The 886,650-nt window shown below is 36.2% G+C and overlaps 4 protein-coding genes, 1 non-coding gene and 2 pseudogenes across 13 annotated transcripts; 1 reads left to right on the top strand and 6 right to left on the bottom strand.

Annotated features, from left to right (window-relative positions):
- Positions 1 to 498: 498 nt before the first annotated feature.
- Positions 499 to 515,567, bottom strand: LOC150110047 (acetoacetyl-CoA synthetase-like). Of its 2 annotated transcripts, none has more exons than XR_016548138.1 (18): positions 515,400 to 515,567; positions 505,301 to 505,436; positions 470,292 to 470,395; positions 461,225 to 461,348; positions 455,597 to 455,710; positions 454,552 to 454,649; positions 403,676 to 403,790; positions 361,772 to 361,853; positions 350,449 to 350,602; positions 327,437 to 327,517; positions 316,173 to 316,362; positions 258,299 to 258,424; positions 187,030 to 187,143; positions 155,004 to 155,129; positions 132,413 to 132,482; positions 79,308 to 79,362; positions 39,324 to 39,526; positions 499 to 694 (listed from the first exon to the last, which is right to left on the bottom strand). XR_016548138.1 is itself a non-coding variant. In XM_090390896.1 (18 exons), exons 2-18 carry the CDS (start codon positions 505,416 to 505,418, stop codon positions 557 to 559), a joined length of 2,016 nt encoding a protein of 671 aa, XP_090247022.1. In that variant the 5' UTR covers positions 505,419 to 505,436; positions 515,400 to 515,567; the 3' UTR covers positions 499 to 556. The 2 variants fall into 2 exon arrangements, 1 of the variants encoding a protein (XP_090247022.1); XM_090390896.1 differs by having other exon boundaries at positions 79,304 to 79,362.
- On the bottom strand, positions 370,829 to 370,948 carry LOC150110049 (U6atac minor spliceosomal RNA). Its single transcript, XR_016549063.1, has one exon. It is a non-coding gene; the product is annotated as a U6atac minor spliceosomal RNA (small nuclear RNA).
- On the bottom strand, positions 492,330 to 492,430 carry LOC150110048 (U6atac minor spliceosomal RNA; annotated as a pseudogene).
- Positions 515,568 to 550,853: 35,286 nt separating the features above from the next.
- LOC150110046 (nucleoside hydrolase-like) lies at positions 550,854 to 670,092 on the bottom strand. 7 transcript variants are annotated; one of them, XM_090397681.1, is made up of 6 exons: positions 660,280 to 661,112; positions 619,758 to 619,816; positions 579,922 to 580,146; positions 576,165 to 576,453; positions 565,434 to 565,570; positions 550,854 to 551,955 (listed from the first exon to the last, which is right to left on the bottom strand). In XM_090397681.1, exons 3-6 carry the CDS (start codon positions 580,123 to 580,125, stop codon positions 551,611 to 551,613), a joined length of 975 nt encoding a protein of 324 aa, XP_090253807.1. In that variant the 5' UTR covers positions 580,126 to 580,146; positions 619,758 to 619,816; positions 660,280 to 661,112; the 3' UTR covers positions 550,854 to 551,610. The 7 variants fall into 7 exon arrangements, with proteins under 7 accessions (XP_090253807.1, XP_090253824.1, XP_090253798.1 ...); XM_090397698.1 differs by lacking the exons at positions 619,758 to 619,816; positions 660,280 to 661,112 and adding an exon at positions 669,986 to 670,092; XM_090397672.1 differs by lacking the exon at positions 619,758 to 619,816.
- Positions 658,764 to 724,841, top strand: LOC150110045 (mitochondrial sodium/calcium exchanger protein-like). Of its 2 annotated transcripts, none has more exons than XM_090397641.1 (17): positions 658,764 to 659,018; positions 682,307 to 682,470; positions 684,431 to 684,583; positions 684,867 to 684,919; positions 687,888 to 687,945; positions 690,052 to 690,154; positions 692,091 to 692,258; positions 692,957 to 693,073; positions 698,324 to 698,392; positions 702,341 to 702,469; positions 707,107 to 707,288; positions 708,876 to 709,008; positions 716,759 to 716,958; positions 717,202 to 717,277; positions 719,971 to 720,051; positions 722,490 to 722,554; positions 724,032 to 724,841. In XM_090397641.1, the coding sequence occupies exons 2-17, from the start codon at positions 682,432 to 682,434 to the stop codon at positions 724,212 to 724,214; spliced, it is 1,809 nt and encodes a 602-aa protein (XP_090253767.1). In that variant the 5' UTR covers positions 658,764 to 659,018; positions 682,307 to 682,431; the 3' UTR covers positions 724,215 to 724,841. The 2 variants fall into 2 exon arrangements, with proteins under 2 accessions (XP_090253767.1, XP_090253757.1); XM_090397631.1 differs by having other exon boundaries at positions 698,324 to 698,407.
- A 46,745-nt stretch (positions 724,842 to 771,586) lies between these two features.
- LOC150110043 (acetoacetyl-CoA synthetase-like) lies at positions 771,587 to 843,693 on the bottom strand. The gene is made up of 15 exons (XM_090403150.1): positions 843,567 to 843,693; positions 830,904 to 831,007; positions 829,801 to 829,918; positions 829,563 to 829,676; positions 826,008 to 826,130; positions 819,699 to 819,780; positions 815,080 to 815,233; positions 797,816 to 798,005; positions 797,439 to 797,561; positions 794,182 to 794,295; positions 784,674 to 784,799; positions 780,855 to 780,924; positions 773,885 to 773,943; positions 773,576 to 773,778; positions 771,587 to 771,724 (listed from the first exon to the last, which is right to left on the bottom strand). The coding sequence occupies exons 1-15, from the start codon at positions 843,691 to 843,693 to the stop codon at positions 771,587 to 771,589; spliced, it is 1,845 nt and encodes a 614-aa protein (XP_090259276.1).
- On the bottom strand, positions 821,373 to 821,491 carry LOC150110044 (5S ribosomal RNA; annotated as a pseudogene).
- Positions 843,694 to 886,650: the final 42,957 nt, after the last annotated feature.

Below are 886,650 nucleotides of genomic sequence, written 5' to 3'. Positions count from 1 at the left end.
GCCATCACTGGAAACTGTATAAGGAGGGTGTGAACAGAGGAGTGAGGAATAGGTTCTTTGCATGGAGGGGGTTGGTGTGTGGAATGCATTGCCTCAGTGTATTGTGGGTATAGACACATCAAATCAGTTTAAGGCACGGTTGAATGAGCATTGTGTGCAATAGTGTATGCCTCCCATGATGAGTCTCTTACTCCATGGAGGTCAAATGTTAATAATAATATTTTGTTTAATGCCATCTCATATTATCTTTAACATATATTCCGATGTAATATATTTTTTATTGGAATATCTCTTAAGTGAAACCAGTGAAATTTATTTTTTCCCAAGCTCTTCTAATATAGTTACATAATGAAACCACTGATGTGATTTCATTATATAACTATATTATGTAGTAGTGAATTTTTACATCAACTTCAAACATGTAAGATTGCACAATCTATATACATTAGTATTGTTTGTGAATAAATGGTGAGTAGTCCCACCTACAAAGAAGCAGAATCATAATATCTCATTTTATTTTTTAAAATACATTAACTTGAAATTAAGTGCAATATTGCTATAATGTTAAATTTTTATGAATATTGAGAAAGAAATCTAATGACTCAGGGTTAACAATTGCAGACAGGTTGTCAATTTTTTCACCAGCAACAGCTTGTCTCACAGCTCCTTCTACTTTCTTACCTGATGTGTTATGCTACAAAGCAAAAATATATATTTACTTCAATGCTAATTAGATTATGTAAAAATATTATATTTTTATATAATCTGTATATTTATAAAAGTACAGTTAGAATTTTTTAATATATTTGGTTATAATGCTATACATCATATGGAATTGTTATAAAACATGCTGCGAAGTTATAATAAATTTAGTTTAATCCTTTATCCCAGTGAGAGCAAACAAAGTTTGCACCTGAAAATATCTTCAGGACTGAATATAGTGTTGTACTATCTTACAATAGATAGTACAACACCCAGGCAACTCGTAGCAAAGGTGGAGCAAGCTACCAACAATTCTAACCCAGTATCTCCAATAATGCAACACTATATTCAGTCCTGAAGATATTTTCAGGTGTAAACTTTGTTTGCTCTCACTGGGATAAAGGATTAAACTAAATTTATTATAGTCTAACCTAGTGAAAAATAAACTTTCAACATGCTGAGAAGTTGTTCAGTATAGAGTACAGATCTAAATTTTGCAATGATCCATACAGTTTATTCAAAAACTGAAACAAATACTAGAACAAACCTGCAAATATAATTACATTACATTACACAAATACCTCCTCCATAATTGTTTTCATGTCAGATTGTTAAGATCAGTTTAGTAATGAATCTTGCTTGTGGAAAATTACAAATCAAAAGAAAGAAAAGTTTTTAAGCTAAAAACAAAAATTAGAAGGGATTCCAAAGAAAGTTATTCTCAAAGTGCTTTTACAAAAAAAGTTGGTTGGTCCAGGTTTTATTTGCGCATGAGGCCATGTTATACTATCCGAAATGCATATAGTAAATTTTAAGGAAAGTAGGAGTGGTGTAGATGTATTCAAACCACAAGCCTGAAGCGCTTCTAGAAGAAAAATTCATGGATTTATGCTTAATAGACATAATCTTAAAAAGTGCATAGTTTATAAGGAAGCATTCATTACATAGTAGTATCTAAATTAGCTCTACCTGCCCTGCTTTAAGGTGAAGCATTATGGGTTACACTTATGATGTAATAATACAAATTCAGAACTTCAAAATCATACTTCTTTCTAGTAGAGGCAGTAATTTCCACAAGAATACATGAGTGTCTTCTTTCATGAAACTCAGAATTTTTTTTTCTTCCACCACAGAATTATCAAATATTGTCAACAAAAAATTCTCACAAGCTGAGATTCCTTTATACATTTCTAAAAAGTTATCTGGTGTGTAGAACACACACCAAAAAATCACTGCTTTTTGAATGAAACAGTCAAACATAACCATCATGTTTAATCCTACAAAGGGAAAGTTTACCATGGATAAAACTCAAAATTTGATTTCAAGTTTTTTGAGACTGCTCACACCTTCAGTATACTGTATTTAGCCGAATATAACTAGCACTTTTTCCCCCAGGATGAAAGTTAAAAAATCGTGGTGTGAGATAAATACAGGGATTTTTGGAAACAAAAGTTTTCAGGAAAAAAAACTGAAAATGGGTATAACCTACCAAGAATCTCCTATTCGCTATTGCTACTTCTGACCTCGAGAGCTGTTTCAATCTTTGAATTTTAAAACTAGCACTGTAATAACCTGAATATTTCTCCATATTTCAAGCAAAAATGACCAATAATTTACAAGACTTGAGATACATAATGAACAGTCCTTCACGAATGACTAATGAGAAGTGAAAGCAGAGTGTGAAATGGTAAGCCAGTAGAGATAAAGCAGCTATGAAGACATGCATATGATTGTGCAGTATTAAAAAAGATCGCACGACTCAACTACAAAGGCAAGCTGACAATTGTTGAGTTGAAATGCTGATCCTCTTCAACTGAATTCCAAAATATCTGAAACTACCATAACATTCACTATATATTTCTTGCTTTTAGCATGTTCATGTTGGGGTGGTGTTTCACCCATTTATCGTTCCGACGAGACTTCTCCTTACCGTTTGTGTACCACTTCTGCGTTGAAATTCAACCCTTCAGTTCAGTTTTATTGCTGATTGTTTGCATACCACTTCTGTGTTGGGCTGACTCACTCACACATGTTACGACAGGTTAGTTCCAATTTGGCGGTAGAATTTTATTTGAAAGTGGCCTTTGTGATCTGTCTTAATGACATCGAAAATTTTAAATGCAATTGAACAAATACTTATTTCATGTAATTAATTGCAAATTTGGACAATAGTTTTTTAGTTAGATACTGTGTTTGGCTGTAGAGCATATGGTTTTGCTTGAATCACATGTCACCTCCCACAGATACAGTATCGTTTCTGTGGACATGTGATTCATTAGTTCATCCCCTTTTTTTTTAAATCCCAGTTGTCTCTAATTGCACTATATTTGTTGACAAATATATTACAGAGACTGCAAAGGTTTTCTGTACCTTATTCAGTGATACAATGAAACTATTTGTTTTTCTTGCATCTGCAGTATAGTGGCTGCTGGGGAGGACGTGGAGGATCGTTTCTGTGGAAGGGGACATGTGATTCATTAGTTCATCCCCTTTTTTTTTAAATCCCAGTTGTCTCTAATTGCACTATATTTGTTGACAAATATATTACAGAGACTGCAAAGGTTTTCTGTACCTTATTCAGTGATACAATGAAACTATTTGTTTTTCTTGCATCTGCAGTATAGTGGCTGCTGGGGAGGACGTGTTGTTTATGATTTTGAGTGAGTTACTATCGCCCTGACGTGAACTTGTTTAAACTTTTTTTCATAAAGTAAAATCAGGGGTGTAAGTTATACTTGAGTAAATACGGTATTCTGACTATCTGTGTTCATTGGGCAGCTGAATTCAGAGAGGTCATGGCCATCAAGAAATTTCATCCCTTACTCTATTAAAAAAAAAAAAAACTGGTTATATACATATATATATAAAGTAATGCACGCACACACACACATATATATATATAATGTAAAGTAATGCATCTGCAAGTTAATTAATAGTTGTTATTCTCTTGTAATGTATATTTTTGTACTTCTCTTTTCATGTTATGCACCTGATTAAGTCTTTTAAGAAAACAAAACTTGTACATTCAAATAATGAATAATTTTTTTTTCCCCATTTTGTATCTCTTGGCTTCAAGTCATTAAATTTCTTTAAATATATATATATGTATATAAGCACTGTAGGTCCATCAATTCATTAGACATCATCAGATGTGTATAGTAACTTCATTCCTGAGTGATGTGCCACACACCAATCCTCGCTAGGTGGTTCTGTTGAATGCCCTTCTTGAGGCTTCAAAGAAGATCAGATCCTTGAAGGTCCGCTCCTTCCTCTTCGTCCACGAATTTTTCCAAAGTATTTCAGGCTTTCTTCTGTCAATATCTTTAAGGAGACTTAATTCTTTCTAGTGGCTATTCATTTGATCACCTTTCAGTATATGATATTCTCATCAGTGTTCTGTAATACCACATCTCAAAAGGGACTTTTAAGATGTGGTATCCTTTGGAAAAACAGCTGCATCCAGAATTCTCAACTCTGTTCTTGTGGAGACAGATCCATTCTTTTTATATTTTAGACAAGTCTTTGACTGTTATTTAAGCCATTCCTAAATTTCTTCTGCCTTTTGAACAGTAATTCTTCACATTAATAATGGATCCCATGTATTTGAACTTGCTCACTTCCTCAGTTCTTTCTTGTTTAAGGTACACCTGTTTCTCAGGAGCTTCACTGTCTATATTTCCTTTGAGAACCATAATCTTTGTTTTGCTAGGATTGAGTTGAAGTCTCCTGTTTTTACTAATTTCATGAACTTTGTCAAGGATTCATCCTTGTTCTTCCTTGTCATTAGAAAGGAGTACTGTCTCATCAGCATATTTGAGGTATATTAAACACATTACCATAGAGAGCCTAAATTCTTTATACTTTTCAATGATCTGTCTAATGCAAAGAATGGAAACCTTGCCTTTCTTAAAACCTGCTTGTTTCTCCAGCATCTTTGCCTTAACTTAGGCCTCAATCTTGTTTAGAATGATATTTAATAAAATCTTTCTTTTTTGCATGAGAGATTAAACTAATAGTTCTGTAGTTCTTGCAATCCTTCATATCTCCCATCTTGTGCTGCAGTATGAAAACAGTCTCTAGGCCATGATCCTATATCCTAATCGATCAATGAAACACTCTTATCTTTCCATTCCCTGTGACCTTAACTTTACTGTGATTCTTTCTGTACCTGGGGAATTATTGTTGTTAAGCTGATTAATTGCTCTTTCAGCTAAATATTTAAGTGGAGGAGATTCTTGAACAAAGACTTGTCACAGATATGAGAATCTTGAGAAAGATTGGGGGGAGGGGAACTGAACACATGGCATCAATGGCAGTATCATATTAAAAATGAGGATGTTAAGAAAGAACCTGTCATTGCTGGTATGGTAGGAAGCCAACTGAATAAATTTATATGGAATCAGAGAGAGAGATTAGTCAAAACAATAAGCTAGCTGTATTACAAGACAGTGTTCAAACCATGAGAGCTGGGTTAGAAATAAAAATAAAACAGGTGATCAAAGACTGAAGGGCAAACAGCAAAAACAAACATTCTTTGCTAGAGTACTTAAGGGTGAAAACTACATAACTGAGAGGAGACTTTCACATAGCCATTAAAGGAATGCAGAGAACCGTTAGAGCTTCTGACCTAATGTCCAATCCTCAGCTTCTCGTGGTGCGCCTTGTTAGGTATCTACTTGGATACTAAATGAACGAGGATGGACTGGAAATTTGGGATTTAGCCAACAAAATTGTATTCTTCTTGGCTTAAACCACAAATGATGGTACAACATGATAGAATTTCATGTTGGCTATGTCATTGCCGTTAAACAAGGGCCCCATTGTTTTTGCCAGGGAACCAGGGCAAACAGCAAAAAGTCAGCTAATGGAACACATCCCAACTCAACGTCACCAGAGTTCAAGGTCAGTACTATTAACTGGTAAAATTTTTCTAAACAATAAATACAAAATGTTATATTCAGGCAATACCAATCAGGGAACAGACGGAGTAGTTATAGTATTCAACACTAAATATGAGGCTAATCTTCTTGAAAGGCATACAATATCAAGCAGACTGATGCAGGCAAAAATTACAATGGAGAACCAGACAATGAGACATATTTGTGCCTATGGCCCCACAGAAGGCTCTACTAAGGTAGAAGTGGAGGAATTTTATCAGACTTTAGAGAAAGCAACTGACACGATTGAAAAAGAAACGTTGGTCTTTGTTGGAGATCTAAATAGCATAGCAGGAAATGATTGTCAGACAGAAAAGAGGAATGCTAATAATAATGGCAAATACCTGTTGGATTTTTGCTAAGGACATGGACTAGTTATTACTAACACCATGTTCCAACATAAAAATGAACACAAATTCACATGGAGAGAAGAGGCAAGGAATAAGTAAACTCTCATTGACTATGTTATTGTTGATAGTGATATATTCTCATTGGTTCAGGATACTAAGATGTACAGAGAACTTGAAATTGGAAGTAATCACTATTTAGTCTTAAGCAGGATAATATTGAATTTCATATTGAAAAGAAGAACACGGAAGAAAGCTTTAAAGTGAATAAATATTGAGCATCTTTCTCTCTCTCTCAGATGTGAAATGTAGACTAAAATAAACAAACATTATTCAAGAAAAAATGAAAGTTTGAGAACAGGAACCAAACCTTGGAGATTCAGTGACAAGCACAGAAGAAAACATTGATTGATTCAGCCAAAGAGGCATGTGGTGAGACTGCAAGGATAGAAAAATCACAACTCCATGGTGAACACAGATAGTTAAGGAGGCAGCAAATGGAAAGTTCCTGGTGAATAACTCAGCTTGTGCTATTAGAGAACACAGAGACAAATGTAAGAAATCTAGATAATGTGTAAAACTAGCTACACAAAAGTCAAGAGAAGACTTTGGTAAGAAAATAAAAATAAGGAAGTGGCAAAATATTCTGGAGGGTGTTGAAAAAGCTCAGAAATAGAGGAAAGAGTGCTGTAAAAGGAATTAGAGATGATAAAAGTGACATGAAAACTGGAGAAAAAGATATCATTGATGTATGAAGTAATTACTTCAAAAATTTGCTAAATGTAACAATCAGTGACAGCACAGTGGTAAAAAAACACTCAAACAGGCATGCAATCAGGAATACACCCATACTTGAAGTAGAAAAAGGCATCAAAAGCCTGAGATGTGGAAAGGAAGTACAGGAAGATGGTTTGATGTTAAATCTGGTGTCATACAAGGATGTACATTACCCTCTCTGTTCTTCATTATCTATATGGTGAAGAACAAGCTAGATTCATGCCAAATAGAGGCTGTCAGGATCTGATCTTCACTTTATGTCAAATAGTTGAGAAATCATGGGAATATGTTTAAAAAAGATCTGTATTTAAGTGTTGTACAGCACATTATGATGGAAGGCAGTATTATTATTATTATTCAGGCCTCCATGGAGTCAAAAGACTCATCGTGAGAGGTCATTTTTAGGAAATACAAAGTTTATCATACCACTCATTGAGCATTCTCTAACCACTCTCTCTCTCAGGCAATGCATTCCATGGTTCAACCACCCTCCATGCAAAGAAACCACTCCTCACCCTCTTGCTCACAGCTTCCTTCGAAACTTCCAGGGATAGTTCCTTGTCATTGCTCCTTCCCGTGTTCCACAAAGTGAACGAACTCCCCAATGTCTACCCTGTAACTTCTTCTCAACAGTTTAAAAGTCTTGATCATATCACCTCTCCTTCTTCTATCTACCAAACTCTGCAGTCCGCATTCCTTCAGTCGATCCTCATAACTGATGTTGTACAGTCCTGAAACCATCTTTGTTATCTGCCTCTGTACCCTTTCCACAGTTAATTTATCCCCTTCAAATCCTGGGACCAAATCTGAGAACAATAGTCTAAGTGTGGTCTGATCAGGGTCTTATACAACAGAATGATAATTCTTTTATCACTGCCTTCATTTTAGAAATTATGGACTTTACAACCATGTTATAAATAACTACGTGGGCTGTTCAATAAGTAATAAGACTAATTTTACTGTGGCGAAACCACTCATCACAATATTAATTTCTGTGGAATGAAGAAATGTTGCTGTATGTATTAACAAAAGACGTTGATAGATGGCATATACGGGCTGATGTGCCAGAGTGTCGCAGGACTAAACGCAACTGCTCATCGGCGCGCCCATGAGACGCAACTAGTCTTCGAAATGGAAGCATCCTTGGAACAGCGTTATGTGATTCAATTTTGTGTGTTTTTGCAAAAATCAATACGCGAAGCTTTCCACGATGAAGCAATGTCAAGGGCAAGTGTTTTACGCTGGCATAAAACTTTTAAGGAAGGAAGGCAAAATGTGGAAGATCTTGAACGTGAGGGAAGACCTTCAATGTCCAACACAGCAGCGATTATCATCAAGCACATCAAAAGGAAGCGTCCATTGCCGAAGAATGGCTTCTTATTGCACCACGATAATGCAAGGCCACATATTGCTGGTTGTGTAGTGGACGTTTTGCAGAAGAACAACACAGATACCCTCCATACAGTCCTGATCTTGCACCGTGCGATTTCTGGCTGTTTCCTCAGCTCAAGAAGCCACTAAGAGGCCGCCATTTCGAAAGCAACAAAGCATGTGTAAAAGCTGCAGAGGCGGTTTCGAAAGAACTCTCAAAAAACAGACTCTCACATGTGTTTAAGAAGTGGACGCAACGTTGGGGCAAATGCATCGCGTCTCACGGTAGTTACTTCGAAAAAGACCATGTAAATGATGACGATTAAAGGTAATCTGTTTTCTCTATTAATATAGTCTTATTACTTATTGAACAGCCTACGTATTTTAATTTCGTGACGTTTCGACCTTCATATTAAGGTCATCTTCTGGAGTATATACAAATATACAAGGACAAGCTGAGTTACATTTAACTCAGTACGCTAAAGAAACAATGATTTGATCACCAATTATTCTACTGGCATGACTTCTAGTGAAAAAAAAAAATAATACAGATAAAATTAAAAAATTAATTAATTATTTAGAAACTACATCAAAGCTAAATTCTATTTAAGATAATATGCAAGAAACATTCTTTCTTATAGATAGTTTTCTTACAGTAACAATAATGTCCTATTTTTATCATTATTAGATTTAGGATTCTGGATCATCCACGGTTCTGTTTATAGTTAACTCTTAGGAAGAAAGGTTCCGTGGGTAGAATATGTGCCTTCCATATGCTTGGGATTTTTAGACCATCATTATTGTTCAGATTCGGGTGGTTGACCTTAAATTTACGTTCATACCATGTTTTGTTGTGATGTAAACAACTGGTGCTTTTCCAGTCAATTTACGTAAAGTGTTCAGGGCATGATCAGAAAGGCCAGCTTCACCATAGTTATTATTTTAAATGTGTCGTTTATGTTCCTTTTATCTGATAGGAGTTGTGCATCCTGTTTCTCCTACATATGGTGGATTACAGGTGCAGTAAATATGGTATACTCCAGGGTGGGCTGCGGAGGGATGGGTCTTCAGATGAGTTCAGTATGCTTTTTAATTTTGCAGGAGGTTTAAAGGTGGCTTTGAGGTTGTATTTCTGTAGTATTCTGTTTATTTTATCTGATGTCCCTTTAATGTAAGGAATGGTTATAGTTTTTTGAAAGTTTTTTTTTCTTCCACTTGGTTAGACTATAATAAATTTAGTTTAATCCTTTATCCAAGTGTAAGCAAACAAAGTTTGCGCCTGAAGTATCTTCAGGACTGAGGCAACTTGTGGTAAAGGTGGACCAAGCTCTCATCACTCCTTGTCTTAGCATCTCCCATAACACAAAGCACATTCTGTGCTTTAAGTTATCAATAATAATCCTTTCTTTTAGTGTTACACGGTGATCAGCATTCATTTTCGAAATTATGGAATTTACAACCTTGTTATAACTAACTGTTTTTATTATCCCGACATTTCAATCTTCATATCAAGATCATTATCTGGAGCATACACAAATATACAAGACAAGCTGAGTTACATTACAGACCGTAAACTAGAGAAACAATGATATGATCACATGTTAGTCTACATGAGGTTATGCCAGTAGAATAACGTGATCATATCGTTTCTCTAGCTTACGGTTTGTAATGTAACTCAGCTTGTCTTGTATATTTGTGTATGCTCCAGATGATGATCGAAATGTCGGGATAATAAAAAGAGTTAGTTATAATACGGTTGTAAAATCCATAATTTCGAAACTGAATTAGCAATAATAATAATAAATTTAGTCTAATCCTTTACCCAAGTGTAGGCAAACAAAGTTTTGTGCCTGAAGTAGTTCAGGACTGAGGCAACTCATAGCAAAGGTGGACCAAGCGCTCATCACCTCTTGTGTCAGTATCTCCCATAATGTAAAGCACATCTCCTTGTGGACATGTATAATGCTATGCATTAAGGGAAGGGCTACTACCCAGACAAGTTTTGACCTTTATTGAGGTCTTTCAGTGGGAGGCAAACCTAGAAGTGGTAATACTAAGGCAGAAGCAATGGAGAGGTCATATTTACTTATACGAGTTGTCAAAAGGTGTACCATCTTATTATTAATTTACTCTGGATTTAGAGAAAGATGTTGGAAGTTTATTTTCCACTTGGTTAGCAATAATAATGGCGAGCCCATGGCTATGCCTTCTTTTTGCAGGTAGAAAGTGTTTTGCCATAAAAATAACCAGACCGTAATACATGCACAAAGAGCGCCGCGATTGATAACACGGTTGTAAAGTCCATAATTTCTAAAATGAATGCTGATCACCGTGCTGAGTTACCTTCACCACCTTTGCAATATGTTCCCTGAATTTCAGTTTTCTATCAATCATCATCATCTCCAGATCTCGTGTCTCCCCTACTTCCTCCAGCATAGCTCCTCCAATCGAGTATGCATCCTCCCATCGATGGATCCCAAACTTCAAGACTTTACATTTTCCTGCATTAAATCAACACTCCCATTCATTTGCCCATCTGTCTCGTTTATTCAAATCCTCTTGCAGGGCTGCCACATCTGCACTGTTACTAATAACCCTTCCCCGCTTCACATCATCTGCAAACAACTGAATATCCCCCTCCAATCCACTGACAATATCACTGATATAAAGGTTAAACAATATAGCTCCAGGTACTGAGCCCTGTGGATCCCCACTAGTAACCTTCTGCTTCCTTGATATTGCCCCACCATACACAACTCTCTGACACCTATCAGACAGCCAGTTCTGAATCCATTTGACTAAACAACATTTAAACCCATTTGCTGCAACTTCAATATCAGCTTATGATGTGGCACCCTGTCATATGCCTTTGCAAAATCCAAAAAAATGGCAGTATATGCCTTTCTCTCATCAACTGCTCTTCTCACTTTATTATGAAAGGCAATTCTATTGCTAAAGCAAGCACGCTCCCTTAACAAGTCCATGTTGATTCTCACAGATAACATTACCTTCATCTGCCCAATGTTGTATTTAGTCCCTCACTAATTTCTCCAAGACCTTAACAACCACTGATGACACACAAAATGGTCTATAATTAGACACTTGCAGTCTGTTACTGCCCTTGTGCAGCGGCACTATCTTACTTTCCTTCCATTCCTTGGGTACCTTTCCTGCAGCCAGACTTTCATTGAAGAGCCAGGTCAATGGAGCTGTCAGTTCTTTAGCATATTCTCTCAAAACCCATGGTGAAATACCATCCAGTCCCACCACTTTACTTGTATCCAGAGTACTCAGTATTTGTATCACACTCTCCTCTTGCACCTCTAAACCCGCCCTATCCCACTAGTATTAAAACCTTCTTCTCCAGGGTGAAATACTCCAATAAAGTGTTTGATGGTTTGATGCTCATTGAACAACTCCACTGTGTCCTCTGCATCAATCACTCTATTCCCATTTTTAGCCCACAATGTCATTTTTCCACAGTCATTTCTCCTAATACTGGCCACATAGCTAAAAAACTTCCCAAGGATTTTCTTTGGATCTTAATGCCAATCTCTTCTCATATTCCAGTTTTGTCTTCCTCACCCTTCCATGCCAGGTCACTCTCCTGGCGTGCGCCTTATATTCTTTGTGTATCTGCCCTCCACCATTCTCCTTATATCTCTTCCATAATCTCTTTTTGAACTGCAGTTCCTGTTTGATATTGTTTGTCATCCACTTTACACCAAATTGGGTGGGTTCGCTTCTTCACTTGTGGAATGCAGCTTACTATCACTGCTAACAAATATTCCTTCACAATTTCCCAAGCACTAATGATATTGTGGCCTTCTAATTCTGCTCTCCATGGAACTTCCCCTAGTTGATACCAAAGACTATTATTATCACTCTCTTATAATTCCACTTATGTTCCCTTCTCTTTGATATAACTGCATATCTATTCATCTTCCAAGTCAAAACACATGGACACTCTCTCCAACTGGTGGGAGAGATGTCATCTCACTTATTATCAGCTCTTCTGAAGCTATGACCAAATCCAAAACACTTGAACCTCTCGTTCCCTCAGACATCTACTACTCAAGAATTCTAGAAATTCCATTCCCTTATTACTACATGCATTTTCCTCTTCCCAGCTTATACTGCTGTAGTTAAAATCTACCATAACAATCATTCTTCTTGCACTTGCCAAGCTCAACTGCCTAAACATCTCCTGCTCCCCACTCCTCTATGCTGCTCCCTAGTTTGTAGCAACACCCCACTAAATTTCCTGTCTTGGCCACTTCTACCTCACACCATATGCTTTCAAAACATTAGTGTTACTGCCTTCCAAAGCCTCCACTCTTAGAGGATATAAATCATCACTTATCATAAGCAATACTCCACCACCACGTTTTCTTTTCCTATCCTGCCAAAAAATTCTGTACCCTGCCACTTCGATTCCTGTTATTATATCAGCCACGTCTCAGAGATCCCAATAATCTTTGGCCAAGCTCATGCTATCAGTGCCATTAATTCATCTCCTTTATTTCGGATACTCCTGGCATTAATATAGAGCAGGCGTTCCCAACCCTATGCCTGTGGGCACCATGGTGCCCGTCGACCAATTTGTGTGTGCCCGTCGCTGTTCAACCGTGTGCCGTATAGTTTGAAATAATCATGTGCACATCATGCAACAATTCATGGCATGCTATATGACGCATGCGTTAATGACACATGACGAGTATTAAACGCATACAATGTAAAGTAGATGTGCATTCGAAGTTGTTCATTATCTGTTGCTAGTTATATGTGCATAATTTTAACGGTGTCTTGTATTTAAATTTTTGAAATAATTTGATTTCTAATCCTAAAATGAGTGAATCAAGTAAAAAAAACATATGAATCTATAATTTTAACACTGACTGGGAGGAAACATTGTTTCGTTAGTTTTAAAGATAATTGTGTTTGTTTGTTGTGCAACAGTAGCGTTGCAATTCTGAAAAAACAATGTTGAACGTCACTTACAGACAATACATGCCACTTTTAATACGAATTATTCACTTAAATCTGAAATAAGAATGAAAAAAATAAATCAACTAAAATTGAACCTGTCTGCCCAACAGTCAGTTTTCACTAAACATGTGGTAACATCTAAAAATGCCACCATTGCTTCTTTAAAATTTCTCACATGCTCACAAAGAAGAAAAAACCATTCCAAGATGGTGAATTGTTAAAAGAAGCATTTTTGACTGGTGCCGATTGTTTATTTGAGGGATTTTCTAACAAACGTGAGATTATGTCAGCAGTATAAGATTTACAATTGTCAAATAACACCACAAGATGAATACATGTAATTTCAATGGGCATACAAACTCAGTTAAAAAGTGACTTGGAAATATGTAAATGGTTCTCTTTACAATTTGATGAGTCAACAGATGTATCAGACACAGCACAGTTAGCAGTTATGGTGAGAAAATGGTATTTAGTAACTTCACTGTAAAAGAAGATCTACTGAAAATATTACCCATGAAAGGACGAACAATGGGCGAATATATTTATAATACATTCAGATTATATGCCAAGTAGATAGATATGCCTTTGCACAAGCTGTCTGCGATAACTACTGATGGGGCACCAGCAATGGTTGGCAATATCAATGGATTTATTGTACTCCGCAAGAAAGATCATTCATTTCCAAACTTTATGTCCTACCACTGTATTATCCACCAGGAAGCTTTGTGCAGTAAAATACTGCCCTTTGGACATGTTATGAAAGTTGTTACAAAAACAATTGGATTTTTGGTGTTCCACCTTAATTAAACTAGTAGTTTAAAGATACAATTGATTGCACATGGCACCAATGCGATGAAACACAATGGCGACAAAGACTTCACAAACTTTGTTCAAGAACTTTAATGTAAGGGAATTCGTCCAGTGTGACGTGTGTATGTATGCATTCCTGAAAGAGGCTGGAGTTTGGATAGATAATGATAGTGGTGGGAGACTGTGCCGAAAGTGTAAGGAAAGTGAGGAATTGAAGTGTGGGTCAGGTCGTGAGATAGTTGTAGAATGCCAGAATGTGAGAGACAGTAAATTGTGATGTTGTACAAGATAGTAATGAGAGCAGTGATGAAAGAGAGAGTGGAAGTAATTATACAGAGAGAGAAAATGGTTTGAATGATGAAAAAAATGAGAAATTAGCTGTAATGAGTGAGATCGCACAGTTACGCGGAGCAATACATAGGGCAAAGTGGCAGTTGGAGAGACTACCAAGCTCTTTCCCGAGGGCCCCGGCAAACGGAAATAAGTGTACGAAAGGAATAATAAGCGTATGATGATTAGGAGTGTTTTAGAAATTAAGGAAAGAGTGTTGTACGGTGACTCGTTAGTAAGAGGTGTGATAGATAAGAATTTGACTAAATTGTACTTACCAGGTGCGAAAATTAAAGATGTGAGAGTATTAGTGCACAGAAGCTGAGGGTGAAAGAAATGATAGTCCTAGCGGGAACGAATGATTTGAAAGGAGATAAATTTGATATGAGAGAGGACGTGAAGGAATTATTAGAGGTAGCGAAAGAAAAGAGTGACAGAGTTAGGATAGTGAGTCTGTTGCTGCGGTATGACAGAGAAGAAGACTTTATCCGCAGGTTATGCAGACGGTGTGGTGTGGAGTTGTGGATGTGTGGAGTGAGTATGATGGGCGAAAGGATTTGTACAAGATGAATGGCTTACATTTGAATGGATTTGGTGTGCGAAGACTGGAAAAAGTGTTGCTGAGTGAAATGAGAGTGGATGTGCAAAATCAGGGAAACTAGAACTATTAAGGAGGGGAGGAAGCGGATATACAGACATCAGTGAGGCAGTTGAGTGTAAGAATGTTTATAATGTGCCCAAGCCAGTACGAAGAACAAGAAATCAGAATGGGATAGTTAGTATAACGCATCAAGATAGGGGTGGGACAAATGGACCTCTGCATTTCATGTAAACTAATGCCAGGAGTATTAGGAACAAGAAGGAAGAATTTTTGGCCTTGGATGGCTTTTCCTGGCCACAAGTTATTGGCATTAGTGAAACATGGCTGACAGAAGATGATATAGTTAGTGGGATAGAATGTGTAGGGTATAGTGTGTTCAGGAGGGACAGAGAGAATAAAATGGGGGGAGGAGTGTTATTGATGTCAGCTGATGAATTGCAACCAAGGAGAATAGAAGTGGTATTGCAGGATAGTGAAAGGAGCTCATTTGAGGCTATTTGGTGTGAGATTGAGACTAATGGAACAAAATGTACAGTTGGGTGCTGCTATAGACCAGGTGATGGAATAGATGGTGGAGATAGTATGCATAGGCAAATTGATGAAATGAGTGGAAGGAGGGTAATTATTACGGGGGATTTCAACTATAGTAACACTCCTCCTTCCAATCAGAGGACACAGGTGAGGAAGAAACTGGATTTTATTCAGTTACCGAGGGATAACTATCTGAGACAGCATGTAATGGAAAATACTAGTGGTTCGAGGGTGCTTGACCTAGTAATAGCATCTGAGAATTTGACTGTAATGAATATGACCATGTTGCCACCTATTGGTGAGAGTGATCATAGGGTCTTGACCTGGGAGGTGGCTAAATGTGTGAAATTTTTGGTTAATACAGGGTACATGTGGAATTACTGTGCTAGCAAGTATGACAAGCTTAGGAGATTGCTTGATTCAGTGCCATGGCATGTAAAACTACAAGGGCTGGATGTTGATAGGCATGGGAAGTGGTCAAGGAGCATTTGCAGGAGGTTATGGCGGACTGTATACCTAGAGTCTGAATAGTAAATCAAGTAGGGATTAAATGGATGAATAATACCATTAAACTTGAGTTGCAAAAAAAGAAACAACTGTGGAAGGAATTTAAGGAGAAAGGCAAAAACGGATTATGCAAGGAATTTAGCCATGCAAGCTAAAGAGAATCTCAAATAATTCTTTCAATATGCTGCTAGTAAAAGAAAAACTGTACATGGCAGAATGATTTTAAGGAACGCCGATGGTAGGGAAGTCACTGAATCAGTCTATATGGTGGAATTACTGAGTGAGCACTTTGCAAGAGTATATCATCTAGGTGGTGACGTTGAAGGAATGAAAGAACCATTAGTTTATATGAGAATTGTGGTGAATGAAGTGGAGGTGAATGATTACAGATATTACAGAATCTTAATGTGAATACATCTGTGGGATTGGATGGTATATCAGCACAGGTCTTACATGAAGCTATTGACCTTGACCTTATTATTTAATCTGAGTCTTGGGTGTGGTTTACTCCTGAGGGGGTGGAAAGAGGGGAAAATAATTCCACTGCATAAAGGATCCAAGACTACTGTTGCAAATCACCGACTGATCAGCATATCAGGAGTCATTGTCAAGGTCTTGGAGAAAGTAGTCAAGGATAAAATACAGGAATGGATTGATGAAAATGAGATACTGTATGGGGGACAGCATGGTTTTGTGATGGGTAGATCATGCCTCAGTAACTTGCTCAAGTTTTATAACACAGTGATGGCTGAACTGGATGAGGGTAATGGGTTTACAGTGATACTACTGGATCTGGCTAAGGCCTTTGACAGGATACCACATGGAAATCTAATCCATAAACTGCAACATGTGGGAATGGATATAGGGCTGGTGAGATGGATAGGAGGGTGGTTGATGGAGATATACCAGAGAGTAGTTTACTCAGGAGTAGAGTCCAAAAGATGGCCTGTGACTAGTGGTGTGCCGCAGGGTTCTGTTCTTGGACCACTGCTGTTTATTTTGTTCATTAACGATATAGGGAAGGATCTGAGAGGAACGGTTCATTTGTTCACTGATGATGCTAAGTTGAGTAGGGCAATAGTGAATGCAGAAGATGTCAAAATTTTGCAGGATGATTTGGATACATTGGAGGTATGGGCTAAGGAGAATGGGTGGCAAAATGTAAGGTTATGCATTTTGGGATGAAAGGATTATCAGCAGTATATCACATTGGTGGAACTGTACTCCAGGAGATTGATGAGGCCAGGGACTTGGGAGTGTTGGTGGATAGGGAGTTGAAGTTTAGGGGGCACATTGCAAAAGTGGCTAAATCAGCTCATCAAATCACTTGGATGCTGAAGAATACTTTGACGAGCAGAGATAAGCAAGTTATTGTTCCTCTGTATTGAGCCTTGATAAGAGACCCTATCTTGATTACTGTGCCCAGATATGGTCACCTAGGTTTCTTCTTGATGTGGAGGAGGAGGTTGAGAGGATCCAGAGCCAAGTGACCAAGATGATAGCAGGTCTATGGAATGAACCTTATGAAAACAGGTTGAAGATTTGTGGGTTGCAGAAATTGGTTGATAGGCAGAAAATGGGAGATATGATTGAGATATTCAAATTGCTGAAGGGTTTCTATAGGATTAATTCAGAAGATATTTTTGAGAACAGGACTGGTGGTGGGAGGACTAAGGGGACATCCATGGAAGCTGGGCAAGAATGTTAGTAAGGCTGTTAGAGCTGGGTTTTTTACTTTTAGAGTGATAAATGAGTGGAATAAGCTGCCAGAGTCTGTTGTGGGTGCTATGATAGTGAATGAGTTCAAGGCAAAGTATGATAGATACTGTGTGAATGTCGAATAGTTGTGATGGACATCACAACTATTCTCCCTTGATGAGTCTAAAGACTCCTTGGAGTCGCCCGTAATAATAATCAACTCCATTCAAGCAGCCCCTTTACAGCACTGACTTTTCAAGGCTCTATTGCAAGACATTGAAGATAAAGAACCTGATCTCATCCTGCATACTGAAGTACGTTGGCTCAGTAAAGGTAAAGTCCTTACAAGATTTTTAAGCTTAATTGAAGAAATAAAAAAATATCTTCACGTCAAAAATGAAAATTTTGATGAACTAAATTACTTTTGCTGGCTGTTGGATTTATGTTTTCTCACAGACATAAAAAAAAAATTGAATTCTTTAAATTTGGAGTTGCAAGGAAAAGATAGACATGTCACTAAAATGATAGGCTCTGTAAACTCATTTAAAGCAAACCTGGATTTGTGGATATCCCATCTGTAGATGGGATCTCCCATTCATTTCCCAAATATGAAAAAAATGGTAGGCGATAGTGAATTTAACTTGTCACCATTTGTTAAACATCTTCAAGTGCTTAAAGAACAGTTTGAAAAGAGATTTCAGGTATTTACTATCATCGAGCCAATGATCTCCTTTTATTTGCCAAGTAAATATGATGGAAATAGCTACATGCATTGCAAAGCTTGTTCAAGTAAATGCTAAAGAACTGGAGCTAGAAATTTTGGATCTTCAGAATGACATTATGCTAAAATCCCATATAACAGATAAGTTTTAAAAGAGGTATACCATGAGTTGACATATCGATACATATCTTTACTGCAACAGGAATTTCCTTCAGACATTGTAAAAATTATTTGATTTTGTAATACATTCTGGTTATTTTTCCTTTAAAAATAAGTTGTATCAATAAATGAAGGAACAGCAATAGACAATCCTCTTTCTCCTGCTATCTCCAATTTCTTTATGGAACATTTTGAACAACGTATCTTTTGACATTTCTCCCAGACCTACTCATTGGTTCAGATATGTCGATGACATTTTTGCTGTATTGAATGGCTCTTCTGATGAACTTCAACAGTTTCTCACTAGGTTAAACGCACTTCATCCTAGGATCCAGTTTACTCTAGAAGTAGAATCAAATAAGCAGTTAGCCTTTTTAGATTTTCTAATTCTTCGTCAACCAGATGGTAACCTACATTTCTCAGTCTATAGAAAGAAGACTCATACAGGCCATTATATCCATGCTGAATTTCATCACCATCCCAGTCAGAAGGCAGGAACTATTAAAACACTGGTTCATCGGGCCCATTCCTTTTGTTCTTCAGATGATCTATTACAGAAAGAACTGCAATATATTATTTCTTCATTTCTATTTAATGGATATAAGAATTTCTTCATCAAAAGAGCTTTGAGTAGTTTTAATGTCTTCCTCTTCAAATACAGAAGAATTAACACTCATTCCTATCCCTTATATACAAGGCATTAGTGAATGTATAGCAAAAGTTTTAAAACCACTGAATATTTTTGTTGCCTTTCGACTATTCAGAAAAATCTCCACCTTTCTCACTTCTCCTAAGGACAAGCTTCCACACCTTAATTATCCAGGAGTCTACCAGATTCCGTGCTCTTGTGGATTATCTTATTTCGGACAAACAGTAAGATCTGCCTCTATTCGGCTAGAAGAACACCAATCTTATGTTGAATACTTTAAACCTGAAAAGTCTGGACTTGCAGAACATGCCATCTTCACTAGACATAGAGTTCATTGGAGAAAGACAAGAGTCCTTCACAAAAGTCGGTTCCTCATGGAACGCCTTTAAAAAGAAACATGTGAAACTTTATTCTCCTAACTTAAACAGATCTGACGGCTTACATCTATCCCCTTTATGGGAGATAGTACTTTATAAATCAGCTAATCTTTCCTAACTTTTTATTGTATACATTTTTTTTTTTTTTTTTTTTTTTGTTAGGAAATTTATTGACCTTTTTAGTTATCTTACACCAGCTACTTAGGTGGCACTTTTTGGAATTGTCAGTTATTGTTTAATTTGAGCTTAAAATGTACTGAAGATGCCTGTGACACACACAGGCGAAAATTATACTATTAAATAATCTTTGTACGTGAGTTTTCTGTTATTAATTTTGTATCCATATAACAGATGAAAACTTCTGGAATCTAGTGGACAGAAAAAAGTTTCCATTCTTAAAAAGAGCAACATACAAGATAAAATCGTTTTGGGTACCACATACCTTTGCGAATCATTGTTTTCAACCATGAATATCATAAAATCAAAATACAGATCACGACTCACTGATGAGCACTTGATGATTGTTTAAGAACTGGAATATCATCATATTCTCCTAATTATGAAGCATTGGCCAATTAAATGCAATGCCAAAGATCACACTAACTATTATTATGATTTGACAACTCCATGGAGTCCTAAGACTCATCGAGGGAGGGTACCTACTCTACAACTCTCTGTCTCCACCACTCAACCTCATCTACAAACTGCCTCATCTACACCAATGCCATCTACTGTCCACCATACTTACATATATATATATTTAAATTTTTATATAATGTAAACTTTTAAGTAATAAAACATTTGATTATAACGTAAACTTTGTATGTATTCATTTAACAAAAGAATTCAAAAAATTTGCTTGAAAAAATGGATGGTGCCTGTCGCCCTACTGGTATTTTAGAATGTGCTCTAGGAAACAAAAAGGTTGGGAACCTCTGATATAGAGCATAAAAATGTCACTGTTTCTATACCTATCATTGTCTCCTCTCGACCCCACTGGACTCAGTGTTACACGATCCCCCCCATGATCCTCAGTGTCCTCTTTCCCCTCCAAGCACCAATTCCAACACGAGGCCGCCCCTGCTACCATCCACTCTGGAATTCTAGTTTCCCTGCATTGACACACTGACTCGTTCAGAAAACAGAAATTGCTCCAGATGCCTTCGACTTTTCTCGTTCAAATGTAATTGGTCTTTCGCATACAGTTCCCTTCTGTCCTCAAATGCCAAAAGCATCCACATATTCCAATCCTCTTTTCTGACACATTCTGGCTATTATGCTATTCAGTATTACTGCTCTTCTGCTCAGCTCATCACTATCATAACTGGGCAACACGTATGCAATCTTTCCTCTCTGCATTTTCTTTTGCGCAACCTCAAGCAAGAATCTCAGATCTCTCGCCGCCTGATTTACACTGCCTCTCAAGTCATTCGTGCCCACCATCACAATCATTTTATCCATCCTTTCACCCCCTCTTAATTGCCATAGCTAAATTTTCTATCGTCCCTCCAGGCAAACACATCTCTGGCACACCAGAGATCCTATCTTGCACACCAGAGATCATCAAGTCTCCATACATCACACCTCGTACTACTCTGTTCCTTGATTGCTCACCTGCATCCCTCACTCTTTTTCTCTGTATTGCCTTACCTACCTGCTATCCTGACATCACTCTATCCCTGGATCACTTCCTTGCATTTTTCATTTCTTCTTTCTGAGTGTTTCCATTCTCCCCTCCTCCATCATTCCCATAACTCTCTCTCTCTCTCACTACCTCTCTTCCACTGTTTCTATTCTCTCCTCTTCTATCATTCTCCCTCTTCTACTGTTTCTATATACTCTCCTCTTCTATCATTCCCTCTCTCCTACTGTTTCCATTCTCTCCTCTTCTATCATTCCCAAAACACTCTTTCACCCCTACTCTGATTCGCCTTGCATTCATCTCTTCCATTCTTCTAATTTCATCTTTCATACTTCTCATCTCATTTGCAAGACATTCCACCTCCTCTTTCAGCTAATCTAATTCCTCTCTGCAAGTTAGTCACTCTTACTCGCCATTCATTCTCCCAATGAAGACCATCTCAGAAAACTTCACATTCGTTTAAGCCTTCCACACCCCAGACTCTTATTTTCTCATTCATATTTTGCTCATCATTCTCTCCTATCACACTACTTGTCTCCCAACATTCATTTCCCATCCCTGATGAAACTAGGTTGATTATCAAAATATCTAATTATCGAATTCCTCCTATTGCCTACATTTTGCACATATACGCACTCCCCCCTTTTCTCTAGGCACATATTCGACTCTCCAGATGCATACAAGCCACAAGCACTGCATGCCACAAAGTCTTTTATTATGTTACATATAATAGAGTTCTTAAATTGCGGAGGACTTGGTGACATGCCATTTATGATTACATCTGCGGCTGCCATCATTCTTTAATGCCGAGGAACTACTAAACTAAATGCTAAATATATAAATGCTAAATATATATATATATATATATATATATATATATATATAAACGTTATATTCAGCTATATTAAATAGCGAAAACTTATCTTCTCTTCCACTGCAAATGCTGCCGACTGTGACCTCCCTTCTCGTTAACCCAAAAATAACACGATAACACAATATATAACAACGAAACTCCAAAAGCAGAAAAACTAAAGAACACTTGTGTTACTTGTGTATTAAACCTGATATCAAACTCTTTACTTTATGCAGATGATGTTATACTTTTAAATAAATTCAGTACAAATAAATCTCTGACTAAACTGAATGACTATTGTAATAAATTTGGTATATGAAAATCAGCAATGAAAAGACAAAGACAATGAAAATAGGCAGAAGCATTGAAAATATTAACTGCATCGTGAATTGAGAAACCTAGAGAACAAGTAAAACATTTCAGCTACTTAGGCACAATTTTTAGTGAAGATGGTAAATTAATATGGAAATAAACAAGAGAATCAACAAAGCCGGTATGGTAGGACATCAACTGAATAAATTTATATGGAATTAGAGAGAAATTAGTCCAAACACTAAATTAGCTGTATACAAAACAATGTTCAAACCGATTTTTACTGATGGATTTGAGAGCTGGGTTAGAAATGACCAAAGACTAAAGACCAGAGATATGAGAGTCGTGAGAAAGATTAGGAGTTTGAACAGATGGCATCAGTGGCAATATCATATTAAAAACGAGGATATTAAGAAAGAACTTGATATTGTTAGCATCCAGAAATGTGTTAGCAGAGCTAATCTCAGGTGGTATGGTCATTTAAACAGAATGGGAGAAAAAAGATTAGCAAAACAAGTTTTCTTTGCCAGGTTGACAGGAAAAAGACCCAGCAGAAGATGAAGAAGATATAGGTGAATTGATATAGTAAAAAGTGCCTTAGAAGACACAGACAGAAATATAAGATCTGATAATGTTGGAGTCTTGACAGATAAAAGATTGATTTGGAGGAAAATTGCTGATATGAAGTTAGTAATGATGTAATTTCTTCATGTTTTACTTTTATAATATCCTGTATACCCTTGAAGGTATATGTTAGGAATTTGTTGATGATAATGGTTCCAAATCGAAAATTTCCTGGCGAGTGGGCTCCTACAGATTTTCCTTATCCTCTCTGCTGTATAGTTCCTGACAGTATTCTTTCTATCTGTTTTTGATTTCCCAGTTCTACTGTTAGTACTGCTGCATTCCTATATATTCCTATATAATGACATTCAATTTGGGCTTAAACTGTGCTTTAGGTCACAAAATAAAAAAACATCCTTTTATAATTGTGCCTCTTTATTTGGCACTCTATCTCTTCACATTTCTTAGCATAAATATTTTTCTTGTCCTGTGTGATGGTTTTTCTGATTTCTCTTTGTAATATCTTATATTCTTCAGTCCTTGTGTCTCAGTTTCATCTCCTGCCGCCTTTCGATCAGATCCCATGTTGGATTTCATATCCATGGGTCTCTTGGTCTTCTAATTGGGCCTAGATACTTCTTGGCTGTATCTCTTGGTACAGGCCTGATGGTCAGTACCAAAGTCTGCTCTAAGACCACATCGAGGGTGCTTATCTTTCACTGTTGGAAAGCCAGAATGTAATTAATCTGTTGCGTTGTCATCAAAATAGTCATTAAGCACCATTTGACCAGCATCTATCATCAAGGTGAAAACAATATGCCAGCTGATGTTGTGGGAAGAACAGATGGGAAGACAGAAGTGTAAAAGCAAGATGCATGGCAATGAAAATTGCTGGAGGCTCAATACACACTAATAGAATGTTAAGGCTTGGTATATCAGTTTGAATGAAATGCTGTATTGTCCACTGAAATACATATTTCCATCATCATTTCTCGTTCAGTCTCAACAAAAGCAGGATACCAGAAGGGATGGAAAGAGGACAAGACAGTCCCATAATCATTTTTTTCAAAAGGACAAATTATAGGACAACCTGTGACTCTGGAATAAGTTGGTGAAGGTCTGAATTTAGGAATAGTAGACAGATAAACTATACATCTTCGAATCAAAAAATTAGAATAATCAAAGAAAATGTTTTGAATGATTTGTAGTTCTCATATATTGCATAGAAAATAATTATTACCAAATATGAATTAGCATCATCTAAATCTACGTACTTTATAGATTATATAACCATATAAACACATAAAAATGTAATATAAATTATAAGAAAACATTCACAAAATTAGAATATTCCAAATTTTTCCAATCGTTTGCATGTGGATTTCAGTTAATCATTTGCTAAACATGGGTCAAAAGAGTGACAAATTGGAAGCTAAGAAGTTTTATATGGTGTGTCTGTCTACACAAAGAAGGCCAAACTAAACAGTTTATAGCTAATGAATTGAAATGTTCTTAAGCAAGCATGAGTAGAGTATTGAGACAGTATTCTAATAAGAAGAGTTTTCAAAATAACTAGCTGTGGATGTGTCTAAATCTACGACATTGAAACGACTTCAATTTTAAATCATGTGTGCCTAAGATTAAGTTATGACTTCCAAGCAGTAGGCAGCTAGAGTGCAATGGTGCAAGCAAAGACTGTTGTGGGGTAATTTCCTTTGTCAAGAAGACAGGAAAAAGGTACTTTTACTTTTTTTTGCAATGAAAGTATGTTTTGTGTATCCCATGGTCATCAAAGGATACGTATTTGATGTCTTAAGCAAGAAGCATTTGATAAAGAATGCATGAAATGTTCGGTGAAATTTGCAACCTCTGTCATGGAATGGACTTGTATGACAGCAGAGAGTCCAGGTAGGCTGTGTATTGTGTATGAAAGAGTCAATTACAAAGTGTACCAAGAAATTCTCGAACACTTTATGTTTCCGGCATCAGAAGATTTATGTGATGGTGATTTCCTTATTCAGCAAGATTCAGCTTCTTGTCACATTTTTAGACTACTACTAGATTAGGGTGACCAGACGTCCCCCTTTTTAATGGAATTACCCTCTTTTTTAGACTATAGTCCCGTTATCCCGACAAAACCTTAACAGGATGCTAATTGTCTCTTTTTATTAACTTTAGTCCCATTTTGTCCCTTTTTTTGAATTCATGCAATGTCTTCATTCTTATATGTTCGAATATGGAAAGAATAATGTCTCTGTTAGTGACGTGATAGCTTGAGATCAAAAACATGTATGCTATGACGATTATCAACAGTTATGAACGCACACACTCTCTCTCTCTCTATGATAGGATGAAAACGCTGCAGCTGCACTGTTGCATCTGGTTGCGTCTACCATACCATTGTTTTGTGCTTCTTATGCCAGTTTTAGTATAACTGGTAATTAGTTTACGGAATTAACAACGCATATAAAGTATATTAATTAAAGGTAACTTTAATGAATAACTTCTATATTTCGGCAACGTCACATTGCCATCTTCAGGAACATAAAGATATGGTATGTGCACTCAGGAACTAACACAAAGCAAATGAGGAAGAAAGCAAGAAACTAATATTATTCCTAAAGTCCTAATGGTGCCCTCTTGCAGGCTAATTTGGTAGTCTTGGCAGTTGGGCTGAAGTTCTCATAATGTAAGTCTCCCAAATTTGGGATAGTTTCATGCAAAAAAATTTGTTGAGGTTAGGAACGTTTTTTAGAGCTGCTGAAGATTCTTTGAATAATCTTTCGTATTTAAACTTGCTGCGATGAATTATTTTTGTTTTCTTCCAACGAATTTTATGGTGGGTATCTAAGGCATGGTCTGCCAGCCCAGAATGGCTGTACTGGTGAAACCGGATGTAGTCTTGGTGTTCTGAAATCCTGATATTTGTTGTTCTGCCTGTTTGGCCAAAGTAAGACAATTCGCAGCTGCAAGGGACCTGGTATACACTAGGTAGGTCTAGGGGAAGTGGTTGGTCTTTGGTAGAGCGGATAAGCGATGCCAACTTTTTATATGGTCTGTAACAGGAAGTAAGGTCATATTTTTTGAGGATATTGGTTATTTTCTCAGAGGTGCCCTGGATGTAGGGAATGGTGATAGACTTGATATAATCTTTATTGGGGAGGGGGGTTGTGGTTTACAGGTTTTAGTATTTTTTGGATTTTTTGGGGGTTATAGCCATTGGCTAAGAAAGTGTTGAGGATGTGGTTTAGTTCAATAGTCAGGGCCTTGTCATCTGAGCAGATTAATTTTGCCCTGTTATATAGTGTTTTTATCACCCCATATTGTTGTGTGGGGGGGGGGATTGCTGGTGAATGTATCTGCCAGTGTTGGTGGGTTTTCTGTAAACAGAGAAAACCAAAGATCCATCAAGCTGGCGGGTGATTAAAGTGTCTAGGAAGTGGAGGGTGTTGTTTTCCTCTTTTTCTAAGGTGAACTGGACTCTGGGGTGTTGGTTGTTTAAGTGTGCTAGGAAGGAGTGGAGTGTGTCTGAGCCATGTGGCCAAATAGCAAACACATCATCCACATAACGAAGCCAAATAGTGGGTTTTTGTGGGGCGGAGTTTAAGGCTTTCTCTTCAAATGTCTCCATAAAGATAACCACACAAGATAACTGCATAACCGCACTAGCTTCGCCCTGTTAAGAGAACAAATTACCGCGACGCGCGTTCTCCTTGCCAATGAAAACAAAACCTTACGGGCGCTAGAGGAAGAGCTTTCGAATACACTCGGCCTTGATCTATGGTCTATACTTCATGACATCTCATGCGCATCGGCAAGAAAGGAATTCGAAACAATATGTAGTCAGCACGTGAAAAAATACGAAAACCTGACAAAGACTTCTACTTCCATACCCCAGCCACCACTCAACACTGTAGTCAACCTCTCGTCGGCAGCTTTAAAGCCTTAAGCACTCACCGCACTTTCACGTGGTCACAATTTCGCCCTAGCTCCAAAAAGGATACCTGCTGAAAAAATCATGATCCAAATAGAGCGTGGAATTTGCAACCTGCCTAACCATATCGCCAACAACGTGAGACTGGATGTAGTCGGTGTTCTCACTAAAGCCAAACCTCCAAAATCCAACTTATCCAAAAACGAATATACAGCCCTACAAGAATTGAAAAACAACAAAAAAATAGTAATCACCAAAGCTGATAAGGGAAGCGCCACTGTGGTACTCAATCAAAAAGACTACAAAGGTAAGCTAAATTCTTTAGTACTAGACCGTACTACTTACCTCTCCATTGAATATAATCCGACCAGCTCTCAGATTAGAACTATCCACAGACTCCTTAAGAAAGTCACTTCTTGGCCTGTGGAAGTCACCAACAAACTTAAACCTTATAACTCTAAACTCCCCCCGATTATATGGACTCCCAAAAATACATAAACAAAATGTGCCATTGCATCCCATAGTGGATGGCATTGATTCCCCCACATATAAATTAGCCAAACATTTAGCCAAAACGCTCACACACTACACTGGCAACACACCATCACACATAAAAAACTCAGCCCACTTTAAAGCCAGTATAGAAAACCTCACACTCCAACACACTGACATAATGGTCAGTTTTGACGTCTCCTCCCTATTCACTAATGCCCCACTCAAAGAAACCCTTGAGCTCATCCAAGCCAAGTTTCCTCCCGATATCTCAGCCCTATTTCAGTTCACAATGAACTCAGGCTATTTCGTTTGGCAAGGAAAGTTCTACAAACAGATAGAGGGGACAGCCATGGGTTCACCACTTTCCCCACCCTTGGCCAATTTCTTTATGGAGACATTTGAAGAGAAAGCTTTAAACTCCGCCCCCACAAAAACCACTATTTGGCTTCGTTATGTGGATGAAGTGTTTGCTATTTGGCCACGTGGCTCAGACACACTCCACTCGTTCCTAGCACACTTAAACAACCAACACCCCAGAGTCCAGTTCACCTTAGAAAAAGAGGAAAACAACACCCTCCCCTTCCTAGACACTTTAATCACCTGCCAGCTTGATGGATCTTTGGTTTTCTCTGTTTACAGAAAACCCACCCACACTGGCAGATACATTCACAGCAATCCCCCCCCCCCCCTCACAACAATATGGGGTGATTAAAACACTATATAACAGGGCAAAATTAATCTGCTCAGATGACAAGGCCTTGACTATTGAACTAAACCACATCCTCAACACTTTCTTAGCCAATGGCTATAACCCCCAAAAAATCCAAAAAATACTAAAACCTGTAAACCACAACCCCCTCCCCCCCTCCACAATAAAGATTACACCAAGTCTATCACCATCCCCTACATCCAGGGCACCTCTGAGAAAATAACCAATATCCTCAAAAAATATGACCTTACTTCCTGTTACAGACCATATAAAAAGTTGGCATCCCTCATCTGCTCTACCAAAGACCAACCACTTCCCCTAGACCTACCTGGTGTATACCAGGTCCCTTGCAGCTGCAAATTGTCCTACTTTGGCCAAACAGGCAGAACAACAAATATCAGGATTTCAGAACACCAAGACTACATCCGGTTTCACCAGTACAGCCGCTCTGGGCTGGCAGACCATGCCTTAGATACCCACCATAAAATTTGTTGGAAGAAAACAAAAATAATTCATCGCAGCAAGTTTAAATACGAAAGATTATTCAAAGAATCTTCAGCAGCTCTAAAAAAACATTCCTAACCTCAACAAATTTGGGTGCATGAAACTGCCCCAAATTTGGGAGACTTTCATTATGAGAACTTCAGCCCAACTGCCAAGACTATCAAATTAGCCCGCAAGAGGGCACCATTAGGACTTTAGGAACAATATTAGTTTCTTGCTTTCTTCCTCATTTGCTTTATGTTAGTTCCTGAGTGCACATACCATATCTTTATGTTCCTGAAGATGGCAATGTGACGTTGCCAAAATATAGAAGTTATTCATTAAAGTTACCTTTAATTAATATACTTTATATGCGTTGTTAATTCCGTAAACTAATTACCAGTTATGTCTAACCAACGTATAAGTCTTGCTACTAGAGCCAGTTTTAGTAATTGTGAAAGTTAAAGTGAGTATATATTTTGAGTGGCGATATTTCATCCAGACTTTATCATGCCAAAAAAGAAGTGTAGTTTCACTCGGGATTTAAAAGAATATCCCTTCTCGAAAGACGACAAAACAACAAACACGTTGCAATGTACTGTGTGTGGTTGGTTTTTTTCAATTGAACACGGAGGCCGTTCTGATATAAAACAGCATTTAACGAAGCAAAAACATAAATTGGCAGCCACTGCTCGCAGTTCAAATCAAGATGTTACATCATTTTTCATGAAAAATTCAAAAGGGAAATTAATTGATAAAAGTAAACGTCTTGCAGCTCAAGGTTTGTTTACATTTTATGCAGTGAAACATAACCTTTCTTTGAGGTCAATACATGCACCTCCAATAGTGAGAAATTTATTTCAAAAGAAATTTACATGTGGTAAAAAAAAGTGCCAATCAATTTTAGTGAATGTTCTGGCACCTTATGCAATGCGAGAAATAGCAACTGAATTGAAACAAGCCAAACATGTGCCAGTTATGGTAGACTCATCAAACCACAGAGATTTGAAGTTGGTGCCTGTCTTTGTTAGGTACTTCATCCCAAATAAATGCATTTAGGTTAAAGTGATAGATTTTCAGAACGTAACAGGAGAAACACAGAACCGCTTGCAAATTATATTGGATATTTTGCAGAAACAGCAGCTGAGTGAGAAATTATTGCATTTTCTGCAGATAAATGCAACACCAATTTTGGTAGATACAAACGAGGTGGTTCCAACAATGTATTTTCAAGACTCAATAAAGAATTAAAAATGAACATTCATGCTATTTGCTGTGCTGCTCATGTTGTTCATAATCGTGTATTGACAAGTGCTGATATTTTGCCTATTGATATTGAAACGATTGTAAATAAAATATTTCAGTATTTCCACATTTACAGTGTGAAAGTAGAGGAAATGAAGAATTTCTGCGCATTTACAGAAATTGAATGCAAGCGTGCTCTAGGTAGTGTACAAGATGGTTATCATTACTAGCAGCTGTGAATAGGATTATCAGACATGTATAATGGACTCAGATCTTACTTTTTATCACAAGATAAATGCCCTACATTGCTGAAATCAATTTTCATTAACCAACAATCAATACTTTGGCTCCATTTCATTCAAAGCTAGCTGAAAACATTCTTAGCAACAATAACAATGAAAATAGAAAGGGAAAATATTTTGGCAACTGAAGTGGTAGAGGAATTGGAATTGCTCAGACAGACAATTACAAATAGGAGAGCTGAGAACTTTCAAACATTTAAAATATCAATTATTTCAAAGATGAAGGCATCTTTGATGAAAAAGAATTTTTAGACACTACAAATTTATTTTATGATACTTTCCTTGCATATTTAAGCAAATGGATTTATCATTTCCAGCCACTGAAAGCATTTCACTGGATTAAGCTGTAAAATAAACTAACTTGGACTGAAGTTGCAAGCAGCCTAAGAGCAATCAGTGATGTTGACATACAATCTGCTGTATGTGAACATCTTCCTCCTGCAGCACAGATTGTATGAAAGGAGGAAAATGTGGTGCAGCAGCACAAGATGATGGAAGGCATAAAGGTGAGGATGAGACAGGTAGGAATGGAAACCGTAGTTAGGATCAGGGAAACAGGAGTGGTCACACCGAAGAGAGAGGTGTAGTATAGCAACTAGAATAGAGATTGTTGGTGCTGGTAGAATGGCTGCAAACACACAGTGATTGTTATACTTATACAAGAGTATTCGAAACAAGAAAGCTGAGTTTGTTGCAATGATTGAGACGGTATGTCCAAAATAATTGCAATAAGTGAACCTTGGTTGTCTGAGGAGGATGTGATGTCTGGAATAGAATTAGAAGGATATATAATTTTCCAGAAGGATAGAAATGTGAAAAGAGGCAGGAGAGTGCTGTTAATGATTGCAAAGGAATTGTATCCACAAAGTGTGGAAGTTGGTAGTACGTGCACAGATTTTGAATCTGTGTGATGCGAAGTTGAAATAACTAGGTTATTATTATTATCCAAGACCCCATGGAGTCAAAGACTCATTTGGGAGGTCCTTTTATCATACAAACACACTCAGAACTCATCATACTGTGCTTTAAACACACTCAAATTCTCTGCAGACACCACACTCTCAGGCAAGGCATTCCAATCATTATAATTCTGCATGAAAAAATCCTGCTTCTCACTTCCCTACTCACACCCTCTTTATACAGTTTACAGGGATGACCTCTGGTTCTCCCCTGATCTCCCACTATTTTCTATAGAACCTCTCCAGCATTGATCCTATAACAATCCCTTACTAACTTGTAAGTCTCTATCATATCTGCCCTCTTCCTCCTAGCCACCAGACTCTGCAAATTGCATCTCAATCTTTTCTCAAACTCAACATTCCAAAGGTTATAAACTACCTCAGTTAGTCGCCTCTGGACCCTTTCCAACATCTCTTTGTCATTCTGAAAACCAGGTGACCAAATCTGGGCACAATGGAGATGATTGGTAGTAGAGGTTCGGTGTAGTGGTGGAGACAGGTAGGTGTCTTCCCGCAGTGAGTCTTCGGACTCCTTAGAGGTGTCACAAATAACAGTAATAGTTCTAGTATTAGTAGTAGTATAATATAGTACTACTATATTATTACTATACTATATTAGTACTACTAATATAATATACGAATAATAGTATTAGTCCATGTGTGGCCTAATCTAAGCCTTATACAATGGAACAAGAATCTCCCTACTTCTACAAGTCAGTGTCCTCTGCATCATTCCCTGAAGCCATTGTGTTGTCTTCACAATTTTGGCTATATGTCTCCCTAAATTTCAGATCCTTATCCACTATCACCCCAAGATCTCTCATTTCTTCCACCTCTGACAATATATCCTCACAAAGCATAAATTCTGTATCCCATCTTTGTTTTCGAAATTTTAAACCTTACATTTTGCAACATTGAACTCACATCCCCCATTCCTGTGCCCAATCACTCAATTTATTCAAGTCTTCTTGTAAGGCACCAACATCTTCTCTACTCTTCATGGTTCGTCTCAACTTTGCATCATCTACAAACAACTGACTCCATCCAAATCTTCACCAATATCATTAATATACAAGTTAAACAGACCACTGAGGCACACCACTAGTGACTTTCCTTTTCCTGGATATCGCTCCCCCATACACAACTTGTTGATACCTATCAGATAGCCAGTCTAAAATCCAATTCACTAATCTAATATCCAATCCCATGATAATAATCTATCAAAAGCTGTTGCGAAATCTAAGTATATTATTGTGTATCCTTCTCCTCTGTCCAAGGAAGCAGTCACCTTATTGTAATAAGTAAGTAGATTACTAAAACATGATCTCCCTTTAGCAAATCCATGCTGTCCATCAAAGATGATACCATTGTTGTCAACCGAACTCTGGATCCTAGTTCTCACAAGCTTCTCCAACAACTTGACCACAACACCTGACACCCAGATAGGCCTATGGTTTGATGCTTGAGTTCGATCACCTCCTTTATGAAGTGGCACAATGTTGCCCTCCTTCCACTCATTAGGAACTTGACCCAGTGACCCAGTGCAAGACTCGTATTAAAAAAATATGTCAAGGCCATATTCCTTCAGAATACATGGTGATATATTATCAAATGACACAGCCTTATTAACATCTAGTTTGCTCAACTCCCCATACACCTCTTGCGCACTTACAGTCAATCTCTCCTCCCCATCATTAACTGCTCTTAATCTCTCCATGAAATCACATTCACAAGATTGAAAGACCTTTATGAACTGCTAATTAAGTATCTCCACCACATACAATTTTCTATATAAATTTCCCTATACAATTTTCTCCAATCAATGTCATCCTTCCATAATCATTCTTTTGCTGGCTACATATCGAATTAGGATTCTTTCTGGCTTCATTAGCTCACTGCTGTTGATACCTACCCTCATCAACCAAGTCACCCACTTTGCCTGGTCTTTGTAATACTCATGGAATTGGTTATTTCCATTTCTCTTATGCTGCCTCCATAATGTCATTTTTTCTCTTATTGCATGTTTAATCTCTTTATTCATCCATTTCACACCTACCTTATTTAACTTTCTCACCCTTGGAATACATTTAGACATTGCATCTACTAGATAGTAGTTTTTGAAAATTCCCCACACTGCATCGATCTCTTTTCCCACTAATTCCTCATTCCATGCTACACCTGCAAGCTGTCTCCTGAGCTCTTCATAATCGCGACTCTTGTAGTTCCACATATACTCTTTTCTCACAGAGGTCCTCACACTGCTGACAACCACCCAGGTAATCACCTTGGTCACTCTAACCAATTGGTGGGTGATTTGACACCTCATTTATAATTACATCCTCTGATGAGATGACCAAATCCAAGACCTCTCAATCTTCATGTGCCGTCTATTACATACTGTCTGAGGTTGTTATCCCTAAAAAACTCAAGAAACTCATTTTCTTTACTTCCAGTTGCTATCTCATCATTCCAGTCTATATTGCCATAATTAAAATCACCCATAATGATCACCCTTTTCTTATTTGCTTGGCTAATTTGATTATACATTTCATTATCCCCACCATCCACATTACCTGGTCTATAACAACATCCAACCAAATATTTGATTCCATTCACCTCTATTTCACACCATACTGCCTCAAACCACTGGCACTATTTCCCTCTTACATCTCTACTTTGTATATACATAACTCTTGCTCTATCAGTAGCAATCCCCCCCTCCCTTTTTACCCCTTCTATCCTCATGAAACACATCATACCCTTCCATCTCTATTCCTTTCAGGATGTCGTCTTCATCTAACCATGTCTCACTTATTCCAACAATTTTTGGGTAAACATACTCAATTAGAATCAACCATTTCATCTGCCTTGTTTCTTACACTTCTAGCATTTGTATACAAACACAACAGATCATTCCTGGATCTACAGCTAGTCCCACTGTTACCACTCATCTGATATGATCTCTCCTTGCTCAACTGGGGCCATTTCCCTTTCTGCTTATTCATTTTAGAACCCTCTTCAATTCCAACTGTTTCCTCTTGATCCCAGGTCATCCCATTCCTTTCCTGTCTACACATGCTCTCACATCCTCTTGGAGCATCCACCTTTCTCTCTGTGAAATGTTTCTCTCTTTGTGAAATGTTTAGGCAAATTAGTTGGGCATGTAAAAAGAAGGTGATCCTGATGGGAGACTTTAATTACAGGAATATAGACTGGAAGGAGGAGATAGTGTGTGTGTGTGTGGGAACAAGGAGAGTGAGTTTGTGGAATTTCTGAAAGATAAGTATCTTAAGCAGCATGCAATTGAAGCAATTAGACGCTTTAATGTTTTGGATTTGGTGATAACTTCACAAGATGTAGTTGTTAATGAAGTGTTCACACTGCCACCGGTTGGTGAGAGTGAGCTCAGCTCATCTACCTAATCTACCGATTGGGTAGATGAACTGAGCAGCAAAGATATTCACAATGCATGGAAACACACCAGGCAGTATCTGACAAAAGCAATGTATGACTGCATACTGAGGATCAAGCAAGTAAATAGAGTGGGAGTGAAATGGACAAACAGCGAAATCAAGCAAGTTGTACTGGAAAAGAAAATGTTATGGAGGAGGTACAAGACAGTTGGTGATGATCAGATCCATGAAGAGTATAAAGTGCAGGCTAGATAGGTGGTGAGCATGGTAAAAAAAGAAAGGTGCAGTATGAGAGGGGATTGGCTGGTCAGGCCAAGGTTAACTCAAGGGAATTTTTCCACTACATGGCAAGCAAGAGGAATAATAATTATGTCAAATTAACATTGGTGGTGGATAGTCATGGCAGCAGTCTAACAGCTGCAAAGGATATAGTGGAATTATCGAACAAACACTTTATCAGCGTATGTCGTATTGGTATAAATTATCCAGTACAACATATAGAAGAGAGGCAAGTATTAGGATAATTGGAAGTGAAAGAAACAGAGGTGTATCAGATGTTGGTTGGGTTAGATGTGAATAAGGCTGTGGGAATGATGACATATCACCACATAATCTTAAGGAATGTGCACCACAGCTGGCTATGCCCTTGACCTGGTTATTTAATGAAAGTCTTGCAGTAGGTAGGGTTCCTAAGGAGTGGAAAGAAGGCAAAACAGTACCACTCCACAGCATGGTTCTAAGACTGAAGTCTCCACCTATAGGCTAGTCTGTATTATAACTGCAGTCATGGTCAAGGTGTTGGAGAGATTGGTAAGGAATAGAATACAGAATTGGGTTGATGGATAGCATTCTTTATAATGGTCAGCATGGATGTGTAAAGGATATGCCCTGTTTTAGTAATTTACTTGCATTTTAAGATAAGGTGACAAGTGTGTTAGATAAGGAAGAATCATATACAGTGATATTCTTAGACTATGCAAAGGTGTTTGCTAGATTACCACATGATAAGTTGATGTAAAAGCTGCAGAGGATGAGAATAGATAGTATATTGGTTAGGTGGATCAGAGATTGGCTCTCTGAACGATATCAGCTGATTGTGTACGATGGAGCAGTGTCTCAAAAAAGGAGGGTAACCAGTGGCATACCCCAGGGTTCTGTTTTTGGGCCCCTGCTGTTTAACTTGTTTGTAAACGATATATCATGTGGACTGACTGGGGATTTTCAGTTGTTTGCTGATGATGCAAAGTTGGGAAGAATTATAAGTAGCACTGTTGATGCTGAATCCCTTCAGGAAGATTTGAATAGACTTTTTACTTGGACAAAAGAGTGGGGTTGTAGTTTTAATATCAATAAGTGCAAAGTGTTGCATTTTGGAGTGCAGAAATATAAGGCTGTGTACTATATTGATGGTGCTGTACTGCAGGAAGTGGATGATATTGGGAGTGATGGTTAAGAGCAGACTGAAGTTTAGAGGGCATGTTGCTAGTGTTGCAAAGGCTGCATATAGTAGTGCTGCTATGATAAAAAGTACGCTAACATGTAAGGATAAGGAAGTGGTTGTGCCACTGTATAAGGTAGACCACAGATCAGACCACACTTGGACTACTGTGCTCAGATCTGGTCACTTGGGTTTCAATGTGATGTGGAGACATTGGAGAGAATCCAGAGGTGAGTGACTAAGACAATGTCAGGACTTTGGAATGCTGACTATGGAGAGAGGTTGAAGAAATGTGGATTGCAGAGTTTGGTAGATAGGAGGAAGAGAGGTGATATGATAGAGACATTTTAGTTAGTGAGAGGATTTTATCAGATTAATCCAGAGGGGATTATAAAAAGAGTAGAAGGTGAGAGGGGAAGAACCAGAGGTCATTCCTGGGAGTTATGTAAAAGTGTGGTGAAGAGTGGTGTGAGGAGTAGATTTTTTACATGGAGAATTGTCAGTGAATGGAACACATTACAAAAATGTGTTGTGAATGCAAGGAGTGTTAAGGATTTTAAGATTCTATATGATAAATTTGTTGTCAGTTGAACGAACCTCCCACGATGAGTCTCTTGACTTCATTTAGGATGTAATAATAATAACAATAATGATAATAAATAATAATAGCAAAAAAGGACGCAAGATTTGAAAGCTGAGTTAGTGAAGAGATGATGCAGAGTGAATGAAGAGTATTGTAGATATGTATGAAAGAGTGAAAAAGACAAAAACAAATGATGTTAGTATTAAAATGGTAACAAAAGATCTGCAAGTCGTGTTTGTATGACGATTCAATTATTAGTAGGCTTACCATACGTCCTGGTTTGACCGGGACTGTCCCATTTTGAAGGTATGGTCCTGGCGTCCCGGCCAGTTTTTTGGTAAAAATTTAAAAGTGCAGCCTCAGAAAATGGCGATTAGGCAACACAAATACCCCACTTTGAATCTGGTCTGTACGCTGCATCGCAAGTCATTGTTGAGCATGCGCAATCTTAGTTGAGTTTAGATTGTGAGTCGGTGTTTCTTTTCGGCGTGTTGTTTGTGATTTTTTTTACTTCATTAAATTAATTTAACCCCAAAATGCCAAAAAGAAACTGTGTGTTTACGGATGAATTAAAAAGGGATTATCCGTTTTTGAAAAAAGTTTGTGGTCATATTGACAAAGTGAAATGTGAACAGTGCACTTCAGAATTTTCTGTGGCTCATGGTGGGCGTTCGGACATAAAAAATCACTTGACATGTATGTGCGAAACATAAGGCTAGTCTAGCAGCGGCAGGAACTTCCTCAAAGATACTGTCATGTTTTAAAGGTGCCGATCCAACTGACAAAGAATTTTTAATAGCTGCTAAAGAAGCAACTCTCAAATCATTTGAATGAACAAAGACAATCATTTCCTTTGCTTACCTTTTTGCATCTGGATGGCATGGCTAATATTGTGAATTTTTGAACCCAGGAAACAAGATTTTATTACACTTTCATTAAGTACTCCTCAGATCATTCAATCTCTGTACATAATTTTCTCGTTTGACTTGTTTTACTTGTTTGTTCGGTCGGTCTTTATTATTCCTGTGGACCACCTGCTTCTATCTTTTTCTTTCTCTTATCTCATGCTGCTTCTGCAATTTTTCAATTTCGTACTTTGTCCTATGAAGGAAAGCATTTAAGTATACTATTTCTTTGTTAATGTCCATTTCATTCTCGTGTTTCCACAACTGCACATTCAACATTAATAACATCATTTTTCATCCTGCTGTCGGTAGTTGCTGCATTCTCCTCACCCAAACAGGTACTCACTTTTGAAACACTTAATACATACTCTCTCTCTCTCCAATTTTCTTCCACATATTCTTTAATTTTCTTAATGAATACATTTTACACACACACACACACACTGCACTGAATAAAATTCCACAAATCCAAATCGCCAGACAATGTGATTTTTGCTGCCATGCCAACAATATCACAATAAAAATGTTATAAAGACACTGAATCCTCTAAAAACATGAAAATCTACACCAATACACTATAATACACTAATTTTCTAATGAAAAGGCACAATAATACAGATAAAAATCACCAATTTTACACGAGCACTAAATTACATGACCACTCACAATATAACCTCAAACCCCAATTTTTTTATTGGTGACAACATCTTTTGTAACAATGTCTGTCTAGATTCAAACAACACCAATATTACAAAGCTTTTGGCAGTGGATACAAAATTATAGTTATGCTTTAACATCTAATTAAATTTATTTTATAACTGAGAAAGACTTCAGTAGCCAAAGATCAAAATAACATTTCAAAACTTCTTGCTCACAACTTACAAAAAGCAACAAATGCATTTAATTACTTTTATAAAATGCCTTATTACAATTAACTTCTTAACATGAAATCAATTTTTAAATTGTGGGATGTCTGAATTTTAATACATATATCCTACACCTCAATAGCATATGAACCCTTCTTTGGTCCTGATCAACCCTCTCCAACTCCTCCCGACACACTCTCCACCAGTGTGTGATGATGACTTGAGTATTTTGAATCATCTTCCTTTCATATTGCAGCATATTGCATGCATTCAACATAGACCAGTTATAAGTTCTTTACACCAGTATAATCTATGATGTGGCTGATTGTCTGGTTTATGCTGTCTTCCATTAGAAACTGAGACTGAGCAGTCCTTTATCTAGTGATCCTGTAATACCTAACCTGAACCTGTAGACTATTTGAATATAGACCCTTTGATATTAGTCTTCTGAGAATGCAATAGTTGGCATTTCTTGGCTATGATGATACTCGCATTTCCACTGGGTGATGCAATCCTATATGATTTGTCCTGAATATATAATTTATTAATATGGCATGCTATGATAAAACTTCTTGCAAAGTCAGTAAGTTCTTCTCAGTTTTGTTGTTGGGCCAAATGGTCTGGTAATGCAACCCCCAAACTTACATCTTTAAATAAACCTATCTAAGTCTTATTATTACATTTGAGTCAATTTTAAATGTGTATCCAACCCACAAAAGGTTATGTATATTATTGACGATGGGCTGAGGATTAGACAGAATAGGAACCAAGCATGGAACTTTCTATTATGCCACTTCAGGCTTTGAATAACAATAGTAAACTCTCACACCAGGTGATGAAATCATCCACTACCTAAAGATGCTCACAAACATCTACATGGGATTCAAATCTACAATGTTCATAACATAATAGCTGAGCAGATGCTGTCCACTTACTGATCAGTATTTAAAAATAAATAAATATATATTTAATTATTTTAGTAAAGGCAAGGTAATGCATATAAACTTATGTGCTGGTAACAATAATTTGTTTCATTAAATTGAAAGCTGAATCTCTCTGTATTCAAGATTTAATATACATTTAAGAATCTATACTTAAAATGTATATTGCTTACAGGAATATCTTTAACTTCCAGAACTAATCCAGGAGCATGACGTACAGTTAGTTCGTGTTTTATCTGTTGAATAATTTTTTCTTGTATATCTTTAGACAGAGAATGTCCATGAGCCATCTTCAAAAATAAAATGACCGTTTCATGTCCATCACCTGAATAATGAGGTACACATACACTTTCTTCAACTTCCTGAAACTTTTCCACTAAGAAAAGGTAAACAAAATGTCAGGGATTCTGAATGCAAAGGATATCTATAAAAATGAAACATATTTGATATGGTTTCTCATTACTTAATTTTTTAAGGAAATGAAAACATGAACTAAATTATTAATTATAAAAACTTTAATTAATAATTACCCATATTTCATTTACATTGCCATCTCAGGGATCACAAAACAGTGATATGTACATGCAGGCACTCACACCAAGCAAATGAGGCTGAAGAAAAACAAATAAAGTCAGTCCTAGAGTCATAAAAGTGCTCCTTAGCAGACTGAATTGGGTTGTCATGGCTGTTGGGCTGACAATCTTAGAATGTATGCTTCCCAAATTTGGGGCAGTCTCATGCACCCAAATTTGTTGAGGTTTGGAAGTTTTTCAGGGCCGAAAAACTTCCCCCAAAAAATGAGGTTGATTCAAGAAATAATCTCTCGTACTTGTACTTGCTGCAATGTAGTCAAGTGGCCTTCTTCCAGCATAGTCTGTGGTGGGTGTCCAATGCATGGTCAGCAAGTCCTGAGTGGCTGTATTGGTGGAACCAGATGTAGTCTTTGTGTTCGGATATCTTGATATTTGCTGTCCTGCCTGTTTGGCTGTAGTAAGACAGTTTCTCATTAAAAAAAAAAAAAAAATGAAATGTCTAAACTACATTCAGTTAATCAGGCTGTTCCAAAACAATCCTAATTTTAATAATTTTCCAAACTGAACCACAGTTTAATTCCATTTATACCTTTCCATAATGATTTTTGGAAATTCTGCTTAAATCAACTACAAAAGTATGTTTTGAAGAAAAATCTTATCCAGTAGAATACTGGATGAAAAAATTGACATTTTTATTTCAGTAAAACACTGGTTTAAAGAACAAAGTCAAGTTTTGTAGCAATTACACTTGATAATACAAGGGTGGTTTGAAAAGTTCTTGGCCTCAACCACAGATGGCAACACTATCAGGAAGATTTTTTTTTCTAAGTTGATACATCTGTCATAAGCATCTATGTGAAATTGCAAGTCATTCTATCAAGTAGTTTGTTTTACACAGCTGTCTGTATCCCTTGAAATGGATAAAATTGAGTATCATATGGTTATAAAATTCTTTGTAAAAGAAGGTTTAATGGAAAAAGAAATTCATTCAAAGTTCATAAAAGTTTATGGGCAATCTTCTCCTTTGTTTTCGAAAATAAAGAAATGGGCTGCCAAGTTTAAACGTGACCATACCAGCCTTGACGATGATCCACATGAAGGACATCCAAAAAGTGTAACAACACCAGAAATCAATGATCAAGTGCACGATATGGTATTGGATGACCAGCGACTCAAAGTGCATGAAATTGCTGAGACTATAGGCATTTCAAAAGATGCATAGGATATATTTTGCATGAAGAATTGCTAATGAAAAAGCTTTGCGCAAGATGAGCACCACGCTTGCTCACAGCAGATCAAAAATGCACTCCCATGAAAATCTCTGAACAGTGTCCTGGAGCGTATTAACAAGAATAAAACTGATTTTGTGCATCAATTTATTACTATGGATGAGACTTGGATTCATCATTACACAGCAGTCAAAACGGTGGACAGAAGCCGGTTCTTCAGTGCCAAAAAAAGATAAAGTTAGTTCCATCAGCAGGAAAGGTCATGGTATTAGTGTTTTGGGATGCTAAAGGCATTTTGTTTATTAATTATCTTGGAAAGGGTAAAACAATAACCGGGGAATATTATTCCGATCTTTTAACCAGACTACACGAAAAAATTCGTGAGAAAACACCTGGTTTGCAGAAGAAAAAAATGATCTTTCATCAGGACAATGCACATGCCCACAAAGGTGTTTTATCAATAGGAAAATTAAGGAATTTGCACTATGAATTGTTGGAACATGCACCCTATTCCGCAGATTTGGCTCCCTCTGACTTCTATTTCTTTCTTGCTGGTCAGCATTTTTCTTTGAATCAAGAGGTGATTGCAGCTGTAGAGAAATATTTTGCAGATCTTACTGAGAACCACTACAGGGATGGGATAATGGTGCTGGAGTATCGCTGGAATAGACGTATTAGTCTTAAGGGAGATTATGTTGAAAAATAGAAAATAATTTTGAAATTATAAATTCGTTATTAGGCCGAGAACTTTTCAGACCACCCTTGTACATTTTTACAGAGTTAAAAATGTTATTATACTGTATTTATTAAGTATAATATATAAAAATATTAGAAAGAATAAAATTAACTATACTAGTTCTCTTAACCACCTAACCAGCCAGTATGGATAAAATACGCATCCTCATATGCTTCATATCTATCATATATTTCAATGGTATTACAATTTTAACATGCACTCGCATCCATGATAACCTTGACGTCTATAGACGTCTTGGCTGGTAGCATGGTTAATAACAATGAAGCCATTATTAATAATACTGTAGTAATAAGATATGCTAATTTTAAAATATGCATTTTGAGAATCAGGTTTGCTGACAAATTTAAAATATGCAAACAGATCTAATTTCTTACAGTATATGTTATTAAAATTAATAGTGCTTCAAGCCTGCATAAAAAAAATAAAAGAGAGAGAGAGAGAGAGATCACTGATATAATTGGGGGCAAGGACACTTGCCTCCAATTATATCAGTGATCTCACACACATTTGTGATACTATAGGAATAAGGATTAACCATCTTATTTCATCAAATCTGGTTTCAAAATCCTGTATGGGCTATGTATGAGTTTAAAACAGGAAGGCACAATTGACATGTACTCATGATTACATTTGTCTTGAATAGTTTTTCTCCTCCTCCCTTTTTTTTTCAATGGGAAAAAAAGGGGGTAGGCATTTATAAGTAAAAGAATTGCCCTGAAATAATTTACTGCAGATAGGTGCTATAATATTCAGCTTCTTCAATGAGAGCCAATTTGAAGTTGGTTGATAGGCAAAAAATAGTGGATATGGCAGAAACATTTTAGTTACTTTAATGGTTTTATAGGACTGATGCAGGGACAATGTTTCTGCACTTGGCTAAAGAGAGAAGAACAAGAGGTCATCCCTTGAAGTTGAGTAAGAGTGTGGTTAGTAGGGGTGTGAGGACTAAATTTTTTGCTTAGAGTTTTGAATGAATTTAATGGGTTGGCAGAGGCAGTTGTGAGTGCTTCGTATGTTAATGGATTCAAGGAGAGGTTATGATAGATATTCTGTAGATAGTTTGGGTGTTCCATGATGAGACTTCAGACTCCATGGGAATGCCTGTACAAAAATTATTGGGATCACTGAGATGTGGTTAACAAAAGAGGATATAATAACAGGAATAGAGGTCGCTGGGTACAGCATTTTTCGGCAGGATAGAAGGGGAAAGTGTGGTGGTGGAGTACTGCTTATGATAAGTGACGACCTAATGTCCTCTAAGAGTGGAGGCTTTGGAAGGAAGTGAGACGAATGATTTTGAGAGCATGTGATGTGAGGTAGAGGTAGGCAAGACAGGATATTTAGTGGGGTACTGCCACAGACCTAGGAGCACAGAGGATGGGGACCAGGAGATGTTTAGACATTTAAGTTTGGAAAATGCAAGAAGAATGATTGTTATGGGATATTTTAACTACAGCAGTATAAATTGGAGAGAGGAAGATGCATGTAGCAATAGGGGAATGGAACTTCCAGAATTCTTCAGGGACAAATGTCTTAGGTAACAGAGGGAACAAGAGGTTCAAGAGTTTTGGATTTGGTTATAGCATCAGAAGAGTTGATAATAACTGAGATGACATCTCTCCCACCAGTTGGAGAGAGTGACCATATGGTTTTGACTTGGAAAATGAATAGACATGCAGGAGTATCAAAGAGACGGGAACTTTAATAAATTGTGGTAAAATTGGGGTAAGGTGGTAAACTAGGGTAATTGTGGTAAAACTGGGGTAAGGTGGTACAACACCAGGGAACTCGTTGCCCAGTGTAGTACCACCTTACCCCAGCCCTGAAGATACTTTCAGGCACAAACTTTGTTTGCTCACACTTGGATAAAGGATTAAACTAAATTTATTATAGTCTAACCAAGTGAAAAATAAACTTTCAAGATGGGAACTTATCTGGAATTATAAAGCAGGTGATTATAATAGTCTTAGACGTCAACTTCGGGAAGTTTTATGGAGGGAGGAATTGGAAGGCCCGGATATCATTAGCGCATGGGAAATTGTGAAAGAATATTTGTTAGCATCAATGGTAAGTTGTATACCACGAGTGAAGAAGAGGACACAATTTGGAGTAAAGTGGATGACAAACAATATTAAACAGGAATTGCATGCAAAAAAGAGGCGCTATGGAAGAGATATAAGGAGACAGGTAAAGAGAAGATGCATGAAGAATATAATATCAGCAATAGAAGTTGCTGGGTACAGCATTTTTCGGCAGGATAGGAGGGGAAAGCATGGTGGTGGAGTACTGCTTATGATAAGTGACGACCTAATGTCCTCTAAGAGTGGAGGCTTTGGAAGGAAGGAAGTGAGACGAATGATTTTGAGAGCATGTGGTGTGAGGTAGAGGTAGGCAAGACAGGATATTTAGTGGGGTATTGCCACAGACCTAGGAGCACAGAGGATGGGGACCGGGAGATGTTTAGACAGTTAAGTTTGGAAAGTGCAAGAAGAATGATTGTTATGGGATATTTTAACTACAGCAGTATAAATTGGAGAGAGGAAGATGCATGTAGCAATAGGGGAATGGAACTTCTAGAATTCTTGAGGGACAAATGTCTTAGGTAACAGAGGGAACAAGAGGTTCAAGAGTTTTGGATTTGGTTATAGCATCAGAAGAGTTGATAATAACTGAGATGACATCTCTCCCACCAGTTGGAGAGAGTGACCATATGGTTTTGACTTGGAAAATGAATAGACATGCAGGAGTATCAAAGAGACGGGAACTTTAATAAATTGTGGTAAAATTGGGGTAAGGTGGTAAACTGAGGTAATTGTGGTAAAACTGGGGTAAGGTGGTACAACACCAGGGAACTCGTTGCCCAGTGTAGTACCACCTTACCCCAACCCTGAAGATACTTTCAGGCACAAACTTTGTTTGCTCACACTTGGATAAAGGATTAAACAAAATTTATTATAGTCTAACCAAGTGAAAAATAAACTTTCAAGATGGGAACTTATGTGGAATTATAAAGCAGGTGATTATAATAGTCTTAGACGTCAACTTCGGGAAGTTTTATGGAGGGAGGAATTGGAAGGCTCGGATATCATTAGCGCATGGGAAATTGTGAAAGAATATTTAGCAGCAGCAATGGTAAGTTGTATACCACGAGTGAAGAAGAGGACACAATTTGGAGTAAAGTGGATGACAAACAATATTAAACAGGAATTGCATGTGAAAAAGAGGCTATGGAAGAGAAATAAGGAGACAGGTGAAGAGAGGATGCGTGAAGAATATAAGACACAGGCCAGAAGAGTGACTAGTGTGGTAAGGAAAGCAAAACTGGAATATGAGAGGAGATTGGCCCTATGATCCAAAGAAAATTCTAGGGAATTTTTTAGCTATGTGGCCAGTAGGAGGAGAAATGACTGTAGAAGAATGATATTGGCAGATAAAAATGGGAATAGAGTGACTGATGCAGAGGACATAGTGGAATTGTTCAATGAACACTTTATTGGAGTATTTCATCGTGGAAGAGTCAGTTTTAATGCTAGAGGGATAGGGCAGGTTCGAGGTTTAGAGGTACCTCGAAGAGAGGAGAGTGTGTTTCAGATACTGAGTACTCTCTCAGTAAAGCTTTGAGACTGGATGGTATTTCACCACAAGTTTTGAGAGAATGTGCTAGGGAACTGACAGTGCCTTTAACCTGGCTTTTCAATGAAAGTCTGGCTGCAGGAAAGGTGCCCAGGGAATGGAAGGAAGGTAAGGTAGCATAAGGGTGGTAACAGACTGTGAGTGTCTAATTATAGGCCAATTTGTGTGTCATCAGTAGTTGTTAAGATCTTGGAGAAAGTAGTGAGGGACCATATACAGCATTAGGCAGATGAGGGTAATGTTATCTGTGAGGGTCAACATGGATTTGTGAAAGGGCGCTCTTGTTTTAGCAATATGCTAGCCTTTTATAATAAAGTTATAAGAACATTAGATGAGGGAAAGGCATATACTGCAATTTTCTTAGACTTAGCGAAGGCATTTGACAGGGTGCCACATGATAAGCTGATATTTAAGTTGCAGCACATGGGTCTGGATGTCAGATTGGTCAACTGGATTCAGGATTGGCTGTCTGATAGGTATCAGAGAGTTGTGTATGGTGGAGCAGTTTCAAGGAGGCAGAGGGTTACAAGTGGGGTCCCACAGGGCTCAGGTCAATGACATTGCCAGTGGATTGCAAGGGGATATTCAGTTGTGTGCAGATGTGGTAGCCCTGCAAGAGGATTTGAATAAGCTAGATAGATGGGCAAATGAATGGGAGTATCAGTTTAATGCAGCAATTTGTAAGGTTTGAGGTCTTGAGGTTCGTGCAACATCGATTCGGTAAATTAACTGTGGAAAGGGTACAAAGACGGATGACAACGATGGTTTCAGGACTGTACAATTTTGGTTATGAGGATTGGCTGAGGGAATGTGGACTGCAGAGTTTGGTGGATAGAAGAAGGAGAGGTGATATGATTGAGACTTTTAAACTGTTGAGAGGTGGTTACAGAGTTGTCATTGGGGAGTTCTTTTGCTTGGTTGAACAGCGGGAAGGAGTGATGACAAGTGATGATGAAGAGGCCATCCCTGGAAGTTACGAAAGGAAACTGTGAGCAAGAGGGTGAGAAGTGGTTTCTTTGCATGGAGGGTGGTTGAACCATGGAATGCATTGCCTGATGGAGTGGTGAGAGAGAGAGAGAAAACGGTCAATGAGTTTAAGGAGTGGTATGATAGACTTTGTGTTTCTTAGGAAGGACCTCCCACGATGAGTCTTTTGACTCCGTGGAGGCCTGAATAATAATAATAATAATAATAATAATAATTATTCCTAAATCCTTAGCCTCATCCATTTCTTGCAGTGCAATTCCAGTTCAATACACAGTCTGTAGTTTTTTTTTTCATCCTGAAGGGTATAACTTTACACTGGACACACTGAACTGATGCCATTATCCATTGCTGAAAGTACCATTTAATTTAGGTGATCTTCAGGATATCTCTATGTAGCCATTATTAACTGCTGCTTTCTTTAATTGAGCATCATCAAGAAACAACTGGATATCCACTCAAATTATTCCTGTAATTAACGTATAAATTGAACAGCAACACCCATATATAGAGTCCATTAGCATACAAATGGTCAGTTACCTTCTCTTTAATTCATCTCCACCATACGCTGCTTTCTGGTGCCTCTTCACATTCTTATCCATCTACAGCTTTATGTCCATCACTATTTGCTCTACATAATAGCGCTCTGTTTGCAGAATGTCTTCACAAAAGTCCAGCAATATGACAGTGTTCAAACAAAATGTAATAATCAACAATGGAAGACTATGTGAGAATTTTATTTCCATAAATTTCTAAGTATTGACGGCATAATCAGTATGAAACTCAATTTAAACATGAACAAATGACAAAGATGCAACAATAAGTATGTGTGAATGACAGAGGGTCATGATTTGAAGTACTCTTAGGTTTTGATGGACATTTTTTAAAACATAAAAAAAAAAAATTGATTAGTAGTGGGATGTGTGAAGAAAAACAATTTCCATGAGGAGAATCAGCACTTCAGGTAATTTCAGCCCATCATTTGAATTTGGACTGGTGTGATGAAGTAAGGTTTCATGGCTTTCTTTGTACAACTGTTCTATAAAAAAAATGGATTTTAAGGAGGACTTTAGTGGAGATGGCATGTTCAGTAAAAGCAAATTGTTCTAGCTAATGAACCTAAAGATAACCCATAATTATAAGAAATTTGATAAACATTGGGTCAGGCTAAAGCAGGAAGTTTATCCTTATGGGAGAGAATAGGAGAACCAGTAACAGAAAGGGAATAAGAGAAAGATGAGAGAGTGTTGGATCCAGAGAGCACTGAAGAGATGACAGGAAACCAAAAGAGTTGTTGCACAGGCGAAGGCATATCAAGACCTTTATGATTCAATTAGAAACAAAGGAAGACAGAGAAAGATTTAACGATTGGCAAAATGTAGAAATAAGGCATCAAAGGACATCGTACATGTACGGCAGATCAAAGACTCTGGAGGAAGGGTATTAAGGAAGGATGTGGATATAAGAAACAGATGCAGAATATACTTTGAAGGGCTTTTGAATGAAGAAAATGTAAGGATTCACAGAGAAGATGGAGAGCCTAATGAGGGAGATGGTGCAGAACATTAGTAGAGTGGAAGTGAAGGAAGCCGTAAAGAGGATGAGGAATGGAAAATTGGTAGGCCCTGACAGGATCCCAGTGGAGGCATGGAAGGCACTAGGGGAAGAGGGAATTGACCTGCTGTAGGACCTGTTAATAAAAGTTTGTCAACAGGAAAATATACCTGAGGAATGGAGGGAGAGTACTCTTGTCCCCATCTACAAGAGTAAAGGAGATGCCCAAGACTGCAAGAATTACAGAGGAATAAAGTTGATGCCCCATACAATGAAGATCCTAGAGAGGGTTCTTGATCGAAGACTGAGGAAGGAGGTGGAGATTGCAAAGGAGCAATTTGGCTTCATGCCTGGTCGATCGACGATAGATGCTGTCTTTGGGTTACGACAGATCATGGAAAAGTTTCGAGAGAAGCAACGGGAGCTACATCTGGTTTTTATTGATCTGGAGAAAGCTTATGATAGAGTGCCAAGGCAAGAAGTCTGGAGGTGTTTGAGGGAGAAGAAAGTACCGGAGAAATATGTCAGGTTGGTGCAGGAGATGTACAGAAATGTGAAGACAAGAGTTCGAACCTGCCTGGGAGAGACAGAAAGTTTTCCAGTGACAGTTGGCTTGCATCAAGGGTCAGCATTAAGTCCATTCCTGTTTAATATTGTGATGGAGGTGGTGACGGAAGAGGTGAGAGAAGACGCACCTTGGACCATGGGTTATGCAGATAACATCATGCTGTGTGCAGAATCAAGAGAAGAAGTGGCAGCTAAACTGGAAAGTTGGAGGAAAGTACTGGAAGAGAGAGGTATGAGACTGAGCAGAGGCAAGACAGAGTATATGTGTTGCAAAGTGGATGACAGCCAGGAGACAGATCTAAAGCTGAAGGAAATTTCATCAGGAAGGTCAGTGACTTTAGATACTTAGGTTCAACAATGAAAGAGGATGGTGAGGCTGAGAAGGAAGTGGGATGCAGGATACAAGCAGGATGGAGGAACTGGAGAGAGAGAGAGAGAGAGAGAGAGAGAGAGAGATGGCTGGAGTGCTATGCGATAAGAGAGTACTGATCAATCTTAAAGGCAAAATCTACAGGACAGTAGTGAGACCAGCTATGACGTATGCTATGGAAACTGTGGCCCTGAGGAAAAATAACATCAGCAGGATGGAGGTAGTGGAGATGAGAATGCTTAGGTGGATGTGCAGTGTGACCAGAAAGGATCATCTGAGAAATGATTATGTAAGGAAAACAGCAAAAGTTACAAACTTAGGAGCAAAGATACAGGAGGCAAGGTTGAGATGGTTTGGTCATGTGATGAGGAGAGAGGAAGAGTATGTGGGAAGAGAGGTCATGCAGATGGATGTGCAGGGGAAGAGGAAGCGTGGACGGCCAAAGAAGAGATGGAGAGAGTGGTGGAGGAGGACTTGAGGATGAAGAATTTGGATGTGACTACAGCCCAAGACAGGAGGTTGTGGAGGAGACTCATCACAAACAGCAACCCTGCTTAAGTGGGAAAAGCTGCAGAAGAAGAAGAAGAAGACAGGATGGCAAGTAAGTGGGGGAACAAAGAAAGAAAGTGTTAGAGGTGAGAGAGTGAAGGATGCAGGTGAGCAATTAAGAGTGGTAAGAGGTATGATGTATGGAGACTCGATGATCTGTAGCGTACAAGATGGAATGCCAGAGGAGTGTTTACCTGGAGGAACAATAGATATTGTGACTATGGCAATTAAGCAAGGTGAAAGAGTGGATCAAATGATTGTGATGGTGGGCACGAATGACTTGAGAGTCAGTGTGAATTGGGTAGTAAGAGATCTGAGGTACATGCTTAATCTGAGGAAGAAGACTGAGAGAAGGAAGACAGTGAGTGCGTTGCCCAGACATGATAATGCAGAGAAGAGCATCAATAATGAATCATATAATAGCCAGAAATGTGCTGATAGAGAGGCTTGGATTATGTGGATGTTTGGAGGCATTTGAGGACTGAAAGGAACTGTACATAAGAGAGACACTTGCATTTGAATGAGGAAGGACGTAGGTATTTGGAGAGAATGTTCGGGGATTTATCGGGGGGGGGGGGAGCAGCATTAGTGGTCTCTTGTGGGAATAGGTGCTTGGGAGAAGGAGGAGAAATACATTGTCCACTAGAGTCTAGAGGGGATAATGATAAGTATAGAAACAGTAACAATGCCCTGATTCTTTATACTAATGCCAGGAGTGTCCAGAATAGAGGAGATTAATTGATGGCACTGATAGCATCAGCTTGTCCAAAGATTATTGGGATCTCTGAGATGTCGTTGATAGAAGATGATATACTGACATGAACAGAAGTAGCAGGATATAGCATTTTTAGACATGATAGAAAGGGAAAACATGATGGTGGAATATACTGCTTATGATAAGTGATGACTTATGTCCTCTCACGGTGGAGGATTTGGAGGGCAATGGCACTAATGGTTTTGAAAGAATATGGTGTGAGGAAAGGGTGGGCAGGACATGATATTTAGTGGGATATTGCTACAAGCTAGGGAGCATAGAGGGGGGGGGGGGGAAGAGCAGGAGATGTTTAGGCAGTTGAGCTTGGCAAGTGCAAAAATAATGATTGTTATGGGTGATTATAACTACAGCAGTATAGCAGTACAACAGTAAAGGAATCGAATTTCTGAAATTCTTGAGGGACAAATCTCTTGGAAAACATAGCAGAAGGAACATAAAGTTCAAGAGTTTTAGATCTAGTCATAGCATCAGAAGATCTGATTATAACTAAGATGACATCTTTGTCCCCAGTTGGAGAGAGTGACCAAGTGGTTTTGACTTGGAAGATGTATAGACATGCAGGAGTATAAAAGAAAAAAGAATGTTTGTGAAATTATAAGGCAGGTGATTATAATAGTCATAGATATCAGTTTGTCACTGGATGAAAGAATTGGAAGGGCAAGATATCATCAGTGCTTGGGAACTGGTGAAGGAATATTTTTATGACCAGTAGTAGCAAGTGAAGAAAACACAATTTCGTGTAAAGTGGATGACAAACAATATCAAACAGGAACTGCCGATAAAAAAGAGGTTATGGAAGAGATGTAAGGAGAGAGAGAGATGGATAGCAGATGCATGAAGAATATACTCAGGCCAGGAGAGTGACTAGTATGGTAAGGAAGACAAAACTGAAATATGAGAGGAGATTGGCCCTGAGATCCAAAGAAAATCCTAAGGAATTCTTTTGTTATGTGGTGAGTAGTAGAAGAAATTATTGTGGAAAAATGACACTGTTGGATAAAAATAGTAATAGTCACTGTTGCAAAGGACATAGTAGAGTTATTCAATGAACACTTTATTGCTGTATTTCATCCTGAGAAGTAGGTTTCAATACTGGAGGGATAAGGCAAGTTTGAGGTTTAGAAGTGGAAGAAGATTCCACTTCAATTTTCCTTCAAATTAATCTGTTATTTGTCAAAATTCCAATATTATCAGACCTTATTTTTCTGTCTTTTAAGGCACTTTTTACTGTATCAATACATCTACATTTTGGCCTTCCTCTGGGTCTTTCCCTGCCAACCTTGCAAAGAACACTTGTTTTGCTAATCTTTCCTCTCCCATTCTGTTTAAGTGACCATACCACTTCAGATTAGTTCTCCTAACACATTCCTAAATGCTAACAATGGCAAGTTCTTTCCTAATATCCCTATTTTTAAGGTAATATACAACCACTAATGCCATCTGTTCACTCCACTAATCTCTTCCTCAAAACTCTCATATCACAAGTCTCTAGTATTTGATCAAATGTTTTATTTCTAACCTAACTCTCATATCCAAAAGTTAAAATTGGTTTGAACACAATCTTATATACTGTACAGCATATTTAGTGTTTTGACTAATTTCTTTCTTATTCCATATAATTTTATTCAGCTGACGTCCTATCATACTATACGAGATTTACTAATTCTCTTGTCTATTTCTGTATTTAATTTAACATGTTAGCTGAAACGTTTTACTTGTTCTATAGGTTCACCATTCAGGATACAGTTGATGTTTTCAATGTTTCTGTTTATATTCATTGTCTGTCTTTTTATTACTAATTTTTGTACCAAATTATTACAAGCGTTATTCAGTTTAGTCCAGAATCATGCAGACTTGTACCGGATTTATTCAGAAGTATAACATCACCTGCATAAAGTAAAGAGCTAAGATTAACAACATCAGTTTTGATATCAGATTTAATACCGCTTTCCTTCATAATGTGATCCATATAGATAATGAATAACCATGAAGATAAAGTGCACTCCTGTCACATGCCTGATTTTACCTCAAACCATTTTTCTGCACCTCCTTCAAATCTAACTGCTGACTTACAGCTTAAATAGAGACTATGAATTGCTTGATATAATGTCCCATTTCCACCGTATAACTAGCAGTTTGAACAGCTTTCCTCTTGATACCTTGTCACATGCCTTTTCCAGATCACAAATCTTAGATACAAATTCTTGTTATTATATTCCAGATATTTCTCAACTGTTTGTCTTAAAGTGAAAATCTGATCCTGACAACCTCAATTTGGCCTCGATCCAGCTAGTTCTTCATAAGGCTTCCATCCACAATTTTTCTAAGCCATTTCTGAAACTGTTTCATAAGATTTAAACTTGCATGAATCTTACTAGGAACACTCAGTAGGGAACAACCTCTGTACTTCTCACATTCAATTTCATTTCTCTTTTTATAGATGGGTATTATGAGAGGTCTTCTGAATTATGCAATGCAGCAAATGTAAAACTTTTATACCTCTATATTTGAGCATTTCTGGCCAAATTTCATCTACTCCAGTTACCTTTCATATATCAGGTTTTTGTACTTCAAATATGGATATGTATTTCTGACTGCATTCCTGTTGGGAGATTTCTAACATCATGCTTGTTTCATTTAGTAGTCTTTCAAAGTAATTATTCCAGACATCCAGTATATCTTTATCTTCAGTTTTTATGTCACCTTTATCATCTCTGATTCCTTTTACCATTTACCATTATTATTAGCTTCAAAGCAGCTACCCTCTCCACTGCCTCAAAAAATTCTTTCATTTCTTCCTTGGAAAAACCTTCTGTGGGGCCATAAACACAAATAAGCCTCACTGTCCTGTTGTCCATTCTGGTGTTTTTTCACAGCACTCTGTTTGATATTGTTTGCTATTCAAGAAGATTATCCTCATATTTAGTGTTGAATACTATGGCTACTCTCTCTTTTTCCTGATTGTTATTGCCGGAATATAACATTTTGTATTTTTCACTTAGAAAGATCTCACTTGCTGGATTTCTGTATAACATAATCTAATATATGATTTATTTTGAAGTATAGCAACATCGATTGTTTGTCAATAATGCAGAGTTGGGAACAGAAGGAGAAGTATAGCAGTCATTGTGGCCTTGCAGGAGGATCTGAGTAGACTATGTGAGTGGGAAAATTAGTGGAACTATTAGTTTAATATTTCAAAGTGTATAGTCTTGACATTTTGTAGGCAAGGTTGGGATGCAGCATCACTCCCAGATCTCTGGGAGTGATGCTGAACAGACTCTTGAAGTTTAGGTGTCACATTGCTAAAATTGTAAGAACATCACAATGGGTTATGCCAATAATGAGGAGGAGGACATTGACATGCAGAAGCAAAGACGTCATGGGTCTTTTGTAGAAGGCTTTGATAAAGCACATGTGAACTATTGTGCATAAATCTGGTTTCCTCATTTTCAGAAGGATGTATTGGAGAGGGTCCAGAGGAGGTTTACTAAGTTTGTGTCAGGTCTATGGAATGCCAGATATGAGGAAAGATTGAGGGAATGTAAATTACAAAGCCTTGTGAATAGAAGAAGAGAGGATAAGATTGATGCATAAGTTAGTGAGAGGTTGCTACCAGATTAATATGGAATGAGATTTTTCATAGAAGAGATGGAAGCAATGGTAGAACTAAAGGCCATCCCTAGAAACTGTATAAGGATGGTGTGAGCAGGGGAGTGAGAAGAAGAAGATTCTTTTTCATGGAGAGTGATTGGTGAATGGAATGCATTGTTTGAAAGTATGATAATTTCGAAAACTGTGAATGGGTTTAAGGTATGGTGTGAAGATCTTTCTGCATGAGAGAGTACAGATCTCCTGCAATGAGGCCTTTGATTCTATGGAGGTCAGATAATAATAATAACAACAACATCATCTGTGTATAGTAAAGAGATGAGATTAACATCTCCAATTCTGATATCAGGTTTAATATCACCTTATTTCATAATGTGATCCAAATAGATAACATTGCAGTGCAGTTAATGTACACTCTTTTCTCACACCTGATTTAACATAAATTCATTTTCATATATGAATTCTCCTTCAATTCTAACAGCTGACTTACAACTCAAATATAGAGTAAGCATTGCTTGATATAATGTCCAATTTATATCCTATAACTATAAAATTTGAAACACCTTTCCTTTAGATATAATAAATTTAGTTTAATCCTTTATCCCAGTGAGAGCAAACAAAGTTTGCGCCTGAAAATATCTTCAGGACTGAATATAATGTTGTACTATCTTACCTGGGTAAGTAGTACAACACCAGGCAACTCATAGCAAAGGTGGAGCAAGCTACCAACACTCCTATCCCAGTATCTCCCATAATGCAAAACACATCTCCTTGTGGATATGTATACTGTTATGCATTAAGGGATTGGCCACTACCCAGACTAGTTTCGACCCTTATTGAGGTCTCTTCAGTGGGAGCCAGGCCCAGAGTTGGAGATACCAGGCAGAAGCAGTAGCAAGGTCATCTTTACCTATAGGAGTTGCCAAAAGGTTTGCTACCTTTTTTTTTTTATTAAATTACTCTGAATTTACAGAAAGATGTTGAAAGTTTATTTTTCACTAGGTTAGACTATAATAAATTTAGTTTAATCCTTTATCCCAGTGAGAGCAAACAAAGTTTGCGCCTGAAAATATCTTCAGGACTGAATATAGTATTGTACTATCTTACCTGGGTAAGTAGTACAACACCAGGCAACTTGTAGCAAAGGTGGAGCAAGATACCAACACTCCTATCCCAGTATCTACTTACTACTACTTACCCAGGTAAGATAGTACAACACTATATTCAGTCCTGAAGATATTTTCAGGTGCAAACTTTGTTCGCTCTCACTGGGATAAAGGATTAAACTAAATTTATTATAGTCTAACCTAGTGAAAAATAAACTTTCAACATCTTTCTCTGAATTCAGAGTAATTTAATAAAAAAAAGGTGGCAAACCTTTTTGGCAACTCCTATAGGTAAAGATGACCTTGCTACTGCTTCTGCCTGGTATCTCCAACTCTGGGCCTGGCTCCCACCGAAGAGATCTCAATAAAGGTCGAAACTAGTCTGGGTAGTGGCCAATTCTTTAATGCATAACAGTATACATATCTGCAAGGAGATGTGTTTTGCATTATGGGAGATACTGGGATAGGATTGTTGGTAGCTTGCTCCACCTTTGCTACGAGTTGCCTGGTGTTGTACTACTTACTCAGGTAAGATAGTACAACACTATATTCAGGTGCAAATTTTGTTTGCTCTCACTGGGACAAAAGATTAAACTAAATTTATTATAGTCTAACCTAGTGAAAAATTAACTATCATTTCCTTTTGATACCTTGTCACTTGCCTTTTCCAGATATACAAAACTTAAATACAGATCCTTGTTATATTCCCATTACTTCTGAACTATTTGACATAAAGTGAAAATTTGATTCTGAAAAGCTCTATTTTTTCCTGAATCCAGTTTGTTTTTCACCAAACTTCCATTCCACAATTTTTCTTTTAGTCATTTCTCAAGTATACTTACATAAATCTTATCAGGAACACTCAGTAGGGAAATATCTCTGTAATTCTCACATTGTTTTATTTCCATTTTATAGATGCACTCCAATAGATGAGTTCTACTCCAATCATCTGGAATTTGACCCTCTGAATTGTGCAGTGCAGCCATTATAAATTTTTTATACTTCCCTATTAGCTGTACTACATAATACAGAAAGCTGTCAGAAGGTTCTATTCCAGAGCTTTCATCATATAAGTTAATAAAAAGGCAAATAAGATTGAATATGAGAGAATTTCCCCACTAATTATTTGTAAAAGATTTATACAACATTGAAGGAGGTGGAAGAGATGAGAGATCTGGGAGTAATGATGGACAGAGAATTAAAGTTTAAGGATCACATTGCTAAAACTGTACAAACATCAAAATGGATTATGGCAATGATGAGGAGAAAATTGACTTGCAGAAGCAAAGAGGTTATGGTTCTCTTGTATAAGGCTTTGATCAGGCCACATATGGATTACTGTGTGCAGATTTGGTCACTTGGTTTTCAGGGAAATGAGGATGTGTTGGAGAGGGTCTAGAGAAATCATGATAAAAGTTTAATGGAGTGAAACAGAACTAGGAAGCGATTAAAAATAGTATTTAATGCTTTCAATAGTTCATCTTAGTTACAGAGACATCATCAGGGAGTACAAAATGAGACTAAAATGCACGCACAAAAAGGCTGCAAAAAATAAATAAAACACATGGATGAAAGACTAGAGCCCTAACTAGGTGGGGTGCCCTCTATGGACACCTGTTGGTGGACAAGGATGGAAACTGGATCTCAAAGTATAGTGTTTTCCATATTTTGGGAAGTTTTATGCAACAATATTTATTTAAAATTAGGTTGAGTTTTAAGAGCAGCAGCAGCAGATTTTAAAAATAATCTTTCTCTTCTAAATTTACTGTGATGGAGCATGATGGTCTTTTTCCAATTGATTCGCTGAGCTGTAACCAAAGCACAGCCTGCAAGACCAGACTGACCATAGTCTGGAAGATCGGCTACCATCCATTTGGATGGTAGCCGATCTTCCTGTCTGTCCATAGTAGGCCAACTTGCAGGAACAAGAAACTCTATATACACCTGGAACCGAGATGGAAGGGAGTTTATCTTTGGAGTGGATAATGATTCTCAACATGGAGCTCTATATATAATAAATTTAGTTTAATCCTTTATCCCAGTGAGAGCAAACAAAGTTTGCACATGAAAATATCTTCAGGACTGAATATGCTATCTTACCTGGGTAAGTAGTACAACACCAGGCAACTCGTAGCAAAGGTGGAGCAAGCTAATGGAACTCTATATTATTCTCTTTAATATTTCAGAAGCTTTAGCTCAAAGTAATTCCTGAAAATAAAAAATAAACATATCAAGTACAACAGACTTTTGGATTCTAAATCTGTTCCCCAAGTGCAGCACTTCTTCATCTTCTTCATACTGTAGTTAACTTGTCATCAAAAAAAAGGTTTAAAGAAGCTGCCATTAGCATCTTAAGTCTTGGCCACTAATGCTCAACATCGAATGCAGCATCCGTAACTTCTCCTGAGATAGCAAATAACATTAGGCTTGATGTAACCAGTTCACTTATTGCATCTTCACTACCCAAAAGAAATCTGTCACCCTGCCAGCTCCTTGCCCTCAATCAATTAGGTAAAGATAGTTATCACTAGGTCTGACAAGTTAAGTGCTACCATTATCCTCAATGTCAGTGAATACAATAAGAACATGGATATCATTCTTAGAGACCACTCCACCTACAGACCTTTAGATTATGATCCCACTAAATCACAAATCAAGAAATTAAAATCCCTACTCAAAAAAAAAAAAAAAAAAAAAAAAAAAAAAAAAAAAAAAAAAAAAACGTTTCTTCCTGGTATCACAAAAAAACTCAAACACTTCAGTTGCCATCTCCCCTGGATACATGATTTGCCTAAGATTCATAAACGCAATTTCCCCACCATCCCATAGGAGATACCACTAATTCTCCCTACTATTTTCCTATCACCCCCCCCTCCAACAATATGGTGTCATAAAAACATTAACCTATAGAGTTTATAACCTTTGTTCCAATGAGACTTCTCTTGCAACAAACTGAATCATATACACAGAACTTTTCTGTCTAATGGCTACAGCTCCCACAATATCAAAAAAGTAATCAGTCCTTCCTTCAATCCGACTTCTCTTCGGAAAGATTTTATTAATGCTATCACCATCCTCTATGTCTGAGGCACATGAGAAAAAAGACCCCCAGAATCTTAAAGAAATACAGTGTTTGCACCACTTTCAAGTCCCACTTAAAACTAGATACCCTTATTCACTCCACTAAAGACAAACTTCCTCCCCTCTCAGTTCCAGGTGTATATAGAGTTCCTTGATCCTGCAAGTTGGCCTACTATGGACAGGCAGGAAGATCAGCTACCATCTGAATGGAAGAACAAAAAAAAATACATCTGCAGTCATGACTATGGTCAATATGGCCTTGCAAGCCATGCTTTGGATACAGCTCACAGAATCAATTTGAAAAAGATCATCATGCTCCATCACAGTAAATTTAGAGAGAAAGATTATTTTTAGAATTTGCTACTGCTCTTATAAATCAGCCTAATTTAAATAAATATGGTTGCATAAAACTTCTCAAAATATGGGAAACACTAATACTTCAAGATCCCAGTTTACATCCTAGGCTGCTGAGAGCTGTCCATAGAGGGTGCCCCACCTAGTTAGGACACTAGTCTTTTGCTCATGTGTTTCATTTAGTTTTTGTGCGTATATTATTATTATTATTATTATGTGACACCTCCAGGGAGTCCAAAGACTCATCGAGGGAGAGTATGCCAACACTATCGAATGACTGATCCCCTTCCAACTACTAACTGCACTCAAACTTGATTAAGTTTTTGTGAGCAATTAATAGCAGAGGCTCTACCAATCGACCAACTTCGCTGGCTACAAGTCTCATTTTGTACTCCTGATGATGTCTCTGTAACTGAGATGAAATACTGGAAGCATTAAATAGTATTTAATGCTTCCAGTATTTAAATACTATTAAATACATGCTTTTGCTCCATTAAACTTTTACCATGAGTTATTCCCAGCACTTAAGCCTCAACACACAGTCCAGAGAAGGTTTATTAATTCAGTGTCAGGTCTATGGAATATCAGATATGAAAAGAGATTGAGGGAATGAACAGGAGGAGGGGGGGGGGGAAGGATATGATTGAGACATTGTTATCAGATTAATGTGGAGGAGGCAAGTGTCTCCATCTAAAGGCCATCCCTGGAAGTTATATGAGCTGGGGAGTGAGAAGCAAGTTATTTGCATAGAGAGTGATTAGTGAATACAGAAATTGTGAATGGGTTTAAGGCATAGCATCTTTTTGCATGAGAGTATAGACCTCCCATGATAAGTCATTTGACTCCATGGAGGTCAGATGTTAATAAAACATACTGCATGTTTGTTTCCTCTAAAGGGGATTTGAATTCTGCATAAGACATGAATGTTTGTTCATGACTATGCTAAACTTGTATAGTTCCTTGAATATAAAAGGATGGTAACTTTTTCTCTTTTTTTTTTTTTTTTTTCTTCTCTGTTTAAGCTTCACCGATCTTAACAAAGCATATGACAAGATACATGGAAAAAATTGTTTAAAAGAATATATCTGTATGTGTAATTATTTACACCATATACAGCAATGCATAAGTTGTGACTCTGCAGTTAGAATCATAGGATATTTGCAGGGTTCACTGTAGTATTGAAGGGTTTGTGGCACTGTTGATAGCGACGTGGAAGGGAAAAAGGTAGGGTGGCTATGAAATGTAGTTAGTTTTTCACTTAGAAAAAACATTCTACAACTATCTCTGATCTAAAGTATTTAAATAATGTGATACAACTTTTTACTACTTGCATCATTTATTATTATTTTTATGTGGTTCCCACCCATGAAAGGTTATTAGTATATCTATAGTAGTACACTTGTACCATGGGTACAAGTGTACTACTACAATTGCCATATTTCTTCAGAATTCTTGAAATTGGTTCTGAAATTCTGGAGATATATGGGATTGGAACTTGACGTATAGATTCTTTGTTGCTTTGGTTTGGCTTGTAGGATTCGAAAAGATGTTGTGTGGTCCTTTCAGAGAAACCATAAATGCAAATCTCCCTCTTTTTTGTAAAACTCTTCTGATTTCTTAAATAAATTAAAAAATATCTCCTTACAACCAACTGATCTTATGGTGAGCTTCAATGCAGAATCTCTATTCACAAATGTACCTCTCAAAGAGATTTAGAATTACTTACTGACATCTTCCCACAAGATATTGTAAAATTATTCGGATTCGTAATACACTCCAGATATTTCATGTGTCAAAACAAATTCTACAAGCAAATAGAAGGAACTGCCATGGGAAGTCCTCTTTCCTCTACTCTAGCGAACTTTTATTTGGAGCATTTGGAAGACATCCTTTTTTCATCTATATACCCACAATCTTCATTCTGGGTGAGATATATAGATGACATTTTTGGAGTGTGGCCTCAAAAATAGACAATACTTACCTTCCTTTTTAGCCAAAATCAATACTTTACACCCTCGTATCAAGTTCACCATGGAACTTGAAAAAGATAACAAATTATCCTTTTTTAGACATCCTTCTCTTCCGATCACCATCAGGTAATTTAACATCTGTTTACAGAAAACCCACTTTTACTGGACATTACATTCTCAAACAATCTACTCATCATCCTTCTCAAAAGACGGGAATCATTAAATGTTTAATTCTACAAGCTAGAACTAATCGTTCAAACTCACCATCAGTTACAGAAAGAACTTTCTACTATCAAACATTACATGAAATTAAATGGTTTCTCCGAAAGGACGACACAACAGCTGTTCAAATCCTACAAGACAAACTAAAACAACACAGAATCTATACATCGAGTTCCAATCCCATATATCTCTGGAATTTCAGAACCAATTTTAAGAATACTGAAGAAATATGATCTAACAGCCACTTATATTCCTATCCACAAAATATCCACCATTTCCCATCATCATCATCAGATAAACACTCAACTATCTCTTCCTGGTGAATACCAAGTTCCATGTGACTGCCATCTTTCTTACTTTGGATAAATTGGATGCTCTATAGAAAAAAGAATACAAGAACATTAATCTTATATTCTTCACAACAAATCCAATAAGTCTGGATTGGTGCAACATGGAATAGAGACAAACCAAAACATTCTCTGATCTAAAACTCGCCTTCTACACGGATGTCAGTATAAATTCGAACACCTATTCAAAGAGAGTGCTGAGACGTTACTTCAATGCCCTAACCTGAACCGAAGTGACTGCATATCCTTGTCAGAAATATGGGAAAACTTGATCCGAATAACACATTAATTTTTTTTTAAAATTACCATCTAGATACTACATCTGTCTTATGATGATATCTTTAATATTATTTTATAAATTAAGTTTCTTTTATGACACTGTGAACATATACACATTTATTTCTGCACTCTTATGTTTACATTTCTTCAGTGACATGATATCGTGATTAGCGATGTAACATCACGTGGCTCGTTCTAATTTTGAATGATCAATTGTATGTATTCTACCTTGTAAAAGACTGTTTCATGTCAAGCCACTGATGATAGTTTGTTATTTTCAAACTGAAATATTTGGCAATATATTAAATATAATCTTCTTGTGCTAACGTGTTGATAATTCTTAATTTCATATCAGAAGTTGCTGAAGCACGTGGTGGTGGATTTGAGTTGTGGTAAAAAAAAAGATTTTTTAAATGGTGTATAGTGCGAATTCTTTTGTGAATTGTGCTACATTTTTTTCTCAGTAACACAAGTGTTTTTAGTGGTGCTGCTTTTGGAGTTTCGTTGTTATATTGTGTTATATATTAATATACACAAATATATTGTAATTAGAATAAAAAGCCAAAAGGCTAGTTTTCTGGCAATTGAATAGATATTAAATGGATAAGAATCCTATATTTTTATATAGCCAGTAAGTGAAACTCAAGATCGATAACTACGATCTATGAGTTTCAAAGCCGAAAAACTATCGGCGAAGGCAATTCGAAGCAAAGGTGGAGCAAGATCCCTCACTATTCTTGATATTCTCTCATAATGTAAGACATTATGAGAGAATATCAAGAATTATGAGATTATGAGAGAATATCAAGAATAGTGAGGGAGCTTGATATTCTCTCATAATGTAAGACATTATGAGAGAATATCAAGAATTATGAGATTATGAGAGAATATCAAGAATAGTGAGGGAGCTTGCTCCACCTTTGCTTCGAATTGCCTTCGCCGATAGTTTTTCGGCATTGAAACTCATAGATCGTAGTTATCGATCTTGAGTTTCACTTACTGGCTATATAAAAATATAGGATTCTTATCCATTTAACAAATATATTGTGTTATATTTGGGTTACCAAGAAGGCAAGGTAAGAGTCGATCGCATATATATAAGAACATAAATTTTTCGCTATTAGTATAGTTGAATATAGTGTTTGTATTTATATATGTGTATATATTTAGTGTTTATATATACATACAATATAGCATTTATAGTTTTATATTGCGTTTATATATATTTAGAGTTTAGTTTAGTAGTTCCTCAGCAGTAAGAAATGATGGCAGCTGCAGCTCCACTTATGAATGGCATGTCACCAAGTCCTCCACCATTTAAGGACTCTATTTTGTGTAACATAATAAAGGACTTTGTGGCACGCAGTGCTTGCAGCATGTATGTGTCCTGCGAGTTGGATATGTGACGGGTGAGAGAAGGGGGGAGTGCGTATATGCACAAAATGTAGGCAATGGGAGGAATTAAATATTTCGATAACCAACCTGGGAAATGAATGTTGGGAGATGGGTAGTGTGATAGAAGAGAATGACGAGCGAAACATGAATGAAAAAATAAGAGTCGGGAGTGTGAAAGACTTGAATGACTGTGAAGTTTTTGGAGATGGTCTTGATTGGGAGAATGAATGGCGAGTAAGCGTGACTAACTTGCAGAGAGAGAGAGAGAAGAGCTGAAAGAGGAGGTGGAATATCTTGCGAACGAGATGAGAAGTATGAAAGATGAGACTAGGAGAATGGAAGAGATGAATGCAAGGTGAATCAGAGTAGGAGTGAGAGAGAGAGAGAGTTATGAAAATTATTATTATTATTAAACAAGACCTCATGGAGTCAAAGACTCATCTGGGAGGTCCTTTTATCACACACACATCTCATCATACCGTGTCTTAAACACACTCAAACTCCTTGCAGACACCACACTCTCAGGCAAGGCATTCCAATCATTCACAACTCTGCATGAAAAAAACCTGCCTCTCACTCCCCTACTCACACCCTCTTTATACAGTTTCCAGGGATGACCTCTGGTTCTCCCCTGATCTCCCACTATTCTCTGTAGAACTTCTCCACCATTGATCTTATAACAACCTCTTACCAACTTGTAGGTCTCTATCATATCTCCCCTCTTCCTTCTCTCCACTAGACTCTGCAAATTACATCTTCTCAATTTTTCCTCATACTCAACATTCCAGAGGTCAGAAACTACCTTAGTCAGTCGCCTTTGGACCCTTTCCAACATCTCTTCATCCTTCTGAAAACCTGGTGACCAAATCTGGGCACAAATGATAGAAGAGGAGAGAGATTAGAAACAGTAGGAGAGAGGGAATGAGAGAGAGGTTTGGGAATGATAGAAGAGGAGAGAAAAGGAACAGTAGAAGAGAGGGAATGAGAGAGAAATATATGGGAATGATAAAAAAGGAGAAAATAGAAACAGAAGAGAGGAAATGATAGAGCATTATGGGAATTATAGAAGAGGGGAGAATGGAAACAGTCAGAGAGAGGAAATGAGAAGAATGCGAGGGAGTGCTGGAACAGGGATAGAGTGATGCCAGGACAGCAGGTAAGGAGGAGGGAGCACAGAGAGAGAGAGAGAGAGAGAGGAATGCAGGTGAGCAATCACGGAACAGAGTGGTAAGAGGTGTGATGTATGGAGACTCGATGATCTGTGGTGTGCAAGTTAGGATGCTAGAGGAGTGTTTGCCTGGAGGGACAATAGAAAGTGTGGCTATGGCAATTAATAGGGGTGAAAAGATGGATGAATGAAATGATTGTGATGATGGGCACGAATGACTTGAGAGGCAATGTAAATCGGGTGGCGAGAGATCTAAGATTCTTGCTTGAGGATGTACAAAAGAAAATGTAGAGAGGAAAGATTGTGTATGTGTGTGTCTGTGTGTTTCCCAGGTATGATAGTGATGAGCTGAGTGGAAGAGCAGTAATACTGAATAGCATAATAGCCAGAATGTGTCAGAAGAGAGGATTGGAATATGTGGATGCTTGGAGGGCATTTGAGGACAGAAGGGAACTGTATGCGAGAGACCAATTACAAAGACATCTGGAGTAATTGCTGTTTTCTGAATGAGTCAGTGTGTGAATGCAGGGAAGCTAGAATTCCCAGGGTGGATGGTAACAGGGGGTGTTGGGGGAAGGGGGGAGACAACATCGGGTAACACTGAGTACAGTGGGGTCGAGAGGGGACAATGATAGGTATAGAAGCAGTGACATTTTTATGCTTTATACTAATGCCAGGTGTATCTGAAATATAGGAGATGAATTGGTGGTGCTGATAGCATCAGCCCTGGCCAAATATTATTGGGATATCTGAGATGTGGTTGATGGAAGATGATATAATAACAGGAATTGAAGTAGCAGGGTACAGCATTTTTCGGCAGGATAGGAAAGGAAAACATGGTGGTGGAGCTGCTTATGATAAGTGATAACTTATGTCCTCTAAGAGTGGAAGCTTCGGAAGGCAGCAACACTAATAGTTTTGAAAGCATATGGTGTGAGATAGAAGTGGCCAAGACAGGAAATTTAGTGTGGTGTTGCTACAAACCAAGGAGCATAGAGGATGGGGAGCAGGAGATGTTTAGGCAGTTGAGTTGGGCAAGTAAAAGAAGAATGATTGTTATGGGAGATTTTAACCACAGCAGTATAAGCTGGGAGAGGAAAATGCATGTAGTAATAAGGGGATGAAATTTCTAGAATTCTTGAGCGACAAATATCTTAGGCAACATGTTATAGAGGGAACAAGGTGTTCAAGTGTTTTGGATTGGTCATAGCATCAGAAGAGATGATAATAAGTGAGATGAAATCTCTCCCACCAGTTGGAGAGAATGACCATGTGGTTTTGACTTGGAAGATGAATAGACATGCAGGAGTATCAAAGAAATGGGAACGTATGTGGAATTATAAGGCAGGTGATTATAATAGTCTTAGATATCAACTAGGGGAAGTTCCATGGAGGGCAGAATTGGAAGGCCAGGATATCATTAGTGCTTGGGAAATTTTGAAGGAATATTTGTTAGCAGCAACAGTAAGCTGTATTCCATGAGTGAAGAAGTGGATACAATTTGGTGTAACGTGGATGACAAACAATATCAAACAAGATCTGTAGTTGAAAAAGAGATATAAGGAGAGGGGTGAAGGGCAGATGCATGAAGAATATAAGATGCAGGACAGGAGAGTGACTGGTATGGTGAGAAAGTCGAAACTGGAATATGAGAAGAGATTGGCACTAAGATCCAAAGAAAATCCTAGGGAATTTTTTTAGCTATGAGGCCAGTAGGAGGAGAAATGATCATGGAAGAATGAAATTGTTGGATAGAAATTGGAATAGAGTGACTGATACAAAGGACATATTGGAATTGCTCAATGAGCACTTTATTGTAGTATTTCATCCTGGAGAAGACAGTTTTAATACTAGAGGGATAAGGCAGGTTGGGGGTTTAGAGGTGCAAGAGGAGGGTGTGTTCCAAATAGTGCGAACTGTTGATGTCAGTAAAGCTGTAGAACCAGATAGATAGATAGTGATGAGCTGAGTGGAAGAGCAGTAATAATACTGAATAGCATAATAGCCAGAATGTGTCAGAAGAGAGGATTGGAATATGTGGATGCTTGGAGGGCATTTGAAGACAGAAGGGAACTGTATGCGAGAGACCAATTACAAAGGCATCTAGAGTAATTGCTGTTTTCTGAACGAGTCAGTGTGTCAATGCAGGGAAGCTAGAATTCCCAGGGTGGATGGTAACAGGGAGTGCTGGGGGAAGGGGGGGACAACATCAGGTAACACTGAGTCCAGTGGGGTCCAGAGGGGACAATGATAGGTATAGAAGCAGTGACATTTTTATGCTTTATACTAATGCCAGGTGTATTTCATTATGGGTTTTGAGAGAATGTGCTAAAGAACTGACAGCTGCATTGACCTGGCTTCTTAATAAAAGTCTGGCTGCAGGAAAGGTACCCAAGGAATGGAAGGAAGGTAAAATAGTGCATTTGCACAAGGATGGTTAGAGACTGGAAGTGTCTAATTATAGGCCAGTTTGTGTGTCATCAGTAGTTGTTAAGATCTTGGAGAAATTATTGAGGGACTGTGTACAGTGTTGGGCAGATGAGGGTAATGTTATCTGTGAGAATCAACATGGATTTATTAAGGGGAGCTCATGCTTTAGTAATATGATTGCCTTTCATAATAAAGTGACAAGAGCAGTTGCTGAGGGAAAGGCATATGCTGCCATTTTTTTGGATTTTGCAAAGGCATATGACAGGGTGCCACATCATAAGCTGATATTTAAGTTGCAGCACATGGATTTAAATGTAGAGTTAGTCAACTGGATTCAGGATAGGCTGACTGATAGGTATCAGAGAGTTATGTATGGTGGGGCAATATCAAGGAAGCAGATAGTTACAAGTGGGGTTCCACAGGGCTCAGTACTGGGACCTGTATTGTTCAACCTTTATATCAATGACATTGTCAATGGATTGCAAGGGGATATTCAGTTGTTTGCAGATGATGTGAAGTTGGGAAGGGTTATTAGTAATAGTGCAGATGTGGTAGCCCTGCAAGAGGATTTGAATAAACAAGACAGATGGGCAAATGAATGGGAGTGTTGATTTAATGCAGGAAAATGTAAAGTCTTTAAGTTTGGGATCCATCGATGGGAGGCTGCATACTCGATTAGAGGTGCTGTACTGGAGGAAGTAAGGGAGATAAGAGATCTGGGGGGGGGGTGATGATTGATAGAACACTGAAATTCAAGGAGTATATTGCAAAGTTGGTGAATGTAACACAGAGGATTGCTACAATACTGAGAAGGAAGCTGACTTGCAGAGATAAAAGAGTTAACGTTCTCAAATTTTTGAATTTGAGAGCAATTTATCCCACAGAATTTGAATGGGATAAATTAACTGTGGAAAGGGTACAGAGGCAGATAACAAACATGGTTTCAAGACTGTACGATGCCAGTCATGAGGATTGGCTGAGGGAATGTGGACTGCAGAGTTTGATGGATAGAAGAAGGAGCGGTGATATGATCGAGACTTTTAAACTGTTGAGAGGCAGTTACAGGGTGGACATTGGGGAGTTCTTTTGCTTGGTGGAACAGCAGGAAGGAGCGATGACAAGGGGCTATCCCTGGAAGTTACGAAAGGAAGCTGTGAGCAAGAGGGTGAGGAGTGGTTTCTGTGTATGGAGGGTAGTTGAACTGCAGAATGCATTGTCTGAGAGAGAGTGGCGAGAGCAGGAACAGACAATGAATTCAAGGAGTGGTATGAAAGACTTTGTGTTTCCTAAGAAGGACCTCCCATGATGAGTCTCTTGACTCATGGAGGCCTGAATAATAATAATAATAAAACGTTTTTCTCAAAAGCAGACATGGAGAAATATCAAGAAGAAAGGAATTTCTTTGGAATTATAAGGCAAGTAACTATAATAACTCTAGAAATCAGTTAGAAACAGTTCTATGATGGAAGATTGGAAAAGAGATATATCAGCAATGCATGGGAGCTAGTCAAGAAATATTCATCCTCAAATTGACAAATGCATAACTCCAGTGAAAAATATAAAATCATTTGGCGTAACATGGATGACAAATGAAATCAAACAGTAACTATAGATGAGAAAGAGGTTATGAAAAAAGTATAAAGAGAGAGAGATATAATGCTCAAATGGAGGATAGTGACTAGTATAGTAAGGAAGACAAATCTGAAATATGAGTTGAGAATTAGCCATTTGATCCATGGAAAATCCTAAGGACCTATTTCGTTATGTGGCCAGTATGAGAAGAAATGACTGGAAGAATGACAATGTTTAATGAAAATGAGAATCAGTGCAGATGACATAGTGGAGATTATTATTATTATTATTATTATTCAGGCCTCCATTGAGTCAAAAGACTCATCGTGGGAGGTCCTTCCTAAGAACATAAAGTCTGTCAAGACTCATCGAGGGGAGGTTCCCCCCCCTAAGAAACACAAAGTCTATCATACCACTCCTTAAACTCATTGACCGTTCTTGCTCTCACCACTCTATCAGGCAATGCATTCCATGGCTCAACCACCCTCCATGCAAAGAAACCACTCCTCACCCTCTTGCTCACAGTTTCCTTTCGTAACTTCCAGGGATGGCCTCTTGTCATCACTCCTTCCCGCTGTTCAATCAAGTGAAAGAAGAACTCCCCAGTGTCAACCCTGTAACCACCTCTCAACAGTTTAAAAGTCTCAATCATATCACCTCTCCTTCTTCTATCTGCCAAACTCTGCAGTCCACAGCCGATTCTCATAACTATCCTTGTACAGTCCTGAGACCATCTTTGTCATCTGTCTTTGTATCTTTTCCACAGTTAATTTATCCCCTTCAAATGATTAGATGTTTGATGATTAATTAGTTGAAGTATTTCATTCTGGACAAGTAAGCTTTATTGGTACATTTTAGGGAGGGTTCAAGATTTAAAGTTCATGAGGAGAGTCTGTTTTGAATACTGTGTACTCTTGATGTGAATCAAGCAGTGGGACTGGGTGGAATTTCATCACGTTTTAAGAGAATGAGCTCTAGGAACTAGACAGCTCATGACCTGACTGACTGTTCAAAGCTTGAGTAGGGTAATAGTGCCTGAAGACTGGAAGGAGAGTAATATAGTGCCATAGTAGAATGGAAGTATCAAATTATAGACCATTTGTATTTCTTTTGTAGTTATTAAGGTTTTAGAGAAATTAAAGAGAGATTGTATACAAAATTGGACTGATGAGGGTTCTGTTATCTCTAAATGTCAGCATGGATTTGTTAAGAAGAATCTTTGCTTAAGCAATCTGATTGACTTTTATAATCAAGTAACAAGTGCAGCAGTTGATGAGTCATTGCATATACTTTTTTTTTTTTTAACAAAGGCTAGAGTGCCACATGATAAGCTGATATTCAAGCTGCAGCATATGAGTTAAGCTATCAGGTTAGTGAATTGAACTGGAGATTGTCTGCCTGACAGATGGAAGTTATATATAAAATGAAGTGATATCAAGGAAGAATAAATCATAAGTTGGGTTCAATAAGGCTTAGTAGTGGGACCTGTATCGTTTAATCCTTACATCAATAACATTGAAAGTGGATGAGGCAGTGATATTTAGTTGTTTGTATATGATGAGAAGCTAGTGCCAATTTTGTGGTGTTCAGGAAGATTTGAATAAGCAGACAAGTAGGCAAATGATTGGCCTACTTGTCTGCCTATTTGTCAGTTTAATGCAATGAAACATAGTCATCAAATATGGGGGTCCATTAATGGAAAATTGCATACTGGTAGAGAAGGCAATCCAGAGGACTGCTGCAATGCTGAAAATGAGGTGTCTCGATAGAGATAAAAGAGTAGTGATACCATTGTATAAAGCCCTGATAAGATCATATCTTCATTGTTGCACTTTTATGTGGTCACCAGGATTTGAAGAAGATAAATTAACCTCAGAGGAAGATAACAAAAATTATATTATTATCATATGGGAACATCCATGGAGTCCAAAAACTCATCGCAAGAGACCCATCTACACAATATCATACCTCACCTTGAACCTATTAATAGACAAAGCGCTTACAACTGACAATAGCAACCCATTCCATCCATTCACAATCCTCCAAGCAAAAAAATCTAGTCCCCCCCCACTAACCATGCTTTTACTCAACTTCCAGGGACAATCTCTTGTTCTACACTTTCTGGTCTAGTGCTGAAACATTTTCCTTGCACCAGTCCAATAAAGCCCTTTAAGTGATTTAAATGTTTCTATCATATCCCCTATTTTTCTCCATCAGCCAACTTCTGCAATCCACATACCCTCAATCTATCCTCATAGGAAACATTCCACAGGCCACTCAACATCTTGGTCACTTGCCTCTGAATCCTCTCCATCACTTCATCATCCCCAAGACACCCAAGAGACCAGACCATAGCACAGTAATCCAGATGTGAATGAATCAAGGCTTTATAAAGAGGTATAACGACTTCCTTATGTCTACTTGTTGGTGTGAGGTACTTGGTAAGATCACACCATCCATATTCCTGTGTAAATATCTTTTATTGATGACATTATTATGTTATTTTTTTATTATTATTACGTCGGACTGCGCAATATGTAATACTTTTATTTATTTCTTCGTTAATATCGTATTTATTATCGTAGTTATATATCGTTGTTGCTTGAGTAGTTCTTCATGCACAAAAATCCTTTAGTCAATAACCTTTGATTTACTCCCTCCACACACACACACACCCATCTCAAGACCGCAAGTATGCTCTTACTCGTGTTTGAACTGTAGACTTTAGGAAAAGCCTCTGGCTGGAACCAATTCCTTAATTTACTCTGCTGTATTTCACTTGTATTGATCCTTAAATTTTATTTTTTTTTTGACTGCGCCATTAAGGATCACGTAAAAGAATTGTTGTTCCTTCCCTTACACATAAGAGAAATATTCAGCTAAGCACAAATAAATAACTTTTACTCTATCTCAAGCAACTACTATTAATTAATCAGTTGTGGCTATTACTATTCTCAGGTCACACAGGCTCGATATTTTTATGAGACAGTGCATTGGCTAAACAAGATCAAGCAAGCTATTAACAAAACAAACGTGTTTATTCATACTAAGACAAATTATTTATAAAATTCAAACAGCACATATCACGTGTCTGGTTCTAACTAAGACAACTAGAGCACAATGGGGACAATACAAATCACATGTCTAATCCTCCACACGATCGTTTAAGCATTTTCACTCAAGCTTTGAGACAAAGACATTATAAATACACATAAATTTTCAGACACTTGGATAGAATTTAACACACTTTAACTTCACTCACGTTATAAACAGAAAAAAGCAAAACTTAAACCACATTAAATTTTTGCATTACACAACATTAGCAAATCTTTAGAACTCTATATACTACTATTCAGATTCAAACAGAAGTACGGCGGCTTTCCGACTTCTCTAGTTCTCTCCATGCTAACAGATAACAGAACCAACATTCGTTGTTTGACCTTCACAATCTAGGATATTACATAAAACATTTTACTTACAATCTTGCCAGTTCATTACACAGTCCTAGATCCTAAAGGCTTACGAGCATGTTCCGCTTCTTCCCTGCTAAACTTTTGAACAGGCACACTAGGATACGGCAGCAATAATACAGCACACACGTAGATCACCGAAGAATCATATGGTAGGACATCTTGAAAGGACCGTCTCTGCTGCTATCGAACTTCCCATCTTCGTCGGAACTGCTGTTCGCGGAATGCGACTCTCCCCATCCTCGGAAAAGACTTAGCACATGAATAAAACTTCAAAACGAGAACCCTTTAGCTCCTCAATCTCTGCCTTTTATATCATCTCCCGACCTTGGCTCTGCTTCTTCAAATCAAGTCCCCCAGATTTACTGGAGATTTTTTTTTTCATCATCCACGCTATCTTTGGGTTTTGGTGGGAAAGCTCATAATCTGGTGACCTTCGTGACTGTTGCTAGCCTTAGGTCTATTTGCCTAATCCTGTCTGAGCTTAATTTTTGTTACAATTCTAGTGGTTCTTATTTTAATATTCTAACAATTTGTTTCCAGATTTAATACAGTAAAGTGCGTTATACATTATTTTAATAACAAGTATTTTATGTAATTTAATTGCCCATGTAAAATCGATACAGAAAAAAATATTTCTATTTTTTTTTCTATAAGAGATTTTACACCTGGGTTTGGAACCTCTTGAGCTGTGGAGAACCTTTGTATCTCCACTCCACTGACTATTGTATGGTCTCAGGGTCAAAAAATTTGCACCTGATTTCTCCAATGATCCAAAATCCCTTGAGATGATTCTCACTTTGCTAAGAGCTTCTGCATGTCCAGATGTTGATGGATAATGACCCCAACCCTTCAATGGATATCCCCAGAGTCTTTGCAACGTTTTTGGCTGGTATTCATCTATCATCATGGATCATGGCATGCACTGCATTAATGTTTCAGGTGTGATCGCTGTGGAAGGTCTTCCTGACTAGGGGCATCCGTTGTCTCAGGATGGCCAGTTTTAAACTTGGCCACACATCTGGCAACTGTTGGATATGCTGGGGCATAGTCCCATAAAGTCTCTCAGAGAGTTTGGTGAATCTTGGTTGCAGACAGGAAAAACTTGATGGCCCTGCAACTCTGTGTCTTTAAATTCATTCAAAACCTCTGACATGTCTTATTGTATATCTTAATAAAAAAGGAACAAATTATTACAATTAGGTGAAACACAGAGGTTAAAGGATTTTAAGATATGTCCTTTCTTGTGGTTATATCAGTTGCTTGAATATCATTTTTGTTCTAGGTGTTTACCAGAACTTTTCAGTCCCTCCTCTTCCCCGTAAGATCAACTCCTGCTCAATTGTTATTCAATATTAGAGGGGATGGGGGAGTGGCAAATTAGGACTGCAGATCTTTTGTCCATTGGAATTTGAACCGTTTCACTTTCACACATGTTACAAAACAAACACGTTACATAAAGTGTAGCATGTTCACTTTGCTCTGACGATGCTAGTTTGAAATTCAGCAAAGTACAAGCCAGTTAACAAACATCCTTTTATAATTCAGTTTTGTTTGGTGCTGTAATACCATTAAAATCAAAATAAGTTATGAATAATGTCCAATATTAAACATGACTAGATTTCTCTGATCATCATCTGAACATAACATTGTGTAGGAATTGACAAGTTTTGTGTTTATGATGCCCATTTTGAATTCTGTTGTTGGTGAGTATGAGTTTCTTCCATTAGTAGAATTTTCACAGTTTGCCCTGGTTCTTCCCTGAGCCTTGTTTAACCAGACGACACTCCAGCTGGCATGAGTTTTCATCTGGTTCTACCAGCAACTTTGGTTTAAGCAAATACAGAATACAGTTTCCTCAGCTAAGCACAAATTTCCAGCAGATTATCATTCGTTCATTCATTCAGTATTCAGGTAAATTCCTAGTAGTGGGGATGCATCAAAAAAAAAAAAAAAAAAAAAGAAGTGCGAATTGAACATTATGTCAAAACATTTAGTTCATACTCCGCATTCCTTAAAAGGCTATATGGAAGTCTCCTACCATTTACCTAGCTTTGACTAAGCAATCCCACTGGCATGAATCTTAGAGCAAAAATCACTTGACACAGAACAAAAGTCACTACAATCAAGAATCTGAGAAAAAAAATTCAAAACTAATTTTTGAACTTTTTCCCACAAGATTGTACGTAACATTATATTCATGGCACTTACTAGGTTTAAAAGAAACTTAGGTCTTAAAACGATTATCTACCAAACATGGCAGATTACAACAGCTATGCTTGTTGAGATTTGGGAAGTGCTTTGTCAAGAAATAGTCATCATCATCAAATTCCTTCAAGAGTGTACAGGATATGATAGTACTACATGAAAAAAATTACATCATTACTAACTTCCTATCTACAATTTTCCTCCAAATCAGTCTGTTACTTGTCGAGACTCCAACATTATCAGATCTTATATTTCAATCATCTAAGGCACTTTGTACCGTATCAATCCACCTATATCTTGGTCTTCCTCTGGATCTTTTTCTTGCCAACCTGGCAGAGAACACTTGTTTTGCTAATTTTTCTTCGCCCATTCTATTTAAGTGACCATACCACCTGAGATTAGCTCTACTAACGCATTCCTGGATGCCGACAATGTCAAGTTCTTTCTTAATATCCTCATTTTTAATATGATATTGCCATTGATGCCATCTGTTCACGCCTCTAATCTTTCTCAGCACTCTCATATCTGCAGCCTCTAGTCTTTGGTCAAGTGTTTTACTTCTGACTCAGCTCTCAGATCCATAAGTTAAAACTGGTTTGAACACTGTCTTGTATACAGCTAATTTAGTGTTCCGACTAATTTCTCTCTTATTCCATATGAATTTATTCAATTGAGTTCCCACCATACCAGCTTTGCTGATTCTGTTGTCTATTTCTATATTTAATTTACCATCTTCACTAAAAATTGTGCCCAAGTAGCTGAAATGCTTTACTTGTTCCACAAGTTCTCCATTCACAACACAGTTGACATTTTCAATGATTCTGCCTATTTTCATTGCCTTTGTCTTTTTATTATTGACCTTCATACCATATCTATTACAACAGTTATTCAATTTAGTCAGAGAATCTTGCAGACTTGTAGCGGATTTATTTAGAAGTATAACATTGTCTGCATAAAGCAAAGAGCTGGCATTAACATTTCCAATTTTGATATCAGGTTTACTACCACTTTTCTTCATAATGTCATCCACATAGGTAATGAATAACAGAGGGGAAATAATGTACATCCTTGTCTCACACCAGATTTAACATTAAACCATCTTCCTGTATTTCCTTCAATTCTAACTGCTGACTTACAACTCAAATAAAGACTAAGTACTGCTTGATATAATGCCCTATTGACACCACAAATCGACAAAACTTAAATACAGATCTTTGTTATATTCCCATGATTTTTCAACTATTGTCGTAAAGTAAAAATCTGATCCTGACAGCATCTATTGGCCTGAATCCAGCTTGTTCTTCACCCAGCTTTTCTTCCACAATTCTTCTCAACCGTTTCTCAAGTATACTTGCATAGATCTTGTCAGGAACACTCAGTAGGGAGATACCTCTAATTCTCACATTCAATTTTATTTCCCTTTTTATATATGGGTACTATGAGAGCTCTACTCCAATCATTGGGAATTCGTCCCTCTCTCAAGGCTTTCTGAACTATGCAGTGCAGCCACTGTAAGACTTTTATACCACAATACTTCAGCATTTCTGGTCGAATATCATCTACTACTGCTGCCTTTCATTTCAAGCCTTTGATGGCTTTTTCTACTTCAAGTAGAAAAAGCCATCATATGTATTCCTGACTGAATGCCTTGTCAGTGTTTTTTACCACTGTGCGGTCATCACTGCTTGTTTCATTTAGCAGTTTTTCAAAGTACTTACTCCATACTTCAAGGATATCTTTTTCTCCCATTTTCATGTCACCTTTATCATCTCTAACTCCTTTTACAGCATTCTTTCCTCCATTCCTAAGCTTCTTCAACAACCGCCAGGATATTTTGCCACCTTCTTCATATTTATTTTCTAGATTCTTGCCAAAGTCCTCCCATAGCTTTTGTTTAGCTAGTTTTACACAGTGTTTAGCATTCTTGCATTTGTCTCTCTGTATTCTCTAAGATCACAAGCTGACTTATTTGCCAGGAACTTTTGATAGACTTTTTTCTTTTCCTTCACTGCCTCTTTAACTTCGTGTGTCCACCATGGAGTTCTAATTTTTCTATCCTTACAGGCAACTTCACCACATTCCCTTCTAGCTGAATCAATCAGGGCTTTCTTCATGGCTTGCTACTGAATCTCCAAGGTTTGATTCCTGTTCTCAAACTCTTTCATTTTTTCTTCAATAATCTTTGTGTATTTAAGTCTACAGTTCACATCTGAGAGCTGCTCAACTTTTATTCACTTTAAAACTTTCTTACATGTTATTCTTTTCAATATGAAATTCAATTTTATCCTGCTCAAGACTAAATAGTGATCACTTCCAATTTCAAATCCTCTGTACACTCTGGTGTCCTGCACCAGGGAGAAAACATCACTATACAATAACATAGTCAATGAGACTTTTCTTTTGATAGGCTTTATTTTAGTCTACAGTTCACATCTGAGAGCTGCTCAACTTTTTATAAGATAACTTTATAAGATAACTTGACTATTGTTCTTCAATAGTCAAGTTATCTTATGAGTTACCTTAGCAATATGAATATGCCCTCTAAACTTTAACACTCTGTCTACCACCACCCTTAAATCCATAGCTTCATGTATTTCATGGAGTACAGTTTCATTAATGTGGTAATGATAAGACCTTGATATTGTGAGCATGGGAAAATAGATGTCAATTCAATGTCAGTGTTGGTGGGATTATGCTAGAAGAAATTCTTTACAAGGCCTTGATAAGACTTCCAATGGATTATTGGACTATTGTGCACACAGATCTGGTCTCCTGGCTTCTGTTGTGATTCTGATATACTAGAGAGAGTGCAAAGGAGAGTGTTGAAAATTATAGCAGGATTGTGGAATACTGATTATGAAGACAGATTGATAATTTGTAGACTGCAGACACTACCAAACAGGAGAAAAAGGGGTGATAACGATTGAGACTTACAAACTATTGAACAAGTCATACAGAAATTCAGTTGATGGAATTTTTCAGTTTATGGAGGGTGGGGAAAGGATAAGATGGCATTCTTGACAGCTGAGAATGAATGCTGCTAAGAAGGGGGGGGGGGGAGCTAGATTTTCCTCTCATAGAGTAGTGTGTGATTGAAATGGACTGCCATTGGATGTTGTGTGTGCAAGTATTGCAAATGAATTCAAGAACGACAACTGATGCAGGTAGTATGTGGCCTCCCTCAATGAGTCCCTGACTACCTGGAGGTCTCTCTTAATAATAATAATAATTGATTACCACCGCTTTCAATCGATTTATTCCAAAATGCACGACTTTACATTTCTCCACATTAAACTCATACCCATTATGTTTTGCCCATACTAACAGCCTATTTAAATCATCCTGCAAACTCTCTACATTGCCTTGACTAACTATTATTCTACGTAATTTTGCTTGATCAGCAAACAACTGAATCCTTTCATGTCATTTCCTATATCATCTGTGTACAAATTAAACAGTAGTGGTCCTAGCAATGAACCTTCTGGCACACCCTCTTATCCACTTAACCAGTGTCATATCCATCCCCCATTTGTTCTAATTTGTGTAAGAGAGTTACATGTGGTATTCTGTTAAATGCTTTTACAAAATCCAGCAAAATCATTGTGCAGCTATTTCCTTTATCCGACTGAGCTGTCACTCTATTATAAAAAGTGAATAAATTATTAACTCATGACCAACCTTTCACAAAACCATGTTGCTCCTCATAGAGTAACATATTCTTATCCACTCATTCATTCTTGAATTCTCTTTTTGACTAATTTTTCCAGCACTTTTGCCACCACTCCTGAGATACTGATTGGTCTATAATTTACTACTGCAGTCTTAGAATCTCCCTTATGCAAAGGAATTATTTTCCCCTCCTTTCCAAAGCCCTTAAACTCTACCAGATATGAAATTTAAATTAAAGAGCCTAGTTAGAGTGCCAATGTGGCATTCAGGAAGATTTGAATAAGCAGGAAAAATACGCAAATGAACAGGATATCAGTTTAATGCCATTATTATTATATTATTATTATTTGTCACCTCCAGGGAGTCCAAAGACTCATCAAGGGAGGGCATCTACTCTACAGCTCTCTATCTCCACCACTCAATCCACCAACTACAACTACCATTATCATCTACCAATGCTATTTGCTGTCTACCACTAGTATTTTCACAGACAATCACAAACATTCATGACCACTGCAGGATTCGAAAACTGCAGCCTTTTGGCTGTGGAGTGGATATGCTAACCACTTGGCTAACTAGGCCGGTAAAATTATTATTATTATTACATGACACCTCCTCTACAGCTCTCTGTCTCCACCATTCCATCCACTACAACGAACCACTACTACCATCATCATCATCTACACCAATACCATCTACTGCTCACTACCATTAGTATTTTCACCGACAATCACAAACATCCATGCCCATGGTAGGATTCGAAGCCACAGCCTAGAGAGCAGATACACTAACCACTCGGCCAACCAGGCCAGCAGAGTTGTGCAGAGATGTTCCTTTAAGAACATCTCTCCTGGGGAAACTATGGAATTAGCATCAATAGAAAAAATTTCAGTCACTTATGTTATGCAGATGACATTGTTCTTTTAGCAATTAATAAATAAGAAGTTCAGAAAATATATAATATATATATTATATACATACATATGTACATAAGTAATGTACCTACAGATAACAGATAATTGTATTGAAACTGTGAGGACTATATTTATCTTGGTCAATTAGTTAAGTTTAAGAAAAAACAAGATAAATAAGGAAACAAAGCATTTTGGCTGTAGAAAGATATATATATATATAAAATAGAATTTTTGAAAAAAAAAACGAAAAGAAAAAAAGGAGTTCTTAATTGAAACTAGACAAAATATCTACTATACTTTATGAGTATACAAACCAAAAAATGACTGTTAATATATATATATATGGAAAAGCTTTAATGACTGTTACTGAGAGATAAAAAGATGACAAGATATATTTAAAAAGATACTACTAGTTTACTAGTTTCGTTGAAAAGATCAACATCCTCAGGTATCACAATCAAAGAAGTATATAAAAAATTACAGAGACTTAAAATTGTAATAACAGAACAAGTATAAAACGACAGTAGCGTGTTTGAAAAACAAATGCGAGTTTGAGTTCCAAACAAATGTATACTACGGGCTGTCGCGAGCGTGCCAGTACTGAACAGAAGCAATGTGTGCGTCAGAGAGATTGTAACTCAGGCTGCTGTTGATATGAGAGGAATCTAGAGAAATTTCCCTGGATTCGACAATCTTTCTTTTGAGTTCATCGTACACACATGGATGTTAGAAATTTGAGTCCAGTTTACAATGTGTTGGTGGCCTTCATCTGAGTTAGCTGAAAAGAGAACGTGGCTAGAGAGAGCGCTAGCTCTAGTCCTGTTATAGGAGATATCTCTATGGTGTTCATCCAAACATAGAAGGATGGATTTAGCAGTCTGTCCATAGTATGGCTTTCTACAATCACACAAAATCTTGTACATTCCTGGAAACTGAGTAGGAAGATGTTTCTGTTTAAGTTTGCAAAGTAATGAACGAAATTTTGGAAGTGTAGTGAAGCAAGTTTTGAAGTTAAATTTCTTGAGAATCTTGGCCAGTTTTGGTGAAAGAGAGCTGATGTATACTACGTGCTGTTGCGAGTGCGCCAGCACGTAGTATACGTTTGTTTGGAACTCATACTCGCATTTGTTTTTCAAACACGCTACTGTCTTTTTATACTTGTTCTGTTATTACAATTTTAAGTCTCTGTAATTTTTTATATACTTCTTTGATTGTGATACCTGAGGATGTTGATCTTTTCAACGAAACTAGTAAACTAGTAGTATCTTTTTAAATATATCTTGTCATCTTTTTATCTTTCGGTAACAGTCATTAAAGCTTTTCCATAATATTCCAACCGAGTAAAAATGAATTCTCATAATATATATATATATATATGTATATATATGTAGTATTTTTTACATACCTACATTATAAATTTCAGATGAGCCAAACCTTCTCCCTCCTGGATTTAAAACATTATCACTAAGAGATATATAAACAATTTATTGTAAAAGAATATATATATTTCTTATTAATTCACATATTATATATTAGTAGTCAGAGAATAAGTAAGCTTTAATTAATCCTTTAAAATGCATGTTTATTTATTATTATTATTACATAACACCTCCAGGGAGTCCAAAGACTCAGTGATGGAGGGCACCTACTCTACAACTTTTCATCTCCACCACTCCACCAATCACAACTACCTTCATCATCTACACCATGAGCAGATACGCTAACCACTACGTTAACCAAAACATGATTAACAATAATTAGCTAAGTTTTATTTTGCATACTTTTATGTTTTATCTGAGTAAAATATTATAAAAAAATAGGTAATGAGAAATTAAGTGATAACATGATAGTGAGCATGTACCAGATGAAAATGATATGGAGTTTGAGAGCAGTGAAAATTTTGAATTTGAATTAAATGAAATGGGTGAGGAGTTGAAACATGTACCTCATATGTTTGATGATACCAGACCTCAACCAGAGCAGCCATTAGTCAGCATTAGTGCATAATTTTCATGTTACCAATCCAACAGTCAGTTTTTCAGAAAAACACAACTGCTAGATAGTGTCTAGAACAGTTTATTACCAGTGATATTACATACCATATACAGATATTATTTCTTGTGTCAGTGATAAAGCTAAGGCATATTTTATTGCCAAAGCATAAATTAAAGGTATTGTAAATAGAATTGATGTAAAGGTGTAACTAAAGTGATATATTTATGTTTTTTACACTTTATTTTATCGTTAAATACATATATATATATATATATACAGAGGCACGTAGGGGTGCTTAAGGTTCAAAGCTGTATAACTGAGAGGAGACCTCCACATAGCCTTTAAAGGAATACAGAGAAACAACCAGGGCTTCTGACCTAATGTCCAATCCTCACCTTCTCGTAGTGCACCCTGTTGGGTATCTACTTGGATACTGAACGAACGAGGATGGGCTGGCAATTTGGGATTTAGCTGACCAAATTGTATTCATATTGCTTAAACCAAAATAAAAAATGATGGTACAACATGGCAAAATTCCAAGCCGGCTGGGGCGTCGCCCTGTTAAACAAGGCCTCCGTTGTTTTCGCCAGGGCGAACAGCGAAAAGTCAGCTACTGGAATAAATCTGAAAACACACCCCAACTCAACATGACCAGAGTTAAATATCGGTACTATCAACATAAGAAGCCTGAATGGCAAAGAAATGGAGCTAGCTGAGGAATTAGATAAGTACCAGATCGACATAATAGGGGTAACTGAAACAAAAAAGACAAAAACTGGTGAGATCTTTCTGAACAATAAATACAAAATGATATATTCAGGAAATGCAAATCAAGGAAAAGAAGGAGTAGCCATAGTATTCAACACAAAATACGAGGCTAATCTTCTTGAATGGCAGGCAGTCTCAAGTAGTGATGTGGGCAAATATGAGAATGGGAAACTGGACAATGAAACTTATTTGTGCCTATGGTCCCACAGAAGGTTTGATTCGACTAAGGTAGAAGTGGAGGAATTTTTTGATGCTTTAGAAAAAGCAACTGATACAATGAAAACGGAAAAGTTGGTCCTTATTGGGGATCTAAATAGCAGAGTAGGAAATGATTGTCAGACATACAAAAATATTTTGGGAAAATTTGGAGAAAAGAGCAAAGCTAATAATAATGGCAAATACCTGTTGGATTTCTGCTCAGGACATGGACTGGTTATTACTAGCACCATGTTCCAACATAAAAATGTGCACAAATTCACATGGAGAGAAGAGGCAAGGAATAAGAAAAGTCTTATTGACTATGTTATTGTTGATAGTGATATTTTCTCCCTGGTGCAGGACACTAGCGTGTACAGAGGATTTGAAATTGGAAGTGATCACTATTTAGTTTTGAGTAGGATAAAATTGAATTTCATACTGAAAAATTATAACATGTAAGAAAGTTTTAAAGCGAATAAAAGTTGAGCAGCTCTCAGATGTGAACTGTAGACTAAAATACACAAAGATTATTGAAGAAAAAATGAAAGAGTTTGAGAACAGGAATCAAACCTTGGAGATTCAGTGGCAAGCCTTGAAGAAAGCCCTGATTGATTCTGCCAGAGAGGCATGTGGTGAAGTTGTCTAAAAAATTAGAACTCCATGGTGGAAACAGGAAGTTAAAGAGGCAGTGAAGGAAAAGAAGAAAGCATATCAAAAGTTCCTGGCAAATAAGTCAGCTTGTGCTCTTAGAGAATACAGAGACAAATGCAAGAATGCTAAACACTGTGTAAAACTAGCTAAACAAAAGTCATGGGAGGACTTTGACAAGAATATAGAAAATAAATATCAAGAAGGTAGCAAAATATTCTGGAGGTTGTTGAAGAAGCTTAGGAATGGAGGAAAGAGTGCTGTAAAAGGAGTTAGAGATGATAAAGGTGACATGAAAACGGAAGAAAAAGATATCCTTGAAGTATGGAGTAATTACTTTGAAAAACTACTAAATGAAACCAACAGTGATGACAGCACTGTGATAAAAAAACAGTGACCAGGCATGCAGTCAGGAATACATATCCATACTTGAAGTAGAAAAAGCCATCAAAGGCTTAAAATGTGGAAAGGCAGCAGGAGTAGATGATATTCGACCAGAAATGCTGAAGTATGGTGGTATAAAAGTCTTACACTGACTGCACTGCATAGTTCAGAAAGCCTGGACAGAGGGACGAATTCCAGATGATTGGAGTAGAGCTCTCATAGTACCCATATATAAAAAGGGAAATAAAACTGAATGTGAAAATTACAGAGGTATTTCCCTACTAAGTGTTCCTGGCAAGATCTATGCAAGTACACTTCAGAAACAATTGAGAATTGTGGAAGAAAAGGTGGGTGAAGAACAAGCCGGATTCAGGCCAAATAGAGACTGTCAGGATCAGATCTCCACTTTATGACAAATAGTCAAGAAAGCATGGGAATATAACAAAGATCTGTATTTAAGTTTTGTCGATTTGGAAAAGTCATATGACAAGGTGCCAAGAGAGAAGCTATTCAATATGCTACAGTTATATGGTGTCAATGGTTAATTATATCAAGCAATACTTAGTCTTTATTTGAGTTGTAAGTCAGCAGTTAGAAATGAAGGAAGTACAGGAGGATGGTTTAATGTTAAATCTAGTGTGAGACAAGGATGTACATTATCTCCTCTGTTATTCATTATCTATATGAATCACATTATGAAGGAAAGTGGTATTAAACATGATATCAAAATTGGAGATGTTAATGTTAGCTCTTTGCTTTATGCGGATGATGTTATACTGCTAAATAAATCTGCTACAATTCTGCAAGATTCTCTGACTAAATTGAATAACTGTTGTAATAGATATGGTATGAAGGTCAGCAATAAAAAGACAAAGATAATGAAAATAGGCAGAATCATTGAAAATGTCAACTGTAAAACATTATTATTATTATTATTATTGTTCCGGGAAACTCCAAGGAGTCGACAGACTCATTGAGGGAGGCCCTAACATCATGTCAAGAACAACTATTCAACATTCACACAGTATCTATCATACCTTGCCTTGAACTCATTCACGGTCGTAGCACCCACAACAGACTCTAGAAGCTTATTCCACTCATTTACCACTCTCCAAGTAAAGAACCGAGCTCTAACACCCTTGTCAACCATGCTCTTGCCCAGCTTCCATGCATGGCCCCTAGTCCTCCCACCACCAGTCATATTTTCAAAAATATCTTCTGGATCAATCTTATAAAAACCCTTCAGTAATTTGAATGTCTCAATCTTATCACCCCTCCTTCGCCTATCGTCCAATTTCTGCAACCCACAAATCTTCAACCTATTCTCATAAGGTTCATTCCACAGACCTGCTATCATCTTGGTCACTCGTCTCTGGACCCTCTCCACTTCCTCCCCATCACAAAGAAACCCTGGTGCCCATAACTGGGCACAGAATTCCAGATGGGGTCTTATCATAGGCTCGATACAGAGGAACAACTACTTGTTCGTCTCTGCATGTTAAAGTATTTTTCAGAAGCCAAGTGATTTGGTGAGCTGTTTTAGTTACTTTTGCAATGTGCCCCCTAAACTTCAACTCCCTATCCACCAACACTCCCAAATCCCTGGCCTCATCAATCTCCTGGAGTATGGTTCCACCAATGCGATATACTGCTGCTATTCTTTTCACCCCAAAGTGCATAACCTTACACTTTGCCACATTAAATTGACATCCATTTTTCCTAGCCCAGTCCTCCAAACTATCCAAATCATCCTGTAAAATTTTGACATCCTGTGCACTCACAATTGCTCTACCCAACTTTGCATCATCAGCAAACAAGTGAACACTTCCTCTCAGATCCTTTCCAATATCATTGATGAACAAATTGAAAACAGTGGTCCAAGAACAGAGCCCTGTGGCACTCCACTAGTCACAAGACGTCTTTTAGACTCCACTCCTGAATAAACCACTCTTTGATATCTCTCCTTCAACCACCCTCCTATCCATCTCACCAACCCTATATTTATACCAATCTGCACCAGTTTACTGATTAGGGTTCCATGTGGTATCCTATCAAAGGCCTTGGCAAGGTCCAGTAGTATCACCGTAAACCCATTACTCCTATCCAGTTCAGCCGTCACTGTGTTATAAAACGTGAGCAAGTTACTGAGGCATGATCTACCCTTCACAAAACCATGTTGTCCTCCATACAGTATCCCATTTTCATCTATCCAATCCTGTATTCTTTTCTTGACTAATTTCTCTAAGACCTTGACAATGATTCCTGATATGCTACTCGGTCGGTAATTTACAATAGCAGTCTTGGAACCACCTTTATGCAGTGGAACTATTTTCCCCTCTTTGCCACCCGCTCGGGACTAACCCAGACCCGAGACTCAAATTAAACAAAATGGTCAAGGGTACTGACAATTCTTTAGCTGCTTCTCGTACAATACGAGCTGGTATACCATCCAATCCCACAGATGTATTGACATTGAGGTTATGCAATAGACTACTCACCTCCACTTCATTAACCACAATTCCCGTATAATCTACTGGTTTATTCGTTTCTGCAATGTCACAACCTGGATGATATACTCTTGCAAAGTGCTCACTCAGTAACTCAACTAATTCAGTTACCCCTACCATCGACATTTTTCCTTTTACTTGCTACATATCTAAAAAACTGTTTAGGATTTTCTTTAGCCTGCATGGCCAATGTTCTTTCGTAATCCTTTTTTGCTATTCTTACCACACTCGTCACCCTTCTGGCCTGCGCTTTATACCGTTCATGTGCCTGCCGGTCACCCTTCTCCTTAAATTCCCTCCATAGTTGTTTCTTTTTTTGCAGCTCAAGCTTAATGGTGTTATTCATCCATTTAACCCCTACTTGATTTATTATTCGGACTCTAGGTATACAGTCAGCCATTGCTTCATGCAAGCACTTCTTAACTGCCTCCCATGCACTATCAACTTCTAGTCCTTGCAGTTGTACATGCCATGGCACTGAACCAATCAAACTTCTAAGCTTGTCATACTTTCCAGCCCGATAATTCCACATGTACCCTGTCTTAATTGAAAATTCTACACCTTTAGCCACCTTCCAAGTTAAGAACCTATGATCACTCTCACCGATTGGTGGCAATGTGGTCATATTTGTTACAGCCAAATCCTCAGATATAATTACTAGGTCAAGCACTCTCTGACCCCTAGTATTTTCCATTACATGCTGTCGCAGATAGTTATCCCTTAATAACCGCATAAAATCCAGTTCCTTCCTTCCGTGTGTCCTCTCCTCACTCCAATCAATGCGACCATAGTTGAAATCTCCCATAATAATCACCTTCCTTCCACCCATTTCTTCTATTTGCTTGTGCATACTGTCACCACCATCTTTTCCATCACCTGGTCTATAGCAGCACCCATTTGTATATTTAGTTCTGCTAGCCACAATCTCACACCAAATGGCCTCAAATGTGCTCTTTTCTCTATCCTGCAATTCAACTTCTATTCTCCTTGGCTGGAGCTCATCAGCTATCATCAACAATACTCCTCCCCCCATTTTATTCTCTCTGTCATTCCTGAACATACTATACCCATCACATTCAATCCCACTAGTTATATCATCTACAGTCAGCCATGTTTCACTAATACCTATAACCTGTGGTCTGGAAGTGCCAACCATGGCCAAAAACTCTTCCTTCTTGTTCCTAATACTCCTAGTATTAGTGTACATGAATTTATGACCCCCATTAGCCCCAACCCTACCTTGATGCCTTATATTAACTATCCCACTCAGATTTGTTGTCCTTATTTGCTCTGGCATATTATATTCATTCTTACATTCAACTGCCTCCATAAGGACTGTATCTCTACTCCCCCCCCCCCCCTTAACAAATCTAGTTTCCCTGAATTTGCACATCCACTACATTCAGCAACACTTTCTCAAGTCTTCTTACACCGTAACCATTCAAATGCAAGCCATCCATCTTATATAGATCCTTTCGCCCATCAAACTCACTCCACACATCCACAAATTCCACACCACTCGTCATACATAACCCACGCATAAAGTCATTTGCAATTATGGCCCTCCTTTTAAACATTTCACTGTCATACCGTGGCAAAAGACTAATCATTCTAACTCTCTCACTCTTTTCTTTTGCTACCTCAAACAATTCATTCAGGTCTTCTATCATTTCCATTTTATCTCCTTTCAAATCATTCATACCTGCCACAACAATCATTTCTTTCACCCTTTCCTTTTGCTCTCTAATAGACTCAGTTACGTCCTTTATGGTCGCTTAAGCTACTTAGGCACAATTTTTAGTGAAGATGGTTAATTCAATATAGAAATAGACAACAGAATCAGCAAAGCTGGTATGGTGGGAAGTCAATGGAATAAATTCATATGGAATAAGAGAGAAATTAGCCGGAACACTAAATTAGCTGTATACAAGAAAGTGTTCAAACCAGTTTTAAATTATGGATCTGAGAGCTGGGTCAGAAGTAAAACATTTTACCAAAGGCTAAAGACCACAGGTATGAGAGTCCTGAGAAAGATTAGAGGCGTGAACAGATAGCATCAATGGCAATATCATATTAAAAACGAGGATATTAGGAAAGAACTTGACATTGTCAGCATCCAGGAATGCGTTAGCAGAGCTAATCTCAGGTGGTATGGTCACTTAAATAGAATGGGAGAGGAAAGATTAGCAAAACAAGTGTTCTCTGCCAGGTTGGCAGGAAAACGAACCAGAGGAAGACCAAAATATAGGTGGATTGATACGGTACAAAGTGCCTTAGGCAATAGAAATATAAGATCAGATAATGTTGGAGTCTTGACAAGTAACAGACTGATTTGGAGGAAAATGTTAGATAGGAAGTTAGTAATGATGTAATTTCTTCATGTAGTACTATCATATCCTGTACACCCATTGAGGGTACATGGCAGGAATTTGATGATGATGACAGAGGCACGTATCAGGAGGGTTCAACAAATATGCTCATTCACTTGAACATGGTGAATGGATTGTCACCTGGCAAGCTGCAGACTGTACAAAATGGGATTTTTTTTATTATTTAATAAAGAAATAACTTTCTATACAAAATTATATTTTAAATTTTGAAAAGAACATAGAAGTTTTTTTTCCAGAAAGGATGACAAATAATGCAGTAATGATAACTTATTTGATGGATGTGATAGGTGTACAGCTTTCTTGTCTGTCATGATTAAAAATAATCATGCTTTCCCTCTCTTCAGTGGTAGGTATCAGTTATTCTTACACAGCAGAAGATCATATGACCTTCTGCTGGGTAAGAATAACTGAGGATGAGTCTCAATAGATCGCAGTATGGTGGCTGCTCTTCTAAGCACGACACCCAGACCAGTACCTAGGTCGTCTGCAGACGATTTGGTGCCTGATACCTACCACTGAAGAGAGGGACAGCATGATTATTTTTAATAATGACAGGCAAGAAAGCTGCACACCTATCACATCCATCAAATAAGTTATCATTACTGCATTATTTGTCATCCTTTCTGGAAAAAAAACTTTTATGTTCTGTTCAAAATTTAAAATATAATTTTGTATAGAAAGTTATTTCTTTATTAAATTAAAAAAAAAATCCCATTTTGGCCAGTCTGCAGCTTGCCAGGTGACAATCTATTCACCATGTTCAAGTGAATGAGCATATTTGTTGAGCCCTGCTGATACGTGCCTCTGTATATATATGTATTTAACGATAAAATAAAGTGTAAAAAACATAAATATATCACTTGTTATCATTACTTGTGAGATATTGAGAGACAACTGCACAATACGAAATGTCTGAAGTGCTGTATTTTGCTGTAACTGTTGACTTGTGTGTGTTTTGCATTTGAACTTAAGCACTCAAGGAAAAAATTATCAATTGATGACTGATAATTTTTCCACAAATGTTTAAGTTCATATTGATTAAATAGAAATTTTTATACATATATATATAATTGAATAACATAATAGTTAGAATGTGTCAGAAGAGAGGATTGGAATAAATATGTGATGCTTGGAGGGCATTTGAGGAAAGAGAGGAGTTGTACGCAAGAGACCGCTTGCATTTGAATGAGTAAGGACATAGGCATCTGGAGAGATTGCTGTTCTGAACGAGTCGGTGTGTCAATGCAGGGAAATTAGAATGCCCAAAGTGGATGGTAACAGGGGCGGCCTCTTGTGGGAATGGGTACTTGGGAGAAGGGGAACGACATCAGGTAACACTGAGCCCAGTGGAGTCTAAAGGGGATAATGCTGCGTATAGAAGCAGTGGCATTTTTATGTTTTATACTAATGCCAGGAGTATCCAGAATAAAGGAGAGCAATTGGTGGCGCTGATAGCATCAGCCTGGCCAGATTATTGGGATCACTCAGACGTTGTTGACAGAAGAGGATATAATAACAGGAATAGAAGTAACAGGGTACAGCATTTTTCGGCAGGATAGGAAGGGAAAGTGTGGTGGTGGTGGAGTACTGCTTATGATAAGTGACGACTTATGTCCTCTAAGAGTGGAGGCTTTGGAAGGCATTGACTGATAATTTTGAAAGAATATGGTGTGAGGTAGAGATGGGCAAGACAGGATATTTAGTGGGGTGTTGCTATAAACCAAGGAGCACAGAGGGTGGGGACCAGGAGATGTTTAGACAGTTGAGCTCGGCAAGTGCAAGAAGAATGATTGTTATAGGAGATTTTAACTACAGCAGTATAAAATAGGTAGAGGAAGATGTAGCAATAAGGGAATGGAATTTCTAGAATTCTTGAGGGTCAAATGTCTTAGGCAACATATAATAGAGGGAACAAGAGGTTCATGAGTTTTGTATTTGGTCATAGCATCAGAAGAGTCAATAATAACCGAGATGACATCTCTCCCACCAGTTGGAGAGAGAGAGCGACCATGTGGTTTAGACTTGGAAGATGAATAGACATGCAGGAGTATCAAAGAGACAGGAACATATCTTGAATTATAAGGCAGGTAATTATAATAGTCTTACACGTCAACTTGGGGAAATTTCAGGGAGGAAGGAATTGGAAAGACGGGATATCATTAGTGCTTGGGAAATTGTGAAGGAATATTTGTTAGCAGCAATAGTAAGCTGTGAAGAAGAGGACACAATTTGGTGTAAAGTGGATGACAAACAATACTAAACAGGAACTGCATGTAAAGAAAGAGGCTATGGAAGAGATATAAGGAGGCAGGTGAAGAGCAGATGCATGAAGAATATATGAGACACAGGCCAGGAAAGTCACTAGTATGGTAAGGAAGGCGAAACTGGAATATGAGAAGAGATTGGCCCTAAGATCCAAAGAAAATCCTAGGGAATTGTTTAGCTATGTAGCCAGTAGGAGGAGAAATGATTGTGGAAGAATGACATTGTGGGATAAAAACGGGAATAGAGGAGTGACTAATGCAGACAACATAGTGGAATTGTTCAATGAACACTTTATTGGTGTATTTCATCCTGGAGGAGTAAATTTTAATACTAGAGGGATAAGGCAGGTTCGAGGTTTAGCGGAGCAGGAGGAGAGCATGTCCCAAATACTGAGTACTCTCAATGTCAGTAAAGCTTTGGGACTGGATGGTATTTCACCGTGAGTTTTGAGAGAATGTGCTAAAGAACAGACAGCTCCTTTGACTTGGCTTTTCAGTGAAAGTCTGGCTACGGGAAGTGCCCAGGGAATGGACGGAGGGTAACATAGTGCCATTGCATAAGGGTGGTAACAGACTGTGAGTGTCTAATTATAGGCCAGTTTGTGTGTCATCAGTAGTTGTTAAGTTCTTGGAGAAAGTAGTGAGGGACCATATACAGCATTGGGCAGATGAGGGTAATGTTATCTGTGAGAGTCAACATGGATTTGTGAAGGGGCACTCTTGTTTTAGTAATATGCTAGCCTTTTATAATAAAGTTACAAGAGCAGTAGATGAGGGAAATGCATATACTGCCATTTTCTTTGATTTAGCGAAGGCATTTGACAAGGTGCCATATGATAAGCTGCTGTTTAAGTTGCAGCACATAGGTTTGGATGACAGGTTGGTCAACTGGATTCAGGATTGGCTGTCCAATAGCTATCAGAGAGTTGTGTATAGTGGGGAAGTTTCAAGGAGGCAGAAGGTTACAAGTGGGATTCCCACAGGGTTCAGTACTGGGACGTATATTGTTTAACCTTTATATCAATGAATTGTCAATGGATTGCACGGGGATATTCAGTTGTTTGCCAATGATGTGAAGCTGGGAAGGGTTATTAGTAATAGTGCAGATCTGTAGCCCTGCAAGAGGATTTGAACAAGCTAGACAGATGTTGATTTGATTTTAATGGTATAGATGCGAACACAGATTGATAAGAAAATAACTATTTATTAACTGAAACGCTAATATTTCACTGGTATTATATCCAGCATCTTTAGAGCATATAAACACAGTTTCTTACAGTAGTGAGACAACCGCAATCCAGTGTAACAGTTGGACTAGTATGAGTAATTGTAGCATGCAACACAAAGACTAAAGTCCTAATTAGGAGCTATCTAAGTTATTAAAAAAAAAAAAAAAAACAACCAGAGATTAATTTGTCTTAGGATGACTGTCTCCCAAATCTTTGGTAGATTTATACAGCAATACTTGTTGAGGTTTGGAATATGTTTCAGGGCTTTTGTTGATTCCAGGAACAACCTCTCTAACTTGTAAAAGCTTCTCTGCAGTACTTTTGTTTATTTCAAATTGATTCTGTGTGTAGGGGTATCCAAAGCATGGTCTGCCAGACCTGACTTGCAATAGCGAAAGTGCTGGATATATTTTTTGTGCTCACCAAGGCAGATTTCCACAGTTCTTCTTGTCTCTCCATAGTAGGCTCAATGACATGAACAGGGCACTTCATAAACTCCTGGATGTGATATAGGAGAGAATCTGTCCTTAGGTGAACGGATAAGAGTTGCCAATTTCACATAAGGTTTAAATACAGTGTGTAGATGGTGTTTGTTAAGCACCCTAGATATCTTTTCAGATGTGCCTTTAATGTATGGGATGGTGAGAGTTTTGTTGTAGTCTTCTGTGGTAGATAGTGGGGGGATTTTTGGGGAGCATTTAGTATTATCTATCTTGTGGGGATTATCGCTATTGGTCAGGAAGGTATGTCGTTGGAACAAATTGTTCTAGCTCTATGGGTTAGTGTTTTTAAGATACCATATTGTTGAGAAGGGTGATGCTGTGATTGTTTGTGTAAATACAACTTCTACATAGAACATCTGGAAAACCTAGCTATCAACACAGCCACTCTCAAACCTAGTCTCTGGCTACGCTATGTTGATGATGTGTTTGCTATTTGGCCACATGGCCCAGACACATTGAATACATTTTTAGTGCATCTAAATAGCCAGCACCCTAAAATCCACTTTACAATGAACTAGAAGCCAATGACTGTCTACCTTTCCTGAACACACTTATCACACGTCTTCTAGAAGGTTCCTTATTATTCTCGGTTTATAGAAAACCCATACATGCAGGGAGATTTTACACAAACAATCACACCATCACCCTTCTCAACAATATGGTATCATTTTAAAAACTCTAACCCATAAAGCTAGAGCAATTTGTTTCAATGACATTGCTCTCACTGCTGAACTTTCTCCCGTGCATCACACCTTCCTGACCAATGGCTATAATCTCCATAATAGGTAAAATACTAAATACTCCACAAAAATCCCCCCCCCCCCCACTATATACCACAGAAGACTACAATAAAACTCTCACCATCCCATACATTAAAGTCACATCTGAAAAGATATCTAGGATGCTTAACAAACACCAACTGCACACCATATTTAAACCTTAAGTGAAATTGGCAACTCTCATCCATTCACCTAAGGACAGATTCTCTCCTTTATCACATCCAGGAGTCTATGAAGTGTTCATGTCATCGAGCCTACTACGAACAAACAGGATGAACTGTGGACATCTGCCTCAGTGAACACAAAAAAATTGATCCTGTGGACCCTGGCACACAGGATCAATTGGAAAAAAACAAAAGTATTGAACAGAAGCTCCTGCAAGTCAGAGAGGTTATTCCTGGAATCAAAAGAAGCCTTAAAACATACTCCAAACCTTTACAAGTATGACTGTAGAAATCTACCAAAGATTTGGGAGACAATCGTCCTAAGACCAAATTAATATTTATTTATTTTTATTTTTTCAAAACTCCACTACTGTTTTTCAAAACTTTCAAAGACTACTTTTTTTTTTTTTTTCATTTAGATGGCTCCTTATTAGGACTTTAGTCTTGTGTTGCACATTGCAATTACTTATACTACCCACACTGTTACACTGGATTGTGGTTGTCTCGCATTTATAACAAACTTTGTTTGTGTGCACTGAAGATGCTGGATATAATACCACCGAAATATTAACTTTTAAGTTAATAAATAGTATTTAAATTAAGGGGGATATTAAACCACGTTGTTTTAAAACTGAATAAGAAACTCAAAGATTGGAATCAGAGTTTTATGCCGAATATAGTATAGTAAACTATAAAAGTATCGGCGACTACTAGCGTGAGCTAATGCACGTAGTCCAAGTACGTAGTACAAACTTGGGCAACTCGTAGCAAAGGTGGTAAAGTTCTGATCACTATTCTTGGTATTTTCCATAATGTAAAACACATTTCCTAGGAAATGTATGCTGTTATTACATTATGGTGGGAGGTCACTACCCAGACCGGTTTCAGCCTTTATTGAGGCTTCATCAGTGAGTAGCTAGACCAAATTAATAGCAAAAGGTATAGCGAAAAGAACTTATATACTCTGCTATACGAGTTGTCAAAAAGGTGCACCCATTAAGTTACTTAAATATAAAGAGCCAATAGGCTTCATTTTGGCGATATAAACATTATTTAAATTAAGGGGATATTAAATCCCACATTGTTTTAAAACCGAATTAGAAACTCAAAGATTGGAATCAGAGAGTTTCATGGCGAATATAGCATAGTAAACTATAAAAGTATCGGCGACTACTAGCGTGAACTAATGCACGTAGTCCAAGTGCGTAGTACAAACTTGGGCAACTCGTAGCAAAGGTGGTAAAGTTCTGATCGTTATTCTTGGTATTTTCCATAATGTAAAACACATTTCCTAGGAAATGTATGCTGTTATTACATTATGGTGGGAGGTCACTACCTAGACCGGTTTCAGCCTTTATTGAGGCTTCATCAATGAGTAGCTAGACCAAATTAATAGCAAAGGGTATAGCAAAAAGAACTTATATACTCTGCTATACGAGTTGTCAAAAAAGTGCACCCATTAAGTTACTTAAATATAAAGAGCCAACAGTTATTTTCTTATCGATTTGTGTTCGCATCGGTAACGTTTAAATTCAATTTAACATGTGTGACGAACACATAAGCCTACCCACGAAGTTAATAAATAGTTATATTCTTATCAATCTGTGTTCGCTCTATACCGTTAAAATCCAATCAACATGTGTGACGAATGCATAAGCCCCTTTCCTACATGATTAAGCTAGACAGATGGGCAAATGAATGGGGATGTCAGTTTACTGCATCAAAATATAAGGTCTTGAGGTTGGGGACACATCGATGGGACACTGCATACTCTATTTTAGGGGCTATACTGAAGGAAGTAGGGGAGACAAGAGATCTGGGGTTAATGATTGACAGAAACCTGAAATTCCAGAGATATACTGCAATTTTTGGTGAAGGTAACAACACAGAGGATTGCTGCAATAATGAGAAGGAAGCTGACCTGCAGAGATAAAAGAGTTATCGTTCCATTGTATAAGACCATACTTAGACTACTATTCTCAGATTTGGTCCCCAGGATTTGAAGGGGATAAATTAACTGTGGAAAGGGTACAAAGGCAGATAACAAAGGCGGTTTCAGGACTATACAATGTTAGTTATGAGAATCGACTATGAGGGAATCTGGCCTGCAGAGTTTGGTGGATAGAAGAAGTAGAGGCGAGATGATTGAGACTTTTAAACTGTTGAGAGGTGGTTGGTTGGTTCCAGGGTTGACAGTGGGGAGTTCTTTCGCTTGGTTTAACAGTGGGAAGGAGTGATGACAAGGGGCCATCCCTGGAAGTTACTAAAGGAAACTATGAGCAAGAGGGTGAGAAGTGGTTTCTTTGCATGGAGGGTGGTTGAACCTTGGAATGCATTGCCTGATAGAGTGGTGAGAGCGAGAACGGTCAATGAGTTTAAGGAGTGGTATGATAGACTTTGTGTTTCCTAGGAAGGACCTCCCGTGATGAGTCTTTTGACTCGTTGGAGACCTAAATAATAATAATAATAATAATAATAATATATTATTATTATTATTATCCAGGCCTCCATGGAGTCAAAAGACTCATCGTGGGAGGTTGTTTTTAGGAAATACAAAGTTTTTCATACCACTTCTTGAACCCATTGACCGTTCCCACTCCAACCAATCTCTGAGGCAATGCATTCCAAGGTTCAACCACCCTCCATGCAAAGAAACCACTCCCCACCCTCTTGCACACAGCCTCCTTTCGTAACGTCCAGGGATGGCCCCATGTCATCGCTCCTTCCCACCATATATATATATATATTTTATTTTTTTTGAACTGTTAAAGATGAGTAACAAGAAAGAAGTCAAACAAGCATTACTCCACATGTTCTGTGGCAATAAAAAATAAGGAAACCATAAAAAATGTTACCCATATAGACAATTTAAATAATCCTCTTGACAATTCTTGTCAGATGGAAGTGAATGTAGAAGTCAATTTAATTCTTAAAAGAAGAAATTTCAAAGCCAGATGGCTCAAAGAATTTATATATTTAAAATATGACAGTGATTTTGATGTTGCATCATGTATATTTGTTTGTTCTACGTTTTATCATTCAAATGAAAGTGTTCAATGTCAAAAAAAATTAGAAAATTCTTCAGTATACTGACTGATGGTTCTGCTGAGAAATCAACAACCAAGCAACTGATAATGTATATGAAATATTGTAAAATTTCATAATAAGCAACATAAAGGAATTGTTTGTTAGCATAGCTAAATGAAATAATAATGCTGACAGACAAAGATATTCTGATGACGTTCAAGAAGAGACAGTGAGCAGTTGGTAGAAAGAACAGATGGAGCTGTAAAGAATGCTAGGAGTATTCATGGGCTTGCAGCAAAAATTAAGTGAAACATGATTTCTGTACACTGCGTAGCAACAACTGTGTGCTGAAATCTGTGAAAGATGCTGCTTACAATTAGAAGTAGACATCCTTACGATCTTTTTTAAATGTTATGAACATTCTCCAAAAAGAAAGCAGCACCTTCAAAATTTTCTAAATCTTTGTCCATGAATAATTTTTAAAAATCCAACATATCAATCAAGTTTATGGGCTGTCAGTAAAACTGAAGCTCTCAAATCAGTTCTTGTTGATTGAATATCATATGCTGTCCATATGAACTATCATACAATCAGGAAACACAGTTTGAATTTCAGGTTCTTATTTATATGTACATTTTTTACTGGATTTATTTATTGAAAATTTTATACTAAGCTATGTGTAACTGCATGTGGAAGGTGCAGTACATTCTTCAGAAAAACTGGAAATGATGGAGAGGTAGGGAAATAATTTCTTGATAGCATGACAATGTCCAGAAAATTTCAAGAATTTAAATTATTTGGAATATCAGAGGGAAAATGGGAATATCAATAGGATTGAATTAAGTGAATTACAGCAGGTGCAAAAGCTTTAAATGACAGATTTTTGGGCAAAGTAACCAGTGGCTGTTCTATATCCAATACTATTTTTCGACAATCTGGCAAAATGCTCACTAGCCATTTTCATCATTTAATATCTCCTAAATATTTGCTTACACATATTACAGAAATCCTCAAGGGCTCACTTTAGCGAGTATGGGTGTGGCAAACCTGAGGTACCTGATGCTGGACCATACCTTACTTCATGTAATATACATCTGTTATATTATTTGTAGATTGGTCCCCTTCCCTTTTTTTCTTTTCTTCTTGCTCCTTTCCTCGAATATGCTATTTGAACATTCGAGGACTAGGGGTGAATCTTTCCTATTTTGCTCTTTCATGTCATTTTATGCAGTGGGAGTCTGCTTAACCTAGTAGGCAGAAGTCCCAACCCACCTGACCAATGTGGGATGAATTGGGGGACAAATCTTCCCAGATGTGTGGAAAGGGCCTCTGCAATCCTATGACTTTTTTTCTTGCAGTGACTTCACTCCAAAATGCAAATATGGTTGTGCCTTATAATCCATCTCATGCTGCATCAGTTGTTGCACAGAATAATCAGAGTGGCGTTCATGACTTAGGCAGAGGGTCCTGTTTGAGAAGTATATTACAGTCTCCAACAAAAGTCAGTGACATTGTGAATAAGGAACACAGAAGGTGCAGATCTACAGATACGGGGTCTAGATGGGTACTCTTGAGATTGTCTGTAAAGAGATGAATAGGTATAAAATTGACATCCTGAGAATTACAGATACCAGATGGAATGGAGAAGGTCAGTTCAAAAGATAGGATGGTAAGCTAGTTGTTTACTCAGGAGGTGACTCAAAGCATCATGGGGTAGCTGTGATACTGAAGACAGTTCAGACAAAAAGTCTTCTTGGTTATAACCCCGTTAATGATAGGATACTTTCTACACTCAAGGTTCATCCTACCAAGGTATCAATATGGTAGTTTATGCACCCCACATGGACAGGTTTGATGAAAACTTACAGACTGTTTTGGACTGCTTACAAAGGAGAAACATACTTTACATCTTAGGGGACTTAAATGCAAAAGTTGAAAAGAGTATGAGAGTTAGGCAGAGTGTGGCATGTTTGGTCTGGGTGAATGTAACACTTGTGGTGAAAGACTGTTGGAATCTGCCCACAAGGGACCTATACTTGAATATTTAACATTGATAGGTCAAAGAAGAGTCAGGATGATTACATCTCTCCAGCAGTGGAAGACAAGCATCTCTGATGTGATACTTGTCCTGGAGCAGACTGTGGTACAGATCATCAGCTAGTAAGAGCCAAAATAAAATTAAGACTCTGAAAACTTCGAAGTCAGGCACATCTCACCACACTGGATGTTAGAGTAATTTCTGGATTCACAGAAGAAACACCAACTCGGTTGGATGATTTGGAGACTAATGAGAACTCACTAGAAATGCTTTGGGAAGGAGTCAAAGTGATAATATAGGCGAAGAAGTATCTCATACCAATAAGAAGACCAAGAAACCCATGGATATCAGAGTCAACATGGGAACTAATCAAAAGAAGGCAGTTGGAAAAACAAAGAGCCACAGGGACTGAAGAATATAAAAGATTACATAGAGAAGTCAGAAGAGCCATCAAGCAGGAAGGAAAAGTTTTATATTAACAAATGTGAAGAAACAGAGTTCCAGATGAGGAAGCACAATTGTAAAAGGATGTTTTATTTTGTTCATGACCTAAAGAACAACTTTAAGCACAAATTGAATGTCATCAAAGACAGGAATGAAGCATTACTAACAGAAGAACTGGAAATCAAAAACAGATGGAAAGAATACTGTGACGACCTGTACAACAGAGTGGATAAATAAAATTTGGAGAAGCCTTCTCACCAGGAAAATTCCAATTTGGAACCTCTTCCACTTAGGGATGAAGTTGAAAGAGCAGTTAAACAGCTTAACAGCAATAAGGCCCCAGATGCAGATGAAATCCCAGCAGTGTTAATTAAGGCCACAAGGGGGGGGGATGAAGGGATAAGAGTGTTTCATAGATTGATTACAAGAATATGGTAGACAGGATCATGGCCTAGAGACTGGAAGCAGTTGGTTTTCATACCACTAAATAAGAAGGGAGATATGAAGGATTGCAAGAACTATAGAACTATTAGTTCAATATCTCATGCAAGCAAGATTTTATTGAAGATCATACTAAATAGGATTGAGGCCAAAATTGAGGCAGAGATGCCTGAAGAACAAGTAGGTTTTAGGAAAGGTAAAGGCACCAGAGATTAGATCCTTTGCCTTAGACAGATCATAGAAAAATATAAAGAATTTAGACTCCCTCTGGTATTGCCTTTCTTACACTATTCTAAAGCTTTTGATTGTGTTCAGAATGTGAAACTGTGGGAAGTAAAGAAAATAATGGGTTTTTCTCAACACACTATCAGGTTGATAGTCAACTTGTACAGGGGGCAAGAAGCCATGGTAAGAACATATATTGGATCAACTGATTGGCTTCAGGTTGGAAAGGGAATCAGGATGAGCTCAAGACAGGAATTAGGATGGGTGGTAGATTGATCAGTAATCTGAGGTATGCTGATGATACTGTATTCCCCTGTAATGACAAGGAAGAACTAGTCCAAATTCTTAACAAGCTCAGTAATAACAAAGGACTTCAACTCAATCCTAGCAAGACAAAGGTTATGGTTCTCAAAGGAAATACAAACCGAGAAGCTCTTGAGAAATAAATGTACCTTAATGGAGAAAGAATTGAGAAAGTCAGCAAGTTTGATTATCTGGGATCCATTATTAATGTGAAGAATTGCTGTTCAGAAGACGTCAGAAGAAGATTTATATTCTTAATTAAAGCTTCTTCATTAATTTTTTCTAATTCGGATGTAGCATTCTCAAGTAAATATATCAAGTATATTAAAAATACATTCTCAAATTAAGTTTTTATATATCAAAAAAAAAAAAAAAAAAAGTAGAGAGAGCTCTTTTAGTCCTGACATTTGGAGAGCGAAAAGCAGCTGGTCACCTAGGGTAGCTCACCTATGTTGATGATTTGTAAACTTTACAAGTGATGGGAGTACAGATGCTTTCATCTCATGTTCCTAAGTTTTATGAATTGTATGAGTTCTGTGGCCAGTTTTCTTAGTTAAAAAACTATTTTTTTGTACCAAAGGAAAGTTAAAAAAAGTTTCTCTAGCACATAACTAGAATCAAACTTATGATGTTGTTTCCTTATTTGTCAATCTAATGTTACAGAAGGTATACAAAAAGGCTACACAGGCAGTATTATTATTATTGTATGGGCTCATCCATGGAGTTTGAAGGCACGGGAGACACACATTATCCACACAGTAGCTATCACATCTCTCCTTGAACCTGTTAACAGAAAAGCTCACAGCTAACTCTGGCAACCCGTGCCATTCATTCACCATTTTCCAAGAGAAAATACTAGTAATCACACCTCTACTAACCACACTTCTATTAAACTTCCAAGAATGACCTCTTGTTTTATCCCCTCTAGCCAAGTGCTGAAGTATTTCTCTTGCATCAATCCTATAAAAATCATTAAGTAACTTGAATGTTTCTATCACATCTCCTCTTTTCTGCCTATCAATCAACTTCTGCCCCACAAACCCTCAATTTATCATCATAGGGTGCATTTCACAGACCACTCACCATCTTGGTCACTTGACTCTGAATTCTCTCCACGACTTCCTCTCATCCTCAAAAAACTCGAGAGACCAGAGTACAGTAATTCAGATGGTGGACATATCAAGGCCTTAAAAAGAGGAATAACTTCCTTATGTCTACTTGTTAGTGTGTGTGTTCTTCAATGGCCAAGTAATCTTTTGAGTTAACTTAGCAATATGCTCTCTAAGTTTCTACTCTGTTTACTGCCATTCCCAAATTCCAAGCTTCATGTATTTCCTGATTTATGACCAATTTATCCCAAAATGCATATAACTTTGTATTTCTCGACATTAAATTGCTACCCATTACCTTTTGTCCATACTAACAACCTATTTAAATCATCCTGCAAGCTTTCACACATCACTTTAATTAACTATTTTGCATCTGTATTGAGGCATAAGTGCTGTGAGGACATCATGTCGGAGATTTAATGGAATATTTACAGCACAGAAAAGATTGAAAACTGATTTTAATGCTACCAATATTTCATATCAGTCACTGAGATATCTTCAGGGATTACAAATAACATTTGTAACACACACACACACACTCACAAATACAACACAATACTAAGTAAAACATATGGGTGACTCTATAAAGTCCTATCTAGGTGGTGTGTCCTCTATGGGTGTTTGTAGGTGGCCTAGGATGTAAAGTGGGATCTCTGATAATTGTTTCCCAAATTTTGGGAAGTTTTATGCAACTGTATTTATTTAAATTTGGTCGATTCCTGAGTGCCACTGCAGATTCTAAAAACAGTCTTTCTTTTTTTTTGAATTTATTATGGTGGAGCATGGTGGTTTTTTCCCAGGAGATCCTGTGGGTTGTATCCAAAACATGGTCTGCAAGGCCAGATTGACCATAATCTTAATTGCAGATGTATGATTTATGTTCTAATAAATGAATGGTTGCTGATCTATCTGTCTGAAGTAAGCCAGCTTGCAGGAACATAGGCAGATACATTCACAAACTCTCCCACCACCCCTCTCAACAATATGGAATTATTAAACTTCTAACCAATAGAGTCCACAATCTTTGTTCCAGTGGAACCTCCATTTCAACCAAATTCAACCACATACACAACACCTTCCTTTCCAATGGTTACAGCAATGACAGAATTAAAAAAATAGTCAGTTCCTACCCCATTCCCTGGCTTTCTCTTCAGAAGGATTTCAGAAATGCCACTACCATACCCTACATCTGTGGTACATCAGAAAAAATAGCCAAGTCATTAAAAAAAGTACAACCTCCACACAGTTTTTAAGCCCCACCATAAACTAGCTACCCTTATCTGTTCTACCAAATATCAGCTCCCTCCTCTCTCAGTGTCTGGAGTATATAAAGTACCCTGCTCCTGCAAGCTTATCTCCCTGTCTGCCCTACTTCAGACAGACATGGTAGGTCAGCAACCATCCATTTAGAAGAACACAATACATCTGCAATCATGACTATGGTCAATCTGGCCTTGCAGACTATGTTTTGGATACAACCCACAGGATCTCTTAAAAAAAAAAAACTAAAAAAAAAAAAAAAAACACCATGCTCCACCATAGTAAATTCAAAAAAGAAAGACTGCTTTTAGAATCTGCAGCAGCAAGCAGAAATCAACTGAATTTAAATAAATACGGTTGAATAAAACTATCTAAAATTTGGGAAACATTAATTATCAGATCCCACTTTACATCCTAGGCCACATACAAACTCCCATAGAGGGTGCACCACATAGAGAGGACTTTAGAGTCACCCACAGGTTTCACTTAGTAGTGTGTTGTATTTGAGTGCGGGTGTTCCATCTATCCATCAGTGATCCTAACAGGTACTTAAGCACCCACGACCATCCAACAATTCTTAGACTTTGCAACAGCAACCATAATTTGAGGATAAGGTGGTTAGCCTAATACCTTCTAGTGTGTCCTATGTCTGTAAAATGTGTGAGGTCACAGGGCCAGTTTGCCTGTTCCGGGGGGACAAAAAAACTCGAGTTTCAGAGCAAACTTACATTAAGAAAATATATACAAATGAAAGAAAAATGAACTTGACTTAATTATTCAACAAGAGAAGTAAGGGTTGAACAGTGGAAGGGGGGAAATACTTCCACTGCATGAGAAGAATCCAAATTAGTAGTTGCAAACTACAGGCCAATTTGTTTATCTGATGCAGAGTGATAAAGAGGTATCGAAGAGTCTGGTTAGAGACTGAATACAACATTAGATTGGTGAGAATAGGAATTTTTCCAGAGATCAGTATGAATCTGTTATAGAATAGTCCTGTTTCGGTAATCTAGTCATATTTTATCATAGCAGAACAGCTGGATGGGATGGGGAAGAAAAGATATTTATACAGTGACTCCTTTTTAGATTCTGTAAAAGCATTTGATAAAATGTTGTGGGATAAACTACTGAAGAGGAACAAGGATATATGGCCAATTGGCATCTTAGATCTATCAGGCTGACAGATTCCAGCATGGGACAGGAATGTCTCATAGGAGAAAAGCCAAGCCTACAAGCAGTGTTCTATGACATTCTGTTCTGCTGTTGTTTATTTTATATACAGAAGCTACATATACTTTAGAGATTGAGAAGAGACATTCACTTGGTTGTAAACTATAATAAATTGTAGAGAGTAATGGCAAAAAAAAAACTCTGATGCATGTTGCTACAAAAGAATTTTTTCTCTTTTTTTTTTCTCTATTATTACCCCAAGACCTCATGGAGTCAAAGACTCATCTGGTAAGTCCTTTTATCACACACACACACAGCTCATCATACCATGCCTTGAACACATTCAAACTCCTTGCAGACACCAAAATCTCAGACAAGGCATTCTAATCATTTACAGCTCTGCACGAAAAAAACCTGCTTCTCACTCCCCTACTCACACCTTCTTTATACAGTTTCCAGGGATGACCTCTAGTTCCCTCCAGATCTCCCACTATTTTCTGTAGAACTTCTCCAGCATTGATCCTATAACAATCCCTTACTAACTTGTAGGTCTCTATCATATCTCCCCTCTTCCTCCTGTCCACCAGACTCTGCAAATTACATCTTCTCAATCTTTCCTCATACTTGACATTCCAGAGGTTACTTCAGTATGTCGCCTTTGGACCCTTTCCAACATCTCTTCGTCCTTCTGAAAACCAGGTGACCAAATCTGGGTACAATAGTCCATGTGTGGCCTAATCAAAGCCTTATACAACGGAACAAGAATCTCCCTACTTTTACAAGTCATTGTTCTCTTCATCATTCCCAGAAGCCTATGTGATGTCTTCACAATTTTGGCTGTGTCCCCTAAATTTCAGATCATTATCCATTATCACCCCAAAATCTCTTATTTCCTCCATCTACAAAACTTAAATACAGATCTTTGTTATATTCCCATGATTTCTCAACTATATGTTGTAAAGTGAAAATTTGATCCTGACAGACTCTGTTCGACCTGAATCCAACTTGTTCTTCACCAAGATTTCTTTCCACAATCTTTCTCAAGTATACTTGCATAAATCTTACCAGAAACACTCAGTAAAGAAATACTTCTGTAATTTTCACATTCACTTTTATTTCCCTTTTTATATATGGGTACTATGAGAGCTCTACTCCAATCATCTGGAACTCATCCCTCTGTCCAGGCCTTCTGAACTATGCAGTACAGCCACTGTAAGATTATACCTCCATATTTGAGCATTACTGGTCAAACATCTACATCCACTGCCTTTCCACATTTCAGGCTTTTGATAGGTTTTTCTACTTCAAGTATTGATATGTATTTATTTCTGATTGCATGGCTGTTGAGTGTTTTTTACTACTTCACCGTCGTCATCATCATCATCAACCATGGGTCCAATGCCCATGGGTGTCTGCTGCCATCTTGATATGATTCTTCCATTGCATTCTGTTTTGTGCAAGATGACTCAATTTGTGTATAGAGTTTCCACACCATTTGATGATGTCATCACCCCATTCTCGGTTTGGTCTTCCTCTTTTGTTCTTTCCTTCAATCATTCCAAACAGCAATGTTTTTAACTTTCTCTCATCATTCATTCTACATATATGGCCAAATAGACGTAGTTTCCTTTTGATTATTTTCTGGATCAGATTTTCTTTTGGTTGTATTCGTCTGTAGATTTCCTCATTGTTCACTTTGTGTATCCAGCTTATTCTCAAGATCTTTCTATGGCACTTCCTCTCAAATGCCACTACCCTCCTTTCAGATTCTCTCTGGAGTATCCAGGCCTCACATCCATAGAGCATGCTGCTGAAGATACAGGTTTCTACAATGTGCAGTTTAGTTTGCATCTTTATAGCTCGGCTCTTCCATATTTTGTGCATGGCTTTTAAAATAGTTGTTGCTCTGGCTATTCTAATTTTTATCTCTTTTTTGGGGTCCAAGTCATGCGTCATGTGGCATCCAAGATATGTGAAGTGTTCCACATTTTTCAGTTGAAATCTGTCTATTGTAACTCTGTTCAGTAACTCCTGTTGTCCGAATATCATTGTTTTAGTTTTTTCAAAGTTGACATTTAGTCCATATCTTTTTCCTTCTGTGTATAGTGTTTGCAATGTCTGTTCCAGCCTTGCTGCATCTTCTTAAATCATGATGATGTAATCTGTAAAGCAGAGGTAGTTTATTCTCATGCCATTTATTGTAATGCCTCTACCTTCTTCTTTAATCTTATCTAGTGTTCTTCCCAGATGTGTGATGAAGATGATTGGTGATATTGGGTCCCCTTGTCTTGTGCCTTGACTAGTGGCAAACCAATCTCCAGTCTCACCTGCTATTCTGATTTTTGCTTGTGTTTGGCTGTTTATATCTTTCAGCAGGCGGATCAATTTATTGTCCACACCATAAGATTCCAAGACAGCCCATGTTATATTTTGGTCAATATTATCAAATGCTTTTTGGAAGTCCATGAAACAGCAATATATCTTTTTGTTCTTTCTTTGAGCTTTCTCTGCTATTAGTCTTAGTGTGAGTATTTGTTGCACTGTACTTCGATCTTGTTAAAATCTGGCTTGCTCATCTGGAAGATGTGCCTCCATATGCCCCTTCAAGCGCTCTGTTAGCATTTTCATCAGCACTTTGCAAGATGACTAATTAATGCAATAATTCTGTAATTGGTGCATTCTAAAGCACTGCCTTTCTTATGAAGAACAACCAATACCGATTTTTTCCACTCTTTTGGGGCATACCCTGATCTCCATATTTAATTATGTAGCTTATGTATTTCTTTCGCAACTGATTCTCCCCCATATTTTAGCATCTCCTATTATGTTGTCATTTCCAGGACTCTTGTTCTTCTTGGGATGTTTTATAGCCTTATTCACCTCCTCTTCCAAGATGTCATTTTCAAAGATCTCTGCTGGTGGAGAGATTGCTTTTAGTTCTTTGATTACTTCTATTGCAGTATCATTTAGTTGATTTTTATATAGTTTGCTGCAATATCTTGTCCATCTGTGTATGATTTCTGTCTTGTCCATCAATACTTTACCATTTTCATCTTTGACTGCTACTGATCTTGTTTGCCACTTCCTACTGATATTTCTTATAAGTTTGTAAACCCTCTCTAGTTTTGTGTTCTCCATGGTACTATTCAATGTCTTTGCATTGGTCCTCCAACCATTTGGCTTTATCAGATCTTGCTGCTTTCCATACTTCTTTGCATTTTTGACGGTATAACTCATCCTGCCTCTGAATTATCTCTTTTCAGTTTCAGTTCTCTTTTCTCTTGTACCAATTTTAGGGTTTCCTGAATTATCCTGAGTTTTACTACTTGCTGTCACTAATTGTTTCGTTTAGCAATTTTTTGAAGTAATTACTCCATACATCATGGATATTTTTTTCACCAGTTTTCATGTCAACTTTATCATCTCTAATTCCTTTTACAGCACTCTTTCCTCCATTTCTGAGCATTTTCAACAGCCTCCAGAATATTTTGGCACCTTCTTGATATTTATTTTCTATGTTCTTACTAAAGTCTTCCCATGACTTTTGTTTAGCTAGTTTTACACAGTGCTTAGCTTTCTTACATTTGTCTCTGTATTCTCTAAGAGTACAAGCTGACGTATTTGCCAGGATCTTTTGATAAGCTTTCTTCTTTTCCTTCACTGCCTCTTTCATTTCCTGTGTCCACCATGGAGTTCTGATTTTTCTTTCCTTGAAGACAACCTCATCACATGTCTCTCTGGCTGAATCAATCAGTGTTTTCTTCAGGGCTTGCCACTGAATCTCCAAGCTTTGGTTCCTGTTCTCAAACTCTATCATTTTTCCTTGAATAAAGTTTGTGTATTTTAGTCTACAGTTCACATCTGACAGCTTCTCAACTTTTATCACCTTTAAAACTTTCTTACATGTTATTCTTTTCAATGCGAAATTCAGTTTTATTCTGCTCAAGACTTAAATAGTGATCACTTCCAATTTCAAATCCTCTGTACACTCTGGTGTCCTGCACCAGTGAAAAAACATCAGTATCAACAATAGCATAGTCAATGAGACTTCTCTTATTCCTTGCCTTTTCTTTCCGTGTGAATTTGTGCACATTTTTATGTTGAAACATTGTGTTAGTAATAACCAGTCCATATCCTGAGCAGAAATCCAAGAGGTATTTACCATTATTATTAGCTTTGCTGTTTTCTCCAAATTTTCCCAAAATATTTTTGTATGTCAGACAATCATTTCCTACTCTGCTATTTAGACCACCACCAAGGAACAACTTTTCCTTTTACATTGTGTCAGTTGCTTTCACTAAAGCCTCATAAAATTCCTCCACATCTACCATAAGTACAAATAAATCTCATTGTCCAGTTCCCCCATTCTTGCTGATTCTAGAGTGATATTTGCTGACATCACTCTACTTGATATTGCTTGCCATTCAAGAAGATTAGCCTTATATTTTGTGCAGGGGCATGCCGGCCATATATGCAATGTGTGCGATGCACACAGGTGCCAGGATAGTAAAGTTGCCAAAGATTTGGTATGATATTTTAAATAAAGTGAATTTTGTCAGAAAAATACTGCAGTTTTCATTTATGAATCTCCAACTTACTTTAGATGCATTGAATGATCTGAATCAATTTTTAAATGATTATAGGTCTGATGAAACTTTCAAAGAAATTGTGGAAAGCTAAAATTAATAGCAGCAAAATTTGACCCAGAATCTGTATTTTGTAGCAGTAGACAACTAATCTGACGTAAAAAGACAGCACAATTTGATTATGAACATGAAAATGAAAATATAGTCAATTCTTTTTAAAGTAATTTTTTTTTCTCTGCATAATAGATCAAATATTACAATCTTTGAAGGAAAGCTTTACTTTATTAAAAGAACATATGAATTCATTTCAGTTTTTGTATTTGTTAAGTACTTCACTAAATAAAGAATATTTATTATCTTGTTGTAAAAAGTTACTATAAAAAATTAACACATGAGAATCATTCAGACATGATACAGACGATTTATGCGAAGAAATTTTACTGTCAACCATTTATTTAAATTTTAAAAACGATATATATCAAATAATTCAGTATATGAGAGAGGACTTGAAAGTATTGTTAAAGGTAACAAAAGAAAAGAGTGATAGAGTTAGAATGGTTAGTCTGTTGCCGCGGTATGACAGAGAGGAGTTTAGAAGGAGGGCCATAATCGCAAATGACATTATGCGCAGGTTATGCAGATGGTGTGGTGTGGAATTCGTGGACGTGTGGAATGAGTTTGAAGGGCGAAAGGACTTATACAAGATGGATGGCCTGCATTTGAATGGACTTGGTGTGCGGAGACTGGAAAGAGTGTTGCTGAATGAAGTGAAAATGGATGTGCAAAACCAGGGAAACTAGAACTACCAAGGAGGGGGGGGGGGGAATGAATATTCAGACATCAGTGAGACAGATGAGTGTAAGAATGTATATCATGTACCCGAGCCAGCACTAAGGACAAAAAATGGGAATGGGTCATTTAGAATAACGCATCAATATAGGGGTGGAACTAAGGGATCACTGCATTTCATGTATACTAATGCCAGGAGTATTAGGAACAAGAAGGAAGAATTTTTGGCCTTCATTGGCTCTTCCTGGCCACAGGTTATTAGCATTAGTGAAACATGGCTGACGGAAGATGATATAGTTAGTGGGATAGAATGTGTAGGTTATAGTGTGTTTAGGAGGGACAGAGAGAATAAAATGGGGGGGAGGGATATTATTGATGATAGCTGATGAACTGCAGCCAAGGAGAATTGAAGTTGTATCGCAGGATAGTGAAAGGAGCTCATTTGAGGCTATTTGGTGTGAGATTGAGACTGGCAGAATAAAATATACAGTTGGGTGCTGCTATAGACCAGGTGATGGAATAGATGGTGGAGATAGTATGCATAGGGAAATTGATGAAATGAGTGGAAGGAGGGTAATTATTATGGGGGATTTCAACTATGGTAACATTGATTGGAAGGAGGAGAGGACACATGTGAGGAAGGAACTGGATTTTATTCAATTATTAAGGGATAACTATCTGAGACAGCATGTAATTGAAAATACTAGGGGTGTGAGAGTGCTTGACCTGGTAATAGCATCTGAGAATTTGACTGTAATGAATATGACCATGTTGCCACCTATTGGTGAGAGTGATCATAAGGTCTTGACCTGGGAGGTGGCTAAAGGTGTGGAATTTTCGATTAAGACAGGGTATATGTGGAATTACCGTGCTGGCAAGTATGACAGGCTTAGGAGATTGCTTGGATCAGTGCCATAGCATGTACAAGTGCAAGGGCTGGACGTCGATAGAGCATGGGAAGTGGTCAAGGAGCATTTACAGGAGGTTATGGCTGATTGTATACCTAGGGTCCGAATAGTAAAACAAGTAGGGGTTAAATGGATAAATAACACCATTAAGCTTGAGCTGATAAAAAAGAAACAACCGTGGAGGGAATTTAAAGAAAGGAGTGACCTGCAGGCACACGAATGGTATAAAGTGCAGGCCAGAAATGTAACGAGTGTGGTAAAAAAAGCAAAAGCGGATTATGAAAGGAAACTAGCTATGCAAGCAAAAGAGAATCCCAAACAGTTCTTTCAATATGCTGCAAGCAAGAAAAAAACTGTACACGGCAAAATGATTTTAAGGAATGATGATGGTAAGGAGGTCACTGAATCAGTCGATATAGTGGAGTTACTGAGCGTGCACTTTGCAAAAGCATATCATCCAGGTGGTGACATTGAAAAAATGAAGGAACCATTAGTTTATACGGGAACAGTGATGAATGAAGTGGAGGTGACTAGTCTATTACAGAACCTTAATGTGAACACATCTGTGGGATTGGATGGTATACCGGCACGGGTCTTGTGTGAAGTGGCTAAGGAATTATCAGTACCCTTGACCATGTTGTTTAATCTGAGTCTCAGGTCTGGTTTAGTCCCGAAGGTGTGGAAAGAGGGGAAAATAGTTTCACTGCATAAAGGAGGATCCAAGACTACGGTTGCAAATTACCGACCGATCAGCATATCAGGAGTCGTTGTCACGGTCTTGGAGAAAGTAGTCAAGGGAAAAATACAGGAATGGATTGATAAAAATGAGATACTGTACAGGGGACAGCATGGCTTTGTGAAGGGTAGATCATGCCTCAGTAACTTGCTCAAGTTTTATAACAAGGTGACGGCTGAAAACTGGATAAGGGAAATGGGTTTACAGTGATACTGCTGGACCTAGCAAAGGCGTTTGACAGGATACCACATGGAATACTAATCCGTAAACTACAACATATGGGAATGGATATAGGGTTGGTGAGATGGATAGTTGGTTGGTTGATGGAGAGATATCAAAGAGTAGTTTATTCAGGAGTAGAGTCCAAAAGACGGCCTGTGACTAGTGGTGTGCCGCAGGGTTCTGTTCTTGGACCACTGCTGTTTAATCTGTTCATTAATGATATAGGGAAGGATCTAAGTGGAACAATTCATTTGTTCGCTGATGATGCAAAGTTGGGTAGGGCAATAGTGAATGCAGAAGATGTCAAAGTCTTGCAGGATGACTTAGATAGATTGGAGTTCTGGGCTAAGGAGAATGGATGTCAATTTAATGTGACAAAATGTAAGGTTATGCATTTTGGGGTGAAAAGATTAGCAGCAGTATACCACATTGGTGGAACTGTACTCCAAGAGATTGATGAGGCCAGGGACTTGGGAGTGTTGGTGGATAGGGAGATGAAGTTTAGGGGGCACATTGTAAAAGTAGCTAAATCAGCTCATCAACTCACTTGGTTGTTGAAAAATACCTTGACGAGCAGAGACAAGCAAGTTATTGTACCTCTGTACCGAGCCTTGATAAGACCTCATCTCGACTACTGTGCCCAGATTTGGTCACCTCGGTTCCTTTTTGATGGGGAGGAGGTGGAGAGGATCCAGAGACAAGTGACTAAGATGATAACAGGTCTATGGAATGAACCATATGAGAACAGGTTGAAGATTTGTGGGTTGCAGAAACTAGTTGATAGGCAGAAAAGGGGAGATATGATTGAGACATTCAAATTGCTAAAGGGATTCTATAGAATTAATTCAGAGGATATTTTTGAGATCAGGACTGGTGGTGGGAGAACTAGGGGACACCTATGGAAGCTGGGCAAGAGTGTGGTTAGCAGGGGTGTTAGAGCTGGGTTCTTTACTTTTAGAGTGGTAAATGAGTGGAATAAGCTGCCAGAGTCTGTTGTGGGTGCTATGATGGTGAACGAGTTCAAGGCAAGGTATGATAGATACTGTGAGAATGTAATCGCATAGTTGTGTGAACATGATGTTTAGGGCCTCCCTCGATGAGTCTAAGGACTCCTGGAGTCGCCCGAAATAATAATAATAATAATAATTTATTCAAACGACTTAATTGCAATTTATCCAAACTTTACAATTGCTCTTCGGATTCTTTTGTCATTACCAGTATCTGTAGCATCTGTGGAACAGTCCTTTTCTAAACTTAAAATTATTAAAAAATTCTTGCGCTCCACAGTGGTACAAGACAGACTTTCAAATCTTGCCATTATATCAATAGAGTCAGTTTTTTGGATCAGACTTGATATACATGATATTATTCGAGAATTTTCATTAATGAAAACTAGAAAAGTTCAATTCACTAAGTGATTTTTCTTTCTGTTTAAATATTTATTTAACTATTTCTTTACCAACAATGTTTAATATGTTCCTATTTTATATACTTGTAAGTTACTATTATTTATTTATCTTATTATTTATTTGCTTTATTTATTTTTTTCAAATTATTTTTGTTGTTTTTGTACCCTTCTTGTATGTTTATTGTTTTTTATACATTTTATTTGTAATTTCTGCTTTTTGTTCAATAAACTTATAATTAACATATTTTGTATTTCGTTTTAACTCACTGATACGTTTTTATAAAGTGATTTTTTATTGGGGGTGGGGGTACAGGGGTGCCAACTAAAGTTTTGCACACAGGTGCCAGACACTACTGTGCGTGCCCCTGATTTTGTATTCAATACTATAGCTACACCTTCTTTACCCTAATTGTCATTGCCTGTATATAACATTTTGTATTTATTGCTCAGAAAGATCTCACCAGTTTTTGTCTTTTTGTCACCCCTGTTATGTCGATCTGGTACTTAACCAATTCTTCATCTAGCTCTATTTCTTTGCCATTCAGGCTTCTTATGTTGATAGTACTAATCTTGAACTATGGTGATGTTGCATTGGGGTGTGTTTCAGGTTTTGTTCCAGTTATTGAGTTTTTGCTGTTCACCCTGGTTCCCCTGACAAAAACAATGGGGCCCTTGTTTAACCAGGTGACGCCCCAGCTGGTATGAAATTCTGTGATGTTGTAGCATTATTTTATATTTTGGTTTAAGCCAATAAGAATACAATTTGGTCAGCTAAATCCCAAATTGCCAGCCTAGCCCATCCTCATTCGTTCAGTATCCAGGTAGATACCTAACAGGGTTCACCATGAGAAGGTGAGGATTGGACATTAGGTCAGAAGCCCTGGTTGGTTCTCTGCATTCCTTTAAAGTCTATGTAGAGGTTTTCTCTCAGTTATACAGCTTTGACCCTTAAGCACCCCTCTCCTATCCTCTCATTCCCATAATTTTTTTTCCTCATACTTCTGTTCTCACATCAGCCAACCTTTCAGGTCTTCTAATCTGTCCCTTAACAATAGTCAACTCATATTTTATACATTCCTTCCTTTCTCAGTATCTCCATATTCCTCTCCAAGCATCCTATCCTCAACTGAGATTCAGTGACACAGTCAACACCATCTTTCAGATCTTTCATATATCCAGTTACACTACCTAATATCAGGTCTGAATTTTTGATGACACTTGTGAGAATATTAGAAACGATAGACTATATTACAAATGAGAAACGATATTAGAAACTTGTAACGATTATTAGAAACACATATTCATAAGACTAAATAATAATAATTTTATTATTGCAATATTTCAGCCCTGAAACTAACAGGTCATCATCACTGCTGAAATATACAATTGCATGGTAAAGTTTGAACAATGAAATGCTATTCCAAAAAGGAATAGCATTTCTTTGTTAGATCTACACCCTCTGACTCTGACTGTGCTTGTACACTCATGATGGCCTGCTTGTTTCAGACTGAAACATTCGCAATAATTCTTTTGAATGCGTTTCCAATAATTGTTAATGTCAACTCATTGCCCTGCTTCATTTTCTCCCTATTTGATCACACTAGTAACTCTCTCTCTCTCTCCCAGAAAACCCTTGTTTCCACTGTACTTCTATCACTGCCACTGAACATGAGATATTGGTACCGAGGACCAGTAGCTCAGGTATTAGACCCCCCCCTCTCAGCTTTAAGATTTACTCTGAATGCAGTTCTTTCCCCTTATTTATTTTATTTATTTTTAATTTTAATATTTTATTTAGGAAATAAAATATTAAACAACTAGATGAAATTTTTCTAAGCCTTTTTTCGACCGGTTCCCGAGTTATTCGATCTCTGGCATGGGCAAGCGGGTTTTTCCTCCCGGAAACTCGGGTTTTTCATCCTGTAAACTCAAGAAAATCGACCGTAGAACCCACATTATTTCAGACATTAAATATATTGTGTTAGGGTTAGGGACCACGAGATGGCGGCACATTTCAGCTGTCTCTCAAATTGCAGATTTAATTCATAATTATAAAAATTTAATTCATAATTATAAAAATGCAATCTCAGATTGCATTTTTATAATTATGAATTAAATGTACAGTTCAAGTTGTGATAGTACTCCTTACTAGCTTACAGGACTGTGTAAATGCAAATGATGATAATTAACAAAGGAACAGGAATTATCAAATTTAAAAAATATGAATTAAATGTACAGTTCAAGTTGTGATAGTACTCCTTACTAGCTTACAGGACTGTGTAAATGCAAATGATGATAATTAACAAAGGAACAGGAATTATCAAATTTAAAAAAAATATATATATATATATATTATTATTATTATTATTATTTGTATGCAGATTGACTCAGTTTATGAACATGTTTAGTACTTTTAATGACTACAACCACCGAGATAATTAAGAATAAAAGTTTAATATGGACACAACTAGTTTCGTTGGTAAGAAACTTCTTCAAGTGTCAAAGTACAAAGATATATACACAAAAAAGACTGACAGAAACATTACACACAATAACAGAGCTGTCAAAAAAACTACAGTTAAATTCAAATTGGAGTCCGTGCTTCAGTTCTAGCTACATTTACACGTGTGCAAGTGATCTCGAGAGAACGCCAGTTGATCAGCAGAGCTATGCGAATCTGCAAATTGTAGCTAAGGTTGTTATTTGTGTGGGTAGAATTGAGGGTGATTTCTTTTGACTCTAGAATAAGTCTTTCAAGTTCATCATAATATTTCTGAATATTGGAAGTTTGAACCCATTCTATTTGGTGTTGGCAGCCTTCATCAGAGTTTACAGAGAACAAAATGTGGCTGGTGGGGGCACTGGCTCAGATTCTGTTATAAGAGATGTCGCTTTTGTGTTCTTGAAGACGGAGAAAGATTGATATTTCAGTTTGTCCATAGTAAGGTTTACCACAACCACAAATAAACAGAAGATGGTGATGTTTTTCTTTTGGCTGACTAAGGATAGATCAGATTTTAGGAAGAGTAGAGAAGAACGTTTTGATGTCGAAGAGTGAGAACTTCCTGAGTTGGTATGTTGGTGAAAAGCGAAACTACTTCGAAGCTTACCATCATGTCTGATTTGTCCAGTTTTAGGTTTCTGATCTTGGACACAAAGTCAGCTGAATTCTTGATGTAAGAAGAGGATTTAGGATGAGGCGAGATATTTAGATAAGTTGTATGTGGGTGAGTCGATGCCTTCAATTATGCGTCTTAAGGGATTATTTATTTTGTGAATCTTAGGAAGGCCATATAAACGTGGGATAAGAGGATGAACGGATCTGAGTGAAAGGCAGATATTCCTAGGTAATTCTGAAGTTGATTTTAGAAGATTATTGGTCCTATTATGTAACTCTCTTGTGGGGTCCATATTAAGTTCAGAATATGTATCTGCCTCTAATAATTCCAGAATTTTGTTGTGGTGGTCTGTTTTATTAAGAATCACTGTGGCATTTCCTTTGTCAGTTGGTAGGATGATAATATCTTTGTTCTTTCTCAGTTTTTTAATTGCCACGCTTTCACTAGACGAAATGTTGTCAGAAGGTGGTTTGGATTATTTACTGTGAAAATAGCTTCCATCGAAGTAGGTTTGCATCTTGAGTTGAAAGTAAGGAAGCAACTTTTTCTATCTTAGTGAGAAAAAGGTCTTTGGGAATGGATGTAGGAGCAAGGATGAAATTGAGTCCCTTTGCAAGAACGCTTTCTTATGCCATTGTGAGGATATGTGAAGATTTATTTACAACTACTATTTTAACAAAAGAGGAAGCATAAGAAGAGGAAGAACGTTCCTGTGTATGTCTGAGAGAATCAAACTTCCTGATAAGTTTAAATTTGTTTATGTTTTGGGATCTGGAAGCCAAAGGTGCTCTGATTTCTTTCATGTTGTTCCATGACATATTGCCTAAGGAATCCTCTACTAGAGAACTTTTCTTGGTGAAAAAGAAGCTAGACTGCATTTAGTATCTACAATTCGTTCTGATAGAAGATCTAGTTTTGCCTTGTGGTAAATTCTATGCACCAGAGCTGTCTGATGGATTCTTTGAAATCAAGAAAACAAGGTATGATAGAATGGCATTTACATCTTTTTAAGAAGGAAGGGAACTAATATAAGGCAAGGAAATGTAAGCTCTGGGGGGGTAGTAGAATCTTCATTAGTTTGTTGACGATGGTGAAAAAGAAGTTTCTCAATACTTTTTGGCGCAAAACCATTATTGACAAAGGTCTTTTTGAGTAAATTAAGTTCATTTTGAAACTCTTCGTCATCTGATAATAAGGATCTGGCCAGGTGTGCAAGAATGGAAACAATGCCATATTTCTGAGGAGGGTAGTGGTGAGAGGAAGTGTGAAGATATTTATCTGTATCCGTCGGTTTTCTGAAGATTGAAATTTTAATATTATCAGTACTCCTGTTTAGTTTTATGTATAAAAAAGAAAGACAATCTATCCTTAGTCAGCCAAAATAAAAACACCACCTCACCATCTTCAGTTCCCAGGAGTATACAGAATTATTTGTAGTTGTGGTAAACCTTACTATGGAGAAACTGAAAAATCAATCTTTCTCCATCTTGAAGAACACAAAAGAGACATCTCTTATAACAGAATCTGAGCCAGTGCCCTCGCCAGCCACGTTTTGTTCTCTGTAAACTCTGATGAAGGTTGCCAACACCAAATAGACTTGGTTCAAACTTCTAATATTCACAAATGTTACCGACGAAACTAGTTGTGGCTGTATTAAACTTTTATTCTTAATTTTTTCAGTGGTTGTAGTTATTAAAATTACTAAACATGTTCATAAACTGAGTCAATCTGCATACAAATAAATAGAAATATATATATATATATATATATATATACACACACACACTTTAAAGCAGCACAATAATTCTATGGGCTCTAACACCATTTATTAAGTAAGTTGGTTTCATTTTGATACATTCAACATTTTTTCAGTCCTTCAGGAATGTTTTTAAGATCAAAAACATTCCAGGTTTGCTTGCCTTAAACAATTGAAATTTTATCAGTAATGACATTTATTTATTTACTGAGTGATTTTTTCACACACATATAGGGAGTTGTTCTACAAAATTGAGGCAGAAGGACTGAAAGATGATTGGGAGTACCTACCAAGTTTGGTGAGTATGCAGTTTGGGTGTAAAGGGATGTTGAGCAATTGTTATTCAAGTTTGTTTGCATCTGACAGAAATAGGAGGCATAATGGATGCAAGTTCTGCTGAACAGTAGTCATAGAAATATCTGTAGAAGAGACACAATGCAGAATCTTCTATGGGAAAGGCTGAAGAGAGTCTGTAAGTGAATTGTCATTAATCAATCAAACTGCCCTTTTTTGAATAGCATCAAGAAGTTTTATTATTATTATTATTATTATTATGTGACACCTCCAGGGAGTCAAAAGACTAATTGAGGGGAGGCCACCTACTCCACAAGTCTCTGTCAGCACCACTCAATCCACCGACTACAATGAACTGCAACTACCATCATCATCTATGCCAATGCCATCTACCACCCACCACTACCACCACCACCACTAGTATTTTCACAGATAATTACAAATGTCCATGCCCATGGTGGGATTCAAACCCGCAGCCTTTTGGGCTGGAAAGTGGAAATGCTAACCACTTGGCCAACCAGGCTGGCAAAATTTATTTATTATTTTTTTTTATAATGAATGAGAAGTTTATTAATGCTTAAAGATTACATTAAACTGATCTCTAAATCACTGTTCCTTCATTTCCTTCAACCTTTTAGGGAGATCTTGTTTCACCATCCCAAACATGACAACAGTATTCCAATGTTGGTCAGATTTAAGACTTATACAGAGCAACTGACATACAGAAAAATATTTCGGTAAAATTTTCAGAAAAGAGCAAAGTTAATAATAATGGCAAATGCCTGTTGGATTTCTGCTCAGGACATGGATTGGTTATTACTAACACAATGTTCAAACATAAAAATGTACACAAATTCATATGGAGAGAAGAGGTAAAGAATAAGAAAAGTCTCATCGACTATGTTATTGTTGATAGTGATTTTTTCATCCTGATGCAGGACACTAATGAGGAACTTAAGGATCTTCCTCAGCCATTGCCAAGTTAGCCAGTCTTGGGCATGGACAGCAGGATTTTTTTCCCACCAGTTTATCTGGGGATTTTCATCCCACAAACAGGCAAACCGGTCCTGTGAACACACAGGCTACAGTCATAGGATAAAGTATGGCAAGGCAGGCAATGGGAAACCACCTTGCTCATAATCATTTCCCTAGTATGGTGTTGCTATGCCCCCCCACTAGCCATATGGCCGAGGGAAGAGAATAGAATAGCAAGACACTAGAGTGTAGAGATTTGAAATTGGAAGTGATCACCATTTAGTCTTGAGCAGGATAAAATTGAATTTCATATTGAAAAGAAGAACATATAAGGAAGTTTTAACGTGAATAAAAGTTCAGCAGCTCTCAGATGTGAACTATACACTAAAATACACAATCATTATTCAAGAAAAAATTAAAGAATTTGAGAATACTTTGTCACTGAATCTCCAAGGAACCAAACCTTGGAGATTCAGTGGCAAGTCCTGAAAAAAACATTGATTAATTCAGCCAGAGAGGCATATGGTGAGGTTGCTGCAAGGATAGAAAAATCAGAACTCCACAGTGGACATAAGAAGTTAAAGAGGCAGTGAAGGAAAACAAGAAGGTATATCAAAAGTTCCTGGCGAATAAATCAGCTTGTGCTCTTAGAGAATACAGAGACAAATGTAAACAATCTAAACACTGTGTAAAACTAGCTAAACAAAAGTCATGGAAAGACTTTGGTAAGAACACAGAAAATAAATCTAATCTTTAAAGGTACCTGTTGCATGACTGTAAACAACAAATTACATGATAACCACAGGAATTAACTTTAATAAAATGAAAGTATAGATATTTCATTCTGAAAATAACAGGACATCATCAGTGCATAGAAGCAAGGGAAATCAAAGAAACGGGAATACAAGGTACGTAGTCAATCTGAGTTTGACTACGTAAATTTGATTGATCAGTTGTTTACCAATTAAAAACTGTTGCTCCGTGCTAGAAATTAATATTAATAAATAATAATATTAAAAACTATATTTGATGGTTACATTACCTTTCATTTCATTATGAAATGAAAGTACAGATATTGGTAGAACAACCAATTGTTGCATGTGCCTTATATTTCAGTTTCTTTAATTTGCTCGTTTCTACGCACTGATGATGTACTGTTATTTTCAGTACAAAATATCTATACTTTCATTTCATTAAAGTTAGTAACTGTGGTTATCATGTAATTTGTTCTTCATATTTTTTAAATATCAGGAAGGTGGCAAATTATTCTGTTGAAAGAGCTCAGAAATGGAGTGGCTGCACTGTATAGTTCAGAAGATGTGGACAAAGTGATGAATTCAAGATGTTTGGATTAGAGCAGTCATAGTACCAATATATAAAAAGAGAAATAAAACTTAATGTGAGGATTACAGAGGTATTTCCCTACTGACTGTTCCTGGCAAGATGTATGCAAGTATACTTGAGAAATATTTGAGAAGGATTCTGGAAGGGAAGTTTGGTGAAAAAAAAAAGCTGGATTCAGGCCAGATATTGGCTGTCAGAATATATCTTCACTTTATGTGAAATAGTTTAGTAACAAAGATCTGTATTTAAGTTTTGTAGATCTGGAAAAGGCAAATGACAAGGTGCCAAGAGAAAAGCTATTCAAAACACTACAGTTGTATGGTGTCAATGGGGCATTATATCAAGCAATACTTAGTCTTTATTTGAGTTGTAAGTTAGTAGTTAGAATTGAAGGAGGATATAGGAAGATGGTTCGATGTAAAATCATGTGTGTAACAAAGGTGCACATTAACTCCACTATTATTCATTATCTATATGGATAGCAATTATCAAGGAAAATATTATATCTGATATCAAAATTGGAGATGTTAATCTCAGCTCTTTGCTTAATGCGAATGATGTCAGACTTCTAAATAAATCCAGTACAAGTCTGCAAGATTCTCTAACTAAATTGAATAACTGTTGTAATAGATATGGTTTAAAGTTCAGCAATAACATGACAAAGACAATGAAAATTGGCAGAAACATTGAAAATATCAATTGCATTGCGAATTCAGAACCTATAGAACAAGTAAAACATTTCAGCTACTTAAGCACAATTTTTAGTGAAGATTATTACTATTATTATTCAGGCCTCCATGGAGTCACGAGACTAATCTTGGGAGGTCCTTCTTAGGAAACACAGTCTTTCATACCACTCCTTGAACTCATTGACTGTTCCTGCTCACACCACTCACTCTCTCTCTCTCAGGCAATGCATTCCGTGGTTCAACCACTCTCCATACAAAGAAACCACTCCTCACCCTCTTGCTCACATCTTCCTTTTGTAACTTCCAGGGATAGCCCCTGTCACAGCTCCTTCCTGCTGTTCCACCAAGCAAAAGAACTCCCCAATCTCCACCTTGTAACTGCCTCTAACAGTTTAAAAGTCTCAATCATATCACCTCACCTGCTTCTATCCATCAAACTCTGCAGTCCACATTCCCTCAGTCAATCCTTATAACTAATATTGTGCAGTCCTGCAACCATCTTTGTTATCCCCTTCAATTCCTGGGGACTAAATTTGAGAACAATAGTCTAAGTGTGGTTCGATAAGAGCCTTCTACAATGGAACGATAACTCTTTTATTTCTGCAGGTCAGCGTCCTTCTCAGTATTGCAGCAATCTTCTGGGTTACCTTCTCCACCTTTGCAATATGCTCCCTGAATTTCAGTTTTCTATCAATCATCACCCTCAGATCTCTTTTTTCCCCCTACTTCCTCCAATACAGCTTCTCCAATTGAGTATGCAGCCTCCCATTGATGTATCCCAAACTTCAAGAAGTTACATTTTGCTGCATTAAACTGACATCCCCATTCATTTACCCAGAAGCTGAAGAAAAGCAATTATATAGTAAACCTCTGCAATTTTTTTGGTCCAGCCGATACCAAGAAGTTAAAAAGAAATTTCTTCAAATATCAAAGAAGCATGGAATATTCGGAATTCCAGTCTTAAAATTCTGCTATTTAAGCAATACAGCTTCTAAAATCCATAAAATATTGCAGACCTTCTCCGGTACTACTTGGGTTTTCATCTTCCCCTGTTTGGAGTTAATGATTATACATGTCCAAAAGCTGAGATTGTTCCTGAATACTACAGTCCATTCTGAGAACTGCTAAAACACTCTGGAATTGACATTCTTTCCATTAAATAAAATAAAATTTGGTATAAAGAAATCTTTAATCTATTTCGTGGTGAAGTTCAACAGCTCGGTACGGACAACAATATTTTGTTTCATAACTTGATGAAGTTCCAAGGAATCTTGCTTGGAGAATTGCATATGACCACCTTCCAGTAAATACCATTGGATGGATGTACTTTAACATCATAGATCTAATCTGTGATATCTATTTCTGATTGGAAACAGTAGAACATTCTCAGCACGAGCTAACTAAAATAAACTCTGTTTCTCCTTCATTCACATTTAACATAATCCACCATGTCATAAGCAAGACTTGTAAATATTATTTGTTGTAAGTCTCTTGCTTGTAATATATTATTCATATAAATGCTTTTTGTTTCTTATTAATTAGTTATTTAATCTTAGAATATGTAATAAGAATGAAAAGACTCTATACAAATATGTCATTCATTTTAATTAGTTTACTCTGTAAAATTTATTATAAGAAACTGTGTGTATGTAAATTTAAATATATATTATATGAATTGTGATATATCTTTTTATTTCTGTATGTAAGAGTGATTTTATGCAATTCTTCTGATTGGATTTGATTGGCTGCTAAAGGAGAAACGGAGTTTATTTTAGTTAGCTCGTGTGAAGAACGAGCTACGGTGTATAAACAGAGAGGCCAGTGGATATAAGCTGAACTGGTTAGAACCGGATTTTGGCGGGAAGAAAGAACGTAGTCGATTGGAAAACAAAAGTAAAGAGAAAAGAAGCTTTAGAGAGAGTATAGAGATTGGTTGTGTGTAACAGAAGGAGGGAGTTGATATATGCCATAAATCGACTACAAAAGGACCGGAAATTAATAGGCTTCATGAATTACTTCTATGTGTTGGATCCTACTTCTTCTCAATCTATACCTTGGATCCAACATGTTAATCACTATGATGTTCTTAAACAAAATAGAAGGTTGCTAGTTGATTTCTAATTCAAATATAGAGAAAATTTATATTTAAAGACTGAACCACTCTATATATGAATTAGTTCAAGAACTGAAGAAAAACCAACTCACAACTATCTCTCCTTTTAGGTGTTAATATTATATATACTGGCTGAGTATATTTAACTTATTTATCTCTCCCGCTTTGGTTCGAATATTTTATGAATGGTGCATTAAAAGAGATTCAGGCAAAATACAACTTTTGATTAACAAAAAAACAAACATTTAATTTTAAAATCACAAATTTTACCTCTCAGGGGACCCTGTAAACCCTAGAGAGCACGTCCCCTGGGTGGCAGATAGGGGAGCCCACCATGTGTGCGTGTGTGTGTGTGCGTGTACATGCGCGTGCGTGTGTGTGTGTGTATATATATATATGGTGGGGTGGATGTACTTACCGAATATACTGAATAAGGACTCATGGACCAACAGGGCCATAAGGGGCAATCATCTTGATTATAAGGGAAGTGGCACTCCCATGGACCCCTAGTTGGATCTATCCTCTCCTTCTTCTACTTTGAGGAAGATCCACTTACTTTAATCTTTCCTATAAGGCCTCATCAGCCAACTCTTCTTACTTTATGACCCTTATGCTATTAGAGTACTCGAGGGCCATGGGGTCTTTTCATTTCTGGCCTTACAAACTATGCCCTCTCTATAAACCTTACTATATTTCTTCTATAATCTACTCTTTCCCCTTCAATATACTTCCTCCTATGGGTTTAAATTCGGAAGAAGGCTAGTTCAGAAGCCTTAAGGTAGCAGCCCTACCACTGAACTATTCCATCGTCAGGCTAGTCCCCTGACATGGAGAACATAATCCTACTTGTAAGCTGACAGAAAAAGATAATCGGATTGAATCTATGGGAAACGACCCTGGAATGGAAAAGGGAAAATGAAAATGGAAACGACAAAATATAATACACATAGCAAACTGGAATGTAAGAGGAATAGCATATAAAGAAATAGAATTAGACCAGTTATTAAATAAAGAAATTTTAAAATAGCAGTAATCACTGAAACAAAAAAGAAATTAAAAGGAACTATGAGAACTGAAAATTTTAATGTGATATACAGTGGAGTCGACAGAGACCAAAGAGCACAAGCAGGAGTCATGATTTGGATTCATAACTCTCTTTCAAAACAGTTAAAACATTATAAATTATGGAATGAAAGAATAATAGAAGCTAGAATAAAAATAGATAGAGGCTATTTCACAATAATTGGTTTATATGCCCCAGAAGAAGGAAGAGAACAGGATAATATTGAATTTTATAATCAACTACAAAACATATATAACAAAATAAATAAAAATGATTACATAATTTTAGCAGGAGACTTAAATGCAAGAAATGGAAACACGAAAATTAATAATAATATAGGAATACATGGAGAACACACTCTAAACAGAAATGGTAAAAAATTGATTGACTTTGTAGTTTATAATAACCTAAAAAGAATGAATTCCTTCTATAAACATAAAGACATACATAAATATACTTGGGCAGCAAGAGGATGGAAATCAATATTAGATTACTTCATATTAAATGAAAAGACATCAAAATTTTCACTAGATGTTAGAGTTCACAGAGGATATGAAATAAGCAGTGACCACTTCCTTGTTAAAATAAAATTAAGATTACCACCTAAATGGCTACAAGTAACAAGAACAGAAAGAAAAATTGAAACATTTGTTTATAAAACTAGACTATTGAATGACACAAATGTACAATGGCTATATGAACAAATAATTAACCAATATCTAGATAAAATAAAACAAAATGAAGAAATAGAAATAGAATGGCTTAGTATAAAATGATACTAAATGCAGCAGCAAATGAAAGCTTAGGAAAGACCAAAAAATTCAATAACAGAAAAAAACTGAAGATCTGGGATGATACAATCAAAGAAATAATCAAAAAGAAGCTTATCACAAATGGTTAAGCAGTAAAAGATTAGAAGATGAAAACAATCAAAGAAATAATCAAAAAGAAGCCTATCACAAATGGTTAAGCAGTAAAAGATTAGAAGATGAAATAGAATATAAAAGAATAAGAGCCATACCTAAAAGAGAAGTCAGAAAAAGACATAGAGAATCATGGAATAAATTTGTTTCTAATTTAGAACATGATTTATATAAAATAAGACCCAATGTATATAAGATTTTGAAACACCTAAATGCAGATACCAAAGAAAACATAAAATTAAACACTGAATTGAAATTAGAAGAATTTCTAAATTACTACACAGGACTGCGGACAGACAAATATTTTAAAAAAGACAACTGGCAAACAATTAACGAAAATGAAAAGGAAATAACTGAAGAAGAATTAGAAATCAGCCTGAAAGAAACAAGAAACGGAAAATCACCTGGAGAAGATAAGCTAGGTTCAGAACAATATAAATACGCAGGAACAAGATTCAAAGGAAGACTCTTATTATTTTTAAATAAAATTTACTCAACTGGTATCCCCTCCAATAGAATGGAAAAAAGCAATTGTGATTCCTATCTTTAAGAAAGGTAACAGAGATGACCCTAAAAACTATAGAGGTATCAGTATACTAAATTCCTGTTACAAAATATATAGCAGAATCTTAAATAACAAACTAATGAAATATTCTGAAAACTTTATTCGTAGAGGTACAGAATGGATTTAGAAAAGGACGATCATGTATAGACCCAGCCTTTTGCCTAAAATTAATAATAGAGAAAAGAAGAGAATATAATTTAGAAACACATATTGCATTTATTGACTTTGAAAAAGCATTTGACAAAGTTAAAAGAAACATATTATTTAACATATTAAAAGAAAGACAAATACCAAATAATATCCTAAAAGCTATCACAAGTATATATGAAAATAATCAAATACAAATAAGATTAAATCACGAGCTATCATATACGAGAGAGATAAACTAAGGGGGTCCAACAGGGATGTCCCCTCTCAGCAACTCTTTTTAATATCTACTTAAATGAAATAATAATAAAATGGAATAAAAATTTACATCAAGGAATTAAACTTTCTTCTACAGTAAACTTAAACACTCTCCTCTTTGCCGACGACCAAATAATTACAAATTCTGAAGATAAACTACAGAAAGCTATTTTAGATCTAAATGAGATATCCAAAGATTATGGTATGATAATATCAACAAAAAAATCAAAAACTACGGCCTTTAAAGGACAAGATCCAGCAAGAACAAAAATAGTAACAGATAACAAGATCTTAGAACACGTGAATTCATTTAATTACCTAGGATGTATGATCACTTATGAAAATGAAAAAGATATAAAAGTAAAAATTGCAAAATATTTAAAAATAACAGGTGTAATTAACTCTATATTTAAACAAACCTAGTTCAAAAACAAACCAGGCTAAAAGTATATAATACATTAGCCTTACCGGTCTTAATGTATGGAAGCGAAATCTGGACAATAAAACAAAAAGACAAACAAAGATTAACAATAGCAGAAATGAAGTTTATGAGAAAAACTGCAAAGTATACCCTATTTGATCACAAAAGAAACGAAGATATTATGAAAGAATTAAACCAAGAACCAGTAATAGAAAAAATTAAAAAATATAAACATAAATGGATGGAACACGTTCAAAGAATGAAAACAGAAAGATTACCAAAACAAGCCTTAAAGTACAAGCCATTAGGAAAAAGAAAACCAGGACGTCCTCTTAAACGATGACTTCTAAGGTCGGAACAGGCCATGCTAGGCCTAAATCCTTGATATGTATGATGATGATGATGATGACAAATTTTACACTTAAGATCAAATCACTAATTAAGTTATTACGCTTCAGCCTTTCTGATAATACTGTCATGCAAACTCAGACAATGGTAAATCTGTTATCTCTAGTATAGTCTTCTCACAGTTCCTTTTAACTATTTAATAACGTTCCTTAATGATCATTCACATCAATATCTCATAGTTCGTTAAGTTTCAAATACAATAAAAATTGCAGTAACACCTCTTCACAAACAAACACTTTTAAATTTACACCTTAGCTAATCTTCGCAATAGTTACTGTTAACATAAGGAAATTCTAGGATGAAACTCGCACACTTCTCTGTATAGAAATATTAATGATTGGAATAATCTTACCGATAATCTTTTTTCTTCATCTATTTATACGTAAACACTTTTTATAACTGCAAACACTTTAAACAGTATATGGCACTCATTAAATAAATCTTCTAAGCAATAACTGAATTAATCGTCGGTCACTATACACATAAACAAATGTTCTTGCATGAAATACTACTGATCACTTATGAATTAAGGCAATACACAATAATTCCTTAACTTGAGGTTTTATATGCACAGCTGTTCATTCTTCCTGCATTCATTTAATTCTTTAGGCAATATGTTTCTAAGCACAGCTAACGGTAAACTTCAACTTTACAGCCTCTACTATTCGCTAATAACTCTGTGCTTTGCTTCAAGGTTCTGTATGTCCTTGAAAGGTTAGCCCTGAAATTGAATCTCAACTCAAATATCGCTAGTCTATTTAGTAGTCACTGAGCTGTCTTCCGTAGCTATAATTGTTATTCTACAACTTATTAGCTAACCGCCTCTCGACTAGTAGACTTTATTTAGTTGCTTGAGTGACTTGCTGACTCACTATTATCGCACTGTGATTCCCGAATGCTCCGATTCCAACCTAATGCCAATCCTCTCCTTTCTCTCTTCTATCTATTTCTCTCCTATAATTTTAGCATTCTTCCTTTTTATATCCATTCTTCCCGCCTAAATTGTTCTCATGATCTCTTTTTACTAAAACTCTTTTCAATAAACCTTCTCCTCACGTTCTGTTCCAAAAACATGCTCGCTCACTTACATACGTCTCCATGACAACCAAACAAATATAATAAAATTGAGGTATTGCATAACGCTAAACTTCTACAAATAGGAATAAATAAAGAATATTTACATTTCAATTAATGTGCAGTTAAAATATCAAATACAAATTCTTATAATATTAACATAGTAATAAATAAAATAGCTTAATTAAGTATAAAGAGCTAATAAGCTTCATTTCGGCAATGAAAACATTACTTAAATTAAGGGGATATTAAATCCCACAGTGTTTTAAAACCAAATAAGAAACTCAAAGATAGGAATCAGAGAGTTTCTTGCCGAATATAGTAAAAACTATAAAGTATCGGCGACACTAGCGTTAGCCAATGCAAGTGACCCTAGTACGTAGTACAATACCGGACGACTCGTTGCAAAGGTGGGGGGAAGTTCAGATCGCTATTCTTAGGTATTTTCCATAATGTAAAACACATTTCCTAGGAAATGTATGCTGTTATTACATTATGGAGGGAGGTCACTACCCAGACTGGTTTCAGCCTTTTTTGAGGCTTCATCAGTGAGTAGCTAGACCTAATACCAAAGTGTATAGCGAAAAGAACTTATATACTCAGCGAATGAGTTTTCCAAACTATAAAGTATCGGCGACACTAGCGTTAGCCAATGCAAGTGACCCTAGTACGTAGTACAATACCAGACGACTCGTTGCAATTACTATATTCGGCAAGAAACTCTCTGATTCCTATCTTTGAGTTTCTTATTCGGTTTTAAAACAATGTGGGATTTAATATCCCCTTAATTTAAGTAATGTTTTCATTGCCGAAATGAAGCTTATTAGCTCTTTATACTTAAGTAACTTAATGGTTGCACCTGTTTGGAAAACTCGTTCACTGAGTATATAAGTTCTTTTTGCTATACACTTTGGTATTAGGTCTAGCTACTCACTGATGAAGCCTCAAAAAAGGCTGAAACCGGTCTGGGTAGTGACCTCCCTCCATAATGTAATAACAGCATACATTTCCTAGAAAATGTGTTTTACATTATGGAAAATACCTAAGAATAGCGATCTGAACTTCCCCCCACCTTTGCAACGAGTCGTCCGGTATGGTACTACGTACTAGGGTCACTTGCATTGGCTAACGCTAGTGTCGCCGATACTTTATAGTTTTACTATATTCGGCAAGAAACTCTCTGATTCCTATCTTTGAGTTTCTTATTCGGTTTTAAAACAATGTGGGATTTAATATCCCCTTAATTTAAGTAATGTTAAATAGCTTAATAATATTTAATACAGTCTTTTCATTATTAATACATATATCTTTGATTAAATAATTAAATAAGGTTAAAGGTAGTTATATGAATATTAAATTATAAACAAGTGAATTACATTAAATAATATTTACAAGTCTAGCCTATGTGATGGAAGATCATGTTGGATCTTCCATCATTTGAGAAGGCCAACTCAAACCAGTGACACTAGCGCCACCCAACCAGTTTGGTTGGGTGGCGCTAGTGAACATGGCAGTCATGTTGAGTTATGCTAGAAAATGTGTTTTTAAGTTCAAGTATAGTGTAGCTTTTCTCAAATTGTGCTGCAGTTGTGTTTCAGATGGATACAAATGTCCTTCAGCGGTGTTATTGTTTGAAACTCTGTTGTACATATTGTGTTTTCACTGCCGTTTGCTTCACTATTTCAGCATCTAAAGATGGCATCCAACAAGAGACACACACACATCAGTGGCTCGGAGGACTTTTATACGAAAGTCTGGCTCTGCCTTGGATTTTTCGCAATGGATGCATTGTGGAAACTGCTATATGTATGTGCCGAAGAATGTGAAGAATCTGTAAACTGTTTGGCTAAATGAGAAGAATGAAAACGTCGACATATGTGAGAAGTGTCAGGATAGATTGAAGCGATTAGGAATGGAAGCAGACGTCGGGACCATAGTGGAAGAACTTTGGCAGAAGTTCGTGAAAATGAAAAGTGACCTTCATCTTCTGCAAAAGGAATTGGAAGTACTAGGAAGCAGGTTCTGGAAATTAAACCTGAGTTAAATGTGTTGAATAGAGAAATTAGTACTATGGAGATTACTTTAGCTGAAGTAACTAGAACAGGATTAAGTATGGGAGAGTCTTTGGTGATTAATGAAGTAATAAATAGTATGGGAGTGATTGGGAGTCTACAGAATGAAAGCACAAGAGGTCTAGAAGAAACGATATGTCGTGAGAGTGAGGGAGTAAAAGAGCATTCAGGGAAAGTAATGAAACTGGAAGAGTCATATTGAATAGCGTAGAAAATGAGGCTGTGAGTGATGCTTGTTTGGACTTGAATGAAGTTATGAGTGGTACAATATATGGTGATTCTATGATTAAGGGTATGGATTGCACTATACCTGAGGAGTGTTTGATTGGTGGAACAATAGAGAGAGTGGCTTTAGTAATAAAGAGAGGGCATAATGCAGAAAAGATGATAGTTATGGTGGGTACAAATGACCTGAGTGGAAGTATTAATCGGGCAGCAAAAGATTTAAGAACATTGTTAGATATCGTGAAGAAGAAAAGTGTCAAAAGTAGGACAGTGTGTGTGTGTGTGTGCTGCCTCTTTTTGACAATTATGAGTTAAGTAGATGAGCGATGATAATGAATGATATGAATGTAAGAATGTGCAAAAAAAAGAGGTCTGGAATTTGTTGATGTCTGGAGTCTGTTTGAAGGGAAAAGACAGCTGTATGCAAGAGATAGGTTGCATCATGGAATTCTTCAATCTATAAGCAATTGAAGAAGTTACTGTTTTCTGAACAAGTTGAAGAAATTGGCAGGGAAACTAAAATTGAAAAGGTGGAGTGTAAGAGAGAGAAACTTATGCAGTGATTGTATATTTGTTGATCCTTATTCGTGGATTAAATTACAGAATAGAGTGGATAAAAATTGGCATGGGGCTACTGAGATTAGTGACATGTATATCAGTTCCAAAGCTGGTACAAAAATTAAAGGGAATCTGCAATTTTTGTATACTAATGCAAGAAGCATTCAAAATAAGAGGGAAGAATTTTTGGCATTAGTCAGTGCAATCTCACCAAAAGTTGTAGGCATTAGTGAAACTTTAGTGAAAATTAGTTGCATAAAGGTGGCTCTAAAAATGCAGTAGTTAATTACAGACCAATCACCATCTTGAGAGTGGTGGTAAAAGTATTGCAAAAGTTGGTTAAAGACAAAATTCAAGAATGGGATATGACACTCTATAGGGGCCAACATGGTTTTGTTAAAGGTCAATCCTGCCTTAGCAATTTAGTAACTTTTTATAATAGAATGACATCTGAATTGGACAAAGGAAATGGCTACACAGTAGTACTTTTGGATTTTGCTAAAGCTTTTGACAGGATACCCCATGGAATACTGTTGCACAAATTGGAGTAGATGGGGATGGATACTAAACTGGTGATATGGAGAGGAGAACGGCTCAGGGAGAGATACCAGAAATTGGTGTATGGAGGAGCAGAGTCCAGGATGAGGCAGGTGACCAGTGATGTGCCTCAAGGCTCTGTGCTTGGACCATTATTGTTTAATTTGTACATAAATGATATAGGAAATGGCTAACAGGGAGATATTCAGTTGTTTGCTGATGATGCAAAGTCACAATAAAAAATCAAGCTGATGATGAGAGTTTGCAGGATGATTTAAATAAGCTGGCAAAATGGGTAAAAGGTAATGGATGTCTGTTCAATGTGGAAAAATGCAAAGTTATGCATTTTTTGGGATTAAAAAATTACCAGTTGTGTACTACATTGATGGAACGGTACTCCAAGAGATTGATGAGGCTAGGGACTTGGGGGTGTTGGTGGATTAAGGAGATGAAGTTCAGGGGACACATTGCTATGGTGTCCAAGATTGCATATAGGATTACTTGGTTATTGAGGAACACACTAACATCCAGAGATAAAGAGGTTATCATTCCCCTTTATAAAGCATTGGTACTTACACATTTGGTTTACTGTGCTCAAGTCTGGTCACCTGGATTCCTTGGAGATGAGGAGGTCGTGGAGAGGGTTCAAAGGAGAGTGACTAAGTTGGTGAGTGAACGTAAAAAATGCTCCCTACATTGATAGATTGAGAGCTTGTGGATTGCAGAGGTTGGTTGATAGGCAGAGAAGAGGGGGGGATATGATAGAAACAATTAAATTACTAAAAAGTTTTTATAAGATTGATGCAGGGGAAATGTTTCCGCTGTGTGATAGTGATGGAAGAACAAGAGGTCATCTCTGGAAATTAAGGAAAAGTGTGGTTATCAATGGTGTGAGAACGAGGTATATGTATCTAAATCATCTGGAGGGTGGTTCAATGAGTGGAATGCATTGCCTGACTCAGTTGTGAGTTCTTTGCCTGTAAATGAATTTAAGAAGAGATATGATAGATATTGTTTTGATAGTTTGAGTCTCCCACGATGAGTCTACTGACTCCATGGAGATACCCGTAATAATAATAACCGAGATGGGCTAACCACCTGGGTATCAGTCATCTTTGCACTTTAGTTTCAATTGGTCTTTTGGTTGTTCATCTATATGAGATTGGTGAAAAAGGAAAACTGCTAGCCTTTGGCTATATGATGATATAGAAGAGCTGAGGTCTTTTTTATTTTCTCATGTCTTTCTTTCTCCTAATACTATCAGGCTCTCTTGCTCTAACTACTCTAGGCCTATGATGAGCAATCCTTTACTTTTTCACCTCAATAAAGGTCAAAACCGGTTTGTGTAGTAACCCTTCCCATAATGATTAGCATTATACATGTCCATAGGGATATGTACTTTGCATTATGGGATGCTAAGGCAAGTGATGTGATCAATAGCCTCTATATACGAGTTGCCCAGTGGTGAAGTTATTTCATGTGTAAACTTTGTTAACTTACACTTGGATAAAGAATTAAACAAAGAATATAGTTTTCTTGGCAAGTTTAGTTTATTTTTTGAAGAAGGGGGTAATTTGCAATGGTCGTCTATGTAGGAGTTTGAAGAAAAAAATGAAGCCAATACATTAGCTTTGTCTTTAGGGTGTCATTGAAAAGGTAGGGCAGATGGGCAAAAGTTGTGTCAAACAGCTTTGGTGAGGGAGTAGAAGGCACGACTACCAGTGAAACAAGCAGCGAGTTTTCTATATTTATCCTTGTTGAATTTAGACTTTGTCCTTTTAATAGTGGTTTTACAAGTGTTGCAGACAACGGTGTAGGCTGTGAAAAGAGATTATGTTTTGGTCTCACACCACTGTAAAAGGCTATTTGATTGGTTTTTTTTTTTTTGGACAGTCCTGGCACACTTCTTGGAGAACCATGGCTTAGATATGGGTAGAGAAATTTGAACAGAGTGAGGAATGAAAGTTTCCATTCCAATATGGATTATTTCAGTAACTAGATCACAATATGTATCTAGATCTGAAGTGAGAACAGTAGTCTGACCATCAAAAGGAGTAAAAGTCATGTAAGTCCTCCCATTTGGAATTATTGTATTGACAGTGCACATGAATGGGTGAAGAACAGGCCACAATCTCATCCAAGTTTTACCTTTGGTAAAACTTGGATGAGATTGTGGTCCAAATTACCAAGAGGAGTAGTCACCTGAACAGAGCATTTTGAAGGAGAACTAGTTGAGAAGAGATTCAGAGTGCTGGGTGAGTGAAGAGGATTGGTGTGAATTCTGGTAGAAAGATGAATGACCTGTTTTAAGTCATTGCTTACAACAAAAATCTCTGCTTCTCCTCCAGCATGGTCAGTGAAATTCAAAAAAAGGGAGCCATGAAATCGAGCTTTGCAGATAGGACGTCAAAGAAGTCAGAATGGTTTTCAATTCTGGTTAAATGGTAGAGACAAGAGATGAATGAAAAAAAATGTTACCAAGAAATTTTAAGCCACAGGAGGTCAAAACGGTGAGATTCTAGATTAGGTATCCTTTGGCAAGGAATATCAGAATGCACGAAAGCCCTTATAGTAGGAGTCATACAGTTATAATTTGATGGCCAAGATTAGCTGTTGTTGATTTAGTAGAAATTTGGGGTTCGGCCAGAAACAAAACTTCAGGTTTGGATGACTGAAGATGGCACTCATCATTTAAATTACTGTTGATGCCACGGATGTTTGTAGAGTGAATATGAAAGGTTTTTTTTTGTGTGTGTGTGATTTTTGAATTAAAAATTTAAAAAAAAAAAAATTTTGGAGGGAGCTTAGTTTAACTGCAGAGGCACTATACTTATTCAGGCTTAGTTTCATGTTTAATGTTATAAAAGGTGAAGTCAAAAACAGAAGGGGGGGGGAACATGCATTGGAAGAAAATAGACTCTTGAACATGTTACACATACAGAGGGCATCCAGTCTCCAAACCATAGCATGCCCTCGACGGTGCCCCCTCACATCTATTACATAGCCTCTCTCCAGGCATGACCTGACATTGTAGCTGGCGGCAAGATTATGCACCAGTTGATCATGAAGCCTCCTAAAAGACATATTAGCATCTGATTCAGTCCAGTACATGACTGATGGCCAGCTTGCAGAACTGTTTTACTGTTGTACTCTCGAAGATGCCCAGAGGTACTGAATCACTGCTGTATGTTTGGCATGCCCTTGAAGGGCATCACTCACGCTGCATATTGAAGATTGAAGAGAAGGAAAGCGAAACCAGAACCCTTGCTCTAAGAACCAAATGTGGTAGTAATAAGCAAGGTATTTCACTAAGATGAAAGATAAAAAATCAATAAAGACAGATCTTGTCTTTATTGATGATATAACTGCTAAGAAACTCTTCTTGGTCATGCTTTAATCAGGATAAGACAAAAACGTTTATTTTAATATCTCTTATTTACTAATCATAGATACTTGGTGGAATTTATGAATACTATACCTGCGACCTAATACTATTAGTCCCTTGGTAATAGGATTAATCAACAGATAGTCACTTTGGGCCCAGATTCCTAAATACAAAATAAGTGATTTCAATATTTTTAATTTTTTTTTCTTTAAGATTGTCATTTTTTTTAAAAAAAGACATATTACATATCAATATGTTAAAGGAAATAATCATTTTTAAAAATTTATTTCTCACAGAATATTCCTACATACAACAAAACTTGAAATTATTATGTCACTAGTAATGAAGCTTTATGTATATAAACAGTCAGCTACTAAAAAAAATGATAATAACATATATTTGAAATTGTCTCCACTGGTAATTTTGATTATATTTTGGATTTTTGTTAATTTATTATTATTTTTTCATTGTATGTTTTAAATTATCTGTTTTATGTTAATCTTGGGGGGGGGGGGGGGGGGAGTTGAGTCGACGATTTGAGAATACACACTACACATCACATACGACCCATGACTGAGCATCTGCATTGATCGCTAACTCATAAGTAGTATAGAAATAGAAGACACGACACAACATAAATAAAAAAAATAAATTTTATTAATTAGAAAAAGATTTTTGGAAATTTTTCTAGTGTTTTTTCCCTTTTTCTTTGGGGGGGGGGGGGTCACAGGGCCCCTTGGATCCCCTTTGGGTGTGCCACTGTATACACACACAAACACACACACAGTATGGTGCAAAAAAAAAAAAAATACCGAACTTCAACATCTCCCCCTTCTTCAGTAAATGCATTATGAGATATGCCATTCGACTGCATTCATTAACAGAAGAGCATGCGTTGAGTCTATGCCATTACATCTGGCTGTAGCAATGGTGTTGATGTTGGAAGAAAAGACGTTTATTGTTTGAGCATTATTTTTATTCATACGGAGTTGGTAGAGCAAATGCTCCAAGCCTATGACATGTTTGTTCGTAGTTTCCATAAGCATACGCCAAGCAATAGTGTCATCATTGCCTTAATCAAGAGATTTCAGAAGACGTCCCAAGCCTTGTTCTCTAAGATGACAGAGAACCTTCACGTGCACTGTGAAATCTATCTTAAAAAACAAGGTGCCCATTTCAAGCACTTAATCTATTGTTGTTAATGCTTTATTCGACCAGGATTCCACCAACAGTTGTGGATGTACACATCATCATATATAAACATATATTTCTTTGTTAATAAACTTGTTTACTCCATAACATATATTGTTGTAGTTATTCAGTAATGTTTTTTCTGCTATACATTGATGTAGATGATTGGTAGTAGAGGTTTGGTGTGGTGGTAAAGACAGAGATGAGTCTTTACCACCACACCACACCAGAGATGAGTCTACAGACTCCTTGGAGGCGAAACGAATAATAATAATATTAATAATAATACTATGTGTAAATAAATAAATATATATACAGTATATATATATACAGATAACAGCAGGTAAATTATCTGCCATATATATACATATCAGGTGTAGGCTCTGACCTATTGGTAAGAGCCTATGACTGATTTTATTTATTTTATCCAAAAAAAAAAAAAAAAATCATTGAATTCTGAAGTCTAAATGACTCTTTTTGAATGTTGTGTAAGCTTTCAGAATACTATGGATTTTTTTTCTTGTGATGACTGCCCAAGCTTTGGCAGATTGTCGTGTTTGTTCAACCAAACTGTTAAGAATAAAAAAAAAAATTATTACTTTCTTTTTTATCTTAGAACTCCAGCTTCACTTACAATTACTGTTAACATCCTTCCTTTTTGACTTGAGTACTTCTCACATTTTTGCTGTTCTGCAACTGTGCTTATGCATTATTACCAAAACTCGTTTCATTTTTTGCAGTTGGCTGTATGCATATTCAACCAGATTGGAGTTATATAACTCCAATTTAAATCTGGTAAAATGTACGAAAGGATTAATTCAGTTAATCTCAACCGAGGTTTCAACGTGATCATTTTAGTAGCAAAATGACACACTAAATACATTCAACTAAGATTGTATTACACAGATCAGAAACAGTGCTGAGCTATTTTTCTCATACACAAGCATGATGTGTGTATTATAAATTAAAGATGCCAGGAAATTATTATTATTATTATTTGACACCTCCAGGGAGTCCAAGGACTCATCGAGGGAGGACACGTGCTCTACAGCTCTGACTCCATCAACTGACCACAACTACACCAATGCCATCTACTGCTGACCACCACCAGTATTTCCACAGACAATCACAAACATCCATGCCCATGGCGGGATTCGAACCCGCAGCCTTTTGGGTGGAGAGCGGACATGCTAACCACTCTGCCAGCCAGGCCAGTGATATTTTGTTTTAATCCTTTATACAAGTGTAAGAAAACAAAGTTCATGCATGAAATACCAAGTATTTTATTTAATTAAATTAAATTAACTGAGTTACTTGTATATAGAGGTTAATGACTTCAGATCAATTGCCTTTGTAGCCAGCCTGGCTGGCCGAGTGGTTAGCATATCCGCTCTCCAGTGAAAAGGCTGCGGGTTTGAATCCCACCATGGGCATGGATGTTTGTGATTGTCTGGGGAAATGTTAGTGCTGGTGGTCGGCGGTAGATGGCATTGGTGTAGTTGTGGTCAGTTGGTGGATTGAGTGGTGGAGACAGAGAAAGATGTAGTGCAGGTGCCCTCCCTCGATGAGTCTTTTGACTCCCTGGAGGTGTCAAATAATAATAATAATAATAATAATAATAATATCCCATAATGCAAAGTGCATGCCCTTTTATCAATGTATAATGCTATGCATTATGGGAAGGGCCACTACCCAGATGCCAGAAGATATGCCAAGGATGAAGTAATACTGAAATCATATATTTCCCATATAAAAGTAGTGAAAACATGTATCACCTTATTATTAAAATACTCTGGACCAGAGATAGATGTTGCAAGTTTTTACAGTTGAATAAAGAACTAAGGATACTAAAACCAACTACAAATTAAAGATGCCATGAAATTATGTTCTTGGTTTAATCCTTTATTCAAGTGTAAGTAAACAAAGTTTGCGTGAATTATCTGCTAAAGCAATTAATGTGAAGTGCTTAGTCTTTATATACAAGTAGCCCTTTTGTGAAGATATTTCACGTGCAAACTGTGCTTGCTTACACCTGGATAAACGATTAAACCAAGAATATCATTTCTTGGTATCTTTAATTTATAGTCTAACAAAATGTTAAAAACTTCCAACATCTTTCTCTTATCCAGAGTATTTTAAAAATAAAGTGATACATCTTTTCATTACTCGTATATGGTAAATATATGATTTCTGAATTACTTCACCCTTGCTATCTCTTTTGGGTCTGGCTCCTACTGATGACATCATGCTGAAAGTTTTCCCATTTGGTTAGACTGTAAATTAAAGGTGCCAAGAAACTAAATTTTTCGCTTGGGCTAGCTTGTTTCTTGCGAGGTAGAGAGGCTCTGCCACTGAGGGAACCACTGCTGGGTTTCTGTCCTGGAGTGATGCATGTCAGGTGTGATGAGTTTAGTAGTGATTCTTTAAGGGTTACTTAGTGAGATTTAGAGTGATCTTGTAGATTACTCAGAGTTTTTTGAGAAGTATCCCCACACTTTAACATACCTAAAAAGGTTGAAAAATTATCAGTCTGGGTTGTGACCCTTCCCATAATCATAGCATTATACATATCTCAAAGATAGTGTGCTTTGCATTATGGAATACTAATGCAATTGATGTGAAGTCATTATCCTCTATATACAAGTGCATTCATGAAGGTACTTGATGCATGAACTTTGTTTGCTTACACTTGAATAAAGGATTCAATGAATAATTTAATTTCTTGGCACCTTTAATTTATAGTCTAACCAAGTGGAAAACTTTCAACGTGATATCTGTATTGTTTATTCATTAAATTAATCAGATAACTAATTATTTAATTCATCCATCCATTCATGTGCCATCCCCTATCTAGGAGGTTGACTACAATGATGTGACTCATGGTTAACTACGGGCGTATGTGGTGAGGACTCTATCTCTTCCACATATCGTGTGTGTGTTCACGGGGATGGTTTGCCTTCTGAAGGATGAAAAATCCGAGTTTCTGGGTGAAAAAACCCCCTACCTCTGTATGAGACCGGCTAACTCACCTTTAGTCAAAAGAGACTAGATAAAGGTTTTTCACGTCATAGACGGTAATCGAACCCAGGTCTTTCTGACCAAAGGACTTCATCTATATCAACTGAGCTATGGAGACTCAATTATTTAATTAAGATAACTAATTATATAATGATGAGCAACTCTAGTTTTTTACCTTAATAAAGTTTGAAACCGGTCTGGTTAGTGACCCTTCCCATAATGCATAGCATTATACATGTCCATAGGGATATGTGCTTTTGCATTATGGGATACTAAGGCAAGTGATGTGAAGTCACTAGCCTCTATATACGAGTTGCCCAGTCGTGATCAAATCTTAATCAATCTTAATAATAATGATAGCATAAAAATCCGAAGAATTTGAATGGCACACATTCAGCCTACTTAAGTTCTTCAAATTTTCCAGCAAACCTGACTTTAGGACTCTAAGCAATAAGAGAGGGTGCTTGTGAGTCAAGTGTGGTGGACGTGTGTAAGAATAGCTCAGGATTGAGATAAGTATTCTTGGAATAATTAAGTATATATGAGTATTTGTTTCAGTAAGAGCTGCTGTAAAAGTTGTGTGCTATCAGTATTATTAGTGTGGGGGATTTTCAATTGCCTAAACTTAATTATGAATTCGTTATTATTAGACCTTAGAGTAGTAACTGGCAGAGGAAATAACAGGGTGGAGGCTTTGTCATTCCATGAATTTAATTTAGACTTCAGTCGTTTCGTTAAGTGTGAGGTGTGTTATATGTATTCTTTCGATTACATAAATGAGTTGTGGATGTTTAGGGCTGATGGAAGGAGGGTGTGTGCAAAGTGTGACCTGAACGAGGAATTAATGAATGCAAATATGAAATTGATGACAAAAAGTGTTAGTAGCGAGAATGTCGTGGGAAAAATGAGTTCAAGTTCGAAAGAGAAGGATCGTGTGAAAGAGAGGCGAAAGAATGTTAAAAAATCAGTAAAAAAGAAAACGAGTGATTAAAAAACCGTAATGGATGTTAAAAAGGACGAAAATGAGGCAAGAGTGGTGGAAGGAAAAGAATTGAGAGAACAAATGAAACTGGAAATGGTGTGATGCTGGAATCGAAAGTGGAAAAAATTGAAAGAATGAATGATAGTGAAAGTTGAATGCATGTTGGACCATGTTGGAGATGAGGCGGAGAGCAAAGATTATGAATGATATGCTGGCTGAAATGTGAGGAGACGGGAGTACAGTTTGTTAATGTGTGGAATGAGTTTGAAGGAAGAAGTGTATGGGAGCATAGGACTGCATTTGAGTGGTTATGGTGTGAGTTGCTTGGAGAGACTGCTGCTGGAAGGTACAGAAGTGAGTAGAGTGAGAGACAGAGAATGAATCAGATCAAGTGGGAAGTGATGTGGAATAGCAGGAGAGATTGAAGAGGTGGTTATGAATGAGGAAGTGAGTGGTATGAGTATAGAAAATGAGAGAATGGGTGTGCAAGAGGAGCAGGGAAATGGGGAGGCTCAGGGTGGACAGGGGTACACAGCGTGAGAAAGATGGATGCTCCGAGAGAAGGTAAGAGCATGTGTAGACAGGAAAGAAATGGGATGACCTGGGATCAAGAGGAAATAGTTGGCATTGAAAAGGTTTTAAAATGAATAAGCAGAAAGCGAAATGGTCCCAGTAGAGCATGGAGAGATCACATCAAGTGAGTGGTAACAGTGGAACTAGCTGTAGATCCAGAAATGAGCTGTTGTGTTTGTATACAAATGTTAGAAGTATAAGAAACAAGCCAGATGAAATGGTTGCATTCATTGTGTCTGTTCACCCAAAGATTGTCAGAATAATTGAGATATGGTTGGAAGAGGACAACATCCCGGCAGGAATAGAGATAGAAGGGTATGATGTGTTTCGTGAGGATAGAAGGAGTAAAAAGGGAGGAAGAGTGCTATTAATGATAGAGAAAGAGTTATGTCCATACAAAGTAGAGATGCAAGAGGGAAATACTGCCAGTGGTTTGGAGGCAGTATGGTGTGAGAGAGAGGTGAATGGAATCATATACTTGGTTGGATGTTATTATAGACCAGGTAATGTGGATGGTGGTGATAATTAAATGTACAATCAAATTAGCCAAGCAAATAAGAAAAGGGTGATCATTATGGACAATTTTAATTATGGCAATATAGACTGGAATGAAGAGATAGCAACTGGAAGTAAAGAAAATGAGTTTCTTGAATTTTTGAGGGATAACCACCTCAGACAGTATGTAACAGAGGGCACGTGAGGATTGAGGGTCTTGGATTTGGTCATCTCATCAGAGGATGTAATTATAAATGAGGTGTCAAATCATTCCACCAATTGGTGAGAGTAAACATGAGGTGATTACCTGGGTGGTTGCCAGCAGTGTGAGGACCTCTGTGAGAAAAGGGTATATGTGGAACTACAAGAGGGGGGGGGGTATGAAGAGCTCATGAGACAGCTTGTGGGTGTAGCATGGAATGAGGAGTTAGCTAGAAAAGAGATCAATGGAGCTTGGGGGATTTTCTAAAACTATTTAGTAAATGCAATGTCTAAGCGTATTCCAAGGGTGAGAAGGTTAAATAAGGTAAGTGTGAGATGGATGAATAAAGAGATTAAGCATGCGATACAGAGAAAGAGGGCATTGTGGAGGCAGCATAAGAGAAGTGGAAATAACCAATTCCATGAGGTCTACAAAGACCAGGCAAGGAGTGTGACATGGTTGGTGAGGGTAGCTAAAGAGAGAGAGGTATGAACAGCAGTTAGCTAATGAAGCCAAAAAGAATCCTAAAGAGTTCTTTCGATATGTAGCCAGCAAAAAAAAGAATTATTAAGGAAGGATAACATTGATAGAAGAAAATGGTATAAAGACAGCTATTGCAGAATGTGTGGTGAAGATACTTAATGAGCAGTTCATAAAGGTCTTTCGATCTTGTGAATGTGACTTCATGGAGAAATTGGGGAGGAGAGAATGACTGTAAGTGAGCAAGAGGTGTATGGGGGAGTTGAGTAAACTAGATGTTAATAAGGCTGTGGGACTTGATAATATATCACCACATATTCTGAAGGAATGTGCCAGGGAGTTGACACCTCTCTTGACATATTTTTTTAATATGAGTCTTGCACTTGGTCAAGTCCCTAAGGAGTGGAAGGAGGGCAATATTGTGCCACTTCATAAAGGAGGTGATCGAACTCAAGCATCAAACTATAGGCCTATCTGTGTGTCAGGTGTTGTGGTTAAGTGTTGGAGAAGCTTGTGAGAACTAGGATCCAGACTTATGTTGACAACAATGATATTATTATCTTTTGATGGGCAGCATGGATTTGCTAAAGGGAGGTAATGTTTTAGTAATCTACTTACTTATTACAATAAAGTGACTGCTTTCTTGTACAGAGGAGAAGGATACCCAGTAATATACTTAGAGTTCACAAAGGCTTTTGATAGAGTACCTCATGATAAATTGATAGTCAAACTAGAGTAGATGGGGTTGGATATTAGATTAGTGCATTGGACTGGAGACTGGCTAGCTGTATCAACAAGTTGTGTATGGGGGAGTGATATCCAGGAAAAGGAAAGTCACTAGTGGAGTGCCTCAGGGGTCTGTTTTGGGGCCATAACTGTTTAACTTGTATATTAACAATATAGGCGAAGATTTGGATGGAGATATTCAGTTGTTTGCAGACGATGCAAAGTTGGTACAAACCATGAAGAGTAGTGAAGATGTTGTGGCCTTACAAAAAGATTTGAATGAATTGAGTGATTAGGCACGGAAATGGGGATGTGAGTTCAATGTTGCAAAATGTAAGGTTTTAAAATTTGGAAAACAAAGATAAGATGCAGAATTTATGCTTGGTGAGGATATATTGTTGAGAAGTGGAAGAAATAAGAGATCTTGGGGTGATAGTGGATAAGGATCTGAAATTTAGGGACATGTAGCCAAAATTGTGAAGACAACACAAAGGCTCCTGGGAATGATGCGGAAGACACTGAGGTGTAGAAGTAAGGAGATTCTTATTCCGTTGTATAAGGCTTTGATTAGGCCTCACATGGATTATTTGCCCAGATTTGGTCACTTGGTTTTCAGAAGGATGAAAAGATGTTGGAGGGTACAAAGGCAATTGACTAAGGTAGTTTCTAACCTCTGGAATGTTGAGTATGAGGAAAGATTGAGAAGATGTAATTTGCAGAGTCTGGTGAACAGGAGGAAGATGGGAGATATGATAGAGACCTACAAGATGGTAAGGGGTTGTTATAGGATCAATGCTGGTGAAGTTCTATAGAAAATAGTGGGAGATCAGGGGAGAACCAGAGGTCATTCCTGGAAACTGTATAAAGAGGGTGTGAATAGGGGAGTGAGAGGCAGACTTTTTTTTTTTTTGTACAGAGTTGTAAATGCCTTACCTGAGAGTGTGGTGTCTGCAAGGAGTTTGAATGTGTTCAACTCACAGTATGATGAACTGTGTGTGTGTGTGTGATAAAAGGCCTTCCCAGATGAGTCTTTGACTCCATGAGGTCTCGGACTAATAATAATAATAATAATAATTTCAGCTCTTATTGGCCACTATCCATACTGCTTTTTTCTAATTTATATGTGTACTTATATGAGTAATTATGTGAGAGCATGTTGCTCTCTAGCTTAATTTATTTTTTTGTAACCAAATAAGTATTAATAATAAGACTTGAGTGTTGATGGAGTAAGTTTTTTTTTTTTTCACCAGAGGCCAGGCCAGTAATTTTAATGGTTGACTAAATTAATGTAACTTTAACATACCATGTATATTGTAGTGTATGCAGCGTGTGCTTGTTTCTTTGCATATGTGTATACTCCAAATGATGACCTTAATGTGAGGGTCGAAATGTCGAGTGATTATTTTGATTTATATTAAACCGAAATTTACTTTAACACAGTAGTTGTTTCAATAATTTGTATAATGAACTCGTATACAGACTTGGGCATATAAGGGCAATGTTATTTATGCAGGCCAACATATATTTGCTAAAGGGTACTCTCATTTTTGGAATCTAGTTGCCTTTTACAATGCCAGCCTGGTTATTATTATTATTATGTGTCACCTCCAGAGAGTCCAAAGACTCATTGAGGGAGGGTATCAGCTCTACAGCTCTGTCCCCACCACTCACAATCCACTAGCTGACTGACGCCATCTATTGTTGACCACCACCACCACCAGTATTTCCACAGACAATCACAAACATCCATGCCCACAGTGGATTCGAACCCGCAGCCTTTTGGCTGGGGAGCAGATATGGTAACCACTCGGCCAGCCAGGCTGGCCAAGTGATAAGCAAATCTGCTCATCAGCCAAGAGATTGTGGATTCATGACCTGCCAAGGTCATGAATGTTTGTGATGGTCCTACTAACCAATTTCCATAGGTACTGCCGTTACCTATGTCCTGGCACAGTATCACCTTTGATGTTTGTGCCATAAAAAAAAATCAAATCAAATTGGCCTTCTACAACAGAGTAACAAGTTGATGGATTAGACTGGTAACTGGCTTGCTGACAGATAGCAGAGAACTGTATAAGGAGGGGGGGGGGAGGAGAAGTATCAGAAAGTAGCAAGGTTACAAGTGCAGTTTCAGCACTGACAGTCTTACTATTCAATCTTTATGTCACTGAATTATAGGGTATTCGGTTGTCTGCAGATTTATTACTAATAGTACTGATGTTTTGTTTCTTCAAGATGATTTGAATAAGTTGGAAAGATGGCAAATGAATGAAGATATCAGTTTAATCTAACTAAATGTAAGGTTTTAAAATGTGGGATCTACATACTCACTTGGCAGAATTATGCACCGGAGGAAGTGAGTTAGCAAGGGATCTTGGGGTGATTCTAGAGAGAAATTTGAAGATCAGAGGTATATTGCAAAAGTTATGAAGACAACTCAGATAATTTCTGCAATATTGAGGAAAACACTAACCATGAGAGATAAATGGGTGATGATCCCTTTGTATCAGACCATATTTAAATTTTTGTGTTTACATCTGATCACTGGATTTGAAAGGAGATGAAATAACATTGAAAAGGTACAGAGAGAGATAATGAACATGATATCAGGACTGTACAATATTGGCAATGATGATGGTCTGAAGGCATGTACATTACAGTTTTTTTCAATAGAAGAAATGAGAGATATGATTGAGCCATTTAAGCTGTTTAAAGGTATCATAGCTCTTTACTTTATGCGGACGATGTTATACTTCTAGATAAATCAGCTACAAGTCTGCAAGATTCCCTGACTAAAGTAAATAACTGATGTAATAGATACGGTATGATGGTCAGCATTAAAAAGACAAAGACAATGAAAATAGGCAGAAACATTGAAAATATCAACTGCATTGTGAATGGAGAAACTATAGAACAAGTAAAACATTCCAGCTACTTTGGCAAGATTTTTAAGGAACATGGTAAATTAAATACGGAAATAGACAACAGAATCAACAAAGCTGGTATGGTAGGAAGCTAACTGAATAAATTTATATGGAATAAGAGAGAAATTAGTTAAAACATTAAATTAGCTGTGTACAAGACAGTGTTCAAACCAGTTTTAACCTATGGATCTGAGAGCAGGATCAGAAATAAAACACTTGACTAAAGACTAGAGACTGCAGATATGAGAGTCCTGAGAAAGATTAGAGGCATGAAAAGATAGCATCAATGGCAATATCATATTAGAAACAAGGATATTAGGAAAGAAGTTGACATTGTCAGCATTCAGGAATGCGTTAGCAGAGCTACTCTCAAGTGGTATGGTCACTTAAACAGAATGGGAGAGGAAAGATTAGCAAAACAAGTGTTCTCTGCAAGGTTGGCAGGAAAAAGACCCAAGGAAGACCAAGATATAGGTGGATTGATACAGTAAAAAGTGCCTTAGAAGATAGAAATATAAGATCTGATAATGTTGGAGTCTTGACAGGTAACAGACTGATTTGGAGGAAAATTGTAGAAAGTAAGTAAGTAATGATGTAATTTTTCATGTAGTACTATCATATCCTGTACATCACTTAAAGATATATATCAGTTTATGGTGATGATGATAAGGCTATCATTGGATTGACAATGAAAAGATTTTTCATATGGAACAAGGGGGACATCCTTAGAGGTGCAAAAGGAAGTAATGAGTAAGAGGGTAACAAGTAAGTTTTTTGCATGTAGTATATTAAGGACATGGAATGCACTGCTAGAGAGTGCAATGCGTGGAGTAAAAATGCAAATACTGGATAAGTTTAAGAGTGGTAGAATAGACTTTGTGCTGTCTAGCATTGAAATCTGGGGAAATCTCCAGAACCTGGAGATTTATTTTTTTATCATCATCATCATCAAATTTCTGCCATGTACCCTCAAGGGGTGTCCAGGATATGATAGTACTACATGAAAAAATTACATCATTACTAACTTCCTATCTACAATTTTCCTCCAAATCAGTCTGTTACTTGACTCCAACATTATCAGATCTTATATTTCTATCGTCTAAGGCACTTTGTACCGTATCAATCCACCTATATCTTGGTCTTCCTCTGGGTCGTTTTCCTGCCAACCTGGCAGATAACACTTGTTTTGCTAATCTTTTCTCTCCCATTCTATTTAAGTGACCATACCACCTGAGATTAGCTCTGCTAACGCATTCCTGGATGCTGACAATGTCAAGTTCTTTCCTAATATCCTCGTTTTTAATATGATATTGCCATTGATGCCATCTGTTCACACCTCTAATCTTTCTCAGGACTCTCATATCTGCGGTCTCTAGTCTTTGGTCAAGTGTTTTACTTCTGACCCAGCTCTCAGATCCATATCAAAACCTCAAGACCTTACATTTATTTTTTTAAAATAGTTAAAATGTTATGAAAAACCACATCAAGTAAAGGCCTTCCATTTTTGCTTCACAAAGATATACCCTTTCCAGCATATTCCATGACAGCTGTTAACGTTTCTGGCTGCAGCACCATAATTTCTACATGAATGTTCTCCTAAGACTAAAATACACAAACATTTTTGAAGAAAAAATGAAAGAGTTTGAGAGCAGGAACCAAACCTTGGAGATTCAGTGGCAAGCCCTGAAGAAAACACTGACTGATTCAGCCAAAGAGGCATGTGGTGAGGTTGTGTGCAAGGATAGCAAAATCAGAACTCCATGGTGGACACAGGAAGTTAAAGAGGCAGTGAAGGAAAAGAAGAAAGCACATCAAAGGTCCCTGGCAAATAAGTCAGCTTGTGCTCTTAGAGAATTATTATTATTATTATTCAGGCCTCCATGGATCAAAAGACTCATCGTGGGAGGTCCTTCCTAGGAAACACAAAGTCTACCATGCCACTCCTTAAATGCATTGACTGTTCTAGCTCTCACCACTCTATCAGGCAATGCATTCCATGGTTTAACCATCCTCCATGCAAAGAAACAACTCCACACCCTCTTTCTCACAGTTTCCTTTCATAACTTCATAACTAACATTATACAGTCCTGACATCATCCTTGTTATCAGCCTTTGAACTCTTTCCACAGTTAATTTATCCCCTTCAAATCCTGGGGATCAGATCTGAGAACAGTAGTCTAAGTGTGGTCTTATACAACGGAATGATAACCCTTTTATCTCTGCAAGTCAGTGTCCTTCTCATTATTGCAGCAATCCTCTGTGTTACCTTCACTACCTTTGCAATATATCCCCTAAATTTCAGGTTTCTATCAATCATCAACCCCAGATATCTTGTCTCCCCTACTTCATCCAGTTACATAGAGTATGCAGCATCCCATCGATGTGTCCCAAACCTCAAGACCTTACATTTTGCTGCATTAAACTGATACCCCAATTCATTTGCCCATCTATGTAGCTCATTCAAATCCTCTTGCAGAGCTACCACATCTGCACTATTACTAATAACCCTTCGCATCATCTGCAAATAACTGAATATCCCCTTGCAATCCATGGACAATGTCATTGATATAAAGGTTGAACAATATAGGTCCCAGTACTGAGCCCTGTGGAACCCCACTTGTAACCTTCTACCTCTTTGATATTGCACCACCATACACAACTCTCTGATATCTATCAGACAACCAAGCCTGAATCCAGTTGACCAATCTGACATCCAGACCCATGTGCTGCAACGTGAATATCAGCTTATCATGTGGCACCTGTCAAATGCCTACAGAAACAAATGTAAGAAAGCTAAACACTGTGTAAAACTGGCTAAACAAAAGTCATGGGAGAACTTTGGCAAGAACATAGAAAATAAATATCAAGAAGGTGGCAAGATATTCGGAGGTTGTTGAAAAAGCTCAGAAATGGAAGAAAGAGTGCTGTAAAAGGAGTTAGAGATGATAAAGGTGACATGAAAATGGAAGAAAAAGATATCCTTGAAGTATGGAGTAATTACTTTGAAAAACTGCTAAATGAATCAAGCAGTGATGACAGCACAGTGGTAATAAAACCCTGACCAGCCATGCAGTCAGGAATACATATCCATACTTGAAGTAAAAAAAGCCATCAAAAGCCTGAAATGTGGAAAGGCAGCAGGAGTAGATGATATTCGAACAGAAATGCTGAAGTATGGAGGTATAAAAGTCGTACAGTGACTGCACTGCACATAGTTCAGAAGGCCTGGACAGAGGAATGAATTCCAGATGATTGGAGGATAGCGCTCATAGTACCCATATATAAAAAGAGAAATAAAATTGAATGTAAGAATTACAGAAGCATTTCATTACTGAGCATTCCTAGTAAGATATATGCAAGAGAAGCTTGGTGAAGAACAAGCTGGATTCAGACCAAATAGAGGTGGTCGGGATCAGATTTTCACTTTACAACAGATAGTTGAGAAATCACGGAATATAACAAAGATCTATATTTAAGTTTTGTAGATCTGGAAAAGGCATATGACGACGCCAAAGGAGAAGCTATTCTGTTATATGGTGTTAATGGAGCATTATATCAAGCAATACTTAGTCTTTATTTGAGTTGTAAGTCAGCAGTTAGAATTGAAGGAAGTACAGGAAGATGGTTTAACCCCCCAACCGGCCATGACGTCTATAGATGTTCAGCTAAATCTGGATACAAAGCTCTAACACCCATTGAATAACATGGATAAGAAGTGCAATTTGGTGTCACTATTTCATCCACATCAGCCGGTAAGGAGGTTAATGTTAAATCTGGTGTCAGACAAGGATGTACATTATCTATATGGATCACATTATGAAGGAAAGTGGTATTAAACATTTTATTTAAGTATAAAGAGCTAATAAGCTTCATTTCGGTGATATAAACATTATTTAAATTAAGGGGATATTAAATCCCACATTGTTTTAAAACCACATTGTTTTAATGATGTTATACTTCTAAATAAATCCACTACATGTCTGCAAGATTCCTGACTAAATTGAATAACTGTTGTAATAGAAACAGAATGACAGTCAGCATTAAAAAGACAAAGACAATGAAAATAGGCAGAAACATTGAAAATATCAACTGCATTGTGAATGGAGAACTTATACAACAAGTAAAACATTTCAACTAATAGACAACAAATCTGGTACGGTAGGGAGTCAACTTAATAAATTTATATGGAATAAGAGAGAAATTAGCCAAAACACTAAATTAGCTGTATACAAGACAGTGTTTAAACCAATTTTAACTTATGGATCTGAGAGCTAGGTAAGAAGTTAAACACTTCACCAAAGACTAGAGACTGCAGATATGAAAGTCCTGAGAAAGATTAGGGGCATGGACAGATGGCATCAATGGCAATATCATATTAAAAACAACGATATTAGGAAAGAACTTGATATTGTCAGCATCCAGAATGCATTAGCAGAGCTAATCTCAGGTGGTATGGTCACTTAAATAGAATGGGAGAGGAAAGATTAGCAAAACAAGTGTTCTCTGCCAGGTTGGCAGGAAAAAGACCAAGATATAGGTGGATTGATACAGTAAAAAGTGCCTTAGAATATAGAAATAGAAGATCTCAGAATGTTGGAGTCTTGACAGGTAAAAATTGATTTGGAGGAAAATTGTAGATAAGAAGTTAGTAATGATGTAAATTTTTCATGTAGTACTATCATATCCTATAATAAATTTAGTTTAATCCTTTATCCAAGTGTGAGCAAACAGAGTTTGCACCTGAAAGTATCTTCAGGACCAGGGTAGGGTAGTACAACATCAGGCAACTCGTTGCAAAGGTGGAGCAAGCTAACATCACTCCTATCTCAGTATCTCCCAAAGATTTTCAGTGTCTTACCATTATGTAGTAATTATGCAGTTTCTTAATTACACTTCCATCACATCTCCACATTTCAATTGTTACTATAAGTACTGTTCTGTTATCATTTTGATTGTGATTTAAATTTTTTTGCCTTTTCCTTTTTTTCGCCAGATTTGAGCCTAATAGCTAAAATTTATGATAGTATACCAAACAGGTGTGAAACTATTGGTGATACAAGGCATCAGGGATTACAACAAACTAGTTCTGCAATTACATATTGATTCTTTTGACTCCCTGGATGTCTGGTGTTGATAATAATAATAATATAAATGTGTGTTGCAGTGTTATATAAAGAGATCTTTATTTTCTTGTTTCCATATTCAACATAAAAGTACTGACATATGACATATAAGTTGTCACATTATAACACGTGGATTGCCTCATCTTCAGCATATTCCTGAGGATGGGAATCTATAAGATATACACATACTTAAAAAAAGGGATGAAATTCTGATAATTATTGAAACAAAATTTCAGTTATTGGCGGTCTTCAAGGCTTGAAAAAGTTCCATATTTGGTCTCTAGAGCAGGGTTTCCACACTGTGTAAAAAAATAGAAAAAAAAGTATGAGAATTAAATAAAAAATCCATAGCCCACTCATGCTACTAATAGGCCTACAACCTTTTGTGAGTGGGAGTCTCATGAAAAATAAATAAATTAATTAAAAAAAACACTTAGCTGCATAAAAGTTAGCTGGCAACAGTAGAAATAACAGAGATGAAGAGAAATAGAGTAATGAAGTAAAGAAATAGAGAGATGAAGAAAATAGGAATGCAAGAGAAACAGGGAAACGAAGCCTTGGTGGACAGAAAGACTGAATAGGGAAAATGGATGTTGGAAGCAGTAGTGAATGTATGTAAGTGGATGATCAGCACAGAAATGGAATGGATCCAGATGCAAGTGGAAGATAGCTGAGACTGAGTAGATATATGGGGTAAGCAGTGACTGGGCAAGGGCAGATGCGGTTGGAAAATCACAACCAACAAGTGGCTTGGGTAGGACTGGTTATAGACCTGAAAAGTGAACTGCTGTGTTTATTTAGAAATACCAGGAGTATCAGAAATAAGGGAGATGAAATGTTTCACTGATTGAGTTTATTCACCCAAAAATTGTTGAAATAAGTGAAACATGGCTGAATGAAGGGATGGGAATAGAAATGGAAGGATACTGGTTTTTCATGAGGACAGAAAGGACAAGATGTGTGTGTGTGTGGGGGGGGGGGTAAGTGCTACAGGCCAGGAAATAATGTGGAGGGTAGTGATGAAGAAATGTATAAGCAACTTGGGTTAGTGAACAAGGGAAGGGTGATTTTAATTATGGCAATACAGACTGGAATGAAAAGATAGAATTTGAGAATAAGGAAAATTAATTTTTCAAGTTCTTGAGAAATAACTATCTCAGGCAATATGAAAAGGTGGGTAAGTGAGAACTGAGAGTTTTAGATTTGATCATTTCAACAGAGGATGTAATTGCAAGTGGGGTTTTTGTACTTCCCCTCCAGTTGGTGAGAGCGATCAGGAAGTGATTACCTGGGTTGTGGACTGCCATAAGAAAACCTATGAGGAAAGGATACATGTGGAAGTATAAGGCTGGTAATTATGACAAGCTTAGGAGGCAGCTTGGAGCTATAGCATGGAATGAGGAGTTGAGTGGAAAGGAAATAAATGCTGCTTGGGAGCTGAAATACATAACAGAATCAATGTATAAATGCATTCTAAAGGTCAAAACGCTGAATAAGGTAAGTGTAAAATGGATGAATAAGAGGATTAGCTTGAAATCTGGAAGAAGAAGAAGGCACTTTGGAAGCAGCACAAGATGAATAATGGTAATAATCAGTTGCACAAAAAATATAAAGTGCAGGCCATGAGAGTGACTCAGTTGGTAAGGATAGCAAAAGTGCATTACAAGCAGAAATGAGCAAATCAGGCCAAGAAAAATCATTGGGATTTTGTTTGATATATAGCAAGTAGGAAAAAAAGAATGATTATTTATGATAAGATGATTTTAATGGATGAAAATGGAATATTGGTAACTGTTGCAGAGGATATAGTCAAGGTGTTTAGTGAACAGTTCATCAGATTTTTCACCCTCAGTGTGAAATCAGAAGCTCAAGTGTAAATAAGAGAAGACTTAATGGTGAGTGAGCAAGATGCAAAAGTAAGCTATATGTCAATAAGGCAATAGGACTTGATGACATATCACCACATATCATAAGGGAATGTTCCAAGGAGTTAGCATTAGCGTTTGCCTACCTGGTTAACGAGTCTTGCAGCAGCATTAGTTCCAAAGGAATGGAAGGAGGATAAAATTGTCCCACTTCACAAAAGTGGTCATAAGGCTACAAATTATAGGCTGATCTATATATATGTATATATAAGGTTGTAGTTAAGGAACAACACCAACCTAGTGTTACTGCACAAAAAAGGAGACAAGGAAGAAATAAAAAAATTACTGTCCAATAAGCCTCTTACCAACATTCTATAAACTCCTCACAAAAATCATAGCAAAAAGAATAACACATATATATACAAGAAGATGATCAATCAGTATAACAGACAGGATTCAGATCTGGTTTCAGCACCATGGACAATATCCACATACTAAGACAATTATTAGATAAATGTAATGAATTCAATATATCCCCTCCCCCCCGTCTAGATTTCTTAGATTATGAAAGAGCTTGTGATACAGCCTAGACAAATGAACTAATAACAGCCCTAGAAAAACAAGGTGTTGAACCCCAGTACATAGAACTTCTAAAACATATCTATAACAATTCTACTACAACCATAAAGCTATGGAACAAGAAATCTAAATTCAACATAAGAGGAGTTAGGCAAGAAGACACTTTATCACTAAAGCTGTTCAATGCAGTACTAGAAGAAATCTTTAAAAACTTAAAATGGAACAATAAAGGTATAAAGATAAATGGGAAATACCTCTCACACTTAAGATATGCAGATGATATCTTGATAATAGCTGAAACAGCTAAAGAACTCCAAGGCATGATAGACCAACTTAATACAGAAAGTCTGAAAAAAAGGGATAAAGATAAATACTGGGAAAACTAAAGTAATGTTCAACAAATCAGCAATAAAATCATCCATCATTCTGGGAAATAATCAATTAGATACTGTACAACAATTTGTCTATCTTGGACAGCTCTTTGATTTAGATAAAGGCACTGAATCAGAAATCAATAGATGAATATAGTTGGCATGGACAGCTTTTGGAAAATTAAGTTCCATTCATAAGAGTGGCATCCCATTGTGCCTAAAAAGGAAAGTAATTGATCAATGCTTATTACCAGTCATGGCTTATGGTAGTGAGGACCTGGAACCCAACAAAAAAGACTGGAAAACAAATTGAAGATTGCTCAAAGAAAATTTGAAAGAAGCAGCCTATAGATCTCTTTAAAAGATAAAATAAGAAACTTTTGGATTAGAAAGCAACCCAAGATAAATGACATTCTAACTCATATTAAGACCAAAAAATGGAAGTGGGTAGGTTAAGTTAGGTTAGCTGGACCAAGGAGCTTACAAATTGGATGCCAACCGGAAGAAGAAACAGAGGAAAGCCAAGGACTAGATGGGAGGATGACCTTAGAAACTTTGACAAGAAGTGGAAGAAGACTGCTAAAGATAGAAAGAAGGGGGTCAAAAAAGGGGGTAGGACTTTGTCCATCAGTGGACTGACCAAGGCTGAGGAAGAAGAAGTAGTTAAGGTACTGGATAGGTTGGTGAGAGATAGGTTACAACAGTGGGATGATAACAGTGGTATTCTTTCTGCTTGTCAGCATGGGTTTGTTAAAGAGAAGTCAAGTTTTTACCAACTTGATTATGTTCTATAACAAGGTGATGAGTGTATTGGACAAGGTAGATGCATATACAATGGTATACTCAGATTTTGCATAAGCTTTTGATAGATTCCAATACCACACGTTGTTAACTACACTGGAATAGATAATGGATTAGTGACTTGATACGCAACTTACTCTCAGATAGGTGTATCAGCAAGGTTGTGTATTGTGGGGAGAGGCATTATCCCAGAAGAGGAAAGTCCCTAGTGGTGAATAGATGGTATTGGATAACAGATTAGTGACTTGGCTGGCTATCAGATAGATATCAGCAAGTTCTGTATGGGGGGGGGGGGGCACTATCCCAGAAGAGGAAAGTTACTAGTGGTGTACTTCAGTTGTCTGTATTCAGGCCATTGTCGTTCAGTTTGTATATTGATGATATTGGGATGATTTACAACCTTTTGCAGATAATGCAGCACTCATATAATCTATATGTTATTCACTCATATAGATTATATGAGTGAATAACAGTATGAAGCTGTCAATTCAATTCAATGTTGCAAAGTATACACTAAGTGGGTAAATTTTAGAGGAGGCTTGAGGAGACAAGAGATCTTGGAGTGGTGGTGGTAGACAAGGATCTGAAATATAATTCTTGTAGATAGGCTTATACGTTGGTGACACCTGACTATTAAATTATTTATATTATTTATATTAAATAAACATATATTGGAATATTAATTAAAAGAAACTTTAATAAATACCTCCTATATTTCAGCAATGTCACATTGCCATCTTCATGGGAACATACAACTATGACACGTGTATGCAGGCACTACAAACAGCATGTGAGGCAGAAGAGAGAAAACTACTGTTGTTCCTAGAGTCCTAAAGGTGTCCCCTAATGGGCTATATTGGGTTGTCTTGTGTTGGGCTGAAGTTCTCAAGATGCAGCTTCCCAAATTTGGGGCAGTCCCATGCACCCAAATTTGTTGAGGTTTGGAAAGTTTTTTAGAGCTGAAGCTGATTCCATGAACAATGTTTCATATTTAAATTTGCTGCAGTGTATTAACGTGGCTTTCTTCCAACGTATTCTGTGATGGGTATCCAGAGCATGGTCTGCAAGCCCAGAGTGGCTGTACTGGTGAAACCAGATGTAGTCTTTGTGTTCCAAAATCCTGACATTTGTTGTCCTGCCTGTTTGGCCAAAGTAGGACAGTTTACAGCTGCAAGGGACCTGGTATACCCCAGGTAGGTCTAGGGGAAGTGGTTGGTCTTTGGTGGAGTGGATAAGAGATACCAATTTTTTATATTGTTTGTAACAGGAAGTCAGGTCATATTTTTTTTTAAGATTTTGGTTAACTTTTCAGAGGTGCCATGGATATAGAGAATGGTGATGGATTTAGTGTAATCTTTGTTATGAAGGAAGGGAAGGGGGGTCGTGGTTAACTGATTTTAATATTTTTTGGATTTTTTGGGGGTTGTAGCCATTGACTAAGAAAGCCTTAAGGATGTGGTTTTAGTTCAGTGGTTAGGACATTGTCATCTGAACAGATTAATTTTCCCCTGTTATACAGTGTTTTTATAAAATCCCATATTGTTGTGAAGGGGAGGGTGGAATTGCTGGTGTATGGGGTGGGTTTTCTGTAAACAGAGAAAAACCAAGGATCCATCAGGATGGCAAGTGATTAGAATGTCTAGGAAAGGGAGACTGTTGTTTTCCTCTTTTTCCAAGAAGAAAAAGAGGAAAACAACAGTCTCCCTTTCCTAGACATTCTAATCACTTGCCATCCTGATGGATCCTTGGTTTTTCTCTGTTTACAGAAAAACCCACCCATGCAGGCAGATACATTCACCAGCAATTCCCCCCCCCCCCTTCACAACAATATGGGATTATAAAAACACTATATAACAGGACAAAATTAGTCCAACCACTGAACTAAACCACATCCTTAACACTTTCTTAACAATGGCTACAACCCCCCAAAAAATATTAAAACCAGTTAACCACAACATTCATCCCCTTCCTTCATAACAAAGATTACACTAAATCCATCACCATTCTCTATATCTGTGGCACCTCTGAAAAGTTAACCAAAATCTTAAAAAAAATATGACCTGACTTCTTGTTACAAACGATATAAAAAATTGGTATCTCTTATCTACTCCACCAAAGACCAACCACTTTCCCTAAACCTACCTGGGGTATAAGAGGTTCCTTGCAGCTGTAAACTGTCCTACTTTGGTCAAAGAGGAAGGACAGCAAATGTCAGGATTTTGGAACACAAAGATGACATCTGGTTTCACCAGTACAGCCACTTTGGGCTTGCAGACCATGCCCTGGATACCCGTCATAGAATACATTGGAAGAAAGCCACATTAATACATTGCAGCAAACTTAAATATGAAACATTGTTCATGGAATCAGTCTCAGCTCAAAAACTTTCCAAACCTCAACAAATTTGGGTGCATGAGACTGCCCCAAATTTGGAAAGCTTGCATCTTGAGAACTTCAGCCCAAAAGCCAAGGCTACCCAATGTAGCCCTCTTGGGGGGGGGGGGTACCTTTAGGACTCTAGGAACAACAGTAGTTTTCTCTCTTCTGCCTCATTTGCTGTTTGTAGTGCTTGCATGCACGTGTCATGGTTGTATGTTCCCATGAAGATGGCAACATGACGCCGAAATATAAGAGGTATTTATTAAAGTTCTTTTAATTAATATTCCAGTATACGTTGTAAATTCCTTAACTAATTTAATAGTGATCTGAAGCTTAGAGGTCACATTGCAAGAGTTATGAAGTCATCACATTGGATAATGAAGTAGAGGGCTTTAATCATGTAAATTACTGTGCAGAGATTTGGTATCCTGGTTTTTATGGCAATGAGGATATATTGGAAAAGGTCCAGAAAAGACTGACTGGAGTGATCTTTGGGATGTGAGATATAAAGACAGATTGAGAGAAATGAAGTTTGCAAGCTCTTGTGAATACCAAAAGAGAGGGGATATGAGTGCAACATTTAAGTGGTAAAAGGTTCTTCGGGGTTAATATTGAAGAAATTTTTCATAGAATGGGAGAAGGGGTTAAAACATGAGGATGACATACATGGAAGCTCTATAAGGACTGTATGAGCAGTGACATAAGGAGAGTAGTTGCATGGAGAGTGGTTAAGTGGAATGCATTGCCTAACACTGAGGTGAATACAATACATTGAATGAATTTAAAGCACGGTTTGATGGGCTTCATGTGTAAGAGTGTAGCCTTTTAGCTCCTTGAGCCTTTTGACTCAATGAATGTCTGGTGTTAATAATAATTTAATTGAAGCAGAAAAATACTGATTGATTAACAGTCATCTTACCAAAACGGCATGAATAAATAAAAAATATATCAAGGAAAAAATAAATAACATTTTACCTGGAAATTTGGAAAAATATGATGATTTGAATCTTTTTCTATCTTTATCACCCCAAAAATACAATGGCATCGATGGAAAGGGCACTGTAATTACTAATTCACCGCGTTCTCCTTCTACTGGCTTACCTGTTATATTGAAAATCAGTATAATCACTAGATAATCAGTATAATCAAGAATTATGACTTTTCTTTTATATCTAAACAATAAAGAAATCAAAACTACATTTATAACTCTAGTAAAGAGATGTAAATATTCAAGATATGAATGCACTAAATATTTCTAGTTAATTTCTGGTTAGATGATGCTTAACACCATCTCAACAAATAAACTTAAACCTTGCACAGAATGTAACTTGAATATTTCTTTTCCTCACCCCTCCCCAAAGTGAAAGCAAGCGAATGCTTATATTATGAAACTCTGATGTTACATATTATTATTATTACCCAAGACCTCATGGAGTCAAAGACTCAGCTGGGAGGCCCTTTTATTACACACACACACACAGCTCATCATACCGTGTTTTAAACACATTCAAACTCTTTGCAGACACCATATTCTCAGGCAAGGCATTCCAATCATTCACAACTCTGCACGAAAAAAACCTGCCTCTCACTCCCATACTCATACCCTCTTTATAGAGTTTCCAGGGTGACCTTTGGTTCTCCCGGATCTCCCACTATTTTCTGTAGAACTTCTCCAGCATTGATCTTATTACAACCCCTTAGCAACTTGTAGCTCTCTATTGATGATAGAGAAAGAGTTATGTCCATATAAAGTAGAGATGCAAGAGGGAAATAGTGCCAGTAGTTTTGAGGCAAGATGGTGTGAAATAGAGGTGAATGGAATCAAATACTTGGTGGGATGTTGTTATAGACCAGGTAATGTGGATGGTGGTGATAATGAAATGTACAATCAAACTAGCCAATTAAATAAGAAAAGGGTGACCATTATGAGTGATTTTAATTAGGGCAATATAGACTGGAATGATGAGATAACAACTGGAAGTAAAGAAAACGGGTTTCTTGAGTTTTTGAGGGATAATTACCTAGACAGTATGTAACAGAGGGCACACGAGGACTGAGGTCTTGGATTTGGTCATCTCATCAGAGGATGTAATTATAAATGAGGTGTCAAATCATCCACCAATTGGTGAGAGTGACCATGAGGTGATTACCTGGGTGGTTGCCAGCAGTGCGAGGACCTCTGTGAAAAAAGGGTATATGTGGAACTACAAGGGGGGGGGGTATGAAGAGCTCATGAGACAGCTTGTGGGTGTAGCATGGAATGAGGAGTTAGCTAGAAAAGAGATCAATGGAGCTTGGGAGATTTTCTAAAACTATTCAGTAAATGCAATGTCTAAGCGTATTCCAAGGGTGAGAAGGTTAAATAAGGTAAGTGTGAGATGGATGAATTTTTTATTATTATTATTATTATTATTGTTCCAGGAAGCTCCAAGGAGTCGACAGACTCATCGAGGGAGGCCCTAACATCATGTCTGGAACAACTATTCAACAATATCTATCATATCTTGCCTTGAAATCATTCACGGTCGTAGCACCCACAACAGACTCTGGAAGCTTATTCCACTCATTCACCACTCTCCAAGTAAAAAACCTAGCTCTAACACCCTTGTCAACCACGCTCTTGCCCAGCTTCCATGCATGGCCACTAGTCCTCCCACCACCAGTCATATTTTCAAAAATATCTTCTGGATCAATCTTATAAAAACCCTTCAGTAATTTGAATGTCTCAATCATATCATCCCTCCTTTGCCTATCGTCCAATTTCTGCAACCCACAAATCCTCAACCTATTCTCATAAGGTTCATTCCACAGACCTGCTATCATCTTGGTCACTCATCTCTGGACCCTCTCCACTTCCTCCCCATCACGAAGAAACCCTGGTGCCCATAACTGGGCACAGAAGTCCAGATGGGATCTTATCAAGGCTCGATACAGAGGAACAACAACTTGCTTCTCTCTGCATGTTAAAGTATTTTTCATAAGCCAAGTGATTTGGTGAGCTGTTTTAGTTACTTTTGCAATGTGCCCCCTAAACTTCAACTCCCTATCCACCAGTACTCCCAAATCCTTGGCCTCATCAATCTCCTGGAGTACGGTTCCACCTATGCGATATACTGCTGCTATTCTTTTCACCCCAAAGTGCATAACCTTATACTTTGCCACATTAAACTGACATCCATTTTTCCTAGCCCAGTCCTCCAAACTATCCAAATCATCCTGTAAAATTTTGACATCCTGTGCACTCACAATTGCTCTACCCAACTTTGCATCATCAGCAAACAAGTAAACACTTCCTCTCAAATCCTTTCCAATATCATTGATGAACAAATTGAAAAGCAGTGGTCCAAGAACAGAGCCCTGCGGCACTCCACTAGTCACAAGACGTCTTTTTGACTCCACTCCTGAATAAACCACTCTCTGGTATCTCTCCTTCAACCACCCTCCTTTCCATCTTACCAACCCTATATCTATCCCCATCTGCTCCAGTTTACTGATTAGGGTTCCATGTGGTATCCTGTCAAAGGCCTTGGCAAGGTCCAGTAGTATCACTGTAAACCCATTACCCCTATCCAGTTCAGCCGTCACTGTGTTATAAAACGTGAGCAAGTTACTGAGGCATGATCTACCCTACACAAAACCATGTTGTCTCCCATACAATATCCCATTTTCATCTATCCAATCCTGTATTCTTTTCTTGACTAATTTCTGTAAGACCTTGACAATGATTCCTGATATGCTAATCGGTCAGTAATTTACAACAGCAGTCTTGGAACCACCTTTATGCAGTGGAACTATTTTCCCTTCCTTCCACCCGCTCGGGACTAACCCAGACCTGAGACTCAAATTAAACAAAATGGTCAAGGGTACTGACAATTCTTTAGCTGCTTCTCGTACTACACGAGCTGGTATACCATCCAATCCCACAGATGTATTGAGGTTATGCAATAGACTAATCACCTCCACTTCATTCACCACAATTCCCGTATAATCAACTGGTTTATTCGTTTCTGCAATGTCACCACCTGGATGATATATTCTTGCAAAGTGCTCACTCAGTAACTCAGCTATCTCAACTGATTCAGTTACCTCCCTACCATCGGCATTCTTTAAAATCATTCTGCCATGTACATTTTTTCTTTTACTTGCTACATATCTAAAAAACTGTTTAGGATTCTCTTTAGCCTGCATGGCCAATGTTCTTTCATAATCCGTTTTTGCTTTTCTTACCACACTCGTTACCCTTCTGGCCTGCCGGTCACCTTTCTCCTTAAATTCCCTCCATAGTTGTTTCTTTTTTTGCAGCTCAAGCTTAATGGTGTTATTCATCCATTTAATCCCTACTTGATTTATTATTCGGACTCTAGGTATACAGTCAGCCATTGCTTCATGCAAGCACTTCTTAACTGCCTCCCATGCACTATCAACTTCTAGTCCTTGCAGTTGTACATGCATGCCATGGCACTGAGCCAATCAAACTCCTAAGCTTGTCATACTTTCCAGCCCGATAATTCCACATGTATCCTGTCTTAATTGAAAATTCTACACCTTTAGCCACCTCCCAAGTCAAGACCCTATGATCACTCTCACCGATTGGTGGCAATGTGGTCATAATTGTTACAGCCAAATCATCATCATCGTCATCAAATTCCTGCCATGTACCCTCAAGGGGTGTACAGGATATGACAGTACTACATGAAAAAATTACATCATTACTAACTTCCTATCTACAATTTTCCTCCAAATCAGTCTGTTACTTGTCAAGACTCCAACATTATCAGATCTTATATTTCTATCGTCTAAGGCACTTTGTACCGTATCAATCCACCTATATCTTGGTCTTCCTCTGGGTCGTTTTCCTGCCAACCTGGCAGAGAACACTTGTTTTGCTAATCTTTCCTCTCCCATTCTATTTAAGTGACCATACCATCTGAGATTAGCTCTGCTAACGCATTCCTGGATGCTGACAATGTCAAGTTCTTTCCTAATATCCTCATTTTTAATATGATATTGCCATTGATGCCATCTGTTCACGCCTCTAATCTTTCTCAGGACTCTCATATCTGCGGTCTCTAGTCTTTGGTCAAGTGTTTTACTTCTGACCCAGCTCTCAGATCCATAAGTTAAAATTGGTTTGAACACAGTCTTGTATACAGCTAATTTAGTGTTCCGACTAATTTCTTTCTTATTCCATATGAATTTATTCAATTGACTTCCCACGATACCAGCTTTGCTGATTCTGTTGTCTATTTCTATATTTAGTTTACCATCTTCAGTAAAAATTGTGCCTAAGTAGCTGAAATGTTTTACTTGTTCCACAGGTTCTCCATTCACAACACAGTTGACATTTTCAATGATTCTGCCTATTTTCATTGTCTTTGTCTTTTTATTGCTGACCTTCATACCATATCTATTACACCAGCTATTCAAGTTAGTCAGAGAATCTTGCAGACTTGTAGCGGATTTATTTACAAGTATAACATCATCCGCATAAAGCAAAGAGCTGACATTAACATCTCCAATTTTGATATCATGTTTAATACCACTTTCCTTCATAATGTGATCCATATAGATAATGAATAACAGAGGGGATAATGTACATCCTTGTCTCACACCAGATTTAACATTAAACCATCTTCCTGTACTTCCTTCAATTCTAACTGCTGACTCACAACTCAAATAAAGACTAAGTATTGCTTGATATAATGCCCCATTGACACCATATAACTGCAGCGTATTGAATAGCTTCTCTCTTGGCACCTTGTCATATGCCTTTTCCAAATCGACAAAACTTAAATACAGATCTTTGTTATATTCCCATGCTTTCTCGACTATTTGTCGTAAAGTGAAGATCTGATCCTGACAGCCTCTATTTGGCCTGAATCCAGCTTGTTCTTCACCAAGCTTTTCTTCCACAATTCTTCTCAACCGTTTCTCAAGTATACTTGCATAGATCTTGCCAGGAACACTCAGTAGGGAAATACCTCTGTAATTCTCACATTCAGTTTTATTTCCCTTTTTATATATGGGTACTATGAGAGCTCTACTCCAATCATCGGGAATTCGTCCCTCTGTCCAGGCTTTCTGAACTATGCAGTGCAGCCACTGTAAGACTCTTATACCACCATACTTCAACATTTCTGGTCGAATATCATCTACTCCTGCTGCCTTTCCACATTTCAAGCCTTTGATGGCTTTTTCTACTTCAAGTATGGATATGTATTCCTGACTGCATGCCTGGTCAGTGTTTTTTATCACTGTGCTGTCATCACTGCTTGTTTCATTTAGCAGTTTTTCAAAGTAATTACTCCATACTTCAAGGATATCTTTTTCTCCTGTTTTCATTTCACCTTTATCATCTCTAATTCCTTTTACAGCACTCTTTCCTCCATTCCTAAGCTTCTTCAACAACCTCCAGAATATTTTGCCACCTTCTTGATATTTATTTTCTATATTCTTGCCAAAGTCCTCCCATGACTTTTGTTTAGCTAGTTTTACACACTGTTTAGCTTTCTTACATTTGTCTCTGTATTCTGTAAGAGTAAAAGCTGACTTATTTGCCAGGAACTTTTGATATGCTTTCTTCTTTTCGTTCACTGCCTCTTTAACTTCCTGTGTCCACCAGGGAGTTCTGATTTTTTTATCTTTGCACACAACCTCACCACATGCCTCTCTGGCAGAATCAATCAATGTTTCCTTCAGAGTTTGCCACTGAATCTCCAAGGTTTGATTCCTGTTCTCAAACTCTTTCATTTTTTTTTCAATAATATTTCTATATTTTAGTCTACAGTTCACATCCGAGAGCTGCTCAACTTTTATTCGCTTTAAAACTTTCTTACATGTTATTCTTTTCAATATGAAATTCAATTTTATCCTGCTCAAGACTAAATAGTGATCACTTCCAATTTCAAATCCTCTATACACTCTGGTGTCCTGCACCAGGGAGAAAACATCACTATCAACAATAACATAGTCAATGAGACTTTTCTTATTCCTAGCCTCTTCTCTCCATGTGAATTTGTGCACATTTTTATGTTGGAACATGGTGTTAGTAATAACCAGTCCATGTCCTGAGCAGAAATCCAACAGATATTTGCCATTATTATTAGCTTTGCTCTTTTCTCCAAATTTTCCCAAAATATTTTTGTATGTCTCACAATCATTTCCTACTCTACTATTTAGATCCCCAACAAGGACCAACTTTTCATTTTTCATTGTGTCAGTTGCTTTTTCTAAAGCCTCAAAAAATTCCTCCACTTCTACCTTAGTAGAACCTTCTGTGGGACCATAGGCACAAATAAGTCTCATTGTCCAGTTCCCCATTCTCATATTTGCCCACATTACTCTACTTGAGACTGACTGCCATTCAAGAAGATTAGCCTCGTATTTTGTGTTGAATACTATGGCTACTCCTTCTTTTCGTTGATTGTTATTGCCTGAATATAACATTTTGTATTTATTGCTCAGAAAGATCTCACCAGTTTTGGTCTTTTTTGTTTCAGTCACCCCTATTATGTCGATCTGGTACTTATCTAATTCCTCAGCTAGCTCCATTTCTTTGCCATTCAGGCTTCTTACGTTGATAGTACCGATCTTTAACTCTGGTGATGTTGAGTTGGGGTTTGTTTTCAGATTTGTTCCAGTAGCTGACTTTTCGCTGTTCGCCCTGGTTCCCTGGCGAAAACAACGGGGGCCTTGTTTAACCGGGCGACGCCCCAGCCGGCATGAAATTTTGTCATGTTGTACCTACAGCCAAATCCTCAGATGTAATTACTAGATGAATAAAGAGATTAAGCATGTGATACAGAGAAAGAGTGCATTGTGGAGGCTGCATAAGAGAAGTGGAAATAACCTATTCCATGAGGTCTACAAAGACCAGGCAAGGAGTGTTACATGGTTGGTGAGGGTAACTACAGAGAGAGGGGTATGAACAGCAGTTAGCTGATGAAGCCAAAAAGAATCCTAAAGAGTTCTTTCGATATGTAGACAGCAAAGGAAAGAATAATTATGGAAGGATGACATTGATTGGAGAAAATGGTATAAAGACAGCTGATGCAGAATGTGTGTGTGTTGGAGATACTTAAGGAGCAGTTCATAAAGATCTTTCAATCTTGTGAATGTGACTTCATGGAGGGATTGAGAGCAGTTGATGATGGGGAGGAGAGACTGACTGTAAGTGAGCAAGAGGTGTATGGGGAGTTGAGTAAACTAGATGTTAATAAGGCTGTGGGACTTGATAATATATCACCATGTATTCTGAAAGAATGTGCCAGGGAGTTGACACCTGCCTTGAGATATTTTTTAATATGACTCTTGCACTCAGTCAAGTCCCTAAGGAGGGCAAGATTGTGTCACTTCATAAAGGTGATCGAACTCACGCATCAAACTATAGGCCTATCTGTGTGTTTCAGGTGTTGTGGTTAAGTTGTTGGAGAAGCTTGTGAGAACTAGGATCCAGAGTTATGTTGACAACAATGGTATTATCTTTGATGGACAGCATGGATTTGCTAAAGGGAGGTAATGTTTTAGTAATCTACTTACTTATTACAATAAGGTGACTGCTTTCTTGGACAGAGGAGAAGGATACACAGTAATATACTTAGATTTCTCAAAGGCTTTTGATAGAGTACCTCAAGATAGGTTGACAGTCAAACTAGAGCAGATGGGGTTCAATATTAGATTGGTGCATTGGATTGGAGACTGGCTATATGATAGATATCAACAAGTTGAGTATGGGGGAGTGATATCCAGGAAAAGGAAAGTCACTAGTGGAGTGCCTCAGGGATCTGTTTTAGGTTCATTGCTGTTGAACTTGTATATTAATGATATAGGTGAAGATTTGGATGTAGATATTAAGTTGTTTGCAGATGATGCAAAGTTGGGACGAACCATGAAGTGTAGTGAAGATGTTGTGGCCTTACAGGAAGACTTGAAAAGATTGAGTGATTGGGCACGGAAATGGGGATGTGAGTTCAATGTTGCAAAATGTAAGGTTTTAAAATTTGGAAAACAAAGATGGGATGCAGAATTTATGCTTGGTGAGAATATATTGTTGGATGTAGAGGAAATAAGAGATCTGGAGGTGATAGTGGATAAGGATCTAAAATTTAGGGGACACATCACCAAAATTGTGAAAACAACACAAAGGCTTCTGGGAATGATGTGGAGGACACTGGCATGTAGAAGTAGGAGATGCTTATTCTGTTGTGTAAGGCTTTAATTAGGCCACACATGGACTATTGTGCCCAGATTTGTTCACCAGGTTTTCAGAAGGATGAAGAGATGTTGGAAAGGGTCCAAAGACGACTGACTAAGGTAGTTTCTGACCTCTGGAATGTTGAGTATGAGGAAAGATTGAGAAGATGTAATTTTCAGAGTCTGGTGGACAAGAGGAAGAGGGGAGATATGATAGAGACCTACAAGTTGGTAAGGGGTTGTTATAGGATCAATTTTGGAGAAGTTTTACAGAGAATAGTGGGAGATCAGGGGAGAACCAGAGGTCATCCCCGGAAACTATTTAAAGAGGGGTATGAGTATGGGAGTGAGAGGCAGGTTTTTTTCGTGCAGAGTTGTGAATGATTGGAATGCCTTGCCTGAGAATATGGTGTCTGCAAAGAGTTTGAATGTGTTTAAAACACGGTATGATGAGGTATGTGTGTGTGATAAAATGACCTCCCAGATGAGTCTTTGAATCCATGAGGTCTTGGGGTGGTAATAATAAAAATAATAATAATACTAATAATAATAATAATAATAATATATCCCCCTCTTTCTCCTGTCCACCCGACTCTGCAAATTGCATCTCCTCAATCTTTTCTCATACTCGACATTCCAGAGGTCAGAAACTACCTCAGTCAGTTGCCTTTGGACCCTTTCCAACATCTCTTCATTCTTCTGAAAACCAGGTGACCAATCTGGGCACAATAGTCCATGTGTGGCCTAATCAAAGCCTTATATAACGGAATAAGAATCTCCCTACTTCTACACGTCAGTGTCCTCCGCATCATTCCCAGAAGCCTTTGTGTTGTCTTCATAATTTTGGCAATGTGTCACCTAAATTTTAGATCCTTATCCACTATCAACCCCAGATCTCTTATTTCCTCTACCTCCAATAATATATTCTCACCAAGCATAAATTCTGCATCCCATATTTGTTTTCCAAATTTTAAAACCTTACATTTTGCAACATTGAACTCACTATCCCATTTCCGTACCCAATCACTCAATTTATTCAAGTCTTCCTGCAAGGTCACAACATCCTCACTACTCTTCATGGTTTATCCCAACTTTGCATCATCTGCAAACAACTGAATATCTCCATCCAAATCTTCACCTGTATCATTAACATACAAGTTAAACAGTAATGGCCCTAAAACAGATCCCTGAGGCACTCTGCTGGTGACTTTCCTTTTCCTTAACATCGTTCCCCCATACACAACTTGTTGATACCTATCAGACAGCCAATCTCCAATCCAATGCACCAATCTAATATCCTACCCCATCCGCTCCAGTTTGACTATCAATTTATCATGAGGTTCTTTATCAGAAGCCTTTGCAAAATCCAAGTATATCACTCTGTATCCTTCTCCTCTGTCCAAGGAAGCAGTCATTTCATTGTAATAAGTAAGTAGATTACTAAAACATGACCTCCCTTTAGCAAATGCATGCTGTCCATCAAAAGATAATACCATTGTTGTCAACCCAACTCTGGATCCTAGTTTTCACAAGCTTCTCCAACAACTTAACCACAACACCTGAAACACAGATAGGCCTATAGTTTAATGCTTGAGGTCGATCAACTTCTTTATGAAGTGGCACAATCTTGCTTTCCTTCCACTCCTTAAGGACTTGACCGAGTGCAAGACTCGTATTAAAAAAATATGTCAAGACAGGTGTCAACTCCCTGGCACATTCCTTCAGAATATGTGGCAATATATTATCAAGTCCCACAGACTTATTAACATCTAGTTTACTCAACTCCCCATATATCTCTTGCTCACTTACAGTCAGTCTCTCCTCCCCATCATCAACTGCTCTCAATCTCTCCATGAAGTCACATTCACAAGATTGAAAGACCTGTATGAACTGTTTATTAAGTATCTCCACCACACATTCTGCAACAGCTGTCTTTATACCATTTCCTCCAATCAATGTCATCCTTCCATAATCATTCTTTCTTTTACTCTCTACTTATCGAAAGAACTCCTTAGGATTCTTTTTGGTTTCATTAGCTAACTGCTGTTCATACCTCTCTTTAGCTACCCTCACCAACCATGCCACACTCCTTGCCTGGTCTTTGTAGACCTCATGGAATTGGTTATTTCTACTTCGCTTATGCTGCCTCCACAATGCCCTCTTTCTCTGTATCGCATGCTTAATCTCTTTATTCATCCATCTCACACCTACTTTATTTAACCTATGTGAAGAATCAAAGCGTTATTAACAGAAAGGACAAAGTAAATGGATTAGCACATTTTTGAAATCAACACTAATATCATATGGAATGTATTATATGATTAAATGGAGAATTAAAACAAGCTTTTAACTGATGAACACCTCTGTTTTGCTTTTTCTTCTGTAAACCATATTGTCTACCTGTAGTTAATCATCCAGATTTTCTTGTAGGGAATATTAATTTTTGTGATTTTATCAGTGCATGCTATGTAAATCAAAGTTGTGAGACTTTAAACATCCTTATAAGTATTGCAATGGTTGGTGTTCAGTAATAACCAAAAATAGAAACATTATAGGCAATGTTTAAATTTCTACCTCCTATATTCTCCAAGGTTCTGTTTCAATAGTACTGTATTATAATTTTGTTAACCTTTTAAAGGGAGTCACTGGTAGAAGCTATTGATTATTTTTTGATAAGATTTTGATAATTGAAAAGACTCTTATCGACTTAACAACCCTTCCCCCCTTGTATGCAAACTCAGAGAAGTACAAAATTATTGGAAGTGAGAAGTTACAATAATTTTGTACTTCTCTGAGTTTGTATGTAGGTGGGGGTTGTTAAGTTGATAAGAGTTTTTTGAATTATCAAAATTCCGATTCATGTCTCTAAAACTGATTACTGTCAAGACTAAGATTTTGCTTATTACCATACTGCTGCAAATACTAGAAAATGAAAAAAAAAACATCCTAAATTCTAGTTTATTGAGTATAGAAATTAACTGTTATCATTTTGAGATCAGTACTTGTAGTTGATAATCTCAAAATGATAAAGTTAATTTTCCCATGCTGGTATATATTTTTTAATCCAATGTACATTACTTTACATTATTTTTTAATATACCAAAACTATACAAAAGAAGAAAGAGTTTATGCATCTACTGAGAAATTAATCCCATCCCTGCCAGTGCTTTACTTTGTCCAGAGTTGTGCTTGTGGTGTAGTGGTTATCACATTGACCTAACACGCGGAAGGTCTCAGGCTCAAGCCCTGGTAGGCACATGAAATATTTTTGCCGGCCTGGTTAGCCGAGTGGTTAGCCTATATGCTCTCCAGCCAAAAGGCTGCAGGTTCAAATCCCACTGAGGGCATGGATGTTTGTGATTGTCTGTGAAAATACTAGGGGTGGTGGGCAATAGATGCCGTTGGTGTAGTTGCAGTTTGTTGTAGTTGGTGGATTGAGTGGGGGAGATGGAGAGTTGTGGAGTGGGTGCTCTCCCTCGATGAGTCTTTGGACTCCCTGGAGGTGTTGCGTAATAATAATAATAATAACTTCAGTCTATTCATAGATTACTGGAATCAGTAAAAGCAGTTGAGAAGATGATGTCCTGACAGAAAAAGAAGTAGAAGGTACAGCATATTTGAATAGCATAGGAAGGGTAAATGGAGCGGTGGAGAGTGTTATTTATGATAAGTGATGAGCTGTGTCCTTCCAGAGTAGAAAATTTGGAAGAAAATGCCAATAATAGTGTTGAAAGTTTATGGTATGAGTTGATGAGAAGGAAATGTTTAGGCAGATAAGTTTTGCATATGCAAGAAAGTTATCTTTATGGGAGATTTTTAACTATAGCAGCATAAATTGGGCAGAAAAACAACATACAATAGTAGGGAGTAGAATTCATCAAACTCTTGAGAAAAAAATGTATCAGGCAACATGCAGTAGGAAAATGAGGATCAAGAGTTCAGATTGTGAGAGTGTGTGTCCATGATAATATCAGAAATCAGCTAGGAGCAGTGATGGAAGATACGGAAGGGAGAAATATCAGCAGTATATGAGAGCTAGTTAAGAAATATTTATCAACAGCAATGCAAATTGTATTCCTTAAGTGAAAAAGATAGCACAAGTCAATATATAAGATGGATGACTAACGAAATCAAACAGCAACTGCAGATGAGAAAGAGAATATGGATGAGGAGAAATAGGAGCAGTTAAGTGAGGAATACACCATTCAACCCAGAAAACAGAAAAGTGTCTAGTATAGTTAAGGAGATAAAAAATGGAATATAAGAAGATGCTAACACTATAGTAAAACGAAAATCTTAAGGAATTCTTTCATTATATTGTAGGAGGAAGAAGAAGGATGGATGTAAAACATTGTTGGATGGAAAAGGAAGTTCAGCAGAGCATAATGATCACTTTATTGGGGTATTCATCCCAGAAAAGCAGATTTTACTTCTGGAGGAAGGAGCAGGGTTGAAGGTCGAAAGTGCAAGAGAAGAATGTGTTTCAGATACTCATTACTCTAGAAGTCAATAAGATAATGGGACTTCACCACTTCTTTTAAGAGAAAGTGGTAAGGATTTGATGGTTCCATTAACTTAGCTGTAATTGGGAGAGTACCCAAAGAATGGAAGGAGGATAAGACGGTGTCATTGCACAAGAGTGGTGGTAGAATGGAGGTGTCAAACTGTAGACCCGTTTGTATTTCTCCCAAAGTGGTTAAGATTTTGCAGAAATTAATGAGACTGTATACAAAATTGGCCAAATGAGGGTAATGTTAACTATAATAGTCAGTACAGATTTGTTAAGGTTGTTTCATTAATTTGCTTGTATTTTATAATGAGGTGACAAGAGTGGTTGATGATAGAAAGACATATACTGCAATAATTTGTTTTAGATTTTTGCAAGGCATTGAGCTGTGCTGAAGAAAGTGATTTTTAATCGGTGAATAGTCCGTTTTTTCCCGTTTTTCTATGTTTTTGAGTGATAAATTGTTTCTCTGAATACGAGTGTACTTCAGTGGTTGTTTTTTGGAAGTTAGTTGCTGTCGCGTTATAATATATTTTGGTTACCATCGGAATCGAATGCATAATGGTGAAAGACAAAACGAAGCTAAGTTTTCATTACTGTATTTAGTTATATTTCATTTTATTTAATTATATTTAGTACTTAAATGTTTTTTTGCTTGTAATTGTTTATATTTTTTTTTCTTATTTATTTAACGGAATTTATTAATTGAATAATTATTAAAGATTACGCTACTCGGCAGTAAGGAATGATGACGGATTCAGCAGCAGTCGCAAGTGACGTATCGCCAAGTCCTCTGCCATTTAAGAAGTCAATTATTAACAATATCATAAGGGACTTTGGGGCATGCAGTACTTGCAGCACGTATGCATCTTGGGAATTAGATATGTGGCTTGGGAAAGAGAGTGGAGAGCGTATATGCGCAAAATGCAGGCAGTTGGAGGAAATAAGTGCATTAGAAATATCGATATCTGACTTTGTTGCTCCAGGAACGGGGAATGAATGTAAGAAAAGTAGTGTGATAGGAGAGAACGAAAAAAAGATATATATGAATGAGAAAATAATAGTTGATAGCGCTGAAGGTGTGAGTGACTGTGAAAGTTTAGAGACGGTTTTGTTTGGGAGAGTGAATTTAGATTAAGAGTGACTGACCTGCAGAGGGAGATAGATGAGTTGAAAGAGGAGGTGGAATGTCTTGTGAATGAGAGCAGAAGTATGAAAGATAAGATTAGGAGAATGGAAGAGATAAATCCAAGGAGAATCAGAGTAGGAGAGAGAGAGAGAGAATTTAGGGAGTATGAGTGAGAGTTATGGGAGTGTTAGAAGAGAAGAGAATGGAAACAGTAGAAGAGAAGGAATGAGAGAGAGGTTTGGGAATGCTAGCAGATGAGAGGATGGAAACAGTAGGAGAGACGGAATGAGAGAGAGATCTGGAAGTGCTAGAAGAGGAGAGAATGGAAACGGTAGGAGAGATGGAATGAGAGAGAGGTATGGGAATGCTAGAAGAGAGAATAGCAGTAGAGGGGAAAGAATGAGAGAGAGACCTATGGGAATGCAAGAAAAGGAGAGAATGGAAACAATAGGAGAGAGGGAATGGTAAGAGGAATAATGTATGCGACTCAATGATCCATGGTGTTCAAGATAGGATGCGTGAGAAGTGTTTGCCAGGAGGAACAATAGAAAGGGTGGCTATGCAATTAAGAGAGGTGAAAGGGTGGATGAGATGATTGTGATGGTAGGAACGAATGACTCGAGTGGTAATGTAAGTCGGGCAGCGAGAGATATGAGATTTTTGCTTGAGACTGTATGGAAGAAGACAGAGAGAGGAAAAATAGTGTGCGTGTTGCCTAGGTATGATAATGATGAGCTGAGCAGAAGAACGGTGATATTGAATGGCATAATAGCGAGAATGTGTGACAAGAGAGGACTGGTATATGTGGATGCTTGGAGTGCATTTGAGGAAAGAGAGGAATTGTATGCAAGAGACTGTTTACATTTGAATGAGGAAGGACGTAGGCATCTGGAGAGATTGCTGTTCTGAATGAGTCAGTGTTTCCCAGGGAGGATGATAGCAGGGGTAGCCTCTTGTGGGAATAGATACTTGGGAGAAGGGAGACGATGTCAGGTAACGTTGAGCCCAGTGGAGACTAGAAGGGATAAAGCTGGGTATAGAAAAAATGGCATTTATATGCTTTATACTAATGCCAGGAGTATCCGGAATAAGGGAAAGGAATTGGTGGCGCAGATAGCATCAGCCTGGCCAAAAATTATTGGGATCACTGAGACATGGTTGACAGAAGGGGATATAATAACAGGAATAGAAGTCGCTGGGTATAGCATTTTTCGTCAGGATAGGAGGGGAAAGCGTGGTGGTGGGGTACTGCTTATGATAAGTGATGACCTATGTCCTCTAAGAGTGGAGTTTTTGGAAGAAAGTGAGACAAATGATTTTGAGAGCATATGGTGTGAGGTAGAGGTAGGCAAGACAGGATATTTGGTGGGGTGTTGCTACAGACCCAGGAGCACGGAGGATGGGGACCAGGAGATGTTTAGACAGCTAAGTTTGGCAAGTGCAAGAAGAATGATTGTTATGGGAGATTTTAACTACATTAATATAAATTGGAGGGAGGAAGATGCATGTAGCAATAGTGGGATGGAATTTCTAGAATTCTTGAGGGACAAATGTCTTAGGCAACATGTAACAGAGGGAACAAGAGGTTCAAGAGTTTTGGATTTGGTTATAGCATCAGAAGAGTTGATAATAACTGAGATGACATCTCTCCCACCAGTTGGAGAGAGTGACCATATGGTTTTGACTTGGAAAATGAATAGACATGCAGGAGTATCAAAGAGACGGGAACTTATGTGGAATTATAAAGCAGGTGATTATAATAGTCTTAGACGTGAACTTCGGGAAGTTTCATGGAGGGAGGAATTGGAAGGCTGGGATATCGTTAGTGTGTGGGAAATTGTGAAAGAATATTTGTTAGCAGCAATGGTAAGTTGTATACCACGAGTGAAGAAGAGGACACAATTTGGAGTAAAGTGGATGACAAACAATATTAAACAGGAATTGCTTGTGAAAAAGAGGCTATGAAGAGATATAAGGAGACAGGTGAAGAGAAGATGCGTGAAGAACATAAGACACAGGCCAGAAGAGTGATTAGTGTGGTAAGGAAAGCGAAACTTGAATATGAGAGGGGATTGGCCCTAAGTTCCAAAGAAAATCCTAGGGAATTTTTTAGCTATGTGGCCAATAGGAGGAGAAATGACTGTGGAAGAATGATATTGTGGAATAAAAAAAGGAGAGTATGTTTCAGATACTGAGAATTCTGGACGTTAATAAAGCTTTGGGACTGGATGGTATTTCACCATGAGTTTTGAGAGAATGTGCTGGGGAACTGACAGTGCCTTTAACCTGGCTTTTCAATGAAAGTCTGGCTTCGGCAAAGGTGCCCAGGGAATGGAAGGAAGGTAAGATAGTGCCATTGCATAAGGGTGGTAACAGACTAAAAGTGTCTAATTATAGACCAGTCTGTGTGTCATCAGTAGTTGTTAAGATCTTGGAGAAAGTGGTGAGGGACTGTATACAGCATTGGGCAGATGAGGGTAATGTTATCTGTGCGAGTCAACATGGATTTGTGAAAGGGCGCTCTTGTTTTAGCAATATGCTAGCCTTTTATAATAAAGTTACAAGAACATTGGATGAGGGAAAGGCATATACTGCAATTTTCTTAGACTTAGCAAAGGCATTTGACAGGGTGCCACATAATAAGCTGATATTTAAGTTGCAGCACATGGGTCTGGATGTCAGATTTGTCAACTGGATTCAGGATTGGCTGTCTGATAGGTATCAGAGAGTTGTGTATGGTGGAGCAGTTTCAAGGAGACATAGGGTTACAAGTGGGGTCCCATAGGGCTCAGTACTAGGACCTATATTGTTTAACCTTTATATCAATGACATAGCCAGTGGATTGCAAGGGGATATTCAGTTGTTTGCGGATGATGCGAAGCTGGGAAGGATTATTAGTAATAGTGCAGATGTGGTAGCCCTGCAAGAGGATTTGAATAAGCTAGATAGATGGGCAAATGAATGGGGGAAATGTCAGTTTAATGCAGCAAAATGTAAGGTCTTGAAGTTTGGGAAACATCGATGTGACACTGCATGCTCTATGGGAGGAGTTATACTGGAGGAAGTTGGGGAGACAAGAGATCTGGGGTTGATGATTGATAGAAACCTGAAGTTTAGGGGACATATTGCAAAGGTGGTGAAGGTAACACAGAGGATTGCTGCAATTATGAGAAGGACACTGACCTGCAGAGATAAGAGGGTTATCATTCCGTTGTATAAGTCTCTGATCAGACCACACTTGGATTATTGTTCTCAAATTTGGTCCCCAGGATTTGAAGGGGATAAATTAACTGTGGAAAGGGTACAAAGGCGGATAACAAAGATGGTTTCAGGACTGTACAATGATAGTTATGAGAATCGGCTGAGGGAATGTGGACTGCAGAGTTTGGTGGATAGAAGAAGGAGAGGTGATATGATTGAGACTTTTAAACTGTTGAGAGGTGGTTACAGGGTTGACACTGGGGAGTTCTTTCGCTTGGTTGAACAGCAGGAAGGAGTGATGACAAGAGGCCATCCCTGGAAGTTACGAAAGGAAACTGTGAGCAAGAGGGTGAGGAGTGGTTTCTTTACATAGAGGGTGGTTGAACCATGGAATGCACATTGCCTGATGGAGTGGTGAGAGCGAGAACGGTCAATGAGTTTAAGGAGTGGTATGATAGACTTTGTGTTAGGGGGGGACCACCCCTCGATGAGTCTTGACAGACTTTATGTTCTTAGGATGGACCTCCCATGATGAGTCTTTTGACTCCATGGAGGCCTGAATAATAATAATAATAATAATAATAAATTGATAGGGTGCTACATGATATGTCGATAATTAAGTTGCAACCTATGGGGTTAAATATTAAGTTAGTGAATTGGATTGGAAATTGGCCATCTGATAGACATTAGAGAGTTGTATATGGGAGAACTGTATCAAGGAAAAGGAAGGTCACAAGTGGGGTTAAACAGAGTTTGCTACTGGGATGTTTGTTTTTTAACTTTGATGTCAATGATATTGTTACTGGATTGCAGGGTGATGTTCAGTTGTTGGCAGATGATGGGGAAGCTTGGAAGAGTCAAAATGCTGATGTGGAAGCCTTTCAGTAATGATCGAGCATGACATTGAAGAACATTGCAAATATCGTTCACTAGTCATAGTCCCTTTTTCCAGTGCTTGTAGCTTGGTGCATTCATTAAGCATAATGCCTTCCCACACCATGACCTCAGCACCACCATATCTATTTTTTTCAAGAATATTCTTAAGCAGCACCACTTTCACTCCAGAGCAAGTGTCATCTAGACTGACTTTCATCCGCAAAGAGTACTGTATGCCCACAGAGGAGAGACCCTTCAACACTTCTGCCCATGTCAGAAGAAGGAGAATCCATTTCAGTATTAGGGTAATCAATGCATTTTGTGGGATGAGTGTTTATTATTATACATCAGAAAATTAGCTTTTCTTTTATGAAAATTATAGTTCTTAAAGTGGTAACTATTTTGCTTGTACAACAGTTGGAAAATTTATGTATGAAGCATGTGATTTTGTGAGTTGGTGACCAATTCATACATCCTTTATTTCTTTCTCCCCTTCAGCATAAATCTACTATTCTTGGCACATTGCCAGGCACGGTTCTATGGAGTGGTGCCGTATAATACATTAGTCCATTGGTGTCTTGTCCAATTTTTATGGACACAACACAACTGAAAATGTACTTTACAATGAGCTGTGGATAAATAGATGCAGACTAGAGGCCTTTGGGCATATAGGCCTACTTATCACAGATATTTACAAACTATCTATCAAGATATCTACGTACCTGCTTGAATGGAGCCAATTTGCAAGCTGAACTGCCGTTGTATGTTGATTACATATTGTTGTTATAACCAAAAATCTGTCTTCATGCTCTGTGGTAGAGTGAGGGTGACCTCTTAGCAAATGTCTGGAACACATTCAATTGGTTTGAAATGCTTCCCAGAGCCTGGATATAACACTATGAGAGATTCCTCAAGCTTTCCAATAATTTTTCCCTGTGTGAAATTATCTAGATGATGTTTTTGAGACATTACAAGACATCCAAGTTTGCAACTTTATTCATTCATGAAAAGAATCTTCTTCAAACATAATTCGCTCAGTGCAGCCTTTTGTCTTTTATCCTGTTCAGTACTACCATGACGCTTTTGCACACGATTAGAAAATCTGAATGTGTACCCACCTTCTACTTGAAATCGTCAGTTATACAAATTGCCACAAGCTGATTCATCCGAATTTGTGGTTGTAATCTTGAGAAATAATGTTCATCCTTAGCTTTAGACACCAACGTAGTACAGATTCAATTAATTTAGATTCAGTCAAAAGGGAAGTAGACAGTCTAAGCACTAAAATAATCAAAGAGATAGAGTTAAAGTTAAAATATTTTGCTGGAACACAGGAAAAGATTTTGAAGATGGTTACTGAATTAAAAGCTGATTGCTCATGAGTGTTAAATAGCTCAGAGAAGTCAGGACTATAACAAGATAGAGGAAGTAAAAGATTTCCTGGAAAACAACAGATCAGATGTTACAGATGCAATGGTTTGAGACACACTTCAAGAATTTGTCTTGCAAATCTGTCTATGGTGCCCAAACAAAATCAAAAATCACTTCTTCATAATCCTTCTCATTTCTCTCTCTTTAAATATAATACAAAAACAGGTTAAGTCAAAGCCTTGTTCTCTAAATGTTTTTTTGTCTTAATCAGTCTGAAATTGTTCTGACTTCAAACATTTTAACTACCTTAGTATCTGCAGAAACAGAACCTGTAAGTATGGTAAAAGGCTTTGTTGCTGGTATTCCTTGTAAAATATTGTTTGATATAAGTGCTTTTACTTCAGTAGTGACATGGGAATTCTTTTCCTTATTTAAGGCTATTTATTCAGCATGAAGTTAATATACTGAATACAGATATAATATTAAAAGGAATTTAGTCAGATGATTAAAGATGTTCAGAATTGCCTGTTATAGATTTTTGTGATTTTGGTATAAACTAACACTTCATGAAGTGTAAGTTAATATACTGAATACAGATATAATATTAAAAGGAATTTAGTCAGATGATTAAAGATGTTCAGAATTGCCTGTTATAGATTTTTGTGATTTTGGTATAAACTAACACTTCATGAAGTGTTAGTTTCTCCTTCCATATCCAGTAACAGTTTTGATATTTTGTTCAGATAAGAGTTCTTAATTTTCTATTAAGGTTACACTTTAATGAAATGATTCAACCTCTGTATTGAGGTCATCATCAGGAAAATATACATATGTGCAGGACACAAGCTATGTGACGCTACACAAAAGTAGGATGAATCTAAATGCTTTGTTAATTATTTAACCTAGGCTGACCCCTGGTGAAAAAAAAAAAAAACTTTAAATAAAACAAATATTACTAAACAAAATACATACAAAATTAAAAATGAATTCACAAAATAAAATAAACTTTTCATACATATAATAGCAGAACTACATTAAACGATTTCTAATGTCCTCTCATATTAAGGTTTTCTTTTGTTTGGGGTTTAGTTTTAGATGGGCCCTCCAGATTTTTGGAATTCTTAATCCATTATTCTTGTTTAGTTTTAGATGATATTTCAGCATTTCACAGGCTTCTTTGAACTTTCTCTTAAACCAGGTTTTGGTGCGATGTAGGAGTAACTGAATATGGCATTTATGGTCATCTTTTCTTATTGGGATGGTGTGCCCCGCTTCCCCTATGTTAGGTAGGTTGCAGGTGCACTGAGTTTTATAAACCTCTGGGCGGGCAAGGTATGGAAGAAGATCTTTGGATGAGCTGAGTAAATTTCTTAATTTTGCAGGAGGTTTGAAGGTTGCCTTAATATTATATTTATGTAATGTTCTATCTATTTTTATCTGATATGCCCCTGATGTATAGTATGGCTATGGAATTCTTGTAATCTTTTTTTTTGCTTTTAATGGGATTTTTGTGGAGGAAGTTTTGAACTGTAGCCATTTTTTATGAATGTTTGGCAAATAATTTCATATTCTTTATTCAGTGCCTGCTCATTGGAGCAAATTGTTAGGTCTCTGTGTTTGAGGGTGAAGATGACCCCTAGTTTTTGTGGTGGATGGTGGTATGAATTTTTCTGTATGCGTATGTTGGTTGATGGTAGACCGTGAAGGAGAGGCAGCCTGAGAGAAGACATGTGACAAGTGTATCTAGAAAAGGAAGAGAGTTATTGTTTTCAATCTCGATGGTGGATTGGATATGTTTATATTGTTTGTTCAGGTGGCTTAGGAATGTATTTAATGTTTTGTGGCTGTGGGGCCAAATAGCAAAAATATCATCAACATATCTGAGCAGGACTTTGGCTTTTAGGCTTGCTGAAATGATAAATATTTTTGCAATTTGGCCCCATATCCATAAAACATTAAATACATGCATTAAATGTATTCCCAATCACCACTAATCCTATTCACAGCTTTGCAGATGATAGTACTCTTCACTCATCCTACTCATTTCAAGACCATGCAGTACTCTGACATTCCAGGCTACAAGATTATCTAGGTACTATCCTTCAGTGGTGGTGGTGGGGGGGAATAATCTTTGTTATGCTTGATGCCACCAAGACAGTCTTGCCTTTTCTCTCACCAAAAAGATCTCAGCTCACTTACCCTTATTCTTAGTAATACACAAATTAGTAATACACTTTTCACTCACTTCAACCCATTCCACTCATTCGTCACTCTCCAAAAAGAAACCTACACTACACACAGTTACTGATCAAACTCTTAGACAGTTTCCATGTGTGATCACTTGTTTTTCCACTACTCCCCATGTATTGAAAAATTTCTTCTGTGTCATCCCTTTATTAACTTATATAAGTTTCTATCATAGTCCCTCTCATTCATCTGTCAGCTAAACTCTGTAACCCGCATACCATCATTCTATCCTCAGAAACGCAGGTGAACAAATCTATGCACAGTAGCCAACATGTGGCCAAAACAAAGCTTTATAAAGAGGAATAATAATCTTCATATTTTTACTTGTCAGTGTGTATTTTTACTTCTGTATCCAAGTAATCCTCTGAGCTATTTTGCCAACTCTTGCAGTATTCCCTTTGAATTTCAAACTTCTATCTGCCATCACTTCCAGATTCCTAGTTTCATAAATTTCCTGTAAACTAGTACCATCAATATGATACAAAGTGTAATCTTTTCATTCCGAAGTGCATTACCTTACATTTTATAATAACACTGAATTGACAACCATTGTCCTTTTCCCACACTACCAATTTATTTAAAATATTATTATTATTATTACAGGTATCTCCATGGAGTCAGTAGACTCATTGTGGGAGAACCAAACTATCAAAACAATATCTATCATATCTCTTCTTGAATTCATTTACAGACGAAGAACTCACAACTGAGTCAGGCAATGCATTCCACTCATTCACCACCCTCCAGGTGAAAAACTTCATTCTCACACCCTTGTTAACCACACTTTTCCTTAATTTTCAAGGATGATGACCTCTTCTTCTTCCATCACTATTACACAGCTGAAACATTTCCCCTGCATCAATCTTATAAAAACCTTTTATTAATTTTAATGTTTCTATCATATCTCCTCTTCTCTGCTTATCAACCAACCTCTGCAATCCACAAGCTCTCAATCTATCAATGTAGGGAGCATTTTTTACGTTCACTCACCAACTTAGTCACTCTCCTCTGAATCCTCTCCACAACCTTCTCATCTCCAAGGAATCCAGGTGACCAGACCTGAGCACAGTAATCCAAATGGAGGTATCAACACTTTATAAAGGAGAATAATAACCTCTTTATATCTGGATGTTAGTGTGTTCCTCAATAACCACGTAATCCATGTGCAATCTTGGGCACCTTAGCAATGTGTCCCGTGAACTTCTTCTCCCTATTCACCAACACCCCTAAGTCCCTAGCCACATCAATCTCTTGGAGTACCATTCCATCAATGTAGTACACAGCTGGTGATCTTTTAATCCCAAAATGTACAACTTTATACTTTTCCACATTGAACTGACAATCATTACCTTTTGCCCATTTTGCCAGTTTATTTAAATCATCCTGCAAACTCTCAACAACAACTTGATTTTTTCTTTCTTTTAAGGTTACAGGGTGATCAGCATTCATATTTATGAATTTAGGGACACAAAACACACATGATGAAAAGATTATTTTACTGATTAATAATAAAATAATAACTTCACGTTTCGTTCCCTGTGTTGAGGTCATCATCAGAAGGATACATGTCTATAAGAACCAAGCTACATGCTGTTGCACTCTATGCAGGTAAATTACATCTACGTTGTTAACTAATCTTTTTTCTTAGCCTTCCCTCTAGTGATTAAAAAAAAAAAAAAAAAAAAAAAACTCCAATAAACTCTGCTAAAGTCCTCACGTACTAGGATTCTTCTGGAATTATACAGTTTATATTGTTATATTATTCTGGATTTGTACAGTACAGGTTGCTATTGAATGTTCAGGGAAAAAAAAAAATCCTTCACCAAGTCTTCTCGTATTGAGATTTTTCTTTGTGGTTGCTATGAAGGTTGGAGATGGGTCCACAGTCTTGGAATGGTTAGACCATCATTTTTATTCAGATTCGGATCATGTTTGAGCATTTCACATGCTTCCTTGAATTTCCGCTCAAACCAGGTTTTGGTGCGGTGTAGGAACTTGGTACCTTTCCAATCAATTCTGTGGTATGTTTGGAGTGCATGGTCAGAAAGGCCGGTTTTTCCAAAATGGAGGTATTTTATGTGCCGTTTGTGTTCATCCATCCTGATTGGGATGGTTCACTCTGTTTCCCCTATGTATGGTATGTCACATGTGCAATGTATTTTGTAAATCCCGAGGTGGGCTAGGTGTGGCAGGGGATCCTTGGAAGAACTGAGTAGGTGTCTTGATTTTGTCGGGGGTTTAAAGGTGGTTTTGATGTTGTATTTGTGTAGTGTTCTGTCTATTTTTTCTGAAATGCCTCTAACATATGGTAAAGCAATAGCATTCTTGAAATCTTTTTTGTTATTAGTGGTATCTTTGTGGAGGATCTTGAGAATGGTTTTTATACTGTATCCATTTTATATAAAGGTATGTTCGATGGTCTCATAAGTCATGGTTAAGAGCTTGTTCGTTTGAACAAATAGTTTGAGCTCTGTGTTTAAGGGTGTTTATGACTCCTGGTTTTTGTGTTGGGTGGTGATAAGAAGTTTTGTGTATGTACTGGCCTGTGTGTGTAGGTTTGCGGTAAACTGAGAAGGAGAGACAGTCTGAAGGAAGACGTGTGTCTAGGAACAGAAGAGAGTTGTTTTTTTCTATTTCAATGGTGAATTGGATGTGTTTGTGTTATTTGTTCAGGTGGCTAAGGAATGTATCTAGTGCTTCGCAGCCATGGGGCTAAATGGCAAAAATATCATCGACATATCTGAGCCAAATTTTGGGCTTTAGGCATGCCGATTCTAGAGCACGTTGCTCAAAGTCTTCCATATAAAAGTTTGCTATTGGGGGGAAAGTGGTGAGCCCATGGCTGTACTCTCTTTTTGAAGGTAAAAAGTGTTTTGCCACACGAAATATCCGGAGCGGAGTAAGTGGGCAAAGAGGGCCGTGATGTCATGTGGAAATATGTTCTGTAAGAGTAAGATGGTATCATTGATTGGGACATTGGTGAAAAGGGAAGTTATGTCAAAGCTGACCAATAGATCTTGGTCATTGAGTGTAATGTTTTTTATTTTGTTTATGAATTGTTGTGTATTTTTTATGTAGGAAGGGGAATGACTTGATTTTGACTTTTGACTTGAAACTTGATTTTTTATTGCGCTACCCAACTTTGCATCATCAGCAAACAACTGAATATCTCCCTTTAAGCCATTTCCTATATCATTTATGCACAAATTAAAAAACAATGGCCCAAGCACAGAGCCCTGAGGCACACCACTGGTCACCTGCCTCATCCTGGACTCTGCTCCTCCATACACCACCTTTTGGTATCTCGCCCTGAGCCATTCTCCTATCCATATCAGCAGTTTAGTATCCATCCCCATCTGCTCCATTTTGTGCAACAGTATTACATGGGGTATCCTGTCAAAAGCCTTAGCAAAATCCAGAAGTACCACTGTGTAGCCATTTCCTTTGTCCAACTCAGATGTCATTCTATTATAAAAAGTTAATAAATTGCTAAGGCAGGATCGACCTTTAAAAAAACCATGTTGGTTCCTATAGAGTACATATCCTGATCCACCCATTCTTGAATTTGTCTTTAACTCACTTTTCCAATACTTTTACTACCACTGTCGAGATGGTGATTGTTCTGTAATTAACTACCACAGTTTTAGAGCCACCTTTATGCAAAGGAACTACTTTGCCTTCCTTCCATTCCCTAGGAACTATAACTAGAGTCCAAACTTAAGTTAAATAACCAAGTAAGAGGTGTTGACAATTCCTTTGCACATTCATGCAACACCTGAAGCTGATATTCCATCTAAACCTACAGCAGTGTTTGCATTTAAATTTTGCAATATACTAAGTACCTCTGATTTCTTAACTTCAATTCTCACATTATTGCTACAGGTACAGAGATATCTTCACTTGGGTGATAGACTTTTGAAAAAGTGATCACTCAGTAACTCTACTTACATCTGAATTGGTTACCTCAATGCCATCAGCACCCACTAAAGTTATCCTTCCAAAGTCATTTTTCCTTTTACTTGCCACATAGTAGAAGAACTCTTTGGATTACTCTTAATCTCCTTGGTTAAGGTCTTATCATAATCTGATTTAGCTTTTCTTACTATGCTGCTAACCTTCCTAGCTTGAGCCTTGTACTGCTCATGGGTGTACTGATCGCCTTTCTCCGTGTAAATTCTCCATAACATTTTCTTTTTTTGCAGATCAAGCTTGATACTACTACTACTACTCATCCATCTAACGCCTACCTTGTTTGTCTTCCTGACCATGGGGACACATTCTGATATTGCCTTCCTCAGATACTCGCTGATTTTATTCCATGCACTGCTAACAACTTTCCTCTGCAATATGTTCTGCCATGGGACGGCTGCAAGCTCATTCTGAAGCTTGTTATAATTGCCTAACCTGTAGTTCCATATATACCCCTTCTTAAGAGAGAAATCCACAAATTTTGCAACCTCCCAAGTCAATACCACATGATCACTCTCACCAATTGGAGTAACGAGGACACCTTACTTATGCATATATCCTCTGAACCAATGACCAGGTCCAACACTCTCACACCACGTGTCCCGTCAGTTATGTGCTGTTTCAAGTAATTATCTCATAGAAGATGTACGAATTCCATTTCCTTTTTGATATGTAATATTTCCTCCTTCCAACTGATATCATCATAATTAAAATTCCCCATAATAATCACTAATCCTGCACTCATTGCACTAATTTGTTGATGCATGAATTCAATGTCACCCCCTATACTCCCTGGCCTATAGCAGCAAACAAATGTATATTTGATTGCATTGATCACTATATCACATCACTGCCTCAAATGAACTATCATTCACATGTCTATCATCTTGATATCCTACTTTCTTTGGCTGCAACTCATCAGCTATCATCAACAGTACTCCTCCTCCTCCAGTTCTATATTCCTCTATCCTCCCTGAAAATACTGTACCCATCACATTCAATTCCAGTAACCACATCTTCTGCTGACAGCCAAGTTTCACTAATGTCTATAACTTTTGGTGAGATTGCACTGACTAATGCCAAAAATTCTTCCCTCTTATTTCGAATTTACATTAGTATACAAAAATTGCAGATTCCCTTTATTTCCCAAATATTCTTGTAAGATGTCTACATCATCTTTATCAAATATTGCCCTTCCTAGCAAACATCTGCAAACAACTGAATGTCCTCCTTCAAATCGTCTGCTATATCATTAATATACAATCCGTTTGTAGATGCTTAAGTGCTGTGAGAACATCATGTTGGAGGCTTAATGGATTGTATGCAGCACTCAGAAAGGATTAAAAACAAGTAGCCTGGCACTACTGCGGGAACAAATCGCCACTACTCGTGCCACCCTCTCCATGATGAATGCCGCCATTGGCTCCTTACAATCTGAGCTCTCTGCTGTACTTAACCCTGAACATTGGTCTATTCTCTCTAGCATCTTGGAAGCTTCTGCACAAAAAGAATTTCAAAAAATAAACATATCAAGAAATTTAACAACCTTTGTAAAGCCAAGCCGCAACCACAAATTCAACCGCTCCAGACAGTAGTGAACTTATCTTCCAAAAGGCTCAGCGATGATGCTGTCAGTGCCCTAAGCCTTGACCACAATTTCTCAGTCACTCCGAAAGATGTGCCGGTGCTTAATGTGATGTTCAACATCGAATGTTCAACATTAGCGCCGAAGATAGCAAACAACATCAGACTTAACGTCGCTAACATCCTCGCCCAGTCTTTACCTCCTAAAAGTAATTTATTGTCCTCCCAACGCACTGCTCTCATGAAATTACGAAAAGAAAAAAGTATCGTTATCACCAGAACAGATAAGGATAATGCCACAGTCGTTCTTAATGCCACAGAATACAATCGAAAAATGGAGATTATCCTCCGAGATCATTCTACCTACATCCCGCTAGAACACGACCCCACAAAAACACAAGTTAAAAAACTTACTTAAAAAAGTATCTTCCTGGCCCCTGGAAATCACAAAAAAACTCAACCCTTTCTGTTCCCGTCCTCCCCCGAATATACGGTTTACCAAAAATCCACAAATCCAATTCCCCACTAAGACCTATAATAGATGCCACTAACTCACCTTGCTACAAACTGTCAAAACAGCTGGCCAGCTCTCTTACCCCCCCCCCCCCCACTGGCCTTTCCACATCCTACATAAAAAACTCTACCCATTTCAAAACCCTCATAGAAAATTTAACCTTAAATAGACATATTGGTAAGCTTTGACATCTCCTCATTGTTTTACCAATATTCCCTTAATTGATACCTTAACACTCTTAAAAAACGTTTTTCCTTCTGATATCTTAGATCGCTTTTCCTTTGCCATCTATTCTGGTTATTTTTCTTGAAAAAAACAAAATCTATAAGTGGATAGAAGGAACCACCATGGGTCCCCCCTCTCACCCCCTCTTGACAATTTTTATATGGAAGATTTTGAAAAACAAGCCATAGACTCAGCCCCTCTCAAACCCTCCATCTGGCTAAGATATGTAGATGATGTGTTCTCTATTTGGCCTCATGGCCCAGACACATTAGAAGCCTTCCTCAGTCACCTCAACAGCCTACATCCAAGAATCCAGTTCACGATGGAAAAGGAAAAGAACAATTGCTTACCCTTCCTAGATACCTTAGTTACACACCTCCCCAACGGTACACTTTCCTTCACGGTATATAGAAAACCTACGCACACAGGCAGATACATCCACAAATGCTCTCACCACCACCACCCTGCTCAACAATATGGCATTATTAAAACTCTTACCAAGAGAGCCCACAATCTTTGTTCCAGTGGAACTGCCCTTACAACTGAACTTGACCACATACACAACACTTTCCTCTCCAATGGCTACAGTGATCACAGCATTAGAAAAATAATCAGTTCCTCCCCCATTCCCCAGTCTTCTCTTCAAAAAGAGTTTAGAAATGCCGTCACCATACCCTACATTCATAGCACTTCTGAAAAAATAGCCAAGGTTTAAAAAAAATACAACCTACACACAGCATTTAAGCCCCACCGCAAACTTGCTACCCTCATCCGCTCTACAAAAGATCAACTCCCTCCTCTCTCAGTTCCTGGAGTCTATAAAGTACCTTGTTCCTGTAAACTGGCATACTTTGGACAGACAGGCAGATCAGCTACTATCTGCCTGGAGGAACATAAGTCATACATCTGCAAGCAAGACTATGGTCAGTCAGACCTGGCTAACCATGTCTTGGATACAACCCACAGGATCTCAGGGAAAAAAAACACCATGCTCCACCACAGCAAATTCAAAAGAGAAAGACTTTTCTTAGAATCAGCAGCAGCAGCTCTCAGGAATCAACCAAATCTTAACAAATATGGTTGCATTAAGATTCCTAAGATTTGGGAAATGCTTATCACCAGAGGTCCCACTTTACATTCCAGGCCTCCTACAACTGTCCTTAGAGGGCACTCCACCTAGATAGGATTTTAGTGTCTCCCACGTGGTTGGGCCTAGTATTGTTTGTTATTTGTTTTTATGTTACATTAGTTTTTTGTAATCCCTGAAGATGTCTCATTGACTGAGATGAAATATAGGAAGAATTAAATTCTGTTTTTAATCCTTTCTGAGTACTTTATACAATCCATTAAGCCTCCAACATGACATTAAAATACAAATTAAAAATTAGTGGTCCTAGTACAGAGCCCTGGGACACTCCAATAGTCATCACCCTAATTCGCCTAGATTCCACTCTGCCATACAACAATCTCTGATATCTGTCTATGAGCCCCCCTCCCCCCCCCACACACACCAGCCTCATATCCATTCCCATTTGTTTGAACTTATGTAATAAGTTTTCCATGCAGTAATCTGTCAAATGACAGAATATCACATGGAAATCCAGCAGTATCATGGTGTAGCCATTTCCTTTATTCAGTTCTGCTGTCATCTTATTATGAAATGTGAATAAATTACTGAGGCAGAACATATCTTTTACAAAGCTATGCTGCCCCTATAGAGTATCATATTCTTATCCATCCATTCCTGAATATTACTTCTAACCAACTTTTCCAATATTTTAACCACCACCACTCCAGAGAATACATTAGTAAGTAATTTGCTACTTCTGTCTTGGAGCAACTCTTGTCTTGAGAAAAAAGAAAAGAGTGACCCGTCATGAGTAAAGTAATCTTTCTATAATTATTGTTTCTCTTACTTACTATGTAGGGAAAAAAACCTTTTGGATTTAGTTTGGCCTGCTTAGCCAAATTTCTCTCGACATCTGACTTAGCTTTCCTTACCATACTATTCAGCATCTTGTGCTTTATACTGCTAATCACCTTGTTGTTTATATTCCTTCCATAATGCTTTCTTTTTTTCAGATTCAGTTTTATATTGTCAGTCATCCATTTAAATCCATGCTCGGTTTATCCTCCTGACCCTAGGTGTGAACTCTGATACTGCCTCGCTTTAACAACCTTGACCACTTCCCATGCACTAATGACATTCATTCCATGTAGTTTCTCATGCTATGTCACTGCTTAAAGTTGCATCCTAAGTTTGTCCTAATCACCAGCTTTGTAGTTGCCCATATATCCTTTCTTGACTGAAATTTCCACATGTTGAGGAACCTCCCAGGACATGGTCACTTTTACCAATTGGAGACAGAGTTAATACTGCAGTTATTAAGACAGCTCCATTGACCGGCTTTTCAATGAAAGTCTTGCTACAGAAAAGGTATCCAAGGAATGGAAGGAAGGTAAGATAGTGCCATTACATAAAGGTAGTAGCAGACTGGAAGTGTCTAATTATAAGTCAGTTTGTGTTTCATCAATAGTTGGTAAGATCTTCGAAAAATTAGTGAGGGACCATATACAGTTTTGGGCAGATGAGGGTAATGCTGTCTGTGAGAATCAACATGGTCTTGTTAAAGGGCACTCTTTCTTTAGTAATATGAGTAATACGATTGCCTTTTATAATAATGTGACAAGAGAGAGAGCAGTTGATGAGGCATTAGACATGGGTTTAGATGTCCAGTTAGTCAAGTGGATTTTGGATTGGCTATCTGATAGGTATCGGAGAGTTGTGTGTGTGTGTGTGTGTGTGTGTGTGTGTGTGTGGTGGGGCTATATCAAGGAGGCAAAAGTTTAGAAATGGGATCTTACATTGCTCAGTACTGGGACCTGTATTGTTTAATCTTTATATCAATGACATTGCCAGTGGATTGCAGGGGGGATATTCAGTTGTTTGTAGATGATGTGAAGCTAGGAAGGGTTATTAGTAGTAGTGCAGATGTGGCAGCCCTGCAAGAGATGAATAAATTGGACAGGTGAGCAAATGTATCAGTTTAATGCAGCAAAATGTAAAGTCTTGAAGTTTAGGATACATCGATGGGAGGCTGCATACTCTGTTGGAGTAGCTGTACTGGAGGAAGTAGGGGAGACAAGAGATCTGGGGGGGGGGTGATGATTGATAGAAAACTGAAATTCAGGGAACATATTGCAAAGGTGGTGAAGGTAACCCAGAAGATTGTTGCAATACTGAGAAGGACGTTGACCTGCAGAAATAAAAGAGTTGTCATTCCATTGTATAAAGCCATGATTAGACCACATTTAGACTATTGTTTTCAAATTTGGTCCCCAGGATTACAGAGACGGATAACAAAGATGGTTTCCAGACTGTACAATGAGGGTCAGCTGAGGGAATGTTGACTGCAGAGTTTTGTAGATAGAAGGAGAGGTGATATGATTGAGACTTTTAAACTGTTGAGAGGTGGTTACAGGGTTGACACTGGGGAGTTCTTTTGCTTGGTTGAACAGTGGGAAGGAGTGATGACAAGAGGCCATCCCTGGAAGTTACGAAAGGAAACTGTGAGCAAGAGGGTAAGGAGTGGTTTCTTTGTGTGGAGGGTGGCTTAATCGCGGAATGCATTGCCTGATGGAGTGGTGGGAGCGAGAACGGTCAATGAGTTTAAGGAGTGGTATGATAGACTTTGTGTTTCTTAGGGGGGAACTCCCCCTCAATGAGTCTTGACAGACTTTATGTTCTTAGGAAGGACCTCCCACGATGAGTCTTTTGACTCCATGGAGGCCTGAATAATAATATGACTGAGACTTTTAAACTGTTGAGAGGTAGTTACAGGACTGACACTTGGGAGTTCTTTTGTTTGGTGGAACAGGGGAAAGGAACAAGGACAAGGGACCATTTCTGGAAGCTGTAAGCAAGAGGGTGAGGAGTGGTTTTTTTTTTTTTGCATGGAGGGTGGTTGATTCATGGAGTGCATTGCCTGATAGAATGGTGAGAGAAGGAACAGTCAATGAGTTCAAGGAGTGGTATGACAGAACTGTGTTTTCTAGGATGGCCCACAATAAGTCTTTTGACTCCATGGAGGCATGAATACTACTACTACTACTAATAATAATAACAATAAATAAAATATATTGATACTCCTAATAACAAGAGTGATCCAAAATTTTTTTAACTCACCATCTTCATTCCAACACTCTACAGAAAATCCAATATTAGGTGGCTGCATTTCACCATAATAAATTGGTAAATAAGTATTTTCACCACTCAGAGCACACATGACATCTGTTGCACCTAAATTTAAAAATAAAAGTTCATACTTATTATTATTCCTGCCAAAAACATAAGATATTAGCAGGATTGCTGGAATGAAATGAAATAAACTGTGAAATTAATCCCTTAGAATGTTTTTATCTGGCATATATATATATATATATATATACATATGTACTCTGATGGTGATTTCTAATAGCAGAAATCACTGTGCATGTAGTACTAAAATGTTAATGATTATTAATCTCCATGAGCCACAAGACTTATGCATACGTCCTACTCTAATAGTCACCATGTGGTTTACCTTTAAATTGTTGAACATCAAATGCAATCATCACCTTCCCTTGTAATGCATTCTTGTTTGTCCGTTACTATCCACACAATGAAAAAAAACCGAAAAAACATGGAACTTTTCTTTTCTAAAAATCATAATTAATAAAGAAAGAAAGCAATTTAAAGATAAAAAATCTCATTCCACATGCTGAGCTTCCAAGATTTACAACAGGTGTAAACAAAATACATCAGTTGTAAATATAGATTGCAAATGGATAAAAAGAGAGAGAGAGAGAGAGAGAGAGAGAGAAGGTTTTAACAATGCTATTAACATACACAGATTACAATCAATATTGCATTTCAAGTAGCAAGAGAAAACAGGAAAAGAAAATTATTATAACTTACCACTTGTTCAATCTCATATGTTAATATGCCCTTTTATAATGATTTGAATAAAATGTTTGTCCAGAAGTTCATACCCAATCACTGAACTAGGCTACACACGTTTGAGGCAAGTTCATGGCTGTTGAGAAAAGGTAGGTAAAAAGTAGCACTTAGAGCTCTGTTAAAACAGTGCTTCATAGACTTACAATGCAAGTACGAGGGCTGTTCAATAAGTAATAAGACTAAATTTACTGTCGCCAAACCACTCATCACAATATTATTTTCTGTGGAATAAAGAAATATTGCTGTCTATTAACAAAAGAGGTTGACAGATGGCGTATACGGGCTGATGTGCCAGAGTGTCACGTGACTAAACAAGCTTGTTTAGTCACGTGACACTCTGGCACATCAGCCCCTTTTCCTCTGTATCGCATATTTAATCTCTTCGTTCATCCATTTAACACCTACATTATTTATCCTTGTGACCCTTGAAATACATTTAGACCTTGATTCTGGTAGATAGTTCATGAATATCACTGAAGCATCACTGATCTCCTTTCCACCTAACTCCACATTTCATTCCATGCTGTCTCTTGAGCTTGTCATAATCATAAGCCTTGTAGTTCTACATATAACCTTTCCTCACAGAGGTCCTAACACTGCTGAAAATCACCCACGTAACCACTTCATGGTCACTCTCATCAATCAGAGGGTGATTTGACACATCATTTATAATAACATCCTCTGATGAGATGATCAAATTCACAACTCTTAAGCCTCGTGCGTCCTCTGTTACATTCTGCCTGAGGTAACTTCACCTCAAAAACTGGAGAAACTCATTTTATTTACTTCCAGTTGCTATCTCATCATATCAGTCTATATTGCCATAATTAAAATCACCCATAATGATCACCCTTTTCTTATTTGCTTGGCTAATTTGATTATACATTTCATGGCCACTACCATACACATTACTAGGTTTATAGTAAGAGATCTGGGGGATGATAGTGGATAAGGATCTAAAATTTAGGAGACACATCGCCAAAATTGTGAAGACAACACAAAGGCTTCTGGGAATGATGCGGAGGACACTGGCATGTAGAAGTAGGGAGATTCTTGTTCCGTTGTATAAGGCTTTGGTTAGGCCACACATGGACTATTGTGCCCAAATTTGGTCACCGGGTTTTCAGAAGGATGAAGAGATGTTGGAAAGGGTCCAAAGGCAACTGACTAAGGTAGTTTCTGACCTCTGGAATGTCGAGTATGAGGAAAGATTAAGAAGATGTAATTTTGCAGAGTCTGGTGGATAGGAGGAAGAGGGGTGATATGATAGAGACCTACAAGTTGGTAAGGGGTTGTTATAGGATCAATGGTTGAGAAGTTCTACAGAGAATAGTGGGAGATCAGGGGAGAACCAGAGGTCATCTCTGGAAACTGTATAAAGAGGGTGTGAGTAGGGGAGTGAGAGGCAGGTTTTTTTCATGCAGAGTTGTGAATGATTGGAATGCCTTGCCTGAGAGTGTGATGTCTGCAAGGAGTTTGAGTGTGTTTAAAAGACACGGCATGATGAGATGTGTATGTGTGTGTGATAAAAGGACCTCCCAGATGAGTCTCTGACTCCATGAGGTCTTGGGGTGGTAATAATAATAATAATAATAATAATAATAATAACAACAACATCTATTTCATTCTATTCACCTCTATCTCACACCATACTCATATTGCCTCAAAACCAGCACCACTATTTCCTCTCTTTCATTTGTGCTTTGTATGGACATAACTCTTTCTCTATCATCAGTAGCAACCCCCCCCCTCCCTTTTTACCCTTTTCATCTTCTCAAAACACATCATATCCTTCCATCGCTTTCCTGTCAGGATATCATCCTCATCAAACCATGGCTCACTTATTCCAACAATTTTGGGGTGAACAAACTCAGTCAATGCAACCATTTCGTTTTCCTTGTTTCTGATTCTCTAGCATTCATATACAAACATAAGAGATCATTCTTGGATCTATAACAAGTGTCAATGATTGCATGTATTAGATGCGACTTCCCCATACTTTCCTTGAGCCATTTCTTTTTCTCCTTACACATACCAGACCCTTCTTCAAATCCAACTGTTTTCCCAACATCTCAGGTCATCTCCTTTCCTTTTTTGTCTACACAGGCATTCCCATCCTCTTGGACTATCAACCTTTCTCACACTGTGTTTCCCCGTCCACCCTGAGCCTTTCTGTTTCTCTGTTTGTCCTGCACACGTGTTCTCTCATTCTCTATACTCATGACACCCACCCACTTCTTCATTCATAACCACCACTTCAATCTCTCCTTCCTAACTCTCTCACTCTTTCACATCACTTCTTACTTGATCAGATTCATTTCTTTATCTTCCTGCAATAATCTCTGCAAATGATGCCACATGATTGCTTTCCCCAAGTGGAGACAGTATGACTAAATTGGTTATTGATATGTTCTCCAATGCTACGACCAGATCCAACATTCTTGAACCTTTTCTCCCCTTCTATTACATGCTGTCTCAGGTAATTATCTCTTAAGAACTGTATAAACTCCATTTATTTCTTTCCTTCCTTCCTTCCTTGTGGCCATTCCTTCTCGCAAGGCCATTCTCGTGACTGCAAGCCTGAAATGAATCGCGAACCCACAGAAATTTCTTATAAAAGTTATTCGGAAAATATGTTTCAAAATTCCGTTTCAGATTTTTGAGGTGGTCACAAACCCATTCCAGAAACTCAGAATCAAGAAAAATATTATTTTCCACTAAAAAGGATTCCAATGTTTGAAAAGGTGCAAATTGTGTGTCTTTCACATAATTAATCCATAAAACCAGTTTTTTCTCGAATGCCTTTATTTTGTCGTAGGCATCTAGAACAGTTAAAGAATTTCCCTGAAGGGAGAGATTTATTGTAGTTCATTTAATTTCGAAAAAATGTCTGAATGATAGGATAGTGTTGATAAACATGCTTCGTCAACAAGGAGTGATGCAAAATCTGAATTACTTTCATTTACAAATAATAATGAGCCGTGGAATGCATTGCCTGATGGAGTGGTGGGAGCGAGAACGGTCAGTGAGTTTAAAGAGTGGTATGATGGACTTTGTGTTTCTCAGGGGGGGGAACCTCCCCTCGATGAGTCTTGACAGACTTTATGTCTTACGAGGGACCTCCCTCGATGAGTCTTTTGACTCCTTGGAGGCCTGAATAATAATAAAACTTCATGCCTTAATTGAAATAATACTGTTAATAGTTTGACCCTGGAAAGCCAGCGAATTTCAGAATGAAGCAAAAGTTGTATATATTCACTGCCCATTCCATCGCAGAGTACTGAAAATAACCTGTTATTTAACGGTTGAGCTTTAATAAAATTAACTGGCTTTACAGCATTGTATAGCACAGTTTTGAAATCTGGTGCCATTCCTTTAGAGGCTAATGCTTCCCTATGTATGAAACAATGCCCCCAATTCATATACGGAGCTACTTCCTTGACTATAGAAACAATCCCACTATGCTTGCCTGCAAGGGCGAGAGCTCCATCCGAACAGAAACTCATACATTTTTCCCACTGGATCCCTTTGTGTACTATATAATTGTCAAGAGTGTGAAATATTTCTTCTCTAGTTGTTCAGGATGACAAAGTTCTACAAAACAGAATATCATCATGAATGCTGTTATCATGTGCATATCTTACATAGCATATTAACTGCGCATTATTTGTAACATCAATGGTCTCGTCTTTTTAATGCATAATAAGGGCTCTTCTTAACTCTTTCAATTAACTGAGATTGTACATCACCTGCTATATTATTAATTCTGCGACTGACAGTGTCATTTGAAAGAGGAATCAAATCAACATCTTTTAGTAAGTTGTTGTCAAACAGTTTTTACCACATCTTTTATAGCTGGAAGTAGTAAATTTTCCTCGATAGAATGAGGTTTCCCTATTTTTGCTATGCACAAACTTAAGAGATAGGATGCTTCCAGTGCTTTGCTATTAATGGAACCCATGGCTAAAATTATATCTTTCCCATGATTTAATGTCCCTAAGCATCGCTGAAAAAATTCAATTGGCTTATTATTCATATCACATTTAGTTTCTAAATGTCATCGGAGTTTCACAGGTTTCATGCACTTGTTCAACAACACTTCATAACACAAAACACATTGAGGTTTCTGTTCACTTTCATCTCCACGCCAAGTAAACCCAAATTCCAAATATGAACTGTTATATTTCCTACTGTATTTTTAATTTGAACTGCTTGTTTCTTCTACTTTAATAGTATCAGAATTACTCGCCGTTACAACACATGTATCACAATTAGTGTTAGCATCACCTGTTTCATTTGCTCTTCTTTTCAAGGTCCTAGTTCTAAGCCACTTTTCCATTATTAAAAAATATTTCCGAAAAATATATAAATACTGGGGTTAACTCAAGATACACTTTGTCCAAGTATCACTTAGCACTTCTGAAGATATACCGAGCCTTGGTTGAAGGAGGGAAACCTTCAGTAATAAAAATCAATAAACAACAAGCAATTGGTTGAAATGTGGATAACACATATTCACTTCAAATCTGACAAAACAACAAGGGAAGGTGGAAGCAATAAAACTATATTGTTGTTCACTTCACCCCGCTTTTATTATTCGTCATTCTGCCACTAAATTTGTAGCAGCAGAATGACGAATAATAAGAGAGGGGGTGAAGTGAACAACAATATAGTTTAATTGCTTCTGCCTTTGAACATTCTGATGCTATTTGTTGTTGTTTTTTTTAAGTCTCTATTTGATTTCAATAATTTTTACTTATTCAATTTTAATTTGTTTTGTTTGGATAATTAAAAAATATATATTTATTTATCTTATTTAAGTCTGCCTGTGGACCACTGTCCCATTGTTGCAGACCACAGGTTGAGAAACACTGTCCTTGAGTATAGCAGTAACCAATTACATATTTCATTCTATTGAACTCTGTCCCACACCAAATAGTCTCAAATGAACTGCCCTCTATATACCTGTCATCTTGAAGCACTTCTACTCTTAGCAAAACCCCTCCTCCGATTCTGTCCCGTTTGTCATCCCTGAGAATATTGTATCCTTTACATTCTATCCCTATATATTCTTGGGCAACCAAGTCTCACTAATTCTTGTCATTTTTGGTCAAGTTGTGGTAAATAATGTCAAAAATTCTTGACACATATTCCAAATACTTCTGGCATTAGTATATATAAACTGCAATACCCTTCCTCCCACAACCTCGATGTGTGTGAATTAGCCCACTTTGTATACAGTTTATTTTCTGAGAACAGCTAATTCCACATTCATAGTGATTATTGACCTTAGAATTATTAATAGCTGACTCTATCACCTCTGTAATAAACCCCATTCCTTGTTTTTGACCTAATCATTCGTTCCCACAGCTACAATAATCTACTCACTCTATCTCTCTGCAACTTCACAGCCTCAGTTCTATCCCTAAGTTTTGATCTTGGATAACATGCTTTAATGATGCTACCATTTTTCACACCCTTAATTATAGAATCCCTATATTAGAACAATATATTTTATTCTCCTTTAATCTACACACCCCCTTACACTCATTGCTTGTTTTTGTCCCTGTTTCTTCTCCCACATTCTTTTGGGCGTTGCTCAGTAATCTCTGTATATGTGTTTCTTCACTTTTCATTCCATGTGCACACATTTAATCTGTTGCTAAATAATCTGTCATTTTCATTCATTATCATTTTCAATCCCCCCCCCCATACTTTCCATTTCATAAAAAAACATCAGGACATATTGGAATGCTGCAAAATAAGCTATACAAATTGTTCCATTGTCCCAGGAGAATCTGTACAGCACAATTTACTCCACATTCTTCTATTAGTTACATTGTATGGTTGTATACAGAAGACATGATTCCTATGAGACTGACTGCACTTAAATGCAAAGTCTTGATGTTCACTTAAACCTGAAACAGCAGACAAATCAGATGCATCATCATATATCTCACAAATACTTCAGTTTTATATGAGTCAAATAAAACCATGGTAAGTGGAAGGAATTTAGTCTTTGGTAATCTGTTTAACTGTAGAGCAGAGTAGAGAAATTTGGAGTTAGTGACGTAAATAAGCTTCTGTACATTTCTCTGCTTTATCATTCAGCCAAAGAAATTACGAAATCTCTTTGGCTGAATATATTCTATTTCAGTCATTATATAGATGCACAAACATGCTTTATATATATATAGCATAAATGGGCAAAGCATAATATGGATCTAACTAAAGAAGTGGGAAGAGAGGTATATCATATATGCAGCAATGCGATATAGTATCATGTTTTCTTTTAGTTTGATATTCACTAACTGTGGAAGTTGTAAGCTGTTCTTTACCGCAATTTATTTTCACTGCTAGCATTTCTCAGTAGTAATATTATTTTAGTTATTCATTTTTAAACCTTCTTCAGTGGTTCTTCATTCCTGAGGTCTGGAAACCAGATCTACACACAGTAATCCAAATTGTACTCTGGTCAAGGTCTTGCTACTTTCTTGTGTGCATCAATGTACTAATTAATTGCAATAATGCTTAATGCTATCTTTACCTTAGAGAGCAAGTGTTCCCATTGTTTTTATACAAAATTACTTTTATGCTGAACACTACACTCTGCTTTTCCCCTTGCTCCAACTTAAAAAAAAAATTAGTTGCAGAGTTTATTATTATAAATACCTTTACAGATATTCACTTACATGAGCAATGAATTCTTAAGGAATGAAAAAAAAATTTTTTTTTTTTCATATAGCAATTACCGTATTTTTCGGTGTATAAGGTGCCCCCATGTATAAGATGAACCCTACTCTTTCAAACTCAAAATTAAGAAATCGATATTTTAAACATCTCCACTGTCTAATCATACACTCAGTAGGAAGAGGTCCAAACTGTCTCTCTGAAGCTTTATTTCCATGTTCTTTTGCATAATTGATGATTTTTAACTTGAATTTTGAAGAATATGATAATCATTTTTTATTTTCAGACATTTTTATGGACTAGTGCTCAAAATATTGTTAATGCATTAACTTACCCTGCCAATGAGTTGCAGACGTATGAATGCTTTCAGAGTTCTGATTGATTTATTCAAAATCAGCTGTTAATGACATCAATTGACAGAGTTAACAAAGGCTAGTGATTGGCGGAAGCCTGTTTGGGGAGACAACGTACCGGCAGTTCTGCCACGGCAACTGCAGTTCTCTCAACCGGATTCACTCCCCCACCCCCATCCCGCATGTATAAGATGACCCCCCCCCAAGTTTTGGTCTAAAAATTTTAGAAAAAAGTATCATCTTATATACAGAAAAATACGGTATGTATAAACAAAAATTATAATTTTAAGGTTAATTGTTAATTATTTTCATAGTACTGATTACAACACAGAATGATAAGAAAATAATTATTATTTATTTATTAACTTATCAGCTGATATTTTGCTGGTTTTATATCCAATATCTTCAGAGCATAAGAACAGTTTATCACAGTACCCAAAACAACAACAGTTTGGTATAACAATGAGACTAGTTTAAAAAATTGTAATGGACAACACAAGGAACTAAAGCCCTAATTAGGTGCCAACTATGTTGGAAAAAGAGAGAAATAAGCATTAATAAGTATTATTACTATGTAGGCACAGTGGGGGCACAGTGATATTGCTGCCACCCATTTTTTTATCGTTTTAAAGTGGTTACAACTCCTGTTTTTACTTTGAAAGTGTTCTCAAGTAACTCTACCAGTCATACCGAAGACAGTGATATAAAATTCACCAAAATCAGCTAAGAAGAAACCAAATTTTGAAGATTCTTTGAATAATCTTTCGTATTTAAGCTTGCTGCGATGGATTATTTTTGTTTTCTTCCAACGAATTTTATGGTGGGTTTCTAAGGCATGGTCTGCCAGCCCAGAGCGGCTGTACTGGTGAAACAGGATGTAGTCTTGGTGTTCTGAAATCCTGATATTTGTTGTTCTGCCTGTTTGCCAAAGTAGGACAATTTGCAGCTGCAAGGGACCTGGTATACACCAGGTAGGTCTAGTGGAAGTGTGTTGGTCTTTGGTAGAGCGGATAAGCGATGCCAACTTTTTATATGGTCTGTAACAGGAAGTAAGGTCATATTTTTTGAGGATATTGGTTATTTTTTCAGAGGTGCCCTGGATGTAGGGGATGGTGATAGACTTGGTGTAATCTTTATTGTGGAGGGGGGGGAGGGGGGGGGAGGTTGTGGTTTACAGGTTTTAGTATTTTTTGGATTTTTTTGGGGTTATAGCCATTGGCTAAGAAAGTGTTGAGGATGTGGTTTAGTTCAATAGTCAGGGCCTTGTCATCTGAGCAGATTAATTTTGCCCTGTTATATAGTGTTTTTATCACCCCATATTGTTGTGAGGGGGGGGGGAATTGCTGGTGAATGTATCTGCCAGTGTGGGTGGGTTTTCTGTAAACAGAGAAAACCAAAGATCCATCAAGCTGGCGGGTGATTAAAGTGTCTAGGAAAGGGAGGGTGTTGTTTTCCTCTTTTTCTAAGGTGAACTGGACTCTGGGATGTTGGTTGTTTAAGTGTGTTAGGAAGGAGTGGAGTGTGTCTGAGCCATGTGGCCAAATAGCAAACACATCATCCACATAACGAAGCCAAATAGTGGGTTTTTATGGGGCGGTGTTTAAGGCTTTCTCTTCAAATGTCTCCATAAAGAAATTGGCCAAGGGTGGCGAAGTGGTGAACCCATGGCTGTCCCCTCTATCTGTTTGTAGAACTTTCCTTGCCAAACGAAATAGCCTGAGTTCATTGTGAACTGAAATAGGGCAGAGATATCGGGAGGAAACTTGGCTTGGATGAGCTCAAGGGTTTCTTTGAGTGGGACATTAGTGAATAGGGAGGAGACGTCAAAACTGACCATTATGTCAGTGTGTTGGAGTGTGAGGTTTTCTATACTGGCTTTAAAGTGGGCAGAGTTTTTTATGTGTGATGGTGTGTTGCCAGTGTAGTGTGTGAGCGTTTTGGCTAAATGTTTGGCTAATTTATATGTGGGGGAATCAATGCCATCCACTATGGGACGCAATGGCACATTTTGTTTATGTATTTTTGGGAGTCCATATAATCGGGGGGGTTTGGAGTTATAAAGTTTAAGTTTATTGGCGACTTCCACAGGCCAAGAAGTGACTTTCTTAAGGAGTCTGGATAGTCCTAATCTGAGAGCTGGTCGGATTATATTCAATGGGGAGGTAAGTAGTATGGTCTCGTACTAAAGAATTTAGCTTACCTTTGTAGTCTTTTTGATTGAGTACCACAGTTATGCTTCCCTTATCAACTTTGGTGATTACTATTTTTTTGTTGTTTTTCAATTCTTGTAGGGCTGTATATTCGTTTTTGGATAAGTTGGATTTTGGAGGTTTGGCTTTAGTGAGAACACCGACTACATCCAGTCTCACGTTGTTGGCGATATGGTTAGGCAGGTTGCGAATTCCACGCTCTATTTGGATCATGATTTCTTCAGCAGGTATCCTTTTAGGAGCTAGGGCAAAATTGTGACCATGTGAAAGTGCGGTGAGTGCTTCAGGCTTTAAAACTGCCGACGAGAAGTTGACTACAGTGTTGAGTGGTGGCTGGGGTACAGAAGTAGAAGTCTTTGTCAGGTTTTTGTATTTTTTCACGTGCCGACTATGTATTTTTTCGAATTCCTTTCTTGCCGATGTGCATGAGATGTCATGAAGTATAGACCATAGATCAAGGCCGAGTGTATTAGAAAGCTCTTCCTCTAGCGCCTGTAAGGTTTTGTTTTCATCGGCAAGGATAATGCGCGTCGCGGTAATTTGTTCTCTTAACAGGGCGAAGCTAGTGCGGCTATAAATGGAATTCGCAACCTGCCTAATCATATCGCCAACAACGTGAGACTGGATGTAGTCGGTGTTCTCACTAAAGCCAAACGTCCAAAATCCAACTTATCCAAAAACGAATATACAGCCCTACAAGAATTGAAAAACAACAAAAAAATAGTAATCACCAAAGCTGATAAGGGAAGCGTAACTGTGGTACTCAATCAAAAAGACTACAAAGGTAAGCTAAATTCTTTAGTACGAGACCATACTACTTACCTCCCCATTGAATATAATCCAGCCAGCTCTCAAATTAGGACTATCCAGACTCCTTAAGAAAGTCACTTCTTGGCCTGTGGAAGTCACCAATAAACTTAAACTTTATAACTCCAAACCCCCCCCGATTATATGGACTCCCAAAAATACATAAACAAAATGTGCCATTGCGTCCCATAGTGGATGGCATTGATTCCCCCACATATAAATTAGCCAAACATTTAGCCAAAACGCTCACACACTACACTGGCAACACACCATCACACATAAAAAACTCTGCCCACTTTAAAGCCAGTATAGAAAACCTCACACTCCAACACACTGACATAATGGTCAGTTTTGACGTCTCCTCCCTATTCACTAATGTCCCACTCAAAGAAACCCTTGAGCTCATCCAAGCCAAGTTTCCTCCCGATATCTCTGCCCTATTTCAGTTCACAATGAACTCAGGCTATTTCGTTTGGCAAGGAAAGTTTTACAAACAGATAGAGGGGACAGCCATGGGTTCACCACTTCGCCACCCTTGGCCAATTTCTTTATGGAGACATTTGAAGAGAAAGCCTTAAACACCGCCCCACAAAAACCCACTATTTGGCTTCGTTATGTGGATGATGTGTTTGCTATTTGGTCACATGGCTCAGACACACTCCACTCCTTCCTAACACACTTAAACAACCAACATCCCAGAGTCCAGTTCACCTTAGAAAAAGAGGAAAACAACATCCTCCCCTTCCTAGACACTTTAATCACCCGCCAGCTTGATGGATCTTTGGTTTTCTCTGTTTACAGAAAACCCACCCACACTGGCAGATACATTCACCAGCAATCCCCCCCCTCACAACAATATGGGGTGATAAAAACACTATATAACAGGGCAAAATTAATCTGCTTAGATGACAAGGCCCTGACTATTGAACTAAACCACATCCTCAACACTTTCTTAGCCAATGGCTACAACCCCAAAAAAATCCAAAAAATACTAAAACCTGTAAACCACAACCCCCCCCTCCCCCCTCCACAATAAAGATTACACCAAGTCTATCACCATCCCCTACATCCAGGGCACCTCTGAAAAAATAACCAATATTCTCAAAAAATATGACCTTACTTCCTGTTACAGACCATATAAAAAGTTGGCATCCCTTATCCGCTCTACCAAAGACCAACCACTTCCCCTAAACCTACCTGGTGTATACCAGGTCCCATGCAGCTGCAAATTGTCCTACTTTGGCAAACAGGCAGAACAACAAATATCAGGATTTCAGAACACCAAGACTACATCCGGTTTCACCAGTACAGCCGCTCTGGGCTGGCAGACCATGCCTTAGATACCCACCATAAAATTCGTTGGAAGAAAACAAAAATAATCCATCACAGCAAGTTTAAATACGAAAGATTATTCAAAGAATCTTCAGCAGCTCTAAAAAACGTTCCTAACCTCAACAAATTCGGGTGCATGAAACTGCCCCAAATTTGGGAGACTTTCATTATGAGAACTTCAGCCCAACTGCCAAGACTACCAAATTAGCCCGCAAGAGGGCACCATTAGGACTTTAGGAACAATATTAGTTTCTTGCTTTCTTCCTGATTTGCTTTGTGTTAGTTCCTGAGTGCACATACCATATCTTTATGTTCCCGAAGATGGCAATGTGAGACATTGCCGAAATATAGAAGTTATTCATTAAAGTTACCTTTAATTAATATACTTTATATGCGTTGTTAATTCCGTAAACTAATTACCAGTTATGTCCAACCAACGTATAAGTCTTACTACTAGAATCAAATTTTGAAGTGTTGAAAAGTGAACAGAGAGGACTGTGGTCAACAATGAGCGAAGAACAAAGGATGTCGCCATCTTTACAATCATGCTACAATTGCTCAAGGGAAGAAAGGTGAGTCATGAAGTGTATCAAATGCCTGGAGGATTTATCGTCCGATGGAAATCAAATAACCTGTACGAAATACAGTAGGATTCTACACTTAAAATGTGCCAGCATTTCAGAAACAACCTGGCAACGTAAAACTAATGCAACACGTGAAGAATGGAAGTGTGTAATCTGCAGGAGGAACAAAGAAACGCACCTAAGGCAGCCACCTACGATGCAGCCGATTACACCGGAGGCAAAATCAGATGATGAACTGAACAGACAAAAAAATGCAGGTGAGTCCTATAATTTCAACTCTTTAAATATACTAATAGCAAACGGTCTAAGACTATAAAAGCCAGCTTAGTAGATCTTGTGTAAGAATTCTTCGACAAACAGAATGAACAAATAACAAAAAAATCTAGCGAATATGAAGATTTAGTCAAACATAATAATTTATCAGTGATAGAAGTGTTGCAAACGATGAAAGACATCAAAATCAGCATTAATGCACTAAATGACAGGCAACACAATTTGATGAAAGAAACATCCAAACTCCGTCAAGAACTTCATTCTCTAAAACTAAAATATGAATGTTTAAATCAGCAACAACATAAAGAAGATCTTATCATAAACGGTCTTCCTGAAACTGCACCTACAGAACACCTCAGAGACGTAGTTTTAAAATTAGGCCATGCAATTTTAAATCCTCCAAAAATAAAATCCTCCTACAGTTTAACAACATTCAGACCATAAATCGGATTCTAGGAAGAGCAAAAAACAAGGCTTGCCATGACCTACACCAGTCATAGTTTGTCTTACAAGCAAGTCCACAAGAGACAATCTCATAAAAGCCAGCAGAAAAAAACCAGTTGCCAAGGACTTGAACGCATTGCAAGACAACACACCAATCTTCCTATCTGAATATTTAATACCATTCAACCAGAATCTATTGTACCAAGCAAAAAAAGAAAAAAACAGAAAAAAATTATCAATTTTTGTGAATCAGAGATACCAAGATATTTTTGAGGAAGTCACAAACTTCAAAACAGATACAAATTAAAAGCTCAGAAGACATAGAAAGGCTGCCACAGTGAAGAAAAAAAATAAAATCTCCTAATTAGTTCAAAAAGAAGACCACAATAAAAATGAATGTGAACCACCAAGACAGATGCAATAACACCAGAACACACCAGCAATTTCACTTTGATCAGACCTTTCAGATCATTCATTTGATCTCCCAAACATCAGCCTACTTCCAACGCAGCAATCAAATCAATAAAAAAAAAATACATGTATCTAACTGGTGTCATCTCAGATAAGCTCATTAAAAAGCTTCGAGGATGCAAGCTGAGCCATCACATCTCAACTGAGATCAACAGAAAGAAAAAAAAATATTTATTACATTGAAGTGCTGTAGTTACAGCGGTAACCTCATAAAAACTAGCAGGATCAAAAAACCAGTAGTCAAGGATCTGAGTGGAACTCATGACAATACCGCAATCCACCTGTCTGAGTACTTACACCTTATTATCAGAAATTATTCTACCACACAAAGAAAGTAAAAACAGAAAACAACTACCAGTTTATAAGGAAAAGAAACAGCAAAATACTCCTTAAAAAAGATGCAAAGCCAATCCAAATAAAATCCATAGAAGATCTTAACAGGCTGCCACATTAAAAGGAACACTAATGAGTCTTAACCTGGCGCTGGTGAGGTGGGAAAATGTAACAAAAGTGGTAAGGTGAGTTCCCACAGACCCCACCCAAATAATGTAGTGTATTATAGAAATCAATATCTTTTTAATCAATATTAGTGGATTCTCTGTGGATTCTTCCTCACAGTCTTGTTCTGTATCTGACTCATGGTTACTGACTAATTCTAAATCAATTTCACTATCATCATCATCTCCGCTAAATGGCTCCTTGTCTGTCAAAGCATCATCTATAAGTTGAAGTAACCTCTATTCTTCCTGCTCGTAACTCATCTGGTATAAAAAAGATATCATTTTCAAAATACCCTCTAAATATTTATGAAAATGTATTTGCTTATAGTTGGTATGTAAAATTATAGAAGACACGGCAGAAACAATAATATTTTGGTAGAATATACATGAAAACAACTTACGTTTCGGAAGTAAATATAGTCACACTTTTGGTAAGGTGTGGTCTGGTGGATCCCAGCACACTTTACACCTCTGCACACTAAACTTGCTTGCGTGCAACAGCCTGTCGCCTATGGCATCGAGTAGCGGGTTACGGGAGGGGAAGCTATATTGAGGCATGACTCACTGCCATGCATTGTTAAAAAGTTATAGTCAATTTAAAATCTTTGGGGTCTGTGACACCCCACCTTACTAACGCCAGGTTTAAAAAGGGAACAACATACCAATCTACATGAACATAGACCACCAAGCAGATCTAATCATCCCAGAACATGACAGCTGCCACATTCTAAACACAATAACAGAATGAAAACAAGTGACTATCCCCCCCACCAAAAAAAAAGGACTATTTATTCTTCATCAACATCAGGAGCATTCAAAACTAGCTGCCTCCTGCAAACTTATCTAAAGGAAGATATAGACAACATAGATATTTTATTATTAACAGAAGTATCCACAACAAACGAAGAGGCAACCATTTACCAAATGCCAAACTTTCAACAGCACAAATACTGCAAACAAAACATAATATTATTTAGGTATAATAATATTTAGCAAACATAAATTAGAAATAATAGCAATAAACTATAAATTAGAATATGTGGAAAATATATGCATGTTAATATATGAAGTTAAAAATATCAAACAAGAGAATTCCTTGATATTAAATGTAGTATACAGACCACTCAATTTAAGCACCACAAAATTTTTTGATGAATTAAACAGATGGCTTTTGCACCACAGAAGAAGGCAGCTCAGAATATATGATAATAATAGGTGACATAAATATAAATAACAACACGGCATAATACCTAGACCTCTTTTCAGCATATAACATAACTCCCCATCCAATACAGTCATATACATGAGAAGAGATAGTCGAAAATGCAATCACCTCATCCTGTATTGACCATATAAATATACAGGCCTCTTCAAACAGCTATACAGCAACCATCATAAGATGTAAATTGGTAGACCATTAAGTCATTGCACCACAGTTGCACACTGAAACAGAAATCTTAAAACTCACTGAGACTACAAAAGTGTATAACAGCATCATAAACAAAACTATAGTAAATGACAAAATCAGAAAAATAGGCTGGATGCAGATAGCATCTTCCAACTCTGCTAATGCTGTATATATTACCCATAAATTTACATTTAAAAAAATATGCAACAAAGCATTAATAAAAATAAAAACACCTCCCAAACCAGTTGGAATCCATGGAAAACATTCTAATCCTTATAGGTACCTGTAACATGACTTTAATTCATTAAAGTTAATTACTGTGGTTATCGTGTAATATATTGTTTTTAGAAAACATAATTAATAGATATATACAAAGAAAAGATGTCCTATGGAAACAACTTAAGAGGTCACCTAACAATACAGTTTTATAAGCTGAATACAAAAGAAAATGAAATTACTTAACAACACAGATTAGAAATGCAATACACACAATACACACTGAAATGCAATACTGGACAATACACACAAAACCACTGCCTCAGAAACAATAAAACACAGCTTTACTTGTGAGTCCAAATCCCTCAAACAGTTGGCAAACAATTTAATCAGCACTTTGTGGACTCTGTCCAAAAACTGCAGGAAACATCCTCCTAGGGCCATGAGTAACCCAGTCAATGCAGTTCTCCACAGTAACTAAAGAAGAACTATCACTTGAATTCATCAAATTAATCCTAACAAGGTCCCGGAATAGATGGAATCAGACCAAAAGACATCAAAAAACACTCAAAACAAATAAAAAAATAAAGGAACAGTAATGCTCCTGGAAGATTTCATAGATCTAATAAATGCTACGTTAGATAAAATAGAATAGTATTAGTTGTTTTTATTGATCTAACGAAAGCATTTGACACACTAACACAAAACCTTATTGAACAAACTAACACATATTGGAATCGGAGGTCATCTACCCTAGTGGTTAAAAGCATATATGGAAAACAGAAAGTACATCACACGTATAGGATCAGTGCACAGCAAAAGAGTTACCAGTAACCTGTGGAGTATCATAAGAACCTGTTCTTTCCCCCATTTTGTTTAACGTATATACACACACGATATTAACCGCCTTCCCCTAAAAGTTATATCTTCCAATACACAGATTACATGGTCATAGTATTCATTCATAATGACGTAAATATAGCTTACACAAATGGGCAACATAACATCAATCTGATCATTAATTAGTTAAATGAAAATGGCATATATATGCAAGCTCCTATACACAAAGCACTGATCCTAAAACCACAGGTATATGCAATCATAGGAAAACAACACGTTAATTGACCACTTTGATGCTGATCAAAGTTGGAATAGCTATACATATTATACATATTATCTACACAACAAATTCAGGATAACAGCAAGCAAACTATATTGATTAAAAGACATTGCTCCGAAACACACAAAAATACTAATCTATAAAGCATTATTTGAAAACATTTTAAGATAGGCAATTACATCATATGCATTCTTGCAGACTATGAACTTAACAGATTACAACTGTTGCAAAATAAAATGTAAAACTGATATTCTGGGACTGAAGAGAAGAGCCTACACTCATATGGGCAGCAGGGTCAGAACATCAAATATTTAAGGTGAAACACACTTATGCCACTATATAGTCATGCTAAAACATTACTTCAGTCCAACCTACAGAGTAACCAGAAAAACATATCAGATAACAAGATGACAGTCAACAAACTACATAACATATAAGTATAATAATCACTACAGAAAAGCCACATGACGCTTCTACATACCTGACAAGACCAACAAACTGCCATCTGATGAGAGAAACCGACAGAGCTGAAAAAGGTGCTATATAGACATAATGAGACTGTTTATTTTATTTTATATTCCAGCATATGTTGTGAATTCCTTATGTTATGAATTCCTTAAGTTATTTGTTGTGAATTCCTTAAGTTATTTAAATGTGCAGCCAACGTACAAGCCTTTCTACATGAAATTCCTCCCAAACATGCAATATCCAAAATCAACCCCCCCCCTCCCACCTTCATAAAGGTGAAACCATGTTCATGCAGTAGTAGTCCATGGGCAGCATGCATATACGCCTCTATCTGTTATAAATTAAAGATGCCAAGAAATTATATTCTTGTTTTTATCCTTTATCCAAGTGTAAGCAAACAAAGTTTCCACCTGAAGTATTTTCAGGGCTGGGCAACTTGTATATAGAAGCTAATGATTTCACATCACTTGCTTTAGTATCCCATAATGCAAAGCACATATCCTTATTACAGACATGTATAATGCTATGAAAGGATAAGTGCTTTGCATTATGGGTTATTACTAAGGCAAGTGATGTGACATCATTAGCTTCATTGTACGAGTTGCCAAGTCCTCAAAAAAACACTTCAGGCACAAACTTTGTTTGCTTACATCTTGGATAAAGGATTATACCAAGAATATAATTTTTTGGCATCTATAATTTATAGTATTACCAAGCAGAAAAAATCTCTACACATTAACCGAAAAAAAAAAAAAAAGCATTTATATATGTATATCATCATACATATGTTTCCAAGCACATACATATAAACAGCTAAATTTACACTTGACTCACAACAGGTATTGAAATAAAACCACAAAGCCAACACCATTATGTTCCTTACAATCTCTACAGAAGTTTCAAGGAAGACAGAAGAAATGCCACCAAACAAGTACAAGGGTGGCCTGAAAGGTTCTCAGCCAAACTATGAAAAAACAAATTTATAATTTTAAAATTATTTTAATTTTTCAACATAATCTCCCTTAAGACTAATACATTTATTCCAGCAATGCTCCAGCACCATTATCCCGTCCTTGTAGTGGTTCTCAGTAAGATCTGCACAATACCCCTCTACAGCTGCAATCACCTCTTGAATCAAAGAAAAATGCTGACTAGCAAGGAAGAGTTTTAGTTTTGGGAAGAGACAGAAGTCAGATGGATCCAAATCCTCAAGACCTTATATTTTGCTGCATTAAACCAACATTCCCATTCATTTGTCCATCTGTCTAACTTATTCAAATCTTCTTGCAGGGCTACCAAATCTACACTATTACTAATAAACCGTCCCAGCTTCGCATCATCCACAAACAACTGAATATCCCCTGCAATCCACTGACAATGTCATTGATATAAAGGTTAAACAATATAGGTCTGTACTGAGCCCTAGGGGGATCCCACTTGTAACCCTCTGCCTCCTTGAAACTGCTCCACCATACACAACTCTCTGATACCTATCGGACAGCCAATCCTGAATCCAGTTGACCAATCTGACATCCAGACCCATGCACTGCACCTTAAATATCAGCTTATCATGTGGCACCCTGTCAAATGCCTTCGCTAAGTCAAGAAAATGGCAGTATATTGCCTTTCCCTCATCTACTGCTCTTGTAACTTTATTATAAAAGGCTAGCATGTTGCTAAAACAAGAGTATCCATTTCACAAATCCATGTTGACTCTCACAGATAACATTACCCTCATCTGCCCAATGCTGTATACGGTCCCTCACTAATTTCTCCAAGATCTTAACAACTACTGATGATACACAAACTGGCCTATAATTAGACACTTCTAGTCTGCTACCACCCCTTATACAATGGCACTATCTTACCTTCCTTCCATTCCCTGGGCACCTTTCCTGCAGCCAGACTTTCATTGAACAGCCAGGTCAAAGGCGCTGTCAGTTTTTTAGCACATTCTCTCAAAACTCGTGGTGAAATACCATCCAGTCTGAAAGCTTTACTGACATCCAGAGTACTCAATATTTGGAACACACTCTCCTCCTGCACCTCTAAACCTCGAACCTGCCCTATCCCTCTAGTATTAAAATTTACTCCTCCAGGATGAAATACTCCAATAAAGTGTTCATTAAACAATTCCACTATGTTCTCTGCATCAGTCACTCTATTCCCATTTTTATCCCACAATCATTTCTCCTCCTACTGGCCACATAGCTAAAAAATTCCCTAGGATTTTCTTTGGATCTTAGGGCCAATCTCTTCTCATATTCCAGTTTCACCTTCCTTGCCATACTAGTCACTCTCCTGGCCTGTGTCTTATATTCTTCATGGATCTTCTCTTCACCTGTCTCCTTATATCTCTTCCATAGCCTCTTTTTCGCATGCAGTTCCTGTTTAATATTGTTTGTCATCCACTTTACTCCAAATTGTGTCCTCTTCTTCACTCATGGAATACAGCTTACTATTGCTGCTAACAAATATTCCTTCACAATTTCCCAAGCACCAATGATAGCCCGTCCTTCCAATTCCTCCCTCCATGAAACTTCCCCAAGTTGACGTCTAAGACTATTATAATCACCTGCTTTATAATTCAACATACATTCCTGCATGTCTATTCATCTTCCAAGTCAAAACCATATGTTCACTCTCTCTCCAACTGGTGGGAGAGATGTCATCTCAGTTATTATCAACTCTTCTGATGCTATGACCAGATCCAAAACAATTGAAGCTCTTGTTCCCTCTATTACATGTTGACTAAGACATTTGTCCCTTAAGAATGCTAGAAATTCCATTCCCTTATTGCTACATGCATCTTCCTCTCCCCAATTTATATTGCTGTAGTTAAAATCTCCCATAACAATCATTCTTCTTGCACTTGCCAAACTGAACTGTCTAAACATCTCCTGGTCCCCACCCTCTGTGCTCCTTGGTCTGTGGCAACACCTCAAATATCCTGTCTTGCCCACCTCTACCTGACACCATAAGCTTTCAAAATCACTAGTGTCACTGCTTTCCAAAGCCTCCACTCTTAGAGGACACAAGTCGTCACTTATCATAAGCAGTGCTCCACCATCACGCTTTTCCTTCCTATTCTGCCGAAAAATGCTGTATCCAGCTACTTCTATTCCTGTTATTATATCCTCTTCTGTCAACCACATCTCAGTGATCCCAATAATCTTTGGCTAGACTGATGCTATCAGCACCACCAATTCCTCTCCTTTATTCCGGATACTCCTGGCATTAGTAAAAAGCATAAAAATGGCATTGTTTCTATACCCATCATTATCTCCTCTGGACTCTCCACTGGGCTCAACATTACCTAATGTCGTCTCTCCTTCTCCCAAGTACCCATTCCCACTAGAGGCCACCCCTGCTACCATCCACCCTGGAACACACCGACTCGTTCAGAACACCAATCTCTCCAGATGCCTACGTCCTTCCTCGTTCAAATGCACGCGGTCTCTCGAATACAATTCCTCTCTGTCCTCAAATGCCCTCCAAGCATCCACATATTCCAATCCTCTCTTCTGACACATTCTAGCTATTATGTTATTCAATATTACTAATCTTCTGCTCAGCTCATCACTATCATACCTATGCAACATGCATACTATCTTTCTTCTCTGTGTCTTCTTTCGTACAACCTCAAGCAAGAATCTCATATCTCTCACTGCCCAATTTACATCACCACTCAAGTCATTTGTTCCTACCATCACAATCATCTCATCCACCCTTTCACCCCTCTTAATTGCTATAGCCACACTATGGCAATTAAGAGGGATTTACCTGCCTTCCTGATATCACTCTATCCCTGGTTCCAGCTCCCTTGCATTCCTCTCATTCCCTCTCTCCTACTGTTTCCATTCTCTCCTATTTATCATTCCCATAACTCTCTCTCATTCCCTCTCTTCCACTGTTCCTATTCTCTCCTCTTCTATCATTCCCTCTCTTCCACTTATCCTATTCTTTCCTCTTCTATCATTCCCATAACTCTCTCTCTCTCTCACTCCTACTCTGATTTGCCTTGCATTCGTCTCTTCAATTTGCCTAATCTCATCTTTTACAGTTCTCATCTCATTCCCTAGACATTCCACCTGCTCTTTCAGTTCATCTATCTCTCTCTGCAAGTCAGCCACTCTTATTTGCCATTCATCCTCCCATTTGAGACCATCTCCTAAAACTTCACAATCATTCAACCTTTCCATACACCCCACTCTCATTATTTTATTCATATTTCTCTCATCTTCTATCATACCACTCATCTCTCTACGTGGAGAATCTCCCATCTCTGACTCAACAAGGTCAGTTATAGTCATCTCTAACTCACCAAGTTCCTCCCATTGTCTGCATTTTGCGCATATACGTATTTCCCCCCCCCCCCCCTTCTCTCACATGCCACCGGGATGCATACATTCTGCAGGCTACAAAACCGTGTATAATATCATGCAAAATGGAGTCCTTAAATGGGGGAGGACTTGGAGATACGCCATTTGCAATTTTAACTGCTGCTGCCACCATTATTCAAAATAGTGTTGCTAATTAGTATCACAACTAAATGCCAAATAAGTATAAGGGAGAATAACTATATAAGTAAAAGTACAAACAATTACAAACAAAACATTTAAGTATACTAAATATAAACAAAATAAAACTAAATAATGAAAACTTATGCTATCTTCGTCTTTGTCTTCCCGTTATGCATCTGATTCCGACCCTATCAACTCTTCTGATGCTATGACCAGATCCAAAACAATTGAAGCTTTTCATTATTTAGTTTTATTTTGTTTATATTTAGTATACTTAAATGTTTTGTTTGTAATTGTTTGTACTTTTACTTATATAGTTATTCTCCCTTATACTTATTTGGCATTTAGTTGTGATACTAATTAGCAACACTATTTTGAATAATGGTGGCAGCAGCAGTTAAAATTATATTAGTAACCAAAATACACAATAAATACACACAACAACTAACTTCAAAAACAACCACTGAAGGACACTTGTATTCAAGAAAAACAACGTAGCACTACAAAAACATAGAAAAATGGACTATTCACCAATTAAAAAAGCATTTTTTTCAGCACAGCTCAAATTCTGCGCCACGTTCTCTGGCCCATTCTGAATTTAATAAATTAAACATTTAAAGCAGAAGTCAGAAAGAAATTAAAATGTTTGGAGGTGAAAGGAAGAGAATTAGAAGAACTATAGGAAGAAACAAAATACACAATTATCGAAGAAGCTAATTAAATAAAATAAGAGAGAAAGACTGTAAATGTCAGTAGTCTGCCTGATGGTGAGGTCAGAATTGACTGTGTTAAGAAATAGCAGTGAAAAAAAAATAATTTTTTTTATTAGAGTTTTTACTTTAAATTACTGGGAATCTAATCTAGGTACAGCATATAATCTGTGGGGAATTTTCATTTGGGGAATTTGTACTTAAAAACATAATATTTTAGTATAGTTTGTAGTAGTTCTTAGTGCTTATTTCTTTATGCAGTATTTGAATAATGGAAGCAGCAGCTCAGTTTGCCAATGGCTTATCATCAAGTCCCCCTCCCCAACTTTTAAGGACTACATTTTACACATCATACTATGGGATTTTGTGGTATGCAGTGCTTGCAGCATGTATGCATCCCGACAGTTAAGATATGTGGCAGGCAAGAGATCAGGGAGCGCATATATGTAGAAAACATTAAGAACTTTGTGATTTAGACATTAGCATAATGGACCTCAGCAATGATATGTCAGAAATGGGAGAATACTGACCAAGAGAGACGAGTGGCACGGTCGACGGTGATGATAACAAGCAAGCTGTGAATGAAAAAACGATGGTGTTAATTGGAAGGATGAATGACAAGCAAGAGTAGGTAGCTTGCAGAGAGAGAGAGAGAAAGGATGCACTGAAAGATGAAGTGGAATGTCTTGCGAATGAATTCAGAAGCATTAAAGAAGAGATTAGGCAACTGGAAACAAGGAATGTAAAGCAAATCAGAGTAGAAGTGAGAGAGAGAGAGTTATAGGAATGATAGAAGAGCGAGCATATAAGAACCAGTAAAGGAGAGGGAAAAAGAAAAATGCTGGAATCAGGGATGAAGAGATGAAGGACAACAGGTAAGTAGGTGAACAAAGAAAGAAAGTGTTAGAGGAGAGAGAGAGTGTGTCTGTGAGGGATGCAGGTGAGCAAGTTAGAAACAGAGTAGTATGAGGTGTGATGTATGGAGACACGATGATCCATGTTGTGCAAGATACAATGTCTGGGGAGTGTCTGCTTGGAGGAATGATAGAAAGTATGGATATGGCAAGTGAGAGAGGTGAAACGGTGGATGAGGTGATTGTGATGGTGGGCACGAAAGACTTGTGAGACAGTGTGGCAAGAGATCTGAGGTTCATGCTTGAGGTTATATGGAAGAAGACAGAGAGGGAGTATAGTGTGTATGATGTCCAGGTATGATAATGCAAAGCTATGGAGAAGAGCATCAATAATGAATAGTATAATAGCTAGAATGTGTTGAAAGAGAGGCTTGGAATATATGGATGTTCGGAGAGCATTTGAGGACAGAGAGGAACTGTATGTGAGAGATGGCTTGCATTTCAATGAGAAAAACAGGCATCTGAAGAGAATGCTCTTCTCTGAACTAGTCATTGTGTCAATGCAGGGAAACTAGAATTATCAGGGGGTGAATGGTAGCAGTGGTGGCCTCTGGTGTTTGAGAGAGGGGGGGGGATACATCAGATAATGATGAAGCCAATGGAGTCTGGAGAGGATAATAATAGGAATAGAAACAGTGACAATACCTTTATTCCTGATACTAATGCCAGGAGTATCCGGAATAAAAGAAATTAATTGGTGTGCTGATAGCATCAGCCTGTTCAAAGATTATTGGGATCTCTGAGACATGGTTGACAGAAGATGATATACTGACAGAAACAAAAGTAGCAGGTTAGGATTTTTCGACACAATAGAAAGGGAAAACACAAGGAAAATGGCTCATGTCTTCTCAGAGTGAAGGATTTGGAGGGCAATGGCATTAATGGTTTTGAAAGCATATGGTGTGAGGTAGAGGTGGGCAGGACAGGATATTTAGTGGGGTATTGTTACAACATAGAGGGAGGAAGAGCATGAGATGTTCAGGCAGTTGAGCTGGGCAAGTGAAAGAAGAATGATTGTTTTGTAAATCTGTAACACTACAGATTTACAAAACAAACTTTTCTTAATAAATTGAGAAAAGGAACCTGTATGTAGTGGTAAGGGAATAGAATTTCAGAATTTTCTTGAGAGAAAAATGTCTTAGGCAACGTGCAGTAGAAGGAACATGAGGTTCAAGAGTTTTGATTTGGGCAAAGCATCAGAGAAGCTGATTATAAGAGAGATGGCATCTCTGCCCTCGGTTGGAGAGAGTGATCATGTGATTTTGACTTGGAAGATGAATAGACACCAGAGTATAAAAGAGAAAGGAATTTATGTGGAATTATAACACAAGTGATTATAATAGTCTTAGATATCAGCTTGGGGCAGTTTCATGGAGGGAGGAATTGGCAGGGCGAGACATCATTAGTGCTTGGGAACTTGTGAAGGAATATTTGTAAGCAGCAATAGCAATCTGTATGCTGCAAGTGAATAAGACAACACAATTTGGTGCAAAAGTAGATGATAAACTATCAAACAGAAACTGCAGGTAAAAAAGAGTTTATATAAGAGATATAAGGATAGGGGTGGAGGGCAGATGCATGAACAATATAAGACTCTAGCCAGGAGAGTGACTAGTATGGTAAGGAAGGCAAAACTGGAATATGAGAAGAGATCCCCTGAGATCCAAAGAAAATCCTAATGAATTTTTTTTTGCTATGTAGCCAGTAAGAGGAGAAATGATTGTGAATGAGAATGTGCTAAAAAAATTGACAGCTATGTTGACCTGGCTTTTTAAAGTCAGGCCATGGGTAAGGTACTCAAGGAGTTGAAAGAGGGTAAGGTATTTCATCAGCAGTTAAGATTGGAGAAATTAGTGAGGGATTGGTCAGATGAGGTCAATGTTATCTGTTGAGAATCAACAGTTATATGGATTTGTTAAGGGGTGCTCTTGTTTTGGTAATATGATTGCCTTTTAGTATAAAGTGACAGGAGAAGTTGATGAGGGAAAGCCATATTCTGCCATTTTTTTGATTTTACAAAAGCATTGACAGGGTACCACATCACAAGCTGATATTTAAGTTGTAGCACATGGGTTTAGATAGGGTTATTAGTAATAGTGCAGATGTGGTAGCCCCTCAAGAGGATTAGGTTAGTGGACTGGACTTGGGATTGGCTATCTGACATGTATCAGAGATTTGGAGCGATATCAAGGGAGCAGAAGGTTACAAGTGAGGTCCCCACAGGACTCAGTACTGGGACCTGTATTGCTTATTCTTTATATCAGTGACATTACCAATGGATTGCAGGGATTCTTTAGTTATTTGAAGATGATGCAAAGCTGGGAAGGGTTATTAGTAATAGTGCAGATGTGGTAGCCCTGTAAGAGGATTTGAATAAAATGGACAGATAGGAAAATGAATGAGGATATCAGTTTAATGCTGCTAAATGTAAACACTTGAAGTCTGGGATACATCGATGGAAGGCTGCATACTCTGTTGGAGGAACTGTACTGGAAGAAGTAGGAGAGGCAAGGGATCTGGTGTATCCCAGATCCCTTGTCACCAGATCAACTGTGGAATGCATTGCTTGATAGAGTGATGAGAGTACAAACAGTCAATGAGTTCAAGGAGTGGTATGATAAACTTTGTATTTTCTATAATGAGTCTTGTGACACCATGGAGACCTGAATAATAATAATGATGATGATGTCTGTCAGTTGAAGTTATGGACTTCACCTAGATGCCTATGACTTCTTCTGAGGAAAGAAAACAAAGAAACTTCAAGAAAACAAAAAAAAAAGGGTTCGATAGTTGAATGCGGACTTTCAGTGACTGGTTGGAAAGATAAAGAAACACATCTAAACAAAAGATGTAGGGAAATTGAAAAAAATAATATAATTATAATGTATAAAATGCTTGGTGAAAAAAGAAGTGAAAAAAAAAAAGACAGAAAGAGTATGTAGAGGATTTGGACAAGAAAATTATTAATACTGAAGGAGAATTTTAAGAGAGAATTTGTTGAGGAACCTATGATAACGAAATGCGAAGTGATACATGTAACAAAACAGCTACCCAAGAAAAAGTCCTGAAACTGATGGAGTGCAAGTGGAATTATTGAGAGCAGCTGGGAATGAAGTAGTAAAATATTAACTGATATTTTTCAACATAATTGGAAGTAAATCTACTGGACTAAAGGTTAAAAACAGCAGTATTCATACCTCCCCCCTGAAAAAGCATCAGATTCCTGAGATTATGAGAATTACAGATTCACCGCTTTAATTTCCTGAAGAACAAGTAAAGTTAAATTGAAAGTTATCCAAAATGACTGGAACCTTATGCAAACAGAGAAGTTATTAATATTATTATTATTATTACCCAAGACCTCATGGAGTCAAAGACTCATCTGGGAGGTCCTTTTATCACACACACACACACAGCTCATCATACCGTGCTTTGAACATATTCAGACCCCCTGCAGACATCACACTCTCAGGCAAGGCATTCCAATCATTTACAACTCTGAACAAAAAAAATCTGCCTCTCACTCCCCTATTCACACCCTCTTTATACAGTTTCCAGGAATGACCTCTGGTTCTCCACTGATCTCCCACTATTTTCTATAGAACTTCACCAGCATTGATCCTATAACAACCCCTTACCAACTTGTAGCTTGTAGGTCTCTGTCATATCTCCCCTCTTCTTCCTGTCCACCAGACTCTGCAAATTGCATCTCCTCAATCTTTCCTCATACTTGACATTCTAGAGTTCAGAAACTATCTTAGTCAATCATCTTTGGACCCTTTCCAACATCTTTTCATCCTTCAGAATACCAGGTGACCAAATCTGGGCACAATAGTCCATGTGTGGCCTAATCAAAGCCTTATACAACGGAATAAGAATCTCCTTACTTCTACACCTCAGTGTCCTCCGCATCATTCCCAGAAGCCTTTGTGTTGTCTTCACAATTTTGGCGATGTGTCCCCTAAATTTCAGATCCTTATCCACTATCACTCCCAGATCTCTTATTTCTTCCACCTCCAACAATGTATCCTCAACAAGCATAAATTCTGCATCATACCTTTCTTTTCCAAATTTTAAAACCTTACATTTTGCAACATTGAACTCACATCCCCATTACTGTGCCAATCACTCAATTTATTCAAGTCTTCCTGCAAGGTCACAACATCCTCACTACTCTTCATAGTTCGTACCAACTTTGCATCATCTGCAAACAACTGAATATCCATCCAAATTTTTACCTATATCAGTGATGGCGAACCTATGACACGCGTATCAGCACTGACACACTTGAGGGATTCAGGTGATACACCTTGAATGTTGAAAAATATTGGTCTTCTGATGAAAAAACTAATTTCAGTAATTTCAGTTTATTAAATTAATTGCATAATATGAATTCATAGATTGTATATCAATGTCCTATTAAATAAATAGCCTAAAATGATATGTATAAGTCACCATCTATGATTAAGTAGTTAAACTTATAATGCATGTATGCAAGTGGCACATCAACAACGTCAGTATTTAAGAAAAAAAGATGTTTGACACACCTGGGTAAAAAGGTTTGCCATCACTGACCTATATCATTAATCAACAAGTTAAACAGTAATGGCCCTAAAACAGATCCCTGAGACACTCTGCTAGTGACTTTCCTTTTCCTAGACATCGCTTCCCCCATACACAACTTGTTGATACCTATCAGACAGCCAATCTCCAATCCAATGCACCAATCTAATATCCAACCCCATCCGCTCCAGTTTGACTATCAATTTATCATGAGGTGCTTTATCAAAATCCTTTGCGAAATCAAGTATATCACTGTGTATCCTTCTCCTCTGTCCAAGGAAGCAGTCATTTCATTGTAATAAGTAAGTAGATTACTAAAACATGACCTCCCTTTAGCAAATGCATGCTGTCCATCAAAAGATAATATCATTGTTGTCAACTCAACTCTGGATCCTAGGTCTCACAAGCTTCTCCAACAACTTAACACAACACCTGACACACAGATAAGACTATAGTTTAATGCTTGAGTTCAATCACCTCCTTTATGAAGTGGCACGATCTTGCCCTCCTTAGGGACTTGACCCAGTGTAAGACTCGTATTAAAAAAATATGTCAAGACAGGTGTCAACTCCCTGGCGCATTCCTTCAGAATACGTGGCGATATATTATCAAGTCCCACAGCCTTATTAACATGTAGTTTACTCAACTCCCCATACACCTTTTGCTCACTTACAGTCAGTCTCTAATCTCCATCATCTACTGCTCTCAATTTCTCCATGAAGTCACATTCACAAGACTGAAAGACCTGTATGAATTGCTCATTAAATATCTTCACCACACATTCTGCAACAGCAGTCTTTATACCATTTTCTCCAATGAATGTCATCCTTAAATAATCATTCTTTCTTTTGCTGGCTACATATCGAAAGAACTCATTAAGATTCTTTTTGGCTTCATTAGCTAACTGCTGTTCATACCCCTCTCTCTTTAGCTACCCTCACCAACCATGTCACACTCCTTGCCTGGTCTTTGTAGACCTCATGGAATTGGTTATTTCCACTTCGCTTATGCTGCCTCCAGAATGCCCTTTTTCTCTGTATTGCATACTTAATCTCTTTATTCATCCATCTCACACCTACTTTATTTAACCTTCTCACCCTTGGAATATATTTAGATATTGCATCTACTAGATAGTTTTTGAAAATCGCACAAGTTGCATTGATCTCTTTTCCGGCTAACTCCTCATTCCATGCAACACCTGCAAGTTGTCTCCTGAGCTCTTCATAATCACCGCCCTCCCTTTAGTTCCACATATATCATTTTTTCACAGAGGTCCTCACACTGCTGGCAACCACCCAGGTAATCACCTCATGGTCACTCTCACCAATTGATGGATGATTTGACACCTCATTTATAATTACATCCTCTGATGAGATGACCAAATCCAAGAAATGCTGGGGAAAGGTAAAGAAATCAGAGTTAAGATAGCAAACAACAAATGGATTATGGTCAGAACAAGAGAATTTTAAAAGCATGTAGCTCATCTCTTTTATTGATTATAAAAAGCTTTTGAGTGTATGGATTAGAACACACTGTGGAATGTGATGAGAGCAACAGGAATACTTGAGCCTTTAGTTCTCTTAATTGGAGAACTGTATGATCAAGAAGTTTCAGTAAAAAGAGTGTTCAGAGAGAGAGAGAGATGCACAGTGCTTGATTAGAAAAGGAAGTATGGCAGGGTTGTATTTTGTTGTTCTATCTTTTCAATTCAATAAAAAGAGTGTTCAGAGAGAGAGAGAGAGATGCACAGTGCTTGATTAGAAAAGGAAGTATGGCAGGGTTGTATTTTGTTGTTCTATCTTTTCAATATTTAAAGTAAATTATATTATGAGAATTGTTGACTCAGATAAAAGCCTAGCAGGAATTAAGATTGGTGGCAGAAAAATAAATAGTTTACGATATGCATATGACGCAACCTTCATAGTAGAAGCTAAGGAAGTTCTATAGCAGCTGAATCCATTAATTAAGAGAGGAAAGCAAAAATACTAAGCTTAATTTAAACATTAGCAAAACAAAAGTCAAGGCTTCTGGTAATTAAGATGAATTTATGATTGAGGGTGATAAAAAAAGGTCATTGAAAGTTATATTTACTGGAGTCCAGAAAAAGAAATGAAGGTGAATGTGAAGATGAAATAAAAAGAAGGATAGTTATGATAAACTTGACAAAAATTATAAAATTTTGAAATGTTGCTAATGCCATGAAAGTCAGAATTATTAAAACAATGGTATTTGTACACCAATGCTAGAAGTATAAGAAACAAGACAGATGAAATGGTTGCACTAATTGTGTCTGTTAACCCAAAGATTGTCAGAATAAGTGAGACATGGTTGGAAGAGGATGACATCCTGACAGGAATAGAGATGGAAGGGTATGGTGTGTTTCGTGAGGATAGAAGAGGTAAAAAGGGAGGGGAGTGCTATTGATGATAGAGAAAGAGTTATGTCCATACAAAGCAGAGATGCAAGAAAATAGTGCCAGTGGTTTTGAGGCAGTATGGTGTGAGATAGAGGTGAATGGAATCAAATACTTGGTGGGATGTTGTTATAGACCAGGTAATGTGGATGGTGGTGATAGTGAAATGTATAGTCAAATTAGCCAAGCAAATAAGAAAAGGGTGATCATTATGGCAATATAGACTGGAATGATGAGATAGCAACTGGAAGTTGCTATCTCATCATATCCCCCCCCCCGCATAAAATTCCCTTCTTATACCTTGGATCATTGTTTCATCAAGCTGCCACTTTCATTATCTTCAGAAGCATGAAAATCAGGAAGGGGCTACTGGATATTCAACAATACCCTCCTACAAGATTCAGATTATGTATTAAAAATTCAGGCTTTAATATATACACTCATTCATTCTAAAGCAAATACAGAAGAAATGAAGATGTGCTGGCATCACCTAAAATAACAAATAAAATCAGGATCCAACAAGTCGGACAACCGTTTCACCTCTGAAATACTTCAAGAATACATATAACTTCACTGGAACATTTCCCTAGACCATCTAGGAAATATTGAAAGGAGTAAAAAGAATCTCTGCAACAGATCAGAACCACTTAGAAAAACCAATTACTTTAGATGAGCTCAAAACTGCATGTAAATCCTTGCCAAAGAACAAATTTCCTGGCCTTGATGGACTCACAACAGTATTTTTCCATATCTTTTGGAATCAACTCAGACTACTTCTCCTTAAAACGCTGCAAGAAGTTTACTTCAGTGGCCTTCCACAACCTCAGTAGCATGCCTGATACCAAAGAAGGGAGACCACACAGACATTTGAAACTGGCATTCAATCTCACTAATCAATACAGACTGAAAAATCATTTCCAAAGTTATTTGCAAACTGCTTAAGCTCATACTGCCTGAAGTTATTGGTAAATACCAAATTTACTCTGTTCCAAGAAGATCAATACATGATAATAATAATAAATATTATTATTATTATTAGAGTCCGAAGACTCATCACAGGAGACCCAATCTATCATACCTCTCCTTGAATCCATTACCAGAAAAAACACTCACAACTGGCTCAGGCAACCCATTCCACTCATTCACCACTCTCCAAGCAAAAACTCTAGTCCTCAGACCCCCTACTGACCATGCTTTTAATCAACTTCCAGGGATGATCCCCTTCTTCTGGTCCCTCTAGCGAAGTGCTGAAACATTTTCCACTTTAATCTATCCTCATAGGGAGCATTCCAAAGGATACTCACCATCTTGGTCACTTGCCTCTGAATCCTCTCCACCACTTCCTCAGCCTCGAGAAACTCAGGGGGCCACACTTGAGCACATCAATCCAGATATGGGAATATAAAGGTCTTATAAAGAGGAATAACGACTTTCTCTCTACTTGTTAATGTGTTCTTCGATAGCCAAGTAATCTTATGGGCTACCTCAGCAATATATCCTCTAAACTTAACTCTCTATCTAACACCACCCCTAAATCTCTAGCTTCATCTATTTCCTGGAGTATAGTGTCATCAATGTGATACACAGCTTCTGTAATCTATTTATCCCAAAATGCATAACTTTACATTTCTCCACATTAAATTTACACCAATTATATTTTGTCCATACTGACAGCCTATTTAAATCATCCTGCAAGCTCTCCACATTGCCTTAATTAACTATTACTCTAATTTTGCATCATCAGTAAACAACTGAATATTTCCTTTCAGGTCATTTCCTATATCATTTATGTACAAATTAAACAGCAATAGTCTCAGCACTGAACCTTGTGGCACACCACTAGTCACTTATTTTTGCCTTGATTCTGCCCCCTCCGTATACCACATGATTTTGATATCTGTCCAGTAGCCACCCTCTTATCACACTTAACCAGTGTCATATTCATCCCAATTTGTTCTAATTTGTGTAACAGTGTTCCATGTGGTATTCTATCAAATGCCTTTGCAGAATCCAGAAAAATCATTGTGTAGCCATTTCTTTTATCCAACTCAGCTGTTAATCTATTATAAAAAGTTATTAAATTACTAAGGTATGATTGATCCTTCACAAAGCCATGCTGACTCTCACATAGTATCATATTTTTTCTACCCAGTCCTAAATTCCCTTTTTTACCAAGTTTTCTACTACTTTTACCACCATGCCTGAGAAAATGATTGGTCTATAATTTGCTACTGTAGTCTTAGAACCTCCCTTAAGCAAAGGAATAATTTTGTCCTCTTTCCACTTTCTTGGAACTCTACCAAAGCTGAGACTTAAATTAAACAGCCTAGTCACATTGCCATCTCGAACTGGGTCTTGAATAAAAGTATACATACAACCTCTTCACTTAGAGGAAGAGTCCTAATCATCTACTAGATAGCTGCAAGTGTGCTCTCTAGCACACCTTCTAAGTGTTGACCCCCCCCCCTCAACAGAAGACTTCTTCATCGCATCCAAAAGGAAATGATGCATTTCCTCTGGAACAAAACTAACTAGACAACCTACTCAGCATTTTGCAAGCCACTCAAATAAGGGAGGCCAAAGCCTGATTTCTTTAGATAACAAAATCACATCTATCAGGATCATCTTTATCCTCAAGATACTTCAGACTAATCAGATGAATACAACAACTCTCAGCCACATTATGAAATCATCCACCAAAGGGCTTACACTGTCCACAATCCTCCAAACAGTCAGCACTGTACCGTCACCTCTGAAACCCTCCCCCCTTTACAGAGATGTTCTACAATGTTGGAAAAATACAGAACTTAAGCACACACACTGATGGGATCCACAGAGTCAGCAGTGCATACAGAACCAGTGTTCACAAATGGAAATATAACAAGTCCCACAACTAGACAATACTTTCTTTTCTCTACATAGAACTGGGCAGGAATAAGAATCATAGGTGACCTCCTGACCCAGGACTTGAAGAGGAAAACATTCACATGCCTACTACTGAAAACCTCTATACCAAAAAGAAATATCAACAGATGCAAGCTGCTATTATAAAAGCCTTTTCAGTATTATCACACGTCAGAGAATCTGAATTCCTTCTGGAAACTCCAGCAAACCCACCTTTCATCTTGACTCATCTGAAGCCTCACTACCATTGTCTCCTTCCAACTTTAAGAAAATATACCACCTCCTCATGTCAGTGCCTCTAACCTCACCCTTTGCATTTTTGCCCTCATCTCCCTCCTCTACAAACCTGCACATGCCACGCAGTTTTTTAAAGGGATCTCCCATACAAATCCATGTGTACCAGACCAGATTCAGACATACAGTAGAGGCTACGGTGGAGGTCAACTCCTACTAAGCTCTATAAATTCAAACTTAGAGAATCGAATCTATGTCTCTTCTGCAATGTCTCAGGTACCTTGGAACACACATATCAGACTTGTCCTGCAAACAAAGCGATGATCATCTATGCCTTGAATACTGCCTCTAGCACCTGAAACTACACACAAGCAAGAAGACTACTAGTACCTATTCCATGCAGAACAGAAGAGACACGGAAATGCAGCTTTCTCTTCATATGCACCAAAGCCAACATCTCCAACTTCTACCTTAAACACACAATGATAACCAGCACACATCAATCACCAAGTTAGAACAAAAACTCAGGTGGAACCTACATAGGAAACTACAAAGCAGGTTCTGGATTGCTGATGACAATACACTTCATCAACTAAAAGATAGCTACTTATTAAGGTCAAAAGTAACCCTGAACTCTTCTACTAAAAAAGATTAATAATTTCCTATGCCAATTCATGTATCATTTGCCTCTTTTCTATTGCATTGTCTATAAAGAAAATCCTTTGGTTTCTCTATAATATATTCTTGTAATATCTAAAATCTAAATAGTTTCTTTGCAACATTTCTTTCAAATGTATAATTTATCAAGTTAAATAAAAAAAAACTAACAAAATCACTTTCAAAATCACAATATGGCCTTTTCAAAAGATTGTAGGTTTCTATCATATCAAACCACCTCCACTTCTATTGTTTAACAGTGTGTGTATTTCACATATTCTTAATATGTTCTCATAATCTACATTCCACAGTCCAAATACCATCTTGTCTTCTTTATCCATCAATGTTTGTTTCAGCATTGCAACTACCTCAGAGTTGTATTTATAACTTTGCAATATGGCTCCCGAACTTCAACTTGCTATCTATTGAAACTCCAAGATCTTTAGCCTCATGAGTTTCTTTTAGCACGATCATACCAATATAATATTGGAGATCAATATAGAACTGGAAATCTCATCAAAGTTCATAACTTCATCATCATCAAATTCCTGACATATACCTTCAAGGGGTGTACAGGATATGATAGTACACCCCTTGAAGGTATACTATCATAAAACCTGTACACCCCTTGAAAGGGGGGGGGGGTGTACAGGATATGATAGTACTAAATGAAAAAATTGCATCATTACTAACATTACTATCAATAAGTTTCCTAAAAATCAATCTGTTATCTCTTGATACTCTAACATTATCAGATCTTATATTTCTGTCTTTTAAGGTACTTTTTACTATATCAATCCACCTGTATCTTCTTGATCTTCCGTTGGGCCTTTTTCCTGTCAACCTAGCAAAGAACACTTCTTTTGCTAATCTATTTTCTCCCATTCTGTTAAGTGACCATACCACCTGAGATTAGCTCTGCTAACATAATCCTGGATGCTAACAATGTCAAGTTCTTTCCTAATATCCTCATTTTTAATATAATATTACTATTGATGCCATCTGTTCATGTCCCCCCCCCCCCCAATTTTTCTTAGGACTCTCATATCTGCAGTCTCTAGTCTTTGATCAAGTGTTTTATTTCTAACCCTGCTCTCAGATTCATAAGTAAAATTGGTTTGAACACTCTCTCGTATACAGCAAATTTAGTGTTTTGACTAATTTCTCTTTTATTCCATAAATATTTACTCAGTTGGCTTCCCACCATACCAGCTTTATCGATTCTTTTGTCTATTTCTATATTTGATTTACCATCTTCACTAAAAATCTTGCCTAAGTATCTGAAATGTTTTACTTGTTCTATAGGTTCTCCATTCACAATGCAGTTGATATTTTCAATGCTTCTGCCTATTTTCATTGTCTTTGTTTTGTTATTGCTGATCTTCATACCAAATCTATTATGACAATTATTCAATTTAGTCAGGGAATCTTGCAGACTTGTACTGGATTTATTTAGAAGTATAACATCATCAGGATAAAGAAAAGAGCTGAGATTAACATCTTCAATTTTGATATCAGGTTTAATATCACTTTTCTTCATAATGTGATCCATATAGATCAGGGGTCGGCAACCGGCAGCCCAAACATGCATTTTTGGCAGCCCATAAAAGGTTGACCATACTTACATGGAATGTTGCCTGTATGTTGAATTATTTAAATAATACATTTTATAATATGAATAATAAATTAAAAATAATTTGAAACAGATACTTCGTGATATCGCTGTGCAACTTGGCATGAGTCATTATGAGTGGAGATAAAGGCAACTTCATCCGACGACAACCGAGATTTTGGGCACTTTGGCAGTCACGTTCCCTGGTTCGCCTTATATTTTGTTAAAAATAATTTCAAAAATGGGTTCAAGAAAACATAAAATTGCCGATGAAGGAAGAAGGTGTAATAATGAATGGAACATGTGAAATGTTTTTTACCTTGGGTATAATATATGTTAAAGATACCAAGTAATTTTATAACTTTGGTTTTAATCCTTTTTCACAAGTAAGCAAACAGACAAGTAGGTCAATGTGCCTGAACGTGGTTCAAGACTTATGGTGGTGGTGCAACACCAATGCAACTCGTGGTAAAGATGGATAAGTTCTGATCACTTTCCTTAGTATTTCCTCTAAATGTAAAACACATCTCCTAGGAGATGTATGATGTTATACATTATGGGTGGGGGGGGGTGTCACTACCCAGACCAGTTTCAACCTTTATTGAGGTCTCATCAGTGAGTAGGCAGACCCTGAAATGCGAAGATTTAAGTAATACAGAGCTTATCAGTTTTACCTATGCAAGTTGCCACAAGGTGCTTTGACCTTATTAATTAAGAATCTCCAGAGCCTTGGTGTTGCACCACCACCATAAGTCTTGAACCACATTCAGGCGCAAACTTGACCTACTTGTCTGTTTGCTTACTTGGAAAAAGGATTAAAACCAAGGTTAAAAATTACTTGGTATCTTTAACATATATTATACCCAAGGTAAAAAACTTTTCACATCTTTCTCTCATCTGGAGATTCAAAGCACATACATTTGGAAACAAGCATTTTCTGCCATGAGTTTTAGAAAAAATAAATTTTCTTCTCGACTGACTGATGAACATTTGCATGCTTTCATTCAAATTTGCACCTCAGGTTATAAAGTAAATATAGATAATCTGACTAAGGGAAAACAATCATAAAAGTAACATTAAGCAGGGTGACACACATATTCTGATGCATAAACTCTATTACTTTGATTTTAGGTGATAATAATTTTATTTGAGTTTCATTTTCATGCTTGTTTCATATCTCGTATTTTAAATATTTCTGTGTATTTTTAAGATTGATATAACAAAAATTGATAACTTAAGTATTTTTTTCACTCACTATTTTCTCTTAATTAAACGCTTGCGGCCCGATTATTAAAAATAATATTGAATGTGGCCCGCTACCCTGAAAAGGTTGCTGACCCCTGATATAGATAATGAATAACAGAAGGGAAAGTGAACATTCTTGTCTGACACCAGATTTAACATCGAACCATCTTTCTGTGCTTCCTTGAATTCCAAGCACTGGCTTACAACTCGAATAAAGACTAAGTATTGCTTGATATAATGTCCCATTGACACCATACAACTGTAGTGTTTTGAATAGTTTTTCTCTTGTCATTTTGTTATATGCCTTTTGCAGATCTACAAAACTTATATACAGATCTTTGTTATATTCCTATGATTTCTCAACAATTTGTCATAAAGTGAAAATCTGATCCTGACAGCCTCTATTTCTCCTCAATCCAGAATGTTCTTCACCAAGCTTCCCTTCCACAATCCTTCTCAACCATTTCTCAAGTATACTTGTATATATTATATATTAAAAATATATAATTATATATATTGTATATATTAAACTTGTATATATTAAAAACAGCTGCAAAAAAAGAAACAATTGTGGAGGGAATTTAAGGAGAAAGGTGACCAGCAGGTGCAGGAAAAGTATAAAGCTTAGGCCAGGATGGTAACAGGTGTGGTAAGAAAAGCAAAAGCGGATTACGAAAGAAAATTGGCCATACAGGCTAAAGAGAATCCCAAACAGTTTTCTCAATATGTTGCAAGTAAAAGGAAAAATGTTCATGGCAGAATGATTTTAAAAAATGCTGAGGGGTAGGGAGGTAACCGAATCAGTCGATATAGTGGAATTACTGAGCGAGCACTTTGCAAGAGTATATCATTCAGGTGGTGACATTGCAGGAATGGAAGAACCAACAGCTTATACTGGAATTGTGATGAATGAAGTAGAGGTAAATAGTCTATTACAGAACTGCAATGTCAATACATCTGTGGGATTGGATGGTATACCAGCTTGTGTCGTACGTGAAGTGGCTAAAGAATTGGCAGTGCCCTTGACCATTTTGTTTAATTTGAGCCTCGGGTCTGGGTCAATCCCAAGGGGGTGGAAAGAAGGGAAAATAGTTCTGCTGCATAAAGGTGGTTCCAAGGCTGCTGTTGAAAATTACTGGCCAATCAGCACAACAGGAATCATTATCAAGGTCTTGGAGAAAACAGTCAAGAGGAAAATACAAGATTGGATAGATGAAAATGGGATACTGTATCGAGGACAGCATGGTTTTGTAAAGGGTAGGTCATGCCTCAGTAACTTGCTCATGTATTATTACACAGTGACGGCTGAACTGGATAAGGGTAATGGGTTTATAGTGATTCTACTGGATCTTGCTAAGGCCTTTGACAGGATACCACATGGAATTCTAATCAGTAAATTGCAGCATATGGGGATGGATATAGGGTTGGTGAGATGGATAGGAGGGTGGTTGATGGAGAGATATCAGAGAGTGGTTTATTCAGGAGTAGAGTCCACAAGATGGCCTGTGACTAGTGGTGTGCCACAAGGATCTGTTCTTGGACCACTGCTGTTTAATTTGTTCATTAATGATATAGGAAAGGATCTTAGAGGAACACTTCATTTGTTTGCAGATGATGCAAAGTTGGGTAGGGCACTAGTGAATGCAGATGATGTCAAAATTTTGCAGGATGATTTGGATAGATTGGAGGTCTGGGCTAAGGAGAATGGATGTCAATTTAATGTGGCAAAATGTAAGGTTATACATTTTGGGGTGAAAAGATTAGCAGCAGTTTACTACATTGGTAGAACTGTCTTCTTCTTCTACAGCTTCTCCCACTTAAGTGGGGTCACTGTTTGTTGAGTCTCCTCCACACCTTCCTGTCTTGGGCTGTCACCACATCCAAGTTCTTCATCTTCAAGTCCTCTTCTACCAGCTCCATCCATGTCTTCTTTGGCTGCCCATGCTTCCGCCTTCCTTGCACATCCATCTGCATGACCCTTCTTCCCACATATTCGTCCTCCATCCTCATCACATGACCAAACCATCTCAACCTTGCCTGCTGTATTTTCGCTCCTAAGTTCGTAACTTTCACTGTTCCCCTGACATAGTCATTTCTCAGATGATCCTTTCTGGTCACACCACACATCCACCTAAGCATTCTCATCTCTGCTACTTCCATCCTGCTGATGTTATTTTTCCTCAGGGCCACAGTTTCTATAGCATATGTCATAGCTGGCCTCACTACTGTCCTATAAATTTTGCCTTTCAGATTGATCGGCACCCTCTTATCGCATAACACTCCAGCCATCTCCCTCCAGTTCCTCCAACCCGCTTGTATCCTGCATCCCACTTCCTTCTCAGCTCCTCCATCTTCTTCCACTGTTGAACCTGAGTATCTAAAGTCCCTCACCTTCCTGATGACATTTCCTTCCAGCTCCAGATCTGTCTCCTGGCATGGTAGAACTGTACTCCAGGAAATTGATGAGGCACGAGATTTAGGAGTGTTGGTTTATAAGGAGTTGAAGTTTAGGGGGCACATTACAAAAGTGGCCAAATCAGCTCATCAAATCACTTGGTTGTTGAAGAATACGTTGACAAGCAGAGACAAGCAGGTTATTGTTCCTCTGTATCGAGCCTTGATAAGACCCCATCTCGACTACTGTGCCCAGATTTGGTCACCTAGGTTTCTTCTTGATGGGAAGGAGGTTGAGAGGATCCAGAGGCGAGTGACCAAGATGATACCAGGTCTGTGGAATGAACCTTATGAGAACAGGTTGATGATTTGTGGGTTGCAAAAATTGGTTGATAGGTGGAGGAAGAGAGATATGATTGAGACATTCAAATTACTGAAGGGTTTCTATAAAATTAATTCAGAAGATATTTTTGAGAACAGGGCTGGTTGTGAGAGGACTAGGCAACATCCATGGAAACTGGACAAAAGTGTGGTTAGTAAGGATGTTAGAGCCTGGGTTCTTTACTTTAAGAGTGGTGAATGAGTGGAATGGGCTGCCAGAGTCTGTGGTGGATGCTGTGACAGTGAATGAGTTTAAGGCGAGGTATAATAGATACTGTATGAATGTCGAATAGTTGTGATGAACATGATTTGGGGCTTCCCTTGATGAGTCTATGGACTCCCTGGAGTTGCCCGTAATAATAATCGTAATAATAATAATAATAATAATAATATCTTACCAGGAACACTCAGTAAGGAAATACCTCTGTAATTCTCACATTCAGTTTTATTTCCCTTTTTTATATATGGGTAGTATAAGAGCTCTACTCCAATCATCTGGAATTCATCCCTCCATGCCTTCTGAACTATGCATTGCAGCCACTGCAAGACTTTTATACCTCCGTACTTGAGCATTTCTGGTTGAATATCATTTACTCCAGCTGCCTTTCCACTAAAAAGCTTTCCACCTGGTTACCCTTCTTTTTTGAGACACTGCTCCATCATACACAACCTGTTGGTGTCGTTTAGAGAGCTGATCCATCTGTCTATTCCCATTCTCTGCAGCTTGTACACCAATTTATCATGTGGTAATCTATCAAATGCTTTTGCAAAGTCTAAGAATATCACTGTATATGATTCTCCCTTATCTAACACGCTTGTCACCTCATCATAAAATGCAAGTAAATTACCAAAACAGGACCTACTCTTTACAAATCTATGCTGACCATTAACAAGAATGCTATGTCCATCAACCCAATTCTGTATTCTATTCCTTACCAACACCTTGACCACAACTGGTTATACAGACTGTCTGATAGTTGGAGACTCCTGTCTTAGAACCATGCTCATGAAGTAGTACTATTTTGCCATCTTTTCTCTCCTCAGGAACCCCACCTACTGCAAGACTTTCATTAAACAACCAGGTCAAGGGCATAGCCAACTGTAGTGCATATTCCTTAAGAATATGTGGCGATATGTCATCCATTCCCAAAGCCTTATTCACATCTAACCCAAACAACATCTGATACAATTTCTTTTGCTTCCAGTTATCCTAATACTTGCCTCTCTTCCATATATTGTGCAGCATCATTTACACCAGTATGACATATGCTGATAAAGTGCTCGTTCAATAATTCCACTATATCTTTTGCAGTTGTTAGTCTGCTGCAATGACAATCCACCAGTGTTAATCTGTCATCATTCTTCCTCTTGCTTGCCATGTAGCGGAAAAATTCCCTTGAGTAACCTTGGCCTGACCAGCCAATCTCCTCTCATACTGCACCTTTTCTTTCTTTACCATGCTCATCACCTTTCTAGCCTGCACTTTATACTCTTCATGGATCCAATCACCACAAACTATCTTGTACCTCCTCCATAACATTTTCATTTCTAGCAGAGCTTGCTTGATTTCACTGGTCAACCATTTCACTCCTAGTCTATTCACTAGCTTAACCCTTGGTATGCAGTTGTACATTGCTTTTGTCAACTTGTGAGTTTCCATGCATTGTCAATATCTTTTCTACTCAGCTGATCTACCAAGTATACTGATGCTAACTGACTACAGAGAGCTTCCTATAATCACCTGCTTTATACTTCCACATTTATCCATTTGGAAGTGATGAAATAAGAAAAGGAGTAACCTTTTCTTATTTCATCACTTCCCAAACAAGTACCTCATGATCACTCTCACAAACTGGTGGCAGTGTCAACACCTCATTACCAACTACATCTTGTGAAGATATCACCAAATCCAAAATATTAACGTCTCTAGTTGTTTCAATTCTATGCTGCTTAAGATACTTATCTCTCAGAAACTTCACAAACTTGCTCTCCTTGTTCCCACAGACCAGCTCCTCCTTCCACTCTATATTACAGTAATTAAAATCTCCCATCAGGATCACCTTCTTTTTACATGCCCAATTAATTTGCTTAAACATTTCACAATCATCATTCTCTGTATTCCTTAGCCTGGTTATTTCAACTTTGCACTACACAGATTCAAAATGTGTGCATGCACTACCAACTTCTGCACTTTGTGGACACAATTCCTCTGCAATCATTAACAGCACTCCCCACCCCCCTGCTCCTCTTTTCACATTTCTATCCTTCCAGAAAATTATGTAGCCATCTAATTCTATTCTAGACATCACATCCTCTTCAGACAACCAAGTTTCATTTATTTCAATTATCTTTGGGCATACCGTCTCAATCAAAGCAACAAACTCAGCTCTCTTGTTTGAAATACTCCTTACATTTGTGTATAAAGATAACAAACCCCGAGTCTTTGAGGCCATTCTACCAGTACCAACATTCTCTAACCTAGCTCCTATACCATCCTCTCTCTCTCTTTGGTCTGACCACTCCCATTTCCCCTAATCCTGACTGTGATTTCCATTCTGACTTTCATCCTCACCTTTATGCATTCCATCATCTTGTACTGCTGCCCACATCTTCAATCTCATATCCATCTTTCTCCTGCCATACAATCTGTTGATTTGTGCTATCCTGCTTCACTGGTAGACTCTGATCATTTGCTACATTAACTTCTTGACTCTGTGCGTTCTCAGAAAACAATAGACTTTCTAAATGTCCAGCACCAATGCCAAACCCATTCAAATGTAATCCGTCAGCTTTATACCAATCCAACTTCCCTTCAAATTCATTCCACTGAACTCCCTTTATCTCACACAACTGAGCCATCTTACTATTCATTATCTCAACTCTCCTTCTCAATTCACTGTTGTCATATCTGGGCAACATGCCTACAACTTTCCCAACAATACTCTTCTTCTTTACATGCTGCAACAACTTCCTCAAGTTTCTATCAACATTCTTTTTCTTCCCAACTAAGTCATTTGTGCCCATACCACTAATTTTGATGTCCGGTATTTCCTTTTCTGCACTGCATAAGTTATTTGCTTCATTGTTCCACCAGGAAAGTATCTTTCGTGCACTTTATTAGTAATCACACCTTGAATGATCGAGTCCCCATACACAGATATACGACTATCCTTAGACTCTTTCTTCATAATATTAAACTTCCACCTTCTCATTATCATCAGTTAATTTCTCCTTTAGATGTTTAATATCCTCTTCAAGATGTTTCATTTCTCTTTTCATTTTCACTAACTACTGCCTAACTCTTCTACTACGGTCACGATGTTTGCTCCCATTTCTAATCGCTCTAATCTATCAAGACGTTTTTCACATACATTAACACTTTCCTTCTTCTCATTTACCCAAACAGTCCACAAATCTTTCACATTTTATACATATAGCAGTTTTTCATGATGCATCCACTGCAAAGAATTCAAGGGAGAGCCAGACTTTGGTACAGAAGCCTTCTATGCTGCTGATGTACGTTTCTTTAAAAATTAAAATATATATACTAATTAAAAACACTTAATTAGTATACAGTTTTTTTTAGCACAGCTCAAATCTACTGCTACATTCACTCGCAACACTAGCAACATCATGTTAAAATCTGTGTGAATTCATTGCTGGTAGCAATGTCTCAGTATATAATACTACCATGATTGTCTTAGTTGGAAAAGAAAAGCCAGTTGGAGTTGTAAATATTAAAATCTCAAAGGAAAATAGGAAAAGTTGGATTGGAGAAAAATCAACATTTAACCATGCTACTGGTCAAGACGTCTATAGACATCAAAGTTATCATGGATGCGAAGTGCATATTAAAATTGTAATACCGTTGATATTATATTGAAATATATGATGGATATGAAGCATATGAGGATGCTTATGGTGGTTCAAGAAACAAAATTAAAAAAAAAAAGTTCAGAATAGTTGGTTGGTATTACTGAGAGCAATAGAGAAGTTAGCAAATGAACTTTAAAAAGGAACATGTAGATTTTTAGCCAAAAAAATCACAAAGTAGAGATCTTTTTAGTTGGAAACTTTCTGAAATGGGGTATTAATTAGTATTTAGTATTAACATAATTTCTGGGCTTCTAAGGAGGTGGAAAGCTCACTATGGGAAGGCAAACTCTCACAGACTATATACTAGTCTATGAGAGTTTGCCTTCAATACATATCTAACCTTGCAAATATTCAATTTTGAAGCATTCTGGTAATACATTCCACTTATTCACTAGCTGTACAAAAAAATTCCCTTTTCACTTCCTTATATCACCTTTATACTGACTTCTCTCGTTATCTCTTATCCTATGCAGGGATGACATCTTGTTTTCTCACCATCCACTACCCAATACCTATCTGATCACTATATCTCCCATATACCTATTTGAAAGTATTCTCTCACTAACTTGTTTAATCATATCAGAGCTGCACTTATTTGCAGAGCACTTCAGAGCACATTCACTTAGTCCTTGTACTCAACATTCCTAAGATAGTCTAATTCACTAAATCTCTCTCTCTCTCTGTTTCCTTATCAACCAAATATCCTCGTGATGTAGCCTGATTACCTTATGGAATTATCCATTTTTTATCCCTACCTGTCACTGTCCTTCTTATTATGCAGTAGTTTTCTAGATAACCTTTACAATTTTTACAATGTGTTCCCTAAATTCAGCTTCCTGTCCATCAATGCCCCTTGTTCACCCAATACAACACACCTCATTCTACCTTCTCTGGCCAAAGTGAATGACTTTACACTCAATTATTATTATTATTATTATCAACAGATCTCCATGGAGTCAAGAGCATTGTGGGAGGTCACACTCTCACATGCATTGCTCAGTGTACCTCGACTTAAATGCATTCACTGTCCCTGCGCTCACCACACTCTCAGGCAATACATTCCAATCACCCACCACTCTCCATCCAAAAAATCTACTCCTCACCCCCTTGCTAACACCCACCTTATACAGCTTCCAGGGATGACCTCTCATTCTCTCTCTCTCTCTCTCCCTGTCTCTAGATATTCTATGAAAAATCTCATCCATGCTAATCTGCTAATTACCCCTTACCAACGACCATATGTCCCCTCTTCCTTCTATTCACTGGGCTCTGTAATTTGCATTCTCTCAATCTGTCCTCATATTCCACATTCCAAAGACCAGATAATACCAACTTAGCCAATCGTTTCTGGACCCTCTCCAACATCTCATTGTCCTTTTGAAATCCTGGCAACCAAATCTGTGCACAGTAGTCCATATGCAGCCTCATCAAAGTCTTATAATGGAATCAAAACATCATTACTTCTGTATGTCAGTGTTCTCTGCATCATCCTCATAATCCACTATGTCATTCTCACAATTTTAGCAAAATGTCCATGAAATTTCAAGTCCCTATCCACCACAACCCCCAAATCCTTCATCTCCTCCAAAATATTCCCCACCAATCCTATGCGCTCATCCCATCTTTGCTTCCCAAATTTTAAAACCTTACACTTTGTAACATTAAACTGACATCCCCACACACTTGCCCATTCAGACAGTCTATTTGGGTCTACTTAAAAAGGTGCAACATCTGCTCTACTTCTTATAACCCCCTCTCTCTCTCCAATTTTGCATCATCTGCAAACAACTGTATATCACCATTTAAGCAGGAGCGCACCGTAGTGTCCGGCGCCTGTGTGCAACTAAAGTTTTGCGCCGGACACTACTTAAAAAAGTATTTTAAGTAGTGTCCGGCTTCCTTCTCTTTGGCGCCTTTACTATCCTGGCACCTGTGTGCATTGCACTCATTGCACATATGGCCGGTGCACCCCTGCATTTAAGCCCTTTTCAATGTCATTTACATACAAATTAAACAGCAATAGTCCCAAAACAGACCCCTAGGATATGCCACTAAGTGACTTTCCTCTTCTGGGATATCACTCACCCATACACAACCTGTGAATACCTATCAGACAGCCAATCTCTAATCCAATACACTAATCTACTATCCAATCCCATCTGTTCCAGCTTAACTACTAGTATGCCATATGGTAATTTATCAAAAGAGTTTGCAAAATTTAAATATACTACCGTATATGCATCCCCCTTTGTCCAACGTATTTGTCGTCTTGTTATAATAAGTAAGCGGATTGCTAAAACACGATCTTCCTTTAGCAAACCCATATTGCCCATTAAAGAGAATTCTATTGCTGTCTGCCCAGTTCTGAATCCTTGTCCTCATCAGCTTCTCCAACACCTTAAGCAAAACTGAAGACAAGTAGACTGACCTATAATTCGAAGCCTTAGTGTTATCGCCTCCATTATGAAGTGGAACAATTTTGCCATCTTTCCATTCCTTTGGGACCTGGGATAATTTAAGACTCATGTTGAAAATGTATGCTAAAGTATGTAAAGGTGTTGTTAACTCCCTGGAACATTCCCTCAGAAGATGATATAATATCAAGTCCCATGGCCTTGTTGACAAGTTTACTCAATTCCTTATACCTCCTGCTCACCCACCATCAGTGTTTCCTCCCCCATTCCCACCGCTCTCAATTCTGCATTATGTTACAATCACAAGGATGGAATACTTTAATGAACTGTTCATTTAATACAATATCCTTCTCCTCACTGTTTATCATCCTCCTCCCATAATCATTCTTCCTTCTACTGATATATCGAAAAAAACTCCCTAGGATTTCTTTTAGCATCATTTGCTAACTGCTGCTCATACTGAACTTTTGCTACCCTTACTAAGTGAGTCACCTTCCTTGCTTGCTCTTTGTAATTCTCTTGTATGTAATTATCTTCACTCATCAAGGATCAGTGTTGGTCCACTGTTATTCAATCTATACATAATGATATTGGGAAGGATTTGACAAGTGACATACAGCTATTTGTTGATGATGCAAAGATAGGTATGGTAATCAGGAATGCTGCTGATATGCAGTACTTGCAGAATGATTTGAATAGGCTGGAACTGTGGGCATGGGAAAATGGATGTCAGCTCAATGTCAGTAAGCATAGAGTCATACATTTTGATGTGATTAGATATCCAATGTATTACATTTGTGGGATTATGCTTGAAGAAATTTATGAGGCTAGGGATCATGGAGTGTTAGTAGATAGGAAGTTGAAGTTCAGGGGCCAGGTAGCAAAGATTGCAAATACAACTCAAAAGATAATTGCAATGCTGAAATGAACATTCACATGTAAAGACAAGGATGTCATTTTGCCTATTTACAAGGCCTTGATAAGACCACACTTGGACTACTGTCCTGGTTTTCATTGTAATTCTGATATATTGGAGAGAGTGAAAAGGGGAGTGTTAAAAATGATATCAGGATTGTGGAATACTGATTATGAAGCCAGACTAAGAATTTGTAGACTGCAGACATTAGAAAACAGGAGAAAGAAGGGGTGATATGATTGAAACTTACAAACTTCTGAAAGGGTCATACAGAATTTCCATTGATCGAATTTTTTAATTTATGGAGGGTGGGGAAAGGACAAGAGGGCATCCTTGGAAGCAGAGAGTGAATGCTGCTAAGAAGGGGATGAGGGTTAGATTTTTCTTTAAGGGTGGTGCGTGATTTGAGTGGATTGCCATTGGATGTTGTGAGTGCAAGCAGTGTGAATGAATTCAAGAATAAGTATGATAGCTGGTGCATTTAGTATGTGGCCTCCCTCGATGAGTTCCTGACTCCCTGGAAGTCTGTCTTAATAACAATAATCTTGTGCCACCTCCACAATGCCTTAATGCATTTTTTCTTCTAGATTGCATACATCACCTCTTCAGTCATCCATTTTACACCTACCTTATTTAATCTCCTGAACATTTTCTAATACACTCGATCATTGCCTCTGCCAGATAATTCCTGAGTGGAGACCAAGCAGTACTGAATTCCTTCCCATGCAATTCCTCAATAAGGTAGGTGTAAAATGAATGACTGAAGAGGTGATGTATGCAATCTAGAAGAAAAAGGCATTGTGGAGGTGGCACAAGATTATTATTATTATTAAGACAGACCTCCAGGGAGTCAGGGGCTCATCGAGGGAGGCCACATACTAAATGCACCAGCTATCATACTTATTCTTGAATTCATTCACACTGCTTGCAATGAGGAATTGCATGTCTCCTGAGTTTGCAATAATCACTGGCCTAATAGTTCCACATATAACTCTTTCTCATAAAATTCCTGATATGGCTGGTCACCATCCAAGTGATCACTTCATGGTCATTTTCATCAACTGGAGTGAAATAATATGACACTTCATTTACATCTTCTGATGAGATAATCAAATCCAACACCCTTGATCCATGTATGGCTTCTGTTACATACTGCTTAAGGTAGTTATCTAGTTATCCCTTAAAAACTCAAGAAATTCATTCTCTTTGGTTCCTGATGCTGTCTCTTCATTCCGGTCTACATTACCATAATTGAAATCGCCCACAATGATCACCCCTTTTATTATTAGTCAGACTAATTTGGCCAAACATATCCTTCTCACTGCCTTCCCCGTTACAGGTCTATAGCAACACCCTACCAAACATTTCCAACTATCCACCTTCACTTCACACCATACTGCTTCAAAACCACTGTCAGTATTTGCTCCTAGCATCTCCACCCTGAATGGTCACAACTCCTCTGCCATCATCCCTCCCTCCATCTGTATTCCTGTCAGCATGTCATCCTTGTTCAATCACATCTCACTTTAACCAACAATTTTTGGATGAATGAACTCTATCAATGCTACAATTTCATTCCCCTTGTTTTGAATACTTCTATCATTTGTAAACATGCACACTAGCTCGTTTCCATTTCTATAACAAGTCCCACTAACCCCACTTCTCAGACACGATTGCTCTACACTCTTTCTCCCCAGACCTAAACAGTGCCCCCCCCCATTCACCCTGATCCCTCCCCTCCCCTCCATTTCCATGTCCACTCTGTGTTCCTTCTCTCTTATTTTCTCCACTAGTGCCACTCGCCTCTCCATTCACAAACTTACTCCTCTGCTCTTCCACAACGCCTCTTGCTTCCTCAGGTCTTACATTCACTTCAGTCATTCTCTCTTACAGCAACAGTTTATCCAACTGACTCACACCAAATCCATTCAAATGCAGCCCATTTCTTTTATACAGTTGTATCCATCCCTCAAACTCATCCGACACATTCACCAAATGAATTTCTTTCTCCTGACACAACTCTGCTAGCATACCATTCAAAATCTTTGCTTGCCTTCTCAACTCATCATCATCATACCTGAGCAACATGCTGACTATCTTACCTACCACACTCTCCTTAATCCACACTCTCATGACATCCCTCCTTACATTCTTCTTGTTACCAGTCAGATCATTCATGCCAACTACCATTACCAACTCTTTTGCTCGCATATTCCTCTTATCCAATGCTTCAACCATTCTGCTCATTCTATCTCCCAGAAAACAGACTTTGTGCACCTTTTCATTCACCACACCTCTTATCATCGAATCTCCATACACTGCCACTCTCAAATCATTTGTTATTTCTTTCAAATTGTTCATCCCATTCTTCTTCACATTCCCATGCAAATCTGTAATTTTCCTCAGTTCATTCCTCATACATTTAATCTCTTCCCTCATCTTTGCAACTCCACTTTCATATCTTGAAATAGATTTTCAGTGCCATTTATGCAAATTGCATTTTCACTACCTTGCACGTTCACTGACTTACCACTCATCATGGCTAAGCTGCCAGCTCTGATACCACTAACTCGCCATATTCTATGCATGCTGTCTTACCAGTTGACACATCGCCACCTTCGCCCACTGTCGTACTGTTACTGCTCAAGCACTCAGTTGTACTGTCAACTCTGCCTACTTCCATAGCTATATCCTCGATCTTTTGCCCACTACTGCTTACATTCAGTGATATCTCATAATCCATAATATGCTGCACTTCTTACATACCTAAACTCTCTCATCTTTCTTATTTTTTCTCTCCACAAAAACAACAGCCTCAATCTCTCCCCAAGCATACATACCACACTCATAGCATCTCACCATTTTTGAAAAATCCATGCCACTTGCACTCGTCTTTTGCATCTTACATTTCACAGCCATTTCACTCATGCTCAAAGCTGCACACAAAAAATATAATAAATACAGAATTATAACTACACTGAACACCGCCACTGATCACAACTATCATGCAACAATATTTAAAAAACTAACTATTGCTAATACCACACACAATTTTAAAATTTAAACTTATCTTTTCACAGCGATCTTGAAGAACACAGCTTTCTCTATGCCACCTAGTTTTATTTATTTATTCTTATGGCAAAAAGAATACAAAATAGCTATAGGTCAACATATAGTCCAGAAAGCCAATCCAGGGTCTCATCCATCACCTCATAGATGTCTTGGAGGTTAGCATGAAATTGGTGCCTTGGGCAGTTGTTCACAATATGATTGTCTGGACTATGGGGGGGAAAACAATCACAATAAGGATGATCTGTATAGTAGGTAGCCACATCTGCCCTATTTAGTTCTGATCCTGTTGACAGGTGACAAAATCTTTCTAGGAAGAGCAAACCCAGGCTGCAGAACACAGGGACTTCAACCAGGAAGTCATTTGTTGGGAGATTGTTGGACCAGTGTTCTCTCCACATGTCAGATGTTGATGGTAAGGCAGCTAAAGAGAGTTTGTCCATGGACCAGAAAGGGTTTCTTGATTTTAGGCAAAGACTAGGTGTATTTTTGAGAGTCTGGTGCAGGAGCAGGAGAGGTAATAAATTAAAATAATAAAATAAATAAAAAAAGAGCAATGTTACTTTAATAAAGTAACATTGCTCGTTACTTTATTAAATTCTTTAATGGAGGCTTGTCTTCTCTGTATATTTGATGGAGCAATGTTAGAAAGGACAGGCAGCTAGGAGAGAATATCTCTTCACATACCTTGAACTACAATGTCAATATATAAATTAAACAAACCAAGTGGTCACAGAGGAGAAGATCCTTCACCATAGTCTCTCATACAACATTATACTACTTTCTAACCTTCTATCGCCATCCTTTTTTATACCTTTTTTATATACAGTACCTAATCCTTTTTTATACTTTCAACAGCCAACACATCTCCAGATTCCCTATTTCACTCTATATCTGCCTTAATTACTTATTCAACCTCATCAATTCACTTATTTTTCTCCTTAATCATTTTTAGATTTTTCATATACCAGCTTTTGCTACTGCTTCTCTTTCATCTTTCTGTTATTCCAGTTTCTTCCACTTCCTCTTCTGTTTTACCAATCTCCAGCTCTGCTATATGATTCATTCACTGCTATCATTCATTTTTAACCACATTTTCTCTCTGTGTTGTTTATGATAATATTAATGCTACTTAGATGACCTCTTTCTCAACAAGATCACTGGTATGCTTTTTTTTTCCATAAATTCTTACTGAATATCTGCTACTTCACATTTACTTTCTTACCTAGAACACTCACCTTCTCCTGTTCAGAGTGAAAACATATGAACAAATGCCACCTTTGAGAAAACGAGTCGAAGAGTGTGTTAATTGGGAAAACCGAAGAGTACTTGAAGAAGTTGAAATTTTATGTGTTTGCAGCCTGGAACTAAAACCATATATATTTGTAAAGTGAATCTAAAAAGTTTGGGAGGTTTGCCTTTATCTGCATGTAATCTATTTATATTGGCTTGATTTTCATAGTTGTTTAAATAGAGTTTAAATTGGGAGAAGCATGGTATATATCACTATCAGATTCCCTACAGGCACTTGGCAGAATAGTGGCAGCAAGGTTATTTGCTAGCTCTTGAAGTTTCCTAAAGTATCACTATTAGGTTCAGTTCAATATGCTATCTAGAAGCTTTAAAATGGAATAACCATTTAAAATTGTATCCTTGAAGAGAAGAAATGTGGCTCTCCATGATGTCAACATAACTGTGGACATTATAAAGAGACAACATGCCATATGAGTGATATTTTCTCACTTATAGAACATGTTGGAAGAACTGAAGCAAAAGTAAATTGGATGTCTGCTCTAGAGTCACTTTAAGCTTCCAATAAGCAAAGTGGTATATTGCACTAGACATGAACCTCATCTCCATTTAGTGATGCTTGGTACTATAGAGGTTTGGATATTCCTCTGTGAATGTCACACATTTGCTCTGGATACCTTGATGCCATGCCTACATTAGTCAACATAATATAGTTTTCTTTAGTCTGATACTTGGTTGGGGGATATATCCAGCACCACTAACAAGCTATTAGTGTAAAAAGGTTTAAATAGAGAATTTGGTTGCCAGACTAAGTGGACTTCACAAAATTCAATATACTCCAGGTTGAGGTGAGCAGAACATCAATTCCATATTCCATAAACTTTTTGGACTCGTGAGGCTTAGTCCTAGACACTGCAATCATGCAATTAGCTTGGATATCATGAGAAGAATGTCTTTAAAACCTCTTAACCTTTGTTTGCTTACAAAAAGTCTTTTATTTGGCAAAATCACCAGCATTGGGTTAAATTTAAAATTAATTTCCAGAACATGCAGGTACTGAAGTATTATGACCACATCATTTGAGGTATATGTGCCATTGTCACTGTCCAAAGAGTCTTCATTCTTGTGCTAAGATTACACTACCATGAAAAGTGAGAGCAGGCAGATATGGCTATCATACTGAGCACCACTTCTGTTTTTATATACACAGGAATCTGTATTTTCTTTCTCTTAATGGGTGTTGTGAATTTAAAAATATTTTGCAGAGTGCATTTTAGTAGTTGCTCATTTATGCACAAAGGGAAGACGGCATGATTCTGATCATTTGAACATCTGATCATGATATTTAATAAGTGAAAAAGGAAAGGTTCCAAAGGCGACTGACTAAGTAGTTTCTGACCTCTGGAATGTTGAGTATGAGGAAAGATTGAGAAGATGTAATTTGCAGAGTCTGGTGGAGAGGAGGAAGAGGGGAGATATCAAAGGTTTAGTGATGTTACAAGATGAATATCCATTATTTAAGAAGGTGTTTTTCAGGAAGTTGAGTTCTGTTTGAAGGTCTTCTTCTGTGAAAGGTAGACATCTTGCACGATGGGCAAGAGTTGAGATGATGCCAAGTTTTTGAGGAGAAGTGATGAGAAGAGGCATGCAAATATCTATCAGTTTGGTTGGTTTTTCGAAAAATCAAGACAGTCAAGTAATCTACTGATCTTTAGATCCAAAAAGGGGAGAATGCCGTTAATCTGTAGTTCTGATGTGAATTTGATGTTCTGATGTTGATTATAATATATATATATATTATTATTATTAATATTATTATTATTATTAAGAGAGAGACCTCCATAGAGTCAAAGACTCATCGAGGGAGGCCACATACTACACACACCAGCTATCATACTTATTCTTCTTATTCTTGAATTCATTCATACTGCTTGCACTCTCAACATCCAATGCCAATCCATTCCAATCATGCACCACCCTCTGAGAGAAAAATCTTGTCTCACCCCTTTTTAGTGGCATTCATTCTCTGCTTCCAAGGATGCCCTCTTGTCCTTTCCCCACCATCCATAAATTAAAAAATTCCATTAATGGAAATTCTGTATGACCCTTTCACAAGTTTGTTAGTTTCAATCATATCACCCCCCCCCTCTTTCTCCTGTTTGCTAGTATCTGCAGTCTACAAATTCTCAATCTGTCTTCATAATCAGTATTCAACAATCCTGATATCATTTTCAACACTCTCCTTTGCATTCTCTCTCTCTCTCTCTCTCCAGTATATTAAAATCACAATGGAAGCCAGGAGACCAGACCTGTGCACAATAGTCCAAGTGAGGTCTTATCAAGGCCTTGTAAAGAGGCAAAATGACATCCTTATCTTTACATGTGAACGTTCATTTCAGCATTGCAATTATCTTTTGAGTTGTATTTGCAATCTTTGCTACCTGGCTCCTGAACTTCAATTTCCTATCTACTAACACTCCAAGATCCCTAGCCTCATCAGTTTCTTCTAGCATAATCCCACCAATATAATACAACATTGGATATCTAATCATGTTTTAGTGAATGATTTTACATTTACTGACATTGAACTGACATCCATTTTCCCATGCCCACAGTTCCAGCCTATTCAAATTATTCTGCAAGTGCTGCATATCAGCAGCATTCCTGATTACCCTACCTATATTTGCATTATCAGCAAATAGCTGTATGTTGCTTTTCAAATCCTTCCTAATCATTAATGTATAGATTGAATAACAGTGAACCAAGAACTGATCCTTGTGGTACACCACTAGTTACCTTAAACCTTGCAGACTCATATTCCCCATATACCACTTTTTGATATCTATCAGTCTGCCATCCTCTTATCCATGCTAATATTCTATAACCCAAACCCATATTCTCCAATTTATGCAACAGTCTACCGTGCTGTATGTGTTTGAGTTGGGTTGAAAGGGCAGTTTCACTGGAACAAAGATTGGGGACTCTATTGGTCAAAGTTTTAATAATGGCATATTGCTGAGAAGGGTGGTGGGAAAGTTTGTGAATGTATCTGCCTATATGGGTAGATTTCCTAATGGTAACTTTTCTTTCTCTGTATGTAGAAAACCTACCCATTAAAGCAGATACATTCACAAACTTTCCCACCACCACCACCCCTCTCAACAATATGCCATTATTAAAACTCTAACTAATAGAGTCCACAATCTTTGTTCCAGTGAAACCGCCCTTTCAACCCAACTCAAACACATACACAACACCTTCCTTTCCAATGGCTACAGTGATTACAGAATTAAAAAAATAATCAATTCCTTCTCCATTCCCCAACCATCTCTTCAGAAAGACTTCAGAAATGCCATCACCATATCTTACATCCGTGGCACATCAGAAAAAAAATAGCCAGGTCGTTAAAAAAGTACAACCTCCATCGTTTAAGCCCCACCGTAAACTTACTACCCTTATCCATTCCACCAAAGATCAGCTCTCTCCTTTCTCAGTGCCTAGAGTATATAGAGTACCTTGTTCCTGTAAGCTGGCTTACTTTGCACAGACAGACAGGCAGATCAGCAACCATCAGGTTAGAAGATCACAAGTTATACATCTGCAATCATGATTATGGTCAATCTGGCCTTACAGACCATGTTTTGGAAAAACCCACCATGCTTCACAATAGTAAATTCAAAAAAGAAAGACTGTTTTCTGAATCTGCATCTGCACTCAGAAATCAATCTAATTTAAACAAATACGGTTGCATAAAACTTCCCAAAATTTGGGAAGCATTAATTATCAGAGATCCCTCTTTACATCCTAGGCCATCTGCAAATGCCCATAGAGGGCACACCACCTAGTTAAGACTTTAGTTTCACTCACTTGTTTTACTTATCATTGTATTGTATTGTATTGTATTTGTTGTTACAAATACAATGGTACCTCGTTATTTGTAATCGCTGAAGATGTCTCTGTGACTGAGACGAAATATTGGAAGCCTTAAAATTAGTTTTAATCCTTTCTCTGTGCTGATAATATTCCATTAAACCTCCAACATGAGCTATGTCTTTAACTAAAACACTCTCTGACAGTAGAATCAAATCTAACACTCTTTGACCTCAAGTTCCTTCTGTCACATGTTGCTTGAGGAAGTTGTCCCGCAACAGCTCAATAAATGCATTTACATTCTTATGAGATTCTACTGCTACCCAATCAATATTTGGATAATTAAAGTCTCCCATTATGATTACTCTTTTCATACTCATCTTTTCTATTTGGCAGTGCATTTCTTCATCACTAGCAATTGAGCCAACGGATCTTTAACAACACCCCCGCTATGTAATTGATCTTGTTGGATTCCACTTCATACCTATATATATATATATATATATATGTATATAGGTATGAGGTGGAATTCCATATATATATATATGGAAATACAAAGCAGGTAATTAGGACAAGCTGAGGAGTTAGCTTTCAGAAGTGCCATGGCATAAGAATTTGGAAGGGAAAGATTTTAGTGGTGTGGGGGAGGTGGGTAACATCAATAAGCAGGAATTGCAGACAAAGAAAAAGTTGTGGAGGGAATATAAAGGGAAAAAAAAGGTGATGAGTATGCCCATGAGCAGTATAAAGCACTAGCAAAAAGGGTGACAAGAAAAGCCAAAGCTAATTATGAGGAAAAGATAGCTGATCAGGGTAAAAGAAATCTTAAACAGTTCTTTCACTATGCATCAAGTAAAAGGAGGAATAACTGTGAAAGGATGACTAAAAGGCACTGATAGAGGAGAGATAACAGAATCAAACCAAACTGTTGAATTACTGAATAAGCATTTTGAAAGGCATAAGAATTTGGAAGGGAAAGATCACCACCTAGATGGTAATGTTGCAATGCAGGTTGTGAAACTGGCTGATGGGAGAATAGAGGTTGAAGAAATGAAGGTACTCAGAATATTGCAGAACCTCAATGTAAACACAGCCATGGGATTAGATGGGATACTGGCCAATGCATTAAGAGACTGTTCAAGGGAATTATCAGCTAATCTGACCAAGCTGTTTTAATTTAAGACTCAATATGGGGAAGGTGCCAATGGAAAGGAAAGTGTGCAAAATATCCAGTTGCATAAAGGAGGCTCTAAAGACAGAAGGAGTGCATTATAGGACAATCAGCATTTCAGGAGTGCTAAAATAACTTTGATAATACCCTCTATCAAAGAATTTATTTCAACAGTAATGCATCAGGATACTACTGAAGTTAAAAAAACATTTCCCCTTAGCGATACTACAGTAAGGCAAAGCATTGACGAAATGGCAGTTAATGTTGAAAATAAACTTACAGCTATTTTCCAAAAATCATAATTTTCCATGCAGGTGGACGAGTCAACTATTGCAGATAATATTGCTTTATTAATGGCATGTGTATGGTACCTCGATGAAAACAGTACACTGTGAGAAGAAATGTTATTCCTTTAAATCTTATTACAGACTGTTGAACAATATTGTTAAATGTGCTAATAATAGAGAACCATCAATGATAGGTTGCTATCGTGGTTTTGTTGCTTACTTGAAGGAGTACCAAACATTTTGTGTATTCATTGTCTGAATCTTGTAGGAAAACATTTAAGTAAAGCATTCATTCATCATTAAGTATAATAATTAGGCAATAAATAAGAACAAATCGAATGCCAAAAATGATAGAATGTTTTGACAGCTGTGCCAGGGCAATGATAAGCAATTTATTAGGTTACTCTTACAAACAGAAGTCTGTTGGCTCTCAAAAGATGCATGCTTGACTCGTTTTGTTGAATTATATGAGTATCATACACTCTCATATAATTCAATATATAATTGCAATTGAAAATGAGGATGATCTCTATCAACAATTAAAAACAACAAAGCGTGATGCATGTTACTTGGTAGATATTTTAAAAAAAAATAATGAAATTAATTTGCAGCTTCAAGGAGCCAATATAACATTTATCAGTTGCAAAAATATTGTGTCATTATTTATCAAAAAACTTGATCTTTTCCATCACAATCTTTTGCAGAGGGGAATTTCATCAGTTTCCAGAATTGTTATCAAGAAAAGATGATGTAACTCCAGAGTTGAATGAAAGGTTCAGTAATCATCTCAATGAATTAAATTGGATATGTAAAAATTGATTTAGAGATATTTTGAACTTGAAGGTGTATGACTTTTACTGCAACGTGAATCCTTTTACTGCAAATGCTGCTGAGGCTGATATAACATAGCAAGAAGAACATAGCAAACAGAACTAGAATTAGAACATAAATATGATGAAGAGAGAAAATTGCATTTCAACAGTGGTGAACAGCTAAAATTCTGGCAAAATAAAAAAATGTCTGCCTTATATCTAAATATGTGGAAAATATTTAATTTACTGCTACCTTTCCCTACCTCATATCTAGTGGAATCAGACTTTAGTGCTGTGAATCGTATTGTCACCAAACAGAGAAACTGTTTGAAAACCTTCACTTGTTGTTTATGAAAATTGAACCAGATATCGAACATTTAATTTCTCAATATCAAGTTCAAGGATCTCATTAAATAAAATTTAATATTGATGACAGAGATATATTGATGATGTGGAAAGAGTTATGGCCATACAAAATAGAGATGCAAGAGGGAAATAGTACCAGTGGTTTCGAGGCAGTATGGAATGTGATAGAGGTGAATAGAATAAAATACTTGGTTGGATGTTGTTATACATCAGGAAATGTGGATGGTAGTAGCTATGAAATGTATAATCAAATTAGCCAAGCAAATAAGAAAATAGTGATCATTATGGGCGATTTTAATTATGGCAATATAGACTGGAATGATGAGATAGCAACTGGAAGTAAAGAAAATGAGTTTCTTGAGTTTTTGAGTCATCACAGACAGTATGTAACAGAGGACACAAGAGGATTGAGGGTTTTGGATTTGGTCATCTCATCAAAGGATGTAATTATAAATGAAGTGTCAAATGACCCACCAATTGGTGAGAGTGACCATGAGGTGATTACCTGGGTGGTTGCCAGCTGTGTGAGGACATCTGTAAGAGAAGGGGGGGGGATTATAAAGAGCTCAGGAGACAGCTTGCAGGTGTAGCATGGAATGAGGAGTTAGCTGGAAAAGAGATCAATGCAACTTGTGGGATTTTCAAAAACTATCTAGTAGATGCAATATCTAAATATATTCCAAGGGTGAGAAGGTTAAATAAAGTAGGTGTGAGATGGATGAATAAAGAGATTAAGTATGCAATACAGAGAAAGAGGGCATTCTGGAGGCAGCATAAGCGAAGTGGAAATAACCAATTCCATGAGGTCTACAAAGACCAGGCAAGGAGTGTGACTTGGTTGGTGAGGGTAGCTAAAGAGAGGTACAAACAGCAGTTAGATAATGAAGCCAAAAAGAATCCTAAGGAGTTCTTTCGATATGTAGAGAGTAAAAGAAAGAATGATTATGGAAGGATGACATTGATTGGAGAAAATGGTATAAAGACAGCTGTTGCAGAATGTGTGGTGGAGATACTTAATGAACAGTTCATACAGGTCTTTCAATCTTGTGAATGTGACTTCATGGAGAGATTGAAAGCAGTTGATGATGGGGAAGAGAGACTGACTGTAAGTGAGCAAGAGGTGTATGGGGAGTTGAGCAAACTAGATGTAAATAAGGCTGTGGGACTTGATAATATATCACCATGTATTCTGAAGGAATGTGTCAGGGAGTTGACGTCGGCCTTGACATATTTTTTTAATACGAGTCTTGGACTGGGTCGAGTTCCTAAGTAGAGGAAGGAGGGCAAGATTGTGCCACTTCATAAAGGTGATCGAACTCAAGCATCAAACTATAGGCCTATCTGTGTGTCAGGTGTTGAAATTAAGTTGTCGGAGAAGCTTGTGAGAACTAGGATCCAGAATTAGGTTGACAACAATGGAATTATCTTTCATGGACAGCATGGATTTGCTAAAATGAGGTAAGGTTTTATTAATCTACTTACTTTTTACAATAAGGTGACTGCTTCCTTGTACAGAGGAGAAGGATATACCCAGTAATATACTTAGGTTTTGCAAAGGCTTTTGATAGATTACTGCATGATAAGTTGATAGTCAAACTGGAGTGGATGGGTTGGATAATAGATTGGTGCACTGGATTGGAGACTGGCTATCTGATAGGTATCAACAAGTTGTGTATGGGGGAGCAATATCCAAGAAAAGGAAAGTTACTAGTGGTGTGCATCAGGGGTCTGTTTTAGGGCCATTGTTGTTTAACTTGTATATTAATGATATTGGTGAAGATTTGGATGGAGATATTCATTCAGTTGTTCGCAAATGATGCAAAGTTTGGACGAACCATGAACAGTAGAGAAGATGTTGCGGCCTTACAAGAAGACTTGAATAAATTGAGTGATTGGGCACAGGAATGGAGGATGTGAGTTAAATTTTGCGAAATGTAAGGTTTTAAAATCTGGAAAACAAAAATGGGATGCAGAATTTATGCTTGGTGAGGATATATTGTCAGAACTGGAGGAACTGAAAGAGGTCTGGGGGGTGATAGTGGATAAGGATCTGAAATTTAGGGGACACATCACCAAAATTGTGAAGACAACACAAAGGCATCTGGAAATGATGCAGAGGACACTGACGTGTAGAAGTAGGGAGATTCTTGTTCCGTTGTACAGGGCTTTGATTAGGCCACATATGGACTATTTTGCCCAGATTTGGTCACCGGGTTTTCAGAAGGATGAAGAGATGTTGGAGAGGATCCAGAGGCGATTGATTAAGGTAGTTTTTCTAACCTCTGGAATGTCAAGTATGAGGAAAGATTGAGAAGATGCAAGTTGCAGAGTCTGGTGGACAGGAGGTGGAGGGGAGATATGATAGAGATGTACAAGTTATTAAGGCATTGTTATAGGATCAATGCTGAAGAGGTCCTACAGAAAATAGTGGGAGATCAGTGGTCATCCCTGGAAGCTGTATAAGGAGGGTGTGAGTAGGGGAGTGAGAAACAGGTTTTTTTCATGCAGAGTTGTGAATGATTGGAATGCCTTGCCTGAGAGTGTGGTGTCTGCAGAGAATTTGAGTGTGTTTAAATAAAAGGACCATCAAGATGAGTCTTTGACTCCATGGGGTCTTGGGTAATAATAATAATAATAATAATAATAAAATGTGATTTCAATTAATTTTATTGCTTTATGTAGGATATGTAACTTTTTTTTTCAATTCAAATATTAGTGGGCAGTAAGGAAAATTTTATCCTCACTGAAGTTACAAAAGTGGGTGCAAGGTATTAAAAGGCTCAAGAGCACTGCTCTCCCTCCACAGGATGATTTGAATAGACTTTTAGCTTGACAAATGAGTGGGGTTATAGTTTTAAATGTTAATAAATGCAAGTTGTTACATTTTGGGATACAGAGATATAAGGCTACATACTGTATTGGTGGAGCCGTACTTCAGGCAGTAGATGAGATTCGGGATCTTGTAGTGATAGTGGACAGAAGTTCTGATGGCACGTTACATATGTTGCAAAGACTGCACATTGTATAGCTGCTATGATAAACTGCGCATTGACATGCTGACATGCAGGGATAAGGAGGTGGTCAGACCAGATATGGACTACTGTGCTCAAATTTGGTCACCTAGTTTTCAATGCAATGTGGAAACACTAGAGGGGATCCAAAGATAAATAACCATAGTGATATCAGGACTCTGGAGTGTTTGAGAGAATATGCATTACAGAGGATGGTCAATAGGAGGAAAAGAGGAGATACGATAGAGACTTTCAAGTTTCTAAAAAGAGTCTATGTTAAGATAGGAAGAACGAGAGGTTATCCCTGGAAGTTTTATTAAGATGTGGTGAAGAAGCGTGTGAGGAGTAGATTTTCTCATGTGGAGAGTTGTCATCAGTGCGTGGAATGCATTGCCTGAGTGCAGGCAGTGTAAATAACTTCAAAGCTCATTATGACAGACGTGTTGCTGATTGAGTGAGCCTCCCCATGATGAGTTTTGTTGACTTCATGGAGGTAATCAAATAAAAAATAATATTGAATTTTTTGTTTACAGGAACTCATCCTTTATGAGCAGATATATCTATGAATCTTCACATCATCATCCTTCACAAACAACAGATATTATCAAAAGCCTTGTGCACAGAACATGCACAATTTGTTCTTCTGAGTCTCTTCTATTAGAAGAAGTAAATAAAATGAGCTGATTTAGCCACTTTTGCAATGTGCCCCCGAAACTTCAACTCCCTATCCACCAACACTCTCAAATCCCTGGCCTCGTCAATCTCCTGGAGTACAGTTCCACCAATGTGGTACACTGTTGATAATCTTATCACCCCCAAAATGGTGAAAAGGCATCAAGATAGGGGTGGGACTAATGTGCTTCTGCATTTCATGTATACTAATGCCAGGAGTATTAGGAACAAGAAGGAAGAATTTTTGGGCTTGGTTGGCTCTTCCTGGCCATAGGTTATTGGCATTAGTGAGACATGGCTGACAGAAGATGATATAGCTAGTGGGATAGAATGTGAAGGGTATAATGTGTTCAGGAGAGACAGAGAGAAAATAATGGGGGGAGGAGTGTTATTGATGATAGCTGTTGAACTGCAGCCAAGGAGAATTGAAGTTGAACTGCAGGATAGTGAAGAGAGCATATTTGAGGGTATTTGGTTCAGATTGAGACTAGTGGAACAAAATATACAGTTGGGTACTGTTATAGACCAGGATGATGGAACAGATGATGGAGATAGTATGCATAGACAAATAGATGCAATGAGTGGAAGGAGGGTAATTATTATGGGGGATTTCAACTGTGGTAGCATTGATTGGAAGGAGGAGAGGACACATGGGAGGAAGGAATTGGATTTTATGCAGTTATTAAGGAATAATAACCTGAGACAGCATGTAATGGAATATACTAGCGGTTCGAGAGTGCTTGACCTGTAATTGTATCTGAGAATTTGACTGTAATGAATATGACCACGTTGCCAGCAATTGGTGAGAGCAATGTAAAGTCTTGACCTGGGAGGTAGCTAAATGTGTGGAATTTTCAATTAAGAAAGGGTATATGTGAAATTACTGGGCTGGTAAGTATGACAAGCTTAGGAGATTGCTTGGTTCAGTGCCATGGCATGTAAAACTGCAAGGGCTGGAGGTTGATAGTGCATGGGAAGTGGTAAAGGAGCATTTCAAGGAGGTAATGGCTGACTGTATACCGAGAGTCTGAATAGTAAATCAAGTAGGGGTTAAATGGATGAATAATACTATTAAGCTTGAGCTACAAAAAAGAAACAACTGTGGAGGGAATTTAAGGAGAGAGGTGACTAGCAGGCACATGAACAGTATAAAGCACACAGGCCAGAAGGGTAACAAGTGGTAAGAAAAGCAAAAGCAGATTATGAAAGAACATTAGCCATGCAGGCTAAAGAGAATCCCAAACAGTTTTTTCGATATGTTGCAAGTAAAAGAAAAAATGTATATGGCAGAATGATTTTAAAGAATGCCGACGGCAGGGAGGTAACCGAATCAGTTGATATAGTGGAATTACTGAGCGAGCACTTTGCAAGCGTATATCATCCATGTGGTTATATTGCAGGAATGAAGGAACCAACAGCTTATACGGGATATATTGTGGTGCATGAAGTGGAAGTGAATGGTCTATTACAAAACCTTAATGTGAATACATCTGTGGGATTGGATGGTATACCATCTCGTGTCATACGTAAAACGGCTAAAGAATTATCAGTGTCCTTGACCATTTTGTTTAATTTGAGACTCAGGTCTGGGTTAGTCCCGAGGGGGTGGAAGGAGGAGAAAATAGTTCCACTGCATAAAGGAGGTTCTTCCAAGACTGCTGTTGTAAATTACTGACCGATCAGCATATCAGGAGTCGTTGTCAATGGAGAAAGTAGTCAAGAGGAAAATACAGGAATAGATAGATGAAAATGGGATACTGTATGGTGGGGACAGCATGGTTTTGTGAAGGGTAGATCATGCCTCAGTAACTTGCTCACGTTTTATAACCCAGCAACGGCTAAACTGGATAAAGGTAAAGGGTTTACAGTGATTCTGCGGGACCTTGCTAAGGCCTTTGACAGGATACCACATGGAATTCTAATAAGTAAACTGCAGCATATGGAGATGGATAGGAGGGTGGTTGATGGAGAGATAATATCAGAGAGTAGTTTATTCAGGAGTAGAATCCAAAAGATGGCCCTGTGACTAGTGGTGTGCAGAAGAGTTCTTTTCTTGGACCACTACTATTTAAAGTATTCATTAACGATATAGGAAGGGATCTGAGAGGAACTGTTCATTGTTTGATGATGATGCAAAGTTGGGTAGAGCAATAGTGAATGCACATGATGTCAAAATTTTGCAGGATGATTTGGATAGTTTGGTGGACTGGGCTAAGGAGAATGGATGTCAATTTAATGTGGCAAAATATAAGGTTATGCATTTTGGGGTGAAAAGATTAGCAGCAGTATACCACATTGGTGGAACTGACTCCAGGAGATTGACGATGCCAGGGATTTGGGAGTGCTGGTGGATATAAAGTTGAAGTTTAGGGAGCACTTGCAAAAGCAGCTAAATCAGCTCATCAAATCACTCAGTTACTGAAGAATACTTTGACAAGCAGAGACAAGCAAGTTATTGTTCCTCTGTATCGAGCCTTGATAAGATCCCATCTTGACTACCATGCCCAGATTTGGACACCAGGGTTTCTTCTTGATGGGGAGGAGGAGGTGGAGAGGATCCAGATGTGAGTGACCAAGATGATAGTAGGTCTATGTAATGAATCTTATGAGAACATGTTGAAGATTTGTGGTTGCAGAAATTGGTTGATAGGAGAAAAAGGGGTGATATGATTGAGACATTCAAACTACTGAAGGGTTTCCATAAGATTAATTCAGAGGATATTTTTGAGAGCAGGACTGGTGGTGGGAGGACTAGGGGGTTATCCATGGAAACTGTGCAAGAGTGTGGTTAGCAAGGATGTTAGAGCTAGGTTTTTTACTTGGAGAGTGGTGAATGAGTGGAATAAGCTGCCTGAGTCTGTTGTGGGTGCCATGACTGTGAATGAGTTCAAGGCGAAGTATGATAGATACTGTGTGAAGATTGAATAGTTGTTCTTGACATGATGTTAGGGCCTCCCTTGATGAGTCTAAGGATTCCTTGGAGTTGCCCGTAATAATAATAATAATAAAAATAAAACTTAGTCCAGTAATTGATGGATACAGCAAAACCTTGATTAAGAAAATAATTGAGAATTATTAGTCCTCTCCTAGACTGCAATATAATGTTAAAAGGATCCACATACTCTATCTGAAAGGAACTTCTGAACAAAAAGAATAACTCTTTGCAGATATAATCTGTATATCATCTTCAAACCAACATAGAAGTTGTTATCTTTCTTACCACCTATCAAAGATATATTATCACCTCTATCCATGCCAGATATTTATCAGATATCCTGTTCTTGTCATCTTTGCTATTTTGGACAGATTGGCCATCATGATATGATTAGAATCTAAGATTATATAAAATTTCTGGAATCAGAAAGTTCAGACATTGATTCTCATGCCATCGACACTAGACACAGAGTTCAATGGAACCAAACCACTGCACTATAGTAGATTCAAATTTGATCACATCTATTTCTTGAACCATGTCCTATGCCACCATCCTAATCTTAATCAAACAGACTATATGCCTATCTCTAAGTTTTGGGAACTGACTGCTGTAAATTGTTTATAATTTTTTTTTTTTTTTTTTTAAATTATACAACTATACTTACTTCTCTGGAACTCTAATATTTTCCTCTAACCTGTACAGCTGCAACCAAGACACAATAGTATACGCATGCTGTATGACTTGTTCTTATGTTCATAATTTGAATGTTGTAGCCAGTTTTTCTGCGTTCTCCTTGAATGGTGCTCATGCCATGTTGAGCAAAATATATATTAGTAATACATTCTATTTAGTTTTCTCTTATATGTATGAAGCCATTATTTAAAATATAATACTATAACTAACAACAAGCATGTCATTATTAAACATCTAGTGAATGAATCTAATCAGGGCCGTTGCAGATTAGATCGAGCCCTGAGGCAAACAATTAAATATCACCCCTGATGGATTATAAGACAAAAATATAAGAAAATCTCCAATTGCTATTTTGTTTTTATTACAAGAGAAACATTAATGCAAAACGATTACATAATAATATTAATTAAATGTTTGCTCTACGAGGATATCGCACAATGAAACTGTTTATAAGCTCTTCTAAATTTAAATTATAAACTATGTCCGCCTCTATCAATATAGTTGCTAGACCAACCAATCTTTCTTGTGTCATTGCTGTTTGCAAATAATTTTTAATCAGTTTAAGCTTGGAAGAACTTCTTTTTGCACTTGCTATGCTAACAGGAATTGTTAGAATAGCGACGCCACTTACCATAATATGGCTGAACGAGCACCCTTATTAAGCCACGCCGTGAGGCAGGCTGCCTCTATGCTACACCCTATCGACGGTACTGAGTCTAATGATAGGTATCATGTAAATAATGGATCTTGAATAATGAGACTTCTGACTCCATGGAGATTCCTATGTAATAATAATAATAGTAATATATGGAACATTTTTAATAACCTCAAACTGATAACCTAGTAATTAATCTATAAATTAAATATGCCAAGAAATTATATTCTTGGTTTAATCCTTTATCCAAGTGTAAGCAAATAAAAATTTGCATGTGAAGTAACATCATGAATGGGCTACTTGTATATAGAGGCTAATGACTTCGCATTAATTGCCTTAGTATCCCAAAATGAAATGCACATATCCTTATGAACATGAGAAGGGCCACTACACAGACCGATTTTGACGTTTATTGAGGTCTCATCAGTGGGAGCAAGACCAAAAAGTGGTACCAAGGTTGAAGAAATGTAGAAGTTATATTTCCATATACAAGTAGTCAAAAGGCATCACACCTTATTACTAAAATACTCTGGATTAGAGAAAGGTGTTTGAAAGCTTTTTCACTTGGTTATACTATAAATTAAAGAAAGAAATTATATTCTTGGTTTAAGTAATAGGTTAGATCGTAATGTTACATCACATGCAAATTTTGATTTGCTTACACTTGGATAAAGGATTAAACCAAGAGTATAATTTCTTGGCATCTTTAATTTATAGTATAATCCAAGTAAAAAAACTTTCAAAACATCTTTCCCTAATCCAGAGTATTTTAGTAATAAGGTGTGACTCCTTGACTACTTGTATATGAAAATATAACTTATGCATTTCTTCAACTTTGGTATCACTTCTGTGTCTGGCTTCCACTGATGAGATCTCAATAAAGGTTGAAACCGGTGGGGGCTATTATGAGTTCACTCTATTAAGGTTTTGCCTTAAGGGAGCAATTTGAGTCTCTGGGGAAAGTGTTTACCGGCATGGCCCGGTGAGGGGCTTTGTCAGTGAATGCTTTTCTTCGGAATATGAGCGGTTCTGCTCGGTAGTAGTGGTGGTGGGTGGAAGGCCATCACTGAGTGGAGCCAACGCTGAGATGGATGGTCTTTCGCCCTCAATTGAGTGGCCTAGGGATCGTCCGAATTTTTAGAGACGGCTTTACTTATTCATAAGGTTGAAACCCTTCCCATAATGCATAGCATTATACACATCCATAAGAAAATTAACGTGAAGTCATTAGCCTCTATATATAAGTAACCTAGTCATGCTACTTCATGCCAAATTTTTTATTCCTTACACTTGGATAAAGGATTAAATCAAGAATATAATTTCTTGGCATCTTTAATTTATAGTATAATCAAGTGAAAAAACTTTCAAACATCTTAGTAATTAATTATTATTATTATTATTATTATTATTCAGGCCTCCATGGAGTCAAAAGACTCATCATGGGAGGTCCTTCCTAAGAACATAAAGTCTGTCAAGACTCATCGAGTGGAGGCCCCCCCCCTAAGAAACACAAAGTCTATCATACCACTCCTTAAACTCATTGACTGTTCTCGCTCTAACCACTCCATCAAGCAATGCATTCCATGGTTCAACCATCCTCCATACAAAGAAACCACTCCTCACCCTCTTGCTCACAGTTTCCTTTCGTAACTTCCGGGGATGGTCTCTTGTAATCACTCCTTCCCGCTGTTCAAGAGAGCAAAAGAACTCTCCAGTGTCAACCCTGTAACCACCTCTCAACAGTTTAAAAGTCTCAATCATATCACCTCTCCTTCTTCTAGTCACCAAACTCTGCAGTCCACATTTCCACAGCCGATCCTCATAACCAAAATTGTACGGTCCTGAAACCATCTTTGTCATTCGTCTTTGTACCCTTTCCACAGTTAATTTATCCCCTTCAAATCCTGGAGACCAAATCTGAGAACAATAGTCTAAGTGTGGTCTGATCAGAGACTTATACAATGGAATGATAACCCTTTTATCTCTGCAGGTTATGTCCTTCTCATAATTGCAGCAATCCTCTGTGTTACCTTCACCACCTTTGCAATATGTCCCCTAAATTTTAGGTTTCTATCAATCATCAACCCCAGATCTCTTGTTTCCCTTACTTCCTCCAGTATAACTCCTCCTATAGAGTATGCAGTGTCCCATCGATGTTTCCCAAACCTCAAGACCTTACATTTTGCTGCATTAAACTGATACTCCCATTCATTTGCTCATCTATCTAGCTTATTCAAATCCTCTTGCAGGGCTACCACATCTGCATTATTCCTAATAATCCTTCCCAGCTTCGCATCATCTGCAAACAACTGAATATTCCTTTGCAATCCACTAGCAATGTCATTGATATAAAGGTTAAACAATATAGGTCCTAGTACTGAGCCCTGTGGGACCCCACTTCTAATCCTCTGCCTCCATGAAACTGCTCCACCATACACAACTCTCTGATACCTATCAGATAGCCAATCCTGAATCCAGTTGACCAATCTGACATCCAGACTCATGTGCTGCAACTTAAATATCAGCTTATCATGTGGCACCCTGTCAAATGCCTTTGCTAAGTCTAAGAAAATTGCAGTACATGTTCTTGTAATTTTAATGTTCTTCTAACGTTCTTGTAAGTTTATTATAAATGGCTAGCATATTGCTAAAACAAGAGCGCTCTTTCACAAATCCATGTTGACTCTCACAAATAGCATTACCCTGATCTGCCCAATGCTGCATATGGTCCCTCACTACTTTCTCCAAGATCTTAACAACTACTAATGACACACAAACTGGCCTATAATTAGACACTTCCAGTCTATTACCACCCTTATGCAATGGCACTATCTTACCTTCCTTCCATTCCCTGGGCATCTTTTCTGGAGCCAGACTTTCATTGAAAAGGTTAAAGGCACTGTCAGTTCCATAGCACATTCTCTCAAAACGCGTGGTGAAATACCATCCAGTCCCAAAGCTTTACTAACATCCAGAGTACTCAGTATCTGAAACACACTCTCCTCCTGTGCCTCTAAACCTCGAACCTGCCCTATCCCTCTAGCATTAAAACTGACTTCTCCAGGATGAAATACTCCAATAAAGTGTTTATTGAACAATTCTACTATGTCCTCTGCATTAGTCACTCTATTCCCATTTTTATCCCACAATATCATTCTTCCACAGGCATTTCTCCTCCTATTGGCCATAGCTAAAAAATTCCCTGGGATTTTCTTTGGATCTTAGGGGCAATCTCCTCTCATATTCCAGTTTCACCTTCCTTACCACACTAGTCACTCTTCTGGCCTGTGTCTTATGTTCTTCACGCATCTTCTCTTCACCTGTCTCCTTATATCTCTTCCATAGCCTCTTTTTCGCATGCAATTCCTGTTTAATATTGTTTGTCATCTACTTTACTTCAAATTGTGTCCTCTTCTTCACTCGTGGTATACAACTTACCATTGCTGCTAACAAATATTCTTTCACAATTTCCCGAAGTTGACGTCTAAGACTATTATAATCAGATTCACTTAGTTTTGTTTCAAGCTAAAACAAAAATTTTCTAACTGATTCTCGGTGTTATAAGAGCCTTACTGATATATATTTCTTGAATAACTAACTTCCAACCTTTTACGATGATTTTTAAATGTTGTAACTTATAATCCTGAAATAAATGTTTAAGGTAAAAATTACCTTTTTTTTTTTTTATATACAATAACTCCATAAGACTGTGGGACATGATAATATATTGCCACGTATTCTGAAGGATTATGTCGGGGAGGTAACACCTGTCTTGACATATTTTTATAATACGAGTCTGGCACTCGGTCAAGTCCCTAAGGAGTAGAAGGAGGGCAAGATTGTGCCACTTCATGAAGGAGGTGATCGACTCCATCTCCTCTAGTTTGACTATTAGATATATGAGTTGGATATTAGATTAGTGCATTGGATTGGAGACTGGCTATCTGATAGGTATCAACAAGTTGTGTATGGGGAGCGATATCCAGTAAAAGGAAAGTCACTAATGGAGTGCTTCAGGGGTCTGTTTTGGGGCCATTACTGTTTAACTTGAATATTAATGATATAGGTGAAGATTTGGATGGAGATATTCAGTTGTTTGCAGATAATGCAAAGTTGAAATGAACCATGAAGAGTAGTGAAGATGTTGTGGCCTTACAAGAAGACTTGAATAAATTGAGTGATTGGGCATGGAAATGGAGATGTGAGTTCAATGTTACAAAATGTAAGGTTTTAAAATTTGGGAAACAAAGATGGGATGCAGAATTTATGCTTGGTGAGGATATATTGTTGGAGGTGGAGGAAATAAGAGATCTGGGGGGTGATACTGGATAAGGATCTGAAATTTAGGGGACACATAGCCAAAATTGTGAAGACAACACAAAGGCTTCTGGGAATGATGCGGAGAACACTGACGTGTAGAAGTAGGGAGATTCTTGTTCCGTTGTATAAGGCTTTGATTAGGCCATACATGGACTATTGTGCCCAGATTTGGTCACCTGGTTTTCAGAAGGATGAAGAGATGTTGGAAAGGGTCCAAAGGCGACTGACTAAATAGTTTCTGACCTCTGGAATGTTGAGTATGAGGAAAGATTGAGAAGATGCAATTTGCAGAGTCTGGTGGACAGGAGGAAGAGGGGAGATATGATAGAGACCTGCAAGTTATTAAGGGGTTGGTTGTTATAGGATCAATGCTGGAGAGGTTCTACAGAAAATAGTGGGAGATCCGGGGAGAACCAGAGGTCAACCCTGGAAACTGTATAAAGAGGGTATGAGTAGGGTAGTGAGAGGTAGGTTTTTTTCGTGCAGAGTTGTGAATGATTGGAATGCCTTGCCTGAGAGTGTGGTGTCCGCAAGGAGTTTGAATGTGTTCAAGGCATGGTATGATGAGCTGTGTGTGTGATAAAAGGACATCTCAGATGAGTCTTTGACTCCACGAGGCCTTGGGGTAATAATAATATTATATATATATACACACACTGCATATTTATTCTGATGGTTATATATAAACAAAAAAATATAATCATATACTTACCATATACAGAAGCGAACTGCACATCTTGTTTTAATACATAACGTAACATGTAATCCCAATTTTGTGTCTTAACAACAGATGCACCAGCCATTACCATTCGTAAAGTTTGAAGTTTATGGGTCTCTTCTGTAACAATAAATAGACATAACTGCATTTTACAATTGCTTTTATATCTTGTTAATCATAAACTAATGCCACACACACATATACAACAATTTTGTTTAATAATAATCCAAAGAAATTTGATCCCTCCGACTATTAGTAAAATGTGAGATTCATGAGAGATATTCTTTGAAAAAATTCAGTAATAATAGTGTATATTATAACAGTTTAAACAACAACGAAAAATATTTCTAATAAATTTTGCATATAGGTATCCACTTTTTTATCATTCTGGCAGTTGAGTTTATTATTCTGCTATATTAGTTTGAATTTCCTACATTGTTGGATCACATGCTATTTCAAACCAATATTATAATATATTATGTTGTTGCAATATTCTATGAGATGATCTAGAAACATCATAGACATTAATCTATGATTAAGACATCAAAATTAAGATTATTATTATTTTGAGATAAAAGTGTAATACATAGAGGTTGTACATATTTCAACAAATACAAGGATTCGTTTGGATTAGGTTAGACTGTATAGAGTTATGGCCAAAACAATTAAGACTGTGAGGAAATTGTATTTTATCTGTTAATTATGTGTTAATCTGGCTGATTCACCTATTTTAAAGGATAAGATGCTGAGTTTTGGAGAAAATTATATGTCAAGAAATTACATCATATTGCGGGTGGTTTATGTTATATTATATTTATTTGATAGGCTAAAAAAAGGGGGGAGATATGATAGAAACATTTAAGTTGCTTAAAGAGTTCATAGGATGCAGGAGGCAACATTTCAGCACTCAGCTAGAGGGAACAAGAGGCCATCCCTGGAAGTTGAATGAAGGTGTGGTTAATGAGGATGTGAGGACTAGAATTTTTGCTTGGAGTTGCGAATGAGTAGAATGGGTTGCCAGAGTCAGTTGTGAGTGCTTTGTCTGTTAATTGGTTCAAGGATATGTAAGACAGATTGTGTGGAAAGTTTGGTCTCCTATGATGAGTCTTTGTACTCCATGGAGGTGCCCGTACAATAATAATAATTATTATTATTGTATGGGAAAAGATAGACTTCAATTGGGTTTATATAGATCAAATTTATTTGAAACTAAGTATGAAATACTGACAAGTTTCGCCAACTTAGCTGTTTGGCTTCTTCAGGGTAAAAAAAAAATAATAGATACAGAACAACTTAAATACTAAAACTGTTCATGAAGGAAAGACCTGAATACAATTGCATTTTTTACAAAAAACAGAGGAACGCAGACATCACACGCATGGAGCACGTATGATGTCAATTGTTGTTATGCGGGAACATTCTGTAATTAGCAGCAAGATTTAACTCTGGCATGCTTAAAGATCTTATGAGGGTCTTCCAAATATCAGGCAGAATTAATCCTTGGTTTTTATTTGAGTTGTGTTCAGAACAGATAACTGTTATGGCTTCTTTTATGATACGGGAGCGGAAATCTTCCTCTAAGTAAGGCATGGAGCTTTTGTCCCATTCTATGGAATGGTTTCTCCTGGAGAAATGAAGTACTAACCCTGAATTGTCTTCTCTGTTATTGTTTACGTCTCCTACTTGTTCTTATTTTCTGATTTCCAAACTTCTAGAGGTCTGACCAATATAGTTTAATCCGCATGAACAGGGGATGTTATAGACGCAGACATATTTGAAGAAAGCATGACTGTCTTTCGGAGATCTTAAGAATTGGCAGATAGTCTTTAAAGGCTTAAAAGTCACTTGTATTCCATGTGGCTTGAGAAATGTAGCAGTCTTTTTGGAAACTGTCCCAGTATAAGGAATTGTGATGGTGGAATTATAACACATTTCTTCAGATTGTCATTGTGGGCAGTCACAGAAACCTATCTTATAAATCAATTTTCTTGGGTAACCATTGCCTATAAGGTTTTTTGATAACAGGGATAGTTCATCTTTGAGATCTTTATCTTCTGTAGTGATGTGAGAGGCCCTATTTTTTAGCATGTGTATGATGCTTAGTGTTTGGGAAATGTGGTGCGAAGATGTGAAGGGCAAGTATCAACCTGTGTTGGTTGGTTTGCGATAGACTGTAAGACTGATGCACCCATCCATTTGTTTCTTAACTGAAGTGTCCAGGAATGGTAATTGTTTGTCCTTCTCAAGTTCTAAGGTGAATTTTATTTTGTGACGAAAGGAGTTGATCTTGGTAAGAAAATCAAAAAAGATCCTTTTCTGTGTTTTTCCATATAATAAAAATAAAAATATTTTTATAGTTGTTCTGTATCTATTATTTTTTTTAACCTGAAGAAGTCAAACAGCTAAGTTGATAAAACTTGTTGGTATTTGTTACTTAGTTTCAAATAAATTTGACCTATATAAACCCAATTGAAGTCTATCTTTTCCATAGTTCATTTGGTGCAAAAATAACTTTTAATCATTATGAATAGTCTTCATGGGGAAATAAAGCACCAGGTATGTAGATTTGAGAAACTTAAATGCAAAAAAGCCAAACTGATTAACCACCTCACTTTCTTAAAAAGATGCAGGAACTATAATATCATTCCTAAGTTTCTCATTATGAAAGACCAGTTCCATTCAAGTAGGGCTCATCATCATCATCATCAAATTCCTGACATGTATCCTCAAGGGATGTACAGGATATGATAGTACTACATGAAAAATTTACATCATTACTAACTTCCTATCTAATATTTTCCTCCAAATCAGTCTGTTACTTGTCAAGACTTCAACATTATCAGATCTTATATTTCTATCGTCTAAGGCACATTTGTACCGTATCAATCCACCTATATCTTGGTCTTCCTCTGGGTCATTTTCCTGCCAACCTGGCAGAGAACACTTGTTGTGCTAATCTTTCCTTGCCCATTCTGTTTAAGTGACCATACCACCTGAGATTAGCTCTGCTAATGCATTCCTGGATGCCGACAATGTCAAGTTCTTTCCTAATATCCTCGTTTTTAATATGATATTGCTACTGATGCCATCTGTTCATGCCTCTAATCTTTTTAGGACTCTCATATCTGCGATCTCTAGTCTTTGGTCAAGTGTTTTACTTTTGACCCAGCTCTCAGATCCATGAGTTAAAACTGGTTTAAACACTGTCTTGTATATATATACAGCTAATTTAATATTCCGACTAATTTCTCACTTATTCCATACGAATTAATTCAATCGACTTCCTACCATACCAGCTTTGTTGATTCTGTTGTCTATTTCCATATTTAATTTACCATCTTCAGTAAAAATCGTGCCTACGTAGCTGAAATGTTTTACTTGTTCCACAGCTTCCCCGTTCACAACACAATTGATATTTTCAAATTCTACCTATTTTCATTGTCTTTATCTTTTTAATGCTAACCTTCATACCATATCTATTACAACAGTTATTCAATTTAGTCAGGGACTCTTGCAAACTTGTAGCGTATTTATTTAGAAGTATAACATCGTTTACATAAAGCAAACAGCTGATATCAACATCTCCAATTCTGATATCATGTTTAATACCACTTTCCTTCATAATGTGATCCATATAGATAATGAATAACAGAGGGGATAATGTACATCCTTGTCTCACACCAGATTTAACATTAAACCTTCTTCCTGTACTTCATTCAATTCTAACTGCTGACTTACAACTCAAATAAAGACTATGTATTGCTTGATATAATGCCCGATTGACACCATATAACTGTAGCGTATTGAATAGCTTCTCTTTTGGCACCTTGTCATATGCCTTTTCCAGATCGACAAAACTTAAATACAGATTTTTTTATATTCCCATGCTTTCTCAACTATTTGTCGTAAAGTGAAGATCTGATCCTGACAGCCTCTGTTTGGCCTGAATCAAGCTTGTTCTTCACCAAGCTTTTCTTCCACAATTCTTCTCAACCGTTTCTCAAGTATGCTTGCATAGATCTTGCCATGAACACTCCGTAGAGAAATACCTCCGTAATTCTCACATTCACTTTTATTTCCCTTTTTATATATGGGTACTATTAGAGGTCTACTCCAATCATCAGGAATCCATCCCTCTGTTCAGGCATTCTGAACTATGTAGTGCAGCCGCTGTAAGACTTTTATACCACCATATTTCAGCATTTCTGGTCGAATATCATCTACTCCTGCTGCCTTTCCACATTTCAAGCCTTTGATGGCTTTTTCTATTTGAAGGATGGATATGTATTCCTGACTGTATGCCTGTTGAGTGTTTTTTACCACTGTGCTATCACTGTTTGTTTCATTTTGCAATTTTTCGAAGTAATTACTCCATACTTCAAGGATATTTTTTTCTCCTGTTTTCATGTAACCTTAATCATCTCTAACTCCTTTTACAGCACTCTTTCCTCCAATTCTAAGCTTCTTCAACAACCTCCAGAATATCTTACCACCTTCTTGATATTTATTTTCTATGTTCTTGCCAAAGTCCTCCCATGACTTTTGTTTAGCTAGTTTTACACAGTGTTTAGCTTTCTTACATTTGTCTCTGCATTCTCTAAGAGCACAAGCTGACTTATTTGCCAGGAACTTTTGATATGCTTTCTTCTTTTCCTTCACTGCCTCTTTAACTTCCTGTGTCCACCATGTAGTTCTGATTTTTCTATCCTTGCAGACAACCTCACCACATGCATCTCTGGGTGAATCACTCAGGGTGTTTCTTCAAGGCTTGCCACTGAATCTCCAAGGTTTGGTTCCCGTTCTCAAACTTTTTCATTTTTTCTTCAATAATCTTTGTGTATCTTAGTCTACAGCTTGCATCTGAGAGCTGCTCAACTTTTATTCGCTTTAAAACTTTCTTACATATTATTCTTTTCAATATATGAAATTCAATTTTATCCTGCTCAAGACTAAATAGTGATTGCTTCCAATTTCAAATCCTCTGTACACTTTGGTGTCCTGCACCAGGGAGAAAACATCACTATCAACAATAACATAGTCAATGAGATTTTTCTTATTCCTTGCTTCTTCTCTCCATGTGAATTTGTGCACATTTTTATGTTGGAACATGGTGTTAGTAGTAACCAGTCCATGTCCTAAGCAGAAATCCAACAGGTATTTGCCATTATCATTGGCTTTGCTCTTTTCTCCAAATTTTTATAAAATATTTTTGTGTGTGTGACAATCATATCCTACTCTGCTATTTAGATCCCCAACAAGGACCAACTTTTCCTTTTTTATTGTGTCAGTTGCTTTTTCTAAAGCATCAAAAAATTCCTCCACTTCTACCTTAGTAGAACCTTCTGTGGGACCATAGGCACAAATAAGTCTCATTGTCCAATTCCCCATTCCGATATTTGCCCACATCAGTATACTCGAGACTGCCTGCCATTCAAGAAGATTAGCCTCGTATTTTGTATTGAATACTATGGCTACTCCTTCTTTTCCTTGATTTTCATTTCCTGAATATAACATTTTGTATTTATTGCTCAGAAAGATCTCACCAGTTTTTGTCTCTTTGTTTCAGTCACCTCTATTATGTCAATCTGGTACTTATCTAATTCCTCAGTTAAATCCATTTCTTTGCCATTCAGGCTTCTTATGTTGATAGCACTGATCTTTAACTCTTGTGATGTTGAGTTGGGGTGTGCTTTCAGATTTGTTCCAGTAGCTGACTTTTCGCTGTTCGCCCTGGTTCCCTGGCGAAAACAACGGGGGCCTTGTTTAACCGGCAACGCCCCAGCCGGCATGAAATTTTGTCATGTTGTACCATCATTTTCTATATTGGTTTAAGCCAATAAGAATACAATTTTGTCGGCTAAATCCCAAATTGCCAGCCCATCCTCATTCATTTGGTATCCAGGTAGATACCCAACAGGGTGCACCACGAGAAGGTGAGGATTGGACATTAGGTCAGAAGCCCTGGTCAGTTCTCTGCATTCCTTTAATGGCTACGTGAGGTCTCCTCTCGGTTATACAGCTTTGGGCCTTAAGCACCCCTTCACGAAGAACTAAACAAATATATTTCAAAACATCCTTAGCATTTTTACGTGAGCACATACAACATATTAGATTTGAATTAAGCAAAGTAGATATGCAATGCTATCACATATATGAAGACATCTCCAGCAATAATGACCAAAACCTATGGTCAATTTTAGACAGAATGATAAATAATAGTTTTCACAAGGCCTTTTCTATCAGCAAGCAAAGCCAAATTGAAAAATTCAAAGCTGTTTATGAAAAAAGTTATAAGTCAAGACCTAATCTACCATAGAACACAGTAATCTTCAATTTCTCCAATCACGTTTTAACAAAACTAGAAGTTAGTATACTTAAGAAAGAGTTCAACATTGCCATTTCCCCTGACCAAATTTCTAAGGTGGACATCATGTGTAACATAGAAAAGGCGGTTTCGTCATTACCGGAACCCATAGCAAATGATCTCAGACTGAAAAGTGCTATCATTCTCTCTTCTTCAAGAGCTCCAAACAAAAATATCGCACCATTAGAAAAAAGAGCTATGTTTAGGTTGAATCAAAATAAAGAAATTATGATCTTAAAAGCAGATAAAGGGAACTCTACAGTTGTCTTAAACACCAGAGATTACAAGGAAAAGATCACAGACTTATTCTCTGACACATCTACCTACTGTGTTTTAGATTCAGACCCCACAGGGAAAAAACACAATGATACAAACAACTTGTTGCATAATATGGACAGCTGGCCAACAGACTTAAAACGAAGATTAAAGTCGTTGCATCCACTAATGCCGAGACTATATGGCTCTCCCAAAGTTCATAAAAATGGAATACCGCTGTGCCCTATACTTGATGGAATTAATTCTCCCACATAATTATTATCGAAACATCTCGTAGGTCTCCTTAAGGCACACATCCATAATTTGGATACCTACATAAGAAATTCACAACATTTCGTCGAAAAATTGAGGAACATCTCGATCTCGTATACAGACATTCTTGCAGGCCTGGATGTTACATCATTATTTACAAATGTTCCAGTAGATGAAGTAATCAGCATTTTGAGAAACCTCTTCCCTCAAGACATTACTTCTCTTTTCCATCATTGCTTAAAATCTAATTTTTTCTTATGGAATGAAACAATCTACCAACAATTAACAGGCCTTGCAATGGACAGCCCTCTTCCCCCCCCCCCTTGTGTGGATCTCTTTATGGAGAAACTTGAAAGTAAAATTTTGTCTCAATTAGACCCTAAACCCACAGTGTGGTGGAGATATGTGAATGATATTTTTATTATATGGAAAAACAGAGAAAAGGATCTTTTTTGATTTTCTTACCAAGATCAACTCCTTTCGTCACAAAATAAAATTCACCTTAGAACTTGAGAAGGACAAACAATTACCATTCCTGGACACTTTAATTAAGGAACAAATGGATGGACGCATGAGCCTTACAAGTCTATCGCAAACCAACCAAGAGAGGTCGATACTTGCACTTCACATCTTCGCACCACATTTCCCAAAAACTAAGCATCGTACACATGCTTAAAAATAGGGCCTCTCACATCACTACAGAGGATAAAAATCTCAAAGATGAACTATCCCTGATATCAAAAAACCTTGTAGGCAATGGTTACTGAAGAAAATTGATTCATAAGATACTTTTTTGTGACCCCTCCCCACACACAACGACAATCTGAAGAAATACGTTATAATTCCAGCATCGCAATTCCTTATACTGGGACAGTTTCCAAAAAGACTGCTATACTCCTCAAGCCACATGGAATACGAGTGACTTTTAAACCTTTAAAGACTGTCAATTCTTAAGATCTCCGAAAGACAGTCATGCTTTCTTCAAATATACCGGCATCTATAACAACCCCTGTTCGTGCAGATAAAACTATATTGGTCAGACCTCTAGAAGTTTGGAAATCAGAAAAACAGAACACGTAGGAGACGTAAAGAATAATAGAGAAGACAATTCAGGGTTAGCACTTCATTTCTCCAGGACAAACCATGCTATAGAATGGGATAAAAGCTCCATGCCCTACTTAGAGGAAGATTTCTGCTCTCGTATCATAAAAGAAGCCATAACAGTAATCCGTTCTAAACCTAAATAGAAACAAAGGATTAATTCTGCCTGATATCTGGAAGACCCTCATAAGATCTTTAAGCGTGCCAGAGTTAAATGGTGCTACTAATTACAGACCGTTCCTGCATAACAACAATCGACATCATACACGGTCCATGTGTGTGATGTATGCGTTCTTCTGTTTTTTTTTGTAAAAAATACAATTGTATTCAGTTCTTTCCTTCATGAACAGTTTTAGTGTTTAAGTTGTTCTGTATCTATTATTTTTTTTACCCTGAAGAAGCCAAACAGCTAAGTTGGCGAAACTTGTCAGTATTTCTTACTTGGTTTCAAATAAATTTGACCTATATAAACCCAATTGAAGTCTATCTTTTCCATAGTTCATTTGGTCGAAAATAACTTTTAATCATTATGAATAATAATTATTATTATTATTATTGAATACTTCAATCAAGTGCAAACAAACAAAGTCTGTGTATGAAGTATCTTCACAACTAGCCTACTCGTATACATAGGCTATGGACATCAGTTGCCTGATGTTGTTTAATTTTGACAGTATATATCAGAACACAAAATTATAAGTAAATAATTATTTAACATACAAACTTATTGTTTTAATACTTACCATGTATGCATGGTAAGATGTTTGTATGCATTACAATCTGTACAAACATCTTACATTCTTTGCCTAGCAGTTTCTTATTAAATTAGCAAACTTATTAAATAATAAAATAAGATCAACAGAATCCTATATCAAGAATAGTCAGCACTTTGTAAATAAACTCCAAGCCATTAAGATTGCACCAACAGACATGCTAGCCAGTCTAGATGTAGTATCCCTTTTCCCCAATGTACTAGTAGAAGAGGTAATAAACATCATTCAAGACCTCTTTCCTCTAGACATCACACAGATGTTTAAACACTGCCTTCAGTCTAATTTCTTCAAGGTTAACAACACTATATACCAACAATTAGAGGGCCTAGCAATGGGAATCCCGCTATCACCATCTTGTGCAGACCTTTTCACGTAAAAACTGGAAAAAGAAATTCTCTCCACAATCTCTCCGATACCATCTATATGGTGGAGATATGTAGATGATATTTTCATTATTTGGCAAGACAGCTTAGAAAATCTAAAATCGTTTGTGAATAAAATCAATCGTTTGTGAATCAACTCAATACATAACAAGATAAAATTCACTCTGGAAGTGGAAAACAACAGCCAACTGCATTTTTTAGACATCTTGATAAAGAGACAATCAAATAGTGTCACATTATATATTTACAGAAAGCCTACAGACACTTGAAGATATCTTCATTATACTTCAAACCATCACAGGACACACAAATTGAGCATTATCCACAAGTTGAAAAATAGAGCCCGAAAGTTTATATAAGAAGAGGAGGATACACAGACTGAACTCTCACTAATAGCCAACACATTATCACAAAATGGATTTTCCTCCAAACATCATCAAAAAATATCTATACGGTGACAACCCCAGACAAGAAGAAATCAAGCTCCCAGCACATTTCTACTGTAGTGATCCCTTCCATCAGGTCAATTTCTTATCAAATAGCCAGAATACTAAGAGCCTACAATATCCGAGTAGTCTTCAAACCAACCACCAGCATCAGACAGGTTTTAGGATCCCTAAAAGATAAGGTGCCATTCTACAAATATCCAGGAGTATATTACATTCCTTGCTTCTGTGGTCTTGCCTACATCGCACAAACTTCACGGAGTTTAGAGACTAGACAAAAAGAACATGTTGGTGATGTAAACCACAACAGAAGTATTTCTTCCGGCTTAGCACATAATTTCTGTACATCTAACCACATGATATAGTGGCAAAACAACTCCATGCCATATTTGGATGATGACTACAGACATCGTTTATTCAAGGAAGTCACAATAGTGTTAATAATCGGCGGAAACCTCAACAGAAATCGGTACTATTCTGAACAGTTCGTGGAAAAACCTAATCCTCTCTCTAAATCCATCTGAACTACAGCTAGCCAGTAATCGCATTGTGCGTTTACAACAAACACGCATGCGTGATAATGAATAAGAACAATAAGTCCTCTCAGTCTCTGTCACGCGAACGTTAACCTTAGCTACTAGATTGTTTACAACGTTTTTATGTTCCTTTCAATTTGCATTTACTAGTTTTTTTATGTTTTTCCGTCAATGCCTTGAAAAAGCTAGACAGTTATTATTATTATTAAACAAGATCTCATGGAGTCAAAGACTCATCTGGGAGGTCCTTTTATCACACACACACACACATCTCATCATACCATGTCTTAAACACACTCAAACTCCTTGCAGACAACACACTCTCAGACAAGGCAATCCAATCATTCACAACTCTGCACGAAAAAACCTGCCTCTCACTCCCCTACTCACACCCTCTTTATACAGTTTCCAGGGATGACCTCTGGTTCTCCCCTGATCTCCCACTATTCTCTGTAGAACTTCTCCACCATTGATCTTATAACAACCCCTTACCAACTTGTAGGTCTCTATCATATCTCCCCCTCTTCCTTCTCTCCACTAGACTCTACAAATTACATCTTCTCAATCTTTCCTCATACTCAACATTCCAGAGGTCAGAAACTACCTTAGTCAGTCGCCTTTGGATCCTTTCCAACATCTCTTCATCCTTCTGAAAACCTGGTGACCAAATCTGGGCACAATAGTCCATGTGTGGCCTAATCAAAGCCTTATACAACGGAACAAGAATCTCCCTACTTCTACATGTCAGTGTTCTCCGCATCATTCCCAGAAGCCTTTGTGTTGTCTTCATAATTTTGGTGATGTGTCCCCTAAATTTTAGATCCTTATCCACTATCACCCCCAGATCTCTTATTTCCTCTACCTCCAACAATATATTCTCACTAAGCATAAATTCTGCATCCCATCTTTGTTTTCCAAATTTTAAAACCTTACATTTTGCAACATTGAACTCACATCCCCATTTGCTTGCCCAATCACTCAATTTATTCAAGTATTCTTGCAAAGTTTACTAGCGAAACTGGTAGGCAAAGAATGTAAGATGTTTGTATGCATTACAACATGGTCAGTATTAAAACAATGTTTGTATGTTTAATTTTCAAACTATCAGATATGTTTAATTTAAATAATTATTTATTGACTTATTGCTGATATTTCACTGGTGTTATAACCAGCATTTTCAGAGAACAAAAATTCAGTTTGTCACAGTACGCAGGACTACAACAACATGGTGTAACAAAGGGACTAGTTTACAAAAATTTGTAGCAATAACACAAAGACTAAAGTCCTAATTAGGCAGTCTCTATATTAAAAAAGAGAGAGAGAGAGAAAGCAAGTACTAGACAGAATGATAAATAACAGTTTTTACAAGGCCTTTTCTATCAGCAAGCAAAGCCAAATTGAAAAATTCAATGTTCTTTATGAAAAAAGTTATAAGTCAAGACTTAATCTTCAATTTCTCCTGGACACTTATGTCTTATATCTTAAGCTGACTGTCTCCCAAATCTTAGGCAAATTTATACAGCCATATTTGTTGAGATTCAGAGTTTGTTTCAAGGCTTCTAACCTTGAAATACTCCAAATCTCAACAAATATGGCTCTGTATAAATTTGCCTATGATTTGGGAAACAGTCATCTTAAGACATAACTAGTATCTGCTTTTTTTTCTCTCTCTCTTATTTTTTTAAATTTTAATATAGAGGGAGCCTAATTAGAACTTTAGTCTTTGTGTTGTTGCTACAATTTTTTGTAAACTGTCCCTTTGTTATACCATGTTATTGTAGTCTCGCGTACTGTGACAAACTGTGTTTTTGTGCTCTGTAGATGCTGGTTATAACACCGGAGAAATATCAGCAATAAGTTAATAAATAATTATTTACTTATAATTCCGTGCTCTGATATATACTGTCAAAATTAAACAACATGTACGACGAACACGTAAGCCTTTCTACACGTATCAGTTGCCTTAGTATCCCCATAATGAAAAACACATTTCCTTTTGAGCATGTGTATTGCTCTGCATTAGGGGAAGGATCACTTTTGACATCACCTCAACAGCCTACAATGAGGTGATGTCAATTACCAATATATATGTATTATTTAAAGTTGGTAAGCATTGACATCACCTCATTGTTTACCAATCTTCCCTTAAATGACACCTTATACTCATAAAAACGTTTTTCCTTCTGATATCTTAGAGCTTTTTTCTTTGCCATCAATTTTGGTAATTTTTCTTGGAACAAAATCTACAAACAGATAGAGATAACTGCTATGGGTTCCTCCCTCTCACCCCCCCCATTGCCAATTTTTACATGGAAAATCTTGATAAACGAGCCATAGACTTAGCCTCTCTCAAACCTTCTATCTGGCTGAGATATGCAGATGATGTGTTCTCTATTTGCCATAATGGCTCAGACATATTAGACTCCTTCCTCAGTCACCTCAATAGCCCACATCCAAGAATCCAGTTTACAGTGGAAAAGGAAAATAACAACAGTTTACCCTTCCTAGACACCTTAGTAACATGTCTTCCTAATGGTAACCTTTCCTTCTCTGTATATAGAAAACCTACTCAGACAGCAGACACATTCACAAACTCTCCCACTCCTCTCAACAATATGGCATTATTAGGACTCTAATCGATACAGCCCACAGGCTTTGTTCTAGTGGAACATCCCTTTCATCCAAACTCAACCACATATACAACACCCTCCTTTTCAATGGCTACAGCAATTACAGAATTAAAAAATGAATCAGTTCCTCTCCCATTCCATGGTGACCTCTTCAGAAGGACTTCAGAAATGCCATCACCATACCCTACATCTGTGGTGCATCAGAAAAATAGCCAGGTCTTTAAAAAAGTACAACCTCCACACAGCGTTTAAGTCCCACCGTAAACTTACTATCCATTCCATCAAAGATCAGCTCCCTCCTCTCTCGGTGCCTGGAGTAATGGAATAGAGTACCCTGTTCCTACAAGCTGCTTACTTCAGATAGACAAGTAGATCTGCAACCATCCATTTAGAAGAACACAAATCATACATCTGCAATCACAACTGTGGTCAATTTGGCCTTGTAGACTATGTTTTGGATACAACCTACAGAATCTCCTGGGAAAAAAAACACCATGCTCCACCATAGTAAATTCAAAAAAGAAAGACTGTTTTTAGAATCTCCAGTGGCAATCAACTGAACTGAATTTAAATAAATACAGCTGCATAAAACTTCCCAAAATTTGGGAAACATTAATTATCAGAGATCTCACTTTACATCCTAGGCTACCTACAAATGCTCATAGAGGCTGCACCACCTAGAAAGGACTTTAGAGTCACCCACATGTTTTACTTAGCACTGTATTCTATTTGAGTGTATTGTTACAAAAGTTATTTGCAATTCCTGAAGATGTCTCAGCGACTGAGACAAAATATCGAAAGCATTAAAATTAGTTTCAATTCTTTCCCAGTGCTGCAAACATTGCATTAAACCTCCAACATGATGTCCTCACAGCACTTAAGCTTCAACACACAGACCCACTCATTACACAGGAAACACCATCACAAGTTTGGCTGACAAACTTGTCCTTAACATTAAATTCCTCACCTCTGTTTACAACATGCATAAAATGACCACTGGATGTTCTAACATCACTTATGTATGTAAATCTGATGAACCATTCATGTATTTGTCCATTATGGACAAAATGGAAAATAGCTGATAGCTGTGATTTTGACATGACATCAAAAGTTTCATCCAGAATAATGGCTGCAATTTCTTTTTTTATAGCATCTTTAAACATCAGATGTAGTGCTACTGATATTCTTTTGTACTGAGGAAGAAGTTCACATTTGAAATCCAGTCAAATCTTTTAAATAACTGTCTAAAAGAGGATCCATTCTCATGGAGCACATTTAAAAATTCAATATAATTTCCTCGATTAGCTGAATCTTCAGACTCATCATGTCCTCTCAAAGGAAGCACTTGCTTAGCAAATAACAAACAGCATCAATTAATCTTTTAAAAATGTCTCTATTTTTCGTTACCTGTTCATTATGATGGATAACATCAATTTATTATTATTATTATTATTAACATTTGACCTCCCACAAGGAGTCAGGGACTCCTTGTGGGAGGTCACACTATTGCACACAATGCTCATCCAACCATGCCTTAAACTGATTCAATGTGTCTATACCCACAACACACTCAGGCAAAGCATTCCACTCACCAACCATGCTCCAAGCAAAGAACCTACTCCTCACTCCTCTGTTTGCACCCTCCTTATTCTACACCCCTCTCCCATTCTATGAAAAATTTCTTCCATGTCAACCAGATGACAATCCCTGACTAGCTTATATGTCTCAATCATATCCACCCCCTCTTCCTCCTATTCACGAGGCTCTGCAACTTACATTTTCTCAATCTGTCCTCATACTCCACATTCCAAAGACCACTGACTACCTTTGTGGATCTTCTCTGGACCCTTTCCAACATATCTTGGAAACCATGAAAAGCCGGCGACCAAATCTGAGCACAATAATCCATATTAGGCCTGATCAAGGTCTTATACAATGGAATCATAACCTCTCTATTTCTGCATGTCAGGATCATCTGCATCATTGCCATTATGAGAAAGGTGGAGATTTATCTACATGGCCTTTCGGCGATGTAGAAAAATCTCCACCTTTCTCACTTCTCCTAAGGACAAGCTTCCACACCTTAATTATCCAGGAGTCTACCAGATTCCGTGCTCTTGTGGATTATCTTATTTCGGACAAACAGTAAGATCTGCCTCTATTCGGCTAGAAGAACACCAATCTTATATTGAATACTTTAATCCTGAAAAGTCTGGACTTACAGAACATGCTATCTTCACTAGACATAGAGTTCACTGGAGAAAGACAAGAGTCCTTCACAAAAGTCGGTTCCTCATGGAACGCCTTTTTTAAAGAAACATGTGAAACTTCATTCTCCTAACTTAAACAGATCCGACGGCTTACATCTATCCCCTTTATGGGAGATAGTACTTTATAAATCAGCTAATCTTTCCTAACGTTTTATTGTATACTGTTTTTTTTTTAGGGGGGGGGGAAATTTATTGACCATTTAGTTATCTTACACCAGCTACTTAGGTGGCGCTTTTTGGAATTGTCAGTTATTGTTTAATTTGAGCTTAAAATGTACTGAAGATGCCTGAGTTTTCCGTTATTAATTTTGTATCGATATGTCTACTCACGGTATACCTATTTTAAATCTTATTGTCCTGTTATTATTATTATTGTTCCAGGCAACTCCAAGGAGTCGACAGACTCATCGAGGGAGGCCCTAACATCATGTCAAGAACAAATATTCGACATTGACACAGTATCTATCATACCTTGCCTTGAACTCATTCACGGTCGTAGCACCCATAACAGACTCTGGAAGCTTATTCCACTCATTCACCACTCTCCAAGTAAAAAACCTAGCTCTAACACCCTTGTCAACCACGCTCTTGCCCAGCTTCCATGCATGGCCCCTAGTCCTCCCACCACCAGTCATATTTTCAAAAATATCTTCTGAATCAATCTTGTAGAAACCCTTCAGTAATTTGAATGTCTCAATCATATCACCCCTCCTTTGCCTATCGTCCAATCTCTGCAACCAACAAATCTTCAACCTATTCTCATAAGGTTCATTCCACAGACCTGCTATCATCTTGGTCACTCGTCTCTGGATCCTCTCCACTTCCTCCCCATCACGAAGAAACCCTGGTGCCCATAACTGGGCACAGTAGTCCCCATCTGGACCCTCTGTATTGAGCCTCTTATCAAGGCTCAATACAGAGGAACAACAACTTGTTTGTCTCTGCATGTTAAAGTATTTTTCAGAAGCAAAGTGATTTGATGAGCTAATTTAGTCACTTTTGCAATGTGCCCCCTAAATTTCAATTCCCTATCCACCAACACTCCCAAATCCCTGGCCTCATCAATCTCCTGGAGTACTGTTCCACCAATGCAATACACTGCTGCTATTCTTTTCACCCCAAAGTGCATAACCTTACACTTTGCCACATTAAATTGACATCCATTTTTCCTAGCCCAGTCCTCCAAACTATCCAAATCATCCTGTGCACTCACAATTGCTCTACCGAACTTTGCATCATCAGCAAACAAGTGAACACTTCCTCTCAAATCCTTTCCTATATCATTGATGAACAAATTGAAAACAGTGGTCCAAGAACAGAGCCCTGCGGCACACCACTAGTTACAAGCCATCTTTTAGACTCCACTGCTGAATAAACCACTCTCTGGTATTTCTCCTTCAACCACCTTCCTATCCATCTCACCAACCCTATATCTATCCCCATCTGCTTCAGTTTACTGATTAGGGTTCCATGTGGTATCCTGTGAAAGGCCTTGGGCAGGTCCAGGTATCACTGTAAACCCATTACCCCTATCCAGTTCAGCTGTCACTGTGTTATAAAACATGAGCAAGTTACTGAGACATGATCTACCCTTCACAAAACCGTGTTGTCCCCCATACAATATCCCATTTTCATCTATCCAATCCTGTATTCTTTTCTTGACTAATTTCTATAAGAGCTTGAAAATGATTCCTGATATGCTAATCGGTCGGTAATTTACAACAGCAGTCTTGGAACCACCTTTATGCAGTGGAACTATTTTCCCCTCTTGCCACCCCCTTGGGACTAACCCAGATCCGAGACTCAAATTAAAGAAAATGGTCAAGGGTAATGACAATTCTTTAGTTGCTTCTCGTACGACATGAGCTGGTATACCATCCAATCCCACGGATGTATTGACATTGAGGTTATGCAATAGACTACTCACCTCCACTTCATTCACCACAATTCCCTTATAATCTACTGGTTTATTCGTTTCTGCAATGTCACCACCTGGTTGATATATACTTGCAAAGTGCTCACTCAGTAACTCAACTATATCAACTGATTCAGTTACCTCCCTACCATCGGCATTCTTTAAAATCATTCTGCCATGTACATTTTTCCTTTTACTTGCTACATATCTAAAAAACTGTTTAGGATTCTCTTTAGCCTGCATGGCCAATGTTCTTTCGTAATCCTTTTTTGCTTTTCTTACCACACTCGTTACTCTTCTGGCCTGCGCTTTATACCGTTCATGTGCCTGCCAGTCGCCTTTCTCCTTAAATTCTCTCCATAGTTGTTTCTTTTTTTGCAGCTCAAGCTTAATGGTGTTATTCATCCATTTAACCCCTACTTGATTTATTATTCGGACTCTAGGTATACAGTCAGCCATTGCTTCATGCAAGCACTTCTTAACTGCCTCCCATGCACTATCAACTTCTAGTCCTTGCAGTTGTACATGCCATGGCACTGAACCAATCAAAACTCCTAAGCTTGTCATACTTTCCAGCCCGATAATTCCACATGTACCCTGTCTTAATTGAAAATTCCACACCTTTAGCCACCTCCCAAGTCAAGACTCTATGATCACTCTCACCAATTGGTGGTAATGTGGTCATATTTGTTACAGCCAAATCCTCAGATGTAATTACTAGGTCAAGCACTCTCTCACCCCTAGTATTTTCCATTACATGCTGTCGCAGATAGTTATCCCTTAATAACCGTATAAAATCCAATTCCTTCCTCCCGTGTGTCCTCTCCTCACTGCAATCAATGCGACCACAGTTGAAATCTCCCATAATAATTACTCTCCTTCCACTCATTTCTTCTATTTGCTTGTGCATACTGTCACCACCATCTTTTCCATCACCTGGTCTATAGCAGCACCCAATTGTATATTTAGTTCTGCTAGCAACAATCTCACACCAAATGGCCTCAAATGTGCTCTTTTCTCTATCCTGCAATTCAACTTCTATTCTCCTTGGCTGTAGCTCATCAGCTATCATCAACAATACTCCTTCCCCCATTTTATTCTCCCTGTCATTCCTGAACACACTATATCCATCACATATAATCCTGCTAGCTATATCATCTACAGTCAGCCATGATTCACTAATACCAATAACCTGTGGTCTGGATGTGCCAACCATGGCCAAAAACTCTTCCTTCTTGTTCCTAATACTCCTAGCATTAGTGTACATGAATTTAAGACCCCCCATTAGCCCCAACCCTACCTTGATGTCTTATATTAACTATCCCACTCTGATTTGTTGTCCTTATTCGCTCGGGCATATTATATTCATTCATACATTCAACTGCCTCCCTAAGGACTGTATATCTACCCTCCCCCTTAATAAATCTAGTTTCCCTGAATTTGCACATCCACTACATTCAGCAACACTTTCTCAAGTCTCCTTACACCGTAACCATTCAAATGCAAGCCATCCATCTTATATAGATCCTTTCACCCATCGAACTCACTCCACACATCCACAAATTCCACACCACTCGTAAGACATAACCCACGCATAAAGTCATTCGCAATTATGGCCCTCCTTTTAAACATTTCAATGTCATACCGTGGCAAAAGACTAATCATTCTAACTCTCTCACTCTTTTCTTTTGCTACCTCAAAACAATTCATTCAGGTCTTCTATCATTTCCATTTTATCTCCTTTCAAATCATTCGTACCTGCCTCAACAATCATTTCTTTCACCCTTTCCTTTTGCTCTCTAATAGACTCAGTTACATCCTTTATGGTCGCACCAGGTTGGTACGATTTTGTCAAATCCTCTACTAACACACCTCATACTAACGAGTCTCCATACAGCACTCTATCCTTCATTTTGTTCATGTTCACACTCACACGCCTATTTTTCCTGTCATACTTTTTATTATTGGCTGGTTCATTCAGTCGACTTTTGCTCATACGCTCTAGCTGCTGTTTTGCCCTTTGTATCGCACCATTCAACAACGCGATCTCACTCATTGCATCTATCTCATCTTTTTTATTCTCTGTAAAACTATTAATACTATCATTCACACTCTCACAATTCTCTGGTACAACCTCGCCGTTTCTTGTCATATCCCTATTTTCTTCATTCTGAAGTTTGACAAAAATATCATACTCACGATCCGAAATAGACTTCAATTCCTCATTCTGCCTACATTTTCTACACACATTCACTCCTTTATTATAATTTAACCACACTCTGACTGCACTCCGCAAAGCGTACATTTCACAGATAGTACACTGAATCATCTCCTTTACATTACCGTTCTTGAAAGAAGATGGCAAACCATCATTACTGGCCACCATTTTCCTTCGTACTGGAGCCATACTTACCAGTAACGTATTTTATCAAATTATAAATTATAAACACCAAAAACACACAAACAGATGCACTAAGATACGCAAGGCAAACAAACAAAACTACGCAATATTAAAGTAAATTTATCAACGATAACTGAAAATAACGCTTATCTTATGAGGAGCTTTCACGAACACTACACACTACGAATCCCTCTAGCGGCGACTTCCCAACATAGATTATGTTATAAAACACTTTAGCAAACTAACTACACTAATAAAACTACAATAATATACTAAAATTACACCATTAAATCTAACAAAATATTTAATAAATCAAGAAAAATCACAAATCTTTCAGGAGCTCTCTGACAGTACATCTCTTCACCAGCTAGCCTAAGACTCTTGTTAAACAGGCATGCCAATACTACTGCCATTTCCCTGGAACATCATTCCCTTAAGATGTATGCCAATATGTCATCAAATCCTATTGTTTTATTGACATCAAGTTTATTTATTTCCTCAAATACCTCTTGCTCACTCACAATTAAGCCATCCTCTCCTATGTCCTCTACACTTAAGTTCCTCATGATTCAAGTCCTCTTATAAAGCAATAACATCTGCTTGACTCTACATTGCTCTCCCCAGTTTTGCATCATCTCCAAACTGCTGGATATCACTAGTTAAACCCAACCCAATATCAACCCAAAATGAACCTAATCAGGATAAAATTACCCTTATAAATTGATCACGGAATACCTCAACAATGTCTTCTGCAGCAGTTACCTACCACTTTCATCGTTTAACTTCATCTTACCATGATCATTCTCCCTTGTACTTGCCACATATCTAAAAAAAACTCTAGGGTTTTTGCTTTGCCTGTTTTGCCAATTTCTGCTCATACTTTACTTTTGTTTTCTTTACTAATTGAGTCACTCTCCTGGCTCATTCTTTATGCTCTTCATGTGACTGATTACTACCATTATTCATCTTGTACTTCCTCCAAAGTACATTCTTTTTCCAGATTTCATGTTTACGCTCCACATTCATCCATTTTACACCTACCTTATTCAATCTTTTGGCCTTAGGAATACAGTCATACATTGATGCTGTTATGTATTTCTTTGTAAGTTCCCATGCAGCATTTATTTCCTTACCACTCAACTTCTCATTTCATGTTATAGCTCCAAGTTGTCTCCTAAGCTTGTCATAATCACCAGCCTTATAATTCCACATATATCCTTTTCTCACAAAAATCTGCATATGACTAGCCACAACACAGGTGATTACTTCATGATCACTTTCACCAATTGGAGAAATGTGAAACCTCACTAACAATTACGTCCGCTGATGAAATAATGAGATCTAGAACTCTTGATCCTCGCATGCCCTTCTGTACGTGCTGTCTGAGATAATTATCTCTCAATTTTCCTAATTCCCAGATGCTATCTCTTCATTCCAATCTATACCATGATAATTAAAATCACCCATAATAATTATCCTTCCGTTGTTCACTAATCCAAGTTATTTATACATTTCATCATCACCACCTTCCACATTCCCAGGCATATAGCAACATCCAACTAAATATGTCTTCCTCTCAACCTCCACGTTACACTACACTGCCTGATAATCATTGCCACTATTTCTCCTCTTTCATATCTACTTTATGTGAATTTAATTCCCCTGCTATCATCAGCAGCACTCCTTCTCCCTTCTTTCCTTTTCTATCCTCACAAAAAATACTGTACCCTTCCATTTCTATTCCTGTTACAATGTCATCTTCATTCAATCGTGTTTCACTTATTCTAATGATTTGGGGGTGAATAAACTCAATCACTGAAACCATTTCATCCCCTTTATTCCTGATACTTCTGGCATTTGTAAACAAACACAACAGTTCATTTTTAGGTCTATAGCCAGTCCTACCCAAGTCATGTTTTAGTTGTGATTTCCCCACTACACCTGCTCAACCATCTTTATCACTGCTTATCACATACATCTGCTCAGTCTCAACTTCTCCCCACCAGATTGCGATATACTCCATCTTCATAAACACATTCACTGCCACTTTCAACATTCACAATTTTTCATTGTTTTTCAATCAGCAAATCGTTAAATCTCACATTTTGAGATTTAAAGATTGAACATGTCAATGGGAGTGCTCATGTTTTTGCACTGCTGCTGTTAAATGGTTAAGGTCGGAATATCCATGCTTGAATAAGCCTTTCTCTCTGGAGAATAATAAACAAGGACAACAAAAAAAGGTCTTGACTGCACTTCACATCCAGTTAACCATTGTACTGTATTGTATTATGAAATAGAGAAGGGTCTCATGTATTCAGTTTTTGCATCTTTGTGCTTGCTGAATAAATTTCAAAGAGAAGGATGAGGCTTACCTCCTTCGATTACCATCATATAATCAGCAAAAGTTCTGCCAGAAAAGAGGACAATTCATTAGATCATCAACACTATTTCCCATTGTAAATATGGGTGAAAAAGTTATAAATTTATTGAAAATTCTATATTAAAATTTGTCTATATTATATATAAAACTTGCCAACACGTCAGTTTACATACAAAACAGATGAAACTCAGAAAACAACAACAAAAAAACAGCATCTCATGACAAATGACAACACTCAATTGGATTGGTTGAAAAAATAACCAATCCCAGCCACTAGGTAATACTGTCTCAGAGTTCACACAGCCTCACCTTCTATGCAGTTTAATCATTATTTTTATCCCAAGACTCATGGAGTCAAAGACTAATCTAGGAGGTCCTTTTGTCATACACACAGCTCATCATACCACACCTTAAACACACTCAAATTCTCTGCAGACACCACACTCTCAGGCGAGGCATTCCAATAATTCAAAACTCTGCATGCAAAAACCTGCTTCTCACTCCCCTGCTCACATCCTCCTTATACAACTTCCAGGGATGTCCTCTGGTTCTTCCCTCATCTCCCACCATTTGCTGTAAAACCTCTCCAACAATGATCCTATAAATACCCCTTATTAACTTGCAGGTCTCTATCATATAATCCCACTTCCTCGTATCCACTAGACTATAAATTTCATCTTCTCAACCTTTCCTGATATTCGACATCGCAGAGATTAAAAACTACTTTAGTAAATCATCTCTGGACCCTTTCCAACATCTCTTCATCCTTTTGAAAACCAGGTGACAGTTTTCTGTGCACAGAAAACTTGTTGCTTAATCAAACCCTTATACAATGGAACAAGAATCTTCTTATTTCTACAAGTCAGTATCCTCAGCATCATTCCCAGAATTCTTTCTGTTGTCCTCACAATTTTGACAATGTGTCCCTTAAATTTCAGATCCTTATCAAATATCACCCCAAGATCTCTTATTTCCTTCACATCCATCAATATATCCCCACTAAGCATAAATTATACATCCTATCTTTGTTTACCAAATTTTAAAAACTTACATTTTGCAACATTCAACTTGCATCCCTATTTCCATGACCATGCACTCAATTTATTCAAGTCTTCTTGCAAGGCCACAATATCTTCTCTACTTTTCTTACTTAATCCCCACTTTGCATCATCTGCAAACAACTGAATATCACCATCCAAATCTTTGCCAATATCATTAACATATAGGTTAAACAGCAATGGCCCTAAAACAGACCCTTGATGCACAACACTAGTGATTTCCTCTTCCTGAATATTACTCCCCCATAAACTACTTGCTGATACCTACAGATAACCAGCATCCGATCCAATACATTAATCTAATATCCAACCCCATCTGCTCTAGTTTGACTATCAACTTATCATGCAGTAATCTATCAAAAGCCTTTGCAAAATCTAAGCATACTACTGTGTATCCCTCTCCTCTGTCCAAGGAAGCTGTCACATTATTGTAATGAGTAAGTAGATTACTAAAGCATGACTGCCCTTTAGCAAATCCATGCTGTCCATCAAAGATAATTCCATTGTCGTCAACCCACTTCTGGATCTTACTTTTCACCAGTTTCTCCAACAACTTAACCACAACACCTGACACAGACATGCAATAATTTGATGCCTGATTTCTATAACCTCCCTTATAAAGAGGCACAATCTTGCCCTCCTTCCACTTCTTTGGAACTCGACCCAGTCCAAGACCCACATTAAAAAAATATGTCAAGGCAGATGTCAACTCCCTGGCACATTCCTTCAGAATGTGGTGATATATTATCAAGACGCATAGCCTTATTAACATCAAGTTTGCTCAATTCGCCATACACATCTTGCTGTGGTTAAGTTCACATTCACAAGAATGAAAGACCTTTATGAACTGCTCATTAAGTATCTCCAGCAAACCTTCCGCAACAGCTGTCTTTATACCATTTTCTCCAATCAATGCCATCCTTCCATAATCAATCTTTCTTTTGCTGGCTACATATCGAAAATCCTTAGGATTCTTTTTGGCTTCATTGGCTAACTGCTGCTCATACTTCACTTTTGCTACCCATATCAATCAAGTTTCCCTCTTTGCATGGTCTTTGTAATCCTCATGGAATTGATTATTACAACTTCTCTTATGCTGCTTCCATAATGTCTTTTTTCATGCTTAATCTCTTCACTCATCCATTTCACATCTACCTTATTTAACCTTCTGACTCTTGGAATACAAGAGTCACTTTAATATCCCCCAAGCTGCATTGATTTCTTTTCCAACTAACTCGTGATTCCATTATACACCTGCAAGCTGTCTCCTGAGCTCTTCATAATCACCAGCCTTGTAGTTCCACATATCCCCTTTTCTCACAGAAGCTCTCACACTGCTGGCAACCACTCAGGTAATCACTTCATGGTCACTCTCACCAACTGTTGAGAGTGACCATTAAACCACTGAAACTAAGAATTTGATCAGCTGCATCATCTAGACTCCACTGGGCTCAGTGTTACCTGACATTGTCTCCCTTCTCCCAAGTATCCATTCCCACAAGGGGCCAGCCCTGCTATCATCCTCCCTGGGACACACTGACTCGTTCAGAACAGCAATCTCTCCACATGCCTACGTCCTTCCTCATTCAAATGTAAGTGGTCTCTCGCATACAATTCCTCTCTTTCCTCAAACGCACTCCAAGCATCCACATATACCAGTACTCTCTTGTCACACATTCTAGCTATTATTTCATTCAATATTACTGGTCTTCTGCTCAGCTCATCATTATCATACCTAGGCAACACGCACACTATTTTTCCTCTCTCTGTCTTCTTCCATACAGCCTCAAGCAAAAATCTCATATCTCTCGCTACCCGACTTACATTACCACTCAAGTCATTTGTTCCTACCATCACACTTACCTCATCCACCCTTTCACCTCTCTTAATTGCCATAGCCACCCTTTCTATTGTTCCTCCTGGCAAACACTCCTCACGCATCCTATCTTGAACACCACGGATCATTGAGTCGCCATACATTATACCTCTTACCATTCCCTCTCTCCTATTGTTTCCATTCTCTCCTCTTCTTTCATTCCCATAGGTCTCTCTCATTCCCTCTCCTCTACTAAATACTAGTTGTGGTAGTGGTGGAGGTGGGCGGTAGATGGCGTTGATGGTGATGATTCGTAGTAGAGGGGTTCGGTGTAGTAGTTGAGACAGTTGTAGGTGTCCTCCCGCAATGAGTATTCGGACTTCTTGGAGGTGTCATGAATAATAATAATAATAATAATCTGTACATCTGATCAAAAGGGCTCAAAGGTGGGTGTATTTTGAACACGCATGGGCTATCAACTCGAATGTGATGCAATGTTTATGTTTCAAAAAGTGTCCTCTTCACAAAGCATTAGTATATTGTGTTTAATTTTATGAATCACGTGAAGCCAGTAAACAATTAACAGAATTATTTACAGCCCTATCCGCACATATATATATTGTGCGCAGATTGAAATCTTTCTGCCCAAAGTGTATAATTTTACACTTTGCCATACTGAAATGGAAGTCGTTATCTTTAGTCCATTAAATGTAACTTCCATTCACAAATGGTTCTAAACCTATAGCACATTAATCCTGTGGATGGCCAAATAAAAATAATATTATTATTATTATCATTGTTAGCTATATAACAATATTATATTATTATTATAATCTGTTTTTATTAATTTTATATTTTATTCATAATACAGAAACCTAGAAACAGAACATATTTCAAACCATTTCTCATTTCTCAATAAGCAGGGTGATGGTACTCTCACAATCAGGTGATGAAATTCGTCTCTCATCTTAAACATCCATGTTCACAATGCCATTCAAATCTGCAGCCTGTTGGTTGAAGAGCAAATATGCTAACCACTCAGTCAACCAGGCCAGCAGATATATTCAAATTATCCTGTAAATCTAAACATTATATTAAATCAATTTAAACAGCAGTGCACTAAGCATAGGCCCTACAGTACTAGTCTCCTGCTTTATCTTTGATTCTGCTCTACCATATGCTATTCTTTGATGTCTGTCAGTATATTGATTAGTCTGGCTGTCAGCCATCATCTTATCCATTACTAGCCTCTCCATTTGTTTAACTGTTTTTATTTAAAGATTTAAAGATTAAATTTATTTAAAGATTTCTGTATGGCATCCTATCAGATACCTCTAGAAATACAGCAATGTATTTCTATCTACCTATTCTAGTCTTATTGGCTAGAATAGGTAGATAGAATTCTAGCCTTAACCATCTCTCCAGATATAATTGACAGGGCTATAATTTGCTATCTCTGTCATGGAGCATCTCTTATGTATGTAATTGTATATAACAGCTGCTCCATGATAATTTTCCTCTTTCTACTCCTTTCCCTGGAAACTTCTCAGCATTGAGACTAAAAGTAAGTAGCATTTTCAGAAGCACTGTCTGTTCTAATATCCCATCTTATCCAATGGCTATATTTGTATCGAGACTATAATATCCAGAGTACCTTCAATTCTTCCCACCCTATTTCCACAGTCGCTGCCACATAATTCATTGCATTTTATAGCCTACATGACTCCTTTTTCAACTTTAGAGAAAAGTGAAGAATTTTTTTTCTTCCTTATGACAACCCCTGTGGATAATACTTAGAGCACTAATATGTTGATTATATTGACAAGAAATTTTATTCATGTTTTACCAATACTCAAACATAAGGATAAGCAGGATACTAAGGCAATTAATAGTGCTTCCGTAGCGCAATTGGAAGAACGATGGTACATTGTGCCCTTCAATTGGAAAGGGCCTAAGTTCGATTCTCGTCATGATGGGAGGACTCTTTATGTGGACTTTTTTAATCGAAGGTGAGTTAGCCGATCTCATATGGAGGTAGCAGGGTTTTTTCTCCCGGAAACTTGGGTTTTTCATCCCGCATACAGATAAATCGGCCCTTCAGAGCACATGCAATTTATAGACAAAAAAAATACTAGTTGTGGTGACGGTGGTGGGTGGTAGATGGCGTTGATGGAGATGATTGGAAGAGGTTCGGTGTAGGGTGGAAACAGTTGTATAGTAGGTGTCCTCCTGCGATAAGTCTTCGGACTCCTTGGAGGTGTCATGAATAATAATAATAATAATAATAATAAAAATAATGCGAAGTCAACAGCCTCTATATATAAGCAGGACTAGTAATGAAGTTATTTCACGCTCATGCTTCTGCTTAAGTATAGAATTAAAACAAAAATATAATTTCTTGTCAAGTATAATATACACTGTAACTAGGCAAAAAAACTTTTCACTAAGCTGTTGTAGATTTACAATGAAATAGATAACAGACGAGTAGGACATAAAAAAACACTTTCTTATATAGAGAAACTTGTGGAGTATTCATAACTATAAATTCACACGTATGCCACAATGATTTACTTTTTAATAACATGTAAATATTTCATCTTAAGTATCATAAAACATCATCAGTATAGTTATAAACAACAGGAATTATATTAAAAAAAAAACATCAGTGCTTATATTGGAATCTCTCTATGTATTGGTATCCCTCTATCCTCTAGGGATCCATGCAGTTAGCCTAGTGGCTATGCGCTTCGCAACCATATGCCTGGGGAAGTAGTGTCCTAGGTTCGATTCCCATTGACGCAAGGAGCTTAAGGATCTTCCTCAGCCATAACCAAGTTGCTGTACCTCCCCGTGAAGGGAACTCACGGCCGTGTATCATCATACGATTATTATTATCATCATCCTCTAGGGATTCTAATGTAAGCACTAATGTTTTTTGAATGTAATTTCTATTGTGGTTTATAATTGTACTGATGATGTCTTATGTACTTAAGACGAAATATTTACATATTATTAAAACGTTAATCACTGCGGCATATGTATGAATTTATAGTTATAGAAAAAACACTATTATAATATGTTGTAATGTACATTACACTTGCCAAGAAATTATATTCTTATTATTATCCTTTATCCAAGTGTGTGTGTGTGTGCGTGCGCGCGCATGCATGCAAAGAGATGTTTGTACGAGGGTGGTCTGAAAAGTTCTCAGCCTCGACCACAGATGACAACACTATTGCTAAGATTATTTTTTTCTAAATTAGTACATCTGTCATAAGCATCCATGCGAAATTGCAAGTCATTCTATCAAGTAGTTTGTTTTATACAGCTGTCTGAAGTAAAAGTGTTTCAGTATCCCCTGAAATGAATAAAATTGAGTATTGTGTGGTTATAAAATTCTTTGTAAAAGAAGGTTTAATGGCAAAAGAAATTCATTTAAAGTTCATAAAACTTTACAGGCACTCTTCTCCTTCATTTTCGACAATTAATAAGTGGGGTGCGAGTTTAAACATGGCCTCACCAGCTTTGAAGATGATCCATGTGAAGGACATTCAAAAAGTGTAACAACACCAGAAACATTGTGAAATGACCGGTGAGTCAAAGTGCATGAAATTGCTGAGACTATAGGCATTTCAAAAGAATGTATAAGATATATTTTGCATGAAGAATTGCAAATGAAAAAGCTTTGTGCAAGATGGGTGCCATGCTTGCTCACAGCAGATCAAAAACACACTTGCATGAAAATCTCTGAAGAGGAGAGTTTTAACAAGAATAAAACTGATTTTGTACATCGATTTATTAGTATGGATGAGACTTGGTTTCACCATTACATACCTGAATCCAAACAGCAGTCAAGACATTGGACAGAAGGTAGTTGTTCAGCGCCAAAGAAGACAAAGTCGGTTTTATCAGCAGGAAAGGTCATGGCATCAGTGTTTTGAGATGCTAAAGGCAATTTGTTTATTAATTATCTTGAAATGGACAAAATAGTAACTTAGGAATATTATTCTGATCTTTTAACCAAACTAGATGAAAAAATTCGTGAGAAAAGACCTGGTTTGAAGAAGAAAAAATCATCCTTCATCAAGACAACAATGCACCTGCCAACAAAGGGGTTTTGGCAATCAGAAAATTAAGGGGTCTGCACTATGAATTGTTTGAACATCCATCCTATTCCCCAGATTTGGCTCCCTCTGACTTCTATCTCTTCCCAAAACTAAAACTCTTCCTCGTTGGTCAGCGTTTTTCTTCGAATCAAGAGGTGATTGCAGCTGCAGAGGGATATTTTGCAGATCTTACTGAGAACCACTACAAGGATGGAATAATGGTGCTGGAGCATTGCTGGAATAAAATGTATTAGTCTTAATGGAGATTATGTTGAAAAATAAAATAATTTTGAAATTCTAAATTTGTTTTTCCATTGCATGGCCGAGAACTTTTCAGACCACCCTCGTACAAACAGTCTAGTCATGAAGATACTTCATGTGTAAACTTTATTTAGATAAAAGATAATATGAATTTAATTTCCTGTGAAGTATAATTACTTTCTGACCAAGTAAGGTTGTTCCACAGAGGTGGGGTAGTACATGCAATAAAAGAGATTTGGGAGTAACTGGTTCGGTGAGTCTGCAGTTCAAGTGTAAAAGAATGTTGGGCTGCTGTTTCTCATGTTTCTGTAGGTTTAGCAGAAATGGGGCATAATAGATGCTAGTTCTGCTGAACAGTAACATCATGACTGACCGTATATAAGACAAAAGGTGAAGAGAGTCTGCAGGGGGGGGGGGGCATCAATCACCAAACTGCTCTCTTCTGGACTGTATTAGAAATTTTTAGAGATCTTAGGCATACCACCCCAAATGTGAGAGAATTATTTCAAAGCTGGATGGATTTTTAGATTTTTACAGGGTATGCAACTGGACAGGAAAGCAATTTCTTGAGCAAAAAAAAAAAGTATGCCAAGTTTTATGGAAGCTGAAAATGATATAGAAGTGTTGTGATTATACCAAAAGTAACTAAGAGTAAGAATAAGTTCAATAAGAAAGATCTAGTCTTGTCTTGAGCATTATCAAAATGTAAGCAGAACTAAATTATTTTTTGTTAGAAAATAGGCAAAACTGTGTTTTGGATGCACTGGAGATGACAAGGTTGTTGTTGTTGCCCCATTGGAGGACGGTGTGAGGATCAGTGTTTATGGCATTTATCATAGATGATGATTTTTTTCATGCTAAATAGTGCGAGTTAAACATTATCCATTGTGTTGGCTGTAGCAAGATAAGTAAATTTTATATTTAAATGCACAACAATATTATCTAAATTGTAGATTAATTATTAATGTGAGATATTTTATTATTATTATTATTATTATTATTATTATTCAGATAAGCTCTGCAAAGCTTCAAGGAAGAAATCAGAAATGCCTCCCAAACTATTATTATTATATTAGTTATTCACTCAAAAAAAAAAAAAAAAAAAAAAAAAAAAAAAAAAATCTGTACAATCATCACTGTTAATATTAGAACATACGTTGTAAATGCACAGTACAGAGGCAAAGAGTGTTATTAAAATTTTTAACTGAAATCCAATGTAAAAAATTTTGTAAAATTATTCTCAAGATAACTATTGTATATGTATGTGTAAATATTTTAGCAATGAACAAAAATACTATTTATTAAAAAAAAAAAATTATTATTATTATTTAAAAATATTACTAACCCGCAGGTATCTATAATAAATTTAGTTTAATCCTTTATCCAAGTGTGAGCAAACAAAGTTTGCGCCTGAAAATATCTTCAGGACTGGGGTAAGATAGTACAACACCGGGCAGCTCGTAGCAAAAGTGGACCAAGCTGACATCACTGCTATCTCAGTATCTCCCATAATGCAAAACACATCTCCTTGCGGATATGTATAATGTTATGCATTAAGGGAAGGGCCACTACCCAGACTAGTTTAGACCTTTATTGAGGTCTTTTCAGTGGGAACCAGGCCCAGAAGTGGAGATACAGGCAGAAGCAATGCCGAGGTCATCTTTACCTATAGGAGTTGCCAAGAGGTGTGCCACCTTTTTATTAAATTACTCTGGATTTAGAGAAAGATGTTGAAAGTTTATCACTTGGATAAAGGATTAAACTAAATTTATTATAGTCTAATTAAGTGATTAATAAACTTTCAACTGCAAGTATCCGCTATTCACAATTGTATTGTATTATAAATATTATATATATATTCTCAGGGGACCCTGTAACCCCTAGAGAGTGCATCCCCTGGGTGGCAGATAGGGGAGCCCACCATGCATGTGTGTGTGTATATATATATATATATATATGGTGTGGTGGTCTGAATATACTGAATAAGGACTAGTGGACCAACAGGGCCATAAGGGGCAATCATCTTGATTGTAAGGGAAGCGGCACTCCCATGGACCCCTAGCTGGATCTATCCTCTCCTTCTTCTACTTTGAGGAAGACCCACTTACTTTAATCTTTCCTATAAGGCCTTATCAGCCAACTCTTCTTACTTTATGACCCTTGTGCTATTAGAGTACTCGAGGGCCATGGGGTCTTTTCATTTCTGGCCTTACAACTATGTCCTCTCTATAAACCTTACTATATTTCTTCTATAATCTACCCTTTCCCCTTCAATATATCCTATTCCTCCTATGGGTTTAAATTCGGAAGAAGGCGAGTTCAGAAGCCTTAAGGTAGCAGCCCTACCACTGAACTATTCCATCGTCAGGCTAGTCCCCTGACATGGAGAACATAACCATACTTGCAAGCTGACAGAAAAAGATAATCGGATTGAATCTATGGGAAACGACCCTGGAATCGAAAAGGGAAAACGAAAATGGAAACAACAAAATATAATACACATAGCAAACTGGAATGTAAGAGGAATAGCATATAAAGAAATAGAATTAGACCAGTTATTAAATGAAAGAAATTTTAAAATAGCAGTAATCACTGAAACAAAAAAGAAATTAAAAGGAACTATGAGAACTGAAAATTTTAATGTGATATACAGCAGAGTCGACAGAGACCAAAGAGCACAAGCAGGAGTCATGATTTGGATTCATAACTCCCTTTCAAAACAGTTAAAACATTATAAATTATGGAATGAAAGAATAATAGAAGCTAGAATAAAAATAGATAGAGGCTATTTAACAATAATTGGTTTATATGCCCAAGAAGGAGGAAGAGAACAGGATAATACTGATTTTTATAATCAGCTACAAAACATATATAAAAAAATAAATAAAAATGATTACATAATTTTAGCAGGAGACTTAAATGCAAGAATTGGAAACACGAAAATTAATAATAATATAGGAATACATGGAGAACACACTCTAAACAGAAATGGTAAAAAATTGATTGACTTTGTAGTTTATAATAACCTAAAAAGAATGAATTCCTTCTATAAACATAAAGACATACATAAATATACTTGGGCAGCAAGAGGATGGAAATCAATATTAGATTACTTCATATTAAATGAAAAGACATCAAAATTTTCACTAGATGTTAGAGTTCACAGAGGATATGAAATAAGCAGTGACCACTTCCTTGTTAAAATAAAATTAAGATTACCACCTAAATGGCTACAAGTAACAAGAACAGAAAGAAAAATTGAAACATTTGTTTATAAAACTAGACTATTGAATGACACAAAAATGTACAATGGCTATATGAACAAAGAATTAACCAGTATCTAGATAAAATAAAACAAAATGAAGAAATAGAAACAGAATGGCTTAATACAAAAACGATACTAAATGCAGCAGCAAATGAAAGCTTAGGAAAGACCAAAAAATTCAATAAAAGAAAAAAAACCAAGATCTTGGGTTGATACAATCAAAGAAATAATCAAAAAGAAGCCTATCACAAATGGTTAAGCAGTAAAAGATTAGAAGATGAAATAGAATATAAAAGAATAAGAGCCATACCTAAAAGAGAAGTCAGAAAAAGACATAGAGAATCATGGAATAAATTTGTTTCTAATTTAGAACATGATTTATATAAAATAAGACCCAATGTATATAAGATTTTGAAACACCTAAATGCAGATACCAAAGAAAACATAAAATTAAACACTGAATTGAAATTAGAAGAATTTCTAAATTACTACACAGGACTGCGGACAGACAAATATTTTAAAAAAGACAACTGGCAAACAATTAACGAAAATGAAAAGGAAATAACTGAAGAAGAATTAGAAATCAGCCTGAAAGAAACAAGAAACGGAAAATCACCTGGAGAAGATAAGCTAGGTTCAGAACAATATAAATACGCAGGAACAAGATTCAAAGGAAGACTCTTATTATTTTTAAATAAAATTTACTCAACTGGTATCCCCCCAATAGAATGGAAAAAAGCAATTGTGATGCCTATCTTTAAGAAAGGTAATAGAGAAGACCCTAAAAACTATAGAGGTATCAGTATACTAAATTCATGTTACAAAATATACAGCAGAATCTTAAATAACAAACTAATGAAATATTCCAAAAACTTTATTCTAGAGGTACAAAATGGATTTAGAAAAGGACGATCATGTATAGACCCAGCCTTCTGCCTAAAATTAATAATAGAGAAAAGAAGAGAATATAATTTAGAAACACATATTGCATTTATTGACTTTGAAAAAGCATTTGACAAAGTTAAAAGAAACATATTATTTAACATATTAAAAGAAAGACAAATACCAAATAATATCCTAAAAGCTGTCACAAGTATATATGAAAATAATCAAATACAAATAAGATTAAATCATGAGCTATCATATACAAGAGAGATAAACCAAGGGGTCCAACAGGGATGTCCCCTCTCAGCAACTCTTTTTAATATCTACTTAAATGAAACAATAATAAAATGGAGTAAAAATTTACATCAAGGAATTAAACTTTCACCTACAGTTAACTTAAACACTCTTCCTCTTTGCAGACGACCAAATAATAATTACAAATTCTGAAGATAACTTACAGAAAGCTATTATAAATCTAAATGAGATATCCAAAGATTATGGTATGATAATATCAACGGAAAAATCAAAAACTATGGCCTTTAAAGGACAAGATCCAGCAAGAACTAAAATAGTATTAGATAACAAGATATTAGAACAGGTGAATTCATTTAACTACCTAGGATGTATGATCACTTATGAAAATGAAAAAGATATAAACAAAAATTGCAAAATATTTAAAAATAACAGGAGTAATTAACTCTGTATTTAAACCAAACCTAGTTCAAAAACAAACCAGGCTAAAAGTATACAATACATTAGCTCTACCGATCTTAATGTATGGAAGCGAAATCTGGACAATAAAATAAAACGACAAACAAAGATTAACAACAGCAGAAATGAAGTTTATGAGATAAACTGTAAAGTATACCCTATTTGATCACAAAAGAAACGAAGATATTATGAAAGAATTAAACCAAGAACCAGTAATTGAAAAAATTAAAAAATATAAACATAGATGGATGGAACACGTTCAAAGAATGAAAACAGAAAGATTATCAAAACAAGCCTTAAAGTACAAGCCATTAGGAAAAAGAAAACCAGGACGTCCTCTTAAACGATTCAATGATGACTTCTAAGGCCGGAACAGGCCATACTAGGCCTAAATCCTTGATACGTATGATGATGATATATATATATATATATATATATATATATATATATATATATATATATATATATATATATATATATATATATATATATATATACATACACGTGTATATATAATTATTATTGTATCTCTGTATGTAATTTATCTGAGACATAATAAAATGTTAAAAAAAATAAAAAAATAAAAAAATTATTATTCAGGCCTCCATGGAGTCAAAAGACTCATCGCGGGAGGTCTTTCCTAGGAAACACAAAGTCTATCAAGACTCATCGTGGAAGGTCCCTCTTAGGAAACACAAAATCTATCATACCACTCCTTAAACTCATTGACCGTTCTTGCTCTCACCACTCTATCAGGCAATGCATTCCATGGATCAACCACCCTTCATGAAAAGAAACCACTCCTCACCTTCTTTTGCTCACTGTTTCCTTTCATAAACTCCAGGGATGGCCTCTTGTTATCAGTCCTTCCTGCTGTTCAACCAAGCGAAAGAACTCCCCAGTGTCGACTCTGTAACCACCTCTCAACAGTTTAAAAGTCTCAATCATATCACCTCTATCCACAATCATTTCTCCTCCTACTGGCCACATAGTTAAAAAATTCCCTAGGATTTTCTTTGGATCTTAGGGCCAATCTCTTTTCATATTCCAGTTTTACCTTTCTTACCATACTAGTCACTTTCCTGGCCTGTGTCTTATATTCTTCATCATGCAGGTGAAGATCAGATCAATGATGAATATAATACTAGTCACTCTCCTGGCCTGTGTCTTATATTCTTCATGCATCTGCTCTTCACCTGTCTCCTTATATCTCTTCCATAGCCTCTTTTTCACATGCAGTTCCTGTTTAATATTGTTTGTCATCCACTTTACTCCAAATTGTGTCCTTTTCTTCACTCGTGGAATACAGCTTACTATTGCTGCTAACAAATATTCTATAATAAGTTTAATTTAATCCTTTATCCAAGTGTGAGCAAACAAAATTTGGGCCTGAAAGTATCTTCAGGACTGGGGTAAGGTAGTGCAATACCAGGCAACTCGTTGTAAAGGCAGAGAAAGCTCTCTCATCACTCCTATCTCAGTATCTCCCATAATGCAAAGCACATCTCCTTGCGGATATGTGTAATGCTATGCATTAAGGCAAGGGCCACTACGCATACCGGTTTCGACCTTTATTGAGGTAGAATGGGAGTTCATGTCTCTCATCATTGGCCTTTGGAGAATAAAGCATGCTGAGGATCAGCAGACAGTAAAAGAGGAGTATGATATAAGATAGAGTAGGATAGTAGGAGGTAAAAAGAGGCCTCAGTCAACCTGTTTAGCCTTAATGGCTAATTGGTCTGTAACATATAACTCAATTTATCTGTTCAGAAAAAAGGTTAAAGATAGACTTTTGTCTATAGTTCACATATTATTTTATCTAAAGTAATGATTTACTCCAGTGTTAATGGAGGTTCTTTTTATGTTACTAGATATAATATCCTTATTTTTATTCCAGGTAATTTTTTTTTTTTTTTTTTTTTTTTTTTTTTTTTTTTTTTTTTTTAAGACAAGATGTAAATAATAGTACTTATTTAAATATTTATTTTAAATCTAAAATAACAGGACTTAAGGTCCGGTAAGTAGGAGTGAATAGGAACTTTTTGAGGAACTTGTATACCTGGTACCACTGGGACTTAGAATGGGGAAGAGACTGGCCCGGGAGATGCCGCTCACGAGGAGCTGCACCGCCTCGCAGTAAGCCTTCGCCGCCCGGGTTCTCAGCTCTCCCCCCCTTGTTTGGAGTAAAGAAACCATGCCAGCGAAAGCTTTGTGGCTAGGGGAGACAGAGTGGTTAATCTTTTTCCTGGGGTGGGGGGGTGGTGGTGGGTTATTTTGGGTTCTAAAGAGATATACAGGGCCTGATGCGTCCCTGTATAAGAAAGCATATTGTCGGTGGTTTGCAGTATTGATTCACAAATTTAAAGTCTCCTAGTAAGTGCCTTTCTTGTGCAAGAAATTTGGGTAAGTAGAAAAAGAAACCTTTTCTTATTCTTGCATACATTAAATTTGCGTCTCGTACCTGGGATTTTTTCCGTACTTTCCAGATGTGATATTTTAGTACATTGATTAGGAAGATAGTGAACTTTTGGGTTTTTTGGACTGGTGGCGGGAATTGTAGTCGTACGACCTCTTCTACTGTCAGCATGGGGATTCCCAATGCTATGCTGAGTCTCCGCCAGATGCGTTGGGCTGGTGGGCAAAAATAAAAGAAGTGGTCCACCGTTTCCACGTCCCGGCAGACATCGCAGAATGGGTCGCACGGGTTAGGTACATGCCGGGATTTCACCAGTTTCACCGGGAGCCGCCCGTAGGCTATTCTCCAGGCTAGATCCCGATGAAAAGGCTGTCCCCAGCTATTTTTGATGTTTCTGAAGAGAATTTCATTGTTTGTACTAAGATTGGGTGTATCACGCCTGGAAAGTTGGAAGAAATCCCAGTATACTGCTTTGGGTTTGTGAGTGAGGATTGCTATTCCTCTGTCTCTGAGTGTTGTGATCGATTTCACTACTGTACGGTACCACTTGGGCACCCCCCTTGCGCGGGGTCCAGCATAGTCCGTGATCCCAAAGAGGGGGAGGAAAAGTCCTATAAAATATCTAATTAGTAGGCCAGAAATGTGGTTGGAGTTTAAGGCCTTCCGTACGGTTTTGAACGTGTTTGCTTGTAGCAAGCTTCTGTGATCGGGCAGAGCATAACCCCCTTCTTCCTGTTTGAGTTGTAGGTATTCTTTCTTTACTTCGCGTTTTCTCCCATTCCAGAAGAAATCCAGGAGTTCTTTGGTTAATTTATTTTCTTGTGCCAGTGTGATGCCTGTGATATTGACAGTGTGCATCAGCATTGGGGTGACGATTGTTTTTATTACTGTCGCTCTGCCATAAAAGGAGAAGAAGGTTGGTTTGAACAGCCTTATCCTTTCCCTGCTTGTCTCCTGCAATTTTTGGATTGGTAGTGCTAGGGTGTCTGAAAAGGGCACGCCTAGTATAGTTAGAGGCTGTGTCTGTAGCGTTAAACCGTAGGGAAGTCCAGTGCTATGGAAATTTCCGAAACTTTTGATTTTGGTTTTTTGTGCGTTAACGCGAAGACCACTGACTATGCTGAATTTTTGCAGCGTGTGCAGATAGATATAGATGGACTCAGAGTCTCTGAGTGTAGCCACTACATCGTCTGCATATGCCACTATTTTGCATTGTCTGGAGCCTTGGGGCAGTGGAATACCGTTAATTGCGGGGGTGTTATCAATTCTTTTGATTAGGGGTTCTAATACTAGGGAGAAGAGGAGGGGGCTTAGCGGGCAGCCTTGCCTAACCCCTCTATTTATGCGGATTGGTTCTGTTAGAAACCCATTAATAGATAGTTGGGTCGTGGCTTCCGCATACATGTTTTTAATTGTACGCCGAAGTCTCGAGCCCACGCCTGTTTTTTGTAGGATGTTCTGCAAGTACCTGTGGTTGACGCTGTCAAACGCTTTCTCCAGGTCGGTGGAGAGAAGTGCCAGGGGATATTTTTTCTCTTTGGCCAGTTTGATCAAGTCTCTTAACAAAAAGAGATTGAATTCCATAGATCTACCAGGGATCCCGTAGACCTGTGAGCTTGTTATTATTTTTTCGATACCGCCCTTAAGGCGCGTACAGATAATTTTTGCAAAAATCTTGTAGTCTACGTTGGTTAGGGAGATTGGACGCCAGTTGTTCGACAAAGTCCGATCTCGGTCTTTCTTGGGGATAAAGATGGTGTGGCTCATAACGAATTCCTCGGGGATGTTTCCCGAAGTGAGGAATTCGTTAAAGATGTTTATTAACGCTGCCAATGCAAATTCCCAGATAGATCTATAGAATTCTATCCCCAGTCCGTCTGGCCCTGGGGTCTTCTTTGTTTTCATCATTCTGCACGTGGCCTTTAATTCGGCTGCAGTTATCGGCCTGTCCTGCAGGGCACTAAGATGATCGGGAAAACGTGTTGCGTCCCACTCACTGAAGTCATCCGTGCCCTGCCGGTCAGAGAAGATACCGATATACTGCTGATGAAAGTGACGGAGTATTTCGTGGGTTGAGCGTAAAATCTGGCCCTTCTCCTCGATCTGGTGAATCGTTTTCTCATCATTAGCCGCCACCCGTTGTTGGTTGTAGAATGCGGCGGAAGGTGTTTCCAAATGTCTGAGATAGAGTCTCGTTCGAAAGTCGAGGTCCTCGACTCTACTCTGCCGCTCTTGCTGCAGTTCTATTTCTACTTGTCTGATGAGATCTCCGCAGGGAACTCCGCTCCGTTCGTTTGTCCGGTACCAGCCGAGTTCCCTGTAGAGATCCCTCAGCCGTTTGCGTTTTTGGTAGGCCCTTTCGCGTCCACATTTTTGGAACAGTTCCCTAGCCTGCCTCTTGAAGGTCAGCCAGTTTTCCCAGTCCCAGTTGGTGTTTGTCCATCTGTCACAGAGGTTCTGTAGCTGGTCGCTGAAAAGACTGGGGAAGGTGGGAGGGAGCCTCCAAGGACCTCTGGCTGTTTCCATCACCTCTGGGAGCGTGATTTTTAGAATGACCATCTTGTGGTCGGTTGTCAAGTTATGCACTGCGGTGTGACGTATCCTCTGAACATATTGTTCCAGGTTTTGGGACACGTACACCCTGTCTAGTCTTGTCGATATCTGGCCGCGGCCCCACGTAGTTTCTACTTTGGCGGGGTTATTCCGCCTCCAGATATCGACGAGGTCAAAATTTATACAGCATCGATTTAAAGCGGCAATGCCGCCAGTTCCGTTGTTTGCGTTCCCGCCTATTTTGTCTAGACGTGTGTCTTCCACACAGTTCCAGTCTCCTGCAACTATTAGGTGTTCTGCTCCCAGGAGATAGTTTTCAAGGGCAGAGAAGAAACCACTTCTGTGGTATGGATTGTTCGGGGCGTAAACTGCAGCAAGTCGGATGGTACGGCCACCGTACTTCCAGTCCACCGTTACTAGGCGTCCTGCGGCGTCTTTTTGGACGTTGAGGAACCCCCCCACGATTGGGGGGCGAATTAGTATCCCCACCCCTCGCGAGTGAGCGTCCCCGAAGCACCAGTAGCTGGTGACCGGATAGCTTCTTGAGAAGTTCTCCACGTCCCAATGCTTATAGAAATGGGTTTCTTGTATCAGGAGGATATTAATTTTGTGTGTTAATTAATTATTGAGGTCTCGTCAGTGGGAGCCAGGCCCAGAAGTGGAGATACAAAGGCAGAAGCAATGAGAGGTCATCCTAACCTATAGGAGTTGCCAAAAGGTGTGCAACCTTATTATTAAATTACTCCGGATTTAGAGAAAGATGTTGAGTTTATTTTTCACTTGGTTAGACTATAATAAGTTTACTTTAATCCTTTATCCAAGTGCGAGCAAACAAAGTTTGCGCCTGAAAGTATCTTCAGGACTGGGGTAAGGTAGTGCAATATCAGGCAACTCGTTGCAAAGGTGGAGAAAGATCTCTCTTCACTCCTATCTCAGTATCTCCCATAATGCAAAGCACATCTCCTTGCGGATATGTGTAATGCTATGCATTAAGGCAAGGGCCACTACCCATACCGGTTTCGACCTTTATTGAGGTCTCGTCAGTGGGAGCCTCTCAACATCTTTCTCTGAATCCGGAGTAATTTAATAATAAGGTGGCACACCCTTTGGCAACTCCTATAGTTTAGGATGACCTCTCATTGCTTCTGCCTTTGTATCTCCACTTCTGGGCCTGGCTCCCACTGATGAGACCTCAATAAAGGTCGAAACCGGTATGGGTAGTGGCCCTTGCCTTAATGCATAGCATTACACATATCCGCAAGGAGATGTGCTTTGCATTATGGGAGATACTGAGATAGGAGTGAGGAGAGAGCTTTCTCCACCTTTGCAACGAGTTGCCTGATATTGCACTACCTTACCCCAGTCCTGAAGATACTTTCAGGCGCAAACTTTGTTTGCTCGCACTTGGATAAAGGATTAAACTAAACTTATTATAGTCTAACCAAGTGAAAAATAAACTCAACATCTTTCTCTGAATCCGGAGTAATTTAATAATAAGGTGGCACACCCTTTGGCAACTCCTATAGTTTAGGATGACCTCTCATTGCTTCTGCCTTTGTATCTCCACTTCTGGGCCTGGCTCCCACTGATGAGACCTCAATAAAGGTCGAAACCGGTATGGGTAGTGGCCCTTGCCTTAATGCATAGCATTACACATATCCGCAAGGAGATGTGCTTTGCATTATGGGAGATACTGAGATAGGAGTGATGAGAGAGCTTTCTCCGCCTTTGCAACGAGTTGCCTGGTATTGCACTACCTCACCCCAGTCCTGAAGATACTTTCAGGTGCAAACTTTGTTTGCTCACACTTGGATAAAAGATTAAACTAAACTTATTATAGTCTAACCAAGTGAAAAATAAACTCTCAACACCTAACAAATATTCCTTACAATTTCCCAAGCACTAATGATATCCCATCTCCCAATTCCTCCCTCCAAGAAACTTCCCCAAGTTGATGTCTAAGACTATTATAATCACCTGCCTTATAATTCCACATACGTTCCAATCTCTTTGATACTCCTGCATATCTATTCATCTTCCAAGTCAAAACCACATGATCATTCTTTCCAACTGGTGGAAGATATGCCATCTCAGTTATAATCAGCTCTTCTGTTGCAATGACCAAATCCAAACTCTTTAACCTCTTGTACCCTCTATTACATGTTGCCTAAGACATTTGTCCCTCAAGAATTCTAGAAATTTCATTCCCTTATTGCTACGTGCATTTTTCTCTCCAAGCTTATACTGCTGTAGTTAAAATCTCCCATAACAATCATTCTTCTTGCACTTGCCAAGCTCAACTGCCTAAACATCTCCTAGTCCCCACCCTCTGTGCTCCTTGGCCTGTAGCAACACCTCACTAAATATCCTGTTCTGCCACCTCTACCTCACACCATATGCTTTCAAAATCATTATTGTCACTGCCTTCCAAAGCCTCCACTCTTAGAGGACATAAGTCGTCACTTATCATAAGCAGTACTCCACCACCACGCTTTTCCTTCCTATCCTGCCAAAAAATGCTGTACCCTGCTACTTCTATTCCTGTTATTATATCCTCTTCTGTCAACCACGTCTCAGTGATTCCAATAATCTTTGGCCAGGCTGATGCTATCAATGCCATCAATTCCTCTCCTTTATTCCGGATACTCCTGGCATTGGTGTAAAGCATAAAAATGCCATTGTTTCTATACCCAGCATTATCCCCTCTAGACTCCACTGGGCTCAGCGTTACCTGATGTCATCCCCCTTCCCACAAGAGGCCATCTCTGCTACCATCCACTCTGGGATACACTGACACACCGATATTTGAGTATGGAAAGCAGTGTTCGGATAAATTTCTTAGTTGATATTATCATAAATTCACTGTTTTTGCTAGCACACTGATACAACATGGCAATGAAAGGCAATTCATTGCATAAGTCTATGTGAAAGACAAATAAAATAGATGGCATGGATTTCTCAAAAATGGTGTGGTTTCATGAATGTAATATGTAAGTGTGGGAAGAAGTCATGGATATTTATGTGAAGAGGCTGAATAAGAGAAAATAATGAGTGTGGGTATTCGAAGTAGAAATGTAATATTCTGATGTACCATGAGGCTTACTTAAATACTTTAAATATGAGTAGGGAACATGCTGTCGTGACTGACATGGCAGTTGAAGATTTTGCAAATGTTCCAAGTGTGTGGAAATGACAGTGGAAAAAAGTTTGATTGACAATAAAGCAGGTGATAAGATGGCATGGACAGTTAATGATAAAAGTGGGCAATAATGATGTTGAAAACAGAGTGCACTTAACGGTAAGGTGGCGAGTGGGATTTACGGTGAAGAAGTGTGTGTGACTGCAGATAAATTAGCGAGCATGAATGATAGCAAAAAAAGATGCAAGATTTGAAAAGTGAGTTGGTGAAGATAATGCAAGAGATGAGGTGGAGTGGAGTGAAATGAAGAGAATTGTAGATATGCATGGAAGAGTGAAGAAGATGAAAAGCAAATGATGTCAGTATGAAAATGGTAACAAAAGAACTGCGAGTGCTGTTGCATACCAATTCGATTATTAGAGGTGTGGCAAACGAGAAGATGCACAAGGTTTGTTTTCCTGGAGGTAAAATAAATAAAGTAATAGATGCATTAGATATGAGAACTAAGTGAGCAAATGAGTTGGTAGTGGTAATAGGGACAAATGACTTGACTGGGAATGAGGAGAATGTAAGACTGGATATCAGGAGGTTGTCGAGAAGAATAAAAGATAATAGTGTAATAGGAAAGCCTGTGTGTTGCCCAAATATGACAGTGATGAGATGAGGAGGAGAGCAGGAATTATAACTGATATGTTAGCAGAAATGTGTGAAGAGAAAGAAGTTTGTTAATGTGGGGAACACAGTGTGAGAAAGGTTGATGCTCCAAGAGGATGTGAATGTGTGTGTAGACAAAATGGGAAGGAAATGACCTGAGATGCAGGGAAAACAGTTGGATTTGAAGAAGGTTCTGGTATGAGTAAAGAGAAAAAGAAATGGCTCAAGAAAAGTATGGAAAAGTCACATCTAATAAGTGGTATCAGTGTAAGTTGTTAAAGATCCAGGAACGAGCTTTAATATTTGTATATAAATGCTAGAAGTATCAGAAACAAGAAAAATGAAACAATTGCATTGACTGAGTTTGTTCACCCAAAAATTGTTGGAATAAGTGAGCCATGGTTTGATGAGGATGACATCCTGACAGGAATAGAGATGGAAGGGTATGATGTATTTCGTGATGAGAGAAAGAGTAAAAAGGGAGGGAGAAGGTGCTATTGATGATAGAGAAAGCGTTATGTCCATATAAGGTAGAGATATAAGAGGGAAATAGTGGAAGTGGTTTTGAGGCAGCATGATATGAGATAGAGGTGAACAGAATGAAATACTTAGTCGGATGTTGTTATAAACGTGGCAATGTGTATGCATCATTTATGCATTTCACTACCATGAAATGCGTAAATGATTATGCATTTTATGGTAGTGACCATGAAATGCATAATCAAATTAGCCAAGCAAATAAGAAAAGGGGTGATCATTAAGGGTGATTTTAATTATGACAATATAGACTGGGATGATGAGATAGCAACTGGAAGTAAGGAAAATGAGTTTCTTGAAGGACAACCACCTCAGTTAGTGTAAAATCTCACATGATTAACAATGTATCATGTTCATTTTATAAAAAATTTGTTTAAGGAAAAAGATATACAAAGAATTGTCATTGCTTGTAAAATTACTAAAATGCCTTTGTATGTAATAATTTTTACTGCAAAACTGTGTTAATCAAAATGTGTATCACATGAAGTGTGATGTCATAATGTCCCAGTGTTAGCAAATTTCCAAATATGGAACCCTTGAGCAATGTGCATGCATGCTACGCAGAGTCCAAGACCTATATAAGCTGTCGCATCTTGAAAGAGAGCATCTTAAGGTTTTCAGCCTTCTCTTCTCTGCGTCCATCACCATGAGTCTACTGTTGGTCATCGGAAAGAAGTCATCTTGGGGTTTAAGCCGTGTCTTCCCTAGGTCCACTGCTATGTGAGGTCAACTGTTTGTCACCGAAGCATCTCTCTTCTCATGAGCTCTCCATGGTGACTAGTGGAGAGCTCATGAGATGGCTGAGGCCACCACATTGCTACAGAAAGGAATCTGGAGGTCAAAGAATTATTGATGACAGAAGAAAAATAAAAAAAAATGGCAGGAAAGAAAAGAACAGGCATACAGTCAGAAGAAAGAATGATCATGTAGACAAAGGAGTCAATTAAGGACTGTACTGAATGAATTTCAAGTACATAAAAGATATGCAAGTACTTCTGGACAATTCACCTTATGTGCTTTGGTTCCATAGTCAATTGTGTTAGTGTAAATATTTTTTATGTAAGTTGAGTAACTATCTCTTTTGAGAGTAAGTGTAGTGCTGTAAGTAGTAAACATAAGTTATTGTAAAGTGAACATACGCTTGGCAAGTTTAATGTTTGATATGTAAGAATGACAATTAATGAGTACAAGAAGTTATGTTAAACAACTAAAATCTAAGATTAGAAGATAGAATTGTAGATCTAGGCCTAAAATAGTCACCTGTAATTATTTAAGACTTGAAATTTCTTTGTGTATTGGAATGTGTAAATAGATTTCTAGGTTTGATTAAATTGCTTTGTGAAACACATTGAGACTGGTTTGTCAATGCACTAATCTGAAAATTACGAACCTGCATAAATCTGACTAATAAGAGTGAAGGTGATAAGTTTAAGCCATGACTGATTATGGTAAAGGTTAGAGTTAACAGGGAATAATATCTGCTTTATCTTTGTTTATAATTCTTACAATACTCACGCTCAATAAGTAGTTTAACTGCCACAGTCATAAAAGAAATAAATTCATTTAATTACAGAGTGTGAGAAAAAGTAAGAAAGTCAGAGCATAGATAGAGTAAGACAAGATATAACAAATAGAGCAAAAAGGACCAAGTAGATAATTATAACGAATGGCACAGCCGACAGGATTTAAAAATTAGAATAATACAACAAAAAGGTAAAAGACATATACAATAAAGCACATATTATAACAGCAGAATGTAACACAGTTCAACTCTGCCATAGCCGGTCCCAAGCCTGGTTGAGAAAGGAGGAGGGTTTGGCAAAGGGCTAATCCGCCTTTCCAATAAAAACCAAATGATTATGGAAACTACGAGTCCTGAACAAACCATAACTGATGAAAGGAACAGAATACTTTGCAAGACACCAGACAATGACTATCTCAGCTGGGAGGTAAAAACAGCAAAAATGAAGTCTCAGAGTGAAAGCCTTTTGGAAGCTCTAAGATGGAAAAAGAGTCAACTGGTGTCACCAAAATGTAACTCGAAATTTGGAACATACAATGTAAGAACCTTATATGAAACTGAAAAGATTAATGATTAAAGATTAATCTGAAAAGATTAATGGAAAATCAAGACAGGTTATCTCAGAAATGGATGCTTATGATATAGATATTCTGGGAATTAGCAAGGTTTTGGACAGATGATAACTGGAGACAAACATACAGTCCTATACTCTGGCCATGAAAACAGACACATTAAAGGAGTAGCACCAATGCTAAATAAAAAGGCTAAAAGTTGCCTTATTGAATGAGAAGCAGTAAATTACAGAATCATGACTGCATACTTAATTAACTCAACATATGTCAAAATATCAATAATATAAATCTATGCACTTAAAAATGATGCTGATGATGGGAAACATTTCATGAACAACTTCAATAAGTAATAGATAAAATACCTAAACATGACATTTTTATAATGATGGGCGATTCTAATGCACAAATAGGAAGAAAAACCCAAGACAGTTTCAAACCAATAGGAAAAGAAGCTTGTGACAGAATAAATCAAAATGGTCAAAGATTAATAGAATTTTGTGTGATAAATGACCTAATTGTTGGCAGTAGCCTTTTTAAACATGAAGATATCCTTAAACTTACCTGGACCTCTCCTCATGGAAAAACCAGAAACCAAATTGATCATAATAATAAATGGAAAATACTGAAGATTACTTCTGGATGTCAGGGTAAGAAAAGGAGCAGATATTGGGTCAGTCATTACTTAATAATAGCCAAACTAAGATTAAAACTTAAAGCAAATAAAACAAATGATGGAAAGAACAGAAAGAGATATGATACAGCAAAACTAAATAACAAAGAAATAAAAGAACAGTTCATCACATCACAAGTTCCACAGGAGTGGAAGGAAGGCACAATTGCAATGTTTCATAAATGAGGTAACAGAATTCAAGTATCAAATTATAGGTTAATCCATGTGTCAGGTGTTGTGGTTAAAGTGTTGGAAAGATTGGTGAGAATCAGGATCCAAAATTGGGTTGACAACAATGGTATTATTTTTCATGGACAGCATGGATTTGCTAAAGGGAGGTCATGTTTTAGTAATCTACTTACTTGATGCAAATGTAAAAAACCACACTACCGTGGGTTAGTAGTTCTGTGGGAAGTTTTGAGTATTGAGACCACATTATTATGTAATTAAAGAGTTTAATAAAAATAATAATAATTATTATTATTTTTATTAAACACTACCAAGGAGTCCAAAGACTCATCGAGGGAGGGAGGGCACCTACTCTGCAGTACTCTGTCTCCACCACTCAATCTGCTAACTACAATGAACTGCAACTACCATCATCATCTACACCAATGCCATCTACTACCTACCACCACTGGTATTTTCACAGACATTCACAAACATCCATGCCCATGGTGGGATTTGAACCCACAGCCTTTTGGCAGGAAAGCAGATACACTAACCACTCGGCCGGCAATTAAAACCTGATGAGTTTCATAAGTCATACCACTTACATCATCAATGTACTGGTACCTAAAAGTTTTACACAACAAAAGCCTATTAACAATTAATTACATGTATTAGATGTTTTTGATAGTTTCACAACTGTCCAGGATACAAATGGCAAATTCGTTACTGTATGTGTGTTGGAACATTACTAGTTGTTGTTATCACATTCTGTGACATCACGTGCTTTATATCCTAGGTCAGCAGCAGTTAAATTTTTGAGGAAAGCAGACCATACTTGATGTAAAATTAAGCCTTGATTTTTAATGCATTGTGTAGGGATCCTAAGCATTTGTGAGGCTTCTTTAAATTTTCTTGTAAAACAGTTATCAATATATGATATTTTTGTTTGTTGACAAAGTACTTGATGGCCAAAATTCATAGAATACCAGGCCTGATTTATGCTCTCTTCTTTTTTCAACATCTTTTACATGTTCAGACATGCGAATCTCTCCCAACCTTCCTGTCTGGCCTACATAACAAATGCCACAAGAGCAATGAATTTCATAGATGCCTGGTTTTGTCATGAGGTGATGTGGAGGTTTTAGTGGATGTAGGAATCCTGATATTTTTTGTAAAAGTAAAAAAGCCACTTTTACATTTTAATCACTTAGCAAGACAGCCACTTTGTGATATTCTTGATGTAAGGCAACATGATTGCATGCTTGACATCTTGTTTAAGTAAGGGAGTTGCAGGAGATGTATTAAGAATTTTTCTGATCATCTTGGATTCAAAACCATTAAGTACGAGGTTCTGTCTGAGGTAGTGCAGTAAAATTCATTTAAATTGATGTGCTTGATATATTTTATGCCTAATTTTGTAAAGTTTTAATTATGCCTATCTTTTGGAATGGATAGTGTGGATAGTGGTGTGAAGCAACATTTAACAATCTTACCATTGTGGTAGGTTTTCTGTATAAGGAAAAGGAAACCTTTTTTTTTCCTCATCATTTACTTCAACAAGGATATCAAATAACAGTAATTTTTTGTGTTGTTCTAGTTCAAGAGTGAATTTCATACTGGGATGCAAGTTGTTCAGATAATCTTTGAAAGCAATCAGCTTATCTACTATTCCCAACGAAAGGATGAAAATATCATCGATGTATGTAACCAAACTTTTGGTTTCTTCTGATAGTTTTTTTAATGCATTAGTTTCAAAATTTTCCATAAACAGGTTTGCTAAGGCTGGAGAAATGGGGATACCATGGCAAGTCCTTCTTTTTGTTCCCGATATCTCTCTTGAAATATGAAAAAAGTGTTTTCCATGCAGTGGTTGAATAGTCCTACAGTGTCCAGCAGGAAGAGATTTACAAGTACATCCACTGTGTCATTTTTGGGTACATTGGGTTCAGTCTGAAGGTTCTATATTTATATCCTTTACTTTTTTCAATAAAATATAAACTATTTTTTACAAATGATTCTGTTTTTTCTGTGTGTGGTAAAGAGTTGACAGATACTTTGCTAAGTCTGAGGTCAGAAAATCTCTGCCATCTACAATAGGCCATAGCAGAATATCCTTTTTGTGTATTTTTGGAGTGGCATAAATTCTTGGGACTAATGGATGTTTTGATGACAAAGATTTTTTTAAATTCTTCTGGCCAATTAGGTAACTTTTTGATCAAGTCATCAGTTTTATTATGTGAGAGCCATGTTCCTGTCTAAGGATGAATAGGTATTGGACTCTTCTAATAGGCTGTTCAGTTTTCTTGCGTATTCATCGGTCATTCATTCATTTCTTGCGCATTTCAATTCATAACCACTGTTGCATTTCCTTTGTCTGCCTTGACTATTACTATGTTTTACTGTGTTCTGCCATTGAACACACTCTGCAAAGGAAACAGTTTGTGGCATATCAGGAAGGGAAGCACATTTAACAGTAGAGCATGTGAATGTATAATAGCAGTGAATAAAAATGTATTTATGCTTGCGTCACTTTTCTCCTTCTTACACACAGAAAAATTACTACACCTACACTTGGTAGATCATACAGCACCCCTTGGTGGTGAATTTTGGAACTATGTTTTTTTTTTTTTTAATTAAATCTCAGATATTACAATGTATTCCCAGTGTTTTGCAACATTTGGATCACTAAGTGGTGCTCCATAAGGCCTTAAAAAGGGATACTTTAATTTTAATCCCTCTCTATATTCATTCATTGTATATTCTCTATATCAATTCTAAAATGAATTCACAAATAAATATTATTATACTATATGGTATAAAATTATATATATATATATATATATCATGCAGTTTATAAGAAATATTAGCTTTTAAGACTTGCTGCTATGAATGCTGCGATGATAAGAGAGGTCGCTCGTGAAGCAAGGATAGTGGCGGTGTGTAAGAAGAGCTCCGGATTCAGATAAGTTATTCTTGAGTGCTAATATGAATTTAATGAGTACTAATATGAATTTGATGAGTGTTAATATGAATCTGATGACAGAAAGTGCTAGTAGCAAGAATATCGTGGAAAAAATGAGTGGCCGTTCGTAAGAGAAGGGTGGTGTAAAAGAAAGGAGAAAAATTGTTAAAAATCATTGAAAAAGAAAACGAGTGATTTGAAAACTGTAATGGATGATAAAAAGGACAAAAGCAAGGTGAATGTGGCAGGAGGCAATGAAATTGAGAGAACGAAAGAAACCGGAAATAGTATGACGAGGTTCGAAAGTTGGAAAAATCGAAAGAACAAATGAAACCGGAAATAGTGTGATGCAAGGTTCGAAAGTGGAAAAAATCAAAAGAATGAATGATAGCGAAAATTCGAATCATGAACCGAAAATAAGGAAACCCAAAAGGATGAATGAGAGTGAAAGTGTGAAACGTGGATCGAGAGTTTGAAAATTAGAAAGATTGAATGATAGAAAGAGTGTTATACGAGATTCGAAAGTTGAATTGGGTTGGATGAGGCAAGAGATGAAATGGATGCAGAATGAAATTAAGAAAATTTGAGTAAAAATGATAAAAACAAATCATGTTGGTATGAGTATGAAAGACTGCCATTGTATGGCGAATCCATTATCAAAGGTGTGCTGGATGAGAGGATGCACAAGGTTTGTTTTCCAGATGGCAAAATGAGTAGAGTGATTAAGGCACTGGATATGAGGAGGGAGTGAGCAATGGAGTTGACGGGTTTAATAGGTGTGAATGACTTCACAGATGACAAAGAGCATGTCAGAATGGATATCCAGAGACTGCTTAGATGGATAAAAGAGAACAGTGTGATAGGAAGGGTAGTAAGCATGTTGCCTAGGTATGACTGTGGTGAGATGAGGTGGAGAGCAAGGATTATGAATGATATGTCGGCTGAAATGTGTGAGGAGAGGGGAGTACAGTTTGTTAATGTGCGGAATGAGTTTGAAGGACAAAGTGAACTATATAAGAGAGATGGACAGTATTTGAGTGGTTATGGTGTGAGTCGCTTGGAGAGACTACTGCTGAAAGGTAGAGAAGTGAGTACAGAGAATGAATCAGATCAAGTGGGAAGTGATGTGGAAGAGCAGGAGAGATTGAAGAGGTGGTTATGAATGAGGAAGTGAGCAGCATGAGTATGGAAAATGAGAGAATGGGTGTGCAACAGGAACAGGGGAAACTCAGAGTGGACAGGGGTACACAGCCTGAGAAAGGTGGATGCTTCAAGAGGATGTGAGAACATATGTAGACAGGAAAGGAATGAGATGACCTAGGGTTACGAGAAAACAGTTTGATTTAAAGAGGGTTCTAAGATGAAGAAGGTGAAAGGGAAATGGCTTCAGTTGAGAATAGTGAAATCACATCGAATGAGTAGTATCAGTGGAACTAGCTGTAGATCCAGGAATGAGCTGTAGTATTTATACAAATGCTAGAAGTGTAAGAAACAAGGCAGATGAAATGGATGCACTAATTGAGTCTGTTCACCCAAAAATTGTTGGAATAACTGAGACATGGTTAGATGAGGGCGACATCCTGACAGGAATAGAGATGGAAGGGTATGATGTGTTTTGTGAGGATAGAAGGGGTAAAAAGGGAGAGACTATGGTATGAGATAGGGGTGAATAGAATGAAATACTTAGTCCGATGTTGTTTGCCTGGTAATGTGTATGGTAGTGACAACAAAATGCATAATCAAATTAGCCAAGCAAATAAGAAAAGGGTGATCATTATGGGTGATTTTAATTATGGCAATATAGACTGGGATGATGAGAGAGCAACTGGAAGTAAAGAAAATGAGTTTCTTGAGTTTTTGAAGGATAACTACCTCAGACAGTATGTAACAGAGGGCATGCAAGAATTGAGAGTCTTGGTTTAGTCATCTCATCAGAGAATCAGAGTCAAACCACTCACCAATTGGTGAGAATGACCATGAGATGATTACCTGGGTGGTTGTCAGCAGTGTGAGGACCTCTGTAAGAAAAGGGTATATGTGGAACTACAAGCCGGTGTGATTATGAAGAACTCAGGAGGCAGTTTGCAGGTGTAGCATGGAATGAGGAGTTAGCTGGAAAAGAGATCAATGCAGCTTGGGGGATTTTCAAAACTATCTAGTAGATGCAATGAATTCCAAGAGTGAGAAGGTTAAATAAAGTATATGTGAAATGGATGAATAAAGAGATTAAGCTTGCGATACAGAGAAAAAGGGCATTATGGAGGCAGCATAAGAGAAGGGGAAAAAACCAATTCCATGAGGACTAAAAAGACCAGGCAAGGTGGGTGACTTGATTGGTGAGAGTAGCTGAAGTGAGGTACAAATAGCAGTTTGCTAATGAAGCCAAAAAGAATTCTAAGGAGTTCTTTCGATATGTAACCAACAAAAGAAAGAATGATCATGGAAGGATGACAGTGATTGGAGAAAATGGTATAAAGACAGCAGTTGGGAAGGTGTGGTGGAGATACTTAACGAGCAGTTCATAAAGGTCTTTCAATTTTGTGAATATGATTTCATGGAGAGATTGAGAGCAGTTGATGAAGGGGAGGAGAGACTGACTATAAGTGCGCAAGAAGTGTATGGGGAGTTGAGGCTGTGGAACTTGATAATAAATCACTACGTATTCTGAAGGAATGTGCATATTTTTTTAAATACAAATCTTGCACTAGGTCAAGTTCCTAAGGAGTGGAAGAAGGGCAAGATTGTGTGCCACTTCATTAATGAGGTGATAGAACTCAAGCATCAAACTATAGGCCTATCTGTGTGTCAGGTGCTGAAGTTAAATTGTCGGAGAAGCTTGTGAGAACTAGGATCCACAATTAGGTTGGCAACAACGGCATTATCTTTGATGGACAACATGGATTTGCTAAAAGGAGGTCATGTTTTAGTAATCTACTTACTTATTACAATACGGTGATTGCTTCCTTGGACAGAGGAGAAGATACACAGTAATATATTTAGATTTCACAAAGGCTCTTGACAGATTACCGCATGATAAGTTGATAGTCAAACTAGAGCAGATGGGGTTGAATATTAATAATAATAATAATAATTCTGTACTTTTCTCCTTACAAATCCATTCCTGGCAACAAAATCATCTGCCTATTCCACTTGCTTGCATAATTCTTCAGTCACATAATGAATCCTCATGATCGTTGCTTGCTGATTCAGTAAATAGGGAGATATTCAGTGTTCCTATGATGCAAAGTTAGATACGCAATAACAAATCAAGCCGATGTTGAGAGTTTGCAGGATGATTTAAATAAGCTGGTGAAATGGGCAAAAGGTTAAGGATGTCACAATGTGGAAAAGCGTAAAGTTATGGATTTTGGGATTAAAAGATTACCAGCTGCGTGCTACATCGATGGAACGGTACTCCAAGAGATTGATGAGACTAAAGACTTAGGGGTGTTGGTGGATAGGGAGATCAAGTTCAGGGGACACATTACTAAGGTGTCCAAGATTTCACATAGGATTACTTCGTTATTGAGGAACACACTACCATCAAGAGATAAAGAGGTTATTATTCCCCTCTATAAAGCGTTGATACTTCCACATTTGGATTACTGTGCTTCAGGTCTGGTCACCTGGATTCCTTGGAAATGAGGAGGTTGTGGAGAGGGTATAGAGGAGAGTGACTAAGTTTGTGAGTGATTGAGAGCTTGTGGATTGCAGAGGTTGGTTGATAGGCAGAGAAGAGAAAATATGATAGAAACATTTAAATTACTAAAAGGTTTTTATAAGATTGATGCAGGGGAAATGTTTCAGCTGTGTGATAGTGATGGAAGAACAAGAGGTCATCCTGGAAATTAAGGAAAAGTGTGGTTAACAAGGGTGTGAGAACAAGGTTTTTCACCTGGAAGGTGGAAAATGAGTGGAATGCATTGCCCATCTCAGTTATGAGTTCTTCAACTGTAAATGAATTCAAGAAGAGATATGATAGATATTGTTGTGATAGTTTGGGTTTCCCGTGATGAGTGTGCTGACTCCATGGAGATACCTGTAATAATAATAATAATAATATTAGATTAGTGCATTGGATTGGAGACTGGCTATATGATAGGTATCAACAAGTTGTGTATGGGGGAGCAATATTATTATTATGGGCAACTCCAAGGAGTCGATAGACTCATTGAGGGAGGACCTAACATCGTGTCAAGAACAACTATTCGACATTCACACAGTATCTATCATACCTCGCCTTGAACTTGTTCACAGTCATGGCACCCACAACAGATTCTGGCAGCTTATTTCACTCATTCACCACTCTCTAAGTAAAAAACCTAGCTCTAACACCTTTGCTAACCACACTCTTGTCCAGCTTCCATGTATGGCCCCTAGTCCTCCCACCACCATGCCTATTCTCAAAAATATCTTCTGAATTAATCTTATAGAAACCCTTCAGAAATTGGAATGTCTAAATCATTTCACCCCTTTTTCGCCTATCAACCAATTTCTGCAACCCACAAATCTTCAACCTGTTCTCTTAAGGTACTTTCCATAGACCTGCTATCATCCTGGTCACTTGTCTCTGGATCCTCCCAATCAAGAAGAAACCCTGGCGCCCATATCTGGGCACAGTAGTCTAGATGAGGTCTGATCAAGGTTTGATACAAAAAAAATAACCTGTTTTTCTGCTTGTTAAAGTATTTTTCAGCAACCAAGTGATTTGATGAGCTGATTTAGCTACTTTTGCGATATGCCCCCCTGAACTTCAACTCCCTATCATCCCAACACTCCCAAATCCCTGGCATCGTCAATCTACTGGAGTACAGTTCCACTAATGTGATATACTGCTGCTAATCTTTTCACCCCAAAATGCAAAACCTTACACTTTGCCACATTAAATTGACATCTGTTCTCCTTAGCCCAGTCCTCAAAACTATCCAAATCATCCTGCAAAATTTTGACATCCTGTGCACTCACTATTGTTCTACCTAACTTTGCATCATCAGCAAACAAATGAACACTTCCTCTCAGATCCTTTCCTACATCGTTAATGAACAAATTGAATAGAAGTGGTCCAAGAACAGAACCCTGCGGCACGCCAGTAGTCACAGGCCGTCTTTTGGACTCTACTACTGAATAAACCACTCTCTGATATCTCTCCATCAACCACTCTCCTATCCATCTCACCAACCCTATGTCCATCCCCATATGCTGCAGTTTACTCATTAGAATACCATGTGGTATCCTGTCAAAGGCCTTAGCAAGGTCCAGTAGAATCAGTGATTCCACTAGCAAGGTGCAGTAGAATCACTGTAAACCAATTTCCCTTATCCAGTTCAGCCTTTAATGTGTTATAAAACGTGAGCAAGTTACTGACGCATGATCTACCCTTCCCAAAACCATGCTGTCCCCCACAGAGTATCCCATTTTCATCTATCCAATCTTGTATTTTCCTCTTGACAATTTTCTCCAAGACCTTGACAATGATTCCTGATATGCTGATCGGTCGGTAATTTACAACAGCAGTCTTTGAACCTCTTTTATGCAGTGGAACTATTTCCCCTCTTTCCACTGCCTTGTGACTAACCCAGACCTGAGACTCAAATTAAACAAAATAATCAAGGGCACCGACAATTCTTTAGCCGCTTCACGTATAATACGAGGTGGTACACCATCCAATCCCACAGATGTATTGACATTGAGGTTTTGTAATAGACTAGTCACCTCCACTTCATTCACCACAATTCCCATATAAGCTATTGGTTCATTCATTCCTGCAATTTCACCACCTGGATGATATACTCTTGCAAAGTGCTCACTCAGTAATTCCACTATATCAACTGATTCAGCTACCTCCCTGCCATCGGCATTCTTTAAAATCATTCTGCCATATACATTTTTTCTTTTACTTGCAACATATTGAAAAAACTTTTGGGATTCTCTTTAGCCTGCATGGCTAATGTTCTTTCATAATCCGCTTTTGCTTTTCTTACCACACTCATTACCCTTCTGGTCTGAGCTTTATACTGTTCATGTGCTTGCCGGTCACCTTTCTCCTTAAATTCCCTTCATAGTTGTTTCTTTTTTTGCAACTCAAGCATAATGTTGTTCATCCATTTAACCCCTGCTTGATTTATTATTCAGAGTTTAGGTATACAGTCAGCCATTGCCTCCTGGAAACACTTCTTAACCACCTCCCATGCATTATCAAAATCCATCCCTTGCAGTTTTACATGCCATGGCACTGAACGAATCAAACTCCAAAGCTTGTCATACTTACTAGCCCGATAATTCCACATATACCCTGTCTTATTTGTAAAATCCACATCTTTAGCCACCTCCCAAGTCAAGACCCTATGATCACTCTCACCAATAGGTGGAAATGTGGTCATATTCTTTATAGCCAAATTCTCAGATGCAATTACCGGGTCAAGTACTCTCTTATCCCTAGTATTTTCCATTACATGCTGTCGCAGATAGTTATACCTTAATAACTGCATAAAATCCAATTCCTTCCTCCCATGTGTCCTCTCCTCATTCCAATCAATGTGACCATAGTTGAAATCTCCCATAATAATTACCCTCCTTCCACTCATTTCTTCTATTTACTTATCTATACTATCTCCACTATCTATTCCATCACCTGGTCCATATCAGCACTCAACTGTATATTTTGTTCTGCTAGTCTCAATCTCACACCAAATAGCCTCAAATGTGCTCTTTTCTCTATCATGCAGTTCCACTTCTATTCTCCTTGGCTGCAGCTCATCGGCTATCATCAATAACACTCCTCTCCCCATTTAATTCTCCCTGTCACTCCTGAACACACCATACCCCTCACATTCAATCCCACTAGCTATATCATCTTCTAGTTTCACTAATGCCAATAACCTGTGGCCTGGAAGTGCCAATCAAGGCCAAAAATTCCTCCTTCTTGTTCCTAATACTTCTGGCATTAGTATACATGAATTGCAGAAGCCCATTTGTCCTCCCATCCCTATTTTGATGCCTTATACTAACTATCCTATTCTGATTTGTTGTCCTTTGCACTCGCTCAGGCATATTACACACATTCATACACTCGACTGTCTTCCTAAAGTCTGCATATCTACTCCCTCCCCCTTAATAACTCTAGTTTCCCTGATTCTGCACATCCACTCCCAATTCATTCAATTACACCTTTTCAAGTCTCCGTACACCAAATCCATTCAAATGTAAACCATCCATCTTATAGAAATCCTTTCACCCATCGAACTCACTCCACACATCCACAAATTCCGCACCACTCCTCCTGCATAATCCACACATAAAGTCATTAGCAATTTTGACTCTCCTTCTATGCTCTTCACTGTCATACCATGGCAACAGACTCACCATCCTAACTCTCGCACTCTTCTCGTTTGCTACCGCAAGTAATTCCTTCAAATCCTCTCTCATAGCCATTTTGTCTCCTTTCAAATCATTCGTTCCTGCTACTGCTATCAATTCTTTCACCCTCTGCTTTTGCATTCTAATTAACTTGCTTACATCCTTAACGTTCGCACCAGGTTAGTACGATTTTGTCAAATTCTCATCTATTGCACTTCTTACTAAAGAATCTCCATACAACACTCGCTTTTTCATTTTGTTTACACTCACTATCATACTCTTAGTTTTCTTATCATACTTTTGCTGTTTATTAGTTGGTACGCTTGGTAAACATTTTTGCCAATGCTCCAGCTGCTGATTTGCCCTATGTATCGTTCCGCATAACCGTGTGATCTCACTCACTGCATCTGTCTCATCATTTTTATTTTCCGTTAATTCATTCATTCGTTCTGTATTTTCACCTTCATTCTCACTTTCAACGCCACTCTCACAGCTATCTGGTACTACCTCGCAACTATTCATACCTCGCATATCACTATTTTCTACATTCTCACTTTCAACAATGATATCACTCTCGCAACCTGAAACACACTTTAAATATTCACATTCCTTACACTTTCTGCACACATTCACTCCACTATCATTGTCTACTCAGACTCCAACTGCTCTCCATAAAAACATACATTTCACAAACGGTACATTGAATAAAATCCTTTATATTAAAAAGGGAAATATCCAGGAAAAGAAAAGTCACTAGTGGTGTGGCTTGGGGATCTGTTTTAAGGCCATTCCTGTTTAATGTTGGAGATGTTGGAAAGGGTCCAGAGGTGACTGGCTAAGGTAGTTTCAAACCTCTGGAATGTTGAGTATGAGGAATGATTGAGAAGATGTAACTTGCAGAGTCTGGTGGACAGGAGGAAGAGGGGAGATATGATACAGATGTACAAGTTCGTAAGGAGATTGTTATAAGATAAATGCTGGAGAAGTTCTACAGAAAACAGTGGGATATCAGGGGAGAACCAGAGGTCATCCCTGGAAACTGTATAAAAATGGTGTGAGTAGGGGAGTGAGAAGCAGGTTTTTTTTATGCAGCATTGTGAATGATTGGAATGCCTTGCCTGAGAGTGTGGTGTCTGCAGAGAATTTGAGTGTGTTTAAAGCACAGTATGATGAGCTGTGTGTATGATAAAAGGACCTTTCAGATGGGTCTTTAACTCCATGGGGTCTTGGGTAGAAATAATAATAGTAATAATAATAATAATAATAATTCTTGTTCATCTGATAATGACCTTCAACAACAGAATACAATGATGATAATAGTAAAAATTTAAATTAAGATAAATTTAAAAATATTCAAGATTTTAAAATTCATAATTATGGTTAGTTTTTAAATCAGCCAAATTCTTTCTATAAGCACCAACTAATTATTTCAATTAGATTAATAACAATTCATAAAAATTATTAATTAAATGTGCAAAGCATACTTGGCTTTAATCCTTCAGCTTCAAATTTATCTATCATCCATGGGTACAAGAATAGAATACTAACACTACACTGGTCAACTAAATCCCACAAAACAGTAGGACGAGGAGAGAAGGCAGATCCATTATACAGAACAGTACGGCATCCAATTGCAAGGGAGACAATTAAAAAATTCCAACCAGCCCAGCCTACCTTAAAATAAAGTTCTTCTTTTATAATGCCATATTTCAAACTGTCTATGTCATTAATAATTATAATCATTATTCTTTGCATAATAAAGTAACAGAAGCGTAAGACATAAATCATATACTTTGTTGTCTTACATTACAAAATCAAATCTAGTTTACAAAACAATGTAGAGATTGTACATAACATGCCTAATGATACTCTTGATTAAACTATCATTCCAGTCTTATCAATTTATAGATATTAGTGACTGAAAATATTTTTTTTTTGTTATTGGTTTTTCACTTATGTTAAGCTGTTACTTATGTTTTACTTATGTCATCCTGAAGTTCTGTTAGCCATATAGATGAAACATGTTGAGGAAATACATTGAGTGTAACTAAAATATGTTTACAAGTTAAATCCTGGTATTTATTATTCAAGCAAATATACTCATAGTGAATTGCATACAGATGCTGCATTACCATTTCCCATGCACGATCACCATCTTTTATGCACAACTTATCAACCTGATGTTTTGATCCTAGTTGGTTATGGAGCTGCTCATACTTACCCACCTTACAGTTCCACATATATACCTTCTTGATAACAACCTTTTCCTGTTTCACTACCTTCCAAAACAGCACCTCATGATCACTCTCACCAATGGGTGACAGTGTTGAAACCTCATTCACAGCCACATGCTGTGAGGATGTCACCAAATCCAAAACCTGAAAACCTCATATTGCTTCCATCCCATGCTGCTTATCCTTTAAGAGGGTTATACCATGATAGCTTCTTTTAATACTGTGTCAGGAAATTTGATTTAGCATTATTATTAAATTCACTTGTATTTAAAGTCTTTACAAAGAAAATGAAGAATTAATGTAAATGAATTGGAGATTTAGGACGGTGAGGTCAGAGTCAGATGTGTTCAGAAGTAGCAGCGAAGAAAAAGATAACTTCCTATTATTTTTTACTTTAAATTACTTTAAATTATACAACATAAAGTATAATTGGTGAGGAATTTGCAGTGAAAAACATAATATTTTAATATAGTTTGTAGTAGTTATTAGGGTAGTATTTGAATAATGGCAGCACCTGCAGCTCACTTTGCTAATGGCTTATCACCAAGTTCTCCCCCATTTCAGGATTACATTTTACACAGCATACTACAGGATTTTGTGGTATGTGGTGCTTGCAGCACATATGCATCCCAACAGATATGTGGCAGGTGAGAGATTGGGGAGTGCACATATGCAGAAAATGTAGCAAATGGAAAGAACTTAGTGAGTTAGACATTAGTATAACAGAACTCAGCAGCTTTACATCAGAAATGAGAAAGTACTGACTGAGAGGGATGAGTAGCATGATTGAGGGTGAGGATAACAAACAGAATGTAAATGAAAAAATAAAAGTAGGGAGTATCGTAAGTTTGAATCATTGTGAATTTTTTGGGAGTATGAATGGTGAGCAAGAGTAGGTAGCTTGCAGAGAGAGAGAGAGAGAGAGAGAGAGAGAGAGAGAGAGATGCACTGAAAGAGGAAGTGGTTTGTCTTGCAAATGAGTTGGGAAGCATGAAAGAAAAATTAAGTGACTGGAAATGATGAATGAAAAGCGAATCAGAGCAGGAATAAGAGAGAGTTATAGGAATTATAGAAGAGGAGAGAATAGGAGAAAAAGTAAAAGAGAGGAATAATCTTTAGAAGCACCTGTGGCATAATAAATTAATAATGGAACGTATAGATCACAGTAATAACTTTAATTAAATATAGGTACAAATATTTCATCATTTAAATCAAAATTACTGTCTCTCTCTCTATCCTAAAAGTTTGGGAGACTCTTATTTTATGCAACCATCATTGAAATAATTATCTTTAAAGAATTATTTAATAATATTTTAGTAATTAATCTTCTGGGACGTGGCAACAATTTTATTTGGTGATCCACTGACTGTTCTGTACTTTGTATTCCATTCCTTTAACTGTTTGTTCTACACTGAGGATGTACTGTTGCTTTCAGTACAAAATATTTGTACCTTTATTTAATTAAAGTTATTACTGTGGTCTATATGTGTTCCATTATTAAAAGAGAGGAATGAAAAAAAATGCAAGCGACTGCTGGAACCAAGGATGGAGAGATGACAGGACAAGAGGTAAGTAGGGGAACAAAGAAAGAAAATGTTAGAGGAGAGAGAGTGAGGATGCAGTCGAGTAAGGAAGAAATTAATTCAACTATATGTAAAGTCTTGAAGTTTGGGATACATCGATGGAAGGCTGCATACTCTGTTGGAGTAACTGTGCAGGAAGAAGTGGGGAGAGGCAAGGGATCTGATGGTCATTATTGATAGAAACCTGAAATTCAAGGAATATATTGCAAAGGTGGTGAGGGTAACTCAGAGGACTGCTGCAATATTGAGAAGGATGCTGACCTGCAGAGACAAAAGAGTTGTCATTCCACTGCATGAAGTTCTGATCAGATGACACTTGGGCTATTATTCTCAAATTTGGTGCCCAGGATTTGAAGATAAATTAACCATGGAAAGAGTGCAGAGGCAGAGAACAAAGATGGTATCAGGACTGTACAGTGTTAGTTATGATGACAGGCTGATGGAATGTTGACTGAAGAGTTTGGTAGATTGAAGAAGGAGAGCTCAAGGTTTGAAAGAGCAAATTCCAGCACTAGTTTTGTCTATTGTTTGTTTATTTAACCCTGTGTTTGTTCCTTTCACCAGATGAAACTGAAGACAGAACATTTATTATTATTATTACTGTAAGACCCCATGGAGTCAAAGACTCATCTGGGAGGTCCTTTTGTCATACACACAGCTCATTATATTGCACCTTAAACACATTCAAAGTCTCTGCAGGTACCACACTCTCAGGCAAGGCATTCCAATCATTCACAACTCTGCATTAAAAAAACCTGCTTCTCACTCCCTTGTTCACATCGCTGGAAGCTGTATAAAGAATACAGCTTCCAGCAATGACTTTTTGTACTCTGCTGATTTCCCACCATTTTATGAAAAACTTCTTCGATGTTCATCTTATAACAACCCCTTAACAACTTGCACATCTCTATCATATTACACCTCTTGCCCCTATCTGCTAAAGTCTGTAAATTGCATCTTCTCAACCTTTCCTTGTATTCAACATTCCAGAGATCAAAAACTACTTTAGTCATTTGCCTCTGGACCCTTTCAACATTTCTTCATCATTTTGAAAACGAGGTGGCCAAATCTGTGCACAGTAGTCCATAAGTGGCCTAATCAGAGCCTTATATAATGGAACAAGAATCTCCTTATGTCTACAAGTCAGCATCCTCTGCATCATTCCCATAATTCGTAGTGTTGTCCTCTAAATTTTAGAACCTTATCCACCACCATCCCAAGATTCTCTTATTTCCTCCACCTCCAACAATATATTGCCACCAAGCATCAATTCTACATCTCATTTTTGTATCCCAAATTTTAAATCCATACATTTTGCAATATTGAACTGGATCCGCACTCTCCTGTGCCCATTCACTCAATCTATTCAAGTCTTCTTGTAAGGCTACAACATTTGCTCTACTCTACATAGTTTGTCCCAACTTTGCATCATCTGCGAAACAACTGAATATACCATCAAAAACTTCCCCAATATCATTAATATACAGGTTAAACAGCAATGGTACTAAAACACACCCCTGAGGAACACCACTAGTGACTTTCCTCTTCTAGGATATTGCTCCTCCCCATACACACCTTGCTGATACCAATCAGATAGCCAATCTCCGATGCTATGTACTAATCTAATATCAACCCCCATGGTATTACTGAACTGTGTTTCAGGAGATTCAGATCCTGCCTGAAGACAAATGAAGTTATGCACCATCAATAAAAATTAAAATATTAATGTTCCAATAATTTTTCTCTAAAGTGAACTGTGTTAAAATAAGAAAAGGAGTCAGTATTAGATGTTCCTACCAGGTTATCTGAGAAAGGATAACACAATGTAGCTTTTAAGATACATAAATGTTTAATAATTTATACATATCAATTATCAATGACTATATAATGTTGTTCTAAAGGGAGAGAAAACTTCTATTAGAAATGTGGAGAACCAACTAGACTTCAGAGCCAATGTCCTTTCCATGGTGCACACATTATTAGTAAGTATGGTTAGCATTATTACTATCATTATTACAAACCTCAATGGAGTTAAGAGTGAAAGGGAAAGTTAATGGGAAAGTTAAATGGTTATTTCGAGTTTTCTTCAAAGCAATCAAGACTATAAGGTCAGTATATTATTAATTAAACACAAGCAATGGCCAGTTTGCTTGGTTTCTGGGATGAAAAAAACCCAACTTTCTAACTCACCTTCTGCTGAAAAGCCTTTATAAAGGTTCTTCACATCCTAGGCAAGACATGAACTTAAGTCTTTCCAGTCAAATGGCATCACAGATATCAAATGAGCTATGGAGGCTACATCATGGGAGGCTTTCCCCATCAAACACAATGCTCAAACTGTCTTAAACTCTTGTTGCTATGAGTTGCCTGGTGTTGTACTACTTACCCAGGTAAGATAGTACAACACTATATTCAGTCCTGAAGATATTTTCAGGTGCAAACTTTGTTTGCTCTCACTGGGATAAAGGATTAAACTAAATTTATCAGTCTTAAGCTCATTCACTGCTTCAGCACTAATGGTCCGGGAATCCATTCTACTCATTCACCAATCTCCAAGAAAAACCTCCTGCTCCCTCACTCCCCAATTCACATCTACTTCTGTGCCTGCTGCTTAAGACCCTGTATAGTGGAACTATAATTTTTTTGCTTCAACACGTTAATATCCTTCACCTTATTATTGCGACAATTGTTATATTCACAATTGTAACAGTAAATTCCCTAAATTTTGCATCCTTGCTCACAACACATGTGAATCCTTCATTACATTCCCATTAATTGTATACACAGCATTCCAATCTTCCCTTCCAAAGTTTAAAACCTTACATTTTGTAATATAGTAAAAGATTAATAGAAACATGAATACACAAGAAATTAATAATAATTTATTAATGCAGATATTTCAATCTGAATCTAACAACTCATCATCATCATCAGTGCACAAAAAAATTCAAAAAATGGAGCAACAACAATGAATTGTTTCCCTCTTCAACATGCATGAACGATTCTAGACTGAAACCATACAATAGATGTGCATAATAAAAAACAAATTCAATAAATAAAATAAAATAGAAGGAAATTAAAAATAAAATAGCAAATATAAAATAAAAAAGAATAAAAGAAAGGGTTTAGTGCTTGCTGTTGATAAAGATGACAGAGAGAAAGAGAGAGAGAGAGATGAGAAAATCTGGAAGAGTTCTATCTTGATCATTCGCAAACAGTAACTATCCACTTTTTTATTTTTATTCTTTATTTTATTTCATTTAATTTTTATCATACCTTATCATGTATCATATGGTGTCAATTTATGTGGCTCATATGTGTTGAAGGGAAAAACAATCCATTTTGTTGCTGCATCTTTTGAATTGCTTGATAATGATCTGTTAGATTCAGATCAATTATTATTAATAAATTAATAAGAAATCCGCATGAGTAAATTATTATTTATTTCTTTGGTCTATGTGTCTTTATTAATATTTGACTCATCCCACACCTCTTCAAGTCTAGTACATCACTTTTATACAGTTCTATCAGCCTCTGAACACACGTTCCATATATTCACAAACTCTAATCCCTTCTCCTCATGCATATCCAAATATATCATATATACTCATTACTGTTGCTACTCACCAGCATAAACTAACTGATTTTCCACTGTAATCTGTTTCTACTACTGCTGCCATCACTTTCTTACTTGTTTGTACTTCGTATCCAAAGCCACAATCCTCTTTATCTTCCCTTCTTGACAACCTGGTTGGGCACGAGGACAGCATCTTTTGCTCCCAAGCTATGAATTTCCTCACCCAGTGCAGAATAACTGCTAATTCCATTCGTGGCTAAATGTATGACAAGTTTACACCTTTCATAGATGGAATTCACATAAAAAAAAAAACGTATGTTATTCACTTGCTTACCATTCTTGAATCATTCATATATACCTTGTTTGGAATATGCCGAATATGAGGATGGTCTGAAAAGTACTCGGCCTAACAAAAAAGGAATTTATAATTTTAAAATTATTTTTATTTTTCAACATAATCTCCCTTAAGACTAATACATTTATTCTAACAGTGCTCCAGCATTATCCTGTCCCTGTAGTGGTTCTCAGTAAGATCTGCAAAATACTCCTCTACAGCTGCAATCACCTCTTGATTCAAAGAAAAACACTGACCAGCAAGAAAGAGTTTTAGTTTTGGGAAGAGACAGAAGTCAGAGAGAGCCAAATCTGGAGAATAGGGTGGATGTTCCAACAATTCATGGTGCAGATCCCTTAATTTTCCCATTGCCAAAACATTTTGTGGGCAGGTTCATTGTCCTGATGAAAGATGATTTTTTTTCTTCTGCAAACTGGGTCTTTTCTCACAAAGTTTTTCATCTAGTCTGGTTAAAAGATAATTAAAAAACAAAATGCCTTTAGCATCCCAAAACACCAATGCCATGACCATTCCTGCTGATGGAACCAACTTTGTCTTTTTTGGCGCTGAACAAATGGCTTCTGTCTACTGTTTTGACTGCTGTTTGGATTCTGATGTGTAATGGTGAATCCAAGTTTCATCCATAGTAATAAATCGATGCACAAAATCAGTTTTATTCTTGTTAAAACACTCCAAGCACTGTTCAGAGATTTTCATGCGAGTGCATTTTTGATCTGCTGTGAGCAAGCGTGGCACCCATCTTGTACAAAGCTTTTTCATTTACAATTCTTCATGCAAAATGTATCCTACATGTTCTTTTGAAATGCCTATGGTCTCAGCAATTTCATGCACTTTTACTCGCCGGTTATCCAATACCATATCGTGCACTTGATCAATGATTTCTGGTGTTGTTACATTTTTTTTGGACATCCTTCACATGGATCATCTTCAAGGCTGGTATAGCCATGTTTAAACTCGGCAGCCCATTTCTTAATTGTCGAAAATGAAGGAGAAGAGTGCCCATAAACATTTATGAACTTCGAATGAATTTCTTTTGCCGTTAAACCTTCTTTTACAAAGAATTTTAAAACCACACGATACTCAATTTTATCCATTTCAAGGGATACAGACAACACTTTTGCTTCAGACAGCTGTATAAAACAAACTACTTGATAGAATGATTGGCAATTTCACATGGATGCTGATGACAGGTGTACTAACTTAGAAAAAAAAATCTCTTGCCGATAGTGTTGTTATCTATGTCGAGGCCAAGGACACTTCGGACCACCCTCTTTATAAAATTGCTTCCATGGAATGGGATAACCGCCACTAAGTAAAGAAGTATGCAATTCTCCCTTAACATTTACAATTCCCATGAAAATAGCAAATGGAGGCCCACATAGCATATGTCTAAATATTTAAAAGTTATAAATTAAGCTAACAAAGTGTTAATTAAAAAAATTCCATCCTCCAACCTTGACAAATATACTTCATAATGACAAAATTGAAAATTATGTGTAAAGTCATGGTTTCTTCAAATCAGAAAAATATCAAAGATGACTGACTTTAATTATTATTGTGCATGTCTAGGTGTCTGTTGATTGGCAGCAACATTTGAATGAGTAATGCATATATAATTCATATATTATTATATATTAATTCTGTAAAATTTATTTTTCCATAATATTGATTTTGAATATTCCTTTTTAGTTCTTATTTAATATTTTTTGTTTCTGTGATATGTAAAGCCCTCTTCAAAAGGAGGCCTGAGACAGGTTCCCCCTCTTCATGGGAGTCTAAGGGTAGCAGTAAAAGTTTGTAGAGATGATAAAGGGTATATGATAGCTCTAGAACTAACATATGCCCTTATCATATACTGGTAGAAAATTTTGCTACTAAGGAATCCACATCTTTGACATGTGGATTCCTATGGTAATTATGAGTGATCACTTTTCCCAATCTGAAGACGTGTGGCTTTCCTGATTATTGACAAATCTAATACTCTCACCAGATTCAGCACTCACTATGACATGCTGTTCAGGTAATTATCCCTTAGCAGCTGTATAAATTATATTTTCTTCCTTTCATATGATCAGTCCTCATGACAGTCTATGTCCTTGTACTTGAAAGCAAGTCCCCTATAACAAAATAATTTGCCCTGTACCAGCTGAAATACAGCAGTAACCAATTATATGTTTTGTGCCATTGGCTTCTATCTCAAACTAACTAGTATTAAATGCACTGCCTCTCAAAACATGCTCATTATCAGTGCACATAAGAAAAGAGATAATGCAAATTAAAATAATGATATCATGCATTGTAACATGCACTTTAATTTTCAACTGTTATTCTAACCTGCCTATCTCTTTTGTTATGTTGAGAATGTTTATGAAATATGTGAAAAAATTCTGCTGTTAATAAATTATAATTTATTAACAGCAGTTGGATTTGTACTTAAACCACTACTATTTAATTTGTACATCAGTAATATAGAAAATGATTTAAGGGGAAGGATCAAGTTGCTGATGGTACAAAACTGTGCAGAGCAATAGTCATCAACATCATCATCAAATTCCTAACAAGTCCCCTCAAGGGATGCACAGGAAAGGATAGTACTACATGAAAAACTTACATCATTACTAACTTCCTATCTACAATTTTCCTCCAAATCAATCTGTTATCTGTCAAGACTCCAACATTATCATATCTTATATTTTTGTCTTCTAAGGCACTATATATTGGTTCTATAATCACTATAATATAGGCACTATAATCCACCTATATATTGGTTGTGCTCTGGATCTTTTTCCTGCCAACCTGGCAGAAAACACTTGTTTTGCTCATCTTTCCTCCCATTCTTTTTAAATGACCATACCACCTGTGAATACTAACAATGCCAAGTTCGTTCCTAATATCCTTGTTTTTAATATGATATGGCCATTGATGCCATCCGTTTATGCTTCTCCTTCTCAATACTCTCATTTCTGTAGTCTCTAGTCTTTGGTCAAGTATTTTATTTCTAACCCAGCTCTCAGATTCATAAGTTAAAATTGGTTTGAACACTGTCTTGTACACATCTAATTTAGTGTTTTGACTAATTTCTCTCTTATTCCATATACATTTATTCATTTGACTTCCTACCATAATAGCTTTGTTGATTCTGTTGTCTATTTCCATATTTAATTTACCATCTTCACTAAAAATCATGCCTAAGTAGTTGAAATGTTTTACTTGTTCTATAGGTTCTCCATTCACAATGCAGTTGATATTTTCAGTGCTTCTGCATATTTTCATTGTCTTTGTCTTGTTATTGCTGACCTTCATACCATATCTATTACAACAGTTATTTAATTTAGTCAGGGAATCTTGCAGACTGGTACTATATTTATTTAGAAGTATAACATCATCTGCATAAAGTAAAGAGCTGACATTAACATCTCCAATTTTGATATCAGGTTTAATACCAGTTTCCTTCATAATGTGATCCATATAGATAATGAATAATAGAGGGGATAATGTACAATCTTCTCTGACACCAGATTTAAAAACAAACCGTCTTCCTGTATTCTTTCAATTCTAATTTCTGACATAAGTATTGCTTGATAAACTGTCCCATTGACACCTACAACTGTAACATTTTGAAAAGCTCTTCTCTTGGCACTGTGCCATATGCCTTTTCCAGATCAACAAAACATAAATGCAGATCTTTGTTATATTATTATTATTATCACCCAAGACCCCATGAAGTCAAAGACTCATCTAGGAGGTCCTTTTATCATACACACAGCTCATCATACAGCACTTTAAATACACTCAAATTCTCTCCAGACACCACACTCCCAGGCAAGCCATTCCAATCATTCACAACTCTGTATGAAAAAACCTGCTTCTCACCCTTGATAGTGCTAGATTTTCCAAGGCATTTGACAGGATACCATATGGACCTCTGTCATGCAAACAGCAACAAACACGGAAATATATGAAACTGGCGACATTGATAAAAGGTAACTGCTAGACAGATATCAAAAAGTAGTATATGGAGGAGTAGAATCCATGAGATAGCAGGTAACTAGTGGTGAGCTGCAGGGCTCTGTGCTTGAACCACTGCTGTTGCTGTTTAATTCGTGCATAAATGATAAGAGAAATTATTTGAAGGGAGATATTCAGTTGTTTGTTCATGGGTAGGGTAATAGTTAATCAAGGTGATGTAGAGAGCTTGCAGGATGAAACATTTAAATAGGCTGACAGAGTATGGGAAAACATAATGGGGTCAATTTAATGTAGACAAGTGTAAAGTTATGCATTTTGGGATAAAAAATTTATAAGCTGCATACCACATTTGAAAGAACTATACTACAGGAAATTGAAACCAGGGATTTGGAGATAGTAGCAGATAGAGAGTTACATTTAGAGGGTATATTGCTAAAGTAGCCAAGGTATCTCCAAGGATTACTTGGTTATTGAAGAACACACTAACAAGCAGAGATTATCATTCCTCTTTATAAAGCTTTGATATGACCACATCTAGATTACTGTGCTCAGGTCTGGGTTTCTTGGAGATGAGGAAGTGGTGGAAAGGATGTAACCAAGATGGTGAGTGGTCTGTGGAATGCTCCTTATGAGGATAGATTGAGGGTTTGTGGGTTGCAAAAGTTGGTTGATAGGCAAAAAAGGGGGAATATGATAGAAACTTCTAACCCAGAAACATTTAAGTTACTTAAAGGATTTTATAGGATTGATGCAGGGGAAATGTTTCTGCACTTGTTTAGAGGGTGCAGAACAGAGGTCATCCCTGGAAACTGAATAAAGGCTGTGAGGACTAGATTTTTTGCTTGGAGAGTAGTGAATGAATGAAATGGGTTGCCTGAGTCAGTTGTGCATGCTTTATATGCTAATAGTTTCCCACAATATCCATGGAAGTACCCATGCAACAATAATAACAATAAAAAAATAATAATAATAATTCATTTTAAAGGATTATAGCTAATAAATGTAATAAATCAGGGTCAACTAGACATACTGTGCTTAATAATAAAACGGTATCTTCCTCTGAATAGTTTCCAAGCAGCATACAATCCTTTTTCATTGTTAAGAGGAATCCCTGAAAATAAAAATTAAAGATATTAATATCTTGCCTAATTGAAAAGTAAAAATCTTAAATAAAGTTAAAATATAGTTAATAGACATAGATGATGATATTTGACAATCATTATTTTAATCATTATTTTTAATGTTAAAAGAGTTTATAAGAATAAACCTTTGGCATAGAAATACTGTGGCTTGCATTACTTAAAAGACATTGACTCTGCCTAGGAGCCCATACAGTTACCCTTTCTTAGTGCATTGATAAAGTTTATTGGCCTGAAGTTTCAAACTGTTGGTTCTCATTAGAGACCAAGCAGAAACCTAAGAAGGTAGGAACCTTTATATCAATACCAGAGCAGTCCCCATGTCAGAAAGTTATATTCTTCATAAATCAACTCTCAGTAGGTGTGTAAGTTTCATACAAAATTATGCAGCATGGAACACTTCAATTTGATAAGATATTGAATAAAGATTTAATCATCATCATCAAATTCTTGACACATACTCTCAGAGGGTGTACAGGATATTATGACAGTACTGCATAAAAAAAAAGCTACATTATTACAGAATTTGGGATAAAAAGTTTATAAGCTGCATACCACATTTGAAGGAACTATACTACAGGAAATTGAAACCAGGGATTTGGAGATAGTAGCAGATAGAGAGTTGAAATTTAGAGGGTATATTGCTAAAGTAGCCAAGGTATCTCCAAGGATTACTTGGTTATTGAAGAATACACATAACAAGAAATGAATTGTTATGTTTATTTATGAACATCAGGAGTATCAGAAACAAGGGAGATGAAATTTTTGGATTGATTGAGTTTATGTGCCCAAAAATAGTTGGAATAAATGAAACATGTTTGAATAGGAATGACATCTTGATGGGAATAGAAATGGAGGGATATGATATTTATCGTGAAGATAGAAAAGGCAAGAAGGGAGAGGGAGTGCTGCTGATGACAGCAGGGGAAGACTGTGCAAGGTTAAGATACAAGGAGAAAAAAGTGGCAGTGGTTTTAAAGCAGTATGGTGTGGAGGTTGATAGAGTGAGATATTTGGTGAGGTATTGCTACAGGCCAGGGAATGTGAAAGGTGTAGACAAAGATATGTATAGGCATATGTATAGGCAACCTGTTGCTACATGTATGTGCCGAAGAATGTGAAGGATCTGTGGTCGGTCTGGCTAAATGAGAAGAACGAAAATGTCAACGTATGTGAGAAGTGTCGGGATAGGCTGGAGCGTTTAGGAATGGAAGCTGACATTGTGACCATAGCAGAAGAACTTCGGCAGGAGTTTATGAAAATGAAAAATGACCATCTTCTTCATGAGGAAGTGGAAGTGCTCGGTAAGGAGATACTGGAAGTTAAAGCTGAGTTTAATGTGTTAAACAGAGAAATTAGGACTATAGAGATTACTTTAGCTGAAGTAACTAGAACAGGATTACATATGGGTGAGTTGGTGAATGATGCAGTAATAAATAGTATGGGAGTGATTAGGAGTCAACAAAATAAAACCACAAGTAGCCTAGAAGAAACGAGATGTCGTCAGATTGGGGGGGGGGGTAAGTAATAGAGCGTTGAGTAATGAAGCTGGGAGAGTCATGCTGAATAGCGTAGAGAATGAGTCCATGAGTGTGGGCTTGAATGAAGTTAAGAGTGGTATGATATATGGTGATTCTATGATTAAGGGTATGGAGAGTGGTATGCATGAGGAGTGCTTGGCTGATGGGACAATAGAAAGAGTGGCTTTAGCAATAAAGAGAGGGCATGAAGCAGACAAGATGATAGTTATGGTGGGTATGAATAACCTGAGAGGTAGTATAAATTAGGTAGGAAAAGATTTAAGAACATTATTAGATATTGTGAAGAGGAAAAGTGTCAATGGGAGGATAGTGTGTGTGTGTGTGTGTGTGTGTGTGTGTGTGTGTGTGTGTGTGTGTGTGTGTGTGTGTGTGTGTGTGCACTGCCTCATTTTGACAATTACGAGTTAAGTAGACGAGCAATGATAATGAATGATATGATTGCAAGAATGTGCAAAAAAAGAGGTCTGGAATTTGTTGATATTTGGAGTGTGTTTGAAGGAAAAAGGCAGTTGTATGCTAGAGATGGACTGCATCTTAACATGGAAGGACATAAGCGATTGAAGAAGTTATTGTTTTCTGAACAAGTTGAAGTTATTGGGCAGGGAAACTAATATTGAAAAGGTTGAGTGTAAGAGAGAGAAACTTTAGCACTGATTGTATATTTATTGACCCTTATATGCAGAATAAATTGCAGAAGAGAGGGGATAAAAATCAGCATGGGACTACGAAAGTTAGTGACTTATATATCAGTTCTAAAGCCGGTACAAGATCTAGAGGGAATCTGCAATTTTTGTATACCAATGCTAGATGCATTCGAAATAAGAGAGAAGAATTTTTGGCATTAGTCAGTGCAATCTCACCAAAAGTTGTAGGCATTAGTGAAACTTGGCTATCAGCAGATGTGGTCACTGGAATTGAATGTGATGGGTACAGTATTTTCAGGGAGGATAGAGAAGATAGAAGAGGGGGAGGAGTACCGTTGATGATAACTGATGTGTTACAGCCAAAGAAAGTAGTATATCAAGATGATAGACATGTGAATGAGAGTTCATTTGAGGCAGTCTGGTGTGAAATAGTGACCAATGCAACCAAATATACAGTTGGATGTTGCTATAGGACAGGGAGTACAGGGGAAGATATTAAATTCATGCATCAGCAAATTAGTGCAATGAGTGAAGGCTTAGTGATTATTATGGGGGATTTTAATTACGGTGATATCAATTGGAAGGAGGAAATATCACGTAGCAAAAAGGAAAATGAGTTCATACATCTTCTATGAGATAATTACTTGAAACAGCACATAACTGAAGGGACACGTGGTGTGAGAGTGTTGGACCTGGTTATTGGTTCAGAGGTTATATGCATAAGTAAGGTGTCCTCATTACCTCCAATTGGTGAAAGCGATCATGTGGTATTGACTTGGGAGGTTGCAAAATTTGTGGATTTTTCTGTTAAGAAGGGGTATATACGGAACTACAGTTTAGGCAATTATAACAAGCTTCAGAGTGAGCTTGCAGCCATCCCATGGCAGAACATATTGCATGAGAAAGATGTTAGCAGTACATGGGATAAAATCAGCGGGTATCTGAGGAAAGCAATATCAGATTGTGTCCCCATGGTCAGGAGGTCAAACAAGGCAGGCGTTAGATGGATGAGCAGTAGTATCAAGCTTGAGCTGCAAAAAAAGAAAATGTTATGGAGAATTTACAAGGAGAAAGGCGACCAGTACACCCATGAGCAGTACAAGGCTCAAGCTAGGAAGGTTACCAGCATAGTAAGAAAAGCTAAATCAGATTATGAGAAGACCTTAGCCAAAGAGATCAAGGGTAATCCCAAAGAGTTCTTCCACTATGTGGCAAGTAAGAGGAAGAATGACTTCGGAAGGATAACTTTAGTGTGTGTACTGATGGTATTGAGGTGATAAAATCAGATGTAATAGTCAAGTTACTGAGTGAATCACTTTTCAAAAGTCTATCACCCAAGTAAAGATATCTCTATACCTCTATCAATACCTAATGTGAGAATTGAAGCTAAAGAATCAGAGGTATTAAATATATTTCAAAATTTAAATGCAAACACTGCTGTAGGCTTAGATGGAATACCAGCTTGGGTGTTGCGTAAATGTGCAAAGGAATTGTCAACACCTCTTACTTGGATATTTAATTTACGTTTGAACTCTGGTATTGTCCCTAGGGAGTGGAAGTTAGGCAAAGTGGTTCCTTTGCATAAGGGTTGCTCTAAAACTGCGGTAGTTAATTACAGACCAATCACCATCTCAGGAGTAGTGGTAAAAGTATTGGAAAAGTTGGTTCAAGACAAAATTCAAGAATGGGTGGATCAGGATATGATACTCTAGAGGCCAACATGGTTTTGTTAAAGGTAGATCCTGCCTTAGCAATCTATCAACTATTCATAATAGAATAACATCTGAGTTGGACAAAGGAACAGGCTACACAGTGGTACTTCTGGATTTTGCTAAGGCTTTTGACAGGATACCCCATAGAACACTGTTACGCAAATTGGATCAGATGGGAATGGATATTAAATTGGTGATATGGATAGGAGAATGGCTCAGGGAGAGATACCATAAGGTGGTGTATGGTGGAGCAGAGTCCAGAATGAGGCAGGTGACCAGTGGTGTGCTTCAGAGCTCTGTGCTTGGGCCAATGTTGTATAATTTGTATATAAATGATATAGGAAATGGCTTAAAGGGAGATATTCAGTTGTTTGCTGATGATGCAAAGATGTAGCGCAATAAAAAATCAAGCTGATTTTGAAAGTTTGCAGGATGATTTAAATAAGCTGGTGAAATGGGCAAAAGATAATGGATGTCAGTTCAATGTGGAAAAGTGTAAAGTCGTGCATTTTGGGATTAAAAGAATACCAGCTGTGTACTACATTGATGGAAAGGTACTCCAAGAGATTGATGAGGCTAGGGACTTAGGGGTATTGGTAGATAGGGAGATGAAGTTCAGAGGACACATTGCTAAGGTGTCCAAGATTGCACATAGGATTACTTGGTTGTTGAGGAACACACTGACATCCAGAGATAAAGAGGTTATTATTCCCCTTTATAAAGCATTGATACTTCCACATTTGGAATACTGTGCTCAGGTCTGGTCACCTGGATTCCTTGGAGATGAGGAGGCTGTGGAGAGGGTTCAGAGAAGAGTGACCAAGTTGGTGAGTGATATAAAAAATTCCCCCTACATTGATAGATTGAGAGCTTGTGGATTGCAGAGATTGGTTGATAGGCGAAGAAAAGGGGATATGATAGAAACATTTAAATTACTGAAAGGTTTTTATAGGATTGATGCAGGGGAAATGTTTCAGCTGTGTGACAGTGATGGAAGAACAAGAGGTCATCTCTGGAAATTAAAGAAGAGTGTGGTTAACAAAGGTGTCAGAACAAGGTTTTTTGCCTGGAGGGTGGTGAACGAGTGGAATTCATTGCCTGACTTAGTTGTGAGCTCTTCGTCTGTAAATGAATTCAAGAAGAGATATGACAGATATTGTTTTGCTAGTTTGGGTCTCCCATGACAAGTCTACTGACTCCATGGAAATATCCGTAATAATAATATTAATAATAATAATAAAAAAACCTGGCTTAGTGAGCAAGCAAAGGGAATTCATTAATCGGTGATTTCAACTACTGCAACTTTGACTGGAATGAAGTGATAGCATCAAGGAATAAGAAGAATGAATTTCTTGAGTTCTTTAGGCAGTATGTAATGGATGGCACATGAGGATTAAGAGGCTTAGATCTTGTTATATCATCAGAGGATGTGATTGTGAATGTAGCATCTAATCTTCTCCCAGTTAGCAAGAGTGACCATGAAGTAATCACCTGGGTTGCAGCCAGTCACACGAGAACTTCTATAAAAAGGTGAAATATGTGGAACTACAAGGCTGGTAATTATGGAAATATTAGGAGACTACTGGGAGCTTCAGTGTGGAAAGAGTTGAGTGGGAAGGATACAGATGCTGCATGGACATTGATCAAGAGCTATTTAACAGCAGCAATGTCTGAGTATATCCTAAAGGTGAAAATAATAAACAAAGTAGGAGTAAAATGGATAAATGAAAAGATTAAGCATTAAATCTGAAAGAATCAAGCCCTGTGGAGGCAACACAAGATGAATGTTAGTAATGATCGGTTGCATGAGGAGTACAAAGAACAGACCAGGAAAGTAACTCAGTTGGTAAAGGCAGCAAAATGCAGTATGAGAAGAAGCTAGCCAATCAAATTAAGAAAAATCCTAGCTAATGACACTGGCAGATTGGCAACCAATGTGGAGGATATAGTTGAATTATTCAATGATCAATTTATCAGTGTATTTCATCCTAGTGAAGGCAATATCAGGAGAAGATGGAATGTTGACGGTATTGCCTTATTAATATTAAGTAAACTTAATATTAATAAGGCAATGTGATTTGACAGCATATCACCACATATCTTGAGGGAATGATCTATGGAATTAATGCCGCCTTTTGGCACAACTATTAACATGAGTCGTGCAACAGGACAAGTCTCAAAGGAATGAAAGGTTGGAAAAATTGTTCCACTTTACATGGAGGGAAGAGAGATAAGACTAAGGCTACAAATTATAAGCCAATCTCTGTGTCTGGAGGTTGTTGTTGTTGTTAAGGTATTAGTGAAGTTGGTGAGCACTAGGATTCAGAAGTGGATTGATGATAGCAGTATTCTTTGTGATGATCAGCATGGGTTTGTTAGGGGAGGTCATGTTTCAGCAGATTGCTGAAACATGACCTCTCCTGACAAATTCACTTGATAAAGGACATGCAGTGGTGTACTTGGATTTTTAAAGGGCTGTAGAGACTGCCTTTGAGAGACTGCCACATGACAAGCTAGTAGCTAAACTGAAACAGATGGGATTAGATAAGAATCTAGTAAGTTGAATTTGATTGGCTGTTTCACAGGTATCAGCAGGTTGTATATGGAGGAGTGGTCCCAAAAGGGGAAGATCACTAGTGTAGTGCTGTAGGAATATGTTTTGGGACCATTATTGTTTAACTTGTATGTTAATAACATTGGGACCGGATTAACTGGAGATGTGCAGCTGTTTGCTGATGATGCAAAGTTGGAAAGGGCTATTAGAAGAATAGTGGCTTTACTGGAGGATCTGCTAGATTATGTGAGTGGAGCTATTAATTTAATGTTGCAAAGTCCAAGATCTTGACTTGGACTTTGCAACATTAATTTGTTGAAAATTTTGGATGAAAATGAATGAAAAATTTTGGAGGAGGTGGAGGAGATGATCTAGGCATGATGGTAGACAGAGATTTGAAGTTTATGGGTCATATTGCTAAAATTGTAAGAACATTCCAATTGGATTACAGCAATAATGAGGAGGACACTGACATGCAGAAACAAAGAAGGTTATGGTTCTCTTGTTACAGTCATCCATTCATGCAGATTAATGAATAAAAACAAGGACTGATATTAAGTGACATATGGAAATTGCTTATTAAGTCTTCTTTTAACATCAGAGATTTCGACTTCATATTCTATCATTAATTGCAGACAGCTAATGTGCCATGCAATTTCACACTTATTTGTTAGAATGATTTTTTTTTTTTTTTTCTTGTAACAATTTTTCAGCATTTAATTAATTTTGTAATGTATTTATATATTTTTGATGTTTATTAAGTCCCAATGAAGCCACCAGTTCTATTTTAGGTGTGCAACACTAGTAGATATATTTTTCATATTATTATTATTAATATCTAACCTCAATGGAATCAAAGGACTCATTGCGGGATGTCTACACATTCTCATGCCAAAAGAGCATCGAACTATGCTTTGAACCCATTCACAGTTTCTGCACTCACCACACTTTTAGGCATTGCATTCCACTCAGAAATCACTTTCCATGGAATGGAGATTCATTCATTCATTCAATTCAATTAATTTTCACAGTATTATAAGTATGGTTGGCCAGACCAGATCTGTCTTTTCTTTTATGCTCAACTTCTACAACATGCTCCTTCTTTCCCACAGCTGAAATCTGTGGCTTGTCTGCCCAATGTAGGTTACATGAGCACAGAATTATATATACCTCTGGATATTGTAGAGGAATGTGACAATTTTAGGAGCCCCCCAGGAGACTGCAAAGGGTTTGAGTCAATTTAAATATTACTCTGATGTTGTGATGTTTGAAAAGAGATGTTATTTTAATTGATATACTGCCAATATATGGAAATATGATTCTCTCTACATTGGATATTCTGGTTATAGAGAGAGGCAGGGTTCAAAAATAAATAGTCATTGAGAACAAAAAAAATTTCAGAGTCTCAAGTTCGTTCTCGAGTTAGTTTGGATTTTGTATAACAGAAACTGCTCAGTTCTTTAGAGTGTGGATTATGCCTAATTTTCTTTTTGGGTCTAATGTAAATTTGATACTAGGTTTGTGAGTGTTAAAAAAAAATGTTATTATGTGACACCTCCAAGGCGTCCAAAGAGGGAGGACACCTGCTCTAAAGCTTTCTGTCTCAACCACTCATCCACCAACTACAGCGAATCGCATCATCTACTCCAATGCCATCTACTGCCCACCATAACCACTAGTATTTTCAGAGACAATCACAAACATCCATGCACATGGCAGGATTCGAATCCACAGCCTTTTGGCTGGAGAACGGATACACTAACCACTCGGCCAACCAGGCCAGCAAGGGAATGAAAGACACTTATTTCTGTCAGGAAAATCATCTCCATAAAAAGGGCAGGCTGAAGGAGGATGCCCATTGCAAAACGATGATGGGAAAACACATTATTAAAATGAAAAAAAAAAAAAAAATGGAACAGAGGCGGTGTTCAAATAAGTTTAGTCATGTCGTCTGGTGGAAAAAGGTCTTCAGCATAATCATTTAATCATAAATTCATTTAATCCACCTAAAGGAACATTAATACAGTGGGATGCTATTCAAGACTAGCAAAGATGTCAGTGGATCATACATATAAACTTGATAGTTTCTGAACCAAGAATCAGATGACTTTATGTGATGTCCTAATAGATATTAGTTAGATGTTTAGATAAGGCATAAGTTAGGAAGTAGATGCTATCTATGACCGTCATAAAGGAACACCAGGTTTGTATAATTTAGGAGACCAGTCAAGTAGTTACAGAATAGAATGCGACAATTTAGGCTTTTGTAATAATTCTCGAGGCCAGTTTCGGACATTTTTAAGTCAATCATTTGTTTTTTCGTGAGTTGTTCATGTTGGATCATGATCCAGAATTGTGTAGGTGGAAAAGTCAGAAAGCAAAGTTGTAATTTTTTCATTATAATCTCTTCTATTTAGAACTACTGTTGTATCCCTTTATCATCTCTCATGATTATAATGTTTCTATTATTTTTAAGTGATAGTAGAGCTTTCCTTTCTGAGATGGAGATATTAGATCTTGGAACTGATGGAGAAAGGAGAAGAGCAGTTTTCAGTCTGAAAATATTGTCAGTCTATTGATTAAAATAGCATCTCTTTTCAAAGATCACATCATCAAAGTAACTTTTAAACTGATTAAACTATTCACAGTCTCCTGAAAATAGTATAGCTTTCTACAAATAGCCTGAGGTATATATATATAATTCCATGCTCTTGTGGTTTAGCCTACACAGGACAGACAGGCTGTAATTTCAGGTGAGCAAAAAGGAACATGTTGCAGAAGTCAAGTATATGAGAAAACATAGATATGGTCTGGACAACTATACTTACAATACCAACCATGCAGAATGGAACTTTTTTATTATGCCATATATAGAAAGACTTTGAAAAGAATTAGTTATGGTCATTCATTCACACAGATTATTGAATAAAACCAAGGATTGGTATTAAATGATAAATGGAAATTGCTTATTAAATCTTTTAACATCAGAAACTTCAACTTTGCCAAAAATCACGTTCTGTCATTAAATGCAGACAGCTAATGCATGCAACATGATCTCATGCTTATTTTGTTACCATGAATTTTTTATTTTTATTTTTCTTGTAATGGTTTTTCAGCATTTAGTTAACTTTGTAATATATTTATATCTTTGTGTTGTGATTGTCTTGAAAATAATAGTGATGATGGTGGACAGTAGATGCCGTTGGTGTGGATGGGGTGGTTTGTGGATGAGGTTGAGTGATGGAGACGGAGAATTGTGGAGTAGGTGCCCTCCTCGATAAGTCTTGGGACTCCCTAAAGGTGTCAAATAATAATAATTATCAAGTACGACAGCTTTATTAACATTCAAGTCTGCTCAATTCCTCATATACCTCTTGCACACTTTTGACAGTCAGTCTCTCCTCATCATCAACTGCTCTCAAACTCTGTATAATGTCACATTCACAAGAATGAAAGAGCTTTATGAGTTGCTCATTAAGTATCTACACTATCTCTTCTGCAGCAGTTGTTTTTATAACATTTTCTCCAATCACTGTCATCCTTCTTTGATTATTCTTTTTTTTGTTGGCTACATATTAAAAGAACTCCCTAAGATTCTTTTTGGCTTCATTAGCTAACTGCTGCTAATACTTCACTTTTGCTCTCCTTACCAACCAAGTCACCCTGCTTTTTCTTGTATTCCTCGTGGAATTGATTATTACACTCCTCTTATGTTGCCTCCATAATGCCTTTTTTCTCTGTATTGTAAGCTTAATCTCTTCATTCATCCATTTCACACCTACCTTATTTAACTTTCTGACACTTGGAATATATTTAGACATTGCTTCTACTAGGTAGATTTTTAATATCATCCAAGCTGCATTCTCCTTTCCAGCCAATTTCTCATTCCATGCTACACCTGTAAGCTGTATCCTGAGCGTTCCATGATCACCAGCCTTGTAGTTCCACGTATAACCTTTCCTCACAGAGGTCCTCACACTGCTGGCAACCATCCAAGTAATCACGTCATGGTCAATCTCACCAACTGGAGGGTGATTTGACACCTCATTTATAATGACCATCTCATCCTCTGATGAGATGATCAAATTCAAGACTCTCAAATCCTCATGTGCAACTCTGTTACATATTGCCTGAGGTAGTTGTCCCTCAGAAACTCAAGAAACTAATTTTATTTACTTCCAGTTACTATTACATCATCACTCACCAACTGGAGGGTGATTGGACACCTCATTTATAATGACTATCTCATCCTCTGATGAGATGATCAAATTCAAGACCCTCAAATCCTCATGTGCAACTCTGTTACATATTGCCTGAGGTAGTTGTCCCTCAGAAACTCAAGAAACTAATTTTATTTACTTCCAGTTACTATTACATCATCCCTGTCTATAATGCCATAGTTTATGAGAACAGTCATGAAATGTAGTGAATCTTGAATTATTTGAACACTATACATGTTTTATCAAATGAAGAAGTGAAATGGAACATAATTTTATTAGTAAAACTATGAAAATGATTTAGATAAGCCAGAGAAAGTCATTTATGTATAATAAGGAATCCAGGACTTTTGAGGAAATCTGAAAATAGTAAATGATCCACTATGATACATAATGAATAACCATATAGAAAACTGGAAACCCAATCGTAAATATCAAAAGATGGTGAATGATAGTTTGGTAAGCAAATCCCTATGCTAGACCCAATCAAATACTCTGGAAATATCAAGTGCAAGATACACAAGTTTTACTGATTGAAATGAATGACACAAACTGTTGTTTGTGTCCATGTTATTTGCTAGGAGAACTGCTGTGAAGGAAAAGAGACAAACTTCATATTGATAATCACTAATTAAATGGTAGATCTCCAAGTAGCAAAAAAATGGGTTATTGATAATAAGGACAAGGATGAAAGTTTAATAGCTGATTTTTTTGAGGATAGCAGAATACAACCTTACTTCCAAGCGGTCAAGTAGACCATATGAATATGACAACTTGTACAGACAATAATAGGATGAGTAATAGCTCTGAAATTATTGAAAGCATCAAAAAAGGTGACAAACCTTTTGGCAACTCCTATAGGTAAAGATGACCTTGCTACTGCTTCTGCCTGGTATCTCCAACTCTGGGCCTGGCTCCCACTGAAGAGACCTCAATAAGGGTCGAAACTAGTCTGAGTAGTGGCAAATCCCTTAATGCATAACAGTATACATATCCACAAGGAGATGTGCTTTGCATTATGGGAGATACTGGGTTAGGAGTGTTGGTAGCTTGCTCCGCCTCTGCTACCAGTTGCCTGGGTGTTGTACTACTTACCCAGGTAAGATAGTACAACACTATATTCAGTCCTGAAGATATTTTCAGGCGCAAACTTTGTTTGCTCTCACTGGGATAAAGGATTAAACTAAACTTATTATAGCTCTGAACTTAATTTGAGCATAGTTTTTATGAAGCAATACTATCAGGATCAGAAGACTTATTAGCATCGAAGCTATTTAGGATTCTTCTGATGTCTTTCTGAAGAAAGATCTAAGGATACATGCAGTGAGTTATTCTTTGTATATTGTCAGGTAATTTGCTTTGGTCATCTAAACAAGAGAAGCCAATGCCAGATTAGCTTTATCTTTGGTGATGCCTGAATGGCAGGAATTATGAGAGATGTGGAAGAGCAGCTGTACCCAACATTTTAGCAAGGGATCAGAATGCTTAGCTGCCATTTCAGCAGCTGTACCAAATTTTATTTTATTTTATGTTTTTCCCCTACAGATGATGGACCTGTTGTTGCTGCTAGGAATTACAGTCGAACTTACCAAAGTATTATTATTACGGCATAGGAATCTCCATGGAGTACAAAGACTCACTGTGGGAGTTCCACAAATCCATATAATACAACACCTATCATAATGTTTCTTGAACACATTCACCAACAAAGCACTCACAGCAGATTCTAGCAAACTATTTCACTTATTCACCACTCTACAAGTAAAAAAATCTTCTGATGACCTTACAAATCACCTTCTTTCCCAATTTCCTGAGACGATCCCTTTATCTGAAACCTTTTTAGCCAAGGGATAAAATTTTTCCTCTGCATCAATTCTATAAAACCATTTTTTTTTTTTAAATGTGGCTCCAACACATGAAAATTTATTATGTTATTATTATTTTTAATAGCCAATTTGTACCATAGGTGGGCTAAGGATTTTTTCTATATTTTTATTAATTTCATCTTTTTTTTTGGTATATTTATTTGTTTATTTTTTATAATCTGGAAACCCTGTTCTAGAGATCAAATGGAACTTTATCCAACCACTTCAGGCTTCCAATAAGCTGATGAAATTAATCTTCTGCCTAAGGACAATCACAAACATCCATGCCTGTGGTGAAATTAAAACCTACAGACTGCTGGTTAGAGAATATATGCTAACCACTCATCCAACTAGGCAAGCTGTTTATTGGCTTTTATTGTTTACTTGACCATTACTTAAACTGTTACTTAAATGGCAATTTACTTAAATATTTCCATTTATCAACCAACTTTGATAAACCACAAAGCCCTCAATCAATTCACATAGTGAGCATTCCATAGATCACGCACAGCATGCATGCACCCACCCACCCACCCACACATACACACCCATGCATGCATGCATACATGCACCATCTATTCACTCTCTTACCTTTGGATCCTCTCCACCACTTCCTCATCAGCAAGAAACCCAGATGACCATACCTATGCACAATAATCTTGATGTGGTCTTATCAAACTTTATAAAAATGAATAATAATTTCCTTATCTCTACTTGTTAGTGTGTATGTGTTCTTTAATAAACCAAGTAATCCTATAAGCTACCTTGGCCACTTTTGCAATATGCTGCCTGAATTTCAATTCTCTATCCATCAACACCCGTGAATTCTCATTTTCATCGCTTTTGTGAAGTACAGTTCTATCAATGTTGTACACAACTTGTAATTTTTCATTCTAAAATGCAAAACTTTATACATTTCCACATTAAACTGACATCAGTTATCTTTTGTCCATACTGTCGGCCTATTTAAAACATTTTGTAAGCTCTCTACATCATCTCAACTATTGTACCTAAATTTGCATCATCAGCAAGCAACCCAATATTATTTTAGGAATATGTTTCCCAGTATTAATCCTCAAAAATATTTTTGTGGATTATTTGGGTTCTGTTCTTGGACCACTGCTGTTCCTCCCAGATCCTTCCCTATATCATTAATTCATTAATGATATAGGGAAGGATCTGAGAGGAACGATTCATTTGTTCGCTGATGATGCTAAGTTGGGTAGGGCAATAGTGAATGCAAAAGATGTCAAAATTTTGCAGGATGATTTGGATAGATTGGAGGTCTGGGCTAAGGAGAATGGATGTCAATTTAATGTGGCAAAATGTAAGGTTATGCATTTTGGGGTGAAAAGATTAGCAGCAGTATATCACATTGGTGGAACTGTACTCCAGGAGATTCATGAGGCCAGGGACTTGAGAGTGTTGGTGGATAGGGAGTTGAAGTTTAGGGAGCACATTGCAAAAGTGGCTAAATCAGCTCATCAAATCACTTGGATGCTGAAGAATATTTTGACAAGCAGAGATAAGCAAGTTATTGTTCCTCTGTAATGAGCCTTGATAAGACCCCATCTTGATTACTGTGCCCAGATATGGTCACTAGGTTTCTTCTTGATGGGGAGGAGGTTGAGAGGATCCAGAGGCGAGTGACCAAGATGATAGCAGATCTATGGAATAAACCTTATGAAAACAGCTTGAAGATTTGTGGCTTGCAGAAATTGGTTGATAAGCAGAAAAGGGGAGATATGATTGAGACATTCAAATGCTTAGGGTTTCTATAGGATGAGGATATTTTTGAGAACAGGACTGGTGGTGGGAGGACTAGGGGGCCATCCATGGAAGCTGGGCAAAAGTGTGGTTATTAAGGGTGTTAGAGCTGGTTTTTTTACATTTAGAGTGGTGAATGAGTTCAAGGCAAAGTATGATAGATACTGTGTGAATGTCGAATAGTTGTGATGGAGATGATGTTCTGGGCCTCCCTTGATGAGTCTAAGGACTCCTTAGAGTCGCCCGTAATAATAATAATAATAATAATTACTATTTGGGGAAGTTTCATGGAGGAAGGAACTGGAAGGCCGGGACATCATTAGTGCTTGGGATATTGTGAAGGAATATTTGTTAGCAGCAATAGTAAGCTGTATTCCACAAGTGAAGAAGAGGACACAATTTTGTGTAAAGTGGATGACAAACAATATTAAACAGGCACTGCATGTGAAAAAGAGGCTAAGGAAGAGATATAAGGAGACAGGTGAAGAGCAGATGCATGAAGAATATAAGACACAGGCCAGGAGACCAGTATGGTAAGGAAGGTGAAACTGGAATACGAGAAGAGATTGGCCCTAAGATCCAAAGAAAATCCTAGGGAATTTTTTAGCTATGTGGTCAGTAGGAGGAGAAATGATTGTGGAAGAATGACATTGTGGGATAAAAATAGGAATAGAGTGACTAATGCAGAGGACATAGTGGAATTATTCAATGAATACTCTATTGGAGTATTTCATCCTGGAGAAGTAGGTTTTAATACTAGAGGGGATAGGACAGGTTCAAGTTTGAGAGGTGCAAGAGGAGAGTGTGTTTCAAATACTGATACTCTAGATGTCAATAAAGCTGGATGGAATTTTGCCATGGGTTTTGAGAAAAAATGTGCTAAAAACTGACAGCTCTGTTGACTTGGCTTTTCAATGAAAAATCTTACTACAGGAAAGGTACCCAAGGAATGGAAGGAAGGTAAGATAGTGCCATTGCATAAGGGTGGTAGCAAACTGGAAGTGTCAAATTATAGATTAATTTGTGTTTCATCAGTAGTTAAGATCTTGGAGAAATTAGTGAGGAACCTTATACAGCATTGGGCAGATGAGGTAATGTTATCTATTGGAATCAACAAGGATTTGTTAAGGAGCACACTTCCTTTAAAAATATGATTGCCTTTAATAATAAAGTGACAAGAGCAGCTGATGAGGGAAAGACATGTTCAGCCTTTTTTTTTTTTTTATTTTGCAAAGGCATTTGACAGGGTGCCACATGATAAGATGATATTTAAGTTGCAGTACATGAGTTTAGATGTCAGGATAGTCAACTGGATTCAGGATTGGCTATCTCATAAGATCAGATGGCCAATCAGAGCATTGTGTATGGTGAGGCAATATCAAGGAGGCAGAAGTGGTGTCCCACAGGACTAAGTACCGGGACCTGTATTGTTTAACCTTTATATCAATGACATTATCAGTGGATTGCAGGGAGGTTATTCAGTTGTTTGAAGATAATGTGAAGCTAAGAAAGGTTATTAGTAATAGTGCAGATGTGGAAGCCCTGCAAGAGGATTTGAATAAACTGAACAGATTGGTAAATGAATGGGGTATTCAGTTTAATGCAGCAAAATATAAAGTCTTGAAGTTTGGGATACATCAGTTGGAAGAGCTGTACTGGAGGAAGTAAGTGAGACAAGAGATCTGAAGGGAGAGTGATGATTAATAGAAACCTGAAATTCAGGGAACATATTGCAAAGGTGATGAAGGTAATCCAGAGGATTGCTGTAATACTGAGGACGCTGACATGCAGAGATAAAAGAGTTGTCATTCCATTGTATATAGCCCTGATCAGTCCACACTTGGACTATTGTTCTCAAATTTGGTCCCCAGGATTTGAAGGGGGGATATATTAACTGTGGAAAGGGTACAGAGGCAGATTACAAAGATGGTTTCAGGACAATGTTAGTTATGAGGAACGGCTAAGGGAATGCAATTGCTGATTTTGGTAGATAGAAGAAGGAGCGGTGATATGATTGAGACTTTTAAACTGCTGAGAGGTAGTTACTGGGTTAAAACTGGGGAATTCTTTTGTTGGTGGAACAGGGGGAAGGTGTGAGGACAATGGGTCATCCTCGGAAGTTACGAAAGAAAGCTGTGAGCAAGAGGGTAAGGAGTGGTTTCTTTGCATGGAGGGTGGTTGAACCATGGAATCAGTGGTGGCTTGTACATAAGCACTGCAACACTACAGCACCCCCATGGAAAAAATGAAAAAATTAAATTTAATATGTGTTTATAAATAATAACAATGCTTACAACATTATATGAATGCAATACAACATGTTAAAGGTTACAGCTTATGTTTCAACATTGACTGAATAGTTAATAATTGGATTTGTTCGATTAACGCTTTAGAGTATGAAACAAATGCAATGCGAAACTTCCGAAACAAATGAGTGTCGGAATTATTAAGTTCGGCCAATTGCAGCTAGACTTGCCAATATTCGTTTCCACTTGTCACCGCACATAACAAGTGAATCCGACACTGCTCTCTGAGCAGTGTTGCTACAGAAAAGTTGTATGCTTGTGCGTGGTATTTCTGTGAGATACAAAACTTTTATTACTAGTACGTGTTTCGTGGTAAGGATGAAATATTTTTGGTAAATCTTATTTTATTCTATTAAAATAACATATAATTATTTATTTATTATAGATACAAAGCTGAATTATGATGCATGTCACTGTTGAAAATATGAAAAGAATTATATTTTTCCGATTATCATTACATGAAAAATTGTTGTTACATGAAACAAATGCATTGCGATCTAACGCAGTGTCGGAATTATCGAGTTCAGCCAATTGCAACTAGACTCGCCGATATTCGTTTGTACTCGTCACTGTACATAACAAGTGGATTCAACACTGCTCAGAGAGTAGTGTCGCTACAGATAAATTGTATGCTTGTGACCATTATTTCTGTGAGATACGAAATTTTTATTATTGGTGTGTGTTCGTGGTGTGGGTGAAATATTTTTAATAAAGAAATTTTTTAATATGTAAATTTATTTATTAATAAATTGGTTACTGATTAGGAAAAAAATAATTTTTTTTTTATTTTGTATATGCAGCATCCCCGACTTAAAATTTTCACTGTCCATCACTGCGTGGAGCCTGATAAAGTGGTGATAGCACAAAGTTCAATGAGTTCAAGAGTGGTATGATAGACTTTGTGTTTTCTAGGAAAGACCTGCCATGATGAGTCTTTTGATTCCATGGACCTGAATAGTAATAATAATAATAATAATAATAATAATAATATATGAAAATAAATAAATATAAATAAGATTAAATTATGAGCTATCATATCTGAGAGAGATAAACCTAAGGAGTCTGACAGGGATGGCCCCTTTCAGAAACTCTTTTTAGTATTTATTTAAACGAAATTATAATACAATGGAATAAAAATTCCCATCAAGATATCAAACTTTCTCCTACTGTAAACTTAAACACTCTCCTTTTTGCTGATGATCAAATAATAATTACAAATTCTGAAGATACCTATAGAAAGATACTTTAAATTTAAATGAAATAGCCAAAGATTATGGAATTGTAATATCAACAGAAAAATCAAAACCGATGGCCTTTAAAGGACAAGATCCAATACAAACTAAAATAGTAATATATAACAAAATTTTAGAACAGGTTAATTCATTTAACTACCTAGGATGTATGATTACATATGAAAATGAAAAAGATAAAATTGCAAAAACCTAAAAATTGCAAAATATTTAAAAACAACTGTTGTAATAACTCTATATCTAAACCTCTCCTAGTTCAAAAACAAACTAGAGTAAAAATATACAATGCATTAGCCCTACCAGTACTATCATATGGAAGTGAAATCTGGACAATAAAACAAAAAGACAAAGATTAATAACAGCTGAGTAAAACTGCAAAGTATACTCTATTCAATCACAGAAAAAAATGAAGAAATTATGAAAGAATGAAACCAGAAATCAGTAACAGAAAATATAAAAAATATAAACATAAAGGGATGGAACAAGTTGAAAGAATGAAAACAGAAGCATTATCAAAACAAGTTTTAAATTACAAATCATTGGGAAAAAGAAACCCAGGACTTCTAAAGGGGTTCAACAATGACCTCTAAGGCCGGAACAAGCCACTCTAGACCTAAATTCTTGAAAAGAGTAATGATGATGATGATGATTATGATGAGGACAAAGTGAACAAAAATGGTCCCTGCAGTACATCACTAGTGACCTTCGTTTTTTCAGGATACTGCACCCCATATATAATTTTCTGATATTTATCTGACAGCCAATCACTGATCCAACTCAGAAGTCTGTTATCCAATCTCATCTGTTTCAATTTATTTATCAGCTTGTCATGTGGCAGTCCATCAAATGTTTTTGCAAAATCCAAGTAGATCACTGTCTATGCATCTCCCCTGTCCACGGTATTTGTCACCTTGTTATAGTACATAAGTAAGTTTATTTTTCACTTGGTTAGAATATAATAAATTTAGTTTAATCCTTAATCCAAGTGTGAGCAAACAAAGTTTGCGCCTGAAAGTATCTTCAGGACTGGGGTAAGGTGGTACAACACCAGGACGACTCCTTGCAAAGGTGGAGCAGCTACCAACACTCCTATCTCAGTATCTCTCATAATGCAAAACACATCTCCTTGCGGATATGTCTAATGTTATGCATTAAGGGAAGGGCCACTACCCAGACTAGCAATGTATAACTGCATACTGAGGGTTAAGCGAGTAAACAGAGCGGGAGTGAAATGGATGAACAGTGAAATCAAGCAAGCTGTGCTGGAAAAGAAAATGTTATGCAGGAAGTACAAGAAGTTGGTGATCAGATCCATTAAGAGTATAAGGTGCAGGCTAGGAAGGTGACGAGCATGGTAAAGAAAGAAAAGGTGCAGTATGAGAGGAGATTGGCTGGTCAGGCCAAGGTTAACTCGAGGGAATTTTTCCGTTACATGGAAAGCAAGAAGAAGAAGAAGAATTATGGCAGACTAACATTGGTAGATAGTTGTGGCAGCAGACTAACAGCTACAAAAGATATAGTGGAATTATTGAATGAGCACTTTATCAGCGTATATCATATGGGTATAAATTATCCGGTTCAATATATAGAAGAGAGGCAAGTATTAGGAGAATTGGAAGTGAAAGAAACAGAGGTGGTATCAGATGTTGGTTGGGTTAGATGTGAATAAGGCTGTAGGAATTTACAACATATCACCATGTATGCTTGAGGAATGTACATCACAGTTGGTTTTGCCCTTGACCTGGTTATTTAATGAAAGTCTTGCAGTGGATAGGGTTCCTAAGGAGTGTAAAGAGGACAAAATATTACCACTACACAAGCATGGTTCTAACACAGAAGTCTCCAACTATAGGCCAGTCTGTATAACTGCAGTTGGGGTGAAGGTTTGGAGAAATTGGTATGGAATAGAATACAGAATTGGGTTGATGGACATGGCATTCTTTATGAAGGTCAGCATGGATTTGTAAAGGGCAGGTCCTGTTTCAGTAATTTACTTGCATTTTATGATAAGGTGACAAGTGTGGTAGATAAGGGAGAATCATATACAGTGATATTCTTAGACTTTGCAAAAGCGTTTGATAGATTACCACATGATAAGTTGGTGTACAAGCTGCAAAGGATGGAAATAAATAGTATATTGGTTAGATGGATCTGAGATTTGCTCTCTGAAGGATGCCAGCTGATTGTGAATGATGGAGCAATGTCTCAAAAAAGAAGGATAACCAGTGATGTGTCCCAGGGTTCTGTTCTTGGGTCCCTGCTGTTTAACTTGTTTGTAAATGATATATCATGTGGACTGACTAGGGATCTTCAGTTATTTGCTGATGATGCAAAGTTGGAAAGAATTATAAGTAGCACTGCGGATGCTGAATCCCTTCAGGTAGATTTAAATAGGACTTTTTACTTGGACAAAAGAGTGGGGTTGCAGTTTTATTATCAATAAGTGCAAGGTGTTGCATTTTGGTGTGCAGAAATATAAGGCTGTGTACTATATTGATGGTGCTGTACTGCAGGAAGTGGATGAGATTAGAGATTTTGGAGTGATGGTTGACAGTAGACTGAACTTTAGAGTGCATATTGCTAGGGTTGCAAAAGTTGCACATCATAGTGCTGCTGTGAAAAGAAGTACTCTAACATGCAAGAATAAGGAAGTGGTTGTGCCACTGTATAAGGCACTAGTCAGACCACACTTGGACTATTGTGCTCAGATCTGGTCATCTGGTTTTCAGTGTGATGTGGAGGCATTAGAGAGGGTCCAGAGATAAGTGACTAAGACAATATCAGGAGTTGAATGCTGGCTATGAAGACAGATTGAAGAGATATAGATTTCAGAGTTTGGTGGATAGGAGGAAGAGAGGTGATATGATAGAGACGTTTAAGTTACTGAGAGGATTTTATCAGATTAATCCAGAGGAGATTATAAAAAGAGTAGAAGGTGAGAGGGGAAGAACCAGAGGTCATTCCTGGAAGTTATGTAAAAGTGTGGTGAAGGATGTGAGGAGTAGATTTTTTAAATGGAGAATTATCAGTGAATGGAATGCAATGCCCAGAATGTGTTGTTAATGAAAGGAGTGTAAAGGACTAAGATTCTATAAGATAAATATGTTGTCAGTTGAATGAACCTGCCATGATAAGTCTGTCGACTCCATGGAGGGTGTAATAATAAAAATTATTATTAAACAGGAATGCCAATGCTACTGATAATTCATTGGAACATTCCCTTAAAATGCATGGTGATATGTCATCAAATTCTATCGCTTTTTTGACATCAAGGTTATTCATGACTTATTTTTAATAAAAATAAGTCATGAATCTTAACAACATGAAACAAACTATTTTATAAAAATATGTTTTATTAACTTGCTTATATTTCACTGAATTTCAAATCAGCATCATCAGAGCACAATACAGCATGCGTACATGACAATAAATAAGTGAATCACTGTTTTTCTGAATTAGTTGACCTTGTGAGTACTGCCATTGTGTTGTATTAAAGAAGGTAATTTCAACTAATAAATCATGCAGAAATCACATCAAAAATCATGCAGACACACTTCCTTATAAAAAAAATAAATAATACAACACTAACATTCATTAAATATTGCCAATTATTACTCAAAATAGCACTTATCTTTCCGGAGCTCTTTCCAACACTATTCTATTTTAGTCTTTTTTTTTTTTTTAAATGAGAGTTAACAGATTATATCAATGACAAAATAATCTTAAAAATGAAGATATTAGATAATCTTAAAAATGAAGATAGTAAAGAAGAAACAATTATTAATATTCAAGAATGTAAAAGTAGAGCTAATCTAAAATGGTATGGTTGCTAAAGAGAATGAGAAACAAAAGTTCAACACAACAGATATTGGAAACAAAATAGTGAATTTTCAAAAACAAGATCTGGAAAAGACAAAGATACAGATGACTGATCAGTGGTGGACTGTACATAAGCACTGCGACACTGCAGCACCCCCATGGAAAAAAGGAAAATTTTAAATTTTGTTTATGTTTATAAATAATAACAATGCTTACAACATGTTAAAGGTTATAGCTTATGTTTCGACAGTGATTGAATAGTTAATAATTGGGATTGTTTGATTAACGCTTTAGATTACGAAACAAATACACTGCCATCTAATGCAATGTCAGAATTATCACAATCGACCAATCGCAGAGAGACTTGCAGATATTCGTTTGCGCTTGTGATTGCACGTTACAAGGTCATTCTGACACTGCTCGGTTGGGCAGTGTCGGAATGACTGTATGCTTGCGTTATTTCTGTGAGATTACAAAACTTTTATTATTGGTGTTTGTTCATGGTGAGGGTGAAATATTTTTAATAAAGCAATTTTTTAATATGTAAATTTATTTATTAATAAATTGGTTACTGATTAGGAAAAAACGAATTTATATATTAAAAAAAAATTTTTTTTATATATTTTGTATATGCAGCACCCCCACTTAAAATTTTCACTGGCCGCCACTGTGACTGATGCAACTTAAGAGTGTTTTAGGAAATAAGAATGGATCTTAAGAAGTGAAAAGTAGATGATGATGAAATCAGTAATAATAAATAATAGGAAAATTTTCAGGAAAAAAATTGTCATCTAGTAAATGCAGAAACTGTGCTGTACTGTCATGACATCTAGAATGCACACACATGCATTTATACACACATGACCAAAAAATTATGAGGATTAATTGTTTTCTCTATCAAAATATCCCATTTGTCATAAGAATAATTTATTCGTTTGCAAGCCTCACTACTACTGAATTTCAGTAATGACTTCTTGTCTACTCTTGAACAAGAAAAATCTTTCTATATACCATATCACATTGTTCAAGAATTCTGAACTCTGCTGTCCAACATTACTTTCACCTTATATGTCTTAATCATACTCCTCCTGTCCTCTCTCTCTCTCTGTAGAAAGATGCTTATATCTGTTAAACAACAGTGCAGATAAAAAAACTACCACAGTATTATTATTATATAATTAACCAATATTATCAGCAAGCCATCAAAAAAAAAAAAAAAAAAACTTACATTAGCACTATGAACAATAGCTTTAGGTTTTCCTGTAGTGCCTGAGGTGTACAATATAAATCCTGGATGATTGAATGGAAGTTGGGCAAATTCCAAAGAGGGTACTGATCCATCTCCTTTTTTACCACTATTTTCAAACTCTTCTAAAAAACAACTAAAAATACCAAATATTTAATACTGATTATTTAATCAAAAAATTAAAAAAAAAGATAAATACATTTCTAATAATAGCATTAGTTCCTAATTATGATCATCATTTGCTTGGATGTAATTCTCAAGAAATATACAGGATAATCTGGTTTTGAGACAGTATGGTATGAAGTGGAGATTGACAGGAAGAGATATTTAGTTAGATGTTGCTATAAGCCAGGGAATATGGAAGGTGGTATGAAGAAATATATAAGCAACTTGGTTTAACAAGGAAAGGGTGATCATTATAGGTAATTTAATTATGAAAATATTGATTGGAATGAAGAGATAGTATTTGGATATAAGGAAAATGAATTCCTTGAGTTCTTGATAGAGACTAACTTAGGCAATATGTAAAGGAGGGCATGTGAAGATTGAGAGCCTTAGATCTAATAATTTCATTGGAAAACATGATTTGAATAGGGGGTCGCATTTCCCTCCAGTTCGAAAGTGACCATGAGGTGATCAAATGGGTAGTGGCCAGCCATGTGAAGACTTCTATGAGGAAAAGATATACTTGGAACTAGAAGACCAGTGATTATGAGAAACATAAAAGGTAACTTGGAGTTATATCATGGAACGAAGAGTTAAGCAAGAAGGTAAATGCTGCCTGGGTGCTGAGCAAGAGATATCTAACAACATCAATGTGTGAATATATTCCAAAGGTGAAAATATTGATGCCAAATGGATGGATGAATGAAGAGATTAAGCATGAAATTTGGAAGAAGGAGGTACTGTGGAGGCAGCATAAGATGAATAATGGTAACAATCAGTTATATAAAGAGTATAAAGTGCAGGCCAAGAAGATGCCTCAGTTGATAAAGACACCAAAAATGCAGAATGAGCAGAAATTATCAAATCGAGCCAAGAAAAATTCTAGGGAGGTTTTCTGCCATGTGGGACATAGAAGGATGAAATATTATGGTAAGATGACATTAACAGATGAAGATGGTAGATCGGTAACAGAGGACACAGTCGAGGTATTCAGAAAACAATTCATCAGGGTGTTTTACCCTCATCAGTGAAATCATGAGAAGCTCAAGTGTAGAGGAAATGAGAGAGGATGGCTCCCTTGTGAGTGAGCTGGAAATATATGAGAAATGAAATAAGCTTGTGTAATTAAGGCAATAGGCCATGATGACATATCACCATGTCTCAAGAGAATATTACAGTGAGATGTCAGAAGCCTTGGCATACTTTTATAATAAGAGTCTTCACAAAGGTGATAATAAGGCTGTAACTACAAATTATAGGCCGATCTGTATATATGGAATTGTGCTTAAGATACCGGAGAGGTTAGTAAGTGCTAGAATATAAAAATGGGTGGGTAACAGCAGTATTCTCTGTGATTGTTAGCAAGGGTCTGTTGAAGAAATGTAATGCTTTACAAATTTGTTTATGTGCTATAAGAAGATGATAGATACATTGGATAGGGGAGGTGCATATACAATGGTATACTTAGATTTTGCAAAGGCATTTGATGAATTGTCACACTACAAGATAGTAACTAAATTAAAATGGATGGGACTGGATAAAAGACTAGTGAGTCAGACAGGTATAAGTAAGTTGCATATGGAGTGGTGTGCTGCAGAGGTCTGTTTTGGGACCACTGTTGCTCAATTTGTATATTATTGATATTGAGATGGGTTTAACTGGAGATATGCAAATATTTGCAGGTGATGCAAAACTGGGGAGAACAATGTTGTGGCCTTTTGGAAATCACTGATGGGCTACAAAGTATATACATTTGGTGAGGAAATTCTCAAGGATGTAAAGAAAATGAGACATCAGTGAGTGGTGGTAAACAAGGACCTGAATTTCTAACTGCACAAGTTGTTTAGTCATCAGATAGAATCGTGGCAATGATGGAGGAGCCTTCACATGCAGAAACAAAGATGTTAGGTTCTTAGAAGTTTATTTTGCACTTGGTTAGACTATAATAAATTTTGTTTAATCCTTTATCCAAGTGTAAGCAAACAAAGTTTGCACCTGAAAATATCTTCAGGACTGAGATAAGGTCTCAGTCCTGAAGATATTTTCAGGTGCAAACTTTGTTTGCTTACACTTGGATAAAGGATTAAACAAAATTTATTATAGTCTAACCAAGTGCAAAATAAACTTCCAACATCTTTCTCTAAATCCAGAGTAATTTAATAATAAGATGGTACACCGGTTGTTAACTCGTATAGATAAATATGACCTCTATATTGCTTCTGGCTTAGTATCACCACTCTTGGTCTGCCTCCCACTGACGAGACCTCAATAAAGGTCAAAACCAGTCTGGGAAGCGGTCCTTCCCTTAATGTATAGCAGTATACATGTCTGCAAGGAGATGTGTTTTGCATTATGGGAGATACTGAGACAAGGAGTGATGAGAACTTGATCCAACTTTGCTGCGAGTTGGCAAGGGATGTACCACCTTACCTCAGTCCTGAAGATATTTTCAGATGCAAACTTTGATTGCTTACACTTGGATAAAGGATTAAACTAAATTTATTATAATGTTAGGTTCTATTCTACAAGGCCTTGATCAGGCCTCATGTGGATTATTGTGCAGATTAGGTAATATCAGTAATACTGAACTCTCTGGTAGTATCAGTAATGATGAAGCCTTCTTAAATCTTTCCAACAATTCTTCCTCATATAAAATCATCCAGATTTTACGTGGGGAAGTCTTGTAGACATTCAAGTTTTCAACTTTATTCCTTCACAAAAAGATCTTCCTTCAAACACAATTCACTAAGCGTAGCCTTTTGCCTTTTATCCTGTTGAGTGCTACCACAAGACCTTTTGCACAATCTTCCATAGCAGTTATCCTTTTACCATTTTGTTCAACAAATGTCATCCTTTCATACTCATTCTTTTTTGTTTGTTTGTTTTATTAGCTTAGGTTAGGTTAGGTGATTCCCACTTCTTGCATTTTCTTTGAGCTACTCATGGAACTAATTATTTTATGCTTAATCTCTGCATTTCCCACATACTATATTTAACTATCTGACACTTGGGATATATTTATCCCAAGGGTCAGATGGTTAGGCATTATTCAAGGACTATCTAGTAAAAATATAGTTCTTGAATAATGCCTGAGCAGCATTGATCTCCTTTCTACGCAACTCCTTATTCCATGTTAAAGCTGCAAGCTGTCTCCTAAGATTTTGATAATCACCAGCCTTGTAGTTCCACATACAGGGTGTTCGGGATAAATTTGACATATTTATAATTAATTATATTTTTCCGTAAGTTACATGTATTAACACACACTTCTCTTCATTTAAAAGTTTGGACCCTTCTTCATTCATATACAAGATGTCAGAAAGGATGGATAGCTGGAACCCACCTGAATCATGGAAGAGAATAACTTGTATCATGATGATTCGTGCCCGCCATCAAAATAAGGATATTACGACTGCTGCCCAATGCTCCCTGAATACAGTAAAAACAATCAGGCATGAACTAGAGACTTGCAATGGTGACTACGAGGATGTAGCAAGAAGAAAGATCCCTAGCAGACGATCTGATTGCGTTCGTACAGCAGAATTCCTCGCAAATCTGCAGGAACAGGTGTTGAAGAACCCTGGCATTGGAATTCGGGCTTTGTTCGTGGAGTTGCTAACTGTAGTCAAGCCCTGGATAACAAGGGTAGCCAATGGTAGGCCGTATGTATGGCAGCAGGATTCGGCCCCTTGCCACACCTCTGGGAAAAGTCAAAAATGGTTGTCTGAAAGTTTCTACGACTTCACCAGTCCAAATGTTTGGCCTCCAAACTCCCCAGACCTTAACCCCATGGATTATTTTGTATGGGGCGCAGTTGAAAAAGACACCAATCGCACTTCCAGTAATACAAAAGCCCTGTTAATGGATAAAATTAAAACAGTTTTTGCGGCCCTTCCCAGGGAGACTGTAGCATCAGCTTGTTCGAGGTTCCGAAGCAGAATTGAAGCTGTGATCGATGCTAATGGTGGTTATTTTGAGTAAATCTTGTTGATAGTATTGTAATTAACTCTGCCTGTAATGTTTTTTTGTCAATTCATTAAATTTAATAGATACAAAGAAGATTTTCTTTTTCCTTACGAAACTGTCAAATTTATCCCGAACACCCTGTATATCCTTTCCTCATATGTCCTCACATGGCTGACAGACAACCAGGTAATTGCTTCATGGTCACTCTCACTAATTCAAGGGAGATTTAATACCTCATTTATAATGATGTCTGCTGAAGAAATCATCAAATCCAAGACCCTCAATCCTTGTGTATCCTCTGTTATATACTGCCTGGGGTAGTTGTCCCTTGATAAACTCAAGAAATTAATTTTCGTTACTTTCAAAATCACCTGTAATAATCACCCTTTTTCTATTTCCTTGGCTAATTTACTCATTTCGTGGTCACTATTCCTGACATTATCAGGTATATAGCAGCATCCATCTAAATATTTCATTATATTCACCATCTTACACCATACTGCCTCAAAAACCACTATCCCTATTTCTCCCTTGCATGGGCATAACTCCTTCTCTATCACCTTCTTTATCTTCACAAAAAAATCATACTTTCCATCACTTTATGTCAGAATATCATCTTCATCCAACCATCTTGCATATTCCAACAATTTTTAGATGAACAAACTCTATCAATGGTGCCCTTGTGTTCACTCACACTCTATCAAGTAGAAAGAGTGTGAGTGAACACAAGGGCACCATTGAAGTGAGACAGTGATAGATGCTACGAGAATGGGAATAAAGAATACTGAATGTATTGTATCAGGTCTCAAATTAAATAGGGTAGACATTAAAAGATGCAAGGGTATTTGTGAGACAACAGGATATTTGGAATTCATGTATCAGAAATAAAATGGACTACAGCTTGGAAAGTGGGAAGGAATTTTGAATGGTATGGGAAATGAAGGCCTTCATGCTGGTGAGGATAATTTCATGAGTCACTCAAAACATTGGCTTGGATGAAAAGAGTGGAAGCAGCTTGCATAACCATGGAAAAGAAGAGCAGAAGTTTTTGAGATCATCTTTTGTAGTGCTAAAGGACAAAGAATGTCTTCCATCCAGACACTCTCAACTATGAGTTAGGAGTTGCTTAGATGGAGGGCATTCTTTGAGAGAGGAAACTTGCACATAAGATTGTGGTCCTGTGTTAATGAAAAAAATATGTGATCTCTACATCACAGCTTGAAGAAAGATTCATTGCAAATATATATTAGAGATATTGCACACTGGAGAGGATTATCAGATATTTGAGTTGAGAGATGCTATGAACAATTACTTGATTTGCATCATGTAATTGCTGATAGAAAATATGGCTACATCTTGGCCAGCTTGGTCAGTGAAACTGAAAATGGAATTCACTTGGAGCAATGAACATTAAGGGTACCTAAAAAAGATTATTTCACTATTTGGATAGCTGCAATGCTATCCAAATAGTAAAGTCAGAGTGGTTTACAGAATCTGGCCCCATGAACACACACCAGTCAGGAATACTTAAGACCCAGCCATAGGCCCGATTCATCAGTAATGCCAGTCTAAAGCTCGGATAAAATTGGCAGGGACAGGATTGAGATGGTGCCATATCTCCCTGTAAAAGGCGACTCATGACTGTTGTATCATCATATGAAATAAATAAATAAAACAGAATTTAGAGAGCAATAAATACAGCAGATGAATGTTGCTGAAAGGATCAAGAAACCTTAAGCAAGAGGTTAAACAGAGAGGATTCCAAATTTGGCATTCTTTGACAAGCAATGCTGGATCTCACAAAGGTAGAGGTGGCACCTTGTGACAAAAGGAATCATGAAGAGTATAATTTAGACAGTGATGGTGGACTACGGTTGTTGTAGCTGCAATTGGATTTCTGTCAAGAATAGGAAGTTTGATCTAGATGTCTAGTCTAGAAATCGGTCCAGATGGCATGGACATTTATTTTGTCATTTACACCATGGATATATTATTATTATTACCCAAGACCTCATGGAGTCAAAGACTCATCTGGGAAGTCCTTTCATCACACGCACATCTTAGTGTGTTATTAGAATATTAGTAAAGTTTAGTGATACCTCACAATCCATCACACTATCCTGCACATCCAAAAACCTGCCATTTCTCTTGTTCATTTTCTCACATATACACATCTTGCAAATTTCCACATACATACTGAACTCATGACAACAAAACAATCTTCAAAAAAGCTACACCATTCTCACCACATATGATTTTTGCACTGCCTGGTGTAAAACTCTTGCTCTTATTGAAGTTTCGTCTTTATTCACTGTAAGATACAAAAGACACACACACACACACACACACACACACACACACACACACACACACACACACACACACACACACACACACACACACACACAAAAGTGCTCCATCGAATACTAGTAATCAACCCAACTATAAAAAAGGTATTTCACTGAAATATACACAGTGAAATATTACATAACATTAAACTTTTTTTTCTATTTTCAATTTTAACATAGTCTGAAAACCCTGTTCTAGAGACCAAACATCGAATTTTTCAAGGCACCTCAGGCCTCCAATATTTGCTTCATTTGCACCACAACATTCTTTAATGTCTTGGTTTTGGTGACTTCACAAGATCTAGTTGTTAATGAGGTGTTGACACTGCCACCAGTTGGTGAGAGAGATAATGAGGTACTTGTCGGGGAAGTTGTACTATAAATTAAAGATGCTTAGAAATTATATTCTTGGTTGAATCCTTTATCCAAGTGTAAGCAAACAAAGTTTGCACCTGAAATATTTTCAGGACAGGCAACTCATATATATATAGAGGCTAATGACTTGCCTTAGTATCCCTAATGCAAAGCACATATCCTTATGGACATGTATAATGCTATGCATTATGGGAAGGATCACTACCCAGACCGGTTTTGACATTTATTGAGGTCTCATCAGTGGGAGCCAGACCCAGAAATGATACCAAGGTCAAAGAATGCAGAAGTCATATTGCCCTGTCCTGAAAATACTTCAGGAGCAAATTTTGTTTGCTTAAACTTGAATAAAGGATTAATCCAAGAATATAATTTTGTGGCATCTTTAATTTCTAGTATAATCAAGTGGAAAAACTTCCAAAAGCTGTCTCTAATCCAGAGTATTTTAACAATAAGGGGTGACACCTTTTGCCTACTTGTATATGGATATATGACATATATGGAAATATTACCTCTGGGTCTGGTGATTATTTGAATTCTGAGTTGATCTGAGATGATTGAAAGAAAGTATTTTTGTCGGTGAATCATGGCTTTTCTTTGTCGTAAAAGTTTTTAGTAGCAAAGTAATGGCACGTACTAAGCAGATGGTGTTGTAAATTAGTGGATTGATTATTTGTAATCGAGTTGTTATTGTGATAGTGATCTTCAACACAGCATTCTTTCAACTGTATTCCATCCAAGGTAAGTTTTTATCTCACTGAAATTTTCTCAGGCCCTCTCCTGTTCCCTGCTCAGTGCCCGGCAGTAGTCTTCCGCCTTTAAAAAGGAGATTTCCACTGTCGGTCTACACTCGGTGGTAGGAAGGGACAAGGCAGGTCACTACAGATTAGGCTTAATCATGAATACCCCATATGATGATGTAAACTTTAAGGAATTCCTTGCAGTTTTCAAGCATGTTGGATACCTCCTTTAAGGAATTCCTTGCAGTTTTCAAGCATGTTGGATACCTCCTTCACTCCAATTGGCCCAGCAGGGTAGAGATCACCAGATTATTGAAGTCAAATCAGAAGACTACCAACCCCCTGATCCACTTTCCAGCACTTCTCAAGGTAACACCAGGAGATTATGTCGCCAGCTCCTGGTGGACTCAGATGACTCTACAGACTATCAGATGGTCAGTAGAAAGAAGCGTAAGAAGGAGTCTCCAGCTACAGAACCTAAAATTTATCAAAAAAAAATATCTGTTACAATGAAATTAAAACGACCACTACAACTAATCTTGAAGAAACTGGCATAGAAATTCATACCAATAATGCAGGTAAATTAAAAATATATTCAGTTTACAGCCCTCCGGCAAAACTCTCTTATCCTCTGACCTCTCCCAGCTACTCGATACAAATGAAGCAACAGTTGTGGCAGGAGATCTCAATTCAAAGCATCCTCTATGGAATAGCAAGAACTCCAATAACAATGGAATGATTCTCTACAATTTTGCTTTGTCAAGAAACATTGTCATTGCAGGCCCTACTGAACCAACACACTACAGACCTTTTTGGCAGACCTGATGTTCTGGATATTGCTATTTTCAAAAACACTTCTCATCAGTTCCAACTTCAAGTGGTTAATGAGCTTAGCTCTGATCACAATCCAGTACTTTTAAGCCTAGGAGGGGATCCTGAACTCATTCCCAGCCAATCACATACTAACTTTGCAAAATTCAAAGCTGCAATCAACACTATTATAGACTCAGTACCTAATATCTCCTCCCGCGAAGCATTAGACATGGCAGTCAACAATCCAGAAAATAAAATTCAATCTGGCTTATCTGCAGCCTCTTCCACTTTTACCCCAGCTCAAGTAAACCTACTCCCAGAAGAAATCCTTACTCTAATCAGAAACAAAAATAGAATTAGATGCCACTACCACAAAACATTATCTCCCCAAGATCTAAATAGGGCAACCAATCAAATCCTCTCAAAGACTTCAGGAATCAACAATGGGGAAAAAAACTGAATTCCTCAAAATCTGAGGATAGCTCACTATGGAAATTAGCTAAAGCTCTCCACACGGATTCGTTCCAACACACACAGCCCATCCATGGTGAAAGAGGCATAGTGTACAGAGATGATGAGAAGGCTGAAACTTTTGCAGATGCCCTGGAGCTCCAATGTAGGCCTAATTACATGCACGTGAATTTACTGTTCATTGAGAAAATCCATCAACATGTTCGCTGCACTTTACGTCATCCCTGTAGCCATGAAAATATTAGTTTCACTTCACCTAAGGAAGTTTATTCCATCATAAAGAAACTGAACAACAAAAAGGCTCCAGGACCTGATGAGATTACCAACAAAACTATTAAAGCGCTTCCTCATAAAGCAGTTATGCAGCTGGAAGCCATCATAAATGCAATACTCAGACTCAGTTACTTTCCCACTCGATGGAAAAAAGCAGATATTATTCTCTTTCATAAAGCAAGGAAATCACCACTGTTCCCAAAGAATTATAGGTCCATCAGTCTCTTGTCATGTTTAGGGAAAATTGCTGAAAAAGTCATTCTCAATTGTCATATTCCAAAAAGAGCAATTTGGGTTCCATACTAGGCACAGTACAACTCAACAAGTTCATAGATTAATAGAATATATTACAACCAGATTCAACTGGAGACAACACACAGGAGCTATCTTTCTGGATGTGGCAAAGGCATTCTATAAGGTTTGGCATAAGGGCCTTATCTATAAAATGATTACAGCCAACATTCCACTTTACTTTACTAAGATCGTCGACTCCTTTCTAAAAGACTGTACATTTCAGGTTACGCTACACGGACTTAGATCCTCTTTGAAAAGAATTACTACAGGTGTTCCTCAGGGAACACCTGCAGTGATTCTTTGGCTCACTGCTTTTGTCGCTGCTTTTTAACATCTTCGTTGCAGACGTCCCTAGCACAACATCAATCACCATAGCTTGCTATGTGGACGATATAGCAATTTTAAGCAGATTTCTCAGATTGCATCTAGCTATGCAGCGCCTACAAGTCGCAGCATCAAATCTAGAAAAATGGTTAAGAAAGTGGAGGATAGCAGTAAATGCTGACAAAAGCACTGCCCATTCTCTTTACCAGATGGAGAGCATCCCACTATGGAGAGGTCAAACTTTTCAACACAACGATTCCATGGAAATCTAAAACCAAATATCTAGGTATACAACTGGATAATCACCTCAATTTTAACCCTCACATCGACTATGCTTGCAATAAATCAAATTCCGCAACTGTACAATTCTACCCTCTTCTCAACTGAAGAAGTCAAGTCAACACTGAAAACAAATTACTGATCTACAAAACAATTATTAGACCTACATTAACGTATGGATCACCATGCCTTGTCCTGATCTGCAATTTTTACGTCAAAGTATGCAAAGTACACTTTCTTAATGAAATCAGTGATATTTGTCGTTTGACTAGGAACAGTAAAACTGCCACAAATGTAGCAGAAGGAATCTACACTATTGACACAATTTTGAGTAGTAGACATGATGTATTTTCTTCACTGCTGACTAACATGCAATTAACAAGACAAAAAAAAAACAGAGACTTTATTGAAACGTTATAAGTGCTCATCATACTTTCACGATTAATTAACGATTGACTGATTTCGATCGTTCTTTGTCCGCTATGACGCATATAGCATTCATTTATTTTAGGCAGTTGTCATCACCTACTTTTCATCACCTAAATGTATTAGGTCGGTTATTCGGCCTCTCTCGCATTCAAAGCGCCAGTACGTTCCGTTGCAGGTTCTTATTTATTCGTTTACTAACAAGCGAGAGCGGTGAGCGCTCCGATTCTGATCTGCGCACCGCTTTGAATAATAGGCTATATCTTCGGGAATTTTTCAAATGTCTTGCTAAAAAGTTAGCAACAGATTTTTAAAAGTACATACTTTTAGAAAATAATATTAAAAAATCGATTTTTTTGATCCTCTAAATAGTACTGCCTCCTAAAAACTATCAAAAACTTACAAATTAGCAAAAATAAAATGCCATAGAGGAAAAACCTGACGTGATAGAGAAAAATGGGTTTGATATTTGAAATCAGCACTCCCAAATTAGTAAAAAACAAGTGTCAGATCATAATCAGCAGAAAATGTTTTTTTTTTTTGTTGGCCAGTGTAATTATTGCCCTTCTACTCAGTTAATTAAGTAGAAGAGCAATACCATGGCAGAGAATGTATGTGTTATTAATAAACTAGTAAGCTATACGCAGGAGAGTATGACAGGTAGAATTGTGCATATAGTTTACTGGAGTTTATGGGCAAAATTCTCAAATTATGTGTCCTACAAGCACATATCGTCTTATGTCTTGTATCTTATACCTAAATATCTCTTATGTCTTAATCTCTTATAGCTAAATAAATATAACACAAGAACAAAGTGCCATTAAAGGTATTAACCTTTTATGAATTACTGATATATCTTTAGAAAGAGAATCTTTGTCATAAGGGATAATTATCACTTTCATCAGAGAAGGCAGTTCTGTAAGAAAAATAAAGTACTATAAGAAAATAAATATGAACATTATGTATCACAAGACATTATTGCAATCACAAGCATACTGTACATGGTATTCATAAACTAATAATTTTGTTATTATTATTATTATTATTATGTGACACCTCATTGGAGTCAAAGGACTCATCGTGTGAGGGTACTTTACTAAACAAAACTCATGTCCCTACTACTTGATCCTCCATTTACAAACTACACCACTAACTAATATTTACTACCCACAATAGTAGTTTCTTAGCCTTTAAATTGTGTGAGATCTCTTGAACAGTTTGCCATAAGTAGGATGAATTTGAGTTTCGATGGTGGGGGGGGGGGGCTCCATATGAGATTGACTAACTCGCCTTCAACCAACAAATCCCATTTAAAGATTTATCTTATCACAACAATCAAAGTCAGGTTTTTTGTTACAGAAATAGGTGTGTGTGTGTGTGTGTGTGTGTGTGTGAGTGTGTGTGTGTGTGTGAGAGTGAGTGAGTGAGTGATGGGAGAAGGAAGTAAATGATTAACAAGGACATCAGGAATAGATATTTGCTTGGAGAGAAGAGAATGAATAGAATGGGCTGCTAGACCCATTCTATTCATTCACATAGTGGTTCATTCATTCAGTGTAAGGAGAGAGAGAGAGATGAGATATAAGTATTATGTGAATAATTACTAGTGCCTCCTGATGAGTTTTCAGATAGAGGTTCCTATGTAATAATAATAATAACAGCAGAAGAGGCCTTTCTATAATTTTGGGGAGAGGTCTAGGACCAACCAAAACTTTTAAAGGATGACGTCACTCAAATTAAATTAAAAAAGAGAAAAACACTAAAGGGTATATGTGGAACTAAAAGGGGGGTGATTATGAAGAGCTGAGGAGAGCGCACTTGCAGGTGTAGCATGGAATGAGGAGTTAGCTGGGAAAGAGATCAATGCAGCTTGGGTGATTTTCAAAAACTATCTAGTAGATGCAATATCTAAATGTATTCCAAGGGTGAGAAGGTAGGTGTGAAATGGATGAATAAAGAGATTAATATATTTTTTTAATATGAGTCCTGCACTGGGTCAAGATCCTAAGGAGTGGAAGGAAGGCAAGATTGTGCCAATCCATAAAGGAGGTGATAGAACTCAAGCATCAAACTATAGGCCTATCTGTGTGTGTTAGGTGTTGTAGTTAAGTAATTGGAGAAGCTTGTGAGAACCAGGATCCAGAACTGAGTCGACAACAATGGTATTATCTTTGATGGACAGCATGGATTTGCTAAAGGGAGGTTATGCTATTAGTAATCTACTTACTTATTATAATATGGTGACTGCTTCCATGGACAGAAGAGAAGGATACAGTAATATACTTAGATTTTGCAAAGGCTTTTGATAGATTACCACATGATAAGTTGATAGTTAAACTAGAGTGGATGGGGTTGGATATTAGATTGGTGCATTGGATTAGAGACTTGCTTTCTGATAGGTATCAACAAGTTGTGTATGGGAGGAGCGATATCAAGGAAAAGGAAAGTTACTACTTGTGCGCTCCTCAGGGGTCTGTTTTAGGGTCATTGCTGTTTAACACTTGTATATTAATGATATTGGTGAAGATTTGGATGAAAATATTCAGTTGTTTGCAGACAATGCAAAGTTGGGATGAACCATGAAGAGTAGAGAAGATGTTGTGGCCTTACAAGCAGACTTGAATAAATTGAGTGATTGGGCACAGGAATGCGGATGGGAGTTCAATGTTGCAAAATGTAAGGTTTTAAAATTTAAAAAACAAAAATGGGATGTAGAATTTATGCTTGGCGAGGATATATTGTCAGAGGTGGAGGAAAGAAGAAATATAGGGGTGATAGTGGATAAGGATCTGAAATTTAGGGGACACATAGTCAAAATTGTGAAGACAACACAAAGGCATCTGGGAATGATGTGGATGACACTGACTTGTAGAAGTAAGGATATTCTTGTTCCATTGTATAAAGTTTGATTAATCCATACATGGACTATTGTGCCCAGATTTGGTCATCTGGTTTTCAGAAGGATAAAGAGATGATGGAGAGGGTCCAGAGGCGATTGACTAAGGTAGTTTTTCTAACCTCTGGAATGTCAAGTATGAGGAAAGATTGAGAAGATGCAACTTGCAGAGTCTGGTAGACAGGAGGCGGAGGAGGAGGAGGGGAGATTTGATAGAGACCTACAAGTTATTAAGGGGTTGTTATAGGATCAATGCTGGAGATGTTCTACAGAAAATAGTGGGATTCTTTCTTTTAGGTGATCAGCACTCATATTTGTAGAATTGGGGACTCAAAAAAACACACGTGTTGAACAGATTATTTTATTAATTACAAATAAAATAAAACTTGACGTTTCGACCTCTATATCGAGGTCATCATCGGAAGAATACAACTGTATACAGAACCAAGCTACATGCTCATGCTTTCTATACCAGTAAACTAAATCTACGTAGTTAATAAATCTTTTTTCTAGCCTGAACTATAGTGATAGAAAAAAAAAAAAAAAAAAAAAAAAAAATATATATATATATATATATATATATATTATAAATAAATAAATGCAACTACAATAAACTGTTAGAGTCCTCATGTATTAATATTCTGGATAGTTACAAAATGATTTCTTTCAGTTGCTATTGAATGTTCTAAACACTTCACCAGGTCACCAGGTTGTCTTCTTGTAGTGGGAATTTTTTCTGATGCTAGTTAAGGATGTTATACAGGTTGTAGATGGGTCCTCCACATTCTTGAAATGGTGAAGCCATCATTTTTGTTGAGATTTGGGTTGTGTTTGAGCATTTCACAAGACTCTTTAAATTTTCTCTCAAAACAGGTTTTGGTGCAGTGTAGGGACTTGGCATTTTTCCAGTCAATTCTATGGTATGTTTGGAGTGCACGGTCAGAAAGGCCTGTTTTACCGAAGTGGAGGTATTTAATGTGTCGTTTGTGTTCGTCTTGGGTTTGTACAGGGCGAACTATCCCAATCAGACAAGACGAACACAAACGACACATTAAATACCTCCAATTCAGTAAAACAGGCCTTTCTGACCATGCACTCCAAACATACCATAGAAATGACTGGAAAAATACCAAGTCCCTACACCGCACCAAAACCTGGTTTGAGAGAAAATTTAAACAGTCTTGTGAAATGCTCAAACACAACCCAAATCTCAACAAAAATGATGGCCTCACCATTTCAAGAATGTGGAGGACCCATCTACAACCTGTATAACATCCTAAACTAGCATTAGAAAAAATTCCCACTACAAGAAGACAACCTGGTGACGTGTTTAGAACATTCAATAGCAACTGAAAGAAATCATTTTGTAACTATCCAGAATATTAATACAGGAGGACTCTAACAGTTTATTGTAGTTGCATTTATCTATTTATAATATATATATATATATATATATATATATATATATTCATTTTTTAAATTAACTGACTTAAACCCGAGAATTATAACACAATGACATTTATTTGAAAAAAACGCAACATGTTTCGTCAAAAATGACTTCTTCAGGCGATAAGAACATAGAAAAGATAATAAAAGACACTTAAATTAACATTGACACACTCCAAAGCTATACAATTACAAAGTCATAATATTCGACTGTAAATTACAGTTATGAGCTTGAACTACAGTCCGAGTTAATGTTCTATTGTTGTGCACCTGTGCGTGTGTGGAATCACGCGATCTCCAGTATCTAATAATAGAGTTGAAAGAGTCAGCCAAATTATAGCTAAGATTATTATTCAAATGCAAAGGGTCTAAGGTGATTTCCCTTGACTCGACAATGCGGCGCTCTATTTCATCATGGCAGACGTGTAGGTTTGAAGTCAATGTCCAATTTATTTCATGTTGGTGGCCTTCGTTGTTCGTGTTTATTGAAAGCAGGACATGGCCCGACAGAGCAGTTGCTCTGGTTCTCTTATATTCACAACTCTGCATGAAAAAAACCTGCTTCTCACTCCCCTACTCACACCACCATCTTTATCCAGTTGCCAGGGATGACCTCTGGTTCTCCCCTGATCTCCCACTATTTTCTCATATTTGTAGATTTAGGGACTCAAAAACACACGTGTTGAACAGATTATTTTATTAATTACAAATAAAATAAAACTTGACGTTTCGACCTCTATATCGAGGTCATCATCGGAAGAATACAACTGTATACAGAACCAAGCTACATGCTCATGCTTTCTATACCAGTAAACTAAATCTACGTAGTTAATAAATCTTTTTTCTAGCCTGACCTCTAGTGATAGAAAAAAAAAAATAAAAAAAAAATATATATATATATATATATATATATATATATATATATATATATGAAACGTACTATTAACTCGGGGTTGGGATATGTTCATTTTTTAAATTAACTGACTTAAACCCGAGAATTATAACACAATGACATTTATTTGAAAAAAAACGCAACATGTTTCGTCAAAAATGACTTCTTCAGGCGATAAGAACATAGAAAAGATAATAAAAGACACTTAAATTAACATTGACACACTCCAAAGCTATACAATTACAAAGTCATAATATTCGACTGTAAATTACAGTTATGAGCTTGAACTACAGTCCGAGTTAATGTTCTATTGTTGTGCACCTGTGCGTGTGTGGAATCACGCGATCTCCAGTATCTAATAATAGAGTTGAAAGAGTCAGCCAAATTATAGCTAAGATTATTATTCAAATGCAAAGGGTCTAAGGTGATTTCCCTTGACTCGACAATGCGGCGCTCTATTTCATCATGGCAGACGTGTAGGTTTGAAGTCAATGTCCAATTTATTTCATGTTGGTGGCCTTCGTTGTTCGTGTTTATTGAAAGCAGGACATGGCCCGACAGAGCAGTTGCTCTGGTTCTCTTATAAGCAATCTGGTTCTCTTATAAGCGGATGGAGAGCCGTGTATTCTGTGGAATTTCTGTGGTCTTTTGTAGGAGATTATTTGTTCTATTGTGTATTTCTCTTGTTGGGTCTCTCTCAATTTCCAAATAATTATCTGAATTTAACAGTGCTAAGATTTTTTCTCGGTAGTCTATTTTATCTAGAACTACAGTTGCATTCCCCTTATCAGCCTTTAAGATGACAATGTCCTTGTTAATCCGTAGATTTTTAATTGCAAGTCTCTCACTAGGGGATATATTATCAGAAGGAGGTTTTGCGTCGTTGATTGCAAGAATTGTTTCGATTCGAAGTAAACTCGCGTCTGCGGTAGGAAGTAGCGAAGCTGCCTTCTCCATCTTAGTTAAAAGCAATTCTTTAGGGATGCATTTTGGTGCTAACACAAAGTTTAGTCCTTTTTCGAGAATTTTCTCTTCATCGGGACTTAGCACGTATGACGATTTGTTAACCACCAAATTCTTAAGACCGCTATGACAATTATTTAAGGTAGATCTTTCTTGTTTTGACTTGAGAAAGTTGAATTTTCTGATTAGCTTTTGTTTGTTTAAGTTTTGATAATGTAATGCACGGTGTGTACTTAAATCTCTAATGTGAATCCAAGAATCCAGATCTAAGCAGGCTGCTAATTGGTTTTCTAAAGATGTTTTTTCTGTGTTTTGGTTTTCTAAATTGGTTTTTTTCTTTTCAGTTTTTTTTTTTTCAGATTTTGTCTCTAAAATGAAGGACCTAAAACTAAAATCTTCTGATATCATGGTGAGCTTTGACGTGGTAGCACTCTTTACGAACGTTCCGACACAGGACGTTCTCCATATTTTAAAAAACAAGATTTCAAATAAAATGTTCTCTCTGTTATCTCACTGTGTAAACTCTGGCTATTTTGAATTCGAAGGAAAACTATGCAAACAGGTCAAAGGATTAGCTATGGGAAGCCCTCTCTCTCCTGTGTTAGCCAACATTTTTTTCGAGGACTTTGAAGAAAAGGCGATCTCCTCTTTTACTTTAAAACCAAAAATTTGGCTTCGATATGTGGACGATATATTCCTCATATGGGAGCATGGTACTGAGAATCTTCACAAGTTTCTCGACCACTTAAACAACCGCCATCAAGATATAAAATTGACTATGGAGATTGAAGAAAATAGTTCCATCTGCTTCCTAGATGTTAAACTCACCAAGACGCCTGAATCAATTAAAGTCTCTATTTTTAGAAAGCCAACACAGACAGATATTTGCATGCGTCCTCCCATCACCATCCAGCGCAAAAGTTGGGTATTATATCAACTCTAGCGAATCGTGCAAGATCTGTACTGTCAGATGAAGAAGAACTGAAAAAGGAACTACAACATCTTAAATGAACCTTTAAAAACAATGGCTACTCTCCAAAAAGTATTAACAACCAATTATCCCGACATCAACGTAACAACGTAGAGACACAGGACGACTCCAAAGGTCATATCGTCTTGCCATATATCAGCACACTATCCAAAAAGCTGAGCAGAATTCTAAAGAAGTTTAACATAAAAACGTGCTTCTCGACTCTGCCAAAAATAATATCACGCTTCAAGAACTATAAACAACCTCACAACCTTCTACAATTCCCAGGTGTATACAAGGTCACTTGTGAATGCGGAAAGCCTTACTATGGGCAGACAGAGAAATCTATCTTACTACGTCTCGAAGAGCATCAGAGAGACATTGCTTATAAGAGAACCAGAGCAACTGCTCTGTCGGGCCATGTCCTGCTTTCAATAAACACGAACAACGAAGGCCACCAACATGAAATAAATTGGACATTGACTTCAAACCTACACGTCTGCCATGATGAAAATAGAGCGCCGCATTGTCGAGTCAAGGGAAATCACCTTAGACCCTTTGCATTTGAATAATAATCTTAGCTATAATTTGGCTGACTCTTTCAACTCTATTATTAGATACTGGAGATCGCGTGATTCCACACACGCACAGGTGCACAACAATAGAACATTAACTCGGACTGTAGTTCAAGCTCATAACTGTAATTTACAGTCGAATATTATGACTTTGTAATTGTATAGCTTTGGAGTGTGTCAATGTTAATTTAAGTGTCTTTTATTATCTTTTCTATGTTCTTATCGCCTGAAGAAGTCATTTTTGACGAAACATGTTGCGTTTTTTTTCAAATAAATGTCATTGTGTTATAATTCTCGGGTTTAAGTCAGTTAATTTAAAAAATGAACATATCCCAACCCCGAGTTAATAGTACGTTTCATATATATATATATATATATATATATATATATATTTTTTTTTTTTTTTTTTTTTCTATCACTAGAGGTCAGGCTAGAAAAAAGATTTATTAACTACGTAGATTTAGTTTACTGGTATAGAAAGCATGAGCATGTAGCTTGGTTCTGTATACAGTTGTATTCTTCCGATGATGACCTCGATATAGAGGTCGAAACGTCAAGTTTTATTTTATTTGTAATTAATAAAATAATCTGTTCAACACGTGTGTTTTTGAGTCCCTAAATCTACAAATATGAGAAAATAGTGGGAGATCAGGGGAGAACCAGAGGTCATCCCTGGCAACTGGATAAAGATGGTGGTGTGAGTAGGGGAGTGAGAAGCAGGTTTTTTTCATGCAGAGTTGTGAATGATTGGAATGCCTTGCCTGAGAGTGTGGTGTCTGCAGAGAATTTGAGTGTGTTTAAATTGTGAGTTTGACAAAAGGACCTCCTAGATGAGTCTTTGACTCCATGGGGTCTTGGGTAATAATAATAATAATAGTAATAATAATTATGATAATAATTAGTATTTTAAATATTATTTTAAGCTATTATTATTTTTATTTTAAATTATTACCATATTTACTTGAATATGACTTGCTCTCATGCATACCTTGCACCCCTGATTTTATTTTATGAAAAAAGAAACTAAAACGTTTTATATATACCTTTGGACATGAAAAGAAAAGTTTAAAACTTTAGAAATAGATAGTGAATATTATGGCAGCTTCAGATATTTTGGAATTCAGCTGAAGAGAATCAGCATTTCAAGTCAACAATCGTTGGCCGTAAAATTTCGAAGATAAAGTGATGGATTTTCAACTTAGGAACAGCAATAACTATATGTTATCACAAATAACCAATGCTGATCAAACACTCCTCAATTTCAACATACTGCACCAAACAAACAACAACAGAAAATGGTGAAAAAAAAAGAGTGCAATAATGCAACTGGAAGTGAAAAATCGAGATGCACAATAATGCTCTCAATTACTGCAGATGGAAGAATGTTACCTCCTTACGTAATATTCAAAAGGAAAACAATGTTAAAGGGGGAAATTTCCTCTTGGAATTCATATAAGAGTTTAAGAAAAGGGTGGATGGACACTACAATGGTTCAAGATTGCATTAAAACAGTTTGGGACAACAGCTAGGGGCTTATTTCGATGACCGGCTCTCCGCATGTGAGATAGTTTCTGGGGATCCTTAGGAGCTGAATTAGTAAAACAACTTTTGGATCCGAAGACAGATGTGGCCATTATTCCTGGTGGTCTTACACCTCATCTACAGCCCTTGGATGTATTGGTCAACAAACCATTCAAGGACTGCATATGAAAATTCTACATGGAGTGGATGGCAGCAGGTGGCTACAACCTGATTTTGGCAGGGAAGATTAAGAGACCATCATTAGAATTGTGCACTGGATTTCAAGAGCTTGAGACATGATTTCACTAGAAATAATTGCCAATAGCTTTTTTAAAAATGATAAATAACATTGATAGTTAAAATTTTATTATTTTGTGACATCTCCAGGGATTCCAAAGACTCATCGAGGGAGGGCACCTCCTCTACAACTCTGTTACCACCACTCAATTCACCAACTACAATGAACCATAACTATATCAACACCATCTACTGCCAACCACCACCACCACCACCACCACTAGTATTTTCACAGATAATCACAAACATCCATGTCCATGGCAGGATTCAAATCCACAGCCTTTTGGCTGAAGAGAAGAGAAGATAAGCTAACCACTCGGCCAACCAGGCTAAACAAAATTGGTTAAGTACCATAAACTAAGCGGCAGTGCCTTAACCTTATATATATTAGGCCTAGAGGCTGGTCCATCCTTATCAAGGGGAGTGCTAACCTTCTCTCTTAAATGTATTCATTTTATAAATAATGTGATCAATTATAAATTATAATGAATACTGAGAATTTAATTATAAAAGTCAGTTTAGTTTTTCCCTGAAAAACTTTAGTTTCTGAAAATCCCTGCATAATCTCGCAACATGTTTTTCTCACTTTAATTTTGGGTAAAAAAAGTGCGAGTTATATTCAAGTAAATATGGTATTAGGAATGCTATTTTAAAATAAACAATACATTATTGTATTACAGGTGACACTTATGAGTTCAGTTGTGAAATATGTTTAGGCTAAGGTTCTGGTTTAAGCTCATCTTCAGTTTAATGGAATGAAAATAGCAATAAAATAATTAAACACAGGTTTAAGGTTTCCAATATTTCATCTGTCACAAAGAGACATAATCTGGGATACAATATAAAGATTGTAATAGCACACAAAAACACACAAATAATAAGTGGAAGATGTTAGACTAGAAGCCTCCTAAGTCCTAAGAAGGAATGTCCTCAATAGGCATTGCTAGCAAGTCTTGGTAATTGGGTAGGAAGTCTGAGAATTGCACACTTACACAGAATCAAATGGGTTAAAAAAAATAAAAATAAAAAATAAACTACTATACTTCACTGCAGCAAATACAGATGTGAAACACTTTTTTTTTAGAATGAACAATGATTTAAAAAACAAACATATCTTAACTTCTGAAGATTTCAGAAACAGTAATTCTTAAATCTCCCACCTAATAGCCAAGTCTGCTAGCCTTGGCTATTAGGCTAGCCTAACATCTTCCACATACTGTTTGTGTTTTTATGTGTGTTATAACAATTTTTATATTGTATTCCAAATGATGTCTCTGTGACAGATATGAACGACTGAAAACATTAAACCAATGTTTACTTATTTCAGTGTACTGTTTTCATTCCATTAAACGTGAATTTAGTCATAGTGAACTGCAATAATGATTCTCCCTTTTGTTAGAATATAACTCAGCCAAGTTTTGCATCCCCAGAGGTGATTTCCTGTGGTAGTAACAGCCATTTGTTCTAGTCTCTTTTCTAAGAACTGCTATGATGCCATTTCATGCTTTGTTGCAAGACTGAAGCAGCAGAACCAGCTTTCATCACAAGTAGCAATGTTCAACACATCATTCAAACAACTGCCATGTAACATTTGTTGTGACATTTTATGTTCATCCATCAGCAGGATGAGCTACTCTGGAGGAGGAGGAAAATAATCTTGGGAGATGATAATGACTAATAGAAAGTTGATGTTCAGGGATGCACAGGTGCAGTTGTTAGGAAACTCACCAGCAGATATGGATGCAATGATTCCATTGTATGGAGTTCCTAATCAGATCATATCTGAGAGGATATGCACAACTTCAATCACTTAGATTTTAAGGAGATTAGGAACCTTTATAGAGAGATACAAAGGATGACATTAGGACACTGAAATGTCAGTTAGCTATGAGGATAGATTAGAGAATATAATCTGCAGAGTTGAATGAGTTGAATGGATTGGACATTATTATTATTATCCCAAGACCCATGGAGTCAAAGACTCATCTAAGAGGTCCTTTTGTCATACACATAGTTCATCATACCATGCCTTAAACACACTCGAATTCCCTGCAGACACCACACTCTCAGGCAAGGCATTCCAATCATTCACAACTCTGCATGAAAAAAACTTCTCATTCCCCTGCTCACACCTTCATTATATAGCTTCCAGGTATATAAGATATGATGGATACCTTGTAGGTCTCTATCATATCATCTCTCTCTTCCTCATATCCACTAGACTATAAATTGCATCTTCTCAACCTTTCCTCATATTCGACACTCCAGGGTTTCATAAGCTACCTTAGTCAGTCACTTCTGGATCCTTTCCAACATCTTTTCATCCTTTTAAAAACCAGGTGACCGCTGTGCACAGCAGTCCATGTGTGGCATAATCAGAGCCTTATACAATGGAAGAGTAATCTCCTTATTTCCACAAGTCAGTGTCCTTTGCACCATTCCTAGAATTTGTTGTGTTGTCCTCACAATTTTGGCAGTGTATCACCTAAATTTCAGATCCTTATCCAATATCACCACAACATCTCTTATTTCCTACACCTCCAACAACATATCCCCACCAAGCGTAAATTCTACATCCCAACTTTGTTTACCAAATTTTAAAATGTTACATTTTGCAACATTGAACTGATATCCCAATTCCTGTGCCCGTTCACTCAATCTATTCAAGTCTTCTTGTAAGGCCACAACATCTTCTCTACTCATCATAGTTCATCCCAATTTTGCATCATCTGCAAACAACTGAATATTCCCTTCCAAATCTTCACCAATATCATTAACATACAGGTTAAACAGCAATGGCCCTAAAACAGACCCCTGAGGCACACCACTAGTGACTTTTCTCTTCCTGAATATTGTTCCCCTATACACAACTTGTTGATATCTATCACATAGCCAGTCTCCAAACCGATGCACTAATCTAATATCCAACCCCATCCACTCTAGTTTGACTATCAACTTATCATGCGGTTATCTATTAAAAGCCTTTGCAAAATCTAAGTATACTACTGTGTATCCCTCTTGTCACCTTATTGTAATAAGTAAGTAGATTACTAAAACATCACCTCCCTTTAACAAATCCATGCTGTTCATCAAAGTTAACTACATTGTTGTCAACCAGCTTTGGATCCTACCTCTCACCAGCTTCTCCAACAACTTAACCACAACACCTGGCACACAGATATGTCTATAATTTGATGCTTGAGTTCTATTACCTCCCATATGAAACAGCACAATCTTAACCTTCTTCCACTCCTTTGGAATTGGATCCAGTGCAAGACTCATATTAAACGCTTATTCACTTACAGTCAGTCTCCTCCTCAACATCATTAACTACTCTGAAACTCTCCATGATGTCACATTCACAAGAAAGAAAGACTGTTATGAACTACTCATTAAGTATCTCCACTATATCTTCTACAGAAGTTGTTCATATACCATTTTTTACAATCACTGTCATCCTTCCATAATCATTCTTTCTTTGGCTGGCTACATATCAAAAGAACTCCCAAGATTTCTTTTTAGCTTCATTAGCTAACTGCTGCTCATACTTCACTTTTGCTACCCTTACCAACCAAGTCACCCTCCATTCCTGGTTTCTGTAATCCTCATGGAATGAGTTATTACCGCTTCTTTTATGCTGCCTCCATAATGTCCTTTTTCTCTGTATTGCATGCTTAATCTCTTTATTCATCCATTTCACCTACCTTATTTAACCTTCTGACCCTTGGAATACATTTAGACATTATTAAAAAAAAAATTTTTTTAAATAATGAAACCTGTGATGAGATAAACATTTAGACATTGCTTCTACTAGATAGTTCTTGAATATCCCCAAAGCTGCATTGATCTCTTTTCCAGCTAACTCTTCATTCGTTGCTACATCTGTAAGCTGTCTCCTGAGTTCTTCATAATCACCAGCCTTGTAGTTCCACATACATACGCTAACCACTCGGCCAGCCAGGCTGGCCGAGTGGTTAGCGTATCAGCTCTCCAGCCAAAGGGCTGCAAGTTTGAATCCTGCTGTGGGCATGGATATTTGTGTTGTCTCTGGAAATACTAGTGTTGGCAATTGTCAGTAGATGGCATTAGTGTCGTTATGGTCAGTTGGTGGATTCAGTGGTTGAGACAGAGTTGTAGAGCAGGTGCCCTCCCTCGATGAGTCTTTGGACTCCTTGGAGGTGTCAAATAATAATAATAATATCCTTTTCTCACCAAGGTCCTTACGCCTGGCAACAGGCCTGGCTGGTGGCGTGTGTGAAGTGTGCAATATCAATAGGCGGCACAGAAGAAAAGGCACCTAAAAGATGTCAAAAAATATGAGATAAGAGTTTAAACAATGAATGGTATAGAATGGTACATATAATTATGAATGTACATCGTCTTCCGTTTGGGCCCCTTCAAATCTTCCCGGAAACGAACAAATAAATTCTGAAATTGTATCCTGGACCTGATTATATCACTGTAATTTTTGATTAAAATTTACAAAGATATACCTAAAATAGTTCTTTATTTTTTGATGTATCATAAATCAACCTATGATTAATTGTTGAGTTCCGTGTAAGGGCCGTATACTAATTTTAATCGGATCAGATGCATGTGGTCTGGCCCTAAAAGTCGGCTTACTACTGATAACTCATTCTTCTCAATGAAAAATTGAAGAAAATAGTACACCAGAAATGGTTTTGAAGTGGATTTATAACAACAACCTTAAAGAACTCTTTGCAAATTCACTGATTGCATTGAGAATACTATTGATTTTACCCATTTAAGTTGCTAAGGGAGAGAGAGAGAGAGAGAGAGAACATTTTCTAAATTACAATTAATAAAGACCTACCTGTGATCAAGCATGAGTCAAGAAAAACTAAATGGTTTGGCACTAATTTCAATAGAAAATTAGTGCCAAACCATTGATAGACTGCGACAGGATTTTACTAAAATGAAAGCAAGTTGAGTCTCTTTTAGCAAAATTAATGTAAAGAATATCTGAATAAATCTGTTAACTTAATATTACTATTTTTATTATTTTGAAAATTTATATAACTTGAAAAAATTTGTATAAGCAGGACTAATCCATAGGTAACATTATACTGTAAAGCAGTTTTCATTTGTTTTTCATTTCCTGTTTGTTTTATTCACACTTTATTCAAAAAAACACTTTTTTGGAAAGGCGCTGAACATTAATCGCACACACAAGAAAAATACTATTGCGCCGGTCCTGCCTGGCAACCACCTAAGTAATCACCTCATGGTCTCTCTCACCAATTGGTGGGTGATTCGACACCTCATTTATAATTACATCCTCTAATGAGATGACCAAATCCATGCCCCTCAATCCTTGCCTGCCCTCTGTTACATACTGTCTGAGGTAGTTATCCCTCAAAAACTCAAGAAGCTCAGTTTCTTTACTTCCAGTTGCTATTTCATCACCCCTGTCTATATTACCATAGTTAAAATCTTCCATAATAATCACCTTTTTTCTTATTTGCTTGGCTAATTTGATTATACATTTCATGGTGACTACCATCCACATTACCAGGTCTATAACCTGGTATAAAAGTGAGTTAGCCGATCTGATACGGGGGTAGAAGGTTTTTTCTCCTGGAAACTCGAGCTTTTCATCCCGCATACAGACAAATCGGCCCTTCAGAACACACGCAATTTACAGACAAAAAATATTAGCTGTGGTGGGCAGTAGATGGCACTGATATAGATGACGGGTAGTAGAGGTTTGGTGTAGTGGTGGACATGGAGAGTTGTACAATAGGTGTCCTCCCGCGATGAGTCTTCGGACTCCTTGGAGGTGTCACGAATAATAATAATAACAACAACATCCAACTAAGTATTTCATTCTATTCACCTCTATCTCACACCATGCGTCCTCAAAATCACTGGCACTATTTTCCTCTTGCATTTCTACTTTGTATGGACATAACTCTTTCTGTATCATTAATAACACTCCCTTTTTACCCTTTCTATCTTCATGAAACACATCTTATCCTTCCTTCTCTATTCCTGTCAGGATATGATCTTAACTTGGGAGGTGGCTAAAGGTGTAGAATTTTCAATTAAGACAGGTTACATGTGGAATTATCGGGCTGGAAAGTATGACAAGCTTAAGAGTTTGATTGGTTCAGTGCCATGGCATGTACAACTGCAAGGACTAGAAGTTGATAGTGCATGGGAGGTAGTTAAGAAGTGCTTGCATGAAGCAATGGCTGACTGTATACCTAGAGTCCGAATAATAAATCAAGTAGGGGTTAAATGGATGAATAACACCATTAAGCTTGAGTTGCAAAAAAAGAAACAACTATGGAGGGAATTTAAGGAGAAGGGTGACCGGCAGGCACATGAACGGTATAAAGCACAGGCCAGAAGGGTGACGAGTGTGGTAAGAAAAGCAAAAAAGGATTACGAAAGAACATTGGTCATGCAGGCTAAAGAGAATCCTAAACAGTTTTTTAGATATGTAGCAAGTAAAAGGAAAAATGTACATGGCAGATTGATTTTAAAGAATGCTGATGGTAGGGAGGTAACTGAATCAGTTGAGATAGTTGAGTTACTGAGTGAGCACTTTGCAAAAGTATATCATCCAGGTGGTGACATTGCAGAAACGAATAAACCAGTAGATTATACGGAAATTGTGGTTAATGAAGTGGAGGTGAGTAGTCTATTGCATAACCTCAATGTCAATACATCTGTGGGATTGGATGGTATACCAGCTCGTGTTGTACGAGAAGCAGCTAAAGAATTGTCAGTACCCTTGACCATTTTGTTTAATTTGAGTCTCGGGTCTGGGTTAGTCCCGAGCGGGTGGAAAGAGGGGAAAATAGTTCCACTGCATAAAGGTGGTTCCAAGACTGCTGTAGTAAATTACCGACCGATTAGCATATCAGGAATCATTGTCAAGGTCTTAGAGAAAATAGTCAAGAGGAAAATACAAGATTGGATAGAAGAAAATGGGATACTGTATCGGGGACAGCATGGTTTTGTGAAGGGTAGGTCATGCCTCAGTAACTTGCTCACGTATTATAACACAGTGACGGCTGAACTGGATAAGGGTAATGGGTTTACGGTGATTCTACTGGACCTTGCCAAGGCCTTTGACATGATTCCACATGGAATTCTAATCAGTAAATTGCAGCATATGGGAATGGACATAGGGTTGGTGAGATGGATAGGAGGGTGGTTGACGGAGAGATATCAGAGAGTGGTTTACTCGGGAGTAGAGTCCACAAGACGGCCTGTGACTAGTGGTGTGCCACAAGGATCTGTTCTTGGACCACTGCTGTTTAATTTGTTCATAAATGATATAGGAAATGATCTGAGAGGAACAGTTCATTTGTTTGCGGATGATGCGAAGTTGGGTAGGGCAATAGTGAATGCAGATGACGTCAAAATTTTGCAGGATGATTTGGATAGATTGGATGGAGGTCTGGGCTAAGGAGAATGGATGTCAGTTTAATGTGGCAAAATGTAAGGTTATGCATTTTGGGGTGAAAAGATTGGTGGAACCGTGCTCCAGGAAATTGATGAGGCACGAGATTTAGGAGTGTTGGTAGATAAGGAATTGAAATTTAGGGGACACATTGCAAAAGTGACCAAAACAGCTCATCAAATCACTTGGTTGCTGAAGAATACGATGACAAGCAGAGACAGGCAGGTTATTGTTCCTCTGTATCGAGCCTTGATAAGACCCCATCTAGACTACTGTGCTCAGATTTGGTCACCTAGGTTTCTTCTTGATGGGGAGGAGGTGGAGAGGATCCAGAGGTGAGTGACCAAGATGATAGCAGGTCTGTGGAATGAACCGTATGAAAACAGGTTGAGGATTTGTGGGTTGCAAAAATTGGTTGATAGGCAGAGGAGGGGAGATATGATTGAGACATTCAAATTACTGAAGGGTTTCTATAAAATTAATTCAGAAGATATTTTTGAGTACAGGGCTGGTTGTGGGAGGACTAGGGGACATCCATGGAAACTGGGCAAAAGTGTGGTTAGTAAAGGTGTTAGAGCTGGGTTCTTTACTTTTAGAGTAGTGAATGAGTGGAATGTGCTCCCTGAGTCTGTGGTGGATGCTGTGACAGTGAATGAGTTTAAGGCGAGGTATGATAGATACTGTATGAATGTCAAATAGTTGTGATGAATATGATTTGGGGCCTCCCTCGATGAGTCCAATGACTCCCTGGAGTTGCCCGTAATAATAGTAATAGTAATAGTAATATCATCCTCATTGAACCATGACTCACTTATTCCAACAATTTTTGGGTGAACAAACTCAGTCAATGCAACCATTTCATTTGCATTGTTTTTTACACTTCTAGCATTTGTATACAAACGTAGTAGCTCATTCCTATAGTTAGTTCCACCGATACCACTTATTTGATGTGACTTCTCCATACTTAACTCAAGCGATTTCTTTTTCTCCTTATTCATCCCTTCCCTTTTTGCTGTATTCCCCTGTCCACCCTGAGCCTCCCCGTTTCCCTGTCTTTCTCTCCATTTTTTCACATTACTTCCCACTTGATCAGATTCATGCTCTGCACTCACTTCTCTATCTTCCAGCGGCAGCAGTCTCTCCAAGTGACTCACACCAAAACCATTCAAATATAGTCCATCACTCTTATACAGTTCACTTCATCCTTCAACCTCATTCCACACATTAACAAACTGCACTCCTTTCTCCTCTCATATTTCTGCTAGCATATCATTCATAATCTTTGTTCTCCACCTCATATCACCGTCATACCTTCACAACATGCTTACTACTTTTCCTATTGCACTATTATCTTCTGTCTGTCTCAACAACCTCCTGATATCTAATTTGACATGCTTTGTTCCCAGGCAAGTCATTTGTCAACTATTATAACTACTAACTGTGACGTGAAGTAGACGTACAGTGATTTCCATAAATTAAGGAACAAAGAAAAAATCATGAGAATTCAAAAACTGAATGATGAAATTTGGTGAAAAGCAGTATGATATGAGATATGAAAGAAACACATACAAAAATTGTAAATAAACAGCTTAATATAGTAATAAATGGGCATGTAATGGCAATGGTTCAAAAACAAGTGGTCAAAATTAGATTTTTCAAAGTGCCTCAATAAAGAACGTGGTCATCCCCTCACAGCAATACACTCTTCACAACAATATTTCATACTGTTCATAATAGTGCCCAGGAGCTCAGCTGGCAATAACAACCACTGCTTCTACAAAGCACTGCTAAGTCCATGAAGGTTCTGCAGAAAGAACTGAAAGCAGCAACACATCTACTGAGAGCATCCAAGACATGATCAATAGGATTAAGGTCAGGAGACCAGGGTGGCTGGATAGTCTATATATATAATAGTCTCTTCTTGAAGATATTGGTCCGTGAGCTTTGCTCAATGAAGACAAGCATTATTATTATTATTACGTGACACTCCAGAGAGTCCAAAGATATAAGCAGTTAATAAAACATCTTTTGATAAAATTGTTTGGTGTTGTTAATACCATTAAAAATAAGTCATGAATAACTGTCAACACCTAAGCTTATCTGTTAGACTTGGGTCTCATATTGTACCCTTGAATGTCTGATATCAGTTGATATGATATTCATGGGTACAATATGAGACCCAAGTCTAACAGATAAGCTTAGGTGTTGACAGTTATTCATGACTTATTTTTAATGGTATTAACAACACCAAACAATTTTATCAAAAGATGTTTTATTAACTGCTTATATTTCACTGAATTTCAAATCAGCATCATTAGAGCACAATACAGCTTGTATATGCGACAGTGAGTAAGTGAAACAATACAATTGTAATGGACAAAAGATCTAAAGTCCTATTTTGGTGCCTTTAATATTGTAAAAAAAAAACAAAAACACATTACAGCTATGTGCTAGTTGCTCTTAAGGTAACAGCATTCCAAATTTCTGGCAAATTAATGCAACCATATTTGTTCAGGTTAGAAGAATTCTTCAAAGCCATGGCTGACTCAAAAAATAATCTTTCAGATCTGTAATGATTCGTTTCAGATTCGTTTCCTTCATATAATCCTGTGTGAAGGGGTGGCCAAAGCATGGTCTGCCAGTCCTGATTAGCCATAGTAATAGTAGCAAATGTGTTTTTTATGTTTTTCCGGGCGGATGTTAACTAATCTTCTTGTTTGTCCATAGTAGGCCAAGTCACAGCGAACTTCATACACTCCAGGGTGTGCTAGAGGCCAAGTATAACCTTAGGCAAGTGAATCAGAGTTGCTAAGTGGATCAGAGTTAGCTAATGCAGCCAAAAAGAATCCTACAGAGTTCTTTTGATATGTAGCCAGCAAAAGAAAGAATGATTATGGAAGGATGACATTGATTAGAGAAAATGGTATAAAGACAGCTGTAGCAGAATGTGTGGTGGAGATACTTAATGAGAAGTTCATAAAGATCTTTCAATCTTGTGAATGTGACTTCATGGACAGATTCAGAGCAGTTGTTGATCGGGAGGAGAGATTGACTGTAAATGAGCAAGAGGTGTTTGGGGAGTTGAGTAAACTAGATGTAAATAAGGCTGTGGGACTTGATAATATATCACCGCGTATTCTGAAGGAAAGTGCCAGAGAGTTGACACCTGCCTTGACATATTTTTTTAATACGAGTCTTGCACTTGGTCAAGTTCCTAAGGAGTGGAAAGAGGGCAAGATTGTGCCACTTCATAAAGGAGGTGATAAAACTCAAGCATCAAACTACAGGCCTATCTGTGTGTCAGGTGTTGTAGTTAAGTTGTTGGAGAAGCTTGTGAGAACTAGGATCCAGAGTTGGGTAGACAACAATGGTATAATCTTTGATGGACAGCATGGATTTTCTAAAGGGAGGTCATGTTTTAGTAATCTACTTACTTATTACAATAAAGTGACTGCTTCCTTGGACAGAGGAGAAGGATACACAGTAATATACTTGGATTTCGCAAAAGCTTTTGATAGAGTACCTCATGATAGCTTGACAAGTCAAACTAGAGCAGATGGGGTTGGATATTAGATTGGTGCATTGGATTGGAGACTGGCTATCTGATAGGTATCAACAAGTTGTGTATGGGGGTGCGATATCCAGGAAAAGGAAAGTCACTAGTGGAGGCCTCAGGGGTCTGTTTTAGGGCCATTACTATTTAACTTGTATATTAATGATATTGGTGAAGATTTGGATGGAGATATTCATGTTTGCAGATGATGCAAAATTGGGATGAACTATGATGAGTAGAGAAGATGTTGTGGCCTCCTTACAAGAAGACTTCAATAAATTGAGTAATTGGGCAAGCAAACGGGGATGCGAGTTCAATGTTGCAAAATGTAAGGTTTTAAAATTTGGAAAACAAAGATGGGATGCAGAATTTATGCTTGGTGAGAATATATTATTGGAGGTAGAGGAAATAAGAGATCTGGGGTTGATAGTGGATAAGGATCTAAAATTTAGGGGACACATTGCCAAAATTGTGAAGACAACACAAAGGCTTCTGGGAATGGTGTGGAGGACACTGACGTGTAGAAGTAGGGAGATTCTTGTTCCGTTGTATAAGGCTTTGATTAGGCCACACATGGCCTATTGTGCCCAGATTTGGTCACCAGGTTTTCAGAAGGATGAAGAGATGTTGAAAAGGGTCCAAAGGCGACTGACTAAGGTAGTTTCTGACCTCTGGAATGTTGAGTATGAGGAAAGATTGAGAAGATGTAATTTGCAGAGTCTGGTGGAGAGGAGGAAGAGGGGAGATATGATAGAGACCTACAAGTTGGTAAGGGGTTGTTATAAGATCAATGGTGGAGAAGTTTTACAGAGAATAGTGGGAGATCAGGGGAGAACCAGAGGCCATCCCTGGAAACTGTATAAAGAGGGTGTGAGTAGGGGAGCGAGAGGCAGGTTTTTTTTTGTGCGGAGTTGTGAATGATTGGAATGCCTTGCCTGAGAGTGTGGTGTCTGCAAGGAGTTTGAGTGTGTTTAAGGCTCGGTATGATGAGATGTGTGTGTGATAAAAGGACCTCCCAGATGAGTCTTTGACTCCATGAGGTCTTGGGATAATAATAATAATAATAATTTAACATTAGGTTTGAAAGTGGTGCGAAGGTCATGTTTCATCAGTACTTTAGCTATCTTTCCTGATGTATCTCTTACATAGAGAATAGAAATGGTAAAGTTGTGTTCTGTGTATTAGGGGAGGGAGGAGTAATGGGTACATAGACACATAGATCTTTTGTCCATTACAAATGTATTGTTTCACTATTACGTATACAAGCAGTGTTGTGCTCTGATGATGTTGATTTGAAATTTAGCAAAATATAAGCAGTTAATAAAACATTTTTGATAAAAAATGTTTGGTGTTGTTTAATACTGTAAAAATAAGTCATGAATGTTACCCAAGTTTAATAATAAGTTGATGTTTTTTTGACATTAAGTCATGTAAAGATATTATTATATTATTGTAGGCCTATATGATTTTCACAATATTAATTTAGTATATTAATATTAATTAATTATTAATATTAGAATTATTAATTTTTTACAATACAATCTTAGATTGCCGATTTACGATACAATCTTAGATTAGAAGGAGGGAAGGGAATGGAATATATATATACAGCTGCTGAGAGATTAACTGAGGTAGCACGTAATGGGGGGATATATGATGTTTGAGCATGCTGGATCTGATCACAGCATCACAGAACTTAACAGTGACCAATTTAGCTATGCCCACCACCTGCAGAAAGTGATTATGTAGTCTTGACCTGGGAGATTTCCAGATGTGCAGAATATTCTGTTAAGAGGGGATATACATTACTTAGAAAGGTGTCAAGGCATCACATTCCTCCAATCTATGCTGGCTACAAACACCTTGCTCATGGAGGAGGGGGGGAGATTTATTTCCAAGTAGTGTATGTGAAATTACAAAGCAGATGATCTTGGCAAGCTGATGAGTCACCTTTCATCATCAGAATGTATAAGAATTTGGAAAGCGAGAGAGAGAGATGTTAGAGGTGCAGGGGAGGTGACTAAAGGGTATTTAATGAAAGCAGGATTAGAATGTATATCCAGAGTCAAAAGAATAAATCAGGCAGGTTTAGATCGATGAACAGCTTCATTAAGCAGGAGTTGCAGACAGTACAGCATGTCCATGAGCAGGACAAAGCAAAAGAAAGAAGAGTGACCTGTGTGGTAAGGAAGGCCAAAGCTAATTATGAAAAAAAAGCTAGCAAATGAGGCCAAAAGAATTCTTTTATATGGCAAATAAAATAAGGAAGGACTTGGAAGGACGATTTTAAAAAATGCTGGTGGTAGTGAGAAATATCCACTTGCTAAGCTTTCTTTGTATGAGTTAAATACAAATATAATAAAAAATACTGAATACATACTGCTTTAATTCTGAAATTAACACACTTTTAAAATGAACAAATATAAACAGACTTAAATAAGTGCATTTTATGCATTTATGAAATAGTTATTTCATAACTGAATGCAATTTCCATAATGTGACCTCATTTATATTTTGTATTGAGATGGTCACAGATTGATATCATGGTTTTAGTTTTGATATGAGAACTTGCTGAAATATAATTTTATAGGCAGCTAAAATGTTTTCCACATTATAAAGAAAGTATAATTATGTTTTCATAATTATATTTTCTTTATAAGGTGCTTTTTCTTGATATCTATCTCACCTTTATAATTCATTTATTCCTTAATTTCTATTTATTTGTAATATCTCCCAATTTTAATTCTAATCTTTACATACATAATTTTTAATTATCATCTATTTTCTTAATCTATCTATTCTCCTATATTTCTTAATTTGTATTTATAATTCCAACTGCTCCATATGCCTTTAAAGTATAATAAGTTTGGAGCTAAACTAGTTATTATTATTAATATCTGACCTCCATGGAGTCAAAGGACTTGTTGCAGGAGATCTGTACTCTCTCATGCAAAAAGATCACTAAACCATGCCTTAACCCAGCACTGGTGAAGTGGGAAAATGTAACAAAAGTGGTAAGGTGGGGTCCCACAGACCCACCCTAATAATGTAGTTTATTATAGAAATCTATATCTTTTTAATCATCTGTGGATTCTTCTTCACAGTCTTGTTCTGTATCAGACTCATGGTTACTAACTAATTCTAAATCAATTTTGCTATCATCATCTCCACTAAATGGCTCCTTGTCTGTCAAAGCATTATCTATAAGTTGACGGAACTTCTGTTCTTCCTGCTTTTAACTCATTTGGTATACTCAAAATATCCTCTAAATATTTAAGAAATCGTATTTGCTTATAGTTGGTATGTAAAAATATAGAAGACCCGGCAGTAACGATAATATTTTAGTAGAATATACATGAAAGCAACTTATGTTTCAGAAGTAAATATAGTCACACTTTTGGTAAGGTGGATCTGGTGGCCCCCAGCACACTTTACACCTCTGCACACTAAATTTGCTTGCACGCAACAGCCTGTCGTCTACGGCATCGAGTAGCGGGCTACAGAAGAGGAAGCTATACTGAGGCATGACTCACTGCCATGCATTGTTAAAAAGTTATAGTCAATTTAAAATCTTTGGGGTCTGTGGCACCCCCACCTTACTAACGGCAGGTTAAACCCATTCGCATTTTCCACACTCACCACACTTTCTGGCAATGCATTCCACTCAACAATTACTCTCCATGCAAAGAACCAGATTCTCACTCCCCAGTTTATATCCTCCTTATACAGCTTCCAGAAATTGCCTCTAGTTCTTCCCTTGCCTCCATCTACTCTATAAATAATCTCCTCCACATTAATCTGGTAACAACCCCTCACCAACTTATATATTTCAATCATATCCCCCCCCCTTCTTCAATTCACAATGCTTTGTAAGTTGCATTCCCTCAATCACTCTTTGAATCTGACATTTCATAGACCTGAAAATGACTTTGTGAATCTTCTGTGGACACTCTCTGACACATCCTAATTCCCTTGAAAATCAGATGATCAAATCTGTGTAGCAGTCCATATGTGTTGATCAAAGCCTTGTACATATCTCTTATACATAACCTCTGCTTCTGCATGTCAATGTCCTCCTCATTATTGCCATAATCCATTGGGGTGTTCTCACAATTTTAGCAATGTGACCCTAAACATTAAGTCTCTGTCCATCATCACTCCCAGATCAATCACCTCTGGATGAGGTGAGAGATCTGGTATCATGGTCCATATCAAGACCATGGACTTTGCAACATTAAATTGATAGCCCCACTCACATAGTCTATTCAGATTCTCCTGCAAAACCACAATGTTTGCTCTACTTCCCAATTTTGCATCATTGTCAAACAGCTGTAAATCTCAAGTTAAGCCAATCCCAATGTCATTAACATACAAGTTAAACGATAATGGTCCCAAAAGACACCCTTGTGACATTCCAGTAGTGACTCTCCTCTTTTTTGGGACTTATACACAACCTGATGATACCAGTCTGACAGCCAATCAGCTATTATCTCACTAGTCTGCTATATAATCCCATCTGTTTCAATTTAGCTACTAGCTTGGAATGTGACAGTATAACCAAGGCTTTTGAAAAATCCAAGCACACTGTATACAGATCTCCTTTATCAAGTGAATTTATCACCTGGTAATATGTAAGAAGATGCAAAAACATGACCTGGAAGAAAAGAAAAGTAAATGGTGTGGAATTTTTGAAAATGGTATGGTGTTGTGAATGTGGTATGTGTGTGTGTGTGGGAAGATGTCACAGATATTTATGTAGAGAGGCTGAACAAGAGAAAAGAGAAAGTGTGGGTATGTAGAAAGTGTGATATTCTGATGGACCAAGAAGCATGTTTAAATATGAGTAGGGAACATGGTGTATTAACTGAAATAGCAGTTGAAGAAGAATTGTGTGAATGTTCAGAAAGTGTGTGGAAGTGATAGCAGGGATCTACTGATGATAAAGTGAATAATAATGACATTGAAAAGTACAATGAATAGCAAGGTGGTAAGCAGGATTGATGGCAAACAAGCATATGTAACTGCTGATAAAATAGTGAGAGTAAATGACAGTGAAAAAAATGACACAAGATTTAAAAGCAGAGTTGGTTAAGATGAGAAATCAGGCAGATGAAAAATGAAGAGAAATGTAGATATGATAGAAGAGTGAAGACAAAAACGAATTATATCATATGATAAAAGTAATGAAAACTTGCAACTGGCATTGTATTGGAATTCAATTATTAGATGTGTATAAATGAGAGAATGTGCAAGGCTTGTTTTCCAGGAGGAAATGAGGTGTTGGATAATGTGTAAGTGAGCAAAAGAGTTGTTAGCAGTAGCAAGGACAAATGACTTGACTGGGAAGAAGGCGAATGTAAGATTGGAAATCAGGATGTTGTTGAGAAAGATAAAGGATAATAGTATGATAGAAAAGGTAGTCAGTGTGTTCCCTGGGTATTACAGTGAGATGAGATGGAGAGCAAGGATTATGAATGATATGTTAGCAAAAATGTGTGAAGAGAAAGGAATGTAGTTTGATAATGTGTGGAATGAGGTTGAAGGAAGAATAGATGGAGAGACTGCTACTGCAAAGGAGAATAATGAGTGCAGAGAATGAATCTGAGCAAGTAAGAAGCGATGTGAAAGAAAAGGAGAGTAAGGAAGTACGGACTGAAGTGGTGCTTATGAATGAAGAGTAGGTAGCATGATTGTAGAGAATGAGAGAACAAATATCTGCAAGCGAAACAGGGTGGACAGAGGAACACAGCATGAGAAAGATTCATGCTCAAAGTGCATGTGGATACATGCCTAGACAAGAAGGGAATGGAGCTGGTCTGGGTTGTAGGGAAAACAGATGAATTCGAAGAAGGTTCTGGGATGAGTAAGAAGAAAAGGAAATGGCTTGAGGTATCACATCTAATAAGTGGTAGCAACGAAACTTGTTAGTGATCCAGGAATGAGTTGTTATGTTTCATATGAATGCTAAAAATATCAGAAACATGGGGAGATTGTTGCACTGATTGAGTTGGTTCACCCAAAAATTGTTGAAATAAGTCAGATATGGTTGGATGAGGAGAGCCTCCATAACTCAGTCGGTACAGACGAAGCCCTTTGGTCAGAAAGACCTGTGTTTGATTCCTGTCCATAACATGAGGAACCTTAATCCAGTCTTTTTCAACAAAAGGTGAGTTAGCCAGTCTCATATGGAGGTGGGGGGGGGGGGGTATTGATCTGAAAACTCATGTTTTTCATACCCCAGTACAGGCACACTGGCCCTATGAACACCCATGGATTTACAGCTATGAATACTTACAACGATATGTAGAAGAGATATAAGGTCCTCACCACATGAGTCACATCATGGTGGTCAACCTTTTAAATAGGAGATGAAAGAAGAAAAAGAATGAAATACTTAAATGTTGCTGTAAGATCTGGTAATGTTGTGACCATGAAATATATAAACAAATTATCCAAGCAAATATGAAAAGGGTGATCATTATGGGTGATTTTAATTATGCCAATATAGACTGGGATGACAAGATAGCAACTGGAAGTAAAGTAAAATGAGTTTCTCGAGTTTTTGAATGACAACTACCCCAGACAGTATGTAACAGAGAGCACACAAGAACTGAGGATCTTGTATTTGATCATCTCATGAGAGGATGTTATTATACATGAGATGTGAAATCTCCTTCCAGTTGGTGAGAGTGACCATGAAGTGATTATCTGGGTGGTTGCCAGCCATGTGAGGACTTCTGTGAGGAAAGGGTATACGTGAACCTACAAGGCAAGTGATTATGAGAAGCTCAGGAGACAGCTTGCAGCTATAACATGAAATATGGAGTTGGATGAAAAGGAGCTCAGTGCTGCTTGGTATTCTAAATGTATTCCAAGTTATCATTCTTGAGTGTTCTTTGTAAAGGAGTACAAAGAACACTCAAGGATAATAACTTGGTTGGTAATGGCAGCAAAAGTGCAATATGAGCAGCACAGCAGTTAGTTAATGAAGCCCAAAAAAATTCTACAGAATTCTTTCGATATGTAGCCAGCTTAAAAAAAAAAAGATTATGGTAAGATGACATTGATTGCAGAAAATGGTATAAGGACAACTGCTGTGGAGGATATAATTGAGATAGTAAGATTGTATACTACTTCATAAGGGAGGTGATAAAATTTGAGCATCAAACTATAGGTCAATCTGTGTGTCAGGTATATTGGTTAAAGTGTTAGAGGGCTGGAGGGAACCAGTATCCAGATCTGGGGTGACAAAGGTAGTATTATTTTTGATGGACAGCTTGTATTTCTAAAGGGCAGTCATGTTTCAGTAATCTACTTCCTTATTGCAATAAGGTGACAGGTGCATTGGACGATGGAGATAGATACCCAGTAGTATACTTAGATTTTGCAAAGGCTCTTGACAGATTACCACATGATAAGTTGATAGTCAAACCAGAGCAGATGGGGTTGGATATTAGACTAGTGCATTGGATCACAGATTGGCTATCTGATAGATGTCACCAAGTTGTGTATGAGGAACAATATCTCAGAAGAGGAAAGTCACTAGTGGTGTGTCTCGGGGGTCTACTTTGAGGCATTTTGAAGACTTAGAGATATTAAGAGACCTGAAAAGAGATATTCAGTTGTTTCCAGATGATGCAAAGATTGGAAAAACTATGAGGGGACAGAGCATATGTTACTGCCTTATAAGAAGACTTGAGTAGCCTAATGAATGGCATGGGAGTGGAGATAACAGTTTAATGTTGCGAAATGTCAGGTTTTGAAATTAGGAAAATGGAGATGGGAATGCAGAATTTACTCTTTGTGGGGATATACTTACAGAGGTGGAGAAAGGGATTTGAAATTTCATGGACACACTGCCAAAATTGTGAGTACTACCCAACAGATTCTTGCAATCATGCAGAACACACACTGAATTGTGGAAGTAAAGGAGATTCTTGTTTCATTGTATAGGACCTTGTACAATTTACAAAGTATAGTGGACAGGAGAAAGAGGTGAGATATGATAGAGACACACAAGTTGTTAATTGGTTGTTATAAGATTAACGTTGAAGAGGTTTTTCATAAAATGATGGGAGATGGGGTTAGAAAAAGAGGTTGTCCCTGGAAGCTGAATGAGGAAGGTGTGAGTAAAGGAGAGAAAGACATATTTTTTTCATGGAGAGTTGTGAAGGATTGGTGTATCTGCAGAGAATTTGAATGTGTTTAATTTCTTCCTTATATGACAAAGGACCTTCTAGATGAGTCTGCCATGTGGTCTTAGGATAACAATAATAATTGGAATAATAATAATAATGACCTCCCCTAAAAAACCCATGCTAACCGTCATTTAGAATGCAGCTGTTATTCTGATTCACTTCTGAATCTTAGTCCTCACCAACTTCTCTAAAACCTAACAACAAGCCCAGACACACGGATTGGCTTTGGGACTCACCTTGTTGCAAGACTCGAGTTAAACAGATTTTCCAAAAGTGCCATTAATTCTATAGAGAATTCCCTCAAGATGTGTGGGGATATACAGCTACTTTTCCCATAATATATATATGTTTCAATTTCTATTTGTAACCTCTTCTGTCTTTAATCTATTCTAACTTTTAATTCTCTTCTATATATGTATTTTTTACTGTAATATTCCTTCATTTTCTAAACACACACACACACACACACACACACACACACACACACACACACACACACACACACACACACACACACACACACACTTCTGTAACCATCTATATTAACTCTCCTCAGAACCTTTTCATAATATTCCTCTAACATCCCCATCCATTTCCAACATCAACCTATTATCATTTTAAATTTTCTTTCTTTTATATATATATATATATATTTTTTTTTTTTTCTCTCTAATATATTCAATTGCTATTTATTTATGAGCATATATATTTTCTATACTGCTCTGTTGAATCATTTTTTATTTCACACTCTTTTTATATCCTCCCATCTTTCATTTCTCTCCCTCCCCATCCTCCAATCTTTCTAGCTTATTCTAACTAAATATTTTCTACTCTTGGATATTTGTAGTGAGGTTGGAGGATTTTATTTCAGCTTAAAAGAAATTTCTTAGAAAAATAGTGAGTCAAATGACAATGGTCTCTGGAGGATCAGATATAACTATGAGTTTTACCAACTCTATAAAGAACATACAGTATCCAGTTTAATCAAGTTCAAAAAGTTGCAGTAGGGAGAACATGTTTTTAAAATGGAAAACGAGTGTATTTTTAAGAATAATACAATCACTGAATAAATAGTAACATTTTTGTTAAAAGATCAAAATGAAAACCAAGATCAAAATAGATGAGAAGCAGGGTTTTTTTGCATGCAGGATGTGAATGATTGGAATTCCTTGCCTATGAGTGTGGTGTCTGTAGAGAATATGAGTGTGTTTAAGGTATGGCATGATGAGCTGTGTGTGTATATGACAAAAGGACCTCCTATATGAGTCTTTGACTACATGCGATCTTTGGATAATAATAATAATAATAATAATAAATTCCATTAGCAAAGATAGGCAGCAACGAAGGTGACAAGCACAGGAGATCAGTGCATGATTTCAGTTGTCCAAACAGTATAAAATATATTCGTTCTCCAATAAAATTATCTAAAAGTTCACATTCAGTGTTCTGAATGCTCTGGAAAACAGAAGATCAAAATTTATTTGAATGCAAAAATTCAGCTTTCAGTGTCTGATTCTGCTTTGGTTTAGTTCTAAGTATTATCATTTTCACTTTATTTATTGCAGCAGTAAGTCAGAGAAAAGTGCACTATATGATTTGATGTATTAGATTTCTTTTCTGAAAAACAGGAACCAAACTTGGAGTTCCTTTCATTTACAAAATTCAATCTCCTAAAGAAATTCACAAGTAAGGTAGAGAAGCCATCTACCTTTATTAGCATGCCTTAAAGCATGATATCTAAAATTTGAATTTATAAAAAAAAGACAGAGAACACACACATCTCAATGAATTCTGATGTGTTACTGGGTACCATTCCTGTCTTAGGACTATTCCTGGTGCTTTCTCTCTCTTTCTCACTCACTCACAGAGAGAGAGACCAGAGATTCACATTGTGATAGTGATAACAGTGACTAGTTTGCATGTCGCTGAATACATATAAATATTCACAAAGTGAAGCTCCAATTTTGTCATATTTATTTTAGTCTTCTAGGACACTTCTGATTGAATCAATCCAACGAAATCTTGGTCTTCCACCAGATGTTTTCCTGTCATCTTGGCATCAAACACCTGATTTTCTAACTTTTCCTCTCCCATTCTGTTTAATGCCACCTTAGATTAGCTCTGCTCACATATTTATGCCAATATTGAGTTCCTTTATAACATTTTCATTTTTAATATGGTTCTGCCATTGATGCTAGCTGTTGATTCCTCTAATTTTTCTAAGAACTTTCACATATGTTAACTCCAGTCTTTGACCATGTGCTTTATTTCTAACCCAACTCTCAGATCCACAACTTAAACTGGATTGAAAAATTGTTTAGTATAATGCTAGTTTAGTGTTTTGGCCGGTTTTTCTCTTATTCTGAATAAATTTATTAAACTGGCTCCCAATATATAAGCTTTGCTTATTCTGTTGTCTAATTCCATATTTAATTGGCCATCTTCATTAAAAACTGTTTTAATAGCAGAAATATTTTACTTGTTCTATAGGTTCTCCATTGAGAACCACTGAGAAACAATTGTAACATAAAGGAGATTATTCAATGTACTATCTGCGAGATATATGCTTTGCGGAAAGCGGTTGGAGTCTGGTTAGATGATGATAGTGGAGTGAATGTGTGCAGAAAATGTAAGGAAAATGAGGAATTAAAGTGTGTTTCAGGTCTTGAGTGTGATATTTTTGTTGAATGTCAGAATGTAGAAAATAGCGATATGATAAGAAATTGCAAGGTAGTACCAGAGAGATGTGAGGGCAGTGTTGAAAGTGAGAATGAAGATAATACAAAGCAAATGAATGGTTTAACAGATAATAAAAAAGATGAGATAGATGCAATGAGTGAGATCGCACGGTTGAGCGGAGCGATACATAGGACAAAGCGGCAGCTGGAGCGTATGCACAAATGTCTATCGAATGTACCAGCAAATAAAAAAAAAAGTATGATAAGAAAAATAAGAGTATGATTGTGAACATAAACAAAATGAAGGAGCGAGTGCTGTATGGAGATTCGTTAGTACAAGGTGTGATAGTTGAGAGTTTGACAAAATCGTACCAACCTAGTGCGACCATTAAGGACATAAGCGAGTCTATTAGGGAGCAAAAGCCAAGAGTGAAAGAAATGATAGTGATAGATTGATAGGTACAAATGATTTGAAAGGAGATAAAATGGATATGATAGAGGACCTGAAAGAATTGTGTGAGGTAGCAAAAGAGAAGAGTGAGAGAGAGTTGGGATGGTTAGTCTGTTGCTGCGGTATGACAGTGAAGAGTTTAGAAGGAGGGCCATAATTGCTAATGACTTTATGCAGGATGAGTGGTGTGGAATTTGTGGACGTGTGGAGCGAGTTTGATGAGTGAAAGGATCTATATAAAATGGATGGTTTGCATTTGAATGGATTCGGTGCAAGGAGACTTGAAAAAGTGTTGTTGAATGAAGTGGATGTGCAGAATCAGGGAAATTAGATTTATTATGGGGGGGAATAGATATGCAGACCTAAGGGAGGCAGTTGAGTGTATCAATGAGTATAATATGCCCGAGCGAATAAGAAGGACAACAAATCAGAATCAGATAGTTAGTATAAGGCATCAAGGCAGGGATGGGACTAACAAGCTTCTGCAATTCATGTATACTAATGCTAGGAGTATTAGGAACAAGAAGAAAGAATTTTTGGCCTCAATTGGCACTTCCAGACCACAGGTTATTGGCATTAGTGAAACATGGCTGATGAAAGATGATATAGTTAGTGGGATTGAATGTGAGGGATATAGTGTGTTCAGGAGTGACAGGGAGAACAAAATGAGGGGAGGAGTATTATTGATAATAGCTGATGAGCTACAGCCAAGGAGAATAGAAGTTGAATTGCAGGATAGAGAAAAGAGCACATTTGAGGTCATCTGGTGTGAGAATGAAGCTAGCAGAACAAAATATACAATTGGGTGCTGCTATAGACCAGGTGATGGAATAGATGTTGGAGATAGTATGCATAAGCAAATAGAAGAAATGAGTGGAAGGAGGGTAATTATTATGGGAGATTTCAACTATGGTAACATTGATTGGAAGGAGGAGAGGACACATGGGAGGAAGCAATTGGATTTTATGCGGTTATTAAGGGATAACTATCTGCGACAGCATGTAATGGAAAATACTAGTGGTCAGAGAGTGCTTGACCTAGTAATTGCATCTGAGGATTTGACTGTAACGAATATGACCACATTGTCACCAATTGGTGAGAGTGATCATAGGGTCTTGCCTTGGGAGGTGGCTAAAGGTGTGAAGTTTACAATTAAGACAGGGTACATTTGGATTATCGGGCTGGTAAGTATGACAAGCTTAGGAGTTTGATTGGTTCAGTGCCATGGCATGTAAAACTGCAAGGGCTGTATGTTGATAGTGCATGGGAGCTGGTTAAGAAGTGTTTGCAGGAAGCAATGGCTGACTGTATACCTAGAGTCCAAATAATAAATCAAGTAGGGATTAAATGGATGAATAACACCATTAAGCTTGAGCTGCAAAAAAAAAAAAAAAAAAAAAAGAAACAACTGTGGAGGGAATTTATGGAGAAAGGTGACCAGCAGGCACATGAACGGTACAAAGCCCAGGCCAGAAGAGTAACAAGTGTGGTAAGAAAAGCAAAAGCAGATTATGAAAGAACATTAGCCATACAGGCTACAGAGAATCCCAAACAGTTTTTTCGATATGTTGCAAGTAAAAGAAAAAATGTATATATACAGCAGATTGATTTTAAAGAATGCTGATGGTAGGGAGGTAACCGAATCAGTTGATATAGTAGAATTACTGAGTGAGCACTTTGCAAGAATATATCATCTGGGTGGTGACATTGCAGAAATGGAAGAACCAACAGCTTATATGAGAATTGTGGTTAATGAAGTGGAGGTGAATAGTCTATTACAAAACCACGATGTCAATTAATCTGTGGGATTGTATGGTATACCAGCATGTGTCGTATGAGAAGCGGCTAAAGAATTGTCAGTGCCTTTGACCATTTTGTTTAATTTGAGTCTAGGGTCTGGGTGAGTTCCAAGCGGGTGGAAAGAGAGGAAAATAGTTCCACTGCATAAAGGAGGTTCCGAGACTGCTGTTGAAAATTACCAGCTGATCAGCATATCAGGAATTGTTGTCAAGGTCTTGGAGAAAACAGTCAAGAGGAAAATACAAGATTAGATAGATGAAAATGGGATACTGTATGGGGGACAGCATGGTTTTGTGAAGGGTAGATCATGTCTCAGTAACTTGCTCACGTTCTATAACAGTGACGACTGAACTGGATAAGGGTAACGGGTTTACAGTGATTCTACTGGACCTTGCTAAAGCCTTTGATAGGATACCACATGGAATTCTAATCAGTAAACTGCAGTATATGAGAATGGATATAGGGTTGGTGAGATGGATAGGAGGGTGGTTGATGCAGAGATATCAGAGAGTGGTTTATTCAGGAGTAGAGGCCAAAAGATGACCTGTGACTAGTGGTGTGCCGCAGGATTCTGTTCTTGGACCACTACTGTTTAATTTGTTCGTTAACGATATAAGAAAGGATCTGAGAGGAACTGTGCATCTGTTTGTGGATGAGGCAAAGTTGGATAGAGCAATAGTGAATGCTCAGGATGTCAAAATTTTGACAGATGATTTGGATAGTTTGGACGACTGGGCTAAGGAGAATAGATGTCAATTTAATGTGGCAAAGTGTAAAGTTTTGCATTTAGGGTGAAAAGATTAGCAGCAGTATATCACATTGGTGGAACTGTACTTCAGGAGATTGACGAGGCCAGGGATTTGGGAGTGTTGGTGAATAGGGAGTTGAAGTTTAGGGGACACATCGCAAAAGTGGCAAAATCAGCTCATCAAATCACTTGGTTGCTGAAAAACACTTTAACAAGCAGAGACAAACAAGTTGTTGTTCCTCTGTATTGAGCCTTGATAAGACCCCATCTAAGACTACTTTGCCCAGATATGGGCACCAGGGTTTCTTCTTGATGGAAAGGAGGTGGAGAGGATCCAGTAACGAGTGACCAAGATAATAGCAGGACTATGGAATGAGCCTTATGAGAATAGGTTGAAGATTTCTAGGCTGCAGAAATTGGTTGATAGGTGGAAAAGGGGTGATATGATTGAGACATTAAAATTACTGAAGGGTTTCTATAAGATTAATTCAGAAGATATTTTTGAGAATAGGACTGGTAGTGGGAGGACTAGGGGCCATCCCTGGAAGCTTGGTAAGAGTGTGGTTAGCAAGGGTGTTAGAGCTAGGTTTTTTACTTGGAGAGTGGTAAAGGAGTGGAATAAGTTGCTAGAGTCTGTTGTGGATGCCATGACTATAAATGAGTTCAAGGTGAAGTATGATAGATACTGTGTGAATGCTGAATAGTTGTTCTTGACATGATGTTGGGTCTCCCTCGATGAGTCTAGGGGCTCCTTGGAGCTGCCTGTAATAATAATAATTGAGAATGCAGCTGAAGTTTTTCATGTTCCTGTCAGAATCACAATTTTGTTTTTTTATTGCCTGGTTTTCATGCCAAATTTGTTGCAACTGTTATTTAATTTAGTTAGAGAATCATGGAGACTTGCCCTGAATTTGTTCAGAAGTACACATCATCTGCATAAAGCAAAGAGCTAAATTTATATCCACAATACTAATATCCGGTTTAATGTTACTTTCTTTAATAATGCAATCCATATAACAAGAGTGGAAATAGTGTATTCACTCTTGTCTTACGCCTGATTTTACATCAAATCATTTTCCTGTCTTTTCTTCAATTCTAATTGCTAACTTACAACTTACATATTACTATTATTATTATTACGGGCAACTCCATATATTGACATATAGACTGTGTATTGCTCAATACAATGTTCCATTTATCCCATATAATTATAACATTCTGAAAAGCTTTTCTCTAGACACCTTGTCATATGCCTTTTCCAGATCTACAAAAATAAAGTACTGATTTTTGTTATAATCACATGATTTGTCAACTATTTGTCTTGACAAGCTCTATTTAGTCTGAGGTTTCTCTTCCACAATTTTCTTCTTTGCAAGTATACTTGCGTAAACCTGAACAGGAACACTCTTTAGGGAGATTTCTCTCTAATTCTCACATTCGAATTCAACCCTCTGATCATGACTTCGGAATTATGCAAGGTAGCAACTGTACAACTCTTATGCCTTTGTATTTGGGCATTTCTGGTTAAATATCATCTTATCTAGCTGCCCTTCAACATTTCAGGTTACAGATAGCTTTTTCTATCTGAAGTATTGATATGTATTCTTCATTGTATTCCTCTTGAATAATTTTTGTTGTGTTCTGTCATGTTTTTTCTCATGTGTTTTATTTATGCATTTCAAAGTAATTATTCCAGAGATCTAGAATGATCAGTTTTCATGTCACTTTTATCATGTCTGATTCCTTTTACAGTACTCTTTCCTTCATTTCTAAACTTTATCAATAGCTTCAGAACATTTATTGTTATTAACATTTGACCTCCATGAAGTCAGAGACTCATCATGGGAGGTGCACACTATCACACATAGCTTATCCGACTGTGCTTAAAATGATTCAACGTGTTTACATTAACAACACACTCAGGCAATGCATTTTACTCACCACTCACTTTTCATGTAAAAACCTGCTCCTCTCTCCTTTGCTCACATTCTCCTTATATTTCTAGGGCTGGTTCATGTTCTTCCATGTTCAATAGGTAACAACCGTTGACCAATTTATATGTCTCAATCATATCTCCTCCCTTCCTCTTCATGAGGCTGCAAATTAAATTCATTCAATTTGTTTTCATACTTCACATTCCAAGCACCAGTTGATACATTTGTGAATCTTCTTTGGACCCTTTCTAATATATACTCATCACTATGAAAACCTGGTGACCAAATCTGTGCACAATAATTCTTATGAGGCCTGATCAAAGCTTTATACAATGGAATCATAACCTCTTTATTTCTGCACATCAAGGTCCTTTGCATCATTGCCATTATTCGATGTGATCAATTCACAACTTTTACAATGTGTGCCCTATAAATAATAAATTACACAATAACCACAGTAATTATTATTATTTGACACCTCCAGGGAGTCCAAAGACTCATTGAGGGAGGGCACCTGCTCTACAACTCTGTCTCCACCACTCAATTCACCAACTGACCACAACTACACCAACACCATCTACCGCCGACCACCACCACTACTAGTATTTACACAGACAATCACAAACATCAATGCCCACGGCGGGATTTGAACCCACAGCCTTTTGGCTGGAGAGCGGATATGCTAACAACTCGGCCAGCCAGGCTGGCATACTTCAGATTCATCTTAATGAAATGAAAGTAGAGATATTTCGTACTGAAAATAACAGTACATCAACAGTGTGTAGAAACAAGCAATCAAAGGAACCAGATTACAAAGTATACAGCAGTCAGTGGTTTACCAATTAAAAACTGTTGCCATGTGCTAGAAATTAGTATTAATAAATAATTAATATTATTAAAAGCTATTTTTGATGGTTACATAAGATAAGAATCTTTCAAACTTTTGGGAGAGAGACAATTGTTCCAATTGAGATTTGGCCGATGTAAAAGGGCTTCGCAACTTTCTTTGAAAAGGCGTTCATATTTAAACCTGCATCTATGGAGAAGAAGAGCTTTATCCCACTGGATATTGTGTTTAGTGTCAATACTATGTTGTGCCAGACCAGACTTTTGAGGTTTCATGCACTCAATATAATATTGATGTTCAATATCTTAAAAAATGCTGAGGGTAGAGAGGTAACCGAATCAGTCGATATTGTGGAATTACTGAGCGAGCACTTTGCAAGAGTATATCATCCAGGTGGTGACTTTGCAGGAATGGAAGAACCAACAGCTTATACTGGAATTGTGATGAATGAAGTAGAGGTAACTAGTCTATTACAGAACCTCAATGTCAATACATCTGTGGGATTGGATGGTATACCAGCTCGTGTTGTACGTGAAGCAGCTAAAGAATTGTCAGTGCCCTTGACCATTTTGTTTAATTTGAGCCTCAGGACTGGGTGAGTCCCAAGGGGGTGGAAAGAGGGGAAAATAGTTCCGCTGCACAAAGGTGGTTCCAAGGCTGCTGTTGAAAATTACAGGCCAATCAGCATAACAGGAATCATTATCAAGGTCTTAGAGAAAATAGTCAAGAGGAAAATACAAGATTGGATAGAAGAAAATGGGATACTGTATCGGGGACAGCATGGTTTTGTGAAGGGTAGGTCATGCCTCAGTAACTTGCTCACGTATTATAACACAGTGAGCTGAACTGGATAAGGGTAATGGGTTTACAGTGATTCTACTGGACCTTGCTAAGGCCTTTGAAAGGATACCACATGGAATTCTAATCAGTAAATTGCAGCATATGGGGATGGACATAGGGTTGGTGAGATGGATAGGAGGGTGGTTGACGGAGAGATATCAGAGAATGGTTTACTCAGGAGTAGAGTCCACAAGACGGCCTGTGACTAGTGGTGTGCCACAAGGATCTGTTCTTGGACCACTGCTGTTTAATTTGTTCATAAATGATATAGGGAAGGATCTGAGAGGAACACTTCATTTGTTTGCGGATGATGCGAAGTTGGTAGGGCAATAGTGAATGCAGATGACGTCAAAATTTTGCAAGATGATTTGGATAGATTGGAGGTCTGGGCTAAGGAGAATGGATGTCAATTTAATGTGGCAAAATGTAAGGTTATGCATTTTGGGGTGAAAAAATTGACGGCAGTTTACTGCATTGGTGGAACCGTGCTCCAGGAAATTGATGAGGCACGAGATTTAGGAGTGTTGGTGGATAAGGAATTGAAATTTACGGGACACATTGCAAAAGTGGCCAAATCAACTCATCAAATCACTTGGTTGCTGAAGAATATGTTGACAAGCAGAGACAAGCAGGTTATTGTTCCTCTGCATCGAGCCTTGATAAGACCCCATCTCGACCACTGTGCTCAGATTTGGTCACCTAGGTTTCTTCTTGATCAGGAGGAGGTGGAGAGGCTCCAGAGGCGAGTGACCAAGATGATAGCAGGTCTGTGGAATCAACCTTATGAGAACAGGTTGAGGATTTGTGAGTTGCAAAAATTGGTTGATAGGCGGAGGAGGGGAGATATGATTGAGACATTCAAATTACTGAAGGGTTTCTTTAAAATTAATTCAGAAGATATTTTTGAGAACAGGGCTGGTTGTGGGAGGACTAGGGGACATCCATGGAAACTGGGCAAAAGTGTGGTTAGTAAAGGTGTTAGAGCTGGGTTCTTTTCTTTTAGAGTAGTGAATGAGTGGAATGCGCTCCCTGAGTTTGTGGTGGATGCTGTGACAGTGAATGAGTTTAAGGCGAGGTATGATAGATACTGTATGAATGTGGAATAGTTGTGATGAATATGATTTGGGACCTCCCTCGATGAGTCTAATGACTCCCTGGAGTTGCCCGTAATAATAGTAATAGTAATTAATTCTTTTTTCTACAGAATGGCCTGTTTGTCCAAAGTATGTTAGATTACATTCACACTGTATCTGGTAAACATCAGCTAATGATAGATGTGCCAGTTTGTCTTTTGTAGATGGCAACAAATGAGAAATTTTGTTGATCAGAAAATATGTGGGAATGAGATGATACTTCTTTAAAATTCTACTAATCAGTTCCGAGATGTCAGAAATATAAGGCATTGGAACCCTGCAATCTGATGAAGAATCCTGAGGTGTTGAAACATAGGAGTCAATTATCTGCTGGATTTGATTAGGGTTGTAACCATTAAATTAAATTAATGTTTTGATAGTGAGAAGTTCTGTTGTAAGCTTGAGGGAGAGGAATGCATGCCCTGAATATCTTGTCCACCACCACTCCCAGATCTCTCATCTCCTCTACTTCCTTTAAAATTTCCCTACCAAGTGTATACACTGCATCCCATCATTGCTTATCAAATTTCAAAACCTTACACTTTGCAACACTGAAATGACAGTTTCACTTATCTACCTATTCAATTCCTCCTGCAAGGTCATAACATCTGCTTGATTGTACATTGCTCTCTCAAATTTTGCATCATTTGCAAACAGTTGCATATCACCAATTAAATCTATCCTAATATCATTAATATACAAAATGAGCAATAATGGTCCCAATACAGACCCTGCAGCACACTACTAGTGACATCCCTCATTTGGGTTACTGCACCCCAATATACAACTTTCTCATACTTATTGGAGAGCTAGTCACCAATTCACCTGACTAGTCAGTTATCCAGTCCAGTGGCGCACTCAGGATTTAATCTTGGAGGGGGCTGAGTACTCATAACTTAATCTTGGGGATGGGGGGGGGCAGAGATGAGTAGACGATTTGAGAATACACATTATGCATTGCATACGATCTATGACTAAGCATCTGCAGTGATCGCCAATACATGATACCGGTGATCTCTGGCTTGGCACGGGCAAACAAAGTATTTCCCGAGCACTACTTTCCTTTGTGTTCACAATGGCTGTGATTCCCGAGAGCCAGAGGGCATTCCCACCTTTTGCGACCGTTAATTCAAAGTACAGTAGTATAGAAATAGAAGACACGACACAACAGAAATAAAAATAATAATAATAAAAAATTTCATTAGGAAAAGATTTTTGGAAAATTTTCTAGTCTTTTTTTTTCCCTTTTTCTTTTGGGGGGAGCCAGGGCCCCTTGGCTCCCTCCCTGGGTGCACCAATGATCCAGTCCCATTAATTTCAATTTATTTAACAGCTTGTTGTGTTGCAGTCTATCAAAAGCTTTGGTAAAATCTAAATATATGATCCCCCTTGTCTAATTGGTTTGTTACTTTGTTATAATACATAAGTTGGTAAAACACCTTTCTGATATCTTACTGAAGTTTTCACAGAACTTTTATTTAGCTACTTCTACACACAGCTTTGCTCTATTATATTTTTCTCTGTATGCTTTTAGGTTATCTGCCAACTTATTTGCTAGGAACTTTCGGTATGTTTTCTTCTATTCCAGGACTAGAAGTAACATGATAGTTCATGATAAGGCCTACCATATATAATTATATTTGTATTATGTTCATAACTGATATGAAACAGAACTTATCTGATAAGGTATATTAGACAAGCTCTTACAGGGCTTCAAAGGTCTCATCAAAAGAGTCATTTGTGACTTAATATTATGTTGTTTTTAAGAATAAGAAGTAAACAGTTTGCTCACCACTTCTGTCTACTAAAAATCTATTTTCTCTGGTCACTATACCCATCAACTTACCATTCTTCACAAAAATGCAATATTATCAAATCATCGTTATCAAGCACTCACATAATCTGTTCTTCAGCAGCCTGTCTTCTCTAAGTTACAACCCAAGAATTCTAGACAAAATCATCAACCATTTTTCTCCTAATTCTACAAGTAGCAATAGAAGCTCTCAGAGGAAATCTATTTCTCATATTCAAGGTTTCTTAATATGCTACTCATATTCAAGAGAAATCAGGTTCGCTTTACCCTCTCCCAAAGATATAGTACAATTGCTGTTGCCTAGAGTCTATCAACTAGTCTATCAACTTTCTACTTTGGATAATAAGCTGCTGCATCAGCATATTACCAACTGTATATTAAATTTAATAAATATCATAAATTTGGCCTTACAGAACATGGAATTAATAACATTAGCAAAAGGATCCTTTGGGATAATGCTAAGCTACCTAGATCTTTTCCACTGTCAAAAAATATGATTCACTCCAGATAGGTATACAATTATTGATACCATCCAGCAAGGTAGGAATTGTTAAGCTTTTTTTTTTTTTTTTTGTAAAATTCATTTCAAGCACTACCAGTCTGCTTATGTTGTTCAGTTCATTTATCATTCCTTTCATTGGTGTCTACTGAGAAGATAGCAATTTCGTCAGCAAAAAGAAAACTGATTTTTTTTTTCTAAGATACTGATATCCTCATTGGTCCAGTCAAGTTTTCTGAACTCCAACCATTAAACATGTAGCTGGAAACAGACTAGGGAGGATATTGAATCACCTTTCTTTCAGTGTAAGAAGCTGTTTAACTTTTGTTAAATATCTTGGATTAGTTTCATTTTAAATTTACATCTTGTTTGAGTGAAGTGTCTAAAAGATGAGCCATAAAATCAAATGCTATGTTACAGTTGATAAAAGCAATGTACAGAGATTTATTATTATTATTATTATTATGTAACACCTCCAGGGAGTCCAAGGAGTCATCGAGGGAGGGCACTTACTCTACAAGTTCAGTTTCCACCACTCCACCAACCGCAACTACCTTCATCATCTACACAAGTGCCATCTACTGCCGATCGCCACAACTAGTATTTTCACAGACAATCACAAACATCTATGCCCATGGTGGGATTCGAACCCACAGCCTTTTGACTGGAGAGTGGATACACTTAATCACTCGGCCAACCATATATTCATTATATTTTTCAATAAAAGTTTTTCTAACTCCTGCTGCTCATATGGCTGGTTTTATTTTAGATGGTCTGAGATTCTATTTTGAGTAACTGTAATGAATAATTTGAAGTTATGGGAAATAAGAATATTTGGTCTATAGTTATTTAATAACTGATTTAAAATTCTTCTAGTATAAGAGTATTATATTTGATTTTGGCTATTGACCTGAGATGAAATTATTGATAATAACCCTTGTAGAGTCATGCTGTTCAACCAAGTGAAAGAACTCTCCAGTGTCAACCCTGTAACCACCTCTCAACAGCTTAAAAGTCTCAATCATATCACCTCTCCTTCTTCTATCCACCAAACTTTGCAGTCCACATTCCCTCAGCAAATCCTCTTAACTATCATTATACAGTCCTGAAACCATCTTTATTATCTGCCTTTGTACCCTTTCCACAGTTAATTTATCCCCTTCAAGTCCTGGGGACCAAATCTGTGAACAATAGTCTAAGTGTGGTCTGATCAGAGATCAGAGATTTGCTATAAGCTCATAATACTTACCTTTAGCAATAGCTTCAATCCTCGGAAGGTACTCATGCATTTTTCCTTCAAAAAAATTGGCATCAACTGTAAAGAGGATCTTCGGTTCAATTTGCTGCAATCTTTCTATTACACCCTATAGTAAAATTGCAGTCATTTTTAAATCAAGGTAATTTATTAAATGTTTTTCCAATATATGAAATGACATTATTGGCTAATGCTATTAATAACTTATAACAAATCATTATCATGTTGGAGGCTTAATGGATTTTTTACAACACTCATAAAGAATTAAAATAGAATTTAATACTTCTATATTTCGTCCTAGTCACTAGGACATCTACGAGGATTACAAAATCAATTAATGTAACATATGCACAAATAACAAACAATACTAAGCCCAACCACGTGGGTGACACTAAAGTCCTATCTAGGTAGAGCGCCCTCTAAGGGCAGTAGTAGGTGGCCTGGAATGTAAGGTGGGAACTCTGGTGATGAGTGTTTCCCAAATCTTTGGAAGCTTAATGCAACCATATTTATTGAGATTGAGATTAACCAACCAAATCTCAATAAATATGGTTGCATTAAGCTTCCAAAGATTTGGGAAACACTCATCACCAGAGTTCCCACCTTACATTCCAGGCCACCTACTACTGCCCTTAGAGGGCGCTCTACCTAGATAGGACTTTAGTGTCACCCACGTGGTTGGGCTTAGTATTGTTTGTTATTTGTGCATATGTTACATTAATTGATTTTGTAATCCCCGTAGATGTCCTAGTGACTAGGACGAAATATAGGAGTATCAAATTCTATTTTAATTCTTTATGAGTGTTGTAAAAAATCCATTAAGCCTCCAACATGATGTCCTCACAGCACTTAAGCCTCTACACAAATAAACAAATCATTATGCATTATATTTTTACATTATGTATAAATATTTTTATATACAATTTAACGCTTATACGTTATTCAGTTGCTATATGCTTACACCCGATCATCTTGCAAGACAAAAATCTGGAGTTTCTTCTTCAAGCCATTCAGTATCATAAATCACGTTTGGAACATAGACACCCAATTGTTGGTCCATGTTATAAAAAACATTATATTTTTAATTTTCTTCTAATCTATTTTTATTTCTTTTTTTTTAAAGGGAACAGGTGATACTCTTTTAATGCTAAGTTTTTTGAAACTGGTCAATGGCTAGTGTGTACTTTCATCATCACTAGAGATGAATGATCTGACTAGCAGGAATAGACTAGAATGACATGAAAATATGGCAGAAAACTTCTGCCATCTTGTGTCTGTAATTACAATTAGTATATTATTTGTGTGTTTTAAAATTTTTATGAATTGCAGTGTTTAAAAACCCAAATTTTTCCAGAGAGAAATCTGTAATAATGCATGCCAAAAACTGACTTGGGAACTGGCTGCAAATACACCTCAGAAAAGTTCTTCTAGTCACTGAGAGCAGTCAAACATGTAAGTCTCTCACTTCTGCTAATCAGGTATCATGATAAAAATTACCATCAGGCAGATATTCACTATTGAATGTATTTATAGATTTAAGTTGGCAAGTGCAAATAGAGTGCAAAGCCCTACATTTTCTTTCTTTCTTTCTCTCTCTCTCTCTTTTTTTCTCTAGAAGCTATTAAGCAAATTTTTTGCTCTAAAGATATGCAAGTTCATGTGATGAGAAGTCACAAGAAATAAGAAAGGCCTAACTGACTACGTTATTGTTGATTTTATATATATATATATATATATACAGGGTGTTCGGGATAAATTTGACAGTTTCGTAAGGAAAAAGAAAATCTTCTTTGTATCTATTAAATTTAATGAATTGACAAAAAAACATTACAGGCAGAGTTAATTACAATACTATCAACAAGATTTACTCAAAATAACCACCATTAGCATCGATCACAGCTTCAATTCTGCTTCGGAACCTCGAACAAGCTGATGCTACAGTCTCCCTGGGAAGGGCCGCAAAAACTGTTTTAATTTTATCCATTAACTGGGCTTTTGTATTACTGGAAGTGCGATTGGTGTCTTTTTCAACTGCGCCCCATACAAAATAATCCATGGGGTTAAGGTCTGGGGAGTTTGGAGGCCAAACATTTGGACTGGTGAAGTCGTAGAAATTTTCAGACAACCATTTTTGACTTTTCCCAGAGGTGTGGCAAGGGGCCGAATCCTGCTGCCATACATACGGCCTACCATTGGCTACCCTTGTTATCCAGGGCTTGACTACAGTTAGCAACTCCACGAACAAAGCCCGAATTCCAATGCCAGGGTTCTTCAACACCTGTTCCTGCAGATTTGCGAGGAATTCTGCTGTACGAACGCAATCAGATCGTCTGCTAGGGATCTTTCTTCTTGCTACATCCTCGTAGTCACCATTGCAAGTCTCTAGTTCATGCCTGATTGTTTTTACTGTATTCAGGGAGCATTGGGCAGCAGTCGTAATATCCTTATTTTGATGGCGGGCACGAATCATCATGATACAAGTTATTCTCTTCCATGATTCAGGTGGGTTCCAGCTATCCATCCTTTCTGACATCTTGTATATCAATGAAGAAGGGTCCAAACTTTTAAATGAAGAGAAGTGTGTGTTAATACATGTAACTTACGGAAAAATATAATTAATTATAAATATGTCAAATTTATCCCGAACACCCTGGTATATATTGATTCCATAAGAGGCCAAAGAACCTATAAACACATTAGCATGGTGTGTGGAGTGCAGGTGAAGATTGCAATAGAAGTTTACTGACATTTTTTTTTAAGAGTTGCAGGCTGATGTTTTGGGAATACTTCAAGTTGAAAGCTGTTCCAGAGGATGGAAGTACATGGAAGAAAAAAGGAAGTGGAAAAGCAGGTTCGTTGGGCAGTTGCTATTCTTATATTAACAGGTGCAACAGAAAGTGGAGGAATGATCTTTTGGAGGAGGATTTTGTTCTGAACTCGCACATGTCTATAAATAAGTCTTTTATTTTAATGGATATTAGATTTTAGTAAATCTTATTTATTTTAGAGACTGTAAAGTTTGTGTGTGTGTGTGAAATTTAATACAGAATATTCTGTATTCACTTTACTACAGCATAAAATGCTGTAGTGAAGGTGAGTGTCTCCTCATTGTTGCACTTGAAGACTGGTAGAGAATGGCAGAGTTAACAGATGACCAAAATTTAATTTGCCAAGGGTAATGAAGGCATGACAGCAAACTATGTAACATAGTTTGGGAACACTCTGAGACAAAACAGAGATGTCGCCAGTCACCATGGAAGAGACAGGAACCTCACCATGTAACCTTCCATAGTAAACCGTGAAACTGAGAACCATGTTAGATTTAAGCAATAGAGACAAGATAGGATCCTCTGCAACTTTTGTCTCTTCGAAACATTACAGGGAAGAAGAGAAAGAAACTGGGGAAGGCAAGACAGATACTATGAAAATAGAATATGAAGAATATACCATAAACCCTCCTGGGAGGGTATCACCTGATCCTCCATGTCTGAAAACTAAAAATCTTCTCTTAGGGCTTGCAACTTGGAATGTAAAAACTTTTTTGAAGCTGGAAAGTTAGATAACGTTATACAAGAACTTGAAGCAATAAAAATTGACATTGACTGACAAAACAATTACATAAATTGGAGCAAATGGAAATTGATATGAGGCTGTTGGCAGGATAGGAGGTGGCTGACAGACAGAAGTCAGAAAATAGTATATGGTGGAGAGGAGTCTAGGAGAACAAGGGTAACTACTGGAGTACATCAAGGTTCTGTACTAGGCCCACTATTCTTTAATTTGTATATCAATGGTATAAGGAAAGATTTAAAATGGAATATTCAGTTTGCTGATGATGCAAAACAAGGGAGAGCAACAGTAGATAAAGTTGATGTAGATAATCTGCAGGGTCATTTCAATAACTTGCAATTGTGGGCACAACCTAATGACTATCATTTTAATGTTGCAAAATGTAAGATTATGCACTTTGGGTAGAAAGAAGTGCATATGTTGTATCATACTGATGGTACTGGCATTGCAGTTCAGAGGGCATAATGCGAAAGTTGGTAAAATGGCTCAAAGGATGACGTGGATGTTGAAAAACATGCTACCAAGTAAAGATAGGGAAGTTATTATCCCTCTTTATGAGGCTATGATTTTGCCACATCTTGACACAGATTTGGTCACCTGGGTTTCTTGGGGATTAGGAGCTGGTAGAGAGGATTCAGAGCTGACTAAGCTGGTGACAGGTCTGTGGCATGCTCCACATGAATATAAGGTTTGTGGGTTACAAAGTTTATGTTTTGTGTGATAGGCAGAAAAGAGGTGACATGATAAAAACTTTTAATATATTAAAGGGGATTTATAAAATTGATGCACAAAAAAATTTTCAATATATACAAGTTAGTCAGAAAACTAAGGGCTGTGTTGAAGTTGTGTATGAGTGTGGTTAGTAGTGGCGTGTGTGTGTGTGTAGACCAGGTTTTTTTGCATGGAGAGTGGTGACTGAGTGAAATGGATTGCCAGAATTAGTTGTGAGTTCCCTGACAGTGAATCAGTTTAAGGAGAGATATAATAGGTTTTGTGTGTATAATAGTTAATTTGGGTTTCCCACGTTGAGTCTCCAGACTCCATGGAGATGCTGTAAAATAATAATAGTAATAATAAAAACTTTGTTACATACTGTTCGTTTCAATGTAATATCCATTTTTATCCTGCTTAGCACTAAGTAATGGTCACTTCCAATTTTTTCAAATCCTCTGTATCCTCTTGTATTTCGAACCAGAGGATACAGCAGATACAAATCCTCTGTATCCTCTTGTATGGAGGCAGGATTGAGATGGATAGGAAGATGCATTGTAAGGAGAGTGTATGCTAATGTGGATGCAGTGAATGTGAGGAAGATGGACAGAATAGGAATCGGATGGACTGTGATCAAAGGGAATAGTTTGAATATGAGGAGATTATGGGATAAGGGATAATAAAAGTGAATGGGCAGGGGAAAATATGGAGAAGTCACAGCAGAGAGGTGGCATGGGCAAGATTTATTATAAACCAAAAAAAAATAATAAATTCCATGCTTATTTATGAATTCCAAGATCATCACAAATAAGTCTGATGAAGTTTCTGTACTAATCAAGTTTGTTTTCCTGGATGAATATGATATCCTGGCAGGAATAGAAACAGAAGGACATGATATTTTTCATGAAGATAGTTAGGACAAGAAGAGAGAAGAGATTCTGATAATGACAGCAAGGGAATTATGCCTGCCCAAGTTGAAGATGCAAGGGGAAAATACTGGAGGTAGCTTTGAGGTGGCACAGTGTGAAATTCAGATGAGACTGGACAGGATGAGATATTTAGCTTGATGTTACTATAGGCTGGTGATGTGAAGGGTGGAGGCATAGAAATATATTGACATGTTTCCCAAAGTGTGGCATGCATATCCCCAGGGGTATGAGAAAGGGTCTTTAGGGAATATGAGGCTCATGATTCTTAAAAACAAAATGTATTACTTTTTTTTTATTTTTTTTTTACTTTTATATTTTATCATTGTATTGTCACAGATAAGTGCAGGTTTATTCTATAATTAATTATTTTATAAATCATTTTCAATAACTAAAAAATAAGTTTTAATTAAAATGTGTCTCTTGGCATGTATTAATTGACCACTGTAGGGCCATGTCTGGTTGATGGAGAGATCACTTTCTAGTCACATGGTTCAAATTGTAATGTTTCTCAGATATTATTTCACCACATGCCCATGCATCTGTATATGTTTAATTGAGTTTGTATCATGTTGTGATGGATGTATGCATGTGGATAATATTCTTGCCTTTTTAGCATTTGTGACATTAGTTATTAACAAATCTTGAAGTGCAGTTTAATAATAATTAATATTAAAATATTTAACTATTATTAATATCTCTCTTTTGCATTTATTAAACTCTTTAATATGGATCACTAGTAAAAAAATGAGTTGCTTGAAATGACAACAGAAAATAGTGAAATGAAAATGATTGTGGTAACTAAGAAAGAATGAATCAGGATCAAATATTTGTAATGAAAGTAATGAGTATGAGCTATTAATTTATTAAAATGCAAATACTAAAAAATAAACACTTTTATAACAATTCATGCTTGAATCAAATATGATTATAATTTCTCAAAAAAAAACTGCCTTTGCCTGAGAGGGGATAATATACCAGTGTTACAAAGTTGTTAAAAGGAGTACACATGCTAGCATGTTTGAAAAACACTGGCATAAGAAATTTTTGATAGTGAACAAGAAAAGAGTGATCGTTACAGGTGAATTTTAATTATAGCAATATAGAATAAAATGAAGACAGCATTTGGAAATAAGGAAAATGATTAATTTGAGTTCCAGAGAAAAACTAACTTACGTAGTTTATAACAGAGAGCACACAAGAGTTTAGATTTTGTTTTGTCATTAGCAGATCTCATTGTGAATGGGATGTTGAATCTTTATTGAGCTGGCAAGAGAGAAGCTACCCAGTGGCCAGAAATATGAAGACTTCAGTAAGGAAAAAATATTATTATTATTGTTGATTATACAGATTATCCATGGAGTCAAAAGACTCATTGCAGGAGACCCACACTATCCATTAACACAATACCTATCATACATCTCCTTAAACTCACTTTTGGGATGTTCACAACTAACTCTGGCAATCCATTCCACTCATTCTCCACTCTCCATGTAAAGAACCTAGTCTGCACACCTTTGCTAACCAGACTCTTAGACAACTTCGAAGTGTGATCTCTTGTTTTTCCCTGTATACCTTATTGTTTCAATCCATATTGAAACATTTTTCTTGTGTGTAAATCTTATAGAATCTTTTCAGTAACTTAATTGCTATCATATCCCCCTCTCCTCTGCTTGTCAGCTAAATTTTGCAACCTGCACTCCCTCAATCTATCCTCATAGGGAATATTCCACAGACCTTTCACCAGCTTCGTCACTTCTCTCTGAATCCTCTCCACCACCTCTTAACATCTTCAAGAAATGCTGGTGACCAAATCTGAGCACAGTAATCAGCATGTGTTGGAAGTTTATTTTCCACTTGGTTAGGCTATAATAAATTTAGTTTAATCCTTTACCTAAGTGTAGGCAAACAAAGTTTGGGCCTGAAGTAGTTCAGGACTGAGGCAACTCGTAACAAAGGTGGACCAAGTTCTCATCACTCCTTGTCTTAATATCTCCCATAATGCAAAGCACATCTCCTTGGGGACATGTATAATGCTATGTTAAGGGAAGGGTCACTACCCAGACCAGTTTTGACCTTTATTAAGGTCTCGTCAGTGGGAAGCAGACCCAGAAGTGGTGATGCTAAGGCAGAAGCAATGGAGAGATCTTGGCAACTCGCATAAGTAAATATGACCTCACCATTACTTCTGCCTTAGCATCACCACTTCTGGGTCTGCCTCCCACCGACAAGACCTCAATAAAGGTTGAAACCAGTCTGGGTAGTCGCCCTTCCCTTAATACACAGCATTATACATGTCTGCAAGGAGATGTGCTTTGCATTATGGGAGATACTGAGACAAGGAGTGATGAGCACTTGGTCCACCTTTGCTACAAGTTGCCTCAGTCCTGAACTACTTCAGGCCCAAGCTTTGTTTGCCTACACTTGGGTAAAGGATTAAACTAAATTTATTATAGTCAGCATGTGGCCGAATCATTGCCTGATAAAGAGGGATAATAACTTTGTTTCTTTACTTGCCAATGTGTTCTTCAACATTCAAGTAATCCTATGAGCTATTTTGTCAACTCTTGCGATATGACCTCTGAATTTCAAACATCTATCCACTGCCATTACACCCCCCTCCCTGCCAAGATACTTGGCATCATTATCAATTTTCTATAATCTAATACCATTAATATGATACAAAGTATGTAACCCTTTCAACCCAAAGTGCATTTTACACTTAGAAACATTAAACTAACAACCACTGTTCTTCATCCACTGCCAATTTATTTAAGCCATCCTGCAAGATACCTACATCATCTTCATCATCTATTGTCCTGCCCAGTTTTGTATCATCGGTAAACAACTGAATATCCTCCCTGAAATATTCCGCTAGATCATTGATGTACAAATTAAAGAGTAGTCCTGGTACAGAGCCCTAGAATACTCCACTAGTCACCGTCATTTACCTTGATTCTACTCCACCATACACCACCCACTGATGTCTATCTATCAGCCACCCTCCTATCTATGCCACCAACTTTATATTATTATTATTATTATATGACACCTCCAGGGAGTCCATATACATTCCTATTTATTCCAACTTATGTAATAATTTACCATGTGGCTTTTACAAAGTCATGTTGCTGCCTACAGAGAATCATATTCCTATCCACCCACTCCTGAAATTTACTTTTAACCAACTTTTCCAATACTTTAACCACCACTTCAGAGATATTAACTGGTTTGTAATTTGCAATTTCTGCCTTGGAGCCACCTTTATGTAATGGAACTATTCACAATCTTTCCACTCCCTCGGAACCTTGCCAGAAGTGAGACTTAGATTAAACAACTTTGTCAGAGGCACTGCTAGTTCACTTGCACATTCTTGTAGCACACAAGCTGACATACCATTCAGGCCCACTGCTGTATTCACATTGATATTTTTCAATATACTGAGTACCTTCAGTTCATTTACCTCAATTCTTACATTAGTCTCTGTCAGTAACTTCAAAGTCACCACCTAATTCTACTGTCACATTTAAGAGAGTTGAAAGGGTGGATGAGATGATCGTGATGGTGGGAACAAATGACTTGAGTGGTGGTGTAAATAGGGCAGTGAGAGATATGAGATTCTTGCTTGAGGTGGTACGAAAGAAGACGCAGAGAGGAAAGATAAAGAAGACGCAGAGGAAAGATAGTGTGTGTTGCCTAGGTATGATAATAATGAACTGAGCAGAAGAGTGGTAATATTGAATGACAATAATAGCTAGAATGTGTGATAAGAGAGGACTGGATTTTGTGGATGCTTGGAGTGCGTTTGAGGACAAAGAGGAATTGTATGCAAGAGACCACTCACATTTGAATGAGGAAGGACGTAGGTATCTGGAGAGATTGCAGTTCTGAAAAAGTCAGTGTGTCTCAGGGAGGATAGTAGCAGGGGTGGCCTCTTGTGGGAATGGGTGCGTGGGAGAAGGTAACGAAATCAGGTAAAACTGAGCGCAGCAGAGTCTAGAGGGCATAATGCTGGGTATAGAAACAATGGCATTTATATGCTATATACTAATGCCAGGAGTATCCAGAATAAGGGAGAGGAATTGGTGGCACAGACAGCATCAGCCTGGCCAAAAATTATTGGGATCACTGAGATGTGGTTGACGGAAGAGGATATAATAACAGGAATAGAAGTCGCTAGGCACAGCATTTTTCGGCAGGATAGGAAGGGAAAGCGTGGTGGTGGAGTACTGCTTATGATAAGTGACGACCTATGTCCTCTAAGAGGAACTTTGGAAGGCAGTGACACTAATGATTTTGAAAGCATATGGTGTGAGGTAGAGGTGGGAAAGACAGGATATTTAGTGGGGTGTTGCTACAGACCCAGGAGTACAGAGGGTGGGGACCAGGAAATGTTTAGACAGTTGAGTTTGGCAAGTGCAAGAAGAATGATTGTTATGGGCGATTTTAACTACAGTAGTATAAACTGGGGAGAGGAATGTGCATGTAGCAATAAGGGAATGGAATTTCTAGAATTCTTGAGGGACAAATGTCTTAGGCAACATGTAACAGAGGGAACAAGAGGTTCAAGAGTTTTGGAATTGGTTATAGCATCAGAAGAGTTGATAATAACTGAGATGCCATCTCTCCCACCACTTGGAGAGAGTGACCATATGGTTTAGACTTGGAAAATGAATAGACATGCAGGAGTCTCAAAGAAATGGGAATGTATGTGGAATTATAAGGCAGGTGATTATAATAGTCTAAGATGTCAACTTAGGGAAGTTTCATGGAGGAAGGAATTGGAAGGCCAGGATATCATTAGTGTGTGGGAAATTATGAAAGAATATTTCTTAGCGGCAATGGTAAGTTGTATACCACGAGTGAACAAGAGGTAACAATTTGGAGTAAAGTGGATGACAAACAATATTAAACAGGAATTGCATGTGAAAAAGAGGCTGTGGAAGAGATATAAGGAGACAGGAGAAGATAAGATGCATTAAGAGTATAAGACACAGGCCAGAAGAGTGACGAGTATGGTAAGGAAGACGAAACTGGCATATGAGAGGAGATTAAACCTAAGATCCAAAGAAAATCCTAGGGAAATTTTTAGATATGTGGCCAGCAGGAGGAGAAATGACTGTGGAAGAATGATATTGTGGGATAAAAATGGGAATAGACTGACTGATGCAGAGGACATAGTAGAATTGTTCAATGACCACTTTAGTGGAATATTTCCTCCTGGAGGAGTCAGTTTTAATGCTAGAGGGATAGTCAGGTTCAAGGTTTAGAGGTACAGGAGGAGAGTGTGTTTCAAATACTGAGTACTCTGGATGTCAGTAAAGCTGTGGGACTGGATGGTATTTCACCACGAGTTTTGAGAGAATGTGCTAGGGAACAGACAGTGCATTTGACATGGCTTTTCAGTGAAATTCTGGTTACTGGAAAGGTGCCCATGGAATGCAAGGAAGATAAGATAGTGCCATTGGATAAAGTCGGTAGCAAACTGAAAGTGTCTAATTACAGACCAGTTTGTGTGTCATCAGTAGTTAGTAAGATCTTGGAGAAAGTAGTGAAGGACCATATACAACATTGGGCAGATGAGGGTAATGTTATTTGTGAGAGTCAACATGGATTTGTGAAGGGGCGCTCTTGTTTTAGCAATATGCTAGCCTTTTATAATAAAGTTACAAGAACATTAGATGAGGGAAAGGCAATATACTGCAATTTTCTTAGACTTAGCGAAGGCATTTGACAGGGTGCCACATGATAAGCTGATATTTAAGTTGCAGCACATGAGTCTGGTTGTCAGATTGGTCAACTGGATTCAGGATTGGCTGTCCGATGGGTATCAGAGAGTTGTGTAAGGTGGGGCAGTTTAAAGGAAGCAGAGGGTTACAAGTGGGGTCCCATAGGGCTCAGTGCTTGGACCTATATTGTTTAACCTTTATATCAATGACATTGTCAGTGGATTGCAGGGGATGTTCAGTTGTTTGCAGATGATGCAAAGCTGGAAAGGATTATTCGTAATAATGCAGATGCGGCAACCCTGCAAGAGGATTTGAATAAGCTAGATAGATGGGCAAAAGAATGGGGGTTTCAGTTTAATGCAGCAAAATGTAAGGTCTTAAGGTTTGAGAAAAACATCGATGGGATGCTGCATACTCTATGGGAGGAGTTATACTGGAGGAAGTAGGGGAGACAAGAGATCTGGGATTGATGATTGATAGAAATCTGAAATTTAGGGGACATATTGCAAAGGAAGTGAAGGTAACACAGAGGATTGCTGCAATAATGAGAAGGACACTGACCTGCAGAGATAAAACAGTTATCATTCCATTGTATAAGACCCTGATCAGACCACACTTGGACTATTGTTCTCAGATTTGGTCCCCAGGATTTGAAGGGGATAAATTAACTGTGGAAAGGGTACAAAGAATGGATGACAAAGATGGTTTCAGGACTGTGCAATTTTGGTTATGAGGATGGGCTGAGGGAATGTGGACTACAGAGTTTGGTGGATAGAAGAAGAGGTGATATGATTGAGACTTTTAAACTGTTGAGAGGTGGTTACAGGGTTGACACTAGGGAGTTCTTTAGCTTGGTTGCACAATGGGAAGGAGTGATGACAAGAGGCCATCCCTGGAAGTTACAAAAGGAAACTGTGAGCAAGAGGGTGAGGAGTGGTTTCTTTGTATGGAGGGTGGTTGAACAATGGAATGCATTGTCTGATGGGGTGGTGAGAGCAAGAACAGTCAATGAGTTCAAGGAGTGGTATGATAGACTTTGTGTTTCTTAGGAGGGGGGGGCCTCCTCTCGATGAGTCTTTATAGACTTTGTGTTTCTTAGGAAGGACCTTCCACGAATAGTCTTTTGACTCCATGGAGGACTGAATAATAATAACATTATAAAATGTGAATAAATTACTGAGGCAGGACCTACCTTTTACAAAGCATGCTTCCCCTTATTATTATTACCCCAAAACCGCATGGAATCAAAGACTCATCTGGGAGGTCCTTTTATTACACACACACACAGCTCATCATACCATGTCTTAAACACACTCAAACTCTTTGCAGACACCACACTCTCAGACAAGGCATTCCAATCATTCACAGCTCTGCACAAAAAAACCGGCCTCTCACTGCCCTATTCACACCCTCTTTATACAGTTTCCATGGATTTCCAGGACTTCCATACAACTGCTTGGAGAACAAACCCACTACAATCTTCAATGTGCTAGTGCATGGATTCCATGCCACTAGACACAGTGTGTTTCCCGGTACTCTCACAGTTCTTCATTCCCTGCATCATTTGGTGGTACAGAAACTCTACTATGCTCACAAAAGCCAACCAATGTATGACTTAGAAACACTGAAGCAAATAGCAGCAGTGTTTCTAAGTCATACATTGGTATTTTCGATAGAAGTGCAAATTCATCCCTACTAAATCAGAAAGTATGCACTTTCTATGCCTCATTTCCATGATCTGACTGACTCTTCAATCTAAGCATTTGCTCTGATCTAATAACTGAAATTATTCTTTCTGGGATGTCTCTTTATTCCACATTCCACTTAAAACCCCTGAACACATTATAAGAGTATCATATTCCTATCCACCCATTCCTGAATTTTATTTTTAACCAACTTTTCCAATACTTTAACCACTACTTCAGAGATATGAATTAGTCTTTAATTTGCTACTTCCGTCTTGAATCGTTCTGTATTACAATCTTTCCACTCCCTTGGAATCTTGACAGAACTGAGACTTAGATTAAACAATTTTATCAGAGGCACTGCCAGTTCACTTGCACATTCTCATGGCACATGAGCTGACACATCGCCAGGTTCACTGCTGTATTCACATTGATATTTTTCAATATACCAAGTATCTCTGGTTCATCTACCTGAATGTTCACATCAGTCTTTGTCACCTCATAACTGGTAATTAATTTATTAACAACGCATACAAAGTAAATTAATTTAAGATAACTTTAATGAATCACTTCTATATTTCGGCAATGTCACATTGCCATCTTCAGGAACATAAAGATATGGTATGTGCACTAAGGAACTAACAAAGCAAATGAGGAAGAAAGTAAGAAACTAATTTTGTTCCTAAAGTCCTAATGGTGCCCTCTTGCGGGCTAATTTGGTAAAGACTACCAAATTAGCCCGCAAGAGGGCACCATTAGGACTTTAGGAACAAAATTAGTTTCTTACTTTCTTCCTCATTTGCTTTGTTAGTTCCTTAGTGCACATACCATATCTTTATGTTCCTGAAGATGGCAATGTGACATTGCCGAAATATAGAAGTGATTCATTAAAGTTATCTTTAATTAATTTACTTTGTATGCGTTGTTAATTCCGTAAATTAATTACCAGTTATGTCTAACCAACGTATAAGTCTTACTACTAGAATTTGTCACCTCAGTAACTGCAAAGTCACCACCAAGATGATATACACTTGCAAAATGATCACTTAGTAACTGAAATATTTCTTCTGCCTCTGTCACTTTCATGCCATCAGAAATGACTAAAATTACATTTCCATGATCATTCTTTCTCTTACTTGCCACACAGAGGAAAAACTCATTTGGATTTACATTGGCTTGCTTAACTAATTTTCTCTCAAAATCTGATTTAGTCTTTCTTACAATATTTGTTACCTTTCTTACTTGTACATTATATTGCTTATGAGCATGCAGATCACTTTTTTTTTGTTTATATTCATTCCACAGTGCTTTCTTTTTTTTTTTTTTGTAACTCCTGCTTTATACTGCTACTCATCCACCCAATCCCTAGTCAGTATCCTCCTGTCCCTGGGTATACTACCTTGCTCAAACAATCCCTGACAACTTCCCATGCTCTAATAACATTGATTCCATGTAATTTGTTATGTCATGGCACTGCTCCAAGTTGCTTCCAGCATTTGCCATAATTGCCAGGTTTATAGTTCCACATAAACCCCTTGAATGAAAATTCCAACTTTGACCAACCTCCACGGACAAGAGTGCATGGTCAGTTTACCTGAATGGGGATAGAGTTGCTATTGTAGTTATAAATAGATAGATCTTCTGATGCAATTACCAGATCCAACAAATGAAACCCATGGTCCCTTCTATGATACACTGTTTCAAATAATTATCCATTAGTAATTGTATAAATTCCATTTTCATTTTGCCATGTGCCCTTTCCTCCTTCCAATCTATATTTTCGTATTGAAGTCTCCCATGATAACTGCTTGGCTGACACTCGTTGTGCTATTTTGCTGATGCATATCATCCACATCTTTTTCTGTACCCCTAGGTCTATATCAGCAACCAACAACAATATATTTTGTCTTATTAGCCTCTGTCTTACACCACACACCCTGAATTAAATCATTTCCCTCAGATCTACAATATTTCTACAAATGCTGTTTCTGTTGGTTGAAGTTCTTCAGCTATCATCAATAATGCCTCCTCCTTCCTGCACTCATACTTATCTATCCTGGGGATAGCAATTTTCTCACACTCATTTGTTTCAGGGGGTGGCTAGAAACATGATTTATTGCTTCCTCTCTAGTTTCCCTCATTTTGTACTTCTAAATTCTCACTGAACAATACTTTCTCGAGCATCTAACTTCAAAACCATTTAAGTGCAGTCTATCAGGCATACATAAGTCCTTACATCCATCACATTCACTGCTACCATTCTTCCTGCACAATCATCTCATTGATAATCATGGCCCTTCTTCTCAATTCTGTCCTATCATACTGAGGCAGCAGACTCACAATCTTTACTTTCTTATTCTTAATTTTTGCTTCTTCTAACAACTCTTTCATATCTTCTCTCATTGCATATTTCTCACCTTTCAAATCACTTGTGCCTGCCAAAACAATTAACTCGTTGACTTCTTTCTTCTGCCAACTTACATCTTCACTAACATCCTTTATCTTTGCACCTGGGAAACATGCTTTCATCACCTTTCTCATTAAGTATACATCTTGTCATCCCCATATAATAATTTCTACCTTCTCCCACTTTCTTTCACTTTTATGCTTTTCCCATTCCTTCTTTCTTCTCCCCCCCATCCTGTTGTACCATATGGCAATTATTTCTCAGTCGCTCAGGCTCATGTTTTGTCCTGTGCAGGAGTCTGTGTAAGCATGCAATTTCTTTCCATGCCACCATCTCTTCATCCACATTATTACCTTCATCCACTTCCTTCAACCTCTTATTTGTTTTTAGTGCGCTGTCATTCATTGCTTCTGCTACATTCTCCATAACACTTTCACAATCCTGCCTTATATCCTTAATATCAGTCACTTCATTCTTCCATTCCCAACATGACATGCATTTATTGCATTCGCTCATGAAACATTTCCAAGAAACATTCCCTCGATTCTTGCTCTCATACCATAAATCATTCACTTTCAGCAATGAATATATTAAGAATATGCTAAATCATACTAAGTCCCAAATATTAATATAATTTATCATCGATGTCTTGGCCACCCGTTTTCTTGTATACACCAGTGTGCTATGTAGAATGTTTTTGAAATAATATCATGTAATAATAGTCATGACTAAACAACACAATCAGAAATATAGAAAATAACATGAATTATATTTAACAATATCACCAATATTTACTAAAAATAAGAACTTATCTGAGTAATGTGTACTGTAGCATTGTACTATTTAGGACAATGCTAGTACACTCCTATGGAATTCCACTTAGGAGAGAGCTTGGAGCTATAACAATGAATGAATGAGAAATTGGGCAGAAAGGAGATAAATGATGCTTAGGTAGTACAGCTATTTAACAATAATTCAACAGCTAGTTAACAGCAGCATGAATTCCATGATCATCATGTTAAATGAAGCAGGTGTGAAATGGATGAATGATGAGAAAGCATGTCACCTGGAAGAAGGTAAGAAGATGGAAAAGAAAAAAAAAAGCATTATGGAGACAGCAAAGGCTGAAGAGTAATAACCAAACACATGGGAAGTACAAAGAATAGGCCAGGAAGGTAACTGTTGGGAAGGGCAGTAAAAGACTGTGTAAGCAGAAAATACCAAATAGGTCAGAAAAAATCTTTTCAATATGCAGAAAATATAAGAACAAATTATTGTGAGAGAATGACGTTAGTAAATAAAAATGAAAATTTTATCCCCATAAGTGTGACATCATGAGAAGATTGAGTGTAGCAGATATGGTGGATGAAGAAGTGATATTGAGTGACCAGGAAGTACATGAGAAATTAAGTAAAGTTAATGTTACTAAGTCCAAGAACTTGATTATATATCACTGTGTGTCTTAAGGCAATCTTCCAGAAAATTAATGGCAGTTTTAGCACACCTGTGTAACAAGAGACTTGCAAAAGAGCATGCCCAAAGGAATGTAAAGAGGGTAAAATTATTTCAATAATTGGGGATGATGAATTAAAGGCCAATTTTTGTATCTGCAGAGGGTATTGGAGTGGTTGGAGGTGTTAGAGAGAGAGAGAGAGAGAATTCAGAATTGTATTGAAAATAGGATTGCTATCTCTGAGGCCATTATGAGTTTTATATGTAGTTGTGAGAATTTGGAGAGTGAAAGAGTCAGTAAATAAACATACCTGAATGGGCAGGGAAATTTTGAACCACAGTAGATCATACAGAGAAAATGACATTCATTGCCATTCTCTGGTACATTGAATGTCAGAATACACTCATACATTCTTTTCCCCAATTCTGAAAGCATGAGAGGATAAAGAGTAGAGATGTTATACACATTTTTCTGATGTGCAATAAGTCAATTCTCCATCTCTCTCTCTCATATTCAGTCACATTGTTTACCAGATAATTCTAATCAACAGAACTGTTTCTAAGAAAAGGGAAGAAAAAGAAAAACTAAGTAAGTGATTGATTCCCAAAAATGCTGGCATACAAAGGCATCTCTCATCTGCCTCACAGAGCATACAGAATTATTTATACTGAAATATGAAAAAAAAAAAAAAAAAGCTGGAATTTTGGGATAATAAAAGAAGTTGCTTTCATTTCACAAGTGTAATTCTTGTGAATGGAAGCTATTAGTCCAAGAATATATATATATATATATATCAAAACAAGTTTGTGTGTGTGTGTGTGTGTAAATATATATATGGATTAGAGAAAGATGTTGGAAATTTTTTTTACTTGGTTAGACTATAAATTATATATTTATAGTAATTCTTTATCTAAGTGTAAGCAAACGAAGTTTGTGCCTGAAGTATCTTCAGGACTGAGGCAACTCGTGGCAAAGGTGTACTGAGTTCACATCACTTTCCTTAGTATCCCATAATGCAAAGCATATCTCCTTGCAGAAATGTATAATGCTATGCATTATGGGAAGGGTCACTACCCAGACTGGTTTCCCTGTATTAAGTGCGGGATTACCCCTCCAAAAAACCTGTGAGATCCCTTGGATCACCCAACAATGAGTGACCCGAAAGATCAAACTCAGTATGTTTCTCCTCAGTAACAGGCTCACCCGGTCACCGAGAAGAACCACTCATATTTCATCTGAGGGGGGGAACAGCAACAGCCGTGCCTCAGTTAACTTTATGGGTTACAGAATTGCCATCCATTACCCGTCTACCTGGGTAACAGCAAACAACCAAGTCTCAGTTAGAACTTCACTGGCTACAGCATTGCCATCCATCACCCAAGCTTCCAACTGGTTTCGACCCTTAGGGGTCTCGTCAGTGGGAGCCGGACCCAGAGGTGATACCAAGGTTGAAGCAATGCAGAAGTTATATTTCCATATGCCAGTTGCCAAAAGCTGTTACACCTTATTATTAAATTACTCTGGATTAGAGAAATATGTTGAAAGTTTTTTTCACTTGGTAAGACTATATATTATATATTTAGTTTAATCCTTTATCCAAGTGTAAGCAAACAAAGTTTGCACCTGAAGTATCTTCAGGACTGGGGCAACTCTTGGCAAAGGTGGACTGAGTTCATATCACTTTCCTTAGTATCCCATAATGCAAAGCACATCTTCTTGCAGACATGTATAATGCTATGCATTATGGGAAGGATCACTATCCAGACCAGTTTCGACCTTTATTGAGGTCTCTTCAACTTCCACTCGTAAAGTGAAGATACATTAATGGAAGATATCAGCAAGCTAATAAGAAAATCCAGTTTTGAATGCAGGAGATGGCACTGCTTCAGACCTACAAACAAAAAAGGGCATGAGGCAACTTTCCTGTGACTGGTCAAGGTACCTTGTGACACACCGGCCAGCATCAAAACTAATGGCAGCTGTGAACAACCACAAGCCCACCCTGTTGTGGCCTGACATTACCTTTGCCCACCACGAACAAGGCTAACAACTTCACAAACAAATGGAAGAAAAAATTACAAAATGGCTATGAAACTTTGTGCATCAACTACAAAAGAGGAACTCTAGTGTGGAAATCGAGTGGTGTTACAACAAACTTGAAAACCAAAGGTACTGCACAGAGAATGTGTATGACTCATTCGATTGACAACCAAACCCACAGAGACTTTCAAATCCACTTTACAAATATATACAGCCATTTCTCCAACCTCAGCAGTATCGATTTCTACCTCCAATCTACAAAATTGCACTTACTTTTTCTGACAGAAACCCAAATTTCAGACTCTCTAAGCATTACTCATCTGAACTTTCCTAAATACACACTCTTTGACTCTTTTCAGCTCAAGTGCCGTTTGTACATATGTTCACTCTGACATACCATGTCAGAGAGCATTCAACTTAGAATCTCCTGATCACAATCCATTTTGGCAGAAAATCTCTCTGTCCCACTATATCAAATTTATACACTGTCTGTATCATTCTCCTAATACCACCAACCACATGGAACTCTTTGACTTCCTCTCGTTGAAAGTTGATGTTCATCAATGCAACTTTCCTAGAAGCGAGGTTATCTTCCTCGACAACGTCAATGTATGTATACACAATATTATTATTATCATCACTATTATTTAGGTCTCCATGGAGTCAAAAGACTCATCGTAGGAGGTACCTCCTAGGAAACACACAGTCTATCATACCACTCCTTAAACTCAATGACCGTTCTCGCACCCACGGTTCAACCACCCTCCATGCAAAGAAACCACTCCTCACCCTCTTGCTCACAGTTTCCTTTTGTAACTTCCAGGGATGACCCGTCATCACTCCTTCCTGCTGTCCAAGCAAAAGAGCTCCCCAGTGTCAACCCTGTAACCACCTCTCAACAGTTTAAAAGTCCCAATCATATCACTTCTCCTTCTATCCACCAAACTCTGTAGTCCACATTCCCTCAGTCGAACCTCATAACTAACATTGTATAGGCCTGAAACCATATTTGTTATCTGCATCCTTTCTTTTAAGCTTACACGGTGATCTGAATGAATTTTTGAAAATTATGGAGACAACTACCATGTTTGAATAGAACTTTAGTTTAATATAACTAAAATCTACATTCGACGTTTCGACCTTTATGTCAAGGTCATCTTCTGGAGCATACAACTATACACAGAAAACAAGCTACACTACAATCCAACTGGTTTGTTAAAGATATTGACCAATTGCTACAACAATTGTTGGCATGAGCTCTGGTGAAAAAAAAAAAAAAAAAAAGAAAAAAAATGTATACATCAATGCTAGAGTCCTATTATTAGTGTTATCTGTTAGTTGTAGAAATACATTGGACTCAACAGCAAGTATTTATCTATACACATATATATTAACATCATGATTATACTTGTACATTCCAGCCAGTTGGTATGGAATGGTTTCTAATACTAGCTGAAGATTGGCTAGAGTCCTGACTTATGCTGGATCTTATATATTAGGTAGGCTGAATGTGTGCCATCCAGATCCTTGGATTTTTCATGCCATCTTTGTTGTTGATATTTGGGTGGTTTAATCAGGATTTCGCAGGCTTCCTTAAATTTCCTTTCATACCAGGTTTTTGTGTGGTGTAAAGAGTGGGTGCTTTTCCAGTTGATATGGTGTAAGGTGTTGAGCGCGTAGTCTGAGAGTTATACTTCCCCATAATGGTTATATTTAATGTGTCTAATGTGTTCTTTCTTGCATATAGGGATTGTCTGTCCTGTTTCACTAATGTACGGTAAGTTGCAGGTGCAACAGATGCAATAGACTCCAGGATGTGCTAATGGGAGGAGAGGATCCTTAGAGGAGTTGAATATGGTTTTAAGTTTAGTGGGTGGTTTAAAGGTGGCATTGAAGTTATAGTGTTGTAGGATTCTGTTGATTTTTTCTGATAACCCTTTAATGTATGGGATGGCTATGGTTTTACTGTAATCCAGATTCGCTTTTGTTGTTGTTTAATGGAGTATTTTATTAATACTCCATATTTATTAATAGCCATTATTTATGAATGTGTCGCTGATGATTTTTAGTTCTTATTTCAGGGCTTGTTGGTTAGAGCAAATTGTTGTAGCTCTGTTTTTAAGGGTGTTAATGACTCCATATTTTTGTGATGGGTGGTGGTATGAATTTGCATGTATGTATTGGACAGTGTGTGTCGGTTTTCGGTAGACCATGAAGGATAGACTGCCCGAAGGAAGATGTGTGACTAGTGCGTCTAGGAACAAGAGCGAATTTTGGTTTTCGATTTTGATGGTAAATTGTACGTTCGTGTTGTTTGTTCAGGTGGCTAAGGAATGTGTTTAGCATTTGTCGCCCATGCGGCCAGATCGCGAACACATTATCAATGTATCTAAGCCAGACTGTCAGCCTTAGCATGGCGGAATCAAAAGCCCTTTGCTCAAAGGTTTCCATGTAGAAGTTAGTGATGGGGGGGGGTATAGTGGTGAGCCCATGGCTGTACCTTCTTTTTGTAGGTAAAATTTGTTTTGCAAAATTTTTATATTTGTTTTGTAAAATTTTAGTTATATTAAACTAAAGTTTTATTCAAACATGGTAGTTGTCTCCAGGGCCAATGGAAGCGGGCATGCAGAGCATGCGGTGCATGTGGGCACCGCCGGCAGGGAGCGGTTCGTAAGTTAATTTTTAAGAAACAAAATTTTTATCATAAAAACAAAAAATTCTTAGAACGATCAACATTAAAATAAATAAGGCCGGATGCTCTGAATAAAAATTTAAAAAAAATTTATATTGCCTCCTCTTTGATCAACCGGCTATTTACAATTTGCAGCTAGAGCAGGCTAAATGCTTGCCTGCAGAATGTTGTGTCTTCTGCAATCTATCTAAAGTGAAACTATGAATGGTTTTCATGCTCAGAAACAAATTTTCGTACAAAACATTTGTTGCTAGTTAACCAGTCAATATGGTACGCATCTCAGTAGGCTACTGACAGTAGCACAGTGCCGACTATTATTTCGTCTCTGTGTCGTGTTATGTAATAATTTCTTGTAGGTATAAAATAGAAATGGAATCAAAAATTTAAAAATAAGTTATTCGGTGCACAAATTCGTAAGCGTCATGCTGCAAAAGAAGCAGATATTAAGAAACAAACTGGGGCTCTTAATAAATTTGTTAAAATATTAAAATATTCTGATGCAGATTGTAACCAACTTGATACATCAGGAATCAGAGCTGAAGAACAGTGCACATCATCCAGTTTTCATGAAAGTACTATTGCAACTATTGAAGAAGATAATTGAACATGATTTAAGTGAAAAATAATTAGGATTTAGTCGACTACAATTTAGTTGTAGTTGACCACGAAACTAACACATTGCTAGTCTCTGCAAATTTAGAAGATCCAGGTGAATGGAAAAAATTGATGAAAAATTATGAATTGTTTTAATTGAAATAGGGCCTGTTCAAAAGAAAAAATATAATATATCCCAGAGATACATATGGTCGTAAATTTGGCGACACATATTATAATAGAAAAATGGAAAACAGGAGCTCGTGCCAAGAACATGACTCATTTATTCCGAAACTTTAAATTCTGTTTTTTTGCTTTTGTTGCAAACTTGTCGCACCTACTAAATCAACTGAATCACCAGTTGAGTCTTGTAGAAGGTTATAACGATTGGAGAAATGTAAGTACAACTTTACACAGACATGAGACTAGTTTAACTCACATGAAAAATTTCTTTAAATGGAAGGAACTTGATAAAAATTTAAAAAACAAAACTACTATTGATTTCCAGACTCAAAGCATATGTATGAAATGGAAAGAAACATTGGACAAGTATTTTAGAATGCTTGATTGAAATTATAAAATTCCTTGGTAGTCGAAATTTAGCTTTTCGCGGATCATCTGCTAAATTATATGAAAGGAGTAACGGCAATTTTTTAAAATTAGTCGAACTGTTTGCTATGTTTGATCCCGTTATGGAAACTCATGTTGAAAGGGCCCTACAATGAATACAATAGGGTACATTTGACTGTCTTTACTATTTGAGTAAAGACAGTCAAAATGAAATATTGGAAACTTTAAGTAACGCAATCAGAGATACAATTTTATTATCAATTCGAAAATCTAAATATTATTCCATAATTTTAGGCACACCTGATATAAGTAAAACAGAACAAATGACCATTATTATTCGCTTTGTTTCCTGTGACAATGGAATTGTCAAGATCAGGGAAAACGTTTTAGGTTTTGCAGATATATCAGATTTGAATGGACGTGGTTTATGTGCAACAATAATGGAACAACTGGAAAAATGGAACATTCCCATTGAAGACATGCGAGGTCAAGGGTATTAAAATGGAGCAAATATGAAAGGGAAAAATATGGGCTCAAAAATTTGCTTTTGAACAAAAATCCTTAAGCATTTTACGTGCCATGTGCTGCTCATACTCTAAATTTAATCATTAACGATGCATCCAAAGTGAATGCAGATACAATTAGTTTCTTTGCAATTATTCAAGAAATATAAAATTTCTTTTCATTCTCTTACAAACGTTGGGCAACCCTTTTAAAGTCTGTAAAAAAATTAACATTGAAACAGCCATCAGAAACGCGATGGGAAAGTAAAATTAATGCAATCCACCCTCTATGATATCAGTTAGGAGAAATTTATGATGCACTTTTTGAAATTTTAAATAATGAAAATTTTAATAAAGAAACTCCGCATGAAGCACAAACATTATGTGCTAAAATAAAGGACTACAAATTTATTTGCTCTCTTATAACTTGGCATGATTTACTTAACAAAATAAACCCTGCGAGTAAAATGCTTCAAGACAAAAATATGAACATTACACTTGCTTTAGAATATATAGAAAACTTAAAAATATTCTTACACAAGTGATACAAATTTAAAAGAAGTTCTAAAAACGGCAAAAGAACTGAGTGAAGAGGTGGATGGAGAACAAGAATTTAAAACTGGTACGGAAGCTCGACGACCAAAGAAGACCCGACAATTTGACTACGAGCATCATGACGAAACGCCACAATCGCCAGAAGATAAATTTAGAGTGAATGTGTTCGTTAATAGAACGTTTTGAACAGCCAAAAACATATTATGATAATTTTAATTTCTTGTATAGATTACTACAAATTAATAACGAAGATTTACGAAAAAATTGTGGCGAATTAGAGATTCTCTTGAAGGATGGCGACAATAAAGACGTAAATGCAATAGAACTATATGACGAATTATGTGCTTTCCGGGATATTTTTCGGAAGGATAATTTATATATTCAAAACCCTTTCAATATTCTTAATTTTATTGTGACCAATAATTTATCTTTCCCTAACTTTTCAATTGCTTTAAGAGTACTATTAATCTTACCTGTTAGTGTAGTGAGCGGTGAACGTTCCTTTTCCAAGTTGAAATTGATTAAAACCTACTTAAGAACAAGTATGTCACAAAAAAGGCTTGTTAGTTTGGCGTTAAACGCTATTGAAAATGATATATGTGCAGAATTAGATGTTAAGACCATTCTTTCTAATTTTGTGAATATGAAATCAAAAATCTTAAAATTTTAATTTAAAAAAAATTCAGGTTTATTTATGTAATTTAATTTATTTTCTGTTATGCTGTAAAGATGTTTTTTTGAATACTTATATTAAATGTTCTAATTATTTCTGAATTCTTTTCTTATTTTCTCATCTATCTTGAGTTTCTTTTATTTTTTTAAAAGAGAGTTCCACTTATAAAAATTATTAAAATTTTTTTCAAATTACTAAGAATTTAGTAACTTGTAAAATGCAAGAATTTTTTTTATTAAATTTTAACTTTAATTAAAATTCATTTTAATTTTCTTAGCGATTCAGGTTGGTGAGAAGGCTATAATCCCTGTATCATTATATTCAATGATTAAAGTGAAGTGGCGTCATCAAAATTTGCTTTAACTTTTGAGAATTTTTTGAATATTCTGGTTTTTAACGATTATCCTACCTAGCCAACACCCCCGGTTTGTTACATTTAGTGAACCAACGTGTGGCTGTTCCGTCAAAATTTATTTAAGAAATTTCAAATAATTAAAATTTTTATTATCGTAAAAGAACCACACTCTCCCGGATCGTTACAGGGGTGCTTAGATAGAAATTGCATGCGGGCACCAAAGACCCTAGCGCCAGCCCTGGTGGTCTCCGTAATTTTCAAAAATGTACTTGTTATCTGCCTTTGTACCCTTTCCACAGTTAATTTATCCCCTTCAAATCCTGGGGACCAAATCTGAGAACAGTGGTCTAAGTGTGGTCTGGTCAGGGTCTTATACAATGGAATGATGACTCTTATCTCTGCAGGTCAGTGTCCTTCTCATTATTGCAGCAATCTTCTGTGTTACTTCCACCACCTTTACAATAAGTCCCCCTGAATTTCAGGTTTCAATCACTCATCAACCAAGATCGCTTGTCTCCCCTACTTCCTCTGGTACAGCTCCTCCAACAGAGTATGCTGCGTCCCATCGATGTGTCTCAAACCTCAAGACCTTACATTTTGCTGCATTAAACCGATACCTCGATTCATTTGCCCATCTATCTAGCTTATTCAAATCCTCTTGCAAGGCCACCACATCTGCACTATTACTAATAACCCTTCCCAGCTTCACATCATCCATAAACAACTGAATATCTTCCTGCAATCCACTGACAATGTCATTGATATAAAGGTTAAACAATACAGGTCCCAGTACTGAGCCCTGTGGTGACCCCACTTCTAACCCTCTGTCTCCTTGAAACTGCCGCACTATACACAACTCTCTGATACCAATCGGACAGCCAATCCTGAATTCAGTTGGCCAACTCGACATCCTAACCCATGTGCTGCAACGTAAATAATAGCTTATCATGTGGCACCCTGTCAAATGGTTTTGCTAAATCCAAGAATATACCTTTACCTCATCTACTGCTCTTATAACTTTATTATAAAAGGCTAGCATATTACTAAAACAAGAGTGCCCTTTCACAAATCCATGTTGACTCTTACAGATAACATGACCTTCATTTGCCCAATGCTGTATACAGTCCCTAACTAATTTCCCCAAGATCTTTACTACTGATGACACACAAACTGACCTATAATTAGACACTTCCGGTCTGCTACTGCCCTAATGCAATGGTACTATCTTACCTTCCTTCCATTCCCTGGGCACCTTTCCTGTAGCCAGACTTTCATTGAAAAGCCAAGTCAAAGAAGCTGTCAGTTCTTTAGCACATTCTCTCAAAACTCGTGGTGAAATACCATCCAGTCTGACAGCTTTACTGACATCCAGAGTACTCAGTATTTGGAACACCCTCTCCTCCTGCACCTCTAAACCCTGAACCTGCCTAATCCCTTTAGTATTAAAATTTACTCCTCCAGGATGAAATACTACAATAAAGTGTTCATTGAACTATTTCACTATGTTCTCTACATCAGTCACTCTATTCCCATTTTTATCCCACAACAATGCCATTCTTCCACAGTCATTTCTCCTCCTACTGGCCACATAGCTAAAAATTTCCCTAGGAGTTTCTTAGGATCTTAGGGACAATCTCTTCTCATATTCCAGTTTCGCCTTCCTTTTCATACTAGTCACTCTCCTGGCCTGTGTCTTGTATTATTCATGCATCTGCTCTTCACCTGTCTCCTTATATATCTTCCATAGCCTCTTTTTTAAGAGTATAAATTTAAGAGTATAATATCATCTGCATAAAGTAAAGACCTGAGATTAACATCTCCAATTTTGATATCAGGCTTAATGCCATTTTCATTCATGTGAGCCACATTGGTGATGAATAACAGTGGAGATAGCATCCGCCTTTATCTTTTTTTTTTTTTTTTTTTTTAACATGGAACCCACTCATGGAATGTTTATTTGTAAATCTATAGTACATTGATATCATGGTTGGACTGATGATTTTTTTTTCTATTTTAATGGATTTTATATATTTTTATTCAATTTTTACTTCTGAAACCCTGCTCTAGACACACCAAACCAGGAACTTTTTCAAGACACTTAAGGACTTCAGCAAGTGGGGGTGATGGTCTCATGCTGAATGAGAAATTCATCTCCCACCCCAAAAGATAATCATACATATCCATGCCTGCAGCAGGATTTGAACCTGCAGGCTGTTGGTTGGAGAGCAAATATGCTAACCACATGACCAACCAGGCTAGCTTCCTATGCCTCTTTCACTTTTCGCTCCTGACAACTCATTATGTACTGCTCATAATGAGTTGTAAATCATATGCATTTTTCAATTCTATGAAACTTAAATATAGATCTTTGTTACATTCCCATTATTTCTCAACTATTTGTCTTAAAATGAAAATCTGATCCTGACAAGTTTATGTTCCACAATTTTCCTTAACCTCTTCTCAAGTATTCTTGAATAAATCTTATCTGGAATACTCAACAGGAAAATACCTCTGTAATTCTCGCATCCAGTTCTATTTCCATTTTTATAGATGAACACTATGAGCGCTCTACTTCAGATATCTAGAGCTCTATGTTCTGAATTATGCAGTGCAGCTACTGAAAACTATTATACCTTCATATTTGTGCATTTCTGGTTGCTACTTATCCACATTTCCAATTTTTTATAGCGTTTTCTATCTCAAGTATTGGTAATGTATTCCTTGAAAATCTTGCTCCTCTCTGTTATCCCTTTTTTAAGGAAATTTCATTATTTTAAAGTCAAGCATTGAAAATAGCACAAGAACAATTTCCTTATTCTTTCCAATAACAACAAAGTATTTGAATAAAATATCTTGTTCTATTAATGAAAAATATTTCAGAAATTTGAAAAATAAGTCTGCAGTTATTTCAATAATAAATTTATTTTTCGGATTGATCTAGTGTCACATATTTGAAGTAGGTACAACTTAATTTTTTTTTTTTTTTCACTCATGCGTCCAAAATAAAAATCATGTTTTTCTCTATTGTTAACAAATAAAATAAATGAAATGTAAAGTAAAGAAAAAAAAAGTTAAAATATTGGAAGAAGATTTCTGATACGGGAATTCCAAGTTACTGTTGTTAAGTCAAGTGGTCTCATGGTTGCAACTCATTTACAGTTCATCTGTTAATAGAACTACCATATAGGGATTAAAAGCAGTGTACTAATTGCATGATAAAAGAGAGAAAACCAGTGGTTATCTTTGAAAATTTGGATACTAGTCAGCATATTTTATCCCTTCATTTGGATGGTGTTAAAGGAATTAATAATTAGTATCTCTAGGGATGTTGCTTGACTTAATGTCCTTAGAACATTACTTGGATTTAAATCATATATACGTGGGTGATATGAAAGGCTCTCGGCCTCGACCATAGATGGCAACACTATCGGCAAGATTGTTTTTTTTCAAAGTTGATACATCTGTCATAAGCATTCATGTGAAATTGCAAGTCATTCTATTAAGTAGTTTGTTTTATACAGCTGTCTGAAGCAAAAGCATTGTCTGTATCCCTTGAAATGGATAAAATTGGGTATTATGTGGTTATAAAATTCTTTTACAAAGAATTTTATAACCACATAATATTATGACTTGCAATTCTTTGTTAAAATTCTTTGTAAAAGAAGGTTTAATGACAAAAGAAATTCATTCGAAGTTCATAAAAGCTTATGGACACTCTTCTCCTTTGTTTTCGACAATTAAGAAATCGGTTGCTGAGTTTAAATGTGGCCATACGAGCCTTGAAGATGATCCACATGAATGACGTCCAAAAAGTGTAACAACACCAGAAATCATTGATCAAGTGCACAATATGGTATTGAATGACCGGTGAGTCAAAGTGCATAAAATTGCTGAGACTATAGGAATTTCAAAAGAATGTGTAGGATATATTTTGCATGAAGAATTGCAAATGAAAAAGCTTTGCGCAAGATGGGTGCTGCACTTGTTCACAGTAGATCAAAAATGCACTCACATGAAAATCTCTGAACAGTGCACGGAGCATTTTTTTTTATTTTGTGTGTCGATTTATTAGTATGGGTGAGACTTGGATTCATGATTACACACCAAAATCCAAACAGCTGTCAAAACAGTGGACAGAAGCTGGTTGTTCAGTGCCAAAGAAGACAAAGTTGGTTCCATCAGTAGGAAAGGTCATGGCATCAGTGTTTTGGGATGCTAAAGGCATTTTGTTTATTAATTATCTTGAAAAGGATGAAACAATAACTGGGGCATATTATTCCAATCTTTTAACCACACTAGATGAATAAATTCGTGAGAAAAGACCCAGTTTGCAGAAGAAAAAAAATCATCTTTCATCAGGATAATGCACCTGCCCACAAAGGTGTTTATGGCGATGCGAAAATTAAGGGATATGCACTATGAATTGTTGGAATATCCACCCTATTCCCCAGATTTGGCTTCCTTTGACCTCTTCCCAAAACTAAAATTCTTCTTCGCTGGTCAGTGTTTTTCTTCGAATCAAGAGGTGATTGCAGTTGTAGGGGATAATGGTGCTGGAGCATCGCTGGAATAAATGTATTAGTCTTAAGGGAGATTAAGTTGAAAAATAAAAAGAATTTTGAAATGATAAATTCGTATTTTCATTTTTAGGTTGAGAACTTTTCAGACCACCCTCGTATATATATATATATATATATATATATATATATATATATATATATATATATATTAGGAGAATTCATTTTTACTCGGTTGGAATATTATAAAATAAGTTTAATGACTATTACCGAGAGAAAAGATGGCAAGATATATTTAACAAGATACTATTAGTTTACTAGTTTCGTTACAAGAACATCATCAGGTATCATACTCAAAGAAGTATATAAAAAATTACAGAGACTTAAAAATTGTACTAACAGAACAAGTGAAAAACAGTAGCATGTTTGAAAAAATGCAAGTATGAGTTCCATACAAACGAATACTACGCGCTGTCGCGAGTGCGCCAGTACTGAACAGAAGCAACGTGTGCGTCCGAGAGATTGTAACTCAGGCTGTTGTTGATATGAGAGGAATCTAGAGAAATTTCTCTTGATTCAACAATCTTTTTTGAATTGAATTTCAAAAAAAAATTAGCACGTTGAATTTGAATTCAAATTCAACGTGCTACACTACACTTCCAAAACTTCGTTCATTCTCTAGACAGTTCATCTTGGAACCATTTAAAAGAAATTAGCACTCTTAAGGCTTCTAAAATACAGAATTTAAACAAAATAAAACTCATTAGAAAATATGATTCTCTTAAATATAATCAAGATAGCAAAACTTCTCATTTTGACTCTACCTATCTAAAAAAAGTTGTCATCAATAAGTCTTCCCATCAATTATCTTTGGCAGAAGAAAGCATACTTGCTAAAGATCTCAACTTTGTCACTGCTCCTACATCCATCCCTAGAGAACATCTATTAACAAAGATAGAAAAGGCAGCTTCTTTATTACCAAAGAAAGACGCCAACCTCCTCCATATGGAAGCAATTTTCTGTATTAATAAAGCTAGACCTCCACCTGACAACATTTCTTACTCTGAAAGGAAAGCTATCAAGTCCTTAAAAGATAATAGTAACATAGTTATCATTCCTGCAGACAAAGGGAATGCAACTGTCATCTTAAACAAGTCTGATTACCATAATAAAATCTTGGAACTTTTAAATAGTGATACCTACTCAGAAATTGCTAATGACCCTACGATGGAACTACATAATAGAACTAATAATTTATTAAAAACCACCTTAGAGTTACAAAAAAACATTCGGCTTTCTCTTCAGTCGCTTCATCCCTTGATACCTCGACTGTATGGTCTCGCCAAGATTCACAAAAATAACTGCCCACTCAGACCTATAGTTGAGGGCATACACTCTCCCACTTATAATCTCTCCAAATTTCTAGCGAGTTTTCTAAGAAATCTTTCTGGAATTTCTTCTTCAGATATTAAAAACTCTGCAGATTTTGTTTCTAAAATCAAGGACATCAAACTTAAAAAAAAACAGATTTAATGGCCAGTTTTGATATTGTTTCTCTCTTTACAAATGTTCCTGCTCAAGAAGTCCTCGATCTTCTCAAGAATAAATTATCAAAAAAACTCTTTGCTCTTCTCTCCCATTGCATAAAGTCAGGATACTTCAAATATGATAACAAGATCTACTTACAAAACGCAGGTCTGGCTATGGGCAGCCCACTCTCTCCGATTCTTGCGGATATATTTCTCAACGAATTTGAAGGAAAAGCTATTAACTCCTTTCACCTTAAACCAAAAGTCTGGTACCGATATATTGATGATATTTTCCTCATCTGGGAAGACGGCGTCAATAACCTCTATTTATTTTTGACCACCTAAACAAGTGCCACGAAAAAATCTCTTTCACCCTCGAACTGGAATCGGATGACTGTCTTCCCTTTTTAGACCTCAAACTTACCAGATGTGCTGAGAACATTAAAATCTCAATTTTTAGAAAGCCTACTCATACTGACAGATACCTTCATGCTTCCTCCCATCATTATCCTCCACAAAAATGTGGTATTATTTCCACTTTAGCCCACCGAGCCAAATCATTACTTACCGAAGAAACAGAAATTATAAATGAACTCAGTTTTCTTAAAAAAACGTTTATTAACAATGGCTTCTCTCCAAAGAAGATTGACAAATTTCTTTCCCCCAGGCACTCAACTACTGCTGAAGATCCCCCTCCCCCAAGAGCCTTCATCTCCTTGCCTTACATCAGCTCTCTTTCACCAAAACTGGCAAAGATTCTCAAGAAATTTAACTTCAAAACGTGCTACACTACACTTCCAAAACTTCGTTCATTACTTTGCAAACATAAACAGAAACATCTTCCTACTCAGTTTCCAGGAGTCTACAAGATTTTGTGTGATTGCGGAAAGCCATATTATGGACAGACTGCTAAATCCATCCTTCTACGTTTGGATGAACACCGTAGAGATATCTCCTATAACAGGACTAGAGCTAGCGCTCTCTCTAGCCACGTTCTCTTTTCTGCTAACTCAGACGAAGGCCGTCAGCACATTGTAAATTGGACACAAACTGCTAATATCCATGTGTGCTACGATGAACTCGAAAGAAAGATTGTTGAATCAAGAGAAATTTCTCTAGATTCCTCTCATATCAACAACAGCCTGAGTTACAATCTCTCGGATGCACACGTTGCTTCTGTTCAGTACTGGCGCACTCGCGACAGCGCGTAGTATTCGTTTGTATGGAACTCATACTTGCATTTTTTCAAACATGCTACTGTTTTTCACTTGTTCTGTTAGTACAATTTTTAAGTCTCTGTAATTTTTTATATACTTCTTTGAGTATGATACCTGATGATGTTCTTGTAACGAAACTAGTAAACTAGTAGTATCTTGTTAAATATATCTTGCCATCTTTTCTCTCGGTAATAGTCATTAAACTTATTTTATATATATATATATATAGGAGGATTTGTTGATAACGACTTTGTCAATATTGATGTGTGGTTTTGAGTTCCTATTATTTTGTAATCTCTTTAACATTTCAAATTTTCTTATAAGATTTACTTTGTTATTATATTGTATTCTGGCTGCTTGAGATTCACAGTATGTATTAAAGGTATGCCATATATATATGGTATGCATTAAAGTATGTATGTATTAAAGGTATGCCATATATGCACAGTATGTATTAAAGGTATGCCATATATGCCATATGATATATATATATATATATATATCACAGATCAGATTGTGACCATTACTGTATGGGGGCAACATGGTTTTGTGAACGGTAAGTCATGCCTCAGTAACTTGCTCACATTTTATAATACAGTGACAGCTGATCTGAATAAAGGTAATGGGTTTACAGTGATACTGCTAGACTTTGCAAAAGCCTTTGACAGGATACCACATGGAATTCTAATCAATTGTTGTTGGTCCGCTACTGTTTAATTTGTACATTAATGATATAAGAAAGGATCTGAGAAGAACTGTTTAGTTGTTTGCCAATGATGCAAAATTGGGTAGAGGAACAATTAATACAGATGATGATGATAAAATTTTGCAGGATGATTTGCTACATTTTGAGGTGAAAAGATTACTAGCCAAATACCGCATTGATGGAATTGTACTCCAGAAAATTGACAAAGCCAGAGATTTGGGAGTGTTGGTGGATAGGGAGTTGAAATTCTGAGAGCACATAGCAAAAGTGGCTAATGCAGCTCATCGGATTACTTGGTTACTGAAGATACTTTGACGAGCTGGGTTTCTTGGCAATGAAGAAGAGGTGGATAGGATCAGACAAATGATCAAGATGGCAGTAGGTCATGGAATCAGTGGTGAGCTATAAGGGGCTCATGAAAGCCGTTTGTTAAATTTTTCTGAAATTTGCAAGTTCTTCTTGAGTACGTTTTTATTTTTTCAAAAAAAAAAACACATAATTTTTTGAAATGGTATCTCGCTAATCTGAACTAATAAAAACCGCGCTCGTTCAGATTAGCGAATTTTCCCCAAGAGGCAACAATAACTAGCATTTAAGGCAAAAATAATCAGATTCTAATGGTATATCAATTTAATTCTGTAAATAAATGAAGTAACTGATAGAAAAAAGCTACTGTACTGTAATGTAAAACTTAAAAAATAATACAGTAAATTTTTTAGTAAAAAATTTAGTTTGTATGTAATTGTTGAGGATTCTGATTTAATAAAATTGCATAGTTCAGTACATAACTTAATTTGCTTAAAAAATATCACTTTCTTGTACACAACACAAAAAACGTTTCACAAAATAACACCAAAAAAGTTTTTTTTCTTTGTAAAAAAAGTCACTGATTTTCTTTTGCTTCTTGGAAGATAAACTTTATTCAAATGCTTCTTCTCAGAGCTGTATTAGCAATAAAATTTTGTGGAATGGCGTATCATTCTGCTTAGTCCATTCTATACACACATTAAAACTGTCAACTGCCTCTTCATGTTTTACTTTTTTTTCTTGGAGTTCTTTATCATCATCATTGTCTTCTAATTCATTCTGTAGCATCATATTTATAATCTCAGCATCTGATTTGATTTCAAATTCACTTGTGGTTTTACCTGTGATACATTCTGTAATATCTGTTTGTGAAATTTCAACATCTGGATTTATATTTTTAACCAAATTATGCACGTTTTGAATTTTCTCTTTCTGTGTATCACCGTAGTTATACTGTATTATAATAATAATAAAATAGATAATACAGGTAACGCGGTACTTATACAATGCGGGTTTGATATAATGCGGTCTACAAATTGTAGTATCCCTTGTTCAACGCGGTTTTGATACAACGTGGTCTACAATTTCTAGTAACCCTTTATTTATTTATTTTTTCATATTTTTCACTGTGGGACTTAAAAATCAAATTTTATCTTCATTAAATTTGTGTCTGCCCATATCGCACAAGTAGTTATAAGTATCGAATTTAGTTTTATTGCATCACTTAAGGTACTGTACAGAGGCTTTTGCAGTCTCTGTCATTCTCAACAAATAGTGCAATTAGAGACAGATGGAATAAAATGGCACTAAGTAATAAATCACATGTCCCCTCTCACAGAAACTATGTTGTATAGACTTAAGCAAAAACATATGTTGCACTGAAACACAGTATCTAACTAAAAACTATTGTCCAATTTTTCAATTATGAAATAAGTGTTTGTTTTATTGCACTGAAATTCTTGATGTCATTATGACAGATCACAAAGGCTTACTTAAAATAAAAGACTATCAAGAATTGAAACATGCTATATAATGAATGTGCAAGTTTGCCTGCCACGTCAAATGCAAACAAGAAACCATAAAATTCAACCAAGGGTTGAAACGTTTGTGTAAGTTGAGCCAGTCAGTAATGAGAAGTTCCGTTAGAACAATAAATGACACCCTGTTTGGAATGTGTTAAAACTAATAGTGAATGTTGTTATGACAGTTTCAGATGTTATGGAATTCGATTGAAGAGAATTAGCATTTCAACTCAACACTTGTCCGTTGCTTTTGTCTTTGGGTCGTGTGATCTTTTGTTAATACCATACCAATCATATGCATGTCTTTATAGCTGCTGTCTTGTGTAAAACAAAATTCAGCTTGTACATATTGTAACAATTAAAAAAAAACTTGAATAATTTATAGGCGTATAAAAGGATATCACCTTTAAATCGTTGACATGCCAGCAAAATTCTCAGACCTGCCTCTGGCACGAATGCCATAGGTTCACCATCTAGGGTTTATTGTATAAAGTGTTTATTGTTGAAAATTGTCTTCGTTTCCTGCCAGGAAAGCACATTTAAAATCATAAGTGTGTTATTCTCAAGCTGAGCAGTTTATTTTCTGCTGAGTTACATACATATGAGAATTATAAAAATGATATCCAAGAGATTTCAAGTGGTGACGACTTCCGGTCATCACTTAAAGAACATCTATGAAATGTTATTTCTGAAGATAGTGATGACGATTAAAATATGTGCTTTATTTTATTGTCTAAAACATTTATGCATTATGTGCAATAAAATTTATGTACAATTTATAATTTTTATAATTTTATACTACGTATTTGTCTCATAGTTTATGTTTTCTTAACTTGCATGAATTACCTGAATTAAATAAAAATATTTTTTTGTTGGATGTCATTGTTATTTATATAATTTAAAAAAGAAAACAATTTTGGAACCCAACCTTACTTTTTCAATGTGATCTGAGTCTCATATAATGTCATTTATATAACGTGGCATTTCTATGGAACCTAACATCCACGTTATACGAGGGTTACTTGTAATAGCTAAAATAATAATTATTAAATAAAAATAATAGTACAAAATAATAATACGTAATAAATAAAACTTTTTTTTCTTTCAAACCACAGTTCAGATTACTGGAGGGTTCAGATTAACGAGACACCACTGTATGTTACATGATAAACTCATATGGTAACCTAACAAAAATTAGTCTATTCGACAGTGTATAGATTATTTGGAATTATTGTTTCAACTCCTCTATAACGAATGCACTCAAGTTTGAAAATAAAGTAAGTGCATGCACTATCTTTGCCCTTCTCCCTTCTGGTAGCCAATCAAATGTTCATAAAACTGTCATCACCAAGTTGTTCCACTGGACATTAGTTCTTTGTTCATTAATACACTGATGTATAACAACTGTTGTGTTTAAAATTTAAAAATAATAATACATTTAAAAATGAAGTTGAAGATAATAAGCACATTGATTCAATGAATATACAACAAGTTGGAGGAGAAAAAGAAAATCATTTACCTGATTACTACAATGAGAAGCAAGCATTGTATTTCAAAACGCAGTACAAGTTGTTAGAAGTTAAAAACAGGAAATTAGGATGCCATGTTTACTCAAAATATAAAAACTTAGGTGTTGAAGAAGAAAAAAGTTGTCACCTATCAAAGGAATGGGTAGAGAAAATGGAACCGAATGGAAACACTACAGACTCAAGAACTGCATCTTTGCTTAAAAAGTTATCCAAACATAATGAATCATTTGCTCATAATAAAATCATAAAAATAAATGAAGAAATAAAAATCTATATTACCAAATTTAATTGACAAACTAAATGAAAAAGAAATTTTGATAACTTCAAAAATGTTTAATTCTGTTTATAGTTTGGTGAAGAGAAACCGACCAGTGTCTGATTTACCAGATTTAATCAAGCTGCAAATTAAACATGATATTGATTTAGGATTATCATTGCATTCAAGATTCTCAGGAATTAGAATAGTTGAACATATTTCTAAACAAATAAAATTGGAAATATTTTCTAAAATAATAGAAAAAAATTGCAAAATTTCTATAATAGCAGATGAATCGACAACATTATCAAAAATAAGTGTTTTAGTTATTCACATACAAGTTGAGCTCGCCATACCATGTATGATTTTTGAAGATCTTGTAGAACTAGAAAATACCATTGCAGAATCTATACATGCTACTATAATTGCTACTTTAAATTCATATGGATTTTGTGATAACTATTTAAAAAATCATCTTATTTCATTTTGTTCTGATGGAGCTAGTATAATGTTAGGAAACAAATCAGGTGTTGCAATCAAACTTCTACAAAAATTTTCCAACATTGTGATTTGACATTGTGCAGCTCATCATTTACAATTAGCATTAGACAATTTGATAAAAAACATTAAAGAAATAAATCATTTTGAAATATTTATGGAAAAAATTGATGAGAATTAAATACAATTACAAAAGACCTTAGTATCGAAATTTTAAAGATCGGCCGTGTGTTTGGACCACGATGGGCAGCTTGCAGTTTACGAATATCTCTTGCTGTGTGGAGAAATTACCCAGCTTTATGCAAGCATTTTGCATCAAACAATAAATATAAGGGCTTTTTAAACTTACTTCTCAATTTGGAATTTTAAAAGATCTAGCATTGATGATTGATATCCTACAGGAATTATCATATCTGGCAAAAGTCTACTAAGCTGCAAAAAAGTATTATAAGTAACTCCTTAATCATGCAAACAATTAATGCAATTAATGATTTCAAAAATTCTGTAGGTTCTTATGAATCTAAAATTGATATCATGTTAAAATCAAAAGAATGTGAAGGAATAGTAATTGAAAGAAATCAGATTTCACAAACTAACACATCAAAACATTACTAAACTCTCTTATAATTAAAGGAAAGATTAATGCAGCAAAGTAATTTTAAACGTAAAAATAAAAATTATGAGGATTTGGAAGATGAAGAACTGAAAAAACATTTTAAATGTATGTTATCCTGAAACATGGAATATGGAAGAAGTTATGTGTCCATGGTTAGAAAGGAGAAAAGAGAATAAAATCTTTAAATTTTATTTTGAAATATGAAATTAAAATTAATGATTTTAGAGATTTAGTGGAAATGGCTTTGACTGGAAAGTTACAAAATGAAATTCCCAGCATTGTGAAAGAAGCCCCAAGTTTTTATAGCAACAATTGCAGTTTGCAGCACTTAAGCCGAACGAACTTTTAGTGTGATGAATAATATCGTAATGACGAAGAGATCTTCTCTCACTATAAAACATATTTTGGATTTAATGACAATATGTATAAATGGGAAACCCTTGAATGAATTTAATCCGAATCCCTATGTCAAATCTTTTCTAGAAAATCATTGCTCAACTATAGATCCTCCAAGAAGAACACAACACATGAAGAAGGAAGGAAATAAGGTGTGGCAGCTTTGTCATAAGTACAGTTACACCCCGAGTTACGTAACTGTGACTTACGTAATAAATCTACTAGCGTGTATGAACACGTTTGCAGCTTTGCGCAGGTGTGTCTATGACAGCCTTATTGCAGAATAGTAGTAGATGCTTCGTGTGGTTAGCTCAGTCACTTGTTATCACTGCGAGTTTCGTTACTTTTTTTACCCTTAAAATGGAATGCAAATGCAAAAGCAAATGCACAGGAAATAAATCTAAAAAACAAAGGTCTGCAATTACTTTAGAAGAAAAGTTGAAAATAATTCTTATGTATGAAGGCAGAAAAATTCTATCAGAATAGCTCAGGAAATAAATCGACCTATGTCGACAGTGAATACATAATAACAGTGAATACATACTAACTTTATCCTTCAGTGAAAGCACGAAAGGTGCGGTAGCATTGAAGGGCACAATTATTATCAAGAAGAGGCTGGACCCGATATCAGAGATGAGAAATTGTTGTCTCACCAGATCGATGATCTGACAGAGAAGCGGATACTGTTAAGTTTACTAATTATACAGGAGAAGGCTATGTCCTTATATAAGGATTTAAAAGAGCAGGCTGACAACACAGATGTGGAGAGTACATGAAAAATATTAAAAATGGAAAATATCTGATTAATGGCAAAAAATTGTAAGGCAGCGGTATGAGTAGCCATTGAACGTTGTATTGTATGTAACTTACATATAAAGTAATTGTTTGTAAATGTTTACCTGAAAAGGAGTGAGTTTTTTCTGGGTAAATGTGCACCAGACAGTGAGCTGCAATGATATTGTTTATAATATAAACGATATCATTGCATAATATAGTTTATATCACCATTATATAAACTTTATATAATGATGGCTGATATTTTCATATTTTGTTTCAAAGAGGGAAAAAAAATTGTCTTTATCTCTGATATGAATTTCATCATTTGTGAGTTGCATCAGTTGTTTATGACTTCAAAGTTTACTTTGTATGTTGTAATGGGAAACCCTTGAATGAATTTAATCTGAATCCCTTGGTGAAGAGAAACCAACCTACACTGCTACACTGTTGCTTATTTGATATAAATATGATTTTTTTTTTAATTACTTCACACTTTATTTGTGGATTTTCATGTAAAATTATCTCGAAAGTGATTTTATTAAATAAAATATTATAGTTACTGTTACTATCATTTTACAGTTTATTTATTTATTTTTGGTAATCACATATAAATAAATAGGACATAAATAATGCCCCTTGATTGGTACCATTGATTTTCACTTTGAAGTATAAAAACAAAAGAGAAATATAACATATTTTGATATTATTGTGTTTAGATAATATTTATTTATTATTTATAAATTGTTTGTCATAAAAATTTCTATAGCAAACAAAACAATTTTATTTTGTTTATAAAAAATGTGGACTATTGCATATGTCAATTATAAAAGATTTTATTCTTATTATATTATGATAGTTAAAAAATGTTTTTCTTATGTAAGATAAATTAACACAGATGATTGTGTGCAAATATTTCATGTTTAGATCATGAAATATTTGTTTCAAAATGATAGCCTTTACAGGTTGATTGTTCCCTCATACTTTTTGATTGGCATTTGTACACAAGATGCATTAATAAAGTTTTTGTGTGAAATAAGGCTTTTTTTTTGCTCGATGATGCGAGCCCTTTTTTAAAATTTCCATAGCTCACCACTGCATGGAACGAACCTTATAAGAACAGGTTGAAGATTTATGGGTTACAGAAAGTGGTTAACAGGCAGAAAAGGGGGGGATATGATTGTGAAATATATATATATAAATTAGTGAAGGACTTTTACAAGATTAATACAGAGAAAATTTTTCAGAAAAAGTCTGGTTGTGGGAGAACTAGGGGCCATCTTTGCAAACTTAGCAAGAATGTAGTCAACTGGCTATCCTTTTCCAATAGCACAGACTCAAGTCCTGATTCTCCAAGGCTGTACAAATGAAGAAACAATACAGGCCGCCATCAGTTTACGACGGTTCAATTTATGCCAATTCACAATAATGCTGGATGCCTGTGCGTGCTTTCTTAATGCAGTGTGGTCTGACTTAGAAATGACGCTAGCAGGCGCTCTAGTGTTTGAGTGTTTACTGAGCTACTACAACGTATATGTATCAAACCTAGTTTTACTGTTGAATCTACCTAATTGTTCTATTTAATTTTTTTTACATACATACAATTTATGGCTTACAGGGAGATATTCAGTTGTTTGCTGATGATGCAAAGTTGGGTAGAGCATACATTGAAAGTTTGCAGGATGATTTAAACAAGCTGGTAGAATGCACAAAAGATAATGGATGTCAGTTCAATGTGGAAAAGTGTAAAGTCATGCATTTTGGGATTAAAAGATTACCAGCTGTGTACTACATTGATGGAACAGTACTCCAAGAGATTGATGAGGCTATGGACTTAGGGGTGTTGGTAGATAGGGAGATGAAGTTCAGGGGACACACTGCTAAGGTGTCCAAGATTGCACATAGGAGTACCTGGTTGTTGAGGAAAACACTGACATCCAGAGATAAAGAAGTTATTATTTCCCTTTATAAAGCATTGATACTTCCACATTTGGATTACTGTGCTCAGGTCTGGTGACCTGGATTCCTTGGAGATGAGGAGGCTGTGGAGAGGGTTCAGAGAAGAGTGACCAAGTTGGTGAGTGATGTAAAAAATGCTCCCTACATTGATAGATTGAGAGCTTGTGGATTGCAGAGATTGGTTGATAGGCAAAGAAGAGGGGATATGATAGAAACATTTAAATTACTGAAAGGTTTTTATAGAATTGATGCAGGGGATATGTTTCAGCTGTGTGATAGTGATGGAAGAACAAGAGGTCATCCCTGGAAATTAAAGAAGAGTGTGGTTAACAAGGGTGTCAGAACAAGGTTTTTTGCCTGACTTAGTTGTGAGCTCTTCGTCTGTAAATTAATTCAAGAAGAGATATGACAGATATTGTTTTGCTAGTTTTGGTCTCCTGCGATGAGTCTACTGACTCCATGGAGATACGTGTAATAATAATAATAATAATAATAATAATAATAATGTATGTAAATTGATGTCTGATAAAAGAAATGCAGAAAAGTTAGCAGAACTTGATGTTAAGAAGGTGCAGAAATCAATCACACTTGAAAAGAAGATGGAGGTGATTCGAAGAATGGAAGATGGGCAGACGTGTGCTAATGTCTGTAGAAGTGTGAACTTACCTCCATTGACTGTTACTACAATTATGAAAAATGCAGATAGAATAAAACAGTCTGTGCAACAATCTATGGCAGTACTAAATGCAAAACATGTAAGTTATAACAGGGGTAAACTTCATGAAAAAATGGAAAAATTATTACCATTATGGGTGGATGACTTGAATCAGAAAAACATTCCTCTGACGCAGGCTGTTATAACTGAGAAAGCAAAAACAATTTTTGAGGATCATAAAAAGACAGAGGCGAAGAAACATTTTTAGCAAGCAAAAGTTGGTTCATGTGATTTAAGTCTTGAAGAAAGTGCCATAGTGTCAAATTATGTGGTGAGGTGGCAGGTGCAGATGCGGCAGCAGCTGCTTTTCCTAAAGAATTTCAAGACTGTGTAGAAAAAGGAAGTTATCTTCCTGATCTCATTTTTAATGTTGATGAGACTGGGCACTACTGGAAAAAATTGCCATCATGCACCTTAATTTCCTGTGAAGAATGTTTTGATCCAGGTTTTAAAGCTGTGAAAGATAGACTTATGCTTTTGTTAGGTGCAAATGTCTCCAGAACTTTGAAGCTTAAACCAATGTTCGTGTACCATTCACAGATACCACGCACCTTCAAGGGTCTAAAAGCCATGCTGCCAGTCTATTGGAAATGGAAGAAGAAAGCTTGGGTTACACAAGCTGTTTTTATAGATTGGTACACAAATTATTTTTGTCCTACCATGCTTTGCTTCTGTAAAGAAAATAATTTGCCAGCCAAGGCATTGCTTCTCTTGGATAATGCCTTGGACATCCTCAAAACCTTTCTGGAGTAAGAACACCATTGGATGTCAATGTTGTTTACATGCCTGAAACAGAACATCGCTTTTGCAACCGATGGATCAGGGGATTTTATATCAATCTTCAAAGCCTATTACCTCCGTATAACATTTATGGAAATGGTAAGTGTCTTGGACACTTCAGGAAAAACTATTAAAAACTATCAGCAGTCATTTGACATTTTGAGGTGCATTAACAACATCAAGGCAGCTTGGAATGAAGTATCAGCAAAGTGTTTAAAAGGAGCATGGTAAAAACTTCTTCCAGCATTTATGCATGACTTCGAGGAAGTAGAACAAGAGGAGAATGTTATTGAAGTCATTAGCAAGCTTGTGTGAGAGGTGGAATTGGACGATATTACAGATAAAGATGTGACAGAAGTCTTAGAGAGCCATGATAAACCGTTTTCCAATGAAGACTTAAAAGATTTAGCTGAACAATTATGTCAACATACAAAGGAGGAGAAAGAAAACGATGAATGTCCTCTGAGAGGTATAAAAATGGCCGGTTTCACAGCACATCCTGCAAGCATAGAGACATTGACTGATGAACTCTGCAAAATAGACCACAATTGGGAACAGAGTGTGAACGTAAAAAGGAGTGTAATTGCATCTATTCAACCTTACACTGGACTTCTTAAAGAAAAAGAAAATTTAGGCAGCACCAGATATTTTTTTCAAAAAAAATGCGGGTGATCCGAACCCAGGAACTTCAACACAGAAATATGTATTATCGTTTCGAAGTTTCATATTTTTTGTATATTATTATTATTATTATTTCAGGCAACTCCAAGGAGTCGACAGACTCTTCGAGGGAGGCCCTAAAATCATGTCAAGAACAACTATTCGACATTCACATATCTATCATACCTTGCGTTGAACTCATTCACAGTCGTAGCACCCACAACAGACTCTGGAAGCTTATTCCACTCATTCACCATTCTCCAAGTAAAAAACCTAGCTCTAACCCCCTTGTCAACCACACTCTTGCCCAGCTTCCATGCATGGCCCCTAGTCCTATCACCACCAGTCCTATTTTCAAAAATATCTTCTGGGTCAATCTTATAGAAACCCTTCAGTAATTTTAATGTCTCAATCATATCACCCCTCCTCTGCCTATCGACTAATTTCTGCAACCCACAAATCTTCATCCTATTCTCATAAGGTTCATTCCACAGACCTGCTATCATCTTGGTCACTCGTCTCTGGATCCTCTCCACTTCCCCCCATCACGAAGAAACCCTGGTGCCCATAACTGGGCACAGTAGTCCAGATGGAGTCTTATCAAGGCTCCATACAGAGGAACAACAACTTGTTTGTCTCTGCATGTTAAAGTATTTTTCAGAAGCCAAGTGATTTGATGAGCTGATTTAGCTACTTTTGCAATGTGCCCACTAAACTTCAATTCCCTATCCACCAGTACTCCCAAATTCCTGGCCTCATCAATCTCCTGGAGTACGATTCCACCAATGTGATATACTGCTGCTATTCTTTTCACCCCAAAGTGCATAACCTTACACTTTGCCACATTAAATTGACATCCATTTTTCCTTGCCCAGTCCTCCAAACTATCCAAATCATCCTGTAAAATTTTGACATTCTGTGCACTCATGATTGCACTACCCAACTTTGCATCATCAGCAAATAAGTGAATGAACACTTCCTCTCCTCTCAGATCCTTTCCTATATCATTGATGAACAAATTGAAAAGCAGTGGTCCAAGAACAGAGCCCTGAGGCACACCACTAGTCACAAGACATCTTTTAGACTCAACTCCTGAATAAACCACTCTCTGGTATCTCTCCATCAACCACCCTCCTATCCATCTCACCAACCTTATATCCATTCCCATCTGCTCCAGTTTACTGATTAGGGTTCCATATGGTATCCTGTCAAAGGCCTTGGCAAGGTCCAGTAGAATCACTGTAAACCGATTACCCTTATCCAGTTCAGCCGTCACTATGTTATAAAGCGTGAGCAAGTTACTGAGGCATGATCTACCCTTCACAAAACCATGTTGTCCCCCATACAGAATCCCATTTTCATCTATCCACTCCTGTATTCTTTTCTTGACTAATTTCTCTAAGACCTTGACAATGATTCCTGATATGCTAATTGGTGGGTAATTTACAACAGCAGTCTTGGAACCACTTTTATGCAGTGGAACTATTTTCCCCTCTTTCCACCCCCTTGGGACTAACCCAGACCCGAGACTCAAATAAAATGGTCAAGGGTACTGACAATTCTTTAGCCGCTTCTCGTACGACATGAGCTGGTATACCATCCAATCCCACAGATGTATTGACATTGAGGTTATGAATAGACTACTCACCTCCACTTCATTCACCACAGTTTCCGTATAATCTACTGGTTCATTCATTTCTGTAATGTCACCACCTGGATGATATATTCTTGCAAAGTGCTCACTCAGTAACTCAACCATATGAACTGATTCAGTTACCTTCCTACCATTGGCATTCTTTAAAATCATTCTGCCATATACATTTTTCCTTTTACTTGCAACATATCGAAAAAACTGTTTAGGATTCTCTTTAGCCTGCATGGCCAATGTTCTTTTTAATCTAATTTTGCTTTTCTTACCACACTCGTTACCCTTCTGGCCTGCGCTTTATACCGTTCATGTGCCTGCCGTTCACCTTTCTCCTTAAATTCCCTCGATAGTTGTTTCTTTTTTTGCAGCTCAAGCTTAATGGTGTTATTCATCCATTTAACCTCTACTTGATTTATTATTCGGACTCTAGATATACAGTCAGCCATTGCTTCATGCAAACACTTTTTAACTGCCTCCCATGCACTATCAACTTCTAGTCCTTGCAGTTGTACATGCCATGGCACTGAACCAATCAAAACTCCTAAGGTTGTCATACTTTCCAGCCCAATAATTCCACATGTGCCCTGTCTTAATTGTAAATTCCATACCTTTAGCCACCTCCCAGGTCAAGACCCTATGATCACTCTCACCAATTGGTGACAATGTGGTCATATTCGTTACAGTCAAATCCTCAGATGCAATTACTAGGTCAAGCACTCTCTGACCACTAGTATTTTCCATTACATGCTGTTGCAGATAGTTATCCCTTAATAACCGCATAAAATCCAATTGCTTCCTCCCATGTGTCCTCTCCTCCTTCCAATCAATGTTACCATAGTTGAAATCTCCCATAATAATTACCCTCCTTCCACTCATTTCTTCTATTTGCTTATGCATACTATCACCACCATCTTTTCCATCACCTGGTCTATAGTAGCACCCAATTGTATATTTTGTTCTGCTAGCCACAATCTCACACCAAATGGCCTCAAACGTGCTCTTTTCTCTATCCTGCAATTCAACTTCTATTCTCCTTGGCTGCAGCTCATCAGCTATCATCAACATATAATTTTGTTTTGTTTTCGTTATTAATAATTTTATTTTAAAAATATGTATGTATGTATTATCAAAGCTTTAAATATAATAATGTTACACATACTTCATGTGCATATTTTTGACTGCGTGGAACATAGCTTTGTATCTTCTATTAAAATTGGGTTTGGTTTACGCCCATCTTTTCAGGAACGGAAGCGAGGCGTAAACTGAAGGCTGCCTGTATTATTACAACTGGCTATCATCATGAACTTTGCCTTCTCTCTTACTTACACCAATACCCAAAACAAGAAAATCATCAATGCATCAAAAACTGATTTCCAAAGAGCCAAAAGAGGAAACCTGCATTGTTGCCAAAATGGCAGCCATGCATTCTGGTCTCTGACCAAAGCAGTTAGCCACAACTTTTGTCCAACACTGTTCCCACCACTCTTGCACCCACATTATCAATTGCATCATCATCCACACAGAAAGTAAATCTCCTGGCATCACACTTTTCTTTAAATGCCTGCATAGATGATTTTGGTAAATGTCCCTCAACTATTTAACACTCAATCTCTCCTCTAAACTTTCACCAGGAAATGATCAGAAAAATCCTAATCAAATTAGATATCAGAAAGTCCCCTCACCCTGATGGCATTCCTCCAACTGTACTGAAGATTTGTGCTCCAGAGTAGACTCCACTTCTATGTCATCTCTTTATGCTCTCCTACTCCACTGGCATCTACTCTACACCCTGAAAATTAGCCCATGTCCAACCTATTCCCAAGAAGGGCTATATATATCCTTAACCATCAACCTATTGCCCAATCTCTCTCTCTCTCTCTCTCTCTCTCTCTCTCACCTCATTCCTCTCTAAAGTAACAGAGAGAACCATAAACAGCCAACATCTATGCTATCTTGAAATTACTCAAGTAATAAATGATCACCAGTTTGAATTCTACCAATGCCATTTAACAGGTGATATGTTCATCTATGTCACTGGATAAGCACCATGGAAAAGTTTGGCAAATCCCAAATGGTTGTACTAGATATCTCCAAGGCTTTTGACCAGGTCTGGCATAAGGGCCTATTAATCCAAATTAGATACCAGAAAGTCCCCTCACCTTGATGGCATTCCTCCAACTGTACTGTAAGCTTTCATCATTTTTCTCAGTCCCCCTGACGTCTGCAACGGGGACACCAGTTTTTTCACTGGACGCACATTGTGTGTGTGATGGTTCTCTATCTTCTAACTAAAGCAACTAATGCTGGGATTAAATAAGGTTCAGTCCTTTCACCCACCTGTTTCTTCCATATCAATGAGCTACTCCAGTTGACCACCAGTTCAATACACAGTTTTTGCCAATGATGGTAAAATATATTCATCTTTTTCACTTGACAAACCTTGCACTAAATATACCACCAAATAAACTCATAAAACAATAACTTCTACAAGCCTAAAATTCTGATCTCCAAACCATTCTTCAATGGGGTCTTGGACATCAAGACTCTCTTGGCAAAAACACATTACAACCATTGCCTCCTCAGCATCCAAAAAATTAGGATTCCTATTTTTTTCAAAGCATTACTTTATCCTGAACAGCTGTTAACTCTGTACAAATCAAAAATCTGCCAATCTATCAAGTACAGCTTACACATTTTGCACAACTCCCTAAAAATACTTGACAGTACAGAAGAGAGCAGTCAGACTTATTGACTACTCATCTCTTACCAACCCACTCCAATCACTACTGCACAGGCATCTAGTATCTACTGCTTGCATCTTCTATAAATATTTCCATGCCAAATGTTCATCAGAACTAACATCAATAATTCCCACTTTCTCTACCAAATCCATTGAAACATGTGCAACTATCACCCAGCATCCTTTGGTGGTTGAGCCGTGGAATGCATTGCCTGATGGAGTGGTGGGAGAGAGAACGGTCAATGAGTTTAAGGAGTGGTATGATAGCCTTTGTGTTTCTCAGGGGGGGGCCTCCCCTCGATGAGTCTTGACAGACTTTATGTCTTAGGAAGGACCTCCCATGATGAATCTTTTGACTCCATGGAGGTCTGAATATTTATAATAATAATAATCCATTAGCAGTCAAATTCCATAATCATAAACAAGCTTCTTTTCTCCTCCTTCATTCCTACTGCTGCTACTGTATTGTGGAACAGCCTTCCTTCTTGTGTTTCCCAAGAAATATAATGCACGGGACTTCAAATCCAATGTGAATTATTTCCTTGTTTCCTGATTCTCTTCCCATACACAGTACTAACATGCTATAGGTTGACCAATCAATCTTTCATGTATGGACCCAACCCAACATAAAAAAAAAAAAAAAAAAAAAAAAAAAAAAGGAAGAAAGCACACACACAAACATATATATATATATATATATATATATATATATTATATATATTTTAAGCACACACACAAACATATATATATATATATATATTATATTTTTTTTTTTTTCTGTGATGTCCTGAAATCTCAGTACAAATGCATCCTAAAATGGTTAATGAGCCCAAGCATGAAAGAACAGTTTTTCAAAGTGGAACCATAAAATGTATAGATGCTGTAAAATATGATGAATAAAGGGGCACTACAAAGATGAAATTAACTGGTTTTGAATCAAATTTTAAATGTGATTTAGTGAATAATCTTTGAGATCCATTACTTAAGTGTCTGTATATAATTCAATAAGATATACAATGGTACCTCGGTTTGTGAGCATAATTCGTTCTGGAAACGTGCTTGTAATCCAAAGCACTCATATATCAAAGCGAATTTCCCCATAAGAAATAATGGAAACTCAGATGATTCGTTCCAAAACTCAAAAATATTCATATAAAAATGATTAATACAAAATACATATACCTTTGTATATCTTATATATATATATATATATATATATATATATATATATATACCTTTTTTATATTTTTATTATTTAAATAATATACATAAAGTAATCGAATTTATTAATTACATTACAATTACATTTTACAGTAATTGCCTTGGATAGGATGACTTTCATTGTAACTAACAGAATCACTGCTATCTGTTGACTCTTTTTCTTTTTGTGTGACTTTAATAAGGAACCTATCCAATGATACTTGCTTTTGCCTCCTTTTGAGGATTTCATGGAAATATGACATTGCATTGTCGTTAAACAGATTCATCGCTCGCACTGCCACAGCCTTACTCGGGCGGTGCTTTTCTACAAAATTTTGCACTGTTTCCCACATTTTACACACCTCCCTAATCTCATTTGAAGAGAGGGATGTCTCCATCTTTTTCTCCTCCTACTCAGACAAGATCTCCTCCATAACCTCTTGTAGTTGCTCGCGATGCAGATCCATCAGTTTGTCAATGGTAAACTCCAGTCCATGTTCCTCCACCAGCTCTTGAATGTCATCCTCATTCACCTCCAGTCCCAAGGTCTTCCCCAAGGACATAATTTCATCGACAACTGGCAGCTCCTGTTCATGAGCAAACCCCAATGCAATCAGACCACAGTTTTCTTCAAGTACAATTAAGGGTTCTCTTGGTGACCCCCATCCCAGGCTTTATTGATGATCTTGACGCAGTTTACGATGTGGAAATGATTTTTCCAAAACTCTCGGAGGGTAAGGTTAGTTCCTTCGGTCACCTCTAGGCATCGCTGAAATAGTGCCTTGGTGTAAAGCTTTTTAAAGTTTGAAATGACCTGCTGATCCATGGGCTGGAGTAATGGAGCAGTGTTGAAAGGAAGGAACTTGACCTTAATGAACTCTAATTCTTCAAGTAAGTCGTCCTCAAGGCCTGGAGGATGAGCAGGAGCAGTATCTATAACCAGCAAGACTTTGAGTGGCAATTTTTTTTTCTAAAAGGTATTTCTTCACTGCAGGACCGAAGACCTCGTTAATCCACTCAACGAACAAGATACAAGTGACCCAAGCCTTGCTGTTGGACCTCACATACGGTTTAACTGGCTCTTCTGCACCTTGCATTTCTTGAAGGCTCGTGGATTCTCAGAATGATACACGAGCAGGGGCTTGACTTTGAAATCACCGCTTGCATTAGCACACAGCAAGAGGGTGGGACAGTCTTTCATGGGCTTGTGACAGAGCACTGCATTCTCTTCTGCTGTAATGTAAGTCCTCTTTGGCATCTTTTTCCAAAAAAGCCCCGTCTCATCGCAATTAAACACTTGCTGCGGCAGGTAATACTCGGAAACCGCTAGCTCCTGGAACTCGGCAACGAACGCCTCAGCTGCCTTTGCGTCCGAACTCACAGCCTCTCCATGTCTCACAACACTATGGATGCCACTTCTCCCTTTAAAGTTATCAAACCATCCCCTGCTCGCCTTAAAGCCTTCTTCGTGTGGATAGGCTTATGTGTTCATCAGACATGTTGTAATAGGTTTCACGGTATAAAAAGAACACAGATGGTTAAGAAACTAACTATTTATTAACTGAAAGCTAATATTTTGCTGGTATTATATCCAGCATCTTCAGAGCACACAACACAAAGTTTGTTATAAATGTAAGACAACCACAATCTGGTGTAACAGTGGGGGCTAGTATAAGTGATTGCAGCATGCAACACAAGACTAAAGTCCTAATATGGTGCAATCTAGGTTAAAAAAAAAAAAAAAAAAAAAAATCAGTTTTTAATTTTTTTTTAATTTTTTTTTTAAATCTAATATTTGATTACTATTTCAAAACTTTGATTTTTTTTTTTTTTTTTTTTTTAACCTAGATGGCCCATATTAGGACTTTAGTCTTGTGTTGCACGCTGCAATCACTTATACTAGCCCCCACTGTTACACCAGATTGTGGCTGTCTTACATTTGTAACAAACTTTGTGTTGTGTGCTCCGAAGATGCTGGATATAATACCAGTGAAATATTAGCTTTAAGTTAATAAATAGTTATTTTCTTAACCATCTGTGTTCTTATTATACCGTGAAACCTATTACAACATGGAGCCTTCTTCGTTTTCTGTAGACGTACCTGGCAGTTTACTTACAAGGTCAGCGTACAAGGCCTTTGCCTTCTCACAGATTAAGTTCTCGGTCATAGTATCACCTGCTAGTTGCTTCTCATTTATCCACACCAAAAGTAACTTTTCTACATCTTCCAGAATACGTGGCTGTTGCTTTGATACTCTCGTGACTCCTTTGCTAAATCTAGCCCCCTTAGTTCTTCTTTCTTCTTTAATACTGTGCAAATCATTGACGTAGACTTCTTATAAAATCTTGCGATGGTGGCCACTTGCATACCTTGTTCATGCTTCCCGATGATTTCCTTCTTAATTTCCACCGTAATCATCTCCTTCTTCTTACCACCTTCCTTTTCAACCCTTTTCTTCATTGGTGCCATTGTTGTAGTACAGTTAATAAAGAACAGTCACTACATTTGGACACAAAATAAAAAAATACTTTACGCACACACACGTGGTCACAACACTAGCACGAATGTTGACTATATGAATGAAGTATGCCGAATGAGACCAAGCATGCGAGACGATTACCCACCATCCCGAGCGGCTTGTGATCACGTGACGCTCGGCAAACAAAGTGTGTAGGTAATACTCGTATTGCAAGACCTCGCTTGTTTATCAAGTTAAAATTTATTAAAAATTTTTGCTTGTCTTGCAAAACACTCGCAGACCAAGTTACTCGTAATCCAAGGTACCACTGTATATTATTATAAGTGGGAAAGAGAAAATGTCTTGTCTGAAAACTTACAGTGACTCCATATTCTAAAGATACAGCTGTCCATATAGCTCCTATACTTTGTGCTGCAATCATTGCTACTGCTGCTGGAAGGATATTAGTTACATAACCTACAAATATAAGTCAAAATAATTACACAGAGAAATACGTGAAAACATCACTTCAAACATTAGTTGTTAATATAAAAAAAATATACACAGCATATATATATATATATATATATATTGCTATTTTTATAGATGTGATGTGTTTTTTTTTAGTGGCAGCTCATTGCTTCATAGCAGAGGAGACTGTAAAGTTCTGAAATTTGTCACCAATTGCAATCTGTCAGTTCTGGCTGCAAAATGTCTAGTAAAAAGAGATGATCTTTAGGAAAAGCAGCATCTTTTATGTGTTTGCTCCTTGAGGCAGTCTCACCAAATTCCAGACCAGCCTGAATAATAAGATAGAGCTTGATATGATAGGGCTTGTTCAAGTGGAGGACTAACTCATCTTGATCAAGATGAGTGGTAGCAAATCGAGAGGTAGCCTCTCGGTTTGCCTGAATTCCAGTTGATTAATGCAATACAGTAATATTCATGATTACAAGGTTAAACAGTATCATAAATATTTTAAAATATAATAATCAAACACACGATCATTATACATTGGTGAAGGGACAATATGACACTGGGCCAGTTACCAAGTGCATCTCTATTCCATTATTCCTTTCCAACATTGCAAGATGGTGGAAAGGATCCACCATCTTGAGAGAGAGAGAGAGCTAGGAGTCGCACCTGGAAGTTGTGTTTGAGTGTGGTTAATAAGGATATGTAGACTAGATTTTTTGTTTGGAAAGTAGTGAATGGGTGGAAATGATTGCCAGAGGTAGTTCTGAGTGTTCTGACAGTAAATTAATTTAAGGAGAGGTAAGATAGGTATTGTGTGTATAAAGATTATTGTAAACCTCAATGAATCTTTTGATGCCATGAAGATACCCATATAATAATAATCCATAAATTGACTTAAATAAATTGAAAAAATAAAGATGAGTAGTTATTAAGTAACAGAAACTTACCTACAACTACATCACCTTGTTTCACTCCAGCATTTTTGAGTGCTGATGCATATAGTGCTACTGATTTGTGTAATTCAGCATATGTTACTTCTTTTATTTCGTTTGTTGCTTCACCTATAAGGATTTTTTAAAATAAAATCTAAATTAGTTTTTTTATACCATCATATTTTATTTTAAAACAACATTTTATTTTCACTATCCTAACTCTAGTATAAGAATTATAATCATGCTGGTAGGGTGTTGACTAGTCAAACAAGATCCTATGTTGTTGTCTTTATCAGAGAACTGGGGAAAACACTGAAAACTCAGCTATGCAAGAATTGGATGACCTGGAATGTAGGGGGAAAAGTTGGGTTTGAAGAGGGTACTGGAATAGGTAATGAGAGAGAGAGAGAGAGAGAGAGAGAGAGAGAGAGAGAGAGAGAGAGAGAGAGAGAGAAATGACTCAAGGAAGGAATGCAGAAGGCACATTTAATAAAGGGTATCAGTGAAACTTGTTATAGATCTAGAAATGAACCTGGTTTTTATGTTTGCATATGAATAATAGAGATATCAGAAACAACAGGAACAAAACTGTTGCATTGATTGAATTCATTCACCCAAAAATTCTTGGAATATGTAAAATGTGTCTGGATGAGGATGGCATCCTGAGAGGATTGTAGGTATCTGCCTATGTGAATTTCTTTCTCATAGACTTCTAATGATAATCCTCCTGCAATGTTTTTGTTGACAAAATCATTTCATCACTCTCAACAAAAATTAGGTATAATCAAAATCTTGAAAAATAGATCTTTAAATATATTAAAAATTATGAAATGAAATGAAAACAAGAACTTCAAATCGTATTTAATCAGTTCCTCAAAAATGGATATTCGTAAAAGGTACTAACAGAAACTTTTATTTTCTGATGAACTAACTCGTAAATACCCAAAAATTAATTACAAAGGCATGGTATCTGTTCCTAAGTTGGCAATGCATCAAGAAAAATAATCAAAATTCTAAAGGCGCTCAATTCATTTTTTTTAGAAAAGTTTAATTTTTTTGGTTTTTTACTTATGTTAAGCAACCTTCTGATGATGCTGATAACCATATAGAGGAAATACACCTAGTATAAATAAATAAAAAAAAAAAAAGAGTTAAAACCTGATATTTATCATTCAAGCAAATCTATTTGTAGTGAATAGCATAAGATAAGGAATGTGTTAAATGGTGAATGCAGATTTTAAGCATGCAGTACAGAGAAAGAAGGCATTATCGAGGCAACATAGATGAGTGGTAATAATCAGTTCATGAAGAATACAAAGAACAGGCAGGGAAGATGACTATTGGGAAAGGTGCAGAATGAGCAGTGGTTATTAACCTGGCACTGATGAGGTGGGAAAATGTAACAAAAGTGGTAAGGTGGAGTCCCACAGACCCACCCAAATGATGTAGTGTATTATAGAAATCCATATCTTTTTAATCAATATTAGTGAATTCTCTGTGGATTCTTCCTCTGAAGATTCTTCATCACAGTCTTGTTCTGTAGCAGACTCATGGTTACTGACTAATTCTAAATCAATTTCGCTATCATCATCTCCACTAAATGGCTCCTCGTCTGTCAAACTGTCATCTATAAGTTGACATAACCTCTGTTCTTCCTGCTCGTAACTCATCTGGTAAAAAAAGATATTATTCTTAAAATACCCTCTAAATATTTACGAAAACGTATTTTCTTATAGTTGGTATGTAAAAATATAGAAGATATAGCAGTAACAATAATATTTTAGTAGAATATACATGAAAACAACTTACAGTTTGGAAGTAAATATAGTCACGCTTTTGGTAAGGTGGGGGTCTGGTGGACCTCAGCACACTTTACACCTCTGCACACTAAACTTGCTTGTGTTCAACAGCCTGTCGTCTATGGCGTTGAGTAGCAGATTACAGGAGGGGAAGCTATACTGAGGCAATGTGTTTAACAACATGTGGCAATGACTCATTGCCACATGTTGTTAAAAAGTTATAGTCAATTTAAAATCTTTGGGATCTGTGAGGGAATTTGTTACGGCATTGACACTTGCCTTGGCATAACTATAAACAGTTATTAAAAATATTAAACATGCAAACATATTAAAATGTGAGTCTTACATTGGGTCAAGTTCCAAAAGAGTGGAAGGAAGGTAAGGTTGTGCTGCTTTATAAGGGAGGTGACAGAACTCAAGCTTCAAATTACACTCCAATCTAAGTGTCAAGTGTTGTGGTTATAGTGTTGATCCAGGATACAAAACTGGGTTGACAATAGTGGTATTATCTTTGATGGACAGGAAGGATTTGCTCAGATTTTATAAGGGCTTTTGATAGGTTGTCAAATGATCAACTGATAGTTAAGCTAGACTGAATAGGGTTGGAAAACCAGATTACTTCATTGGATTAGAGACTATCTCTCCGAATATGGGCGAGCAATAATCTCAGAATAAGAAAGTCAGTAGTGGTGTGCCTGTTTTAGAGCCATTTCTGTTTATTCTGTATGTTAATGATATTGGGAAAAGATTGAATGGTTATATTCAGTTCTTGCAAGATGATGCAAAGCTAGAAAGAACTATGAAAAGTACAGCATATGTTGGACTTCAGTAGACATTGAATGGGCACAAGAGTGGGGTTACCAGTTCATCATTGCAAAGTGTAATGTTTAAAAATTGGTAAAACAAAGATGGGATGTAGAGTATACATCTGGTGGAGAGCTATTGGAGGAAGTGAAGGGAGTAAGAGATTTGGGTGTTATAGTGGACAGGGAACTAAAATTTAGTGGAAAAAATTGCTAAAACTTGCTAAAACTGTGAGAATAAGACAACAAATTCAGGCTTACAGAGGATACTGACTTATAGAAAAAGGAGATAATGGATAAGGGCCTTGATTTTTTTCTTATGTTGGGCCATACATGAGAATTTGGTTCATCAACCTATAGTATGTATGAGAAGAGAACTGGGAAACGAGCAGTTACCATTCAGGCAATCACCTCAGGGTCACTAACTAACTGGAGGTAAATTCTGCACCTCACTTATAACGACATCCTCTGATGAGATGAATGATCAAATCCATGACACTCAATCCTTGTGTGTGTGCGTGTGTCCTCTTTTACATATTGTCTAAGGGAGTTGTCCTTCAAAAAACTGAAGAAATTCATTCTACAGATACTGTCTCTTCAATCCAGTCTATATTATTTTAGTTGAAATGACTTATAATGATCACCCTTTCCTTATTTGCTTGGACAATGTGCTTATACATTTCTGGTCACTACTTTCCAAATTCCCAAGCTTAGAGCAACATCCAACTAAATATTACACCCTGTCAACCTCATCCCATACTGTCTCCAAACCAGCTATTATTTCCTCTTTTTTGCAATCACGTGAGTCTTCTAGAATAATCATCAACATACCTCTCTTCCTCTCTCACCAGAGTCCAAGAACCAGAGGCGTAGCTAGTGGGGGTCTGCCCCAGGTGGCACTTTGTACCTTTTTGAACTTTTGCAGTTAATTGTAAAATACAGTCTCAAGAAATCGTTTCCAAATATTGTAATACTACTGCGAATTTTCTTCACAATTGCTGCAAGTGTTTCTAGTTGTGAGAGGAGTCTTTCTAACTAAGATTGATTACGAATTACCTACATTACTATGAAATAGACTTCACCAATGTCATCAACAATTTTGCTAACAGAAAAGAAGAAAAGCAAGAAAAATAACATTTTAGAATGTTGAAACTAAAGTTTTACTTCAAAATAAACATAGTGTTTTAATTTATTTCCCTATACGTCGTTTTGACTTTTTGTAGTATTTTTGGTGTGCACTGAGAAGGGTGGCAAACTCAGGGACTGCCCCGGGCAGCAAAAGCTCTAGCTACACTACTGCCAAGAACTCACTGCAGGAGGAGACTCCACAAAGCTCACTGTATACCATCATCTGCACAGACATCAAGTCATCTACATATTATTATTATTAAGAGAGACCTCCAGGGAGTCAGGGACTCATCAAGGGAGGCCACATACTACATGCACCAGCTGTCATTGAATTCATTCACACACACACACACACACACACACACAACATTGAATGGCAACCCATTCCAATCGCACACCACTCTATAAGAGAAAAATCTAGATCTCACCCCCTTCCTGGCAGCATTAATTCTCAGCTTCCAAGGATGTTATCTTGTCCTTTCCCCATCCTCCATAAAATTAAAAATTCTGTCAACTTAAATCCTGTATGATCTTTTCAGAAGTGTGTAAGTCTCAACCATATCACTCCTCTTTCTCCTGTTTGCTGGTGTCTGCAGGCTGTAAATTCTCCATCTGTCTTCATAATCAGTATTCTGCAATCCCAACATAATTTTTAACACTCTCCTTTGCACTCTTTACACTGTATCAGAATCACCAGAGAAACCAGGAGATCAGACCTGCACACAATAGTCCAAGTAAGGTCTTATCAAGGCCTTGTAAAGAGGTGAAATGACATCCTTATTTTACATGTCAAAGTTTGTTTCAACATTGAAATTATCTTTTGAGTTGTATTTGCAATCTTACATGGCTCCTGAACTTCAACTTCCTTATTTATTCACACTCCAAGATTCCTAGCCTGATCAGTTTCTTCTAGCATAATCCCACCAATATAATATGGCATTGGATATCTAATTCTGACAAAGCACATGACTTTACATTTACTATTTGCCATTTATATTTATATATAATTCCATATATTGTCTGTTGAATATGTTATTGACTAGTTTTTAGATATGTTTGTGGACTAATTTGTGTCCTGTGCAAAGTTTATTTTCAGTTGGTTATAAATTAAATTAAACTTGCCAAGAAATTATATTCTTGCTTAATACTTGCATAAAGGAATAAACAAGAATATAATTTCTTGGCAAGTTTAGTTTAGTTTGTGTCCTGAACAGAAATCCAAGATAATTACAATTTTTATTTGTTTTGCTCTTTTCTCCAAATTTTCCCATTTCTATGTCTGGTTATTTATTGGTTAAAACTAGATAACCAAAGGAAGATTTCCACACAGCCTGCAAGAAATGCAGGTTTAAAACAAATTTTAGCAGTGTGCCTTTTAAATTACAGTAAACCATATGGTGAAAATATTTTTTTCCCACATCCTCTACTTCAATTATTTAAAAATTGTTGCCAATAGTACACAGTAATCCAAAAAGCTTTAAAAATGTATGTGTTTTTACACGTTTTATTCTTGAGGAATAATAAATTATATAATAATAATAAAAAATAAATATTATCATCTTGGCAGTTAATCCTATCTCCGAAGCCAGTCACGGATGTCAGTTGTTCTCTGGTCAGTTTGAATGTTTTTTATGGTAAATAGAGGAAGATGATTTTTGAGTTTCAGAAAGGAGACAGCAAAAACACTTCCACCTCTATTGGTAAACTAGAGGTGGAAGTGTTTTTGCTCATACAGATGGTTTACATCAAAGTGGGATTCAAATTGAAGTCTGTCTTTCCAACCAGAAGGCATATGTAATTATCACTACACTATGAGACACTTAAGAAATTTATCTCTTAATTTATATTGCAATATTTAATATAACAAAATTAATTAAAACATCATAATTATAATTTAAAATTTAAGAACTCACTTCCCACATACATTACCACCCGATCAGGATTGCTATTATGGTTTAGCAGATTTTCAGCAAAGTTCAGTCGAGAGCCTCGAAACCATTCTGGAGAATCCTCAAATTTGGTTTTTGTGTCTATGACCTACATGTTAAATTAAAAAATTTAACTGTGAAAAATTATGCATCTAATCCAATCATGAAATCAACTTCAACCAGAACTTAATAACTCACTGAAATTGAGGAGGAGTGAAAAGACAGTTATTATTATGGATGTAATATCATTTCTAATTTAGACAAATTAACTTCACAAAAAGCAATAAAAACATTGCTCAAAATTTTTCAGGAGGTAAATTAAAGCAGTATTACCTTGCAGTGGTCCAAGCTTCATATATATATATATATATATATATATATATATGAGTGTATGTGTGTCTGTATATAAAGCAAGAACTATACACATATTAATGGTTATTTTCAATATGAAAATGTCTTGCAGAATACCACAAAATACCAGATAAATAACACACAGAATTCACTTGGAAGAAAGCATCATAAATTATTATCGTTAGTAGTAGTAGTATTATAATCCCTCAGACCTCCATGGATTCAAAGACTCGTCGTGGGAGGGATCCATGTCATACCACATCATGGGATATCTGAATTTTTATACAGATATCCTATATCTCTATTAAAATTAAAATATCCCACAAGTTTAAACTATATTAAATGAATTAAAGTTAAGAAATTAGTAATATGTGATATTTGTAAAGTTATTGGTTAAACAAATGTTTCTTTTTTTTGTATGTTGCAAGCAAGACGATTTCAGATGTAATTCTGAAATCATCTTGGCTAATGAAATCTTGCTTAGATTTGAATAAATGTATTAAAATTAATTATTAGAACTTAATTGTGATTTCGTATGAGCTGTCAAGTGTCGAAATGTTGGAGCTGTTTGTGTGTAGTACATGCTATTAATAATGAGAGAAGCAAAAGTCACTGCTAGGTTATTTGAAGTGATTAAATGAGCTTACCTCAGACTGTGAAGTGATGAATTGTTATAATTTCTGGCTGTTTCATTACAAAATTATAATTAAATACACTTTTTTGCACTGTGAAGAAAGAATCTCATTGTTCAAGCTCAATGCTGTAAATCAGTAATAGCAGCACATGATAATGGACATGAGTAGAAGTTTCTCAGTAGCATTTCCAAGCATGCACATAAGCAAAAAAGAATGTTATTGAAGGTTGCTAGGGACTGAGGCTGTCCGAGGGAGCAGAAAAGGAACACAACAGGAGAACTGAAGTTCTGTGTCTTCAATATATGAAGACAGAAATTAGAAGAAAATTTAGAAATAGATGACTAAGAGAGGATAACCATGTTATAAAGAGATAAGTGAAATTGTTATAGTTATTAATCCATATAGGATTTATTTCAGTTGAAGCTGAAAGGAACTTTATTGATTTCCAGTTCAAATAGAATGGGCTCAGTAAAGTGCATTTTATTTAGGATTCCCAGTCTGATAAGTAATTTCTAACTGTAGATGTGGTTTTAGTTATTTCTTCAGAAGCTCTCATATAAACAGCAGATAGGTATCAGGCAATTGTATATGGGGATGCGGTATCCCGAAAGAGAAAGGTCACTAGTGGTGTGTGCTGCATGGGTCAGTTTTGGACCCATTGTTGTTGTTCAATTTGTATGTTAATGACATTTGGATGGGTTTAACTAGTGATATGCAGCTGTTTGTAGATGATGCAAAACTGGGGAGAGAGCAATGCAGAGTCAAGAAGATGTTATGGCCTTACAAGAGAACTTGAATAGATTGCATGAATGGGCAGGTAAGTGGAACTATCAGTTCAATGTTGAAAAGGGTAAGGTTTTGAGATCTGGTAAACAATGATTGATTGCAAAACATGCACTTGGTGGGGAAACTTTAACGGAAGTCGTGCACAGATTTGGTCGCTGGATTTTCATTGTGACAAGGATGTATTGGATAGGGTCCAGAGAACATTCATAAAGGTGGTCAGTGGTCTTAGGAATGTAGAGCGAGGACAGATTAAGAAAATGTAAGGTGCAGAGCCTTGTGAATAGGAGGAAGGGTGGGGAGGGATATGATTGAGACATATAAGTTAATCAGAGGTGTTATTGGGTCGACAATAACACCTCTTTTTCATAGAATGGGAGAGGGGGGGGGTAGAACAAGAGGCCATCGCTGGAAACTGTATAAGGAGGGTGTGGACAGAAGAGTGAGGAGTCGGTTCTTTGAATGGAGAGTGGTCAGTGAGTGCAATGCATTGTCTGAGTGTGTTGTGGGTATAAACACATTGAATCGGATTAGAGCATGGTTGGATGAGCATTGTGTGCAATTGTGTGTACCTCCCATGATGAGTCTCTGACTCATCATGGGGGTCAAATGTTAATAATAATAATAATAAGAAGAAGAATTTGTGTGATTTATGTTGCTATCATATTTGAAGCAGTTTTTGTGTTTGTCTTTCTCCTGTGTGAACTCAAGAAGAAATAAAAGTTCTGTAGGAGGCAAGAGACTAATGTTCCAGAAGTTTTTGTCCATATAGGATAAATAATAACTTTTGGGTTATGTGACTGAAAGGAAGTTGTGCACGTTTAAGTGGTTTTTTTTATGAATTGAAGAATACACTGCTTGTGTAGTTAAGCAGTTGATTTGATGTTGAATATACTTGTGCATTTTTGTAAATTAAAGATTTTTATTCTGGTTACAAGAGTGTGAAGATTCAATCTCCTAATGAGACGTAATGTGTTAATAAGAATTTAAGAGGTTAAGTTATGTATGAGATATCCTGGGATACGAACTTGTGTGAAAAATTAATTAGGAGTTTAGTTTCAGGCATTTACTTTTGTATTTTGAATTTAATTAAGAGTTTTAAACCACTTGGAGTGTGTGAGTGAAGGGAGAAAGTAAAAACATATACATCCATCCACCACACACACACACACACACAGAATGAGCTGTCATATACACAGCTCATCATACTGTGCCTTTCACATTCTCTGCAGACAGCACACTCTCAGGCAATGTATTCCAATCATTCACCAATCTCTAGGCCAGGCGTTCCCAACCCTATGCCTGCGGGCACCATGGTGCCTGTTGACCAATTTGTGTGTGCCTACCGCTGTTCAACCATGTGCCACATAGTTTGAAATAATCACGTGCACATCACACAACAATTCATGCAGCTATTTCGATTAAATATAATGGAAATTGCTGCACATTGCAAAGCTTGTTCAAGTAAATGCTGAAGAGCTGAAGCTAGAAATTTTGGATCTTCAGAATGACAGTAAACTAAAATCCCATAAAACAGATGAAAACTTCTGGAATCTAGTGGATAGGAAAAAGTTTCCATTCTTAAAAAGAGCAGCGTACAAGATAAAATCGTTTTTCGGTTCCACATACCTTTGCGAATCATTGTTTTCAACCATGAATTTCATAAAATCAAAATATAGATCACAACTCACTGATGAGCATCTTGATGATTGTTTAAGAACTGGAATATCATCATATTCTCCTAATTATGAAGTGCCGGCCAATGAAATGCAATGCCAAAGATCACACTAACTTACACACACACACACACACACACACACACACACACACACACATATATATATACATATATATATATATTTAAATTTTTATATAATGTAAGCTTTTAAGTAATAAAACATTTGATTAAAATGCAAACTTTGTATGTATTCATTTAACAAAAGAATTCAAAAAATTTGCTTGAAAAAATGGATGGTGCCCATCACTCTACCAGTATTTTAGAATGTGCTCTAGGAAACAAAAAGGTTGGGAACCCCTGCTGTGAAATAGCTTCCAGGGATAATCTCTTGTTCTCCCCCCCCCCCTTACCACCAACATTCTATGAAAAATCTTTTCAACATTAATTTGACAAGAATCCCTTACCAACTTTTATATCTACACATATCACCCCCTTCTCCTCTCATCCACTGGATTCTATAAACTGCATCTTCTCAACCTTTCTTTATACTCAACATTCTAGAGACCAAAAACCACCTGAACCAACTGCCTCAGGACCTTTTCCAATATTTCTTCATCCTTTTGAAAATCAGGTGATCAAATGTGTGTACACAAGTAGTTGAAAGGTGGCTTAATCAAGGCCTTATTCAATAGAATAAGGCCTTGATTAAGAATCTCCGTACTTCTATAAGTCAGAGTCCTTTGCAACACTGCCAGAATTCATTGTATTTCCCTCACAATTTTATAGATGTGTCCTCTAAATTTTAGATCCCTACCCACATCATTACACCCAGCTCTCTTATTTACTTCACCTCTTCTAATTATATCTCCACCAAGTGCTACACTCCATCTTTATTTTCCAAATTTTAAAACATGCTGTGCCCATTCACTCAATCTATTAAAGTCCTTTGTAAAACCACAACACCTGCTCAGATAACATCCAAGTAATTAAATATCCAATCCCCATCCATTCTAGTTCAACCATTTAACTTATAATGTGGCAATCTATCAAAAACCTTAAAAAAATCTAATTATACTACTGTGTATTCAACTCAATTGTCCAATCCACCTTACTGTAGTAAGTAAACAGATTAACCATATCCTTCCTTTGGCAAATCCATACTGTTAATCAAACAGAATACCACTATAGTCAGCCCACTTCTGGATCCTAGTTTCAATACCCTTTCAAACACTTTAACCACAGCACATGACACACAGATTGGCCTAAAATTTGAAGACTGAGTTCTATCACCTTCCTCATGAAGTAGTAGAATATTATCTTCCTTCCACTCCTTTGGAACTTGATCCAACGTAAGATTCATATTAAACAAATATGCCAAAGGAGATGTCACCTCCCTGGCACATTCCATCAGATCACATGGTGATATATCATCAAGTCCCAAAGACTTATTAACATCAAGTTCGCCACCATATACTACTTACTCACTCACAGTCAATCTCTCCTCCTGAACTGCTCATTTAATATATCAACTATATCCTTTGCATCAGTAATCCCTTTATCATTTTCTCAATACCATCCTTCCATAACCATTTTTTTCCTTGCTGATATATCCCATCTGCTACTTATTCTAAGGTTTTTTTGCTTTATTAGCTAACCACTGCTCATGCTACACTTTTTCTACCCTTACCAACAGAGTTCCCCCTCCTTGCCTGTTCTTTGTACTCTTTATGAAGTGATTATTACTGCTCATTTATATTACCACTTATTTATAAATTTTCTTATTTAATCACCAACCTACCTTATATTACCTTCTGACCTTGAAATACAATTAGACATTGCTTCAATTAGATAATTCTTGAATATCACCCAAGTTGCATTGATCTTCTTTTTACCCAACTTCTCATCCCATTCAACAGCTGCAAGCTGTGTCCACAGCTTTTCACAGTTACCAGCCTTGTAGCTTCACATATATCCTTTCCTCACAGAAGTCCTCCTATGACTGGAACCACCCAGGTAATCACTTCCTAGTCACTCCACCAAAGACTTATTGACATCAAGTTCTGCTGATGAGATGATGATATCTGAGATTCTTGATTCTCACATATCCTTGGTTACATATTGCCTGAGGTGGTTGCCTTCAAATCTGAGAAATTCATTCAGAAGCTATCTTTGTGATTCCAATCTATATTGCCATAATTAAAATCACTCCTAATGATCACCTTTTCCTAATTACTTGGCTAATTTTTCTTAGACATTTCATGGTCACTGTCCTCCACATTACCAGGTCTATATCAACATCTAAGTAAGTAGTTCATTTTCTACTTACTTCTATCTTGTTGTTGAAAGATTTTTCACTTGGCTATAAATTAAATTAAAAATACCAAGAGATTATATTATTGTTTAATCCTTTATTTAAGTGTAAACAAACAAAATTTGCACACAAAGTATACTCCTGGATAAAGGATTAAACAAAAATATAATTTCTTGACATATTTAATTCACCTCTATCTTACTGCATATACATTTTCAAAACCACTGTCCTTATTTCCTCCCTTACATGGACATAGATGATTAATATGATTAATAACATGCCAGCTCTCTTTTTTTTAAATTTCCTTCTTCACAAAAAATATCATATCCCTTCCTGTTGGGATATGATATAACCTTAACCAACCACGACTCTATATTCCAACAATTTTTGGGTGAACGAACACAATCAATGTAATGATGTTGTTCCTACCCCTTTTTTGTTTTTGTTTTGTTTTTAAATTCTAGAATTTGTATACAAAACATAACAGTTCAGATTCAGAGAAGAGTGACAAAACTAATGACAGATCTGCAGAATGTTTTCTCTCAGGGTAAGCTGAAGGTGTTTGTGTTGCAAAGTTTAGTTAATAGGTGGAAAAGATGAGGCATGAAAGAAAGTTATTAAAGGGATTCTATATGAATGACACAAAAGAAATTTTTCAATATATGACAAATAGAAAAAGAGCTGGGGGGTCACACCTGGGAGTCACACCTGCGTAAGAGTCTGGTTTGTAAGGGTGTGCAGATTAGATTTTTTTTATTTTTTTTGCTTGAAGAGTGGTGAATGAATTGCATGAATTAGATGTGAGTGTTCTCATAGTGAATGAGTTTAAGAATAGCTATGACAGGTATTGTGTGTGTACAGGTGTATCCCAGTCATATGTAATGTTAGGTTACAGACCACCATCATATAGTGAATGCTGTATAGCAGATCACTGCCTCCTCTCCCTACTTGTAGATGCATCCAATGGTTTAATAAAATTTTTTAGCAGTCATATATGACTAATATTATTACTACATTGTAAATTATGTAAATAAAACATTTATGTATGTCAGTTATGCAAATAAAATATTTAGAATAATGGTAACTTGGTTTAACATCCCCACTGGCTTTGACACATGTTTATGTCCATTGAAAGTGGATATGAAGCATACAAAAGGGTTAGAGAAACATGGATAAGAAGCACTTAACCACCATTTATCACCATTAAGAGGTGTGTAATAATCCTTCATGTTCTTTTCCTTCATAGTTACATGGTGATCAGCATTCATTATTAAAAATTATGGAAACAATTACCATGTTATAGTAAAACTTCAGTTTGACAGGTATTGTGTGAATAAATGGATCTCACATGATGAGTCTTCTGACTCTATGGAGATACCTGTATTATTATTATGATGATGATAATAATAATAATAATAATACTTCAACTTCTTGTCCACAATCATTCCCAAATCCCTGATCTCATTTATTTCCTGTAGTCAAATTCCTTTAACATAGTAAGCAGCTTGTGATCCTATCTTCCTAAAGTGCATGACCTTATACTTTATCACATTTTCCCTTATTCAACAGAACTATTTTGTCTACTTTCCACTCCCCTGGCAATATCCCAGAGCTGAGACTTTACTAAACACTGCTTCATAAGCAAAACTGCAATTCTTTGCACATTCTTGTAATACAGTTTGATTTCCCATCTAATTCCATGGCAGAATCTTTGGGACATGCATCAACTTCTAGTTTCACATTGTTCAGTGTCACATCTGGCACTGCAATATCTTCAAATCAATAGTACATCCTTGCTAAATGATTATTCATTACTCAATCATCTCATTTGCTTCTGTTACCTCTCTCTCTACCACTGGCATTTGTATCATTTGATAGTTTGTCTTATACTTGCCATACAGTGAAACGACTCTGGAATTTTCTTTAGTCCACTTGGTTAACCTCCTCTCATAATCTGCTTTTGCATTCCTTACAATACTGATTATGTATGGTATGGAATGGTATGGTATATGTTTTCCTCTTTCTTTTCTCTCTCTCTCTCTCTCTCTCTCTCTCCACCACTTAATACAAATTCATGTTGCATCTGCTTTGATTTTAAGGTGTCATTGACTGTGGTACTTAGGACAGACTTATGTTAATAATAATAATAATCATGACTCCAGGCTACCCATAGGGCTCAAACATTTTGATATGCTTTAAAGCCAATGAATATTAAATGTGCACTATATCACTGTTCCTACCTACTACTACTACTACTACTACTGTACTATCCTACCATATAATTGCAGACAGAACTTAATGTATATAAATCTGCAGTATGTTTTTTTTTCCTCCTTTCTTTCTTTCTTCTTCTTCTTCTCCCCCTCCCCCACATAATAAAAATTCTTCTTGCAGCTACCACTGGTTTTAAGGTGTAGTATGATTGACTGTGATATTCAGAGCAAACCTCCGATGATGTTTCTTGATAATATGTAAGTGGATATGTGTGTTGATAATAATAATAATCATATACCACTCAAAGCAAGTGGTTCCACAAACAGAATATATAGCCTTCCATCTCTGAAGTAATATCATTGCCCATTTTTTCCAGCCTATTCAAATTTTCCTGAAGAATCACTATGCTAGCATCATTTCTAATAATTCTTCCTATCTTTTTATCATCTGCATATGTCTACCTCCATTAGCTCAAGTCTAATGGAGGTAGCCAGTGGACTCCTCAGATGTTGCCTTCTTCTTCCCCATTAAATGCTTTCCCATAAAATAGCTCCTCAACTGGGGAAGTTAATATTATCTTTTGAGCTATTTGTGCATGGAATGCAGAGAAAGTGCTAAGCATGTAGACAGTCATTGATTTTAAGATGTGGCATAATTAACTTTGTTGGCATCAGAGTGGACATCCCATGATGAATCTCTTGATTCTATATAGGTTCAATTATGATAATACTAATAAATGTTTGATATCTTCTAGATAATCAGTTTTTAACCCAATCTGCTAGATGATTATATAAGTTCATTCACTGTAACTTAAATATAATTTGTAACAACCTGTCAAATGCTTTTGAAAATCCAGAAATATCACAGTATATGTATTCTCCCAACATGAGCTACACTATGTATTTAAGAAAAGATTTAATGAGGTCTCAGAATGTGGTTACTTGCAATCTCAGTCCACCCCACCCCACTCTCCCAAAAAAAAAGAAAAAGAAAAAAAGTAACTATGGTTAAAAGGAAAAACTGTTTAATAATAATACTGTTCAATAAGCATATGAAAATTTTCAAACAATATTTACATACCTCTGTAAAAGTCCTAGAGTGAACAATGTCTACAAAATCCCATACTTCGGTCCAAAATTGAATATAATTTTTAGTTGCCCAGTTATGCAAATCAAAGTAATTTTCTGAAAATACGAATAATTCTGCTAAGTTTCAAAAGTAGTTCATATTATGAAATACAGTAATAACATTCTACAATTCATTGCATAATTCATTAAAAATTATATAATCATAAAAAAATCTTAATGATATCCAAAAGGATATCATTAAGATTTTTTTTTGAGGTTATGAGAACTATACTAGGGTCACATCATTGAAATCTGTATATTAAAGATATAGGAAATGATTTAATGGGAAATATTCAATAGTAGATATCCTGCAGGATTATTTATGGGAAACTGCCAGGTGGCACGTAATGGACAGACTGTGTGATTGTGAGCTCACAGCTAAGTTATTGTTTTAATATTGATTTAATGATATTTTGGTTTGAGGTTATGAGAACTATACTAGGGTCACATCATTGAAATCTGTATATTAAAGATATAGGAAATGATTTAATGGGAAATATTCAATAGTAGATATCCTGCAGGATTATTTATGGGAAACTGCCAGGTGGCACGTACTGGACAGACTGTGTGATTGTGAGCTCACAGCTAAGTCATTGTTTTAATATTGATTTAATGATATTTTGGTTTATTTTTGATATATTTATACAATATATAATAGATAAACTATGTTATTTATGGCACTGATGTAAACAAGAACAATGCCAGCCAAGGTACAGGGGTTTTGACATGGGAAGTACTAAGTTCCACTACATGGGTAGTGGAAGTTAGTACCGAAAGCTATGAAACTTAAAGTATTGGAGTGAATGGAGTTCTGGGTTTAATTGATGGTGAAAGAAATGTGAAATGAGGTGATTGAAAGTAGTGGTAAGATAGCGTATGTGAAAGTTGCAGTAGCGGAAGTTCAGGAGAATGTAGAAGACTTGAATAAAGAAATAACTTGTTTGCATGTTGTTCTTCACAGGACAAAGCATGAGATTAAAACGGCTGCAGAAACAGCAAGAAATTAGTCAAAGTGAGAACAGAAAAAAGCAAGAGGTCTGAAGCCAAAAAGAAAATGGTAAGAATAAACAAGAGAAAGAGCATAAAAAATTAATTCTCATGGCGATTCTATGATGAGGGTTACTTCAAAATCTACAAAATCTTGTTTCCCTGCTTTGAAAATTAATAATATTAGTAATGCTATAAGAATGCAGAAAGGGGGGGGGGTTAATGAATTGATTGTTTTGGCTAGAACCAATGACTTGAGAGGTGAGAAGTATTGTATGAGGGAGGATGCAAAAGAGTTATTGGAAAAAGTGAAAAAGAAGAATGAGATGGTAAAGTATGCAAGTCTGTTTCCATGTTATGATAAAGGCGAACTGAGAAAGAGGGTGATGACTAATACACTGAATATGATGAATCAATATATAGGTTGTGCAGAAAGAATGATATAGAGTTTGTGGATCTATGGCCTGAGTTTGATGGATATAAAGAGTGTGGAAGCATAAAGTCAGGAAAACTAAATGAGTGAGTGAGTGAGTGAGAGTGTGAGAGAGAGAGAGAGAGAGAGAGAGAGAGAGAGAGAGAGAGAGAGAGTGTGTGTGTGTGTGTGTGTGTGTGTGTGTGTGTGTGTGTGTGTGTGTGTGTGTGTGTGTGTGTGTGTGAGAGAGAGAGAGAGAGAGAGAGAGACCAAGTGCAGAATCTAGTCTCTCAACAAAAAAATATTGAATAGGGTAATCAATTCAGGAAGTAAAGGTGGTTGGGGACAGGCCTTCAGAGATGATGCAGTTTCTATATATTTATGCCAGAAGCATCAGGAACAAGAGGGAGGAGTTTTTGGCATTAGTTAGTGCAACCTCACCAAATGTTATAGGTATTAGTGAGACTCAGGGAGGACAGAGTATACAGGATAGAGGGCAGGGGTATTGATGATGATATCGGATGAATCGTAGCCAACAAAAGTAGGAGTCATCTGTGCAGATTGGAGTTCTTTTGAGTGAATCTGGTGTGAGATTGAGGCCAATAGGAAAAATATAAAATTGGTTGCCGCTATAGGCCAGGGGGTGGAAAGGATGATTTAGAAGATGTGCATCAGCAGATCAGTGCAATGAGTGCAAGTTGGGTAATTATTATGGGAGACTTCAACTTTGGAGACATAGATTGGAAGGGAGAAATATCATGTAGCAGGAAGGAAATGGAATTTATACACTTACTGAGAGATAATTACTTGAAGCAGAACGTGATGGAGGGGACTCAGGATGCGAGAGTATTGGATCTTGTTACAGAATCAGAACACTTGTCCATAACTAAGGTGGCTATATTGCCTCCGACTGGATAAAGTGATCATGTGGACTTGACTTCAGAGGTAGCAAAATGTGGAAATTTCAATTAAGAAGGGGTGTTGTTGGTATATATGGAACTACAAGGCAGGTGATTAAGATACACTTAGGAGGAGGCCAGAAGCAAAACCATGGCATAACGATCTGCAAGGGAAGGATATTCACAGTGCATGGTGGATAATCAAGGGGTATTTGGTGGAAGCATTATTGCCAAGGACAGGGGAGTAAATTGAGTAGGAGTTAAATGAATGAGTAGTATCATTAAGCATGAGTAGCAAAGAAAGAAAATGTTGTAGACGTTATAAAAGGAGAAAGGTGAGCTAATGGATGAATGGTACAAGGATCAGGCAAGAAAGGTGAAGAGCATGGTAATAAAGGTAAAATCAGATTGTGAGAAGAAATTGGCCAACAGGTGAAAAGAAATCCCAAAGAGTTTTTTCGTTATGTGGCAAGTAGGGGGAAGATTGACGATGAAAGGATAACTTTAATGAGTGCAGATGTAGAGGGACAACAGAAGCAGACAAAATTCTTGAGCTACGAAATGATCATTCTAGAAAGGTATATCATCCAAGTGAAAGTATTGTTATGACAGAGGTAACATGTGAGAACAGAGATTGATGAATTGAAGGTACTTATATAGCATATATTGCAGAATCTGAATGCAAATATGGCTGTGGGAGGATGGGATGTTGGCTAGCATTTTACGAGAATGTGCAGGGGAAGTGCAATGCCTTTAACTAGGCTGTTCAATTTATGTCTCAGCTCTGGCAAGTCCCAAGAGAGTGGAAGGATGGTCAAATAATTCTATGCATAAAGGAGTGTTGGACCTGGTTATTGGTTCAGAGGATATATGCATAAGTAAGGTGTCCTCATTACCTCCAATTGGTGAAAGTGATCACGTGGTATTGACTTGGGAGGTTCCAAAATCTGTGGATTTTTCTGTTAAGAAGGGATATATACGGAACTACAGGTTAGGCAATTATAACAAGCTTTGGAGTGAGCTTGCAGCAATCCCATGGCAGAACATATTGCAGGGAAAAAGATGTTAGCACTGCATGGGATAAAATCAGCAGGTATCTGAGGAAAGCAATGTCAGATTGTGTCCCCATGGTCAGGAAGACAAACAAGGCAGGCATTAGATGGATGAGCAGTAGTATCAAGCTTGATCTGCAAAAAAAGAAAATGTTATGGAGAATGTACAAGGAGAAATGCGATCAGTACACCCATGAGCAGTACAAGGCTCAAGCTAGGAAGGTTACCAGCATAATAAGAAAAGCTAAATCTGAGTATGAGAAGACCTTAGCTAATGAGATCAAGGGTAATCCCAAAGAGTTCTTCTGCTATGTGGCAAGGAAAAGGAAGAATGACTTTGGAAGGATAACTTTAGTGTGTGTACTGATGGTATTGAGGTGACAAAATCAGATGTAATAGTCAAGTTACTGAGTGATCACTTTTCAAAAGTCTATCACCTAAGTGAGGATATCTCTGTACCTGTAGCAACAACTAATGTGAAAATTGAAGCTAAGAAATCAGAGGTATTTAATATATTGCAAAATTTAAATGCAAACATTGCTGTAGGCTTAGATTGAATATCAGCTCGGGTGTTGTGAATGTGCAAAGGAATTGTCAACCCCTCTTACTTGGATATTTAACTTACGTTTGAACTCTGGTATCGTCCCTAGGGAGTGGAAGTAAGGCAAAGTGGTTCCTTTGCATAAGGGTGGCTCTAAAACTGCGGTAGTTAATTACAGATCAATCACCATCTCAGGAGTAGTGGTAAAAGTATTGGAAAAGTTGGTTAAAGACAAAATTTAAGAATGGGTGGATCAGGATATGATACTCTATAAAGGCCAACATGGTTTTGTTAAAGGTAGATCCTGCCTTAGCAATCTATTAACTTTTCATAATAAAATGACATCTGAGTTGGACAAAGGAAATGACTACACAGTGGTACTCTGTACATGTAGATTTTGCTAAGGCTTTTGACAGGATATCCCATGGAACACTGTTACGCAAATTGGAGAAGATGGGAATGGATACTAAATTGGTGATATGGATAGGAGAATGGCTCAGGGAGAGATACCAGAAGGTGGTGTATGGAGGAGCTGAGTCCAGGATGAGGCAGGTGACCAGTGGTGTGCCTCAGGGCTCTGTGCTTGGGCCATTGTTGTTTAATTTGTATATAAATGATATAGGAAATGGCTTAAAGGGAGATATTCAGTTGTTTGCTGATGATGCAAAGTTGGGTAGCACAATAAAAAATCAAGCTGATGTTGAAAGTTTGCAGGATGATTTAAATAAGCTGGTGGAATGGGCAAAAGATAATGGATGTCAGTTCAATGTGGAAAAGTGTAAAGTCATGCATTTTGGGATTAAAAGATTACCAGCTATGTACTACATTGATGGAACAGTACTCCAAGAGATTGATGAGGCTAGGGACTTAGGGGTGTTGATAGATAGGGAGATGAAGTTCACAGGACACATTGCTAAGGTGTTCAAGATTGCACACAGGATTATTTGGATGTTGAGGAACACACTGACATCCAGAGATAAAGAGGTTATTATTCCCCTTTATAAAGTGGAAGCATGCTTCCCAAATGTGGAAGTATCAATGCTTCCCAAATGTGGAAGCATTGATACTTCCACATTTGGAATTACTGCACTCAGGTCTGGTCACCTGGATTCCTTGGAGATGAGGAGGCTGTGGAGAGGGTACAGAGAAGAGTGACCAAGTTGGTGAGTGACGTAAAAAATGCTCTGTACATTGATAGATTGAGAGCTTGTGGATTGGAAAGGTTGGTTGATAGGGAGAGAAGAGGGGACATGATAGAAACATTTAAATTACTGAAAGATTTTTATAGGATTGATGCAGGGGAAATGTTTCAGCTGTGTGATAGTGATGGAAGAAAAAGAGGTCATCCCTGGAAATTAAAGAAGAGTGTGGTTAACAAGGGTGTCAGAACAAGGTTTTTTGCCTGGAGGGTAGTGAATGAGTGGAATTCATTGCCTGACTTAGTTGTGAGCTCTTCATCTGATATGACAATATCTGTCATATCTCAAGAAGAGATATGACAGATATTGTTTTGCTAGTTTGGGTCTCCCGCGATGAGTCTACTGACTCCATGGAGATACCCATAATAATAATAATAATAATAAGTCTGTGGAAGCAAATTATAGACCTATTAGTATCTCAGGAGTGGTGGTGGTGGTGGGAAGAGTACTATAAAGGTTGGTCAAAAAGAGAATTCAGGAATGGATGGATAAGAATATGATACTCTATGAGGGGGGGGCAGCATGGCTTTGTGAAGGATTGGTCATGCTTTAGTAATCTACACTTTTTTATAATAGGATGACAACATAAAGGGAATGGCTACACGATGATACTGCTGGACTTTGCAAAAGTGTTTGACAGGATATCACATGGAACTCTATTATGCAAACTGCAACAAATAGGGATGAATAGGAAACTGGTGATATGCATAAAAGGATGGCTGATGGACCAATACCAAAGCGTAGTACATGGAAGAGCAGAATCAAGGAGAAGGCACTCTAACACGGTAGTTATTTCCATAATTTTCGTGATGTATTCTGATCCCCGTGTAAGCATGAAGGAAAAGAGAAGGCAGGTAACTAATGGTGTATGCAGGACTGTGCTTGGATCACTGCTGTTTAATTTATACATAAATGATACAGGAAATAATTTGAAGGGAGATATTGAGTTATTTGCTGATGATACAAAGTTGGGTAGAGTAATAGTTAATCAAGTTAATACAGAGAGCTTCTGCCATTCTACCACTTTCATCCTTGTAATCATCTTACCATGAAGAATGATCATGGTAAGATGATCAGTCTTCCTTCTACTTGCCACATATCTAAAAAAACTCTCTAGGGTTTTTCTTTGCCTGATTTGCCAATTTCTGCTCATACTCTAATTTTGTTTTCCTTACTAACTGAGCCACTCTCCTGGCTTGTTCTTTATACTCTTCACGTGACTGATTATTATCATTATTTATCTTGTACTTCTTCCAAAGTATCTTCTTTTTCCAGATTTCATGTTTAAACTCCACATTCATCCAATTTACACCTACCTTATTCAACCTTTTGGCCTTCAGAATACAGTCATACATTGATGCTGTTATGTATTTCTTTGTCAGTTCCCATGCAGCATTTATTTCCTTACCACTCAACTTCTCGTTCCAAATGTAAATTCCATATGTAACTACTTATCTGTATGAGTGGGTTTTTTGTAAATGGAGGAGGATAATGAGTATTAGGAAGTTGTGCCACTAGTGTATCTAAAAAGGGGAGACAATTGTTACTTTCTTCTTCTATGGTGAAGTTTATTTTAGAGTATTGACTGTTAAGATGCTAAAAAATGTATCTACTGTGTCTAGACCATGAGGCCAAACAGCAAACACATGATAAACATAGTGCTGCCAAATTATTGGTTTAAGTGTGGCGGTGTTGAGTGCTTGGGTTTCAAAATATTCCATATAGAAATAAGGTGAGGAGGGAGGGAGGGAGGGGGAAACTCATAACAGTCTCATCAAGTTGTTTGTATATTTTTCCTTTTCATAGAAAATAACCTGTACATATATCATGAATTTAAATAACTCATTTATGTCAGAGAGAAATGTGGCTGAGGTTAAGGGTGTCTGTCAATGGTACATTAGTGAATAGCGAAATAATATCAAAACTGACCATGATGTCAGAATCTGTCAAAGATTTTTTTATTAATGCTTTAAAGTGAAAAGAGTTTTTTAATAGTTGAGGGTGAGTTGCATGTAAGGGTATAAAGTGATTTGGGTAAATGTTTAGCCAGTTTATAGGTGGGACTGTCTATGCTGTCTACTGTAGGATGAAGAGGGATATCAGGTTTGTGAATTTTAGAAGTCCTGTATATCCAGGGTGGGTTGATGAGATAAGGAATTGAATTTTTTGGTAATTTTGTTGAATCAAGATGTAACTTTTTTTAATAATTTACACACTTTTTCTTTTGGGATTTTATAGGAACTCAATCTATGATCTGTAAGTAGAGGAGTCTTTAAGAAGATGATTGAACAAATAATGTATTTGTTCAATATTTGTTCCTACATAACTTTTTAAGTACTGATATTTCTTTAGGTGGAATATTATTCTTGAGAGGTTTGGACTTCTTTAGAATAATAGCTACATCCAAACAAATGTTATTAGCCACTATGGATGTAAAATCATAGATACCAGGTTCTACACTAGTCATAATTTCCAGAAATGGCAATTTTTTTTTTTAGGAACAACAGCAAAATTATGCTGACAACTAAGTGTATTGACTGCATTGTCTGAGAGTGTCAGCAACGAAGATTCACCACTATGCATTCTTGTCGTAGTAGTAGTGTTCATGAACAGCTTCACTGTTGAAGAGCTGCAAACAGATAGCAATTCAAAACCATTTCAAATTCTTTGCTAGCAGGATTTTCAAAAATGGTGATTAGAACTGATCACAGTTCTGAATTAAGTATTTCCGAAAGCTTTTTATGTAGCATGCTGATAGTAGTAGTGATTTTAGCTAACTTGATACAAGTGCCAGTAATCTGTTCTCAAATTACTGTTAAGTTTGCCTCTGAATAAATATGTCTAGCTTTTCCAGAATCAAACTTCTGAATACCTCACTGAATACTTCTGTTAGAATCTTAGACAGTTTCGAATGGTATTTGTGTCCTGACATCTCTTTAGGAAGGCTAGCTGATTCAATACAAAATTAATAACGGAAAAAACTGACGAACAAAGATTATTTAATGGTATAATTTTTGCCTGTGTGTCACAGGCCATCTTCAGTACATTAAGCTCAAATTAAACAATAACTGACAATTCCAAAAAATGCCACCTAAATAGCTGGTGTAAGATAACTAAAAAGGTCAATAACTTTCCTAAAATAAAATAAAATTAATTAATTAAAAAATAATAATAAACAAAAATTTTTTTTTTAAAAATAAATAAATAATAAATTAAAAAAAAAAATCAATACAATAAAAAGTTAGGAAAGATTAACTGATTTGTAAAGTACTATCTCCCATAAAGGGGATAGACGTAAGCCGTCGGATCTGTTTAAGTTAGGAGAATGAAGTAGAGTTTGACATGTTTCTTTATAAAGGTGTTCCATGAGAAACTGACTTTTGTGGAGAACTCTTGTCTTTCTCCAATGAACTCTGTGTCTAGTGAAGATGGCATGTTCTGCAAGTCCAGACTTTTCAGGTTTAAAGTATTCAATATAAGATTGGTGTTCTTCTAGCCAAATAGAGGCAGATCTTCCCGTTTCGAAATAAGATAATCCACAAGAGCATGGAATCTGGGAGACACCTGGATGATTAAGATGTGGAAGCTTGTCCTTAGGAGAAGTGAGAAAGGTAGAGATTTTTCTACATGGCCGAAAGGTAACAAAAATATTCAGTGGTTTTAAAACTTTTGCTATACGTTCACTGATGCCTTGTACATAAAGGATAGTAATGCGCGTTATTTCTTCTGTGTTTGAAGAGGAAGACATATTAAAACTACTCAAAGTTCTTTTAATGAAGCAATTCTTATAACCATTAGATAGAAAGGAAAAAGTTATATATTGTAGTTCTTTCTGTAAAAGATCGTCTGAAGAACAAAAGGAGTGGGCACAATGAACCAGTGTTTTAATAGTTCCTGCCTTTTGACTATATTGTACGAGTCTTCTTTCTATAGGCTGAGAAATGTAGGTTACCATCTGGTTGGCGAAGAATTAGAAGATCTAAATAGGTTAACTGCTTAATTGATTCTACTTTTAGGGTAAACTTGATCCTAGGATGAAATGCGTTTAACTTAGTGAGAAATTGTTGAAGTTCATCCGAAGAGCCATTCCGTATAGCAAAAATATCTGAACCAATATACAATTATACTATTAAATAATCTTTGTACGCGAGTTTTTTCTGTTATTAATTTTGTATCGGTATGTCTACTCATGGTATACCTCTTTTAAAACTTATAGCTGATTCAGTTATCCTGACAGTTTTAGTTTCCACTTAATGAAGTTGATGGGCTTTATGTGCAATTTCTTCTCTGTGCAGAATTTGAATTATTTATTAAACTCAACAATATGTCGCTGGCTTTGTAAACCAGTGTGGTCAGGAACAGTGAAACTGTTTTCAACCATAACTACAAAAAGAACACGTAGTGATGAATCTATTGTTGCAGACACTCTCAGAAGACGTGCTCAACATACATCGTGATGGGAATAATTTCACCATCATGCCAAAAAATGACGGTTCTGGAAATTATGACCAGTGTAGATTGTTGTATCCATAATCTTACACCAACAGTGGCTAATAACATTCATTTAGATGTGGCTAGCATTCTCACGAAATCCAAGCCTTCCAAAAATAACGTTCCACTTCAAGAAATAGCAGCACTTTAAAAAGCTATATAGGAACAAACAAATTACTGTGACTAAAGCCAGTAAGGAAAATATTACATCATTATGAATCAAACAGCTTACTTATCATTAAGGCCTCCATCAAGTCAAAAGACTCATCGCAGGAAGTCCTTCCTAGGAAACACAGTCTATCAAGACTCATTGTGGGAGGTCCCTCCTAGAAAACACAAATTCTATCATACCACTCCTTAAACTCATTGAACGTTCTTGCTCTCTCACCACAGGCAATGAATCAGGCAATGAATTCCATGGTTCAACCACCCTCCATACATTCACCCTATTGTTCACAGTTCCCTTTCACAACTTCCATGGCCCCTTGTCATCACTCCCTCCTGTTGTTCAACCAAGTGAAAAAATTTCCAGTGTCAATCCTGTAACCACCTTTCAACAGTTTAAAAGTCTCAATCATATCACCTCTCCTTCTTCTATTCACTAAACTCTGCAGTCCACATTCCCTCAGCCAATCGTCATAACTAACATTGTACATTCCTGAAACCATCTTTGTTATCTGCCTTTGTACCCTTTCCACAGTTAATTTATCCCCTTCAAATTCTGAGAACAATAGTCTAAGTGTGGTCTGATCAGGGTTTTATACAACGGAATGATAACTCTTTTATCTCTACATGTCAGCGTCCTCATTACTGCAGCAATCCTCTGTGTTACCTTCACCACTTTTGCAATATGTTCCCTGAATTTCAGGTTTCTATCAATCATCAACTCCAGATCTCTTGTTTCCACTACTTCCTCCAGTATAGCTCCTCCAATAGAGTATGCAGTGTCCCAAACCTCAATACCTTACATTTTGCTGCATAAAACTGATAGCCCCAATCATTTGCCCATATGTCTAGCCTATTCAAATCCTCTTGCAGGACTACCACATCTGCACTATTACTAATAACCCTTCCCAGCTTCACATCATCTGCAAAAAACTTGAGCTGTGCAGAAGAAAGTGATTTTTAATCAGTGAATAGTCCGTTTTTTCCCCCATTTTTCAACGTTTTTGAGTGCTAATTTGTTTCTTTGAATACAAGTGTACTTCAGTGCTTGTTTTTTAGAAGTTGGTTGCTGTTGCAATATAATATATTTTGGTTATTATAATATATTTTGATATAATATATATATATATATATATATATATATATATATATATATATATATTTTGGTTAATATATTTGATTCCGTCAGAATCGAATGCATAATGGTGGAAGACAAAACGAAGCTAAGTTTTCATTACTGTATTTAGTTATATTTCATTTTATTTAATTATATTTAGTGTATTTAAATGTTTTGTTTTGCTTGTAATTATTTGTAATTTTTTTTTCTTATTTATTTAACGGAATTTATTAATTGAATAATTATTAAAGATTACGCTACTCGGCAGTAAGTAATAATGGCAGATTCAGCTGAAGTCGCGAGTGGCATATCGCCAAGTCCTCCGCCATTTAAGTACTCTATTATAAACAATATCATAAGGGACTTTGTGGCATGCAGTACTTGCAGCATGTATGCATCTTGGGAATTGGATATGTAGCTTGTGAAAGAGAGAGGAGAGCGTATGTGCGCAAAATGCAGGCAGTTGGAGGAAATAAGTGCATTAGAAATATCAATATCTGATCTTGTTGCTCCAGGAACGGGGAATGAATGTAGGAAGACAAATAGTGTGATAGGAGAGAATGAAAAATATATATATATGAATGAGAAAATAATAGTTGATAGTGTGGAAGGTGTGAGTGACTGTGAAAGTTTAGGAGATGGTTTTGTTTGGGAGAGTGAATTTAGATTAAGAGTGACTGATCTGCAGAGGGAGATAGATGAGCTGAAAGAGGAGGTGGAATGTCTTGTGAATGAGAGCAGAAGTATGAAAGATAAGATTAGGAGAATGGAAGAGATAAATGCAAGGCAAATCAAAGTAGTGGAGAGAGAGAATTTTGGGAGTGTTAGAAGAGGAGAGAAAGGAAACAGATGGAATGAGTGAGAGGTATGGGGGTGCTAGAAGAGGAGAGAATGGAAACAGTAGAAGAGAGGGAATGAGAGAGAGGTATGGGAATGCTAGCAGACAAGAGGATGGAAACAGTAGGAGAGACGGAATGAGAGAGAGATATGGAAGTGCTAGAAGAGGAGAAAATGGAAACAGTAGGAGAGAGGGAATGAGAGAGATGTATGGGAGTGCTAGAAGAGGAGAGAATGGAAAGAGTAGTAGGAGAGAGAGGCATGGGAATGCTAGAAGAGAAAATAGCAGTAGAGGAGATGGAATGAGAGAGACCTATGGGAATGAAAGAAGAGGAGAGAATGGAAACAATAAGAGAGAGGGAATGGTAAGAGGTATAATGTATGGTGACTCAATGATCCATGGTGTTCAAGATAGGATGCGTGAGGAGTGTTTGCCAGGAGGAACAATAGAAAGGGTGGCTATGGCAATTAAGAGAGGTGAAAGGGTGGATGAGATGATTGTGAAGGTAGGAACAAATGACTTGAGTGGTAATGTAAGTCGGGCAGCGAGAGATATGAGATTTTTGCTTGAGGCTGTACGGAAGAAGACAGAGAGAGGAAAAATAGTGTGCATGTTGCCTAGGTATGATAATGATGAGCTGAGCAGAAGACCAGTAATATTGAATGAAATAATAGCTAGAATGTGTGACAAGAGAGGACTGGTATATGTGGATGCTTGGAGTGCATTTGAGGAAAGAGAGGAATTGTATGCGAGAGACCACTTACATTTGAATGAGGAAGGATGTAGGCACGTGGAGAGATTGTTGTTCTGAACGAGTCAGTGTGTCCCAGGGAGGATGATAGCAGGGGTGGCCTCCTGTGGGAATGGATACTTGGGAGAAGGGAGATGACATCAGGTAACACTGAGTCCAGTGGAGTCTAGAGGGGATAATGGGGATACAGAAACAAGGGCATTTATATGCTTTATATTAATGCCAGGACTATCCGGAATAAGGGAGAGGAATTGGTGGCGCAGATAGCATCAGTCTGGCCAAAAATTATTGTGATCACTGAGATGTGGTTGACGGAAGAGGATATAATAACAGGAATAGAAGTCGCTGGGAACAGCATTTTTCAGCAGGATAGGAGGGGAAAACGTGGTGGTGGGTACTGCTTATGATAAGTGACGACCTATGTCCTCTAAGATTGGAGGCTTTGGAAGGCAGTGAGACAAATGATTCTGAGAGCATATGGTGTGAGGTAGAGGTGGGCAAGACAGGATATTTAGTGGGGTGTTGCTACAGACCCAGGAGCACAGAGGATGGGGACCAGGAGATGTTTAGACAGTTAAGTTTGGCAAGTGCAAGAAGAATGATTGTTATGGGAGATTTTAACTACAATAGTATAAATTGGAGAGAGGAAGATGCATGTAGTAGTAGGGGAATGGAATTTCTAGAATTCTTGAGGGACAAATGTCTTAGGCAACATGTAACAGAGGGAACATGAGATTCAAGAGTTTTGGATTTGGTTATAGCATCAGAAGAGTCGATAATAACTGAGTTGACATTTCTCCCTCCAGTTGGAGAGAGTGATCATATGGTTTTGACTTGGAAAATGAATAGACATGCAGGAGTTTCAAAGAGACGGGAATGTATGTGGAATTATCAAGCAGGTGATTATAATAGTCTTAGACGTCAACTTCAGGAAGTTTCATGGAGGGAGGAATTGGAAGGTCGGGATATCATTAGTGCATCAGAAATTGTCAAAGAATATTTGTTAGCAGCAATGGTAAGTTGTATGCCACAAGTGAAGAAGAGGACACAATTTGGAGTAAAGTGGAGGAATTGCATGCGAAAAAGAGGCTATGGAAGAGATATAAGGAGACAGGTGAAGAGAAGATGCATGAAGAATATAAGACACAGGCCAGAAGAGTGACTAGTATGGTAAAGAAGATGAAACTGGAATATGAGAGGAGATTAGCCCTAAGATCCAAAGAAAATCCTAGGGAATTTTTTAGCTATGCGGCCAGTGAGGATTGGGGGGGGGGGGGGGTGGGGGGGGGGGGGGGTGGGGGGGGGGGGGGGTGGGGGGGGGGGGGGGTGGGGGGGGGGGGGGGTGGGGGGGGGGGGGGGTGGGGGGGGGGGGGGGTGGGGGGGGGGGGGGGTGGGGGGGGGGGGGGGTGGGGGGGGGGGGGGGTGGGGGGGGGGGGGGGTGGGGGGGGGGGGGGGTGGGGGGGGGGGGGGGTGGGGGGGGGGGGGGGTGGGGGGGGGGGGGGGTGGGGGGGGGGGGGGGTGGGGGGGGGGGGGGGTGGGGGGGGGGGGGGGTGGGGGGGGGGGGGGGTGGGGGGGGGGGGGGGTGGGGGGGGGGGGGGGTGGGGGGGGGGGGGGGTGGGGGGGGGGGGGGGTGGGGGGGGGGGGGGGTGGGGGGGGGGGGGGGTGGGGGGGGGGGGGGGTGGGGGGGGGGGGGGGTGGGGGGGGGGGGGGGTGGGGGGGGGGGGGGGTGGGGGGGGGGGGGGGTGGGGGGGGGGGGGGGTGGGTTGTTTTCCAAATTTTAAAACCTTACATTTTGCAACATTGAACTCACATCCCCATTTGCTTGCCCGATCACTCATTTTATTCAAGTCCTCTTGCAAGGCCACAACATCTTCACTACTCTTTATGGTTTGTCCCAACTTTGCATCATCTGCAAACAACTGAATATCTCCATCCAAATCTTCGCCAATATCATTAATATACAATTTAAATAATAATGGCCCTAAAACAGACCCCTGAGGCACTCCATTAGTGACTTTCCTTTTCCTGGATATCACACCCCCATACACAACTTGTTGATACCTATCAGACAGCCAGTCTCCAATCCAATGCACTAATCTAATATCCAACCCCATCTGCTCTAGTTTGACTGTCAACTTATCATGAGGTACTCTATCAAAATCTTTTGTGAAATCCAAGTATATTACTGTGTATCCTTCTCCTCTGTCCAAGGAAGTAGTCACTTTATTGTAATAAGTAAGTAGATTACTCAAACATGACCTCCCTTTAGCAAATCCATGCTGTCCATCAAAGATTATACCATTGTTGTCAACCCAACTCTGGATCCTAGTTCTCACAAGCTTCTCCAACAACTTAACCACAACACCTGACACAGAGATAGGCCTATAGTTTGATGCTCGAGTTTGATCACCTCCTTTATGAAGTGGCATAATCTTGCCCTCCTTCCACTCTTTAGGAACTTGACCAAGTGCAAGACTCGTATTAAAAAAATATGTCAAGGCAGGTGTCAACTCTCTGGCACATTCCTTCAGAATACGCGGTGATATATTATCAAGTCCCACAGCCTTATTTATATCTAGTTTACTCAACTCCCCAAACATCTCTTGCTCACTTACAGTCAGTCTCTCCTCCCCATCATCAACTGCTCTCAATCTCTCCATAAAGTCACATTCATAAGACTGAAAGATCTTTATGAACTGCTCATTAAGTACCTCCACCACACATTCTGCAACATCTGTCTTTATACCATTTCTTCCAATCAATGTCATCCTTCCATAATCATTCTTTCTTTTGCTGGCTACATATCAAAAGAACTCCGTAGGATTCATTTTGGCTTCATTAGCCAACTGCTGTTTATACCTCTCTTTAGCTACCTCACCAACCAAGTCACACTCCTTGCTTGGTCTTTGTAGACTTCATGGAATTGGTTATTTCCACTTCTCTTATACTGCCTACACAATGCATTTTTTCTCAGTATCGCATGCTTAATCTCTTTATTCATCCATCTCACATCCACCTTATTTAACCTTCTCACCCTTGGAATACATTTAGACACATTGCATCTACTAAATAGTTTTTGAAAATCCCCCAAGCTGCATTGATCTCTTTTCCAGCTAACTCCTCATTCCATGCTACACCTGCAAGCTGTCTCCTGAGCTCTTCATAATCACCCCCTTGTAGTTCCACATATACCCTTTTTTCACAGGGGTCCTTGCACTGCTGACAACCATCCAGGTAATCACCTCATGGTCACTTTCACCAATTGGTGGATGATTTGACACCTCATTTATAATTACATCCTCCAATGAGATGACCAAATCCAAGACCCTTAATCCTCGTGTGCCCTCTGTTACATACTGTCTGAGGTAGTTATCCCTCAAAAACTCAAGAAACTCATTTTCTTTACTTCCATTTGCTATCTCTTCATTCCAGTCTATATTGCCATAATTAAAATCACCCATAATGATCACCCTTTTCTTATTTGCTTGGCTTATTTGACTATACATTTTCACTATCACCACCATCCACATTATGACATGTATGATGTTATGCATGTCCACTAGGAGATGTCTTTTACATTATGGGAAATACTAAGGATCGTGATCAGTATTACTCCACTTTTACTATGAGTTGCTCCTGTCATGAAGGGTATGCTTACGTGTGGATCTTCCGAAACATTTATAGTTTCTATATTCGGTATCAAACTTTGTAGTTTCACTGAAACTCTTGTAGTTTCTCTGTTCGGCTTTGAAATAATGTTGGATTCAATATCCACTTAATTTGAATAAGACTCCAGATAATGCAATGTGGAGATATAAGACTACTGCTAAGTTATATTAAACCAGACATAGGAAAACTATGTCTCCATGAAGCCCATCCATCACATTAAGGATTTTCAAAACATTCAAGTCAATAGCTGCTATTGAATAGCCTTATAATACAATGTTTTATTAGATTTTAATGTCAAGTTGCTATTAAAGTTAAATGTTTTTTTTTTGGATTTAAAATAAATTTAAATTATAAATTAATATTTGTTTTTAAAATGTTATTACCGTTCCTTGTGGGTTGTGTGAATTGCTTTTCTGAATGTAGGGTGGGTTCAGGTAAGACACGGGGGCACTGATGATGAGTTTATGAATTTGGGGGGGGGGGGGGGGGGCTGAAAAAGCTTGGGAACCACTGATCTAGACAGAGATAAAACAATGATTGATATACAAGAGATAAAAGAAGGAACAGATTTAGATGAACTGGAGATGCTTCGGATATTATGAAATCTCAATGGCAATGGGATTAAATGAGATATTGGCCCATGCAAGAGAACTGGCAATATCTGTCACCATTCTAGTCAATTTTAAGTTTCAGTAATGGCAAGGTCCCAAGGAAGTAAAAAGCCTAGCTAGTTTACGTAAAGCAAGACAAAGGTAGCAATTTCTAACCAGTCAGTATTTCAGGAATGATGAAGACATTTCCATTATTGCAAACAACTCACTCAATTAAAGAGACTCATCATGGGAAGAATTAATGTGGAAGAACCACAGTAACCATTATTCAAACAATATTCAAATAAGTGATCAGTTTGCAATGGTGTGTTAGCCAGGTGGAGACACTGCAGTTACTGATGTAACAGAGGCCAACTAGAGAATTGAGGTAGATGAATTTGTAGATCATAGAGGACTCAGTCCTCTATGAACAAATCTTTGCCATCTGGCTCTATCTCTGGCCATTTCTATTATCTCTCTGAAGCTCAATTGGTTACGGCTTCAAACAACGTAAGTTCTTTTTGGTCTGCCTTTTGATCGACTTCCTATAATGACTCCTTTCAAGGCTATATCTAGTAATCTCCGAGAAGGCATTCTCTGGAGATCCAAACCATCTTAATTGTTATTTAAGAATTATATCTGTGATATCTACTCTATGATTTATTTTGTGTTTGAATTGCTCAATAAATAAGACTCATCAGTGAATCTTATTTATTTTTCATAAGCATATTTTTTTTCATTTTGAATATTTTGATTAGAATACAATGTGAATACAGCAGTGGGAATGGATGGTATATTGGCCCATGTGCTATGAGAATGTGCAAGAGAACTGGCAACACCTCTCATTTTTACTCTAAGTCTCGGCTCTGACAAGGTTCCAAGGGTAGTGGACAGAGAGAGTAGGCACCATGGCTTTGCAAAAGGTAGGCCCTACCTTAGTAAGTTATTGATATTTTATAATAAAGTGATAGCAGAACTAGATAAAGGACATAGCTACACCATGATAGTGTTGGAGTTTTACAAAGGCATCTGACAGAATACTGCATGGAAAACTATTACATCAGTTGCAGCAAATGGGAATGGATATGAAGCTGGTGGTCATGGAGGGGGGGGGGGGGTAACAGACATCAGAGAATGGTCTATGATGGAGTGGAATAAAGGCGATTGAGGGTGAGTAGCGAAGTTCCCCAGGGCTCTGGACTAGTACCAATACTCATTCATTTGTATATTAATGATATAGTAGAAGATTTGAAGGAAATATTTGGGTTTTTTGCTGATGATGCAAAACTAGGAAGGCAATAGTTGATAAAGGTGATGCATATATCTTACAAGACGATTTAAATAAATTGGAAATGTGGATAAACAGCATGGTTGTCAATTCAATACTAAAATATGTAAGGTAATGCTTTTCGAGATGAAAAGATTACATACTTTGTTTCATATTAATGGTACTGAATTATGGGAAAGAAATTGACAAGGCTATGGATCTGGGGGTGATGGTGGACAGAGATATGAAGTTCAGAAGATATTTTGCAAAAGTTGGCAAAAGAGCTAAAAAAATTACTCAGATGATGAAGAACATGTTGACTAGTAAGGGAAGTTATTATTCCTTGTTATAAGGCTAAGATTTGGCCAATCAAGTATCTTGGTGATCATGAGACTGTGGAGAGGATCCAGAAACAAGTGATGATGCCTGTGAAATGCTATATATGAAGATATACTGAAGGTGTGTGTGTGTGTGTGTGTGTGTGTGTGTGGGTTGCAAAGTTTTAGCTGACAGGCAGAAAAAAAAGGACATGATAGAAACTTATAAGTTGCAAAAGGGATTGTATAAAATTGACAGAAAAGAAATTCTTCAGTTGATGATGAATAGAGAGCTGTATGTCACACTATAGTAACTCCTTACTTGTATATATAAAGTAAATCACTAATACCATGATATTATTATTATTATTACGGGTATCTCCATGGAGTCAGTAGACTCATCGCGGGAGACCCAATAGATAAAGGACATGGCTACACCATGATAGTGTTGGAGTTTTACAAAGGCATCTGACAGAATACTGCATGGAAAACTATTACATCAGTTGCAGCAAATGGGAATGGATATGAAGCTGGTGGTCATGGAGGGGGGGGGGGGTAACAGACATCAGAGAATGGTCTATGATGGAGTGGAATAAAGGCGATTGAGGGTGAGTAGCGAAGTTCCCCAGGGCTCTGGACTAGTACTAGTATATTGCAATCCATGACTATGCAAACTTATTTGAAAGAATATAGTAGGAAAATCTATTAAGTAAATTGAAGCAACGTGACACTGTGAATGTTGGCAACATTAGGAATGGATAAAAGAAAGACATCAAAGAGCAGTATATATAGATCAGAATGAAGGAATGCAAGTGACCTGTAGTATACCATCAGACTATATCTTTGAAGCTGTTGTTTTATAAATTAATAATATCCACATATGAGAGGCTATATAATTTACTGATGGAACTATAGCTCAGGAAGGGATCTTGATGTGCTGAAAGATAAAATGTGAAGTTAAGAGGTTTGCTGTTTTAAGGTTATTCAAGATTACTCATTCATTTTTTTTATTTTTATTTATTTATTTTTTTCGATCATGTCTCTACTTCAAAATATTCCATTTCATACTTAATAATATAACATCATGCGGCGTGTTCTGTTTTTAACGATCTATTGTTAGTATTCTAGCTTGTATTTTTTTAAATTAATTAATTAATTATTTTATTTTATTTTATTTATTTATTTTTTTTTAAACTGTTCTTGTAATACCATTGAGGATGGTCTGCTATTTCCAGACTGAAATATTTGGTTAAATAAATATATTTCTTGTGGTTACGTGCATATATCATTCGAAGTTAAGAGGATATACTGCAAAGAGAGACAACTCAGAGTATTACTACAATACTGAGGGCATACATCAGACACATCTCGCTATGCGTTCAGATTATGACAACAGGATTTGATGGTGAGTGAAGAATCTTTAGAGAGAGAGAGAGAAGAGTAAAAAGACAAGTGACAAAAATGATATTTTAAGTGTTGAACATTGGCTATGAGGAGAGATTGAAGGCATGCAATCTGAAGAGTTTGTTAGTTAGAAGAAGCAGTGATGTGATCAAGACATTTAAGCTGTTTTGCAGTATTTATTGAATGGACATTAGGGAGAAGTTTTAAATGGTAAAACAAGGAGACATCCCTGGAAGATGTACAAGCAAATGGTAAGAGAGTGAAAAGTATTTTATTTTGCACAGAAACTGGGTGTGCAGAATGGATTGCCTAGGCAATGGCTTAAGGAGTTATTGTATGATAGAGTATGTGGGGTATAAAGTGGTCCTCTATGATGAGTCCCATGACTCTGTAGCAATCAAGGCATATATGTTAAATTTTCCAAGGAAATGAATGTCAAAAGTGCACAAGTTTGATTATTTTAATGGGTATGAATTGAAAGAGGGGTGGTGGTGGTGGTGATGGGGAAGAGGGATATATGGAGATATTCAGATGTTTGCATATGATGCAAAGTTGGGAAGAGCTATGAGGAGTAGAGAGATGTTGTGGCTTTAAAAGAGGACTTGAAGAGATTAAAGGAATGGACACGGGAATGAGAGTTATCGGTTCAATGTTAAAGAGTACAATGTTTTAAAATTTGGAAAAACAAAGAAACATTTTTTTAATTTTATATAATTATTGATAACCAAATACTTAAGAAATTGACAGTGTACACTAGAAATATAAATTAGATCAACTTTAATATATATATATTAAAGTTGATTTAATTTATATTTAATGGAAAAAGAGAAAAATAATAGCCTCCCCTTCCTAGACACACTAGTCACCCACCAACCTGATGGAACCTTGGTTTTCTTGGTTTATAGAAAACCCACCCATACAGGCAGATACATTCACCAACAATCCCCCCCCACACACAACAATATGGAGTTATTAAGACACTATTTAACAGGGCAAAACTAATCTGTTCAAATGACCAAGCCCTAATTACTGAAACTAAATCACATCCTTAACACTCTCTCAGCCAATGGCTACCCCCCCAAAAAAATCCAAAAAATACTAAAACCAGTTATCCACAACCCATCCACCCCTTCACAAAAAAGATTACTCTAAATCCATCACCATTCCCTACATCCGAGGTACCTCGGAAAAAATCAACAAAATTCTAAAAAAACATGACTTGACTTCTTGTTACAGACCACATAGAAAATTGGCATCCCTTATCCGCTCCACTAAAGACCCATCACTTCCCCTAGACCTACCTGGTGTATATCAGGTCCCTTGCAGCTGTAAATTGTGCTACTTTGGCCAAACAGGCAGGACAGCAAATATCAGAATCTCAGAACACAAGGACTACATCCGATTTCACCAGTACAGCCACTCTGGGCTTGCAGACTATGCTCTGGATACTCGCCACAGAATAAGGTGGAAGAAAGCCACAGTAATGCACCAGAGCAAGTTCAAATATGAAAGACTATTCATGGAATCAGCCTCAGCCCTTAGAAACATGCCAAACCTTAACAAATTTCGATGCATGAGACTGCCCCAAATTTGGGAAACGTATATCAGAAGAACTTCAGCCCAAGGGCCAAGAACACACCTAATATAGCCCGCCAGGGGCACCATCAGGACTTTAGGAGAACGGTAGCTTCCTCGCTTCATTTCTCATTTGCTGTTATGTAGTACTTGCGTGCACGTGTCATTATCTTAAGTTCCCATGAAAATGGCAACGTGACGTTGCCGAAATATCGGAAAGTATATGTTAAAGTTGATTTAATTTATATTTCTAGTGTATACTGTCAATTCCTTAAGTATTTAGATATCATGTTTAACCAGCGTATAAGCCTTTCTACAAGAAATATATAATTATTGGGAATGTAACCTAGTAGGCAGAGGAAATACGAGATCTGGAGATGATGATCGAAGGGCCTAAATTTAGAGGAAACATTAATAAAATTGTGAGAACAGCACAACGATTCTGGCAAGAATGCACAGAATATTGACTAAAAAATTTAAGGAGTATTATTATTATTATTATTTGACACCTCCAGGGAGTCCAAGGACTCATTGAGGGAGGGCACCTACTCTACAACTCTGTCTCCACCATTCAATGACCAACTGACTGCAACTACTCCAATGTCATCTACTGCCGACCACCACTGGTGTTTTCACAATCACAAACATCCATGCCCACAGCAGGATTTGAACCCGCAGCCTTTCGGCTGGAGAGTGGACTCGGCCAACCAGGCCACCAAAAATAAGCAGCAGTGCCTTAACCTTATATGTATTAGGCTCAGAGGCCGGTCTGTTCTTATCAAGGGGAGTGCTAAACCCTCTCTCCTTTTATACAACATAAGTACAGTTCATTCCAATTGAATAACGCCTTAATTTAGGCCACATATAGACTACTGTGCACAGATTGAGTCACTGGTTATAAAAAAGGGTGAAGAAATATTGGAAAGGGTCTGTCTAGAGGCAATTGGTGGTTTCTGTAATGTTAGGTATGAAGAAAGGTTGAGTAGATACAATTTACTGAGTCTAGTGGATAGAAGGAGAGGTGATATGTTACAGGTGCATACATTGATAAGGGGTTGTTATCAGACTAACATTGAAGAGGTTTTTCATAGAATAGTGTTAGATGAAGGAAGCAGGATTTTTGCATGTAGTGGTGAATGATTGGTATGCTGTGTCAGAGAGTGTGGTGACTGTAAAGAATGTGAACGTATTTAAGGCATAGTATAATAAGCTGTACAGTGGGACCTCCCTGATGAGTCATTAACTCCATGAAAGGCTCAAGATTATTGTTATTATTATTATCTGAGAGCTCCAGGGAAGTCAAGGACTCATCAAAAGAGACAATACATCAACCAAACCAGCTGTCGTACCTTCTCTTAAGATCATTCACATCAGATGCATGCATGCATGCACAAACTTCAACAAACAAACTATCCCACTCACTCACTGCTCTGTGAGAGAAAAGTATAGCTCTTATCCCTTTCTTAACCACGAACAAACTTAACTTCCATGGATGTCCTCTATGTTCTTTCTCCCTACCTTCCATATAACAAAAAAATTCAGAGACAATATTCTGTAACACTAATTCAGAAATTTATAGACCTCTATCATATCATCTCTCGTTCTACTATTCTTATAATCTTTGTACTTCTTCTTTGCACCCTTTCCACAGCTTCTTTATCCCGTTAATATTTTCAGCTACTAAAGGGCCATAAGGTTTGCAGTATTGGAAAAGAGCTCCAGAAAAGATAAGTGCTATTTTGGGTAATAATTGACAATATTGTTTGAATTTTAGTGTTGCACTATTTATTTTTGATAATGAAGTGTGTGTGTGTGTCAGTGCAATTTTTGGTGAGATTTATTAGTCAAAATTGTCTTCTTTAAACAGAACACAATGGCGGTACTCATTAGATCAACCATGCAAGCATCGACTGGTGTGACTAAGCAAGTGCTGCAAAAATCAAGTGGCATTAATGACACAGATTTTTCAAAAATGGTTTGATGTCATGAATGTAATATGTGTGTATGGCATAGTGAAGTGTGAGAGATGTTTTGTGGAGAGAATGAATGGGAGGGGGAGAGAAAGTATAAATTTGTAGAAAGTGCGATATATTATTAGACCACGAGTCAACAAATGCAGAGCAGACTGAAAAGATAAAAGATGGCATAAATGAAAGAAGCAGAAATGAAATTCACAAAAGCTAGTGAAACTTGGGGAGTGAAAGAATGTAAGAATGTAGAAGCAAAAATTAGTCACAAGGGAGCAAAAGGAAGTATGAATGAGGAAATGGAAGTCGGAATGAGAGGTAGCAAGATGGGAATAATAGAGAGTGAAATTGTCGGAATGCAAGATTTAATGAAACAGGTATTGAAAATGAAAAATGAAATCAAGATGCAGAGTGTATCAGGCCTTTAATGGAAACCAATTAAAGTGTGCAAAAGAATAGAATGAAAGAAATAAGGGTAAAAGAGGTGAGGAGTGATTCCAGGATAGCAGTTTATGGAGATTCCATAGTTAGAGGATTAGTTAATGAGAGAGTCCATAGTTAGAGGATTAGTTAATGAGAGAGTCCATAAGATCTGCTATCCAGGAGGGATAATGAACTAGATAATTCAGGCATTGGACATGAGGAGGAAATGAGCAAGAGTATTAGTGGTGGTCATGAGAAGAAATGATTTCAGTGAACATAAGAAGCATAAGGGCAAATATCAGGAGGTTATTGAGAAGAGTGAAAGATAACAGTATAGTGGAAAAGGTTTTTAGTGTGTTACTGAGGTATGACAATGATGAGTTGAGATGGAGAACCAGAATCATGGATGGTATGGTAGCGGAACTGTGTGAGGAGAAGGAAGTACAGTTTGTGGATGTATGGCATGTGTTTGAGGGAAGAATGGAATTATACAGGCATGATGAGTTGCATTTTAATGGATTTGGAGTGAGTGCACTGGAGAAAGTGTTGCTAAATGGAAGTACAGATGTGAGATGCATGCAAGAAGTGAGAGATGAAGCAAAAGATCAGGAGAGTGGTAATGAAGAGGCAAAAGTGCTCAGCAGTGGAAACAGTAGTAGTGTGAGAGAATAGGAATGCAAGAGGAACAGAGAAATGAAGGTGGGGGGAAGTCCAGGTGGACAGGGAGACATGGCATGGGGAGAGTGGATGTTGAAAGTAGCAGTGAATATGTGTATGGACATGATTGTCATGGAGATGGAATATATTGTGATGTGGATGCCAAGACAGAGTGGATATATGTGGTAAGTGATGATAAAGTGGTGGACAAGGGCAGGTATGGTGGGTAAATCACAATTAGCAAGTGGCCTGGATAGGACTGGTTAGAGACCTAAAAATGAACTGCTGTGTTTGTTTACAAATGGGAGATGAAATGGTTTCACTAATTAGTTTATTCGCCCCAAAATCATTAGAATAATGACAAATGGTTGTCATTATTTCAATATTGTCCACTTCTATTTCTCCTAAGATATAATCTTAGGGGGGAAATAGAAATGGAAGGATACAGCATTTTTCATGAGGACAGAAAGAACAAGAAGGGAGGGGGGGGGACTGCTGCTGATGATAGCAAGGGAATTATCCACATAAGGTAGACATTAAAGAGGGAAATAGTGGTAATGGTTATGAGGCAGTGTGGTGTCAAGTGGAGGTTGACAGGAAGACATATTTAGTTGGATGTTGCTATAGGCCTGGGAATGTGGAGGGTGGTGATGAAAAAATGTATAAACAACTTGGATTAGTGAACTTGCTTGGAAAGGAAGGGTAATTATTATGGGTGATTTTAATTATGGCAGTATAGATTGGAATGAAGAGATAGCATATGGGAATGAGGAAAATAAATTTCTTGAAAATGAGTTCTTGAGAGAGAGCTATCTCAGGCAGCATGTAAAGGAGGACTTGCAAGGATCGAGAGTTTTAGATCTGATAATATGATAAGTTCCACAGCTAGGTATGGACAACAATATTTTGTTTCATAACTTGAAGTTCTAAGAGTATCCTAACAGGAGGAATCTTGCTTGGAGAATTGCATATGACTGCCTTCCAGTCAATATCATCAAATGGAGGTACTTTAACAACAAAGATCCATTCTGTGACATCTGTTACCAATTGGAAACAGTAGAACATACATTCAACAGCTTCCCTCTTGCCCTGAGTATTTGGAACAGATTATGTAATGTGATGGGCATTCCATTACTTACAAAAGAACAGTTTTTTTTTTTTTTTTTTTTAACAATACCCACCAATGGGAAGAGAATTTTGATTTTTATAGTTACTGAATTAAAATATCATTTATAGAAGTTTAGAAAGAAACGTGGATTTGAAAATCAGCAATATGACATCCAAATGCTTTATAATATTGTACTGTGGAAATAATATTGTTCAGTCATTTTAAGAATTTTATGGAATTTACAACCATGTTAAAAAACTTTTTATTATCCCGACGTTTCGAACTTTACATCAAGTTCATCATCTGGAGCGTACATAAATATACAGAACAAGCTGAGTTACATCATTAACTGTAAGCTAGAGAAACAATGATTTGATCGCATGTTATTCTGCTGGCATGACCTCTGGTGAAAAAAAAAATTACATCAAGCTAAATTCTATTTTACAATGACAGGAATAAACATTCTTTTAGATGGTTTTCTTTCAGAAACAATTGGTGTCCTATTTTTACTATTACAATTCTTATTTTTGATTTTCGACATTTTTCGATTTTTTATTATTGGATTTTCGACAGTCCTGTTTATAGTTGTTCTTAGTGAGGAAGGTCGAATATATACCTTCCATATGTTTGGGATTTTTAGACCATCATTATTGTTCAGATTGGGGTGGTTGATAATAATCTCACAGGCTTCCTTGAATTTCCATTCATACCATGTTTTAGTGTGATGTAGACAGCTGGTGGTTTTCCAGTCAATTCTGTGTAAGGTATTCAGGGCATGATCAGAAAGGCCAGATTCACCATAATTATTATATTTAATGTGTCGTTTATGTTCCTTTTGTCTAATAGGAATTGAGCATCCTGTTTCTCTTATATATGGTATGTTGCAAGTACAATAAATTCGGTATACTCCAGGGTGGGCTAGTAGAGGGAGTGGGTCTTTGGATGAGTTGAGTAAGCTTTTTAATTTTGCAGGAGGTTTAAAGATGGCTTTCATTTTGTACTTTTGTAGTACTCTGTTTATTTTGTCTGATATTCCTTTAATGTAGGAAATGGTTATAGTTTTACTGTAGTCTGGTTTGTCTTTGTTTTTTATTGTGGTTTTGTAGAGAATTTTGTTAATAGTGTTTTGGCCGTATCTGTTTTTTTTGTAAGTTATTACTGATCATTTTAATTTCGTCTTTAAGTGCCTGTTCACTGGAACAGGTCGTCTGTTTTTTAACGTGTTGATGACACCTAGTTTTTGTGTTGGGTGGTGGTAGGAGTTTATGTGTACATACTGTCCCGTATGTGTCGGTTTTCGGTAAACAGTGAAGGAAAGATTGCCCGAGGGAAGACGTGTGACAAGTGTATCTAGAAACGGAAATGTGTTATGTTTTTCAATTTCAATTGTGAACTGTATGCGTTTGTGTTGTTTGTTTAGGTGGCTAAGGAATGTGTCTAATGTCTGGCAGCCATGGGACCAGATCGCGAAAACATCGTCAACGTATCTAAGCCAGACTTTGGGTTTTAGAGGGGAGGAATCTAGGACAAGTTGCTCAAAATGTTCCATGTAAAAGTTAGCAATAGAGGGGGGGGGGATAATGGCAAGCCCATGGCTGCCATTATCCCCCCCCCCCTTTGTAAGTAGAAGGTGTTTTGCCATACAAAATAACCCGATCGTAATACATGCGCAAAGAGCGCTGTGATATCTGGAGGGAATTTGTTCTGTAGGAGAAGGATTGTGTCATTGATTGGGACATTCGTAAAGAGGGTAGAGACGTCAAAACTGACTAATATATCATCTTTTTTTAATGTAATGTCTTTGATGATGTTTATGAAGTGTTGTGTGTTTTGGATATAGGAGAGGGAATGACCTACCAACTCCTTGAGTGTTGCCGCTAATTTTTTGGCTAAGTGATACGTCGGGCTATCAATTCCTTCAACAATAGGTCTTAGCGAGGTATTTTCTTTGTGAATTTTCGGTAGCCCGTAAATTCTTGGGGAGCCCGTGTAGTGAGGAAACAATTTGTTGACCGTATCTTCGGGCCATGTGGTAATTGACTTAAGTAGTTTCTCTGTTTCGTGTTTTGTTCTGTTAGTTGGGTTGTAGTTAACTAATTTGTATGTGTTATTGTCAGAGACCAGCAGATTCATTTTTTCTATATAAGTGGTACAGTTTAAAATGACAGTGGCATTTCCTTTATTGGCTCTGGTTATTACTATGTTTGGATTTGTTATAAGTTATTTTATCGCTGTTAATTCGTGTTTAGTAATGTTGCTTGTTATTGTTTTGTTATGGTTTAAAATGTTCGCAGTTTCTATACGTATTTTGTCTGCTATGTTATTAGGTATGAATCTTAGGCCTCTTTCCATATTGCAAATAACTTCAAGTTTGTCTATCGATTTCGGTGCAATAGCAAAATTTAAACCTTTGTTAAGTATTGAGATTTCGTCTTTGTTTAGAGTGTGGTTAGATAAGTTGACTATGTTATTGATACCTGTGGGTGATTGGTGGCTCCTGTTGTTTCTTGCTTCTGGTTGGTTGTTCTTGTTCACTCTGGCAAACTTTGAATATGGCGGCTGGTTTTGTCGTTCTTTTAGTCTCTGGAATTTGGAAATTAGGTTTTCTTTCTTCGTTTGTTGGATGTGGTTTGCTGTATTGTCCGTAATCTTTTCTAGGATTATCCGGATATCTGCGTTTAAGTAGCTAGACAGCTCCGTTTTTTTTCTTTTAGTTGTGGTTTTGTGTAGCGGCTAGGTTCTTTCTAAATTCGGAAAGAAACTGGATCTGCTCTCTCAGTAGTGCTTTCTCCATGCGGTGGTATATTCGTTGTGCCTTAGTTGAAGTGAATTTTCTCTTTAGCCTTATGCAATGAGGAGTGATATTACTGTCCCTACACCGTTTTTAAAAACGTCAGTCGATTGATCAAATTTGAAACTTGGATCTTCAGCTTACCGTATTGATTACATCGCTTGTGGGTCGAATCTCCATGAATTATCGTAATCCTTTCTTTTAGGGTTACACGGTGATCAGCATTCATTTTAAGAATTTTATGGAATTTACAACCGTGTTAAAAAACGTTTTATTATCCCGACGTTTCGAACTTTACATCAAGATCATCATCTGGAGCGTACATAAATATACAGCACAAGCTGAATTACATCATTAACTGTAAACTAGAGAAACAATGATTTGATCACATGTTATTCTACTGGCATGACCTCTGGTGAAAAAAAAATTACATCAAGCTAAATTCTATTTTACAATGACAGGAATAAACATTCTTTTAGATGGTTTTCTTTCAGAAACAATTGGTGTCCTATTTTTACTATTACAATTCTTATTTTTGATTTACAATATTGGATTTTCGACAGTCCTGTTTATAGTTGTTCTTAGTGAGGAAGGTCGAATATATACCTTCCATGTGTTTGGGATTTTTAGACCATCATTATTGTTCAGATTGGGGTGGTTGATAATAATCTCACAGGCTTCCTTGAATTTCCATTCATACCATGTTTTAGTGTGATGTAGACAGCTGGTGGTTTTCCAGTCAATTCTGTGTAAGGTATTCAGGGCATGATCAGAAAGGCCAGCTCACCATAATTATTATATTTAATGTGTCGTTTATGTTCCTTTTGTCTAATAGGAATTGTGCATCCTGTTTTTCCTATATATGGTATGTTGCAAGTACAATAAATTCGGTATACTCCAGGGTGGGCTAGTAGAGGGAGTGGGTCTTTGGATGAATTGAGTAAGCTTTTTAATTTTGCAGGAGGTTTAAAGGTGGTTTTCATTTTGTACTTTTGTAGTACTCTGTTTATTTTGTCTGATATTCCTTTAATGTAGGAAATGGTTATAGTTTTACTGTAGTCTGGTTTGTCTTTGTTTTTTATTGTGGTTTTGTAGAGAATTTTGTTAATAGTGTTTTGGCTGTATCTGTTTTTTTGTAAGTTATTACTGATAATTTTAAATTTGTCTTTCCGTGCCTGTGCACTGGAACAGATCGTCTGAGCTCTGTTTTTTAGCGTGTTGATGACACCTAGTTTTTGTGTTGGGTGGTAGGATTTTATGTGTATATATTGTCCCGTGTGTGTCGGTTTTCGGTAAACAGTGAAGGAAAGATTGCCAGAGGGAAGACGTGTAACAAGTGTATCTAGAAACCGAAGTGTGCTGTGTTTTTCAATTTCAATTGTGAACTGTATGCGTTTGTGTTGTTTGTTTAGGTGGCTAAGGAATGTGTCTAATGTCTGGCGGCCATGGGACCAGATCGCAAAAACATCGTCAACGTATCTAAGCCAGACTTTGGGTTTTAGAAGGGAGGAATCTAGGACAAGTTGCTCAAAATATTCCATGTAAAAGTTAGCAATGGGGGGGGGGGGAAGGATAATAGCGAGCCAATGGCTATGCCTTCTTTTTGTAAGTAGAAGGTGTTTTGCCATACAAAATGACCAGACCGTAATACATGCGCAAAGAGCGCTGTGATATCTGAAGGGAATTTGTTCTGTAGGAGAAGGATTGTGTCATTGATTGGGACATTCGTAAAGAGGGCAGAGACGTCAAAACTGACTAATATATCATATTTTTTAATGTATTGTCTTTGATGATGTTTATGAGTTCAATCAGACGATTTTTGTATTTAGAAAGGAGCATTCTAGGAGATATCAAATTTATCACTAGATGGTGTATACCTCCCATTATGCAATATTTACCAGGGCAGATAAAATTCTGTCTATTCTTGCTATGAGAGATTTTTTAAACAATTCCATCCTCTTAATGACTGGAGAGCAAACCCATGCAGAGAAGGCCGATTTAAGGCAGTTAACCCAGATGGTGTTAACCACCTAGGTATCAGTCATCTTTGAGGTTTAGTTTCAATTGGTCTTTTGGTTGTTCATCTGTATGAGATTGGTGAAAAAGGAAAACTGTTAGCCTTTGGCTATATGATGATGTAAATGAGCTGAAGCCTTTTTCTCAATCTCTCATGCTATCTATCTGTCTTTGTTCTCTCCTAATACTATTCTTTCTCCTATACTAACGACTCTAGGCCTATGATTAGCAATCTTTTACTTTTTCACATCAATAAAAGTTGAAACAGGTCTGGGTAGTGACCCTTCCCATAATGCATACCCATAAGGATATGTGCTTTGTAATATGGGATACTAAGGCAAGTGATGTGAAATCATTTGCTTCTATATACGAGTTGCCCCAGTCCTGATTATACTTCAGGCACAAACTTTGTTTACTTACACTTGGATAAAGGATTAAATCAATTATATAATTTTTTTTGTATCTTTAACTTATAGTGGAGGTTGAATATTTTTATAAACTTTGGATGGTTAGATCTGGGAATGAACTAGTCCAAAACTCAGGAACAGAAAAATTTTGCATAGTAGAAGGTAATAACAGCAGTTGGTAGAATGGAGGTATTCAGGTATACACTGGTTAGTATTTTCTTCTGTTGTTGTTAAGGTTTTTGAAAAACTGGTTTCGAAACGGCTCATGTACAGAATTAGACAGATGAGTATAATATTATTTATGAAGATCAGCATGGATTTATTAAGGGGCATTCTTGTTTTAATAATCTGGTGGCCTTTCCTAATGTAGTAATAATCACAATGGATTATAGAGGAAGCCATGCGCTGTCTTTTTTTTTATTTTTATTTGGCAAAGGCATTTATAGGGTGCTACATGATAAGTTGATATTTAAGTCACATCATATAGGTTGAGATATTGGAGTAGGGGATTAGATTGGAAATTGGCTATCTAATAGATATTAGAGAGTTGTGTATGGGGGAAGAACAGTATAAAGAAGAAGGAAGGTTACAAGTGTAGTTTCACAGGGTTCGGCAATGGCACCATTGCTGTTTAACCTATATGTCAATGATATTGTCACTGAATTACAAGGAGATATTCAACTATTTTCAGATGATATGATGCTTGGGAGGGTTATTAGTAACAGTGGTGGAGTTATGGCTCTTCAGGATGATTTGAATAAACTGGAAAGGTAAGCAAATGATATGTCTTGGACATTTTTCCCACTTACTTAGACTATAATAAATTTAGTATAATATCCAAGTGTAAGCAAAGTTTGTGCCTGAAGTATCTTCTAGACTGAGGCAACTCATGTTAAAGGTGGACCAAGCTCTCATCACTTCTAATCTCAGTATCTCGCATAATGCAAAGCACATTTCCTTGCGGACATGTATAATGCTATGCATTAAGGGAAGGGCCACTACCCAGACCAGTTTCTACCATTATTGAATGTTCAAGCACAGGTCAAACTCCAAAAACTCAGCGTTGTTCGCCTCAGTAACAGGCTCACCCTGCCACTGAGAACAACTCTCAGAACCGGTTGGCGCTACACAGTGGCAAACCCATCCTACCTGAGCAGAGCTGCTCATTTGCTCATATGTTATCTGAGGAATAATAGCAACAGCTGTGCTTCAGTTAACTTCACAGGCTACAGCATTGCCATTCATTACCCACCCAGGACCATGGTGACAATAACAGCTGAGCCTCAGTTAAAACTTGATGGGCTACAGCATTGCCATTCATCACCCAGGCTTCCAACCGGTTTCGACGTTTATTGAGGTCCTGTCAGTGGGAGCAAGAACCAGAAGTGGTGATACTAAGGCAGAAGCAATGGAGAAGTCATATTTACCTATAAGTTTCCAAAAGATGTACCACCTTATTATTAAATTACTCTAGATGTAGGGGAATATGTTGGACGTTTTTTCCCACTTGGTTAGACTATAATAAATTTAGTTTAATTCTTTATCTAAGTGTAAACAAACAAACTTTGTGCCTGAAGTGTCTTCAGGACTGAGGCAATTCGTGGTAAAGGTGGACCAAGCTCTCATCAATCCCAGTCTCAGTATCTCCCATAATGCAAAGCACATCTCCTTGCGGACATGTATAATGCTATGCATTAAGGGAAGGGCCACTACCCAGACTGGTTTTGACCTTATTGAATGTTCAAGCACAGGTCAAACTCCAAAAACTCAGCGTTGTTCGCCTCAGTAACAGGCTCACCCTGCCAGTGAGAAGAACTCTCAGAACCAATTGGCTCTACACCTTGGCAGGCTCACCCCACCACAGAGCAGAGTCGCTCATTTTCTTATATCTCATCTGAGGGGTAACAGCAACAGCCGAGCCTCAGTTAACTTCACAGGCTACAGCACTGCCATTCATTACCCCCCACCCAGGACCTGGGAGACAGCAACAGCCGAGCCTCAGTTAAAACTTCATGGGCTACAGCATTACCATTGATCACCCAAGCTACCAACCGGTTTCAACCTTTATTGAGGTCTCGTCAGTGGGAGCCAGACCCAGAAGCGGCGATAATAAGGCAGAAGCAATGGAAAAGTCATATTTATCTATACGAGTTGCCAAAAGTTGTACCACCTTATTATTAAATTACTCTGGATTTAGAGAAATATGTTGGACGTTTTTTTCCACTTGGTTAGACTATAATAAATTTAGTTTAATCCTTTATCCAAGTGTAAGCAAACAAAGTTTGTGCCTGAAGTATCTTCAGGACTAAGGCAACTTGTGGTAAAGGTGGACCAAGTTCTCATCACTCCTAGTCATTATCTCCCATAATGCAAAGCACATCTCCTTGCAGACATGTATAATGCTATGCATTAAGGGAAGGCATTAAGAATATAGTAAAACAAAAAACGATATACTCTCTTGTGGAGCTTCACTTGAATATTTATGCCTCTGCAGTTTGGAGTCATATAGAACCAGAACTCCACTCATTTCTACAAAAAAAAAAAAGTTCACACTATAAAAAGAATCATCAAAAGGTATTTCCTTTCTAGATGTACATATCCAGCATAAGCAAGATGGATCCATTTCCACTTCTATCTACCAAAACCAACTTTTACAGGTTATCATACTCAAAATACATCAGCCACCATCCATCTCAAAAAATATGACATCATAAAATCGCTAGAATCAAGAGCACACAAAATTTGTTCTTCCGTAGAACCTCTAAAACAAGAACTGGAAACTATCAGAGAATCAGCCTTACTTAATGTCTATAATCCAAGAATAACTCAAAAAATAATTAAACAGTCTCCTATACAGCAACGGAGACAAGAAGAAACACACTGGACTCCTATATCATATATTAGAGGGGGGGGGACTGAAAAGTTCTGATAAAGACCTAGAACAAAAATGACTGGTTTGTGCAACAAGGGAAGGCCTTTTGTCTCAAAGGATTGCAATAATGCAGCAGCACTGTAACAAGTATACAACACTTCATGAAGAATATGTAGAATAATGTGTAAGTTACATGGTTCTACCTCAATTCCTTCATAGTGATTACCAAACTTCTCAGTACACTCTCGTATTAAAAACATTGTTGAACGTGTGGTAAAATTTATGAAAAAATATAAACTCATCACTATCTATAAACCCATCAACCAAATTCATAACTTGCTATCTTCTCCAAAAGACAAACCCTCACCACTAACACTACCTGGTGTATATCACGTACCATGTTTGTGCAACTTGTCTTACTGTGAACAAACATGAAGCTCTCTCGATAAATGTGAAGATCTAGACCGCATCCAGCTTATCAAACCTCACAAATCTGGCTTGGCAAAAGATGGAACTGAAAACACTAGCCACAGGATCTAATGGGAAAACACCAAGCTGCTGCATAGATCCATATATAAACATGAACATTTATATAAAGAAAGTGCCGAAGTCCTACTTCATCGATCTAACCTCAATCATAATGACAGCCTCACTATTCCAAAAGTGTGGGAAATTGTATCCTCAACTGTATTAACACGTTCATTGCCAAGCTAAAAATTGGAATTTCGTGTGGCGGCCAAATTTTTTATATTTTTTTATTTAGTTAACGACGTCCACGCGATTTCGAGTGATCGGCCGCCCGGCGAGAACTAGCAACACGCGATATCGCGTGCTTGGCAATGAACGTGTTAAATAAATTTGTAATCTCTTATATTTTATTTTTAACGAATCTATTTTCATTTATTTTCAGTCCACTAGTTTTAACCCACAAATACACAACTGTATGCATAGAGAGATTCTAATTTAACGCATGCACTCTACTATTTCTTGATTCAAATTCCTTATTTTTTTCACTGTTTGTACTGATGATGTCTTATGATACATAGGACAAAATACATGCGTAATAAATTTAATTTTTACTGTTGTACATATATAGTTATTGATACTCCACAGGTCTCATTATACAAGCAAGGAATCATAAGACAGACTTTGGGTTGTCTAAGATGAATCTTCCTCGATGACTCCATGGAAGTCCGGAATAATAACAACAATAGTTGTTCCCTTCCCAGAAATACATGCTATGTATTTTTGAGAAGGGAACAACTAATTTTATCATAATTCTCTTTCTTGATGTAGTTCTGCTTATGGTTATTATAAAAGAAAACATACAAAATAGATGCATGCTTTCACTTTAGTAAGATCTTTATATAATGTTTACACAAAGTTTATATTTATGCCATATCATAACTTAAAATTCTGTATTGTAAGCATGCAACCCATCACTTACCAAGAGATAAGCCATATTTGGCATTGACAAGTTTTCGAAATTTTTCCAGATTTGATTGCTTATTGTCTTTCGGTTTCCAGATTGTGTGTGGTTGTTCGAGTATTTGTTGAAATTCCATAATGGATTCCTAAAAAAACTAGACCATAATATTAAAATACATTAAAAAACAAAACATATTAATATTTAAGTGAAATAATCAATAATTTAAATAAATTCAAGACAAATATAATAATTGGGACAGCATTAGCTAGAGAACAGAGATGAATAAATCTTCAATTAAGTTGTATTGTTAATTTATTTTTATTAATTAAATTTTAAGCTAGAAGCGAAGACTATATAAACATAATGAGTGTCAAATGTGTTCCATTTCAATCATGTCACTGACATATCACTTAGATATCCCAGTAGATAAACAATATCATATTGACAATTTCAACTATAGCTGATCTGAAAAGATTCTGTTCACCATGTTTTATCTCATTCCTGTTCACAATTATTAAGAAAAAAAAATGTGTTACCTTACTTTTCGGAAATCCCCTCATAGTAGTATTAGTATGTGACGTCTGTACATCAGTTATTATGTGTTGAATTTTTCTCAGATTTATTTGAAACTTTTACAAAAATTTGTTGAACCATTCCAGTTTTCAGTTCAACTATATTCGGAGCTAGAAAGAGACACTGTGTTGAAATTTTGTACTGCAATAACTCTCTGACTTAGAAGAATTCGAAGCCGTTGTCTGTGCAAGAAGTTGTCTGTGTTTCAGTTTTAGTTCCAACTGGATCACTTTTATCATAACATTATCATAAAGAAGTTTCAAAATGATATTAGTAATTCTGCTCTGGCTGGATGAAATTTAATGAAATTTTATAGTTAAGATCTATATTAAATTTGATTTCAATCTGACCATTGTTGTGAAAAAATTAGGTAGAATGAAATTTGTTGTCTAGAGATAAATCATTATGAACACAATAAAGCAGTAGCTATACTTACAGAAAATTTGTTCTAAAATACAAATTAATTATTATGTCTCAATAACTATTTACACATGTTGTCTGTATCTTAAGTAATGTTGGGTATTCCTACCAAACACTTTTAAGCAATAGTTCGCAAGAAAATTACTTTTCGATGAATTATGAAAAAAATCATCGGAAAAATTATTGATAAATTGTTTCTTTGATCAGTTGCATTTGTGAGTGACAAACTGTGCTTTGATGAATTGCCGTTCATTAAATTGTCATTCAATGAATTGTTTATTCGACAAATTGCTTTTTGATGAATTGCTGTTCAATGAATTGCCATTCAGCAAACTGTTTTTGGTGAATTTTCATGGAACCTAACGGATAATTACAATGCTGAAATGAATATCGACATGTAAGAATAAGGAAGTCATTGCCTCTTTACAAAGTTTTTGATATTGCATAGGTGATGCAGACATAAGAGGGTGTAAAGGAGAGTGTCAAAAATGAATGTAGACTATGGAATATAGATTATGAGGGAAAATTAAGAATTTGTGGACCATAAGCATTAACAAACAGGAGAAAGAGGGGGGAGGGAATATGATAGAGACATACAAAGTTCTGAAAGGGTCATAGAAGATATTAGTAGATGAAATTTTTCATTTTATGGAGGGCTGGGGGAGATGACAACAGGGCATTTCATTAAAGTTGAGAATAGATGCAGTCAAGAAAGAGATGAGAACTAAATTTTTCTCTCACAACCTGCAGCCTTTTGGCTGGAGAGCGGATACGCTCTCCAGCCAAAAGGCTGCGGGTTTGAATCCCGCCTTGGGCATAGATGTTTGTGATTGTCTGTGGAAATACTAGTGGTGGTGGTGGTCAGCGGTAGATGGCGTTGGTATAGTCAGTTGGTGGATTGAGTGGTCGAGACAGAGCTGTAGATCAGGTGCCCTTCCTCGATTAGTCTTTGGACTCCCTGGAGGTGCCAAATAATAATAATAATAGAATAGTGCATGATCAGAATGTCTTGCCTCTGGGGGTGGTGAGTTCATTTGTGTGAATGAATTCAAGAGAAGGTATCATAGATGACACGATTAATATGTGATCTTTCTCTCAATGAGTCTTTGACTCCCTGAAGTCTTTTGTATAATAAAAAATAATAATATATTATAATAAGTATAGTTGCTTTTATTATTATTATTAATAATCAGTCCAGGTCACTTATTTTATAAACAAATTCATTGTAATATACTGTTACATTATTTACAAAGGAACTTTATTCTGATACAATGAAAAATTCTTCGGTCCAAGAATTTTTTAAAGTAGCACGTACTCTGGCAGACTGGTTTGCCAAGTAGTTAGGTTATCCAATGTCCAATCAATAAGTTGCGGATTTAAATCTCATCATGGGCATGAATGTGTGTAATTGTCTTTAGGTAAGAGATGAATTTTATTGCCTGGTGTGAGACCCAGCCAAACTCACTGGAGACATGAAGCGGCTTAAAAAAATTCCATGTTTCGTCTTTAAAGCAGGATTTCCAGACTATGTAAAAATAAAAAAAAACTAAAGAAAAATACAAAAAAAATAATAATAATAAAAAGAAATTATTAGCCAACCCAGTACAAATGTATTACATATTATGGTAACAAAAACAAACAAAATTCTTTCATCGGTGCAAGTCATAAAAAAACAGTCACTTAAAAACATGAGTACCACTAGTCAGAAGGAAACATGCAGTTAAAAAATATGACTCTGGCTTCATTTCCATAGCTGCTTTTGGCCAGAGTATTATGTCTGTTAATTGCATGTTTCCTTCTGACCAGTGTGTCTGTATTTTTTTTTGAGGGGGGGGAATGAAAAGCCTCAGCTTTTCATCATGCATAGCATTTAAGATTGCGTTAATCTTAGATGGTATGATCACTCATACAGAATGGAAGAGCAAAGATTAGCAAAACAAGTGTTCGTTGTCAGTTTGGCAAGAAAAAGACCCAGAGAAGACAAAGATGTTGATGGATTGATAGAGTTAAAAGTGCCTTAAAAGATAGAAATATAAGATCTAATAATATTGAAATATTGATATATAACAGATTAATTTGGAGGCAAATTGTTGATTGGAAGTTAGTAATGGTGTAACTTTTTCATGTACTGCTATCATAATTATCCTGAATCTTCCTCCCCCCCCCTGAGGGTACATATTAGGAATTTGATGATGATGTTGATGGAGTTTATTATATTCGGGTAACTTGGAAGAGACCGCAACTTTTAAGGATCATTGTCATCCCTATCCCTTGCTCTACCATATGAACAAAAATCTCTCTCTCTTATATTTATTCAAGAAATACCACTCAGCAGCTTACATATTTGAGGGAATGTTGAGAGGCAGTTACAGAGTTGACACTGGGGAGTTTTTCACTTTGTGGAACAGTGGGAAGGAGAGATGACAAGGAGCCATCCCTGGCTGCTTGTCATCTCTCCTTCAAGAGCAAGAGAATGAGGAGTGGTTTCTTTGCATGGAGGGTAGTTGAACCATGGAATGCATTGCCTGATAGAGTGGTGAGAGCAAGAACGGTCAATGAGTTCAAAGAGTGGAATGATAGACTTTGTGTTTCCTAGGAAAGTCTTCCCATGATGAGTCTCTTGACTCCATGGAGGCCTGAATAATAATAATAATAATGATAATAATATTTCAATGTCTCTCTTTCATTTTCTGCGACTCTTCAAATTACATGCAAATTACAATTAATGATCCACAGCCCTTGAAACCTTATTCCCTGTAAACTCTTGGGACAAGATCTGAACATGCTAATTTTGTTGTGATTTGATCCCATACTTGAAATTATAACTAGCAAACCTTTACCTCATCTGATTCTATGTCCTCACTACTACAGCAATTTTTTAAGAATGCACAACACTTCATAAACAAAATTAAAAACATAACACTCGGCAAAGATGATTTATTAGTCAGTTTTGACGTTTCTGCCCTTTTCACAAATGTCCCAATCAGTGACATAATTCTTCTCCTACGTAGCACAAAGTGCTGAACCTTGTAAAATAATATACTGAATAGATGATCATTGTACATATGTAAATATTTGAAGAACAAAAAAAAATAATAAAAAAAATTATTATTAACATCTCCATGGTGTCAAGAGACCCATCACGGGAGGTCCACTGTTACACACATAGTTTACCATACCGCCCCTTAAATATGTTCACCCTCTCCGCACTCACCAAACTCTCGAGCAATGCATTCCAATCACTCACCACTCTCCATACAAAAAACCTGCTCCTCACCACCTTCCTCACACATTCCTTATACAGCTTCCAGGGATGACATCTTGTTCTCTCCCCATCTTCATCCACTCTACAAATACCCCCACATTAATCTGGTAATAACAGCTTATATGTTTCTATCATATCCCTCTCTTTTTTTTATATCCACCAATTTCTGCAAAATAATTTTCCCAATCTGTTTTCATATTCAACATCAGAGACCAGAAACCAAGCCAATCACCTCTAGACTTTTTCCAATACATCTTTCTGAAAACCAGGTGACCAAATCTGCGCACAACAATCCATATGTGGCCTGATCGAAGTCTTATACAAGAGAATCAATAACATTCTTACTTCTACAAGCCAGTGCCCTCTGCATCATTCCCATTATCTGCTGTGCTGTCCTCACAATTTTAGCAATATGTCCCCGAAATGTTAGGTCCTTGTCCACAATCACTCCCAAATCTCTCATCTCCTCTACCTCTTCCAAGATATTCCCACCGATTGTGTACTCTACATCCCATCTCTGCTTCTCAAATTTCAAACTCTTACACTTCGCAACATTGAATTGACATCCCCACTCATTTACCGATTAAGCCAATATATTCAAGTCCTCTTGCAAAGCCACAGCATCAGTCTACTCCTGATAGTTCTTCCGAACCTTGCATCATCTGCAAACAACTGCATATCACCATTCAGACCTCGGAAGAGGTCTGAATAGTGATATTTTGTATGTGATATATCATTCACATACAAAATAAACAACAATGGACTCAAAACAGACCCTTGTGGTCTGTTTTGAGTCCATTGTTGTTTATTTTGTACTAGTAACTTTCCTCTAGTAACTAGTAACTTTCCACTAGTAACTTTCCTCTTCTGGGATAACGCTTCTCCACAGACAACTCGTTGAAAACTATCAGACAGCAATCTCCAATCCAGCGTACTGCTATTGTTTAGCCCCATCTGTTCCAATTTAATTACCAGCTTGTCAAGTGGCAATTTATTGAGTTTAGAATGCCACAAATCGCTGTATCCAAGCCCTGGACAGCGTTTTAAACCAATGGCATGTGTTCCAGACGTTTGCTAAACATTCTTACTCTACCACGGAACATGAAGACAAATTTTTGGTTATTACAGCAAAACCTAATCAATACATCACGGGAAGTCAGCTTGCAAGTAGGCTCCATTCAAGCACAGGTACACAGATATCTCGATAAACAGTGACAAGACATACGTGACAAGTAGGACTATTCGCCCGAAAGTCTGTATAAGTCTGCGTCCCTTTATTCACAGCTCATTGTAGTGCGCGCTTCAGTGGTGTTGTATCCATAAAAAGTGGGAAAGACACCGATGGGGTAAACTATTCTTTACAGATGAGAGTCGCTTTAGTCTTTCCTCCGATTCTAGAACGATTCAGACCACACTTGATCTGGCGTGAAAGTGGTACTGCTTACCATTGCAAGAATGTTCTTGAAAGGGAGATATACGTGGTGCTGGGATAATGGTGTGGGGAGGCATTATGCTTATTGGATGCTTCGAGCTACAAGTGCTGGAAAGAGGACTATGACTGGTGAACGATGCAACGATATTCAAAGACCTGTTCAGTTGCTCCGTGGTGGTGTAGGCGAAGAATTCATTTTTATGAATCACTGCCAAACCACATCGTACATGAGCAGTGGAGATATTTTTGGAGACCGAGGATATTAATCGAATCGATTGGTTAGCACGCTTCCCAGATCTCAATCCACAGAACACGTTTGGGGTGTAATAGGAGAGGCATTAGAGCCTCCGTAGCTCAGTCGGTACAGACAAAGCTCTTTGGTCGGATAGACCTGGGTTCGATTCCCGTCCATGACGTGAGGAACCTTTATCTGGTCTCTTTCGATTAAAGATGAGTTTGCCGGTCTCATACGAAGGTAAAGGGCTTTTTCATCCGAAAATCCAGGTTTTGTTTTTCGTCTCTCAGAACATTCAAACCTGCCCCGTGAACAGACGCGATTTACAGTCATATACACACAAAAGTCCAAAGGGGCAGTTGAGGAACGGGGGGGGGGACCGCACACGAATAAATTAAAAAAAAAAAGGAAGGCGTATTGCTTCACGAATTTCGCCTCCAGAAAACAAGCAAGGCCTTATCCTTGCTCTGAAAGAGTGGGTCAGTTTGCCTCAAAAACTCCTGAATCACTTGGTGCTAAGCATGGTACGACGTTGTGAGAGCTACACCACAGTTCCGGATGGACTAATTCCATACAGAAATGCCTCTCCGCATAGTTTTCTGTAAGCACTGTACATTGATTCCTGAACTCCGTCCTTAGGAATTTGTAACTTTCACCAAAAACGTATTGCAGTTCAATTTGTACGAAATTTATAACACATTTTTTGTGTAATATAATTTATTAGTATGCTGGCAATAAATTTATGCTCATATTTGGCTGTAGGCATGAAAATGTTTTCATATACAGGTAAAAATGCAGTTTGTCCATAGCTTTTGGACACAGTGTAAAATCTAAATGGACACACACACACACACACACACACACACACACACACACACACACACACACACACACACACACACACACACACACACACACACACACACACACACACACACACACACACACACACGAGGGTGGTCTGAAAAGTTCTCGGCCTAACAATGAAAAAACGAATTTATAATTTCAAAATTATTTTTATTTTTCGACATAATCTCCGTTAAGATTAATACATTTATTCCAGCAATGCTCCAGCGCCATTATCCCGTCAATGTAGTGGTTCTCAGTAAGATCTGCAAAATACCCTTCTACAGCTGCAGTCATCTCTTGATTCGAAGAAAAACGCTGACCAGCGAAGAGGAGTTTTACTTTTGGGAAGAGATAGAAGTCAGAGGGAGCCAAATCTGGGATATAGGGTGGATGTTCCAACAATTCATAGTGCAGATCCCTTAATTTTCCCATTGCCAAAACACCTTCGTGGGCAGGTGCATTGTCCTGATGAAAAATGATTTTTTTCTTCTACAAACCGGGTCTTTTCTCACGACTTTTTTTTGTTTAGTCTGGTTAAAAGATCGGAATAATATTCCCCGATTATTGTTTTACCCTTTTCAAGGTAATTAATAAACAAAATGCCTTTAGCATCCCAAAATACCGATGCCATGACCCAGTGGCTCACTCAGGATTTAATCTTGGAGGGGGCCGAGCGCTCAGGATTTAACCTTTTGGGGGAGGCCGAGTTGAGTAGACGTTTTGCGAATACACACTACACATCGCATTCGACCTATAACTGAGCATCTGCAGTGATCGCTAATTCATAAGTATCACACAACATAAATAAAAAAATGAATTTTAATTGGGAAAAGATTTTTGGAAATTTTTCTAGTGTTTTTTTCCTTTTCTTTGGGGGGTGCCCGGGCCCCTTGGCCCTCCCCTCTGGGTGCGCCACTGCCATGACCTTTCCTGCTGATGGAACCGACTTTGTCTTCTTTGGCGCTGAACAACCAGCTTTTATCCACTGTTTTAACTGTTGTTTGGATTCTGGTGTGTAATGGTGAATCCAAGTCTCATCCATAGTAATAAATCGACGCACAAAATCAGTTTTATTCTTGTGAAAACGCTTCAAGCACTGTTCAGAGATTTTCACGGGAGTGCGTTTTTGATCTGCTATGAAAAAGCGCGGCACCCATCTAGCGCAAAGCTTTTTCATTTGCAATTCATGTAAAATATATCCTACACGTTCTTTTGAAATGCCTATAGCCTCAGCGATTTCACGCACTTTGACTCGCCGGTCATCCAATACCATATTGTGCACTTAATCAATGATTTCTGGTGTTGTTACACTTTTTGGACGACCTTCACGTGGGTCATTTTCAAGGCTGGTACGGCCACGTTTAAACTCGGCAGCCCATTTCTTAATTGTCGAAAACGAAGGAGAAGAGTACCCATAAACTTTTATGAACTTCGAATGAATTTCTTTTGGCGTTAAACCTTCTTTTACACAGAATTTTATAATCGCACGATACTGAATTTTATCCATTTCAAGGGATACACACAACACTTTTGCTTCAGACAGCTGTATAAAACTACTTGATTGAATGACTTGCAATTTCACATGGATACTTATGACAGATGTACCAACTAACTTGGAAAAAATAAATCGTGCCGATAGTGTTGCCATCTATGGTCTAGGCCGAGAACTTTTGAGACCACCCTCGTATATAAACAGAACTCTAGATTAGATGATCAATATCCTAAACTCTAAATCAATAGCTGAATTGTTGACCTTCATTTCAAACTTTTACAAAGACAAATTTAATCATATAAAAACATAAGAATTTAAGATAGAAAAAGGAGTTATATAGGGCTGTCCACTTTCACCGCACTTATTCAACATATACCTAGAGGGCATATGCAAGGAAATCTCTAATGAACCAGGGATAAATATAAATGGAAGAAACATCAACCACATAAAATACACAGATGATATAATAATCCTGACAGTATCCAATTTATAGTTAGAAAAAAAAAAAAAACAGCCCATCTTTTAAATGAAGCATGTAAAAACTTGGGAATGAAGATCAACAGCAAAAAGACCAAAATAATGAAAATAGGAAGAGAAGTTGAAAACATCTCAATAACCCTCGAGAATCAAACCCTAGAACAGGTAAAATCCTTTGTCTACTTAGAAAGCATTACACACACAATTTTGATAGCACTAAAACAGCAAAACACAGAATTAATATTGGATGGTCGAACATCAATAAATTAAACAAAATATGGAACAATAACAAACTCTTGAAACATCATAAAATTAAACTATGCAAAGCCATGATCATCCCTACAGCAACATTTGGAAGGAAGAAAAATAAACAAAACACACTGGACCGAACATAAAACTACAGAACAAGTAAAGCAGGATCTTAACTACCAGGACAACTTCACAGACATTATTCTTCAGCAACAGACCCGATGGTTCGGCCATGTTCAGAGAATGCCTCCTCACAGACCTCCAAACATTGTACTAAACAGAAGAATAGGATAGCAGCGTCCACTCGGAAAACCGAGGCAAAGTTGGCTCAGATCCTTAAAAGACAGATGTACCAACTAACTTGGAAAAAATAAATCGTGCCGATAAGAGGCAAATTCCCCAGCTTCATTACTGTGTTCGAGAACATAGTAATGAACCATTTGGACCGATGGTATACAAAGGGGGATTCAACCCGTCACCAGACGAATGAGATGAAGAAGAAGAACTTAGATGAAGTACCGCAATATAGCTTGTTTCATTTGTGTGTGTGTGTGTGTGGGCGCGCGTGCGTGAGTGCTCCAGATGAGCATCTTAACATCAAGGTTGAATGTCTTCCAATTAGTTTAATATTAAATCATTACATTACATTACACCAACTCTCCTGTAGTCAAAGACTCATCGACGGACGAATCTGGTTTCGTGTATTTCAAATTAAAATTATTATTTCAACACAGTAAGAGTTACGTGATTTTGTCATAAGGAATGCTGATCACCGTGTAACAGTGAATGAAATAAAATACTTTTTTTTTTTTTTTTTTTACAGAAGGAAGGAGAATGCAATTAAATGTTTAGTAGACCGAGATGCGCTGTGACAATCTTGCCGTTTTTATAAGTCTTTATAATTTGCCGACTGGATGATCTCTAGATTCGCAACATTTTACAAGTAGTTCTCTAAATGTGTTAAATCTAACATCTAATTCTAAACTATTCTGTATTCTCTTTCTTTTTCTCATTATCTCTCTCCACCCACCCCCACACACTTTTATTTTTCGACTGATCGGAACTAGAAATTCCTGGAATAGTCATAAAATATAAAGAAATATAATGAAACAGAATAAAACTTACCTGTAGAATTTTCTTTTAAATATTTAAAGGGATACGATTGAGCATTAATGAGTACTGTGCAACAGATTTGGGATGCTTTTAGTTGGATACTTTTGCTTTCATGCTCTAAGCCACTGTTAATATACTTATCTAAGTGTTATCATCTTGAATCATAAACCACTATTGCTGATAGCCTTGACTTTTGGTCGCTTTGTATATTCTGAAATCTGAACTCCTCTATAAAGGTTTGAAAAGTCGACCTTACAACAGTCTTGGTTAAATGAGAGAAGTGCAATATTTTTGGCCTTCATTCTGCACGATTTCGCAAGAGGCGTAATATAAATAATATCTATCTAAATCTATCTAAAACATAGTTGATATTAACTCGCCGATGCTCAGTGGGGCAGGGGCGGGGGGGGGGAACAAAACAGAGAAGAGTTATGTACTTGCTCCCTAATATTACCAGGTCGAAATGCAATACATTTTTATAAATTTTCACTGATCTTTCAGTGAAATTTCGGGAATTTTTTGGCTCCGTGCTTTGTGAGAGGTGTGATCAAAAATTTTCATATTTACAGTCAACTAAAAACTGAAAAAGGTTATCTGTCTAGATGGTAGATAATTACGTTAGAATGCAGTCCGAAGACATAAAACTAAAAGAAATAAAATACACAATAATAATAATAATAATAATAATAATAATAATAATAATAATAAAAGGACTTGTGTAATCCTCTGGAAATAGCATTTGCATCCATAGCATCAGGCTGGCAGACAAAAGACCATTCTAATTCCAATCTAATCGCCGACTAGAAAACTTTTGTAAGCCTTTCTTCGACTGGTTCCAGAGTTATTCCACCTACTGCATGACAAACAGAAGTTTGCTCCAGGAAATTCTAGTTTTAAATTCCGAAACTCAAGAAAATCGACCGGAGAACTCACATCAGACAGTAATATTATGTTACGGTTAGGGACCACGAGATGACGGAAGTTGATCTTCCTTTCAGATGTCAATTAAAACAATGATAATCTTGGGCCAGCTGTCAGTGACTGGTGATGGCTTACCACTCGTCAAAAGTTAGGGCTAAAGAGGCCTTTCATACTTCTTTCGGAGAATAAAAGGCATTAGGGGATTTATTTTATTTATACATAATAGAAATGAATAAATAATTTTTCGACCTGGTTCGCTGAGTTGTTAGTGGTTGTGATTGTCTTTTTGATGATATGTGAATTTCATCGTCCATTGTGAGAGTATTGCTTCGCTTAATGGAGGCCAGAAGTGGCTTGAAAAGGTTCTTTGTTTAGTTTCAAGAGCAGTATTTCCAGATTATGTAAAAATAAAAAATAAATAAATAACCAAATTAAAGACTATGATGAGATCATTAACCTCTCCCTGATATTATTTAGCTTACTATACGATTACAACCTTTTGTATATCTGAGTTACATAAAAAAATAATAAAACAGCTTATTACTACTACTTTTTATACATCTCTGCAATACGAAAATTACAAAGTTAAAGAAAAAAGAATAAAAATAAATCCGCCAGCACCTTTTCATTTACGAGATGAAGCAAGTAGGTGTAGCATTCTTTTTTTAGTAAGCTTTAACTTTTGGAAATTGGTAAGTAGCCGGTCTACATCCTTAGTCGTGAAACCAGCAATTCAATTCATGGCTATAGATGATTAGCAAGTTTACAGAAGACTAGAGTAAATCAGATAGTTGCCACCATTAGATGTTTCTTAGCCTAAATAGTGTTATAGTCTGCTACCATTAGTAATTTTATTCAATTTTTCTCAGTAGTTAGATTTAAAACCCAAGATTACGAGGAGAAAAATTAGTTATTAATTAGTTATTATAATTAATCAATCATAAGACCTAGAAAAAATTCCATTGGTCGGGAGCCAGAATCGAACCTAGATATCCCCCCCTCCTCCCATCAATCGAATGAGTTACTACGATGCTAAGTAGGCATAAACTTCAAAGGCAAGTTTCGCATCAAGCAGAAATACATAAGAAAGAAAGAAGGAAATAACAAAAAATGAAGACCAACACTTATTATGAGATAAGATGTATGGAAATGATGATACAATTTAAAAGTTTCAGGATTTTTTCACCAAGCAAAAAGTAAACTGGTTGGAAAATACACAGACAATTATATTGGTGTCATAGCTGCAGTTGCTACGCTCCTCTTGTAAACAATATTACTATTACTATTACTATTATTACAGGCAACTCCAGGGAGTCATTAGACTCATCGAGGGAGGCCCCAAATCATATTCATCACAACTATTCGACATTCATACAGTATCTATCATACCTCGCCTTAAACTCATTCACTGTCACAGCATCCACCACAGACTCAGGGAGCGCATTCCACTCATTCACTACTCTAAAAGTAAAGAACCCAGCTCTAACACCTTTACTAACCACACTTTTGCCCAGTTTCCATGGATGTCCCCTAGTCTTCCCACAACCAGCCCTGTTCTCAAAAATATCTTCTGAATTAATTTTATAGAAACCCTTCAGTAATTTGAATGCCTCAATCATATCTCCCCTCCTCCGCCTATCAACCAATTTTTACAACCCACAAATCCTCAACCTGTTCTCATACGGTTCATTCCACAGACCTGCTATCATCTTGGTCACTCGCCTCTGGATCCTCTCCACCTCCTCCCCATCAAGAAGAAACCTAGGCGACCAAATCTGAGCACAGTAGTCGAGATGGGGTCTTATCAAGGCTCGGTACAGAGGAACAATAACTGCTTGTCTCTGCTTGTCAACGTATTCTTCAGCAACCAAGTGATTTGATGAGCTGATTTGGCCACTTTTGCAATGTGTCCCCTAAATTTCAATTCCTTATCCACCAACACTCCTAAATCTCGTGGCTCATCAATTTCCTGGAGCACGGTTCCACCAATGCAGTAAACGGCCGCCAATCTTTTCACCCCAAAATGCATAACCTTACATTTTACCACATTAAATTGACATCCATTCTCCTTAGCCCAGACCTCCAATCTATCCAAATCATCCTGCAAAATTTTGACGTCATCTGCATTCACTATTGCCCTACCCAACTTCGCATCATCCGCAAACAAATGAAGTGTTCCTCTCAGATCCTTTCCTATATCATTTATGAACAAATTAAACAGCAGTGGTCCAAGAACAGATCCTTGTGGCACACCACTAGTCACAGGCCGTCTTGTGGACTCTACTCCTGAGTAAACCACTCTCTGATATCTCTCCGTCAACCGCCCTCCTATCCATCTCATCAACCCTATGTCCATTCCAATATGCTGCAATTTACTGATTAGAATTCCATGTGGAATCCTTTCAAAGGCCTTAGAGAAAATAGTCAAGAGGAAAATACAAGATTGGATAGAAGAAAATGGGATAAGGTCCAGTAGAATCATTGTAAACCCATTACCCTTATCCATTTCAGCCGTCACTGTGTTATAATACGTGAGCAAGTTACTGAGGCATAACCTACCCTTCACAAAACCATGCTGTCCCCGATACAGTATCCCATTTTCTTCTATCCAATCTTGTATTTTCCTCTTGACTATTTTCTCTAAGACCTTGATAATGATTCCTGTTATGCTGATTGGCCGGTAATTTTCAACAGCAGCCTTGGAACCACCTTTGTGCAGCGGAACTATTTCCCCCCCCCTTGGGACTGACCCAGTCCTGAGGCTCAAATTAAACAAAATGGTCAAGCGCAATGACAATTCTTTGGCCACTTCACGTACGACACGAGCTGGTATACCATCCAATCCCACAGATGTATTGACATTGAGGTTCTGTAATAGACTAGTTACCTCTACTACCTCTACTTCATTCATCACAATTCCAGTATAAGCTGTTGGTTCTTCCATTCCTGCAAAGTCACCACCTGGATGATATACTCTTGCAAAGTGCTCGCTCAGTAATTCCACAATATCGACTGATTCGGTTACCTCCCTACCCTCAGCATTTTTTAAGATCATTCTACCATGAACATTTTCCCTTTTACTTGCAACATATTGAAAAAACTGTTTGGGATTCTCTTTAGCCTGCGTGGCCAATTTCCTTTCGTAATTTGCTTTTGCTTTTCTTACCACCCTTGTTACCATCCTGGCCTGAGCTTTATACTGTTCCTGCGCCTGATGGTCACCCTTCTGCTTAAATTCCCTCCACAATTGTTTCTTTTTTTTGCAGCTCAAGCTTAATAGTGTTATTCATCCATTAACCCCTACTTGATTTATTATTCGGACTCTTGGTATACAGTCAACCATTGCCTCCTGCAAAGAGTTCTTAACCACCTCCCATGCACTATCAACATCCAGCCCTTGCAGTTTTACATGCCATGACATTGAGCCAAGCACACACCTAAGCTTGTCATACTTACCAGCCCGGTAATTCCACATGTACCCTGTCTTAATTGTAAATTCCACTCCTTTAGCCACCTCCCAAGTCATGACCTTATGGTCACTCTCACCAATTGGTGGCAACATGGTCATGTTCGTTACAGCCACATTCTCAGTTGCAATTACTAGGTCCAGCACTCTCTGCCCCCTGGTATTTTCCAATACATGTTGCCGTAGATAGTTGTCCCTTAATAACCGCATAAAATCCAATTCCTTCCTCTTATGTGCCCTCTCCTCTTTCCAGTCAATGTTACCATAATTGAAATCACCCATAATAATTACCCTCCTTCCACTCATTTCTTCTATTTGCTTATGCATACTATCCCCACCATCCACTCCATCACCCGGTCTATAGCAGCACCCAATTGTATATTTTGTTCTGCTAGATTCTATCTCACACCAAACAGCCTCAAATGTGCTTTTTCCCCCATCTTGCAGTTCAACTTCTATACTCCTTGGCTGAAGTCATCAGCTATCATCAATAACACTCCTCTCTCCCCTTTTTATTCACCCTGTCACTCCTGAACACGCTATACCCGTCGCATTGAATCCCACTAGCTTTATCATCTTCTGTCAGCCATGTTTCACTAATACCGACAACCTGTGGCCTGGAAGTGCCAACCATGGCCAAAACCTCTTCCTTCTTGTTCCTAATACTCCTGGCATTAGTGTACATGAATCGCAGAAGCCCATTTGTCCCATCCCTATTTGATGCCTTATACTAACTATTCCATTCTGATTTGTTGTCCGTCGTACTCGCTCGGGCATAATATACTCATTCATGCACTTAACTGCCTCCCTAAAGTCTGCATATCTATTCCCCCCCCCTCTTAATAAATCTAGTTTCCCTGAGTCTGTACATCCACTTCCACTTACCATATTAAATGATAAAAAGGAACATTTCCTAAATAACATTCTTGTACAGTGACATCATTCATTGTCACAACCATTGACCAATCGGAGAGTATTATTTTGGTGTGCATTTAGCATAATGCAGAATTGTTTTCTCTGTGTGTACCTACGAAAACGCACTGCTTGGAAAGAAGTCAATCATAGTGTGAGGAACAAACAGCCATGGCACCCACCTTAATAAGATGCCGGACCTCCTTTCTGCGATGACTGCAGCAATCCTACGAGACATACTTTCCACAAGCGTACAATACCGGTCAGTAATTTTATTCAATTTTTCTCAGTAGTTAGATTTAAAACCCAAGATTATGAGGAGAAAAATTAGTTAACTGAAAGATCGATGACTTAGAAATCAATCATAAGACCTAGAAAAAATTCCATTGTTCATCCTGGATTGTTGTGGGGGGGGGGAGACGTCCGTTTGCCTCACACGAAGCTCCAGTTTATCCCACATGTTCAATAGGATTGAAACCAGGGCTCTGGGTAGACGGCAAGTTGGAGATGTTCATGTCCACACCATGCAGTTATAGCAGTAGTCTTCTGACATGTCTTGCTGAAAGAGACAATGGTCAGTTGCGTAGAAACGCCACAAAAGAGGAAGTATTGCATTGTCCAGAATGTTCAGATACCTCTTGGAGTTCAATATTCGTGGCGCCACAAATAGAGGTCCTAGGTTAAACCAGGAAAAACAAGAACACACCACCACATTGGGGTTACATACTTTGGCAAGAGACGTTCATCGGGCATCTACCATACCCATACAAGTCCATTTGCTCGGTAGAGGGCGTAGCGTGATTTGTGTTTCTATAACACAGATTTCAAGCTTCCACATCCATGGTACACGCTCTTTACACCATTGAAGACGACGCTGCATGTTAGTTCGGGTAATGTGAGTCGCGTGTGTTACTGTCCTACCATGGAAACCCATGTTTTGTGACCTGTTTCTGAATGTTTTTTGCAGATTCGAGTTCCAGTCGATGCCTGGAACTCCGCATTCAATGTATCGGCCGATGAATGGTGATTTTACATATTATCCTTCATAGCATGCTACGGTCAGATTCAGTGTGTGTGTGTGTCTGTGTGTGTGTGTGTGGTGGGTCGTCCACTGGGGGTAGATTTTGCACTGGATTCCCTGTGCTTCCATCTCAGTATGATATCACTTATTGTTGACTTGGGATGGTCCAATTTGTCAACAATTCCGAACAGATTGGTCTGCAACATGGCATCCTATCACAACGCCTTTTTCAAACTCCGTCAGTTCTCTTGTCGCAGCCATTTCACAGAGACACAATTGCATTGAGTTGGCAGCATCATATTTCTCCAATTTCTACTGCTACAAACATGTCACTGGTTACATGGCACGATGCTTTTTGTCCGATGTAGGTGTCTGTTGACTTCTTTCCAAGCAGTGTACTTTGGCTCTGGAGGGATGATTATTATTTTTTTAATTCGTTACTCGATTTCCTTAAAGATTTGTCGACACTACATTCATTTTGGTTTCATCCAGAGCAATTTTGTCACAAGAATAGTTTCGAAATGATCAAAGAAAAAAAAAAAGACGGTCTAGTTGAATTGAAGTTCAGTGAACTTTGATATTTGAGATATCCACTAAAAAGACATTTCGATTATGGACTCTTCAAATCTGATTTAAATTGTTACATTTGCAGGAGTATCTGAGACGGAAAATGAATTGTTCATTTTTAATGACATTTGTACTGTATTTGCAATTTCCGATAAAATCTAGTTATCTCAATTTCGATTTGAATAATCAGACTATTTTTAGTTTCAATAGTTAGACTCAACGATTTTTTTTAAGCCTTTTTTTTCGACTGGTTTCCTAGTCAGTTGATCTCTTGCATAGTTCAGCGAATTTTTCCTCCCTCACACCCGGGTTCTTCATCTCGTAAACTCAAGAAAATCGACCGTAGAATTCACACCATTTCGGACAATTATATATAGTGTTAGGGTTAGGGAAAGCAAGATGTAGGTACTTATCTGCTGTACTGTCCTCCCAGGATACCATTTAAAATCACTGATAGTTATGGGCTAGATATTATGCGACTAAGGGTGAATTCTAGCTGACCTCTAATATTCAAAAGTTAGTTATGGATAAATGGTCTCGCCCACTCCTTTTGGCCAAGAAAAGGCGTTAGCGGATTTATTTATTTATTTTACTTAATAAATTTACATAAAAAGTAAACCTCCAAATTTAATAATTATTTTCTTGTCTCCCAGATTGTGACAAATATCTGAAAATTGCCCTTAAAGTCACAAACGTTTTCTTCTTCTTCTTCTTCTTCTTCTCTTCTATTTTTCATTTGATCAATAATTGATTATCTTCTAGGCATTCATTCATTTGAGATGGCATTCATCGAGATGTTTCTTTCTATATATTAGCGTATTTTGTTTAATCTATTGGTGTCTAATTTAGTTCTTTCATTTCTAACAAATATTTATTTTGTTAGTTTTGTTATACTTACAATCGATTTATAACCTGTTGTTCTCATATACAGTATTTCATTTCTATTGTAATGAATCGTTTCTTCCCATCTTCTCTCAATGTCCATGTTTATCTTTCATACAACAATTTTGCTTTTGATAATATATTATACATCTTTAGTTATCTTTTGTTGGTGACTGTTTATTTTTAGTCTTAGTGTGGTGTTTGATGTTCCATTTTCTTTAGGAACTTTGTTTATTATTAATTCAGTATTAATTTTAATTTGTATACATATTTTGTGAGGATTCTTTTACTTTCTCCAAATAGGACTTGATCATCTGTCAAGCGCAAGGTAACTAAAACGAAACCCTTTTTTTTTTGTCAAAATTCCTTCTTTGTTGTGTTTATTTTTTATTCTTTTAATTAGTTCATTCCTATATATTAAAAATAAAACTGAAGATTTGAGGCACCCATGTTTAAGGATATCCTAGGGTATGAAGAGCAAACATTATTAGGCTTACAGCAATCATATTAAAGTATTCAAAATTGCAGTGCTTTAATTTATTAATACATTTCAGACAAGAAAAACTTATTACTGTATTTATTTGTTTTAAAAAAAGAATTACTTGTATGTGAAAAAAGGGAAGAGAAAATATTCCAAGGAGGGGATGGCAGATAAAATTTGGAAACATTGATTTCAAGTCATCTAGTCGAATTTATAAGTTAAACCAGTTTTCAGGTATAGAATATAATGAAATAAAGAATTAAAAAAAAATTATATATTTGCTAATAACTGCACTTGTCAGTCCAATATGCGCATATGTCAAATAAAATATCACTCTATTGCATATTATAAATGACTAGTTCGATATTAGACGATAAAATCTTCCGTAGCAAATGTTGTTGCATAACATCGCATAACTAATACGAAATATTTATCTATTTATTTATTTTTAATGAATAATTTGGAAGTTTCACAAATTTCTATTCACTACTAAAATTTTTACATCTATTCAGAGGATTCACCTACACGAATGCAAGTAGTGTAACCTTGTGTTTAGAAATTATAGTTGCATTAACAGCTAAAGATGCAAGTCATTAAACGAGGTACTTGCATCTTTATCTATTTATTTATATTTAATGAATAAATATCATTATCATATTTATCTATTTATTTATTTTTAATGAATAATTTTGAAGTTTCACAAATTTCTATTCACTACTAAAAGTTTTACATCTATTCAGAGGATTCACCTACACGAATGATGCAAGTAGTGTAACCTTGTGTTTAGAAATTATAGTTGCATTAACAGCTAAAGATGCAAGTCATTAAACGAGGTACTTGCATCTTCAACTAAATATGCAAGTCATCAATAGAGATGGCCTTTGAAATCTTTCATGATAAGACTATCAGTCAAACTGATATCATTGTGACCATGATGGTTCCTGTTGCACATCAGAATTAAGACCAATACATTAGATAACAAGAAAAAAAAAAGAGAAAAAGATAAACAGAACTAGTTTAACGTTTTGGAATCGGCTGAAAAAAATACCGAAAAAGTATTATTATCATTATTACTTTATTCGTAATTGATACACAGTCAAAACAAGATATCATTTAAACAACAGTTTGGCAGGTGATACAGAACAATTCAGATTCTACCCAAGAATCTGAATTGCTAATAACTGTACTTGTCAGTCCAATATGCGCATATGTTAAATAAAATATCACTCTATTGCATATTATAAATGACTAGTTCGATATTAGATATGGATGGACTGAATACTGAATATGGATATATGATATGGATGGACTGAATACTTAATAATAATAGGAGACATGAATATAAACATTAGGAACATAAATAACAAAACAGAACAACCTAAACCTCTTATCGACATATAACATAACCTCATCCATATAGTCGTATACACGAGAAGAGATAGTCGGAAATACAACAACCTCATCCTGCATTGATCATATAAATATAAGGGCCCCCTCCAAACAGCCACACAGCAGCCGTCATAACATGCAAACTGGCAGACCATTATTTCACAGCATTACAGCTACACACTGAATCAGAACCCATAAAACTCACTGAGACTACAAAACAATATTATAGCATTCTAAACGAAACAATAGTAAACGATGAAATCAGAAAACATACTGGATGCAGAGAGCATCTTTAGACACTGCTGAAGCTGTATATAATAATCTTAAACTTGCATTCAATAAAATATATAACAAAGCATAAACAAAAATAAAAATACGCCCCCAAACGAAACAAAATCCATGGATAACAGACAACATATTAACAGGCATATAAAGAAAAGATGCCCTATGGAAGCAACTTAAGAAGTCGCCAAACAATATCTATTTAAAAGCTAAATACAAAAGAAAACGGATCTCCTAACAACACAGATTAGAACGGCAAAAAGAAACTATTACAGCAAAAAATTAACAAGAGCTCAGAATGACATAAAGGGAACCTAGCAACTGATTAATGAAATACTGGACAATATACACAGAACCACTGCCTCAGAAACAATAAAACACAGCTTTGCCTGCGACCCCGAAATCCCGCAAACAGTTGGCAAACAACTTTAATCAGCACTTCGTGAATTCTGTCCAAAAACTACAAGAAACAACCTTTCCTCATACAAACGAACATTCTCCACTAGGTCCACGAGCAACCCAGTCGATGTGGTTCCCCACAGTAACAAAAGAAGAACTATCACTGGCAATTCAACAAATTAACCCTAACAAAGGACCGTGGATAGACAGAATCAGACCAAAAGACATCAAGAAGCACTCAACCAACCTACTTTCAATTATACAAAAACTGTTAAATAAAATCTTCGAAACGGGACACATGCCTGAAACACTGAAGACTGCATTATCACACCCATACACAAACATGGAAAAAGGAACAAGTAATTACAGACCCATCGCCACGTTGTCTATAATCAACCAAATCATGGAGCGCATCGTGTATCACAAACTCTCCAAATACGTTGAAAAATTTCAAATCATACCCAAAACACAATATGGCTTTCAAAAAAATAAAGGAACAGCAACACTCCTGGAAGATTTCACAGATCTAATAAACGCTGCATTGGATAAAAACAGAATAACATTAGTGGTATTCATTGACCTAACAAAAGCATTGGACACACTAACACACAAAACCGTGTTAACGAAACTAATCCATATCGGAATTGGAGGTCGTCTACTCCGGTGGTTTAAAGCGTACATGAAAAACAGAAAGCATACTACACGTATAGGATCAGCGTACAGCAAAGAGGTACATGTAACCTGTGGAGTACCGCAAGGAGCTGTCCTATCTCCCATTCTATTTAGCATATACACACACGACATAAGCAACCTTCCCCTAAAAAGTAAAATTTTCCAGTACGCAGACGACACGGCCATAGTATCCATTCACAACAACGCAAATATCGCTTACACAAATATGCAACACGACATCAATCAAATCACTAACTGGTTAACCGGAAACGGCATATATATAAACCCTAGAAAACAAAGCTAACGATATTCAAAAACCCCCAAACCCTGCCCATAGAAACTAAATATCTCACTACCGACATTCATCCTCCTTAATACAAAGCGAATGTATTTTGTATTAAGTTTTTGTATGGCTATTCCAACTTTGCTGATCAAAGTTGGAATAGCCATACAAACTACCTACATACCAAGCTTAGGATAATAGCAAGCAAACTATACGGATTAAAAGACATTGCCCCAACCCACATAAAAATACTAATCTATAAAGCATTATGTGAAAACATTTTAAGATATGCAATTACATCATACGCATTCTGCGCAGACTACAATGGTTGCAAGATAAAATGGTAAAAACTGATATTCTGGGAACAACCCACACTTATGCAGGAAGCACGGACAAAACACAAACTATTTAAGGTGAAACACTTATGCCACTACATAGTCATGTTAAAACATTACTACAGCCCAACCTATAGAGTAACCAGAACAACATATCAAACAACAAGACCACAGTCAACAAACTACAGTACAACAATCACTACGGCAACGCTACCCGAAACTTCTATGTACCTGACATGATAAACAAACTGCCGTTCGACGACCGAAACCTAGGAACATACAGAAAGCTGAAACAGGCACTATATAAATATTATAGCGAGAATGAAAATTAGAACAATTCCTGTTTCTCTCTCTCTCTCCACACACACACACACAAACCTATGACAACCCCCCCCCCCTCAAAAACCATCACTACAAGAACAACAAACCAACGTACCAACAAACAGTAAAATCAACACCTGGCTTGCGACCAGTATAGAAACATAACCATGAAACCACCGCCATCTATCATCTATTATCTTCTTCAGATAAGCTCTGCTAAGCTTCGAGAAAGAAATCAGAAATGCCTCCCAAAGAAAGAATATAATACATTATACATAAAAAAAGTTATTATTATTATTATCATTATTTAAAAATATTATTAACTTGCAAGTATCTGTTATTCACAATTGTAATATATTATAATTATTACTGTATCTATGTATGTAATTTATCTGAGACATAATAAAATGTTTAAACGTGAAAAAAAGTATTATTATTATTATTATTATTATTATTATTATTATTATTATTATTATTATTATTATTATTATTATTGCAGAATGATTTGAATAGGCTGGAATTGTGGGCATGGGAAAATGGGTATCAGTTCAATGTGAGTAAATGTAAAGTCATTCACATCGGCATGATCAGATGTCCAATGTCGTATTATATTGGGGATTTTGCTACAAGAAACTGTTGAGGCTAGGGATCTTGGAATGTTAATAGATAGGAAGTTGAAGTTTACGGGACCATGTGGCAAAGATTGCAAATACAATTCAAAAGATAATTGCAATGCTGAAGCGAACGTTCACACGTAAAGATAAGGATATTATTTTGCCTCTTTACAAGGCCTTGATAAGACTGCACTAGGGCTATTGTGCGCAGGTCTGGTCTCCTGTTTCCGTTGTGATCCTGATATATTGGAAAGAGAGAGAGAGAGAGAGAGAGAGAGAGAGAGAGAGAGAGAGAGAGATTACAAAGGAGAGTGTTAATAATGATATCAGGATTGTGAAATACTGATTATGAAGACAGATTGAAAATTTCTAGACTGCAGACACTAGCAAACAGGAGAAAGAAGGGTGATATGATCGAGACTTACAAACTTCTCAAACGGTCATACAGGATTTCAGTTGATCAAATTTTTCAATTTATGGAGGATGGGGAAAGAACGAGAGGGTATCCTTGGAAGCTGAGAATGAAGGCCGCCAAGAAGGGTGTGAGGGCTAGATTTTTCTCTCAGAGAGTGGTGCGCGATTGGAATGGATTGCGTTTGGATATTGTGAGTGCAAGCAGTGCGAATGAATTCAAGAATAAGTATAATAGCTGGTGCGTGTGTAGTATGTGGCCTCTCTCGATGAGTCCCTGACTCCTTGGAGGTCTCTAATAATAAATATAATTATTATTATTATTATTATTATTATTATTATTATTATTATATCACAAAAGCTAACCCAAGCTTCGAAGTAGGTGGGATTAACTCGTCTCACTCAACCACACGTAATCCTTATGACCAAAGAAGCAGATTATTAATAAAACTGTTTTATTTGTAATAAAACAGTTAATAAAGTATACAATAATAAAGAAGATACGGAAGATACTGATTATTATGTGATAATATCATTAATATAATACTCTTATGTAACATGAAAAAATAATGAAATACATTATTCTTATAATCAAAAAATTATATAAACAAAAAAATTATTGTACAAAAAATTCTGAATCAACTTCATTGTTAATATTAGAAGAACATGTGTTGTAAATACATAATATAGAGGCAAAAAATACTATTAAAAATTTTAGTTAAAATCAATGGAAAATGCAGCACTTAGAGCTGAATTCTGTAAAATTATAAGTTGCAATGTCACTAAAGATGTTTATTGTATGTGTAAATATTTCAGCAATCAATAAAAAATATTATCATTAAAAAAATAAAATAAAAATAATGTATATATATATATATATATATATATGATAAAACTTTTTATTAAATGTAAAATAAATAAATAAATAAATAAAATTATTAATCTCCCTCCAATTAGAAACTCGAATTTTTAACTTCTAGTCCAGAAAAAACATTTTGCGTAGAATACATTATAATAAATACAAATCATATATTAAAATTAGAAACACGAGTTAAGATTGGAAGAATGGTTGTCTACCATATCCTGCTGTCTCCTTTATTCTATCTATGTGATATAGAAAGCCACTCACTTCTGGAAATGAAGAAGGTAGACAGTGGCCGCCAATCTATATATAATGCATATTTGAATTCTATAATTCGAATGTTTTCTAATTTGCTAATGTTATTAAAGAAACCAAAGAAATCAAAACCACTCTAATTGTTTTGATTTCCTTTTAGATTTTTATTATTTCTGAAAATAAACAATATACTCGTGTAATTAAACTGACGCCCTGCAAACTTATTCTAGACACTTCTGAATTATATTTAGTCTTTATTTATTTAAATGACGTAATTACCACACTGCAAACCTCTTAATACGTAAAGAGCTTAATGAAAACAGTGTAAGTGTTCTCAAGCAGTCCACTGGAAGTTTCTTGCGGTAAGTAGTGATAGTAGTATCTCGAGGCGCCCTTTCGAGATTACAGCAACAGTTACATGTTGAGATATTCAGATTAGATAGTCTGGTTAGCTGATTGAATGGATTCATCGAAAACCGTTAATCGAAAGATAGTTTACCGAATGGCAATTCATCGAAAAAGCAGTTCGTCGAATATACAATTAATCGAACGAGAATTTAACGAATGGCAATTGATCGAAAAAAGCAGTTTATCGAGTAAACAATTCGTATAAACGAATGGCACGACAATTCTTCACAAATGCAACTGATCGAAAAAACAATTCAACGATAATTTTTCGATGAATTCTTTTATAATTCATTGGAAGATGAATTTTCTTGAAAACTATTGTTTTCGGTAAGAATGCATAAAGTCACTCAAGATGTAGACAACATGGGAAAGCTGGTCATTGATCACCTAATTTTTTTCTCTACAACAATGATCAGAATGAAATCAAAACTATTACATTTTTAATATAGATAATAATTATAAAATTTCGTTAAATTTCATCGAGCTAGAGCGGAATTATTAATATTATTTCAAAACTAATTTACTAAAATTTCTAATAGATCCTGTTTGCACTAAAACTGAATCACACAGCTTCTTGACCATTTCACAAATTCCGACATTTGCGCATATTCCACTAAGTCAGAGAGCTATTGCAATATAAAATTTCGACATGTCCTTTTGTAGTATATTTTTATATTTTTATTATCTATATTTATTATCTATATTTTTAATATAGATAATAATTATAAAATTTCGTTAAATTTCATCGAGCTAGAGCGGAATTATTAATATTATTTCAAAACTAATTTACTAAAATTTCTAATAGATCCTGTTTGCACTAAAACTGAATCACACAGCTTCTTGACCATTTCACAAATTCCGACATTTGCGCATATTCCACTAAGTCAGAGAGCTATTGCAATATAAAATTTCGACATGTCCTTTTGTAGCTCCGAATATCTATATATCTCTTCCTTCCATCTGCTTCAGACGAGTTGGGTCTCCTCCTAATGAGGAGTCACGACGAAATAATGCAGCCGGCACGCCATTCCTCTGCTGCATCCCTATTGGAGGCATTCATGACTGTAGTCCGTGTGTGTGTGTGTGTGTGTGTGTGTGTGTGTGTGTGTGTGTGTGTGTGTGTGTGTGTGTGTGTGTGTGTGTGTGTGTGTGTGTGTGTTCACGGGGCCGGTTTGCCTGCTTGCGGAATGAAAAAGCCCCAGCTAAACTGGAGGAAAAACACTACTGCCCGCGTCCAAAACCGGCTAACTTGGCCTATGGCTGAGGAAGATCCTTGAGTTCCTCACGTCTCTGACGGGAATCAAACCTAGGACACGCCTTCCCCATGCTTTCAATGCGAAGCGCACAGTCACTAGGCTAACCGCGCGGACAGCTCTGAATATAGTTGAACTGAAAACCGAAACGGTTCGACAAATTTTCTGTAAAAGGTCCAACTACCTAATTGGAGTGTAAAATTCATTCGACAAAAAAAAACAATTGTGTGTGTGTGTGTGTGTGTGTGTGTGTGTGTGTGTGTGTGTGTGTGTGTGTGTGTGTGTGTGTGTGTGTGTGTGTGTGTGTGTGTGTGTGTGTGTGTGTGTGTGTGGTCACATACTAATACTAATACTACTATTGCTACTAATAATAACTGGGGCCTCGATACTTCAGTCGGTATATTACGGTATATGTTACGTACACGTAACATGCCACGCTTCAATTCATAAGTTAATCCATTAAAATCTGCAATTTTTTTTTTTTTTAATAAATATACTTCACTTCACGTGCCTTATAATTTATTTTTCGGCGAACTGTTCATTCGATGATTTGTAGTTTAGATGAAATGTGATTCTTCGATGAATTGTTGGTTTTCGATGAATTGCCATTCGATAAATTGTATTTTCAGTTAATTGACATTCCATTAATTGCTTTTTCGAGGAATTGGTTTCAATTAACTCTTGTTCAATGAACTGGCTTTCGATTTCGATTAATTGTTTCTTCGATATGCCTTTGGGTAATTTGTCGTTCGATATATATATATATATATATATATATATATATATATATCTGAGGATTTGGCTGTAACAAATATGACCACATTGCAATTGGTGAGAGTGATCATAGGGTCTTGACTTGGGAGGTGTCTAAAGGCGTGGAATTTTCAATTAAGACAGGGTACATGTGGAATTATCGGGCTGGAAAGTATGACAAGCTTAGGAGTTTGATTGGTTCAGTGCCATGGCATGTACAACTGCAAGGACTAGAAGTTGATAGTGCATGGGAGGCAGTTAAGAAGTGTTTGCATGAAGCAATGGCTGACTGTATACCTAGAGTCCGAATAATAAATCAAGTAGGGGTTAAATGGATGAATAACACCATTAAGCTTGAGCTACAAAAAAAGAAACAACTATGGAGGGAATTTAAGGAGAAAGGTGACCGGCAGGCACACGAACGGTATAAAGCGCTGGCCAGAAAGGTGACGAGTGTGGTAAGAAAAGCAAAAAAGGATTACGAAAGAACATTGGCCATTCAGGCTAAAGAGAATCCTAAACAGTTTTTTAGATATGTAGCAAGTAAAAGGAAAAATGTACATTGCAGAATGATTTTAAAGAATGCCAATGGTAGGGAGGTAACTCAATCAGTTGATATAGTTGAGTTACTGAGTGAGCACTTTGCAAGTATATATATCATCCAGGTAGTGACATTGCAGAAACGAATGTACCAGTAGATTATATGGGAATTGTGGTGAATGAAGTGGAGGTGAGTAGTATATTGCATAACCTCAATGTCAATACATCCGTGGGATTGGATGGTATACCAGCTCGTATCGTACGAGAAGCAGCTAAAGAATTGTCAGTACCCTTGACCATTTTGTTTAATTTGAGTCTCGGGTCTGGGTTAGTCCCGAGGGGCGGTGGAAAGAGGGGAAAATAGTTCCACTGCATAAAGGTGGTTCCAAGACTGCTGTTTTAAATTAACGACCGATTAGCATATCAGGAATCATTGTCAAGGTCTTAGAGAAATTAGTCAAGGAAAGAATACAGGATTGGATAAATGAAAATGGGATATTGTATGGGGGACAACATTGTTTTGTGAAGGGTAGATCATGCCTCAGTAACTTGCTCACGTTCTATAACACGGTGACGGCTGAACTGGATAGGGGTAATGGGTTTACAGTGATTCTACTGGACCTTGCCAAGGCCTTTGACAGGATACCACATGGAACCCTAATCAGTAAACTGGAGCAGATAGGGATAGATATAGGGTTGGTGAGATGGATAGGAGGGTGGTTGAAGGAGAGATACCAGAGAGTGGTTTATTCAGCAGTTGAGTCTAAAAGACGGCTTGTGACTAGTGGTGAGGCCAGGGATTTGGGAGTGTTGGTGAGTAGGGAATTGAGGTTTAGGGGGAACATTGCAAAAGTGAATAAATCAGCTCATCAAATCACTTGGCTTCTGAAAAATACTTTAACATGAAGAGACAAACAAGTTGTTGTTCCTCGTATCGAGCCTTGATAAAACCCCATCTGGATTACTGTGCCCAGTTATGGGCACTACGGTTTCTTCGTGATGGGGAGGAAGTGGAGAGGATCCAGAGACGAGTGGCCAAGATGATAGAAGGTCTGTAGAATGAACCTTATGAGAATAGGTTGAAGATTTGTGGGTTGCAGAGATTGGACGATAGGCGAAGGAGGGGTGATATGATTGAGACATTCAAATTACTGAAGGGTTTCTATAAGATTGATCCAGAAGATATTTTTGAAAATAGGACTGGTGGTGGGACGACCAGGGGCCATGCATGGAAGCTGGGCAAGAGTGTGGTTGACAAGGGTGTTAGAGCTAGGTTTTTTATTTGGAGAGTGGTGAATGAGTGGAATAAGCTTCCAGAATCTGTTGTGGATGCTACGACCGTGAATGAGTTCAAGGCAAGGTATGATAGATACTGTGTGAATGTCGAATAGTTGTTCTTGACATGATGTTAGGGCCTCCCTCGATGAGTCTGTCGACTCCTTGGAGTTGCCCGGAACAACAACAACAATAATAATAATAATAATAATAAATATATATATATTTTTTTTTTCTATTAATTCTTTCTTCGATAAATTATTTTTCTATTAATTGTTTCTTCGATAAATTGCTTTTCGGTAATTTTCGTTAGATAAATTGTTTTGGTGGATTTTCTGGATATCGATTTGACAGTTTCTCAGCTTTCTCAACTGTCTTTAGTGGGGTAGATAATTTCATTAATAGGCATGAAATCACTCTCCTGCTACTAAAACAATAGTAAAACACGGTTTAGGCTTGTCATAAAAATGAAATTAAAATACAATTTATTCCGAATTGAACATATTATTTACAATTATCGTTTCTTTTGGAAGGGTAATAATAAACCCCACTTTAGAAGTTCAGAAGTAGTAGCTTGAAAAGTAACATAAAACTTCATAACTTCGCACTTATCCAAATAAATGCCTAAATATTTTATAACAGACAGAGTGCCCATGTAAACCGTAAAACACTGCTGTAAATATTATGTTTGATCATTTATTGATCTTTACAGCTACTCAACAAGTTATATAAGTATGCAAATACAAATGTGAAATTATTTACAATGCAATCAGCAAATCTCACTTGTGGTTATTTCTCTTCGACCATACCTCCCCTTCTTTGGTTTTCAATTCGTGTAATAATTACAATAACATTAGTTGATATTAATTAACAAAAATAATACGAAGTTATAATTTCGACAAATTGCATTTTTTAACCACCATGATTGAGGAATTTCCTGAAATATAAATATCTGATTAATTAATCATCTTATTTCAATTTGAAAACCAGTTTATATACTAGATTATCTTAACCTTAATTATTGGTGGAGGCTGACCTTTTTTTTTGTTGTTTTAATGATCACTTTTCTGCAGTGAGCAACGTCATTTTCACATGTATCAAACTCAATAACAAATTTGGGCAGATTGGGAATTTGACAAAAGCTAAGTCTTGTCATCAATTCATTTCGTGTAGTCTATTATATGATATGACTTTAGGCTGCAGCCCAATCTTTAGGTTGCAGACATAAATTGCTTTCAAACAATTTCTGATACATGCAATCGCTGTGGTCTCGAGAGAATTTGGCGTTCTAATTCCTCGCAAAGATGCTCAATGGGGTGAGGTCTGAACTCTGAACCTGCCTGTCCAACACTTCAACGTTGTTTGTGGAAATCAATCTCGGACACTCCGTGCAGTATGGCATAGAGCACTGGTGGGCTCAAACATGCAAGGGTCATTGCCGAAGTACTTCCACAGCGTTTGGAAGAATGAATTGTCCAGGATATCCAGGTACCCATCAGATGTCATGGTTTTGGACACGTACACCTAAGCCCCATCCAATTGAAACACCCTATTCCATGATAAAAACCAGCCATCAAACTGTCCTCACCTCAGTACTCCCGAAAGTAATGGAGATGATTATCACATTCTTCTTCTGCTTCTTAACTGCCTGCCTTCTCAAAACCATTCCTCTTCTTGCCCTTTGTGATTGGATTGTCAACTTCATCCCTATCTCCGATCGTTCAGTGGGCGACAAGGTCGTTGGCTTCCTTTTGTCACACGCACACAAAAACTACTTCACCGGGTGCATTACATGGAAGTGAAAACATCAGAGTACATAAAAACATTATTTGAGTACATTTATCATAGTTTTAAATTATCAACGAATTGCTCAATTTGAAAGGATTCTCAGACTAGTTTCGTTGTTATTGTTGTTGTTGTTCTCTTGAACAAGGACGTCATCTCGCTACCGCCATAGCTGAATAGCAGACGGGTAACAATCAGAAAGATGCAGTTGAAGTTGACATTAATATGAACAAGTTTTACTCGTATTGCAATTTCTATTGATTCCAATATTTGTCTTTCAAGTTCATCATAGCATTTAGGTATGATTTCAGATTTATCCCGGTTTATCGAGAGTATAGTAGATTGATCGTCGTTAGGATCAGAAAAATTGAGAACATGACTGGATAAAGCTGTGGCCCTGATTCTACTGTAGGTTGTATCTTTAAATTTTTTTCGATACGAAACTGAACTGATTTCTCAGTTTGTCCATAACACGGGAAATTACAGCCGCACCAAAGACGGTACACACCTCAATACTTGAAATCGTTATGTTTTGGTTATACTAGCGAAGCCTTGATAGAAGCTTTTTCAAGAGAGTGGGTAAAGTACGAATCTTATATTTCTTGAGGATTTTTCCAACTTGTTGGAAATAGAGTTGATATATACAGATAGTGATATAACCTTTCATATCAATACTCTCTTCGACAAGGTGTGTAGGTGAATTAAACAAGAGTTAGAAATCGACTGTTGACGGTAGCGAGTGTTTTGAAAAATCGATAAAAGCAACTTTAATTCTTTGGCAATCTCTTCTTCATCGCTCATAAGAGTACGCGCACGGGTTCTCAAGCAGAAATAATACCAGGCTTTTGAGGAAGATAATGATGGGACTGAGCGAGAAGATATCTGTTGGTATGTGTGGATTTTCTGTAGATAGAGATCTTTAGTTTTTCACACGAACGAATGTAAGTTTTATATCAAGAAAAAGAAGGAAACTATTAGCTTCTAGTTCCGCTGTAAATTTTATCCTAGGGTATTGGTTGTTAAGATGGTCTAAGAATATACAGTATATATATATATATATATATATATATATATATATATATATATATATATATATATATATATATATATATATATATATAATATATATATATATATATATATATATATAATATTATATTCTTGTGATTAGGAGATTGACTCGGGATGTATACATTTATAAAATTAAAATTTAACTGACTAGAACCCGAGAAAGTATAACAAAAAACTTTAATAAATCACGACTAGTTTCATCGGTGTTCCGACTTCTTCAGGTGAGTAAGAAATAACATAAGACTTATAAAAATAACAAGGTAAAAAACATGGACTTTCCAGCTTAATAAAAAGAAGAATAGTAACAGTCATATTTGAATAGGTGACCGCGTGCTACTGTTGGCATGAGTTGAATGTGTGTGACAGCTAATTTTCGAGCGCCAGTATTGGATTACTGCGCTATGGGAATCAGGCAAATTGTAGCTTAGATTGTTGTTCAAGTGTGAAGGGTCCAGAACTATTTCTTTTGATTCTATAATTCGTCTTTCAAATTCATCCTTGCATATATATAAATTGGTTGTGCGGTCCCAATCAACTTGGTGTGGCCGTTCTTCGAGGCTAGAGTTTGCGGAGAAGAGAACATGACTGGAAAGGGCGCTCGCTCGTGTTCTACTGTAGAAGTCACCTATTCAAATATGACTGTTACTAATCTTCTTCTTTTTATTAAGCTGGAAAGTCCATGTTTTTTACCTTGTTATTTTTATATAAGTCTTATGTTATTTCTTATTCACCTGAAGAAGTCGGAACACCGATGAAACTAGTCGTGATTTATTAAAGTTTTTTGTTATACTTTCTCGGGTTCTACTCAGTTAAATTTTAATTTTATAATATTTAATATATTATAAAATTTTATATTTAATATAAAAACACTACTAGTTTCAGCCTGTAACAGCCTTCATCAGGTGACATTATAAAAGAAAGAAAAAACACTAAACACTGAAGGTTAAAAGACTATGAACAACATAGAGAGTCTCTCTCTATATATATTCTTTTGGGCAGACAGACAAATCTGTCGAATTGCGTATGGAAGAACACATGAGGGGCATTACTTACAAGAGACAGCGAGCCAGTGCATTATGAAGTCATATCCTTTTCTCGGCTAATCCCAATGATGAAAACCAAAGTCACAAAGTCTGCTGGGAAAAATCTACTAACATCTTCCGTTGCAATGATGAACTAGAGAGAAAAATCGTGGAATCTAGAGAAATCATCTTCAATCCTGTTCATCTAAATAATAACTTGAGCTACAACCTCCCAGATAGTCATTCAGCTGTAATCATGTACTGGCATTCACGTGATGCTGCAAGCACGCACTCTCCCAACAATGCAACAAACGAAAGAACATCTTTAAATACAACTACAACGTTTTCATGCTAATTATGTATAGAGACTCTCTATGTTGTTCATAGTCTTTTAACCTTCAGTGTTCAGTCTTTCTTTTATAATGTCACCTGATGAAGGCTGTTACAGGCCGAAACTAGTAGTGCTTTTATATTAAAACCTTCTTACTTAAATCTCGGTTCTAGTCATTCAATTCTTCATTAAAAAAAAAAAAAAAAATATATATATATATATATATATATATATATATATATATATATCGATAACCTTTTTTCTCTATAATTTCAAATCCCATTCATAGTTTCGCTGAAGCTTCAAAATTCTCCATAACCAATCCTATGATGGAACTGATCTCCTCATCATACTTAAGATGGGCGAAGATAGTCTGGTGAATACTATCGAAACACAGTCCTATCATAGTATCCAGAAGAGATGTTATTTTTTATACTGTTTTGATTTCCAGTGAAGAGCAGTTTCCTTTCTTGGCTTCATTTTTACATGTAGCTTACTCTAGCATAAATACGTTACATCCATAGCTACCTACGCAACTTTCAGCAAATTCTAAATAATGATAATATCGCTATCTGTTGGCACCCCTAATCTTACTCAGAATCTGCGGTCTCACAACTTGTCCAGATTTTCATTCGTAACCACAATTTTATGAGAAGCTGGTTAGTTCTATGCTTAATTATATATTTGTGTGCGTAAATTGCGTGCATTCTTTCTGCCGGTTTGGTTGGTGTTGTGGGATTAAAACGTTTCTATCCATGAATGAGACCAAGTAAGTCATCACTTTGAAAAGCCCGATAAAATTTCTTCGCGTTCTAGAGAGGATTCAACCAAGGTCTTTCCAACCAAAGGGCTTCGTCAAAATCGACAGAGCTAGGCTTTCCGTGTGTGTATGTGTGTGTGTGTGTGTGTGTACACACGCGCAGTTTAGATCAAGATTTTAGTTTGAATCTTGTCAATGACAAGAAAAATCTGTACAAATGCTTTTGAACTGGTGAGTTAACCTGTCTCAAACCACTGTTGCAGGAATTTTCCTTAGAAACTCCATTTTTTCCGCCACAAAACGTGGACTTAGTGTGACCTAAGCATCCACAAACAAAACACCGACAGTGAGACATATTGTACAAATTTAATTTGTTAACCGTATTATAATAGGATCAAAATTCGAAATGAAGTGATTCGTTTAGGAAATTTTCACGATAATGACATCTGGCAAAAACTGATCATACTGCCACACTTCTTAAAAAAGGGTATAAATGTGTGATATTATAAATATCAGTTGCATTACTTTGGGAAAAAATGGGTATTTGATAATCTCTTTCATGATAATTATGAACTCCGTCTAGCGTATGTTTGACTATGGAGTCTGAAATACACTATGTTGAGAAAAGTATTTGGATACCTTATGTGCAACACAAATTTCGAGTCCTACCACATAAAGATATTCAGATAGCGCGTAAGTCTGGTAATAAAATATGGGATGTGCTGCACATTTTGCACTGTACTCGATGTCAGTATGTCACGTTCAGCTGAACCGATAGACTTCCAACGTTGGATGGTAGTTGGGTGGCACATCAGTGGTTTTTCTGTCGTTGACATTGCTACCCGTACATCGAAATCGACCTTTGCTATGTCATTCGTAGAAGAAAATTTGATGGTGCGTAGAAGGAAAATGCCCTGGGAGGCCACTTCAATGATCGAGATTGGCGAACTCTGCCTGGGAATGCTCGAACATCCGGCACATCATCAGCAACGGACTTCGCAGTCAATCTGGAAAATGCTGCAAAGACATGTCAGCACCAGAACTCTTCTCAGAGAGTTGCATCCCTTAAGTTGCCATAACACGGCAGAGCAGCTGCTGCGAACGAGCCACACACACACACACACACACATCACTCCCCTCAATCCAAACGCCGTTTAGATTGGTGTCTTTCATACTGTTAAGGGTTTCTGTGGAGCAACGAGTCACGCTTCCAGATGTTTTGTTTCGCTCTGATGGTCGTGTTTGGAACTGGAAATTACCAGAGGAACCGGCAGGATTGCATCATTCCAACTGTCAAGTTTGGTGGAGACTCGGTAATGGATTGGGGTGTTTCAGTTGGATGGGGGCTTGGTCTACTGGTGAACGTGCCCAAAATCATGATCTCTGATTGCTACTTTGACATCCCCAACAACCTCATGCTTCTGACGCTGTGGAAGTACTTCGTCAGTGAATCTTGCATTTTTTAGTACGACAATGCTGTACGTCAACTGTACTGAGTGGCCTAGACTGGTTTCCATAAAAACAACGTTGAAGTATTGGACTAACCGGCTCAGAGTACAGACCTCGACCCCATTGAACATCTTGGGGACGAATCAGAACCTCGAATTAGCTCCAGGCCACAGCAGTCGTCATCAGCATCAAGATTGAGGGTAGCTATGCGCGAGGAATGGAACAATATTCCAGTTGCGACGTATCAGAAATTGGTTGAAAACATGTCCCGAAAGGTAGTTGCTGTCATTCAGGCCAAAGTGATCCCACTCGGTACTAGAAATATAATTATAATTAAAACGCTTTTTTTTTTTCCAAACAACTAGGTGTCTAAATACTTTTCTCAACATAGTGTAGCGGCATAACTACCAAGTTATAAACCACGATGATATTTAACTGAGCATACAAAGAAAGCACTCTGGGAGGAAGTGGGACAGAAACCTATAGTGGTAAATAACTTTTTTTTTTTTATTTACGGACGAATCAACAAAGGCTAAGTGGCCAGAGAATTGTATTATGACTGTTAATTGCGAGCTGTTCTGGCAAGTTTGCGTCTTTTGAGTAATGAAAAACCTGATGGAGGTAAAACCTTGCTACTACACCCGTGTTAAATTGCACAAGTGGTAGGTGCAATTTAAGCTATTAAAGATTCACTAAAAATATGCTACATGACGAGAAGCTATTGTTCTGCTGTTGTTTTGAGAAGAGATATTTTTTATTTTTTTTTGCTAAAAACTCTAGCATAGGTAATCTTCGCTTAGCACTCGTTGCACAGGGTTTAACAATCAGCATAAAACTGTTACATCATTCATTTGTCAAGAAACTCAGTTTAAGTTTATTGATATGAATGCAACATATTTTACAAAAAATATGAGATATTTTTATTTGAAATTGCCAATAGTGAACAGTTTCATAATAGTTTACATGCAAGGAGAAAATGATTCATTTCTATTAACATATAAGAAATATGGTTGATTGGTTGCAAAAGTGTGAGGGTCATTTCAAAAGTTTTGCACAACACGTATGCATGGCCAGTGGGATGATGTAATGATTTCCATCTTCAAGTCAGATATTAGCCGAACTCTGAGTGAAAATGATTTTAAAGTGAAGTGTGGATGGAAATGCGCTTCCTCACTTCTTTCCCGTATAGGCTTGACACGAGTCCTCTAGACTTTGATCTGTTTTCTAAGTTGAAAGACTAACTCCGTAGGAAAAGCTTCACTACTACTACTGGATGAATTTCTGTTTATGAGACCCAGTTATCAAACATATAAAGGTTTGCTATCAAGAATACAACACGTATCCTAACCTTGATCAGTAATTTTAAGACAGAATAGAAATTACACTGAAAATCAATAAATGTATTTTGTCAAGTAATGCCGAAGCCTTACTCCCCTGTCCGAATCTAAATTGGAATGACTGCCTCTCACTATCGAAGATTGGAAGAGTCATATTTTAATAACGTATCTCTAACAATTTTTTTAAAAAAATAACACCATGTTTCCTCTGTTATCCATTTACATTGTTTTACGTATAATATCGCGCTCTTACTGTTTTAAATAATGCATGGTTCGTGTCAGTAGCGCACTCAGGGTTTAATCTTGTGTGTGTGTGGGGGGGGGGGATGCGAGTTGAGTAGACGATTTGAGAATACACACTGCGCATCGCATACGACTATGACTGAGCATCTGCAATGATCGCTAATACATAAGTAGTATAGAAATAGAAGACACGACACAACATAAATTAAAAAAAATGAATTTTATTGATTAGGAAAAGATTTTTGGAAATTTTTCTAGTGTTTTTTTCCTTTTCTATGGGGGGCAGCCCCCCCCCCTCTGGGTGCGCCACTGGTTCGTGTTCTCCTTTGTATTCAACTGCCTGATGCCACTGATGAAAATCTGTAATTTTCAGGTTGAAATATTTGACTACTAAATATATTATTCACTCTTTTTTGTGTGTGTTGCGCGTATTAATTTGTTAAATATATGTTTGTGATTTTCTTTAGGTGGTAGATGAATTTCATCGCTAGGTGTATGTGAGATGCATCCTGCTTATAGATAATCTACAGATAGATATAATATATGGATATTATAATATATAGATAATATATACTTTATAGATATCTAACTTAGCCTAGTCCCAGTACTGATAGTAATAGACTTTATACTAAGTTTGTCAGGGGCGGTCTTCTTCACATAAAAAGAATAATAACAATAATCACGATTTTCACGCTTCCTTGCAGTACTAGTTTCAAATATATACTTCACAAAAACAAATAAATAAAAATAAAACAAAAACATCAAAATAAATAATAAACGTGCTGTAACAAATGAACGCTGGAAACGCTGTTGGTCGTTTTGCTTTTTTTTTTTTTTTAGATTACTCCAAAGCAACTAAAGGCTATGAGTCGAATATATCTATGAATATATGAAAGTATGAAGGGGAAAAATGCTAGAATAGGAGAATTTCAAAAAATACAAAACAAACATAGGTAAATTTGGCGAAGATACATGTAATCAAAATGGTTGCAGATTGCGCGATTTTGTCGTTTATAATAATATGAGAATAATGAATTCAATGTTTAAACACAAGGAAATACATAGATATACTTGGTCAGCCAGAGGATACAAATCAGTAATTGACAACGTTATCACAAATTTTAAATGAGCGGAGTTAATTTTAGACGTAAGAGCATATCGAGGCTTTGAATTAAACTCCGATCATTATATGGTATCAGCAAAAATCGGATTTAAACCAAAGTGGCTAAAAACACATAAAATTGAAAATTCTTACCAGCCAAGCTACAAAATTTCTTCATTACAGGATCCTTAAGTTAGACAACAATATCAAAAATGCAAAAACTTAAAAACAGAAACCACACATGAATCAAGTGACATAGAAGATGAATGGGAAAATTTGAAACAAATTCTCACCAAAGCAGCAACAGAAACTTTAGGAATAAAGCACAAATGGATTAGAAAAAGAGGACTACGAGACTGGAACAAAGAAATAGAAAATATAATAAAAACTAAAAAGGACATTTACCAGAAATGGCTGAATTCCAAAACAATAGAAGCAGAAATAGAGTATAAAAGAAATAGTGCAATTGCAAAACGAGAAGTAAGGAAAAAACATAAAGAAAGATGGCACAATTTCGTAACAGAATTAGAAAAGGATTTATTTAAGCCACAACCCGAAACCTATAAGTAATAAAATACATGAATAAAGAAATAAAAGAAAATATAAAAATACAAACAATAGATTTAAAAAAATGGGTGACCTATTTCCAAAAACTCTGGACAGATGAGAACAATGAAATAAAATTTTATAAGACAAAGAATGACCTAATAGAAAATATCACAATGTTAGAACGGAAAAATACAATAAAGAAGATGAAAAATAGGAAAACACCAGGAGAAGACAATATAAATATAGAACTATACAAAAATGCAGGTGAAAAATTTAATGAAAGATTTCTGAAATTTTTTAATATGGTTTGGATGTCCGGAAAAACTCCTAACTCTTGGAAAAAAGAACTGGTTATCCCAATCTATAAAAAAGGAAATAAAGACGATTGCAATAATTATAGGGGAATTAGCCTGCTGAATACAGGATATGAAATATATGCAGGAATATTAAAAGAGAAACTAAGCAGCATTGTAGAAGACAAATTACTAGAAGAACAAAATGGTTTCCGAAAAGGCCGATTCTGCATAGATCCAATTTTTACTTTAAAATTATTAATAGAAAAGAGAAGAACATTTCAAAAAGAAACACACGTGGCCTTTATTGATTATGAAAAAGCCTTTGACAAAATTAGTAGACAAAAATCGTTTAAAATATTAACCAATTTAAACATACCAAACCAACTTTTACAATCCATTCAAGAAATATATACAGGAAATAAAATAGCAGTAAAATTAGAACACATCTCAGAATGGAAAGATATATCAAGAGGAGTACGACAAGGATGTACACTCTCACCTTTGCTTTTCAATATATATATAAATAAAATTATAACAATCTGGAAATAGCATAACCCATTTGGTATACAAATGACCCCGCAAATGAAGATAGATACATTACTATTTGCAGAATGATCAAATAGTATTAGCAGCTACATCAGAAGATGACTTACAAAGATCATTAAAATCATTAAATGATATCTCAAAGCAATATAATATGACAATATCTAAAGAAAAAAACAAAAATAATGGCATTCAAAGGAGAAAACCCAATAAGAAGTAAAACAGTGATAGATAATAAAATACTAGAACAAGTAAACACTTTCAGATACTTAGGATGTGATCTATCATTCGAAGAAGAAAAAGACATAGACACTAAAATATCAAACTTTGTCAAAGTAAATGGCATAATAAATAATATATTTAAGTCATCCCTAGTACAAAAACACGCTAGAATCAGACTATATAATGTCTTGCCAAAACCAACTCTACTATACGGAAGCGAAACATGGACCATAAAAACGAAAGATGAAAAACGAATTCAAACAGCAGAAATGAAGTTTCTCAGAAAAACAGCTGGATATACTAAGTGGGACCACAAAACAAATGAAGAAATCTTACAATCCCTGAAAATAAAACCAATCAATTACTACATAAGACAGTATAAACAAAAATGGATAGAACATGTAAATCGAATGGACAACAGCAGACTACCAAAAATATTATACAGATACAAAATAAGTGGAATAAGAAGAATCGGAAGACCAAAAAAGAGATGGCATGAGACCGGGACAGGCCACTTGGCCTAAATTCCACGTTAGGAAGAAGAAGAAGAAGAAGAAGATGAAGGAAAACATCTAGAGTTTCTGGAAAGGAAAACATCCTGTCACTGTCGGACGAATTCACCTTTAAAGGTTCATCACGTTCTGGAGAGATTCGAACTCAAGTATTTCCAAAAGGGCATCGTGGCTTCCGAGCAATCTGCGGAAGCGTTGTTGTATAATGGTACTGAGAAGTAGTTCTGTATGAAGTCCGAGGCATGATGTCTTTTGGCTGGAAATGTCCTGGCTTCTATTTTCGCTAAAGAGACGACTATTCTGTAAAATAAGTGACACCTTTTAACCAAAAGCAAGTTAGCCGATTTCATATGCTAGCTTTTCATACCATAAACAAATTTCAGAGCATTGGAGAGTTATTGGGATGAGTTATTTTTGAATTACAGCCGAAACATCCAAGGAAACGAAGTGTATATCTGCTAAATGCGCGAGTGCTTCTGGCTAGTTTGTTTATTTTCATGTTATAAAATAATAAAAAAAAAACCTAGTGTGAGTTCGATTAACTTACTTTCAATTGAAAAGCGCTGTTTCTTCTCTTAGGCGGGATACGAATCTATTTTTTTCAGCCAAATTGCACCTTCGATATCTAATGAGCAAATCAGAGGGTAAGTTGTGGTGTACTGAATTAGCAGTTAGAATATAGAAAAAGTGGAAAAAAATTGTGAACTTAGATTAGGGACCAAACCCAGTAGAAAGATCCTTCTTAGGAAACTGATTTGGGAAAGGGGGGGGGGGGATTTATCGTTGATCTAAGCACTACTTCAGCACCAGCACTCCTATACAATTATAAATCAATCAACCTCTCTGCTAAGATTCCAACTTAACATTTCTCGATTATTATTATTATTATTATTATTATTTATATTTATTATTTCTTTTGCTATGGTAATTAATAGCCTACGCAAAATCAAGTCGTGACTATACAAAAATATTAATAAATAAATAAATAAAAGAATAAGAAATAAATAAATCAAATGTGCGAAACTTACCAGATATTGTTATACAAATCTAAAAGAGTGAATTCGCAGATTCAGTAAATAAACTTTAATAAATAAATGAACCAAATTATTCGATTTAAAGAGACGGCTTGTGTTAGCATGCGCCTCATTACAAGATGTCTACCGATCAAGGACGATTAATGGATCATCTTGAGATGTTTCATCAATAAAGTGTGACTATTGTAAATGCACAGTACTTGCTCTCCATTAGGAAAAAGTTTTTACAAAATCACACACCGTTTCCTCACTGCAAAACATCGTTTAATCATCCTCAGAAACTGGCCTTCACACAAGATTTCTCACATTCTTATTCATAGGATCATCGTGTGCAAGTATACATCATGATCCTTTCTGTAATTATGCATGCATGTGTATATTCCACTGCATGTTAAACTACAAGAACATATGACACATTTGCAGACACGGTCTCAAACCACTAAAGCGTAGATATACAATATCACCCCAGATAAGTTGTACACAAACTTCGATACTGTATTTATTTTATTTTATTTTTTTTGTTAATACCCGACAGGCATGAACCAAAACGAACATGATCAGAAACTTCCGAATTATGGAATGTCGTACACCAATTGATGTCGTATGAACTGATGCTGAAACTAAGCAACATAAGAATACATTTTATTCATGTAAACAAGTCATAAATAGTTAATAATAAAAATGACTACTGTTATTATTAATTCGTAAACGATGTTATCGTATTAATATAATAATCGTGTAATGTCTTTCGTTTTCCAAGTGGGAGGAGTTCGTTTAGCCCTAATTATCTTTTGGAAATCAGGGGAGAGATGGTCATACGCTTTAAAACTGAGCCCATTGCTATCCATGATTTCAGAAGCATTGGGAAGAGAGAGAGAGAGAGAGAGAGAGAGTACAGCAGAAAACTGCTGAGATCTCGTAGTTTTCAATCCTAACACCCCTATTGCTTTTCTGAAATAGTGTGAGGTCAGTTTTCCTGAATTTTGAGTAAGATCCTGAGTTTTAGGGAAAAAATCCTACTTGCCTGCTCTTAAGCTCGACTAACGTACGATCCGGTTGAGATGGTCTAAAAAACATCGCACAAAACTACACAGTCCTACATCATGCTGGATTTTGTTATCTTTGTATTTTTTCTGTGAGTAGTGTATTTTTCATTTGCGGTTATAGAAAATGAATAATTCTTATCATGTTTATACGTAATTAGGTAATTATTACTTTTGTTTTCTTTTACCAAATTCACGTTTTCTTCCTTTCGCCTGATTGTAAGTTATTATAATAATTTTTCCCTTGCTAGTATGCTTCTCTTCTGTCCTTCGTTTCTCCTATCTTCTTTTCCTTAATTTTGCATTCTGTACTTCAGATTCGAATGTATGTTGTGCATTTGTACTAAATATATTTTGAAAAACGACAATTTTAAATTTATGCAAGATTATTCTTCATCTTCATCATCATCTTATTATTATTATTACACTTACTGTACATATTACACCTAAGGAAAAGAAATTATATTCAGAACTACAAACTTATATATATAGTTACCTTATATGTGATCTCTAAACTTCTCGAAAAAAGTAATAAACACAAGACTATAAAATCACTTATAGAAATATACTCCATCTCACAAAAGAGTTACGGTTTCCAGAAAATGAAAAGCATAACAGTATTACTGGAAGACAATTACAGACACACCTGGTAAAAATAAATTCACTATTCTTACATTTCTTGATTTTATTGCTTATTTTGTCGATATATACATAAATAACATTCACAACTTCTCCAAACAGTCATATATATAGATGATACCAAATTACTAAGAGTCCACACACATATTAATACCGCTCCCTCCAAAACGAAACCTGACCTAAATGAAATAAATACCAACTTCTACCATAAACATGAACTCAATAATCATGCACCAGTGACGATATACCAGTCATCGATGTTAATAAATTTCTGAAATCGTACTCAATTACAGTATAGCACTTTATGCAAAGAAATACCAAACAGTTACCTATCAAATTTAGAAAAAAGACACCGAAGAAGTGTTTCAACTTTTTTTTGAGGCTCAATACACATCAGTCAATAGCAGAAGCTTATGTCAAAACAAAATCCTTAGCATAAAAAAATCAAAGACACTATGCATTATTACTAAGAAATTATTTCACTAATGCTTACCGTAACAACCGAGACACGTATCGCATAATACGACTAACCACAACCTTTTACAAGTAGCTGCTATAACAATTAATATAACGCTATAACTGCTGTGCGAGCGCGCGCATGTGTGTGTGTGTGTGTGTGTGTGTGTGTGTGAGAGAGAGAGAGAGAGAGAGAGAGAGAGAGAGAGAGAGAGAGTCTCGTACCCACACAACTGAAACAACTTGCTGCACACTATAAAAACATCTGAACAGTTATGGACATTAAAACATGAATGGTGGAAGTTGTATCAAGATGATATTCATACCACATAAAACATAGAAACTATAATAACAAAGGCCAACATTTTAACTAGGAAAAAAAAAACATAAATGGGTTATGTCGATCCCACTCTTAAAAAAAAAAAAAAAAAGAAAAAAAAAAGACTGCAGCTTCGTGGTCAGTCGGATTACACAGCCTCATCATCACATCACTTAGCGCCTAATCTGATTATCATTATTTAACAAAAGCTCACTTCATAAATGTACCAATTACTATAGTTTATTTCATGCTATAACTTACACACGCACTCTAAACGTTAAAAATATGTAATGTCTTCAATGTCTTCAATACAGCACAAATGTTGATTTGTGCTGTATTGCTTTCTTCATTGTTTAATTTCCTTAATATTTTGTAGGCTATGTCTTGTCTTCAATGTATGTCTTCTATTTTATTAACAAAGATGTCCCAAGAATCTTGGTGAGCTTTCTGTATTATGGTTTTAGCTATATTTCTTTTATTTTTGGATATTTCTTCTGTTTCCTTTGTATGTGTTTTTGAAGAAGTGATTTGTGTCCCATTTGTTTTTCTTTAATAACATTTTCTATATCTCTGTTCCAGATTTTTAATGTTTTTTCTTTTCAATATTTTATTTTTCTTTCCAAGTACTTCAGAGACTGTTTTATGGATTATCTTTATTAAAGATTTCTATTTTTATTCTATATCTTCACTGCTTTTGGGTTCTTTTAGGTAATCTGTTAATCGTGATTGATATAGCATTCTAATGCTTTACTCTTGTAATAGATATACTTTGTATACTTGTACTATTTCTTGTTTTTTCTTATTTACTTCCTTTCTTCATTTTGCTAGTATTTCTATTTTAGACTACTAAGTAATGATCTGAAAAAAATTCACTTCCTCTGTAAACATGCACATCTCTCACACGTGGAGCTAGTTTCTGATGTAATGATATAATCAATTATAGAACTTGTTCCTCTGCCATTCCAAGTATATTTATTTGTATTTTTTTTTTCCAAAAAAAGTATTGGTTATTTTAAAATGATTGAAAGTGAAGAAATCTAATAGTTCTTGACCACTGTGGTCCTTGCAAATATCTCCATATTTTCCTAAGGCATTTGGGTTTGGATTATTTCCATCTCTAGCATTAAGATCTCCTGCTATTAATATATAGTCATTTTTATTACATTTATTGAACTGTTTTTGTAGTTCCTAAAAAATTGTTCAGAATCCTCTTTTCCTTCTTCAGGAGCATATATGTCTATGATATTTAAATATCTTCTATATGTTTTTAATTTAATTGTTATTATTCGATCGTTTACAAAATTGTACTTTCGTATTCCAATTTTCCATTTATTATCGATTAAAATGGCCACACCACTGGCTAGCTATTATTAAAATGACCGAGAGTACTAATTGTTTACCTTTATCCTTACTTGGTCGTTTTCTCTTCGTCTTCTTCCATTTCATTCATCTCATTTTGTTTATTTAACATTTTTGTTTAATTACCATTGTTCAATCTCTTAGGATATATTAACATTATCTTAATTACAAATTTAATTGAATAAATAAAAATAATAAATGACAAATCAAATTAATAACAAAAATAATACCTATTATTGTAGGAAATGGAAAATATATGTCGCAGTTAGTTGCTGATTTTGTAAAATAATATGTTAGAATCAGGACCCTCACCAGATTAGATCGCGCCCTGTTTGCCTCAGGGCGCGATCTAATCTGGTGATCTAATAGCCTGATGGATTATAAGACAAAAATATAAGAAAATCTGCAATTGCTGATTTGTTTTTATTACAAGAGAAACATTAATGCAAAACAATTACATAATAATATTAATTAAATGTTTGCTCTACGGCAGTGATTTTAAACCTTTTTAATAACACGGCACACCTAGACTAATTATTAAAATTCTGCGGCATACTAAAAATATATTCTTTTAATTTTTTTTATGATCTGGCAAAAAATAGGCATAATTTTGATTGATTTACACACACATACACACAAGAAGATGGAAGACCAGACACTAATAAATAAATGCGCAAATTACGACATTATTTCTTTCAATTAATTTGTTTTCATAAATCTCGCGGCACACCGGTTGAAAATCGCTGCTATACGGAGATATCGCGAAACAAAACTCTTCTAAATGTAAGTTATGTCCGTCTCTATCGATATAGTTGCTAGACCAATCAATCTTTCTTGGGTCATTCTTGACTCATTTCTTGGTTATCTGTTGCTGTAATATGCGCCTACCGCAATATGGCAAAAACGAGGGCCCTTATTAAGTGACGCCGTGAGGCAGGCTGCCTCTATGCTACACCCTGTCGACGGTACAAATTAGAATGTTATTCAAAATGTTCGTTGTGCGTATGTATTTGTTCTATTAAAAATGCTATTTATTATTTATCAAACTTCTATTAAATAATGAGGTAATATCACAGGACAAAGAAATTTACTATCTAATTTTTCTTTATTTTGACAACCATAATAAATTACAAAGCTGGAAAGAATTGAACAGACATCCATGCTAAGTGGGATTTGAACGTGAGATTATCTGCAGCAAAACAGAAACGCATTTAAAGCTTGACTAGACATAATTAACCAAAACTCTTCTGAAAAGTAATAGAACATTTAAATGTAATAATTTCTTTTAGGTATGTCTCAATTATTAATGTAGTGTAATATAATAATAAGTGGTAGCCTTCATATAAATTATAAAGAAAAAATGCCATTTGTTTCTAGCTGCAGTAACCATGTAAATATCTCATCATCAAATGAGATAATTCAGATGAGATGAATCAAATGAGATGAATATCATCAAATCAGCATGTAAATATCTTTTTGTCTTAATTTTGTTTGAAGAATAACAAAAAAATAAAAAATAAAAACAAAAACAAAACTAGGCCATGTCATAAAAATGCTTTACTTATTTAAAAAATCATTTAATGCAATAATAATCATGTTGATTTTGCAATAAACATTTCAAATTAAAGAAAGAAATAAGGAAATAATAAATAACGGTTATTGTGGACAATCAAATTCGTCTGCTCTTTATGAAAATGAGACAGAATTTGAAAAAAGCATACACAGATTACTTTAAAAAATAATAAAAAAATGGAGAGTTGATCTGTACTGATTTCAAAAGAAAATTTGCACATGTATATCAAAATATTTGACACCGATTCCAAAAACAAACAAACAAAAAAAAAAAACACTAGCTATTATCCTGCAAGAACTTCTGACGTAGCATTTTCAGAACATGATCATCAAATTGGGTAACAAACCTAATCATCTTCATTGGCTTTTCTGTAGTCGGAGATGGTCTTTTATCAACTACAGTCAATCCTCTAGTGAATAATCCCCTTAGTTCTACAGTGGCTGGATATTGAACTGTTTGGGTTACCGAAGCTGGAGATATTGCAGCTGCTACCGCTAGGAAGTCGCAATCCTCTAGAGTAGGATCATTGACCTTTAGACAATAATCCACTAGTTTGGCGATAATTTTCCGAACAAAGTTTGCTTTTTTAGTGTCCACGTTCAACCAAATCTTGTAAAAGTCCTACACAAACATGATAAGTATTATTAGTTAAAGGAAAACTGAACGAGAGAATTTCGATATAGGAAATTCTAAATATAATTAAATTTCTGATTATGCGTTGAACATTGATTTTTTTTTCTTCAGATTATTATAATTTCAATAACTTAATGTTCTCTGTACTTTGTGCAAAGTTTTTGGACAATAATGCACGAATAATAATTTGTATGCGTTGTTTCTTATATAATAAGTGAACAGAATTTTTCCTACAGGTTGAATCTAGGCTTGCAGAGTAGGCGGAAGATGTCAAAAGTTTATTTGATTACGGATATTAAGTGCTGCCATTAAATATACTTTAAAGTAAACAGACCATTTATGCATCTTGTTCCTACGTTATTAACGCCATATGAACAATGAACAATAAAGAGTAAGAAACATCTATACCTCCCCATTAACTCCCCCCCCCACACACCTCATCGGTGACTGAATTTGTTCAGAACAAAAATAATCAATAAGTCAACTGGAAACACTTGTAAAGCTGAAACGCTCACGAAAGTGTTGTAAGCCCGTAGTGAAGTTAATTGTCTGAGTACCCCACTACTCCTTCTAGAACTGCTGGTGTATGTGTGTGTATGTGTGCGCGCGCAGGCACTGTGTCACATAAAAATTAGTGATTAGATGTTCTCTTATAAGCATAAGAAATTAAGCGAAACTAGTGTACACAGCCCACTCAAAATATTATGATCACCCCTGTTATTTCACCATCTGTTATCCCACCTTGCCATTTGGCACTCTTATACATCGAAAGACAGTATTATTACTATTATTACGGGCAACTCCAGGGAGTCATTAGACTCATCGAGGGAGGCCCCAAATCATATTCATCACAACTATTCGACATTCATACAGTATCTATCATACCTCGCCTTAAATTCATTCACTGTCACAGCATCCACCACAGACTCAGGGAGCGCATTCCACTCATTCACTACTCTAAAAGTAAAGAACCCAGCTCTAACACCTTTACTAACCACACTTTTGCCCAGTTTCCATAGATGTCCCCTAGTCCTCCCACAACCAGCCCTGTTCTCAAAAATATCTTCTGAATTAAATTTATAGAAACCCTTCAGTAATTCGAATGTCTCAATCATATCTCCCCTCCTCCGCCTATCAACCAATTTTTAAAACCGACAAATCCTCAACCTGTTCTCATAAGGTTCATTTCACAGACCTGCTATCATCTTGGTCACTCGCCTCTAGATCCTCTCCACCTCCTCCCCATCAAGAAGAAACCTAGGTGACCCAGATCTGGGCACGGTAGTCGAGATGGGGTCTTATCAAGGAACAATAACCTGCTTGTTAGAGATACAGAGGAACAATAACTGCTTGTCGCTGCTTGTTAACGTATACTTCAGCAACCAAGTGATTTGATGAGCTGATTTGGCCACTTTTGCAATGTGTCCCCTAAATTTCAATTCCTTATCCACCAACACTCCTAAATCTCGTGGCTCATCAATTTCCTGGAGCACGGTTCCACCAATGCAGTAAACTGCCGCCAATCTTTTCACCCCAAAATGCATAATCTTACATTTTGCCACATTAAATTGACATCCATTCTCCTTAGCCCAGACCTCCAATCTATCCAAATCATCCTGCAAAATTTTGACGTCATCTGCATTCACTATTGCCCTACCCAACTTCGCATCATCCGCAAACAAATGAACTGTTCCTCTCAGATCCTTTCCTATATCATTAATGAACAAATTAAACAGCAGTGGTCTAAGAACAGATCCTTGTGGCACACCACTAGTCACAGGCCGTCTTGTGGACTCTACTCCTGAGTAAACTACTCACTGATATCTCTCCATCAACCACCCTCCTATCCATTTCACCAACCCTATGTCCATCCCCATATGCTGCAATTTACTGATTAGAATTCCATGTGGTATCCTGTCAAAGGCCTTAGCAGGTCCAGTAGAATCACTGTAAACCCATTACCCTTATCCAGTTCAGCCGTCACTGTGTTATAATACGCGAGTAAGTTACTGAGGCATGATCTACCCTTCACAAAACCATGCTGTCCCCGATACAGTATCCCATTTTCTTCTATCCAATCTTGTATTTTCCTCTTGACTATTTTCTCTAAGACCTTGATAACGATTCCTGTTATGCTGATTGGCCGGTAATTTTCAACAGCAGCCTTGGAACCACCTTTGTGCAGTGGAACTATTTTCCCCTCTTTCCACCCCCTTGGGACTGACCCAGACCCGAGGCTCAAATTAAACAAAATGGTCAAGGGGGGCAATGACAATTCTTTGGCTACTTCACGTACGACACGAGCTGGTATACCATCCAATCCCACAGATGTATTGACATTGAGGTTATGCCATAGACTACTCACCTCCACTTCATTCACCACAATTCCCATATAATCTACTGGTACATTCGTTTCTGCAATGTCACCACCTGGATGATATACTCTTGCAAAGTGCTCGCTCAGTAATTCCACAATATCGACTGATTCGGTTACCTCCCTACCCTCGGAATTTTTTAAGATCATTCTACCATGAGCATTTTCCCTTTTACTTGCAACATATTGAAAAAACTGTTTGGGATTCTCTTTAGCCTGCATGGCCAATTTTCTTTCGTAATCCGCTTTTGCTTTTCTTACTACCCTTGTTACCATCCTGGCCTGAGCTTTATACTTTTCCTGCGCCTGCTGGTAACCTTTCTCCTTAAATTCCCTCCACAATTGTTTCTTTTTTTTGCAGCTCAAGCTTAATAGTGTTATTCATTTATTTAACCCCTACTTGGTTTATTATTCGGACTCTTGGTATACAGTCAACCATTGCCTCCTGCAAACACTTCTTAACCACCTCCCATGCACTATCAACATCCAGCCCTTCCAGTTTTACATGCCATGGCACTGAGCCAAGCACACACCTAAGCTTGTCATACTTACCAGCCCGGTAATTCCACATGTCTTAATTGTAAATTCCACTCCTTTAGCCACCTCCCAAGTCATGACATTATGGTCACTCTCACCAATTGGTTGCAACATGGTCATGTTCGTTACAGCCACATTCTCAGTTGCAATTACTAGGTCCAGCACTCTCTGCCCCTGGTATTTTCCACTACATGTTGCCGCAGATAGTTGTGTCTTAATAACCGCATAAAATCCAATTCCTTCCCCCCATGTGCCCTCTCTTCCTTCCAGTCAATGTTACCATAATTGAAATCACCCATAATAATTACCCTCCTTCCACTCATTTCTTCTATTTGCCTATGCATACTATCCCCACCATCCACTCCATCACCCGGTCTATAGCAGCACCCAATTGTATATTTTGTTCTGCTAGATTCTATCTCACACCAAACAGCCTCAAATGTGATCTTTTCTCTATCCTGCAGTTCAACTTCTATACTCCGTGGCTGCAGCTCATCAGCTATCATCAATAATACTCCTCCCCCCATTTTATTCACCCTGTCACTCCTGAATACGCTATACCCGTCGCATTCAATCCCACTAGCTTTATCATCTTCTGTCAGCCATGTTTCACTAATACCAACAACTTGTGGCCTGAAAGTGCCAACCAAGGCCAAAAATTCTTCCTTCTTGTTCCTAATACTCCTGGCATTAGTGTACATGAATTGCAGAAGCCCGTTTGTCCCATCCCTACTTTGATGCCTTATACTAACTATCTCATTCTTTGTTGTCCTTCGTACTCGCTCGGGCATAATATACTCATTCATACACTCAACTGCCTCCCTAAAGTCTGCATATCTACCCCCTCCCTCTTAATAAATCTAGTTTCCCTGAGTCTGTACATCCACTTCCACATCATTCATCAACACTTTTTCAAGTCTCCGTACACCAACTCCATTCAAATGTAACCCAGCCATCTTATATAAGTCCTTTCGCCCATCGAACTCATTCCACACATCCACAAATTCCACACCACTCTCCATGCATAACCCACGCAGAAAGTCATTGGTAGTTATGGCCCTCCTTCTAAACACTTCGCTGTCATACCGCGGTAAGATACTCACCATCCTAACTCTCTCACTCTTCTCTTTTGCTACCTCAAATAATTCCCTCACATCCTCTATCATTTCCATTTTGTCCTCCTTCAAATCATTTGTTCCTGCCACGATTATCATCTCTTTCACCCTTTGTTTTTGCAGTCGAATAGATTCGCTGACGTCCTTTATGTTCGCACCCGGCTGGTACGACTTCGTTAAACTCTCAACTATCACACCTCTTAATAGCGAATCCCTATACAGCACTCGCTCCTTCATTTTATTGACGTTTACAAACATTCTATTATTTGCCGCCACAGACTTTCGCCGGTTATTTGTCGGTACGTTCAACACACATTTTTCCATACGCTCCAGTTGCCTTTTATCTCTGTGTATCGCAACGTTCAAACGCACAATTTCACTACTCGCATTTATCTCACCATTTTCATTATCAATCAAATCATCCATTCGTTCTGTATTTCTACCTTCATTTACACTTTCAACGACCCTCTCACACCTATCTGGCACTACCACGCAATTCTCTAGCACACCGCCATTTTCTACATTCTGACTATTGTTAACGATATCACTCTCGCCACACGAAACACGCTTGAAATCCTCATTCTCTTTACACTTTCTGCACATATTAACTCCACTATCACCTCTAACCAGACTCCCACCGCTCTTCGCAAAGCATACATCTCACAGACAGCACATTGCATAAATTCGTTTACATCAAAACTCTTAAACGAACATGGCGACCTGGCCGCCATTTTTTTCTTTATTGGTGCCATATGTACGCTATCTTATCTTAAAAATAATACTTAAAATAACAGAAAACACGCAAAAATTGCACAGACACACCAAGAAACAAAAAGCAAACAATACTACTTAAAATTCTAGTAAAATTTCTAATGTTAACACAAAATACTACTAATCTTTTCAGGAGCTCTCGACAAGCCAGCGATCTAATCAGTGCGACACCAAGCGACCATGACATATGCATGATACTGGACGCGAGTGACGTACTGTTCATTCGAAGTTTCTGATCAACATGAGCAAGGGACGTGATTTAATGGTCTTAAAAATAAGCATGATTGTGCGATGCCGTTGAAGGTGCCAATATTTTAGGCTGTGCACGCTGTAGTTAAGGTGTTCAACAGTGAAAGGATACCGGGTAGAACAACAGTTGCCGAGTCAAATAGCGAACGATCACGTTTCCTCGACGCTCATGGTGAACAGAAGTTTTCCCGCCTTGAACAAGCCTAAGGACGAAATCATAGTGAATGGCTGGCCATGAAATTTAACCAAAGAACAAATGACGGTTTTTTACTAGACCACAATCTAATATACTGACCTCCGTACGCACCACAGAAGTCGGTGCCCAGAAAAGGTACTCATGTTTATTAATAACCACGCGATTACGTCTGCAGTTTGCAACCAAGAGACGTTACTGAACCATTCAAAATTGAAAAACCATTTATCTTTTTGAATGAATCTCGTTTCCGACTAAGTTGCGTGGACGATAGATTGAGAATTAGGTAAAAAAAAGTGGGGAGAAGAATCATCCCAATGATATGGTTCAGCAGAATCATCATCCGGGTGATTCCCATAGATCGCACTTTTAATGATAAAAGTACTTACACATTGGTAGTCATACCAGAAGGGAAGCCTAAACTATTAGGCCAGCGGTCATGATATTTTGACTTCAAAGCATATTATTATTATTGTTATTATTATTATTATTATTCCGGGCAACTCCAAGGAGTCGACAGACTCATCGAGGGAGGCCCTAACATCATGTCAAGAACAACTATTCGACATTCACACAGTATCTATCATACCTTGCCTTGAACTCATTCACGGTCGTAGCACCCACAACAGACTCTGGAAGCTTATTCCACTCATTCACCACTCTCCAAGTAAAAAACGTAGCTCTAACACCCTTGTCAACCACATTCTTGCCCAGCTTCCATGCATGGCCCCTAGTCCTCCCACCACCAGTCCTATTTTCAAAAATATCTTCTGGATCAATCTTATAGAAACCCTTCAGTAATTTGAATGTCTCAGTCATATCACCCCTCTTCCGTTTATCGACCAATTTCTGCAACCCACAAATCCTCAACCTATTCTCATAAGGTTCATTCCACAGACCTGCCACCATCTTGGTCACTCGTCTCTGGATCCTCTCCACTTCCTCCCTATCACGAAGAAACCTTGGTGCCCATATCTGGGCACAGTAGTCTAGATGGGGTCTTATCAAGGCTCGATACATAGGAACAATAACTTGTTTGGCTCTGCATGTTAAAGTATTTTTCAGAAGCCAAGTGATTTGATGAGCTGATTTAGCCACTTTTGCAATGTACCCCCTAAACTTCAACTCCCTATCCACCAACACTCCCAAATCCCTGGCCTCATCAATCTCTTGGAGTATGGTTCCACCAATGTGATATACTGCTGCTATTCTTTTCACCCCAAATGCATAACCTTACACTTTTCCATATTAAATTGACATCCATTTTCCCTAGCCCAGTCCTCCAAATTATCCAAATCATCCTGTAAAATTTTGACATCCTGTGCACTCTCAATTGCTCTACCCAACTTTGCATCATCAGCAAACAAGTGAACACTTCTTCTCAGATCCTTACCTATATCATTGATGAACAAATTGAAAAGCAGTGGTCCAAGAACAGAGCCCTGCGGCACACCACTAGTCACAAACCGTCTTTTAGACTCCACTCCTGAATAAACCACTCTCTGGTATCTCTCCATCAACCACCCTCCTATCCATCTCACCAACCCTATATCCATCTCCATCTGCTCCAGTTTACTGATTAGGGTTCCATGTGGTATCCTGTCAAAGGCCTTGGCAAGGTCCAGTAGAATCACTGTAAACCCATTACCCTTATCCAGTGCAGCCTTTACTGTGTTATAAAACGTGAGCAAGTTACTGAGGCATGATCTACCCTTCACAAAACTATGTTGTCCCACATACAATATCTCATTTTCATCTATCCAATCCTGTACTCTTTCCTTGACTAATTTCTCTAAGACCTTGACAATGATTCCTGATATGCTATTGTGGCTATCTATTATGGCTATCTATTACGTGAATTTTTTTTTTTTTTGCTGTTATTGTTTTTTTCTGTTTTGCTGAATTAAAACAGCCGAGTTTCCAGGAGGTTTAGTTTAGGTTATTCCAAACTGCGGCTCAGAATTTAAGGTTTGAAGCCAGTGTAAGCATGTTTTTCAGCAGGTTTTTCCATTTTGCCTGATGAAAAATCCTAGTTTCCAATAAAGAAATAAATACATAATAATAATAATAAAACTATTATCCCTGTATGATATCAACTAAGTCTCTTCAGTCAAATAACCATTATAAACATAATATCAGTCTGTGGATAAACTTAACACGCGAATTAATATAAAAAATATTTAGTAACGACGCAATAGCCTTGCTAAGAGTTTAGTTTAAAGGCTGACGAAAACTTATCGAAAGTGATGACAAGCGAAACCGAAGTGATGTTGATTAGTTTCTTTGACGACAAACGCTTTATATTATGAGTAGGGTAATATCCCGCCTTTTGATCCTTCGCTTTACGACGAACCGCTCATACGACGTTTCCGTGAATCAACTGACGTGGTTTTCGTGATGTGTTTGCCTACAACATCGTTACTTGCTACATCTATTTGTGTTTTGGTGTTTCTCTCTGAATTGTGAACTGTTTATAACTACTTTATTTTATTTTATTGTTGTTTATAATGACAGATAAAATTAAAAGCGAGGATGCTGTTGCGTCAGTGAAAAGAAGACGCGTAAACGTATTACATTCTAAGATTAAAAATATTAAATTTAGTGACGATGGTGTATCGAACATTGAGAGAGGCCGCAGACTAAACTTACTGTTCTGTTGTTAGAGTTGCTAAAAACAAAGATCTCAGCAAAGTTAAACGTTAAAAGTAAACGTAGTAGATAGTGAACATTCTGCCTTAATGTAATTTTTGGTGAAACAGTACATTGCAAACAGAATCTTTCTGAAGGATTTGATGTTTATACAAACAAAATGAAACGAGAAAGATGTTTGCAATATCGCAACTTCTGGCAATGGAAAGAATGCGTGCAAACATGTAGACAGAGCCTGCTTCGAAGGCGAATACTTCTCGAACTATACACCCAATATTTGATTTATTTGATTATTTATAGAAAACTCGTATTCCGATGTCCTGCTTTCAAATACGTCTTAATTTACCTGATAAACATGTCGTGGTGACATAGGGTCGTTTCAGAGGTCCAGAATGCAAACCGAATTCATGAACCCATTTCACACAAAAATACAATACTGAACCCTGTCGGAAATGTCTTCCTTTTGCATCGAAGCGTACCGTCTTCTTCTGACGCAGCTGTTGCTACATCATTGTTATTTCCGTAAAAACTATAATCCATATTAACTTATGATAAAGAATCAAAGTTCGCACACGAAGACATTGGATTTTTGTCAGTTCAATGATAAATACAGTAAAACCTCGAATGTTGGATCCTCACATTTCTGGATTCTTAAAAATCCGAATCCGGACAGATCTGTAGTTTGTGTTGAAGAATCAACACTTCAACTTCCGGAATGATTCAAATTGCTGCCAAGAGCCTGTTACACCTTATAGGATCCGATTGCAAAACTGCTTGTATGCATGAGGTAAATGCTATTATTACTATCATAGGCGCCATCAATATTAGACTGCAGAAATTACTATGCGTCGGAAACAAAAAACAAAAAAAAAAAAAAAACGATCTGACTATGGATGATAAAAAAAAAAAATACCTAATGATTTGGAAATAAGGAATGCTTAACATCTGTTAAGATGTTACTGAAAAATATAAACCTGCTGAATCAACTGTCTTTAGAATAGTTCACAAACGTACGTGTTTACAAATGTAAGTTTGAAAGAAATCCTTATCATCCAGTGAATCGATTCGGACATTAATGGACAGTAATTTAAAGATTGGCGGACCTGTTTGGAACTGGTTTGCTATTTATTATTTAAAATATTTGTCGGTGAATGGGCTACTGATTCAATCAAAAGCTGTTTGTTTTGCAAAGGAATTCCAATATAAAATCGAATTAATACATCAAACAGTGGTCTACATCATTAAAAAATAGGCACAACATCAGTCACTATAAGTAGATACATGTTTAATTTTAAATTTAATGACCATTTTGTGAATAAAAAGTTAATAAAAATTTGAATAAAAGACAAATGATAGTTATGTTGTCAAAAAAAAAAAAAAAGTAAAATTTTCCTTATCTTATTTTATTAGTGTTGTGTGCGGTCAACTTCCCTGATTGTTTTAATTTTTTTTTTTTATATATAAAACCGAAACTCCAGAAATTTGAACTAACTAAATAAAATATACCAATCTTCGGCAGAACAGACAAAGCGACCAGATGAATGCATAACAAACGATTTTTGATTTCACACGGAAGACGGAATTAGATTCATTTCAATGATGATAGTTGCGAATCGAAGGCTTTTGTATAGTACTGTTCTATAGTGTAACTAGAGATTTTTTCTCCCACTGCTAAATACAGGTGCAAAACGTATGCTGTGTTAATCGCCAGACCTTTAGAAGCTGTGTCGTGAGAGCAGGCATCGATGGCAATTAAGAACCCTAATACATTTTAGACCATGCATTTTATGAGAGTCTTGTGAAATGTTCATATAATAAACAAAGTAGAAATGAAATATATTTTACTATTACATTTTTGTTATGTTTACTTTTATTTTTATATTTGTCCAGAAAGTACGAAGGAAGATTCACTACTTTTTCTTCTTTCCTTCGACTTTATTCTAAATTTTGTCCAATAAAATCAAGTTTATATTGAAATATCTAATGTATAACTGAATTACATGAAAACATCCATAAATACAAGTAGATGCTAAACACGAAATGAAAAATGACTACTATTATAACCGACATTTAATATCGACACAGTACAGTGTTAATATATCATCATCAGCAAATTCCTAATATGAACCATGAAATGGTATAGAGGACACTATAATAGTAGTACATAATAAAGTTTCCGTTCATGCTAAGTATGTTATTTTTCGACCACAAAACTAATGTAATAAAAATAACTAACATTGGGTTTATTGGTCGTAAAGATTTGATACTACTAGTCACCTATTAGTTTCGCCACGTGACCTAGTGGCTTCATCCCGGTTTCGATGAACTTACAAATATAAATAAATAACAAGCTTTGATTATGAATCAATACATCAGTGAAAAAAAAAATGTCCTCGCGGTTATCCTAGTGGCTGTGCGCTTCGCAACCATATGCCTGGGGAAGGAGTGTCCTAGGTTCGATTCCCGTCGCCTCCGTGAGGAGCTTAAGGATCTTTCTCAGCCATAGCCAAGATAGCGATCTTGGGCGTGGACAGCAGGATTTTCCCCCCACTTTATCTGGGGTTTTTCATCCTGTAAACACACGGATCTACAGCCATAAATACTTTATTTATGTATTAAAAATAGGATAGATCTTAGCACCGGACCTCTGTATTTTATTATTTTTGTTACACTGTTAAATTTGCCGTAGCTGGTATATTATTTTCTATTATTCAGATAGAATAATAGAAACCAGTCATTAGTAACTCCTCTAATTCTGTACTAGACATTTTCAGTAGTAGTAGGTCATGATGGACAGAGTCGAATGCCTTGGATTATATCAAGAAAAACGGTTTCGTATTCCACTATAAACTGTTTCATGGAACTCCAATAGCGATTTTTCGGTATTGTATTCGGATCTGAACCCGTATTGATTAGATGCGTAAAAGATATGGTTGTTTAGATAGCTATTTAATCACTTTTTTTCATTAGAGATTTCAAAGACCTTTGAGATTGTGGACAGTACAGTTAATTAAATTAAAATTTTTATTAACTAACTTTTTTATTTAATTTCTGTTACCTCCGTTAAATAGCGGAATAACTGAAGCAATCTTTAAGTGTTCTATAAATTTTCCGTGTTCAAAATATTTATTAACAGCATATGTAAAAAACTTTAACTTATGTTTAATGGTAATATTTAGTTTTTCGACATTTATATGGTCATCACAATTCCATTTCCCCTTTTTTATACCGATCACTACTCTTTACCCCATCTTCATTTACTGCATATAGATACATGGAATTCTTAATCCACGGAAGGTAACTCTCGTACTTCATTCTCTCTCTGTAGGATCAAAATCACAACAACCACAGTTCGTAAAGTGGTTGTTCATTTCGTTAAGTACAAAGGTGACGTCATTGCCCTCTGGAAATTCACGTTTTCTGCTTTGTATTACCAATTATCATGTTAATCAACCCCATTCTTTACTTTTATCATTCATACAAGAAAGAAATTTCATTAAGAGATAATGTTCTTTTGCCTGCTTTATTTTTTTCTTTAATAAGTATTTAACAAAATTATTATAGTCATGTTCAAACAATAGATTGTAGGGATTCTTCCTATGCTTATAATAGAGCTTTTCTTCCGTCCTTATCATATTTTTTAGTTCATCTGTTATCCAGCATATGTGAACATCTTTTTTTTTTCATATAGTAACTCTTTTGTGATATTGCGATTTGCTGTCTGCATATTTAATAATTTTGATAAATTCTTCATATAACTGATTTGAATCTAATATATCATTTTGAGGCAGTTGATCATTTTTATGTGATTCTTAAATTTATTATAATTGAGATCAATTTCGAATTTTTCATGACTACCCGCACAGCTCATGTTAACACTATTAGGCAATGATAGATTCAACAGTATACAATGATCTGTTATTTTGCTAAAATAGAATGCAGAAGATGCCTCATAGGCCATTTTGTTTCTTATGAATATATGATCAATACAACTTACTGAGCTGTTTGCTTCTCTCGTATTGCCATCAATATATGCAAGAAACCCATGTGTAGATTATATATTTTTATATTCTTCAAATTTGCTATTATTCTTATATAAATCCAAATTTATATCCCCCACTAGTAAGACATTATCGTGTTTGAAGATCTTTAGGATATTACTGTGTCTTTACATAAATCATTGCAGTTTCAGCACTATGCATATTTGATTCCAGTTTATGAAAATTAAAAATATTTTTCCTGGTGTACAGAATTAATCCACCCGAACGATTATAATCACAACAGTCATAATACGTCACGTAATTAACGAGAGAATAACGATCAATCTCAAGCTGTTTGATCCATATTTCACTTAAGACTAGTACATCTATATATGATTCGATTTCTGTAAAAAGTAATAACATTAAATTATCAAAATTTCACCTTAACGACCTAATATTTACATGATATAAGTTGGCATTCTTGGATGAATTTGAAGTAGCATCAATAAACTTTTTTTACAGAGGTTACATTATATAGTTTTTTACAGTTGACAGTTACCAAAATCTAAGTTATTCGTGTGCTCTCTTAAGTCCATCCATTTAGGTCTTAATTGTTCCAGTGATTCAGTCAAAAAAGGCAGTTGAAATCGTCAGGTGTTTTTATCCGTATCACTTTTGTGTTGTTGTCCTTTTTCATGAACAATTTACCGTCTTTTACCCGTACATACTTGACCGAACCACTTGCTCTCTTTTGTTTTGCTTCATAAAGAAGTTATTACGTTTGGTGAAGTGTTTGTTTATATAGAGGGGTACCAGTTTTAACTGTTCAACAAATTGTTGAGCTGTAATCTTCTTCAGTTTTCTTGACTCCGTCATCCATTTACTTTTAATGTTTTTGCTCACTAATTGGATAACAACTGGTTTGATGTCTGTTTTTCTGCTAGTAAGTATTCTATAGACGGGCACAGTCTTCTCTTTTAACTCGAAGTAGATTCACCAATTTTTCAGTTATAGTATGAATACTTTCATTACTAGCTTCTGGTAAATAAACCGTTTATTTCGAGCCGTTCAACCTGGAGCACTGCTCATTTCATTAACTTACCGAAGCATTTTATGTCTGTAGATATTTGTGGTCACAGGCCGGTTTGCTTGTTTTGAGTGATGAAAAACCTCAGTTTCTTGGAGAAAATCCTTCACCTCCGTATGAGACAGGCTAATTTTTCTTTAGTTAAAAAGACCTGATAAAATTTCTTCGAGCCTTAGAGGGAAATCGAACCCATGTCTTTTGTACCAAAGACCTCTGTTTATATCGATCGATTGAGCTATGTATATATATATATATATATATATATATATATATATAATAGTTTAATTTAATTTTAATTTATAAAAATTAAAATAAGAAGCAAAGCATCTAATACATCATGCAAGCGAGAATGAATTATATTAATCCCAGATGACACACAGCATCGTTAACAGTTACGTGTTATTTACTTTGAATTATAATAAATTAAATAATTTTTATCACAAATAACTACAGTTTGTATCAGGAAGAAAATATTTTTTTAAACTTTTCCTTAGGAAAAGATACTACTTACCCAAGGAATCCCATGAGGGATGCACGTTTCCCAAGGTACAATTGTTATGGGACACTCGCATTCGGATAAAACAATATAAGCCGCTTCGGGATCATAGAAAAAATTAAATTCTGCGGTAGCTGTAACATTGCCGATTCCTGAAAAAATATCAACAAAAACAAATCATTTTTAAACCGTTTGCCGATTCCTGAAAAAATATCAACAAAAACAAATCATTTTTAAACGAGCTTCGTTTAGAAATAATTTTATAATATCCTTCAGAAATAATTATTTTCAAAAAATTAATTTCAGTTAGTACGCACGCACATACACACACACAGAAGGGGGGGGGGAAGCGAGAGAGAGAGAGAGAGAGAATGTAATATATATATATATATATATTAGTGACAAGCAACTAATGGACAAATTTAATGGTACTTTCAATTATCAAATTACTAACTTAAGGCGAACTATGCACGATCATGGAAAGCCAAACACCAACGCTGTCCAACTTGGATACAGTTATTTCAAAAATCAACTTTAAAACATACCCCTGGATTTGATTCGATACGACAAGGGATATCAAAATGCATTACTCTGCGTATCGCCAGTTATACTCAAATTGGTAGCCCTAATTTTTCAGAATGCAAATCATCTAAAAGCTGCAGTGATAACTCTATCACATAAAAAGGGAAATCCGATGAAATAAACAATTACAAGCCTATATTCTAGCTGTCAATAATAGGAAATATCATGGAAAGAATAGTTAATGAAAATATATCCACATATCTAGAGGAATTCAATATAATATCCAACACTCAATTCGGATTTCATAAAAATAAAGGAACCAATATCTTATTGGATGTCCACTGTAGCATTATCAACTCATCTCTGGACAAACTCCACTTTGTATAAAAAATAATAATATAATAATTTATACGTATTCCTGTGTTCTTAATAAGAACATTAATTCACTTAGGTATGAACTCTACAGACGTAGAACACATTTTTCTGATTTCTGCATCTCGAAAACATACTCTATAATGGATTTTATTAAGTTATCCTTTGGCTCACAAGTTAATTTTCCAAGTCTCTTTTCCCTATGGTCCACAAATTTCATATTGAATTAATGTCAGGAGAGTTACCTGGCCACTGAAGCATTTGGATGTTGTGATTTTTGAGGAACTCTTTCACTTTTTTTTTTTTGAAGAAGAATGGCATGGAACGAGATCATGTTGGAAGATGAGTTCTTTGTCTTTCTGGATCTGTGGACCACTCTTTTCTTCAATATTTTTATGTATTGGTCATATTTCATCATACTGCCAACAGGCACAAATGATCCTGAACCGTCATGTGTAAAACAACCAGAACATCTTTTTAACTGGGTGTTTAGAAGTTTGTTATAATCCTAAATGGGAGAAATCTTCTGCTGGTTTGCGAACATAGGGTACTTACTCTCCTTGAACAAAGAAATGTCTCTCATCTGAGAATATCACCTTATTCCACTTCTCAACATTCCGATCTTTGTACACCTTTTCCCACTGGAGCCTCTTGGTCTGTGGGCAATTCGAGCAATCTTCGACGGACTGTCATGTCAGAAACATTAATCCCATTAGCTGCTAAGTCTCTGTTTAAGTCTACAACAGACAATCTTGGGCTCATTTTGCTTTTCTTAACTAGTAAATGCAGGTTTCCGTATTCGCTCACATTTTCCTTTCTCTCAGGAGAAAAGGTACCTATCTCCCTAAATCTCTTTAAAATCGCATTATCACCAAACCAATACCACAACCATTGACGATTTGTTTTTGAGTCATGAATGCATGCTGAGAAAGAATACTGATTTTGAAAGCTTTCTTGAAAATGTTTATAGCTACACAAATGAATAAAACACTACAAATGTCAACTTCTTTACACTATTAATAACACATCGCAGAGAAACTTAAAACACACTGCACTCAACCAAAGTAGCGAACTCAAACCGAAACCAGAACTGAAACAAAAACCAAAAACTTGATGAAAATTCGGCTTGTTCTGATTAATTTGTTCGCTACTGTACTACTACTACTACTATTATTATTACAATGGAGTATATTTAAACAATAAATGCATCAGAAATGTAATAACTATAATAACTTAATTGTACAGGATGATCAAAGTTAACGTATACCAGTTTAAGGCCTTCTGGAGTGCCATCCAGTGATGATCCAAATGCTGCGAAATTTGTAGGAATAGATTGTGCATCATGAGGTATCTGATGGAGAAAAAAAAGTTCCAAAATTTACTGCCATGAGCGTAGTAAACACCAAATACATAGAGTATACATATCACGCAACTAGGCAGGTGCCAGGAGGATTTAAAAAGATAGACAGGATTTTTCCCTTCATTTTGGTTGTAAACATGGTCCATACTGATGACACTAACCTTGCTTCAAAGTGCTTTTTGCTTGTGAAGCTATACAACCTAAATAACTGCAATGCTGTTGCTGCACTTCGCGAATTTTGTATCCTGAAAAAATGTCGACGAGGTCCACTATCTCCATGTTCTCTGAGACGAACGATTAGTCGTTTTGAAGAAACAGGATCGTTGGGAGTTAGACCTGGCAGAGATCGCAAACCAAACAGTTCACAACAAGTGAATGAAGTTGTTACTACCGTTGTGGAGCATGCAATGAATAACAGCATTGGTTTCTGCAGTGCATGTGCTGTATCAAGACACTTGGATGTGCCATACACAGCTGTCTCTGAAAATTCTACAGAAGATTCTGCATTTCTACACATTCAAGATAACCCTGAACAAGAGTTGAGCCTGCAAGGCGACTGTCATTTGCTTTAATTGCTTAGTGGAGATGGACGCTGCGTGCCCGTGGATAATTTTGTGGAGAGAGAGATGAGGCTCACTTATACCTGAACCAAACTGTTAATACCCACATTTGCCGGGTATGGGCTACGCATGCAATCCTACAGATTCCTTGCTACCCTAATAATCATCGTCATCAGCAGCATTCACCCAAGTTACTGGCTAGTAGTGCGGGTTTACAGTTTCGTTTCTCATTGGTCCATTCTTCTTTGAGGCAATTCGCCAGTTGGATTCTGTAACTCACTCAGTTACCGCCGAGAGGCATCGCAATATGATAAACAATTTTGTTGTACCACATCTGCAGCAGTTCCTTGTATGAATTCAGTCATTTTCATGCAGGATGCCCCCCCCCCAAATCACACATCGGTCGATCCATACAGGAGGTTCTTCGAGAATATTTCACGGAAGCCAGAGTGATCAACCGTGCGTTTCCCAGTGCATGGTCGTACAATGTATTCCTGCAAAGCTTAGCAGCATTTGGCGCGCCACAAGGTCTTAAACAGGGATACTTTAATTTTGATCACCCTTTATATGTTCATAAAAATTTTCTATCTATACATTTTTTATGGCTAATTATTTTAAAAAATCACTCGCCAGGATGACATAATTGAGTTGCCGATTTTAAACATTTTACAAAGTTATTTTTAATGGCATACTACCCTACTTCCATGTACACTATGTTCCAAATTTTCCGCCAAAATTTATGTGGTCTGCTAATTGCACAGCATTTTGCTGATTATATCTTGCCTCCTTTGCAATTATTTTCCTTACTTTTTTATTTTAAAGTATTTTCCCAACCTCTAATCATGAGTAAAAGAATTAGTGAGAAAAAGTGGAAGTGTGAAAATGATTCAAAAATCTCACTGGAAGAAAAACTTGAAATAATAAAGAAAAAAGAACAAGACGAGTTCAGAGCAAAAATAGGACAAGAACACAAAAATGGGTGAATCAACTATAAGAGCAATTTTAAACAAAGCTGCTAAATACAAAGAGAAAGGTAAGGCTGCTTCAAGTTCATCATGCATGCACTCGAAATCAAAGTATCATAATGACTGAATTAGAGAGACTACTTTCTACATGGATCGAAGATTGTAACCAAAAACGGATCCCACTCAGTACTGACCTTCTTAAATCAAAAGAATTAAGTCTCTGCAACCTTGAAAGGCTATCAATGAAGAAAAAGAAGAAGAATTCCACGCTAGTGCTGGGTGGTTTGAGCGTTTCAAAAAAAGAAATAGCCTGCATAATGTTCTAATTGCAGGCGAAGTTCCAAGTGCAGATAAGGAGGTAGCTGCAAATTATCTAGAGATTTTGCAGAAAATTGTGGAAGGAGGCTATTGTGACCAACAAATATTTAATGTCGATATAACCGTCTTTTTTTGAAGCATATACCTTCCAAGACTTTTCTGAGCAAATCAGAGAAATCTCAGCCTAGTTATAAAGTCGCAAAGTCGAATGAAATTACTACTAGCAAAATGCGAGCCGTCTGGAAGCACATTCTTCCATATTGTGCAAATTTAGAGGCTTTCAAATGAATCTAAGTTAATTAAATCTCATTCTGAGAAATTGAGTGATTCCGACCTGCTAAATTTAGATGCACAGCGGGAAGATTCTGAAGAATATGAAGAAAATTTAATCACTGACAAGCCCAAAGAGATTTCACAGAATCAATTTGAAAATATGTTGAAATTTTTTCTTGACAATTATTCATAAGACTATTACACTTTTTTAATATAATCTTTGTCGAGTAGCTTTATTTTATCCTCCTACATGTTTCGCCAATCTTTTTCTATTGGCATCCTCAGGGAATACAAACTAGTAAGCTAAAATGAAGGTTACAGACTAGGTTATAACTGATGGCTCTAATTCATACAAAAAATTAGTATTGTGCGTGACAATGTGCGTGTCTCGTTAACGTGATTTATTCGTTATGGCTCATGACGTAATTGTTATGAAAGTTCATTTCTTTGATGTTTAATGATCTGATAAAAGTTTTCCAAATTTCTGGTAAAATTAGACCTTGATTCTTGTTTAGGTTTTCAGTTTTACGGGCGACTGTAGCTGCTTCTTTAAAGGTTCTTGAATGGTAGTTATCTTCTATGTATGGCATAAGGCTCTTATCCCACTCAATGTGATGATTAGTAGAGGCAAAGTGGCATGAAAGGCCTGAAATGTCTTGTCTGTTATTTCTGACATATCCTATGTGTTCTTTCTTTCTCGTTTCAAAGCTTCTAGAGGTCTGACCTACGTAACTAATACCACATGAGCAAGGTATATTATATACTCCAGAGTACTTGTAGAATGGGTGAGGATCTTTCGGTGATCTTAAAAATTTCCGAATAGTGTTGATTGGTTTGAATGCCACTCTGATCTCATGTGGTTTTAAAAGGTTAGCTAATTTTTTGGAAAGGTTGCTGACAAAAGGAATCGTAATTGTACTGATGTATTGGACGTCATCACGTTGTCGACGTGGTATATCAGTAAAGAGAATCTTGTTATAGAGTCTTTTTGGGTAACCATTTAAAGAAAGTTCTCTGGATATTGTGGTTAATTCCGTTAGTAGGTCATCGTATACTGTATAGCTCTTTTCTTGAGACTATGGATAATGCTAAGTTTCTGAGCTATGTGATGAGCTGAGTTGAAATGGAGGTAACGTCCAGTATTTGTAGGTTTTCTGTATACAGATAGGTTGATACTATTATTGGATTGTTTCTTTATTAAAATGTCAAGGAATGGCAGTTTTTATCTTTTTCCATTTCTAATGTGAATTTGATGGTATTGTGGAAACTATTGATTTGGTTGAGGTAATTCATTAGTTCTTCTTTCGTATGATCCCAAATGATAAAGATGTCATCTACATATCTGTACCAAATTTTCGGTTTTGGAATGATCTGGGTTAAGATTTTTTTCTCTAGATCTTCCATGAATAAGTTAGCACAAGGAGGTGAGAGGGGGCTACCCATAGCTAATCCAGTGAGTTGTTTGTAGATCGTTTTTTGCCAAATAAAATAGTTAGAAGTTAAACAGTGATTGAACAAAGTAGTGATGTTTCTTGGGAACAAGTTGTCTAAGATGTTGATGACTTCAACCACTGGAGTATTAGTAAACAGAGATGTAATGGCCATAAATCACGTTAACGAGACACGCACATTGTCACGCACAATACCAATTTTTTGTATGAATTAGAACCATCAGTTATAACCTAGTCTGTAACCTTCATTTTAGCTTACTAGTTTGTATTCCCTGAGGATTTCAATAGAAAAAGATTGGCGAAACATGTAGGAGGATAAAATAAAGCTACTTGAGAAAGATTATATAAAAAAAGTGCAATAGTCTTAATTTGAAAATATTTTTCTTACAATCGAAGTTTATAAGCAGCAATGCTTAGAGGCTGACCCTAATGAAGAGAGAGAGAGAGAGAGAGAGAAACAATAAAATTTGCAGAATAGTAAAAGAGGCAATAGGGCCAAACCGCCTGTTGTACGAAAAATAGAATGCCCGCCAAACTATGTTAACTAAATTCTTTGTTAAGAAGTAGAATAATAAATTTATGTTCTGAATATGTCTTATTGTCTTTCAGCTTTATGGTTTTCCTTTAACTAGATCCTGAGATATACCCTAATTCTATCATAAAAAAAATTAAGGATCAAAAAAGAAACTTGAGGAACGAATTATACTTTGCCCCATAGGTTATTATATTCGATTAGTGCGTTTTCGATTAACGCGCCTGTTTTAAAGAACGCATTAGGCGCATTAATCGAGGGATTGCTGTATATATGCTTATAAAAATGAATCCATCAAATATCTTAGTGAACCGAAAAACTAATTTTTTAATAGTGTGTGTGTGTGTGTGTGTGTGTGTGTGTGTGTGTGTGTGTGTGTGTGTTATTACTCTATATGCATGATGATGATGATAATGATTATTATTATGTAATATTTTGCATGTAATCTATGTCCTTATGTACGTATTATGTATGTACTTATATACACAAATTTGCACATGTATGCATTAGAAATAGTATGTAGGAACAATAAAAATTAATTTTGAAATGATTATTATTAAATATTTAAGGTGAAACACTTATGCCACTACACAGTCATGCTAAGACATTACTTTAGTCCAACCTACAGAGTAACTAGAACAACATATCAGAAAACACGACAACAAACCATGTAACATATATAATCACTACGGAAAAAACACCCGAAGCTTCTACATAGTTGGCATGACCAACAAACTGCTATTCGACGACAGAAACAAACCTAGGGAACTCCAGAGAGATGAAACAGGTGCTATATAGGTATTACAGCGAGACTAAAAATTATTAGATGAAACTAGGCACGCACGCACGCACACACAAATATAATGAATTCCTCTCGAAGACCAATACAAAGACACAAACACGCCATATTCAAATATAACCATCCCCCTTCAAAAATGTTAAACCGTGCTCATGTAGTCGCACACGCGCCATGGGCGCGTGTACTCGTCTATACAGGTTAATCGGAAAAAGTGAAAAATGCATATATATATATATGCTATGCTCTGCAGAAGCTTCGAGGAAGACAGCAAAAATTCCACCCAATTATTATTCTTATTATACCATATCTCCATGGAGTCTGAGGACTCATACATAGCATTCATCTACTTCGCTAATGGAGTTTTTTTTTTCTTTCGAATTCAAGTCCTGCAAATAAAGGACATTGTTGTTAACAACCGATCGTCTTTTTTCCATATTCTTTCTAGATCAAAGTATATAAGCAGTTTATAGACTAGCACTACCATCTTTAGATAATCAGTCAAACAAAGAAACAAACAAAAAACTGCAACGGTGTCTTATACTGTTGGGACTAAGTATCAGGTGACACAACAAGAACAACAACAAAAAAAACAACAACTAAAGGTTTATAGATGATTCATGTGTTTGTTTCCTCCTTGGAGCATTAATTTTAATCGCTCCTTAATTTATTATCTAACTAATACTTTACATAATGCCAAAATGTTTCATTTTTACTATTTCAAAAAAAAAAAAAAAAAAATCAAAGTATTATTTAGTAGCTAGTCCGAAACCGTGTTTTCAAGCAGAACAACGCATTAACAACATACTTGTGTTGTTATTTTTTATTATTCTTTTTTTTCATTCAAGAGTTTACTGACTGGTATCGCTAATTACCTGTTGTCATAAAAGATAACTTTCTTAACCTTGTATTGAAATGAGTGAAGGCTACATTAAAATGGTTCTTCAAGCTTTAGTAAATTCGACATGTCGTGTAAACAATACAAAAAACGTCACGTGTAACTATTATATCTATCCGACTGACATTAGCATTCATTTTTCAGTAAAATCAAAGCGTTGACAGTTACATAATTCAGTAAAGTGTTCACAAATCGGAAATTTCACACTCAGAAAAAAAATTAAAAAAGTATTATTTAAAAAAGAATACTTGCATACGAAAGTTAAGTAATTCTCATATCAATAACGCATATAAAGAACAGATTAGTGTTACAACTCATCATCATCAAATTCCTGATATATACCCTCAAGGGATGTACAGGATATCATAGTACTACATGAAAAATTACATCACTACTAACTCCTATCTACAATTTCCCTCCAAATGAACTCTGGTGATGTCGAGTTGGGGTGGGTTTTAGGATTTATTCCAGTAGCTGACTTTTCGCTGTTTGCCCTGGTTCCCTGGTGAAAACAACGGGGGGGGGGGGGGCTTGTTTAACCGAGCGACGCCCCAGCCGGCATGAAATTCTGTTATGTTGTACCATCATTTTATATTGTGGTTTAAGCCATTAAGAATACAATTTGGTCGGCTAAATCCCAAATTGCCAGCCCATCCTCGTTCGTTCAGTATCCAGGTAGATTCCGATTCCTAACAGGGTGCACCACGAGAAGGTGAGGATTGGATATTAGGTCAGAAGCCCTGGTCGGTTCTCCGCATTCCTTTAAAGGCTATGTGGAGGTCTCTTCTCAGATATATAGTTTTGACTCTTAAGCACCTCAGAATTTTGCATGATGTTATATATTCCTACAGATCTGAGTTGGTCGAGGGATTAGCGTACCTGCTCTCCAGCCAACAGGTCACAAGTTCAAATCCTGCTACGAACATGGATGTTTGTGAGTGTCTTACCTTGCATATTGCTATAATCTTTGGCACAGTGTGACCTTTCACTGTTAAAACCATAAATTATTATATTCACCTACTTGTCTGCAATATTTTTTATGTATTACTTCCATACACAAGAAGCCACAAGGCCTATATCAAATAAATGCTGTGCATGAGCTGGGAGAGGGTAAGCGCAAAGTAATCTGTCGATCCTCTTGAAGAGCTGGAGGTTGTAGTCATTCAGAAATACTTTGGGGAAGGCCGTTCAACAGAACTGAAGTAGATGGAATCAAAGACTTGGAGTAACAGATTTGATGAATCTGTAGTTCAATATGCAGTAATATCACAATTATCACACCATCAAATACATAGCCAAAGCAGTACAAGGAGCACACGGAAACATCTAAGACTCTTCAAAGGACAAGACAACAACAACAACTTCAAATAACCCAACCCTCAGTTAATCCACCCTTAAATGAGGTAGCATCTCACATGACTCCTGGAAAGTACGAAATAACCAGGGGAGAATATTCCTGATGTGCTAGGTGTGCAGTGATCATCCACCGAATAGCACTATCACCAGCATTATATTTTTGGATCTATTCCCGTTATAGACTCCCCTAATGGTTTCCAGACTTCGCGCGATTCCTAAAAATAAACATAATATACAAATGTTTCACTAAGAGGACACTTTTCACCATATAAACATTGCATCACATTCGCGTTAATAGGCAGGATGTGTTCAAAATACATACACCTTTGACACCGTTGAAAAGATGTACAGATGAGCAGATCAAATTCTTTGCGTTCTAGTAGTTTTAAGCTGCTCAGAAGGCGAAGCAGGGTGAGCTCTGAGACAAGATTGGTTGACACAATAATCAATCCAACCTGAATGTTGTCATTTGTCATGAGTTGCTGTTTTTGTTTTCTGAAATTCATCTCTTTTGCGTGTGTGAATTGACGTGGTAGGGAAATTTTTATATATAATACAGACAAGTTTTTATTATATAATTTTCGATAAATTTATGACTTTTTTGTCCATATTTACAATGGAAAACAGTATTGTAGTTGGAGGTAAGCCTCGTCCTCCTCTTCCAAATTTTTAGCCTTTGAGTAATTCAAATATATCAACCAAATATAGCATTCTCCTTCATTATTGTTTTCTAACATCTTAAAACAAACACATTGTCCCCAACTCTGCGTATATTTGGTTACAATTAAGTGATAAATTAAAGCATTCAACGTTATCCCACAATTAATTACATTAAACCAATTAAGAATAGCAGTAACGCACTCAGGATTTAATCTTGGTTGGGGGCCCAAGTTGAGTAGACGATTTGAGATACACATTACACATCGCATACGACCTATAACTGAGCATCTTCAATGATCGCTAATTCATAAGTAGTATAGAAATAGAAGACACGACACGACATAAATAAAAAAAATTAATTTTAATTAGGAAAAGATTTTTGGAAAATTTTCTAATGTTTTTTCCTTTTCGGCGTCACAACTCTTCCTATTTAAATGAAAATTTAGAAATTCTTTTAAAAGGATGAAGGAGATACTAACTTTCAGTACAATTTTGAAACTTTAAAATTATCCTAAAAACAACAAAATTATAATCTGGCTTAAACATACAATTGCAGCCATTTACAATGCAATTATCCATATTACTTAAATTAACATATTAACCGCATCATAGAAGCACATTCTAAATAACTAATCATAATTGATAACATATTTTATTAATAAAAACAAAGATAGATATATTACCATTTATGTTTCCTCCCATTAAAAACAATTCTTTTAAGTGACTGGTGAAGTTGGAATCTATTCTAAGAGCTGCAGCAATGTTCGTTAGAGGTCCGAGAGCTACCATCGTCAGTTCTCCATGATGTTGTTTCGCCAGGTTTATCATAGCATGTGGAGCATATTCTTCACAAATTTTCAGTCCTCCAGTTGAAAACGAAGATGCGACATTTCCAAAACCATCCTCTCCGTGTACATCCTTTTCTTTCACTTCAGGAATAATAGGAAGACTGCATCCACGATAAATGGGAATCTGATAGGAAAACCGAAAAAAAAGTTTCTATTCGATATAATTTTGAAATTGAACGACAATTATATATACCCGCCTTGACGTAAACTTTTTTAATATCTAAAAATGAGAATAGATTTTACTAAGTGAAAATCTAGCAAAGATGGTTACTTTAAAAAATTTGAAACGGGTTTCAAATTAATTGATTGTACATTTTCTTTCATTTTTATCGAACACTGACCAAAATGGCTCGTAAATGTTATAATCAAATGAATGTGATGACAGTTAATTTCCTACTGGATGATTTTTATTTTCGTGTGTACCATTCTTAATCCTTGTCACTATGTTAATAAAAGAAATTTTCGTAAGCAAATTTCACCTGCACGTAAGAATTCAAGTTGAGAACAGTATATTAGTTTAAAATAACACTCTTTTTGAGAGAGAAAAAAGTGAAAAAAAAAATTCAGACAGACCGAGTAACCTTGCAGAAACAGTTCATATTGTTCGATGGTCCTGACTACGCAGTTCTCGTTAATCGCTATCCAGTTAATGAGGAGGTAGAAAAGCTAAAACAGAAAGAAAGCTATCGAAGAATAAAAGAATAACTTTTACATCCTCTGTAATAGCCTCTGTCTACAGAATTAATAGCCAACTAGTCATTCTTTTGATCGATACAAACAGAATAAAATGTAAACTAAATTCATGAACTGCACAAGTATACCAAAACGATACTGAAGTTCTTTCAGAGGTTTGTAATTTCATTTTCTGCTTTTTTTTTTTTTTTTTGTAAATACATTTTTAAAACTACTCATATCATTTGTTCTCATTGTGTCTTATGAAGTGAACAGCAGAGAATCGCTAGACTTAGAAAAGGACCGCGATCTTTATCCGCTGTGCGCGTGAGTGTGCCTATGTACAAGGAGTGAGTAATAATGCTTCAGAACAGATCATGACCTACGCCAATATATCTGACTAAACAGTTATATGTTTCATTAGCAGATTAATTCACTCCTCTACAGTTCTTCTAAGGCTCTAATTCTTCGCTAAAATTTCAACAATTTTCATCGTCAGCCGTTTGCATGTCAACGCGGATGCCAGACAGATCATTTTGGAGATGAGTGAAATGAGATCACCGAGATTGTCGGAGGGACTGGCAGAGCGACTTTTGAAGGTGTGAAGTGATATTTCAGATTCTTGTCCCTATCGACTTGGAGAAGTAATAATTTGTATAGTTAAAAAAAAAAGAAAAAAAACCAACCCACGAACAATTTAGTATACCTTCTTATAATTCACTCAAAATCATACTCATGTCATTCCCCATCGCTCCAGTCTTGGAAGCCCTGGATATATCCACATATGCCTCATTACTAATTCAACACCTAAACTGCTTGGAAAAAGAAGTCAACGGACACCATAGTGTGAGGAACAAACAGCCATGGGGCCCAACTTAATAAGATGTAAAAACCTCCTTTTATTGCGATGGCTACAATAATCACACGAAGTAAACTTTCCACAAGCCACGATAGCGATCAATGGGAATTTTAGACCATTCTTCCCTGTAGGCATGTAATGAGGTCATGGACTGTTGTTCCGCGGATGTCCCTTGACCTCACCAGATGTCCCAGTTCATCCCACAGATTTTCAGTAGGGTTGAGATCAGGGCTCTGTATAAGCCATTCAATGTGGTGATGTTTACGTCTACAAACCACGCAGTTACAGCATCCACAGCCTTTTGACACGGTGCATTGTCTTGCTGAAAGACACATGGTCAGTTCCTCAGAAACGCCACGAAGTAGTAAGTATTGCATTATCTTTCAGATACCTCTTGGAATTCAATTTTCGTGGCACCATAAACAGAGGTTCAAGGCTAAACCAGGAAAAATTGGGTTATGCTCTGGTAACGGACGTTCACTGGGCATCCGACGCGTATACACCTGTCCATGTACTCGGTAGAGGGTGTAGCGTGATTCGTTGCTCCATTACATAGCTTTCCAAGCTTCCACGTTCCACTCTATACTCTTTGCACCACTGAAGGCAACGCTGACTATTGTTTCGGGTAATGTGGGGCTTGCATATTGCGGTCCTACCATGAAAATCCATGTTGCAAGCATCCGTTTTGAATGTTTTTTGTGCAGATTCTTGTTCCAGTCGATGTCTAGAACTCCACATTGAACGTGTATGACGAGGAATGGCGTTTTTTACATATTATCCTTCGTAGCAACCTACGGTCACGTTCAGTGAGTGTGGTGAATCGTTCACTGCGGGCAACACTTACAGTTGACTCCCAGCGCTTCCATCTCAGTATAATATGACTGATTGTTGTCCTCGGATGGCCGAATTTGTCAACAATTTGCCGAACATATAGGTCTGTAACATGGCATCCTAGTTAAATGCCTCTCTTAGATTCCGTCAGTTCCTTTCTCGCAGCCATTTTACTCAGACACAGTTGCACTGACTTAGAAGCATCATATTCCTCTAATTCATACCGGTTACAAACACGTGACTCATTATATCGCACGATGCGCTTTGTACATGGTGGTGCCCGTTAACTTCTTTCCACTCAGTGCATATTATATACACTATCCTTTTTCGGGCCTGAAATGAGTCGATGAAGTTCGATGCCTGCTCTCTTCCTCCCTCCTTCCCTCTCTTTGCGCGCGCGCGCGCGTGTGTGTGTGTGTGTATGTATTACAGACCAAACATCGAACTTCATCAAGTCATTTCAGGTCTGAAATAGAATGGTCTACCGCCTAAGGATTTCACTGTGGTTTTCCAATAAGCAACCTACTGGTTGGAGATCGGAGTTACTCACTCAATCAACCAAGCCCACATAGGAATGTACTGCATATGCAATATCACGTTCAATAATTTTACCATTTATTGCAATCTATTAGTAAATTAAATATGTGTGTTGTCGAATTTCTCGATCAGTCATATCTTGTTTTGAAGGGGAAAAAAGATACAAAAGATGGTTAGCATTGCTGATCTAATAGAGATTATATCTAATTACCCTTAGACCATATTAAATAGACTCGTCAGGTTCTAAACATCACAAGTTTGCTTTGATCATGTGTTGAACGTATGATGATGATCATGTAGGAAATACAAACATATAATATTTTTGAGCAACAATGATTATTCTTCATAAGTGTGTAATAATTGCATAAATGAAACATCTTGCCCTGCACCAACACCTATAATATTTTAGGTTCCTCTAAAATTGTATATTGGGGAGAGCTGATATTGTTATCGTCTCTTATTCACTGATGTATATCCCTGAATAAGAGATGATAAACTAGAGAAAATTTAAGGGAACGTTGCGATATACAAACTTTTGAATAGGCCTTCGTAATTATCCCTGAGAAAAATTTAGAACAATAGTTTCAGTGCTTCTGAAAACGATTGCGACTAGCCAGATTTTGAGTACCGCAACTCTACAAGTAATATCAAAATCTAACCAGTCGCAAAACTTGCTCTCTAAGAAACACTTACCTGAGTTTTCTCGGATACAACAAGGACTCGCATTACGTTCTGACAGACGTTATTTACTTCAGTATTCCCATTGACACAGGTTATTGCTAATATGTCCGAGTTTTCAGCGCTAAGAGCTAACAATAATGCTAGAGCGTCATCCACTCCACCGTCTGTATCGATAATCAACCTCTTCTTTGCGAAAACAACCTTTTCAGAGGACATCTTCTCTTTCAGGTCTAATGCCTGTTAATTAACCATACAGAAAACTAAATATAAATAGCCAAAAAATTAAAAGATGTGGGTAAAAAATGGCGTGTTCTATATACAATAACTACCAATAAAAAATAACAATTTCTTAAACTAACACAATGAAAATCAGTAGGTTTTTATCCACAGACGTAGAAAAGTTAACTAAATTTTAGTAGCCTACGTTCAACAATCTCACTTAAATGTTACATATGCATGTCGCGCTGAATGACAAAATGGCACAAATTCACAGTATAGTAGAAAGTAAACTGCTGTTTTGATACGTTGAATTCAAGTTTATAGCTAATGCATAAAGGATAATTAAATAGGATTTGGACTGGAATGAGATGTTTTGAATTATGAAATATATATGAATTTTGAAACTTGAAATATGTCCTATTTCCCTTGTATATTAGTTGTCTTAGTAACAAAACCAAAAAACATGTTTGGTTTTTGTTAATAACTTGCCTGATCTTTGTTAGCTAATGCACTGTCTCATAAAAACAAATCGAACCTGTGAGACCTGATTAAAGCAACAGCCACGACTGAATAATTCGGAGTTGCTTGAGATAAAATTGATTTAAGAGTTATTATACGTGCTTAGCTAAATTATTCTCTTGTATGTAAAGTAAAGATAGAAAATTCTTTTACATGATCCTTTATGGTGCAGTCGTTAAAAAAATTTTTTTTTTAAAAGAATTAATACATTTGAATTATAGCAACGTAGATTAAGGATTTGGTCCCAGCCAGAGGCGTTTCTTAGGAAAACTTTGGAAAACAGCCGCACTTGTTTGGTTGCTGTAGTACTGTATCAAGCGTGTACGAGGACTGGATTAACCATGAACAGACATCCAGCAGAAGGGCTCACATTGGTCAGCCACGCGTGGTTGATCCTAGAGGTGAGCGTCGGGTGTCACGACTGGTATCTCAGCAACGACGTACAATATTCACCCAGCTCATCCACCAGTACAATAGTGGGGGCATTTCGACCCATTTCTACACGCATCATGCGCTGTACCGTGCTTCGCTTTTGGTTCCACAGCTGGAGACCAACAAGAGCACCCATGATTACGGCCAGGTATCGCAAACAACGCCTCGCATGGACCAAGGAACGTCGGCAGTACACACTCCACAAAAGGAAGAATCTTGTCAGGAGTGATGAGTCCCGTTTCCTGCTGTACTATGCTGATGGCCAGGTTCGCATTTGGCGTAAACAGCATGAAACCTTATTCCCCGGTTGCACAGTTGGGATTCAACAAGCCGGTGGAGATGGTATATAATCAACGGACCTATGGCGTGCCACGAAAAAGCTGGGGAGCTTTTTCGTGGCACGCCATAGGTCCGTTGGTTATCACCACACAAACACGGAATAGTAAACGCTACAGGACTCTGTTAGCCAACCATCTCTATCCATATCTGCAAGAGGTCTACCCCGACCACAGTGCCATCTTTCAACAGGACAATGCACCTTGTCATCGTACAACTACTGATGGTTGTAGGAACATGACAAGCAATTCGTCACATTGCCTTTGCCCCTAAACTCCCCTGACTGTAACTCAACTGAACATGTGTGGGATATACTAGAACGGGGTGTAAGAATTGCTGATCCTTCTCCACGGAATGAGCGTGAACTGACGGAGTTGCCGAAGCGGCGAGTTACGCATGGAGAATGTTCGACACTTTGTGGAATCTGTTCCGAGGCGTCTGCGAGCTATGATTGCACAGAGAGGTGGACCAACGAGTTATTAGGTGGGTGTTCTTAATGCAAAGCTAACTCAGTGTATTATTCTCAGCAGCAATGGGACAAACTGATATGTTAAATGCAAAGTCAACAAGAGGATGTTACAGCCTGATAAAAAAAAAAAACATTTCTGCTTCCCCTAACAAAGAAAGACAGAATAATAATGATATTGTGGGATCCAGCTTCCAGACCGCCTTGTCTCTGTAATTTGTAACCACTTCTAATTCTCTATCGTTGACCTTGGTTAAAGGATCACAAGTGCACTTTACTGAAGCATGGGTTCGTGCATAGACTTATATTCTTGTTTCTTAACTGAACTGTCAGAGGAAATCCCGTTATAGGTTCGATTCAGTGGATCTCTTTCTAGGTCTTTTTTTTTTTTTTTTCAGTCGGTTCCGAAGTTCATCGATCTCGACGAACTTCGGAAATAAATAAATAAAGTAAATTTTATTTTATTTATTCATTTTTTTTTGTTTATTCTAACAATCAGAAAAATCGACCGTAGAACTTCCACACACTATTGCTGACAACATTACGAGATGGGGGCAGTTGTTTGTCGCTCTCTGGCCTCGATGCGCGCCTAAAATCATCCATAGCCAATGGCTCAGCCTTCGGTTCAGGGTGGAGACCACTCCACCTATATTTCGAAAACGCCAGCTAGGACTTAAAGAACTCCGCCTGCTGCTTTGTGATTAGTAAGGTTAAATGCTTCGTTTAATTTATCATATATTCATGTTTATCATCAAAAACTTACAACTAATAGTATAGAAAATAATATGGTAATGCTAATACAAGCTACTCATATACTTCGAATGACGACTTTTTTCACATACTTGAGTATTTTCCACACTTTACTTATTAGTATTATTATGCTAGAATCAAAGTCTTCGAGAGAGAAGATAAAGTAACACATCAAAATGTTAGGCTTAACTCACTTAACGTTAGAATATGACCAACAGCTACTTCACGAATGTTGGCATCAAATATTACCTCTAAATTTACAGAAACCTCGTTTAAACTTATCCTGAGTGCTCAGTGCACCTTTGTAAACTAGCAACTCTTAATAGCTCCAAGTATTAACTTAATTAACAGTACAAATAAACAAGAAATAAATTCTGAAGGTGAGAAAAAAGTACTTCAAATTATCCATGATAAAAATAATTATAAAGAATTTCTCATGAATAGTAACAAAGTTCAGCAAATGTATATTTTCTGCACATAGAAGTAAAACAGATATATGGTTTATGCAGCAAAGGCGATTGTCCTTGGCAAAGTAAATGAATCTCACGGCTTACCTGACAGGATGTAGTTAAACCGGCTATATCCGCTGCCATCTTTCACCGCTCCCATTCATTGACACAGCAACATTCACATGTTGAGTGAGTCCAATGTCAAATGAAAGTCATCAAGGGCAATTAATGCAAGATAGTCATTCATCAGCAGACGATATTACAGCACTGTTGGTATTATATTTCGTTGATAATTTAAGCGATACGAAAGTAGCATATCAATCCGTAAATGTATCGTTGTTGTTGATATGTTTTACTCTTTGTGATAAAAACAAAAAAAAAAAATCTGCAATACATAAACTAAGAAAGAATGATTTTTGTTTTAGAAAACTTTGAAGAGCATATTGTGCTAAGAGTAGCTATGTTTCTTAACGTTGCATTGAGGTCACTGAAAATACTAACTAATACTAACACTACAGCTAATAATAATAATAATACTAATTTCTGCTTTCTACGCAGTTTTAAGAATTTATGCTTTAGAAACGAAGTAAATTTTATTATTTGATTTGATTTGAAGTAAATAATATTTGATTTCAAAATTACAAGTATGCAAATATATAAAAATAATTTTCTGTTTGATTCTTGTAACTCTTTAATCCAAAATCAATATAAATGCTTCGAATTTCAAATTCCTATCCATGGTATGGGAATTTGAAATTCGAAGTTTAAAATGGTATAGAAATTTGAAATTTGAGATTTGAAAATAAATATCAACAAAATTAAATCGTTTTATATAAAATTATATGCAAAATTATATCGGTATTATATTAGAACTGTGTGAAATAATTATATTTCGAAATATAATATGTAAGTGCATCATCTTATTTGACTGGCTAGCAGTAATAACAACGTCTTTTTAATTAATTAGGAAAAATCTCTGACTGAACTTATAAAATAAAATGTATCTACTGAATATTATATTTGATAAAAAATTTATGGAAATGAAACAGGTATTCAGAGATGTGCAACACCAACCTTAAATTCATAAACGTCTAGACCAGTGATGGCGAACCTGTGACACGCGTGTCAGCACTGACACATTTGAGGTTTTCAGGTGACACACCTTGGATGTCGAAAAATATTGGTATTCTGATGAAAAAACTGCGATAAATCGTGTGAGATCGCTCTCAGTTAAGGCGAAGGTAGGTTTCGGTTCATTGAAAGAATTATATTTTATAGTTAGCCTATTTCTATTTTATTTTGTAGATAGAGCTAAAGCTCTTCTAATAATTTTCTCTTCTACATACTCTTGTGAAACTATATTTCCTGCCTTAAATAATATCAAATCGAAAGGGAGAAATAGATTGAGCAATGATTTGAGCGCTGTCTGTGTAGCATTAAAATCTACACACTATAGCCCTTCTATAAAGCAACTTTCTACCAGTACTCAGCAACAGAGAAGTCATTAAATGTAATGTAAGTTTGTAATTTCACTTTATTAAATTAATTGTATAATATGAATTCATAGATTTTATATCAATGTCCTGTTAAATAAATAGCCTAATACGATATGTATAAGTCACCATCTATGATTATGTAGTTAAATTTATAATGCATGTATGCAAGTGGCACATCAACAACGTCAATATTTAAAAAAAAAAAAAAGATGTTTGACACACCTGAGTAAAAAAAGGTTCGCCATCACTGGTCTAGACATAATATTTTCCTACAGATGGGTGCCAATAAAGGCTGAAACAAACAACAGCAATTTCATCACAAAATCAGGGGGGGGGGAATCGCTTGCTTTGACACTCTTCAAATCTATTCTAGTTACGCCCTTGTCCTTGTTGTGGGTAAAGGGCTATAAGTATTTATCACAGGAAAATGACTCGTCAGTATCTACAAAGTATAAGGTTAATTGAACTTTATAATTCTGCATTATAATTATAGTTATTATTTCAGGCTCCATATTACACTACGTCTTTACACATTAGCTGTCTTTGTATTTCATTCATTTGCCATTTTTATTCTCATCACTGTGTTATTCCTTACTCTATTACTCACCGCACCTATATATAGGTTCAATGGCCTGTTGTTGTTGTTGTTCACTTTTCTCCTCTTTCAACACACGAGAAGTATCCTAAGTACCAAGTATCCTAAGATCCTATTTTATCAGGTGTTGCAGTCATGAAAATGATGTGATAACATTTCTTTGGTCAGACAAAGTTATCATTTATCATAACACTTTTCATGTAAAGCCCCAAACCAGAGCTATTGAGACTTTTATTTGCACTGCGTGGTAATCGATCATTCGTATAACTCGGAAAAATAATAAAAACACAAGACACTACATTTTCAAAGCATTCGTTAATATTAGTGAGTTATCGAGAAATTATTATAACCACCTATTTTAAATACCTTCATAAAGCAGTAAAAGATAAACGTGTGCAGTTGTCAAGATACTTTAGCAATCAGACAAAATATCGAAGGATGACGTCATGATCACGCAGTACTGTTCAAGTTTGCACACATCATCTAATACTATACGAATTCGATTTAATAAAGTACTTAAGCAAAGATCGCATTATTAATTCTAAATTATTATTATTATTATTATTATTATTATTAGTTCTAAATTTTAGAGAATTATAGAGTAAACAATTCACTTTTCGGACTATGCAGAACATAATTGGACTGGCAAAATCCCCAAATTATTAATCTGTCTTCGTTCAATACTAGACTAAATACTCTGAAAGAAGTATCATGAGCAAGTGATACTGGTGAAAAGCACCAGCCAGAATTATGCATTGTTTAGAAGTTACCAGAGTCATTCTAAAGCGGGAGGGACAAGGACTGGAAAGTCGCACTCCACTCCGATTTCACTATTTTTAAATTGATTAATTATTATGATGGTTGTGGCTTTGTTTATTTATTTATTTTTTTTTGTCTATTTCGTTCAAAAGTTTCACAAGCATTTCTGTATAAGTAATAACTTTATTAATTTATTTAATTTCTTACTTATGACATTTTTTTCATTTCATTTTTCTTGTTGCTTTTATTTTTTTATTGCTCCTGGGAATATTAGTATTCAGTCCTTGTTTCATAGCCGAATGTATATAAACTGAAAGAAAGGTTCAGAAATGGACCAGAGACTTATGAGAATATAATTCAGCACTGGAGTTCCCTTGGTTTGTATTACTTAAGGAAGGATTTATAATATCCCATATTTCTATTAACTCATCTTTTAGGCGCTTCTTCAATAATTACAAGTATGCACAGACCAAGCGTTCACTTATTTTTCATAAAAAATACAACTCTCTTAAAGAGGATTGTTATGTCAGCGAGGTTTGTGCCTGGTGTCTGATGAACATCAGCAGTTCGAAAAAAAAGCTGTCAGGCCAGTGAAACCTACCTAATCATTGCACTAATAATATACGAACGGGCTCCTGGGCAGAGCTCGTGTCTTTTAAGTAGTGCAATCTAAGACAACTCCAATGCCAAGTGTTTTATTTTTATTTTCAAGAGCTCTCTAGTCAATTTTCAAAATTTTCTTTAAGTTTCTATACAATTGGCTATGAAATAAGAACGCATTTATAATATTTCTGTTTATAACGTTTTTTTCCTTTTTTTTTTTTTGTCACATCCAAGCATTTATTTGATACAGGTCTCGCGGTGTATGTCGGAGTGATATAAAAATAACTCTCAATACATTTTAAATATTTTTTACTTTATTAATTTAAATATTAAATAATCATGCAAAATATGTACCTATTTATGGATTAAGCTGCCTACACACTCAGTGATGAAGCTCTGAATTTCGTATGGTGAAATAAATCCTTTCAAAAAAAGAAAGTGCAATTTAAATTTGATGTTCCAGGCGAAGAAGAGAGAGAGAGAGAGAGAGAGAGAGAGAGAGAGAGAGAGAGAGAGAGAGAGAGACCAAACATGGGACATTTTTTTCAAGCCACTTCAAATCCCTCAATTAATATGGTGGTCATCGTCGTCATCGTTTGGCTATCACTGGAGAAGAAAATCGTCTATTGAAAACATCCATGCTCATAGTGGGATTCTAATTCACGGCTTCTGGGACGGAGAGCAAAAACCTATTCATTTTAAAGCAAGCCGCGCCTACAAAAGGTGGAAATATAATAGTCAAGGATTACCTTTTCATTAAAGCATGTTCAGGAGACCGAACATACTTCTGATACCACTTCGGACCTCTAATAAGCAAGATAATGGATGAAGTAGTCACAGTGGGGGATGAAAACCAATTGTTTCCTAAAAAAATAGATGACTAATTTATTTAATTAAGTAGAATTCTAGGAATAAATTACAACCTCCGTAGCTCAGTCGATATAGACAAAGCCCTTTGGTCAGAAAGACCTAGGTTCGATTCACGTCCAAGACGTGAGAAAACCTTAATCTTATCTCTTTCGACTAAAGGTAAGTTAGTCTCTGCCTCCGGTGTCTCATAAGGAGGTAGAGAGTTTTTCACCCAGAAACTCGGGATTTTCGTCCCTCAGAACAAGCAAGCCGGCCCCCGTGAACACACACGGATCTACAGTCATAAAATGCATATTTAATCACTCATTAGAAGAGCCCAACCCGTCCTAAGGGATGGGGGAAGAAGGAAGGGAACCCATTATGAAATAAATAGGAATAAATTTAATAGCAGACTGATTAAAACAGCTGTTCAGTCATTGAACATAATCAGCTGTTTAAGCATTCTTCTCCAAAATGGCTTGTTGAGCTTTTCCTGCTTTCCAACTAAGTCCATTTGCTCGAACCCAACCTGTCATAGCAAGGATGTTTGTGAATAGAGGAATTTCATCGCCTCAGTATGGTAACACTGCCACTGACTCAGCTCACTGGAGGTCTGACCAGAGGTCTTGAAAACAAAAATCATGTTTGTTCCCTGGAGCAAGTTTTCTGGTTTATATAACCTTTCTTTAACCTACAGCATCAATGTACTAATGTAAGGTAAGTTTACAATTGCAAATATTTGCTTGAAAAAATTGCCGAAATCATCTACAGAAAGCTTAACAGCTACTAAACCAACAACTAATCTATCATTTAAACCAATCAGTGTATTAATGATTATATTAATAAGATATAAACGGGTCAGTACCATCGTTCTGGCAGGTAATTTCTTCAATCAATAAATTTAGATGCATCGTATAATTAAATTAAATTAAATATCTAATCATAAAAAAGAATCAGCAACTGTAGTTAAATTTTAGGGGAATGGGGGGTATATTCCAAGACTGAGGTGGGCATGATGAGGAAAGAAAAACGTTAGCTGTATTAGGCTAAAAATCATAACCTAAACACTCAGTTAGCATGGCTGGTAAAAAAAAAAAAAAAAAAAAAAAAATAGGGCGAACAGTATTTACAGATATTAACGGACTTGTTTCTATGCTCATCACATCCCAAATAAACTTAACAGAAGTACTACAGAACTCATTACAAAACAGGCTGATGGCAACAACAGCTTTGGAGTGCCAAAATAGTACGTAGTGCTCCTCTTTTCCATCTATCAAATTATACCAAAAATCGACCTCTCACTACGAAATCTTAAACATTACACTCTTATGCTAAGACCCTGCTTTACCAGAAACTACCGAACAACAATAACTAATCCATATCAAATCAGATCCCATCATATAACATGCATCACCAGAAATTATAATAATGCATATGGAAAAGCAACCCGTTGATTCTATGCACCAAAACTATTAAATAAGCTACCGTAGAACATAAAGAACTTAACTTTATATGTTGTCCCTAAACTCAATACCAGCAATAACTGATATTAAAAAACGTCTGATATTAAAGAAGCAACATGCCGAAAAATAATAAAATAAAATAAATAATAATAATAAACATTTAATTGGACTAATGAAATTACTCGTTACAAAGTGTACCTACTATATATTAGTATTCTAATTATATACACGATTGGCACCTAAAACATCTTCACATAAATCAAATATTTTCTTCGGAAAGTGTGAAGAAAATAAGTATACTGCTAAAATACGGTACTTGCTACATTATTATTATAATGAAGTATATTTAAAAAAATTAAACCCTCTAGCTTTGTGTGCAGTAAAGGTATCAGAAATGGAATAATTATAATAGCTTAATATATAATAAGGTATAAAATAAAAATAGTATTACTAGTCTAATTACTTACTTACTCTAAAGGCATCTAAAACATCACAGAAAATATTCGCTTCGCAAGATGTGAACAAAATAAACGTTAAGTATACTGATATGATTTTTGTACTTACTCTATATGTGTGTAATGTCAATGCATATGAAATGTAAGGTGTATGTAATGTAAGTGTATATGGATATATATGTAATTGTATGCACATACTTGCTCATGCATATGTAAATACTATGAATATATTTTTAGTTAGTTAAACATATTTTTATATACATTTATAAAAAATATTAATGTACCAAATGTCATAGTGAACAGAAAATGTGCTACGAGTACTTTAATTGTGTGTGTGTGTGTATATAATATATATAGTATATATAATGCAAGTTTTAGTAATACAGAGCCTTATCAACTTTACCTATGCAAGTTGCTAAAAGGCGTTTTTATTTTGAATAATCTCTGGAGGAGATATAGATGTAAATAAGATTTTTTCCCTTTGGGAATAATGTATATTAGGGTTATTACCAAGTAATTTTATAAACTTGGTTATTTTACTCCTAATCCCAAGTAAGCAAACAGTTAAGTTTGCACCTGAAACCTTGGTATTTAGGGTCTAGCTACTCACTGAGGAGACTTCAAAAAAGGTTGAAACCGGTCTGGGTAGTGACCCCACCCATAATGTATTGCAGTATACATCTCTTAGTGAGATGTGCTTAACATTATGGAAAATACTAAGAATAGTGATCAGATCTTTACCCACCTTTACAATGAGTTGCCCTGGTGTTGCATCACCTTTAGACTTGAACTACGTTTCAGGCGCAAACTTAACTGTTTGCTTACTTGGGATTAGGAGTAAAATAACCAAGTCATATACATATTATATACACACACACACATATATATATATATATACACATAAGCACAATGATGATACGTTAAAAAATTTCAAATCATACCCAAAACACAATATGGGTTTCAAAAAAATAAAGGAACAGCAACACTCCTGGAAGATTTCACAGATCTAATAAAGCTGCATTGGATAAAAACAGAATAACATTAGTGGTATTCATTGACCTAACAAAAGCATTTGACACACTAACACACAAAACCTTGCTAACGAAACTAACGCATATCGGAATTGGAGGTCGTCTACTCCAGTGGATTAAATCATACGTGAAAAACAGAAAGCATACCACACGTATAGGATCAGCATACAGCAAAGAGGTACATGTAACCTGTGGAGTACCGCAAGGAGCTGTCCTATCTCCCATTCTATTTAACATATACACACACGACATAAGCCACCTTCCCCTAAAAAGTAAAATCTTCCAGTACGCAGACGACACGGCCATAGTATCCATTCACAACAATGCAAATATCGCTTACACAAATATGCAACACGACATTAATCAAATCACTAACTGGTTAACCGAAAACGGCATATATATAAACCCTGGAAAAACAAAGCTAATGGTATTCAAAAACCCCCAAACCCTGCCCATAGAAACTAAATATCTCAATGTCCAACATTCATCCTCCTATACACAAAGCACAGAACCTAAAATCACAACCATCACACAGGTGAAAACAACACGCTATCTCGGACTTCACTTCGATGCTGATCAAAGTTGGAATAGCCATACAAACTACCTACCTACCAAGCTTAGGATAATAGCAAGCAAACTATACAGATTAAAAGACATTGCCCCAACCCACATAAAAATACTAATCTATAAAGCATTATGTGAAAACATTTTAAGATATGCAATCACATCATACGCATTCTGCGCAGACTACAGACTTAACAGGTTACAATGGTTGCAAGATAAAATGGTAAAACTGATATTCTGGGAACAACCCACACGTATGCATGAAGCACGGACAAAATACAAAATATTTAATGTGAAACACTTATGCCACTACACAGTCATGTTAAAACATTACTACAGCCCAACCTATAGAGTAGCCAGAACAACATATCAAATAACAAGACCATAGTCAACAAACTACATAACATATAAGTACAACAATCAGCACGGCAAAGCCACCCGAAACTTCTACATACTTGACATGATAAACAAACTGCTGTTCGACAACAGAAACCTAGGAACATACAGAGAGCTGAAACAGGCAGCACTATATAAATATTATAGCGATAATGAAAATTAGAGCAATTCCTGTTTCTCTCTCCCCAAACACACACACACACACACACACACACACACACACACACACACACACACACACACACACACACACACACACACACACACACACACACACACACACCTATGACAAACCCCCTCTCAAAATCCATCACTACAAGAACACAAAGAAACAAACACCATGTGTAAATCCAACCCTATTTGCAAAAAAAAAAAAAAGTTAAACTGTGATAGCAGTCGAAGTCTTCCAAGCACGTACCAACAAACCGTAAAATTAACACCTGGTTTGTGACCAGTATAGAAATATAACCAAGAAACTACCACCATCTATCATCTTCCTCAGATAAGCTCTGCTAAGCTTCGAGGAAGAAAATTATTAACTTGCAAGTATCTATTACTCACAATTGTAATGTGTCATAAATATTATATATATATATATATATATATATATATTACAGCATCTATGCATGTAATTTATCTGGGACATAAAAAAAATATTATTATTATTATTAATGCATTATACAGGGGAAAAAAAAAGAAAAGAAAGAAAAAAATCTGTACGAATTTCATTGTTATATAAAAAAACAGAATTAAACCTGTTGTAAATATGTAATCTTATGTGTTGTAAATATGTAATCACAATATGTAATCATAATTTTAATAATAAAAAAAGGATTGATTTTTTTTAAAAGAAAAATATGTAATCAAGTATGTATCATATGTAATAATAAAAAATGTAATAATATGTAATAATAAAAATATATAATAAATAAATAAATAAATAAATAAATTATTCTCTACAAGTAATCCTTATAAGCAAATGCAGAAATTTGTATGTATAATCACTCTTTCTCAAACTTTAAAAAAAATAATAATAAAATAAAAAATAAAAAATTATGCAAAAAATTCTGTATAATCTTCATTGTTAATATTAGAACATGTGTTGTAAATATATAAAGGCAAAAAGTATTATTAAAAATTTTAATTGAAATCCAATGTAGGAATTGCAGCACTTAGTGCTGAACTCTGTAAATAAACAAATAAATCAAATAAACACAAGATGTTTATTGTATGTATAAATATTTTAGCAATCAATAAAGAATTATTGTTATTAAAAAAAATTATCATGTAGTATTCTGCATGCAATCTATGTTACTATATATGTTAATATATATACATAAGCACAATGATGATGATAATGATAATGATTATTATTATTATTATTATTATTATTATTATCATCACGCAGTATTCTGCATGCAATCTATGTTAATATATGTACTTGTATAGACATATGTGCACGCGTATACACTGTAAATAGTATGTATGGACAATAAAAAAATATTGATTGATAAAAGAAATGTGACGTGTATTAAAGTGAATGTCTGAAGCATAGTGAAATAAAATGATCAGAAATATAATAATTATAATACCTTAATTGTACATATATCAGTACTTTGTACACATATGAACAATAATTAATAACGATATTAAGCATATAAACTGAAGTGTATCTACTATAGCATCTATTAGTAATATATGCTAGTTGACTTCTATTGTCATCTATTAGTAATATAATAATAGTTGACTTCTTTACATACACTGCATGTAAAGAAGTCAACGGACACCATAGTGTGAGAAACAAACAACCATGGTGCCCATCTTAATAAGATGTAGGACTTCTTTTCGCTGCGATGCCTGCAGCAATCCTACGGGGAATATTTTCCACAAGCGTACGAGAGTGTTCAAGGGAATTTTTGACCATTCTTTCTGTAGGCATGTGATGAGGTCATGGACTGCTGTGGGGTGCGCGTCCCTTGACCTCACCAGACACTCCAGTTCATCCCACAGATGTTCAATAGAGTTGAGATCAGAGCTCTGTAGAGGTCAGTCCAATGTGGTGACGTTTATGTCCACAAACCACGCAGTTACAGCAGCAGCCATATGACACGGTGCATAGTATTGTTGAAAGAGACAATGGTCAGTTCAGTAGAAACGCTACAAAGTAGGAAGCATTGCATTGTCCAGAATCTTTAGATACATAGTTCAATGTTCGTGGTATAACGGACAGCGGTTCGAGCAAAACTTGAAAAAACAAACAAACAAACAAACAAATAAAAAAAAAACAGAACCATATCATCACACCGCCATCTCTAAGTTTCATAGTTAGGGTTACGCACTTTGGTACGAGACATTCACTGGACATCCGCAACACCCACTAGCTTCCACGTTGATTGTTGACCTGGATGGCCTAATTTGTCAACGATTTGCGAACGTATAGGTGTGCAACATAGTATCCTGGTCAAATACCTGTTTCAAACTCCGTCAGTTCCATTCTCTCAGCCATTTCACCCCGACACAGTTGCACTGATTGGGGAGCATCATATTCCTCTAATTCATGCCGGCTACAAACACGTTACTCGTTACGTGCGACGATGTACCTTGCCCATGGAGTGTCCGTTGGCTTCTTTCCAAGAAGTTTATATTCTAATGTCACCTAAAACATCTTCATATAAGCCAGTGTTTCTCAAAGTATGGTACGCGTGCCCCCGGGGGTACGCGAAAGGTCGTTAGCGGGTACGTGGCAATTTTCGGCTATGTATAATTAAAGGAGTCATATTTTTCAACAAACAGTGTGCAATTAGAGACAACCGGGATAAAATGGCACTAACTAATGAATCACATCTCCTCTCCAACAGAAACTGCTGTATAGACCATGCAAAACCATATGTTGCCGGTGAAACATATGGTTTTGCTTGACACCACCCCCGTCGTTAACGTGTTAAAACTAAGAAATATATAGTGAATGTGTTTCAGATATTATGGAATTCAGTTGAAGGGAATTAGCATTTCAACTCAACTGTTGAAATGCTAATTTGTCTTTGGTTCGCGCGATCTTTTGTTAATACCGCACCAATCATATGCAGTTCTTCGCTGCTCTACGTATCTCAAGTCTGTAAATTACTGGTAATTTACAAGACTTGATACTTTACAAGACTGGTATTTTTTGCTTGAAATAATGGGAAAGAAGATGACCCTATTTGGGTAGATGACTTTGACGATGCACACAAAGAAACTGTTCTCGATGTCAAAAGTTGTGATAGCGAGTAGCGAGTTGAAGTCTTCTGTAGGAATCCTGATACTGTAAAATAGTACTATAAAAAAGTTAAAAAAAAACTCTACTAGAAGACAAAAAAAAATTCACTACGTATTGATAAAACTCCAAAAATTAGAAGAAACATTTCAATTTCTTATATCATATTAAGCTTTAATTTAGCTTAATTTAATTTAATTTAATTTTTCAGAAAAAAACTGAAAATGGTTTTCAGTTTTTTTCTGAAAACTTGAGTTTCCGAAAATTCCCGCACGGTCTCGCAACACGATTTTTTAGCTTTAATTTTGGGAAAAAATTTAGAGTTATATTCGAGTAAATACAGTATTTTTTTTTAGCTTTCAAATTCTTACGTATGGATCATTGGTTAAAGATTGGATTTATAAAACCCCCAATAGAGAGCAATATAGCAAATACAAGTAACTATAAGCAACAATAAAACGTTGATATTGCATCAGGATCAAAAAATTGATGAGTGTGTCGTCTGACATCTCTAGAGAACGAAAATTTAAAAATAAATCATATTTTTTGTTTACATGAACATATAAATTCAAATAAAATAGATATTTAATTTTAATTAATATCTTAACTTAATGTATTAATTTTAATGAATTAAATTTTTAATTAATTAATTTATTTTTAATTATTTATTTATTTTTAATTATTTAATGAATTTATTTTTTAATTAATTAATTAGGGGTACTTGGTAATAATGAAAATTTGAGAAGGGGTTCGCGGATATATGAAGTTTGAGAAACACTGATATAAGCCAAACATTGGCTTTGAAAGCCTGTAGCTGTTTGTATATATGCAGGTATATATAGGAGTAAAACCAAGTTTAAAATTGCTTGGTATCTTTAACATATATATATATATATATATATACACACACACATACATACTATGGGGGCTCCTCACCCCCGGCTCCCCCCCCCCGAGTTCCGGCCTGGTAGGTCTGTTCTCCTTGAATTCTGATGACTCGAATTTTGAAGAGTCGAAAGGGGGGGTTCCGCCTTCACTGGCGCCCAATCCCCCGAGTTCCGGACTGGACTGGTAGGCCGGTTCTCCTTGAATTCTGATGACTCGAATTTTGAAGACTCGAAAGGGGGGGATCCTCCCCTGACGCCTTCCGCTCTCCCCCCCCCCTCCCCGAGTTTCGGACTGGTAGGTCTGTTCTCCTTGAATTCTGATGACTCGAATTTTGAAGACTCGACACTCAGTGTAGCCCTGAGTTTCAAAACGTTTCAAATAACTTGACACAAAAACGTTACAAAAAAGACTTATCATTTTATATTATAGAGTAGATATCATGCACATTCGTGCTCATGTCTCGTATATATATCGTAAATAGTATGAATAAAATTTTGAGTTTTGAAAAAAAAAATTATTAGTAGTAGTCTTATATTCTAACTTCTCTGGATTATAAAACGGTATGTCAAATGTAGAGTGTTGGTTTCTACACTGGCTTATTATCTCTTTTTCGAAATTCGATAAAGAGAATAAATGACAAAGTGAGCAGGACGAAGTGTACAGTATATACCGTAGCAGTAGTTGAATTTTGAATTACAGCGGTGCCATCTATCGTCTGCAAGATGAAGATATGTGGAGAAAAAATATTTGGAAAGTACTATCCCAGCGGACATGTGATGTGGCGCTCTAATGAAGGTTTAGGATGCAACGGTTCCGATTTGAAATCCCCCCACCACCACCTAACTGATATTAGTATTATGAAGTGGAAGCAAGAAGATGCTAAATTAAAGCTTAATATGATATACGAAATTGAAATGTTTCTTCTAATTTTTGGAGTTTTATCAATACGTAGTGAATTTTTTTTTGTCTTCTAGTAGAGTTTTTTTTTTTTAACTTTTTTATAGTACTATTTTACAGCATCAGGATTCCTACAGAAGACTTCAATTCACAAAGAGAAAAACTTAAAAAGTTGAAATTTGTACTTATGTCTAGTCTCAACCAATTAATTAATTAAAATATTATTAAATTGATAAATTGATTTTGATAATAATGTCCTTCGTTATTAAATTACAGTTATTAGTCGAAGAAATGCGTGGAGTCAAAAATGTAACTGATTTCCATGTACAGTTGGCATTTAATTTTATTTTATCACAATAACAATCATTAATAATAATAGTACTGAAATAATCAATTATTATTATTAATATTATTATTATGTGAAAGTATCTGTTATGCACAATTGTGTTCATGTAATGTATTATAAATATTATATATAAATAATAAAGTTTGAAAAGTAAAGTAAAAGTAAATTGATACAAAATTATTGTACCAAATTGTACACATAGTTAGAACAGAATTGTAAAAGTGTAAAGTTTCATTGTTCACTGTAGTTGTAGTCGATTTTTTTTAAAAATATCATTGTGAAAAGTGAAATTGATGCATTTAGAATTATCTATTGCATGTTAATAAAATAGTAACTGTTAATGTGAAATGTGAATAAAAATAAACTGAAAAATTAAAATGCAAATAGAAAAATGCAAAAATAGCTGTTTAACTGTCTTAATGTAAAACTGTCGACCATAAAAAATTTGAAATCGAAAAATGTCTGGAGTTCCAGGAGTTAAAACATCCTACTACTCGTATTAAAAATGAACTGTCTGAAAAAAAGGTTTTCTATAAAAGCTCGTCTAGTCACCGAACCTCCAACAGTCTTTCTTGTTGCAGTGTAACATTAAATACCCAGAAAGTTTGCCACATGTCTACACAGATAGTCAAGATTTTAAAACAATGACTAAAATTTATTTTGATTCATTTTATCAATACAAGATTCTAAATTTATTCTTCACGCTTAGAGGGAATTTTAGCCTTCTTTATCTAATCATAGGATACGGAATCTGAACTGTTTATTTGCATACACGTCTTAGAAAAACGATTGTGACTTAATTTATGGCTTGAAATTCAGGCGATGAAATGTAAAGATTATTAAGTATTAAATACAATTTATTCAATATCGATCTCTTAAAAAATAAAAAAACATATTTATGAAATTTTTCATAATCCTATTTTTCATAAAAATCATACTTTATGTTTATCATAAACTTCCCAGATGACATAAGAGTCACAATCATTAAGCATCAGCTGAGATGGTTTGGCCACATCCAGAGAATGGCCCTCATAGACTACCATGTTTAGCTCTGAATGGATGTATAGGAAGTAAAAGACCTAGAGGCAGACCAAGAGACACTTGGATAAAGTTGATGAAAGAACATTCCCATCTGCCCAGCTATAGAATTATGACCTAGAATGGCCAAAGATCGCGATAAGTGGAGAAATTTTCTTCTTAGTGGACTCAACCCGTTACCAAGCGGATGAGATGATGATAATGTTTATCATTAATATGTCATTTTATCTTCATGATATATCTTTTAGAATGCAGTCATTGCAAACAAAAATATGATTTTACCCTCCCTTACAATTGCATAATTTCTACCTACAGGTGGCCTCTTTTCCTAATGAAAAGAAAAAGAAAGAAAAAAAAAACGTTTCCTCTTTCTGATCTAAGTGGAATTATTATTACTACCACTGCCCGAACAGATTTACCTTGTCACAGTGTTCATTGTCTGTTATGGTTTTAGATGGTATGCATTTTCGATACATTTCCCTATAATGTAACGACAATGAATCCATCTACGTTTGAGGTGATGTCACTCATTATGGTGGATGATGATCGGAGAACACGTGTACATACATATATGTAGGCTGGTTTATCATGTCTAAGTTATTATGGAGAATTTGGTTGGTCGATTGGTAGAGCCTCTGCTACTAATGGCTCACGTAAAAAATGTTAAGCAAATTTGAGCGCGGTTAGTAATTGGAATGGAATCAATCGTTCGATCCGGTAGGCACACTCTCCCTCGATGAGTCTTTGGACTCCCTGGAAGTGTCACATAATAATAATAATAATAATAATAATTTTGAATTCCTTTGCCTTTGCTAAAAATTTGCTCTTTTTGAGGAGTACTAAATTTCTTTATATAAATTTTAGTTAAAGATTAATTCTAACAACCTGTTCTTGTATCCGCTCTTTCGTTGGCAAAGATTTAAACAGTTCATTTAAAATTGAAAATCGATGTTTTCACCGCATTGTAGCTCGCTACCGACTTGGATCTAGTTTATCACAATACATGCTCGACACAATTAACAAAATACTTGTGTTACTCGTGCAGTTTGTGGTGAAGCAGGAGACAAGATTTGGTGTGATAGTGTACAATGGAGTAACAATAAAATGCGGAGACAGCGAGAAAGTGGGACATTACACAGTGGCTTATAGGAATTACCCGAAATATCATATTACAGAAGTCGACAGAATATGCTTTAAAATATGGTTACATAACATATACGATCTAATAGTTAAACTTGCCTAATAGTGGTGTCAATATAAAGGTATAACGGTATCTATAAGATTCTGTAGTAACAAATTTAATTCTTCAGCTAGAGCAGACTTTAGCTCATCACACGAATAAGGTATCTTTTCGCCTATATTTGCTCTTGAACATTTAGCTGCCATGGCTATCATGTTAACCAGAGAATTCCGGTCAAAGATGAATAGAACGATGAAGCAACTTTCAAGAGTGCTTCTATTACTTGCGCTCTGCCGGCAATCGCATCCTTAAAAATTGCACATGTTTTTAGCACCTCTGCACAATTACGGTATTCCTATAAACAATAACAAAAACAAAACAAAACATGCAGATGGGTTCGGACGTCGATCATTATTCCTGCCACAAGAAAACATCGTCTCCACTGTAAGTATCCCTTTCTTTTATTATGTTGGAGGATGATACCGCATGCCATGTGGTATCATGCCATTTGATTCTCTCCAGAATCAAACGTCTAGAATTCACTTATGGGCTAAAAGAACACTCATCAAAGTAGAGATCTGTATCCATCAGGACTCTGAGTAACAAGTTCATGGTACCTGTTTCGACAGGTTCGGCGGTGATTTGTGGTTAATGTGATACAAACCATTGATTTCCTTGAGTAGAGTCTACGTTAATTAAGCCTTCTTAATGTAGTCCGATTGAAAATGTTTTCACCTGTGACCGCAGCAACCTCAATCGACAGTACATCGTAGGATTCTGTCTTCCTGCTAGAGTGGGATGGTGGTCTGTTACGCACTCCCGCGCGACCTTGGCCAACTTTTCTTGTAATAATTTCAATTTTCTGAAACTGCGTCTGTACTGCAGTGCAGCGACATTTTCGAGTGACACATTAAACCAACGTGCTACCTCCATCTGTGACTACTCAACTTGAAGTCATCCAACTACCTGCCATCTCAAAGAATCATCTCCAGTACTTTCAGGATAGCAAGTACGATGATGGCTTGCCGTCATGAAGGTACTGGAGATATGGCAAGCTCAATGAGCAAGCCAAAAAACGGCAATGAAGTGGTGGCAATCCGTGTTTTATAGGAATGATAATTTGCATTGTGTGCCTACTTGTTGAGTGATAGGTCAATTTTTCTTGAGTACTTGAATTTACATTTGTATTATATGAAATAATCATCTTAGGAGATAATTCTAGAAGAACTATGGGAAATAGGAAATAAATAATTTTTGTCACTTGTACTGTTAAAGCTTAGGATCAGTAGAAATAAAAGCACGAAAATACCATTGAAAAAATACCACGAAAAGAGACGTAGGGCACTAGAATGCGAAACAACACGTTTCGCAAATTATACTATAATAAATAACTAACGTATATTTACTGTATATCATCATTATATTTATAATCATATTTATGTATAATAAAATATAATTATATATATATGTATATGTCCCAAAAACGCGGGTCCGACAACCTTACATTTCTGAGCTACAACCTTTTGTAGGTGCAGCAACAAGCCGACAGAAATACAACATCAAGAGATGAGCATAAATTCCTTGGTAACTTACGTTGCCAGCCACAGGGCCGTTAAGAAGTCTCATCATCGATATGTTGAGACTTTTCAACGGCCTGCCAAAATCGAAAGTTCCTGGCTAGTGTCTGAGCATTGTAGGCATGTTCAACACGTTCCTGCAGTTCATGTAATTCATTTGGTGTCCTGAATTTCCTATGGTAAAGCAATGATTTCAACTGGTCGCACAGATTAAAATCCACAGGATTTAGGTTAGGTGACAGAGGCCATGTAATTAGTGCAAGAAACCTTTAATGAAGATTCCCTTCCCTTCACAATGAAGGGTCGTGGGCGCCATCATGCATGAACTATATGTTTCTGCTTCCCGTCAGGTGAACGTCATCGAGTGCATCATGAAATATGTTTTCACTATTTTGCAAGAATTCACGGTACAAAGGTTCTGTAAGCCTGTTTAGCAAAACAAACGGCCCCATTAACGTATCCCAAAACACCTGCACATAAGTTGATGGTTAACTGGGACAACTGCTGATGCCTTGAATGAATAGTTGCATGCCCATTTTCATTGGACCAGATGTGATTCTTGTGATAAATGAGAATACCTTCTGAGTCAACTTTGCCTTGTTTGTGAAAAACACAAACAAGGCAATGTTGACACAATATCATCTATAGGAAAGAAATCGCTGATCCCATAAACACTGTGGTAGAAAAAAAACCAAAGGCAAAATATTCATCGACGGTGATTATCTTCTGGTAAAAGCACCAGAGAATTCTGTATGAAAATCAGCTTTATTCACACTCCTTCGTGGGCTTCAAGCCCTTTTACTGGACGACCATGATCGTCTGATATTTTATGTGGTTTTTAAAAGAGTGTACGCAGTACTAATAATTTCTCTCTTGTGTTTCACTCGTGTGAAAAACAAAACAAAACATGATCCTAACGGAGTGGTCGATGAGAAGAACGTGGCTTCCAAATAAAAACACAAATTACTGAGAGGCGTCAAGATCAATACTCATGATTTCCTATGGACCTTTTCACAGCATTTGTACAAATGTAACACAAAATATCCAAGAGGGTGGCTATAGGCAATTGATACTGACCTTTATAGCGAAAATTAAACTTTCCAAGATAGAAGACCTCCAGTTGGCTATTAACGACTTTTTCCATTAATTTGGCAAGAATTTAGTAAAACCAAAAGACTGGTGGTTTTTCACCCGGAAACCGAAGTATCTATAAAATCACGACTGTCATTTGAGCATGGAGAGCTTTTTTTTCACTTTAGGCAGTCTCAAAAATTTGGATTTATTTAAAATAATCTTTAGTCATCACGAAAAATCTACGATAAATGTAATGTAACTCCCCGAGTTACATAAAAATAAGAAATTATATTTATTTGCATCTAAATAAATATTATTAGAAGTTTTTTTTTGTTGTACCTTTTTCCCTTTAAGCATATACTATTATACTCGTGAAATTCATGACATCACAGAGATATCTACGGTAAACTGTCATAAATCATAATAAATATTTATAATCCTACAGGATTTACAAATGTTTAGTGCACTATAATATTGTAAGTCTTCTAGTATGGCTTTTCACTCTTCCTTCATATGAATTTTTTTTCCTACATATTTATTGCTTTCGAAAGTATTTCTTCTTCGAGAAGATCTCTCTCTCTCTCTCTTACTCAATTATTTTTCATGACTTTCATTGTTTTCTTCTTATTTGTCAATTGCAATCTGCATTTTACGACTTCCATATTTCGAAATATTTTGAAGATCTAATTTCTTTTTTCAACTATTTTTCTTTCTTTCTTTTTTTCTTTTTTTTTTTTTTTGGTGCGCTCCACACTAGTCATTTTATGAACTCCTTCTTTAGATGTGCTATATCTTCGTCAAAAAAAATTTTTTTTTGTTTATTATATCTTCTATCATAGTTTCCATTTGTTATCAGGTTGGCAAATGCAACAGCGTTTTCACTTCACATTCTGCAGGTTCGATTTCCACTATAGCACGAGGGTATGTAAATATCTTCAGCTGGTAGATGAATTTATTGAAACCTTGAAGTGGATGAAAAAAACTTCCCTGTTTAGTCTCTAAACTCCAGACTCTTAGATCCCATGGTACTAATATACTGAAGATTTACAAGCTTAGGTTTGTGAGATTGCTATAAAAATAATAATAAATATTTCGAATGCCACGTATGGTTTTAATCTACTTGAATTCTACACACGCGACGCATTTCATTATTTTTTCTTTCTTCTGGCTATAATTAAGCTTCACCTTCCATTATCACATATGAATTTCATTTAATTAAAAAGCATTGAGCCTCCGTAGCTCAGTTGTTATTATAGACGAAGCCCTTTGGTCCGAAAGAGCTGGGTTCAATTCCTGTCAGTGGCGTGAAGAACCTTTATCTGGTCTCTTTCGACTAAAGGTGAGATAACCGGTGTCATACGGAGGTAGGGTTTTTTTTTTTTTTTTTTTTTCCCACCAGGAAACCGTTGAACACCAGCTACAGACATAAGACAAACCGGGAGACATAGGGCTAACTACCTTATCCTCGATACAATAGGGTTAAATTAATAGAAGAATCCTCGACACCGCAAGGTAAAAGAGGGGGGGGGAGGAATAAAAAGCATTACAAACAGTTCGAGAATATTATTAATTTTCTAGGAGTAATACTTTAAATACACAGCTTGCTGTTATTCATTTTAAACAAAAATCACCCTTTTTTATATAAGACAGGAGATTTGATATTCATTTCAAGAAATCCTACTTAAACTTCAGATGCGAAACGGCGAGTGGAAAAGTAATCAAAAGCTTAGTAATAAAACCACAATCGAAATAAAAAGTGAAATAGATACGAGTCACGATTGCATCACTTTTCACTAAAGGAGTATTCTACAAATGCCATAATCTCGTAGTTTAAAAAAAGCTGCTGCAGTTGTTCGCTGTTATCATTCAACTTTCCACCTAACACATTCCATTTTTTTATTCTTAATAATTTATGGCATTTATCACTTGTATGCTGTGCTTATCAAACGATTCGTTTTAAGAGAAATTTGTCATCGTAGACTACAACTACAGTAACCGTCTGTCTCTGAATGACGATGAGTCGTGTAGGACAGTGTTGCAGGATATCTACGTGTGCTTTGGCTCACCGGCTGTAATTTATTGAAGTAAAATTCACAACAGGAATGAAGACGCATGGAAACTTGTAAATCACTATTGTTTGTATGCTACTTTATTTAGGAAACTCGGAACTGGTAGACATAGTGTTATTTACTTGAGAAGATATTTATGATTCTAATGTCTACAAAACGAAATAAATTTTCTTAGCGTGTAAAGAATATTAGAGAATAGGATTCTTGATGTCTTGTGAAACAAAATTTTATAAAACACAAGGCATTATTTTTATGCACTCCACTTTCCTAGAGTATGGTGTATTTGCATATCAAAACTAAGTGCACTTCATTTCTTGGCTGCAGGTAATCTATTGAGCAGAACTTAGCCAACTGTGCTATGGACAACCATCAGTCCTTTAATTCCTCCAAATTTCAGTCAGTACGAATGCGCTGCATAGTCTCTAGTGTTTCGTGTGCTGCTTGGTGCCCGCTCACCTTCAGCTATTAAAAATGCACGCAGATACTTCGTCGCATGCTGCTCGTACATTATCACGTTAGTCTCTCTTCATACATGACTTCCTTTGTCACTGACTAGGCGAGGCTTGTATATATATATATATACATACAAGCTTCATATATATATATATATATATATATATATATATGAAGGAGGAGAGTGAGAACTTGGTTTGATGAGTTTGGAGCCCCAACTGTATATGAGTGTTGAACAGCAGCTGCTCTTTCATACGCGATTAGAAGAAAGCCAAGGAATGGTAGTGGCTAGTTCGATGGAGAAGCAGTGCGTATGGGAATATTTTTTCTATAGGTATTCCCATAATGCTGCAACACAGAGTTTATGGGAAGCGACCGAAGACAGGAATCATACATTAAATGGACTGCTCTTTTCTGAATATACTCAACTATTCTGTGAGAGGGAGCTCCTAAATGCACGATCCCAATGGGAACAATACTCCAAGTTCGGGAGAATTTGTGAGCTTTATAAAGTCTCAGGAGTTGAGCAGAAGAGAAGTACTGTTTGGAATGAATAGCTATATGAAACGTTTTGGAGGCTGAAGAGGCTAAAAGCTGAAGTCAGGATAGACTCGATGTGAAAAACAAACCCAAGAAGAGAAACTGATCCAGGTTGGAGAGCAGGATATATGGTGAAACGTGAGAGATACTGAGGCATAGTCTCTCTCTCAGGTTTGTATTTTAGTGGCATTAAAATTCACATGATTATCCTCGCTCCACTTGAGAATGATAAAAAGATCAGTGTTTAAGGAATTCGTTAAAGGAGATCTTGAAGCGTGAATTACCTGAGCACAACAACTTTGAAAATGAAAAAGAGAAGTAGAGAAAATTGTCATCACCGAAGCTGTGAATAGCATTGGATGTGAGAGAGAGAGAGAGAGAGAGAGAGAGAGAGAGAGAGAGAGAGAGAGAGAGAGAGAGAGAGAGAGAGGAAAGAAATCGTTGCTGTACTGCATATGTTTATCAGACTGAATTGTACTCAAGCAATTAAGCACATGATTCAGTAACTTATTAAGAAAGGTGAGTACTAGATTGACAGAAGAGCTCAGTGAAAAAAAATACATCACGAAAAGAAGTCTTTCTAAACAAGGCATTAATAATTTTCTCCTAACAGAGAGAGAGAGATCATTAATTACTTTTGATTAATAGAAAGCATTATCTTACATAATTCTATTACTGGCAGTGTTCCCTACCTGTTTGTCAGTTTGAAATAGTTCTTTTAACATTTAAAAAATATGTAGGAAATTTGATGCTATTACTCTACGAAGGACTTAGCTCTTCTGTTACTGTTTCAGCGGAAGTTATGCAATGACTTTACAATCAACCTACCCTAAATATCTTTATTTCTCCCTTCCTCTTCTTCAATATGATGTTACATAACCTCTTTTAGAATTCCATTGGTGATTCTCCGCTTTATATTTCAAAAACAGGCTGGGGCAAGATTATCAGCTTATGCAACATTGAAACTGAAGTGAGTGGTTACACACCAGCAGTTCTTAATTCTACATTTTCAGATTCTTTTGCTAATGTTACTTAAACGACACACACACACACACACACACACACACACACACAATTTTTGAATAAATAACACCGATAGCTTGTAACTTGTCTGAATTTGTTTAACCCATGCTTTAAGAAGCTTGACTTTTTTTCCCCTTTTTTCCCTTATATATATATATATATATATATATATATATATATATATATATATATATATATATACGTTAAAGATACCAAGCTATTTTAAACCTGGTTTTACTACTTTTCCCAAGTAAGCAAACAGACAAGTAAGTCAAGTTTGCGCCTGCAAGTAGTGCAGGTCTGTGTGACCCGCTAAGTAGTACAAGGCTAGGCAACTCATGGTAAAGATGGAATAAGCTCTGATCACTATTCTTAATATTTACCCTTAATGCAACGCACATCTCCTAGAGGAGATGTATGATGCTATGCATTGAAGGCAAGGGGCCACTACCCAGACCGGTTTCGACCTCTATTGAGGTCTCATCAGTAGGAGCCAGGCTTAGAAATACCAAGGTTAAGTAATACAGGGCTTATAAGTATTTTACCAATACAAGTTACCATAAGGTGTTTTTGACTTTATTAAATAAAAATCTCAGGATGAGAGATATATATGTAGAAAGTTTTTTACCTTGGGTATAATTATATGTTAAAGATACCCAGCTATTTTATACCTGGTTTTACTCCTTTTCCCAAGTAAACAAATAGACAAGTCAAGTTTGCGCCTGCAAGTAATGCAAGTCACCCAGACTTGCATTACTTGCAGGCTCAAACTTGACTTACTTGTCTGTTTGCTTACTTGGAAAAAGGAGTAAAACCAGGTTTAAAATAGCTTGGTATCTTTAACATATATTATACCCAAGGTAAAAAACTTTTTGAATATGTATATATATATATATATATATATACAGTATATATATATATATAAACATATGTATAAATATTGAAAGTTTATTTTTCACTTGGTTAGAGTATAATAAATTTAGTTTAATCCTTTATCCAAGTGTGAACAAACAAAGTTTGCGCCTGAAAGTATCTTCAGGACTGGGGTAAGATGGTACAACCCAGGGCACTCCTTGCAAAGGTGGAGCAAACTACCAACATTCCTATCTCAGTATCTCCCAAATGCAAAACACATCTCCTTGCGGATATGTCTAATGTTATGCATTAAGGGAAGGGCCCCAACCCAGACTAGTTTCGACCTTTATTGAGATCTCTTCAGTGGGAGCCAGGCCCAAGCGGTGGATACCAGGAGATATCAGGCCCTGGTATCTCCACTTGGGCCTGGCTCCCACTGAAGAGACCTCAATAAAGGTCGAAACTAGTCTGGGTTGTGGCCCTTCCCTTAATGCATAACATTAGACATATCCGCAAGGAGATGTGTTTTGCATTTGGGAGATACTGAGATAGGAGTGTTGGTAGCTTGCTCCACCTTGGTGTTGTACCATTTTACCCCAGTCCTGAAGATACTTTCAGGCGCAAACTTTGTTTGCTCACAATTGGATAAAGGATTAAACTAAATTTATTATGTGTATAAATAAATGAATCATGAACAAATTATACCCTACGTCCAAAAAGAAACTTTTCGAAAATCGAGGAAACTAGTGGCGCCATCTGTTGTACCTTTTTGATGTCGAAAGCGGTAACGTTCATTAGTGTTGTGTCAACTGTTTATGACATTTGTTTCATTAGAAGCCGAGTTATAATGCCAAGAGTGATAGCGTGTTTTGAAGAACGGTCAGAAAATGAGTTTCAAACAGAGAGCTGCCCTTGACTTTTGTGTTAAACTTGGTAAAGGTTTTACCGAAACGCATCAAATGCTTCAAAAAAACACATGGTGATGAATGCTTATCCTACTCAAGTTTACGAGTAGTTTCAGCGATTTCAAAGTGGTGGTGGTGAGACCAGGGGCGCGCCAGTAGTGTCCGGCGCTTTAGTTGGCGCCCTATCCCCCCCTTCAATAAAAAAAATCACTTTAAAAAAACGTTTTTTTTTTTAAAGTATTTCCTCCTCTTTGGTGCCTGTGTGCGTCGCACACATTGTACATATGACCGGCACGCCCCTGGGTGGACGACGAGGACGACGAAAACCCAGGCTGTCCATTAACTGGACTGAGCGAAGTTAACATCCAAAAAGTGCGTGATTTCATCAAAGAAAACCCGAAATCGTATGTGAGATTGATTGAAGATGAATTAGGGATTCCAAAATCAACTGTGCACAACATTTTCCAAGACTTTGAGCCTTCGTAAATTGAATTTGCGATTTGTTTCCAACAAGTTGACCTACGACCAAAAAATGTATCAAATTGAACACTGCAAGGACCTCATTAAAACCGCTCGTAAGGAACTCAAACTTCCTTAAAACGATCGTTACTGGTGACGAAACGTGTGTTTTGAGTATGAGCCCGAAACAAAGCGCCAGAGTGCTGATTGGAGACCACCAGAAGAGGGGCATTCGAAAAGAAGTCGCTAGGAGAAGTCAAAAGTAAAGACAATGCTGATTTGTTTCTACGATTCCAAGGGTATTTATCCACAAAGAATTCATTCTGCCTGGCCAAACGGTCAATGGTGAATTTTATCTCGAAGTTTTGAAGCGACTGATAGCGAGAATTCGTCGCGTACGGCATGGATATCGTGACGACTGACAGTTCGTCAAAACATACTCTCACTCTTGGCACTATAACTCGGCTTCTAATGAAACAAATATCATAAGAAGTTGACACAACACTAATGAAGGTTGCCACTTTCGAAAACAAAAAGATGCCACAGGTGGCGCCATTGGTTTCTTCACTTTTCGAAAAGTTCGGTTTCTTCTTGGACAGAGGGTATAATAGTATTATTTTTAACCCTTTGTATTTTTAGACTTTTGACTGTGGACCTGATTAAATCATATGTATATATAGTTTAATCAGGGCTCTCTCTCTCTCTCTCTCTCTCTCTCTCTCTATACAGCATGCAAGCGTTTATGATTAATCGGCCTGCAACCTCACTACTTTCAAAAGTGATTCAGGGTTATCAACAATCAGCTTCTCATCAATCACTTAGCAATCACAAACATCGATGATTCTGCCAGTCTCTTTTACAGCTGATCTCCTCGCTAATATCACCCACACCTTGGACTCAGTAACGAAAAGATTTTGAGAAATCCATGTTGCTGCTTTTAATATCAACAGCCTACATGTAGACGTGTAGGAAAGAATGTTTTTTCATCTAGAAGAGTTCTCCACAAACACTCCGAAATGCCTAAGCAAATAACATCGAGAAATAGAACTATTCCTTTTTAAACTGATCTGCCTTCTAAAGAGAAGTTTACTTCAGTTTGATTGGCAGTAGATCAGATAACTACACTGAAACATTAAAGGTGACAATTGTCTATTCGCAGATTTCTTTCTTCTTTTCGCTTTTTTTACAATGAAGGAAACAGAGAACCTCATGCTTTTAAGAAATTCAGTTATTCTTTTAATGATAAAATATATTAAAATTCAGATAAGCGTTACAACATCGATGACACATCCCAGTCTCGTGCAAGATTATTTATAAACAGAATTTATTTTCACATGCATTTCCTCCCTGCGTGCATTTTCACACCCTTCCCTGCGTGCATATCCAATAATAACGCCACACTCATCATGCAGTCGCTCTTACTCAAAGAGATCAACCGATTCCTTGCTTGGTTCCTTCCCTTTACCTTCCCTTCCCTGAAACCAGGGTAACTGCGCACACCCACACCTCATCCCAAACCTTTTGGTCTCACAGATCCTCACCGAAGGGACATAAAAGAGCTGAATGGTCACCTTATCCGGGCTCTTCTTGTTCGCTCCTTTAGAGAGAGATCCCGTAACTGATGTACAACGTTCGAGTGTGCCTATTTATACTTTTAAATGTCTATTGCGCAACACCTGGAGCGTGACAGAATCATCTGCAAGAGAAATTCCCATAATTCCCACAGAGCACTTCACAATACTTAATAAATATAAATGAATAAATTATAAACAAAGGTATAAATGAATATTATTAGTTCTAAACCTAGTTACCATGGCAACCTGTTTAAACTTTTAATCTATTGCGAAACACACACACACACACACGTTTTTAATAGGTTTCCATGGTAACAAGTCTAAAAATACACATGGTTTGGAATAATACCATTGATTTGTTTATATTCATATATAACTTTTTCTATAATACTTTGGTTTTTTTTATCACGTGTGCTTGTGTTTTCCATTCAAACATGAAATCTTGAAATATTATTCCTACATTTGGGATGGTGCTCCTAAGACCTCTTATGAATTTTGATGCTATTCAGAAGAGACAATCCACTTAATAAATTTCCCTTCACTCACGGGCATTTCACTCACTTTCCTATAGCCGTATAGTTTCTATACTGTCCCCTTTTCTGTAGGTATTTTCATGGGCACTGCTCCTCCGATTTGGAAGGGACAGTATAGAAACTATACGGCTATAGGAAAGTGAGTGAAACACGTCCGTGAGTGAAGGGACATTTATTAAGTGGATTGTCTCTTCTGAATAGCATCAAAATTCATAAGAGGTCTTAGGAGCACCATCCCAAATGTAGGAATAATATTTCAAGTTTTGATGGATATGAGACAAAAAGTGTTAGGAGTTGAGAGAAAGAGAAATGTTTTTAATGGAAAAGACAAGCACACTTGATAAAAAACCAAAGTATTATATAGAAAAAAATTATATATGAATATAAACAAATCAATGGTATTATTCCAAACCATGTGTATTTTTAGACTTGTTACCATGGAAACCTATTAAAAACGTGTGTGTGTGTGTGTGTGTGTGTGTGTTTCGCAATAGATTAAAAGTTTAAACAGGTTGCCATGGTAACTAGGTTTAGAACTAATAATATTCATTTATACCTTTGTTTATAATTTATTCATTTATATTTATTAAGTATTGTGAAGTGCTCTGTGGGAATTATGGGAATTTCTCTTGCAGATGATTCTGTCACGCTCCAGGTGTTGCGCAATAGACATTTAAAAGTATAAATAGGCACACTCGAACGTTGTACATCAGTTACGGGATCTCTCTCTAAAGGAGCGAACAAGAAGAGCCCGGATAAGGTGACCATTCAGCTCTTTTATGTCCCTTCGGTGAGGATCTGTGAGACCAAAAGGTTTGGGATGAGGTGTGGGTGTGCGCAGTTACCCTGGTTTCAGGGAAGGGAAGGTAAAGGGAAGGAACCAAGCAAGGAATCGGTTGATCTCTTTGAGTAAGAGCGACTGCATGATGAGTGTGGCGTTATTATTGGACATGCACGTAGGGAAGGGTGTGAAAATGCACGCAGGGAGGGTATGCATGTGAAAATAAATTCTGTTTATAAATAATCTTGCACGAGACTAGGATGTGTTATCGATGTTGTAACACTTATCTGAATTTTAATATATTTTATTATTAAAAGAATAACTGAATTTAAAAGCATGAGGTTCTCTGTTTCCTTCATGTAAAAAAAAGCGGCAAAAAAAAAGAGAAAGAAATCTGCAAGTAGACAATTATCATCTTTAATGTTTCAGTGTAGTTATCTGATCTACTGCCGATCAAACTGAAGTAAACTTCCCTTTAGAAGGCAAACCAGTTTAAAAAGGAATAGTTCTATCTCTCCATGTTGTTTGCTTAGGCATTTCGGAGTGTTTGTGGAGAACTCTTCTAGATGAAAAAACATTCTTTCCTACACGTCTACATGTAGTCTGTTGATATTGAAAGCAGCAACATGGATTTCTCAAAATCTTTTCGTTACTGAGTCCAAGGTGTGGGTGATATTAGCGAGGAGATCAGCTGTAAAAGAGACTGGCAGAATCATCGATGTTTGTGATTGCTGAGTGATGAGAAGCTAGTTGTTGATAAACTTCTGAATCACGTTTGAAAATAGTGAGATTGCAGTGTATATATGTTACCGTGTAAGACCGAAATTAGAGAATGTCAATATTCTCCTGTGAATGTCGACGCATACCAAATACGTCGGTGAAAGACCGTATATTTGGTTATATATTATACATTCGAACCTTTTTGTTGGAATAGAAGACTTCGACTTTTATAATTAGCAAACAAAAATGGTACACTCAAGCAGTTTTATACCTGTAATCAGTTCGTAATTTGTAAAGAAAAGTTACTTTCCATAGATGAGATTTCTTCTCAAGAAATGTCGCTGAGAGAAGCAGCTGCAACTAATTCGAGAAGGCTATACACGCTGTAATTGCAAAAAGAAGTGTTCCACGACTAAATGCAGTTGTAAAAGCAAGGGACTCTTGTGCAATTCAAAGTGTCATACAGTTTAAGTTGTTGTAATAAATAAGACTGTATAACGTTTATCACATAATTTATGTGTAAGTTTATTACTGGTATTATTTTCTTTTTTGATTTAGAATGTACTGTTCGTTTTAGGTTCAACAGTTTATTTACATGTGCTGTTACTTAAGCTTTCTCCTATTTTGACATTTATCATAATATTATTTCTCCTATTTTGACATATATCATATATTAAAAAGTTGCATTTTTGTCTTAACGTAATAAAAATATTTTTATTCAACACTCACCACCAGTGCATGCTGAATGTCGAAATTTGCCGGTGTAAGTGAGAAATAATGATATTTAGCAAATATTTCGTACATACACCAAGCGACTGCTTGGTGTATGTACGAAATGTATGTGAATGCTGACATTCACCGGAGAATATCCATTTGCCAGATATCGGTCTTTCACAGTAACATATATATGTGTGTGTGTTACTGTGAAAGTCAAGATTCAAAATCAAGGATTATGCTGGAAGTAACGATGCATAGTTTAAACAAGTCCACACTCAGAAGTCTAAAAATGCAAAGGGTTACAAATAATACTATTAATTCGTTCATGATTTATTTATTTATACACATGTACATTTACACACACACACACACACACACACACACACACACACACACATATATATATATATATATATATATATATAGAAAAAGAGAGAGAGAAAGCGGATTGCCCTTTTCTTAATGTCATAATGAATTCTTAGAAAGGGCTTATAGAAAACTCTCACATATCTTCAGGTACCTTCATGCATAATCACATCATTATTCGTCTCAGAAGCTTGACATTATTTCTACTGTGGGTAATCGTGCTGGCTCACTCCTGAGAAGCAGAATTAGAGATTACCAAAGAACTATAGTTTTTTATTATACCTTTCAGAAAAACGGTTATCCTAAACAAGCAGATTCAAAATCAAAGATTATGCTGGAAGCAACGATACACCTGTATCTTCTGTATTATTTTATTCTAGTTGTAACTCATAGTCGTAATTATGGTTATTTATCGTGTATAAGAAAAGGGAAAAAAAAGAAAACAAAATTTAAGCTTCTTCAAGCGTGGTTTAAACAAATTCATACAAGGGCGTTATTTATTTAAAATATTTGGTGTGTGTGTGTGTGTGTGTGTGTGTGTGTGTTGTTTAAGTAACATTAGCAAAAGAATATGAAAATGTAGAATGAAGAACTGCTGATGTGTACCCAATCATTCAGTTTCAATGTTGCATACGACCTAATAATCTCGCCTCAGCCTGTTTTTGAAATATATTTATATTTATATAAATAAACAAAACACTGAAATAAAGTCGGCCTGTTTGGCCGAGTGGTTAGCATATTCGCTCTTCAGCCAAAAGGTTGCGGTTTCGAATCCTGGCAGGGATGTTTGTAATTGCCTGTGGAAGTACTAGTGGTAGGTGGTCGGTGGTAGATGGCGTTGGTGTAGTGCGGTAGTTGGTGGATTGCATGGTGGAGGTAGAGCAAGTGCCCTCCCTCGATGAGTCTTTGGACTCTCTGAAGGTGTTAAATTATAAAGCGGAGAATCGCCAATTGAATTCTAAAAGAGGCTATGTAGCAGCATATTTAAGAAGAGGAAAGAAGAATGAAAGAAAGTTACGGCAGGTTGATCGTAAAATTTTGGCTAACTTCTGCCGAAACCATAACAGAAGAGCTAAGTCAACCGTCGAGTAACGGCATGAATTTCCAAGATTTTTTTTTAAATATTAAAACAACTCTTTCAAACTGACAAACAGGTGGGGAACTACAACTCTGCCAATAATAATATAAAATAAAAAAAAATAAAAATAAAAAATAAAAATATATATATATATATATGTGTGTGTGTGTGTGTGTGTGTGTTTATCATCATCATAATAAGGAAGCGATCCTTCTCCAAATGAATGTCATCTAAATAGGAATATTGACCACACACACACACACACAGTTTCGATATTTTACACTACATTAGCTGATTTGGATTATCTGATAGTGATTCTTGTCAAAGTTAGCGGACTTGGCGGGTATATTTAATGGAAGAAGAAGAGAAAATTTGAAAATTATTTTTAGAACGAAGTACATTTCAATTACATATTACGTGTAAATCTTTAATTTCGATAACGGATCATTTCTTTACAGAAATCCATGCTAATTTTTAAATGAAAATACACAATCATTTATTTCAAGTCATGTATTTGAACTAAACATTGGTATTTTATTTTCAAAATAGAGGCCAATACGCATGCGCTGCCATTCTTTTATGAAAGTTATCTGAATCAGCAAGATGTCCTAGAGACAGTTCACATCATATCTGATGTTTGATGATCTACGCAGAAAACGATGGCAGGAATACTGCGAGGGAATTTTTAACAGATTTCTTAAGTGATTTCTTATTTCTTATTTCAAGATGGATAATTTCGATAACGAGTCCCTAACGGGTACCCTTATCTGGTAAACAAAAAGGGTGTCCCTTACCATGGAATAGACGAGTAACAATTTCGGAGATCTTTCCTGTTTGCGTGCCGTAATGCAAGACAACTGGAGGTTCTGAATGGGTGAGAAGAGGACGTGAAAATACGCTCCGGATGTAATTAGTTTCAAGTTTCAAAAATATACAGTTTCCGGAAATGTAGCGGTATGAAGTGGCATACAGCCCTGTGAAGGAGTATATTTAGATTAAACTAAGCACATGAAGACCTTTCTCACTGATTTATAAAACAACTATCAAAGAAGGATAGAGCTATACTTTTACGGCTTCAAGGATAAAAACTAATTAACGTGAACTATAAGAAATAATCTGTGGATCATTTAGCCATATTGCAATGGCATCATCTGGGCTTCAAAGGGTAAGAAGTCTCAAATTTTTCGAAATATTTTAAATATATATATATTTATTTATTTATTTATAAAGACTTATTTATGAAAACTAGAAGAAGTTTTTTTTTTTTTTTGGTACTGAAAATACCTTCACTCACCTCCTCGGGTGAGTGAAGGTATTTTCAAAACCTGAATTTTGAGTACAAAATACAAACTACGCAGGAGAGTTTTACTGAAGATCAAATGGGTGGTTCCTGATTTGGATACTTCCGAAGATAATCAAAGTTGCAAGTTGATGAAGAAACAATCCTAGAAGTAGGGAAGGATGTACGAGATAAATCTAACTAGAGGAACGGTGTACTTGGAAATGTAGTATCTGTCGAATCGTTCGTGGTTTCTGGGCCTATTAGTCCATTGTACGACTTCTTATTTGGATGTTAATGCCGAAGTATGATGCTGTGAACAACGTTACATTCTTTTTCTTGATCAGTTAAAAGTCTTCAGTTATAAAGGTATGTACTTGATTAATGATGGAAATGTGTTTTTACACGTCGTATAAGATTCCCGATGCCAGAGAATGTAAATGCCCCGTGGTATGTAAATATTGAAAACATACAAAATGTTGTTGTTGAGCTGCAGAGAGAGAGAGAGAGAGAGAGATTTAGGTCTACATTATACTTCTGTACACGGTCAAGAACTATTCCATTGAGTAAAGCAGAGGTACTTCCGCCTGCGCTAAGAGAAAACAGTATTCAACAATATCGTGTTTATGAAACGGTCGATTATAAACTGGTGTCTAATAATGATTGTGTTTGAAGCATATTAATTAGGTAGTAGATACACTCACACCTTATAAACTCTGCTCTGCTCTATTTGAATTTGTAGTGTCCATAGTCCTGAATATGGAATATCAGTTCTGTATTTGTTTGGTTTGTTTTATTATTATATGAACCTATACGAACTAGCAGACTCATTCCATCACGCCTTCACAAACAATACAGCACAACTCGAAAAAATAATCTACCAATGATCAACAAAAAATTACCAACACGAAGTCAACAGCAAGCTATGTATTTTGCACCTGTAACAAAACAAGAACTGAAAGAAGCACTCTTACAACTAAAACCAAAGACCACTCCAGGAATAGACAAAATAAGACTCATAGACCACATAACATATTCTGAACAAATAAATCCAGTACTTCTGAGACTTGTGAACATAATATTCGACACTGGCATTATTCCACAACAACTAAGAACTGCGATAATTACGCCGATTTACAAACATGACAAAAGAACTGATACAGAGAAATACAGACCAATAGGTAACCTATCAGTCATCTCAAAAATTCTTGAAAAACACACACACACCAGACTAGAGAACTTTTTAGAAAAGTACAACATTATCTAACAAAACCAATATGCCTTTCAGAAAATAAAAAGCACCATCATCTTATTAGAAGACATTGCCAACGCGATAAACAAAGCCCTCGATAAAAACAAGTACGCTGACCTTATAACTATTTGATTTAACAAAGCTTTTGATAGTGTAGTACACTTGAACATGAATGAGATACTACTGACTAAATTATACTCAACCGGAATAAGAGGAACACATACCTCGTTTAGGAACGATCTCTCAAACAGAACACAAGTAACAAAAATAGGTACATGTCATAGCTGGGGTATACCAATAAAAGACGGTCCCGAAAGGCGTTATATTATCATCTAATCTATTCAATATATACATTAACGACGTTTATAACCTCACCGCACGAAGTCAAATATATCAGTACGCAGATGACACCGCGCTACTAGCAGTTCACAGAGACATCAATACGGCTTCTCCAAAGCACAAGACCTAAATGAAATCACAACATACTTCTACCAAAACTCAATTGTAATTGACGGCACCAAGACAAAGATGTTAATAATACATAATCCGGAATCACGCGCCCCGCACCACTATCGCTACACTGTTACATATACCGTTGCATTAACAACAAAAATACCTGCCAATGTTCCGAAATCAAACCCGTAACGCATAGAAAATATCTTAGCCTTTACATAGATTACCCTTAAATGGACAAAACATATAGAATACCTACATACTAAACTCCGCATCATCGCGGCTAAACTCTTGCAAGTAAAAGACATTATTCCATCTAACATAAAAAAACTCCTGTATTTTTATGTTATTCCTGTATCCTATACATCACGGTATTTGCGAATCGCTGCTCAGGTATGGTATAACGGTCTACGCAAACACAAACAGCCACCTAACAAAATTAGAAATATTAAATAGGAAAATTGTGCCAACAGTGATTGGAGACATGATATTCAGCAGCCAATATCCCGCCTGCTTATGGTTATACACAGAATCCTGAGCATTAAAATCTGAAACACTAATGCTACTAAGGAATTACTTCAACATTACGATAAGTGATGCTGAAGTAATTCCATAATGTTACTAAGGGATTACTTCAACATCACCTATAGTAACAACAGAGACAAATATCGCATAACACGACCCACAACAACTCTTTACATCGCTAGACCCTTCAACAACTCATATGGTTTTTTTGTGAGATCACATCTGATACCCACGCTACTTAACAACCTACCAAGAAATTTAAAACACAAAGACAACTGCAGAACATGAAAACACGAACTCTCTACCAACACAGTCAATACAGCATTAACACTTATATACACATCACAAATCACCAGCATTCAACGCCTACATCCCATCCATAAACAGTATCAAACAACAAAAATAGTGAAGGCTAATCCCACTCTCCTCATAAACGCTAACTCTAGCTTGGAAGTAGGTGGGATTATTCCGCCTCATTCAACTAATCCTCATAAGCATAGATTGCAAATGATTTTAATGTATATGTCAATACGGTGTACTCTAAACTGTGTACAGAATTTTATACAGAGCAGAAAATGTAATATGTCTTAATTGTACAGTGTAAATAAATACTCTGTATGATAATAATAGAAAAAAAAGTATTATTAAAAATTATTATATAGAGAAATTATATCTATTTTTATTGTGTGTATATATATATATATATATATATATAGTGTAAAAATGGAAAAATAAATCTGTAATATTATAATAATATATGTTGTAAACAATTATTATTATTATAATTTTAAAAATATTATGTACGTGCAAGTATCTGTTACGCACAATTGTGTTCATGTAATGTATTATAAATATTATATATAAATAATAAAGTTTGATTGATTATTAATTCTGAAAAAAAATATCGTACACTAGACAACAGAACTATTTACAGAATCCCAACATTATCCATTAAACCATTACAATTTCCAGAAAACAAACAGCACCACTCGCATAAACAAAGCTCTCGATAAAAATAGGTATGCTGTCCTTATACTTATTGACTTAAAAAGCTTTTGATTCACTTGAACATGACATATTGCTGACCAAATGGCAAGACTGTACACAGTCGGAATAAGTGAAACACTGTATACCTTGTTCAGGAACTATCTCTCAAACAGAACACAAGTAACAAATATAGGTACACATTACAGTCAGGGTATACAGATAAAACACGGAGTATCACAAGGCGCGATGTTATCACCGTACTCTGATCAACATATACATAAATGACGTTCACAACCTGGCCGCACGAAGTCAAATACAAGTATATCAATACGCAGTGCTAGAAGCGCGGTGATACAAGTATATCACCGCGCTACTATCAGTCCACACAGACATCAATACTCTCTTTCCAAAACACAACAAGACCTAAACGAAATCACAACTTACTTCTACTAAAATTCAATTATAACGAAAAGCACCAAAACGCGGATGTTAATTATACAGAACCCGAGAAACATGCGCGCACACCATATCGCTATGCATACCGCTGCATTAACAATAAAAACAAACGTACTGTCCCGAAATCACACCCGCAGCACATGCTGTATACCTTGGCCTTTACATAGACCACCTTAAATGAACAAAACATATAGAATACCTACATACGAATCTTCGCATGATTACAGCAAACTCTTCCAAGTAAAACACATGAGTCTAAAAAAACCACATATATCACAGTATTTGCAAATATTGTAGACTGTTGTTATACCGTACAGTATAGCAGTCTACGCAAACACAGCAAACATCCATCTAACGAAATTAGAAAAAGTACGTAGGAAAATTGTTTCAACAGTGATTTGGAGATATCATATATAACAGCCAATTACCGAACCGCATATGGCGATACACAAAATCCTAGCATTAAAAATCTGAAACACAATTTAATGTTACTAAGGAATTACTTCAACAACCCCAATCGTAATAGAGACACATATCGCATAACACGACCCATAACTACTCTTTACATCCCTATAGCCTTCAACAACTCATACGGTTCTGCAATGAGATCACATCTCATTCCCACGCTATTCAACAATCTACCACAAAATTTAAAACACATAGACAATTAGAGAACATTAAAACACAAACTGTGAAGCTATTCCAACACAATTAATATAGCATTCACACCTATATACATTTCACAAATCACCAGCATCCAGTCTATGCTATGCTAGTCCCACTCTCTTTATAAAAAATAACCTAGTTTTGAAGTTGGTGGGATTACGGCTTAATCAACTAAACTTCATAATCACCATTTTGTTATTAATATTGCTATTATTTTTCTTAACACTAGACTCTTCCAACAGATTGAGTGCAATGTGTTAGCCCTGTAGCCTTGGTGATAACCATAATCTCTCTGTGCAATGCATAAAAAATGAATTTATTCAGAATTGGACACTTAATCTCTGTAGATAAATACGGGCATTTATGTTTTAAATAGCAATATGAATATAAGAAGTATTTATTGGCACATATTTGCAACGTATAAATTGTCATAAAACGTATGAATTTCGAAGATTGAATAACTGTTTTTTTTAAATGTCATTAATAGTCTTAATAATAACTGCATGTATTAATTTTACTTACTGTAACAAAAACGAAGTATGTAGCAATGAAATCTTCGTACCATGTTGTTAAAGGTGTAACTGTTTCCGAAAATCAATAAAAGTATTATTGTTATTGATATCAAAATAACTTATTAGTAAAAATATTACTGATTTAAAAATGTGCATAAAAAGAGGTCTTAAACTTTATCAAACAATATTTAAAGTTCTCTCATATTACGATTTGGAAGACCCATCTTCAACCCGTATAGCAACCAGAACAACCAAAAACAGAAGAAAATCTTATTATAATATAATATATTTTACTTCTTTCGTTATCCTAATGATTGGTGGGTAGTACTGCTACTTTACTAGGAAATAATCACAGAACAAGGTGGTTTACCATTGCTTTCCTTGTCCAATAATAAGTATTTTATGTGTGTTCACGAGGCCGGTTTGAGAGATGAAAAAAACAAACAAACAAACAAACAGTTTCCTCTGTTGTCTCCGTATGAGACCAGCTAACTCACTAACAGCAGTTGAAAATCCCTGATAAAGGTTCTTTGTATCCAAGACGGGATTTGAACCTGAGTCTTTCCTGAACAAAGGGCTTCGTTTATACCGAACTACGGAGGTTCTAATATAATATAGTATATATACCTTATATTATACGAGAGTTACGTTCACCATAATTTTAGACATCACATTTTGACCATTTATCGAATGACATCCAACGCAGCTACTGACAGTTCACCGAAAAATTTCTTGATTTAGCACGCACATGCATTCATAAATGCGTGCGTGCGTGCGTAATGAAATGATATTTCATTACGTAAGTTGAGCTTTCCTAAATGTCAACAGCACATTGATTCACCTTTATGGCTTTCGTAGCATCTAGACCACTTAAATAACTTGACTTGAAAACAGTTGCATGGGAACTGTTTTGACTTGAAAACAAATCAAGGAGTGAAATTTCCATAATAACTTAATTATATGTAGTTGGTGATTTCCAGTGGAAGATAAAAATTTTTCATATAATTCATATATACAAGATTACCACCTAAATGGCTACAAGTAACAAGAACAGAAAGAAAAATTGAAACGTTTGTTTATAAAACTAGACTATTGAATGACACAAATGTACAATGGCTATATGAACAAAGAATTAGCCAGTATCTAGATAAAATAAAACAAAATGAAGAAGTAGAAATAGAATGGCTTAATATAAAAACGATACTAAATGCAGCAGCAAATGAAAGCTTAGGAAAGACCAAAAAATTCAATAAAAGAAAAAAACTGAAGATCCGGGATGATACAATCAAAGAAATAATCAAAAAGAAAAAAGAAGCCTATCACAAATGGTTAAACAGTAAAAGATTAGAAGATGAAATAGAATATAAAAGAATAAGAGCCATACCTAAAAGAGAAGTCAGAAAAAGACAGAGAATCATGGAATAAATTTGTTTCTAATTTAGAACATGATTTATATGAAATAAGACCCAATGCATATAAGATTTTGAAACACCTAAATGCAGATACCAAAGAAAACAAAAAATTAAACAATGAATTGAAATTAGAAGAATTTCTAAATTACTACACAGAACTGTGGACAGACAAATATTTTAAAAAAGAGAACTGGCAAACAATTAACGAAAATGAACAGGAAATAACTGAAGAAGAATTAGAAATCAGCCTGAAAGAAACAAGAAACGGAAAATCACCTGGAGAAGATAAGCTAGGTTTAGAACTATATAAATACGCAGGAACAAGATTCAAAGAAAGACTTTTATTATTTTTAAATAAAATTTACTCAACTGGTATCCCCCCAATAGAATGGAAAAAAGCAGTTGTGATTCCTATCTTTAAGAAAGGTAATAGAGATGACCCTAAAAACTATACAGGTATCAGTATACTAAATTCCTGTTACAAAATATATAGCAGAATCTTAAATAACAAACTAATGAAATATTCCGAAAATTTTATTCTAGAGGTACAGAATGGATTTAGAAAAGGACGATCATTTATAGACCCAGCCTTTTGCCTAAAATTAATAATAGAGAAAAAAGAAGAGAATATAATTTAGAAACACATATTGCATTTATTGACTTTGAAAAAGCATTTGACAAAGTTAAAAGAAACATATTATTTAACATATTAAAAGAAAGACAAATACCAAATAATATCCTAAAAGCTATCACAAGTATATATGAAAATAATCAAATACAAATAAGATTAAATCACGAGCTATCATATACGAGAGAGATAAACCAAGGGTCCGACAGAGATGTCCCCTCTCAGCAACTATTTTTAATATCTACTTAAATGAAATAATAATAAAATGGAGTAAAAATTTACATTAAGGAATTAAACTTTCACCTACAGTTAACTTAAACACTCTCCTCTTTGCAGACGACCAAATAATAATTATAAATTCTGAAGATAAATTACAGAAAGCTATTTTAAATCTAAATGAGATATCCAAAGATTATGGTATGATAATATCAACGGAAAAATCAAAAACTATGGCCTTTAAAGGACAAGATTCAGCAAGAACTAAAATAGTAATAGATAACAAGATCTTAGAACAGGTGAATTCATTTAACTACCTAGGATGTACGATCACATATGAAAATGAAAGAGATATAAATGTAAAAATTGCAAAATATTTAAAAATAACAGGTGTAATTAACTCTATATTTCAACCAAACCTAGTTCAAAAAACCAGGCTAAAAGTATCCAATACATTAGCCTTACCGGTCTTAATGTATGGAAGCGAAATCTGGACAATAAAACAAAAAGACAAACAAAGATTAACAACAGCAGAAATGAAGTTTATGAGAAAAACTGCAAAGTATACCCTATTTGATAACAAAAGAAACGAAGATATTATGAAAGAATTAAACCAAGAACCAGTAATAGAAAAAATCGAAAAATATAAACATAAATGGATGGAACACGTTCAAAGAATGAAAACAGAAAGATTACCAAAACAAGCCTTAAAGTACGAGCCATTAGGAAAAAGAAAACCAGGACGTCCTCTTAAACGATTCAACGATGACTTCTAAGGCCGGAACAGGCCATGCTAGGCCTAAATCCTTGATACGTATGATGATGATGATAATTAATATATAATTATATAATATTATATGAATTATATAATGCATATAATTCATCGTCGGCCATTGCGATAATGCTATGATTCAATAAAAAAATGATAAAAATCACAAACTAGCATCTGTAATGATGCACTTTTTTCTTGAATGCTAATAAATGTTCGAGTCACTAAAAAAAAAAGTTCATAGCTTAGCGTTGCTTAAGTGAGAACTGTATACATTCTTTGCCAATTTCAATGAATGCATCAAAATCTAGTTAAAATCTCATTCATTTAAACACCTGAAACTTTATCATTAAGTATGTAGAACTATAAATAGCACCAAACTCTTTACTATTTCTGCGGCGGTATGTATTAAACCAAATGAGATTTTTCACTGCCCTTGAGTTTGGAGGTGTATTTGTAGAAGGTTTTTGTGTGCCGCACAGTGACACTGAGACACTCACCATGTCACACGGTGTCCTACTTTTACAATTCTGCGCAAGTAAAAATCCAATGGACCAGACAGCCTGTTTCCATATAAAAACAATGAAACCGCTTTTCTGGAAGGGCAAATGCGGTGAAGGAAGGAAAGAAAGTATAAAAACACACAAAAACCAAGCTAAGTAAAGTGACTTAGAAAAGGGGGGGGGGATATATTAAAATACTCTATCGTTTAAAAATCCGGAAAGCAGCATTTAATGTAAAAATGAAACATTGAAAATAAAACTGTATAGAGAAGAGGGCGCTTTTGATGCATCAAAAAGGATAGCGAATTTCTTGTGAATGAACAAAGCTGCAGTTATATTTTTTTCCTTTAAGAAAGTAGAACGCGCTGCTTTTTAATGTTTTCTGCTAGCGTGACTGTGTACGGCAGTCGAGTTAAAGCCGATTAACATACAGATTATTATTCAACCGAATGTGATTAATTCAGTTAATTAACATTCAATTACTTCCAAATTCCTTCCTTTATTATTTATTAATTTGCATATGTTTATCACCCACCAAAGGTTACTACTAAACACGTTAATTGAATTAAATTGAATTAATGGCGAGATTACAACTGTGAGTTGGAATCTCGCCATGGATTGTATGTTTATGAATTTCTTTAAGTGCAAGATGAATTTCATCGCCTAGACCATCGCTTACTTGGAGGCCTCCAGTGGCCCGAAAACGTTTCACTGATGGGGCTTTGCAACAGGCTGATGTGGATTATTAAACTCTTAACCTACTCACGGTAATGTATAATACTGGTACAGCCTTCCACGAGTGATCATAAAAGATGACAATTAGACAGACCGATAGACGTTGATGAAAAATTAAAAAAAAAAAAAAAAAGAAAAAGACAAAAGTTCTTTTTTAAAGCTCCACGATATTTCTGATAACTATTTCATTCATATAAAACACATCAACTTATCGAATTTAACTCGGCTATGGATTATACGTGTCAGAAAAGTGATCCGATTTCTTCAGTTTTAAAAGGTTAGTCGCTGAGTTAAACATGATTGAGTATTTCGTGGCAATACTCGAAATCCTTTTTTTTTTCTTTTCTTTTCCTGTCTAGCATTTCGAGATTATGCCTGGAGAGAAGATTTACTTTGAAGAATATGCTAAGTCGGCTAATTCTCCTACTCATAATTTCAAAAAATAAAATAAAATAAAATAAAATAATAATAATAATAATCTAAATAGAAGAATTACTGTATCTTTTAATGTAACGATTCTAATTATTTCTTCCGCATTCTATTCTTCTAAATCCTCCTAGGAGAAACTATATTTTCCTATGGCTAAATCTGTTATTCTGCTACTTTTTTTTTTAAAAGCACTGGCCTCTTGTACACCTTCAAATAAAAAAATCAAAATAACCAAGAAAATGTATTGAATGATTTGCAGTTCCTAATTTATTGCATAGAAAATAATTATTGACAAATATGAATTAGCATCATCTAAATCTACGTGTTTTGTAGATTATATAACCATGTAAACACATAAAAATATAATATAAATGATAAGAAAACTATTATTCATATATTAGAATATTCCAAATTTTTCCGATTGGTTTTGAGGAGAGCATAGAAATAGTATATATTTCAGTAGCTGCGGAACTGACTCGTGCATATGTGAGGAATCGTTTGGGCGTGTATTTCAATTAATCATTTGCTAAACATGAGTCGAACGAGTGACATATCGGAAGCTAAGAAGGTGTCTCTGCACAAAGAAGGCTAAACTCAACAGTTTATAACTAAGGAATTGAAATGTTCTCAAGCAAGCGTGAGTAGAGTATTGAGACAGTATTCTAATAACCGGAGTTTTCAAAATAATCGCTACAATAGCGGTCGAAAGGTAATAACTACATCAGGAGATGAAAGGAGATTGAAGAATATTGCGAAGGAAAACAGCTTCCGAAGTGCATGGTATTTTCACAAGCGATGGAAAGAACTAGCTGTGAATGTGTCTAAATCTACGACGTTGAGACGACTTCACAATTTTAAATTACGTGTGCCTAAGATGAATCCATGTGAAATTATACGTGATACATGTGAAATTACAGAAACTGAAAACCACACAAGTGTTGATCAGATATGATCTTGAAAACATAAAGGCTGAATACAATATTAGTATACAGTACAGATTCAACCACTCAATTTGTGTGAAAGAGAACCAGATGGACTATGGGAAGAGATTAAAGATATAATTAAAATAGAAGCAAAGGAGACTATTCCAACAATTTGTAAGAAGAAGAATGCCTGTCAGAAGATGCCATCAAAACTGCTCAGGAAAAGAGGAAAATGAAGGCCACCGGAAATTTGCAGGAAGTACGGCACTTGAATCCAGAGTTTCAACGACAAGCCAGAAGAGACAAGGAAAAATACTTTAACCAGGAATGCCAACAAATAGAAGACCAAAACAAGAGATCAAAAAGATCAGGGAAGTGACACGGAAGTTCAGCGCCAAGGTGACAATATTGAAAAGCAAACATAAACGATATCTTACAGAAGCTGCAGACATAAAGAAAGATGGAAAGAGCATACAGTACAGAAGTCATTTAAAGAAAGGACTCCAAAATTCCTGAGAAATTTGAAGAGCAGGATTATACACAGGAGCCAGTACCACTGGAGAGTGAAGTGAGGCAGGCACTGCCACAGCTATCCAGTAAGAAGGCACCAGAAGGAGATGGAATACCTATTGAGCTGCTCAAAGGCCTGAGAGAAAAGACAGTTAAACTTTTAACAGCTCTATATCAGCGAATTTGGATCACAACTAAATGGCTTAGGGAGTGAAAAAAAAACAGTTTATATACCTTTATTGAAGAAAGGCTATGCAAGAGAGTGCGAAAATTACAACAGAACTATAGCACTGATTTCTCATGCAAGTAAAGTCTTATTTAAGATCATTCAGAAAAGACTGGAACCATTCATGAAGAGAGAAATACCAGATGAACAAGAAGGATTTCGAAAAGGTAGAAGAATAAGAGATCAGATCGCTAATGTGAGAGGGATAATAAAAAGAGCACATGAATATCAAAAGAATGTCTACCTTTGTTTCCTTGACTATAGTAAGGCTTTTGACTCTGTAGATCATGTGAAACTGTGGAATGTGTTAAGAACAATGGGAGTACCAGAGCATTTCATTATCCTTCTGAGGAATCTTTATTATGAACAAGAAGCTACTGTCCGAACAGATCTAGGAGAAACTGAGTATTTCACAAAAGGTAAAGGAGTGCGACAAGGATGCATTTTATCTCCGTACCTGTTTAACTTGTACAGCGAATACATTTTAAGAATGGCAGGGGTGGAGGAGTCTTCAGTTGGAATTAAAATTGGTGGAAGAAATATTAATAATTTCAGGTATGCAGATGATACTACCTTGCTAGCAGAATGCAAAGAAGATTTGGATGAACTTATTATGAAAGTTAAAGAAGAAAGTGCTAAATATGGCCTTAAACTCAACCTCAAAAAGACAAAAGTTATGGCAACATGTGAACTTAATGATTTTGAAGTAGATGGAGAGATAATGGAAGTAGCTAACAATTTTGTGCTCCTAGGATCCCAAATTGATAAAGATGGGTATTCTACTGAAGAAGTTAGAAGGAAGATAGATGCATTTGAACTATGGGTTTGGAGGCGCTTACTATGAATACCAGGGACTGCAAAGCAAAGCAAACCAATAAATATCAGAATAAAGGCAGATTTCTCCCTTGAAGCTATGATCATCAAGCAAAAATTGTCATACTTTGGGCATGTTATGCGAGCAGATGACAGTCTGGAGAAGATGATGCTTGCTAAAGTTGATGGAAGCAGGAGAAGAGGAAGATCAAGAATTAGATGGGTGGATGGAGTTAAAGAAGCAACTGGAATGTGCCTGGAAATTCTGAAAGACATGGCTAGGGACAGATCTGAATGGAGAGCGTATGTTCATAGAATTACCAGGAGTCGAAAACGACTCGATGGAACATAACAACAACAAAGACGAAGCCGCTTATGACTTTCAAAAAAAGAGAGCTAGAATTCGATGATGTAAACAAAGACTGCTGTGGGGTCAAGAGGACTGGAAAAAGGTACTTTTTTTTAGCGATGAAAGTATGTCTTGTGCGTGTGTGTGTGTGTGTGTATCCCATGGTCATCAAGGGATATATGTTTGACGTCTTAAACAAGAAGCATTTGATAAAGAATGCATAAAACTTTCGGAGAAATTTGCAACCTCTGTCATGGTATGGACTTGTATATCCTCAGACGGTCCAGGTAGGCTATGCATTGTGTATACGAAAGCGTCAATTCTAAAGAATACCAAGAAATTCTTGAGCACTTTATGTTACCAACATCGGAAGGTGTAAGTGATGGAGAGTTCCTTTTCAGCAAGATTCAGCGTCTTTTCACGCTTCCAAGACCACTACCAGATGGCTCAAAGAAAGGCAAATCAATATAATTCCTTGGCCGGCAAGCTCACCATTTTTAAACCCCATTGAGAATTTGTGGGAAATTATGAAGAAACGTCTGCAAGAAGTTGCCTCAAGAGACAAAAATGAATTATTTCTAGACTACAGACCATATGGGCATGTTTTGGTAAAAAAAAAAAAAAAAGACTGCGAACCGGTAGTAAATAATATGCCCAACCGTTTAAGTACTAATTATCACGTTGTTTCCCTTTGACTGTAATTTTTGTGCATTTCTTTTCGTATTATTCTAATATTTTGAACCACATTAAAAATTATTTTAATTTTGTGAATGTTTTCAAATAACAATTTTCTGTTAGTTTATATTATATTTTTATGTGTTCACATGGTTATATAATCTACAAAGTACGTAGATTTAGATGATGCTAATTCATATTTGATAATACTTATTTTCTATGCAATAAATTAGAATTGCAAATCATTCAACACATTTTCTTTGATTATTATTATTATTATTTTATTTATTTTTTTATTTGTTGATTCGGAAGTGTATACTCTTGTCTTCTACACCTGACATGCCATCCAAATTTCAGATCCTAGTACATGCAAATATTCAGGAAGTATCTCCGTAAGCGTGGTAATGTTGGATATGCTTCATTACCATATGCTTCTTGACATCGAGTACACTTTTGCACTGTACTCGATGTCAAGATGTTCAGCAGAACTGACAGACTTCAGTGTTCTTTCTGTCCGTGACATTGCTACCGGTCTCAGTATCACGAAATCCACCGTTGCTTATGTCATTCGTAGAAGTTGATGGTGCTACCACAGCAGGAAAACGCTCTGGGAGGCTATTGACTGAGATCGACGGACTCTGTCTGAGAATATTTGAGCATCCCGCACATCATCAGCGGCAGGCCTCGCAGTCAACTGGAAAATGCTGAAAGGACACCTGTCAACCTATCAGCACTAGAACTGTCTGCAGAGAGTTGCATGCCTTAGGAGCTGCTGAGAACAAGCCATACATCACCCCCCCCCCCAAACGCCAAACCACGTTTGGATTGGTGTCTTATATACCGTTCCTGGACATTTGATAATTGCAAATGGGTTCTGGTTCTGTGGAAAGCCCTTTTGTAATGATCTAAATCATGAATTACGAATCACGCTCCAAATGTTTCGTTCTGATGGTCTTGTTTAGATCTGGAGATTACCCGGGGAAAGGTTCCGACAGGACTGCATGATTCCACAGTTTGAATCATGTAGTGGAGACTTGTAATGGAATGAGGTGTTTCAGTTGGATGGGGCTTGGTTCATTAGTGGAAGGGTCCAAAACCATGATGTCTGATGGACCTGGACATTCTGGACGACTTCATACTTCCGACGCTGTGGAAGTAAGTACTTCGGCATTGACCCTTGCTTGTTACAGTACGACAATGCTCCATGCCATACTGCACTGCGTATGGCATGGAGTACTGGCTTCTACAAAACAACGTTGAAGTGTTGGACTGGCCGGCTCAGAGGCCAGACCTCAATCACTCACTGAACATCTTTGAGACGAAACCCCGAGTTAGCTTCAGGTCACAGCGGCTGTAATAAGCAATGGGGTAGTTCTGCAAGAGGAATAGAAGAATATTCCTGTTGCAACGTATCAGAAACAGATTGAAAGCTTGCCATTTGTCATTGAATTGCAAAGGTGGTTCCACTCTTCTGCCTATATTATTTTTTTATTGACAACCCTTTGCGAGCATAGTGTCATTTGCGAATTTAGAAACACCAATGTACAATATCCGCATAAGTATTGTTGTGAAATTTTATTACAAAAAATATAAAAGAAGTGTTTACAAAACTGAAGTATACGGGACACGATTCATTATTTTTAGTTATTCGGATTTTCCATTATTCAGCCTCTGTCTTTCCTATTCGATCCCCTTTAATTCCTTTAAAGAGGAATTAAAGGGAATCTGCAAGCTTTGGCTGGTGAGCGTGGCAAACATTTCTCTATGGTATTGCCTACAACATGAATAGCCCGAAAAAGAAAAAAGATTCAGTGTTATCATAGGCTATCCGTTTGGATTATGCACACTGTTAACTGGCTGGAAATGCATGCGAAAGACGACAGTCTGTTTCCTTCAGGGCAAAATAAAAATTTTAAAGGTGATAATTGAGAGAAAGCTCTGTAGCTTAGTCGGTAACGACGATGCTCTTTCGCATGACAGATATGGATTCGCATTTCGTCTAGGATGCGAAATACCTGTCTAAAAGATTTTCAGAAGAAGGTAAGTTAACCTGTCTCACATGGATGTCACATGGTTTCCTCTCCCGAAAACCGATAAGGAGAACACAGGTAATTTTACATAAAGGAATATATTTATAGACATAAAACTATTTCATTCTACTAAACTTCTGGCTCTGAAAGCCAAGAATACTCTTGGCAGGTCGTGGGATGTAAGAACCTATAAGTACCTCTGATGAATGAATGTTAGGTGGAAAGCTCGTATCATCCATTATGGGGAAAATTTATTCATAAAGCGAGCACATTCTATGAATAAATTATAAACTTAATATTTATAAATTATAAACTAGATAAAGCGTGCACGAAGTGTGGACGTGCCCGCTTTATGAATTTTTCTTAAACAAGCTAATCCAGGAAAAACTGCTACAACAGAATCTGACTCTTTTATCAAAAATTCCTCATATTTTTTTGAAAAAAAATACCCTTGAGATATACAATTCTGACGTTTTAACTAGTTTGAATATAATTATTTACTAATGTGCCAATTGAAGAAGACATTTCTCCTATTTTTAAAGATGCTGCGTATCACTTAAAGCAATAATCAATCCTCTTTTTAACATTTTCTTCAATCAATTCCTTCAAAATGGCCACCTGTGGCTAAAAGAGTTCATAAAAATGCTATATACTGAAAAATCTACAAATACCAGGATAGACATAGCTCCTGGTGTCTACAAGATCTGTTTCTGCGGCACGACTGGTGTATACGTTACAGTGAAAAAAATTTTGCAATCCGAGAGAGCGTGGACAATATCTAAACGATGTCGTCCACAAACGCAAGGATAAATCAGATCTTATCTCCATGTCTTCACATAATACAATGATATGGATTGGTCATTGGGTTTAATGATAACCGTCTATATTGCATTTAATATATATATCTATTTTATTATTTTTTTTTTAAATGCCTATTTTAAATGACGATTAGATTCATGTAATATGTCAGATCCTTCTGTGATAGCAGTCACGTATTACTTATGGTAAATAACGGGATGCAAACGCAAGCATGCTAAGCATTTCATGTATTTCAACAGTAACCATTGCCTTTGATTTTTTCTTTAAGAATACTTTTTGCAAATCTTCAGAAAATTTCTCATTTGCTTGTTTGTAGTTAAACCTTGAGGGCCATTAGATTAGACAAAGACCTGAGTTCGATTTCGTCATGAGAGGAGTAACTATGTGGGCTTTTTCAACTAAAGATCAGTTAGCCAATATTGTAAGGAGGTGGGAAAGTTTTTCTCCCAGAAACCCGGCTTTTTTCATTCCCTTACTTACGGTGTTCATAAAAGCAGATCGGCTAGATAATACGTGTAATTATTATTATTATTATAAAAAACCTCCATGGAGTCAAAGAATCATCGTGGGAGGTCAACTGTTATTAACAGTTAAATTAACAGGCAAAATACTATTAGTTGACGGTAGAGAGCGTAGTGTGTACATGGAGAATTAAGTAATGTAGACTGTGTGTGGTGTCCACCAGTGATAAGTCCGCCCTTGGACGCCTTGCAGATGTCTCAGCTATTTAAGCAATATGTTGCAGTACTAATATTTCTCCTGCATTTGCTAGGAATCCATCACATTGCTGAGTTTAAGGCACGGTAGCTCCGTCACTGCTACTGAAGGAATCGAGCAGATGTTAACTTCCATAAAAGGTCAACATAAGATAGAATAGCGGCAAATGACTACTATTCAAGACGAATCATACACTGACTATACAGGTAGTGAAGAAATGCTATCAGTAATGCATCAACCAAACATAAAGATATTCTGGAAACGATAAGTGTTAGTCTCTGTTCTGTATTGCATGATTGAACATTTAAAATGAAAGAATGAAAGATTAGGGAGGGTGAAGATCAGGGCACAGGTGCTAATAGAAATACAAAAAAGGTTTAATGATAACCTGATTTTATCTTATCATATTTCCGGTTTAAAGGGTTCAAAGCAACAATCAGACGAAAAAATGAGGTAAAGGAATGCAAGAATATGCAATGACTGGTCTGGTACAAAAAGAGAAAGAGAGAGACTAGATTCACCAAACTTATCTTTAAAGGCAGATATGACTACTATGGGTTACAAAAAGAGGATTAAAATGAATTGATTGGAATTATGGCCGAGGTAACGATAAAGCCATATATTACGTTCATTAAATTCGAGTATTTTCTTAGCATATTTGGCTTATTTGCGGAAGTAAAAAACGAAAAGATAAGAAGAAAACATTTTCATGTTATTCATCATATCAGTCATGATTATCTAGAATTTGGATAGAAGAGATTATAGAAGGATTGAGTTGTTTTGATTGGAGTGCGTTCTTCTGGTCGATTTCCTGCTTTACGGGATAAAAACCGAATCTGAATTTCTGGTGTGTGTGTGTGTGTGTGTGTGTGTGTGTGTGTGACACAGAGAGAGAGAGAGGTATAAGTTATAAGTAATATTAAGCCTTAAAAGAGGATAGTTGAAATAGAAGTAAAGAATCCAATAATTATACAAAGGTTGCACTAAATTAAATACATCGGGTGGAATTATGGATTTAATTATCAAAACACCAAACAAAATTTACTATTCGGAAACATCCCAATTCTTAGTATTTTTGGATTATATTAGAAATTCGGGATCGCTGTAAGCTATTCAGAAAGAACGACACATGTACTTTAACCTAACGATGAATTAGGTCTCATGCAACGATAGGAGAAGATTTCCTTTGGGATAACCGGGTTTTATTTCTATATTAAACAGATAAACAGAAATAAGAAAACACGCAGTTAGATAGGATTTACTGTTCTATCATGGCATTAATTATTTATGAGGCCGATTACTTAGTCGAGACAAAACATTTAGCTAACACGTTAAGGAGAAAATAAGTAACATAATACACTTTCCTCATGACCTTAATTTCCTTTCACATTATCCGTAAATATTCAACAACCGGAAATTTACCAAAATCACGTAATTGCATCTTCATTCCTAAACTAGCTAAGCCTAATCTGTGAAAAATTTTAAGAAATTTTATATGGAGAAAGAATTAGTTACTTATAATGCTTACCTGTAAAAGGGACTTTATGGTATACATAAGGTCACGAGTAAGACAATCTCTAAATGCATATCCAAAATCTATTGGATCTATCAATAGCTATATTAAGAATAATTGATAAGAAGTTTCTTATATAGTGAAACCAGCGGAGTATTCATAACTAAAAATGCGCACGTATACTACAGTAATTAACTTTTTAATAACATGTAAATATTTCGTCTTAAGTATCATAGACATCATCAGTACAGTTATTAAACAACAATGGGAATTACATTCAAAAACCCATTAGTGTCTCTTTTCGAATCATTTGATTGTAGCTTGTCGTATCCATCGTTTTCACACCAAAATTGTTTTTCTTCTTCTTCATTCTTTGAAAAGAGCTCGAATGGAAGTTATCACTTTCTTGGATGGCACTGGTAGATAATTTTCGTATCGCAGTATGTGACATCATCTTGATTGCTGAAGATTGAAAATGGAATGAAAATCACTGCCGTTAATGTTTGAAGATCTGTTTGCCGATGAAGGTTTATCTTCAGACAGATAAACCAGTAGTGTGGAAAGGCTTATGTGTTCGCCACACATGTTGATTGTGTTTTCACGGTATAGAACACAAATTGATAAGAAAATAACTATTTATTAACTTAAACGCTAATATTTCGCTGGTATTATATCCAGCATCTTCAGAGCATACAAACAAAGTTTGTTACAGTAGCGAGACAACCGCGATCCGGTGTGACAGGGGGGACTATATGAGTAATTGTAGCGTGCAACACAAAGACTAAAGTCCTAATTAGGCACCATCTAAGTTTAAAAAAAAAAAAAAGATATTAATTTGGTGTTAGGATGACTGTCTCCCAAATCTTTGGTAAATTTATACAGCCATACTTGTTGAGGTTTGGAGTATGTTTCAGGGCTTCTGTTGATTCCAGGAACAACCTCTCTGACTTGTAAAAGCTTCTGTGCGGTACTTGTTTTTTTTTTCTTTTTCAATTGGTCTGGTAGATCAAAGCATAGTCTGCCAGACCCGACCTGCCATAGCGAAAGTGCCGGAGATTATATATATATATATCTAGACCAAGGCAACTCGGGATAAAGGTGGTATAAGTTCTGATCACTATTCTTAATATTTACCTGTAATGCAAAGCACATCTCCTGGAGGAGATGTATGATGAGACCTCAATAAAGGTCGAAACCGGTCTGGGTAGTGGTCCCTTGCCTTTAATACATAGCATCATACATCTCCTCCAGGAGATGTGATTTGCATTAAAGGTAAATATTAAGAATAGTGATCAGATCTTATACCACCTTTACCACGAGTTGCCTTGGGCTTGCACTACGTACAGGATCAGCTAGACTTGCAACACTTGCAGGCGCAAACTGAATAATATATATATATATATATATATATATATATATATTATTCAGTATTTAGCATTTAGTATTTTATCTATCTTATGGGAATTATAGCCATTGTCAGGAAGGTGTGACTCAGGTAAGAATGTTCAGCAGTGAGGGCAATGTCATTGGAACAAATAGCTCTAGCCCTAAGGATTAGTGTTTTTAAGATACCATATTGTTGAGAAAGGTGATGATGTGATTGTTTGTGTAAATATCTCTCTGTATGTGTGGGTTTTCTATAAACCATAAACCGAGAATGATAAGGAACCTTTTGGAAGACGTGTGATAAGTGTGTTCAGGAAGGGTAGACAGTCATTGGTTTCTAGTTCCATTGTAAAGTGGATTTTAAAGGGTGTGTTGGATAACATCTCCGACTCCACAGCCAACAAAGAATTTGCCAAAGTTAAAAACCGGCACCAGAAGAAATTTAATATCCTCCAACAACGCATTGCTACGCAGCGGCCATAATTACATCAAGATGGCGTCGTTGTTAACTTATCATCGGTAACCTTAACCAAAGAAGCCACGGGTGCATTAAGTCGGAGACACAATTTTGCCGTTACTCCAAAAGAAGTTCCAAAAGCCAAAATAATGGCTTCCGTTGAACGTGGGATATACGACCTGCCTCCAGCAATAGCCAATAATATTCGATTAGACGTGGACAACATCTTAATCGATTCTAAGCCTCCAAAAAATAATATCCCATAAAAAGAATTCATGGCTCTAAAAGAACTACGCAATAATAACCACATTATTATTGCGTAGCAATAAAGTGGTTATTATTGCGTAGTTCTTTTATTCTATAATTCTATAATTGCTATATTATAGTAATATTGCTATATTATAGTGGAAATAACAAAGCAATATTACTATAATATAGCAATTCAGTGGTTAATATTGCTACTATAATGTGGCAATAATAATAACCACTAAAGTTGTGTTTCCTTTGTCTGATTTTTAAATCATACAAAGGAAACACAACTGTAGTGATAGATACAATAGAATATGAAAACAAAATGCACGCACTTCTCCAAGACCAGTAAACACATCAAATTATAGACAGAGATCCCACCAACTCACAAAAGAATAAGGTGTGCAAGTTATTGAACAAAGTCACTTCCTGGCCAAAAGAAACAGTCAAGAAACTCAAATCCCTCCACGTTAAAACACCCAGGATATACACGGAGCTTCAAAAATTCACAAACAAGTTACTCCTTTTCGCCCTATTGTAGATAGTATAAACAGTCTCACATATAAACTTGCTAAACATTTAGCCAAACTACTAGCCACTTGCACAAACAATTCTCCCTCTTTTGTTAAAAATTCTACCCACCTAAAAAGTATTTTAGGTGGGTAGAATAATAACCTTAAAAGAATAAAATAAAAACCACACCTTAAAAAGTTCAGACTTAATGGCTAGTTTTGATATCAGCTCATTATACACGAATGTACCATTAACTGAAGCTCTTAACTTACTAAATTCACAATTTCCCCCTGATATATTTCAACTATTTAAATTCACAGTACAGGCAGGTTATTTTACATGGAAAGGGAAAATATACAAATAACATGGGACAGCTATGGTATTCTCCCTTCCCCCCCCCCCTTAGCCAATTACTACACAGAAGATCTGGAAAAGCTAGTTATCAACACAGCCACTCTCAAACCTAGTCTATGGCTACGCTATGTTGATGATGTGTTTATTATTTGGCCACATGGCCCAGACACACTGAATACATTTTTAGTGCATCTAAATAGCCAACACCCTAAAATCCACTTTACAATGGAACTAGAAGCCAATAACTGTCTGCCCTTCCAGGACACACTAATCGCACATCTTCCAGAAGGTTCCTTATCATTCTCGGTTAATAGAATACCCACACATACAGAGAGATATTTACACAAACAATCACACCATCACCCTTCTCAACAATATGGTATCTTAAAAACACTAACCCTTAGGGCTAGAGCTATTTGTTCCAATGACATTGCTCTCACTGCTGAACTTTCTCACCTGCGTCAAACCTTCCTGACCAATGGCTATAATCCTCATAAGATAGATAAAATACTAAATGCTCCCCAAAAATCCAGCCCTCATACCACAGAAGACTGCAACAAAACTATCACCATCCTATAGATTAAAGGCACATCTGAAAAGATATCTAGGGTGCTAACAAACACCAACTACGCACTTTATTTAAACTTTATGTGAAATTCGTAACTCTCATCCGTTCACCTAAAGACAGATTCTCTCCTTTATCGCATCCAGGAGTCTATGAAGTGCCCTGTTCATGTCATCGAGCCTGCTATGGACAGACAGGAAGAACTGTGGACATCCGCCTCGGTGAACACACACACACACACACACACACATACCAAGGCGGATGTCCGGCACTTTCGCAATGGTGGCAAGTCGGGTCTGGCAGACCATGCTTTGGATACTCCTGCACAGAGGATCAATTCGAAAAAAACAAAACGTACTGCACAGAAGCTTTTACAAGTCAGAGAGATTGTTCCTGGAATCAACAGAAGCCCTAAAACATACTCCAAACCTCAACAAGTATGGCTGTATAAATCTACCAAAGATTTGGGAGACAGTCATCCTAAGACCAAATTAATATATGCTTTGTTTTGTTTTTTAACTTGGATGGCGCCTAATTAGGACTTTAGTCTTTGTGTTGCACGCTACAGTTACTCATACTAGTCCCCCCTGTCACACTGGATTTGCAGTTGTCTCGCTACTGTAACAAACTTTGTTTGTATGCTCTGAAGATGCTGGATATAATACCAGCGAAATATTAGCGATTGGTGTACTGGTTCATTGGTGTTTATTTATTTATTTACTTGCACCTGACTAAATTCCATATATGTTTTGTACAGTTATAAGTTATTAGTTAAAACTTATTACATTAGTACCACGAATATTATTTAAGTATCTCTGGCTTCGCCTCCAATATTTTATCTATCTTGAAGACTTTACTAGCTTTCATCAAACTACTGAAACTCATATTACATTCACTAATCTTTTTCTCCAAAATAACACAAGTGTCTCTAGAGAAACTAATACAAAATAAACTATGTTTAAGTAAATAGTCTCTCTCTCACATACACACACACACATCACAAACAGAATTTTTTTTCTTGCCTTCTGTAATGCATCCAATACCACATGATTTAGAAGAAACACATAACTTTCTACTTGAGATAAAATATTCCACCCCATTCCATCCACTGACAGGAAACAAACACTGGGTTATAATAAATAAACATTAGACCTACCTCATGTTGGAACTTGCTTTATCAGAACTTTGAGTTATTATTCATTACAACAAAAACTATATTCAAGGCTTTCTTCTGTCTTCTCGTGGTCGTACACAGTTTGAAAGAAATTGTTACTTTGGATAAATTAAATCGATAGGTCTCTGAATACGTCCCTATAACCCTTTCTGTTGTCGAAAATGGCTACCCGTAACTATATTTATTTCGTCATCTTTCCGCCTCTCTCTTTCCCATCTAATTGTTACACTTCACATGCGCACGCCAGCTTCAAGCTTTCAGTTATTGACTGAAGATACAGCGCACTCTTTGAACTAAGTCTAATACCAAGTCCACGTGTCTTCGCTGCCATTTCGTAACTGCTGCTGAAGTTAACAAAGCATTATAATATAAAGTTACGATTTATTCTAACAACAACATTTTACAAAAGGAATTACGTAACATTTTATTCTCTTTGTGGAGAACAAAGACAAGTGAATTTAATTACAACATATGCAGTGTGCCTGTTAGAAAATAAGAGACAACAATTATTATATCAAAAAATAAGTATATTTGAAATTGTCAATTACACAGATTCAAAATAATCTCCTCCAATTCCACACAACGTTTACATTTGTCGTACAGGTGTTCGAAGGCACGGCGGAAGTTCTGAACGGGAACCTCCTATCTCTGAGTCACATTACATTTGATGTCCTCAGTGTCGCTCTTCCCCTTTCAAGGCACATTTCATCTTTGAGAAGAAGGAAAAGTCTGCGGAAGCCAAATCTGGCGAATAGGGAGGAACAGTTCTTTCCTCATACGTCGCATGAGTGGGGGGGGGGGGGGGTACAGACATCGCATTACTCCTAGTGGTTATTCGCCTTTCATGGGTAACACTTTTCCTAGTTTTCATCACATTTTCATTTGTCCGTGCAGAAACTGGCCGTCCATAGCGTGGACTTCCTCCCCTCTTTAAACGTTAGAAACCAATGGGAAAAAACTGTGCACAGCTCAGACAGTCATCGCCGTAAATTTTTTAGGTCTTATTTCTGTAGGAGTTTTTCCTAATTTACAGTAAAATTTTATCACAGCGCTTAACTCCATGACGCAAGTTTTGACACGCGCCACTCACACACTCTTACTTCCACGGTTGCCACACGAAAACTGCTGTTTCACCCGACTCGAAAGTTGCGCCTGCGCTTACAACACACTCTAGCGATCGAAACTATAAACACGTTTGTTTCTTTTATTCAAAGGGCTGTCCTGTAAAAAATCAATTTCATTACGAGATTGATTTTTTTTACAGAGCAGCCAGGCACACTGTGTAAAATTAAATTCCGCGACAAAGTATTACATTAGAGTACGGAGGGAGGAAATATGCACTTTATTAAACCCCATTTCTTTCCACTTCTTTTAATTATGATTGCAAGTAATAAGTCACCCAATAAAATTAAATAAAAATGTGGTATATCTGAATGAAATTTCAGCTATTCCACACCACATTTAATGTCTAGAAAAGACTCACTTTATCTAACCCCTCGGCCCAATGTACTAGGGTATGAGTTCTTAAATTTTTTATAAGTGGATTTTCATTATAAACTAAATAAAGCAATTTCATCCAGAACGCCGATAACTGCTATTTTGTAATAAGATTTAATTTATACTTTAGGGAGGTGAAAAAAGAAAAAGATTTACCTTTCTGCACCTCGTTTCACAGTTTGAAAAAATAGCGTAAGAGAATGAAGATACGATGTCTGAAGAACCAGTTGCTTTCATTGGGTTTAATATTCGGTTTAATTTGATTACACGATCTTATGAAGATTATTATTATTATATGGGCACCTCCATGGAGTTTGTAGACTCATCGTGAGAAGTTCACTAACATCAACACAAACCATCAATACCTGCACAGTGCCTGTCATATTTCGCTTTGAACTCATTCACTGACGAAGCACTCACAACAGACTCAATTCCACTTATTCACCAACCTCCAAGAAAATATCGAGTCCTCACTTCCCTGCTAACCACATTATTATTATTATTATTATTATTAGATCTCCAAGAAGTCAAAAGACTAATCGCGGGAGGTCCCACTGTCGCGCGCGTGTGTGTGTGTGTGTGTTATTGTAACATAAAGTTACGATTCATATTAGAATAAATCATAACTTTGTATTATAATACTTTGCTAACTTCGGCAGCAGTTACGAAATGGCGACGAAGACACGTGGACTTGGTAGTACACTTGTTCTTCCTTTGCCTTCCTGTATTCTATGTAAAACGTCTACCCCGTTAATCTGATAATAATCCCCTTAGCAACTTATATGGCTCAAATCATACATTCTAGGTAGGAGAAAAATTATTGATATGCTTCCATACCAATCCTATAAAATCCTCTTAAGCAACTTATATGTTTTAATATCCCCCCCCCTCTCCAATTCGCTATTACTCCAAATAATTTGAAGATATCAGATGACTTTTCATGAAGAGAACTTGATTACATCGGTCTCTTGTTCTTCTTTGGTGCATCAATCCGAAAATTGGTAAATATAGCAGCACATCACAACATCCTGTCTTGTGACTTCCTTTTTATCTCTTCATAACTCTTAGCGTAAATTAGCATCATTATATTATTTATATATTAAATTCTTGGTCTGCCTCTTTCCTTCTACAGTCGCCTCCATTATTTCTGTAATCAATCCCCCATGCCTCAAATGGTGTCCAATTAGGCTTTTTCTTCTCTTATTGATGTGTTTCATTAATGACCGCTCTTCATGAACTATATTAAGAACTTCTTCATTATGTTTCCTTTCTGTCCAACTAATTTTCATCATCTTTCTCCAGCACCAAAGTTCAAATGCCTCCAACTTTTTCATGTCTTGTTTTGTTAGAGTCCAGGCCTCACAACCATATAATGCAATGCTCCATATGTATGTTTTCACTAGCCTTTTTTTGAGCTGGATGCTAAGTCCTTTACTGATAAAAATGTTTCTTCTCTTATAGAATGCTTTTTTTTGGCTAGGATTATTCGTGCTTTAATATCTGATTGGTTTCTTCCATCTTCTGTGATAAGACTTCCAAGATATTTAAAAGAGGATACCTGTTGTAGTAGGTTATTATTTATTTCCAGGTTTATTTTCATCGGATTTGCTTTACTTTTAATTAATAATTTTGTTTTCTTATAATTAATTTTTAGGCTATACTGTGTGAAGATTTCTTCCATCTTTATTAGGGTGGCTTTCAGTTTGTTTTCGTAATCAGCTAAAACTGCTATATCATCCGCAAACCGTAGCCAGTTAATATCAATTCCATTTATCTTAATTCCTTTCTATCAGTTCTTTCAGTTTATTTATTGCATCTTCAATGTAAAGATTAAATAATATGGGTGAAAGAGAGCACTCCTGTCTTACACCTCTACGTATTTTTGCTATTGCGGTTTTTGTTGTATTGCTGGCTTCTTGATGCTTGTAAAGATTAAATATGTGCCTTCTCTCTCTCCAATCTACCTTTATTGTTTTTAGGAGGTGAAACATTTGATTCCAGTCAATACTATCGAAGGCTTTCTCCAAGTCAAGAAAGACTATCAGAGTATTTTGATTCTTCTCCAATCTTCTTTCAATAACTGTTCTTAGAGCTAGGATTGCTTCTCTTGTCCCCTGCTACTTCCAGAATCCAAACTGGTCATTACCAACATATTCTTCAACCTTCTTTGTTAATCTCTTTTGTATAATTTTGAGTAGTATTTTCCAAGCATGTGTTATTAAGCTTATTATTCGATGATTTTCACACTTGTTTGCATTATTTACTTTAGGAATGGGTATGATAGAGCACTGTGTAAAATCTTTGGGGGATGATCCCTGTTTCATAAATATCTTTTATGATCTTGAAAAAGTATGACTTAGTTATGTTTCCCGAGTATTTTATTAATTCTGAAGGGATGTTATCAGTGCATGGTGCCTTGTTGCCTGACAATTCATTCAGTGCCCATTCAAATTCATCTTTTAATATAGTTGGACCAATTTCTTCCACATCAAGTCTTGTTTCATCTTCTATATCCTTGGCATCTAGATCTTTTTCACTATATAGATCTTCTAAGTACTCCTTCCATCTTTCCGAAATTTCTTCCTTATCTATAAGTATGTTCCCCTGTTTATTTTTGATAATTGTACTTCTTGTCTTGTTTTGCTGGCTTATTCCTTTTATAATGTTATAAGCTTTGTCCATTCTTCCAGTCTTTGTTAGATCTTCTATTTATTTACATTTCTCTGTATACCATTATATACAATGGTATACAGTATATTTATTTATTTCTATTTATCATATTTTTTATATGTTTATATTTGTCTTTGCTTTCTTCCTTTAGGGAGGGTTTGTGTTTTCTTCTTTTATCTATTAGATCTAGAATGTCCTGGGTGATCCATGGTTTTTTTATTTGCTTCTTGCTTATTCCTATGCAGTCATTGGCGGCCTTGATGATGGTATCCTTCAAATGAGTCCATTTTTCCTCTATGTTTTTCTTTTCCCTCTCTCTCTCTCCAGTTTCAATGCTTTCATAAGTTTGCTGTTTATAGTTGCTATGGTTTCCTATGTTCTCAGGTTACTTATGTTCCATTTGGGCCTTTTCCTTGGTTGTGACAATTTTTAAATTTCAGATTACATTTCAATAAAACTAAATTGTGATCACTATCAACATCAGCTCAGGGGTAATTTTTGCATGATTTTACTTGATTTTTAAATTACATCGGTACAAGAACTAATTGTTAAAATTAAAATTCAAAATGAACTGTGATTTGTTATTAATTTTGAATTTTGTATATTAAAAAATAAATCAATTATTCAAAATTAGTTAAAATCAAATAAAGGAATTACATTAAAATGAACTGATTAAAATTAGTTGCTTTGAATTAATTACGTAAAATTAATTGATTAGTAAAAATTGAAAATTAAATTTGATCTTTAAAATTGAAATTCAAAGATCTACTTGAATCTGGATTATAAAGCATATCTAGAAGCTGTCACTATATGTAAAGAATAGCTACACCTTTCATAACGTTCTATAATAACAGAACGTGTGACATAGCAACTGTATTGCTAACAATGTAACGTTCCCCTAACTATTTATACTCTAGTATATATCTTAATGTCAATATTTTATGCATTTCATGCTCATTATTTTAACATTTCATATGAAATGGACCCCAATACGACTTTTATTTATTCGTTTATCATTATTTATTTATTTCGCACTCCCCCCCCCCCCATCGTTTTTGCGCATTTCAGTCCTGTAAGAAAATCTGTTATTTGATCCTATAGAACACGTCAGTTACAGGTTATTATCTATTTAAGTGTTGATAAGTCCTAAGAAAATCTTTAATTTTTTTTTTCAGTATGGTGATAAAATTCATTTTATATGAAATCCAACGTTAACATAATGTTAATTTTTATTTAGTAATGAGTCAAAAATCCAGGTGTGATGTTACAGAACAAAAGACTGTAGGTGATTCATCTGTTCTCATCCAACAGAAATTATAATTCTAGAACCACGCGATGTACTGTCGGTCTGTTGTGCGTGGATGGTATTGCACCAGATGTACTCGACATAAACGAGGTGTTTTCCCACCGGAAGAGGGAGGAAGAAAATTTATAATTGCTGACGACATCGAACTGACTTATTATCAGAGCTATGTTGTCATTCCACAATACATTTACTGAGGTTGAGCAAGAATATTCTGCGATAATGGCATTTGTCCGTCATGATCGTGAAATATAACTTCACTATGTTTTTATTCTGTACAGCTGTATGTTTGCGAAATTACTCTGTCATATTTTTGAGAATTAATATATAATATACTTGTTTGTTACTATGCTTCTCTAGTTGGCAAGAATTTTTCTAGCAAGAAGAAGAAGAAACACTATTATGAATATTTAAACATAATCTGATAAAATCATGATAATCCTAAAATTTGATATTAAATTTAAAAAAAAGAAGCTATTTTAGTAATGGAGCAGCCCATTTTATAATCTAAGTTAAACTAAATTATTAATTAGTTGATCCGAGATGAGATGGTTTGTAATTAGGAGTTGTTTGGCGATGAAGAACCGATAATTAAGCGTAAAGATTCTTATAAGATAATTAAAAAATGAATAAAACATAACAAAAATGAATTAAACAAAACTATGAATTTAAAAGAGCTAAGAATAAAGGGAGGAAAAAAGGAAAAAACCTGTTATGTACATTGCAAGCCAGCAACACGACGATGTGCTGGCCGTTTCATTTAAAACATCAGATGTAGAATTGAAATATAAAACAGAGGAGGAGGTAGACATAAAATAATATAATGAGAGCAGACAAAACCCTTAGTCTACCCACGGTACAAATGTACTGAGTTTACAGAAACGTTTTTTTTTTTTTTTTTTTGGATGGGAGACATTAAAAATATCACGCTAATACAAGGTATACTAGTGAGGCATCAAATGGCAAGTTAGAAAAACAAGAGTCTCGAGTCAATTGATAGTCTGATGTATATTATACTTGACAAGAAATTATAGACATGATGAAGACTATTTAGAGAGAACTGCTAAAAAATACTTTTTGTCATAGGAAGTCCATTGTGAAATGCGATGCACTTGTAATCAACTTTATAGTAATCATAATAACTACATGCTTCATTTTTTTTTCTTTTTGGAAAAAGCAAAAGTAACAAAAAGAAAATGAAAAAAAAAACATGTGTCCTAATACGCAAATGCTTATAGTGATGACCTTAAAACTGGCAATAAGGCTAAAAAGATTTTTTACATAACACACAAACAGAGCTCTGATCCTTACTCATAATATTGAGCAAATTGATGTAAAGAAGAACTTTCTTATAAATAAGATTTAAAAGATAACAGATTCTCGTGTAACATGAAATAAGAAAGAAAAGAGGTACGGATAAAAGGGTGAAATTAACAATATCTAAGCGCTGCACTCCCATACATAAGATTTCGAGTCCGTGGAAAATACTAATGGGTGTAATAGAATCTCTAGATGTTTTCAAAATAATCAGAACAATCTTAATACTTTAGTGACATATAGTATACGATACTAAATTGATAAAGTAGTAAACATTAAGTAGTAAATAATGATAGCAGATAGTCCAAGATATGGATGCTGTACTAACAGATGAATTCAGATGAATCACAAATGAAACAGTAAACAGTTACAGGAAAAATCACATCTTGTCTGAATAAGCAGAATGAGGAAATGATTCTGCAGTTAGAAACAAAAGAAGAGAAAACCCATGCATGTGGAAAAGATATTTGGAACGTGAAGTAGCATCTAAACAGAGAGAGAGAGAGAGAGAGAGAAAGAAAGAGAGAGAGACTCTAATTTGGAACAAGAAGTTGTTGTTCTTCGGGCAAGAATTGAAGCCACCAAGGCTTATGATGCTGCAGTCTCTTACATTAGATCTGTGAAATCCATGTTCTTTTGATTTTTGCTTGTTTACGAGAAGAAAAAATCAGAGTTTTTTTAAACGTTAAAAAAAAAGCAAGACATTTAAACTATAAAATTAGCTAATGAAATATGTATTGAAAATTTACAATTAAAAGAACAATAAATGATTATATAAAACGAGTATTTAATTTCAAAAACGGTGCTTCTGTTATTAAACCAAGTATTTATTTAACTGAATAATAGGCCTTACGTATAATCTGCATTCTACCTTATCACTACCAAAAGTTTGAGTAATTCTTATATTCCTGTTAGTATGCTTGTACTGGGAGTTTGACTTACAACTATCATGAGTGAGGATGGAAACTATTACATAATTCAATAACCACGCAAGCGTGGTATGCAGAAAACTTGTAAAATGAATCAGCAGCCTACATCCTTCAAAACGAGACTCCGTATTTAAAAATCAATCTGGCTATTTCCAGAGGATAGTAGATTTGAATGGGATAAATCCTAAATACATTTACATTAGAAATAGAATTGTGATGAATTAAATCTTTATGTTTCTCCAATTAGAAAGGAATGAAATGTCAAACTGCAACATTGCATAAAAGTCTAAAAATAATAATAATAAAAACAATAAAAAAAAGAAGAAAAGAACTGTATCTGACTCACCTGAGTACAACAGCATCTGTAACTCACTCTGATTATCTGCTATTTTGCTATTTAGCTTTGACATTGGGGGAAAAAAAGCGAATGCAAAACTAATTCCAAAAAAGTGAAGAGTATTTATAATGCTTTATTTAAAGCAAAAGCGAGTTAGTCCTGACCTTCATTAATTTGATTTAATTAAAACGACACAATTAAAAAAAAAAAAGAAAGAAAACATCTCATAGAACAGCGGTCTTACCTTAACTCGATTTCATATGAATGAAAATGCAAATTGTCGATTCGGATCACTAAAAGTGGTCAGTTAATCTCAGAAATAAAAGTGGTTGGATAGTAAAATTACGATTAGGGGTAGTACTCTATTCAGGAACCAAAACGTTATGACCATCCAGCCTGTTTTTAGCCAAGTATACTCGAGAAACGCACTTGTGGCGGCGTTATTTTTGTATAGGGATTGTTCTCATGGATATCGCTAGTCCTGACATCCCAAATTAACACAACTTGATCACTAATTCTTACCGGAGGATTGTTTTGGACAATGGGCCAATGGAACTGAATTCTTCCAGCAAGACAACGCCTTGAAGATTCGTATTGTGCATAGTTCGAAGAGCATTCTGTGTGCTCTCCTGGTTGCCTAATTCTCTTGATTTGAATCCCATCGACAATCTGTAGGATCATGTGGAACGCAACATCCGCCAGTTGACGCCAGTGCCGCGCAGAACATCTTCCGTGGTCTATTGGAGTTAATGTACCAAGATGGTGCAAACGGTTATGATAGTTATATTTCAGTCACAGGAGGCCAAACACGCTACTAGAAAGGTGGTTAAATGTTTTGGCTCATGAATGTATATTAAAGAAACTGTGCATGAATACCAAGGAAGTCAGATTCTTCTCTATTCGTATCAAGAAGGAAGCTAACTTTCTTATATTTAGCTATGTGCTTCTATAAATTATACCACTTATAGCCCACTCACAGCATATATCCGACACAATTTCAATCTGTTCCTTCAAACAAATCATAGAAATGTTTTGCTTTATCAGTTATATGGATCATTGGTGCGTTCTATGAAATTCCCAGCTATTGATTCCTTTTATCTATCGAGTAGCATGCATGTTATTTCAGAAATGACAGATTCTGCGGAAATTTGATATCTGGAAACCACATTTAAACTTGTGAAGCCATCTTAATTTTGGTTTAAATCCAGCCACCTTAAAAGTGTCATAAATATGCAAGCAATATTTCGAAATGATACAAAGAAATAACTCTACTTTGGCTAGATTGAATGTAATGAAATTTGGTATTTTGGATTTCACAAGGAATTTCTCCAATTGACTCAATTTTGGTATCATGCAAACCATTTTAGTTGTACATTTCAGCAAAATACAAAATTACGTTATAATGAGAACCAATAAACTCTACATGAGGCAACAATTAAAGGAATATTTAGGATAATTAAAATAAAGTGAATAGTTCGGCGACAATCAAAATAATAAATTTGTATACAGTTCATTCGTTATTACAAATTAACAAGCTCTGAACCTCCAGAGCTCAACAAGTATCGACAATGCCCTTTAGTCAGAAAGCCATGGGTTTGAATTGCGTTTAGATCGGAAAAATGATCCCAATTTGGTCTGTAATCGGCCAGGCCTGATTATGATGAAGATGATGATGGGCATTGAAATATCTGAACTGCTGATTCCTCGCCTGCCATCGGACAAGATAATAATGAATGGTGAATTGGTTATAAGTCAGTTACCAAAGAGAAAAGATCAAGATTGATGGTTTCATTAAAATAAATCCGACTAAAACAAGGAAAGCAATTGTTGAAAACTTTTAAGAGACATTCAGATGAATTTATCTCTAGGAAGAGAGGCTTTGCTATAATACTACGAACGCCTGCAATATAGGTGACCCGAGACGTAAGATGGACACAATCAAGGCCTCTGGAAGTCCAAACAAAAATTAGCAAGAGCCAGACGAAGGTTACTGCACCACTCTAAAGACCATACGCGGCCAATATCTCCGTGCATTTAATCATATATTCTTCAGAACATTATGCGTGTGTTTTTGTGGCAGGTAGTGGAATTATCATGTACTGCTGATGCTATTGGAATAGATTCTTTTTCCCCCCTCGTAAACAGTACATTCATTTAACCCAGTTATGTTGTTATCATTACTTTATGAAGTCCGAAGATTCCGCAGTTGACTGTGTTGTGTTTTAGAGATATAAGTTTATCATCGCATGTTTTAGATATAAGCCTTTGTTTCCTTTTTATGGATAAAGAATTCCTCATACTTTTTTTTGCAAGATTTTATGCTTAAACAATCAAGGCCTTTTGAATCATAAAACTTTTGCGTTATCATATTAAGATTGAAATAACATAGAACAGACTAAAAATTATTAAGGACATATTAAGAATTAATAGAACAAGGTCCTTTTTTATATTTATTTCACTTGAACATATGATCCCGTTATAACTTCTACCCGGAAAGCACGATTAGAGTTATTGTAAGAAGATAAAAACATGTAGGATAAAAATGCGAAGGAAAGGGCTACGAATAATACACAAGGATTGAAGACCTGGTTAAAAGCTAAGCCTTAACATCTGCTCCAGCCATAACTGAAGAATTAAAAAAAAAAAAAAAAAAAACATATCAGTGAAGCTATAGCAACAATCAGCAGGACAATCTTCACATAATATATAAGAGAAATAAAATAAATAAAGAAATAAATAGGTTTTGCAAATTATGCAAAATGCTCATATTGGAATTATATTTGCAAATAAAATATTTTCAGTTTATCTTGCAGATGATAAGTTATTTAACTCAATGTTATTCAACTTAAAGATTTACAACTTTAAAAGCTGTAAACTTTTATGGTGTGTGCAGCATAATGGACATATAACTGGAGGATATAGAGGCTAAAAGATGATCTTATGTTACAAACATCACACATGATGTCCTTCACTAGAGACTACATCATTATGCATCATCTACACACCATGGCAACTAGTATTTTCTGTTACTTGTGTGTGTTTTCTGACCGATTTTCCTGTATTCGTTGTAAAAAAACAGAATCTTTACTCGTTTTTTTTTTATCATAAAGACTCATCTCTTTATGATGAGAATCGAACTCAAGTTATTTCATATCGAAGGACAATATCTCATGGTTTTTCCAACTATGCTGCAGAGATGCTAGAAAGGAAATATAAATATTTATAAAATATTAAGAGCAAAGTTTTTAAAAAATAGAATTGGACGTGGAATGAAAATCATATATTCTTCGCAGAAAAATTCTTGACAATCCTACATATGGTGGAGGACTGAATTAAATCAATATTCCTTGTAGTACATAATAGTGGGAATGTTCAATACTTATTAAGTACGAAATAACCCTCGCACATATAGGTGGCCAACAAGTCGATCGCGATTTATCTCCATCGCAGCTTTTAAAGTCGGTAGCTCGCGACGAAATTCGTGATTAAAAATCCCATAAGGATAATGATTTGTATGTAACATCATATAGGGTTCAGTTTCAAATATTACATCAAAGAAATAGACTATTTTAACATTTAGATTATTGAGTAATCAAAATATTTGAACATTACTCGAATAAGAAATTATTACATTACGATGCAAGTCTTTTTTTTAAAGCATAGTCATCGGAAAAAGACTTTACCGTGTTGGATCTCCTTCAGCCTGAATTACATCACATTTGCGGTTTGGCATTGATTCCGCATGGTGTTGGATTGCATATACGTCAACAACATACCAGGCGTTCGCAGGACACTCTAATAACTGGCTCAGATTTGATGGAAGAGGACTTTGCTCCCGATCTGTTTTTCACATGTCCAATACATTCTCAATGGGATTCAGATCCGAGCTTTGTGGTGGTCAGGGAAGATGGTGGAAGTCGCTTCATGCCTACTGAAGCATTGCTGAACAATTCTTGCGCAATGGACAGTAGCTTTGTCGTTCATGAAACAATCGTTACCTGCTGGATAAAAAGTCAACATGGCAGGATGGACTTGATCGACAGCATTGCTCAGATATTCCCTTGGATGATATCCGATCTTCCAGCAATATCGGATAAAGCATGTGGTATTTACGTACATCTGCATAAAGGTTTCTTATTTAGTGGCCGGTTTTTGTACATATTTATGCGAATCTGTCTTCTCATATTGAAACAAACGAAATGTCGTTTTTTTTTTTTTTTGCGGAACTATACAGCAAAGATTCTTGAAGATTAGACTTGTCACGATATATCCGGGATATTAGAAGTTTGGCAGATGATACGAAGACACAAACTTCTTATTAATTATATAATTTGAAAAACAGAAGCACTTTTGAACACATGCACTGCCTTACAAGGAAAGAGAGAGAGAGAGAGAGAGAGAGAGAGATAAAAACCTTCCTTAATCTTAAATATTTCTCAATGGTTTTTGATTCAATCAACAGACCAAGGATGTTCAAAATTTTCAGTTATTATAGCATACTCTTGAAAATAATCAAAGCAACAGCAAAACTGAGCCAGAATTATTGTGAAAGGGTAATATTTAATAAAGACATGATTGGGAACTTCTCTATTTTCAATAGAATTCTTCAGGGAGACTTTGTGGTACCATATCAGTGAATAGACACTAAATAACTTGAAAATTTGACAGGAATGACCTACATAAGCAGTCTCTGTTGCTGATGATGATGTTGTGTTGATTGACTCTAATATTCAGCCTTCTCAAAATCACCCTGATTACTTATATAAAAATGCAGCACTGAGTGAGTTGTAAGTCAAAAGTAAAACTGAAGTCATAAAAACAGAATAGAAGGAAATATTACGCTAAACAACCGCACTCTTGAGAAGTAAATGATTTTCATGCCTTGGTTTCTACAGGAACCAAGACACTGAAAATTGATACTCTAACTGACATAGTAAAAAGAAAGTATAGAGCTCTTCAATTTCATGAAGCTTTAACTAGTATTAGGAAATCCAACCTTGTCGCCAGAAATAAAAAAACGTTCCTGTACAAAACCACCAGTCAAGCAATATTTATGCATGGCTTCCATGTGGGACCTATATGTAAATATGTCAGCCATATCCCCATATGGCTGACATCTCTAGGATACACACAAAGATCACATTCCTAATACTGTCATCATTAAAGAAAGCCAGCAAAAACCCCATAGAAACAATTGGGAAAAAAAAGTCAACTGAGATGATTGGGACACCAACTTAGATATCCACCTTCACGTACGTTCACTGCTTTTGCTCTCTGCAGGCCAACTAATAGACATAGGGGAAGAAGAAAGCCAAGAAATAATTTCAGCAATATATAGCGAACTTCTTTTTGAAAGTTAGGCTCATCTGACATTTACCAATTGGCAAAAAACAGAGCAACTTGGCTCACTTTCAATTAATAGACTTGATCTCGACCTTCACGGTGAAGATATGTTGTTAAACGCATATTTTTGTATTTATTTCCCTATTCATACATGAATAAACGCAATGATGATGAATACTCTATAATATAAAATGATAAGCTTTTTTTGTAACGTTTTTGTGTCACGTTTTTTATCAAGTTATTTGAAACGTTTTGAAACTCAGAGGCTACTCTGAGTGTCGAGTCTTCAAAATTCGAGCCATCAGAATTCAAGGAGAACCGGCCTCCCAGTCCGAAACTCGGGGGGGGGGAGCCGTAGGCGTCAGGGGGCGGATCCCCCTAGTATATATATAAATTGATAAAAAATAAATAAATAAAACTTAGTCCACCCAAGGTAAAAATGTAGGTTTAAAAATATTTTTTCAGTGGGAGCCACATAAAAAATAATAACAACCATCAGTTAGGAAGTTTTAAATCTGAAAGGAAATCAACTGACAAATATATTTTCTGAAAAAAATTAGATATAATATCTCTTTATATCTTTATTTTTTGATTATAATAACGCTTTTAACAGCTGAAGATGGCATGCATTTCGAAAAAATCCTTTAGAAAATTTTGACTAGGAACACTAAAGACATTATTCAAGTATTGAAGCACCTACATTTCAATAATTTAGTAGCATTAAAATAGGAAATGAATACGCAGAATTTTTACTGTCATGCACTACTCCATAAAATATGGAGTAGTGCATGACAGTTGCATTCTTATAAAAAGTATGAGGATAGCTTGGAAGCAGGAAAAGAAATATTGAAGACTGGAGAAGGAATGATTAATAACCTAAGATAAGCAGCTGTACTCTGTTAATAGCTGGTACTGAAACGAAACTAAATATCTTTGCTTGAAATATTTTAGGGTCTCTTCATTAAGTTCTTCCAAAAATGAGATGTAGATTTGAAATAAAACAATATACCCAGAAGGACTATCTAATTTGGCAATGTCTAAAATGTCGGCGTTATGTGATTTGTATAACTATGTATAGACAAAATAAAAATAATAAATTTACTTTAAAAAGAAACAAAACAAAACATGAAACAATGAATGAGATGAAGAAAATAAGATGTCAGTGAATATACAAAATGACGTTTCACAGTGAGTTTTGAATTTCGTGGTACTTACCCACAGTTGGGATTAGTCACATATAGTTAATATTTTTATATTTTTTCTTGTTATCTTTCATTTTTCCAGAAAAGGACTGCGCATGTGTGGTTAATATCCCCCCCGGGGTGCTCCAGTTTTATGCTCGCAAACATAAACCCGACTTTAAACACACACATTAAAGTTCTTGTACATAGAGATATAATATTATTTCCGATAATTTGCTCAGATATTCGGAGTTCATGCTGTTGCTAGCACCATAAATGAACTTATATGTACTGGTGGAAAGCAGATAATAATAAAAATAATTATATTATAATTTATAATACTTACCTTTGAGATATACCAAATGTAATGTGACGTTTCTCAGTGAGTCTCATCATCACGAAGAAAATGTTTGTGTTACTTTCGTAACAACCACACACACACACACACACACAACATGTAGTATCTTTAGATTTCCCTCTAAAAATAAAACTATTTTTTTTTACTGTTCTGTCACTACATGCACAAGTAGTACATTTTAGAATATTTTGTACACTAGTGCCCACTGCTCTTTGTTATAAACACACATATATTCGAATAATTTTAACAAAATGAAACAAAAATTATGTAAATAAAGCTTTTAACTCCACCAAAAGAAAATAAGTTTGGTACTACATACAGTATACACAGTTACGTTTCTGTCACTAGTTTAATAAAGCGGAAAAAAAAATAAAATAAGCAGGTTATATAGTTATTTAGATACAGAAGTGCGTTACATATTATAAACTAAAGTAGCCAGCATGAAATTTATTTAAATCGTATTTAAATTGAAATAAACCACTAGGCTCTTTATGAAAAAGAAAAAAAAAAGCTATTTCTTATTGTTTATCAAAAGAGAACCGATCAGAGGGAAAATCATTTTGTATAATTCCAGTACATATCTCTATATAACGTAAAATAGCTTTGTTTGCCGACTAAGACAAGTGTGGAAACAACGATTATGTGTTTTCATGGGAACGAAAAAATTCGGCTTGGGTGTATTATGTGTCGATGTATGCAGTTCCTTCCACTCTTTGGACGTTTAGTGATTGTCTCTAGCGTACTAAGTCAATTTCAAATTATTTTCTTGTGTAAATTATATCATCAAGAATAAAACCGACAGAAAAAAAAAATAATAATAACAAAACACTCGTTTCGAAACACTCTTTCCTCCCCCCACCATTTTTTTTCTTTCTTTAATGACGCGGCTGCGTATTAGCGACGTCGCTTTTCTTTCATTTTAATTAAACCTTACAAAAAATTCAATACAATTAAATTGAAAATGTCCATTTCTTCTTTTTCTTCGCTAATTTGCTAAAAATAGTTGCCAAGTTAGAAGTTGTTTCAGCATTTGGGGGGGGGAGTCTGTTTTTGTAGCTTATGCATGCCTACTTAAAGATTATGTAGTGTTGAACTTGCCTAGTTCTAAATATATAAGTACATAAAAGTGTTACTGATAAACCCTGAAGAATGAGGCTCATGACTATCCGCTGATATACTGACATGTGAATTGATATCCGCTTGAACAGTTTCTTTCTCCTATATACCACACACAATACGGGTACACTGCTGCGATAAATTATTTTTCTACGGATGTTTTCATAAAAAAACGAAGCGTTTTTTAGAAAACAAAAAAAACCCATTTACTAATACAACGATATTAAAATAACTAACAATAAATGATACATCTATTATTAAATAAAAACAGTAAAATAGATAGAGCACGTGGGCGCGCGCGCGCACACACACATAGATACAATAAGTAATCTATGCTTGTTAAAAACGAAAAAAAAAAAACATTCTCTTCAGCCGTGACACGAGCCTCGTGTCTGAGCTGATGAAATGATAAGGTGAACGTGTGACCTGATATGAAACTGATCCGGGGCTTTCTAAAGGTTAAATGCGGAGGCAGATGAAGAGATTATCGTTGTTAAGATGTCGTTTCGGAATATTTTATACAAAAATTGCCTAAGATATGAAATAAAAATAAAATTAAGACTTCAACTGTCAGAATAACGGAATTAACCTGAGTCGGCCTCAGTGGAGTAGTGGATAAAAGGGTTTACCATAACTTAGTTGTAACTGCCTTTAAATGTTAATTATGAATGCAACCAGAGCCAGTCAGGTACTGCTCTATTAGTTTATTTGTTTTATTCTTTCTTTCTTTTCATGTGAAAAGAAAGAAAAAAAAATGCTGGGGTAAACTTTTCATGTGAAAAGCTTACCACAGCAAGTAAATGTCACTATTAGTAACCATGTTTTAAAGGATTCGACAAAACTGAGGGAATCTCCACAGGTATACAGATTTACGTAATTTAACCTTGCCGCTCGAATTCCGTTTCAAATCGGGATTCAAGTATCATCTGATTTGCTTGGAAATTCAGTCCCGTCCCATTTCTCTGTATGAGTGTCTTCATGCCACTTTTGTCAAATTTATTTAACGTTTTAGGGGGGGGGGTGAAATAAGAATTACATCTTCATTTCTGTTGTTTCGTGAAAATACGAAAATCAATCCCAGCAGCCACGCCGTGCAACCGATAATTAAAAGGATCATAAAAATGTATCATATAAAAGAACTCGACTCTAAATTTTATTTTTGCTTATGTAACCATCTTGTTCGCCTAGAAGCAGAGCAAATTCTGTATATATATCATCTAAATACCTGATTGCATAACACTAACCAAAACTTCGAAAAGAAATTTGCTGAAGAGTTTTAGATTTCAGAGAAAGTAAACATTGGGGGATTTGGGAAAGTGAATATGTTTTTGTCAAAATTCAATGAAGACGCAACAATAAACCTTCAAGAGTAGGAAGTATGTTGGATCATGTTTTACATCTTAGAGAACAAATATGGTATGTGTAGACGGCGAATTTTCGTGATGCAATAAATAAATTTCAGGACAAAAAAAAAAAAAAAAAAAAAAAAAAATCAAGTGATAAAGTCGGTATCTCACGTATACAAGTGGACTTTACCCATGACCAGCCGTACATGGGTAAAGGTCCTTGCATATCAACAATGGGGAACCACCTGTTGATGTCTCCGTTAAGTGCCCAAATGGAATTTCCTCTTAATTAAAATCTTAATTAAAACCTACACTATCATATACATTTTACTATGAAAAGTCAAATCACTTAAATGGGCTAATTTTAAAGTGGCAAGCAATGCAGCTGAGGCTATGAGACCATTAGTGCATTATATCTGTAAATTGGTGTCTACCACTGGCTAGTCTGGCTGTTTTTTCGAAATGAGAAACTTGAGTTTCAATGGGAGAAATTCTACTACATCCTTATAAGACCGGATAGTTCATCTTCATTAGAAAAGCCCTCATAAACGTTCTTTGCGTCGTAGACTGTAAGCGCTATCATTACCGAATGTAGTTATTGCTACGAGTTTCCCTCCTAAGGGAAGAAAACCTATAGAAGCACAGTTCGACTGGATAGTATAAGTAACTTTCTTTTACTATCTGATTTTTACTTAGAGACATCTGTTTAAAACAAGACAAAGAGATAACTTTGAGAATATGCATTCTAAGCACTTTAAAAGTCACGCTTAGCGCGCCATAAAATACTACTAAAATAAAAGTGAAGTCACATATAAATATCGAATGATAATAATATTCAAAGATTAGGACGAATAAAACTTTATATGGAGAATACTGGTTCATCTGAAGCTCAATTAGCAAGATTTCTTCTTGCAAATCAGACAAATCCGCTAGTGTAAACACACACACACACACACACACACACACACACACACACACACACACACACCGTTTAGAGAAATATATACGTAATTGTAGCTTTACTGCACGGGTACTAACTCTAAACCTTAGAGGGCTACTCTATAGCGACTCTATATACACTGCTTAGAAAGAAGTTAACGTACATCTCCTGGGCAAGGCGCATCGGTCTATTTAACAAGTCGTGTTTGTAGCCGATATAAATTGGAGGAATATGATGCTCCTAAGTCATTGCAACTGTGTCCTGGTGAAATGCAAGAAGAGAACTGACGGAGTTTGAAAGAGACATTGTGATAGGATGTCATGTTACAGGCCTATCTGTTCGGCAAATTATTGCCAAATTGGGCCATCCAAGGCCAATAAGCAGTGATAACATACTCAGATGGGAGCACACGAAATCAACTGTAAGTGTTAACCGCAGTGGACGACTCACCGAACATGACCATAGCATGCTACGAACGATAATATATAACTGGGCATCGAGTGGAACACGAATCTGCACAAAAACATCCAGAACTGAGGCTCACAACACGGGTTTCCATGGTAGGACCGCAATATGCAAACCCCACATTACCCGAACCAGCATGCAGCGTTGCCTTCAGTGATGCAAAGATCGTTTATAGTGGAACGTGGAAGCTTGGCAAGCTGTGTTATGGAGTGACGAAACACGCTACACCCTCTACCTAGCAGATCGACTGGTGTGGCGGATGCCTGGTGAACGTCTCTTACCAGAGTGCGTAATCCCAACTATAAAATTCGCCTATTTTTTCCTAGTTTAGTCTCGGAAGTCTGTGGTTTCACGAACATTAATCTCCGAGAGGTTTCTGAACATTCTACAATGCAATGCTTCCTAATTTGTGGCGTTTGTAAGAACAGACCATGTCTCTTTCAGCAAGACAATGCAGGTTGTCATAAAGCTGCTGCTGTAACTTTCCAGGCAGTGTACAAGTAGAATATTCGTTCTACTACAGGGGTCGGCAAACTTTTTAGACCATTGGCCCCTTCATGGAATCCTTGATCGCTCATCGATCCCATCATGTTAAATAAATGAAGAAATGTTATCAATAATAAATTTCTCAATTTAAAAATAACAATTCCTTCACTCTTTTACTTTATTACTGCTTCTCGATAAGAAATATTTAAAGAAATTTAAAGAAAATACTTAAGGAAATTTATAAAGAACATTAAAAAATTAAACCCCCTTTTGAATCCTAAACATCTACCGACCACTTGGATAGCCACATCGACCCCTGATCTAGTAAGGAGACTAGTCATAAAGATATTTCGTGTCAAAATTTATTTGCTTAGGCTTTTGTAAAGGATATAATAAACAAGAATACTGTGTAATTTCTTGTCTAGTATAACATACTTTGGGAACAAATGGAAAAGATTTTAACTCTGATTCTTATCCATAGTATTTAATAATATGCTGAAACTATTTCAGTAGTTCTATGTGAAAAAGAAAAAAAAAATCTGTGCATTGATTCAATCTTATAGATTTCTTCTTGACTCGAGTTCTATGATGTTTTAATAATGGTCGGCTTTAGGCTGCAATAAAACATTTGATAAAGTTTTGGAAGATTTTGATGAAGAAAAGAAAAAAACAAATCTATATAAATATTTCTTGTAAAATCAAAATCATTAAATTAAATATAGTATTTAATTTTATGATCCCAATTTGGCTCCGAATTTGCTACGGCGAGGACTGGTCCTTGTACTTGTCTCATTTGAATCCATGTCTACTTCAAATGAAGAAGCAGTGTATCTAGGGATTTTTTTTTTTGAATTAATATTTTATTGGTTTAATTTCATTCTCTGAGCAAATAATATAATTTTTGGAACTTTTATGGAGACATAGGATACACCGGGGCGTAGGGCTTGACCACCTTATCCTGTGAACGGTTTGAGATCCGATGATTAATAAACCCTCGACACCGCAAGGTAAAAGAAGGTAAAAGGAAGATGAGGGAGAGATGGAGACACTGTAAAACAGTCCAGACTATGATTTTGTAATAAACGCCCCCCCCCCCGCCTAAGCTCAAGGCTTCCACTCAGAGCTTTTACATTATCGCGAAAACTTAATATTAAGTGTGGTAATTAATATTAAATACAACGCCAGAACTATACGTGGAGCTGGTGCTGCATTCTGTCAATTAATTAATCGCAAAATTTTATTTCGAGTATATATATATATAAAATAAATATAGAGAACTATTGCCGATTACATTCTACAGTATAATAAATACACTGCGTATATAATTGTGTTGATTTCGTTAGCTTCTAAAAGTTAATTCATGGTAGTCGTTTACTATCTGTTTTAATTCAACAGATGTGGAAAATCCAACATATGTTTTCATCGTTTGATGAGACACGCTATCAGTAACTAGGATAGCAGAATTTTGTTTGTTATTCTTACAACGGTTGAATGTATCGAAGCGTAGAGAGAGAGGAAAATAAAAATTCAAATTACCGCTTTTCTACGAAAGCTTTTCATTTATCTCTAGTTCCCTGACTTTGTCTACTTCCGGAAATCTTGTTGCTAATGTGAATGCAACTTCCGTTAATGCGCAGAAATTGTAGTGACGTCTACACGTTATCAAAACTCAAGGCTAAACTCTACCTGTGGAATTTCTGCTATAAATACGAGAGTTAAAGAGTGTTGCGGGTTTCTTCTATCGCGGTGACAGATGGCGCTATTAAAGAAATGAAATGATACCCGATAGAAGAGAAATAGTACAAAATTTTAATACAAGCAGCTATTGGAAAATTTATGACTGTTTGCGGGTTCGATTTAATTATAATGGTATTTTGTGATGCATACATCCGTCATAACGTGCTGGGTCTAGGAAAGTAAGTTAATTAATGGGAAAAAACGGACATTAAAATATCCTAAATCAAACAAGAAGGGAGAGCTACTTATGTGTTTATTATTCCCTGGACTATGTGAAGTAGGTAAGCGACTTCAGTGACTCCATTCATTAATTTTCTGTATTCTAGTATGCTAATTAACTTTTATCGATTTACCGGCACTTCTCAACTCTTTATTTAAATATTTCCCACCCTCTTTTTAGTCGACTATCTGTCGACTAAAAAGGGGTGGGAAATCCAAATGTATTAATACAGATGGATATATAGGTATTAATTAATACCTCCACATCCATCAAATGTATTAATACAGACTATCTTCATAAGACTTAATAAGTTAGACTACCATGAATGTAACAGTCAGATTTGTAGATGGAAAAAAAAAAAAAAAACTAATCTAAAACAAATGTATAGTTGTTGAAGTTGAGATAATTTATATCAGAGACAGAATGTTTAATTGATTTTCTTTTTCAATAAATAATATGGGGTGTTTGAAAAATAAGAAGCCTAAAATGCAAATAGGAAAGTAAGTACAGCTGTTGCTTGCTTGTCATTCTGCTTGGTGTATACTTAGATTACTCTTTCAGTGACGTGCTTGTGCAATTATTTTTCATTTATTATTTTAGAAAAACAATGTGGCATATTTTTATGAGATTGCACTCATGGAAGGTTGTATACTTAACATAGTACTGTGAATGAATTAAGGGTTAGATAATCCTAAAACCATACTTTGCAAAACAAGTTGTCGATTGGCAAAAACGTTGATGTATAGCAGAGATTCCCAAAGTGGAGAGTTGTTTTTTTTTTTTTTGCGGGGGGGGGGAGAAGAGTTAATATAAAATTTTTAACCACGTATGCTTAGATGTTTTTAAGTTTGGTTCAGGTAGTTTTGATGACATCGGATACTGTCATAGAGACTTGGCGACTGTAGAAAGTAAAGGATATGCGTTCTTATAAATACTTCGAGAATGTATTTTTGAAATTTACATTCGCTGATAATATAACATATGAGATTGACTTTTTTGCAATAATACTTTACATCTGAAAGTTTATATTTACGTTATATTATATAAAGTTTATAAATTGTAAATTAATGTTCATGTCTGGTCTGTTTATATGTAACTGCTTTGGAAAAACAGCGTGAAATGGATAAAAATATTTTTAGGGAGGGGGAAGGTTAATCTCTGATGCATAGGGTTCTCCAGGCCAAAATATTTTAGCGCAGTTCTTATCTATGCACAACAAATAACATAAAAATAAATACATTTTATAAACATGACAAACATTAAACCTAACAACTGTCAAAGAAATATTTCATTTCAAAAGCAATGTATTTAAAACTGCGTACCCCTTCATCACTCGAGTATTTTCAGCATCAGCTGTGATTTCAATATGTAAGATTTCTTTGGATTCCTAATAGTGAAGTCATTGAAACGAACTGGCTGTAGCAGGGGCAAGATAAGTCTGAAGTGACATTAGTTTAATGTGGCTGAGCATATACATGAACCTAAATAAATGGTGAGCTAAGAATAGTGACCCGGCTGGTTTGTCGTTAAAAGCAGAAGTCATGACTTATGATTCTGGATGAAAGAATGGTGTAGTATTCCAATGACAAGTATGACGTAACAAAAAACATACCTTGGGCAGAGTATAGTCTCACCTTTGCTTTCTCATAGCCAGACAGTGAGGAAGATCATTGCTTCTGGCCCATGCGATACTATCTGCAGTCGACGGCTTGGAAGCATAACACAGCTAAAGACACTCACTGATAAACGTAGTAACTTGATTTTTGCAAACAAACAAAATATCCTTCAAATTATCATTGCATACACATCTCCAGAAAGTTTGGGATTCATCGAAGAAGGGCTCTTAAAGGTGATGAAAATGCCTTGTACTTCGAAATCATTCGTCGAAGACTCACTTGAGATACCTAATCCACGCCGTAGAATGCAGGGCTGAACTGGGGTCAATTTGGCGGTTCTCCTGATTTAAGTTAATTAGGTTCCGAGCAATGTATATTAAATAATATTAAAATTGTATTACATTTTGGAAGAGGCCAACTAGGGCATATCTTCGAAATGTGAACTCAAAACATTAAGAAATCTAAGATACAGAATATAGCACAATATTCTAACACTAGCTCGCTTCTGCTAGAATTCTTTGCGTTTACAGTTCAAGCCTACGCGATACTACTAGCATATTTGTAATAAAATTTTTCGCATGCGCGGAGTCGCTTATTTTCATGACCTCGTGCTGGGTTTTTCGTCTGGTATATGACTTGGAATGGCTTCAAGCAAAAATATCAATATTTACTTTTAGGGTCTGTAAATATATTAAGCTGAACCTGTATATTTTAATATTTCAGGGTAATATTATGTAGTCGATTCTCAGTTTAGGAAACAAAACACAGTTATAACAAATCCTATTAAACTGCCTTGTGGAAAAATGCTGCTCTAAAAGAAACTATTATTCAATACGGATTTGCTGTATTGACTCGCGTGTATATCAATGTCTTCGAAACTATTTTAATGAAAGTTTTAGAAGCACGGTTCTGAGTGTAAGAACATTTGATCCACAGTAGGTAGAATTTCTGTGCAATCTAATTCTTTAGATGCCGACGAGCTGTCATTTTTGTGCCGAGAAATGCTGACGTTTAAGCAGAGGAAATCCAATCGCTCTCTCTAGAGACCTGCTCGTTATTGAAGTTAGCCTAAAGAGGGAGGTTAGAAATAAGAATCAAGTTTTATTAGCATCGAAATGGGCATGAGATGTTCCCTGTAATGCTTAAGTTTGACTCTACTGGTTCGCTTTCAGAAAACAATAGCGTCACCGAAGTTGCACAACTGTGACTTACACTGGCAGTAAACTATACTGTATTTGTCCACGCAGGCAGTACGGCAGCTATTGATTTTATAAGCGTCTCCGTAACACAGCTGCAAGGGCGACTCGTTTGTCATTTAACATTTGGTTCGAATTACCTAGACAATATAAGCCTATTTTTATCAGATTTAAAGGAGGAGTGAGCCATGTAAAAAAAAAAAAAAAAAAAAAAAGTGGTCAGAGGCGCGATAAAACCAACCAGTCGATTTCTTGGTGGGAGGGAATTATTTCTTGATATTAATAAAGAAATATTCCTAATATCTGTTAATGCTCATTACAAGAAAATCTCAGTTGGAACTGGAGGTAAAATTTAAAAATTCCACACCGCACTTTTCCAGAAGTAATCTAAAGTGTTGTTGAGTACGCAGTGACATAAATTCCTAGCTGTAAAGCATGTTCAGTAAATGTTTCTATTTTTGAATGCCATAACTGAACAAATTGGAATTCTTTTAGAATTACTCGATATAATTTATACTTTTTAACTCGTATAATTATTGCTGTTCATATATCTTCATTTATGACGCTCTAGTCATAAAATATATTATGTTTACTACTCATTACGAGAATTATTGTGAAAATTATATAGAAGCATGATGGAAATATTCCTTTGTGAGGGGGCGCCACCGTATAAAGTTTGGAAACATTACAGGAAAACAAGTATCGCACAAGTACAGTATGAACTCCTATGAAAAGAACCGCTCTGTGTGTGCAGATAACGTTAAATAGGCCGCACGTGGAACTTCCTGATGCAAAAGGAAAAAACAGAAATACCAATATTGTGCTCGTTATAGTAGTGTCAAAATAAGAACTATTTAAACTAATAGTTTTTTTTCTTTGATTTAAAATCAATTAAAGCAATCCATTCTCGCTTTAGATTACTTCATACTTGATTATTGGCTTTGCTTGCCTTCCTCGAATGTGCTACTATAGTTTAAACTGTTGAATATAAACATCTTCAACAATGAATTAAATTACGCTGCTTTCTTTTATTTAAATGTAAATGTTTTCCTTAATGCTTGCCTTGTTGCATTCACTTTGACACTGTCCTGTGATAGGTGAAATGTGCGTGGAAAAGTAGATTTTCTTTTTAATTACTCTGTGTACTATCTGCTGTCTAATTTCACATATTGAACATAATTTAGATGTTCCTTACTCTACAGAAGTAACCATTTGTGAATACAAAAAAGAAATAGGAAATAAATACTGATCTATCATTGTATGTAATGAAGGTCTCTCGATTTGGTAAACGATTGTTTACTGAATCGAGAGACCTTCACGAGTCTGACTTTCATATTTAATGGCAACAACAGATAAAAGCGCGCACTATAATCTGCTGGTAATCATGTTCGGAAAGATATAGTCATTAAATTATTTCTTAAAGAGGTATGCTTCGATTGATACCGTTTTAGTGCGACATCACTCTTCATGCACGCCAATGGGTGATAATCAGAAGAAGAAAAAAATCCCTTGATTTAAAGCAACGAAATACTTTTTTTGTTTTTTTAATATATACATATACATTAAACTTAAACTTTCCAAGAAGGTTTGAGAGAGGACAGGTTATTAATCTGTGCTAGATTTCAAAGTTAATTATAATGCAAACTAAAATCTCTTGGGGGTCAAGATTAAGATTTTTCTGCTGATGAAATAAACTACACAAGAGGTATCCAGAATGACAAGTTTGATGCCATTAGAACTGCATTCTTTAAAAAAAAAAAAAAATCAAAATCATGAAGTTAACAGTTTTGATCTTTAAATAATGACGAGGATGGTCTCCGCATAAAAGAAGACAATGACAGAAGGTAGAATAGACAGCATGCTGGTTTAACTAGCGAAGGAGTTTTGATTAGCATATGTTATTGAGGATTAAAAAAAAAGTTTGAAATTGTGATATAATGGGCCACGTCAATTTGTCTGTCTGTAAACTGCGTGTGGTGTTCTGGATGGCTTGCCTGTTTTGAAGGATGAAAAACCCGAGTTTGGGGGGGGGGGAGTAAAACGCTGCTACGTCAGCATGAGACCGGCTAAACTATTTAGTAGTGTATTAGAAAGCAGTAATAATAATTCTTCGCATCCTAGACGGAATGTGAACTTGGGGATTTCCAACCGAATGTCATCGTCGAAAACAAAAGGGGGAAAGAATTGACGTAATTACAGTACAAAATGGCTTTCTCGTATTCTTACGAATATGCTGATTTTTCTGCCCAATCTTATAACAGAAATTTTCAAGAGCGTGAGGAAGAATAAAGCCTTTGTAACACTCCCCTCTTTGTTATTACATATCAATCCGATGACTCGTTGGTTTTTGATGTTATGCGTAATAACTGGAATACTCAGCAAAACTTCGTGTTTTCAACTTCTTAAATCGGGAATCCCCAATAATATTTTAAGGCTAAAGTGAAAATTAACAATACGTTGCTCGCTAATTATTGTGGAGTGTTACAAAGACTTGTGAAATAAACCAGCCTCATTACAACCACAAAACTGCCATTTATGCGAATTGCAGAAATACTTGCCGATGCATAAACGATTTTTTTTAAAAAAAATAATAAAATATTTCTTTAGTCATCTTAATTAATAGCTTTATACCGTCTTTACATTGCTGAAATTTTGCAATTATACAAACAAAAAAAAAAAAAAAAAAAACGTTAAATCATCCAAAATAATGGCGCTGTGAAGTACAAATCAACGGATAGTAATTCATTTCAAACTAAGTTTAACTTCAGCTGCACAGTACAACTAATGAGAGAATTCGTCACCTGTGTAGCACTCCGGAATAAGATTGCTGATTATCGAAAGAATTATCGGTAAGCTATAATTTCATATTTGACTATGGTAACGAAACATTGAAGGTTTTAAATCCAATAAGTGCGATAGCATTATTGTCATATACACTTATATGAGATCATTCATTTAGTGATACTTAATTTTCCGTTCAAGTCGTCAATTTTACATTTATGAGTCAATAAGATACGACGACATGAATCTAAGTTCGATATTCACCGTTACTCTGATCGTCTGCTAATCTACTCTCGTCCATAGTAATCATCATGTTTCAAGTCCTTAACTTTTCTTGGTTATTTTTGTCATCAGGGGAGGAAATAAAAACGTAACGAGAAATGTGAACTTAATATTTAGTTCACTAAAGCCGTTGGCAAGAAAAAGGAGAGAGAGAAGGGCGGGGGGGGATCGTTGGTAACGAGAGTAGACGCTATAGTATGGGGAGTGATGATATTGAAGGACTACTGGAAGTTCTACAATGAAAACTGCTATATGCAACACTAGACTCTGATACGGTATCATTCTAGTCACCCATATATAGGGTCTAGCTTATGCGGGTATATACAGTAATTCCTCGATTAATGCACCCCCAATTAGTGCGTCGTTTTTTTTCGATACCCAAATTCGATAAGTGCGCCTATATACATCTTAAAAATAAATGTTACAGATTTTAAAAATTTTCTATCTATACATTTTTATGGCTAACTTTTAAAAAATCCCTCACCAGAATGAAATAATTAGTTACCGATTTAAAACATTTTACAAAGTTATTTTTAATGGCATACTCACTACTTCCATGTATACTATGTTCCAAATTTTTACCGCCAAAATTTATGTCGTCTGCTATAGTATGTCCACAGATTCGAGACCATTCGACACTTCTGCGCATGTCGCAAAAAGAAGATCCATTCCGATAATAGGGTAATCAATCCGTCTTCTGGGATGAGTTGTTTATTATTACACGTCTGAAAATTAACTTCTCTCTTTATGATCATTGTAGTTTTTAAAGTGGTAACTATTTTGCTTGTATAATAGTTGGGAAATTTGATCTATAAAGCACGTGATTTCGCGTGCTGACGTCCAATTCGTACGTCCTTCATTTCTTTCTCCCCTTCAATGATAACGTCCAAGAGTTAATTAAATCTCATTCTGAAGAATTGAGTGATTCCGACCTGCTAAATTTAGATGCACAGCGGGAAGATCCCGAAGAATATGAAGAAAATTTAACCACTGATCGTCAGTCAAAAGAGATTTCACAGAAACAATTTGAAAATATTTTTCGTACAATAGAAGTTTTTAAGCAGCAATGCTTGAGGCTGACCCTGATGAAGAGAGAAGCAGTAAAATTTGCGGAAGAGTAGAAGAGGCAATAGGGTCATAGCGTCGGTTGTATGAAAAAAAGAAACAAAATACCCGGCAAACTACGTTAGCTAAGAAATAGACTAATAATAGACTCTATTTGTTAAGAAATAGACTAATAAATTTATATTCTGAATATTTTTTTTTGTCTTTCAGCTTCATGGTTTTCCTTTAACTAGACCCTGAGACATACCCTAATTCTTTTATAAAAAAAGAAATCTGAGGAACGAATTATACATTTTTCCATAAGTTATTATATACGATTAGTGCGTTTTCGATTAATGCGCCTGTTTTAAAGAACGCATTAAGCGCACTAATCGAGGGATTGCTGTATATATATATATATATATATATATATATATACACACACACATACACACATCTGACCCACAAACGAAGAGTCGCAAGACGTATATAGCTCCTCATGGTGGAGTGTGGGTAAAGCCAAACCCAGTATAGATACAGTATGCATCGAAAAAATGCTCATAACCTTTCACCCCAAAATGTTATGCATTTGGGGGTGAAAAGATTACCAGCTGTATATCACATTGGTGGAACTGTACTCCACGAAATTGAAGAAGCAGAGACATGGGAGTTAAATTTTAGGGGGCACATAGCCAAAGTGGCTAAGGCAGCTCATCAAATTACTTGGTTACTGAAGAATACTTTGACAAGCAGAGTCAAACAAGTTATTATTCCTCTTTATCGAGCCTTGGTAAGACCCTATCTTGCCTACTGCGCTCAGATCTGGGCGCCAGGGTATCTTGGCGATGAGGTGGAGAGGATAAAGAGGTGACTGACCAGGATGGTAGTAGGTCTATGGAATGAACTTTACAAGAACAGGCTGAAGATTTGTGGCTTACAGAAACTAGTTGAAGGTTGAAAAGGGGTGATATGATTGAAACATTCAAATTACTAAGGGGTTTTTACGATTAATTCAGAGGAAATTTTTCAGAACAGATCTGGTGGCGGGAGAACTAGGGATCATCCATGGAAACTGAGTAAGAGTGCAGTTAGCAAGGTTGTTAGCACCATTCTTTTTTTTTTTCTTGGAGAGTAGTGAATGAGTGGAATAGGTTACCAGAGTCTGCTGTGCTTGCCATGACTGTGAATGAGTTCAAAGCAAAGTATGAGGGATACTGCGCAAAAGTTGGATAGTTCTTGACATGATGTGTAGGACCTCCCTTGATGGATCTAAGGACTCTTTGGAGTTGCCCATAATAATAATAAAAACGTGTACATTATTATAAAAATGAATTTTGATCCGCTACTTCTTTGAATTCGGATGTTATGGTAAATTACAAATGCATAAGCATTCTGTAATACTCCCCCCCCCTCCTCCATGAAAAGCAGCTGAGAACTATAGCACTGTATCTGATGGCGGTGCCCTTGTCTAGATAGCTCCGTTGTGGATATACAGCGTTACCATTATCTCAACTGCTAGAATGTAGCTTTTTTTAATGTAACTCATGTGATGGGGTTGAAGACTAAGATTTCTTGTGATTTTTTTAAAATATAAAATTCTTGTATTAATCATAATTAACTACAAACCACGGAACTGCACAACTCAAGTTTGACAAACATGAACTAGACAGTCTATGACAAATGGTTCCGGGAAGAGCGATAGATCATTCTATCTACTCGTACGTGTAGGATGTACAAATAATTACACACAAGAAATCAGAACGAAAAATGTATTGAGTTTTTAATTAAAAATAGATGTTTTATTTTGGTCATTTAAGTTATAATAGAAATTCAAAAATTTAAGTGAATCCTGTTTAAGAAAGAGTAAATTATATTAAATCATATATTAAAAACCCAAGAAATGTTCCGATAAGGGGAAGGAATTCTGTCAATTACTTCCTAAAATTCTGAAAGTAATATATGGATCAGACCTTACTCCACCAGATTTTGCAAACAGCCAGAGAGCACAGAGTTTTGGAGGAGTTTCCCCTCCCTTAAACTCGGGTTTTTCATCCTGCTAAGCAGGCAAACAATCAGAAGAACACACGATTAAGCACGCTGGCCTCATTAGTTGATTAGACAGAAATAGTTCTTAAAATCTTCATCCTATTAAATGATTGAAGTTTCCTGAAAGTAAGATTACTTCTCACCATTTTAAAAAATGAACGTGTACGTTTCTAGATCGGTACCCGTCGAATATAAACCAATGTAGGATCTAACAAAAGCACTCGTCCGAAATAAAATTCAGTAAACAAAACAGTAGCGGAGGCGAAGTGAAGCTGACAGGTGGAGTCGAGTGCCAGCAGCACTGGCAATACCACAACATTTCTCCTCGACAGGTTTTGTACATGAAAACAAGTATTTCATCAACTATCTCTCCGTAGGTTACGTTTTCCGTGCCATATCTCCCGCCCTTTGACTACAAATAAACCAAAGGCTAAGCAGATATTTTTCATAACATAGAATGACAATGCAAATATAGACTGCTTAAAATTAATGTGTTAACAACAGATGTATTTTAATTGATGCCTTCAGAGTTTTACAACGTATTGAATGCGCTAAGCATGATAAACAAAAATGGATAATGATAATTAACATTTTTACAGATTAATTAATGCATGGGCATTTTTTACAGATCTATCAGTGCAGCATGGAGGTCTTAAGGCAGAAGGAACTTACATTCTATTGACAAATGCCTATTGCAAAATATGGTGATGCATTTAATTTTTTAAGAGGATATGAACATTAGATGGATTTAAATTAATTATATTTATTGATTTACACTACTATACCAATTTTAAGAGCTCCCATGTGCTTCCGTGACGTACTCGCAATGACGACATAGCGTTCTTTTGTGAAAACAGGTGCTCACACTGGAAATAATCTTCGGAAATGTATTTCATCCCACAAAACTGGCAAATCAGCCCCAGGACACATTCAGTTAACAGACATATTGGCTTCATAATTTTAGTTCTTAGGTCGTAATTCCAATTAAATCGCATCACGAGGGATTTTTTATTTTTTGGAGAAAACGGATTCGAATTCCTTCTGGGAACTAATTACGGACTTATAAGTTCAAGGGCAAGCGAGTTAGTCTACTAGCGGAGAATTCATGGTTTTATTCTCGAAAACGACAGACAAGACACAATTGACAGACTGATCTCATAACTGATTCTGTACTGATCTCAACTTTATTTGCTTCGTCTGGCATCACACCAATCCTCCATCGCCGTTAAATTTTCGAAATAATAAATTTTCATGTTTAGAATTTTTTTTTCCAAGAACATTAGTTACCCAGTCAATTAGTTCTCCTCCAATTATCCCTAATTAGTAAGCCTGATTTTATAAAAAGAAATGTTTGAACTCTAACTATTGTTCGACCACAGATGCTAGAACTGTGGCTGGCACGGTGCCAAGAAGAGTCGATTTATGTAGAAAGGGAGAAAGGAATAAAGCGATAAACGAATTCGTCACCAGCAGGCGAAATTACGTACTTTAAAATTTCCCAACTGTTGCACACTTGAAATCAAGTGGTAACCATGTTGCACAACATGGTTACCACTTGAAAAACTAGAATTTTCATAAAAGAAAAGTTAATATTTCGACGTATAATAATAAACGCTCATCATTGATTACCCTATTATCAAAATGGATTCGCCTCCTTCTGCAAGTGCGCAAAAGTGTCGAGGAGTCGTATCTGTAGTCTTGATTTTTTAAATAGGATATATAAATGTTTGTTGTATGCCATTTGCTTTAATCACTAACGAATAATCCCAATACATTGTATACGCACTGCCAAAACGAGTTAAAATGTGCTTTATACTCGGTGATTTAATGGCCTTGGATACTGCGAAACTATATTGTATGATGATATTTAAACTATAAAATCAAATACTATTAGGTGTAGTTGTATTTGTCTTATCGGCACGTGGATAGACATATCTGGGACAGCAACACTTTAGAGATCATTGACATTGATTCTTGGCAATTTCAGGAAGTGTTATGAAACCATCGCGGAAGTGAAAACACCACCACTGTGAATAAGACAGATAAAAAAAGAAATCTCTCACCTACAGAGTAGATATTTCAGTTGAACAGATGGGTCTACTTAAAGTTACACCGATATTATCAACAATCGGAATGGTCACTTTGGAAACAACGAATTATCAGCGACTGGAAATATACTCTGGTTTTTAGATGCTCTCTCTTGACTACTATAGAAGCGCGATATTTGAGTAGTTGCTACCATCCGTACTGTTTACCCGACGCTGGTACAAGTCAAGGTCCGCGAGCATTTCGCAAGGCCAAGGACTCGCGCGCGCGCCAAGGTCAGCAGCTTTGGTTTGACAGAAGTAAGACCTTAAAGGTCTTGAGAAAAGTGGCCACTTCATCCATTTGGTGTTGACAGTGTTATGTTGCTAATGTCTGCCCCTTTTTTTTTTAATAATCAGCGGGGAGAAACTGAGAAATATTTGTCAGATTTTTTGGAGATTCGAGAATTTACTTTAAATTCTCATCTGCAATAATAACAGCATTATATCTGGGTTATGCTCTATTTAACTGAAAATTCTCCATGGTTCTGATTTCTTGGCAGACATGATTATTCGAAGTCCTCTAGCGGTTTGTACTTATTATATATCCCATCATAACAGACCGAGGCTACCGTATCATTTACAGTCTTAGTGAACTAATTTATCTGTCCTCCGTTTTCCCAATTAATAAACACATTTTCGGTGTAAATTGGGTTTGAACTACAGTAGTAGTAGTAGTGGGCATTTTCAGTGATGTAACTAGAGCTTTTGCTGCCCGGGGCGGTCCCTGAATTTGTCGTTCGCCCCTCTCAATACACACCAAAAATACTACAGAAAGTCAAAACGACGTATAGGGAAATAAATTAAAACACTGTTTATTTTTGGAGTAAAAATTTAATTCCAACATTCTAAAATGTTATTTTTCTTGCTTTTCTGTTAGCAAACTCGTCGAAGTCTATTTCATAGTAATGAAAGTAATTCTTAATCAAATTTTATTTAGAAAACTCCTCTCACAACTAGCAACACTTACAGCAATTGTGAGGAAAATTTGCAGTAGTATTATAATATTTGGAAATGAGTTCTCGAGACTGTATTTTAGAATTAACTGCGAAAGTTCAAAAAGGTTCCAAGTGTTGCCCGGGAAGATCTGCCCTTCCCTAGCTATGCCTCTGGGCATCTTACACCACAACTATTAAAAGCCGAATACGTTGTCATGGAAACATTACGTCATATCTGTCTCCCGAATGAAACTGAATTTCATAAATAAATATTTGAAACTAGATCACCGCGAGTGTGGCTTGCCGAAATATCGCTATTTCATAACATTCTTATTTGGCGTTGTACATAACACCTAAATGTGGTGTACGCATGATTTGTTGCTATGAACAACGTCACGTCCGTCTTAAACAGCCAAACAAACTGCTCCAATGTGCGATATTGTCGGTTAATTTGTCTATTTGTTCCTGATATTAAATACGCAAATGACTAATTTAAAGCACCTTCATACTCCAGGTGGAAGAATGACATGCCTTTCGGATGGAAAGACCAGGGTTTGAATCCCATGTAAGAGGAGGTAAGGAACATTTATCACTGCTTTTCAAGTGAAGGGCAGTTTTTAATTTATTTTAAGGAAATAAATCGGCTCCTTTAAGGTATTATTAGGCTCTCTTAATAAAAGCTAACCCTAGCTTCGAAGTCTATGGGATGACACCGCCTCAGTTATTTCCTTACCATCGTTATTGCTTTATTAAAAATACTGTTATGTTAGCTTATCAAAAGAATGAGTTCGCTTTGTACTGAATTTTCTGAACTGAATGAATTGCACTGCTTTAATCGTGTGTGTAAATACCCTGCATGATAATCATAAGTGTATATTCATCAGAAATATGTTTTAATTACGTAAACTTCGAAAAATTATTAATGGCACGTAACAACCCCCAAGGACTCATCGGGAGTGGGGGGGGGGGCATCCCATTCCGTACAGCCTTAAATTTATACTTAATCCTCTATTTACAACTCACGCCACCACACACACACACACACACACGCGCGCGCACTAGGGGCGTTTCCCCCTAGCGCCTACGGCGCCCAATTCCCCCTGAGTTCCGGACTGGTAGGCCGATTCTCCTTGAATTCTGATGACTAGAATTTTGAAGACTTGACACTCAGGGTAGCCCTTGAGTCTCAAAACATTTCAAAAAACGTGACAAAAAAAGGCTTATCATTTTATATATATATATATATATATATACAGGGTGTTCGGGATAAATTTGACATATTTATAATTAATTATATTTTTCCGTAAGTTACATGTATTAACACACACTTCTCTTCATTTAAAAGTTTGGACCCTTCTTCATTCATATACAAGATGTCAGAAAGGATGGATAGCTGGAACCCACCTGAATCATGGAAGAGAATAACTTGTATCATGATGATTCGTGCCCGCCATCAAAATAAGGATATTACGACTGCTGCCCAATGCTCCCTGAATACAGTAAAAACAATCAGGCATGAACTAGAGACTTGCAATGGTGACTACGAGGATGTAGCAAGAAGAAAGATCCCTAGCAGACGATCTGATTGCGTTCGTACAGCAGAATTCCTCGCAAATCTGCAGGAACAGGTGTTGAAGAACCCTGGCATTGGAATTCGGGCTTTGTTCGTGGAGTTGCTAACTGTAGTCAAGCCCTGGATAACAAGGGTAGCCAATGGTAGGCCGTATGTATGGCAGCAGGATTCGGCCCCTTGCCACACCTCTGGGAAAAGTCAAAAATGGTTGTCTGAAAATTTCTACGACTTCACCAGTCCAAATGTTTGGATTCCAAACTCCCCAGACCTTAACCCCATGGCTTATTTTGTATGGGGCGCAGTTGAAAAAGACACCAATCGCACTTCCAGTAATACAAAAGCCCAGTTAATGGATAAAATTAAAACAGTTTTTGCGGCCCTTCCCAGGGAGACTGTAGCATCAGCTTGTTCGAGGTTCCGAAGCAGAATTGAAGCTGTGATCGATGCTAATGGTGGTTATTTTGAGTAAATCTTGTTGATAGTATTGTAATTAACTCTGCCTGTAATGTTTTTTTGTCAATTCATTAAATTTAATAGATACAAAGAAGATTTTCTTTTTCCTTACGAAACTGTCAAATTTATCCCGAACACCCTGTGTGTGTAATATATATATATATATATATATATATATATATATATATATATAGAGAGAGAGAGAGAGAGAGAGAGAGAGAGAGAGAGTAGATATATCGTACATTAAACTATTTGTGTAAATTTCTTGTGTATTCTGGCCAATCTGCCTACATGAGGAATGAAACATCGGAATATCCGACAGGGGAAAAAAAATCTTACAGCTATATGAAATCAGTTAGCTCCCCTTCAATTCAATAGCATATTGTTTTTATAAACATCAGTGCAAAGAAGCGATTTCAGACTTAGTCTATCAGTAACAATGCAACATCTTTTTCAGCCATCAAATAATGTTCGAAATAGATTCTTTTTGCACACATTTTTATCCCGCATGTGCTGACTGTAATATTTATGAATGCCTTCAGATCTTGGTTGAAAAATGACAAGTAGAACAGTAACGCCCTCTGCAATAAAGCAAAAGTTTGACGAAACACGAAGTGCTTGACATATTTTTTTAATTGTTTAAGATAGACTGTGGTTCAGTGATATTGCTAACATTATTTTTAAAAATATCTGTACCAGAAATGTCAAGATATTTTTTAAAATAGTGTTAGTGATATCTTTTCGCAGCAAAAACTTACAGAGTATTGAGAACTCTGTTTTTGAGGTACTACCAAAATCTCTGCTGCTTTCTTGGAGCATTGATACCACTTCTTTAGTTCCATTAAAATAGCTGTCTTTTGAAGTTCAGAGTAAATGTAAACCAGGAAACGCATCCGAAAAACTCAGATTTAAACTTGGGCATTTGATCGTCTTTACTTGTTTTCATATCGATATTCACATACAAAAAAAGAAAAAAAAACTTATCTTCGTTTAAAGGGTGTTTTATAAAAACGCCCTCAAAATGATAAGTAAGATAGATCAATTGTCATCATAAATGACCTGATAACATTTCAAAAAACAGAAAAAAAAGATTGAAGAAATAGGTTCTTTACGTGTAGTACATGTGAAAAGCTTTTGTAACTCAATCGAAATCGACAGACTGATGGAAAAGACACTGATTCAAATATTCAAATGTGCTGCTACGTGAAGAACCTTTTAACAAAATTAATAACGGAAAAAACTCGCGTACAAAGATTATTTAATAGTATAATTTAGAACTTAGTTGCTTCGGTCTCTAACAACGACTTTTCTACCTGTGAATGCTGTGCTATACTGGTTGTATAACGTCTGACAATAATCGTAGGCTCGTACGAGTAACTACTATTGCTGATAACTATTTTTAACCTGAAATTTCAGTCACTTGAAAAATTGGAATAAATTTGATAAGCCACTCATTCATACTCTGCGGGTCAGTAGAACAAAATCAATTAAGTGAAAAACGATTTATACTTCATGTACATATTAATAACATATACATATATATATATGTTATTAATAATATATTAATAACACACGTGTGTGTGTTAAAGATACCAAGCTATTTAAAACCTGGTTTTTACTCTATTTCCAAATTAAGCAAACAGACAAATAAGTCAAGTTTGCGCCTGCACGTAATGCAAGTCTGTGTGACCCGCCAAGTAGTGCAAGGCTAGGCAACTCGTGGTAAAGGTGGAATAAGCTCTGATCACTATTCTTAATAATTACCCTTAATGCAAAGCCCATCTCCTTGAGGAGATGTATGATGCTATGCATTAAAGGCAAGGGACCACTACCCAGATCGGTTTCGACCTTTATTGAGGTCTCATCAATGGGAGCCAGGCTTAGAAATACCAAGGTTAAGTAATACAGAGCTTATAAGTATTTTACCAAAACAAGTTATCATAAGGTGCTTTGACCTTATTAAACAAAAATCTCAGGATGAGAGATAGATGTAGAAGGGTTTTTACCTTGGGTATAATATATGTTAAAGATGCCAAGCTATTTTAAACCTGGTTTTTACTCCATTTCCCAAGTAATCAAACAGAAGAATAAGTCAAGTTTGTGCCTGCATGTAATGCAAGTCTAGGTGACCTGCATTACGTGCAGGCAACTCGTGGTAAAGGTGGAATAAGTTCTGATCATTATTCTTAATGATGAGACCTCAATAAAGCTTCCCCCCCTTGCTACGCCACTGGGTCGAAATATTATCCTAAATGAATCCTAATTCAGCGAAACAGGCCGAGTTTCGAGGGCAAACTCGGCCTTTGTCACCCTGCAAACAGGTCAAAAGAACATAAGCACTTAATAAAAAGACAATCAACTGGTCTCAATAAATACAGGGTGACCTACGAGTCACGAAGGAGTTTAGACATTTAATAACTTTTTGTTTATTATTTTTATCATTTTTTGTTATAATGAAATACAGAACCTGTAGATTTTTTAAATTTGTTATGAAAACTCATATCACGTAAAAAGTTGAAGAAAAAAATATTTAAAAGTTGAAACTCCTCTTCGTTCCTTCAATCTCAAGGGACTTGAAGCTGTTCAACACACACATGAGATTTTCGAGTCACAAGATTCAAATTTCGGGAGCGCTAAAAAAGTTGCTACAGCTTTATAAAAATGATTATGGACACAAAAAAGCGTAAAATTTATAAAGAAAAGAGAAGACTGTTTTGAAAGAAATTTCAAAATTTTGATTGATTTTAAAGGCTACTCATCCATTGGATTTTTCTGAAAAAAATGCAGTTCTTTTCTTATTTGGATAAATAAATCATTGTTTAAGCATGTTTTTTTTTAAAAAAAATATTTAACATTACTATCATCATCATCAGTTTCAATGTTGAGAGCGTAATCTCTGTTTTTATTATTACGTCTATGGGAATGAAATCCCGATTGACTAGCGAGTGTCAGGAACGAATCAACTCCTAAAGTTGGGTCTGTATATAATTTATGTCGGCAAACTGACGAAGAACGCAATTTACAGGCCGAATACTATGGGTGGGCGGGAGAGAGCGTTGTGTATAGATAAACAGTTAAGTAGTAATAATGACAATGGATTGTGTGAAGTGACCTTCTACGATGAGTCCTTGAAGATGGCATAATAATTATCGTGTTTAATTAGCAGAACAGAATATGCGGAAATTCCGAAGGTTGCGAGCCACAGACTTTAATTTTTACCATCCAATGATGCTGAAACTAGAGATGATTTTTGCATAAATGTTATCTATCTGGCAGCGAGTTATAAAGGATTAATTGATGAAGAGTTAGAAAACCACTAGTTTATTGGTAGCTCTGTATTCTTCTGGCTGCTGATATGAAACATTCGAAACAAATACTTAGTGATTTTGTATACTTTAGTAATGATCATTTCAATCACAGTAAATACTTTAGTGATTTCAAACTAACTTCTCTTGTTCTGCTTGTGATAATAGAATGACAGTGATAATTAAATAATCGAATAATTAAGACTGGCGTAGTTTTGAAACACCCGATGTTTGATTGTTTTCAGTGCATTGTCTGCAGTATGCTATCCTCTAAAAGACATCAGAAAATTGCTAGTGTTATCTGCCTAATGTCGCTAATGTTTCATGAATTATTCAGAGCAGTGGCACACCCAGAGGAGGGTCAAGGAGCCCTGGCCACCTCCAAAGAAAAAAAAAAATATTAAAAACTTTTCCTAATTAAAATTCATTTTTTTAAAAAGGTATGTTGTGTCGTGTCTTCTATTTCTATACTACTTATGAATTAGCGATCATTGCAGATGCTCAGTCATTGGTCGTATGCGATGCGTAGTGTGTATTCTCAAACCGTCTACTCAACCCCCCCCCCCAAAAAAAAAAAGATTAAATCCTGAGCGCGCTCCTGGTTCAGAGCGTTTGATGTATCTAGAAAAAGAAATACTCGTATTCCTTAGCTGAAAAGCAGCATGAGTGTAGCATGTGAATGGACAGTGATGAAAGCAATGTAAAACTGTAATTTCGAGAAGCAAACAGTGAGACTACCTAAAAGTTTATGGAGTCTAATTTATGCAGTTGAAGCACATTTTCCATTAAAAACAACATTGTATAGAGAACAAAAATTAAAGATACCTTTACAAAAGGTATTACTATGAAATAGGGAGATAATTTAGAGTTTAACATATTAATGCAGTTTTGCATTTCGCATGGAAGTTGAAATGAGGACAGAATGTATGGAGAAAGTATTTTTGCTTGAGAATGAATTTTGACATCTGTATTTATACGTTCTTGAACTGAGTTCTTGAAATTAATGTGCAATACCGAGTGTATTGCACATCAATTTCGTCAAGAATTCTGAAGAATCTTCTGTAGTTTTAGGACTTTATCTCGATTTGTATTTAACCTGGATTAGTTAGATAACCACACTAGTTGGAGATAACGGAATAAAATAGAGTAAGCCTCTACAAACTATTGCACGTGCCGACTGTTCGGGTGGGCAGCCCGCTGCACCTCGTCCTCGAAGTAGATAATGTGTATTTATTGTTAGTTTCTGTTATGATTTTCATCTGGTAAGAATTTAAAAAATCCCCCCCCCTTTTTTTTTAAAAAAATGACATATTCGGTTTTTTATATATATTTTTTCAATAATCACAAACTTTTAGCAATTCATTTTATTTGATTTATATCTTTTATTTCAAAAATTTTAATTTACAATTAAAACAAGAGGTTTTTGTATTTAACTTATTTTTTTAATGGAACGATAAACTCTTCTCTGAATTTGTTAACTCGATCCGGCTCATTGTGTAAAAGAAGTTTTGGAGGCCCTTGAATTAGATCCGGTAAATGTTGAATTGAACCATTCTTGGGAAAAGTGCTAAGAACAAGCCTATAATATAAAGCAATCTATAGAGGAGAAGATTATAACGAGCATAATTATTTTATTGGGTTTGACAGAGCTGTATATCCAAAGTGGTATTTCCAGGTCAGCTCAGCACAATATCAAAAATGTCCCAGTATTTTTTATTATTTTTTTTTTGACTCTAGCAGTGATACTTCGAACATTCACGATACTTATATGGAGATCAATCGGAGTTTTTGTTATTGTTTACCGTGTTCAAATATTAAATTAATCATCTCTTTTATAAGAAAGATAAGTAGTATATAAACAAAATGCTTCATTTAGATCTGAGAAGCAATAATAAATGACTCGTCTTAATAAGCAGGCTAAGAACAAAAGTTATGCATGATGTTCGGTAACAAAGTATGCCAAATGGTATTTTAAGTGAGGAAGATATCGCAGTTACTACTTTATTTTAGAGGAAACGGCATTCTCACACTTTTTCTGATAAATTTTGTAAAGGAATGTTAAAGAACTACCGTTTTTGTGACAGAGGTTATTATTTGATTGATTCAGGTGCGAGTGATCAATAGTATTTGTCCAAAACAAATTCATGATCGGTGGTTGGGGGGAACATCTCTATGATACTTTAATCAGTATTATTAAAGTAACGAGGATATATGAATGTTATTCGCACTAAGCCAAAATGATATTGCACATTAAAAACTTTAGATATCAAAATTAAATAAATTTCTGAAGAGGAGTAAATTTATTAAGTAATTCACTTAATTTCCGTTGCTAGAGAATTCGACAATAATTCGAGAGAAAAAAAAAGTTGAGTTGTAACTGAACACAGCAGTGTGACTCACTTCGAGTTGATAAATAATAATAAGAAGTAGTTCATATTTCCTTCTTGTCTTCCTTTATTTCATCCTGATTAGAAATTCTATTACCAGGAAGCGATAACAAACAGGACGCCTTATGAGCAATATGTTTGATGCATCAGAAGAAAAAATTGTTTGACGATCTTTACTAAAATATACAAATGAAATTTACGAGGGGTGAGCTGATAACTTCTGATAAACACCTAGAATAAAAATGCTATTAAAGCAACTAATATAACTACAAGAAAGAATGTATAAAACCCTTTAACCCTCATTTTTCATCAAATTGCAATAATTTGTTCTTTTTCTTTTAGGATATATAAGAAGACGTCAAAGATTTTAAGAAATTCAAAGACACAGAGGTGCGTGCGGTCCGTCATAAAGTTTTTCGTGTTTCATGAAAAGACCGCAACTGAGATTCACCGAACTTTGTGTGAGACTTTAAGGGACTGTATCCCAGTATATTCAACAGTTACCAGACGGGAGGCCAAGTTTAAAACTGGGCATCCTGAGATAACATATGCTCCCAGGTCAGGAAGACCTTCCACAGCGAGCACACCTGAAAACATCGATGTAGTGCATACCATGATACTTGATGATACTTGATGATGAATACTAGTTCAAAAACATTGCAAAGACTCTAGGGATATCCAGAATTGGGATCATTATCTACCAACATCTGGACATGCAGAAGTTCTCAGCGAAGTGGGTCCCCAAATGTTTGAATGCCGACCAAAAGAGAGAACGTGTACTGTCATCTCAAGGTATTTGGGGGCATTTGATGAAACATGGCTTCATCACTATGACCCAGAGACCAAACAACAGCCATGGAGTGGAGACACAAAGGTTTTCTACGGCCAAAGAAGTTCCGAATACAAAAGTCAGCAGGGAAGGTACTTGCTAATGTTGTTTGGTATATGGATGGGGTAATCCTTACTAAGTACCTCAAGAAAAGGTGAAAGTATCACAGCAGCATTTTATTTAATAGCTTTTGAAGGAAAAACGCCGCTGGAAACTGAACACAGGCGTGTTGCTTTTACTGGACAACGCACCTTCTCACATTGCTCATGAAAATCAACAGACAATACACAACTTGAGCTTTCAATGTCTGCCTGACCCACCCTGTTCGCCGCATCTGTCCCAATCTGACTATTTCCTATTCTAATAGGAAATAGTTAGATTTAAAGAAACACTCGAAAGGAACAAAATTTACTACAGATGAAGTCATATCTGCCGCTGAGGACTGGTTTCTGCAGCAAGCGAAAGACTTTATTCTCAGAGGATTGCAAATGATGCAGCAGCGAAGTTAACAACTGTATAACACTTTGCGGGAAATACGTAGAATAACGTGTAAGTCACATGGTTCTACCTCAATTTCCTCATGATGATTATCACAACTTTTCAGCACCTAATGGTCTAGAATGAGCAGTTGCATTTATTATTTTACTCCCAAACAAATCGTATTAAATGACCTATTTATTTTCACTTCACCATTAAGTGTATGCTTGGTTGCTGCGAACATGCTACTTCAAAGACTATTCAAACAACGAAAATTTAATCAGCCACAAAACAACAACAACAAAAAAACTTATGTATTTGCATATTTTGCGCGGCGAAGTTCATTTACTCGCCTAAATGCTATGCTATTGTTTACTCCAAATGCCACAGCGTTTAGGTGATAATTTGTGCAAAACCATAACAAGAAACAACTCGGGATACAGAAAGGTTTCGAAATCTTTGTATTCCATTCTTGCCATACCATACGCTTTGGCTCCTTCCTCTTAATCTGTATGCTTTATTTCCATCCTCTTCTAACATTGTGCAGTATTTATTTTTGTTTTATTTCTGCTGACAACTTTATAATTCATATTGCTATTGTAAATGTAATTATCGGAATTATTACAACTTAGTTCGGCTACGATGTAATCTTCGTGGTAGAGTTTGAAAAACGAGTACTACGCCCTTATTTGGAGTGCCTCCTAGTGACTTTGGCTGGAAAGATTTGTTCGATTCTCTTTGTAGCACCAGGATATGTATGAGATCATTTCCAACCGACGTGTGTCAGCCAGTCTCACACAGAAATGACAAATTCCGTTTTCCTTCCTAACATGTAAAACCAAAAAAGACATTCAGTTTGGAACCGCAGTACGCAAGTTTCAAAACCTTAGCTTTAACGTAATCAACCAACCTTCCTTGTCTGCAGAGATCCAGGTTCGAGACTATCAAAGACATCAGCAAAGATAGAAAAATCAACAAGAGTACATATACACTTAACAGACAAAAATACGTTTGATAGATGAATTTTATAGGTTGGTGTAAGTGTGTGTGTGGTGGCTTTCTGCAATGAATCATGTAACTATGGAGGGAGCGAGGTAACAATAATAATCACACATGCAAGTTAGAAGCATACAATTATGACTTTAGCACGATTGTATCTGCTATACTAAATTATTTCTTGATGATGGTATTCTGAATAGTTTAACATTCAAACGAGAACCACAAGACATTTTATGAATTTTATTATGTTAACTTTGCTATTACCTATAACTTTTCATCATCCGAATTGCATTGTGCCACTCTGTAAAACATCAACACTTAGTTTGAAATTAATGCAAAAAATAAAAGGTTCACTCAGAACGGATGAATGCTATTTCACGCCCACTGTCAGCATGCTTTGTAACGATACATGGCGTCGACAGATTTGGCGTATATCAGTGCGAGCTTAGGACTGCAAATTCCTGTGTCGATAACTTTCACTTCCTTGTTAAACAGCAACACGGAACAAGAATCCGAAAAATTCAAAACATTTCTTTCATGTTTTGGACGGTATTTAAGTATCTTAAATTCAGATTGCCACTAACGAAGATATAAAAGATAATAGACTTTAGATAAATAAGAAAGGCGAAACTAACTCCTATTCATTTATTCAAATTAAGCATTTCTAATGGCTTCATTTAGTTCTGTACAATGTAGGAATTTTATTCCTAATATCTGCAAATTAGCAGTATTGTTAATTTTGAATCGTTTATTAATAATTAACAGAATTAATCTAGGTAATCCAGATAGAGTGACAAACTCCAAGAAACATTACACTACGTGGAAATATCGTTTAAATTAAAGTTCTTTGGAAAAACAGTCGATAAAAATGTTATATTTTATTCACTTGTGAAACCTTTGATAAAAAATATCTTCTTGTTTTAATCCTTGTATTGAATAACGTATTTTGGATATCGCATTTTCTTTCTCGAATTCTATAACGGAAAAAACCACTGTCCTTGTTTCGTTATCTCTTCGTATTTCGTAAGCATTTAATAGAAATAAAAGCTTCAGATATATTAATTTAGTAATCGGTACTATGAGGCATTGGCCAAAGAAGAAGAAGGGTTTTCAATATAGTAAATAACCTTTCGTATGGGTGGAGAATGCTGATAGTTCAGCATAGTTATTAGTAACAATACTAGAAACAGTTGCTCTGCAAACAGAGGAAGGGGGGGGGGAAGGTCTTTCGTTGACCCCGTTTTCCTACGTTTCAACACAGATAATCCTCCTTCGACTGTGTACTTCCTTGTAACAGAAAGAATTTGTAATATGTAATTATAATTTGTTTTCTTTTCAGAGGGTGTTCTGGCTTTTCTTTTTGGATGTGTCCCACCCAGAGAATCAAGATTTAAGAGACCCTAAGATTCTAACCGTAACAAGAAGTTTCTACTTGATTGCTGACGTCATCTTTTTTAAGTACTCATGGATGCTCCTTTCAGTTACAGTGAAGAAAAAATTTCTGTAAGTGTGTTGAGTAGTATGCCATTTTTGTGTCGTTCTAAGATATTATTAACCTTGTGTATCCAATGAAACGATAACTACAATGAAATTCACGTTTTCTGATGTGAAGATCAAAATAATTTATTATTGAGAACACTGTAACCAAGTTTTGGTAGAAATTTCCAGATAATTTCGTTTCCGCTCAGAACTAATTTGACCTGCTATCTTGTATTATTTAAATGCAAACAATATTTATAACTTTTTAAATAATTTAATAAGCTCAATATTTAAGTTATTAATTTTTGTTTAACGTTTATGTTTAATGCATTTTATTCTAAAAGAAAGATGATCATAATGGATGATGAACACAATTCTAACAGAAAAAGTTTGACAAATCAGCTTTTTTTCGACTTCTTCCGAAATTAACCGACACGAGAACTTCCTCTCTCCTCGTGATACCAGTTGTATCCGTACAGAAAACTGAAATTCTATTGAAAATTTGTAATAAACTGATTTATTATTATTATGATTACGCTGATATCAATAGTTCGACTCCTGTTAATAGTTTCGTTTATTTGGATGTTATGGCTGAAACATCTCAGGCCATGAGGCTAGCGTGTTGTCTGTTAACCAATTGTCTCTGTATTGTGTTTCGATGTGTCGCAATGGCTGGTTTGACCGCTTTGAGAGATGAAAAACGGAGTTGTTTCCCCGAATGAAAAATCTTCCATCTCCGTAACTCACCTTCAGTTGAAAAGTACTGATAATGTCCTTTGACAAGATTCAAACCCAGGCCATTCCAATCAAAGGGAATCGGCGAAACAGACTGAGGTTTCTAGAAAGACGGGAACAAATCTTTTCAGACAGAAAACAGGAAATATACTACTTCAGCCTATCCTCTATAGGCTTCAATAACGTAACGCGAACTACATCTGCAGGAAGAAAAAGAAATCATATTTTAAAAATGGACATATTTATAATAAAATAGTTGTTTCTTTTGGGGTTTCACAATTACTAGAATTGTGATTTTATTACAGTCATGACTGATAAGAGATGATGCAAGAAAATAATAATGTTATACTATTATCGTAAATTAAAGCTAAACTGAACCAACCTGATTAATTGACTGTAATCAAGACAACTCATGTAGGGCCGAGTGGTGGTTGCGTAGCCGTACTCCAACTGCATTCGAATCCATATCGCAACGTCCTCGCGATTATGTGGAATAAATGACATTCTCATCTGTGTGGAGAATATCATTTATTAATTGGCTGGAAGTTTTTTCGAGGCTAATCGGTCTTGTTACTCATAATTTAGTTTCATTTGTGCTAACTTAGTTCGTCAATACCATCGTTCAAAACTCTAATAAAAACACTGATCCTGGAGGATTCATAAACACAAGCAGAGATCGCAATAAAGATACGGTGCAAATATTTTAAGTCTAAGGACAAGAAATGATTTCCTAAGTATCTCAATTCCAAGTTTCAAAATTCGTTGAATAAATAATTGAAAAAATAATCATTTTATGAAAAACATTCAAATTCAGACCTTTTCTGTGTACAAATATTTATTACGCTTCCTTAATGTTACTTTTTATGAATTAGAAATCTTAAAAAATGTAACTGTAAGTATTCCGAAATTATGAAACCGTTCTCGAAAGAGCCAGGGCCTCTGACTCTCTCATTGTATATAATGTATTCCAAAAGTGTAGCTTACCTGTACTTTGTTCTGTCATAATTCATCGATATACGGTGCATATCAGGGAAAATTTACGATTAAAATCCGAATGCGGCCAGCAGGCTTCTGATCAGCAAGGAATGCACCCAACGCTATAAGGTTGAAAAATGTTATCCAGCGTGAGCATCTTGTAATCGGCTCTTTGGGAAGACGCCTATTATCTTAACATAATTGACTGTTGATTGTTCATTTTTTTATTAGCTTGATCTTAAAATTCTAAAGTTTATTTTATGTTGTTTTTCAGTGTAGAGATGTGTATATGCAGAATATTACAGACAGGTGTTCGTTCGTTCAAAATACGTCAGACTGTTTGGACAACGATGGTTATTTAAATTATATTACTTTCACGTTTTGTAGTTTCGACAGCAATGGTGTTGCTGCCGCTGTATGTCTTTCGGTAAGTTGAGTAACTTTCATAGACTATTCCTTTTACTAAATAATTATAAAATCACATTCCCAAAGTGATGTTTTAAGAAATAACAAGGGAAGAATTCATCATTATATAAATATAGCATTTTACTCCAAGAATATTTTGGTTTAAAAAAGGCTTTTCTTCATATTTAACAAATCAGGAAGTGCATGAGAGAGAACATTTAGATACAATGTAGATTAAATGTTGATTTTACTGGGAAAAATATTTTAATGCATGAACTTACTTTCCTGTGCATTTTTCCTTGCAGTTGTTATTTCTGGGCATGCTGTTTATTGGTCTTGCAGTAACAGCCGATGATTTGTAAGTAAATAACTCATTCTGTAAAATTGAAATCCTGTAATGGTATTCCTTATTATTTTGCTCTTTTAACGTTTTTATTTGAGGTTTTTCGAAAATATTTATACTTATTACATTAGTTTCACAGAAATGTTCATTTTAAGATAATTTAGCTAAAACGAATTAAATTCAGAATTACATTACAGTTGATTAAAGGCTAGAGGGGCTTGGGGTTTCGTCAACAGCTTGGTAAGCATAGTAGGAAACCAAATTTTTAATACAAAGTTATGCATAGCTTAAATTCATGCCCTCTGTTTGTCATACACTAGGCAATGTCATGTTTTAAATGCGAAAATTACAGAATTTGAGAATATTTAGTGAAGGAAATTAAGAAAGAAGTTAATGCGTATGCAAACGAAGGCTAAATCAAAATTCAAATTGGTTTTAATCAAACTGAATGTTTATTTACTCTGTTTAAGTAACTAACGAAAACAAAAATTTTAACAGCTGGCAAGTCTGGCTATAGTTTAAGCAATATTAATTTGTCGATGGCTTCGCGAAATGCATAAGTGTCTGTTAGATTTTTTTTTTTAATCTGCCTCTCCATATGTGCACATATGAACATGTTGAAGTAATTAACAATATTTTAGACTTTTAAAATTCAAACTAAAATAAACATTAAGAAAGCATCGTTAAATATATAAAAAATGAATCGTTGTCATTTCCCTGTTCAAACATAAATAAATCTCTGATTAAGGTAATTAATCCTATCTGCAGAATGTGTTCTTCAGGACGGTTTGTCTTTTGTGCGAAGAACCTCAACAGGGTTCTTCGCGCCATAAATAGGATTCGAAGCCATCAAACTCTTCAAACAAAGGGTATAATGGAAATTAACTGAGCTACAGAGATTTTTGACCGTAGTGAGTACAGCGTTCTTATGAAAGAAGGCTGTGATGCATAAAGCTATACGGTGGGCGTGGGAAACACTGGGGACATCCGCCTTATTCCTTTGACATGAGACTCTGGGACTTGCACCTCTTCACTAAAATGAATATCTGGAAGGAAATCCGCACAGACAGGACATTTATGTGTCATGCAGTTCCTTGCGCATGTTTAAAATGCAGCTTTATCCATAGAATTTTCTATTAATTCAGAATTTCTTGGTTTTATTGCTCTTCTATTAGCTATCTTAGTGTAAAATTATGCACATGTTTGCAGACTGGTGTTGAAATGAGATGAGCCACAGATGAGTGTAATCGTTATGGTTTATTCTTAAAAAATAAAATGCAGTTATAGTAAGAAAATATCGTAACTGTATACCCATTTGTATGTTGCTAGTGATGATGTACAATTTTTAGTTTGAGGAGAATGCAGTTAGCAAAACTGAGTTTCTTGCATACCTTCTCTTCAGTTAGCTCCATTTGCTTCGTTTATCGTTATTCGTAGCTGTTTAAACTCCAGAAGAATTGTGTTAAAAACGCTTCTAACATCGCCTTGATTTTTTATTCTTTTGAGGCCAAGATAAGTGGAGAAAGTTGAAATATTGCAAAAAATTTGCAATGTTGGAGGTGGCTCAATAATTCGGGGGGGAACTTAATTGAACGGTACTGACAAATGCGGGAGTGGGCAATCACAGTATTACCACTATTGTCAGTGTTCACGTCTCAACCAAAATATCACTTTTTGCATTTTTATATCATTGGATGAATTGCTTTTGACTTCCGTTCACTAAATGTCGTATTGAAAAACTGTTTAGCAAGTTGGTCCCAACAAAGACAACTGACATGCTGACTTTTGACATACAATAATTATCTTTTCAACTTCGAGACAAGTTATTGCGCAAAATATTGCTCAAAATCAGAAAACTACCTTGATCAATGACGCGAAACGTTTCCTTGAAACAGTTAAGTTGGAAATTATTAAGTAAATTAGTCGACTTGTTCAAAATGTAGTTCCAAGGAATACTTTCTTTCTATCTGAGGCATCCTTTGATTTCAAATCAGTATCTCTAAATAACTTGTTTTTTTCACAAAAACATTAAACTTTATTCAGATAAACTTATATTTTCCCTAGCTTTCTGAGTGCTTGAAAAGCACTTCTATCAGTTGGATATTTCAGAGATGTTCTCAAGAAAAACTATCAAAAAGTAATTTATTTAATTAAATAAATATGAAAGGAGAATGACAACATCCATCCTTCCAACTCGTAGTTTTAGATGAGAAGACTGTTAGCTGTCTTCATGAGAAATCTTTTTTTTTTTTTAAATAGATGAATCGAATAGCAAGTGAAATGCGGTATTTGGTAATTAACAGTACGAAATGCGACAATAGCGAAATTTTTGAAGATCGTTAAATTGTTGAGTAATGAATTGTTAAAATTGAAAAGATGTATTCATCTCTATTTTAAGATCTAATGAACGTCAAAAGGCATTATCATTCTTGTGTTCTCTATCTTTGACACGTGCTGCTTCTTAGTAGTATGCCAGCTCCCGCCACATTAGAAGACTACACTGTCAGAAGCACAAATGCCAGAGCTAACGATAAAGACTTAATAATACACCATAACGAGGCAGTAAAGTCTTTACGTAGTTGGGAAGTACGCAACATTGGTGAAACTTCAGTGTTGTGTAATCTATTAGACGATAACTTCTCGTAGCTTAGCAACAAGAACAAAAATGATCTCGCTCTCTCTATTTTAAAATTTATATCCATTTGGGCGGCTCACATTCACAAAAGATTGTAAAACTACAGCACATTAGTACCGGCGATGAAATTCAACTACTGCGTAAAGACCATCAGAAATGTCCATGCCAGGATTTGAACTCCCCCCCCCACACACACACTTGTTAATTGGAGAACGGATAAGTTAACCACTCGGCCAACAGGGCCGGCAAATAGAGTGAACATTTTCTAAATTAATGTAAAACCTTTCTAAATTATTTATTATATTATGCCAAACTAACTTTTTTTTAATTGTATGATTTTTTTTCCAGTCTCTGTCCGTCACTTATTGTTATTACGAAGACACTAAGGTTGTCACAAAATATCGCTGTATCCTTGGCAGTAATTTTCTGTTTATAATTTTCATAACTCTTTTCTCAAAGATTTCTTTAATGTGTGTTTCCACTGATTAAAATAAATAAATAAATTTAATATAAACATTAAACAATTTAAAGAGAAGTAGAGATCTCATAAATTATCCATGAAGAAAAGAGGAAGGGAAGAAGAGGAAATAAAACAATGTAAGAATTTCAGAGGACTTTCCCTACTAAGTATACCTGATAAAATTTACGTAAGCATAGAGAAGAGATTTTGAGAAGAATAATCTGAGTTCAGGAAAAATACAGGTTGTCATGATTAGATTTTCACTTTGCGACAAATACTTTTGAGAAACTATGCGGATGTAACAAGAATATGTATTAAATTTTGTTAATCTGGAAAAGCATACGACAAGGTGCCAAGAGGAAAGCTGTTCAAAACTCCAGAATTATATGTTGCAAATGAAACATTATATCGAGCAGTAGATAATCCAAGTTGTAAGGAGTTGGAATTGAATGAGGTACAGGAAGGTGGTTTGGATGTTAAATCAGGTGGGAGACGAGTGAACATGATCCCCACTGTTGTTCATTATTTATATGGATCACGTTATGAACTGGTACTAATGGAAAATGGAATTAAACCTGATATCAAAATTGGATATGTTCATCTCAGCTCTTTATTTTATGCAGATGATGTTACACTCATAAATAAATCCAGTATACTTCTGAAGATTCGTTAATTGTATAACTGCTATAATCACTTTAGCATGCAAATGAGCAATAAAATACCAAACTACGAAAAGTGCAGGGATGCTGTATCTGTCTGGAGAACCTAATAGAACAAGTAAAATATTTCAGTTATTTAGGCATACTTTTTAGAGAAGATGACAAATATGAAATTGGACAATTGAATTTGAAAAGCTGGTATGGTGAAGGTCAACTCAATAAATTCATATGGAATAAAGGAAAAATTAATGAAAATATTAAACTAACTGTATCGAGGAGTATTAGAAACCAATTTACTTTATGGGTTTGGGAACTAAGTTAGAAATAAGAAACTTGATCAAAAACCGGAGGCCACAGATATGTGATTTCCGAGAAAAATTACAGAATTAAACTGAGGCATTAGTGGCAGAAGCATATTAAAAACGAGGATAACTTGACATTGTTAGCGGAGATAATTTCAGGGTGTGTGTGTGTGTCCTTTTAAACAGACTGGCAGAGGGAAACGGTTACAAAGCAGGTGTTAAATGTCGGGATGGCATGGGGGTGGGGGGAGTTTCAGGAGGCGAAGATCGAGGTGGATTGATGTAGTTAGAAGTGCTTTCGAAGACCAAAATGAAATCCCGACAGTATTGGAGACCTGAAAAACAAATACTAATTAGCATTTTCCTACTAATTAGTAGGAAAATTTGGTAGGAATTTAGAAATATAAAATTATGGTGAAATGCTAAGATAATTGAAGCTACGTATCAGGAATTTTAGGTGATGAATATTCTTTCCATTTTAGCACTAATAAAAGTCGAGATTAATTAGTTACCAGTTGGAAATTAGTATCATGTTCTGAAGGCATTCAATTCACGACATTACAAACAAAAATTCATTTCTTATAAATGTAATAACTTATCCGGTATGAAACTAATACTGCTGATTGTAGCGCCCTCTGGCAGTATAAAAGATCCGATAGCTAATTATAAATAAGATCATATATCAAAGAAGTGAAGGAAATCAGAAATTTAAGGAATTAAAATAATGTACCCAGTATCTAATATTACTTTTTGGAGTGGGGGGGGGGAATAATTTTAAATATCGGGTGCTTTTTTTCCCTAAGAAAAAAGGGAAGGGTGAAAACAATTTTGACACCAACAGAGAATTTCGTGATATATTCCTACACATCAAAAACTTTCAAGAAAGGTTTAACTGAAAAATAAACTCGAGAGGGATAATAAAAAGTTAGTTTTCGGTGAGGATAAATAAAAATCATAGTTGTTCTACTGGTATCACCTAAGTAACGAAGCCAGAAGAGTCCTGAGATGCAATTTGCAATATCTTAAGTTTCCGTTTTTTTTTTTCTTCTCAGTTTGTTATTAAAATGTTAAATCCTTGACAACCATTGCAGGGAGTTACATTTTTAGCGTTTGGTAATGGATCTCCGGACATTTTTTCTTCTCTCGCTGGGATCGAGCAATCAAGACCACAACTTGTTATAGGAACACTTTTCGGTAAGTACCACACGTCGCATGATTTTCTTGAATTTCTAGATCCATATTGGATATTTCCATTACAAATCTTTAAATTTTAAGACTTACCGAATAACATCTGAAGACATGATATTACCGATTGACGTTGAACTCGTAAAGAGAGAGAGAGAGAGAGAGGATGTGTGCGTGTGTCCGTGATTTATAGTAATACAAATCTGGCTATAGTTTTCCTTTCTGTTTAGTGAATGTACTGAAATTGATAGCCTTGCGCATCTAGAAATAAAGACAATGTGTGCCAAACCTGGAAAGTAGTTGGTGCATGCCAGGGTAATTTATTAGTATTTGTTGTCCCCTTCAAACAATTCCAGTTCTTTCCAAAGTATAATATTGACGAAGGGAAGTATATCGAAGGGGATGATGTCGCTATAGAATACAGTGAGAGAGAGAGAGGAAAAAAAAAAACAGTTTAAATGGCCCCATTATTGTTCTATTTACATACACTAGCCACTTCATTTTTATTCAAGTAAATCATGGTGTATGCAAATTTGAAATATTAACAAGGGATCATCTGAAAGGGGGGGAGATCAAACCATTAAATGCATAAGGTAGTCGGCAATACTAGGTGGCGTATTGAATAAAGGACGCTACGAGTATAAAAATGATATAACCGAAAGTGCAAATACCGGCCACTGAATTAGAAATTTCGCAGAAATTAGTGATTTCCGTATAGGCATGAGACTGCCAGTATGTCAGTACCGATCCTCTTCAATTTCTTCCGCATAGTTCGGTGAGTTATGGGTTGGGAACAGCCTTCATTAAATGTTTCGGTCAATTTATGCACACAGGAAGTTCTATTTGTCCTACAAGACTTCTCAGACGACAGCAATCTCGTTCCTGACAGATTGCCTCTTAGACGAGCAATGTGGGTTATTTTTCCACTGATTCAACACCGGATAGCTCACCTTCTCAGAAACCAGTCAGCTCTACTGTTTACGAAATCGTGGCTCCAGCCAGGCAGGCACCCACAATTAAGACCTTGGTTAAAATCCGAAAGATTGGAAAGTGGCCTTTATGTGTATTTCTCCCATGACTCAAAATTTAAAAATAAATGCATACAGATTTCATTGGAAAAAACATTGAAAAGTATCTAAGTCTCAAATAATTTAATTTATCATGAATTACCAATACTATGCCTTCAAATATGCATATGATTTTGGAAGATCCTCGATATCTAAGTCCTTTAATGTCAAATAAAAACTAGTGTTAATAAAGTAAACGAAACAATGCAGATTTGCTGAGATGCAATTAAACTGCATTTAGTGTGTAGTGTTAAACAAAAACTAATCTTTGTTTCACTGACGTCCGTACAATTCAGATCTAACACTATACTTAAAATACGATTAAAATCACAGATTCGATTATATACATTTCGACCTTCACAATCGTGATTAGAATCATGATTGTGAAGGTCAGTATGTATGACAAAAGTAGACACTACGGCTATACACAAAATGTGAACTTGCGACAAACTAGATTTGTTCACGACTTAAATGCTTCATTGATACCTGGAGGAAGGATCAGAGTAGTCTGTGGGGGGATGCTTGGGGAGAGAAATAGGTTATACTTTATTCATCGACATGACTTAGGATATTTGGATGCACTGCCACATTGAATGAACGTCAGTCAAGAATATAAATTTGTGAAACTAAAGTATAGTATAACATAATCACAAAATAAAAAATCATAGTTGGTATATCCTTATCATCTAGACTAGGATATTAATGTATAAGATAACTATTTTTAGGAAAGAGTATTTTGTAACCTACTCACTCTCTTATTTTAACTACACTTATCCCAAAATAGCGCTATGTCGTTTAGTGAAGTCTGCAGGATATTCGAGAGTAGAACCCAAATATTTCTGCTTGTTATATATCATAGTTTTTGGTTTTTCGTTTAGGTGCTGGAATCTTCGTTACGACAGTGGTGGCAGGATCCATCATTGTGTCGCGACCCTTCAAAATAATGGAACGACCCTTCTTAAGAGACATCATATTTTACATCTGTGCTTCATTCTGGGCTTTCTTCCGCTTCTATTCTGGGTCTATCCAACTGTGGCACGCCATAGGTGAGTAAATATACGTTACGTACTAGAATTAAGCATTAGGAGGAGACAGATTAATTAATCTAACTGTTCACTTTTGAATAGAGGGAAGCAGCGTTCAGGAACTCGGTACAACTCCAAATATGGGAACATTCGATTACCATGGAAATGGAATTCTAAGAAATATTTTTCCGTGAAAAATAATTTCAAGTACTGCGAATACGTACTTGAAGAGAACATATTCGCAGTTACTCTAATTTTTATACTACCGTTACCTCATTTTCTTATTAAGTTTGGATGTTGGAAATGCTGATTAAAATTATAACAGTTAGGATTCGAAAGTAAACATGAAATCGCATCCAGTTAAATGCTACTGAAAACAAGTGAGAATATCAATATTATGACTTTAAATATAACATATTATTAGTTATTAACTTCCAAACAAAGTTTGAAAAAAATTGTTTATATGTTGAATTCATATTCTTTTGAATTTATATAAGAAATTTATTTCATACATGTTTGTTGTAGTTATTTTGATTCTCCCATCTGCCAATAATTCCTAAATAACTTACCAGTATAACATTAATACTAATAAAATCTAAATTATTTTCTAAAATAAAGAAAGGTAAAATATATAAACTTTGACTCGAAATTAATTTATAGAGAAAGATTCCATCAAAATATTTGAGTTGTTTTAACTGCATTTATTTTTATTTATTTAGGTTTCATTGTTGTGTACGCTGTCTACATTGTAGTGGTAGTGATTAGCAGAATTATTTATCAAAGAGTAAGGGAAAAGTCTAAAGGCCCACTCCCCGATAAGCAAATGCAACCTCCAGGTAGGTTTTGTGTTTGTGATGTAATACGCCCGCTATGCTGAGTAGCATTTCCACATACATAAAAACTTCAAAATGATAATGAAAATTGTGTACTAGTTTGAGTACTATTACTTTGAAAAGTGGAATTATTGAGGGAAAGTACTTTTTTTCCTTTATAAACTAGGACAATTTATACTTCAAATTGATTTTAATTATTATAAATCATATGCAGCAGGAAGAATAAGTAACTTTTTTTTAAAAGTACGAACATTTTCCTTTTCCTAAAACATATTGAATAATACTGTAAATCCATTAGCTTTTAAATGTCTCATATACTTTGCAGCGATATTTACAAATTGTATTCATATTTTATTTAAATAACTTAAGCCATTAGGAATGCATAATTTTTATCACGAAAATAGGCGATAAGTTATAATACGAGAAAAAAGAATACCGCTGTACTTGAAGGACATCTGGCGTCAAATAAATAATCATTGAAATAATAAGATAATCTCATTCCAGTGAGATTATTATGTGAGAGATATTACGTGACACCTCCCAGGAGTCCAAAGACTCATCGCGGAGGGCGCACTAAAACTTTTCGTCTCAACTATTTAATCCGCCAACAAACATAATACGCCATCTACTTCTTACCACCACTAATATTTTTTTGTTTGTAAATTCCATGTGTTCTCAAGGCCGATTGATTTGCCTGTACGCGGGATTAAAAACCCCGAGTTGCTGGGAGAGAAAAAACCTGCTACCTCCTATTTACACCGGAATTTAGAACAAATTAATATAAAATGATATAAAATGAAACAGAGTAAAAGTATTTATAGTTTTGGATATATAAAGAATATTTTTATTTATAATTCATTTAATTTTCCATTTAAATAACACGTGCAAATAAAATTAAGTGATTTTTTTTTTTTTTTTTTTTGATGCGAAGTTATCAGGTACCTTTAACACTGTCGTCCAGTAAACACACGAAATGATACATTGTAAAAATGAAAACTACCGTGCTTGCAAACAGTTATTGCAAAACGAGATAATCTCATTCCAAAGCACACACGTGCACTATGAAAAAAATAAAATAAAAAGATAACTCATATAAAATGATAAAAGTGATAGACTGAACGCTTTTATTTGTAGTAGGGTTACGAGAATAAGCATATAAAATATGTTGAAGTAGATTAAAACATACAAGTGTATTCATTCGATCCCAAATAAGGATCGAATCCATTAACAGTGCTGTAAAAAGCTGTAAAAGATTTCACAAGGCTCAGTCTTATTCCAACTTGCAATTTTAAATTACTGTTCCTAAATAGTGTTATTAAATTCAGTGTTCAGGCTTAAAAAATCTAAGTATATATATATATATATATATATATACTTAAATATTACGTCACGGTTTTCAAAAGTAATAGAATGTCGTGGATACTTCAAGTGACATTTTCAAGATACGTGCTGCAATTTTTTATTATCTATTTATTCGAAGGTTATATAAAACAACATATTGTAATTTATATATAACTCATAAATGCAGTATTATTAATAATATATTATTAATATTAATATCTTAAAACGATAAAATATAAAATGGCTTTTACAGCGAGCCATCAAGTAATCTTCAATGTGGAAGCTGTGAAGGGGGGGGGGAAGGGTTAAGTTTTGAGCAATCCTACTTTAAATTTTATAAAAGGTTTAAAGACTTGAAATACGAATACAAAGTCCTTTTCTGATACGTTTGTGATAATTTTTTTTTTTTTTTTTTTTTTTTAATAAATTGAATACAGCAGACATAATTTCTCGTTTCGGCTAAACTCTTAAATAATTTCGCATAATTAAATTTTTGGGAATGCCAAGTAATCTGCAGATTAAATAATCTCATGAGGCATATTTACGTAAATTTAACAACCCAGATTGTAATGATTACACTTGACTACATGTTACTAATAATAAATGTTTTTTTAAATGAAAGTCAATAGAACTTCATCGTATTTTAACTATTTTTTTTTATAATTCGGAGATTAAAAAAATTCAGGTATTTTTACTTTTGCAAATTGCTTTTTTGCTTGTATTAACATTACTAATATTGAAATAGCAAATTGTGTTTGTCTGAGAATGCCTTATGCTAATGATGCCTTTGAACTATTGAAACTAAACAAAAGAACACATCATCAAAATAGGCTCTGCTTCAAAAAATACTCACGTTCATCGAAATCCCTGAACTTTTACACCTTTTTTTTTGACACCCAAATTAATTATTTTAAGAGAAATATTTTAATAATACAGGTTTAAACTGGAATCCCTTTTCGATAAATAATATTTTGTAGGTCTGCAGCATTAACTGCAATTCAATTTGGTTTAAATCCATTCTCAATGGAATTTCTAATTTCCTGCTTCTCTCTATCTTCATTTAAGTTTATCGCTAGATACACCAGTCATGTTTTTCATTTGACTCTTTTATAATCAAAAAGTGTAAGAATAACAGTTTGCTTAAGAGAGAAATCTGAATCACATTTCAGAGTCTCTTAAAATTCGTTTCCAACATTTCAGGAATGTGCGTTTTCCTCCTCATTCTTTCGCTATACACCAGTTTAAGACTAGTTAAAGCTTATTCAAAGAGGTTGTGAATCTACATTCACCTAAAATTGTGTATTGTTTTTCTTCTACTCCATCATTCCCATTAGTTTTCAGAAACATCCCACCAACTGTATACCAACTTCACACCTAATACTCAGGTAGCATTTGTGAAGAGGGACAATTTTACATCTCGAGAAACTACATGCATGTTCTGCAGGACCAAAACATTTCAGAAGTTTCCTTGAAGCGCACAATATTGGCAAAGATGTGAAACAGTCTTCCGAAAGCACAAGTTTGCTTCCTTTACGTAGTTTCATTGAATATAATGCAGGACTTCAAATATGTCAGTACTTTGGAATGTCAGCATATGTAAGATATGTAATATGTAAACCATATATCTTAACATCGTGGATGGAATAAGGGCCACACAATTCACTAAATCTGCCCCTAAAGGACCAAAGATGATACTTTTTAAATCCACGTCCGCCCCGTAGGATGTTAGTCTCACACAAGGCGATGAAAAAAAAACAGCCATTTTAAAGACATAGTTATCTATATAAGTGAGATTCGAACTACCATACGTTAAAGATATAAACTCTGACTATATAATTAAGGAATCTCTCCAGCATAACCATCAGATTTCCTGTCCGTAGATATGTACGGACAGGAAATTTGTCACATAAATCCTTTCAGAATTTTGTAGTTCCTGTGGAAATGCAACATATGTGTTTTGGAAGAGTATATAGACCATATCTGATGCTAAATTTAGGGATTTAGACAATTAACTTATCCACTCGGATCGTAACAGACGTCATCAATGTGTGTGTGTGTGTATATGTATGGGAGGGAGAAAGTAAGTCAAATGCAGTTTATCCTACGGCCAGCCCAATGAATCGCTTCCCCCCCCCCCGAAACACACAAGTGCTTTCATCGTATAGTCGCGAGTGCATCGCAATATTTGTCCTTCAGTTGGAAAGATCTATGTTCGAATCCCATCCAGGAAGAGAGGAATTTTTATTAGTGATTTTCAGCAAATGTGAGTTAGCCAGCTTGATAAAGATGTAACAGGTTTTTCATTCCTGCAAAGAGAGAAACTGTCCAAATGAATGCAATTCACAGACATAATGCCATAATTACACCTCCTCCTCCCCCCAAGTATTGAGTGTTCATTATTACACGCAGGAGAAACCATGTTCTTTTCTCACTTCTTTTGCAAAATTAAACCCTTCACATTTCGAGGAGAGTTTCCCAATATGAATTATTGAAATATTCTTATTTAAAATGTCGTTGAAAAGCACCTTGCGAGATTGTTAAAAAAAGAAAATTAATTGCTGATTTATTAGTGAAATAAGAGGCAACGAGAAAACAACGCTACCAAGAGTGTCATTTGCAGTAAGTAGCAAAGCGTTAACTTCTAGTTGGTGCCTAAAATATTATTAACGCTATCGTGGCTTTCTTCGAGTCTAAAGTCCTCGTCTGAATTTCTCGTACATCGCATCGCGGAGAATTTTTTAAGCTTTTCTGCTATGATTGATTAACTGTTTTCGTGGAAAATGAAGTTTGTACTTTCAGTAATTGAAGTTCCTCCCCCCCCTCCCCGCTAGCTCGCAAACAACAAACCAGTCGAACATGAACAGATGACAAAACTCTCTCTCTTACACACACACACACACACACACGCACACGAAGCTACTACATGAGCTTCCACATTATGTTCATAAGAATCGAGTCATCCTACGTAAAATAAAAATAATTACCGAAGAATAAATAACTCGGTTATGCAAGAAGAGCCTAGCATCTCTTCTCGCTGATGATAACGCGGCTTTTATTATCTCCCGTTTGTTGCGAAATGTATTTTTTTGAAATCATGTGAGACTTTCAGATCGTCTTGCATGAGTCAATATATGGATTTTCTCAGATGTTTCCTTTGAGATAAGACGTTTCTGAATTTATTCAGTAACTAGTATTACCTTACAGGAATCGTCAGAGAGAGTCTAAATAAGAAATTGATACCTGTGTTTTTGACAGCATTCTGCTGGCTGACTGATGTCTCTGATATTTTTGTTTTGATTTTTTTTTTGCCATTTTCCTTCTCCCATTCGCTTTAATCTTTTGATATGGAAGCAAATGTATACATATATATGCAGCCCCTTATGTGTTTTTCCCCTCTATATATACAACTGTGCTTATGTATATACAAAGTTGGTTAGTGGATGGATAGCATATCCATCCTTCAATCAAAGCCAGCGGGTTCTAATCCCGACATGGATGTTTGTTGTTCATTCCATTTTGGTCTTCCGAGCAGGTTTTCAAAGACGTATTTAACCCTTTCCCCAGTCCATGATACTAATAGATAAGTTTACAATCTTTCACCGAGTGGGATTCAAATAATAATAATAAAAACGTATACTAAGATGATGGGCTTCTCTTATAGAAGGTAAACTCTTGTTCTAGATGATCTGTTAGTTCAGTCGAAGACTTAACTATTAATTTATTGAAATTTCTCGACATTATCCGATTCAATCTTGCTTTTCTTAAAACATGATATTCTTTGAGAAAAAATCCTGAATTCTATTGTTTAGTTTTGGTTTATTCTGCTGAACTTGGACTATTAAGTAATTTTTATCACCTCACTCTGCATTCTCCAAGGCACTTACAGCGCTTTTTCCTCCCTTTATTTTACAGTGATCGAAGTTCAATCTCCAGAATCGATGATAATTAAAGCCGAGCCAGAAGACGATCCTGAAGCCGAAGGTGTGGTACTCAGAAGTAAGAGCGACACTTTTCTTTTCAATATGGCTGTAGCTGAAGATTGCTTTGCCGCCTCAGCCATCATTGAATGTGCCCTGGTGACAGTCCACTGCCACGTGGAAAGTGTCCGCTTCTGTGTTTGTCATTAGCTGTCTTGTAACTATTTGTTTTGTAAAATAGTGTTTATACTGTTTTAACTGCTTATTTACAGTATGCTGTGTGTATGTGCGTGTGCTACTGCTAAGAATGTGGTTTTGCGCAATTTACAAATATTTTGTCGATAATTAAATAGATCTTGGGAAGTTGCGGATGACCAAAAGTGTTAATTAACCCGGACAATATATTTGTAAATTTTCTAACTTGCCAAATGCGTTCTTAATTTTGATGAAAACAGCTGCGACTCAAATTTTCATTACCTGTCATTTGTATGCAATATGCTGAGCTTTTGCTTTATTCGTCTAACATCTACAATTTTTCTACGCCACAGCGAGATTCAACTTACAAAGGCATAATCATGTATGATAACTTAGCCTAGTTTTACTGATAGTCCTCTTCCATTATGTAGTTCGCATAAATACTTCCAGTTCTGCTATTTTCAATAGCAGGACTAAAAGTATTTATAATTATAATTTTAATAATTTAAATGATAAATAAAATAAATAAAATTTATAATATAATTAAAATATTTTATTAAGATAATTTTAATGAGCCCGTAGAAAAGTATAAGACCAAAATACATAAGTAATAAAGCATTTAAATATACAAAACAAGCAAGCATAAGTAGCATGATAGAAAAAGAAACGTTCTCAAACTGTTTATGCAAAGCAATGAAAAGTTAACGATTTTAAAGAACTAAAAACTTAAAACAAAGCAGGTCATCAAAGTGCATTCAAAAAAGTAGAAATTGTGCTTAAATAACTGAGAAATGAAAAATCACTAGGGATTATGGATTCAACTCAAATTTGTTTATGTACGCAGGGAAAGATTTCTACTATAACTTATGGAAATTTTCTAATAGAGATATAAAAGAGAAAATTCTGAAAATTTTTTGAAATTCTGAAATTGAGAAAAGCAATACTAATACGAATATTTCACAGAGATCAACATAATCTTGAAAAATCAAAAGGATTTTTTTACTAAAAAAATTAGTAAAATAATTAATAAATTAAAAATACCATTAGAAGACTCTGTTCTCAATTATTAATAGAAAAAAAAAACCACGGAGAATATAGTCTGGAGGCATTGAGTATCATGAGGTAATTATTTCATACATTTCAGAAATATTCTAAACATCCCAAATTATATATATACTGTATATGTGCACACTCATTTAAGTATAGTAAACAAAACTCAGATTTATGAAGAAAATGAAGTTCAAGTTAAATTATAACGGAAACGAGCATGGAAAATTAAAATTTAAATGAAGTGACAGAATAATAGAAGACATAACCACCGCATGCTGTTTTGAGATGATCAACTTTTTATTGCAACAGCAGAAGAAAACTTGCAATGAGAAATATAAAAAATAAAAATTACAATGAGTTTGGGACTAATGATTTCAACAAGTTAAACTAAATAGCTGCTTTCAAAGGTGTAGAACCGATAAAATGTAAAATAGTTATAGATAAAATAATAATGAAACAAATTCATACTTTTAGTTACTTAAGATGGCACACGAAGAAAATTATATTAATAACGAATTCAGAGTTTTTAAAAATGAATACGTCACGAGTACCAAATAATAAGCGTTCACAATGTATAAGCACTCCCAATATTATAATACGGATATCAAACATGGATACTGAAACAAGGGTAGATAAGAATTACAATAATGGAATGCTGTATTATGCGAAAAATAGCTAGCTATAATTTATGGAAACATAAATGTAATGAAAATACATTAAGAACCAGAAGGGGAAAAAAAGCAGTAATAACAGAGAGAATATAACATTATTAGATTGAGCATCTAAGAGAGAATGCTCCTGGAATAATATTTGATAAATATAATAATAAAAAACCTATATATATATATATATATATATATATATATATATATATATATATAAATGAAGCTAAATTTAGAGATAGGGACAGGACACCTGGCCTAATTCCATAAAAAGACGATGAATTCATATTGTCACTGAAATAAATATGACTGTTCCACATAGTCAGTGGAACTGCTCAATATAGAATTTCTGCGTAAGTTAGAAAATAATCCACTTCATCCGGGATATGATCGTAATTTGCAATTGAAACTGTCGCGAATACCAACGTCTCAATGAAAGTTCATACCCCTTTACACGTTCCGTGTTCAGCAGATATCAATCAGGTGGACATTTTAAGAATTTCTTTCTTCAGTAAATCATGTGACGTCTCAAATAGAACCGAACAGTTAAAAGAACAATTTGAGTTCACTTGATTTGTTAAGAGATCCTCTCGAAGAGTCAAGGCCAGATTATGTAACTGATGTCACATTGGAAGCAATCCAACTTTAAGCCATTCTGAGTTGACTGGCTTATCCTCAGACAATTAATGCTGTCAAAATTATCTCCATGTATAGGACAAGTAAAGCTGTAGATGCAATTTAAGCTAATGTATTTGTAAACGCATGCTTTTGCTTAACGCTTATTGCCATGTGCATTTTATTAGATAGAATTATTTTACGCAAATATAATGTTTACATTATTAAACTGAATTTAGTCTTTTTTACATATTCATATAAGCGTGTTAATAATCCGTTTCATATTTAACTCTGTCAATGCATAACTCATGGAAAAATATATGATAAAAAATAAGAAAGAAAGAAAAAAAGGTTTTCTAGACCCTCTCGATAAAAGTAGATCTGTATTTCAAGAAGTTGAATTTATTCCTAGACAAAAGAGTAGTGGATTTTGTCCAATCCCTAATCAGCCAGAATAAGAATTCTGTGAAAATTCGAATAGAGGTCTTTAAAGTTTTTTTACACTTTTAATATTTAATACTTTAACCATATTAAATTTCAAGCAATTTTTGTGGTTTCACTAAATCTATAAAACCATATTATTTTTATGTGACACCTCTAAGAAGTCAAGGACTCATCGCTAGAGGGCACTCCACTCCGCTACATACATCTCATCGTCTCCACTACTATAATATACTGCTTAACTCAACAACTGTCATCAGCGCCATCTACTGGCCATGGTCAATAGCAGTATTTTTTATCTGTAAATTTTTATATCGCCAAAAATTGTTACCATGGAAGCATGACGTCATATCCATCTCAATCGAAATGCTTTTATGATAGAGAGGTTTTCCAACATGACTTTACAAGCAACGACTTGTATTGCATTAATGAACCCAATTTTCTTATCAGAAAGAATTTCGACCAAGAAAGTCAATAAATAAATAAATCCATCGAAAATATTGAAGCTACGTAATAAACAAGAGCGAATGCGTTTTCATCTAAAAAATTGAAGACCATCTCTCTCCAATTACCTGCAGTGTTTCATCTGACAAGACCGCTTAGTATTGACTTACAGACCAATGACAAATTCGATGTTTACGCGCAAACTAAGTTTGTTTGCTCTTTTAAGACTTAGTGCAAACTATGTTTTAGGTATGTTAATGAACACAAAGAAGACTCCAAATAAGTGAATAGAAAATGCGTCTACAGATACAAGTTGAGACCTGTTATTATTCATCGAGTTGACATCTGAGCAACATATTAGTCCATAGATGCCATCATAGATTAAGAATGAAAATACAGCGAGTAGATTTCTATTTTAAAAACCGAACTTCATTTTGTTGGGCATATACTTCAATTCAGACATCTAAACTAAAGCCTGTAAAGCTTTGTAAATACATAGTTGCCTTATTTAGTTGTTTTTCTTACTTTTCTATTTAATGTTCCTTCCTTTCTTTTTTATGTGTATTTAAATAATCGTACTTTTTTTTTTTTTTTTTACCTTTAAGGGTTTAGTTTCAGAGGTAGCATCTCATCAGTCCCAAGAAAGAGGTCATCATCTTCCCATTCTCCTTTAGAACGTTCTATCTCGTACATAACAACGGGGAATGAACAAACTTCAAATTCTTTAAAATACGGTAGGTGAACCGTTTTTCGAAATATAAAGCTAAATATCATAAAGCATTAATTTTAATTAATGCCATAATTTAGATATCTTTCTGATTGTCACTCCTAAGGTTTGTGTTCCGTTTTTGAAGCGTGGGAAACAACGAAATATAAAACGGAGGTTTTATTATGTCCGTTTTTTCCACGTGTCTGATTAAATGAAAAACAGTTGGAAGAACAGTTTTTCACCCCCAAAGTTTGTTGAAATCAGTTGTGGGTGACAATGAGGTTCACCAAACGGGCAATTCAGTTCATGCATGAGTCATGAACTTGAATTTGTTTTTGCAGAATTTTACAGGAAGTGTTCTTCAAATTTTTATAGAATGCCACGGTTTAAGAATTGGGAACAGACGTTTAACTTTCAAAACATCCAAAAACTGATATACAAGTGGAAAAAGGTGCGAGCCAGATGTAAAGGAGAAAGTTGGAGTTTATTGTGAGAGTGAAAAGGAAATACATTCTATAAGCGTGTAGTTTAGAAACTTTTAAATTAGTATTATGGTATGTCTTAAACAGTTACAGCCGAAAAATATTATTAAAAAATTAGTTACTTAAAATTTTTAAGAGAGAAAGAAAGTGAATTATTTATAACTAATAGCAATCGTTAGAGAAATGACTGGTTACTTTGGAACTTCATGGCTGGTAGGTGTTATCGCTGGGCTAGTTGGACCTTTAGATACGTCGAAACGATTAATGATATGCGGCAAATGTACATGCCGTAAATGGCTTGTGTTCTCTGGTCGCTTCTTGTATAATGCCAGATAAAAAAATAAATAAATACAAAAAAAATAACAAATATTTTCCACTGCTGTGTGAGGCTTCTTAGCTTAGCTCTCTGGTAAATCATAAATTTTATCGTACTGTGAAGACAAATAAACTTCTTCACTGCCGAGGACAGTAAAGAAGGAGGTTTCATAAGGGGAGTTTTTTTTTTTTTTTTCACCCAACGAAAACAGGACTGGGGAATTGATGTAAATTAGAGATAAACATAGTGCTTTCACAATCTTTTCGACCATAATTCAAACCGACTGGGCTAGAATGAAACATCATTGTTCACATGTTTGCTTTCACTTCTCCGTATTTCTGATAAAAAAAAAGAAAAGAAAAGAAAAAACAAACTTGGTATACTGTAATTAAAATGACATGCACTGATTACAGTAGTACTGATAAAAAAAATATTCCAATTAACTTTTTGTATGAAGGATGTTTTGAATTTTATTTTTGAACATGATTCTGACGACGTCCCCCCCCCCCTCCTTTAACCGAATGCTATTCGGAAATCACATCTAAGCAAACTATCACCTACGGCAAGCGTATCCAAATTGGAAGGCATTATGTTCTTGGCACGCACACCAATATTCTTAATATTTTAACCTGACGATTAAGTAAAAAAAAAATAGGTTGACAGTGCATGGCAAGTGCTAAGAAGTTAAGTTCTCGCTAAGGCAACGATTCTGTAAAACAGTTATTTTGATCGCTGACGATGTTACTGTATACAGCAGTGCTTCCCAAACTTATGGATGCCAAGGCCCCCCTTTGGAAAAATTAAAATATTTCACGGCCTCTATCGAAAAAAAAAAAATCGTAATACAGACATATATTATTATAATATTTATTGTATTTATATTCAATACAATTTATAATCAAGATTTTGCGTTTTACTCTTTTTTGTGAAATTAAAATTATATGAATAAGCATATATTTACTAATATTCATTAAATTTTTTCCATTATAATATAACAAAGAACAAAATAGAAATAATAATAAAAAAAATCAGCTAAGGCCATTTTATTCCCATAATAGAGAGTAGGTAAGGCCATTTTTTAACTCTATCTAACTTTTGGAGACTGAGTGGGCAGTTCAATCTCCACTGGTAGCCAATCAGAGATGGCTGGCCCAAGGCTATCACTAATTAATCGACACGCAGTGAAGAAGGCGGCTAGTAAGTGCCGCCATCTGGTGGTCCCTAACAATATATTTTTAATGTCTGAAAATAGTGTGGGTTCGACGGCCGATTTTCTTGAGTTTACGGGAGGAAAAACCCGCTAGCCCGTGCCAGAGATCGACTAACTGTGGAACCGGTCGAGAAAAGGCTTAGAAAAAGTTCCTCTAGTCGCCGACTAGATTCGAACGCCTTGCGTCGTGCGGTCAAGCGCCGTAGAGTGCAAACGCCACATCTACTGAGCTACACAGAATGAAAAATAGATACGTTTCTTTTAAAATTAAAATAAAATCTACTTAGCCTTAAAATATTTTAAATTTGTTTTCATTATTTCACGGCTCCCTCAACAAAATGTGCCGGCCCCCATGGGGGCCGCAGCCCACAGTTTGGGAAGCGCTGGTATACAGGACCGTACTGTCATGCGATTGTATTGTAAGCATGAGTATTTCAAGTTCTGTGTAGGAGTTGTACAACTATAGTATCTTAGTACTTTAAGGTGGGTTCAAGAATTTTTTATATTTTTATTAATTATATACAATTTGAATCTTATTTTTACAAAACCAGAAAGTTCAGCTCTACAGAACTGAATATAAAAATTAAATATGAAAATATTTAAATTAAGTACATTAATAAATTTAAATATAAAATGAAATTTAAATACATTATATGCGTATATGTAAATTAACAGTAATCTGTTTATAATTTCTACGCAACATTTTTTTCCCCCTTTGTGACCTGTCTTCAGTTTAAGCACGTTCTCAACATATGCTAGTAGAAAATATAAAATATTAGTTCAAATTAAGTGGATATTGAATCCAACATTATTTCTTAACAGAGTAGGTAGACCCAGATGTAAATACTAAGGTTGCAGTAGTGCAGAGCTTATTTCTTTACTGTACGAGTCGCCAAAAGCTGCACTACTGAATTACTGAGATAAAGAGCCAATAGGCTTCACTTCGGCGAGGTAAATTTATTCAAATTAAGTGGATATTGAATCTAACACTGCACTACTGTAACCTCATAATGTATAACAATATACATCTCCTAGGAGTTGTTTTACAGTATGGGAAAATACTAAGGACAGTGATCGGAGCTTATCACCTTTATTACGAGTTTCTCCAGCATGAACCAGGTGTTGGCTTACGCTTGGACTCTCCGAACTTTTATAGTTTTCTATATTCGGCATGAAACTCTTTTGAGTTTCTTGTTTGACTAAGAAATAATGTTGGATTCAATATCCACTTAATTTGAACAAATTTACCTCACCGAAGTGAAGCCTATTGGCTCTTTATCTCAGTAATAAAATATTAGTTATTGTTGAAATGTTTATTCTGTTTATTTTTATTATTACTGTGTGTGTTGAAATTTAGCTATCTTTAGTTGTTTTTCGTACAAAATCCTTATTTTTTAAACTTAATAATTTATAAAAATGTTTGTTTGTTTGCCTGTCGGATATGTAAGTTTTCACTGTTAGCCCTAATGTCATCCAAATGGATTGCGCTGAAATTTAACTGTGGGCTGTATTTAAACCAAAAATTAAAAGTTCAAAATGTTTACTGCCTGGACAGTTATCCTCCGAGTTGAACAAGCTAGCAGCTAACCTCTTTAATAATCGCTTATCAGACAACACAAAATGATCTGAAGCGAATCGCATCCTCTTAGCGACGGTTCTGTATGTGGGCCGAGTTGTAAATTAGATTCTTGAGTAATAACCCTATTCCTAAATTAGCCATTTTATGTGATTTGGGACAATTCCCCCTTTTTATGTAACTATCATCCACAAAAGGTTGTAAAGCTATAGCACATTATTACCATTCTTGGGTTATTATTATTTGGCTTATATTGTTTTTTTTTTGTGTTTTTAAAAATCTACATAATCCACAAAGCCAAATTTAAAGGCCAAATATGGAACCTTTTCGATCACCGTTTCGAACACTGCGATTACTGAAGGCCTTTCAGGCCTTCAGTAATCGCAGTGTTCGAAACGGTGATCACACACAGGGGGATGAAAGTCATCTCACATCTAAAGACCATTACAAACATCCAGGGCACACTGCGGGATTCGCCCACACATCCTGTTAGTTGAAGATGCCGACAAGCCATAGCAGTCTGGTTTTAAATATATAAAAAAAAAAAAAAAAAAAAAAATATATACATATATATATATATATATAAAGTTTTAAATATATATATATATATATATATATAAAAATTCATTTTGTCCCCTTTCTTTCAATAGATAATAACAAGATAAAATGTGTTTAATATATTTACGTAAAATCTGAAAAATTTGTAATAGAAATTACAAATTTTTCAGATTTTGTGGTATATGAAGACCACAAGTACTGTTTAAAAAAAAGTGGTTTCGAAGCATAATTCTAAAGCTTTATGAAGAAGGCGCTGAGTTTCCAGTCTTTCATTTTGTTATTTTTTTAAAAAAAAATAGTTCAACCAACTATACCGTACCAAGAAACTTATCATTAAGAATAAATAGTCCCAGATAACGTACAAGTTAAGAAAGGGGAAAGATCAAAATATCAGTTCTGTTTAAAATGTTTGTCTTGGGCAGTAATGTTGGGGAAGTAAAATTCAAAATCAGAAATTGAACATATCATAAAATCTTATTTCTTAGCACATTCTTAATTATTGCTTGTATTTTCTCATTAGGATCGTCAAATCCACATCCTACGCACTTGGACACCCAGACTTCCAAAACCAGTTTAGTTTCTGCAGTCAGTACCCTCGAAAAGCAAAGTTGGATTAAGGATTTTTTATACCACATATGCCCCATTGATATTGACGGCTGGCCCGAGAAGAAGTGGTATGGAAAAATTGTGGATTCTATAAAGGTAAGTGTTGTTATTGTTTGGTGATAGTTAATGTATGTCGACCAATCAAAGCTCATTTTGAACTAATTCGGTCGGCGCTGACATAGCTTATAATGAATTGATGTAGACTGTAAATCATTTATAATAATTAATGTCAATTTTTAAGAATAACATTACTATTGAAGGAGCTTGTATTTGTCATCAAGTTAAACAATACACATAGTAGACACTGAAGAAATGAAATATTCAAAGTAGGATACCGAACAAATCAAAGTGTTTTCACTAGTTAGGAAATGGCTGCTTCACAGAAAAAAAAAAAATACACAATAGTCATTAAACACACAAATGTAATAATATGGCTCCTCAGTGAACAAAACGAATAAACCCTGGAAAAGAAATAACAGCTAAAAATGCAGCTTGTACATCACAGTTTTACTGACGGCGTGATTAGAAGCTTGCGCAATCAGGAGTGGGGATCTGACATTTGAGAAGAAATACTTAGGACTATAAATAAAACTTCCTGGACGGAATGTAGAACTAATGAGGCATGAAGTAATACAAATTATCAAGGAATAGTGGCAGTGAAAAATCACAAAAATCCAGACTGCCAGTCTGCGATGTGATCGAATGGAAATTATGCAATTTCTCAACGTAACTTTAGATGGAAGGATCAAAGGTTCGAGATAACCAAGAAGATAATCCAGAATTAATTAGAGATCATAGAGACTTATAGACAAGTCTACCCAGATGCAAAGTATCGACGGAAATTAAGAGCATGCATAAAAGGAATTAAACTTGAGAGACTTGAGTCAGTTTAGGCTATAAAATAAATTTTGAACCATTTACAGTTGCAATATCAGGAGTGGTTGTAGCCTATCAGACATTACCAGTTGGTACTAGTTCATGTTTGAACCGCTCACATCAACAGTCCTTTGTCCGGAGTAAGGATTGTTTCTGAGATTGTTTGGAATGCCTTAACGAACAGTTCGTTGTCGCTATATTCAAAGAAAATACCCAAAAGCACATGAAGTCAAATTTCAGTTGTGGATTGTGAAATGCTTACAATGACTTCGCTTTACCTTGGTAGATACTGAAAGTATACAGCATCTTCTGTTTTTATTTATGTCTTATTTACGATATATGCCAATCAAACTTAGGATAGATTAATTATTGTCGCTGGGCTTTTAGATCTCTTGTAATTAAGAGATTGTAATATTGATCAACGTTTTCCACTTTTCTAAATTCATGACATGCTTTCAAATTCTTGGAATTCTTCATTTCCACAATTGGCATAAATAAACACGTTATTGCTATAATCAATAACTTGCTTATGTATGGGTTAATCTTTAATTGTGATATTCACTTACCTAAAATGACGGCCTCTCTTTATTTATTTGAATTTTATCTATAATTACTACAACTGCTGCACAGCATTTGCAATTTTCCACTGTATAGTATAATATTTTCTTCTTTTATGAGTCTTTAATCCTATATTTCTGCTTTGTTTATTATCAAATAAATGGAATGCCAAATATGTTGCAAAATAGTTTCGTTTTTTTCCTTTTTCATTTTTTCGTTTAACCACAGTTGAATGCATTTTTCTTTCAGGCTCCGGTCTATCTCTTACTGACTCTGACAATCCCTGTAGTCGATTACGAAAGTGAAAACCAAAACTGGTGCAAGATGCTAAGTATTCTGCATTGTGTTACGTCTCCCTTATTCGTTTTGTTTGCCACCAAAAGTAAGCGTTATGAATTTCTTCAATTTCTGATTGCTTTGGGTTATACAAATTTAGTTGCAGACATTGTTCGAAGAGTAATTTTAAGTGTTAAAGTTTATTTCCTAACTGCATGAACTTTACACACACATTCTCATGTGTACCTCCATGTATTTAGGATACATATGCTGTTTTGCCTGTTATCACTAATAAATCTGAATGAAACTAAAACAGCGATGGTACAATAAAATTTCTTAAAAAAATTCCGAATAACAATTGATTAAACTCTTATCCAACCAGAAATAAAATTTAACGAAGGCGATAATCTCAGGGGATTATTAATTGTTATTGCTTCGAACTTTTTTTCGGGTGTTTGGCTTAGAGACACTTATAGCTCATAAACGATTTTTATAAAAAAATCAACCAAACAGCTTAAGCGAAAGTGAAAGCTTTCAGGGATAATTTCTACAAGAAATTTACTGATTTTTATCTTTTTGTGATATAAGTATCTATAAGCTAATCACCTGATTTTACTTCCTAATTACAAACATTTCTGCAGATTTTATTTATTTTTTTTTTCGAAAATTTTAAAATAGTTACTTTTTTTAAAAAATGACTTTATACGTCGTTAAGCATTTTAAATTAATCACTCGTATTGCCCTGTTGGCTACAGAAACGTTATCATTCAAGCAGAAGAATGCAGCCATAAATAGCCATTGGGCGGTGTTATTCCCCCCCCCCCCCCTTCATTTGTTTGGAGCAAGTGCGAAGCCCTCGTTATGGTTGTCAACGGTATTTTATCTGATTGTGCACTGTTGCTTGCCGTGAAGGACAAAGATGCAGATGACAAAGCAGAAAAACATCAACTACCTTGCCACCTAGCAACAGAATCCTACTGGAGATAATATTGTGAGTCCACCATCGAATGATACGGAATACTAATACAATTGTGTTTTTATTATTATTTTCTTGTGTAAAGGAGAAATAATTTCTTCTAAATAATATACAAAAATATTAACCGCATAATCCTCGCACATTATCCGATCATTCATTACCATAAACTGGTACTCGATACAGTAAACACTCCGTCCTGCCTGCCTGCATGCCGTATTTAATTGAATCTTGTTTATTAGTTCAGGATTTTCATTTGCGAACAGAAGTGATCGTATTTCTCAATGTTATCTGAGAATAATAAAGTAAATCGTTCGTTTTTGTTATTTCATGAGGACATTTATCAAGAACAAACATTGAAGATTCCCGTGAGCCGCTTGAAATGAAAAAGAACCATCAAATGATCAGTTTTATGACGTTCGAGAAAAGTGAAAGATTATAGAAGTCAATTTTCAGCAGCACTATTGCAATTTATTATGATATTATATGAAAATAAACCGCATAATTAGAAGAATTTACCGATAGTGAATACACACTGAACAAATCCAGTAATTGCTGATTACTTACACAAGAACAAGATGCACGATGAAATTCTCTACAAGCGTTACCGATATGCTGACATTTTATATGGTTTTTATGAACACAAGGGGGTTGCAAAACTTGAAACACATCAGTGCCCTTGTGGAGCAAGTGAATAAGAAAAAAGAAATCCATTGATGTGCTTGACAGTACTGACGAGTGCACAACTTAAACTGATGGAATCCTGCCATGTGCGGTTCTAGTAGTTGACAGATGAGGTGTTGCTAGAAATAGCAGGTTAAGTTTAGATGTTTGTAAGTAGTGAAAGTGCACATTATGGTTGTGCGATGCAAAAAACCATTTCATAAACTACGTCATACGTAATACCTGCTGCTGTCGATCTATACTTTTACATACTGAAACCATCGAGATGAGGTAGGTCAAGTTGATAGTCGCTGCAGAGAGATAACTAAGAACATATCCTGCAATGCCTTTCAACCTAGCCCATAATTGAGCTTCTTCCACAGAGGATTTTTTCTCTTCGAAAAAAAATTTTTTAGTTTAATATGACTGACGAATTCCATCCACTTTCGACAAGTCCTGTTGAAAACCTTCATTGCTACTACTGCAGTGATTTCGTCGTTTTTATTTATTTATTTATGATGAACGCCAGTCCATCATAAAAAAAAATTGCAGCGTATAATTATACAACTGTAATATCGTAAATGATCCGAAAGATATTTTTATTTCTCTGGAAAGATAAAAAATCCGCCGGAGAACACATGCAATTCGAACACTCAATAAAATTCAAGGTTATTTCGAGATCTTAAATGCTTTTTATTTATGATGAACGCCAGTCCATCATAAAAAAAAATTGCAGCGTATAATTATACAACTGTAATATCGTAAATGATCTGAAAGATATTTTTATTTCTCTGGAAAGATAAAAAATCCGCCGAAGAACGCATGCAATTCGAACGCTCATTATTCTTAAATGCTTTGACATTCATTCTTAACCATGTGTCAGTTATAATTTATGAAAATAGCCTTCCCGATGAGAGTGACCAATAATATGCTGAATCACATTCTTATCTAATATTTTATCAGTTTCATCCGTGACGTTTGCATTTTCGTTATGCATGCTAACCATTTTTCATGTTGCGCATCAAAAGTTACATCTGTGAAGATGTAACTCTTAGAACGTTAAACGTTCCTCACAAAAATGCGCATGATAAGCACTATAATACGTTCAAGACATTATCCCCCCCCCCTCTTAAACAACTCCCAATAGTTTATAAATTCCAATTCCCCAATCTTAGAATATTGTTCTCATATCTGGAGTAGTGCACTAGAAACTTCCCTGAGAATGCTCGATTTATCCAGAAAATCTAACAGATAAGCTTAGGTGTCGATGGTTATTCATAACTTATTTTTCACGGCATTAACAACACCACAAACACTTTTATTTACAAAGATGTTTTATTAACGCTTATATTTCATTTATTTTCAACTCAGCATCATCAGAGCACAACACACTTGTAAACGCGACAGTGAGTGAAACAATATAATTGCAAAAGACAAAAGATCTAAAGTCCTATTTTTGGCGCCCTCTAACGGGGAAAAAGCAGTTATCCAGGAGTTTTTCTTAGGATAACCGTCTCCCAAATTTTTGGCAAAATAATGCAGCCATATTTGTTAAGGTTGGGAAAATTCTTCAAAGCCATTGCTGACTCAAAAAATAATCTTTCAGATCTATAACGACTCCTAAATAGCACATTCGTTTTCCTCCATCTGATCCTGTGTGAAGGAGTGTCCAAAGCGTGGTCTGCCAGTCCCGACTTGCCATAGTAATAGTAGCGAATGTATCTTTCATGTTCTTCCAGGCGGATGTTCACTGATCTTCCTGTTTGCCCATAATAGGCCAAGTCACAGTCACACGGAACTTCATACACTCCTGAGTGTGCTAAGGGGTGAAGTTTATCCTTAGCCGAGCGGATCAGAGTTGCCAGCTTGACATGAGGTTTGAAAGTGGTGCGAAGGCCATGTTTCAACAATACTTTGGCTATCTTTTTCGATGTACTTCTGATATATGGAATAGAAATGGTCATGTTGTATTCTTGTGTATTAGGGGAGGGCAGAGTAATGGGCCTATATAGTATTTTATCTATTTTGTGGGGATTGTAGCCGTTGGCTAAGAACGTATGGCGCAGGTATTGGAGTTCAGTGGTCAGAGCTGTATCGTTAGAACAAATGGCTCTGGCTCTGTGTGTAAGTGTTTTTAAAATGCCGTACTGTTGGACTGGATGATGATGCGACTGTTTATGTAGGTATCTTCCTGTGTGTGTAGGCTTTCTGTAAATAGAAAAAGATAGTGATTCATCTGAAAGGCGGGTGACTAATGTGTCAAGAAATCGTAAACAGTTATTTGATTCTTTTTCTACTGTGAAGTGAATTTTGGGGTGTTGGTTGTTTAGGTAGGTGACAAAAGCATCCAAAGTGTCTTGTCCATGGGGCCAAATTGCACACATCATCTACATAGCGTAACCACACTTGTGGTTTGTATGTAGCTGTGGTAAGTACTTTGTTTTCAAAGTGTTCCATGTAAAAATTTGCTAACTGGGGAGAGAGGGGGTGAACCCATAGCAGTACCATTAATCTACAATTAATTTGTAGAATCCCCCCCATGTAAAGTAACCTGCATTCATGGTAAATTGAAAGAATTCAAAAATATCTGGGGGAAATTTAGACTTGATTAAATCAAGAGTGTCTATAAGTGGTACACTGGTAAATAAGGAGGTGACATCGAAACTAACCATTATATCTGAATCTTTTAGAATTAGATTTTTAACCAGTGTTTTGAAATGGATTGAATTTTTTACAAAAGTAGAGGAGTTGCCAGTAAGGTGGGGCAAGCGAGAACAAATCGCTGCTACTCGCATAGAGCTTAGTAAGCTAAACAGCTCTATCACAGCTCTACAGCAAGAACTAATCAACGTGTTAAATCCTGAAATATGGAATGTCCTACAGCACATCTCCGAAGTTGCAGCAAAAAAATAATTCACAAAAGTAAAAAGTAAACACCTAAAGAAATATGAACTCCTATAACAGCGCCAACATACGCAGTCCCGACCGCAACTTCGACGAGACCACGTGGTCGTAAACCTATCGTCGGAAACACTCACTGAAGAAGTCAAGAACGCTCTCAGTCTAGAACATAACTTTGCCGTCACTCCCAAACAAATTCCTAAACTAGAAATTATGATGAAAGTAGAACGGGGTATCCACGATCTTCCGCCAGCAATGGCCAATAACGTGCGACTAGATATAGCAAGTATTATAAACAAGGCTATGCCTCCAAAAAGCAATATGACACGTAAGCAAATAACTGCCCTAAAAAGTTATATAATAATAAAAATATTATTATTACAAAAGCCGATAAAGGAAATGCAACAGTTATCGTGAATAAAGAAGATTATAACAGAAAAATGCAAGATCTCATATGTGACAGTTCCACATATCAAATTATACATCGAGACCCCACGATGTCTCAAAAGAAAAAAGTCCGAAAATTACTGAAAAAAGTGACATAGGGCCCAAAGAAATCATCAGGAAAATAAAGCCAATTCATGTTAAACCACCCCGTATTTATGGATTACCAAAAATCCACAAAACTAATATTCTCCTACGCCCCATAGTTGATAGCATAGATGGTCCCACATATAAACTGGCCCGGCATTTAGCCAAGTCGCTTGCCCCCCTCACTGGCAACTCCTCTACTTTTGTAAAAAAAAATTCAATCCATTTCAAAACACTGGTTAAAAATCTAATCCTTAAAGATTCAGACATAATGGTTAGTTTTGATGTCACCTCCTTATTTACCAATGTACCACTTATAGACACTCTTGATTTAATCAAGTCTAAATTTCCCCCAGATATTTTTGAATTATTTCAATTTACCATGAATGCAGGTTACTTTACATGGGGGGGATTCTACAAACAGATTAATGGTACTGCTATGGGTTCCCCCCTCTCTCCCCAGTTAGCAAATTTTTACATGGAACACTTTGAAAACAAAGTACTTACCACAGCTACATACAAACCACAAGTGTGGTTACGCTATGTAGATGATGTGTGCAATTTGGCCCAATGTACAAGACACTTTGGATGCTTTTGTCACCTACCTAAACAGCCAACACCCCAAAATTCACTTCACAGTAGAAAAAGAATCAAATAACTGTTTACGATTTCTTGACACATTAGTCACCCGCCTTTCAGATGAATCACTATCTTTTTCTATTTACAGAAAGCCTACACACACAGGAAGATACCTACATAAACAGTCGCATCATCATCCAGTCCAACAGTACGGCATTTTAAAAACACTTACACACAGAGCCAGAGCCATTTGTTCTAACGATACAGCTCTGACCACTGAACTCCAATACCTGCGCCATACGTTCTTAGCCAACGGCTACAATCCCTACAAAATAGATAAAATACTACATAGGCCCATTACTCTGCCCTCCCCTAATACACAAGTATACAACATGACCATTTCTATTCCCTATATCAGAGGTACATCGGAAAAGATAGCCAAAGTATTGTTGAAACATGGCCTTCGCACCACTTTCAAACCTCATGTCAAGCTGGCAACTCTGATCCGCTCGGCTAAGGATAAACTTCACCCCTTAGCACACTCAGGAGTGTATGAAGTTCCGTGTGACTGTGACTTGGCCTATTATGGGCAAACAGGAAGATCAGTGAACATCCGCCTGGAAGAACATGAAAGATACATTCGCTACTATTACTATGGCAAGTCGGGACTGGCAGACCACGCTTTGGACACTCCTTCACACAGGATTAGATGGAGGAAAACGAATGTGCTATTTAGGAGTCGTTATAGATCTGAAAGATTATTTTTTGAGTCAGCAATGGCTTTGAAGAATTCTCCCAACCTTAACAAATATGGTTGCATTATTTTGCCAAAAATTTGGGAGATGGTTATCCTAAGAAAAACTCCTGGATAACTGCTTTTTTCCCCGTTAGAGGATGCCAAAAATAGGACTTTAGATCTTTTGTCTTTTGCAATTATATTGTTTCACTCACTGTCGCGTTTACAAGTGTGTTGTGCTCTGATGATGCTGAGTTGAAAATAAGCGAAATATAAGCATTAATAAAACATTTTTGTTGATAAAAGTGTTTGTGGTGTTGTTAATACCGTGAAAAATAAGTCATGAAGTGTATCCAGAAGAGGACATTTCAGTCAATAGCTAATCCTCTTCTACAAACCTCCTACTCCAATCTCTTTCTCGTACATGTTCTGTTTCTATACTTCTACACTACACGTACTCTTATGAGCTCTGCTCCACCGAACCGGCGACTATCACTCCTCCACCTCTCTCCTGTTAGAACGCGAACATCTGCTGATTAACATCAATACAGAATTCAGCTCCAGACTTACTGAACCAGCTTCTCATCATCTGTTTTCTTTCCATTTATCTCTTTCCTGTGAAACAGCTTGTCCAATTCTGTTTTCCACACAAGTTAATTGAACTTGTGTGGAATCTTCTTAGCCACTCGCCCACACACGGGATTGTTGCGTTATAGGGTTGATGCAAAGTAATAAATAAAAATAAAATTACTCCATGACAAAGATATTATCACAGTGCTATTCTTAAAGTAAAGGAACAATTAAATTTTAGTAAAAGCTAACTCAGTGATTAAAAATTAAATATGTGCTATGCATTATTCATATGATTCTACGCACCCTGCGACAGGACAGAACAAGGTGACGACCAGCTCATGGGGAGGGAAATTACATCGAACTGAATCTGATCATGGCGTGAAGAACACATGACAGTGGCAGTTTTGAAAAGATGGTCGGAAGAAATTTTTAAGAAAAGTTTATTCCATTTCTCTGAAAGTTCTGAGTTCAGTTCTAGAACCTAGAAAAATATCTGTTTTAAAGATGTCATTCTAAGTATCAGATCGCTGAGTGACATGCGATGATGCGTAAATAGCTAATCCGGCTACTTGCATGCCATAAAATGTGCTATTAACGATTGGCAACTTTCTTTTCGGGAGATGACAGAAGACTACAACTAGAGTTATTACGACAAACAAGGAATTTGAAGATCATTACAAGAATCTCGGACGATAATATTCAGTTCGATATTATAATGCAGAATATCCCATCCATCTGCCCATTTGGAATACCAAAAAAATCTCTCGAAACTAATTTGTAAGAACTTGTAATATTTTGTTTTGATTATCCAACAGTTTACCGTAAAAAGAAAATGCGGTGACGTCTTCAAATTTTATAAATATTAACGTTTCTGTATGTGTAATGTACTTTTTCTCGCAGGTGGAACGCTGAAAATAGAAGAAAAATTTCCCATTTGGGGAGTTATACTAATAATCGCTGCAGTCCTCATCCTGCTGGTTTACTTCACGTCAAGCCACGAAGAACCCCCAAAGTACCACTGGGTATTTGGATACATTGGTTTTATTGCTTCTGTTATGTGGATCTACACTCTAGCAAATGAAATCGTATCTTTATTAAAGGTAAGAGATTCATTTAACAAGGTTAATATTTCTGTATACAAAGAAGTCAAGGTACAGCTTTTCATTTTGGCCCTCGAAAATGCTTTTCCTCGAAACTGTGTCACAGCAGGTTTTTGAATTTCATATATTAATGCATAGCAGAAAAGTGCGACCTCATTTAGCTGAATATATAATGAAAAGTATTAGTTTGAATTTTGTTTATTTACTTCCACGTGTAATGTATTATTTTAATTTCCAATCTAGGCTATAGGAGTAGTCTTTGGGCTGAGTGACACCATCTTAGGACTCACGGTACTGGCTTGGGGAAACAGTATTGGAGGTAAGATAATTTGCTTTGTACACTGGGTGCAAAATGACTTAGTTTTAGATATAATCATTCTCTTTCTTTATATTTAATAATTTAAATGTGGAATTCGTTTCACTATTTGGTAACATTCATGAAAATATCTCGGAGGCCAAGAATTTTTTCCCCCAAAATTTTGCTTTGCTCCTAGCAATTAAACAATAAGGCACGAGCGTCTAACTTTGCGTTGGATCATCAACATTTTTGCAGTCCTGAACGACAATATATATACTGCTATAGATGAACTAAAAAAAAGAAAAAAAAGCCTATCCATTTAACTTCGCATTGGTACTCATATTGAATAGTACACTGGAGTTTTTTGGATTAAAAATCCTTTTAAATAATAAAGAAGTGATATATCATATCACTATCATATATCATATCAATAGGAATTTCGAAAAGAGATAGCTGTGTACCCCTGACCTAAAAACATTACCTCCCTGCATGAAGAAATAACTGCATCTTGATGGTAATTTTAGCTATATCATGAGTGCTTGAGTCACACTGTGGCATAAATGAAATTAAAATAGAACTTTTAGTGTTTTTAAGGTCATAAAAAATGATTGTAACGTTATAGATCTTGATAGTGGGATGCAAGAAAGAGAATTAAAGACTGATGATGTTGGGCAATCCATAAAGACATGGGATTTCCTTCGTATCCTAATAAATGTAATCCACGATTTTTTTTTATTTATTATTTAGTTTTGTCAAATTTCTGAACACTTTTCTCATAAGAATTTACTAAGTGGTTGTTTCTGTTCATATTTCACAAATTTGCTTATGAAATTTAAAGAGTAAAACAAAAATAGAATTAAACCAGTGGGGAATCAAAAATTGACTACAGAATCGTGGAGATAAACTTTAAAACTTCCACATTAAAATAAAGTTTATATAAAAAAAATGGCAGTTTTATCATATGGAGACCATAGCGGAATTGTATTTTGACATAGGGATGTAATTAAGATGTATATAACAAACACAAATTAAATAGACAAATTGTTTTACAAAAAATTGCAGAAGTGATTTTATTAATTCAAGGTGTAAAACGGGCCGATGACTAGAAAAATTGCTAAATCATGATCCTTTTGGTATAAATGCACTGAAAAATATTAATGTAATAAATAAGCATCGTTGTTCTTGAAAATTAATCTCATAATACATCCATATGACAAATCGTATTTTCCATTGCTGAATGGAATACCATGTGATGCATTGTATTTTCACATCAGCCAATGTACTGAAACAGTCACTAATCACAAAAAGTCATGAAACAGACATAACCTATTTATTAAGAGTCAGTTGTTGTTGTTGTTTAAGTAAGTCAAATCTGAATAACAGACTCTTATTTTAATGTATATCGATTATAGTAAGAGTCTGTTATTACTTACTCTTACTTTAATCGATTACATAAGCTTTCATAAATTAAGAAACAAATTAAATTAGGAAGAGAAAAATCAGTATAATTCAAAACTGTTTGCTGAATTTTAATGCAATTCAGTGAAAATCACTACGGTATGCGGTGTGAAAGAAACACCCACAAAAACTTAAAAATGAATACTTCAGTAGCAAATGGTACACGAAGACAATGGTCAAAAATCGAGGTCGAAATGAGATTATCAAAGTGACACAATAATGAATACAGTCCTCTCTCACAGCAGTACATCACCCACAACTGTGTCCAGAAGCTCATTTGGTAAAAACAACCATTGCTCCTGCAAGCTCTCTGAAAGTAATCTATTCTGAAAATATTGGTTTACGAGCTTTGCTGGATGAGGACAGCATTATCATCTTATAGGATAAATAGAATAAATGTCTACCCTATCGCATACCAGACCTCGTTTTTATAAATTGCAGCATTCATGGTTCTGCTAGGAAGAACATGCAGGTTGGTGCATCCATCCAACGAGATGCCTCCCGCAAACCATCACACTACCTCCACCATAAGTGTTCCTTTCATGAATATCATAAGAATGATAATGTGTCCTTAGTTCTCTCAACAAAGTGGTGCCACACGTGAACTGATCTGGAGAGAACTAGGAACATGTTATCATCCCCCTAATATCCAGTTTAAGTGACCGCTTGTCTTCGTGTACTAATTTGTTACTGAATTATTTACAATTTTTGTGGATGTCTCTTTCACATCTCATCCTACTGCTTTGATTAATCGTGATTTTTGTCTTTGTGCCTTTATTTATATAAATCAGTGTATATGATGTGATTAAATGAAGACTTATGGTATTTTAATGTTTTCATTCTTTATATTCAATAGAATAACTTATTTTTCTAAAGGTATCTGTAAAATTAAAATTTTATTTACATTAGAATAGAGAGTAGCATTTTTTTTCACAGAAATGCTAACTTGATGCTAATTTTCCAAGGAGAATTAAATGAACTTATCTGCCTTAATTATCGTGTTTAAAGAAAATACCTTACTACGTGTGTATAACTTTTCGACAGCGAGAATTTTATGTTTACGTAGAATAATAAACAAAAACACTGTGAATAAGAGTACTTCTTACATAAATAAAAACAGTAGCATTAATAAAATATAAATTTAATTTCTTAAATTACAATAATTAAATTTAAATTATACAACCGATTATATTTTGATGGTTGTTTGTGCTTTTTTTTTTTTTTTTTTTTTTTTTTTTTTTTTTTTTTTAATACAGATTTTATATCCAACCTTTCTGTCGCCCGTCAAGGATATCCACGGATGGGAATATCGGCCTGTTACGGAGGACCACTCCTGAGTATCCTTCCACAGCTTTCTTAGAACTTAGCTTTATGTTTGTTTACATTTTCGTTTTTTAACACGATAAGAATCCTTGAGAGAACTAAATTTAACTGTATCGTAATGAAACGTTTTTCATGGTGTGTTTGGAAATAATACTAATTTTCTTAATACATTTTTTATAATTGAAATAGTGTTCAATTTTATTCTACTTCTTCAAGCACACTCACATGATCGATATAGTGTTATTATAACTTAGTGCAAAAGATAGGACACACTTTTTGGCATCATGCTTCTCATTCAATTAACTCCTACTCACTGCCTCTTTCACCAGAAATATATTGATGGAATCCTGAATAGCTTGCATACCAACATTTCGTCATGATGGAATCAGTTCTCCAGTTGTTTCGCTGAAAACTTGTGCTCCCTAGATCTTCCTCCTGGAAACGGATTTTTTTAAAAAAATTCAATAAAAGAGACCTGCTGGAGAATACACACTGAACGCCGTCATTGGTCTTAATTCCAATGAAACAAAACCAAGCTTGGAATAAACACAACTAAATGGTCTTCGCAATTGTGCAGCTCCTTGATCATTTAATATTTCCAAGACATTTACTTGGATCAGGTACATAAGCATACTTATACAGGGTGTTTCAAAAAGAATGACCTGATTTCAAATAATTATATTTATTAATGAAAACGTGGTACAGTTACAAAGATATACAAGATATATCTTTGATATATCATTACAAATGGGACGAGGATAGCCTTGTGAAATTCTTTACTAGCAAAACAGTCCCGTCTTATTTCTCTCAAAAATGATCTCACTTCACTTTCTCTTACTTTTGATAATACCTAGTTCTTCAAGAAATCAGATTTTTCCTCTTTGGCCGACTATCTTCTCTGTCACACACACATCACATCCGTAACCCTGCCTCCCCCTCCTCCCTCAAAAAAAAAAAAAAAAAAACTGGATCAGTTTCGGTTCAAGACACCAATTTAAGTTTTTAATGGATCTATGTGTGTGTGTGGGGGGGGGGAATTACTATTTAAAATTAATTCACCTACCATACTTTAGTAAAACGAATAACTTATAAAAACAAAGTAACAGTTCTTGGTTTTGACCACTTACATTTACAATGTAAACACTTTATAGACAAAAATGCAAGAAGGAGCTGCAATATAAGAAAACAAGTACGGAAATTATTGAGATGTTCATACAAACACAAAGGTCTCTCTCTCTCTCGATAGCATTCTTTTATAGCGAGTTCATCCATTCAGAGCAGATGCATCTGTCATTTTCGTCTTATTCGCTATTTTCTTTTATAATGTGGCTACGACCCACGAAAAGTTAACGAGCCTGTAGTACATTTGTACTGTGGTCTGCTAACGTATTTTTTTTTTTCTGTTTTACTATTTTATTTATACATATATATATATATATATATTTACACACACAGTCGGTAAGCTCTGCTCTAGAGACTAAACGTGGAATTTTTTAAACTATTAGAGGTCTCCAATAAACTGGGCCGTGGTCTCACATCGGACAATGAAATTCATCTCCCATAAGGACAATCAAACATTCCACGTCACGTGTGACTCGAACTAGCAGCGTGTTGGTGGAATAGCTGATAGGCTAACCACTCAGCCAACTAGGTCGGCAATATATTTTGTTTCCAAGTGGCGTTAGCCAGTGGATGCAATTCTTATAAAAATAGATTTTGTTGTCATTTTCACATACTTTAGTGTCGTTTTGCCTAAATTTTTTCATTAAAAATTTAAGCCAAAATGGAGATAACCAAGCGAATTTCAGTTAAAATGTCAAATAATAAATTTTAGTAAATTCTGTCCAGCCAAAGCAACTTTGTTATATGCATGCTGACGAAAAGAAGTTATAGGTGCTTATAGCTCAAATTCCCAGACTGAGGACGCTGAAATTCGCTAATATGGTACAGTTACAATTGTTCTATCTGAATCGTTTCACCGATTATCATGCGATGGATGAAATGTAGGGTGTAGGAATCTCTTTATAAACATGTCTACGCACGCTATGTTTTAAATTCCGATAGACCCGTATTCATATGACATTTTTGAATGAGAATAGCCTCAGGAATAAGATTATAAATTGCTGAATTTTTTCAATATTTTAAACCGTCAATTCCTATATAATGAATGAAATTAGAAAGAAAATGCTCTTATATCTTAAAAGTGCTCGACGATACTTTTATCAATGAGAGAATTATCTAAAAAAAAGTCATATTAATACGATTGAGACTTTTTTTCGATGGCATTTTAACCATTAAAATATAAACTTTTGGTTATGATGATAAAAAATAGTAAATAAAATGTTTGGATCATATTGGATATCATGTATCCCCGTTTTCTATTTTAAAGCGACTTTCTAATTTGTAATAATTATTCTCTGATAACTATAAAATGTTTTTTCTTAACTACGAGATCTGCTTCTTGGTGTTGGCATTCCATACACGATAAAGTTGACAGGAACCAATGAATCGCTTCAGGTATGGATGTATTTATTATGTTAAGCCTATACAATCATGTTTATTTTGATAAACAGTTCAACATACTGATATGAGCTTAGTCATTAGTAATGATTAGTCTTTTAAATTAAACTTCCACGACATCAACCTACAGTGCTACAAAGGTATCTGGTTGGAGGCCTGAAAGGAAAATATTCATTAGGGGCCAGCTGAAATATTTTGATAATTACTGTTGCTGTTATTAGTATGAGTGTGCTCCCCAAACGTATTATTTTCGAATCTTATGAACATCCACTTGGAAAGGATCATTTTTTTGTTATCTTAAAATCCTTGTATATATTTTTGTATGCTCGAATTGTTGTATGAATATGGCTTATTCGAAAGACGGAAGAGTTATAAAAACCAGGGATGGATGGACTGCTTATTTAAACAAAATAGAAAAAAAATTGAAAAAGATTTATCTGTGTTCTAATAAAGAGTGAAACTTCTAAAAATTGAAATTAAGATTCAAACAAAGATTGAAACCTCTCATAAACAATGAAATAAAGACTGAAATACTAGTTAAGAGAGAGGTGTCATGTAGGAATGTCCACTTCCTTCATATTTGTTTAACCTTTGCCCGGAGGAAGTAATTAAAAAAAAAAGCAGCTATATAAGATGAGTTCCTCTTCAGAAAGAGGAAGTGGTCTAATGTGTAAAACATACGAGTAGATGGGAATAAAATAATTCTGTTCAAAACAATGCTTCTCGCCTTTAGTACTTCTAACATTATAAATCCCACCATACCTAACACTAAAAGACTGTTCTCGCATTTCTGAAGTTTCACCAAAAAACCCCCTAAAAGTAATTAACTGTACATACTGCAATCCACTTAGAAAATGATCCGTCGTTCTCAAATAATTGCAATTTCTCATCTGTGAGAAATTGCATTCTCATAGATGACTCCTCTTTCTGTATTCTGTCTTTTTCATTGGTGCTATTCTACTGAACTAACTTTCAACTACACTACAATTCTTCCACTTTTCTCCTTGTAATAACATAAGAAACCACTGGTCATCATCAATACGCAGATCAGCTCCAAACATATCGCCCTATGGATGTAGTAATTATCAAAGGCTGATCACGTGATTTCTCGCAATTTCAGAGTAATCAGTTTTATAGTTCTGGATGTCCATTACTATCTCATTAAATTGCTGATTTCTTGTCACTAAAAACTGGCCTCCAAGATTTACGAAATTATTCATTGGTTAACTGGATTTGAGCACTACTTGTTAACTGGATTTGAGCACTACTTGGAGTAGGCAGGTTATGACTAAGGCAAAAAGAAAATTACTTCAGAGATCGACAGAGAGAACCTTCTTGAGGTTATAGTTAGGTTCAGGGAACTCAATTAATTGCTAAGGATTATTTTAGACATGTATATTATATACTAGAAACTAATTATATTTCGGACTTGCATGCACGTGTCACTAATCGTTTTTTTTTTTTTTTTTTTCAGCTGGAGTTCACCAATCTCATCAGTCTTCTTTATACTACGCTATGTCTCAGTCTAGTGTCTACTATGGTCACCATGACAGTATTGAAATTCCAAGCCAAACGTCCCTTTGGATTCTACCTTATTTTCCTCTATATTGTGTTTATAGTGATCGCCGTGTTGTTAGAATCAGGAGTTATTCACTAAACAGTGCAATATTTGTTGTATGTTAAAGTCATGCCTCGAATTAACTTGTGTGTGACAAAGTGAACCCCAGAGCTCATAGCCTCAAGGAGTATTAATTTCTCCCCTCAGCTGAACTTTGAGCCTTTAGGATTGTCCACTCGGTGCTGTTCAAATTTATCTGTACAAAGTACGAAAAGTTCGATAATTTCAAGTGCGCTGGGCCGTGCCATTTGAAAATTCAAGTTAATACCGGGCGAACAAAATCGTACGCGCTGCCTCTGGTGATTTATTCTGGAACAATATTGACGGGGATGTGTTAATTGTTAATAATAGTTGTTATTTGTTGAGATCATCACAGTAGTGAAATTGGGAAGGCTCTAAGCCTAATCATAGCTAACGAACAAACTGAAGTACCCGTTTCGAGTACTCGTTACGTCAGTGAACAGTGATGTGCTGGTAAAATGTTTTCACCCAAGACTAGACTTGGACGCGATACATTTCAGAGAAAATAGTTTGCAAGAAACTAATTTATATACCACGCAGAAGAATTGAAAACTCACCGTAAAACGTTTTGTATGTTTTACATACAAATATTTTGTGCCTACGTATACAGAACAGTACATGTTAATAAATAACTTACACACTCCACTGTGCTTTTATTTATTTTTTTTTTCAGAAGTAATTTTTGTACCTCTTCGTAAATTGTCGATTTACCCGTGAATAATTTAGTCAAAAGCATTTAGCTTTCACTAAGTTATCCACAGAAAAATTAAGGGCAAACTACATTTTGAAACCTGGAAGACTGCTTTAGTTAAGGCACCTAAATTTTAAATGCCCAGGATTTTCTGGGTCCCAATTCTTTTTTAAGCGAACACTGCCTTTATTTGATGGCTAAAATTTTACTTTGATCTTGAATTCTTTGATAATTAAAGTAAGAAACTTTTTTTGCAGTTATGAAGAATTTTAGCTAGCAGTAATCAAAATAATTTAGAAATTTTATACTGAACTCTATAAAGACAAAGACCAAGACATCCAAGAATCATCTATGGATAACTCGAGTGAGGATGAAGACGATTCCCCTGAGATCTTACAAAGCGAAGTGGAAATGGTACTGCAGTAAATGAAGAATGGGAAGGCCACAGGAGTAGATGGAATTATGGTCGACTTCTTAAAACTGGGAGGAAGCCCTGTCATCAAACAGTTGACTAAACTCTTTAATAAATGCCTAAAACAGAGAAAAATTAAAAAAAAATTGGAACAATTCACTTTTAGTATTAATTTTTAAAATGGACAATAAGGAAGAAATTAAAAACTACAGACCTATAAGCCTACTCCCCACCATATATAAAGTCTTCACAAAAATTATAAATAATAGAATAAAATCTAAACTAGAGGGAATGCAATCCTGTGAACAAGCTGGATTTAGAAAGAATCACAATGCTTTGGACTATATTCACACATTAAGATAGCTCATTGAAAAATCAATTGAATACAATAAACCCTTATGTATGGTCTATTATAGACTACAAAAAAGCATTTGATTCAGTTAAAACATATGCAACACTAAAAGCACTTGAAACCCAGGGAACTGAGAAACCATATATTGAAACACTAAAACATATTTACAATAATGCAACTTCTGTAATTAAATTATAGTGAAAAGTTCCCAATACAAAAAGGCATCCGGCAAGGCGACATCATATCTCCCAAATTATTTACAGCTGCACTAGAAGAAATCTTTAGAAGCCTTCATTGGGGAAACAAAAAGAATAAATATAAATAAATGGAGAAAGGCTGCATCATTTGAAATTTGCAGATGATGTCCTAATTGCAGATAATCTTGAAGATCTCCCGAAGAAAGACTAAATCAGCTAAATGAAGACTCCAGAGTAATTGGATTAAAAATAAATCGAAAAAAAAACACAAAAATAATGACGAATAAATACATAAACCATACAACTGTCAAAGTTGAAAACAATGAAATAGAACAAGTTACTTCATATGTATATTTCGGCCAACTGTTATTCTTTGAGGATTGCCAAAGAAAAGAGATTGAACGAAGAATTCACCTTGGATGGATGGCTTATGGGAAAATGAGAGGCATATTCAGAAGTGAATCCCTATGAGTCTAAAAAGGAAAGCTTTCGACCAGTGCATACTTCCTGTCCTAACATACTGAGGAGAAACATGGACTTTAACAAAAGCCCTAAACAAAAAAGCTGAGAACAGCACAACATCGCATGGAGAGACGTATGCTAAAAATAACATCAAGAGATAGGAAGACAAATACCTGGATAAGATCTCAAACAGATGTCATGGATATTGTAAAATACATTAAACAGGCTAAGTGGAGATGGACTGGCCATATTTCCAGATGCAGTGACGGGAGATGGACTGGAAAAACAACAGAGTTGAGACCAATGGATGGAGCAAGACAAAAAGGAAGACCGAGAAGGTGGAGGGATTAACTGGAACAAATTGCAGAAGTGAGATGGATAGGAGAGGAAGAAAGCCGGGTGGTCTGAAAAATCATGTGGGATACCTTTTTCCATCAGTGGACAGAACCAAAAGGTTGAAGAAGATATTTTAATGTGAATAAACAGTCACCAGATGCATTGCCTTCACGACATTTGTTTTTGTATATAAAAGTCGACTTCACATCAAGTTATCCTTGTATTCCATAACGTGCACCCCTTTTCTAGAGAAAGTGGATTGGAGGTATTATTCAACCTGGCTGTGAAGATATTTCCCGTGGATGCATTTTTTCTCTTCAAGTTCGGGTAAAATAAAGATAAAATTAAGAATATAATTTCTTGTTGAATATAATTTACTATTCCATTTATGTATTTCACAAGTCTAAGGAATAAAAAAATGCTTGTGAATAATTATTGATATTCATTTTATCAAAAAAGAGCGATATTATGTTTACTATAATTTACTTTCCTTGTACAGTATGAACAATGCACAATAAAATTAAAAATTTTGGTTACTGTGATCAGCAAAGTGTCAAATAACCAGAATCAGTCACATTTGATTTTGGCGTCTCGAACGTTAAGTTCTCTTATTCGAATTATTTCTCTCTGTTTGAATGATTGGATATGTATTTCATGATTTGAATTATTCTACTTCATTATTATATTTTGTGCAATATACAATGATTATCTTTTTCTTTTTCAAAAACCGGTCAAAGGGCAAATATCCCTTGGAAGATGAGAATGTAAAAGTAATTTAAATGATGATCCCGCTGTCGACTAATTTTATATTAGTGAAGTTTATTCAGAAGTATTTCAATAAGAATAGATTTTATGAAAGTTTGAAATACAGCCCAACTTAGTTCTATTATTAGTTTCTTTCTTTCTTTCCCGACCTTCATCCTCTGCACCTACACAGTTAGCTGTCTCGGTTATATCGTTGCCACATCTGAACCATTCTCAACAAGTGATTCATAACATAAAGTAATTAATAATATTCACAGTGCTTTGTATTTTTCGTATGGATATCGAGAATGTTAAAAAAAAAATCAGTAATAGATATAGGATCGGTCAAACGACTAAATCGATCAGATGGATGTCAGATTTATCATTATTGAAGCATGTTTGGTTGTCGAAAACAAAAATAGTTTGTTGTGTGTATATATATATAGAGAGAGAGAAACATACCTTAATAAACAGGGACACACGCGATGCTCCTGAATTTTTTTTATGTGAATCTTGACCACAAAATATTGTAAGCATATCCACATTAATACCAAGCATAGGCTGCGGTTCGATAGTACAGAAATCCTGCTCAAAAAGACCAAACATGGAATTTTTTTTCCAAAACTACTTCTCCAGCTGAGAGTTAGCCGAGACTCCAGCTGAATATTGTACATAAAGCGTGTTTGGTGAATGTTAAGATGTGTAGGGATGCTTCTTCCTCTGGTTGGACAAAGAGATGTTATAGGTTTTGAACCTTAACAAGTACTTAAAAGAACATCGACTGAACCGATCAGTAATTCCAAATTCACTGTACGAAATGATTGCAGTTTTGCTGGAAGAATGGACCTTTGTAGCGCAATTGGTATCAAAGATTCCCTTTAGTTGGAAAGACTTGAATTTCGCCTAGAACGAAAAGAATCTATAATACAGTTTTTCTCAGAAGTTGAAGGTTTTCTTCCAGTAGTTCGTTTTTTTAATACGTCAAAATAGGAAAATCAGCCAAAAGAACACAAGCAATTAAGAGGCAATACACTGAATCACATACCCTTTCATGAACTTCATAGTCATTAAAAAAAAAAAAAAAAAAAAAAAAAAAACGTCTCAACTTCTTTTTAATTTTAAAAATTATTCTGATGTATTGCAAAATAATAATCGAGAAACTCATTTTACCATTATGTAAAACGATGTCAGCAGCAGTATAATGAACTATTTTTTTCTTATAACACCTCTATTGGATACCTAAAACAATCTGGTAATTAATCGATTTTAACAGAACCACTACCAGGGCATTAGTAATGAAAAGAAATTAATACAGAGAGAGAGAGAGATCGTGTAATTATAATTTATCCGATTACCAGTTTTCCTATCAATCGCACCAACTATCCAAGCCCAAGAAAAATTCACGGGCACAAAACTATAGGATTTAGCGTTACAATCCTGCTTTAGTGAGCTTTGTTTACTGCAGAAGTTGGCCGTTTAAAAATACAACAATAAAGTAAGATTTTTTTTTTCATTCTTAAGGAAATACAAATGAAAAATGTTTGCTTTTGTAATACAAAATTTGAGCTCTATTTATTACAGTTGCTCGCATTATATAATTGTAAAGGGCATGACATTTTCTAGACCATTTCATATGGGTAATTTTGAGATATAAAACTCACAATAGTGTACGCTATTTAGTTAATGACAGACGTAAAACTAGTAAGTATCCTGGAGAAAGAACGAAAATAAAATACCTAGTTGTGTTGCTTACAATAAATGAAATGTACAGGTTGCAAACAGTGTTTTTATAATTTTTAGCTATTAAAAATTCACTTTTTACAACCTATACAAGTTAAAAAGTAAAAATGTTGCTTTTTAGACGATCTGAAGACTGTTGTAAGTTTTTAAAGACAGATATTTAATAGATTTCTTGTTTCTCTCTTAACCTCTTGCTCCTAAAAGACATGAATTTGCATACAGGTTTTGCATATTTTTATGTAAATTTGTTTATTTTGATAAAACTGTTTGCAGAACGAAGGTAGTCACGATATTCTCCATTGTACTTGACCTAAAATCCCCTGTATTTGGCGAAAAATTGCAGCGTAAATTTAGTTGAATGTCTTGCCCTGAATTTCTACGCAGATGAAAGAGACATAATATTGGAAACAAGCAATGAACCTAACTTACATAGTACTGGTCTCTTCTTAAATGCCTAAAACGATATTACACATAAAAAACCCTCTTTTCGATCATTTTTATTTATTTTATTATTTTTTTTTTATAAATCCATTCCGGTTTATTTTTCAAACTCAATCAGATAGTATTGTTAGTTCATGTGGATCCTTCGATATAATCAATAATTGGTCCCTGGTAAACAGGGAAATGGTTTTTGTGTTTTTGGATAGACTTGAGATTTTATCTACTACTTAATCCTCCTTTTTTACCTTTCATAGTGTCGACGTAAGTATTCTCTTGTAACCACAGCCATACTCGAGGATAAGGTGGTTAGCCCTATGCCTCTCTGGTCTGTCCTATGTTCTTAGATATGTGTGTATTCACCTGCCAGTTTGCCTGTTCTTGGGGACGAAAAACCCGAGTTTCCGCATGAGACCGGCTAACTCGCCTTTCGTCGGAAATGAACAGATTCATAGGTCTTTCTGACCAAAGGACTTCGCTATATCGAGCTACTGAGGCTCTAAGATGTTTATATGAAGTTATTAAAATTATTATATTATATTAAAAGAGTTTCTCATTTAATGTGCCCCCGAGATCGAGTCTTAAAGTGCATGCGGAAGAAAGATTGCTGTCATGCAAGTCCGTGTGAAAAAAACTACTGCTGACATACAATTTTCAATGTGAAAATTGTATACTTCGAGAATCGTACCACTTAAAAATTTAATACGGTGTCCTTTATCAGTTCCGCCAGTTTCTTATTGGCAAAAATGACTCAATTTCGAGTACGTGTGCATATACACTACTTAGAAAGAAGTCAACGGACACCATAGTGTGAAGTAAAAACAGCCATCGTGCGCACCTTAATAGGATATAGAACCTCCTTTCGCATGATTGCAGCAATCCTGCAGGACAGGACATATTTTACACAAGCACGATGAGAAATTTGTACCATTCTTCCTATAGGCATGAAATGAAGTCCTGGACTGTTGTGGGAAGTTCATCACATTCCATAGGGTTGAAATCGTGGCTTTATGGAAGCAGGTTAAGTGTAGTGACATTGCAGGATGTAAACTACGCAGTAACATTAGCAGCCTTATGACATTGTCCATTGTCTTGCTGAAAGAGACAGTGATCAGTTCCGTAGAAATACCCACAAAGTAGGAAGCATTGCGTTGTCCAGACTGATCAAATACCTCTTGGAATTCATTGTTCGCACCACAACCAGAAAAAACAGGACCATATCGCTACTTCTAAATTTCATACTTTTACGCATTCTGGTAAGAGACGTTCACCGACCATCTGCCACATTCACTCATTTGGTTAGTAGAAGATGTAGAGTAATTACGAGTAATGTGTTACTTGTATATAAAGGTTCTACCATGGAAACCCCTGTTCGGAGTCTCGGTTCTGAAGATTTTTGCGCAGATTCATGTTCCAATCGATGCCCGAAACTCCACATTCAACGTGTCGGATGACGGATGTAGAGCTTTTAACATGTTATCCTTCGTAGCACCCTGCGGTCACGTTCAGTGAGTGTGTTAAATCGTCCACTGCGGGTAGCACTTGCAGTTGATTCCCTCCTTTGTCAAGAATTTGTGCACAAATAGGCCTGTGGTATTACATCCTATCACAATGTTTTTTTCAAACTCCGTCCGTTCCTTTCTTGCAGCCTTTTACATTTATATCCCCAGGCAATGGCTTGGGAGCGTAATATTCCTTCAATTTATGTCGTTACATGCGGAACACCGTGGGGAATTCCCCTGACTTCTTTCCAAGTGGTGTATATTGTGAACCTAAAAGTACGTGATCTTAACACAACTGTGAGGATTTGTCTTACAGAAATCGTAAGCAAATGTCACCTTCAAGATGTCCTTCGAAACTAAACGAACCGAGGAACTGTTCGTAAAAGATACCACACCGCATACTGACAACGAATCAACTTTGAAATCCTCACTGTAGCATGATAATTCCTTTTTGACCATGCATGAGAAATGTAAGTTGTTGATACTATCGGGTGTGAAATTAGCTTTATCAGAGAAGAAGGCATAGCGATACATGATTTGCATTGTGCTAATTACAAATCTTCAGATATTGGGCAAGAGCCACACGTTAAGATAGATGAACAAACGCTGCATGTGGTACGGATAATATTCGCGTTAAGCCAAGTCGTGTGGAAATTCTTCGCTTACTGTCTTGAAGACAGACGTATTGCTGTAATATTTTTTTTTTGTTAAACTACATCATGTTCATCTTCGCGGTCAGATGAAACGTGAACGAAGAAATGTAATGCGCTACTGCATTCATGGAGTGTTTTGTTTAAAAATATTTCCATAATTATTCGTTTGTAATTTGTTCTTGGAATTCAACCAGATCAGGAACTCTATTTCTTTCACAAAATCCATCAACAAATAACATATCACAGTGTCAGCAACCTTTATTTTGTAACACGCTTATTTCTTGAATTGCTAACTGAGACTCAAGTTGGTTTGAGAAATGTTATGAACACAGTGCAAAGTCTTAAATAAGCATTTATGAGAAACATATTTGGTTATTCTTATTATAAGAATTGAAAACTCAACAGCTATATTTGTTCAAGCTTCCAACAGCAATAGTACTATTGTTCACATGAAGTTATTTAATCAAAAGTGTGCGTTTGTGTGATGTCCGCGAAGTTGAAAATATGTCTACCCTTCAGATAAAAAATTTGGGTTCGAGTCTCATCTAAAAATGACTTCTATATCTTTTCAACAGGTGTGTTAGACCGTCTCATAAGGTGGCATCTAAGTCAAAATAATTCCTTTGAATACACTTTGTTGAAATAAGTTCAGTATTAGGACAGTAACCTGCATGGTAATAACATGAGAATTCTTCCTGGGCCTTGTTCACGACTTTAATCTCGTTCATCCTATACTTTCAGCCCATCTGCAATAATATAAATCGGACATTTTGGATTTTCGCAGACGGGCTGAAAGTATACGATGAGCGATTGATTTCTTGAACAAGGCTCAGAAAGAATTTTCATGTTATTACACTGAAATTCAACTCCACCAGTCCATGTACCGTTTTCAGATACAGCAGTCTAACTTTTACCTGTGATTAATCTTCGTGCCGAAGGTGTTCTGTTGAGTATAATATTATTATTATTTATACTCCATGGAGTCAAAAGACTCACCGTGCGTGACCTACTTATCCAATAACACAGTACCTATCATACATCTCCTTAAATCTATTGATTATTGGGGCGCTCACACCCACTTCTAGCAAGCCATTCAATTCATTCACCACTCTCCAAGAAAGGAACCTAGTCCGCACACCCTTACTAACTACACTCTTTGAGAGTTTCCAAGTGTTACCTCATGTTTTCTCCCCTATTCCCCATTTATTGAAAAATTTCTTTCTTTTCTGTCTATCTTATAGAATCCCTTTAGTATCTTATAAGTTTCTACTGAAATCATACACAGATGGAAAAGATATTGCAGTGAACTATATAAAAAATCAACTAAATAATACTACAACAGAAATAGTCAAAGAACTAAAAGCAATCTCTCCACCAGCAGAGATCATTAAAAATGACATCTTGGAAAAGGAGGTCAATAAGGCTGTAAAACATCTCAAGAACAACAAGAGTCCTGGAAATGACAACATAATAGGCGAGATGCTAAAATATGGGGGAGAATTGGTTTAAAAGAAATGCATAAGCTATCTAATGAAATATGACGATCAGGGTATGTCCCCGAAGAATGGAAAAAATCGGTCTTGGTTGTTCTTCATAAGAAAGGCAGTGCTTTAGAATGCACCAATTACCGAACTATTGCACAAAGCGAATCATCTTGGCAAATTGCTATTGGAAATATTTAAAGAACGCCTGAAGGGTCATATGGAGGCACATCATCCTGATGAGCAAGTCGGATTTCGAAAAGAGCGAAGTACAGTGCAACAAATACTCACACTAAGACTAATAGCAGAGAAAGCTCGAAGAAAGAATCTTGGAATACTATGGTGTGGAGAATAAATTGATCCACCTGTTGAAAGATATAAACAGCCAAGCACAAGCAACAGACAGGATAGCAGGTGCGACTGGAGATTGCCTTACCACTAGCCAACGCACAAGACAAGGAGACCCAATATCACTAATTATCTTCATCACACATCTGGGAAGAACACTAGATAAGATTAAAGAAGGTAGCGTCATTTCAATAAATGGCATGAGAATAAACTACCTCTACTCTGCAGATGACATCGTCCTGATTGAAGAAAATGTAGCAAAGCTGAAATGGACACTACAAACACTATACGAAAAAGGAAAAAGATATGAACTAAATCAATTTTGAAAAACAACAACAAAACTAGTCAATGATATTCGGACAGTAGGAGTTAATGAACAAAGTTACCATTGAAGGATTTCAACTGGAAAATGTGGAACACTTCACATATCTTGGATGACACATGATGCATGACTTGGACCCAAAAAAGAGGCAATAATTAGAATAGCTAGAGCAGACGGCTATCTTAAAAGCCATGGACAAAATAAAGAAGAGCCGAGCCATAAAGATGCACACTAAACTGCGCATTGTGAAAACCTGTATCTTCTGCAGCATGCTATATGGATGTGAGGCCTGGGTACTCCTGAGAGAATCTGAAAGGAGGATATTAACATTCGAGAGGAAGTGCTATAGAAAGATCTTGAGGATAAGCTGGATCCAGAAAGTGAACAGTGAGGAAATCACTACACAGACGAATACAATCAAAAGAAAACCTGATCCAGAAAATAATCAAAAGGAAACTACGTCTCTTTGGCAATATATGCAGAATGAACGATGAGTGGAAATTAAAAACGCTGCTGTTTGCGATGATTGAAGGAAAGAACAAAAGAGGAAGACCCAACCGGGAAACTCTAAAGTAGAATTCACAAAATAGAATTCAGTGGAAGAATCATATCAAGATGGCATCAGACACTTATAGGCATTGAATCCATGGTTGTTGTTAAGTGTTTTTGAGGTTTCTATCATATCCCCTCTCCTCCGCCTGTTAGCTAAATTCTGCAGCTCACACATCTTCAATTTATTCTGATAAGGAATATTCTACAGACGTAACCAGCTTGATCACTCTTCTCCGAATTCTCTCCACCACCTGACGATCCCTCAAGAAACGCAGGTGAACAAATCTGTGCACAGTAGTCAACATGTGGCCGAAGCATAGCCCTGTAAAGAGGAATAATAACTGCCCTATCTTTTCTTGTTAATGTGTTCTTCAGCATCCAAGTAATCCTCTGAGCCATTTTGCCAACACTTGCAATATATCCTCTGAATATCAAATCTCTATCCACCATCATCCCCAGATCCTTTGTCTCATCAATTTCCTGCAAACTAGTACCAGCAATATGATACGAAGAATGTAGTCTTTTCATCTAGAAGTGCATTACCTTACATTTTACAACAATGAATTGACGACCATTGTCTTTGTCCACACTACCCTTGAAGACGACAGTGCATAATGGGCTGTCGTCTTCATGGAGGTACAGCCTTTTCCGTAATACTCCAGCAAAGTAGTATAATACGTTGTATACTTTGGGTTTACTCTTCCACGAACTGTTAACAATAGGTTTGAATTCACAACAAAAGAAATATCGCCAGACCATAACACTTCCACTACTGGACTTTGCACTTCAGATGATGCACTAGAAATGTTCCTTCTAAGACAAGGAAGGAAACGCACCAATCATGATCTCTTCTGAGCAGCAATTGGGTTTCCTTGGACCAGGGAATTCGCAGTGATTTTCGAAAGCAGTGCGTAACATGCTTTTACATTTATATACCCAAATTTATCTAAGACAAATTGAGAAGTTACACAATTTTATTCAACCTTTTTATTTAGTTTTATTTAGATATCAAAATGGTCTCAAAGAGTAGCCTACCATCAGATGCTGTCGGTTCCTTTCAGCCTTCTTGTCGTCTTTTTGAGAGGCACTTCATTAGTGCTTTGTCTTTGACAATGAGCTGGAGATAAGTCTCGTGCACGGAATATAATAGCTGATGCGCATGCGCGCAGCTTAGAGGACCATTTCTTTCAGGCATAAGGTTTCTCCAGACATCCTCCAACCTACAGTCTCCCATCCCGATCGAAAAAGGATACAGCCCGTTTTATCGAACGATATTACAGAGCTTGGCTTTCATCTCTCTCTCTCTCTCTCTCTCTGTCTTTCTCACAGTGTTCTTTACACCTGTATTCTCTGCGCTATTAATGTTCGACTTATGTCCAGGTCATCTTCCGTAGAAATCGACACTGTGAAGCATTTTACATGGTGTTGTACAACGAACCTGAATATCTGATTCATACTTTTCACATCAGAAGGTCGTGGTTTTAACCACTCTATCCTGCATAACTTGAATTTTATTATTTATTTAGTTTCAATGGCTTGATATTCTCAGTAACATTCCTACATTCACAAGCAAGAACATTGTGGCGCCATCTTCTGTCAAAAGTTAAAAAATCAGTTTCGCATTTTTTATTTAATGTTTTCTTTCTCTGATTAACACCTGAGTTTAATTTAATTATGAGTCTGTGGAATAAAATGTCCCAGAGCACACTTGCAGCCAGAGAGAGAGATATCTGAATTCGAGTTCGAAAGGAAGGAAGAAACTCTTTTGAAATCTTTCAGTTAAAGGTCAACTAAATTTGCGCTTACATAGTACCATCTGAAAACCGATGGGACGTTGCAACCCCTCGATTTGAAAAGATCTGAATTAGATTCTAGTAGCGACGAGAAGAATCTTTGAAGGCGAGTTACCCGATCTCATAATGCGGTAGAAGGGTTTTATCTCCGGAAACTAAGATTTTCATCCCTCATACAGGAAAATCGTCCGGATAACACACATAATTTACAGATAAATACTATTATGGCTTTTTGTGAACATTGGTGTAAGGTAGACATGTCTTGCCATGATGAGCTCTAGAAGGAGTCACATAATAATAATAATAATAATAATAATAATAATAATAATAATAATAATTCGATTTTTTCGACGTCAGATTGGTACCGCAGTAGTTTCTTCACGAATCGCTAGTCTTTTTACACCCTCCACCTCCCAGCAAAAATAAAAAATAAAATAAAAAATAAAATAAAAAAATAAAAAATTGGCTACTTAAACTAGAAAAATCTAGAAATTTAAACTAGAAATTGCAAACATTTTTCCATTTTTTTTCTTTTGCCAGCATGCTTAATGGCGACCTTGCAGAAATTTGGAAAGTAAGTACTCTTCCATTTCATCATCCAGATCATATCAATTTAAAAAGTGGATATGGTTATCAAAATTTTGTTTTAAAATGTTCTGTGATTGGCTTCAGTCGTCGTAGACATGAATGCCTAAATTACAATCCAATTATATTGAAGATTCAGCTTGTCGCAGGATACAGGATGTTGCTCGCTGCAGAAAAAACTTGCATACAGAAATGGGAGATGACATAATTAGAAGAGTGACTATTATTGTAAACGAAGTTGAATATTTTTCTTTGAGTAGAGATACCAGTGTTCTTTCTAGATGAATTCATCAGGAATGCTTTCCTCTGTTCTGGATTTCATCGACCCGATTCTGAGCAATAATACTAAAAAATGCGATCGAATATATTAATTTTAAACTGAGTCACTAGGATTTATGCGGATGTTGATGCAATAGATTATAGAATTTCTAAATGAAACTTGCAGATTCTGTCGCTTAGTTATGATCCATGTGAAAATTCGACCTACGTACTACTACTACACACAATGGGAATATTACAATTACTAATGAAATAAATATAGCACTTTAATCACAGTTTATGCAGCTGCAAGCGTTAGATGTATTTGAACACATTCAAGCATGCTTTTTTTTAAAAAATAAAAAAATAAAAATGTATGAAAGCGTTATCTTTGTAATTGATAATTTTCTACGGGAGAGAAAAAATTGAGATACCTGTGGTGGGTAAAAAAAAAAAAAAGAAAAAAAAAGGGTTTTGACTCATTTCTCCAAGATGGCCGCGCGAGTTTATTTCGTATCCTTGAAGGCCTTTTTTTTGTGCAGTTTTATCTAGTTTTCACTTATATGATTTGAACTGTTTAAGAGGAGTCAAAAATTCATATCCTTCAAACAAAGTTCATAAATATATTAGCGCAATCTGAAAGCCAAAACTTAATAAATCTATTAAAAAAAAACACGCATTGCATTATACAAGTTGGACGAAATATAATATTATCATCATTATAATAGGAACCACGCTTGGTGAATCGCTCCCATGCTATTAGCAGCGAACCACAAAAAAATACACTCCCATGAAAGAGGCGGAGCACCAAACAGGCAGAGGATACGAGAAGTAGGAAGCAAACACACAGTATTTCAGATATACACAAGATACCTTGAACATAGTTGTGACATGGAACTAGAGAAAGAGTGAAGTCGAAAAGTAGTGATTTCTTGTTGTTGTAAGGGAAATATTTGTCCAGATAGGTTTCTCGAAATTATATATATTCTATAATTCTCTCAATGCATTTGGATCATTGGGGTATTCCCTTTAGTTCCGGGATGAAGTGTCAGAGCTAGGGATTTGCATGGGCTTCAAGCGGGATATTTACTTTTGAACTGTTTAAGAGGAGTTAATAATCAGATCTCAGGTTCTTTAGAAAGGATGCGAATATATAAGGCTCCATTGTTGATGACTGGTAGTTTCACAGTCGACTTCTGCGTTACAGGAAGATGATTCCCTATCCCTTCAGCCTTGGCAAGCAAAATGACTGTAGACCGCTTGATGTACATACACTGTGGATTGAACTCCATCTCGGCATCATAATTATCCAATGAGATTAACATCAGTTACTTGTTGATTTTTCGAATTACTTCCAGTTTATTGGCAAATTAGGCCAAGGAAGTTAGGATCCGTTAGATGGATCCTACCCGGCACAGTCAAGAGTTCGGACAAGGTCCATTGTCAATACAGTCAGCATTAAAATTAGTTGAACCTAAAGAGGGAAGAGCTGATGTTTCTTCCAAACCCCAACAGATACTACCTTTGGGAACCAATTAGCTTAAATAGGACAACCAGTCTTCTATGTAATGATTCTTAGGGAATATCTCTTATGAACAAATGTTGCAGGCGTTAATTACCACCAAATCAACAATAACAACAACAACAATAACATAATGCACCTCAAGAATCGTTGTTAAATTGCTGTCATGAGAAAACACCATAACTATGTCAACATAGTGTCGTCAAGCTGTGAATATGTAAAGTATCCTTGGCCAACTCTTCTCAGCTTCTAGTTCTGGATAACGTCCTATGTAAGAGGAGTAAAAGATTCCATCACTGAAAAGTCCCCTATTGTTCAATTAAACTGAAACACACATAATCGCCCAAACATTCTTGACACAAGACCATCCATAAATAGAAATAATTTACAGACCAAAGGGTGATAATCTTGATGAGAAAATAGATCTGTTATATGAAGTGGTTATGGGATAATCTCATAATGACGACGTACTTCAATATCAAACCAAAATTGAGCTATCGAAACAAAGCGGAGTACAGACATCTGTCAGATCAGTAGGGAATATGGACTGATTATTGAAGCTTTCAAAACTAACTCAGAGTGACTTTCTGGTATCTACTGCGTTCGGATGGCATTTGAATTAGTTGAACTTACTTCATGCCTGTACCCACTTCTCTCTCCCCTCCCCAAACAGAAGACATTACACTATATAACCGTATATAATTTTTCCCGAAGCCCAAAGTAATTAATATTGCCAACAATTTAATCCAAGTATACTCGTCTATCATGACGATTGACGACTACCATATTGGATAGACTTTAAGTTGTCCATATAAAACTCCATAAGCATAAAGAAGTTACCCACACGAATATCAGTAGCGATTCAGCTGAAAAGTCAGCTACTGAACAAATCCCCACTCACCGTCATTAGATCAAGATTGGCACCATCAACCTAAGAAGCATGAATGGAAAAGAAATGGAGCTAGGTGAGGAATTGGATAAGTACTGGATCGACATATAAGTGGTGCAGAACAAAGAGGACAAAAACAGTAGAAACCTTTCTAACTAACAAATACAAAATGTTATATTCAAGCAACGGTAATCGGAGAAAAGAATGAGTATCTATAGCATTCAACACTAAATGTGCAATAATCTTGAATGGCAGACAATATCAAGCAGAGTGATAGGGTGCTAGCACCAGAATGGGGAACTGGGCAATGAGATTTATTTGAGCTTATGGTACCACAGATGGTTCTAGTGTGGAAGAAACAGGAATTTTTCGAAGCATTAAAGCAGGAAACTGACACAGTGAAAAAGAAAAAGCTGGTCCTTATTGGTGATCTAAACAGCAGAGTAGGAAATGATTCTAACACACATGTAGAAATATTTTGGGAAAATTAATTGTCAAAAAGGGCAAAGTCAATAATAATGGAAAGTGCCTTCCGGATTCTGTTCAGAACATAATCTAGTTATTACTAACACCATGTTTCAACATAAATATGTTGAAACATAGTGCAAACCTTCACACGGAGATAAGATGCGAGACATAAGAAAAGCCTTATTGACTAAGTTATTATTGATAGCAATGTTTTCCCCACTAGTTGAGTACAAAAAAAGAGTATACAGAGTTTTTGAAATAGAAAGTGACCACCATTTAGTATCGAGCCAGTTAAAAATCAGTATCATATTGAAAAGAAAAGTGTCTGAGAAAGTTTTGATACGCATCAAAGTTGAACGGCTATCAGAAGTGAACTGTACACTAAAAGACATACATATTATTCACGAAAAAATGAAAGAGTTTGAAAACAAGAAGCAAACCTTCGAGATTCAGTGGCAAATTCTGAAGATAACATCGATTGATTCATCCAGAGAGGCATGTGGCGAGGTAATCTGCAAGTATAGAGAAATCAGAACTCCTTGGTAGACTGAGAAATTTAAAGAGGCAGTGAAGAAGAAAAGAAAGTATGTTGAAAGTTCCCGACACGTAAATCAGCTTGTGCTCTTCGAGAATGTAGTGAAAAATATAGGAAAGCGAAGAACTGTGTAAACCTGACAGCATGGCGATAGGAAATAACTCAACTCAACAGGAATGCAATAAGGAATCCATATCAATACTCGAAGTAGAAAATGCTATTAAAAACCTGAAATGTGGAAAGTCAACTAGAGTAGATGAAATTCGACCAGAAATATTCAAAGCACAACACAAGATTAATATACAAAACGCAATCTATAACCAAAATATCAAATATTATTAATATTTAGTTTACCAACAACAGAACAACACAAACACATAACTCTATCGACTAAAACAACATTAACAATTACTAATATAACATATCATCGTACACATAACAGTATGATCCAAACAGCATTAACAACTATTAATATTACTTAATTAACTTAGTGGAATTGAAATAAATAATGAACTTAATTAATTGAAATGATTCTTTGCGGAATAAAATTTGCACGTAATAAGTATTGCAATTTTATGTGCATTACGATATATACAGAGCTAACATTTATCCACTTCTTGCGAGAAGTCCGAGTGTTTGTGGCAATACAGCTGGCCGATGTAGTTATCTTGCTTTGAACTGGAGAAATGCTGAAGCATTTGCGTGTTACTTTAATATTTGATGAAAACAGAAAACAAAATGCATACTTTGATTAAATGTTGGGTTGAACTTTCTAGGATTGATATTCGATAGAAAAAGTGAAATCACTTCTTATGGGGTCTCTAAAATTGGGTTTTCAATTTTTAAAATATACGAAGTTCTCTGAATGGTTACGAAAGGAAGCAAGAATTGTTTATTTATTTAGTTAGTTATTCCGCTATTTTTTTTTTCAGTTACTGCATGCAGTTAAACTTATAAAATTGTCATCAATATCGTTAGTGTCCATCACGAGCACAGTGGTTATGTATGATGCAACATTTGTCTTTCACTGGTAATGATTTGCGTTCGAATCCCCCCTATAACATGTCTTTTATAAGTGTTTTATAAGTCAATGTGAGTTAGCCGGACTTCTAAGGAGGTCGATGAATTTGTCCTTAATTGGTTTCGGATCCTGCTAAGTTCTCTAGACAGTTCATCTGCGAACTGCCTAGAGCAGGGGTCGTCAAACTTCTTTAACCGTCGACCCTTTCAAGAGTTTCTTAACTTTTTATCGACCCCCCCTCTATTTTACTATTACGTAATTATAATAGGACAAGCAAAAACGACGTATCAATTTTGAACCCAACATTGCTAATCTCGTCAAGAGTCAAGTACACCCTTCACATTGACAACGTTAGTAAATTGTATACTAAGTTAATAAAAGCCTTATTTTCACACACACACATATATATATATATATACAGGGTGTTCGGGATAAATTTGACATATTTATAATTAATTATATTTTTCCGTAAGTTACATGTATTAACACACACTTCTCTTCATTTAAAAGTTGGGACCCTTCTTCATTCATATACAAGATGTCAGAAAGGATGGATAGCTGGAACCCACCTGAATCATGGAAGAGAATAACTTGTATCATGATGATTCGTGCCCGCCATCAAAATAAGGATATTACGACTGCTGCCCAATGCTCCCTGAATACAGTAAAAACAATCAGGCATGAACTAGAGACTTGCAATGGTGACTACGAGGATGTAGCAAGAAGAAAGATCCCTAGCAGACGATCTGATTGCGTTCGTACAGCAGAATTCCTCGCAAATCTGCAGGAACAGGTGTTGAAGAACCCTGGCATTGGAATTCGGGCTTTGTTCGTGGAGTTGCTAACTGTAGTCAAGCCCTGGATAACAAGGGTAGCCAATGGTAGGCCGTATGTATGGCAGCAGGATTCGGCCCCTTGCCACACCTCTGGGAAAAGTCAAAAATGGTTGTCTGAAAATTTCTACGACTTCACCAGTCCAAATGTTTGGCCTCCAAACTCCCCAGACCTTAACCCCATGGATTATTTTGTATGGGGCGCAGTTGAAAAAGACACCAATCGCACTTCCAGTAATACAAAAGCCCAGTTAATGGATAAAATTAAAACAGTTTTTGCGGCCCTTCCCAGGGAGACTGTAGCATCAGCTTGTTCGAGGTTCCGAAGCAGAATTGAAGCTGTGATCGATGCTAATGGTGGTTATTTTGAGTAAATCGTGTTGCTAGTATTGTAATTAACTCTGCCTGTAATGTTTTTTTGTCAATTCATTAAATTTAATAGATACAAAGAAGATTTTCTTTTTCCTTACGAAACTGTCAAATTTATCCCGAACACCCTATATATATATATATATATATATATATATAAGGAAGATTGTATTATTGTTATTTTTTATTTAAATTAAATTTTATGTTTTATATATTATTTATCCCTCCTATGAAATATGTAATGTTAAGAAGGACGTCAAAAATAAAAACGTATCCCTTTGACGTTGAGCCAATATAATAATATATACTATATTATAAATACGATAAACACTGTAACTATAAAATAAACAATCTAAAAACTCACAAAAGCGTCTTTTTTTTTTTTTTGCTTGTCCTATTATAATTACATAATAGTAAAATAGAGGGGGGTTGATAAAAAGTCAAGAAACTCTTGAAGGGGGTCGACGGTCAAAGAAGTTTGGCGACCCCTGGTTTATTTTATAATTACAGTGTTTATTGTATGTATAATATAGTATATATTATTAACGTCAAAGAGATACGTTTTTGTTTCTGACGTCCTTCTTAACATTACAGGGGGGGGACAGAGCCCCCTAGTATATAAATATAAGGTGCACATTAAAAAAGAAATAACCAGTAAAAACACATGGAGGAAATAACCGTAAACAACACGGGAAATTAGTGTAAATATATTTCAGCCGCGCATTCAAAATTGTTCCCTCGTTGGCTTCATTGTTGGGCGTATGCATGCGTATAGCATCTCGTGAACGCCAGTATTCGACGACAGCACAGTGACATCCTGAAAGGGTGTAACTCAGGTTGTTGTTCAGATGTAGGGGGTTGAGAATGATTTCCTTTGATTCTATTATCTTCCTTTCTACTTCATCATGGCAACGGAAAATGTTATTAGACTTGTTCCATAGGACCGTATGGCTAGGGTTTTCTTCATTAGAATTGGCCGAGAATAGAACATGGCTAGACAAAGCACTGACTCGCGTTCTCTTGTAAGTGACGTCTCTCTCTTTTGCTCCTCAATACGTAACTCGATTTTCTTCTCTGTTTGGCCAAAGTAAAGTATGTCACAGTTGCACCAGATCTGGTAAACACCAGGATATTTAAGATTGTGATGTCTAGGTTTCGGATGGCTCACAAGGGAGCGGATTTTAGGAAGAGGTGTAAATAAAGTTCTTATGTTGTATTTTCTAAGAACCTTGGCTAATTTGGGTGAGACAGAGCTTATGTATGGAATAGAAATATTACCTTTTACACTAATGTTTTTTTCTTCCCTGCGACCGGGTTAAATAGGAATTTATCAGTAGTTTTTTTGAGAATAACCATTTAGTTGAAAAGTAGACTTGAGAAAATTGAGTTCTTTATTAAGTTCTATCTCATCATCAAGAAGCACGATGTCCCAGAGTAGAAATGTTTCTAAACATCTGAGGAAGATAATGGTGGGAATGACCGTGGAGATATCTGTTAGTGTGTGTGTAGGCTTTCTGTAAATCGAGAATACGTTTTTCTGAGAAACGGGTCAGTTTGACGTCCAAAAAAGGAAGAGAACCATTAGCTTCAAACTCAGCCGTAAATTTTATGTTTGGGTGTTGACCATTTAGATGTTCAAGGAAGTTCAGGAGAGATTCACAGCCATGGCTACAAATCAGGAAAATGTTGTCAATATATCTTTTCCAAATTCTTGGTTTTAAAGGATAGGAAGAGATGGCTTTAACTTCCAGATCTTCTAGATAGATGTTAGCAAGTAAAGGAGACAACGGATTACCCACTGGAAGACTATGGTTCTGTTTATAGATGGTATCCTGAAATTTCAGGATACCATCATGATACATTATCTAAAAAGATCATGATACTTCATGATCTTTTTAGATAATTCATTCTTGAGTAGGATAAGAATTTCGCCTGTAGGAACATTGGTGAATAAGGAGACTATGTCATTTATCTTCCTTAATAATGATATCTTTTATACATGATACGAAATCCGTGGAGTTTTTAATAAAGGACGATGGCTTACCGGAAAAACATTTGAGAGATTTTGCTAGATATTTGGAAAGGTTGTTTTATATATATATAATTGATTATGAGGATTACCTTTGGATGAATGAGGCGAATTAATCCCACCTACTTCGAAGCTTGGGTTAGCTTTTATGAAGACAGTGGGATTACTTCACTATTTATGATGTTGTTATTACTGTTTATGAATGGGATGTAGGCATTGGATGTTGGTGATTTGTGATGTGTATATTAGTGTTAATGGTATATTAACTTTGTTGGTATATTTTCCAGAGTCGTGTTTAAATGTTCTGTAGTTGTCTTTGTGTTTTAAATTTCTTGGTAGGTTGTTGAGTAGCGTGGGTATCTGATGTGATCTCACCAATGAACCATATGAGTTGTTGAAGGCTGTAGGGATGTAGAGAGTTGTTGTGGGTCGTGTTATACGATATGTTTTTCTGCTGTTTCGATAGTGATGTTGAAGTAATTCCGTAGTAACAGTATGTAGTGTTTCAGATTTTCAATGCTCCGGATTCTGTGTATCGCCATGTGCTGGTCGGATATTGGCTGTTGCTTGTAAGGTGTCCAAATCACTGTTGACACAATTATCCTATGTAATATTTCTAATTTTGTTAGGTGATGTGTTTGCATAGACTGTTATGACGTATCTGAGTAGGGGTTTCGCAGATACCGTAATATAAGAGTTTTTTTTATGTTAGATTGAATAATGTCTTTTACTTGGAAGAGTTTCGCTGTGATGATGCGGAGTTTGGTATGCAGGTATTCTATATTTTTTGTCCATTTATGGTGGCAATCTATGTAAAGACCAAGGTATTTTGCATGTGTTACAGGTTTGATTTCAGGACATTGGCAGTTTTTTTGTTGTTAATGCAGTGGTATGCAACATACCGCTAGTGTATCGATAGTGGTGCCTGGCGCATAATTCTCGGGTTGTGTATTATTAACATCTTTTTACTGTTCATGAATGGGATGCAGGCATAGGATGCTGGTGATTTGTGATGTGTATATTAGTGTTAATGGTATATTAACTTTGTTGGTATATTTTCCCGAGTTCGTGTTTAAATGTTCTGTAGTTGACTTTGGTGCCGTTGATTACAATTGCCTTTTGGTAGACGTATGTTGGGATTTCATTTAGGTCTTGTTGTGCTTTGGAGAGAGAGAGCCGTGTTGATGTCTATGTGGATTCCTGGTAGTGCGGTGTCATCTGCGAACTGAAATATTTGACTTCTTATGGACAGGTTATGAACATCGTTAATGTATATGTTGAACAGAGTGGATGATAACATGGCTTCTTGAGGGACACCGTGTTTTATTTGTATACTCCGACTGTGATATGTAACTATTTCTGCTACTTGTGTTCCGTTTGAGAGACAATTCCTGAACCAGGTATGCAGTGTTTCTCTTATACCTATTGAATATAGTTTGGTGCGTATTATGTCATGTTCAAGTGTATCAAATGCTTTGGTTAGGTCCAACAGTATAAGGACAGCGTACTTGTTTTTGTCGAGAGCTTTGTTTACTGCGTTGGTGATGTCTTTTAATAAAGTGTTGGTGCTTTTTGTTTTTTGAAAGCCGCATTGGTTTTGTGAGATGATGTTATACTTCTGTAAATAGTTCTGTAGTCTGGTGTGCGTTATTATTTGAAGAATTTTTGAAATGACTGGTAGGGTAGCTATTGGTCTGTAGTTCTGAGTATCGTTTCTTTTACCATGTTTGTAAATTGGCGTAATTATTGCAGTTTTAGTTGTTGTGGAATAATGCCTGTGTCGAATATTATGTTAATGAGTTTCCAAAGTATTGGATTTATTTGTTCAAAGTGTGTCAAAAGGTATGCGAGTCTTATTATTTTGTCTATTCCTGGAGTGGTCAAGCTATGCATTTTCCACCTGTAAGAGTGCTTCTTTTAGTTCCTGTTTTGTTACAGGTGGAAAATGCATAGCTTGTTGTTGACTTTGTGTCGGTAGTTTTTGTTGATCGTTGATAGATTGTCTTTTTTGAGTTGTGTGATATTGTTTGTGAAGGCATGGTTGAATGAGTCTGCTAGTTCCTCTTGGTTTGTGTCCTGATCGAAACTTTTTGCAATAAAATCTTGTGCTGAAGTTTTCTTTTTTCTAGTTAGTATTTCGTTGAGTGCAGCCTATGTTTGCTTCATGTTGTCGTTATATTCCATGAATTTTTGGAAGTAGTAGTGTCTTTTTGCCCTACGAATTTTTGCTGTTAGTTGAGTACTGGAAGGGACATTTCTGAGGCAAGAAGTTACGCTAACATTAATCGGAAGATGATGATGAAGATGGTGCTAGAGAGAATGCACCTAGTGTTAGAGATTCAGAATTTAATTCTGTGACTGGAGGAGAGTAGCTCACCACTGAAGTCGGTTTCTTGAAAAAGGTATCTAGGGTTGTTTTCACACTCTTTTTCTTTTTTTCATCATAAATAGCTTTGTAGCAGCTAATGTTCTCACTAACTGCACTGTAAACCTTTCGAAACCGCTGAATGTTAGGATCTTGCTCCTCAAGCTTAGTAAATCCTACTTTAATGAGACGAAAGGTTTTCAACTTATTCTTTTGTCGTAAACTTTCTTGGCTCTGGATCTTCTGATTCTTCGTGTTTCGATCAGCTACGTCTCCATAAGGTCTTCAATGGTTAATTCTTGTGAATGAGACTCTATTAAGTCAATGACATCGTTTTCATTGATGTCCAATTGCAGTGCATCGCAACTATCCACCATAGCTTTTCTGGCTTGGCGATGTCTTCTGTGAAACCATGAAATGTCATCACAGAATTAAGGGCACAGTTTGTTCCACACCCTCTTTACTTGTTGATTGCTTCACTTTCTCCCAAGAATCAGCAATGTTTTTGATGATATCATGGATGTTATAATTCTTTCAGAACTCTCTCAAGGGCATCACATCATCTGCCGTAGCCCTGACTGCTTGCGGGAATGTACGCCGTCAGTAATAAGCCCTAAATGCAGAAATGACTTCCTGGTCCATTCCGTTGGCTGTGGTAACGATATAGTTGTGTAGTAAAAATACGACCTTTCCTTATGATGAAGGTCATCTAAAGATGTTGGATGTCCAGGAGCATTGTCCAGCACAAGCAGAATTTTAAAGGGGATTTTCTTTTACGAACAATAACGTTCCACAAAAGAAATAAAACAGTTCAAGATCCAATCTTCAAACAAGGCAAGTGTGACCCAGGCCCTTAAATTTGACTTCCAAATAACGGGAAGAGCTGCTTTAATAATGTAGCGAAGTGAGGGTTTGTTTACTTGCGCGAAAGAAACTAGTTCCCGAATTATTAATTTAATTATTAATTATCCTTATGGAGAGCCTTGGGAACCCGTTCATAAGTACTGGCTCCCAAGGCTCTCTATAAGGATAATTATACATATATCTTATATAAATCCTTTCGGACTTATACAAGAAAGATGGTTTGCATCTGAATGGATTTAGTTTTCGGAGACTGGAAAAATTGTCGCTGAATGAAGTGAAAGCGGATGTGCAGAATCATGGAAACTAGAGTTTTTAGGGAGGTTGGGGATGTTGTTAAGTGAACATGCAGACATCCGTGAGGCAGTTGAGTGTAAGAATGTGTATAATATGCCTGAGTTAGGATTCCTATATACTAACTGTCCCATTTTGGTTTGTTATCCTTCGTTCGTTATCCTTCAAAATAAGAGTGGGGTTAGTGGACTTCTGCATTTTATGTAGACTAATGCCAGGAGTATTCGGAATAAGGAGGAATTTTTGGACTTAGTTAGTTCTTCCTGGCTACAGGTTATTGGCATTACTGAGACATGGCTAACAGAAGATGATATAGATAGTGGGATAGAATGTGAGGGGTATAGTGTATTTAGGAAAGACAGAGAGAAAATAATGGGGGGGGGAGAGTGTTATTGATGATAGCTGATGAACTGTAGCCAAAGAGAATAGAAGTTCTATTTCAGGATAGTGAAAATAGCACATTTGAGGATATCTAGTGTGAGACTGAGGTCAGCAGAACAGAACTGACAGTTCGGTGCTGCTATAGACCAGATGTATAAAATGTATATATAAGATGATGGAAACATCTATTCCATCGCCTGGTCTATAGCAGCATCGAACTGTCAATTTGCATAGGCAAATTGACTCAATGAGTGGACAAGAGGTAATTATTATGGGGGATTTAGCTATGGTAACAATGATTGGAGGGAGGAGAGGACAAGCGGGAAGAAGGAAATACTAGGGGTTCGAGAGTGCTTGATCTAGCAATTGCATCTGACAAATTGACTATTATGAAAATGACCATATTGCCACCAATTGGTGAGAGTGATCATAAGGTCTTGACCTGAGAAGTGGCTAAACGTGCGGAAATTTCAATTAAGATAGGTTACATGTGGAATTACCGGGCTGGTAAGTATGATGAGCTTAGGAGATTGCTTGGATCAGTGCATGGCATGTTAAACTTCAAGGGCTGGATGGTGATAGTGCATGGGAAGTGATTCAGGAGAGTTTCATCGAGGTAATGGTTGGCTACATACCTAGAGTCCTAGGTTCCTTATCTTATCAGATAAAGATCATGATAAGATAAGGAATCGTGACGTCATTGGTTGATAAGATCAGTGACGTCATTGTGTGTGATGCTGTGTGTGACGTCATGTGTGTGGAATGTTTGGAATTTCCCTGTGGGCACATATGTCAGTGATGTCAGTTCGTGTGTTTTTGTTCGCATATGGGATTGTGGGCGATGGTTAGAGATAAGGACTCCTGTCGTGATTGGTGGGACACTATGAATCAAATAGGGGTAGGGTGAATGGGAGAAGCACCAACAGTATCCTGGATGTGTGTTGTTATCAGATGTAGATAACTGACATAATTTGTTAGTTGTAAATAAGTGATATATTTTTTTAATATAAAATGAAGATATATATAAAAGGAAGATATATTAGTGGATAAGGATTCGTGTCGTGATTGGTGGAACACTTTAAACCAAATAGTGGTAGGGTGAATGGGGAAAACGACGTCAGTGTCACGGATGTGTGTGTGTTGTTATGAGATGTAGATAAGTAAATAGTTTGCAATAGGCATTGTGGGTGATGGTTAGTGATAAGATAGAGAATGGAATGTTTGGAATTTTAGTGGGGGGTCCCATCTGTCAGTGACATCCTGTTGTGTGTCTGGTTCATGTTGGTGTTGTGGGTGATGTTTAGAGATAAGCAATCGTTACATTATGAGTTTGGAAATTTCTGGGGAACATATGTCTCAGTGACATCACATGGTGTTTTGGTTTGCTATGTAATTGTTAGTGATGTTTAGAGAAAAGATATCTTGGAATTTCCCAGGGTGACAAACAACTGTCATTGACGTCACGTTTTTCTCTTTGGTTGTCAATGGTTGGCATTACGAATTTTCCTATATAGGTTTGTGGTATTTCATTCCTGTTATTGAATATGAGAATTATTAGTTTAGACTCCAGAGATGGCGGCAGGGTTTAGACATTTTCTGAATAATTAATTATAGGTATCATTGATGTCCCTCAAACACACTCTTTGTTCTCATATACATAACTCAGCCGAATATTTTGATTTGTCTAAAATTTTAAGATCTTAAACTTCATTAATTTTCTAATTAATGTTATCATTATTACAAAATGTTTGGCTATTGGAAGTTTTAGTTTATAGTCAAGAAAAAAACTAAACAGCATTTAAAAATAAAATAAAATAAAATAAATGGAGGCTTAAATGGATTACAAGAACTCTTGTATGTAGTCTAGAAAATTCTAACGATAATTTAAATTAACTTATAGTCTCTCCAGAATGGCTCGTCTGAATGCGAATAGATATTCTGAAATAGTTAAATTATATATCCACATCACAACACACACGCAAAATACTACGGTTGAAAGAACGAAATTTCTGTAAATAACCTGAAATCTAGTTGACTATTTCTTCCTTTAGATTTCTGTCCGTTTGGTAGTCTTCATTAATTCATCCACACTGTACTCATGCTATGTTTTCCCACGGTTTCTGTCCAAAATGGCATCATAGAGTTGAGGGTACATGTGACTTCCTGTTTGAAATTCTGGGTGATGATTAGAGTATGAATTTTGACAAGTGAAATGAGTTTTCCTTTTTTCTCCCTTTCCGGGATACACAAAACACTACAACACATGCAAACATTTTTTTTATAGCATTTTCCCATATTCTAAAATAATGAACTACTGGAATATCAGTTTTACTGCTTTATTTTCTTACACGTTTTCTTGTCAATAGGTTGCAGTTAATTTCTTATAGGTTTCTGTCTGTTATTCACGCGATTTTCCTCAATGTGACACACACGTGTGAAACTTTATTCATTCTGATCGTGAGAAATTGTTACTGTAGTAAAATTACAGGAGAGTCAACTCCCTTGTTTGACTCATTTCCATTAGTCCCAATTGACTGTTGTCCTCTCAGTCTGACATTTATTTCACAGTAGGGATATTTATATATACATTTTAACACAATTATTATATTAGGTATTTTTTCCAACACAAATAAATAATTATTTATTCTTATTTCTAATGAATATTAGCTCAGTAGTATACTTTATTAATTTCTCATGGAATTCTCGTGGATAGGCTTAGATGTTGGTTATGCATTTTTACTAAATAGCTTAAGAAAATTACAACCTATACTAGGATATACATTAAAATAAATTTTAATACACTTCCAATATTTAGGAAACGTCACGTTGCCATTTTCACAGGAACTTAAAAACAAGACATGTGCACGCAAGCACAACAAACAGTAAATGAAGAGGAAGCAGGAAGCTATTCTTTCTCCTAAAAGTCCTGATGGTTCCCCCTAGTGGGCAATGTTGGTATTCTTGGGCGATTGGGTTGAAGGTCTTCTGATGTAGGTTTTCCAAATTTGGGATAGTCTCATGCAACCAAATTAGTTGAGGCTTGGATTGTTTTTTAGGGCTGAGGCTGATTCCATGAGAAGCCTTTCGTATTTGAATTTACTATGGTGTATTATCGTGGCTTTCTTCCACCCTATTCTATCGCAGATATCCAGCGCATGGTCTGCAAGACCAGAGTGGCTGTATTGGTGAGACCGGATGTAGCCCTTGTATTCTGAAATTCTGATATTAGCTGTCCTGCCTGTTAACCAAAGTGGGGCAGCTTGCAGCTGCAAGGGAGACCTGGTATACTCCAGATAGGTCTAGGGAGGGAGGTTGGTCTATAGTAGAGCAGATAAGGGATGCCAATTTTTCATATGGTCTGTAACAAGAAGTTAAGTCATTTTTTTTAGGATTTTTGTAATTTCTTCCGAGGTGCCTCAGATATAGGGTATTGTGATGGATTTAGAGTAATCCTTGTTGTGAGGGGGGGGGGGGTTGTGGTTTATTGGTTTCAATATTTTTTGGATTTTTTTGGGGGAGGGGGGATTGTTGGTTTTCTCAGCCATTGGCTGAGAAAGTGTTGAGAATGTGGTTTAGTTCTGTGGTTAGGGTATTGTCATTTGAACAGATACGTTTAGCCCTGTTGTGTCTTAATGACATTAAGACTAGTGTCTTAATGACTCCATATTGTTGGGAGGGGGGGAATTGTAGGTGAATGTATCTGCCTGTATTGGTGGGTTTTCTATAGACTGAGAAAACCAAGGTTCCATCAGGCTGGTGGGTGACTAGTATGTCTAAGAAAGGAAGGTAGTTGTTTTTTTCTTCTTCCATGGTGAATTTGATTCTGGGGTTTGGTTGTTTATAGACTGAGAAAATCAAGGTTCCATCAGGCTGGTGGGTGACTAGTGTGTCTAAGAAAGGAAGGCAGTTGTTTTTTTCTTCTTCCATGGTGAATTTGATTCTGGGGTTTAGTTGTTTAAGTGTGTTAGGAAGGAGAGGAGTGCATCAGAGCCATTTGGCCAAATAGCGAACACATCATCAACATAGCGAAGCCATATGGGTGGTTTTTATGAGACAGAGTTTAAGGCTTTCTCTTCAAAAGTCTCCATATAAAAGTTGGCCAAGGGTGGGGAGAGTGGAGAACTCATGGCTGCCCCCTCTATTTGTTTGTAGAATTTTCCTTGCCAAACAGAATAGCCTGAGTTCGTTGTGAATTGAAATAGGGCTGTGATATTGGGAGCAAATTTAGCTTGGATTATCTCTAAGGGTTCTTTGAGTGGGACATTTGTGAATAAGGAGGAGACATATTAAAAGAGTTGGAGTCCATCCTCGAACTCTTCTAAGCTCGCCTATATAACTGAAAAAATTGAGGACGTCATCAATCTCCTCACCCTAAAATTGTGGGAACACCTGCTGTGGGTTAATATAACGAAAAAAATTCGCTGTTATCCATGCCTAAACTACTAGAGGGATCAGTCATACTTGCCTCCAGTTTACAGTAATTTACTCTTAAAAATTTTCAACAACACTTAATTAAACTTTTGCCTCTCAGTTGTTTGACCTGCACCTAAAACCGACTTGCTGTGAATAGCTTGTAATTAGGATTTAATTAGCTAAACTACATCCTGCCAACTGCGCCATTTATGTTGGAAGCCATTTATGTGTCCCAATTTATGATTATTATGCTTTCAACTATCCTTACATGTGAAACTCTACTTGTCTTTATCCAAATTTTAACTACATCCCAAATACAAATATTCAAGCTTCTTCCCTTAGTGTCCCTAAATATTTATTTTATACTGCGCCTTTCAGGACATTTAGTTTAAGATATAAAATTCAAAAACAAGGAGCAATTACCAATATGTCTGAGTGTGAATACTAATATGCAATCGTGACCATTATCTCGTAACTTAACAAAATCCCCCCCCCCCCGAGTGATTAGCTTCGTACGTTGTTACAAGTGGTGCATTGAGTGGCAATCTCAGACAAATGTATTATCATTGAAACAAAAGTTTATTGAACTCTTAAACATGGTACAATTCATTCTTTATCAAATAAAACTCAATTCAATACTAAGAATATATAATAACAAATTAACACTAGCTAAATACAAGTATTAGGCTAAGATCCTATATGGGAATTGTGATCATACCACCATAACAGATTATATACAAACAAACATATATAGTCCTAGAACTAGTTGACCCTTTATCTAATCCCTTACTAGTCTGATCATGCTACAATTCTGTACTTTCTAGGACATATATAATCAGTTACTCTAATTTTCTTACTGTGACAATATGGATTAAAATTATCCTATCGCTGAGCTAATACACACTTTTGACCTTTAAAACTCTCTTAAATGAAATACAATTTATTTCATAAATTGTATTTCATTAATACAATGCAGAAATACAATCTGCTTACATGCATAAATCTCTAGGCACATGAATATTTATTAATTAATAGTAACAAGCTTATTCTCATTCTAGTCTGACATGTACTACAGTCCTAGTATAATTCTCATTAATCCCTTCAATTGTTATGGTATTGAACAATGATTACAGTTAGATATGATTTGAATTGACACGAGATTCTTACAGTACCTTTTAACTTGGGTCTTCTACACTGGTTTCTACCCTTTTTCGATTGTACCTTCCTAGAACGAACTCTTCTATAACTTATCACTCCTAAGTTCCTTTGGCATTAAGATTGGGCTTTCACGATCTTTACTTTGCATGCTTCAATCAAGGACATACATAGGATCGTCTATTCTATGGCTGTGAAAATCACCACGTGGGCACAGACTTCTGTATAGATTTCTTTCTCTCGTTACTATTACTGGATGATGAAACACACTGACATTATCTTCTTTCTTTTAACTAAACGGCGTCCCTCATTTCTTACAATAGGAACATGGAACAGAAATCCCACACACTTTGTTTCCTTATTGTGTCGGGAGGAGAAAACCCCTAACCCGTCACTCAGGAAATCCGCGTGAGACCTATACGAAGATTCGTGAAGAAAACTCTGAGGAAAAAAAATCTTGTGGGGGAGGGGTCCTAATCCTTTTATACGATGACCCTAGCGGCACCTTCTTCAATTTCTTTTCTCCCCTCACTCCTCCTTACTGGAGTCGATTTCACTGACCAATTAGAGTGGCGTTTTTCTGTCAAAACATCCTGTGGTCCGTCTGCACGCGACTGACATGTGATGAAATCTCAATTCGGGAATTAGGGCCTTGAGCTTTGGTTTTTGTTTAAGCTAACCCCTACATCATCTATACTAAATTAATCCCCTTTCCAAAATTTTCTAAGAATTAACTCTAATCTTTAATCTCTTATTTCAAGTGCAAAAACTAGCCTCTCACATACAAAATCCTGTGACTAATCTTCTTTGCTTTACTTAACCTTATTTTATCATATCACAACTGTAATAAATCCCCCCCCCCTTTTTTTATTTAGTTCAACAAACAATTTCAGCTATATTTTTCACTTGGATGCAAGCATGTTTTTCTTTCTTTTAATTTTATGTATTCGTTACTTTCAAAGGCTCTTAACGATATCTGCTTACGAACAAGCTTGCTTACTTAGTTATTTATACAGGGTTTTTATTTCTTCTCCTGTTACATCATGATAACTGAAATTTTCACATTCTTAAGTTATCAGGGTGTAACAATATCGTTTGCATAAGTACGACGTCCGTTATGAACGTTATAAGCAGCAGACTAGAATAGTCAAAACGGTTGCCTGGGGTAGCATGTCGTATCATAGTGTGCATTTCTCTTGCATTTCACAAAAGATTCAGTGAATGCACAAATGTACCAGAAAAATTTAGAAGAATTGCTGCATACTATCAGAGACCATTTTACCGTAACGAAGAACTGCATCTTTCAGGATAACTCTGCCCCTTTTCATAGGACCAAAAGTGTAAGTCATGCTATTATATCCCTAAAAAATTTATCATACGAATTGAGTTTAGTACTTCAAAAAGCTTTATTTTATTTTTTTCAAGTAATAAGTGGTCTCAATGAACACTCGATTCAGCGACTACCGTGGACAAGAGACAGTCCAGATCTCAACCCCCATTGAGAATTTGTGGTAACAAATGAAGACTGAAATATACAAGAGGAAGCCGAAAACACTTCGGGAGCGCCAAGAAGCAATTATAAGGGTATGGAACCATGAATTAGCAGCGACATTCATCAGGAAATGGGTTTTGTCGATAGCCCGCCGATGCTAAGCTGTAATAGAGGCAAGAGGCCCACGAAGTACTAAACAGCAAAAAGTTAATTTTTAGCTTTGAATGTTAGTAAAATTGTGTAATTGAAGTAAACTTTGATACCAGTATTTGTTTTTCCAGTGAAAATATCACTGTCCACTCCATTTTGTAATAATTGCTATCATTTCCTAATTATGTCATATCTTGCACTAAATAGAGCCAAATATTAATCAAAAATAAAATGTTATATTACCTTCTTTATTCTTTTTGACAGTTGCTGTGTTATTATCCCTTTTCAAATAGGCGTTCAAATTTAATTACAAAAAAAAACAAAAAAACATGGTTACAGCAGGTGCGGATTCTATGAACATGAGTGTACATTTCGAACCCCTTGAAAGTACTGTTTTCTCATTTATGATATGATGCATCAACATCTCTCTCTCTCTCTCTAAAACGCTTGTTTTATCAGGAAGGGAGCAGTCCGCTAAGTAGGGAAGCATAGTTTTCTTATAGACTCAGTCCAATCAGTGCATTCCCCTCATTATAGGTACTGTATATTCATAGGCACCCTTCCGCCGAAATGGTCGCCATCAATCTTCCACTTACTTCTGCAACTTGAAAAACATGAGCACCTCCGTTCAAGTTCCGAGGTACACACTGTTCGGATTTAGAAGCATTGGTTCAGTTGCTTCTTATCTTTCTCCTTCGATTAATCTTCATCTGACGATGAAACAATCTTCATCGGACTGTTTTTTTCCAACGACTACAACTTTCAGCTGTTTCTTTCTATTTAATCACTCGCTCACGCGGAACAATAGAAGGTGAATTACTTTCATTCTGTAGCGTTATATTATTACTTTTATTAGATCTAAAGAGATTACTCCACTCTTTTTTATCAGAACAATATGCTTTCTCTCTCTCTCTCTTCCTGTTCTTTGAACTACTACGAAGAATATCTTTTCCGGATATAAGATGCAATATCGGTTTTGATTCAGCCACAAAAGACTGACGTTCTGTAAAACTAATTGCAATTTTCCAAAGGTTAGATAAGAATAGAACTCTGCTCTGGACTATGAAAATCATCTTTCATCTATTTGTATTTATTCATTTTTGTAGGCGACACAAAAAAAAATTCAAAGCTATTAGCTATTCTCGAAAGAAAGAAGCGACATCCCTATTTAGTTAACTGTGAAATGAAGTTCACTCGCTTAAAATCATGACAATAAAACGAGCAATGGCAGACCGCGAGGATATTATAGTAAATACACTGAGCTACTAAGCCGTACAAGCCTCCAACTCACTAATAGATTTGCAAAGAAAGAACCACAACCTTGCTTTAGAGAGATTCTTTTTTCGTTTGCTTCCACACAACTCTGAATGATACAAAAAAGAAACAAGCGAACAATAGCTAAGATTAAGCGAACTCAAAGACGCTAAAACTCCTAAGTTGGAAATTTCCTCCAAAAGAAGAGCTTGCTTGCGTATTTCAATCTGTATGGACGATGTCCTTTTAGTGGGAAAGACCTGAATTCCAATCTTCATCAGTTCTTTCCAATCAAAGGATATCGTAGACAGATACCTAACGGGCTTCGGAGGCTGTGTTTGTGAAGACATTTCCTACTTATTAGCTTCTAATTCTTTGAGTTCGCTTAAACTTGGGCATTATTAGTTTGTTTCTTTTCCGTATAAGTCAGAGTTGGATGGAACATTAATAAACTGAGAATTTCTGTAAAGAAGAAGACTGTATTTGTTTACAGGGTCCTTCAACCTCTATAAAGGCTGTTCAACTTAAGGTGAGTTATCCAATCTCATACGGTGATAGATTATTTTCCTTTATGGAAATTCTGATTTTTTAATCATTCCAGCAAGAACACAGCCGTTAAGTACTTATTGCTTGAGAATTAATTTCGATAATTTTAAAGCTCTTCTGAAGATACACACATTCTGATATGAAAATAAACAAGTTAATAGAAACTTACAGAATTTAGCGTATGCTCTAATTCTCTATAAAATCCATCCATCACTGCACAGGTATCCTAGTCTGTTCAAATTTCTACCGATTCTTTTTACTTTTTTCGCAGTACTTGTAGTGAATGATTCTGACAAAATGCCACAGTTCTTTTCGAAATTTCAGAAGGCTGATAAACTAGTCATTTAGATTCTAGTAGGTCTGAACGAACACACAAAAAAGCGTCATTTGTATTATTAGTTGAAGCCAACTTAATGATTTCCTTCATTCGCTAATATTAATACTTGAAACATAATTATAAATCCTTAAGAAGTGCGAATTATATAAGTCGTTCAGAATTGTCGATTTTCTTGACTTATGAAAAATGAATATTTTCATCAAGTGAAGTTACCCTGACCCGCTTTCAAAATGTGTTCATGTTTATAATAAAGCAGAAGGTATTATTATTCGTTGTTTTATACTGCATGTATGTTGCGATATTTATGAAATAACGCTGAAATAAGAATTTAAAGCGTTCATGGTTTTTTTTAAGATATATTTAATTATAGAATCCTGGAGAGAAAAATATATTTATATTTATACATGCCAATTCCATTTGTGATTAACTAATTCGTTAAAGACAGTGTTGATAAAAATTACTTTGGGAATTTTTACGCAGCTATAGTTCGCCCACCGATTAGAGATCCCTCGACAATTCTGCGCATGTCAGAAAAAGGAGAATCCATTCCGATAATAGGGTAATCAATCTGTCTTCTGGGATGAGTTTGTTTATTATTACAGGTCGGAAAATTTAGCTTTTCTTTTACGAACATTGCTGTTTCTGAAGTGTAACTATTTTGCTTGTATAACAGTTGGAAAAATGTTCGTAGAGTATTATCAAAATAAAAAAAGGTATAGCATAAAACAAAAATTTAACTAAGTTTATTTTTAAGAAAGTTTTCTATAAAATAAAAATAATTATACAGAAAAACAGAATTTTTTTCAAATGAACTTAGATATTCTAAACTTACACTTGAGAGAACTGAGACACTTTAATATCCTAAACCGATTAATTATTTATGACTTGTTGTGACTCTTTTAACAAACCCATGCAAAAAAATGTTGGAAAAAAATACCATTGTCAAATCCTTTTAATCTTCAGAGTCATCTGAATCGGTGTCAGCATCGCCATCACTTTCACTTAAACTGATCACCAAAGGTTCGCATAATTCTTCGATAATTCAGTCTTTGTCCCAATACATATTTTCCAATGAGGTGACATGAGAGCAATGTTTTCCCCAGTTTTGAACTATAATACTTTCAATCGCCTGTTCTGAAAGCTTAAAAAGTTTCGACATGTCAATATCCCCAGTTACGTTGTGATGGCGAATGAAACTTTTCACTTCTGCCTAAGCATACTCAATAGCATTAATATCGCAATGACATGGTGGTAACCTCAAAGCTAGAAATCCATGCTCTTTGAGCATCGTGTCGAATTTGAATAGTTTAGTTGTGGGCGAGTTTCTTTTGACCAAATTAAGCAATTCAATTTTTCGCATATCTGGGGAATGAGAAATGTTATTTGCAGAGAGCCAATCCATAAGAACTTGCTTCTTATTAGACCAATTTGTAACGTTGTTTAATCGAATAGAGTGATATGAAGAGTTATTAATTATAACAACAGCCTTTTTAGGAAGGCTTGGAATCAGTTTTTCTTCTGCCCATTTTTCGAAGATCGTAGAATTCATTTGCTCATGGTAATCTCCAGTAGTTAAATTGGCTTTGTATAGTAAGTTTGAATTCGGTAAAAAAAAAACATTTCTCCACCCGCACACAAAATTATTATGTGCCGGGAGGCATTTCCAGTTTGTAGCACTTTACATTCTTCTTTAGCCTGTCAATATTTTCCATAAGTTAAATCACTATCAATCCAAGTTTGATCTAGATACACAATCGGTTTCTTCTCCTCCCTGAAACGTCTTATTGCTTTCAAATATTGCGTTCTAGAAAAAACAATGTCACTTCGCTCCATGATAAATTTCCTTTTATTCTGGGACTTTTGAAAACAAAATCAGATTTCATGAAGTATTTTCCTTAAAGTTTCAGAAAATTAATTTTTTCTTTAAACACAGGAATCAATTTCGGAACATTTGGCACTCTTTTCTCGACCACGCAAAATTCATGAATAGTTCTTCTTATAACGTCTACATCAAAATCATTCAAAGCTACGGTTTCGTTGGTTTTCTTTCTCTGGCGCTTTTTTTAAGAGATTTAAATTTTGACTTACCTTCACCTTTTGATTCCCTACGAATTCTTTTAACAGTCGACCCCGATACGTCCGCAATTACACTTGCACGTTTTATGACTTGAGAAAGGGGAACAAGGAGACGGCCTTCTGACGATTCTTTTTCGCAGAATGTCAGCACATTATTCAATATTCTTTTGCAAGAGCTACTGAAACGTTTAACAACAGAACTTGTTGACTGTACTGGATCCATCATACAAATTAATAATAAAAAAATAATGCAAAAAAGCGACAACAAAAATCCAGCTACTACTATTACAGCGACAGACAAGAAAGCACGTGATTTCGCATGTTGGCGACCAATTCGTACATCCTTCATTTCTTTCTCCCCTTCAGAATGAATCGACTATTCTTGCCAAAATTCCAAGGAGAGACCTACAAACGGTGGGCGAACTATACCAAATAATAATACGATAGAGCAGTTAATAATTATTATCTAATAGCAAATTTCGCCCATTGTTCAATATGATTCCAGATATTGGGTTTACATGTTAAATATTTGGACCTAATGCATGAGAGAGAAGGAATAAAAGAAATGATGTTTGCATTTATTTAATCTATAATGTGTTTTGATATACACTTTTGTATATTTAAAAAAATAAGATTCAGTTAGGTAAAGTTGCTTAATTTGAGATTTTATTGCTTTGCAAATTTCCAGGTAGCTTCTATTAAAAACAAAATAATCATTAAAATAGTGGAGTCATGGATACTCCATAGAAGCATTTCCATGGGAACTACATAGGATCGCTCTGGGCATCCGAGGTCATATTCATATGAGTCATGCTTACCTCCGGAAATAATAATAAGAAAAAGATTCCACACTCATTATTAAAAACTGAAGACAAGGATAATCACTAGAATTCTGTTCATTCTTTCAAACAGAATTGCTATTGTGGTCTTAATCGATCTTTCTTCAGGCAGTTTAGATAGCGGGTATTTGAAAAGATCTCTAGGCTAAACTTCCTCAAACTTGTAGTGTGCTATCGATCGGAAGAAGTGAAAATGAAAGATGCCATGTTTGTACCATACTTTTTTTCTTTTTCTTTTTTGCTTTCGGACTTCTGTTTGCGATCTTCCATTGTGTTGTTAGCGAATTCCTTGATTTCGATAAACAATGTTGAGTGATGCTTGGTTCGATCAGCCTGCATTCCCTCTCATTTCTCCTCTTTCACTTCTGAAAACAGTGAATAAATTATCCATTGAAAAATTAAGGACAAACTACATTTTGAAACCTGGGATTTTAATTATGACCAGTATTTTCTGGTCTCAATTCTTTTTTAAGCGTACACTACCATTATTCGATGGCTAACGATTTACTTCAATCGTGAATTCTTTGATAATTAATGTAAGAAAATTTTGCCGTAATGATATGTACTTGTATTAGAGAATTTCGCTAGAAAAAAAGTAAATTACACTTCTCAAGAAATTATTGTTCTTATACTTATTTTACCAAGGTGTGAATAAACAGTCACCACGTGAAATATCTTTACAACTAGGCCATTTGTTTTTGTATATAAAGGTAGACTTCTTATCAATTTATCCTAGTATCACCTAATGTAAACTCCTTTCTAGAGAGGGTGGATTGCCGTGTACAGTATTATCCAATAACGTTAAATATTAACGTATTTAACGTTAATGCATTTCCCCCCTTCAACTTCATGTAAAATAAAGATAAAATTAAGAATATAATTTCTTGTCGAATATAATTTACTATGCCATGTACTTATTTCACGAATCCAAGGAATAAAAAATGCGCGCGAATAATTATTGATATTCATTTTGTCAAGAAAGAGTGATATTATATTTACACCCCTAACCAAAAAGAAACCGAACTTTTGATAGAAAATAAAACACAAGCCAATTATAATTATCCAATTATTTTATTTCAATCAATATACTCTCCCTCAGCTTCTATACAGAGTTTATCACGGTCAATTAATTCGTTAAATGAGTTTTTTTATATCCTTTTTTGGATACTGTTTGATGGTCGTGGTTACTGCCTTTTGAACGTCTTCAATGGTGTCGTATAGCTTTCCTTTCATCGGCAAATAAAGCCGGGGGAAGAGAAAGAAGTCATAGGGTGCTAAGTCAGGTGAATACGGCGAGTGATCCAACACACAAACTTGGTTTTTGCTCAAAAACTGTCTCCCAATGTTCGAACGATGAGATGGTGCATTATCGTGCAAAAGTGACCAGTTGCCTGCATCACGATATTCATGCCGTACTGTTATTTAGTTTCCTTGTAAAGTACGAACAATACATTATTCCAGGTAATAAAATTAAAATCTTGGCTAGTGTGATAAGCAATGTGCCAAGTAACCAGAATCAATCACTGACACTTGATTTTGGAGTCTAGAACTTTAAGCTCCCTTATTCGAATTACTTCTGTTTGAATAAATGAATATATATTTCATGATTTGAATTATTCTACTTCATTATATTTACAGGGTGTTCGGGATAAATTTGACAGTTTCGTAAGGAAAAAGAAAATCTTCTTTGTATCTATTAAATTTAATGAATTGACAAAAAAACATTACAGGCAGAGTTAATTACAATACTATCAACAAGATTTACTCAAAATAACCACCATTAGCATCGATCACAGCTTCAATTCTGCTTCGGAACCTCGAACAAGCTGATGCTACGGTCTCCCTGGGAAGGGCCGCAAAAACTGTTTTAATTTTATCCATTAACTGGGCTTTTGTATTACTGGAAGTGCGATTGGTGTCTTTTTCAACTGCGCCCCATACAAAATAATCCATGGGGTTAAGGTCTGGGGAGTTTGGAGGCCAAACATTTGGACTGGTGAAGTCGTAGAAATTTTCAGACAACCATTTTTGACTTTTCCCAGAGGTGTGGCAAGGGGCCGAATCCTGCTGCCATACATACGGCCTACCATTGGCTACCCTTGTTATCCAGGGCTTGACTACAGTTAGCAACTCCACGAACAAAGCCCGAATTCCAATGCCAGGGTTCTTCAACACCTGTTCCTGCAGATTTGCGAGGAATTCTGCTGTACGAACGCAATCAGATCGTCTGCTAGGGATCTTTCTTCTTGCTACATCCTCGTAGTCACCATTGCAAGTCTCTAGTTCATGCCTGATTGTTTTTACTGTATTCAGGGAGCATTGGGCAGCAGTCGTAATATCCTTATTTTGATGGCGGGCACGAATCATCATGATACAAGTTATTCTCTTCCATGATTCAGGTGGGTTCCAGCTATCCATCCTTTCTGACATCTTGTATATGAATGAAGAAGGGTCCAAACTTTTAAATGAAGAGAAGTGTGTGTTAATACATGTAACTTACGGAAAAATATAATTAATTATAAATATGTCAAATTTATCGCGAACACCCTGTATATCATTATATTTTTTCAAAATATGTGATTAGAATAATAAACTTTGTCATTGTGAAAATAATAATAATAATAATAATGATAATAATAATATATTTTTTTAATATTTTTATTATTCCTCAGATAAATTACATACATTATAGGAACACAATTATGCATAACAAATACTTTCTCGTACATAAACGTTTTTTGAATAATAATAATAACAATAACTGTTTACAACATATATTATTATAATAATCATAATGATGATTATTATGGTTCTTTGCAATTTTACACTTTAATATATACAATATCAATGGATATAATCACTCTATATTGCATACTTTTGTTACAGTTATTACATACATTACATGCATTTGATTATATATGATACATTACTTAATTTGTTTACATATGATACTTATATTACATACATTGGTTTATATGTGATACGTATACATTACATGCATTTGGTTACATATGATACATCTTGGACGAGAACTAATTTCTCTGCTTTCATCCTCGAAGTTTAAATGTTAGCTTATTTGAGGATGACACCAGTTGGTTATTATTTATTGTTTTTTTTTTTTTTTTGCTGTGTTGGGAAGCTACGAAATCTATGATTGAGAAATTCGCGGGCGCGCGCGCGCGCACGCACGCACGCACGCACACACACACACACACACACACACACACACACACACACACACACACACACACACACACACACACACACACACACACACACACACACACACACACACACACACACACACACACACACACACACACACACACACACACAAACTTGGAATGTACTGATGCGTCGCTGAACTGGAAACCTGAGCGAATATATTGTGTTTCATTAAGTTTGTATAGTATTTTCGTTGCATGTTTCTTGTTCATAGTATGTCCTTGGAGATCTTTCCAGGCTATTGTAGTTTGTAAGGTTTCTGTATTCAAAAGGTAATTTGTTTATTATGTCTGGGATGTAGAAGTTTCGCGTGGCCTTTCCGTAGTGATTATTGTATTTATATGTGATATAATTAGTAGTCTGAGGTCTTGTTATACGATATGTATTTCTGACTGTCCTATAGTTGGCATCGAAATAATGTTTTAGCAAAGCTGCATAGTGACATAAATGTTTTGCTGTCAGTATTTTGTGTTCTGACATTGCAGTATATAAAAAGCCGTTATTTTCTCTTTGTTCCCAAAAGAACAGTTTTATCATTTTGTACTGTAGCGACATTAATCTATTTAATTTGTAGGGTGCACAGAAAGCATACGTTGTTATAGCGTATCTTAGTATATTTTGGCATAATGCTTTGTATATTAGGGTTCGTATGGGAACTATGTCTTTTAACCTGTAGAGTTTGCTATTGATTGTTCTGAGTTTGTTGTGTAGATGGTTTATGTGGCTATTCCAGTTCATATTTGCATCGAAGTAAATTCCAAGGTATCGTATTGTTTCAACCTGAGTGATTTTGCTGTTCTGTGTGTTTTTTATATTGGAAAGTGGATGTTGGATGGTTATATATTTGTTATCAACTGGTAGCGTCAGCGGATTTCTGAATATCATTAATTTTGTCTTTTCTGAGTTTAGGTGTATTGAGTTTTTCGTGAGTCAGTCTATGATCAGATTTATGTCATGTTGCATATTTGTTTGGGCTATGCTTGCGTTATTGTGGATGGATATTATTGTCTGCGTATTGGAATATCTTACCTTTGAGTGGTAGCTGATTAATATCGTGCGTGTAAATGTTGAATAGAGTTGGGGAGAGTTCAGCTCCCTCTGGTACTCCACAGGTTACTGGTAGCTCTCTGCTTCGGTTTGATCCGATACGTGTGATATGCTTTCTATTTTGAAAGTAGTTTGTAAACCACTTGTGCAGAGGCCCGCTATTCCAACATACCTCAGATTTTCTAACAAGGTTTGATGTGTGAGTGTATGCTTTAGTTGGATCAATAAAGACTACCATGGCAATTTTGTTTTTGTCTAAGGCGGTATTAATTACGTCTGTAAAGAGAGAGATGTTGTTCCCTTATTTTTCTGAAAACCATATTGTGTTTTGGGGATAATATGAAAGATCTCAGTGTATGATGTGAGTTTCTTCAATACGATCCGCTCCATAATTTAATTGATAATTGGTAATGTTGCAATGGGTCAGTAATTGCTAATTAAATTTCTTTTTCCATGTTTGTATATGGGTGTGATTATGGCGGTCTTTAGCATACTTAGTATCTGTCCTGTTTTAAATATTTTATTTATTAATTTTAGTAGGATAGGACTTAAACTAGTTGCATGTTGCTTTATATCTTTAGGTCTGATACCATCCATTCCTAGGCCTTTGTTTGGTTTGATTTCATGTGTTACAGAGAGAAGTTCTGCTTCTTTTATGGTTGGGAACTATAATGTCTGTTTTGATTGTGGTCCAAGTGGAGGGTCACGTTTTGTGATTGGGGAATATTTCTATGCAGTTCTTGGATGGAGTCTGCAAAGTATTGGTTAAAGTCATTTGCTAGTTGTTGGATAGGTTTTGCGTCTTTTATGAAGCTGTGATTTTTGGTTTCGGAGGCGGTGGTGTTGGGAACACAATCTAGCATCTCATTGATCAGATGCCAGGTTTGTTTCATGTTGCTTTGCGCAGAGGTTAGTTTGTCTCTGTAGTAGCTTCTTTTTGCATTTCTGATTTATGTTATAAGACGATTTCTTGTTATCTTATATTAAGTTTTTAAAGCTGTGTAATTTGGATATCACTTTAATCCTTTCGTAAGACGTCCTTTCTGTGTATTTCTAGGATTAGGTTTTGTGTTATCCAAGGATTTTGGCGATATAAACATAAATATTGCATAAACTTTCTTTGTAGCTTTCTTATATATTTCCTCCAGTGTGAGTTTAAAGTTGTTATATAAGATCTCTGCTGAATCTGATGCCAGGTGTTCCCAGTCTGTTTTTCTTATTTCGTGGTTGACTATTTCTTCGTCTATTATTGTTTTCTGTCGCTTTTCTTTTGTGGGACATTGCATGGATATTGTCTTGGTGTGCAGGTTTTGAGCGGTGAAGTAATGATCTGCTACTTTGCATTTTATGACTGATGCAGTGTAACTATTTGGTGGTGCTCGGACGTTTATATGATCTAGACAGGAGGCAGTGACAGTATTTCCGAATATTTCTTCTCTAGTACATGATGTTATTGTTGGTATTAGATTATACATGGATAGCGTGTCTAGGTATTGTACAGGGTTGTTCTGGTTTTCGTTTGCAATATTTATATCGCCAATTATCATTAGGTATTCGAACTCAATTTCTTGGCATAAAAGCCAGAAATTGAGTTCGTGCAAGAATTTTATCATGTTTAGGTTTAGTGGCCTGCAAATAGCATTTAGTATTATGGGGTGCTGTCTATTGGTGGTATTAGTGATTTCGAGGCAAAGGGTTTCAGCATGCTCAAACTGATAGGCCGTTTCTTTTGCTATTAATTTTTGTTTGATAAATATTAATAATCCGCCCCCTCTATTTGTTTGGCGGCATGATCTATGTTCTTGGAAGCCTGGAATTTTGAAATCAGTCGCTTCGTCATTAGTTATGGATACTTCTGTTAGAATCAATATATCAATAATATCAGTGTAATTCCTAAGATAAGCCTGTAACAATAACCAATGTTTTCGGATGCTTCTGATGTTAATATGCAAGATTGAGCGACCTCTCGCTTGTACTGTGTGTTGTTTTCATGCATCAAGCGATTCGAAAGTACAATTACTGATATATTCTGGTGTAATTACATCTATCTGATGGTTCACATTCGTTTTTGTTGTGTTGTGATCTTCTTATTGAACTAAGTTGGAGTCTTTTGTTTCACTCTGGCAACCTATCTATATCTTCCGAGCTTTTTATTTGTATAGACTTTGAAGTCTGTGACTTTCTCAAGAATATTTTGCCGTCTTTGATCCATAAAAATTGATACTTTTTTCTATTTTTTCTTTTCTTTCTTGGTTCAAAAGATTCTGATTGAAAGGTGTTAAATACTGAGAGAGAAAGATTGGCGTATTGTCTTGCGATGCATTTAAATCCTTGACAACTGGGTTTTTCAGTCTGCTGGCTTTTATGAGATTGTCTCTTGTAGCCTTGCTTGTCAGACGGATTATTACCGGAGCGGGTCTTGGCAAGCCTTGTTTTTTGTTCTTCCTGGGAATCCGATTTATGGTCTGAATATCATTATGCTGTAGGGGGATGCCAATTGCATGGCCTAATTTTAAAACTACGTCTCTGAGATTTTCTGTGGATTCAGTTTCTGGAAGACCATTTATGACAAGTTCTTCTTTATGTTGTTGTTGGTTTAAAACTTCGTATTGTAGTTTCAGGGAATTAAATTCTTGACGGAGTTCCGATGTGTCTTTTATATGAATAATAATAATAATAATAATAATAATAATAATAATAATAAATTTGACGACATGAAAATTAAAGAAGAAGTAACCAAGGAATATTGAAAAATATGATAGATTTTGTACAAATCGCAAAATCAAAAATGGGGCATCATGAAATAATTGGGAAACGTTATTAAAGAAAAAACCATCCACCAGGAATTCCATTGATCGCACGAGGTATATTACATGAAGTTTTCCAAACGTTCTGCACACGCGCATACATAGCGAAGGGGATGATGTAAGCGACGATAAATCTTCGAACCGTCTGGCACAATTAAACAGAAATTTTAGTGAAAATGGAAACATGAAAACATAGAACACAATAACGAAAGACTAGTAATTAATATTCAAGAATAGGTGAGCAGAGCTAATCTGGTATAGTTCCTTAAAATGAGAGAGAAAAGTTTAGAAAAAAATAGATGGCGAATGAAAAATTTGGATAGGATTAATTTTAGAGTTATGGACTGATGAAGGACTTAATACTATAAGACCAATTGTTGTATGTTTTCAGCCGCTATGCTTATTTTATGGGAATATTTACTAACAAGTGACATTCACTTAAAAAGTCCTTATAAAAGTTCCCCTTGCCTCGGAAAGGATTCGAACCCTAGAAGGTTCAACAGAAGACCAATTATCTCGTAACTGCTCCATGGAGTTGCGCATCGCTAACAATACATCTACGTTCTAGCAATTTCGGAAAGTGAAAAATATATTAATTCTTATGAACAATTAATACATTAATTGTTCATAAGAAACTAATATTCCCTACACTCCTTTATGGTACATATCAGCTGATGTTGTTTTTTTTATGCAGTTTATGATTGTAATATATTGTAGAAACTGTCTTATAAAACAGTTTCTTAATCTCTGATTGTAATTTTGAATTACTTTTTCACTTTAATAGGACTGTCGTATTTAATTTCTGTTATTTCAGTTCAACTATTCAGAGAGATCGACGACTGCGTTTGTGTGTCCTAGTTTAACAAATTCGGGGATGAACGGGCAGTACTTTTCATAAAAATTATGCCTCTAAACAAATTTTCGGCGTACTTAGTGAACAGAATTAAGAAACAGGCCGCAGATAAGGTAGCCGAGTGTTGTGTGCCCAGTTTTATATTAGAAGTCAATGATATTCCAGAAAGCATATTTAAATAAGCATACAAATAAAATAAGAATCGCATAAAAGAGCACAAAAACGCATTTGTAGACATTTACTAAACTGACTATTTTGGGCCAAACCTAATAAGTAATAATTTTTTAATTCAAAACCAATGTTCCTAAACTTTTAAGTATGTAAATGTTCATATGTTGCTATTGAATTAATTATTATTTTAATACAAAGGATAAGCTTCAATGAGATTTAATAACGCAACATTGAGCTCACTGTTACCTCTTCACTAAATGAAGAAACGCAGGTGTGTGAGGCCGAGGCATTAGAGCTGTTGCACAAACTGAATAAGAATTCAGTAATAGGGACATGATGGGATATCAGCACGTGTGCTAAAAGAGTGTTCAGCTGAATTTGCCATTCCTTTGACCAGGATGTTTAATATGAGTCTCAGAACAGGGAAGATTTCGCAGGAATGGAAGAAATGTATGGTAATTCCATTGCACAAGGGTGGTGCAAAGACCGATGTATCCAACAATCAACCGATTAATGTCTCAGGAGTGGTGGTGAAGATTTTGGAAACATTGGTCAGGGCCCGCATTCAGAAATGGGATGACAGTGAATCTCTACATTGCAATGAACAACATTGGTTTACTAAGGGAAGGTCATGTTTTAGCAACTTTCTCACATTCTATAACAATGTTACCATTGAAGTAGACAAGGGGAATGGATACACCATGACACTTTTGGATTTTGCTAAGGCTTTTGACAGAATACAGCATATCAGACTGCTGCATAAATTGGAGAAAATGGGTTTGGGTTATGCAATATTAGCATGGATAAGAGGATGGCTGACTGACAGATATCAAAAAGTGGAATATACAGGGGATCTGAATCTGCAAGGTTTAAGGTAACAAGTGGTGTACCATAAGGATCAGTGCTTGGTCCACAGTTATTCAATCTGTACATTAATGATATTGGGAAGGATTTGACAAGCGATATACAGTTATTTGCTGATAATGCAAAGATAGGTAGGTAGGGTAATCAGCAATGCTGCTGATATGCAGTCTTTGCAGAATGATTTGAATAGACTGGAATTGTGAGCATAGGGAAATGGGTGTCAGTTCAATCTCAGTAAATGTAAAGTCATTCACTTCGGCATGATTACCTATCCATGTGGATAGGTAATCATATCCATGTCGTATTATATTGGTGGGATTAGGTTAGAAGAAACAGATGAGGCTAGGGATCTTGGAGTGTTAATAGATAGAAAGTTGAAGTTTAGGGGCCATGTAGCAAAGATTGCAAATACAACTCAAAAGATAATTGTAATGTTGAAACGAACGTTCACGTGTAAAGATTAGGATGTTATTTTGCCTCTTTACAAGGCCTTGATAAGACTTAACTTGGACTATTGTTTGCAGGTCTAGTCTCATGGTTTTCGTTGTGATTCTGGTATATTGGAGAGAATACAAAGGAGAGTGTTAAAAATTATATCAGGATTCTGAAATACTGATTATGAAGATAGATTGAGAATTTGTAGACTGCAGACACTAACAAACAGGAGCAATATGGGTGATATGATTGAGACTTAGAAAGTTATGAACAGGATCATACAGGATTTCAATTGATGGAATTTTTCAATTTATGGAGGGTGGGGAAAGGACGAGAGGGCATCCTTGGAAGCTGAGAATGAAGGCCGCCAAGAAGGGTGTGAGTTCTAGAGTTTTCTCTCAGAGGGTGGTGCGTGATTGGAATGGATTGCCATTGGTTGTTGTGAGTCAAGCAGTGTGAATGAATTCAAGAATAAGTATGATAGCTGGTGTAGTATGGATCTCCCTCGATGAGTCTCTGACTACCTGCAGGTCTCTCTTAATAATAATTTTTTATTCTCTTTTTTATAATTGATTACATTTAAAAAAATCAATCCTTTTTTTATTATTAAAATTATCATTGCACATTCTGAATTGCATATTTACAACACATAGTATTACATATTTTCAACAGGTTTAATTCTCACTTTTTTTTGTAACAATGAAATTCCTACCGATTTTTTCTTTCTTTTCTCTTTTTCTGTATAATGTATTATATTCTTTCTTTGGGAGGCATTTCTGATTTCTTTCTCGAAGCTTTGCAGAGCTTATCTGAGGAAGATAACAGATGTTGGTGGTTTCGTGGTTATGTTTCTATACTGGTCGCAAGCCAGATGTTGATTTTACTGTTTGTTGGTACGTGCTCGGAAGATTTCAACTGCTATTACACAATTTAATTTTTTATTTTTTGCAAGTAGGATTGGATTTGAACATGGTGTGTTTCTTTGTGTCCTCGTAGTAGTAGTAATAATAATAATATATGATTTATAAGAAATATAGCTTCTAAAATTATGTACTGCCAATGGAAAAATAATGTAGAAAAAGACTTTTATTACTCTGAAACACTCAATTTATTTTCTGATTCCTTGGTGTGACTTATCATATTTTCAGTGTACTGTGGTGCCAAACCAAACCATGGCTCTAAAAGAAGTAACAGATACTCAATTTACAACTTATTTTCCCTATATCCAACCTCTGTGGATAAGAATAATTTTCACAGTGCACAATATTTCCGAAATTTGGTGTGGAATTTTTTTCAATATCCTTGTAGTTCAGGATTATCATAATAATAATCAAGAGATTCCGGATTAATGATTGCAGTTCTGCTAATATTTCTTTCCCCCGCTATTGCCTTTTTCACTGCAACTTCGTTCTTTTTTCCAGTCGCCGTGTACTGAAATGAAAATTACATTTGCATTTTAGGAACTGCTATTTACATATTAAGTGTTAATTTATTACTTTAAATTGTCACGTTCAGCTTGCAGTGAAGGTACTGGCCTTCCGTGCAACACATTCTGTTTATCTACCTTGTTGATTCACTGATTTTTCCGATAAGAAGGCTCCAATCGATTTTCTTCTGATTTCAAGAAATTCTACTACAGAAACGCTAATGTACATAAATTAGAATAACAAAATAAAGAGAAAGTTTCTGATTTGACTAAAGGAAAAAAAAGAAGCAGTTAATCTAGCTCGTAAAATAGACGTAAAAAAGGTCGCAAGAAGAAAGGATTATCCTAACAGTAGTTTTTGAGGATGAGGTTTAGAAAATTCTCAATATTTTCATAAACCAATAATCAATATATCGCAACAAAAATTTGAATAACTGCCGAACTTTTGTTTTCGATTAATGAATTATGTTTTTGATTCATAAAAATATGAACCAAAATATAATAATCATTTTCTCTCTTCCTCTTTTTCTTAACATTAGGCAATGAAATTAATTCCACGATAGGAGGACGTAAGCATTTCTGACTACTTTTAATATCTTTTTTATACGAATAATAATAATTTGCGGCTTTTCATAGTGTTATGCTGCCGACTTGTATCTGACAAAACTTACGAAAAAAAAAAAAATATATATATATATATATATAATAAATACTTGAGCAATCTACGGAAACATTTGTTCACCACCGTTTTCAAAAATACGTAATATTAATTTAATATAATATAAGAAAGTTTGAATTTCTGACAGCAGATTTTCAAAAACCAGCGATACGTTTTGTAAAGGTTAATACCTAATAGATTATATCTTCATATATAGGTAAATAAAATGATGAGGAAATATTTATATATTTTAACAAAATAACAAAACATAAATTAAAGGATTAATTAAATCTTTCTCTATGTAGGAATTTCATCCCTTTAATTTTGTGAGATACTTCATCCACTTGCTTTCTTTATGCGTTTTGGGATTGAGTGATGATGATAGTAAGAGTTTGACGTAGTCTTTCTGGTAATTTTTCCGTATCTCATATCTCCAAAACTGAATTATTATCACAAAATGTACTACCTAATTTATAGTTGCCCGCTGCTTATCAATGTAGCACAAAGAATTAACAGCTCTCTTCACTGGCAAGCTGATCTTAACAACGTTCAAGAAAAATACTCGCCTAGTGAATCAGAATCTTATACTGTTTTACATAAAATCCTTAAAACCTTCAAGGTTACGGAGCCATTAATGCATGCAACTGGTACACGCCATTCATTTATATAAGCACACACACACACACACACACACACTGAATATCCTTTTCTGACATTTAAAATTATAGGTATAATTTCAAAGCGCAAAAACTATGCTCTGTGCACATTCTGTTTACCTAATCGAATTATTCATTTCAACATGCGTGCAACCTTCTTTAAAAGTATTATTCATGTTCGACTTCTAGTGTGACTAAAGTCTACTGATAAAGAATAATGAAATTTTATTTTAAAATAAATTTATGGTAATCACATTTGTCTTAATGGTAATCAGTGGTGGTGCTAGTTTATGCAATGACTGTAACATGTGTACCAGTTACTGAAAAGACTTTTTACGTTAGTATTCATAATAAACATAACTATAAATAATATTAATGATTCACATGACGAGTTCTTGAGTCACTGAAGTATTTGTAATAAAATAAATAAACCAAATCCTCCAATGCCTTCCTTCCTTAAAGGAAATAATTGTAATAATAATAATTGCTGTATTATGTTAAAAATATTACAGAAAGAAAACATTTTCTCGACAAATACTTACAGGAATATCCTTCACTTGCAAGATAAGTGAAGGAGAAAATTGTCTGGTAAGCTCGTTTTCAAGTTCAGTCCTTATTTTCTTCACTAGGTTTTCATCGAATACGGCGTTGGCAGCTATTTTTATGAAAAGAATAACTCGCTCGTCACCATTTGTGCTATATTGAGATACGCAAACACTGTCTTGGACTTCCTTGAATTTCTCAACTAACGGGAGTGGATAATACACAAGATTAATGAGTGTTCTTGCATACCAAAAAAAAATTGTATTAATTAAACAGAAGTATTATCAAATCGTTCCTATGACACTAACCAATGTTGTATATTTCCACGCTTCCAAATCTTGTTCCCCCTGGATTTAAAACGCTATCACTGTAAAACAGCAAAAAATGCGATAATATAACACTCGAAGAAAATAAGCGTGCACATTAGGATTTATTTTATTTTATTTATCTATTTAATTCATTTATTTATTTTATTTATTTATATATATTTATTTATTTCATATCGCCTACAATTGAGGAATTTAGGAGCATTGCATGAATTATAAGAATGTGTTTTCTTCTTCATCTGCGTCCTTCACAATGTCTTGCTTAGTGCGTAAATGATTGAATGCAATTACTAAAATATGTTATAAAAATAGATTAAAAATGAAATCAACAAAACAAACAAACATTCTGCCTCGACAGTTGGAAGAAGACCCTGAGCAATTTTTTTCAATCATAAAAGAATTTTGCATTAGCTGAATAAAATCTTCTTCAAGAAGGCAGTGAATACCATAAAATGTTGTTCATTCTATGTACAGCAACTAGCCGTGTGACCCAGTTTGACCTAGCTTGTGTGACCTAGTGTGCGACCCACGTTTGATCCATTTTCAAAGGCAATGGCTCACAAACTGAGTCACAAATGCTGATGGTGCAATGTAAGCCATGAGCACTGCGAGCACATTTTAAAATTCAAAAACAAGTGTTTTGCAAAAGCATTCTTGTTTAGCGAGTAACCTTCAGCTATTTTTGGTTAACATATACTTTTTTATTATTTATACGATACATGTCTGAATAGTTTCGAATTGCTGTTTCACATTTTGCCAGCAACAGTTTCCCAACTGCAATTTAAACTTCAGGTGACTCAAAACATTTTAGTAGAGATTCCGAATATGAAATTAAGTACAGCTAATTGAGGGTAGTTCTTCAGCCCTGTAGAAATGTCATTCGATTCTATAGCACTAGGCCACTGGATGAAAGGCAATTTTATGTTCTATAAAATCAGCGAAAACCAAAACTGTTTTCGCTGTCGATATTGCAAACTTCAAAGAAATAAGAAAACCCGATTGCTATTACATTTCCCTCAATCTTCATAATTAAATTTTTTTCTGTGTAATTATGATTTCATATCATAATTTAGCCGAAATTATAATTACGAAAGGTAGTAATAATTACCGAACATAATTACGATTAGTTACATCATAGAAATAGTTAATTAGCATTCTCTGATTTTATAACAGATATGGCGATATAACTATTTCATTTTTCAATGTAAATTCTTAGAATTTTAAAAAACCTTCTGCCTTTTTTATTATTCACAAACGTGACTAATTGGAACTTTCTTAGCCTTAAATAACTTTGGTAATATGTAAATACATAGTATCTATTTTTAATTATCACCAGCAGTTTAGTTAATGGCCAGCGAAGAATTTTTTTTTAACATTATGCAAACCGCAATACTGTATACTATCTGTAGTTTAGTTAATGGCCAGCGATGTTTTTTTTAACATTATACAAACCGCAATACTGTACACTATCTGTAGACAGGCCCCTAATCTTCTTTCCTCATTCTTTTTGTTCCTCTTGCTCCTTAATCCCCCAATGCTATTAGAGTAGTCGAGGGCTAGAGGTGAATCTTTCCTATTATATTATGTTTTTTCCCTTTCGGGGGAGGGGGGGGAAGCAGGCTCACACTGCGTGAGATGGAAAAAAACATAATATAATAGGAAAGATTCACCTCCCTTAAGGCTGCCACCTTAAGGTAGGCCTTAAGGTGGCAGCCCCACCACCGGACGCACCCTGCGAAACGTTCACAGCCTATCCAGGGGAAACTTCCAATTATTCGCAAAGTTCTGTAGAAGAAAAATAGGATGGATTTAATCGGAATTGACCCGGCTAATGGACAGACCCTTCTCTTTGAAAAAATTAAAAATAGTTATGGAATGTCCTTGGAATCACACACAAAATTGATGAGCTAAACAGAGAATTAAAAAAATAGAAACATTGATATAGAAGCAATCCCTTAGACAAAAAAGAAAAACAAGAGATCTCAAATTCTGGAAGATTATGTCATGATCTTCTCAGGCGATCCCAGAATAGAAGTGGGCTTCATCTGGGATCACCTTCATTTGCAATTCGGATTAAAACCACGCTATCGGCCAGGACGTATATATAAACGTCCACATTTCCATGGATGCGAAGTGCATATTAAAATTGTAATACCATTGATGTTACATTGAAATTCATGATGGATACGAAGCTTTTGAGGATGTGTATTTGATCTATAAGGTAAGGTGGTTAATAAAAAATGAAAAAACAAACATTTCGGATTATACTTTTGTATCAGGCAGAATAATCAAAGTTAGATTGAAAATTATGAATCAAATATTCAATATTTTCGGAGTTTATTCACCAGTAGATGGAAAAGAGGAAGAGACACAGAAGAATTTTATGGAAAATTTCAGGAATCTATTGATGAAACAAATAAAAATAAAACAACAATTTTTATTCGGAGATTTCAACGCTAGAGGGGAAAGTAACCCAATAACAGGATGTATTGGATCAGAGAAAGAATCAGTAATCAATAACAATGGAATTTTATTAAGAGACTTCTGCATACTTAACAATCTATCAATAAAACTCAGTAATGCTTTCTCTTTTGGCATAAAAATACAAGTATACATGGGAAGCAAGAGGAACAAAATCAATAATAGATTACATTATTATTAACAACAAACTAAATACTAATATCATGGATATAAGGTTTTTAGAGGGAGCGAAATTGATAGTGATCACATGTTAGTTGAAAGCAGATTTGAATTCATAAAAAGAACCACATACTTCAAAAGAAAAAAAAAAGATAATGAACTAACATCTAACATACAGTTTAAAATTCACCTCCTAGAACAGGAGAATATCAGTAACTTATTTAAAAGCAGAATACGAGATAAAATAAAACCAACCACAAACAATATTGAAACTGACTGAAAAAATATAAAGGAAACCATACTAAAAGCAGCAGAAGAAAGTTTAGGATACGAATCAAGGACCAAAAATGGCTCAGAACTTGGAATGAGTTAAAGGAATTAATCAAAAGGAAAAAAACAGGCTTTTAAAATCTACCTGCAAAAGAAAAACACTGCTAAACTATACACAATATAAGAAATTACGGGCTGAACTCAGAAAGCTTTCCAGAAGTATAAGCAGAGATAATTGCGATAAATATGTTAAATCATTAGAGCAGGATATCACTGGACCACAAAGAATAGGTTTTAACATTTTCAGGCAACTACAAACAGCAGAAAATTACCAATTAAGAAATAATCTAATTTTCAAAGAGGATTGTATAGAACACTGTAAAATATTGCGGAATAAAAAAACAAATATACAAAACAATGACAAAACTCACAAAATTGAAGATATCAATATACAGGAAAGTACCGAAGAAATAATAATGAAAGGAAACAAATTTAAAAACTCAAGAAATAGAAAAAGCCCAGGCATGGATGGAATATGCGTTGAGCTCTTTAAATATGCAGACAATAGCATAAAAGAAAACTTACCTAAATGCTTCAGTAATATCTGGAAATATCAAAAGATCCCAAAAGAATGGGAAACTGGAACAGTAATAAATATTCACAACAAAAGGTCCCAAGGACAAATGTGGAAATTACAGAGACATTACTCTCTTAATAATAGCATCTAAACTATATGCGAACATCTTAAAGAACATACTAATGAAATATACAGAAAATTATTTAGAAGAAGAAGAACAGTGTTGTTTTAGAAGAGAGAGAGAGAGAGAGAGAGAGAGAGAATGCACAGATGCCTCTTTCACATTGCAACAGATCATAGAAAAAAGAATTAATCTTACCACTTTTCTTTTATTTACTTGCTGTGAGATCTGCAAGTTCCCTCTGCAAATTTGATGCAAATTTGCAGATGGAACATTATCAGAACCTATAACTATAAATAAAGGAGTAAGACAAGGTTGTGTCTTATCCCCAATCCTATTCAACATTTATATAAACAGAATCCTAAAATAATTGAAAACAACTGTCAAGGATGGTATTAAACTAACAACAATAAACAACTACATACAATACGTTATACAGATGATCAAGTAATATTTTCAAATTCAGAAGATAAACTACGAATTACAACTAACCAAATGAAATAACAACAACAACAAAAAAAATTAATGAAAATCTGCGAAACCAAAACAAATGTTATGGCAATGCGTGGAAACATTATTGAAAAGGTCAAAATTATGCTTAACGGTAGAAAAATACAACAAGTTTCAGAATTCAAATACTTTGGATATACATTCCCGCAATACAATATTGATTCACAATTGGAAGCAAGACTGCAAATTTGCAATCAAATGAATGGCATAATTAAAAGAAATTTTGGAAAACAAATGACTAAAGAAACTCAATTATGATTACATAATACGACCTCTAAACCATCTCTCAAATCTGGAAGTGAAACTTGGATTCTAAAATAAAGAAACAGACAAAGATTGGAAGCAGCAGAGATGAAGTTTCTTAAACCTCTCCTGGGACTCACTAGATTAGATAAGAAGAAAAACATGGAAATAAGAGAACGATTAGATACAAAAAACATCGTATACAAGAAATAGAAGAGTATCAACGAAATTGGCTACAACACACAGAAATGATGAATAAAATAGGATCCCAAACTAGCATATAAATATAAACCTACAGGGAAATCCTCGGGCGTCCAAGACTGAGATGGAAGCTCAACTTCATCTGCAGAGCAGGAACAAGACATAAAAAGCCTATACCTGAATTGTTGAGACGATGACGACAAACAAATCGCAATACGACGATCCAAACCCATGATTGGTATTATTGTCTAAACTTATGTGTGTTATATTTTCATTTCTTATTGAGTTGCAGGATTAAATCGTAAATTTACAATTTAGAAACAAAGTTTACCAAAGATTTAAAAGACCAAAGATTACCAAAGATAAAAAACAGCTACTTGGAAAGGCCAAGAAAAGCAACCAGAATATAGGTCCATGAAGGCTTTTGTTGTTGAATTTTGAAATCACAAACATTATTAATAAAAAATTATTAATCGAAATTCAAATAACATAAGCTAATACCTTTTATTCCGGTATAGGGAATAGGCCTTTTAGCCCTATATAACTTTTGGAGACTAAGTGGGCAGTTCAATCTACACTGGTAGCTAATCAGAAACAGCTGGCCCGAAGCTATCACTAATTTAAGCAGCCCACAGAGAAGAGAAGGCTGAACAAGTGCCGCTACCTGGTGGTCCTAACCCTGAGGCAATCTTTTTAATGTGTGAAATAGTGTGGGTTCTACGGTCGATTTTCATGAGTTTAAAGGACAAAAAAAAAAAAACACAGAGATTCCTGGAGAAAAAACCTGCTTGCCCATCCCAGAGATCGACAAACTCGGGAACCGGTCGAAAAAGCTTTAGAAAAACTTCCTCTATTCGGCGAGCGACTAAACTTGAACTTAAATCTATCTTCAGGCGGTTTAGCGTTGAAGAATGCAATCACCAATTCCATTGAGTTAAGCCGACTTTTTAATCAAAATTAAGTTACGGTGTTTCTTAATTTATCATATCGACTCCACCGCCAAAGAAGAGTTTATGACATATTGATGTCTGCAGGATATAGTCATCTTGTATTCATTTATGAGGAACTAGTAATTACAAAATGGAAGAATGGAATTCCTTGGAATTTTTAGATATTTCAGCAGTAGTTGAGTATTAAGATCACAGTGTGTATATTCTCAGAAGTCTCGAAATAATCCGTAGTCACGAGCTACCTCAAACGTGAAACACTTGGGCACCGATATCCAAAAATTAGGACTAAAAGAACAGCTCTTGCTTACTTTGGGGAACCCAATGTCTCAGAAGATTTACTTATTTTTATTTGTAGTTTCTGGTTGATTTTCACATCTCAACAATATGTATTATGCCATTTTTTCATGTATTATATTATACTGCTATATGATTTGAGACACTATACCTGAGAGGTTTTTGGAAGTTAAACTCCGTTACTTGCGTCTGACATTGCATACTCCTTTTGGGGAATAAAATGTGTGAGATTATTTATTTATTTTTCTTTGTAGTTTTTCGTTGATTTTCACGTCTCAACAATATGTACTGTATTATGCCAATGTTTTTATCATTCAGTAGATCTGAAAGGATTTTAAAGCAAACTCCGCAACTTCTGTCTTATGGAAGTAAATTCGGAATGTTCAGATTCTCTGAGTAGAATACAGTCAAATTAGAAAAACAATGTTCGTTTTGGTCTTGAATAGCAAGTTTAATTTGCTATTCTCCTTCCACATCCTATTAATGGCATCAGATGATTTAATGAATAAGAATACTGATTAAAATTTGCTTGTAAAAGTAAACACGCATTATGCCAAATAAGACAAAAAGAAAAAGTTCTTTGGTTTTTTTATTTAAAGGCAAAACTAAATACTATGTAAAATTTTATCACGAGCTAATGTAGCTCAGTGGAAGTTCATAATCCGCAGTTCAAATGAATGACCTAGGTGGGATTGTAATTGTCGACCACAGGAACTTTTACTAGGCATTTCTTCAACCGGTTCCCAAGTTAGTCAAACTCTGAAACTGGGGGAGCAGGTTTATCTTCCTGAAACGCAAGTTTTTCGTCCCGTAACTCAAGAAAATCAACTATAAACCAATACTATTTCAGACAATAAAATAGTTAAAATAAAATATCTTAAAATAAAATATCTTTACCATGCTATGCTGGGTTAGGGACTAAAGATGACAGCACTTATTAACCTGTCTCTGCATGCGGCTTAAAATTAGTGATAGTCTCGGACCACTATCCTTGATTCGCTACCGGTGGAAACTGAATTGTTCACTATTAGAGGCCTCGCCTACTCTCTGTACGGGAATAAAAGCTAAAGCTGATTTTTTTAATGACTCACGTAAGTCAACTATTTGATTAAGATAATTATAAAAACCGGTTTTTCAATACCATACCTGCGTCCAAACATAATGCTTCCACGAGTCAGCGGATTAATCATGAAGAGATCTCCTTGAGTCCAAACACCTAAAAATGCATGCAATACTGATAGTGAGTTTGAAATGACAAATGACGAAATGAATAGTTTTGTTCAACAAATATCTTGTGTTTATCGTATGGATTCAATTTCAAATACAGAAAAATAATAATTAATAGAATGGTATTTATTTATTGAATTTATTTTACAAAATTATATTACTCTTTTAAAAAAGCCAGTACTTAGCCCACACTGTTATGAGTCCAAACACTGCGTGAATTCAGAACACAGAGACACCTGAGTTACCATTACACACACACACACACACACACACACACACACACACACACACACACACACACACACACACACACACACACACACACACACACACACACACACACACACACACACACACACACACACACACACACACACACACACACACACACACACACACACACACACACACACACACACACACACACACACACACACACACACACATCATAAATGGAGTGGATCTTAGGTACTCCTCTTTTAGAAATACGATAAAAACTTAGGCAGTATTTTTCATTAAACACACACACGCACATATTCACGCATGCACATTTAAACATGGCTAGCACCCAGTCAACATAGAGCTTACAGTTAACAGCGGCAGTGTATCTGACGATATCAAGTAGAAAGCGAGTACACAATCAAATTTGCGAATGGCGCACGAAGGAGTCCTGGTAGCACTCAACAGGATAAAAGTCAAAAGGCTGTGCTAAGTGAATTGTGTTTGAAGGAAGCTCTTTTCGTGAAGGAATAAAGTTGTAAACCCGTAGTGTTATCATCTAGATGATGTATCAAAGGCATCATCTAGATGCTATCTCAAAGATGATATCATGGTAAGATGTTGTGAGAGCTGCATTTCAGTACGGGGTGATCATATTCCATATTGAAATATTTCTCCGCATAATTTTCTGTAAGCACTGTACATTAATTCCTTAACTAAGTCATTACTAAATTTATACCTTTTGTAACTAAAACGAAATTTATAACACATTTTTTGTGTAATATAATTTATTAGTATGCCGGCAATAAATGTGTGTCCACATTATGCTGTAAATTAGTCATGAACATTTTTTTCATATACAAGTAAACATATAATTCGTTCTTTAGATTTTGGGCACAAATGTACAGTACATGCCACATTTTTTAATTCCGAGTACTTCTTGCAAAATAACCCCGATCTTAAAAAAATGTTTTATATCTTAAAGATTTGACTTGCACAATAATATAAGTATGATTAATTTCATGGTAATTGAAAGTGGTGAATTTGTTTTAATTTTTAATTTATCATTTAATTCTTAAATGATAAACGTGGATCCTTTGTAGAGAAAAATTATGGAATTAATTATAAATCATTATTATTTCAACTTGATTTTAGCGCATAGAAAATCCACATTATTTCTACTGAAAAAACGTACAAAACAGACGTATCGTATTACTATCTACAATTTATTATTTTGACAATAAATTTGAGCAAATTTATTCAAATTTATATTTTGTCAATTGACAAAAACTTAACCTATAAAATAATTTTGGATAATTAAATAAACGAAAGGATACACTACTATTCTAGATCAACTGATTTTAGCTATCAGCCCACTCCCCAGAAATATAGAATAATAACTTGCGAGAAGATTTCATTTTGAATTTGTTGAAGACTTCCAGAATATTTTGTTGGCAGTACTGAAAGAGCATTCAGACTATTTGGGAATATTGCTTTGTGACATAGAGATATGATGGGATACGTCAAAGAAAAAAAAAGATTACCGTAGTAACAGTCATTATAACTCATCTCGTCTTCTTTATACCCTCTTTTACCTTGCGGTGTCGAGGGTTTATTAATTATGGGACCTGAAACCGTTCATTCACAGGTTAAGGTGGTCAACCCTATGCCCCGGTGTATCCTATGTCCTGTAGTGTTGAGTTCTCAAGGCCGGTTTGCCTGCTTTGCGGGATGAAAAACCCGCAAAGCAGGCAAAAAACCAAAAACAGAAAAAAACCCCAGAATAAACTGGGGAAAAACCCTACTGTCCACGCTCAAGACCGGCTAACTCGGCTATGGCCAAGGAAGATCCTTCAGCTCCTCACGTCACCGACGGGAATCGAACCTAGGACACTCCTTCCCCAGGCATATTGTTTGCAAGCGCACAGCCACTAAGCTAACCGCGCGGATGTCATTATATTAGGAAACTAATTAATCCGATTATACTTTTAATGAGATCGGTATTACAATGAAACTCCGGGACACGTAAAAAAATATAGAAACGGGATTGCCAGCGAAGACTTGTAACATCCATGTTGCTGGAGCTGCAGAAGAAAGAAGCAAGTTCGAATTTAGTTGCAAGCTAATGATTTTTCCCTTAGTTCTAGTTCTTTGTTTTGGCTTAAAGAAATTAATTTTAGATCGTAGAACAAACGATATTCAGAAATAATATACTAGTCATGATTTCAAATGCGAGATGTTGTAGTTGTATGACGTGTTCTCATCGTGTGCAATTCAGCATGTCAGGAGAAGTGCACACAGGTATGTGGCGATGATGAAAGATAATTTCTGATTACTCACCTGTCTACCGATTATTAAATTACAATAAATTTGCAGAAATTATAACAGGATTTTAAATTAAGTAAAATAAAGATAATGAAAACTGGAAGTCAGATGAAAAATATACAGATAACACTGAAATAGGAAACCATACAACTAGTTAATGGTTTTAATTAACTACGAGCACACTTGACTTCAGATTTAAATGACATAACAACAAACTCTCTGTAGCATGGTTGATGATACATGATTTCAATAAAATTTAGAAAAACAAGAAAATTCCTACAACTCTAAGCATAAAATTATACGAAAGTTTAGTACTACCAGCAGCTGTCTAAGGACAGAATTTGGGCATTAAAAAAAGAAGCAGAAAAAATGTTGGTTTTTGAAATGAAATGCTACAGGATATTAAAATTATTGATGTGGGGGGGAGAGGAACACTGTTGGTTTGGTTACTATATGCGAACAGGCTCTGACAGACTTCCTCGCCTGGTATTTAAGGACACTATGAAGATTACAAGACTAAGGGGAAGTTTAACATTAATATGGCATAAAGTCCTTTGAACGGCATTGGACTTTCCAAGCTGTTGGCATATGAAAGTTCTTTAAACAGAGAATGGTGGGAAATTCTTATTCGTGTAGGAATCAACCTGTTTTGAAGACGGAAGAGAAGAAGAAGATTATCATAAAAAAAAACGAAGTTAGAGACAAAACAGAGCTACTCATCCATTTTAGAGAATATATAGGTATTGGAAAATTTATTTTTTATGAATTTATTTTCTGAAGGGAAGAAGAAAATAAAAACAGAGTTACTTAGAATTAAAGCCAGTTGACCATTCTGTAACATTATCTCTTAATTTTGTAGTGCGTCTTCAATTGACGGTTTCTTTTTATATTGGAGGAAAATTAATTGAGTTTCCTGAGAAAACCAGCTAAATGACTTCCGTTGATGAGTCTAGATTGCTCCAGACGCCGTGTCCTAAGAGGGTGCCATTTAAAGTGAAGGAGCAATTATTTATTTAGGAGATCCAGTTCTGATCTCCATACTGGAGGCACCTCTTTACCAAAATACAGCTTCAATAAATGCAAATTACTCTATTTTGCATTTGTTGCAAAATTTATTTTGCAACAAATAAATTTATTATACCCATTTATTACCTTGTATAAATCAGTCATTCACATAAAGAAAGAAATACTAACCTGGAAATTTGCTGAAGTAAGTTTCTTTGTATTTATCTTTATTTGGCTCATTCCAGAAATTTAGAGGCATCGATGGAAACGGAGCAGTGACTACAAGTTCGCCCATTTGACCAGTTACGGATTTACCTAAATGAAATGGAAAAGCAGATGGTGTTAAGTGCAAATTTTCTTTAGTTAACATGTTACCAGATTACACCCAGTAATCTGGTAACATGTTAACTAAAGAAACATGAAATAACATGAAACAGATTTTTCAATCTCTGATTCCGGAAAATCAGTTACAGTGATCGTTCGTGATTATACACGAGTGAGTAGTTTCTGCGAAAAAAATAAAAAATAAAAATAATATAAAAGCAAAAGAATAAATAAAATAAGCGCTAAACGACTATTTGAAGTTCGTGAGTTACAGTGATATTGATATGTGAGGAATTAGCCTCACACACACACACACACACACACACACACACACACACACACACACACACACACACACACACACACACACACACACACACACACACACACACACACACACACACACACACACACACACACACACACACACACACACACACACACACACACACACACACACACACACACACACACACACACACACACACACACACACACACCATAGCCATATTTGATTGGCAGCAATTCAACACAACCTACCCCTCCAAATATCCCTTGTGTATAGCATTCCCAAATCTAAATATATTCATACTAATGAGTTAAATATTATTACGTAAAATCAGGGCATGTGCCATAAAAGTTTAGTGGAAATAATTGCTGTATATCGAAGCTGTTTTTTTTTCTTTCTTTTCAGTCATTTACTGAGTTAGTCGATCTTTAGCATAGGCAAGTGGAGTTTTTCTTGGAAACTCGACTATAAACTCACTGTTTTAGACAATATATACCTTTTAGGATTTAGAATACCGAGATGGCGGCAGTTACTCATTCGGCAAATCATCTAGTGCTCAAATATTAGAATCCTCAAGATCTACCAAGACCAGGGACCTGAACTCAGTTCCCCCAAAAGCTATATCCAAGTGGAGCAAGGACAACTTGTAAACTTATATGTCCAAAATCCTAGTTCTGTCTGATCTCTCGCAAGAAAGAGCTCACTTCCCTCCCCTTACCTTCAGTAATACCGTGATATTCAGTAATACAGAGATGAACACGATCACATTTAACTTCTTGGACTGAATTGCACCTGCGATATTTTCTAGAACAACCACATTTCAACTCTGTCATCTGCAGCCGCAAAAAACTTGATGTAGATTTTTGAGCAAGACACTACTTCACACTTTCACAGCTTCTAACTCTATACAGAGCCCAAATCCACCCAGCCATGAAATGTTGCTGCCATATTTCGTACAGTGCACCAAAATTCTCTCTAGGATTGCTTTATTCTGTCCTGAAGAGGGCAATCCAGCTAATTAACGATTTCTCTCTCTCTCTCTCTCTGTCTCTCTTACCCACTTCAAACGTTCTCTCACCGATGTCCAGTTTCCATCTTATGCCACTTCTACAGGTACTTTCATTGTGAATTGCCCACTATTATTCCTGCACTCTCCTCCAAAATCATCGAATCAAGAGCTGCTGCTAACCAACATCCTTTTACAGTCCCTCTTGAAACTCAATGAACAAACTTTACTGCATCCTCTTTAATTCTACCTACTTCTGTCTTTGGAACATCTCGCCAACTCTGCCTTCCCCAAAGATTACAAAGATGTAGTGAAAGAAGATGATAAAAGTATGTAGAGGTTGCACAAGAAAGATAATAATATTGAAAAAGAATTTGAAAGGAGAGAATTTGTTGATGAACCCACGATAATAAAAAGTGAAGTGATATGCTATGGAACAGCAGCCAAAAGGAAAAGCTCCTGGAGCTGATAGTGTGTCAGTGGAATTATTGAGAGCAGCTGGGGATGAAGTAGTGAATATATTTACTGAAATTTGACAACAGGTATGGAAGAAATATACTGGCCTAGAGACTGAAAAACATGAGAATTCATCCCATTCCCCCAAAAAATAAAAATAAAAATATAATAAAATCCCAGAGAGTGTGAGAATTATAGAACCACCACTTTAATTTCACATGCAAGTAAAGCTATGATGAAAGTGATGCAACAAAGGTTGGAGCCGTATGTGAATAGAGAAATGCCACAGGAACAGGCAAGCTTCAGGAGAAGTAGAGGAAATAGAGACCAATAGCAAACCTGAATTATAGAAAGAACAAGAGAATTTCATTAGGAAGTATTGATCTATTTTATAGATTACAAGAAAGCTTTTGATTGCATGGAACGCAACCAACTGTAGATTTTAATGGGAATACTTGAACATCTAATTCTCTTGTTAAGAGAGTTGTATGACAACCAAGAAGCTTCAGTAAAAACACTCTTTGGAGAAGCAGGCGGTGTTCGCGTGGGAAAAAAGGAGCAGCAGGGTTGTATACTGTTATCCTACCTTTTTAATATTTTTAGTGAATATATTATGATAATAGCTGATTTAGACAAAGCTTCAGCTAGAATTAAGATTGATGACAGAAAAATAAGTAATTTAGGATACATAAATGGTGGAAACTAAGAAAGATTTGGAGAGGTTAATTCCATGGGTTAAGAAAGAAAGTAACAAAGCCGTGGTTAATTTAAACATCAAGAAATCAAAAGTGATGCCTTCTGCTGACAATTCAACTGAATTTATAATAGAGGGAGATAAAACAGAAATCGTTTAACGTTATTATTTACTGGGCTGCAGGATCAGAAATGATGGTAAATGTGAAGACGAAATTAAAAGAAGGATAGTCATGGAAAAAAAACGATGTTTAACCTAACAAACATTTTGAAAGAGAGAGGTTGAATAAGGCCACGAAAGTTAGAATTGTCAAAACAATGGTATTTCCAGTAGTGATGTATGGTTGTAAAAGCTGGATTATTAAGAAAAAAGAGAAGGCAAATTGACTCATTTGAATTATAGGTGTGGAGGAGACTATTGAGAATATTATAGACTGCAATAATGGCCAATAAGAAAGTTTTAGGGAATATAAAGACAGAATGCTCTTTGGTGACAACAATCGCTAAACAGAATTTGATATACACGTACTTACTTTGGTCATATAACTGGTGAATCATTGGAAAAACAGTTAGGTTGGGGAAATTTAAGGGAATTAGAAAAAGAGGAAGACCACAAAAGAGTTGGATGGACAACATAAGAGAACTTAAGATCTTGAACTTACGATTACTTAAAGGACAAGAGGCCAAGTGGAATGGAGGGCATTAGTTCAGAGGAACGACTGGATGGCACATACCAACAATGATTCTCTAAAGTTAGGGCTCAGACAGCACTACCTTCACATTTCAGAAAAAGACAAAAATAGAAGATCATCATCATCATCATTTCCTGATATTTACCAATAATGGGTGTTCTGGCTACAATGACAGCACTAAATGAATAAGTTTACATTATTAATAATCCCTATCAATAATTTCCCTCCAAATCAGTTTTTATCCATAATTGACAGCAACGTGGTTAAATTCATTCGCAACCATAGTATTCACGAACATATTCAAGCAATGTATTTCATACACGTTTTCACCCGTTTTCACTACTTTCGTATGTACTTCCTGGAATATCCCTAGCTCTTGTTCATTGTTTTTTGCACCATCTGAAAAATATGTTGTAGTGTTTTATTTATTTATTTATTTATTCATTTAACATCAGAACAGAATACAGTCATCAACTAGATCTAATGATGTTTTAGATAAGATGTAGATCTAAATCTTATGGAAAACGACAGAAAAATGTAGTTCCTCATTATGCTATGTTTCTTGAATAGTCGCTAATGATTACTCTAGAAATAAAGAACATCTTGCTTTCTATAGAGCAAGGTGTTCATTATTGATGACAAAATTAGAGGAGCAGATGAAGCTAGGTGAATATCAGCCGAACATCTCAAAAATGACCTTTAAATTTATCGTACATGTAAAAGAGAGGAAAATCACCTCTCCTGCCTTGCTGCCATCATGTCTTATACAACTGGTATGAATTTTCTTAATTCAGATTCTAATTCAGAGATGTTTCCTAAGAGTACTGGAATCAGTAATCTTAGGAAACAGGCAAGCTGCAGGAGAAGTAGAGGAAATACAGACCAATAGCAAACCTGGATTATAGAAAGAACAAGAGAATTTCAGTAGGAAGTATTGATCTATTTTATAGATTACAAGAAAGCTTTTGATTGCATGGAACGCAACCAACTGTAGATTTTAATGAGATTAATGGGAATACTTGAACATCTAATTCTCTTGTTAAGAGAGTTGTATGACAACCAAGAAGCTTCAGTAAAAACACTCTTTGGAGAAACAGACGGTGTTCGCGTGGGAAAAAAGGAGCAGCAGGGTTGTATACTGTTATCCTACCTTTTTAATATTTATAGTGAATATATTATGATAATGGCTGATTTAGACAAAGCTTCAGCTATAACTAAGATTGACGACAGAAAAATAAATAATTTAGGATACATAAATGGTACAACCCTCATAGTGAAAACTAAGAAAGATTAGGAGAGGTTAATTCCATGGGTTAAGAGAGAAAGTAACAAAGCCGTGCTTAATTTAAACATCAAGAAATCAAAAGTGATGCCTTCTGCTGACAATTGAACTGAATTTATAATAGAGGTTTATAGTAAATAAAATATTTAAGGTGAAACACTTATGCCATTACACAGTCATATTAAAACATTACTTTAGTCCAACCTACAGAGTAACCAGAACAGCATATCAGATAACAAGACTACAGTCAACAAACTACATAACATATAAGTACAATAATCAAAATGGCAAAACACCCAAAACTTCTACATACCTGACATGATAAACAAAGTGCCGTTCGACGACAGAAACCTAGGAACATACAGAGATCTGAAACAGGCGCTATATAAATATTATAGTTATAGCGAGAATAAAAATTAGAGAAATCCCTCTCTCTCTCTCTCTCTCTCTATCTGTCTATCATACATAAACAAAACCTATAACAAACCCCTCTCAAGAAACAACATTACAAGGACATAAACACAGCACATCCAAATCCAACCCCCTTGCAAAAAAAAAGTTAAACCATGAACAAGCAGTAGTAGTCTTTCAAGCATGTACCTACAAACAGTAAAATCAAAACCTGGTTTGATACGGGTATAGAAACAAAACCACGAAAGCACTGCCATATATTATTATTATTATTATTATTATTATTATTATTATTATTATTATCAACACTGACCTCCATGGAGTCAGAGACTCATCATGGGAGGTACTCACTATTGCATACAATGCTCGTCCAACTGCGTCTTAAACTGATTTAATGTGTTTCACATCCACAACACACTTAGGCAATGCATCACACTCACCAACCACCCTCCATGTTATCTGATATGTATTAACTTCCTCAGATAAGCTCTATAAAGCTTTAAGGGAAGAAATCAGAAATGACACCCAAAGAAACAAGTAAATATTATAATCAATTTAATAAAAAGTGAATCATTGTAAATTTAAAAATCATTGTAAATTTAAATGAATCATTGTAAATATGTATGTGAAAAAAGATGTAAAACACATAATAATAGCATAAATAATATCATTATTTATGCAAATTAAATAAGATATTTCCTAGCATTTTGTACCGAAAAATTTTTTTATTGATAGACAGATAACCATGTAATCTATCCTGTGTAACTGAACTATAATTGATTGTAAACTATTACTAAAATTGTTATTACTACTAATAACACAAGAATTGTTCTACTATATGACTTGCGCACTGTACAAAGTACGAGATAAGTTGGAATCTGTATTGAACCACATGTGAAAAATTGTAGTATTTTCTCTTAAATTGTATGTAATTATATTAAATTGTATGTATTATATAAATATGTGTATTATTATGTATAATTAAATTGTATGTTATATGTATGTAATTTGTTTGCCAGATAAGAAAGTATTATTTGAAAGATAAGAAAGTATTATTTGACATTTAAAAATATTATTATTATTATTAATTCAACTGAATATTAGATCTGGTACTACACTTTTCATTTACATAACACTTCATTTTTCATTAAGTCAACATTGATGTTGTAGTTTGCTTTCAAGAAATACGGTAACTCTACTTTTAGACACTTCTTAAGTTTAAAGTTGCAAAACGTAAGCCACTCTATGATGAATCCTACTGAATTAAACTTTACCAAAAATGTTGACGTGTTAGCATATGCATCAGAATATTAATTCTGACAAATTAATCGATTAATAAAAACACATTAATTTTATTACATTATCATACTAGCAATAATCAGTTAATAAATAATAACAGATTATTGGAAACAAACATTTCTGCTTAATTATGCATTTAAAAAATATTTGCGATTGGAAATTAACAAATCGTAGTGCCATCTCTTCACACTACAGTGAAATTAACAGAACCTTGCAAACAAGGTTAACGGTGATTTTACAGGAGAGACAGCATATTACCTACAAGAATATGTAAATTCAAAGACGGAAAGGAATCCAGTCCTGTGTTTGGCTCATTTCCTTTAGACCCCAGTAACTGTTGTCCACTAAGATAAGATAACTAGTCTAAAGTATCATGCTTGGAACATGTATCAGAGGAACTAACATGAAAAGTATAGTACTAGACCTAATATTCAGTTGAAATAATAATGACACTAAATAATTACTTTATTTGTATTGGAAAAATATGTAACATAATAAGGATGAAAATAATAGAAAAACATTCAAATACAATTGAAAAAAAAAATGAAATTTCAGAAATTACCTAGCATTATAGATGCATAATTTCTTTATAGTGAAGACTAAACTTTATTTCCTAAAGAAATTTGTATTTCGAATTGGAAATATCGTAAGACCTACCATCACAAAACCACCTTGTACTTAGAATGACTTACCTGAAAAAGTTAAAAAGCAGAATTCTTTGTTAAATAAATACAACTACCCTGTGAAATTGGACATTGGTTTTCTTTCTCTGGACAAACTAAGAGATTGGATAATACAATCAACATGCAAATATGAAATATTGCTCGATAAAGATAGAGAAAAATCGATGATGTTATTGAAATTATTAGGCAGACTGGTTCTTGATTTAAACTATATTGATTATCCAAAATGTGAAAATATAATGAGTACTCACTCATGTTTCTGGAAACATAACCAAAGATTTTGTGCTTATATCAATACTCAAAAATATACACATTGGTTTAAAATAAATAATAATGTATGAATTAACAGATAATGCAGATAACATAGTGCATATGTTTTCTCATGCTTTGAGAAGCATGAGAAAACATTCACAGTATGTTATTATCTGTGTGACTGTTTACGTTTTAATCAAAGGAACAGAGTAAAATAACTTAGAGAGACAAGACTGTAGTTCATTTTCAATTATGCTCATTTCAATCCAGCATCATTTTAGTTTGTGTTGTGTGTTGAGTAAAGTAACATAATTGGTGATCCACAAAAGCCACTGAAATTTTCTTTCTTAAGGAAAATAGCACGAGACAAAACACTACATGTATCTCTAAAAGGAAGGAAAACGATTCTTATTTTGGAAGATATATACAATGTGATTTGCTGTCAACAAGCAGCTGGGAAACACTGCTACAGCACTGGCATGATATCCTCGGTTATCTGCAGCACAGATTATGCAGTAGACATTGGAGACTGTAATATTCTCAAATGCCAAGTTGGTAAACTTATTGTCGATGCAACAGGTGATGGTGTAAGTAAAGTTTTTGCTTTCAGCTGCAAAGATGCTGAGCGATTTTCACCCAAAATGTACGACATTGGCAATAAATTACTGCTCTTGGAAGTTGAATTAACAGCTATACGAATTATGGATTGGATATTAGCAATTAATCTCAAATCTTTGATGGTAAAATAGGACTTTCAAGACTTTATTCAGTTTGATAAAGATTCTTTATTTTGGGTCATTTACGAACACTATATGTTCGTAAATGTGTATATTTGGTGACAAAGGAATACATGGAATCTTTAACCAGGCATCGTGTAGTTTCGAGACTAAACTGTATCGGATGTATGGAGCTGTACTTCCTATGGTCACTTTTGATGAACTTTAACCAAAAAACAGTGAGTAATGAACAGTTTATTATTAAACTTGTTGAAAATGTGAAGACTTTAACTTAATCTTGAGAAATATTTCTAATTAATTACATGTTCAAATTATTTTCTGTGAATATACTTGTATAATAATATTTCAGTAAGATAAAATGTGCATTTGTAAACTTAAATGAACAAATTTTTGTGTTCTCCATATTTAAAACGTTGGTGTGTTCTCCATATTTAAGTTACAACACGTATATTTTAAGTACATGGTGAAATTTTTAATCAGTTATGCTGTTTAGAAGTTGATGTATAAATCCATAATTTTATCCCTTAATGCAATTCTGTTTAATTATGGTAATAAAGTAGAAGTTAACATTTAATTAGGAAAAAAGTAATGAAATTTTAAGATCTATATAATGACATCTATATGAAGACTGTTTCTGTATATTTGGTGACAAGGAATACACGGAATCTTCAAGCAGAATCTTAACACAGATGAAAATATTGGTTGAGTTACATATGAAAAAGATTATTGGAAACATGGAGATTTCTGCTTAATGTAATGCTTAATATTTATTGATGTATAAATCCATAATTTTATCCCTTAATAAAAGAAACATTTAAGATTGAAAAATACCAAATCGTAGCAAATATACTACAGTGAAATAAATAAAGGAATGAAAAAAGTAGGGTAACATTGATATCCAGTAACTAATTATTTTAGAAAAATCTGTACGTTGGATTTCCAATGTGCTGTGTACTAAGCCAGACTAGAAAGATTCTTCTGGAGAATCTATATATCAAACTTCAAAACCTTGAACTGGAGTTATTTATGTGCTAACATGACATAATTCAATAATTAGTGCAGTGAACCTGCATTTGTCCAACTTCAATTAAATAAATGTACAGTTAACGTTCTCATATCAAAGGACCTCTAGTATGGTAGCATGCAACTGATTTTCAGTAACCAAACTCTCAATTATCTGATCAGAAAATTGACTTCCAGTTTGTTGAGGATAATTGAAGTATTATTCTAAAGAATCAAGACACTGATTGATGTATGATCAATACGCTAATATTCAGTAATACAATATAAGGTCAGGGCACTGAATGGTGGGTAATCAATATATTGATTACCCATTCAAATGACTATCAAAATCTATCAAAAAATCATATATCAAAATGACAAGAAAATTTCCTGATGTGTGGACAAATGCTGCAGTATTAGACAAAGAGAACAACCTGGAAATTTCCTTAGAATAATGTCTGCAGGAAGTCATAAATATGAGGGTTGGGAAGGAATTACTAAACTGATTATTCCTGTGTTCGCTTCAGTATTCAAATTTTAATTTTTAAAAAATCATATATAACTTATTTACCAGATTCATCGAAACATTCCACGCTCATTCCAAGATCTGGAGACTGGATTTCACCAAAATGCACTGGAAGGGTTGTGTTTGAATGAAACATGCAGCCAATAATATCAGTGCAACCTGTAATGAGATTAATTTTACATTTACTGATTCAATTACCAATATCACGCATGTGCATGAACGCAAGTACGCACGCGCGCGCGCGCGCGCACACACACACACACACACACACACACACACAAAAACGTTGTCCAAGACAGCATATAAAAGTAATCAATATTTTGAATTTCTCTTTGTTTTCTATTTGTCGAGGAAAAATGAATTCAGTAGGTGATATTTGTGCTAATGGAAAATTTAAAAATTGTTTAGAAGCATAGGTTAATTAGCTTAATAATGTCTTGTTTTGCTAATTTCCGCTGTCACTAAAATTTTTTAGAGACGCAACTTCATCGTGATATTTTTTCTCATCCTGTGACAAAATCTGCTATATTCGGTATTTTCCAAACACGTCCCCACGTCCACATCCTCAGGGCTGTGCAGATGCATGCATGGAGTGACATGACATTGTGCTTAGGTGAGCATCATGTGGTCCAATAATGCTCGTTTATGTGGCAGACACATTAACAACATATTTTATTGATTTTGTTTGGCACAGTAAGTATATCTTTAATTAGTTATTGGGAGTAGTTAATTAATAGTCAGTTAGAATTAATTAGCAAACTCGCATTGGATTGAAAAATGGCAAAATTTTTTTCGTGTAAATTCTACTCGTGAAAGTTTCCAATTCGGTCATATATTAGAAAGATGGATGGGTGAGATAATGCTCTAAAGATCGAACATGGAATGTTTTAAACTTCTTCCGGCTTCCACAAAGGCCTGCTGTCACTCACCGAATAATAACAGTATCGTCCGGAGTGATAGTTTGTAGCTGTATTCATGGATCGCTGGTCAGACAAACGTTTGACTAAATTCTAAATAAGAGCATTTATTATTTATTACTTATTTATATTAATTGTTTTTTTTCACAATATCGATTAAATTATAGGTTGTAACGTAATGTGATTTTCGAAAGATCGGTAATATTCCTTTTTTTTCTTTTTTTTTTCTTTCTTTTAGGATTTCTAATAATATTTGAGACAAGCAAACTGATTTGTTTATTATTAATACTGCTTGCAAAAAGTTACTCATGAAGAATGCGTTTTAAATGGTCCATTAATATTTTTTAAGGATTCAGCCTCCGTGATATATTCAAACAAGTTTATTTATTCGTGTGCGGTTCTCCCCGTTCCTCCACCCCGCCTTAGGGCAGGTTGAGCCCTCCTAGTGAGGGATTAAGTACGTATTTTTGACTGTAGCCTGTGTGTTCATGTGACCGGTTTGCCTGCTTGAGGGGTGAAAACCCCCAGATAAACTAGGTGGAAAACCCTGCTATTCACATCCAGACCGGCTAACCTGCCATGGCTGTGAAAGATCCTTAAGCTCCTCGCTTCGTCGAAAGGAATCGAACCTGCGACACTCCTTACCCAGGAATATGGTTGCGGAGCGCATAGCCACTAGGCGAACCGCGCGGACATCAAACAAGTATGAAAATAATTTGTAGAAATAAAAAGCCCATTTCGCAACAAACAATTTTTATATAATGTTGTCATTCATTATCGCAACAACTGAACCTGTTTTCGGCTCATAGATTATAAATAGTTTATTTCTAATATATATGTATACTCTTCCATCCTTTCGAAACTCTTTAAACCCAAAATTGTATGGCAATTTTCGATAAAAATCTAAATTTTATAAACAGCATAACATTAAACAACTAAAATGTAAATCAAGTAAAAAAATCTAATTTCTTTGATTGTGTAATTTGAAATCTTTACTATATTTAGAATTACAAGTATTCGTTCGTCAAAAATTAATTAATTAATTAAATATAAATATTGAAATACATTTAAAATTGTCAATCTTTATTATTTACACCATTTGTGATATATAAGAAATGTCACTAATATTCTGAAAAAGTATTTAAGTGAAAATTTCAAGAAATATCTTACGTCATCATCATCATCATCATCATACGTATCAAGGATTTAGGCCAGGTATGGCCTCTTCCGGCCGTAGAAGTCATCGTTGAATCGTTTAAGAGGACGTCCTGGTTTTCTTTTTCCTAATGGCTTGTACTTTAAGGCTTGGTTTGGTAAGCTTTCTGTTTTCATTCTTTGAACGTGTTCCATCCATTTATGTTTATATTTTTTAATTTTTTTCAATTACTGGTTCTTGGTTTAATTCTTTAATAATATCTTCGTTTCTTTTGTGATCAAACAGCATTTTTTTTTTTTTTTTGCGTGTGATCAAATAGCATTCGTTTCTTTTGTGATCAAATTTGCAGTTTTTCTCATAAACTTCATTTCTGCTGTTGTTAATCTTTGTTTGTCTTTTTGTTTTATTGTCCAGATTTCGCTATACATTAAGACCGGTAGAGCTAATGTATTGTATACTTTTAGCTTGGTTTGTTTTTGAACTAGGTTTGGTTTAAATATAGAGTTAATTACTCCTGTTATTTTTAAATATTTTGCAATTTTTATGTTTATATCTTTTTCATTTTCATAAGTGATCATACATCCTAGGTTGTTAAATGAATTCACCTGTTCTAAGATCTTGTATTCTAATACTATTTTAGTTCTTGCTGGATCTTGTCCTTTAAAGGCCATAGTTTTTGATTTTTCCGTTGATATTATCATACCATAATCTTTGGATATCTCATTTAGATTTAAAATAGCTTTCTGTAAGTTATCTTCAGAATTTGTAATTATTATTTGGTCGTCTGCAAAGAGGAGGGTGTTTAAGTTAACTGTAGGAGAAAGTTTAATTCCTTGATGTAAAATTTATTCCATCATTATTATTATTATTTCATTTAAGTAGATATTAAAAAGAGTTGCTGAGAGGGGACATCCCTGTCGGACCCCTTGGTTTATCTCTCTTGTATATGATAGCTCGTGATTTAATCTTATTTGTATTTGATTATTTTCATATATACTTGTCACAGCTTTTAGGATATTATTTGGTATTTGTCTTTCTTTTAATATGTTAAATAATATGTTAAATAATTTTAACTTTGTCAAATGCTTTTTCAAAGTCAATAAATGCAATATGTGTTTCTAAATTATATTCTCTTCTTTTCTCTATTATTAATTTTATCTTACGTAAGATATTTTAAATATCTTACGTAAGTGAAGTATTGCGTATGTAAAAATATTGCTACTATTTACCCATTGAAGAAACAAAATAAACATCTGGCTTGACATCTCGATATATGTAGTGCCAGTTGTTAGGTTTCACACAAGAAGATCCCGCGTAGATTTTTTGCAGCGTACGCAGACTGTGAGTTTCTTCTGTAATTAGAGGATTTGTCAAATAAATATAAATAGGTAAATAAACTATTTGTTTGTTTTGTTAACATTTAATTTTACATCACATTTTTGCGATCTGATAGCTATATTCATTTGATGAATTAAAGAGAAGGGATAAATAGCGAGAAAATCATTCCATCTTAATATGGATGCCTTATGATAATCATTGCGTTAATAATTGAATATTATTCTTATACATTTTGAGTTATTTAAGTTCGGGTGTTATTTGCACTTACTTGGTTTAATTCCTTCATTTTCCAGTTTATCAAGAATCCAAGGCCATATCGTTAGCCGGGTAGCACCAAGTTCATCCACTAAATCAAAAACTTTTGCAGTGTGCGAGGCAAACGGGCTTCCATCGAACATTAGCGAACTACTTCCTGTTAGAAGCATTGTATTTTGGAAAAGCCATGTAACCCATCCCACCTATGATGTAACAGTTAGTTGAGAAATATTTGCAAACTTGTGAATTATTATATAATTTATATATAGAGAGTGACAATTATAATTTAAAGGGAAAATATAAATTATCCAAATGATAAATACTAGAAACAGAAACATTCAATTTCCCCCACCCCACCACCCACCGTGGGAAACATTTTCTAAACAGCAATAATTGTAATCGTAGTAGGCAACTTAATGCAACGACTGAAGGACAACATACACCATTCCTCACACAGTGGAAGAAAAATTCTCTTTAACCAGAACTGCTAAAAGAGAGTAAATTCGCATCAGAAATATTATTATTATTATAATTATTATTATTATTATAAGTATTATTATTATTAATAATAATAACATGACGAATTAGTAACATGACATTAACAAGGAATTACTTCAACATCATCTATCGAAACAACAGAGACACATATCGTATAACACGACCTACAACAACAACCCTCTACATCCCCACACCCTTCAACAACTCATACGGTTGTTTTGTGAGATCACATCAGATACCCACGCAACTCAACAATCTACCAAGAAAGTTAACATGTTCGCTGCCAACTACGAGTATACTCGTAGTTCGTATATGAGCTTTACAAGCCAACTACGAGTATACTCGTATGTCGATTACCAACCTCGTATGCCAAGCGCGAGTTAATCCGTAGTATAACACGTAATTTGTAAATATCAATTTTAAAGTAGTAAAATCAATAAAAATAAAAACCAGTCAATGAAATAAAAAAGCACTCAGTAAAATAAAAAAAAAAGCAATTTATTCAAATTAAGAATGGTACATTTTAAAACAATTTTCCACGCACAATGATGGTTTTTCCTGGCAAACAGGGACAATAATAACGTGTTTCGCGTCTACGTTTGTTTTTTGTACAGACACGGCATGTCTTTGTCGGGTGATTCTTTTTTTCTGTTGGTGGTAAAATTTCCAAATAATGAAAATCCCGATTCCTCCTGATATTCTCTGATGCTGTAAGTTCATCCATCCCAACAAAAATTGAGATAAATTGATCTCTAAATTTTAATGCAGACATTGCATTTCCAGTAATCATGTTATAAAATTTATGCGCATTTTGAATGTATACCTCAAAAATGCGTATTGCCAATTTCTTTGGCCATCTAATTGTCTTTCGTAAGGTGGAATAGTATGAAAGCATTTGATCAGAAAGATCGGGGCCTGACATACCCAAATTATAATCCCTAACGATATTAGGTTTTAACTGAAATTTACCATTCCGATTTTGCGCTTCAACCATTTCAAATTTGTGCATATTTGAAATGGAAAGGACTTCCCTCTTATCCTTCCATTTGCTGACTACAACAGGACCTCTTCTTTCCCAGACAAATTCCCCTTTCTTTAGTTTCTTTTGAATAACATCTGGTGGATTGTTTTCCTATTATTTCTCAGCGTTCCACACACATACGTTTTTCTGTTGGTAAGCGATTCTGTTAGAGCTACAGAATTATAAAAATTGTTCATATGCAATACATAGCCCCTGTCTAAATATTCTTCCATCATATGCGTGACCCATTTTCGCTAAAGACGATTCAGATTTTCCTGTATAAATTTTTATTTTTATCACCAATCCATTTGATTAGCACAGTTCGTAGAATTTCACGCCATATTTATGTTTTTTGTTTTTTATGTATTGCCGAAATGCCAGTCTACCGCGCCACAACACCATTGACTCATCAATACATAAGTTTCTGTCTGGTGTGTAGCAATTTCGCATTACACTATTAAAATGATCTAGGACTGGTCTTAATTTGTGCAATTTATCATTAGCTGCGAAATGCAAATGACGCAATAAAATTTGAAATCGATTTCGGCTCATTTTAGAGCGCCAAAATGGCAAATTGTAAAGTTGATTTGTACTCCAATAATGCTCAATAGACGGTAAATTACAAGGACCCATATGAAGTAAAAGTCCAAGAAATAATTTCATTTCAGGTATGTCTGTTGCTTTCCAGTTAGAAATTCTTCGACTTTTTTTGAACTGCGCTCGGCTTTCCTCAATATTTTGTAAAGCATATAAATTGGTTTGTTCTACTAAAATTGTGAGAAAATCTTCAGAAAAGCTCAACTAACCTTTTGATACTGAAATTTCCAGTGTCAATTTTAAAACCTGCAGTTTCAACAAAGTCAAATTGTGGGGGCTCTTCTTCTGAATTTTCCCAATAAGTTGATGTTGATGTATTTGGCTGGTTGCTAACTTCATCATCGGAGTCACCGCTAGAGTCGTCTGTAGGATCATCTTCAGAATCGGAACCAAATATTTCATGAAATTCATCATCGCTCTTATTAGCATAAGCTTCTACTTCTATATCAGTAAGTTTTCTTTTACTGGTCATGGCGAAATTGAAGGTTCTTAGAGACTAGAAACTAAAACTGAACTAGACGCAATAAACACTGGCGTCAGCACATGTAATATATAGATGGAAGTGATACTAGATTACTCGTAGTTGGCGTATGAAACAAAATTCGATCTCATAAGCCAGCTAGAGATTACTCGTAGTGACCTTGAAGACGCGAAAAGCGCTTGGCGTGCGGGAACAAACTATGACTGAGTAGCGTGGCAGCGAACGTGTTAAAACACGTAGATAACTACAGAACATTAAAAAACGAACTCTGGAAAATATACCAACAAAGTTAAGAAACCATTAGCACTAATATACATATCACAAATCACTAGCATCCAATGCCTGCATCCCATACATAAACAGTAGCAACAACACAAATAGTTTAGACTAAATCCCACTCTCTTCATAAAAGCTAACCCAAGCTTCGAAGTAGGCGGGATTAACTTGCCTCACTCACCTACAAGTAATCCTTATAAGCAATTGCAGAAATTTATATGTATAATCACTCTTTCTCAAACTTAAAAAAAAAAAAAAAAAAAAAATATATATATATATATATATATATATATAAATTATTATTATTATTATTATTATTATTAATTATTATTATTAACAACTCACTAACACAATCATGCATTAATCATATATGAACATACGTGCTCCCATCCATCCATATACCCCATCAGTAATTAACGTCAAAATTGCCGATCACTACTTTCTCTCAACTTATTTTATTACGTTACCTACCCCCCCCCCCCCCACATCTTCCACCACCACAAACGTCGACAAAACTCGATCATACTAAAGAGCATTTTTTACATAATCATGTAAAAAATACAGACTGGAATTCCCTACTTAAAATGAATGATCCTGTAAATTATACGAGAATTTTCAACTAAAGTTCACAGAAATATACAAAAAAAGCAACAAAACCTACACAAACGAGGCGACAAACAGACAACAAGCCATGGATAAATGACGACATACTAAACAGTATTACTGTAAAAGAAAATCTATGGAAAAAATTTAAAAATTCACCCAGTAACACACGTTTAAAAACCTTATACAAAAACACAAGAAATCAACTAATAACAAAAATTTGTAGGGCACAAAGACGCCACTACTTCCAAAAATTCATGGAATATACAACATTAAGCAAATGTGGTCTACACTCAACGAATTAGTAACTCGAAAAAAGAAAACTTCAGCACAAGATTTTATTGCATAAAGCTTCGGTCAGGACACAAAACAAGAGGAACTAGCAGACTCATTCAACTATGATTTCACAAAACAATATCACACAACTCAAAAAAGACAAACTACCAACGATCAACAAAAAATTACCGACACAAAGTCAACAACAAACGATGTATTTTCTACTCGTAACAAAACAGGAACTGAAAGACGCACTCCCAGAACTAAAACCAAAGACCACTCCAGGAATAGACAAAATAAGACTCACAGACCTTATAACACAATTTGAACAAATAAATCCAATACTTTTGAAACTCGTGAACATAATATTCGACACAGGCATTATTCTACAACAACTAAAACTGCAGTAATTACGCCAATATACAAACACGGCAAAAGAAACGATACTCAGAACTACAGACCAATAGCTACACTACCAGTCATCTCAAAAATTCTTGAAAAAATAACACACACCAGACTACAGAACTATTTACAGACGTACAACATCATCTCACAAAACTAATATGGCTTTCAGAAAACAAAAAGCACCATCACCTTATTAGAAGACATCGCCGACACAATAAACAAAGCTCTCGACAAAAACAAGTACGCCGTCCTTATACTGCTGGACCTAACCAAAGCATTTGATACACTTGAACATGACCTACTACTCACCAAACTAAACTCAATAGGTATAAGAGGAACACTGCATACATGGTTCAATAACTACCTCTCAAACAGAACACAAGTAACAAAAATAGTTACATGTCACAGCCGGGGTATACAAATAAAACACGGTGTACCTCAAGGTGCCATATTATCACCCACTCTATTCAACATATACACTAACGCTGTTCATAACATATCCATAAGAAGTCAAATATTTCAGTACGCAGATGACACTGCACTACTAGCAATCCAATCCACAGAGCCGTGTTGATGTCTCTGTGGATTGCACTACTAGCGATCCACAGAGACATCAACATGGCTCTCTGCAAAGCGCAACAAGACCTAAATGAAATCACAACATACTTCCACCAAAACGCAATTCTAATCAACGGCACTAAACACACAGATGTTGATAATACACAAGAATCATACGCCCCGCATCACTATCGATATACTGTGACACATACCGCTGCATTAACAACAAAATTACCTGCCAATGTTTTGAAATCAAACTTGTAACACATGCAAAATACCTCGGTCTCTATATAGATTCCCATCTTAAATGGACAAAACATATAAAATACCTACACACCAAACTCCGGATCATCGCAGCAAAACTCTTCCAAGTTAAAGACATTATTCCATCCAACATAAGAAAACTCCTATATCACGGTATCTGCGAATCCCTACTCAGATACGGTATAACAGTTTATGCAAACACATCAAACAGACACCAAACAAAATTAGAAACATTACACAGGAAAATCGTGTCAACAGGAATCCGGACAACTTACATGCAACAACCAATTTCTATCAGACAAGCACATGGCGATACACAGAATTCTGAGCATTAAAAACCTGAAACACTACATGACATTAACAAGGAATTACTTGAACATCACCTATCGAAACAATAGAGACACATATCGTATATTACGACCTACAACAACTCTCTACATCCCCACACCATTCAACAATTCATACGGTTCTTTTGTGAGATCACATCAGATACCCACGCAACTCAACAACCTGCCAAGAAATTTAAAACACTAACTCTGGAAAATATACCAACGAAGTTAATACACCATTAACACTAACATACACATCACAAATCACCACCATCCAATGCCAACATCCCATACATAAACAGTAGCAACAACATAAATCGTCAAGCCTAAATCCAACTTCACAAAAGCTAACCCAAGCTTCGAAGTAGGTGGGATTAACACGCCTCACTCAACCACATGTAATCCTTATAACCAAAGAAGCAGATTATGTAATAAAACAGTTAGTAAAGTATACAACAATAAAGAAGATACTGAAGATACTGATTATTATGTGATAATATCATTAATGTAATACTCTTATGTAACATGAAAAAATAATGTATTAAATTATTCTTATAATTAAAAAATTATATACAAAACAAAAATTATTATACAAAAAATTCTGCATAATCTTCATTGTAAATCTTAGAAGAACATGTGTTGTAAATGCATAATATAGAAGCAAAAAAGTATTATTAAAATTTTTAATTGAAATCCAATGTAGGAATTGCAGCACTTAGAGCTGAATTCTGCAAAATTATAAGTTGCAATGTCACTCAAGATGTTTATTGTATATGTAAATATTTTAGCAATCAATAAACTACTATTACTATTAAAAATATTATTATTGAAACACTTTAATATCGCTGCGTCCGTTTTTTATAGTTTTAAAGTGGTTCCAACTTCTGTTTTTAATTTGAAGGTGTTCCCAAGTAACTCTATTTGTCACGCCGAAGACAGTGATAAAAATTCACCGAAATCGGCTAAGAAGAAACCAAATTTTGAAGTGCTGAGAAGTGAACGCGTTTAACAAAGGACGTCGTCATCTTTACAATCTCACTACAATTAAATATTAAAAGAACACGTAAAGACCACACCACAGTAATAACTTTTAATTATTAAAGGTAGAGATATTTCATACTAAAACTAATAGTACATCTTCAGTGTCACAACAGTTATAGGAATGGAATACAAGTAACGAACATTCGGTGGATCACGTATTAAAATACAACTGTTGCCGCGTGCTACGAAATGACAGAAAATAATAATTAATCTTTAAGATAATTAGTTTTTTATTGATTACATAAAATAAAAGTCTCCCAGATCTTTGAGAGAGAGAGAGAGAGAGAGGTAGTCATTTCTATTTAAATTCGATCGGTCTAAGATAGCTTCACAACTTTCTTTAAAAAGGCGCTCATATTTGAATCTGCATCTACGGAGGAGAATAACTTTATCCCACTGGATATTATGAGTAGCGGTCATATTGTGTTGTGCTAGACCAGACTTCTGAGGTTTGTTATATTCAATATAATATTGATGTTCTTTAATTCTTTTAATAGGTGATCCACCGAATGTTCGTTACTTGTATTCCATTCCTATCTGTTTGTAACACTGAAGATGTACTATTAGTTTTAGTATGAAATATCTCTTTAAATGTTATTTACGTGTTATTTTAATAATTAATTATACTATGCCACAGGTACCTCTAAAAATTAGAATCATCATCCTTCACGGGGAAGAATTTACTAAGCAAACAGGAAAATTAGGAAAACTATCTGTTGTAAGCTTCGAGCACGGATTGCCTTCCTCAAAAAAATGCCGTGACACTAAAGTTATTCCTACATTTGCTAGATTTGAAGAAACAGTTCGGTCATCTGGAGCACACTCTATTTACATTCGTGCAAGATTTTCCTTAATTCGCAACCAACTTCGTACTGTCAAAAAAGAATTAGCTTCTAATATCAAGTCTATTTTGGATCTAGAAGAAGAAATTTCAGCTGTTCTTAATGAAGAATTATTAGATATTGTTCTCCGTCTATCAAAACAATCTTTAACCCGCTCTTTTGACAGAAAATTTCGCAAACGTATGGAAAAATATAATTCTTTATATCACAAGCAAAAGAAAAACTTAACCTCTGACATTACTTCTACGAATAAATAGATTGTTAATATTTCCGATCGCCCTTTATCAGACGCTGAAACAAGGGCTTTAGCAAAAGGCCTTGATTTTGCAGTTATTCCTGCACGCATTCCATATCTTGATTTTTTACATAATATAGAACGCAATCTGTCGGGAGTTTCTAGCGAAGATGCTAACAAACTACGTTTTGAAGTTACGACTTCTTTATTTAAAAGCAAATTACCTCCAAAGGTAATTTGAAGGTAATGAAATCAAAGGGCTAACTTCTTTAAGGAGAGATAATAATATATCTATTTGTAAGGCCGATAAATCGGATTCCTAGGAGGAGTAAAAAACAAGGCTTGGCACGAACTGCACCAGTCATAGTTCGTCTTACAAGCACAAGAGACAACCTCATAAAAGCCAGCAGACAGAAAAAAAACAGTTGTGGAGGACTTGAATGCATTGCAAGACAATACACCAATCTTCTTATCCGAATATTTAACACCATTCAACCAGAATCTGTTGAAATACCAAGCAAGAAAAGCAAAAACAGAAAAAAATTACCAATTTTTGTGGATCTGAGATGCCAAGATATTCTTGAGGAAGTCCCAAACTTCAAAGCAGATACAAATTAAAAAAAAATAGTATCTGCTTTGAAGACATTGAAAGACTGCCACAGTGAAAAAAAGTCTCCTAATTAGTTCAAAAAGAAGACCACAATAAAAATTAATGTGAACCATCAACACAGATGCAATAACATCAGAATATATCGGCAATTTCACTTTGATCAGACCTATCAGATCATTCGTTTGACATCTCAAACATCAGCCTACTTCCAACAAGGCAATCAAATCAATACAAAATAACTAACCGGTGTCATCCTCAGATAAGCTCATTAAAAACTTTCGAGGATGCAAGTTGAGACATTACATCTCAACTGAGATCAACAGAAAGAAAAAAAAATTATTTATTATATTGAAGTGCTGTAGTTACTGCGCTTAAATACATTAAAAGCAAAAATTGTGAAATATATATAATTTATTGTTATACTATAAATGCTCTTAAAAATATAATCTTATTCAATTGCAAACTATAAATTACCATCTATAATAACTATTATTAACACATTATACAAAAAAACGAATATATGTATGAAATTCACTGTTAAAAAAAAACAGACAACATGTTTTGTAAATGCATAATATGCAATCATAATTTTAATAATAAAATTCATCGAATTAAAAAAAATACTATTATTATTATATGTATGTAATTCTTAGAATTTTTACATTTTGTAATTTTTTATGACATAATTATTATATGTATGAAAGACATAATAAAGTGCTAAAAATCATTTTAGTTATTCATTATACAAAAAATTCTGTATAATCTTCATTGTAAATATTAGAATATGGGTTGTAAATATAGAGGAAAAAACATATTATTAAAATTTTAATTTAAATTCAAGTCACTTACTGCTGAATTTTGCAAAAATGATACGTTCGAATGTCATTCAAGATGATTCTTGTATATGTGTAATATTTTAGAAATCAATAACAATTATTATTATTATTCAAAATTCTTCTTCTTCTTCTTATTATTATTATTATTATCTGAGACCTCCATGGAGTCAAGGACTCATCGAGGGAGGCTATACTTCACCCAAACCCGATCTCATATCTTCTCTTATATTCATTCATACTAGATGCACTCACTACCCCTAAGGGCAAATTATTCCACTCATTCGCTGCTCTCTGGAAGAAAATCATAGCTCTTTGACTGTGAACAAACTTAACTTCGCTGGATGACCACGCGTTCTCTTCCCACCTTCCATATAACGAAAAATGTCACTAGTTGAAATCCTATAACAACCATTCAAAAGTTTATAGACCTCAATCATATCACCCCACTTTCTCCTGTTTACCAGAGTCTGCAATCCATATACACGCAATCTGTCCTCATAATATAAATCCCATAATCCGAATATAATCTTTGTAACTCTTCTTTGCAGCATGGGATGTAGTAAACTCGAAGAGATTCTCTCATTTCGGATGTGCAAAAACAATCATATCCAAATCAAATTCAACTAATTTTGGAAAATGGTATCCTTGAAGTTAGAGAAAAGCTTTCTTGCTTCTCGCAATGTTTAAATTTCTTTGTTCACTTACTGACCAATGAAATTATTATAATATTTCTGAGAATAAAAAGCTACATGCTGACTGACATATCCTTCCTTACCCTAGCCAATAGGAGAAAAATGAATACCAATCACTTTCTCTCTCTCTCTCTCTCTCTCTCTCTCTCTCTCGAAAGGCCAGGAAAGTCACACAGAGAAGGATATAAAGTAACTGTGACGATGGACCATTTTGCAATATTGTAAACAACTAAAAATCTCAAAAATAAAAACGGGTTTTTGGCTCATCGCTGATAAGTAAATTGTCCAGTCATGTCTATGGAATGTTTATCATATGTCTATAAACAAAGAAAGAATGAAAGAACGAAAACAAAGATAATGGATGACTAATTGTTTTCTTCAAGACTGTTATCGGAACGCAGCTGTACGGATAAGGGTAGCAAGTTTTGCTACCCTTATCCGTTCTACAAAAGATCAGCTCCCTCCTCTCTCTCTCTCTGCCTGGAGTTTACAAAGTACCCTGTTCCTGTAAGCTGGCGTACTTTGGACAGACAGGCAGATCAGCATCCATCCGTCTAGAGGAACACAAGTCTTACATCTTCAATCACAACTATGGCCATTCAGGCTTGGCTAACCATGTTTTGGACACCACCCACAGGGTATCATGGAAGAAAACCACCATGCTCCACCACAGCAAATTCAAGAAAGAGAGACTTTTCTTAGAAGCAGCAGCAGCTCTCAAAAACCAACCAAATCTCAATAAATACGATTGCATTAAGCTTCCGAAGATTTGGGAAACACTCATCACCAGAGTTCCCACCTTACATTCCAGGCCACCTACTACTGCCCTTAGAGGGCGCTCTATCCAGATAGGACTTTAGTGTCACCCACGTGGTTGGGCTTAGTATTGTTTGTTATTTGTGTATATGTTACATTAATTGTTTTTGTAATCCCCATAGATGTCCTAGTGACTAGGACGAAATATAGGAAGTATTAAATTCTATTTTAATTCTTTTTGAGTGTTGTAAAAAATCCATTAAGCCTCCAACATTATGTCCTCACAGCACTTAAGCCTCTACACACGTATTCTAATCATCCATGGAGAAGAACTAGCACGCAAATCCAAGCAATACGGTAAGTCAAAACTACGACTATCTAGGTAACTAAATAGGCTGGCCTTTTTAAAACGATGTCGGGACACAAGAGTGATACCAAACTGCGTTAAAATGAAGATCAATTTCCATTCCAAAAAAGCACTTCGTATATATAACCGTGCCAGCCGGGCATTACTCCGCGAGCAAATCGCCTCTACACGTGCTACCCTCGCAGCGACGAACGCCGCCATTGGCTCCTTACATTCAGAGCTCTCCACCGTTCTTAACCCTGAACTTTGGTCGATTCTCTCTGGCATTTCGGAAACTTCCGCACAGAGAGAATTCCAAAAAATAAAAAATAAACACATCAAGAAATATAGCAACCTTGTGAAAAACAAACCACAACCACAAATTCAACCGCTCCAGACAGTAATAAACCTCTCTTCCAAAAGGCTCAACGACGATGCCGTCAGCGCCCTTTGCCTCGGCCGTAATTTTGCCTCGCTCCGAAGGAAATGCCGGTGCTTGACGTAATGATGAACATCGAACGTGGAATCGGTCGCTTACCGTCGGAGATAGCTAACAACATCAGACTTGACGTAGCCAACATCGTCGCGCATTCTTCGCCGCCAAAAAGTAATTTATCATATGCCCAACGCACGGCTCTCCTGAAACTACGTAAAGAAAAAAGTATCGTCATCACCAGAGCGGATAAGGGTAATGCCACAGTCGTTCTTAATACCAGTGAATACAATCGTAAAATGAACATTATCCTCCGCGATCGCGCTACCTACATCCCGCTAGAACACGACCCCACAAAAACACCAGTTAAGAAACTAAAAACCTTTCCGCTCCCGTCCCCCCCGAATATACGGTTTACCAAAAATCCACAAACCCAATTCCCCACTCAGGTCTATAGTAGATGCCACCAATGCACCTTGCTATAGACTATCTAAACAGCTGGCCAACTCTCTGATCCCCTTCACCGGAAGGTCCCCTTCCTATATAAAAAACTCGACCCACTTTAAAGCCCTCACAGAAAATTTAACCTTGAATAAGACAGACATATTGGTTAGCTTTGATATCTCCTCTTTGTTTACCAATATTTCCTTAATTGACACCTTAGCTCTCTTAGAAAACGTTTTTCCCACATCTTAGATCTCTTTTCCTTTGCCATTAACTCTGGGTATTTCTCTTGGAACAAAAAAATCTACAAGCAGATAGAGGGAACTGCCATGGGTTCCCCCCTCTCACCCCCCTTGCCAATTTCTATATAGAAGATTTTGAAAAACGAGCCATAGACTCAGCCCCACTCAAACCTTCTATCTGGCTAAGATATGTAGATGATGTGTTCTCTATTTGGCCTCATGGCCCAGACACGTTAGACTCCTTCCTCAGTCATCTCAATAGTCTACATCCAAGAATCCAGTTCACTATGGAAAAGGAAAAGAACAATTGTTTACCCTTCCTAGACACCTTAGTCACACGCCTGCCTAATGATACACTTACCTTCACCGTATACAGAAAACCCACACACACACAGGCAGATACATTCACAAACTCTCCCACCACCACCCCTCTCAACAATATGGCATTATTAAAACTCTTACCAAGAGAGCCCACAATCTTTGTTCAAGTGGAACCGCCCTCACTACTGAGCTTAACCACATACACAGCACTTTCCTCTCCACTGGCTACAGCGATCACAGTATCAAAAAATTAATCAACTCCTCCCCCGTTCCCCGTCCTTCTCGTCAACAAGATTTTAAAAATATCATCACCATACTCTACATCCGTGGCACATCCGAAAAAATAGCCAAGATACTAAAACAGTACAACCTACACACAGCATATAAGCCCCACCGCAAACTTGCTACCCTTATCCGTTCTACGAAAGATCAGCTCCCTCCTCTCTCTCTGCCTGGAGTTTACAAACTACCCTGTTCCTGTAAGCTGGCGTACTTTGGACAGACAGGCAGATCAGCATCCATCCGTCTAGAGGAACACAAGTCTTACATCTTCAATCACAACTATGGCCATTCAGGCTTGGCTGACCATGTTTTGGACACCACCCACAGGGTATCATGGAAGAAAACCACCATGCTCCACCACAGCAAATTCAAGAAAGAGAGACTTTTCTTAGAAGCAGCAGCAGCTCTCAAAAACCAACCAAATCTCAATAAATACGGTTGCATTAAGCTTCCGAAGATTTGGGAAACACTCATCACCAGAGTTCCCACCTTACATTCCAGGCCACCTACTACTGCCCTTAGAGGGCGCTCTACCTAGATAGGACTTTAGTGTCACCCCACGTGGTTGGGCTTAGTATTGTTTGTTATTTGTATATATGTTACATTAATTGTTTTTGTAATCCCCGTAGATGTCCTAGTGACTAGGAGGAAATATAGGAAGTATTAAATTCTATTTTAATTCTTTTTGAGTGTTGTAAAAAATCCATTAAGCCTCCAACATGATGTCCTCACAGCACTTAAGCCTCTACACACATATACTAAGCATGTTAAGATATATTGACCATTGCACTTGCACATAGCAATATTTTCAGAACCTCTAAAATATATTTTTGAGTAAGCATACCACACATACTTTAACCTCATCAACACTGCACTTACTATACATCTCGATATTTATAAAGTCACTATGTCGCATTCCTTTTTTATAAAGCTGTTTCACTGGAAGTTTCTCTGAGCTCGTTCTCATTAATTTAGTAATTTCCTATAGATTTTCTTTTATCGAAAATGTACTATAACCAGCTACAAACAGACTTCAAAATCCATTGCTTGTCTCTTCACCAGGTGGCGAAGTTTCTTGACTAATCACTAGAAGAAAAGATATTCATTAGTACTCTGGTTAAACTTACCACAGTATACGACAACACCTTCCACACCACGTGTATTATGTAGGAAGTTTACATTCAACTAAATTCACTCACCTTCCACCCTACGAGATTGGTGGAAAAGTGAAAGTGAACGGGAAAAAGATTTGAGGATATTACCACACTTAACAAACTATAAATACATATATCCCAGGCCGTATTTGCTGAATGCAAATCATAGAAATTCTTAAAATGTTCATAACGAAGTTAAATAAGCTTCACTTGCTGTAACAAGTTACAGAGGAAAACTAAGCGAAATTAGGCAGTAGCACAACATGCAGATAAAAATATTATCTTATAGGAAAATCAATACAGTTTTTTAACGACGAAAATTTTTCATCGCACCTTATATTGAAAATTACAACTCTCTCTCTCTCTCTCTCTCTCTCTCTCTCTCTCATATGCTGAGAATTACAACTATAGATATTATTTACGTTTAATAAAAATGGTTATTGTTTCTTCCCATTCCTTCACAGTATCCACATTATTAGAGGATTTTAGGTTTAAAGTATAAGTTATCTATGAAAAATAAACTTAAACTTACACCTGGAAATATTACAAAAACATCATCCCTGCTTGCATTGGAATGGACGAGTCTATCCTTTGAATGCGCTAACAGAGTTCCCTAAGAGAGAGAAAGAGAAGCAAAAAAAAAATATATCAAATATTCATCAGTGCACTCTAAGCTCTATGTAAACTCAAAACATAGCTTTTACTGCATGATGACGGATGTACTTATGTAACTACTGTTTGTTACTATCTATTTATTCAGATGTAGTTCAATAAATAATTACTTTTTCCATAAAATGTATGTTTTTACTTCTAGAGAAAATACTATTCAACCACAAATAAAGGCGTAGTTGTACAGTATTGGTATTAATTATAATAATTATTATGTTCCAACACAGTTTTTGCTGAATTTTATATGAGACTTCTTTTTTACTAATTTGGGTGCGCTGATTTCAAATATCAAACCCATTTTTCTCTATCACGTCAGGTTTTTCCTCTATGGCATTTTCTTTTTGCTAATTTGTTTTTGATAGTTTTTAAGAGGCAGTACTATTTAGAGGATCAAAAAAATCGATTTTTTTAATATTATTTTCTGAAAGTATGTACTTTTAAAAATCTGTTCCTAACTTTTTATCAAGAAATTCGAAAAATTCCCGAAGATATAGCCTATTATTCAAAGCGGTGCGCAGATCAGAATCGGAGCGCTCGCCGCTCTCGCTTGTTAGTAAACGAATAAATGCGTAAGAACCTGCAACGGCACGTACTGGCGCTTTGAATGCGAGAGAGGCCGATAATTAGATACATAACTACATAACAATATTCATTAAAAATTACAAGAATATTTATAAAAAAATAACAATTTTACTTACACCTGAGATTCAGGGAATAAATTTTTGTTTGTAACAATTTCTGCTGGGTGTTCTGTTTTGGCAATCCCTTTAAATACTCCAACAGTAGTCGGCCATCACCTAAATTTTCGGGAAATCCATCAAGATGACTGTATAGGAAATGAAGCTTTATATGCTCATGTTGCAACCTAGGCGCTGGAAATTTTCAAGCATTGTTTCCACTCGATCTTTGTAATTGCACGCTTTTTTGTTTCCAAGAAAATTATTCGCAACCATCGTAAATGAAGTCCAGGCTTCTTTCTCAATTTCGTTCATAGAGTTGATGAAATTTGGGTCACTCATTAAAGTTCTAATTTGCGGTCCATCAAATACACCGGCTTTAATTTTTTCATAACTAAGTCGTGGAAATTTTTCACATATGTATTGGAAACAGTCACCTTGTAAATCTAAAGCTTTAACATACTTCTTCATAAGACCTATGTGGTCTTATGAAGTCTTATGAAATATTTGATGTGTAGAGGTGGAAAAATGATTTTTTCTCTGTCGATTAAAGGTTGATTTATAACATTCTGTTCTCCAACATTTAAGGATATTTTAAGAGGCCAACGTTTCTGACTCCAGTGTTGGTTTCTAACTCGACTATCCCAGAAGCATAGAAAACACGGAAACTTTGTATATCCTCTTTGAAAGTCAAGTAAAAAGTTCACCATTTTAAGATCCACACAGATGATCCAGTTATGGTCTGTATATTTTAATAACTTCAGAACCTTTTTTAATGTCCTCATATGTTTCCTTTAAGTGGACTGAATAGCCAATAGCAATTGAGCCATATACATTCCCATTGTGTAGTAAGACACACTTGAGACTTCTGCTTGAACTGTCGATAAATAAACGCCACTCATTTGGATGATATTGTACAACACTCATTTCAGTTAGTAAACCTGACACATTGTTACAGTAAACCAATCCACATCGTGTTTAAAATATTGTACAAGATTACTTTCCCTGCTACGATAAAAAGTTATCTTCGTATCTTGCTTCAGTAAGTTTTTTTCATTTAATCTTGAAGTTAACAATTCCGATGATTCCTTTGATAGGCACAAATCTCTTACTAAGTCATTCGATTCCGCTTGAGTAAAACGTTGCGGTCCAGAACTAGAAATCAAATTTTCATTGTCTAAATAAACATCCGGGTCTTGCTCCTCAAGAACATCTCGCATATTCCGATCATGCTCGTTCTCAAGTAAAGGAAGTCCTTTATAAATTGGCACGGCTATTTCATTGGAATGAGCAACTGGCCGAATTGCTGAGTCGAGATTTCGATACACAATTTTTTTCTTATTCTTCTTATTATAACCAGAAGTCTGAACTAAACAAAAATAGCAATCGTCTACGTGATTTTTCGGTTCACGCCAAATCATTGGAATGCCAAAAGCTAATTTTTGGCGTTTTCCCTTGCTCCACTGTCGTAAATTTTCTACACATGACTTACACACTTTATTTGGAGCCCATGAGTTGTCCTGATCTGCAATTTTTACGTCAAAGTATGCAAAGTACACTTTCTTAACGAAATCAGTGATATTTGTCCTTTGACTGGGAACAGTAAAGCTGCCACAAATGCAGCAGAAGGAATCTACACCATTGACACAATTTCGAGTAGTAGACATGATGTATTTTCTTCACTGCCGACTAACATGCAATTAACAAGACAAAAAAAAAAACAGAGACTTTATTGAAACGTTATAAGTGCTCATCATACTTTCACGATCGATTAACGATTGACTGATTTCGATCGTTCTTTGTCCGCTATGACGCATATAGCATTCATTTGTTTTAGGCAGTTGTCATCGCCTACTTTTCATCACCTAAATGTATTAGGTCGGTTATCGGCCTCTCTCGCATTCAAAGCGCCAGTACGTGCCGTGGCAGGTTCTTACGCATTTATTCGTTTACTAACAAGCGAGAGCGGTGAGCGCTCCGATTCTGATCTGCGCACCGCTTTGAATAATAGGCTATATCTTCGGGAATTTTTCGAAATTCTTGATAAAAAGTTAGGAACAGATTTTTAAAAGTACATACTTTTAGAAAATAATATTAAAAATCGATTTTTTTGATCCTATAAATAGTACTGCCTCTTAAAAACTATCAAAAACTTACAAATTAGCAAAAAGAAAATGCCACAGAGGAAAAACCTGACGTGATAGAGAAAAATGGGTTTGATATTTGAAATCAACGCAACCAAATTAGTAAAAAAACAAGTGTCAGATCATAATCAGCAGAAAAAAAAATTTTTTTTTTGTTGGCCAGTGTAATTAAACTGCATAATATTAATAAAATAGTAAACAGAACAGGAATAAAAACTCAACTCGATAACAGTTGATATACTTACTCCAGACGAATGAACTATAGCTTTGGGTTCACCTGTTGTGCCTGAAGTGAAAAATATGAATGCGGGATGATTGAATGGTAACTGAGAGAACTCTAGACGGGGGACACTGCCATTTGGCTCCTTTCCTCCATCCAGAAACTCCGATAAAAAGCAGCTAAAGTTGAAGAAGGAAAAGTATGAACATTACTGAGGAACCAAGAATGCTCTAAAATTCTTAAAAAGAAAACGAAATCAGTTCATATTTTGATTACGTAGGTGTTTGTGTAGCCTCCCATAACCCTAGGGCTCCAGAAGAAACACCAGTGTAAGTCTGATTCTAACCACCGACGAAAGTAACTTTTTGAACGTTTTCTAGGCTTTTTTGACACACACAAATGAGTTTTTCTCCCATTAAATGAAGTAAATTGGCAGTAGAATTCGGACTGTTTCAAACAATAGCATCTTAGATAATATCGGTCTCAGAAATTTAATCATCTGCAATCTCACATTTCCTTATAGGAAAGTCTTGATTATGTTTTTTTTTAGAAAAGAACAAAGCATTTATTTTTGACTGCAAGAAAACTGGCGTTTGGACTCGAAAATGTAGACTTCCTGAATTCATGGGAGGAATAATTAGATATTATGAAACGGAAGCAACATTCAGCTTGGAATTCCTTTGAGAATTCGCTTTTCATAGCGCAATTTGAAGAACCACGATACGTTGTGCCATTCGATTGGGATAGGGTCTAACTTCGATTCTTGTCGTGACGGAAGGAATCTTTATATGTTTTTTTTTCCCACTCAATTGAAGGTGAAGTTGCCGATCTCATACGGGGGTAACGTGTTTTTTTTCTCTCGGAAACTCGGATTTTTCATCCCGCATACAGAAAAATCGGCCTTCAGAACACGCGTAATTTAGAGACAAAAATACTACTCGTGGTAGTGGTGATGAGCAGTAGATGACATTGGTTTACATTATGATAAAATAATAAAATGATGATGGTCGTAGCAGTTGGTGTAGTTGGCGAATTAAGTGGTGGTGATGGAGATTTGTAGTGGTGGTGCCCTCTCTCGATGAGTCTTTAAACTCCTTGGAGGTGTCACGAAATAATAATAATAATAATAATAATAATAATAATAATAATTTTTTCCCCTGAAAATCCTAATGAAAAACAAAATACCTAAAATTCAAAATGACGAGAATTCCGAGGTTAAAGATAGAAACTTGAATTCAGAATTATTCATTTGTTCGGTCTGAAACTTGACACATACAGCATATTTATATGCTGTGGCTTAGATAATTTGGAAACTCTGCTCTAGAAACCAGGCGTGGAACTTGTTTCAAGCTAACTCAGGCTTCATATTGGTTTTGCATTGGGCAGTGAAGCTAGTCGGCCAACCATGCGCAATCATTCCGTTATTAATGACTAGAATTTAATACAATGAAGAAAATCCTTCACAATGACAGTGATAAATCCGAAGCTCTTCCATTTTGTGGATGTCATTTTAGCATTCAGATTTTTATCTTCTACCATAGATATAAGATAATGTTTAGTTAATACTTTGTTCATACCTTTTTTTCTATTCGTAATATAGTGTGTTAAAAATTCCAAGAAGAGTGAATTGTTATTGCAATGACAAACAAAAGGAGAGTAAAAAAAAAAAATTAACAACAACAACGGCAGTCGAATTCATTTGGCATTTCTTTGAGACTGTGTGAAAGTTGTCTCAAAGACAACTCTGTGATCAGGCATAAGAGTTCAAGTGCCTCCCATCCATTGTTGTAAATCTATAGGATATCAGCACTGTGAAAAGGTTAAAGAAGTTTGTAAATTATTTTATCATTTATTTATTTTTACCTGGTGCGGAAACCACGATATAGACACTAACACTGAAACTTTTTAATGAAATTCGTCTCTCATGTAAATTAACTCAGTAACATTAACTAACTAACATTCATATACATTGATGGATTCGGACCCCAGTCTATTGGTTGTAGAGTTGGTACGTTAACCACTCGATCAATTAGGTCAGCACCCTGATGATGAAGTTCTTTATAGCTTCTGAGAATATTGTTTTTGTAGGCCTAGGAGGAATGATTTGCGAAACATATCCACGGCGATTAAAGAAGTTAAAAGTTACGAATCTTACTGGTTAATTTTTATCAATGTTTTTCAATATCACTTAGTGGAACAATCAAATGTTCTTGTTCTATTCGTGACTGAACAGATGATCTTATGTAGATATTGGAACCTAGAAAATGAAAAACGTATTATAATATTTAAATGCTAATGGAAATTAACTTCCTAATTTAAAACTAAAATCTGTGCTGGAAAGTAAATCCTGCTTTGAATCATTAGGCATCATTTAAATAAACTTTCATTTAGAGGAATTCATTTAAAAATTTCATTAGCAGCCTTAGTAACTTACTCTGAACAATATAAAATCTCGTGTTTATCTCTTTCATGCCAATTTACCATTATTTTAATGAAAATCATAATATCATAATTTATAACTCAGCAAGAAAAGTATTTGATCGAAATGTCGACCTCATGTTGTTAATGAACTTTTGGTTTGCTAATTTGTTTAAAATTTATTCACTTTCAAACATCTATGTAAATTTTATTTTATTTTTTTTTTAAAAAAAGAGAGAGAGAGGGGGGGGGGAGAGTGAGAAAGAGATATTCTGAGTATGGGAGAGATCACTTAGTTCGATTGAAAATTACAGAAGTAAGAAATATGGAGATCATTAGGGTTAAATTTAGGCAATTGAGACATTATATACATATTTTTGATATTATAGATATATGAATGACGCACGTAGAATTTAATTCATTAGGTTTACTACACTTAACAGTATTTCAAGCTAATTAATAATCCCTCTTTTAGCTGCACATACCGCCCACTGAATTAAACACGTTTATGAAAATGTACGTAAACGTAGCTTACGCAAAATATATGCAAAATACTAGAACACGGGCGTCACCACGACTTCTAGGCAGCTATTGAAAAATGCTGCTACTGCTGCTCAGTAATCGTCAACAGTGTTGATCACAATGCGAAAAAAAAGGATCTTTTGGAGTTCGACAAAGGACTTATTCTGAGTGCGCGCCTGGCTGGAGCCACGAACCAGAAAATAGCAGAGTCTGATTTCTCAAATGGTGAGATATTCCATGTGTTTAATCAGTTCATAAGCATTTAATTAAGACAGTTCTCGACCCATATCTTACAGAACTATGAGAAGTGAATTGAAGAACATCGGCAATAGAAGTCTCATGCCTATATGGAATCCACTGATTTCTGCGAATAACCGGAAATTTCATCTACATTGTTGTCAGAAACATCATTACTTGACCCTCGAAGACCAGTAAAAAATCAGTGGTCAGACGAGTCATGGTACACGTTGTCCTGTACGACCGAAGGCAGAGAATTGGGTAGGAACACCATGAAACAAAGAATCCACTTTGCCTTGTAAACCCGACTCAAGGTTCTGGAGGTATTGTCATCGTATGCGGGAATGTTCTGTTGGTACAGAACAAGGTCCCTGTTATTGCTGAAAAATCGGTCGTCCCCTAAGGAATATTTGGACATTGTCGCCGATCAAGTCCATCCTGCAATGTTGGTTTTTTTTCCAGCAGGTGACGATTGATTCATGGACGACAATGCTACTGTCCATTGCAAGAATTGTTTCGCAGTGGTTCATTAAGCATGACAACGACCTTACCATCTTCCCTGGCCACCACAAAGCCTAGTCCGGATCACATTGAGATTGAATTGGGAATGTTAGGAAAACAGATCCGATAGGAAAGTCCTCTTAAAGAACTGCTTGGTGAACCCCTGGTATACTGAAAACGTAGATGCATTCCAACACGCTGTAGAAAGAATGCCAAACCGCATATTTGCTGTAATACGGCTAAAGGAGGTCGAACACGGTAGTAAATAAAAGTTTCTAATTACGTTGCAGTGTGTATACAACATAATGTAGTTTGCTGCATGTTTCTAGAGTGACTCAGAACTTTTGTGCAATCTCTTAAATTTAAATGAAAAGTAATTTAGCCACGTGATATCTGTTTACTAATTCGCATTTCAGCAACAGGTACTTTTTCGATTTCTTATGTTTTCTTGAAAATCAGTATTCTCATTCTTTCCTCTTTATTAAAGTAAACTCGTTTGATTAAAGATTCTTTTGTGTTGAATTTTCTGTTAACAGGTTGTTTTGCAGTAACGGGATTGAATAGCAGTGGAATCACTCCCTCGTGGGAATTAATATTCAGTTATAGTTCGAATACAGCACATCTAAAAGTAACGCTTACATTGAAATAAGAATTAACGATATTTTTCTTCACGTAAAGCGTAGTAAATGAGTGAATTTTATTGTTTGAATGTGTAGGGAATACCAAGAATGTGAAAGAGTTTAAGATTCAGTATAATAGATATATTGCAACCTACAAATGGGATAAATGCAAGCAGAAATCTCCACAAATGTATCACAAAATTCCACATATTTCGTGTTAAATCCATGTACCTTTGTATATAATGTATGAGCCCCTTCCCCATTTCGATATACCTTTGACTGTAGGAGATTTGTTATAAAAATAATAATCAGAAACAATTGAAATTTAATTCAAGATCATAGTTACCTATTTGGAATATCCGTAATGTCTCCATGGTTCGAATTTTTAAAGTATGGGACCATGACTACCTTTTTCAAACTTGATAAACCTGAAATAAAACACATTTGCAAAATTATTACGCATACAATTTACCTAATGTAATTATCTTGTTGACCTGCTCAGTTAATATTTTATACAAATTCAACGAAATTTGAAATTTATTACACCTCTGCAAATTGAATCGTCAAATAATAATAATAATAATCAGTTTTTCCGATTTAGAACTACTTACTTGACAGAGTGTACCTGCCAGGATAAAGGAAGGTCCAGTACATAAAAGGGAGAAAAACATGAGATGAAATATAATGAAAGTAAAATTGGAATTCTCTGGAGATTCACGGTTGTCCAATGAAAGAATTATACTGTTTTTTAAAGAGCTTTTTTTACACCCAAAGTTAGTCGATCTTTGGCAGAGGCAATTGAGTTTTTCTCCCGAAAACTCGCGTTTTTCGTTTAAATATTCAAGACCATCACCGTAGAATCCACCCCATGATAGTCCTCATACTAGTTATTTGTTATCTCTACAGTGGAGACTGAGTTCCCTATGGAAAATTTAAGACGTTAATGGCCATTTTAGTAGTTTTTGTTTTAATTCTAAATAACATTATATCCTTAAAGATGGCCCTGTAACAGTGTAAATTGCAGTTTTCGTCGCACGTCCTCTCCTCAATAAAACTATGGTATTTTTTGATTATTGCTGGTGAAATTAGATCCAAGAGAAATTAAAGAAAAATAGTTATAAAGACAGTTCGCGATTAGATTATAATACATCATATTCAACAATATGATATATCAATACGCTATCAATAATTGATTTCTGAAATATTATGCAAGTGTATAATTAATTTTTACAAACACTTCTTTTTTTAGAAAACAAACAAACAATAATACTGTTTATATTTAACTATTAGACGCAAGCACCTAAAGAGAGACGAAAAGCTGAGTCGTAATCCGAAGGGTGCTTGTGAGTCACTTCAGTTATTGAAAATTATTTTAATCTTTAACCCATTTTACATTCTAACATCCATAAATGTTTTGAGGTGTCACAGTGGTTTCACAATAAAGGAGTGTATTCTGACTTGATTTTGATGACAATGCATCCAGAGACGTATAGGAGATATTCTATAAGATTAATTGGTTTATTTAAATTTTAATTTAGGTAATTTAAATGTTAATAGACATTAGGAAAAGTGATGAAAAAAAAAATCAGCTAACGCCTTTTTATTCCCGTATACAGGGAGTAGGCGAGGCCATTTAGCCCTATCTAACTTTTGGAGACTGAGTGGGCAGTTCAATCTCCACTGGTACCAATAAGAGACAGATGGCCCAAGGCTATCACTAATTAAGCGGTACGCAGTGAAGAGAGACGGCTCAAATGTGCCGCCATCTCGTGGTCCCTAACCCTAACACAATATATTTAATGTCTGAAATAATGTGGGTTCTACGGTCGATTTTCTTGAGTTTACAGGACGAAAAACCAGAGTTTCCGGGAGGAAAAACTTGCTTGCCCGTGCCAGAGATCGACTAACTCGGGAACCGGTCGAAAAATTTCCTCTAGTCGCCGACTAGACTCGAAACCAAGTCTTCCTTCGTGCGGCCAAGCGCCACATCCACTGAGCTACACAGGCTCAAAATGTAAATTGCCAACAGCACTCGATATTCCCAGGTGGGCACCCTCCCAAGTACTAACCGAGCTCAACGCTGCTTAACTTCAGTGATCGGACGAGAACCGGTGTACTCAACGTCATATGGCCAACGGCCATATGACGTTGAGTACACCGGTTGAGTACACGGAAAAGCGATGAACGTATACAAAAATGTTATATAGTATTTTACCACCTACAACAACTTTACATATAATTGACAACTGAGTGGCAGCTGGCGCTTGGACCTACCTTTGATAAAAATGCTTAATCTTGGCAACAGGTCTTTGTATTTTCCTCCATGTACCGAACAGCCGACGGCGAATATGATGGCGGGATTGATTATTCGAAATCTTTGTTGTAGTGCCTGGAAAATATGGATAATTCTTGTAACTTCAAATATTGTTCCCTCTCACACTCTATTCTTTACCAGTGAAGCGACAGTTAATATAATGACTTCACTGCAAGTTTTCTGCATCTAAATTTTCCCCTATTACACTACATGACAGAATTTTAGAAAATTCGGTGACATTTATACAAAAGATTATCGATCAAATTCATTTCAAAGAACATATACAGTAAACAGTGAGATAAGAGTATCTCACTGTTTACTGTATGAAACTGTTTTAATTATATAATATGTTCGCCTGTTTTATTGTATGTATATATATATATATATATATATATATATTTTTTTTTTTTTTTTTTTTTTTTTCCAGCCTGTAACTTTTCGCCACTGCTGGAGTAAAGGCTGCCCCATCCCTTCCCCATTGTGAAAGGGTTGTGTGTACTTCTCCCATGGTGACCCACTCCATCGTGACAGAGTATTCATTTGTATAATTAAACGTATGAAGGTGAAAGCACAAACATACATGCCTAGGCGGGATTCGAAACGCCTAGGAATAGATAGATGTGTGTGTGTGTGTGTATATATATATATATATATACACACACACACACATCCATAATTAAAAGAAACACACAGTATTAACCACAGTGAAAATTATTTAATTGTAAATATTTCATCCTCAGTATCTTAGGACATCATCATCAGTACAGTAGTTTAAACAATAATAGGAATAACATACAGTTAGGGCACATGATTACAATAGAATCTCAATAAACGTGCGTAACGTGCTACAGAAGTAAAAAAAAACCTAATAATAATTATTTAACACAATTTTGTATGACAATTTCCCATACTTTAGGAATAGTAAGAACGTCGTTGCGGTTTAAGTTTGGTCTGTGTAGTGTAGGGCTTCAGAACTTTCTTTGTATAAACGTTCATGTTTATATAAAGATCTATGTAAAAGTTTAGACTTTTCCCAATGATCCTATGGTTTGGATTTTCAATTCCGTGTTGAGAGAAACCAGATTTCTGCGGTTTAAAAAGACGAATGTGGTCTTGATGTTCTGAGATGCGTTTCTGAACATCAAAGGCATCTCTGAACATCTTTCTAAAATTATGACGAAATACAATTTTGCCACTACTTTCAAACCCATCAACCAAATTTACAACTTGTTACCTTCTCCGAAGGACAAACTCTCGCCACTGATATTGCCTGGCGTTTATGAGATTCCATGCTCATGCAAATTGTCTTACTTCGGACAGACAGGTAAGTCTGTTCAGAAACGCATTGAAGTTGTGAGTGTGACTGAGAAATGTTACAAGGCTCAGATTTTATCGGAGATGTACAAGGATTAAAGGAATAGGTTGTACCTTTTATTTTTACATCCTGTTCTAGTTCAAGTTTAGCAAGTTAACAAAATTTTCGAAGCTAACAGTGCGGATAAGAAGGATTATTTGAAGACGTTTCTCGTTTGATTCGCTCTATTGCTATTATGTTAGTGCTGCCATCATCCACAGTAGACCCAGTAGAGTGCTATTTGGATCCCAAACCAAATCTCGGTTACAGATTTGAAAGACAAATTTCAGAGTTGATGATAGAAAAGAAAATAACGCAAAATAATTAGCAAAATCTTGGAAATAGTGCAAAACAGTTTCTTCTTGGCCTCTTCAAACAGCCCAAGAAAAGGTTGCCTGAAAAGTTGAATATTTTAAGAATGATATATTATTTTTCTGTTGACAGTACCCTAAAACATATAAAAGAACCTGTTACTCCCATCTTAGAAACAATGCTGAAAACAGAAAAAGATACTGAAATAAATGGACAAATATAGAAAACACTGAGCTATTCTGGGCTGTAGTACGAGAATACAAAGATGCATCTGGAATGAATCCATTTAGAGAAATTGCTCAGCATTTAGCAGCCTTAATAAATAAATTTATTAATGGTGCTAAATTCTAATGCGGAAATTGAACAAATTTTTAGTTGCATGGATGTAGTTAAAATTTTGTAAAAACAGCACTTGTTACGCCTCAGGCGTAACAACAAGTGCTGCACAGACTATCATTTACCAGCGCCTACACTAAGTAATATTGGAATGATGGCCAAATATAATAAAGTTGGAATCTAAGTGAAAACGTGGTTTAATTAAGCGCAGAAGACCACTTTACAAATCTCCACCATTTAATCATTGAACCCACCAACTACACAGAACCGCTACTACCATCATCATCATGAACACAAAACGTCATTTATTACCCACAACCTACCACTATTTGTTTTGCCTACCAGTACTTATTTTCCTTTTTTTATTTTGTAAATTGCATGTATTATAAAGGCAAATCGGCCTTTAGACAGCGGGATTAAAAAACCGTGTTTCTCGCTTTTATTAAAAACCCTTCCACCTCCGTGTGAGAGGCTAACTTACTTTCAATTGAAAAAACAACACATAAAGATTTCTCTCTCTCTTGGCACGACAAGAGTCGAACCGAGGCTTTTTTCAACCGAAGGACGCAACTTACCGTCGTTCTTCCAACCAATTGCCGCACAGAAGCGCTTATTATTTGATAAAAAAAAAAAGAGATTTTACAACCTAAGCCATTAAGAAACGCAACTCTCGTAGTATGGATGCGATGTGAATTGAATTTTGTACCAAACTAAGTTTAGTAAATTTACATAAATGTTATATACGTAATTAATTAATTAATATATATTTAAAACTAATATGGATATTACAATTAATACTTTACTCTAAATCAACGGCAGCTGATTTTTACCGCCTGGGGTATCTGTCAACACATCCAAGAACGTGACAAATAAGAAGGGACTGAAAATTTATTCCCGATGAACCCCTCCCCCACACACACCCATTTGTACTGCGAATACCTCAGTGGTTCCTACTCCACACCTCACTGTTGATTTTCTACCGTCATGTATGTCTTGTACACGATGTGCATACTTTTCTGGAATCATTTTCTTCCTCATACTTCTCCACATCTCTTTTTTCGGGATGCTATCAAAGGCTTTTTCCAAATCAATGAAGACAAGAAAAAGTTCTGTGTTACTCTATCAGTACCCTTCTGAGAGATGTCTTAGATCGAAGATTGCATTTGTTGTGATCCGGCCGGGTATAAACTCTCTCTCTCTCTCTCTCTGTCTCCATTCCTGGGGTATTTTCTCAGGTGTTCAATGATTCTGTAAAAGACATCTATAAATAGAGAGGAGTTCAATTCTCCTAGACATTTTCATACTTTTACGGGAATTTTATCAGGCCCAATAGGTGATTTCATCGCCTGGAGTAACACACACGTTACTATAAAACGGATGGCAAAGGGGGCTTTAGAACTAATTGGAGTACGTTGATCCGCACCAGCCCCCCCCCCCTTTGAGTGAGAATGATGCTGAAGAAAAGAGCATGTGTGGTAAACTTAGTATTTTAACAACTTCGTTCCTATTTGAACATGTTTTGCGAATGCAATTCTTTGTATATACTTAATATATTCGTAAAATACTGCAAGAAAATTGAAAGGTAAGTCATATAGATTTTTTTATTGACTTAGGGAGGATATATATTATCAAATCGATCGCTTCTCGAGGAAAATTTGAATCTTCGCTTGCAATGTTATTTAAGCAAATCTATAGATAAGATGTCATTAGTTCCGCCGATATAATGTAACACATTTTAACGAAAGGTAATTTTCAATCACCTTTTAATGCATTAAAACAGCAAATGTGAATAGATATGAAGAAAGATAAAATTCAAGAAACGCGTCTATTTCAACTCGTTCCCGCTATCGAAAACAAAACTATATGTAATCTAGTTTTCGTTTAAACGGCTGAGAGATCTGTCGTATATTTCCGTGTTTTTGCAGCAACATTGCGGCTTGCTCATGTAGCATTCCCATGTAAGCTTTTCCTCCTCATCATCACAAGTTTGTCGGTCTAATGTTTCGGATGTATCATGGCAGTTTCATTTATTATCCTGATGTAAAAAAAAAAACTGTGTCATCAAGGACAATGTAGATAATACTGTGATTTGTTTTTGCAAAAGCCATGTCGACGATGTAATTTGATACTAGCAGGCTATGCGTGCTTCTCTAGTTTAATTGTAAAAACTTTTATAAATGAAAAAATCAATACTGTATCCAATTTTAATAATTTCAGACTTATCATAAATATCTAATATTTGTCAATATATCAGCATATTTTGAAATAGAACCCGAAAAAATTGTACTTAATATAAAAATCAACCAACGAGTCGATGGGCTGGTATTTTATTAACTCACACAACTCAAAGAAATTGCAACTTACAGTGACACCAAATTCTATTGACACTGCGCTCCATATGGCGCCGATGCTAACGGCTGCTAACATCGCATAAACCGCTTCCGGGATATTAGGAATGTATCCTATAAAAATATATCACAGGTTAATTCATTACGGAATTTTCAGAATATATCTGAACTAAATAGATAAACAAAGTAGGGTAATAAGCAAATGTTACTAGTCACAGGAAAAATTACCGTATCTGTCGAAGTATGGGACGATAATTTATTTTTATTTCTTTTTTTTCAAAAGATGGCTGAAACATGGGATCGTATTATACCCCAAGTATAAAACTGGCACTTTGAATTCGGTGATGGAAAATATTACCCAGAGATGGTCCAGCGGATAAAATGTGGGAGGCTGATAATGAAGAAGTTTAAGTAACGGTTTCAGAGCCAATGAAGGGTTTTAATTCACGGTATCTTAAGCAGCGAAAAGCATTTTATTAAAGTATACTATACTATACTATACTATACTATACTATACTATACTATACTATACTATACTATACTATACTAATACAATACATCGTAAACTGTTTTTATGGTAATTGGTAATCGGTTTTTGCTTTTATATTACGTTAATTAGCATGTTAATGCACTAACATATTATAGCACTGAACCAGTACTAATATTAGAATTAGTACTGGTTCAGTTAGCTATGAGAAATACAATGGATGCACCATTTGGTCCTTGCTAAAACTTTTGAAATCACGTTCATCTACATCATGTACATCGCAAAAGTCAATAGAATCACCTGAACGTTTGCTAAATATATAATTACAAAATCCAAACTGACTACTGTTAAAAGCACTTAACCATATTGCATGAACTGGAAATGACTTATTCTTTCTCCTCCTCATTTCTTTAAAATTTCTTTTAACTGATACATTTCTTTTAAATGTATCAGTCTGCACAAGAGACATTACAAAAACATTAACACAAAGTGCTGTCAATATGGTAAGTGGCTAAAGAGAAAGAAGGAATCTATTTAGGTTTACTTAAGATCTAGAAATTGCAGTGTTTAGGAAGAACAGTAAGAAGCAGAAGGATGTCAAAAGAACAGAGGAAGAAGAAATGAAGGAAGAACATGAGAAGTTGGTTTGGTTTGGATTTGGCTAAGGGTTTTGAAATAATGAGTTATTGAAAGCCATTGCATAGGTTTATGGATATTTGGATTATAAACTGTTAACTTGAGAAAAAACTGGTGAGTGATAGATATCAAGGTATTTGAGGATGATGCACACATAGACAAGTAATGGAATTGTCGGTATGTGAAAAATTACTTTCAGTTCAATATTAGTACATTTATGCAACGTTATACACTTTGGTGTGGAATACTATACGGGCGATATTATGCTAGAAAATCTGATCAGGCTAGGGATTCTGGAGTTTTAGTAGGTAGATAGGAAGTTGAAATTCAGCGGCCATATGGCAAAAATTGCAAATGCACCTCAGAGGAAATTTGCAATGCTGAAACACACACTGACATGTAAGAATAAGAAAGTAATTTTTACCTCTTTACATGGCTTTGATACAACGTCATCTGGACTACTGTTCTCAGAACTAGTCTTCTGGCTCTCTCAAGATGAAGGGGGTACAAAGGAGAGCGTCAAAGATGATATCAGATATCAGTCCCTGTGGAATGACGAGAGATTACGAATTTTTAAACTGTAGATGCTGAGATAAAGACCCAAAATATTCTGAAATAGTTATACAGGAAAGTAGTACTAGTATTAACCGAAAACTTATTTTATGGAGGGTGGGTGAGAGGATGAGAGAGAGAGAGCATCCATTAAAGTTGAGAATGAATGCAGTCAACAAAGGAATGGAAACTAGATTTTTATCTCATAGAGTGCGTGAATAAACTTATGAAATGGCACAACACAACGCGGTTGTCCTGGATGGCATAAAGTATGGTGATTTATCGTTAAACTCGAACAATAAATGTATAAATTAACATTAAAACCATGAAAAACTAACCGAAGTGTTTTTCCGTTGATCGCACATTTTTTGTTATATGTAGTGGCAGCAGTGAGTTTTTTTTTAGTTATAGTCAGAGTATCACATATCTCCGCTGTGAGCGTTTTCGGTACTTGAGCCAAAAATGGCTCTTTTAAATAATTCAAAGAGAGTCCCCGCGGTATTGCTCTTAGTTAAAAGAAACGAAGTAGACTGCCCAAGTACAGTCATAAACAAGAGTCAGATCACACTCGGTTCAAGAGGGCTGCTATAACTCAAAAATGTCCATAAGTCGAACAACAGCATTATGTTGAAGAAGAAAAAGAAAGGGATGTTACAACTGAGAGAAAAAATAACAACTAATGATATGAAAAATGGTTAACTGAAAGAGCTCGTGTGCTGTAATATTATCTGTTGTCAGCTCGTGTGCTGTAATATTATCTGTTGTCGGTCGGCGTAGTACTGTGTCATATCTGTATACATATATATTTTCCATTTGATGAAACTGGGTTGATGTTGATAGTAGAGATAGATTTTCAGTTGATGATAATGATGATAATGATAAAGGTTAAAATAAAAACAGGTGCAATTTTGATCATGACTTAAAAAATGAGAATCTTCATGTGTACATGTTTGTGATATTTCTAAGTTTATTTTATTTTATTTTATCTATTAAAATTATTTTCATTTATTTACAGAGGTAGAAGAAATGAAGGAAAAGCATGAGAAGTTGGTTTGGTTTGGACTTGGCTAAGGCTTTTGAAAAAACGAGTTTCAAAAGTCTCTTAACGAATAAAATTCGTTAAGAGACTGGTTCCTGGACTGGTTTTGATTTAATATATAAGTCAGTGACTTTCTGTCTGTGTTTTCCGTCGAACACATATGGAAAAAAAATACATGGAAAAAAAATTGCTAGAGTATACTAGTCTTGTTTTGTGAACATTTGAAAGATATGAATTGGAGTAGTGTTCTGTCATGTAAGAAGATATGGTTTCAAAACTGTATTCTTGAAAAGAGAAAACTAATGTTTTTCCTTTTCAGTCAAGCAGTTCATATCGTTGCTGTATGTTGAGAATTTCTGGAAAATATGACAGCAACCGATAACTCCGATAATTTACAAGAATCAAAATAACTGACGGAGTTTTGAACCCTTATCTTCGTTCATGACTAAACACTATCGTTTACGTATTTATTTGATTTCTTTGCTATTTTGTGCAATGTTTAGAGTAAAGGTGTTCTTTTTTTTTTAATTGTACTGTTCTACCTAATAAAGTGTGTATTTCCATATCAAAAATAACTACGGTAATCTGAACAAAACAAAAAATCAATAAAGCGGGTCAGAAAAAAGCCATTAGGAAAAAGAAAACCAGGACGTCCTCTTAAACGATTCAACGATGACTTCTAAGGCCGGAATAGGGCCATGCTAGGCCTAAATCCTTGATGCATGATGATGATGATGAATAAAGTGGGTTATCGATATTAAATGTAATTATCTAAAGCAGTAACAATGAGAAAGCTGGACATGAGTGGAATTCTTCTAGAACAAGGACTTACCAGCAACAACGTCTCCTTTCTGAATTCCAACTTTCTTCATCGCGGCTGCGAATACTGCAACATTTTCATGAACTTGGGCGTATGTAATCTTCTTAATCTCGTTTGTTGTTTCTCCTAAGAAGAAAACAAATCCGTCACCGCATTTAAACAGCATTCCATATTGAAAAACGTGCAATATATGATATTTCTAAGTTCATAATCGTATACACGATAGATTAACAAGGAAATTGTGTTTTACCTCCCACGTAATATGCAACTCGGTCGTCGTTGTATCGAAGTAGGTTTTCTGCAAAGTTCAAGCGAGCTCCTTGAAACCACTCTGGAATATCCTGAAATGCTGTTTCTTTGTCTACTACCTACACAATAAAGTATTAAGATACTTATTAGATTTGGTTCAGGTTATGTTTATTAATTTGAAAATAATCTCTTCTGCGTCTCCTTAAAAAAATGCAGTACTGGACAGAGAAATGAAAGCATCGATTTTTGAATGACTTGTGTAGATTATTCTGGCTTTGATATATCCTTCTCTCTGAAATTCTCTTCGGACTATGAATACAGAGTTTTGATAGGCTCACATTAAACCCTGTTGCTATTTTATTTACGTATTTTATTTATATATTTATTAGATTTCACCTGGTGGTCGAACTATTTCTTCTGAATGAATAAAATAATGAAAACATGAATGTCAAAAGTGGTTAAGAATATGGACCAAAGACTTATTCAGAGAAAGAAATTACTAAAACCACATTCAAAAGATGAAATACTTTACGCATTTAAAACTCAAGTTCTTGCTTAGTTCACAGTTTACGTTTGCAAAAGAGCCAACAAAATATTAGAAGTTACAAGAAAAAATTAACATTCTCAAAAATCCATTAAAATCAGATTGTGAATATTACAATATTGGTGAAAGTCTGTGGTAAGTTTCACCATTTATAATTACGAGAAAATATATATTAAAAAATAAAGAAAAATATTTAGTCATATTTGACCACATCTGTTGTAAATTTCTTAGAATTTTATATCGACTCCTCTCTCTCTCTCTCTCTCTCTCTCTCTCTCTCTGTCTCTGTCTGTCTGAGGATGCCCTTACATCCTCAAGATGCGAAGAAATATTGCATCCAATTAATCCTGTTTTTCCTGATGTTAATCTTTTATTCATATTCATATTTAGTGCATCTCTTTTTCGAAACATTTCCCTGTGATACGATATTTTGTCCAAATATAGTTACTTGTTTCCATTTGTCGGTGGTATTCTTGGAGATAGTAATTGTAAACATAGTCTTCTATATCACATACTGCCATGCATCATACATTCTGACGATAATGGCATAGAACACTTACCTTTTCGTACGGCTGAGTAAATATTACTCCTGTGAATTTCCAAACCGACTCCCAGAAATCAGAATAATTCTTGACTGACCACTCGTGGAGGCTCCAATAGTCATCTGAGGAATGGTTGTAACAGAATTTCAGTTAATCAGCGAATGAATAAAATAACATAATTATAAGCATTTATAATAATATATAATATACGAAAAAAGCACTTTATATGTATTAAAAGCATATTACCTAATTAGTTAATGAAGCGTTAATTATATCCTTCAGTTTTTATGCCTTTTAATGTTTTTAACTAGAACTCATAGCATCAATCTTAACAATTCTCAACCACACTCTTTTATCAATTAGGGGATATTAGCAGGAATATTTCAGCGGATTTATTTAGTTTTTTCTAATGTTGATTCTCATAAAAAAGACACAAATCTGCATTCTTTTGTCTTTTAAACATTACACATTTACTGTGTATCCATTCTAAGAGTAATAATTCAAATTTTGAACAGAAAACTCTAACAGTTATGGACTGATATTTGATAAGTATGATGTAGGTAGTTCGAAAGGGAAAGAATTATTATTATAGATTTTCTTCATTCTCTCTTAATATTCACGAATTTATCTGTTCCTATTTTAGATGTTAGCACTCGTTCATGTAATGGCATTCAGGAATTTCACTGAACTACCAATGGTTCTTTCTCTTTCAGCCACTATTTTTAAAACATTATTTATAACTAACAGAATTTTTGTTCTTTAGATTAGGTTTTGTTGAAGAATAATGAAATCATACAACATTGAAGCAAGAAAAACATGAACAATTAAAACTTAAGAGGGATCACCGCTCCGTTAAAATGTACGTCTTGATGGAATGCAAAAACAGAGCATAAGATTATAAAGGAGCCTTAGGGTAAATGACAGAAAGATGAAAGTTATTTAGGTTACTCGATTCAGTTTTTTTCTAAATGAGCGAGAGAGAGAGAGAGATTTTTGAAGTCATTCTGGAAAAGCTGACACTTTTTCAAAATTCTCTCTCTCTCTCTCTCTCTCTCTCTCTCTCTCTCTTTGTAGAAACGTAGAGAAATGAAAATAATATGTTTAAAAATAAATCGCGTGTACTCCGATTCACGGAAATTCATATCATCTGCATATTTTGTTCTCTGTTATAAATTCCATATATCGACAAGAGAACGATGCAGAAGAATTACGATTGTAACTATTCGTGTAATTGGTATGAATGCTTCTGCCCATTTCAATAAAGTAAATTGAAATGGGCAGAAGCATGAAAAACATCAAGTGCATCTTGATTGGAGGACGAATAGAACAAGTAAAATATTTCAGTATTTCGGTACAATTTTTAGTCAAGATAGCAAATTAATATGGAGATAAATTGAATAATAAACAGATCTTTTCCCTGCCATCCTGGCAGGGAAAAGATCTAAAGGAAGGAAGACCAATTAGATTGATACACTAAACGTGCCTTAGAAGAAGGAAATATAAGATCTGATGATGTCTGATTCTTGACAGATGGAGGAAAATTGCTGATCGGTACTTAGTAATGACGTAATTTATTTCATGTAGTACCATCATAATATCCTGTACATCTCTGGGGGTACATATCAGGAATTCGAGTATGGCTACTTGTTTAATTTTGAATAAAGAACAAGTATATTTTGATCTAAAAACGATCTTCTTTCAAATATTGTTGACATGATGGTTGACGCAAATGCATATGCACACTTATTTACGCCAAGGCTATGAAAACCGGTTAGTTAGTTATTTTTGATTTTTTTTATGGCTCAAAGACACCAGAGGTCATATTGCGCAAGACATAACTTACAGCAGAACATATGGTAAAGGGATAGTAGCACAATCATAAATAGCCATGTCTCTGGCTGGATTCGAACCTGCAGCCTCTTGGCAGGAGAGCGGATACGCTAACCAATCGGCCAAATAGGGCGGCTCCAAATTCGGTCTTCACCAAGTCAATCGCGGGCTTTGAACTTGAACGTGTAATTTTTAATCTGCTGTTCATCGGATTTTCTGCCGTCCTGATTTTATTCTTCTTTTGCGAATTTTACTTTGTTTTTCTGAAGCAAATATTTCTGTCTCATCTGATTAGCTTAAAATTGTGTTTTGTCCACGCATGATTTTCTGAATATGAGATATTTATTATTATTATTATTATTATTATTATTATTATTATTATTATTATTATTATTATTATAAGGCATGGTCGTATCGCTTGTCCCGTTTTTATAGTTTTAATGTGGTTCTAACTCCTGTTTTTAATTTAAAAGTGTCATAAAGAAACTCTACTTGTCACGCTGAAGACAGTGACATATAATTCATCGAAATCGGCCAAGTGGAATCTAAAATATGAGTGTGCTAAAAAAATTGAAGCGTACACCGCGGTTGCTAACGAGTAGAGAACAAAGGACGTCGCCATCTTTGCAGCTGTCCAGAGGAAGAAAGGAGAGTCATGAAGTGCAACAAGTGTCAGAAGAAATTGCCGTCCGACGGATGTTACATAACCTGCAGGAAATGCCATAGGAATCTTCACTTTACATGTTCCGGACTTTCTGAAACAACCTGGCAACGCAAATCCAATGCCAAACGAGAAGAATGGAAGTGCGTAAACTGGAGAGAGAACAAAGAAACGCCACCACCCACGACGCAAATGATTACGCCGGAGGCAGAATCGGACGATGAACTGAACAGACAACAAAACACCGGTGAGTCTTATAATTTGAGTTCCGTTAATTTATTACTAGAAAAAGGTTTAGAAAATATAAAAGCCAGCTTGGTAGATCTTGTCCAAGAACTATTTGATAAACAGAATAAAGAAATAACAAAAAAAAAAATTAGCAAATATGAAGAGTTTGTTAAATTTAATAATTCAAAAGTCGAAGAAGTCTTACAAACGGTAAAAGACATTAAAACCAGCATTAACGCATTAACTGAGAGGCAGCACAAATTGATAAAAGACACATCGGAACTCCATCAAGAATTTAATTCTCTGAAACAACAATACGAAGTTTTAAACCAACAACAACATAAAGATGACCTTGTCATAAACGATCTTCCAGAAACCGAATCCACAGAAAATCTCAGAGACGTAGTTCTAAAGTTAGGCCATGCAATTGACATCCCCTTACAGCATAATGATATTCAGACCATAAATCGGATTCCCAGGAAGAACAAAAAACAAGGCTTGCCACGACCGGCTCCGGTGATAATCCGTCTGACAAGCTAGGCTACAAGAGACAATCTCATAAAAGCCAGCAGTCTGAAAAAACCAGTTGTCAAGGATTTAAATGCATCGCAAGACAATACGCCAATCTTTCTCTCTCAGTATTTAACACCTTTCAATCAGAATCTTTTGAACCAAGAAAGAAAAGAAAAAACAGAAAAAAAGTATCAATTTTTATGGATCAAAGACGGCAAAATATTCTTGAGAAAGTCACAGACTTCAAAGTCTATACAAATAAAAAGCTCGGAAGATATAGATAGGTTGCCAGAGTGAAACAAAAGACTCCAACTTAGTTCAATAAGAAGATCACAACACAACAAAAACGAATGTGAACCATCAGATAGATGTAATTACACCAGAATACATCAGTAATTGTACTTTCGAATCGCTTGATGCATGGAAACAACACACAATACAAGCGAGAGGTCTCTCAATATTGCATATTAACATCAGAAGCATCCCAAAACATTGGTTATTGTTACAGGCTTATCTTAGGAATTACACTGCTATTATTGATATATTGATTCTTACAGAAGTATCCATAACTGATGACGAAGCGACTGCTTTCCAAATTCCAGGCTTTCAACAACATAGATCATTCCGCCAAACAAGAAGAGGGGGTGGAATACTAATATTTATGAAACAAAAATTAATAGCAAAAGAAATGGCCTATCAGTTTGAGCATGCTGAAACCCTCTGCCTCGAAATCATTAATCGAATACACAGCATCCCATAATACTAAATGCTATTTACAGGCCACCAAACCTAAACATGATAAAATTCTTGAACGAACTCAATTTCTGGCTTTCATGCCAAGAAATATGCTCAACCGAATACCTAATGATAATTGGCGATATAAATATTGCAAACAAAAACCAGAACAACACTGTACGATACCTAGACACGCTATCCATGTATAATCTAATACCAACAATAACATCATGTACTAGAGAAGAAATATTCGGAAATACTATCACTGCCTCCTGTCTAGATCATATAAACGTCCGAGCATCACCAAATAGTTACACTGCATCAGTCATAAAGTGCAAAGTAGCAGACCATTACTTCACCGCTCTAAACCTTCACACCAAGACAATACCCATTCAATGTCCCACAGAAGAAAAACGACAGAAAACAATAATAGACGAAGAAATAGTCAACCACGAAATAAGAAAAACAGACTGGGAACACCTGGCATCAGATTCAGCAGATATCTTATACAACAACATTAAACTCACACTGGAGGAAATATATAAGAAAGCTACAAAGAAAGTCCGAATTCGATCAAAAACAACACAAAATCCTTGGATAACACAAAACTTAATCCTAGAAATACACAGAAAGGACGCTTCATGGAAAGAATTAAAGCGATATCCAAATAACACAACTTTAAAAACTGAATATAAGATAACAAGGAATCACCTTACAACACAAATCAGAAATGCAAAAATAAGCTACTACAGAGACAAACTAACCTCCGCACAAAACAACATGAAACAAACCTGGCATCTGATTAATGAGATGCTAGATTCTGTTCCCAACACCACTGCCTCCGAAACCATAAAACACAGCTTCATGAAAGACGCAAAACCTATCCAACAACTAGCAAATGACTTTAACCAATACTTTGCAGACTCCATCCAAGAACTTCACAGAAATATTCCCCCAATCACAAAACGAGGCCCTCCACTTGGACCGCGATCAAAACAGACATTATGGTTCCCAACCATAAAAGAAGCAGAATGTCTCTCAGCAATACATCAAATCAAACCAAACAAAGGCCCAGGAATAGATGGTATCAGACATAAAGATATAAAGCAACATGCAACTAGTTTAAGTCCTATCCTACTAAAACTAATAAATAAAATATTTAAAACAGGACAGATACCAAGTATGCTAAAGACAGCCATAATCACACCCATATACAAACAAGGAAAAAGAAATTTAATCAGCAATTACAGACCCATAGCAACATTACCAATTATCAATCAAATTATGGAGCGGTTCATACTGAAGAAACTCACAGCATACACTGAGATCTTTAATATTATCCCCAAAACACAATATGGTTTTCAGAAAAATAAGGGAACATCATCTCTCTTGGAAGACTTTACAGACGTAATTAATACCGCCTTAGACAAAAACAAAATAGCCATGGTAGCCTTTATAGATCTAACCAAAGCATTCGATACACTTACACATCAAACCTTGTTAGAAAAGCTGAGGCATGTTGGAATAGACGGGCCTCTTCACAGGTGGTTTACAAACTACCTCCAAAATAGAAAGCATATCACACGTATAGGATCTAACTGCCACAGGGAGCTGTACCCTCCCCAACTTTATTCAACATTTACACGCACGATGTTAATCAGTTACCACTCAAAGGTAAGATATTCCAGTACGCAGACGATACAACAATAATATCCATCCATAATAACGCAAGCATAGCCAAACAAATATGCAACATGATATAAATCTGATCATAGACTGGCTCACGAAAAACTCCATACACCTAAACTCAGAAAAGACAAAATTAATGATATTCAGAAATCCACTGACTCGACCAGTTGATAACAAATATATAACCATCCAACATCCACTTTCCAACACAAAAAACACACAGAACAGCAAAACCACTACAATCACTCAGGTTGAAACAATACGATACCTTGGAATTTACCTCGACGCATATATGAACTGGAATAGCCATATAAAACATCTACACAACAAACTCCGAACAATAAGTGGCAAACTCTACCGATTAAAAGACATAGTTCCCATACGTCTAAAAACACTAATATACAAAGCACTATGCCAAAATATACTAAGATACGCTATAACAACGTATGCTTTCTGTGCACCCTACAAATTAAATAGATTAATGTCGCTACAGTACAAAATGACAAAACTGATGTTTTGGGAACAAAGAGAAAATCACGACCTTATAAACATTGCAATGGCAAAATACAAATTACTGACAGCAAAACATTTATGTCACTATGCAGCCTTGCTAAAACATTATTTCGATGCCATCTACAGGACAGTCAGAAATACATACCGTATAACAAGACCTCAGACCACTAATTATATCACATATAAATACAATAATCACTACGGAAAGGCCACGCGAAACTTCTACATCCCAGACATGATAAACAGATTACCTTTTGAATACAGAAAGCTTACAAACTACAGTAGCCTGAAAAGAGCTCTAGGACATACTGTACTACGAACAAGAAACGCGCACCCAAAATACCATACAAACTTAATGAAACACAATATATTCGCTCAGGCTTCCAGTTCAGCGACGCATCAGTACATTCCAATTTATTGTGTGTGTGTGTGGGGGGGGTGATGCGCGTGCGCGTGCGTGCGTGTGCGTGTGAGTGCGCGCGCGCGAATTTCTTAATCATAGATTCCGTAGCATCCTAACACAGCAAAAAAAATAAAAAATACATAATAACCAAGTGGTGTCATCCTCAGATAAGCTTACATTTAAGCTTCGAGGATGAAAGGAAAAAAAATTAGTTCTCATCCAAGATGTATCATATGTAACCAAATGCATGTAATGTACGTATCACAAGAAAACCAATGTATGTGTTATATGTAAACCAATGTACGTAATGTAAATATCACATGTAAACAAATGTAAGTAATGTATCATATGTAAACAAATGTAAGTAATGTATCATATGTAAACAAATGTAAGTAATGTATCATATGTAAACAAATGAATGTAATGTATATAATAATTGTAACAAATGTATGTAATGTATATAATAACTGTAACAAATGTATGGAATGTAAAAAAATATATATTTTTTAAAAGTAAATCATGAGTTTACACCGTATGTTTTTGAAAATAAGGACACATAATATTCAGATTGCATATGTGTAAATACTGTTGTATAATCACACCTTTTCAAACTTAAAAAAAAAAATAGTAAACCACAACATGTAATATTATACAACTTATGTAACTCTGAACAATATAATTGTAAATTATTATTATGATTGTTACATAAAAAAAACTGTTATCATCATTACTATTTAAATCTCATTATATGTAGCACAAAGTGACCTTGTAAAATAATATACTGAATAGATGATCATTGTACATATGTAAATATTTGAAAGAACAATAAAAAAAAATTTAAAAAATTAAAAAAAAATATTATTATTATTATTATTATTATTATTATTATTATTATTATTAAGAGAGACCTCCATGGAGTCAGGGACTCATCGAGGGAGGCCACATACTGCACGCACCAGCTATTATACATATTCTTGAATTCATTCACACTGCTTGCACTCACAACATCCCATGGTAATCCATTCCAATCACGCACCACTCTATGAGAGAAAAATCTAGCCCTGACCCCCCCCCCATTCTTAGCCGCATTCATTCTCAGCTTCCAAGGATGCCCTCTTGTACTTCCCCATCCTCTATAAACTGAAAATTTCCATCAACGGAAACCCTGTATAACCCTTCCAGAAGTTTGTAAGTCTCAATCATATCGTCCCCCCTTTCTCCTATATGCTAGTACCTGCAGCCTATAAATTTTCAATCATTTTTAACACTCTCCTTTGAACTTTCTTTCAGAATCACAATGGAAACCACGACCAGACTCGTGCATAATAGTCAAGTGAGATCTTATCAAGACCTTGTAAAGAGGCACAATGATATCATTATCTTTATATGTATCCTTATCTTTACTTCAGAACTGCAATTATCATTTGAGTGGTATTTGCACTCTTTTCTGCATTGTCTCTGAACTTCAACTTCCTATCAACTAACATTCCAGGATCCCTAGCCTCATCAGTTTCTTCGAACATAATCCCACCAACATAATACGACATACGACATTGGATATCTAATCACGTCAAAGTGAATGACTTTACATTTATTGACATTAGACTGGTATCCATTTTCCCATGTCCACAATTCCAGCCTATTCAAATCATTCTACAAGTACTGCATATTAGCAGCATTCCAGATAACCCTAATTATCTTTGCATCATCAGCAAATCCTTCCCAATATCATTAATGTACAAATTGAATAATAGCGGACCAAGCACTGATCCTTGTGGTACATCAGTGGTAACCTTGAATCTTGCACTCACATCTGCCGTATACCACTTATTGCTATCTGTTATCCAACCATCCTCTTAGCAACGCTAATATTCAATAATCCAAACCCATGTTCTCTAATTTATGCAACAGCCTACCGTGCAGTATTCTGTCAAAAACCTTTAGCAAACCCCTTATCTAGTTCAATGGCAACGTTTTTTTATAGAATGTGAGCAAGTATAGTTATTATTATTTAAAATTCTCGCAGTGATGTTACCGTCTTGTTACCATCAATTACTTCGACATGGTATTTTCATAATCCTTCTACTAATCCACCTTTCTTATTGGTAAATCTTATCATGAGTTACTACATGAAAATATTCAGGTTTTGCTGATGATACAATGTTTCAGAAAGGTTATGTGGAGGGAGATACTGATGTCAAATCCCTTCCAGAAGCGATAAATACACTTTCAGTTCGGCCAAATGAGTAAGTGATGTTAATCTTTTAAATGGCGATAAGTTTTGTACTTGGGAACTTTAGAAGTGGAAGGTTTTGTTCAGTATCAGCGACACTGTTCTCCACTACATACAACACGTTTAGGATCTTCGGACAGTAAAGATTAACAGAAACCTGACGTTTAAGGGACACATCCGGTTTCTGTTAATCTTCCGAAATTTCTGCGCTGTCTTCCAAAATTGTATGAAGACAATTTTGAAAGGCAGCATACTATAGACTTTGAGCACATTTCAAAGATTAGTGATGTTGGCAAGTGAACATAAGAATGTGATCGAGCCACTGTAAGCTATGAAATCTTTTCGTACTAAGCCTGCACCTAGTTTTCATTGTGATCAAGAAATCTAACTGGATTCGGAGGTGATTAAAGTAATAAAGTTTGGAATGTTGGTTATGGTGCGAAGACGAGGATATTTAAACGTAGAATTTAATGAACAGCTTAAGCAGAAGTAATATGACAAGTTGTTGCTGTTGCTAGAACAATAAGGAGCGAATTATTTCAAACTGTATTCGATTATTTAGAAAATATCCCTAAGGGGGGTGTGATTTCACTTCTTTCTTTAAGGCAATATCTAAAGATGAATGTTTATAAGCATTAAATAATTGTGGTAATATGACAGTTCCTTTTTAAACAGCATGGAGGATACAATGAAGAGTAAAGTAATTTTTAACAAAGGTAAAAGTAAATATTTCGTATTTATGTTTTCTCGATCTAGTTTAAAAATTTGATCAATTGATTCTTATCATTCTCATGTAAAGTTCTCCAATAATATTTTGATCGACTGAAAGAGGAAAACCTGCTCATAAATACGGTGAATTATATTTTAAAATATTAATATTATTATATTAATTCCCCAAAGAATTTGAAAAGCAAATGAATGTCTTTCTTTATGTTAAGGTTTAGACATTTATAAGCAGAGTGTGGACGATGTCCATGGCTTTGAGAACATATAAATTGGATGCATATACCAGTTACACGCGGATCTATTCGTTCTTTGAAATTACATTAACTGAACATCAACAATACTGTCGTCCCCGTGCATGACGATTTATATGCAATCATAAAAAAATATATATATATATTTAAAAAAAAAACGCACCTCTCTGAAAAGTGTGGACACCATTATTGATTTTTCTAAATCAAATTATATCACTCAGAATCCGTAGCCATTGGAACAGATCAGTATGTGATAAACAGCAACATACGTGTATCCAACCTAATCTCATCGCAATTAAATAACTCTCTTTTATTCAATCTAAAAAATCAATATCTAATTATTTCGTAAACCTCACATCTCGCTCATAACTTGCTTTCATTTTCTTATAATCTGATGGTGAATTTATCAAAGCGGCCAGAAGTCCATCATTAATACTGCTATTTATTTACCATTTGGCTAAGAGAAGACATGTATATGCCACAACACACACACACACACACACACACACACACACACACACACACACACACACACACACACACACACACACACACACACACACACACACACACACACACACACACACACACACACACACACACACACACACACACACACACACACACACACACACACACACACACACACACACACACACACACACACACAAAGGACGTACAAGACATTAAAATGAAGATGTACAAAGGGATGCAATAGTGTGAAGTGAGATTGTAGTTATGTATACATATAAAAATATACAATTAAGCATAAAATTAAAATTGAATATCGAAGTTCGTCAGCCAATCATCAGCATCTGTAGAAACTTTTATGAAGTCAGTTACAGGTCCCATATAGACTCTGTGATATGTTGTACAGTTTGATTATCCTCACCACAGTGACAAGATTTCTTTTGGTCTTATTCCCCAAGTAAACAAGAAAGCTCCGTACCAACCATGGATGGTGCGAACCCTATTCAGGAAGGTCTATATTTTTCGAGTTAGGTCGAACCCTGATGGAGGACTGTTTGGATTAAAGACAGTCTGCCAGATTATTGGGGATTCGGAGTCCATTCCATGCGCCATGCTATTGTTACATCATAGCCCTCAGTGACAAGTTGCTCTGCCGTTATATTAAGCGGATGTCTTGACTTAAGCCTCTGTGATGTAAAGCCGTCAATATTAGAGTGTATTATAGGAAACAGTGGATTCCCGCAAATTTCGTTATATTCGCGATGTGATTCAGGTTGTCTTGGCGTGGTAATTGTGGCGGTTGTATGTGGTTCATAACTGGTAGCCAGTATGGTGGAGTAGTCTTTATTGTTCCAGAAATGATACGCACTGTCTGATTCAGGACGCATCAATTAATTTGACGTGTGCACTACACACCAATCAGCTGAGCAGAATTCAGCAGTTGAGTAAACGATGCCCAGAGCAGGTCCTTAATGTGGGAGCACAGCCCCCCCCCTTCCTTTGCCAGGTTGTTCCGGCAACTTAATGCAGTATGTTATTTCTAGTTCTCAGATTGCCAGCGATATTGGAGAAATGCCTCTAAAAGGAGAAGGTTCTATTTAGGGTTATGCCCAGATACTTTCGATTAAAATTGTGCGGTAGTATGTTCCCATTTAGTGGCACTTTTATGACGTCCAGGGACTCCAGGGAATGAAAACTGGTAAAGCACCTGGATTTGATGACATTCACCCTGAATTTTTAAAAACCTCTGGACAGAATATAGTGGTATGGCTGACAAATTTCGTTTTTAATATTCTAAAGAGTGGCAAATTACCAGCAGAATTTTTTTTTTAAAAATCAAAGAAAATAGCCATCCTGAGACCCGAAAAGCCGCTGATAAACCTGAAAGCTGTAGACCTATAGCACTGCTCAATGTCTGTCTTAAGCTATTAGGACTTATTTACAATAGAATTTGTACTAGTATTATTGACACTCTTCCTAATGAACAGGCAAGCTTCAAGCCCGGGCACAACTGTGAAGATAAAATTTTGACCCTAACAACTCAGAATCTGTTTTCAAGAAATGCCTTGAACGTGGAGAAGTCTTTATAGACTTGACGGTTGCATGTAACACCGTATGGAGGAACTGCATGATCTGCAACGTCCTTAGAATACTGAAATTTAACAAAATGACCCATCTGATCAACGCTATTTTGTTTAATAGAAAAATAGAGGTAGTTATAGATGATGATGATATGAGCAAACCAAGAACAATTACCCACGGACTGTGGGAAAAGACTCCCGCAAGGGTCTTTTCCGGCACCCTGTTCTATTCGATTTGTATATTTCTGACCTTCCAAGGACGTCTAGAAAATTCGCATATGCTGATAATCTGTGTATCACATTCCAACACCAGAAGTTCTGCTACTGACTAGAGACCTGCAGGAGCTAAATCACTTCTTTGAGAAGTGGCGTCTTATTCCAAGCACTACCAAGACTGAAACATGCTCTGTTTCCATTAATATTGCGAACTGCGAGATGACCAGGAATACGTCAAGTTTTCTCTTTTTTTCCTCTTTTTTCATTTAGTTGTCTTGCTTGCCAAGTCATAATATCTATGTAAATCTCCTGATTATTCACTTTCTGCATATTTTCAATCGTTTTATTCTTGGTCCCATAATTAAATTCAGTACTAAATCACAGATAATATAAAATCCCAGTGATATAAAATTATAAAGTAACTTAATTTGAAAATTCTGTAAATATAGCAATCATGCTTCCTTTCAAGGAAAGTCAAGCATGTCTTGTTTTCACACATATTATGATATAAGATTTAGATTTTGGTGTGCAGCATTAAATATTTACTAGCTTCAGTCCTGAATTAGCCATATGCACGCAGTAATTAATTACATCTAAAACACTATTGGATCTACTTATATAACCATCGTTACCTAAAGACGAATTATATTCTTCATTCACCATTTTCCTGAACTTGTCTAACATTGTATCGTCACCTTTGGGCGTCCATACAACAGGAGGAACTCCGTTAGCTTCTATTCCAGGCATCTGTTCTTTCATTCTGTCGCTAGCTCTCACAAACTTCTGACACTAACAGAGTCAGAAGTACTTAAACATTTTATTTACTAGACGATGGTAATTACATGTTTAAAATGGTACATGACATACCACATTTTACTTCTGTTTGTCATGAATTTTAATACTACACCAGGAAAGTCAAAAAAGGTATTTTTAGAAATACGGAAAACTGATGATAACAGAAGAACCGGAAGGAAAACGCATGAAAATGTCCTTGCGAATCATCGTGATGATGATTCGCAATAACAGTCTTCATTTATAGTCATATCATGACTATAATGGAGGTGTCCTCAAACTACCACATCTAAACACATCATTTCTGTATTATCAGATTAAGAAATAACATAAACGACAGACTACATTGCACTTTGTACTGTAGCATTTCTGGTGAGCTAGTTTTGTATTGACAACGCTTATTAAGATTATTTCCCTCTAGCAGATTGCAAACGGAGTTGTGAAGTTCCATAGAAAATATAGAATTCAGAAATAAATAAATAAATAAATAGAAGTTTAAAGACGTTAGTTTTGCTAACTTTCTTCTGGCCTAACTGATATTTCTATTTAAATAATGGTAATAATCGAGGAAAGAGAATATCGCAATATACTGTAATACGGTATAAGCAAAAAAAAAAAAAAAAAAATCAGTACTGAACGTCAAGATTCCCCCCCCCCCTCTCCTCAGTACACGCGGTATGAGATATGTCGCGCAACTGCATGCACATTAATAAAGGAGCACGTGTAGAGTCTACGCCATTATATTTAGTTGTAGTAATGATGGTGACTAACGTTGGAAGAAATAATGTTTATTGTTGAGCATTCTTTTCGTTCATTCGGAGTTGGTAGAGCAAATCGTCCAAGCCTACGACATGTTTGGGAGCAGTTGGTTCGTCGTTTCCGTTAACGTGCCCCAAGGAACAGTGTTATCATCGCCTTAATCGAGAGGTTCCGATATACCATGAATGTTCTGCCGCAATGTGAAGTGCATTTGGGGAGAAAACTAACTGCTAACACAAACGAGAAGTGCATTTCCATCTAAGCAGTCATGTAAACAGATGAACCTATAAGTTTCTTGGTTTCTCGAGACCTGAATTCCATTAAGAGAAATCGAGAAGGTTACCGAATGATGTTCGGTTTCTGGCCATGCCATAACTGAGCGCTACTTCATTGAAACAGCGAAAGCAACATCGAGAATGTGTTGCTTTCGTTCACCAAGGATTTGCATAGGTGTGTTCGTGCAAAAAATCATTCTATTTTCGTGTGGAGGTATTCCAACAGGACGGTATAACCTGTCATTCATCACGTGGTTCTAGAGCCTATTTATCGTTACACTTCCCTGGGAGGTCATATCGAGGTTCAAAGAGTTCCCTTGCCCTTCACGTTTCCTGATCTCACATCACTTGATGCCATCGTTTGGGGTAACTTGTTGAAGGAATGGGTATCCCTCTATGACACACCTTCAAGCCCTGATGAAATAAGGAATAAAGTTACACGATATGTCCAGCAGATGTCTCAACCCTTGTTGAGACATCTGCTGGACACCTGATAATACGTATATGAACGTTGTGGATATACGTATTATCAGGTGTACACATATATTTCTTTGTCAATAAATCTGACATACATAGTTGTAGTCATTCAGTGTTTTTTTAACTCCTTGCTGTACCTGGGGAATTGAGTTCTTGATTTTAAAAATTTGTATATTAAAATAACATGAACGAAATTAACATACACAGTACGCGCCTGTACATATTTAAAATAAGTTAACTAAACTAAGAAATAAAGCACAAGATGGAGAGAAAGGAAAAATAAATAGTTAACGTGGAACTAAAGCAGAATGTGATTAATATGTGCAACCATAAAAATGAGCGCACATAAAGGTAGGTCCATATATGTGCAACAAAGGATGATAAGTTATTCTAGTTTCAAGGTTACAAGAGTAAAATACACATATAATTAATATGCATTATATAAACTGTACAGCAGGTCTCTTAGCATATTCTCCAAAACACTTGGTGTCCTTCCCTTTCAAGACGTGTCTGACATGTTCTACAAATCACACTATACTTACAATTCGAACTCCGAAAATATTTTCGCATGGTAATGATTTCTGTGGAAGGGCGCTTATGTATATTCATAAGCGCCCTTCCACAAAAATCATTACCATCAATTGTTCACTTGCCTCTAAAACTATACAAGCATGAGCACCTCCAGTCAACATGTATACGTAGTTCGGATTGAGAAGTATTGAATCAGTTGCTTTTTAAAGCAGTTTAGACAGCAGGTACTTAAAAATATCTCTAGACTAAACTTCCTCAATATTGTACGGGAAGGAACTAGCCAATGGATAAGAAGTAAAAATGGAAAGATGTTATGTCTCTACCGATTTTTTTTTTTTTTTTTTTTGCTTAAGGACTTCTCTTTGCAATCTTTGATTGTGTCGTTGGCAAATCCCCCGATTTCAATTAACCAATGCTGAGTGCTGTTTAGTTCGATCAGCCTGCATTCGCTCTTGTTTGAAAACTGAGGTGAGAATGTGTTGATAACTGGCATGTTTGCAACCAGCTCAACGTTGACCAAGTGAAATTTCACAATTCCATCCATCCCAAATTCACCCATATTCTCATTCTGTCATTTTATCATTACGAGAAGCATTTCAAGGGCTCAATACTGAACCCTTGAAATGCAGTATTCCAGCATTTTATTCAGAAAGTGTTTTTCATCTACGTTGTAATTAATTTGTTAATTTTTTAATTGAGAAAGTCATTTTCGAGTAAGACGATTTTGACTATTCACTCTTAAATATTTTGCATAAAGGATTCATTTGTAATTGAGTTTACAGGAACACGTCCATTAATTTTGTATACAAAGAAGATATAATTAATAATTGTTACGTAATAAATATTAAAATAAAATAAATCATAAATTCTTGCAACCTTTGTGTCCTTTGGAATGTATACATTTGCAGGGCTGTTGATCTATATATTTAGCTGAATCTAAGGAAGCAAGACTAACCAGCCATTTAAAAAAAGTGAGAAGAAGGATAATTGTAGATATTTCTTTTGTACAAATAATGCTGTGTTGTGGATATGATTTACTCGAGAAAGCTACTGTACTTATTCATAAGAGAATACTATTTCAGATAGAATAACTTTATTTAAATTATTCCTTGTAAAATTGGATTGACTCACTTGTTGATTTTTTTTTACTTGCATTTCAGATCTGTGATCTAAAATGCCTTGTGAAAACAAATTTGATAGAAAACAAGACTTCCTATTTTTCCTAAATGATTAAGATAATAATGCTAAATGTTGATCTAGATGACGCTAGATCTTAGCAAATATGAAATATTATCAAATAGAAAAATTAGAACACTTGCAAAAAAAGTTATGCCAGTTTGTGGGAAAGGTCAGGAATAAAATAATCTGTTGATATTCTTCCTGAATTTTTCTGTTGGTGAGTGTAGTCCTTTGGAACTTCATGGCGAAGGCTGTTGGCTGTTCCGCAGAATTGAGATGGAAAGATAAAAAGAAGACTGGGAGTAGCAGTTCTGTTAGGTATGCGGTTGGGAACTGCAAATGCATGTTGAGCAGCTGTAGCACGAGTTCCAGTAGATCTGGAAGAAACGAAAGGCGGTTGGGATGCTAGTTCTGCTGATCAATGAATATGGAACTAACTGTAGAAGAGACACAATGCAGGAACTGAACTTCTATGGGAAAAGTGCTGAAGAGGGTCTACAAGAGAGGTGTCATTTATCAACCGTATGGCCTTTTCTGAACAGCTTGGTACGAAAAAGATTATCAAAATTTTGGAACCTCGAAATTGTATAGAAGTGATATGATTGTTACAGAAAAGGTTTGGAGTAAAACTTAGTCCGAGAAGAGAGATTTGATCTTGAATGTTGAGCTAAGCACAATCAAAAGTAGGTGGAGAAGATCTAAGGTCTTTTTGTTATTGAAAAAGAATGAAAACTGCGTTTGGAAGCATTGAAGCTGACCCGGTACTTTTAGTCCAATCAAGGACACTGTGGAGATCAGTACTCAGGGTGCTTATTACAAATGATCTTGAAGCTTGAGATGTTTGAGCACTGCATGTCTTGTCATATGAGCAGCACGAGAAGAGAGTGTGCTATCATCTAAAATACGATGAACAGGGTTCGCACTCAATCACAACAGGTGGTTTCTATAAATCGGGAAGAGGGTGGGTGAAATAACAGAACTCTGAATGACACTGTATTTGACATGAAAGGCTGAGGAGAGAAAACTATCCACCATTCGGATCTTCTACCAGAAAGATTTGATATGAAAGCCTGAGTAGAGAAAACCATCCACCGTTCGGATCTTCTACCACAAAGATATCCATTCATAGACATCTTATCCATAGCATTGAAGCTAACCCCGGTACTTTTAGCCCACTAATGGACTCTGTGGAGATCAGCATTCAGGGTGGTTATTACAAATGATCTTGAAGCTTGAGATGTTTGAGACTGCATGTATTGTCATGTGCTATCATCTGAAAACCGACGAACAGAGTTCGCACTCAATCACAGCAGGTGGTTTATATAAATCAGGAAGAGGGTGGGTGAAATAACAGAACCCTGAATGACACCTGTATTTGACATGAAAGCCTAAGGAGAGAAAACCATCCACCATTCGGATCGATCTGATAGAAACTGGTAAGCCACTTGCATAACGACGAAGGCAGTCTAAATCCTGGCAACTTGTTGACAAGCCCTCAATGACAGACCCTATCAAAAGCCTTGGAGATGTCAAGAGAAATGGCATAGGTTTCTGTAATCCTTTCACAGAATGGGTCCAAAGCCTTAGTATCTGCTGTGGATCAAGAGTGGCGAAATCCATAGGCTGAACAGATAGCAATTTTCATGGTGTTCAAGTTGACTGTTGTTAACTTTATCCATTATTTTAGACAAAACGCATGTTTTGTCTAAAATAATGGATAAAGATCGATAGCTTGATGATAAACATTTATATGCTTTTTGAGAACTGGTTGGTATCAGTTTTCCTCCATGGAGAAAGGTTTATACCATTTGAGTACAGTTTACTGAACAGATGATAAAGAAGAGCTGCTAGTTTAGGAGCACATTTCTTCAGCGTAATTTGGTGGAATTCTATTAAAACTAGCTGCCTCTATGATATCCAAGAGATTCAAGATTCTTCTGATGTCTTTCTGGTAGAAGGTCACAGGAGGCACAAAATGCAAATTCCTATCAAGAAAGGAATTAATTTGCCATGGTCATTTGTGTAAGAACATTAGCCTTCATTTTAGGTGATGTTATAATGTTACACATAAGGTGAGGTAAGATAGAGGAGGTAGCAGAGATGCAGAAAAGTTGTGCCTAACAGCTTTGATAAGGAATCAGAAGGTGCAACTGCCAGTGGCATCAGCAGCGAATTTTCTAAGTTTCCTTTTTGAACATAAACATTGCTCTTTTAATGATGGTTTTGCAAGTATTATAGACAACATGAATGAAGATGGTGTTTTGGTTTCAAGCCACTTTTTGATAGGCTGTTTGCATTTCTTGGATACTCCCGTCACTTGTTTTTGGAGAATACAGTATATGGTTTATCTATGGGATCAAGAACTTGAATATTGTAGGGAATGAAAGTTTCCATCCAGAGTAGGCAAGGTTGAGAATGGCTGATGAAGGGACGTTCCACCATAGATGAAATTTAAATGTTTGTGATTTGAATTGCCAAGAGAGGGAAGTCACCTGAATAGAGTGCCTGGAAGGTGAACTAGTTAAGGAAAGATCTGGATGTTGGATGAATGAAGAGGATTGTCAGGAATTCGGGTGGAGAGATGAATTATCATCTGTTTTAGGTCATTACGTACAGAAAAAATCTTTATCTCGCTTCCATCGTGGTCACAGAAATTGTCAAATGGGAGCAAAATCGGAATTATGAATTTGAAATCACTAAGAAGAATAACTTCACCGTTTGGAAATATTGACTGAACGAAATAGAGATTTAAAGATAGTAAGTCAAAAATATCAGAATGATATTCAGAACTAAGAGAATGGTAGAGGTAGCAGTTGAATGAAAAAAAAATGTGGTAAAAAATTTAAGCCACAGGAAGATAGAAAGGTGTGATCTAGGTTCGGCATCCTTTCGGAAAGAATATTAGAACAGTTAATTTGTACAGTTAAGATGAGCTGTAATGAGCTAAAATTTTATAACGTAATGGCTACTCCCACAAAATTGCGATAGAACAAAATAGTTATAAACTTATCTTCACACAACCTGTCACCCACAGAAGAAAACATTCTCTCACGAGGCCTCAATTTTGTTCTATCACCAAGATAGAAGAACGATGGGAGGGGACGTCATCAAGACTTATAAGTTATTAAGGGGTAATTATCGGATTAATGAGTGCCGATTTTCTTAGAATGGGTGGATATAGGAGAGAACAAGAGGTCATCCCTGGACGCTGTATAAAAAGGTCGTGAGCAAATTGGCAAGAACTGGTTTTTTGGTGGTGAGGGTGGTGTAGTGGGTTCGAAGACGGTGAATACATTCAACCCACTGTATGATGAGCTGTGTGTAATGGAGGGCCTCCCAACATGAGTTGTTGCCTGCAGGGAGGTCTAATAATAATAATAATAATAATAATACATGCATGCCCGGTCGTACAACACGTTTGGTTACAGACCACCGCCGCATAGCGAATTTTCATCGTATAGTGAATCACTGCCGTTTTTATCACTTGCAGAATGTGCATGTAATGGCTAAATAATGTTTTAAGAAGTCATATATTGTGTGTAAATGACGTAAATAAAGCATTCATTTATGTCAGGTACGCAAAAGAAATTAGAATAATTTTCGGAAACGTAAATATTATTCTGAATCGCATGGCTTAAAAAGCAGCATTTCCCAAATTTTTCCTACGACGGAACACTTCACAAATCCTGAAATTTTAACGGAACACCTTGGTTAGAGTCGCGTATCATCGTTCTCGTATAATGTAAAGCTAAGCGCACACTATCTCCGAAGCAGGCTGTATCGCATAACAAAAATGCGACTAATTCAAACATGTTTGAACTTGTCGCAGCATTTAAAACCATTCCAGGCTCATATTAATTTTGATAATTTTTCACGGAACACATTCACTTTCTGCAGAACACCAATGTTCAGCGGAACACAATTTGGGAAACCCTGTCTTAAAGGAAGACGCCTACCTGTTGAGTCGCGTTTCATGCGATTGTAAAACTTTGTTCTTTTTCTTTTAGAATATATAAGAAGACATAAAATTAACTGATCTTTGTTCTGGATGTTTATCAGAACTTTTGTATAAATGGGCGCTACTTATAATTGAAAAGCGTCGTATAAGGGATTCTCGTTAAGCGAAACGTCATAAGTATTACTGTAATGATGATAATAACTTGAAGGATTATTGGCCTCGAGGCACTAGTCTCCGGGCCAGTACAGTAACGAGGGTATGAATCGCCTGTGGTAAGGGTCTAACTTGCGCCCCCCCAACCCAAAAATGACAAAAATTTTGAAAATTTTAAATGTAACAAGTTACATTTTACTAAATGCAATATGTTAAATACTTACTACTAACCCCCATCAAAACGAGTTGCAGTGTGTTGCAGAATGTGTGTGTCTAAATCGGCGTATTGCGGAAATTTAAAAATACAATATAAAATAGCGGACTTTTATATCTATTTATTTATTTTTATTTTTTACGTTTTGCGTCCCAAACCTAGTTGCGCCCGTGGAGGGCGCCTCTTTCGCCACGCCCTCGTTACGGCACTGCTCCGGGCCTATAAATGCTTCTTGCGTTATTGTTAAATTAAAACATAATCACTAAAGCGTTTTGGTTACATCAATTAAAAAAAAATACAAATAATAACTAAAAAATAATAAATAACATTTTCGGCATAAGGTCTTTCTCACAAGCAAACAAAAGAAGTTAACTGTTAGAAGATTCCCAAAGCAAGGAGAAATATTTATCAGAACAAACTATAAACGACAAAATTACAGTAAGTTTGACTTGCTACATTTAGTCTGCTTCTAATGGAATGACGTTTTCCAGAACTGTATATAACTTCCATTCTTTCAATCAAATAGGAAATTCTAAATCTCCTCTCATTAAAAAAAAATATAAAATAATAATAAAAAAAAACTTTGTACTATTTCAGAATAAAAGAAAAAAAGAAATGACATTTAAAAAATGCTTTTCAAATTTTAAAACCAATGCAATTCAAAATGGTCATAATTATATTCTCTCTCTCAAAAACCATATTTTGTGTGTGTGTGTGGTAAGCAGATGACAGTGCCCACTCTGCTAGATCCTAGAGTTGGGGGAGAAAAAAAAGATTCCATATAATTTTAAAGGTAACTAAAATGATTCATTCAAGCTGCCGTTTCTTTGAACTGCTTGCCATCGGTTTTCTAAATAAGATTGAAACTATAGGCGGAGGAAATTCTCAGAAAGAATTTTTCTTCCAAAATTAATGTGACTTAAAAGTAATCTAATCAAGATTATTATTATTATTATTATTATTATTATTATTATTATTATTATTATTATTATTATTATTATTATTATTATTCCTGACACCTCCAAGGAGTCCGAAGACTCATCGCAGGAGTACGCCTACAACTGTCTCAACCACTACACCGAACCTCTACTACGAATTGTCTCCATCAACGCCATCTACTGCCCACCTCCACCACAACTGGTATTCTATGTCTGTAAATTGCGTGTGTTCTGAAAGGCCGATTTGTCTGTAATCAGTTTTATTTTCAAGAAACAAAAACTGCGATACAAATAAATGATTCGAACACGTATATTCCTCCTACGTTACCGGGAGTACTGTATTTAATAAAAAACAAATTTAAATTTAGTCATTAGCGACGAGGTCATATATGATCTTACAAATAAACAACATAACACCACAATATAACATTATGCCTATGGTATCGGAATGAGAATAAGCCTTTTATCTCCTGCTTGGTGGTCTGTAAAATCCAAGGATAACGTTTCGTTTATTTACACCCTCCTCAAGGACGGTTGCAGGTCCGCAATGAATTAGAAGTACGTGTGTACATGATATCCACAGGGTTTATACAAGGCGAACCACGGGAGGTGATAGAGAAGTAAATCCAATGTGAAAAATGACTCAGCCACTTTCGTATTCTACACCTCATTAATTATAATTAGCCAAGAGACTAATAATATATTATTAGTCTCTTAGCTGAAAGTGTTGGAAGCACCCATTTCAAAACATGGAATGAGTAGAAACAATTCTAATATTAAGCTTTTAAAATTTAACTATTTGATGGAATGGACAATGTTTTCTTGTAGAAGTCTGAACTTGATATAAGTGGACTGTAATTGATATTGGCACAGCTTGTAGGAAAATTGCATCAATTACCGCGATACATTTCTGAAGGCTTGTATTTCGCACTTAAATAATCGCATTTGCCAGAATTCACGGAGCTTGTGCTTGCATTTAAAGAAATACAGTATATCGAAGAGTAAATCTAGGTCAGTTTCACAAAAGGCAAACGCTTTTGTGAAATTTTATGTTAGTGTTTAGTGCCATATGTCAGCGTTATTCAGAAGTGTGGAAAATGCACTTTTTGAAATATTTTATCCGCAAACTCATTATTTCTTCCATTATATACTTCATAATAGGTGTTATTTTAGATATTAGCAATGAAGTTTTCACTTCCCTTATTTATATATAATACTTAAACACCATTTATTAAGTGAAATGTGTGAATTTCAACATAAATGCTATTGTTGAAAACAGTAGCGCACTCAGGATTTAATCTTGGGGGTGGGGGGAGGGCGAATTGAGTAGACGATTTGAGAATACACACTACGCATCGCATACGACACCTGACTGAGCATCTGTAATTATAACTAATTCATAAGTAGTATAGAAATAGAAGACGCGACACAACATAAATAAATCAAAAAAAAGAATTTTAATTAGGAAAAGAGTATTGGAAAATTTTCTAGTGTTTTTTTTTTTCTCTTTAGGGGTGCCAGGTCCCTTTCCCTCCCTCTGGTGCACCACTGGTTAAAAAGAAGTTATGAAATACAAAATAGTCGATTCGGTCGAAGCATACTTAAGTGACAGATATTTACATGTAGAAAGACATTGAATTTCTGGTAACATGCTATAAAACCACATTGTCAACTCGAAAACTCCAAAACAGAAAAATCAACTTTAAGAAATATCTATTGAGGAAAATAGAAAATTACAAAAAACCTGGGTGTCAATGTATAAAAAAAAGCTCATCCATTCTAAACCTATCTACAAAACTACAGAAACTGAGAAAAGAAAAATTCTACACCTCATTTAATGAAACTGCTGAAAAGGACTTCAGCATCCTACTTTTATCAAGGTTACCAAGAGCCTTTATCAGGGCGTTTCACCTGAAGGTGAGTTAACCTGTCTCATATGAGGAAGAAAGGATTTTCTCATCCCTGAAACTTGGGTTTTTCTTGCGAAAATAAGCCACCCGCATAGAAAAACACACGCTGTGATTTAAGGCCAGTTGCTTCGGCCTTAATTCAAAATAACTCAACCTAATTCTATTTTCTTTTAGCGCTGTTTTTTTCTTCTTCTTCTAACTGTTGTTGACTACTGGCATCCTTTAGAAGTTCGAATGCAACTTCCAACGGCTGCTCCTCTAAATATAACAATAACAACAGATGAGCATGCTTCACAAAGATTTGTCAATTTTTTTTTTTTCTGATTCTTTACTCATCATTCTCATTTTATTAATTTTCGAGAGAACATTTTAACTTTTTTTTTAAACAAAACGTGCATCGCTCACCTCCTCAAAACTCAGAAATGTACCCACATGTATACTCATCAGTATTCCTAGCATAATTCTCCCCTTATTAACTGCAATTACTTGCCTACGAAAACCTTTGTGAGATAAGGGCATATTGCACTTCTTATCGTTGGGAAATAGCAGAAACAAGAGTGAATAAATGAAACACGACTATAAAATCTTCAGGAAAGATTTCTTTTTAAAGTTTTCCAATATTTTTACTCTGAATTCCTATATATTTTATTATTATATTCTGAGAAATCCTTTAATTCAAAGGATTAATTAATAATAATAATATTATTAACAATAGATGTATTATTATTATTATTATTATTATTATTATTATTATTATTATTATTATTATTATTAGTAGTAGTAGTAGTAGTAGTAGTAGTAGTAGTAGTAGTAGTAGTAGTAATAATGATTAATGCCATTCCCTCTCATTCTCTTCAACCTAATGATGAGATAGCAATGCTACTTTAATAGGGAATAATTATAGAACAATATGGTTTCTTATTTTCTGTCGTGTCGGATAATTCTTTCATGTCCGTATTATTTTGTGTTTATGGAACTTAAAGGAAATCCCAGTCATCTCCGTATTAGGCCTGCTAACTCACCTTCAGTTGAGGACTGATAAAAATTATGCTCGTCATATATGGAATTTCAACCCAGGTTTTTCTGATTAAAGTCCTTCGTTTATACCGACTGAACTACGTAGGCCCTTTTCGGAGCTACAAAGAAACAACATGTAGAAATTATGTATTATAATAACTTTCTGACAAAGCGTAATTCGCAGAAGTCGTCAGTAAAAGAAGCTGTAAAGAAGTTTCAAAATGATATTAGTAATTCCGCTCTGACTGGAAGAAATTTAATGAAATTTTACGGTTAGGATATATATTAAACTTGTAATTACAGTCTAACTAGTTTTATTATTACAAAAGTTGGTTAAACGAAAGTTGTTCCGTACAGAAAAATCGCTATCTGCACAATGAACCAGTATGTACACTTACAGAAAATGTTATAAAATGCAAGAAAATAATTATTACGTTTCAGTGACCACTTCCACATGTTGTCTGAATTCTGAATAACGTTAGGTATTGTTACCGAACGCTTTTAAACAGTAGTTTTGCAAGAAAAATGATTTTCGATGAATTATGAAAGAATTCATCGAAACATTTTCGGCGAATTGTTTATTCGATGAATTGCTTTTTCGACGAATTGCCATTCGCTAAATTGTCTATCGATGAATCGTTTTTCGGCGAATTGCTTTTTCGATGAATTGTCATTTGATTAATTGCATTCGATAAATTGTCTTTCGATGAATTGTTTGTCGGTGAACTTTCATGTAACCAAATGACACATACAAAAAAATCGAATCTTCCTGGTTTATATTCAAAATCGTTGAACGTTTAATATCTACTGAAATTTAACGTTATATAGGTAAATATACGTATTTATTAGTAGTATTTATCATATGCTACTCACTACCACCATAGAAAAGTATATTTTAATGTCTTTCTTAACATGCTTTATATAGCCTACGAATTCAGAAAAAGCATAATTCGTCATGACTATAAATGCCAGGGCAACCTGTCCCAAAATACTATGCACTGGATTGAGAACACAGTCTCTCGCACAGCTAATGCCTTTTTTTTTTCAATTGGATCTATAAAATTATTATTATTATTATTATTATTATTATTATTATTACGTTACACTTCTAAGAACTCATCGCAGAAATCACTCCACTTTCCACAACGCTTGCGTACGTATACACCACTTAATCCTTCATCCAAACATAACTCAACTGTTTATCATCTACAAATTTCATCTAGAAAGTATCCCACAAATATTTTTGTCAGCAAACTGTGTGTGTGTGTGTTCTTCGGCCGATTTGGTTGTATATTGGATGACAATTTCCGAATTTCCATCCAATATATTTCATCTTGAATATCTGAGAAGAGAAAAACCTTATATCTCCATAAGAATTAGCTAACTTGCCTTGAATTGAAAAAGGCTACTTTATAAAATGATTACTTTTCATACAGTCTACTCTTTCATTTGTGCATACCTTTATTTGACGTTATCGTACTAGATGATCTATGAAATAAACAAGGATAAAAGCGAACCTCAGTATGAGGAAATAGTCTTGATTCTTATGCAAGACAATACGCTGTTTTTCGCATACAGAATGTAGGTTGCTGTAACATCAGGTATTGAAGTCATAAACCACCTGATTGAAATAAATACACCTTTGCATTTTCGATTAAGTAGAATCTGCTTTATGACATACTTTTAAACGAACTAAAATTTTAACAACATTCCCACACGCTGAACACAAGAAGAGAACACAATTAAAAATATGGCTCAAAAGTGAGCAGAAATATGCCTGAGCCATATAGGGTTGAGTTCCATTACTTACGTTATTGAATACGATGGGGCCTAAGATTATTGGCATTAGTGTCAAAGCTGGCTATCCGAATCAGATATGGTAAATGGGATCGAGTGTAATGGGTATACAATTTTTAGGAATGACAGAAGAGATAAGAGAGGAGAAGGAGTGCTACTAATGATATCAGATGACGTAAGTCTAGTTAGGGTAGAAACAAAAGAAAACAATGATAGTAACAATGTTCGTAACATGTTCGTAATGATAGTAATGATAGTAACATGTAGCTGTGAGTTTCAGTCCATCTGGTGTAAAGTGCAGGTTAATAGAATAAAATATATGGTGGGTGTTGCTACAGACCTGGCGGCTCAGTTGCAGGGGACGAAGAAATGCATCGCCAATTTAGCCTTATAGATACCAAATGAGTGATCATTATTGGTGCTTTAATTTTCAAACCATTGGTTGGATAAAAGAGAAATCTAATGATTAGAAAGAAGAGGAACTTCGAGTTCCTTCTTTCACATGCTACTTGAGAATTGTTGCGAGACAACTTTCTCAAGCAGCATGTGAAAGAAGGAACTCGAGGTCAAAGAGTGTTGGATTGGCTCATAGCATCAGAAAGGGTCTCTGTCAAGAATATCGCTATTTTACCACCAACTGCTGACAGTAATCATGCTGTACGTTCTTGGAAAGTATCTAGTTGTATTGTTGGTCCAATTAAAAAGGATTACATGCTCAACTACAAAGCTGGAAATTAGGATCAACATAGGAGAATACTATCTTTGGTCCCATGGTATCAGTTACTGAAGGGAAAATGTCAGCAATGATCTTTTGATGAGATCTTTGAAAAGGTGCTTAAATGAGACCGTATCTGAATGTATTCCTAGGGTTCGAAAAATAAATAGGTTGGAAGTGAAATGGATGTGCAACTTTATTAAGCAAGAGATCCAAAAGAAGAAGATATTCTGGAAAGAATATCGTGAGAATAAGAATGAGAGGAGTTATGAAATATATGAAGCTTAGGCCAGAAAAGTAAGGAGTATTGTGAGGAAAGCTAAATCGAATTATGAAAAGAAATTGGCCGTGCAAGCTAAAGGCAATCCAAAAGAATTTTATCGTTATGCTGCAAGAAAAAGAAAAATGAACATGAAAGAATAACTTTATCGAATACAGATGGTACTCGAGTGTCTGAAGCTAATGAAATTGTTCAGTTAATGAGTGCTCACCTGGCTAAGATACATCAACCATGTATATGTAGCATGGTGCACAGTGCTACTGCTACGTTGAATGAAGAGTTAGAGGTTCATGAAAATGAGGTTGAAGATACATAACCTGGATAGGAATTTGTCTATAGGGCATTTAGCAAACAGGGTCAGATTCCATCAGATTCCTATTTGCTAAAGGAATGTTCAGCCGAAATTGCTACGCCTTTCACATGTTTCTATAACTTGAGTTTCAGCTAAGGAATGTATGATAGTTCCATTGTACAAGGGTGGTTCAAAAACTGATGTGATGTGTCTAACTACCGACCCATCAGTATCTCTGGTTTGGTAGTGAAGCTTTTATAGAAGTTTATAAGAACTCGCATACAGAAATGGATAGACAAACATGCTATACTTTGCAAGGAACAGCATGAGTTTACTAAAGGAAGATCATGTTTCAGCAATTTGCTCATGTTTTATAACAATGTTACGGCCGAGTAGGATAAAAGGAATGGACACACTATGATGTTTATATCCCAATCCCATAAACTGGAGAATATGGGATTGGGATATAAACTCTTGACTTAGATCAGAGGATGGATGGCAGACAGATATAAAAAATGGTATACAGTGAATGTGAATTTGCCAGATTTAAGGTGACTAATGGTGTACCTCAGGGTTCAGTCCTTGGGCCATTATTATTCAATCTATACAGTAATGACATCAGGCAGGGTCTAACATCACATGTGCAATTATTTGCCGATCGAAGATAGGCAGGGCAATCAGGGATGCTACTGATAGTCAGCACTTACAAAATGACTTCAATAGGCTGGAAAATTGGGCAAATGAAAATGGCCTTCAGTTTAATGGTAGTAAATGTAAAGTTATGGAAATGTAATCACTTTCTCGTGATTAGATTTCCAGCGGCACATTATATTAGCGGGGTTATTATGCTACAAGAAACTGAGGAGGCTAGGGATTTTGGCGTAATGGCGGATAGGAATTTAAACTTCAAAAGTCACGTAACAACAGTTGCAAATACAACTCATAGAATAATTGCGATGTTGAAGCGAACCTTGGCATGTAAGGATAAGGAAGTCATTTTTTCTCTTTATGAGGTCTTGATATGACCACATCTGGATTATTGTGCGCAGATCTGGTCTCCCGGATTCCAAGGGGATAAAGAAGCTGTGCTGTGGACATGGCGCAAAAAGAGTTACAGGGATTATATGAAAACAGATTACGAATATGTGGATTGTAAACTCTGGTTAACAGGAGAAAGAGGAATGATATGATAGAGGTCTATAAACTTTTGAATGGATGTTATAGGATATCAATTGATGAAATTTTTCGTTATATGGAAGGAAGTTAAGTTTGTTCACAGTCAAGAAAGGGGTAAGAGCTAGGTTTTTCTCCTAGAGTGCATTGAATGAGTGGAATAGTTTGCCCTTAAAGGTAGTGAGGGCATCTAGTGTGAATGAATTTAAGAGAAGGTATGATAGCTGGTTTGGAGATTTATAGCTTCCCTCGATGAGTCGTTGACTCCCTGGAGAGCTCAGATAATAATAATTTTTTTTTTTTTTTTGCTGTGTTAGGATGCTACGGAATCCATGATTGAGAAATAATAATAATAATAATAATAATAATAATAATAATAATAATAATAATAATAATAATAATAATAATAATAATAATAATAATAATAATAATAATAATAATAATAATAATAATAATAATAATAATAATAATTATTATTATTATTATTATTATTATTATTATTATTATTATTATTATTATTATTATTATTATCTATGATTAAGTACCGAATTTAATAATGGGACCAACAATAATACCATTGAAAATATGCAGAAAGTGAAGAACAAAAAGATATACGTAGAGATTATGAATCGGCAAGCAAAAAAACTAAATAAAAATCCAAGAGGAAAAAAGGAGAAAACTCGAAGTGTTCCTGGTTATCTAGCATTATTAATTAAATTTCATTTAATTAATCAAAGGTTTGTTGGCTGTTTCGATAAATTCGCCATCCGATTAGAGAAAGTGAAAGCGATTTATGAGCGAGATGTGGGGCTTAAAAAATGATTAGATATTGATTTGCTGTGAATAAAGGGAAGTTATCTAATCTTATTTAATTGCCATAAGATTAGATAAAATACGTGGGTCTGGTCGACTCTTATAGCTACTCATTCTGAACAACATAATTTGATTTTGTTTTCTTAAAAACCAGTAACGATGACCTCGATTTGAGTTTTTGCGCCTTTTTTTTTTTTTTTTTTGTTGATTGCACGGAAGTAGTCCTCATGGGATAGATCAACAAAGCACAAATAGCTGATCCGCGTGTAACTGGTATATACATCTCATTTTTATTAATTATACAGTATTCTCAAATTCATGGACATCGTCCATGACTCTGCTTATAAATGTCTAAAACTTAACAGAAAAAACAACATTCATTTCTTTCTCAAATTCATTCGTTAATTAATATAATAATATTACTATTTTAAAATATAATATAATTCGCAATATTTATGAGCACTTTTTTCTACCTCACACTGCGATTTCTTACGTTGGTTATGTCGATGATACGCTATGAATTGGTAATAACGAGGATTCTATATTAAAACTGTTTCGTTCTTTACCACCTCAAATTGTTCACTTTCAAATATGAGAATGAAGAATCAGTCGATCAAATTTTTAAATTCGACCCTGACAAGATCACAAAATTACATTAGATCACTCGCGGTTAGGGGAGCCGACCTCCCACGTTCTTCGAAAATCGCGTATAACTTATTACCTCCCAAAAACGTAACTACTAATAGCTTACTGGTGACCGGAGGCCTTATCAATAACATAAACAGTCGATTTACACATATTTTATATGTTATATGTATAAAATACTGTATTCTTACAATAAAGCTAGCTAAAGAAAAGAAAATATTATTAAGAAAATCATAAGGAAGAGAAAATACATTGACAGTACTGTACTGTATTTATCGATACCGTAAGTTTACGTCGTCTGTTTATAAGATGAATCGTATGTCTATCAATACCTATATCAATATTCCTATATCAATATTGTTTTATAGGATACAAAACATTGCATGTACGTATTACTCACACTAGACGTCAAAATTGAAAAGGTAATTTGAAAAAGAAATTCAGATTTATTTACAAGTATAACGATTCATGCACTGATAACGAAGAAGTAGCAAATATGATTGCTTTATGGTAGTCTAGCCTATACTCTAATGAACAAACAGTTATAAAATTTTTATTTTATGCTAATTAATTAATTTAACTAATCAATAAAGTTAATTTTATGCAGTTATGATTTGAATACTCGTATTGCATCCTTACGTTTGTTTGCATTTCTATCGACTGCGAACGACCATGTACGGCCTCTAAGTGTTTGTGTGCACGACGTTTGATAAATTTTAACTTTTTATAATAGAATAGATCTGTATATATTTTATGGTGGTAAATGATAAATCGACGGTATATTTTATGCATTCATGTCATACTTAACTCTCTTAATTTTTTCGATATTTCTATGCTACGCGGTTCGTCTGCGAGCTTTTTCAATCTGTCGCAAATCTCTAAATATTTTTCCAATATATTTATTCAAAAAAATTACTATTGAAAATATTATATGTAATGTATATGGATATATAGAGCTTGCATTGTATGCCAAAAAAATTATTACTTTAAAAAAAATTAAGTTAGCAGTACGTTTAACTCCTATATGCAGATTAGTGTGCAAGTATATATTGTAAATATTGTGTGTGAATAATAATAAAGTTTGAGGGATATATTGGTTGGAAAAAAATTATTATCATTATACGGTATCTTCATGAAGTCTGGAGACCCATCGTGGGAGACCCAAACTAATTATTATGCACTCAAAACCTATCATACGTCTTCTTAAACTCATTCACTCAGGGCAGGCACTCAACTATTTCTGGCTATTCATTCCATTCCTTCAACACTCTCCAAACAAACACGTGTTCCCACCGGTTTACTTACACAACTTCCCCGAATTGCTTTTAATATTTCATTTAATATTATAAATAATTAGAACAGCATTTCAAGTCTGGATTTCGTCTTTTGTTTATCAGTGTTTCTTAGAGAAAAGCATGGTTGATATATTACGTAATTCATTAAACTAATTTATATGCATATTAATTTATTTAAAGGGTGTTATTGTAACCGGAAAACTATGGGTGCACTTAGCATGTACAGGATTAAAACAGAATAATTCTGCTTATTTCCGGATGTGTCCAAATTTATCTGGAGAGAGAGGGAGAGAGAGAGAGAGAGCAGGAGAAATAGAAGTGATAAAAAATGTCATAAATTAAAAGCAATTTAGAGAACATTATATAAATCAAAGTCCGATTAATGCTATGTTTGAAAATGAAGAAATATTTTTAAAAAAATGGTGAAATGAAAAACACCAGAAAGGCAAAACATACACTAATTAACTACAAATTATTAAAAAAAATTAAAAGTAAAATCAACGGAAGAAAAACTAAAACAGAAAAGAATAAAATATTTAAACAAAGGACGAATATCACATAAACGAATAAATGCTAGATTATAAACCAAGCGAGAAAATAAATAATAAAGACAAAAAAGGAAATGAACAATAAAATAAAAATATAAACGGCACAAACCCTCAAAACAAATCAGTGCATAAAAAAGGTACAGAACCAATCAAAAGAGCACTTATTCGAAATTTATCTTTTTCGATTGGTGAGAACGCTGGTCGAAATCTTAAGATTTTGACATACTTGAATATACATGTGTGAGAACTGTTTCATTTTCACTGATTAGGAATAAATCTCAAAAGCTTTATAAAATATTGCTATAAACGGAGTATTTCGTAAGAAGACAACCACAAATTTGGATGTTGTACTGAAGTTTTCAGAACAATCGCAGGAAGGCTGACAACTCGAAAATAACAACATAAATCAATTACCTGTAGATTGATTTAGCAAGAATGTGTCTTGCTAAAGAAAACATATAAAAATATATATTTTAGATGTTATTCAAAGATTAGAAAAAATATTTATTGCTTCTCATTACCTGGAATTCGTTGGTCAATTATTTGATTATCTGTTTCTTTAAGACTAGAAATAATTAAACACAGCTTCTTCTGAAGTAGTCCATCCTGTTCTTCAAAATTTTGATGACGTGAGAGCTCCGCATAAATGGGTTGAAAAAAAAAAGTTAATAAGGTATTAAATGAGATGATAATAAACATTGCAGTACCAAGATATAGACTAGTAGATTAAGTGAATCTTTTAACTAGTATTGGACAGACTGGATTCATGAAAAGAAGTTGGTCTATTGAGAAACAAAGATGTGTTAAGATCATTACGACGGGGGGGGGATATCGCAGTTAAAAATAAAACAGAAGAAAAGAAAGCTTGAACACTCAAATGTCTTAAAAAAAGAATTAAAAAGATTATTTAATTCAGATAATTATTCACAGAGTGTACCAAGATAACATTTCGGGCCAACTCGAAAATAAAGAGCTCTTGTTTCCGGAGTTATCACCCGGTTATTCCTAGTGATAGCGACATCAATTATTCGTGATGAAAATGGATATTTAGCAGACATCCACAGCTACAGGAATTGGGGAAAAACTCGAATTTTCTCTCTTCTTCATAATGGAGGCCATTTCTGTAACAAAAATTGAGAAATCTGAATCGTTCTTTGACCAAAGCAAGTTTAAGAAGGAATGATGAATGCATGCAATCCGAGACACTGGATGAAAACTCAGGACGGGATTCCTCACAAAATGAAAGAATACACATGGTAGTAAAATTAGATTACACAAGAAACAAAATAGTTCGGATCGAAAAACCTTGAAACCGAAATAAACAGTTTTAAATATTATGATTTTAAACGGAATGAACATTATTTTAGTCAAGTAGCAATACAGATATACCTGTAGATGGGAATTAAAACCTACACTGCGCCCAACATTATTAGTACAGTAAAAAAAAACTTCAGAACACGAAATGGGAAAATAATAGACAAAAAAAAAAAAAAAAAACTCAAAATTTTTATGAGAACAAACATTTCAAGTTTCAATTATGCATATCTAAAATACTATCTCAGCAGTGACATACAGGGTGTTCGGGATAAATTTGACAGTTTCGTAAGGAAAAAGAAAATCTTCTTTGTATCTATTAAATTTAATGAATTGACAAAAAAACATTACAGGCAGAGTTAATTACAATACTATCAACAAGATTTACTCAAAATAACCACCATTAGCATCGATCACAGCTTCAATTCTGCTTCGGAACCTCGAACAAGCTGATGCTACAGTCTCCCTGGGAAGGGCCGCAAAAACTGTTTTAATTTTATCCATTAACTGGGCTTTTGTATTACTGGAAGTGCGATTGGTGTCTTTTTCAACTGCGCCCCATACAAAATAATCCATGGGGTTAAGGTCTGGGGAGTTTGGAGGCCAAACATTTGGACTGGTGAAGTCGTAGAAATTTTCAGACAACCATTTTTGACTTTTCCCAGAGGTGTGGCAAGGGGCCGAATCCTGCTGCCATACATACGGCCTACCATTGGCTACCTTTGTTATCCAGGGCTTGACTACAGTTAGCAACCCCACGAACAAAGCCCGAATTCCAATGCCAGGGTTCTTCAACACCTGTTCCTGCAGATTTGCGAGGAATTCTGCTGTACGAACGCAATCAGATCGTCTGCTAGGGATCTTTCTTCTTGCTACATCCTCGTAGTCACCATTGCAAGTCTCTAGTTCATGCCTGATTGTTTTTACTGTATTCAGGGAGCATTGGGCAGCAGTCGTAATATCCTTATTTTGATGGCTGGCACGAATCATCATGATACAAGTTATTCTCTTCCATGATTCAGGTGGGTTCCAGCTATCCATCCTTTCTGACATCTTGTATATGAATGAAGAAGGGTCCAAACTTTTAAATGAAGAGAAGTGTGTGTTAATACATGTAACTTACGGAAAAATATAATTAATTATAAATATGTCAAATTTATCCCGAACACCCTGTATATACCAAAACTAAAAATAAGGAAACATTTCTATATTATTAAATAACACGAAATGATACTAGAAATAAAAACTACTCATATTCATTTAAGAAACTCTAAAAGGAAGCAAAAAATATCTTTCGCGTTGATTAAACCCAAAACCAGCGGCAGCATAAAACATATAAAAATATTGTATATCATATTCACTAAATCAAGTTATTCATTATATGAATAAGTAACTTTACCAAGTAAACAAGAAACGATTAACACAATAACATGTCATCTGAATGTCTTAAGACCGTATAGTGCGCCCATCTAATCTATTTTATATCAACAAAGATTTTTTACAAGACAACTAATACTTCCAAACAAATATCTATTAGTTCCTATCTCTAAGTACACACCCTTAGGTAACAATGTCAAAATACATTTACCACACAGACGTTATAATCCTTAGTGGTTGTAAGGAAACGTTTGCAAGACGCCTTGTACTAAATAAATGAGTGTGTTTAGTTACGATACATCTCCGTATGTATATACACACTTTAGATAAGAGTATCTACTTATCATTATCTTTGAGACGTTATAAATCTTACATATAATAAGCTACGAGGCCACGAATCGTTTGTAAGACACCTTGTACTAATTAAATGAGTAAGTTTAGTTTGGTTACCATCCCTGTATGTACGCATTTTAGATAAGAATATCCAAATATCGTTATCTTAAGAGACATTATAATCATTACGTATACTATGCTGCGATACCCACAATCGCTAGCAAGACACCATATACTATTCAAGGGAGTGTATTTAGGCTATCATCTCCGTATGTATATATACACACTTTAGATAAGAATATTCAAATAACCTTACCTTTAAGACGTTATAATTCTTACATACAATATGCTACGATGCCAAGAAACGTTTCCAAGACATCTTATACCAATTAAATGAGTGTGTTCAGTTAGGTTACCATCCCTGTATGTATATACACACTTTAGCTAAAGATATCCCAATATCTTTACCTTTGAGAAGTTATAAATCTTACATATAATATGCTACGATGCCAAGAAACGTTTGCAAGACATCTTATACCAATTAAATGAGTGTGTTCAGTTAGGTTTCCACTCTGTATGTAAATACACATTTTAGATATGAATATCGAAATATCTTTATCTTTCGAGACGTTATAATTATAACATATACTATACTACGATATCCACAAACGTTTGCAAGACACCTTATACTATTTAAGTGAGTGAATTTAGGATACCATCTCCGTATGTATATACACACACTCTAGATAAAAATATCCAAAAATCTTTACCTTTGAGACGTTATAATCATTACTTATACTGTGCTACGATATCCACAAACGTTTGCACGGCACACCTTATACTAATTTAATGAGTGTCTTTATGCTACCATCTCTGTATGTATATATACACACTTGAGATAATAATATTCAAATAGCCTTACCTTGGAGACGTTATAATTGTGACATGTACCGTATTGCAATGTTCACAATAGTTTTATTGAATACCTTATACCAATTTCCTGAGTATTTTTAAAATTGGTTGCTATATTTAGGTCTGTATATGCGCACTCTAGATAATAATTTCCAAATATGTTACTTCTTCAGAACTTATATTTTTTAGCCGATTTGTTACGATCCTTGTTTATGCGCTTCGTACTGATTTGTGTTCGTTACCTTTCCTTCTGATTTTTATGTAAATATCGGTTGAATATATTATTATGTTGTTTGTGTTAGTTTGACGTCTCCTGCTGTGGCAAGTCTCTCATCATACCAATGATGTTTTATTTAGCCTTTCAGCCTTTTCATAATTAGCGTTTTCGGTTTTCTTTCTTCATCCACACAACTTATTCTACTGTGGCCTGGTCCTTTTTCTTCTCATTGTTTCGGTTGTATTTCCTCTTTTCATCGTGAGATTGCTACAGTCGTAGAATCTGAACATTTGTTGTTGCACTCTTTCATTTAACAGCGGAAGCACTCGTATGGTGATTTGGGCTCCTTCCGATGAAGTCTTAAAATGTGTGTGTGGGTGGGTGGGTGTTTAATTATCTCTTGAATTTTTTTATAAAATTTGCTCGCTTGTATTTCTACGCTTTCTGCCTACAGCGGTGCATGTCCCATCAGAACTGAATATCTCTGCATAATTAATCCAGCCTGTTAACTCACGTAATATGTATGTTAAACTGAAGTCACTTGACTTCTAATCACAATATTTCAAGCAGCATATTGTAACCTGTTTGAAAATAAAGATTATTTGTTCTGTTGATTTCATTAAAAAAAAAAGACCTTGTCGCATCATATTAAGTAGATCCATTCACTCACCCTTTTTTCTAAGTGAAAATAAGAAGTAATTCCCTTATATACTATATCTAAAGCTATCTATTTAGGAAAGCTTTATTATTAGCGCGAACATTTTAAATAATGCAAATTATTTCCTAATTACGTATGCCAAATATGAGATAGTTGGTCAAGTTTTAAACTGTTATATTACTTCCTAAGTTAAAGTAAGAAATAACACTGGAAACTCACTCTGTTTGTCACTTTATAGTTCGAAAGCTCTAAACGTTGAAAAATTAAACAGTTGAGAAGAATTAAATAGAAATTTTAAGTTATAGTAGAAACGTATTCGCTTGCTAGAGACAACTGCGCACGTAACAAATACTGTGTGCAAAAGGGTCATTATTCTATCTTGTATTGTTCGATAGTCGATAACAATCACTAATGAGTGATTGTTATTAATTACCTATTGTTGCAGAATAAAGTGAAACTATGATACCGTTTTGTTGCAAACATATAACTTTTTTATTCATGGCTTAAAATGTAAACAGAATATTTTAAAGCACTTACTACAGTTAGTAAAATAATAACGTGGACACATTTTATTTTTGAGGTTTCATTAACTATCATCCTGAATCGTCTTTCAGATCCTATCGTTAATCTTCTTTGTATCATCTTCATTCTCAATCGTATATTTCCCTCCCTTATGTTTTTGCTGATTTTATTTATAATATTGCAATAATTTCATTAAATTTGATGTTGCAAAAATTGTTGTCATTTTTATCAAATACTTAACGAACAGAAAATCAGTTAGATCACAATATCGATATCCTTAACATTGGATTACAACTGAAATATGATACTATATTTTTTGTTAAAAAAAATCCTAACCACTTTTATGTGGGCAGAATTTTTTTTTTAAAAAATCCTAACCACTTTTATGTGGGCAGAATAATTGCGTTTGTTTGTGCCAAGAAGGTTTCTGCAAATCATCGTGATAATTCAGTTTGCAGTGTTTGCTTGTGCTACAGTTTGTGGACGAACTCATTTTCACATTTTAATTTGTTAAGTTGCCAGATTACAATTCCCTGAGTAACGAAGTATCCCATTCATCATTCATCTGTATGATGTACCACATCTTGCCCATTATTCCCAATACTCCCCCCCCCAACTTTAAGATTTGTTTAATTTTTAAATGTTTTTAATTTCAGCATCTAAAACAAATGAGTTTCCAGACGTTCAGCATTATGCCATTTGTGTTTAACTCATAGATGATGCAGATCGTGAAATTAAAAGTATGAATGTCGTAGCAGATTCAATCAATTCTATTCGTCCTTCGCTTCCTTAAATGGCATTATGCCATTTAAGGAAGCGAAGGACCCATCCACAAGGCCAGATTTTTTTCTCCCAAAAGAGAAGTCATTTTCTATTGTAGTCGTAACAGTATTAAAAGCTTTAAATGAGTTTGATAAACAGTACTTTTCAACAAGACCTAGAAAGGTTTCTTTATAATGTTACATCTAAAGAATTCTAACCTCCACAACACATTATTTTGTCCGTTGCAAAATAACGAAATAACATTCGTTCCCCCCCCCCCCTTCTGCAGTCAACGGGACAGAACTGCTTCGCGCGAGTATTATGTACTTTCGTATTTGGCAGATTTTATCTAAGTTCATTCACAGTTATAAGTAAACGGATTAAAATGTCTCTAGTTCGACGATGGGTTATTTACACTGAACTGTGTTTAAGTTCAAAACGTGAAGAATTGAAGAGTATTAAATTTCTTTCGAGTTTGGGCAAAATTTGCAAGCACTTAGAAAAGCACACACTGAATAATGGGAATGACTATTGTCACCATCTCCAGGAGAAGGGATGAAACAACGGTGTGTGTGTGTGTGGTGTGTGTGCGTGTGTTCAGGCCTATCCACCCTATTCCATCGGAATAGGGTGGATAGGCCTCATACGGAAGTGTGTTACCATCTAACTTAAATTCAAATAAAAATCTCTTATAAAGGTTTTCACTAAAATGAAGAGCAAAAGGCTTCATCTCGGCGATGCAAAATTATATAAATCAAGTGGATATTAAATCTCGCATTATTTCAAATGCGGAAACTATGAAAGTTTCGTACGAAATTTGACCAGAGAGCTTACAGAATACACTAGCCAGCATTTACGAGTTACCCTAGCGAGGACCTCGGGATAGCGATGATGTTTCCTATAAGGTCCGCGCTGGGCAACTCGTAAATGCTGGCGAATGTATTCCCGTAAGCTCTCTGGCCTTTATAAAGGTTATTGTAGCTCTAGACGGGGTTCAACTTCGATCGTTTCACACAAAGGGCAACCTAGAAACCGACTGCGCTACGGAGATAACGCAGAATTATATCGAATGAATTTAGTAATACATACTGAATGTTCGGCTGTTGAATAGCAGAAAATTCAGCAGTTGGAACATCCTCCGTTAACTATGTCTATGTCACAAACTTCATGAAAATACGGAAAATCACGAAAAGAGTTGTCCATAAGTCTGTCGATCACGTCTTACAATTGCTAAAATCTTGAAGTGTGGTTCCAACTCATTCTTGAGAAAGCTTCATTTGGTTCAAATACGAGCATCGACAGTAAAGCGGTTGAATTTGTTGCAAATGTGAATCCAGTCAACGAAAAAAATTGTAAATTTTCAGTATATTAATAGCGTGGGTGAGCTAAGATGTAGATATTCGGAAACCAGCTCTTCTAACGACCAAACAGAACTTATTGGAAGCCTGAAGAGGCTTAATAAAAGACGCTCCTAGTGGTCTCGCACTGGATTAACCTATCACCTCTATGCCACAGTGAAATTCCAACTGACTGTTCATTGGATAACTGATACGCTAACTACTCGGCCAACCAAGCCGGCAATAAAATATCTCTTTGATATTTTTAATTATCTTGATATAGGTTTGCAATACGCATATTACAATTATCACGTGGCCACCTTCCTGATCCTTGAGAAGTCTTAAGAAGGAAAACAACACAAATGAGAATTCTGAAAGTTAAGTTGAACGTTTTACATTTGATTACTTTAAACGTTGAAAGCCAGAGATTCACCAAAATCACCGTCTTTGAACTATCAAAAAGGACATCCATAAATTCCAATCCTGATCGAAAACACCTGGAAAGGAGGGCATTCAGAGTATACACATATCGCAACGGATATTAAACTAATGTGAAAATTTAGCGCTTGCAAAATTCGATTTTTTAAAATTTTTTAATTGACAGCTGATAAGTGTAAGGGAATAGCAAAAGTTCAATCAGATCGCAAAAGGTAGAACGTGCTCCCTTCGTGACATTAAGAAGCCTTAACGTAATTTTAATGAAAATTCCGTAGAAGAACAATAACTTGGTTCATTCGGATTTGCAAAAGATGCGTAACTATAATGAGAGTTGATAGTCCTAAAGGGTTGGAATGATTGTTTTCTCCAAATGTTAATAATAAACTTATATTATATTAGAAAGGATTTCATAATTTTCATTAACGAAGGAAGGGGGGGGGGAGAAGAGTCCATTTGTCGGTCAAGGAGGAATATGGAACATCCTCGTTTTAGTTTTAGCCAATACAACGTACGTAACGCTTGTGTTAAATTAGGTTACTTAAATGACTTGACTGAATCTCCATTTAATCAGAATATTTCAGTGTGTCAATCATGCAGAATATCGTATGTTATACAGTTTTCGCTTTGAGTTTTTTAACTTTTTTCAAATCAAAGAAATTTGTTTGCGGAGAAGATGAAGGTCATGAAGTAGCAGAATCGTATTCAAAAGAAGATTGTCTTACAACGAAATAAAATCAATAGATCATGTGTTTTCCGAATATATTTTCATCACAGATCTTGAAATTTGTATCCGAAATCCTCTTAAAACGATGCAGGGATAATTACTGAGTATCATTGGCTTCCGCTTGTTTCACTGTCAAGTCTCTGCTGACCATCAATGTCACGATGAAAAGCCATCTTCGCAGGGGACCCAGTCTTGAGTATTTTTATTCTCCTGATCATCAAAAACCTATTACATTAGGTTTTTGATCTCATAGGGAAGGCGCAAGGTGGTAATCCAGATATTTCAGTTCTTTTCCCACCAGAAAATCAGACAAACTGACCGGTAGAACATACGCAATTAACAGACATAACACCTGTTTGATCGAGTGTATAGGCGTCTGCTTTCCAACTAATAAGCTGTAGGTTCGAATTCCATCACGGCTGTGGATGTCTGATTGTCTTATTTGTTCATCGTTTCATCGCGAAACATTACATTTAGCGATGAAGTTATGTTATTGCATGGTAATCGTAATAGGTCTTGAGGTATCATTTGTTTTCCTTTTTTATATGATTATTCCCATTAAAAAACTGTTGAATTTTACCATAAATGGAGTCACCGTACCACATAAGGGACAGCATGTTCTTTAGCAAAAACAAAATTCGAACTCAGTCCTGGAACACAAGGAACATTTAATTGTCTCTTTTATTTTAACCATTAATTGTACGGCTAAGTCCTGTTAATATCTATTTGGAAAATTCTCTAAAAAACTAAATGATCACCTTTTTTTTATTCCTTTTGACTTGCTCAATTACATAGGCCAGCGATGGAAAAGTTGTCTGAGAAGTAATTCAGAAGAAATAGTAACAAAAATTGCATCACCCACCAATTTTACCCAATTTCTAATTTTATCGTTTTTATGAGTAAAATTTGGATTTAAATTCAGTCATTGGTATTTATTTTCATTCTCCTTTATTTACAGGTTAATTAGTTGTATAAATGCTTTTTTGAAATGCCTTTTTATGGAAAATAAAGAAATTTTACGAAACTTCTCATTCTTAAGATAGGAGAGGGAGGAAGGAATGCAGATAAAAGTGCAGGTGGCTACTTTGAATCTGATTCGCCGAGATAACGGATGACTTTCCAGTTGTCACAGACACATTTTCTTGTGTGATTCTTTTGTTGAACTTTAGTCGTTGGCTACTAAGGTTATCATATTTCTGAAAGGTGGCATATTTTCTAATAAGGAATATATTCATACTAAGTTACCATGAAGATTTAAAGTAATGCGTTTGCGGTTTTTTAAACGTTTGTACGTAGTGTCGTGTAATGGTGTTGATGTCATTCGATAAAATTCGTTTAACTGTGTTTTAAGAGGTGCTTGTAATGGTTCAAGAGATTGCGAAAATTCATCTAACAAAGAGGATACACTAAATACCCATACTTTTTGTACGAGTGGGACAGCCGAGATCGAAAACAACATTGAATCAAGAAGGAATGGCCAGAAAGAGTCACATTAGAACCTGGAAGTACAAATGTGTTACACGAAACTTTGGTTGCTCGGGAAAAAAATCTTTTACCACCGCTTCACATAAAGCTGGGATTGATGAAGCAATTTGTCAAGGCTTTGTCGAAGAAGGAGAGTGTTTTAAATACATCTGTGAAAATTTCCGTAATTATCTGCAACCAAATTTAAAGAAGGTATTTTGATCGATTCGGACATCAGGAAACTTATGAAGGATAAACTGTTTGAAGAAAAAATAGCAACTGTTGAAAACGAAGCGTGGAAAGCTTTTAAAGAGGTGGCGACGAAATGTTTAGGAAATCACAAGTACCCTAACTTTAAAATGATTGCCGAAGACAAGCTAGAGAAATTCAAGGATTTGGGATGCTCCATGAGCTTAAAAGTGCACTTTCTCAACTCTCATTTAGATTACTCTCCTGAGAATCTGGGAACTGTCAGCGAAAGCAAATAGAAAGATTTCCACCAAGGCATCGAGGCGATGGAAAGAAGTCAGGGCAGGTGGAATGTCAACATGATGGCGGACTATTGCTGGATATTGCACAGAGACGACACGAGAAAGGAATTTCACAGAAAAAGTTCAAAACGAAGCTTTGAAGGAAAAAGAAAAAGGCACCACAAGGAAACATAAAGTATGTACTAAAGATTAATTAATCTTTAATTACTTTAATTAAAAAATGTTTTCAATACTTTCATTCCAAAAATGTTTACGGAAAATTTTAAATACTGTTATTTTACTTAATATAATGCGTTTTAAAGATATTTTACTGTAATTGAGATCCATTTTGTGAAAAATCCTTATGTGATAGAGAAAAATGGAAGAGATATTTGAAATCAGCTGTTAAAATAAATCAGAAACAGTTAATAGTTTCCGGACAACCTTTCATGACTCGAATTTTGCAGGCCTGGGTTATTATTCTGTCATAAGTAGCTTACGGGAGAATAGTGATTATGTTGCTGTCCTATGATAATTACTAACAGTCACAGAAATAAACGGACATGTGCATAATTTCAAGTACCAGTGAATATATTTTTGTAATCAATTCAGATAGTTCAACTGAGAATTTAATATTCTGCTATGAAATAAATGTTCTTTGGTATACTAAGAATTGCGTCACTTCCTCTCATCTTGCATACCCTCACTCTAATTTAAACCTATTTATTTGTCACCCACTTTCCAGATTTGCCAGTGGCGTATATTATGTCTGTAAATACGTTTGCTCTTGGTCAATAAATAGGCAGTAACTTTCACGTAGAAAGACTATTTCTGAGGAGAAATAAATTTGCCATTGCAACTACGATAATATATAATTAAACGAATCAAAATATGTTAGGCCGTTTTTAATAAATCCATATTTTGGAGCATCCGGTATACTATTTTTAAAATATATCTAGAAATCATTATAAAGAAAACCAATATATCCCCCCCCCCTCAACCTCTTGGACAGTTGTATTTCCTTGCTTGATTATGAACTGTTGCTTAGAAATATCTTCACTTTTTGAATTTTCAGTGTGGTTTTGTTTGATTAGCATCTCTTAGGAAACACGTTTTATATTTTTGTATGTTTATGTTAATATATAACATTTCTGTCAAAAAAAAATGTATATTTTTAAAAATTCACAATACTAAGGTTAATTGGTATATGTAGGATGTTAATCTTAATTTGTATTATTTCATATTTTTTTCATAAAATGTCCCGATCGTCGATAAATAAGGATATTATTTAGTTTTACAAAAGAAAATAATCAAATTTCATTTAAATTTGTCAAAGCAGTTCGCTTTGATTAAATTTTATCTAGCGTTGCAGTGTTCAGAAAAATAAAAATTATACAAGGGAAAAATACAGGAATGAATTTATGAAAATGAGATACTGTACAGAGGACAGCATGGCTTTGTGAAGGGTAGATCATGCCTCAGTAACTTGCTCAAGTTTTATTACAAGGTGACGGCTGAACTGGATAAGGGAAATGGGTTTACAGTGATACTGCTGGACCTGGCAAAGGCGTTTGACAGGATACCACATGGAATTCTAATCCGTAAACTACAACATATGGGAATAGATATAGGGTTGGTGAGATGGATAGCTGGGTGGTTGATGGAGAGATATCAAAGAGTAGTTTATTCAGGAGTAGTCCAAAAGACGGCCTGTGACTAGTGGTGTGCCACAGGGTTCTGTTCTTGGACCACTGCTGTTTAATCTGTTCATTAACGATATAGGGAAGGGTCTAAGTGGGACAGTTCATTTGTTCGCTGATGATGCAAAGTTGGGTAGGGCGATAGTGAACGCAGAAGATGTCAAAGTCTTGCAAGATGACTTAGATAGATTGGAGTTCTGGACTAAGGAGAATGGATGTCAATTTAATGTGACAAAATGTAAGGTTATGCATTTCGGAGTGAAAAGATTAGCAGCAGCATACCACATTGGTGGAACTGTACTCCAAGAGATTGATGAGGCCAGGGACTTGGGAGTGTTGGTGGATAGGGAGATGAAGTTTAGGGGGCACATTGCGAAAGTAGCTAAATCAGCTCATCAACTCACTTGGTTGTTGAAAAATACCTTGACGAGCAGAGACAAGCAAGTTATTGTACCTCTGTACCGAGCCCTGATAAGACCGCATCTCGACTATTGTGCCCAGATTTGGTCACCTCGGTTCCTTCTTGATGGGGAGGAGGTGGAGAGGATCCAGAGGCGAGTGACTAAGATGAGAGCAGGTCTTTGGAATGAACCATATGAGAACAGGTTGAAGATTTGTGGGGTGCAGAAACTAGTTGATAGGCGGAAGAGGGGAGATATGATTGAGACATTCAAATTGCTAAAAGGATTCTATAGGATTAATTCAGATGATATTTTTGAGATCAGGACTGGTGATGGGAGAACTAGGGGACACCCATGGAAGCTGGGCAAGAGCGTGGTTAGCAGGGGTGTTAGAGCTGGGTTCTTTACTTTTAGAGTGGTAAATGAGTGAAATAAGCTGCCAGAGTCTGTTGTGAGTGCTATGACAGTGAGCGAGTTCAAGGCAAGGTATGATAGATACTGTGAGAATGTTGAACAGTTGTGTGAACATGATGTTTAGGGCCTCCCTCGATGAGTCTAAGGACTCCTGTAGTAGCCCATAGTAATAATAATAATAATAATAATAATAATAATAATAATAATAATAATAATAATAATAATAATATACAGTTGACCCTTGAACAACGCCGAGGTTAGGAGCGCCGACTTCCCGCGTTGTTCGAAAATCCGCGTATAACTTTTGACTCCCCAAAAACATAACTACTAATAGCCTACTGTTGACCGGAAGCCTTACTGATAACATAAACAGTCGATTAACACATATTTTGTATGTTATATGTATTATATACTGTATTCTTACAATAAAGTAACCTAGAGAAAAGAAAATATTATTAAATAAAATCAAGAGAAAGTGAAAAGACATTTACTGTACTGTATTTATCGATACAGTAAGTTTATGTTTACAAGATAAATCGTCTCTCTACCTATCTACATCAATATTAGTAATATGACATGACACCTCCAAGGAGTCCAAAGGCTCATCGAGGGAGGGCACCCACTCCACAACTCTCCATCTCCACTACTCAATTCACCAATTCCAGCAAACTGCAACTACCACCACCACCACCACCACAACCACTAGTATTTCCAGAGGCAATCACAAACATCCATGCCCACGGCGGGATTCGAACCCACAGCCTTTTGGCTGGAGAGAGGATACGCTAACCACTCCGCCAACCAGGCCGGCGTATGTCATATATGGTACAAAACACTGTATATCTCACTCGTATTACTAACACTAGACATCAAAAATTAAAAGATAATCTGAAAACGAAATTCATATTTATTTTATTTACAGGTATAACAATTCCTACAATGATAACGAAAAAAACAGCGTTATGATTGCTTTATGGTAGCCTAGTAGAATCGATACGATTGCTTCGCGGTAGCTTAGCCTATACACTAATGAATGAATCGTTATAAAATTTTAATTTTATGCTAATTAATTAACTCATGAATGACAGTTCATTTTGTGCAATTATGATTTAATACCGCATCTTTACGTTTGTTTACATTTCTCCCGACTGCAAATGGCCATGTACGGTCTGTAAGTCCTAGGAGGAATCTGAGCGAATTCGGAGGTGATTAAAGTAAAGTTTGGAATGTTGGTTACGGTGAGAAGATGAAAAAAACATGTAAATACAGAGTTTAATGAATAGCTTAAGCAGTGGTAATGATAAATTGTTGCTGTTGCTAGAACAATAAAGCGAGAATTATTTAAATTGTATTCGATAATTCAGAATTTTTTTGAGGCAGTGACTGAAGATGAATGTTTATATGCATTAAACAATTGTGTTTATATGACCGACCCTTTTTAAATCGTAAGGATGATAGGATGACATTAATAAATTTTAACTTTTCATAATAGATTTCTGTATACTTAATGGTAATAAATGATCAAATAGACACATATCTACATATATTTTATGAATTCTTGACATACTTAACTCTTTCTTATTTTTTGTCGATATTTCTAAGCTACGCAGTTCGTCTGCGAGTTTTTCAAATTGTCGCAAATCTCCAAATATTTTCCAATATATTTATTAAAAAAAAAAAAAGCGTATAAGTAGAATCGCGCAGTTCTAACCGCGTTCTTAAAGGTTCAACTGTATTTGCTTTTACTGAAAATTACTTTACATATCATCCTATCATCCCCCTACTATTTAAAAAGGGTAAATATGAAAACAATTTTTAATGCATGTAAACATTCATCTTCAGTCACTGTCTCAAAAAAAAAAAAAAAAAGAAAAGAAATTACACGCCTTAGATTAATTCTGAAAATATCCTTAGGAATATTTTCAAAATTCAGATCGACCAAAAATAAGTGCTTGCATACTTTAATTCGTAATTTATTAAAAGTATTAAAAATGACGAAGGTACATGCCAGAATCAATCAAAATAATACAAAATAAATTATGAAAGAATTGAACAGATAGAAACACAAACACATTTATCTTTGGTTATGATCTTTAGTCTTTCTAAAAGGACAATTTTCTTTCCCTTGCAAATAGTAGAATCTGAACATAAGAGAACTTTGGGGCGAACTTTCCCAAGTCCCTGAACCGCTCCCTGAAATAAGAAAGTCAATGAGATTCGTGTGACATGCTTATTCATGTACACGTACAATCAATGAAACCATTAAAATTATTACAAATTTAGATAATTCATCCATTTTTTATTCATGTGTGTGCTAGTGAGGTAAGTTGTCATATCCGTTTTAAATAATTCTGCGACAATCGAAGAAACAGAAAAAAAAAAAAAAAAAAAAACAGACTTGAAATTGAAAATGAAATAATTTTATGTATTTATTTAAATATTTAATTTTAAGCATAAAATGAATGCCTGTTCAGCATTCTGTCAAACTTTCTTGTATCATGATGCTAGATTATCAGAAGTTCGAGTCCAGTTACCAATTAGATTTTTTTTTTCTTCAGGAGGTTATCCAGTTAGTGGATCTCTGGTTTTTAACCCCGGAGTTCACAAAAATCGATCGTAAAATTCACACTGTTTCAGATAATAATACAAGATAGGATTTCGGACAACGAACTAACAGTAGCTGTCTCTCATAGTCTCCCCGAGCTTTTTCAAATCATTGATAGCGACAAAACTCGACTACCAATGATGACCAAGGTATGGACCATCTGTCTAACGATACCCAAAAGTTAGGAATACAAGAGTTCTGCTTATCCCATCTTGCGGGAATAAAATATGTTGTAGGATTTTTTAGAATAAAAAATCCTACATTATTTAAATTAAATAATGAAAAAAATATATTTAAAGTCCGCATTTATAATATACAATATCTAATTTGCTATACATAGCAAAAAATTATAGAAATAGAAATATCAGATTTTTTTTTAAAAAACTACCTACTTCAAAATACGAGCCCTTCATTGTAATTTCCATGAAGGAAGAAATTTCACTAATTTAGAAATCATTTCTAGAATATTGAAAAATAATATTTTGGAAATGACGTACTTAAAAGCTGATCATAGTATTAACTAAAGAAACTTTTACCAAGCCTTTCTTTGACCAGTTGTCGAGTTAACAGCGGAATTATTCCCCTGGAAACCTGGCTTTTAATCCCGTAAACTCAGCAAATCAATCGTAGAATCCACAATGTTTAATACAATAGTATATAGTGTTAGCGTTAGGTACCACGAGATGGCGGCACATCTCTGACTACTTGCTTCTCTGGATGCAAATTAAATCTATTCTATTCTGCTATTTTTTATTTTAGTAGAATTTTCGTCTACGTTCTATCGCCATTTTCAATACAGTAAGAAGCAGAGCTGGATAAAGAAAATGGCTACGTGATGATTTTGCAGGATTTCGCAAAGGCAATCGACACATACCGCATGGAACTCTTTGATGCAAATCAGAAGAAATGGGGATGGACATGACACTGGTTAAATGGATAAGAGGGTGGCTGCTGGGCAGATATTAAATGGTATGGAGGGACAGAATCGAGGCAAAAATAGATGACTAGTGTGTACCGCAAGGTTCAGTGCTGAACCATTGCTGTTTAATTTGCACATAAATGCTATAGGAAATAACCTGAAAGGAAATATTCACTTGTTTACTGATGATTGTTTTCATGTCTTGACCCTGTATCCAAGCATAAGCAAACCAAAAGTGTCTTGAGAAGTATTGACATTTCTTACGCTTGGGTAATGGACTGAAACAAGAATATAATGTCTTGTCAAGCATAATAAAGTATGCAGTGTATACGAAAAGTATCAGCCACCAGATGGCACCATAAACATTCTAAAAGCGGAGTTTCTTCTACTCGTTTCCGCACCACAGGAACTAGAAAGTAATGTGCAATTTTTTTGTTTTCAGCATATCAGAACAAGTGACATTTGTTGGTAAATGATCCATGCATACAGGCAAGAAGTATTTCTGATTTTTTATACGGACAATTCAAACATTGATAGATCGAAGATAACGATGGCTACAACAGTGTTACCATTTAAAGAAATCAACGTCTGAAAATTATAAACATTTATTGATGAGCGTCACATTTCGTATTTAACTTTAAAAGAATGACAGAATTGCAAGAAGATGGCGGTACCTATACGGGAAGATTGTGGCTAGCCATTACCCTTATACGACAGAGAAGAAACGAGGAAACGGCTTACCGTTTTTAAGAATATCTAATAAGTTTAAGTGATATTAAAAATAGCTGAAAGACTTACTTTTTACACTTATATCGGCTGACAAAACAACTAAAATTTCAATTAAATAGTAATTTGTTTTCAATCTACAGCTGCAATCGTATGCAGTTGCTGTGATAACATCCCAAACAGCTATTTGCATGTTTTTTGTTTTGTTGTTAGGTGCAGTCCACAAAACGCGTCAGCATTTTTATTAGACTCTGCATATAAGCGGTTCTGATTGGACTCAGGAAAATTTGTGGAACTATTTCGATCTTCATTTAAATCTGTTATGTAGAGATAAAATAATATTTGGCAAAATGTTTAAAATAAATAAATCTTCTAACGACGTATTCCGCGAAGGTAATACTACCAAGATCTTTTTCACTATTTAGTTTGCGGAAATCGGTGAAAAGCTGGTATTCTACTATCATTTGCAGTCACCAATAGCTGAGCTCATGACTTTATCCACATGATAAAGTCATGTTAAAGGCATCGTAGAGAGAGAGAGAGAGAGAGGGGGGGGGTTGGTAGATACTGCTGCTATCTCTTACTATTATGCTCTAATATATATATATATATATATATATATATATATATATTATTGTCTGAAGTAAAATGAGTTCTAAGTTGGATTTTTTTTCTGAGGTTTAAAAGCCTGATTTTCCAAGAGAAAAAAAAACCTTTATTTGCCAGAACTAAAATCGACTAGCTCGGGAACCAGATGGAGAAAAGACTCATAAAAGGTTTTGTGATAACAGTGAGTAAAAAATGAAAGTTTAATAGCGTTTCCTCTGGCAGTCTCATTATAAAATCAGAAACATCACCACAGAAACACACAGTAACTCCATCCTATGAAACGTAAAAAATTTAACGCCTTCACTCTGATTGGATGCAATTTAATAATACAGAATAATTATCAATGGTGTTGAAATTTGTGAAATAACCAGAACTTTTCAGTTTCACGTGAAGCATTTTAGTGGCGAAATTATGAGTATGAAACTGTATGCCTGCAATACAGTCTAAAAATAGCTATGGGTTCAGTTGCTGTTAATGGTCATTTATGGTTATTTATTAATTGGCGATTATTTCTTACAATTTTTCTTAGGGATTTTTTTTCTTATGGATTTTCCCTATATTACTCTTTTGAGAAGTCCTCTTTCCATTCTTTACAGAACCATCCATTTGCACGCCTTTTAGTGTATTAAATCCTCAAGAGCAACACATCTCAAAAACAGTATGATTTTCTTATCAAACCTCTTTAGGGCCCAAGTTTCACATGCGATATTAATACTACACTGTGAGGGTAATTTTTGATATATATATTGTTGAATGTTGCTTCGAGATATTTTGAGGGTGATTAGTAAGCTGTTTAGAAGTTTTAGCTAATGTCATGTTTATACCTAAGAGTTATCCTCCGAAAAATTGTGTTTTTTCATCTTTAAAACTTCGGAGGGATTGAATATAAGATGAGCATAGATGGCATGAATTAACGTGCACCTCTACCAAAAGTGCACAGATGAACTTATGAATATTAGGTCGTCTCAGAAGAACTCAGTTTGAAGATTCTTTGATAACTGTTGTTTTTCTGATAAAACACAACAATCAGCCTGTGAAAACAGTTAATCAGATAACTGCCATCTTAATGCCTCCTTTACCTGGAGAATAGGGTAATCAATGATCACTCTTAATAGCTGTACTATAAATAAATGAGCATACGCATTTATTGAAGTATAAGAAGATATCAGTATTCAAAACTGTATAAGAAATTATATTCATATTTTCATCCTTATTTTACATGAGCGCTGCCAAATAAAATCCGAAGCCGTTGGCTCCTTGAGTACTGATATTTGTGGAGGCCTTAGGTGGGAAATCGCATCGAAATTTCAGTGACTGGTTTAAGATCGCCGTGTTTACTGAAGGTCTGAAGTAGCTCGTAAAAAGTTCCATGTTTGATTTCTAGAGTAGAGTAGAGTTTCCTGATTATGTAAAGATAATGTTCATGACCAGGTAACCTCTATAAGGAGTTAGTTAAAATGAAGTTTCCTCTGCATTCCATAATGCACAGCATATTCCTGTCTATTTTATAATTCATCCATTATTGAACGGTCAGTATCTAGATCTGTTGACCTTCATTCAGGTGGACAATATTGTTAAGTATTCTACAAACAATGAGCTCTATGAACAGCATATTGAATCATTAATCTTATGAAACACTTTTTTCTTGCTACAGAAATAGATCGATATTATGAATTCTCTCTTCCAGCACTCATCTCTGAATTATCATTATGAATGAAAGCATGCTGTCCACTACCACAAACATCGATATATTATGAGAGTGAGTAAACGAATAATATAAACTATCGCTTGGTGAGTACTGTATAATGCTTCCGCTTCAGGATTAATGTCAATATTAATATATCGCATTCTTTTCGGTAATATCAAAAGTCTTCGATCAATGACAATTAATTACGAAATTCTAATATTTGAGAAGAAAACAAAAGTCTTAAATAAATGTAATTTTTTTTTTGTCAAATTATTTTTCATTATGGTAACTAAAAGAGTAATTACAAATCATACAAATTTGACTTATTTCTTTTATTTTATATTAGTTGCATAATAATATCTCTTTCATCCTGTAGTAGAAACTTTTAAGGATCTGTATAACTGATCCATCAAGCATTTGGAATTTTGGGAAGAACTGTGGCGGTTTACAGGAATCATTCACTCCAAATCTTATGAAAGGTTTGTTTACATGAGGGCTTTGGTTATGCTTAGACATGGAAGTGGTCCTGTTCTGCTATCGTTTTCAAAGCTTTCCATATTTTGTCAAAGTTGAAAAACTAGCTATTAGTTTTCTTAAACAGGAAAAAAAAAAAGAATGGAAAACGAACAACGTTCTGATATACCTGTAATGCAATCTGCTAAACCTGGAGTTTATAACAAACTAAACTGGGGTAATACATTCTTCAGACTTCCATCTGGAAGAACTAGGGACAGACTGATCCTATTAAATTTTAGTATTAGTAATTAGTACTATTAGTATTAGTATTACTTCCGTGCCTTCGTAGGGTACGAAGACTCATTACGGAAGTTTTTACGAAAGTTGTAGCTTTCCTTGTAGATAATCAACTTTGGAGCAGTCCTACCTACTCCAACAATAAATTCGAATCATTCATCACTCACCATAAAAATATCGTTTTAACCTCCTCACATGATCTCTGTATGTTTTACAGGGATGACCTGTCGTTCTTTCATCACCCACTACCCAAAGCAATAAACACCTCAATCACCTCTCCCTCTATCTATCAAGCACTTCAGACAGCATTTCCTCAATCTGTTGGCATGTTAAACATTCCACAGTCCTGAGACAATATTAGTTATTTTCCTTTGCACTCTATAATGTTTAAGTATCGCTAATATAACCAGGTGACCAGATCTGTGCACAGAAATCCAAATGTGGCCTGATAAGTGCCTTATACTGTGGAACTATCATCCTCTTACCCGAAAGCATCACGGTTTTTCTAGGTAATCTAGAAAATTGCCTGTCTCAACTTTTGCCTATGTCTCCTGAACGTCTATTTCCTATCCAGCAGGAAAATCGGATCCTTTGTCTCCTTTGCCTCTTGAAGCAATGCTCTTCAATATGATAAAACCTCATTCCATCTTTGACCAAAGTGCATAACTTTGAAATTAGCAACACAGAAGTCACTTACCCCCATTCTTCAGCCCAAACCGCCAACATCTTCAAATCTTCTTGCAACTGCAACACAATCACACTATTTCATAACTTCTCATTCTTCCTAATTTAACATTATTAGTAAATAAATGAATATCTCTTCTGACACACTGAACTATATTATTGATATACAAATTAAACAATGTTTCCAGAACATATAAATACCACACAGGACATAATGTTCGATGTGGTTTCAAATTCCATTAAAATAATCGAATAATTTAACATTTGTACCGGACGCAAAATAACGTATCAAAATTCAAAGGAAAAATTAAATGAGAAATTTACATTTTTCATTATTCATGAGAATATTTTCCCTTCGAGTAAGTAACTTTCACGTTATTATCTTGTCAATAATCTGTTCAAAAGATTTGCAACAAAAAACTGCTGAAGGTCAACTTGATAACCAGAATGACGAGATATTTTATTATAAAATTTACAATTAGCTAAATAACAGTAGAGAAACCGGAATGACACACACACACACACACACACACACACACACACACACACACACACACACACACACACACACACACAAAACACCCTATGAAAGAGGTAGCAGAAAATTCGAATCTTTCTGGTTTATATTCAAGATTGTTGAACGTCATAATAGCTACTGAAATTTCATCTTTAAAACGTAAATATATATACATATATATATATATATTAGAAGAAAATATAAAATGCTGTTTATTACCGCCATAAAAAAAGATTTGAATTTATTTCTTTCTTAACGTGATTTATATATTCTACGAATCCAGAAGGAACATAATTCGTAATGACTGTAAAGGCCACAGCAACCTGTCCCCAAACTATCATGCACTAGATGATTTCTCAATCTAGTGCATGATAATTTTTCCCTTTAGAAAACTTAAGAAAATATAAAAAAATATAAAATTATCTAACTCACCTTCTCAATACGGTTTCTCACTCATCTATTGCTTTTTTTTTTCAATTGGACGCATAAATTCGTTATTATTATTACGTTACGCTTCTAAGAACTTAATCACCCCACTCCCCACAACACTCCGTGTATACACCACTTAATCCTCCACCCACATATAACTCAACCGTCATCTATACATTTTATTTACAGAACTGTGTCTGTGTTCTCTGCCAATTTCGTTGTATATTGGATGAAAAAAAATTTCCGACAATAGAAAAAAACCTTATATCTCCATAGGAATTGGCTAACTCGCCTTCAATTGAAAAAGGCTACTTCATGAAATGATTAGTTTAGATTTATGCATATTCTTTCATTTGTTCATACTTTTGTTGGACAACAAAGTTGAAAGTGACCTTGTCCTACCAGACGATCTATGAAATAAACAAGGATAAAAGCGAATCTCAGTATGAGGAAATAGTTTTGATTCTTATGCATGACAATACGCTGTTTTCTCATGCAGAAAGTTGCTGTGACATCAGTTCTTAAAATCACAAACCCCTGATTGAAATAAATACATCTTTGCATTTTCATTGAAGTGTAATCTGCTTTATGGCATACTTTTAAACGGACTAAAAGTTTATAAACATTCTCATACAGTGAACACAGGAAGAAACACGTAAAAATAGGGCTCAAAGGTGAGCAGAAATATGCCTGAGCCATATACGAGAAAAATTTAAATATCTCTGCTCGTAATATGAATGGAGAAATTCAAACATTTAGAAGGTAAATCGTTTCACTGCTAACAGTTAGCGTTATTATATCAGTCTATTACTTTCTTTATATACTACTAATAATTATTATTATTCCTTGACACCTCCAGTTAGTCCAAAGTCTCATCGAGGGAGGGCATCTACTCTACAACTCTCTGTCTCCACTATCCACAATGAACCACATCTACATCAACGCCATCTAACGCCCAACACTACCACTAGTATTTTCAGAAACAATAACAAATATCCATGCCCATGGCGGGATTTAAACCAGCAGCCTATTGTCTGGTTATATACGCTAACCAGCCGGCCTGGTAATAATATCTGTGATTGTGATTATTTTGCCACTTTATTTCTTAGCAGTTATTGAAATTTATATAAATTATTTCTGTGGTACACAGGGCCGAAACTATCCTTATGCAAGAGGTGAAAAGCGAATATTTTCTTCTGGCAGGGTGGGGGGGGGGGTATCTACTCTTACATTTTTTAATGATGCATCTTGCGAATAAAATAATTACGGATGGCATGTTATTATTATTATTATTATTATTATTATTATTATTATTATTATTATTATTATTATTATTATTATTACATTACACCGCAATGACTCAAATTGGGAGAGCACTCCACTGTACACAACGCCACTCTTTCCACTACTTAATGCTCTACTTGTACACAACAAACAACAACAATCCTATCCATCTTTAGGACACACAACGCCAACTACTAACAATCAGTATTTTTTGTTGTAAATGGTGTGAATTATGTGGTTCATATGCTTGTTTGCAGGAGGAAAAACCTGAATTTTCTAAAGGAACAAAATGTCTGGAGAAGTATAAAATCAGCTAACTCGTCTTCTGAAAAAAGCTGAAATAACGATTCTTTTGTCATGACGAGAGCTGAACTCAACTCAGGTTTATTCCAGTCTGAGTCCCAGTCTTCCGTTAATAACACGGAGTTAATAACAGATAAACTCCGTTTTTCTTTTTTTTAAATTCCACTCTATCTTAGAAGGGATGCTCTTAACCTTCGAATGTATTATAAATTGTAATTAACTGTTAGTTGAAATCTGAACTAAAATTTGTGGAATCAACTCAGTTTTCGATTCGATGCGATTATTTCAGTAGAAAAATTTGACTAGATTAAAAATGTATCTACAGAACATACTTATAAGACAAGTTTCTAAGCTCGGTTTGTTATGAGAATGCATGAAGACAGTATAATGAAATTT

This window comes from Typopeltis vanoorti, chromosome 1, assembly GCF_054136105.1.
Source record: "Typopeltis vanoorti isolate ZY-2024b chromosome 1, IOZ_Tvanoo_1.0, whole genome shotgun sequence".
In the NCBI taxonomy this organism is placed as follows: Eukaryota; Metazoa; Arthropoda; class Arachnida; order Uropygi; family Thelyphonidae; genus Typopeltis; species Typopeltis vanoorti.
The sequence above is the reverse complement of the archived record's forward strand: the minus strand, read 5'-3'. Positions and strand labels throughout refer to the sequence as shown.

What these genes read in the sequence shown, in the direction of transcription:
- LOC150110045 (XM_090397631.1), top strand. Translation starts at nt 682,432, where the DNA reads ATGGATGCTCCTTTCAGTTACAGTGAAGAAAAAATTTCT. An exon ending in TTCAAATTCTTTAAAATACG is followed by an intron (nt 702,470 to 707,106) that starts GTAGGTGAACCG and finishes TTTTCTCATTAG; the next exon opens with GATCGTCAAATCCACATCCT. An exon ending in AAATCGTATCTTTATTAAAG is followed by an intron (nt 716,959 to 717,201) that starts GTAAGAGATTCA and finishes TTTCCAATCTAG; the next exon opens with GCTATAGGAGTAGTCTTTGG.
- LOC150110046 (XM_090397653.1), bottom strand. Translation starts at nt 583,224, where the DNA reads ATGGCAGCGGATATAGCCGGTTTAACTACATCCTGTCAG. An exon ending in GTTTAACTACATCCTGTCAG is followed by an intron (nt 580,147 to 583,185) that starts GTAAGCCGTGAG and finishes GTTAATTAACAG; the next exon opens with GCATTAGACCTGAAAGAGAA. An exon ending in TCCCTCATGGGATTCCTTGG is followed by an intron (nt 551,956 to 565,433) that starts GTAAGTAGTATC and finishes ATGTTTGTGTAG; the next exon opens with GACTTTTACAAGATTTGGTT.
- LOC150110047 (XM_090390896.1), bottom strand. Translation starts at nt 505,418, where the DNA reads ATGGAATTTCAACAAATACTCGAACAACCACACACAATCTGGAAACCG. An exon ending in CTAATAGTATTAGGTCGCAG is followed by an intron (nt 79,363 to 132,412) that starts GTATAGTATTCA and finishes TATATCTCTTAG; the next exon opens with TGATAATGTTTTAAATCCAG. An exon ending in ATCTGAAATTTATAATGTAG is followed by an intron (nt 39,527 to 79,303) that starts GTATGTAAAAAA and finishes ACCTTTTCTTAG; the next exon opens with TGGAAAAGTTTCAGGAAGTT.
- LOC150110043 (XM_090403150.1), bottom strand. Translation starts at nt 843,693, where the DNA reads ATGAAAGAACAGATGCCTGGAATAGAAGCTAACGGAGTTCCTCCTGTT. An exon ending in AGTTGCATATTACGTGGGAG is followed by an intron (nt 829,677 to 829,800) that starts GTAAAACACAAT and finishes TTTTCTTCTTAG; the next exon opens with GAGAAACAACAAACGAGATT. An exon ending in CTATAGTTCATTCGTCTGGA is followed by an intron (nt 798,006 to 815,079) that starts GTAAGTATATCA and finishes GTTACATCATAG; the next exon opens with GTGGGATGGGTTACATGGCT.